At 46.4% G+C, this 1,153,433-nt stretch overlaps 1 protein-coding gene across 1 annotated transcript; it reads left to right on the top strand.

Annotated features, from left to right (window-relative positions):
- The first annotated feature begins 302,430 nt into the window (after positions 1 to 302,430).
- On the top strand, positions 302,431 to 1,112,951 carry PKP2 (plakophilin 2). Its single transcript, XM_069628098.1, has 13 exons — positions 302,431 to 302,937; positions 422,110 to 422,222; positions 473,319 to 474,001; positions 519,999 to 520,134; positions 575,454 to 575,661; positions 644,946 to 645,123; positions 715,954 to 716,071; positions 788,931 to 789,092; positions 904,692 to 904,865; positions 1,015,552 to 1,015,705; positions 1,028,142 to 1,028,331; positions 1,083,824 to 1,083,914; positions 1,110,576 to 1,112,951. The coding sequence occupies exons 1-13, from the start codon at positions 302,718 to 302,720 to the stop codon at positions 1,110,642 to 1,110,644; spliced, it is 2,496 nt and encodes an 831-aa protein (XP_069484199.1). The 5' UTR covers positions 302,431 to 302,717; the 3' UTR covers positions 1,110,645 to 1,112,951.
- The last annotated feature ends 40,482 nt before the right edge of the window (positions 1,112,952 to 1,153,433 follow it).

The raw sequence follows: 1,153,433 nt of genomic DNA, 5'->3' as shown, positions 1-1,153,433 counted from the left end.
TCGGTAAGAATTACCAGATCAAGCAATGGTATCTGCCTAGCTGTGCCTAGGAGTAAGCGTGCCAGAGGTATGGGCAGGTCTTTTACCGTCCAAGCTGCTATGTTGTGGAATAATCTCCCAAAAGCCATGCATACCGAAAATAGTCTGATGAGATTTAGAAAAGAGCTGAAAACTACAATTCTTTAGTCATTATAATCTGATAACTGTCGTCCTATTTTCTCTCTGTCATATCTTTTTGTTCTCTCTTTTTCTTCTGCTTTCTCTGTGTGCCCTGATGCCTGCAGGCTCTGGTGCATAACAAGTGAACAAATCACATAAAATGTTGCAAACAATTTGCTTTGCACTGCAAAATCATTGTGTTTATGCATGCTCATGACATGTTCTTACACTGTCCATAATATCACGGTGAGGCTTTAAATATGTTTGGGTATGCGAATTTCCCAGAGAGTGTTTTTCTGCCACAATCCCTCACTTTGTAAAGAGATCTGTCAACTAGTATTGGAGGCCAGCACTGGATCCAGAGGTGAGAGGGGAGGGGCACAGGAGGACACTCGTAGGGAGAGGGCGGGGGTAAAGAACAAATCAGCAAAATCCCAGTTAGATGTTTGGGCAGTACAGTACAATGAAGGAAGTATGTTGTTTATTTGCATTAATTAATTAATTTATTTATTTATTTATTTATTTCTACCTTGCCTGAGCCCGCAGGCATCAGGGCGCCACATATACACGCAGGCATCAGGGCGCCACATATACACGCAGAGTCACATTATACAAACATATAATAATAATAATAATGTAATATAGTAAACTCTAGTAACAGTCTATTAAACTGTACCTTCTGTTTCGTTCTATGTTCAGCTGCTGAGGGCTTTTCCCTATAATCATTTTTCTGTGTTTAGTACCTCCAGCATCCTCATGCAATCTGTTGAACTAATAACAGTGAATTGCAGAAGAGGGGCCCATAGTTACAAGAGAAGGCTCTCCATCTGTTGCACCTGTAAGCATCGCTGCTATTAACTTAAAAGATGAATTTATGACATTTTCTTCAAAGCGGGGCCAGGCTCTCACTGAATTTGATCCAGGCTGGGGCTTGGAAGGGTGGGGAAAACAACTATCATCTGTATTATGTGCCCAGTCATTTCACCTCTTATAGAAGAGTTACAAAGAGGAATCTGAACAGAGTTGACTTCCTACTTGGAGTTAAATGATCTTTTGGGGAGTAAGCAAGTATTTAGCTTTGCCATAAGGGATACTTTATACTTCTTAAAAGAGGTTCCTTCCCCTTAACATTTCTCTGGAGGTCGTCAGTAATATTATTTGAGCCCCTTCCTACGTCACTGCTCTGCAGGTCACTCATTCCAAAATATCAGTGGAACTTGTGTGTAGAACCTGGGGGTAGGCCCTGATTTGTTCATTGTTTCCCATTTTTTGTTGCCCTTATTTGTACTCTATATTTCTGGGGAGTATAGTTGGGTGGTATGCATACCTCCTAAATGTTGGGCTGGATTTCAGAGTGTTGTCACTGCTGTGGTCCCAGGACAATATAATGTTGACGTAAGCAGTGGCACATGAATCGTGATAATCATAGTCTGTGGTAGTTATTCTGATGCAATTTACAATTCTGACATATTTTGAGAGGCATGTTCCCCTGGCACATGAGTGGCCTAATTAGAATGGCACACTAACTCTTATTGGCATGTTTTCCGGAAAACTCCTTTTAGCTGCCATTGTTTCATCTTACAAATGTATCATGTATGTCTTTTCTGACAGCAAACTTAGTTGTGATAAGCAATATTTGTTATTGGTAATACACAAGTATTTTATTCCCCCCAACTGCATGAAACATATTCTGTGTTGTCTTTGAGCAATGTGAACAAACTGATAGCCACATCTAAAACTATTGCTTATACAGAGCATATAATATATATTTTTTTCTGTGTATGCACATTTTTCTCTGCACAGGACTACTTTGGCTAGGTACTCTTGCAGATCTTGAAATCTTGGACTGGTTGATAAGCTTTTATAATCACACATAAAACATTTTTGTTAGCCTAGATCATCTGTAAAGTATTGCAAAGGTGCGGGAGAGGGACATTCTCCTTCAAACTCTCTTGAGAGATTATAGCTCACTAACTACCCATGCTCTTTCAGTTGAGCACATGGACAATAATGTGTGCACAAAAGCCAACCACATCCACACAAAATAGAGGGAATATTGTTTGTAACTACCTGCTTCTATATTGTTTTTGAAAAATAAGGAATTTTAAGATCTTTTAACGTAATGAAATGTTTTATGGATTATATTTATAATGTAGTTTGATGTACATTTTATAAGAGGTGCTTTGATGGTTTAATATCCGAATAAAGCTTGTGTGATGGTATGACTTCACGCTATTCGTCTACCTGGAATGAAGAATTCAGCAGCAAATTTCCTAAGTCATCTGTCTACTGTGAACCACAAATGGGAGCTGAACAACGAAGTCCTGAATCACATCTTCAATGAACGAGGAGATTCTCAACTCATTTTATTGCTGGCATAAGGGAAGCAGAACCATCCCCTCTAGGCTTTGATGGAGGGTCTGGGAATTAATTCTTTGAGAGACACTCTAGAGATACCTTGGGACTGGATGTCTCCTCTAAAACACATCCCCCCTTTCCACTGATCCATTGGGTCTTATTAAATTTTCAGAAGCCACCCTCTTGCAACCTGATAGTCAATGTGCCTTGGTGGCCAGCGTGGTTCTGTGTTTTCCGGCGTGATGAGCCCTCTTCCGATTCACACAGATCTTCTTTATCAGGAGAATGGCCTAGTATTTCACCTTTCCCAACTATCGCTGACCTTGGGGGTGTGGTCCCTGAGATCAGGTTCTTAGGTCATCTTTATCTTTCAGAAGGACACTGTCACGACTCGCTCCCTTCGCTCCCGTTCCCGCCACTTGGGGGCATGTTTTGGGGCTTATTCCTTGCTGGACATTTCCTCCGAACCTAATGCCATAATGTGCTGTAATGAATTGGGAGCGCTAAATCCCTATTTTCCAAACTACTTCCCTTCCGGATCCATTCCAGGTTTTTGGCAGCCAGCATGCTTCTTTAACCAAATGACTGTGCTTCCCAGAATGCCTGGCCCACTGCTCCACCTCCACCCTTGCAGGACAAGGTTGGGTGGAGGATAGGCAACACCTGTGGCTGCAGGTGCAGCAGTCAGCACACCTGAGGCGTGTGCTCGTTAAACAGCTTTAAAAGCCCCAGTCTCACTTCAGTCCAGCGCTGGTCATCGTTTGCAGTGTTCCTGTTTTTGACTAGTCCCTGGTCCCTGGTTCCTTGCCTTTGTACCTACTTCCTTGTTCCTGTTTTCTTGTTTCCTCCGCCCTGAATTTCGGATTCATGCGCTAATTGATTTCTGCTCCCTTGATTTCCCTTTTTGTCTTCCCCTGTTTGCAGGCAGCAATTCTCAGTGCTTTCCCCTTTTAGATGCAGCCCAGTTTGTCTGTGTTCTATATTTCTTTGACTCTGTCCTTTGCTGCTGTTACCCATTTGCCTTAGCCTTCCTCTTAGTTTAGTTTCCTGTCTTTTCCTTGGAGGGGTAGGGAGAAGTTTGCATAGGTTATTTCGTTTTTCCCTGCTCCTGATCCTTACTTTCTAGAGGATCCATTCCATGTTTTCCATTTCACTTCTGCATCCATTTCCCATTTGATCATTAGGTGTGGTGTGCGGTGGTAGCTAGCTCCTGTGTGAATGCTTATGTTTTCCCCACTAATTTGTAATCCCTATTCCAACTTAGGTATTTAGTTTTCTGCAGCGGATCACGCTCTGCTGCCTTCCAGTCTCCGCCCTTGCCCTGCCGGGCTCTCCACATTGCAGCGGATCTCACTCTGCTGCCTTCCAGCCTCCGCCCTTGCCCTGCGGGCTCTCCACATAGCAGCGGATCACGCTCTGCTGCCTTCCAGTCTCCGCCCTTGCCCTGCCGGGCTCTCTACATTGCAGCGGATCTCGCTCTGCTGATTCCCAGCCTCAGCCCTTGTCCTCTGGGCTCCCTGCCCGGCAGCCTGCCTCATTCCGGCTGCCTTCAGCCCTTGTCCTCTGGACCTCCCTACTTCTCCCATTGCTGTTATAGCCTTTTCTGGGTCCCAGATTCATCAACAGGATTCGTGGGCTAGCTGACATTCAAGAGGTGTATCTCGTCCTCGTGAGTACAGTTCTTAAGTTCCCTTATGTAATACCATCAAGAGTGTTAGTACACAGATCCTGTCATTGCTGGCCCTCCACGTGGGTTTAGCGCTGTCAGTACCTGTAACAGCAATTGGGGGTAAGGTGCTTGCCGACTTTCCTCGCGGTCAGGTGCTTACCCCACATCCCTTTTCATATATTGGTTTTGATGTCACACTCTATTTGCACTCCTGGGTTCTAGCATACCTGAGTCGTTGTTCCTGGGTGCACATTTCCCTTGCCATATTTGCTGCCTTTGTACTCGCCTGACTAATCCTGACAGTATGACCAGCCCAAAATTCCCATTGAATATGGCAAGTTTAAGAAAGAAAGGCAGCAAGGCCTCTAACAAGTTTGTACAGAAAGCTTCCCCTACATTTACCTGTGACAATCAAATCACTAGTCCTGACTCCAATGAACTCCTTGTCACGAATGGGCATTTACGTGCAAAGTATTTTTCCCATAGGATGGCACATCCTACATGGCCTGCTCCTAGTTCTATCTTTGGTTTTGATCCCGATTCTATGTCAGCACAAGCCTTAGCCGCAGAAAACAACACACTGTTAGACTTATTATACGAGAGTACCTCTGTTGTTGAACCCCATGATTCCAGTTGTGCTTCACCTCAGATAGAACAGTTTCATGATACCAACATAAAGAATGGAGGGATTTCTTGCATAACTTCTGTTTTCTACCCTCAGTCTAACGCATACTCTGTTGCACAGGTACAGACTGTAGTCCCTAATGCCAAGAGGTCTAAAGTCAATAGTTTGTTTAAGGGAAACACAGACCAAGTTGGAAAGACAAACTATAAATCACAGAACCTGCAAGCAGTAGAGGACAATGTACAATCGATGCATATTCAGATTGCTAGTGCAGGATCCAGTCCTGATGCCACTATGCTTCCCCCTGTGCCTACTGATAGTGATGTACAGTTAATGCAGGGCATGCTAAGAGCTAAACTTGAGGAGTTAAGACAAAAACTCATTTCTGCACAAGAGGAAAATAAAACCTTACACTCTTTACTGAATACACCTCAGACTTTATCTGTTGATGTGGAGGAAGTGAACACTGTTCAGCCCCTGAGTGTAGAGACTTTGGTAAACCATGATATTTGTCGATATGTTAGATCTATTGGGAGTGAAGGTCTTTCGTCTAGCACAGCGCTTAATCTAGGCACGGGTTCTAACAATTGTTCTGCTGTTTATCAGGGATTGCAGTTAGCCGAAGAGTTACAAGCCACTCCTTTACCAAAAATACCCTGTGTAGCAGTTTTTCATAATTCTGAGCTAGCACACATACAAGCCTCTGATTCCCAAACACAATCCACAATGGTGGCATACACAGATTCAGTCACTACCCTAGGCTTAGGCCCTGCTCTTGATACAGCTGCTGAGACTGAAGTAGATGTTAAAGCTGATGTGGAAAACAACGTTACCTCTGGGTTCACTCTTCCTTCTGCCAATTCTGATCAATACGAACAGTCAGAGACAGTACAGATTTCATGTTCTGATGAACTCATTCCACAGGATACAGAACCAAAAGACCAGCAGGCGATTCCTGAACTGTTGATTGTTAATCTGCCTCTTTCAGAAGCTAAGACAGAGGAATGGACAATTGACGAAATCCTGATTAACAGAGACTTTACTATGGTGATTCCACTGGTTGATTTTGACTTCCACAAAGAAAGAGACTCTGTGTCACCCACTAAAGAAAAGGACCGCAAGGGTACGGTTCAGTCCTTGGTTACTGGAGCCAAGGAGTCTAATGCCCTAAAGGTGCCCTCCATTCCTGAGCCACTAATGTGTCTATCAACTTCTGAGACTTCTGTGTGTCCTCCTACAACCATTGACTCTTCTATAATTCAATCCACAGCCCTGCCGTCATCTTTGGCACACCTGTCTTCAACCAATGAACCGCAGCCATGTCTGCCATTTACTCAAGAGCCAGTCCCAAAGACCTGGACATGTTTGTATCCAGCAACCGAGATTGCTCCAGCTTGCATGCCTTCAGCCTCAAGGTTTCCCCTGACTTGCCTGTCTTCAGCTACAGTGACTCATCCTGCAGATCATCCTTCAGCTTTAGAGCCTCCGGTAGTCCATCAAAAGAGCATGTCTTCAGTCCCGGAGTATACTGAGTATTTGCCTTCAGTTCATGAGACACCTGTATCCTGCATAGCCTCGCTGCCAATATCAGAGGCATACCTGTCTACATCAAAAGATTCGGCTGTGTTTTCTTCTGCGCCAGCGATTCCTCCTGAATCCCTACCATTTACAGTCGATGAACGTCTAGCCTGCCTTTCTATTGTATCAGGAGGAGCACCAGAATGCCTGCCTTTTCCACAAGACGATTCTTCCAACTGCTTCATTTTAGCATCAGTGCCTCCTAAAGATGCAGCATCAGAGTTTGAGACTTTTGCCAGCTCCCGCTTCAGAGTCATCAAGCTGGACCAAGTGGTGAGTCAGAACCACTCACTTGGGTGTGCACAAGGGGTGGTGCAGACCGGCGTATTACCTACAGGACTTGTGCAACAGAATTCCGCCAAGAAGCACCAGTCGGGTGCTAGTAGCCAAAGGAAGGGAACGACTGCTGCAGTTCAAGATGCGTCTGTTATTGCTCCTTCTGCGAGTCTGCCTGAAATACCAAGTACTGCGTCTATCACTCCTATCAGGATGCCAAACATCCCTGCTGTGGTATCCCACGTGAAACAAGGTGGCTACACGACTGTCACCAGGAGTACCAGCCTCGTACAACCCATGGGACTTCCAGGCATCCAAGGCGTAGAATATGTGCAGTCAAACCTTAATCATTTTCAACCACAAGCCTTTTCCCAGATGGATGACAGAAAAAGATCTGAACCTCTACCTCAGCCGCCACCTTCTCTAATGGCTGAACATGAACATTTCCTGAAGCCAGCAACTTCCTCACCTCCCGCATGTCCGCTCTCGGCGGAAAGGCTAACAGAACTTCTACCATCGTCTAAGGCAAGTTGCACCAGCCTGCCTCCCTCCTCAAAGACTTACAAGGGTCCAATCCCAGTGACTGAGCTTCCTGGACCTTCCAACTCTGCTCCAGGTCCTGCAAGTTCTTCATGCCTTTCTTCGAACCATGAGTCTCTTCCTCACCAGAAGTCACCGTTTCCATCAGTATCACCTCCAAAGACAACACACTCCTATCATGGAAGCCCATCTGCCTTTGCCCACATGCCACCATTTCCATCAGTGCCACCTCCAAAGAAAAAGCACTCCCATCATGGAAAGAAGAAGTCTCGTACGGGTGGCGGGCACCCGAAGAGGGCCGTAGGAGGGGGTATACTGTCACGACTCGCTCCCTTCGCTCCCGTTCCCGCCACTTGGGGGCATGTTTTGGGGCTTATTCCTTGCTGGACATTTCCTCCGAACCTAATGCCACAGTGCTGTAATGAATTGGGAGCGCTAAATCCCTATTTTCCAAACTACTTCCCTTCCGGATCCATTCCAGGTTTTTGGCAGCCAGCATGCTTCTTTAACCAAATGACTGTGCTTCCCAGAATGCCTGGCCCACTGCTCCACCTCCACCCTTGCAGGACAAGGTTGGGTGGAGGATAGGCAACACCTGTGGCTGCAGGTGCAGCAGTCAGCACACCTGAGGCGTGTGCTCGTTAAACAGCTTTAAAAGCCTCAGTCTCACTTCAGTCCAGCGCTGGTCATCGTTTGCAGTGTTCCTGTTTTTGACTAGTCCCTGGTCCCTGGTTCCTTGCCTTTGTACCTACTTCCTTGTTCCTGTTTTCTTGTTTCCTCCGCCCTGAATTTCGGATTCATGCGCTAATTGATTTCTGCTCCCTTGATTTCCCTTTTTGTCTTCCCCTGTTTGCAGGCAGCAATTCTCAGTGCTTTCCCCTTTTAGATGCAGCCCAGTTTGTCTGTGTTCTATATTTCTTTGACTCTGTCCTTTGCTGCTGTTACCCATTTGCCTTAGCCTTCCTCTTAGTTTAGTTTCCTGTCTTTTCCTTGGAGGGGTAGGGAGAAGTTTGCATAGGTTATTTCGTTTTTCCCTGCTCCTGATCCTTACTTTCTAGAGGATCCATTCCATGTTTTCCATTTCACTTCTGCATCCATTTCCCATTTGATCATTAGGTGTGGTGTGCGGTGGTAGCTAGCTCCTGTGTGAATGCTTATGTTTTCCCCACTAATTTGTAATCCCTATTCCAACTTAGGTATTTAGTTTTCTGCAGCGGATCACGCTCTGCTGCCTTCCAGTCTCCGCCCTTGCCCTGCCGGGCTCTCCACATTGCAGCGGATCTCACTCTGCTGCCTTCCAGCCTCCGCCCTTGCCCTGCGGGCTCTCCACATAGCAGCGGATCACGCTCTGCTGCCTTCCAGTCTCCGCCCTTGCCCTGCCGGGCTCTCTACATTGCAGCGGATCTCGCTCTGCTGATTCCCAGCCTCAGCCCTTGTCCTCTGGGCTCCCTGCCCGGCAGCCTGCCTCATTCCGGCTGCCTTCAGCCCTTGTCCTCTGGACCTCCCTACTTCTCCCATTGCTGTTATAGCCTTTTCTGGGTCCCAGATTCATCAACAGGATTCGTGGGCTAGCTGACATTCAAGAGGTGTATCTCGTCCTCGTGAGTACAGTTCTTAAGTTCCCTTATGTAATACCAACAAGAGTGTTAGTACACAGATCCTGTCATTGCTGGCCCTCCACGTGGGTTTAGCGCTGTCAGTACCTGTAACAGCAATTGGGGGTAAGGTGCTTGCCGACTTTCCTCGCGGTCAGGTGCTTACCCCACATCCCTTTTCATATATTGGTTTTGATGTCACACTCTATTTGCACTCCTGGGTTCTAGCATACCTGAGTCGTTGTTCCTGGGTGCACATTTCCCTTGCCATATTTGCTGCCTTTGTACTCGCCTGACTAATCCTGACAGACACTTGCACATCATTCAGGTGGATCAAAGCATTCTGCAAGGGCCCAATACAAGAGCAGGTGGCCAAGAGTTTGACACTGGTATTTAGGGAACGAGAAGTACCCATTGTCAGCTTCTCTAGAAAATGTTCTTTCCTTCACTTCTGAACTCGCAGCCACAGACATCCAGTTAGATTCTTGCAGTCTTACCTGTCAGCTCTGGGAGCATACTTAAACTCTGACAGTGACTCTTTTTCCTAGACAAAATCCAGTAGTTAAACACCATTTTTATGGCCTTTGTCATCGCTATCCCACGTTAGGATTACTAACAGCAAATTGGACCTTAATGTGGTTGTAACTATCATTTATCGAAAATCGTTTGAGCCTATGGCCACAGTTGACTTAAACTTGTCTCCTGGAAAGTTGCTTTCCTGATAGCCATCACATCAGCGAGAAGAGTTAATAACTTACAGACATTTTGTGTCAAGGAACCTTTTACAACCTTCATCTGGATAAAGTGGTCCTTCAGACTCATCCCATATTTTTTTACCAAAGGTGGTTACGGAATTTCATATTAACCAATGTGCAAGGAGCCTTACACAGCCTAGATGTAAGGAGAGCTCTTAATTTGTACCTTGATAGAAAAAAGGATTTCAGATGTGCGTCTAGCCTTTTGCTTACCTTTGGAAGATTGAACAGAGGCATTAAAGCTTCTAAAGACACCATTTCCTGTTGAATAGTTTTGTGTATCTGGAAGCCTATTCATGGTCAGAGCCTTCATCCCCCAAAAGTGTTTCATGCCCACCTTGTAAGGGCAAAGGAGACCTTCATCACTTTTCAGAAGTATGGCCCTCTGAAGTCCATTGCAAAATCAGCTATTTTGGCTTCCTCATCTACCTTTTGCAAACATTACTGCCTAAACTTGAGTTTCAGAGCCGAAGATCAGTTTACCCAGACAGTTCTAAAAAACCTTTTAAAGAAGGCTGGAATTAGGATCAACCCCCAATAAATATTTTTCCACTGCTTGAAAATATCCTGAAAATATAGAGGAAAGTAGACGGGACGGAGGAGTAAGAAAAGGTTACTCACTGTAGTGACTAATGCACATTTGTCCATCTGCCTTCCCCTCTTCAAATATCCTTATTTTATAAAGAAAATGTATTTATAGATTTATAATGCGTCGGATTCCCACGGCATCTGGGCGCAACGAAAACACAAGCGGAACAGAACATAAAAAAACAGGACAATGAGATCTAGAAGGGTTAGTGTGGGCTGGGGGTGTTCACCTAAATATGAAGGTTTTCAGGGCTTTTCTAAAAGGCTTCAGATCCGGCAGGAGTTGGGGTAAAGCATTCCAAAACGAGGTTGCTTTGTCTGGGAAGGATCTGCCGAGGCCCATTGAGCGTGTTGCTTTCGGACAGTGAGTTAGGCCTAGGGTAGAGGATCAGAGACTTCTAGTCAGTTGATACAAGGGTACCATAGTTTTTAGATATTCTGGGAGTGTACCGTAAAGTCAGCAATGGCCCAGGGTGCCTGTTTTAAAGAGGATACATTCCTGAACAGGCAACCAATGGAGTTCTTTCCTGTGGTCAAAGATGTTTAATCTTCTGGGTATGTTTTTGACGATGCGAACGGCGCCCTTTTGAATAGTCTGACATGCCTTAAGATTCGTTGTTAGTCAATTGCTGACCTTGAGGATTGGAAAGGACTGAAGAGCCAGGCTCGAACAGGGCATTAAAAGGTGGAGCCAAGTCTATGCATTAGCAGTCCCTCGCATACAAATAGAAATGATTTTTGGGTGCTACAAAAAAGTGCTTCAGTCCCGTCCCAAAGAACGAAATGTCCCAAAAGCATGGCAGAAAAGGAACTCTGGACCAGGCACTATGATGAGTAACTTTTTCGATCCTGATGTTTATTATTGTTTTACTGATTCATGTATATGTCATGTTGATGTTTAATGCTTTTATTGATAAGTCCTTTTTTCAGACTAAAGTGAACTGAACTGAATTAAATTGCTGACTCTGGTTTGTTAACTCTGGATCAGTCAAAACTGATCTGCTGTGTGTGCTAACATGAGTAGATCGGGTTTCCTCTAGGGTTTCATTCTTCGAGGCGGTTTTCCGTCCGGACCGCGCTGTGTATAAGTGTCTTTTTTGCATGGCGAATCAGTATTTAAACACAAAGGCAACAATGTGACCAGTTTTAAAGGCGAAAAGCAAATACTGATTATGCTAGAAACACAAGATATCAGAGCAAGCCAAGGACCAGATTCACTGTTCAACTTGGTGGACAACACTGTCCAACAAGTAAAACTGTGGATGAATAATTATCTAATATCACTTATATATGGTGCTCCTCTATTGTTGTCCCCATATTTAAGAAGGTCGATAGGTTGGATCTGGCAAATTATAGGACTATCGCCTTCTTCGATGTGTCCGGCAAGATATTTGGAGCCCTACTGCTGAAGGCCATTACATCTCGGAGCAGGAAGTTGGGACACTACGACAAGTGGCAGGCGAGGTTTGTCAAGGGAATAGGGACCGCCCTTAACGCATTTCTAATTAACCTCCTCAAGTCAACAACAAAGCGGAAACCATCGGCCAAAATTCATCTTGCTTCAATAGACCTGATTTAGGCGTTCGATACTATAGAACGGCAACAACTCTGGCATAAACTAAAAAGATGGGACTGCCCGGATGATCTAAGGAAAGCACGGATGGCACTCCATTCAGATACAACTCTGCAGGTTATCATTGATACAAAGAGGCTCCCTGACAAGGCCTATTAAAAACTCAAAAGGGCTAAAACAGGGATGCCCATTAGCACCTGCCACATTCAATTTGCTTATCTCAGATATGGAAGCTGCCTTTCAGGCTACCAGATGTTTTCTTCCACGGATAGCAGGCGTTCCAGTGAGTCGACTGCTATATGCAGACAACCGAATACTGTTAGATCAAACAAAGGTTGGTCTTCAAAGACAACTGAAGGCACTGGAGTCATACGTGGAGGATAACGGGCTAAAGGTCAAAGCGTCAAAATCTAGAATATTGACCCAGGGAGGAAAATCAAGATGGACTTACATGCATCGTTCCTTCTGGATCCTGAAGGGAGAAAAATTGAGCAAAGTTTCATCTATTTCGTACCTGGGAATTAATATTAACAATAGTTCAGCCGACACCCAAAGGAAGGTTATTCCTAGAGGCAAGACTTGTAACCTGGCCACTCAAACATGTCTGATATCTGGGAAATACTGCAAGTTCTCGTTAAAGCCCATTATCAAATTCTATAGTCTTAAGGTTGCTCCGATTCTTACATATGGAGAGGAGGCTTTGTTTACTCTCCCGGCTTTGATGTGGCCCAAATTGGAAGGCCTTTTCTGGAGAAGGGTTCTATGCCTCCCACAGGGGCTACCTATTCAAATAATAAGACGCAAACTGGGTCTCACGTCCTTGTATGCTATCACGGTATGGAAAACCTTGTCCTTGTTTTGTAAATGCCTTCTGGGCGAGCAAGCAGGGGGCTTTCAACTTTTGTAAAATGCTCTTCATTCATTTACGGACTCACCTCTCAATGACTGGGAATTGATCTGTGTAGCAATCCTGGACCACTTGGGCGCATCGGAAGAATCATTGAAATACGCTTCAGGAAAGGTTAAGCGCAAGCTTAAGATCAAGATTGAATAGATACGTGTGAAAAAAAGTTTACAAAGAATCTTTATGGTCACTGTAACTTGGAATGCTGACTTCCTAGCCTTAACTGAAACCTGGCTTCATGAAGCGTCCGGACCATACTTATAGTTAGCTATCCCCAAAATGACTCTATCCTAAGAGCTGATAGACCCAACGCCAGGGGAGGAGGCGTTTCGATCATCTCCAGATCCTCCTTAGACTTCAGATCAGTCTCCTCAGTGACACTCAAATCCTGCGAACTACTCACAGTCAAGCTGCAAACCTCCCCCACAAGCATGATCACCTTTCACCTCATATATAGACCCCCAGGACCCCCCGGGACCTTTGAAGAAGACGTCACCTCTCTCATTGCTGAAAACTCCAAGCCATCAGCACAAATTATAATCCTCAGAGACTTTAACCTTGGTTACCACGACACCAATGACGCCACTGCTGCATCCTTAGCCAATGCCCTAACAGAACATGGCTTTGCACAACTTAATGTCCTCCCCACCCACCAGAAAGGCAGAATTATCGATTGGGTAGCGACCTACAATTGCAATACAATCTGTAAGGACCCCCAACCGATTGCATGGACGGATCACTATCTCATCCCTCTTGAAGTTAACATTAATCATGTAACACCCAAAAAGTGCCCCATGGCACCAGCCTGTCCTACCAGAGACAAATGCAAAATTACAGCTGAGGCCCTACTACTCCTGGTCCTACCCACACTGAACGCACTTCCAGCCAATGCTGATCTAAACCTACTGATTGACACCTTCAATGACTCCATGGCCAATGCAATGGATACCATTGCCCCTTTGAAATTGCGCAAAGACAAACCAAAAGCGCACCTGAACTCGTGGTACACCCCCGAACTCAAACTACTCAGAAAAGAGAAAGCTAAGGCACAACTCCTATGGAAAACCAATCCCTCTGCGGAAAATAAATCAAATCTCACGAATACATCTTCTTTATATAAAAGTGAGATAATTCGCACCAAAAAAAATGCATACAACGTCAGGATTGATCAGGCAGGGTCCTGCACTAAAGAATTATTTAAAATTCTAAAAGAACTTGAAAATCCCAATCCATCTATAGATACCTGCCTGAAAGACAAACCTTGGTGCACCAGCATCCAAAACGCCCTTAACAACAAAATGACAGGACTCCAAACTAAAATTGAGAACAAACATCAACAACTCTCCAAAAACAAGTCTACCAACCCCAACTCACCAACGCCCATCGATACCAAATCGGTCTTCACGTTAAAGAAAGTAACTACGGCAGAAGTTCAAAAAATAATCATCTCCTTAAAACCCTCGAATTGCAAAGGGGACAGCTGTCCCGCCCAGATCATAAAAGACGCAGCTAGAGATCTATCCCCCTTCATCACTAAACGTATCAACCTTTCTTTCACTAATAACTCAGTCCCCAGCAACCTAAAACACTCATGGGTTCTCCCACTCTTGAAAAAACAATCATTAGACCCAGCCATACCCACCAACTACAGACCCATTACCACAGTCCCTTTCCTTTTAAAAATCCTAGACAGAGTCGCCTACATCCAAATTCAGGAATATCTGGAATCCAACCAACTGCTAGGAATACGTTAATCTGGCTTCAGACCTCAACATGGAACAGAAACTGCCCTTGTTGACCTCAAAATTCAGATTGATGAAATCAAAGACAAAGGTAATGCCGCTATCCTACTCCTCTTAGATCTATCAGCGGCCTTCGACCTGGTAGATCACAAAATCCTCTGCAGTTACCTAGCCACTGCAGCTCACTTCTCCCCCTCTGCCATCACATGGATACAATCCTTTTTGGCGAACAAAACTCTGCGGGTCTTCTCGACAACAGCTGCAGCAGACCCCATCCCTATCACATGCAGGGTCCCACAAGGCTCCTGGGTCTCCCACACTTTGTATAACATATTTACAAAGCCACTATTTGACCAACTGGACCATCTGGGTGTCACCTACATGAATTATGCAGATGACACCCAGATACTGCTACGCTCACCTGACTCCCACGGAGGCGCTGGCCTGGTTCGCGCTGCTGTGACCTCTTCTAAGGTGATGCGCAGGGTTCGGAAGACGGACTGGACCGGGCCCCCAAATCTGGCTTGTCTGGCTCGCAGAAGTATCCTTCTTAGGGTCTGGAAGGACGAGCTCTCCATCCTGCTTCTGATGCAGGGGCGCGTTGGTATCCAGTTACTTCACTGGATTTTCGGATTGGTGAGAACCAAACTTGCTTGGCTTCCAGGTACGTTTTTTTGATAAGAGGTTCTCCTTGTGTCCATGCATTAATGTACTAATTCTAGTGTCTTTTTCCCCATAGGGGCCGGGGTACGGAATGCCGGGGAACAGGCACCGACCCGAGATGAGAGGTGAAATTCTTGTAGAAATCAGGTAAGTCTTTAATGAGCGTTTTTTTGGTAATGTCTTTTCATTCGCTCATTAACGCTGATGTCTCTTTTTCCCCTTAGGGGCCGGGGTCCGGAAATGCCAGGATGCGGCGCGGACCCGAAATGAAGAGGGAATGAATCAACAGGTAAGTCTTAACATGGAGATTTAGCTTTCCTTATTCCCTTCTCTCTCTCACCTTTTGTTCTGGTGTTTTTCTCCCTAGGCGCTGGGGCGTGACTGCGAATCCGGATGATCGCTGCTGAACATGGAGGCGCCCTGTGAAGGTGAGTGGAATGGGGCGCTGCAGCGATCGACGCGATGAGCTTTTAAATTAAAGTCTTCCTTTTCAGGATTGTCGGCGAGATGTCTCCGGGATGCGGATTTAGCAGGTAAGGACTTTTCCTTCTTCTGTTCTCTTCTTCTCTTCCTTTGCAGGTGATCCAGGATGCTGGCAGGCGTGGCAGAAGTCAGGATGCAGGAGCAGACACGGTGAGCGTCCAGCTGCTAGATGCAGAACAACGCGAAGCACGTGTGGCTGTTCGGGTGGGGTTTAAATAGCCTTGGAAGAAGTTCCAGGTATGTATCCTTCCTCCAATCAGGTATGTATCCTTCCCCGACCACGCCCGGATGTTAAATTAGTCCCACAGGTAAAGTAGTTCCTTTCAGGCCTCAAGGAGGCCGGGATCCTGCAGCATGGTCTGCATCAGGTAAGTGCACCCAAGCATTCCCATAATGAGCCTGGCGCCTATGGCGCCAGGACTGATGTCTTTTATGAGCCTGGCGCCATAGGCGCCAGGACACTGTCCAAGGGGCCCCTATATGGGGTTGCTGGGTCCTTCCTTGGGGACTGGATGTCCGCTTTCGTGGATGCCGGGCTTGAACCGGCTCCCCGGGAGCGGGCATCATGACAGCACTCCCCCCCAAGGCCCCTCCCAAGGTTGTTCCCTCTGGGGGTTTTGGTTTGTCTGGGAAGAGTCGGTGGAATTTCCTGACTAATCGAGGTGCATGCACATGGTCGCTGGGTTCCCACGACCTCTCCTGAGGTCCGTACCCCTTCCAATCAATTAGGTAGAACAGTTTTGACCTAAACATTTTTGAGTCTAAAATGTTCTTCACTTTGAATTCGGGCTCCCCATCTATTAGAATAGGTTCTGGAGGTTTGAGTAGTCGGGTTCCAGGTACCACTGGTTTCAGAAGTGACACATGAAAAACAGGGTGAATTCACATACTAGCTGGTAAATCAAGTTTAACAGCCACTGGGTTCATTATTGCCGTAATAGAATAAGGTCCCAGATATTTTGGGTTAAAGGTTCGAGTCCCTTTGAGTGGTAAATGTCTGGTAGCTAACCACACTTGATCCCCAATCTGATACGGAGGTGCTTCACTCCGATGTAGATCAGCATTTTCCTTGTATTTTCTCTTGGCTTGTTGTAAATGCGTAGTTGCCTCTTTGAAGGCTTGGGTAATTGTAGAATGCAGATGTTCTACTGCAGGCATTCCGAGGTTCTGAGGTGAGTCAAGGTTTGAGGTTCGAGGGTGATGCCCAAACAAAGTATAAAAAGGACTGTGGCCAGTTCCAGAGTGTACCGAATTATTATATGCGTATTCGGCTATCCAAAGAATGTCTTTCCAGTTGCTTTCAGATTGCTGTAACATACACCGTAAGTACTGTTCAAGGGTCTGATTTGTCCTCTCGGTCTGACCATCGGTCTGAGGGTGGTGACTGGTCGATAATCTTACGTCGATCTGCGCCATTTGACAACATTTGCGCCAGAAGTGGGAAATGAATTGGCTTCCCCGGTCAGAGATCAGTATAGATGGGAATCCATGTAGCCGAACAATATTTTCGAGGAATTCTTTGGCTAGGACAGAAGCTGAAGGTAAACCTTTCAAAGGAATAAAGTGGGCCATTTTGGAAAACAAATCCACAATTACCAGAATAGTATTGTACCCCGAACAAGGAGGCAGGTCCGTAATAAAATCCATTGATAGGGTGTGCCAGGGTGCTGGTGGTATGTCTAGAGGTTGAAGGAGACCGGCTGGCCTTTTCTTTTGACTTTTATTTTGGGCGCAAACACCACAGGACATCACAAAAGATTTAACATCTTTTAGCCAAGAGGGCCACCAAAATTGTTGTTTCACCTTTTCCTCTGTCTTGGCAATACCGGGGTGTCCCTCTATTAATGTATCATGATAACCGGAAATAACTAGTTCGTGTAATTCCTTATGTGGCAGGAATAAGCGTCCTTGGAAATAAGGTAAACCATTATCTATGGTAAAGTCTGATCCCTTTTGTATCCATTCCTGTAAGGTTGTAGGGTCCAGGAGTTGTTTCACTCTGGCTTGAATGTCTTCAAGCGTCTGTAACGAAGTCATGCCTAGAATCCTCTGTTCGGGAATTATTGGTACTGGTTCTGAGTTTGTATCAGATTCTCCCATTCCAATTCGGGATAAGGCGTCTGCTTTGCCATTCTTGCAGCCAGGTCGATAGGTAATCACGAAATCAAATTCAGCGAAAAACAAAGCCCATCGGAGCTGCCGTGATGACTGAGCCTTGGCGGTTTTCAAATACTGTAAATTCCGGTGATCAGTGATCACTGTGATGGTATGTCGAGCGCCAAGCAGATAATGCCGCCAGGCTTTAAAAGCGGACTTAATGGCTAACAGTTCTTTGTCCATGATTGCATAATTAACCTCGGGTGCCGAGAATTTTCTGGACCAAAATGCTACGGGATGCAGTTGGTTGGTTTTGGGATCTCTTTGGGACAGGACAGCTCCCATGGCTAGGCTGGATGCGTCAGTCTCGACGACATAAGGGAGATCTGGACGCGGGTGTTTCAATATAGGTGCAGAGGTAAACTTAGCTTTTAAATCCTGAAAGGCCTGCTCGGCTTCTTCAGACCATTCAAAACGTTTATTTTTCCTCAAGAGTGCAGTAATGGGTTATACCACGCGTGAAAATTCCGGGATAAACCTGCGATAGAAATTGGCAAAGCCGAGCATGCTTTGAACCCCTTTTACAGAGCTAGGTGATGGCCATTTGAGGATGGCATCCACTTTTCTTGAGTCCATTCGGACTCCTTTGGGTGTCAGGATGAAACCTAGAAACTCGACTTCTGTGGTATGGAAAACACATTTCTCCAATTTAGCAAATAGTTTGTGTTGGCGCAGTTTTTCAAGTACTGCCCTGACGTGTTTTCTGTGATCAGATTCTGAAGAGGAGTACACCAGAATGTCATCGATATATACGACAACACAAACATCGATGAGTTTCCGAAGGACATCATTCATGAAGTATTGGAAGGCAGCCGGCACGTTACACAATCCGAAAGGCATCACCTGGTACTCGAATAATCCGTATTTAGTACGGAAGGCAGTTTTCCATTCGTCGCCTTCTTTAACTTGTACCAGATGATAAGCCCCCCGAAGATCTAACTTGGTGTATATGCAAGCATCCTTCACCTGGTCAAGGAGTTCAGGGATCAGAGGCAGAGGATAACGGTTTTTAACCGTTATCTGGTTCAATGCGCGGTAATCGATACAAGTTCTAAGGTCGCCTTCTTTTTTGGGCACGAAGAACAAAGCCGAGGATGCCGGCGGCTTTGACGGGCGAATAAAACCATTAGCTAGGCATTGATCCAAATATTGTCTCAAATGCAGATTCTCAGGTTCGGTAAGGGCATAAATCCTGCTACAAGGGGGTTGTGCACCGGGCACCAGATCGATTTGGCAATCGTACGATCTGTGAGCAGGTAACGTATTGGCCTGTTCCTTTTGGAAGACGTCCTGAAAGTCTTGGTATTCCGGAGGTAGTTGCATGGAGGCAGAGGTTACAGATGCTAGATTAATCTTCAGGTTTTCTGGGTAGCAGGTTTGGGTACAATCTGGGAAGGTTATTCTCTTAGCTCGCCAATCAATTCGAGGATTATGTGTCTCTAACCAAGGGATTCCAAGAATAACCTGAAACTGTGGAGCCTTGATTATATCAAACACAACACCCTCCCGATGGCCGTCGGGACCAATAAGAGTCACCTCAGTAGTGGAATGTGTTACCGGTCCAGAGGCAATTTCAGTTCCATCGACTGTGGTGATGACATCTTTGCTGGTTTTAGGACGGAGAGGGAGGTTAATCCTAGAGACCAATTCACGATCCACATAGTTTCCAATAGCCCCACTATCGATGTATGCCTTTATTGCATGCAACCGCTTAGGCTGTTCTGGATCTACGAGAACCATTGGCACAATGAAATGCGAGGTCTGAGAGTTAGTTTTCAAGCTCGGCAAGCGGACCCCTACACTTGTCGGGCGGAGTCGTTTCCTGAAACAGAGTCTTCATGGTTTTTTTCAGCGGCTCCTACCGCCTTTCGGGGCGGTTTTGCCGGGCAATCTCGTAGAAAGTGTCCAGAATTCCCACAATAAAGACATAATTTTAACTGCCGCCTCCTTTCATGTTCCTTTTGAGTTAAGGGTCCTTTAACCTCTCCAATTTGCATAGGCTCAGAGACATCAACTCCCTTGGGATTAGCATGGGTCTTGACCAACACCCGGGTTTCAAACCTGGACCGATCTGCTTTTCTGTTTTGAAGTCTGTGATCCAATTGGACCACTAAGTCTATATACTCTGTGCATTCTTGGGGTGGATTTACAACTTGGGCCAAGACATCTTTAATTTCTCAGCGAAGGCCTCGATAAAACAACGTGACTCTTTTATCCTCTGGCCATCCCGTTTCCACAATTAGTCTATTAAAGGTTGCAATATAGGATAGGAGGTCCTGATTGCCCTGTCGCAGGGATAGAAGTTCGTCATCCAGCGCCTGCCCCTGAGAGTGTCGAGCAAATAACCTTTCCATGCTTGCTTGAAACCTTGAAAATCACGGAGAATCGGGTCATCTTGAGTAACCAGTGGAACTGACCAATCGGCAGAGCAGCCGCTGAGATATGACAATACAAAGGCTACCTTGGTCTGATCATTAGGGAAGGCCCCAGGTCTGCATAGGAAGTGCAAATGACACTGATTCATGAATACGGCGAATCGTTTGGGGTCCCCAGCAAAGCGTTCGGGTGGGGCCAGCGGCATGTTTCCAGGTAGATTAATCTGCACAGGGTTACTGGAAACCACAGGAGCGGTGTTCCCTCCGGAACCGGGTAGAGGAGTTTGCCCAGCTTGACCTTGCAAAAGCTGTCTGGCCAGGTCATCAGTTCTTTCCTTTGATATTATTAATTCCCTCCTGAGGGCATTAGTCTCTTGACGAGCGGCATGTACTTCGGCCCGTAATTCCCCCAGTAATTGTGCCAACTGATCAGTCTCAGAATTTTCCATAGCGCCTGGGTGGGAATTTGTAGGAAGGCTTTGCGTTCTGTTACGCTCACCTGACTCCCACGGAGGCGCTGGCCTGGTTCGCGCTGCTGTGACCTCTTCTAAGGTGATGCGCAGGGTTTGGAAGACGGACTGGACCGGGCCCCCAAATCTGGCTTGTCTGGCTCGCAGAAGTATCCTTCTTAGGGTCTGGAAGGACGAGCTCTCCATCCTGCTTCTGATGCAGGGGCGCGTTGGTATCCAGTTACTTCACTGGATTTTCGGATTGGTGAGAACCAAACTTGCTTGGCTTCCAGGTAAGTTTTTTTTTATAAGAGGTTCCCCTTGTGTCCATGCATTAATGTACTAATGCTAGTGTCTTTTTCCCCATAGGGGCCGGGGTACGGAATGCCGGGGAACAGGCACCGACCCGAGATGAGAGGTGAAATCCTTGTAGAAATCAGGTAAGTCTTTAATGAGCGTTTTTTTGGTAATGTCTTTTCATTCGCTCATTAACGCTGATGTCTCTTTTTCCCCTTAGGTGCCGGGGTCCGGAAATGCCAGGATGCGGCGCAGACCCGAAATTAAGAGGGAATGAATCAACAGGTAAGTCTTAACATGGAGATTTAGCTTTCCTTATTCCCTTCTCTCTCTCACCTTTTGTTCTGGTGTTTTTCTCCCTAGGCGCTGGGGCGTGACTGCGAATCCGGATGATCGCTGCTGAACATGGAGGCGCCCTGTGAAGGTGAGTGGAATGCGGCGCTGCAGCGATCGACGCGATGAGCTTTTAAATTAAAGTCTTCCTTTTCAGGATTGTCGGCGAGATGTCTCCGGGATCCGGATTTTGCAGGTAAGGACTTTTCCTTCTTCTGTTCTCTTCTTCTCTTCCTTTGCAGGTGATCCAGGATGCTGGCAGGCGTGGCAGAAGTCAGGATGCAGGAGCAGACACGGTGAGCGTCCAGCTGCTAGATGCAGAACAACGCGAAGCACGTTTGGCTGTTCGGGTGGGGTTTAAATAGCCTTGGAAGAAGTTCCAGGTATGTATCCTTCCTCCAATCAGGTATGTATCCTTCCCCGACCACGCCCGGATGGTAAATTAGTCCCACAGGTAAAGTAGTTCCTTTCAGGCCTCAAGGAGGCCGGGATCCTGCAGCATGGTCTGCATCAGGTAAGTGCACCCAAGCATTCCCATAATGAGCCTGGCGCCTATGGCGCCAGGACTGATGTCTTTTATGAGCCTGGCGCCATAGGCGCCAGGACACTGTCCAGAGGGCCCCTATATGGAGTTGCTGGGTCCTTCCTTGGGGACTGGATGTCCGCTTTCGGGGACGCCGGGCTTGAACCGGCTCCCCGGGATCGGGCATCATGACAGATACTCCTCACCATCACAGGCAACTACCATGAGGACGTCACCCGGATTAACAAAATATTCTCCATCATTCAGGCATGGAGGGCCTCCCATGGCCTTTGCCTTAATGATGAGAAGACGGAGCTCCTCCTTGTCGGCTCTCCCAGCAACCTATCTAAACTTAATCCTAATTACAACAACATCATTATCGATGGTCACACCATCCCTATTGCTAAAAGTGTGAAAACTCTCGGCTTTTACCTTGATGCCAACTCCAACCTCACCAAACAAACTAACATGATCGCCTCAGCCTCCGCCTAACCGGCAAGCTTAATAGGGCCAGTAGACCCTTCCTATCACCCAATTGCTGCCTCACTCTTGCCAGAGCCCTCATACAGTCCAAACTGGACTATTGCAATAGCCTGTACCTAGGTGCTAACCAATCTATAATTAACAAATTACAGGTACTTCAAAACAACGCACTACGTGCAGCACTTAACATCCCCAGGCGAGAGCACATCTCCACTGCTAGGAAATCGTGCAAATGGCTCTCCATATGACAAAAAATTGATCTGAAAACCATCTGCCTCACATACAAGGCATTAAACCATCTGGCCCCACCATATCTCACTAATAAATGTACCATGAAACCCGCCACTAGAACCACTAGATCCTCCAATACTTTATGCTTGACAGTGCCTAGATTCTCCTTAAAAAGAGCTGGAGGTGCCAGCTTCACAGTACTTGCCTCCCAACTCTGGAACACCTTACCACTCAACATTAAAACTATTGAGTCCTTCCAGATCTTCAGGAAACATGTTATCGGTTGGCTCCTGAACAAAGAGTAGCACGTACCCCCCCAGATATGTATGTACACATCCGTCTGCTCAACATTGCTTGTGAACTCTGTAAATTGCTGTATATTGAAATTGTATATATCTCACTATGTAACCGTCTTCTTTAAGCGCCCTTCTGCATCTGGGTTTGGAGCACTATACAAATAAATAAACAAACAAACAAGAGGAACATTGCCCAAATACTTGGTAAGATTTCCTAGACTACACAGATCTCATTTCATGAGATTCTGTATGAATCTCTTGCCAACAAGGGAAATTACAGTAGCCAGTATTCAAAATAAACATTACAGAAACTTTGAATGCAGACTCTGTAAGGCCCCTAGAGAAACTCTCCCCCACCTAACTTTAATCTGCCCAGCTCTGTGTGCACAAAGAAGTAGGCGGATGGGAAGGTTCCTGCTGCAATTTACTACGCTGTCTGTAGAAGACTGGTGGGTTCTTAAATTGGTGGCATAACAGGTCTCCATAACGCTTGCCCTGCTCACATATCTGAAGGATGTATTTGGTGAGCTGGAAAAGGGGCTAGCTTCGTAAAAAGTGAAAGACTTTCTGATGTTTCACTCTCTGTGTGGCTCATTTTTTATTAATTGGAGGAGGCTTGTCCTCCTGGTAAGAAGTTCTATAAAAAAGGAAAATGCGTGCTCTTTTGCCGTCATTTTTCTTTTTTTTATCTGTTTGAAATTTTGTAATCTGTACATAGTTGTAAGGTTTGACTTTGTTAAACCATGACTAATTAAATAAAAAATAAAGAATATCACTTATTTATAGCCCTGAGGAATAGCAATGCTCGAAGCACGTGTAGGCTCAAAGTGTTATGATTTATGCACTGTGAAATTTAGTTCAGTCTCAACAAATACATTTCTATCTACAGATCAAAGAGAACTTAACGTTTTTACATGTATTATCAAGACATCTGCCAACCAACTAATTTAGCTAGGTGCTTTAAACAAGCAATCTCTGTTCATGTACTTTACAAACATTAGTTTGACTTTAAAAAGACAAAGGGCCATATTAGAATAATGGTGGTATGCAGTAAAAGTGGTGGTAACAGCATTACTACCACTTTTACCACACTGCCAAAATAGAGGTTGGCGGTAATTATGCCAGCACCCATACTGCCAATATGTCTTGCCATACCGACAATATATCAAAAGGTATTTCCACTGTATCAGAAGTGAAAATACCACCTAAAACCGGCTGTAACTGCACCAAAAACACAGTGTAGTTACTGCCACCTAAAAGGTGGAGTGACGGAGAGTGACAGTCTAGCAGTGGTACGCTAAGAAGGTGTGCTGAGCTGAGCTGTGGTCTGTCCTTTGTGCACACGATTGAAGGCAGAGCATTTATAAACTCATACTTCCGTGGAGTGGCGTAGAGTGACAGTATAGCAGTCTTGCCGTCGGCGTGCACAGCGTCTCCTTTTCTCCATCGGATATTCTTGGAGTAGACTGAGCGAACACAGGACTGATTTATACCGCTACCAGAGCGCTACTTGGGGTCCTTTCTGCACCCTAGCACCTGAACTACCATGATGTTGCCACCTCACTCTTCCAAAAAATCCGGACTGCCTTGACATTCTCACCTCCTTAACTATGGGTTAGTTCTCTACTTCTGGACTCACTCCTACCCCCCTTTTGGATTTTCACTGTCCCTCTCTGCTTGTTTCTCCCATGTTTACATTCTGAATTGCATTGCGTTTTTAGACCCTTTGCTAGCATCTGAATCCATTTGTAAATTCACATCTTGCTATTTTTGCTTTTTGGTTTAGAAATCAAATCTTGCTGTTTTTGCTTTTTGGTTCAGAAGTCAGATCTTGCTGTTTTTGCTTTTGGGTTTTAAAGTCAAATCTTGCTATTTTAGCTTTCTGTTCTAAAAGTCAAATCTTGCTGTTTCTGCTTTCTGGTTTAAAAGTCAAATCTTGCTGTTTTTGCTTTTTGGTTTAAAAGTCAAATCTAGCGGTTTTCTGCTACCCTGCTCTGCACTTTGCTTGTAATTGTTGCTTCTCTGTAACTTGCCTGCCCAGTGACTTCACCGTTTTCTTTGTTCCACTCTTACCTGCCTTCCCCCTTGCGACCCCCCTACTTTTCCCTCCTTTTCTCGCTACCACTCCCATGGCACTTTCTGTTTCTCCTATCTTTTCCAACTGCTTCTCCATTGACCATCCTTCCCTTCTCACTAAGTCTGGTAGGAAGAAGTTCAAAAAGGATATCTTGGCCTCCAACCGTGGTCTCCCTATCGCTGACACCTATTCCAGCGCTTCCTCCAGACAGATCCTCACTGACATCCTCTTTGTCGTTCCTTCGCCAGATCTATAGACTCTTCATGTGATCTCTGTGCTCTGTCCTGTCTCCTCTTCTCCCATTAATTGTGGCACCCGCTGGGAAGTTCTAATGGCTCTTTCGACTCCTCTAAAGTCATCACTAATGTCTACCTTAATGGCACCCTCATGATCCAAGGCCCTCAAGCCAATCTCCTCTTTGATAGGTGCTTCCCTCGCCTAATCAACTTCCTTTCATCTCCTGCTGCCCCCTCCTCGCCCCCCTTGGCTACCTTGCCCTTTCTTCCCTCCTCCTCGGCCCCACCTCTGGCTCCTTTTCCTCTACAGGGCATACCTCTGATTTGTGCCCCTCCCGGGAAGGTCTTTAAGGCTGGCAACTTTCTTCATTTTGCCACTCTCAACTCTCGCTCTGCTGTCAAACACTCCTCTGACATCTGCCACCTCCTGGAAGAACTTGACCTCGATGTCCTCGGTCTTACCGAGACATGGTTCACTGCCAGCTCTGTCAGGAGCTTTGACACTCTCCTACCTGATGGCTACAAAATCCTCTCCGCACCCAGATCTACCTGGTCCAGAGGGGGTGTAGGTCTGATCTTTCCTCCCCTCTGGCCTGACTCACTCTGCAGGGCACACACTTGGTGTCTTGACCTCCTCTGACCTCCCCCTCTCCACCCCTCTGACCACTCCTCTCTCCTGGAGCGATCACTCCCTTCTCTCCTCTCATCTCTCCCTCTCTTCTGACACTCTTGATGCTCTTGCCCCTGTCATGAGGATCCATTTGAAGCCCAAAACCAAGTGCAATTCTTGGTATGACTCTGACCTAGCTACACGTAAACCTAAGTGTAGGGCGGCTGAGTGGAAATGGAGTGCTTCTTGTTCATCCTCTTACAAACTGGCCTGTCGCATGCTCCAAAGGCAATACAGACTCTCTGTCCACACCAAGAAGAGAGCCCACATGCAAGCCTGTGTCTCTGCAGCATCTAACAACTCGGTGAACTCTTTAAAATCTGCAAGGAGCTGGCCAACCCTGCTGCAGTCTCTACCCCTCCTGTTGCCTCCCAGGCCCTTTGCGTGGCTCTTGCCTCTCACTTCATCTCAAAAACCCAGGACATCATGTCTATCCTATCCTCTCCTCCCCCTCCTCTCTGCTCTCCTTCTGTGAACTCTGACCCTCCTTCAGCACCCTCACCCTCTTTCTCATCCTTTCCTCTTTTCTCTTCTGATGATGGTGCTAGACAAGTCTGATCTATGAAAGTCTCATAAAAACAGGTTCATCCTTGTTCTTGTAAAACCATCAAGGACCACATTGACACCCTCGCCCCTGCCCTTGCCGATTTCTGCAACCTTTCTTTTGCCTCAGGAGGCTTCCCCTCCCCTCTGAAGCACTCTCTTGTGCACCCTCTTCTCAAGAAACCCACAGCTGATCCTTCTTGGCCCGGCTAACTATCGCCCAATTTCCATTACTCCTTTTCTGGGCATTCTCCTGCAAAAGCTGGCCATCTCACAGCTTAACTTTCACTCTGATTCTGTTGGCTGTCTCCACGACCATCAGTCTGGCTTTAGAGCTGCCAGAAGCACGGAAAGTGCTCTCCTGAACATCCGTAAAGATCTGCTCTCCAATCTTGACTCTAACATCCCCTCTGTCCTCATCCTACTCGAGCTCTCTTCTGCCTTTGACACGGTCAACCATACCATCCTGCCCAACTGTCTCCGTGACAACCTGTGTATCATCGATCAGCCTCTGGCCTAGCTGACCTCTTTCATCTCGGATCGACCCTCCCAGGTCCAACTTGGATCCTTCCTTTCATCTATCTCCCGTTCTACATGTGTTGTTCCCCAGGGATCTAACCTCTCACCCTGGCGCTTCAACCAATACCTGCCAACTATCGCCCACCCCAATGCCATTTTCTGCTGAAATGTTCAGTGCTGTGCTGATGACACCCAACTCATTTTCAGGCTTCCCTCTGCCACCTCTTCTCCTTCTCTCATCTCTGACTATCTGCCATTCAGGATTGGTGTGCCGCCAACGATCTCTGCCTGACTGCCAACAAGACAGAGATCCTCCTTATAGGCACACCTTCACCCTCCTTTCCTGTCACTCTCTGACCGGCCTCCCTTGGCCCTCCCTCTACCCCCACCTGCGAGGCTTAGAACCTCAGGGTAATCTTTGACTCCACGCTTTTCTTCTCTGCCCACATCTCTGGTGTCTCTAAAAAGTCAAACTTCCTACTGCACCTCCTCAGAGGTATTCTGCCTTTCCTCTCCTTCCCCCAGAAGCTCACTGTCTCTCGAGCCCTGGTTGTCTCTAGGTTGGATTATTGCAACAGCCTCTTTAAAAAATCTACCTGCTTCTACTCTCCGCCCTTTGCAACTTATCCAGAACAGGACTGCAAGACTTGTCCTTGGCCGCAAGTCCTGGGATCATATCTCTTCAGCCCTGAAATCTCTTCATTGGCTCCCAGTGACTGCAAGGATTAAATTCAAGACCCTCTGCATTGTCCACAGGGCTTTCTGGGGTCTGGGTCCAAAATACCTTCAGCTGTCTCTCCATAAATTCCTTCCCTACCGAGCCCTTCGCTCCTCCACCTCTAACTTCCTCAGGATCAGACGTTTTTCAAAGAAACAAGCTGGGAAAAGATCTCTGTCTTCGGCTGGGGCCTCTCTCTGGAACAGCCTCCCTGCCTCTCTGAAACTTGAGGAGAACCATCTCCAGTTCCGGAAGCACCTCAAGACCTTCCTCTTTGCTTCTACCTTCGCTCTTCCTCTCCCCTGCTGACCTGTTCTGTCTCGGCATCGTGCACCTGGTTACCCTCGGACTTTTGGGGCCAGGTACCTGCTCACCCTACCACTCACCCGCACTGCTTCCAGCAATCCTTTGCACTGGGGTCTGTATCTGTAACGCTACAGTTCCCCCCTTTTCTTTCTGCACATATCTGACACACCTTGTATGTTGCCTTAAACCTAGCACTTGCCACTTGCTGGCTGCACTACCACTGTTTGGTGTTTTTATTATTTATTTTATTTTATTTATTATTTATCTATTTTTATTCCCTTTTGCTCAGCACTTTCCACCTCTCCCCACACCCCATGCACTTTTACCTTTCCCCTCTCCCATGCACTTGCACGTTCTCAATGTCACTGGGCCTAGTACGATCAATCATTTTGTTCTCCCCTGTTCCCCTCCCTTGCCTCGTCACGCTCTGAAACACCGGTGTACGAGCGTGATACAATCAATCAATCAATCTGAAGGTACGAGTTGTATTGTTATTGTGTTATTGTTCCCTCCTTATAAATACAGATGTGCGAGCTAAGGAGTGGTAAAATGGTTGTTTCTCATTCTACAAAGGTGCATTATATATCTGATGTGTACATGCTGGTTGCAGGAAATGTACCAATTCCTCCTTCCCCTAACACATCCCTTTCTGAGCCACAAGTATCTGATGATACGGGAACTGAAAATGCTAATATAAGGCCCACACATACTACTGCTGAGGAGAACTTCCCTTCAGTTTGTGGGAAACCAGTTCTTCCCCCACCTATAGCAAACAGAGTACAGAAAAAGTCCAATGTAATCACATCTTATTTTGCCCGTAAAGAAAATGTGTCTGGTGATTTGGAATTTATTTTGAAAGCAGAACCACGGGGGGAGTGGGGTATTTCTACGCAAAGGCCTACCATTAGTAACTGAAGCGATATTGGAGGGAGAAGCAGAATCTCCAGTGGAGGGCCTCCTTTCTGGGATAAGGGATGTGTGTTCTCATGAAGATAGTATGGTGGACACCTAAAGGGAAGATATGCCCCGGACTTTGACTCTCCCCTTATGTCGAATGATTCTTCATCTGGATTTCCGCCCCCTCAACATCGTTCCTCCTTTCCTCCGCAGGCGAACGGTAGAATGAGGAATGTAGACTCTTCAACGCTACCTGAGACTAACCAGATACTTAGTATCTTGGTTTCTCTTTATGAGAAATTACATACAGATGTCTCATCAAATTTAGTGCTTTTAGAATCATTACTTTTTAAATTTGACAATGTTCAGCGAAGGAATTTCTTTTTAAACATAATGGTGCTAGTAACGAGAATTCTACTAGAATTCCTTCTGGCCCTAAAGGTTTCACTGAGGATACCAGAACTAATGCAGAGAGAAAAATTCAACAGTTGGTAACTTCTGATTCAACCCCTGCTATTGGAAATGTGGGTGATGATGATGATGCAGTTGTATGCGTGGGGGAATGAATCCCTTGTGCCACGCACACTGTATCCAGTGGTGCGGAGGTGACCACTGTAGATAGTGTTATGATAAATTCATTGGATATGGCGTAAACTCTGTCAAGTGTGGCCCCTGTAAAGAAAGGCAGGGTCCAAGGTCGTCAGCTGAAGAAATTGCTCAATCTTCTGTTAAAACTGCAGTAAATTCGAATAAAAAATTGGAGTTGGTCTCTCAGGGTCCTGTATTGAATACTGATATGGGCGGGGATAGTGCCTTGGTCGATTTTAATTCAATGGGCCAACTACCACAGAGCAGAATGCTAGCTGTTCCTTCCATGCAGAACTCTTTTTAGGGGAAGACGACTGGTATTACAAGCCAGTGGACGAGGGATGTCCCTCTAGCAGTATCATCCGCATGCAGCATAGCCCGTTGGCGGTTGATGCCATGGGTCTGTTGAAAGAACGAGCTGGGCATACCACTTCCACTTTTGCCCACTGTGGTAACTAGGGCAAAAGTGGGAGTGCATGTGAAAGAGGGCTTTGGTTTGGAAAATACACATGAGAGGGAGGGGGAGTGGATAGTCCCATCCTGTGCCATGTGTGTTGATTCTAATTCGAGGCTTCAGAATACCACTGTGATGTGTGGTCAAGGGACATTGTGTGAACGTGCCCCATTGGGGCCGGGGGCTTTTCGCTCCAGTTCTGAGAAAGTATCTACTGCTGCACTAAATCCCTCCATGAGAACATCACTGAGGGCGGTGAGTGATACTGAATATACATATGTAATATCGCTCGATAGTGTAATCCCTGATAATAAAATCACCGTGGTCAGGCAGTCTATCATACTGCAACTTTTGGATGAAATCCCTAGTTTAGGTGGTATCTCTTCTGGGAATATTCAGAGAGTCGCCTTTCCTGACAGGTATCGTACTGATTGTTTGTTGGTATATTTTACTTCAGGATTGATCTTCAATGCTGTGATGTATGAAAAGGACTATTTGAGGGTTCTTGGTTTCGACCTTACTCACATGAAAGGAGTTCCCAGGTAATGCTGGGAGAGGATTAGAAAAACAGACCGCCCACCTGGGGATGAGGTGCAGTATTTAAAAGAAAATATGAAGCTCTCAGTGGCTACTAAGGACTGCTCATGGTTACTGAGAGCGTTGTGTCTTTAACATTGAATCTGTTTTATGTGAGTCTGACATTGCAGCCTGTCAATTAAGTATCCTCTCATGGTACTCAAGGCGACACTCGCATCTCTTCTCTGATCCAGGGTTGGGTATTAAATTTAAGTCGCATGTGATTACCTCCCTACAGTGGACCTGGTTGATGGTTCTTCTGGTCTTTGGTGGTTTCGAGGTGACAGCTCAAACCGCCAAGCAGGGTTTAACTGGTCGACCATCTGGGGGACTCCTAACCATGGTTAAAAGTTGTTGAGCTCTTATAGTGCTGGGTACTGATGACTGCTTATATGGTATTTTAATTACCCGCATTAGATGTATGGATAAGCCATGGTGGGATCTCCTTATATTAGATACCTACTGGCATGAAGGCATAGGAGATTAGAGGGAGAAAATGGACTGGCTTTTATGTTACGTGCATGACTGGTGTGAGCATTATCTTGGGGGTCACTCTATGTCAGTAGGTGATCTAAACTTGGACTGTGTTTCCTTGTATTCGAGGGCCACGATTTATTTGAGCGAAATACGTGGTAACAAACATACAAATGGTGCAATTTGGAGGAATGGGTATGGTTGGTCTGGGGATGAGAGCATTACATGATATTCTGAGCGATGATGTAGTCCTCACGTCGACATAGAAAAATTGTATTTATCATAAAATATTGAACTACATTTTTGTTGATACCTTGTTTCGCTTGAGATGTTTGCATTTTATTATTACATATGCTGAGAATAGTGACCACAGTATGTTAGAGGACTGGTTTGCTGTCAAGCTGGGGATATCTGGTGAGTCAGTAAGGGAGCAGACTGGTGTGAAGGATAATGCGGCTGGTAATAGACTGATCTGGAACGATACTAATGTAATCAAAGTAAACCAATGCCTATTTAATAGCTCACAATGCAATACTGATGAATGGTTGAAGGAGGCTTTTTCTGTGAATAACTTTGGGGATTCTATGGAGAGCTTGCTGTATGCTAATCTATCAGGTAAGAAGAAGAGGATTGGAGAAGGTAAAGTCCATCCTCATGTTTACAACAAAGAGGTGGTGCTTAGGTGTGGGGTATTGAGGGGATCTATTAGGTCTGCATCTAATCAAATTGACCTATCCCCTTCTCTGACACTCTCCTTGGTGAGAGGTCTACAGCAACTCTTCAGAAATTGGCTTTTACAGTCGTGAACCAAGAGACTACAGGAGGGTGCAGAAGGCATGTTCGAGGCCCTGAGAAATAAAATTACTAGAGTATTCTGGACGCGTGTTAACAGTGTAGACAGACCTCAGTCTGATACGCTGCTTAAAGCAGTGTCAGAATTAGCCTGGACTACGCATTTTGATCTCTTGTCAGGTGGAGGGCTCTAAATTGAGTCAAATATTAAGCAGAGACACAACCTGTATTTCTTGGAAAATCGATATGGACTGTTATGTAATACTGAAGGTGATAAATAAGCTTTCCTCATCTCAAGTGGTCAGACCAAATGGTCTATTGAATATGTTGTTTAAGGGGGAACCCATGGTCTGGGCTAAGAACCTATCCTGCATATTTAAAGGTATTACTGCTCTGAATATGTTTCCTGCTGCCTGGGCAACACCCTATATCGTCCCAATCTTTAGAAAAGTTGAAAGAACGAATCCTGTGAACTATCGGCCCATTGCTATCCTTGATGTTGACAGCAAGGTGTTTGCTTCCATCTTTCTGTCTCACTTGGAGTAATGGGCCGAGGCATTGTCTGTGTTGAGGAAAGTGCAGACTGGATTTCGTAGGCATATGGGCACCTCACTGAATGGGTTTATTTTGAAATGCATGCAGAATTTTGCCTGCGGGGGGACTACAAGTCTATTTATTTTGCGTAAGTGGATCGCAATAAACTATGGCTCAAGCTTGCGGATCACCGTAGCATCCACGGCAGAGGAAAGTCTCTGAGAGGACTGTATTGACAGAGGCATGGCATGCTGTGATGGGAGACAAGCGCTGGGGACATTAAATGGCCACAGCCCTTTGATGTGGGTAAAGTGGCGCAAGGACCAGTAACACTGGGCATCTGACACCAGAACCAGGCCATTGGCTCAACATCTAGCAGAGGGACACGTGGAAGTCCATCACACTCAGCTGGAACCCCTATACACTGCACTATAGGAAGCTGGCACACCAGCAGAGCCACCCCGTGCACATAAGAGGCGCCCAGGGCACAACTCGAAGCGGGGGACCCACTGAGCTTACCCTTGCAGGTGACACCTTCTGCTGAGGGCAGCCAGGGCTGCAACAACACCCAAATAGGACCACGGGCCCCGGGCGCAGACATTGACTTGAAATATCGGCTGTCGGGGCACAAGCACATCGAGAAACGATAGTGCTCAAGTACGTGGGAGGACACAACCCACTCCAGACGTGGACTAACAGGGCGTGGGGACCCCCACTGCGGCCTCCCCCAGGGGCCACTGCTGACTACGAGGTAACCCTGAGGAGCTGAGGGCCATAAACAAGGGTGCCCGTGGAGAAACGCACGGCAACATAAAGATGGCCACCACACAAGCTAAAACAAAGGGCAAACAACCCATGCTGGAGAAGTATGCCAGAATGCTGTTCACAGCGGAAGGAGCCAGGAGCAAGGAAAGGACCCCCACCACGGGTCCTGACGCCACGAGCAAAGATCAGCAAATCCTGGCAGCAATAGCGGACCTGAAACTGGCGTGGGAGACCAAACTGGAATCGGCCATGGTCAAATTGAAGGCGGCACTAGAACTTAAAGTAGGTGTGGTGCAGGAGGAGGTGAACCTCCTCAGACAAGATTTCAGAACACTAGTAGAACGTACAGGCGAATTAGAAAAGGATGTAGCCCCGAACACAGCCGCAAGTGCGTCCCACAAAGCAGAGATCCACATCCTTGAACAGTGCGTGAGCAACTTACAAAACAGAGCGGAGGAAGCCGAGGGACGGGCCCGGAGGAATAATGTCCGCATCGTGGGTCTGCCGGAAGGAGCAGAGGAACCAAACCCCATGGAATACATTGAAACAATGCTGTTGCAGGAAATAACCGGGGGGGTGCTGACCCAAGGATTCGCTGTGGAACGGGCACACAGGGCCCTGACAGGGAGGCCACCACCAGGAGCCCCCCTGAAGGGAGGAACGATACATAGGGCATCGGCAAACATAACGGCATACCCAGATTATACACTGCTGGTACAAAGAAGAGGCATGAACTATGGCTCAGTGAAAAGAAGACTCCGGGAAGCAGGCTATAAATATATGTTGATATACCCAGCAAAACTGAAGGGGTACCACAAAAACAGGGCACTGTTCTTCGACACCCCGGAGGATGCGTCGGAGTGGCTAGATACACAGAGCTGTCCGCCGGAATCGGATATCCAGAAGGAAGACAGCGCAGATGAGTAGATGGAAGTGTGTGGCACCAAAGGTGCAGCAGACTCAGACATTGGGACTTGAATATAAGATAGGGCTATGTTTGCTGGAATAGGCGCAATAAAGGCCATATGACTATGATCCTTGGGGCACGGGAATATAGTGCTAAACATAGGAGCCTAAGGGAACCTGCTCTCAGTCCCCCGTAAATAGACTAGGTAGGTGACCGGTAGACCGATGACACCCGGCTGGGAACCTGATCTCAGCATTCCGAGAGAGGACCAAATGCGGGGGAGCCTGAGATCCTGGGATGGAGCTGGGCATCAGTTGGGGACGGGTAGGGAGGGGTGGGAAGGTGTGCTGTGAACGTAGTTGGGGGGAAGAGGAGGGGGGGCTAGTTGGGGAGTTAGTGTTGTATTTGGGAGGGGTACGAGCCCATATTCATGCCAAACAAGACAGGAGGGAGGAACAAAGAGGGAGGGATAGGGAACAAACCACGCATGACGATGGGTAGTCTTAGAATTGTCACCTGGAACGTGAGTGGCCTAAATAGTTATCTGAAGAGGAACAAAGTAATGATGTACCTGAGAAGGCTGAAAGTGGACATAGCGCTGCTACAGGAAACCCACCTCACTAGAGAGAAACTGGAGGTGGTTAGGAAAAAAAGTGGAAAGGGACCACCATAGGAGCGACATATCCTGCTTATGCTAGGGGTGTGGTTACCTGGGAAGCACCTCATGTGCCATTCCAGATGCTACAGGCCACAGCGGAACCGGATGGGAGGATCGTACTAATGCGAGGGTTGCTGGAAAATAGAGAAGTGAGTATTATAAATACCTATGCACCCAACCAAGACACAGCAGTTTATTTCAGGGCTCTATACGACAAAATTAGCCCCCACCTGGGGAGCGCGATTATATGGGGAGGGGACTTTAACTGCACATTATACCCTAAAATGGATAGGTCGGATGATAAACTAAATAGGCCCACCCCCGCCGCGAAAGCACTACAGGCCCTGTTGAGAGATTTTGGACTAGAGCAGGGGTGCACAACTGATTTTGACAGAGGGCCGAAAGTACCTTACATGAGGGCTATAGTGGGCCGAAAAGTAAATGTGGGCGGGGCGGTAGGCGGGGCGTGGCAGGAGGCTTTTTAAACCCCCAATTTGTACTAAACACATGGAAAAAGAATGTTTTTGAGGGGTAACGATTTTTATTTGCATTTCAAACTTACATTTTTTACTACACATTTTCCATTGTTATAATTTATTTCTATTTAGTTATTGTATCTCGCCTGTTTCATTAACTTATATATATTTTATTGACCCTAGATACACTATGCCCCATGGCCCCCTCACCCCAACCAAACACTATGCCCCATGGCCCCCTCACCCCAACCAAACACTATGCCCCATGGCCCCCTCACCCCCAACCAAACACTATGCCCCATGGCCCCCTCACCCCCAACCAAACACTATGCCCCATGTCCCTCACCCCCAACCAAACACTATGCCCCATGGCCCCCTCACCCCCAACCGAACACTATGCCCCAAGGCCCCCTCACCCCCAACCAAACACTATGCCCCATGGCCCCCTCACCCCCAACCAAACACTATGCCCCATGTCCCCCTCGCCCCAACCAAACACTATGCCCCATGGCCCCCTCACCCCCAACCAAACACTATGCCCCATGGCCCCCTCACCCCCAACCAAACACTATGCCCCATGGCCCCCTCACCCCCAACCAAACACTATGCCCCATGGCCCCCTCACCCCAACCAAACACTATGCCCCATGGCCCCCTCACCCCCAACCAAACACTATGCCCCATGGCACCCTCACCCCCAACCAAACACTATGCCCCATGCCCCTCACCCCCAACCAAACACTATGCCCCATGGCCCCCTCACCCCCAACCAAACACTATGCCCCATGGCCCCCTCACCCCCAAACAAACACTATGCCCCATGGCCCCCTCACCCCCAACCAAACACTATGCCCCATGTCCCCCTCACCCCCAACCAAACACTATGCCCCATGGCCCCCTCACCCCCAACCAAACACTATGCCCCATGGCCCCCTCACCCCCAACCAAACACTATGCCCCATGGCCCCCTCACCCCCAACCAAACACTATGCCCCATGGCCCCCTCACCCCCAACCAAAAACTATGCCCCATGGCCCCCTCACCCCCAACCAAACACTATGCCCCATGGCCTCCTCACCCCCAACCAAACACTATGCCCCATGGCCTCCTCACCCCCAACCAAACACTATGCCCCATGGCCCCCTCACCCCCAACCAAACCCCCCAACTCAGCACACACACAAACATGCACCAATACAGACCCGAACCCCCACCCCCCAACCCAGCACACACACAAACATGCACCCATACAGACCCGAACCCCCCACCCCCCAACTCAGCACACACACAAACATGCACCCATACAGACCCGAACCCCCCACCCCCCAACTCAGCACACACACAAACATGCACCCATACAGCCCCGAACCCCCCACCCCCCAAATCAGCACACACAAACATACACCCATACAGACCCAAACCCCCCACCCCCCCAACTCCAAACCCCCACCCCCAACTCAGCACACACACACTCACGCATGCACCCATACAGACCCGAACCCCCAACCCCCCCAAATCAGCAAACTCTCAAACAAGCACCCATACAGACCCGAACCCCCACCCCCCAACTCAGCACACAAAAAACATTCAAATCAAAACATTCATACACATCCGACACACCCCCACCCCCGCATCTCAACATACACACAAAATACATTCAAACACAAACATTCATACACATCCGACACACCCCCCCACCCCCGCATCTCAACATACACACAAAATACATTCAAACACAAACATTCATACACATCCGACACACCCCCCCACCCCCGCATCTCAACATACACACAAAATACATTCAAACACAAACATTCATACACATCCGACACACCCCCCCACCCCCGCATCTCAACATACACACAAAATACATGCAAACACAAACATTCATACACATCCGACACCCCCCCCCCCAACATACACACACAAACATTAGGCAAAACAAACCCGACACACAAACACAAACAGAGGATTTACCGGAGACGTGCTGGAAGGCTGGAAGGCAGGTAAGCTGGAACGCTGGAATCGCACTACGACTGGCATGGTCCAAGGCTGAAATGCCTTCCGGCATCAAGCCTTATGGACCACGCCAGCCGTAGTGCTGGCCCTCCATTGGTGCAGCACACACGCATTACGTGGCTCGTAGGAGCGACGTGATGCGTGTGTTTGCTGAGCCAATGAGCGCCAGTGTTTTCACCGGCCCGGAAGACAACAAAGACTTTCCTAATGGAGGGCGGCCGCGGGCCGCCCTCCATTAGGAAAGTCTTTGTGCCTCGCGGGCCGGTCAAAAGGGCATGTCGGGCCGCAACTGGCCCGCGGGCCGTATGTTGTGCACCCCTGGACTAGAGGATATCTGGAGACAGCAACATCCGAAGGATAGGCATTACTCACACTACGCCGCACCGCATGGCCTGCACACGAGATTGGATTATATTTTTGTTGCTTCGGAACTCGCAGGGGAAATGACAGGCTCAGAATACAAGGCGAGAGTATTATCGCACCGCTCCCCCTTGGTCGTGGAGTGGAGACACCAGCCTCCCAGAGCGAGAATCCCGACATGGAGGCCCAGGGTCGAATCCCTGCAGGACTCGGTATTCCGAGAGGATTTAAGGGAGGAGATTATTGAGTACTTTGACATCAACACAGGGATTGTGCAGTCAGAGGGAACCTTATGGGAGGCGTTTAAGGTGGTGGTAAGAGGTGTGGCCATCTCCAAATCCAGAGGGCTCCAAGGGGGCATAGAGCGTGAGATAGAGACAGAGAAGAAACTGGAAGAAATGATGCAGAAGGAGGGCACCTCACAGGAGGACGCCGAACTGGTGAACTCACTCCAACAAACTAGTAGGGAGCACTGGGATAGAATATGTACATTGAATTATAAAAAATATATTGAGAGGCAACACGCAGGGGCAGATAAACCAGGTAGGCTGCTGGCATGGCTATATAAAAATTAGACACCTAGACCAGTTGTCAGAGAGATAAAGGGAGAGGAAGGTCAGACCTGGGATACTCAAGAGGGAGTAAACGAGGGGTTCCTTAGTTTCTATAAACGCCTCTAGGAGGACCCGGGGGAGGAGACGGGACGAGAGATTCAGGAAATACTGGAAGATATAGGGTTACCAAAATTAAACGATGAATAACGGGAGAACCTGGACGCCCCAATCACAATAGAGGAATTAGAGACGGTGTTTGTGCACCTACCCACATGCAAAGTCCCGGGGTCGGACGGGCTCCCTAGTGAATTCTATAAAACATAGAAGTAGGAAGTGCTCCCCCCGCTGCTGGCCATGCTCAACGAAGCGTTCGAGAAAGGAAGGCTGCCGGAGTCTCTGAGAGAAGCAGTGATTATACCGCTACTAAAAACATGCAAGCCAAGCACAGATTGTGGATCATATAGACCCCTATCCATGCTGAACCAAGACAGCAAAATTCTAACGGCAGTGCTGGCAAACAGACTCAAAAGGGTAATAGGTAAACGTATACACCCCGATCAAACAGGCTATGTTCCTGGCAGGAACATAACGGACAACCACAGGAGACTGCATCACATTATAGAACAGACAGAGAAGGATTCAGGCGAAATGGCTATAGTCTCGCTGGATGCAATAAAAGCCTTTGACTCTGTGAGGTGGCCGTGGTTGTTGGCGGCCCTAAAAGAATACGGGATGGGATCAGGGTACCTGAGGTGGGTCAAGATGATATACAGCTCCCCAATGGCCAGGGTCAAAACGGGCGCGATAATCTCAAATAAATGGCAGCTTGGTAGGGGCACTAGACAGGGCTGCCCCTGGTCGCCCATGCTTTACATTCTGGAATCAGAACCACTAGCGATCTGTCTCAGACAACAGTTCACGGAGATAGGTATCCATACGAAGTGGGGACCGCACCTGATATCATTGTACGCCGATGATGTATCGCTGTACGTGCGCTTCCCAGAGGAAAAGTTACAGTATGTCCTGGAAAGGATGCACCGCTATGCAACCCTTTCGGGCATAGCGGTAAATCCCAAGAAGTCAAGCATGTTCCCCCTGGGGAGATATAGAAGCGCCCCCCACAGGAGGCTACCTGTTTTGCCGATACCCTCGCAGACCAGGACATTTCGGTATTTAGGGATTAACATATATCATATGGCCGCGGACGAACACACATACAATACGGAAAGGGCAGTGCAAGGCATCAGGAATAGTATGGGGTTCTGGGCAAAGCTCCCCCTGGCCATGATGGGAAGGGTGGCCTGATCAAGATGGTGGTTCTGCCTAGGCTATTACATTTTTTCACGAACATCCCATACATGCTCCCCAAACGCTTTTTTACAAAGCTCCATAGCTTATGCAGGGGCTTCCTGTGGCATAATTCCAGGAACAGGGTGGCCCTTTGGAAGCTGCAGAACCCATGTCAGAAGGGGGGCATAAACCTACCAAATGTCGAGATATACTATCTGGCAGGACAGCTCCAGTATGTGGTAAGGTGGCTGTCCGATGAAGAGACAGCCGAGGCTAGGCTGTTGAGCAAGGATTCCGCTCCATTCTTTTTGAGAGAACTGGTGTGGCTGCTTCAATCGGAGATGCAAGGTAGTACAAGATTGCTGAAACTGGGTCGGAAAAAAATGTGGCGCAGAGTGTGGCAAATGGCGGGGAATCCGACCCCAAGCTCCCTGCAGGTGCCGCTTGTGGCGCTATACGGTAAGGACACGCAAATGATAAAAATGATCCGCAAATACTGGGAACCGATGGGCATTGTGACCCTTGGGGACATATGGAAGGAGGGGAGGTACTAGACTTCCAGAAGATAATGGAGGACACCGGGGTACACAGAGGACAATATATTATATATACAAGAATTATTAACCGACTGCGAGAAAGATGGCCTGGGGTAGGACTAGCGGAACAACCCGATACAGTCATTGAGATGATGTATGATATTTCGGAGGGCGGGCACGAAATATCCTGAATTTATGAACTGTTGATGACCAGGGTTGGCAAGGAGTTGCTACAACTGAGGCGGGACTGGGAGGAGGAGGCGCGAGAACCCTTGCTAGACGGACAATGGGAAAGGGTCCAGAGGTATCATAAAAAGGTGTCCCGGAACGCGAGGCTACAGCAGATCCAGTTATATGTCACCCACAGGGCATATATGACCCCTAGTTGAATTGCCAGGTTTGGAAGCTCAGCAATATAGGAGTGCCCAAGGTGTGGGGAGGTGGATGCCGGGATGACTCACATGTTCTGGGCATGTCCGGAAGTGGGCAGATTCTGGATGGAGGTAAAACAACACCTGTCCCAAAAGGGGATTCAGTTGGAGGTGGAGTCAGTATGGGCATTCATGCTGGGGCGCTTCGTCAGACCACGCAACCTGAAGCACATCAGCAAGATGAAAGACCGAGCTTACATCTTGGCCAAACGGAGAATTGCAATGGGCTGGAAAGCAGCCTGAAGACCCAGAATAGAGGTATGGTGGGCCGACCTCCTGAAATGGGCAGATGCGGAGACGGCGGCATGGTGGGAAGCTGTCATCAGGGGAGGGGAGGAGGAGGTGGGACTCCTGTAGAGTGGAGACAACTAGTGGCAATGATGGTGGGACTCCCTCAGGCTGAATTTAGCAAAGATGACACGCTTGAGAATAGAGAGGTGGACATACCCTAAGGAATGAATTCTGAGGTATTGAAGTAAGGGCTCGAGTTATAGGGGTCGGAGGGGGGAGGACTGTGATGCAAAACATGTGGAAATAAAGATGCGATGCATACATGTGAATGTCCTACATGTTGGTAAAGTTGGTGTGTTGTTAATAAAACAATAAAACGTTTTTTATTTAAACCATGGCTCAAGCTACACTCTTGGGGAATTCCAAGTCACTTGTTGAGATTGATTATTGGGCTGTACGCACAAACTAACATTCGGGTACATCTTAAAATTGACAGCCTACTCTCCCAGACGATTCAAACTTACCGGGGGGTAAGGCATGGTTGCGTTCTTGCAGCTTGCCTATTTAATCTTTACATGGCCAACATTGGTGAACATCTTGAATCCTCTGTATTTGTGTCGCCCAAGTTGTCTGGCTCAAGACCATATTGACTATCCTATGCTGATGATTTTCTTCTGTTTGATTGTACCCCCAAAGGCTTACAACGTCTGGTTGACTTATTCTTTCTTTTTGCAGAGAAACCATCCCTAAAAATGAACCTGACAAAAACTAAGGTGCTCCAGTGCAGTAAGGGGGGAAAGAGTCTACGTACAGCTGGCATATTTGAAAGGATGCCCTCTTGAAGGTTAACTGGGTTTTTTGGTTACTGCAAAGTCCAATATTGGTGTACACCAAACTTGGCTTCATGATCGTGCCCAATCTATGGCTAATCAATTACAGAGGATTGACTCCTTAAAACCGGCTGTTAACTACTATTTGGGGAAATTTGTATCAAAACTATTATATGGAATGGAGTGTTATGTCTTACAGATCTTGGAATATCTACCCTCCCTTGAAGCACTGATATGGAGACAGACACTGAAAGTACCTGTGTCTGTGCCGATTGATGTAATTCATTATGAATTAGGTATTGTCTCGCTTAAGGCTAGAGCCTTTTGGAAAATGATGTCTTTTTTTCAGAAAATGTTATGTCCTGTTGTGAACTCTCTTTATGTAGATGTAAAGGTTATACTGGAAGGAAAGGAAGCACCTGGCTGGATAATATGTATAGGTTTATTAAGATAGATTCTTCTGGCCGAGAATGGTAGTACCATTGAAGAACTTGTAGACAGACCGGATTCACCTAATCGTTCCTTGCATTTGTTTGTTTGGACTTGCACTGTTGAAAATTTGCATTAATATTCCTCCTTGAAGCATCTGGAGGGTGAGCATAAGAAGTGTGGAGTTCTTGCTCCTTTCCTTGCAATGTATCCTGACAAGAAAATTGGATCTCTTTTTTGCATTTTCGCTGGAGCCTTGTTCTTACAAGGAATATCCTGGTCAGATACTTCGTGCTCTCAGAGGAAGAAGCAATGTGTCGTTTTTGTTTGAGGAAGGGGGAGACTGAATCACTTGAACACTTGGTATCTGCTCCTCTATACAGAGTTTACGGTGTATTCATTTGAAGAAGATTCTTGAGTCATGCCCGTTGAGGCAGTCAGGTTTGTTATGGGATATCTGTTTAGGCGTCTCGGTAATGATTGCCATCACAAACTTTATTAAAGTTTTAAACTTGTCTACAAATGTGTACTGAATTTTGAGACATGAAGATGTGCTCATTTGAATGATTTCCTTTTTTTTCTCTTCCTTCTTTCCTTTTTTTTTAAGGGTGTTTGTTTTTATGGCTAAGGAAATTGTATTTTAATGTCTATGAATTGAAATTTGTATTGTTCTTATCGCATATAATGTTTAAGTACTTATATTTTTCCTTTTAGTTGTATTTTAAAGGTTATTTATTAACCAAGAACAATAATTTAAAAAAGGGGGAAAAAAGGTGGAGGAAATGGGTTCCATGTGATAATGTCCCTGCATAAATGTCACCATACTGGAATGGCGCAGCTTTTTGGCAGCAACATTATCATATGAAACCTGCGGGGACACCCCCACAATCCCCACATTTTTTTAATGGACTGGGGGACACCCCCGCAGTCCCCGCTCCCATTTACCCCATATCAGGGGAGTTGCTAGGTCTGGAAAGACCCGGGGCTAAGCTGATGTTGGAACTGTTGGGACTAGGGGCTAGCTAGTCTTTTGGCTGTAGCTCCTGAGATTCTATCCGGGGCTACAACCAAAAGATCAGGGGCTATAGCCCCCTTAGCCCCCCCCTAGCAATGCCCCTGCCCCATATATTGTCCCCATAAATAATGTCGCCTATGCCGTTTCCGAATTACTATATGTATGGCGACATTATTTATGGGGACAATATTACCTGGTACTGGTAAATGCATAGAGGTGATGGAAAAACAGTTAATAGGTGCACCCAATCCACTCTGAAAGACCACATAAGGCCTGCACCTGACCCAAATACACTTTCAAATAACATGCTCTCATCATGTTAACGGCCTCGGTCCTGGGCCCAGCCACTCTCCACTTGCACCGATGCCCTGGAACCCCTCTGCACTGCGGGACTGTCTCTGTATCCCTACAGCCCCCCCCCCCCTTTTCCAGCATTTGTTCTGCACTCACCTTGCACTTGCCACCAGCTGGCCCTATTTATTTATTACTTTACGCCACTTACCTTGTACTGCACTTCCCCCCTCCCCTTCCCTTTGCACTTTTCCCCCTCTCCCACCCCTGCACTTGCGCGATCTGAATGACACCTGGCCTAGTAGGATCGTTGTCTGTCTCCCCTTGTTCCTCCCCTCCCTGCCTCGTCGCGCCTTGAAACACCTGTGTATAGGCGCGTTACAAATGCCATATCATATCATATCATATCATATCATCATCGCTAACAACTTCCAGCACACTGTGGGCATGCTGCATGGCATGTCCCAGCCCACTTATTCACTTGTGCTTGTGCAGTTGTTGGATGCATTCCTGTGACTTGCATCCCGGCACATCTCCCTGCCAACCACCCTGGAACAGGTAAATACCACAAAGTCACATGTCTATGCAGCAGCCCACATGTCAAACGTGATTGCCGTGCTTGATTGCACCCATGTGGTGCAGTTTTGCCCCCCGGCATCTTAAGAGGCATACTGTAACAGAAAGCAGTTCCACTCTATGAAAGTGCTGGTGAAGTGCAATGCTGACATGGCAACAACACACTGCTGCGCATGCTTCCCTGGATCCAACAAATCTGTGTGATCACTGTGCCATGTTTACTAGGACCAATAAAAATGCAGACTTTTAAAATGTATTTTGACACCCGTTTCACCCCATAGGAGACCCCCCCCCCCCCCGCAGACCCCTCTACTCCCCTCTACATTCATTATATACTGTACCAATCCCCACACATATAAATGGGGGTTGACATTTGCAGTGGTCACAGTAACAAACGGTGCAGTAATTGTATGATCGCGATCCAATCGCGATGCCATGCTCCTCTGCAACCGCACCCTGGCTTCATTAATTGACAGTCACAGAGGGCAACAGATATAGCTGCTGGGTGAGTTAAAGTGCCATCACACAATACAATCTCGGTTCACCAGTTGATGCCATGTTAAGGGGGGGGGGAATCAACACTACTGATCAATGCATGCCCTGTCAATGGCCCGTACATGCATGCTCTTTGAAGCCGCAGCTGGCAACTACCCCCCAACATGACTAGGCCCAGCAGGAATATGCAGAAGCATGAGAGCAATGGTATATAAGGCGCTATATAAATGCAAAATAACATAACATAACATAACATAACATAATGTCCCAACAAGTAACTCCTGCAAGAACAGATGACTACAGGAACCACAATGCACAGTGGACAAATACCTGCACAGCCAATGCAACAGTTCAACATTACCATGTATCTATACCCCTTTTTAGGGAAAAGAGAGAAATCTTTTCCCAAAACCCTTTAGGAAAAACTTCCATCCCTGGACAAAAGGGTAAAAGCTCCAAGTCTGTATTTTCCTGTTCTAATTATCATCTACGTAGAACTGACTCATCATTTGGAAAGATTACAAGTAATTTCCCAGCTAATCCGCATCAGTTAACATCAATGGACTCCAACTCCCACAATTACCCAAGTACTGGGACGAGGAGTAAGAAGGGAGTGATACAGAGTGGAAAGAGCCTCAAGCTCAATGATCATGCTAGTTGTTAAAGATCGAAAACCAACTGCAAGAGGCTGCTGTCTGGGAGAAGTCGTTGCACTTCTCTGCGAGGCTTGTGGTAATTGGAAGCACAAACCGGTGTGGCAGAGCTGAGGGGCTCACCAACAAGAGAACAACACTGCGTGAGCAGGATATACCACAGACACGCCAGGAGCCAAGGGAAGATTCCTGGGGCTTCGGCAACGGCAGAAGGCAGCGTTTCACCTACCGGGACCTGAAACAAGACAGGCATGCTGAAGCGAAGCTGTGAGGGAAACCTGAACGACATGAAAGCAGTCCAGAGTGGAATGCGGGCAGCAAAGCTTTGCTGCATAAGCGCTAATAGGACCGAAGACACCACACAGACACGGTCAGTCAACCCAAGTAAAGTGGGGACCCCCGCCCGTTTCGTTAACTGCACCAAATACAAACTGTAAATATTGAAACTGCAGAAACAGAGGCATTATAGAGACTGATTGCAAATCAAGAAAACATATTATGTACAAAGGCCCCAGCCATGTATGAGTGTACGAAATGCAAATATGGGGGAACACAGAGTGAATGTTGAATCAATCAGATGTACAATATGCAAGACGATTTATGGAATTGTGGAAGTAAAAGAGGAACTGTTACCTGTGAATATAAGAAGGCAGGCAAGTAAACAAGCCACTTACAAGTGAGGGCATCTTGGAGTAAGACACAGACAACAGATTAAAAGTTCAAAACTAACTATTTTATTAATTTAAGTGTCAGGATGGAAAAATGCCTATCTTGCCCTGTACTATGGTGGGATTTCCCTACCAAACCAAAACTAAGGAAAGTCAGAGTCAATAAGTTCAACTTAGCAGTCTGTCTGCGTCCAAAACCTGTGCTTGCCCTCATAACTAGTCTTATACAACATGTAGGGATATCAGTAACCAACAAAATAGTGTTAAGTATAAAGTTCAGAACTTGGTTCAGCTGGTAACGTTCTTTCAGCTCCCGTCCCCAAGTATAAAGCAGTTCTTATAAAAACTCTTAAGATTGCCTTGCGTTCCAAAGTGATATAAGTTTGAGAAATACTCGGGGTTCCCTTCCCAGATTTCCAAAACACAGTTCAAAGCACAAAATACCCAGCGGCTACGTCCTCAAGACAAGTAAACAATTCCAACTTCAGTGATATATTCAAATGAGGATGTTTCCCAATTGTTTTAATGTTCTCTTCCCCTCTGGGGCCCTCTGTATATTGCTGGTCTTTGTATTTGGCTGAAATTGATAAATCATTTAAGTCCACTTTGTTAAAGTTAATTTCCCAAAGTTCCCTTCATTTTGAGAAATAATACACATTGGTTTTGCTGGTCTTTGTACTCACTTTGTAGTTCATTATTTATTTGCCTCTTTATGGTTTGATTCAATGGTTCTTGAGAAATAACATGGTTGAAAGTTGTTTGCAATATGAAGTTTCTTTCACTTTAGAAATTATTATCCAATGTATTTAATTATATTGAGAAAGCTTCCCTTCTCTTGCTTTCTTCATAAGTAAAAGTGTTCCTTTAGTGTGGTATTCAAAATGTTGCAGTTTTATCATTGGAATGTTATGTGCTGTTCGGCACATCGATAAGGAGTAAAGGTTTTAAGGTAAGTAACTTTGTTGTTCTTGTTCAGTTCGTTAAGTATTGTAATTCTCATTTGCTTTTAAAGTGTTCTCATCCGTCAGAGACTTTCTATAACATGCTTTCATTTGCATGTGACCACTCTGTAAAAAAAAATATAAATTCGGCTGTTATGAATTAACACGTTTTTAATGTTCGTAAATTCATAAGGATTCTATTTGGATACCTTCGACAATGTGCCTTTCAATCCACGTGACCACTCCGTAACAAAGTATCCTTGTGCACAGTATCAAACACTCGCATACCGGGTTTCTGTCTGTCTAGAAACTCACTAGTACTCTTTTTCCAGCTCTGACGTAGGTAGTGCTCGATTTGGAGATTGCGACTACCAAGTCCTTCCCATTTAAAACATTTCCCAATGTTACAAAGAGTGTCCACCAACCAAGTATGGACTGCCCCCTAGATATCTGCTCCAGGACTCATTTAGGTACCACAATACATCAACAAATTCCATGGAGCCTGCTTCTAAGGATTCCTTCTTAGGTTGTCATCAGCTGCTTTTAGGTTCACTAAAAGAGCTGGTTCATTCAAGCAAACACAAAACTCTGAAGTTGAGTCTTGTCCAGCGGATCCGTCTCTTCCCCAGTGTGCTATCACCACGCATCAACTCAATACAATCTCAACAATAACATTTAGCCAGATGACACAACACCATCCAATTTTAATGTCCATCTTATCATCACAAATAGTCAATTTGCATTATCCAGAGCCTAAAATGGCCCACAACCAGAGGCGTGGCTAGGGGAGGGGGCTGAGGGGGCTTTAGCCCCAGGTCTTTTGGTTGTAGTCCCGGACAGAAGCTCAGGGGTTACAACCAAAAAGGCTAGCTAGATCAAGTCCCGACAGTCCCGACATTAGCATAGCCCCGGATCTTTTCCAGACCTAGCAACACCCCTGCCCACAATCATGTAGACATATAAGCACACCTGTGTGTATATATTCGAATAAAGCCATACACATTCGAAGACATGTAAAATGGTGTGCAAGTTGGTTTTAGATTAACTGAAGGGCAAAACTACCTACACCTGTTGAGCATTAGAACACCCGTATTTCTCTCATTAACATTAATGCAAGTGGCATAAACCGACAATGTTTCACTTTACCACATCATATAGTTTGATAGAGCGATAAACGCGTTAATAAAAACAATGAAAGTTGGCATCTGGAGACCATTTCGCAGAAAGGCTGCATCTGGACTAAATGACATTACAAGTGTCTCATTCAAGATGAATGCACAATAATAAACCTCCGGGAAAGAAAGGTATGTAAGAAGCATGATTTGATATGTCACCACTAGATAAGAGGTTTTATTTATTTATTTGACTTTTTGCGTAAATATGCCACAGCAGGTGCTACATTGAATGGAATTCAGACCAGATGTTACCAGCGCACATCACAATACATTTGAGGTGCTGCGTTACGCCTGGAAGATTGGTTATTTATAACGCGCTTCTAAGCGCGGACCCGGGGATCAAACCTGTGTTGCTCAGCGTCGCCTCGCTTCCAAGGCGAGCGCGTTGCCCCTGAGCTATCCTCCCGAGACATTTCATGAGTGCAGACCCCTGACCTGCATGACATTTACTGTGCTTGCGTATAGTTTGGGCATTATATTGAATACAACGCTATACTTTTCCATCAAAGGCACATGAAATCTTACACTAAATGCTGAGTGGCCAGAAGGGATACAGCAATGGATAAAACACATATGTGGGTGTTGATAATGACTGGAACCTGCCTCGCGCAGGTAAACATTACGCCTGCTACTTCTACAGATCTTTCGATTATTACCAAGGCGTATGGTGATACATAAGGCTGGAAATACAAGAGGGATCAAACCCATTTCAAGTTTTACCATAATGTATTGCTTTAGTCGTTTATTTAGTCATTTTATCCAAAGTGGGCCACATATTTGCATGCACACTTTATTGAATGACCGCTGTAAAATCTGAAACCGCTGGCTTTGTAGCAAGTTAGTAAGACATCTGAGTCTCCCTAATAAGTCTTGTATGCAATCTGCAGTCGCAGGTTCGAAACTACACAGCCCTTTACCCTGCTGATGCCAATCGATCGAGTTGCTTTAAACTGGGTAAAAATAACGCCTTCAACATGAAGCGCTAATTCAAAGGTCGAGTTATGGTGATTATTTTGACTGAAGGTGAGATGGTTCCTGTGCTATCTCATGTTTACCGACCAACTCTTATTTAATAGAAATCCTAACTGCGCCACGGTTTGGTCGCCGAATTCCTTGCCCCTGCTCCCTATAGTTTGTAGACTCATAGAGTCTATGAGATTCTACTCATCGGCACACCCACTCCCTCCTTCCCTGCAGCTCTCTGGCCGGCCTCCCTTGGCCCCCTTCCTGCCCCTACCTGCAAGGCTAAAAACCTCGGGGTCATCTTCGACTCCACACTCTCCTTCTCTCTTCATATATCTGACGTCTCTAAGAAGTCACACTACCAGCTGCACCTCCTCAGAGGTATTCTTCCCTTCCTCTCCTTCCCCCAGAAGCTCACTGTCTCCCGAGCCCTGGTTCTCTCAAGGCTGGACTACTGTAACAGCCTCTATCTTAATCTGCCTGCCTCCACTCTCCGCCCTCTGCAACTTATCCAGAACAGAACTGCGAGACTTGTCCTTGGCCTCAAGCCCAGGGACCGTATCTCTCCAGGACTGAAATCCCTTCACTGGCTCCCAGTGGCTGCGAGGATTAAGTTCAAAACCCTCTGCATTGTCCACAAGGCCTTCTGGGGCCAGGGACCTAAATACCTTCAACTCTCTCTTCCTAAATATCTTCCTTCACGAGCCCTTCGCTCATCCGTCTCCAACTCCCTCATGGTCAGCCGCTTCTCGAAGTAACGAGCTGGGGGTAGATCTCTCTCCGCAGCAGGGGCCTCCCTCTGGAACAGCCTTCCTGCCTCCCTGAAACTTGAGGAGAACCATCTCCGGTTCCGGAAGCACCTCAAAACCTTCCTCTTCGCTTCTGCCTTCTCTCTCCCTCTCCCCTGCTAAACCTGCTTAACCCCCCACTGAATTCAGCACTAAACCTGCATCTGGGCCACTCTCAGCAACCTCGGTCCAGGGCCCAGCCACTCTCCACTTGCACTGCCTCCCTGGCTCCCCGTGCACTGTGGGACTGTCACTGTACCCTACAGCCCCCTTCCCAGCACTTGCTCTGCACTTACCTCGCACTTGCCACCAGCTGGCCCTTTTTATTTATTATTTATTAATTATTATTTCTTACGCTACTTACCTTGTACTGCACTTTCCCCCCCACCTCCTCCCCCTGCACTTCCTCCTTTTCCCCTTACCTCTGCACTTGCGCGATCTGAATGACACCTGGCCTAGTAGGATCGTTTGTCTGTCTTCCCCTTGTTTCCCTCCCTCCCTGCCTCGTCACGCCTTGAAACACTTGTGTATAGGCGCGTTACAAATACCATATCATATCATATCATATCATAGGGCGCACTCCACAGTTTGGTGTAGAGGAATGGGAGGAGCTCACGTGAAACTCAAATCAACAGGCACCCCTCCCCTCTGGTTAAAACAATCCCCCCTCTCCCCTCCCCCCCCCTTAAAACACACGTCGGTGCTGTGAACTGCACCAGGAGTGAGCAAGCAGTTTGTCCGTTGGTGTGGCGACTGCCCACAAAGAATGTAGCAGAAATGTGAGTTGCCAGGGGTTCAAAGGGAGGGATGGGCGTGAGGTTAAAAAAACAAAAAACGGCCGTGCGGAGCGATTGAAAGGACGGACGGACGGACGGACGGGCGGGCGGGGGGGAACGAAGCTGCGGAATTTGATTATATAACGCGTGGTTGCGGGTTTTGAGGATTTGTGGTGTTGCATGTCACCCCTCCTGGGAGCTAGTAGCTCCCAGGACTTTTTTTATACCCAGGTCCCAGATCAGATCAAGATGGTGGCACGTGAGAGGAAGTACTTAATGTGTGCCTATTGCAGTTCAGGGGGGGGGGGGAGGTGCGTGAAAAAGTGACTGTAGTGTGGGTGGGAGTGCCTCAAGTGTGGGTTCACATACATTCCAATGTTATCCAAGTTTTAATTTTGTATCCTGGGACTTGCACTCCTCGAAGTTTTAAATGGGAAGTCAGGACTACGCGTCCAAGAATGCAAAGTTAAAAGCAGCACTGGAGTAGGGTCTCCTAAAGGAAATGGACGGTGTTTAGATATAAGCTACATTTGAAACAAAAATTGCATAAAAAAATTGAGTTATGAAACATTTTCCGTACAATCACACAGCAATTAGACAAAAGTGCAGCAGAGTAAACAACCTTCTGCCCATTTCGAGTGGGCTTGAGTAGAGTGTGACCGGCGGGCATGTTGGTTGAAACCAAATTCAAAAATTAAGGAAAACTTATCTCAGAAGGCTGATTTAAGACCACTTAAATAATTGTGTGTACATTAATTGTATTTACCCAAAAAAAAGTCAGAACAAAGTGCATGACTACATACCCATGTACTTTGAAACATAGATACTAAAATGTTATGTTCCATAATCCAAGAAACGTTTGCGTGCTATTAAACTAGTAATTCCCAAAATGACAGCTACTATGAAACCAACTGATCCTGACTGTCCAGCAGTATGAGATAAGCATAAAGATTAAGTGCCCCTACATCCAGGCAGTCTAGACCTTTGAACCGGGTACTGGGACTTTCCCCATCTCTGCCGCATCATGGTCACTCCTAAATGTTTTTCCACTTTCTGTACCTGATGTTAACTGAGACATTTTCCCCGACATTTTCCCCTCCTGTCATCCTTGCTCTCTTTGAAGTTCTATCAAGAAATGTCACAATGATGGATGTGGGTGGCAAAATGCCCTCGAAAATGCATTGTGCCACCCTTACCCGCGATTATTTGTCTTTGGCATGTCACCAGTCACTCAGGAGTGACAATTACATAATTGTATCTAAAATTGTGATTGACGCCTTTGTTCTCCTTCACATTTACGTCATAACTAGTTATCCTCAAAATAGGTAAGAATATGTGTTAGCTCTGTCTTGTGTACAATGTAGAAATCAACGGATACAACTAATGCACTGTAATACCTCATGACATGATGTAGAGGCATTTAGCTTGTGTGTCGAGTGCCAGCCACTGAATATCTAGTTTGTAGTCCAAATCATTGTATTTTCTTCCATAAGTAGTACAAGGTGGTACCTTGTTTCTGCATGTTAATTGTTGATGGGTGCCCCCCCATTTCTGATCTTAGCCTTGCCCCTTTTCATATAAATCTGAGTATATCTAATTCAGTATAGAGCAAACTGCCCCATGACGATTGAGACTGTAGATTTTTGACATGTATATACGTGTACTTACCGGAAATAAAAAATGAACACCTAATAGATTGTCAACATGTTTACTTATCAATGCAGTGTGTCTGTGAAATAATCGTGCGTAGTATGGAATCTGTAGCCCGATTGATCTCCGTGCAGCAGCTGACAAATCCAAACTATTTAATGTCGTTAACATTTGAATAAAAATGGATGTTTTAAATGTTAATAAAAATGTGTTGTTTATAAAACCTAGTTGTGTCTTTATGTTCAGTGGTTGTGGGATGAACATGTCTGGCGTGAAGCTGTCGAAAATATATTTTGATGAAGGGGGTGTTGGTAGGTACGGAGAGGTTGACAGCATGTGTCGTAAACTGCAAACTGATGGCAAGAAGGTGTGAAGGGCCGCAGTCAGGAAGTAGCTTTCGGAGCAGGAGGACTACGCGGTACACAAGCGGCACAAAAACATTTAAAATGGTGAATGACCATGATATCTGATATCATTCAACAATGGCAGGCAAATTTTGTGGATTGAACCATTGTTCCTGCTACAACATCCTATCAAAATACGCCTATGTTGATGCTTTAAAGAACAAGATGGGTCACGTATAACAAAGGCTGAGTTTCTGTTAAACTACAAATGGACGCCAGTAAGGAGTTTTATAGTAAGCCGCCTTCTAAAACAACACGGGGTGCATCACTACAGAATACACTCCAAAGTTAAAGCCTCCATTGTACGATGTTTTATACACACCTTTACAACACGGCTCTGGTTATTCTTCATGGCTAAAAACACCCAATAATATGTGGAGGTTTTACCCACATTTATAAAGGTGTATAACAACGTGCATCATAGCTCTATTAAAACCACCCCTGCGGTGTAAAACCGCAGAATTCCTTGGAGGTCTGGAAAAAACAGTACAGCGAAAGAGTTTTTTAAAAAGACGACAGGAGCGCCCCTTAAAAATGGAGGATCGTGTGTGGATCTCGAAATACAAGGCCGTCTTTACAAAGGGGTATGAGCAGAAGTACAGCGACAAGATCTTTATTATGGATGGAGTGATTTAAGTGGAGGGTGTGAGGAAGTGACGAAGAAAACCGAGGGAGCAGTCTGCGGTACGCAGGGCTTGAAGGGGTTAATCAGGGTGCGCATGAGGGTAACGAGAATGAAAGACTGTCAGGTGTGAGCAGAGCTGCGGAGAGAGGCGGAGCTGGGTTAGTGAATTGGCTCTGTTTTTTCTTTAAAAGAAAGAAGAGGTCCATCAGGAGGGGGAGATCGTGCCAAGGGGGACAGAGGAGACAGCAGATCACAGGCCGGAAAAGGCATTCCTCTGGGTGTATTAGCCAGCCTGGGAAGACGGTACCAGGGGGCCAACATGATCGGATGCGGGGATTACAGAGGAAGATCCATGCCACGCAGAACGCCACCCAGAAGGGAGCAGGTGGGCCTGGCGAAGATTGCAGTGAACGTTGGGGAATTCAGGCGCAGAGCCACACAGAACACCGCCCATGAGGGAGCAGATGTAACGCTCACCTGACTCCCACGGAGGCGCTGGCCTGGTTCGCGCTGCTGTGACCTCTTCTAAGGTGATGCGCAGGGTTCAGAAGACGGACTGGACCGGGCCCCCAAATCTGGCTTCTCTGGCTCGCAGAAGTATCCTTCTGTAGGCGAAAATAGGGGATTAACTGTCTGTGGGGTAATGCAATCAGCCTCCCACTTTCCCCTCTCACCCTCCTCGAAACCCTTCTGTGATTCCTCGTAGCGTCTCACCTTAGGGTCTGGAAGGACAAGCTCTCCGTCCTGCTTCTAATGCAGGGGCGCGTTGGTATCCAGTTACTTCACTGGATTTTCGGATTGGTGAGAACCAAACTTGCTTGACTTCCAGGTACGTTTTTTGATAAGAGGTTCCCCTTGTGTCCATGCATTATTGTACTAATGCTAGTGTCTTTTTCCCCAAAGGGGCCGGGGTACGGAATGCCGGGGAACAGGCACCGACCCGAGATGAGAGGTGAAATCCTTGTAGAAATCAGGTAAGTCTTTAATGAGTGTTTTTTTGGTAATGTCTTTTCATTCGCTCATTAACGCTGATGTCTCTTTTTCCCCTTAGGGGCCGGGGTCCGGAAATGCCAGGATACGGCGCAGACCCGAAATGAAGAGGGAATGAATCAACAGGTAAGTCTTAACATGGAGATTTAGTTTTCCTTATTCCCTTCTCTCTCTCACCTTTTGTTCTGGTGTTTTTCTCCCTAGGCGCTGGGGCGTGACTGCGAATCCAGATGATCGCTGCTGAACATGGAGGCGCCCTGTAAAGGTGAGTGGAATGCGGCGCTGCCGCGATCGACGCAATGAGCTTTTAAATAAAGTCTTCCTTTTCAGGATTGTCGGTGAGATGTCTCCGGGATGCGGATTTAGCAGGTAAGGACTTTTCCTTCTTCTGTTCTCTTCTTCTCTTCCTTTGCAGGTGATCCAGGATGCTGGCAGGCGTGGCAGAAGTCAGGATGCAGGAGCAGACACGGTGAGCGTCCAGCTGCTAGATGCAGAACAACGCGAAGCACGTGTGGCTGTTCGGATGGGGTTTAAATAGCCTTGGAAGAAGTTCCAGGTATGTATCCTTCCCCGACCACGCCCGGATGGTAAATTAGTCCCACAGGTAAAGTAGTTCCTTTCAGGCCTCAAGGAGGCCGGGATCCTGCAGCATGGTCTGCATCAGGTAAGTGCACCCAAGCACTTCCATAATGAGCATGGCGCCTATGGCGCCAGGACTGATGTCTTTTATGAGCCTGGCGCCACAGGCGCCAGGACACTGTCCAAAGGGCCCCTATATGGGGTTGCTGGGTCCTTCCTTGGGGACTGGATGTCCGCTTTCGGGGACGCAGGGCTTGAACCGGCTCCCAGGGAGCGGGCATCATGACAGCAGGTGAGCCTGCCAAAGATTGAAGTGAACATTGGGAGCTCTACCATCAGTGCCACACGGATAGCTGCCCACGAGGGAGCAGGTGAGCCTACCAAAGAGACAAGTGTTTGGGGAGGGGAGAGAAGGGTGAACTGTTAATTCGAACACCGCCAATGGGGGATTTGTTCATAACCCGGACAGTCTATGCCGCTACTTTACAAGCATCGGACCCCCATAGGAGAACACCAGGCAGGAGTGAGGTAACCACTGTCCTTCGACCATACTGTCGGACTACCATTACTAAACCATTAAGAATAAAAATAAAGACCCGCGGACAACTGTCATGCGCCCTTTCAGGTGGCGCTTATGGAATGCATGGAGGATACGCTGCAATTGAATTGCACACCACGTTTCTATTCAAAGTGATGTCACAGTCTAGTCATTTCCATCATGGCCACCGCTGGGCTGCATTTAGCCATTCGGCACCTGGTGGTCAGTGCGTTGCAACCCCGTAAGTTTGCTCTACTTTGGGTCTGACGCTAGTTTTTCGCTGTCTCTTGCTATCTCCTCCAGCCTTTCTCTTCTCCTGTTTCCCTCTCTCCTTCCTGCCTCGCCCTCTTTTCTGCCGTTCCAGCACAGCTTTGAGTTGTTCCCTTGGTTACGCTGCAGCTCCCTGCTGTGGCACCCTCTCTCTCGCTCTCCCCCCACAACCTTGTGCCTTGTCTCTGTTCTGTGCATTCCACTCTGGTACTTTCTCTGGTTTCTCGCCACACGTTCCCTTGTCAGTGCGGTGCTTTCTCCCTTTTCCCTTTCAGCTACATGTCTTCTCCCCATAGCCCTAACAGACGCCCCAACTGGTTTTCCGCTGAAACGCCTGGAGCCCTTGATTTTAGCCACTGATTCCTTTGTTTGGACTACATTGGCCATTAGCCTACATAATGAAGTTTCCCATTTGGTACCGATCTTGCTACACTCCTGGATACTGTCTGCACCAGCCCTTTCGGGTCAGCTCCATGAAGAGTTTTTTTCCACCTGCCAAGGCTTTTTCCTCTTCAAGGCTCCCCCAGAAAAGGTGCCACTAGCCTGCCCATTGTCAAGGGGCAGGCATAGTGGCTTCCCTCCGAGAGAAACCATATCTCTTCCATAAAAAATGGAACCCACGGTGGAGAGGAAGAGACAAGAACCTACCGGCCAGCTCCAGTGAGACAAGTGAGGACAAGGAGGAGTTATCTGAAGTAAATAATGATCCCAGCAAACCTGATAACATCTTACCTTGAGTCTCGCCATGCTGTGTACCAAAACCCCAGTTGTGACAGAGGGTCTTTCTATATACAGACTAATTGATTATTCGGGGGAGGCTTTTCAAGCTGTTTTTTAAACAAAGGAGATTCATAAAGTCAATAAAGACCAACAGTGAGTTTAGAGTATAGAAAAGGTCATAAAGAGTAAAGGTCATGGAGCTAGGAAACAATATCTAGTCAAATGGCTGGGTTGGCATGACAAATTCAAACAGTTGGTGGACGCTGGATCTCTAGAGCCCACAGGTCTCTAACAGGGGCAGCATGGAGCCTACACCTTTTTTACATTATGCTCCCCAGCAACACTTCATCCGATACCTTCCCAGGAAAAAATAAATTGCAACTTCACCACAAAGCTTGTCAAACCCGTAAATTTGGAGGGACACTGTACGGTAACAGTCACTGAAGTTCAGTACGTCCACTGGTAGGATACTTAAGGCAAACAGTAAGCCACATTTATCATAAAATGAACAAACCCACCAAGGCTTTGGCCGAGCCGGTTCACCGATGGGTATTACCCAAACATACAGGAACTGGTCAGAGACATCAGCAAAGCTGGATCATTCATACGCAAGTACAGTGATATGACGCTACAGCTAAACCAGCATGAACAGAACGTTTTTCTGCAGGGACCGGACGCATTTGTCAGGTTTTCAACAACAGGGAGGCTGAGTGACAAATTGGGACCCGTGCAACACGTTGGAAGTGAAGAACCGTGGAACATTCCCCTCGCCGACATTAATAGGGGTTTTTACAGCTTACTGCTTTACAGCGATACCATGGAGTATCAAAGGGTGGGGATAGCCATTGTGGGGTTTAATCAAAGGCCCACAAAACATGACTGAAAGGCCCACTGGAAAAATGACCTGCCAGCCTTTAAAAGCTTTACACTGAAAATGGGCCTATTAAGGCAGACTGTGTGTATTTAAGGACGTAACAGAAGGAAGAGCTATGTGAATGGCCAAGCATTGGAAATCGAAAGGCCTACTTTTTTTTATTAAAAAGGGAAAGGTCAAACTGAAAAGCAGCATTTTTCAATGAAACTGTCAACCATCAAAAGGCAGTGCACTATGACAACTCAGACTCACTTTTCTGCATAAAAGCGGACAGCAGATAATTAAAAATATATTGTATTAATGACTAAAATAAACAGCCCTTTACTTTCAGCTGTCACATTTAAGGACCAATGCTGTATGCACAGAAATAAGAAATCCGCTGATGCAAAAGCAAAGTGAACCATGGTCAGTAAAATAAACAGTATTTCAAAGAATAAAGGCTGATGTTTGAAAATGCAACATGTTAGCTAATTTCAGCCAAGGGCAATGTGTGGGTATCCTGGCAAAATTTGCATATGGCTTCCCCCACGGCAGGCCTGTTGGCCTCTGTATGTGGAAAGGGAATTTCTTTGAAGCTCCTGCATACCAGCTATTTACAACTGCAATAAAGTGATTATCAGCCAAGAATGGGGAAATAACAAAAAAAGAGAAGGTTTTGAGATCAAACTTGTGGTCAACTTCAGATAACAGGACAAAGTGCCAGATATCAGCATGGCTTCATGACATCACAGGGCCGGCCTGGCTCCTTATCTGCAACTAGAGATCTCTGTGTGGCCAACTATTTACAACCATTAACTTTCAAAGTCCAAAAAACCAGAGAATCTATTGCAGATAGTGCCAACATTGCTGCTGAACAGACACTGTGTCACGTGGGTTCCAAGAAATGAACTCCTCAGAGCTAAATTGAATCTCGCTGTGGAATTAATGAGAGAGAATATATATCATGTATTTTACTATTGAATGGACCACATTTTCATGATTTTCTTCATCATGTTGAGGGCGCGAAAAGCCATTAAGGTGTCATCATAAGCTAATTTCAAGGCGGTTCTGTGGGGGAAATTCACATAAAGGTTCGGAATTTCAGAACTCTGGTACCTAGCCAAAAAGTGATCACAGCTCCCCAGAAAGTGGGAAGAAGCTGAAACTTGGGACAATAGTGGCTAAATCTATCACATAACTGGTGGTAAATGGTATCATGATCACTGCCATCAAGTTTGATGTAATTGAAAAAAAAAACACCAATTGCGCAGGCAACATCGTGCAAACACGGCTGTCATTTTATTAAATCCCCAATAATTAGCTAAAGCTGAATATATATCATGGCAGTTATTTGTAAATTGTGAAGTTGTGTAATGTAGGTACTTTTTTCCAAAATGTTGACATGAGGAAAAAAGGGGAATTTCAAATCGGTTTTGCAATATTTCTGTTCTAGACTCCTAAACCAATCCTTAGACAGAGGCTGTTCTTGGGGGTGGGGAGAAATGTAAATGTCCAATTATTGTTGCAAGATCATAAGTTAGCACCTCCTGATGTTGGTAGGGGCGTAGAGGGTAAAAAGTGCTTACACCATGGAAAAGGGAGAGAGTGTCAGGCTCACCAGGTGAATACTCTCCTTTCCCAACCTCCTCCTCACCTGAACCTTCTGAGGGGTTGTCCTTGGATTCTGTGGTGGGTCTTCTCTTAGCTTTCTTGTCTTCGACAGGCGACTGCCTTTGGGATGTCTTCTTATTATCGGGTAAATAAGGCCTGGCTCCCTCAGAGGCCACCTTGACAGGGAAGGAACACCTGTCCAAGGGGAACCCCGAGGAGCCAGACCTCCAGTGGCAGGGAAAAAGCCGAAAAGGCACAAAAAACCCTGGTAGGATGTATTTCTTCTTTGAGATGGACAGTCCAGACTGTAGATAAAGTGGAGTCTTTACTGAGCAACTTCCGGTTATGTAGCGGAGAACGGTATAAGGAAGCTTGTACTTCGATAGGAGTCTGAAGAGGAGAATACTAGGATCTTGGAAGAAAGAAAGGAGATATACAGAAACAGTTCCCACTTACCGAGAGCTCTGGCAGAACCCAGGGAGTGAAGGCACCCAAGTCGTGATCGTGGATGCCTAAAATAAACAGCTCCGCAACCGCGAACAAGACGGGAGTGCCGCGGCGCTGTGAAATGAAAGGAAAAATAGTGCTGCGGTCAGGGAAAGAAACTAGAAACAATTCCGCTGAAACAACACCAAGTAAGTGCGAAATACAGAACGAGCGGACAGGACAGAAAGAATGTAACGAAGGAAGGCAGAAACTAGAACACAGGCGAGAAGGGTGAGAAAAGAAGAAATGAAGGGCAGACTGAACGGAGGCAGGGGAACACACTCGGGCAGAAAAATGAAGCAAGGATAGCCAAAGGCTAAGCGGAAACTCTGGGAAGAACTGTGGAAGGACGGTCCGTATCTCGCAGCGTTGAAGAGTCTGAAGGAATACACAGATACAACGCGCCGGGAAAGGGGCGTGGTTGTGTCTTATAGTCCAGAGACGCCATATTGGGTGAGGACTAGACCAACAGTATACTAGTATCAGAGACGCCATGAGCTCCACAGCTTCCATGGGCGAATCCTGACAGTATACCCCTTTCTCTTCGGGGGCTCTCCGGGCTTCCCTGGGTGGAGGCGGTGGAAACGTTGAATGAGCCTAGGGGCATGGAGATGACCTCTAGGTTCCCACGTTCTCTCTTCCGGAGAATAACCCTTCCAGTGTACCAGATATTGAAGTCTTCCCTTACGGTAGCGTGAGTCCACCAGATAAGCTACCTCATACTCCTCTTGAACAGGTGGATGTAAAGGGTTTTTGTTAGACAGCCTTTGTGCATACGGGTCCGTCTGGTATTCTTTGAGCAAAGAGGTATGGAAGACTGGATGCACCCTTTGGAGTCTGTCCGGTAGTTTGTCTGTAAGCAACCGGGTTGATCTGTGAGAGAACAGGGAAAGGCCCTATATATCGTGGTGCAAATTTGCTAGCATGGACCCATTTTGGCAAAAACTTTGTAGACAACCAGACTAACTGGTTGATCTTCCAGGTCAGACTACTAGTTCTCCTCCGGTCTGCCCACTTCTTGTGCATCTGTCTGCTGGACTCCAGTGCCCTTTTGGCAGTCTTCTGAACTTCTAGGAGTTCCACCAACAGGCTATCAATAGCAGGTGTCCTGGTGGAAGGCATACCTAACCATGGCAAGGGGTTAGGATGGTACCCGTAAGTACAGAGGAATGGGCTCATTCGGATGGATGTATGAAGAGCATTGTTATAGGTGAATTCCGCCTGAGGGAGAAAGGATACCCATTCTTCTTGCTTATTAGAGCAAAAACATCTAAGGTACTGTTCAAGGGTGGAGTTTAGTCTCTCGGTCTGACCATTGCTCTGCGGATGGTAACCCAATGACAATGCTCTGTCGATGCCTAGCTGTTGGCATAAGGTGGTCCAGAATCTAGAGGTGTATTGGCATCCTCTGTCCGAGACTATAGTCCTAGGCAGGCCATGTAGTCTGACAATGTCCCTTAGGAATACCGCTGCCATCTCTGGAGCCGATGGTAGATGGGGTAAGGCTGAAAAATGCGCCAGTTTGCTAAAGGAATCGATAGTTACCATGATGGTATTCATTCCCCTTGAGAGGGGCAGCTCCACGATAAAGTCTGTGGAGATATGTTCTCAAGCCCTTCCTGGTACCTTTGGCTGTTGTAGCAAGCCAATCGGTCTCCCTGTAGGATTCTTGCTACGGGCACACACCGGACACGAAGAGACGTATCTGTCTACGTCCTTACGGAGAGTGGGTCACCAAAATTGTCGACATATGAGATCTTGCATATGCCAGGATGACCCGACAACTGAGAGTCATGGCACCACTTGAGTATCTGGCTCTGCAGGGTCTTAGAAGAGATATAGAGAGCCTTCCCTAGGTAGTACAAACCGTTCTGGTCTTGAATGACTGATCGGGGCAGTGCTTCTTCCTCTTTATATTGCTCCATGAGTTCATGCAAGAAAGGGATCACGGTGGACACTCCTAGTGCCTTAGAGAGCAGTAATTCATGACCCTGGACCTGGGTGGGTTCTTCACCTTGGCTCCGGGATAGGGCATCAGCAACATGATTTTCAGTACCAGGTATGTAGGTAAGACAAAAATCGAACTGTAAGAAATAATATGCCCGGCGGGAATTGGTGCATTCCATTTGTTGGAGTACCTTTAAATTCCTGTGGTCAGTGCGAATAAGGAACTCATGGTTTGCCCCTTGTAGTAAATGGCGCCATTCTTGGCATGCCAGCTTCATGGCCAATAGTTCCTTTTCGAGGACTGAGTAGTTCTGCTCACTGCTAGACAACGTCTTTGAATAGTAGGCGACTGGATGCTCCAGTCCGTCCTCTGCCTCTTGTAATAGCACTGCTTCTACTGCTCCAGCTGAGGCATCGGTCTCAAGGACAAAGGGTCGGTTCTGATCTGGCTGGACTAGAATAGGGGCTGTAGAGAAATGTTCCTTTAAATACCGGAAGGCCTCCCTCTGGTCTTGATCAAATGAAAACTTGACGCCCTTCTTGAGCAGATGAGTGATAGGTTGTACTAGCTGGGAAAAATTTGGAATGAATTGTCTATAAAAGTTCGCCAACCCTAGGAATCTTTGTATCTCCTTGACATTTTGGGGTTCTTTCCAGTCTTGGATAGCACGTATCTTACTTGGGTCCATCTGTACTCCTGCCGCAGAGAGAATAAAGCCCAGATAAGATACTGACCTGGCTTCAAAAGTACACTTCTCGGGCTTGACTAATAGTTGGTTGGCCTGTAAACGGGATAATACTTCCTTGACCTGATCCCTGTGTTCTGGAAGGCTGCGTGTGTACACCAAAATGTCATCCAAGTAAACCACTACTGACACAAACAACAAGTCTGAAAATATCCTGTCCATAAACCGCTGGAATATGGCGGGAGCGTTCACAAGCCCGAACTGCATCACCTTATACTCAAAGAGACCTAAAGGTGTCCGAAAGGCAGTCTTCCACTCATCACCCTTAGGGATCCTCAGAAGATGATAGGCTCCCCTGAGGTCCTATTTGGTATAGAACTGTGCTCCTTGAACTGCTTCCAGAACGTCCCTTATCAAGGGCATGGGGTAGCGGTCTCTAACCGTTACCTGATTAAGCCCCCGGTAATCTATGCAGGGTCTGAGTTCTGCTGAGTCCTTTTTAGGTATAAAGAACAGTGAAGCTCCGCAAGATGACCTGGATTCTTGGATCAGTCCGTTCTGGAGGTGAGCGTCTAGGTAGTCTCTTAAAGCCTTCTTTTCAGGCAAAGACAAAGGGTACATCCGACCAAACGGAACTTGAGAGGAAGGCTCGATGTTGATGGCGCAATCTTCCGACCTGTGGGGAGGAAGAACTCTTGGCAATATATCTTTGAAGACTTCAGCGTATTCCTGGTACTCAAGTGGGATAGAAGATACTGTCTTCTTTATTGGATTACTCATCACTTCTACTCCAATCTGGAGGTTAGGTACCTCTATGCAATGTACTTGACAATAATCCGAATCAAAACACACCTTGTTTGTGTACCAGTCAATTAAAGGGTTGTGCCTTCGAAGCCAGGGAATTCCGATGACCAACGGAAAGTGTGCCACCTTAATCATATCAAATACCATGTCTTCTGTATGCTGTCCCATCTTCATCTGTAAGGGAACGGACTCCTTGACTATGGGCCCTGAGGACAGAGGAGTACCGTCCACTCCTTCCACTGGAATGGGTTTGTTCTTGAGGCGCTCGAGCACCTTGTTCTTCCTGGCCCAGTCTATGTCAAGAAAATTCCCTGCAGCCCCGCAGTCCAGCATGGCCAACACCTCGATGGGCTCAGGACTCGTTATCCAGAGTTGGACCTTGAATACCATGAGTCTATTGTCTTCGCCCCCTGTTATTGGTCTTGTAAAGAAGCAAGGGCTGTTTCTGGTTCCCCCGACACCTCCCTTGCATAGGTTCGGGGGCTGGAGTTTTCCTTTCGCCGAGGTGGTACTTCTGGACAGTTGCGAAGTAGATGCTTGGAAGAGCCACAGTACATACACAGTCCTGCTTCACGGCGTCTTCTTAGTTCTTCTGGAGTTAAAGGCCCCCTGGTTGTTCTGATCTGCATGGGTTCATCCCCTCCGGTGTTTTCTCGGGAAGGTTGGGAAAGAGGTGTGGTAGTCAGTGGACGAGGTCTTCTCCTTTCTTGTTGTCGTTCGTTAAGACGGAATTCAATCTGTAAGGCTATAGTACTGAGTTCCTGAAAGGACGACGGGCGAGCAATCCGAGCCAGCTCGTCCTTGATATCCTCATGAAGGCCTCTCCAGAATAAAGTCTGTTTGGCAGAGTCCGGCCAGTCTGCCTTTGTGGCAAGCCGGATAAAACGGGATAAGTAGGTTTGGACATCTGTAATCTTGTAGCGCATGGTCATTGTTTGTGACCAACGGAGTGGCCCAAGCCAAGGCGTTACCAATCAGGTTAGCTATGATGAATCCCACTCTGGACCGGGATGTCTGGTAGGCATAGGGACGGAATGCGAAATACACCTGGCAGGCATCCAAGAACTCCTTGAGACCTCCAGGATGCCCATCATATTTCCCAAACGACAGGGCCATAGGGGGTAGATCTCCCTGGTCATCTCTTTGCAGGACTACCTGCTGTCTTAAAGCTACATTCTCTGCTTTCAATGCCTGTACTTCAACCGTAAGGTTCTGCATCACCACCACCAACTCCTGATACTGCTCCAAGGACGCCATGGGGGTCTTTTGGCGTTGTATACTGTCAGGCTCACCAGGTGAATACTCTCCTTTCCCAACCTCCTCCTCACCTGAACCTTCTGAGGGGTTGTCCTTGGATTCTGTGGTGGGTCTTCTCTTAGCTTTCTTGTCTTCGACAGGCGACTGCCTTTGGGATGTCTTCTTCTTCTTATCGCGTAAATAAGGCCTGGCTCCCTCAGAGGCCACCTTGACAGGGAAGGAACACCTGTCCAAGGGGAACCCCGAGGAGCCAGACCTCCAGTGGCAGGGAAAAAGCCGAAAAGGCACAAAAAAGCCTGGTAGGATGTATTTCTTCTTTGAGATGGATAGTCCATACTGTAGATAAATTGGAGTCTTTACTGAGCAACTTCCGGTTATGTAGCGGAGAACGGTATAAGGAAGCCTCGGACTTCGATAGGAGTCTGAAGAGGAGAATACTAGGATCTTGGAAGAAAGAAAGGAGATATATACAGAAACAGTTCCCACTTACCGAGAGCTCTGGCAGAACCCAGGGAGTGAAGGCACCCAAGTCGTGATCGCGGATGCCTAAAATAAACAGCTGTGCATCCGCGAACAAGACGGGAGTGCCGCGGCGCTGTGAAATGAAAGGAAAAATAGTGCCGCGGTCAGGGAAAGAAACTAGAAACAATTCCGCTGAAACAACACCAGGTAAGTGCGAAATACAGAACGAGCGGACAGGACAGAAAGAATGTAATGAAGGAAGGCAGAAACTAGATCACAGGCGAGAAGGGTGAGAAAAGAAGAAATGAAAGGCAGACTGAACGGAGGCAGGGGAACACACTGGGGCAGAAAAATGAAGCAAGGATAGCCAAAGGCTAAGCGGGAAACTCTGGGAAGAACTGTGGAAGGACGGTCCGTAGCTCGCAGCATTGAAGAGTCTGAAGGAATACACAGATACAATGCGCCGGGAAGGGGGCGTGGTTGTGTCTTATAGTCCAGAGACGCCATATTGGGGGAGGACTAGAGCAACAGTATACTAGTATCAGAGACGCCATGAGCTCCACAGCTTCCATGGGCGAATCCTGACAGAGAGCTGCAAAAAGATTTCCAAGCGACAGCTGGCAAACATTACCAAAGGAATTCTGCTGAAATTTCATCTGGGTGGAAATGTTGCTGGGGAGACTAGAAAGCAGAGGCCTGTGAGACTTCCCTGGAACCATAGAGGGAGGATTGCTGTGGACCATTGACTGAAGTGTTGGCCAGAACCCTGTTTTTCCACAAGAGTGGAACCCTGCTCAGTCCATGATTGCCATCCCAGAGATTTCCAAAATTAAGTAAATTGTCCAACAAAATGTAAGTGTGAGGATCTATTTAATCCCCATTTCCTTTCATAGTGGGTTCTCGTCCATTAGTGGGTGGGGGAAAATTGTGTACATCCTTCGCATATTTGACTGTATATTATTTAATGAACTCCAAAATAAATTGCCGCAGGGGTGAGCTTGGAAGAATTTAAAATCTTACACCATCCCTCCGAGTGGAAAAATACAAGATAGTAATTGGGTTGCCTTGGTTTTGTTGTTCACCCCTGACTTCTCTAATGAGAAGGGGTGTCCCTTCATACAAAGAAAATTCCCAACTGAAACCCATTCCCCAAACTTGCTTTTAAATTAAAGGTATTCTAATCTCAAAAAACACAATTCCCAATTGTTACCACTCTTTCACCCTTGTATTTAACCAATGGGTGCCACTTCACTGCAAACATGCAGGACATCCTGAGCACTCTTTCTTCCTCCTCCTCCTCCCATTACCATGCCACACCTGGACTCCCAACATCCCTCAGACTTTCTCTCCTCCTTCTCTCCTATCACACCGGGCAAGGTCACTAGGGTTGTCCGCTCTATGAAGGTCTCCTCCAAACAGATCTCCCACTGTTCTTCCAGCACTATTAAGGACACCATCAACTCCCTTGCCCCTGTGCTTGTTGATTTCTGCAATCACTCTCTTGCTACTGGGTCTTTTCCCTTCTTCCCCCAAACACTCTCTTGTGCGTCCCCTCCTGAAAAAACCTACCACCGACCACCCCCCTCTTGTCTCCAGCTAACTACTGCCCCATCTCAATCATTTCCTTCCTTGGAAAACTCTTTGAAAAGCTGGTCTACCACCAACAGGCCCAACATGCTGAGCTCGCTGGTTGCCTACATGACCATCATGCTGATGTCCCTTGCTGATGTCCCTGTCTGTTGTGTACTCTGGTTACCAGGCCACCCACTGAACTTACGGGTCCAGGTCCCTGCATGACGAGTTGCCCTTGCACTGCCTTGAGGCTCCCAACCACTTAAGGGACTGTATCTGTAACCGTACAGTCCCCTGACTCTCTGCACATACGAGCCTCCAACCGCAGCACTTAGGAGCTACTTGCACCCTCGCCACCCCTGCCCCTCCGGCTCTTCGCCCCCTCTTTCCCCCAGCACTTGTGCAATCTGAATGACACAAGGCCTAGTAAGAGCGTTGTTTTGTCCTCCTCTGTCCCCCCCATCCTTGTCTTGCCACGCCCAGAAACACTTGCGTACAGGTATGTTATAGATGATCTATCATATCTTATCATTGGCCCCACAAAAAGAAAATGTTTAACTGCCCACCTTACCCAACACAGGCCTTCAAGTGAAGGAGAGATTTAAACATGCATAATCATCCCTATTTTACTGTCCAACTTCCTCAACATGGGCCTTTGAGTGGGGGGGTCTGCAAAATGAATATTCCTAAAATGTCCCCACTGCCTAGACCTGGGCTTTGAACAGACGGGTGCTGCATGTCATTGATGCTTGGTTTTTTGGGGCTGGGGGAGAAGTGCTTTGCTAATGTGATAACTCATGTATCCAACATAGAACGTGTAATGTATGTCTTGTTCTTTTAAATTAGCCTTGTGTCCATTCCTAAGCTAAATACTGGTGAAGTCCTATTTTCCATATGCATTTTACAAATATGTGATTTAAACTGCTAGCATTTTGAGTGTGCAGGGAACTCCATATAGCAAGTCTTGAAGGTGAACTGGTTTCCACAAAAAGGAAAATGGTGCTTATCTTTTGATATTAAACCTCTCAGCCAGAAGTGTTGAATATTATGTTCTAGCAGTGTGCCATATTATTATAATTGAAATTCGACATACAGCGGGATTCATGGAAAAGAGTTTTGACAGTTTATTTAGCCTATGTTCCCTGTTTGTAAGACAAAGGTATATGTAGAAATGTGTGTTTTATTATTGAAGCTTTGTTTTCTGACACAAAGAAGGTGGTGGCTGTGATTGAACAAATTATTATTCATTGAGCTCATAATTAAAATCAATATATATATATTTTCTATACCCCGGCCTGGCTCTTGGCTCACTGTGGGCACAGAGGGGAGATTTGTGTGCCTCTATATGAGTGTTCATTTAGTCCAGTGCTAAAAAGAAACTTAAGCAAATATTGTCAGACTCCTAGATTGGGGAGGAGTAACTCCCCAGGTTAAGGGTGGTCACTTGTGTACCGGCGCTTTATAAGTGACTGGTATCATATCATATCTCTCAATATAATGCTACACTATGCCCTGCTACTCATAACCGTGGAGATTAAAGGGAACAACGATATTGTGAACATTCAATACAACTAATCCGATTACGTCCCAGTGTGCAAAAACTATTTGACACCATCAACATACAGATAAGAGACGCCCAAGGGCAGTTTGTCTCATTTAAATATGGAAATATCTGGTTGCGGTTGCACTTTAGACCGCTCCATCTGAAAGACTAATAAAACACGATTATAATGGCCATGGTAAAGAACTATGGAGACCCCGGGGCAAATATGTAATATTACCTGAACCAGCCGGTTACAGTGATCAGCTGTATTTTAACAGAAGCCCCATAGTGTATGGAGCGGGACTCAGAGGTATCTTTAGAAGTCTCTTCAGATGTGCGATGCCCTTGCTACATCACGGCTTTGATTTAGCTAAACCACACGTGAAAACAACAGCCACTAATATTTCAAAAGACGTCATGGGAAGTGTGTCAATGGCGGTTGCCAAGCGTCTCGCCAAACAGAAAATGGAGGGCCTGGATGCATCACGGTTCATTTATAGACCACATAGGAGTGTTAAGGGGAAGAGGTCAGCATCACAGCTCTGCAGCCCCCTGAAACCCACCAAGAAAAGCAGAATGAGGGCCCGACGTGAACAGACAAGTAAGAAGAAGCAAGTTATCCCTAAAAGACACAAGAGCAGTGATCTCTTTTAAAGAACAATAGCCTTCTTACACGCCACCTCAGAGAAGTGTGTGAAATCTGAGCTCGATTTCTTCACCGTACCCCTGACCCAGACCAGCATCGATAACAGTTTTTTCGTGGAGGTCTCTATCACTGCTAGCCCCCATAGAATGCTTTGTATCAGGCTCGACAGACATGTATCTGGATTTGAACAATATGCTGCAGCATCTAACCTGTAAAATAACAAAGGTGGACGGGACCGACATAGCGGCTACAGCATGCACAGCCATGATTGCCTATCCCATAGCCACCATGTTCAACCAGCTGGACAGGACGCTGGGTGACCGAAATATATAGCAGAATGATAACATGTATGCTGCAGAGCCTATATAGAGAGCCTATTAAATTATGGCCCAATACCCTGAATAGGCAGTTCTCCACATGCCCCTTTTTCCACAACAACGCAAGGCATTTCGACAACACTGCTCTGGATGGCGAAAACACAGGGTTCGTGAAAAGAGCCTGTCATACCAGTATTTGATTTACTAGGCTGCCTACACGCTGACCTTTTCTTTCAGGATAAACTATTGATCAATGGCATTGACCTTAAAATGAAACTATCCAGAAACACTTAAGCTTTTTGCTTCATGAGCGGGGATGCTGAACAATACAAGTTAGTCACCATATCGGAAAGTTTATTTGTTAAACCTGTGTCTCTCCGTCCATTAGACTGGTGCATGCAGAGGCATTGCAATTATCTAACATAAAGTACCCAGTGGAGAGGGTCGCCCTTTAAGTCTTCAGTATTCCTACCGGTAGCCGTGGTACCAGTGAAGACAACCTGTTCCTGGGGCAGCTCCCAAAATTAATTATCATGGCAATTGTTGAAACAATATCGATCACTGGCGCATACGATCAAAATCCCTTTGACTTTTGACACTGTTACATGAAGTATGCAGCGCTGCATAAGGACGGGGTCTTGCTCCCTGCCAAAGCGTACGCACTAACATTAGGGATCCGAACATAATCAGGGAATGCATGGGCTGGTTGGCTGTCACAGGGAAGCACATGTGAGATAGGCCTGTTTCAATCACATGCAACGGCTATACCCTACTGGGCTTTCATCTAAGACACAACAATGCATCTGCAGGGTAATTTCAACCTCCTTACGAGCAGGAACCTATGCGCTGAGATCAAGTTTGAAAGAAACCTTGCTGCTACACACTCATTGCTAGTGTGAATGGTTTTAGATAATGTTCTCAAAATCAATGCTCTTTTAATGGATACTCTACCGATAAAAGGATTTCTGAGTAAGCATAGACACGTGCAGGGAACATTTCACGGTGTGTATGGCAGCGATACATGCCCCAAGTGCCTACCCAGGAATTGTCCAGTTAGTCTGTAGGTGGACACTGATCCGTAGGCCCGTGGGAGAACACAATGTATAGCTTTGTGGTTGGAGGGGGATCTGCTAAAGGTGTTTGACAGTTTGACACACTCCCCGAAACACCCCATATACACTGGAGTTTTCATAGACTATGTAAAAAGCATCGCAAACTATTTAAAGTATACCACTGTGCCGGTCCAAGACTCTAAAGCCATTACCTGCGGTCAGTACTGTATATTCTTTATCAGTCAAATGTCAGAATGGGGATCGCTGTCAGCTGTTTTGAAAATGTGTTTGAACAATCTCAAGTGAAAACTATCAAATGGTGACCAGATTCGTTAACAAGACGTTACCTATGTTGTATAAATCTGGCAAAATGTTTACAGTGTGTCAACAATGTAAATCTGGTTTGTCTATCTAGTGGTACATGTATCAATAAAATAACTTTTAAAAAACCAACAAGCATCATGTGTTATACATAATAGGGCAACGTAATAAGGAACCAGTCTGTTTTATGAACTGAACAAATTTTATTTATAAAAAATAAAGACATTTAATACAGAAAGGAAAAAGGTTATACAACAAACATTTCAATACAAAAAGAAAATAAACATATACATTCAGAGAATGGATGACTCACATTAATCAGGTAACCAAATAGGCCGTACACATCTCCGGCACAGCCTGGATGCTTCGTAGGTATGGGTGTCGGGGGCGGCGTAGATTTGTCAGAGGGTGGGTAAAGACTCCTTAAACCAGTGTGTATTCCAGCCCTCTTTGGGTCTAGGCAACTGGGATCTTTTTACAGGGGTGAGTGTTCCAGGTGGATCGAGAGGGCTGTGTTGATGGCACAGGGTAGAGGGAGCCCCAGTTTTTAACTGCTCCAGAAGGCGTCATAGTACGACATTACTAACAACGGATGTCAGGATATTTAAATCAGTGACAGCTTGCATGAACTTGTTCCAGACGATGGAGGCAATTATTGTAGAAGTGGGCTGTCAATTCGTAACACCCCATACTAGATTGTGCAGGTTCAAGCTCCTCACAACCCTACCTCTGTAGATAAACCCCCCCCTATCAGTCCATGCGGCCACATCCTTTCCAAGTTCCATCTCATGTAGCAATAGGTCAGTGTTAGATTTATAGCGTTGGCTAAGGGTATTCACCAAGTCCACCAGAACTGGGTCTACACCTGCCAGATCCTTCACAACGCTAGATTCTTCGGATGGCATGTTCAAGGTTCATTCTTTTTTTTTTCTGCATCGCCGTGCCAGGCCTGTGTCAAGTATTCATGGAGAATATCCTTTATATGGCCACTTTATCATGCACTGGTAAATCAGGCCTGTTTAATCCGCAAGGGGTGTTGGGCTGCCAGACTTTCTAACTGCTGCTTGTCCCCCATATACATTTTATGGGCGTGCCCCATCATTGACCGCCAAGTAAGCTGGTGATTAGTGGTATGGCTATGCCTAAGAGAGATCCTATGAATCTGCTAGCCTAAGAGACAATTTTTCTTTTAGCTCGTAGCGATATCTGCCTTTTGAACAGTTTCTTGATGATGCCCTTTTTCTTTTTCAAAAAAATTACTTGACGTGTGTTTGGGGGACATGTCCCTTTAAAGTGTTCTGGGCAATCTCTGAAATAGCAGCCATCAGACCATCCGAAGCCATGCCTTGAACGGACTTACATTGTTGAGGGGTGGTGTATGCAAACATTTTGATCAGCGCGATATTTCTCCTTATACATGTCTACATAGTCAAAGCACAACCAGCTACTGATGAGGTATTGCGATTAATGGTGTTTGTTAGATGCCTGTTTAGGGGTAAAAATAGAGGGTAGCCTCGGCGGGAATATATCAGGGTGCAATCTATAATCCTCCAGAGTGGTTGTTTTTAAATCAACCAGCAGATATCCGTGGGGCTTACTGATCGCGTCTCCAAAAGCCTCCATAAACATTTTTTTTTAGATGAATACATCTGTCAAGCTATCATGGCTAGTTGTTGTTAATCCTGTTTATTTTAAAATAGCATTATATGACTAGCGTTTAGCGTTATAGATCTGTTGCTCTTGCCCTTGTTGAACAAGTTCTGCACAGTATAATAAATGCTTAGATTGCAGTGATGGGAGTATTGGGTAAAGGCTTTTTCTACTTCGGCACTCTGACCACCCTCCGTCATCAAATCATCCATGATGATCATATTCACCATGTTCGGTGGCAGTAAACGATCATCAAATCATCCATGATGATCATATTCACCATGTTCGGTGGCAGTAAACGATCATCGTTGAGACTGTTGGGCATACCTTGCTTCTCTTCCATTTCTAATAAGCAGATTTCTCTTGTGTTAAACTGGGCTCATCCTACTGCTTCCCGAGGTGACCCTATTCCATCTATTCTTATCCCTTATCCCTTAAATGTACCCCTCTCTACCAAATGGCCTTTTTTTAAATACTTGTCTTCTGACATCTGTTTTTCCTGCTGCCTTTAAACATGCTTCTATTCTTCCTATTCTAAAAAAAAACCTTCTGCTGATTCTTTTTTGGCTTCTAACTTTCATCCTATTTCTCTTTTACTGTATCTTTCTAAAATTCATTAATGTCTTGTCTATTCTCAAGTTTCTACTTTTGTTTCTCATAATTCTATTCTTCCTCGTTTTCAATCGGGAATCTGCCCTTTTCATTCCACATAAACTGCTCTTGTCTCTCTCTCTCTCTCTCTCTCTCTAATTCACTACTCTCTGCATGTTACTCATCTTAACTTATTATTTTAGATTTATCTGCTGCTTTTGATGCTGTTGATCACATTCTGTTCCTTTCCTCACTCTCTTCCTTTGGGTTCTCCGGGTCTGTTCTTTCTTGGCTTCGATCCTATCTATCCCAAAGGACCTCTTCGGTCTCTTGGGCAGGATTAACATCTGATACCTTTCCGCTTGTTCATGGTATTCCCCATGGTTCTTTTCTCGGTCCATTTCTTTTTTCCCTCTATACTTCCGCTCTGGCTTAAGTTATTTAATCTCTGGGTCTTTCTCACCAATTTTACACGGACGATACTCAACTTTTCTTATCTTTTTCTTCATTCACTCCTGAAATTCATAGCAATCCTTTTACATGTCTAACAGCTATTAATACCTGGATGACGGAACACTTCTTGGTATTAAACACTGACAAAAATGAAGTACATGTTTTCCCTTCTAATACTATACCACCCCATCTTTCCCCTGATTAGTGCATAGTTACTGGGCCTGGAGCCCGTGTCCATGGAGTTGCCCGCCATTCCATCTGCGCTGCTGAGGTAGGTGCCTTTGTGCCTTGATTTGCGTTCCGTTCCATCTGCAGATTGTGTTTTTGAAGTTACTTGGGCCCTCTGCCTATGGATTGCCCTTTCGTTCCCCTTTCCCTTTCGTGTTGATCCCTACCTCCTCCCAGCCCGTCCCCTCCCCTGATTGATGCATAGTTACTGGGCCTTGTGCCCATGTCCATGCAGCTGCCCGCCATTCCATCTGCGCTGCTGACGAGGTAGGTGCCTTTGTGCCCTTGATTTGCGTTCCACTCCATCTGCAGATTGTGTTTTTGAAGTTAATCGGGCCCTCTGCCTGTCTATTGCCCTCTCGTTCCCCCTTCCCTAATTTGTTGATTGCCCCTGCTCCCGCCTCCCATCCCCCCCTGATTGGTGCATAGTTACTGGGCCTAGTGCCCATGTCCACACAGCTGCCCGCCATTCCATCTGCGCTGCTGATGAGGTTGGTGCCTTTGTGCCCTTGATTTGCGTTCCGCTCCATCTGCGGATTGTGTTTTTGAAGTTACTCAGGCCCTCTGCCCATGGATTGCCCTCTCATTCCCCCTTTCCCTTCTGTGTTGATCCCCACCTCCTCCCGCCTTCCAGCCCGCCCCCCTCCCCTGTTTGGTCAGTTCACTGGTCTTAACTAACCTTCCCAGGGCAACCCTCTGCCCGTGCAGCCCCTGCGGCTAAGGGCCCCTAGGCAAAGGCTAGCTCCTACAGAGGGGGCTCCAGCTAGTGTCAGCAGGGTAAGCCAGTGGGCAGCCATCAACCAGCAGCGACTAGTAAGGCAGGAGTGGCCCAGGTTACAAATAAAGCCATCTCTCTACCCTGAATACCCTGCCACATAGCAACCTTACCTACACTAGAATAATACTGTGCTTATTAGCCTGTGCCATTCTGAGATAATACTACAGTTATTGGCATTGTGAAACCTAGGCCTTTCTCCCACTATACAGGACTCTCAGACCTAGGTGTGTTTTTCTCCGGTATTTAAATTGCATTGTGAAAGTATTTGAATTGCACTGTGAAAGTATTTAAATTGCATTGTGAAACCTAGGCCTTTCTCCCACTATACAGGACTCTCAGACCTAGGTGTTTTGTCACCGGTGTTAAACTACATTGTGAAAGTAGTGCTACCTTGGTTTTGCCTCCTTAGCAAAGCATTCATCTAGCAAACTGTTCTACTATTGTCTGAGCTCTTGTCGTGTTGTTCAATTGTCCTCTATTGTCTCTCACTGTCTCGTCTGCTTGCGCCCCGCCCTGTGTCCTTCACTAGTGTTCTCCCTGCCCCTACCACCCCCCCTTCCCGTTCCTCTTCTCTCCTGTCCCTACCTACTCTATGGTGCTCTCTGTCTCTCCTATCATTTCTAACTGCTTCTCTAACGACTATCCAGATCTCCTCACTAAATTTGGTAGGAAGAAGTTTAAAAAGGACATCCTGGTCTCCAGCACAGGCCTCCCAATTGCTGACACCTATACCAGTGCTTCCTCCAGGCAAACACTCACCAACATCCTCTTTGTCGTTCCCTCGCCAGACCTATGGACATTTCATATGGTCTCTGTGCTCTCTCCTTTTGCTTCTTCTCCCATTAATGGTGGCACCCGTCGGGAGGCCTTCCTGACCTCCTTCCACTCCTCTAAAGTCATCATTAATGTCTACCTTAATGGTACCATATTGGTCCAAGGCCTTCAGGCCCATCTCCCCCTCTTTGATAGACGCTTCCCGGGCCTCATCAATTTATTTTCTTCTGCTGCTGTCCCCTCTCTTCCCTTCACGGCTTCCTTGCCTCCCCCTAGTGTCTCCTCCTTGGCTACCTTGCCCTCTTCTCGTTCCTCTTCTGCCCCCCTCGGGCTTCTTCTACACCTCTGCAGGGTGTACCTCTGATTCTGTACCCCTCCCCGGAAGTCTTTCAAGGATGGCAACCTTCTCCATATTGCCACTCTTAACTCTCGCTCAGCTGTCAAACACTATTCTGACATCTGTCCCCTCCTTGAAGAACTTGACCTTGATGTCCTTGGTCTCACCGAATTATACAAAAAGGGGTTACCTGCACTGTAATTCCTGGTCCTTCAGGTAAATGAGCAAACAAGATAATGGGGTGGACCAGTGAATGAAGGATGACAAGTCCTGCTAACTCAATACATTATATACACATTTTATTTCATCAATACAAAAATATATGTAATACTTATTGTAATACTAATGCATATCCATAACATAAAATCTATATTTTTAAACAAAACTACATATAATCAGGCTCATACCCAAATAATCACCATTCATTCACAAATACACTTGCAAATAAGCAATGGCTTTCCTTCTTTTTTGTGTAAACAAAACTTCATATTACACATATTGCAGAAAAGTACTTATGCAACATATTCCGACCATATCCTTAATACTGATTTCGTTGACAGTTTGTTATGATTTCAAACAGATTATATAGTCGACACGTGTTTTGGTCCTGGGACTATTAATAATGTCTCTTTCTTTTGCAGACCTTCCTCAGGACGTGAAGCCAAGATCAGATGTCTTGCCTTTCATGGTACAATCGCTCCAGAGGGGATGTAGCCCTGATCTTCCCTGAGTGGATTCCTGCCTCTGTCATTCCTACGCAGGCCTACCTCTCTTTTGATTGCCTTGCCTGCAGGCTCTCTCTCTCTCTCTCTCTTAGCCATTCCCTTACTGTGGCTACCACCTATCAGCCACTTGGTCAGATCTCCTCCTTCCTCTCTGAGTGGGCGGACCTCTCCTCTTCCCTCCTGGTCTCAACCACTCAACTCCTCCTTCTTGGAGACTTTAACATCCACCTGGATGCTTTCAGTCCTTCCTATGGACTCTTTCGCAACCTCTGCAACTCTCTCTCACTCTCTATCCTCCCCTCTGGCCCAACTCACTCTGAAGGGCATACTCTGGATGTTCTGATCTCTATAAACCTTCCTCTTTCTATCCCTCTCACCACTGCTCTCTCCTGGAGTGATCATTTTCTCCTTTCCTCCCAGCTCACTCTCTCCACCCCTCAGGCCAAGCCAACTCCAGCACTGCCACCTACCTTCTCGGTTTTCCGACCCATAAAGCGTGAGTCAGTTGAGGCTTTCGCCGCCACTTTCTCAACCCCTCCCTTCCCCCCTGGCTGACTCACACCCTGACACAGCCCTTTCTATGCCCCACTCTGCTATATCTGATGCTCTTGATGTTCTTGCCCCGGTCATGAGGATCCCCTTGAAGCCCAAAGCCAAGTGCAACTCCTGTTACGACTCAGACCTTGTCACCCTTAAACGCAAGTGCAGGGTGGCTGAGAGGAAATGGCGTGCTTCCTGTACATCCTCTGACAAACCGGCCTGCCGCCTGCTCCAAAGGCAATACTGGCTCTCTGTCCGCACCAAGAAGAGAGCCCTCATCCAAGCCTGCGTCTCTGCGGCATCCAACAACTCGGCTGAACTCTTTAAAATCTGCAAGGAGCTGGCCAATCCTGCTGCAGTCTCCGTCCTCTCCTGTCCCCTCCAAGGCCCTCTGCACAGCCCTGTCTTCTCCTTTCATCTCTAAAACTCAGGACATCCTGTCCTTTCTCTCTTCCTCTCCTCCTCCTCCCTCTACTCCCGCTCTTCCTCTGGCCCTTCTGTGGCCACCCCTCCTCTCTCCTTCTCTGCCTTTCACCTGTTCACCCCAGATGAGGTTTCTATACAAGTCCGATCTATGAATCTCGTCAAAACAGATTCTCCCCTGTTCCTCTAAAACCATCAAGGACCACATTGACACCCTGGCTCCTGCTTTGGCAGACTTTTGTAACCACTCGGTCACCACTACAGTCTTCCCATCCTCCCTGAAGCACTTCCTTGTCCACCCTCTTCTTAAGAAACCCTCAGCCAACCCCTCCTGCCTTGCTAACTACCGTCCAATCTGGATCAATCATTCTTTCCTGGGCAAACTCCTGGAAAAGCTGGCCATCTCCCAGCTTAATCTTCACACTGAATCGGTTGGTTGTCTCACTGACCATCAGTCTGGCTTCAGAGCTGCCAGAAGCACAGAAACTGCTCTCCTGAAGATCCGTGAAGACCTGCTCTCAAGCCTTGACTCCAATACCCCCTGTGTCCTCATCTTACTTTATCTATCCTCTGCCTTTGACATGGTCAAGCATGTCATCCTGCTCAACCGTCTCCGTGGTAACCTGGCTATCACCAATCAGGCCCTGGCTTGGCTGACCTCTTTCCTCTCTGATCGACCCTCCCAGGTCCAACTAGGGTCCTTCCTGCCCTCTATCTCTATCTCTACATGTGGTGTTCCCCTGGGGTCTAACCTCTCTCCCTGGCTGTTCAACCAATACCTGGTACTTCTTGCCCACTGCCCTGCTGCTCTCTGCCCCATCTTTCAGTGCTATGCGGACGACACTCGGCTCATTTTCATGCTCCCTTCTGCCACCTCTTCTCCTTCTCTCATCTTTGACTGTCTGTCCGCAATCCAGAAATGGTGTGCCGCCAATGATCTCTGCCATAATGCCAGTAAGACTGAGATTCTCCTCATTGGCACACCTGCTCCCTCCTTTCCTATCACGCTCTGGCTGGCCTCCCTGGGCCCTCTTCCTTCTCTCACCTGTGAGGCTAAAAACCTCAGGGTTATCTTCGACTCGACACTCTCATTCTCTCCTCACAGCTCTGACGTCTCTAAGAAGTCACACTACCAGCTGCACCTCCTCAGAGGTATTCTTCCTTTCCTCTTCTTCCCCCGGAAGCTCACTGTCTCCAGAGATCTGGTTCTCTCTAGGCTGGACTACTGTAACAGCCTCTTTCTAAATCTGCCTGCTTCTACTCTCCTTCCTCTGCAACTCATCCAGAACAGGACTGCAAGACTTGTCCTTGGCCTCAAGCCCAGGGATCGTATGACTCCAGGACTGAAATCTTTGCATTGGCTCCCAGTGGCTGCGAGGATTAAGTTCAAAACCCACTGCATTGTCCACAAGGCCTTCTAGGGCCTGGGGCCTCAATACCTTCAACTCTCTCTTCCTAAATATCTTCCCTCTCGAGCTCTTCGCTCATCCACCTTCAACTCCCTCAGAGTCAGTCGCTCTCCAAGCAACGAGTTGGTGGTAGATCTCTTTCTTCTGCTGGGGCCTCCCTCTGGAACATCCTCCCTGCCTCCCTGACACTTGAGGAGAACCATCTCCAGATCCTGAAGCACCTCAAGACATTCCTCTTTGCTTCTGATTTCTCTCCTCCTCTCCCCTGCTGAAATCCTGACTGAAACTGCACTGGTTACCTGGCTACCATCTAGTCTCGGGCAACCCCTGCATTTGGGGGCTGTTTCTGTATCCCTACAGCTCCCACCAGCTCTTGACGCTGACCGCACTTTTCACCTATTGTTTTATTTATTCTATTTATTTATTACTGATGATCCTATGTACTGCACTTTCACCTCCCTCTTCCCCCTCCACCCTTTCCCTTCCCCCCTCCCCTGCACTTGTTCCATTTCAATGTCACCTGGCCTAGTAAGATCGTTTTCTCTGTCTTTCCTCTGTTCCCCCTCCCTTTCCTCGTCATGCCTTGAAACACTTGTGTATAGGTGCGTTATAAATGCCATACCATATCATATCATATCTTTCATCTATTTTCTTTCCTCCTTATCAGCTTCCTATCTTTCTTACGGCTCCTAACCTGGGACTTTACTTTGATTCTGACCTATATTTCAAGCATCGTATCACTTTATCTTCTCGAGCCTGTCACTATCATTTGTACAACATCCGTAAGGCTGGCGCTTTTCTAACGATTGACTCTGCTAAACTTTTGATCTCTTCACTGATTTGTTCTCGTCTTTTCTATTGTTCTGTTTCTTTATTTAGTCTTTCTCTTTCTCATCTCGCCCCGTTGAAATCAGTGTTCAATGCCACTGTCCCTCTTCTTGTCATGAATCCCCGATATCGGCCCTTCTGGTGTGCCTGGTCCCTCACTCAATAACCAATGCTCCGTTCACCTTCAGCATGGCCGACGCCGTGTCTCCAATGTGGTCTAGTCCTCTGTCTGGATCACGTACTCCCTTGAAAACAGACCCGCCCCGCGCTTCCGCGCGTCTCAACGCTTTGCCCTCCTGCGTCTCGCCCGGCAAGTTGTGTTCTAGTATCCAGCCCCTTTCTCCGCGCGCACCAAAGCCCAGCAGACTAGATTCAGAAGACTCTAGAGCTTACCTTTATAAGGCGCGCTCATCCAGGAAAAAGAAATCTGCACACTCCAAGAAGAAGTCCACGAGAAGCAAACAGGTGAGTCACGAGTCTGAGGACTCGGATTCTGACAGTTTGAGACGCCAACAGACTACAATTGTTCCCGCCATGGAGGCAGCCGTTCAAGACCTAATGAGAGGAATGCAGGAACTCACTACCGAAGTGCAGAATCTGAAAGCTGAAAATGCTGCTTTAAAACAACTTGTTCTATCCCGGGACTTCGCATATCAGGAAAGTGCATCGGTGGGAGGCATTGTGGACAAGTATGATGGAAATCCAAAAACCTTTTGTTGCTTCCTGGACTCTTGTTTGGTTCATTTCACTTTCAAACCATACTATTTCTCAACCCCAGAGCTAAGGTGGGGTTCATGATTTCTCATCTATCTGGCAACGCACTGGCCTGGGCTACTCCTTTAGTCTCCGCTGGGGATACGATACTTGAAAATTATGATGAGTTTGTTTCTGCCCTCAAGGCCATGTTTGACTGCCCTGAACAGGTGTATTCCGCCCAGGAAAGATTATTAGAGTTCCGGCAGGGAAATCAGGATATGTTGACATATGTTACACGTTTCAAACAATTGGATAATGATGCTAGCTGGACCCCAGAAGCCTGTTTTACCTTGTTCAGACGCGGATTAAGCGAAGAAGTCAAGGATGAGTTAGCCAGAGTAGCCCGCCCGGCCTCGTATCAGGCCCTTTTAGATCTTTCTTTGCAGATTTATTTATTTTTATTATTTATTTATTTTTGTTTATATAGTGCTAAAGCCCACAGGCATCAGAGCGCATTCCAAAGAGACAGGACATATTCGGACATGAGACGGGACAACGAAAATCACAATTATAAATTGGTTCAGAATGGAACCGGAGAGAGTGGTCTGATTAGATACTTATTTGAATAAAAGGGTCTTTAGTTTCTTTCTAAATTGTGTGTAATTTGATTCCAATTTTAGTGCCGTAGCTAGTTCATTCCATTTAAGAATGCTTCTGCCTGAAAAGGCCTTACCGAGACCGTTCCACTTTTTGGCTGGTAAGGTTTGGAGGAGGCCCTTGTCAGATGATCATAGGTTTCAGGTTGGCTCATGCCAAATGCTTCGTTTTTTTTAGATATGCTGGGGCTTTGCCATATAGGCATCGGTGGACCATAGTGAGGGATTTGAATGTAACTCTCTCTTCCACGGCCAGCCAGTTCAGATCTCTTCTATCACTCGTTATGTGCTCCCTTCTTGTCTTGCCTGTGATAGCCCTGATGGCATTATTTTGTATCACCTGACATTGCTTCAGGCATTTGCTGCTTGCCCCAAGGAGCAAGGAATTGCCTTAGTCGAGTCTGGAAAGTATTGTAGCCCTGGCTATGGTGGCGCTATTTTTCTGGTTAAGTAAGGGTCTGATTTTATTAAGTAGTTTTTGGTAATACTGGCAATTTCTTTTCAAGTAAGATGTATGAGCTTCAGCACCCATTGAGGCCTGCAATAAACTCCAAGTGTCTTCACTTTTTCGGATATTGGTATTTGAGCGTTTTTGATACTGAAGGAGGAGTATGATGGATTTAGTTTATTTCTGGCATGTGCTGATCCGAAAATCATTAGTTCCGTTTTGGTACCATTAAGGCACATCCAGTTGTCCTTCATCCAGCCTTCAATAATGTTATAAATAGATGTTAACTTATTGCTATCTTGTTTGTAGTCACCACTAAGCTCGAAGACCAACTGGGTGTCGTCGGCGAAGTTAGTGAAAAATATGCCTAGTTGTGTCAGCATGGTACAGAGACATCGCATATATAGATTGAGCAACAGGGGCGAAAAACTGGCTCCCTGTGGGACTCCACAGTCTACTGGTTGGTTTTGGAGGTCTGATTCCCCCAGACTACCCTGGATTGTCTATCTTGTAGGAATGAGGATATCCACTCAGTTGCCTCTTGCGAGCAATTTCCTGAGAGTGCTAAGGCCTCTCGGAGCCTTATGTGATCAAGCAGATCAAAGGCTGCCGAGAGGTCCAGCAAGATCAGGAGGCCTGATTTGCTCTTGTCTAAAATGCCCAACATCACGGTCTGCAAATCTAGTAGTGCCGATTCTGTGCTGTGGGCTGTTCTGAAACCCGATTGTTGGGGTGTAGTAGCTTATTCATGTCCACTGTATTGCTCGCCCAGAGTGCACGGACATTCATCAATCACCAGCACAGTTGCAGAGCCAATACTTTGAACGCAGGTAGATGACGCAATGACTTACAACCACACGCACGCTTAGAAAATAATGAGCACTTATACGGCTATTTATTCATAGCTTGGAAGCAACAAGTGATAACACAGAAATAAATCACAGAAAAGACAGAGAAGTCAAAAGAAAATACATCACCGTGGGCGTAACTGAATCCCTCATCTCGCCAGAAGCGGCTGGAAGACCCCGGTAACAGCCAGGCCGAGAGCACAACAGCCCACAGGTTTGCCGGACAAAGGCGTCCCCCTTCCGACTGAGGTCTTTGTACTTATCTCGTCTGACCGCTGAGGGGTTCCGCATATATGCACTCCTCAAACAGGGGTGGCAATTGCTCGAACCTTCTAGCAACGCGCTTGCGCATTGATAAGTGACCGTTGGTTGCCAGCTGGGTCAACCGACAGTAACCTCAAGGAGCCAAGTGCTTACCTCCTCTCCTAAGAACAAACGCCACGGAAAACAGTTCTATAACTCATAGCAAGACATAACAAAACCAGCTTTCCCAGCAGAATGTCCTTGACTGGCTGCATACCAGGTTTGGGAAGCATGTTTTTTTTCAGCAAAGCAAATTCAGCTCTCAGCAAAGTAAGTACAGCTTTTCACTGAGGCATGGAGTAAATATCCATTATGGCTCTGAGTGCCCCCAGAATGCCGTGCGCACCGGTGCCATGTTTTAGCTCAAGCATAACAATTCCACCCTTCAATATTTACCTTCCATAGCCCAGTGGCAGAGGAGCCGGTCTCTGGAACCGACGAAACATTAGAACTAAGTTGGGAATGCATTGAACACAACAACAAGATATTATGATAGTTAATATAATACAAATGCAAGCAAAAGCGTAACGCAGTGTTCCCCCAATATCAGGAATCCATGAAAATAACCAATCCCACCAATTCCCAGTATGATCTTGGGACATTTGAGAAATGAGATCCCTCAAACCTCGAATATGACTTTCAATGGATCGTGAATGGTCACTCAGATTGAAACAACACACCTTCAAATGCGTTACACCCTAAATTATGCGTTAGCAATAGATAATCAACAGCAGCTCTGTTCTGCAAAGTTGCTTTTCTAATAACTTTGCTGTCAAGGAGTAACTCTTCTAATGCCGGAGAAGTATGATTAAGTTCTTTTACTACTAGACATGCTAATTTGATTAAAGATTTGTAACCTCCAGCAGCTAAACTGCAAACTCCCACTAATGAAAGGGTTAATGCTAGAACCTCAGCCTTCGATAGCAAATGCACATGTGAATCACAATCGGGGGATAGACCCACAGACTCGAAAGTTGACCTTTTGCTTCGAGATATAGCTGGGTGTAAAGGGAACATCATTAGTCCTAATCGAGTTAAGGCACATGGACCTCCAGAAATGTTAGCTGGAATGTAAGTATATGTGATGTTGCCACAGGAAAAGAGCCATCCTGTTGCAAGTTTCACATGATTCAGATGACTGGCAGCTATCACTGTATGATTGCAAGAGATAGTATTATTCATACTGGTACATGTGCTTGAAACTCCTGAACACAATTGTTTCTTGAACACAGTTTGATTTTGCTGTTTGGTTAAATTGAGCTGTTGGCATTTGCCAATTTCTTTTGCATTGCATGTCATAAGGTAACACACATCGCCCTGAGTTACATTGTAGGTTATAATACGTGTCAAGTTTCTCCATTTGCGATCCGTTTCCTGGCAAAACCTGCAGTACTCATAGACGGAAAAGGATGGCCTAATATCTGAATCTTGAACCAAAGAATCATTGTGCGTGACGCCGGAAATGTGCTTCAGAACCGGAACTGGCGTTGGCACCGCTACTAAGCAAGTAGTCAGTAAAGCTTCAGCATTGGGCACGTCAGTGAGGCAAAAGTGCGTAATGTTGAGCACCTTTTGTGCCAGATATATCCACATATTCTCCGTTTGGGTGATCATTGGAGAATATTTTCGCCGTCCTGAAGACGCCTCTTGCATAGCTGGCATCAATGTTGTTTTCACTTGCGCCTGACGTGTTTGCCGAATTCCACAAATCCATGTCTTCGGTCTGGCTGGCTTTTCGGCATCGGCAGAAGGCTGCTTTTGGACATCATTACTCATCATCATTGGTTTCCCTGGATTGCTTGCACAGATGTGACATTTTTCATTGCTAGCAGCATGCCGTTTGACTATCCCGAACGTAGTCCATTTAGTCCCACAATTACACCAGCCAGACACAGGATTTACAAGGCAAACCCAGAAAAGAGATATCAGTGTTGTAAATCACTCTCTTAGGTAACATTTGTCTGCGGGCACATACTGCCATTTCTTTCTACCGGGCTCCATCACTAAGACTACTTGGTCTTTGCCTGATGCAATGACATCTGCGGGCAATGGTGGGCCACTTGGCCTTTCCACCCACACCTTCGCACCCGGTACCATACTGTCTGAAGAGCCAAAACCACAATCTCCACGGGTAGTTAACACTGTAGGAGGCTCCCCCTTCTTAATCATGGACAACTTAACAGGAATAATAATTAGTTGGGCCACCCGATCGCCCTTGTGGATCGGTAACAATTGGTCCCCACTATTCATCAGGATGACTTTGATCTCGCCTTGGTAATCAGCATCAATTACCCCTCCCAACACTTGAACTCCCTTCAATGCTAGGCCAGATCTAGGGGCAATCCATCCCATATGCTCTGGGGGAATTTGTACTCCAATCCCTGTTTCAATTACAACAATCCCTCTTGGGTCTAATCTGATTTCCTCATGGGAATGCAAGTCTACTCCTGCTGACTCTGGAGTCGCCTGATAGGGAGCTAAAGAACCTGGGGTAATTTCCCAGTACAATAGGGTTTCTATGACTGAGTTGGGTTGAATCTGTAAAGCAGGATTCATTAGCCGCATCAAAGGAGTTTCATGCTCATTCACAGGCCTATTGTTTAGCACTTGCACCGCATCAAACACACGATCACGCCAGCCTGCCAAATTGGCATCTCCAGATTTGCGCAGCTGTTCTTTCAACAAACCATTCATCCGTTCAATTAATCCTGAAGCGGCAGGGTAATAAGGCACATGGTAGAGCCAATACATGCTCTTCTCCTGAAAATACTCGTGAATCAATTTGCCTGACCCATTGTCACTTTGAATCTGCAAAGACACTCCGTAATGCAATATGATCTGATCTAACAACTTAATGGTGTTCAGTTGTGTGGCACGCTTGCACGGCAAAACCATCATGTATCCTGAGTATGTATCCACAATAGTGCATGCATACTGACAACCGTTACTGATTGGCAGGGGACCGATATAATCAATCTGCCAAATTTGACCTGGTAGTTTTCCTCTTCGCAATGTACCCCGAACAATCTGAGGGATAGGTCTATGCTGTTGGTGTTGGCACACTGGACATTGCAAAATGATTGTTTTCACTACCTCTAAAGGAATACTGATTCCTCGAGCTTGTGCCCACCTGATAGTAGCCTTTTCTCCAAGGTGCCCAAATTTCTGGTGAACCCTCCAAATCGTCTTCCTGAGCCTCCGCATCCACAGATGAAATCTTGGTGTGTTCATCTGGAACAGAATTAAACCAACGTTCTAATGAGTCTGTAGCACAATGCGCGTCCACATGATACACAGTGACTTCACTTTGTGATAACATTTCCGCAATATCTTGCCACAGTTCTTTTCCGCACAACTCTTTTGAATGAATCTTCCACCCATTCTTTTGCCAGGTTGACAACCACACCGCCAACCCATTCGCCACTGACCATGAATCCGTGTACAAATGACATCGACCAGGGGTCTCTTGTTTCAATGCCTGGTAGACTGCGTAAAGCTCTGCAAACTGACTGCTCTTCCCTTTCCCTGATGTTGGGATTGGGATTATATGACACCGCTTTCCAGTATCGCTCTGTTCCTACATATCGGGCCGAGCCATCCGTGAACCAGGCATGCTCTGTCTGCTCCACGGTCAAATCGCCATAAAGTACTCCCCATTTCATGGGAGACTCGCGTTTTTCAGGCACTTCCGGTGGTATATCATCTGAGGGCGGTATGTTGGCTACTTGCTCATGTCATTTTGCAACTCCACCCTTCCCTGATTTGGCTCTGTCTTGAATGTACCATTTCCATTTAATTATGCTGGCTTCTTGAACATGTCCTATTTTATGTGTTTTAGGAGAGCACAGTACCCATTGCATAATCGGTATTTCTGGCCTCATCAATACATCATGGCCCACCGTCATTTGCTCGGTATCAACAAGGGCCCAATAACATGCCAGCAATTGCCTCTCAAACGGAGTGTATGAGTTACCAGCATCAGGTAATTTACGGTTCCAAAACCCCAATGGCACACGGTTCCTGTCCTGTTTCTGCCACGCACTTCAGTTAGCATAATTGTCTTGCACAGACACATTCAACTCCACTTCGCCTTCCTTCAATGGCCATAGATCAAGTACCTGCTGCACGGTATCTTTTGCCAAATCAAATGCTTTTTGCTGCTCTTCCCCCCACTGAAACTCATATTTCTTTCGTGTTACTGTGTAGAGGGGGGCCAGTATCTGTCCTAAATGGGGAATGTGCTGCCTCCAAAACCCAAACAGCCCTATGAACTGCTGAGCTTGCTTTTTGTTAATTGGAGTGGTAAACTCAAGAATCTTCTGTCGGCCCTTCGGCACCATTTCTCGATGCCCATTATGCCACTGAATCCCTAGGACTATCACTGTCTCAGCTGGGCCTTGAATTTTGTTCAGGTTAATCTCCCACCCTTCCTTCTTCAATCCTTCCATAAAGACTTCTAACTGATTTTGCACACTGCCCTCATCCTTGCCCTGAATCAAAATATCATCAATGTGTGAGAGATTTGTATGTCAGGTTTACACGGTATCTTGTCTAAGTGCTCTGCCACCAGCCGGTGACAGATAGTCGGGCTATGTATTTACCCCATGGGTAACCTTGTAAAGGTGTACTGATGCCCGCTGCAAGAAAATGCAAACTGCTCTTGGCACTCTTCAGCAATTGGCACAGAGAAAATTGCATTGGCTAAATCTATCACTGCATACCAAGTCCCCTCAAACTTTTGGACATTCTCAATCAAGGTATTGGCACCTGGGACCGCGGGCACTAAGGGAGGAGTGTGTTTATTCAACTCACGGTAATCCACCATCATCATCCAAGACCCATCCCCTTTTTTGACAGGCCAGAGAGGATTGTTCCATGCGGTAGTAATAGGGTGTAACACACCCGCCTCCACATACCCTTTGAGGGTGTCTGAAATTTCCTTGTGCCCCCCAGGAATGCGGTATTGCTTCATTGCTACCCGCTTGGTTGCCACAGGCACCTGTACTGAGGGCATTTTCAATTTGCCTACGGTAATGGATGTGCAGGTCAATGCACTCACCCCAAACTGGTACATTTTACCTCCAAGTCCCAAAGTCAACCCTTCCAGAATGTCAAAGCCAATTATGTACTCAAGTATCGGGACAATCAACACTTGGTATTTCTGCCTAGTCAAATTGCCTATTTTCATCTCCACTTCTGTTTGTACTGCGGGGGTCTCCTTTCCCCCCGAGACCTGTAATAGTAAATTGTCTGCCTTTGAATCGTGCTGGATTTCCATGAATCAGAGAGGCCTCTGCCCCAGTGTCTATCAATGCTCGCACCCCTTGCGTATTTCCTGGCCCCCAGAAAATCTTAACATTAACATGGGGCCGCCTATCAACTTTTATGCTAGCATACTCTGCCGCGGCTTGGCCGTAACCCTAGTCAAATTTTGAATGAGTGTGACCTGACTCTGCCTCTAGCATTGCACTCACCACCTTCCTCAAATCAGCGTATGTTGGCTGGTACGGGGAAGGTGTCCCCATAGACCCTTCTTCTTGTTCTTCCACAGGAGGAGCGGAAGGTGAGGTGTCCCCCTGTGGCTTGGTTACTACCTGTTTCTTAACCTGTTTATAGCGCTCTTTGGCTGCAAGCCCTCTCTTTTTGTATAGTTTATACATTACCCTAGTTTCAATGCCATCAATTTCTTCTCGTGGCACATCATCTTTTAACAAAGCCAAAAACATGTCTTTCCTGGACACTCGGGAGTCTCTACTATCTTGCCTCCTGCTTTCAGTTCGTCTCTCACTACGCCCCTCTCTCTCCCGTGGCTTGTCATCACTCTTGTCCCACTCCCCTAAATCTGCCAGTTGCCGAATGGCATCCACTACCTCATCAGTGGGTTTGCCCGTCATACCTACGAGCAATGTCATAATGACACTTTTGTATGCGGGCGGTGCAGTTCTGATCACCATATTTCTAGTTGAAACTGAGAACGGCACGGCCCCCATGTGTCCTGGAGCATCTACATGAATTGCCTCTTTCATAGCATGCTCTCTGACCTTTTGAATCGCCTCTTTCAGAGTATACCACTTTGTTTCCTCGCTAGGCCAATCTGTGGTAATGGGGTACTTGCGGTTACACGCTTAGGCTGCCAGGTGAAACAAAGACACCTGTGAATCTTGGCCATTATCATCAGGGGGCGGCCCTGCCCTTAAGACCTCCTGTACATTGGTGTCAGTTGACAAAGGTAGAAAACACGGTGAGTCTGTGGAATCTACCAACAACCCCGCGGCGCCCCCATCTAGCAATCTCACCATCCATGTCAATAAAGGTTCCCCTGATTTTTACCTCAAACGAGTAATAATTTCCCCAACCTCCTGCTGGGTGTAGTCTTCCAGCGTGGTTAAATCCACAACCCCGCCCGCAGGATTCTGCGGGTGGGGCCCGGCTCGCCGTCTTCTAACTGGCTTAGCCACCACTGTCTTCTGATTAAATTCCGCTTTGGGATCTGACTCATTTGCCAAGCTCCTCTGGACTGGTTGAGTCAAAAATCTCCATCCCAATTATCAGGATCCCAATCCACACCTGCGGTAGCGATTACAGCTGCCACTTTTCTTTGGTTGACCCCTCCCCATCTTTTCCTATACTTATACCGGGCTACTCTGACTGATGCCCTCTCTGCCACGGCCTGATATGTATCAGCTTTATCTTTGAAAAGTTTCATTTGGATCTGCTGCATTAACGCAATCTGCTTTTCTGCAGCCAACTCTTTTTCTAATCGCAAAATATCATTTTTCATTTCCAGATTTCTTTGATGCATTTTCCTATAGGCATGCAGGAGGACCCAACCCCGCCTACCCAGCACGGTGCATTCCTTTCCCCTTTCTACTGAAACCTGTTATAAACAAGACATTACATCAGACTGATCAGCATCTCCCAATCCCTGATCCCATGTTTCACTTAGCCCCGCACCGCATGCCCACACCTGGGCCAATTTATCATAAGGGCTCTTAGCCCAGCCTGGAATTATAACATCAGAACATTCACCGCCAGTGGGAACGCTCTTTTTCCTGAACAAACTATTCATCATTGCAGTAATGTACAAAACCTCTTTATTTATATATATATATTTTTTTCTTTCCACACTGCAGTCACTCGCGCAAACACGCACAAAAAAAAGATTAACACAGTCCAACATTCACTGCCAAATAACTTTCGCTTGCAATGTAAGCAAAGCCTATCTGCGTTCAAACAGATTCTTTAATATTTGGAGCAATTCATCACAAATATCCCATCCTCGTCGCCAAATATGTATTGCTCGCCCAGAGTGCACGGACAGTCATTAATCACCAGCGCAGTTGCAGAGCCAATACTTTGAACGCAGGTAGACGATGCAATGAATTACAACCACACACACACTTAGAAAATAATGAGCACTTAGATGGCTATTTATTCATAGCTTCGGAAGCAACAAGTGATAACACAGAAATAAATCACAGAAAAGACAGAGAATTCAAAAGAAAATACATCACCGTGGGCGTAACTGAATCCCTCATCTCGCTAGAAGCGGCTGGAAGACCCCGGTAACAGCCAGGCCAAGAGCACAACAGCCCACAGGTTTGCCGGACAAAGGCGTCCCCCTTCCGACTGAGGCCTTTGTACTTATCTCATCTGACCGCTGAGGGGTTCAGCATGTATGCACTCCTCAAACAGGGGTGGCAATTGCACATTGATAAGTGACCGTTGGTTGCCAGCTGGGTCAACCGACAGTAACCTCAAGGAGCCAAGTGCTTCCCTCCTCTCCTAAGAACAAACGCCACGGAAAACAGTTCCATAACTCATAGCAAGACACAACAAAACCAGCCTTCCCAGCAGAATGTCCTTGACTGGCTGCATACCCGGTTTGGAAAGCTTATTTTGTTTCAGCAAAACAAATTCAGCTCTCAGCAAAGTAAGTACAGCTTTTCACTGAGGCATGGAGTAAATATCCATTATGGCTCTGAGTGCCCCCAGAATGCACTGCGCACCAGCGCCATGTTTTAGCTCAAGCATAACAGTCCACATAATTCTGAAGTTGTTCAGTGGCAACCTTATCCAGTATTTTCAACAAGAAATTACAGTTAGTTATTGGTCTGAGGCTTGCGGGGTACTGTTGATTAAGTTCTGGTTTCTTGGGTAATGGTGTAACCCTGACTGTTTTGATTAGATTAGGTACAGTCTGATCCCTAAAGGACACGTTTACCATTCTTCTGAAAAAGGGACAGATAGACTTCAGAATACAGGAGAGAAACGCAGAGAAGAAGAAGACACGGAGCCTGCCACCCAAACCTCTACCTGAATATAACCGTCCCGGGGAACAGGAAACCTCAGTCCAAGGTCAATCTGAACCTATGCAGCTTGGGTCCTTGAGAGGTCCCCTTTCTAAGCAGGAAAGGACACAAAGGATCAATAGCGGTCTTTGCATGTACTGGGCATTCGATAAACATTTAGTGCGTAATTGCCCGATTGCCCCTCCACGACGATCGGGAAACGCCAGCTCTTGCTCCTGAATTGAGCCCAGTTTCGGGAAAAGGAACCTTGCTCCAACCTCTCTCCCTCACAAGACTGTCCGTTAAGCAGTACCTTGGTGCTACTCCAGGTGAACCTTTCGACACACAACAAGGAAATACATTCTATATTAGCTCTGGTGGATTGCGGTGCCATGGACCTTTTTGTGGATGATGAATGGGCACAGAGACATCATATTTCCTGAGAAACCAAGGAAGTCTTCCAGGCAGTGGAAGGAATCGACAGGAAACCCCTATCCTCCGGTCCCATAACGCAACAAACATCTGAGCTTATGATATCTATTCACAATCTATTCACAATCACCAAGAAATATTGCGTTTTGACATAATCAGAGCAGCTCACTATCCCATTGTGCTTGGCATGCCATGGTTGCGTAAACATAACCCGTATATCAATTGGGCAGCTGGATCCTTGTTCTTGGGTTCCGAGTTCCGTCTCACTCATTGTCTATCTGAGAAAACCAAACACTCCGGTGGAGAGAAGCTTCCTCAACCAAAACACCTCACGGTCTCTGTCATCACCCAGGTGCCCGAGGTGTACCATCAATTCTTCGATGTATTTTCTTCCGCCATTATTCAATCACTCCCCCCTCATCGTCCTGAAGATTGTGCTGTTGACACAGAAGAGAATGCAGTTATTCCTTTTGGAAGGATGTTTATTCTCTCAGAACCTGAGAAAGTCGCCTTATGAGAATATCTAGACACCAACCTCTCTAATGCATTCGTCCATCCAAGTCACCAGCCGGAGCATCTTTGTTTTTTGTACCTAAAAAAGATACTAAGGAACTGTGTCCATGCTTGGATTACTGGGGTTTGAATAAATGTGCCTTAAAGGACAGATACCCCTTGCTGCTCATTTTGGACATCCTGGAGGCCCTACGTGGAGCTGTGATCTTCACCAAGCTGGATTTAAGAGGGGCTTACCATCTGATTCGCATAAAGGAAGGTGACGAATGGAAGATGGACTTTCGGACCCCCTTTGGTCACTATGAATATCTAGTGAAGCCATTCGGCTTAGCAAACGCTCCTGCCGTATTCCAGCGCTTCATGGATTGGATTTTTTCTGGCATGTTGTTTCTTTTCGTTATCATCTACTTAAATGATATCTTGATATATTCACAAGACCTAGCCTTGCATCAGAAACACGTCTCTATGTTTCTACAATGGTTGCGCGAACACCATCTGCTGGCCAAAACCGAGAAGTGTATTTTCCACGTATCCACATCCACAGTCAGATACTTAGGGTTTATATTAAGTACTCAAGGAATAGCGATGGATCCATCTAAAGTGGAAGCAATCCTTTCTTGGCCTGCCCCAACCACTGTAAAACAAGTGCAGTCATTTCTGGGGCTTGCTAATTTGTACAGGAAATTCATCCCATCGTTCTCAGCCATTGTTCAACCCATCGTTCATTTGCTAAAGAAAGATACTCTCTTCCAATGGACTGCCAGCCAAGAAACTGCCTTTCAGAGACTCAAACATCTGTTTACTAGTGAACCCATCCTGGCCCAACCGGACATTACCAAAACCTTCTTGGTAGAAACTGATACTTCCGAACATGCTATCGGGGCAGTCCTTAAACAAGAAACCGAAGACGGATTGGAACATCCAATTGCACATTTGTCGCGAACCCTAAAGCTTAGCAAAACTCATTACTCAGTCCTGGAAAAAGAACTACTTGCCATCAGACAAGCCTTTACAGATTGGCGTCCCTTTCTTTTGGGCGCAAGCTATCCGGTCTTGGTACAGACCGACCATCGGAATCTCCAGATTTTACAGTCCATGGAATGCCGAAACAGTCGCCAAGCAAGATGGGCCTACTTTTTGGCCCAATATCAATTCAGCATTCAACCCAAACCTGGTCCATTCAATGTAATTGCATATGCTCTCTCCCGAAGATCGGATTACATAAAAGAGGATGTGCCTCTCCTTCCCAAGATGTTTCCCGACAAGGTGTTCATAGCACAGGCTAACTCTCTCTTGGAGATGATACGTGAGGAAACTACCACATCGGACATTTGAAAGGAGTATGTTACAGACAATTCCTGGATCCTCTCAAGCAAGGATGGATACCTGTTCAAGGACAAGTGCTTGGTTGTTCCTACAAAGAAACTTCAATCCAAGATTATGAGTCTCTGTCATGACACATTCCAGTCTGGGCACCGTGGCATCACGGCCACTTACCAAACAATCAGCAGAAACTTTTGGTGGCCTAAGATGCGCACTGACATACGTGCCTATATACAAGCCATTTTCAGTCTGCAACCAGAACAAGATCGACAACAGGAAGCCAGTAGGTCTGCTTCATCAACCTGAATTACCATCTCGACCCTGGGAAATCATAGCCACTGATTTTATTGTGGGCCTACCTCCTTCCAGAGGTTTTACCATCATAATGGTCACGATAGACCTCTTTTCCCACATGGCTCACTTTACCCCTCTAACCAAGCTTCAGTGCCCGGGGTGGCAGGGATCTTCGTCACTCACATATTCTGGTTGAATGGACTACCTTCTAAGATCATCTCTGATTGTGGACCACAATATATTTCCAGGTTCTAGAAGTACCTGTCACGATCTGAGTTCCACGTAGTTAGGTATACCTCTGTTCCCAAGTACCAGTCAGAGAGGTAGATAACCACTCGCTGACCGATTATTGAGACCACAGGTGGTGGGGACAGGAACACGGATCCCGGATGGCTGCAAGAAAAGGATCGGGTTGGCTTTGCCAACGGGCTCGAAATGGAGTCGTAATCCTTTTGAGCTCCCGGGCCGCCGGCAGAATCCTTCAAAATCCTGAGGATAGCTGAAACAGAAACGCCATCCAGACGCATTAAATGAGAGCTGACAACTAGAGCTACGACCTCCTAAAGTCTCAGAACAGTGCATAAATCAGATCTGGAGAAAATCTACGAGCAAAAATAAGGGCGCCGGCGCTGACAAAAACCCAAGATGGCCGCCGTGTGATAGGTGAAACGAACGCTCAACTCAGACTGATTAACTCGGAGGTGGATAAAGCGTGGCATCGGAGCCCAACGAGACGTGCGTGAGCCCCTGCCAGCAGCTTGCCTCGTCAATATCCAGGAAGACAGCAGCAGAGGTGGTCAAGGCCACACGAGAATAGCAGGTCCCTGCCCGCAGATCCAGCAGCCCCACCACGGGTACGAGCGGATGAGCCCTCGTCTCCCTGCTCAGCGAATGCACCAAGACAAGGGGAGTGGAGCAGAACCGGGAGATTGCAGCCTCGAGCGCAGACGAGCGGCGTCACGGCACCAACACCTCCCGAACTGAAACGATCGATCGCGGGCGCTCCGTTTATCGTTGAGCGCCTGCTGACATTCTACAGCTCACGTAGGTAAGGAGAAGGGAAGGAGGGACACGCGACTTAACACTGAAGGCACCGTGAACACACTGGGCCCCCCAAAACAGTGAAGTGGGTGAAAGGGCGGACCCTGACTCCAGGGTGTGATGAGAGAGGTTGAATAGACTCTGGAACTGACCAAATGGGGAAGAGATAGGCCCCACACCCAGAGTGATCGACTGAGACACCCCCCAGGCAACACGTGTGACTCCAACACGGGGGGAGAAGGAAGCTGAGATCCCATAACCAGCCCAGCAAGCAAAGACACCCACTGCAGTGCGATACATACTGAACAAGGAGCCACACAGTACAACACACGTCTGAGATAGCAACCTCCCAGCAAATAAAATTAATACCGAACAGACCACCACATAAGACGAAACGGAACATCAAAGTCCGATTCCCACACAATAACAGCTCTCAAAATGGGCAAAGACAAGATAACAACAAAGAAAGTGGGCAACCAGAGCACTATGGAGCAATTCACAACTACCACCCTGCCCCCGCCAATGGAACCAGATAGACCGGAAGACATACAAAACCCCGAAGAAACTCTCTCCCTGAGAGACGTGATGACCGCCATTGCCAATTCACGGACCTCAATCGAAGTCAAAATGGACAGCATATCGACAGAAGTTTCCCTACTGAGGCATGACCTCCAGAAGCTCTCATCCCGCACCGGAGAGGCCGAGAACCGCATATCGGTCGCGGAAGACGAATTGAGAGGTATGGGCCAGCAAATGAACAGAGCGCTAGAACGTATTAAGGTACTGGAAAGCAGGGTGGAGGAAGGAGAAGGCAGGTCAAGAAGAAATAACATCCGCATTCTTGGGTTGCCGGAAAAAGCCGAAGGAGACAGCATGGAACTCTTCCTAGGACAATGGATCGTCGACTTGTTTGCCCCTAAACCCTGTCATCACTATTCTCAATAGAAAGAGCACACCGAGTTCCGACAGGCATCCCAATACCTGGAAAACAACCAAGAACTGTAGTAGCAAAGATTCTTAACTACAGGCATCGGGATGCGGTGCTGCAGATGGCCAGATCAAAAGGAGAGATAACATACAACGGCTCCAGGATTGGTTTCTTTCCAGACTTCACCAGGGAAGTGCAGAAGATGAGGCAGTCCTTTGACCCCCTAAGAAAGCGTCTACAGACACTAAACGTAAAATATGGCATCCTATTCCCTGCGCAATTGAAGATATACCACAACAGCACCACAATACACTTTACTGATCCCAGAGAGGCCTGGACCTGGGCTGAAAGAAATCTGAAGGGGGAATGGAATCCACACAGACGGCATGAGACAAGAAGGAACAGGTTGCGCCAAAATGAACCACCAGATGGACCAGACCACCAAGAACAGGGAGGGATACCCCAGAGAGAAGATGAATAACTACAACAATAGATGAAACGTAACTTGCCCAGCAAAAACAGTATCCGGAAATTAAATGCTGGCGGCCCACGGACCAGCACGACACGATCCCCCACAGCAGCAAGTGCATACGGAAGTAAACTCAGACCAAAGAGACCTAAGCACTCAAAATTAGTTAGACTAGACAAATGTTTTGTTTAATGGGCGACAGATGCTTCAGTTGGGGAAGGAGTATGGGGAGGGGGAACAGGGAGTTACACAGGTATCCAAATGACACCTGGTCCATCAGGACCACTTCGAACATGACATACTTGAAGATGGCAAGTTCCTGCACCTGCATATGACAAGGAACGCAGTGAACAATGGCTACAGCTGGACATAGGGAAGAAAAGTTTGCCTTCATGACATGGAACGTGAATGGCCTGGGAAATAGCATAAAGAGAAGACTAGTAACACAATACATTAATCTACATGATCCGGATATAGTGATGCTTACCGAAACACACCTAGCGGGCACAAACTGCCATTCTTCAAGAGAACCAAGTACAGAACAGCAATCCATGCAGACTTCTCCATGGGCTCGAGAGGTGTGTTGATACTGATAAACAAAAGGACCCCGATAGACATAACAAAGGTAATTCAAGACCCGGGGGGCAGATTTGTGTTTATGCATTGCACATTATGGAACCAAATCATACAATGGCGATCTATTCACCCCCAGCACTAATGGCCCCCCTAATTGAAGAAATCACGCTGATAATAGTGAACAACCCAGCGGATACACTGGTGATGGGCGGGGACTTGAATGAGGTGATGAGCAACACTGAGGATCGCACACATCAAAGAGGAAGGAATCCGCCGAGACCGACCAAACTGGCCAGCTTTGCATCAGCACTGGGTCTGAAAGACGCATGGAGGGACCTCCATCCAGACGAGAAACAATTCTCTTTCCACTCGGGTGCACACGGGTCGATGTCCAGGATAGACTACTTCTTCCTCCCTGGTGTAAATGTGCACAAAGTAGCTGAGGCAACTCTGCAGCCCCGAGGGATATCAGACCACTCCCCACTCACGATGCTGCTCGAGACAGAAAGACCACAACCCCCACTGAGGTGGCGCCTGAATGCATACTACCTAGGATTTCCAGAACTGACTGAGAAAATCCAAGAAGCGACCGCAACATACTTTGAACTAAATCAGGACTCTGTGGACGATGTTGGAATAGTATGGGAAGCATATAAGGCAACTCTAAGGGGTGAAATCCTGAGCTGGACTTCAGCACACAAAAAATCACACCGGCGAGAAGTGGAAGAAGCAGAAGCAGACGTGAGACGTGCTGAGGAGAACCTCAAAAGCTCAGGAGCGGCAGATGACAATACATCTCTACAAGTGGCACAAAAAAAACTATACAACGTGGCGCTGACGTGCGCAAAACAGGCGCACAGAACTACATGTGCAAGGATATATGAAACAGGAGACAAAGCCAGCAAAATGCTGGCATGGCTGGAAAGGAGAGAGGAAATGTTCTTACGGGCAAAGGAAAAGGACATTCTACCACTGGACCTAAGGAAAGCCAACATAGTAGTGATACACAAAGAAGGCAAACCTCCAGACGCATGCAGCTCGTACCGCCCAATCTCTCTTATTAACACCGAAGCCAAAATACTGGCAAAAATACTGGCCAACAGATTGCAAACAGTGATACCCTCCCTGGTCCACCCGGACCAATCCGGCTTCATGCCACAGAGATCCACGCAAATGAATATCCACAGACTACACTCTGCCATTGAAAGATCACCCACTCTACAGGACCCATTAGCCCTGCTAACTATCGACTTCGAGAAGGCCTTCGATTCAGTCCATTGGGAAGCCCTGTGGCTCATCATGGGCGGAATGGGATTTCGGGAGCATTTCACAAACTGGGTCAAACTCCTATACAGTGCCCCGATAGCTGCAATTAGAGTCAATGGCTGGTCCTCACGAATCATAGAACTTGGGAAGGGCACCAGACAGGGATGTCCTCTCTCCGCAATGCTATTTGCACTCGCAATTGAACCACTAGCGATAATGCTAAGAGAGTCCCTGGACTGAAAAGGGTTCCAATGGGCACAGAACTGGTGAGGACAAGGTGTCCTTATATGCAGATGATCTCCTAATCTACCTTAGTGACCCAGCAGTCTCCTGCCCCATTATAACGAATATACTAAACACATATGGAACCTTTAGCGGATTAAAAGTAAACTATGATAAATCCCTGATCTTTCCAATAAAGGGTCTCGATGCAGCAACTCTAGATAACAGCCGTTTAAGACCGAGAAAGAACAGCTCCGATATCTAGGGATACAAATCTCAACAGACCTAACACAGTATATAGGGGAAAACCTGCACCCAGTAAGGGATAGATTCGTAAATGAAGTGAAGCACTGGATGACCCTTCCGCTCACCCTACTGGGAAGAGCCGCCCTATTCAAGATGTTGGCCCTCCCCCAATTTCTATACGTTTTCCAGAACGCGCCGCTATACATACCCAAGATAGAATTTCAAAAAATAGATGAATCACTCAGGAAACTGCTATGGGGAGGGGGGCATCCACAAATTGCTCTTAAAACACTACAGCGCTCAATATGGGAGGGAGGAATCGGGCTTCCAACCTACAGACGTATTACTGGGCAGCCCAAATGTCAGTGGTGAATGATATCCTGCATGCCGATCCAATGATACCGCACAACAGAGCAGACACCCAGACGGACCATGGAATCACCCCGCTAGAAAGCCTCTATCAAAAGAAAACCTGACAAGCCACACCCACAACGGTGGCTCAGAGAACACAGATTTGGATAGATGCGCATAAATACCTGGGATGGGAGGGGAAGATCACATTGAAACAACCCCTGTGGTGTAATAAACACCTCCCAGAACTTAAAGAAATTCCCAAATGGGTAGCCTGGGAGGAGGCGGGGATACAGACACTAGAAGATTTGGTACAGGATGGAGAAATCGAGACATTCCAAGTCCTGGAAGACAAATTCAATCTTCCCATCACGGAGCACTTCCACTACATGCAGATAAGACATGCACTCACTGCAAGCGAAATAGACCTACCGAATGTACCAGAATGCACCCCGATTGAGAGGAACATAGTGATGGAACGAATTGGGCACAAAGTAACATCCACAATGTACAATGCCATCAATTAATTTGCCACGAAGGAGCTCATAGAACTTAAAGAGAAATGGGAAAGAGACGTGGGTCAAATACAAGCAGAGGATTGGACAGTGGCACTTATGTACCCCCGAGAATCAGCAATCTCAGCCAGAATCAGGCTGGTCCAGCTTAAAATCCTACACAGGATTTACTATCCCAGAGAGGCCTTGTACCAATGGGGAAGGGCGACGGACCCCAACTGCCTAAGATGTCACCACCTGAGAGGAACCTTCTTCCACATTGTATGGGAATGCCCGCGGATACAGGACTTTTGGCAACAATGCTGCGATAGACTGTCAACAGTACTTGGCTGCGAATTACCGATGGACCCAAAACTCCTGATACTGGGAATAGATGCGGATATAGAGCTATCCAGATTTGAAAAACTCATGTTTGCAACAACCACTAGTCTCGCAAAACGAAATATAGCTCAATTATGGGGCTCAGCCACACCACCGCAATATGCCAAAAGGGTAACGGACGTGGACATATGTGTCCCAATGGAAGCGAGAGTGTACACTACAAGGGGATGCCCAGAGAAAGCGGCCAAGATATGGCAAAGATGGGAGGACAACTGAAGGTAGACAAGGAAGAGCCATGAGGACACTGAGCGTCGAGCAATGAACTGATACAAGCCATCGAAACGAACTCAAGAAATATCAGATGTTACAACCTCACAATATATGCAAACATAAATCAGATGCCAGGAAGAACTGTATACCTGTGTGTTTAGATGTTTGAATGTTTGAATATTTAAGTGTAGTGACCAAATGTCAACTACCTTACGTTGTTGTGTTTGTTTGTACCTACAAAACAATAAAAAATATTTTATTAAAAAAAAGAAAAGGAGCGGGTTAGACAAGCAATACCGCCAGTACAATAAATGTAATACTTTAAGGACTGTAACCTCCTACCTTTGGGAAGACAGATGTGGACTTGAATACCTAGATGTCCCTCCCTGAGAGATGGAAAGATTCAACCAGGGACCACCTGTGGGTTGTAAGTTCTGAAGTACAAGATAGGGGTGCAAGATGCAGTGGTTTATGAAAACGTCAATATCCAAAGTGTCCCAGTTCAACAAATCCAAGGGTGAAACAAGATCAATCCATTAACCAAGTCCAGAGTCCAAAAACCGTTGAGAGCACAAATACCAGGATTTCAATACAGAAGGGCAATCCAAATCAGTCCAAAATTCCAAAAAAACAGGGTCCAAAACACAAGGTAGCTGAGTCGTCGCTCAGGAGCAGAAAATGGCAACACGCCGTGTAAATAGCTGAGAAGCGTATGACTGAAAGCGAGTGTTGCTTTTATTCCGTGTTTTCCCGGTCACATGATTTACTTGGAACTGCTCCTGATTGGCTCTACACACCTCACATGACCCGCGTGTATGCGTAGTCTGTAATGCTACGCGCGGTGTCACGTGTGCGGCCAGGACGTCGGGATTGCCATCGGGACCACAAACGCCATGGCAGCCTCCATCCACAACGCTGCCTTAAGCGCCGTGATGCTGGCGCTGCTGTGTGGCATTGCCCGGCCGATGCTGGCGCTGCTGTAAGGTGCTGAGCCGCAAGTGACGCCAGCGAGCCACGACCCGACACCGCGGACTCCGAAGGCCTCCTATACCTCCGCTGGTGCCGAGCCGGGCCGCCCATTCAACGGCGTCCCAAGGTGGGGAGTAAAGGATGTTGCTGCATGACAGTACCTTTGTTGACAACTAGGTATCCAACGTGCATTGTCATCAGGTTATCATCCACAGACTAACAGAATTACTGAGAGAGTAAACCAAACCCTGGAACAGTATTTACGTTGTTTCGCATCAAAGGTACACGATGACTGGTCGCTTCTGATTCCTGTAGCTGAATTTGCCTACAATAATTCAGATCATTCCACGACAAGGATCAGTCCGTTCTTGTGTAATCAAGGGTTCCACCCTTCTGTATTACCCACACTCTTGCCACCAACCACATTGACTCCTTCAGTAGATGCTTGGATTGCTCAACTAATCACCATTCACAAGCAAGCTAAAGAGCATCTAGAAAAGGCCAGGATGGACATAAAGAGATTTGCGGATACCAGGAGGTGTCCCGGTCCTTCTTACACTGTCGGAGAGAAAGTCTGGCTTTCATCGCGTTATTTACCCAGACACTTGAGACTCAACAAGTTGGCTCCTCGTTTCTACGGACACTTCGATTACTCGCCACTTGGAAAAAGATTCACCCTGTTTTTCATACATCACTACTGAAACCCTTTTACCAGTCAACCCAGCCAAGTCCTCGACCTCCTCCCTTCTTGTTGATAGCCAAATCGAGTTCAAAGTTTCCTGGATCTGTGATGCAGATATCTATGGGTGATCTTCCTGATGGGTTTAACCCCCCCACCCCCTGGCCTCAGTCTTTCAGCCTTCTGGGGCTGTTAAAGCTTGCAGTGCTGTGCCTGTGCTTCTTTATTCAGCATTTGAGCACTATGTGGAAACCTACAACTAAAATGCACGGCTTTCTCCATCTTACCTAGAAACAGTGAATAAAACATGTTACAGCTTTGTATATTTTCTTCAACAATATACCCCTCACAGGCTGTTTAAAGCCCATCCATTGTGTTTGACACGTGCCATACCTTTAAATGTTGAAATGCATCATTCGACATATGGCGGCCCCAACCCCGGCCCCCGCAAAAAATGCTTCACACTTAAATACTGTAGTGTCCACCAGCACACCCTGTAGCACTGGCAAAGGGGGTCAATACCACTACTTATAGCATTCCAGGATTGGCGCTTTGATAGTGATGGTTCCCCAGATGCATGACCCCTTGTGATGGCAAAACAATGGCCACCGTCATGGGTACGCCGGATCGTGGATAGCTGCGGCGTCCAAGGCCCCTGCTCATTCTCAGGGTACCGGTTGACGAGGGCCATTGAGGAACCACAAAAGCTCAACTCCATTGTTTGGGTGCCCTATCAGTTTGCCCTTGCTGGCAGCCATAACCCAACAATGCCCCTTGCTGAATTTGAAGAACAGCTCAACCGAGTAGGGATCCGCCTGATCCCACTGGCCCTTGATGAATCTGAAGAACAACTCCACTGCGTTGGGGTGCCACATCTGTTCACTCTTGCTGGGGGCCACATCCCAGCAATGCCCCTTGACGAATCAGCAAAAACATGTGATCCTCATCCTTGGGTCCCCAAAACAGCCAGGGTGTGTTGAATCAGATGCACAAATCTCCATGTTCACAGCATCTGACATTTTCCGGGATCCACAATCCATTTATTCCATGTCTGATGTCTCTAAAAAGAAAATAGAAAAGAATATAGAATCAGAATAGGACATCATAGCAGCAATTTTCATTTGCTTATTGCAAAGTATATTTCCCTGTATCGATACTGCCTGTAATACTGGTATTAATGTTTCAGTCTGAGGGTCAAGCTTTGATACACAACTTTCTGGAAATTATTTTGTTTTGGAAATTATTTTGTTTTCAATTGCGCGTTTTTCCCGATCATCCTAAGAGGAATGGCTACCCATGTAGGGCTGATGGATAAGTTGTTAGCAGCACAGGCAGCTCACTGCACATGCCCTAAGCTAACCTAGCCATGTAAAAAATAAACTCCATTCATATCATGCATAACTTTAGGTATGCTGTAACAAATAATTGATAGAAGGAGGGAAAAACTCCTCTTACAAAGCATGACAGATGTGTAGAAAAACCGCACATTTATTCACGCTGTTCTAACAAAAACAAATACTACATTATCAATACACATACAGGTGTGTGTGTGTGTGTGTGAGAGAGAGAGAGAGAGAGAGAGAGAGAGATAGAGATAGATAGAGGTGTGCCATGCAGCTAAGAAAGTTAAGTGTTTTATTGCAACTCCAATCAGCAGGTCAACCTTAAATGTCTAGACAAAAATAGCACACCAGTAAACTGTAAAAGATCAAAACCTACAGTTGTACAATTCAAAAGTTATACAGTATTAAAAGAGAAAAATATAAAAATACTAAGACAAAAAATAGCATATTGCACCAAAGCCTGGATGCCCATGGGCTTTGGCGCAAAACAAATAAATAAATACAAATTTAAATAAATAAATAAGCGCTAACCATTATTCCCATGTTCCAGAGTCCCAATAGTTTTGTGCTTTTACACCAAACCCTCCACGGGTACTGGGAAACCCTAAACTGTGTAAACTTAACCTCAGCGCATCACAGTATCTTATAGACTGATTTAACTGTTGTAGTGCCAATCGTTGTTTTTTAATAACAGTAATAACCAGCTTTCCCTTAAAGCAGAATAATGCGGACAGAAGAATAGAAAATGAATGGGGGCGATGGGTATAAACTTTCAAGGGCCTGGTACAAAGCGCATTTTCCAACGAGGCTTTTCCCTTTTTTTGTAAACCAGGCCCTGAGTCTGAATTGCAAATATAGCCTCTATATTTCTGTGCTGATTAATACATCAAATTAGGCTTTCAGCTCCAACTGCTCCTAACTTCTATGCATGAAACACCACTCGTAGAATTCTTTAAAATATCCTGGCACTCATTTAAGATGTAAAAGAGCCTTGTGACTAAATCAGGACTTGCAAGAGAGCCTGCCCTATTGACACAGTTGCAATACCTTGATCTGGGGATCGTCTCTTCCTTGTTGATTGAGTGGAGGAGGTGTACATTAAATGCACAGCTGAATGTGTAGATTTTGCTTCAGCAATTACCTGCCTTTGTATACATTCAGAGCACTGACAAAGTTGTGTTTAATGACAAGAAATGACATGTATATATTAAGATGTATAAAGAAGAATATATTCAGGGACTTGAATTTTAAAAGCTGAAATTTATGTGAAAGAGACCATTTCTGCATGCGATTCGTTTATAAAATACTAGCCCAGTCCTGTCCAGAGTACTGGACGCCCTCAAGTTTATATTATATGTTTATAAAAAAGCATTGACATTGTGCAACCTATATACAGATCCACACTGCTGACATGTGACAAAATAAACACCAAAGAACACAAGATTATTGAAACCGTTCGTGAAAATGCAATTGAACAAAATGCCAATCCTCCTCTATTGAACGCTGAGCGAGCCACGTAAATGTATTATCTTAAAGGAAAGCTTAATAAGCTGTGAATAATCGGACAGAGTGTAGAGAAAATGTATAAGAGTCTTTGCTTTCTCTAGCAGAATACAGTTTGCAGTGAGTTATGCGGCCTAGGACAGGACTCACAGCTTCGAGCACGCAGTGCTTCCATTTCAAGGGCACATTTTATTAAACTGTTCTATTTGAAAGAGTCTAGCTCCCCATTTGTGATTGTGTTTGCATGTATACATTTTGGGAACAACATTCTTTTAAATCTTTAAATGTAACCTATTGTTTTCAAACAGACCACTTTGAAATTAGGCACAATATTTGTTGAATCAAGACTGTACAAAAACAGTATTAGCATTTTAAACAAAAGTCCCATATTTAATTCAAGCCACAGATTAAATAGTTAAAGACCGACAGACCAACACTGCTCACCTTTAATGTTCTGGAAGGCAGTCGATGATGCTGTTAGCAATCAGTGCTGTCCTGCAATCAGAGCACTCCACGGGGGCCGTCCTCTTGAGTCCCACTGTTTGATCTGCAACACATCCAATTGACTCCTTGGAGTTTTCCTCGCAGTCCCGGCCTGCAACCCAATCCAATCAATCAGCCCCACAGCAGTGCCACAACAGCCCAGGGGTATTTCCAATGCTGGGCCAGTTGCCAGAAATTCAACTCCAGGTACAGAATCCACACAGGTTCAAGTATCCGTCCTCCTTCCCCAGTCAGAAGTGCCCCTTTAAGGGTAATGACAGATACCCCACACCCCTCCTTGCTGGAAGTGTTATCAACACAAACACAGATATCCTGCTGCTTACTCTGCAAAAATGCATGATTGTCAGCATAGAAAATAAAATAGCTGGCTTCCTTAGTCATTGTATCAGAAAATATAATTACCCTGGGCACCCACGGATGACTATAAATAAGCAGCCCACGTTTGTATTTCTGGAGCCGATATTTACACAGCTGGCGCGGACCATCGTGGAAAGTCGTGTCATGCATCTCTAACTCAGCAAAATAAAAACCTTCTTATCAATACCCATGTGTGTTCTCTGCTGACGTCTGCAGAATGCACAAATGCCAGCTCATACATTACGAGCTAGTCCCTTCCTGTCCTTCCAAATACCATGAGTTACTGTATTGCATCAGCTGTCCCAGAGCTTCGCAGAGCAAGCCCCCAATCTTGTCCCACAGTAACTTCAGCCCACTGCCTTCTTTGCAGCAGTAAACACTTGTAGTGCTGCACCAACAGATGAGCTCTGTCATTTGTAGCTGTCTGATGCAGGGCCATGTGCCTCATGGGCTCTGGAACCCTGTAAACAGCTTGGGGGCATCAGAAAGCTGGGAAGGCTGGTGTCAGCAAGCTATCAGAAAACAGGCTGGTGACTCTAAACCAGCCCTTTTCCACCTACATTGTGTTAATTTAAAAGACACAAGCATGGCCAAAGTCAGTAGCTCCTACGTTTGTGCAGGGAATAAACTTTACGTATAAAGCATGTAGTTGGTGTTAAAAAAAACAGTGCATTCCTGCAAGCACATGCATTATCAAGACCAATAGCTCTAGCTTTTGTGTAGGCACTCAGAACCATGCTTTGCCTATAAAGCAAATTCTAAATTATGTGGTTATTTTTGGGCACCATCAGATGTCTAGGCGGTCCTAAAGGCATCTTTTTTACTATATATATAATGTATATTACAAGTATATCAAAGTTTAATGCTACTGATTGATAAAGCAAACTCAACTGTATAATACCATCAAACATCTGGAGTGGCATGACGTCCTCTGTAATATATATACATTTTATATAACATTTATATAAAACTGATATCAAAATGATATCAAAATGTGGGGGTTGATTACATTTTTGGGGTTCATTAAATTGATATCAAAATTATCAGGGTTCTTATCAAATTTATATCAATCATTGTGGGGGTTAATCAAATATTTCAGGGGGCAATCAAATGTATATCAAAAGTGGGTGGGACTAACCCCGGAAATGGGGGGGGAGGGGCGGGCCACCTGTCAAAATTTAATATGGAGAAAAAAGGTACTACCCCCTTTTACTACTTCTATATATTCTGCACCAAGTGAAAATAATAACCCACATTGGAAGTGATTTTAAATACCTTTTCAGTTGCCTCAATTGTTTTTTCTCAAAGTCTTACATGTATCTCGCTGGCTGCAGACCATCAATACTTTCTTTCACTTTTGAAAATAACTCCCCATAAGTCTTTCTTGTTTGTTTTGGCAATAAATAATAGACTAGGGTTATCAATTATGAGTGTACTGTTGCAGGGACAGTGAACAATTGATAGAATGGTTTTGGGTAACATTTAATTGTTCCGTCCAGCTACCAGTGTTTGCTTTGCCCTAGGTGTTGTAGATTGCTATTTGTAGCAATTATTAAAATCCTATCATTGTTGTTATTGTTTTGCATACTGCAAAAATTCTTCTTTTTTAATGTAATCTTCAAATTTGAGGGTATTATAATTTCAGAAAAGCTGCTAGGTGTAGTCGAAAGGTCACTCATTTTCCCCTTGAACCCTGGATCATATGTTTTAATTGGTTGATGGAAGGTAGACTTACCAAAACATGACTTGGCATGTTTGCTAGACGTTCCCTCAATATTCCACTTGTATTTTGTATTTGTATTTATTTAGTTTATATAGCGCTTTCATCCAAAGCGCTTTACATTAAACAACAGTATACTTGCATCACCAGCACCCACTTGCACCATCATTTCATGTTGTCTTTATTGTATTTCTTCTTATATCTGGTGGATAGAAGAACTATGTAATATGTATTACAATGTTATCTTTCAGATTTGCACGTCCTTTCTATTCCCTATTCACATATTCACACCACTCCCAAAACGATTTGTTTACATTCGTTTTTTCATTAAAATGTAGCTATTTCTGCCATGCCAATATTTCTCTCCCTAGTTGAGATTTTATATGATATGATACTTTATTTATATCGCGCTCATACACAAGTGTTTCAGAGCGCGACCAAGCAAAGGGAGGGAACAGGGGAGAACAAAAATAGTGATCTTACTAGGCCCAGTGACATTAAGAACGTGCAAGTGAATGGCAAAGGGAAAGGGGGAAAGTGGGTGGAAAGTGCAGACAGAGGAGAGACAATAATAAACAATAGGCGAAATAAATAAAAAATGCAGTGAAAAGGGTAGTGCAGCCAGCAAGTGTCACCCCTTTTTGGGGTGGGACCTAGCCTGATTTGCATATGGTCTTTCTCTCTCTGTAATGGCTTGGCAGGCGAAGAACGATGGTCTGGATGGTGGCCCAGAGCAATGCCAGAGATTACGATTCATTGTAAACCTTCCAGCCATCACCTCTTTGTTTTTGCTTTGTCACCCCGAGTGGGACGGGTATGCCCAGACTTGGGTCCCGTGCCTGCTGGGCCTAGAGACCCAAGCTACTCCTCACTGATGAGGCCCACCAAGGCCGAAACATGTCTGGGGATGCTTGTGGTCTCTTGCAGAAGGGGTGTGACCTAGCAGTCTGGGCTGGACTACCCCTTTTGGGGTGGGACCAAGCCTGATTTGCATATGTCTTTCCCAATCTGTAATGGCTTGTCAGGTGAAGAACAATGGTCTGGAGAGTTGCCCAGAGCAATGCCAGATGTTCAGATTCATTGTAAATCTTCCAGCCATCACCTCTTTTTTATTTTACTTTGTCACCCTGATTGGGACAGGTATGCCTAGATGTCGGTCCCATGCCTGCTGGGTCTAGAGACCCAAGCTACTCCTCACCAATGAGGCCCAACAAGGATGTAAACATGTCCATTTTTGGGTGGGGCAAAGCCTGATTTGCATATGGCCTTTACATTTCTGTAATGGCTTGGCAGGCGAAGAACAATGGACTGAAGGGTTGCCCAGAAGGATGCCAGAGGTTAAGATCCTGCAGCAAATATCGTTTTCAATTCTGCATATGTCACATTAAATATTGTGAGAAACCTGAGGGTATTCTCCTCAACAGACCTTGAGAATCCCTTATTCAGGTGGCCAGGGAAGGGGTGGCGCTCTCAGATCCCAACCCTTGGGGCGGACGAATAAGGGACGATCACCTGGGTAGGAGAGTCCAGGGTTATGCTTGGGGGGAATACCCCAGGTGAGACGCGGTACTATACCGTCGAAAGGGACGAGCAAGACGATGTCCTCAAAGCTTTTATGGGCTGTATCAACTCGACCTCCCTTCCACCCAATGATCCTCCTTTTCGAGAATCCACCATCCCCTCCGCATCTGGTGACTGCATTAGACACCCTTTTGCACTTAGAAACCACATTCCCCAGAATCACTGTTTCCCTGTTTCCTACCTGAATACTCCCAGTCATTCTTCTTCACGTCCCTTTGATTATTCTATCCCGAAACACCAGTACACTGCATTGACAACACACTACCATTCTAACAATCCCTCCTGTTCAGGTCACGATAAAAACTCTGGTCTTTTTTTTCAATCCACAACCCCTACCAGTCTCACTCTTGCGAATTCACCCCACCCCCTAGTATGAGGGCTATAATCCTGTATAACACCTTTTCTCCATCCTACCCCGTGGGATACTCAAGAACTCTACGGCCCTCCTTTTCCAACCCAAACACTTCCTTACATTGTAACAGACAATGGACAAATGCTAAAACTTTTTACCTGACATGTCCCAACCCAAGGGTCAGGCAGGGTCAGGCAATTAACCAGAATCACACACACCAGACGGCTCTTTCTCTTACCCACAGGGATAAAAGGTGGAGCACAAGAGCGCAATACGAGCAGGGCAGAAGGCACGTCGAGAGAGCTAACTCAGCTCGGCAGTTCAAGAGGAGGAGAAAGATGGCGTGAACCGAGAGGGTGACGAGGAGAGAAGCGCTCTCGCCCTTTCCGACCAGGCCTGTGAAAACTCTGCAGAAGGAACCATAAGACCGCAAACAATAGCCAGCATGTGTTGCAGCAGATGTCAATGGTACACAGGCCCCTCATCCACTGATAACCAAGCCAGGGAGAGACGCTTGTCCCCATGGTACCAACCTTGACTCCACAGAGAAGAAAGCAAAGCGGTTTATCACAGCCAGTGAGTCGAGGGGAGAGCTGAAAAGAAACCAAACTGTGTTGAACCAAAAGTAGCAAACGGCTAATTGAACTGTGAAAAGTTACTAAGAACTGTTGATATCGAAAAGAGGGAAAACCAGCAACAGAGGAGTCTGGCACTACGTGGGTGCTCATTTAGGAAACTCTGGGCGCTTACCCGATTGTTGAAACTACCATTACCAGAAGGCCTTGGGAAACATACAAAGGGGGTCAAAGTGGTCATACAGGAGTCTTGTAAAATCCTCTCAACAGTCGAAAGTCTTTGACCAACAGATATTTGTGAAGCTCAGGGAAGTGAATCCCGCATTGTAAGAATTAAATGAGAAAAAGCATGATTGACAAGATTGGCAAGAGTGAACCCGAAAGAGGGATGCTGATGAAGAGGGGGTGAAGTCTAAAGTCCTGAAATACAGTGTGTTGACAAAAGTGAACACGGCTGAGGCATGTCCACAGTGAACTGTTAGAAAAGACATTAAGATTTGTGAATATCAGCAACAAAATTGCATTGTAATCCCTAGTGAACCTGATTGAGGAAGGCAAACATTCGAATAGGATCTGAGCCCAGAAGAAGGGGATCAAGGGTGAGAAGCCAACACCCACCGACCCGTGAATGCAACAAAGAAAAGTATGAGAGGGAAAGCCTTTGAATGCATGCCATGCCAGAGTGAACTTTTTGTAGAAAAGAGACTTAACCACCGAAGGCCCTGATACCTGAAAACAGAACTGTTGGCTTGTGCTGGGTAAAACTCGAGCATGTGCTGCACTCCGGAATACTACCCTGTCCCGTGCTTAAATCGTGTGAAAGGGAGACCCTTGCCACCGCATCTTGACTTATTATTTGTGAACCTTTCCTTCTTTCTTATAAACATTATCCCACACTAATTTTGTATTTAGCATAAGGATTGGCAATAGGTTTTTCTTAGTATACGCCCATTCATTTGGCAAGACACCACAAGGACTGCCTTATTTTTGTTTGATGGTCGAAGCTTGACCCATCTTATATTTAGTTTTGTATTAGTTGTTTTTCCAACCTACCTTACAGTTTAATAAACACCCTTGAACTGTTATCACTTGTGTCTGACTGTAGTGTTGCCACGATGAGTTCCTTACACTATCCATTCTGGACTAGCACAGTGGGAAAGGAGGGGATTTAAAAGAAGTGATGGTTCCCCTGTACAGCATGCAGAACTATTAAAGATATAGAGGTGGCAATAATAAAATGTGCCGCCCATACAGGAAAACAAGACAGTTTACCAATGGGGAACGAAATGGCTGACAGAGCGGCAAAAGCAGCAAAGCAGCAGCATATTTACCAGAGGAATGGGGAGTGCTGAGGTACCCTGAGGAAGGGGAAATGGTGCCAGTGATTACAATGGAAAGAAAGAAGAGTGGGGAGGAAGAAAGGGAGGAAAGCTTCAACATGATCCCCATAGAACATAATAGAAGTATGCCAAAAGAGGAAAAAGAATGATGCCAAACGATGAAAAAGAATTATGGATACAGAGAGGAGGTTCACTGTCACCAACATACCTGATTTGGTGCCAGAATAGCACAGGGAAGCCTGTGATGGCCAAAATATTGTTAAATGTAGCTTTAGAACAGCTGCATTTCCTGAATCATGCGCCCAAAGAGAGCATAGCAGCAGAGCTGAGTGAGGGATGGTACGCTCCAAACATGGTTGAGCGATTAAAGTAGTTGATGGGAAATTGTATGCTTTGTAAACAGTTTCTGTCTAGCCACACATTGAAAACCTTAAGGGGAACTATACCAGGGCTGGAAGGACCCTTCCAGCACTTGCATATCGACCATGTCGACGTGCAAGAGAGATGTGCCTCCTACAGGTACCTAATAGTATTAGTCTCTCCATTTTCTCATGGCTTGAAGTTTCTAGTGAGGGAATTTTTCGCAAGATGGGGCCTGCCTGGTATGCTTTCCTGCCAGGACTTTCACACTACACTTTTTGGTTGCAAGTCCCAGACCCGCAATTCTCAATGCCTGGTTCACTTCCTCACCAGGACTTCAGATTGTCATCTTTTTCATTTTCTCATGTCTATTGTTCTCTGTCTCAGTGTCCCTTTCAGTATGGCATCAGGTCTCAGACACTTCTTATTCACTTCTGTTTTTTCTCCAGTAATGTCCCAGAAGCCCTACTTCCCTGTTTGGGTCCCCCAAACCTTCATATACTGTTTTCTTTCAGATTGCAGCATGCCCTTTTAACCACCCTGGCATCCCAATCCCTCTGTGTCGGCTCGCTGGTTCTCAGTGGCAGTTTCAGGTTCCTTTGCATCCTCTGGCTCGGTCTATGGTCTGCTGTCGGATCTGGCAGATGCCTCACCTGCTTCCCGGTCTCTGCCACACATCTGATTTTCTCTGGTAGCTCTCCCGGCTTTCAGCATCTCTGCGGCAGAACTCTGTCTCTTGAGCTTATTATGACGGCGACTCCAGCCTCTTCCCAACTCCACAATACAGGCTGTTTTTTGGGTCTATCCCAGCCCGCGTCGGGAGCAGTGAGTCTCCTGCCATCTTGACGCTTCCTGGTTTTAAACACTGCGCCACCTTCTGCTTTGAACAAACAACTAGAGCGCATCTATAGTTCCGTGCTCCACATTGCTCCCCTACTCCTCCTCATTTCTGTCTTCTTTTAAGGAGAGTGGGAAAAAGGCTCACAGTGATTATAAAGCAGATGGACTGGCTCTATATTGCAATATGTCATGTGGGTTGGTTGGTATCCTCCCTTTCATTCAGGCTATGATACTTACTCTCTGACTCAGAGTTTGGCCAGTGAGTCTTCCTCCCTCCCATGAGGGTTACCTCCCCTCACATGGTACTCCCTCAGGCAGCCACCCCCAGTGTCGGTATCAGGTTGCAGCTGCCCTTCCCTGGCCGCATGGGGTAAGGATCCTCCCCACGGAGTGAGTGGTGACATTGCTAGATTCACCACAATACCCACTGCTTCTGTGGCTGATGATACCTGTGTGCAAACCACGCACACCATAAAAGGTGGCCCACAATGAGGCCTACATCAGCAGCAGGCTTGTCATCGAGTGTACCTTCGGCCTCCTGATGGGACATTTCCGGGGTCTCCACCCGACCAGAGAGGGCCTGATGTATAGGCTGGAGAAGGTGGGGAAAATCATTGTAGTCTGTGCCATGATGCATAGCATGTACATCAAGAGACATGTCCTCCTGCCCCCAGATTTTGACATGCCTCCCCCAGAGGCCAACGATACAGTTGCTGCTGATGAAGTGCTTGAGTGTGAAAAGTCAGGGATGACGGTCTGGTGCAGCAAGAACTCCTAGACAATTTCTTTTAGACACATTTCTTAACACCAATGGTATTCATTTGTATATAGCCATGTAGTAAATAGTTCATTGTCACTCAAAAATCATTGTCCCTGCATGGGTTCACATTAACATGTTATTTATTTAGAATTGTGTAAAAGACTGATACCCTCCAACCTCCCTTAATACCCAAAACCAATATTCTCTCACCTCCCTTAATCCCAAACACCCATGCCTTCACAACTCACCCAATCCCCAACACCCATGTCCTGCCACCTTCCTCAATCCTCAACATCCATACACTCCCACCTCATTCAATCTCCAACACCCATGCCCTCCCACCCCCATTGCACCCGGTATTATTGTCAAATCACAAAGTTTCTTTGCGTGCCCTCTTGGGCTTGTCAGCCTGTTCAGGCTGTGAACGGGCCACATTTCTCTGGGAGCATTGATGTTGGCTGCCAGCAGATGAGCCTTTCATGGGGGTGACAGAGATGGATGCTCCTGACTCCTTGCCCTGGATGTGCTAGAGCATCAGGGGCATGGTATTCTGCATGTTTTCTAGCTGGCATAAGTATTTCCAGCAGTTGCCAATGAAAGATGCTGGCACTGTCGGTCCAAAGACCTGGCTATCCTGTGAGAAGAGCCCTGGAAAGAATCACAGATTGCCAACAGATTCTGCAGCTTCATTTTGGCTATTTGTTCCGTCGACACCTGGAATTGTTCCATGGTGTGCAGCCACCTTCAGGTGGCATCGTGCAAATGCTGTGGCACACGCTTAGTGCTATGTACAGGGCTGGTGCTGAAGTAGGGGGACCTAAACCCCCATCACCAGCATCTACTGATCCAGTGCCATCATCATCGCTCACTGTGTCAGTGTCATGCTGCTGATGGCATTGGGACAAATGTCTCAGGTGAGGAGGGGGATTTAGGGCGTGGATGGCTGGCTGCGCGTGTCACATCATGGGTGGCAGTGGTGGCATCTGGCTCCTTCACTGTTTCCACAGGGGCTGGTCGTAGAGTGGCATCTGCAGCTGCTGGTTTTGCACCTCCTACAGCTGTGCCACTTGCATTGTCATCTCGTGTTGTGCAATCAGTGGCATATGCAATGATGCTGGAGGGGTCAGTTGTTGCTACACTTGTGTCTGCTTCTTGCAGCTGGCATGTTGCTGCTGTGGCCTGTGGTGGGGTTTTCAATCCTGGTTGTCTTCCTTCTCTTTCCCTGGCTGAGAAGCCCAGGGGTGGAGGTAAAAGTGTTTGGGATGGTGGATGAACCCTTGGATGTGTTTGGGCCTGTATCTTTACCCTGAGTCGACTGTGAACCTGTTGGGAGAACAATGATATGCTGTCAGTCATCAAGCATATTTGCACATGGTAAAGCAAGACACTCATGCACTATAATGGATGATCATCCTAAACACATGTGATTTTACAGGTTAATTTCAATCACCTCAATTTTACAGTTCATTCACTTTATCGCTACAAACCTTTCACCTTTCACCTTTCACAGAGACTTTCGAGTGGGCTACTTCCTTTCGCAGGACCATTCCGTTACTCAGCATCGCTGACTTTACAGCTATCGTTACTTCAGGGTTCATTTGCAGGTCTGCCTTTCTTCACGTCTCGTCCACACGCGTGCAGCCTTCAATTGTGTGATATAATGTTGCCACTTCAATCTTTCTTTAGCACACACCAGTCTCTTACATCGGTTACCAACTCACTGGCTGTGTGTGTTTCTTTCTTGTCTTTACTGTCGTGCAGTTTAGGAGTCCAGGTTAGTACCACAGGCTCGGCCTCACCTCCCCAACTCTGCCGTTCATCTGGGAGGGTCTCTGGCCTACTTGAAATGCAATGCAGCCTTCTTGTTTGGGATTCAGCCTTTCCACATGTCTTTCGCTGCCTTTTGGAGGCAACAACCTCCTACAGTGAACTCCTGGGGTTCTCCACCCGTGGCTGTCGTCCCTCGTCCCATTGCTCTGCTCCTATAGGTTCGCCTTCACCCCGGAAGTTCTTCTCTTACTCGTGTTCCACCTTGCTCAAAGTGTGTCTCTAGGCTCTGTCTTTTTATCTTTGTGAGGAGAGCTAATTGGTATCAGATGTATGCACTTAGAGTCAACTGCCTGACTTTGCCTGACCCAATTGGCGGGACATGTTCCATGCAATCTCTAAGAGTTAGCATTATTACTCTCAGTCGAACTCTCCCTCGGCCAAGTGTTTCTGTGGAAAGGGGCAGGGAGTTGGGACACCAGAGAATCCTATGAAATAGGAGGGATCATGGGTACGGGAAAGGGAGGAATACCATGTCTTGCCACTGGCTGCCTCACCCCCACTCCCGAATACCCCTCACCCAGGTGATCTTCCCACACTGGTCCACCCCTAGGTTCTGGATCCAAAGGCAATGGCTGTGCCAGGGCCACATGAGAGAGAGATCCCTGGGGACTAGCAGTTCAGACACCCTTTGGTTTCTCACATGTGGCACACACACCTTACAGGATAGGAGGGCTACATCTTGTGTGGCATGCTGTTAGGTGATGAATGTCATCTGCGCTTGAGCAGTTGGGCAACCAGGGGACATGGACAGGGTAGGTTGTTGGGCAAAGGACAGGGCTCCAGCAAGGTGGGAATAGGGTCAGGAGAGGGTCCCCGCCTCATATGCATGGCCTCATTGGCAGATGGCTTGCAGAAATTACATTTACATGTGCTGGTACAGTCACTAATATTGGTGTTTCATATGTGGGTTGATTACCTTTGGGTACGTCAAAGGTGAATGTGGTTACAGGGGGGGCAGTTTGCACTTGGGCATGGCTTGGGTGCGTCTCATGATTGCATTGGGTAACGTGCATTTACACAAAGGTGGTTATTTAATTGCACAGTATCCCACCTTCCCTTGTACAAGCATGTTCTTGCATTTCCATAGTCCACATTGCCATTGTGTAGGGTATTCTTCTGTCCATTGTAGCCACCTATGCTTAGAGACACATGTATGGGATAGGGATTTTGAAAGTGTATTGTCATGTGCGACTAGTAATTCCCCAGCTTCAAGTTGGCTGCTTGCTCCGTCTAAGGCCCCTGATAAACGCTCAAGGCCTTCAATATGAAGGATGCTGCTGGCTTTTTTTCTCCCATGATACAGTGCCGACTCCCATGGCAGCTGTCTCCGGCTTGCAGTTAGACAGCAGGCTGCGGACCCTGGTCTTGAGGTCATTCCACCTCCTAGGGTAGTCCTCACTGTCATGTGGGACTGTTCCAGTTTCACAGACGTGTCCCGTATTGTGACCATCCTCTGGCTGATGTCCTCCTCTGCCTTCCCCCAAATAGCTCCACGGTATGGGCCACTACCTTGTCTGCGAGGACCTGCAGCTCTGCCTCTCTGAATTTTTGTTTGCACATCTGCATTTCCATCACTTTGGCTTTTCCTTTCTCCTGGGAAATGTTTTTCTCCACTTCTCTGTTCGGATGCCTACAGGAAATGGGAGATTCTGGATGGATTGGATTTTTATAGTTGGCTGCCGCCAGAATTCCAATTTGCTCCATTAGGCCATTTCCGCCTGGTGCTAATTCCACCGGTGGAATTACCGTTCAGTAATTCCACCGGGGATAACGGTAACTATGCTGATACATGACAGAATTACTGTCCAAAGTTGCTTTTCGACAGTAATTCGGCAGGATGGAATTACTGTTACTGCCAAGAGTATGTGCCCTCTCCTAGCAACTTGTAATGTGGAAGTAATGCCACCAGACTTCGTCTCACAGAATTACTGCTGTACTTAACACCCAACTCATAATGGCCCTCGTTACACGGATGGCGGAGAACCATGGCGCTATTAGCGCCATGGTTCATGCCGGTAAAATACCGGCACCGTCTTGGTGGAAAGGGGAATTACCGCCCCATTCCAAGGTTGGCGGGGAGGTAATTCCTCCTTCCACCATTGCCCTTCCCCATTCCAATTTTTGCCCCATAGGGCATAATGGGAATGGGGAAGGCGCTAATTACGGTACCGCAAATTGCGGTACCGTAATTAGCTCCCTGGGTCCCTTGGTGGGTTGGTTTTTAACGCCTGCAAAAAGCAGACGTTAAATTCCCCAACCCGCAAACGGACCTCGTAGTAAGGCGGTAAGGATTTACCGGTACCGGTAAAATACCGGTAAACCCTTACCACCATCCGTGTAATGAGGCCCAATGAGTCCAATTAAGTTAGGTCATTGCTACTGTGAATTATAAAACAAAAATTAATTTGCTGTCGATAGTATTTGGAATATATTTGCCCACCTTTTTTTATCACAAATATAGAAATATGAACACCCAATGGAAATTGTGAGGTGCCTGATTATTAAACAAGCCTATGAAAACACTTGTCGAATCAGAAAAATGTGATGTGACGTGAGAAAAAAAAGGGTTGCTGAGGCAAAACCCAGAAGAGGAAAAGAAACAAGCTCTGACAGCCAGAAGAATTGTATCATGATTACCAACAAGCTGCCTGCACAACTTTGGTGGTGCTGGGCTGGAAATATCTGAAGATGGACGCGTTGTCCAGGAGGGAGGAAGAAGCAGGCAGGGGGAGATTTCGCCTGTGTCTAAAGGGACCAGAGACAAATGGGCTCCAGATCTCTATGCTGGCTCCATGAACTAAAAGAATTATCCCAGAGTGAGCACACAAAAACTCCCTGAAGCAAATCAGATTTTCCCTTCAGTCTTTTCTATGCTAAATCCCAGGAGTGGGGGTCTTGGAAGTGCTAGGGGCGTGGTTGCAAATAGAATAGTGGAATATTGTACTGTGAAATGCATTTTGCTTCTCAATATATTTAAGTACTGAATGTGATTTCAAGAAGATTGTCCTTTGTACTGTGTGTGCAGTGTCAAACTGATCGCACCTCTGTATAAATCAATCCAATCAAATTGAACCCTGCGTGTTTTCAAAGGTATCAATGGCTGTTCAGACTGTGAATTGAGGGTCCGCGCTTCATAGCCTTCCACAGAATTAATTAATAATTACCAATTCGTGGATGCCGTAGACATTTTAAACAGATATCTAAGGATGCAAGGTAGCCTACAGGCATTTTTTCTATTCACATAATCATAGTCCAACTATAAATACCACGCAACCCCCATTGTGAGATTGTACTGGGAGATTCATATGTGAAACGAAAAGGGAAGGGTAGTTAGATCTGTTCAATAGCATCTGAAAATCATTCTCCCAGTTTGTGGTGGGTGAGCTGAAATTCGGTGTGTTTCAAATTCTGACACTGTTTCCCTAACCTGAAACCTCCAGGGGTATTGTGCGATTCACTATGAGCTTATGTGAGCTTATTTTGCATGACAAATACCTACTAGCAAATCTCAGCACCATATTTTCAAGGGAAATGGGGGGCCATGCAACAGTTCCCTGATAACAGTATTTGTTGGTAATATTGGGGAAAGTGAAATCATAGTTTTACTTTAAGAAAACAAAATATTGATTCTGAAATTACCCTGTTTCTTGTCTCCAGAATTGTGGGTGTATGACTTTATGTCAAGGAGTATTATAACATGGATGCCCACTTGATGTAGAAGACTTACATTAAACAAAATATATCTTGCAGTAGTGAAAGACACAGTTCATGTTTCCACTATAGTATTAAGGTATTCTATTTGGAAGGAATGCCCGGTAGAGGCAATCACACCCCCCCTTCCTGCCCCCCCAATTCCCTCACACCCCAGGGAACTGGTAAAGGCATTGATTCTAGGGAAATTATCTAATTACATTTGGGGATTTTTATACTCACTTTGAATAGTTCTTCCGAGGCGTGGCGTGAGCAAAGAGTATAGTGTTAACTAGGAATTCCCAGCCAGCAGACCTCTCCTGGTTCCTCCCTCCATTTTTCGGAAAGCAGGTCTGCCTCAGATTAAATTGGTTCCAATTCCCTCATTAATAAGGCCTTTTTTATCTCCAGATTATATCCATATTCAGCACTCAACCAATAGGAACAGGTGGTGGTCTTTCCTGCAACCCTTAACTCCTCAGACCCTTATTCTATCTGTTCCTGCCTTTTAAAATGTGCAATATTCCCATGCTTATGTCATAGTTTTTATTGGTCAAGTTCTTCCATTGGCTTACCTGATAGTCAAACACTCCCACCTGAACACTCCTCTAAATCTCTGTTGGATATTCATATGTCTGAGTAAATCATCCCCCACCTTTAACATATTCAGAGTAATATTTATTTCTAAACAGATTTTTCTTTTATATTTGTTCTTGGCAAAATGCCACATTGATAAAACACAGATTTCTGTAATCCTACAGTGTAGAATCATGCCTCGACACCCAAGAGGAATGTGTGCATTCATTTTTCACAAAGATAATATTTTAATTATTTAATCAATGTAAAACATTTGAATTTAGATTGCTTATGTAGAGAATAATCTTACGATCGCAACACTCTTGACAGGTTCCTTTGTTCTCATTCCGATTAGAATAACCATGTGGTCTAGCTAATGGAGGTCAGGGTCGAAAGTTGAACTCTCTAAGTGCATTAATGTATTATTTGAAGCCCAGCCAGAGCCATGACTCTCTGGTCTCTTCAGATCTTAATCTCTGTGAACACCATAAATTGAATCTCTGTTGGTATTTTAGTTTGTACTCATAAGAACATCTGGTCCTTAAATGGACTTGTAAAAGATGGGGCCTGCCCATTACCTAGAAGACCTGTTTTCAAGGTCTTTTGTCCTGGGTATTTAATGGGTTTTTCATGTTTAAAGGCAAACACAGATGATGGTGTTAATCCCCCATTCCAAGGGCTGCAACGGAGTGTAACGGCCCAGAATCCCAAGTTATCGGTCTGAGTGAAGCAAGGTGGATAACCCATGCACCGGCCATTACCCCCCTTCCAACCCTTGGAATGGGGGATTAAGGCTATTAGAACCCCAGGTTGTCGAAGTGGTAACCAGGGGTGCTAAAAGAAATGTGTTTTCCTACATACAACGGGATGTGCACGACATCTCATTATACAAAGGAAAATCCTTTCCCAAGATGGCTGCCATGGAAAGGGAAGATGGGGCTCGGTACAGAGCCCCTCTTCCCTTTCCATGGTAGCCTGCAGGAGCGGCGAAGGAGGAGCAGCGGTATGTGCCGTCGCCGCAGAAATACGGTAAGTGGGAGAGGGAGAAAAACAAAAAAGGGAAGGATGGTGGGTGTAAAATGGCGGCGGGGGGAGCCGGTCATCAGGTGGGATGGAACACAGGCTTTCACCGGCAGTTCAAGCGCGCGTTCCTAGCCACCTAATTGACTGGCTCTCCCCGCCAGGGTGCTAATATACATTCCAGATGGTCAATGCACATCTTGTGGGAGTCTTAACCTCCCGTACATTGGGACTTCTATGCAGGGCTAAAGTGAAGAAGTGAGTTTGTCAGTGATTTCCCTGATAGACTTTCCAGCATTGCCCAAAGCCAACACGGAGCATGTTATGTTTCTATAAGCCTGAAAGACCTATTACTTTCTATGGTAATGGTAAAATGTAAGCCAGGACAAAACACCATACTTTTCCATGTGCATAATACAATATTTGTCACTCTGAATACAACCACAATTGGCAGTTTAAATAAAATATCATCTTTTAAGCATATTTACTCTGGTATGAAGTTTAGAATCTAAATTGGGGGATCATGGGGGGGTGTTGATGCGCCGAAACAAGATGGTCGCCTGAGTGTGAAGCTCCGGACGACGAGGGCACATCCTTGCAGATTTAACTGCTAAAATACAGCTTTGCCAACTATCACTGCTATGACCGCGGTATAAGCTGACAGTCCACCGATATCCTAAATCTGAGACCCGGAGGCCATCTGTGGGCCCTGCTATTGCTGAGGGAAACGCGGCGCCGCAGACGCCTGGCTCTCCCCGAGACGGAGCTCCGAGGGTTGCGGATTCGTGCTGCTACTCGGCGCCCCGGCGTGTGCGGCCTCTGTGGGGGAGGGGCGCTGAGGCCCTGGAGGCACGCGAAGCGTCCCTGCAACCAATCTACCGGACTTGGATTCCCCTGGGCCGTTGCGTGCTGGCGGCTGGTGCGTGCTGGCGGCTGGTGCCTGGGCTCTTGGCTCCCTCCACCCTGGACTGTACAACACCACGCGGCTGACCTGTTCTTCTGCCCGCTTCCCCCTCCCCGGAGCGTTCACGCACACTCTCTTGGTGAGGTAAGGTGGCCTGGTGACTAACAGTGAACCCCCACGGCCGCCGCCGTACTCTGGGCACTGCTGAAGAGTGCTGCGGGGGATCGCTGGGCCCATCATCTGCGCCGCCCTGGGGGGCCTGTGTCTGGGGCGTCCCGCGAGTTCTGGACTCTGTGGCGCCACCCTGTTTTGGATTGCCCAGGCCCTGGCTGTTGCGCTGCACCCCCACTAGAGACTACTTCCACCGTGCTGAGAGTTCTCCCCCCACCCTCCAGCTAGCTGCCGGCCCCTGCCCGCATCGGCTCTGGTGCCTCACCGGCGGATCCCCCCTTTGAACCTGGTTTAGCGCCTCAGTTCATATTTCCTTGCGAGCTCTGGAGTTGAGAAGAACCAGGCCCTGAATTTTTTTAAGGCCGGCACTGTGTAGTCTTGGCCCAGAGGGACGGCGGCATCGGTAGCCGTACCCCCCATCTGTGCTTCTCGGCTGTGAACTCAATCTACTGCAGCATGAGCATACTGAGCTAAAATATACTTTGGAGAGTAATTCACATTTCAAACGGGTCACTGATCCACTGGCCACGTACCCACCGCCCCGAACACTCCGGGTCCTAGACCTGCTTGAATCATGACTAAGGGAGCCGGTACAGGGAAAAAGCAAAGTTCGTTAAACATGTTTGCTAAAACGCCATTCAAGCCGCCCCCGATGATACTGAGGAACCCCTTTCCATCTCGGCCCCACCGATCTCAGACGACTCGCAGAAGATGCTGGAGTACATCCGGGATGGCTTCACTATGCTGCATACCAAACTAGACGACATGAATGGGTCCATTTCCTCCATAAAAGCCCATATCGAAAAAACGGATGGGCGGGTGGCGGAGATTGAAACTTGACTGGGGGCTGCCGAGGATGTGCTGGGCTCTCTACGGGCTGAGGTCTCCACGCTCACCAACCGTGTGTCGGCAGTTGAGAAGAAAAATGATGACCTTGAATCTCGCTCGAGACGTAATAATCTGCGTATAGTTGGCATACCGGAGGACAATATTACAGAACCGATGGAAGATTACTTGGAACGGATTCTCATGACACTCCTGGACTCTCCTAAACTGTCCCCACAGTTCGCCATCGAGAGAGCACATCGAGCATTGACCGCGAAGCCTAGACCAGGTGCCCCCCCTCGGCCCATTATAGTCAGGATCTTAAACTTCCGGGCCCGTGATGCCCTCCTACGGGCAGCCAGGATCAAAGGTGATCTTACACTTGGAGCGGCCAGAATCCACCTCTACCCAGATCACTCGGTGGCGGTGCAACGGGAACGCCAAACATTTGTGGCTGTGAAGAGAAGACTCCGAGATCTAGGAGTCAAGTACTCCATGCTGTTCTCTGCAAAATTGCGCATCGAACACTCCAACAAAACATTTTTTTTCACGATCCCAGAGGAAGCTTCTAAATTCCTGGATGAGCACTTCCCTGGCTAACCCCTTGTCATCTCCAGTCCAGCCTTGAATGTTGCCCTTTGAGTTGGGTTGGGTCAGCAATAGTCCGTATTTAGCCTTATTCATGATGGCTCGATGCTATGCATAAATGCATTGAATAGTTACCTGTTGTTATTGTTGTATTGATCATCTCAACCATGGCCCCTCGGAATGGTTTCATCTCACTATGTTTGCCAGTTATTTACGCCCTAGCGGTGCTTAAAAACACTAAATGAACGCGGGCCTCCCGACGGGGTCCAGGGGCCGGGAAGGCTCATGGTTATAGACTGTCATGTCTAGCGATTATGGTAATGCATTAACATGTTATGATAGCGCCCCTTTTTTTTTCTCGTTGATAACACCATGGTCGCTTCACATATGGTTTCTAAACTATGTGCACTAGAGACTCCAGCTGTATGCACAATTTGCTTACCCTCTACAGTCCGTTACGCCACTGCTCGGTCAGCTAACAGCCCCCAGGCGCTGATGCCGAGAAGTTTGTTATTGTTGTGGGAGGGTTTGGGATTCATTCCTCAGGTTTGGGGAGGGATGTGGGTGGGAACCGGGGGGTGGGGGAGTTATGTTAAAAAAGTCTTGGCGGCCACTAGAGAAATCACACTTGGTACACTACTGCAACACAGAGGTATAGATGGAGCAGAACTTTGGTCCTGTCCGCATTGGGTTGGGTCAACCCTCATACGCAGAACAAAACCCAAGCATACCCTCCATACTAATGGCGGATAGTAACATAACCTTTATGAGCTGGAATATTAGGGGACTGGGCAACTACAAAAAGATGAGGCAAATACAACTCTACGCTGAGCGCCATGGTACACAAATCCTTTGTTTACAAGAAACACACGCCTGTGCTAAACAGTGCGAGAGGTTTGCCAAGCAGTGGGGACCCCAGAGGTATTACACAACTTATTCCACCCAGAGCAGAGGCACCCTCATTTTAATTCACAGAAACATGAAGTTCAGCTGTTCCCAATCACATATTGACCCCCTCGGAAGATATATACTCATTATTGGTACATTGCAGAATCAAAAAGTAGCTATCCTTAATATATACGGTCCTAATATCGACGACCCTGAGTTCTTTCTTCACCTAGCATCGCTTCTTGAGAGTTACCCTCAGATCCCGATTATATGGGGCGGGGACTTCAACACGATTCTGGATATCACCTTAGATAGATCGGGCTCCAGACCTCGCCAGCTTTCAAAGGCAGCTTGCACAATCCTCACAACCCTCCACCGGCTGGCGGTGGTGGACGCCTGGCGACTAATGTATCCTGACTCCCGCACGTATACCTTTTACTCCTCGGTCCACGACTCTCATTCTAGGATAGATAGATGGCTGTTGTCGGATATACTGATTATATGCCTGACCCGTCCGGCACTCCTTCCCAGATCATTGTCGGATCACTCCCCTGTGGTCATCTCCCTGAACTGGGGACATGACTTTGAAAGATCAAGGCAGTGGAGAATGAGACCCCATGCCCTCCTTGACCATACCTTCGCCTCCAAGCTTGAGTCATCCATCGAGGAGTTTTTCGAAGTCAACACAGATTCAGTCCCCCTTCGAGCCACCCTCTGGGAATCATTCAAGGCCTATATTAGGGGTATCGCCCTATCCAAAGGGAGTGGTATCCTAAAAGGCATCCGGGAGGATATCGCTGACAGCGAGTCGACCCTTGCTAGCTTGGAGACCCAATATGCACGCGATCACTCCCCTGACGTACTGGCATCATTGGGTCGTGAGTTGGATAGATTTCGTAAACTGGCTGAGCGCGAAGTTAAATTCCTTTATAATCCTCAGGCAGATAGGCGCTACTGGGAGGGTGAGCGGCCGGGCCGGGTGCTGGCCAGGTTGATTCGCCACGAGTTTGGAGCTCCCAACATCCCAGCGATAGAGAGATCTGACGGTACACTAGCCACCTCGCCCCAAGACATCAACACAGAGTTCCTTACATTCTATACTTCCCTTTATTCGAGGGTTGATGGCCCCCATGTTTCAGAAATCGACTGCTACTTTGAGGAACTCCCTCTCACAGCCCTATCCTTTGACGCCACTGCTTCCCTAGACAGACCCTTCACGCCAGAGGAACTGACTGAGGCCATTGAGTCACTTGCTGCAGGGAAGGCCCCCGGTCCGGATGGTCTTCCTATGGACTTCTATAAGCGTTATAAATCTATCCTGGTCCCGCAGCTGCTAGCTCTATGGGAGGAGGCTTGCGAAACGGGTACTCTACCCCCTTCACTCTGCGAGGCCATGATAACAGTCCTTCTTAAACCTGGTAAATCGCCTACCCAGTGTGGCTCATACCGCCCCCTTTCGTTAATAAACTGTGATGTAAAAATATTTGCTAAACTACTGGCAAACCGCCTGGCTGTATTTATGCCTGATATCATACACCCTGATCAGGCAGGATTTCTGCCGGGTAGGTCCACATCCCTAAACCCTAGACGACTTTTCAACGTGATCAGCAGAATGAATCCCCAAACACAAGCGGTGGCAGTCACACTGGACATGCAGAAGGCATTCGACTGTGTCCTGGGAGTATCTGTGGCGAGTCATGGAAAAATGTAAATTTGGCCCCAATTTTCGGTCCTGGGTCAGACGCCTATACACCAACCCAATGGCAAGAGTCCGTACTGAAGATAGATGCTCGGCCCTCTTCCAGATAGCCAGAGGGACGCGACAGGGGTGTCCTTTCTCCCCGCTGATCTTCGCAATAGCTATTGAACCCTTTGCAGGCATGATGCGCCAATCACACTCTCATAGAGGCCTACGTTCAGCGGGACAGGCAGACATTGTCTCCCTGTACGCGGACGACGCCTTGCTCTACATCCGCTCTCCCGAAACAAACCTCGCTCCAATTCTCAGTGACGTTAGCCGTTTTGGGCATATTTATGGTCTTAAAGTTAATTGCTCTAAATCGTTCATATTCCCACTCACAGACAACACACAACCACCTTCTGACCTGTTGGGCCTCACTTGGTCCCAATCCACCTTCACATACCTGGGAGTATCGGTCTCCCGTCAGACTGAGAAACTGCGCGCTGATAACTATCAGAATTACCTAGCTGTTTTGGCCACCAAAACCGCAAGTTGGGCCTGACTCCCTATTTCCCTAGTTGGTAGAATAGGAATACTAAAAATGGTCGTGCTGCCCCAACTCCTATACCGCTTTACAAACATTCCACTATGGCCGGGCGATGGATTCTTTAAGACGCTGCGCAGCATTACTAGCACCTTTCTTTGGCACTCTGGAGCGGTCCGACTCAAACTGAATACGCTCACTGCCCCCAAGGAACTGGGCGGGTTCGGTGCCCCTGACTTTTTCAGATAATGGGTAGTTGCTCAGTCCCAATTTGCCTCCTATTGGTTCAGCACAACGAATCCCCCCCCTCATGTCCGTCTTGAGAAACTGAAGGTAAGAGAGCGTACGATTGGTTCCCTCATTCTCAAGCCAGCCCCGCCAGACCCCGATTCCTCAGATCCTGTGCTAAGCACGTCACTTGCTCTTACCAAAATGTGGTCTGCGGTTGCAACCCCTAATCCGTTTCATGGTGACCTCCCTCTTTGGAATTTCCTTCCTGATGTCCCTTACATTCCTCAATCCATTGTTGTCCGTTGGACGATGGCAGGTTTGTTGTCTCTCCGCGATGTCTTTGTGGGGGGCAATTTCCTGGAGTGGTCGGATCTCCCCCTAGCTCTCAAGCGTAGACCATCAGCATGGCTACAATACTCCTCACTTCGGAAGGTCCTAAAAGCTCAATTCCCCGAATTCCCTACAGTTCCACCAGATGATCCTTTGATAGCTGAGCTCTGTACGTCGGATTCCTTCAGAGGGAAAGTATCCAGACTCTATAATCTACTACAGACCAGGGCCGCCCCCTCATTTGGTAAACTTAGAGTGAAATGGGAGGAGGATCTCGGAGTTGAGATTGATGATATGCGCTGGGCCCGTATGTGCGCGCGAACCCAGGAGGTATCGTACAACTCTAGGTTCAAAATACTGCAATTCAAGATGCTGCACAGGTATCATCACACACCGACTAGACTGCATCGTATGTTTCATGAGACCTCTCCTAATTATCCCAGATGCAGCGCTGACCAGGCTAATTACATACATATGATTTGGAACTGCCCGCACCTAACACAATATTGGCAGGACATATGCTCCACCATATCAGACGTATTAGACTGCACCATAGATCCCCCTCCAATGCGTTGCCTTTTTCATGACCTCCACGGTTTGAAACGTGATTCTAGGAAATTTGCAGGTCTTTGTATGATGTTGGCATTCCGCTGTATAGTATTGTGCTGGCTTCGCCCCAATGCTCCCACGTATGCGCAGTGGTTCCAGGCAGTCACCTGGGCACATGACACTGAGGAGGCCTGGGGGGCAACACAACACCCGCATTCAAGACCTAGGACATATGGCGCAGATTTTGTGATTACATGTCTGCCTTGACCTCAGATTCGGAGGACTCTTCTCCACCCCACTCCCCTCAATGACCCTCTATGAAGTATGTACCCTCCTCACTCTAGTTGCAACCCTTCCCTTATTATATGCTCCTGTGCTCTGTTTGGTTATGATGCATTGTACAGTGATGCCTCTGTGTTGTTAATTGTAAACTGTTTTCACGATGCGCTTTTACTAACTGTGTTCCTCCGTGTGTTGTCAAGCTGAATAAATAAAGTTTTTAAAAAAAATAAATTGGGGGATCATTTCTTCGTATGCATCAGAAAACATGGCAACATCCTATAAAGTCACAGGATAATTTACTTGACTTTTCTCACTTTAAAATTAATATTTCAGCACCATATTTTTTTTCTGACACACTTGGGCCTGTGCACATTTTGGCATATCATTCCTCGATTTACAAGTGATGATGTGATTATTGATAAAATGCAATGCTGCTTTTAGACTTCACACATCTTCATTACTATACTTCCATACAATTAACTGTTGCAATGTGGTTAGGCATCATGAATTCAAAGTGTTCTTTTTAAACTGGGGATTTCTGCATCTCCTGTGGTCAATTCGAATTTGTTTAAGACCCAATCTTTGGTTGAAGTGTACTCATGGCCCAATATTGTTCCTTGGATGGTTTTGTTTTGTACAAATCCTCACCAATTGTCGGTGCTGTCTCTCAAGGGAGCAACTTACTGGTGAAAATATTAACGTATAGAGTGAAGCATTACTTTCGCATCTCTCGTTTTACATTGAGGCAATCTCCATGTCTTCTCAAAGTTGCTGTCCCTCAATACTCAAGGAAGTGAATGAGCCATCGGGTACCATAACCCAAATGTATTTAGGTGACTTCCACCCAGCATAAGAAACAAATTTGCTTAAATCAAACATTTGAAGGTGTAGAGTACCAGCACAGTCCTTTAGGACCTGGTGCCAGGATTCAGCCTGGCCTTTTGTATTGCAACAACGACAATTCCTGGCCTCCATTGGCACCCCTGTGCGGATGTCTCTAATTTCACCATTGTGAAGAATGTTCATATGAAATCAAAATAGATCTCCCACTTTGTTGGACAGGGAAAGCGATCCAGATAAACTGGTAAGATCCCCAATTTCCTTATCTTCAGGGGCTGGTGTATATAATTTAAATAACAGTCTGCCTCAAGTATCTTCACTTTAGCCCTAAATCGATGATTTTCAAGGGTATCCAGGGATATCCCCAAGTGGTTCAGAATGCCATTGTACTTGAGTATCGATTCATTAAGATGGGCACATGCATTAGCAGGGAGACAAGACAAAAGAGCTTCAAACATGGAGTTGGGAGGGCAGGCTATAATTATAATTATTATAATTATTTACAATTGTTCATTTATAACACGCTCAATACCAATGATTGGATTCTAAGTGCAGGATCAGGATTTTAACCTGTGTTTGGCTGCGTTGTCTTGCTTTCAAGACAAATGCATTGCCTCTGACTTATCCTTCCTCCCTTATTAAAGAAATCATATTTGATGTTATGCAAGCATCAATTGAAGGGAGACCCAGCTCAAGTTTTATTTTAGCTCCGGCAGGCACCGTAGAAGTGCCAGAACTCTCTTCCATAAGATTCCTTCCAGCCTGTTTAGAATTGCCCAATCATCCAAATGCGAGCACTCTAATATAGAAGTAACAACTTTTACATTGTAAAATCTGACCAAAGCAATCAATGAAAAACAACAAAACCTGTGCTTCATCCTCTTTATTTGGGCAACAAAAAGCTAGATATTTTTCTTTAGAAGTTAAAATCATAGGAGTTTATGTGGTTTATTCAAAATCTGAAACCCAAGATAATGCAAATGTCCCCCCTGAGAAGCAAATTATATTGGACTATTTGGTATTCACTACCAGTTAATTAATTTTTAAATAGACCTAGAGCACGTTTCGTTCGCACCGCAGCCCAATGGGAGTACAATCAAACACAAGAATATCGTCGGCATAAGTCAAATATTGACTATAAGATTGTCCAATATGCGGAGGAAACCTCCTTGGCTACACAAAATCTGCCCCCAAATCTGACAAAGGTTAACAGGACCGGAGTCAAAACGCATCTCTACGTCAAACCTCTTGGCGTCCCGATTGGAACGGACACATTTCCTCCGATAGACATCTTAATAAGAATTCTAGTATCTGTATGGAGAGCAATGATTTCCTAAGAAGGCCTGTATGTATTCCCCAAGAGTCTAATTTGTGCCATAACCACACCCTACTCACAAGGTCAAATGTGGCACATAAATACATGCTTGCAGCATATATGTCATAGCGCTCTTTAAGCGGTGCTATTTCCTGCAAACAAGCTACTAAATGCCCGTTCATTTGGCATCCTACTCGCTTTTTAAAACCTGATTGACGTGGATCCATCCTTCCCAATGTCATGGCCCAATTTTGCAGTTCGTTCAGAATGATTGAAGGGAATACTTTACTTGATACTTCTAATAATGAAATAGGGAGATAATTCAAAGGAGACGAACGTTCTCCTTTTTTGTAGATTGGTACTATTATCACCCAAGACCATGACATGAGAATCCGTTAACTGGCTATGATCTATTTGAATAGGTTATTGAGGCTCTTAGCCCACATAATAGGAGAGCCCATTGTGCCCATGACAGAGAGTTTTTAGCTCTATTGATTATCATTTTGGCTTCCTCTTCCAGAATATTAAGATGCCAAGGCCCCTGTGAATGGCAGGCAGCTTCTGCTATTGGGTTACAAGGATCCCCATTTAGAATTTGCCAAAAGTCTTGATCGCGTCTTAAGCAAATAATTCCTAGCATGATTTGACTGTCATTACATAGCATTTTCTGTTTATGAAATGTCAGCCATTTTCTTATAGCGTTGTTTGATTTTAGCCACCAGACACGTGTATTTACTCCCTTTAACCTGCGCTCCTCCCAAGGAGCATATTTGTGCTTTAATTCCCTTTTTTAGTCGCTTCTTGGGGATCAATAAATGTGTTATACAGGAGAAGGGGAAAGAGTTTAAGCCAATTTAGTATTTAAGATTGTTCAAGGGTTTCCAGATAACCGATTTCCTCTGTCAGTGTGGGTAATATTTTGCAACGGGGTTGTAAAAGTAAAACTCTGCTTCCGGCAACTATGGTCACTTAAATCAGCGTAATTAACTTGAAATTTAGAGCAAGAGTGTAACAGCAAGGTAGAAACATAAAAATACACAATGTGTGAATGACTCCGGCCCCCTTGCCACGTAGGGGCTACAGGAATGCCTTAAAGAAATTTCCCATTTAGTTTAGTAAGACCGCATGAATCCAAAAATGTTGACCAATAAAGACTCCTCACTATCTGATTGGGTGAAAGAACATTCAACATATTAAGCTCCTCTAACTCCTAACAGATGCAATTAAAGTCCCCAGCTACTATTACATTATGGGAGTAACCCTCCTCCAGCACAGAAGATAAACGTTCTGCAAGAGCCTCGATAAAGCTCTCCAGATTAGGTGTATTAGGGTTCCAGTAGAGATTTACTATTAGAAACTCCTTGGGATTAATTTGTGTTTCCACTTTAACTTCCAGGAGTCCCAGCTGTTTTTCTCACCAAATTACAGTATTATGGAACTTTGTATTATCAACATCAATCAGCAGACCCCCCATGAGCCTGCCTTTGCTCAGGCAAAACGCCTTCTGTAAAAAAGTAGTATATCCATTAAAAAGAGGGTTATGAGTGAGCCACACTTCTTGGAGAAGTATCACTCCCTAGCACTAAAAATGGGGGTCTCAACCACACAAGAAACAAGGAACAATAACCCAGCGAATCCCATGAGATAAGTTTAAATTGAGATATCTTAAAAAGGATAACCTGTTCTGCCCTTCTGTGACTCCCCCACGTGAAGGTCAGTGGGTCTTCAGGCCTAATCCGATAGGTCATTGGGCAAGCGCCCAGTGTCCTGCAAAAAATGGACAGTGCGTTTGCTCATGTCAGTATTACAAGATATTTGTAATAAACAGGACTGTTCCTTTTGTAAACTCTGATTCAGTTGTCGGGAGGAAATACTATCTTGGCAACCATTGACAACCAATCGATTCTTAGGTGATGAACAGAGCCCCAAGTTTGATGAAGAGACCTATTCCTTTTGGAACCTCTGATTTGATGACTTGTCTTTATTATCTATATGAAAATGATTAAAAGCACAATATACATCATCCAAATAATAAAAAGCTTTGCGTCTCTTCTAGCAGTACAGCAATCGTCAATTTTGATTTAAAATGAAAGTAGACAATATTTGATCTAATATTGTCCACTAACTCTATAGAGTCAATGTTGCTTGAGGTGATATTTCTTAACCTACTAAGTTCATGCAAAAACGCCAACACATTAGAGCTATTTAACACAGGTATAAAAGAATGGGCAAGGTTTGCTTTCAAGCCCAAAATCAATGATGACCCCAGAGGTTTCAAGGAGCTTGGCAGATGATTGTTTAAAATGTCCTCTCTCAGGAGCTTTTGAAGCTGCTTAGAAACCTCTAACGATAGATTTATATTCACAAGCACTGGATCAAGTTCCTCATCGTCTATTGTGCTTGATTTACTTCTGTCCATTTAAGAGTTGAATGAGCCCTCTAAACTAGACAGTACCAGTCAACAATTACGACTCTGTAGGTCTTTTTGAAAATAGTCTGTAATGTAGCACCTCTCGGAGGCAGGATTTTTAAAAAAGATTATTCAGAGCTCTTCTTTCCTTTCTTCAGCTTTTTACCAACTTCTTTGTCTGCCTTTAGTGCAGGAGCACCCTGAGTCAGTTTATTAATCCCATTATGTGAAGCCTACTCTAAGTCGGATGTTACTTTTGCAAATTTCTCTTTCATCTGTCTCAAGAATTTCCTTGAATATTTCCTTTTAGCAACTGGCGAATGTTTTTTATTCTTTGATTTTTTTTAAAATAGTTTGTTGAAAAATGTGTCGGTGCGAGGATTCAGCTTGAAGGAAGAACTTATTGGATCCTCCAAGGGATTTTCTACCACTGAAACTTCCTGTGGTACCGTTGGTGACAATAGGAGAAGATCATTGTTCTCAACCGCCAATATCGCCCCTGTGCTACCCACAACTCCCTTGGAGAATCGGGGGAGAATCGATATCATTGACTTCCAAAAGTGGCTACTGACCTTAAGGCCTGGACAAGTTCTCTTCTTTTAAGGTTGCAGGTCTGACCCCTTCCTTGTCCCATGACTCCAACCATGATTCTGTGTCACATTGGCAGGTGTGTATTTTTTGTTCAGCAAAGATGTTTTCACACAACTTGACCACGGCATTTAAAACACAATGCAGAGAGACGTAAAGAAGTGAGGCCTATTTTGTCTGGACTCTCTTAGCGATTTGACTATTCCACACAGTGAATCCTCTGACGTGGCAGAGTCCAGGGATGAAGTTGATAGTAGCAGGAAGGCAGAGAGACAACCCTCCTAATGACCATCATCAGTCGCTTGGCAGTCAGACCCGATAACACATTTCTGACATGAAATTTGAAGAAAATAGAGGGTCAACACAATCATCGGGCTCCCATACCCCTGTGTCAGATCGGCTGCTACAAATGATAGATGCCTCGCTGTAGCATCAGGAGGTAACACCCACTTTGCCAAGTACTTAGAAGAGAAAACATTTATGATGTTATCTTTCTGTTTAGGTTCCATAGTGTTAGAGCAAGGATGCATTAACGACATACTCTCGGCACAATTTAAGACTGTGATATCATCAACCATGGCTCGAACCAGCCGGGTGTCATCCTGGGTCGAAGCAGATGGGGGATTCAACAAGCGAGCCGGAGAGGCTAAGCCATATAGAGGCTCACAGCGAAATAAGTTGTGCATTGTCGGACAGGACTGAAGGGGCAGCAAGGAGAGCTATAGTGCAGATTGATTGAAAAGGCTTGCAGCAAAAATGGACAAAGAGGTGCACGGTTTGCAAGTGGCAAATAACATATTACCTCTAAGCTGCTGTCTGAGTTCCACAGCAGCCGCATCAACTAGTTTAAACTGCAGTTTATGCTGCACTTCGCGGGCATTCGTGGTAGACCGTGGTTTAAATAAGATCTGCCTCTTCTTCACCTCTCTTTCCTCACAACAGGTAATTAGCTCCAGTCAAGTACCCAAAGTTGTCACAGCAATATTTTGCTTCAACTGCACTTTACGAGGCACCTTGTGGGCTCTTCACGTGGGACTGCAGTTTAAATAAGTTCAGCCTCTTCTCCGCCTCACTTTCCTCACAACAACTAATTAGCTCAAGTCATGTACCCAACAGTTGTCACAGCAGCATTCTGCTTCAACTACTCTTTAGAAAGCACTTCGCAAGCGCTTCACACGAGGCAAGAGTTCAAATAAGTTCTGCCTCTTCTCCATCTCTCTTTCCTCACAACAGGTAATTAGCTCCAATCACATATCTAACAGTTGTCACAGCAGCGTTCTGCTTCAACTGCACTTTACGAGGCACTTCTCAGGAGCTTTGCGCGAGACCATGGTTTAAACATATTCTGACTCTTCTCCGTCTCTTTTCTCACAACATATGATTGGCACAAGTCATGTACCATTCTGTTGTCACATAAGCATTCTGCTTCAACTGCACTTTACAAGGCACTTCGGAATCGCTCTGCGTGAGACAGTGGTTTAAATATGTTCTGCCTCTTCTCTGCCTCTTTCCTCACAACAGGTAATTAGCTCCAGTCACGTGCTCATCAGATATCACAGCGGTATTCCTGCTTCAACTGCACTTTACAAGGCACTTAGTTTGCTTGCTTTGTTGGTATAATCTCAATACTTATTTGACAATGGTTTAACCTCAATGCCATACTATGTATATGGTACTAACTTGATCGACACCCTGCTATATCATGAAGGATTAGTCTTCCTACATCTCTCGCCAGAGTACTGTGGAAAAACACCCCTCACCCGTAGTTTATAGGGGGGAGCTAGATACATTATTTGCTGGAGAGAAGCTAACTCATTGTATTGGAAAAGAGTATTTAGACAATGGGCCTCATTACGACTTCGGCGGTAGCCATGCCACCGAAATCGGGTCCGGGTTCCCAGAATGGGGAATTACCGGGCCATTCTGAGTTTTGAGGGCCCGGTAATTCCTCCCTCCAGGAACCCGGGCCCGGACCTTCCCCATTCCCATCTGAGCCCCCATAGGGCTCAATGGGAATGGGAGAGGGTGCAAACAATGGGCCGATTACGAGCGGCCCGTTGTTTGCTCCCTCTTCCCCTTGCGGGACCCGGTAAAGACGCCTGGTTTGACCAGGCGTTACTTACCGGGTCCCTCGAGGGGAGCTTGTAATGAGGCGGAACGGGTTTAACGGGTCCGCCTCCTTTAGCGGAGCCCATTAACCCGTTCCGCCTCACTCGTAATGAGGCCCAATGTCTACTTTACTCTTAAGCAAGTGAAAAGGAGGCAAAGGAAGTGTTGGTATTAAACTCATAACTAAATACATCACATCTCTCCTGAATGAGAAGTTGTCAATAAAGTCAAGTGTTTCATCTCATAGCCGAGTAGACAGCCTACATTGTGTTTTGTTGTTTATTGGTGCCCCATCTACATCTTGGGGTTCCCTTGTCTGCCACAGGGAAGAGCACCTAGACAAGGCTGAAGGCATTCTACCATGACATTCTGAAAAGATGGTTGTTTCCAGTGTAGTTCCTGGTAGATGGAGTAAACAGCCTGAGCACGGCAATCCATGGGCTCAGGCTGGAATGGTGGAGGCTCCAGTCTCCTGTAATGCCAAGCAGGTAGCTCATCACTCCCAGACACCACTAACATAGGATTACGCCAGCAGTTGGCCCACTTCTCTCATGCCATATCACCCTGAGAGCTCCCATCTTTAGTCCAATGAGGAGGGACAGCACCTCTGAGCTTGTTGGCCCTGACAGTACATGTTACCCTGTGCAGCTCAAGCACAGTGCAGGAGAACATCACAACAGAAGCCATTTTACAAATACTGACTGACCTGTCCGAATAGGTTACTGCAGACACCCAGCCTACTGCCACCAGGAAACACTGCCGACCTTTAGAGGCACCAAGATACAGAGAGGCTGCTGACATCGTAAACCTAAACCCCAATTTAGTCAGGAGGTCAAGGTAAAGGACAATTTTTAAGTTTCTTTAGGATTGAAAACATTTCTCTCATTTTGTTTTAGGAGTCAATGGCATTTGTGAAAGACGTTACCATATGATAACGGCATACTGTCCCAAAGTAAGGACCCTAGCGAAGTGAGGGCATTTCCGATGGATGACAGGGTGTGTTAAGACAAGGTACAGCCGCTACGAAGTCATTTTCTGCATTAGGCTTTGCTGATGGTGTTAAGGCCCCAAAACGGAAACTAAGCCAACCTATTAGGTGATATGGTGAATGTCGGTAGGAATCTTAAATGCGGGAAATAACAGGCGACATAGCAAAGGGCGCCAGACCAGAGACCTACCCAACAGCTAAAAAGAAGGGGAAAAAATAAGGAGTGCAAGTGGCTAAAGAGAAGGAGGTTGGGTGAGGGGAGGAAAGAAGGCTCCCGTGGTTGATTAATTCTCTGTTCACCCAATTGCAGAGAACATAGTGAAGAGGTTCCTTATTGTTGTTATAAGTGGTATGTAGTGATGTAGCTGGCTGAAAAAGTATACTGTTTTTTGAAGACCCAAAGGTCTAAAAAAAAAGGTTCCAGACTTGCGATAAGAGACCATGGATGTTATCTGGAAAGTGTTAAAAACCACACTCTTCAACTAACACAGCCGGCCTCCTCCTCTCCTGCCCTCTGCCTCACTTCTCCTGCCCACCTGTACTTCTGGTGTAACTATGAATGAATGTATTCTGTAACTAAGTATGTTGTCTTGTAAGAACGCCCCAATGCCTCAGGGCTGTCGCACACTTTATAAAGGTTAATAAATAAATAAATAAATAAATATATCTGTATAAGGAGATCACACTTTGTCATGGATCAATTCAAGCTGCAATGGCAGTTGAAAAGAAACGCTGGGGGGAATGCTTGTTCTGGCAGTAGGAATCTAATTCTTCTTGTTAATATTGGTTGCAGTGCTCGCTCCAGCTGCTAATTAATCATCGACAGAAACCCCTGATATGTCTTTAGCTTCACAGTTTCTTTCAAGTAATTCCTTGATGGGTTTTTTTAGACTGATTTAAGCCCTCTTTGAGGTCATCAGTTCTTCTAATGCTCTTCTTAGAATGACATAGGGAGTATGTAATTGGTGGACTTGACCACAAGTTATGCATATACTATTGTTATCCACACTCGGCTTAAGGGTGTCATGCGTTACAGAATTGAAACTGGCTGGGTCGAAAGGGGTGCTGTAATACATACTTTAAAAAAAAATGTAATCAGCAGGTGTACCTTAGAAAACAGCCAAAGCACCCTAGAATTGGGGAAAGAGTTTACACTCAATCTGCTCAACTGTGTTTTGCTTTCAAAGCACAAGATCATGGCCAGGGGATTATCATTACAAAATATAAACACCAGACTTCTTTCCAGGAAGCATCGTCCTCAACTCTGAAATATATCATTGCACTTCAGACTTTAAAAAAGTGTTTTCCATTGTAAACTGATACTTTAGCACGAGTATTCTCGAGCTGCAACCCTCTGTTATGTTAACAAACAGGTTTGAAAGATTGACTGTAAAATGTCTCTTCAAAGCCTTTTTAGGTCTAATTTTTGGATGGATAAGGATATTTGCACAAGTCTGTTTCTGACCCTACCATTGGGGATTAGTTAACGGTTTTTAACAACATATACATGCATGGAGGACTCTTTTAAGAGGAGGGCATGTGAGCTGGCGAAACTGACCTTAAGCATTCATCTGGACGGACTCTTCTTAAGGTAGGTGGCTTGCATTTGTACACAAATGTGATATGAAGACGAGCAAAAGTATGCCATCCGAATGATGGAATGTTGGGTGGAGGGAGTGCTGACCCCAAGTCCGGCATAGTAAGTAGACCTGGGTGGACACTAATACACAGGAACCATAGTGACCGTGTTGTAGCCTTTGAAGTTCTATTATTTCAGAAAAGCGCGGGATAGCAAAGTTTCCAGTCCAGAACCGGGATTATAATGTATAATTGGTCATTTATAACACACTTAATACTCAGAGGTTTCTAAGCGGGGACCCGGGGATCGAACCTGTGTTGCTGAGCGTTATTTTGCATCTAAGGCGAGTGTGTTGCCCCTGAGCCATCCTCTGGAGACCCCTCGAGTGTCTCGGAAGCCAAGATCATCATTCTAAAACGCCCACAAGAGCCAAATCTCTTTGTTTTTAGGACATTCACATACAATATAAAAACATATTATAGGGAATGCATTAAAAACTCACTGTTTCCACTGAAAGCCTGCGGTGGTTGGAACGCCCTGTTATGTACGCCTTACATCCCGAGAGCGCAGTGACATAAGGTGCATACTAATAAAGCGCCCGCCCCACCGGAAGGCAGGGCAGTTCCGGGCACAACCCAGACCACGCGTGTTGTGCGTTCGTTCAGCTCCTCCGCCGGGCCCCCATGTCGGCCTTGACTCGCTCTCCCTTCAGCCGTCGCACCGGCAGGGCACGGCGCAACACTGGCGACGAGGCATGGATAAAGTGAACACTAGAGAAATAAGCGATAACTCGGGCCACAAGCCCTCAGCAAGGGCACATTTTTGGAGACACAGTGGGACACCCATCCCCCACTCAAAAAAAAAATGTTTCTCTTCAATCTCCTCCTGCAATGCTCCAACTTCGACAGAGCACAGGAAAATAAAACCAGTCAAGGTAGATGGAAACCTTTGGCTTACCCGCTAATCAATATTCAAGCCAGGTGACGCAGGAAGCACTACTGCATCGCCTACTACAGCGGAGAAGAGCTATTTGGTGCCTCAGTGCCCCATTGATACAAAGGTGGCGAAGGTGAGGAGAGACCCATCGGACACACACATCAACTGTGGTAACTCCAGCACCGGAACAACATGGCGACTGGCCTTTCCACACCCAGGCCCAGCACGCCGTCAAGAATTGCAGCGTCATTGACACCTACAGCACCATCCCCTCGACCTCATGGTGGGTCTACAGCTGCGCTGGGGCCGTTCGACCCCTACACCGACCCATCATCAGTGGGCCCCTGCTGGATGCTGTGGATCCAGAAGTTTGAGATGGTGATGGACTGCAAAAACATCACAACGCCCAGGAAGATGAAGTCACACCTTCTGCTCAATGTGGGTGATGACGTCCTGCGCATCTTCAACACGTTGGTCATCGGCGATGGTGCAGACATCTACCAACTGCCAAAGACGCTCTCACAGCACATTTCATGCCACAGCTGAACCCGGACTATGAAACCTTCATCTTCTGCACCACGATTAAGATGGAGGAGGAAACACTCGACGCCTACCACACAAGACTCAGGAAATTTGCACTCTCGTGTGAATTCGACAACGTCAAGGAGATAAGGCGCCAGATCATCAATGGCATGCACTCCGAAGAACTGCGCAGAATGGTGTTGGGTGAGAAAGGCATTCTCCTAGCCTGGATCCTCGAATATGGGCATCAAAGAGAGCTGTTGCATGCACGAGGGTGGCACATATGTGCACCACATTGCAGAAGCTCCAACTGATGCCGACGACCGCGACAATAGCTCAAATTGCCAACCGCCAACCACCGAGGGAGGAATTCAACGAGACAAACAGCTCACCATGGTGGCAAACAAGGATCCCGGTGCCTACTGAGTGTGGATGGTGCAGATGTGCACGTCACGGAAGAAGAAACTGCCCAGCACAAGGAACCACGTACGAAGCATGTGGCCGTAAGGACCACTACGCGCGTGTCTGCAGATCTTCAGTGCAATCACAATGCCCCCAACCACAACAAGACAAAGGCATCCCCAGGAAGAAGAAGCAAGCCAACACCCGCCGCATAGAGACTGCCAACTCGTCAACCGACGAATCCGGTGATGACGATCACCACCCAGCGAAAGATGTGGGAAGTGGACAGACGAGAAGGAGAAGGAAAGTCTACTTGGTCTCGGCACTTGAACACAGAGGCGTGGAGTCAGCGAAAAGACAGAGAAGGCACAAATGCTTAGTGTCCATACAGGGCCAGGAGACGCAAATGAGGATCGACACTGGAGCATCAGTAAATGTTATGCCGGCAAAAATGTTCCAAACACTGCGTCCCGTCCTGACCTCAAGCCAACTGACACACTATTATTTGCCTACGGATGCAAGACCCTACTACCAGTGGAGGGACGCTTCAGAACAACACTAAGCAGGGGTGATCGAGTCCTCCAGTCAAAGGTATATGTCGTCAATGCAGGAATCGAATGCCTACTCCATGGGTATGCGGCGGAAGACTTGGGATTAATCCATTTCATCTGCGACGTCACAGACTCAATGGACATTGCCAGCCTCCTGGGGAACTACCTGGGCATCCTCAAGGGCATCGGATCCCTAAAAGGAAAACTCATAAAGCTCCACATCGACCAGTCAGTACAGCCTCGGACAGTACGCCACAGAAGGACCCCATTCCACATGAGGGACCTGGTTGAAAAGGAACTGCCAGAAATTGAAAAAGCAGGAATTATCGAAGAGGTCACAGGGCTGACGCCTTGGGTGCCACCCATGGTGGTGACAAAGAAGCCGAAGCAGCTGGGGAAAGTGAGAATCTTCATCGACATGCGCCTTCCAAACGCGGCAATGAAGCGAGAACGGCACATCAACCCCACGCTGGATGAAATCATTAGGGACCTTACAGGGTCGAAAGTGTTTTCGAAAATGCACCTCAACGCTGGGTACCTTCAGTTAAAACTGCATCGTGACTCAAAATACATCACTACTTTTTCCACGCAACTGGGCCTACACCAATACAAGAGACTGAGTTTCAGCATCTCCTCAGCGGCAGAGGTTTTCCAGCAGGCCATTCAGGAGGTAATACAGGGCATCCCAAGAGTGCTGAACGTCATTGATGATATCCTCATCCACGCCAGCGACAGGCACAAACACATGCGTCGCCTCGAGATGGTGCTCGGCAGGCTAGAGACTGCAGGTTTGACCATCCACCGGGAAAAGTGCGAGTTCCTGAAAGAGGAATTTATAGTTTTCGGATACGTGTTCAACAGAGTGGGAGTGTCAGCTGACCCACAAAAATTTGCAGACATAAAGGAGGTATCCCCCCCCAACAACACCCACAGAGATATGCAGCTTTTAGGGAATGGCGACATACTGCGGGAGGTTCATCCCCAACCTGGCAACGATGTCCGAACCACTTGGAGAACTCACCAGATCCAACACCAAATGGATCAAAACATCCCTCTCAGCCGAGACAATAATGGCATACTATAACCCAACACAAACAACTGGACTGTATGTCGATGCCAGCCCCGTTGGCCTCTGGGATATCCTCGTTCAAGTATCTCGGACAGGGGAAACAAAGCCCATCGCCTGCGCATCCCGCTCCCTCACACCGACGTAACAACGGTACTCGCACATCGAGAAGAAGGCCGTAGCAGTGTTGTGGGGATGCTGCCATTTCCACATCTACTTCTACGTGCGAATGTTCAGGGCTTACACAGATCACAAGCCTCTCATCCCGATATTCACAAGGTCATCTTCACACCCCCCGGCCAGAATAGGGAAGTGGTTACTCCACCTGCAACAATACGAGTTTGAGTTGGCCTACCAAGCGGGCACGGATAACCGGCGGACTTCCTATCCAGGCACTCGAGGGCAGCCACGTTAGAAGAAGTGAGTGAGGCAGAAGAAAAGGAAGAGCACATATGCCAGATCATCCACACTCTGAAGCCCAAAGTAGTGAGCATCGATGACATTGTAGAAGCCACCCACACTGACCTCTGTTGTGACATTATCAAAAACAACATCATATCGGGCAAGTGGAAATCTTTCCTTCGCAATGTACACAACTGCACGGCGGCGGCCAGAGACTTCCTCACAGGCATGTTCCCAGTATGACAGGATCTGTCAATCACCCGCGAAGGGATAACCCTGAGAGGGGCCAGTATCGTGATCGCCACCAGTCTGCAGGACAGAATCGTAGCGCTGGCACACAAAGGCCACCGAGGAATGGTCAGGATAAAAGCCAGGATCCGACACTGTGTGTGGTTCACGCACATTGACACTAAGGTGGAGCAACTCATAGAAGCTTGCCTCCCTTGTCAGATAACAGGTGCACTGCCGAACCCTGAACCCATACAGTCGGCAGAGCATGGGTCGTCAAGATGGGACACGATCAGCATCGTCTTTTGCACGGTTCAGGAAGGGACATAGCTACTGGTGGCCATCGATGACCACTCAAGATACCCGGAGGTGGAGATTGTATCATGGACAGCTGCAGAAATGGTGATACCGGCACTCGAGAAGATGTTTGCCACCCATGGCCTGCCACGACTCATCAAGTGTGACAACGGACCACCATTCCACAGTAAGGAGATCAAAAAATACCTGGATGATCTGCACATCCAATATCACCACATCACGTCGAGGTGGCCACAAGCAAACGGCAATGTGGAGAGATTTATGCGGACCATCAACAAACACAGTATGATCATCTACCATGGACCGTGACCCGAACGGAAGGGAAAATGGTGACGGCAGTACGAGGACACCAACTGATCACCCGGAACACCTCATGGTTCAAGAGGGTGCCCCAACAAATGTGGACTGATGAGGACCAGCAGCCCCCGGAGGAAGCAGTGCTGCCACCGGAGAGTTCAAGCCATCAAAACGAGGGAGAGGCGACCCTGAGGTACGAGTCAGACGAACAACCTGAAGGACCTGTTGAGGCGTCTCCAAATGATGAAGGTGAGCCTGAAGGGGGAGCTGGCCCGGGGACGGCCCCTCAGCTGAGGCCGGGCGTTATGCCTTAAGGACAGCACTGAGGGCTCCGGAGAAGTTAAGAGACTATGAGTGGTAAAGTGACATTGGGGGAGGGCGGCACTGTGCTGGACTAGAGTGCATAGAAGAGTTAAGCTGTTTTGTTGACATGGTTACGTGTTTTGTGTGTTATTGTATTCTGTTGGAAAAAAGGAGGAATGTTATGTATGCCTTACGTCCCGCGCAGATGCGTTGCTGGGGGAGGAGGGGCTAAGGGGACTATAGCCCCTGGTCTGTTGGTTGTAGCCCCGGATAGAATCTCAGCAGCTACAACCAAAAGGCTAGCTAGCCCCCAGTCCCAACAGTTCCGACATTAACTTAGCCCCGGGTCTTTTCCAGACCTAGCAACACACCTGGTGCCGCGAGCGCGGGGACGGAAGGCGCATAATAATAAAGCGCCCGCCCCGCCGGAAGGCAGGGCAGTTCCGGGCACAACCCAGACCATGCGTGTTGTGCGTTTGTTCAGCTCTTCCGCCAGGGCCCCCATGGAGGCCCTGACTCGCTCTCCCTTCAGCCAGCGCACCGGCAGGGCACGACGCAACATGCCCAATGACCAAACTTGGAGGCCTTACGGTCCAATAGCTAAATAGAGATGAAGGAGGCAGCCTGCCGGTGTGAGATGACGTCAGAATACAGAAATAATTGCTTGTGAATCAGACGGTTTCGATAAGCAGTGTTCTTTTCACAGAAGCAACAAGAGTAGCTTTCGGTGGAATTATATTCGATCACTCACACCCAGAGCAGGCCTTTTGTGTGCTCACTGTGCTACAAATGGAATGTCGGCAGGGAATGGACTATTGGGATGAAACTGCGATTGAGAGGCCCAGCGAGGAGGCCAAGGAGCTTAACCTGGATGTTCTAGCACACACACCAGGAAGTCATCGTGACTCTTTCTGCCGTGACGGTTTACAAGGATTAACGGTGCCTCATGCATGCCTTTAAGACTTGGTGCACACACACACACACACACATTTTGACTCATAGGGGTCCTTTGTGTGATTAGACCGGTAATCAGTCGTACTGTGCATGCCCACTGCGTTTTGGTGAATTTCATGTTCAATAGATTTCAAAGATAAGGTATATTTACAAAAACAAATGCTGCATTGTGCCCACATTTACACATGTTTCGGATCAAATTAAGATATTGCTGGCAGTGCCATACAATTGCAAACACAGCGTGCAATGGCAGTTCGGGAAAGCGGTGTTTCCCAGTGTTCACATCATGTAACCTACCAGCTGTACGACGTGAACACAGCGGTTTAAGAACGAACTATTTTATTGGTGCCGACTGCAATTAATATTAATATTTAATGTAAATGTTTCTTTTTTTTACCCATTCATCTGCCTTAGTTCATTCTGACAGAAGATGTGAACCCATATTTGTTGAAGACATATTTACGATTTACACAGAACTAGCCGGGCACACGTTTCATAATTTCAATTCCTTGCGTCGGAATTTCATGATTGCACGAGGTTGTGCTGCCCTCTAGTGGTCTCCATACGTTTCGCCGTTCTCGATGGTCTACTAAGGTTGCTGCATAAGACTTCCCTCCCTCCCTATTAGCCTCTAATTCTGAAGCACTGAAAATCTCGTATTCATTTCAAAATCTGAAAGCTGCCGAGTTTAAATAGTAACTAATTGATTCAAACATACAGAAACTGGGCCAGGCCACTTGCATAATTGATTATATGATCATCTATATTTCCTGAAGACTGTTGGATACATTAAAATGCTCACATACATGAATAGACCCTGCACCCACTTCGACGGCCTTATCTATCTATAATAGTGTGTCCTTCTTTTTATATCATTGTTTTTATTTGTATTAGACGTTTTTATATTCCATATGGGGCTCCGGGATTGGTTTGGGCGTGGGCGCTTGGGGGAACAAGTTACTTTTGCAAAAATTGTAAGGAAAGGTTTGGAGTTTGGTAGGCGGAACTCCCTCACTCCTGCGCACTCCTATTTTTGGTTTGGTACTTTATTACGACCTGCAGCCTAGTTCTTGTTTGTCAGAGAACCAACTCCAGGGTTCCTGTTTGTGAAGACAGTCTGTGGGATTTGGACAAACTATGGAACTATAGGCGCTGGTAGGGTATAGTAGTCCTATGTCCGTTGGTTTCAGCAGAAATTGTAGGTGAAGGATGAGGCAGATTAGTTTTATATTTAACACGTGATTTGTTTTATTTCTATTAGTTGAACAGCACTAATACAATTCTTAGCCAGTTTCAACATATTGATAGCTTTACACAGCCACAGCCCTATTAGTTGAACAGTACTAAAAAAATTCTTAGTCAGTTTCAACACATTGATAGCTTTACACAGCCACAGCCGACGCGCGTTTCAACCTTAGTCTTTATCAAGGCTGGTGGTTTTGTGAATTGGTGGTGCAGTTATGTGGTGTACCCATTGTAGTGACAAAAAATGAGGTCAATGCGTTATGTACATTTTTGCATTTGTTCAAAACACCCGTTAACATAGCATTTTACCAAATTTAGAAATCCCAAGTGTATTGTGAAACCCATGCGAGGTGATTAGTCATGTGTGTTGGCAATAAGCCTATAGTTACTTTTGCAAAAAGTGTCAAAAGCACACGACGAAAATAAGAAAATAACACTACGGTTTGGAGAGATGACTTGAAACATGCTCAAATAACTCAATAAATCAAATAGATTAAAAAAGAATATGATTTTAACTTCATTTTCTCCATCCTGACTTCAAAGTCTACATTTAATATGGGCCTAAACAAATGGATCTGGTGAGAAAGATTGTGAAAAAAGTGCAACTGATTATACTCATGGCGTCACAGAGCACACAGCTTTGTGCATCCACTCCTGACTCCTACCCCCTGTGACCTTTCTGTCGTACTTCTGGAACATTCCATCCATCGGAACGGGGACGGAGCACTTTTTGTAGCACCCAAAAAGTCGCTCCTTTTTTATTATTGCAAGAGGGCCAGCTCGTGTGCAGCTTTAGCCCGCCTTCCTTTGCCTCACCCGTGCCTCGCCCCTCAGTCCTTTACTCCGTGCGGTTGGGCTCGGACATACGCAGGATCAGGGAGTGGCCGAATCGGCCCCGCCTGAGGTGGGGGGTCACACTTAAACTGGAAAATCAATTTCAGATCGAGACTTCTATCGGCTGAGGAGGTGACATTGACAACTTGTTGACTACCATCCTCAACAGTCGCAGCAGCTGCTAGGCTTTGTTCTGAGGCAACTTCTTCCACTTCCTTAGATCTCAGTTTTTGACCAAAGAGGAGAAATTCCTGGAAGGCGAAAGACAATATTCACAAATTCAGCTCTTCAGCTCAGACAAGCGAACACTGAAGCCATATTAGCCGTGGGCAATTTAAAACTCTGGACAGAGTTGAGGTTGAGCAATATATGCCTCAAGAAAAACTCAAACATTTAAAAAGTGGTCCAACTGATACTAGAATAATTGCACAACATTTGCTGGAATCTGCAGCCCATCGTGTAGATACTTCAACTGGTGGATTGGTAATAGGAGTGGATACCTGCCATCCGGCATGGCTACATGCGACAACATCCATGATGAGAGTGGACACCTGCCATCCGGCATGGCTACATGCGACAACATTCATGATGGGAGTGGACACCTGCCATCCGGCATGACTACATGCGACGACATTCACGATAGGAGTGGACACCTGCCATCCGGCATGACTACATGCAACGACATTCACGATAGGAGTGGACACCTGCCATCCGGCATGGCTACATGCGACAACATTCACGATAGGAATTGACACCTGCCATCCGGCATGGCTACATGCGACAACATTCACGATAGGAGTGGACACCTGCCATCCGGCATGGCTACATGCAACAACATTCACGATATGAGTGGACACTGCCATCCGGCATGGCTACATGCGACAACATTCATGATAGGAGTGGACACCTGCCATCCGTCATGGATCCATGCGACATTCACGAAAGGAGTGGACACCTGCCATCCGGCATGGCTACATGCAACAACATTTATGATAGGAATTGACACCTGCCATCCGGCATGGCTACATGCGACAACATTCACGATAGGAGTGGACACCTGGCACTCGGCATGGCTACATGCAACAACATTCATGATAGGAATTGACACCTGCCATCCGGCATGGATCCATGCGATACATTCACGATAGGAATGGACACCTGCCATCCGGCATGGCTACATACGACAACATTCACGATAGGAGTGGACACCTGCCATCCGGCATGGCTACATACGACAACATTCACGATAGGAGTGGACACCTGGCACTCGGCATGGTTACATGCAACAACATTCACGACAGACAGTCAGGATAAGGTCCTTGACCTTCCATTTAAAGGTAAAGACCTTTTTCATAGTTCAACTGATGAGGACTATCAATCAAGCCCATTAACAACAAAATCATTGTCTGTTTTGACTAAATACACTGGTAAGAAGTGTACTTTTTCCCAAAGGTCTGACTTTCACTCACGATTCTTTGCAGGATTTTGAGGGTTTCAAGACTGCAAATTGAGACTACCAGATCGCTCTCCCAGTGTCCAACATCGAAAACAGCAGAGAACTATGAGTTGTGGTTTCTTCTCCCACTTTTATTCATCGTCGACAGGGGCAACTTCCAGCACTAATTACAAAAACTCTAAGTGATGGTTCGACTGGTCCCATACAACTCCAGTGGGGTGCTTATCTCCCAGCATCTGGAATCATGGAGGACCATAACTTTAGACGCATGGGTCATTTCGGTAGTTTACAAAGATTTCCCCCTTCCACTCTCCCATGTTCATCCACCCCACCCCCCTCTCGCCTAGAACAGATTCCCACCTCTCCTCACAGAGACTCATCCCTCTATGAAGGCAATAGAGGAAGTTCCACTGTCAGAGAAAGAGCTGGGATTTTTTTCTGGTGTCTTTACAGTAACCAAATCCAACCGGGCTGGCCTGCACACAATACCAGATCTGTCCGTTTTCAACCTTCACCTTTCCCAAGGGAAATTCTAGATTTCATTTGATTTGATTTGAGGAATTTATATCGCGCTCATGACCGACCAAACCGTATAGTGGTGCAGATGATCTCAAAAGAACAGATAAAGATTGCATAACGAAATTAGACCCATCCTCAGAGCGAATCAGTATTCGTAACAAATAAAAAAAAATAGAAATTCTATCTAAACAAGAAGGTTTTTAAAACCTTGCAAAACTGATGAAGTGACTCAAGAGTCTTCATTGTTCTGGGGATGCTGTTCCAGAGCCTTGGGCAAAACCCCAAATCTTCTATCCCCCTTGATACAAAAGTAGACAGAGGGATAGTTAGAAGAGATAGATTCTGTGAACGCAGACATCTAGAGTGCTGGCAATAGCTAATCTTGTCCTTCAGGAAGTCCGTTGCCAGGTTGTTCAGACATTTAAACACTAGACATGCCACTTTAAACTTGATGCGGTCTCCTAGCGCCAGCCAGTGGAGTGATCGACGAGAGGAAGATACATGGGCCGATTTGCTTAGTCCATAGACTAGTCTAACTGCCACATTCTGGGCCTTCTGGAGACTATAAAGTTGTTGTTTTGGGATGCCCATCAATAGACTATTACAATAGTCCGGGTGGACATTAGTAATAGCTCCCACCACAAGAGCATGATCATCTTCTGGGATGAAGGGAAGGACCTGACGAAGAAGTCTCATTGAGTAGAAAATTGCTTTCACTTTGGCTCCAACCTGGCTTTCACAACCCAAATTGTCCAGCCAATAGCAGCCAAGGATCTTTACCTTGGAGGCAAATTTCAGTTCTACTCCCAAAAGGTTGGAGGTTGGCTGTTTGAGAGCAGTGAGTAGATGTTCATGGCCAAACAGAATGAAGGCATTCAATTGAAGTTGGTTAGAGGCCATCCATTCACTAATCTCCTGAAAACACTAACCAATCCTAGCAAAAGTAGCTTCGACATGACCAATTGTGATGAAGATCTGAGTGCCATCTGCATAGGTTTGAAAGCTCATCCCACGACGTCTTAGAATCTCCATGAGGGGCTGGAAATACAAATGAAAAAGAAGCAGTGACAGAGAAGACCCCTGCGGGACACCAGAACCCATGGTAATTGGACCTGAGGTAAAGCCTCCCAGTCTGACGCATTGTTGGCAATTCTCGGCGATGATCATCCCGGCACAGATCCAATCTGCTCTTCAACGGGCAGACTGGCTCTGTGTAGTGGATCTGCAGGATGTTTATCACCACATTCCGATCTGATCCAAACATTGAATGATTTGCGTTTGTTGACTGGGGACAATCATTTTCAGAGCAGAGTTCTCCCTTTCAGTTTGAGCTCAGCTCCAAGAGTTTTTACCAAAATTATGTCAGAAATTGTGACTTATCCTAGAGTTCAAGGAGTCCAGGTTTATCATCATCTGGACTTTTGACTCCTCATATCCCATTGCTCATGACTAGCAAGTCATCAATGCCAGTCTTTACTCCATCTATTTTGTCACCTTAGAGTTTGAGTAAACTGGAAGAAATTCTCAATGACTGTCTACTAGGACTCGGTTTTCAAAGGGTTTTGCTGGAACACAACAGTAGCCAGGTTCTTTGCCTCAGCAGACAGAGTATTGGACCTCCATCAGACTTGCACCCTTTGTCTGCAATCAACAAGCATGACTGCATTGTGGTTTCAGAGGCTTCTGGTAATGGCTACCTGCATCCTGACAGTACCATCAGAAAGGCTTAAAAGGTGGAGAATGCAAAGAGCGTTGAGGCAGGCTCGGCTTCAAGCATCAGACCATATCTGATAAAAACGATATCGTCGGCGTAATCCAGCCAGATTATATGATTTTTATCTATTTTTGGTGGAATACAATTAACAATTTTCAGAGCCTTGTCCAGATCCACAATATCAAGATAAAACATGGGGGCCCAGTACTCACCCCTCTTTCAGTCCATTGATAGTGCTAATGTGATCAAAAGCTCCTCTGTGTCGTTTAGTCATACCCTTACTGTTGTTTCATCATATAAATGAATAACAAATGTCAAAAAATATGTATTCAATTTCTTCCATAGTAGTACCTTCTTCACCAAATCAAAGGCTGCTTTGCAATCGATGAATGATATATGATATGATATGATAGGTTATTTATAACGCACTTAATACCCAGAGGTTTGCTAGATACAGTTTATCACCATGGCTGTTCTTAGTTTGAATAACAAATATTGTGATGTCCGTATATTATATGACGTTCCGTGTACTGGTCAAAAACCTCTTTTATGAGGTGGCAGTAATTGTCAATCATCTACCCAGTTTCTGATTTCACGTAGAATGCGACCGCTGATAACACCCTGCATTACTATCAATCTTTAATTGGAGGGGGTCAGATCTCAGGCCTTTCTATTAATAGGAATTATATGAGATGTCTTCCACGATTCCAGTATAATTCCAGATTTGAATACAGTTTCAAATAAACAGTTCATTAACTGAACCCACAAACTGGGTTTGCTCATTATGATCTGGTTAGACATCCTTGGTGCCCTTGTTGTGCGCATTGCCTTAATGCAGTTATCTCTGTCACCCTCATCATATCAGTAATTGCAATTGGTATAATTAACATCTTCACTGATATCGCTCAACTATCATTTCTGGGACATAGTATAATACAATAATGTGCTCCTTTCATTGTGATTCCATTATAGGATTCAATTCAAATGTAGAATAATGGCCTTTGTATTTATTTATGATCGTTACTGCATAATATATTATATTGCCTCTGCGCTGTATAAATAATATTTTTGTCACAACTGACCGAGTTTTCATATTTAGTTTTTAGATTGTTAACAATGAGAGCCTTGCTTTAGCACTCGTTGGGCGGATCTCTGGAGGTAGGGCCTATATTTCTTAAATCGTTTCTTTTGTGGCAATATGATACTCATTTATTCTTTAGTTAGTGGCTGTAGGTTTCCCCGTAAATTGTATACTGTTGTTGCCAACAGAATATGCTAGTTGAGGTAATCTCTCAACCATCATGTTCCCATTCAACTCCTTATAATAACCTGTAAGCAGCAGATCGGGGGTAACTATCTCATAGATTTGTGTAGCTGTAGCTCTGGTACCATCTTATTCTGTTTCCCTGGAGATTAACCTCGTATTTACCCTTTAGTTTAGACGTATGCATTAAGTGACCCACACCCATGGTAAATGTAATACAAGAATGATCACTCCTGGAGTTAGGAACAACATTAGCCATGTTTACGCAGTCTTCAATATTAGCTGTCATGAAGCCATAATCCAGGTTACTATGATATTCATAACGCGCCTGTACACGAGTGTTTCTCGGTGGATATGCTTATTTGCATAATTCCATGTGTAGACCAGTTTATCCTTGCACATTTATATATCTTCCAGCCTCACAAGCCCTAGATTGCTAGCTAAATGTTGCCATTTTATGCCCAACTTGACTTGTCTGCTGGCATAGTGGTGACTCGATATATCCTTAGCTTTATTCATTGATTTTACTTTCAATTCTTGAGCGATATCACAGTATGCATTAAAATCACCACATAGGATGATATCCCCATCTATGTCAACCCATAACCACTTGTTAATTATATTAGATATATACAGCATTATTTAATTAATGTGGGTACCTCCAGGAGGATCATAAATTGTAATAACAAGCAATTTGAATGGTTCAGATTCTGTTCTTATCGTAATTGCTCCCAACAAAATGTACTTCAATGTACATAATGAGTATCATATGCTTTTAATGAAAAATGGGACGTGGCCCCAATTACCAGGCCGCCTCGTGGGCGACGCTTGGTGCCCTTCTGCAACCTCGTGGGAAATCGATCGATAACCTTCAAGTACTGTGTCATTCATCAGCTAAGTTTCATGCAGGACAATAATGTCACGTGGAGCTAAATATTCAGCTCCTCCCTGCCCTCTTACTCAAATGAGAGTGGCCTCTTGTGTTCCAGGAGAGGAGGCTGATCTTATCATTTCTTTCATTAGGAATCCACTTTAGATCTGTAGTACAGTAGGAAACCATTTCCAAGTAATGACAGGGCGAGTAAAAGTGGACCTATCATACTTTAGTTCATCTTGATATACCCTATGGCCATTAGCATTACAGGTTACCTTAAGATTATTCTAAAGGTCCTTTTTGATCAGCATCAGTAACTTTGCTCCCCTTTCAAATGAATGCCACCTTTTAAGAAATGACAAATTGTATAACATGGTAAGTCAACGGAATGGCTAGAAATTTATTTTTATTGAATTGGTTATTTATAAGCGCCTTATAAATAACCAATCAAATAAATAAATAAAACGATGCGCAACCAGTTCTCCTCTGTCAATGTGACAAAATCAAGTCAGCACCCTAGGTTGAGGGGTGGTGTGCAGCAAATTCAATACAAATGATCTGGTGTCCGGTCAATTGGTCGACAACAAACTGGTCGACTGCAATTTGGTCGACACCATTTGGTCGAATGCCAAATGGTCGAATTTTTTTTTTTTTTTTATATATGTGTTTTGTGGGTTTTCGTGTGGGGGAAAAAAAAAAAAGAAAAAAAGGGGGTTGGGGGGGACCCCCCCAAAAAAACCACAAAAGGGGTAAAAAAAAAAAAAAAAAAATTCGACCATTTGGCATTCGACCAAATGGTGTCGACCAATTGTCCTGTCGACCAAATGTTTTCGACAAATTGACTGGGAACCAAATGATCTATCAAGAGGCTCATTGTTAGTGTTAAGATAACAGCTGAGTTAAAGTTAATGATAATGGATCACAATGGGTACTTCTAGGGAAGCTAATTTCCTCTATTACATTATTTGAGCTCTTTACTACTTCCCTAGTTCTAGATAATTTAGATAATATCAATTCCTCATGATCACTTATATTTTAATCTTAATTACTGTGAAAAACCTTGCTGTAAACTGATTTCTCCACCAGTGTTTAAGCTGTCAAATCTACCAGAGATCGGGACGTAGAACACTCTTCCACATCGTTCGTGTTAACACTATGCTGTGTGATTCATTGACCTAAGGCAGAAATAAACCTTTTTGCTTTTTTGACCTTTTTGTCCTCTTTTGTTCGGTAGTTCAAATTTTTGGGGTATTTCAATGGCTGTGATTTGTTCACCAGTGTTTTTACTTGATTCAAATATAGGTTAATTGTTCCCTTGTATTTCTATGTTATTTGTACTTGTATGTTATAAGATTTGTAAAGCACTTTGCCTAAGCGCTTGAGAATAGACAAATTACATTGGTACAGAGTACTATGAACATGGGGGAAGTGTGGAAGTTAAGAATGAGGGAGAGACGGGAGGCGTTTTTTTTTAATTGAGTGCAAAAGATATTAAACAAAAGGGAAGCATGGATGGGCAGAGTAAGAGCCTTCCAATGATTTGGGGCAAGGACCGGGAAGGAGCGAAAGCAAGTGGGGGCACATGGAGGCTTATGGACATAGAGAAGAAGAACATTGAGAGTGAAGGGAAAGAGTAGGAGTATACAAAGATACAAGAGAACAAAGATAAGAGAGGGCAATACCCACAAAGAAAGCGAAAAAAAAAGGTAAAGGACAAAGGAAAGAAGGGAGGCAGACCGAAGTGAGGGAGTAACAGAGGAATGAGGGGGCGATTGAAAAAGTAGAGGAGTTAGATGAGAAGTAGGGAGGCCAAGCAGAAGAGCAGTAGCTGAGAAGGGAAAAGATGAGCAAGTAGATCAGGAGTTTAGTGAACCGTAACAAAAGAAAAGGACTGGCACAGGCAACAGAGATTATAAAGATGTAAAGGGGCAGTTTTAGAGATATGAAGAAAAAAGGAATGAGAGGGGTCAAAAAGTATCCCAAGAAATTCACCAGAGGGAGAAAAGGAAACAAAAGAAGTTAAGAAATGGAAAGTAAACAACCTCAGTTTTTGAAGGGTTAAGGTGGAAAAAGCAAAAAGCCATCCAGGAGTTAACTACTGGGGTACAAGATGTTGCAGTGTCCTGAAGAAATGGAGCAAAAAAGGAAAAGAAAACGTGTGTATCATCTGCATAGAAGTGACATGAGAGGTTAAAAGAGATGATGATAGCAGAGGTAGCAATAGTGTACAGAGAGAAAAGAAGGGGACCGGGGACTGAGCATGGTGGAACACCATTGAGAAGCGTAAAAGAAGGAGCGAGTTGACCAACCCAGGAGACAGAGTATAAGCAATTGGAACGATAAGATTCAAACCACATTAGGGCAGACCCATGTAGACCTATTGGGGAAAGAGACGAGAGAAGGATAAAGTGATCGACAGTGTCAAAAGATGCAGAGAGGTTGAGGAGAATAAGAAATTAAGATTGTTTGTGTCTAGCCACTAGCGACATTGAGTAGTACATATTCATTGGAGTGGGGAGGACAGAACCCAGATTGGAGAGGGGGAAGAAGAGAATGAAGGTGAAGAAAAGAGGAGATTTGAGAGGATGCAATCTACTTGAGAAGCTTAAATAAGAAGGGCAGAAGGGAGGTTGATCAAACATTAGACGCTGGTGTGTTTTATTAGTGGGACAGGGCTGTTCCATATCATTATAGGCAATCTACCTAGTCTCAGTCTTTGTTTTATTTTAGTGGTATGGTAGGCTATGGTATTGTTTATTTGTAAAGCGCCTATACACAAGCAAGTGTTTCAAAGTGCTCAAGGAGGGTGGGAACAAGGGGAAAAAACAGTCATTGAGAGCCCTTGAATTTCTAACCGAAATAGACGATCTTCAAGGCACGGTGCATTCAGATCATGCAAGTGCGCAGATAGGTGCAGGAGACGGGAGGGGATGGGGTGGCAGTGCAGGGGTAGGGGAGGGGACCAAGTGCGCCCAGTCAGTCAGAAGCTGGGGTAAGTTCTGATAGATCCACTCTCATGGTTCATTGACCAAGTGCAGTAACAATAAGGCAAGTGCAATGCCCGGAGGCAAGTGCGAGCGGACTGGCGAGGGTGCCAGGGACCTGTGAGACTCTGAGGTACACCAGGTGGACAGTCAGCAGGCTGAGCTAAAGAGGAGGGAGAGAGGGGATAGAGCGGAGAGAAAAGATTAGCAGGTTAGAGGGAGAGAGAAGGAAGAGAAGAGGAATGTCCTTAATGAGTTTCCAGAACTTGAGGAGATAAGGCTCAAGACGCAGTGCAGCAGGGAGGCTATTCCAGAGGAAGGCTCCTGCAGAGGATAAAGATCACCCTCCAAATCTCTACTTGGAGAACTGGCTCACTCAGAGAAGGTTGGAGATAGATGAGCGCAGGGCTCGGGAAGGACAGTATTTAGGTAGGCAATGTTGTAGATAGGTAGGTTCCAGGCCCCAGAAAGCCCTGTGGACAAGGCAGAGGGTCTTGAACTTGATTGTTGCAGCCACGGGGAGCCAGTGGAGGGATTTCAGCACTGGAGAGCTGCGGTCCCTGGGCTTGAGGCCAAGGATAAGTCTTGCGATTATGTTCTGCATGAGTTGCAGAGGGTGCAGAGCAGAGTTAGGGAGGTTGAGAAAGAGGCTGTTGCAGTAGTCCAGCCTTGAGAGATCCAGGGCTCTGGAGACAGTGAGCCACTGGGGAAAGGTGAGAAAGGGAAGAGTACCTTTGAGGAGGTGTAGCTGGCAGTTGGACTTTTTAGAGATGTCCGAAATGTGAGTGGAGAAGGAGAGAGTGGATACATGGGAAAGTCAGTGTGAACGCTGCCAGGTTTGCCAATTGAGTGGGAGCGGAACACATTCCGCTACTTGGGGGTGAACATCTAGCATGACCATCAGATAGAACATACTCAAAACACAATGAGAGCAATGGACAGCATTAAAAACTCCATGTCCTTTTGGGCTAGATTACTGTTGTCCATGATGGGACGGGCTGCACTGCTGAAGATGGCGGTGCTCCTGAGGGTTCTGCATATTTTCACAAATGTTCTGTTTGTAATACCAAGGTTGTTCTTTAACAAACTACATAGCCTATGCAGGGACTTCCTATGGCAGAACTCACAGTATAGAGTGGCGCATTAGAAGCTTCAAAACTCATATGAGCTAGGGGGGATAAAACTACCCACCTTTGAAGTATATTACGTGGCCAACCAGTTACAGTTTTTGGCCAAATGGCTATCTGACGAACAAATGCACAAATCGAGACTACTACAGAGAGCAAACACTCAGTTCTTTTTGAACAAAGCTATTTGAGTTGCCAATTCTCTAATGCTTTGTGCACCAGGGTTGGTGAAACTGGGGTGTGCGATGTGGCGCAGAGCCTGCCAACTAATGGGGTGTGTCATGCCGTATTCCAGCAGATCTGCTGGTGGCACTAGAAGGGATGAGTGATCAATTGCAGTTGAATGTGAGGAAACATTGGGAACCTAAAGGGGTAGCAACAATGGGCAATTTTATAGAGGAGGGTTCACCTAAAGATTTGAGGTATTGATGGAGGAAACTGGGATGCATCCTGGCCAACAACTTATATATTCCTGCGTACAGTGGAAGCAATCGAGACATTTTATGATGTTTCGGAAGGTGGGCACAATGGCTTGCAGATATACGAACTGTTAATGTCCATAGTGCGGAAGGAGTGGGGGCAGACGAGACAACGGTGGGAGGCAGACCTGAAAGAACCAATTTCAGATGCGGCATAGAAGAAAGTGATGGTATACCACAAGAAGGTGTCCAGAAATGCAAGGCTCCAACAGATACACCTATAGGTGTGCAGTCATAATGTCGACATCAATAATGTCGACAGTCAAAATGTCGACAAATTAATGTCGAAAATCAATAATGTCGACATACAAAAATGTCGACATTTTACATTAATGTCGACATTTTTTCGAAATGTTGTATAAATAAATAAATATATATTTATTGTTGTGTTGTATGTGTTGAGTATGAGGGGTGGGGGGTGGCAGGGGGTATTGGGTGAGAGGGGTTGGGGGGGACATCCCCATAGTAAATGATATTCTTTTTATTTATTTGTTTATTTATTTATTGAATAATAAATAAATAAATAAATATATAATTACTATGTGTTGGGAATGAGGGTGAGAGGGTGGTTGGGGGGGGTGTGGGGGGGTGTCAGGGGGGTGTTGGGTGAGGGGGGGTTGGGGGGGGACCCCCCCCATAGTAAATTAGACTCTTTTTGGTTATTTATTTATTGAAAAAATAAATAAATAAATAAATAAATAATTAGATTCTGTTGAGTATGAGGGGTGAGAGGGTGGTTAGGGGGTGTGGTGGGGTGGCAGGGGGGTGTTGGGTGAGGGGGGGTTGGGGGGGGACCCCCCCATAGTAAATGATACTTTTTGTTGGTTATTTATTTATTGAAAAAATAAATAAATAAATATATAAATAATTAGAATGTGTTGCATATGAGGGGTGGGAGGGTGGTGGTGTGGGGTGTGGGGGGGTTGCAGGAGGGTGTTGGGTGAGGTGTTGATAGTGTTAAGGGTTTATAGTCATATTGTCGAAAAAAAAATGTCGACATTTTTTTTTCGACATTATGACTTTTTACATTAAAAGTATAGAATGTCGACATTATTATTTTCGACATTATTTTTTCGACATTTTTGTCTGTCGACATTTTTTTGTCGACATTATGACTATAAACCACACCTATATATAACCAATAGAGCATATTTGACAGCGAATAGAATAGCTAAATTTAGCCAGACAGCGACACAGTTGTGCCCGAAATGCAGGGAGGTCTGCCAGACCTGGTTCACATGTTCTGGGTTTGCAGTGAGATTGGCATATTCTGGGAAGAGGTGTCCCACATACTGACAAAGGCGGATATCACTTTAGAAATAAGGGCCACCCAGGGGTATTTATTGTGGTCTTTACTAGGCCCAAGAGAGTCAAACGTGTGTAAACTGAAGGATCTAGCATACATATTAGCGAAACGTAGAATAGTGATGGGATTGAAAGCACAGGCTAGACCTTTGGTGCAAGTGTGGTGGAGGGACCTGCTTATATGGGCTAATGCGGAGACGGTGGTGTGGCAAGAAGCAGTAGCCAGAGATCCGGACCAGGAGGGGGAGCGGGTGGAAGCCTGTAGACAACTTATTGCAGAGCTCGCCTTAACCACTTTAGATACCGAGGAACCGGAACACAGTCATGCACAAGCAGGGGTAGACAACAGTGTGACTGGTGGAGAGTAAGCGAAAGCTTGTAAGGTTGTGCAATATAAAACAGGCCAGGGTTGGGGAGGAGGGTGTTGGGGGGTGAGGGGTATTAGCAGACGAGAAATGTAGTACAGTGACATCATGTAACATACAATGTAACGTCTGTCAGTTTGTGTGAGGAGAACAATAAAAACTGTTTTAAAAAATAAAAGAAGAGAGTAGAGTCGAAGATGACCCCAAGGTTTTTTGCTTCATAGGTGGGTGTGGGTGCAGGGCCAAGGAAGGCCGGCCAGAGTGAGAGTGGGAAAGCGGGAGCAGGAGTCCCAATGCGAACAATCTCAGTCTTACTGGTGTTGAGGCAGAGGTCGTTTGCAGCACACCATGACTGAATTGCGGATAGACAGTCAGTTATAAGCGAGGTAGAGTAGGTGGCTGAGGGTAGCCTGAAGTATAGTTGCGTGTCATCTGCATAACACTGGAAGTTAGAGTTGAAAGTGTCAATCACACATGTAAGGGCAGCCATGTAGACATTGAAGAACCAGGGGGATAGGTTAGAACCCTGGGGAACGCCACAGGTTGAAAGAGTAATAGTAGAAAGAAAGGACCCAAGTCCCATCTGGGATGGGCAATCGGAAAGGAAGGAGGTTAACCACGCCAGAGCCGGACCTGTGATTCACAGGGTGTCATGCAAACATGCAATCAGGATGTTGTGGTTGGCCATGTCAAAGGCAGAGGAGAAGTCCAAAAAAATGAGGACAGAGGGAGTGTTAGTGTCGAGGTTGGAGAGCCGGTCTTCACGCGTGTTCAGAAGAGCAGTTTCCATACCTCTGGATGCTCTAAAGCCAGACTGATGGTCGTGGAAGCAACCAGCAGTTTCAGTGTGGAGGGTGAGCTGAGAGATAGCCAGCTTCTCCAGGTGTTTTCCCAGGAAAGGGGTGGTGGAGTTAGGGCGGTAGTTTGCCAGAATGGAGGGGTCGGCAGAGTGTTTCTTAAGTAGAGGGTGAACAAGGGAGTGCTTAAGAGAAGTTGGGAAAAATCCAGTGCCATAAGAGAGATTGCATAGATCAGCCAAGGCTGGGGCGAGAGAGTGAATGTTGTCCTTAATGGTTTTAGGGGCACGGGTCCACCTGATTGGATGAAGCCTTCATAGACCAGACTTGTCTGGTGACCTCATCAGGTGTGTCGGGAGTGAGAGACGAGAGGAGAAGTGGTGAAGGGGCCAAAGGAGGCTCCAGAGGTGTTGGTGAATGAGGTGGTGTGGAGGAGAGAGAGGAAAAGATGTATTGGGTTTTTGCAGTGAAGTGTTCAGCCAGGGCCGAACAGAGGTCCTTGGTGGGTGTGACAGAAGAGGAGGCTGTTGCAGGATTGGCCTGTTCCTTACAGACTGTGAAAAGTTTGGCTGTGTTGTTTGATGCTGCTGAGAGGCGGGATTGAATAAAGACTCTTTTCCTGGTGTAGATGCAAAGTCAATATTGCCTTTGAAGGAGGCAGCAGGCCAGTTTGTCAGAGGGTCCGCCCGACGAATTCCATTTCCACTCAGTTGCTACACACTTGCGTGTAAGGGCAGCCAGATAGGAATTGTAGTGCATAAGGGAATTGTGGGAGTTGTACTTTTTCTTAGGGATCATGGAAAACCCATGTGGGTTTTTGGCAGGGTGAACAGCGCAAATATTTTGTTGTGGGTGAATGGATTTTGGGACGATAATATACCATGATGACTGAGGGGATGTTTGTTTGTTTGTTTATTTATTTATTGTGTGCGCCGGACCCAGAGGTAGCAGGGCGCAAGTGACATGAGGGCTTACAGCTTGGTTGCAGAAGTTACAAGTTTACAGACGTTACAAGAGTTACAAGTTTACAGAACATGGCAGGCACAGGATGGGGGTTAGGCAATAGGGTACAAGTACAAGCGGTATAATGACAACCAGTCAGCCGGCTGACGTAACAAGATAACAAATCTGTATCAGGTACAATACATGCGGTAGGAGCGTGGGGAGAATACAGGTTACATAACATTTTCGGTGAGCCATTTTATTGTGTTCTTTCTGAATTTGTTGAACGTTAGGTCAGATCTAAGTGCGTGAGGTAGGGAGTTCCACAGTTGAGCTGCCCTAACTGGAAAGCTAGACCTTCCAATAGTGGACAGTTTAAATCTGGGCACTAGAAGGCAGTTAGGGCTGGTTATTCTAGTTGGTCTAGTAGAATTTTATCTAGTAAATCGTTCTGTTAACCCTTTAAGTGCCATGGGTATTTCTCCCCAGTGCCAGGGCCTTTTTTGGTGATTTTGGTATGTGGCCATTCAATGGCTTGTAACTTTTTTGTTACATGAGATATCTCGGCCAAATTTGGCTCCTTTTTTCCCACATGTAGGCGGTCGTAATGCCACCCAGGAATTACAGGTTGCTGTAGGGGGGTGAGAGAAAATAAGGGAAAAGTGCGAAAATGTTGGGTTTTTTCAAAAAATGCCAATAAAATGATGTACAAAGAAGCCTGTGGTTTTTTCCTTGTAAGAGCTAGGAACAAATGGTTTGCTGTGCTGAGTTCCCCAATGTCGTGGCTTTCAGGAACAGGTTGAGTGGAAATGGAAAAAAAATATTTTGATGTGGTTATCAACCGTTTTGTGAGTGGTAGGCGATTTTTGCAATTTTTGCCAATTGGACATGCATGGACGGAATGGAAGAAAAGGGCAGGAAAGCCAAATTGGAGGACAGAAAGGCATATATTTCTGAAAAGTAGACAAAATTCCAAGTTTAGGAAGGGGTGATTTGCATAGGTCAGGCAACAACTAGGTAGGGGAAACTGCCATCGAATGGGGGAAAAGCGGGAAAATGACTGAAAAAAAAGGTATGTGTTGGACATGGTTGGCTTGGTACGGCAATGGCTTCTATGAATTTTGAGAAAAGCAATGCTCCGGTACATTCCCCCGACTCTTTCAGTTAGGAGAGCATACCATTTTTGTAGTGTTTTTACAAAACAAGCAATACCACAAGCCAAACACTGAGCCATAGTACACAGGAGTTTTACGCTCACAGTCTGACCAGACGCATTTAGCATGTGTAAATTGGGAAAACCAATGTGGTGAGGAACAGCAACCATACATTTTTTGAAAGAGCACAGGCAGACCTTTTCAAGGGTAGGTGACTTGTGCAGGTTACAAAAGTGTATGGTGGATAAAGCAGCGACTAAATGTAGGTCATATTTGGGAAAAGAAAGGGTTGTGAGACAAAGGGCACCAGCAAATGGGTCAAAACGTTATGAAAACCACACAAACACAACACATGGCCTACCGTCCCACGTTCCCACAGCTGTCCCGATGAAAACGGTACCCCACATGTGTGGGTGCACCTACCTGGCCGCCAAGGGGAAAGCCTAAAACACAAGTAACCCCAAGTATGTTTTCAGAGCAAAATCTCAGACATTCTGCCGACCGGCACAACGTACAGATATGGGCCTCGGATGTCCAATCTACCGAGGAAAACAGGGAACTCCGTGCATTTCCGAAAAGAGGACACCCGTGGGAATCCACAGAGGTATGATTTGCGCACATCGCCCCAGATTTTATTACCCAGACAGCCCCGCAAAGTCCGAAATGTGGGGAAAAAAATGCTTTTTCCGCACATTTCTCTCGACGCACCCATCGAAACACGCCCCCAACAACACATGGCCTACCGTCACACATTCCCACAGGTGTCCCGATGAAAACGGTACCTCACATGTGTGGGTGCACCTACCTGCCCGCCAAGGGGAAAGCCTAAAACACAAGTAACCCCAAGTCTGTTTTCAGAGCGAAATCTCAGACATTCTGCCGACTGGCACAACGTACAGATATGGGCCTCGGGTGTCCAAGCCACCGAGGAAAACGGGGAACCCCATGCATTTCCAAAAAGAGGACACCCGTGGGAATATGCAGAGGTATGATTTGCGCACATCGCCCCAGAATTTATTACCCAGGCAGCCCCGCAAAGTCCGAAATGTCGGGAAAAAAACGCTTTTTCCGCACATTTCTCTCGACGCACCCATCGAAACACGCCCCCAACAACACATGGCCTACCCTCACACGTTCCCACAGGTGTCCCGATGAAAACGGTACCTCACATGTGTGGGTACACCTACCTGGCCGCCAAGGGGAAAGCCTAAAACACAAGTAACCCCAAGTCTGTTTTCAGAGCGAAATCTCAGACATTCTGCCGACCGGCACAACATACAGATATGGGCCTCGGGTGTCCAAGCCACCGAGGAAAACAGGGAACCCCATGCATTTCCGAAAAGAGGACACCCGTGGGAATACGCAGAGGTATGATTTGCGCACATCGCCCCAGAATTTATTACCCAGACAGCCCTGCAAAATCTGAAATGTGGGGAAAAAAACGCGTTTTCCTTACATTTCGCTCGACGCACCCATCGAAACATGCCCCCAACAGCACATGGCCTACCGTCACACGTTCCCACAGGTGTCCCGATGAAAATGGTACCTCACATGTGTGGGTGCACCTACCTGGCCGCCAAGGGGAAAGCCTAAAACACAAGTAACCCCAAGTCTGTTTTCAGAGCGAAATCTCAGACATTCTGCCGACCGGCACAACATACAGATATGGGCCTCGGGTGTCCAAGCCACCGAGGAAAACAGGGAACCCCATGCATTTCCGAAAAGAGGACACCCGTGGGAATCTGCAGAGGTATGATTTGCGCACATCACCACAGATTTGATTACCCAGATAGCCCCGCAAAGTCCGAAATGTCGGGAAAAAAACGCCTTTTCCGCACATTTCGCTCGACGCACCCATCGAAACATGCCCCCAACAGCACATGGCCTACCGTCATGCGTTCCCACAGGTGTCCCGATGAAAACGGTACCTCACATGTGTGGGTGCACCTACCTGGCCGCCAAGGGGAAAGCGTAAAACACAAGTAACCCCAAGTCTGTTTTCAGAGCGAAATCTCAGCCATTCTGCCGACCGGCACAACGTACAGATATGGGCCTCGGGTGTCCAAGCCACCGAGGAAAACAGGGAACCCCATGCATTTCCGAAAAGAGGACACGGTTGGGAATACGCAGAGGTATGATTTGCGCACATCACCCCAGAATTTATTACCCAGACAGCCCCGCAAAATCCGAAATGTGGGGAAAAAAACACTTTTTCCGCACATTTCACTCGACGCACCCATCGAAACACGCCCCCAACAACACATGGCCTACCGTCACACGTTCCCACAGGTGTCCCGATGAAAACGGTACCTCACATGTGTGGGTGCACCTACCTGCCCGCCAAGGGGAAAGCCTAAAACACAAGTTACCCCAAGTCTGTTTTCAGAGGAAAATCTCAGACATTCTGCCGACCGGCACAACGTACAGATATGGGCCTCGGGTGTCCAAGCCACAGAGGAAAACAGGGAACCCCATGCATTTTCCGAAAAGAGGACACCCGTGGGAATACGCAGAGGTATGATTTGCACACATCACCCCAGAATTTATTACCCAGACAGCCCTGCAAAATCCGAAATGTGGGGAAAAAAACACTTTTTCCGCACATTTTGCTCAACGCACCCATCGAAACACGCCCCCAACAACACATGGCCTACCGTCACGCGTTCCCACAGGTGTCCCGATGAAAACGGTACCTCACATGAGTGGGTGCACCTACCTGGCCGCCAAGGGGAAAGCCTAAAACACAAGTAACCCCAAGTCTGTTTTCAGAGCGAAATCTCAGACATTCTGCCGACCGGCACAATGTACAGATATGGCCCTCGGGTGTCCAAGCCACCAAGGAAAACAGGGAACCCCATGCATTTCCGAAAAGAGGACACCCGTGGGAATACGCAGAGGTATGATTTGTGCACATCGCCCCAGATTTTATTACCCAGATAGCCCCGCAAAATCCGAAATGTCGGGAAAAAAACGCCTTTTCCGCACATTTCGCTCAACGCACCCATCGAAACACGCCCCCAACAACACATGGCCTACTGTCACGCGTTCCCACAGGTGTCCCGATGAAAACGGTACCTCAAATGTGTGGGTGCACCTACCTGGCCGCCAAGGGGAAAGCCTAAAACACAAGTAACCCCAAGTCTGTTTTCAGAGGGAAATCTCAGACATTCTGCCGACCGGCACAACATACAGATCTAGGCCTCAGGTGTCCAAGCCACCGAGGAAAACAGGGAACCCCATGCATTTCCGAAAAGAGGACACCCGTGGGAATCCGCAGAGGTATGATTTGCGCACATCGCCCCAGAATGTATTACCCAGACAGCCCTGCAAAGTCCGAAATGTGGGGAAAAAAATGCTTTTTCCGCACATTTCGCTCAACGCACGCATTGAAACACGCCCCCAACAACACATGGCATACCGTCCCGCGTTCCCACAGGTGTCCCGATGAAAACGGTACCCCACATGTGTGGGTGCACCTACCTGGCCGCCAAGGGGAAAGCCTAAAACACAAGTAACCCCAAGTCTGTTTTCAGAGCGAAATCTCAGACATTCTGCCGACCGGCACAACGTACAGATATGGGCCCCGGGTGTCCAAGCCACCAAGGAAAACGGGGAACCCCATGCATTTCCGAAAAGAGGACACCCGTGGGAATACGCAGAGGTATGATATGCGCACATCGCCCCAGAATTTATTACCCAGACAGCCCTGCAAAGTCCCAAAGGTGGGGAAAAAAACGCTTTTTCCGCACATGTCGCTCGACGCACCCATCAAAACACGCCCCCAACAACACATGGCCTACCGTCACGCGTTCCCACAGGTGTCCCAATGAAAACGGTACCTCACATGTGTGGGTGCACCTACCTGGCCGCCAAGGGGAAAGCCTAAAACACAAGTAACCCCAATTCTGTTTTCAGAGCGAAATCTCAGACATTCTGCCGACCGGCACAACGTCCAGATATGGCCCTCGGGTGTCCAAGCCACCGAGGAAAACAGGGAACCCCATGCATTTCCGAAAAGAGGACACCCGTGGGAATCCGCAGAGGTATGATTTGCGCACATCGCCCCAGAATTTTTTACCCAGACAACCCTGCAAAGTCCGAAATGTCGGGAAAAAAACACTTTTTCCGCACATTTCGCTCGACGCACCCATGGAAACACACCCCCAACAACACATGGTCTACCGTCACGCGTTCCCACAGGTGTCCCGATGAAAACGGTACCTCACATGTGTGGGTGCACCTACCTGGCCGCCAAAGGGAAAGCCTAAAACACAAGTAACCCCAAGTCTGTTTTCAGAGGGAAATCTCAGACATTCTGCCGACCGGCACAACGTACAGATATGGGCCTCGGGTGTCCAAGCCACAAAGGAAAACAGGGAAACCCATGCATTTCCGAAAAGAGGACACCCATGGGAATCCGCAGAGGTATGATTTGCGCACATCGCCCCAGAATTTTTTACCCAGACAGCCCCGCAAAGTCCGAAATGTCGGGAAAAAAACACTTTTTCCGCACATTTCGCTCGACGCACCCATCGAAACATGCCCCCAACAACACATGGCCTACCGTCACGCGTTCCCACAGGTGTCCCGATGAAAACAGTACCTCACATGTGTGGGTGCACCTACCTGGCCGCCAAGGGGAAAGCCTAAAACACAAGTAACCCCAAGTCTGTTTTCAGAGCGAAATCTCAGACATTCTGCCGACTGGCACAACGTACAGATATGGGCCTCGGGTATCCAAGCCACCGAGGAAAACACGGAACCCCATGCATTTCCGAAAAGAGGACACCCGTGGGAATACGCAGAGGTATGATTTGCGCACATCGCCCCAGAATTTTTTACCCAGACAGCCCCGCAAAGTCCGAAATGTCGGGAAAAAAACACTTTTTCCGCACATTTCGCTCGACGCACCCATCGAAACACGCCCCCAACAACACATGGCCTACTGTCACGCATTTCCACAGGTGTCCCGATGAAAACGGTACCTCACATGCGTGGGTGCACCTACCTGGCTGGCAAGGGGCAAGCTGAAAACGCAAGCAACCCCCAGTCTGTTTGCAGAGGGAAATCTCAGCCATTCTGCCGACCGGCACAACATACAGATATGGGCCTTGGGTGTCCAAGCCACTATAGAAAACAGGGAACCCCATGCATTTCCGAAAAGAGGACACCCGTGGGAATCCGCAGAGGTATGTGGGTGCACCTACCTGGCTGGCAAGGGGCAAGCTGAAAACGCAAGCAACCCCCAGTCTGTTTGCAGAGGGAAATCTCAGCCATTCTGCCGACCGGCACAACATACAGATATGGGCCTTGGGTGTCCAAGCCACCATAGAAAACAGGGAACCCCATGCATTTCCGAAAAGAGGACACCCGTGGGAATCTGCAGAGGTATGATTTGCACACATCGCCCCAGAATTTATTACCCAGACACCCCCGCAAAATCCGAAATGTGGGGAAAAAAACGCATTTTCCGCACATTTAGCTCGGCGCACCCATCGAAACACGCCCCCAACAACACATGGCCTACCGTCCGCTTTCCCACAGGTGTCCCGATGAAAACGGTGCCTCACATGCGTGGGTGCACCTACCTGGCTGGCAAGGGGCAAGCCGAAAACGCAAGCAACCCCCAGTCTGTTTGCAGAGGGGAATCTCAGCCATTCTGCCGACCGGCACAACGTACAGATATGGGCCTCGGGTGTCCAAGCCACAAAGGAAAACAGGGAAACCCATGCATTTCCGAAAAGAGGACACCCATGGGAATCCGCAGAGGTATGATTTGCGCACATCGCCCCAGAATTTTTTACCCAGACAGCCCCGCAAAGTCCGAAATGTCGGGAAAAAACCACTTTTTCCGCACATTTCGCTCGACGCACCCATCGAAACATGCCCCCAACAACACATGGACTACTGTCACGTGTTTCCACAGGTGTCCCGATGAAAACGGTACCTCACATGCGTGGGTGCACCTACCTGGCTGGCAAGGGGCAAGCTGAAAACGCAAGCAACCCCCAGTCTGTTTGCAGAGGGAAATCTCAGCCATTCTGCCGACCGGCACAACATACAGATATGGGCCTCGGGTGTCCAAGCCACCAAAGAAAACAGGGAACCCCATGCATTTCCGAAAAGAGGACACCCGTGGGAATCCGCAGAGGTATGATTTGCACACATCGCCCCAGAATGTATTACCCAGACACCCCCGCAAAGTCCGAAATGTGGGGAAAAAACGCATTTTCCGCACATTTAGCTCGGCGCACCCATCGAAACACGCCCCCAACAACACATGGCCTACCGTCCGCTTTCCCACAGGTGTCCCGATGAAAACGGTGCCTCACATGCGTGGGTGCACCTACCTGGCTGGCAAGGGGCAAGCCGAAAACGCAAGCAACCCCCAGTCTGTTTGCAGAGGGGAATCTCAGCCATTCTGCCGACCGGCACAACGTACAGATATGGGCCTCGGGTGTCCAAGCCACCAAGGAAAACGGGGAACCCCATGCATTTCCGAAAAGAGGACACCCGTGGTAATCCAGAGAGGTATGATTTGCGCACATCGCCCCAGATTTTATTACCCAGACAGCCCCGCAAAGTCCGAAAAGTCGGGAAAAAAACGCTTTTTCCGCACATTTCGCTCGACGCACCCATCGAAACAGGCCCCCAACAACACATGGCCTACCGTCACACTTTGCCACAGGTGTCGCAATGAAAACGGTAACTCACATGTGTGTGTGCACCTACCTGGCCGCCAAGGGGAAAGCCTAAAACACAAGTAACCCCAAGTCTGTTTTCAGAGCGAAATCTCAGACATTATGCCGACCGGCACAACGTACAGATATGGGCCTCGGGTGTCCAAGCCACCAAGGAAAACAGGAAACCCCATGCATTTCCGAAAAGAGGACACCCGTGGGAATCCGCAGAGGTATGATTTGCGCACATCGCCCCAGAATTTTTTACCCAGACAGCCCCGCAAAGCCCGAAATGTCAGGAAAAAAACACTTTTTCCGCACATTTCGCTCAACGCACCCATCGAAACACGCCCCCAACAACACATGGCCTACCATCACGCGTTTCCACAGGTGTTCCGATGAAAACGGTACCTCACATGCGTGGGTGCACCTACCTGGCTGGCAAGGGGCAAGCCGAAAACGCAAGCAACCCCCAGTCTGTTTGCAGAGGGGAATCTCAGCCATTCTGCCGACCAGCACAACATACAGATATGGGCCTCGGGTGTCCAAGCCACCAAGGAAAACAGGAAACCCCATGCATTTCTGAAAAGAGGACACCCGTGGGAATCTGCAGAGGTATGATTTGCGCACATCGCCCCAGAATTTATTACCCAGACACCCCCGCAAAGTCCGAAATGTGGGGAAAAAAACACATTTTCCGCACATTTAGCTCGGCGCACCCATCGAAACACGCCCCCAACAACACATGGCCTACCGTCCCGCGTTCCCACAGGTGTCCCGATGAAAACGGTGCCTCACATGCGTGGGTGCACCTACCTGGCTGGCAAGGGGCAAGCTGAAAACGCAAGCAACCCCCAGTCTGTTTGCAGAGGGGAATCTCAGCCATTCTGCCGACCGGCACAACATATAGATATGGGCCTCAGGTGTCCAAGCCACCGAGGAAAACAGGGAGCCCCATGCATTTCCGAAAAGAGGACACCCGTGGGAATCCGCAGAGGTATGATTTGCGCACATCGCCCCAGAATTTATTACCAAGACACCCCCGCAAAGTCCGAAATGTGGGGAAAAAAACGCATTTTCCGCACATTTCGCTCGACGCACCCATCGAAACACGCCCCCAACAACACATGGCCTACCGCCCCGCGTTCCCACAGGTGCCCCGATGAAAACGGTACCTCAAATGCGTGGGTGCACTGTGAGAGAAGGGCCTCAACGACCGGTGGGGGGTGTCTGTACTTCTGCTCCCTATATGGTGGAGGAGAGGCACAGGAGACCCCAGCCAAGATTCTCTATTACGGTAGCAATGGTCGAGCAATCAAGGCCTAGCTTCTCAGGAGGTGATGCAGGCTGGTTCTTAAGTACAGTGTAGTCCCCAAGCCCCCACAAAGGAATATCCACACTCTGTATTGGTTAGAACACAGTCTTTATATAATCAATATTCAGGGTTATGTACACTTATCATAATAACTCACTTTGTTCTCCGGCAAAATCAACAATGGCAAATATATACAATTCTAAAGTGGTACCACCCTTTGTATTAGATCTCATTAAAGTGCATGAACAATACTGTACAATGTCACACAGACCAATAGAGTGAAACCAGCAATAGAGAGAAGAGAGAAAATAAGATGGTTGAGCAATAGGCAGAATACTGGCCCCTACCACTCGGCACAGTTCTGTATGGAGATCCCCCCACCTGGGCAACCTGTAAAACAAGATATAGCGCACGCCCAGTCCATATATTGCTCTGCAAGTCTTATTCCCTCCTATAATGTTTTTACCCCCCCCAATGTACCTGGTGGAGTCGAGTTCCTTGAAGAGGCGTCGACAAACGTCGAGGAACTCGCTGTTCGGCGACGGGGAATCGACGGCCCTTCTTGAATGCCTTCCCTTTCAAGCGGGAGGCACGGGGCGTCGAACGTCCGTCGACAAACAAGGTAGAACGGCGTCGATGAGGCGGCAGCTTCGTCCGAGCGGTGCTCGTCGACGTCGGAGTGTCGCGTCCTGCAAGGCAGAGGCGTGCGGGGCACCTCGGTGACAATAGTTCTGGACCGCAAAGATTGTGGAGACGGAGGCCCAGCAAGGGCGTCGAGTCGTTCGAGTCTTTGGGGTCTTCGGGTGGCGGGAAACCCACCGGCAGGTTTCTCCTCGGCGCGTTGGTCGTCCTCGACTTTCTCCGGCAAGATAAGCGGTCGACGATGCGGTCGAGAGAGTCCTTCGATTGAATGTTCTTAGGCAAAGGAGCGGACGGCTCCGGTCGTCGGTGGCACGGCGTCAAGTGGTTCCCACGGCTGGGCAACACAACTTCGACGGGCCTCCAGCGGTTACACAAACTTGCGAACCCTGGTCGACGGCAATGGACTTCGACAACGTCGATGTCCGGGTGCTTCACTTCGATCTCCTCGGCGGTCCCGTCTCGGGTCGACAGCCTTTCGAGGATCTGTCTTCCAGGGCGCTTCGGCGAAGATGGAGCGGTGCTCGATGGTCCCTCGGAGCACGGGAAGAGGGCGCCTTGCCAGGTCCTCTCTCGGGTCAGCCCTCGACGATCTCGTCAGCCTTCAGATCGGTCGAAGCAAATGCCACAGCAAGTCTTCTTCTTCCGGCTGGACGTCGAGGATCAGCAGTTCCAGTTACTCTTAGAGTGGAGACTCCACTCCAGGATGCTTCTGAACGTTCCTGAACGTTCCTGAACACCTGGCTGCTTCTGAACACCTTACCAGTGGTGAGAGGTCCCCAGATATACTATCCTGCCTCTCATCCACACTGCGGGTACACACTCAGCAGCCAATCATACAGAAGGTCATTCATGCAGTCAGTCAGCCAATCAGGCACACAGTGCATTCAGGCCACACTCCTCCCTTCCAGACACTCACAACAAGGAATGTGGATTGGGACAAGTACCCAGCCATTCAACACTACACACTGCATTCAGGCCAGTTTCGGGCAGGGCTGTCTCAGTCTTTGTCTCTCATGCCAGAAACCAGACAACCACAACAAGGAGTGTATATTGGTCACACACCCAGGTCCCACCCACAGGAGGTACCCACAACATACAGTCACTGGGAAGGCTCCAGTCAGTCTAGCTGGGCCTTCACAACAACACCATATAGGGAACTTCCACCCAACAGCCAGTCAGGGGGAAGGGACAGAGACAGGGCTTCCCAGGACTTTGGGAAAACAAGATAACAGGCAATAGAAAGCAAGAGGCCACAGGGGCCATCTTGTTTCCTATCAGGAATCAACAGATCCCAATGGCAGGGCCTGGGTATCCCAAAATGGAGGACACCCAGAGCACCTGTCTATTTCAGCACGGAGCTGCCACCAGCCCATACCCTGCTCTGGGGTCACCCAGAGGTGCCCAAAAACATACACTAGGGGCACAGGGTTGTACCCCTACCCATGGGTGCCATAAGGGTATCCCATGGGTCTGTTCACCAAACCAAAAGAGAGAGCTGCACTGCCAGGAGTCCCACATGGACTCCGGGGCGGAAAACATAACAGAACACACGGTAAAAAGCAGTAAAAGGACAAGGATTCAGAGGCCCTGTCCCTCAGATGCATTTCCAGCATCACAGTCGCCCCCCCAGACTGAGGTGGAGGGTGTCTAATCTCCCACGGGATAGACACCCTCATCCAGACGGTCAACATACCTTCTGGAAAGGCCATCTGCATTATCGTGACTCTTCCCTGGTCTGTGCTCTATGGTGAAGTCTAGCCCTTGCAGGCTAATGGACCACCTGAGCAATTTCGGATTCTCACCCTTCATCTGCATAAGCCACTTCAGGGGCTTATGATCTGTTTGGACCTTGAAGGTAGACCCCGTAAGGTAGGGCCTAAAACGCCTAAGGCTCCAAACTATGCTAAAACACTCCTTTTCAACAGTAGCCCACCTAAGTTCTCTACCCTTGAGTTGTCTACTGATGAATATGATAGGATGTTCTCTCCCTTTGTCATCTAACTGGGACAAGACAGCTCCAATTCCGGTGTCGCAGGCATCCGTCTGGACGATAAAGGGTCGGCTGTAGTCAGGCGCACTCAACACAGGTGCCCTACACAGACTTTCTTTCAAGCCATCAAAGGCCCTCTGACAGTCTTCGGTCCAATTAACCTTCCTAGGCTGCTTGGATGAGGTCAGAGCTGTCAGGGGGGCAGCTATGGTCCCATAGTCTGCCATGAAATTGCGATAGTACCCAGTCAGGCCCAAAAAGGCCCTCACCTGGGTTTGAGTAGTGGGAGTCTCCCAGTTCTGCACATCCTGTACTTTACTGGAGAGAGGTTGGATTTGACCCCCTCCTACCTCATGACCAAGATAGGTAACTTTCCCCTGAGCTATCTGGCACTTGGTGGCCTTGATAGTGAGGTTAGCCCTTTTCAAGGCCTGCAACACCTTATCCAGATGTGTCAAATTGTTACGAAGTTCGTTGGTCGTGTAGAGTATGAACTACCCCTCTGTCCCCAAGAAACACCCTGACAACACCTAAAATACTGTCAGCGTGATTATTAAGGCCACAGGTGGAAGTCCCCAAACCAGGACGCGGGACAGCCGGAAGAATCCCTTGAGCGCTGTAAGGCAAGGTACAATGGTTATGTAAGTATGAAAGCAAGACACAATTACTTGTATGTAAATAGCAGATACTAAAATACCTGTGAGGACTTGGAAGAGGTGTGAACCTCCAGACTGTGGCGGGACAAGGCTGTAGGGTATAGCAGGCAACCACCTGTTGTAGGACCGAGGTCCAACTGGAAACACATGGAAATCCGAGGTCAGAAACTTGATGATCAAATGTTCCAGCGTCAGTGAAGGGTGAAGCAAAAAACAATCCGTGTACTAAGCGTAGGTCGGCAACAGGCAATCCAATGTTCCAAAGTTCCAGAGTCAGAGAAGGGCTAAGCAAAGATGATCCGTGGAGCAGGCGTAGGTCAATGATAGGCAATCCAAAGTTCCAAAGTTCCAGAGTCAGAGAAGGGCTAAGCAGAGACAATCCGTGGAGCAGGCGTAGGTCGACAATGAAAACAGGTCTGTAGAACGAAGAGAGTACGTCACGTAATCCTGATTGAAACAGCTGTGAAGCAACGCCTTCGGTTTCCGAACTCTTTTTATCCCTGGAAGGGACACACGTGACAACGTCACGTGGAAGCGAACCGAAAGCGTTGCCGCGTTGCTAGGAAACCAGGGTCACATAGTCCGTGACGCGCCGGGCAGCACTGATCTCCGCGGAAGATACGAGTTCCTGGATTGCAAAAGTCTCCACTTGGTTTGCCACCGCAGTGAAGGGCGATAAATGCCTGTACCGCCAAACATGCCACGCCGTGCCCTGCCGTGTGGAACGTGAGTGGGAAATGCTGTGCAGGAATCTGAGCGTGTGTGCCGGGAAGCGCTGATAGTGGTAGAAGCGGAGGGGCGTGTCTTCGGCTGAGTAGGAAGCGGTGTGACACAAATGCTCTTCCCAGGTGGAACTGTAGACGGCAATGTCGTCCAAGTAAGCCACGCAAAAGGCTTCCAGCCCACTGAGCGCATGGTTGACCAATCTCTGGAAGGTGGCAGGGGCATTCTTCAACCCAAAAGGCATGACCCTAAACTGGTAGAGTCCCTCAGGTGTTGAGAAGGACGTCTTTTCCTTGGCATGGTCCGTCAGAGCTATTTGCCAATAGCCTGAGGTAAGGTCAAAGGTGCTCACAAACTTGGCAGCACCTATGGTGTCCATGAGCTCATCAGCCCTGGGCAATGGGTGTGCGTCAGTTTTGGTGACGGCATTGACTCCTCGGTAGTCCACACAGAACCTCCAATCCTTGTACCCGCCTGGGAACTTGCCTTGGGGACAAGGACCACTGGACTGGACCAGGGACTGGTTGAGGGTTCAATAACACCCAGATCCAACATCTTGGCGACCTCAGCCTGGATGTGGTTCTTAACGGTATCTGACATACGGTAGCACCTGCTTTTGACAGGCACACTCTCACCAGTGTCAATTTCATGCTTACACCACGGTGTAAGGCCTGGCTTCAGTGAAAACAGAGAGGCATACTGTTGGAGCAAAGCCCTACAGGCCCTCTGTTGCTCTGTTGTCAAATCTGGAGAGAGATGCACTCCCTCCTCTGAGCCATCCTGAGGGTTGCTATGCAGCAAATCAGGAAGGGGCTCACTCTCATCCTCTTCTTGCCCGGAAGCTAGCAAGAGACATGAGACCTCTGCTCTGCTCGTCGGTGGAAAGGCTTGAGCCTGTTGACATGGAATATCTGAGGGGCTACCCCAGAGGCTCCCATGTCAACCAGATAATTGACTTGGCCCATCTTGGAGATGATCCTGAAGGGTCCAGTCCACTTGTCTGCCAAAGCTCTAGGCTTGGTAGGCTCCATCACAAGGATTTCCTGTCCCGGAGTCCAATCCACTTGAGAGGCTTTAAGGTCATGCCAGTACTTATTCAATTCCTGGCTGGCCTTGAGATTTGCTGTTGCCTGACCCATCATCTGTGTCATCCTCCGTCTGAGGCCTAACACGTAGTCCCCCACTTGCTTGGTGGGACCCGGAGGGGTGGCTTCCAAGCCTTCCCTGATCAAGGCGAGGGGCCCCCGCACGGGATGTCCAAAGAGTAACTCAAAGGGGCTGAAACTAACACCCTCTTGAGGTACCTCCCTGTAAGCAAACAGCAGGCATGGCAGGAGGAGATCCCATTTCCTCCTTAGGGGTTCTTCCAAAGCCCATAGCATGCCCTTGAGAGTTTTATTAAATCTCTCAACCAGACCGTTGGTCTGAGGGTGGTAAGAGGTGGCGAACTTGTAGGTTACCCCGCACTCTTTCCACATGGTTTTCATGTAACTAGACATGAAGTTGGATCCTCTGTCAGAGACAACCTCCTTGGGGAATCCAACACGGGTGAAAATGCCCAGGAGAGCCCTGGCAACCACCTTGGCAGTAACAGTCCGAAGGGGTATCGCCTCAGGGTACCTGGTGGCATGATCTACCAAGACCATGATGAACCGATGTCCACCTGAAGTGGGAGGGTCAAGGGGACCGACGATGTCGATGCCCACCCTCTCAAATGGTGTGCCAACCACTGGCAATGGCTGCAATGGGGCAATGACACTGCCTCCAGTCTTGCCAGACAACTGACAAGTTGGGCAGGTCCTGCAGTGGGACTCCACCTCTACTCCCATCCGTGGCCAGTAGAAATGGGCAGAGAGCCTCTGCTTAGTCTTCTTGGTCCCAAGATGACCAGCCAAAGGCACCTCATGCGCCAACTGCAGTAGGAAGGGCCTGTAAACCTGGGGTACCACCAACCTCTTGTGGGCACCAGGTTCAGGCTTAGTGGGCTCACTAACAAGGAGCTCACCCTCCCAATAAATCCGGAAGGTCCAAGGCACTTCTCCTTGTGCCTGGGCCAGGCCCTGTTTTCTCAGTCCCTCGAGAGAGTGGCACTCTCTCTGTCCCTTCCAGAAGTCTGCCCGGGAGGGTCCCCCTTCAGCTTACAAGCATTGAAGGTCAGGATTATCTTCCGGGTTGAGAACCTCTCCCACAGGAGAGTCTTCTGTCTCTTCTCCCACAGGAGTTGAGTTTGGGTTTTCCACTTGACCCAGCCCGTCCGGAGCATGGATCCCAATGGGTGCTGTCGGAACAGCAGGAAGAGAAGGTGTTCCCTCCACAGAGGTGGCCTTCTTGGTCTTCCTTCTTCTTGCCTTAGGCCTCGCCTTTGGCTCGGGTACCTGACCCACAGCCAGACCCGGTGTCACCTGTGACCTAGTGACTGCAGCAGCAGTCATGGGAAGACCATCCGAGATCAACCCCAACTCTACTAGATCGTTTCCTAACAAAATGTTAGCAGGGACATTGTCCTGAACCAGGACAGGAAGCTTTGCTGTCTTGTCTCCAATCACGAGTGTGACTAAGGCTACAGGCGATAATTTGGGCGGCCCACCAGCTAACCTGGTGGTTTGCAGAGGAGCACCTTCATAGTCCTCTGGCTTGAGCAGGGTCCTGTCCACCACTGTCATGCTTGCCCCAGTGTCTCTCAAACCAGTAGAAGGCTGGCCATTCAAGAGGACACTTCTCAAAAACCTACAGGTGTTCTGTGGGATAGTCGCCAGTACTTCTGCATACTGGTCCCAGGCCCCAAGGGACACTAAGGAAATCTCCACCGGGGCACCAAATGTGATCCCGGCAGAGGAGGGGAGGACAGTGGCCTCCACCTCAGACACGGGGTAAGGGTAGGTCAGGCTGACAGCCTGTACTCCAAGTGCCTTACCTTTACACTTGGGGTCACCCCTTTTGTGATCCAGAGCCCCACCGTCCCAACAAGCGCCAGGAGTGCGGTACGGTACTGGAACCACTGGGAGCCTGCTTTGCAGCAGGTGGACCACTACTCTTATTCCCACCCCCAGATGACTTATCGCCACTAGATTTTTGGGTCTTAGGAGAGGAAGGTTTTGGTTTACCCGACTGTGACTGCTTGGGGGACTCCTCAGCTTTCTGAGAGGCCCCCTTCTCTTTGTCCTTGTCCTTCCCACTGGAGTCCTTAGGGGACACCCGGTGGGAGACCCACTTGTCAGCCAACCTAGCCAGCTTAAAGGGGTCCAAAATGTTCTGGTCAGCCACATACTGACGCAGCTCTGGTGAACAGGCTTCAGAGAAATGCTCAAAAAACAAGAGGTGGGACAACTCAACAAAAGTCTTAACCTTGTATCCATCGATCCACCCCATCATGTTCATGTGCGCAGCACTCACCCAGTCAACCCAAGACACATTCTCTTTTTTCTTAAAATCCCTGAACCTTCTAAGGTATTGGGTAGGTGTCTTGCCAAACTTGGCAATCAAAGCAGACTTCATACACTCGTACTGACCTCTTTCTTCCACACTCAGCTTCAGAATACAGTCATATCCGGTTTGAGGCACTCTGCTTAACAAACACTTCGCCCAATCTCTTTTATCAACATCATGAATCGCACAAGCCATTTCAAACGCTTCGATCCATTGGAGGATATCTGAACCCTCCACAAATACACCAACCAAATCTTTCATAAACTTGGTGGCTGGGGACCTGACACTCTCACTGGTTTTAGCTGAAGTCTCCACTCTAGCTTTCTCTAGCTGGATTCTCTGACATTCAGTGTCCTGGCTCTTGAGTTCAAGGTCCTTATTTTTGAGCGCCACTTGTTGAGCCAACTCCTCTTTCTTAAGTTCAGCATCTATTTCCAACTTGCGGTATTCAAAGGCCAATTTCATCCTTAATAACTCAAGCTCCAAGGAATTGCTGGGGTTTGGAACAGAGGCAGCAGGAATGGCGGCATTCCCAGAAACAGATTCAGCAGAAACCCCAGGGGCAGAGTCCTCATTGGTTGCATTCCCCCCCTCATCAAGAGTTTCACTATCAGTCTGGTAGTCCACCAGGGCAGCTATCAGCTCAGCCCTAGACTTATCCACAAAGTCTAACTCCCTGGCTTCACAAGCACTCTGGAGAGCCTCCAAGCTCATCCGAGTTAATTTTCCATTTGCAATAGACTCCATTGTTTGTAATGCAGTTATCTTGTACACAACTAAACCTTAATTTAATAAAGGGCAAATATCCTTTGTAAGTGGCACGGTTATACACTGATTCTTAAAACCATAAGCATCCCACCGCTTGCCACCAGTGTGAGAGAAGGGCCTCAACGACCGGTGGGGGGTGTCTGTACTTCTGCTCCCTATATGGTGGAGGAGAGGCACAGGAGACCCCAGCCAAGATTCTCTATTACGGTGGCAATGGTCGAGCAATCAAGGCCTAGCTTCTCAGGAGGTGATGCAGGCTGGTTCTTAAGTACAGTGTAGTCCCCAAGCCCACACAAAGGAGTATCCACACTCTGTATTGGTTAGAACACAGTCTTTATATAATCAATATTCAGGGTTATGTACACTTATCATAATAACTCACTTTGTACTCCGGCAAAATCAACAATGGCAAATATATACAATTCTAAAGTGGTACCACCCTTTGTATTAGATCTCATTAAAGTGCATGAACAATACTGTACAATGTCACACAGACCAATAGAGTGAAACCAGCAATAGAGAGAAGAGAGAAAATAAGATGGTTGAGCAATAGGCAGAATACTGGCCCCTACCACTCGGCACAGTTCTGTATGGAGATCCCCCCACCTGGGCAACCTGTAAAACAAGATATAGCGCACGCCCAGTCCATATATTGCTCTGCAAGTCTTATTCCCTCCTATAATGTTTTTACCCCCCCAATGTACCTGGTGGAGTCGAGTTCCTTGAAGAGGCGTCGACAAACGTCGAGGAACTCGCTGTTCGGCGACGGGGAATCGACGGCCCTTCTTGAATGCCTTCCCTTTCAAGCGGGAGGCACGGGGCATCGAACGTCCGTCGACAAACAAGGTAGAACGGCGTCGATGAGGCGGCAGCTTCGTCCGAGCGGTGCTAGTCGGCGTCGGAGCGTCGGCGTCCTGCAAGGCAGAGGCGTGCGGGGCACCTCGGTGACAATAGTTCTGGACCGCAAAGATTGTGGAGACGGAGGCCCAGCAAGGGCGTCGAGTCGTTCGAGTCTTTGGGGTCTTCGGGTGGCGGGAAACCCACCGGCAGGTTTCTCCTCGGCGCGTTGGTCGTCCTCGACTTTCTCCGGCAGGATAAGCGGTCGACGATGCCGTCGAGAGAGTCCTTCGATTGAATGTTCTTAGGCAAAGGAGCGGACGGCTCCGGTCGTCGGTGGCACGGCGTCAAGTGGTTCCCACGGCTGGGCAACACAACTTCGACAGCCCTCCAGCGGTTACACAAACTTGCGAACCCTGGTCGACGGCAATGGACTTCGACGACGTCGATGTCCGGGTGCTTCACTTCGATCTCCTCGGCGGTCCCGTCTCGGGTCGACAGCCTTTCGAGGATCTGTCTTCCAGGGCGCTTCGGCGAAGATGGAGCGGTGCTCGATGGTCCCTCGGAGCACGGGAAGAGGGTGCCTTACCAGGTCCTCTCTCGGGTCAGCCCTCGACGATCTCGTCAGCCTTCAGATCGGTCGAAGCAAATGCCACAGCAAGTCTTCTTCTTCCGGCTGGACGTCGAGGATCAGCAGTTCCAGTTACTCTTAGAGTGGAGACTCCACTCCAGGATGCTTCTGAACGTTCCTGAACGTTCCTGAACGCCTGGCTGCTTCTGAACACCTTACCAGTGGTGAGAGGTCCCCAGATATACTATCCTACCTCTCATCCACACTGCGGGTACACACTCAGCAGCCAATCATACAGAAGGTCATTCATGCAGTCAGTCAGCCAATCAGGCACACAGTGCATTCAGGCCACACTCCTCCCTTACAGACACTCACAACAAGGAATGTGGATTGGGACAAGTACCCAGCCATTCAACACTACACACTGCATTCAGGCCAGTTTCTGGCAGGGCTGTCTCAGTCTTTGTCTCTCATGCCAGAAACCAGACAACGACAACAAGGAGTGTATATTGGTCACACACCCAGGTCCCACCCACAGGAGGTACCCACAACATACAGTCACTGGGAAGGCTCCAGTCAGTCTAGCTGGGCCTTCACAACAACACCATATAGGGAACTTCCACCCAACAGCCAGTCAGGGGGAAGGGACAGAGATAGGGCTTCCCAGGACTTTGGTGAAAACAAGATAACAGGCAATAGAAAGCAAGAGGCCACAGGGGCCATCTTGTTTCCTATCAGGAATCAACAGATCCCAATGGCAGGGCCTGGGTATCCCAAAATGGAGGACACCGGAGCACTTGTCTATTTCAGCACAGAGCTGCCACCAGCCCAGACCCTGCTCTGGGGTCACCCACAGGTGCCCAAAAACATACACTAGGGGCGCAGTGTTGTACCCCTACCCATGGGACCATAAGGGTATCCCATGGGTCTGTTCACCAAACCAAAAGAGAGAGCTGCACTGCCAGGAGTCCCACATGGACTCCGGGGCGGAAAACATAACAGAACACACGGTAAAAAGCAGTAAAAGGACAAGGATTCAGAGGCCCTGTCCCTCAGATGCATTTCCAGCATCACATGCACCTACCTGGCTGGCAAGGGGCAAGCCGAAAACGCAAGCAACCTCCAGTCTGTTTGCAGAGGGGAATCTCAGCCATTCTGCCGACCGGCACAACATACAGATATGGGCCTCGGGTGTCCAAGCCACCGAGGAAAACAGGGAGCCCCATGCATTTCCGAAAAGAGGACACCCGTGGGAATCCGCAGAGGTATGATTTGCGCACATCGCCCCAGAATTTATTACCCAGACACCCCCACAAAGTCCGAAATGTGGGGGAAAAACGCATTTTCCGCACATTTCGCTCGACGCACCCATCGAAACACGCCCCCAACAACACATGGCCTACTGTCACGCATTCCCACAGGTGTTCCGATGAAAACGGTACCTCACATGTGTGGGTGCACCTACCTGGCCGCCAAGGGGAAAGCCTAAAACACTGCTATCCCCCCCAAAGGGTTTGGGGAGGCAACCGACAGATTTAGGCCTGGGGTGCTTCAGCCACCAAGAAAAACAGGAACCCCCATGCATTTCCGAAAAGAGGACACCCGTGGGAATCCGCAGAGGTATGATTTGCGCACATCGGCCCAGAATTTATTACCCAGACAGCCCTGCAAAGTCCGAAATGTGGGGAAAAAACGCTTTTTCCGCACATTTCACTCGACGCACCCATGGAAACATGCCCCCAACAACACATGGTCTACCGTCACGCGTTCCCACAGGTGTCCCGATGAAAACGGTACCTCACATGTGTGGGTGCACCTACCTGGCCGCCAAGGGGAAAGCCTAAAACACAAGTAACCCCAAGTCTGTTTTCAGAGGGAAATCGCCGAAAACGCAAGGAACCCCCAGTCTGTTTGCAGAGGGGAATCTCACCATTCTGCCGACCGGCACAACATACAGATATGGCCCTCGGGTGACCAAGCCACCGAGGAAAACTGGGAGCCCCATGCATTTCCGAAAAGAGGACACCCGTGGGAATCCGCAGAGGTATGATTTGCGCACATCGCCCCAGAATTTATTAACCAGACACCCCCGCAAAGTCCGAAATGTGGGGAAAAAAACGCATTTTCCGCACATTTAGCTCGGCGCACCCATCGAAACACGCCCCCAACAACACATGGCCTACCGTCCCGCGTTCCCACGGGTGTCCCGATGAAAACGGTGCCTCACATGCGTGGGTGCACCTACCTGGCTGGCAAGGGGCAAGCCGAAAATGCAAGCAATCCCCAGTCTGTTTGCAGAGGGGAATCTCAGCCATTCTGCCGACCGGCACAACATACAGATATGGGCCTCGGGTGTCCAAGCCACCAAGGAAAAAAGGGAGCCCCATGCATTTCCGAAAAGAGGACACCCGTGGGAATCCGCAGAGGTATGATTTGCGCACATCGCCCCAGAATGTATTACCCAGACACCCCCGCAAAGTCCGAAATGTGGGGAAAAAAACACATTTTCTGCACATTTCGCTCGGCGCACCTATCGAAACACGCCCCCAACAACACATGGCCTACCGTCCCGCGTTCCCACAGGTGTCCCGATGAAAACGGTGCCTCACATGCGTGGGTGCACCTACCTGGCTGGCAAGGGGCAAGCCGAAAACGCAATGGGTGCGTCGAGTAAAATGTGCAGAAGGAAAAGGGTAACCGACTGAGAACCCCAAGCCATTCGCCACCCGTGGGAATCCACAGAGGTCTGCCTTGTGCAAATTGCCCCAGTTTTTATTAGCCACAATCCCTGACAAAGTGTGATATTTGGTGGGGAAAAAACACAATGTTCACTTTGTCTGGGGTTCTGGGTAAAAACCTCTGGGCCGCTTCGCGCAAGTCAGACCTCTGTGCATTCCCACGGGTGTCCTCTTTTGGGAAATGCATGGGGTTCCCTGTTTTCCTTGCTGGCTTCGACACCCTAGGCCCAAATCTGTAGGTTGCCCACATGAACAAATTGTGCTGTGGCGAAAGGATTGGGGTTACCAGCGGGTTACCCTTTTCCTTTTGCGCCCCCGGTAGGTGCACCCACACATGCGAGGTACCTTTTTCGTCGTTCCTAGGAGCAGATATCTGGTCCCAGGGAGGGCTGCATGACTTGGCACCCACTCCATTGCGGGTGGGGGGGAGGGGGTCAACGCCCCATCCCATTAGAAAATTCCCTGACCCTTTGGGGTGCCCCACCGCCCCCCCCCCCTAAAAAGCGTTCCACAATTTTCATTTTTTTCCTTTGGTAACCCAACTCCCCTTGGTGCAGAGGGTCACATTGGTGTGCCAATCTGGCGCCGGGGTGCCCAAACCTTACTGCCCCACCCACTGGGGGGCCTGTCCCACCATTTTTGGGGGCCCTCTCCCCCCTCACCCCAAATGGCTGGCGAGGGCACCTCATGCAGGCCTCCCTGGGCCTCCTACAAACAGCTGCGTGAGGTACACCCCACCTCCATTTGGGGTGGGGGGGAGAGGGCCACCACAAAAGGTGGGGCAGGACCCCCAATAGATGGGGCAGTAGGGTTTGGGCACCCTGGGGGCAGATTGCCACACTAATGTGGCCATCTGCACCAAGCAAAGTTGGGTAAACAAAACAAATAATACAAATTCATAGGCTGCTTTTTAGGGGGGCTGAGGGGCACCCTAAATTGGCAGCGAAAGAAGTACTGCAACAGGGGTTGGCCCTCATCCCCCCCACCCCAAATGGAGGGCCCCACCTCATGCAACCCTCCCTGGGGGCTGATATCTGCTCCTAGGAAGGGGCATCTGACCCCAGGGAGGGATGCAAGAGGTGGGACCCTCCATTTGAGGTTGGGGAGGACTGAGGGCCACCCCCCGTTGCAGTACATCATTCGCTGCCAATTTGGGGTGCCCCTCAGCCCCCCCTAAAAAGCAGCCTATGAATTTGTATTGTTTTTTTTGTTTACCCAACTTCGCTTGGTGCAGATGGCCACATTAGTGTGGGGGAAGGAAAATAATTGTAATTGTTTTTCGTACAAAAATGGTGGCTCTTAAAAGCACAATTTTGTGTTCTCTTTTTGATTTTTACATATATATTTTTGATTATTTTGTTTTATGTACTACACTAACAAATATTCTACAGAATGTGAATTTTTTTTGTAACTTTCACAGGAAGGTGTTTCTACATTTTTTTTCTTTTTCTTTTTTGTTTAATGCAGCTTCTAAAGAATACTTGAATCCATATTTTATGTGTTTACAGAAACTGCTTCAATGCATTTTTAACGTTTTCAAGAAAAATCTTATTACCCTCATCAGTTAGATCCACTCCCTCTCTTCGAAAAATGTTGACAACATCAAATTTAATATTTTCATTATAAAAAGATGTCATGCCAACATCCCGCAAAAAGGGACAAACAACTTTGTTCACATTGCGCCTTGCTTTCTAAATTTGTGGACAGAATACATCCACATTTGTCTCTGAAAATTGCTGCAGGTTTAGTTTAAAAATATTTCTTTTTAGGAGCATTTTCACTAAAGTTAAGAAATGCATATATACATTTACAGCAGCACTGTGTGTAACTTATTTGTAAAATAAAGAAAAAGCAGATTCAAAACATTTCTCCAACATTTTTAGGTGGCAATTAGTGTGAAGAAGTTTCATATCTTGACAGTAAATGCTGGAAAGGAGGCATGGTATCTCAAGTATGACACTGACACAATAGATTCAATTTCAAAAACCTTAATTCAATTTTCGGGGTTTGGAAAAACTCCTACTTTGCGCTATAGCTAATATGGGATTAGTCTCTACCATCAAATAATAACAAAACACTGGGCCTCATTACGAGTTTGGCGGTAGCCATGCCTGTTTTACAGGCATGGCTACCGCCAAACTCGCTACCAGCACTGCCACCGCGATTGGGCAATAACCAGCCCATTACGAGTTGAATTGGCCGGTAATTGCCCAATCGCGGGTGGCAGTATTGCCGGGCTCCCGATCACCATTCTGCCCCATAGGGCAGAATGGGGGTCGGGAGCATGGTTGCACTCGCACCGTTGTTAATGGTGCTGGTGCAAATACGAGTTATGCTCGCGGGTGCCGCACAGCCCGCCAGGTCAGACCTGGCGAGCTGTCAGACACCTGCAAGCAGAACTCGTAATTCGGCAGTATGGTATGAATGGTACGGTATTACCGGCACCATTCATACCATAATCGCATACTTTGTAATGAGGCCCACTGTCCTGGTGTGTCTCTGTCAAATCAAAGATGGCTTATACTAACAAAACATAATGCCTGACCTATCTCATACACAAAATGTGTGTAATGGGGAATATGTATGTAAAGGAAAAGAGTCAGCTCTCCTTCCCGTGTTGGACCGCACGGAGTAAGGCGGTACCCGTAAACAGGATGGCACACTGTGGCTCAAGTTCTCAAAACAAAGGCAGTTCAAAACATGGATCACGGCGTCTTGGCCTTCCACGCTGAAGTCACTTATTCCAGCTTTCAAAAGTTCTTTCACAGTTTAACAAAGGCTCACGCTGGACTTTCTTGATCGGGCACGGACCCTTCAAAGCAAAAGGTTCACGTAGGTCTCCCTCGATCAGGCTCGGACCTTTCAATCACAGCTCTTGCAGGGGTTCCCTTCCCCGAGCTTAATTCACATTCTGTAGGGGGGCCTTTGTAATGTTGGCTCAGTAATAACAGTAAGTATTGTTGCAGAACTCACCTGAAATAGGCAGTGTCTGGATTCAAATACTGTAGTTGAAAAGGCGTGCTGCGGGACTCTGCCCAAAAAGCATCAAGAGTCCCAGAAAAACTAGACATGCGTGCCCGCCCCCTGGTGCCTTCCTGGTTGCCGCTCTTTTGACCTAAGCCCCGCCCACCTGGGGCCTTCCTGGTTGCCGCTCTTTTGGCCTAAACCCTCCAGCCTCTTTTTTCCTTTGCAGATGGGGAGCAGGTGGAAGTGGATCTAGGTCACCTGGCCTAACCCCGCCCACCTGGTGCCTTCATGGTTGCCGCTCTTTTGACCTAAGCCCCGCCCACATGGTGCCTTCCTGGTTGCTGCTCTTTTGGCTTAAGCCCCACCCACCTGGTGCCTTCCTGGTTGCTGCTCTTTTTCCCTACTTAAGCAGCCCTCCAGCCTCTTTTCCTTTGCAGATGGGGAGCAGGTGTAAGTGGATCTAGGTCACCTGGCCTAAACCCCGACCACCTTCTTAGCCCTGGCTCTTCCTTTTGCTCTTAACTCTTAGTTCAAGGGTGTCTCTCGTCCAGGCATCCAAATTGAAGGGCAGTCAGAGAAAAGGGCAATTCCTGTTTGGGCCTGTTCGGACCAGAAGGACCCAGGGGCTGAACCCCTGCCCAGACAGCAGGTAAGTATGCACCAACATGTGTTTACTCCCTCTGTCCCCACAGGCAATCCCCACCTCTGGTCCCCCCATGATGTTCCGTTGTGCCTCCCCTTCTCGCATCCAGGAGTTGCCTGTTTTGCTTGCTTCTTCTACCCTGCTTCCCCTCCCCCCTACAATCCTCTCGTCTACCCCCATAAAACCTACCCCTGCCACAGTCTGTCCTGGTACATTCTGGTTTCACCATCAGCGCCTTTTTGGCAATGCTTGGATTTGACTTTATGGACTTCATTGACACACGGTGCGTCACCCTCTCTCAACTTTCATGCTGGACTTCCCCTGCATTTTGTACTCATGGTGGCCCTGAATCATGCTGTTCCCATTTTCATCTTGAATCCTGAATTGTATTTGCTGTTCTCTCGCAACATTATGTGTTACTACTGACTTCTGCAATTGTATTTGCTCTCCCATATTGCTTCTCCACCTTTTCACGGCTCCTCTCCCTTTCTCCCTTTTCCTATTTCCTCCCCTCCTCCCCTTACTTTTTTCTATGCACTTACTCTATCAGAATTGTCCTTGACCTAGTATGATAGCAACCTTGTTTGTCTCCTCCCCCTCCCCTACTTGTCTGAAATGTCATCAGGCCTAGTACGTTAGTCACTTGTTTTGTTCTTTCCCTCCCTTTCTGCACCCCTCTCCCTCACTTTTTGTTAATCTCCGGTTCTACCAGAAATGTCGTCAGGCCTAGTATGGTAGTCGCCTGTCTGTTTCCATTTCCTTCCCACTCACCCCTCCCTTCTTTATCTACATTTTAGCTCTTGCACTATCTGAAATGTCTCGAGGCCGAGTACGATAGTTTATTTCACATTCGTATTGTTCATTGCCTGTAAGAATGTCATTGTATTTTCCCCTATCCCGCCTTGCCTTGAAGCGCTTTGAAACACATTGTGTATAGGCGCTTTATAAATAAACTATCATATCATATTACTCCTCGGGCGATGCCCCAGAGAAAGCCCTTCAAGGAAAAAACCCTGCTGGGCACAAGTGAAGTCCTTCTGGGTGTAGATCGGAGGTCTGCAGGAAGGCAAAATAGAGGAGACCTCGCCGTCAGATGAACAGGCGAAGAGTGGAGCATGCGGGGAAGAGGAAGCAAGAAAAGAAGCTAGTAGCCAGGACAGGGGTAAGGCAAAAGTACAGAAAGGAACAGCGAAACAGCGTTAATGCTTGGAAGAAATGAAGCGATGCACTGTTCTTACCGCAAGAGTTACATTAGTACGGTTGCTCGAATACAGGAAGTGACGTCTCCGGTCAGCTCTCAGAAGCTGAACTGCTGCAGTGTTTCCTGTAATGTCAGACATACTGCCATCTTGAAGGGGTATAAATCCAATGCGGATGTGCTTTCCTCCATTGTTGCCATAGAGACCAGGAATGATGGGAATTCCTAACACTCTTCCCCTAATTTATCACACTTCCGGTCTCTATCAGTCAGGCTCAGACCTGATGTAGAAGACTTCCGAATGTGCAAGTTATTTTTACTGTAGACCTCCACAGGACCACTTCGACTTTCTCTTTAGTTAAGACTCTTGTGTTGTTTGACCCAGTGTCTCTCGGTCCCGGTAGTTCAGTATCACAAACACAAAAGTTCAACATTCACCTTTTCACTTCCCCTTTTCTCAGGGTTAATCTTGATAATTACGCATTTTAAAAGTTCATTCACTTTGTCGCTTTATGAGAACACATTTCACCTTTCGTGGAGACTTTCAAGTGGGCTACTTCCTTTCGCCGGACCACTCCGCTACTCTGTATCACTGGCTTCACAGTTATCAGTAATTAAAAGTTCTTCACAGGTCTCCCTTCCTTCTCGTCTCATTCACACGCGTGCAGCCTTCAATTGTGAGATATGCTGTTGCACTTTGAATCTTTTCTTAACACACACAGGCCTTTCATGTCGCTCGCTAACTCACCGGCTGTGTGCATTCCTTTCTTGTCTTTTCTGTTTTGATTCATGAGTCAAGGTTAATAACACAGGATTGGCCCCGCCTCCCCAACTCTGCCGTTCACCCGAGAGGGTCACTGGCACCCGTGAAACACAAGGCAGTCTCCTTATCTGGGATTTGGCCTTCTCTGTGCATCTTTCACTGCTCTTTGGAGGCAACGACCTCCTGCAGGGATCTCCTGGGTTTTCCTACCCTTTTCTCTCATCCCTCTGTCAGTCGTTCTGCTCCACTAGGCTCTCCTTTGCCCCGGAAGTTCTGCTCTTTCTCGTGTTCCACCTTGCTCAGAGTGTGTCTCTATGTTCCGCCTTTTATCCGTCTGGGGAGAGGTAATGGGTATCAAATGTATGCGATTGAAGTCAAGTGCCTGACTTTGCCTGACCCGATTAGCAGGACATGCCCAATGAGATGTGTTAGTGTTAGCCTCTTTACTCTCAATCGCCCTTTTCCTCGCCCCAGTGTTTGTGTAAAAAGGGGGTGGGGGATAGGGACATTGGAGGATCCTATAAAATAGGATGGGTCATGGGTACAGGAAAAGGGGGAATACCACCTCTCACCATCGGCTGTCTCACCCCCCACTCCCTGAAGACCCCCCACCCAGGTGATCCTCCGGCACTGGTCCACCCCCAGAATCTTGATCCAAAGGCAATGGCCGTGCCCTGGCCACCTGAGAGAAAGATACCCGGGGATGAGCAGGTGAGACACCCTTTGGTTTGACCCATTTCAATCTGTAGGTGCTTACCCAGTCCTAGTTTCTTCAATGCATTCTGGGGCTTGTAGTTTATCTTTTCAAATGGAAAAAGTGCATCGCCAACTCCCAGAATGCAAAGAAAAAACCAAGACTTCATAAGCACCTACATATTGCAATGGATCATGTTGGCAATTATGCATTTACTGCCAACATATTGAAGCTCCACACACCAACTGCCACTTAAAAATGTGCTACAGACCTTTTCCATCCACTTTTCCTTTCTTTTACAAAAAAGTTACTCACAGTGCATCTGCATTTGTTTACTTTCATGATGAAAATACTACCAAAAAGAAACGTTTTTAAACAGTCAGAATTTTCAATTTTTCATTTTATATAAATGTCACACGTTCCATCCTAACTCATTACATCCCTTACACTGCCACCATTCTCCACCTGCTCACATATATGTGTATACCACCAAAGTATCTATATACAACACTTCACGTTACATATAAAGTAAACTTCTTTCTGAACCTCTACTATAAGACACTAAACACTGCTGCCACAACAATCCACCATTGCATTACCATTAAACCACACTTTCATATTGTTTAAAAACACTGCAACATATTACAAATACATTGCACCACAAACACATCACTTCTTCTATTAAAATCATCAGTACAAAAATAACCTAGATATACACCTTTTTCTCACACATATTGTTGCGCTGTTTCTTCTAATGTGCCAAACAGCCCTACTCATACTCTAATTGTTTTAACAACATAGTGCACCACCCATAACACAACTTTATTAACTCTTTTTCCTAACAACTCTGACTACCTTCATAAATAACCCTGTATACTAAAAGTACTGCACCATTACCACACATACCAACTAACTTTCTTTTACAATTACAGGAAAGAAGATTGCCAAAGGCAGCTACCGAAAAAAGTACACTCTTCACATCCGACAAAGTAAGTACATAAATATAGCATGTATATTTTTCTAATTGTAACAATGTACTTTCACTTTATATTATCCTAGAGTATTCTTTTTGAATCAACAACATGTATTTCACTCTCATCCATTCTATTGCCACATTCACACTCTTTCTATTCCAATCTAAACATCACCCTTACAACAACCACTGTTTTCCTCAAAACATCATAATGTCTGTGAGGAAGGCATGGTATCGAGCAGTAGAGGATTTGGGTTTTTACCCCTAACGGAAAAGTTCACTGCCGAAAAGACCATAGCTAACTTGACCGTTACAGTCAAACAAACCCAAAGTAAATTCCTCCCCAAGCATACCCTAACAATACACTCCGCCCCCTAACCCTTTACTTACCTTTTGGCGGCACACCTCGCTGTGTGCCGCCGACTCCCAGCAAAACTGGTTCCCTTCACTTACATACTTGGCAACCAGCACCGTAGGGTCCTTTCCTTTTTTTTGTTCTTCTAACTTTATTCACACCCCTGCAACCCTTGTTCCCATTATAGCGAACAAGGGAAGGATGGGGGCACCCCTGTTCCCCTTGTTCGCTGTAAATGGTCATGTATGGCATATTTGATAAAGTATTTGGTTGTACAGGATTTTCGTACAGCCTAAATTCGTTCAAATATACCATACGGTTTACTTATTTCAATCTTTTCTGGTATTTCCAGCAGTAGACAAAGACACAATGGATGCAAGTTTTGAAAACCTTTATTCAATGATTTGCTTGGGGTGGTAGAATTCCTAACTGGCCCTAACTCTAAAATGGGAGTAATCTCGACCATTAAACAATAACAAGTACGTCCAAGTCAGTCTGGTCAAAATAAAAAGGCCTATACTAAGAAAACCTAACCTCAGAATAACAAAATGTGTTAAGGGAATACAAAAGGAAAATAGTGTCTCATAAAGAAATGTCAGAATGGCTTCAGTACCCGCTCCCTTCCCCAGGTTCAACCCCACGGAGTCTAGAGAGTCTTTTAAGAAAACAAAAGATAGGCGGATGGCACAGTTCTCTCAGTCTTGCACACTTTGGTTTACCGGTGCAATTTCAAGAGTTCAATCTTAGGCTTCCAACGTCCGATAGTTCACTTTCTTTCTTTAGGCTTTGCCCGCCTTGCCATCAATACTCAGTTCACATGTTTCTCAATTTCTCACAGTTGTGCACAGGCTTCCCTCTGCCGGGCTTGAACCCGACTTGTTTCACTTAAACCCACAATTTCTCACAGTTCTGCACAGGCTCCCCTCTGCCGGGCTCAAGCCTGGCTTGTTTCACTTTCTTTGTGGGGGTTCCCTGCCCACATTTTATTGAAGGTATCTCTTTTCAGTGTCAAAGACTTTCGAGATGGAAAAGAATTTCCATAAACCTCTGCATGACCATTTCTACCGCTCTTTCACCAATCTTTCAATTCACAATCTTCTCTTGTAGCACCAATGCCTTTTGGTACTTGCAGTTCTTATTCCTTATAGCACCAATGCCTCTTGGTACTTGTAGTCCTTATTCGCTTTCACTGGCCTTGGCGTATTAACATCTTTCATCTTGCACTTGTTCAACTTTCTTTACGTTGATCTCTGCTGTAATATCTTTCACAATTATTCAAAACATTTGGCAGAGACTTTCGAATGTGCAATGTCTCCTCGCAGGACCACTCTGCTACTCTGTATCATTTTCTTTAAACAATGGTTCTCTTCAATCGCATTTTATTGGCACCGGCGTAACCTTTAACATCAACCAGACTTTTGTTCCCCTCGATAACTCACCGGCCATGTTAATTGGATGTCTTTCATCTTTTCTTACAGCTCATGGCTGTTACCAATGCCTCCTCTGCTGCTCCCCTACTCTGCCGTTCACCCGGGAGGACCAGGGGCTGCTTTCTGGTATCCTGAAGGTTTCTTTCATTCGCTCGCTTGGCTTCGCTTTTCGAACACTCACGGCTTCCCGAAAGCATGTAAATCTTGCCTTTGCTTTCTCTTGATCCTCTCAACTGTTGACCAGCCCGTTGGCCTTCCAGCTTCCACTGTACAGTCCGCATCAGCCTTGAAAGAGCTGTTCCTTCACGTACGCAGCCTTGCTAAAAGTGTGCATGTGTGCGCCACCTTTATCCACATAGGAAGCGCTAATAAGTGTCAGGTGTAAATTGTTAGTGCTACATGCCTGATTCTGCCTGGCTTCATTACAGGGACGGGGCCAATGCAAGTCAGGGAAGGTAATCTCCCTAGCCTCATTCATCATCTTCATTGGTGCAGTACTTTTGTCAAGATAGAATGGGGAGGAATTATGGGAGTTGTAGTTTCCCATAAAATAAGCCGGGATAAGGGTTAGATGGGTTGTGGAAAAAGGGGGATAGCATGTCTCACCATTGGGTGCTTCTCCCCCACTCTCTGAGGACCCCCTACGCAGGAGATCCTCCCTCGCTTGTCCACCCCCAGGGTCGGCATCCAAAAGCGATGGCTTTTCCCTGGCCAGCCGAGTACAGGATTCCCGGGGACTGGACTGTGTAGTACCCTCTGGTTTTTCACATGTACCCGCTTATTCAAACACAGCACCACTCCATTACTCACTAACCGAAACCCATCACACCTACATATACTCTTACTCTTACAACCTTACTAACTACACCTATCATCCCACTACACAATCACACAGCACTCTATTCATCTTTACAATCATACATACACACCCATCCACAATACATGCACATACATTCCACAACTTTCAAACTCAAACTTTCTTTTTTCCCAACAGACAGAAATAACTGCCAACTAAAAAGCAACTCTGTGGAAAACAAAGAACAAATAGAGCAGATAATAATACAAGCCAGGCATATAGCCATCCTCCTGTAAAACAATGTATAGAAAACATTAAAAAATAACAGCTAGTAACCTCATTCAACAAAACGAAACCAGCGACCATTAAATAAAGTATGTCCCTTCTCTGATACATGCTTTTATTTCATAGTTGTGCATATTTTTTTTCCTTTTAGAACGGGCTGCCGTTCTGGTGTTTGACTAGGCACTTCACACTTTACACACATGCTGCCTTCAGCACATATGTTTTAATTTCAGGCACTTGCTTTTCTTTCCTTGTACGCTGTTTCTCGGCAGCGGAGGGTGCCTGGCCTCCCAGGGACTCTGAGTCTTGAACTCAGTAGGACAAGTCCTCTTTTACTTTGTCACTGCTACTCACTGTAGGAGCCTAGTCCTTCCTCTCTGCTTACATGCAGATTGAGGGGGCAGGTGGTTACAAGTCTTCTTAGCCTCAGTCCCTCTCTGCTCATATCAGATGTGTTGGGTAAGAAGTTCCTCCTCTAATACATGCTTTTATTTCTTAGTTGTGCATATTTTATTTTCCTTTTAAAACGGGCTGCCATTCTGGCGTTTCACTGTGTGCTTCACACTTTAAACACATGCTGCCTTCAGCACATATGTTTTATTTGTTTAGCACTTGCTTTTCTTTCCTTGTACTCTATTTCTCGGCGGCGGAGGGTGCCTCTCAGGGACTCCGAGGCTCGAACTCATTAGGACAAGCCCTCTTTTACTTTCTCACTGCCACTCACTGCAGTAGCCTAGGCCTTCCTCTCTGCTTACATGCAGATTGAGGGGACAGACTACGTTCATAACATGTGTACATATGACCAAGGCCTCCCTCGACAGTGCAGCGAGAAAGTGCTCGTCAGGTCGATGTTGTGCCTAAGTTAAGCCTGTCTGTGCCCGCCCGGGCCAAGTCTGGGCCGGATGGCGGGAAGGTGTTAGGCTAAGTAAGGCAGCGCGAGATAGGACTATCACCTGCTTTGACTAAATTCCCTGCAGGCTGGAACCCTGGTTGGGCGAGCACACCAAAGCTCAGCAAGATGTGTGACCACTAATATCCATTTCCTTATTGAACACCAGGTCCCTTCCGGCCCACGCCTCATTGATTCACGATCTATTAGATAGGCGATCCCCCAACCTGCTTTTTGTTACCGAAACCTGGATGAAAGATTCATCGGCGCCGGTATATATCCAAGCCCTTCCCCCGGACTACAAATTCTGAGCTTGGACTGGACCCCTCCACATCGCGGAGGGGGTTTAGCTGCCATCTATAAATCATTGCTTGAGGCAACAATTCTGATACTCACCAGTATAGTGTCTATGGAAGTGCTATTGGTGAGAATTCAGATCTCTGGTTCTTTCTCTGTACACTTCTTGCTTATCTATAGGCCACCGGGCTCACCTACATCCTTTCTCAGTCCTTTTCTCAATTTGGTTGCTGGCCTACACTCTTGCTTCTCCTCTCTGATTATTCTGGGCAACTTCAACCTTAAATTCTGCTGCCCTCCAATGCCGGCATCCACTCTGTTCTTGGACAGTCTTCCGGATCTCTGCTTTCAGCAGCTGGTTAATGTGCCTACACACATCTTGGGCAATACACTTGAGGTTGTATTTGCAAAGGACCCCTTTTCTCTCAACCTTCTGGTTGAGCCCGTGCTTTGGTCTGATCACTTCTTATTATCCTTCTCACTTAAGCTTCCCTGTTCTCGTTTTAGGTCCTGTATTGCTGAAATTCCTTGCCGGAATTGGCGTTGAGCGAACCATGACGCTTTGGCGGCCAAAGTGGCTGAAGACTGTCCACAGGCTCCTCAAGTTGATCTTGAGTACCTCACTAACTCCATCTTGACAGCAGCCAACCTTGTTGCTCCTGATATACTTACCACCCAGCGTAATCAACCGTCAGAACCTTGGTTTTCTGACAACCTTATGGCTGCCTATCTTTGGCAAGCCGAACGAGGCTGGCGTCGCTCCTATGGGACTGAGGAAAGGCTTGTCTTTAAGGACTGTGTGTGCCTTTATCACAACTTACTTAAGGTGGTGGAACATCATTGTCTCCCTCAGAAAATTAATCAGTGACCAAATGTCACTTTGGCTTCACTAGACCAGTTTGCAAAAAAGGACAAGTAAATAGCTTGATTCATTCTAGGGAGCTCTTTTCTGTTGTGAGGTCACTATCCTTGGCCTCCGAGTGCACTGCATTGGTAGTGCCAACTCAAGAGCTTTGAGATTCACTCTAGCTCTTTTTTATTAGAAAAATCGAAACCATCCGTCTAACAATCAGTTATAGGATATGATTTGATGTGGCATTTACAATGCGCTTGTACACAAGTGTTTCTAGGTTACAACAAGACAAGAAGGGGGAAACAAGGGCAGACAAAATAACGATCTCACTAGGCCTTGTGTCATTCAGATCATGCGAGGAAGAGGGAAGGGGAGAAGTGCCAGGTGGACTGGAAGGGGGAAGTGCAGCCAGCGGGTGGCTCATAAGTGCAGAGAAAAGGGACTGTAGGGTTGCAGATACAGACCCTTAGGTGCTGGGAGCACGGAGGCAGTGCGAGGGCAACTGGACATGCAGGAGCTTGGGCCCAAGTTCAGACGGTGACCAGTGCACGGAGCAGTAGGGTGCATCGGCAAGGGAGAGGAAGAGAGAAAGCGGAAGTGAAAATTAAGGTCTTGAGTTGCTTCCGGAACCAGAGGTGGTTCTACTCAAGTTTGAGAGAAGCAGGGTGCTGCTCGAGAGGGATGCCCCAGCCGAGGAGATAGATCTGCCTCCAACTCTCTGCTTGGAGAAACATCTGACCCTCAGAGAGTTGGAGGTGGATGAGCGGAGAGCTCGTGAAAGAAGATGTTTTGGAAGAGAAAGTTCTGCTGCCTCCTTGTGTCCAGTACAGGAGCCTGCTATCAGACAGAAGTGGTCTTCTTTCCCAGAGTTTACTACTTATGTGGTCGGCAAGACCATTGCCCCTTTTAACCCTATCACACTTTCCATTATTAAGGATATTTCCCCCTTCCTTATCACATGGATCACGCAAGTTGTTAATGTGTCATGCCAGACCGGACACATACCCGCTGAATTGAAACATGCAGAGGTCATCCCCTTGTTGAAAAAGCCCTCCCTTGACCCTGCTCTTCCGGCTAGTTCTCGCCCTATTTCACTCCTCCCTTTATTAATTAAATTGTTGGAGGCTTTGATCTCTCCTCTGTTGTATTCTTTTTTGGAGACTGCCAGACTGGAAGGGATCAAGTACACTGGCATTCATCCTGGGCGGGGGACTGAGAGTGTGCTGGTCTCGGTTCAGGATGACCTGACCAGACTGGTCGACAGTGGTGGGATGTGAACGCTGATTTTGTTGGACCTTTCCACAGCCTTCGACACTGTCAACCACCCCACAATCTCGCATGGTTAAGATTGGCCTGGCGGGTTCAGTTCTCGCCTGGTTCACTTCCTTTCTGGCAGACCGTAGTCATATGCTCTCTCTTCCCCCTCCCTCTCAGCTTTGTCTCATATTGTCTGCGGTGTCCCCCAGGGCTCTGCCTTGTCGACACTGCTTTTTAACATTTATATGCATCCTCTTCTGACTCTCATCCACTCTTTCTGCTTCAGATGATATGCTTACGTTGACGACACCCAAATCCTGGTCCGCCTAGATCTTGACCAGGCTGAGGTGTCATTGCATCTTAGTCTCTGCTTGGGAATCAGATGAGTCGGAATTGGCTCAATGGTGACAAGACAGAGGTTCTTGTGGTTGGCGTCCCCCCCACCCCTCTCCCTTACTATGGACTCTGGCTTTCTGGCACGGGGTGCTTTCCAGTTCCGGTCAGGAACCTGAGTGTCATCTTTTCTGCCACACTCTCTATGAGTGCTCAGGTGTCAGCTGTCTGCAAAGCCGAACACTACCATCTGAGGATTCTTAGGAAGGCCCTCCCCCTAATCCCCCCCGAAGGTTTGGCCATTGTAATGTACTCTCTTACCCAGCCTAAGAGACTGATCCATCGGCATCAGTTATTGTGCAACTTGGCAGCTAGGGTGGCCACGAATATCCCCTATGGGTATCCTATAACCCTGGTGCTTCGCTCCCTTTACTGACTGCCGGTGGCAAACTGAATTAAATTCAAGTTTATGTGTGTGGTACATTAGGCCTTTTATGGTCTTGGTGATAGTTATCTCCAGGACAAATTTCTCCACTACCTGAGCACTCGTGCTCTTTGCTCTTGCTCGGCCTGCTTGCTCACTGTTCCTTCCTCCCGATGCGGTGATCGGAGCTCATGCTTTCTCAGTGGTAGCAGCAAAATTGTGGAATACGCTGCCTCCTTTTCTGAGATGTACCATTAACCATTTGTAATTTAGACGCCTCCTGAAAACCCTCCTGTTCTAATTAGTTTCCTCGGCCTAACTTTATCTATCCCAGCGGCATGATGCCCTTGGGTGAAAGTGTGCTTTACAAATTTTGTTAACATAACTTAACAAAAAACTAAAAGTAAAAAAAGATGTACAAACAAAAGCAGACCTACTAATGAACCTAACACTAAATCTACCAATGTTAACGTAGCCATAGTAAAGCATTCCAAAATCATTTATTTTACAAAGAATGTTCCACCTTAGAGTTCTTCACAATCTTATAAAGTCAGCTGAAAAGTCATGATGTACCCTTAGAAACTACAGCAGCAGACTTATCCTCGAAGCTCTAATTGACAACGCATTTCTACTAAAGAGAAAGTTGTTTATATTGATTTTAAACAGAATGAAACCACTAGCTAAAAAGATACCTTTTCAAACGTCTATGAAGGTCAATGGATTCACACAAGCACCACAGAACCATAATTCAATGAAGAGGCTTATAAACTCGGGAGGATAGCTCAGGGACAACGTGCTTGCCTTGTAAGCAAAACGACACAGAGCAACACAGGTTCGATCCCCGGGTTCGCGCTTAAAAACCTCTGGGTATTAAGCACATTATAAATAACATATCATATCATAAACAAGAACCAAACAACCCAATTGCCATAGACAGTAATGGCTGAGGGTATGAAATGGTAGTAGACACCTTTGTGTCAAAAGAAACCCTTATAGAGAGAGAAAACACTCCCAACAAACTTTCAACCAATTATTCCTTTCGCCCAAACAAACCATCCAGTGTATACATTGATATGCAGCTCAATGTGCAATGTTCACCAACAATCCTTTAAATCTTTATGACAATTCCTCAATCACTATGTGAAACTAAAGACAAAACAAAAATGAAAACTTTACAAACCATGGATTCTTGTCCAGTGCACAGCCACACTGGACTTTGAGGACATCCATTAGCCTGCATTTCAGGAACTGCTTGCAAAAGCACCTTCCGCCACATCAAAATGTTAGCAACACACCATTCCCCTATACGTAATCTTGTGCATAGTCTATACTATGCAAAAAGTCCTGCTCTAGAACTGCAAAATGTAAATAACATTCTCCTACATGGAACAGCCAAAGAACTCCTTTGAGAAATAAAGCACATCCAAAGTAAATACCTTGGAAATGAAGTTCACTTACAAAATACAGTAACTTCACAAAACATTAGCGAAAACCTCACAAACACCAACCTCCTAACAAACACATGCAAAAAAGAAATAGCTAAGTTTCAAAACACATCTGCTGAAATACCAGACCAAGGATATGTCTGTTGTCGCAGAACTTTCTATAAAAAAGAGCACAAACATAGTAGAAATGGACTACAAAGTAGAGGACAATGATGAATCTCAATGGTTCCAATTAGCTTTACATCTAACAGCAGAAAATAAATACAAAATAACTGACCCCTCAACAGTTTGCACGTATAGCAAGACAAAGCTTGACTTCCAAAGGCTCTACAACAATGTAACTTGTATGAGAGCATTATAATCCAAACATAACACCCATTTGAAGCTATAATATGCCATCAACCGAAACAGCCAAATTGCCTCCATCTGAGTTATTGAAAGGCATTTGTGGCAAAGTAGTATATTTGCCATTAGATCTTAAAGAAAATGTAGAAACTCTAGGAGTATAACAGCCAATAGATCAATATTTGATTGTACTAGTTAATTATGTACCAACAAAAGACAAAGTAATTTGAAAACAACTAGTCGACTTAAACAAAGACAAGCCCTACAGTATCTAAAAGAAAACAATGAATACTTCAAAGATATAAACATAGTGAAAAAAAGATAAAAGACAAAGATGAAGTTTTTCAGTAAAGTATCACAAATCTCTTGGCACACATGTGTGGTACAAAAGAATACTGATTCTGACATCAGGCTGATGTACGTTGTATGATAAGGAACCTAGACCCACCCACATGGTTTGTTACTTTAAGTTGTGCAGAGTAGGCATGGGATGACTTGCACGACTACTTACGCAATGCAAACCAAAATAAATATGGAATAGCTATATAAACATCAGGTGGGTTCTAGGTCATTTGGTCGAAAATAAATGGTCGACAGGACAATTGGTCGACACCAAAAGGTCGACAGGTCAATTGGTCGATTTTCTTTTTTGTTTTTTCACAATTTGTTTTTTTTTGGGGGGGTCTCCCCGTACCCCTTTTTTTTTTGCTAAAAAACCCTTTTTTCCCTAAACGAAAACCTAAAAATATATATATAAATTAAAAAAAATTCGACCATTTGACCTGTCGAACAAATGGTGTCGACCAATTTTCCTGTCGACCATTTGTCTGTCGACCATTTGACCGGCCACCCATCAGGTGAACTCTGTTCTCTTGACCCTGTCAATGTATCAAAGTACTTTCACCATGGCTTCATTGCCATGCTGCACTTCATCTACAATAAAACTATCCCTACTTTTGGAGAAGAGCTGCACTTCTTTTGGAGAAAAGAATATCAATCCAGAGGAGCACCACACATCCACATGCTTTTGTGGATAAAAGATGCTCCCGAACTTGGCCATGACAGTGATGCCACTGTTTTGCAGTTTCTTGAAAAATACATTGTCTGTGACATACCTTCAGAAACCACATATGTATTGACCTACGTACACAAATCGTACGCTTCCAAAAACATAATTGGGGCAAATATTGCCAACTTAGATATAGAAACAAAGGTAAACACTATACCAAATGTCACTTTGGCTTCACTAGACCAGTTTGCAAAAAAGGACAAGTAAATAGCTTGATGTCTTGTGTTAGACATAGTGTAAAAGGCAAATCCCCTAAAAATACATAGAACATTAAAAGGGACGAAGTATCCAAGTACATCAATGATTACAATGCAATCATTGCCCTTGTGTGGAATGCAAACATAGACATACAATACATTGCAGACAATTCTGTTGCAGTTGCAAGATATGTCACAGCCTATCTCACCATAGCTGAGAAAACAAAGCTAAAAGACCTCTGGGATGACATATCATCTGACAAAACACTTTCACAAAAATTGTACAGCTTCGGTATAAAAATGCTCTCCCATAGAGAATGTTGGTCCTGCAAAGCTGCAGACCGTTTAACAGGTACATCTTTATATGGGCAACCTGAACACATTGTCTGGCTAAACCTTGGTCAGGGAAGATCTTTGGTAAAATACTTCTGCCCTTTTTGCAGAATTGGGTGGTTGATAATTGTATTATTACAAACCTTCAGGCAGGATTTCAGAGAAACGGAATGGTAGATCAATGTTTTATCTTGTTTCTCTTGATACAAAAGTATACCATGCTGCTTAGGGTTAAGCTCTACGCAGTTTTTTAAATCTAAGAACAGCCTTCGACAGTGTGTCCAGGCACCTTTTATGGGAAATGTTGGAAAAGAGAGTTTCCTCCCCCCCTTGTGTCATTAGTCCAACAGCTTTATTCCGAGAATACTGCAGACGTGAGGTTTGGAAGAGGAACTGATACACCCATTTGCAGACAAAAAAGGAGTAAGGCAAGGTTGTGTTGTTGCTCCACTTTTATTCTGTGTTTATAGTCAGGAAATGATTGACGCAATAGTCGAGGGATGTCTATATCCCCCCATACTAGGCAACCAAAGGCATACTACCCTCTTTTATGCAGATGATGCTATAATCCTTGCCACTTCACCTCAAGGTCTAAGAACCACTTCAAATGTCATTATGCCCAAGTGTACAGAATGTGGTCTGGCTTACAACACTGAAAAAAGAAGACATTGATCCTTAGACCTAAATATTTGAGGCCCTGTAAATTATCTTTTGTAATAGAGGGGGCAGAAATTGATCAAGTGAGGAACTTTGATTATTTGGGCATTCGCTTCCAAGAAAATGGAGCGTGGGATTCACAAATTGAAAAATCCAATCTATCACTGGGCAAAGACGGTGGCGCAGTGAAATCATATTTCTATAAACATGGCTGTGGAGCAGTTTCTCTGGCTCTAGTTCTCCATAACAAACAGACTGTTGCCACAATAACATATGGAGCGGAAATGTGGGGGTATGGAAACTTGGATGCCCTGGATATAACTTAGGCAAGGTTTCTAAGACAACTTTTAAAGCTCCCAGAGAATGCGCCTGTGCTTGTCTCCGTTTGGAATTGGATGACTTACCAGTGAGCGACTTCATCACACTGAAACCGACGCTGTATTGGCTCAGGTTGCTGCATTCTAACCGTTTGTTTTCATAATTTTCCTACCTTTCAGCACGCTTAGGTGCACAGCAGTCGATTGCATGCTATCCGTTGGAAGTTTTGATTTTAATAGCATATTGCCTTTGTTAGGCTTTTCATTTCCTTGTAAATGCTGCTTGTCGGCTGGAAGTTGCCTGGCTGCCTGGTGTAGACACCCTTGCGCTGTCTACTTTCCCTTTCTACCACTCTGAGAGGCAGGTGTTAGGCTAGTGCGATTCCGCTATGTTTAGACATATAGAGGATCACTTCCGGAAGCGCCACGGACAGGCACAGCAAATGAGAGCCTTGCACGCCAAAGTCAAGCCCGTCTGTGCTTGTCCGTGTGAATGCCGGGCCATGGAATTCTGCTTCGAGTGCATCCGAGCCTTTGGGCCGGTTGCTCCATTTTTCCCAGGCGGCCTTACTTAGCCTGGCCCCATCTGACACCATTTTCCCATTGGGTTTCAACTCACTGGTTCCTCCCATTGTCTTTCGGAAGGCCACTGTCAGTAACTCTGTAAAGTGCTTTGTAGTGAACGCCCGTTCCCTGGTGGTGCATCCCCAAGATTGTAGTTATCTTCTCGAGGACTATCAACCAGACTTCATGTTCGTCTCTGAGACATAGCTTCAGGATAATTCTGATTCTGCTGTCTTTCATATATTTTACTATCTAACTACGATATTCTGCACTGCAACCGTATTTCAACACATGCTGGTGGCGGAACTGCTGTGATCTACAATAGTCAATTTAAAGTATCGGCCATCCCTGTCTTACATTCTTTGAAAATGTATAGTATCCTTGTTCATATTTCGTTTTTTGCCACAAATACTCTATTTGCCCTCTTAGTGTATCGCCCTTCCCAGCTATGACCAGGTTTTTTGCTCTGAGTTCCTGGCACTTGTGGCTGCTTTGCAACAGCAGTACTCTAACTTGATCATTGTTGGGGATTTTAACCTCCTGGCTAATCTAAATTGTCTTCTGGCTCCCCATTTCATGACATCAATGTTTGACCTTGACTTCTCTCAGCAGGTCGCATATCCTACCCATCAATTGGGCAATATTCTTGATTTTATCTTTGCCCCGCTTGACTTGGTATCTGTATTCCCGGTGCTTCCAGTACAGCTTGAGCTTTCCCTTCCACACCTGCCCCGACAGCTTTTTCTGAAGCGTGCCTGGCATACTGTCTCTACCCAGGATCTCAGTACTTTGATTATTAACAGCTGTGTATTTTCCCTGATTGTACGCTGGTGCCTTTGTCCCAGTCACTTCAATCTCTGGCAGATTTGCAGGCTCCGCTTAAACGTTGTCTGAAAATAAATCGCTGCTCTGAACCCTGGTTTACGGCTGAACTTGAAGACCTCAAACTTTGCTGCAAGCAAGCGCAGAGGAGGGGGAGAGTGGACTATTTAGCAGATGATAAAATTCTCTTTTCTCTTGCTACGGTAAACTATCATAGAGCCATTAAAGAGGCTAAACAATCATTCTTTAGTGATAAGATTGAACAAGCCATGAATCAACCTAAAGCCCTATTTGAGGCTGTTCAGTCTTTATCTGTGCAATCCAAATCACGGGCCAGCGCGCCCTCTTCTCATGAGCTGTGTGACTCTTTGTCTGTGTTTTTCGACAAGGAAATAGCCACCTTTCGTTGTGCAATTGACATGGCTTGTCCTCAGTCCAACGTGTCTCCCCCTCCCCATAGGGAGAGCAGAACCAAGGCTGATTGGTCCACTTTTTTTTTCTTCTTGGCCCAGGAGATCCTGGTTTAAAATCAGCCTCTCCCTCTGACCCTATCCCTCTGTCTATCTTGAAAGATATGCCGGGAAAAATCATTCCGCTGCTGGTTAGGGCAGTTAATGATTTGTTTCCTCAGGGAATATCCCTCCTGGCCTTAAACACGCTCTTGTTGTTCCTCTGTAAAAATACTGTCTTCAGACCCTCTGTTCTTTCTAACCTTTGTCCCATTTCTTTGCTTCCCTTCTTTATGTAATTACTTGAATCTCTGCTTTCTCATCTCCTAACCACTTTTATGGAAACGTCCTCTTTTTTTTACCCTTTTCAATCAGGCTTTCAGCCAGGCCGAGGCACAGAATCTGTCCTGTTGTCGGTTGTGGATGATTTGGCGCAGATGGTGGACCCGGGAGGGGTGGGGGCTCTCATTCTATTAGACCTGTCAGTGGCTGTTGATACCAATGTACTGGGTCTCCCAGCCCTTTAAGATGAGATAGCAATCTCCTTGAGACGGATGTGGTGCAGAATTGTATTCAAACATCAATAATTGAAACAACTCAGATAGTTGGCAAAAGGATACTGTTTTAATATCAATTATCTAAAACAGGGAGCACAACGGACATCAACAGACTTCCCTCATCATGATCTCTCTCGAGATTTCTCAAAGCATTTCATAAAAATTACATTTTTATAGTACATATTTGACATTGATGACGTTACCCTGCACATCACTAACGTCATCCTACGTGGCAAAACTTCAAAACCTACGGGAGAATGTGATAGGGTCTAAACAGATCATCTAGGTATACGATCCATACTCGTTTGGGCAGTGAAATAAAGTGATTTGCTTCTTAACATCAGGTGGGTCAACTAAGCCCTTCCCTAAAAATGTGTCACTATGAACGTCACTAAATATACACCGTCTAATTGGCTACTCAACTATAGGACCCTTGATCATGCGGTCCTCTATCGTTGGTTACTGTCATGATCTCTGCTTCCAAAAGATTAGGACTTGCCCGACTCCCTTGGAAGCAGACCCATAACCCCGGTTCCGAGTGCCAGCCAGTCCCAATTGGGACCTTTTGGACCCTGTCCTGGCACCAGTGGCACCAGGCTCATAAAGATGCCCAGTCCCAGCGCTGGAAGCGCCGGGCTCATAATGCTTGGGTGGACTTACCTGCAGCAGACCATGCTGCTTACTTACCTGCCAGTTGAACCCCTGATCCTCTTCTGTTTGGGACTACTTTTCCTGTTGGGTGGGGCAGGGGCCACTCCCTAGGTTCAGAACACTGGAACTCTTCTGGAAAGCAGGAACTCTTTTCTTAGGCGTGGCTGTGGAAGGAGACACCTAAGCACTACAGGAGGCTATTTTAACCACACCCGATGGATGAATCTTGCTTTGCGTTATTCTGCATTCTCTGCAGCAGAACGCTCATCGTGTCTTCTGCTTCTGATCCTGGGCCTAAGGGAACAAAGGCTTACCATCCTGGAATCCAGTCTTCAGCAGCACCTGTAAAGACAAAGAAAGAACAGGTTAGCACTATGGTCTTCAGTGGCAGCGCATCTCTTACCTGGTCCATCGGCTGTCACCAACGCCTCGCGCTGCATTCCGGCATCTGAAAGACAAAGGCTTACCTACTCTTCGCATGCTCCGGAGGTCTTCGCACTGCATTCCGGCATCTGAAAGACAAAAGCTTACCAGCTCTTTGTACGCTCCGGAGGCCTTCGGCGCTGCATCCCGCATCTGAAAGACAAAAGAAGGTGCGTTTAAAGACATTGGGCAACTTTATTACTCACGTGCCATTACTCCTTCCCACGCCGAATCCAGTGGGTATTCCAGCACCCTTCAGCTTCTCTAAAGCTCCGAACTTGTACCTGCAAGATAAAAGGGACAGTTAGTGCGCATCGTGAAGCAGGCTACAAGCGCTTACTTACGTGCTTCCAGGCGCTTCTATTCCTCACGCGGGTTCGATCCTCAACTCTCATCAGCCCGCCATCCGCCATCGCCGGAACCCTGCAAAACAAGAGATATCATTACAAAAGACTTTTAAGACATTTGAAGTGCCCAGAACTTACCGTTCGTGCAGTTAACAACGGACAGCAGTCCTCTGAGGTCAAGAGGCCTGCACCCTTATCCAGTGAAGAAACTGGTTACGGCACCCTGCCCCGAGGCAGATGGAGAGCTCGGCGTTCACTTACCTAAGGTGAGGGTGTTAACCTTTGGGGTTCTACAGGAGAAGAGAAAGGGAAGAGGAGAGAGGCACCCAATAACCCCAGTTCATTAATCCCATATTTTCTATCTGCAGACATCTTACTCTTCGAGTCAGACATACAGTGCACAGAGGTCCAGCCCAAAGAGCCAACCGTGTGTTACACATCACCTTTGAAGATACGGCATTCACCCAGTCAAGACCGGCGCCTCTGCGGGAATCAGGTGAGCGTTACAGAACGCAAAGCCTATCGCAAAACTCCCACCCAGGCGCTATGGAAACCTCGGATACCGACCAGCTAGCCCAGTTACTTGGGGAACTAAGAGCAGAAGTGCATGCAGCCCGTCAGGAAACGAATGCTCTAAGAAGGGAACTGATTATTTCCAAGGAGCGAATAGACGATCTCGCTAGACAAATACTACAGTCACAAGCCGGACAAACTCCGTTACCCGCATCAGGGGCAAATCTTCCTTCAACATCCTCTACGAACCCAGTGCAGATCAACCTACCTGGGAATGTACCTCTGGCTCCGATCGAACGATTTTCTGGTGACCCAAAGAGGTTTGCAGTATTTATTAATCAGTGCCGGTTGCACTTCTTATGCCGGCCAGCAGCCTTTCCAACTGATCAAGCTAAGGTAGCTTTCGTGCTTTCGTACCTTAGTGGCAATGCAGCAGACTGGTCGATCCCTCTAGTTAATCAAGATGATCCGGTTCTCCATGATTTTCGAGCTTTTCAGCTCAGTATGGAAAAACTGTTTGCAAGACATTCACAGGGGCAGGCCTTGGACAATGAGCTCCTTTCATTGCGACAGGGTAATCAAGACCTTTTGGCTTATATTGCGTCTTTCAACAGACTGATAGTGGAAACTCGATGGCCTGAGGACAAAAGGATTACGCTGTTTTATAGAGGTCTACGTGGAGAGCTCAAAGATGTGTTAGCCCAAGTAGTGAATCCCCCGCAAGACTGTTCGGACTATATGACTTAGTCGTTCAAATTGACCACAGACTGCAGAACAGGAAGGCCGATCGTTCCAAGTTTGATGCTCGAGTATTTTCCAAACCACCAACCCCTACCAAAGGAGTAGACTCCGGGGAACCCATGCAAATAGGGGGCCTGAAAGGACCACTAACACAAAAGGAGCGGGAAAGGAGAAAACAGCTGCAATTATGCCTCTATTGCGGAAACTCGGGGCACTTTCTTCGAGACTGTCCTGTGAAACCAGCCAAGAAGGCAGTAGGAGCTGCAGTTACCAGGGTCACAAACTCTGAGCAGGGAAACAACCTCGCCCGACAAGAATAGAGGTCCTCTTGCCGAGCGTTAAAACCAGTTCCGTGACCTCGCATTTCGTGATACCTATGGTCCTCATTAGCCCTGAACATCCGGATCGATTACATGCGATTGAAGCTTACGTCGACAGCGGTGCCATCGGCAATTATGTGGATCATGAAATGGTTTTGAGGATGAATCTGACTCTTTGTCCAAAGGCTGTAAAGGACGTCATTACTACGGTGGATGGTACGGAGATAGCCTCCGGACCAGTAACGCATACCACCCAAGAAGTGACGCTAGTAAGTCAAGATGGACACCATGAGAAGATCGTGTTCGATGTGATCAAGGCCCCCCAGTTCCAGATTATTCTAGGAATTCCTTGGTTAGAGAAGCACAATCCTCAGATCGATTGGCGAGCAAGAACGGTTCAGTTTCCAGAATGTGTCTCCACTTGTCACCCTCGACCTGGTGTTGCACTGGCAGCAATTTCCTCGGAGGCTCCTCAGTTACCTCCTGAATACCTAGAATTCCAAGATGTTTTCCGGAAGGATCAGGCTAACTCTCTACCTCCTCATAGGTCTTATGACTGCCAGATAGACCTGATACCTGGATCTACTCCTCCTTGTAGTAGAATTTATGCCCTCACCGAGCCTGAGAATCTTCACCTCCGACAATACCTGGATCAATACCTAGCGAATGGTTTTATTCGTCCTTCCAAGTCCCCTGCTTCCTCAGCTTTGTTCTTCGTTCCAAAAAAAGAAGGGGACCTTAGAACTTGTATAGATTATCGCGCCCTGAACCCGATCACCATTAAGAATAGATATCCGTTACCTTTGATCCCTGAACTCCTGGACCAAGTCAGAAAAGCATGCATATATACAAAGCTGGATATTAGAGGAGCCTACCACTTGGTACGAGTAAAAGAGGGCGATGAATGGAAGACGGCCTTCCGCACCAAGTATGGGCTATTTGAATATCAGGTCATGCCCTTCAGACTTTGCAATGCCCCGGCCGCCTTTCAATATTTTATGAACGATGTCCTCAGAGAGCTCATAGATGTGTGTGTTGTTGTTTACATTGACGACATCCTCGTTTATTCTTCATCGGAAACTGAACATCGGAAACACGTGAAAATGGTCCTCGAGAGATTGCGTCAACACAAACTTTTCGCTAAGTTGGAAAAATGTGTTTTCAACGTGACTGAAGTTGAATTCTTGGGATTCATATTATCACCTAGCGGAGTGTGTATGGATTCAAAGAAGGTCGATGCAATTCTCAAATGGCCATCGCCATCCTCCGTAAAAGGTGTTCAAAGCATGTTAGGCTTCGCTAACTTTTACCGCAGGTTTATCCCCGAATTCTCTCGAATAGTCCAGCCCATCACCGCCTTGTTAAAGAAAAACAAACGTTTTGAATGGTCTACCGAGGCGGAACAAGCTTTCCAGAATTTGAAGACTAGATTTATCTCTGCACCGATCTTAAAACATCCTCGCCCAGAACTCCCCTACATCGTTGAAACTGATGCTTCGAGCCTTGCCATGGGGGCAGTTCTATCACAAAAGGACCCAGTAACCAATCAGTTGCATCCCGTGGCATTTTGGTCCCGCAAATTCTCGCCTCCTGAAATCAATTACACTATTACTGATAAGGAACTTCTAGCTATCAAGTCCGCCTTTAAGGCTTGGCGGCATTATCTTCTGGGGGCCCGACACACCGTTACTGTGATTACAGATCACCGAAACCTGCAATATTTGAAAACCACAAAAGCTCAATCCTCTAGGCAACTCCGTTGGGCACTATTCTTTGCCGAGTTTGACTTCATAATTACCTATCGACCTGGTACAAAAAACGGTAAAGCTGATGCCCTTTCTCGGATGGGAGTGCAAGAACATTTGATCAATCCTAAACCTGTACCTATCATTCCCGAACAAAGAATTCTAGGTGTAATCGCCACACAATCCATAGAGGAAGTTAAGGATAAAGCCAGGCTACTGGTAACTCCAGCAGACATACAAAATTGGCATCTGCAGGGAAAGGACTTTACGGTGAAGGACAACCTATTATATTTCCAAGAACGGTTATACCTGCCCAGTACAGATTTACAGAAAAAGGTAATCTCTTGTTATCACGATTCTTTAATGGAAGGACATCCCGGTATGACCAAGACCTCGGAAAAGATCAAACGCTACTTCTGGTGGCCGTCTTGGAAAAAAGATATCAGAGACTTTATAATGTCCTGTGGAGTATGCGCCCAAAACAAGAGTCAAAAGGAAAAACCAGCCGGCCTCTTACGCCCTATTGACATCCCGCCTCGCCCTTGGCATACGCTTTCTATGGACTTCATCACCGATCTACCTCCATGCTCCGGATACAATACGATCCTAGTAATCGTGGACCTATTCTCCAAAATGGCGCATTTCATTCCACTCAAAGGCTTACCAACAGCAGCAACTCTGGCCCGAGAATTTCTCGAAAACATCGTCCGACTGCACGGTTTTCCTTCAGTTCTAATTTCGGATCGAGGTAGTCAATTTATTTCTCATTTTTGGCGAAGTTGCTGTCGGTCGGCTCAAATTGATGTGAGACTTTCGACCAGCCACCACCCTCAATCCGACGGACAAACCGAGAGGACCAATCAAACTCTGGAACAGTATTTGCGCTGCATGCTACAACAAACTGAAAAAACTTGGAAAGATTTCCTTTGGATAGCCGAATATGCCTACAATAACTCTGTCCACTCGGGAACTGGGAAGACCCCGTTTTTTCTTTTATACGGTAGTCACCCTCGAACCTCGGAGTTGGATCCACTCCAAGATCTTGGAACACCAGCAGTAGACCACCTGCATTCTACAATCACCCAAGCCTTTAAGGAAGCCGTTTCTCACCTTCAAAGGGCTAAAGAACAATACAAGAAAGGAGCAGACCAACATCGGAAGGAAGCCCCCCAATATCAAGCAGGAGATCAAGTCTGGTTATCCACCAAATATCTACCTCTAAAAGGACCACGCACATTCAACCCAAGATACCTTGGTCCCTATTCCATCACTACCATAGTAAATCCAGTAGCGGTCAAGTTGGACTTGCCCCCTCACATGAAGATACATCCAGTCTTCCACGTCTCTCTATTAAAACCCGTGCAACCTCAAACCCGACTAACTGCATCTCCAAAACCTATTCTAGTTGATGGAGAACTCGAGTTTGAAGTCAAAAGCATCCTGGATTCCAAGATCTTCAAATCTAAACTATTTTACCTGATTGACTAGAAAGGCTACGGTCCCCAAGAAAGATCCTGGGAACCTGCAGAATATGTCCACGCGCCTCGTCTAATCAAAAGATTTCATCGAACATTTCCTAACAAGCCCAAACCCCCGGAGAAGCCCGGTTTGGGAGGGGCCTTGAGGGGGGGGTGCTGTCATGATCTCTGCTTCCAAAAGATCAGGACTTGCCCGACTCCCTTGGAAGCAGACCCATAACCCCGGTTCTGAGTGCCAGCCAGTCCCAATTGGGACCTTTTGGACCCTGTCCTGTGGCCAGTGGCACCAGGCTCATAAAGATGCCCAGTCCCAGCGCTGGAAGCGCCGGGCTCATAATGCTTGGGTGGACTTACCTGCAGCAGACCATGCTGCTTACTTACCTGCCAGTTGAACCCCTGATCCTCTTCTGTTTGGGACTACTTTTCCTGTTGGGTGGGGCAGGAGCCACTCCCTAGGTTCAGAACACTGGAACTCTTCTGGAAAGCAGGAACTCTTTTCTTAAGCGTGGCTGTGGAAGGAGACACCTAAGCACTACAGGAGGCTATTTAAACCACACCCGATGGATGAATCTTGCTTTGCGTTATTCTGCATTCTCTGCAGCAGAACGCTCATCGTGTCTTCTGCTTCTGATCCTGGGCCTAAGGGAACAAAGGCTTACCATCCTGGAATCCAGTCTTCAGCAGCACCTGTAAAGACAAAGAAAGAACAGGTTAGCACTACGGTCTTCAGTGGCAGCGCATCTCTTACCTGGTCCATCGGCTGTCACCAACGCCTCGCGCTGCATTCCGGCATCTGAAAGACAAAGGCTTACCTACTCTTTGCATGCTCCGGAGATCTTCGCACTGCATTCCGGCATCTGAAAGACAAAAGCTTACCAGCTCTTCGCACGCTCCGGAGGCCTTCGGCGCTGCATCCCGCATCTGAAAGACAAAAGAAGGTGCGTTTAAAGACATTGGGCAACTTTATTACTCACGTGCCATTACTCCTTCCCACGCCGAATCCAGTGGGTATTCCAGCACCCTTCAGCTTCTCTAAAGCTCCAAACTTGTACCTGCAAGATAAAAGGGACAGTTAGTGCGCATCGTGAAGCAGGCTACAAGCGCTTACTTACGTGCTTCCAGGCGCTTCTATTCCTCACGCGGGTTCGATCCTCAACTCTCATCAGCCCGCCATCCGCCATTGCCGGAACCCTGCAAAACAAGAGATATCATTACAAAAGACTTTTAAGACATTTGAAGTGCCCAGAACTTACCGTTCGTGCAGTTAACGACGGACAGCAGTCCTCTGAGGTCAAGAGGCCTGCACCCTTATCCAGTGAAGAAACTGGTTACGGCAGCCTGCCCCGAGGCAGATGGAGAGCTCGGCGTTCACTTACCTAAGGTGAGGGTGTTAACCTTTGGGGTTCTACAGGAGAAGAGAAAGGGAAGAGGAGAGAGGCACCCAATAACCCCAGTTCATTAATCCCATATTTTCTATCTGCAGACATCTTACTCTTCGAGTCAGACATACAGTGCACATAGGTCCAGCCCAAAGAGCCAACTGTGTGTTACACATCACCTTTGAAGATACGGCATTCACCCAGTCAAGACCGGCGCCTCTGCGGGAATCAGGTGAGCGTTACAGTTACTTTCTAACCTCCGTCAGTACTTTCCCAACCTACGTTAGCAGCACGCAGGCTGAGCGTCCAGGTGCAGATAAGCTAGTCTTAAACATAGCTTCCCACCAATTAGCATAACCATCCATCATCACCTCAGTGGTCTGACAACAATTAGCGCTTTGAACTTGTCCTTGGAAATGTTCTTTGCTACTGAAGAATTCAGGGGAGTGAAGGCACACTCTTTCCTCGTGTATAGGTGTGACCATCATGCTCGTCCAGCTTCTTCTCCCCACGTGACTAAAGACCACGAAACTGAGCTTTCAGTGAATTAAAATGCTATTCTTTAATAGATCTCTGACCTCTTCTTGTTTTTTTCCATGCCTTCTGAACAGGAGCTTTGTTCTTTCAGACAATTTGTATCCAATGTCAGCTCACCGCAGTCTGATATGGCCTTGGCTCATCCAACCTTGCCTTTCATTTTTAGCAGGCTGACTATACAATAATGTACTAAAAATCCCAATGAATGTCACTAATTGGCCTCCAACGGATAACATAAAATTTTTCTTTCAGCATGAAACAAAAGTTCCTCATTCGGTAAACCCTTTTTTTTTTCCTTTCTTGGACGTTTCACTCCGTCCTTAAGGTTCTCTCAGAATATCCATTCACTTCGTTGATGATGCCTCTCAATATTTCATTGAGTGCTGCATCGCTTCTCGGATCTCTCAGGAAAATTCGAACGTCGGTTTGTCTCCCAACGAGATGTGGACATTCCTCTATCAGATAAAGAAACACTATGTTGGCCAGTCTATGAGCATTATCCGGTGACAGGGGCATTTGTGTTCTTCACTCTGAACGCAGGAAGCTGAAGGATCTGCTCAATTATAGCTATGAGCAACCTTCGCGCAATTGGGCCCTTTTTTGGATCTTGCAACAACAAGTCAACATTAGTAGTTCTCCCCAGCAGTGCAGGGTAAGCGCGTAAGATGAACACAAAGATTGCAAGAATGATCCGGAAAGCATCGGCACCTCAAGAAAGGACTTTCAATACGACATGAATAGGGGACCCTTTCCCTCTTCCCAATGGTGAACAAGAAACTCAGATTTTGGCATATTCTTCTTTCAATCAAGGCTTAAGTATGCCAATGTCAACAAGTTTCTGTGGCTCAAGAACAATTATTTTCCCTTAACCCCTTTTTTAGTGACGTAAAGGAGTGTCTCGAAATAAGCCACAGTCCAATAAAAATTCTTTGTTTTACTCGGCAACAGCTTCTCCGTCCTTCTTCCTCGTCATAGACCTAGTCTGCACGTGCTTTGGTTCTTCCCCGATGCTCTCTTCGGTTGGGGTGAGGGTGATGCGGACTCTCCAGTGAAGATCTTTACATTGCCGAGGAAAATCCAAGCATGTCTGCCTTGCGCTTTGACTACAGACGGCGTGACATCTCCCACAATGAAAGGGCCATTGAAACGTGGTTTTTTTGCCACTTCTGAGTGAATTTGCAAATTAGAACCGAATCTCCAGGAAATTGTTTAGCAAGAAACAATTGCTCAGCTCCTGTTGCTATAGCATTTCTTTCTGTGTTCTGCGTTTCCCTACAACCCTTTCGTTTGAGCTGAGCTGAAATGACAGAGATACTTGAAGTCATACATGTAAGGTAGTCACATTGCTCCTTTCCTAACAATTCTGCTGTTGACTGGGCATCACTTCTAGTTCTAGATGGAGGTGTAAGGGGTGTCATCATCCACCTCCCTGTCACTAATTTGTGAGGGATAAGATGGTGATCTGAACTGGTTGATTTCTCAACGCATACAATGCCATTGGTAGACTATTTATTTATTTATTGAGTTGTTTTCAGTTCATAAAACTTTACAACTTTTAAATACATAATTACTCATTCAAAGTCAATTAATTGCTATGAAAATACTCAATCATACATACCACATTTCAAATAACCTTACAGTATTTAAAACCTTCTATTCATTTTCTTAGAACATTTTCCTAAAACATTTTTACAAGACCATCACACGTCTATTAGAAGCTATTATTTTTAGGAGGAACAGTTTGCCATACTCTCTATAAGGCAATATGTACAGCCTCTGATTGCACGTTCAAACACCATGTCCAGAATTCCTCTGTTTGTACATATTCCATATTCTGAACTAAACAACCATAATGCACCATATAATGTGTTTGTCTTGCAGGACAACAAGTTAAAACATGCCTCACAGTTTCTAGTTCAGCAACATTTTGGCACATGCAGCAATATCTATCCTTTTCCGTGATCTTCCATTGATTACCGAAAGTAGATTTCACCGGAAGTTGATTAGTTCGCATAAGTAGCCTGGAATTCCGAACCAACGGATCTGGACATTGTATTAGGTATCTCTGTGGTTTGTAGTACGTGTGTAAAATCCATTCAATATATTTAAAAATGTTCAATTCATACATACGAATATAATTAATCTCCCAATCGATTCTCTTTGCTTTAGCTTTGAACGCTTTTTTGATTGCAGGCAAAAAATCACACAGGTTTGCTTTTGCCACCCACTGCAACTCATGGAAGTAATCCCAACAACTAGTCATATATTTACACCTAGTTTTAAGGGTTGTATTTCTGGCAACATTTGTACCTATAATTTGTAACAGTTCACTATCTGGGTGACGCACTGCTTTCAAATTGAGCAAACCACGTTGTTGTCTTACAATAGATCTCAAAGATTGCAGGCCAAATTCCACCCTAATATATTGGATTGGGCATGAACGAGGAACCCCCAGAATGGATTGGCAAAATTGACCTTCAATCTTATCTAGGAATGAAAGGTCAGTGATTGTAATTGCATCAAGGCCATATAATAATACTGGCGTAAACCATTGGCGATATAATGTTAATATGCTTTTCAGGGAATATCCTGCATATTCTTTTACAAATGTTTACACCATCATGGTTAATTGTTTAGCCCGTCTAATTTTGTTCTCAATTAGATATCTGTATCCCATTTTACAACTGAAAAAGACTCCCAAGTGTGTGTATACATCGGTGTATTCAACATTACCCCAAGAAACTTCCATTTTTACTCTATTGACTTTCTTACAGGTAAACAACATAGCCTGTGTTTTTTGCAAATTGATCGACAGACCATATTCTTTCGCAAAGCTGCCAAGTTCTTCTAACATAGCCTTCATCCCACCAATGGAGTGATTGATCATCACCAAATCACCCGCGTATAACATAGCAGATATCATAGTGTTTTCAAAATTGGCCGGACAACAGGCTTTGGCAGCTAGCCGTCTAATCCAGTCTTCTAGGTAAAGATTAAATAGGAGGGCGGCAAGGAGACAGCCTTGTTTTACTCCTCTATTCACATTTATGGGTTCAGTTATGCTGCCCTCATTATCAAGGCTAATTTGGACACTATTGTTTTCGTGTAATTTCAACAGAATATCAACAAGCCAACTGGGACATGCGAGTTTCGTCAAAATTTCCCACAGTTTGGCCCGATCAACACTGTCAAATGCAGCTCTGAAATCTATGAAAGTCACATACACAGAGGGACCATTGCTAATTTTGACTTTGGTCGTTATAGCGTCCAATACACGCGTGTTATAAGTAGTGCTTGTATCATCGGAAACCAGTTTGAAAGAGATGCAAAAGGTGGTTAGTTTGGACCCAATCGTTAATATGCCCCAAAACAATCGCCGTGAACACCTTACTAGTTGAGTCCAAATTCAACAACAACCGGTAGTTCTCAGGCAGGGCTCTATTTCCCGCCTTGTACACTTGTATTAAAATGGCTTTCTTCGATGAATCAGGGATACAACGCTCCCGACATACATTGGTGAATAACCTAAACAGCACCATGAACCATGGGGGGGGTCATATTTCATTACTATGGTGGCAAATCCATTAGGACCAGTCGCTTGAGACTTATTCAACTTTTTAATAACTGTTTCTATGTTTTAAACAGAATATTTGAGTGCCCATTCACCACATTTGGTGCTGGTACAGATCTCATCTACTTTCTTATACATTGTTCTACAAATATAAGCATTCCACAATTTATCTCCTATGGGGTTCAAGATGCATGCATTTTGCTCATTTCTAACTTTATTCAGAATTTTCCAAACAGAACTGGTTTCATTGCGTTGAAGAGAATTAAACATAGTCTGCCATTTTGTATTCAACTTAGACCATCTTCTGCATTTACACCAATTTCTATAACCATTTTTCAGCCTCTTTTTTTTCTTTAGTGAACTCAAGCGAACCCAGATTTATTTTTGTCAATGTACGCAATGAACAACGATATTTTCGCTTTACAACCAACAGTTCCCCATCATAGGAACGTTTTGCCCTATTTCCATTTATGGTGTTAGGGGTACCTTTTACTGAAGCAACATTCTTCATAGAGGCTTTAATCATGCTCTCAATCTCATTCCCGCTCATATTGTCAGCGTACTTGTGTATTGACTCATAAAGGGTATATACTTTAAATGACATTATCTTAAATATTTTTGTGTTCCATTTTATATTCGTACCTTTATGATTGGTAAAAATATTTCCCGTACAGCCAGTAATTTTTTCATCAGTAACTAATTCCAATTTTGCACATATCATAGCATGATCCCTATCTTCATTATTTAAGACTTCACACAATATTAAGCAAATCAGTGTTACCCCAAATGTAGTCTATCGTGGAACATTTCTTTCCACATGTCCACGTGTATTTCCCAGGGGTATCACTAACTGTTCTCCCATTTAAGAAACTGAATCCCCATTCGTTCATATACCTTTTCCAATGTCTTTCCTGTGCATTGCATTTGGTACACATTAACGTATTAGTGGTTACTAGATTTTTAAAGTTGTCTTTCATATTCATAATACCACATTTTGCATTCATATCACCACCTATAACAATCATGGAGTTATTTGTGTCAAACAACCAATTTGTGATAAGTTCATCAATAGTATCAAAGTTGGCCATAGTTTGAACACCTCTAGGAGGGTTGTAAACATTAATGATCAATATTTTAACACCATGATTTTTATGTTTGGTACTTATTACAACTGCTAATACATTATCATTTATTACAGATGGCAGAAGTATTTCTGAGTCAAAATCATGACTAACTCCTATAATAAGGCCACCAAACGGCCTTCCCCCTGGTGCCTTTTTTTGCATGATTAGGAAATAACACGTGTGTCTACCAAAAAGTCATTCACCAACCAGGTCTCCTGGAGTAAAAACATTTTGTGTTTTATAATTCTATCTAAGGAATGCCCAGGTTTGATGAAATCAGCGTGACCCCTAGTAATCCAAGATACAATCGTGCAAACTTATGGCCAAGACTTTTTCATCATGGTTACCAGTTGTTGTAACCATCGTATTCCCACTTGATTTTCAGATTCCACTTTATGTGCAACTTTTTTCTGTTCTACAGGTTTTTCTGTTTTACAATTTAAACATTCATAGTGCGGGGTTTCATCCGCAATCTCAATGTCCAAATCATAACCCCGGAAATCAACTGGTTCTTTATGGGCACTAATAACTTTAGCTGTTGCAGGTAGTACACAGTGCACTCTAGAAATTGCTCCAAACTGCCTCCTTATTGGTTCGATAAATTCAAAATCACATGATTTGAAAATTCTCAATTCTGGGATTTTGGAAAATAATGCAAGTAAGCAGGCTCTACTAATAAGGTTTTTTGTTCTTTTGTCAAGTTTTTCACTTATCTTCACGGTACGTGGGTCAAGCCCTAGCTCCTCTTGATCACTGAGGGGGGCATACTTATTCTCCCCGCAAACCCTCTCTCTTTTACCAATGTTTTTCATTTTATCGACGGGATGCATAGAAAATGAGCTGATCGATGATCCTTCTAGTTCACTTTCTGAATCAGAAGATTCTTCATCCAATGATGCTTCTTTCTTCCTATTTGCTTTGTTATTCTGTAGTAGCCAACTTGTTAGCATGCCAGATTTCATTTCTTGTCTCTTTCTTTTCCGATTGGCTCGTTTATGGGTGCGTCTTCTATTCTTTTTCAATTATTTATAGAGTTCAAGGGATGGCGGGGAACTATCTCATCTTCTTGATTACTTTCTGACATTTTGTTACCACCCTGTTGCGTCTTGTTAATACGATCATTTTTCTTAGACTTTTTTTTTGGGTTATTCATGACTGGTAGTTCTTCCGGGCAAGTGGGTTCAGCAGTGGGTTCAACTATTACCACTGAGTTTCCGATCTTCTCATTCTCAGTTACGTCCTGTGCATCATCTTCATTTTCCACATTATGATTAGTCACCTTGCTGTTTTTCATAAGGATGTTCAGATATTCACTGTGTATTTGGGACTGGGAATAGATATTATCACATAGTTTAATCAAAAATTTGAGGGCAAAATGTAGTAAATAAGCGATGGGGTGGATATACTAATGATAGGTGTATTCACATTATTATCACATTCATTAATTTCCCTCGCTGATCCTTCATGTTGAGAGTGTTATTTTCACCCACCTCCTCTCTGATGGTACTGGGTTGTGTTTCAGGAACATTAGATGGTGGAAACAGAGAGGGGGTACCAGATAATCTATCGGAAGCATGTTGATCACTAAATTCTCTCGCTGTGCTACCATTATTAATATCACCCGCCAAATGATTCAGATTGTTATTGTCCTGCTCCACTGCAGCCCGGTTGGAGCCGCACAGGCGGTAACATAACTCCAACAAGGAGTTATCATCTATGGGGCCAAAAGAGGGAACAGATGCCACACTTAAATTGTCTGAACCTACCATTGCATGCACTTGGGCAGTTGTTTTCTGAGGTCTATCGTCGCAACCCTCCTTATCGGGTTTAAAAAAGTCTGTTATTTGAATAGGGGATCTGCCAGGCAATATAGTTGATTTTTTAGGTCCTTTACTCTTCTCCTCTTTCTCTCCCCGAATCGGGGAATCGCTACACTGAGTTGCAGCGTTAGATTTGGATGTCTTTCCATGGGGTTTATTGTAGTGCTTACTCCTTCCTTGTACTTTTCCAGGCATATTAAATTGTCAATGTCACAGAAAGCAAGAGAAAGGGAGATCGCGTTTCAAAGCACTTCCGTGTCTCTCTCAACTCAAAAATATCTACAGTACGGCAATTGCAAATGGTCAATGATTATTTTATATATTATGGATTTCAAGATGATCAATTTGTATTCCAGTCAAGAAGTTTAAAATCAAATAAATAAAAGTAATGTTCGAGGATAGGGCACAGTCACAAGGGAGGGGAGGTACTCAAGACTCGCAACCCTTGTCGGACACCCTAGAACACTCAGCTACTCACTCTGCTACACGCTCCGCATGTGCGGCTGAGTAGAAATAGAGTTGTTGATTCTGTCACGAGCTGCGCTGCAATGGGCAGCAAAAACAGACTTCCAGGGCCTCCAGGAACACCGTAGAACACTCAGCTACTCACTCCACTACACACTCCACGTGTGCGGATGATTAGAAATAGAGTTGTTGATTCTGTCATGAGCGGCGCTGAAATGGGCAGCAAAGACAGAATTCCAGGGCCTCCAGGAACACTGTAGAACACTCAGCTACTCACTCCGCTCCGTGGTAGACAATGCAACCATCCTTTCCTTAGGGTCAACTTAAGTTTAGCTATTCTCTCTTTAAGCATGCCATTGAGTCTCTCACATGTAAATGGAGACTATGAAGTATGCCCTAAAATACCAGAAGACATTGAAATCTGAGGCGAATCCTGCGAAATATCATCAGCCATAATTCCCAGGCTCCCCAAAGAAGTTATTCTGGGGTGGGACTGCCCCATCTTCTCTGCTCTCTTACACGAGTATCGACCACCCTTCAGAGATTTTATACCCCAGAAATCCTGGCAGACAAACTTTTATTCCCAAAACTCTCCAATATGGGACTGGGAGAACTCTGAGCCCATGAAACCCAAAACAGCCCTTAAAACCCAATTCATAGGGTTATTGCAGAGAGACAAGTAAAACCACTCCACCTCTATCTACACCAATCACAACCAATCCGTGGAATATGCGAGAGCTCCTGGATATCCCTTGTGCCTGTTCTCTGCCAGGTATTAACAACAGGGAACCTGGACAAAGTACAGGCGTGGATATGCCTGTACTTTGTCCAGGTTCCCTGTGGTTAAGACCTGTCAGAGAACAGGGACGAGAGATATCCAGGAACTCTCACCTAGGGGAAGGGTATGTGAAAAACCTGAAGGTGTCTCGCTTACTAGTCCCCGGGGATCTGTCATCCAGGTGGCAAGGACACAGCCATCGCTATTGGATCCAGTTCCTGTGGGTGGACTAGTGTGGTAGGATCACCTGGATGAGGGGTCCTCCGGGAGGGAGGTGGGACACCGACTGGTGAGACGCGGTATCCCCCTTCTCATAACACCTTTTCTCCATCCTACCACGTAGGATACTCAGACACTGTAACCCCCCCGCTCCCTTTTCCAACACTAACACTTTCTTACACCACGAAAGACAACGACTAACACTAGAGCCGTTTACCTGACATGTCCCTGTCGTAAATCTCCCCCCGTCTCACCTGGGATCGCTTCTTGCTCTGTTCCGCGGGAGGATCCTCTTGCGGGGCGGATCGGGTCTTGTATAGGCTCGCACGAGGCTCGTCCGACTCCAGCGTGCGTTCAGAGTGTCCAGGTGTTTGTCCACAATCACAGGACTGGGTCTGCAGGTTTTCCGGGTGGATCAGATGTAGGGTTTCAATAGAGAAGTGTGAAATACTGGGTGTATTCTGTTCCAGGAGTCTGGTAGCTTGAGCCGGAATGAGACAGGATTGATGATTTCCTTTATGGAAAATGGTCCATAGTACCGGGGGGCTAATTTGTTTGGCCGTAGATGTACTGGTAATAGTTTTGAGGACTTGATCACCAACGGAATAAGAAGGCGCTGGTCTTCTTTTGGAGTCCGAATAACGCATAGTGCGCGTCTGGGCCTTTTCCAATTGTTCCTTGGCTTCCTTGTGTATGTTGATGAGAGTCTCAATCCATGAGTCGAGAGTAGGTACTGGTGTGGGATGTGGAAGAACAGAAGGTAAAACGGACAGGTGAAAACCTTGACTGCAATAGAAAGGGCTGACCTTGACTGCTGAGTGATCGGAATTGTTGTAGGCAAACTCGGCCCAGGGCATAAGGAGAGACCAGTCATCCTGAACCTTGGTGGCAAAACAACGAAGATATTGCTCTAGGGTCTGATTTACACGTTCCGTGGCTCCGTTGGTTTGTGGGTGATAACCTGATGAGAGAGCGTGTTGGATCCCTAGAATACGACACAGATGTTTCCAGAATTGTGAGACGTATTGAGGTCCTCGGTCCGATATGATCTTGAAAGGAAGTCCATGAAGACGGAAAATGTGTTCCAGGAAGATTCCAGCAAGTTCTGAGGAGGATGGTTGTTTATACAGAGGCGTAAAATGAACCATATGAGTGAACAAGTCTATGGTTACCATGATGGTCGTGTATCCTCGGGAAGGTGGTAATTCCACAATGAAGTCTGTAGCAATGAATTCCCATGGTCTTGTTGGCAGCGATGGTTGCAGTAGAAGACTCGCCGGTCTCTTGTTATCATGTTTGTTTTGACTGCAGACAGCACAAGCTTTGATGTACTGTTGTACGTCGGTCTTCATTCCAGGCCACCAAAACTGTCTTTGTATAAGACGGAGGGTGTTAGATATGCCACGATGTCCGGAGTGAAGGGTATCATGGCAGAGGTTTATCATTCTTTGTTGTAATTTCTGTGTAGGAATGACCAGTGCATTGTCCTTGAATAAATATCCTTCCTTAACTCTTAGGTTCCATGGATTCTTCCTTGAAATATCCTTCCAGAGGTCAGAGGACTGGGTTTGCACTCGGATTTCTTCCAGGAGGTTGACTGCTTGAGCTACAAAGATCGTTCGTGTGGGGAAACATCTTAGGATAGGCCTTGTCTTCAGTGGTTACATAGTCAGGACGTCGGGATAAGGCGTCAGCAATCATGTTTTGTGATCCGGGAACATGAGTGATTTGGAATTGGTACTGGGCAAAGAAGTAGGCCCAACGCGCCTGACGACTGTTCCTGCATTCCAACGACTGTAGAATTTGAAGATTCCGATGGTCCGTGCGGACCTGAACTGGATATCTAGCACCCAGAAGTAGATGCCGCCATTCAGTGAAGGCTTGGCGGATGGCTAACAGTTCCTTTTCCAGGTCGGAATAGTGTGTCTCACTGGGAGTCAGGGTTCGTGAGAGGTAAGCAATGGGGTGTTCCAGTTTATCCTCAAGTACCTGTTTCAAGACCGCTCCTATAGCGTAGTTAGAGGCATCCGTTTCCACTAGGAATGGGCGATTTATGTTGGGTTGGGCCAGGATGGGGGCTTGCGTGAACTCTGTCTTCAATCGTTGGAATGCTTTATCTTGCGGTCTAGACCAGATAAAGGGGGTGTCTTTCTTCAAGAGAGCAACGATCGGCTGAACGATCTTGGAAAAGGTAGAAATGAACTTCCGGTAGAAGTTGGCAAGCCCCAGGAAGGATTGAACTTGTTTCACAGATGTGGGAGCGGGCCAAGCCAGTATGGCTTTTACCTTGAAGGGTCCATACCAATTCCTTCTGGGCTAAGGATGAATCCTAGGTAGTGAACAGAAGTAACGTGAAACAAGCATTTTTCGGGATTGGCTAAAAGTTTGTGTTCACGGAGTCATTGTAATACTGCCTTTACATGATATTCATGCTTTAGAGGATCCTTGGAAAAGATCAATATGTCATCCAGATAGACAATGACGAAGAGGAATAACATGTCAGAAAACAACCTATCCATAAAACTTTGAAAAACTGCAGGGGCATTAGCTAGTCCAAAGGGCATGACTAGATATTCATAGTGACCAAAGGGTGTTCTAAAGGCTGTTTTCCATTCGTCTCCTTCCCGGACACGGATTAAATGGTAGGCACCCCGGAGATCCAACTTCGTGAAAATTACGGCGCCTCTCACAGCTTCCAGGATATCCGAGATCAGGGGCAGTGGGTACCGATCTTTGAGGGTGCATTGATTTAAGCCACGATAGTCGAGGCAAGGTCTGAGTTCCTTGGTGTTTTTCTTGGGAACGAAGAACAACAAAGCACCTGCTGGAGATTTTTAGGGTCTTATGGTGCCGTTTTCAAGATTGGTGTCCAGGTATTCTCGGAGGGCCTTTTTCTCAGGTTCAGAAACAATGAACATTCTGCCAAAGGGAATCACTGCTGAGGGATCTGTATCTATGGCACAGTCTTCAGCAGGGGCCAAGTCCTAAACATTATGGTGGGGGGACTCATCAACAAACGCAATCGGATGTGACGTTATCAGAAATTAACATATCAAGGTGAAATATGTGCATTTCATTAAATTGCCTTTGCATAACCACCCAAATCGAACAGGACGAATGGCATTTGCCTTTCATAAAATCAGCACACACACAAAACCAAGATATAAACAGGATATTTTCTTCTAATAGTGTTTTTGAAAACATTAAAATGTGTGCATGTTTTAAACTCCAAAAACCAATACAAATGTTTTCCCTGGGACTTGCAGTAACGAAATGGGATATTTCACCTTTAGTTGTTTGTTAGTTTTGATCAGGTTATATAGTGCAGTGGTGAAGTGTCTGCCCTACAATCCTGACGACCGCGGTTTGATCCCTGAGATCTTTATAAATTCAACGGGGACATCCATGTTTCTCTTTTAGCTGGGGGGACTGAGTCCCCCCTCTGAATAAAGTGGGGGGACTCTGTCCCCCCGCGTGTACCCTCGACTTGAGCCCTGGTCTTCAGGTCTGTGAGGGGTTAAGGCCTGGACTATGGCAGTTGAAAATACATCAGCATATCCCTGATAGGCCTCTGGGACTTGTATGATATTGGAAACCATGAGTGGTGTTTTCTGGTCTCTTAGTGGTTCTTTAGGAGGTGTCGAGGAGGGATCCAGGGATAGACAGTGGGACATACAAAACTCTGAGCCCAGGAATAGTGATCCTGCTGTCCAATTGATATACGGATTGTGCTTTTGTAACCAGGGCATACCCAATACCATGGGGTAATGGGCTGACTTAATGATGTCGAATGTAATCTGCTCTTGGTGATGGTTTATGGAAAGTTGGATCTCTTTTGTCTGCAGGCTTATGGGTCCTGAAGAGAGGGGTCTTCCGTCGATTGCTTCCACCAGCTGCATGGTGCTTCGTGTCTCGTACGGAATATGATGACTAACAACCCAGTCTTGATCAATGAAAATTCCCATAGCTCCGCAGTCCACCAAGGCCAGAATGGGATAGGTCTTATTCTTGGAGGGCGACAGGAAGGCCTGTAGTATCACAAAATTGTTTTGTCCAGGAGAGTTCAAGGATGGAATTGATGTGGAGCAAACATCTCTCTCCCGACACCTCGCTCCATCTAGGATCGGGAGCTGGCATTTCCCGAACGCCGTGGAGGGGCTAGAGGACATTCTCTGACAAGGTGTTTATCCGGTATACACGCATTTCGCTGACCTATTTTTCAACGTGGGACTTTTCATCATCAGAATTTTCATCGCCAAAAACCCAGTTTTTTCATTTTTTTATTTTGGGGGGTGTTTTGTAGGGGTTGGGGTATGATTATAATAGTGAGGGGGGCCTGAGGGGGAACCCCCACGAATAAAAAAAAAAAAACAGGGTTTTTGGCGATGAAAATTCTGACGATGAAAAGTCCCACGTTGAAAAATAGGTCGCGAAATAACGTAGAACCGTTTATCCGAGGCACAATACATGCCCAGGCCTGTGTGGATCCTTCTCATCCTTTCTTGTGGGGAAATAGGTCCACGGAAGGCTCTTATTTGCATGGGTTCCGGATCAATGTCAGGGGTTGGGGCAGGATCGGTTTTTACAGAAGTCTCAAGGAAGTTCTTTTGAAAGGGTATCTTGGTCTTTCTTCTTTCAGCCTTTCTTTCCTGGATTCGGAAGTCTATTTGAATGGCTAGATCCATAAGGCCTGGAATGAGCTAGGATGAGCCACTCTGGCTAATTCATCCTTTATATCCTCATTTAGACCCCTGCGAAATAGAGTGAAACTTGCTTCTGAGTACCAATCTGCTTCCTTGGCCAGTTGTTTGAATCTAGTAACATACTTTAGCATATCCTGGGAACCCTGTCGGAAATCAAGTAACCGTTCCTGAGCACTATAAACCTGTTCTGGGTGGTCGAACATAGTTTTGAGTGCCTGAATAAATCCATCATAATCATCCAGGAGGGCATCTCCAGAGTTGACTAGGGGAGTGGCCCAGGTCAACGCGTTCCCTGTGAGGTGCGAGATTATGAAGCCCACCTTCGCCCTGGAAGTTGAAAAATAATAGGGCTTAAAAGTAAAAAGCACCAAGCAGGAATCCAGGAATCTACGTAAGGACTTTGCCGAGCCATCATATTGGTCTACCACTCCACCTAGTAACACACTCTCCTTGTTAGCGGAGTCGCGAGACAAAACAAGTTGCTTTAACGCAGCATTCTCCGCTTTTAAGTTCTGCACTTCAGTTGTTAGTTCTTGCATGCCACGCATGAGGTCCTGGACTGCTTTCTCCATAGCAGTATCAGTGTCGGTCGTTTGGCGTCTCAAACTGCCGTAAATCTCCCCCGTCTCACCTGGGATCGCTTCTTGCTCTGTTCCGCGGGAGGATTCCTCTTGTGGGCGGATCGGGTCTTGTATAGTCTCATCCGACTCCAGCGCGCGTTCAGAGTTCCAGGAAGGTCACAGTTCCAGGATGTCCAGGAAGGAAGTAGCGGCCGCTAGGGTTGAGAATTCCGGAAGCAGATTTAGAGGGGAAAGGTGGAAGGAAGGAAGAAGGGACCAGGAAACTAGGAATAGTGGATTCGCCGAACAGCACTCACACGTCTAGTCACTACCTAATGACAGCGTTGAGACGCGCAGGGACGCGGGGGCGTGGCCAATATATAGAACGTGCCGTGTCCGACGTAAAGGCTGGTGCGAGGCAAGTCACTTGGCCCGGCCATGTTGGGAGTAACAAGGAATACAAGCCCCGTCACGATAAGGACCAGGAAGTCCAGAAAGAGCAAGTTCTATGGGTCATGACAGCCCCAACACAAGGGTCAGGCAAAGTCAGGCAACTGACCAGAACCACACACACCTGACGGCCCTTTCCCTTCCCCACAGGGATAAAAGGTGGAGTACGGGAGCACACTATGAGCAAGGCAAACCGCACGACGAGACAGCTATCCCAGGGTGGCAGTTCAAGAGGAGGAGAAAAGCAGCGAGAAGCGAAGGGGTGACAAGGAGGGAAGGGACCTTGCCCTTTTTAACCCAGACCCACGAAGCCTCCATGAAAGGAATCGGAAGACCGCAAACAATATCTAGCGTGTGTTGCAGCAGATGTCAACAGTACACAGAGCCCTCCTACACTGATAATCAAGACCGGGAGAGACGCTGGCTACTGTGGTACCGTCCTTGACTCCAGAGACAAGAAAAGCCAAGCAGTTCATCACAGCGAGTGAGTCGAATGGAGGACTGATAAGAAAACTAACTGTGTTGAATGAAAGTTGCGAATGGCAAACTAAGGGGAAAACCAGCTGCAGAGGGGGCCGGCACCATGTGGGTGCTCACTCAGTAGACTGTGTGATTCCCATATTGTTGAAACTACTGATACCAGAAGGCCCTCGGAATGCCGCAAGAGTGTACGTTGGAGAAGGTCAAAGTGGTCATAAAGGGGTTCCGAAAAAAAAACCTGTACTGTCGAAAGTCCTTGACCGGCACGTAATTGGAAAGCTAAGGGAGACGAATCCTGCATACTGAGAAAGGAGAAGGAGATGTGTGTTTGGAAAGAGTCAACCCAACGGAGGGATGCCGATAGAACGGGGTGAAGCATGGTGCCCTAATGAACATTGTGTTGACAAGAGTGAACCCGACGGAGAGATGTCCACAGTGGATGGTGTAAAAAGACATTAAGACTTGTAAATAAAAACTATAGTGAAACCGACAGAAGGAGGCTGCTATTCAAGAGTAAAAGCCATACTGAACCAGATGGAGGGAGGCTAACATTCGAGAAGGGTCTGAGCCCAGAAGAGGGAGGTCCAAGGGTGAAAATCCATCACCCAATGACTTGTGAATACTACAGGCAAAATCTTTTGAATAACCTTCGAGAGGGATCTGAGCCCAGAAGAGGGGGAACCTAGGGTGAAAAGCCATCACCCAAAGATTTGTGAATACAAAAGTAGAAATCTTGTGAATAAAAGCTGAGGTGAACCCGACAGAAGGAGGCTGCTATTCGAGAGGGATCTGAGCCCAGGAGAGGTGGGGGGTCCAGGGGTGAAAAGCCATCACCCACCGTACATACAGAAAAGGAACTTTTTGTTTTATTATTTTGAACACATCAGATCCTTGTAGGAAAGAAACTTTTTGTAGAAAAGAGACTTAAACAACGAAGATCCTGGTACCTGAGAACGGAACTGTAGTCTTGTGCTGGGAAAGCTCGAGAGTGTGTTATGCTAAGGAGTCCTGCCTTGTCCCGTGCTCAAAATGTGGGGAAGAGAGACCCCTGGCAATAACATCCTGACTTATGATTTGTGAACACTTCTTTCTTTCTTGTTAACACCATTTTTGTATCTAGTTGTAAGGATTGGCAATAGTTTTTTTTTTTAGTATAGGCCCTTTTATTTGACAATACGCCAATAGGACTGCCTTTTTATTATTTGATGGTCATAGCTTGCTCCCATCTTAGATTTAGGTTTAGGTTAGGCATTTTTCAAACCTACCTATACAGTTTAATAAACACCCTTGAATTGTGGTCACTTGTGTCTGTCTTTACCGTTGACACCTTGGGTTCCTTACATTTGCAATACCGTTTTAACATGTGAAATGTGTTCCTCATGGTTTCTTAAATACACTAATATATTGGCCAAGTAGACCATAACCTTGCACTATAGTAAGTTTGAAAAGATCTTGTCCATGAACCTTTGGAAAACTGAGGGAGCGTTAGATAGCCCAAAGGGCATTATCCTATATTCGGAGGGACCGAATGGTGTCCTAAATGCTGTTTTCCATTTGTCTCCAGCTCAGATTTGAATGAGGTGATAGGCTCCACGTAGATCTAATTTTGTAAAAATGGTTGCCCCACAAACTGCTTCCAATATGTCAATAGGTCAGAGGTTCATGGAAGAGGTTGCTTATCCTTCACTGTGATTTTGTTCAGTCCTCGATAATCCAGGCAAGGTCTTCATTCTGAGCAATCTCTTTAGGGAACAAAGAAGAGTGATGCACTTGCAGGCGACTTAGATGTTCTTATGAGACCGTTTTGAAGGTTGGTGTCTATGTACTTGCGTAAAGCCTTTTTCTTTGGCTCTGATAAGGTATAACTTACGTCCAAAGGGAATATGAACATCAGGAAGTAGTTCAATTGCACAGCCTTCAGGATGGTGTGGTGGAAGTGCCCTTATTGTCTCCTCAGAAAAGACATCTTAGTATTCCTGGTATTCCTTGGGTATAAGGGAAATTTGTGATATGTGGGTAGAGGGCACGCTGTGTGGAATACTGTGAAAAAGCGCACCATGAGTAAGGACTGAGGAAAGAACATTATGAACACAAAAGTCTGAACCCAGAAACAGTGTTCCAGAAGACCAATTGATAAACGGACTATGTAAACCCAGCCATGGCAGCCCAACGATCACAGGAAAGTGAGCAGCTCTGATTAAGTCAAAGGTATGTTTATCATGATGATTTTCGATCAACATGTGTAATGGAATGTATTCTTGAGTTATAGGGCCCAAAAGGAGCCATGATCCGTTGACACCTTCCACAGGCAAACTACAATCATTTTCTAAAATCAGTATCCTGTTTTGAGCTGCCCACGTTTCATCCATAAATGTGCCTCCTACACCCCGGTCGACAAGAGCAGTTGTTTCAATGGATGTTTCAGATGAAACACATACATTGATCTTTAAGACTACCAGCTGTTGTTCGACAGCCTTAGTGTTGGAAAGAATATTGGGTGAGGGACATGTACGCATAGATTGTTCCTGTTGTTTGTCTCTCCTATCACCGGGAGTTGGCATTTCCCGAGCGCCATGGTGGTGCAATTGGACAATCTCTAACTAGATGATTTCCATATCCACAATATATACAAAGACCAGCGTCACGTCTTCTTTGTCATTTTGTGTCGGAGAGTGGTCCTCTTGTTCCAATCTGCATGGTTTCTACTTCATCACTTTTCTTTGTTGTTGAAGGGGATTGGAACTGTCTGGAAATGGAGTCTCTGATCTTACGTCTCTCGTGTGTATGTTCTTGAAGTCTATATTCCAATTGAAGGACTAGTGTCACCAAGTCACTGAACGCCCTAGGTCTGGGTACTCGGGCATGCTCGTCCTTTAAAGTTTCATTACGGCCCCTTAGGAAAAGGGTTATTTGAGCATCATCAGGCCAGGCTTCCTCTAATGCCAACTGTCTGAACTTTGTTACGTAGGATAGGATATCCTGGTTCCCTTGACAGAAGTCCAATAAGCTTTCTTGGGCAGAATACATTAAGTCAGGTTGGCTATACATGGCTCGCAAGCTGACAAGGAATCCTTGGAAGTCATCCAACAATTGGTTTTGTGTTGCAACAAGTGGAGTAGCCCAGGATAAGGCACTACCAGCCATGTTTGAAATTATGTATCCAACTCTTGTACGATCAGTGGAGAAGGAGACTGCCTTAAAGGTATACTGAATGGTGCATGCATTAATGAATTCCTGCAATTTCTTGGGATTCCCATTGAATTTGCAGGGTATTTCACTGACAGGAACAGCAGGGGCAGCATGGTGTGTTACCATTTGCCTTAAAGTGGCATTCTCTGCTTTAAGTGCCTGCACTTCCGTAGTAAGTGCCTGGACTGCGGACACTAGTTGCTGTGTTTGCTCCATGCTGACAAAGGATATAAATATATGTTTCTTTTGTTTTTGTTTAATGGCGTTGCAAGCTATCACGCATGCAATATACCTTTGCTTCTTCGTAGGACGGTGCTTTGGTAGCAATGAACACCAGCCAGAGCATGCACAGATCCTACTGTGAATGGTAACACAGGAAGGTGAGGCGCGTACTTCGGCAAGGTGCCAGAAACAGAAGAAAGTCCAGTTCAGAGGAAAAACCCTGTAGTTCTGAGTCCACAGATCTTGATGGTTTGCTGGATAGTGCGGATCCCTTGGCCGTAGATCAGGAGAAAGCAGCTCTGTGCTGACAAGGCTGAGGCACAATTGGAACGAATCCCGGAAAGACGCCAGGAGGGCGAAGGCAGACAAGAATGGAAGACAGAACTGAGGGAAGGAAAGAAATAAGACTCATGATAGGCAGGAACAAGGGAAGAGAAACATGGAAAGGAGAGTCAAAAGTGAAACTTATGAGTTGTTGCGACGCGCTGTTTCGAAATTCTCATCTGTATTTACATCCTTCTTTGAATTTGGTGGCAACGTGATGACATGTTTGACCCATTGCGTTCAAAGAGATTGGCCATCTTGGGATGTGATAGCGCGTATGTGTATCTGAGTACGCATTCTCCAACATTGCCATAGCGACAATTCCTGGAAGAACTGGAGCAGTTCCGGACCCCACATGACGGTAAAGGGGAACTTGTAAACAACACAACTGAGCGAGGACATTTAAACCCAACTTGAGAACGAACATTCACATTCCTGTGCTTCACATTTGATCACAATTGATAGCTGCTGTAATTCTTATTTAATATTAGTACAGCAGGTGTTATAATACATATGGAGAGGAGACGGGCAGACCTACGGATCTACACAATTGACGGCATTACACTAATATTTTACTTACAATCAGCACTACGTTCTATGTTTGCACTTTTGCAGCAGCTTACACTCACGATCGCTGCAACACGGTAATGGCTCCTGCCTTACTGTTGATACAACTTTACCATCATGGTCACTTAATTAGTGTTATTCCCGCCATTTTCAGCATACAGCCTTGCTTTTTGGCACCGGGGACTCCTGATTCCATTTTTAACCTCTTTTCGCAGCCCGCTCTCCGGATTGATACCTACTGTCCTCATCCGGTTTCAACAAGGCATCCGGGCTCATCCAGCACACCAGTGAGTGCCGGGTAAGACATTGTTCTGACACCCTGCATGTATAGCTTTCTAACAGTATAGCCTCCACTCCTGTAATTAACAGTAGTTACGGTCATTCTCCATAGGTATGACTCCCATGTAAAAGAAATTACCGATCTGCATCCTTCCAATCACATACAGATACAGATAATCTTGGCCAACGTGCTTCTAGATTACGGTAAGCACTGTAATCTTTTAGGCTTTTGCCTATGCATTCAGTGCAATCCAATTTATGCTTGTTCTGATACACTCTTGACAATCTCTTCTGTCCACTTGTCCCGACAGATCACATACGATTCTTCATGCACAATAATCTCTACGTCCTGATGAAGGCCTACTAATCTACAGCTCCTCAACTTTAGCTCAATGGCCGAAACACTGTTGTGTTGACCTGTTATGTTGTCTTTCAACTGTCATTGTTCCACATTTATGTTCATTTGATTTGGCAATTACACTTTTCACTTCTCATGCTATCCCCAGATGGAGCCATAGAGAATGTAATGTGCTTATTTTTAAATTAAACCAAACATTGTGGATTTGGATTTTGCTAGTCATGTACTACACCATGTATGCACTATGTATCTTGCTGGATATCCTATGTTTAACGCCCATGTGTATTATAATACCTGCTGTACTAATATTAAATAAGAATTACAGCAGCTATCAATTGTGATCCAATATGATTCTATTGAAGCACAGGAGTGTGAATGTTTGTTCTCAAGTTGGGTTTACATGTCCTCGCTCAGTTGTTTTGTTTACAAGTTCACTTACCTGGGTAGAGCGAGGCATTAACCAGGTGCCCTGTTTTATAAATTGAAGGTAAAGGTGGGCATGGGAGGCCCGGTAGGGAGACGAAGGGAACCGCTGATGTGGGAAGCATCCGGGGAACACTTGCCCAACCCAGTGATATGCATAAGACCATTGGACACCAGAGAAGGGTCTGGGCCCTAAATAACAGATGGAAAGAATAAGAGGAATTCTTCCTCGTTACAGTGATAAAAGGAAAACCACTGACCACCAGAGAAGGATCTGGCACCAAAAAGAGACGGAAAGCATCAGAGGAAATCTTCCTCATTACAATGGGAAAAGGAAAACCACTGACCACCAGTGAAGGGTCTGAGACCCAAACGTAGAGATGGAAAGCATCAGAGGAAATCTTCCTCGCTAAAGTGGGAGATGGAAAACCACTGACTACCAGAGAAGGGTCTAGGACCCAAACCTAGAGATGGAAAGCATCAGAGGAAGTCTTCCTAGTCACAGTGGGAAAGAAAGAACCACTGACCATCAGAGAAGGGTCTGGGACCCTGACAAGATTTGGGACTTTGTTGAGAACAAGTCAAAGTGGCGAAGCAAGCGTGAAGTTGAAAACATTGCGAAAGAAATATATCAAGTCATACCAGGAGAAGGGAGTAATTCTCCTGGTAACACATTGGGAGGTCTGATAAAGACACCATGTGGAGGTAGTCATTTCCCCTGGCCTTGTGTTTAGCTGTGCTAAAGCATACCAAGAGAAGGGAGGCATGCTCTTGGTCCTGAACTGACAGTAGAGCTAAAGCCAGGGAAAGGGAGTCATTTCCCCTGGTTCTGTTGAATATTATAAGGAGCCACCACAGGAGAAGGGAGCCATTCTCCTGGATGTAAAGTTTGGCATGGACTGGGTGAAACCCACAAGCCAGGGGAAGGGAGTCACTCTTCCTGGTAATTTTGGTTTGAGAGAACACTCTTTTGAACATTACCCAAGAAGAAGGAACAGGGAGCCATTGTTAGTTTACCTTTTAGTTATGTAGTGTGAGAGATAGAAGTAGGTTTTGACACAGGACGGTGGAATTTACATTATCAGACATTCTGACAGACCATTTTTGTATTATTTTTGAGGCAGGGAAATTCCTCTTAGAAGTTTGGGATAGTAAAGTCTATAACCAAAACCATGCCACCTTTGTGTCAGCTTCCTTCTTCGACACCCTTACAGTATGTTAACCACTTCTAATGGATGGTTTCCTCCCACATATTCCTCATTTTAGATATATTCCAGCTGCTTTAGGTGATCACTAAAAATGTTTTACCAGCAAGGGGTGCCATGCGATCTCTGCATAGGGATCCTTTGACGCCTATATTAATCGATGACGGATGTGACATTGGCATTTATACAGATAGCTTGCACTGCACCCATGAGGTCAATTCCTCAGTTTTGCATTCTTTGCATGCTTCATGGAACACTCGATCTTACTTCACAAAAAGTCTTCCAACTTTTTGTCAAAGGGTCTAATCCTAAATCGTCTGGGTTTAAAAGATGTGTAGGCTTCTAAGATGTTGCTGACCGGTCATGCCACATATGTCTTTGGTACGTTGGCAGTGGACACACAATCGTGGATTGTGGGTCATGTCAGATGACACAGAATACACCAAAGGAGAGATCATCTAAATTAATTTTGGGGCACTCTGCCTGTACATCACAGAGCACCACTCCTTCGAAGCTCACATCCTCAGAGAGCAGAAGTTCAGAAACTGCTGATAAATCCGCCGAGAGGCATAAAAAGAAAAGCAAAAATACCAAATAATGTCACATTTGAGAAGTGAGTCCCGCCAATTAACCTCAGAAAAAGAGAAAGAGGCCTAACAGACCTTCTTCTTTGTATGGGTCCTCACCCCACAAAGATACAATTTCCTTCAAAATCCACTTCGGCGATCAGTGGTGAAGAAATTTGGTTTAAAAATGCTTGATGTCTTAAATAAAGCAGCTGGAACCTTTAAAACAGTCAGAAGAAACCTCACCTTCAAAACCTGATAGGGACTTCACAAATTCCCGGCTAAGGTGCCATTCTCAAAGGTACCTCGGATTATGTCAACACCGTTGACTGACGCTGGCATCTCATCGGCTCCCGATACCTTCCCGTGTCCTCTTCAAAGCACCTTTCGGTATCAAAGGTATTGCTGAGTTCAGCTTCGACATCGAGGTAGGTTCTGGAGTAGACATCAGCGTTTAAGCGATCTTTTTAGTCAATCTTTGACGAGGAAGGAGACCAGACTCCCTTTGAATTCAAAGCCCTCCAGTGTTTACAATCAAACGACCCTGAAGAATTTTTTTCAGAGGAACCAACAATAACAGACCTGGCCATTGACTTCTGTGATTCAAGTGGCCTCAACACTTCCCCAGAAATAGACTTAATGCAGTCAGGTCCATATGCTCACCTGAATGCTACTTATAGACGCGTCAGGTAGAAAGTAATGGAGGCTTTGGGATGGGGCTCTTCTAGCATGCCACAAAGTATGATCTACCCAGTAAACTCAACAAAGATCCTTTAAAAGAGCCAGTGCTGTCATTCCAAGTTGCCCTAAAAGGTCCATTATTGGACATATGGCAAAAACCTTGCTCTGCACTGACAGGAAAGTCTTTCATTCACAAATAATCAAATCAGGAGGGTTGCTAAACGTCTTTAATGGTAATCAATATCACAGCAGAGTGAACATAAAAAGGACAAGACACCAAACAAATCTAAAACGCCTGACCCCTTTCCCTAAAATACATCGGTACGTATACCTTTCTTCCCCGTTAGCTTCTATGAGAGGGGTGTGCATAACAAATCAGTTCCCTGCCTATCTTTACATACTTCAAAGAAGACTTCATAAATATGTCAGTACTCCAACTCCCGGGTGCGGAGGACTCACCCAGACACACAGCTGGATGAAGCTACAATTGGAGCAGGTCAGCCTTACCTAGTTTCGACTACATTATGTCTTGAAACAGGTATCACTCCAATAAATTATAAGATTGCTTTCAAGCCCATTTTTTACTAGTTGCAAATGCAATCAAAAAAGGATACATTTTGTATAAAGAAGTACTGTAGGGGATAGTTAATTTTCAAGGTGGTAGAAGCTAGATGTTACACATATGAGGTTGCATTTGCACCCACCGTGTGCCGGCAGGCGTATGTTTCTCTTGAACCGCTGCACAAAGGCTTCTGTTTGGCATAAGTGGAAGTTGCCATGAAACGCACAACAACTTCACCGTCTATGAAGGTGACGACGAGAGTGCCACCAAAATGGAGGCGGCACCCCCGATAACCCGGGCAGTGTCTCTCACACGTCCTCCCCCCTCTCTGGAGAAGGGGGAGGCGCCGGGCACAGCGCGGCAAAAGGAGGAAAAGCCTGTGAATCTGGCAAGCGCGGCAAAGCGCTAGCAAAGCCCGCGAAAGGGCAGACAAAGGAAAGTGGGAGGGGTCTCCCCCTTTATAACAAGTGGGATCTGCAAAGGAAGCAGCATCCAGACTCGTCGCAGAGGACTCGCACCCGGGAAGATTCGCGAAGGAGTTTTTCGTTTCGTTTTGGAGGACTGCAGTGAGAAGAGGCAAGGCCAGCAGGAGGAGATTCCCGGGACACCTAGCAGCTGGGAGCAGCACTACGGCGAGGGCGAGAAGCTGGGGAGCACTCATCCGAAGGCAGGTGTGAGCAGAGAGTCGCGGCGACGGAGGGCACGATGGGTCTTTCACCAGAGACGGGGACAGCACGGCATGAGAACAGAAATGTTCGGTGCTGTGGAAGAAGCGGCCGCCACTCGGGCTGATCAACGCTCGTTGGGGGAAGGTGAGCGGAGCTCGAGCGGAGCTCGTTGCGAGAAGGAGACGTGCAGCAGCCAACACGTGGACTGGAGCAGCGACGCCAGAGTACAAAGAAGGTGAGCGGTGCACGGCGGTGAAGGCGCGCAGGGCTGCTCACATTCTCAAGTGCAGCGAGCGGGCCGGGAGTGCACGTTTACTTGGACACCGTGCGCTCGTTGTGTTTTTGTTGCTAGCGGAGGTCGCGGTGCACAAGGGCACGCACTAACTTTGGGACAATTGGGCTGTTGTCGCCCTGCAAACCGAGCGGAACCGGAAGCGGGGACATCAAGGAAACGGTTGAACGTTTCAGGCACTAACCACTTAGATATTCAAAGCGGAGACGGTAGGACAGCACGAGAGCCAGAGCGCACGCTAGGGAGAACACGTGTGCGCAAAGGGCTGCTTCCCACAAACATACTTTGCCAGGCAGCCAGACAAGAGAAGAGAGCCGCGCTGCATCAGCTCTGAACAACTCAGGCAGCAACAAGCATGGACATGGAAGCTTTCATCGCAATGGCCAAACTGGTGGTGGCCAAACATGTGAGCAATTGGATGGAGTCACTGGTTTGTCAGCCAGAAGAGGAGCAGCCAGGTACAAGTGAGTGCCCGGAGTCACCGCTGATGTTCCAGAATGAGGAAGACATTCAGGAACTTGAAGGAGAAGGACAAGAGGAGGAAGAAGAGGAGCCATCTGGAAAGAGGAGGCGAGTGATGACCCAAAGGGCTTTGGCAAGCAAGGAACAGGCAGCCAGAAACAAGAAAGCCAAAGTGATTGGGGCGAAAGGCAAGGGAAGGACACAGGAGGTTGTGGCCGTACCGGCGCCTGAATCTGTGGAAGCACCAAGGAGGCAGGGAACACCCAGCAGGCCTGTAACCAGACCGGTGGCTGCGAGGGATGAAGGTCCCACGTCCATGGAGGCGGTAAAAGGTATGGTGATGCAATGTATGCAAGCCTGGGGGAGTGGGGCTAATGGTCAAGTGTTAAGCGGGAATATCAATGCATTTAACCAGTTGGGAAATGAGGCGGCTGTATTACAGCAAGATGGTGTGGCAACGGGTACGGGGGCTGGAGACCCAGGGGGGGTACCAGCAACCAGGCGACCCTTCTAACGGGGGGTTCCGGGGCCAGGTAACCAAGGGCGGGGAGTCTGGCCAGCACCGGCGTGTCTCTCTTCCATTGGGGTGCCAGGGCTAGGGAGCCAAGGGCTGGGTTTGTGGCCTATACTGTCAAGGAGTTCCCCCCCTTCTTACCTGAATCCGTTCTTTACCGGTGTTCTTGGAGGCTGCCTTCTTTCAGATGGATCGGGTTTTGAAGAAGGCGGCCCGTGTCTCTGCCGAATCCAGAATGCGTTCAGTTTTCCGGGAGGTCGAATCCAGGAATCCAGGAGGCAAGGTAAGTTTGCTAGAACTAGAATCCAGGGGGAAGAAGAAGGGGGGGGTTTCGAGAAAGGGATAGCGGAGTAGAAAGGAGAAGAACCGCGAGCTACGGAGCACACGTCTGGTCGCTAATCGATAGCATTGAGACGTACGGAGCCGCAGAAGGCGTGGTCTAGAAATAGAGAAGGGTTACGTCCAACGCATGGAGCGAGAAGGGAATGCGTTGGACAGCCATATTGGAGGTATTAGTTGTTTAAGTCCGTTGTGACAAGGATCATGAGGCCCAAAAGGGGCGCACCCAGCGATTCATGACATATACCAGCAGCGGCAAATGCTGGAGTACAGCAGCCGGGTACAGGGGGCGGCATGGTGGTGAATAATAGTACTGGAGGCCCCATGGCGCAGATGCAACAGCCCATATCGGCAACTGCCACGGTTTCAGTGGTTGGCTGGGGCCCAGGGATTCAGTTGGGTTTAGCTGCAGGGGGGCAGTGCAGCCTGCCAAATGGTGGGGGCAGGGTATGGCTAACACAGGGTTACCTCCGGGGCCTAGTCCAGTTGTCAACCAGGATGGAGTGTGGGGTACAATGACACAATACGGGAGGACAATGCCAGGGTTTGCACTGGTTAGGGTGGCTGTTAATTCCCAGAAATTTTGGAACTGGTGGGGATGGAGCCTCTGGGAAATGGGTTAAAGGAACTGTCAGAAAAAGAGAAAAAAAAGCGGGACAAGGAAACACCCAAGACAGAGGCTACCATGCACAACTGGTTGAAAGCGTTTTTAGTTTACACTTCGATAATGTTGGAGAAATACCTGCAGGATGCCTTAGCAATGCTAGCCTATGGTCATTACATTCAGGATATCTAGATAAAGCGGGGAGGTGAAGGGTGGCTGCAGTATGATCGAGCATTCCGGTTAAAGATGCAAGTATGGCCAGCCCTATCTTGGGATGAAATGGATGTGGGTGGTATTGTGGATAAATTGGTACTCACAGGAGAAGGGAGCGAGAAAGCCACAGTGGAAAAGCCCCAAACTTGGAGGGGTGGGGGGGGGTTCACCCGGCGTGGGAAGGCGTCTTTTCGTGGGCACTCCTCCTGGAACAGCAGAGGCAGCTACCAGGGGGAGCAAGCGGAATGCTGGAGGGTCAATTCAGAGGAAGGTTGCCCGTTTGGTAAATCCTATAAATTTAGGCACCCCTGCGGAAGCGGTGGCAAAGAACACAGCACCGCCTCCAGCGAGGGGGAAGCACAGGAGCAGCCCGAAAGGGAGAGACAAGGTCAAAAAAGAATGATGGGGAGATAAGTAGTTTTGAACCGACCCTCAAAAGAAGATGTAATGGTTTGATTAAAATCGGGTTACCAAACCCGATCAATTTGCAAGCAATGACTCCGTGGTTAAATGTATATCATAACTTGTGTGACGCCAGAATGCTGTGGGAAGGTTTCAGGTGGAGGTTCAAGATCCCATGCGCAGAGGTAAAAAAGGGCGTGGAGGCACGCAACCTGCGCTCGGCACTAGGGATGCCTGAAATGGTGGCTCAGAAGGTGGCCAAGGAGGTGCTCTTGGGCAGGGTGGCAGGGCCTTTCAGGCAACCACCAATGCCAAACTTGGTGGTATCTCCACTGGGCTTGGTGCACAAAAAAGAAGAGGTGCAGTACCGCTTGATCCATCATCTCTCCTTTCCCGAAGGGGATTCAGTCAATGACGGGATTAGTGAGGAAAGGGCCAGGGTGCAGTATACTTCCTTTGAGGATGCTGTGGAGATGGTTAAAGCGGCTGGGAAGGAAGCCCTTACGGGAAAGTCTGACATTGAGTCAGCGTTTTGGTTACTACCCATTCATGCTGAAAGCCAACACTTGTTGGGTTTTAAAGTGGGGAATCTTTACTACTATGACAAGTGTCTACCAATGGGCTGCGCCATCTCCTGTTCCTATTTTGAAGCGTTTAGCTCTTTTCTGGAGTTCACAGTGAAGCGGGACTGCCCCGCAGGGTCAGTGGTACATTACCTCAACGATTTCCTGTTTATCGGGAAGGAGGGGTCTGCAGAGTGTAAAAACCTTATGGGCTCATTTGAGAGGTTGATGGAGGAAATGGGGGTCCCACTGGCAAAAGAGAAAACGGTGGGCCCAGTCACTTGCCTTACCTTTCTGGGAATTGAGATTGATTCTGTGAAAGGGGAATGCAGGTTACCACAGGACAAAGTGGTGAAACTGAAGGGGATTATCAAGGAGCTAAGGGGGAAGAAGAAGGCGACCTTGAGGGAACTCCAGGTCCTGGCAGGCTCCCTCAATTTCGCAGGGAAAGTCATCCCGGTGGGCAAGACTTTCGCCAGGAGTGTGGAGCTGAAAGCAGTAGGTTGGCAGCACGCAAGCCAGCACATTAGGCTCGGGCGGAGGTGCGGGGGGACCTGGATATGTGGGACTCTTTTTTGGACAATTTTAATGGGGTGTTAATATGGCTTAACACAGATGGCGGTGAGGGCAGGCGCAAATTGTTTACGGACTCATCAGGAGCATGGGGGTTCGGGGCACTCCTGGACAACAAGTGGTGTGGGGTGGCATGGCCAAAGGAATGGCAGAAGAAAGGTGTCACTAAGGACATCACGCTCTTGGAACTCTTCCCCATTGTGGTAGCTTTTAAACTATGGGGGGAGCAATTGGAAAACAGTAGAATCATGCTCTCGTCGGACAACTTAGCGGTGGTCCAAATCATTAACCAAGGTTCCGCCAGTGGCAACAGGGTTTTGCGTCTGTTGAGGGAGCTACAGCGATGCATGTTGGCAAGAAATATAGAGGTGCGAGCCAGGCACATTCCCGGGGTACTGAACACAGCGGCTGATGCTCTCTCTCGTTTACAGTGGGGAAAATTCTAAGAGAGTTGCCCGGGAGCGGAGAAGGTGATGTCCCCATTCAAGGCTCAGTGGTGGGACATGTTTGGGGTAATGTGAGTACCCTCATCCAGACGGCTCTTGCACCTGGCACTACAAGAAGATATAAGGCCTGCTGGGAACGGTACTTGAATTTCAAACGAGAGGTACTGGGTGGGTACCAGCAGGAATCGCCAGTAAGGGCCTTTGTGGGTTGGGGCTGGCGCGAAGGGAGATCCAGGTCTTGGATGGCTCACCATCTTTCGGCTATCGCCCACTTCTGTAAACTAAACGGGGAGAGTGACCCTACTAAAGAGCACTATATTTGTATGGCGATGAAAGGATGGGCTAAGCAAGGAACATCTAAAGGGGATATAAGGAGGCCCATTGATGTGGTCAAGCTGCAGAAGGTGGTTGTGTATCTGGGTCAAGTTTGCCATGGGGATTACGTAGCAGCATTGTTTAGAGCTGCCTTTACCTTAGCCTTCTTTGGGGCGTTCAGGGTAGGAGAACTGGTACCAGAGAACAAAGGTGCGAAGGGGACAAGTTTTATACAAATACAGGATGTACAATGTTCAGAGCAACAGGTGACTTTATGGCTGAAAAGCTCAGACTGACCAGGAAGGCAAAGGGTGCACGATATCATTGCTGCTCATTCCTAGGAGCGTGATATGTCCAGTCCAAGCAGTGTCGGGTTATCTCAAACAAAGACCCCTATCGGGCAAGGAAGCCCCACTACTCATCCACCAGGATGGCTCAGCTCTAAGTCGCTTTCAGTTTAAGAGGGTGATGGAGTTGGCTTTAGAGGGAATCGGGGAGACAGTAGGGGTCTTTGGGACACATTCCTTTCTGATAGGAGCAGCCACCTCAGCGGCGGCAATGGGCATGGGTGAAGTGGTGATCAAGCAGATTGGGAGGTGGAGATCTGGCTGTTTCAGAAGGTATATCGGGCCTGAAAAAATCTGAGGTTTCAGTGTTTTTCTCCTTCTTTTTCACCAGTGCCTGCCGGAGAAGGAAGAGATCTGTTTGAGTGGTAGGACACTCTTTTGTGTCTAGAGCTGGGGCAAGCTGGACAGAGGAACAGGAGAAACTGACGGCAGGCGAATTCAGGATAGGTTGGCACGGGGTGCCGGGGATGAAATGGGCTCAATTGCACGGGCAGGTGCACAATTTGCTGAGAAACGAAGAAAAAACAGAGATATTGGTTATTCATTTAGGGGGCAATGATCTCACAAACTTGGGGAGAGGGGCTTTGATGCGTGAAATAATGTCTTCATTACAGAAACTAGCGGGTCAATTGGGTGAAACAGAAATTGTTTGGTCTGAAATCATTCCGAGGCCGGAATGGCGAGGAGCAGAGAAGCACGCAGATGTGGAAAGATCCAGGAGAAAACTGAACTGCGCAATGGCGAAGTTCTGCAAAGGCAGGGGCTTTGGGCAGATTAGGCATGGCCTGATCAACCTGAAATCCCCGGAGTACTTCCACAAGGATGGGGTGCATTTGGTCCCTCCGGGCATGGAACTGTTCTTTTGGAATATCTGCACAAAATTATTGGAGCTATAGGAGGAAGGGGGAGCCACAGTGGGCGGTAACCCACTCGTGGCGTGGCGGTGTTTGGCCGGACAAACACATGAGACAGACTCCGGAGGAGCCAGGAGAAAGCAAGATGGGTCTTTGCTCTTCTTAGACCCAGCACCCCTTGGGAGCCTAAGCGGCAGGGGCGTTGGGGAGGAACAACTAAGGCTCAGCTTCCCCCAAGGAAACGGCACTCTCCCCGCCCAGAAGCACCTGCAGGGGCAGGAGAAGCTCGGACGCAAAGGTGGGGAGAGTTGGGCCTACTCGGAACACTTGGGGAAGGAAAGGGGGAAGCGGTCATTTTTTGGACACGGAGCAGTCGCTGCATCTTATGAGTCATTTTCCACAAATGTGTGCAGTGTGATTTTTGTTTGGTGTTCTTGTGGAATAAATCTGCGGCTCTTTATGCCAAGAAACAAACAGGTCTCATTTTACACTTTTCTGGGGGGAAAAGGAAATGAGCTTTGGGTATGTTGGTAACCAATGGACAGATGCCAGGGTTATGGAGAAGACGCGTTGTCTGTGTCATGTGACATGTCAGCTGCTCTTAGCTGCAACGTGTCTTTGCAGACCCTTCCTTCTTTCTGCTGTTTAAAGTCGGCGTTCGGCGGTGTTACAGTGCTTCTATTTGCAGCGTTACTTGGACTCTTTGATCTTACCTTGAATCTTGACTACGGCTAGGTTAATCAGACTTCCCGCCTATTCTCTTTGTAACTTGTACGAACCGTCTGTGACTATTGGAACGCCTCCCTGATTTCTTCTGCCTCACGTTTTGCTTCGATGTGACCAACCGTTACCGGCCCAGCCTGCATTTCGGATTTCCTTTCTGCCAGTATTCCGCTACTCACAATAGCTGCTGAAACTACCGGTAAGCTCTGTATGTATCTCAGTTGTGTGGGTATTACGTTCATTACAGCAATACCTCAGATAGACATCAAAGACATCAACGGGTTACCGTTCAGGAGTTCATCATTCTTGGATGTTTCACATATGCTCTTTTTTTTAGTCTGAGCCATCAGTGTTCCTTCTTTCCAAACATTATATCGTACTAGAGACACCATGTGCACACCAAAACGCTTTGCTGATTAGTGCACTAACCCGTAACTAGCGTCCCTCGTGCCGCTCAGGTAACACTTCCTGTACTAACCTCCCTTTTTGTTATTTTATCCCTACGTTGTGTTCTGGACTAGTGACATTCCTCCAAACCCAATTCTTTTTCCATCTTGGTAAGTGTGGGAAATAACCTTCAGGAGACAGGCAGGTGCTGAGAATTATATTTATTCCAACTGGATAAAGGGTCCTTAACAAATCAAAACATAATGTCCTCTGGTTCACTTCACCAGGGTTTGATCCCTTCAGAATATGGTGAGGCAGTCCTCAAGATTATTCTATATCGTGGTGTCTGGATAGGCCCACCACTCTGGCCTTCGTTCCTCCTCTTCGTTCCTTCCCTGCAAAATGAGAGAACCTCGTCAGTTTCTTTTGGCGGGCTTTTATGGGCTACCTTAGCATCAAGCCCCCACCAATCGCCATCAGCCCTGACCAGCCGGCATCCTATTGGCTGCTGCCGGATTGACCCGCCTCCCATAAAGGCTGCCGTGCCTGGATGATCCCATCCAATCCGCTGGGAACTGTTGAGGCAATCACGTGACCCAAAATATGGTCGCGTTGGGTATGGGTGGGCCCTGGCTCCAGGCGTCTTCCAGCCGCGATCCGTGGCTCGCTGAAGGGCTGGTCGCCCCCCTTCCTTGTCAGGGAGGGTCTCCGTTCCCCTCCCGTCCCTAGGTCTGGGATCTCCCACGGGGGAATGCGGCAGCGACGCGCCGCGTCCCCGAGCAACGGCCCGCCCTCCGGCAGGTAAGTGCAGCGGTGACACGCCGCGTCGCCGAGCATCGGCTCGGGCTTCCCCGCTGCCGGCGCAGGCGACCGCCGCGAGAGGAGCGGTCGGTCCGCTGCCTCGGCTCTTGGTGCCCCCAGACCCAGGTGCGCCCATCACCCCCTGCGGGGGCCAATGCGCATCCCGACAGTAAGCTAGTATCCTTATTCCATATATTGGGCTCTCTGACATTAGTACCCAGCTTTCAGTGGGTTGATACTGTTATTGGTTTTCCATCTATGTTCAGACGCCACACTCCCTAGACGCCAACATACCAGGTACTACGGAAACCATTCAGGTCCTTATTGGTATGTTTTTTGTTCCAACCTTGCATTAACCTGCTTCCTGTGCTTTTCTTGCAGCCTTGGTTTGGTGGTGCGTGTGTTCCCCGCTCTTTTGTGTGATCAACACCTCTGTCTGTCTACTGCTAGAACAGCAGAGGGGTGTATCATAAAGAAGAGTTCCCTCAAGTTTAGGAGGCCCGGGTTCTTGGTGACGTCTCACTGTTCTCGAGAACATCTGATCAACACCCCGAGCAGATCGGTGTGGTGAGTAACACTAGAAATGGGTTAAACACGTACGAAATGGGTTACAATCTATAGTATGAATGACTTTCTGCAGAAAGATTCTGTTATAGCAAGTAAAGATTTGAGGGAAATAAAAGGCAGATCAAAAAATCCTTCATCTGAAAAGTCAATTTAAAAATACATGTACACTATACAGTTTTGAGGGATATATTCTCTATAAGAATTCCTTCTAAGAAGAGGTTTATTTGAATGTGATCTTTTCTCCTAGGAAGATAGCTATTATTTAAACATAGGGCTAGTTCTGTTATTGATGCTCATGTTATTTGTAAATCCACCTTGCATCCAGAAGTTGTTTTTGCTGTATCAGATTATATAGTTCATGCCTGGCGCTTTCGAAAATAAACTTATTTTTTTATTAAGGACTAATTTAATGATGTAAACTCAGGGGTGGTTCTTATCTTAATTCCACAATCATTAGTGTATCAGTTATAGACAATTAGAATGTGCAATGTCTCTTATTTCTTTTGTATTTAATGTGTATTTATTGGATTTCTGTCTTGCATTTCTTATATATATTTATTTAGAGGGATTTTGTATTTGCTTGTGCTTTTATGGGTTAGTACCTGACATACATTATTTGACTGACTCACTGACTGACTACATTAGAGAAGCTTTCTAGTTGCATCTGAGCTGATATAATGTTGCAAGTTCAAATAAATTAACTTGGAAAGCTAAGCGTGAATAATATGATAAAAGAATCCTTGCTTGCAGAAGCCAAACAGTGATATGTATTAAACGAGCGTCTTTACAGAAATCACAGTCCCATCTCCACATAGGCCAGAACACTATTACACTACAGTAGTTAAGAACACATTCTATGAATTGATATACATTGTTCTACATGTTAGTCTACATATAATGGTCATTAAACAAACCTCTACTACAATCCCGCCTATGAGACCTTCACAACAGTCACATCCCTATATTATTTCTGGGTGTAAACATCATATAATTCAAAATCTTGGTTCAGTACCCCCTCAGAAGTCTTCATAAGGAGCAAGATATCTGGTACCCTGGAAGTCGCTCTGGTCTTTTCTTATACACACTTAATTAGACATTTTGTCAGCAGAAATAAATAATATATCCTTAGTAGACGAATGAAAAGTAACACAATTACATGCAGGATATATGCCCCAAGGGAGCCAAAAGTACTAGTCAGCCAAGACCATAGAGACCATCCAGAAGTATCATCTTCATGAAGTGTTGCTGCATTTTTGCATATGTGGGAGGTGTCATTGATATTACTGTCGGAACTTGGTACGAAAGTAAAGCATTCTGATCCCACAATTGCAGACACACCCCCTTTTGAAGTCCGACTAGTATCCAGTGCCAATTGGTTATGCAGTATTATAGTACGCAAGGGCACTTGTTCATGTGTAATCAGAGACAGAGATATTGGCTACATTTTCCAGCAATTGAGATAGTTGGAATAACCTATATCGGTTAATTTCACACCCAATCCAGGTATTATATCCCATTGCATCAGTAAGGTTTTCCCATCCAGAAATTCACTTGCTTCGGGGAGCTGAGGGAAACTTTGTGGCGTGAGGTATAGCAGGCAGAATCTAACCCATATAGCAGCTCCCACTCCAATTCATGGGCAATCAAGACTACACATTGACACCTCACCACAAATAAAGAGGTTCTGTTGTAGGTAGCATTGCCAGAAACAATGAAAGTGTAATCTTTGTCAAAAGGGAAAGTAACATTGCTGATTATCATACAGGTATTTGTGGAAAGTTAATGGCCCTCATTACAAGTAATCCGGTCCGGAATCTGGTTTTTCCGTGAAGGTGGTGACACCGTTTCCGTGTCCACAAGCATGCGGAAGCAAGGGGCGATTACGGTTAGTCGGTCGCGCACACCACACCGTTGTGGAAACGGTGTCACCGCCGTAACGCAAACACCCACGGAGACAGATTCACTGGGTACAATGGCAGCGGTACATCCGTTTTCGCCACGTCCGTACCGGAAACGGAAATACCGGTTCTGGGAACACCGTGACCGCGAAAACCGGAAAGAGAGCGGCGGCCATTAAATAAACCACAATCCACTGCAATCCTCAGCAACCACTGGGCCTACAGCTACTCTGACCTGCTACAGACAACCACCAAGATGACATCCCACATACCAGCCACAGGGCAGCACAAACCCCGCTTCAGTGAGGCTGAATTGACAGTGCTCGTTGAGCACATCGTGGACAGTGCGGCACTGCTGTTCAGTGCCTATCAAAGGCGCAGCACACAGCAGAGATGCAAGGACATATGGGCAGCCACTGCACAGAAGTGCACAGCAGTCGGTGTCACAGTGCGCACCATTAAAGACTGCCACAAGCACTGGGACGATCTGCGGCTGCGAGTCCGCAACCTCATGGCAGCACACCGGCACAGGAGGGGGGCCACCCTTACCCCGGAAGCACCAGGCCTGGGAGGAGAGGTGCAGCAGTATCATGCACCTAGAGGGGATCGAGGGAGTTGGCGGAGCAGAGGTCGGAGCCGGCACACCTGGCGAGGCTGGTAAGTACACAGAGTGCAAAGCCATGAGTGTGAATGATGGAATTTCCCCTCCTCCCGGCAGGGCTTAGAAGCACACAACACATCCACCAATGAACCCCCCCCCCAGCAGGGCCTATAAGCACACAACACATCTACCAATGGCTCCCCACCCCAACAGAGCCTAGAAGCACACAACACATCCACCAATGACCCCCAAGCAGGGCCTTGAAGCGCACAACACATCCTCCAATGCCCCCCCAACAGGGCCCAGAAGCACACAACACATCCACCAATGACTCCCCCTCCCCCAGCAAGGCCTAGAAGCACACAACACATCCTACAATGCCCCCCTAGCAGGGCCTAGAAGCACACAACACATCCACCAATGACCCCCCCCCCAGCAGGGCCTAGAAGCATACAACACATCCACCAAGAACCCACACCACACTCCCATATGACAACACCACCAGGATAGGCAGACGTCGTCCAACTGTGTGCAAGCCGTGATCCACACACCTGAGTGCATCACCCATCAAATGTGTGTACATGCAAGTGGGTCAAGTATGAGGAGTGTGTTGCATGTGACTGCCCCATTCACATCCTGTCACACGACTAACAGCATGCCCTACATTCCCCCACAGGCACATCAACCGACAGTGACTTGGCACAATAGCCAACGGCAAGGGGGACTGCATGTGGCCGTCGGACAAGGTCATCCCAGGACGCCACTGCCACCACCTCCAGCACACGACCATCTGCCACCACCTCAGGCACATAACCATCTGCCACGCCGACGGTGCCCACGGACATCTCCATCCCTGAAGCACCCGAAGTGCAGCATGTGGCAACTGAAGACACACCTGCTGCCACTCCCATCGCACCCATCAGTGACCGGCCAACAACAAGCGACAATGACGCAGCAAGCATCAACAGTGCACCGGTAGAACAGGGCGCTGACGCACCAGACAATGGGAATGATGGGTGCAACATCACTCCCGAACAGGTGTGCATGTTCAGCCCCATCGGACTCCACAGTCCATTGCGCTCCCCACACCATCCATCGTGGAACTCAGCGCCCGCCTACTGCGCATTGAGGAGCACCAGGCAAGCCTTACGCAGCTTGTGGAGCAACATCTCCAGGAGTCGAGGCTTCAACGCGAGGAGGCCCGATTACAACGTGAGGAGGCCCAACTCCAACAGGAGAGCTCTGCCACCTCTGCGTGATGCCTCGCACGTGCAATCAGGCGGTTTGCAACCACGAACATGGTGATTTCACGGCGGGTCAGGGAGGGGAACAATATCATGTCTAATATCGCAGAGACAATGCTTGTTGCCCTACAGGATTTCCTGGGTCGTGTGCCACCTATGTTCCCTGCAGTGACATCTGCCAGCAGCACACCCTCCGGTTCAGTGGCCAGTAGCCCTCGTAGGAGGTCTTCACAGCTGGCAGGATCCTCCGGGAAGGACATCCACGGGCACAAGTGTGGACAGAAATAGGATGTGCCTTGCTGGACTGTCGTCCAACCAGTTGTCATGGGGTCGGGGTTGGTGTGTGGGTATGTTGGGTGGTGGGGGTGGTCCTTAGAGGGGTTAGTCAGTTGGGGCCTGGTTGGTGGGTGGGTACGTTGAGGAGGTGGGGGTGTTCCTTAGTGGGGTTAGTCAGTTGGAGCCTGGTTGGTGTCATGATCCATAGAACGCGCCCCTTTTGGACTTCCTGGTCTCTGTCACAACGGGGCTTGCACTCCTTGATACTTCCAACATGGCCGTCTAATGTGGTACGCTCTCCACCAGCCTCCACGTCAGAAGTAGCTCATTCTACAAAGAGACCACCCCACCGCGGCCCCGCGCGTCTCCACGCTACCGCTTGCAGTGGCTAAACGTGTGCCCCGTAGTTCGCTGTAACTAATCTCTTGTTTCCTGGTTCCCGGACCCTCGATTTACCCCTCTTCCCTTCCTCCCTCCTTACTCTCCCTTGATTCCCGGATCTTGTGTACCGCCTCCGAGTACACCTCCCTCGTTTCCTGGACTTCCCGGAGACTCCAAGTACCCCTGGACGCTGAACGCACGCTGGAACCAGAAGAGGCTTGCGTGGGCTTGTACAAAACCCGATCTGTATGCAAGAAGGCTCCTTCCAAGAATTCCTGCAAGGATCGAACTCAGTTGAGAAAGGGGGAAATCCGTGACAGATTGAGACGCCAAATGACCAAACTTGAATCGGACATGGAGGCGGCCGTTCAGGATCTCATGCGTCGCATGCAAGAATTAACGACCGAGGTGCAGAATCTGAAAGCGGAAAATGCTGCAATAAAACAATTAGTTTTGTCCCGTGATTCCGCTACAAAGGAAAGCGTACTTCTGGGCGGCATTGTAGATAAATACGATGGGTCTGCAAAAACCCTTTGTGGATTCCTTGACTCCTGTTTAGTCCACTTTACCTTTAAGCCCTACTACTTTTCTACCCCCAGGGCTATGGTGGGCTTTATCATTTTGCATCTCTCCGGAAATGCACTCACCTGGGCCACACCTTTAGTCAATTCTGGATATGCCCTCCTGGATGATTACAACAGATTTATACAGGCCCTCAAAACCATGTTTGACCGCCCAGAACAGGTCTTTAACGCCCAGGAACGTCTACTTGATTTCCAGCAAGGTTCCCAGGACATGCTTACGTATGTAACACAATTTAAACAATTGGCTAAAGAAGCGGATTGGTCCTCAGAAGCATGCTTCACTCTTTTCCGAAGGGGGCTAAAGGAAGACATCAAAGATGAACTAGCCAGAGTGGCTCGACCAAGTTCATTCCAGGCCCTTATGGATCTCACTATGCAGATAGACTTTCGTATCCAGGAAAGGAAGGCAGAGAAGAAGAAAACCAAGATGCTCTTCCAGAAGGTTCCCATTGAGACCTCCTCGAAGTATGACCCTACTCCTGCCTCTGTTAACGATCCAGAACCCATGCAATTAAGGGCTTTCCGTGGACCCATATCCCCGCAAGAAAGGATGCGAAGGATCCACACGGGTTATGTATGTATTGTGCCTCGGATAAACATCTAGTTAGAGAGTGTCCTCTAGCCCTCCACGGCGTTCGGGAAACACCAGCTCCCAATCCTTGATGGAGCAAGGCTTCGGGAGAGAGATGTTTGCACCACATCTATTCCATCCTTGAACTCTCCTGGACAGAACAATCTAGTGATATTACAGGCTTTTCTATCGCCATCCAAGAATGAGACCTACCCCATTTTGGCCCTGGTGGATTGTGGGGCCATCGGGATATTCATAGATCAAGATTGGGTCTTTAGCCACCACATTCCATATGAAACTCGAGGCATCATGCAACCTGTGGAGGCGATCGACGGAAGACCTCTTTCTTCAGGACCCATAACCTTACAGACCAAAGAGATCCAACTCTCGATAAACCATCATCAAGAGGTGATCAAATTTGACATCATAAAGTCAGCTATTTACCCAGTGGTACTGGGTATGCCCTGGTTACGGAAGCACAACCCATATATCAACTGGGCAGCAGGATCCTTGTTTCTCGGTTCTGAGCATTGCATGTCTCACTGTCTATTCCTGGATTCCTCCTCGACATCTTCCGAAGGCACGCCAACAGACCAGCAAGGCCCATTCATGGTTTCAAATATCATACAGGTCCCTAAGGCCTATCAGGAATACGCGGACGTGTTTTCAACTGCTATAGTCCAGGCCCAACCCCCTCACAGACCTGAAGACTGTGCTATTGATACAGAACCTTCAGCAGTGATTCCCTTTGGAAGGATGTTCATTTTATCCGAACCAGAAAAAAGGGCCCTCCGAGAATACTTGGATACCAACCTTGAAAATGGCACCATAAAACCATCCAAATCTCCAGCTGGAGCTTTGTTGTTTTTTTGTTCTCAAGAAAGACATAGGTAGTCTTACAACGGCTACGTGAAATGCCTTTTTCATGTCTCTACTGTTCACTATGTAGGATTTGTCCTTAGTCCAGAAGGAATTGGAATGGACCACTCAAAGGTAAAAGCCATACTATCTTGGCCTGTTCCCACTATTGTGAAAAAGATTCAATCCTTCCTGGGGCTTGCCAACTTTTACTGGAATTTCATACCGTCCTTTTCTGAGATAGTTCAACCGATCATTGCATTGTTGAAGAAAGATACTTTTTTTTTATTATTGTTGTTTTGATCAATAATATTTGATCTTTCAACATAAAACAATTTATCAAAACATTTAAACTTTTTTTTTTTTTTTAAAAGTACATTAAACATAGAAAATTACAGTCACTAGAAGAACAAGTGAAAGTAAGTCTATACCTTTGTTAAGAACGCTATTTACGTAATACAATAGTTCTTAGCTCAGCTACATCAATAATCATAATCATTCCAAGGCAAAAAAACAGATAGTCATCACAGCTAAGCTGTTATAGTAACATCAATTTCTGGTAACTTAATTTCTAAAACATTGAGAAAGTTAACCAGTGCATACCGTAATTGTTTAGAATGACCTTGGAATATCATTAGCCAAAATTCATCATGCATCACTATAGGTTTGCTAATCAAATGCTTAAAATACATTATTCTAAGGGGTAAAAGGGTAACACATTCAACCACTAGGTGTTTCAATGTTTCAGCCTGCTGATGACAAAATCGACAGATTTGAGCTGAGGTCTTCTTCCATCTGAACAAGATTTCTCTGGTGGGCCAGAGATTCAATCTAAAACGCAAAAAGTCAGAACGATGTTTAGGGTGTGGTGACTGATTGAGATACTTTTCCAAATACCCCTGTTTTTTTATGGCAAAAGGATTTGACTCAAATTTAATTATTTTTAGGCATGCTTCACGGGTTTTAATCCAATCTGATTCCCATAGTTTGCTCTTTGCTTTATTAGGGTTTTCGATGAGTAAGGTTTCTGAAATATCAGCACCTGACAGAATTTTCAAGATGTTAACACGCCATTTTCTTGGGAAATGGTCGCTAGCCGCCAGTAAATAGTTGGACATAATATTAAGTAAACCATTAGAACTCTCCTTCATAATACATTTTCTGAATAAGAGACACAGCTTCCATTTAAATGTAGCATAGAGTGATGTAATACCCAATTCATGTCTAATGATTGATATGCACTCTGAGCTGGGAAGCATGAGCGCTCTCTTCCAAAATTTACTTTCTAAGTTAGCCCAGTATTTATATGTTAGACCTATCTCAACTTCAGAACCATATAAGATAGTAGGCACAAATGTTTGCTTATAATAAATGATCAAAGGTTTAATACTGAATTTGCAATATTTTGCCCGAATTATTCGAATTTGAGATAGGGCATTCTGAAGCTTCATTAATAAATGATGTTCTTGTGTTTTATCCGATAGTCTACTAGAAACACAAATTACCAAATAAATATAGGACTTTACAACCAGCAAATTGGTGCCCTGTGCTTGCCAACGACACGAAGAACGCCCTTTGGTATTGCCAAATTGCATTACCTGAGTTTTTTTAGTATTAATGGTAATGCAATTTCGTTCTGCATATATGTCCAATGCACTTAACAGATTACATAAACCGGAGGGTGTCTTAGATACTAACACCATATCATCGGCATACAAGAGCCATGGAATAGGAACACCTTGTAATCTGCATGAATCAACAGTTACACTCGTAATACATGCACCAAAATCTAGAAGGAAGAAGTTAAACAAGGCCGACGCCAAAAGACAGCCTTGCTTCAAACCCCTAGTGGTTTGTATGGGATCAGATAAAAGACCCTCATTATTCAAACGAATTGAGATCGATGTATTCAAGTGCAGCTGGAAGATCCATTTAAGTATATACCAGGGACATCCTGCATCCATCAATTTTCTAAACAATAATTCCCTCGGGACTAGATCAAAAGCTGCCTTAAAATCAACAAAAGCCATATAAATTGTCTGTTTGCACTGCATGTTCAAATGGATAATGGCTTTTAAAGTTATCAAATTGACGGCAGTACCCAAACCCCGAACAAAACCCGTTTGAAAGGGATCTCGAAGGTGAGATTGATCCAGCCAGTTATTGAACGCTCCTAAGACAAGACGGGCGAATATTTTTCCAGGACAGTCCAGCAACGCAATTGGTCTATACGATGCTGGATCCATTCTGTCTCCCTTCTTAAAGATTGGTAGAATGATTGATGTATGCCAATTCACAGGAACCAAACCAGTGAGCATGATGTGATTAAACATATCAAATAGAATATCTGCCCATAGATGTTTATGCTGTTTAATCATGACATTATGTAACCCATCTGGACCTGCTGCATGGGACACACTCAATTTGGATATGAGAAATAATATATCCTCACGATCAAAATTAATAATGTGATTAGACGCACGGCTGTCCCAGATTACACCAAGATCAGGAAAGGGTGAAGTGTAGATGGTGCCATAGAAATCGTTCCAGGATTCATGAGTAATAGAGTTGACCTGTAATGAATGTTGTCTCTTTAATCCAGTGTTGTTTAATAAGGCCCATATACCAGCCGATGACTTAAGAATGATTTGACTTAGCATGGCTTCTCCATCTAATTGATATTGGATCGCACGTCGGGACCTAATCCAGTTCTTATACGTCCTTTTTAGTTGATTAATCTGATCTTGGATGACACCTGGGACTTCAACATGCCTATTTAACAATGCTTTAACCTTACTTCTCAATTCACATTTCTTATGTTTTATTTCTGGGTCAAAAGCATGCTGATGTAGCTGAGTATGACCCTTGAAACGAGATTTATGAGGAGCTATACGCCGAATAGCATGCACATAACAACCACTAAGGCAATCGGCATCATCATCATATTGTGCCAGCAGGGTGTTTCTAAGCTGGGACAATTTCCATTTAGACAAATGAACACGATTACCAACATTATTGAGTCGTAAGTTAGCTAAATTCCTGTTTAAGGGAAGTTGAACTGTTTTAGGCCACTCGTATGTTAATTGTAGCCAGCTGTGGTCACTAAAATGGGAATCCTTAATTGATAAATCAGAAATATTGTTTAAAAAGTTGGCATTAACAAAAATGTAATCCAGCGTGGCAAGGCCGTAAGCATTGTGCCAGGTAGGTTTGGGGGGAAGATCACTAGGTAATGAGCCATTGACCACAATACAATTACGGTCAGCCATTAAGGTTAACCAACAACACTCATCTGATAAGGGGCACCATTGTTTTGGACCAAATAGATGCAAGTTTAGATCCCCCATTATGAGTGTATTTGTGATGGTAACATCTAAAGAAAGCTGGTCAAGGATCCTTCTAAGTGTTTCAAAAAAATCTTTTGAAGAAAGATGTTTTTTTCCCCAATAGATGTTTATCAAGGCACAAAAGCTATTTGCAACACGAATCTTTACATATTGAAAACATGGTGAAGGAGTCTTATGCCAAATGATTTCAATATTGTTATCCTTACGGAAGGCCATAAAAAGCCCTACCATCGGGCGACCTTTAACTGCCTCCACAGCTGGGACCATCAAAATATTGTACTCGTCCCAAGTTGGAACATTGCGTAGCCAAGTTTCCTGAAACACTAAGATATCAAATTGTAAGAGGTCTTTAATTCCATTATTAAGGAAATGCTTATGCCCTCTTGTGTTCCAGGAAAGTAGTCTAACTGAGGCATACTTCCGAACTAGTTATGAATTCGCATGATCATTACCACGAGACCCAGCATGATGGGCGTACCCTTTCTCTGTTGTATTAACGGTCACCTTTGCACCATATATACGGTTTTTAACAAGATCATCGTATACTGGTGACAGAACTTCTTGATGTACATCTTGTGTCACTATAAAACCCAGATGGTAAAAGGCAGTACGCGCCAGCCATAATGTGTTTAATACCACTCTTGACTGCACAAATATACGGGCTTCTGTAAGATCTTGATCATTGATAAATTCGACCAAGCTAATGTCCGCCGATGTAGTGTCTGCAAGAGCAGGAATATCGGCACAAATATTCAAAATGCTCGCTCGATTAAGATCATATGTGGAAAAAGGTTGGCCAGGACATCTTATAAGGAGACGGAAATGATTTTTATATTGGGCATGACCAAAATGCCTAGATGATCTTATTAGGGTCTCACTCTGTTGACTCACACTGGAAGCTATGGAACCCCTAGTTCTTGCCTCCAAGGACTCGCATGGAGGAACATTTTGCGATTTCATTGGTCCCTTTAATAAGGGGGTAATATTTGGAAACCCTTTTTGGCAGTTCTGACTGTTCAAATCAGTTTTATCCAAAAGCCCCAATTGAAATGACTTGGTAGCTTCACTTTCACTCATATACCTTTCAAAGGATGCACAAATCTCTTCCCGTAGATCCTGTAAAAGGTCAATGGAGTGCTGCGGCTGTGGTGTTTCCTTCTCCTCCTGTCGCACGATAGAATTAATTTGTTTGACCTTGTTCACATTAGGTAAAGCGCTATAGCGTTGTACAAGTTCCTCACTCGCTTTGATTTGCTGGTCAAAGGAAGCTCTCAATTCAGCTCGCAATTCCTGGATAATATCCAAGGCTATTCTTGATGGATTGACAGCCACCTTAGCAACAGAGACGTTGTCACTATCTGTGACCGAGCCCTGCAGACCTTGTTTGATGATTAATGGTTGAGGATCTTCACTGCACCCGGTTTGGAGGTCACGCTCCACTCGTGACAACTGGGTGCTGTGATGCGCATTATTAGTGGTTACAGAGTCTACTACGTCCACCAAGTCATCTAATGGCTGATATTTTAGGTTGTTCTGACCAATAGTCTGGGATTCAGTGTTGCCATGTAATTTTCGCTTTTTTCTGGCCGATACTGCTAATTTAATGATCTTCTTCGCTTTAACTTGTGTGTTTGAAGAAGCGGTAGGTTGAGATTTTTTTGATTCCAAATCATCTAGCACCCGGCCCGACGTCACTATATCCGAAGATTTAGGGTTAGTAAATAATGGGGCAAAAGTTACACCTGAAACTTTTGGGGTTATCCCATTAATCATTACAGAGGGTAGAGGTACGGAAGGTTCAGGAACTTTGGGCAATGTAATAAATCCATCTGATGTAGACTCAGATCTAATATCATTCAAATGAATGGATTTAGCATCATGAATGGATATTACAGATTCCGAACGTGATCTTGTCTGTGTGGATTGACTCGTCATCTTCTGAGTGCTAGGCTTGACTAACAAAAAGCGTGCGTTTTGTTCTTTCTTTAAGTGCAAGTGTAACATATGCAGTTCACTATTCTGCCTGCGCATCTTATCATCGAGTGTCTCATACAGTTTAGCCAGAGATAGGAGAGCGGTGTTCATGGCATTCAGTGTGTTATTTAGTGCCGGTGCCTCTGGAAAGGAGAATCTATTATCTTTGTATGGCATTTGACTATCGCGGATAAAATATGGATGACTAGGATCGGGTTCAGAAAATCTGGTACGCCTAGGAGTGGGAGCAACAAATGAGGTATTGGACATGGGGGATGGAGATTTATCAAATAAAGCCGGGGATTTGTATAAGTCAGGATTTTTGGACCCAGATGATGGAGAAGAGTTTGACATATGATTTGGATCAATACAGTCGCCTTTTTGAGGCTGAAAGTTGTCACTTGATTGATTCAAATCCCCCGTATTTGAGCAGATATAGAGTACATCATGTATTTCAGATCCATGGGGGCTAGAGGCCATAATGGAGGCCAGTGTAACCTCTCCAAACTCCCCCGTTGTTGTTAAATTCTCATGCTCTGCACGTAGTGCGTGCTGAGCTGCAACGGAGCACAGGGGAGTGAGGGGGGGGTTTAGGGGACCGAACGTTCGCAGATACCACAGCCGGCCTAGAGGGTTGAGTGGTTTCTATTTCGCCCGTGGCATAGGCCGAGGCAATCGAGGCGTCCGCTACCTCAATTCCCACAGAGGGAGGGCAACCAAGTGCAAAATCAACAACACAGGCCGGCACAATTAATTGAGAACAAGCTGGATTTGCAATCTGGTTGCGCTCACTGTCGTATGAGGCTATATCCAAAGGTAAAATGCCTTTGTCGGCCACTATTGAACCCTCTACCACCTCATCCATAATATCACCATTGGAATGATGAACCAGGTCCAAGTCGACCACCGGAATGGTACGATTCAGCGGCTGGATGCTATTTCCCAAGGCACTAGTCTCTGTTATACAGAAGGACCGAATGTCCACATGAAGTGAGGATGATCGGATTCTTTCTTTTTGTGCCTTGGAGCACTTACTTAAGAGGACCTTGTTTGTTCGAGGAGGCAATGTATTGTAGGTATTAACAAGGGAAACAGGCATACCTGATGTCAATGAGTTAATCTGGCATGCCATGGGAGTATTGACAGAATAACAAGTAATAACTTACGAATCAACACACACCCGCTCTCTCACTAGGCAGCGAGACAGAGAACACTTTAGCGGATCACTATTTGCTAGTTAATCTGGATTTGAATAACTTATGTTAGTAGCTGTAGCGGCATATAAATGTACCTCAGGCAGTGTGGATAGGTACCACCTTCCGCCAAACAGCCGCACAACAGCCAGCGCCCTTTACCCCTGACGGGCTTAACGCCGCGAGGGTGCTTGTGTCTGCCTTTTGAAGATGCAAGGGAAGTCACGTGCGTTGTCACGTGCCCGCAATTCGGCTCCACCTCCTCCAGGAAGTAAGCACACCCAGCAAGAGCCTCTTGGCAGCTCGCAGTGCTGGGATGGGGCTAGCAGCAGGTAATGTTCGTTTTTCACACAAAAGAAATTTCCTCAGTAAAAAGGCAGTCGCCCCTCGGGCGCTTGTGTCTGCCTTTTGAAGATGCAAGGGAAGTCACGTGCGTTGTCACGTGCCCGCAATTCGGCTCCACCTCCTCCAGGAAGTAAGCACACCCAGCAAGAGCCTCTTGGCAGCTCGCAGTGCTGGGATGGGGCTAGCAGCAGGTAACGTTCGTTTTTCACACAAAAGTAATTTCCTCAGTAAAAAGGCAGTCGCCCCTCGGGCGCTTGTGTCTGCCTTTTGAAGATGCAAGGGAAGTCACGTGCGTTGTCACGTGCCCGCAATTCGGCTCCACCTCCTCCAGGAAGTAAGCACACCCAGCAAGAGCCTCTTGGCAGCTCGCAGTGCTGGGATGGGGCTAGCAGCAGGTAACGTTCGTTTTTCACACAAAAGTAATTTCCTCAGTAAAAAGGCAGTCGCCCCTCGGGCGCTTGTGTCTGCCTTTTGAAGATGCAAGGGAAGTCACGTGCATTGTCACGTGCCCGCAATTCGGCTCCACCTCCTCCAGGAAGTAAGCACACCCAGCAAGAGCCTCTTGGCAGCTCGCAGTGCTGGGATGGGGCTAGCAGCAGGTAACGTTCGTTTTTCACACAAAAGTAATTTCCTCAGTAAAAAGGCAGTCGCAGAGAAAGATACTCCTTTTCTCTGGACATCAGCTCAAGATAAGGCATTCCAACGATTAAAAGCAGAGTTTACTCAAGCCCCCATCCTAGCTCAACCTGATATTAATCGACCATTTCTAGTGGAGACAGATCCCTCCAACTATGCCATAGGAGCAGTGCTAAAACAGGAATTTTAGGACAAATTAGAACATCCCATTTCTTACCTTTCATGAACCCTGACTCCCAGCGAGACTCATTATTCCGTCTTGGAAAAGGAGCTGTTAGCCATCCGTCAAGCCTTCACAGAATGGTGTCATCTACTTCTGGGTGCTAAACATCATGTACAGGTCCGTACGGACCATCGAAATCTTCAAGTTCTACAATCTTTGGAATGTAGGAATAGTCGTCAAGCCCGTTGAGCCTTCTTCTTTGCCCAGTACCAATTCCACATCCATCATGTCCCCGGATCACAGAACATAATTGCTGACGCCTTATCCCGACGTCCTGACTACGAAACTCTTGAAGATCGGTCCTTCCCAAAGATGTTTCCCCACACAATTTTTGTAGCCCAAGCAATAAGTCTCCTGGAAGACATTCGGATGAAAACCCAGTCCTCTAAGATCTGGAAGGAATTTACGGGGAAGAATCGGTGGAATCTTAGAACAAGAGACGGGTACCTGTTTAAGGATAATGGCCTGGTCATTCCCACACAGAGACTACAACAACGGATTATTAACCTCTGTCATGATACCCTTCACTCCGGACATCGTGGCGTCACCAACACCCTCCATCTCATACAAAGACAATTTTGGTGGCCTAAAATGAAAATTGACGTTCAACGGTACATTCAAGCCTGTGCAGTCTGTAATCAAAACAAGCATGATAACAAGAAACCGGCAGGTCTCCTACTTCAACCTACGCTACCGTCTAGGCCCTGGGAATTCATCGCAACAGACTTTATTGTGGAATTACCACCATCCACATTTTACACCATTGTACAAATTGCCATCTTCCTCAGAACTCGCTGGCATCTTCCTGGAACACATATTTTGACTTCATGGACTCCCTCCCAAGATCATATCAGACAGGGGACCTCAATACATCTCTCAATTCTGGAAACACTTATGCCGTATTCTAGGAATCCAATGTGCCCTCTCTTCAGGTTATCATCCACAGACTAATGGAGCCACCGAACGTGTGAACCAGACCCTGGAGCAATACCTTTGTTGTTTCGCAACCAACGTACAGGACGACTGGTCACTCTTAATACCCGTGGCTGAAGTCACCCACAACAATTCTGATCACTAAGCAGTCAAGACCAGCCCTTTTTTTTGCAGCCAAGGATTCCACCCTTCGGTTCTACCTTCCATTCTCCCACATCCCATACCAGTACCAACAGTCGACTCCTGGATTGAAACTCTCATCAACGTACACAAGGAAGCCAAAGAACACTTAGAAAAGGCCCGAACTCCCACCAAGTGTTATGTGGACTCCAAAAGAAGACCAGGACCTTCTTATGCAGTCGGTGATAAGGTCTGGCTGTCCTCGAAACTACTGCCTCGACATTTACGACCAAACAAACTGGCTCCCCGGTACTATGGCCCTTTTTCCATAAAGGAAATCATAAACCCAGTGACATTCTGGCTCAAATTGCCAGACTCCTGGAAGAAGATTCATTCAGTTTTTCACACTTTTTATTAAAACCTTATGTCCAGTCCTCCCGGAAGTCCTTCAGACCCAACCCCGTGGTTGTGGAAGACCAGCTGGAATATGAAGTATCCAGAATATGCGACTCCAGGTATAAACGGGGTCAACTTCAATACCTGGTTGAGTGGAAAGGATATCCTCCTAGTGAAAGAACCTGGGAACCATTTTCAAATCTGAATACCCCTCGATTGCTCAGAAGATATTATCTCATACACCCGGGCAAACCTGGTGGGACAGGTTTTCGGAGGAGGCATGCTGTCATGATCCATAGAACGCACCCCTTTTGGACTTCCTGGTCTCTGTCACAACAGGGCTTGCACTCCTTGATACTTCCAACATGGCCGTCTAACGGGGTGAGCTCTCCACCAGCCTCCACGTCAGACGTAGCTCATTTTACAAAGAGACCACGCCCCCGCGCCCCCCCGCATCTCAGCGCTACCGCTTTCAGTGGCTAGACGTGTGCCCCGTAGTTCGCTGTAACTAATCTCTTGTTTCCTGGTTCCCGGACCCTCGATTTCCCCCTCTTCCTTTCCTCCCTCCTTACTCTGCCTTGATTCCCATATCTCGTGTACCGCCTCCGAGTACACCTCCCTCGTTTCCTGGACTTCCCGGAGACTCCGAGTACCCCTGGATGCTGAACGCACGCTGGAACCAGAAGAGGCTCGCACGGGCTTGTACAAAACCCGATCCGTACGCAAGAAGGCTCCTTTCAAGAATTCCTATAAGGATCGAATTGGGGTGAGATAGGGGGAAATCCGTGACAGTTGGTGGGTGGTTACATTGGGGAGGTGGGGGTCATGTGTGTTCTTGATTTCAATCCAATTCCTGTTTCCCCTGTTCAATCAAAAATACACTATTGTTAAAATGCAAATGACAGGTGGACAATCTTAATTTCGTGTGTATACAAACAATTTAATGTAGTGCCACCACATGAAGTGCTGAATGTGCATATGATGTGTATCAAAAATAATTGTGTATGCATGCTGCCTGTGCATGTTGTCCATCAATGCCACCACGGCCTGGTAGTGCACCCAACCCATCACCATCATCATTATCATCGCCCTCTTCCTCATCATCAACCTCGATGTCCGGGGGCAGTGGAATGTTCCTGCATATGCACAGATTGTGCAGCATCGCACATGCAATTACTATCTTTCCTGTCTTCACCGGGCTGTACTGCAATGAGCCACCTGATCGGCTCAGGCAGCAGAACCTGACCTTCAGTAGTCCAAAGGTACGCTCTATCAGGCCACGTGTGCGTATGTGTGCCCTGTTGTAGGCCTCCTCATGCCTCTTCCGTGGCCTTCGTATGGGCGTCATCAGCCATGGCTTGAGTGCATATACGGCATCAACTGCATGGGAGTGTAAGCAAGGGCACATGTTATTGTTTGTGGTATTACTGTCTGACTCAGATGCAGTCCAATGATGTCCTGTTTGTGAATCCGTTGTGTGATACATCTGTTGAGCACACTTGGATCACATTACCATGCAGGGGTCTGTGATGCTTACATTTGTGGATTGATGTTGGGCAACGACATGTTGCACACATATCAGTGCACATGGGTTCAGATGTGGTGGGTGACTATGGCATTGTGATGTGGTGGGCAGATCAACATCAGGCAGAGACAGGTCACTGCAAACGTATGAACAATGCAGACTGCATAAGAAGCGCCCATCGTGTGCATGGCAGCAGCACAGATATTTTGGGCGGGGGAGGGACGCACATACTCATGTTGATATTGCATGTAGTGCCACCCCATGGCTAGGGTGTGCATGGAGGTAGGCAGGGCATGTACTTGCACGCTGTGTCATGGGGCAATTTCATATTTGACGCGGTGAGCTGTGTGGATTCTGGTGCTTTTCTATTCAATTGGGCAGGGGTCATGCATTGGCAGTTGTACCCACCCTATTGCCTGGGACACTGTGGGCCTTCACTATGCCCCCACTAATTCACAGGGGTCATGCATTGGAAGTTTTCCATTGGGCAGGGGGTCATGCATTGGTAGTTGTACCCACCCAATTGCCTGGGACACTGTGGGTATTCACTATGCCCCCGCCAATTCACAGGGGTCATGCATTGGCAGTTGTACTCACCCAATTGCCTGGGACACTTTGGGCCTTCACTATTCCCCCGAATTCACAGGGGTCATGCATCGAAAGTTGTACCCACCCAATTGCCTGGGACACTGTGGGCCTTCACTATCCCCGCCCGCCCCAATTCACAGGGGTCATGCATTGGCAGTTGTACCCACCCAATTGCCTGGGACACTGTGGGCCTTCACTATCCCCCGCCCCAATCACAGGGGTCATGCATTGGCAGTTGTACTCACCAAATTGCCTGGGACACTGTGGGCCTTCACTATCCCCTGCCCCAATCACAGGGGTCATGCATTGGCAGTTGTACACACCCAGTTTGCCTGGGACACTGTGGGCCTTCACCATCCCCCCAATTCACAGGGGTCATGCATTGGCAGTTGTACCCACCCAATTGCCTGGGACACTGTTGACCTTCACTATCCCCCCCAATTCATAGGGGTCATGCATTGGCAGTTGTACCCACCCAATTGCCTGGGACACTGTGGGCCTTCACTATCCTCCCCCCCAATTCACAGGGGTCATGCTTTGGCAGTTGTACTCCCCCTATAGCCATGTGCTTTGTCCTGCGTAGCATTCCATGTAGCGCAGTAATGTAGAATTCCGCAAGACCATCGAGTCGTGTGTGGACCCCGGGAAATGTGCACAGCAATGGGTGATCACTTGTCCGGCATCGCAGACCATCTGGACATTCAGTGAGTGGAATTGCTTCTGATTGCGGTACACCGCCTCGATTTCATGTCCAACTGTGAATTCCACATGCATGCAGTCTAATGCGTCTATGCAATTGGGCATGCCTGAAATGGCATGCAAGGCCACTTTGGTGGCAATGACCTGGGCAGGAGTAGTGGGTAGGGAAATGTACTCTGACGCATGGCACAGCAGCGCATCCAGTGCCTGGACCAGTATTCTAGAAAGACAGGGTTGTGTTAGCCCGTGCAGCTCCCCAACAGTGTGCTGATAGGTTCTGGTGCCGAGGAAATGCAGTACTGAGACTACCTTCAGCAGGGGGCCGATTGCAGTCCGGATGCTAATGCGGCTGCTGATGTCATCTTCAATCAGGGTGACGATGGATATGATTGAGGCCCGGTCAAGCCGGTATAATGGGTGTGTTTGACCTGGGGTCAGGTTCTAGGGTGAGGCCTTGATGCAGGGTATTGCTGGCTGCCTGCAGGTGGTGCATGCTGCACATTTATGTTTGGGATGGGCACCAGGTTCATGATTTGCCGCCTGCGCCTCCTCCTCCTCTGTACCAGTGCTGCCTCAATGTGCACTGCTGCTTGCAGGTTCACTAGCCCAAATGCTGCTATGGCGACTGACAGCATGGTTGTGTTGGAAGGTGGCCTGGGTGTGGCCCTTTTGTAGACTCCCAGTGGCCTGTGATGTGCAGCTGGCCTCATTTTGCACACCTGGGGCCTGATTTAGCTCACCTGCCACTGTTTAATGCCATGTCTGTGGTGCTGGCGGTACCGGCATGATGTTCACAGTGTTTACCCCATTGTCGTGGCGGTGTTTCCGTGTCCGTGCTACTCGTAATGTGCCCCTTGTTGCGCATTTCCAGTGACTGGGGGTGCACTGGCGAGTCGTTGCACTGTTTCCGCCCACAGAGCTACTGGGTGCGTTGACACCGCAGGGGTCGCTTGGCGGTGATGGTGTTTCCGGGATCGCAGGTCAGAATGCGTCAGCCGGTAAACGGTGCCGGTATGGTTTTACCGGCACTGTTAAGTTAAATCCACACCGGCTAACTTGTAATGAGGCCCGATATCTTCATTGACTAACTCCCATAAGTATAGAACCCTTGTTGATATAGCACAGGAAACTTGTAGCTAAAGTGGAAGGTTGAAATGAAGCAGATTTCCAAAATAGCTGATCACGGGAGGGAAAATATGGAGGGCAAACGACCTGCATCTGGGAATGATGACTAGTACAGGTTTCGGGAGCGCAGGACTGTGAAATCAGCCTAATATCACTGCAGACATCTCCCCAACTAAGAGAAACATCTTCCACATACATCCTGATGCTAAATGGTTAGGCAGGTGTGCACAAATCCAGCAATCAGAAATAAATGTGTGCAGTTATACTGCCAACTTGCATGAAGGTATGCGTTTGGGCTCTGAACTCAGGAATGTGCTTGAGGACCCTCAGAATCATGAGAGATGGTATTAAAAGTAACAATGGTAGCAGTAAAAGAAATAATAATCAGTGTCACAATCATGGCCATTGTTTATCAGTAATACAAGAATTATTAAGTCCATGCCCCTATATCAAATAGGATTTCAAAGAAGCAATTCCACAACAAAGTCACTAACGTTCCAATCCAAATGGGATGAACAAAGTCTCAGTTTAAACGTTCTCCTTCTCCATACGTCAGTTCAGAATACTAAGCAATAGTAACCACAAGGAACATCTGTCAGTACAGTTCAAGAATCAGATGTAGACATGTCTGGAGTGCTGAGGGTAGTTGAGATCAAACGCGCTCACACATCCGCAACAGAACAAGATAACTGCTTATAACATGAAAGAGCACAACAAGGAAGCCAACAACCTTCTGGGCGGGGCCTCTCACTGCATCACTTCCAAGTACTTTGCCCTTGCTCTTGCTCCCTTGGCAGGAGTGTTCACTCTCTCTTCTTCCAAGAATGTTTCCTTAGTGTGGCGAGGATCTCGGCATATTTGAGGGGAATATACTTTGGCCCTGCACGATAGTTCCAAACTATGATTGAGTAACATTATTTCCTCATCAATGATGCTACTCATAGCTCTCAACCATTTGTCTTGCAAAGGCGGGTGAAATCACCCGATTTTGTTTTTGGCGGGTGAGACGCCCATTGGAATGAATGGGCGTGCAGGAGGCTTGGCGGGTGAGTCAGCCCTTTGCAAGGCGGGTGACACCCGCCAAAAGCGGGTGAGTTGAGAGCTATGTGCTACTACTCTTCCTTTTTCCCAAGTGATCATCGTTTTTCTTTGGATCTTTCTGGTTGTTACCGTAAACCCAAGTCTTCGCTTCCAGGAGTGAATAATGGATTGTTTTCCACCAGTTCGAACTCGCACCTCCCCTGGTGTCCGAGGCAATACATCCACGTGCACCTGGGCCCGAGTACGTCTGCTAGGTGACAGGGGGAAGAGTATCACTCGTCTCCTGGTTTAACAATGATGGATTATTTGCTACATCGGCTGTTGGCCTTTCCAGCTGCCCGTCCTATTCTGGGGATTTGTTGTCGATTTGCAGTAGAGTACTGCGCAATTTCATTTTCGAGACCCACCCTTGATGTTAATATTAGATGGCTCTCAAAAAATGTCCCTTCCAGTATATTGCGCTTAACGTATCACTCCATAGCCCCTTGTCCTACGGTGCTCTCTTAATAATACAAACTTGTGCAATGTTCAGTAAATAATGTACGATTGAGCGATGGGAGCGAACTCAGGAGTCTTCCCTCCTCCCCTTAGTATCTTTCTCTGGCACCGGCTTCCCTGAGGGGTCTTAATGGATTTATGTGAGGCCAAAGGGGACTGACCCCAACAGTCTCTCACTTACCAGCCCTTTCATGGATTTAGCAATTAGCAATTTGCAGTTGGTTTTTACAAGTGAATTGCGTGGCGTACTTAGTGCTTACTAGATATCCACCGTAAATGCGTGAGAGCTAAAACTTCCACTGGCCCTTTCTGACTACTTCCACAGGCAGCTGATGAACCACCGTGTGACGACGGCTGCCGATGGACCACAACAGAACACCTACAACTCCACTTCCTCTCCATGCTGTGAGAGGGATTAAGTCGCCTTTGCTTGGAAAACAGTCTCTGGTGGCTCCATCTCCTCAATAGAGACTGAAGAAACACTGCAGCACAAAATGGTAGCAGCCCACGACAGACCACTTACAACTCCACGTCCTCTCCTCCTGTGGAGATACAATTATTTGGAAACACTCTATGACTCTTTTTGTGAAAATAGGTGTGAAGCAACACCGTCCAAATCAAATCCAGTAATAAAATTTGAATACAGAACTTTGTGTAAGCAGACCAATTGAATCTTGCCTCACCATAAAGCCATAACAAATATTGAACCAAATGGTTGGCGCTTTAGAGGATCAGCCCCATTTTGATTTAGTACATTCTGGGTTAGTAAAGTTTTTGATCACTGAAAGAGTGCTTTAGGCATATCTGCCAGGTTAATTTGTTTCTGCAGAGAAGATGATTTTGCAAGCATTATCTCGTGTTTGTATTTTTCCAGAGCCAGTTTAGTATTCTGGCGGTCAACATTGTCTCTAGTCCTGAGACAAACCTTTTCTTTTATTCAATAGCTTTTCTTGAGGTCTTTCAACCTCTCACTATACCATTGGTGTTTAAAGTTTTTTTTAGATTTTTAAAGGGAAATTGTATCACGCTTTATTTGAATATGTGTCATAATATGTGTGTATAGGTAAATACAATTAGTTGGAAATTGCACGTACTGTAAGTCCTTCAAAAAGTCGTTACTTCGAACGCAATCTAGGTCTTTTTTTCATCAAAGCATCTGCTCCTCAGTATTTATTATTCTAGTATTTGATGTACAGGTGATGGGGATCGAAAAACTAACCACAGCGTGGACTGACCAACTTACTGTGGTCATTTTATATTCACATAATTCAGTACCCTTATGGAGGACCAAGTCAAGACAGCAAGACAGTATTATAAGGAAAAGACAGCTTTCTCAACGCCCTGGGACTGTTCCAGTTTAAAGTCCTCCCTATTTGCTTACACAGGGCTCCAGCCACTTATGGACAAAATATTACAGCCATACTCTGATTTCTGTGGAGCTTATATTGATGATATTGGTATTTATAGTAAAACTTGGGAAGACCATATTTTCCATCTCTTTACTATTATGAGAGCCCAAAGAGAAGCTGGCTTAACTGCCAATCCATCCGAATGCAGGCTGGCCCAATCAGCCGTGAAATACCTCGGCTTATTTGTAGAGAATGGTAGTGTGCAACCTCAACGCAAGAAAGTGAAGGCCGTTCTAGATACCCCTTCACCTAAAACTAAAAGAGATCTCAGAGCGTTCCTCTGGTTAATCGTTTATTACCATAGGTTTATCCAAAACGTCTTGGACAGGACAGCTCGGCTACCAGACAAATTAAAGAACGCCGAACCCCAGAACATTCATTGGACTGACGAGGATGACATATGTTATAACAACCTAAAACAAACCCTGTGCCAGAATCTGATTCTAAAGGTAGTAGATTTCTCAAAGAAATGTGTATTACAAACGGACGCCTCCCTTATAGGGTTAGGAGCAGTCTTCTTATGGAACATCCCATCTTATTTACAAGTTACAAACTTTTCCCACATGAAATAAAGGACTCTGTGCTGGAATTTGATGCCCTTGCCACAAAGTGGGCCATTACCCACCTTAGATACGACCTCCTAGGAAGAAAGTTCACACTCGTCATGGACCATTCTCCAGTAGTTTGGATTGGCCAACAAAAAGATTCTAACTCTCGAGTCATGCGATGATTCTTAGACCTGCAACCCTACTGTTTCACTGTGGCGCACCGAAAAGGCAAAGATCAAGGGAACGTGGATTTCCTCTCTCGGTTCCCTTGTGAAACAGATGTAGCAACATTGCATAGAGGAAAGGTATGTGAGGAACCTGAAGGTGTGTCACCCACTAGTTCCCGAAGATATTTCATGCAGGTGGACGGGACACGGCCATCGCTTTTGGATCCAGTTCCAGGGGTGGACCAGTGAAATAGGATCACCTAGATTAAGGGTCTTCGGGGAGTGGAACTGGGACACCGGATGGTGAGACGCGGTATCCCCTTCCCTGTAACACCTTTTCCCCACTACTTAGGAGCTTAACCCCCCCATTTCCCAACATTAATAATTCCTCACAGACAGCTGACGGTGAGCGAAAACAGACTAACACCAGAGCCGTATACCTGACATGTCTCAATACAATAGTTAGGCAGAGTCAAGCAATTCCTGGTCATTACACACACCTGACTTTCATCATACTTCCCCACACAGATAAAAGGCGGAACACGAAAGCACAATCTCTGCGAGGCAAAACACACAAGAAAACAGCAGTTTCAAGATGGCAGTTTAATACAACGAGAAAGACGGCGAGACTAGAGTGGGGTGCAATGAAGCAAGTGACCTTGATCTTTTCAGACCATTTGTTACCTTTGTGAGCCTTTTAAGATAAGAAACCTAAGAAGTGGAATTGAAACTAAGGAAACCTGCATTGTGTGTCAGAGGTCCTCCTGCATTGATAACCAAGGCGGGGAGGAGTATTTGCCGTTGTGGTACTGTCCTTTGCTCCAACAAAAAAGAAGCACCAGTAAAGTCAGCACAGCCGGTGAGTCAGGAAAACTGATACCAGACCAGCCTGTGCTAGAACCAAGGTTGCAAGCAGCAGCATTGTATGGAGAAACCGAAAGAGAGCAGCGTGTGAATCGTATTTGATGAACAACATGAATATAATTGAATAACAGAGGAGTGACTGAACTTTTGAACACAGGAAAGATACCGTACACAGAGTGGTCCGGCACCACCTGGGTGCTCATTCAAAGGTCTCTGTTAGGTATCCAGCTGGTTGGAAATTGTGTGGATAGATTTGGAGATCGAAGTGGTCCTGCAATGGGTCAAGCTCAACCATGTGCACATTCAAAAGTCTTCGATAGATAATGCAAACTGAAATTGGTCTGAACCCACCTGAGGGAGACTAATTGTGTAAAAGGAAGTATCTGACCTCGTAGAAGGGGGATCCAGGGTGAACCGTTAGTCACCCCAGAAAGAACATTCTCTAAACATTGTAACAAGGGATCTGAGCCCAGAAGAGGGGGATCCAAAATAACGAACATTGTAAGAAAAGTGATCTGAGCCCGACTGAGGGGGATATAGGGTGAAGAGTGAATCTTCTGAATTGAGTATCTGAGAGAGGAAAATAACTTTTTGTTTGTTTTGGTACATCAGGCCCTCTGCATCAAGATACTTTGATAAGTAAAGAGAGTTGTCTACAAAAGGCCCTGATACTAGAAATGTAACTGTGTCCTCATGCCGAAGAAGCCAAAGAGTGTGCTATGCTCGAGTGAACCTCTTTGTCCCGTGCTGAAAATGTGGGGAAGGGATGCCAAAGACCTGAACATCCTGGCATATCATTTTGAACACTTCTTTCTTTTTCATGAACACTACCCCACACTATTTGTATTTAGCAGTAAGGATTGGCAATTATTTTTTAGTATAGGTGTCATGATCCCAGCCAATGAGCACAGTGTTCCCATCTTATGCCAGTAACATTATCTCAGTCAGTGGGTCAAACGTGGGTGTTAGCCTGGCATACATGGCATTTGCACCACTCCCAGCATCTGTTCCCATAGACTTTCATTGTGTTAACATTGCATTATACTCCAAACATGGCTGCCACAAGATCCATTCATATCTGACAGCACGTTCCATTGAAATTGCAGAAGGAGCTACTTAAGGCCCGCCTCGGCTGAAGCGCTCGCTTCGCGTCTTCTCCACTGGCAGCGGGTAACGCTACCGATGCTTTCTCCTCACAGAACCTTGCAAAGGAGAGAAAAATGACACATTAGCTTGACAGAAAAAGACCAAAGAATCTCTTAGTTTATAGAAAAAACTTACTGAACCGTAGTTTTCTTCGAAGCAGTATCTTCAGTCAGCAGTGTTTGTTTATTACCGCAGCAGCTCCTGTCAGAAATTCCTCTCACAGTCGCAGCATCTTTCGACCGCAGTTTTCGTCTGAAACTACAGCATCTTCATTCAGAAGTTTCTTCCGCCGCCTCAGCAACATCCGAAAGGATTTTCCTCAGCTTTCCGAAAATCTGCAGATAAACAGAGGTATTTAATTAACTAACGAACTGAATAGCGAGGTCTAACCCAAGATACCTGTGTACATTAACATAAGTGGCCAATCACGGCTGGTGTCATCAGCCATTACTCCTGGGCTCCCTGAAGAAGTCATTGTGAGAAGGGATTTTCTTACATTCGCTACTCTCTTACAAGAACTTCAAAAACCCCAAAGGGAATTTATGCCCCAAGATTATTGCCAATTTGATTGTTACTCCCAAACCTCTCCAATGTGGAAGTGGACAGAAACAGAATCTCAGGAACCTACCATTCGCCAAGAGGTACCCTCAAAGCCTCAGGAATACCTAATAACAAAATCACTACCTCGATCCCAGTTTGTAGGATACATTTGGGAGACAAATAGGAACACCCCGCCTCTACCGGAACGAAGGAAAGGAAACCCATGGAATATATGCAAAAGTCCCTGGATACATCTTTCGTTTGTTCTCTCCAAAGTCCTAAAATTGGAAGACCTTGGAAAAGACCAAGTTTATCCACATCGAATAGGAAAAGGGTATGTGAGAAACCAGAAGGTGTCTCACCCGCTAGTCCTCGGGGATCTGTTATCCAGGGGGCCAGGACACAGCCATTGCTTTTGGATCCAGTTCCTGGAGGCGGACCAGTGCGTGAGGATCACCTGGGTAAGAGGTCTTCGAGGAGTGGGAGTTGAACACCTGATGGCGAGACACAGTATCCCCCCCCTGAAATACCTCTAACCCATCCAACCCGATAGGATATTTAGAAACTCTACCCCCATCTTTCCCTTCACAAACACTTTCACATGAACAGACTGCTCTGAGAGAAAACAGACTCACACCTGAGCATGGTACCTGACATGTCCCACTACTGTGGTCAGGCAAGGTCAGGCAATTACTGGTAATCACTCATACCTGACTTCCATTAAGCTTCCCCACACAGATAAAAGGAGGAGCAGGAGAGCACACTCTAAGCGAGGCAAAGCACACAAAGAAACAGTACTTTCACAACGGCAGTTGAACGAGGGAAGAAAGACAGCACACCAAGAAGGGTACTCAAGGAGGGAAATACCCTTGACCTTTTAGACGAGAAAACGTTACTTTCCAGAACCCTTCAGATTAGAAAGCGCGGGGCCAGGAAACCAGACTGAAGAATCCTGTATTGCGTGTCAGAGATACCCGGGGCCCTCCTGCACGGCTGACCGAGTCGGGGAGGAACTGCAGCCGTGTGGTACCATCCTTGGCTCCAAGATCAAAGCAGCACCAGAGAGATCAACACAGCCAGTGAGTTGGGGAGACCGATGCAAGACCGGTCTGTGTTGAAGTGTAGAAAGAGAACAAGAACGAAGATTGAAATGTGTGTGATGAAAGACACGAGGATAGCTTAATTGAACATTTACAGAGAAAGATACAATACCTGTAACAGAGTGGAATAGAACGTCTCTGTAAGGTATCCAGCCAGAAAGTGGCAAAAACTAAAGTAGAAGATTGGTAAGAACATTGTGTGAAGTGAATCGAAGTGGTCCTGCAACGGTTTAAGCAAAGTCAATTGCACATTCGAAAGTCTTCTATTTTTTATATCAAGAGGAAAACATAGAAAGTAAGATATCATGCTCCGAGCCTGAACGAGGAACCCAATTGTGAACATTGTGCTAAAGGGGTCCGAGCCTGAAGAAGGGAGATCCATGGACCGAGTCCAAAAGAGGGAGACCAAATGTGAATATTGTGCAAAAGGGGTCTGAGCCCGAACGAGGGAGATCCATGGTCTGAGCCCAAATGAGGGAGATCCATGGTCCGAGCCCGATCGAGGGAGACCAATTGTGAACTTTGTGGTAAAAGGGGTCCGAGCCTGAAGGAGGGAGACCCATGATGAACACTGGAAGCGAGAACTTGTGAATGTGAAAATCCTGATAAGAAAGGAACTTTGGTGCTTATTACGACAGGCCCTCTGCAGTGAGAAACTGTTATTGGGAAAGAGTCTTTGGCAGAAGGCCCTGATACCTCTGCTTTGAACTGTATCCTAATGGCAGAGAAGCCGAGTGTATGTAAAGCTTGAACGTGCAACCTTGTCCCGTGCTGAAAACGTGGGGAAGAGAAGCCAACTGTTCAACTATCCTGACATATTATTTCTTGAACACTTTTCTTTTTGCATACACTATTGTCCCACACCATTTTATATTTTGAACTAAGTATTGGCAATAGATTTATTAGTATAAGGGCTTCTATTGTGACAGAGACTTAACTAGCACAGTGTTATTATTTGATGGTCGTAGCTTGTTCCCATCCTTAGAATTAGGTTTAGATAGGCGTTCGACCAACCCATTGAAGTTCAATAAACACCCTTGAACCGTGATCACTTGTGTCTGTCTTCACTGTTTGATACCATGCCTTCCTTACAGGTCACGGACTTGGTTCCTTTTACTGATGAATTGCCACTTTCTTTGGGAGAACACAACCTGACCATGCCACTCTTCTATTCTTGACAGGCACCTGCGAATATAATGGCCAGAGATATGGGGAGCCGACTCAACATGACCATTTTGTTCACAGAAAAAGGGATAGTGTGCTCAATGTCAGGGTTTCATTATATGAATGTGAGGGAACTTATCCAAGCTTATTGTTGCCTAACGGTACAGAGAGGGGTGCCAGTGGACATTCAGCTTTTTTCCTATGGGATAGAAGTATTAATCGCATGGCTCCCAGTGATACAGGGTAAGCTGTTAAGCATACCAAATGAATTCCTTTTTAGATTGGAGGTTCTTTCAGATGAGAAAAGAGGAAAAGTGATCTCAATAGAACTTAAGGCAGTCATAGTGATAGACGAGAAGATGGTACTGCACAGGACTGAAAATACAGGACAATCAAGGAGAACTATAATTGCAGTAGGGGATGGATATAGGTTGACTGATGTGACAGATGAGGAGCTATTTCAGGGTGATCTATCAGACAGTGAGCTGGGATTTAACTTAAGTCTCACACATTGGGGGGAAATATGTAACAGAGAAGTGCCGCAGAGAATGGCTGTGGTGCGAAAACCGCCACCATCATTTCTCGAGGAAGACTTAGGGCGAGTACCCAGTATCTTATGGACCAACAGTCCCTATGACGTGGGTTTGCTGAAAGGGATAGGGGTGTTCAAGATAAAACTCAAACCAGGGGCTATTCTACCAAGGGTAAGGCAATACCCTCGATTGAGGGAAGCCGACAAGGGCATATAGATCGCCGCACTGGGAAAGTAAGGCATTCTGCTGCCCTCAGAATTACAGTAATCTCGGTGTACCCGGTGAAGAAGACAAAAGGGGGATCATGGCGTTTAATCCAGGATTTACGCACTCTAAACCAAATTGTTGAAGCAAAATTTCCAGTGGTTCCGAATCCACTGACAATCTTGTGCAGCATCCCAAAGGAAGCTGCACACTTCATGGTAATAGATTTGAAGAACACCTTTTCTGTACCACTTCACTAAGAGTCATAGGACTTAACATCCTTTCTGTATAGAAACCAGAACGGGAAACCTACAAGGTTATCACAAGGGTACAGTGAGTCATCTTCCATCTTTAACAGGGTCCTCCAGATGGACCTAGGCAACATACAGATGGCGAGTACAGTCATACAATATGTGGATGACATTTTAATTTGTAGCAAGACAGAAGAGCAGTGTAGAAATGATTCAGTATATTTGCTGAGAAGATTGGCAGAAAAGGGTTATAAAGTGGGCAAAGTAAAACTACAATACTGCTAAAAGGAAGTGCTATACATATAACAGTTAATTTCACAAGAGGGCTGAAGGGTCACTCCATAAAGGTCGGAGGTGATTCACAGATCACTGATGCCAACGACAGTGAGAGAGATGCAGCAATATCTGGGCCTTTGCAATTACTGCAGAGCTTGGGTCTTTGACTATAGCACATATGCAAGACCTTTTTTGAACAGACTTAAGGAGGCACAGAAAGGGAATGGCGGGTTGGAGTGGACACATGAAATGACAAAGGCTTTTGAGGAGCTGAAAGAAGCAATATACACTGCTCCAGTACTAGGGATCTGTGAGCAACCAGAGGGTGTTTCACAGCCTAGTCCCCAGGGATACCGTACTCCGGTGGCCAGTGAAAGGCCATCGCTTTTGGATCCTGACCCTGGGGTCGACAAGCGAGGGTGGATCAACTGGGTAGGGGGTCATCGAGGAGTAGGCCAGAAGCACCCAATGGTGAAACATGGTATCCCCTTTGTCTACAACCTATCTAACCTCTATCCCTGCTTATTTTATGGGATAGCTGCCATAATTCCTCCCCACTTTATGTTGACAGCAGTACTGAGCCAAGGAAGATGAGGAATGAGGTCAGAAAAAATTACCTCCACTGACTTGCATTGGCACTGTCCCTGTAATGAGGCCAGGCAGAGTCAGGCACGTAGTCCTAACAATGCACACTTGTCACTTCTTAACACTCCCTGTGAGAATAAACAGTGGCACGCACAGGCACATAGTGAGTGAGGCTGAGTATGAGAAGGAATAGCTCTTCCATGGCTGAAACACTTGTGTACGAGTGCGATAGAAATAAAATATCAATCAATCAATATCAATCAATGTGAACCAGACATTGGAATTTGGAAGGCCAAAGTGCTGATCGGCAGTTGCAAGGATTGAGAGAAAGCCAGGGGAGAATTCCACCCTTTCAAGAAGCCATAAGTGTTCCAATACCGAAACCGAGTGAGTGGAGGAAAGGAATCTTCAAGTTGCCAGAGAGCAGCACAGGACCTTACCGGGTGAACGGCGAGTTGGGGAGGAGCAGAAGAGGTGTTGGTAATGGCCTTGACTGCTGCACGAAACAGATGAAAGAAAATCAATTAACACGACCGGTGAGTTATCAAGGGCAACAAACGTCTGTTTTTTGTTAAAAGCAAAAGTAGCTGTAATCTGAAAGTTGAAGGTTGCGCGCGTGTGCCGCTAAAAGGCTAATTGAAAGGACAATTGTTGAATTATAAAAGGAAGCGGATACAAAGTAACAGAGTGGTCTTGCAAAGCGAAGTCGCACATTCAAAATTCTCTGTGAAATGTTATGAGAGTTGAAAGATATTTCAGCGGGAACCAAAGGAACAAAAGTAAACGAGATAAGGAAAGAAAGTTGAATACGAGGAAAGTGAAGTATGTGAACTCTGAATATGTCAAGAGGGCAAAGTATATGCACTTTGGGAAAACGCCAAGAGGGCAGAATCAGAACTACAAGTACCAAGAGGTATTGGTAACAAGAACTACAAGTACCAAGAGGTATTGTGAAAAAGAAATACCAAGAAGTATTGGTGTTGCATATGAATTTTGAAAAAGGCCAAGAGTGCAAATGAAAGAGAGAAAGGCCCTTATTAGGGCCCTGGCGTTAAGGGGTTAACGGCGCCGTAAAAGGTGTCGGCGCCGTTAAACCCTTAACGCCTGATTAGGAGGTCCCTTTGCGGGACCCGACCTTAACGGCTGGACCAGCCATTAAAGTAGGGGCCCGCAAATGGACTCTCGAGGTAAGTACGGTACTGCAATTTGCGGTACCGTACTTACCGCCTTCCCCATTCCCATTATGCCCTATGGGGCAAAAATGGGAATGGGGAAGGGCCATGGTGGCATGGGGAATTACCGCCCCGCCAACCTTAGAATGGGATGGTAATTCCCCATTCTGCCATGGTGCTAACAGCACCATGATTTTCCGCCGGAGTCCTAATGAGGGCCAAAGAGTTTGAAGTACCAGAAAAGCATTTGTGTTACAAAATGAGGAAGATTGTGAATTGAAGAATTGTTGAAAAAGAAGGCGAAGTGGTCATGCAGAGGTCTATGTCAAATCCTCTCTGTTTCAAAAGTCTTCGACAGTGAAAAGACACCCAAGATAAAATGTGGGGAAGGGAACCCCCACCAAAAGGAGAAAGGCTCGAGCCCGGCGGAGGGAAGTTTGAGAAACCAGCGGATGTCTCACACGGTAGTCCCCAGGGATCTTTCTTTCAGGTGGCCAGGGAACGGCCATTGCCTTTCGATCCAGACCCTGGGGGTGGACCAGTGTGGGAGGATCACCTGGGTGAGGGTTCTTCGGGGAGTGGGGGTGAGGCAGCCGATGGTGAGACTCTGTATTCCCCCTTTTTTGTATATCCAACCCCTCCTATTGTTAGGCTTCAATGTCCCAACCCCCACTTCTGCACAAACAGGCTGAGGAAGAGGGTGACTGAGAGTAACAAGACCAACTCTTATACTAACTCCAACTCAGGACATCCTGTCCACCCTCTCTTCCTCTACCTCCTCTTGCTCCTCCTCTACCCTTCCTGGCCCGTCTGAGGCTGTATCTCCTCTTCCTTTCTCCTCCTTTGCTCTGTTCACCCCATACGCTGTTTCTAGACAAGTCCGATCTATGAAAATCTCATCAAGGTAGGTTCTCCCCTGTTCATCCAGAACAATCAAGGACCACATCGACACCCTTGCTCCAGCTTTGGCCAATTTCTGCAATCACTCCTTTGCCAGTGGAAATTTCCCCTCCCCCTTAAGCACTCTCTTGTGCACCCCCTTCCAAAAAATCCCTCCGCCCCCTAACTATAGTCCGATCTCCATTCTTCTTTCCTGGGCAAACTCTTGGAAAAGCTGGCAGTCTCCCAGCTTAATCTACATACTGAATCTACTGGTTGTCTCCATGACCACCAGTATGGCTTCAAAGCTGCCAGAATCACGGAAACTGCTCTCCTGAACATATTGCTCTTCAATCTTGACTCCAATCTCTCTTCTGTCCTCATTCTCCTTGATCTATCCTCTGCTTTTGACATGGTCAACCATGCCATCCTGCTCAATCATCTCCAGGACAGCCTTGGTATTACTGATCAGCCCCTAGCCTGGTTGACCTCCTTTCTCACCAACCGACCCTCTCAGGTCCAACTGGGGTCTTTCCTCTCTTCTATCTATCTCTCTATTTGTGGTGTTCCCAGGGGTCTAACCTCTCTCCCTGGCTCTTCAACCCCTACCTGGCACCTCTTGCCCACCGCATCGCTACTTTCTGCTTGAATTTTCAATGTTATGCGGATGACACTCAACTCCCTTTCAGGCTCCCCTCTGCCACCTCTGCTTCTTCTCTCATACCAGACTGTCTGACCTCAATTCCGGAATGGTGTGCCGCCAATGATCTCTGCCTTAATGCCAGTAAGACTGAGATCCTCCTCATTGGGACAACCGCCCCCTCTTTTTTTCTCTCTCTCTCTCTCTGGCTGCCCATTGTGGGTCCTCTTCCTGCTCCTTCCTGTGAGGCTAAGAACCTTGGTGTCATCCTCAACTCCACCCTTTCCTTCTCTCCTCATATCTCTGACATCTCTAAGAAGTCAAACTATCTGCTGCACCTCCTCAGAGGTATTCTTCCTTTTCTCACTTTGCCCCAGAAGCTCACTGTCTCCAGAGCTCTGGTCCTCTCTAGGCTGGACTATTGCAACAGCCTCTTTCTAAATCTTCCGGCCTTTACTCTTCAACCTTTACAACTTATCCAGAACATGAATGTGAGACTTACAATTGGCGTGAAGCCCAGGGATCGTATCTCTCCAGCTCTGAAATCTCTTCACTGGCTCCCTGCGGCTTCCAGGATCAACTTCAAGACCATCCGCATTGTACACAAGGCTTTCTGGGGCCTGGGACCACTCTACCTCCAACTTTTTCTTCCAAAACATCTTCCTTCTCGTGCTCTCCGCTCACCCACCTCCAACTCTCTGAGGGTCAGACGCTTCTCCAAGCAGAGAGTTGGGGCAAATCTATCTCCTTGGCTGGGGCCTCCCTCTGGAACAGCCTCCCTGCTTCTCTCAAACTTGGGCAGAACCACTTCCGGTTCCAGAAGAAACTCAAGACCTTCCTTTTCGCTTCCGCTTTCTCTCTTAATCTTCCCTGCTGATGCACCTGACTGCTCCGAGCACTGGTCACCTGGTCACCCTCTGAACTCAGGCCCAGGATTCTGCATGTCCAGTTGCCCACGCACTGCTTCAAGGCTCCCCAGCACTTAAGGGTCTGTATCTGCAACCCTACAGTCCCTTCTCTCTGCACTTATTAGCCAACCGCTGGCTGCACTTGTGAGTTAACTGCACTTCCTTCTTCCCCTCACCCCTGGCACCTCTCCCCTTCCCCTCACTTGCGTGATCTGAATGATACAAGGGCTAGTCAGATTGTTATTTTGTCCCACCTTGTTTCCCCCTCCTTGTCTTGTTGCGCCTAGAAACACTTGTGTACAGGCGCATTATAAATGCCACATCGCATCATATCTTATCATATATCGTACTGGACATGTTCCGCTAATCGGGCCAGGCAAATTCAGGCACTTGACTTCAAGTGCATACACCCAATTCCAATTAGCTCTCCTCAAACGGATAAAATGCAGAACCTAGAGACACACTCTGAGCAAGGTGGAACACGAGTACGACCAGAACTTCCCGGGTGAAGGTGAACCTACTGGAGTAGAGCAACAGACCAAAGGACAGGAGCAGCAGGCCAAAAACTCCAAGAGTTCCCTACAGGAGGTCTTTGCCTCCACAAGGCCGTGAAAGACATGCGGAGAAGGCCAGATCCCAATATCTAATATTGCATTGTGTTTCAAGGATGCCAGCGACCCTCCCGTATAAACGGGGGAGTTGGGGGAAGCAAGGCCAAACCTATGGTACTAACCTTAACTCATGAATTTGAAATTGAAATCCAAGAAAGAACCACAGACAGCCAGTGAGTGGGCAAACGACCTGAGAGACTGGTGTGTGCAGAGAAAGATTGAAGTTTGCAACAATATATCGCAAGTGAAGGCTGCACGCATTTGGATGAGACGCGAGGAAAGGCGGACCTGTGAGTTAACTTTACGATAAAGACAGCTCTGGAATCAGCGATACTGAGCAACAGAGTTATCCGACGAAAAGGATTAGCTCACTCGAAAGTTTCTATGAACAGTGTTTTGTTTGAAGGTGATCAAAGTGAATTCATTGTAAAAGCGAAAGTTGTTAGGAAAGATTTCGTAATTGTAGGTAATTTTCCTTCCATGTGGCAACCCCTAAACTTTTTGCTGTTGTTTTTCACCTTGTTCTTGACTTTGCCAGAGAAGTGCAGCCTTCTGCCGCACTCCTCTGGGCTTTCGCTCCTTTCTTACGGGGAAACTGACATGCCCTTAAGACAGTCAGTACCGGGGAACGCTGTTTCCCGTATTTTCTTTTATCATGTTGCGGCTTTCGTGCAACATGACACAAGAGGGCACTGTAAGCTAAGTTACAGCTCTCTTGGGTCTCTAGCCTTCTACAGGCCCTAGATACTCGTTTAGGATTGTATCTGATCGGTGCAAGTGATTCAGGGACGGGAATGGTGGCAGCGATCGTTTCTTGTGTTTTGAGCTCCTTTTGGCATTCTAAGCGCGTTTCTCGCGCTTACCCAAAATGGTGGCCTGGCTCCCAAAATGGCCAGACCACGAGGCTCCTTTGTCCTGTCGGCTGACCGTCTTGCTCCCTTCACCTTCCCCAGGTCGAGCCGACCCGGGGCCTTCCTTATTTGGGCATGTACTTTCCCGCGAAACACGGATGCTTTCGCGGGCTTCTACATGTCTTGTGTGTGCCTCCAGGATGTGGGCTGGGATGTCTGGTCCCAATACACATCCTGGGTGCCAGAGAGTCTAGGGTGGTGTGAATGCCTGGGACCACCGTGGTCCGTGATTGGTCCACGAATGGTGTGAGTGTTGATGAGCGGATCTCCCATTGGGTCCCCTCCGTTTAGGCGCGAAGGGAACCGTGGATAAGAGGGGGCTGGAAACACCACTACCAGGTCGATCTCCTGAGTTCTCACGAACAAAGGAATACAGGAGCCAAGTATCCTGCAACCAAGAGGCTGGACCGAGGAATCGCTGGTGACCCGCTGAAGGACTTCTCCTCTGCACTGCTGTCGCCTTGTGAAACCCTTTTCACCTTTGATCGAACCAGAAGGCCTGTACTGGTACTTCGACCCTTGGAATAGCGGGAACAGCTATTCTCGGCATCGTCACCATCTCCTGCCAGTAAGCCTTCGAAAGCGTCTCTGGGCCATCCAGCTGACTGACCAGCTTACACGGGAGTCTTGCTCTGTAACCGCCGCCAGGTTGTGTAGTATTTCGAGTCCTTGTCACTCTCACACGCTTCGTACTCTTGGCGTTCCCAGGTCTGAAGTGAGTAGTGTACATTTGGCTCAGATACACACGGCCGCTCCGTTGCCCTGCTGTGGTAACAAACTGTGCGGGTTTCTTCGATTGGGACGTCTTTTTACTCAACACGACGACGAGGCGTTCCCTGCTCTTCTGAACCTGCCAGCTACTGAAACGGACGCGGAGAAGCCTGGGTCTGCTTGCATCGGGGACCGGTGAGTAGCATAGCTAGGATCTGGTCGCCCTCCTGCGGGAGCCCATTGCTTTTCCCCGCTGTGTCAAACAGCACCCTTTTCCGTACTCGCGCTCTGCTTCTGCCCACTGTGGAGGCTGCGCTTCAGTCACGGAACGTGTTCTTCTTCTTTTGTGCACTAAACTGAACTGCCTGATTTCCCTCGAAGAGCTTCTCCTTTTGCCCGTTGGCACCAGCGCGTGCAGGTATTTTTGAGCACCAGGCTCCACTCTTCGCAGGGCTCGGACTTCCATCTAGTTAGGTGCCTCTGAAGGCGAACTGGGTCTAAGCATTATTTCGCACTGCCTGTCTTTCTTCCCTTTTAGGTGGACTACCCATTTCGTGCATCTAACGCTTGAGACTGTCGTATTTATATATATTGTGTTGATATGGTATGTGTTGGTTTACTATCGTTATATTGCGATTTTCTCGCTACGGACATTGTTTTAAAGGCCTTGGAATAAATGTGTATATATTTTTAATATAACAACTGTTTGGAGTAGTTTGTAAGTGATCTTGCTTTGTGTGCTCATTGCGGGCTTTCAGTCACCCTCACCCCTCTTGAGACCTAGTCTTGACCGCCGCGATCGCTACCTTGATTGGTCTGGCTCGTCCAGAGGTTACCCTGTTCCAAGTAATTAGGTTGGCCTTCTGAACTTCTGCGCCACCAGGACAGAGTTCAGAAATCCGTCTTAACAAATTGGTGTACAGCGGTGGGATACGACTGAAGGTATCCAGTGTTGCGCACGAACTAAGGCATTTCAGGTTATTCCAACCAGGACACGTAGTGAATTGTTGTAGTATAACTTTAAAAAGCCCATAATCCTATCTAACAGTATGGAAACAAATACCTTGTTAACTTTAAATGCTTCCAAATCAGAAACATTGAAAAAGATGTGTGCAGAGAGAGGTGTTTCCTCTCAAGGCACGAAATTAGAAATTATCCAAAGAATCGTGGCGTGGCAAGAAGCGCAGCTTGACGCTATAACTTCTGAGGACAGTGCGGAAGGAGGTGGGGCTGCTCTCACTGGTAGAACCGACGGTTCTGCCGCTGCACTGATCCATCGCGACCACGAGGACAGGGAGGACGAGATGTCTAATGTTTCCTCTGCCAGTGCTGATGGGGAGGCTATGCTTGAATTCAAGAAGCAAGAGCTGCGGTTTAGGCAGCAGGAGCTTGAATTCAGCATAGCCAAACTAAAAATCGAACAGGCAGAAAAACAAAAAGACAGGGATCACCAGTTGGAACTGGCCAAGCTTCAGGTTGCAAATGGGTCCAAGGGTCCTGGATATGGGTCTGGGGCCTCCTCTCATCCACGGTTTCCGAAAGATCTGCTCAGTGTGTATGAGGAAAGGAATGACATTATGGACTGGCTGAATGCGTTTGAGTATGCATGCAAAGTTCAACAAGTTGACAATGCTGATAAGATTGCCTGGTTACTCAGCAGACTGCCCCATTCTGACTGTAGTGCCATTATGGAAATGTTGAAGGCTGAGCGAGCTGATTTCGCAATGTTAAAGCAAACTCTCATTTTAAAGTTTGGGAAGACTCCGGCCCAATATTTGAAACGTTTCAGAGAGTATAAGAAAAAGGAAGGTGGTACTTGGGTATCTTATGTCACTGAGTCCTTGAAAAACTTAACTGGCTGGGTCGAAGGTTATAAGGTTTCTACCTTCGAAGGCATGATAAATCTTGTCATGCTGGAACACATTTTTGCATCTTCTTCCCCGGAGCTTAAGCAGCATTTGGCCGATTCGGAGGAGATAGATCCTAAGAAGCTGGCCATTGCAGCCGACTTATGGGTGTCACATCGAGTGTCCCATAAGGACAAAACTCATCCTGGTAAGCAGGAGGAAGGGAAAAAGTCCAAAGATAAGGAGGGTGGAGAATCTGATAAATCTTCTTCTCATAAGGGCCACAAAAAGAAAAATAAGGGTAAAACACAAGAGAACTCACAGGGTAGTGGAGGTCAGCCTCCGAAACAGAACTCTGGTTACAATAAGCCTCCCTATGTAAACAGACCCAATGGATCTTGTTTTGCTTGTGGAGCAACTGACCACGTGAAGGGGGATCCCCGGTGTAAGGTTAGACCTTTGGGGGTCGACTCCGCTAATCTGGCCTTCTCCTCCTACGAGGAAGAAGAGATTACAGGAGCATCCTTCTCCTCAGACTCATTTCCCAGCGGGATAGAGGCTGAGGTAGTTTTAGTGTCCCTGGGTTCCTGGGAGCCTAAAGTCGCAGAGGCTTATTCTAGGATTCCGGATAATACCAAGCACTACTTTAAAGACAGTGTGCTGATCAATGGAGTAGATACTCCAGCTCTTAGGGATAGTGGGTGCAGTCGCACTGTAGTGGATTCTACCTTGGTAGACTCAGAGGAAGTTGCCAGAGCTACTCTGATGCCCACTAAATTGGCTGACGGCCCACTCCGTATGTTCCCAGTAATACCTGTAAATCTTACTTTAAATGGTACAGCAGTCAGGATTCCAGTGAGCATTCAGAGAAACGTCCCGGGAAAGGTCTTGTTAGGTAATGATCTCAGAGCTTTAGGGCTCGTAGGAGACACTGCCGAAAGACCCTAAACACGGTCTCAAGCACGGGCAGCATTGGCCAAGACCAATACGCTGCCCCAGCCGAAGGGGAAACCCAAGGTGAAAGGAGTCGACAAGTCAAGACGAGGGAAAGAGAATATTCCCCCGAGCTCGCCTACTACTGCGGTGGAGGAAGTTGGTCAATCGCCCGGGCCTGACGAGGAGGTGGCGATGCCTGAAGTATTTGACCCCAACGATCATCCTGAACTAAAAGACTTGTTAGTTGAAGGAGGTCCTGATAGGGACGAATTCAGTAAAGGCCAACGTGAGTGCCCATCTCTGGAAGGCCTAAGGAGACAGGCCTGCTCCCAGCTTGAGGGTGAACCTCCTGGGACGCATAGGATTTATTGGGAAGGTGGACTCCTGTATAGTGAGCCCACAGAGTCTACAGAAGGAGACCATAGGAGGTTGGTGGTTCCCCTTGCTGTTAGGCCCTTCCTCCTGCAGTTGGCGCATGAAGTTCCCCTTGCTGGTCACCTTGGTATGAAGAGGACCAAGCAAAGGTTATCCATGCACTTCTACTGGCCCAAGATGGGGGTGCAAGTAGAAAGTCACTGCAGGAGTTGTGCCTCCTGCCAGTTGTCTGGTAAGGTTGGCGCAACAATCCAAGCTCTGTTGGTACCGCTCCCAGTTGTGGGGGTACCATTTGAAAGGGATTGGTAGGGATCGACATTGTTGGTCCCCTTGACCCGCAAACATCCTCGGGCAATAGGTTTATCCTGGTGCTGGTCGACCATGCAACCAGATATCCTGAGGCCATCCCATTGAAAACTGTAACTGCCAAGTCAGTTGCAAAAGCTTTACTTGGCATATTTACTAGGGTTGGCTTCCCTAAAGAAGTTGTGTCGGATCATGGCAGCAACTTTATGTCGAAGTATATGCAGGCTATGTGGAAAGAATGTGCGGTCACCTACAAGTTCTCTTCTGCATACCACCCCCAGACCAATGGTCTGGTGGAACGTTTCAACAGAACGTTAAAGAGCATGATTGGGGCTCTGGAGGAACCTCAGAGAAGAAAATTGGATCTTCTTTTACCATGCTTACTGTTTGCCTACCGAGAGGTACCACAGGAGGGTGTTGGCTTCAGCCCCTTCGAACTTCTGTTCGGTCATCCCGTACGGGGACCCTTAGCCATCGTCAAAGAGGGATGGGAGATGCCCACTCCCCCTGTTACTACCAACGTAGTTGATTATGTGCTAGGGCTCAGAAAACGGATGGTACTTCTGATGGGCTTGGCTAGTGATAAATTGAAGGCAGGACAAGCGCTGGTGAAACATTGGTACGACCAGAAAGCTTCCCTCATCAACTTTACACCTGGTCAGCAAGTCCTGATCATGAATCCCATAAGGCCTCGAGCTTTACAGGACAAATGGTCAGGCCCTTACACAGTGGTGGAGCCCCTGGGTGAGGTTAACTATTTAGTGGACCTTGGAAGGCCTCGACAGGCTCCAAAAGTGTTTCACGTGAATAGGCTGAAGGCTTTCGTCCCAAGAGTCGAAATCGCAGCACTGCTACTGGCTTCAGATGTTGAGGAAGAGGAGTCTGAACCTCTCCCTGACCTGTTCCAAAGCGGTCCTTCAGATAGCTCCTTTGAGGGTGTCCGAGTGGCCCCTCACCTGACTTCTGATCAGCAGGCTGAGGTGAAAAGTTTGCTTAGGCAGTTTTCCCCCCTGTTTTCACAGTCGCCTGGTTTGACACCTTGGTGCAAACATAACATTGACACAGGAGACAGTGTACCTACCAAAAGTAGGGGATACAGGATGTCAGACAAAGTACGGTCTTATATTAAGACCGAGGTCAACAAGATGTTAGACGTTGGGGTGATTGAACCCTCTAGTAGTCCTTGGTCCAGCCCTGTGGTTTTGGTTCCAAAGGCAGGCACTTCTGAATTGAGGTTCTGCGTGGATTACAGGGCTCTGAATGCTGTCACCAAGACAGATGCACACCCCTTGCCTCGAACAGATGAGCTGGTGGATACTTTGGGTGCCTCCAAGTACCTCAGCACGTTTGACCTCACTGCTGGCTATTGGCAAATAGCTTTAGCAGAACATGCCAAGGAGAATACAGCATTTTGTACTCCAGACGGCCTTTACCAATTCCGGGTAATGCTGTTCGGGTTGAAGAATGCACCTGCCACTTTCCAGAGGCTTGTGAATCATGTGTTGAATGGGTTGGACGAATTCTGTCTTGCATATCTGGACGATATAGCAGTTTTCAGTGCCACCTGGGAAGACCATGTGAAACACCTCGGGATTGTGCTCCAGGCTCTTCAGAAAGCACACCTGACCATAAAGGCTAGTAAATGCCAGATTGGACAAGGCTCAGTGGTTTACCTTGGACATGAAGTAGGTGGAGGGAGGATACAGCCTCTTCCCAGTAAAGTACAAGCAGTACAAGACTGGCCTACCCCCACTATGCAAACCCAATTGAGAGCCTTCTTAGGACTCACGGGGTATTACCGCAATTTTGTGGCAGACTATGGCACCATAGCTGCCCCTCTGACTGCCCTCACAACTCCGAAGAAACCCAAGAAGGTAACTTGGACCGACGAGTGTGAGAAGGCCTTCAATGGCTTAAAAGACTCCTTGTGCCAGGCCCCTGTCCTCAGGGCCGCTGATTATCAAAGCCCTTTTATCGTGCAGACGGAAGCCTCTGACACTGGGATAGGAGCTGTACTATCACAAGTAGATGAGAAGGGTAAGGAACACCCTATTGGTTTTATTAGCCGCCAGCTTAAGGACAGAGAGCTCAGATGGTCCACGGTAGAGAAAGAATGTTTCTCTGTTGTGTGGGCCCTAAGGAAGCTGAGGCCCTACCTCTATGGGACCCACTTCACTGTGCAAACTGACCATAAGCCCTTAAAGTGGCTAATGAACATGAAGGGGGAGAATCCAAAGTTGCTTAGGTGGTCCATATGTCTACAAGGCTTCGACTTCACTATTGAGCATAGGCCAAGTGTCCAACATAGCAATGCTGATTGGTTGTCCAGAATGTTTAACCGACCTGAAGAAGAGACTCATCCAGGGGTGGATTAGTTCCCCCTGTCCATAGTGTGGGAGGGGCGAGTGTTAGGAAAGATTTCGTAATTGTAGGTAATTTTCCTTCCATGTGGCAACCCCTAAACTTTTTGCTGTTGTTTTTCACCTTGTTCTTGACTTTGCCAGAGAAGTGCAGCCTTCTGCCGCACTCCTCTGGGCTTTTGCTCCTTTCTTACGGGGAAACTGACATGCCCTTAAAACAGTCAGTACCGGGGAACGCTGTTTCCCGTAGTTTCTTTTATCATGTTGCGGCTTTCGTGCAACATGACACAAGAGGGCACTGTAAGCTAAGTTACAGCTCTCTTGGGTCTCTAGCCTTCTACAGGCCCTAGATACTCGTTTAGGATTGTATCTGATCGGTGCAAGTGATTCAGGGACGGGAATGGTGGCAGCGATCGTTTCTTGTGTTTTGAGCTCCTTTTGGCGTTCTAAGCGCGTTTCTCGCGCTTACCCAAAATGGTGGCCTGGCTCCCAAAATGGCCAGACCACGAGGCTCCTTTGTCCTGTCCGCTGACCGTCTTGCTCCCTTCACCTTCCCCAGGTCGAGCCGACCCGGGGCCTTCCTTATTTGGGCATGTACTTTCCCGCGAAACACGGATGCTTTTGCGGGCTTCTACATGTCTTGTGTGTGCCTCCAGGATGTGGGCTGGGATGTCTGGTCCCAATACACATCCTGGGTGCCAGAGAGTCTAGGGTGGTGTGAATACCTGGGACCACCGTGGTCCGTGATTGGTCCACGAATGGTGTGAGTGTTGATGAGCGGATCTCCCATTGGGTCCCCTCCGTTTTGGCGCGAAGGGAACCGTGGATAAGAGGGGGCTGGAAACACCACTACCAGGTCAATCTCCTGAGTTCTCACGAACAAAGGAATACAGGAGCCAAGTATCCTGCAACCAAGAGGCTGGACCGAGGAATCGCTGGTGACCCGCTGAAGGACTTCTCCTCTGCACTGCTGTCGCCTTGTGAAACCCTTTTCACCTTTGATCGAACCAGAAGGCCTGTACTGGTACTTCGACCCTTGGAATAGCGGGAACAGCTATTCTCGGCATCTTCACCATCTCCTGCCAGTAAGCCTTCGGAAGCGTCTCTGGGCCATCCAGCTGACTGACCAGCTTACACGGGAGTCTTGCTCTGTAACCGCCGCCAGGTTGTGTAGTATTTCGAGTCCTTGTCACTCTCACACGCTTCGTACACTTGGCGTTCCCAGGTCTGAAGTGAGTAGTGTACATTTGGCTCAGATACACACGGCCGCTCCGTTGCCCTGCTGTGGTAACAAACTGTGCGGGTTTCTTCGATTGGGACGTCTTTTTACTCAACACGACAACGAGGCGTTCCCTGCTCTTCTGAACCTGCCAGCTACTGAAACAGACGCGGAGAAGCCTGGGTCTGCTTGCATCGGGGACCGGTGAGTAGCATAGCTAGGATCTGGTCGCCCTCCTGCAGGAGCCCATTGCTTTTCCCCGCTGTGTCAAACAGCACCCTTTTCCGTACTCGCGCTCTGCTTCTGCCCACTGTGGAGGCTGCGCTTGAGTCGCGGAACGTGTTCTTCTTCTTTTGTGCACTAAACTGAACTGCCTGATTTCCCTCGAAGAGCTTCTCCTTTTGCCCGTTGGCACCAGAGCGTGCAGGTACTTTTGAGCACAAGGCTCCACTCTTCGCAGGGCTCAGACTTCCATCTAGTTAGGTGCCTCTGAAGGCGAACTGGGTCTAAGCATTATTTCGCACTGCCTGTCTTCCTTCCCTTTTAGGTGGACTACCCATTTCGTGCATCTAACGCTTGAGACTGTCGTATTTATATATATTGTGTTGATATGGTATGTGTTGGTTTACTATCGTTATATTGTGATTTTCTTGCTACGGTCATTGTTTTAAAGGCCTTGGAATAAATGTGTATATATTTTTAATATAACAACTGTTTGGAGTAGTTTGTAAGTGATCTTGCTTTGTGTGCTCATTGCGGGCTTTCAGTCACCCTCACCCCTCTTGAGACCTAGTCTTGACCGCCGCGATCGCTACCTTGATTGGTCTGGCTCGTCCAGAGATTACCCTGTTCCAAGTAATTAGGTTGGCCTTCTGAACTTCTGCGCCACCAGGACAGAGTTCAGAAATCCGTCTTAACAAAAGTGAACGAAGTTAACCCCGAGAGAAGGGGAGAGGATAAAACTGAACATTAGATTCTGAGTCGAAGTGGTCCTGCGGCTGTCTGTAAAGGAAGCCCCACACATTTGAAAGTCTTTGATATTCGAAAAGCGGTCTGAGTCTGGCAGAGGGGGACCAATGTTGAACTGTGCAAGGTCTGAGCCCGGCAGAGGACGGGACCAACTTTGAACTTTTGTTTTTTGTGAAGAGGTCTGTGCCCAACAGATGGGTACCAGTGTGAATATTTTGTTCATTATTTGGGGAAGACTGGAACAAGAGCCTTTAACGTGGAAGGTCAGGGGGGCCTCGATCCACGTTCCGAACTGTTTCAATGTTAAAGCTGAGCCAGAGTGTGTCATCCTGCCAATAGAGACTGCCTTATTTGATGCTGTCTAAACCTGGAGAGGAAAGCTGATTCAGCCACATTTATTCTTTTTTCCTTATATATGCATACCTCCTTCACACATTTGTCTGTACAAGAGATAGGGTAGGCATTAGGTTTTGTTAGCATAGGCCATTTTGATTTGACAGACATGAAGGGCCTCATTACACGGATGGCGGTAAGGATTTACCGGTACCGGTATGGTAAATCCTTACCGCCTTACTACGAGGTCCCTTTGCGTGTTGGGGGATTTAACGCCTGCTTTTTGCAGGCGTTAAAAACCAACCCGCAAAGGGACCCAGGGAGCTAATTACGGTACCGCAATTTGCGGTACCGTAATTAGCGCCTTCCCCATTCCCATTGAGCCCTATGGGCCAAAAATGGGAATGGGGAAGGGCAATGGTGGAAGGGAGAATTACCGCCCCGCCAACCTTGGAATGGGGCGGTAATTCCCCTTTCCGCCAAGGCGGTGCCGGTATTTTACCGGCATGAACCATGGCGCTAATAGCGCCATGGTTCTCCGCCATCCGTGTAATGAGGCCCTAAGACTGTTTTCTTTATTATTTGAAGGTCGAGACGATTCCCATCCTAGTCATAAAGCAAAGAAGGAGTTTTTCTAAACAGCACAAAGTTAATAAAGGTTTTACAAATTGTATCTTTTGTGTCAGTGTCATACTTGTGACACCATGCCTCCCCTACAGAAGCCTGTGCAGAATTGTGTGATACATTGAAAAGAGACAGGCTCAAGCACGGCAGAAGGAAGCCTGTGCAGAACTGTTTCATAAAGCAAAAGATGAATGGACAGGCTTGAGCCTGACAGAGGGGATCCTGTGCAGAACTGTGAGAAATTGAGAAAGTGAATGTATTGATAACTCGGTGGGCGAAGTATAAGGAAGTGATTGAACTATCAGAAGTTTAAAGCCCAAGAGTGAACAGTTGAAATCGTACCAGTAGGCCAAAGTGTGCAAGAATGATAGAAATGTGCCATCCACCTATCCTTTTTAGCAAACGCTCTAGATCCTGTGAGGCTGAACGTGGAGAAGGGTGTTGTTACTGAAACCATTCTGACATTTCTTTTAAGACACTATTTTCCTTTTGTATTCCCTTAACACGTTTGTCATTTTGAGAAGGAGGGCAAGGTTACGTTTTCTTAGTATATGCCTTTTTATTTTGCCGAGATTGACTTGGACGTGTTTGTTAATTGTTTAATGTTCGAGACTGCTCCCATTCTAGAGTTAGGGTCAGTTAGGAATTCTACCAACCAAACTAAAATATTAGATAAATGTTTTTGAAACTTGTATCCATTGTGTCTGTGTCTACTGCTCGGTACCATGCCTTGCATACAGATCCCAGACTATCAGGACACATTTTATTTGTTCTTGCATTCCAATGGAGTAGTGATGACTGCCATACTAACACAAATGACCACTTTAGGGCACAAGCCATTGGCATACTATAATGGGTGACTAGACCCAGTAATGAGTGAACATTACCCTTGTGAGAAGGCTCTAGCTGCTGTCGCATTTGTGGTAGAGAAGTCAGCAAACATTACCATTGGGTGTAGCACCACGCTTTACGTGGAGCATGCCCTCTTTGCAATCCTGGAAAAGCCTAAGAGCACATTAACCACCCACAGCACTTTGGGATATGAGGTGATCATATTGAATCCAGCAATCAAGGTAGTGAGTTGCAGGACTGTCAATCCAGCGACATCCGTAGCCAAACCAGTAGAAGAAGGGGACTATGTACACGACTGTTCCAATCACATGGAACATTATGATTACATTCCTAGGGTGGGGGAAAAGCCACTTGAGGGGGAGAAGTGTTTTATATTGACGGGTTGTCGACAATAGATCAGGCAATGGGAGGAAGGCATACAGGCACGGCAGTGGTAAGACTAAAGGTGGACAGCACAGTGGAAGTAGTGGCAAGTGCCAGATTACCACCTCATTTTTCAGCACAGGCGGCAGAATTGGTTGCTCTCATATTGGCATTAGAAGCGTGCAGGGAGCAGGAAATTACAGTGTATTCAGATTCAGCCTATGTGACGTCTGCAGTACATTCTTGGCTGTCACGGTGGCAGTTGAGGGGCTTCAGATGTGCTGACGGCACACCAGTGCAGCACGTGCCCCTATTGGGTAGGCTAATAGATGCACCCCAAATTCCACCAGCGGTCGTGAAGTGCCAGTCCCACACGAGAGGGAAGGACTTCGTCAACCTGGGTAATGAAACACCAGATGCAGAAGCAAAGTACGCAGCATATTTCCCAGAAATAACAGACTTTGATACCCCATCAAACACACAGAGGTGTGTGTGTAGCATGGTTCTAAGGGAGGGCTATAATACGTTACCAGCCACATAGATAATGGAATTCCAGGGAAGGGCCCCAAAGGAGGAGGAATTATGGGTACAAAGGGGATGTTCAAGATCTCCTTCAGATGCCTGATGGCGACAGGAGAGCACAGGCAAGGTAGTACTGTCCACAGAATTGTTGCAGATTGCGCTCAAGCAACTGTATCACCCTACCCACATGTGCAAAGAGGTACTTGCTGCTCACATTGGGAAGGCTGGGTTTGTCCTAATATGGCGGATAATGTGACCGCATTCATAGGTAATTGCATGACAAGAAGAAGTATACTGCTGGACATACTCTATGTGTAGTGAGAGGAACCATACCACGTCCAATAGGACCCCTGCAACACCTCCATATTGAATATGTCAAAATGATCCAGGTGTGCAAGAGCTACCGCTACATGATAGTGCTTGTGTGCCCATTCTCCCGATGGATCGAGGCTGGCCCCTGTATGCACCCCTATGCCTTCAGGGTGGCCCAATTCCTTGTCCAGGAAGTATTCCCACGATGGGGAGTGTGTGAGGTTCAGTGTTCTGATAATGGACCCCATTTTATAAATTAGACATTTGAGCATACCGCAGCCCTGCTGGGGATACAGCACAAATTCTCCTATGATTATAACCTGCAAGCGAATGGGATGTCTGATCACCTTAACAGCCAGCTCAAAGTGAAAAATGCCAAAATAAAAGCAACTCTGAAGAAGGATTGGCTCTACTGTTAACCACGGGCCCTGTTCACATTGCGCAATCAGCCCGGATCCGACCACCACTTAACGCCCCATGAGGTGGTAACAGCACAGCGCATGCAACTACCCCTGGCTTCTCCTCCCACTAGTGCCTTAACCAATGCAAATGCAACATCAAATGTGCTTGGAAATTAAATGTATGAATATGTGACTTCTTTGATGGCTAGTGTGTCTTTTATTTCTCGCCAACTGCAGACACAGGGGAAGAGGTCAAAGAACAGCGAGGAAGATACCAACCCAATTGCAAGCGACAGACCTAAACAACCGTTGCTTTATCCTGGAGACAGCGTTTGACTTCGGAACTTTGTGCGTCCCAGGTTTAAGGCCAAGTTCGAGGGAACTTACACCATAGAGCAAGCTACAGAGTATGCTGTCAAACTGGTAGGAAAGAAAAGCTGGAACTATGTTGGAGACGTCAAGCCCTGTCAAGGTGAGACCTTGTCCCGGTTGAGAGACGACCAATTGATGCAAGAACAAGACTAAGACAAAAACAAAGGAGAAAAACTGCAACGGCGAATTACTAAATCTAGAGCAAGAGAATTAGGGATGGACATTGCAGAATACCTACACTAGGCACATAGCCTTTTCTTACACCAGGCATTCATCAAAAAAGTACGGACTGTCTGAGCCATGTGATCTTTAATGGACATTATACTTTCCAGGACCAATTTGTGCAGTTTGTATTACAAAGACAGAGGGCACAGATGATCTCTCCATTGTTGTTTTTGCATGCTTTTTTGCTCTATATCGCCCAGACGTACCCACAGTTGACTCATGGAGACCCATTGGTAATCATTTTGCTCAGTGATTACAGAATACGTATAGTGGGGGGATTGTTTTTTGCAGCACTTGCCCAATACTACCAGCGTAGGTCTTAATCTAACATACACTAACACGATAATAACGCATTTCTTAGCATTTTCAGGCTGGTTACACAAGCACTTGGATCAACGCAAAGGTGCACCCAAGAATACAACATGGGGGCCGTAATTCACAGTGTTGTGATAATATTTGTCTTCTGCTATCTCTACCTCTTTACACTCCTGGTTATAAGAAGATTATTGTTCTCAAATGCACAAGCTTTGACTCTTACTAACGTGACCGCGATCCATGCTGTCATGGAAGCCATGTCTGGGCAGACAACAAGCACTGCTGAAAATGCAAAAAGTGTTAGGCGCGGTGCAGGAGTAGACTTCAATCAGGTAAATTCCTACATAACTGATTCGGCCTGAGTATCGAATAACATGTGGCATACCCACATGGCTAAAATGGGGAATCAAGCCACCAATGAGAGCAGTTATGTCTGTTCTCTCATACCTTATGCCATGAGTGCATCCAGGACATTCGTAGCAACTGAAATCTCAGTGGCAAGAGCACAATGCCTCATGCATTTATCGTTATGCACCACAAGAGGAGGATTTTAAGGAAGCGTGCTACACTAAGGTGGATGTCCAAGAAAACTTTCCCGTACGAAGATAATTACATAAAGACCCAGGAAATGTTAGACAATTATTGGAACATGGATAAAAGCATACAGTATATAACGGAGGGTCTACATAAAGGGGAGGTGCAGACAGTGACACAGAAGGAGTTACAGTGTCTCAAGACAGAACCTGCGGAAATAGGAGGAATGCCAGGATGTTGGGAAAGACCGCAGATGCTGGTGTAAGGACAGGTATACACAACAGACACATCGAAAGAAGGAGTTTTTGGGAGTAAAGCCCATGCGCTCATAACGGTTCCAGTGGAAGTAGTACCACCAGAAAATGATACGTGCTTCAAGGAGTGGGAAGCAAGTGCAAAACAGCTCACATGAGTAGACCGCAAAGCAGGGCCCATGCCCATCATACCGCTCAAGGGAGCAGCTCCATGTTTCCAGAATTATGGTAAAGTAGAGTTTGGAGATAATGAAGGGTGCAAGCAGATTTCGAGAATTCCAGGTATGAAGGTCGGAACAGCAGTACTCATGGATCACTATTGGGCTTGTGGATCAAAGGCATACCTGCAGCTGCCACTTAACTGGGGAGGAATATGCTTGATGGTACATCTGAATACCCCTGCATTGGTAGTGCGTCAGAAGGACATACAAGTTGCGGTGCTCCCTAAAATGGACACTAACATTTGTGTCAAACAACTCAATTCTCCCTCACTTTCAATCTGGTTTCCGTCCTATGCACTCAACAGAAGTTGCTCTTTTGTCAGTCCTAAACTAGTTACTCATGAAACCTCACTCTAAGCACTCTTCCATTCTTATTCTAATAGACCTTTCTGCTGCCTTTGGCACGGTTGATCACTCACTCTTCCTAGCTTCTCTTTCATCCTTTGGTCTTTCTGGCTCTATTCTTTCCTGGTTCAAATCCTATTTGTCCCAACAGACATTCTCTGTCTCATGGGATGAGACAACTTTAGACCCCCATCTTCTGCTTATGGTGTCCCACAACGATCGGTTCTGGGACCTTTCCTCTTTTCTCTCTATACTTCTCCTCTAAAGTGATTTCCCCCTATGGCATATCCCATCACTTCTAAGCTGACGACACTCAACTCTTACTTTCTTTCTCTTCCTTCTCTACTGACATACATACTCAGCTGTCCTCATGTTTATCGGCCATCAAATACTGGATGTCTTAGCACTATTTCCCACAAAAACAGAAGTACTCTTTTCCCTTCTACTACTATCTCCTCCCCTATCCCTCCTTCATTTATATCATTTCCCCTTCTCAACTCCCCATTGTGTCTACTGCACGAAATCTGGGACTCTACTTTGTCTCTGCTCTATCATTTAAACACAACATTTTAATCTCCTCTCGTGCCTATCGCTATCATCTATTCAATATTTGCAAAGTTCACTCTTTCTTGACTTTTAATGCAACTAAGCTACTGATATCTTCATAGATTTTCTCACATCTCTTCTACTGTTCCACTACACTTTTCGGCCTCGCAACCTCTCAACTCGCTCCCTTAAAATCTGTTTTCAATGCCTCTATTTGTGTACTTTTCTCTTTGACTTCACGTGACTCTATTTCCTCTGCTCTTCTCACTCTTAGTTGGCTCCACTTGTATGCACAATTCAAATTCAACTTTCTATCCCTTGTCTTTAAATCTCTCTATGGCCTTACACTGGATTACCTCTCCTCACTTGTCTCATTTTATACTCCCTCCTGTTCTCTTCGCTCTAGTTCTCATTTTTGTCTTGTATTACCAGGCCCCCCGCCCAGTCACACTTTCGCACATCGCTCATCTTGCTCCTATGCTCTAGAATGCTCTTCCTCTTTCTCTACCCTCTGTCACTGTTTACTCCTTGTTTCGTAAATCATTGAAATTTCATCTAATCCAGCAGGGTTGATCTGAGGCTTCATATGTTTTTTTTCATTCTATACTATTGTACCCTTTTTATATTGATACTATGTACAGCGCTTTGGATTAAGGCGCTATATAAGTCCCAAATAAATACAAATACAAATACAAGAAGAGATCTGTGGAGCTGATCAGAGCAAAGGGGAGAAACTATGCCTCGGCACACATGGAAAAGGCATTGTATGCAATACGACCAGAGCACAGACTGTTCAGTAGAACTAAAATGTTCTTTGCATCGATCGTTCCGGCAGTACAAACAAACACGAATGCCAAGTGGCTCCAGATTACGAGGTCGGATCTGATGCAAACAATAAACTCAACCGTGAAAGGGTTCAACGCCATCAAGCAGTGAGACGAAGGGCCCTCCAGAACAGATACGTTCTGGATCACCTCACAGCCATGGAGGGAGGAGTTTGTGCCAAGATTGGGTCTTCTTGCTGTACATTTGTTCCTGTCAATGGCGAAGGCAATGGGATGTTGGCAGAGGTCATCATCAGGCTCTCTGAACTGAACTTCACACGAAGATGGAGACAGAAACGAAAAATGTAGGAAATGATGAAGGATTGCTATTTTACATATTCTCATGGATACCAATATGGATGGCCAATGGACTGAAAGTACTGGCAGCAGCATTGATATTAGTGCTGCTGATAGTTTGTGTTGTCAAGATAATAATTAGACAGTGTAGGTAGACGACTGAAAAGACTTTAGGGATGAAGGTGCTAATAGATATGGAGACTGAAGACGATGAAGAAACAAGGAATGCACTGAAGACACAACTTGTGCCGTGTCCCCTGTTCCTACAGAAACAGCATTGCAGCGGCCATACAACACTTGTGACTACTGGGGAAGATGTCTCTGGTTCATCTCGGACGGAAACTGCAGCTATGTGGCATGGAGCCTGGATGAGCATGCCAGGTTTTATGGACATCTTGGAGGAATAACAAAGATCTGGCTCCCAAATCTACAGATAAGCAAAGAGATTGGTATGGATAGTGTGGTCGACAGGTTCACCAGAGGGGGGATTGTAGATGGGGGACTGAATCTAACCCTCATGCCCCCCACATGATGCTCAGCACAATGGCCGAGAAACGACAGATGTGCATCACTTCTAGGCCCATCACCACAAACTTCAATGTATCGCAGGTGTGAGAAACGCTATTCACTGAGATAACTTTTCAGACCATACCCAATTGGTGACTTGGTCGATATGGAAATGACCTCGATCGAACAAGTCGACTGACTGCAAGGCCAGAAATCAATGACGTCACAACTGACATCACGATGTAGCCCTACTATACACGAAGAACATATGCATCCATTCACAAACTAACACGAACATGCACTAGTTTATTGCATAGAGACACAAAGAACATGCTTATGACCCATGTAGGTAAGAAGACAGATACATATGCTTATCATTGTGTTCTTATCTTGTGCTAAATGCTGAAACTGCAACATGCAAAGAGTTCATATATTTAACTTGCATATGCTTGACTTCTACTAACATGGAGAAGCCATAGGGAATGATATAGAAGCTATAGGTCTCTGAATTGGATGGCAAAGGAGAGACAGGCTTCAAGCACATGGAACGGGTGCCACGATCGTGGCAGGCAGAAGCGAGCACAAACTAGGCACTCAGCCAAGGACAAATGGAGACGGAAAAGTTCCAGTTACCAAGACAACAGGCCACCTGCAGAAAGTCAGGCTAAAATCCACAATTACATGCGAGAGGACTTCATTTTTTGGTCTCAGCACACATGACCCAGCTGAGACAATACCTATTCAAACAAGGTATACGAGGAGAGCTGTTCCCATCAGATCCAGGGAGAAGAGGCCACAAGTGTTGCATCTAGGTGTTCAACTGACTGCACTCTCACAGGCCTGGCTGATCAGAGAATGGCAACATTAGGGACACTTTGCACCTCCATATTAATTCCCATTGCCTTCTGACCAGTCCAGATTCAACTTTCACGGGGGGATAAGTTGTTGCAAGAGCCATGGTCTCTCTGCGACCCTGCAACATTGTAGACTGGCATTAGTAGGTGTGGTCTTAGGAGGGGATTCTATACATGGTTCTCCAATCATAGGAGTAAGATATAGATTCTCTATATGTTACCGGCTCAAACTGGCCAATGTTATAAGCTAATAGGTTTGTGAGACGAAACTTGAGTTTGCGACGTCGCAACTGTACAAAACCAAGTGACACAGGCTCCAAGGTCGAGAGCTCTGGGGGATATTGGTTTTCCGGTGTGATCCCTGTCTATTTTGATTGCTAATGAAAGACAGAAACTTTGCCCCATGGCTGAGTCTTCCGTTCTTGTGGCGGGGAAAGTTTTGATGGGCCCGGGTGTTCTCTGCCGGTAATTGGGGTGAAGTATAGAAATCCCCAACCACCTTTAACACCTGGATGGTCCACCGTCCTCCTGGTTCCCTGAGTGTATCGTGTACCTGTCTTGTGGCAGGGACGTTCCTATGGGGAGGTGGCAGCGTGGCTCCTGATTCTCTCTGGTCTTCTGTGTTGGTGCGTGTGCTTTGGTTCTTCCTGTCAGTTCCAGACAGAACTTCAGCATCGATTTTCATAGGTGCTGTTTGGCCATGTCTCTTGCGGTTGCGCCTCTTCTCTTTATGGTAGGATGAGCTCCTCCAGCTCTTGGCCTGATTGCAGGTAGCAGAGCTCTGCAGGTTTTCTCGTTCTGCTCGCCATCTGAGTGGGATGTCTCCCTGACTCAGCCTCCAAGGGAGATATTGATATTGATTTTTTATTTCTATCACGCTCATAAACAAGTGTTTCAAAACGCGACAAGGCAAGGGAAGGGGAACAGGGGAGAACAAAAACAACGAAATTACTAGGCCCAACACATTGAGAACGCGAAAGTGAAGGGTAGAGTGGGAGAAGTGCATGGAAGAGGGAACCAAAGGGGAGTGCAGAGTGAGGATGAAAAAACATAAATAATAATAAATTAATAAATAAAAAGGCAACAAACAATGGAAGTGCAGCCAGCAAGTGGCAAGTGATGGGTTTAAGGCAGTTAGCCGGGTAGGTCTGAAAGTGCAGGAAGAAAAGGGGAGGGCTGTAAGGGGACAGATACAGACCCCAGTGCAAGTGGTGGCCCAGAGGCAGTGCGTGAGGGGGGCAAGATTAGCAGGTACCTGAGCCCGGTGGACCGATGGTGGCCAGGTGCATGGTGCCGAGGGAGAGTAGAATCAGCAGGGGAGAGGAGGGGAAAAGGCAGAACCAAAGAGGAAGGTCTTGAGGTGCTCCCAGAACTGGAAATGGTTATCCTCAAGTTTTAGAGTGGCAGGGAGGCTGTTCCAGAGGGAGGCCGCAGCCGAAGACAGAGATCTACCCCCAGCTCTTTTCTTTGAGAAACGACTGACCCTGAGGGAGTTATAGGTAGAGGAGCAGAGTGCTTGAGATGGGAGGTATTTGCATCGGGATAGCTGAAGGTATGTTGGACCCAGGCCCCAGAAAGCTTTGTGGACAATGCAGAGGGTTTTGAATTTAATCCTTGCATCCACTGGGAGCCAATGGAGAGATTTCAGAGCTGGAGAGATACGACCCCAGGGCTTGAGGCCAAGGACAAGTCTCGCATTCCTGTTCTGGATAAGTTGCAATCGGCGAAGAGTAGAGGCAGGTAGATCAAGAAAGAGGATGTTCCAATAGTCCAACCTAGGGAGAACCAGAGCTTGGGAGACAGTGAGCTTCTGGGGGAATGAGAGGAAAGGAAGAATACCTCTGAGGAGGTGCAGTAGGACGTTTTACTTTTTTGATACATCAGTAATGTGGGCGGAGAAGGAGAGTGTGGAATCAAAGGTGACACCAAGGTTCTTGGCCTCGCAGTTGGGGATAGGAGGAGGGCCAAGGGAGGCCGGCCAGAGAGTGAGGGAAAAGGAAGGGGATGGTGTGCCAATGAGGAGGATCTCCATCTTGCTGGCATTCAGACAAAGATCGTTGGCGGCACACCAATCTTGGATGGCAGTTAGGCAATCGGTGATGAGACAGGTGGAGGAGGTGGCTGAGGGCAGCCTGAAAATGAGTTGAGTGTCGTCCACGTAGCACTGGAAGTTTGAGCAGAAAATGGCAATACAGCGGGCAAGAGTTGCCAGATATTGGTTGAAAAGCCAGGGCGAGAGGTGGGCCCTCCTCTGACTCTTGGCTCGGCAGGCTTGTGAGCTGCACTCCTGCGTGTTCTCTTGCTCCCCCTTGTGTCGGTCTCACAATGCCTTTATATCCATCTCGGAAGAGGGATGGAGGATTCCATTGGCTTTGTGATGACAACAGTACAGGGTCAGAACCAAAACCATGTAAAACATTCTCACAGTGATCTGGTGCAATACCCAAATAACCAATGAAGACACAGGCTTCCTGAAATAAGGGAGGGTGACACATATCCCCGCTAAATAACAGCCTGTCCTCTAGGAGGTGGGTCGCCCCAAGTGGGATTCTGCTTGCCCTGGCCCCTAGGGTGTGCGTAGCTTAGCGGGCCAACCTTCCTCGTCCCAAAGGGGGTGGCTTCCCCTTGGGGAGAAGGGACGCATTCCTTGGATTCATCACAATACCTTATTTTATTAAAATTGTAAAAATAAAATAGAAACACTTTTAGAGTGTGTATTTTCCCCACCTGTGTGTGCTAATCTCTTCTTCTGTTTCAAAACTATGTAAAGATACGTGTATTATTACCAAATGAAATGGCACGCACTCATTTTACTTCAGACGCTCACAACAAAACCAAAATCTCCTTATGTGGGATACATGCGCATTTCTGCAGCAGGAGCTTAACACACTGAGCTATCTTAAAGTCAAACATGATGCAGTAAAATACTCTAGGACTAGATATCTCATATACAGATATATCTTATTTTGTTCTGGAGTGTGGTAGCAAAACCACTCTAATCAAGGCCTTCTCAGGTTGCAACCATGCTATTCCTCAAAACAGTGGCACCTTCTTACTAAATGGCATAAGCCCTAGCTATTGGCCTGGAACAATAAACCGGCAAAAGGGGCGGCAGAAAAAAATGAATGCATGAAAATGGACTGAGGCACAGAATAGCAATTGCACTGACAAAGCAAGTGCATCCATGGAGACCAGGCAGTGTCTCTTGTGGGAGAAGGCAGGGGAATGTGCAACTTTAATGACACAGCATTCTCTTGTGCTCTCTGGGTTGCAAATGGCGGCTTAGCATACCTTGCCAGGGAGCCCTGGCGGGGCAGTTAGGGAGCACTCTGGATGCCGGCATAATCATTTTGGCACACCACAGATTTCTTAGAAACGGTCCCTTGTGTATGTGCATACTTGTTTGGTTCTGTGTCTCAGCACTCTAAAGTGGTGCGGTGGGCACACCGACAAAATGGCAAAGCGAGAAAGCTAGCTTAAAGGATCAGTGCACCACCTGCCTGGACAGCTGTGCAGCCTACACAGCACACAATGACTAGAGCAATTGTCTGAGTCCACTGGAGCATGCAGTGTGTGTGCTGCAGGCAGAGACAAGTTGCCAGATTCCAGTGCTATAGTGTCATAGCAGGTTGTATGAAGGCCTTCCTATCCGAAAGAGTGGACCTGAAATTAACTTGTATATTAACCTCCTGTACATTTGTGCGGGTTCAATTAAATGTGCTTTCATGTTCACAAGATCAACGTTATCGAATTAATACTTTCATCATTAAAACTTGCTTCTTGATTACGGTTGTTTTTTTTATGTCATACAGTAACTCACTATCACCATGTGGCCTCTTGGCGCCAGCCTCCCTAAGGGTCATACAGTAACTCTCTATCACCATGTGGCCTCTTGGCGCCAGCCTCCCTAAGGGTCACACAGTAACTATCACCATGTGGCCTCTTGGCGCCAGCCTCCCTAAGGGTCACACAGTAACTCTCTATCAGCATGTGGCCTCTTGCCGCCAGCCTCCCTAAGGGTCATACAGTAACTCTCTATCACCATGTGGCCTCTTGCCGCCAGCCTCCCTAAGGGTCATACAGTAACTCTCTATCACCATGTGGCCTCTTGCCGCCAGCCTCCCTAAGAGTCATACAGTAACTCTCTATCACCATGTGGCCTCTTGGCGCCAGCCTCCCTAAGGGTCATAGAGTAACTCTCTATCACCATGTGGCCTCTTGGCGCCAGCCTCCCTAAGGGTCATACAGTAACTCTCTATCACCATGTGGCCCCTTGCCGCCAGCCTCCCTAAGGGTCATACAGTAACTCTCTATCACCATGTGGCCTCTTGGCGCCAGCCTCCCTAAGGGTCATACAGTAACTCTCTATCACCATGTGGCCTCTTGGCGCCAGCCTCCCTAAGGGTCATACAGTAACTCTCTATCACCATGTGGCCTCTTGGTGCCAGCCTCCCTAAGGGTCATACAGTAACTCACTAACACCAGGTGGCCTCTTGGCGCCAGCCTCCCTAAGGGTCATACAGTAACTCACTATCATACAGTAACTCACTATCACCAGGTGGCCTCTTGGCGCCAGCCTCCCTAAGGGTCATACAGTAACTCACTATCATATATATAACTCACTATCACCATGTGGCCTCTTGGCGCCAGCCTCCCTAAGGGTCATACAGTAACTCACTATCACCAGGTGGCCTCTTGGCGCCAGCCTCCCTAAGGGTCATACAGTAACTCACTATCATACAGTAACTCACTATCACCATGTGGCCTCTTGGCGCCAGCCTCCCTAAGGGTCATACAGTAACTCACTATCATACAGTAACTCACTATCACCATGTGGCCTCTTGGCGCCAGCCTCCCTAAGGCTCATACAGTAACTCACTATCATACAGTAACTCACTATCACCAGGTGGCCTCTTGGCGCCAGCCTCCCTAAGGGTCATACAGTAACTCACTATCATACAGTAACTCACTATCACCATGTGGCCTCTTGGCGCCAGCCTCCCTAAGGGTCATACAGTAACTCTCTATCACCAGGTGGCCTCTTGGCGCCAGCCTCCCTAAGGGTCATACAGTAACTCACTATCACCAGGTGGCCTCTTGGTGCCAGCCTCCCTAAGGGTCATAAGTAACTCACTATCACCAGGTGGCCTCTTGGCGCCAGCCTCCCTAAGGGTCATACAGTAACTCACTATCACCAGGTGGCCTCTTGGTGCCAGCCTCCCTAAGGGTCATACAGTAACTCACTATCATACAGTAACTCCCTATCACCAGGTGGCCTCTTGGCGCCAGCCTCCCTAAGGGTCATACAGTAACTCACTATCACCAGGTGGCCTCTTGGTGCCAGCCTCCCTAAGGGTCATACAGTAACTCACTATCATACAGTAACTCACTATCACCATGTGGCCTCTTGGCGCCAGCCTCCCTAAGGGTCATACAGTAACTCACTATCACCAGGTGGCCTCTTGGTGCCAGCCTCCCTAAGGGTCATACAGTAACTCACTATCATACAGTAACTCACTATCACCAGGTGGCCTCTTGGCGCCAGCCTCCCTAAGGGTTGCCACTTCTGGGTATACAAGAGGCTCGGGCTGTTCTAAAAAGCAACATCTAAAGCAATGTAGTGTGACAAAGTACCCTGCCTGTATTTGTATTTGTTTTATTTGTATAGCGCATCGGGCCCGTAGGCACCTGGACCATAATGTAATTGTATTGGTTACATACATTTCAAACAAATGAACTGTTCTTGGTGGTACAAATATACAGAAGGACTACAATGTACATATATGTATATACAGTTATATAGTTACAGTTTACAGGAGTGCAATATGCATATAGTGTTATACAGTTGTGAGGTCCGGGGCCAGGGGTCAGGTGCCACCACCTGCTGTGTGATGCTGGGCTTTGAAACATTGTCTGCATGCCCTCCTGGACCACCCCATCATATCCCGATACTCTATTGGGTGAATGTTCGAACATGAACACCTGGCTTCTCAAGCTCTTTTGCAGCTGAACTCAACCCAAACCGAGGGCCATAAATTGGGGAAGGGTCATTAACCAAAACGATAATGACCCATCCTGAGGTCTATAAGGCTATATAAGTGCGCTGTGGCAATAGCAATACATGGTTGGGAGTTTTGCTGGTCAAGTGAAAAATGTTACTTGAAGAGTGAGTAAAGTAAATTTGGTTTTATTTGGCAGTATTTAAATAACATGGTAGTCTTCATAAGTTAAGCATTTTAATTGGAACTTGGTTGAACTGGAACAGGTTTCCCATGAGCATGCATTAGGTGTCATGTAAAAGTAAACGATTTGTCTCTAAGAAAGTGTTAAGCTTTTTCAAAATGCTTTAACTTTCGCTTTTGTGTTTAATAGCATGCTGCAGCAATACAAAAAAAGGTACTCCAGAGAGGAGGTGTCTTGTTGAAAAACATCTTTGTCTGGAAAGTGCATTGGTGTTCTATTTCTGCTTCTAAAAATAGAAAGTTCAGAATGCAGTCAATACCAGTAGTTATTGACGGCAAGCTAAACATTCTGTTTGGCTGAGAGGAGCTCAATAATGAGCTCTGTGTGTTTATACAATAAATGTCTCTGATGCTTTTTAACTGCCATGGGTCCCCCCCCCAGTGCCAAGACCTTTTTAGGTGATTTTGTTATTTCGCCATTCAATGCCTTCTAACGTTTTCTGTTTCATTAACCCCTTAAGTGCCAAGGACGAGGTATCTCGGCCTTGGCAACAGGGAGGTAATCCCAAGGACGAGATACCCCACCCTTGGCACTTAAGGGGTTAACAATATCTGTTGGTGTTGGGTTTTATCTTCCATGCAGTGATGTTCCTTATTTGCTCAGTGCATATTTCATTTGAAGGAGGCCCCCTTTTTTTTAGTTATGTTAATTCACAGGTACTTCCATGTAGGCACTGCGCCAACATCATGCCCCGTTTCCCCAAAAGCACTTAGGTTCCTTTTATAGGTTGCTTTGCGTTTACCCTTCCAGGTAAAGTCGGGCTGTTCCATCGTCCCTGCACACAAGCAAGGGGCACACCTAGTCGCATGACATCCTGGGGGAAGAAGCGATGGTAAAGTACAAGGGTGACCCTGCATTGGCGCTGAGTACATGGTTCATAGGGGGCTGTTGTTGGACCTGTAGTGAAAATCAAAATATGGTTCTGCCACGGTAGAGAAAGTCAAACGTGGGCACGCATGTTACCCAAAACCAACAGAAGAAACAACACATTGTATAGAGGCTACAGTAAGGGGTTAAAAGTAACTCGTTTAGGGTAGCTGGGGAATAATGCTGGTCCCATAGTAGTTTGATGACTACTGCTTATTATTTGTGCCATACAGTACAACATCCTGGCGTTGGGTACGCACCTTACATGGGTAGTAATATACGGTGCGTTCGGTGCTACCTTCTAAAAGCTCCTATTGGCTTGTCAGACAAAGGGTTGTGTGCTGTGCGTGCTCCCTTGACAGGGAAAGGGTTGTGTGCTGTGCGTGCTCCCTTGACAGTGAAAGGGTTTTGTGCTTTGTGTGCTCCCTTGACAGGACAGGGAAATGGTTTTGTGCTGTGCGTGCTCCCTTGTGGGGACAGGGAAAGGGTTTTGCGCTGTGCTGTGTGTGCTCCCTTGACAGGGAAATGTTTTTTTGCTGTGCATATTCCATTGACAAAGAAAGGGTTGTGTGCTGTGCGTGCTCCCTTGACAGGACAGGGAAAGGGTTGTGTCCTGTGCGCGCTCCCTTGACAGGGAAAGGGTTGTGTGCTGTGCGTGCTCCCTTGACAGGGAAAGGGTTGTGTGCTCTGTGTGTTCCCTAGACAGGGAAAGGGTTGTGTGCTGTGTGTGCTCCCTTGACAGGGAAAGGGTTGTGTGCTGTGCATGCTCTCTTGACAGGGAAAGGGTTTTGTGCTGTGCGTGTTCCCTTGTCAGGGAAAGGGTTTTGTGCTGTGCGCGCTCCCTAGACAGGGAAAGGGTTGTGTGCTGTGCATACTCTCTTTTCAGGGATAGGGCTGTGTGCAGTGCGTGTTCCCTTGACAGGGAAAGGGTTGTGTGTTGTGCGTGCTCTCTTGACAGGACAGGGAAAGGGTTTTGTGCTGTGCATGCTCCCTTGACAGGGAAAGGGTTTTGTGCTGTGCATGTTCCCTTGACAGGGAAAGGGTTGTGTGCTGTGCGCGGTCCCTTGACAGGGAAAGGGTTTTGTGCTATGCGTGTTCCCTTGTCAGGGAAAGGGTTTTGTGCTGTGCGTGCTCCCTTGACAGGGAAAGGGTTTTGTGCTGTGCGCGCTCCCTTGACAGGGAAAGGGTTGTGTGCTGTGCGTTCTCCCTTGACAGTGAAAGGGTTTTGTGCTGTGCGTGCTCCCTTGACAGGACAGGGAAATGGTTTTGTGCTGTGCGTGCTCCCTTGAGGGGACAGGGAAAGGGTTTTGTGCTGTGCTGTGTCTGCTCCCTTGACAGGGAAATGTTTTTTTGCTGTGCATGTTCCCTTGACAAAGAAAGGGTTTTGTGCTGTGCGTGCTCCCTTGACAGGGAAAGGGTTGTGTGCTCTGTGTGTTCCCTAGACAGGGAAAGGGTTTTGTGCCGTGTTGTGCGTGCTCCCTTGACAGGGAAAGGGTTGTGTGCTGTGCATGCTCTCTTGACAGGGAAACGGTTTTGTGCTGTGCGTGTTCCCTTGTCAGGGAAAGGGATTTGTGCTGTGCGCGCTCCCTTGACAAGGAAAGGGTTGTGTGCTGTGCGTACTCTCTTTTCAGGGATTGGGCTGTGTGTACTCTCTTTTCAGGGATAGGGCTATTTGCTGTGCCTGTTCCCTTGAAAGGGAAAGGGTTGTGTGCTGTGCGTGCTCTCTTGACAGGACAGGGAAAGGGTTTTGTGCTGTGCATGCTCCCTTGACAGGGAAAGGGTTGTGTGCTGTGCGCGGTCCCTTGACAGGGAAAGGGTTTTGTGCTGTGCGTGCTCCCTTGACAGGGAAAGGGCATGCATGTTACCCAAAACCAACAGAAGAAACAACACACTGTATAGAGGCTACAGTAAGGGGTTAAAAGTAACCCGTTTAGGGAAGCTGGGGAATAATGCTGGTCCCATAGTAGTTTGATGACTACTGCTTATTATTTGTGGCATACAGTACAACATCCTGGCGTTGGGTACGCCCCTTACATGGGTAGTAATATACGGTGCGTTCGGTGTTACCTTCTAAAAGCTCCTATTGGCTTGGCAGAGAAAGGGTTGTGTGCTGTGCGTGCTCCCGTGACAGTGAAAGGGTTTTGTGCTGTGCGTGCTCCCTTGACAGGACAGGGAAATGGTTTTGTGATGTGCGTGCTCCCTTGACAGGACAGGGAAAGTGTTTTGCGCTGTGCGTGCTCCCTTGACAGGACAGGGAAAGGGTTTTACGCTGTGCTGTGTGTGCTCCCTTGACAGGGACAAGGTTTTGTGCTGTGCATGTTCCCTTGACAAGGAAAGGGCTGTGTTCTGTGCGTATTCCCTTGACAGGGAAAGGGTTGTGTGCTGTCTTTACGTGCTCCCTTGACAGGGAAAGGGTTTTGTGCGGTGTTGTGTGTGCTCCCTTGACAGGGAAAGGGTTTTGTGTTGTGGGTGCTCACTTGACAGAGAAAGGGTGTTGTGCTATGCGTGCTCCCTTGACAGGGAAAGGGTTTGTGCTGTGCGTGCTCCCTTGACAGGGAAAGGGTTGTGTGCTGTGTGCACTCCCTTGACAGGGAAAGGGTTGTGTGCTGTGTGTGCTCCCTTGACAGGACAGGGAAAGGGTTGTGTGCCGTGCGTGCTCCCTTGACAGGGAAAGGGTTGTGTGCTGTGCGTGCTCCCTTGACAGGGAAAGGGTTGTGTGCTGTGCGTGCTCCCTAGACAGGGAAAGGGTTGTGTGCTGTGCGTGCTCCCTTGACAGGGAAAGGGTTGTGTGCTGTGCATGCTCTTGTGACAGGGAAAGGGTTTTGTGCTTTGCGTGCTCCCTTGACAGGGAAAGGGTTGTGGGCTGTGTACGGTCCCTTGACAGGGAAAGGGTTTTGTGCTATGCGTGCTCTCTTGTCGGGGAAAGGGCTGTGTTCTGTGTGTGTTCCCTTGACATGGAAAGGGTTGTGTGCTGTGCGTGCTCCCTTGACTAGGAAAGGGTTGTGTGCTGTGTGTGCTCTCTTGACAGAGAAAGGGTTGTGTGCTGTGCACGGTTCCTTGACAGGGAAAGGGTTGTGTGCTGTGCGTGCTCTCTTGACAGGGAAAGGGTTGTGTGCTCTGCGTGTTCCCTAGACAGGGAGAGGGTTGTGTGCTGTGCGTGCTCTCTTGTCAGGGAAAGGGATGTGTTCTGTGCGTGCTCCCTAGACTGGGGAAGGGGTGTTGTGATGTGCGTGCTCCCTGATAGGGAAAGGGTTGTGTGCTGTGGGTGCTCCCTTGACAGGGAAAGGGTTGTGTGCTCTGCACGGTCCCTTGACAGGGAAAGGGTTTAGTGCTATGCGTGCTCTCTTGTCAGGCAGAGGGTTGGGTGCTGTGCTTGTTCCCTTGTCAGTGAAAGGGTTGTGTGCTGTGCGTGCTCCCTAGAAAGGGGAAGGGGTTTTGTGCTGTGCACGGTCCCTTGACAGGGAAAGGGTTGTGTGCTGTGCGTGCTCCCTAGACCGGGAAGGGGTGTTGTGCTGTGCACGGTCCCTTGACAGGGAAAGGGTTGTGTGCTGTGCGTGCTCCCTTGACAGGACAGGGAAAGGGTTGTGTGCTGTGCAAGCTCCCTTGACAGGGGAAGGGTTGTGTGCTGTGCGTGCTCTCTTGATAGGGAAAGGGTTGTGTGCTCTGCGTGTTCCCTAGACAGGGAAAGGGTTGTGTGCTGTGCGTGCTCCCTAGACCGGGAAGGGATGTTGCGCTGTGCACGGTTCCTTGACAGGGAAAGGGTTGTGTGCTGTGCGTGCTCTCTTGACAGGGAAAGGGTTGTGTGCTCTGTGTGTTCCCTAGACAGGGAGAGGGTTGTGTGCTGTGCGTGCTCTCTTGTCAGGGAAAGGGATGTGTTCTGTGCGTGCTCCCTAGACTGGGGAAGGGGTGTTGTGCTGTGCGTGCTCCCTTGACAGGGAAAGGGTTGTGTGCTGTGCGTGCTCCCTAGACCGGGGAAAGGGTTGTGTGCTGTGCGTGCTCTCTTGACAGGGAAAGGGTTGTGTGCTGTGCATGCTGTGCACGCTGCCACGGCGACTGACAGCTGGATGCCTCGCCAGAATCGGTTGTAAATAAAGGTGAGGCCCGCCCCCTCGGGCCCCGCCCCGCCGCGCACCTCCTCCCGCCCGCGGCTGTGCACCGACTCTCGCACTCCTGCCATCGGCTCTCCCCACGGCCTGCCCCCGCTGGGAACGGCTGCACCCCGCCCGCGCCCCACCACAGGGCCTGCCTGCCCTGGGGTCTCCGGGCCCCTCTGCATGGATGAGCGGCCGCCCGCGAGAGCTCTGCGCCTCTGGAGCCCCACCGCAGCCGGGACCCACCACCGCCGCGCAGCCGGACGCGCGCTACAGGTAGTCCCCTCGCGCCGCCCGACGGAGCTCCCGGCCGGGCGCCGCCATGGCCGCCCCCACCTCCCCGGGCGCCGAGCACGGCTACATCCGCACGGTGCTGGGCCAGCAGGGCTTCATGGACCTGGACAGCTCCACCCTGGCGCTGCCCTCCGACGAGCGGCTCCAGCACTCGGGCCGGCACGACGGCGACCGGAGCCAGCGGATCCGCCAGCAGGTCCAGCTCACCATGGCGCGGAGGAAGTGCCGCAGCGGCTCCCTGTCCAGCGGTGAGTGCGGGCCAGACCTCCCCACGCCCCCCCCCCCCCGCCACCTGCTGGCTGTAGCCCCCCCTCTCCTCTAAGTGCACACGCTCGGACCCTAGCATCGAAAGGGCGAGCAACTCTAGGCATCCCCTCTGTATGACCCCCCCCGTAATTTATATTTGTTAAATCTCTGGTAGCTTTGGACGAGCCCAACTCCTGCAAGACCACCACGGAGTTGAATTCCGGGCTGTGAAGTAGAATATAACCATTGTTGCTAAACTGTCACGCAGGGGAGTTGCTAGGTCTGGAAAAGACCCGGGGATAAGCTGATGTCAGAACTGTTGGGACTGGGGGCTAGCTAGTCTTTTGGCTGTAGCTCCTGAGATTCTATCCGGGGCTACAACCAAAAGATCAGGGGCTATAGCCCCCTTAGCCCCCCCTAGCAACGCCCCTGCTCTCACGGGTGTTTCTGACATTGTGACTTTTTACAGTAGTTCTTCCTAAATGGTGCGCTCGTCACTTTATTGTAAGGCTGACTTGGCACATGTGTGTGTGTGAGCTGCAACCTCGGCGCAGAACCGATGGTAATGAAACCTGTGTACCCGTTTGATCTGAACCGTGACTTGCCCAACGCGCTGCCACTTACTTTGCCCGCTTCTACTCCTGCACAGCACACATGCGGCGAGGGAGGCGTGTTCGGGGGCTGCTGGCGCGTCGCTTTCCTTCGGTTGCTGCAGCCAGTTATTGCACAGCACGCATTTTATGATCTCGGAATTAGCGGGAGGAATGGGTTTTTTAGTGAATGAACTCTTCGGGAAAGTGCAGCTACGAGGAGCCCCGTTCGGGCCCCTTGTAAAGAGTGGCTGCGGCGCGCGCGAGAGTGTTTGAAGTGCAGGTGTCGGGGTCAAGTTTACCTGCACGCCTCGGGGCGGCGAGTGGCAGGAAGCACTCCTGCTCTCTGCTCTTCCCCCGACCCCCACCCGCTGCAGGTCTGCTTGGGCGCAGTCACAAAGAATGCCCTGGGGGAGAGGAGGACGGCTCGCCCCACCTGCCCAAGCGTGGCCTAAACATAGAACGTTTCTAGACGGATTTGGAGGCTAGAATGGCACGCAGGCAGACATTTTGTTCTTGATTAAGTATCAGTGATGTTTATGGACTGAATAGTAACGGACTGTAAACGGAATAAGAATCTAACCAGGACCGCCATTCGACCCCTCCCTGTCTGTGTAGTAAAGGGGAAACGACGCTCCAGGTTTTGGGGGGAAAAGCGTAAGTGGCTGTAGGGGGCCCGGGCAAATAATATTAATAGGGATGACATACCAGCCAACATTGTGCATTTTCTCGGGAGACGCTAGCCCACGCTTGGTTGTAACTTTTGCACTTTGCATTCTGTGAATTGTACTTTCGGTTTTATAATGAGAGGACTACAAGTCCCAGAATGTCAAGTTAGAACCAGGCTTGGGCTAGCATCGCATCGAATGTATTTGATGGTTACTTGCCAGTTTTTTTTTCCTTCCTTTCAACAAGGCTCGCTATAAAATTCTTTTGATGCCACTGGCCTCAGACTTTTGTAACTCCGTGTGTGTTCGCCTCTTCACTCGGACCAGCCCACACACAGCAAAACAGGTACGCGATACGGGTGTTCATAAATGCGTACATGGTATTCCGCCGATTACCAAATAATAATCGGCGGATAGTATGTCAAATATTCTCCCGAAGCCGAATAGCTCTATTTAATCACGTTCCACACTTGAAAAATGCATTAAAAAAATGTGTGTTTGTATCTTTTTTTGCAAAGTTTGGTGAGGATTCGTCAAGGGGGAGTGGAGTTATACGGCGCCCAAAAAGTGCTCTTCCTATGAAAACACCAACTTAACCATATATATATATCACACACACACACACACACACTGGTTCAACACTGGTTAACTGTGCGTATGTGGTTCATTTATCTTCCCTTGTAATCAACATGTTACCCTTGTGTAACGTATACAACCCAGAAAGGAACAGATTAGTAATCCAGCAGCGAGACCATGAATGGAAGGGTGTGTTGCTGTTGCAGCACCAACGCTGCTTACTGTGGCAAGCTTTACGAGTGCAAATTGCTCGGTTGCAGTGAATAAATATGGATTTGGCTGTTGCGAAGTGCACAGATTGCAATGTAACTTAAGTGGGAATGCCAAGCTGGCTTGTGCGGGCCACAAGTTGATGGTGGGAGGACTTCCATCGCCATTCTATTCTACCCACACCTCGCCATAAGCCAGGCAAGGGGGAGGACTCTCAGGCAGACACATAGGGTTGGAGCAGGGGAAATCACACATGAGAGGATGGGGGGGGGGGAGCCTGTCGTATGACTGCATCTGTCCAAAAACTACAAGCTCCAAGAAGGCAATTGCTAGTTGGGCATTCGGTCAATTCCACCAAATCGCTCAATCTAGGTCCACTTAACCCCAGCACCTTCCAACCACACTAAAGGGTGCAAGGCGCTATGGCTTTTTCTCTGTCTCTCGCACTTTAAACTCCACCACAGAACACCAGCAGATAGTTTTCTCTGTCCGCACTGAAAAGTGCTCTTCTCACACCATTCCTGTGAGGCATACTGGCCTCTAATGTTCAGGAAATCTCCCAAAAAGCAAGCTCTAATCAAGAGACCAGTATGGGTTGGGTAAATACTGCAACATCTTGCCGTACCTGACATGTAAGTGCCTTGTCCATAGCCTACTCCTACATCCCGTCCCCTTGCCTCTGCCTTGTAAGGGCATCCCTCGCGAGGGACGGGAACTGGACACCTTTTCAGCAGAAAAAAACACTTTCCCTTTAAATTTGCAGGTGTGCGGCCCCATGAGCACAGCCTCCCTTAACCCCACCCACCAGCACCTCACCAAAATCCTTCAATGGTTCCTTCCCCACATCCGATCCACGTGCTCTCTGCCTCCGGTGCCTTGGCGAAGACCATGGATGGGAAGGCTGCTCGGCGTGCAAGGCTCGAGCCCCGGTCCCTCAAAAACTGGCTTGCAAGGTGGAGAGAGTTGTTCTCTAGGACCCTGCCAGAGAGCATCAAATAATACGTAAGGAGAAAGGCCAAGAAGGTAAGCGTACTATTCTCTAAAGCACCCCGCAGTGGTGACTCTTTCCTGGGGAAGCCTGCTGGCGGGAGGGGTCAATTGGAACCCTCGCACCAGCATAAAGGACACCAAGGCTCTTGCAGCTACCGGCATAATGGCCTACGCGCTGTACCGGTTTCACTGCCGATGAGTCCACAGGCTCTGGTACTGGGTCATACCCGAGGGGCTTAGCTGTACTACCGGCACATGTCCAAGGGGGTGCCTACATGCAACACACATAGCACTACCGGCCCCAAAGCCGAGGGCTGTCAGCCTATCAGACAGGTGCCTGAGGTGCAAGACGGGGTGGGACTGGGCCCAGGCCTGCTTCGCACATGGTCTCACTTGCGGAAGACACGGACAAGATGACGGTGAGCGCAGACAAAATAGTGGTTGGGCCAGACCCCCAAAGGCGGGAAAGCACTCAGAGGACAGAAGCACGCCAACCGAGTGTGCCGCAAAGGCGCAACCTTGCTCCCCGGGCAGACTGGGTCCTTTACTGGACCCTGGTACAATGAGGGCATGTACTCTTGGGCGCGGGGTGGGGGGGCAAGCAACAGGCATATTCTCCACCAGCGGCCCTTCAGGAACGTGCCCAGCCAGCCTGCAAAGACCACTTCTTTGACAGGTTTCTGTCCTTCATGAAGTCCCAGGAAATGGGTAACATCTTGCAGGGCATAATACATGACCTGCTGCCTCCTGCACTGCCACTTCAGCTGGTGCCTACGCAGCCTACTTTGCCACCACCGCGTCTGCCTCCCGTGCCTGCAGTGACTCTGGTTTCAGTGCCGGGACCAGCGCTCCCAGCACTGACTGCCGCCCCCTACAAGGGTCCAGGGTAGGGCCTGGGACCAACAGAACACTGAAGAGGAGCAGGATACGCCTTCCTCAGTGAGGGCCTTCCATGACAGGATAACTGGCCTGGCAGAGTACCTGGACCCAGAAGGAGCAGCCTGAATCGGGGGTCTTGGCGGTGGTGCTCAATATCAAAGCAGAGGCCAGGTCTGGCATCCTGCTGCAGAAAGATGTAGAAGCACTGGCTAAAAAGGGTTGGCTTAAACCACACTCCACTCAGCCAGTCAACAAAAGGCTGGCTGCAAAGTTCAGGCAGGTGCAAGACAACACTATACTTTTGTCGGTTCACCCGCAGCCTTTATCCTCAGTTATTGCAGCAGCTTCTATGAATGCCAAGCCTCAGACTTCCTCTTCTGAACTACTGGGCAAAGAAAACACCAGAGGCCTGTGCAGAAAAGATCGATTCCAACGCAGGACTGCACCTCAGACAGGCCAACACTGATGCCATCCTGGCGTCGACCAATCAGCGGTTATGGAGAGAGATTGCACACTTCGTTCCTGATAATCCAGCCAACAAGTAGGCCTCTTTCAGGACTGGTCTTCCTGAGGCAAAAGTGATGGCGCAGGATATCGTGGAGGCCGCTGTGGCCCACATACATGCAGCTAGCAGAGCCATCTGTGTGGCAACAGACGTGAGGAGGATGGCCTGGCTTAAGGCCACCAGGTTCAACCCGGATATCCAGGATAGAATCCTAAACTTGCCCTTGGAGGTTGGCAACCACTTCCACTCTACTATCTTCCACTCTACTACCGACGAAGAGCTCGACAAAAATAAAAGCACCTTGCAGATGGCAAAATCACTGGCCGTTCTGACCGAACCAACAGCAAAAGCCTTTCCTCAGCTAATCTCGCTCGGACAAGTGGCGATCCTTTGGATTCTGGGGGGTTTCAGGGCCGCCAAGCAAGGCAGCCAGATGGCTCCCCAAGCCAGCATAGGTGGAAATGGCATAAGTCTGCGCATAAGGGGTTCTTCCAGTCCCTCTCTGTCGTCAGCCTCAGACCCAAAGAAACAATGACGCTCTCCACAGCACCCCCGTCGGGGTCTGGCTGGCCCTACAGTCAGGCTTGGCGTTTACGTTTTCCGGACCCGTGGGTGATCTCGGTAATCTCCACGGGCTTCTGGCTTCCCCTTCCATCCCCTGCCCATGTCACAGATTGGAACACCCTCACTATTAGCAGAGATTCGTTCCCTCGTAGTGAGCGAGGTGGTGGAGGAGGTACCTATCCCTCAACAGGGTCAGGGCTTGTCTCTGCATCTTCGCCATTCAAAAGAAGAACCCGGCAGGCCTGTGAGTGGTGCTTGATCTTTCATTCCACAATCTATACCTATCTTTGCAGAAATTCGAGAGAAGCTGTGTGGAGGGGATTGGACATGCTCCCTGGATTTGAGAGATGCATATCTTCATGTCCCCATAGTGCAACCCCAATGGGCCTTCCTCAGGTTCCAGATCATGGGTTCGCATTTTGAATACAAAGTACTACCCTTTGGTCTGAATGCAGCTCCAAGGGTCTTCACAAGGCTTATGAACGCTGTGGCTGCCCTGCTCAGTGCCTGCATGTATATCCCTATCTCGACTGGCTGGATGTCGTCGGAGGAGTTCAGGTCCTCAGCGGACAGACTCTTGACTACACTATATGAGCTCGAGTTCACGATCAACTACCAGAAATCGCTGCTCTGTCCTACTCTAACCCTGGTCTTCCTGGGGCTGCTTTGGGATACGCAGAAGCAGAGGGTATTCCCTACGAGGGAGAATGTAGCAGCGATCAAGCCCTGTCGCTCACTTCCTCAGCAAAACAGTAACAGCGTGTTGGTTCAAGCACCTGCTGGGAGTGCTAGTGGCCTGTCTCCTAGCTATTCCGTACATCAGGCTCCGAAGGAGGAGGCTGCAGCTGCATTTTGCGGCTTCCCGGTACCGGGAATCTGGTCGGCAGGGGGCACCAATTACCATACCCACTCTACTTAATGATCAGGGCCGTGGCATGGGCCACCCCATCAGCCTTTTGTAAACATTACTGCCTGGATACCAGTGCCAGGACTGACCCAGCATTTGGCCAAGCAGTCCTGCATAATCTCTTCACATAAATTGATAACCTCTCCTTCCCGGGGCGGTTGTATCAGTGGTAATCGCCCATACAGGATGGACGAAGGGGGATGGGACGTAGGAGTAATCAATTGTTACTCACTGGAGTGACTCACATACCCCTAATCCATAGTCCCCTTTCCTCCATACGTCCCACCATCCTTCCCCTTCCACTCCCCTTAAAAGCCCCCCCCTAATAAGAGCAGCAAGGTTGTTCTGCCTAATTCAGCCGATGCGTCAAAGGGGACTGAGGTGTGGCGCCAGTGGGCAGGGTTAAGAGAACCTGGGTCACTGGCGTAATGCACCTGCAAATTTAAAGGGAACGTGTTTTTCTGGTGGAAAAGGGTTCCGTTCCCGTCCCTCGCGAGGGAAGCCCTTACAGGATGGATGAAAGGGGACTATGGACTAGGAGTATGTTAGTCACTCGGGTGAGTAACTCTTAATATATCTACCCAAAAGAGGCAAAGCCCAACTGCTAGGAAGCTGTTCGTTTTCCAAACACCCCTCCTACCAATTTTACCAGTAGAGCACGGCTTGCTGATTATGTCTTATACAAACGGCATCCTGACACCTGTCTCTCTATTAGATGAATACGTCAACAGCTTCTGCCCTTTCCTTGCGTCAGGTCCACAAAGGTGCAAATCGTTGTAAACTAAGACCACCATATTGCCCTCATCCCTCACTTTTACCACAGGGATAGGAGACAATGCAAGACATATCTCTCTACCCTGCCCCACATCCCCCCATTCGGCTAGTAAATATTTGATGTTGCCTTATTGAAAATGTTATTACTCGACACTGATGTCGGTTTTGAATGGTTGTATCACTGTATACATGAAAATACACTTTATTGGATATTTTTTAACCCAGTTGTGGCTGCCCTAGACCCCACCCCCAACAAAAACCACCCAACATATTTACAGCAGCCATAAATGGATCCTGATTATTCCTGAATGAGGAGACTCCGAATCTTAAGGCGTTGGATCTGTTTAATTTCTTTACTGTAAACCACACGTTCCTACCATTACTGTGAAGATATTTATTTTCACATAGTTATGCTACTGGTTCAAACATATCCATGGATCTGTGTGGGTGAAAACGGGGGCACATGGTTCCGCTTGTCTGGTTCCTCTTTCTTTTTGGGAGTATTTTTACTCCTTATTCTCATTTTTTGTTTGTTTGTATATTTGCCTATTTTTAGGGTTTAAGAGTTGCTGATACACCCGCTATCTGTAGGGCTGCTTGCAGGCATACTTTTCGTACCACCTCACTTGTATTTTGCAAGGGTCAATACTATGCTACCCATATGAAATCGTTTTTGATAGGTTATCATTCCAAGATGGACAGTCTGGAACACTCCTTTTGTACTCTGTCAAAATACCTCCTATGAGAGTGGGGAAGGGTACTAATGGCACCAATGAGTGTTCTGCCTGCTTTGCATTAAATCACAAGAGCATTTCCGGAATACAACGGTGATTAGAGATCTCTATATTTGACAAACAAGTCTGTGATAAAACGGTTGTATTTGTAAATGCATAACAGACGCATGGTTTGATGCACACATCATTGTTCACAACACACACCCTAACAAAAATGTTTGTAACCATGAACCGTAGATACTCATTCGGGCATCTTGCGTTTTTGCATGCGAGTAAAATGGCTGTAACATCAGCTACTCAAATGGGGTCCAACAGCTCTTTTGCTTCTTGTTTCTGGAGAATTTTAGATGATGAGGGGCTGGGTCTCGTTGTGAGCATGCCCAGCCCCAATACAGAAACCTCTCTAGGGAAGGATATCTGTAGATGGGGAAAGGATACCCCACAAGAGACACCCAATAAGCAATGCACATAAAGGGTTGCATCTCTTATAAACTTTAGCCTGACTAGTAATAAGCTCATGAAGCGCTTTAAACAAAACTGGCTTCTAATGCGTCCACAGTTTTTCAGTCCCTCCTCCTCACCATTGCGCAGGCCTCATGGGTTATATCTGCAAAAAACGGCGGACCCATGCTTTATCTACCGGAGCTGGCACTAGCTGGCACTAGCATCTTGTATCGGTGCTGGCTTGCGGCTTAGTGGATGTACAACTAGAGGCAGCTTCTTTGATTGCTTTGTGTTTAGTGTGGTCGCAGTGTGGTATACTTGTCAGAGCCACTTACACAACATTCCAGTGTGCTACTGTATGGATGTTAGACACATCATACAAAAACATGCGCATGTGCTGTTACATAGAGTAGCACCATATAGACGCCATTAACCAATAGGGTGGTGACTTGTTCAGCGCACAAATCAATGCTGCGCACATCACGGCATTGATTTGCCATGGACTATCTGCATGGTGACAAGCAATGAATTCTGCTTTGCTAATAAGATGGCCAGTCACATTGAGGTGCCATCTGGTGTGGGCTAGGCAGTGGCTGGCTTGTTGAGAAAGTGAAGCTTTGAAGCTGAGTGGATGCATTTTGTCCATGTCCCAAAGCAGCCACTAGAATAACTAAAAGGTAATCTACAAAAAAGTTTTGGTGTGTTCAATAAAAATAAAAAGGTAAAGAATATGTGGCACGTTAATTCCCCTTGGAAGAATGCATGGGTTTGGTCAGCTAAGTGATGCTTTGTGCTGGCCTTCAGAATAAAAATGCCCCATGTTCAGTTCTTACTGTGTCAAAACAATGGCTCGTTAAAGGAGCCATCACTTATAAATGACTCCCACTTTACAGACTTTGCCCATGCAGAAGGGAAGGAGCACAGGGTGTGTGTCTCCAGAGGCTGCGTTCACAGTATGCATTCCACTGGTTGGTAACAAAGGAATGCGTAACTTTTTCTCTGGCAGCAGTCTGGCTGAGCCCCTTCCTGCACCCCCACTGAGCTAATTAGGTGTTTCTTCCCGGGCAGCCGCCAGGTAACGGGTCTGATAGCATAACTCCGATAGATGTTCCAGTGTGTGATTTTAAGTAAAAATGTATCTCGCCAGTTCAACTGTCTGCGCTGACTCTTGCCCAGCCCCCGCGCTCCCCCTATCCCCCCACAACCTTATTCTGTGTATTAATTTACCAAAGACCTGGATGTTGATGACCGTCTTGTCATATGAGAACTGCAGGGAACCGCTATTATTGTTGAACAACTTGTATACCATGAAATGATGCAATCAAGGTCCAATTCTTAACCAAGAGCGCGTGCATGGGCCCCCCCTTGTCATGTCTTGAATAGAAATGGAGTGCTCTGCTGTGTGGCAACAAGGAGGCCTTGGAACGCGCACCGTTGGCTGTATCGAAGCCTGCCCTTGGTTTATCCTGCAAGCTGTTCAGTCCGGGCCAGAATGGCGAAATGGAGCACTTGGTACCTTGGCATCAGCATTTCTCATGTTGTGTTAGAATTTGGTATATTAAGTCTTGATCTGTCGCTGAACCTGTAACATGAACAAAAATGCATTCGAAACTTTTTTTTTTCTCGATGTTTTTGTGTCGAAACTTTTGCATGTAGAAACTATTATTTCGAAACTATGACTGGACGCGGTCTCTTTGCATTTGGATGGCCTGTTGGGGCGGGGTCCCGATGTATGATGTGAAGTGGCCTTCAAACGTGTTCATGTGAGCAAAGTTTTGAGGGTACTTGTTACTGTGAGCTATTGGGTTTCTTTTAATGGTTCTGTTAGGCGTTTTGTAGAGATCTTCTTGGCCCATCAGGCAGGTTTTCAGGGCTCTATAATGTGTTGCCGGCCAGCAGGGAAGGAAGGTTGAGTTCAACATTTCACGAGGCTTAGTAATTCCCAGAGTAAGGCGTGAAAAGTGAGTTGTGAACGTTGATCCACTGGAAGACGTCCTTCGTTTAATGTAGTTATTTATTTGGGAGTTTTGTAAAGCGCTACATCACTTAGTTTATATTATTTTTTAATTATAGTGGTAATCGATAAAACCTTTAAACTCGGTACAATTATCATCGCATAATACATCACGTAAACGGAAATACTACAATATCTCCAGTACAATAAAATATTGCGCATCAATCCATTAACACACATTTCAAAAGCTTCTAAAATCAATCCATTATGTGTCAAGTCTCAACAATCTTCTGCCACATACATAATAAAAGTCCATTTAAGACGGCTCAGTCACTTGCAGGGGGCTCCCAAGTGTTTGATGGAAGTCCTTCATGAGAAGGACTACTGTGTGGCTTGGTTGTCAAGTTGCTCTTGGACGGATGCACTCTTACGCATGCATTTGTGCACGGTTCAGCTTGTTCTGTGCAGTTTTCTTATTCATTTGAATGAAAAATGCATCGCTGTCCCCCTTTTTTTATAATTTTTTTGCACTAAATATGGATTGCTATTTGTGATTACTTTTTGGTTCCACTGGGAAGGAAGGCGGAGTGACTAGAAGATGGTGGGGCAGAGAGGTATGGTGTCGGAGGCGGTGGGCATTAGTAAGGTAGTCGGTGTCATTGATGGGATGGTGAGACCCTAGGGATGGGGGGGGGGGAATCGGGCTTTTGAACCAACAAGTCACTGGGAAGGGGGGTCACGGGAGGTGGGGGAGAAGAGGGCAGTAAATAGACTGTGATAGTTATGGGTACTTGTGGACAAACAGTAATAATTGGCAGGGCAAAGAAAGTGGGTGAGGGTCTGGCAGAGACCCGGTGAGGGAGTAAAAAGGTGGCATCAAAAGGTTTGGATAATTTACCTGGTGTAACGCCCCAAATAAAATGTTGCTCGATTGAGCGAGGGCCAGAGCAGCTCGCCCCTAGAAATTAAAGGGTGATATAGCGAGATTGAGCGACTGGAGGCTTGGGGGAGGGGCAGGAGGAGACCTTTTGGAAGGTTGAAGGTAAGATCCTTGAGGAGTGGCTGCTGGAGAGCAGGGGTGCAGGCATTGAGCGTTGGTGGTAGGTCAGGGGACTGCCCAGTTCAAGATTTGAGATTTGGTGGTAGGGGGAGAAAGTCTGCATGAGGGAATTGAGGCTGAGATGGGTGACAGAATTGAAGTGGCAGCAAAAGATGTTAGGAGAGACTATGTGGAGGCATGGTGTCAGTGACTGGTGGAGGGGAGCGACATCTTAGGGGGGGCAGAGAGTATGTGGTCCAGCGGACGGCAGGTGACAGCTGGTTACTCAGTGATGGGGGGCAGAGATGGGCTGATCTGCTGGAAACAAGATGAGACATTGGAGGGTGGGCAACGAGCAACTGGCAGGCATTAGACTCCCCAGAATGGACAGGGGGGTAGAGGAATCCTGGGTGAGCTCCATGGTGCAGAAGGGGTGGTTGGTAGGGTGCATATGAGGAACTAATGGAGAGGGGATATGATGTGATGGGTTATTTATAACACACATAATACCCAGAGGTTTCTAAGCGCGGACCCGGGGATCGAACCCGTGTTGCTTCGTGTCGTCTTGTTTCCAAGGCGAGCACGTTGCCCCTGAGCTATCCTCCCGAGACCAAAGGAGGATAATGGGGAGAAGATATCTCCCCATTAGGACTGTCTGGTTTTCTATTGATGGTTAAGATCGACCGTATGAGAATGATTGACACCTTAAAGATTGTAAATCGACTTGATAACTTGCCAAGGGAACGGCAAGTATTGTTATTTTGTACACTCAATATATCTGGGCTTCTCTGGTTTTATCGGCCATACGCTTTTGTTCGGTCCGCCTCAGGAATGGGACTGTCCAGCTCATGGTGACGTTTGCCGTGTGCCTTGTCGATGGCTGATTATCAACGTGAGGTGTGGTGCTGTGCACAGCAAGGCCTTTGACCCGTGCTGGTTACACACACGTTGGTTTCCGTTGTGCAGTGCGCGTGCACGTCTACGTGAATGGCTTCTGCACGTAGTCGCACACTTTGAAAGTAAACGCGTTGCCACACCTTGTGTACAGCTGCGGCACATAGTTCTGTGATCGTTATAACATGCTCACTCAGCAAATACAGGCGTGATCTCTCATCTGCGATTCGAATCTCTCGAGAGGGGTTGGGCCAGTTCCATTTTCCTTTCAGGGTGAGTTGGTAACACACTAGTGCTAGTGCGAACTGAGCTCGGTGGGTTCAGCGCTCGCTGCAGTTTGACTTCGGGAAGAAAAAGACATATATATATATATATTTTTTTTCTGTTGTGCTTTGGTTAGTTGAACCTGCAGTAATGTATGCATACTTTAACGTAGCAACAGTTAACGAGGTGTTCTCGCCTGTTAAAATACGGAGCCACACAGTGGGGGTTCTGTCCGCGTCGACCGATGAAGCAGAAAAGAACAAGGCCCTCATCGGCCTCGCGGCTGGGCACAGTGTTCTGTGCTCCAACGTTTCACCCAGTTCTAGACAGCACTGCGAAGGGGGCACCCCGCTGCTAAACCAGCAGGGGCCAGTAACCTTTGGGGCAAAATAGGACACGAGGGAAGAGGGGCAGATCTCAGGCTGGCAGGCAGCAACCTGTGACTCGGGGGAGGCACAACACCTCTCCCCAGCCCCTCCCGCTTACACAGGGTGACGGGTAGAATGAGGGAAACACTGGGCCAATAAAGAGCACGAGAAGGTGCCATGCACCAAAAGCAGGAAGCGGGGAAACCCCCAGGTAGGGAAAAAAAGAGCACCCCAGGGCGCAAAGTGCCTTGGGCGCCAGCCGGGCGGGGCTTGTTAGAACCCCCACACAGGCAGACGTAGCCTAGGGCTACTAATCTACAATATGAGGAGCTGCCCAAGCAGCAGAAAAGTACAATACTGTTTGGGACTCCGCATGGAGCACCAAGCAAGTAGTATGCGTGCGCAGACTACACCCCGCCCCCCTCCCCAAGAAACCTCGCACCCAAGAAAGAAGGGAAGAGAAAGAAGAGAAGAGATACGGGGCCCACGTCGCGGAAAGAGGAAGGTGACTGCCACAGGCCCCGGGCCGTACAAAGTATGGCCCGATGGAGGGACTGGGGGGTGTGGGGGGTGGGGTAAGGTTCGGGGTGGGGGCGAGATGGCGCGAAAAGGCAAGGGGAGGTGCAGCCAGGTGGCGCCACCGCCCAAGCGTTGCCAGGGCAACCGCCCCCAACACCAGGAAAGGTGTGGGGGAAACCAGTAGGGGGGCCGGGGAGGGCTCGGCCCCCACGAGAATATCAAAGAGGAGGAGTATAAGTATGGCCCAAAGCAGAAGGAAAGAACAAACCAGGCAAGACGCTCGCCTCGTTCGGGCAAGCGTCTTGGGACCTGGAAAAGGGAGAAAGAAACGTTTCATCACCCAACCCACCCTGCAAAACTTCAGAAAGAAGGAGACGAACGAAAGAGGAGCCGGAACGCCGAGTACTTTCTTCGGTACACGGTAGAAAAAAGTCGTAGGCGGCACGTGTCCAGGAACAGATGCCCAAGGGTAACCAACACTGGCCAAGGAGTAGGCAGGCATCTCCAAATCTGGACACAGTGTGCCAAAAGCACACACACATGTTATCATAATTCTTGTGTATTTTCTGTAGAAAATAAATGCCTACGGCCAATCATTTGTCCACAACAAAACTGTCTGTAAGTCATTCCATAGGGTAGGAGTTAGGAACCAAGAGCAAGGAGAAGCCCACACTACACAGCCTAGCGGGCCAGGGGGCACAACCCTGGACCCGTGCCCAAAAGTGTACCTTATGTATTATTATGATGATAGACGTAATGTGCAGTAAAAAACACTGCCTTTTATTGGCAACAGTTCTACAATATTGTTTGGTAGTCTCTGAGGGAAGTATGGGGGACGGTCACTAACCTTTTGGCTACACAGGTTCCACTGATTTTCAAAATCTACAGCCACATTGCGCCATTTCTAAATTTTGCCAAAAACCGCTGCAGTGCCCATGGCAGGTGGCAATTCTCAAGAGACTGGCTTATGAAGACCCATTGATTACTCGGTACGTGCCTGCTCTGCAGTAGGCCGCGCAGGCCGCGAGGAGCAGAGCGGAAGCACGGCTAGGTCAAACGTGAAGGCATTCTGGAACCTTTTACCCAGAATGCAACAATAATAGATTAAATTGTAATTTTTCTGAAATCTATTTAAGAAAATGGTTTATTCACATACAAAACACTAAATAGTCTGCACGGGGAGGTCAAACCATGTCCACCCAAATGTGTGCGCTTTGAGGCCTAAGGGTGAATGGCGCATTATATAAATGAAAAAATAATAATGTACTATAATCCGGTTCGGTACTGGCAACATGCTTTTCTGCCGAGGAAACTGGTGAACCTGCCTCGCCACACCTATTAAAAAGAAAGGAAAGCTTGCAATACACCTATCCCCCTGGCCGCCTCTCTGTCCTGCATATGACCCGCAGCTGGCTTTACGGGAGAATGTCCCATGGGCTATCTCTTCAGTCGAGAACACTGAACATGTAACACTAAATCTTTATGCACACTTTCATATGTTTGTGGACCCGCCACTCTCCTACTAGATCAAGCCTCGTGTAGAGAAGGCACCTCTATTTCCAGTGTCAGATAGCTTTTTAACTTGCTCGCTCCCCAAGTCAGTGCTCTGCGGAGGGGGGCGCCCTGAAAGAGAGAAGACTTGATGTCCAAGTACTGTGGTGTTGAGTGCCCTGCAGCACAGCCAATTGCCATGAATACCGAGAGTGATAAGTCCTAAAGCCTCAATAAGGGACCCAACACCTCCTTGGGCCTGACCTTAATATTATGGACAACATAACTGATGGTACTTGTTGTAAACTACCCATTTACCTTTCTGGTCTGTTTTAGACATGAGCATCGATATCCCTGTTCCCCCTTCTTTTCACTTGTGCACCCTAAAGTAAAGATCATCCTAACGCCCATGGAAATGAGAACCAGTTCTCCTTCCAATTAGCCTGGTTGGCTTCCCTCCTAAAGGGCAAGCAGCAAAGGTTTCAGGTGGGGGAGCCTTCTCTCATCTAGCAGCCATCTCGCATGTGGTGTTCCCCGGGGCTCTGCCCTGCCTCCCCTCCTTTCCAATGCCTTGATGTGCCCAGGCACAATTGTATAGAAAACTGGCTTCTTGAGTGCCATATTTATGTCGATGACACACACCTGGTAGAACTTCATGGGAATTTTAAAGAAGTCGGAGGGTTGGAAGAGTGCTTGGGCATGGTGCAGCGCTGGGTGCAGGACAGCTGCCTATGGCAAAACAGTAGCAAGACTCAAGTACTACTGCTTAGCTGTTCATTTGAGTTTGCCTTCCCCTTTTCCTAGACTGCTGGTCTTGGAGCACCTCCTTCCCCTATGGAGGTAGTTGGGAATGTGGGTGTCTTATTTGGCAGTCCATTTTCCTTTACTGCACAGCTAGAACCATTGGTAAAAAGAGCACATTTTCATCCGTACCTAATCAGCCGGTGTAACCATGTACTAGATCAGGAACACCTTGAAACTCTATCCCAGTAAATAGTCCTATCTGAAGCACAGTATTTCTCCATCTTGTGTCCCAGATGGCACAGGAACACGCTCCGTCTTTGAGACTGTTCAGGGGTTTTTATTTTGTTTTTGATGTCCTTGGGGCTGTGTCTCTTTATCGCCTGTGGATTTCAACCCTAACCCGGCATCTAACTCTGGTTAGTGCTAAAGAACAATAAGCCCTACTGTCTAATGGCTAACTGTGACTACGGAGGGCTCAGAGTGCAGGCAGTCTAACCTCCACCAGGGACATCCTAGCCTGCCCTTCTCTGCCCAGAGGCAAGTGTTCTAAAGGGACGATGGATAGTGTGTTTCACTTAATCTGTGGTATTCAGACTACTTCCGTCCTGCCCACTCATCCCTTCTCTACACTCATTACCACTCCCGGCTTACTCCTCCCACCAGTCCTTCGTCCCCACATCTTTCACTCCTATTAACCAGTCTGGACGGGTGGAGTGGCCCTTGTCTTCCCTGAATGGGTCCCTTCCTCTATCATTCCCACTCAAAGCTACTCTTTGAATGTTTTGTCAGCAAGCTTTGCATCTCTCCAATACTCTTGCCACCATCTACAGGACCCCTGTGCCGATCTCCTTCTTCCTCTCGGAGTGGGCTGACTCTGCCTCTTCTCTTCTGACCTCTACCTCTAAGCATTTCCTCCTTGGAGTGGTCCCTATTAATTTTGACTCTCCTGATGTGGCCACTTTATGCTTCTGCACCCTCTGTGACTCTTTCTCTCACCGTTCTTCCCTCTGGTCCTACCCATGCAACCGGACGCACCTTGGATGCTTTAATTTCTGCTGACATCTTACTCCCTCTCCTCTCCCTACCACTCTTTCCTGGTCTGACCTTGCACTCCTCTCCTCCTATCTGATGCTCCCGGACTGAGCCTCTACACACACTGCCAGTCTCCTTCTCTGTCATTCGACAGATGAAGCGAGTGTCCGAAGCTGTTTTTCCGCTTCCTTCACCCCCCCACTCCTGCTAATGGCTCACACACTTAACCCTTGCTAACCTTCCCGCTCGACATCCTTGCCCCTGCCATAAGGCTCCGCATGAAGCCTGCCTCCCAAGTGCAATAGTCGGCATGACTCTTACTTAGCCTCGCTCAAACGCATGTGCAAAGTTGCAGATGTGAAATGGTTGACTCATAGCACATCCTCTGACAAATTGGCCTGCCGCCTGCTCCAGAGGCAATACAGACTCTCCATGTTCTCCAAGAAACAGGCCCACATCCAAGCCTGCATCTCTGGAGCCCCAGACAACATGGCTGAACTCTACAAAATCTTCAAGGAACTTGCCAATCCCTCTGCAGTCTCCATTTTTTCTTCCTTCCCAGGCCCTCTGCACAGCTCTGGCCTCCCATTTCACAACCAAAACTCAGGACAGCCTGTCCTTTCTTGCCTCTACTCCCCTCCTCCCCACACCTCCTCTCCGTCCTTCACCTGCATACAGTCCTCCCTTGGCCTCCCTCTCAGCTCCCCTCCTCCCCCAACTCTCCTCCTTGTCACTCACAGCACCGGAAGTGGTCACCAAAATAGTTTGCTCTGTGAAGCTCTCCTTCAAACAGTGTATCCCTGCTCTTCCAGAACTCTCAAAGACAACATTGCATCCCTTGCTGCCTCCTTGGTGGAGTTCTGCAACCACTCTTTTGCCACTGGCTCCTTTCCATCACCCCTTAAGCACTCCCTCGTGCACCTCCTTGCCCCCACATGAAAAAGCAATCTGCACCCTTCCTGCCCGGCTAACTATCGCCTTATCTCACTACCCCCATCTTGAGCAAACTCTTCTCCCAACTCATCCTTCACAATGCAGCTACTGGCTGTCTCCACGACCACCAGTCTGACTTTAGAGCAGCCAGAGGCACGGAAATTGCTCTCATGAACACAGTGACGACCTGCTCTCAAACCTTGATTCTAACTCCCTTTCCGATCTTATCCTCCTCGATCTGTTTTCTGCCTTTGACACAGTCATTCATTCCATCCTCATAAATCTGCTCTGTGATACTCTGGGCATTATGACTTGGCACTGGATTGGTTGACCTCTTTCCTTTTGAATCGGCCCTCACAAGTGCAAATGGCCCTTCTCCCCCTCCCCCCCCCCCACAGTCTTCTTGCAGCATCCCTCAGGTCTCTATCCTCTTGCCGTGGCTTTTCAACATGTACCTTGCCCCTGTGGCTCACTTGATCTCCACTTTCTCCCCTCATTTCCAGTGTTGTGCTGACGACACCGCTCTCCTTTAAGCTCCCCTCCTCTTCCGCTCTCATTCCCTATTGTCTGACTGCTATTCAGGCATGGTGTGCTGCTAACAATCTCTGCCTTAATGCCAGTAAGACTGAGATCCTTCTTATTGGGACTCCTGGCCCATCCTTCCCTCTGCTCTGGCCACCCTCCTTGGGCTCCCTTCCCCCATCCTCGTGTGAGGCAAAAAAACCTTGGTGTTATCTTCGACTCCTCTCTCTCTCCCCACATCACTGACCTGGCCAAAAAGGCCCTCTTTCAGCTTCACCTGCTCAGGCATTCTCCCTTTCCTCACATTCCCCTAGAAACTAAATTTCTCCAGTGCTGTGTTTCTCTCCAGGTTTGATTACTGTAACAGCCTCCTCCTTAATCGGCCTCTTTCCTCCCTCTGCCCTCTTCAATTAATCCAGAAACGGACTGCAAGACTTATCCTTGGCCTCAACCCAGGGACCGCATCTCTCCAGCCCTAAAAACTCTCCACTGGCTCCCAGTGGCTGCAACGATCAAATTCGAGACCCTCTGCATCATCGACACGGCTTACTGGGGCCTAGGACAACAATATATATCCAACGTTCTCTTCCCAAATACCTCCTTGCTAGAGCTCTTTGGTCCTCTAGCTCAAACACTCTGCAGATCAGACATTTCTCTAAGCAGAGAGTGGGAGGCAGATCTTTCCTCGGCAGGAGCCTCCCTCTGTAATGGCCTCCCTGCTATTCTCTGTCTTGTGCCGGATCTCCTTAAGTTCCGGAAGCTTCTCAAGACCTCCTTTTTTCCTCCACCTCCCTTGCTGGTCTCTACCTGCCATTGCGGCTGGTTGCCTATGTCCCCTATGAGTCTTTACTGCGTGCAGTCCTCTCCCTCTACCTGCACTTGCCCCCGGGCAGCTTTCCTGACCAGCACTGTTTCTGATCCACCCCTTCCTTGCACTTAGTTTACCCCTACACTTTTCAGCCCATGGGGGGGCCCCCCACCTTCGGCACTTTCTCCCTGCCCCTCCCTTGCACTTCTTATTACTGCACAATCTGAATGTCGCAAGGCCTAGTAGGACAATCGTTGTTGGTTTTCCTCCCATGTTCCCCCGCCCCTCTTTTGTCTTGTGGCGCCGGAAAACACTTTCTGCTATATAGGCGCCATACAAATGTTCATAAATAAATACCTCCACCCTTTTGAAATTACCACTCCTTCCACTTTCAATCTCTGCTAATACGCTCCCTCGCTGCTACCACCACTCTCCTGCTCCCACTACGCCACCCTCCAAGCCGCACAAACCCTTATTTCACTCTGTACCATTCAATTCACTTTGTGCACTACCCTCTTCTACACACTCGCCACACAAACATGCACACTCAAACTGCATCACCGCGTTCACTCCTCAGCCAATACCTCCCCTTCATGCTGCTGGTTTCTTGACCCACCTACACTGCTGCTATCCCCCGAATAACCTACCCTTCCTTGTTCCTGTTGCCTGCTTAAATGTTTCTCCCACTGTACTGATAAGACAGCTTTTCCTAGCCAATCCAGACCTCTCTCCCTGATGGGATATCTATGGGCATGGGGAAGTCCTCAAATGTCCCTCCCACTTTATCTAAGCAGGCTTGCCATGTATGACCATAGCAGCGTAGGAAATTCAGTGTCCGTGTTTCACTGTCCACTGCCTGCACCTTCTAGACAAGTTTGGTTAATAGTCATTGGTTGTCAGTGGGATTGCTGCTTTCAGATTTGGACTGGCAGGTCGGACTCTGCTGGTCCCATGCGTTGGGTGTCCGTTTGCACTGCTGCAGTCTGTGTCTGCCTCTCTCGCCAGGCTGATTCTGCAATTGAGTCTCCAAGGCACTGTGGTTGTCTTTGCTGTCTCGTTCTGTTGGTACGATGGGCAAAGCGAGTGTTGTGTTTTTTCTTTATCATTCTTATCCTTCAACTTAACAGTATATGCAACCGATAAAGCAGTGGCGAGCATTTTTACTTGGAAGCGAGGCAGGAGATCAGTGTCTGTATACAAGCATGCTGGCATCCGCGGAATTAACAGGAACAGGGTCCCTGACACAGTCCTCCGCAGGGGCAGTGCTGGCTATGTATGGCTGGCTCTCTGGTAGGCAGGCCTTCCACCCCTGACTGAGGGGGGGGGGGGTTCCCATCACCTCTTGTCTAGTAAGCTGGCCTTGTCACACTTGGTATTTCTAGGAAACCCTTCCTTTAGCTTTAATCTGTCCAAAACCGTGCAGTCCAGGTGATTTTCCTTTTTTTGTATTTTTTATTTTTTTTTAGTTTTCTTTTTTTTGGCAGAAATAATGTAAATTGTGTTTCTCTTACTCGTTGGCTGTTTATAAATAGAAGATCAAAACCGAGTGCATGTTTTCAATCGGATTTGGAAAATAGTGAAATGGATATGCTCTTAAATATCCAACATGGTGCATCAATGTAATCCAAGTTGCTCTCAAGATCGATTTGCCTAGGACACGTTGGTGGTAGGCCAATTTAGCAGCACATCAAGTGGTGTTGGTTTGCTGCTGCGTACCTTACGTCCGCCTGTGGAACAATTTACCAATCCTCACCAGAAATAGCACTACTTTGTAGGCTTTGAATATCTGTGCCTTTATTTTCCTTAAATCCTAGACTGAAAGAAGTGTATGGGGTTGGCACAGTATTTTATAAATGTCTGTTGCACAGTTATAAATCTGTATTGTTATTCATGTAATGTTTGGCCAAGTGCCCTGGCAACTGGTTTTCTGGTGAAGTTTGTGCCTAATAAGTTTAGTGCTACTACTTCTGAAAAGTACCATAGAAACCCAATGCATATGTCGCCCCAAACAAGCCTTACTACCCCGGCATACATTGGGAAGGGAATGAAGGCAGACTGTTTTTTGGTATGTCTAATGGTCTTCTGTTATCTGGCTATGCTACTCTTTTCACTAGGAAATGGAGGACCAAGTCTTGTCCTCTCCCAAGCTTGTGAAGAATGCAATTGTCTTCGAGTGAATGCCAGAGATCTCCCTTTGCTATGCACGCGCCTAATGTACTGAGTCCAGCACTGTCTATACAGAGAAGGCTTGTCTGTCCTTTGCCATCCCAACCCTGTGAATGCTCAAACTTGTCCTTCATAAGCCGACTTCTCTCAAGCATGAATGAGGCAGAAGTTCCACACTTAAAACTGTGGATTAAACCCAGTCTAGAACATACTAACTCTTCTATAGGTGGAACCAGGAATGGACCCACCCTGCCAGCCAACCAAGAGACAATTCTTTCTTTATCCTGTTCACCAGCATCTATTCAGCATGTGCAGCATTTTGTGGTTGGGTATCCCCGCGTCAAGATGATTACAGCTCTTCAGGAGTACAGGGATGAGTGGTATACAAAAACATTTACTCGGTCCACACCACTACAAAACCATCAGTGCTCCCCTGCCCCCACTTCCTAATGTTGAAACTGGGGAAACCAGATGGGTACACCTCCTTTGCCTCATGGAGCAACCTGGGCCAAGGGCAGGATATAGTCTTCAAGAGGGATGTGAGCAAGTATAGAAATGTGCCAATGGTAGTACTGGTTGCCAAGATAAAAGAATGCGCAACCAAGGTCCTATAATAGACTTTAAGTGAGTGAAAAACTCAAACCATACTAAAAAAACAAAAAACTCTATAACCCACCCCGGCAGGAGAACACACAGAATATGTAGACTTCAAGAAAAAGGGGTCACTCTGGGTCAAGACTTGGCAATATTTTCAGCAGAAAATTTGGTTCAATGAAGATGTCTTCAAAAGGGTAAGGAGTAGAGTTTTTGAAGGCAGGCCAGGGGGACATAGCCACTACAAATACCTTTTTAGGCCTGCTCTTGGGTCTCCACAGCTTCGGGACCAGCTTCTAGAAGCTTTGCAATGGGTTCAGTGGCATCAAGTGGGTTGTTGCCAGTGGATCGAGTGCATGGAGTTGAGTTTGCTCGAGACCGTCCTGCGATACAGTGATTGGTGCAAATTGGATAAAGGAAAGGCAGTTGATGGCCAGGTGAGCGGCACAACTGCTTGAATCTGTTCCAAAAGTGATGTCGAAAGGCAGCAATCAATATTTGCAACGGCTTGGAAAACTAGTCTAAAGTGGTCATCTACTCGACAGTGGATTGAAGCTGGAAAATGGTTCTCGGAGCGGTTGCTGACTTTTGGTTGCTGGAGGACCCCGTCCAGTATATCCAAGGGCAAGCTGGGTCCTTGTTCTGCACTTCCCAAGCCAGGAAGGTTGACACACGAGCTCATGCAGAGAATCATGGGTCCAGTGGTCTTGGCTGCAACCAGGCCTTGTCCAGAAAGCATGCCACCCCAAAGGTTCCTATGAGATGGGCGAGGAAAACGCCTTGCTCCTTTCTTCTAAGTCTTTATCTTCAACTCTACGGAAGCGTTGGGGCACACTGTACCCCAATGCATTTCTAGTTGAAATCTTAAGAAGTCCAACCATATTTCACCTGAGGGGATAGCCGCTCTCCTTTTAAATGGGCAATCTGCCACAGCTGATTGGTCCCCTTCTAGCCTTCTGTAAAGGTCCAGTCATATCTGCTGTGTGCAGTCTCTTGCCTGCCGAAATCAGATCCAGAGTGCTTTGGCTTCTGCAAGTGGGGAGGTGAACCGGAAATGTGAGGGGGCTAAAATAGCAAGATTGTGGGACCCCTCTCTGGCTGGTCCATTCCCTCCTGAGGTACTCTAAGCCGCCTCCTTGTGTGCCCTGAATCAAAGGGTCTTCAATAATCCCCACCATGTTGGAAGCACTCCATTGTCTTGGCAGGACTTGCCTTTGAAGCACTTGTTCCCAGTTTACCCTCTAGGGCATTTTTCTGTCCTCCCGGGAAGGTGACATTGAGAGTTTCAATTCAAAGGGGACTTCTGAGGTGAGGTGGTTCTGCTACAGAGGGGAGGGGTACTCGGATGCTAAAGCTCCACCATGCAAATTACCCGGAAAACGCCAGATAAACAAAGGATAATGGAGAGTATGAGGGGTATGTTTTCTTTTTGAAGAAAGCAGTAAAGCGCAAGAAGAGAATAGTGGTCACAGTAGCTTTCCCCTTAAATTAAGTTCTTGCTGTGGAAATCTTTCCATATGGGGCAGGAGGTGGAGCAGTTAGAAAGCAGGAGGCAAGAGTGGCATTGTGCATCCAGTCAGATACACACTTTTCTTGAAGAACAGTGGGAACGAAAGACGACCAAGCACCCCATTCTCTCCAGCTGTGTTCCTGCCACGAATGTGCTGCTGTTTCCTGATATTGGGTAGCGGTGTCTCATTGAAGCCACATGCGTTTCAGATGGCAAGAGTAGAAGGCACCACAAGACTCTCCTCCAGAGCCAACTTTGTATACTCTCCCAGAATTCCTAGCACTCCTTGGCTCCTGGCAGTGCAATCCTGCGTGCTTCATAGTGACTGCATTTTTAGACGTGCAGTGCTAAAGCAAGGCAACCTGTGCACATATTTGTGAGGTGTGTGTAGCGCGACTAAAATCTATGCCCCCCCAATATCGCACCTACGGCTATCTTGGGGATAGTCTCTACCTTCACCCCTTGTTATGCCCTTAAAATACCAAGACCAAAGGCAAATGCCATCCTTGACTAGGCCACCTCCTCCAGTCACTCCTCAGTACTCCCATTGATGGTACTGTTATATCAAGCTCCAGTACCGTGCCTGGGCAAGTGGACAGTAACCATTTTTGAGCCTCTTTGCCACCCATAACTGCACGTTGAAGGGCACCAGCAATCCAGGCCTGAGTTCTTCCGGGCCTAGTCGGATCTGCTCCATCCTGCAGATGCCTGTTGCAGTGCCAGCTTGCGGGTGACCTGTAGTTAGTTCTGCGTCACTCTGCCTTGCAGGGCGTCCTTGACTACCAGCCAATCTTTGTATGGTACCTGTCATGAACTGGATTGAGCCAAGGCCGTCATATTGTTCGTTGCCTCAGTGATGTAGGTTTGCATCAAATACTGAATTTATTTTATTGACCTTCAAGATGACTCCGCCTTGTTGCGGTTCAAACCCGGTTCCCTGCACCGTTGTGGGTGGGTCGCTTAGCCCACTGAGCGATCTTACTGGGATTATTTTGGGAGCAAGTCATTTGCTTAAGGTTCGGGTGCATTCGCAAGCTGAGGGCCTCAACATTACACGCTTTACAGTCTGTCAAATGTGTCCTTGCGTGTTGTGTACACACTTAAATCTGAAGGGCCCTGTTGTACAAACGCACCCCCGTTCGTCTAGAGGTTTCTGCTCTTCACCTTCCTGTCCCGTGCCTCCTCTGGAAAGGACACGGACCCTACTTCAGATTATTCGCACATCTGCCAAGTGTGCATTCCTCTTCCGACTGTAGAGCACGGCTTTGTAGCGCATTTAATATAGCCAGTTTACACATTGTGTATAGGCGCTATATAAATAAACTATCATATCACAACGTGATGCAATTTGACATCTCCACACACTCTACAAACAAATGGCCCGTGTGTTCTGACTAAAGCTCCTGGGTTTGCGGTATTGAGTTGTCCTGATATTTTAATATGGTGTTATTTTTGAATGCCTTTCTCTGTATTATAGTGCCATTATTTCGGTTCCCCCTAAAATGGAACTTTTTTTAAATTGGAGGTTTGTTGTTAATTCGTTCAGACACTTCAACTTTATTTCGTTTGTAAAGCGCACATACAACCCGCAGGCATTGAGGCACTGTTCGTACAAGTCAAGGAGGCGCACTTAGTGATACGAGAAAGTATTAGTAGCAAAGACCAGGAGCATAGGTAACATTACATTGGTTACATTGAGACATAGGATTCCCGTGCATATTGGTCGTACTGTACATACTGTAGTAAAGTGTGGAAGAAATGACTGCCTTGATGGGAAGGGTGGGCGGGTCAGGAGGAGTTGGATTTTGAGGGCTTTATGAAAAATCCAGTAGCATTTCTCAGCCCTCAGGGCTGAGGGGAGGGCATTCTAGAGTTTAGCGGCACGGTAGGGGAAGCTGGAGCCTCCAGCTTTGCTTCTTCTCCCTTTAGGCACAAGAAGTCTGTCCGTGTAAGGGGTCCTGGTGGGTCTCGAGGAGTGGGCTTTGGTGATTCTTTGTGTGAGGTAAGGGGGCGCTGTATTGGAGAGGCACGTGTGGGCAATGGACAATATTTTAAGTGATCCGTTCCTGGATGGGAAGACAGTGAGCCTCTTATGGCTTTGGAGGTGTGTTCTCGTTTCGAGATATCGGGGGCTGCTCTCAGGGCGTTATTTTGTATCATTTGCAATTTTTGAGTATTTCCAATGGAGGGGCCTGTAAATGGGACGTTGCCGTAGTCTATTTTGGAGCCGATGATAGCCTGGGCAATGGTGAGGCAATTGTTTTTAACGGGGGAGGGTCAGGCTGTATTGAGAACTTTGGTTGCATAAGCTGCCGAGGAGGCAATGGCACAAACTTGTCTGGACAGGGTGAGTGAGGCATCAAGGTAGACTCCTAGTGTCTTAACTGTAGTTGAGACTGAATCGCACACTAGTCGATCTGGATAGAAGTGTATTGAATGTTAAGCGACTCGCGGGCATTGGGTGTGCCGACAGTTAGGATTTCTGTGCAGAGCTGATTCGCTGCCATCCGTGCCCAAATAGTAGAGTAAATGTTGTTCAGGGTATTGGAGTCCTCTGTGTAATTGCCTGAGAGTGGGGATCAGGATTTGGGTGTTTGTCGGCATAGTTGGTGTAAGCTATGCCGAAGGAGTCTAAGAGGTTAAGAATGGCCTGGTGAAGATATTGTAGAGGGTGGGGGCGATGCAGGACCCTTGGGGGACATGCGAGGTGATGGTTGAGGGTTTGGTATTGGTCGTGTCTGAGAAGACTCTCATGACTCTGCCTTCCAGGAAGGATGCAATCCAGGCTGCAATCCAGGCAACAGCATCTGGGGGGGGAAAGTTGGCGAGGGTGGTAAGGTGTTTGTAGACAATTTGATGGTTGACCAGGTCGAACGCTGCAGATAAATCTAAAAGGAGGAGCAGGGCAGTTTCCTTTTTATCCCTGATCTCATCAATCTGAATTTTGAGAGGAGGAGCAGGGCAGATTCCATTCTGTGTCCTGGGTGGAAGCCGGATTGGCGCATCCCTAGGATTTTGTTGACTTCCAAGAATTGCTATACCTGCAGGTAGGCTGCACGGTCTGAACATTTTAGTAGGAAGGGGACAGTTGTAATTGGATGAAATGGATGGGTCTAGTGAAGTGTTTTTTAGGAGGGGGGGAGTACCCAAGCTTCTTCAAGGCTGGCTGGTACGGTACTTTTGGAGAATGATGCGTTTATGAAGGCAGTGATGACTGGGGCTAGTACGTGAGCACAGCCTTTCACGTGGAATGCTGGGCAAATATCGCCTTTACGTTTAGCGGGTTGAAGGCTTTGGATTAACTTTAAGACTTCATTTTTGGTACGGGATCTGAAGGCGAATTGTTTGGTGGGGAGGAATCCAGTTGACGTTGGTAGCTGGCCATTTTTTTTATGTGCCTTGCGGTGAGAATAATTTTTGATTTAGGGTGTTGATTTTGCCTAGGAGTGCTGCTTGAATGCAGAGCAGCATGATGTGTCTTTGGTGATGGTGGAGGGTGGCGAGGTGGGGGTTTCAAGCTCCCTGTATATGGCAAAGCCTTCATAGGTATTGGATGAGGCTGTGCTAATCCTGGTATTAGAGGAATTAGATTGTGCTGTCGTAGTGGCTGCCTTGTATTGTTTAGATATTTTACTAATACAACCGCAACGTCCAGCACATGCATCGGTTTCATATCTAACAAAAATGTGCACGTAATTTGCACCGCGATTGGATGCTGTTCATTTTGTGCCTGATCTCCTTCTACCCAACACGTGATGCTTGAGGAAGTGGGAGTGCACCATTATCTGTGCAGGATCAAAGGCACGAGGAAAAACACAAAGGTTGCATCAACTCTGCTCAGGACTTCTTTTGCGTGATCTATTTCTGTCTCCTACTGCCCCCCCCCCTGTTCCCTCAATAAAAATGGGCCCTGAAAAAGGTGCCGGGGCTGAACGCTCCTGTGCACCCCGTTCTACTCTCCTTCATTTCTTTTGAAGGACCCAGTTTGGAAGGCACCCAGGCCGGTCTTTCCTGTTCATTGCAACGTGTGTGCTCCTTCACCTGCTGTACCAGCAATGCTTCAGCCCAGATGCTACAATTGGGGTGAAGTCTGGTGCAAGCAGATGGGCGGTGGGGTGTGGTGGGCATTTTATTATGGGCTCACGCAGATGTAGCGTACCAATCTCATGCTGCTATCTATATCAACCCACCCCCACGCGTCGGGGCCAAAGAACAGACCCTGAGGTAGTCGAGCGAAATTTATTTTAAACATTTGAAGCAACTTGCACGAAGTCGATCTCCAGCTTTACCCTAGATATCTCTAGAACATACATGTGTCCAAAATAATGATTCATATACACGAAACATTACCTGCCTGTTTGTGAACTTGTAATGGCGAGATTTAAAGGCGTTTAGGGGTGGACTGGGAATCAAAAGTGGCCTGGGAAAAAGTGATTTCCAAAGTGGCCCATTTTGCACTGAGCTAGCCCAAGCATTTTGGGTAGGGAATCTTCACACAAGAACATTTCAAAGGGGTTGTAGCAGAGGGATGGAAAGAAGAAGGCAGTGTGCTGCAGGAAAGACAGTGTAAGAGAAGCAGAACATTGGGGTACCCACACAAGAGGCCCACCGGGAAATCTCCAGGGTTCCCTGTAGGCCAATCGACCACTGAAGGCATTAATTTGCAATCGAACCTCTTCCTCTAAATATTAGGATCTAAAATACACTAGGCATCCTAACATTTCTGCTTTTCTACATCACCATGTTCTCACTAGAAGACTTTATATGGTGCAAATATGGTAACACATTTAATTTTCTCCAGCATTCATACAAGTATAGTGCTGGAGAAAGTCAAATAAATATAAATAGCAATCAGATATTTTAATTTTCTTATTTTACTACACCACCCCCCTATGCAGGCATGAGATGGAGAATGCATTAGCTATATCGAGGCCAGCTGATGAATAGAAAAGCAATGCCAACAGTTTGGGATTTTGTGTAGGCATGGGCAATGCATTTGCCTGGCACTGCAGCAGTGGTATTCCCTGGCCATTGATGGTAGCAGGTGAAATATGCTGCAAGTACTTGGGCATCTAATAGCAGTGTTTGACAAATTCCTATTACTTGTGCACCCGCCAAAACTGTTGGCTTTGCCCTTGCTTGTATTTAATGGGACTACAGTCAAGGACACCCATAGTGCTTATAAATCGAGTGGCTGAAGGCAGAACTGGTAAAGACATTTTCTATTACACCAGTAACGCCTTCAGAACTCCAAGTCACTAACTCACATACTGCTTTGAGAAAACACTGGCAGGCACTTGGACTGCCTGGCTTGATAGTACGGCTGTATTAAAGTGAGCTCAAGAGTTCCTGTGAGATGGTGTTTTGGGTGTAGGAGCAGGTATAAAAAGTATATAAAAAGCGAATGCATTCTAATGTACAACATCTCTCACTGAACACACTGAACCACGCTGGATTGCGTTGTGTTGTACTGAGGGCCGATAGCTATCTGATTTTGCTCTGTTTTTTGTAACTGGATTCAGTATAAAATAAAGTACTTTGTATGTTCCTTTGTAACCCGTGTTCGGTGTAACCCGTGTTCGGTGTATTTCCTTTAAGGGTACTCGGCCTCAATATTTTGATTTTGTTTTCACAACGGAATCAGGTTAAGACTGCTAAATCTATGCGATCACAATAAGATTGTTCACTTGCCTGATGCATGACACAAGCACAATGGTTGAGACGTATGATCACGTTGATACAGTTTTCTTAAGGGAACAATATGAGTAGGATCGCTTTGGATTTAATATTATATGACGTAATAATGGGAACAATTGATTCCCCTATACTCTTGACACCCTACGCCAGTGATACACATATTGATGTATTGTACTGAATGGAAGACACGTTTTAGGTTTACATGCTGTCATTACGCTCTATGGGACACTTAGGTTAAATTAGCACCTTGTGCGACTATTTTGATTTTCAGACTTCTTTCTGACCTGGGGATTGGGCCCCATTATTTTCATTGTGATACAGCCTTTTGGATTGATCCTTCCATAAAGGGGTAAGCGTATCTGTAAGTTGTTGTATGGCATACCATGCTGGATTCTAGGCCAGTAGTGAAATAATTCTTTCTGATAATTAAATTAATGAATTTTTGTGTGTTTTTTCTCTCCCTTTTCCATTTGTTTTTTGTGACTTAATAATGTGGATATATCATATGTTTTTCTTAACCCCTCCAATCATCCCCTTGACCAATCCTTCTTCTTCTGTCTGTGCTTTATTATTTTCATTTGAAATTGTTAAAGTATTTTGCGGCATGCTGATTTAATGATCGAATTAATGGTTAAATTTGCTCACAAACGAAAACATTTTTTTGCATTTGATTTACATTTTTTGGTTCACATGTTTTGTTTCACATTACTTCTGTCAATCCTTTCACAAACATGCGGTTCTTGTCATGATACGATTGTATATATTTGTTCAATGTTGTTGGTGCACAATAACAGCCCAGATTTGATAAAGGCTCAGGGGATCTGAAAAACACGTGTAATCGTTCGTACATGGGCTCTACTTACTTGTCTGGTTGAATATTAAAACCAAACTTACACGTATTTGATGGCGCTGAGTCATTTTCTGGTGTACTGTTTCTGATTGACGGTTAGGCTTTTCTACCGTCTGAATCCAGTGACCTGCGACATTTATAGGATTCATTGAATACTGATCTATTATTGTGGCCGCTTATTTAATATTGAAGGGATTGTAAGGATTCGCCTGCCAGAGCAACTTACACCAAAGCCACTTTTTTTGTAAACTAGAAACAATTCTAGTTCAACATATGCTCTCGTCTGGCTCTTATGTAGAGCTGCTTCTATTTTTCATGCTTGTCCTTCATATATTTTTTTTCAGTGCTACTATTTCGATTTGCCAATGCATTTGGGATCGAGTCTGTCTTCAGGGCTAAGGTACTATGTGGTTTACCAATAAATGCCAATACATCAATTCATTCATTGATCCAAATTGCGCAAACAAATATGTGACCAGAAATGTGAACAACAGCCCTTGTGTGCATGCCGTTAGACAAACCGTGTTGATGTGTATATCCGTCCCAATCACCAAATTGGGGAAATAATTACATACCATGTTTCAATTGTTCCAAAGACATACAAAGCATAGGGGCAAGTGATTAGTGCCCGTGTATACAATACTAAAATTAATTTGCAAGAAAATGCGCACCATCTGGCTCTTCAATTGTTGCCTGATCGTGCGGCCATGTGGCCGATGTGTGCACAGTATCTGTAGGCGCGTTCTATACTTTCGTGAGATAATAGACCTAAAATGAAATGGGATGCTAATTGAACTTCCTGCTTGTAACATTTCGGGCCCCGCGCTGTAGGCGCACGGCCCATTTAAATACATTCAGACGGTTTGCATCTCCATTCCTCCAATGTTGGAGGATGCCGTGGAGACGCGGGGCTCGCCTCTCTCACCTCGGCTCCGAGTCACGTGGAAGTCAGCTGACGGCAACACACCGAGGCCACGCCCCCCCAGCAAGGCATTCATAAACGCCAACCGCTCATCAGAACGCTGCTTCTAATTAGCGTTCCTCACTTTTTCTAAATACAAAACTTGATTCCTGTTACCGGACTTCGGACCTCGACCCGACCTTGCTGTTTGTCTACTCCCTTGGATTTGTCAAACTGGTTCCGGTTTCCGTACCGGTCTTTTGGAGGTAAGTCTTCCCTGCCTACTGCAGCGTCCTGGACTTTCCTTTTTTTTGCTTGCTGCCTCTTCCGCGGTTAATATTCCATTCAAAGCTTCATTCATTCATTCTCTCCTCCAACGGCAACAGGCAACCTAACATCATCTCCAATACTTCTCTCCTAGAATTCTTGACACAGCCCTGTCAGCCTCAAGAAATCAACCCGCCTGTTTCCAAGTGGACCTTTTTGATCTCATCGCCTAGTAATGACTCTTTCTATGTGGAACTGTACGCCTTGGAACCCTTGTGCACTGTGGACGCTATCCTGTTGTTAGTGCACCATCCCAGCTCTAGTCTGCGTTCCGCTTGTCGTCGTCCGGGATACTTTCCGCTACTAACCTTCCTATTTGTTATTTTCTCCTGTCGTTGTTTCACAACCTCTTGACCCTTCCTGCCTCACCAAAGGTAAGAACTTAATAGGGTACTTACATAGGCATTATCCTATCACCTAAGGGGTTAACTGGTTCCTTCTTGTTTTATCTCCTTTCCGTTGCAGTTGTTGGCTATTTGGTAGAGATCCATTCCTATTGAATCCCAAGTTCTTTCTAAGGGAATACAGCGTGAATAACTTACTACCCCCATTTGTTCTGAAGGTAGTCACTTTTCATCTGACTCACTTGTTGTTTTTTCCTTACGGTCTTGGCGTAGCGGTGTGGGTATCTCTGCTCTTTTGAGTAAACCACCATTCTGTCTGTCATCCTACACAGCGGAAGGGTATATTGCTAAAAAGAGTTCCTCAGGTTGAGGTGGCCTGGTTCTGGGTGTATTCCCTTTTGGGAAAAACACCACAGCTTGGGCTGAACTATTATCCGGAGAAGCTCCCTTTCATCTGTGCTTTGAGGTTGAGCAACGCCCCGGCCTGTTCAGCTATCTGTGAGTTACACTGCTGCACCTTCGGGGATGGCGTAGTTCTCTATCCAGTTAGACGATTATCCGTCTATCTGCTTCGCAGATCCTACCTTGGTCATGATTGAACACACTTTTGCCTTTCAAGCAATTAAAAACTGAAATTATGTTTGGTATAAACGTTTTCATCTTGATATATGAAGAACGAGCATGAAAATGGTACTAAAATATGCAGCTCTAGGCGAGAGCATAACTTGAACTAGATTTTTTTCCAAGTTCTTCTTTTTTCGCTGTCCCTCCTCACTAGCCATTTCTTCCCATCTGTTCTCTAATGCAATAGTTTTGGGTGTCCAAACTAATGACTGGCAAGCATGGGACTATGTGTTAAGCCATGTACATGCAAAAGGGGACTTGTTTGAATTCCCTGGTAGCTCTCTTCTACCCAGATACCACATACATCAGTGCTCTGTAGCAGTGTGTATGTCTTTCATCAAACCAGGTTTGCTTCTTTTCATGTATCAGTGTGGTTTAAATATTAATGTAGTCCATTCCATCCAGATGCATGCATAGTTTTAAAAGGGCCTATTTGTAATGCGTTGTCGCTTTAGGCTTCTAGGCTGGACATGTACTATTCTCCAGTAACGGATGCTCGTCGAAATCCCCTCCCCACCTTACACCTGACTGTGCCTGAGATTGCAATGCAGAGAATTGTACTTCACGCAGTTCTTCATGAATTGAATGAATTATTATTTCAGTATGCATTTCCTCACACCAAATCCAGTCTATACCATGGCTCTCCCTGGCTGGATAAAATGTAGGATATCCCTCTAGGCGATGTTAATTGCAACAATCTCATGGCCCAAAGGAATTTCTACCAGTTTAAACTGCTACCTATATTCGCAAATAATACTTAACTAGGCATTCACACTTTAAGGTGGCAGCCAAAATGCTTTCAGATTTGGATTTGAAACCACATCACACTTTGTATTTATGATATATAAGTAACACACATTTGGATATTGGCCACTGTGTGAATTACACCTCCTTGCATTCATTGCCAGTCTTACCATCCCAGATTTCACCCTAATCAAGTTGGACAATTTAGGGAATTGGTAGGTGTTTTTTAATTTACCTTTTAAAATGCAATTTAGGATTTTCGGAGGACCAGCGATGGGACAGTAAGCCTAACATCACGCGTCGACCATCAAATGAACAATAAGGCAGTCCTTGTGGCGTCTTGCCAAATCCTTAGTGTGGGATAGGGGTTTCAATAAGGAAAGAAGTGTTCACAAATAAATGTCAGGATGTGATTGCCTCGGGTCTGCCTTCCCCACGTTTTAAGCACTGGACATGGTGGATCTCCTGAGCACAGTGTACACCAGCTTTCCCAGCACGAGCCGACAGCTCTGTATCAGTGAACGTCTCTTGCCTTCGACGCCTGATGTTCTCAACAAACAAACACAAAGTTCTGTTCCACAAATACTTTGGGTGATGGCTTCACCCCTGTGTCCCCCTCTTCTGGGCATACACCCCTCACAAGTCGTATTCAACAAAATAACCAAACAGTTCCTTTCTCAGTGAACTTTGGGTGGTGAATTTCCACCCCTGGATCTCCCTCGGCTGATCTCGGACCCCAAATGACAAGGGGGCACTTCACTTCCCCTTGTCTTGCAATACTTCTTGCTTTCATAGATATTGATGGTTTTAAACTGTTCTTCAGGATTCACCACTGTTTGTCTGCCTCCCTCTGCTGGGTTCACTATGGCCACCTTTTCCTTACAGTTCACTGTGGACATCCCTCGGTAGGGTTCACTTCTGTCAACGGGCATTGCCCCTTCTCGTTCACATCCCTCTGCAGTGTTCACTCTTGCCAACCTTTACGAACAGTTGACTGTTCATGTGCTCATTTCACTAAGTGGGATTCATTTCCCTTAGTTTCCCATTCAACTGTCGGTCAAATACTTTCAACGGTACATAGGATGCTACAAGACCCCTGTATGACCACTTTGACCCCTCTTCTCGCCTTTCTCCCAAGGCATTTTGGTAACTGTAGTTCAACCTCTGGGTATCGCCTCAAGTGAACACCCATGTGGCGCTTGATTCTGCTATGCTGGCTTTCCACTTTCTTATATCAACAGTTCTTCCTTTATTCAAAGTTCAACTAGCTGCTTGCTAATTTCATTCAACAGTTTGGTGTCTTTATCGACTCTCCCCTCAACTCACCGGCTGTTTTGAACTGCTTTGCTCTCTTGTCTGTAGAGCCAAGGCCGATACCATTGGGCCGTGCGTCTCTTCCCTGCTTGGCTGTCAGCGGAGGAGGCGCCCAGGTACCGTTGACCTCTGCTGCAACACACGCTGGCTATCGTTCGCGGTTTTAGGATTCCTTCTCTTGAGGCTTCACGTATCTGTCGATAAGGGCAAGGTCACTTCTACCCTCGTTATCCTCTCGACTCGCGCCAGCTTGCTCCTCCTTTTGAACTGCCGGGTTGAGATAGCTCTCACGTCGTGCGGTCTGCTTTGCTCGTCCTGTGCTCCACCTTTTATCCCTCTGGGGAAGGGAAAGGGCAATCAGGTGTGTGTGATTATGGTTAATTGCCTGAACCTTGTACTGGGACTTGTTGGGTAAAAGGCTCTGGTGTTAGTCCGCTTTCTTCCGTGTTGAGCTAAAGGGTTTGCGCCTTGAAACACTTGTGTATAGGCGTGTTTTAAATTACATATCCTATCATGTGGAGAAAGGGGGGGGTCAGTGTTTTTGAATATCCTACGTGGTAGGATGGGGGAAACAGTGTTAAAAGAAGGGGATACAGCATCTCGCCTGTTGGTGTCCCACTCCACAGTACCCCTCCATGCAGGTGATCCACCCTCACTGGTCCACCCCCAGAAACGGGATCTAATGGCGATGGCTGTGTCCTGGCCACCTGGATGACAAATCCCTGGGGACTAGCCAAGGGGACACCGTCAGGGTTCTCGCAATACCCAGTGGTTTATAATCGTGGACCCGGGGATCAAACCTGTGTTGCTCTGCATCGTTTTGCTTTCAAAACGAACGCATTGCCCCTAAGCTATCCTTCCTCTGCCGATGTATATTAGAGGTACACGTCAGCATTGACTATCTCTTGACGACTGGAAATGAACTTGGATGTCTGAGTTTGTCTGGTTCTACAGAGTCGACCATTGTGTTAATTAGGGAAGACTGAAATCCTTTCTAGTGAAGTAATGAAGTGTTCTACTAGTATTGAAGTCAATGTACTGAAAAGGTTCAGTAATCCCAATTGGGGCAGGTTAGTAGTCTTGGATTGTATGTTCTTATTTGTGAACCAACTAAGAACAACATCAACTTGCACTCCTGTTTCAGTCCAACATTTCGCAAGGTTTTGATATTAGTAAGCAACCAAGAATATTTGGTGAATTTGAGGTGCAGAGGAGAAAATAACCAACCGTGGCATATGGGTTGTATAATATGAGTCAACGAACAAATAAGTTCCCAGTGTGGGAACTCCCGTCCCCTGCACACTGTCTGAGCTCAAAATGTTTAGAGTCCAAGGGATTTAGCTAAATTGTATGTATTTGTTTCAATGTATTTTTCCATTATAACATTCATATCAAAGAACAATATTTACGTACATAGATGCGTGTCAGATAAACTGACAATTGGTATGCTTGTAAAAAAGTAATTTATTTTTGTGGCCCAACGCGTTTCAGGACAATCTCTTCTTCAGGGGCATATAAATAATTTTCAAACAATATCTGGAAAGAATATTAAATGATAAACATTAATGTTTCAAAAACAATCACCTACAGCATGTTGATTCACAGTGTAATATAACAACATTTTTATACAATAGTCAACCTCATAGTATGTACATATATCCACTATCTTACATTTTAAGATTAAGTTTTAACATGGTAATCCCTAGCTGGGTTTGCTTTCAGAAAAAGCCCTATGTAAATTGATAATCCTTGTAGTGCCATTTTTATAACCACTGAACACAATCTACCCATAAGACTAGCATCCTCATTCCTACTATCAGAATGTTGTGTTCAAGAGAAGTTTTGAGGATTACCATCAATCGTGGTAACTGTTGGTAGGTGTTATGTTCAAAGCTTTTTTTGAGGTTTTTTTTTAGGGGATCAAGACGGTACAGGTCTTTAGAAATACTTCAACACACCTATTTAAAAGATGAAGATATTGTATCTAAATACATAATAGATACTGAAAATCCAGATATTAAAAGGTAAGTTAAAAGGGACTTACCTATGGCGGTTAATTGAGAGGGATAATGAAACTGTAGTCCACGGTACGTCTGGGGAGTGTTTGGTTGTACCATTTAAGTTTTGAACACGGATCGTGCAGTAAAGTGTATCATGATGTTAATAAAGGATCAAAACCTAAGGATAAAAGTTATCCTGATTACCAGACTGAATAACAAAGTCCTGTGAATAAGAAAGAAAAAGATTCTGAGTAAAGAGGACTGACTATATCAATGTCACCCACAGAGTAAATCAGTAGCGTCCACCAGGTCCCTACAAGGGTGGGATCTGGATGATGATCGGCTGTTAAAAATGGCTGCTATAAATAGTGGCCAGTACTGATGATGTAAGCACGCATTAGTGTGTTTCCAATGGAGAAAATATAAATAGATCGAGTGACGTCATCACGCGCATGCCCATCATGACGTTACTAGATAAAATAAGAATGCTGTGAAGCCGCGGGTGAGATAGCATTCATTTCAAGATAAGTGACGTAAAAGGCTAAAGAGGGGGCTCCTAATTGTAGATGTCACTACGTCGTCGCAGGTATAAATGGCACACGCAGCATCCATTATTCAGGTTCCATTTTTCCGTGATATTTTATGCTTCGAAGATTACGGCACACTTGCAGTTTCTTAACAAAACCGCAACACACTCGAGAGAATAGCCTTGGCTTCATCGACCCCGGAAGAGCGGATTTAAGAAGTGTATTGATTGCGGAGCAAAGATGTCGATAACTGATCCACATCGTATCTGTTTGTGGTGTCTTGGTGTCGATGAGAGGATGGGGCACTGTGAGTCATGCCAGTCTGACAGGTAAAGCGTTGAAAGAACGCGTTGAAGGAACGCAAGGGGAAACTAGCCGCTGGTAGTCCCCCTTTGTTGTCTGACCGTCGTGAGGTTATTCTCCACGAAGGTAGAGGTCAAAAACACTCTCGCAGAGTGTCACACCCCTCCTCAACTTCATCTAGAAATATGGAAAAAAGGCACTATGGATCTCCTTCCTCATCCTCTGTCTCCTCGCCGGAAAGTAAAATAGCCTGGCCAAGTAAGTCAGCGACTTGAGCCAAGTGGGAGGTTTTAAGGCAGGAGATGCTTAAAATCTTTGAGAAGGTGGCCCCAGCCCCCTCGAATGAAGACACAAAGCCATATCCCTGTTGAAGCCCACAACACCCTTGAGGTCTTGCCCAGTCCTCGTCCGTCAAAGACTGTCGAGTCAGGAGTTGAGTCCTTCGAGGACCCCATCGACGCTGATAGCGTGGAAACCTGTGACGCCAAAAAACATCAAAGTTCTCGATGCCGACATCGTCAATCAGTTAGGGGAAATCAAAAAAACCTTCAAATCACTCCCTAAAAGATTTCATTTTATATGTGTTGTACACCCCCAAACTTTTAGCTGCTGTTTAAACACCTTAGTCTCACTTTGCCAGGGGAGCACAGCCTTCTGCCTGCCCTCCTCGTATAGGGGCGGATAGATGCCCGGTACTTGCATACGCAGACAATCTTGTAATTCTTGACCACACATTTAGTGGTCTGCAACAATCTGCGGAAGCACTTTGGTTATATAGTAAGAGGAACGAGCTGATAATTAACTTGGTTTTTTTCCAGTAAAAAGATTGCTTTGATAAGACTTGAAGTGCAAGAATTTGTCATATTATATACACCTTCCTACAGATATCTGGGCATTGACTTTGAGATGGCCAGCGACTATTTGCGCTGCATTCAAGCTCGCAAAATTGGAGCCTCACAAATCACAGCTCTGGTTTATAGTTTTACTTTGACCCATGGGGGATTTGGCATATGGGTGGCTCGACTTTTGTTTCAGCAGGTTTTTACCCCTATGAGGTTTTATGGCTTCGAGGCCCTTCAAGAAATTGATCTTAAGTGGTTACAGGTGGTGGAGGGTACATTTTGGAAAAAAGTGTTGGTCCTCCCCACCTGTATACCGATGGCCATCATCGGGCTTGAACTGGGGTTGCAATCTCTGAAATCAATGGTGCTCAAGAGAAGGACAGGACGTTTCTTGAAGTTAGACAGTACCTCTTGTAACCAATTGCTGGTCTCTTTGTGGCAAGAACTGTGTATGTAAAAACCAGTATTGAAAATTACCTGTACACTATTAACTGGAGCTGTTGCCAGGGTACATTTTCCCCAGCAGTTAAATCTGCTTTGTCAAGGAAAATTGACTTGGCTGACTGGATAGATAACTATGCTCACCTAGAACAACTAAACAAATATCAATTTGTGAAGTACATTCTTTATACACACACAAAGCCTCAACAGTATTTTAATGCATGCCCAGATATTAGACTCAGACGATTTTATTTTACTTATTAGGATTAATTATCTGCCAGTTCTGGAAAACACTCACTGATGAGGAGCGATGCTGTAGATTATGAGAGGACAAAGAAACAATTGAATCAGGGCAACATGTGTTGACCTGCTGCCCGAAAATGATAAATACCTACAAAAGACATTAGGGAAAGTATGTACATAATATAGAGCATAGAAAGGAGTAAATATTCTGGTGGCGGAATCTGAATTCCACAAATTTGAAAAGCTTAATAGCAATGTATAATGTGTGGTTAGTGATTGAGAGACGATTAGGTATTTCTATTTGATACTACTGTAGTGCTTGGGAATTACTCTTGTGTATAGCAAGAGGCTTAGGGAATTGAATGTAGAATGTATATTCATGGGTGCACACAGGATAATGCCTCATGGTAGATTTTATGGTATTTATTATATTTTAGGCATTTTGATATGGTTTTAGTAAGTATTAGGAGTATTCATTCTGAATATGTAAATGGTTTTTCTGTTATTAGAATATGTTCATATAATATGTAATCATGTGAAAAGTTTATTTATAAACTGTACACATGAATACATTATTATTATTACTTTTATAAGGACAAAGTTGTCCTGAGCGTTAAAGCCACTTTTCTTCCGAAAATAGTATCAGACTTTGACATCTCTCAAAAAATAGTTCTGCCAGCACTTTAGCCACCTCCACGCCATAGTAAGGAGGAAGAAAGGCTACACAGGCTAGACCCTAAAAGGACACTTATCACGAATGGCTAAAATAAGACAAGACGACAAACTCTTTGTGAGGTACAACGGACACAATTTGGGTCTGGCAGTCACTAAACAAACATTATCCTGATGGATAATCCTATGCATCATAGAATGTTACAGGCTTGCAGGAAAGGATCCCCCAGAGGGCATGAGGGCTCACTCCACAAGGGGCACGGCTACGTCTTCTGCCTTGCATAGAGGGGTGCCGATTTAATGACATTTGTGCAGCAGCCAGCTGGTCTTCCATTCATACCTTCACAAAACACTACTGCCTGGACTCTGCTTCAGGCCAATAGGGAGGATTTGGAAAGGCGGTTCTACATTCTAGCCATGATAAAACCTGAAAATGAATGTTATGTTTCAAAAATTCTCACTTCCTCCTCGAGTCCATCGAAAGACGAGGAATACGTGGGAGCATTGGCGTTGCTAGGAGGGGGACTGGTGGGGCCAATGCCTCCCTCTGAAATCCTGTGCCCCCCCCTTGTGCCTCCCCTCCCTAAAGCGAGCAGTGACTGTGTTCTCTGTTCGTGGTGTTATTTGTGACACTCACTGAGGCAAATGTCTGCAGATCACATGGCAATACTACTTTTGTCTCAAAGTGAGCAGTGATCGAGCAGCCTGCAGCCCCTCCCATCAGAATGTAGCCATGAACCTTCTAATGATGGGCCATTAGTCACTGAATGGTTTTGTGCAGGCATTCTGATGGGAGGGGAAGTGCAGTGGGGTGTGGGTAGTTGGTGTGCACAAAAACCTCTCTGCAGGAGTGCCTGTGACGTCACACATTACCTTTCATAGGCGGCCCGCCCTACTTTTGTCTGTCCCCCCCCCCCCCTACTTTTGTATTCGGCCCCCTCTGTGCCCCTCCTAAATTTGATTCCTCGGGATGCCACTACGTGGAAGAACACAATCCATTCGAAGAACAAGTTACTTAACCCTGGTGATGTTCCTTATTCCTCATCACCCCTCCCAGCCTACCTTGCATATTTTGATCAGTTTGCTTAGATGTACGCCTAGCAAGATACATTTACAACGGGTGGTCCGTTTATCCCCGTGATAAAGGTATGGTGCTTTCATATGTGGGTAAAACGTTGCTTGCAGGATTTTGGGCTAAGAACGCGCAAATGGGACAGAAGTTGAGCTACACGGGATTAGCTGGGGTATCAAGGAAATGAGTTGCAATACTGCATGCACAGCACCGATACTATGCTGCGCAAATATAATATATATTGTCAACCCTCGAGGATCCAGAGCTTCGAGGTATCCGTGTGGCCGATTGTGAAATACTGCTTGGAATCTCTGGCAGTGCAGGTCATGACTGGTTGTGGGGGAGGTGGTGGGGAGGGGTCTACATTGGCTCCAAGGATCAGAATATCGCCTATATATCCCGTTGTTGGTTTCTTTTATAAACTGTTTTTGCAGTTTAAAGCATTTCCGAGCAGTAACACCGGTCTAGTTGCTTTGTGATCAAGGCCTCCCAGTGTGGTCCGCATGCCAACATCTCCATCTCTGTCGTAAGTAAACAAGAGAAACCATAAGCACAACCAGCTGCATGGATTTCGAATATGTTGGGCTTGTTTAAGTAAATATAGCGGTAAACCACTGTATTTCTTCGGTGGGTTATAATCTACGCTAAAACGCTGATATGGCTATTAAAGTTTTAAAACATCCGCAGCTTCCCTGATTGGTTAATTCACGTTGGAGCAGTAGTGTAAATCAAACGTGTGCACTGGGGAGGGTTGGTGCATTGTGTGGTGGTTGGCAAATACATTTTGCGATATTATTATTGTTTCGCCCTTTACTAATTGGTGTAGGTGAAAGTAGCACAACACTGCGTACCTTTTTGTAAGGTGTTGTTGGTTCTGCGCCGTATCGCATTTTTCAGACGCCTGTGAGGGTTTCGCAGGCGTCTGGAAAATGCGATATGACGCAGTTTTTATTGCAAGCTCACGAGGAACGTAAAGCGAGGATTGTTTGACGAAGCCTGCCACAATGCAGTGAGCCTGTGGCATTCCTCTGCTGCCATGGCCGCTGTGCACACCGGCCACCCATGGCTTACGAATTTCTGCCAACCAGTTCCGCTGGCTTGATACAAGTCTTGCGCAGATGGGAACACATGGTCAAATTGTTCGCGTTGAGTCAGGAATTTCCCAGTCAGCAAATTGAAGGACACTCTTAATGCCAAACAAAAAAAATATTGTACAAACTCGGTCACAAGGTCAAGTAAACATTCCTCAAGATACTGCACGTGAGCGGATAGAATGACTTGTAGCGTCTTTGGTTTTGTTGTGTGTGAGGGACCCGAATGAAAGGCTGGTCTTGTTTTCAATTATTCTAGCAGGAGATGGATTCTGGGGATAGTGCTGAGTTAGGTATTTGACCCCAAAACATTGCAACTGCAACCTCTGCAGCAATGAACTAGGGCATACAATTGGCACTGTGTTGCCTGTGCCCTTATGCTGACAGACCAGATTCTGCATGGGCAGCGGTAGGGGGAGGGCGTGGTGGGGTTTGGTAGCTGTCGGCAGATAAATGCCAAACGGGTGGCATGGGGGAAAAGAAGCTGCCCTGCAGGAGTACGTGTACGTAGTGCTTTAAGTGGGGTAAGAAATTGGGGGGGGGGGGGTTCGTGGCTTTCATTGTGGGCATGGCCTAAACATGCACAAATCATAGTAAGGTACGCAAACATATAAATGTATGTGAGCATTTATATATTTGTATGTGTACTACTATGGTTTGTGTACTTTTCAAGCCATCTTTTATAAACATAGCAATGTTACATATTTCTATGTTTATAAAAGGTGGCTTGAAAAGTGCGCAAACCATAGTAAATTACGCACACGTGTGTGCTTACCTTACTATGGTTTGTGTACTTTTCAAGCCAACTTTTATAAAACCTAGACATTTGTAACACGTTTCTATGTTTCTAAAAGATGGCTTCTTGACCCGTAAACAATTCAAGGCATCTTTTCTAAAGCTTTGCCGATGGAGATGGACGCCTCGGGCTCAGTGATCTATGCTGAGAGCAGATAGATCACAGAGCCCGAGGCGTCTTTCACCCTCTTCGAACCCAAGTGCTCCGTGATTCAATCTGCATTTTAGACCATGGAGCCTTTGAGGGTCAGTGTCCTGGGGAGGGCAAACAAAGGGACAGTGGGTCTCATTCCGAGGTTGGTGGTAATCATGGCGCTATATGCGCCTTGACTGCCACCAATAACGGGTCCGGCACCGGTCTAGTTCAATGGGGATTTACCGGTGTAGTCTGACCTTTGCAGGACTGATAAGTCCCCAATGGGAATGGGGAGGGTGCAAATAACGGGCTGGCGTATGTCAAGCCTGTTATTTGCCCCCTGGTCCCTTAACGGGTCCCGTCCATAACGCCAGGTCAGACCAGGCGTTAAAGGAGGGACCCGCTAAGGTAACTTGTAGTGGGGCGGTAAGGGGTTACCGGCACCGGTCTCCTTACCGGTGCCCTGTATCCCTTACCGCCCAACTTGGAATGAGGCCCAGTAACTTCCACTGATGACCCTGATGAGGGGGTCATCCGAGGAAGTTACACTGACGGACAGAAGTGCTGCCAGCCTCGGCATCGTTGTGGCTGGCTGGCACTTCTGTCACCTTGCCTGACATAATGGCGGGCGCATCTCCTGTCACAGCTGCGGCGGGATAATGCGTCCTGCCATTGTTGTGCGGGACAGGGGGCCCGGTAGGGCCCAGGCTCAGCCCCACTTTCTGGAGACTGCTGGGGCCCAACCCCGGCAGGCCCCGCCCACTTAAACCACTGTGTGTACGCCCCCCCCCCCCAACCCCTTTGGTCAAAACCCAACTTCCTGAAAGCTGAATTGGGATGCATCTTCCTGCAACTTGGGGTAGCTATTTATGTATTCGTTGTCCATAATAACGTATTGTTTTATTCGAATTCCAATCACTTTGTGGATAATACTTCATATGAAAACATAGTACAGTGGCCGATGTTTTTCAAGGGTAGGCGTAACTGTAATGGCATTTTAATGTAGTACACTCGTCAAATAGGCCACTTTTCATCTGTGCAGGGGAGTGAGGGGGGTGCTTTAGGGAATAATGACCCCCTCAATGAGGACTCGTTGGGCCAGATTCTTGCATCTTTTTTGGCGCCAGTCAGAAGAGGCGCCAGAGCTTCTCCTCACTTGCGCCAAAAAAAGCGTCCCAAAAGCACATAGTGAGTGCGGCTCGGACGCGATCGTGCAGTGAGCCCCCCCCCCCCGTTTCTGGGCATTTAAAAGCGCACCACGAATTCACACTAGATGTGCGTTTAAATGCCCAGAAAGCAGGGTCATCCACCCCCTCTCCTGCGCCTTTTGAAAGAGGCAGAAACCTTGGCAGAGGGATTTTTGACCAGCCCCGGTTTGAATGCCCTTTTATTTTCTCAAACAGTTCACTGAGGTGGGCGCCTGTAACGGCCCGTCTTGGTGAAATGCGCTGCAAGCAAATGTCGGGAGCGTGTTCCTGACACTAATGCGTGTTGCGTGTGTGAGGCCTGCATCGGGCATCTCCGAGCCACCGTCCAGTGCCTCCTGAAAGGCTCGGGTCACCTGTGACTCAGAATAAGCTGACTTGCGCATTTCCGCAATGGGAGCAAATGTAACTAGCACATTCTCTGCGCACCTAATTTGCGACGCTCTCGCTCCGCCCCCCCCTCTCAAGCCCTAAAATATAGGTTGTACAGTGCTTTTAGCTTTCCATCTGTACTGGATTTGGAATGGTAGTACAACGTCGTGTCAGAAGACATTGATCTTATGTCTGCCAGGCCAACGCCCCAGATTTATTTCCAAGCCACAATTCTGCGTAATTAATACTGCGATTCTCAATGTATTCAAAAGCATTGACGCCATTTAGACAAAGGGGATCTCCAGCTGTAAACCATGGAAATCGCAAAATTCGAAAATCGCAAAAATCGCTAAAAAATCGAAAATCGCAAAAATCGAAAATGTACAATATTCCACATATTCTAAAATAAAAACACCCATCAACTAATGTTCCTGTCTCTATGAAACTCCATACAAGCATTCATTTTCAATATTTTATATATATTGGAAAACAAAAGTGCACAGTATCCACTTTGGAGCGCACTCCAGAATCGCTGCTCAATTTTATTCCTCGGCTCAAATGCCAAATAAAAATAACATGGAAAGGAAGAAAAATATGAAAATTCTTTAATCGATGTCACAAGTGAAACAAAAAACAATCTGCGGTGCAACACTTTCCGCAGCCCTCCGGCTGCTTGATCACTTACACTATATCAAGAGTCCATTCTTAATAACATTATATCATTATTATTAGAATTGGTTATTTATAACGTGCTTAATTAATACCCAGAGGTTTCTAAGCACGGACCCGGGGATCGAACCTGTGTTGCTCTGCGTCTTTCTTCAAGGCGAGCACGTTGCCCCTGAGCTATCCTCCCGAGGCATTGCTTTAACTCTGTGGTTTTCCTGTTTTGTTTCAGTTTTCATGGCTAGTCCAGATCGGGCGAAGAGGTTATATAGTAGCCATGTTGGCCATGTTCTCATGATTCGACGAGAACGAAGTATTGGCGCACACATGGGATACCAATACTTGGGAGTATGTACCTTAAATAGTTGCTGCATTTGGAGGTACTGCTGCAAGTACTCATTTAGACCTTTTGCCATTAAATTGGCATATAATGCTTATCCACAGTATCCGTGCCATTGCATGGCTGGTACCAAACGCAACCATAAATATTCTTAATTGTATAATGTCTAGAGGCAGCTTCCCCACGCCCCCACTTCCCACATTGTAAAGTACATATATAGGATACTAGACATCTCCAGCATTTCTACTGCTTCTATCTAGACAGCACACAATATCTCAATGGCAGCATGTCTATCTGAGGCAATTGTATGCATTTTTAAACATAAACGTTTTAAACCACTTTTCCAAATACTGTTTTTTCTCCAGTATTAAGACTGTGGTGTTGCAGAAATAACTTTAACGCATAGCATTTAAAACAAGTAGTCCTTTAACTGATTTCACCTATGTAAGTGTGGGGGTTGTGAATGTATATGTGAAGGTCCTTTAATGTAGGCAAGGGTTTGCTTGTTAAATGGCTCCTGCGGGTTTGAACCAGAAAAGTAATCCTTTCAAATATTCGTGCAGCCTGCTCTGAACACGTGCAGTCTTTTCAGAGTAAGGATGTGCAGTTTTCATTGCACATGTGTATGCAACCGACTAAACCTGAGGATGCTGCTTTCAATCTGTGTGACTGTGAATACAGCTGTGTGTGCAGCTTTAAATTCACCCGTGTGTTTATGTACCGCTTTCAATATAGTCCTATGGAGTGTTCCTTCAGCCCACAAATTTGGGCTGGAGAGGTATTCTTCCCTAGTAACTTGTAGAATGTTAGCACCCCAGGACCCCCTGCGTTTCCACTTTACACAGGAGTCTGTGCATCACAAGATAAGGACTGCATGGATTTAACACTTTGCACAATTCCTATGAATGGAAATAATTCCCTGTACTCCTTTTTGAATTCATGGCTGGTCCTCCGCTGGCAGCTTTAATAAACAATATCATGTTAAGCAATACTGTTTTGTGGCAACATTATGGCTATGAGACTGTCTGTCTGAGCCAAGGATTCAATGTTTGCGGTGCTTAAGTAAAGTGCAGGTCATGGTATTTAATACTAGACCAGTGTTCCTGCTATCAAATTGCATTCCCCTGGATTTCCTGCCCTCTATTCCAAAATTTACACTGGTCCATCTATGGACAGTGTGGATTTATTGGGGTTTAATTTTCCTTTTTGAAATTTGGTTTCTCATTTGGGGAACATCAGCTTGGGCCCATTCAGCCTGGAATTACTGCCTCAGCAAGGGTAGCTGGTTGTCTGGAACCTGAATTCACAAAGGTTTCTCACTCCAGCCTCCAGGGGTATTCGCTTTCCTCAGCCGTCTAGTTTCCAAAATGTCAATGCTCGTATACCCATATCATAATCGTCCCTCATTCTACAAGCAGGTAAATCTATTGTGTAACTCTTCCCATATCTGGTGACTGTGTGGTTTCTACCGTCTCATGACAAACGGAGGGTGGGCGTGAATCCACTCCAAGTATTAAAATGGCGATTTCATTTTTAGGTCCTAACTTTGGATGTTCACATGTGAGGTTAATAAAACATAGATCACTGTAATATAGAAATCGGTGGGAACGATTTCATGCATGAACGATTACACTTTGATAACGTATGGCAGAGTTTTCCCCGACTCTTTACATGGAACAGAGTTGCTCGGAGATTGCAGGAGACTTATGATTTGTTTAAGATTACATTTGATTTTTTTTCTTCTGGAATGTGTGGAGTTGCCGACATTTACATGCAGGTGGCATCACCCCCTGCATAGTCAATTTGCCCTATGTCAATGTTTGTCAAGACTGGGTTTCTTTTGCTTTGTACAGAATTCAATAACCTTTCTGTGACTCTTGGCTAATGGGGTTTGTTGAGGCCTGGAAGCTAATGGATGGTGACTAGTTTCTTTTAAAGCCTGGTTTACCAGCTCAACTGTCTGCCAATTTGTGGGCTGGACTCCAGAAATGGTTTGGACAGACCCAAGGCCCTTGTGTGGGTACTTGATTTGGGCACTTAATGTTTTTGTATTGTGTATTGCTGAGCAAGAGTTTCAAAAGAGGCTTCTAACTATTTCTAGTTAACCTTGACAATAATGGGAAAATGACTGCACCTATTTTCCCTTGAGTTTACATTGTATGTATTTCACTTCCAGTAATGCTGGATGCAATGCAGAATAAAATAATGACCTTTTGTAAGAGGCTTAATTTTTCTGCATGACCATTTGTAATATTCTGCATAATTCATGACTGTATTTGTTCTTGACAATTACAGTTCACTGTTAATAAGGCAGTGATATATTTTAAATTACAAATACGTTTTCTTGACACATCATTTCTGAATTATAAAGCCGTGTTAAGATGAGCTTGTTTTGGGAGCCAGGTTGGGTCTTGCCTTTCCATTTGCGTAGGTCAATTTTTGACTCTCGGCATGTCCTTCTAATCTCCCAGCACTATCTGAAATAAAATATGTAATAGAGTGTTTTAACTTTAATCTTGAAATCAGTCCTTTGTACTCTGTCAAGACTGTTGTCGAGCATTATGCTTTAAACTCTTCAATGCCACTCTCCAGCAGCTCTTTTTAAATATCAAAACTTTTTGTTTTTTAAAAAGTAAACCAACAAAACTCTTCTCGAAAGGGACTACAAATCTCTACGAGTCCCCTGTGTTCCGGTAATTTGTTCTTCCTGAAACGGCAACCAATCCCAGTCCTGCAACCTCCCCATGTCACATCCTGCCTTGAACTCCTTTCTTTGCTGCTCTCTACGAGATAAGTAGCATATTTTATAGCTCTTGAATAAACGTTTAGTTAATTTTGTGCAGAGTGACGCTCTATTTAGAGCACAATTGTTATTGTACAGTGTGTGTACCATGTGATATTCATTTGGGAAAACCTTTTTGTTGCCGGCGAATAGAACGTGTTGTCCAGTGCATCCTGCCTTCAGGCTTCACTCAGACGCGATTGTACGGGCACCGGGTGCGCACCGGGACTTGCGCACCCCGGGGGAACCGCTATATACAGATCTGCAAAGCCGCATCTACGTACGCACATTGTGGAAAATCTGATTGTGAATTGTGGAAACAGAGCGAGGGTGCGTCTCAATTGGGAGGAAAGGATCTGGTGCGTTGTCAGGCACATACCAGGAAGTGAGTAGGCGTGTGGCGGCATGTGTTGCCTCAGACCTATGAGTAAAAATACCTTGCTCTCATGCAGTAAATGTACTCTGCGGAAAGCAATCGAACCTTGGCTCCAGTGATCACTGGGGCATCTGCACGTTTTTTCATATATATTTTTTATTTTAAGCGCATTTGGTTGAAAGAAAATAACCTTTTGCACAAAAAGAAAAAAACATTACATTGAAGCATGAATGAATACAGAAAAATCAATACAAAAATATCCCTATTAACACTAGTTAGAAAAGAGGCATGTCACACAAAATTATACACATTTCTTAGCAAATGTATTTGACTAAAACCCGCCCTAATTGATAGAGCAGACTACTTTGAGTATCCGTTTTGATATCGATATATGTACTAGGGACCAACATCAAGCAATGCTAAGACTTCTCTCCATACAAAATAGGCTGCAGCCACAATCACCAAAGGGTATGTGCCAAAATTGGTGACCCAGAATTGGTCAGACTGGATTCCTTCCTCACTAGTTACAAATTTCAGGTGGCCCTTCAGACGAAACGTTGGTCATTGTGTTCGTGACTCGCTGCAAGCCCTGCTGGAATAATCTACTTAGTCCTTCAGCTTGCATACCATTCCAAGCCTCTAATTGCTTGCAGGTGGGAAGAATATTGAAACCGAGTTAAGAGTTATGAATCTTAGTAACATTTGGGTCTTGGGGGACATAGTTTTGTCAAATCTATAAAGGGAAGCCGTGCCTTAAAACCCTGATTACAATATAACCTGCCGCTGTTTGTTTTGGAGAGTATCCAAGCTGGCACAGCGATCCGAGTCCCATGTTTTTTTTGTTCTTCAAAATTGGGGAGACGAAGGACACAGTCCATGGTTTGGCTGATCTCGTTTAGATGCAAGAGTACCGAATCGTACAAATCACATGCAAATCGATTGGGAACGTCCTCCACCACGTACAAAGCCATCAAGCCCTTCAGTATTAACCCCCCTCTCTTTTTCTGGCAATTTTTTGATGACATTCCACTTCTCGTGGCATAATCTACTCACCAAGGTATTGACAAGATGTGCGAGATTTAGTTGGACAACCATGGTAGATATATCGCTCTACGATGTCCAATGTCTCATGCCAGGTTCCAAGAAAAAGGAGGCTTGCTCCTGTTCCTCACTCCCAGTATCAACATCTTTGACTTTGCCACATTGATGTTCATGTTATTAGCTATGGCGAAGTTGGAGCATTAATCAAAGTATATAATTAAGAAAATTGGCATATAAAAGTAAAATGAACGTGATTATGGAGCAGGAAAGTTCATCTCCTGATTGTAGCGAGGAGAAAGTGCCAGAATTGCATAGGGACCTGTCATTAAGCTTTTAAACAAGTTTGAGCATACTTATTGGCTGTTGCAGTGTCCCAGGGAGTCAAAAGCATTCAGGACGGGCTGCAAGTGCTAGAAACACTTACATCAGGCAAAGGTACTGGAGGTTCCAAGAAAAGCAGAGCACACAGAGTCCGGATGAGGGCACACCAAGAAAGGGAGTGGTCTACAGGGATCTGGAAGTTGCCGCCTCTTGTACTCCCTCAAGCCACAGTGAATGGGATCAGAAAACGCACCATGAGGTTGCCGACCCATTTGGCAAGCTGAAGAGCGCCTTTTTGGGGAGAGCGTCCAGAGCCACACCTCTTGCCCTCTTGGTTTGGTTTTTTATTTGTATAGCGCACAAAGCCCCAGGGAATCTAGGTGCTTAACTTAAGAATATGGTCACAATAAATGCAGTACACCAATTACATAACATGCATACATTAGGCCTGGGTAGTGCAGGAGCATACATACATGGAAAAGCTATGCAAATTGTGCAACGAGCTACAACAGGTACATATGAAGTCATAAAAGATGAAGAAAAAAATAATATACTAGGGAAAGCTCACCTCTTGTTGTGGAGAACTACATCCGGTACATAGTAAGTCTTAATGAGGGCAGAGAAAATACATTGGGGAGAGCTCGTCTCTTGTTGTGGGGAACTGCAACCGTTACATAGTAAGTCATAATAGGTGTAGAGATAATATACTTGGAAGAGCTCGCCTCTTGTTACAGGGAACTACATCCAAAGCATATGAAGACATGGCTAAATCAGAAAATCGTGATAGGTGAAGATAGTATATGCACGTGGAAACTAACCTCTTGTAGTAGGGTACATAAAATGACATTTGCATATATATTGAGTGTATAATAATGAGATGCAGCGGTTGTTATGGAACGTTATAGCTAATATGCAGACATAAAATAACATGGGTGAGGATGGCCTTCCTCTTAAAGGAGGCAGAGGAAGCACAGAGGCTACATGAAGCACACAAACGCAGGATGATGATGGAATACAGTGCAAGGTCTTTACATAACCTTCGACTATTGCGGTAACAGAATTAAGGCTATAGGGGCAGCAGTTGAGAAGCAGCTATATTAAATTGTTTGTGTAGTGACTACTATGGTGCAAATACGGCCTACTCCTAGTACAATAATCCTACAAACATGAACAATGCCTTCAAGCGAAAAATACAGGGGATGCTGATGAAGGCAATGTGACCTCAGAAAATTAGGCAAAAGAACGAGGGGTACGATCAAGCAGAGCCTGATGAGGTCCAAATAAGCTGCGAGGTCGAAGGGCCTAGCGAGTCCAAGAGACCAAAAGGTGGCCAAAGTGGAGAATGTGGACATGTTTGATCCTGAAAATATACGGCGCCCAAAGTCTACAGACTGGCTGCCATTGCAGAGGGTGGTGCAGTGCATGGGACAGCGAATCCAGAAGCTGCTGGAGAAGGAGGTGCAAAATGAGGGCGGTGTGCCCGCGGCCGGAAGAACTGCACAAGGTGATGAGTCACCAGAACTTTATTTGAAAAGGTCTCTTTTGCAACCAAGGACATTAAGAAAGATTTGGATTGCGCCTGGAAAAGGAGTCAAAACAAGGTTCGTGCCCTGGCTGGGCCACTGGCTAAGATTATGGACTTGGCGGAAAGATAACGGCGAGCCCATAGATGCCCTCACTCTAGCCAACTGGGTACACAGGGCAGTGTAACTTTTTTTAGTAATGCTAACTGTGCGCTTTCCTCAGGGAGGAGGCGCAGCCTGTTGCTGAAAATAGACAGCACGTTGGGAGATCTGGCCTCCTATGATGCTGGGGAATCAGCACGAGGCTTGCTCGTTGGAGAAGCCTTCACTAAGCAGATGTCCAGGTTCCTCAGGACATATACAGCTTTGGAGAAAGCTCAGTCATCAATCAGAAAAATCTTTCCCGGAAGGGTTTCCGCTGGGACCGGTCGCTTCAACTCTATGAGAAGGCCCCAGGGTCCAGTATTGGGAGTCAAGGCAACACCATGCCTTTTTCCCCAGCAGAGGGAGAGGTCCAAGAGGTCATAGAGTACATGGCGATTACAGACAGCAGGGTGCAGTCGGCGGTAAGTGCGAGGCGCAAATAGTACGCCTGGGTAGGGCGAGGAAGCAGATGTTTATAGCCAAATGGCGGAATCTATCAGGTGATGCCTGAGGCTTGCAGACAGTGGAAGGTTTCAAATTGGACCTTGTCGAAAACCCACAGCAGGCTCACGTTCCCCCACGGCTCTGTATGGAAAGGGAGGAAGAAGAGCTCCTACAAGCAGAATTGAGGAGTCTATTAGAGAAGGGAGCTATAGAAAGGAGTCTGCAGGTGCAGCCTGGCTTCTAAAGCAATATGTTCCTGGTACACAGGAAGGGGAAGTCGAGGTTGGTGATCAACCTAAAGGAGCTGAACAGCTGGCTGGTCTACAGGCCTTTCAAGGTGGAGGGAATTCACCTCTACAGAGATATACGCCAGAAGGTGGACTGGTTAGCGAGGTTGGGGTTGAAGGATGATTGTTTGACGATCCTGTTAGAGCCAGAGCCCAGACGGGTTTCTCAGATTATTATTATTATCATTATTAATATGTTTTTGTGGAAAGGCCAGAGCTGGCAATTTACATGCATTTCATTCGGGCTAGCCTCCGTGCCATGGGCGATCACCACAGTTATGAAGCCAATAGCGGCAGCAATCCTAGACAAGGGTGATCAGGATTATAGTTTACTTGGGTGATATCTTGATTCTGGCGTAGGACATCTAGCTCTATCGGACCATGTGCAATGGGTGAGTACCATGCTGACATCCCTAGGTTTCCTGATCATGCGGGAGAAGTCGGAACTACTTCTGAGGCAGAGGATGGAGTTTCTGGGGTTCGTGATAGACACCAGGAAAGCCATGCTGGAGTTGCCACAGCAGAAGATGAGAGCGATTAAGAAGGAATTGAAAGGAGTTTTGTAGAAGATGCATATTTTGCTTCAGAATCCAGCCAGACTACTGGGGTTTTCTCTTCAGGTTCTATTCCTGGGACATTACACTATAGGGCTTTACAGAGACGGAAGATAAGGCATTTGCAAGGAGGGGTGAGATATCACCAGTTGGTGCCGCTAGATGACGGGCGAGCCGAGTTAGGATGGTGGCTACAAATATGGAAGCATGGAACGGCTGGGCTAACGTTGGAGATGTCAGAACTAATTATATAGTCAGACGAAAGCAGACCCAGTTGGGCCACAAGATGCGGGCAGCTGCAAACAGGAGGAAAGTGGCCAGAGGAAGAGTTAAAGCTGCACATCAGCTGTTTAGAGCTGTTGGCAGGTTTATTTCCAGTGAAGACTTTTGCCAGGGACCAAGTTAATTGCTGCATTCTTCTAAAGATGGACAACATCTCAGCAGTGCGCTACATAAAGAGACTGGGGGGGACACGATCGAGAAAGTTGGTGGAGCTAGTGACAAAATTAGAGCAGTTTTCTTATGGTTGCATAACTGTGGGGGCCTCTGGACATTGATCTGTTTGCCTCCAGGTTGAACGCTCAGATGCCCAGGTACTACGGCTGTAGATTACCCCAGGCAGCTGGAGATTAAACCCAGGAGCACTTGGGACTGATGCGTTCCTCCACAGTTGGACGGGTGCGATACACAAGGCATTCCCTCCGTTCATTATGCTAACGCGGAAACTGGCGATTGTGCAGGGAGAGAGCAGAGATGGTGATCGTAGTGACGCTATGGAAATCGCAAGCATGGTTTCTGATTCTGATGGAACTTTCTTGGGATTTTCCGAGGATGATTCCCTTCCAGCTGAACCTGTTGAGGAATCCAGAGGGCCAGGAGCATCCACTAGTACTAGCCGGGCACCTGCAGCTGTTTGGATGCAGAGTTTCAGGCAACAGTTTGACTTGCTAGGACTTTCGGGAGTTGCTGCAGACTGTTTCAGACTCCTGGGCTCCCTCGACTCTTGGGCGCTATGGAACTGCATGGAGCAGATGGGAGGAATGGTGCGCATTACAGCCTGTTTATCCTGTTCCGGCACCTTTAGTTCAAGGTCTTTTTTGTCGGCATTGTCTCAGGACAGTAGGGGCTGCAGGACTACAGGTGGGTACAGATCAGCTATCTCTGCAGGGCATGAGAAAAGTAGGTTTGGCGGCTTGGGATCATCCGGCCGTCATTCGGTTGCTGCCTGAGGTAAAGTTGCGTAATCCTCAGTTGGCGAAATATTCCATGCTCTGGGACATGGAGGTGGTTTTCAGCCTTTTCAACCAATGGCCTGGCAATGAGTAGCTGTCCATTCACGGGCTGTCCAGTAAGCTAGCTATGTTGCCATGTTTGGTATCCTGTAGGAGAGATTGGGTTGTTAAGGCTCTTGAGATGAGGAAGGTGTGGCTTTCCATATAGCTAGGACTAAGAGTGGGTTGTTGGTAATTTCAAATCCGTATTTCCCTAGTGAGCTGAAGCTATGCGTAGCACAGTGTATCCAGGATTATGAGAAGGCTACGGAGGGCGTTGGGCCACAAGATGTACTGCATCTGCTTATTGCGCATAGGAAACAATTTCATGTGATATCTTGTGCCACCCTAGCCAGGTGTGTTGGGGCAGTCATTGATCTGGAGGTTTTTGGGGCCTGTTCAGTTAAGTGGGTGAAGACATCCAAAGCTTTAGTTTCAGGGCTGTCGCTGCATGATATTTTGAAGTCTGCAGAGGTGACTTTTAAGACCTTTAATTTTAGGCTGGTTTCTTCTGTGGCCACGGTAGTGTTGGCATTGAACAAGCATAATGCTCTCCTATGGTCTTGACATAGACTGAAGATTACCCAGGCTTACAGCGCAGGGCGTCTTGATTCTGTTAAAGACAAGGAGGTGAGCATTATCCTACCCATGATCCGCAGAGTGGGATTGTTGCAGATGTGTCCTATGTATAGTGTATTATGCTGTTGTGAGGTCATGAAGCTGCGTATCCCCTCCATGACTGTTAGTTTTTTGTTCTCCAGTGAGGAACATAAAAACTGCTGAGAGAGCGGCGTAGCCAATGGTGTATCGCAAGCCAGCCTGGAGCATTGTAGTTTGCAGTGCTGTGGTTGAAGGTTTGAGCAAAGTGGATGTTATTATGATATATGATATTTCATTTGTATCACGCTCGTACACCAGTGTTTCTAAGCGCGACTAGGCAAGGGAGAGGAACAGGGTAGAACACAACACAACGACTATCGTACTAGGCCCAGTGACATTGAGAACGCGCACGTGCATGGGAAAGGGAAAAGGGGGAAAAGTGCATGGAAGGGGAAGAGTGGAAAGTGCGGAGCAGGAGAGCAGATAAATAAAAATAAATAGAAAATGGAGGCAATAAACAGTGGTAGTGCAGCCAGCAAGTGCTGTTAAAGGCAGCAGACTGAGGTAAGTCTGATAAGTGCAGAAAAAGAAGAAAAATGGGGGTGGGGCTGTATGGGTACAGATACAGTCCCCAGTGCAAGGAGTGGCCTGGAGGCAGTGCAGGAGGGTGGCACGGTGAGCAAGTACCTGGGGACAGAGGGTGGCCAGGTTCACAGTGTCAAGAGAGCAGATCAGCAGGGGAGAGGGGAAGCGAAGGCAGAAGCAAAGAGGAAGGTCTTGAGGTGACGGAGAACTTACCCCCAGATTGTTTCTTTGAAAAACGATTGACCCGGAAGGAGTTGGAGGTAGCGGAGCGAAGAGCTCGAGAGGGGAGGTATTTGCAGAGGGATAGCTGAAGGTATTTTGGACCCAGACCCCAGAAATCTTTGTGGACAATGCAGAGGGTTTTGAATTTAATCCTTGCATCCACTGGGAGCCAGTGGAGAGATTTCAGAGCTGGAGAGATACAATCCCAGGGCTTGAGGCCAAGGACAAGTCTCGCAGTCCTGTTCTGGATAAGTTGCAGAGGGCGGAGAGTAGAGGCAGGTAGATTTAGAAAGAGGCTGTTGCAATAGTCCAACCTAGAGAGAACCAGCCTCGCAGGTAGGGGTAGGAGGAGGGCCAAGGGAGGCCGGCCAAAGAGTGAGGGAAAAAGATGGAGATGATGTGCCGATGAGGAGGATCTCAGTCTTGCTGGCATTCGGACAAAGATCATTGGTGGCACAGCAATCTTGAATGGCAGCTAGGCAGTCGGAGATGAGTGGGAGAGGAGGTGGCGGAGGGCAGCTGGAAAATGAGGTGTCCTCAGCGTAGCACTGGAAATTTGAACAGAACATGGCAATGCAGTGGGCGAGAGTTGCCAGGTATTGGTTAAAGAGACAGGGTGAGAGGTTAGGCCACTGGGGCACCCCACAGGTAGAGAGGAAGATGGATGATGGGAAGGACCCCAGTTGGACCTGGGAGGGTTGATCAGAGAGGAAAGCAGTCAGCCAGGCCAGAGCCTGATCAGTGATGCCCAGGTTATCAGGGAGACGGTTGAGCAGGATGGTGTGGTTGACCGTGTCAAAGGCAGATGACAGATCAAGAAGGATGAGGACAGAGGGAATGTCGCCTTTCCAGGATTTAGCCCAGAAAGGGGGTGATGCAAATTGGGCGATAGTTAATTGGACAGGAAGGATCAGCTGCGGGTTTCTTGAGAAGAGGATGCACAAGGGAGTGCTTCAGAGGGGAGGGGAAGGATCCTGAGGCAATGGAGTGGTTGCAAAAATTGGCAAGGGCCGGAGCGAGGGTGTCAAAGTGATCCTTGATGGTTTTAGAGGAACCGGGATGAACGTGTTTTGACAAGGCTTTCATAGATCGACTTGTCTAGCGACCTCGTCAGGGGAGAAAATAGGAAAGGAAGAGAAGGACGGTGAGGGGTGGTTAAAAAGGGGGGGTCTGCAAGCACAGACTGAGGGGCAATAGGAGGTGCAGGGTAGGAGAGGGTGGACAGGATGTCCTGGGTTTTTTAGATAGTGCGATGTAAGGGCATTGCAGAGAGCCTGTGAGGCAAGAGGAGGGGTGGACACTGCTGCAGGGTTGGCAAGCTGCTTGCAGATTTTAGAGTTCTGCGGAGTTGTTAGATACCGCAAAGACACAGGCTTGAATGTGGGCTCTCTTCTTAGTGCGGACAGAGTCGGTATTGCCTTTGGAGCATGCGACAGACCATTTTGTCAGAGGATGAGCAAGAAGCCCTCCATTTCCTCTCAGCTACCCTACACTTACATTTCAGTGTAGCTAGGTCGGAGTTATACCAGGAATTGCACTTGGCTTTGGACTTCAAGAAGATCCTCATGTCGGGGGCAAGTGCATCAAGATGTTGGGGACTTTGTGGGGCTGTGGTTTACCGGTTGTATTTGTTGGATTGTTGGTTCACCAAAGAAAGAGGAGGAGTTCAAGGCAGAATGTGACATGGGGAGGTTGCAGGACTGGGATTGATTGTTGTTTCAGGAAGAAGAAAACTACTGGAGCACAGTGGACTTGTGCTCCAGAGAAGATTCGGGTATTTTACTCCCTATTTTTTAAATTTGGGAGTAAACCTTTTTAGAGAGAAAAAAATGGAAGTCCCATTCCCGATGAGAGTATTTTATAATCGACTAAAATTTTGTTTTAACTGAAATGTTTTTGTAATATTCATTTCCTTACACTGAGTTATTCATGCACATTAAAAGATACATTTACCTCTTCCAATAAGGCAGTCAAAATAGTAATTTCTTCCTGTGGCACTATGTGCACTGCTGGTCCAAACATATCCATGGAGCTGTGAGGGTGAAAGCAGGGGTGCAAGTTTCTACATGCATTTTTCTATTTATTTTTTTGAATTATTTGCCAATTTATAGGGAGTACAAGTGGCTGATACTCCCCTTATCTGCAGGGCTGCTTGTAGGGATTTGTAGTCCCTTGTGGCAAGAGTTTTGTTGGTTTACTGCTTAGAAGAAAAAGAAAGAGGATACATTTTGATATTTAAAAGGGGCTGCTGGAGAGTGGCATTAAAGAGGTGAACGCATAATGCTCGCCTCTGTGCCTTTTAATATAATCCAGACTCCCTGCGCTGTAAACCTGGGTAATCTTCATTGTCAACCCACAGTTTCTGTTTAATGACATTTTCTGGCCTGTCTTTACTATTGACAATAGACTGTCTTGAAAGGGACCTTTGAAATGGTCGCCGAGGAAGTTGTTACTTTGTTGAATAAAATGTTCCTGGGCATGCACATTTATATTTACCCATATGGGCACCCCTTTTCTTCATGGCAGCAAGCTAAATGTGCAATCCAACAACCACGACTCTCTTGCTCTTTTGGAGAGGCTCTCTGTTCAGTTTAGGCCTTTATCCTTCGCTCACAAAGTTTCAGAGCCATAAACTGCTGCAGTCCTGTACAGAAAACACTTCAATGTGTAATCTGGAATTGCAAAAGTAACCCATGTATTGTCCCCTTATATCAGTCCTAACTTTAGGCATCAGGAATGTTATCCCGTCAAATCTCCCCCCAACTTTTCACCAGATATCCTCCACACTAAAATTATGGCATGAACGCATTGAACAAACCCATCAAGTCCTTGTGCCAAGTATCCTAATTCACATTCAGTAAAGTAACCCAGTCCTATGTTGCGCAGGGATTAGAAGCTGGTCATTTGTTACACACTGCTCATGTCGACTATAGGGTTGGAGATTGTGTCAGTGCTATGGTATTGAGAGTTTTGCTTTGCGGGCATACTGTGTTCTTTGCTCTTGGGCACAGTTGGGTCTACGTTTGGGCTGTGCATTAAACATGAGGGTTGGGGGAATGAAAATGCAATCAAATTGGCTAATGGCCATGCACCTTAGCAAAGACCACTTTGCATTCTGCTTCTTGCACTTTCACTTTTCCCCATTCTATTTATGGTCTTAAGTAGCTAAGCATGGAACTTGTTGGCTAAAAAGCCAGGACTAGCTAAAGGTCCTATGGATGGAATGGGGTAGGAGAAGTGCTATATCAGTGAAAAGCAGACTTGTCTCTTGTGAGCATAAGTAGATACCGGTAATGCTACCACCCACACTGCAGCAGAGGTTTGTTTGTGAATGTGTGTATATAATTAAGCATTGGCAAAGCCACAGGTAAACTCACTTTCACCTCCTTGTTCACTTTTTAAATGGCTCTGGCTGTCACAGGTCGCAATCATCAAGCAATTCTCCCTTTGGCTATTTCAATCAGCCTAAGTGGTCGACCAAACTCCTAAAAACACTCTAGGTACAATTTTTGATTGGATTTAATTTACAAAGAACTACACTTTATCTGCACCAACATTCTATGGATTTTACACTGAACATGCAGCAGAGAAAAATGCTATTGGTTTTCGTTGAGATCAAAATCGTACTTGACTTTGAATGCAGTGAGAAGGCAAAGTGCATTTCCCACTTTAAAGTTAAAGTATTTTATTTGAAATTCGCTCCCCTTTCGGCTTCATTTTGCAAATCCCACTCCTTGATCATAGCATAGCACATTCAGGCACGGATATCTGATGCATCCAAGAACATGGCTGAACCTTTCAAAATCTACAGGGAACTAGCCAACCCTTCCGCAGTCTCCTCCTCCCCTCTTCCTTCCCAGGGCCTCTGCAATGCACTGGCCACTCACTTCGACACGAAAACTCAGGACATCCTGAACAGGCTTGTTACTCTGGCCTCCCAATTCATCGCACACCCCCTTGCCTCCCTTGACCCTTCACCTTCCTTCTTCCTCCTTCGCCCTTGTCACACCTGAGTCACCAGAGTTTTCCGCTCCATGGAGGTTTCTTCTAAACAGGTCTCCCCTTACTCATCCAGAACCATCAAGGACAACATTGGCTCTCTTGTCACTGGATCTTTCACCTCCTGCCTCAAGCACTCCCTTGTGCACCCCCTCCTTAAACGGTCAGTGGACCCTACCTGTCCAGCTAACTACCACTTTATTTCATCACCCCCTTCCTGGGGAAAAACTGCTGGAGTAGTTGGCCTTGCCACAACTCAACCCTCCATGACCCTCAATCTGGATTCTGAGCCTCCAGAGGCACGGAAACCGCTCTTTTGAACACCTGTGAAGAACTGCTTGCATCCCTGGATTCCAACTTCCCAGCTGTCCTCAACCTACTTGATCTCTCCTCTGCCTTGGTCACAGTCAACCACTCCATCCTCATACAAAGGCTCCACGACACCCTTGGCATCTCGGAACGGGCACTGGAATGGCTGAATTCCTTGCTAACTGACCGCTCCTCCCAAGTCATCCTGGGCACTTTCTCTCCTACTTGTGTCTCCACCTGTGGTGTCCCCCAGGATTCTATCCTCTCTGCCTAGCTCTTTAACACCTACCTCACTCAGCTGGCACTCCTCATCTCCTCCTCCTCCCCCAACTTCAGTGTTACGCAGACGACGCACAACTCTTTTTCCAACTTCCTGCTGACCTTCTTGCACCTTCCTTCATCCCTGACTGCCTATGTGCCATCCAGGCCTGGTGCACTTCCAATGATCTGTCTCAATGCCTGCAAAACGGACATCCTTCCCATTGGGACCCCTGCCGCCGCCTTCTTTCCGCCATTCTGGCCTCCGCCATAGGCTCTCTCTCGGCTCTGTCTTATGGAACCAGAAACCTTGGCGTCGTCTTCGACTCCTCCCTCTCCTTCCTACCTCACACTCAGGACATTGTCAAGAAATCCCACTTTCAGCTCTTACTACTCAAAGGAGTTCTACCTTTTCTCACTTTCCCCTAGAAGCTCAATGTTACCCAAGTCCTGGTTCTCTCTAGGATTGACTACGACTACCTTCTTCCACTCTGCGAACCCCCCCCCCCCCCCCCGACCCCCCGCCAGCTAATCCAGAATAGGGCAGCGAGACTCGTTCTTGGCCCCGGTTGCTTCACAGATTAAATGCAAACCCCTCTGGATCACCCACAAGGCTGTCTGGGCCCGGGGACCACACTATCTGCAACTCGTACTAAATATTCTCCCTCTTTGTTCTTCTGGCACCAACTCTTTGTGTGTAAAGCGTTTTGATAAACAAAGGGCTGGAGGTCGCTATGGAACTGCCCCCCCAAACCTCCCACGTCTTAAGCAGGACTTTCTTAAATTTTGGAAGCTCCTCAAAACCTTGCTTTTTACCTCTTCTTCCCACCCCCAACCCCTCTAATTCTCAGTTGATTTGATTGGTGTTCAGGGTCCTTGTGCATCCTCGGGGCCCTGCCTCCCACACCAAATAAATCCCAGCTTCTGTCTATCCTCAGCACTTGCCTCGGCCCACCCTCCGTCCTGGAGGCTTGCACTTACCATACCTTGCACCTCCATCTGTTGCTCACCCACAAGCACGGGCAACCGAGCACCTACCCCCACTGCCCCCTCCCTTCTGCACTTGCACGTTCTGAATACTCACAAGGCATAGTAGGTTTGTCCTTTTTTCCCCCTCCTCTGTATTTAATATTTTTATTTATTTTCATTTGTATCATTCCCATGTCCCCTCCCTGTTGCCGTGTGGGCACTTTGAAACCGAATTTACTTGCTTTATAAGCACCTCACAAGCAAACAATTAAAAAAAATGATCCTAGGGGACTTATTGCATTTGGAGGAATGTGTTTACACTCATTAGAATAATTCTTTAAGATGCTGAGCCAGGATGGACCCTCACGTTTTCAAGACACTCCCAAGTTAGCCTCTCTCCTCTCATGGAAAGCAGGCCTACTCCAGGTAAGTCCTCTGCTCATGGATCGGGACTTATCCTACAGGTAATATCCAGACTCTGCTCTCATGGAACAGGTGTTATCAGCACTGCAGATTTTAATTAGAGAGAGCCCTATACCCTATGTATGTTCTGCTTTTTTAACAGGTGATCTACCGACACTGTTAAGATATCACACATTTTTAATGATCAAATCTGTTTGGGACTATTTCAATCACAGCTAATTTCAATCACAGCTAATACACCCCATAGTTCGTTTAGGTTAATCCTATTTCTGAACATGAGAAAAGGTGGCAGATGCATGCTCTTCATCTATTAAATGCAAGGTTTGTATTCGGCATCATCGCAGCACCATGGCACATTGATGACGCATGGATTTCTGTGATCACCCGACACTCAGAAATGTTGGGATATGTAGCATGAGTATTAAAATAATTGTTTATAAAGTTATTAATATTCATATATTTTAAAATGCTGACCTACTGTAGGCAATTCAGATCTTGACGCCAATAGGGGGAGAATATCAATCTTCACACTCTCTTCTGTTTTGATTCTTCATAATGTTTTTTTTAGCAGCAAAATCATGAGATTCGTTTCCTGAATTCTGAAACGTTGTGCTCAACATGAGTCCTGTAAAAAGCGGAGGCCCCACTGTCTTTCTGTTGCTGGACTTCTGGTTGGCTTTATTACCGTATCTGATGTCAAATGTGAACGTCTCTGTGCAGTACTGTTGCGTTGAAGCCCTGCACTTGAACAGGCTAGGTTATGTGAGCAGTTAATAATCACAATTGGCTCCTGAGCGTGGGCCCATCTCCTTAATTCTGGTATCTTAGTGCAGATGGCCCTTTGTTCCGCAAACCTAAGGGTTTTCATAATAACAGGCAAACAAATCGATCCAAATGACCAAGGCAAGTCTCTTGGGACGCAACCCTCCCCTCCCCCCCAATCCCATTTGCAATGTATGCATGCCTGAACTGCATTGGCCAGGACCACTCAGAAAAGCATGCACCTTTTGTTTGCCTAATGGGCCTGTTCAATCTATTGTATTGAGGGAGTGGAGTGCAAGCCATTCTTCACCTTACAATGACTTTATTCCTTTTGTGTTCCACTGAACCTGAATAAGAATCATATTGTAATTTTAAACACGGCCAATAAAACTCTGCTTCATTTTGAAATGTATACCAACATTTTGTATATAAAATACAGGGGATTATATAGGTGGGCAATGTTCCCTCTAATTATTTTTCTCTATGTGCAGAACTGGTTGGCTGTTGTGCGCACATTATTTTCCATGTGCGCAACTGACTAATGAGGTAAGCCAGTTTGTGAGCTACTGTTGCAGAAGAGTGTTTGGGAATGAATTTCCTCTTCCCAGCCACTGCAATTCTTTAAAAATCTTACAATACTTTTTCCAAACACATGGACTAAAATAAAATGTTTCAAATGTGATTATAAAGAAAACTCTTCAACCAGTCCAAGACTTCAATATCTGCCACAGTACCTTGCAAACGTACTTCTGCGCAGACAGAAATGGCGGCCTCATTACGAGTTTGGTGTCCAGTGGTAAAGTTGGCGGTAACCCCATTGCCACCAACTCTACCACTATGCCAAATTACGATTTCGGGCCTGGAGTGGAAGATTTGCCTCCAGGAAAATCCTGGAGGTAAATCCTCCAACTCAACGCGGAAATCGTTGGAATTTCCATTGCGGTAATTCTGCCAAAAAACCACATTTAGTCCAATGGACTCCATATGAATGGGGAATTAATCTGCCACCACCAGTTGTAATCCGGCGGAAATTCCTCCGGACTAAGTGGCGGTAACAGTCATTTGTTTGGGCAGTATTCTGGCGGATTTACCGCCTCAAGTCTTAATGAGGCCTTGTATGTTTTATGCCACTGAAAAATCGCTAATTTGTATTACAAAACACAAATATCTTAGTTGTGTTACCAGATATTTCACACAAACAATATTTATTCTTAAAGAAATGTTTTTTGTATTCTGATTTTTCAAAAAAGGAATTTTATTCTTGATGCGATAATCTCGTGGTCAGCCGACACATGTTTCGACCCAGGGTGTCTTTATCAAGGCTGGTGCGCTATTGTTCATTGACCGTTAGGTAGGTTGGCTCTTGGTGGTGGGTTGGGGTAGGTGGGTTCCACTCCTTCAATAGGCTGGATTGTCAGCCTGTTACTGCTGCGAACAACAACCCTCGTGTTTGTGGCCCTCAAATATATCTTGTCATAACTGATGTGGCTGTCAAGAAACTCACACAGAATACATTTGCCGATGGACTAATGGAAATTAAAAGCAATAAGTCAAAAACATGCTGAAAGGAGTTAAAGTGCCACTTTATTGAAGTAATTCAAGGGCCAGGAGAAAATGCTTTTAATAATTTGTGTAAGGATGATAATTGCATCAGAATAATTGCACCTTAGAATATGATGATCCAGACTTCCTGTGCCTCTGCTTACTATCCACATTACGTTCTCCTGTGGGTAGTGATAACACCAGCCTTAGAGCTAAGAGACATATGCACCATACATGTTTACTCCCTAAAAAAGGAAAGTGTGCCTAACAAAAATGAGAAACGATGTACATATCATTGCTTCAACCCACAAAGCTCCAATGATATTTTTTCAAATTAGTGATCAGTAGAGCAGTGGTATAGGAAGGAACTCTAATAATATTAATGCCTAATCTCAAAATGGGGAAAGAACATCTTTTAATAATCATAAGGTATCCCTATTGGCAAAGCGAATTACTTTGTTACTCCCTGAAAGATCATTTTACTCCAAGTAGGGAGCAAAATCTGATTTAGAGCCCTGCTTGTACCCCTGGCATAGTGTCATGACCCTTGCCCCTGGCCCTCACTGGCAAGTCAGCCTTCCAGTTAGGGCCAGGTCAAAGGCCTTAAAACCTCATCCAAGACTCTCTTGGAGTCAGTCCTGGTGCCTTTGGCGCCAGGCTCATAACCATCATGAAGACCAACATTAGAATGGGACTATTTACCTTGGGGGGTGTTTCAGCCAACATGGAGGCACACACATAGCTCAGTTACAAGGAACTGAGCTGTGCGGTCTAGTCTTTTGGGTGTGGCAGGCCTGGGACTACTTTATCTGGACTACTTTACCTGAGACTATTTAAACCGCACCCAAACAGCAGAACATGCTTTGCGTTATTCGGCTGTGGGCAGCGTAACGCTCACCGTGTCCAGTACTTTGATGCCAGCTTACCTGAAACCAAGGACCTGCAGAGAGAAAAAGAACACTACGAAACTTACCTGGAACAGTATCCTGTCTTCAATTCATCGCCGACTTCATTTCCACGTACCTGAAGGTACGAACTCCATCATCCGGCACTGCATGCATCCTGGAATACCATAACCTGGAAAGAGGAGAAAGAGAGACAGCATTAGTAAGTGTTTACTCACGTTTCCTCCCGAATGAAGAAAGCCACACAATTCTTACCTGGGTAGTCCTCTCCTGGTCAGTATCATTGCTGGAACATTACGGTGCTCGGCGAGGAACATTGCAACCTGCAAGGAGAGAAAAGACACAGGTTAGCAATATAAAAGGCAAAACGGCGCTGCGCATCGCGCATTACTCACCGGACAGCATTGCGCACACCACGCTTTTGCCTACCGGCCCATGCTCCTCTTCAAACTGTATGACAACACCAAAATAACTTTCCATACCTAAAAGGAAAGAAGCAAGACATTATTATTCGAACTAAGAGGAACATAAGAACTACATATAAAGACTGTAAAGCAGCAAATTTACGGAGTCGCAGCAGGCCTGGATTCCCACAGGGGGGCTTGCACCAGTGAAGTAACTTGGTTGCTGCTCGCCCCCCACATCTACGCACCCCTGCCACGAGGAGCAGGACGGAAAATCCACCTTTTACAATATTAAGGTGAGGAGAGGGCCCTGGGGGGAGGAAGGAGTTGAGGCCAAGGGAGGAGGGAAAACAAAGATATCTGGTATTGAATCCAGCTATCCTATTTTGCAGACCCTCTCCAAGGGACCGGGAGAGGGTTCGAGAGTGCAAATCATCCAACCAGGGCTTGGTGGCGTCCCCGTGGATACCAGGTGAGCGTAACACATAGGGAGTTAAATGACATGGCACATAGTAAAGTATATAGTTTTGCCCACCCTCCGCATCACAGCCTAGATAGTATTAAACAAGAGCCTTACTGAGGTTTATTATGGAGCCCTGTTAACTTAAAAGGCATATATGTGTGATTTTCTTTAATTGCATCAATTCATCAGTGACCCGTTAAATAAGATGCAGGGGGATGCTAGAAACTGCACACACAGAAAACATGGTTATGTTGAAAAACCCTCAGCAGTTGAGCATAGAAAGAAAAAGAAGGTGCTGTTGTCTAGATGGGTGCTAGAATATCCTATCCTTTAGCAAACGCCCAACACATTTCCTTCAGTTTATTGCCGAAACTTCTGACTTGGTCTTTGAAATTTGCTGCTTTGTTAATCACCCACAAGGAGTGATGCTTCCACCCATACTCTTGACCGGCCCCTATGCTTGCTTCCAATACTAGTTGATACAACACTGTAAAAAGTGAGGGATTGTAGCAGTAAACACTCACTGGGATATTTGCAGACCCACAATACTTTGCAAGCAAGGCATATTTAAATGCCTCAACATATGATATGCATTTTAAGAATGTCATGCTGTGCATGTACACAATTCTTTTGTAGTGCATACAAGATTGTTTGCAACATACCCCACCCTTATATCATTGTGTAGGATCACACATGTGCTCAGCGAAACTGTTTGTATATAGAAGCGAGTTGCCATATAATGTGTGAAGCTCTATGCCCAAAGGAACTCTGAACACTTGGAAATGATTCAGATTGTGTGAAAAGCATTCTCCTGTCTGAATATCCAGTGCCCTGATACTATGGAGGAGTAATACCAGGCATAGTCCATACCCATTATCCCTTGTAGGCCAAGTAAATTATATTGCAATGTTGCTCTCTAGTTATAGGATAATGTTAGTAATGCTAAATTAGGAGACGCTGAACATCACATTTTTCTTCTCAAAATCTGTAGAGGTCATATTAATATTTGAGCTTCATAATGCGTTAACTTACAAGGGGGCCGCTTCAAAACACTTGCGTGATATATGTACTAAGAAGAGGAAGTATGGGATTTGGTTACACATACAAGTAGCCTGCTTACTTACAGTCAGTATCCGATATTTGAGCTAGTAGTTAGTTTATATAGTGTGTGTGACGTTGGTGAGGCACAATGAGTAACAAAAATGCTGGCGCATGAACGTTATTCATATTACAACAAACATAAAACAAGTGGATGTAGGTAAACGTCTGCTAACCTTTCGCAGAGCCAAGAGAGGAAGAGTCAGGGTTGTCCGGTATGTACTCTCGGGCAGAAGTTAGTCATAAGGTGAAAGTGTGGTAGAGTCAGGTTTAGGAGTCATGGGTGGGGAGGGAACATTTTTGGTTAATGTGTGCAGGCATATCTTGGTTAGATTCTTCTGTTCATGGAGTCAGTTTTACATATTAGTTTTTAACCTCTTGTGTTGTATTTTGCTGTTAGGGATTTTAGGTGCAATAGTAGTGTAATGCAAATTATCAGAATGTCAAGAATAGTTGCTTATTTTAAGAGAGAGAAAATTTCAGGTGATTGCTGTGTCTTGTGCCTTTATTAAACCTTTTGAATAGGTGAGAATTTTCTGTGTGCGCTGCTAAAAAAAAAATAAAATCTTCTGAGCGGCACCCAGAAGGAAGCTGGGCAAGCACACATGCACACAGCTTAAAGGGAACATTGTAGGTGGGAATGGTTTTCAACATTGATAATTTCCTGGTAATCTACAAACGTGTGCTGGTTTTCTTTGTCATTCAGTGCACTATGCCAGTGTAGCAAGGCACCATTTTAAATGAATGTGTTAGCTTTAGTTGGACTAAATGTGCCACGGTCTGAGAGCAGACAAAGGTTGGGAGTCCGGCGTGGGGTGCACTGCAGTTATTTGGACAAGAGTTTCCAGCAGCCACACCTTCACTCGTACGCTAACCTCTTTGACATGTTGATCCCTGCAACTGAGGATCCCGTCTGTGAGAGGGAAAACGGTTTTACATTACTGGTGAAGCGCTGGCATAGAATACTGCAGAAAAAAAAGGGGCAAGTCCATTTCAGAAATGTTGTATGGTCTGATATTATAAACATGAAATGCATTTCCTATGGGAACATACTGTTACTGAACCATAGAGAAATGAACTTCAAAATGTAATTCTATGTTCCCTGTGGAATCATATTGTTAGTGAACTTTAGGGAAATGCACTTGGATATATAATGTAGTATTTTCTATAGGAAGCATACTGTTAATGAACTTTAGGGAAATGCAGTTGGGGTACACGAGTTGAAGCCATGGTAGAGATGAATCATGAAATAAGCATGTAGATTGTGGGTGCACTGCACTTAAAGTGGGACATTATCAAAAGATGTCTGTGATCACAAAGTAAGGAGGAAACAAAACAAGTAGGACAGAAATGAGATGGCAATGTTGTAAGAGTCGACTGAAATTAGAAAAATATGTACATGTCCCCCTGGAAGGTATGCCAGGATGGGAACTAATGATCGGGAGAGGCTTGTGGGGGGGGGGGGGGGGAAGCAGTGTTTTTGCAAAAAGGGCATGAATACACTGCTGACAACCCTGATTTACAATTACCAGTGCATGAGTCTTTTGACCTAGAAAAAATAGTATGTTTAAGGGAAATATTAGCCGCTTGTAACGCTCACGTGACTCCCACGGGGGCGCTGGCCTGGTTCGCGCTGCTGTGACCTCGTCTAAGGTGATGCGCAGGGTTCGGAAGACCGACTTGACCGGGCCCCAGATCTGGCTTGTCTGACTCGCAGAAGTATCCTTCTGTAGGTGAGAATAGGGGGTTAACTGTCTGCGGGGTAATGCAATCGGCCTCCCACTTACCCCTCGCACCCTCCTCAAAACCCTTCTGTGCTTCCCCGTAGCGTCTCACCTTAGGGTCTGGAAGGACGAGCTCTCCATCCTGCTTCTGATGCAGGGGCGCGTTGGTATCCAGTTACGTCACTGGATTTTCGGATGGGTGAGAACCAAACTTGCTTGGCTTCCAGGTAAGTTTTTCTATAAGTGGTTCCCCCTGTGTCCATGCATTAATGTTCTAATGCTAGTGTCTTTTTCCCCATGGGGGTCGGGGTACGGAATGCCGGGGAACAGGCACCGACCCGAGGTGAGCGGTGAAATCCTTGTGGAAATCAGGTAACTCTTTAATGAGTGTTTTGGTAATGTCTTTTCATTCACTCATTAACGCTGATGTCTTTTTCCCCTTAGGGGCCGGGGTCCGAAAATACCTGGATGCGGCGCAGACCCGAAATGAAAAGGGAATGACCCAACAGGTAAGTCTTGAGATGGAGTTTTAGCTTCCCTTTTCCCTTCTTTCTCTCACCTTTGTTCTTGTCTTTTTCTCCATAGGCGCAGGGGCGCGACTGCGAATCCGGATGGTCGCTGCTGAACATGGAGGCGCCCTGTAAAGGTAATGCCTGTGCGTTATCTGTACTAACTGAACAAAGGGAAGAAAAAACAAGACGGTCTGCATATTTTTCTTCCACATTGGACTCAGTGGGGACTTTATTGCATACAACTAAAACGCAGTACCTGACAAATGGCAGGCTGACGAGCTCTGATTTTACCTTATTGGCTTCAAATATTGTTGTACAACCTTGAAAACCATTGTTGAGGCTTGTAAGGTATCTCATCATTTAGCATAAGTGTATTGCACACAGGATGCAGTCAGAGAATATCATATTAAGGTTAAGGCCGCTGAGCAAGAGTTTCAGGAATGGAAGCAGACTGGGAAATACGTAGACGGTTATTCGCTAGATCTGCAAGATGAGGGAACATGGAAATGACCACATAGTTATATTTACCTTTTAAAGTTGTCATGTGCTTATGCCCATTCTCCTATAGGTGCAAAGGGAATGTGTAAAATCTCACCACAGTGTGGAGTAACACTCAGCTAAAGACCAGCCTCAATTGCCTTTCATAAATTGTTTAGTATGTGTCCTATAACATTGGGAAGAGTCAGGTAGCCCCAAAAAGAATTTTTTTTGGCTACCTAACTTTCTTTTGAAGTATTGCAGCCAGAGTATATCAAAGCTGCCTCCCTGTCATGAAGAATGATGTGTTAGTGATAGGAATGTATGTTTAGCAAATGGGTAGAACTATTTCCCCTGGGAAGACAGCACTGCATTAAGAATTACCCTGATGTGGATGGACTGCCTCACACTGTTTGGAGCAACAGTAAAGTACCTTTTGTTAATGCTGCAATAGAATTTGGGCATTCGGGTGTTGGATTGCCTCCTTACAAAGTAGTTATGGGCCACCTAGCAAATGAATGGGCTATGCCACATTTAAAAAATGTTCTACCTGCTGTTAATCAACTACAGAGTTGGCTGAACGCCAGTCCATTCTCAGGTATCTGATTGGAGTGTTGTCTAAACACCATTGGGGAGGGCAGGCCACGGCATCCACACAGATGACTGGCTATTTGTTGAGCAGTAGGATTGCTCCCCAGGTCGAAAATGGGCGTTTCATGCATTGCTCACTGCTCAGACGGCTATTTATAATATGAATAGTGCCAAAGCTGCTGTAACATTGATTTGGAATCTAGTTAATAACGGATATCCCCCAACAATGTTTCCACTAAGAATCTGAATGCAAACATTAACTTAATAAAAAAAGGAAGTATTTATTATTAGGAAGAATCTCTTAAAACATAAGGTTTATGGGGATGAATACAGAAATTAAAGAAACATGAATTTCACAAGACACGCACTTAAAGTTTGTGAGCGCACTTTGTGCGTGTCTTGTGAAATTCGTTTTTGTTTCTTTTTCTATATATTATTTTCACTTCATGTGCATTTAACAATAATTCATGTTTCTTTAATTTCTGTATTCATCTTCATAGCCTTAGGTTTTAAGAGATTCTTCCTAATATAAGTTAATGTTTGCATTCAGATTCTTAGTGGAAACATTGTTGGGGGATATCCGTTATTTTGGATACGCTCGTGAAAGAATTGACTAGATTCCAGCGGAATAAACCTGTCTGAGCTCTAAACCAACTTTCTATTCTGGCGTTTCATTTGCCTTAGTTATTTTCTGAACACAGACGGTAATACTCGGAAGTATTTTCCCACAAATGGTTTCCGTTTAACCTTAAGGATTTCAACACTTCTGCTTGTGGGCTTAGTATTCAGTAAAACATATTCTGTGTGGCAGGTGTCAAGTCCTAAAAATTAAAGTGGGGGACTCATCAATAAATGAAATGGGGTGTGACTTTGCCAGAAATTAGCGTATCAAGGTGAAACATGCACATTTTATTAAATTGGCTTTGTCTTAACACCCAAATTCCACAGGACAATGGCATTTTCCTTTCATAAAATCGGCACACACACAAAACCAAGAGAGGATATTTTCTTCTAATAGTGTTTTAGAAAACGTTAAAAGGTGTGCATGTTTTAAACTCCAAGAACCAATACAAATGGGACTTGCAGTACCGAAATAGAACATTTTACCTTTTAGTTTATTTTTCAACACGTTATATAGTGCTGTGGTGAAGTGTCTGGCCTACAAATCTGACGACTGTGGTTTGATACCGTGGTTGGCTTTAATGCACAAATTCAAAGATGACATTTAATGTTTCATTTTAGCTAGGGGGGCTACTGAGTCCACCCTCTGAATGAAGTGGGTGGACTGCGTTCGCCTGCGCGTACCCTCGACTTGAGCCCTGCTGTGTGGCAAACATGCCACTTTCTGGGTGCTGTCTCAGGGGCACCCTTTTCATGGTTGCCGATGAGAAACGTGAATTGTTACTGAAGTGAGGCATTCTTCCAGGGCCTCTCTTCATAGTGAGGCCGTCTCCATGTCTTAGTTGTGTTTTTTACAGCGCCTGCCCCCAGCCCCCGAGAAAGGCAGGTTCCACTCCTACAGGTTACGACATGCCACAGAGGCTGCTATATGTCCATTTGAAACGCTTCAGCCCAAAATCTGTATCTAAAGTGGTGGGCGGGTGCAGTTTTTTTTTGTTTAATTTTAATCCAGTTGCCTTTCTAGATTCTTATCTGTTCGGAACCTGGACTCTATTGACGACCTATATGGCTTTAATTATATTGTCTCTTCTGGTCCATTTTCCAGGTATTAAAAACAAAAACGGTCTGGGTTTTCAGCAAACCTTGTAAAGATTGTGCGATGAGTCCGACTTCTGCTTCTTTCGCAATTTTGCTGCAATTCAATGTAGCAGTATTGGCTTTAGGTGAGAGTGCATTTTCCCAATAGTTTGCATTTAACCCTTAAGATTTGAAATCCACCATTGAATTTTGCACCAACCCCCACCCGCCCCGCAAAGAAATGTTATAATTCTTTACATAAGAATTCAGAGCTAGATGTATATATTGCTGGACCTCTTCAAAGTTGGGAGCATCTTGATGTGTTCAGTTGTAGTTGTGTTCAACGCTCTATAATGAATAAAGCTTTGGAAGTGCTTTTTCATTTGGAGCCATTTGATCATTTTTATTTTTAATAAAGTTTCTTGTGCTCAATCTGAAGTGAGGGGAGTGGCAAAGGTATACATGAGGGGGTTTCTTTTTTTTTCATTCTCTATATGGGCTGATGTGCACCAAACATGTGCAAGGACATCTGGCCTGGTCCAGCATTCAGCCCTCTGTAGGTTTGGTGAAAATACATTACCCAAAAGTAGCCAAAATCCTGTTCGAGCTACCTTGGCTCACAGACCCACTGGACCCTTTTTATGTTTGTGATTGGACGATTTGGTTTGTGGACACGGGTTCGGCCCGCCAGTGATCGAGGTCCACTGGTTTGAGCAGTCAATATGATTGGTTAGGAGCTCAGATTTTGTTTCTGAAGAGCTAACATTGACGTATGCTGGCTTTTAGTGAGTTTCTCTGGAGACCACAATGCAAACCTTTTTGAAAGAGGCACCATGCAGCCCTCTGGTCTTCCCCCTAGGTACAGCCATTGGTTTACAGTATGGTGTAATATTTGCACAAATCGGCCAGTTTATTTCATGGTACCTGGGATCCAGTATACAGGGATCAGACTTTTTTCAGACCTGCAGATGGGCCAGTCTAAAACAAACCTAAATCTTCCACTGCCATGCGCTGCTGGCGAGGCCACATTGGACAATACAAATACTATGCAATACCAACATACACGACTTGTGCAATGAAAAATGGCTAAGGAAGGAGTACCCCCAAAGAATTGGGCTAATTTTACATTTGAGGTGGGTACTAAAAAACAAACGTCAAATAGAATTTGAAGCCCCAGATGTATTTGCTCGAAGAGATGCGAGTAGTTCAGGACGGTGTCCAAGTTATGGTAGATGTAATAACAATGACTGGCAAATGTTTGGGTTTGTTTTGCCCTGTGTCACAGTGTGGTGTCTACAGTTGACATTGCCTACAATCATGCCTTGTGGGTTCTTTACTCGAGGGGGACAAAAGGGGGTGAGGCACAGTGGGGGAGGAATGGCTTTCTGCCAAGCTCTGGGCATTTCAAGTTGGCCAGGTGGCATACTGGGCATGGCCAATGGCCAGCTTATAGGGGGTTTAACATATTCAGTCCTAGACACCACCGAGGCGTCAATTTGCTCAGACCCTTTGTACACTTAGTGGCTAGCAGTGCCTTTTACCCTCGAAGTCTGAGATGTGAATGAAGCCCGGAGACTATTGGTGGCCTGCAGCGCCCCACAGATGCTGCGGTTGTCCTTGTACCCATTGGGCAACACTGCCACTTAGATTTATCTTTTGGGTGCATATTGTACCCCTCTAGGAGCACCTCTGTCCTGCTAGCATAGAAGGGGGGGTGGGGGGGAGTGGGGGTCACATTTTGTACCAGTGTCCATGCTAAACATCCATGGGCCTCAGTGGCTGCCAATGCAAAAACGTTGCACCATAACCCATCACCCGCCCTAACACCCCCACCAACTAGAATATCTCACCTTCAGGAGACAATCTGGTTGCCCCTCGTTGAGTCCAATTCTTGGGTCTACAAACCCAGAAAGGTAATGAAATGACCATAAAATGCTATGGGTGTGCACATTCCACGCAAGCACAGATTCCTTGGCTTTTGGCTTATTTGGAGAACTGCTGGCCGGATTTGTGCCAAATGTGCAGAGTAAACTTTCTGGACATGAAGCCTGCTCCTTCATAAGATTGGCGTGACACATTCCAGGGGCTGGGGCTCTAGTGATGGCAAACATTGAGAACTCTTAAATCTTCCTTTGGGCTTTTTGTGTTGGCTCTCGAATTAATATGGGTGACAGTTTGGGGGGGGGGGTTAGGGGGTACTACTAGTTTGCTTTAGCTCTTCCTGTTTGTCCCATTGGAACTATGGCTACGTGCATGTCATTTGTGTTGGCGTATGCAGTGGTAGGCTACCTGTTAGCCCATTATGCAAGGGCCAGCAGACAAAAGCAAATGCTTGGGAGGAGGGGGTCAGGGGAGAAAGCACATAGAAGTCTTGGGATGGCTTATATAGACCACTTCAACATCCAGAGCAATTTTCCCGATCCTCTGTGTGGACACGGTGTGTTTTTAACGGATCATGAGGAGTCTTTTTTTATTTTTTTATTTATAATTTATTTTTTTTAATATATATTTTTTTTTTCGGGGGGGGCAGATTTTTTTGTTAAAGTGAATACTGGTTTGTCTTTTTGCATTTGTGGCTTCATTGCCGTGAAACATTTTGCAAATACATGTTCATGCTGTTAACATTGTGTTTTTTTTTCATCTTGAGGGTGTGGGTGAGGGAGAATGGTTGTGTGCATGCATTTGTATGTTACAGGCCAATCAATAACTTTTTGCTTTGGTTTTCTTGTTAAATGTGAATGGCTCAAATTTCGTATGTACTACTTCCCGGTCAGGGCTAGATCTGTACCATAATCCGAAAGATTGAATCGGCCAAATTTAAAGATTTGTATCGGGAAGAGTTTTTTTTGTTTTGTTTGTTTTTTATGGTCTGGAAAATCAAATGGCAAAATATTTGTTTGTTAACTTTCGCTTTTAACATGAAGGCATTCGTGCATTAGCACTGATTTTGGCACATGTGCTGGAAGTGGACTGCGCAGCTGCTTGCCAAAGCTGGTGAAGGATCATGCACTAGGTCATTTTCCTGTGACCTTGACTGCACTCGCTACCGCTACACTAAACGTTGGCATGCAGTGATTGAACGGCACGTTCTGTGCCCCTTGTGTGAGCAACTGGAAGCCCTAGAAAGGATTGGCAAATTGGATTTTCAGGCTGCAGTTAGTGGCAGATCGTTTACCTCTGCAAATGCCAGACACTAAATCGGCTTCAAATCAAAACCTGCTTTCTTTCCTTTTCTATGCGACACCGCGCCATTCTAGGATGCCATGGTCATACCCTAAAGTATGCTTCAGCACACAAAGTTCTGCCACAACACATCTGTTTTGCAAACCTATAAGTGCTCTGTCTGTCCACCTGTAAAGTTATGTGGCATGTGTATAGCACGTTTCCTATTTAAATGATTTCTTGGCACTGAATGCATTTAATGGAAGATGTAGATTGTTGTTTACATGTCTTCTCTTAAACTTGGACAATAAAATGTTTTTTTTTTTTTTTAAATGTTCCACTTATTAAAGGACCGATTTATAAAATCCTTTAATGAGCCAGGCAATGTATTACTCTACACACATCTGGGTATTAAACACAAAGAAATGATGAGTAACAATGTTAATTTTCTGAACAGCATCACAAATGCTTATGGACATTGTTTCCCCAAAAGTATTGATGTATCCTGGAGTTTTTGTGTTTTTATGGTGAGGAAAAAGGACATTGGGTTACCATCTAGAGATAATAAAACTGTGGAATCGAGTAGCGCAATTAAGCAGTGGCTTTTCTCCAAGAGTGATGGATCCCTGATACCCATTCCAGCGCCTCTGCCGTACAAACCCTCACTAACCCTCACTGACATTCTCTTTTTCGTTCCTTTGCCTGATCTATGGACCCCTCATACGATCTGTGCTTTGCCCTGTCTCCTCCTCTCCCATTAATGGTGGCACCCGCTGGGAAGTCCTCATGGCTTTCTTTGACTCTTCCAGAGTCATCATTAATGTCTATCTGAATGGCACTGTCATGGTGCAAGGCCCTCAGGCTAATCTCCTTCTCTGTGATAGACGGTTCCCCTGCCTCATCAACTTCCTCTCATCTCGAGCTGTCCCTTACTCTCCTCCCTTGGCTACCTTGCCCTCCTCTGCCTCCTCACAAGCTCCATCTACACCTCCGCAGGGTGTAACCCTAATTTGTACCACTCTCTGGAAGGTTTTTAAGGCTGGTAACCTTCTACATCTTGCCACTCTCAACTCTCGCTCTGCTGTCAAACACTCCTCTGACATCTGCCACCTCCTGGAAGAACGTGACCTTGATGTCCTCGGTCCTACCGAAACTTGGTACACGGTCAGCTCTGTCACAAGTTTTGACACACTCCTCCCCAATGGCTACAACATCCTCTCCGCCCTCAGATCCAAACGGGCTGGAGGGGGAGTAGCTCTGATCTTTCTGAGTGGATTCCTACCTCTATCATCCGCACTCAGACTTACTCCTCTTTCGAATGCCTTGTCTGCAGGTTTTCTATCTCTACTGGACACTCTCTCACTGTTGCAACTCTGTACCGGCCCCCTGGTTAAATTACTTCTTTTCCTTCCGAGTGGGCAGACATCGCCTCCTCCCTTCTAGCCTCAAGCACTCAACTCTTCCTTCTTGGGGATCTCAACATCCATCTGGATTCTCCCTGTTCCGGATCTGTACTCTTTCGCGACCTCTAACTCACTCTCCCTCTCTATCCTCCCCTCTGGCCCGACCCACTCTGCTGGTCACACACTGGATGTCTTGATATCCTCTGGCCTTCCACTCTCTACTGCCCTCACCACTCCTCTATCCTGGAGTGATCGCTGCCTCCTCTCCTCCCATCTGTTCATCTCCTCCCCAAAGCCAAGCCTTCCCCAAGATTTCCACCCCCCTTCTCGCACATCCGGCCCATGAAGTGTGTGTCAATCGTGGCTTTCGCTGCCACCTTCTCCACTCCTCCCCCACCCAGGCTGATTCACACCCTGACGCAGCCCTGTCCCTGCTGTACTCCTCTATCTCTTCTACTCTTGATGTTCTTGCGCCTGTCATGAGGATCCGTTTGAAGTCCAAAGCCAAGTGTAACTCCTGGTATGACTCTGGCCTAGCTACACTTAAACGCAAGTGTAGGACGGCTGAAAGGAAATGGAGGACTTCCTGCTCATCCTCTGACAACTGGCCTGCCAACTGCTCCAAAGGCAATACCGTCTCACTTTATGCTCCAAGAAGAGAGCCCACATTCAAGCCTGCGTCTCTGTGGCATCTAACAACTGGGCCAAACTCTTTAAAATCTGCAAGGAGCTGGCCAACCCTGCTGCAGTCTCCACCCCCCTCTCGCCTCCCAGGCTCTTTGCAATGCCCTTGTCTCTCCCTTTAATTCCAAAACCCAGGACATCCTGTCCACCCTCTCCTCCGCTCCCCCTCCCCCTTCTCATTCTTTCCTCTTTTCTCCCCAGATGAGGTTGCTAGACAAGTCCGATCTATGAAAGCCTCATCAAAACGGGTCCACCCGTGTTCCTCTAAAACCATTAAGGACCACATCTATACCCTCGCTTCGTCCCTTACTGATTCATTCAACCACTCTTTTGCCTCTGGATCTTTCCCTTCCCCCCTGAAGCACTCCCTTGTGCATCCTCTCCTCAAGAAACCCACTGCTGATCCCTCTTGTCCCGCTAATTACCACCCAATTTCAATTACTTCCTTTTTGGGGAAGCTCCGGGAAAAGCTGGCCATCTCCCAGCTTAACTGTCTTTCTGACTCTGTTGGCTCTCTCCATGATCATCAGTCTGGCTTCAGAGCTGCCAGAAGCACGGAAACTGCTCTCCTGAACATCCGTGATGACCTGCTCTCTAACCTTGACTCTAACATTCCCTCCATCCTCATCCTCCTCAATCTCTCCTCTGCTTTCGACAGTCAACCATACTATCCTGCTCAGTCGTCTCGTGACAACCTGGGGATCACTGATCGGGCTCGGGCCTTGCTGACCTCTTTCCTTTCTGATCGACCCTCACAGGTAACACTTGGGTCCTTCCTATCCGTTATCTCCCTCTACACCTGTGGTGTTCATCAGGGGGTCTAACCTCTTGCACTGGCTTTTCAACCAATATCTGGCAACTCTCGCCTACTGCATCTCTATTTTCTGTTCAAACTTCCAGTGCTATGCTGATGACACCCAACTAATTTTCAGGCTTCCACCTCCCCACCTTCCCTCATCTCTGATTGCCTATCTGCCATTCAAAATTGGTGTGCTGCCAATGATCTTTGTCTAAATGCCAACAAAACTGAGATCCTCCTCATTGGGGCACCTTCACCTTCCTTTCCCCTCACTCTCTGGCCGGCCTCCCTTGTTGGTCCTCCTACCCCTACCTGTGAGGCTAAGACACTCAGGGTCATCTTTGACTCTGCACTTTCCTTCTCTGCACATATCTCTGACGTCTGCAAAAAAATCAAACTTCTTACTGCACCTCCTTAGAGGCACTTGCCACTTGTCTGGCTGCACTACCTTTTTTCACTTCATTTATTTATTCCACTCTGCCTTTCTTCTCCTTCCCCCAGAAGCTCACTGTCTCCGAAGCTCTGGTCCTCTCTAGGTTGGACTATTGTAACAGCCCCTTTTCTAAATCTACCTGCCTCCACTCTTCGCCCTTTACAACTAATCCAGAACAGGACTGCAAGATTTGTCCTTGGCCTCAAGCCCTGGCATCGTATCTCCCCAGCTCTGAAATCCCTTCATTGGCTCCCAGTGGATGCAAGGATTACATTCTAAACCCTCTGCATTGTCCTCAAGGCTTTCTGGGGCCTGGGTCTGAAATACCTTCAACTATCTCCTCGTAAATACCTCCCTTCTCGAGCCCTTCGCTCCTCCACTTCAAATTCCCTCAGGGTCGGTCGTTTGTTTACCGAGCCGGGGGCAGATCTGTCTCTGGCTGGGGTCTCCCTTTGGAACAGCCTCCCATTCACCCTGAAACTTGAGGAGAACCATCTCCGGTTCCGGAAGCACCTCAAGACCTTCCTCTTTGCTTCTGCCTTTCCCCCTCCTCTCCCCGTTGATTTGTTTCTCTCGGCACCATGCACCTGGCCACCCTCTGTCCTTCGGGCCCAGGTACCTGCTCACCCTGCCTCCCTCATGCACTGCCTCTGGGCCACCCCTGGCACTAGGATCTGTATCTGTACCCATACAATCCCCACTCTTCTTCTGCACTTATCCGATATATCCTACCTTACTAATCATGCACTTGCCACTTGTCTGGCTGCACTACCTTTTTTCACTTCATTTATTTTTTCCACCTATTATTTATTCTGTTCTCTCCTTTGTTCTGCACTTTCCACTTCTCCCCTTCCACGCACTTCTCCCCTTTTTCCCTGCACTTGCGCGTTCTTAATGTCACTGTGCCTACTGAGATCGTATTCTCCTCTGTTCCCCTCCCTTTGCTTGGTTGCGCTCTGAAACACCTGTGGATGAGCGTGATACAAATAAAATATCATATCATATAAATAAATATAACGGAAGAATGAAGGCAGTAAACCTTCAACTGATGTCGTAAAACAATTTTGATTAAAAAAAATGTTCAGAAAAAAACCTGCTTGGAAGCACCCAATTGCAACACGTCATTATAATGGGACAAGTGATTTGAAGAGAGAGGCTGGAAAAACCTGGCCAACACACGCTATCCTTCCCCAAATGCCATCAGAGTGCCACTGTGCTGTTAATTATTTTATACCATTTAGTTTTGTATCCAGTGTCACTGAAGTGACCTGTGAGCCAAATCAAACCGAACAATGGGGCTACAGATAGTGTGCTAGGTTAAATTACTTTTGTACTGCATCAACTGACCACCATAGTGGTCTTGCATCGGCAGTGCTGTAGTGGCGTATTTTTATTTTTTTATTTGTTATTTTTATTGATTTAGCTGATTGCTCAACTTTTCAATTCATATAAAACAGTATTCAAGTTACAATGAATAAAATACAGATGAAATTCAAATACAGAGCAAGGAAGTAATGTCAATATACAGAAAATTATTTGTTTACATTAAATCAAACATCAACATCACGTTTCTCAATTATCTCATGAAATTCGCTGACAATACCTAAGCTTCCAATTTAAGGGCATGAAGAAAACCAACTGGGGCTATATGAATACCCATAGATTGTGTACTCAAAATTAAAGACATCTCCGTTCAGGATGTGTATTCGCTATTTCATGTATATGGTTAACAAAATGCATATTTCTCATTTGAGACAATTTTGATGCAATGTAAAAACAAATGTTCCAAAGTTTCTTTAACAGTTGAATCACAGCAGAATCTACAATAGTTGTTTTCTTGGCTAATTTGTTTTCTCTGTGCGAGAATATCACGGGTTGGCCATAAGTTCAAACGCAAACGTAAAATTGCAGATCGTATATTTGGGTTCGGAGCTTTACAAAGATACACTTCAGGGGTTCCCATTTTTTTGTCACTAAAGTGTTTTGAATCAAAATGTTTGTACGAGAGACAGATAGTCCGAGTGTCAATCCAGTCTTGTCTAAAGATTTTTGTTTTGGCAAGATCTGAGTTGCACACCAAGTTGTCTATAGTGACATCAGCTCTGGCCATAATCTGCATTACATAGTTAGGCCATTCTTTGACAAAGAGGTGCGTAGAGCTAAGAATATAACTTGCTAATATCGATAGCAGCGTGTCTGACTGATCATATACCAAACATTTACGGAATAAGGCGCATAGTTGCCATTGGTATTTTGCATGGAGGGAGGTGAGACCCAACTCGTATCTTAACCAGGCCCCCGGGGTGCTTTGTGGTACTCCCAAGATTTGACGCCAATATTTTGCTTCTAACTTGTCAAAATATTGATTTTGAATGGGCTTGTCTGATTCGAGCCCATACAAAGGAGTCAGAGTCACTTTTTGTCCCCAATATAAGATGGCTGCAGAGATGGAAAATTTGCCGAATTTATGCAAAATGAGCCTGGTTTGAGATATAGCCGGAATTACTTTATCAGACTATGCTTAATTGAGTTGTAGTGCGTGCTGTAGCATCAAATGTCACACCCAGGTAAATGTAATTTGGCACAACCTCTAAATTTTCATTTTTGATTTGCCACATCATTTTACTGTATCGAGTGACCTTCGGTATATACAAGACAATTTGAGATTTATTCAAGTTTATCTGCAAATCATTGTCATCAAAATACAGTGTGACAGTTGAGTAATTTTTGCAGCCCACTGGGCGATTTTGAAATAAGCACAAGATCATCCGCATACCAAAGCGCCTTTATGGCGACATTGTTCAACTTTGGGGAGTCCGAGGAGAGATCTTGTAATAATATTTTTATAGTCTGAATAAAAAAATGAAACCGTGCTGACGCCAAAATACAGCCTTGTTTCAGGCCTTTTGTAGTTTTGATAGAGGCGGAGAGAAGGCCCATGATGGATAGTCTGATCTTGACAGATGTCTCGGAATGTAATGCATAGATGTCGATCAGATGACTAGGGCAATTTGCTTCTTTAAATTTTGTGATTAGCTTGACTCTTGAAACCGAGTCAAAGGCCGCTTTAAGGTCAATGAAAGCAAAGTAGATTGGTGTTTTGTTGCAATGTGCCTGTTGTTTAATTGCATTGATGGTCAGAAGATTTATCGCTGTACCCATTCCTGGTATGAATCCTGTTTGATTAGGATCACGTTGGTGATTTGTATTCATCCATTGATTGAGATCTCTGAATACTAAGCGCGAAAAGAGTTTTCCTGGAGTGTCAAGAAGAGCTATGGATCGATAATGTGAAGGATCCGCTCGATTCCCTTTTTGAAGATGGGAACAATCAGTGACATGCGCCACGATTTTGGTATGGATTGTGTCCGTATGATATATGAAAAGATATTATGAAGAATAAACGACCATTGTTTCGGATGTTCCTTCATCATGAAGTTGGTTAAGCCATCAGGCCCCGCAGCAGGCCGATAATGATTTGCTGATCAGTTCTTCAATAATTTCTGGGGTACAGTCCATCTGCCATGGTGAAGATGATTGTCTAATGTATCGATATTCTTCAAATTGATCGTCTTGGTATAACATGGAGAAATGTTTGGTCCATTGATCTTCTGTAACTCCATTCAGTTGGGTGTCTAGTCGTTTGTGGCCTGTCACTTCGTTTAGCATAGACCAAAGCTGTGTAGTATTCTTATTATGGGCTAATTTTAGCAAATGTTCTCCATCACGTTGAAACATGATGCTCTTATGCGCTCTTATCCAGTTTTTACATTTACACTTCATACTAGTCTTGGCCTGTTGTCTTTCTTTTATTGGTAATTTGGAGATAGTTCTTAGGGCTCGCCTATAAGTTGTCTTCTCTTGCTGAAGTTGATGATCAAACACATGTTTGTTTCTTATGATTGACATTTTGGATGTGTTATACCTGTTTAAACATCAGCAGGGTATCCGAATAAGAGTCAACAGGAGATTGCAACTCCTGTGTTTGGAGAATATGATTTAGTACCCTCAGTTTGTCATGGCTCCATCTGAATCTTGTTCTCGAGTTGTTAATGATTAGATCTGGTGTCATCCATTGTTGTGGTTGTACACTGTTGTCATTTTGCCAAGACCAAGTTAGGATCAAGATGTTATGGTCACTTAATGTCTGATTTTGGATTTCAAATTTTGTCGCCTTCGTGAACAGGTCTTTAGTCACAAAGGTATAATCCAATGATACTTGTGGAAGCGCCTCTTTGCCAGGTTGGATTCAGTGGTATATCTCCCGGTAATGAACCGTTGGCCATGTGGAAGTTCCATTCATTCATAAAGCCTCGACCTCTAATAGTATCTTCGCATCTAAGCTTGAAATTGGAGGTCATATTCTTTAAATTGAAATCTCCTGTGATAATGGTGGCAGTTATTGTTGCTGTTTTGGCTACTTTTTCTAAGAGCGACGATAGATCTCTATAAAAGAGATTGTCAGTGATAGCTGCAGGGTTTCTGTATAGATTAATTAGGGCTATATTCACGTTGTCTTTAGAAATTTTTACCAACTGCATGAATTGATAGATTGTTTCCCATTCATTGACAGTGAAGCCTCTGCTAGATTTCGCTGCAACTAATAATCCTGCCATTGGACGGCCTTTAGTTGATTTAATTGCAGGAAGAAAGGCTAAAGAATGATCAGTGCCATGATTTCATAGTCATTGATGTCAATAGTTAGATTCGTCTCCAGATGATTGGGACCTCGGGAGTTCCAAGAAGCCAAAGACACTTCACATTTTAATGGGGTTGGTGATGGTTATGATTTTAACGGTATAGTGCAAAAGGCACAACCACATTCCGGTTCCAGTTGTGGTTTTCTAAGCAGTTCTTCAGATGGATTCTCAGCATTTATAGATCTCTCGTTGTTTCTTTCGGAATCTTGGGCCAGTAAAAACCCCATCTCAAATAACACCATTTTTGCTCGCCATAAGGTGTTTAAAACCAGGCCAGAGCGGATCCAAAGTCGCACGATAGAAAGATTTGTGTGACACAGGAATTCCACCTGATCAATGTCAGCAGAGGAGATGTCTTCTAGTTCTTGAAGTTCGTTGAAGATGTTCAAAATGCTGGATCTGCAAAGATCATATTTCTCGTATGGAGCATTTCTGCATTTAAGTATTAATGTATGAAATTGCTTAAATGTATTTGTTTTAGTGTCTTGTTTTGTTTGTGTTCTATTTGAATCTCTTGGAAATTGATCAGATCTCAGCTTTGTGCCCGTTTGTTCCTGTCGCTGATGATTCTGATTAGGCAAGTGGGTCTTGTTTGTTTTTGCCTGGAACAGGTCTGATGGGTCATAAATATCGTGATGAATCACAATGTCTATCTCTTTCAGCAATCATTGGCACCGCAGTTATCTTCATAGGGGGTGCAGTGTTACAGTTCTTTATCCTGGATTGTAGGTATTCATCCACAGCTGCTTTAAACTGTACAGTTTGTTCAAACATATATTGTTGCACTGTTAGTTCTTTGTTGGGTACTTGCAAAGTAGGCATTTGAGATAATACAGATGCATTTGTGGGAAGCCTTTTAGTTGAATTGTCCTTATGCACATTATTGGATTTTTCTGCCAGTGCGAGTAGAGCATTCAACGGTGAGTGAACTGGGGGAGTAGTAGTAGACAGAATTTGCTGGGATTGCTTTTGATTCTGTTGAATTCCTGCTGCAGAGATTGTGAGACGTTCCGTATCACATGTCGATGGCAGTTGGCTTTTAACCGCCTGGTCAGGAGGCATTGAAGTATATGATCGCGAGATCGGCGGTGCCTGTGTTAAATCGATCATGATATTTCGTTGTTTGATCTTCGTAATTGCCCTTTTCATTTTTTTACTGTTCAGATATGGCTTTGTAACTAGTAACTTCGTACGATTGTTTGGTTGAGGCTGTTTGGTGAAGACTTCATACAGGGCCACCAGAGCAGGTCGTTCAGTTTTAGGTGGCGAACAATCTGCACTAACCCATGAAGAATTTGCATCTTCCGCAGTTGGTTCATCGCTTTCAATGGGTCGTATGATTTGCTTGAATATTGGAACAGCAGTAGATACTGCTTCCATGGAAGTCACGAGATGTATGGAATTTCCATTGTTTTGCTTGAGGTTAGTCATAACATTAATTGCATGCATTGGATGAGCATTAGAATCCATCCATGCTATGATTTTATCAATTTGCCTTGACTGCTGATTTAAGTTTAGAGTCAAGAGATTCGAACATTTTATGTAAACTATTAATGGTAGAATTAACCGCAGTAAGGGTGATTTGCAAAAGATTGTCTGTTACTGATTTAGTAATTTTATCTGTGATTGCAGGCTGTCGTCTCGGGGTAGGTTGAATATACGATACCGCAAGGGAAATGCTCGAGTCCATTGAACACGGCGCTCGATAATCAGGCGAGTTAGAATTCAATGAAGAGTTGATGTTGGTTATACTGACGTGTGTGAGATTGTTTGCAAACACTTCGTCATCTTCAGGAATCTCTTCAATCTGTGGCATCTGTTCTTTTTGTTGGTTTCTCAACAACGGGATGATACAGAATTATCTGAGATAACTTGTGTCGGTTCTTGACTATTATGCACTGTCAAAGCTGTGTCGGCATCAACTACATCAGTCGTTGGTGGAGCCAGTTTATCTGTGGTTGGCCTCTGTGCTGATTTCAAAATCACATGTTGAGCATCTTGTTCCAGTGGAGACAAAGGAGTTTCAACACATTGTTCAATTTGACTCAACTGTGGGGGTGGAGACATTACTCGCTGCTCGATTTGTTTGGCTGGAGCTCAAAAAGTGTGAATGTCTTGACTGGATTGCGGTTGCGGTGTTCTAGCAACCGGAGTAAGAGTTATGGATTTCCGAGAAGCCACATGTTTTTTCTTTGGAGGTGCTAAGCTCGCTTTAACCGAGGGGGACTTTCTCGCCGGTGTAAGTGGAAGATCGCACATATCAGGCATATCGGATTTTAAAGTGTATGAATGCATACAAATTTAGCTCAATGCAAATAATGATAATGACTGGATAATTAATGACCAGTCAGTGGGATCAAAGAGACCCAGTCTCCACAGTCTCCCACTGAAGGCGCCTGGAAACCAGTCAGACAACACACAGCACACACAGCACACAGCGCGAGGCACTCAACCCCACGGATCGAGTGCTAATGATCTTGACGGCACCTGATCCGCCTGGGCCAGCGGGTTAGTGAGGTCAGTGGGTCAGCCTCTGACTTCTCTAACCACACTTACTGACTTACTGACTTGCTTACCCAGTCACTCACTTACTTGCTCTCCGAATTTCCTCGGGGGGCTTTCCAAGCTCTCCAGACTAAGAACAGGCGCTCTGGATCACTCGTGGGACGTTCGCGAGAATTGCTGCTTTTAAGCCACCTCGGGTCACGCAAAAACAATGCCGCCTCTGGGTCCCAATCCAAGCTCAACGACGGGTTGACCACTGCCTGAGCCCGCAGACCAGACCGCACACTACGGACGCGGAAACGCTCACCAGGGACGGACTCTCTCTCTCTCTCGCTGAGCTTCCCGTTAGAGGAAGGAACCTTCGACCACGTCACTGACACCGTCAAGCCGCACTGAAAGCCGCACAAAAAGTAAAGCATGGATTCAGCCGCTTCCGACAATGCCCGACAATGGCGTATTGTGCCCCTGCCAAGGGTATCCAGATGGTGGTCTGTCTGAGGAGAGCGAGAAAATAAAGTGGGCAGAGGAAAGGAAATAGAGGAACAGATTTAGTAGAGAGTGGGTGAGTGGGAATATTGACTCTGGGATGGGCACATTGTGGTCAAACGGACCCTTAAAGCACGGCAGCTTAATTGCCTGCCAGTTTTACATTTAATTCTACGAAAACAAACCCCAGGCTAATGATTCTGGAACTGCCAAGGATGCGGGTGGTTACAGTTGACTGTTGAAGTTTATTTTGGAACATAGAAATTCCATAAAAGCACATGAAATAATACATGTATAAAATAAAAAGCAATCCTGTCTCATAATTTGACATAGCATAAAAATAAACATCATACAATAAATAGTACATTTGTACGACTCCTGATATGAAAAAAGGAAAAGGGTGCCTATTAGTCCTGGCCTGCCGAGTCATCGACTCATTTCTTTTTTTTGTGCTGCACACAGGTGAGCGCAGCATTGCCAGAGCCACTCCTGGGTTTCATTTTGTTCTAAAATTGCTGCCTGAATCTTGCGGTTCCCAGAGCGTTTTTTTTTCCTCCTCACTCACTCCCCTACATCCACTTCATTGATTCCCTTCCATCCTGCCAACCTGCCTGCCCTCCTCCCCTGAGTGGCGGCCTTGCTGGTCATTACTGAACCTCCCTGGGCAGCCCTCTGCCCGGCAGCCCCTGTGGCTAAGGGCCCCAAGGCAAACAGCAGCTCCTTAGAGGCAGATCCAGCTGGTGTCTCCATGTGTCAGCAGGGGAAACCAGTGGCAAGCTGTCTACCAGAAGCTACTAAGTAAGGTAGGAGTGGCCAGAGGTCAGGGTACAGCCTCCACCCTATTCTGGATACAGTGCCACTTAACAAACACTCAGTCTTGGTGTGCTTTCTCCGGCATTTAAAATTGCACTGTGAAACCCATGCTCTTTCCCCTCATACAGGACTCTCAGACTTGGGTGTGTTTTCTCCAGTATTTAAAAGTGCATTGTGAAAACCAGGCATCTAGCAAACTTTCTACCATTGTCTGAGTGCCTATCGTTCTTGTCCAATTGTCTACTATTGTTTCGTCTTGCTCTGTCTTGTCTGCCTGCTGGCGCTCCTCGCTGCGTCCTTTCCTTGTATTCTTCCCCCCTTCTTGTTTTCTCCTCCCCCCTCCCACCTACTCTATGGTGCTCTCTCCTTTCTTTTCTAACTGCTTCTCTATCGACTATCCTGCTCTCCTCACTAAATCTGGTAGGAAGAAGTTTAAAAAGGACATCCTGGTCTCCAACCCAGGCCTCCCTATCGCTGACACCTATACCAGTGCCTCCTCTAGACAAAACCTCACCGACATCCTCTTTGTTGTTCCCTCGCCAGACCTATGGACTCTTTTTATATGGTCTTTGTGCTCTCTTCTCCAGCATGGGGTCTGGCATGGATTCACATGCTCATGAATATTCCCCGTCATCAGGCTGGGAATCCTCTGTAAAAGAGAAAATCAGTTTCAGTTTTGTTTCTGAACTGTCTTTCTACTAATAACCAATCGCTGGTCTCTGGGTCATACTGCCCCCAGCCAATGACTGCCCTCTACTCAAGCCCCTCCTCTGGCATCCATCTTCAGATTTTTACCGCACATTCAAGTGTTGGGAGTTCTCGTGCTTTAGCTCTCGAGCTTTTACTGCGTGTTGTGTTTTTCCAAAGAGTTTACTCTTTATTTTTTGGTCAAATCGAGCCTCAAGCTCCACCGTTTCATCTTCCGATTAACGAGGACCTGTTTTGGAAATTTCTATGCCCCTTAAGGAATTTTTTTTCGTCGAATTTCACTTCTAGGAGGATTCTAGAAGATCTTTGAGGCCTACCCTGCGTGGACATGGCCCAGGACAAAGGAGACTCGACGCCAACTGGATCCAAACTGTTTAGGATCTTCCCAGGATGTGGTCTACAGAACGTCTTCAAGGAATATGAGCACTCCCGGTGCCTCTACTGCCTTCACGCCGACAAGTCGCATGCGGAGGAGGACTGTGCGTTCTGCAAGAACATGTCCGCCCGGACCATGAAGGACCGTCTTATTCGACTAGCTAACTGGCTGAAGGCAAAGAGCCCAGCAGCAGGTGAGAAGAAGTCGTCCGAGCAGTCTTCTAAAACCTTTGAGGGCGCTCCGGTGACAGGGGCCCAACAAAAGGCTAAGCACCGTGAGTCCATGGGCACCGGGAGCGCCGTTGGTTTGGGCTCCTCGGCTGCCAGGCAGGGCGAGATGTCAGATGCCTTCAACCAAGAGCCAACGCTCTGGCTCGGTGAAAAGGAAGTTGGAGAACCCGGGTAAGCTTCGGGAGAAGCCCCGGCAGGTCCCGGCAGAGAAGCCAGGGGGGAGCGAGGCAGTGACCCTCCCCCCCACGGTGAAGGCCTCAGACGCGCCCAAGGTCGTGAAGGCCTAGATTCACCCGGCTAAGGCCTTGATTGAGGGAGTCGTGGTGGCCCAGGCGAAGCCTGCGGAGGTGACCCCAGTGGAGACAACCTCCAGGCCTTGAGTTTCCCTGCCATCCCGGTGCGAATCGTCTTTCCAGCCTATCGAAAAGACCCCATGAAACCCTGTGGTAAGAAAAGGGGGGGTGCGAAGTAGACCTAACTGACTCGGATACCTCTTCCGAGGACGAGCTGTCTATCATCAAGGCAACCCTGGACAAGAGGTTCGAGGAGGGCCAGCGGGAAGGATCCCGATGAGGCGAGGGTGGAGCCGACAAAGAGCAGCAGATCGACGAACCGGACACCATGCCGATCCCGTTGCAACCTATGCCACCTCCTACGGACAGGCAGGATGACATTTTGTTGGCACTGAAAACCCTATGCACCGAGATAAGGATGAGGCTACCCTTGCCTGCGGTGGACGATCTAGCTGCGCCTGGACAGTCTGTGAGTGCTCTACTGAAGCAGAGGAGAGTCCATCCTCCCCCCCACCCTTCCATCCTTCACCTCCATCCCCCTCCACCGAGGGATGAGACGGAGACGGCGGGGACGACGGAAAGGATCTCCCATCACCCCCTCCCCGGGCTTCCTCCCCCTCCCCCTGATGAAATTAGCTCCTTTCACGCCATGATCGCCAGGTTATCGGAGCTGTTCCAGCTATGCCCCGAAGAGCAGAAGGGGGATTCCTCTACCAACAACGGGAAGCCAAGAGGAAAACCGTCCTCTCAGTCCCGTTATTCGATGACATCTGGGACAAAGGACTGTCCCTTCTGAAGAACCCGTCCACGGCCCCTGCGAAGAGGGACTGGTACTGGAAGAAGTACCGGGTCCCACACTCCGTGCCTATGTTCCTCAGAGCACAGCCATCCCCGGATTCAGTGGTCTGCGCGACAGCCAAAAAGAAATCGGCATAGGGGAGATGGCATAAACTTCTACTTCCCCTCCGGATGGCGAAGGGAAGAAGCTGGACACCATGGGACGACTGGTCATCTCCTCGACAGTGACGACCATCAAGGCGGCCAACGCCCTCGCGATCGTGGCCCTCTACCACAGGGAGCTGTGGTTTAAGATCGCTCCCCTCTTGGACTTCCTCCCAGACCACAAGAGGGCAGAAGCCCTGGAAATCCTGCAGGATGGCGAGGTGGCGTCGGACCACGCCATCACGGTGGCCACAGACATCGCTGACACCGGTTTTTGCCAGATGGGCAACAGCATTTGCCTTTGCCGGCGTGGTTGGCTCAGGGCCATAGACTTCCGTCAAGACGTGCAGACCAGGGTACTGGACATGCCCTTCGACAGGAACAACCTGTTTGGCAAGGCAGTGGACGAGTCACTGCAGGTCATCAAGGAGGACACCGAGATGGCCCCGGCCTTGGGCTCTCCATCAGCGACGGCCGTCCTTTCGGACCTCCGGAGGCAATTCTCAAGGTGCCTCCAAAGGATTCGGCGACAGCTCCTCGTCGTACCGCCAGGCGGCCCGCTCCTCGTCTCAGGAAGCCTACAGAGGCCGCAACAAGGCCGGTGGACACAGTCTTTGTCAAGGGGCCCAAGGTGGCAGGGCCAGGGCGAAGCAAGACTGAACCAGCCGTGACATTGGGCCCCCATCCAAGCACCCCGGTGGGAGGCCGGCTGGTGAACTTCGGCGCGTGGAAGTCCATCGCCACTTACTGTTGGGTGCTGGATGCCCTGGCCCACGGGCACACTCTGGAGTTCCAAAAGAAGTGTCCCCATTTTCCACCAGTCGCCAGGAAGGAAAACCACATTCCACAGCTGCTTCTGGAGGTATGAGCAATGCTGAAGAAGGGTGCAATGGAACTCGTCCCAAAGAGGCTCTGGGGCTCTGAGTATACTTGTGGTACTTCCTCGTCCGAAAGAAGACCGGCAGCTGGCGGCCAATTCTAGAACTCTGCTGCCTCAACAAATTCATAAAATCCAGAAGTTCCGGATGGTCTCCCTCCAACATGTGCTGGGACAACTGTCATCGGACTTGGAGGATGCCTACTTCCACATCCCCAAACTCGACATCGAATGTTCCTGCGCTTCATGGTCCAAGGACGGCACTATCAGTTCAAGGCGCTGCCCTTCGGTTTGAAGTCGGCACCAAGGGTCTTCACCAAGTGCCTGGTACCGGTGGCGGCGCAGCTGCGCCTGCAGGGGATCCACGTCTACCCCTACCTAGACGATTGGCTCATCCGAGCAAAGTCAAGAGAACTCGCCGTCGACCACAGCGAGGACTGTCCGCCTACTCCTGGAATTGGGGTTCTCGATAAACTTTGCGAAGTCCTGCTTGGCGCCATCACAGGACGCCCTATTCCAGGGAGCCAGACTCAACACGGTGGCACGGGTGGCGTCACCGTCAGGGGGGGAGGGAGAGGATAAAGGCCATCCTGGGCATGGTAAAACGGCTGTTGACCACGGAGGTTGCCAGGGTGAGGTCCATCAAGTCCCTGCTTGGCATGATGTCATGCATCTACCTTGTGCGACTGCAGGTTACGGATGCGCCCCTGCTGCAGGAGTTCCTCGATGCCCGTTGGGTCAAGTGACGGGAAGCTTCGAAGACAAGATCGCCCTCAACGAGCCGGCAGGCAATACAGTGGTGGGGCACCCGCGCGCATCTCACGGCAGCATGGACTTCCAGACCCCAGCGCATTAGGAAATTGATGACTGATGCTGTCATGATGCCTACCCCCGGAGCACCAGGCGAGGCCCAGCACCCCCGGCAGCAGGCATCATGCCCCCGGGTAAAAGCCCAGCGGCCCCTTATAGGGGCTCTTTGGACTCTGTCCTGGCGCCGTTGGCGCCAGGCTCATAAAGGAAGGTGTTTTGTGCACTTACCTGATGCAGACCATGCTTCAAGATTCAGGCCTCCCTCTCCCTGAGACCTGAAAGGGACTATTTTTTTCATTGGAACTATTTTGCCACTCGGGCGTGGCCAGGGAATGATACTTACCTGGAACTACTTTGGGGGCTATTTAAGCCACGCCCAGACAGTAGCTCACGCTTCGTGTTGTTCTGCATCCAAGCAGCTGAACGCTCACCGTGTCTGCTCCTGCATCGGGTCTCCAGCCACGCCCGCCTCGATCCTAGAACACCTGTAAGGAAAGAAGAGAAGAGAAAGGTGAAAACCAAGAATTTTATCAAACTTCTTACCTGCATGCGGAACCTTCACGCCAGCGTTCCTGAGAAAAGACTTTCATTTAAAAGTACTGCGTTGCTCGCTGCAGCGCCGCGCTTCACTCACCTGTCCTCGGGAGTTCTTCTGGCTCCACCGCGACTGTCTGCACCGGTCGCCACATCTCTGCGCCTAGGGGAGAAAAGAAGAGATAAAAGGTGAGCAGAAGGAACATATGAGGAAAGCCTAATTTTCCGCCATAACACTTACCGGTCTTCTGTTGGTGGACCGTTCCTCATTTCGGGTCAGCGCCGCTTCGTTGGCAGGTACCGCACCCCGGAAAGGACAAAAGACATTACTGGGGGAATATAAAGACATTAAGAGGGATCGCCCCCATCGCTAACTCACCTGAGTTTACCATCGGCAATTCAATCCCTCAAGGCATCGCCTTCATTCTGCACCTGAAATAAAGGACAGATCACAGGTTAGGAAGGCAACAGAAAAGGAGGCTCAACACTTGAACTTTTGTAATCTTCATACTTACGGCGTTCCGCTCGGAAAAGTCAAGTGGATTTTGCCAGCGCCATTCTGAAAACCAGTGAAGTAAGTAACTGGACAAACACGCGCCCCTGCACCAGAAGCAGGATGGAGAGTTCATCCTTTCAAACCATAAGGTGAGTTTCAACCGGGGATTTCGGAGGAAGTTAGAGAAGAACGAAGGTGGGAACGGGGGAGCAAGCACAATATTCTGCAGACTGTTAATCCCCTTTCTCATCTGCAGAAGGATATTCCTACGGGCCAGACAAGCCAGATTTGAGGGTCCTGTTCAGTCGGTGTTCCGAGTTCTGCGCATCACGCTCGAAGAGGCCACAGCAACCCAGACCAGACCAGCGCCTCCGTGGGAGTCAGGTGAGCGTTACAGATGCCTCCCTGGAGGGAGGGGGCACGTACACCGGAGATCTCCACGCAAGAGGCCTTTGGCTCCCGGAGGAGAGGACTCTACACATCGTCCTGGAGCTCCGGTCTGTGTTCTGGGCCCTCGGGTCCTCCCTCCCGTCCCTCAAGGGCAAAGTGGTATGGGTCTTCACCGACAACACCAGCACAATGTTCTACATCCGGAAGCAGGGGGGCACCAGATCCCCAGCTCTATCCAAGGAAGCGCAGGACCTGTGGCACTGGGCCATCACCCAGGGGATGTTCCTGGTACTCTTCCACCTGGCAGGTGTAAAGAACACAGTTGCCGACTCACTCAGGAGGGAGTTGCACTTGTGCCACGAGTGGGAGCTCCAGCAGGATCAAGTGGATCTACTATTCCGACTATGGGGCAATCCCCAGATAGATCTGTTCGCGACGACGACGAACACCAAGTGCCGGAGGTTCACCAGCAGGTTTCCCCAACCGGGGAGCATGTGCAATGCATTCTCCTTCCCCTGGGACGGTCTGTTCCTTTATGCGTTCCCACCGTTGCCGTTGCTTCTGCGACTCAGTCAACTCAGATGGTCCCGGTGCAGGATGATCCTCGTCGCACTGGCGTGGCTGAGGCAGATATGGTACCCGGACCTTCTGGACATGTCAGCGTCCCCTCCAGTCAAGCTTCCGACGGATGCAGATCTTTGCGCCAGGGAAGGAGGTGCGATCCTGCACCACGACCCACGGTCGCTAGTGCTGCAGGAGCCAGGCCTTCAGGTCCAGAGTTCGGAGGCTATGATATCCCGGCAGACTGCAAGGAGGTACTTGCCAAGGCCAGGGCTTCCTCGACTCTTGAGTGCTATGGACATAAACGGAAGAGGTTCTCTGTCTGGTGCCGTGCACAGATCAACCCTCTGTGGATTATGGCCCCTCGAGTGCTGCCGTACTTGCTATCGCTGGCCAAGGCGGGGCTGGCGCACGTCTCCATCAAAATTCATCTGGCAGCTATCTCCCGCTGTGGTCGCACCGCCTGGAGAAGTGCATGAAAGGACTGTTCCGCTTGTTCCCACCAGTGATGGCTCCGGCCCCAGCGTGGGAGCTCAATGTGGTGCTGAGACGGCTCATGGGCCCTCCATTCGAGCCTTTGCATTCAGCACCGCTGAAGTTCCTATCGTGGAAGACGGCGTTTCTTGTGGCCATCCCCTCTGCACGACGAGTGGGAGAGATCTAGGCCCTCTCCTGTAAACCTCCATACCTGACATTCCATGAGACGAGGGTAGTGTTGAGGACGCACCCCTCCTTCATGCCCAAGGTGCCATGGGACTTACATCTCAAAAAGCTCTTGGTGTTACCTGTTTTCTTCCCGTCGCCGGCTGAGAGAACTTTGCACTCGCTGGTTGTAGCTAGAGCGCTGAATTTCTACGTGGACCGCACAAAGAGTTTTCGGAAGACATCACCGCTGTTTGTGTACTTTGGCGCTGTGAACCAAGGGAAGGGCCTCTCCAAGGCTTCCATTTCCAGATGGCTCTCCGTCTGCATCATGCACTGTCACCTGCTTGCAAACCGACCGTTGCCCGGCCGTCCGAGAGCCCATTCAACCAGAGCGATCGCTGCTACTACAGCGTTCCTGTCTGGTGTGCCCCTCCTGGACATCTTCAGGCCTGCTATGTGGAGGTCGACGCACAACTTCACAAGATTCTACTGCATTGACCGGGATTCCAGGGAGGAGTCCAGAGTCGGCCAGGCAGTGCTGCGCAACCTGTTTGCTTGAAGGTGAGCCTGGTGAGGAGGTAAGATATGCTTAATTTTGAGTTGTTGAAATGCTTAATGTTGAGCCGTGCCACCTCCCGTGGTTGTGCATGTGTGTACTGCTATGTATTCTTATATTCATGAGCATGTAAATCCATGCCAGAAACCATGCTGGAGAAGGAACAAGTTAATTACCTGTAACTGTTGATCTGCAGCATGGGTCTGGCATCGATTCACATGCGAACCCTCCCTCCTACCCCTCTGCGGCTCTTCTCTTGGTCCTACTGCCATTTTACGTGCTACCAAATCTGAAGATTGCTTCCAGAGGAGGGGCTAAAGTAGAGGGCAGTCATTGGCTGGGGGCAGTATGACCGAGAGACCAGTGATTGGTTATTAGGAGAAAGACAGTTCAGAAACGAAACTGAAACTGATTTTTTCTTTAACCAAGGATTCCCAGCCTGACTGGGAATATTCATGAGCATGTGAATCCATGCAAGACCCATGCTGAAAAACAACAGTTACAGGTAAGTAACTTGTTCCTTCTTCTCCCATTACTCATTAATGGTGGCACCCGGTGGGAGTCCCTCCTGGCCTCCTTCGACTCCTCGAAGGTCATCATTAATGTTTATCTGAATGGTGCTGTCTTGGTCCAAAGCCCTCTGGACAATCTTCTCCTCTTTGATCTCTTTGATGGATGCTTCCCAGGCCTCATCAACTTCCTTCCTTCTCCTGCTGTCCCCCCTCTTCGCTCCACAGCTTCCGTGCCTCCTCCTGCTGTCTCCTCCTTGGCTACCTTGCCCTCTCCTCCTTCCTCTTCTGCCCCCTGTTGGAGTTCTTACACACCTCCGCAGGGCTTACCTCGGATTTGTACCCCTCCCCGTAAGTATTTCAAGGATGGCAACCTTTTCCATATTGCCACTCTAAACTCTCGCCCAGCTGTCAAACGCTGCCGCCTGATCTGCCTTCTCCTGGGAGAACTTGACCTGTTTGTTTATAAACTTGTAATGCGCTTCCGGTACCCGAGGGTTTAAGGACACACGACATAAAGAAACAAGACAATACAGAGTCAGATACAAAAGGCAACCTAACTGAACCCTAGATGATATAGTGAAAAAAATATAACACTTTGGTTGATTCAATGATTCTGAGGTCCGGGGGCAAGGCATTCCAAGCGAGTGGAACTGCTATATTAAACACTCCATCCCTCACTTTGTTGGTTTTGCATCGAGTGGTTTTGAGAATGTTTGAGTTATCAGATTTGAAGGATCTGAGATTGTTATTTTTTTTTTAAAAAAAGATTTTTCACGGCATCCAGTAGATATAAAGACATACGCCCCGAAATGCATTGCTGGGTAGCTAATAGTAGCCTAAAGCGTACTCTGGCTTTCACAGGGAGCCAGTGCAGACTCCGTCTTGCATCCGAGACGTGATCTGTGATTCAATCTTTTCACAGCTCTTACGGGCCCATTCTGCATCACCTGAAGACGGCAATGATCCGTTTGGGTGGCGCGTGCTAAGAGACTACAGCACTAGCCTATCTTGGTGCCTATAATGGCTCTTGCTAGCGTTTCTGCATTTTTTTCAGAGGGCGGAGATGGCGCAGAAGTTTAATGTAATAGGACAAAGTTGAGACGAGGCTGCTAATTTGGGCCTTCATATTCATGTTTTTGTCCAATATAACAGCTAAAGTCTTTACTTTACTTTGGACCTTGATATTACAATGGTCTATGTTAAAAATGGAGTACATTGATCGAGTTTAGCCAATTTGGAATCGGAGCCAACAATCAAAAGCTCAGTCTTGGCACCATTCAGAGCCAGTCCATTCATGACCATCCACCTTTGTATGGCAAGATATATTTTATTGATGTACAGTTCATCATGAGATCCTGTAATGGGAATAACGCACTGCATATCCTCCGTGTAGTTGGCAAAAAGGATTCCCTCTTGTTCCAACATGTGGAAAAGGGGATCATAAAGATGTTATAAAAACGTGGTGATGCACACGCTCCCTGTGGGTCTCCATAAAGCAGAGGTGTAGGTCTATATTCGGGTAACTCACTTGTAACTTTGACCAGTCTGCTGCTCAGGAATGATGATACTCATTGAGTGGCTTTGGCTGAAAAACACGCAATATCCCTTAACCTGGTGGTCAAGATGGAATGATCCACCAGGTCAAACGCTGCCGAGAGGTCCAATATCCTAAGCAATGAGATTTGACAGCCATCCATAGCTTGCAACAACTGAGATTTAAGGGCTAGGAGGGCCATCTCAGTCCCATGGTTTTGACGAAATCCTGATTGGAATTTATGTAGGATTTCCGCCAAATTGAGAGATCTGGTTGTATGCTACCCTGTCTAAGATTTTCCGCAGGAACGGGGTATTGGAGATTGGTCTATAGTTGGAATGTGTCAGTGGACATAGGTTGAGTTCCTTTAATAAAGGAGTAATCCATGAGTTTTGAGGAACATGACTTTGCGCAAAGGATAGGTTTACAAATTTGGTAAGGGCTGTGATGAGCAAAGGTGAACATTCCTTTATAATTACGGCAGAGCAAGGATCTCCCTTGCAACCAGTAGTTTTTAATTGGGAAATGATTTTTGCTAAGTGGGTTTCTTATACCGGAGAAAAATGAAAGATCCTGATCTTTTCCGACCTTTTAATTCACATTCTTCCATCTTCAGAATCTGTGTTATTTTTCTTCAATTGTCTCTTTAATTGTTTCAAGTTTCATGGACATAGCAGTCTGGATCTCTGTACACCACAACTCATTCTTGAGAATGGGATCCAGGCTAGGGCCCTTTGGAATTTCAAGTTCTTTTAGGATTTTAAATCGCTCTTTACTATCGGATGAGGCGTTTAATATTCTACTATTCAGAGATTCCTTTTTTGCTGAAAGTATCGCCACTTTGTAGGTGAGCTCTACTTTTTTTTATAGTTATCCAGACTTGACTGGTCCCCGGATTGTCTCCAGGCATAGAACAATTTAATAATTTTTTTGGCTTTGAGCTCTGAGTTTATCATTAAACTGGTGATTGCTTTTTCGCTTCACCAAGCATTTGTCCTTGAGAGGGGCTAAAGTATCTGTAACAGACTCCAGAGAGTTAACTAATCTCAATGTAAAAGCCTTGAGGCTTTCGGTATTCTGGATTTCTGCATTAAGGGACTCTGCCCAAGATGTAAGGCTTTCTAGTTAGAAATTCTTTTAACTTCTGACGAGTGGGGACTTTCAAGACCACTTGTTTCTTAGAAAGAAGGGCAATGCAAGTTTGAAAATCAATGCAAAAATGATCTGACCAGGTACATAGTAAAATGTTTACCTTGGTTAAATTAAGGTTGTGGGAGGCAAGCAAGGGTATGTCCCTTTCCATGCATAGGCTCTCTGATAAATTGTATGAATCCTAGAGATTCCAGGGCCAACTCCTTCATGTCCTCGGCCTCACCGAGACATGGTGCATGGCCAGCTCTGTCACGAGCTTTGACACCCTCCTCCCCGACAGCTACAAGATCCTCTCTCTGCCCAAATTCAACGGTTCCAGAGGAGGTGTTAACCTGATTTCGATTTTTGCCTGTCTATCCTATGCAGGCTTACTCCTCTTTCGAATGCCTTGTCTGCAGGCTCTCTCTCTCTCTAAGTCATTCCCTTATGCTGGCTACCATCTCTCGGCCACCTGATCAGGTATCCTCCTGTAACGCTCACCTGATTCCCGTAGAGGCGCCGGTCTTGACTGGGCGTATACCGTATCTGCGAAGGTGATGTGTAACACACGGCTGGCTCTTTGGGCTGGACCTCTGTGCACTGTATGTCTGACTTGAAGGGTAAGATGTCTGCAGATAGAAAATATGGGATTAAGGAACTGGGTTATTGAATGTCTCTCTCTTCTTCCCTTTCTCTTCTCCTGTAGAACCCCAAAGGTTAACGCTCTCACCTTAGGTAAGTGAACGCCGTGCTCTCCATCTGCCTCGGGGCAGGGTGCTGTAACCAGTTTCTTCACTGGATAAGGGGAGCAGGCCTCTTGACTTCAGAGGACTGCTGTCCGTCGTTTACTGCACGAACGGTAAGTTTCGAGTAATTCTAATGTCTTTAAAGTCTTTAGTAATGATGTTTCTTGTTTTGCAGGGTTCCGGCGATGGCGGATGACGGGCTGAAGTGAGTTGAAGATGGAGCCCGTGTGATGAATAGAAGCGCCTGGAAGCACGTAAGTAAGCGCTTGTTGCCTGCTTCACGATGCGCTCTAACTGTCTTTTTATTTTGCAGGTACAAGTTCGGAGCGGCTGCAGGGTGCCGGAATACCCACTGGGTTAGATGTGGAAAGGAGTAATGGCACGTGAGTATTAAAGTTCCCCAATGTCTTTAAACGCACCTTGTTTTGTCTTTCAGATGCGGGATGCAGCGCCGAAGGCCTCCGGAGCGTGCGAAGAGTTGGTAAGCTTTTGTCTTTCAGATGCCGGAATGCAGTGTAAAGACCTCCGGAGCGCACGAAGAGTAGGTAAGCCTTTGTCTTTCAGATGCCGGAATGCAGCGCGAGGCGTTGGTGACAGCCGATGGACCAGGTAAGTGAAGAGCTGTCACTGAAGACCGTAATGCTAACCTGTTCTTTCTTGTCTTTATAGGTGTTGCTGAAGACTGGATTCAGGATGCTAAGCCTTTTTCCTTAGGCCCAGGATCAGATGCAGAAGACACGATGAGCGTTCTGCTGCAGAGGATGCAGAATAACGCAAAGCAAGATTCATCCATCGGGTGTGGTTTAAATAGCCTCCTGTAGTGCTTAGGTGTCTCCTTCCACAGCCACGCCTAGGTAAGAAAAGAGTTCCTGCTTTCCAGAAGAGTTCCAGTGTTCTGAATCTAGGGAGTGGCTCCTGCCCCACCCAACAGGAAAAGTAGTTCCAAACAGAAGAGGATCAGAGGCTCAACTGGCAGGCAAGTAAGCAGCATGGTCTGCTGCAGGTAAGTCCACCCAAGCATTATGAGCCGGCGTTTCCAGCGCTGGGACTGGGCATATTTATGAGCCTGGTGCCACTGGCGCCAGGACTGGGTCCAAAAGGTCCCAATTGGGACTGGTTGGCACTCGGAACCTGGGTTATGGATCTGCTTCCAAGGGAGTTGGGAAAACCCTGACCTTTTGGAAGCAGAGATCATGACACCTCCTTCCTCTCTGAGTGGGCAGACCTCTCCTCTTCCCTCCTGGTCTTGACCACTCAACTCCTCCTCCTTGGAGACTTCAACATCTACCTGGATGCTTCCTGTCCTTCCTCTGGACTCTTATGCGACCTCTGCGACTCTCTCACTCTCTATCTTACCCTCTGGCCCAGCTAACACTGCAGGGCACACTTTTGATGTTCTGATATCTACTGACCTTCCCCTCTCGCCACTCCTCTCTCCTGGAGTGACCACTTTCTCCTCCCCTCCCAGCTCACTCTCTCCACCCCTCAAGCCAAGCCTATCCAGCACTGCCACCTACTTTCTCGGTTATTCGACCCATGAAACGCGTGTCATTCGCCACCACTTTCTCACCTTCCCCGTCCCCCTTTGGCTGACTCACACCCTGAGACAGCCCTCTCCATGCTCCACTCTGCTATATTTGATACCAGCAATGTTCTTGCCCCTGTCATGAGGATCCGCTTGAAGCCCAAAGCCAAGTGCAACTCTTGGTACTACTCAGACCTCGACACCCTTAAACGCAAGTGCAGGGTGGCTGAGAGAAAATGGCGTGCTTCTGGTACATCCTCTGACAAACTGGCCTGTCGCCTGCTCCAAAGGCAATGCCGGCTCTCTGTCCACACCAAGAAGAGAGCCCACATCCAAATCCGTGTCTCTGCGGCATCTAACAACTCGGCCAAACTCTTTAAAATCTGCAAGGGAACTGGCCAATCTTGCTGCAGTTTCTAACTCTCCTGTCCCCTCCCAGGCCCTCTGCACGGCCCTGGCTTCTAACTTCATCTCTAAAACTCAGGATATCCTGTCCTCTCTCTTTCTCTCACCCTCCTCCCTCTAATCCCCGCCCTTCCTGTGGCCCTTCTTCAGCCACCTCTCCTCACTCCTTCTCTGCCTTTCCTCTGTTCTCCCCAGACAAGGTTTCTAGAAGTCCGATCTATGGAAGTCTCGTCTAAACAGCTTCACCCCTGTTCCTCCTAAACCATCAAGGACCACATAGATACCTTGGTCCCTGCTCTGGCTGCCTTCTGCAACCACTCCTTTGCCACTAGAGTCTTCTCTTCCCCCCTTAAGCACTCCCTTGTGCACCCCCTTCTTACAAAACCCTCGGCTGACCCTTCCTGCCCGGCCAACTATCGCCCAATCTCAATCACTCATTTCCTGGGCAAACTCCTGGAAAAAATGGCCATCTCCCAGCTTAATCTTCACACTGAAGCTGTTGGTTGTCTTCATGACCATCAGTCTGGCGTCGGAGCTGCCAGAAGCACAAACTGCTCTCCTGAACATCCGTGAAAACCTGGTCTCCAACCTTGACTCCAATACCCCCTTGGTCCTCATCTTACTTGCTCTCTCTTCTGCCTTTGACACGGTCAACCATGCCATCTTGCTCAACCATCTCCGTGATAACCTGGATATCACCAATCAGGCCCTGGCTTGGCTGACCTATTTCCTCTCTGACCCTCCCAGGTCAAACGTGGGCCCTTCCTCTCCTCTATCTCTACATGTGGTGTTCCCCAGGGGTCTAACCTCTCTCCCTGGCTGTTCAACCAATAGCTGGCACTTCTTGCCCACTGCATTGCTGCTTTCTGCCCCAACTTTCAATGCTATGCGGATGACAAAACTAATTTTCAGGCTCCCCTCTGAAACTTCTTCTCCTTCTATCATCTCTGACTGTCGGCTATCCAGGAGTGGCGTGTCGCAAATGATCTCTGCCTTAATGCCAGTAAGACCGAGATTCTCCTCATCGGCACACCCGATCCCTCCTTTCCTGTCACTTTCTGGCCAGCCTCTCTTGGCCCTCTTCCTGCTCCCACCTGTGAGGCTAAAAACCTTGGGGTCATCTTCAACTCCACACTCTTTTCTCCTCACATCTCTGACATCTCTGAGAAGTCACACTACCAGCTGCACCTCCTTGGAGGTATTCTTACTTTCCACTCCTTCCCCCAGAGGCTCACTGTCTCCAGGACACCACCATCCATGTCATCAGGAGCCTGACGAAAGGTTGGTGCCTTCTCAGCTACCACACAGCGTCGTGTTTAGGGCTCATCGACATCCATTTCCACGAAGGGGCTGTGATCCACTCGTCCGCAGGGGGATGTGGTAAAATAAGCATAGTGTGCACAATCCATGCCTCCACACGCCCAAACTCATCAACAAGGAGGAGATCCTTGCGAGGTGCCCTCAGCTATGCACTGGACCTGGAAGCCTCAAAGGAGCCCCTGTTAAGTTAGACATCGAGTATCAGTCGGGCCCGTCCCACAGCACCCCATAAGGGTGGAGTTTCCACCTCCTAGAGGCAGTCTGCAGAGAGCTGGATCAACTACTCAGTGATGGTATCATCGAGCCAGCAACGGGCCCTACCCCATGGGTGTCCCCCCCGGTTATTGTGTCCAAGGAAGGTGGACGACTACGCTTGTGTGGATATGAGGATGGCGAACACCACCATACAAAGAGAGCGCCACCCTGGACCATGCATAGAAGACCTGATAGGCCAGCTCAATGATGTTCTCGAAACTTGACCTGATTCAGGAGTACCACCAGCTAGAACTGCACCCCGAATCAAGGGGAATTACAACATTCACCACCCACGAAGGCCTATTTAGGTACAGACACCTCAACGTCGGCATTATATCTGCAGCAGAAATTTTCCAGGAGGCCATTAGACAAGTGATCAGACCCATCTAGGGTGCGCTGAACTACAGCGATGATATTCTCGTGTTTGGGACATCATGTGAGGAACACAACACAGCACTACTTGCGACATGCACAGCGATACAGAATGCCGGCCGACTCTCAACATCGAGAAATGTAGATTCAGCATGAGAAAACAGAAGTTCTTTGGCCACATTTTCTTTGCCGGCGACATGACACCTGACCCCGACAAAGTCGGGACCATCATCAAATTACTAGAGCCGCTGCAAGTAGCGGATGTCCGTTCATTCCTGGGAATGGCTGGGTACTGTGCACGCTATATCCCCCACTACACATCCATCACAGAGCCGATTTGGAGACTTCTGCAAAAAGTCAGCATTCATCTTGTCACGTGCCTGCCATGAATCCTTAGATTCCATCAAGAAAGCTATGGCAGAAGCACACCGCCTGGCTTACTGTGAACCCAACTGGCACACGGAAATCATAGTGGACGCCAGTCCTGTAGGACTTGGAGTCATCCTGGCGCAGACGAGCGGCGCCGACGCACATCCCAGGCACATCGTCGTCCATGCGAGCAGAGCTATGTCTGCTCCCGAATCTGCATACTCGCAGGCTGACAAAGCGAGCCTGGCGGCCGTCTGGGCCTGCAAACATTTCTACAACTTCATCATTGGAAAGAAATTCACACTGGTCACAGAGCACCAGGCATTGCTGTCAGTCTTCAGAAATCCACAAACAAAGATGCCACCTAGGATCGAGAGATGGGGCATCAGGATGCAGGAATATGACTACAACATACACAGGCCGGGGGGGACCAAAATCCGGCGGACTACCTATCTTGTCAGCCAGCTGGCATGCCAACCACCCGAGCACGCGACATTGAATACCTCAATCATGTCGCTGCAAACTCATTTCCACCAGCACTGTCCCTCGAGGCGGTCTCGGCGCTGACCCATCTATGGAGCTGCCCATCAGTCTAACCATGAATAATCAGTGGAAGGACTACCAGCGGACAGTTTTGCACCTCCCGATGGTGTGCAAAGAGGAGCTGGAGAGGCTGGCGAGAAAACACACCGAACTGGCAGTCAAAGACAATGTCATCCTTCTGAGAGGGTGCCTGCTAATCATCCCCCCCGACACTCAGGGCAGAGGTCATTAAAACAGTGCATGAAGGACACAGAGCAGCCGACAACACCGAGGCAACCAGAGTGCCATATATGGTTCCCTTTTCTGGACTCACTGGTCGACAGCTGGGTCAAGTACTGCCTGGCATGCCAATGCACAGCAAGAGCGGATACCCCGATCCCACTGCAGCTGACACATATCCCGGACTGGCCATGGGACAGAGTAGCAGCCAATTTTTATGGGCCGATGGAGTCAGGGGACTAACCTTTATTGCTCATTGACGAGTATTCAAGATTTCCCATCGTCAAGAAAGTGACAACCACAGCATAATCCCAAGTTGCAGCAACGTTCGACGAAGTACTCGGCGAGTGGGGCATCCTGAGGTCCATCAAGTTGGATAATGGACACCATTCACCAGCCATGTGTTTGCAGCTTTCATGAGACGTATTGGGGTTTACGTACCAGACGATAACCCCTGGGTGGCCACAGACCAACAGAACGGCTGAATGCTTCATGGCGTCTCAAGAAAACCATGCAAAGGGCCTGCATAGAAGGCACCAACCCACACCAAAGGCGCTATGGAAGCTCTTACAAGACTACCGCAACACGCCCCATGAGGCCACCAATAAGGCGCCTGCCGAGTTAATGATGCGATACAAAGTATGCACCCGCATTGTGAGACATCCCAAGGCCCCTGAAGAGGAAGACACCGAGATCATAAGAAGAGACACTGGGAGGAAAGAGTGGGCCAAGCTGGACTCGGGACATGAGGTGAAAAGCTGAGCCCAAGGACTTCCAGGTGTGAGACAAGCTCCTTGTTCAGCAAGCCATGATAAGGAAGACTCCCGGTTTGCGCTGAACATAGTTGCCATCAAAGGAACCATGGTAACTGCCAACGATGGAGACCGTGAGATTCCAAGGAACAGCTCACAGTTCAAACACCTCATCAAGAGAGAGAACTGTGAGCCACCTCCTCCAGACCTAGAACCAAGGGAGCAGAGAGATGATCTGTGGATCCCTCCAGAAGAGGCCCGTCATCTGGGGCCCGTGACAATTGAGGCACCAGGTCCTAAGGGCCATGTGAAGGAAGCGCACAATCTCATCGCCCGACTAGGAGGCCCACTGATTGGGTTGAAGAATGTTAAAGCCGGACGAATTAACATTTGTCCGGGGGTGATGCTATACCTCTGTCCCTTTTAAGGGCGATACGCGGGTCTGGTGGGAGGAAAGGGAGGAGTTTTGGAAGGGGACGTCAGTTTGAGAGCGACTGGGAATAAAGAAAGACGTATACCCATGCTCGGGTGCTGCGTGCTTATTTCATAGTGCCAATCCGGGCAACAAGGGCGGGAACATCATTTGTTCCCTGTGAGTAAGCAGGCAATGGGAACTGAAATGGACATGGGCCGGGTAACGGCAGAGCAGGGGATGTGTAGTATTGTTGCATGTGCTTTGGCAGATGGCCATCCCTCACACAGTGTGCTCCTCAAGTAGATGGTGGAATCCCATGGGCACCCAGAAGGGCCAGGGCAATTGAAAGATCAATGATGCCAAGCAAAGTAACCTCTGCTCATAAAAACACTTAGTGGGACAGAATCGCCTACGTGTACTGATTCATTTCACAAATACCCAATTCCTCAATTTCGGTCTGCATTTAATGGAATCCCTCTTTTCACTGATTATGGTGCTGATTACAGTACTTCATGTTGTAGCGCCGCAAAGTGTGTGTGTGTCGGTCTCTCAAAGAGCGTTCTATTCCTAGTTCTTTTTAGTTTGGGCTATTCAGTGTTGCCAAAACTATTGCATTAGAGTATGGATAGGGTGGAATGGCATTTGAGGGAAGGACACAGCATGTGGGTGTTTGGTTATTTGCCCACCCATTGGGAACTCTTCGCGCTCACTTTAATCAGCCTTACCATCAACCTTTGTGCTTGAAGCAGTCTTCTGAGACTAAATTGGAGTTGTGAATGCACAAGCAACAAACTATGTAAAAAATATACATTCACTGGAGTCAATACGAGTTAATAACTCCACCAATACCTGTAAGGGAAGAGGGTGAATAATCTTTTGAGAGTAGACAAACTTCAGAGATGATGATCCTAAATTTAGAAGTTCAGCCCTATGATGAATGCAGCCTTGTGCTCAATGTTCGATGCACACGTAGAAGTGCTCAGTCAGGCGTTAAAGTCAGAGGACCTTCTTAGGAAGCTGGAAAAAGTTAGGGAGAGAATTCTGCAGGTGTGAAAAAAGTTCCCAGAGTCAGGAGGAGATCTGCGGCGATGAAAAAAGCTATTGCTAACTTTCAGTGGATTTAAGAAGCGGATGGTATGGAAGAGGTTGTCAGAAGTTCGATTTTCCTGCCCCCAGTTCGGCTTCCAAGTGCAGTGGTGCTGCTGGGGCAGATGCAGGTCCGGTATGGAACAGGAGCTGTAATTATCGATTTGGGTGATAAAACACTGAGCGCACGAAGGAACACTGGAAAACCACCTTCAGTGACCGTCACTGGAGCACAGTGACACAGGGGCTTCCAAGTCTCGCAATCTGACACAGCCTTCTATCTCGTGGCACAAAGCAGCTGAGGTCAACATTGGTGGAAGGATGCTTTGCAGTGCAAGCTAGGATTCCCCAAAGTTTTGAGTTAAAACTCGACATGGAGACACTCCTACATGGTAACCAAGGTTTGAGATGGACAGTCCACTGGATGGCAAAGGGACACTTCCAAACAGGCTCTTTTGCAGGGCAACCTGGAGGCGTTGTGATTGAATAGTCCCACCACTCCAAAGGTTCGAAGCAACTTCGCAGGTCTTCTGAGATCTAGCGCAAAGCAGGGCTCCACCGGGATAACGGATTTTGGGTGCCAACTGTCTTCTGTATGTCTTGGGATCTCCCTTTGGTTTGCTCGGCTTTTCCGGAACGTTGACTCAGTCTCCAGGTTGGTTGTGATGGTGTCCGGACATTTCGTCGAAAAAAAAAAAAAGGTCGACAGGACAAATGGTCGACACCATTTGGTCGAAAACCAAATGGTCGAATTTTTTTTTAAAATTTATATATGTATTTTTTTAAGTTTTCGTTTAGGGAAAAAAAGGGTTTTTTGGTTCGACCATTTGTCCGGTCGACCTTTTTTTTTTCGACGAAATGTCTGGTAACCGGTTGTGATCTGTTGCTCATCTGCTGGTCTACATTCGGCCAGTGAAAAGATCTGCCCTTTTTGTACACACCAGCAGTGGTCCAATCATGGACTACTGGGGTTGTCATGTTCTCATGCGCACCAGACCTTCTGGCACCAGTAGTGTGGATTCTGAGCAGACAGTCTCAATCCACTTCCTGGGTACCGAAACACACCCGACCTGCAGGAGCCTGCAAAAGAAGTGGTTTTCACGGGCAACTGCGTGCCCAAATAAGGAAGTCCCAGGTCAGGAATACCAGGGGGAAGGCTAAAGAAGAAAATGGGCAAACGAACAGACACAGGACCTTGCAGCACGGCCATGACTGACACTAGCCACAGTCATAAGCCAAGCACGGTATGGCTTGGTAAAAAGTTGTAAAAGTACATGAAAAAACTTCTGTGGCCACCAGTCAATTCCTAGGCACACTGTACAATCGTAAAAAAATCCGTAGAGGGGGATTAGGGCCAGAAAACAAACACCCCATTGCACGGTACAGTAATGTACTTTGCGCAATGATAAAATGTTACCAAAAGTGGCAACACAGTCGAAAGACTAAGAGAAACAAAGTTTCTCAGTACAGACAGCCTGAAGGACGCGTCTGTTTCCCCATAACAATGAGCAAAAGTGCAGCTGAAGTCTGTGCCCCACTCGGGAAAGGACACTGCCAAAAGCAAAAGGTTTGGAGGGCGGGGGGGAGGATCATTAGAAAGTTACATTTAGAAAAATATTTCCAAACATTTTGAAGCACTGGAAACCCCAAAGATGTTCAACACTAAACCTACCTTGCTTTTTAATAAATCGCGATATTTAGACTCTTAAAGAGGAGAGAAGGTTATGTAGGCCTTCCTTGATCATGCCCATCTATTAATAGGAGTATGGTGAACATTTCCAATCTTTTGGGAACTGCAGTGGACTGTTTGGATCATAACTTAAAAGAAGCGGAGCTACAAGCTGGGGTACCAGGAAAGAGCTAAGGAACCAGTCGCACAGATGCCTAGCGCTAACCAGTAATCAATGGTCCAAAAGTTGAAAATAAATATTGTAGATAAATCCACTCTATGTGTATGCTGACCTAATCACAAATGTGACTCCATTCCACGTTTCGGATCAAAGTTTAAAAAAAATTAGATTATTTTACATATTTCGTTTGAGGGATCCATTTGCCTGTTAGTGATTCTTGCACATGCATGTATTTACAAGAGCAACTCAAATATGGACGTTTTCGAGATACGCTCGCTTCCTCATAGAAAACATTATCGCTCAGAAGTGAACTAACATAGAGATGAATACTACACGACATGCACAAACCGGTTCATTACATTACAAGAAATGCATAGACCAAATACAGATTTTTGAAACTGTGATATGGAATAACACTTGTTATATTCGGGTGTGCGTGCCCTTGTAGAGGTTATTTATCTGCAACATGGAAGCATCGAGAAACCGCTATGACCAGGCGCTAGATTTGGTTACTGAATACTATGGTTGAAAGTCCTGCAGGTTGTAGTGATTCTTTAGAATTTCTCTCTCCTAAAGCCTTGCACCCTTTGGGATTTGGTTTTATCGTTGGATCACAAGTGGTTCAAATCCATGACTTGTTGTGATATTGAGCTACAAGACCATATTTTTGGTTGCATTGTTTTTGAAAATGTTTATTTTTTTTATTTAACGTTTCAGAACAGTGCTCACCATGCCTTTTTGCCAAATGCTGGTTTCCAAATGAATAAGGTCATTTGTTTATCCTTGCTATTTTCCTCTCTTTGAAGTCATAGTGCCTCTAGGCAATGTCTGCAACACTTGCCCGGAGCAGTCGCCTGACTGTGTGACTATGGTAATCAATCCCCTGGTAAGCATGACACCAACTCCTCCATTGTTCGTTGGAATACTAATGAAGACTTGAGGATTGCGCCTTTCAGGAATGTGCGCTTTTTTCTAGCCACTTATGCCACTTGTACTCCTACATCCCGTCCCCTTTCCTCCATACTTATGTGACATTCCGTCCATCGGGATGGGACCAGAGCACTTTTAAAGCATTAAAAAAAATCAACTTTTTGGTCTTTCTTTTAGTTTTACGCGGGCCACCGTACATGACCTTAACCCCACCTACCTGAGCTCTGCATCGCCCTTCAGTCCTTTTCTCTGCATGGTCTGGGTCAGAAGCACTTACATCTGAGGGCATATTTTTCTTTTTGTTCCCTTGTCCTTCATTTGCCTGCTCCAGTTCCACGTCCTCTTTTTTTTTTTTTCCATCTATCTCGGAGCATCTGGGATTCGTGTCCTTTTCTTCATGCGAACGTTGTTTCACGAGGGCAGATCCCCACTCTGTCTGGAGTGCTTAGGCCCTGAACACCGGTGCTTCTATTGCGACTCCCTCTTCGTCCGAGTGCTCCAGCGCCGGCTTGTCTGGTGGGTAGAGGTGTTGCAATGGATTCCTCCTCCACATTTACAGCAGTTAATTGAAGATAAAGGGAACTGCCAGTAAGTGCATTACTTTTCATGGCACCCCGGCCAAGGGACTCCTTCCCGGGGTCTTTGGGGCCGGGAGGGGCTCAAGTGGCTCTGTTACCAGGGATCTCCCAGAGGTGTCCCGAAAGGGATCTAAAGCGCACTCCAGAATTTCCTCTGAGGTTCCCTGCAAAGGGACTGCCAGGACCGGATCTTCATCCAAGGTTCCCTTTTTGGGGGTTAAAGTTAAGCCCAGTGCTCTTACGGTTTTTGTCACTGGGATCATTCCTGAGGTTTCCACATCTGTAACTAAATGCACTGTGACACGTCGCAAGGTTCATGATAAAGTGACTAAACGTACCAGGGTTACCCCACGAGGTTCCCCCATCTTCGGGCTATATCTAAGACCAGCAAGATTGAGGGGCCCACTTTTGAGGGCTCTGACGTCAAGGGGTGACTCTAAGCCTTCCCACACTTTGGCCTGAGGTCTCACCAATCCTGCTGAGGGGGGGCAAAGAAGCCAGGTAAACACCTTAAGTCTTCAAGTACCAGGTCCGCTGAGGTTCCCTCACTGGGGGCTAATTGATCAGGAGTCTCTAAGGAGTCGCAGAAACACTCTAGGGCTGCTAGCACTGTCTCTGCTGAGGTTCCTGGTCACAATGCTAAAATGGAACATAAGTCCCCTGATTCCCCGGTGGTGACCAGGGCCTCTCTGACACCTGTGACACAGTTCACTTCAGGCATTAAAAAGGCGGTCCAACCCCCGCGGTCCATGGTGGCCATTTTGTCTACCTCACACCAACATTCACAACGGCTGTTACTGAGAGGCATTTTTTTGGGAGGCTGAGGAGCCTTTTCCACATTTTTAACAAGAACCCGTTCCACTCTTCAATGGATTGACGTGCTCAGACTCTGCTGCCGCACACAGTCTCGCTCCCTCCTACGTCTGCTCCATTGGTTTACGTGGATCTGATTGGTGTACCATCCTGTCAACCATCCACTTTACAATCCTGGAGTTATGCCCCTTCTGAGCGGCCTCTACCCACTCCATCGCCGAGACCTTCTTCTGAGGGGGCGTTTTTTGGCAAGTTTCAGACGCTTATGCATTCCGATCTCCTGAAGGCGTAAAGATTTATTTAAGGAAATGTATCGTACACCGCCTGAACCGCCCCCTTCTCCGGTAATCCCTCTGCAGGTCCTGGTAGTGCCACCTCCCCATCATTTTCTGTGGGGCCTCCTCCTCTGCCTCAACTTTCTCCTGTAGAAAAGACCCCCCTTGCGGTGGGTCAGGTTTCTGCTCCTGCCTCACTGGATGAGGGTCAAGAGGTCTAGGAAAGCGACAAACTGCCCGCTCTATTATAGCCTTTCACGACCAGGTTGTGGATAGGATGGCGTTGCTAGACATCCTAATACCTGAGGCTCCGGCTCCACAAGAAGGGGTACTTTCTGGAGCCTGTACTCTGTCGACACAGAAGTGCACTGGCCTGTTCCTTCAAAAGGATGTCCTGGCCGAAGCCTGCAAGATCTGGGGAAAAATCTCATTCCGGGCAATACCTAAACAAGAAAATTGACGCTGGCTACAAGCTACATGCGTCTAAAGACCTATCCTTGTCAAATCACCTCGTTGACGCTGGTGGCAGCAGCTACGCTCAAGTTGAAGCCGGCCTCTACATCCTCCACTGCAGTATCTCAGATCCTTTCCAAGGAGGACATGCTTCTTGACGCCATTGGGGAAAAAGGTCTTTTCCAATTCGGCTCTTTAGCTGCGTCAGGCTAATACCGAGCTTATCCTGGTGGCTTCTAATGTCCAGCTGTGGAAGGAGCTCACTGAGTTTCAGGAATGTATGTTTAAGGGCGCATTATCCGATGCTGTAGTTCTGGCGCAGGATCTATTGGAGGCTGTGGCCCATTATGTAGGCACTTCTGCTCGAGGCCTTATGGTTGGAGTAGACATCTCCCACCAAGCGTGGCTGCATGCTACAAAGTTTTCTAAGGAAGTTTAGGACAAAGGGCTTGACCTCCCCTTTGAGGGTAAGGGACTGTTCCCTTCACTGATGAGGAACTCAAAAAACCAAGGCTAGCACGCAAACCGCCAAGTCATTGTCGGTCTTGCCAAAACCCAGCAAAAGCACCTTCTTCTCAGAGGTCGGGGTCTCAAATAATGTCCTTCTCTGGTTTCAGAGGCTTTCAGGACCACCGTGCGCACCGGGCAGAGGCTCCCGTTGTTGGCCCTTGCCGTAAACGACATAGACATGGTGGTTTCTCTTTGTCAACAGCCTCCTCTTCAGCAACGGGTGGTTTCCCAGTTGATAAACCATCTAAAGGATGTTTTCCTCAGTTGCACCGGATCTGGTGGGAGAACAAATTTCATCTCATCTGGAGGCGTGGCAGACAATCACAGAAGACCGATGGGTTTTGTCTGTCGCCCAGGCGGGCTTCCTCTTGCCCCTCCCCCTACTCCACCCTCTCGCCCTCCTCTCCAAACTGGGTCGCCCTCCCTCAGAGCCGAGGTATAGAAACATCTAGACCTCAGAGCAGTGGAACCTGTTTCCTTGCAGGAGCAAGGGGAGGGCTATTACTCCTGTCTGTTTACAGTGCCCAAACCCAACCAGGCTGGCCTGCGCCCTATCCTCGACCTCTCACAGTTCAATCTCTTTTTACCCCAAGAGAAATTCATGAGGATTACTCCCTTCCAGATAAAGTCCTCTCTCCGGAAGGGTGATTGGCCCAGCGTGGTGGACCTTCAGGATGCCTACATGCACATCCTGATCTGGTGCCTGCATCGAAAATATCTGCAGTACTCTGTGGGAACGGAACACTTCCAATATGGTGTGCTTCAGTATGTTCTCAGCTCGGCACTGCGTGTCTTTACAAAGATGATGGCGTTCATCGCAGCATTCATCAGACTGCAGGGTGTTCATGTATATCCATACTTGGATGATTGGCTCCTGCGCACTCCTTGCCCACAGGCTGCTACGGCCAATCTTCAGTCACTCCTTCAGCTCCTGTTCCATCTTTGGCTGTCGGAGAACTGGCGTAAATCGTATGACGGTTGCTCAAGGCCTGATTTTTCTGGGTTCCCTTTGGGCTACCGTCAGTGCCAGTGTTCCTGACAGAAGACAGGATTGTGGACCTTTCAGCCACATGCCAGCTCTTCCTGCAGTCCTCCCACATGTCAGCCTGGTGGTTCCAGAGTCTCCTGGGCCTCATGGCCTCTTGTGTGTTAGCTCTACCTCTTGTAAGACTGAACATGAGACACACTCAGCTTGCTCTTCGGAGCTGCTGGTACCAGGCTACGGATCCGGAATCCAAGATGATTCCAGTCCCATTCTGCATGATGGTGTATCTTCAATAGTGGTCGTCATCCAGCATCCTTTTAGTGGGGACCTTCTTCAAGGAGCCCTTCCCACAAGAAACCGTTACTACAGACTCCTCCCTTCTGGGGTGGGAAGCCACATTGCGTCACCTTGAGGTGTACAATTTGTGGACAGAAGGGATCTGTGGTCAGAATCCCGGTACACACTATTTCAGAGTGTGCACTCTATCTCGGCCCGGGAAGGGTAAACACTTTAGAATAAATAAGAGTAAAGCGTGACAGGTAGTACTGATAATCAGCAGAATTGGTGAGTTCACATACAATTCAAAAAATAGAAATGCTTTTAATAAATTTGCAACAATGGTTAAAAAGAGTATTACAACAATATTTGTGGCTTAGTATCAAAGCTACCTAGCATCAATAAAAAATCTAAAAACTGGTGCCATAGGAAAACCAACTTCAATTAATAGATTGTTTAACAACAAATCAATCTGCAATATCGCAATGCTTTTCAGTCATTGTGTACAGTATTCAACTTAATAATCATCAAAACGATGTGTTAAATGTCTGTTAGCATCCAGAGTACAGTAGTCTCAACATGTTTCTGTTCTGTACAAGTGAATGTGGAACATTTGTCGTGAGAAAGATTTTCATGGGCGAAATCTTATTCAGAAGCTCCAATTGGAGAAAATGGAATGCTACAGATACGGCTAATGTCGTGTCATCAAGTGACGGTACTTTCCCTTCAATGCACAGATTGCTATATTTGATGATTCACCTTCCACCCTCTCGCTGTGGACAAACTGCATTAGAACAGTCGCATACTCTTCTTAGTGGTATGGATAAGAAAAGGATTTTTGCTTTTTATACAGATTTTTCTTTTTCTGTACTCCGCGCATTCTTACAGTAAACTCTTCAACGCATCTTGTAGATGGAACAACAAAATACCATTGCCAATGTTGGACAAAGAAATGCCATTGTCATGGAATAAGTCCGCAATTTGAGAATCAATGATTTCATTGTTGCAGAAGAACATTGCAGAATTGCACAAAAAAAGTAGCCATGCTTCCATTGATGATGCATCTTCCGCCCTCTGGCTGTGAACAAACTGCATTAGAACAGTCCCACCCTCTTCTTGGCGGTATAGATGGGAATGCAATGGAATTTACACAGTGGGAAAAAAATGTTTCACTGCTTTCGTCAATCTCTTGAGTTGATGCAACACATATGAACAAGGCACGTAACCCAAATGCTGAGCTCCGTACTGTACCACGACAACATGAAAAGGCGCAAAAGTGACCACTTTATTTGCAAAGTTCAAGGAAAATGCAGAAATTGCAGACATCGGCAGCGCACCACAATGCCTCCACTCCTTCAACCCGAAATTGCCATGCAAGTTTCTTTCCTGGGCATACCTGTGCATATGTACCAAAAAAGCATCACCCAGTAACAGCACTCTGCGTCTCTACATTTCTGCCAGTCTGAGGGCATGCAGTAATGTAAGAAAATGTTACCGCCCCTTCCTGTGAAGTGTAACCTAAGCAGCTAATTGGGTAATCCGCACAGTCATTTGGCCAGCATGCTAAGAAGGGCAGAATGTGGCACGTGCGCTTTCCGAACTAGTGCAAGGTCCGCGCTCCAGTGAAGCAGGAGTCGTCCTTCTCCCTATTGGTGCGCTTTCCTGTGACGCACACCCTGAGCACCTGATAGGACAATCCGTACTGTCCTATTTCCATAGGCCAGCATGGCGAGAAGCACATAATGTGGCACGTGTGCTACCCAAAGTACGGCGAAGGCCGGGTCCGAGTGAAACAGGAGTCCTTCTTCCTATTGCCGCACACCCTAATCACCTGATTGGACAGTCCCTTGTCAATTGGGCAAAATGGTTGGAAGGGCTGTTTGTGGCATGTGCGCCTCCCAAATTACCGTGAGGACCGCACCCCTATAAAACTGAAGCAGTCCTTTTCCCTTTCCACTATCTTCTCTGCAGCACTACCTTATTGAGCTGGCCGTAAATAGGCCCACATACTCATCCAACAATCGCATTGAAGCCGCCATCATCCAACACTGTCACTCCTATGCTGGCGAGGCTGCCAATCCCCCGGCTCCCTCTACCACTTAGTATGGACATGCCCAAAGGCAGAAATATATTGGAAAGAGGTGCTGAAGCACATAAAGGAAATAACCGGCCTCTCAATCCCATGGGACCCAGGCATCGTCCTTCTGGGCGAATCCGGCGACGGAGCATTCCCAATCACAGGCCATATCGCCCGCCTCTGCAACCATCTACTACTGGCCGCGAAGATCGCAATGGCTCGCTTATGGAAAGACAAAGGGGGCCCCTCAATTGCCCTATGGTGGGCCAAATGCTGGGAGATCGCTGTATCGGAGAAAATCAATGCAATACGCTCCGACTCCTTAAATAGAACCCTAAACATATGGGACCCCTTCCTTGACTATGCGTCCAAATACCCAACCCTCACCAGGAGGCCGCCACTCACCAGATGGCTCCAATGCAGTCCTCTCTACTGATCCCCGTCCAGTCCCCGAACAATCCAGAAATTAGAAGAATAATCACCCAGATCTCGCCCGCCCAACCGCCGCATTCAGGATCCACCCTCTCTCTCCTCCACCATATGACTCGAAATAGACTACAAAAGCACTAATTAACGCTCATATTGACCTGTACTGCGTTGTTGCATGTAATGTACTATCTTGTAAAAATCAATAAATTGTTGTTGAAAAAAAAAAAATGTACCGTTATACATTTAGAGTACAAGTGTCGTGCCATTCCAAAGCACGTCCGCTGCAAACTTCAGTAAATGTATGCATGATTTCTCCATCCGTATACATCCACCTGGCCACCCAGGATGTGGCACGTGTAATCCTGAAAGTACCGTGGAATCTGCTACCTTTTCGTGATAATGAAGGGGTAGCGGGGGGTGGCGGGGGAAGCAATATCAAGCTGGGTAGGGGATGGAGTCTTCCATCGTAGATGTATGTTTTTTTTTTCGTTTTTTTTACATACGTGCGAGCAACTTTTTAGTTTTTTCTCTTTTTATATGTGTTTCTGTTTTGCCTCTCCTCACATTTTTACCACATTCTGGTCAGTGCTTCTTGCACAGTGTAAAAGAAAACGGCATTGCCAGTGGCGCTCAAATAAATGCGATTTCTACGGAACCACCTCATGATTTCAGCAACCTCTTCAGGTGACGGATTAAACATCCACACGACATGTAACCCAAATGTAGACTTCCATAGTGCACCACAACAAAGTCTACGTTCGTGCAGGAGGCCACATATCTGCAAAGCCGAACCATCCCGCCGAAACTACAGTCACCCTGACAGCCCCAGAAAGCATCCACTCCTTCCAACCCGAAATTACCAGCAACGCCTCTTTGCACAAAACACATGTGCAGATGGTGCACAAAGGTATCACCGAAGATGAGAACTGTGCGTCCCTCCATCAACCTCACGACACAGTATTGGGAAGATATGGTACCGCCGCTTCCTGTCAACCACACCCTAAACACCTAATTCCTAATTCCCACAATTCCATTTCCATGGCCAGCATGCTCATCATGGCAGGATGTGCCACATGCGCTTTTCCCATCTACAGTGAGGGCCATGGTCCAGTAAAGCAGACACAATACTTCTTCCCTTTGCAGTGGCAGTTTTTGCAGCGTTCCCTCATTGGGTGCTTTCATATTATCAAACATGCATGCAGCAATCACATACAAACTCTCTGCATTGCACACTATCCTTTCTGTGCATCACTCCATATTTACTGTTAAGCACTGTCGGTGCACGCTCCGTTTGATTCCAAAACCCCTCCACCAGAAACTTCACACCTTTTGGCCATGCACACAACAGTGCAGCCCTTGCCCACACCCACCACAACACTATGGATACATGCATGCGACCATGTGGGCAGCTAACATTATGCACAAACGTAACATACGTACTGGCACTTCTACCCAACTCCCCCAAGCCATAGAACAACCATTCACGAAAAGGTGTCACAATTAGCAGAATCCACAAACCTACCACAACCTGCACCACCCCTACCCACTGCCATTCACAAGGTCTTGTGTCACTGGCAATCTAAGCACAACAGCTTCACAACATTGGGCCTACTCAGGGACGTCATTTAGGGGTCACCAGGGTTCATAGACATAATTTCGAATATAAAATATTCGAAAGTCAAAAAGTCGAAAAAAAAATGTCAAAAAAAAAGTCGAATTTTTTTTTAATGACGTTTTTTTTTCGAAATGGGGGGGTTCCCCCCAACCCTCTTTTTTTTATTTTTACCTATTTTTTTCACAGAAACTAAAGCCAACAAAAAAAAAATAAAAAAAAAAACAATTCGACATTTTTTTTTCGACATTTTTGATTCGACTTTTTTTACTTTCGAAATTATGACTGGACACCGGTCACCAGAGGTCGCAAGTGCGACCTCTGTGGTCACCCTTGCGACCTCTGTGGTCACCCTTGCGACCTCTGTGGTCACCCTTGCGACCTCTAGAAGAAAAAGGGGTAAGAAAGAAAGAAAAAAAAAATATATATATTTTTTTTTGTCTAATGCAAGCTCATGGGCTGGGGCCAGCACCATGTGGCTCTTTAGTTCTGGAGTGGCTGGCTTTCTTGTTGAAGCCCCTTAAAAAAAGAAGAAAAGGAGTGACACAAGTCTAACACTTTCAGCACTGACCCTAAATAAGAAAGATTGGGAATACCAAATAATGTGTCTTTCTGGAATATACAATAATTGCTAGACTAATTAAAGGTTTATTTCAGGCACACTTCAGGGGGTGAGTCACTGACTTAGTCTGTTCTTAAACGCCTCAACTCAGCCTTTCATCCTTCTAAGGTCGCTAAATGAGTACCAACACAGGTTGGGTGATATTGGGTGTATATTTTTTCTATATAAAGCGCTTAAGCATAAGTGCTATATAATAACACATCATTATCATTTGGTCATAGACGTCTGCTTGCATTCACAGTAATTTGGTAATATGGGCCTATACACACTGATCTTAACGATACATATGGCAATCCATTCTTGTATGAAATGTACATCACATTATAGTGATATCATAACCATATTTTTAGTAGTGTACAATGCTATGTGATAGCACTTCCTGTTTTGTCAGCGGGTGGAAGGTCGCGTTCCATCGCATCTCGCGATATCACTTCGGGGTGGGGTCAAATGACATCACTTCCTGTGATGTCACCAGGGATCAAGGGTCGTGTGATGTCACTTCCGCTACCCCTGGTATTTTGGAGAAATGACGTCCCTGGGCCTACTTCAATAAATCTACACACAGAACACTAACCAAGCAGTCATAAACTGCACTTCAACCATACTCACATTATATAAACACTGCACCCTGTGGCCACCCTGCACACCTTCTCACTGCACCCTATCCTGCCACTATCACCACAACCATGGAGCGCACAATAAACTCTTTGCAACTCTTTTGTGCTGCTGTAGCATGTCTACAATGTGCTCCACACCCATTCTCCAAAGATGACCACCCTGTGCCTCATGCACTGTCAAACCTGCATTGCTGCAGTGGGTGTGCTCCTTGCAAACATGCCCTGCACAGTAATGCATCCATGCATGTCAGTATGTCACCAGCTACCACTGTGCACATATGCACCACTGGCACCAGCACTCCTACACAACCTCTGCACTGCAATGGAGCTATACAACGTTAAATGCAACAGTTAACATATTCTACAAACATTACACTGCCTCCGGCACCCAGTTATCACTCATTTTTAGAGACGTACATTTCAGTAATTTGCAACAAAAGTACTGATCGGATTCCCACCAAACGCACAAAAGCACGCTTTCTGACCCAAGCCCCTGCTCCTGGCTTCCTGCCGCTCATTTGGTGCAAATCCGTCCAGCCGTTCGGGCTGTAGCCGGGTGCAACGTTTTTGCCCATGCAGTCTATGGAAAAAAACACGTTTTTGTGCCCCCCCTATGACTTTTCTCCCCCCCTACCGCCCTGCACGAAACCTCACCCAACTTGGCGAAAAAATTCAGAGCCGGCCATATACTTTTTTTTGCAAAGTTTGGTGAGGATTCCTCCAAGGGGAGCGAATTTCTAAGCCGCCGAAAAAGTGCTCTTCCTAGGAGTTTAGCAACTTAACCAGAACTACACACCCGCTACCGCGGGTCATGTAATATATATAATGCAAAGCACTTCATGCTGGCCATGGTTCAAGTTCTGTTCATCGCTCATTCCATTTTACCGACTATGGAAGAAAGCTCATGACTGCCAGTACAATAGACAATGCAGTGAATTACTTGCCCTTTGCTCCTTTATGAAACGGAATAGTAGGACTCGGATTTGCTTACAGATTTACAATCGTTTTCAAGCAGCAAGTGCTAAATATGGAATACCTATTGTCTTGTCTTTACAAATATGTAAGCCATGTTGCGATTTCAATTAAAATCCTCATTACAGCTTGCACATCAGAAGAAAGACTTGCTTAGTACCCGTCCCAATAATACTTGACGTTGAGTAAATTCTTGTGCTTAATGAAAGCGAGTTGCACTTTGAAAGACCAACCTTTTTATCGTAAAAGAACTACTTCGAAACAAAACTGCATTACACAATTTCTCCATTCAAATTCAATTTGCTTCTGGTAAATGTTCTAAATGCAGCGTGAATTGCTTGCCATTTGTGAATTTAGTTCAGCTCCAAATTTGTAACTGAAATTACATATGCAAAAAAGGCAGCACCTCACATTTTTGATTTTGGTGGTGCAAAGTGCCACCGCATTGTTGAAATCCATGCTCCAGAGAAAGTGGGGTGGAATCCAAATGTCTGGTTGGCGTGGCAATTGGCAACACTCATACATTTGTCAACTCTGCTTGGCTTATATTGTTAAAAAAGCCCTGGTTAGTGGATATGGCAGAAGGAGACCAGAAATAACAATGGATAGTTCTGATGCAAGAAAAGACATACGTGGCTCGCTCATTTGGGGCGGTGATTGTTGTTTTCCTGACTAATCCGGACCCTCGTGGCCCGAGGCAACCCAATGTGAGAGGGTGAGGCATATGTCTGGCAGCATAGACCTATGCAGGAAGAAATGCCTGTGCTTTGGGAAACAAGTGCTCTGCTCTTGAACACCAAGCAGTTTGCCTTTGTCCACATGGGAGGTTAGCTCAGCGGCTACACGCTCGCCTTGCAAACGAGGTGACGCGGAGCAACACAGGTTCGATACCCGGGTCCGCGCTTAGAAACCTTTGGGTATTAAGCGTTTTATAAATAACCAATTATAATATTACAATACATAGCAGGACCGGTGCTCCATTAGTATGCACGCTTCGCTTAAGGAGATTAAGCGAGGGACTGAGTGCGCATTACATGCTCAGAACATATGCATGCTTAAATCTACCAAGGATCTAATTAACAATTTAACATTCTGGGGTTCAGGTAAGTTCCTACAATGCTCTTTGATTGTATGTAAAGTTACTAAGCCTTAATATTTAATAATTAAATTAAGTTACTACCCAAATAGTTACTAAACCTTTCTCATATGGATTTATTTACTGAACAATTTGATTATTTATGTACTGACTTTTGTACTTGTCACGGATGCACAATTCTCCGACTTCTAGTCTTTATTACTCGCTTCAAACCAGAGACCAGTCTCTAAGCGCCGGTCTGGAATTCGAACCTGTGTTGCTCTGTGTTGTCTTGCTTCCAAGACCAACGCGCTGCACCTGAGCGATCCACTCGGCCTGCAGTTTCTACTGTGCAAACTTTGCTGTTAGTGTCTCCCACTGACGATCACTGTACACTTTCACTTTATTTAGAAGAGGAAGTAAACTAGGCAACTATAAAACCACTCTGCAAAGAGCCCTTCACTTATCGCAGTTATCAGCGACATAACATTTCCCTGGTGGGAATTTGTGTTATTTCTTTATTTTTATATTTTTATTTATTGCTTATTTATTTTTTTTCTTTTGGTCCTTTGTTGTCCATTAGCAGACGTAACATAACAAGAGATTTATAACCTGGAGAGGGATGGGTGCAGAACCACTGACAAAGTATAATGTTATCATAAGACAACCAGTGTCAATTAGCACACCACGAAGACCACTACCAATTTGCTTGTATCTTTTAGCCATCGGATGAATAGAGATCCTCCCTTGCATACCCTTAAAATTGCCATGCTTATCTTTTCAAATGTGCAAACCTAGTACTTGCGGACAAGTGACATTACTACACATAGTACATAGACCCCTCTACTGCAGTCTACAGACTAGTCTTTGTACAAGGTTTACTACTGATATAGTTCTCAAAGCACATATTTGCAGACTTGTTTGGGATTACTGGCTATGAAGAGCCCAGGTCTTTACTGCATACTTACCTATAAATGTAAAATGCAATAAACTGCTAATACCAAAACTATTTGCTTTGCCAATGCTTCTTTTGCTTTATTGCAGGGCACTTTCAGAGGTCTACCAGCGTTCCAGAACATGTATATACACAAAACTATGTCGAGAAGGATAGCAGAACTTTCCTTTCACAGGGCATGCATAGCTATATCAGCATGAAGGTAAGCGCAATCTTGCTTGCATCTAAACTTTATGAAAATGCTCATGCTTCAGATGACTGGATAGTTTTGCCATTAAAGAACACATACAATATAATTTGGTAGACGTAGTTCGATTTGCCAGTTTGGAGGTTCTTTGAAATGTGTCTTCAAAAAGCAAGTCCTCATGCTAATCTGATGTCTTCTACAGAAGAACCCTATTTAGTTTACTGGTTAAGAGCCAATATGACAAGTATCTTACATTTGTAAGATGTGAATGAAAAACGTATTATCGAAGATGCTTCACATTGATCAGTACCTACTGATTTCAGGTCAATGTGGATTAACGTTTAGATAATGTGGTGATACGTATCAATTTGGGATGACCAAAGCACCAATGTAGAACAGGATATGTCCAATTAGGTTTTAAGTACAGGTTGATGAAAACGAATTGGAAATGAAGGTGACTCGCTAGCCTTTTCTGCCTGGGCTGTTAAGAGGATGCACAGTTGCGGGATTGACAAATTCTATGAAATGGAAATTCTCTCAATACTTTTAAGTCAACAACTGGAACGAGAAGTTGTCTTGGAACCCTAATTTTACAGGAGCATATTTTTTTTTTTTGCAGGTACAAATATAAAAGCCTGAATGCAATAAGTCAATTTGTGGAAGAACCAGATTTTATAGATGCGTACTTTAAAGAAAAAGTGATGGACCATAACGTTCCCAGGTTTTAGCAGACTTGGCTGGTGTTGGATAAAATCGGTGCTGAAATAAGATTATGATGTGAGAATTTCTTTACTCGTATCTTTTTAAAGATTAGAGTAAAATAAAAAATGTTTAGGGATTAAATAATCCCAGTGGGAGTATTTTATGAGCAAGCAAAAATGTAAAATTAGTGCTTTCGTAATACATTTTCTTTGCACTTAGATATTCATGCTTCATTAAAAGTTACGTTTTACCGCGTTGGATCAGGCAGTAATAAGAGTTTCTTCTTGTGACTCTAAGTGTAGTGCTGGTCCACACCAATCAAGGGTCTGTATGGGTGAAAGTAGGGGTCTGCAGGCTCCTGCATTTCTGTTTCCAAGTTTTTTATTGCGTGTAATTTATTCCCCATTTGTAGTTATAGGGGGCTCTTTTTTTCGAATGTAACATTTTTGACAGGTGGGAACGCCCCTTGGTTTTCCTTATTCCTGCCCCCTTTTGATATGTTTGATTTCTTTTTGATATGGAATTTGATATCAATTTTTGATATCAAAATGTTTTGATATCTAATTTTATATCGATTTGATGTCAATTTTATATAAACGGCTATACAAAGTTTTTGTGTAATTGTATGGTTTGATATAAAGTGTATATCAAAATGTTTTTAACATGGGCGAGCGCATGTGCGCTGTTGCTTGGTTGAGGGCAAAGTGAGGTGTGAGTCGTTAGATGGCGAGTGTTGGGGTTTAGTGACGCGCCAATGACGTGGGAGTGGGTGGTGCTGCGTGTGAGAGACTTTATAGAGATGGAATATAAAGCTATGCAGACTGGGAGACGTCACGCGGTGCTAAGGGTTTTATGAATATAAATCTAGGCATGGTAAATGACGTCATGACTTGAATGGGGTTTCATAGAGTTTGAATATAATTCTAGGGGGATTGCCAACATGATTTTATATGGATTTGATATAATTTAACAACACTTACAGCTGATGTTTTTTTAATATCGGATATTTTTCTGACTTTTATATCAAATTATTATCGTCCTTTTTATATCCCAATACATTTTTGGATATCAAACTTTCTCTATCAAGATAATACCTTTATATAATGTTAATATAACATTTGATTGACATTTGATTGAAAGGGCCGGTTTAATATTGCAATGGTGACACAGGGAGGGTTGGACAACCCAAATATATACCGCTCTGCGCTGGGCTGGAAAACAGTGCTTTTTGAGCTTTTCAGGGACTATGCCGGAAGCAGCTATTATGAATATCTATGGCGACTGGCGAACACCCACAGGAAGTCCCATGGATTTCCTGGTGTACGAAGGGATGGAGGATGCTCGGGATCTAATGGCTGGCTATGAACCCGAACTTTTGGGACAATGACGAGGCTGTTTTGGAGCAACAATTTGCGGTCGACGCAAACCCTGAAGATGAGGACTGCGTAGCTACGGTGATGTCGGTGGACGCACCAATAACGACTGGGACCGCTTCCAGCCCTCGGGCGAACCAGACTACGGCAGAGACTATTAATAATTATTGCGTTTGCTGTTCCAGCTGGTTTGAAACCCCAGGGTCTTTTGAAAGTAGCCTGTGTAAGGCCGGTCTATCACTGCTGGAGACCGATGGCCTTAAAGACAATGCCACTATTCAATCAGTTTGTTGTTCAAAACAAATTGAAAGCCTGGCGAATATCAATCTGTGCAATGATTGTATTGTGCTAAAGAAGATCGGCATGGACATGCAGACCCCTCTTTGCGCTGATATTCGTGCCACCCAGGGGATTATGGCCATCGTAATGGGGGCGTTTTTAAAACAACACTTTTACAGGTGATGCTACAGACATAAAATTAATGATCCAAAGCAGGATGCTCACGAGTGTTTGGAAAAAGCTTGTTCGGGTAATACGCTCCGTAAAATGTTATGTTGACCGCATTATAGACTGACACAACCGCTGATGCTGATAAGTATCGGTGCAGGGACTGAGCGATGCATATCTAAAACATGGGTTATTGAATCAGCGAATAACCCGCTTTTGAAAATGAAGCAGTTTAGTCGCATTTGTCCGATGCGTGCTAGAAACGTCATTGAAAAAAACAGTTCCCAACTGGGTGGGGGTCAAATATATATATATAAATGGAGTTTAACACGAGCGCTTAACGAAGCAGCGGCATACAATGTGGTTGTGTGGTATTCGCAGGTGTTATTTTAATGTGAATATATTTTGAATAAAATTTACGCTTTTTAAATGCGAATATAAAAACGGACTGTCTTTGTGTTGAGTTGTTACGGGGAGACTTGTCCTGCCTGAAGCTGTCAAAAATGCATTATGATGGAGGTGTCGGCGGTTATGGCGGGGTTGACAGCCTGTATTGTAAAATGCGAGCTGATGGTGAGAAGGTGTCACGGGGGGGGGGGGGGGGGGAGGGCTGTTAAGAAGTGGCTTTCAGGGGAGGAGACCTATGCATTGCATAAGCATGGCCAGAAACATTTTAAACTGCCAACGACCATCGTATGTGACGTCAATCAACAATGGCAGGTAGATGTTATGGCTTTGAGCCAGTGCTGTGAAGACAGCAATGGTTTCCCCTATATTCTAGCAGTCATCGACGTTCTATCAAAATACGCCTATGTTGGGGCTTTGAAGAAAAAGACGGCGTACAGCGTAGCATAGCAGTGGCTTTTATGCGCATATTTAACAACGGAAAGTCCCCTCTAAACAACAGACGGATGCTGGTAAAGAGTTTTTAAATAAATTGCTGCAAAAACTTCTGAAGCAGCACGGTGTACACCGCTTTGTAACTAACTCTGAAGTTAGTAGAACGTTTTATACGCACCTTTAAAACCCGACTCTGGCGCTTTTTTTTTTTTTTAACAGCTAAAAACATCCACAGATATGTAGATGTAGTACCCGCATTTATAAATGTGTATAACACGCATCATTTGATCTAAAAATGTACCGGCGTGTGTAACACTGCAGAATTCCCTGACTGTCTGGAAAAAAACTGAACGCCAAAAGACTTTTTAAAAAGACAAGATAGACCCCTATAAAAGGGGATCATGTGTGGATCTCTAAACACAAGGACGTCTGCACAAAGGGGTATTATATATAGATTCACCGATTATTTGGGGGAGGGTGTGTGTTTTCATTTTTTATTTTTTTTGAAGGATGAGATCCAAAAAACCAGCAGCACATTTATAGAATCGAAAAAAACATAAAAATTAAAGGTTGTCTAGCCAAAAAATAATAGTTAAATTGCTGGGATGGCCGGACAAATTCAACAATTGGGTACCCGCCGGATCCCTAGAGACCACGGCACGTAGCTGCAGTCAAAATGGATTCTGCATCTTTTGATATCATGCTTCCCAGCAACGCTTCAGTCGAGACATTTCCAGGGAACAAAATATCCAACTTCACTGTGAAGCTGGCCAAACCCGTAAATATGGAGGGTCGATGGATGGTTGTGCTCACTGAGGTTCAGTATGTCTGATTGTGGGACACATTAGCCCCGAGTAGGGATGTAACGGTATACCGTTAAAGATACCGTGAACCACTTAATTGAACAATAATAACCGTCACATTGTTTATACCGTTCATACCGTTAAGTGTGCTTTTCAATCTGATTTGTAAAGGCTGCAGTAAGCAAGTGCTGCGCAGACTTGGTCTTGCACTGTTGGATCTGCCGTCTGCCAAGTAGTTTCAGTTGGAGCAGTTTTTAATGCCATTCCATAAACCACACGTGCCTGACACAAAATCAATGTGTTAGCAATAGGAAGAATAGATACAGTGCCAAGAAGGAAAAGGGTTTACTTTGGGGTGGCGGCTTTGGGGTTTATATATTTATAATGGATAATGTTCTCTAAACAAATGGCAATGGGGGATTTCCCTGGTTCTATCATTGAATTTACATATAATAAGTCACACTGCGAAATTCACTCATCTGTCGGTATTCCCTGCTGCCACACCAAAGGGTAACATGTCTGTGATTTCTGAAAACCTTTTGGCCCGCAAGTAAACTAAAGGCTGTAACGTAAAGAGAGAGAGAGAGAGTGTGAGTGAGTGTGTGTGTGTGCCCACAAGCGTATACTACCATCAGCCTCCATTGATCTGTGGCATGCAGGTTATCAAGATGGCAACATGTTCATCTTCACCAGTAGCGGAGCAAAAAGTCTAAATGACCACTTAAGAAAAGCTATTTAGTTTGCTTTGCCAGTTGCAGCAGGGCCCCCTCCCCCTCTCCACACGTGTGTTTGTGTTTGGTGGAAGCAAGTAATTTCAGTGGAAAGTATGTTGAAAAGCCCAATTCTGGCCCTGGGTGCATGGTTTTGCTTGTGATGATAAATCTGTCAATGTATGACCTTTTAGAAAATATTTGTTAAGATTAGTTAACTCCACCTGCTATACCGCGATAACCATGATATACCGTCATTGGGCAAGAAGGTTATCATACCGTCATAAAACTAATACCGTGACACCCCTAGCCCCGAGGTAAGCTATGTTTATCATAAAACGAATAAACACTCCCCGGCTTTGGCCGGGTGGATTTCCTGACGGACATTACCCAAATATTCACAAACTTGTCAGTCCTCAACAATGCCGTAGCATGCCTACCAGAATATGAGAACTCAACGCTACATCTAGACCCGCACCAGCGGAACATTTTTCTACAGGGCTTAGACCCATTTGTTAGTTTTTCAACAACTGGGAGACTGCGCAGTATATTGGGAACTGTGCAAAACATTGGAGGTAAAGAACTGTGGGACAAAACCTACACCGATATTTAAAAAAAATGTAATTGCTTTATAGATACATGGTGTAGTATCAAAGGGTGTGGGACAGCTACACCCCACTGCTTGGAACCGTGGAGATTAAAGGAAACGACAACAATATTGTGAACATTCAATACAGCAAACCAGAGTATGTCCCCATGTAAAAACCACTTTGACACCATCAACATACAGCTAAGAGACGATCTGGAGCAGTTTGAATCATTTTAAATCTGGAAGCGGTTGTACTTCAGACCACTCGGGCTAAAAGACTAATAAAAGTAGTGCTATAATGGCTTTGGTGAAGAACTATAGAGACCCAAGGGCTTACATGGAATATTACATTAACCAAGCTGGTTAGGGCGTTCAACCGTATTTTTAGATGCGCAATGCCCTTTTTCCGGTGCGGCTTTGAATTGGTTAAACCACATGTGAAAACGGTGGCCGGCAATATTGCAAAGGACATTATGGGAAGCGTGACGAAGGCTGTTGCTGAGCGGCTAGCCAGACAGAAAAATGAAAGTCAGGACAGGTCGGGGCATGTTGCGCAGTCCACCAGGACCCAACGGGAAAATCAGATCAAAGCCCTGTTGTGCACCAATGCATTGAAAGAAGAAACGTGTAATTCCTAAAAGACACAAGGGCGGTGATATTTTATAAAGAACAATGGCTTTACTACACAGAGCATCGGGGAGTGTGTAAAATCTGATCTAGATCGCTTTAGCTTGCCCCCAACCCAGACCAGCATCGACAACCATTTCTTTATCGAGGTCTCGCCGCTGGCGGCTGTCACCGCTAGCCCCCATAGAGTATGAGGTTCGACCAATATGGATCTGGATTTGAGCAATACGCTGCTACATCTAATCTGTAAAATAACAAAGGCTGATGGAACCAACATCGCTGGTACAGCGCGATTGGGCACGATTGCATACAAAATAGCCAGCATGTTCAATAAGGTGGACGTGATGCTCGGCAATCAACTGATAACGCAGAGCGATAACATGTATGCCTACCGGGCCTATATAGAGAGCCTGTTAAATTACAGCAGCGATGTCCTGGACAAAACACAGTCGAACGGTCGCTTTTACCGCAATAACGCAGGGCATTTTGACTGCACCACTCTGGACGGTGATAAGAAGGGATTCGAGAAAAGAGCTGATCATGCCAGGACCAGCAGAGTATTTGATTTACTAGGCCACCTACACTCTGACCTATTCTTTCAGGATAAAATAATGATTATCAGCGTTTATCTTAAAATGAAACTATCCAGAAACACGGATGCTTTCTGCCTAATGAGTGGGGACGCCGAGCAATACAAACTAGTCGTCAGATCGGCCAGCATATTCATTAAGCGTGTAAGCGTCTCGCTAACTGTTAGACTGGCGCATGCAGAGGCGCTCCAGATAGCTAACATGAAATACCCTGTGGAGTGAGTTGCTCTAAAAATCTTCAGCATTCCACTGGTAGCCGCAGTACCAGTCAAGACAACCTGTTTCAATGGCAGCTCCCTAAAATAATAATCACAGGGATTGTTGACACTACGCCCCTTAATGGGGCATACGAAAAAATACCCCTTAGAGTTCAATCACTGTAACATGGACTATGCAGTGCTGCACAAGGACAGTGTTTCAATCCCCTCCAAGCGTATACCCCCCAACCTTGGACTTCAAACATAATCAGAGAATAGATGGGGGTGGTGGCTGCCACAGGGAAATGCATGCGCAATGTGCCGGTTTCATTTACACTCAACGAATATGCTCTGGGCTATACCCTACTGGCGTGATCGGTCTTCGGTCAAAGGCATCAGCAGGGCATTTCAACCTCGCTGAGATGGTTTGAAAGAAACCTAACTGCCACACATTCGCAGCTAGTGTGGAGCGTTTTCGATGGCCTTCTTGAGATCAATGCGTAGAGAAAGTGACTTTTTGATATTTAATGGGCACTCTGTAGATGAGAGGATTTCTGCGCAAGCATAGACATGCACGAAAAACATTTCACGGTGTTGTATGCCAGTGATACCTGTCCCTGCTGTCTACTCAGTAATCACCCTGTAAGCCTGGCGGTGAACACCAACCTGCAGGACCGGGGTGGAACACCCTGGATAGCTCTTTGGCTGGAGGGCGGTGTGTTAATGGTGTTTGACAGTTTGGCGCACTTCCCGCATCACCCCATATACAGCAGAGTTTTAACAGACTATGTACGAAGCATTGCAAAGTATTCACGCTATATTGCTGTACCGATTCAAGACGCTAAAGCCATGATCTGCGCGGTCAACACTGTATATTCTTCACGACTCAAATGTCAGAATGGGATTGCTGTCAGCTGTTTTGAAAATGTATTCTAGCAACCCCATGCAAAACGATCAAATGGTGACCAGATTTGTTAAGACACCGCTACAAAATATGCATAGAGTTCTCAAATTGTTTAGTGTGTCAAATGTAAATGTGTATAGTCTATATACTGATACATGTGTCAATAAAATAGCTTTTTAAACCATGCAGCGCTTGTTATTATACATACTAGATAATATAATGAGCAACCAGTCATGTTTATGAGTTGAAAACATTTATTAATAAAGACATATTTAATAGTGCAGGAAAGATTTTATAGCAGGATAGAATGGTGATTACTATCTGATAACCCGCATTACTCTGATAACCATATGGGCCTGTCGCGGCCTTGTCTGAGTCTAGATGTTTCAGAGACACGCATGCCGGAGGCGGCGAAAGAATCCATAAACCAACTTCTATTCCACCCTCTTTTGGGGTTTGATGAGCAGGGGCTGCTTATGGCTGTGCTTAACGGATGTGTTGTTGGCGAAGAGTTGCGGGAGCCGCTCCAGAAGGTGGCATTGGGTGCCATTACCCACGACCAAAGTCGATATATTTAAACCAGCCACCACCTGCATAAACTTGTTCCATCCGATAGGGGCATTTATTGTAGAAGTGGGGTGTCTGTTTGTAACACTTCGTACTAGAATGTGCATGTTCGAACCCCTTACAACCCGGCCTTTATAAACTCTCCCATATCGGTCCACGCACCCACGTCCTTTGCAAGTTTCATCTTATATAGCAATAGTTCCGCGTTAGGTTTAGAGCGCTGGCTAAGCATGTTTAACACACCAGCCACAACCAAATCTGTCCCAGAAGGTTGCCTCGCACCACTAGGTTCTGTGTGCAGCATGTAAACAAAGTTAGTTGGTTTTTCTCTGCGTTGCAGTGTCGGGTATGGTTTAAGTATTTGTGCAGAATATTTGAAAACAGTCTCTTTATCATGCGCCGATCGAGACGCATGTTAGCAACTTTTCAGATGTTCCAATCCAACTGACGCTTGTCCACGAGATAGATTTTATGGGTGTGTTCCATTATTGCCCTCCGAGCAAGCTGGTGAATAGTGGTAGGGCTATGCCTATGAACCCACCGGCCTGCAAGACCACTTTTCTTTTAGCCCTTAGCGATATTTGCTTATTGCAGTTTCTTGATGACCTTTTTTCTTTTTCAACACACTTATTTGACAGTGTTAGGGGGATGTATCCCTTTAAAGTGTTCTGAGCAATCTCTGCAATAGCTGCCACCAGATCGTCTGAGGCAGTGGCTAGAATGGCCTTACCTTGTTGAGGAGTGGCATATCCAAGCATTTTCAATAGCACACTGTTTCTTCGTATGCGTGTTGGCCTGGTGAAAGCGCAACGGGGTACTGATGAGATATTTTGCTTAATGTGTTTTTTAGATGTCATGCTCAGGATATAAACAGCGGGTAACCCTAGCGGAAATAGATAGGTGCGCAATCTATAATCCTCTAGAGTGGTTGTTTTTAAATCAACCAGGGGATATCCGTAGGGCTTACTGGTCGCATCTTCAAAAGCTTCCATGAAAAAATGTATTGTGGTTGGATACATCTGGCGGGCTATTACGGCTAGTTGCTGTTTTTATCCCAGGGGTTTTAAGTAACACTATATAGCGAGCGTTTAGTGTTATCTGTTACTCTTCCCCTTGTTAGATACGTTTTACACAATGTAACATATGCTCAGATTGTGGTGATGGGACTATTGAGTAAAGGCCTTTTCTAGTTCGGCATTCTGATCCCCATTGGCCATCAAATCCTCTACTATAATCGTATTCACCACACTCGCCGGTAATAAACTATCGTCGTTGAGACTCTCCGGCATCCCTTCTACAAATCAAAGGTGTTTAAACTGCTGTTGCAGGGTGTTGTACACAGGTTGCCAGCAGATGTAAAACCAAATAATATTGTCAGGGGCATGTGATATCAGTGTGGGTGTTTTCTAAAAGTGTTTGACAAAATAACTCTTGCCGCAGCTAGAAGGGCCTGCTAGCACACTTGTAGTATCCATAATGACAAATACTTGTGCGTTAGCAAAGCATGCACAGATATCCAAGTATGAGCCTCTCGGCGAGTTTAAATCACATCGAATGGCATGCCTTTCAGGCTTCTAAAGGTTGATAAAACAAACATTACTATGGCTGCGTACTTCTACTCAGCATTTAAGTGCCATGTCGAAACTTGAACCGACTTTAAAATAAAGTTGTAAATAAAAAAACAGAATGCATTATACATCTTGAAAACTGTATAAAACACATAAAATATATATTGTACACAACATAGCTTTAGAAGTTATAATGAAACATTCGGCATATAGCGCCCCAGTCCAGCACACCTGTAATAAAACATTGTTTGCATTTGCCAGGCATTCCATGGCGACGGTTTTCACAAGTAAGCGAAGAATTTGGGGTGTTGGTGCCATGGGCCCCTTTGGATGAAGCAAAAAATCTCCATGTTACAGGGCCCCCAGACACTTCTCAGGCCCCAATGGGTGAACCAGAAACTACTTTCATCCTAGGGGATCCCCCCCCCTGACATTCCTTGTGGCCTCCCTTGGGATGAATAAAAACAGTGCTTCACCCTCTGTGGCGTCGGTTGTCAAAACTCTGTGAGCATTGTTGTGGTAGCAGCAGCTCCTCCGGCGTACATCCCTTGGTGGTGATGAAGCAATTGGAGCCACGCAGACCCAAGGGGGCCCAGTGTTGAATTTACAAAAGAACTCTTCAGTGCCTATTCCACAGACACTCCAATGGGCGTAGCAAACACACCAGACCCAAGCAGGTCTAGTGTTGAATTTACAAAAGAACTCTGCAGCGTTGGTATCCCCAAATCACACGACCCTTGCTGATGCTCTACCAAAAGAGGGTACTGCTTTAGAGTGTCATTGAAACATTCCAAATGTGTTGCTCCATGCAGAACAGCCCCGTCCCAGCACCCTTAAAAGCCCCATTAGAAACTCCTTCTCTGCATCAAGGGGCCTGGAGCTCTTACCTCAACTTTCCTTTTATACGGTATCGGGTAATATTATCCCTACCAAAAATATCACTGTATATATGGTGTCAGGAACGGCCATAGGCGATACTTTTAGTGGGGATAATAGTAGGGTTTTTTGGTTGCGGGGGTGTCCCCCGCAGGTTCCATGCCTTAATATTGCCCCAATAATATGGCAATATTTTAGTATGGCGATATTTTTGTGGGGATATTAACACATGGAACCTTTAACACACTGCAGCAGAGAGCATCAACCTTCCATCTTACAACTTCTACTCTGATTCCCCTTCCCTTTTTAGGAGTCATTGCCATCTGGCTAGCTCCAGGGCTACTGGAGCATGCTCGTTCCCATTTCTCTTTCAGTCTCCTTTTCTTCCATTATAGACTTGGAATCTAGCACTGCCTTCTTTCCTAAGCTAGCAGGGGGATTAAAAGGGCTGGGACCCACTTGGATGCAGTTGGAACCAAAATGCTGCCTTTGGTAATGTGCTGTACTGTACCTCGTGGATCTGGGGTTCATGCTTCTTGGGCCTAATTTGCCTCTAAATTATACCAGCTCATCCTCCTTGGTCTCCCTGGTAGGTGCTCAGGAATCCTGGCTTACACCTACCAACACGTTATCCATGATGGGCTTTCTTCTTCTGACCTGCTAATCTCTCATACCCCTCAACCCCCTTGTCCGCATGGAACAGGCATAGGGACTGGCATTATCTATCATTCGTCTGAGTTCTAGCCCCTCTCCCTCACCTACCTACCCTTGTTTTGCTTCCTTTTTCTTATCCTTTACCATCCTCTTAGTTCTCTTCTCACCTTCTATGATCTAGACTATTTTCTGTCAACTATGCCTCGTACTACTTTTCCCTTTCTCTTCCTTGGGTATTTCAATCTCAACCGCCTCATTTTGTCCTTTCCCTTATTGATTCCTACCATCTCTCTCAACTTTTTACCCCCGTCTCACACTTAAGGCATATCTCTTGATCTCCTTGTTTCTTTTTTTTCTAATACTAGGTTCACAGCTCTTTCCCTAGATCTGTCTGATCATGTTTTGCTTTCTTTTCCACCAGACCTTCTGTCTTCTCTGACTTCTGTTTCTAGATCTGACATTTTTTCGAGTCGACCTGCTGTCGTTCTACCCCTCCTCTTTTCGCTGCCCTTTGTTCTGTTCTTCCCTTATCCCTTTGTCTTCTACTCTCTGATTCACAGATAATTTCATCTCTTAAATCTACAATCTCTGTCTGATACTCTTCACGCCAATGTTTTGGCCTGTCTTTCTGCAGTCCAACATTTGATACATACTCACTTTATTCACTTGAATCCTGAAAAACCGAGTTTCTATTCTTTCCAGCCCTTATGCTCTCTCCTTCTGCCTGGCCATTTGGTATTGCGTTTTCACCTGCTCTTCTCCCATTTTCTCCCACCGCTAGAAATCCTGGTGTCGTTCGATTCCTCTTTTTTAGATATTACCCAAATTGTTTGTTTACAATTGTTCGAATGACACAATTGTTCGAATAATGGGGGTCCTAATTGACCTTCTGTACAATTGACCGCATGGTCATTTTAATATATATTATGGGTTGGGTTGGTGTAATAATAATATAAGGGGATTGGGAGGGGGTTAGGGTTGCATTGGGTGGGAGGCTGTGGGCGGTTTCCCCCTGCATATATATCCTAATTGACAGTTTAAATTCGGTCAATTGTGCAGAAGGTCAATTGTTATTCAAACAATTGACATTCGAACAATTCGTATACAACCCTTTTTTTAAATGTATTTTTTTTTGGCTCCATTTTGTACTACTGCTTGCATCGATCATTAAGCACCTCTATAATAATCGTTGGGCTCATCCTTCGCTTCCTTTTCACACAACTAAACTGCTCATTTTTTCTCTAATCTTTTCCTGACTGGACTATTGTTCTTCACTCCTAGTTGGTCGCCCTGCTTCTCACCTTGCCCTTCTCTGTTAGGTCTTCAGTTATGCTATTCGGCTCATGTTTTCCTTACACACTCGGGCTTCTATCGCCTCACTGTCATTCTGCCTCCCTCCTCTCTTGTAATAACCATCTTTTTATTTTGTTTTCTCTGTACTGTCTACAAATGCATCCATGGCCTTGCTCCATCTTCTCTCCCTTTTTAAAAAAAAAAAATGTTTTATGTTCCCTCCCGCTCCTTCCACTCTGAGCATATCTTCTTACTGTCCCAAAATCCTCATGTGCCTTATCTCTTTTCTACTCTTTCTCCCTTGCAGCTGTACTGTGGAACGTTCTCCCACTCCCGTCCATGCTGCCACTTAATCTCTTCTGTACTCTTAAAATAATTTACTTTCCGCATCACCTAATGCTTGAAAAGTTTATTGCTACATGACCTTGATTAATTTTCATTTATTGTACTGTTTTATGAAAATGATTGTGCAGCGCTTTGGCGGTTATAGAAATTCAACTAATACAAATATACAGGTGTGTGTTTGTAGATCAGTGTGAAATCCTTTAGCAAATATTTTGCATTGCTCCATCCCAGAGGGCAGGCTATGTTAAGGGGGCCCTTCTGGGTGAAATATTTTCTCCTGCCTCACCCAATTCCCTTTTTCGATTTACACTAGTGGCTGGAATCCAAACAGTTTTCCTTCCTAGGTATTAATACCTAATGTAGATGTAGTGCCCAAACACCTAAAAGGGCATCTCAGACACTACCCTTTTCACAACTCCAACTCTTCCCATGAGGTTGTCTTTGTTCCTGGCTTCACTCCGGGCCCTCTTGCATTGGAATATGGTGCCTTTTAGAAGAGTCCAGGTGGCCTTTTCCATCTTTTGGATTTAGAAGTAAATTGGGGTTTGGGTACTTGCATCGCACTACCTCAGGCTTGAACCTCTGCAATTTTGTGCATCTACCCCCCTCCAGGGGCTCCCCCCCCATTACCCCACTGCGATTTGCGACATCTGACTTCGCTACGTTGACAACTACCCCTTGAATCCAACTGCATTGATTCAATGCGCTGTCCCACCCCAACACCTCCACACTCACAGGAGTCTGCAACCTTAATTTTAGCCATCTCGATGATTGAACTCCAAATCCTAGGTAGCATAGCCAATGGTGGAGTATCATGGGATTTGTAGTCCAAAACATCTGGAGAGCTGCAGGTTGCACACCCCTGCCCAAGCACCTTGCAAGAGCTAAACTGCTCCTGATTAGCCTGGGTGTCGTGGTGGCCAAAACATCTGAGCACTGAAATCTATTTTGTGATTTTTTTTTAAAAGCCAAAATGGGGAATATAGGTTAAGTAATTTTGGGGGAAAGTGGGGGGGAAGAATAATGGGGGTGTATGTAATTCAGGAGATCAGATCATTAAGATTTTCAACTTGTGCAACAAACCGAATATTCCTATCTGGACACAAATTTATTTAGAAAATGTATTTAGCTGAAGTAGATTAGATTGATGAGATGGACTTGTTAGAAGATGGACTACAGAAGACTTGCTCGCAGTGAGCCCCTGTTCAATAATACCTTTTTGTATAGGCAGTTGGGCATAAGAGGTAAAGCTTCGGACGCCCACTTTTTTTCAGCCTGTTAGCTGAAGGGGTACGCTTGTTTGTACTCGATGAGACCTGGTCGGCCAATACTTGGTCAGTTGGTTGTATTTGTAATTGGGGGAGGGAAAGGAGGGCATTTTATCGATTACTCTAAATCGATGCAGGGTGGTGCACGCAGCCATTGTAGTTTTTTTCAAACACCCAATAAATGCATGGTTTAATTTCTTTTCTAACAAGTTTAGTGTTTGTATTAAGGTAGTCTAGTAATTCTTATGATTTGTGTACTTGTTGTGGTGGAATTGTGCTTTGGTTGTTGGAGGGGTTGGGGGGTGTGATTTGGTGTTCAAAACTTTTAGATTCTCGGGATGTGCTTGCGTGGTTCTCGACTTTGCCAAATTATAATTAGGAATGTTCTTTTATAACACGCTAAATACCAGAGATTTGTTTCGATTCGCGGGATCAGGATTCAAACCTGTTTTGCGTTGCGTTGTCTTGCTTCCAAGACCAACACATTGCCCTTGAGCTATCCCCCCCTCACAAAAGCCATTTTTTCTCCTAATGCAACTCTTGGGGAGTCTGGGGGGTAAGATGGTTGTGTAGGAGCTCCTCCTAGTAGGAGGCAAAGGATTCCTCCATCATGGTTGAGGAGGGTAGGAACCTGATAGTTTGTGGGTGCCAGTCCCCTGACCAGGCTCACTTGGCAATACCAGTCCTCTGAGTTGGTGAGGGAGGCTGAGGCGTTGGGGCGGAGGATGCATGGCCGTCTGGTCTGAAGACCGGCTAGTAGCACAGAGGCAGTGGGGGCAGCGTCTCTTGTGTGCTTCCCCACAAAGGCTGGGGAAGTCATAGCCTAGTGCACGTCTCCATGGAGGTGGGGCCCGAGGAGGGGCAGGACGACATGCGCCTCGTGTGAGTAGGGAATAGCGCCAGCAAGCACCCTGGAGGGAAAGTGGGGTTGGTGTTAAGGAGGAAGTGGCCTCCACCCAGCAGGGCAATGGTGATATGTAGAATGAGGGTGAAGGTCCATCCAGAGGAGGCTTGGGGTGGGTGGGGTTGAATACCAACCTGTGGATGAGCTGAAGCAGCTAATGGAACTACTTGAGTAAGGGGAGAAGGAGCAGGAAGAGGGAGCCGAGGAAAGTCTCCTGTGCCTGCCATGAAGGAGGGGCAAGTTGAGTTCTGGAGGATCACTGGGGAGCAGAGACCTCTACCATCTTGCAAAGCCTACATGGCTGTGATTGTGAGACTATTTTGTCCTCCCACCAGGGAACACTGTATAGGGGGCAGCCAAGGGTTTTCTTTTGCTGCACGTTTGATGGCTGTGGTAAGAGGATCATGGTAGGACGATCATGTTAGACCCCCAAAGGCATAGGGGGATAAAACAAGATTGTGCGAAGAAAACCTGCTCGAGTCTTGACCAGCGAAGGGTCTTGTTTGTGGAATCAGTGCAGTAGAGGTAATGGCTTCAGGAACCATGGTTGATGCTGGACTCGCCAGGGAATAGGATGAAAGGACCAAAAGAAGGCAGGGACCCACTAAAGGAGGCTAGAAGAGGTAGCAATGAAGCCTGGAGAGTAAGGAATGGCCAGGAACCAGCAGAGAACAGTGAAGCGGCATGGGAAAAATAGCGACTTGGCAAACGTAAAAGCTTGTGACTCACCAACTTACCTTTGGCTCAGATATGAGCTGATTCCATCCAGAGCCTCCTTGACGTATGGAATGACTTCATGAACGTGCATCCCTGCCAGCGCTGCATCGAGACATTCCTGTGCACCATGTTGACTTGGGTGTATGCAGCCTCCAGCGCTACCATAGATACCAGGGCACTGGGCTGCGACGGCGAGTCCTGACACCACCACCCAACCCCCTCCTGCAGTTGTGAGCAGGATGGGAAGGGGTTCTAGCAGTTCCCAGGGCCAGGCTGCAACATGGTGGTGACATTGGAGGCACTGTGCTAAAACACCCATAATCGGAAAGTTGAGCAGGTTTTCCAAAGGTTTCTCCTCTTACCGTTAGCCTTCCAGATCTACGACCCAGGAAGCCTAGAGGCCATTCCCAGGCCTACAGTAGCACAGGACAGCGTCGCCGTCGCCCGCAGGCTCTGAAACAGGCCTGAACTGGCCAGGATGTCGGACCCCTACACGTGCCCCCCCCCCGGTGGGTGGTTGGCTGATGAGGTTCATAAGCGAGTGGGAGAAGATCACCACCGACAGATGGGTGCTGGATACTCTCGCCCAGAGACACACCCTGGAGTTTCACCGCAGGTGTCCGCGGATACCTCCAGTGTCCTGTCAGGAGCAACACATCCCTCAGCTCCTGGAAGAGGTACGGGCCATGCTTTGAAAAGGGGCGATAGAGCGAGTTCCCCTATGACTCTGGGGCACCAGAGTCTATTCCAGATACTTTCTGCTCAGAAAGAAGACCGGAGGCTGAAGGCCCACCCTAGACCTACGACATCTCATCAAGTAAAGTCCCAAAAGTTCAGGATGGTCCTGTTGCAGCACATGCTCAGCCAACTGGAGGAAGGAGACTTCTTGGCGTTGCTGGACCTGGAGGACGCCCATTTCCATGTCCCCATTCACAAGAAGCATCAAATGTTTCTGCGCTGTGCAATGCCAGCACTATCAGTTCAAGGCTCTACATTTCGGATTGAAGTTGGCCCCCAGAGTGTTCCCAAAATGCCTGGCACAGGTGGCGGCACATCTACATCTGCAGGGTATACATGTATACCCATACCTCGATGACAGGCTCATCCGGGCCTACTTGCGGCAGCTGGCCGTCGGACACACAGAGGCGACTGTCCAGCTACTGACGGACCTGTGATTCTCCATTAACTATTTGAAAGTCCTGCTTGACAGTATCGCAGAATGGCTGTTCCTAGGAGCCATACTCAATACGGTGTCCTGACTGGTGTCACCCTCCGAGGAGAGGGTAACGGCCATTCAAGGGAAGGTGTAGCAGCTGTTGTTGAAGACATGCAAAGTGCGAACCATCATGTCATTGCTCGGCATGATGGTGTCCCGCATCTAACTCATCTGGCTCTGCAGGTTACAGATGCAACCTCTTCTGGAGTTCCTGGACACTCGCTGGTTACCGGTGTCCTGAAGCTTTGCAGACAAGATCCTGCTGGATGACGTGCTCCGTCGGGCGATAAGGTGGTGATTCGTCTGCTCCATCGCCCGGTGCACAGGGTTTCAAAACCCTCCATACCAGGAGACTGTCACCACGGACACTTCCCTGGAAGACTGGCGAGCCCACACCGGACGGCTGCATGCCAGAGGTGTCTGGCTGCCAGAGAAGGATCTCCATATCCACAACCTGGAGCTACTGCCAGTGTTCTGAGCCCTAAAGCCATTCCTTGCGTCTCTGAAGGGCAAGGTGGTGAGGATCTTTATGGACAACATCACCACAATGTTCTACCTCAGGAAATGGTGGGGTGTGGGGGGGCTCTCAATCCCCAGCACTCTGCAAGGAAGCGCAGGACTTGTGGTGCTGGGCTTTCGGACGAGAGATGTCCTTGTTCCTCTTCACCTAGCGGGAGTCAAGAACACCATCGCAGACTCCCTCAGCAGGGAATTACGCTCCTGCCACAAGTGGGAACTTCGGCGGGACCAGGTGGACTGCATCCTCGTTATGTGGGGCAGGCCCCAGATCGATCTGTTTGTGATGGCAGCAAACTCCAAATGCCGAAAGTTTGCCCGCAGATTGCACCAACCCGAGGAGCCTGGGGGACGCGTTCTCTTTCCCCTGGGAAGGGCTGTTTCTGTACACCTTTCCTCAGTTGCCTCCCCTGCTATGAGTCATCAACACACTCAGTGCCAATGCCGGATGATGCTCATCAGCGTGGCCGAGGCAGATTTGGTACCTGGAACGTGGCTGCCTGTCAGCTTTGCCTCTAGTTAAGCTGCTGGTGGTTCCAGATCTTCACTGGAGAAGGAGGCGCAATCCTAAATCGCTACCCAGGATCGCTGAACTTGAGGGCTTGGCTCCTGCAGCCCTAGAGTTTGGAGGATTAGTTGCCAGCGGACTGCAGGGAGGTCATTGTAAAAGCCCGAGGGCTGTCAGCTTTTAAGTGCTACAGTCAGAAGTGGAAGCGTTTTGCTATGTGGTGCTGGTCACAGAAGATTACCCCCTTTGAGGTTCACGGCCCCACAGATCCTGCTGTATTTGCTATCCTTGGCCAAGGCCGTACTGGTGCACGCCTCCATCAAGGTGCATCTGGCAGCTATTTATTTTATTTGCATTTATAAAGCGCACAAGAAGCCCAGAGGCATTGTGGCTATCTCCCGCTACACCAGGTCACCAGGAAGGTCTTTGCCTTGGTCCCATTGACTTGTCAAGGAGTTTCTTAAATTACTTTTCAGATCGTTACCACCGGTGAAGGCTCCAGCCCCAGCCTGGGAACTCAACATGGTTCTGACAAGGCTCATGGGGGGGCCCCCTTTGAGCCTCTGCATCAGGCTCCGCTCAAGTTCCTTTCGTGGAAGACTGCTTTCCTAGTGTTCATCACCTCGGCCAGGAGGGTAGTTGAGATCCAGGTCCTATCCTGCAAACAACCATACCGGACTTTCCACAAATAGAGGGCGGTGCTACATACGCACCCCTCCTTCATGCTGAAGGTTCGTCGGAATTCCCCCTCCACGATTCTTTGGTGTTGTTTTTTTCCCAAAACCTTTGTCGCTGGCAGAAAGGGCCTTGCATTCTCTGGATGTTGCTCGTGCCCTGAAGTTCTACATCACATGCACCAAGAGTTTTCGGAAGACTTCACAGCTCTTAGTGAACTTTGGGCCTGTGCACCATGGGAAGGCCTTGTCCACGACTTCCATTTCAAGATGGCTCTCCGGCTGCATCACACACCGTCATTGGTTAGCTAACTGACTGAATCCCAGCCGTCCGAGAGCCCACTCCACCAGAGCGATCGCTGCGACAACAGCGTTCCTGTCTGGTGTGCCCTGCTGGACTTTTGCAGGGCTGCTAGGTGGAGGTCCACTCGCGCCTTCACAAAATTCTACTGCGTTGACAGGGATTCCAGGGAGGAGTCCAGAGTCTGCCAAGCAGTGCTATGCAACCTGTTTGCTTGATGCGAGTCTGTTTCAGGGGTAAGTGTAATTGCTTATGTTGAGCCTTGCCACCCCCTGTGGTTGTGTAATGTTGTACTGCTATGTATTTGTTATTCATGAGCATGTGAATACATGCCAGATCCCATGCTGGAGAAGGAATAAGTTACTTAACTGTAACTGTTCTCCAGCATGGGTCTGTCATGGCTTAACATGCAAACACTCCCTTCAAACCCTCTGTGGCTCTTCTTGGTCATACTGCCACTTTATGTGCTTGCCATATCTGAAGATGGCTGCCAGAGGAGGGTGTTAGGGAGACGACTGTCATTGGATGGGGGCAGTATGACCCAGTGGACAGTGATTGGTTTAAAGGAGAAATACAGTTTGAAAGTGAAATTGTTTTTTCTTTTACCGAGTTTTCCCAGCCTGACGACAGGGAATGTTCATGAGCATGTGAATCCATGGTAGACCCATGCTGGAGAACTGTTACAGGTAAGTAATGTGTTGCTTACACACTTAACTGACATTCACTTGCTGTATTTGATCCTGGGAGTCTGCCATGGCAGCACTGCTCTGACATTTGAACCTAGGGGCAGCTGGAACGGCCCATGACTTAAGGTGGGCAAACCGATTGGGGAATTCTTTCCAAATTGCCCATCACACCCTCATTTAAAGGAACTGCACTTTCCAGCAGAGCGAAAAAAAGGCAGGCTTAGCACAGGTGGCAAGAATCCCATCTGAGATCACTGAAGCTGCTCCATGAACTTCAATCTGTGCTTAGAGCTAAGAACTATGGACTACAATGTGCACAGTCCTACCACATGGAAGACAGAGCAATCGTAAGTCGCCACCGATGCTGCAAATGTTAATGCATAGAATCGCCTTAGCCAGCACCGAGATAGCCTGCCTCCACTGTGTTAGCCTGCCTCCACTGTGTTAGCCTGCCTCCACTGTGTTAGCCTGCCTCCACTGTGTTAGCCTGCCTCCACTGTGTTAGCCTGCCTCCACTGTGTTAGCCTGCCTCCACTGTGTTAGCCTGCCTCCATTGTGATAGCCTGCATCCACTGTGTTAGTTTGCCCCGTGTATCTAACTCACGCCCAGTATGTTCTCCTCGCACCTCCACACCTGCCTATTATGTGCGCTACTAACCCTCATGATCACACTACTCAGCCACAACAGAGTCCACACTCTCGCCCAACATTCACAGAGACGCCCAACTATAATGGACTGTATGCACACTCCCACACCTCTACCACAACTCACGGCACTGACACCAGACGCGAACCTCAGATTAGGCAGACTCAGAGCCCGCACAGCTCCCTTCATACACCAGGCCAATACTGCACACATAACACTCAGAAATTACAGACTCAGCTCACGTACCACGAAAGTTAGTACACCACACTATCAAAGGAACTCTACCTCATACCATAGGAGTAAGTCCACAATCATTATACCCAGCAGTAATCCCTGCGCCCCTACTAACGATAACCACCACACCAATTCCTCGTACCATGCGACCTCAGAACTCCGGCCATATTCCATACAAGTGCGCTCTCCTCAATGTTAGATCCCTCAATGCCCACGCCATAGAAGTACATGACCTACTTACCTCCAATAACTTACACATACTGGCCATTACCGAGACATGGCTTCACCAAGCGTCCGGCCCTGCCATCGCTCTAGCCCTACCTACAGGGTATGCCAGCATCAGACAAGATAGAATGACCAAAACAGGAGGGGGGGTTGCCCTTATACACAAGGAAACCCTACCCATTAGAACCATACCTCATCAAGAGGACGGAAATGTTGACATCCTTTCTATCAAACTAGCACCATCTCCTAACTGTACTATTAATATCCATACTATCTACCGTCCACCTGGCCCCTCCACCAACTTCCAAGGCCAAATTAACCACCTCGTAGGAAACAACATTAAGAAATTCACGAAGTCACTCCTTTTAGGTGACTTAAACTTAGGACTCAACGACCTAAAGGACAAAGCTGCCCTAACTCTAGCCAAGGACCTTCACAACCTAGGATTCTCCCAAAAAATCGTAGCGCCCACTCACGCCAAAGGGCGCACACTAGACTGGATCTCTGACCACAACTGCGACATAGTAATCACCGCCAACACCAGCCTCCCGTGGACAGACCACAACCTCATCCTATTCGATATCCCCTGCACTGTAAGCAGTAGAATGCCCACCAAAGCTGCGGCTACTCTAGCCAGAATGCCAAAAAAACTCACAGCAGCTAATATCAGTGCACTACTCAACGTGCCCTGTCTAAAGCCCCCTTTCTCATCAGACCCTAATACACTCGCTGAAATATTTAAAGACTCTATCACAAGGGCAGTCAACACTGCCGCCCCCTTAGAAAGCAAAAAAGAGAAAAAATCCTTCCACTCCAACTCTTGGTTCTCAGAGGATCTCCAAGCAATGCGCACAGACAAACGCCAAGCGCTCAAGAACTGGCAACGTAATCCCTGCGACAACACAAAAGATATATTCAAAACCATAGCCAAAAAATACAAAGAAGCCATCTTCCGAGCCAAATCCGAAGCCTACAACCAACGCATCATGGCGGCCAACTCTCAATCTAAAGAGCTATTCTGTATCTTTAAAGAACTAACCATACCGCCCACCTGCCCAGACGAGATCATCAAGGAAGAGGCCTGGTGCACAGGCATACAAACAGCCATGCTAGAAAAAATGAACCTCCTCCAAAAAAGATATCACACCACTACAACTCCTTACCTAAGCAAAGTTCACACGCACACATGAAACAGTGTCAAAGCCAACAACATACCCAAGTTCACTTTCACCGAAATCACCAAAACTGAGGTCATCAACATCCTCAAACATCTCAAACCCTCACTCTGTAAGGTTGACATATGCCCCCAAAAAGTCATCAAAGAATGTGCTGAGCAGCTCGCTCCTCTCCTCACTGCGTTCATCAACGCATCATTTAGGTCAGGCATAGTCCCAGACACCCTCAGAGGCCTGGGTGCGCCGCCTTCTAAAAAAAAAACCACACTTGACTCCACAAACCCTAACAACTATCGCCCCATAACCACAGTCCCATTCCTTCTAAAATTACTTGACAAAGCCGCACATATACAGATCCAACACTACCTAGAATCCAACGCAATTCTAGGCAAAAGGCAATCTGGATTCCGTAAGGGACACGGAACTGAAACCGCCCTTCTAGACCTAAAAAATGAAATTACTAACATCCTCGACAAGGGCAAGCCTGCCCTCCTCCTCCTCCTCTTCGATCTATCAGCAGCATTTGACTTAGTAGATCACGACACTCTCACCAATCATCTAACACAAGCAGCACACTTTTCTAAGGACGCGGCCTCATGGGTAACTTCCTTCCTACAAGGCAGAGCTGCGCCATCCATCATCCACTGTGGGGTTCCTCAAGGCTCCTGCACGGCCCCTACGCTATGCAACCTCTTTACTAAGCCCCTATTCGACAAACTGGACGCTATGGGGATCACTTACACTAACTACGCTGACGACACGCAGATACTCCTGCCCCTGACTGGTAACTATCATCAAGACTCCACCTCCCTCCAACTAATCTACTCCACCATACAAGCCTGGATGGCCACCAACGGACTCTGCTTGAATGGGGACAAAACTGAAATCCTCATTTTAGGCCAGAAGCCCACCCTTGCCAACCTTAACCCACTTTACACTAACTTAAGCATAGACAACTGCTCTATCCCAGTCCTATCATCAGTTAAAACACTAGGAGTTCACATAGATGCCACCCTATCTATGGATAAACAAGTAAGCGCAATCGTCTCGGCTTCGGCATTGAGCACTAAACTCATCAATGCTATAAAACCGTTCCTAACAAAAGAAAACTGCCTGTCCATCGCAAGAGCCACAATTGGAGCCAAACTGGACTACTGCAACGCGCTCCTAGCTGGCACCTCCAAGAACAACCTAGCAAGGCTCCAGACCACCCAAAATAATGCTCTTAGAGCACCACTCAGCATACCTAAAAGAGAGCACATCACCCTAGCCAGGAAAGCCGTCCATTGGCTCCCAGTCAAGGATAGGATTGCTTTCAAAATCCTCACCACAACGCATAAATGCAACAACCTCACAGCACCATCCTACCTATCTGACGCACTGTCTAGATCCCAATCCACAAGACCAACCAGATCCACATACGCCAACCGTCTCACTATACCACGCATCAATAGATCCAAGGCAGGAGGTATAGGCTTCCCATACCTGGCACCCAAGCTTTGGAACGCACTGCCCACCAACCTCAGAGCAGAATCATCCCTCCTCTCCTTTCGGAAACAACTTAAAACTGCTCTCTTCAACTAACTTGTGCACCTGACCACCTCTGTGTTCTCTATGTACATATACTTAAGCATAACCACTGTGTTCTCTATGTACATATAATTAAGCATAACCATTGCCCAATGTAACCAAGGGTACAACTGCGTGTAACTAAGTTTAAGAAACACTGTAACCAGCGCCACAATGCTTTCGGTCTGATGTGCGCTTAACAAATGTGAATAAATAAATAAATCTGAAAAAACTGCTGAAAATATTTTCATACTTGCCCAACTTTCTCTATAGATTCCATGCCTTTGAAGAAAGAATACAGGAAATAGTTTTTATAGCATGAGCGCCCACACAGTACTTAGAAGCCTAGTTGCAGATATGTTATACTTGACTTTATTCCTGCCATGACACACAATTACAGCCGATATGAGCAAATAAATAAATAAATACCTTGCAGTTGATCCAAAATTTCAGACCTTCAATGCTGGCTCTACCAAATACAATGTTAGGCTTTTATTAAACCACCCAAGTAAACATGCATCAAGGTACAGCAAAATATGCACCGTATGTGCCCCCAAAGCACAGCGCAACCTATGAGGCTGTGCATTTTCACGCCAACAAGTAGACTTGTACTGGCAACCTTGCTGTTTGCAGAGCTACACGCCAGGACACTGTTCTTGTTTCGGTGATTTGCAGTTGCATCCATACAGCACTTGCAGCATTTGGCGCACTGATCGCAACAAACACAATTATTCACAGTGTTGAGCTTACCGGCAAATTCCCCAGGAACATAGTAGGGTAAAACGTTTGTATCTATATCAATGAATATTCACTAATAACATGTATACTTACATCAATGCCAATATATTGATGCATATGTTTTAGGTTTTACCTCCCAGTCTAAAACGCCTAACAGGAATAATCTCTATATATTATTGCCTATCGGGCAATAATTCAATGAGGTGAGTACATTCTTCGAATAGTCTTGAGGTCCATAATATTCAGATCTCCTTATCAGGCAATTTTTCCAGCATGTCTTTCCGCACACAGGTTTGTGAAAGCTGCTACTGTTTCAAGTATGGGGCGGTTTATAACAGCCTTCCAATCAGTAAATTCGCACAATATTCACACAAAGTTTAGATGCGCACACATAACATGAAAGATTAATAGATTGGGTAGCTGGCACCTCACCAGGTTATGGATGGCGGTTCTAATGTCACTGATTCAGGTTTTGGTACAGTAGGCACAATTAACTGTTGACCCGCCTAACTGCACGGGAAATTACCACACCCACGGTCGCATTAGTAATACCATGATTAACACCTAAGCATTAATCACTTAATTACCTGTATATCATGGATTCAACCAATTTAGTGCATCCAGAACACCTGAACAGTGTCTTGATGCATAACTGTCTGATCGTGATTGATGAGTACATCCCTGAAGAACAGCGGTTGCTCGAAGCCCTTGTCGATTGGGCACACACGTTTCAGAAGGACAATTGGGCTCAATATATGCGAGCTATACATACATTAGTTGGAAATCCATAAATATTGCTAATTGTGCACTTTCAGTTGAAACATACTAACTTATGTATTAACTTGTTCACTAACATACTGATCATATTATAAAAAGTACTTAATACTTACCTTGTGGTTCCAATACAAATATAAAACATATTGAACCATTTTCAGAATGGAAGTAATCTTTTCTATTAACTTGGTGTGAGGCGCCTGGTGTAACGGTGTGCTTGCACCTCACTTTACCTGTTCGTGGGTGTGCCAGGGAGACCGCATTTGTCTCTCCAGTGCGACTCAGTGTTTTCACTTTACATTCCCATTAGCAGCTCAGTAGACTGGGACACTCCCAACTAGTTTAAACAGCATTGTCATTACTTGAGAAACATGCTTACTGCAAGCAAACGAGCCATGCAGCAATATAACCTGCTAAAGCCCAAATATTGTAGAGTACAAAAATGCCTGCGCATAAATGACAAATGACAGTGCACCTGTTTGCATTGCAATAGGCCACCCTATGCAATGTACAAGTTAACTACAAAAGACAAGATCCCTACTTGTAAAACGTGTAGTTATAGTGCAAACATAATTGTTTAACTGATCACAAACCGGCTTGGACTGGCCTATGGGCTAGTTTGAGTTACTTCACCATGCAGTTAGTAGTTTTGACCACTGTTACTGAAAAAATATTCTTTAAAATGCACAATTTGTGTCACATTTTATCACAAAACTCCTCCTTGGGTACTACTCAAACAGGTTGTCACTAAAGGAATGCATTGCTATTTGCAACTGTGGGCCACTTTTTAATTGGTGCCCAGGAATCTTTTTTTTATGGCCCAGTCTGATACTGGCCACCACAAACACTCAGAGGAAAGCCAAAAGTAATTGCTGTATATGTGAAAACATTAGAGAAACAAGGAATGCCTCACTTTCGCTGTCGAGAAGGCTGGCTGTGCAATAAATAGGGGAGAGGAATTTATGCAAGGGCCTCATACTTCCCGTCTACAGAATATTGGTAAATGTACTGATCAGTATGAGGCATTCGGAAAGTGATCATAGATCTGCACTTAAAAGTAAAAGCCAATATACAGTTTAACTCACCTGGCAGAGAATGTAATACTGTCCTGCAGCTGTACTTATTAGCATATGAATGCACCTCTCAACTCTGGGTTTTAATCGAGGGCCCAAACAAACATAACTGAAAGGCCCACTGGAATAATAACCTGCTGCCCTCAAAAACCTTCACATTGAAAAAAGGCCTATTTAAGGCAGATTGTGCGTTTCTGCAAGGAACACAAGGAAGAGTTATGTTTAATGGCCAAGCATTAGAAATAAAAAAGCCTATCTTTCATTACAAAAGGAAAGGGTGAACTGAAAAGCAGCCTTTAATTCAAATTTGCAGAAGAAAATCAAAGGCCCCTTGTACATAAAAAGCCGGGTTTTCAAACACTGAAACTAAAATGGCTGTGCATATGCGTTTTGCAGTTTTAAAGCAAGACATGAGAAACATGTTCCCCATCTAAAATAAAGATATCAGGAAAAAGAATGTGTTGACAAGATTTGATGTATTAAATGTTCATTATGCTTCACTTGCAAAATAATGCAACAATTGAAAAGAAAAGGCCACTTTGTTTCCAGGGGTCACATGTAAATTTCATATAGGACTGAAGGCAGAACCTGTTGCTGGTTGTTGGGCAGAATTCACAAATGACTTCCCCACTGCAGGCCTGTTGGCCTCCTGAGTTGGAAAGGGGATCCTTTGAGGCTCATGCATACCAGTTATTTACAACTGCAAATAAAGTGACGATCAGCCCTGGGTGGGGAAAAATATAAGAAAATAGGTTTTGGAATGAAATTGTGGTCAACTTCAGATAGCAGTACAATGTGCCAGATGTCAGCATTGCCTTATGGCATCACAGGGCACAGTTGAATTATCTGCTTTGGGATAAGGATCTCCTTAGCCCACCAACTTTCAAACAACAAAGAGGCTAATGGCTTTTACCCCGGCCTTAAATTTTTTTTTAAAAAAAACATTCAGCCCCGGAAGCTCTGGTCACATGCTTGCTAAGAAATTAAACTGGCCTGGAGAAATGAGAACTCAGATTTACATACATGTGAAGATTTCTCTTTAGTTTAAATGGACTGTCATAACTAGTGGTTTGCTTAGCAACAATAATTCACACTGCATCTATTCATAGGTCAATTCAAAGCTCGTAACCAGCTGGTTATTCTAATGTACATTTGATCCACATGCAATGTTTGGAAATCATGTTATCACCTGAATTCCGTTTCTGGCTGCCCCAAGAATTGGGGAGCTGATGTAGTGTGAAATTAGCTATCTGGAGAGTAAATTGCATATACATAACTATTCTACTTTGGTGTGAACACTGCTGTTGTTTTATCAACCCCCCCATGATTAGCTGAAGCACATGTTTGTACTTTTTGTCAAAAAGATGACATTTAAAAAAATCTGAATCTCAAAGAGGAGTTGCAATATTTCTGTTCTAGACTCCTGAACAAATCCTTAGAGCTGCACTTGGGGGTTGTGAGAAACCTGAGGGTATTCTCCTGAGTAGACCTAGAGAATCCCTTATTCAGGTGGCCAGGGGAGGGCTGCCGCTCTCAGATCCCAACCCTGGGGGTGGACGAGCGAGGGAGGATCACCTGGGTAGAGGAGCCCATGGAAATGCCCCAGAAGAGGCGTGGTATTCTTCCAGGGACAGAGTCCCTGAGGTCTTTTTTGGTTATTCCACTTCTACCCAAAGAAGCTCCCTTAATAAAATCCAATCACCCCCACACCTTTGGCAAATCAACTAGGATCCCAAACCCTGTTGCACTTGAACCACAACTCCCAGAATCCTTGTTTTTCTGGTTTCCACCCAAATACTCCCCATCCTTCTTCCCTGCGTCCCTCTGATTATTCTTTCCTGAACTCCCAGTTTATTTTGACAAAACACTACTGTTCATGCAAACCCCCCTGTTCCTTTCACGATAATAATCCTGGTCATTCCTGTTTGTTTCACAAATCCTACTAATCTCGCCCCTTTTGAGTTTTCCAAACCTCCCCCCCCCTCTCTTACATTGTAAAAACCAACGAACAAATACTAGAACTGTTCACCTGACATGTCCTGACACAAGCGTTGGGCAGGTCAGGCAATTAATCAGAATCACTCACACCTGACAGCGCTTTCCCTTCCCCACAGGAATAAAAGGTGGAGCACGAAAGCACAAGAGGAGCAAGGCAGACCGCACAACGAGAGAGCTAACTCGGCATGGCAGTTCAAGAGGAGGAGAAAGACAGAGAGGGTGACAAGGAGAGGTGACCTTGCCCTTTCCGGACAAGGCCTGTGAAACCTCTGCAGAAGGAAACTTAAGACTGCAAACAATAGCCAGTGTGTGTTTCAGCAGATGTCAACGGTAGACAGGGCCTCCTCCGCTGACAACAAAGCCTGGAAGAGCCGCTTGGCCCCATGGTACCGGCCATTACTCCATAAACAAGAAAAGCCAAGCGGTTTATCACAGTCGGTGAGTCGAGGGGAAAGCCGATAAGAAACGGAACTGTGTTGAACGAAAGTAGCAAACGACTAATTGAACTGAGAAACAGTACAAAGAACTGTTGATGCCAGAAAGGGGGAAACCAGCTGCAGAGGAGTCCTGCACCACGTGGGTGCTCACTCAAACTCTGGGCAATTACCCAATTGTTGAAACTACCGTTACCAGAAGAAGGCCTTAGGAAACGTGAGAAAGGGGTCAAAGTGGTCATAAATGGGTCTAGTAAAATCCTCTCTACAGTCGAAAGTCTTTGACCGTCAGATGTTTGTGAAGCTAAGGGAAGTGAATAGCATATCGTATGAAGTGTATATGGACGAAGTTGGGAAGAGTGAAACCGATGGAGGGATGCCGACGAAAAGGGGCGAAGCATAAAAGTTCAGAAAAAGTGTGTTGGCAGAGTGAACCCGGCAGAGGGATGTCCACGCTGAATTGTTTTAAGACATTAAGATTTGTGAACCGCAGATGAGATTGTTAAAAAGGCCATAGTGAACCCGGCGGAGGGAAGGCAAGCATTCGAAGGGTCTGAGCCCATAAGAGGGGGATCCAGGGGTACGAAGCCATGACCCCACTGACAAGTGAATGCAACAGAGACATCCTTGAATACAAGCCAAGGTGAACCCGATAGAGAGGCTGATATTCGAGAGGAGTCTGATCCTGGATGAGCGGGACCCAGGGGTGACGAATCATCACCCCAGGTGCAATCTGAAAGGAACTTTGTTTATTTTTTTTAACCCATCAGACCCCTGGAAGTAATATGGTCCTGATATTGCAAATAACTTTTGGTGGATCTGAGGCCGGAAGAGGGGATCCAAGGGTGAAAAGGAATCGCCCAATGTACAAGTAGAAAGGAACTTTTATTATTTTAGGAGTACATCAGGTCCTCAGAGGCAAGAGTCTTTTGTAGAAAAGAGAGTTAACCACCAAAGGCTCCGATAGCTGAGAGCGGAACTGTTGGGTCATTATGGGAATGCTCGACCGTGTGCTCTGTGCTCAGGAGTCCCGCCTTGCCCCGTGCTCAAAACGTGGGGAAGTGACACAAACTACTGCATCTTGACTCATTATTTGTGAACACTTCATTCGTCTGAACCTTATCCCACACTCTTTGTATTAGCATAAGAATTCGTAATAGGTTTTTCTTAGTATAGGCTCTTTTTATTTTGACAAGACGCCACTAGGACTGCCTTATTATTTTATGGTTGTAGCTTGCATCTATCTTAAGTTTAGATTGGGCGGTTTTCCAAACCCGCATATACAGTTTAATAAACACCCTTGAACTGTGATCACTTGTGTCTGTCTTTACTATTGCCACAGTGAGTTCCTTACAGGGTGGAGAGAAATGTAAATGTCCAATCGTGGTTGCAAGATCATAAGTTAACACTGCCTAATGTTCACTTTCCATGGGTGGTGCTTGGAGAATAAAAAGGTCTTACACTGTGGAACAGGGGATAGCTGCCAATAATGACCAAAGGAAATCTGCTGAAATTGCATCTGGGTCGAAATATTGGAAGAGGGCTGGAGCCGTCTATTGGTGGGGAGACTAGAAAACAGTGTCTGTGAGGCTTCCCTGGAACCATAGAGGGAGAAGTGCTGTGGAATTCCATTGACTGATGTGCTGACTAGAGTCCTGTTTTTCCCTAAGAGTAAAGTCCTGCCCAGTCTCCCTGAGTGCAGAGCCCAGAGATTTCCAAAAGTAAGTAGATTGTCCAACCAAATGTCAGCGTGGGCATCTATTTAACCCATTCCCTTTCATAAAACGAAAATTAGCCAACTGAACCCCTTAACAAAACTTTTATACAAATGATATTCTTGTCACCAAAACAAAATTGATAATTGTCACCATCCCTAAACCTTGACTTTCAAACCAAAGGAATACTGGTCCTTAAAAGAAATTTCCCAACTGAAACCCATCCCCAAAAACTTGCTTTTGAATTCTTATCTTAAGAACGAAATTCCCAATTGACACCAATCTTTCAACATTGTATTTAACAAAGGGGTACCCTTGGCCCCACAAACGAAAATTCACAGCTGTCCAACTTCCCCAACACGGGCCTTTAAGTGAGGCAGGGTCTGCCAAATGAAATTCCTAAACTAACCCCACTCCCTAGACCTGGCCTTTGAACAGAAGAGTGTGATGCATGTCATTGATGCGTGCTTGTTGGGGCAGAGGAGGGTCGGGTGGGGGGGGGGACGGAGTACTTTGCTAAAGTGAATCCTCTGGTATCCAACACTGAACGTGTGATGTATGTCTCGTTTGTAAATTCACCCTGTGTCTGTTCCCAAGCTAAATTCTGGTGTAGTCCTATTTGCCATGTGCCTTTTTACAAATCTGATTTGAACTGCTAGCCTTTTGGGTGCCCAGATAGCTCCATATATCAAGCCTTGAAGGTGAACTACTTTTCATAAAATGAAAATTGTGCCTATGTTTTGACATTTAAAAACAAAAAGGTCTCCTCCAGAAACGTGAAGATAGGTTCTAGTATTTGCCATATGTATAAGGTCAGCGCAAAAGAAACCTAAGCAAGTGTTGTAGAGCTCCTTGATTGGTGTTGGGAAGAAACGCACCAGGTTAAGGGTGGCTCCTCCATATAACGCTACACCATCAAAGCTCTTTTAAAGATTTTGGTAGTTGGGGGAAAGAAAAACATAACCTAACGTTTCCCTCAGGAGCTAAAGGCAGATTAGAACCCCAGTCTGCGGAATCCAAGACCAAGCACTCCATGCTTGGGCCGCCAGCCCCTTAGGAGTGCTCGGAACACCGCAAGGAAAGGCTCCAGTTATCAACATAATAAATCTCTCAAGACAACCAAACTTTCCTACCTCAATTCAAGTTCAGCTTTCCCAGAGTAAACTCCTGCTTTAACCCGAGCACTCCGCCCTGACAAAAGTGCATGTTTGCTTTACCCACGGCCTTAAATGATAAGCTCTGTGTAGAAAGGGCGAAATCATCACATCCCTTGAAATTTTTTTTTTTTTTTCGGAATTACTGATAAGTCTCTCCTGTCTGCGCGCGTTACCTACTGTGTGTTGCTGGACATGGCGCCAAAACAAGTCCGAAAATCCCCAGGCTAAGGGCAGGCCTTCGTACCTTCACGCCTTTTCACAGTACCAGTACACCTCTGACCACGCATCACACAAAATAAATAAAAGCCCAGAGAAAATAAATGTTCAAAAAGCAAGGCACCAAAAGAGGGGTGAGGCACTTCTCGACCTCGAAATTCGAAAATGGCACCGAGGGTAAAATTGCGAGCTGTGAGTAATGGCAAAGGCAGCGAGAGAGGGCGCCCCTTTCACTCCCCACCCACCCCACCACCCATCGAGCCAATGTGTCCTACATGCAGCGATCCTTCTGTTATTTCCTGGACTAAGGACCGCACCAATGCCAAAGCTGTCCACCCAAGATGGCGCACCCCTAATGGTCGCCACCTCGTAGGCTGCAGTGTCTCCTCCAAATAATCCTCCAGGGTCACGGTGTCAACCAGTGGCACATGTCTTGCCAACTCTCTTCAAGAGAGGGGCACTGACTGGTCACCTGCCTATCAATCTGTGCTCTGCCACTTCAAATCACTGCATCATTTAATGCTGCACACACAAGAGAACCCTCCATCTAACTCTGACTGACTGGGTACCCAGGCACCCATTTCCGCTTCCCTACCCTTGCTCTGCTGAAAGACTCAAAATGCTCTCCACTTTATGGGTTAGAATTTCCACAGATGCTCAAAGCCTGCCTCCAGCACTCGCCTCCTGTCCCTCTGAAAGCTACCCAAGATTGAAAAAGGACTCCGGCTATATATTTTCTTTTAAAGTCGTGTGATATAACTTGGAAAGTGTTTGTTCGAAGTTAGATTTGCTTGTATCGTGTCAAATTCATGACTCGAACTAAATACTGGAAAGTTTATCCAGGCCTACTTACCCAGAGTTGATTCAGCTGAGTGCTAGGGATGTGATTATTTTATTTTTTCATCAGCACCATTTTAGACTGCAGCCAGATCGACAGGGAATCGGAGGAGGGCCTGTTGCTTGTTTGACATCTCTCAGCTTGCCTGCGTTTGAAGGACGACGCCTTTTTGAAAACCTCACTGACTTTGATATACATGTAAAAAGCCATCCATCTTGCAGGGAGGTTTGTTCGGAAGCCAATTTTCTCCACTTCTGTTGAAAATAAATACATTTCCAAAATGTGGACGGAAGTCAAAATTATTAGTTTGTTTCCACGTACTCTCCCGTCGGCAAAACGAATTCTTTAGATTTAAGTGCATGGAGGGTAAGTTTACCTGTGATGGCTCCGTTCTTATCGAACAGACTAATCGATCACATCTCCACTTTCAATTCACACTTTGTTAGGGGCTGTTGATTGACACTGAGGGACTGTTGATTGACACTGATCTGTAAGCACTTAGTCCAGCCCATGCCGCGCATGCAGATTGAGTGATCAGAAATGTCTGCATGGAGACCTTTGCGGGTCTTCACCAACTGTGTTCCATGATCTTGCTCGGGTGAAGAGAGCAAGTGAATATTATACACATTATGTAAATATGATGTTAGTGCGCTGTAATTTATTTTACTTATTTTTTGCATTTTTAAAGCGCTCACACAGCCCACGGGCATCGAGGCGCTGTTACAGGAATTGTTTGTTTTTTAGTAGAATAATCGTTTTTTTTTCTTGGGTCTTTTTTTGTCTTTGTTGCTTATCTATAATGCGCTTAAATACCCAGAGGTTTCTAAGCGTGGACCCGGGGATTGGACCTTTGTTGCTTCGTGTAGTCTTGCTTCTAAGGCGAGCACGTCGCCGCTGAGCTATCCTCCCGGGACACCAAGTAACCTATAACATTATCACCACCAGAGTGGTCCCCTGGCGGATCTGAAAAAGGACGGTGTGCAACAGGGAGGCTGTGGGAGCGGTTAGTAGGGTGCAGTGGAATTAGAAAAGCGAGATATGATGTTCTGTTGGCAGCTTCAGTTTGGTTGGCATCATTCGCTGAGCTTAGGTGCGATAGTCTACCTATGCCATGATGCGTTTGATGCTTTCTCCCATACAGACGAGGTCTAGTACTTTGAATATTATCACGATCTTTGTAAAGTGCTAGTTGTAAAGAAAACCAATACAAAGCTTAAATGGATATAAATAAAGCCTGCAGTTGCAAACCCGCTGAGCTATGCCCATTTAAACGCATGCTACATGCCTGGTCGTGGGATGGGCCAACATTTTGACGCTGCCTGTTCCAAGCACTTCCGAGGAGCATCATGCGTGGTGGGAACTAGAGTTGTCTTGGATGCTTTGACAAGGCTTTCTGATTTGTTTTCTGTATTGGTTCAAGCTATACGATCTTTGGTGGATGTACAGTATTTATAATACTATAAAGTGCTAGTCCTCGGTTTTCTTTTTAGGACTCGATTGTTCAACCTTGCGAACAATGCATTTAATTGGTCCATAAGAGCCCGCTGATTTGTTTCACAAAATACTGTTTGTGCCAAGCTAACATTTACAATTAAAAATAATGGTTACCTGGTTTGAAGAAATGACGATCTGCTGTGTTGCCATCTTTAAGCAGTGTGCTTTGGACTCAAAGGGCCTCATTACGTGTCTGGCGGTAACCTTGCTGGTGCTACCGGTGGGTTGCTGCCGTACCTGTAGAAAATTACCGGCGCCTGACTTCCTGGTGCTGCTGGCTATTCTAAACCTGGTGGCTGGCAAGTCAGACCGTTAAGGGTGCCGGTGCTCCCGTTAAAACTCTGCAGGTGGGTTCCGTCTGTCCCGGTAGGTCTAACCCTGGTAGGTGGGATGGCACCCACCCATAGAGTTGTAGTGTGCTGGTCTAGAAACAACGGTGCGGTAGTCTTATTGGCACCGTTGTTTCCGGACCGGCACAATTGTAATGAGGTCCAAAGTCTACATCGATGCCAAATGTAGCTTGCTAATGCTTTGTGAATAGGATGAAAAGTGGTTTTGTTGGTCATGCATTAGATCTGAAACTCCAGTTGATTAACTTGGAACAAAGTTTGATTCCAGGCCTATACATTTGGCTGTATACTAGGGTAGTTGGACCCTGCACCACCCCTTGCTCCTACAGCCAGTGTTCCATGGCACTGTGGGGCTTGGGAGCGATTCCAGTCTTGTGATAAAGATGAACTCTGTGCAGTACTGCCAAGAATGATCATGTTACTTACTATTCCCTATATCCACATTACATGGGCCCCGTAAAGGGCCCATCTCGCCAGTGGGCTTCATGTTATAAGCCCCTGCCATACCATTGGGAGTTGTGGAGCAAACCAGGGTATCTTCCCTAAATCGCCCCACGGCCCATCGCATAGTTGGCAGTGGTACCCAGAACCCATGAATTTCCACCCCCTCCGCAAGTGCGGTGACTGTGGCGAGCTGAAGCTTGTGGAAGGGCATTGCCATCCCTCAACAGGTTTACCAGGTTTGTTTGTTTCGCTAGGGTTCAGTGTAGCTGGGCTGCTACAGTTGAGTAACTTATGGAAGTCTATCTAATAAAATTGATTTTCATCACTCTGCTTGCCAGTGGATTGCTGGATGTAAAAAATCTGATTTTGCTCGCTAACCGTCTAGATTTTGCTTGACATCTAGGGAAGTGTTCTGCATATAACCGCATATTTTTCCTTCCCAACAGCAGTTTTCCCAGTTGACAAGCAACATTTCCCATTCTAGTGGGGCAACTTGCATCTTGAACCTATCCATATGACCTATTGACAATGTTTCTTTTTGCAGTTTGCTATAAAATATATTTTTTTAATGAGCTATAACTGATATTCTTTCTTTCACATGTTGCATAGTTTCTTCAGCTGGGTCTCCTGGAAGATTCAAGGTGGCAGCACTGTAGTGTTGGAGAATACTTGAAGGGAGGGCAGCGGTTGTCCAGTGACAACACAAATGTGGAGTAATTGCCTAAAGGAGTGTCGATGCATATCCTTTGCAGTGCACAGAGTAACATGGAGCCAGCACTGGGGCAATAGTCTCACATCAGTGTTGCCAACGTGCCTTATGAGAAATCTGCTGTGATGCAGATGGTCATAAATAATATATTAATGTTGTGCCTCTGCAGAAGCGGGAGGTTCAGTACTTGGATAATAGAACCGTTTGGCACTGGATAATTGTTTTTTTTGTAAACCAGCGTTAAGGGACATGCAAGGTTAGAGGTGGGGGTGTTTTTGAAGGTGGTGTGTGGTGGATAAAATGAAATGGCTTTCTTTTAACACCTACTGAAGTGATCTAGGCAGAGGTATGCATTGTCATAACCACAGCATAATCCGCTTCTCATGTAGTGCAAATTCAAGCGATTTGAGGGCAACGCCAACAAAATCGCTTGTCAAAAGAGTAAGGTGCCAGGAACATTGATGGCAAGCTGACACCGAAATACCCAACTGGTTCAAATCAATACACATTTTGCCCCAAAACGCCAAAATAGCACAAAGCAGGCCAATTTACAGCCGGATTTCAGAATTCCAATCCAGATATCAAGTAGGCGGGTAACTTGGAGAAGTATTGTGGATGATGCTACCAATACTCGTGCTAGCGAGGTGCTTTGCAATTCGATCATGAATGGGTATGGCTCGGATATGTTTTAAGATTCTCATCTTTAATTTGCAAATGGTACGCCCCATATACCATTTGTTGCAAGGACATCATGAAACGTGTACCAAAAATTCATGTTCACAGGTTATTCTCTGCTGAATGGTATAATTAGAATTCACCACAGGATCTTTAAAAGTGGTTTGGGAAGTTGCAAATTGACATACTTTGAATTTTTGGAATTTATAAAAGCCTAAAGACAGCCCCGAAAGCCAATTGGTAGTTTAAACTTTTGTAGGAGATTGAAAACTAGAAACCAATTTGTCTTTTGTTTAAGGAGACTTACAACATGTCACACTAGGCCACTGAGATCATGCCTGGCATAGATCTTTCAGTCTTAAGACCATGCCAATACTTATTGATGATGAAACACATTTCTGATTGTTAAGACAGATTTCTGAACTCTGTCCTGGAGGCGCAGAGGTTCAGAAGGCCAACCTAATTACTTGGAACAGGGTAACCTCTGGACAAGCCAGACCAATCGGGGTAGCGATCGCGGCGGTCAAGACTAGGTCTCAAGAGGGGTGAGGGTGACAAAGCCCGCAATGAGCACACAAAGCAAGGACACTTACTAATTACTCCAAACAGGTGTTATATTAAAAATATAGACGCATTTATTCCAAGGCCTTTGCAACAATGACCGTAGCGGGAAATCACAATAAAACTCTAGTAAACCAACACATACCAAACCAATACAATATATATATACAAATACAAACAAGTCTAAAGAGTGAGACGCACAAAATGTGTAGTCCACCTAGAAGGGGAGGAAAACAGGCAGTGCGAAATAATAATTAGACCCAGTCCGCCTTCAGAGGCACCTAACTAAAAGGAAGTCCAAGCCCTACGAAGAGTGCAGCCTTGTGCTCAAAAGTACCTGCACACGCTGGTGCCAACGGGCAAAAAGGGGAGTCTCTTCGAGGGAATCAGGCAGTTCAGTTCGGTGCACAAAAGAAGATGAACAGAGTTCCGCGACTCAAGCGCAGCCTCCACTGTGGGCAGAAGCAGAGCGCAAGTACGGAAAGGCGTGCTCTTTGACACAGCGGGGAAAAGCTATGGGCTCCTGCAGGAGGGCGACCAGTTCCTAGCTATGCTACTCACCGGTCCCCAATGCAAGCAGACCCAGGCTTCTCCGCGTCCGTTTCAGTGCTGGCAGGTTCAGGGGAACAGGGGACGTCTGTCGTCGTGTAGATTCTGCAGCAGCAGAGTTGAGTTGAGGGTGTCCCAAACGCAGTGAACCCGCACAGTTTGTTACCACATCAGGGCAACGGAGCGGCCGTGTGTATCTCAGCCAAATGTACACTACTCACTTCAGACCTGGGAATGCCAAGTGTACGAATCGTGTGAGAGTGACAAGGGCACGAAATACAACACAACCTGACGGCGGTTACAGAGCAAGACTCCTGGGTAGGCTGGTCAGTCTGCTGGATGGGCCAGAGACACTTCTGAAGGCTTACGTGCAGGAGATGGTGAAGATGCCGAGAATAGCTCTCCCCGCTATTCCAAGGGTCGAAGTACCAGTACAGGCCTTCTGGTTCGATCAGAGGTAGAAAGGGTTTCACAAAGCGACAGCACTGTAGAGGAGCAGTCCTTCAGCGGGTCACCAGCGATTCCTCGGTTCAGCCTCGTGGTTGCAGGATACTTGGCTCCTGTATTCCCTTGTTCGTGAACTCAGGAGATCGACATGGTAGTGGCGTTTCCAGCCCCCTCTTATCCACGGTTCCCTTCGCGCCAAAACGGAGGGGACCCAATGGGAGATCCGCTTATCAAACACTCACACCATACGTGGACCTATCACGGACCATGGTGGTCCCAGGCATTCACACCACACTAGACTCTCTAGCACCCAGGATGTGCATTGGGACCAGACATCCCAGCCCACATCCTGGAGGCACACACAAGGCCTGTAGAAGCCCGCGAAAGCATCTGTGTTTCGCGGGAAAGTACATGCCCAAATAAGCAAGGCCCCGGGTCGGCTCGACCTGGGGAAGGTGAAGGGGGCAAGACGGTCAGCGGACAGGACAAAGGAGCCTCGTGGTCTGGCCATTTTGGGAGCCAGGCCACCATTTTGGGCTAAGCACGAGAAACGGGCTTACAACGCCAAAAGGAGCTCAAAAACACAAGAAACGATCGCTGCCACCATTCCCGTCCGTGATTCACTTGCACCGATCATTTACAATCCAAACAGAGTATCTAGGGCCTGTAGAAGACTAGAGACCCAAGAGAGCAGTAACTTAGCTTACAGTGCCCTCTTGTGTCATGTTGCACGAAAGCTGCAACATGATAAAGAAACTACGGAAAACAGCGTTTCCCGGTACTGACTGTCTTAAGGGCATGTCAGTTTCCCCGTAAGAATGGAGCGAAAGCCCAGAGGAGTGCGGCAGAAGGCTGCACTTCTCTGGCAAAGTAGAGATCATGGTGAAAACAACAGCAAAAAGTTTAGGGGTTGCCACATGGAAGGAAAATTACCCACAATTAAGAAATCTTTTCTAACACTGATGACTCTGAACCATAAATCAGAATAAGTCAGATTCCTGAATGTACTCCCTGTGGTTTTAATGAGAAGAGCATCCTTTTAAGAGTTCTAGCTTTCAAAAATGCTCTCATTATTTTTCTCTGGATAATCTCAGGTAAAAAAATGAGCTACATTTGAACATTCTGTATCAAAATCAACAAAAGTAGGAACAATTGCGCCTCAAACGTATCAATTCTCCATACGGAATGCTTTTGATACATGCAGCAGGAGGGATACTGCTTGTCTCAAGTGGAGTATTCAAACCAGTAGGTTTACAATGGACTGAAGTATTCACTCCATTTGGAGTAATACTCCCTTCCACATCCCGAAACACTATTTTGGAAGTATTATGCAGTTCAGTGAAGTGCAGGTTCAGCCCATTGGTATTAAGAACTTGTACAAATTCTCAGCCATGCTTTTTCATCACCTTTTCAAATGATAAAAAGGTCTTTAATAAACTGCAGCCAACAGACTATTTTCTCAGTAAATCTCTCGTTTTCAGGGGACCGAACTATATTCCTTTCCCACCAACCCATGGTGAGGTTGGCAAACGATTTTGCAAAAGTTGCCCCCATCTGGTGGTGTAAAGAACCATTAAACAAAAATATATTGTGGGCCAAACAAAATGAAAGCATATCCAAAATATACTATGTTTGAGCCCTTATCACATGGCTTCATAATCAAATCGGTCAGATGTGTCATTTCAGACAAGGTTTGTTTCTGCCAAAAAGTTAAATTCCTAGGAGTGAAGTCGAAATTATGCTGTTTCTTTCTCAAATCATTAATAACTAGATCCTGAAACGCCTCCAGACAGCCTATAGATCCAGGAGGATTACATTTTGATTTTAGGTATAATACTAGTACTTTTAGACGAATCAATTTTAATCTGAAAATGTGTTAAATCATTCCCATTATCCTCACAAGGTATTTCTGCCAAATCAGCCATGTCCAACAAAGTAGGCAAGTCAGATATTTCCAAATTAGTAGTACGCATGGGTTTAATTTCTATGGGCGGATTGACCGAAAGTATTTAGTTAGGTTAAGCTTTTGCATAAATTGGTCAAAGTCCAAATAAGTGTGTACAATTACCCACTCGAGGGACAAAAATGTAAACCCAATTTAACCACGTCTGTTTGATCGTGAGTTGGAGTATGATCGGTTAAGTTGATTATCTAGGTTAAAGACGCAGCCTCTACTTCCTGCTCTGTGTGCCATAGCACGCCCGTCTCTTTTGGATTGCCTTGATTTTGATGCGTTTGCCTCTTCCTCCTCGGCTTTAGTTTCTTGTTGTAAAACGTCTTCCAAGGCGTCTTTGCTGGTTGTATGTTTTCCCTCCCTTGGAAAACGTTGCATCTCTTGTAAAACATAAAAAACAAAAAAGACAAAAACAAAAAAATGCAGAGGTTTAGCAGGTGGTTTTACAACACTGCTGAAAGCATCCGATTCTGCTGATGAGGAGAAAGGTAGATCACTAGAGGGGACAATTGTGTCTTGACCCTCCACAAACTGTTTCATGAAGGCATCACATTTTATTGCAAAAGTATACTCTGCTGGTCTCAAAATCTAACTTAACTCGCAAAAAGTTATGCTTTTGCGTTGCTTAATTTCCTCCTCATATGCGACTAGACTTAGGGAAATACATTACGCGCCAGCATTGATCTATTTCAGTATTTTGTATATTTGTTTATTGCCTCATCTATCTTCTGGAAAATAATGGCAGTCTGATTTTGCATATTTTACTAGTATGGTCAAAAATGTGGGTGAACATTAGTTTCCTCACCCCACTCTTAAAGCACAGCCAGGTCCTAGCCGTCACATTTTGGGGTAACAGGAATGCGTAAGCCTTGTGGGATATGTCCCACATCCAGATAATTTTGTAGCGAACACTCCTCCCACAATTTAGAAGTTTCTTCTTTCTGTAGGTTTTCCAGTCGATCCTTCTGCTTTAGAAGATTCTGTCCAAATAGGTATTTGGTCTTCAAGAAATAAAAATCGAGCTTGAGTAATTTGAGCTGCCTCCCTTGTTGCCTGCATTTTGTGAGAACGTTTCAGGCTTATAGCCACAAAGAAAGAAAAGCAGCGGAGCGCTTCCTCTGGAATTGCCGCCTAACTGTTCCAGAGAAGGGCAAGGAAAGGAGTGAAAATAGAACTGCACATTAAATCCAGTGATCCTCAAACAAAACATTCAACTGAACATTTACCCCGGGCTTAAGATGCATCTTGCATCCTTCAAAAGTCCCACCAGCACGGTGCAGGGATTGTCCATGCTCCTCACTCTCTACTTCCTATATTCCCACAATATATGGTGCTCCCGGCTGCGTGGGCAAGAGAAGAGGATTACCAAAATTGGCATATTCGACAAATATGTATTAGAAAATCACTGGCAGAGGAGCCGACTGATCAGCCATGCCAGTTCAGATATAATTCGGATCTGTCGTGGCTCTATTCGTTGCCGTGGAAACACTGAAGAATGATGGGATATTTGCCCACCCCCATCAAGTGCTGTGAAGTGGGAGTCGTGAATTTAAGGCACGGAAATGAAGGACGGCAGCGAAGACTAGTTTCACGTGATCTTGCGCAGGTAATCCAATGGCTTTTGTTGGGTGCTCCTTGACAAGCCCCCCTCCCCCCCCCCCAGTGCCAGGGGCCTGATGGTCTGCAGGGTGTCTTCAGTCTTCTCACCGGTGCGCCCTGCCTGCTGTATTTTGTTAAACGAAGCCCCATCTTCAGGGTGATGAGCATTGTTCACCCTCCACGTTCTTTCCATGGCAGAGTTAAAACGTGCATTCTCCATGTATAATGCATGCATATACATTGGTTCATTCGGAAGACCAATGCAACATTCAAAAATTCTTCTTTTAAACCACCCTACAAAACGTTGTTGTATGGCTTCAATAAAAGCCCATTTTCAGAGGAAACCCAATTTCGGTCCTCCAGAGGTCCCAATATGAAGGACTGGAGGCGGTTCGACGTGAGGTCGGCATGGGCAGATGTAAGAACGAGGCACGAGAGAGAGGGTACGTGCAAAGCCAAACTTTATTTAGAGGCCCGCTCGGACTTCATCACCAACGCTCCGCCTCATCCGCCTCGTCTCTGCCTCCAGACACTATGAAAGTAAACGCAGGCGCGAGACAGAGATAAAACACATGAATAACATGAAACGAATAAATACAACTTAAATTAAATACAACCCCACTACATAAGGTGTTGGTAGCCCTGTTGGGCTCAGTGATCCTCCTCCTCCATCACCAGCGTGTATCCATCTATTTATTGTAGGAGCAGGCAGGAATACAAGGACCTACAGAAATGAGCACGCCTAATCGGGGCTTGTGAATGGAGCAGGCATGCCAACACTGCCCTGAAGGCAGCAGTTGGCCATGGGACGCTGACTGCACAAGAGCGGGTAACGAACTCTTCAGATGGCGATTCCAGTTAGTTGACTACAATAACCAAAAAAGGCTGTACAGGTGCACGATCAACAAAGATTTCCTACCCCTTTAGTGCTAAGGGCGAGGATGTTCGTCCAGCCTTTCCACAAGGAACCATTGTAGTCTCTGCCCACTGCCGCAGTTACACAAGATGAAAATGACAGCAGGATACAGAACGAAGTGGGCATCCTTTTACGTTTGCTTTTGGTGCCACCGCCAGGTGACTTGGGGCATCATTTTAAAAGAAAAGGACTCTATCCCCATTGGTGGGCTGCTGGGATGGAATGTCAGTGATTGTGGCAATTGATTGGTGGGCTGCTGGGATGGAATGTCGGTGATCGTGACAATTGATTGGTGGGCTGCTGGGATGGAATGTCGGTGATCGTGACAATTGATTGGTGGGCTGCTGGGATGGAATGTCAGTGATCGTGACAATTGATTGGTGGGCTGCTGGGATGGAGTGTCAAGTGACTGTGGCGATTGGAAGGTTGAAGTATCGGTTTCCAGTTAGGAGGTATGTAGAACATGCAAAGGGTAATAAAGGCATCTTAACCTTACCATGCTTTTCATGGAGACGACACCCCTGATCTAACACTCCCCATTAGGACAATCCCACCCCAAAATTGTGGGACAAGAAACGGGTTGTTTTTGAGCTAAATATAGTTTTATTACAATCGTAACTCACGCTCCCAGCTGGTTGCCCAACTTGATTTTATACAATCACAGGCCGCATATTTACTAAAGGAAACAACACCTGCCTGCCATTATTTCGCTAAAAGGCTTACAAACCTTGTGTAGTCTAATCTGTGTTTGCGTCAAGCAGGTCAGATTGGGTTCATAAACGCATACTAGGAGGGGCGGGTATCCAGCGAGGAGTGAAGTGCTTCCGCGGAGCTTTGAGGCGCTGCCAGTGGGGGCAGCCGACGAATGAGTCGGAAGGGATGTGGGCAGGGGCGCATCACCGGAGCTGTGCAAGTGGAGAGGAGGTGGGGGCGGGGGTGTCTGGGAGGGGTCGCCATGGGCTAGGATTAAGCCGCAGCGATGGGGCTGGTGTGACTACCTTGGGCTCCTTGCAGGGGGAGATTTGATACAGGTGATCGCCTAGGGGGGGTGGCCGCGCTATTCACATTGCGAATACTTTAATCCATGCATCAGGGACCACAGTGTAAAACTACACACCCTTGCATCTGGGGGGGGGGGGGTGTTTTAGTGTGTGTGTGTGTGTGTGTGTGTGATAGAAGAGTGCACGTGTCCCTAGAGCACGTATCGCGAGAACACAGCTGCAAAGGGCTCCACTAGTAATGCAAGTGATTTCCAGAGAAGTTTGTGTATTTGTATGGGACTGCCTTTCAGCCATGGCGGCCAGGGCAACGCTTCACATATCAAGCATGTGCGCATAAAACCAGTCTCCTGCACATTTATAGAGTCACATGAAACCCAGCTCTAAAAATCAAACAAAAGTAAGAATTGTGACTTTCCCTAGAATGCGTCGTAACACAATAATCCATCTATATATTTGTAGGGTGGTAACTAGGTGAAACTTAACCACTTTTGCAAACATTCTTTGTCACTAGTTTGGACTTGTTTGATGAATCGGTCAACATTTTTAAATTTGGCCCGGGCCCCCCCAAATGTAAAAATGTGGAAAATGCGTCCAAGGCCTCAAACCTTTAAAAAGAAATGGGGGGGGGGGGGGGGGCGGGGGTTTGACAAATCCTATTTTTCTTGTGGCCAGAAAGATGCTTCCTCTGAACAGGCGCACAGTGCATACCGCGGGACGGATTTGCCCCAAATAACTAACCAGCTTGGCACTGCACATGTGCATTTTGTAATTTTATTTTTTATTTTGGAGGCTTGGTGTAAATCCATATAGTCGTTTTAAAACCTTGACGGAGAATGGGGTGCTCCATGCCACACTTTTTGTATACATCTCCCAAGGTGCAGTGAGGCAACTGAAGCTTTTCTGGGATAGAAAGTCGCCATAGTTATGTTTTTTTTCTTTTTCATCGATGCAAGCCGTTTTCGTGGTAAATTTGCTGTACATTCTTGCGAGAACAAAGGGGGCGGGGTGTAAAAACGCTTTTCTAAATGTGTTCTAAAACACCAAATATCTTGCCCATTCCCTTTGCGGTTTCTCAAACTCTGCTACTGGCTACGACCTCAAGCCATAGTCAGTGTGTGCTGTAAACCGACAATGGGCCTAAAGAAATCCCATGGCGGCGTAGTTTAGAAACCTACTGAAAATCTTCAATAGTGTATCTGTGATATGAAAAGTACACACTTTAGTCCTATTGGTGGTGCGAGAGAGAACAGTCCCATTTGTGGTGTGAGAGAGAACAACACACTTGAATTCACTAAGACAAATCTTAGTTGAAGTGGCGTGAAGGTGATGGTTTAATGCATTTGCGAAGTGTTTGAAGGTACGCCACCTTCACTCTGAGTCCCCACGTTGTGCAGCCCATCTGCACACAGATAATGACTAGGGAATCTTTCTCTCCCCCTTTTTTCTCTCCCCCTTTTTCTCTCCCCCTTTTTCTGTCCCCCTCTTTCTCTTCCCCCTCTTTCTCTTTCCCCCCTTTCTCTCTTTCCCCTCTTTCTCTCTCTTCCCCCTTCTCTCTCTCTACCACGGTTAGTCTTGGCCCATCTCCTCTTCCTCCTCAGTCTCTCTCCTTTGCTCCTCTAAGCCTCCCCTTCCTCCTGCCTTTAGTGGATCACTTTAATGATCTCCATCTTTATCTGAGAACTCACCTCCACAGCTTCTCCAGTGTCTTCTCCAACCACCTCCTTAATGCTCCTCTCTACCTCCCTTGCCTCCCCTTCTATAACCTTGTGTCTCTCCTCCTAGCACCTCCTCCCCATTCCCTTGCATCTCACTTCAAACCACCTACCCTAACGAACCTTTTACCCCTGCCAAGTCGCCATTCCCCTCCTAGTTTTCCCCCAACCTTCTTATACTGGGCCAACCTCCCCCTGACCTTTCCTCGATTCAGTCAACCCCATCCTAAAATACTGCCAAATGTTATGTAATTTTCTCCTGCCTCTTCCAACTACAAATGTTCAAGTTCCTCCTTTTATATCTTTCAGACCAACATTCTGACAAATGCCTGCTTCCTCCTTCGATTCAGCTCTCTCTCCTTGTTAATTCCTGCCTCCTCCAAAGTACCTTTTTATCTTTATTTTTTTGTTTGTTTTCTACTGCCACTTTCCTCTCCCTTTCGCCTTCCAGCTCCTCCTCTCCGGTCTCCTCCACGCTCCGGCCTGCAGCTCCTGGTAATATTCTGTTTCCTCCTAACTCCCACAATGACACTGTCTTGGATTGTATAATGCCTTAGCCCCTCCTTCCAGCCTCTTTGGGGTAAGGAACACTCTTGTATACAAACTTGTTGCTGGGTGGATTGGAATTGTAGTACTTCGGGCCTGTCTCCAATCTCCAGTGACTGCTGGACCCCAGCCTAAGGAGCCAAGTCTGCGATTTTAGCGTTTTCAACTCCTGCCTCTTCTAATCTTGTGTCCTTTCTGTACTTTGATGAGAGCACGCAGGGACTGCCCATCCACGCATTTGTCACTGCGCCGCAGGACCTTTGCTCCTCTGTTCCCTTAAGAGGTCCCTTGTCTGGCCCATTGGTTCCAAAGGGCCCTGTAGGTTTTGGTGTTCCCTTAAAAGGACTTGTTCCTATGTTGCCCATGTGGGTGGGTTTTTCTCTAAAGCCGTCTTCTGCTGTGCCTGAATGGGCATTTGGTATGGCTATGATGACGAGGCCGCTGTGCGGAACCTCCGGGGTTACTACCATCCTGAAGCTCAGGGGTGCTGCGTCCCCTAGGGTCAGTGCACGGTCAGCATTCAAAGCCAAAGAGGCTTTGATACATATATATTATAGGTTATTTATCTAGCCCTGGCTGTAATTGTAAAGAACCTTTAAAAACCTAATTTAACCAATGTAGACCGCATTGTTCTTTCCTCCATCTCTCGATGGCATTTGGTACATGCTACACAAATTATTGGGTTTGTGTCTTTAACCTTGATTATCAACTTCTTCTACCACTGTGTGCTTTACTCCTTCATTCATAAAGTTCAAGGAACTCATTCTAGATTTGTGTCCTCTTAGAATTGGTCTGTATAATATTCTGAAGAGTTTAACAGTCTTTTTCCATTGGTGCGGAGCACTGTACCTGGTTACCAGCCGTTCTTTCTTGATCAAAGTATGTTTGCTTTTGATTACTCCCTGAAAGTTTGGTCCATGTAAAATTATCATTTCCTTGCAAAGTTATTTCTTGTAGGTTTCACTGTGGCCTTCTTTAGCTCGGGCTGATGGGCCATTAGCATTCCTGTCTGCCCCCAAACGTGCGTTTGTTTTTTGTTCGCTATATAAGAATCAGTGTGCCTTTGCCCCTTTATTTCTTTATCAGCACTCTCCTGTAAACCATCCATTTACATGTTATGTGAGATACCATCTCAATCCCTATGCAAAGCAACCAACTGTACTTCCACCTTTCCCTCCGTTCTACCATTCCAAATTGGCCAAAGTTACATTGGTTCAGGCAGTTGTCGAAGTCCCTCTTCCACTTTACTTCTGTATTGAATTAATGCTGCAATACTATCCGTTTCTGGGGAGAGCGTCTGGCTAATTGTTTGTTTGGTCGGGAACGAAGGCCAAATCCATCCGTGACTGCTGCCTGCGGTCTAAGTTCACCTCCCCTGTGTGCCTTGTTTTTATTTTCTCCCCAGCAGCGATGTCGGTTAAGTAATGGAAAAGGCACTCGCTCCTTTCACTATGTCCCATGGTGGCCATCTTCCTTAGTTTTTATATGGAAAATGGGGTTTGCACAATGTGCTGAATCAGTTGACTTGCTCCCTTGCTTCTACAGTTCAGGAAGGATCTCAAGACCACCCTCTTAAGGGTATGGCTCCTCCCTATAACGCCCAGGTCCACACACCATCCTCTCCCCACAATACCTGAGACTGTGGGATCTGATGTCCACGGTTTCATCCGCTGGCTACTTGTAGACCCATTGCTGACACTTGCCTTCCCTTCCCTGTTAGATTTCCACTCCCTAACCTTGGTCTTTCTCCTATGATTGGAAATGGTTGCATTGCTTCCTAATGCTAGGTCTGTGCTCAATGAATATCCTAATAATAATTTCCCAAAAAATAACAATATTTAAAACTTCAGTACCACCGTAGATGGCGCCCCGGGTTGTAAATGGCGATAACCACCATATTTGGGGGCGGACAGTGGCCCTGCATTAGCTCTGGCCTTCTCAGATCTGCTGCCCATTACCAACCATGTCTGCTCTCCCTCCACTCCCTCCCCCGCCCCCCCCCCGAATGCAGGGGTGTTTGCTATATATTAAACAATGAGTATTTGTCCTTTTCATTCCCTTATTTTGAAAGGATATAAACAAGCTTCTGCTTGTAGCCCAGAAGAGCCTGGTTAGCTTGATACCAACAGAAGCTACTTTTGACTCCTCGGGCCAATAGGTGCCATACAAACAGACCTATGTGACATTTATTCTGGGTCTCCCTGATTATTGCAAATCCACAATTCTAAATTCGAAATTTTCGAAAAACTAAATAATCGCGAACATCACCCCTACGCGAAAATTCCCCTCTGTGACCACGCTTCCCCCCACCACCTTACTTACCCTTTGGCGGCACACAGCGAAGTGTGCTGCCGACTCCCTATCTCGCTGTGATGCCAGGTCGCTTCACTTACGTGGATGGGAACTACCGCTGCAGGTTTTTTTCATTTACTTTATTTTGAAAGCAGGGGACACCCCCGTTGCCATTATAGTCAACAAGGGTGCGGGTGAAACCCCTGCGTCGCTTGTTCTCTATAATGGTCAGGTATGGTAGAATTGTTCAACATTTTCAGCTGTATGTAATTTTGGTACAGCAGAAATGCGGACCATTCTAATTTTCTTCTTCTTTTTTTTCTGGATATTTATAATTCTAACAATTTGAGCATTTGTCTAAGGGAGCAGTTTCACACATCTTGAAGACATTTAGACACTAATGGTTCATATATAATGGACAAATGGATATAGTCTGTCTCTCGTATACAAACTCTATTTGCAACTTGCTAGGTACTAGCTCCACGTTCCAAAGAGTTGGGTGTCTCACAGGGTGATGCCAGATAACCAGGAGCTATTACTAGACCCTCAACAAATCCTTATTTTTCTGGTGTTGGTACACGGGACACCATCTGCTAACAACTCACATGGTATGAGGAGTTCCACTGCTTCATACCAAATTTCTATTCCAGATTTAAGGTACCATGAGTAAAAATGTAAAACCACATGAAAGTATTAGTATAATAACGCTGCTACAATACCAAATCTTTGTGTATATTAAAATCGATATGTTTAAAATGGTCTTTAAGCATAGTTATAACATTTATACCATTAACACAACTGAACACTGATGGCCGGATGGTTTTGAATGAACTTAACCACTGGCATTGATCGAGACAATCTTTGTGAAAGACCAAATGCAAATCAGGCTTCGTCCTACCCACCCCTAAAGGGGCAGTCTGGTTCAAATGGTTAGGTTGCGTACCTTCTGAAGGACACCACGCAACCTCAACCATGTTTCGGCCTCATTTGGCTTACTCTGTGGTGTAGCTTGCGTCTAGAGTGCACAGTAAGCTTGGGATACATGTCTAGGCATACCCATCCTATCAACCATAACCACATTGCCTAAACATTTATGCATCTGAATAGTGACGCACCTCCAACACAGAGCCTGAAAATGATAGTTTTGCAGGGATGGAAAACCTGGAATTCAGTATGTTGCCTGGAATGGTGGACACCTGTGCTATGTTATGGCTCTGTCTGAATTGGTATTCACTAATACAATGGCTTTATTTTTTTCACATTTAAGCCGATTGTCTGACTGCTGTCTTCTTGTGTAATCACATCGATAATGTTCCCCTTTTGTGGTGTTTTCTTGTTTTCCTTTTCTTTGTTATTCAGGGTGCAGAGAGAACTGGCCGAAATCTAATAAGTAATCTGATGTTGCACTGTAAAACTAGCCAATCATTTCCCTCTTTGCAATGATTGACGAAGGTTTTCAGCTCAAGTGTTCTTCATTCTATAGTTTAGTTGTATTGAACCCAAATATTGAATGATCTTTTCTCTGAACTTCAGTGGTTTTCTGCTGTTAGCAAGTTAATGTTAAAGGTATTTGTACCGTGCACCGTCACCACCAGAATTGGTCCCCAGGCGCTCAGGCGGATCTGCAAACAAAAAGGCGGGATGGGTTAGTCGGGTGAAGAGGGAGTAGCAAAGTGAGAGAAGTGGTGTGCTGTTGGCAGCTTCAGTTAGGTTTTCACTGTGCGCTGAGCTTTGGTGTGACTATCCTACTAATGCGAGACCTGGAGTGCCGTTGGTGCGGTTCATGTGTTTGTTGCGGTGTGGTGAAGTACGTGCGGTTTGCTGAGTGAGAAGATGGTTGTATGGATTTTCGTGTGAGTTGGGTATGCAGAGATTTGAGTACAGCGTTAGTGGGTTATATATCTTAGTCCTTATAAATCTTGTTCTATGTACTGGTTGTCCTATGGGTGGGCATGTTTTCCACGTTCTTTCCTGTCAGTATAATTATGGGTGATGGCGTGGCACGTTCCCAGCAGTGTTTTGAACTTGATGTGATAGGAAAGGACGTGTCTTGTCTCCTCACTTTGGTATTGGTACTGTAAATTAGCAGTCAACCACTCGTATGCAATCTATTTTCTGTTGGTGGTCCATTGTTGCCTGTGTGTAGTCTGTAGGCCAAGCTATTCTTGATATATCCTCGGGAGGATAGCTTGGGGGCAACGTGCTCACCTTGGAAGCAAGACTGCGCGGAGCAACCCAGGTTCAATCCCCTGGTCCGTGCTTAGAAACCTCTGGGTATTAAGCGTGTTATAAATGACCAATTATTATCGTCTATGCCACTCCATCCTGATCTATTAGTGTTCATTTTATGGTATCGTCCTATCCTATTCATCTCTCAGTTGGTAAGTTGATATGCCATAAATTGATCTTCATTAACTTCTGTTTATGGGTGATAGCTGAGGGGTGGGAGGGATAGGGAGAATCGGTTTCTTCACTTAGCATTGTTTCAGCTGTGTATATGCCCCTGCAAGTGTTCTCCTAGTTATGGGGGTGAAGAGCCAAGATTTGAAGAGTTTTCTGAATAGTAGGTGATTTCTTGTGCTATGTATGTTATTCGGTAGCTCATTCCAAGTTTTTGGGGCGAGGCGAGAGAAAGAAGATCCTCCGAATTTTCTTTTGTTGTAGGGTTTTGTTTCCAAATGGATGTCGCTGCTCAATCTGAGCGTCCTTTGTTTTTTACTTGCCAAAAAATGCCACGTATATAGCTATCTTGGTTATAGATTTTGAAATAACTTGTTCTTGCAGCAAGAAAACTCAGGTAGAAAATTGGAAATTTGGTGGTGCAGATCTGTAGATTTCCTTTGTCATCCCTTCCACATCAGCACACTTTGTGGCATTGTAAAAACTGCAGTTTTCGTTGTGTGGGCACTTAAAGTTGCTAATTCTATCATTGCCACATACTAAAATGATGATGCATAGAAACTTGCAGTGGGAAATGGCTGTTGCAATGGCTTTTGAGACTTTAGCGCTCTTCATAATGGTGTAACCGTATTGAAAATTGCATATGCCGGGACATACAAGCTTCAATGAGGATTGACAATCTAGCCACACAATAACCAGGACTACTAAAATGGTGCTCAAATCAAACCTTGGTCTTATCATGCATACAACCCATAAATGGCTTTGGGAGTATTCACTTTTATTTTTCTTTTGCAGGAATACAACCTCCATGGATCTGGAAACGGATGGGCTGGCGGGCCATCAGTACATAGTTCTTACCGCACAATGGAAGACAAGTCGCAAGCCCAGCCTTTGAGACGAGAAATTTCACCTGAGCGTTGCCCCACTGCAGCTGGAAATGGCTACAGAGACACACTGTCACCAAGCCAGAGATTTCAAGAAAGCAGGAAGGCTGCTGCCACTGCCCCGCGATACGCCCGCTCTGACGTTGCTGGTCAGAATATGCACCAGTGGCAGCAGAGCACTTTCAAAAAGCAAGTCCATGTTGGTACTCTGCGAAATCCTGTATATATGGTCGGCAGCCTACCCTCTAGCCCAACTGGACTTCTGTACCAAATGTCGGGTAACAGTCGCAGTATGAACAACCTGATTGATAAAGAATACTATTCTTCTGGGACTGCTGCAGTGGGACAGACTGGAACCATGGTGCAGACGACCGTGGTGCCTTCCAGTCAACAATATGTGAGGTCTAACTGGAACCAGAGTACTTTCAGAAGCATGCATGCTGGCCAGGGCACTTCTCAGCAAGCGTCCATGGCCAGTGGGGCTACAGATCCAGGGGTAAAGAGAACGATCATAACTGCTGTTACAGGAGCAGCAACTGGAAGTGGCATACTTGGGCAAAATAAAGAAGCTGTTCAAACCGGATCTCAAGTGGGGTGAGGCTTACACTAAAGCAATTTGCGGCGACACTAGTTTGTTGTATTGGCAAGATGTTCCTTCCGGCTTGAATTTTTCAATTACCTTTGTACTTGATTAAAACGTGCCCTGGCTTTACCCCGATGCCATTAACACCCTTATTAACTGCACTAAATTTGCAGCATGAGGGTGGGGGAGATGATTGTTTTGAAGTAAAGGTAGGTTTGCAAACCAATCCAATAGCTTAAATATAACCTACCAGTGGAAAAGCCTGTGTACACGGCCAAATGTGCGTAAATGAAAACGTTTTTAGAGTGTAAATATATTATGTGGTGTATTTTAATGTAATTTATGTTAATAGAAGCACTTTTATTTGTAAAGGATCTTTGTTCCTTTTACGTGGAGGAGCAGTAACCTCAAACACAATCTCACAGAATCCATTGAAAGTTAAACCTAGTACATAAGGCCAATTGTATCTGCACCTTCTTGGATTCCACTTATTGATTTTGGACTCATTATATTGAGGGATGTCAGAGTAATACAAATCACTTGCAGCATGATTTGAAGTGGACCTGAGATCATTAAATTTAAGTCAAAGTTTAAAACTTACAGGATGAATATTATTGATGTAATACATACCAAGACATATTACAGCAAATAATTACATAATAACCAAGTACATTATAAAAATGTATTTTGTTAGAGAAATACTACTTGATCAAATTAATTTTGTTTTGAATGTATATATTTAGTGTATGCAACTTGAAGTATTCTGTTGAAGTGGTTTCCCTATCTTGCGCCTTTTCTGCAGCTAATTGTATGGTATCCCTGTTGAAATACATATTTTGTTCACCTGGAAGATGAACTTGAAGTCTTATTGTATGCGGAAGGCATCAGCTCCCTCTAGCGGTGATAGCAGGCGAAGCGGGCAGGACGACCTGGAATAAACATACATCGGGCCTTTTATTATATAGTATGATGATTGGACAGCATGTGTGGGACTCTGGGACCTAATTGTCTATTTTTCTTTTCCTGTGTTTTTTTTAAATGGGTTGATATAAATCTATAAGTACTGAGCATGTGCGACGAAGTGTAGAGAGGTAGCCCAAACTTATCAAGGTTATTTTCCTCTTTTAAATAGTGGGTTAACATGGTGCATTTTAAGTAAGATCCCTATAAAAAAAAAAAAAAAATGAAAAATGGCAACACAATTTTAAATGTTTGGCAGACTGACACATTAAAAAAGATCTCAAGTCACAAAGTACATGGGAGTTTTTTCAAAGGCATTTTCAGGCTGTAGATGACCAATGTATACCAGATTTTTCAGCATGCCAGATAATGCTAGTATTGCAACTGTAGGAATTGTAAGGAAGACATTATATCACAAGTATGACACTGACGATAGAGATACAATTTCAAAACCTTTTTGATTTGTGGGCTTTGGAGAAAAACTCCTACTTTGCCCTATCACTATGATGGGAGTAGTCTCTAACTTCAAATAATAAAGTAAACACAGTCCTAGTTAGTCTGTTAAATCAAAATGGCCTCTACTAACAAAGCCTAATGCCTTCCCTAGGTTTTATACAAAAAGCATGTTAAGGGGAATATGTATGCAAAGAAAAGGCAGTGTTATAACATAAAGAATCAAGATGGCTGAGTTAGCTCTCCATCCCACATTAGACAGCACGGAATAAGGAGGCCCCCCCATAGGCAGGGTGACTCACTCTGGCTCTGGTTATCAAGAAGTATTTCGAAACGTGGGTTGAGGCCCGCTTGGCCTTCCACGTTAAAGTCACTGGTTTTTCAGTTCACCAAAGTTCTTTCACAGTTCAATAAATATTTCATCTAGGTCTCCCTGTGTCGGGCTCAGGCCTCTCAATAAATTATAGTTAAAAAAAACGTTCACATAGGTCTCCCTCGGTCAGCGTCAGACCTCTGAATAAATCATAGTTCAACAAAAAGTTCACACAGATCTCCCTCAGCCGGGCTCGGACCTTGCAATCACACCACTTTTGTAAGGCTTCCCTTCCCCAAGCTGAATTCACATTTGTCAGGGGTTCCCTTCCCTAACTTATCACACTTCTGGTCTCCCTCAGTCTGTCTCAGGCCTTTTCGAAAATGTGCAAGGCTTTTACCATAGACCTCCGCAGGACCACTTCGACTTTCTCTTCAACTCACACTCTTATGTTCTTTGCTCCAGTGTCTTTTGGTCTTGGTAGTTCTGTACCATAAGCAAAAAGTTCTAAAAGATCTTCCTCTTCAAGCGTTCACCTTTTCACTTCCCCTTTTGCCAGGGTTTATCTAGAGCCTTATGCATTTCAGAGTTCATTCACTTTGCGGCTTCAATTCAGGAGTCAAAGTTAATACCACAGGCTTGGCCTCTCCTCCTCAACTCTGTCGTTCACCCGGGAGGGTTGCTGGTATCCTTGAAACACTATGTAGTATTCTTGTTTGGGATTTGGCTCTCCCGGTTTTTTCGGAGGCAACGACCTTCTGCAGGGAACTTCAGGGTTTCCCAACCCTTAGTTTTGTCGTTCTGCTCCAGTGGGTTCGCCTTTGCCCCGGAGCTTCTGGTTCCACTCGTATTCTACTCTGCTCCAATTCTCATGGGTCTCCAAGATAACAGGATATGACAGATGTCTTTATTAGGTTAACTCCCATGTTTTTGTCCGATAGCTTTCAAGTCCCCAGTCGCCTTGGATCCTGTGTTCTTGTTATATTTTTTTCAGAAGACAACCTCCATTGTTTGGATACTACGATGCTCTAAACTTGCATCCGTGGATCGGCCAAGGCCTTTGGTATCGACCCTTTCTCAATTGGCCACTCAACCTCACCCTGTGGGGACCAGGCAGGATTTTCTCCGAGGGGGCTCCTAGCGACCAACTTGAGTCACTCCGCAGTCCTCAGGCTCACAGCGTGGGGTGTCAACTACCCGAGGGCCTGAACTGAACCATCCATACTGCTACCATGTGTACAGAGAGCCCTGGAAAGTCCCAGGGCTAGGGGAACAGGTAGGCCAGGAAGTCTTGTGCACAATAAAGGGAATAGTCATGGTAAATGGCAAAGACCTGTTTTATTAACAATCCATTTAAAAAGTGGATGGGAGAAAAGCACTTGAGTCTCCAACGCTCTCAGTCTTATTTGTTTATTATTTATATAGTGCTCCAAACCGGGAGATATCTCGGTGCAATACAAAACAAGTTATAAAAAGCATCATAGCGGAAGTAACATCACAATCTTAAATGCAAAAAAAAAACCTATAGGGTCTGGGGATTGGTTAGGGGGGATTACCTACATATATGATGCATAGGTGTTAGTCTTTTCATTGCACAGGCTTATTTGATGGCCCCACCTTGGACCACCCCTAAAATGATACCTGCTGTTGAGAGGATGACTTTCTTATTTGTAATTGGCTACTCCAACAATTTCAGGGTGGCATAGCTTTAGGGATTTTCATTGGTTGGCATCTTACTGACGAACCTTGAATAGTTGGCAGTTCATTTAGCACATGAGCGGAAATAGTGGTGGGGGAGCGACATCCAGGAACTGCGTCTTCCAAGTAAATAAGAAACCATCCCTGGTTTCCTAGGCCAGACGCCAGGTTATCTAGCTTTGAACCTGGCCTTGTTCAGCACCTCTCATTCTGGAAATCTTATGGGATTCGAGGCAGATGTCTGTCTGTAGCTTAATGAATGAACATGGTTTTCCAATCATAGGTCATATGTGATGAGACCACGTTCTGACTTTTTCTGCTTGGCTTTTATTAAGATTTGAGCTCCTATTAACACGTGTCACCTTGCCTTCTCTGGCCACTGGAGACTGGCTAGAGCTGTTTTTCTTCCAGTATTAGACTTCGAATTAATGGGCACCTGGCACTGAGGCGCGGTATTCGTTTACCTAATCTAAGAACAATGTGTCCAACGCTTAGGAATTATCTTCTGTTCCCTTTGGAGCTATCCAAACCTTCCTTTCTGCAGTAACCTTGGAGAGGGCTGTGCAGCTACTGGCCTGCAAAGGTCTTTATTTTTAGCTAATTCAGCAGGCGGTATCTCCCTACAGTTTTGAGGCTTCTTCGATGCTTCCCATTCACTCGAGCGTGGTTTTGCTGCCCATTTGTCCAACATGGCCACTCGTTACCATTGCATTTCTACGTTTAGCAAGATTCCAAGCTTTGTGTGTGCTTCGTTCATCTTGCGTTTCAACATTTACATTGATTACGTTGTGTTACTAGTATCTATTGGTGCAGGTCGTTTTCTTCATGTCTAAGTGCAAGTTTGACCTATAGTCTGAGTTTCTTCATGGTGAGTGCATATCTGCTTCGGGTCTAGTGCATCTACGTGTCAGTTTGGCACTTATGCCACTTGCTCTTCGTCATCTTCGGCATGTTCATGTCATCTTGAGCTTGCTGATTCATCTCTTCTATTGTCCCTATATAGGAACCACCTAGAAACATGCCAAACAGGAAGCTGTTACTTCAAGCCTGCACCCATACACACTTCAGTATGTATACCTGCCATCCTGCCTCGCACCTTCCAGAGCCATGCCCCAGTCAAAAGGGCAGACATTTTGTTTTATTTAAGACCACCTTACATTACAATTCTACTCACTTGCTTAATCCCCGAAACACTTGTGTACAGGCGCGTTATTGATGCCATATCATATCATGAACGCGCCTGTTGATTCATTGCCCAATGCACCCAGTTCTGTTTAATCCTTGTAAAAAACAAAGTGGTAAGTCACTTCTTGACGGTTTCATCCTGGTGGGGGGGAATGAGATCTGTAGTGGGGCATGGAGTGTGTGGGGGTGGTAAAGGGTTGCTAGTGGGAAGGTATTGGGGACCCCATTTCATAAAATCCAGGATAAAATGTACCACACAGCAACCTACCATTTTGTAATTTATGGGGATGAAATCGGGAGAGCCAATGCAATACTCAGATTTGTGCATTTTATTCCATTTTCTTTTATTTTGGGGGTGGGGGAATTCTGCAAAAGCGTTTCTTCTACACATACACAGATGTAGATGCCTATACATTTGGATTTCAAAACCTAGCAGTGTATTTTCAGTCTTGCCTGAAGACAGTTTTTGCATGCAAGATTCACATTGGTCTCCTAAAAGGGGAGGTGAACGGATGTGCCAGGGAACGGTTTTCAGCTAGAGCTTTTTCTGGCAAAAGAACTACTAAAAGCTGGCTTTGACACTGCTAGCTGCTGATCAGCAGTACAGCGAGCAAAGGCTTCCATGGAGTTTGCCCTCACTTGTACCACCACTCTGCTCAGTGGTGTCTCAGTCATGAAGCTCTGCTAGGTATAAAGTAAACTATATACACCTCCTTCGCCTCTACTTTGGTACTGTGGGTAGGCGATACTCTTCAGAGAGGAGTCTGGAGCAAAAGCAACCAAAACACGGGATTACATTAAATAACACAATTTCCAAGCAAGTCTCTGAACAAAATATGAACTTGACTTGAACACAGACCATTAACTCTAAAAACGACATCTGTAAGGCAAGTATACAGGTAAAAGCCAACTAGCTATTTTTACAATGGATTTCTAAACTCTGGCCTGATGGACAGTGGTTTAGGATGCCACCCTTGTTGGTGAAACGTGGGGAAACTTCTGGGAATAGCGTCAGACCAATTCACTGCAGCTTGCAGAGCAGCCAAGGAGAAATCTCAGGAGGAGTGAGGGTGATTGGCGGTCTTCAATGAGCACACACAGTGAAACATCAAGAATTACCATTCAACAATAGCATACACAAAAATACTATTTATTAGGCCCGGAAAAAAACACAAATGAATAATGAAAAGCAATAGCAAATACCACACAAGCAACACTCTATATAAAATATATACAGTAACTGGAGTCAAATGCGATCAAGTTAATAACTCTGCAAATTACCTTCAAAGGAAATGGCAAATAACTTTCAGAGCATAGATGAACTTCAGAAGTGAAAACCCTAACTTTATAAGTCCAGTTCTACGATGAATGGAGCCGTGTGCTCAATGTCCCGTGCGCTCGATCGTGCGTAAAAGTCACAAAGTACCTTTTTAGAGAATTGGAGAAGTTGGGGGCAGAATTCTCACAGTGACAACAGGTTCCAAGAGTCATGGGAGGATCTGCTGCAATGAATATTCCCAACTTTCGATCGACTTTAGGAAGTTGAGGCTACCTACCGAAGCCAAAGAGAGGACCACAAGGAATCCTTTCCGTGCGTAAAATGTTAGGGATGAACAAGGGGCCACCAGTAAGTGGTTTCACTACTTGCAGCCCTTTTGGTCCAAACTTGGCGGGTCTGGAAGGAGTCATCAGGGGTTTGATTTCCAGCTATGGGTTTGGCTTCAAAGTGCACAGGTAATGCAGGTGCAGCCGCAGGTCCGGTTTGTAGCAGGAGCTTTAACTCCCGATTTGTGTCATGAACAAAGAACACACTGATGCCGGTGGTCTCGCGGCACAAGACGGAATGCAGGAAACCGTATTCAGTGGCGGTCACTGTAGCACAGTGAAGCAGGGGCACCCAACTCTCGCAATCTGATGCAGTCTTCTCTCTCACGATCTAAAGCAGTTGGGGCAACTTGATTCAGTGGAAAGGTGCTTTGCAGTGCAAGTTAGGATTCCCCAAATTTTCGAGTCAAAACTCGACACAGCGACACTACTGCACGGTTGCTATGGTTTGAGCTGAACAGTCCACTGGATTGCCTAGGGACACTGAGGCGCTGAGTGATTTTATTCCCACCTATCCAAAAGTTCAAAGCACCTTCGCTGGTCCTCTGAGAGTGTGCAAAGCAGGGATCTACCGGTACATCAGCGGGCTCAGGGGGCCAACATTTTTTATCGCGTCTCAGGATAGTCCTTTATTGTGCTTCGCACCTCTGGATACCTGGCTCCGTCTTGGGTCGATTCGGACCTGTTGCTGTAATGCTGGTCTGCTTTCAGGACCCCTCCTCCCATCTAAAAGTCCAGTGAGTGCTTGCACCCGGTCAGCCAAGGAGGTCTGCCCCACTCATGCACATCAGCATGCACACCAGCTGTGGTTCAATCAGGGACCACTGGGGTCTCCATGCTCTTGTGCCCATCAGACATCCTAGCACCATTAGTGTTGATTGGGAGCAGACCGTCCCAGCCCACTTCCTGGATACCCACACACATTAACCTGCAGTAGCCCGCAAAAGAAGCGGTTTTTGTGGACAACTGCATGTCCAAATAAGGAAGTCCCTGGTCACAAAGACCATGAGCAAGGACATAATGGCCAAAGGAATAGACAAAAGACCTTGTGGCATGGCCCTGACGGACACTAGCCACAGTCATGAGCCAAACGCGGTAAGCACAATATGGCTCCGTAAAAAGTTGTAAAAATACGATCACCACAAAATCCTTGGAGGATGACTAGGGCCAGAAAACACAGGGACCCCAGTGTGCGGTACAGTAATGTGCGCAATGATAAAATGTTACCAAAAGTGGCAACAAAGTTGAAAGACTAAGAGAAACAAAGTTTCTCCGTACTGACAGCCTGAAGGATGTCACTTTCCCCTTAGCAATGAGTGAAAGCCCAGGGAAGTGCAGCTGAAGGCTGAGAGTTTGTTTGTTTGGTTATTTCGTAATGCGCACCTAACCCAGAGGTAGCCGGGCGCAGAAGCGACAAGAGGATTGTATAGCTTAGGTTACATGTGGTGCTGTAGAGTCCAGCTGTGGTTACAGTGCTAGACACAACAGCAGAATTGAGAACAAGTACAATGGGTCGTAATTACATGAAAAATAAAATATACATAGTTTACAATGGGTCATAATTGCAAAAAGAATAAAATATACATAGTTTACAAATTTATAGCTGAACGGTCGGTAGGTACCAATACGTTAGACGTCATGTTCCTTAATCCAATGAATACGATACGCTCTGAATTGTAAGTAGGGCAGATCTTCCTTTAGAGATGGCGGTAGAGAGTTCCACTGTTGTGCTGCTTTGACAGAAAAGCCCAGTGGTAGTACGCTTGAATCTAGGCACCAGTAGGAGGTTCAAATTCGCCTTTCTGGAGGGATGACAGCAAGATTCACCAGACAAATATCCTATGAGGTATTGAGGGGCAGAATGGTGGAGACATTTGTGGGTCAGGGAGGCGGATTTAAGGAGGATCTTGTCTTTCGTAGAAAGCCAATTGACAGATCTTCTTGTTCCAGAGATATGTTACGTTCACCTGGTATCCACATGGACGCCACCCAGCCGGGTTACTCGCTGGTATGCTTCTCAGCTTTGCCCTGATGTGGTCTGCAGGGAAGGTTCTGCCTGAAAATACAGGAGGGCTGTTTTCAAGACTAACCGACTGGGGTAAGTATCCTCCCTCCACCCCTGTATGATTTCAGTCCCTCTGGCACCCTCTCCTCACCTTGTGGTAGAATTAGGCGTGCTCGCCGTCCTGCCTTCTTTGCAGGGGCGCAGTGTCTTTCATGGGCGAGTGCGGTCCAGTTACTTCCCTGACGGTTGATATTGTTCAGGTAGGTCTTATTGCTGTTCTTTAGTTTTGTTGCTATCGTGCATGCCTTTCTTTGTTTAAAATGTCTCTTTTTCTCCCTTAGGTATGCAGATCTTCAGCACGGCGAACTGGCTTGGTTGAGCCCCGCTGGTAAATGATGGCGCATTAAGAGCGCTATGATGCGGTAAGCGCTATGTGCAGCGCTGCAAAGTCTTGCCTTTGCTAACCTGTGTTTTCCTTCCTTGTAGGTCGCAGTGTTCTTCAGCGCAAGTGTAATGTCCGGAGTTCGCAATTTGTAAATGTCTCTACTGCTTTCTTTAATGTTGCCTCTATCTCCCTCTTTCAGGTCGTTCTGTCCGGGAGGCGTGCAGATTCGAGGAAGCTGTTGTCAGTAGCTGCGAGTGGCTAAAGATGAAGACTGCAGGTAAGATGCGTCTGCTAATGGTGTTCCTTTTGTCTCCTTGCAGGTTCTGCTTCTCTGAAATAGCTGGACACGGTGAGCATCACGTTGAAAGCTGCAAAGTAACGCGAAGCGTGTTGTCTTGCTCAGGTGTGGTTTAAATAGCCCCCACAAAATAGTCCAGGTAAAGTAATCCCCTAGGCTACCACACCCAAAACGTTAGACCACATAGCTTGGTTCTTAGCACACCACAGGTAATGGGCATCGGGTCGGCAGCTGCTAATAAGAAGACTCGCATTGTTCTGTTATTGAGAAAGGACTGAATCCAGTCGATAGCCTCTTGGGAGAAGTGGGCTGCCGATTTTAAGTGATTACAGAAAATCTCATGGTCCACCAGATCAAATGCTGCTGAAAGATCGAGGAGCAGCAGTAATGCTGTCTTGCCCTAGTCTCTCAACTCATCTATTTGAGCCTTAAGGTCTACAAGAGCGGTCTGTCTCAGTACCATGTTGGGGTCTGCAACCTGACTGACGGACTCCTAAGAGGTGGCTGTGTTCGAGATAGTGCTGGATTTGCAGGTATGCTGTTTTATTAAGGATTTTAAGTAAGAAGGGGACTGTGGTAATAGGGCGGTAATTATTGGGAATGGATGGATCTACATTTTTTTTTTGAGACGGCGGAGGTCCCAAGATTGTGTTAAGTTATTGGGTATGGTGCCAGAAGTGAAGGATGCATTTATAAGTTTAGTGATGAAAGGGGAGAGTTTGCGAGCTGTATCTTTTATGAGTTGTGCCGGGCATAAGTCACTATGGCAATTAGAGGGTTTGAGGGTAAGGATGACTTTTTCAACCTCTTTAGTGGATACTTCGCGAAAGTTAAATTGGGGAATGGCTGCATGGGGGGTGGTGTTAGGCTGGATCGTGGCGTTATCATATTCAAATTGCTAGGTTTAGAGGAAGTAAGAAGAGTATCTTTTTATTGCTAATCTTCGTTTGCAAGGTTGTGATTTTATCAGCCAGCGCATTTTGTATGCCAGAGCACCCGTTTTTGTCCTTGATGCAGGAGTCTGGGGTTTGAATAGGGGATTCTGCCTCTTTTAGAATAGCAAAAAGCTCTTTGGTATTAGATTTAGCTTGGGCGATTCGGAGGTTGTAAGAGGTTTGTTTAGCAAGGATGATTTCTTTTTTGTAGAGGGATGCTTGTTTATTCAGGTTGGTCTGGTTTATCTCTGAGGGGTCTAGTCTCCATGTTTTTTCATATCGGCGTTTCTCTTGTCTAATTGCTTTTAAGTGTGGAGAGAACCAAGTATTCATGTGTTTGCGGGGTTTGCTCTTACACATTTTTAATGGAGCTATGACGCCAAGGGATGAAAGCATCACTTGGTTATACGTTTCTACCATGTTAAAGGCCTCTGTGTAGTCTGGGATAGCGTTAAGGGTAGGTAATATCAGGGGAATGAGTTTTCAGGAGTAATATTTCTTTTATTCCTAGTAGGGGCAGCTCGGGCTGTACTGTCGGTGTGCATAGGGTTTGGGGCCTCTAATGTGAGCATAATCAGATGATGGTCCGACCAGGACTGGGGTATTCTGGACATGACTGTAATTGGGCAGTTATGCTCGGCAATCCAGTCGAGGCTTCTACCTTTTAGTGTAGGTAGGACCCGAGATCTTTTGGGTGAAGCCTAGTTCCTCTAAGGAATTGTTGATTTGAGTGGCGTTGGTGTCTAAAGGATCGCTGAAGCCAAGGTTGAAGTCTCCTAGTATGATACTCTGAGAGGAGTTTTTAAGGTTGTTAGACAAGATGTTTGTTAGGTCTTCTTCGAAGGAGCCTAGAGGGCCTAGTGGTCGGTATATCCGGTGGATAGATATAGACTGCGTGTTAGATATGGTTAATTTAGCAGTTAAGGACTCACAAGACTTTGCGTTATGAGGTGAAGATAGTCTCAGTGTAAGGTTGGTTTTTGCAATTATGGCAAGACCTCCGCCTTGAGAGGATGCGCGATCTAGTTTTAGGAGGGTGTAGTCATCTGGGATGGCTAGCATAATTGCTGGTCCAGCTGCAGGGTGGAGCCAGGATTCAGTAATCGCTAAGAAATCCATATTTTTGTTTTGTAGGAGGTCTGCAATATCTGTTGTGTGGGCACCCATAGATCGGGCATTTATGAGGGCACCCTTTATCTCAGACTGTACTGGTTGAAGCGGTAATGGCTGTGCCTTAACGTTACATTTCAAAGTGGAGGTAGGCTCTCGGAAAAGTCTGCTATTCAGTTGGAGGGGGTGCTGATGATTGCTAGTTTTGCAAGGACCAGAGGTAGCGTTGCTTGACAGATTTTTAGTTAAAGGGTCGTGCAGTCTTGAGAGTCTTGCTCGCAATTTGAGGTTCCTCTGTGCTAAGGGACAAGGTCTAGTGATCATGTCACCTTGCTTAGGGTAAAGTGACATAGTGAAATCTTGTGAGGTGATTATATAGAGGATTGACCTTAGTAGGACCGTGTAGAGCAGTGAGAGGTATATGTCGTAAGCGTGTAGCTAGTTATGGGGCGGCCCGTAGGTGGAGACTGAATAGAAATTGCTGTCGGGTTCAAAACCTAAGGAGGGTTAGGGGTCTATAAATTGGTAGCTGGACATGTGGCACACATTTGATATAATAGAATATGTGGCTGCTGGCTTATTGCATGCAGGCAGAGTAAGTCTAGGAATCTAGCATGGTGAATGACTCTAGCAATCTAGCATGGCAAACGACTCTGACAATCCGGCATGGCAGATGACTAACAGTCTAGCATGGCAAATGGATCTAACGCTCTAGCATGGAAGAGAAGATTTGATATGCAGGTGTGGAGCAAATACGCAAGAGCCTAGGGCTAAAGAGTCACTGGCGAAAGTCAGGTCAGGACACTAACAAAAAGCAAAGGTTTGGTGGGGGGGGCTCAAATGGAGGGAAAGTTGCATTCAGAGCAATCTTTCCTAACGGCTATATATAAATATATAAACTGTGGCTATTAAAATGCAACAGAGCATAAAATGAACAGTGAAAATACAAAACTAAATTGGTTACAGAAATGTCTTCGGGTAAGGTAGGAAAATGGGACCTAACCTGTCTTTAGGGTCCAGGGTAAAAGCCTAGGATGTTGGGGGGGTAGGGGGGGTCTGGTTAGCCTGGAATACCTTGTAATGGGGCACCTGGTCTACTAGTTCAGTGCCTTTAGTGCCTTAAGCAGTGTAAACACTATTTAGCAGGTTTCCTGCAAGAAGCAAAAGGTAAAATCCAGGTGGCTTGATGTGCTGAGCCACTTGGCACAGGAGGCAACCAGCTGTGTGGAGTGTCAGGCAGTCAATGCAGCTTGCAGCCTCGGAACAGCTTAATCTTTATGCACACAATGTAGCAGTGCTGACAAATGGCAGGGTAGTGATTTTGGACTTTATAAACTCTGTGGGTTATTGTACAGGCCGCCTTAAGTGTTTGGACCCTCTTCCAAAGCTTAGGATGAAGAATCACTTGCAAGATGCTTTCTACAAAAGTTGCCACTCGTGTCCCTGAAAACCAGTGCTTAACAGTAGTCCTGCTTCTGGTCCTTCCAGAAGGTATACTATTTGGCTGCAGATGTTGTTGAGAAAGGTGCCTTTTCATCCCCTCGTGAAAGCTTATTTGCAGCCCTATGGAAGGGCTCTTCGAACTGGATCAATTCAAATACGATTCTAGTTTGAGCCACCACCGTATCTATGGCGGATTTGTGTCGAGTGATTGGCGCTTTCTCAATCTTCTGGTTAGGAGCCAACTAAAGTTCTTCAGGAAAATGATTTCCTTTTTTACTGTCCAACCCCCGAAGCCTCTGTGTGCGGGAAGTGATGAGGTTTAACAGGAAATGACTGCAAAGAGTACTTTCCAGGATGCTGCTTCCCGGAGTCACTTGCTTTCCAGCTACACTTGACTCTCCTCTCTACCAATCTAGTGTCCTGTAGATCCTCCTTGTCTGTTTCCCCTTATCCTGACCACCCTCTGCCCGGCAGTTTTCTTTGAAGTGCTCTATGACCCCTCCCGGTTCAAGAATGTAGCTTCTCTCCAAAGAAGGTGCAGTGTCTGATTCAGACTAGGGAATCCAAAGGAATTCCACAATGCTTAGACCATCTATTTACAGTTCCTATCCAAGGGAAGCAGTCAGCAAATATTCCTTTAATCTGCCCTACCTTCACTTCCTTTTATGCTACTCGCTCCATCTTTTGGTAGGATATAGGTTCTCTAGTTCAGCCTAGTCTTCAGTTAGTAGATAACTGGGGTTGTGCCACCAGGTATAGACTCCATTATAAGGCAAATGTAAGGTTACCATGAAAACGGCTGTGGTTCTTTTCATCCTGCACTTCTGCAAGAAAACGTAAATGTGGAATGAGGTATACATTTTTCTGTACTTCTTAGACGTATCCTTGGGATGCAAGCTTCTTTAGGTTGTCGGACACATGCTCTCCAATTTAGATGCTGCTTAGAACACTCCTAGCAGGTACACCAAACAAGTAGGGTATTCCAATGCATAGATGCCAATGTTTTGGATCCCTGTGGAGGGAGACTTTGTCACGGAAAGGAGGAGAAACGAATGGTCCCATTGACCTGGGTTGGGGAAATTTTAGGATGGTGCAAGTTGAAAGAAATCGCATATCTTGGCAATCTGTTGCTGCTCTTTTATAATGCAGATCCATTGCTGCGAACATTAATATAGTTAACGGACTGTTTTAAAAAAACAAATGACATTCGCTTTCCTTTTATCATACCATGTCAACAGATTAAGGGGTGTCAACCGATGTCTGTATGCAATGAAACCCTTCATTTGATGCCAAATGGTTTCTTTTTTTAAAGGGGGAAACCCATGTGAAACTGCTACTGTTTGATACAAGTGCAGGCAGCCATGTGGCCAAATAGCTGTTGGCATGCTAAATTGCAGAAGCGCAGCAGAAACTATACATGTGGGAGGCTTGCTTTCGCTCTTATTGTGGCCCCTTTTTGGCTTCAGAATTAACGTGCTCAGGGCTTCTCGCACAGAGATGCAAAGCCTCCCCCTATTTCAAGGGTTAGTTAAGCCACACAACTGGTGCAAGGAATTACCAGAACTCCCGTAAAACCAGTACTACGTCCATTCCAGAGGATTTATTGGTATTTAGCAGACGTATAGCAGTTTTGACCTCTTCCATTACAACCTTCTCCATTATCCTTGGCGTCCAATTGGAGTGCAAACTTGGCAAAAGTGTCTACTTCCACTTCAGTAGGGAATACTCACTCTGCATACAATATCCTCTAATATCGCACGCATTTCTCACAGATCTCCCTAGTTGTAGTCACCAGGGTTAGTTCTCACTAGTGGTCACAGTCGCAGATGACCTTAATAAACTCGCAAGCCTGATCAAGGGTTTTTATTAACACTGTATTGAACTCTTTGTGGTGAGTTGTTGAGGCTGTAGGATAATTAGACTTAAGGGCAGTTCTAAGTGATCCCCCAATCTCTTGTGGACTTCCTCCACCCTTAACACGCATCCCTATAACCCTAGGTCAGTGTCAAAACTAACGATTAGTTATCCAAGACAGTAGGGGTAACCAATTTACTGTCGGAGCTCCTCCAGGCCTCATCTATCTTACTCCCTCTTGGACTTACTAAGGGCACCCTACTAGTGTTCCCCAAATGATGGTGTTAATGAGTTCAGATGGTCCCTAGGTTTTCTCAGCCACTCCCCCTCACTCTCACCCTTTCACTACGCTCCTTGATCGTATGTCACTTCCATTCTAATCCCCTTTTCTTCTACACACTCTAGTCTTTCTCCATCCTATTCACCTACATTCCATTTGTATCCCTCTTTCTCCTCTTCTCTTCCTCCTACCGCTTTCCTCCGTGTTCTGTCCAATTGTTTCACACGCCGCTTCCTTCCATATTTCACTTCCTATCTCCCTCCAATCTTTGCCTTCTACAACTTCTACCTCCCCTCTTCGCGCTACCTTTCATTACTATTCACCTCTGCCTCTTGCTGTCTATCCTCTCACCATCACACTCTATACGCCCTCTTTTCCTCTCCTGTATCTTGCACCACACTCCACTGCCACTCGCAATCGCCGCTTTACTCCACTGCGTAACACTCTCACTCATGCAAGCTTCCATGCCCGCCTATAAAGCTTTTACACAGATTGTTTAATGCTCTACTTCACCTTCTCTCAATCTCCTGGTCTCTGTGTGGCTCCCACCAGTCTTTTATACCTGCGACGTCCTGTCGTTAACCTGCCGCCACCTCCCATTGGGTTTTAGTTCCACCTGACCCTAGAGCCCAATCTAATGCTGCCTTTTCGTTAGTGTTCGGCTATTGTGATGTAAGTATCGGGTATGAGTTTGTTGGGTTTCTTGCACCTAGCTTTTGAATAAAAATAGACCGATCTACAAGCAAGGTTTCAATTGCATCATTTTATTGGTTCTAAACAAAGAGAACATCGTTGCAAATGGTCATGTTTCACAAATGGTTACACGTGTCCAGTGTTGCAAAAGTGCAAGTGGTTTACAAAGTGCCAAAAGTGTCCAGTTTCACGAATACAATGATTTACAAAGTGTCAACATAAACCATTTGGAGGCCCGTGCAATTGTTTTGCCCTTTTTCTGTGCTTTCTCAAGGCACAAATACAATATTGGTGTGAATGTTACTTAATGGAGTGTGTTTCAATTAGTACAAGGTTCAATTTGTACTGTCTTTCTTAATTGTGATACAACACAAGCATATCAGTTAGCATGCATAGCTGTACCTTCTCTTTTGAGCAGCTACTTTTCCCGAGTGTTGAGAGCCATAAGTCTATGGTTTTCTGTTTGAAGACAGAAGTTACTGTCTTCATGAGCTGTATCAATTGCAAAGGTTGAGTAATCTTAAATGCATAGTATTCTTCTTCCACAGATGTCCCTCATGTGGTTCCTTAAGCAAAGTCCCTCTTTGGCATGTGTCCGGTGAATAAGTGCTGGTTGCCTTGTCGCTGCAGTATTCTGTCAGGATGGCTGCATTCTGCGGAACCTGAAAGAATAAAAACTAAATGTTCTCTTACCTGCGACTGTCTGTTCTTTAACCCATATTTGCTTCTAACCAATCTGTGCTGGTGGCCTCACCTGCTGACTGCTTTGCACATAAACAAGGGGCATTTCTGAGAGCTCCCTTTCCATATTTCTATGACCACCATCTTCTGTGTAGTTGGCTTTAGTGAAGAAAAAAAGGCTTTGCCTTTCTCCATGCCAACCATTTTCCCCAAAAATGAAAACATTACCACCCCAATTCTTTTTCCAGAGTGCTAATGGCAATAAGACCTTGAGTGGGGGGGGGGCTGTACTAGGTGATAAAGTCCTGCCTCTCATTGAAGGTCCTCAGATTGGTTGGTCAGCATGCCGTTACTGCCCAGTACAATCCACCACTCAAGGTGTTTATTGCCATTGTGCTGCTAACCTCCATCTCTGAGTATAGAGGTATCGTCATAACGGTAATAAACTCCACAAACGTAACACTCTTCGGGAGATATGCTAAGACTAGAATATAACATTGTGGCTTGTCTCAAATCACTGCATTTTCTAGATGACCTGAAGAAGGTAGCCGGTTGTTAAGGTGAGTTTATTTATGGTGCGGGTGAGCTCCTAGAACTCCTCTGTTCCACGTTGTAGTTACTGTTAATTGTCCAAGTGATTGAAAAAGTGGATAGTAGAGGTGGAAGAGGAGGGGTGGGGGATGGGGAGTCCAAATTCAGTGGTCAGGACCAAAGCGGTTACATGTATGCTTTTATTTATTTCTTGTCGAGAAATCTATTAATTGAGGGCAATTTTATCGAAGTCGAAGCTTGATTTTATTCATCCTTAATGGAGTATTATCTTTCGGCAAAGCCCATTCTGCACGAAAAAGGTAAAGTTTTAGAAAATATCTTTAAGCACAGGCCACATTTGAGTCATTATGTAAGATTGAAATCTTCAGGCTGTGCATAGGGCAGGCCAGGCCCATGAATGTTATCGGTCAGTGTTCATGAAGATCTCAAATGTGCCCTTTTCGCTTCTGCCGTTAAGTCATTAACAAAGTCCACACGAGTCTAAGGTGTGTTCTGTTTAAACTGAGTGGCTATTGTAGATGTGGTTCACTTGCAAATTGACCAAGTTTCATTCTGGTTTTTGGAAAAAGCAAGATAGCATGAAGGCAGGGTCCTATATTGATTTTTCTTTCTAAAAGTAATGTTTTATTGTGCTTTCCTTTTTCTAAAAAGCTGTAACTCAAAAGTAGGAGTGCAGCCAAACTAAATCATTTCTCAACTATTTAGGGTTTTTAGATAATGCTCTGAACACTTGAATTATTAAGTGAACAGACTTCGTTATCTAGCTCCTCTTTCAGTTCAGATTGTTACTGATTCCATTTTGGATTTGTTTAATTGTGGAGAACACTTTGTCCAGAAATAGTGTAGAACAATCTAATTTCTAGGTGCTTTACATACTCACTGCAAATTGGAGACCTTGAATGGGGACCAGTTGGGGCAGAATGAAAACACCTTTAGTTTTACATCATTATAAATGTTGTATAATACGTAAACAATCTCTGGTCACAGTCTTGGGAGGATAGCTCAGGGGCAACGTGCCTGCCTTGGAAGCAAGACGACGCACAGCACCACAGGTTCGATCCCCGGGGTCCTCGCTTAGAAACCTCTGGGTATTAAGCGTGTTTATAAATAATCGATCATTTGAGACATAGAGTGGGCCAATGATAAAACTAGATTATAGGGATTATTTTAATTAATAGAACATGGGCCTTGAAGGAGATCTTCTAGCCAGGCGTGGAAAGACTGTCCTTTTATTTCTGGGGCTTGGGAGTTCCTGCTAGAAGGTGAAAGAAACTAAATGACTATGTCATGACTATCTACTGAAGTCAAAGCCAAGATCTCATGGTTTCAGGGACTTGAAAGGGATTAGGTTGAACTAGAACAAGGTTGTGTGAAATTGAAGCAAAAAACCCTTCAGAGACGTCTAGTGTCGGTTCATCCCTCTCTCCCTTATCCTCTGCCATCTGGCAGCTAGGTCCCTGTCTAAGTTTAAGTGACGCACAACTTGGTTTTGAGTTCTTAGGGTCGGAGGCTTGACTTTCGACGTTTTCAGGATGTCCTCCTTTTCTTGATGTTACTCTTGGTGGTATGGATCATATGGAGGTAGGCTAGCATCTGACTTTTAGATCATAGCCAAAATAGTGTGCGCTTGCCCAGCTTGCTTCTGGGTCCCACTCAGAAAATTTGTAGCAGCGCACAGAGGCAATTCTCACCTAACTAAAAAGATTTTATAAGGTACAAGCCGCAACATTTACCTGACATTTGCTTTCTCTTAAAATAACTAATCTTAATATTCTGGTATAGCTCCTTTGCATTACCATACTATGCAAGCATCACCTTAAAAACCTATAAACCCCAACACAGCACACCCACAAGAGGTTAAATACTAATATGAAAAAGTGGCTCCATGAACAGCTGAATCTAATCAAGATTTGCCTGGACACATTAACCAAATAATGTTCCCTCCCCACCTATGAATCCGATACTTGGCTCTACCGTGCTTTTACCTTATGACTCGTAACTTGTGCCCCAGAACACATTTATATATCAACGTGGACTGTTCTTCTTTTGGCTCTATGAAAGGTTACCAGACTTGCACCGACATCCACTTGTTTTAGATTTGATGTAATATGAATAAAGTTCAAGTTCCAGAATTTCTGGTGCTCATGTTGCCTCACCCACACTATGTACACCAACTGTCGGCCAAAAATTGGTTACTGATTTCGAGTAAGCCATCTACTTGGATGTGTAGCCTCATCCGATGTTTCCTCTTCTTTGTATATATGTCACACAAGTGTTTTGAAGCGGTCCCCTTGCAAGTTAACACATTGTGAAGCTCAAATAATAATTTGCCATCCAAGGATTTCGAGTAGACCAATGTTATGCTCAGCATCTCCTACTTTAACACTCCTAACAATACCCTATAGGTGGAGAGCAACATTGCAATATCATTTTCTTGCCCTGCAAGGGAAAATGGGCATCGACTATGCATTAGTCCTCTATAATATTAGGGTCGATGGATATTCAGATAGTTGAATGATTTTCACAAAATCTGCATCCTTTCCAAGTGTTCAGGGTTCCATTGTGCATAGATCTTAACAAAGTTTGTTAACTTGCTGGGGTTACAGAAACAGCTTTTGCTGAGCACTTGTTTAATATTATAGGGTTGTAGGTGTGGGGTGTGTTGCAAGGATCTTGTATGCACTGCAAAATAATGATGTACATGCCTTAAAATGCACATATAACAAGACATGAAATATGTTTTGCTTGCAAAGTATTGTTGGTATGCAGATATCCCAGTGAGTGTTTATTGCTACAATCCCTCACTTTTTACAGTGCTCCGTCAACTAGTATTGGAGGCTAGCAAAGAAGCCAGGGGATGCAGGAATACAGGTGGAAGGGCAGGGGAGAACACTCCTTGGTGACAAACATATCAGCAAACTTAAAAAAACCAAGTCACACCTTTCAGCAGGACAGGGAAGGAAATATATTTGTTTGCTAAAGGGTAGGAAACTGCATCTTGTGTCTCTATCTCCGCTATACAAGCTTTTCTATATAATCATGTGTTCCGTGTATTGACTCAAGCATCCCCCTGCAACTTATTTAAGTGATAATGAATTACAGAAGAGGGGTCCCTGGTTACAGAAGAAGGCACTCACTCTGTTGTACTGATGAGCATTGCTGCTACTAAATTAAAAGGCATGTATATGGGATTTTCTTCAACTGGCTCCTTTAGAAACCTCAGTAAGGCACTTGTTGAATTTTGTCTTGGCTGTGGTGAGAAAGGGAGGGCACAACTGTGAGCTGTATTAAGAGCCCTGTCATTTCACTTCCTATGTCAGGGTTGCAAGCAGGTCTCTGCTCCATACTTGGATTGAAATGATTTTTCAGAGTAAAAAAATGATTAGCTTTGCCATTAAGGATATTTTATGAAATATGTTCTTGCCTCTTAAAACTTCTCTTGAGATCGAGCAGCAATCTTATTAGTTGTTTTCTATCGCACTGTACTGATGGTAACTAACTTGGAAACATATCAGTGCACCTTTGTGGGTAGAAGCGGGGGTTAGGCTCCCATGTGTTCATTGTTTCCCATTTTTGGTGGGCTCATTTTCCTATTTTTAGGAAGTAAAATTGGATAGTGTATATGTCTCTTCGCTGTAAGGCTTGTTTTGAGTAAGTGTTGTCCAAACTCACAGGACAATGCAATGTGGATAGTAAGCCGAGGCCCAGGAATTTTGACCATCATATCTGAGGCAGTTATTCTGATGCAATTATTATTACACATCCTTACACAAACTATGCACGTTAACCTGGCCCTTGTATTACTTAAAGTGGCACATAAACTCCCATTAGTATGTGTTCAGACACCGTCTTTTTCGTTGCCATTATCCTATATGTAAATATTGTGTTCTGTCTAAACAGTTTTACAACTACATCAATTATGCAATGTGGCTTTTTAATACACATGAGGGTCTTTACAGTGGCTTAAAAAAAGTTTTCTCTGCACATGAGTACTTTTGCTAGGCACTGAGGCAAATCTTGAAGTCTTGGACTAGTTGACGAGTGGTCTTTATAATAACTTATACAATATTTTTTAGTCTATGCGTTTGGAAAAACATGCAAGTTGCAACATTTACACAGATTTGTAAAGAATTGCAGTGGATCGGAAGCAGAAATTCCTTTTCAAACTCTATTCAGAGACAGTAGCTAACTAACTTTGCATGCTCACAAAGTGGCTTACCTCATTAGTCAGTTGCACCCATGGAAATAACTGTGCGCACGCCAGCCAACCATTTCCGCACATAGGGAAAAATGATTAGAGAGAACATTGGTCATCTCCACTCACCCCTATGTCAGCATTCTTTCCCTCCTCGCAGGCATGTCCACTTTTCCTCCTTGACACCTCATCCCACCTCATTCCGTCATGGCTTTTCTCCTCTCAGCTGAATTGCAAATCTTCGTATTGTTACTACTTATAGCACCTTACGCCAAGGTGCTATACATATGCCAACTTAAAGTATAACATTGATTACAAAAGGAGAATGCAAACAAATCAGTAACTAAATCATAGATATTGAATAACAAAGTAAAGCAAGATGCACAATTTAAGATTGAAGAAGATATTAAAGAAGAGCGAATTTGAGTGTAAAACAGAATAGATCGAAGAGACAGAGGGAGGACATTCCAGTGAAGTGGATCAAGCAAAATAAAAGAACAAAAACATGACTGAGCACAAGGGGTTTGGGGAACTGATGCTAGAAATTGGGATTGTGTTTGAAGGGCCCGGGGGCAGAGAAGTCCAATAACTAGGGGCAAGACCATGAAGAGATTTGAAAACAATACAAACAAAATTACTTTTTAGTTGAGTGAAAGGATAACCAACCAAGAGTAGATGTAGAAGTAGAAATGGAATCACGGAGAGAGAGCAAGAACAGGAGTATAAACCAACTTTAAAGGGGCGACAGGAAGCCAGGGACCAAAAAGTACAACAGAACTATAGAAGTGTGAGAAAATAAAATAAGAAATGAAATGTTTAGTGGCACCAAAAGTAAGAAAGGGCTGAACTTTATGAATATTGGAATGATGGAAGTGACGAGCAAAAAGTAATAGAAATATGATGGGGAAAAGATACCAGTGTCAACATAGAGACATTACGGGCAGTAGAGGAAATAGGAAGATCAGTAGGAGGGACAAAAGATGGAGGGGAAGGGAGGAGGAATGGTAGGATGGAAAGAAAAGACCTTTGGTTTTTGAAGCATTAAGAAAAAGAAAATGATTAGATATCCAGGTCCTAATGGCACACATGCAGGCTGAGAAATTGCTATGAATAGCAGGTGTTAAAGAGGTGTATCTTCAGCATAGAGAGTTGTGGGATAACCCAAATTGTATTGTATGGTATTGGGTTATTTTATATAGTGCTCTTTCCCCATTTGTATGTCCTCAATGCGCTTATTCCGGGTGGGAACGATATGTCAAGGACAGTTCGAGAAGTTTGTTTTGGAAGATGCGTGTGTTCATTTTTGCCAGTCTAGGACTTGGGTGGCTGGCTAGGCTCGGCTAAGCAGCCCGAATGGTCCAGGCACGTGGGAGGGCGCTGTTGGAGGTTGCGATAGAGCACAATTATTGAGAGATTTGATGTGTGGCCGGATATACCAAATTTCGTTTCGTTGGTAGTCGCTGCATACTAGTGGCAGGGATGTTGAGGTACGTCTTGTGTTTCAGTGCGGACATTTGTGTGCTGCTAGACCGGAGAGCATAGCCTTAGCTGCATTGTATGGTGCGTGGGTGCTTGGTCGTGCCTGCGGCCTGTGTCCACAGATGTGGTGTAGGATAACTACCAAAGGTCTTCTGGGATTACACGTACCGCGGTCTTTGGAGTTGTTCGGCTGGCGTGATCCCCGTTCAGAGCGGACGCTGTGGTCTCATCATTCCTGGTCTCACTAGTAAGGGTCCTAGGATGTCTCACATGGGAGGGTATATTGCGCTGTGCCACAGCGATGGGTGTCAGCTAGCCTGGGCTATTTATCTCATTGTTCGGGTCTCTCTTGTGGAAGGATCTGACAAGTGGCAGGCGCAGTGAGATTGTTGCAGGTGTGCCATAGCAAGGGCTGCTGCCTTACCTGGAGTACTTGTCGGGTGGGAATGTTATGCATGGGAGATGGTGTGTCAGGTGAGCCGCTGCGAAAGCTATTCGCCCGTGTATTGTAATTGATGCCCGGGTGTTGTAGTGGTGTAGTCTCGATGTACCATGGATCAGGAGAGTATTGGGAAGAGCCAGGATTTAAGGGCCTTCCTAAATTTCAGGTGGTTTTCAATGTTGAGAATGTGTAGCGTTGGGGAGTTCCAGATGATTGGTGCTTGGACGGAGAAAGAGGAGCCGCCAAGCCTTGCAGAGCTGTGGGGGTGAGATCACTAGGCGAAATGCTGTGCGAGATCTGAGGTTCTTGGCGGGTTGGTAGGGAACAATTTTGTCTGAGGAATTCAGGGCCAGTGTTGTGAACTGCGCGGTGGGTGGGTGATGCACATGGCTTTAAAGGTGGTGTGTCGAGCAATTGGGAGCCAGTGGAGGACTCTCGGGGTAGGCCTGATGTGTTCTCTGGTGAGCAGGTTAATGAGCAGGCGTGCTGCCGCGTTGTGCATTTTATTTTGAGTTTCCGAACTTGGGAAGCCGGAGCTCATAGAGGCAGTTTGCGTAGTGTAGGCGGGACAGGATGATGGAGTTGATGGCCACGAAGCGGTGTGGATAAGTGAAGTAAGGGAAAATGGGCCTGAGAATCCATAGGTGGTAGAAGCAGGTTTTGGCTATGATGGTGGTGTGTGAGTCTGAGGCCAATATGCATCCAAGGTTTTTTACCACGTTAGAGATTGCCAGTGATTGTCCTAGTGGTTTGGGCCACGGGATTGGTTGGGGGAGGATAGCGGTTTTCCCCACAAACAAGATATTGGTTTTCCCAGGATTGAGGATGAGGTGGTTGGATGTCATCCAGTGGTCAATATCAGAGATACATGAGGACAGGTTTGCACTGCCAGAGCCTTTGGATTTTGAGGGTGATCTGGGTGTCATCTGCGTAGTTGTAGCAGGTAAGATTGTATGAGCGGATGATTGCGGGAAGGGTTTCTATATAGAAGTTGAAGATTATGCTGATGTGGATGCTTCTTGGGGGACACCTTTGCTTACTGGTCGTGATGTGGATGGGAACTTGAGGTATATGATTTGCTATCAGTTGGAGATAAAGGATGAAATCCAAGAAAGAGCTGTGCTTCTGATTCCTAGTGTTTGTAGTCTGTTTAGTAGGATGGAGTGATCGATGGTATCGAAGGCTGCAGAGAGGTTTAGGTGGATGAGAACCACGCAGCTCTCAGCGTCGGCTGTTCTTAATTAGGTCATCCCAGAGGACGAAATGGGAAGTTTCTGTTCCCCTTAGTGGTTTGAAACATGATTGTGCAGGGTCTAGGGGGTTGTTGGCATTGGCAAATTGGGCGTGCTGTTTGTATGCCATGTGGTCGATCAGTTTGGCCATGAAACGCATGTTGGAGATGGGCCGGTAGTTTTGGGAGAGTCGGCTTTTTGAGGATGAGTTTGATGAGGGATGTTTTTAGGCCTTTTGGGAAAGATCCTGATGTGAAGGATTGGATGTTTTTAGACCTTTCGGGAAAGATCCTGATGTGAAGGATTAAGGATTGTGCGTGCAATATTACCTGCACAGGTGGAGGTTAGTATTTTTTTGAGCAAAGAGGGTTGGCAGGGGTCTTGAAGGATCCTGACGTGCGGCTAACTGCTACAAGCGAGAGGAATTCTTGGTGTGTGATGGGATGGAACGAGTCAAGGAAATGTCTGGGAGGGGTTTTGTGCGGAGGTCTGTGGGCGAGTGGGTGGCAGTGGTATGTGTTTCAGTTTAGAGATGATGGCAGAGTGTCTTTCGTTGACAGCATTGTGGAAGTGGAGCGAAAGGGTGTCGCATAGGCACGAGCATGCAGGGTTTTGAATTGTGCTGATTCTATGTAGTTCCTTACTTGGGTTCCAACCATTTAGGATTCGATTCCCGTAGAATGATTTTGTGCTTTTTTTGATTTCCCGTCTGTAGATTCTGGTTGTCCTTGGTAGGGCGCGTTTGTTCTGGGCTGACGTGTCGGCTCTCCAAGCCAGTTCCAGATGGTGCTCGAGAGTTTTGAGGGGTTTGAGATTGGCAGTGAACCACCTAGGTGTTGGTCCAGATCTCCTTGAAGTATGTTTTGATGGGGTGAGGTGCGTGAGGGCCTTTGTAAGCCAGAGGTCGAAGGATTCTGTAGCTCGAGGTCCTTACTGGAGGAGAAGTGAGTGGAGAGAGTTGCAGAGTGAGAACTCTAGATCTGGTGTGATTACCACTTTGTTCCATATTGGTAATGTAGAGAGGTGCGGGGGGTGTTGGTGGTGGTCGTGTTGGGCCTTGAACGCTGACTGTTGTGCTCAGAGGTATGGAGAAATACAATGCTGAGTGATCAGTCCATGCCAGGGGGTGGGGAGGCTAGGTAGATATTTTTGTGGTGCTGAAAATTGCATCGAGGGTGTGACTGCTTGGGTAGGTGGGTGTTTGTGGAGATGTGGTGTTTCAGATTTAGTGATTATAATGAAGAACTTATAGCAGCAAGTGGGGATGTGTATAAAGAAAAGGAGCTAGAACAGATACTTTTGGAATCCCACGAGAGAGAGGAAAAGATTCTGAACAAATCTGTCTCGGGAGCATAGCTCAGCGGCAACGTGCTTGCCTTGGAAGCAAGACGACACGGAGCAACTCGGGTTCGATCCCCGGGTTCACGCTTAGAAACCTCTGGGTATTAAGCGCGTTATAAATAACATATATCATATATCAGCCCATAAGACAGAGTAGTTCCGGTTAGTCAAATAAGAGTGAAACCACGATAGCACTGATCCAGAAAACCCAAAAGAAGAAAGAATGTAAAGGATGATCCACCGTTTCAAGAGCAGCAGAGATCCAAGAGTATAAGAATAGACAAGTGTTTAGAGTAATAAGAAGTAAGGAATCAAAGAAAGTAGAATGAGGAGCACGAAACCGAGACTAAAAACGTGAAGAATTGAATTTTCAGTGACAAAAGATATGTCGTCGCAGAATCTTAGAAAGATAGAGAAGAGGGGAAATTGGGCAAACATTTGAAGGAAATGACATATCCAATGAAGGTTATTAGCATGCTTAAATGAAAGAGGAAAGATAGAAGTAAAAAGAGAGATGTTAAAAAGACCAGTAAGATGCTAATTAAGAGAAGGATAGATTTAGAGTAACAGAGGAAGGAATAGGGTCATTAGGGAAGCAGTAGGAGGAGCCTGTGAAAGAATCAAAGAAGTGTCAGAATTAGAAATTGGAGAAAAAGGAGGTAATAGCCACAGATAATGAGGCAGACGAAGAGGAAAAGGATTAAATGGTTGCTGCATGAAGAATAGCCACTTTAGAAGTGAGCTAATTAGCAAAGTCGGCTACATTCAAGGTAGATGCAAGAGAATAGTCGGAGGGAGGAGAAAGGTTGAGAGAGAGATTGGAAAAGGTGCTGAGGGTGGGCCGATTGGGATTGGAGAAGATCAGAGTAGTAAGGCCGCTTGGACGAGAATAGCATTTCATCATACAAAGCATGATACAAGGAGAATATTAGATGATCAGTCATAGCGGGACTTACACCAGTGCCACTGAAGGCAACAAAGGACTCTCTGCATTGAACTTAGCTGAGGAGTAAGCCAAGGCTGGGAGGGTTTCCAAGGTGCAGTAAAGGAAGAAACCAGAAAGAATGTATCAAGGAATGAGTAGAGGGACCACTGACTGCCTCATCCACTGGAAGTGTAGTGAAAGTTGAGTGAGAAGGAAGACTAGAAATACAGGAAGATACAAATGGAGAAGTATTAAATGCACGAAGATCCAGACGAAAGTATGCAGGATCGACTGTGGAACTAGGTTTGTACAGAATAGAAGCAGGAAGAAAAATTGCAAAGAATAACATATGTTGATCAGAAGAAAAAACTGGATGCACCGAGACTATATAAGTGGACAATAGTGAAAATTAGACGAGCGGAAGTAGAGAGAACTGAAAGGCAGTAAGAGTCAAGAATAGCTAGAAATGGAATCTAAGCATGAGTAGAAGAAAAGTGAAGATTAGTCACCCAGCAGTAAACCTGAACTAGAAAATAGTAAAATGGCACTAAGCAGTGCATCAATATCATCACAGAAAGTGGTAACAGGGCCAGAAAGACGATAAAGTAACAAAAAGGTAACAGCGGAAGGTCTAGTAAAAGTAGTGAACGATTACTCCAAAGAGGTAAAAGTGGGAAGACTCAAAGAAATAGAAATTGGTATAGATGTGGAACGGTCAAGCATACCACAGTCAAGCATACCAGTACCTCCCCCATGTTCTGAAAAGGCGAGGGGTATGCAGAAAGGCAGTGTAGGGTGTGAGCAAGATGCGGGCATTGAAAGGGGCCCGTAGGGGTCCCTTACGCCTATGGAAACAAGGCAAGTTACCACACACAATAGATACGCCAGACACAAGGTTGTATTCCCAACGCTAGGGTTTATTGCAAAGCAAATGGTCTCAGTTGGCCAAATCAGTCTCACGCCCCGCGATGTGTATCTCTAGGCCTCGAGGGACGCAAGAGAGTAAATTACGTACATCAGTTACATATATACAAAATGCATATCATACAATCGGCTATGACATGTTTAACACCCCCCTTTATTGGGTTTCTTTCAAACTCGTGTGATGATGGACACTTTTGACAATTATGACACCTTCAAATATCTATTCTAGTAACAATATGCAATTTGCAAGTGCGGAGGCATCTTTTAGTTGAACAGAACACAGTGCTTCTGTTCTTGGAAGCAAGCTACATACAGGGGAAGAGTCACATTCCAGACCTTGCTATCTATGAGGTGATATTCGTGTCCTGGGAGCCGACACTCTCTACAGGGCTCAGTAAAGGGGGGCCGTAAGAAGAGCATAATTCAGGCTTTTAGCTGTTTTATTCTAACATATTCTACCATATAACGAGACTGGCTGGCAGCTGCGAAATGATTAAATGCCCTGCAGCTCTGCTTCAAGGCTACATTCGGGAGGGAGCCGGGCATTCCTTCCTGGCGCTGCCTACGTTGTGTTTCAACGAACTCTTGTTAGCCTCGCGGCTCTGTGGCCTTGTCCTTTTACGTTCAAACAACAATGTTTAACAGTCGAGCAGTGTAAGCAGAAAATGTGCTGCAAAGCAATAAGAACAGAAAGCCATGAGCAATTGTTAGAAAACAAAATGGCGATCCTTGTTACATCAAAATGGTCGTTCATTGGCAAACTCGGAAACCTATATGTCTGTCATATCGTGCATGAGACGGTTGGCCCACGGCCACCTAAATAAGTTTGCCGTCAATCATGAGAGGTATCCATTTTTCTAGACTGACAGCATAGCTGTGTTAGACGCAGAGAGCCAAGTTTCCCTAATACATAAGACATGTAAATTAAACCGCATGAACATCGCAAGAACAGAATGTTTTATTCTTTGGGTGGGATGTGACTGAGCATTCCATAGAGCAACATTAATAGTGGAAGAATAAGAAGTGCACGACGGAGAAATAAGATTAGAAATAAGATTAGAAATAAGATTAGAAATACTATTAGAATAGTTAGAGTAGTTAAAAGATGCTGGAGAAGGTGATTTGGCGATGTGGAGTTCACTGAGTGGGAATTGGACTCTGCATTGTAACAAAAGTAAAAGAAAAACAAAAAGCAGCAAAGAAATGTAAAAATGGTGCAAACACGAAGATGGATGAGAATGCACCAGCTAGTAGGCAAGCTGGGCGTGCTGCTGGCAAAGTAGTCTGAAAAATGGGCTGTGAAGGACCTGAGAAAGTAAGATGGAACAAAGACATAATAGTAGAAATAGTAAGTATAGACGACGTCCATCAGCGGACAGCAGCAGACGGCTGGGCCCAGACTTTTCCAGACTTCACCCAGGAAATGTTTGTTGTCTCTGTGCAGGAGGGGGCATGTTCCAAAGTTGAATTCCGCGCCACGGCAGTCACAGGAGCACCGTCGCAAGTGCCTGGAGGAGCAGGCAAGCAAGTAGTAGTCCCTTACTGCAGACTGTACAGCTGATAAAACCTGCCCTCACAATCAGGGACGTGGTAAGTAGAACGAGTAGGACCTGAACAGGGACAGCAGGGAATGTTTGGGTTTGTAGTCTACGTGGAGGATGGGCGGGCCAGGAGGGCCATGTCCCAAAGTTTAATCTCACACCACAGCAGTTATCTTTACTGGTCACAACCTTCTGAGTCGTCTCCTCTGCCTCTTTACACTCGGTTATTCTTTACTTCACCTACTCTTTTACTCTCCACCCCCTCATTGTTCTTTGTTCTGCTCTCTACCTTCTGATAGTTCCATTGTCTCTTCTGCACCTCCACTGTAATTATTCTGCTCCTTAGCATTGTACTCTGGGGTTCCGACTCCCTTCCCTGATACTTGGTTTCCACTCCTCAACATGAAGAGGTTCCTGTGACCATTTAATTGCTGCAGGTTCCCCACTGCGGTGCTAAATGTAGGGTGTGATCCTGAGGCTGCGGGGTAGATCCAACAGCAAGTCCAAGAATTCCCCGTCTGGGGCTAACACTGGACGGATACCCGGAGGATCCTATCAGGGCGAATAAACATAAACGAGCTAAATCTGCAGTCTCCTCCAAGAGGATCATACCAGAGTACCAGCAGTGCACAGGTTCCACAAAAAATATTAGTCTTTGAAGCCCAGAAATGCTAAGCAGCCTGGCAAGATACAGATAGTGCCACGGCTCATATTTTTGAATGAGGTGCTGTAACATGAGTTAGTATTGTTCTGTTTCACTGGCCAGGAATGTATGCTGATAGAATGTTGAGTATATATGATAGACAGCTCAGTTTGTTGGGCGAGTGTTCCATGAATGTCAGTTGGGGCATGAGCTGGCCGGTGGCTCTGTCCCTTCGCTGTTGCTACCTGTCTCGATCCTGACTACCGGTCATGTACATACCTGCAAGTAACTGGAGTTGTACACACATAAAATAAAATATCCTGGTTGAACCCACATGGCCTCCACAGCTGGTCTGTGTATTATCCAAGAGAGCCCTACACACTACCTTAACACGAGGCATCTGACACAGGAAGTTCCTTCTCTAACCCTATCTTCTGTGCATAACCAGGCAACACCTAAGGCACCTCAATTCATGTCAAATCAGGGTTTGACCAGTTTGCACCAACGGTGCAAATAATGTTGTTGAACCCCAGTCCCCCTTTCCTCTCCAGTTGTGTTTCCTGACCTGTGCTTTTCTGGCAATGGGTGTCCCACATGGATTCTCTTTCGTCTGCTTGGGGTTGTCCATTTCATTCACATCAGTCCTCTGCTGTTGCCTCCTCAGCCATGTGTCCTTTCTGCTGGAAGCAGCCGCAGCGCTATACAGTTGCAACTAACAGGACCGGTAAATGGTCTTTACAACACATACAATTAAAGGTGCAAGTACCATTTTGCCCTCTACTTTTACAGTACATAGGATGTGCACAGATGTTTAACAAAGGCCAGCACCAGCTGCTGCAGTGCAGCCTTCTGTGGCCCCCACCTCCTCTTGACCCTCTGTCCTCCAAATTGGGAGACACAGTTGATGTCCCGGTGGAAGAATTCCTGTCGTCAGCAATGGCCTTTCATGAGCGGGTGCCAGTGTAAATGGCGTTCCTGGGTATCCCCATGCCAGAGTTCCCCAGCAGAAATGGGCATGTTGGCTGGGTTGCTGTCCTCATTTCATTGGAGAAATCGGCGTTGCTATTGAAAATGTCATGGCAGAGGCCCTCAAATGTTGCCAAAAACCTCATTGGGGGTTGGTGGTCAACAGGAGGGTCGATGAGGGGTACAGTCATTAGCCCTGAGTCTGCTGGTCTTGTCTGGTCTCACACCCTCCGCCCTTTTCTTCTGTTGTGCCATGGCTACCCAACAATCTAAAACCTCTCCTGGCATTTCTAAAGATTCAGTTCTAGGAAAGGCGGTTAACTGTTCACTTTTGGATGCTTCTGGCTGGTATCCTGCTCACATGTGCCCCTAGAGAAAACTGAGAAACTCTGGCTAACATCGTGTACAGGAGTACTGGCTTGAGACAAAGATGTACTCTTTAGATGCAGGTTGGGACTAAGGCTGGGGTGAAGAGTTGGGCCCCTATTAACTGCCACCATCCACAGGGTTCGGACTGGCTCTGGTCTTCTTCCTAGGCCACCCAGCCCTGGCTGAGAGGGCTTTTGACCAGGCCAGAGGACAGGTCTTGTCAAAGAGCACAGTTGCAGCCACTGAATGCAGTCTTACCTAAACAGTATTCCTAGATGTACTCATTGCAACTTGAAGGAAGTACTTGCTCTTGCCACTAAGAGGATGCACTGATTCACAGCAGCTGAATGTAATTTAAGGCACTGCCTGCCACAAACAGTTCTTTTGATGTCCTTACGTTAACCAGACCAGATATGTACGCACATGTCAATGTTACGAGGGTTTTTCAAGGTCACTACCTGGGGTAGGACGTATAAAGGGCAATGAGCAGAGACACTATTAGGATTAACCAAGCAAACGAGGCTTAACTAGGGAGGAAGGGGCACTGTTGTGCAGTACTTAGCAAAAATTATAAGGGAACGACCCATGCAGTTATAAAAATAACACTCATTACAATATTACACTTTAAATATTTCAAGTTAAGTAAAAATACATTAGTACAAATATACAACTTGGGTAATCCACTATGGGATAGACACTAGATGTATAAGCAGTTATTAAAACAATGAATGCCTTCACCAAAGTAGGGAGAACAGGTGTGAAGCTCACAACAGAACAAAGGACTTTTATTTGTAAGCCGTTCGGCACCATATACTAAAACTTCAGAAGGCCAACCCTATCCTTTACTGAGTCTCTATTAGTCTTAGATGTCCAAACTGTTTCCTGAGGGAAGAGACAAGGGAAACGCCCAAAAAGACTGAGGTAGAAAAGACTGGGAAGGGATGTAAAGTTAATAAGAAATTTGGCGGAGTAAGGGGGGGAAGCAAAGGTCTCCCACCCTCGCATATGTATGCGTTCAAAGAGGGCGAAAACAATTGTAGTCTTAATTTTTTTCCCATGTCATATCACAGTAAACCGAGGTGAGTAGTCCAGGAGGGCCAGGCCCACTCGCTTAATGCAAATATTGCAGTTTGTGCAGAGCAGATGCAACAAACGAGACGCAGACTTAAGCAAGTTTGTAGTGAAAGTAGTAGCAGCTACCACCCTAGGAACTCCAAAGGATAACCCATAGATGCACAGACTCAGGCGTTACCGCACCCAGTCAGCTCCACATAAAGCTGTGGTAAGTAGGACTTTGCACCCAATGCAAACTCCGTAGTGAAGGGGCGGTTCAAGAGAGAAGTGATCTCGGGCACCCAGACTTTTAGAAAGTTAGCAGTCCCAGATGATAGGAAACCCCACAGTTCCTTCAACATCGTTGCACTGTGCTGAATTGTCCCATCATGGGTTTATTTATTTTTGCATTGGTAAAGCGTGTGCGAACCAGCAGGCAACTGGGTGCTGGTAAGATAAGGTACATTGGACCTACATTGGACCAACCTGAAGGTACCAGGGATCAATGAAATGTCAAATCGATGGCTGACATTAAGTCCGAGTTCCGCTCTTGCCTCTCAGAACTCACCACCAAAGTGGAGCAGGCAGACCAGAGGGTAACGGAGGTCGAGCAGAGGCTCAGAGAAATCGAAGAATGTTCACCGGATCACACAACCACTCTACGGGAAATCCAGACATCCATCAATACCTTGCAACGCAAATACGAGATCCTGGAGTTTAAACAGGAGGACCTGGAAAAGAGGGCATGTTGCAACAACCTCTGCATCCGGGGCGTCCCAGCCTCCGTCCCCGACAACAAGCTGGCGGAATACTTGGGGAGCTTCTTCCAGGCTTTACTCCCAGACCTGGACAAATCCCAGCTCTTGCTAGACCGAATCCACAGGCTATGCCCACGCCGGGGAGTGGACTCAGATCCCACCCCTGATGTTATTTCCAGGGTCCACTTCTTCACAACCAAAGAGGCTATCTCAGTGATCAGCCATCAGGGAGATGATATCACCTTCCAGGGCACCCCACTTCAGATTTATCAAAGACCTCTCATTACTCACCCTTCAGAAAAGGAGAGCTCTCCGACCCCTGGCACTTTTCCTCCAGGACCAACAGGTACGATACAGATGGTTATTCCCGACAGCTCTACAATTCTCAAATAAAGGCACCCTGCGCCGAATTAGCCATCTGGAAGACGCAGATAAAATCATGCACCCGACCTCACCCCGAGAGCCCTCCACGTCGAACCCGGAGGGGGCTGGGGACCCTGAGCCACCCCCCTCCCCGAAGCCCAGACGGTCATCATGGTCGAAAATACAGCGGAACAGGAGATGATCAAAGGTGGTTCCACGCCACAGGGGACCGATACTATCCCAGCCTCGGTTCACCTGGCCTCACCTAATTGGGATCCACCACCTCACTTCTAAACTAATAGATCTCAATGATGGTGGCGGCGGGCCATACCCATGGTTCATACCCACTCCAAGGAAACGTTCCAACTCTAGTTCCTTGGAAACCCACAGTACACAATACTCGATTGGATAGTTGGCCCTGTTGGCCAAGGGTGCGTCGTTACTCACAATGTCGGCCCACCCGCTAGTTAAAGTTGCGGCCCCCCGTTGGGGTCCCGCGTTAAAACCTTGTGCAGGATGATGCTCTCATGGCTCACACCGGAAATGGCGGTTGAATCACCCTCTTGTAACCCCCCCAACCCAAGCGACAGAGAGAGAATTAATATCAGACCATCAGACCTTGAGACTTCTCTCCCTAAACGTCAATGGACTGAACTCTCCTAGCAAGTAAAAGGCAATTCTACTAAAACTCCAGGACGAGGAAGCAGCGGTAGCCATGCTTCAGGAGGCCCACTTGCTACCGGCGGATGTTAACCAACTTCGCTCCCGGCTATTCCCACTCCAATTTTTCGCCCCTGGAGCAACCAAAAAAGGAGGCACTGCGATCCTCTTCAGAAAGGACTTAAGCCCACAGGTACTGGAAATGAAAACGTGCCCAGAAGGCCGATTCATAGCGGTCAAATGCCTTCTGCTAGGAGACCTATACACCTTCATCTCGGTGTACGCCCCCAATGCTGGACAATCAAAGTTCTATAACTCACTGGGTCCTCCCTCGCACGTTTCGTAGAGGGCCAAACGATAATCGGAGGGGATTTCAATGGTGTTCCAGACCCCACAAAGGACAGATCGCACCCCCGACTCCGAGTGACTTTACCCAGGCGCTGAGCCTCCTCCAGCTGTTCAGATCCTTAGAGATAGTGGACGCATGGCGGGTACTTCACCCCACCGAAATAGACTACTCTTTTTACTCATACGTCCACCGAACCTTCTCGAGGATCGACCTCCTCCTAACCTCCCCGAAAAACCCTGGCCTTCGTCAAGGAGGTGTCCATCGGCACAAGAGCCATATCCGATCACGCTCCAATGATCTTAGCACTCCGGGCCCAGAACCCCAAACTCAACAACCCACTTAAATGGTCTTTATATGACCCGATCCTCAACGATATGGCAACAAGAGACAAGATCGCAAAGGGGATTAAAAACTTCTTCGATGAAATGAAAACCCGGCCTCGGACACCTCTGTGGCGAACAACTGGGATTCCATGAAGGCAGTGATTAGAGGCATCCTGATCGCCCAGGGAGTGGCCACCACCGGAATAGGCGACAGGCCCGGATAGCCTTGGAAGAAGAGCTGTGGGAGGCAGAGGAAGTCCACAAGAAAAAAGGTTGGTCCCCCAGGACGCAGCGAACCATACGCACAGCCAGGAAAAAACTAGAAGCCCACTATGCGGAACAAACCGCACTGCTCATGGCTAAGGCCAAACAATCGTACTACGCAAAGAACAAGGCGAATAAATTCCTGGTGGCCAAATTGGCCAAACAGAGACGAACTAACGTGATCGCTGGCCTGCGCGACTCCAATGGAGTCATACAATACTCAGAACTTAAAAAACAAATACTAGCGGTGGACCATCTGACCCAGATCATGACAGCAACCCCACAGAACCTATCGCAACAAACGGAATACCTGCAAAAGGCAGCACTGCCCCGACTCCCCGACATGGCAAGAGGTGAACTGTAGGAGCCCATTACAGTGGAAGAGATTAAGGAGGCCATTAAGTCGCTCAAAACACGAGTCCCGGACCCAGACGGATTCTCGGCCAGGTTCTATAAATTATTCAGACCCCAGCTGATTCCCCCCCTGGTAACACTCTTCAACTCCTTCAGGGAAACGGGATCGGTAACCCCATTGATGCAGAAATCAACTACCATCCTCCTGCCCAAACCAGGAAAAGATCCGAGAAACCTGACCTCCTACAGACCGATTGCACTTCTGAACATGTACGCGAACATATACTCGAATTCTGGCGAACCGCCTGAGTCGCATCCTACCGGAGATCATCACCCAGACCAGGCAGGCTTCATTTTACACCGGGCGGCAGGAGATAACATCCGGAGAACCCTAAACCTGGTGAACCTTGCCTCCCGGAATACCCAGAAACTGGTCTTAATGGCCCTGGACGCGGCCAAGACATTTGATAGGGTGGATTGGACATTCATGAAACACACCCTAGGGGCCTTTGGCTTTGGGACAGCATTCCAAACAATGGTCCTGGCCAACTATAACGGACCAAGAACTTTCCTGAGAATCAACGGACACAGCTCGTCTCCAATCCCCCTGTCCTGTGGAACCAGACGGGGCTGCCCGCTGTCGCCTCCGCTCTTCGCACTTAATATGGAGCCCTTTGCCCAGAGAATTAGGCGAAAAAACCAGATCAAGGGCCCACAGGTCGGCCCCACACAACACAAAATCACCCTATATGCGGATGACATACTGCTCACGATCTCAGAGGCCCTCTCATCCCTGAAACACGAAGAGAAAGAGCCAGCTATGGAGAGGTATCAGGCTTTGCAGTAAACTTCCCCAAATCAACGGACCTAAGCATCGGCCTCACCCCGGAAGAGCGAGAACCACTGGCCAAGATGTGCCCGATCACGTGGGAGAAAAGGGCTATCTCCTACCTGGGGGTCCACATACAAAGCTAACTTTCCCCGGTTGTTCAAAGAACTGGAAGGAGACCTGAAACCTTCGGCGACCCAGGAGATCTCACTGCTGGGACGCATTACAACCTGTAAGATGAACCTCCTCCCGAGGTTCCTGTACACCTGCGCCTCCCTTCCAGTGGCGATCCCCGCACCAACTCTTCGTGATATACAGAGAAAGATGCTGAACTTTATCTGGAAAGGTAAGAGGGCGAGAATCCCCCTCAAAATGCTACTGGGGGGGGCTCCAAACTGGGAGGGTTGGTGGTCCCAGACTTGCAGGCCTACAGAGTGGCGGCCCAATTAGTACAGATCCAGGCGTGGCAAACTATCACAAACCGCCCTAGATGGGTAGAATTGGAACAATCAGAAGTGCCCTTACCCCTACAATTTCTGCCACACATCCCACCCCCCCTCCCCTCAGAACGCACTGGGGAGACTTCCTCTAACAACTAAACATACTCTAAGCTCCTGGGACTGGGCACTGAAATGAAAGGGAGTGCCAAGAGGTCTGAGCCCACGATCCCCGATCTTTTCATAATCCGGCATTCTCACCTGGAGCGCAACTTCCAAAACGTAATAAATGGTGGCCTGGAGACCATAGACCAGCTATACGCGGGAGAGGTACCCCTCACATTTGAGCAATGTAAGGAAAGGTTCCAACTCCATGAAAGGGACAGATTCACTTATATCCAACTGCGCCACTGGTGCTCGCACCCCCAAACTCTGCAGGCAGCAACGCGCCCTCTCACCGCCCTGGAACTCGCACTCGGGGACCTCCCGGCTCGTGGGAGGGTATCCACCTTATATAGGCGCTTTCTGGGCGACTTCCTGATCACGAGAACTCGCTGTATGGCCCAATGAGAGGCAGACCTGGGACACCCAATAGAAGACCAAACCTGGGTAGACATTTGGACTCGAACACATGCCTCATCTACCTGCATCACCAACAGGGAATGCGCGTATAAAATCATGCTAAAGTGGTATACCCGCCCCTTAGACTGCATCATATAAACCCTCAACTAGACTATTCCTGCTGGAGAGGGTGCGGCCACCCAGGCTCCTTCTTCCATATGTGGTGGACATGCCCAAAGATCCAGCAATTCTGGAAATCATGCCTGGGAACCATCACACAAATCACCGGAACGGCGATCCCGCTAGAACCAGAGCCAGTCCTGTAGGGAGTCCCAATCCTCGCGATCTACTCACACTCCAGAAACAGAGCAAAACTACTGACCCACTGTCTGCTAGCAGGGAAAACGGTGCTGGCCCGCTCTTGGAAGTCCCCAGAAGGCCCCTTTATGGCCCAGTGGTGGACAAAGCTCTGGGATATATTGATTGCGGAAAAGATGACAGCAGCGAAGGCGGGAGCTCTGCACCGATTCCAGAACATCTGGGCCCAAGTACTAGAATATGACCAGCGATTCCCCACCCTGCCCTACAAACCCACCAAGGCCCGGTGGACCCTGAGGGACCAAGAGAACCCTGAAGGAGACATATAGAACATGAGGCGCAAAGCGGGCAGCCTAAGAAGGAGGAATCCAATCTGGGGGGGGGGGGGAGATCTGGAGAAAAGGACTGGGGATCAACATGCCTAAATTGTTGCTCATAATGTTTTGTAATTGTCAACCTGCCTTGATTTAAAATCAACACATTTTTTTTTTTAAAAAAAACATCAAATCGACCGATATTAAAAGCCTGAATGCTTGCTTTGGCCCAATTTCGGCCGTTCGAAAATTCTGAACGGCTGAAAAGTTCAGCCAAATCATGCATTCAGTGCTAGGGGTTGTGGGGGTGTCCACCGCACCCTTGCTCACTATATTGTGAGCAGGGATTGCAGGGGTATCCCCCCGCAGCTGATCCAAAAAAATAAAGGAAAGGACCCTGCAGGTCCTGTTCCCGATCACGGACATGAAAGGGAACAGGCGTTGCAGGGACACAGCGAGTTGGCGGCTGCCGCAAGGTAAGTAGGGGTGTGTGGGTGGGGGCAGGAGGCGGGGCCAAGTCAGAAATGTTAAGGGGTGAAAAGACTGAAGGTTATTTTGGAAAAATATTCTTCTGTCCTTTCTCCCTCGAACATTTCGGTCACAGTCAACCAACCCCGATCCGAAAAGTCTGGCCATTCAGGTGGCATAAAAGGATACAGCAAAGTGTCACGCCAGGTGGAGGAATAGTCAGTTTAAGAGCCACATCTTATGTTGTTTACTGAAGGATTCTAGGAACTTCTAGCGTTTGACTGTTGCAGGTGTGTGTGGATCTGCCATGTGTTGTCAGGGACAGTCTTTGTGAGAGGTAAGATGGTGCAGCTTTGGAGAGGCATTGATGAGTAATGGACAGGGTCGTTAATTTAATACGGTCTTGAATTAGGAGCCAGTAGAAGTTTTTCCTGTGGGCAGTGATGCGATCGTATTAGGCTGGGTCGAATTTGGAGAGAGTGGTATGAGTGCCAGCCATCAGGATTTCCTTTTTATCGTAATTCAAGCAGAGACTGTGGGGTGTCAACCAGGCCTGGATGGTCTTGTAGATGGAGTTGAGATTGATGGTATTTTCTGTATAGTACCAGAGAGGGGATAAGAATCTGGGCATCATAAGTATATTGGCGTAGGAGATGCCCATGGAGTCAAGGTGGTCAAAACAGGGGTTTGGTGTTAAATTTTGTGAAGGGTTGGGGACACACAAGATCATAGAGGGGCACCACTGAAGACGGGGATGGGGTGGGGCACTGGAGCTGAGTTGCTGATGTAGACCCTGTTGGATCTGTTGGCTTAGAAAAAGGGGATCCATTTGGTGGTGAGGGGGGAGAAATTAGCAGCTGTGGTGAGGTGATGGCATAGTGTGTGTGGTCAACCAGGTCGAAGGCAACTGAGAGGTCCAATAGAAGTCGCAGAGGTCATTAATCTGGTTTGACACATCTAATGGGGCGGATTCAGTGCCATGGCAGGGACGGAAACCAGATTGGCGGGCACTGAGGTCATGATGCTGCTAGAGTTGATTGGATCCGGAGGTACACTGCTCCATCTAGAATTATTTTTCAGGAATGATACTGTAGTGATGGGATGATAGTTGGTATGGGCAGCATGGTCAAGAGTGTTTTTTCAAAAGGGGGAGACCCAGAATTCTTTTAGTGGGGCTGGGACAGTGCAGGAATTGAAGGAACAGTTTATGATGGCGGTAAAACTGGTAGAAGGTACATCGACACAGTCCTTGATAAGGGGGGCTGGGCAGATGTCACCATTGCACCTGGAGGGTTTGAGACCTTTTGATTATTTTGGCAATGTCAATTTCTGTGATTGGGTGGAAGTTAAATGGCAGGATTGAGGGTGGTGAGGATGGTAGTTGAGCAAGATGGGTTTTGGCAAGGATGGTTTGTTGCTTAGCAAGGATTTTGTCTTGAAGTAGAGACATTTTAGCTGATTGTGCATTTTGGATTTTGCTGCACCAGGTGTCGTTGATGGTAGATGGTGGTGTTGTGGGTTTCTCGCAGGATAGTAAACAGCTTGTGTGAATTTGATTCTGCGTTAGAGATTCTTGTGTTGAGGTTGGAGGCTTTGGCAGTGTGAATAGCTAGTTTATATTTCCTAGCAATGCTAGAGAAGTGATATTTGTAGGTATTTGTGTTGCGACGCCATCCTGCTTTACAGGCTCGCGTCCTAGCGCTACTAGATGCGAGGTCTGGGGTGAACCAAGAGTTCTTGTGACAAAAAATGTCGGGCTAACCCAAATATTTATTTATTGGATATTAATGTGGCACTTATACAACAAGACAGTGTTTAAAATGCCATTACTGTAATTTTTGCATGCAAACCCAAGGCTGTGATTACAGTCGTGCAAAGCTGCGAAGGGACCTATGGTAGCACTTTTCTGAGGAGTCTCAAAAAATGAGAAATCTGAACTGTAAATATGATATAGGGTTGATCCCTGCGGCATGCACATAGAATTGGCGTGGAGGGTGAATAAAAGCCTGGCAGGGACACAGTCAATTAAGTGGAGTGTCTGTGGTGGTGGCTCTGATGGGGATAGAATCTTTGTGGTAACTGTCACTCCAATGTTCCAGTTTACGGTGCATCCGTTGGGTGGGCGAGGGATAAGGCTGGTCCAGCGGCGGCATGGTCGGGTTTCAGTAATGGCTGGGATATCAAGATTCTTGGTGGTGAAGATATTGCAAATGTCGAACGCATGTGCCGGGAGTGAGCTGGCATTGATCAAGGTGCAGTTGAGGACAGTGTGGGGAGAGGAATAAACCAGGTTAGTGTTAGGAGCAGCTAGGTTTAAGGTTGTGTGGGAGTCCCCCAAGTGTGTATGCGTGGGAGGGTGAAAGTTGGTTTTGCTGTGTGGCGGGTTCTGTATGGGCACCTAGCCGAAGTACCTGGCATGGAGTGGGGGGGAGGGGGAGAGAAGTGGGTATCTGGTGCTTGGGTACGGCAGACTAAGTGTGTGAGTCTTGAGGGGCAGAGTAGTGGTGATGGAGGTAAGGGGGAGGCAAATTGCATGAAAAGTGGGAGGAAACTAGTGGGGGTGGCAGGGTCGGGAGTGCAGCGCAGGCGGGTGTTGTGCAGATTATGCAACTTTATGGTGTGGGCTTACCTGGGAGAAGTAGTGTCGCAAGGAGACAGAAGTCTGGTTTGACTGAAATGGGGTGATCATGGACAGTAGGCTAGAACTGGTACGGCCCCTCCATGCCAGACAGGGAAAGACCGGCGTCAGAGGAATTTTGTGTGGGCCTGGCTTCGCCTACCGGCTAGAGTCTGAGGTCCCGTTTTCCTCAAAGTGCAGCCAGTCCGGGAGCTCGGCGTCTGGGGCATGATGCAGTGCTGAACTGGTGTGGCTCGGTTCGAGAGGCGTTGATACACTAGTGGCCATCTTGTGTTGGAGCAGGTGCTCGAATTGTCCAGAGGATCTGGGGCACTGGATTTTGTACTATCCTCGACAGGGGATGGCATGGTGATCGAGGTGGTCTTCTACGGAAGGTTCATGTGCGATTACCACCTGTTGGTGTCTAGATTCCAGAGGAGACCTTGGTTGATAAGGGGGACACCTAGATTCAGTCCCACGAAGGAGAGCGCCTCTCCGTTATTCATAGATGCTTGTCTTGCATTGACACAGGCAGCGTCACAAGGCACTCCATAAATCGCCTGCAGGTCTTCAGTCACCAATCGGGCTTGTTGCCTGGTCGAGGGCAGCACAGCAGATATCCAGCATCCCAGCAGAGCCATATGGTTGCCCACAGGGAGTTCCAGATGTTCAGACAGCCGCAAGTCCCTGCAATAATGAACTGGACCCGGACCTTGTAGAAAACATGCAAAGATGCACTCTGCCAACTGAAAGCAGGTGATGTACCTTACGCAGGACAGGTGACTGGTAGGTCCCACAAGTCAGTCGTAGGATGGCAACTTGCAGAGGTATTCCCTGCCGATTAGAAGGCTGTGGTTCACAACACTTTGGTATTGGCGGAGTCAGTGCTGTTTTCTGCTTTGTAGTCTTCTTTGGATCTTTAGCTCCAGTGTTCGCCTTGCTTTTTGGGTCTACCTCGTCTCCTTATGTCCAGAATCTGGGCTGGGATCTGACCCATGCCTGCCAAGGACCCTTGCAACATTCATACTTGGAGGTGGCTGTCCAACAGTGGGCAGCCAGCCTCCCAGAATCTCCTCTGCAACATTCAAGCCCCTGGATGCATGTGGATTGGGGTGGACACTTCCTGCTAGCACACACAAAGGAGAGCCTTTGAGGACTTTTTGCAAGAAGCCCACTGAGGTACATAAAGGGGTCCATCCCCCCCACCCGGCAAGGTAGGAAGACTGGTAACAAGACAGGACTTTAATACGCAGAAAGACCATTTTGAGTGTGTGGTCCTTTTGAAGAGCCAGGAATGAGACGCGGACACACAGGAGTCATGGTTTGGGACGTTTATTGAAGCAAATGAGTGTTGGAAAATACCTCGCTACAGCTAATCTAGAATGCATTTCCCAACCTCAACCAAACAAATGGGTCTGTCCGGTGTCAATATGTCCAACAAAATATGTCCTGTGTCTGTAATCCTATTGGGACCCTCACACTCTAAATACATTCTAAGGTGTAAAAGATATTGTCTTTCTTTTCAAAAGTGCCCAAATGTTCAAGTTAACACAAGTTCACATCCAACAAAAAGGGTTCCAATGAACAATGTTCAAAGTCCCAGAGAATAACTTCCTTCCCCAGACTCCTTGTTCCAATACCACAATAATCTGGTTTCAAGAGGGTTACTCCCTCCCCTTGGTTTCTTTGCTTTTCTTGGGGAGCAAGTCCCTTCCCCAGGCCTGCTCTCTTACCCTTTTAACACATTGCAAATCCGAAGGGTACGTTTCTTCCTAAAGACTTTCCTTGCCCCTCTACTTTAACAGTTCATGATCCCAAGGGCATGACTTTACTTGAGATTCTTTGTAAGTTATTTCTCTACTGATCTTCACCTGGTATACTCTCCTGCTAGGACTTGTTACACAAACATTTAATGTTACCTTGACCTGGTACACCTTTCCGCCAGGACTTTGTTATAGATATACTTGGCTTCACCTGGTATACTTTCTTGCAAGGACTTTGTCACACAAATACTTCCTCTTTAAAGCTGGCATTCAATAACGTGTGGCTTGTTTTACAAATGCTTTTATTTCGTTAGCAGTTTTACTTTTGGCCTCTCGATATGTCTTTCAAGAAGCGACTAACTTTATCAAACCATCCGGTAACCCACTTGTGTTCTCCGAATTCACCATTCACTTCTGGCCTCACCTCGCCTTGGCTCACTTCAGTTTGTATTCTCCCTATGGAGCGGCACACATGCACTGGCAAACCGGTAACCCACTTATTGTCCCTGGGCTTATTGGGTGCCTCAAGTGCTCCTTCGCTCCCGCCTGCTTCTGTGTGCTGGCTTTGTGTGCGCTCGTTTAAGCGCTGTACCCTTTCTATCTTTCCTTCTCCTTGGTGCGTGGTTCCTGCTGTTCTTTCTGTCTCTCTCAGCGGTGAACCTACTGCACCCAAACTTCTTTCCTCATTCAGATGCAGGTCGTGCTGTGGTTGAGGGTCTGCAGCTCGCCTCTTTCTCATTATCCTTCTCCCTGTCCGGAGTAGCCAAGCCGTATATAACTTTCCGGCTTCATTTTTCATCATCCAACAAATGGACCGTTGCTTTGGTCTTACGGCCTCCTAATCTTAATTTCTCTGATTCTTTCACGTGTCGGTGGTCATAGGACTAGTTCCTAAATGACTAACAGGAAGTGGATACTGATGTTTGTTGGAATTTATCCTCACTACTCCCTGCTTCTTCTTCTTCCTCCTCCGAGTTGTCCATATACTTTCCCTCATGGGAGTTTTGGGGAATAACACCAGTAAATCCTAGAGGAGTGTAACAGTATGCTATTAATTCATGGGGGACAGAGGGAAGATCCTTGCAAGGAAAAGGGGTGTGGGGGTTATGTGGCTTCCTCCAACAGCTTCCTATTTCCCCAAGGTTAAACCCCCCCACCAGATTAGTGCCACCCTCCTCGCCCACCCCAATTCATCCCCCTCCTGGGCCAAGATCAGCTAGTGGATCCCATCTTCTGGCCAGATAGGGGAGGTCCTCTCAGAATAAGAAGACCTCACCAGGTTCATCGCAGTCCGCTTGAGGGCATTATCATGGATAAAAAGACAGCCTGGGAAATGGAACCATTGACACCAGACTGTTCAGCGGCTGCCTGGTAAGTAGCAAAAAGGCTACACAGGACAAAGAAAAGGGGACCCAATTGCCCCCACAGCACTCCATATAAGATCACTTGCGTTGCAAAGGTAAAAACACACGTCATGAAAGGAGATTACTGCTCCTGTACTGATAGGCCTGTGGTCTAACCAGTGAACTCAAAACGACTTTGGAAAAAGGGACCCTACGGGCCCATGCAGCGCACCACATAAGGTAGGGGGGTGCTGCCATGGTGGAAAGCATACATGCCAAAACAAAAAGGCGACGTCTCCTCCACAGTTGAACCGCAAGAAGGACCTGGTGTCCGCGGGCAAGAAAGTGAATGCAGGAGGCGAGTTGAGAAAGTCTCACTCGCCTTCAAAGTCAATGAAAAATCTAGTGCTGGGAGGCTCGGGATAGAGCAGGTAAGATTTGCAAAAAGAAAGTCTATGTACCAGTTTTTCATAACAAAACAGGGGTATTTGTAAAGCGCAGGTTCACCCCCCAAGGGGCATCATGGCGCTAATAATAGATGTTTGTTACCCAACTTAATGGTACTCATTTTATCGACCTCGGAAGGATGAAGGGATGGGTGGACCTGCCGGGATTCGAACTTGTGACCATGAGGTCATACAGGGCCCCTGTAGCGGATGCATTAGTCCACTGAGCCACAGACCCAGCCTCATGCCAGGGGGTGATTGGGATTTGTGGAGGCCCTATCCAATTTCAGTTTCTTGCCTCTCCTTCACTTTAGACCGATTTTAATGTTCTACCGCCCCCTTAATTGCTCTCCAACTTCCTCTTTCCCTTCACAGCACTGAAGCCAAAGTCGAACTGTGCATTTCCTATTTATACTGTTTTGGCCCAAACTACCCAAAGTACTTAGTGGAAATGACTAATAATGGTCCGAACTAGATTTTTCAAAAATTCCCAGTCTTTGTGCGTTTTGGTTTATGTTCAATCCATCTTGCCCAGGGTTACCCATAAGGATGAATACCGGAACCAAGGCAAATATTATGTCCCTGCAGAATTGTCAATCCCGCCAAATGAGTTAACTTGCTTTTTTTAATTTCGGTGCATTGCTTTTTTTTCATAAGCTATTTTTAACATTGCCTGGCTTAGCAATTTGATTTCCTTAATGCGGGGTGCACACCTGCTGGTGTTTCACTTTCTTCCCACAACGGTTTGTCCTTGACTTCTACTTTTAACTTGTTTTTCACTTCTCTATACAATTTAAAAATTGTTTGCTTAATTGAAATGAGTATGTTTCTGCATGAAATGAGCTAAGTTTGTAGTTCATTATTGCTCATGTATAAAAAAAAGTTCAATGCCACTTTTTGTGATTTTTTTTTTTTTTTTTTTTTTTTTTTTTGTAATGAGTTTCTCCGTCAGATAATGCCCTAGCTTATCCTGAGGGGGGAAACAGCGAATTTCCTCAAACAAGGGTAATATAGGGGCAGTAGCTAGGCTACTTCTATGTAACAAAGAGCGGCTGCTGATTTTTCCGCTTGCACAGTGGCAGTGTTTTGAATGCCATAAATGCAAAACATGGCCCAGGGCAGCTCATTTGCATCCGTTACTAACCCTGCAGGAAGGCCCCACCTTTGTGTATTGCTGTTCTCCACTGTCTGGCAAGATCTAAAGAGGCGTGACTGTATCTAGTCAAAACTAGCTTGCTTTGCTGTAATTATTCAATGTTGGAGAGGGTTAGTTGCCTGCCTGTATCGGCAAGAGTGAGGGATTGTAGGCTGGTGAGGCAGTTCTGGGGTGAGATTGGACGTATGTGACAGTGATTGTTGGTCTCCCGGTCTTGGATTTTAGTGTTATCATATTGGGAAGTGATGAGTCTTTGGATGATCTCACTCGGAGTGAGAAGAAGTGGTTGTTCAGAGGGGCAATGACTGGTAAAAGAATTATCTTAAGGAACTGGAAGAATGCTTTGACATTGAATGTTGAGACGTGGTTGTCTGAGATGCATGAATTGGCAAATATGGAGAGAGTGATGTATAGGAGACTTGGTAAATTGGCTTTGTTTGAAAAAATATGGGCTAGATTTTTGCAGCTATTCTAATATTGAGGTTGCTGGGTGGGGGGGTGGTTGAGAGATTCGTTTGATTTATTGGGGGTTTGCGGTATTGTATATCTCACTCTGTACATTGTTCTGTGTAAAATGCTGTGCTTTTCTAGTATTGTTTACCATGTTTTATTTGTTGTACATTGATTGTCTTGGGTTTTTGTTGTACATGTTGTGTAAATAAAGTTTCAAAACTAAAAAGAGTGAGACTCTTCTGGCATTCTGGTGGCTGTTGTTACCCTGTGTGTGCCATGCCCTTGGATTCTCTTGCTGGGCTTTAGGATCGTCTAAAGAAGAAATAATGATGATATCTGACCACAGTCTGGCATAAGTACTGTAGTACTGCAATCCCTGGTGAGGAAGAATCTGACAGCTTCATTAATACTCTCGTGTGCGGGTGAACACATCTGGGTATGCTTTAGGGATACCTGGGAACACTTAAGTGTTCACAAATGTTCACGAATGCTAGAGAAACCTTTGATATATACTAAAGCGTTTATTAAATATTGCACTTTTTGAAAGCCTGATGCTGATTTAGTTTCTGCCATTTCATCTGGGTGACTTTTCTCCTTTTGACTGCCCTGATATTGGAATGTTTCCTTTGTGTTGGACATGCTGACATGGTTGCGCTTTCCTTGTGTCTTTAGGGGTTCAGAGGTGGACATGACTCTGGAGAGGGCCGTACATTTGTTGGACAATGAATCTTCCTCATCGTATTGGATCACGACTGCGGCCAACTATATACAGCATGAGAGTTTCCAGAAGGCAGAGTCCAGAAGGAAGGTGGGTAGCTGTGGCCAGATATAGGTAAAGGATGTTGGTGTGGGATCAGCAAATGGGAGAGAATGGGTTGGTGAAGAAATATATTGTGTACGCTTTGGGTCCTGCAAGGCAAGGGGTAGCAGGCTACTATCGCCGAGTAGTATCGCGGATTACGCTTTTCAGTGCATTTTTAGATAAAACCGTTCACTTACTAAAATATTGATTGTTTTTACGCAATATTTAGTGTTTTGAGTATTTTTACGCAAACAGCAGTTTTCAGTAGTCTGAACGATCAATACAGTGTTGCAGTCCTAAGCCATGTGCCCAGAAAATCAAATTGGCAAATTTCAATGGTTCAGGTCATGCTGTCCGATGAATTCAATTTTTCGTTTTCCATATTTTTTCTCTCCTCAGTAGCACCCTCTCTTCCGTGTGTTCCTTATTCTCTTTCTGGTATGCATTCACATTCTGCTGTCCCATTGTTTGCATATCTGCTCTTTAGAGCTATTCTCTCCGGGGTGCCCCATCTGTCGGCAGTAGCTACCAAGGACGGAACAGCATTGTAGGTTTGTGGATGCGTACATGAGTATGGATCCAAATGGGTATTGCACATTTTCCGCACGGGCCAATTTGTTCGAATCGCCCTTCCTTGCACATTTGTTTACCGCATTTCTTATGCAAAATATAGCTGGGGGTTTGGAGTTGGGTGTTTAGAAAGGTGGATTATTTTGCAAGTAAAATTTAGCAGTAAAATTATTTTGCAGTAAAATTTGGTAGATCAAATTGGGGAAACTGGATTTGAACATATGGCTGCCAGTAAATGACATGGATCTGATCAAATGCTATCCTTCATAAATGGTGATCATTGTAGGACCTAAATGGCAAGTACGCGAGACAAGTCCCTTGGATAATGATTGATTCAGAACATATTCCAGCATACGCTGCATGGAAGAGCAGGTTCAAATGCGTGACATTGCCGTGATGAGCCTTTATTTTCTGATATTTATTGCTGGCTTTGCAAGCCCCTAAAGTTCAAAGAAAAATGCCAACTTATTTTAGTTTCTGAACCTTCTTGCAGGTTTCCTAACCCAGCATATTTATGTGTATTATATTGGCAATGTTCTCGTGGGCAAAGTGTTTTGCGTGTTTGTGTTTATTGGTGTATTCGGGAAAGCAGGAACATTGAATGGGAACCAATTAACCTTGGTAAACCTATCTGCTATATACTGAATCGCCTGCATGTTCGGTGTTTTGTGTGAAGACTTTTCCCCAAACATGGTCAGTGGAGGGAGAAGTCCAAAATTAACATAGTACTTAGAATATCGTGAGGCCTTTTTTGTGATTACTAATTAGCTTGAATTCTATTAATGCACATGCCATTGTCTGATTGAGAAGAGCATCACAGAATTGTTTGGGGGTAACAGCAGTTGTAGTGTCTGGTCTTGTCACAAAAAGGCAGCACCCTCAAATACTTGTTGCTTGAATATAACAGTAACCCGTTGTGGATATTAGATTGGAACCATCTTGAGTGCCAACCTATCTGGAGCACCTTAACATGGGAGGGGAGGGTTGCAGCTAAAGAGCGATTTTCATCAGCCAAACCATCTGCTGGTTGCACAGAGGAGGTCGGCATTGTATGCTGTAAATTGAAGGTCTGAATATCAAACACACAATAAATAGTAGTAGATGCCACGGTATTGCAGTTAGAGGGGGTCTTTCAGCCCACTATGTCTTGGGCAGAATGGACAGTGATGCACATTGCCTCTATTGATGAGCCAAGAGTCATAGCGTAGATCGGTCTGAACCAGGGAATGCAACATACAACAGGGCTTTGCAACTTGTGGCTTTCCGGATGTATTCGACCACCACTACCATCATCCTTACCATTGATTATGCCCGCTCGGGCTATAGGGAGCTGGAGACCGAAACATCAGAAGAGCCAAAGGTTGCAGACTACTATATAGAGGCTTATGATCAGCCAGGAGTTAAATCACAAAGAGCAAAGGAGAAGGATGCAGGAGGGTCCTGATCTCCCTCCCCCCACTCTCAGCCAGTGAATTTAAGAGTGATGATGATCTAGAAAAAGATGTATGCGAGTACAAGCGGCAGAAACACTTGATGCTGGAAACCACTGGTGGTGAGGATGTGGTTGAGGACGACGGCGATGCCACATTTACAGCTGCAGGAGGGAACGATAGCTACTCCTCCCTCTGTGTAGTGTGCATTTCAATCATGTTCTGGAAGTGCAACATGTCTGTGTGCTTTCACACCTTCAGTACCGCCACCTTACAAGTCTGATGTGCATAGTAGACCATGTTATAGTCCACCATGACAATCCAAAATCTGGACTTCATTCAACCAAGGCCATCCACAAGATCTGTCCACCGTCACCCTTTGCACAGCCACTGTTTTCTGGGTGAAGCCTTGGACCAGCTTGGGTACCACATTGTTGCTGTCCCACGTGATTTGGCACCAGTTTTATTTCTCCTTCTGCGCGCAGACCCTCTGCAGGTGAGAGGCCTTTGCCGCACTGCTTAGTTCCAGCATTTCTGAGCACTTTTGGGGCGTTTATCTCCCTTTCCTTGCACCTTTTCCTTCTTTGTTAGTGCCCGTGGACTGTCCCTCCCCACCTCCCTCCCAGCGCCCCATTGCCCTGTTTGTCGTCCATCACATGTCCAGCCCTGCCATTTTTCTGAGACCTTCCAGGGCAGCCTCTGCCTGGGCAGCCAGTTAAGGGCCACAGCAAAGGGCGGCTTCACTCCGTGTTTGCCTGTGAAGCCAGCCCTCAAACAGCAGCGACTGATAAAGTGTGATCTGGATGGGGAATACAGCAATAACTGTATTCCAATAAAGCCCAAATAAACAAAAGGGGTGGGGGTGTAGGGTTGCTGAACAATAGTTAGAACTGGGCTGTGCCCAAGAAATGTTTTGTAACACACAAGGAGGGGCGGAGCACACCACTCACAAGACTGACGTATGAAGAGCATGTATAGTGCTCCTCAGTGATTTATTGTTAGCATGTATAGTGCTCCTCACTGATTTATTGTTCTGAATTGTCTGGGGGGGTGAGAGAGGCACAAGCAACTAGTTACCACCTGCTGTGTGTCTAGGAGAAGAATAGGTCTACTTGGACTGATTATGACTTTAACACTACTCAGCAGTTGTTGGTAAAGAAGAGATAAAGGGGGGGGGGGGGTGAGTTCCATCTACCCCTTCTGCTCTTCATACATAGACTATTAGTCTTGTGGGTGGAATTCCAATAAAGCCCTACCATTATCACCTTACATAGCACATCACACACGTTATCAGGCTAGCAAGTAGTTTTCCAATCACTGCTGTGTCCCAATTTTAGGTGGTTTTCCATTTGCTGCTGTGTCTTAAACCTGGGCATTTTCTATGTATTGCGGTTTCTCAAATGTAGGCATTTTCCCCCACGGCTCGGGTATCGCAAACCTAGGTGTTTATCCATGAGTGCAGCCCATCCATATTTTCCACTTGGCCCATCTGTGTTAGGAAGCCTTACTTTGCATTTAGCCCGGCTGTGTTGGAGGGCCAATCTTTCACTTAGTTTATCAGTGTTGCAGAGCAATATATTGCACGAACAGATCGCGGGGCACAGGGAACACATCACCCCTGGAGGAACCTGTGGGGGTGGGAATTGCTGCACACCAGAATGTCCGACAGGGGATGAGAGATGTGGCACAGTCAGAATGCCTCGCCATGCTCCACATTCAGATGGAATTGTGAAGATATACCAATGTGGCACATTTAGATAGAAATGTGAAGATTAAGCCAATTGTCACACTTGAAATTAACCAGGTATAGCCATGCGACACATTTAGATATGTTGTCCCGTTTTTGCTTTGTGCCAGGTGTATGGTTTGTAGAGGCACGCGTCTGTTTCTCAGTGAGTTGAATAGCTAGGTTTTTAGTCATTTCCTGAATGTTAGGTGGTCTTCAGTTCTTATTTCCTTTGGTATCGAGTTCCATAGTTTGACTTTCAGATACAAGAAGGCAGATCCTCCGAATTGCCTTTTCTCGTAGTTTTGTTTCAATGTGGAGGTATTCGCTCGAAGTCTCTTCCCGGTTGGTAACGGGCGATTTTAGCTTGGAGGAATGTGGTCTCTTCTATTTAATCTTAGTAGTAGTCTTGCTGCAGTATTTTTGGATGCGTTGTAGTTTTTGTGAGGCGTTCTGGTATTCCAACGTAGACTATTTGTGTAGTCCATTCTTGATAATACCAAGGACATGACCGCAAAGGTTGTGTGGGAAACTGAGGTAAGGGAGGATCCCTCCTCAATCGCAGGAGGTAGAAACGTTTTTTTGCTATTGAGTTAAGAGTTTACGACCGAACAGAAGCGGAGATGAGACCTCGTGAATGGAAAGTTAGTTGGTGCCAGAGGAATGGCAGAGGGAAGAAAAGGGGCACGTGCCTCTGCGAGGATGGCAGAAGCGTGGAATAACCCGCAAGTCTTAGTTGGTGGAATGTAGGCGAGCCTTGATCTTCGTATTGAGTAATGAAGGCCCTGTGTTCTAAAAGTACATTTGTTTAATGTACAGCCAGGCAAGTGTTCTTAGCAAAAGTATAGGATGAGAAGAATGGTGAAGACCAAGAACATTTGAGGAGCAACATTTTGAAGAATCTAGAGATGGCGGGCATTATAAGTTGGGCTACCCAAGTAAAATGCATTGGCATAATCGAGACGAGTTTAGTTAGGGGCCGAATGAGCAGAGAAAATAAAGGACGCCATTTGATAGTAAATGACGATAGTGTTGGGGAAGGAACAGAGTGAAGCTTAAAGCAAAGTTTTTGAAACTGCCATGGGGGTTGGAGTATGCCCGAGGGATGGTGGAGGGGGGGGGGGTAACAGGCAAAACTCTAAAGACTCCTCCACACCGCTGTCAGGATGATTGATGATAGACCAGTGGGCCTTACAGTGAAAATGGCAGCATGCTTCCAGGTGGGACTGTGCACATAAGCACTGTAGGCAGTTACAGTAAGAGGGGATTACAGTTTGCTCAGAGATTGCAAGAAAGAACCCGGCCCGGCCACTGGGCCTAGTATCAAGGATGCCTCGTGCATCTTATTGTAAACAGCAGGATTTGTTGGCAGCAATGAAACACATTCCACAGAGACTAAACACAAAGCCCATTAAAGCTACAGGATTCCTGGGAAGTGGAGATGCCCACGTTGCTTCTGTGTTCCCAGAAGATGAAACCTGAAATGTGCTGAGTGAGGGGCGAGGCTCGCGGGTTTAAAGGGGGAGATACCACCCATCAATGTTCGGAGACTAGACGGCCCCAAGAGAAGGAAACGGGGTGCACATCAACATAGTCTATGAAATCCCACCCAGATTATTCAACAGATCTTTATTTGGCAAAAGAGCACCCCCTTCCATTGTGAAAGAGCCATGTTTTGGTCGCTTTTTTTACATTTATTTTTTAAAGTGAGTAACCAGGATGGCTTGGTCCCTTAGGGAGGGTGTTTCCAGAACTGCAGGACCAGACTGGCGAATGCTTAGCCTTCCAGTTTCTTTTTCGGTAGGCCGGCACCGCCAGTGTTGGTGGAGAGAAGGTGATCCATGTCTTGAATTATGGATGGGCTTTGGGGGGGCGGGGGGGGGGGGGAGTTTGAATGTAGGGCCATATCTGTGTTTCACTTTCAGCTGACGCAAAGCGTGTTTAAAGCAGTTATTCTGTGCACAGTGAGCCACTGCAGGTACAGGGGGCTAGTGAGATGGACCCTGCATCCAAGACCAGGCAGGGTGAAGGCTGCTGCATTTTGGGCTCTGTAGGCTTGCAGTTAACAAAGCCGGCGATTTGCATAATCCAACCTGGAGAGGACAGCGGGGGTGATGGCAGTATATTTTGGGGAAAGCCAGCAAGGGAAGCATTGCAACAAAACATTTTGATGCTGCAAGGCCAACATGTGGAACAACTTAATAAACCTTTGCATTGAACCAGCTTTATTAAAGTGCATTTATACAGATACTGAGCATCGAATACCTGTTAAAATGGAGCAGTATCAAAGGCCGGCCCAATAGATGCGTTCGAGCCAGGAATGTACTTGCGCCAAAGCCCTATTTGAGTCTCTGAGTCCATGGATTGGCAAATGCACTGATGGATTCTGGACAAAATACACAAAGGATGACCAGAACGTAAGTGCCTGCACTGCTCCTCTACAGACTGTGAAAGCACCGAATTAACCCTATTACAAACCTGCACACTACTGTCGCCAATAGAAAACTAGCAGTACACGGTTCTGGACTTTATTATTAGAAAGCTACTTGCCAGGGACCGTCATAAAGGTACTACCAGTCTGTAACAGCTGGGAAATGTTGCGATTAACTGGGACTAGGAAAGCAGTGCCTGGCAAATGCCTATCTAACACCTATACACAAACCAAAACTGTTTTTGACAAAGGACTTCAGTGCAAGGAACTCAAACAAGTTGCTGAAGGCACACAGGGCTGGGATATAGTTTATTACAGCAGTAGCGAATTTACAGCTGCAGTTTAAGCCATTAACTCTCAGCCGACTGCTTGGGGAAAACTGGCATTCTAAAGTTTGATGTTACTGCTTGATAGCGCAGAGATCCCAGGTGGGTGTCTTTCCTGTGGCGAGAGGCAAGTAGTGAATGGGAATAGTAACAGACATTAGCACGGCCATGGGCAGTCGGAGGGTGGGTAAATGGCCAAACACCCGTGTCTCTTGCATCTCATCTACCTCCTAGTTGTACTCCATGATGGTAGTTTCAGCTCATAGGTGGCGCTGAAGCACCACCTAAAAGCTAAAACTAACCAATGGCTCTGTTAACCGAAGGGGTCGCGGCAGGCCCTCCTCTATCCCATCTTCTAGATAAAATCTTGGTTTGGTCAAAGGACGTGGGGGAGGGGGGAATCTGGGGATCCTCACTGGGACTGGCTCCGGCATAAATGCAGGGGATTTCTCAGGGCCCGCTTAAGGTGTGATGCGCCCTTGTGCGGCCGCACTGCTCGATCGCGCCTTAAGTCGGCCCTGATGATGCTTAGCGCTGCTTTATTTTTCCGCATGTATCTTGATCATGCAATCCACTTTTTTTTTTTTTTTTAAGGTATTAGAATATTTTCACAAATGTCTTATGTGTTTGTCCTTTAACATTCCTATAGTATTCAGCTTAACATATTTAAGTTTATACAAGGGACCATGGTAGTGCAAGCTAGCAGCGTGTCCTGCTCATGGGCACGATTCATGTGTTCCTGATGCATGTTCTCATCCAACAAGATGGGCATTCATGGATCTGCCCGAAGCCAAGGTGGTAGCCTTCTCTTTTCTGGTCTAGAACTGCAGCAAGTGCACGCTTTCTGCCTTGGGATATATACCGTCCGCTGTGCCACAGGGGCCCTTTCCATTGACCCTCTAAATTGCCTACTCTGTCCGGACCTAATGGGAAACTGCCAGGTCCCAATCACTGAGCTTGGGCTGCCTCTCCGTCTTCACCGAGGCTTGAGCCTCATTTCTCCATCTTCTTGGGTTGAGTGTGTAGTCGTGGGTTAGGATTCTCCTTGGTCTGTGTGTACTTGTCACAGTAGGGCTGGTTTCACAGGGTCTTCGCCGTGATGGGCCGCGGGTAGCGGTCAAAGGGGTTTGCAGTGGTGGCATTGAGTCTTCTGATCAGAGGGTTCGGGTTCTGATCCAGTCCTTGGCAGAAGTTCTTACTCGGCTTCTCTAGATGTTCATCCAACATCTCGATGTCCAATTCTCTGTGAAGGTCCGCTGTCATTGTGAAGGTTGTCGTGCCAGACGATATCCGTAGGGCCTTATTCTGGACGAAGAGCGTGGAGGCGGGATGGATGACATTGTGCAGTAAGGTTTTCCTCCACAGAGGCCATGAAAGCTGGAAATGGCATAGGACTCCAATCATAAAACTCCAAGTTATTATTTGTATTGTGACAGTGCTGCGATCACACCATGCTCCATTACTATTTGAATCTGAACTGCCCCCCCACCCCACCCCCCAGCCATCTTGATAGATCAAACATTTTGCCGGTTTTTGATATGGTCTCATCCAATCTGTTATTGAGCCCTCGCATTTCATCCTTTTGCCAGACTCCTCCCTTCATCCGTTTTATTTCCCATTTTGTTAACTTTCTTTTTCTTCATATGTTTGTGCAATCCTGTCCCAGGCCACACCTACTATATTTTTGTATTATTCCCTTTGTTCACTGTATGCGTACAGAGAAAGGGCACCTTCCCACTGCATTCCTTTTCACTGCTCAATATTTAACCCTGTTCTCCTCACAGCCGTGGGTAACTCTCCGCATGTTAACAGGTGGCCTAGCGTTTTCTCTGTCCCTTTTTCTGTGAAGTGGAACTGGCTGCATTTTTGCACAAAAGGTCCTTCCCCCCAATTCGGCTTTCTCCCGCCATATTAAATCTGATGGCTGCATTCCTGAGCTCTTAATGCTCACAACAAGCAATACAGACAGGGGCCTAGCTTCTTATCCGATTGCCACCCCCACACTTATGACAGGAGGCATGTGTACCATTCCACGTGCATTTAGATTTTATTATTTCACTCCTCTACAGCTGAATACAGGTTTGAGACATTGTCCGTTTGTCCTCCATAATAGCGCTGTTTATTTGTAATGGTTGTATGCAGTGCGTGGATATGTGTATGGCTGTATGAAGTGCGTGGATATGTGTATGGCTGTATGCAGTGCGTGGATATGTGTATGGCTGTATGCAGTGCGTGGATATGTGTATGGGTGTATGCAGTGCGTGGATATGTCTATGGCTGTATGCAGTGCGTGGATATGTGTATGGCTGTACTTTGGCGATGGCCCACAAAGACCTTTTATCCGCATAAAGTACCAATTCGCCCTAGATTTTTTAAGTGTGTTTGTGTTGTGTGTGTGTGTAATATAAATATATATATATATATATATATATATATATATATATTTCTGAGGCTTGTGGAATCTGCTTAGATCACATGCTGTGCATAGGCCGACATCTAGTGGAAGCTGCGGAGTATTACAGTTTGTTTTTCGAAAGTCGAAAATGGGCGTCGACACAGGCGTGCCAGTAATACTATCCCTAGTGTGACGTCCACTGTACCCAAGATCCCTCACGCGTGTAGGATCCTCAGATTGTTTTTTTCCGCCATACTGGTCGGAAGCATCTTGCGGAGTTCCCTGGCCTTAGCCTTACTTTTGCTGTTATTATAATTATAATTCTTATTCATTCCCTTCCCCACCCCAACGTCGACCCTCAACCTCGACGACGGCTGGAGAAGTCATCGACCGTCGACTGCTGCACGACGGATCTGGGCCTCGGAAGGCCGCTGGCCTCGGCCCGGGCCTAGTAGGCCGCTGGCCTCGGCCCTTACAAGTAGGGAGAGTGGGGGGTGGTACATACTCTTCACTCTTGATATATAGTTACATTTATATATTCCTACACTTAGCAGCCCGCTGCCTTAAGGTGCGTATGGAGGGTACCCCTTTTCAATTCTGCCCCAAGTGCAATCGCAAATACCCTTGGGTCGACAGGCACGCCACGTGCAATCTCTGCTTGCCGAGGGATCACCCCGAAGCGAACTGCAGAGCGTGTAGTAGGTTTAAACCTAAGACACTTAAGGACCGTTCGACAAAGCGTTGGGCCCACCACGCCAGGCAGGAGGCCATGGCAGCGGAGGGCGCCTTCAGCGATGGCAGCGACGCCGTACTTTCGGACGGCGAGGGCATTACGGCGTCGAAAGACAGCCGGCGAGCGCAGGTCCCCGACCTCGGAAGGTCGTCCGGCAGGGCGGCTATGGGGAAGACCCCCGGCGACGCAAGCGCTACACACCTAACACACACTAAACACACTAAGACCAACCGGACCTCGACGACGTCGACTTCCCGGAAGGAGGCACAAAAAGAACAGTCCGACTCGGTGTCCTCTGGGCGCTCTCGATCGAGATCACCTCACGACGCAAGGCAATCATCCACTCTTGCCAAGAGTGCCTCGCTACACACATTAACGGAAGTTCGATCGTCGGGAGACGAAGACGACTTCCACCCCCAAGCCGCGCTCCAAGATACCGAGACCGCGGTTAACACCAGTGAGGCCCCACGCCCGAAGCACACAGATACCTCTCCAGACCCTCGGCGCCAGGCGTCGAAAGTCTCTGGGGCCTCCAAGGGACAGGGAAAACATTTTTCCACGCACGGGGAGGGGGGGAAACAGCGGAAAGCACAGCCTTCCACCCCTGTAAAGCCATCCTCTCACCCTAGGCAGACAAGCAAACACAAGTCTACCCTTCAAAAATCCCATAAATCATCACCTGCTAAAGTAATACCCTGTTCCAGGGAATGGTCCAGTGAAGACATAGACAGGGTTATGTCTAGGATGTCTTCCTTGGCTGATTTTTATGATAAGAACCCAGACCACTTTCTTTCATATAACCCTCAAGGGGCCACACCCTCAGGCTCCTCCGATCCTATCCCGCTAAGTAAAAAGCCCCGGTTCGAAAGACCTGAACCCTTCGAGGTTCAGCCTTACTCCACTCCATATTCTACTCCACTCCCCAGTTACCAGGGACAAGTTTTCCCTGAAGAGGACCAGGAGTTTGAAATTATGGAAGAACAAACCGGGACAGATTACTATGCAGAGGATGAGGACCTGGAGGAGGGAGAAGATGAGCAGGAAATTTACAGAGTAGATTCCCCAGTACAAAGCGAAGCCCCAGTTACCGACTCTCCAGTTGATAACCAGCCCCTCCTTAACGAGGTTCTCGCTCGAGCAGCGGAACACTTCCACATCGACACCCACGGTGTACAGGAGGAAAGGGACTTCGCGGAGGAGTTTGTAGGAGAGAGAAGACCGGTCGCACAGACCATCCCTATCCTCAAATCCATCCAACGAAGAATAGATCCTTCCCTGGTGAATCCTAACCTCACCAGAGCTGTCAACCCCAGAATTGAAAAGATTTTCCGGGCAGCCCAGTCTGACCCTCTGTATATAAGGGGACATCTTAAACCAGATTCCCTAGTGGTTACCAACACTAGAAAAAGGGCTGGCACGCCCTTATCTTCATCAGAAGCTCCTCCCGACAAGGAGAGCAAAAAACTTTACGGGTTTGGCAGGAAGGTAGCCTCAACGTCCGCCTACCAAGCAAGGATTGCGAACTCCACCACCCTGTTGGCTAGTTACAATTGCCATCAATGGGAAGAAGTCGCGGCGCTCATTGCCTCTGCTCCAGAACCGTTAAAGGGCCAGCTGGCTCGGATCTCGGCAGAGGGGAGAGCCGTGTCTGGTTGCATTTTAAAAGCAACTTTCGACGCCGCTGACAACGCAGGGAGATTGATAGCAGAAGGTACTGTTATCAAGAGACATGCGTGGTTACGGCAGTCGGGATTCAAGACAGAAACCCAGGCTTCTTTAATAGACAAGCCAGTGGAACCCGACCTATTGTTTGGGAAAGCGGTCGAAGACGCACTTAAAAATGCCAAAGATGAATATGAGACTCTCAAATCCCTTGGCCAGCTTACCAACAAACCCCCTAACCAGAGGGGGAACAGTAATTTTCGTCGCCCACGCGGCCAAAATTCACAAAGAGGCAACTATGCCCAGGGACAGGGTACACAATGGAATAACAACCAGCAGTCTACCCAGAGTTACGGCAGGGGTAACAAGAGAGGTCGTGGAAGAGGCAGAGGCAGCCCCAACAAGGGAGGTGGCACGCCTCCACCAAAACAGTGACGCTCAGTTCAGGGTCCCTTGTCACGCAACCCCGGTAGGGGGACGCATTTCCACCTTCACCCAAGCTTGGGAAGGGATCACCTCAGACAGATGGGTGCTGTCAACAGTATCCGCAGGATATTGTATAGAACCACTGCAGCGTCCCCGGAACCATCCTCCACGACAAAGAGTGCACTCCCTAGAGCATCAAAGGATCCTTCTCGAGGAGATCGCCATTCTGCTAGAAAAGGACGCGATAGAACTCGTCCCAGGACACCAGGTAAACAAGGGTATCTATTCAACTTACTTCCTTGTGCCAAAAAAAGATTTGACAATGCGCCCAGTATTGGACCTACGGCCTGCCAACAAGTATGTCAAGCCCCAAAAATTCCGTATGACCACGCTACAAGAGGTAATCCCCCTCCTAAAAAAGGGGATTACATGGCAACCTTGGATATGAAAGATGCTTATTTTCATATTTCCATGCTCCCAGCGCACAAAAAGTACTTGCGCTTCAAGGTGGACAGTCGCCACTACCAATTCAAGGTACTGCCCTTCGGGATAGCTTCAGCACCAAGGGTATTCACCAAGGTACTGGCGGTGGCGGCTGCACACCTACGCAGGGAGGCAATCCCGGTGTACCCTTATCTGGACGACTGGCTCATAACGGGGGAAACCCCAGGAATTTGCAGGTCAAACATTCAGAGGACTATAGACCTCCTCCACGAATTAGGCTTCTCTATCAACGAGAAAAAGTCAAGTCTGGTGCCAAGCACCTCAAAACAGTTTCTAGGAGCTATCCTAGATACTCAGAAAGGATTGACCTTCCCTTCGGAAGAGAGAATTCGCAATATACTTCTGCAAATTCCGCATTATCAGTCAGGTCAACAGATAACAGTACGCAAAGCTATGCGGTTACTGGGCATGATGGCGTCATGCATTTACCTGGCCCCCCACGCGCGTCTGCGCATGCGTCCCATGCAGGAATGGTTGGCGAAACAGTGGTCTCAGGCAAGTGGTCATTGGGACGATCTAGTGGTCGTTTCGCCAACACTCGTACAGAGCCTACACTGGTGGACAAGAGAGAATCTCGCAAAGGGGAAACCCTTTTACGATCCCGAAGTACAAGCCGTGGTGACTACAGATGCATGCCTAACTGGGTGGGGAGCTCACCTTCTCCACCACACAGCTCAGGGTCTCTGGTCTCACTCAGTAGCCAAGAACCACATCAATCTGCTAGAGCTTCTGGCAGTATTCCGAGCGCTAAAGGCGTTCGAGCCCCATCTACTGAACTTGTCGGTGCAGATCAGGACGGACAGCACGACAGCCATGTTCTATCTGAACAAGCAAGGGGGGACTCGTTCGCCAAATCTGTCCAAGCTGGCCCAGAAAATATGGATATGGGCACTCAGACGGAACATCTTCCTGTCATCGCAACATGTTCCAGGGGAGCTCAATTCCCTAGCGGATGCTCTAAGCAGAGACTCCCTCCCAGAAGAACACGAATGGTTCCTTCACAGAGACGTAGTAGAAGATCTCTTCTCTCAGTGGGGTTTCCCCACTATAGACCTATTCGCCACAAGCGAAAACAAACAATGCCCAGGATTTGCATCCAGGTTCCCCCAGCCGGACTCCCAAGGGAATGCCCTGTGGATGAACTGGTCAGGGATGTTTGCGTACGCTTTTCCACCAACTCCTCTCATCAGGAAGGTGGTGTACAAGATGAACAAGGAATCGATGACGCTCATCCTAGTTGCTCCCATGTGGGCGAGACAACCATGGTTTCCACACCTACGCAGGATGGCGGTGTGCGAGCCCATCAGACTCCCAGCCTGGTACAACCTACTGTCCCAGCAACAGGGTCAAACAGTGCATCAGGAACCCAACTCTATGAACCTAGCAGCATGGCTCCTGAAGTCATAGAGTTTGGACATCTCAAATTACCACAGAGGTGTATGGACATTCTAAAGGAGTCCAGGAAACCAAATACAAGGCACTGTTACTTTGATAAGTGGAAAAGATTCGTTATCTGGTGCCAGAATAAACAAATCAACCCGGTTGATTGCACTCCTTCCAACGTTGTGACATACATGCTCCACCTGCTGGATGCAGGGTTGGTTTTTAACTCGCTGAAAGTACACCTGGCAGCCCTCTCGGCTTACACCACATCCCATAACAAGGTCTCGTGGTGGAAAGTACCAGTGGTTAAAGCCTTCATGGAAGGAGTAAAGAGACTTCACCCTCCTATTTCGAACCCACCGCCAGGATGGGACCTCAACGTGGTGCTAGCTAAGCTCATGGGACCCCCATTCGAACCCATGCATAAAAGTAGTCTCAAACACCTGACTTATAAAACGGCCTTCTTAGTAGCCATTACCTCCATAAGAAGGGTCAGTGAAATTCAGGCTCTGTCAGTGCAGGATCCTTTCTTTACTATCCACAAGGACAAACTGGTTTTACGCACACACCCTAGGTTCTCACCTAAATTCATATCCAAGTTCCATGTAAACCAGTCCATCGAGCTTCCGGCTTTCTTCCAAAACCCGCAAAGCTCGGCTGAGGTGAAACTACACACCCTAGATGTGCATAGGGCGGTCCTATACTATGTAAATAAAACCAGACCGCTAAGGAAAACAGATCAACTGTTTGTCTCCGTAGCTACAGGCAGAGAGGGGGATCGCGTCTCTAAGGGCGCTATCTCGAAGTGGATTATCAACTGTATACAGCTGTGTTACTCTCTTTCTGAAAAGACTCTGCCTTTTACGCCAAGGGCCCACTCTACTAGAGGCATTGGTGCCACTCTGGCTTTCATTGCAAATGTTCCCCTCGACACCATTTGCAAAGCGGCTACTTGGAGCTCTATTCACACTTTTACTCAGCATTACTGCATTGACACTCATTCCAAGACAGATACACAAGTGGGACAAGCGGTTCTAAGACACCTGTTTGCTCATGACCCTTCTCACATCCCACCTCCTTCTTCTGGTACTGCTCGCTAATCTATGCACAGCATGTGATCTAAGCAGATTCCACAAGCCTCAGAAGGGATACATTACTCACCGTAATCGTATTTCTGATGCTTGTATCTGCTTAGATTCACATGCGACCCACCCTTCATCCCCTCCGAGAGAAGGCGCATGATTGCTTGTAGTCTTACCTTTCTGTCTATCTGCTTGGATTATCTGTACTTGCGCTACTCCTCATGCTTCCTCATGTCAGAAAAAATACAATCTGAGGATCCTACACGCGTGAGGGATCTTGGGTACAGTGGACGTCACACTAGGGATAGTATTACTGGCACGCCTGTGTCGACGCCCATTTTCGACTTTCGAAAAACAAACTGTAATACTCCGCAGCTTCCACTAGATGTCGGCCTATGCACAGCATGTGAATCTAAGCAGATACAAGCATCAGAAATACGATTACGGTGAGTAATGTATCCCATATCTCTGTAGGTCGCGCACCACAGCGTCCTGCTTTGTCTGTGTGTATGTTGCTGCTCGTTTTTTTGTATATTGATGTACAACTTTTTAAACATTAAAAAGAACTTCCGTATTTACTACGCGGTGGTTTCTTGATCCATTTCTTGGAGTTTGCATTTTTGCATCTGGCCCGCGGGAGTGCGGTTCGCCTTTTCCTCTTTCCTTTTGGATATATATATATATAAGCTGCAGGGACGTTAAGGTGAGAAATATATTGTAACGCTGCCTATGAAATTCAAGGGAAAAACTTTAGTTACAGGGATGTTGCCTCCCTGTAACTAAAGTTTTTTTTTTTCCTTGAATTTCAAGGGTTTTGTTATTCCATATATTTTTAGAACGCATCCAGACCACTAGCATTGTCCCTTTGGCCGTTTCCCCACTGTCCATTTTAAAACGCTACCAGACCACTAGCCAGGGCCTTCGGCCATGGCCGTTGGGCACGCCACTCTATATTTTAAATCTCTTGCAACCCATTGCTCTGAAGACCTTCATCAACCACAAACTGATTTTGTCCTGTTTTTTTATATACATTTTTAATTGCCATTTCCAGAAACCAAAGAATGAAACAATTCCCAATGTTCCCTGCCCCTCCCCCAAGCCCCATCTATAACCGAGACGGTTTCCATCCCGTATATCTTAACGTCTCATGAACCCTCCTGGCACTATATTACTAGTTCCTTTTAATACAGCCAGCGTGTTCCTTCCTCTTGAGGTCAAACAACTGTAGAGCTATGGATGAAGTCTCTTCCTCCAATATTTCACTATTAGCTCCTATTTTGACATTGTTAAAGGATAAATAGGGGCTCGGCTCTCCTGTAGTGCTCTTGGTGCTATACCACCCCCAATAATTTTATTTGCTTCAGGCACCAAAGGCCTCTGGACTCTTTTGTCACGGTCACATCCCAATCCATCTGGAAATTCTGCTGCTCACCTTGAATAGAGTGAGACCCATTCCATTGCCACAACGTTCCAAACCTTGCCCACCCAGTCATGTTCTGTGGGAGATTCTTTCCATTTCCATTTTTGGGCAATCGTTGGGGCCGCCGCCATCATCAGAATCACATACGCCTTCCTTTGTGACGTTGATGGGAGCTCCTCCATCGCACCTCCCAGACACAGAAGTGCTACCCCTTGGTTGCTTGGAATCTTCACTGCCAGAGTCTCCTCCATCGCTGCTCGCATCATGTCCCAATATGCTGGCAATTGCGGGCATTGCCCCAAAATATGATCCCATGTTTCCCTTTCCCCATACCCCTTCCAACAAGCCGCTGGGACACTGGGTAACATTTGTGAAGCTTTGCAGGAACTAGATGCCACGGTGTCAACAGTTGCACCCAGATTTCCCTCAGCTGGATGGATCTAGTACGTTTAGGGATGTGCCCATAACCATATCCATTGTTCCATATCTATCGGTCTACCTTGTGAGATTTCCCAAAGTTCTCGCCTCCTTTTATGAATCCAAATATGGTGCTCACTATGTGTTTGTCCCCTGTGTCGTGGTGAGAGATTTTTCAAAGGAAGTGAGTTCCCTAGTGGCTGCCTTTTTTAACTTGCGGGTTCACTACCCAGTGGAGTAATTGGCAGTAACAGAATCTTTCCTGTTGCTCAAGGTTAAAGTCTTGCTTATACTGGATGAAATACTTTTTCTCTCGGCCTACGAACATGCCACCCAGTTTAAAACACCCAGACTCCTGCCACTTGTCAAATTCTCCTCCCCCTCAACCTGGGGCAAACTGTGGATTCCTAAACCGCAGAGTTAGCGGGGATGGGACACTGGTGAATCCGGCTAGGGACACCGCCTCTTCCCAAGAATCGCCTAGTACTGTCCCTTTCTCGCTACAATACATATTTACAGGCCTATCTTTTGGCAGCCATAGCACCTAGTCTAGTCGGCGTCCTACTACCACCATCTCCATACTCCTCCAGACCTTCCCCTGGTCGTACTAAACCAATCCCCAATTACCCTCAACTGTGCAGCAAGGTATTAAGCTCTGAAATGCTGGGCACCCAGCCCTCCCCTACATATAGGGTTCTTAATATCTTCCCTGCAAGTCTAAGCTTTTTATTATTCCATATGTAGTCCCCGGTATGTTTTTGCAGAGCCTTAAAGAAAGCCCTGGGTACTCTCACTGGGAGAGCTACAAAGTGGTACAATACTTTTGGTAGGATCGACATTTTCACTACATTAACACTGCCCAGCCACAATATAGAAAGGGGGCTCAATTCTGCCAGCATCTTCTAGATTGTATCCAGTAAGGGTGGATAATTGGCCTCATATGCTGTGCTCATGGGTTTGGTAATCTGAATGCCTAGAAGCACGTGTACAGGTGCGTTATAAAAGCCATAGATCACCCAGATACTTGCTTCAATTAACCACCAAACTATACAGCAATGTGTCTTTCCATTCCTTTAGCTTTTCTTCAGGAAATGTCAGATTTAGCGTCTCAGATTTCTGGGCATTAATTTTCAAGCCTGCAACCTCCTCAACACGCTTTGGTGCCTCACCAATCCCTACAAAGGATCTATCGGGTTCTGTGATTGTCAATACATGATCTGCAAATGTAGCTACCTTTTTGGTCTGTTACTACAAATGGGACCCCTTTTATCTCTCCGGTGGCCCTAATTGTGTCCAAAACTGGTTCTAAATTAATGGTGTATAACAACGGGGTTAGTGGGCACCCTTGTTTTGTGCTCCTAGAAACTGGTATCTTGTCAGACAATCGCCCATTTATCACTAGTTTTAGGGAAGGCGTGTGATAATCTGCCCGGATGATAGCCATAAACTTTGGACCAAAACCCATGCTCTCCATAGTGGTAAAAAGGAAGGACCATTCAACCCTATGGCATGCCTTCTCTGCATCTAAAGCTAAGATTAGGGCTGGTATATTTAGTTTTGTGGCCTTTTCGATAAGGTGGTTAATTCTTCTAGTATTATTGGTAGTTTGTCTCCCTATCACAAACCCAGACTGATCTGGGTTTATGAGTTTAGGAAGAAACCTTTCTATTCTATTGGCTACTATCTTCGCATAAAAATGTGCATCTATATTTATTAGAGCGATCGGTCTGTAGGATCCACACCGCTTATTGTCTTTACCTGGTTTTGGGAGAAGTGCAACTTAAGCCTCCTCTGTAGATGGTGTCATTTTACCAGCCCTTCCAAATTAATTAAACAATTGAACCAAATGGGGTATGAGGGATTCCTTGTAGGTTTTAAAGAAGACTGATGTGTGGCAGTCCGGTCTCGGCGCTTTACCTGATGGGAGAGCCTTAATAGCCTCCCTCACTTCTTTGGTAATAATATCCGCCTCCAGGGCTTCCCATTCTTCTGTTATTTTGCCCATTTGACAACCCCAAATGAGCCTGAGCCTGCATTGATGGTTGGTCCGTTTTTATAAATACTAGAGAAATAACACCTACATTCTTTCTCAATCTCGCTCCATGAGGAACATTCCAGGCCCATCTCAGATTTTATTTTCAGGATCGTACAGGATTACTCTTTTTTTTTTTTTTTTAATGAAACATTCTTGCCATTAATCGGTCGGCCTTGTTTGCCTTAACGTAACGTTTGCTTTGATCTAGCAAAGCACGCTCTGCTGCTTGTGTTTGCAAGACCCTTTTGACCTGATGACATGCTTTTCTATCCATCTGGGCCATGAGTTGTCTAAGTTTACTCTCGAATTCCATTTCTCGCTTCCTCTTCTGTGTACCTCTTCTAGCTTTTATGGAAATTAATGTGCCTCTAAGTGTGGTTTTGAAGGCATGCCAGAAGCACGAAAACTGCTCTCCTGAACATGCATGAAGACCTGCTCTCCAACCTTGATTCTAACATTCCCTCTGTACTCATCCTACTTGATCTCTCTTCTGCGTTCGACATGGTCAACCATACCACCCTGCTCAATCGTCTCCGTGACAATCTGGGTATCACTGATCAGGCTCTAGCCTGGCTGACCTTTCCTTTCTGATCCATCCTCCCAGGTACAACTTGGGTCCTTCCTATCTTCTATCTCCCTCTCCACCCTCTGGGGTCCAACCTCTCGCCCTGGCTTTTCAACCAGTACCTGGCAACTCTCGCCTACTGCATTTTCTGCTCAAATTTCCAGTGCTATGCTGACGACACCCAACTCATTTTCAGGCTTTCTTATGCCACCTCCTCTCCTTCCCATATTTTTGATTGTCTAATAGCCATTCAAAATTGGTGTGCCGCCAACGATCTTTGTCTGAATGCCAACAAGACTGAGATCCTCCTTATTGGTACACCTTCTCCATCCTTTCCTCTCACTCTCTGGCCGGCCTCCCTTGGCCCTCCTCCTACCCCCACCTGCGAAGCTAGGAACCTCTGGGGGTTATCTTTGACTCCACACTTTCCTTCTCCTCACACATCTCCGATGTCTCCAAAAAGTCAAACCTTTTACTGCACCTCCTTAGAGGTACTCTGCCTTTCCTCTCCTTCCCTCAAAAGCTCACCGTCTCCCAAGCTCTGGTTCTCTCCAGGCTGGATTATTATAACCGCCTCTTTCTAAATCTACCTGCCTCCTGCCTCCACTCTCCGCACTTTAAAACTAATCCAGAACAGGACTGCAAGACTTTTCCTTTCCCTCAAGCCCTGGGATCCTATCCCTCCAGCCCTGAAATCCCTTCAGTGGATGAAAGGATTAAATTTAAAACCCTCTGCATTGTCCACAAGGCTTTCTGGGGCCTGGGTCCAAAATACCTTCAACTGTCGTTCCGTAAATACCTCCCCTCTCGAGCCCTTCGCTCCTCTACTTCTAACTCCCTCAGGGTTAGAGCTGGGGTTAGATCTCTCTATTCAGCTGCGGCCTCCCTTTAGAACAGCCTCCCGGCCACCTTGAAACTTGAGCACCATCTCCCGGTTCCGGAAGAACCTGAAGACCTTCCTCTTTGCCTCTGCCTTTGCCCCGCTTCTCCCCTGTTGATCTGTTCTCTCATGGCATAGTGCACCTGGCCACCCTCTGTCATTCGGGCCCAGGTACCTTCTCACCCTCTTGCACTGCTTCCAGGCCACCCCCTGCACTGGGGCTCTGTATCTGTCCCCCTCCCACTTTTCTTCTGCACTTAACAGATAAACCTTAACTATCACCTGCCACTTGCTGGCTGCACTACCATGGTTTATCGCCTTTATTTATTGTATTTAGTATTCTGTTCTCTCCTCAGTTCCGCACTTTGCACCCCCCCTCTTCCATGCACTTAACCCATTTGACCTTTTCCATGCACTTGCTCTTTCTTAATGTCACTGGGCCTAGGAAGATCGCTGTTTTTTTATTTTTGCTCTCCCTTGTTCCCCTCCCTTTTTGCCTGGTCGCGCTCTGAAACACTTGGGTACGACCGCGATATAAATAAAATATCATTTAATTTAATTTCATATGCGGGTTAGTTCCTTTGTTACCATTCCTTTGAAAATAGTCCTCAATCTCTGCCTTCACTTACTACCTCAAAACCTTGTCCTTAAACATGTAGGTTGGTGTCTCCATTTCCATAGCCCCACTGGTCCTTTTCCCATCCCAAAGGATATTGTTATGGGGACGTGATCCGCCGATGCAATTGTCCCACATCGATGTCTGTTATGTCCCCCGCTAGTGATTTGGAAACCCAGGCGTAGTCGATTCTGGAGAATGTAAGATGGATATGAGAGTAAAATGTATAACCCTTCTGGGGCCCCGTAGTTCCCATCCATCAACTAGCTCCATATTTATAATTTTGTCCTGCAGTTCCTTTTAAAGGTTTACCTTGGTTGTGAAAGGCCCTCACTCCTGGCAGTGCACGGACCCCAGGTAAGATTAAATTCCTCAACCAAAATTGGCTTCTCTTTAGAGAAAATCTCCAGTTTAGCGAGTGCACCCCTAAGGAACTTATCTTGCCCCATGTTTGGAGTAAACTGCCGCTGCTGTGTATATCCCATCCATCACCCGGAAATTAATCGTCAGATAACGACCATCTCGGTCTTTTCCTGTATTGATCAACTGGAAACCCAAGGTGTCTGTAAATGCTAACATTACCCCACTTTTTTTCTCCAGAGCATTAGATCGGTAGATATGCGAGTACCCTCTTAATTTCACATTGTGACAGTCTGTTGCCCGGATATGAATCTCTTGGAAGGCCACCTGTACCCTCCCTTTTTAGAAACAGTTCAACTTTTTTCCTTTAAACGTTAGAGGGCTCAACTCCCCAGTGAAAGGACAAAACCTTGCCAAAGCCGTTCTTGGCCATAATCGCCTTGTAAACTCTATCGTAATTGTCCCCATACATAATGTCCCCATACATAGTGTGGCCGGGAAAAGCCATTGGCAACTTTATATATGGTGGCATAATGTATGGGGACGGGTTGTGGGGATGTCCCCTGCTCCCCTTGTACCTTGCATGTTCAATGTAATAATGGCTCTGCAAAAAACAGCGACTTTTTAATCAGACATTTTTCGAGGACATTATTACATGGAACCGTAAACTCTGGAGAGTTTTCAGCTGTCTCGGTATATGGATGTAACTCCTAATCCCCCCCTCCCAACTCTCCTGCCCTTTGTCCCTTTCCCCGCCCCATCCCACTCCCCTTCCCCTCCCGATTTCCCCCCCCAAACACTGGAGGAGCACAACCGGCCACAGCCCCACCACCCCCGATTCGCCACCTCAGGAATTGAGCTCCTTCCTTTGCCCAGTGTGAAACTATGCGGGTCCACACTGACCCATAAAGATCCAAAATAGCCCTCCTTCCTTCCCTCCCCTGGTACCTCTTTTTCTATGTCATTCCCCTACGGTCACACTCCTTCCTTTTTTATAGATATTAGCCCTTCTTAGGAGTTCACCATCTATTTGCCAGGGGGTCAGGGTATTTCCCGACCTAACACCGCCAAAACCAGCGGGGGTCCACTGAGTGCTTGCTGTGTCTTTGGGCTTTTGAGGGGAATTTAGACCATTGCCAAATCCTTCTCTTCATCGGTTCCCTCGTCGGTGTCTGAGATTGGCCCTGTTCCTCATCCTCTCCTATTCCAAGTATTGTCAATCCTTCCTCACATGCCGTTATCCATCGTTGCTAACCTTACCATTCAAACATAAGCCCAAATGGGAAAGTTAATTTATAATGCTGATCTTTTTTCCTGAGGGCATTAACCGCTGGGCCCATCGGTCACCTTTTCAGCAGGGTAATCTGGGCTAAGTCCTGATAGCGTTGTAAATTACATCCAGTGTATGATCTTGTTCACAAATTTCGAGCTGTAGCCTGAACCATTTCCTTTTGTTCATAGCTAAGAAGGGCTACCATGACGTCTTTGGCTCCGGTTTCTCCTCTTTTTTGGGACCACCCTGTGCATTCCGTCAATTCTGATCTCCGCCACATCTTCTATGTCCAGCAACCCCATGAAGATTTGTTTGGCTATCATGTTCCGGTCTTTTTCTCCCACTTCTTCTTTTTAGACCTTTTATTGTAATATTTGAGTTCATTTTTTAGATCTTCTCTTTTCAGCTCCAAATTCTGGGTCACCCTTGATATTTGTTTACAGGCATCTTCCACTACCTCTTGCAGTCCATTTTCCATTAATGTCAATCCTTTCCTCCAATTTTGTCATGGCTCCTTTGACCTCCTGGGGCGCTTGTGAGAAGTCTTCCCTCATTTTGATTGTCTGTGCGTATATAGTCAGTTATTTTGGCACCAAAATCTTGGAAGCACTGACTGAGTACCTCAGGAGTGACCACCATATCCTTGGCGTAGGGCCTCCTGTGGACCCCTTTCGGTGTGTGTGTTTTCAGTATCCAGTTTCTCTTCAATTTGTAAGTACCATTCCTTCTTCAACAGTCTCTGGATGTTCCCTTCCTGAGATTTCTTTAATGACTTTGACGAGAGATTTACATCTTTGTTCTTAGTTTTGGACATGACTGTCTAGAGAGATCGTAAGGAACCGGCTGAGTGAGGGTGCTTACTACGCTGATTTTAATCCAGGTTGCGTGTTTCGAGTGCCTACACCCCTGTTGTGAGCTGGAACCTTTACTATATTCAGGCTACTTCATTTCACAACGATAAATTCTGGGCAATGAATTAGTCCACGGGCTTGCCACTGCCTTGGGTGAAGCCTGCGGGGCAAATTGTTTTAGAATTGTTACTTAACTCTGTGCGCAGTACACGGCAGGGAACCGCAATCTCACCCGGCTTCTCTCTGCCTTTGACCTGCAGCACCACCACGTTGTCGATGCCATTTTTGCTGGTGTTGTGTTGCTATGAAGGGTGGCCTCTCGCTGTGCTGGGGCGTTTGTTGGTCCGACGTTGATATCGGCTCTTCCCTCTTCCGGGAACGAGTTACAGTGGCCTAATTCTGCTTCAAGTGCACCGAGGGAAGAGCACAATATCACTACTCTGCATCCTCCTCGGCAGCAGGGAAACCGCGATCCCACCCAGGCCTCGCTGTCTTTCACTTGCAGTGCCACCACGTTGTCGATGTCAATGCAGTTTTCGCTGTTGCAGCTTTGTTACGAAGAGTAGCCTCTCGGTGCGCTGGAGCTTTTGTTGGTCCGACGATGATACCAGATCTTCCCTATTCCGGAAATGAGAAAGTGCCAAAATCTGCTTCAAAGGCAACAGGGGGAAGAGTGCTGTTGTTACACTGCTCCCTCCACGGTGGCCATCTTGGATCTAGATTTTGTCCTGTTTGGACAGTTGCATCGTTATGTATAAAAGATTGCAGGCTTTGAGAACTCCCAATGTTTTTAGTTAATGCCCAGTGAGATTAAATGATTTGCCATGGACCCCCACTTTGGTTAAGCAGCGTGCACCAACCCCCTTGCTTTATGGCTAGTCTCTTGGTGACAGTTGTGATACATCGCACAACCCCAACTAGTCGCATTTAAGCAGCATGTAAAAGGGGAAAAAAATGACCAGCTGTAAGAATAACGTATGCCCAGGTACTTTTGCTCCCATAGCGAAAATCTGGCACCCATGAATATATCCACAGTAAGTGAACATGTATCTTAAAATGAAATATACAAATAAAGTTCAATAGATCTTCTCCTTAGACGACAGTGCGCAAGACAAAATAGCATTGGACTATTAAAAAAAAAAAAAGTAATGAACACCGGAAAAAAAAAACCTGAGAGGAAATGTTCCAATAAATATGCTGGCAAAGTATAAAAGGTGCTCGATTTTATAACCCAGCAATCTGTTGTGAAATATTCCCATGAAAACTAAATCCCAATACGAAACAAGTGCTTGTGCTCTTGCGTGTAAGCATTTGCACTGGTAACATGACAGCCGGAGTAAAATCCTGGTAGCCAAATAATTGAACAAGCTTGCCAAACTAAAAAAAAACAAGGGTTTGCGTCCGCTCTCTGAAGAAAAGTTACGCTGTCCACCCACGTGTCCTTTACTTGTGCTCTGAAAAGCAGCCAAAATTGGGGAAATGAACTGCACCAGTGTCTAAGATTGCTAACTCTCTTGCCACATCGTGGGCAAACAGTGATCGAAGTGAGGGGGAGCGGATGGGAGCGGTGCTCCTATACTTTTTTTTTTTCTCCATTTCCATTCCTATACTTTTATATTTAAAAGAAACCGCTCCGGAGCGTTCCTTTTTAAAGTAAAAGTATAGGAACGGTCGCAGCACTGCACTGCCTGATGCAGGCTGCAGACAGTAGGCTGATGGCAGAGCCTTGGCCCACGCCTGCGCATTGAGGTGCAGTGCCGTGTGCCCCTCACTATGCGCAAGCGTGGGCCAGTGACCAGCAGTCTCTGTCGGAGTTGGACTGCACCAGGCCTAGAATTTTATTACCTGCAGGCTGCGCTGAAAGACAGGTAGGTAAAGGGGGAGGGGGACACAAATGGAGGTGAGTGCAGTGGGTCGGGAGAGTGGGATGGTTCGTTCAGTGCCGTCCCTCTCTACCCGAACTCGAGCATATTTTATTTGGTGCAGGCGGGAGGTCAAGGCAGGCCAGGTGCTGGTTCGGGAGAGAAGGACGGTTCAGTGCTGTCCCTCTCTCCCGACCCGAGCATATTGTAGTCTGAAGTGCAGGCTGAGGGCGGGAGGTCAGGGCCACTGGGCCAGGTCAGGTGCCCAGGGTTGGGAGAGAAGGACGGTTCAGTGCGTACCTCTCTCCCGAGCATATTACACGCAGGTTACTGGCATACAGATAAGGGCCCAGCATGCAGTTCTAATCTCGGCTGTGTGGACAGTTTTTTTATTCAATAAAAACACATTTCATTTTACAGACGAAATGCAAATAATATTAATGCCCGCCAGCAAGGTTATCTGTATGTCTTTAAAACGGTGGCACATTTTTGGAAGTTTCACCATGATCCAGTCACTGTTTTCGGCCACCCCTCAGCTATTGCCCAGACACACTGTTTATGACTCGGGGTGCCTGTGTGGTGGAGCAGCTTTGAACCCCCATCAAATGATGGGATTAATTGCAGTATAATGAGAGCCCGCCCACCTCCTTCAAGCAGTGGATGCAGTGCAGCCCTGTCCTCATTAGGGGCCCCCAGGGGAGGCAGAAGGCGATGTTCACATTACTCAGTCATAGGAGAGCTGCATTTTAGGAGCTGGATGGGTTTGGAGCCAGAAACTGGGTCTGGGTCCTGGCTACTTGATTTGACACCCAGTGTGACCTGGGGGGCAGGTTGCTATGTTGCATTTCAGTTTCTCAGCTTCTAGGTCTGACGGTGCTATGCTGTAGGTGCTGTGAGAGTGGGCAGTATTAGAAGTATTTGAACTTTGTGGAAATCGACCCTGTTTGTTGAAGGGTATTGCGTAGCGCTTGCAGGGATGCCTGCGTGGTGGAGCATCTTTTAGGAGTTCCTGTTGGTCCCAGAAATGTTATCTGCCCTGGAAATTGGGAACTATTGAGTTCAGAGGATAGCGCCCAGAAGCTGAATGTTTCCAAAGTTCTGCGGCAGTGAGACAGGTGTGCTATCTCACCGGTTCTTCTATCTTTTGTTGCAGAATTGGCCCCTAGATGTGGTGAGATTACGACCCAAAAAGTGTACATTGAGTGTGCTGGGCAAGTGCAACCAGTGGCAAAGCTGGAGACTAAAGAACACGCATGAGAATGGACGTGCGTAGGACAGCAGGACACCACGGCTGTCAAGAACAGTTTAGGCTGTGGGTGGGCCTAGAACAGACAGGGGGGAAAACAGGCTCGGACTGGCCTAGGCAACAGGACCGTGGTCAAACCAAAAACACAAAATGTTAGCATGGACAGGTTTTTTTTGTCAAAGTGGGCCACTTTTTGGGCCAATGTGGGCCAGTTTGATGAGTTGCTTAACTATGTGGATAGAGGTTTTGACCAGTGTTGCTGAATAAATATTCATTAAAATGCACAATTATCCCATTTTATTTAAAAAAAACTCCCCCTCACCCTATTCAAACAGTATTACAAAAGGAATGAATTCCCATTTGCAACTGTGGGCCACTTTTTCATTGGTGCCCGGGACAATTTTATGGCCCAGTCCGACCCTGGGGGAAAATTAATACAATTGAGAGCGGATGGCTAAAGCTGGAGAGCACATGAACCCAGAGCATTCTCAGACTGAGGGCATCCATTGCTTTTCTTACCTATGCAAGCAGAGCCAGGCGCCTAGAAGCTATCCAGCAATCTGGCTCTATAAAAATGCTTCTAAAATCGAACAAACACACAGGCGAATAATTTAACTGCATTGTACTGGGTAATACAAACAACCCCACCCCGCCCCCTATTTGTTTTTTACAATATAATGGGAGTAAATGTTAATTACCCATGTTCAAAGTCCTCTGTAAATGGGAAGTGATTCTTATCTTATTCCGGTCCCATGCAGGTAGAATGAGAATCATTTTTAGGGCGTGGGTGGGGCTGTTGAGATAGTTTGCCCATGTTGCCCCCGAGGACACTGATCCAAGGCCCCCCAACTCCTGGGATGAACAGCCTCGCCCAGGCAGGGTGCGGGCGGGAGGTCAGGGTCCAGCCAGACCACCCATAATGTCTAATAGCTTGATGCTAAAAACTAAAGTTTGCTTTGATGTCCTTAGTTGAATATTCTTAAAACCATACATAACAACACGTCACGCCGGAGGTTTGTGACGAATCTCCAAACCTAAGTGGGTTTATGACACAACGTATTTTATTGTGAGTGTGTCTTACATTGCTGAAAATGAAGTGGGTACATAGATATTTTGCCTTTTGCATCTTATTGTTTCCCATTTTGGATGTGGAAAATAAAAGGTACACAGATATCATTGTGGCCCAACATGCTGCTATATGAATTTACATGTTGTCATGATGCTTTACTGTGCAATTTGTGTATTTTGCAAGTAAACTATATAGGACAGTATTATTGTAGGTCTTGATTGACACCCAAAACTTAAATATTTGTTCCAAGTGAAGCGTGGAAGAAGGTGGCTCTGCCCAAATTACACAGTGGGTTAAAATCCCTGTTCACTGTTTAGCATAAGTGTGTGATCCTGGGCATATAATGTAATCTCACCCTGAATTCAACTGCAAAAATGTGAGTGCGTAAAAGTGATTACATTTACACCCTTACAATAGGACTTGATTTGACAGGTAGACATGGTCCCACCAGCCAATCAGCGCACCAGAGATTCTAGTATAGCAGACTAGCTGTGGTTAAGCCAACATTACATTTTCTCCCCTGTTGCTCCCAGCCACTGAAGTTTCTTGGTTCATCCAGAGTACTACCTCATGCTCTGCTATGTCCTGCTATGCTATGATATTGAGTCTTTCACTGCACACCATCTGCCATTCTCACACTTTCTAGGACCTTCAGGTTCTGCAAGAAGTGGGTGTTTTCAGACTTAAAGGAGAGAGTTAACTGATTGTAACATTGAAGCTGCACTAAATGAGTCTCCTTACAATGATTAATGAAGTTAGATTCCCCTACAAAAGTAAGTTTGCCACTCCTCTACCGTCTTTGAAGCTAGCGCCTCTTCCAGTATTTGAAGGGTGCACGTGCACCCCTATAGCACTCTCACACAACCTGTTCTAAAAGGACAGCAGCCTACAAAACAGAGTACTTGCCAAAATAATGAAAGAACACATAATACAAAATGGATGCATGTCGTAATGTGCTGATGTGAGTCTGATCAACGTGCATGCAGAATACACTGCATGGTCCCCATTGCAGCAGGGCTGCCCATTACTTAAGAGCTACCCCCAACTGGAAGCTATTGGGCACCCACTTTAATCTTGAACTTCTTGTTACTTTATTGGGGACGTGCGCAGTCAAAAGTAATTTACATGTAAAACGTAGATATGGGATTTCAGCTGATGCTTATTTCATTTATTTATTTGTTTTTTTGTAATGCACTACATGCTTTGTGTTGCTCCAGAGTGGATTGCTGGGAGAAGAGAAAGTTTCTGGGGTTGATTCTTTGGGAGAAAATGTAATGGGTGGGAGATTCCATCTTTATAAATAGATCAAAGGAGGGTAATGTGGCGACTGCAGAGAATGTTATGTAAACAAAGGATAGCCTCCCAATATGACCAGCACACACTTTTATCCTTCTAAAGTTAACAAAAATGTATCACGAAAATGTGTTGGGGAAATGCTCCTGTGCACTTTTGGTGGCTCTGCATCAAATTTACCCTAGAAATCTGTTTGTAAACTTTGTATTTCTTTACCCAATTTTCTCTGAAAATGTGCTGCAAAAAAGCACTGTTTAACCGATTATTTAAAAAAAATGTATTCCCAGACACCCATTTATAAAATTCAGCAGCCGTCACTGGAAACACCAATTTTTCTACAAAATCCATAGCTCCACTACTATTTTTCCCCCACTTCGACCACTGTGGGCAAATACTCATGACTGACTTGTCCTTTCATAATTTCCCATCCTCACCCCCATGTCTGGTTTGCAACAATACTCTGCTTTCTAAATCTAACTTGAAAATTACACACACCCTTGTGTCACTGAAATATATAAATCCTTATAGAACTATGTTAGGCAAAAAGTGTATTGTGGGATTATTCCCCCCATATTGACTGGGAGACTACAGATACCAGAATGCAATTCAGCAAAAGGCAAAAAATTATCAGACTGCAAAACTTTTAAGGACTGACAGTAGCACAGTTTAAAAAAAAATAATGCTTATGCCGTGTGTTAAGAGATTTAAAACTAAGAAAACGCGGCATTCAGGACTGTCTCCCATTCATGCAGTAAACTAGACCGACCCTGCCTAGTTTCAAAGCAAGGAAGGACCTGCCCCTTAGGTCATGTTTCTCTAAGTGGTCTTGTAAGGTGGGCTGATTTATTAGGCATCATGGCCTTAGGTGGCTGACCCCCTTCCTCGCTTTGAAGTTAAGCATGGTTTGTCCCAGTAACTGCAGGGATGGGAAACCCGCTCTTGCTGTAAAAAGATAACATTTCTTTTGACTGGCAGACTACAAATACCAGAAAGCAATTCAGCAAAACTTTCAACGACTGACAGTAGCACTTTAAAAAAATAAATAAATAATAATTTGGATGCCTGTTCAGTCGCCCATCCATGCAGTAGCCGGCACTGACCCTGCTTAGCTTCAAAGCAGGACTGACTCTGCTTAGCTTCAAAGCAAGGAAAGGGTTTCTCTAGTGGTCTTGTAACTTTGGCTTATTTGTCGGGCAACATTGCCTGATGTGGCTGGCTCCTTCCTCACTTTGAAGCAAAGCAGGGTCTGTCCTGGTTACTGTGTGGATGTGAGACCTGAATGGCAATCGTATCACTGCCCATGACCAGTGATTTTTGTTTTTTTTCACCACTGCATCACTATAGCTGTAAAAATATCTTTAAAAAAAACAAACTGTAACCGCGGGTACTGAACTACACATACCATGGGCTATCTGTAGTTAGTCCCTTATAGCTTTGAATATAGCCGCAAATATTGGAAAAACAGATGAAAAAATGTCTTCCTCCCCCCCACAGGCCCTCAACAAGTGCCCCACCCTCATCTGTGCCAGCTCCCCCAGTTCCCAGATGGCCTCCTCACCTCCCCTATTCCCCCACACCACAAGGCAGTTCTGTGACAGTTTGCTTTGAGATGTTGGCTATAGCCGAGGCTACAGAAGGCTGTGACCCTCTCCAACTCCCAAATTGCACTTGGTGCCCTCTCGCCACCCCCCCCACCTCTAGCCTGATGGCATTTGCATGTTTTTTGATCTGCAAAATGCTTTTTTCCTGTATTTAATTTTCCCATATCCTCAGCTATAACCTCCAATACCTCTAAATCGAGAGAAAAACAGATGGCAGCTGTTTCATTTCTAAAAACGCCCAGTTTTGGATAAATCCCTGAGATGTAGCTATCTATTTTTGAGAAGGGGGCATCCCCATCTTCATCAAAGATTTAAATAACTACTGCATAAGAATAACCCAACATCAAGCATGGATTGCGAGTTAACGCTACTTGCCCAGGTTGTTTCAAACCTAGTCCAAATCTGTTCAGCGGTTTGGGCTGTGCGCTTTGGCAAAAATGGACCACCTTTGTGTATGGGAAAATGAATGGGAAGTAGGGTGCAACTTTTTGAAAAAAAAGTTTTGTCTTCTTACGTTTATTTGTAAACGTGTCTTCACGAAACATTGCCGTCTGGTAGGATCTGCGAGTCCCTAATCACTTTCGCCATTCCTGTCTGATTCGTTACTCGAATCAAAAGTTATTAACAATAGAATTTTAAGGGGTTCCTATGGGAGTCCGACTCATCTTGAGTGTGGGTGGCCAGGACGCCAAAGGATGCATAAGGGCCCTGAACACCAATTTATTTATTTATTCAGATTTGTAGAGCGCAGAGCGCACTTCAGCCCGGGGGCATCGAGGCGCTTGTTACAGACAAAATCTTAGTTACATAGGATACAGTAATTACATATAATACAGAATTTACAGTAGACATGAATACATTAGCAATGCAGAATATTTACATGGATTCCTGAGAGTTTCCTAATTATTTTGTAAGGAATGAGGTTTTTAGTTTCCTGCGAAAAATGTGGAGTGAGTTTTCCGCTCTAATATCTGCAGGGAGCGCGTTCCAGGTTTTGGCTGCAATGTAGGGCAAGCTCAGACCTCCGGCTTTGGCTTTTTTGATGTGTGGGATGAAGATAAGGTTGGAGTATTGCGTCCTGGTGGGACGGGAGGAGGAAGGTTTGAGGATGGTTTCTGATGGATAGGACGGGGCGGAGAGAGAGAGGCATTTGTGGGTGAGGGTCAGGATTTTGAGAGTGATCTGTTCTTTGACTGGGAGCCATTGGGCTGAGTGCTTGGCCTGAGTGATATGCTCTCTTCTTGGGATACTAAGAGCGGCCTGGAGAGCATTGTTTTGCGTGACTTGTAATCTGTTTGTTTTTGGCTGAAGTGCCTGCTAGGAGTGCATTGCAGTAGTCCAGTTTGGCTCCAATGGTTGCCCTCGCTATAAAGAGGCATTTGGGTTTAGAGAGGTAGGGCTTGATGGCGTTTGAGTTTGGTGGTGTGTGCGGATGCGGAAGTGATTGCGCTGACTTGTCTGGTCATCGAAAGTGAAGAGTCAAGGTATACTCCCAGTGTCTTTACGGCTGTGGATACGGGGATGATGGAGTTGTCAATGGAGAGGTTAGCGTAAATTTTGTCAAGTTTGTCTAGGGTGTTCTGTTGACCTAATATCATGATTTCCGTTTTGTCACCATTGAGGCAGAGGCCATTGACAGCCATCCAGGCCTTAATGACGGAGTAGATTTTGTGGAGTGCCTTGGCGTCTTCGTTGTAGGATCCTGAAAGGGGTAGAAGTACTTGTGTGTCATCCGCGTAGTTCGTGTATGTGATGCCGTATGAGTCAAGTTTGTCAAAGAGGGGCTTGGTGAACAAGTTATAGAGTGTGTGTGCAGTGCAGGATCCTTGAGGGACCCCGCAGTGGATTGTCGTGGGAGTGGCGTTGGCGATGTCCGAGAAGACTTTCATGGCTCTTCCCTCTAGGAAGGAAGTGATCCAGAGGGCTGCTTCTTTGGAGAAGTTGGCTGAGTGTGTGAGGTGTGAAGTGAGAGTCTTGTGATCAACCAGATCGAAAGCGGCTGAGAGATCTAAAAGGAGCAGAAGAGCAGGCTTGCCTTTGCCCATGATTTGGGGGATCTGACTCTTCAGATCTACCAGGGCTGTTTCTGTGCCATGACCTGTCCGGAAGCCTGATTGCCTAGTACCGAGGATGGAGTGGGTTTCCAGAAAGTGTTGGATTTGGCAGTGTGCGGCTTTGTCCAGTAATTTCAGCAGGAAAGGCACCGTGGTTATTAGTCTGTAGTTGTTTGGTTGTGAGGGGTCGAGAGCAGTTTTTTTTAGGAGGGGCCGGACCCAGGCCTCTTTGAGGTTAGCTGGGATGATGCCTGTTTTAAAGGACGCGTTGATGAATGCAGTGAAGAGCGGCGCAAGGCAGTCTGTGCAGTCTTTGATGAGTTTAGGTGGGCAGATATCGCCTTTACAGGGGGAGGGTTTGAGATTTTTTAGTAGGTTAATAACTTCTGATTCAGTGACATCTCTGAAGGAGAAGTCAGGTATGGTGGGCTTGGATGAGGTGGGTGGGGTGTTAGTAGGTTTAGTTCCTGTCTGATGAGGAAGTGCTTTGCAGTGGTCTTTGATTTTCTTTTGGAGAAGGTCAATTTTGTGTAGCATGGCAGCTTGAATGCTGGTACACCAAGCTTCATCTTTGATTATTTCGTCCGGTGTATTAGGGGGGGAGATGAGCTCATTAAAAATGGCGAAGATCGCTTTGGAGTGCGATTTGGCATTGGAGATTCGTGTGTTGAAGGCATTGGCTTTGGCATTGGTGATAGCTATCTTGTATTGGTGGGAGATTAAATTGAATTTGTTTTTGGTATTGGTGCAGGGGTCAGATTGCCAGTTTTTAGTGCTGCTCTTTTGTGGGATCGCATTTAGTACAGTTCTTCAGTAAACCATGAGTTGGTGTGTAGGGATTTCTTCTCTTTTTTCCATTCGAGTGGTGCTATTTCATTGATAGCTTTGGAAATGACATCTTCGTAGATGTCTGCTAGGACATTGGGGTCATTAGTGAATGAGGGAGCTAACTCGGGGGGTATTGAGGTATGGGCGCAGGTTCTCCTTTGAGTTTTTTAGAGCTTCTGACTTGTGCAGCGCAAGCAGGGGTCGGAGTTTTGTGGTTTTTGTTGATAGGAATAGAGAACTCGATGCAGTTGTGGTCAGTCCAGGGCAGTGAGGAGATAGAGGTGATAGTGGAGAGGCAGTTATGGTCTGCAATCCAGTCAAGAATGCGGCCTTTGATGTGAGTAGGGCTTTCTACTTTTTGGGTGAAGCCCAGGTCATCGAGTTCCTTGGTGAGGGTGGCTGCAGTTTTGTCCTTAGAATCGTTGAATCCGAGATTGAGGTCTCCTAGTAGAAGGGTTTTGGTGGAGCTTTTGATAGTATTGCTAAGGAAATGAATGATGTTGTCCTGGGAGTCTGGGGTGTTGCCTGGGGTGCGGTATAGTAGGTGAATGTTGATGGTGCTGTTGGGTGACGGTGTGAGTTTGACCGATAGGAGGTCAGAGTTGTTGGTCGAGGGGTGGCTGACAGGTTGGAGCTGGAGGTTTTCTTTGTAGATGAGGGCTACTCCGCCTCCTATTCGATCTGGCCTATCTTGTCTGAGTATGGTGAAGCCAGGTGGTAGTGCAAGTGCAACGGTAGGGCCTGATGCTTCATGTAACCATGTTTCAGTGATGGCTAATAGGTTCATGTTATTGTTGGTTATGAGGTCGTGAACATCAGATGCATGGGCTGGGAGTGATCGGACGTTGAGGAGGGCACATTTGATGTGAGGTGTGTGGTTTGTTTGTGGAAGTGTGAGCGGTGGTCCTATCTGATATGTTATGTGAGGTGGTATTGTGGGGTGTGGCGAGGTTAGTGGGAGGTGGACTGTGGGAGAGAAGGTGTCCTGTGAGGGGGCAGCGTTTGGAAGTGGTGCGGGAACTCAGTCTATAGTTTCTGTATTCTGTGGGAAGGGGTAGTGTGCTGAGGTCTGTGTGCGGGCTCTAAGTCTTTCTAGTCTATGCATAGTTACAACACAGGGTGTGCGAAGTGGCATGGTTGGTGTGGTATCCAGGGTAGCGAGATGCTTGTGGTAAGTTAGTGGTGTGGGTATGAGGAGAAGGATAGGAGCATAGAGTTCGAGAGCAAATAGTGTTGCGAAGAGAGTGAGCAACGTGTTGGTGGCAACGGTGAGCTTGCAGGATGCTATGGGCATGATTGTATGCTGGGCGGGGCTGAGTGTGGAGGAGGACAGAGTCAGATTGGGTGAACCTGGCCTGGGGTAGGCAGGAGTGGATAGGTTCAGAGTGGGCTGAAAAGCATCCTAGGTACTAGGAGGTATCAGAGTGGCTAGGCGCAGCAAGAGGCACCGGCCGGATCGCAGATGGGTGACTCTAAGGCACAACACAATTCAATGTGGTCTGGGAGCGACTATAAGGTACAACACAATTCAAGTGGTCTGGAAGCAACCTTAGGGGACAACACACTTTAGATGTGGTCTGCTGGCGACCATGGGGCACAATACACTTTAAATGTGGTCTGAGGGTGACCATAGGGCACAACACACTTTAAATGTGGTCTGAAAGCGACCATAGGGCACAACGCACTTTAAATGTGGTCTGAAAGCGACCATAGGGCATAACACACTCTAAATGTGGTCTGAGAGCGACCATGATGCACAACACAATTTAAATGTGGTCTGAAAGCGACCATGAGGCACAACACTGGGTAGTGTAAGCACTATTAAGTTGAGAACTAATAGCAGCCTAGACATGTGCAAGTTTAGGCCGTGGTCATTGGACTAACTGGACGGGTACAGTTATAAAGCAGGCAACAATGGCATGGACAGCTCAGTGTTAGGAGTGGCTGCTTACTATATCAGAGCGGCGATGGAGCGCGCTGTTAGTAGCATGTGAGGACCCAGATCATTCAAAGTGGGATTTGCCAATGGCGGGCGGCCATCTTGGAGAGAATGGACAGTGGACAATAAAGGGCTGCAATGGTGTACGGTGGGATGCTGCCGTGAAATGGCACTTTCAGTCGGATTGTCGAAGTTGGGGTCAGGAATAAAGGCAGAGTTGGTGCGTAATTCCGGCGGGAATGCGCGAGCTAGAGGAATAAACTAACAAACCCAGGGGGCCTACCTTGAAATGTTAGGGAAGTTCCTGCTTCTCTACGTGACGGGATACTGTGCCTGCAGAGTCGTCGAGGCTCCAGGTAGGCAAACTGAGGTGTACCGCAGGGAGGTGCAAGATGGCTAGGGTAGGATGATGCCAGTTGTGTAAATGTTGGTTCGTGAGGGCGCAGAGGTCGGGTATAGTGGTGACGCCTAACCGCTGCGACCCGGGGCGAACAGGGGAGGAACAGGGCCTTTTCCCTTGGGCCTTCTCCCGATGCCGGCTTCCGCCTACCGGTTTAGGGGATTGGCTGAAGAGAAGTCAGGTTGCTTAGCAACCGAAGGCAGCCTCGTTTTCGGGCCGCGCTGCGCCCGCCATTTTGAGGTCAGGCCGCAAGATTAAGACAAAATGGCGGATCGTCGCAGAGGATGTGTGCAGGTACACAGGTGGGGCTCTGGTTGGCAACAGGGCTCAGAGGGCAGGCCCAATAAAAGTGAAGGAGGCTAGTTAGCCAAGATATCACCTCACCAATGCTGTGGATTCCGTAGATGCTGCTTCATGTAGGTCAGGCAGCACGAGTGGTATATGCGGCTGTGAGAATTAGCATAGGAGGGAGGAAGAGGTGAAAAGTCTTGAGGAGCTTACGGAATTTGAGCACAAGATGAACAGGAAGGGGGATGCTGTTCTATAGGAGGGAGACAGCTGAAGAGTGATCGGCCTCAGGCCCTCTGTTTAGCAAAATGCTTTACACACAGAGTTTGTGCCAGAGGACCGCAGAGGTCTAGAGGGAGAGTATTCAGTAAGATAAAAATGCAGATATGTTTATTGAATTTATATAGCGCTTTAAGCCAAAGCGCTTTACAATATAACAGGTACAAAAGTGAGAGAAGCATATTTACAAACATGAACAGGTCATTAAAACAATAAGTAGAAACTATTTACAAGGGGGAGAGGGTGGGGGTAGGGCAGAGGAGGGGGTAGGGAGGAGAGGGTGGGGGTAGGGTAGAGGAGGGGGTAGGTGTCAGGACGAGGTGGGGGGGTCTGTACTTCCGCTCTCTATATGGCAGAGGAAAGGCACAGAGGACCCCAGCCAAGATTCTCTGATATGGTAACGATGGACGAGCAATCAAGGCCTAGCTTCTCAGGAGGTGATGCAGGCTGGTTCTTAAGTACAGTGTATCCCCAAGCCCCCACAAAGGAATGTCCACACACTGTATTACTGAAAACAGTCTTTATATAATTAATATTCAAAGGTTATGTACACTTATCACAATAATGCACTTTGTGCTCCGGAAAATCAACAATGGTAAATATCTACAATTCTAAAGTGGTACCACTAATATTCGATTAGAGTGCATCAACAAGGCTGTGAAAATGCCACACGGATCAATAGCAATGAAACCAGCAATAGAGAGAAGAGAGAAAGCAGACGGATGAAACAATAGGCAGACGACTGGTCCTTGCTACTGGACACAGCTCTGAGTGGAGATCCCCCCACCTGGGCAACCTGTAAAATAACGATATATAAAACAAGCCCAGTCCATATATTGTTCAAGAGTCTCGTTCTCTCCTACAATGTTTTACCCCCCCAATGTACCTGGTGGAGTAGAGTTCGTCGGCGAGGCGTCGACCGATCCTTCTGGAGTGACTCCCTTTAAGGCAGGAGCCACGGATCGTCGAGAGGCGTCGCGGACTCGGGGTTCGGTGTCGGGGAATCGGCGGCCCTTCTTGAATGTCGCCCCTTTCAAGCGGGAGACACGGGGCGCCGAACGTCCGACCGTGAACCGGGTAGAACGACGTCGATGAGGCAGCAGGCTTTGATCCGAGCGGTGCTCGTCGACGACAAAGCGTTGGCGTCCTGCAAGGAAGAGGCGTGCGGGGCACCTCGGTGACGATAGTTCTGGACCGCAAAGAGATGAAGAAGAACTGTGGCCCAGCAAGGGCGTCGAGTTGTCGGCGTCTCTGCGGTCTTTGGGTGGCGGGAAACCCACCGGTGGATACTCCTCGGCGCGTCGACGGTCAGGCCTTCTCCCACAGGAGACGGCACGGCGATGCAGACGAGAGCGTCCGTTGATCAAGTTAAAGTTCTTAGGCAAACGGGAGCACGGCGGCTCCGGTCGGCGACGGCGGTCGTCGACAGTGGCGGACAACAGTCCGGGCGCTTCGCTTTGGGATTCCTCAGCAGTCCCCGTATCGGGTCGGCAGCCTGTCGTAGGTCTGTCTACCAGGGAGCGTTGGCAAAGGTCAGCTGTGCACGATGGTCCCTCGTAGCTCGGGAAGAGGGCGCCTTACCAGGTCCTCTCTGGGTCAGTCCTTGGAGACACAGCAGCCTTTAGATCGTGAAGGAGAGCCACGGCAATCCTTCTCTTCCAGCAGGGCCTCAAGGTCAAGCGTCAGTTACTCCAGTTACTCGTCGTAGTGGACTTCAGCTTCTGAACAATTTCCAGTGGTGAGAGGTCCCCAGATATACTATTCGGTCTCTCATCCACACTGCTGGCACACACTCAGCAGCCAATCGTACAGAAGGGCATTCATGCAGTCGGTCAGCCAATCAGGCACGCAGGGCATTCAGGCCACTCTTCTCCCGCTCAGACACTCACTACAAGGAATGTGGATTGAGACAAGTACTCAGCCATTCAACTCTACACACTGCATTCAGTCCAGTTTCGGGCAGGGCTGTCTCAGTCTTTGTCTCTTATGGCAGAAACCAGACAGCCACAACACGGAGTGCATATTGGTCACACTCCCCATTCACCCAGGTCCCACCCACAGGAGGTACCCACAACATACAGTCAGCGGGAAGGCTCCAGTAAGTCTAGCTGGGCCTTCACAACAACACCATATACGGAACTTCCACCCAACAGCCAGTCAGGGGGAAGGGACAGAGTCAGGGCTTCCCAGGACTTTGGGAAAACAAGGTATCGGGGGATAGAAAGCAAGAGGCCACCGGGGCCATCTTGTTTCCTATCAGGAATCAACTGATTCCAATGGCAGGGCCGGGGTACCCCAAAATGGCGGATACCCAGCGCACCTGTCAAATTCAGCATGTAGCTGCCACCAGCCCATACCCGGCTCTGTGGGCCACCCACGGGTGCCCAAAAACATACACTAGGGGCTCAGGGTTGTACCCCTACCCATGGGGGCCATAAGGGTATCCCATGGGTCTGTTCACCAAACCAAAAGAGAGAGCTGCACCGCCAGGAGTCCCGCATGGACTTCTGCGCGGAAAACACGACAGAACACACGATAAGAACAGAAAAAGGACAAGGATACGGAGGCCCTGTCCCTCCGATGCATTTCCAGCATCACAGTAGGTGAAGGGAGTAACAGTGTAAGATTTGAGGTTGGGGTAGGGCGAGGGAGGGGGGATGGGAAGGGGGAGTGGTCGGGGAGATAGCTTGGTCCCAGGCCCCAGACAGCCTTGTGGATGATGCAGAGGGATTTGAATTTAATCTGTGCATCCAACGGGAGCCAGTGAAGTGTTTTTTAGGGCAGGAGACATGCAGTCCCTGGGCTTGGGGCAAGGATAAGTCTCGCTTTCTTTTCTGGATTAGCTGGAGGGGTCGTAGAGTAGAAGGTAGATTCAGGAGAAGGCAATTGCAGTAGTCCAGCCTAGAGAGAACCAGGGCTCGGGTAACATTTAGTTTCTGGAAGAAAGGGAGAATAGGGAGAATTCATTTGAGAAGGAAGAATTGAAAGTGGGACTTGTTGACAATGTCCTGAGTGTGAGGGAGGGAGGCAGGAGCGAGAGGATTCGAACATGACTCCAAGGTTTCTGGCTTCAGATGAAGGAGCTGGGGGAGAGCCCACGGAGGATGGCCCGAGTGAGGGGAAAAGAGGGAGCTGGGGTGCCAATGGGAATGATCTCAGTTTTGCTGGCATTGAGGCAGAGATTGTTGGAAGTGCAGCAGGACTGGATGGCAGAAAGGCAGTTGGGATGATGGAAGATGCAAGAGGGTCAGCAGGAAGTTTGAAAAAGAGTTGTGTGTCTGCGTAGCACTGAACGTTTGTGGAGAAGGAGTGAATGAGTGCCAGCTGAGCAAGGTAGGTGTTGAAGAGCCAGGGGGAGAGGTTTGAGCCCTGTAGGCGAGAAGGTGCTCAAAATGACAGACGATCGGTCAGTTAGACCGTAGTTAGAATGCCGGGTAGTCAAAAAGCAGACCTAATGCCGTGGGTGCAGAATCAGCAGTTCCTTCAAACAGACTGTAGTCGGTGTGCCGGGTAATCGGATAGCAGACTGGATGCGTAGGCGCAGCAAGGAACACTGCATTCAGGCCAGGAATATCCACAGGAAACAAAGTAGTAACGCAGACGTAGAAAGGTAGCTGGAACTTCAGCAAATGTAACGCTAATCGGAAGCACCAGATGCCCGCCGTCTCACTGTTTAACGTAATGAGACGCATTCTGATCACAAGACGTTAATCTCATGTGGCGGCCCGAATGGGGAGTGCGGCATCTCGGAAATGCAACTTGTCTCCATGGAAACTTCCCTGTGAGTCTCCAACGGGAATAAAACCGTCTTGCTGCCATTCTATGGGCAAACTGCAGATTATTATGGCGCGAGTCTGTAAGCAGCCTCCTCTTGGGGTTCACGGAGGAAAGGCGGAGGCAGGAGCAGGGGCAGACATGACAACAACATGCAGTTACCACACTCTAATGACCCACACACATTTTAATACCCCAGTCCTGCAACACATTCTCCTACGACACTCCCATGGTACATGTAGCTATGACCTGTGCTGCTTGTCCTCCAACCACACACACTTTTACGACCCCCTTCTCTTTTACGACACGCGCTGCTATTACTCACGACACTGTCACATATGAACCTGTCACTTGTGCCTAGTACACACGCAGACCTACGACACATATACTTGTTCTACGTGCTGCTCTGGAACCTGCTCTTACACCAAACATACACTTTTTTACTACATTCTCTTAGAAAACATGCTAGTATTACAATAAACACTCAAAATCAATAGTTTTGTAAACGGAAAAGTTGAAATGATTTGACTTTAGTTTTTTGCAGAAGAGTTCAGGTTGAAGCAATACAAACTTAGTTTACAAGCATCAGAAATGATACTGTTAAGTTAACAAACTTAATGCATTAAAAAAATATTAAAATCAAATATGGTAACCTTCACTCATTCTCCCACACACTTAAAAGCATACATAAAAACAAGTAACTGTATAAAATGTAAAATCATTCAGATGTACATTAAAGGTAGGCTTATGTTACAAAAATATTTAATACTTAATCAAAATGACTACATAATCGTAAATACACGCATAATTCCTCCAAAAATGTGCACTTACAAAATACACCATACTATTTAAAGAAATCTTCATTAACAAAAGAAACCTAAGCATTTGTCATACTCTGTATATACTATAATATCAATTAACAAGCTGCATATTGTAAATACATATAACTTACTAAACAGAACATTATAAAAATATAACATGCACTGAACTATTAAACTATACTGTAAACGCTTAGTAACATTTACAAATATTACACGCATATATAGTCCTTACGCTGCATAAAGAATGGACAGATAATGTGTGATAAAATGTAGTAAATGATGCAAACTATAAATGCTAACAAAAGGAGCACAAATGTAATACGTATTAAACGGTGAGTTAAGGTCGCCATTATAGGTGATTTATGTTGGGTTTGGGGGAAAAAACATGAAATGTGAAAGTAAATGTCCATTTAAGCAAAAACACACATTCCACAACACCACCTAATAGACATGGCTGGAAATTCACTTCCAGTTGCGAGCCACAATAGCAAGGCAGTGTGGGTATGCAATTAGCCAAACTGCACCACCCTTTTGTCAGACTCTGGAGATATTACCTCTAGCGTTGAACTGGTTTGCGGGACATTGAAACCAGACTTCACAACGACACCCATATTAGCCACTAATCTTCAATCACTTCACCCTTGCAAGGAGCCACTCCCCTAGAGTATGGCCATCGGCCATACCCAAGGTTGCATCTCAACTGCAAAAGTAGCCACTGCCTTAAACCAGCCATTGGGCCTAGCCACAGGACTGACCCAGTTGACAATTTGGACTTCTGGATATCACTGAAGACTACATGTGCATTTAAAACTGCTCACTGGCCTGGAATGCCTCTTTTGTCACGCCCAAAGTTCTCTTTACCCAGACCAGTTCTGCATCATTACAACTCCAAAAGTGACTACAGCCTGAGTAAACAAGCCACTAGAGAGGGCCCATTGCCACTTTAGAGCCGTGGAAATCGCAGAAGGCAAAGTGCGATCGAAAATGGGCACTCGCAGCGTAGAGTCCACTTTAAGCCTTAATTAGTGGTTTATGTAGCAATGCAAAAGCTACTTATGGTAGTCATTAGACCTCACCTTTGACTGGACCACTGGCCACTTTACTTATGCATCGCCTTATTCCACACCCAACCCTCCATTGGCCGGGTTCCATGTGTTTATAACGAATGAATAAATAACAGTTTTTCAATATTTTCATTATTTTATTTAAATGCACCAAACACCCTCCCAAACATATTTTAGGACTAGTGTAATTTTATATACTAACTTCAGTCCTAGAATATTTGGGGGAAAGCGTTGGATAGTACATTTTAAATAAAATAATGAAAATATCAAAAGCTGTCTTTATTTTTTCATTCGTTATAAAGACTGCATACCCCATCGGCCTTCTAAAGTGGCCACTGGGCCTGGCCTACAACCAGATCCAGTACTAGTGAAGCGCCATTACACATACACAGACCAGCAAACTCAATAAGTCACTGTGAAGGCATTGCGAAGCAGACACAGACCATAGGTCAAGTTTTGTCTACACATTTTTATTAACTCAAAATTCAGGATGGAGTAATGCCTAATTTGCCCTATGGTAAGGTGGGCTTTCCCTACCTAAATAAAACTAAGGATAGTCTGTGTCAGGAAGTCTAAAGCAAATGTCCGTCTGTTCAAAACCTATAATTGCCCTCACGTGGTAACTGTATACAATGGGTAGGGATGTCAGCATGAAAATGAATAGCGTTCAAAGTAAAGTTCAGAGCTTCTTCCAGCTCTTGGCTTGTAATCGGCTTTCCATTCCCCAAGTCCAAACTAGTTCACAAGGCATAGGGTTTCCTTTGCCCAAGAGTTCAAATATTTCAGCTTTTCAAAACCAGAGTTCATTGGGACACTTCCCAGCTCTTATACTATTGGTACTTTTCAATAGTTCACATAGGCAGTTCAGTTTCTTAACTTCAAAAGTCACATAAGAGTTTGTTGTAGTCTAAATACAATCTTCTTCATGGCTGCTTTCCGTGGCCTTGCCATACAGTGGTGCACTCGGTCTAGGCTCTGTTGTCACACCACACAGTCCGCGTAACTGATGCCCCTTCTTGTCCTCTTTTCCATCAACACTGTCACTGCTTCACCTTAGGTACTTGCATTGGCTTTTCCATCCGGGGTTGCACTCGGTCATGGTGTATTTGTTGGAGCCCCACAGTCCACCCATTACAGGTCACGCAACCAGTCCCCCTTACTTGCTGTTTTTCCATTAGCACTAGGCCACTGCACCAACCTGACATTCCTCTGTGATTTCTCCACCTGTGTCACTCTCAAAACACTACACAGTGGCTTGGTTGATCACTGAGCACTTATACTTTCTTACATTCTCCTGGCTCTTGCCAATGTGTGTTCATAACATGCAGTTCCTTTTAATTTCTCCTTTTGGCTTTTGCTCTCCTATAATGCAGTTCTCTGTATTTAGGCAGATTCCCAAACTTTCTTTTACTTTGTTTAATGTTCAATATTGCTCAAGCTTGCTTACACTCTGTTCGGTATTCAGAAGTGTTTCTAATTGCATTTACTTTACGTATTCATAGTAATACATGGTTCTATTTAAATCAATGTTCATTGCTTGCTTTACCCAAAATTCATGAATGCTAAAAACTCACTTTTACTCCGTTTGATATTTTAAAGTATTTGGAATTGCTTCCACTTCGTTCGGCATTCAAAAGTACTTTGCTTTCATTCTGTTTGGTATTCAAAAGTACTTGACTTTAACTTCGTTTGGAATTCACAAATGCATAAATTTACTTTCACTTCATTGGGGATTCGGAGAAATGCTTAATTCCACTTAAATCAATGTTTGTTGTCTGCTTTACATATTCACCTGCCAACCTGGTGTTCCCCCGTCTTGGTTCAATGACCGGTCTGAGCTTATGGCTTTGATGCAAGGTCCTCGGCCGCCATGGGTTCTCTCCTTTCCGTGCAGTACTTTGCATCTTCTCCCAGCGGCTCTGTGGCTCCACTCACCGAGGAATGCTCCTCCTGCTGCTCGGGACTTGCTCGAACGCATTCTTCTGTCATGCCGGTCTCCTTTCGGTCTGCCTCCAGCGTCCTTCAGCTCCACTTCCTGCTGCATACTCTTTGCATCCTTTCTCAGGTCTCGAGTGATCTGCTTACCACACCGCAGATCCGGAGAGGTCTGCCTGCACCCAGCAATTGGTTGCCCTTCTTTCACAGCTGCTTCCATTTCTACATGGATGTCTGGTTTAGTTCCTGCTGCCCTGATGATTCTAGGAAAAACTAGACCGCTCACCATTAGAACTGTATTTCTGCTTTTCTCATGCTGTCGTCCTCGTCCCAGTACACAGCTGAGGCTGATGTTTGCATTACTAAAATGAGGATGTCTTCCTAGTTGGTCTCCTCCCAGTGTTGAGATAGTGTTTCTTGGGGAAGGTTTGGTGTGAAGAACAGGGAAAGGCTTGACAATGGCCTACAAAGGCTTGAGGGATGGAGGGTTCATTATGAAAAGGAAATGGGGGAGTATACCATGTTGTCTCACCTAGGGACATCCTGGCCCCACTCCCCAAGTCTCCTCCATCCAGGTGATTCCCCCTCGCATAGTTACCCCCAGCGTACTGATTTTTCACCATGTTTGTGAAAGCATGCTTACTGGACCAGATGTCCACTCCTCAGAAATGTTTGACAGCATTCCGTCCTGCAGTTCAAGATGATGGCGCGACAGAAATTTCGTCAATGTAAAGCATGGGGATTTCTAAACTTTTGGTACCCCCTCCTTAAAACCTTTCCCTATGCCCCTTTTGATGAAACTGCACATTTCCAAAAGAATTCAATTTAGTTATTTTTTTTTTTTGGTTTTTTTTCGAAGTGTTGTACAGATTTGTTTAATTTTTATTTTTTATTTTTTTAATTTTATTTTGGATGGCTGATTAAATCAACCTTTCAAAACATACATCAAATAAAAACACAGATATCATAAGAAAAACGAATTTTGACAAATAAGATAAAAAATACATTTGCTTAACTGATGATTAAGAGAAAAATAAGTAAAACCTCCTATGAAACCACTTCCAGTTAGCATGTCTAATTCTATGAGTCAGACAATAATAACATATTAAAATTAGATATAAGCACTTCATATTCAAATGGTTATCGATGTATATAGAGAGCCAAATTCAACCCAATTTCTTCCATTAACCAAACAGCTTACTTACTTGGATATATTGGACACAGTATCTTATTTAGAAATTGGATAGTGGCTATTCTTACAGTTATCTTTGAGGTCGCAAACAGCTCATGCCATAGCTCATCGTTAGAGCGACTTGTGTAATGGTACCTTGTTAATTTGTCAAGAATGTCTTTTCTCTGCAATTGGAGTGCAACACATTCTATCAATAAATGTTTCAAGGTTTCTTTGGTTTTCCCATCATTGCAGAATCGACAGAATGAGGAGTCTATCTTAATAATACCCCTCCTTAATAAGATTTGTTTAGTTGGCCATAAATTCAGGCGAAACCTCAATATTTGATTTCTCAATTTGTGTGAGGGACATTTTAATAAATAGTCAGCAGTTTGCCGGATTTTCTTATGCCCAAACAGAGCTCTATCAAAGTCTTTTAGTTTTACACAGTTCTGTTGAGTTAAGTGCCAATCCAGTTGATACAGTTTTGTTTTGGCTTTGGTGGGATTAGATAGTAAAAGATCTAATGAGATGTTTGCTTCTGTTAGGTCCGATAAAACAGCCGCTCTCCAGTTTGAAGGGAATAAATGTTCCGATCGCAATAGATAATCTGCCAGAGTTCTTAATACACTATTGCTAGATAGACCCAACACACATTTTCGAAATAAGCAACATCTCTTCCAGGATGCTTGAATATTCACCGAGAGGATTCCCAACTCAAAACGAAGCAATGCCGTTGGGCTTGAGTCTGGGAGATTCAATACTTTTTTCCAAAACCTTGCCTCAATTTTGTCCCAATAACCGGCCTGCAGGGGCGACCAGGATTCAGATCCATAAGTAACAATAGGAATTACTTTCTGCTGGTAGAAAATAAGTATGTGCTTGCATGAAAACTTGCCATACTTAAATTGTAAAATCCTCGCTTGCGATATTAAAGTCGACAGTTTACCCTTTATACTGTCTCTTTGAGGCATGTTAATAGGAGAATTGCTAAATATGACACCTAAGTATTTATATTCATTAACTACATTCAACTTTTGGTTGTTCAAATACCAACAATACTGTTTCTTTGATCTAGATCCATGCCTCCCCAGTTCCATCACTTGTGTTTTCTCCAGGTTTAAGGTCAAATTATTCTTGGCAACATACTGATCCAGTTTATCAAGCATGTTTTGTAGGCCTCTCGGCGTTTGTGAAATGAGAACTAAGTCGTCTGCATACAAAAGCCATGCAATGATCTGGTTGCCAAGTTTCGGAGCATCATTCACAACGTTGTTTAATTTTACGCCAAGGTCTAAACCACCCCAACGGTTCTTTTCCTATGAGGAATGCAACTATTCCATAATTGCAGGCTTTCGGTTGACCCAGATTTGTATTAGTCATGTAGGGACACTGGTGCCTGGCCTTGGTGATTAGTGCACCTTATGGAATGAAAGATGGATTACGGGAATAGTCCTAGGTGGTGATGCCCATAAACTCACCAGGCTACAGCTAGCCTGCAGCATAGTGACCCCCAGGATGGGTCCCTGTTCTTTTAGGGCTGCATCTCTGCATATGATGACCACTGCTCCTCCCATTTCTATCAAGGCGGAGCTACCTCGGAGACCATGCGCTAGATTTATTCGAATTTTTAAAGGTACTTACTGTTATCTATTTTAGCAAGCAAGCCACTCCCCTCCATACCTTGGGGCTCTGGCACCAAGCTTCCTTTGTGAGCCCCGGTGAAAGACAGGAGGGGAATGGTCATGGTATGGCCCATGTGCTTTCACAGTTCTATGGCCATATTCCTGCACTAATGAAAGGAAGGACGAAGGAATGTACTGATGGAAGGGGCTGGTGGGAGGCATGCAGGAATGGTGAAGGAAGCGTGGAAAAAATTTAAAGTGGAAAACATTTAAATAAAATAAGGGATGCAAAATAAATGACAAAAGATGAAAGGTGGCAATGAAGACAAGGCTGGAATATGGAAAGGAAGTGGCAGAGCGAGGGAAGGAGGGTGGAGCAGAAAAAGTGGAGTCACAAAGCCAAGTGGACTCCAGAGGGTGGCACTTGAGGGGGAATGTTCAACCCAAATAAACTTTTCGATGTACACGGCTGGTAAAACTAAAGTGGTCAGAATGGCAAAATAGAAGTCTTCTCAGTTCAAAAGAACATGTAAAAATTGTCTGTGCATTTCTGCCTACCTGTCTACGTCATTCATTCTTTCAAGGAGAGTTGTCCCACTGGGCCCTCTCTGGGAGCCCTTGTGTCTCGTGCGGTGCCACAGACTGAGCAGCGACACTCGAGTCATAGGAGTGACCTGTAAAGGGGAGGTGAGATCGGGGGTCTTTTGGTGCTTTATTGCGAATCGGCTCCCCTTTCTTTCCTCTGAGCTTGATCCGACTGCCATCTACTGAGTCTTGCTATCCTCAATGATTCTCTGCTCACTCGTGCCTTGGGAGTGAGGCTGAACCTAGGTTCTATACCTGGTCCTGGCGGGATGAATAACTACACTGATATGCCCACCACATGCTCGTTCGTCCTCCTACTCCCTTCAGAAACCTTATAGCTTAGCAGTGTCCTGCTTTCCTACTCTCACCTCTGCCATGCTCTCCTTATCTGTCCTTCATTGCTCTCCACCCCCTCCTTTGGCTTCACCTCCTCTAACCTCCTCATCTTTCCTCTTCTCCTGCTTGATGATCACCTCATCCAACCTTCCTTCTGGCCTACATTCACTATGCACCTCCTCCTGCTCCTTCAACTCTCAGTACCTCTTGCCTCCTCTTCCACCTCCAGCTCTTACTGCACCTTGACCCCATCAGGACCTCCACCAGCTCTTTCTGCACCTTCTTCCCTCAGCACCACGGACAGCTCCTCTATTCTCACTCCCCACTCAACTGCCCCCTTTGGTTGAGCCTTTATATTTCCTTGTTCCTTCCCCCTATGCCAGATTGTGCTTTAATCGTTATCCGTATTTTATAAAAAAAGTTATTATCGATTTTATTAATTGAATTCACAGATTAATTGATTTTATATAATCGCAAACTTCTGAATTCCACCCATTAAATTATGAGCTTCAGCTCCACTGTAGTCTTCCTGTTTCTTTTTTTCAAATGTATAAATGCATATTGCTTTCCTGAAGACTGTCCATGAAATAAAACGATCAAAATTTACAACAGAGTGAAACCATCATAAAAACGAGTGCATCCTATCCGGTTGACTTAAAACCAGCATTTTGTTTAGTTTGAAAATCTAGAACCCCCAAAAAGTCACTGCCATAGTCTAAGGTCCAAGTGCTATTTCAGGGTCGAAGGTGTTTTGCATAAAGAAAAGAAAAAAAAAGGCAGTAGAATGAAAAACAAAGAATGGAGAAAATTCCCAATTTTTTAAAATCAATACATTGATAAACACAAAAATAAAAAAAAATACAAATAATGAATATCTCTCATTGGTATTACTTTGTAGTGCTGTATCCTTGTCTGAAAGGGCAGTTGCTAAACCTCTCGGTGATCACCCCAGTTTGAACTCTGGTGTCTGGAGCCTTGTATTCGTATTGCGTATACAAGATGAGCAGCAGGTGTAAGGTAGGGTTGGAGGAGTTATTTTAACTAGCAATACCATATTATTGCAATGGCTACTTTCGGTTGAAGGCTGTAAGGCAGGGACATCATTTGGGGGTCACCAGGGGTTGAAACTGCAACCCCTGGGGGCTACAGTTGCAACCCATGGGGACTCCCTTGTGACCCACAGTTTATTCTTAAAAACAGAATCTCCTGGTGTAGCAGAGGCCCCTACAATGCGTGGGGTCCTGTCAAGCCAGGTCTGGTGAGGCCCCGGCCAAGTCCTCGCCCATCAGGGTGAAGCCTGGGCTGGGGAGGCGTTCACTAGGGGTTGGAGCTGACCATGACATGTCACACCCCACGTTCAGCACCAACCCCTTCTCCCTCGGCTTCTTTGCAGCTCACATACAGGAACCGGGAATCTCTTGCAGCTTCCTGGTTCCTGTTTGTGAGCATCACGGAGGAGCCATGGGTGACCTGGAAGGACAGACCAAAGCTGCAAGAAAAAAGGTAAGCAGGCTTTTTCTTTTAAATATGATGCGTGTTTTGCATGTCAGATGTATGTGAATGGTGGGTGAATGAGTAGTGATGTGTTTTTTAATGTTCTGGGTGGGTGTGTGCATGTTTAGAAAATGCAATGAGTGGAAGTAAGAAGGTGGATGAGTGAGAAGTGATGTGTGCTGTTCAATGTTATCGGGAGGGTGGGTGGGTGCATGCCTGTGTAGAGAATGCAATGAGTGGATGAGCATATGCCTGTTTTTGAGAATGCAATGAGCGGATGTAAGAGAAGGTGTGAGGTGAGTGAGTGACTAGTGGGTGAATGAGTATGGATGTGGTAGTGTGTGTGTTTGCATGTTCTGCATGGGGTTTGGTGTGCGCCTATGTGGTGAATCCAGTGTGAGTGAATGTGAGTGACTGTATCGGCGAGTGACCGTTGAGTAAAATGTGTGTGTGTGTGTGTGTGTGTGTGTGTGTCTCTCTCTCTCACTGGAAAATTTCTGCCACATCCTTTATTGACTTTACAAGTTTTACTGGTATTTTCAGGCAGAGCCAAGTTCATGTGTTGCAGTCAGTCTAACCATTGCTTACTGTAGCATGACATGCATTATTCATCATCTTTAAAAAGCAAGCATGGTAAGTAGCGTTACCTTGCTAGACTCCGGGTTTGGCGTAGCGTCCTGTATATTTTCTGCTGTAGCATGACTTATTAACTGAGCATATATGACCAATCACGCATGATAAGTGTTCTTATGGGTCTAGACTGGCTTACATTGGAACCAGTTTGGACAGGTGTTCATATTGTGACATCACTTTTAATGGCCAAACCAATGGGAGTATGTTTTTAAATAGTAGGAGTGCTGGCATATATTGGCAAAGCCAGTTTTGTGCCCGGTGCCAATAATGATAATATAACAAAAATCTTAAAGGAAACATGAGTATGGTCTTCTATGGGAATACTAGTATATGTTGGTGGAGCCAGCATGAAAATGTTATTTATACCGGCATATATTGCAGGCATATTGCAGGCACCGGCATGACAATGCATTGCGAAATACCCTGTGCACTTTTGGTGACTTGTAGCTATTGTACTTTTTTTCATGATTTAGCCTACAAAACCGATTGGTTGACTTTTACCTAATTCGTTGGCCTTTTAACCAGATTTTCACAAACTATGCTGTGTAATGCACCATTATTGAAAACATTTTCTCAGGGGGGAGGGAGAAGAAGCCCCCTTGCCTCCTCAACCCATTTTCGTTAGTTCAGGTTCCATCGCCACGCTCGGTCGCAATCACGTACTTGTGACAAATACTTCCACCCTCCAACATAAACAACTCACCAGCCACCACTGGTGGCTGGTATATATGTAGACCAGGCACCGGCCTCTTCTTTCTATGTTACGTTAAACATTTAAGCTTTGATTAAAAAACATTTACTTCTTTCTCTTGCAATAGTGCATGCCCCTGCAGCAGCATAATCGTCATGGACATTGCGGCCCGGGGTCTGGCGTGCCCTGTGCTTTAAGGAGCTTGGAAGAGGGGTGACGCAGCGTGGCTCGCAGGGGAGCCGCCAAATTTTGTGCTACGCCATTGTGCACTACTGGGTCTGACAAAGGGGTAGTGTGCAGTGTGCGCCTTGAAGTCTGCCAGTGAGTCCCCGGGTTAGAAGCAACTTGTGGGTTTTTTTCAATTAAAAATACCTGTGGGGTGCCATGGATTTATTTGTGCAGCAATGTTATAACATTAAATGGTGTGTTTGTTTTTTTTTTTTAAGTCCTCTGGCACCTAGTATTTCGAGTAGAAAATAAAAACTTTGGGAGGTCTTGGTTCTATTGAAAGAAATGTTCCCAGGTATTATACTCCAGCAAAGATAACATTATCATGTGCACTCCCCTGTACACACAGGCCAGTCTAATAGGAGAAGAAACCTATCGATCGTAGTGGTAGCTGACTCATAGATCTATTTATAACCAGGGAATTTTGTTGATACTAAATCCTGGTCAATGATTGAATTTTTAGGCCTTACTCGTGCAGCTTTTTTTCTCCTGGGTGAACTGCAGCGGACGCTTCTCCAAGTCGGTGCTTTTTTGGTTTGCTTAACACATCAATGCCACAGATAAGGTGTACTTCTGTGTCGATTGGCCTATAGATGTTTCATACACCAGCTGTAGCCTGCAGAGATTTTGGTGACCCTGTTACAAATACTGCATTATGTATGTTTTACATATAGACCCCACGTCGAATCTGGAAAATAACATTCCCCAAATGTGTGATTGTGCACAAATCATGCCTCCCTCTGTGCCTCGGTTCTTAAATCTGGCTGAAATGAGCGAGAGTGCCTGGAAACACGGGTGCTAGATGCATCTGAAAAATCTGACGGTCGTTTGCCATCACTTCCTGTGATGTCACTCGGGAGGCAGTCAAATGACATCACTTCCTGTGATATCAGGAGGCAATGGGTCGTGCAATGTCACTTCCACTACCCTTGGCATTTTGGTGAAATGACGTCCCTGATGTAAGGCGGGTGGTTTGTGCGGAGATGGTATTCAGTTTCTCATGTTGCCCTGAGGAGTTTGGTGCAATACTTTTCCAACAGTACCCTGCTGGAGTGGGGTGAAGCCGTAGAGGTGTTTCACGCAGGGAGTTGTTGCGGGATGTTTGGTTGGTAGGCAGTACTCGGATATTGGTTATATACCTGGAACACTGGGGTTAAGGATTTTTCAGTGCTGAAAATTTCCACAATTGCAGAAAGCTTGGCTTAGTGTAAAATTCATCCCCAGTGAAGGGGACATGTGCATGGGGGAGGTCCCACCCGCTAGAATATTTCACAGAACTGAAATGCATTTGAACAATTTAATGGTGGCATGGTTAATTGATATTTTGATTTCCAAATTAATCATGTGCAGTAAACTTGGATCGCGTGCAGCCTCGATGTTCTATTATGTGGGAGGAGTGTCTGACAAAGGTCACATGAAATATGCATGTGAGGCCAGTGTGATATAATTGTTCCTGTCTTCGCATATTGCTGAGTGGAGACAGGCGCGGGCGGCCAGGAATAGCACGTCTCTTCTAGGCTGTGACCTTCAGGTCTACGGCATGTGGAGTCTGTGTAAGGTGGTGGGATTTGAACAAAGGGAATATTGCAGCCTGCCTCCTGCGCGTTAATTGGAGGGAAATGATCACGAGATACACGCACACACACACACACACACACACACACACACACCCACACACCACCTGTAGCCAGCCTATTGCTAACATCACTGAAAAGCCTTTGCACGGTCTCCTAATGTTATGTCCGGTGGTCGGTCATAATTTCGAAAACAAAAGGTCGAATGACAATGTCGAAACAATAATGTCGAAAAATAAAAAATCGAATAATTTTTTTTTTTTTTTTTTTTTTGGGGTTCCTGGAGTAAAAAAAAAGAAAAACAAAAAAAAGGGGGGGTTGGAGGGAACCCCCCCATTTCGAATAAAAAACGTAGTTAAAAAGAAATTCGTTTTTTTTTAATTTTTTTTTTCGACATTATTTTTTCGCAAAAATGACTCGCCATTTTTGCTTTCGAGATTAACACCATAAACCGTTATGTCCATGTAGGCTATGCTGCAGACTACATTCCACTGGAAATCCTGCAGGAATGCACTAGCAAATGGTCACTTAGCGCTACTACCAGGCCGCCACTGTGACGGCTCAGCACTTGAGAAATAGGAAATAATAGAATATGCCTGCCCCAAACAGTTAAGAATGCAGTGTGTTCATCTTAATCCTCATCCTTGCTCTCCTTGCCTCATGCCAATATCGATCATGCGAGAACTCTCAATTACACCATATGTTTGTATGAAAGTGGTTCATATTTTAGCAGGATGTCTTGCTTCATTTAAGTTCATGCCTTAGGGCCCGATTCATAGAAGCATTTTATAATGGTGCAATCACATAGGAAAACGCTCTGTGAATAAGGTCCGACGTGTTTAGTGTCACAAAATAACTACTGCGCTGCAGGAGTAAAAGTATGAGATCATAAAATAAAAGTAAGCTATAAACGAGGGGTGGGGGGTTGGAAGGCATTACATTGCACTACCACTAACTCAGCAGTGATCCCAAGCATAAAGGTGAACAAGGCACAGCACAATGGTATACCTCATTCTCCTCTTTGGGTAGCGCAGGCCGAGGGCAGGCTATACTAGAAGGGGCGCGCGCTGGCACAGCAGTGGCCCAAACAGCAATAGTCCAATGAACCAAAATTTAAGAATGTCCAATCAAAGTATGATGAAACAGTAACCGTTGAACTAAAAAAAATAAAAAATGAAAGCAGTTAATAAATGCACGAATACCCCAACCCTGTAGGAAGAAAACAGAGCATGTAGGCTTTTGTAGTTAAAGGGCACTCTGGATCTTGAAGACTGGGGTAGACCGGCAATCGGTGCAGTAGCACTGAAAACTGCCTTCGGAATAAGGTAGAGTGCAGGATATTTCAAGTCACTAGGACCCTCAAAGGCAGGCCATATGGACAGGGACCACTGCAGATACCTTTTAGTCTGGTTCTTGCAGCTCACCGGCATCCAGTCAGGCTAAAAGGCACTTTGAGGTGCTTATTTATTGTATGGTTGGTGAGCTGGGTGACTGGCTCCAACACATGATGCGGTTCACAAGCAGTAACCGCACATGGGGGACAGGCAGGCAATGGTTTTGGGGTGGGAATCCAGGCCCGGGGTGGTTCCTTGACTTCTGGGTTGCTGGGAGGCCCTGTGCAGGACCTGAAGGGACGAGGAGAGTCCCTTTCTCTGCACTTCCACTCCAGGGATGTTGGCTGAGTGCATCTGCATGGCTCCTTCACTCCCAGAGAACAGGATCTTGGGCAGCAGAGAGGCCCTGGTCCACAGCCAGCAGACTAGTAGGTGAAAGAGTGTGCCTCTTCTTTGGAAGTCTCTGCTCTTCACATCTCTGGCAGTGGAGACTTTGGTACTCCAACCAGTCTCCAGTGAATCCAGAGAGTCCAAGGATGAATCCCTTCAGGGGGTGGGGTCTCCCCACATATATAGGTAAAATGCTACAGTGTATTGGCCCCGAGCAAGTTTGTCAAGGGACCAATCCACGCTCTTAAAACAAGATAGTGGGACCTCTGTGGCCTGAACCACTCCTCTGGCCTGCCCCAACTCCACCCTCTTCTTATGTTTGCTTACGTCTCCAGCAATCTACACCTTGAAGTGAAGTGACATGTCTAGTGTTCTGGCAGGGCTGTTTTTAGAGGCCGAGTTCCTGGCTAATCCCCACGGATGGTGGAGGGGCAAGTCTACAAAGGAAGGTTTCCTGGCTACACCGAAATGGTTATGGGTGACACCGGGCCCATATAAACTGAATCTGCACAGACACAAACAAGAATGGGTCACTGTGCACCACCAGAGTGACTAAAATACATCAATTGACTGTTGGCAGAGGCGTTGCTGGGGGGGGTGGTCTGAGGAGACTATAGCCCCGGGTCTTTTGGTTGTAGCACCGGATACAAGCTCAGAGCGTTACAACCAGAAAGGCTAGCTAGCCCCCAGTTCCGACAGTCCCAAAATTAGCATAGCCCCGGATCTTTTCTGGACCCAGCAACACCCCTCACTGTTGGTGTTCAGTTGTATTATCCCAACAGTCACCAGGTCATCAACACCTATATATGGCTTATATTAACCTGCCACCAGACGGTTGGATTCATCCACTTAAGTCCTTTTCAAATGCTTGCTTACGTTTTAAAGGCATGACTAGTTATATTGCAAAATAAAAGCGAATATGAATAACTTCTGTCCATAGCATTAGAGGACGCAGTTATGAGAGTAAGAATGATCCTTCCAAATTGTAAACTCTGGCAACCAAAATAAGGTTTACACTTGTAAGTTAACAAAATCAGCCTGGCACTTTCTAAAAGTGTAGCCCCGTTTCAGCTACACCTTATGATGGCCTGACAATTACTCAAGCCCAATAAGCGGGTATTACAGCAAATGTTGGTTGTTGGTAAGAAATGCATCCAATGGCCCGGATACAACTCCACTAATACCAGTTTTTAAAACGCAGAGCGCTGTTTGAAAGTGAAACTGTTTAGCAGATCATGGCCGATTCCATTTACTAAAGCGCCTAACATTTCACAAAATCTGAGCGCTTTCCCCTAGCAGATCTGTCACGCTTAAACAAACTGACTTTGTGTTGCATGTTTTCCAACATTGTGTGTGATTATCCTGAAACCTGCGTCCTGAAAGGAAAATAGACACGGTAGTCATGCCCGTTCAGGGCTGCTATATACTGTCCCCCCCCCCTTCGCCCCCGCGCTGCATTTTACATGAAGCTCGCTAATGCATGGTGTGAGGCCGACATGTAGGCCCCGGCATACTTTGGATAATTAGGCCGCCATTTTGAGATTGAAGCCCGTCCCCGCTGACCAATGCCAGGTGCAGAGAGATAAGATGGGAGTCAAAGGTTATGTTGTGATGTAAACGGTCTCAGCCAGTTGACTTTACATACATCAAGAAATGTTGATTTAAGAAGACAGTGACGAGTTGCGCTTTTTGTTTTTTTTTTATTCTCCTTTTGTGCGCCCCTCAGGTGTATTCTCTCGGTGGCATTCCAAAGCTTTTACAGCTGTTGAATAACGAGAACGAAGATGTCCAGAGAGCAGCGTGTGCCGCCCTGAGAAACCTTGTGTTTGAAGACAACGATAACAAGCTGGAAGTGTGCGAGCATCGTGGAATCCCAGTCCTGCTGCGACTCCTGAAGCAAACGCGGGACTTGGAGACGAAAAAGCAAATCACTGGTATGTATGCATGTATGCATGTATGTATGCATGTATGCGCACCTTCAGAAATATGTCCTCTTCTCAGAGGCTTTGGCCTGGGTTGGGCCCTACCGGGATCTGTGATCTTTAGAGGCGTTTTGGCACTATAGTAAGTTATGGATCCTGATTATTGTTGACTAAAACATTGGGCCCAGCTCACTTATGGTTCAAATCAAGGCGTGCTCCCAGCCCTGATCAGCAACGACATTTAGAATATCACATTTTTGTATTGCACTTGAGGGATGGATTTCTCGTACTTCTAAGCGCTGTGAACTTCTCTTATTACCCACTTTATTGGTACCCCATGTTCTTACCTCAAAGGGGGTAAAGTCGCCCCTTTTTGGAATTGAACCTGTAAATGGAGGTTGCACACAGGCCTCTGAAGTGAGCGCTTAACTTGCTGAGCTATCTTAATGCCTTAAGCGTCCAAATAAAAGATGATCCCATCCAGCTGATCCGTTCCTCTGACCTCCAGCAACCCCCTGAATTCTGAATTGAAGTGCTTTAACAACAACAAAAGTAAGCGTTCAAAGCAGCATGGTTGGCTGCAGTGGGACTTTGGGGGGTATGGTTATCTAACAAGCGCCCCCAACACGCAGTAGTGGGTGCTATTTCACTTAAGAAAATCCACGTGAAACTCTGGGCTGCGGGATTCGGCCCATTCCTTTTTTCTGGTGTGCTATGTGTGCCTTCCTGCTCCCCACTGCTGGCCCTGCCCTTTCACCCATCATACACAGACCATCAGAGTGCCAGGCGTTTTAATCCACACTGACATCCGTGCCCCTTTTGCTGTACCATGGAGGACGGGAAGTATTGCATGTGCTGTCATAGGCCCCACTGTTGCCTAACCTGGCGCTGATGTCCGAGACAAGGTCCTGTTTATGTACCTCATTTCTAGCCCTGACCAGCCCCCTAGATCATGCTGGAACCTCGAACTTGTCTGCTATTGTAAGCTTTTCTTTACCTCATGACGCCAGGCCCTGGCCTGGCCCACTGTGCGTCAATCCATCATTGCCATGTAAAAGGCCCCCTTCACAGGGCTCGGGCACTTACTTGCCAATATCCCTTCAATCCAACCACATGCGGTTGAACTGCCAACAAACTGCTCTACGGTCACAATCCTGTCAGCGGTTAGTCCATATTGACTAAACCCCAAACCATTTTACTTCAACAAAACGTGTCGGATACGATACAAGGCCTCCTGTCAGATAATGCTTTTTAGCCCGGTAGTAGGGCGCACATTTTAATGGTAAAAAATGTATCGATTCAAGTAGGGTGACGTGCTAAATTGGCACTGCTGTGATTTTTACGTGTCTGAACAGCCCTTTGCTAATCCGCTGAGCTATAGAACTGGCTGCTTAAAATTCAGATGGCTTAAGAGGCAAGCTGTTGCTGTTTATGTCGCCGTGCTCCGAGTGCAGGGCCATTTTAAGCACTTTTGGGGCTCTGGGCATGGACATCTTTGGGGCCCCCCCTCCACCAAACCAAGGGAATTAAGTGATCAAGAATATTTGGTGGCACTACAGCCGTGACCATAACCTATAGGTTGATCTGCTGCCTCGCAGCATTCAAAATATGCATGTTTACTCCCTTCAAGTCCCCTTACACTCTTCATTCTTGCTCTAACCGGAATGATAAACATGGTGCATTCTCCAATTATAAAGGTAATATTACAAAGACTCTGACACGGGAAATGTGCTCTGATTCGGTTCTTAAGTATTTCGGTATTCATGTAACAATGAACACAACACCTGCAATATTACTTCTCTCCAAGACAACGCCCTTGTCTGTGTCGACTTTTGTATACATTGATTGCACCTTCCACATCTCAATTGACACTGCAGTGTGGTAGAGGGAATTGGGATTCCGATCTGGGTTACTCGTTGTGAGATATTGAATGGAACCGCATATGAACAGGTCCAGTTAAATACAACGTGGACTTAGGCGTAAGGTACATACAACAAAGAATTAATCGCCATCTATACTGGTCTCCCTGGAGGATGAGATCATGCAAGTTGTGTAATGTTCTATCTTTCTCTGTTGCTCTTTTTAAAATTAGGATATTATGTTGCAATTGTATATGTAATTGTATATGCATTACATTTACAGTTATATTACAAATTGGTTACTTCTCTTCTAGTATAGAAACAGGATGCATTTTATCAATGGCATCCGGGGAGGTATGCAGGACTGTATGTTAAAGATACATGTAACCAATAATAGGCAGATAAATCACATTAGCTGCCTCGGAGAATGCAAAAGTGCTCCAGCATGGCTAGAGTAGACCAATTGTAAGGAAGGAGAAAGCTACACATCGCATGGATAGTGAATGCCGATTAGAAGCTACCAGGAAGGTGTCTCTAGCCAGACGGAGATTAGAAGTGGGGCATGGTTTTCATATAGTGTTGCCATTAGAGATCAAGGTGTGCTGTATATCAATGGTCACTGTTATAGTGGAAGCAACCTAAGAGCCAGTGAAACCATGAGTGAGGCTTTTATGAAGATCATACCCTGAGAAGGAAATCACTCTGAAGGGCTGACCATTTTGAAAGGTTTAGGGACTGGCAATTCTCAGAGGTTAGACAATACAATATTAAATGAGATGCCCAGGATCACACATTGCTTAAGGGGTATAGCTGGGATTTGTTCCAACTATGCAATTTCTGCATTTGAACACTTTCTTTTCCAGCTCTTACCTTGTACTAAAACAATCTCATTTTATAAAACTAACTTGCAAAGTACACATCACAATTCCAAACCTGACAATTTTTTTATCCAAAATATTACAGAAGGGTGTTACGCACAATGGGAATTATTCTAGCTTCATTCTCTCCAAAAATAAAAGGAAGTATGCAAGTACCAGCATACCAAACAATGTGATTTAACAGATTTAATCTAGGTGTGTCCTTTTGTACTTTTAAGCTTGAAATACTTCCAAAACAATGGCTTGTGAAATTGTCATTCATAAACGTGCAGAAAAACCTTTGACTTGTATAGAAAAAGCAAAATGTTTTTTGTGTCAAACGAGTAGACCTTAAAATATGCTTGCCCAAGGCCTACAACATCTAGTCCGCTCGCTCCGGTCTACCACCCCTTCCACTCAAATGACCTACATAAGAAATATCAAGTAATGAGCTAAACGATGCCATCAGCATGCAAGAAGGCAAACATCACAGAAGACAGCACAGTAATGCAAGAGATATGATTTGACCAGGATCACTGTATCGTCTGCTGGCAGAGCCAGGATACAAGCATGAGCATTTTTGTTCCACAGTCTTGAATTTGGATACTTATTCACCACTTGGACTAATAGTTTATGCTCTTCTTTGGAGGGGATTGCCTAGGTTTTAGAATGCCCCATCTGAACAAACCAATTCTAGACCTTCACCATACGAATGCCATGTTAGTTTTTATATTAACCCCTATCTGGTGCAGGAAAATTGCTGATAATAGCACCTCTTATCCTGCAAAACCAAGTACATATGCAGGTATGTTTATAAACTTCAGACATAGGAAAGGTGCAGCCAGCCTTGCTGGAGTGTGCTCTTCTAATCTTTACGATGAACACATATCTCTGCAATGAGTGTTTAACACACTGGGCTAACTTCTGAACCATTGTGGAACTCAATTTATCAATATGGATTTCAACTTTGGCTATTGCACATGATCAACACAATTCCCACAGGAAGGAAAGTATGCTACAGAAGTTGTGCCGTACGGAACACACAAACTGTATTCCACAGTGAACACAGAAAGAATTACATAATTAATTGATCAAGGCAGAATGTACTTGTCAAAACAGACAGGCAATAGGTTTAGCGCCTCAGCAACATGCCATAAAATCTCTTGGCATGTTCTATTTAAGTCTGGTGAACAATGGAATCTTACTTTAGATCAGGCAGCCTTGTGGGGGCCCCTTCCAAGGTGGCGGGCCCCGGGCAAGTGCCACTTTTGCCCGCCCATAAAGACGTCTCTGCCCGAGTGAAGTAACTTGTTCAGCATTAGACGGAGACCCCTGACCCTTAACACACAACTCCAACTAAGTGACATGCAGACATCAAAGGTCGCCACACCAAGAGGAATAGCAGCAGACTTCTCCGTCTTAATTTTAGCATATAGTCATAATGGCATCAGCTGCAGAATATATTATTACTAGAGAAGATGACATCAAAGCACTATTTGCACTTAGAGGATCTACCCATAATCCATTCAAAAGACTGACATCAGAGTCAGATGATCTTAGATCCAAGTTTATCAAATTGGAACATCTCAGTATCAGAGAGATCAATATATTTTGGGGAAAAAACTACCCTCACTCATTACTTAAAAGAACATAAAATACCTAGAAGCCTTTGGATACTAATTTTGCCGGACTTTGAAGATCCAGCTGATAATTACCTTGCAACTGGATGGGAAGCAAATCTATCAGCTAGGTCAAATAACATGCTTAAACTCCTTACTGAACATGCAAGTAGAGAACACGAACGCATTGTCATTCAAATAGATGCATTAAAAGAAGAAATGAGACTTTGACGCCCCAGTGCGACTATGGACAAAAATGATAAAACTCTATACACCCGTCTACGCAGACATCAAGACGAAGTAAAACTTCGCGAATCTCGTCAATTTTCCCGTGACGATAGAGACTATCGAGACAATATGGTGTATACGTATCAACTTAAATATGATGAAGTGTCTCGGTCAAGAAACAGCAGCACAGTGTCTACACCTGCTAGCTCTGAAGTAGACCGTGATGGGGAAAGACCTGATAATGACGGAAACCTCACCAATGCCTCAAACAGTAAAGAATTGAAGCCCTCTGAGGACTCTGAGATCACAACTCGCGAACATGCCACAACTACGCAACTCGCTCCTTTTTTAGAACAGATTCGAAGATACAAAACAGGCAACCGTCAAGCTGCCCTAGCGGCCATGAAAAAAAGGTTCCTGACACCTCTAGTCACAAATACCACAATCCTAGACCCAAGCCTCGGGGCACAAGGGGTGGCCAATCGGGCCGGCGCAAATGCCCCTCCCATGCAACGCAGAGTAACCAGGGCATCCTATCATCAAACATTGAGGAATCAGACAAGATAGATCTGATACACAATTTGAGTAGCTACCCTCTCTCTTCCGATGAACATTCTGTCCTGAACAAAGGATTGTCATTCGCTCCAACTGGATTCAATGAATACGTTCAGATCCAGATTAATCTGTTCAAATTTATCCACAAAATAAAATTAAAAAAATACTTTGCAACTCAAGTTAAGTAGTTTAAAACCAAGCCCCAACCACCTCTCCTTTCGGATATCACACTTCCAACCATGCTTACCACATGTGCTCATGCCCCTTGACGAATGTGAGCATGACCCTAGTATCAATGTTATGGACTTACTCCAAGATTTGAATATTCAGCAGCAAAGTTTGAAAATAAAACAATTACCAACTAAATCGAAATGTGTACCTGTGTTTCCCAAAGACAACTTCATTGATACATTTCCCCAAGCAGTCCTTCATGCCATTCACAAAATGCAAGACACTTCCAAGAGAAAGCATTCATGTAAACAAAATTTATCAGAGAGCAAACGGCTCTGCAGAAGCTAGCATCCAATGATAATTTAATCATAAAGGAGGCAGACAAGGGTGGCAATGTAGTGATCATGGACAAAGCGGAATACATTTCCATGGGACTTCAACATTTGAACTCCCCTGGTTGCTCTGAGACATTGGCATCCAACCCCACACCTCACTTACGCGCAACAGTGAACACACTAGTGTCTAAATGGTATACTAGCGGTTTTATAACTGATGTTGAGAAACCATTCCTAATTGTCAATGGCCCAGTGATGCCTACAGCCTACTTTCTACCCAAGACACACAAATCCTTTGCGGAAATACCTGAAGGGAGACTGATCTTGAGTGGTGGCGGTGGCATCTTTGAGCCCATTTCAATTTATATTAATGAATGTCTTGCACCCCTGGTAAACGCCATGCCTACATTCATTTGTGATACCATGCACATTTTGCATATACTTGATCAGCTTCCAGTGTTGCCAAATCTGTTATTAGTGACGCTTGATGTGAAAGCCTTATATACATCAATTGATCACCAGCAGGCAGTTGCCAGTGTTTATATTTTTCGCAAACATTTGGCTTCTTTCTTCAAACATATTGAGATGGTTAAAGAATTGTTATTATGTGCACTTTCTAATAATGTGTTCTTATTCAACAATACCTATTATAGACAACTAATTGGTATAGCGATGGGAGCTAGCTATGCTCCTGCTCCTGCAAATATTTGTATGCACCACTGTGAGCAGCAGATTGTTTTCTCTAATGCTACATTTCTGCCGCATATTTATATGTGGAAAAGATATATAGATTGTGATTTGGATTGGCAAAGGTCCTATTGATTGTCTTAATGAAGTTGTGCTTTATTTAAATACCAACAATTGGGGCATTCAATTCACACATACCTTCAGCTATACTAGCATCCATTTTTTGGATTTATCAATTAGCATTTCTGACAACAAATTTGCAACCAAGACTTACCGCAAGTCTACATCAGTTAACACAATACTACACGCAACTAGTTGTCACAAGAAATCAGTTACAACCAACATACCCAAAGGCGAATTTGTCCGTGCCAGACGTAATTGCTCATTAAATGAGGATTTTTCTACGTAATGTGCAATAATACAACAAAGATTTCTGGCAAGAGGATATGACAAAAGTCTACTTGAAAAAGCCGAACAAGAGGTCAAATGCATGAAGAGAAGGGACTTGCTTACTCCTAAAGTACGCTCACATAGTACACACAGTCAAAAACTCAGTTATGACTAGATATAATGCAGATAGTTCTAATCTGTACAGCACAGTCAAAAGACATTGGCATCTCCTCCGGTTAGACAAAGATATCGGTCCATGGTTAGATGCTGCACCTAACTTTATTTACACCAAAGCCAACAACCGTAAGAATATTCTTTCTCCCTCCTTTATGGCCACTCAAAAAGATAAACACACTTGGCTATATCAACCACCCAACAAAGGTTTTCACAAATGTGGTGTGTGTTCAATGTGTGCCTTTTGCATATGAAACTTCTAAAATTGACTTTGGCCAATTGGGCACACATAAAATCAATGCTTTCATTAACCGCAACACAAAATGTTGTGTCCATTGTATATCTTATGCACATGTGGACAGCGCTATATTGGCAGTACCATTCGTCCTTTGAAAATTAGAATAAGGGAGCATCTGTCATCCATTTCTCAAATTGATTCCAAATACCCTTTGTTCGTACATTGGCAACAAGTCCACCAAATGGACAACAAAGCACTGATCCAATTTGCTGGGATGGCTAAAGTTACCTTACCTCAATGTGGAGGAAACCTTGTCCTTAAATTAAGGCAATTGGAAGCCCGCCTTATCTGCCAATACCGTACTGTCGCACATGGCCTTACTACGGACCATGAACTATCTGTATTTTTGTGATCATGCAATTATGTATTTAAATAATTTGTCCTTCTTAACTTTTTCAAATATGTAATCTTATCCCGTATCCAGTTTTGGCCATCCATTTAGCTCAGCTGACTTTAGTTAACTTTATTCTCTTACCAATGCTAAATGGATTTGACCATGCATGTATAATTAGCATTCAGACTAATTGGAACACGCCTGTAACCAGTTCTGGTGTTATTTTCTTTAACATGCTTACATACCAGAACACAACCTCACTCCAGCACTGAGCACTGATTGATCCACCAGTTTACCATACTTGTGGCAATTACATAAATATTGGCCAATTCATATGGTTCCCATCTGCTCAGATACAAGCTAGATGTTCGGCCTGTGAACTGGACTTTAATACAAGCTTGGTTCCATGTTACTGCAGTCTACGAACTTCTCCAATATTTCTCCTTTTCTAAACCATTCAAATGGTTTTTCCATCTCGCCAATTCAGCATCACATTCTTAAAAATCTGGAAATAGGCGCCTTTTATTTTGCACAGTACAATTAGGTACTAATTACTTTGCATCCTTGCAGCTTACCATTCACTTCTAGTCTACGCGAGGACACCTAAAATGGCGGCCACGATTGCACGTACTGCCGTACACGGCTTCGTTTTAATGCATTTCTGATGTTGTAATACACAGCACGAGCCGCGGATGGCTGGCTCCTGTTCCTTATATGTAGCGGAAATGCTGGTAAGTTCAGCTCTTTCACGTAGACCCCTAGAGTCCCTGTAGGGTCTACGCATGCACACCTGACCTTCGAGACGGCCCATTCATGCGCTAATTAGTGTGTCTGTTTCTTTTCCCTTCTGCTTGGAACGGGTGACTGGCCATTGACCTATTCATTCAACTCACACCTTAGCGTTTCTATTGAAACTTCTAACTTAATGCCTGCATTGCAACAGCACAATACAAGTATGTGATCAAGAATTCCTTCAGCCTACAACACAATTTACGAACAAATATTGGTTGCTTTAAGTTGTCCTCTCGATCTGATCACACTGCTAGTGCAACCCCAATTTAATTTGCAGTGGAGCCCACGACAATATATAATTTGACCTTATACCAACTAATGGGTAAGTGTGCTTAGTTCCGCTTTTTACACTTTACTAAATTACTAGTAATCCATTTCCTACCCGTTCTCGCACAGCGCAATTGCTTCCCAGCATTTTTTAAAAGTGGTTTCCACTTATATTGTTTCCATTACTGTGATTGCAAAGGGAAGTCCAGATTTCAGGTACATCACAATGTTTTTTTACCTACTTTGACCAACTGTATGGCCAACATCGGACCAAATGCTAATTTAGCTGTTCTCTATATTTCTCCCATATTTTCTCACATCTGGCAATGCCCGAATTGGATAAACTCGTACCATATAGGTCGCAAATCCTTTTTCAAAAAATTGTTTCACTTGTCACATTGCATTACTCTGTATATTTCTGATGACAATCCATGGTCTGAATGTTTTTTTGTATTGGTCGAAATTGACCACCCAACTGCTTTGGTTGTGTTTGGGTCTGTTATACGCACTATGTATTATATTTGTAGCATTTTTATTTACTGTATATTTAACATGCAGCCTCAGTAGAAGAGCTCATCGCTCGAAACACGTGTCGGGCTGCACCACCTTTTGATTAAACTACAAATGAACTGATCTGTACATTGTTTGTGTGCGCAGTGTGTTTGCAAACCAACCCTTTCCTTCCTTTGTACATGATGCATTTGTAACTAGTGGAAAGTATGTTAAGTGAGTTAAACAGTCTGCTCCCATTTACATGGCCGGATTTCGATTGCTTTCGCAGTGACAGTATTGAGCAATTTTCAATTTTGATCAACCTATGATATGGCATTTATAACGCGCCTAAACACAAGTGTTTCAAGGCGCGACACGGCAAGGGAGGGGGAACAGAGGGAAGACAGAGACAGCGATCTTACTAGGCCGAGTGTCATTCAGATCGTGCAAGTGCTTGGGTAGGGGGAGGGGACAGTGCAGTACATGGGATAAGAGAATACATAACAATAAGTAGAAGTACAGCCCGCCGGCGGCAAGTGCAAGGGTAAGTGCAGACAACAGGTGTCCAGTGCTAGTAGGGGCTGTAGTGATACAGAAACAGTCCCCGAGTGCAAGGGTTGCCAGGGGGGCAGTGCAGGTGTGCAGTACCTGGGCCCGAGATCAGAGGGTAGCCAGGTAACCAGTGCAATTTCTTTTTAGATGTGTTTGTTGGTACCCGTGGCTTTGTACCAAGGATCGACCCAGTGTTTTAACAAAACTGTTGCTATGAGATTTAATGTGAACATCAAACATACTGGCACTACTCTAATATAATAAAGGTTTCAGGGTTTACTGGACAGGTCCAAACCAGTTTATTTCCATTAGTGGTACGCGAAAAAGTAACAGTAGGAACTCCCACCTCTCCCCCATTACTCACTCACTTATAAAATTTCTAAAGTCCTAATGTACGGGTTTGGTTGCGTTTGTCCTTTGTAGAATTATGCGAATATGATATATTTTATTTGTATAGTGCTCATGCACAAGTGTTTCAGAGCGCTATTGCACTGTGCCAGATCAGAGTGCCTAGCCTTGTGGCACGCTGTGCGCACAGCTCCTGGGGTATCCGGGCCTTGGTCTGCTGCATACACCTAACGAGCGAGGGAAAGATGAGCTTTGGAAAAGGGTAAAGAGATGCTACGAACAGAGGGAGGGGGTAGATGCAGCAGGGGGGGATGTTCTGTTAGCATGGGTGTCTATCAGTCCTGCAAGATGGACCTTCTTTCTGCAGAAGTGAGGAGGCGGGTGGCACGTGCCCTTACATGTTGTGATAACTTGAATTGTAAATGAGCATACAACATAATGTTGGTTGCATGAGGGGCTCGAAAGAGTGCTCGACTCATCTGGAAGTTTGGTGGGTTATTTACCCAGGTGTTTCTGTACCTTATATCCCAGGTCAAACTGCAGAATGTTCTTCATTCTAGAACTGCGAACCCTGAGCCCAGAATGGCTGCCGACTATCTCCTACGCAATCAGGCACTAGGGAGGGATTTGTCCACTTCCGTCAGTGTCCTGCCCAACATGCCTATGGTCATGTCCACCTTAGACTGGACAAAGTTTAAGATTTTCTGTTGGAGGACAACTTGCTCAAATGGACTAACACCCCCACATAAATCCGCACAAACCCCCAGAGCAGCAAATGCTAGGGGAACCAGAATGGTAAGGAAATATATCAGTGACCGCCGGTTAGCTTCAAAACCAGTGCAGCGTAAATAGAAGTCGGATGTGTAGTGGAAAAAAACGACCACTCGAGATTTCGGTGGATTGAAGAACACTTTCTAGCTAAGCAGTAAGCAAACGATTGACCAATGGCAACACAAGACCTCGGTGCAAGTGAAACCCCTCCCTGCGGGGTCCAAATCCCTTATACCCGCAGGTCTACATGGTTGCCAATGGAAGGGGTGGTCTCAGTCTGGCAAAGTCGGACCATGCAACTTTAATTGCTCACCGAGAGAATCCCCAGGTTCATTGTACATTCTTTTGATGCAAGCTGCACTTGGCAGCACTTGGAATCGTTCTCAGTAAAAGCAGCAGAGTGCAAGGCATTGCTTCAAGGTAAATATATACTCCCAAATGCTTCACACTCTCCTGAAGGCAGGCGAGATGTCTAGCAATGACACCGGCAGCTAAAGCTGCCTTTCAGAGAAAGGCGAGCGCACGCAGGGTACATGCTTAGCTATGCCAAAACCTGAACAGTGAAGGCGAGCATTCATAAGTGGTGTGCAAAGTGCTCTTTTAAAGGTGACATGCGCAGTGCAGTGCACCATCTACCTTTTATGCAGGCCAGAAACAATGGTTTAAACAAGGTGTAATGATGCATGGAATATACTGTCTCACAATGGTAGTCTAACAGGGGTACTTATATGGTCATGCCTTATTCAGTTTTTTTCTCCAGTCCCCTCCTATGAGACCGTCACTCCAGTTTCATTACACACATTTTTAATAGTGCATACTTCGAATCCAGGCATGTGATAACAAATTGTATCTTCAGTACTTTGGCAATACATTACTGGAGCAGCATGTGAACCATCTGAACAGGAGCGGATTGCACATTGACAGACGCATCTACATACCATGGCCACACAGGACAACCCTAGGAGTATGACCACAGGCATGAGCAGGATTTGCCCTGTAGATGCTCCTCGAAGCCCCAACAATCCAGGACCCAAAGGACCAGGCAGACTCATCACTGCTGTGTAAGCGGGTTATGCTATTGTGACGGTGCGTGATGTCTGTGATATTGGTAGCGTAATCCGGTATGAAGTTACAGCACTCGCTTTTTATGATTGTGCAGGTGCTCCCCTAGGAGGCTAATATGATATCTAGGGCCATACGGCTCTGGAGTCCGGTTGGGCGAATGGACAATTGTTCATGGGACAGCTGCAAAATGGCATTGGCAAGGACAATGACTTCCACTAACTGGGATAGCTGAGTGGTTTCGGTTAATTTTGACCCCAAGGGCTGGTATCTGGTACTCCACTACTGCAATAAGACTCCCAATCCGAGTTTCTCTTCGAGCGGAGCCTAGTGGGGAAAGTGGGGTGTGGCGCACTGCAGGCGAGATATATTCCAGGTAACAGCTCCCTCCCGTGTTGATGGGCATCCATGCCGAAGCCTTACCCCACAGATGAAGTAAGTTACGGAATATGTTGCATGCTAACATTAAGTGAATGTGAACCCGGGGTCAAAAGTAACATTGAATTACCATACTAGAGCGGGTGGCAATGTAATGCTCACAAACACTTGAGACCTCCGGGTTTAGTGCAAGCGAGCACCCCTCATACAGGCAACATTGACAACACATTCACAGCAAATGTAAAAATACAATCCGCTCTCACACATTCACGCTCATTCACTCATCTATAAAGTGCCTAGAGCAGTTTTGCATGTATTTAGAGGCTGTGTATTCCATAAACATTCAGTTTCTAAGCCAAACTACATATTTTGAGTTTATTCTCAAGTAGTCAACTCCTTTTTTTTATTATCTTTTGAATTGAGTCATTTTTTGACTGTTGACCGGTGACCTTTTTTTATAAGAATTGTTTTGAAATTATTGTATCAAGAATGTTCTGATTTTTGAACTACTAGTTTACGAAATTGTGTGTTCTGGGCAGTTCCTGCACAAACTTATTTTTCTCATGCTTCCTTAATAACCTGACTGGTCAAGTGGGTACCTTCGTCGCTGTCTACGCGGACGGGCAGTCCAAAAATGGCGTATACATTCAGCTAGCAGTTTCTTGGCTATGGGGATTGCATCTGCCTTTTAACACAGGTAGGCTTCAACCCACACTGACAACACATCTAATCTACTACCACCAAACAGTACATATACTTCAAGCAGGCGGGGCGCTGAATGAAATCGATTCGCGCATGCAATAAAGTACCTTCCAGTATGCTGCATGCAGATAGTTTTGTGGACACCGCTCTCTCAACATCATATGATAAACATGTTGTGCAGTGTCCGCAACAGTTCTTGGCCACGGAAGCTAATCCAGGTACTATGCAGTCTTTGAAGTAACGTGATCATGGCATTTTAACCTTAATGGGACACTCCATGTGCTTCGCAGAACAGGTAAGGGAGCAGTAGCTTGGGCACCACCAGGTGGCCGTCTGGGTAGCGCCACAAGGAGTCTACTTCCAGGGTTTACCTACACCGAGTCCAGCTCTCCTTCTCAGTCTCTGGAGCAGAACCTATTACTGTGCAGCCAGTGCTTTTGTGTGGTGCAAAGTTTTCTGATGGCCACATACTCTACAGCAGCAACTCTTGTTGTGTGTATACTGTTGCAGTCCTGTCTTCTAAAGTATCGTAAATGGCTCATCTGTAAATATCTATGCTTTTTGACCCATGTGTTGGGTAACATTTCACTTACTGCTGTTTTACCTCTGTATTTGAGGACCCCCCAATTTTGTGCTTTTGTTTCAGCCTCCTGATCTGATTTTCTGTCAGTGAGGCACAGCCTTCAGCTGCGCTCCACTGGGCTTTCGCTGATTGTTTTTTGGAAACTGACTGACATTGTTTCCCTTAGTCTTATGACTTGGTTGCCACTTATTTTGCAACTGTATTGCTGTGTGCAATGTACATTACTGTACCATGCACTAGGGTCCTTGCGTTTTCAGGCCCTAAACATCCCGAAAGGATTTTCTGGTAACTGGACAAGGTGCCTAGGAGTAGACTAGTGGCAGCAGAGGCTTTTTGTGTATTTTTATACATTTTTACAGAGCCATACCGCATTTACCATGTTTGGCTCATGACTGTGGCTAGTGTTCATGGTGGCTGTGCCACAAGGTCTTTTGTCTTCTCCTTTGGCCATTTTGTCCTTTGGATTTCCCCTTGCTCTTTGTGACCCGGATAGTCCTTATTTTGGCATGCATTCACCTGTGAAAGCCGGCGATTTTCATGGGCTAATGCATGTCACATGTGTGGGTACCCAGTAATTGGGCTTGAACTGTCTGGTCCCAATCCACACTACTGGCGGCATGAGTGTACCACTGCCAGCGTGCATGAGTGGGTCGGATCTCCTCATCGGCTAGCTGGGGAGCAAGCACTCGCTGTACTTTAGGATATGAGGAGAGGCTCTGAGAGCAGACCCGCCGATCACCCCGAAGTCCGAGCAGATCCAAGAACTGTCCGGAACCGCGCAGAGAAGGTTTGTCACCCTGAGCCCCGTGTTGTCCCGGTAGAGCCCTGCTATGCGCTTCATCTCCTTCAACCCTTGTGAGTGATGTGACCAATCGCTCTCAACGTCTCCTTGGTGCCCTGCAAACAGTGTTGCTACTTCGAGTTTTAGCTTGTGCTTTGGGAGAAACCTAGTTCGCCCTGTAAGGCACCTTCATGCCAAATCTTGTTGTCCCTACTGGTTTGGGCCACGAGAGAAAAGTGTGCATCAGTCCATGAAACTTGGGTTCGTCTGCATCACTGTGAGACAGTGGCGGTCACTATTGGTGACTTTCCCGCCTTTCTTCGTGTCCAGAGACCAGCTGCATCAGTGTGTTTCTTTGTCCTGCATTCGAGAGTAGAGATGCTACTCCTGATGTACATCGGACCCACATTTGCGCCAACAGTGCCTGTGCACTTTGAAGTGTAACCAAGGAGGGGATTTCGTAGTCCAGGTGACCTTCAAATCTGACAAGTTTGCGTCCAGATTGAGCTAAAGGCGGTGAGTAATCATACCACTTACCTGTGGCCCCTAATTCATCCATACTGTTTTACTCACAAAGGATACCTTTTGGTCCTTGTCTTGACTTGCTCTTGCTTCCTCTAGTCGTCCAAAAGACTAGGACAGCTTTGTTCTTCGTAGCAGACCCACCTCTGACGCTCAGAACCGAATTTCTCACACTCCAGTGTCCTCTTCTAACTTTTCCTTCCCATTGAAGTTTTTCCCTTGTGAGCTTTACGCATAAGCGAGCACTTTTACACATGAACATAACAATAAGCACAAGGCTCAAATCGTCGTTGGGCTGAACTTCTTAAATTAGGGATACCCATTTCTGGGGTTGGCCATTGTGTTAAAGTTTGTGTGCTTTCCCTCCTTACAGGTTTTGGTGGGAATCTGCACTCTATCGCATTGACCGAAGTGACTTCACATATATTTTACATAGTATGTGTTTAAGTAGTGATATTAATGTGTTCTTCTTTATTCACATGTGTTTGCTAAAGGCCTGATAAATTATATATTCTTGATATACTACTGTCTAAGACTCATTTTTGTCCTGCTGTGTGCTCATTCAAGACTTCAGATCACCCCCACTTCTCCTGAGACTTATCCTTAACTGCTCTCTAAGCTGCCTTGAATTGTCTTGGCTAACGTCACAGAAGTGTTCCCAGTTTCATAAAACAGTGAACACAGGGGTGGCCTCCTGAACATCTGTTCACCAGAGCAGAGTTCAGAAATCCATTCTAACAAAAATGTATTTGAAAAACGATGCTTTGAAATGTCCACCTCTATATTCAATGCTTTAATGATAGTCTTCTCATGCCTTAATACAGTTCACTCGTCTGCTAATTTGCTATCTCCATTTCGGCTGTGGTGGAAAGAAATTGAATAAGGCATGATCATACAAGTACCCCCCGCCCCTGTTATCCTACCATCACTGGCACTTCCTGTCTCCAAGTCTGCTGACGTTGTCTGCTAGGGAAGCTTTGAAGGTGTGAGCTTCAACAAGACACTTCCTCAAGATTTCCTAAGTCTCCCTCCTCAATGTCTGTACCATCGTTCAGTGCATGTATGGCAGAAGCCAGACGTGCACTCTTGTTGCCCCCTGCACGAGTTGGCAGATGCAGCAGAATGGGTGCTGCTTAAAGAATGTGTAGGTACAGTGCCCCTGTTAGGTAAATTGAATAAGTACTGTGACTGACCCACTGTTGAGCACTAGGCAACACATCCATGAACCATTGACTTCACTCAGTATGGGTTGTTCTGCAACAGTGCTTTCATATGTTGTACCCTACAAGCTAGATGAGTACAGGCTGATGTGTTCTGGGTGGTAATACTTAAGCAGTGTTTTGAAAAAGCCCCTTCGTTTCCACGCAGATGCCTAGAAAATGTCTCTGAAGCCCAACATTGCCCATAGTTCATGGAGCGGTGGGAAATCCACATTGGGAAAGCATTCCATGGCATACAAACCATGCTGAATTGTGAACTTGGGCAAACACTATATATTCGTGGCTGTTGTACAGGAACACATTGGTGTGTTACGTTTTTGTCCCTCTGGACACCAGCTTGCAGTCATCAAAGCAGCATGCTTTTTTGACACTGCTGTTGCCGTCCATTTTAGTGGTTTTACTGTCACTAAGTTCCTGCTTGCTTTGCCAGAGCGGTTGATGTCCACTGTAATCCTTTGTTAGGGTCACTGAAATCTGTCTTGCTTTCATTTCACTGGAGTTATTGAAAGAAAACAGAGAGGCCTCAATTACGACTCCCAGGTTGGCCTCCTTTTGGCGGCTACATTTGCTCTACCCACTATGACCCTTCTTGTGCCACACCAGTCTAGATACCAGTTGGAAAGTTTCTGAAAGGAGGCACCAGAGGACACAATTATTACAAAAGTATCAAAAATATTTATTTAGGTTGATGTATTAGATGAACAGATAATCATCTAGAAAAGCACAATTAGATACAGGTACAAACTACACGATGACCACATACAAAATAGTGCCAACTCATTCTCACCCATCCATCATTCAAACTATCCTACTGCACTCATCCAGAACAATTCCACAATCGCACTCCCACATTATACGAATTCAAAATATATCTACAAAACATTTAATTCGATAAAAACAATCCGCAATAAACGTGTCTTCCTTTTTTCTCTCTCGTTCTGTCTATGAATACATCCGAGTTGTTTGTCCAATATTATTGTGTTTCGAAGACCCTAACCAGACCAACCGTTTTCGACCTAATGGTGTTGATTCACCACGTCTTCATCAGGGCTTTGTAATCACATTTTACAAAACCAGGAATAAAATATATATATTTATCTCGACAATACCGTTGGACAATTACTACTACTTGGAATTACCCGATGGCAGTATTCTACATTCACATGCATGGTTAACAATTAATACCATGGTGGGATGCTCCATGCTTGGACACACCTACAAAATGACAGGTGAATCTACAGTGACTTAAGTACCTATGCCTTCAGCTGAGCAATGGTGAAGTGAAATGGAGTGAGACTAGCACCATATCTTGGTGAAAATAAAAATTCAAAAAATGAATGTGCACATAATGGTGACCAGGAAACCAGGGCACAGAGGGCTGGCAATATCTTCAAGCTCGATAGAGCAATCTTGGGGAATATGAGCCTGCAAAGGATACTCGTGTGTGGGCTATTCTCCAGCTGTTACAATCCAAAAAGACAAGGCTCATTGTGTATTTGGAAGTATGACGCACCAACGAATACCAATCGTATAAGATTTCAATGACTTAATCAAGCTGTTTGCTCATACATGAATATGTATGTTAGCAGTACCGGCTACAGTCTGCTGACTAAAAACAGATGCAAGTCATGTACTTACTCTCGTTTAATGATCATTGAATGAAGCGGGCAAGGCTGCCGCCAATCGGCCTTCTGGATTCACATGGCACCAAAAAGGCATGCAGAAGTCAACTTTACATTTCCTGAAAAATAACCAGTTGTGACAGACTGACACTATGTCAGAGCTTTTATGTTTTTTATTTTCCTTTCTTTTTTACTGCTATAACATGATACTGGTTATTATATCTGTGAAAGATCTGCAATTCAGACCGCACTTTCATAATGATTATTCTGAAAGTAATAAGTGCAAACTTGTAACTGCTGAGATTCCTTACTGACCCACAGCGGTTGATGTGTAGTTTGGCAGCATGGCAGTTAGAGTAGCATGTGGACTCTTGCAAACAGTCAACTGGAACCCAAAGTCCCTACAGCCTGCAAGTGCCCTTTATTATGGTGGACACCCCTGATAAAAATGATATGCAACTGTGTACCCTAGGGCCTTGTGGCAGTTTAATAAATCTAAGCCATGTCTGGTTTTACATGGTGGTTCCTGGGAAGAAAACTTATACTGGCTAAAACCTTTTGATTTCATTTTGTTAGCCTGGTATCTGGTTGCCCATTCCACTGAAGGGGCCTATGTGTATTAGTAGTTGCCCAAAATGAACTTGTCCTAATAGTCCTATTCTGTTCTCTCAGGAAATGCTTGTCACCAGCGGATAAGAAATGCCCAGGGCATAAGTGTGGGATCCATGCATCAAAGGATAGCCCCCCTTTGACAGTAGGGAGGTCACACCAGGGAGGCAATTGCTAGTAACCAGAAGAGGACTCGCAATCCAGAGAAGCGTTTGACCCTCTTGGAGTCTCTTGAGTCACTCACATTTGCTGTGCCTCCTCCCGACTTCCTGCAGAAAAAACACTCCAACGTCACTAATCAAGGACCCTGATCACAACAGCCAGGATTGGATCTTTACAGAAGGCTTGAAGGGGACTGTAAATGTTAAAGGTCTCTGTACCGCGCATGGATGCCACTTGTGTGGTCGAGCTGCGCAAAATAAATACTCTGCAGTTGATAAGGCTCAGCCTCAATCACTTGGATCTGCTTACAAGAAACTGATAGCAGGGGAAAAAACAAGAATACTGTGAGGAACCTGAGGGTATCCTCAATCCTACTCCCCCTGGATCCTCTTAGGGACAAGGGAAAGGCTGTCGCTTTTGGATTCTGACCCTGGGGGTGGAGAAGTGAGGGAGGATTCCCTGGGTGGAGGGTACTTGGGTATTAGGAGTGGGGCACCCACAGGCACATTATGGTATCCCTCTTTCCCTAATGAAGGCCAGCTTAACCCTCCCCCAACCTTTATAGGCTATTGTACAACATCTCCTCTCATTTTCCCATACTTAACATATGACTGTACTGGGACGAGGAAGAGGCAACTAGGAGTAAGGAACACTAGTAACTCCTTGCACCATTCTAGCACTGGGATGAGGAAGATGCCTGCCAAGTACTGTGAATGTCAGGTATGTCCCTTTTAACTATGGTCAGGCAAGGACAATTGGAAGCCTCCACCTGCAATCTGTCAATTGTTTGCAGGTGTATAAAAGAACAAAGGAACAACAAAGAGAGCAACAGGGCGGTCTGTGGGGGAGACCACCAGGGCACCCTTTCCATTCCGTGATGAGGCACCTATGGTGGGACCTAGGAGGGAGCCAGGACGCCGGCAGAAGTCCCAGCAGACCTCTGGAGCACAGAGCCAGGTGGGCGTTAGACTGCCACAGGTGTGGGAGCCTCATGATCGGGAGAAAGCAGCCGGAGCTGCAGGAAAAAGAGCAAAGAAGAAAGGATGCCGTCTGCTTCCGGGACAGAGGAGCAGTGCTGCCACCATGTGCTCGGAGGCACCCAGAGTGCAAGCAGAGCTCGCAGAGACCAGCCATTCAGCCTGCGAAGTGGAGCAGAAGCAGCAGAGCTGGCAGAGAGGAACGCTGAGTGCCGGTGAGTGCAGGGGAATTGCACTCAAAGCCGGGGCACTCCTAGGGGCTACGCATAACAAAATGCTGTATGTGGCAAAACTGATTACCAAACTGAATGAAAACTTGTAGCAAAGCTAAATCACACACATTGAATACTGAGTTGAGTGAAACTGTGTGGGCAAAGCTGTGAGCTGAAGAAGTCAAAAGGGAAAGTGCCCTTGTGTTCTGACAACTGCACCTAGAACAGGGAGCCCTAAATTGCGAACACCAAAGACCTTGTAAAAACACACCAAGATGGAGAACTGTAAGTGAACTGTTGATGAAATCCACAAGGAAGGCCAAGTTTATCTAGAGTTGTGTTGAACTTTGAAAACTGGAGACGTTGCTACGTTGAGTCTTGGTGAAGGGAACCCTGATGAGTTGCAGATGCTGTCTTCAGGACGGAGCCTCAAGACTCTTTTCTTTTGAACTGTGTTGCCTTGAACTTGGGAAAGGGAACCCAGAGGATTGTGTGGAACTTGAAAAAGGTAATCTTGAAACTTTTGTGGAACTTTCTTGAACTTGGGGAAGGGGAGCTGAAGAGGAAGCAAAGAGATGATCACCATTTCTTTTATTATTGACAACCCCACACATTGTTTAGCTTTAGTTGTGAGGACAAGGATAGGTTTTGGACACCGACTTTTAAGTTGAACTCTTGGACTCAGACTTTCCTTAGTTTCGTTCAGGTAGGTAAATCGCACTTTAGCATAGGGCAAGTTAGGCCTCCTACCATCCTCCCATTTGAGTTAATACATTAATGCTGTTTGAACTTTGAATCTGTTGTCTGTCTTGCTTCATGATGCCTTCACAAATAGTGTCGGGGTGGGATGCGGGTCAACCAATACAAGTTGGGGAACCCTAAGATTTGAAAAGCTGAGTGCCAGAGCATCAGACCCTTCAGTAGCTACCAAGGGTTCTATCAGGTTTGATGCCTGTAGTAGTAGGATGAATCAATTTCTCTAGGTGAAAGAAGACTGATGCCCACTGATTTGATCTTAATTCTACCCCCTGATACATACATTACACTAGCACCAAAATCAGGTCTGGCAGGGAGATTAGGAATTGATGTTTTAGCGGAAGTAATAGATCCAGACTTTAGTGGTGATGTTAAGGTATTGTTACAAAATCACTGGATGGACCCATTCCAAATCCATCAATGGGATACAATTGCTCAAGGGGTGCTTGAGAAAGCAGTGTTCCCTAGGTTTAAGGAAGAATCTGAAAGGAAAGTACAGATCGAGGAACTCAAGGCTTTGGGGAAGCTGATGAGACATCTGATGACCCTCCCAACCCTGGACATAGAAACATTAAACAGGAAAAGCCTGAGACACTTCCAGACTTGGCATATGCCCAAAGAGACGACCCCTTGTTGGCTGAAACATTTTTGCAAGTGATATCGGAATCAGGGGGACATGAGAATGGGTTGGGGGGCTTTTTCTTTTTGAAACATGGACATACTTAGAGGAGACGCTACCTCAGAGGGCCTGGTAAAAACACAATTGGTAATCCTTAAAAGTCACTAGCAGGTTGTTCTAGATATAGCCCATTCACATCTGACAGGTGTCCATCTGGGGCAGTCCAAAACTCACACATATAGCGAACAGGTTTTACTGGCTTGGAATTCACGCTGACATTTAAATGTCATCCAAGTGTGCGTAATCTGCCAGAAAGCTAGCACACACATACCACCACCATTTTCCTTAAATCCAATACCAAAGATTGAGGTTCCGTTTTCCCAGATTGGTATGGACATTGTGGTACCACTGCAAACTTCCAAACTGGGGAACAAATGCATTCTGGTTATTGTAGATTATGCCACATGTTATCCCGAAGTCTTCACCCTGAAAAGCCCACACAAACATTCCTGAAACACCTGCTTCCTTTTGTCTCTAGGTTATTGACTGACCAGGGCTCTACTTTCATGAGCAAGCTTCTGGAGGGTGGGGGGGGGGGAGTTAACCCTTTTATTTGATTGCTTGTAAGGCACTTATACAGCAAGTAAATTTTGTTTCAAAGTGCCCACAGGGCAACAGGAGTGGGACATGGGAATTGCACATAAAAATACATACATATATTAAATACAGTGGAGGGGGGGATGAACCGACTATGCCTTGTGAGTATTCAGAACGTGCAAGTGCAGAAGGGAGGGGGCAGAGGAGTAGGTGTTGGGGTGTCCGTGCTCGTGGGTATTGCATATCACCACCCTTAGAACATGCGTGTATCATCCCCAGACAGATGGCCTTGTGGAAAGATTTAATAAAACCCTCAAAACCATATTCCGAAAGTTATTGATATTTTATTTCTATCGTGCTCATACACAAGTGTTTCAGACCACGACAAGGCAAGGCAAGGGAGGGAAACAGGGGAGAATAAAACAACGATCTTACTAGGCCCAGTTACATTGGGAACGTGCAAGTGCATGGGAGAGGGGGAGGGGGAAAGTGCATGGAAGGGGGGCGAACTGGAAAGTGGGAAGCAAAGGAGAAACTGATAACCAATAATAAATAAATAAATAAATAATAAAGGCAACAGTGGTAGTGCAGCCAGCAATTTGCAAGTGCTAGGTTTAAGGCAGCAGACAGGGTAGGTCTGATAAGTGCAGGAAGAAAAAAAGGGGGGCTGTATGGGTACAGATACAGATACAGAGACAGTGTGGGAGGGTGAGGAGGTACCCGGATCCGGAGGACAGTGGGTGGCCAGGTGCATGGTGCCAAGAGATAACAGATCAGCAGGGGAGAGGGGGAGCGAAGGCAGAAGAAAAGAGGACGGTCTTGAGGTGCTTCCGGAACGGGAGATGGTTCTCCTCAGGTTTTAGAGTGGCAGGGGGGCTGTTCCAGAGGGAGGCCCCAGCCAAAGACAGAGATCTACCCCCAGCTCGTTTCTTTGAAAAACGATTGACCCTGAGGGAGTTAGAGGAGCGAAGGGCTCGAGAGGGGAGGTATTTGCAGAGGGATAGCTGAAGGTATTTTGGACCCAGGCCCCAGAAAGCCTTGTGGACAATGCAGCGGGTTTTAAATTTAATCCTTGCATCCACTGGGAGCCAATGGAGGGATTTCAGAGCTGAAGAGATACGATCCCAGGGCTTGAGGCTAAGGACAAGTCTCGCAGCCCTGTTCCGAATTAGTTGCAGAGGGCGGAGAGTAGAGGCAGGTAGATTTCGAAAGAGGCTGTTACAATAGTCCAGCCTAGAGAGAACCAGAGCCTGGGAGACCATGAGCTTCTGGGAGAAGGAGAGGAAAGGCAGAGTACCTCTGAGGAGGTGCAGTAGGAAGTTTGACTTTTTAGAGATCTCAGAGAAGTGGGCGGAGAAATAAAGTGTGGAGTCAAAGATGACCCAGTTATTTGAGCAGGATACTAAGAACTGGGATCTAATGATACCCTGGACCTTGTTTGCAGTTCGGGAAACTCTTTAGGCGTTTGAGCTTAGGATTTTACCCGTTTGAGCTCCTTTATGGATGAAAACCATGGGATGTCCTGGATTGGTTTCTCTCAACATGGGAAGAGAGAGAGGGGGCCCCAATTCCATTTTCCCAAACTGCAAACAGATTGAAAGAACACATGACGACTGTTCGATCTTTAGTCCAGCATCACATGGTTAAAGCACAGGAACAACAGAACAACACCTATGATAAGAAGGTTGCGTAGAGGTCCTTTTCCATAGGTCAGAAGGTACTGGTACTGTTGTCTTCTGAAAAGAAGCTGCTATCTAGATGATGTAGACCATACGAGGTACTGGAACAGATGGGTCGCTGTAATTATAAGATCTCGCAACCCGAGCACCGTCTTAAAACCCAAGTCTATGTGAACCTATTGAAGGAATGGAAGAAAAATCCTGCAGAGTCCCAGGCTAATCCTGTCTTTTACACGAAGACACAGAAAACAAAGCCTTACTTCCCCCTGACCATGGTAACGATCAAAAACAAGACCTGTAGGAATGTATCCGCAATTTCCTGATATGTTTCGAGAGGAGCTTGGAAGAGTGAAGGATATTTATCATCACATTCACACTGCCATAGGTAAAGTGGTACACTTGAAACCTTATTGGTTACCTGAGGCTAGAAAAGAGACCATCATTTAGGAAGTTAAAAACATGCTAGAGGCTAACGTCACCAAACCTTCTAATAGGCCTTGGTCCCCCCCTCCTCGCAGTGTGTTGGTGACAAAACCTGATGGAAGTTGGACATTCAGGATAGAAGTTCAAAAGGTGAATGCCATCTCTGCCTTTGACGTTAACCAATGGCCAGTGTCGACGATCTGATAGCTCGGCTGGGTAAAGCCGTATACCTTTCAACGAAAGATCTTGTGAAAGGATATTGACAAGTTCCTTTCCATGGGCCTGATAAAGAGAACACTGCCTTTGTTACCCCCATAGGGTTGTTTCATTTTAAAGTCCTGCCTTTTGGCTACTTGATGCTCCTGCAACATTCCAGAGACTCATGGATAATGTCTTACAACCTTACTCTGAATTTTGCAGAGCCTATATAAATGACATCCTGATACATAGCAGGGCATGGCAAGATCATTTGTACCACCTTTACACAATCATTAGATGTTAGGTAAAATGTCACTTACTGCTATTTTACCTCCATTTGTGGACCCCCAAACCTTTTTTCTTTTGTTTCAACCTCCTGACCTGACTTTAGCTGCGCTCCACTGGGATTTTTTACTCAGCATTCTGGGAAAACTGACTTGTCCTTCTGACAGTCAGTACTGGGAAACATTTTTTCCCTTAGTCTTATGACTTTGTTGCCCCTTTTGGCAACTGTATTTCAGTCCGCAAAGTACATTACTGTACCGCGCACTGGGGTCCTTCTGTTTTCAGGCCGTAGACATCCCTTAAGGATTTTTCTGGTAACTGGACAGTGTGTCTAGGAGTAGACTGGTGGCAGCAGAAGCTTTTTATGTATTTGTATGAACTTTTACCTAGCCTTACTGTGCTTGGCGTGTTTGTTTTATGACTGTGACTAGTGTCTGTCAGCCGTGCCACAAGGTCTTTTGTCGGTTCTCCTTTGGCAATTTTGTCCTTGCCCTTACTCTTTGTGACCCAGGGAGTCCTTATGTTCTCGGCATGCATTCACCCGCGAAAGCCAGCGCTTCTGGTGAGGTAATGCATGTCACGTGTGTAGGTACCCAGGAAGTGGGCTTGGACTGTCGGGTCCCAATCCACACTACTGGCGCCAGGATGTGTGGTGTGCACGAGAGCATGAGCACTGCAGTGGTGTCTGATTGGACCACTGCTTGCGTGCAAGAGTGGGGCAGATCTCCTCATTGGCCAGCTGCTGTACGAGCAGTTACTGAACTTTGGGATATGAGGAGGGGCTCTGAGTGCAGCCCCGCAGATCACCCTGAGGTCCGAATTGACCTCTACACAGAGCCAAGTATCCTGAGGAGCAAAGCTAAGCCAAGGACAGTCCAGAACCTTGCAGAGGTTGTTTGCCACCCTGAGCCTGCTGTTGTCCCGGTAGAGCCCTGCTTTGCGCTCGATCTCTGAAGAACTGCAAAGGTGCTTCAACCATTTTGAGTGCTGGGGCCAATCACTCAACGTCTCTTTGGTGCCTTGCAAACAAGCCTTCTCTGAAGTGTCCCTGTGCCCTTCGGTGGACTGACCAGCTTGTCCCTTGGCACCTGTGCTGGAGCGTTGCTACATCGTGCTTCGCCTCGGGCTTTGGAGAAGAACCCTAGTTCGCCCTGCAAGGCACCTTCTTGCCAAGTCTTGTCATCCCATACTGCTTTGGGCCATGAGAGAAGCATGCATCAGTCTGCGAGACTTGGGTGCTCCTACATCACTGTGCTACAGTGGCGGTCGATGCTGGCGTCTTTCCCGCACTTCAAGTTTCCTGAGACCAGCTGCATTTGTGTTTTCTTTGTCCTGCATTCGTGACAAGAGATCCAGCTCAGCTTCTGATTTAAGTCGGACCTGCTTCCGCTCCAGCAGCGCCGGAACCCTTTGAAGTGTAATTAAGAAGTGTTATTACATAGTCCAGGCAACCTTCTTCAAGCCTTCCAAGTTTGAACCTGGTGTGAGCTAAGGGAAGTGAGTAATCATACCACTTACCAGTGGCCCCTAGTTCATCCATGCTGTTTTTACGCACAAAGGATCCTTTGTGGTCCTTGTCTTGACTTGGGTGGTTCTTGCTTCCTATAATCGCCCGAAGGTTGGACAGCTTTGTTCACCGTAGTAGACCCGCCTCTGACTCTTGGAATCAAATTCCTCAAACTCCAGTGTCCTCTTCGAAGTTTTCTTTCCCATTGAAGTTTGTTCCTTGTGTGCTTTATGCATTGACAAGCGCTTTAATGCACAAACATAACATTGAGCCACAAGGCTCTAATGTTCGTTGGGCTGGACTTCTTAGGTTAGCGATGCCCATTTCTGGAGTTGGCCATTGTGTTAGTGTGTGTGCGCTTTCCCTCCTCACAGGTTTTGGCAGGAATCTGCACTCGTACCGCATTGACTGAAAAGTGACTGCACATATATTTTACATAGTGTGTGTTTAATTAGTAATCTTACTGTGTTCTTCATTATTCATGTTTTTTAAAGGCCTAATAAAGTATACATTTTTGATATACTACTGTAAGAGTAATTCTTGTGTCCTACTGTGTGCGCTCATCCAAGAACTCAGATCACCCCCACTACTCCAGAGACTGTCATGATGCATACCCCCGGGCATCCAGACCACGTCCATCAGCCCCGGCAGCAGGCATCATGTCGCCTTGAGAAAATCCAGCAACCCCTGCTAGGGGCTGTCTGGGTTCAGTCCTGGCGCCTATGGCGCCAGGCTCATATGGGACATCAGTCTTGGTGCCATAGGCGCCAGGCTCATAGGTGCACACTTACCTGATGCAGACCATGCTGCAAGAAGATCCAAGCCCATGTGAGGCCTGGAAGGGACTACTTTACCTTAGGGACTATTTTGTTACTCGGGTGTGGCCGGGGAGGAATACATACCTGGGACTACTTTGGAGGCTATTTAAACCACGCCCGAGCGTAACGCTCACCGTGCCAGCAGCAGCATCCAGCCTTCTGCCACGCCCACCTCGAACCTGGAGCACCTAGAAAGAAGGAAAGAAGCAAAGGTTAGAACAAGAGTATTACCTGATTTCTTATCTGATTCCGGATTCATCGCATCTTCAAACCAGAGGAAAGACTTTGTTTTAAATGCGTCACATCGCCAGCAGCAGAGCCGCGCCATAATCACCGTTCCACACAGCATCTCTTCGATCCGGCGCTGTCTCCATCTTTACATCGCCGAATCCCGGCACCTAAGGGGGAACAAGAAACAACAAGGTGAGTAGAGAGAACAGACAGACAATCTCTTTAGCCGCCATATGCTTACCTGATTTTACCGCCGGAGATATAATTCATCAGCACGCCACATCTTCTTTTGCCGCACCTGTAAAATAAGGAGAAAGCAGCAAGTTTAACCCTTGGCATTATTTACCGGACAGTGTTGGGTAACACAGACTTTTACATGAGCGCTTTCAGCTGTCAATCTTCTTATTGGGTCAAAGCTGCAAGATAAAAGAGGAATTGGACAGGAGTGAATTCAGACATTCTGAACTCTTACAAACTATATACTTACGGCTCTTCGCCAGGACCTTTTGGAGTCAGGATTCGTCTACAACTCTTCCAATATCTTCAGGCCAGTGAAGTAACTGGTCATCAACGCGCCCCTGCGTGCTTCGCAGGATGGAGGGCTCATCCTTCAAGAATATAAGGTGAGATTGCTGAGAGGGCGCTTCAGAGGTGATTAGTGGGGAGGACAGTGGGGGTGCTATCACTTGAATCCATAAGTGGCTAAATCCATCTCTCCACTTGTAGGAGAATATTTCTACGGGCCAAGCAGACAAGATTAGGAGGGCAGATCCAGTCAGTCATCGCTGCACTACGCATCACGTGGGTGGAGGCCACAGCAGTCCGGGTCCGACCGACGCCCCTGTGGGAGCCAGGTGAGCGTAACAGAGACTTAGCCTTGTCTGCTCGCCAAGCTACCTTGATTTGTCCTAGCTGACTTCGCAGAAGTGTTCCATGTTTCAGAAAGTGCAAGCTAGCCCAATCGGCAGTGAAGTATTTTGTGTTCTTTTGTCAGTAACAGCACTGTCCAACCACAGCAAGAGGGGGTGAGAGCTGTTCTCGTGACACCCACTCCAAAAACTAAAAATCGAAGGGCCTCTTTGGGACTAATCGAGTAGTACAGCCGATTTATTCCAAATTTCTCTAACAAAACATCCAGATTGACAGACAAAATGAAAAATGCTGAGCCCCAAAAAGATCAGATGGGAAGAGGAAGATGAATCTGTTATGTTGTTCCTTGCCATTTATATAGCGCTCTATATATCGTTGGTATGACCTCCAAAGCGCTGGTAGGTTGAATGCCCTCTGGAGCCGCAGTTCAGGTCAGTATAGATGGTGTCATAGGGTGTGTGGGTGCACCAGTTATGTGTGCAGCTGGTGTAATTGTCGGATGGTGGCTGCGTTTTAGCATTGGGTGTGGTGTTGAAGATAATAGTTGAATGTGTTTGCAGTCTGGTGGTTGGACATCCAGACTGGGTTTGGCTGCGTTAGGCTTGAAGGACGCTTATGTGAGCAGCTAGGCTGGAGTGTCAGTGTATGTTTTATTAGGGTGATGAGGTGTTCATGGGGTAGTGTTTGTATGTGAACAGCTAGGCTGAATTAAACCGGGGTATAGCTGTGTTCTAGTTGTGTGATGGTGTATAGAAGAGAGTAGGCGTAGGAGTGATGGTGTATCTTTAAAGCGCCCGAGACCAGGCACGTGAACAGAATAGCAGGGAACACATTGACAACGGACATGCAGTGACATAGTGACATCATGGGACCAGTATGGCAGGGAGCACTGCGAGACATGGACACACAGTGACAGGCGGCTCGGATTACGGCGATAGGGTAGGACATAGGGATGTCCAAAAACAGTGTGGGGCACAGGAAAGCAGGGTACACAGACACGTGTGGGGGCAGATGGGAGATAGAGGGTAGGGTAATTTCATCTGTTCTATCTATTCAATCCGTCCATCCATTCCATCACTGCATCCATCCATTTCTTCTATTTCTTCATCACTTCATTCCAGCAACCATGCATTCCATCGATGCATCAATCCATTTCTTCCTTTTCTTCTTCTGTTCATTCAATATATCCATTCAATCAGTGCATCCATCCGTTTCTTCCATTTCTTCATACTCATTCCATCCATTAGTTCCATCCGATGCCTTCCATCACTTCCATCAATTCTATCTTTTACATTTTATTCATCCCGTTCATCCATTCCCTGCATTCCATCCATCAATTCCATATACATACATTCCATTAATTCTGCATGCATCCATGCCCTCCATTCCATGCATTTGTTCCACATGCGGCCATCCATTTCATCGATCAATTCCATATACATACATTCCATTAATTCTACATGCGTCCACCCATCCCCTCCATCCATTCCATCATATCCATTTTATCCGATTCTTCCGTTCTATCCATTTCACCCGTTCTATCCATTTCTTCCATCTGTTCCATCCATTTAATGTGTTCCATCCGTTCTATTCATTTTATCCGTTCTATCCATTTTATCCGTTCTATCCATTTTATCCGTTCTATCCATTTTATCCGTTTCATCCATTTTATCAGTTTCATCCATTTTATCCGTTTCATCTGTTCCATCCATTTCTAACCATTCTATCAATTTCTACCCGTTTTACATGTTTCATCCATTTCACCCGTTCCATCCGTCTTTTCCATCCATCCATTCAATTCTGGCCACACCATCCAGACTATGTATAAATTCCATATACATATATTCCATCCATTCCATTTCTTGCATTCATCAGTTCCCTATACATACCTTCCACTCATTCCACATGCATCCATGTCATCGATTCCATTCATTCCACCAGAGTCCTTCCATTCCATCTATGCCTTCCATCCATCTGTCTTTTCCATCGATTCCATCGATCCATTCCATCCATCATCCATCCATTCTATTCATTTCATCCATTCTATCCATTCCATATACATACCTTACCTTCATTCCACATGCATCCGTGTCATACATTCGATCCATTAATTTCACATGCGTCATCTGTTCCATTAATTTCATCTGTTCATTCCATTTGTTCATTCCATCCACACCATCCATCTATTTCATCTGTCATTCCATCCATCCATTCCATCCATCCTATCCTGTGGGTAGGATCAGCGATCATTGTTCAGTGTTCATATACAGTTTTCTATAGCCGAATCAGAGGATGTAATCATTGAAGACATGGTAGAGTCCCATTGTGTATATAGTAATTGGATTGCTGGGAGTTCAGACACGTCTTTAAGGTTGTTGTTGGTGTTATGGAAAGAACCAGGTTGTTAGTAATTTGCAGAGTTTCATAGTCTTGGGTGTGTTGGATGTGTGGTGGAAGTGAGTTCCACAGAGTTGGGAGCCAATGCTGAGAAAGAGGATCCTCTGATCCTGACTGAGTTAGTGGTTGGGATCACTAAAAGGAGGGTAGAGCTTGATCTTAGGGTGGGCGGTGGGAGGTAAGCTTTTAACTTAACTTGCAGGTATAGAGGGCAGGTCTTGTGCACTGCATGATGAGTGATGCACAGGGTCTTGAAAGTGGCTCTTCATCCTACTGGGAGCCAGTGGAGGGTTCTGAAAGCTGGGGAGGTGTGGTCTCTTGGCCGCAGGGCGAGGAGCAGTTTAGCAGCAGCGTTTTGCGCTCTTTGGAGTTTATTTAGGTGGTATGCCGGGACTCCTAGATAAAGGGAGTTGGCATAGTCCGGTCTTGACATTACAATAGACAGAACAGCGGCAAGTCTGTTCGGGAAGGAGAGGTAGGGAAAATGCGCCTGAGAATTTTGAAATGGTAGTGACAAGATTTAGATACGTTGTTGATCTGTCGGCAGAGGGCTAGGCCAGAGTCCATGGTGCATCCAAGGCTTTTTTACTTTGACGAAGGGGGTGGGAGGATGGTCCATGGAAGAGGGCCAAGGGAGTGGATGAGGAAGAAGCTCAGTGTTGCCACGCACAATGATTTCGGTCTTAGTGGGGTTTAAGAGGAGGTGGTTTAAAGTCATCCAACGGTCGATATCTAGGAGGCAGGCTGCAAGGTCGGGCTGAGAGTTGGAGTCTGAGTTGTGGAGTTTAAGGATGATTTGGGTATTGTCGGCGTAGTTGTAGAACAGGATATTGTAGGGGTGGATGATTCCAGGGAGGGTGACATAGAGGTTGAATAGGAGAGCTGATAGACATGCACCTTGCGGTACTCCAGTATTAACTGGGCGAGCTGCCAAGACAAAAGGGGAGAGGAGGGTTATTTGTTTCCTGTTGTTGACGAAGGAGGTGATCCATTTGAGAGCGGTTCCATGGATTCCTAGAGAGTGGAGGCGGTCAAGGAGGATTGAATGGTTAATTGTGTCGAGGCTGCAGACCGGTCAAGGAGAATTGGTGCAGTGCATCCTGCAGAGTCTGCAGTGATCTTGAGATCGTCCCAGATTGAGGCCAAGGTGGTTTTGGTTCCATGTTGTGGTCTGAAGCCTGATTGGGCAGGGTCAAGGAGGTTGTTGGATTTGACAAAGGCGTTAATTTGGGAGCATGCTTTTCAGTCAATGAGTTTTTCAAGAAATCTGGTGTTCGAGATCGGACGGTAACTTTTGGGGCTGAGGAGGTCAAGGGATGTTTTATTTAGAAGAGGCTTGACATGTGCAAGACTGAGGCAGGGCAGGGGTCTGGGGTGGGGGACCAGAAGGTTTGCAAGCAGATAGAAAGTCAAGATATTCTTCTCTGGAGATCGGTTTGAAGTAGTCGAAGGTGGGTAGGAAGGGGTGGGGATGGGTGCTTGTTGTGTTGATCGGTATTAGGGGCGGGGAGAGGAGGGACAGTTTAAGGGAAGTCGTTCTGCCGAGAGCGGTGGTGTAGAAGTTGAGGGAGAGAGAGTCGCAGAGCGATTGTGATGGGGTAGATTGGGAGGAGGTGCAAGTGGGTTTGACGAATTTAGATATGATCTGTGGAGTTCCTTGCTGTGTTTTCTACAGTTGAGAATCCAATTTTTGTATTGGGCTTTTTTGGCTTTCCAGATTTCTGGTTTGTAGTTGTGAAAGTGGATCTGCTGAGATTGTTTTTTTTCTGCTCGCCATTTGCGTTGCAGGGAATTATTTAGTTTTTTCGCATTCCTCAGTTCAGGAGTAAACCATTTGGGAAATGGTCTGAGGCGTGAGGAAGAGGGGCATGAGGGGGTGAGCGGAATTAGTGAATCATTGAGCCATGAGTCGAAGTAATCGATGGTTAAAGATCTGCCAGGGGGAGTGTTGCGGGGTCTGAAAAGCAGGGCTGCAGCTAGGTCAGGGATGATCTTTAGTTTGCTCCAGCATTTGCGGTTATATTACCTTATGCCAAAACCCCAATTTGAAAGTTGCAGATTTCTCTGAAGAATTAATCCTCCAGACTAATGCTTCCTCAATGGAATTAGGAGCTGTTCTGTTAAAAAAACATGGTTTTGAACACCCAATTCTGTACATCGGCAGAAAGCTCTTCTCAGAGAGAAAAACGACCCAGTCATCGGCATTGGCAATCAGGTGGGCCATAATTCACCTTAAGTATTATCTCCTGTGTCGTAGGTTCTACCTAATTATAGACCACTCTCCTCTAGTTTGGATCATTCAGAGGCAGGCATCCAATAATGCAGTGGTTCCTGGACCTTTAACCATACCGCTTCACAGTTGAACACGGAAAAGCCAAGAACAAGGTCCGGTTTCCCTGTCGAGTACCACGATCCCACCCGCATTGGGGAAAAGGGTACATGAGAAACCTGAGGGTATCCTGACTCCTACTCCCCCTCAATGCTCTTCTCTGTTGGCCAGGAAAAGGCCATCGCTTTTGGATCCTGAAGCTGGGGGTGAAGTGAGGGCGGATCAACTGGGTGAAGGGTCTTTGGGGGAGTGGGAGTGCGGCACCCATCAGTGAGACATGGTATCCCCTTTTCCCTATTGAAGACCAACCAATCCCTCCTCTAGCCTTTATAGGCTATTTTACAACATATCTCCACACTTTCCCTATGACAGTACCGGGACGAGGAGGAGGCAACTAGGAGTAAAGAACACTAGTAACTCCTTTCACCATTAGTACTGGGATGAGGATGATGCCTGCCAATTAATGTGGAGATCAGGCATGTCATTTTAACTATGGTTCTGCAAGTCCAATTGGGAGCCTACACGTGCAACCTGTCAAGTGGTTGCAGGTGTATGAAAGGAGACCAACGGAGCATCGTGGTGGGACCTGAGGGGAAGCCAGCAGAAGTCCCAGCAGACCTCTGGCACCCAGAGCCAGGTGGGCGTTAGACTGCCACAGGTGTGGGAGCCTCATGATCGGGAGAAAACAGCCTGAGCTCCGGGGAAAAGGAAGAAAGGACATGGTCCGCATCCTGGACAGAGGAGTGGAGCTGCGGCGTGTGCTGGGAAGCACCCGGAGTGCAAGCGGGGCTCACAGAGACCAGCCTGCCACCCTGCAAATCGGAGAAGCAGTGGAGCCGCAGGAGAGAAACGCAGAGGACGGGTGAGTGCAGGTGAATGGCACTTGAAGCTGGGGTGCTCCTGGGGCTATGCACTACTAACAAAGTGCTCTATGAAGCAAAACTGATCACTAAACTGAATGAAAATTGAAGCAAAGTTAAATTAAGCATATTGAATACCAAAAAGAATGAAAACTTGTAGAAAAGCTAAATCACACACATTGAATACTGAGTGGAGTGAAACTTTGTCGGCAAAGCTGTGAACTGATGAAAGTCAAAACGTAAAGTGCCCATGTGAAAAGAACCTACGGAAAAGAGCCAAAGTGTGAAAGAGCTTGACAAAGGTAGGAAACTAATAAGACCACCACAAAGTGAACGATATGAATGAAGACAATGTGGCAAAGCCAAACATTGGCATAAGACGTGCAACACATTATGGTAAAGCCAAGCGATGCCGGGAGAGTGTGAAGCTACACATAAAGCCAGGAGGCCGACAGAGAGAAGCTAAGTGAATTGAGACACAGGGCAAATGCAGAAAAACCTGTGGGCTGAAGAACCTAGGGTTCCTGGTTGTGTGACCCGTGATGGGTGGACCGTGTGGTCTGACAACTGTGCCTAGATGGTCTAGTATCGTGAGCTGTATTTCTGGCCATGGTTTTGCCACCATGTCCTCTAATTTCTTAAGCTGCTTCTGACTACCCTGCCACAATATGTGGTAAAATAATGCTACTGTTTTTCCCACTGTTCTCGTGTTTCAAGGGGCCAAAGCTCACAAATTGTCTGAATATAGTGTAAGGGGTCTTTGTCTTTTTTGCGTGCCACGATCACACTGTCTGTGGTGTCTGGATATTGTGTCCCGTCCTTGGAGCTTGCCATACTGCGGCTCAGTAGTTTGCAAACATCGAACCATTATGTGCTGTGTCCTGGGTGGTTCCTCCTGGGTACCCCACCCTTCTCCATACATAGTCGGCAGCTTCCCTGATAATTGCCACTAGTAGTCCTTTTATGTCCCCCACTGCCAACTTCTATCCTGCTGTCATTCTTTGCATTTCATAAATCAATTTCCCCACACCCGCGGTCAACGAGGATAGCTTACACCTCAAGTTTTCCATGTCTGTGTTTCCATGGTATATATTGAGGTCGCCCCACACTTTTTTCCAACAGAGGTAGCTGTGTGAACCCTATCTCCCCGTTTGGTCCTCATGTCAGTCGTGCGCATCTATTTGATCCCCCAGTGTTTAGTGTCAGTACATGCTAGGACTGTCGCCCCCTTCCTTCATCCTGGGAGATCCCTAAATCTCTCAATGTCTCTTTCCATATCACTGCAAATATAATCCACAAAACTCTGTCTCCTAGAGGTCGTCTCTTCCCCAGGCCTCCAGTCTTGTCACCCCTGTACCCGCAGGACCTCCTATCTGTCCTGCCTGAAATGGTGGCGGTCCTGTGCAGCGTGTTGTGCTGTCTAGATCTGCTTGTCTACCCCCTCCCCTTTTGTCAAAAAGGGGAGGACTGTGTTTTCACTAATACAGTGTGTGGACATTCCTTTGCGGGTGTTTGGAAGACTACACTGTACTTAAGAACCAGCCCGCAACGCCTCCTGAGAAGCGAAGCCTTGATTGCTCGTCCATTGCTACCAACAATAGAACATCTTGGCTGGGGTTCTCTGTGCCTCTCCACTGCCATATAGAGAGCAGGAGTACAGACACCCCCCACCAGTCTTTACAATCACTACTGACACTTACAGGACACTTTTAATGGGAAGAAGTTAGCCAACTGCATGGCAATACTCGAGCTGTGGCAGATGTTCAAGGATGCCGAGGGGGTAGTGGTGAGGCATCCATGGATGCTAAACCAGCAGGAGGCACCAGGCTCGGCACCTCCACCGTATGCTCCGCCACCCTCTCCTGCGAGTGAAAACGCTGAGGACACAGACAATGAACAAGGGTTTTACCCATTATGGAAGTTAAAAGCAGCAGGGGTATTCAAACCCTGTATTTAAACAAGCACCATATACCAAGGAAGAAGGGCAGAAAGGAATCTGGCAAGCAAGCAGTGGAAAGGGAGTGAGTTGTGAGGTGCCGAAGGACACGAAGGAGGGACTAGAGGGCATAGCCATGAACAAGTGTGTAGGGGGACAGATTCTCTTAAGGCTAGAAGGGAAGACCACTGGAGAGTTAGCAGGGGCTACCAAGGAAATGGAAGGCTTTAATGGGAGCAGGAAAGCAAAGGACTGGGCAGAAATAATGGAAAGAAGAGAGGGAAATAGAAGAGAGATGCGAGGGCGCACAGGCAGGCAAAAGGAGGAAGAGAAAGGGCAGCAGCAGCGGGAGAGGAGGAGTAAGGAGCAAGAAGAGATTGAGGGACGAAGGGAAGCAGATGAGAAGGAAAACCAAGTCTTGTAAATGGGGAGCAGAGGAAGTGGCAAATAGAGCGGCTCATAAGAGAGCACAATCGGAAGGAGGAGCAGTGCGCGATCAGCGACATAAAGGCACAATGGCAATGGGCACGGGAGATGACACAGTAAAATGATATCAACCATAGACTTGGGAGGAAGACAAGTTGGTTAGACAATTGGCAGAATACTGGCCCGATACCTAGACACAGTTCTGTATGAGGAGCCCCCCACCTTGGCAACCTGTTAATGAAGATGCACTACAAGCCGAGTCCATGTATTGTCTATTAGAGTCTTATCTCCGTCTATAAAATGTCTACTTTCCGAAAGTACCTGGTTTTGTAGAGTTCTTCGGTGAGTCGTTGACGGGCCCTTCTTGAGCGCACTCCCTTAAAGGCAGGAGCCGCGGGTCATCGAGATTCGGTGAAGAAAGAGGCAAACGTCATAGAGGGAGCAGCTTCGATCTTCGCGGTGCTTGTTGACGAATGCTTATGAACGTTAAGTGAAGAAGAGGTGTGCAGTGCACCTCGACGACGAGTGTTTGTTGCCGCAAAGAGTCAATGAAGAACATTGGCCCAGCAAGGGCGTCGGGTTGTCAGCGTCTGGCGTCGGCGAACGGGACGGGACCACAACTGGCTTCAGTAGCTTTGTCAACATCTGAGGTCTTCGGGTGGTGGGAAACCCACCGGCGGATTCTCCACAAGTCGTCGGCGGCCTTGACTTTCACCGGCAGGACCAAATCCGTGAACAAGGGAGTCCTTGGATTAAATTTTCTTAGGCAAAGGGGAGCACTGTGGCTCCGGTTGGCAACGACGGTCGGTGACGGATGGCTGTCCAGTACTTCTCTTTGTTCTCCTCGGTGGCCCCCTTCTGTGGTCGGCAGCCTTTCGTAGGTCTGTCTACCAGGGAGCTTTGGCAAAGATCAGCTGGTGCACGATGGTCCCTCTTAGCTTGGGAAGAGGTCTCCTAGCCAGGTTCTCTCTTGGATCAGTTCCTTGAAGGCACAGCAGCTTTCAGATTAGCAAAGGACAGCAGCAGCAGCAGTTATTCTTTTTCTTCCAGTGGGCTTCATAGTTAAGCATCAGTTTCGACTTCAGCTTCTGAACGATTTCTAGCAGTGAGAGGCCCCCAGATATACTGTTGATCTCCCATTCACTCTGCTGGGTCACACTCAGGCAACCAAACACTCAGGAGGGCATTCAGGCAGCCAATCGGCTCACAGTGCATTAAGGCCATTCTCCATCCAGACACTCAGAACACAGAATGTGGAATTCGGACAAGCACTCAGCCATTCAGCACTACACCCTGCATTCATACCAGTTATGGGCAGGGCTGTCTCAGTCATTGTGTCAAACACCAGATACTAGACACCCATAACATTAAATGCGTATTCGTCACACACTCCACCCAGGTCCGACCCCACGGGTGTACCCACATCATACGGTCATTGGGAAGGCTCCAGCCAGTTTGGCCTGGACTTCCCTCACAACACCATATATGGAACTTCCACCCAACAGCCAGTCAGGGGGAAGGAACAAATCTAGGGCTTCCTGGGAATTCGGGAAAAGTAAGGTAACAGACAATAGAAATCAAGAGGCCACAGGGGCCATCTTGTTTCCTATCAGGAATACACTGATTCCAATGACAGGGCATGGGCATCCCAAAATGGGGGATCCGCAGGGCACCTGTCAATTCAGCACAGAGCTGCCACTAGCCCATACCCTGCTGTGGGTCCCACCAGGTGCCCAAAAACATTCACTAGGAGTACAGGGTTGTATTCCCACCCATGGGTGCCATAAGGGTATCCCAAGGGTCTGCTCACCAAACAGAGGAAGAGCCGCACTGCCAGGAGTCCCACATGAACTCCTGCATGGAAAACAAGACAGAACATACATGATAAAGCAATAAAGGGCAAGGATTCAGAGGCCCTGTCCCTCTGATGCATTGATTGCAGCGCATTATTGGAGAAACTTCCACATTGTGGTCCTGGTTTAGTCCATTTACGCTCAGTGCTTTTAGTCTATTCTGCGCTATATGTACAAATCTTGGGCTTTATAGAGTGGAAGGGTCTTAACGTAGGTACTGTAGGGGTGTGTCACCCCTGAACATCCCTTGATACATTGCGTTTACTCTTAGTTGACCTCAAGTTGAGGTTTTCGACAATCCAGCTTTGGGGGGTGGGGGGGACACAGTGCAATGTTAATTATTTCAGTTTTCTTCAAGACTATCCTCACAACAACCTACCAGGCATGCTCTGCGCACCGCCCTTCCACAATTCTCCGCCTCCTCAGGCACACCCACCACTATTGCCCATGCGCCTTCCGCACACTGCCACTGTACAACCTCCTCTGTCCATCTCAAGTTTCTCAACACCATTTCCACAACACCTCGTTCTGTCAACGTCCTGTGCACAGGCCTACGAGGTGACGTCACCAACTCATAAGCAAGGTATTGCTAAAAATCACTTAAGGCATGCACAATTTATCATAAATGAATAAATAGGCACCTACAGCCTGGAATAATCTCCCCATTAAGTTGAGAGTGAAAACTCTAACAGAGTTTTCATAAAAGGCCCGAAGACCTACTTGTTTAGCTAAACACTACTATGACCCTACCGTCAGCTCTCCTCCTTCAGCATTTCTCTCTTGTGGCTTTTAGCCTTCTGTTGTCCGTGTATGTCACCGCCCTTGAGCCCTAGGGTCATTGGTTCTGCGCTATATAAATCATAAATAAATACAATGCTAGAATCCTGTTGCCCAAAAATGCACACAACACCAACATAAACCCACAGCTGTCTTATTGCCTCACAGGGAATCCCAATATTCTCGTGTTTGATCTGTACCTACAGTACCGCCTTGTTGATAAAATGGCTCAACAAGACTTAACCAGACGAATCACCTTCCACAATCTAAGCCAGCTCCCTTTGCTAAACCTTATGTGAATACCATAATCTATGACCCGAGCTAAAACAGCCAACCCACATGAAATCCAATATTTAACTAACTTGGGTTGTTCACCAGAACCATTTACCTCGAAATCAAATTCCCCTGAACCACAAAAATGACATCTACCCCCGCTCCTGTCACTGCTAAACTTGACAATGCTAAACAACACTACACATTACTCTGCAATACTACAAAAAATCAGGTATACCCGAGGTCTGGGGTTTTGCTCTCCAGAGGGCCCAACATCCCTCTCCCCAGAGACACAAAACCGACAGGGATCATACAAGACAATCAAAATTCTCCAGTACATCTCCACTCCACAAAGCGCGCTCCCCAGTTTTGACCTAAAACGTCATCACCAGGGCCCTCCCCCAAAAGCATATCTCCGTATTGATTGGGTGCTTAGACTGGTATTACCTGTAGCTAGCCCATATAGAGGTTATTCTACTGGCCCTAACATGTCAGGTGGCTGACCAGCCCCGTCCCCAAGAAACTATCTATTACATTGTTGCAGAGTCGTAGACTTGCCATTGGCCCTTGCCCTTTGCCATCCACCCCTTGATTTCCGTCTCTTGATTGGTTAGATCTGGTCTCCCCAGGCCTGTGACCCAGTTTGGTTCTCGTCCCTCTCTACAACTCTTCAAGGTGATGTGAAGTGACTGTGTCCCAATTGTCTGGTAGTAGACCACCTGTGCCCATGAGACTGTGCTTCCATGTTGTAACATTTGTTTCATTTCTCGTCTGGGTTTCTGGGAACAGCTTGTCTTCCCACCACAGGTGAATGCCCATTGTCTAGTACAACTGCATCACGTAGTTATGGACCTCAGAACTGAGCTCCTTGGTTCTGCATTTATGAGGATTCATTCCGTTTTCCTGCAGCTGGCCCCTTGTTTGGAGCTTGGAATGTGACTGTCTGACCTCGGCTGTGAGCTCGTTCTTCGCTTTGAGCATTCCCAGCCTGCTTCCATTGTCGGATGTTCTGTGGTTTGAGGCCTTCTGTAATTTTCCTTAGACTTATAGCGTGATCTCTACATGCTCATACTGTGCTATGTTTCCTATAGGTTAATTGTACATGGTCCTACCATGCTCCATATAAACTCCTGTACTTTCATAGTTAAGTGCCATAAGCATCTACAAGCTTGCTCTGGCTCTCTTGTTGCCTTGGGTTTCAGTGTTGCTGCACTTGGCTTATGAGAAAATAATAAAAGCTTTGACAGTATGTATACGGATCTGTCCTCTGTCTGGCGAACTGTGTAAGCATGTTTATGTATGCAAGTGTGTGTTTGTGTAATACTGTGCAGGGCTGCAAGTGTTCTTCATGACTAACGATACTAGGTCGTGGTGTCACTAGTGACGTCGGTCCAGTGTTTGGGTCCACAATCTCTGTCGGGACCCCTGGATCTAGAAGGATATGCACTGGATGTGGTTGGAATGCCTGTCTGAGGTGATGCTTTCTGTAAACGTGACACAGTGGTGCACTTGGGGTTTGCCCAAAAAATGAGTGACTTCGAGTGTTCTTGACTCTTCGGCCTGTCATGTTCATGGTCGGGTTAAGAGTGGCATTCCTTGGACCCTCTATTCAGTATCTGCAAGGCAAATTTCGTAGCCTTATAGAACACTAAACACTGGATAGAGCAGGGAGGAAGTCAAGTTAGAAAAGTAATCTTGCTTTTAGACACTCATTTGCTTGAAACTGCCATATCCTTTTATGGAATTGTACTCTATAATGAAATGTCTAACTCTAACTGGATCTTGTATGCTGTCCCACTTCTGTGAAATGGCATTCAAAGGCGACCCTGCAGTCAGAAAATTGCATGTGGCAAAGAGAGGACCCTTGTTCCAGGCTGGTTGGACCGAGTCTTTCTTCGAATTAAACTATCCATGCAGTGACGATTCAGTGATTGCCGCTAAAACACTTTATAGAGATGGTCTTCTAGCACACTAGGTATGTATCTTCTGCATGGCCGGAAGCACCAGGAAGATTTGCATTCACTAAATGGGCCTGTTCGATGGTGCTACACCAGTCCAACACACTGCATGCCCGTTGCCACTCACTACAAGAGCATGGCTCTGCTCCCATGTGCAAGACCTTATTAAAGATGGTGATTGAGTCTTTGAAAGCCACAGGGTTGGCTTAGATCCTATTATTCTTACAGATGAATGTGCAGAGTACAGCCTTTTCTACTGTGTCGAAACACCAATGTGGTGGAAGATCACTATCCATCACCTATAATCTCTCCTCTGCTTCTGAAATGTGAAAGTCAACCCATTTCAGCGAAGTCGCACATACCGCAGTGCCACCCAGTAGACATCACTGGAAGTTCACGTTCAGTTCCGCATGAGCAATGTATTTTGGGCATGCAAAGTAGCTCAATAAGCTTTTTGCGCAAGAAAATTGTCAGTCTTCAAGGACAGTGCTGTTTTCTACATGTTTTTCACCCCCAGACAGCTCTGAAGGATGCAGACAGCTGCATATTGGGACATGGTCAGTAACCTGGCAGTATCCAGAGAGGATGGGGAACCCCTTTCAGCCAGGTGTGGGAAAACTGCCAGGGAGATATCCAGCCAGTCCTACACCTGAGGTGGATGGTGGCAGTTAAGAGGTGCCCAATTCCTGCCCCCTCCCTGTACCAGCAGGTTAGCAGTACACCGCTCTCTGAAGTCATGCCTCCAATACAAGATGCTTGTCAGTGGTACTCTGTTTATTGTAGAGACGTTGTACCAGCCCCAAATAAAATAAAAAGCCTTGGCAGTTTGAATCCAGCCACAGTTCCCTACCTTCCTAAAGAAAAGGCAGCCATTCAATCATCGGCCTGTTGCAGCAGTCATCTGCCCCGCCGAGAACCACAAAGAGGGAGAGCAGCAGCAGCAAGAGCCCTGCAAGCAACCCCTGGAGCCGAGGGAGAAAGCCGCTGATGGACTCTGCATTTAGCTGCAGCTGTCCAGGGCTGCCGGGGAGTACACAAAGGCTTGGGCAATCTCTGGACCACCAGGGACAGAAAGGGGAGACGCCCCCTCCCCCCCAATGCATTCACACCAGGAATACCAGAAATAAGACCCTGAAAGGCAAATAATTGTCTTACTGAGCAGCAATATTTATTCCAGGCTGCAAAATTGGGAATTACCTTTTGGTTTTCTAACTTGCCCCAGGTGGGGGGGGGGGAGCGACTGGGCCAGATTGGCCAGGGATAGGCCAATACCAGCAGCGGTGGTGGTAAATAAGCAGACTGCAGGTAGTGTGGGTTATTCTGGTGAGATCAGAGGTGGAGGAAGTGGACGGCCAAGAGACCAGCAGGAGGCAGTGGTAGTGTGGAGGAGGCAGTGGTAGGAGGGAAATGATGTGAGTGGAGCTGGAAGAGTAGTAGTAAGAGGTACAGAGGGGGGGGACATGGCATGACATGACAGGTTATTTATAACGTGCTTAATACCCAGAGGTTTCTAAGCACGGACTCTGGGATCGAACCTGTGGTGCTCTGTGTCGCCTTGCTTCGAAGGTGAGCACGTTGCCCCTGAGCTATCCTCCCAAGGAGGTGTGTGTGTGTGTACTCAAGAGTGAATCAAGCAGGGTATCTGCAGGCAACACTCCATATCCCTGTAGAGCACCAATAACTGCATCAAGTAGGGGCAGCCTATATGTCTCTGAGGGAGTAGAATTAGAAAACGCATCTCATTTCCAGTATGAGGTAGAGATTAGACCGTAGGGGTTAATATTTGCAGTCTACTAATGGGCACTTTTAGCAAAAACCAGAAAAGATTTTGTCGGTTTATAAATGTTATGTTATTTTGCACTTATATAGCGCCTTATATACCATTGGTATGGTCTGAAGGCGCTGGTAGGTTGAACGCTCTTGGGAACCGGAGTTCTGGTCAGTAGAGGGATTAGCGAGAGTCCAAAGGTGCGTGTGCGCACCAGGTATGTGTGCAGCTGGTGCGGAGGTCCTGTGGTAGCTGCTTCTTAGCGGTAGGTGTGGTGGCTGAGAGATCAGGGTTATGTGTTCGATCTGGCCGGAGTTATCCAGACCGAGAGTGGCTGCGTTAGGCATGAGGACAACGCCTGGCTGGGGGTATGAGACCAGCAATGTTTACTTAGAGTGATGGGTAGTGAGCGGTAGATGTTGATATGAGAACAGTTATACCGAATGGTGTCATAGTATCCCTGTGTTCTAGTTGAGTGGTGGTGTAAGGAGAGAATAAGCATGGGGTGTGATATGAGGTATGCTCTTTCAAAGGTTCTATGCATTCCAAGGCATAATACGAACGTTATGCAATTGAGAGCGGTCGGGTTCGTTCTATGCATACATCTATTCCACATATTCGTCCGCACCACGCACAGGTCTGCTTCACCTCATCTGGACCGCTCACTCGTCCGCTTCACATACTCATCCGCTTTACATATTCAGTCACATACTCAACCGCTCCTCCACATTCAGCCGCTCTGCACACTCATCCGCTCTCCACCCTCATCTATTCCACATATTCGTCCGCACCACGCACAGGTCTGCTTCACCTCATCTGGACCGCTCACTCGTCCGCTTCACATATTCATCCGCTTTACATATTCAGTCACATACTCAACCGCTCCTCCACATTCAGCCGCTCTCCACACTCATCCGCTCTCCACCCTCATCTATTCCACATATTCGTCCACCGCACACAACTCTTGAATCATGAACCATCACATTTCGGGTAGGTTTGTTCAAGCCTTTATTACACCTTCAACTCGCCTGGTTATCTCCTTCTGAAATGGTGGAACGCCTCCCACTTTTCGAAGCTTGATTTGTGGATTGCCTCAGCTCTGATGTTCAGTGGGGCACAGGCGGATGATGCAGGTACATAGAAATGCTTTGCAAAGATCGGCATGCAGCCAGTTTATATGTTCTCTTATCTCCAAACTAGTCAAAGCGCGACCTTTTTGACTCCACGTTACCGCCTGTTCGTTGTTAACGTGTTGTACTCCATGTGCATTAACGGCATTTGAGTGCGCCCCCATCGAAGGGTTATGCATCAGTCCTAACCGACTGACAGGCCTCCGAAAAGCTCCAGATAGATGTGCCATTCCAAACCCCTAACCGCCGTCTCCTGCTGCCCCGGCATTCTGAACTGCAGGCTGACCCTTGAAAGGCCCGTCATTATTAATCACGGGAAAATGTGAACTTTTGAACCGCTTCCTGGGTCTCTTTCGGTTTAAGGGAAGGGCTGTACACACGAAAGCAACGCGGTCATCGATTGGCGTGCCTGGCAGAACCGCGGCCTGAAAGGCGAACCGGCCATTTTACCTCGTTAGGAAGTAAAAGCACGAAGATGGCTTTTTGTTGTTGTGGGTGAGCTCGCAGTGTCGTTAATTCATGAATAGGTTCGCTGCCAAACCTTTAACTGTGACGGTGGCGACGGCCACCCCAGAGACACAATGCATTGAAAGGGTGTCACTCGGTAGCCCCCACTTTGTCTCTCAGGAACAATAGGTTTGTTGAGTGAAATATGTGCCTTCTGTCTGGCTCCATGCAGTGTGTTTCAGGGAGGGTTTAACTCATGGGCTCGCCGTTTCTTCCCACGAGGCCCTGTCTGTGGTCCTTTCGGTATGCGACCTTGCATTCCTGCACTGTGGTGTCTAGGCCCCGACACATGAAGTTGGAATCCGCGGGAAGGGGAACGTTTATTGTTTCAGAACGTGTAGGATAGATAACGCGTAAAGTGGCCCACGACACGTTGTTGGTTAAAATGCAGCCCATGACTTTATACAACCTATACGTACAACCGATTTTATCCATCTGTTAACTTCAGATTAAATGTGATTGTGTAGCAACTAAAAAAACCTGGCACTTGACAGATCAACTTGCACTATGAGATAATGAAGGCTTTCTTTTATGCGCGACGCTGACATGTGCCCTGCACAATATCACGTTTCAGCTTCCAGGGAATAGACCAGCCAGAGATGACGCATACGGTTATCAGCAGAACTTTTCCTAGTTTACAGCAATAACATTCTCTATCGTGCAGCAGAAAACCAGTCAATGTGCAGGGCAGAATTGGAGGCGTGCATTCCCCCGACCCTTCCACGTGTCATCTATTTTTATGGCATACATTTATAGCAGCACGTATAGCCCGTATAAGCATCGAAGTAATTACAATACAGAAAAAGTGAGAATGGAGTGAGGTAGTGCCATCGTTAGCTAACGGTGCATTTTACGTTTTTCTGAACACAGGGTAGGAAGGTTCAGCCCGAAAGTGTGTGTGGGAGGGGAGGTTGTTCAAGAGGGTGTCTGTGCAGACTGGGAAGCTGGAGCCTCCATCTCTTTTGCGGCTGTATCTTGGTGTAGTCAAGCAATGTTTGTATGCAGAATGCTGGGACCTGCGGGGGTTTGTCTTCAGGGCCATCTTAAGCACTTTTGGGGCCCTGGACATGGACATCTTTGGGTTCCCCCCTCCACCAAACCAAAGGAATGAAGGGATCAAGATTACTGTTTGCAGTCCCCCCATCCCTACCCGTCGCGCTCACAACCTATAGGTTGATATGCTGTCTCACAGCATAATAAGCACGTTTATTCCCTCAAAGTCCCCTTGCCCTCTTCATTCTTGCCCTAATAAGAATGATAAATAGGTAGCATTTGAAGACCAACATTAGCAGTCTACACTGGGGTTACTGTTCTAGTACATGCAGGATACATTTTTTTATCAATAACCTCCAGGAAGGTAGATGTAGTATTGATGCAGGACCGTATGTAAAAGGTACATGTAACCCATAATAGACAGAGAACTCACATTAGCTACCTCACAGAATGCAAACGTGCTCATGCATGGATAGAGACCACCAATTGGAAGAAAGGAGAACGCGACACATACCGTAGCATGGATAGTGGAGGCAGATTAAAAACTACCAGGAAGTTGTCTTTATCGACACAGACTGAAATTAGAAGTGGGATACGGTTTTCAAATAGTGTTGCCATTAGATATCAAAGGTCAAATGCCTGTGGTGTGTGAGATATATATATATACACTCACTATTAACAGTGAAACCATGAATAAGGCTTTTATGAAGATCATACCAGGAGAAGGAAATCACTCAGCAGGGCTGACAATTTTGAAAGGTTTAGGGACTGGCAATATTGAGAGGTTAGGCAATGCAAGATTAAATGAGATGCCCAGGATCACACATTGGTTAAGGGGTGAAGCTGCGATTTATGCCAACTCTGCAATTTTCGCATTTGAACGCTTTCTTTTCCAGTGCTTACCAAAACAAAACGGACTTGGAAAGTACACAAATCACTTTACCAAACATGATGATTTTAAAACAAAATATTATAGAAGAGTGTTATGCAAAATGGGAATCATTCTAGCTTCATTCTCTCCATCAAGGAAAGTACTTCAGAACCAGCATACCAATTGATGTGATTTAACAAATTTAATCTGGGTTTGTCTTTTTTTTAATATATATATTTTTTTTAATTCAAACCGTTGTTTAGTTTGTTTAACAAACTTTTACAACATACTTTTACAATACACATATTGCTTTTTCAATTTTCATGTAATTTTACATACAACTGATTTTAAAAGAAAAAAAACCTCAGATTACTGATGCTATACAATACAAAACTAAAAAGGACACTTTAAATTCATCCCAACATATAAAAATGTATATATTAACAGATAACAATTCACCATTCCTGACCCTCCCATTTTGAGTTGTCCAATAGCCAGGGACGTCATTTGGGGGTCGCCAGAGGTCGCAACTGCGACCTCTGATGTCTCCCTGGTGACCTCTGTGGTCTCCCTTGCGACCTCTGTAAAAAAAAAAGTTTTTTTTTTGTCTTTCTTTTTTTTCCATTTTTGTAATGCAAGCTCCTGGAGTGGCTGGCTTTCATGTTCAGGCCCTTTAAAAAATAAAATAAAAAACATAAGAACAGGAGTGCCACAAGTCTAACACTTTCAGCACTGAAACTAAATAAGAAAGATTAGGAATACCAAATAATGTCTTTCTGGAATTCTATACAATAATCGCTAGACTCATTAAAGGTTTATTTCAGGGACACATCAGGGGTTGAGTCACTGATTTAGTCTGTTCTTAAACGCCTCAACTCAGCCTTTCATCCTTCTGAGGTCGATAAATGAGTACCGATACAGGTTGGATGATATTGGGTATATATTTTTTCTATATAAAGCGCTTAAGCGTAAGTGCTATATAATAACACATCATTATTATTTGGTCATGGACGCCTGCTTGCTTTCACAGTAATCTGACAATATGGGCCTATACACACTGATCTTAACGCTACATATGGTGATCCATTCTTGCATGAAATGTACATCACCTTATAGTGATATCGTAACCATATTTTTCGTAGTGTACAATGCTATGTGATGTCACTTCCTGTGTTGTCAACGGGGGAAAGGTCGTGTTCCATCGCTTCCCACGATATCACTTCGGGGTGGGGCAAATGACATCACTTCCTGTGATGTCATCAGGGGTCAAGGGTTGTGTGATGCCACTTCTGCTACCCCTGGCATTTTGGTGAAATGACGTCCCTGCCAATAGCCCCATACATGTGAACTCGTTGTTAATTATCAATTTCACAACCAGTTGAAATCTTTACCCTTGGAATACTAAGATCAAACTTTTCAGATGTTTTCATTCAGACTAATCATCAAGTCACTTACATATGGTGCTATATATTTTTCTAGTTCGGCATTCACTAAAGTTAGAAAACGCGTGAGCCGTGAAATAACTTTGGTTGTGGAGCCCCACATACAGGCCAGCCATAACCATTCCCTACTTTCATCGGATTCATTCACAAGTTGCTTTTTGAATATTTCGTTACGTTGCACTTCAAAATAAGTACAATAAATGGTCAAGTGCTTGAGTGTTTCATGTGAATCGGGCACTTTACAGAATCTGCAGGTGTCTCCCAACCCGGTATCTTTTAATTTTTTCCAGTTTTTTGTTTTCTCTAGAGTTGGCAATTGGTTGAGTTTGAATCTTAAGTACAAATCTCTGGCTATAGAGCAAGGAAATTGCTGAAGGTATTGCTTGCATGGAGATCGAACTGTAGCAAATTTAGCAGCTTCCTTATAAGATTTGAATTTTTCCATAGCACTTATGGTTTTACACCAGTCGTGGGCGAATAGACGGATCTTAACATGTGCTAGGCGAAATTCAAGCTCAGAAGGGGATAATGCTATCTCATCCAAAAGAGCTTCAATTTTTCTATGATATTTTTCGATGGAAGGAGGATTAAGATTGTTGGTCATCCTCCCCAAATCTTCATATAAAGAGTTTTGGAGTGGATAGAGCATTTTTGCAATATTTGAAAGCTGTCGCCAGTTGTAACGGGCAGACAGTGATATCAATCCCAATTCTTGTCTTAGAACCGCATTTGGGAGAGAATTAGCTAGTTGCAGCACACCCTTCCAAATCCGGCCCTGTAGTTGGTCCAAAAAGGGATTTATGTTGGCAAGGTACATATCAAGCGCATAAAGTAGAATCGCCTCTACTTTAAGGATATAGAATTCACGTAGTGGAAGCAGTGAAAACTTACAGTACTTGACTAATATCATGCGCATTTGTGTTATTCATGTTTTGCTTTTTGGTTCAGAGTGTTCTTCCACATTAATATTGCATTTGAGTCGGATATTAGATAACCTAAATAGCGAATTGTGGAAGTCCGTGGAATGGACGTTGAACCAATAGTCCAATTCCTTGAGCAGATCCATTTCGTTAGGTTGTTAAATAAAAAGATGTTCGATTTGGCTGCATTAAACTGCAAATTATGAGATAAACAATATTCCGCAAATAATGATAGCTTCGTTTGCAGTTCTGATGGGGTTCGGTCAAATATGACAATATCGTCAGCAAATGCTAGCCACTGGATTTTTAGGTGCCCTAAACGAGCTGGCTAGCTAATTTGTTGCGACCATATATCATTGATGCTACACAGATATAGATTAGAAAGGGTGGCAGCCCAGTTGCATTCCTGTTTAACCTCCAAGGCAACCGCAATTGGACCCGTGGTGGCTCCAGATAGACTCTAATAAAATACACAGTGTTAGTGTGCAATCTTGCCATTAGGTATGTGAGATGATCTGGAATACCCAATTCCCGCATTTCTTTCCAAAGCAGGCCACGCACAACGCAATCAAAGGCAGCAGATAGATCCACTGAAACTATATATATTGGCCATGTGTCTGGAATCTTCGATTTGGCAAGTAAGTGTGCCATAAGCATAGCATTGAGGGAGGTTCCCATCCGTGCTCTGAAACCGATCTGAAAACGAGATAAAGTATTGTTGGTTTTCAAGAATAATTGGAGTTCCCATAAAATTAAGATGGCAAAAACTTTGGCCGATGCGTCTATCAATGCGATGGGCTGGTAATTGGCGGGATTGCTCCTTTGCCCCTTTTTGTAAATGGGCACGATGATAGAGCCCAACCATGAAGATGGAATAACTAGGGATGATAGCACGTTATCGAATTGGGGTTTCAATACTTTAGCCCAAAGTGATGGTTGACGTTTCAGGACACAGGGAGAGATTCCGTCCGGGCCAGCTGCCTTTGAATAATTGAGAGCATTGATGGCACACTCAATATCTTGGAGTGACCATGGGATTATTGGTGATTACGAAGTCGGTGGCATAATTGCATTTACGTTAGAAAAACATGGGGGAACCGCAAATTTGTTCTCATAAAAGTTCACCCATGTTGCGGCAGATATTGTAGAAGCCCGATTCTTGTCAAGTCTGTCGGCATCTGACCTCAGAATTGCCCATGTTGATCTTCGATCGTTTCGACAATGAATTAAGTATCTTTTGATTGGCGAGATTGTGTGTATATCGTTTAATATTTTTAATATTTTTACATTTATTTCTATATGTGGTGCAAATCGTTGTTTTTAGCTTAAGATATTCATCTAGTGTGCAATTGATTATTATTTTTTAAAAAAAATTAATGCAAATCTGCATTTTTAGTTTGTTTAGCTAGTAGTAGTTCAGGACAGCCATTTGGTTTGTTTGATGTATTAGGATTGTTTGTTTCATGTTGAATCCTAGCCATTGTATGCGTTAACATTTGCAAATACTTGGTTGGGTCTTTGTCAATTGATTGGAGTGTTCCAGTGCTGTCCCGAAGTCCCTCAAGCCATTTGTCAATATAAACGTTGATTCTATCACATAAACTGTTGTTCCATCTTATTGAAAGGTGTGGTCTGTCAACTTCAAAGTATCCCTGATTTAAGTCCTGGAATAAGGCAGTGACATTCATATGTATGGTCACCGAAATCAACATATGGTCACCAAATCCCGGATCTGTAGTTAATATATCGGTAGAGCACTCTTGTAAGTTCGGAGACATAGCAAAGTGGTCTATACGTGATCTATGTGGACCCCTCTTCCAGGTGTAATCTAAGCCAGAATATTGATTAGGTAGAAATGTTATATCCCATTGTTCTAAATGCCGATTCCACATTGCTCCCCTGCCATATGAGGATAGGGGTAGCTCATTGATCATGTCAGTAGACGGTTGGATCCAGCATTCCGCGTTGAAATCGCCGCCGATGATTATCCTACAGGCAGCATATTTAGTAAGTACTTTATCTAGAAGTGTATCCAATTGGTCAAAAGCTCTGGTAATTTTGGGACGATTAGGATTATGATATAAGGATGCACATAAAAAATACTCCACTGAGGGCAGTTGGAAAGCTATGACAACAGCTACGAACAATGGTGATTCGTATATTTCGTGAGTAGTGAAGTGCAAGTTGGTATTTATACAAATAGCGATTCCACCATACGGGCGTCAACCTAGACCACGCTCAGCCGGTTTTTGAAAGACTAAGAAGCCATGCAATGTAATATCATGCATAGCCATAGTTTCTTGGAAAAGTAAAATGTCATAATTAAAGACATCAAACTTCTTATTGTACCAGGAAAGAAGATTTGTAAATCCGCAAGAGTTGCATGATGCTATGGAAAACTTTTGGATCTTATTAAGTGGGAATGTTGTCCATTGCAGGGTTTAATGTGGAAGCCAAGGACGACAGCCATGACCAATCCTTGCTAGCGTTTGACAGGACAACCAATTGAGTAATAACTTCTGGGTGGATCCCACCATGATCTTTTGGGGAGACTGCAATTTTTGTTGTTGGATCAAATTGTTTTAGTGGTGTTTCATTGAAGGCTATGGCCTCATCAAGGATTTCAAAAGGTATCGGCAGGAGGCCAATCATTTGCAATTCGCTCCTATGTTGCCATATCAAATCGGAGATGATGGTGGATTGCACTTTGCATACCATCCTGTTATTGTGAGTTTGCGGAAGCGTAATCCATTCGATGTCGTCAGAATGGAACGTCCTAAGTGCTGGTATTTGCCTAAAGGTCTTCAATAGAGCAGATCGATTTAGACGTCTGTTACCATAAATGTCCGGATCGGATTCCCAACCAAGTATGGTAGGAACAGATGTATTAGTTTTATTCAAAGGCTTTAAAGAATCTGCACGTTCAAATGGCATCTTTGTAGCCGGTTGGCCTTCCATTAGATACCCATACTGCATGTTCATATGATCAATTTGGTCAGGAATGTTGTCCCTTGTCACTGATAGATTAGATTTTGGGCAGCCAATAGTTTCGTTAGACTGCGTCATTGGTGTTTGTCTCCCTTCCCGAGGGACGGGGGATTGATAACTTGCATTCCCAGCCTGTGCCGCTTTAGTCGCAATAGGCTTAAAAAAAGCTGATAACTGAGTTTGGGCAGTGGACGGTGTTTTGTCATTGCACAGAGGGTCCACAAAAGGTGGGCACTTTTTGTTTCTTTGTGAGATTTCACATTAATCTTTTCTTTTTCTTTCGAAGATTTCACTCCCGTGTCGTTACTTTCAGAGACGGGCTGGGAAGCGTTTTTTACAGCACTAGAAAGAGTGCATGGTGACGTACCTAGTTCATTACCTGCTAACTGTTTAGAAACCTGAGCAGTACTGTCTATTCGTATAGAGTCTGAATTTTTTGTTGTCATTTTTCTTTTTATTTGTTTTTGAGTTGGGTGGTTTTGCCACAGGAGGTTGAGGCTGCCTCTCCTCTTTCCTCTTTAGAGCTCTGAGGAAGAGGCGTTTTTCTTTCTGAGAAGTGATTGTCCAGTGCTGGCTGCATCGCCAGACTTAACCTTAGCTTTACCTTCTGGGCCCGTTAATTTACACCTAGACTCTGAAAAGAGGTTAGTAAGGGCAGATGGGCTATCCGGGTGGAAAATTGTAACCACCTCCATGTCCTCTTGGTCCTCTTCGTGCTCAGTTTGACAGTCAATAGGATTATTTTGGACAAAGAACAAGATCTGGTCGATCTTCTCTGTGTTAGTGTTAACCATTTGGCATAGCTGGGCGTGAGTAAATATGTGGTGGTGAGAAGAAGCAAAAGATTGCGCAAATGAATACGTGTTTCGCTGCGTTGATGGCAACATTTCAGGCACAGCCACTTGGTCACTCAATTGAGTTTGAGTAGCAATGTTTACGCATTCTACCTTTTCTGAATTTTTGTGTGTGCAGGTGCTCGCCCACCAATCGGGGGATTTAAGCCTTCCAGGCGGATAGCGTCAGCAAAAATGAAGCCCTCCAGTTTATTAAGTTCGAATAGTATCTGATTCAATGACGACTTGCAGTCCTTAAGTTCATAGTTAGTGTATTCATGACCTTTGTCAAGTAGATTCAGAATACGAGTTATAACTGGATATGAAGCCTCTAAGGACTGCAGGTCGTCTGAGGGATCCAACAGGTCAAAGCCCAAAGGGGGAGTAGGGGACCTAGAAGATGGAGATGAGGCAGCCGCAACCGACAATGGAGTTGGATCTATTTTAGGCACCAAAGGCAAATCATTGGGGAGATCTGTTGTCAGCGGAGGGTTAGTGAACGAAATTGAGCTAGTTGAAAAATTTGAAATATCTGGTGTTGCACTTTCCTTGCAGTGCAAATGAACATCAGCTCTTTTACAGCTGGGCAGGGTAACCGGGGTGGAGGGACCATCTGACAGGCGAACCCGTTTTTCAAGGGCCGCAAGAACTGCCAGAGCAAGAAGGGAATTATCAGAGGGCGAGGTGTTCAATGGGTCATTTGGTCCCTCCCCCATAGATGAGGGCTCGTCCATTCTCATACTCAAACTCTTCCTGGCTGAGGCCGGGCGAGCTAAAGCCCCTCCCTTTGGAGCAATCAACTGTTTAGGCAGTGTTGGCATTGATAATTCCGCCTGTGCGCGTGCATATGCAAAAGCCACTTCGTGGCAAATTATATCATTTGCCACAGCAGCAGACAAAGGGGATGGAATGCTTTGTTCTCTGTGAAGTGTCTGCATATTTACTATCTCAACAATTGGAGAAAGATTAGAGGAAACTGTTTTTTGTTTTTTAGAGTTTTTGTTTTTAACCACAATTTTGCACGGGGGGGGGCGGCCACTGCGTAATGAATAAACCATGGGGACTGCACCATGAGAAGCCCAATGCCCTTCAAAATTCTTTAGACCTTGACAAAACAACTTTGTTAAATGGAGAATCTTTTACAATGTTGAGGCAATCAAAAGAGCATTACAATATAAAATGCATCCATAGTTAGGAGGATTACCATGTCAGCTGTAGTTGCAGAGCAGCCTCAACTACCACAACACCAAGTTAAATGAGTATAATTCCTTTGGAGCACCCAGCGCTCCCGCGTACCGTGAACAGTCAACAGTACTTCTATGTACTTCCACGGTGCGCGCGCCGGTGCGCTGGATGCTCGTGCTTAATGCAGGCCGGGGGCGTTGCCACAACAGGGGACGGAGAGGCGTCACAGGGACACACCTTCAAGGAAGAAGAAAGGATATTTTAGTCAACTGGCCTGTATTGAGTGTTTACAACATACGTAAGTAGCAAAAAAGGGGGCGTGTTTTAACCCATAGAGGGGCTGAACCCATTCCGTGAAACACAACGTGAACGCAACGTGGAGTCAATTGCAAAGTCGCAAAACACAACATGGAGACCACAACGTTGCGCGCCTCACGTAGAGTCAGAGGTGTAGTTTGAGGATCAACAGTCACCTTCGTTACCTCTCATTAAGGTCAGGCGGCGTGTGCAGCTTTCAAAGACGTCCTGCCATGTCCAGAACCACGCGGAGATGAAAGCCGCTAGGTATTCCTTTACATGAATCGCCAAACACTTCCAAAATAAACATCCAGCGGCACCCGGCGCCAGTCAGCAGTACTTCTATGTACTTCCACAGTGTCTTTTGTATTTTAAAGCTTTAAATACTTCAAAAACAATGGTTTCTGACATTTTCATTTATAAACGTGCATAAAAACTTTGACTTTTACCAAAAAGCAAACCGTTTTTTGTGTCAAACAAGCAGACCTTAAAATATGCTTGCCTGAGGCCTGCAACGTATGGTCTGCTCTCTTCTGTCTACCAACCCTTCCACTCAAATGGCCTACATAAGAAGAAAGAACAATTAATGGGCTAAATGATACCAGCAATATACAAGCAGGCAATCCTCATAGAAGACAGCACAGTAATGTAAGATATATTAGATGATTTGACCAGGATCACTGTATCGTCTGCTGGCAAATCCAGGATAGAAACATGAACGCTGTCGTTCCATAGTCTTGAATCTGGATGTTTATTCACCTCTTGAACCAATAGTTTATGCCATTGTTGGAGGTGATTGCCTAGGTTTTACAACACCCCATCTAAACAAACCAATTTCTAGACCTTCACAATACGGATGATCTGTTAGTTTTTATAGCAACCCCTATTTGGTACAGGTACATTGCTGATAATAGCAGATGTTGTTCTGCAAAACCAAGTACATATGCAGTCAGGTTTATAAACCTCAGACATAGGAAAGGCTCAGCCAGCCTTGCTGGAATGTGACATCTAATTTTGAAAATGAACACACATCTCTGCAATGGGTGCTTCACACACTGAGATAACTTCTGAACCATTGTGGCATTTCACCATTGCCTATTGCACATGATCAACATAATTCCCACAGAAAGGGAAGAATGCTACAGATTTGTGCCATAAAGAACACACACACTGTGTACACCACCGTGAACACAGAAAGCAATACATGATGAATTGATCAAGGCAGAATGGACTTGCCTAAACAGAGGCAATGGGATTAGCGGCTCAGGGACACCCCATAAAATATCCTGACGTGTGCTATTTAAGACTTGTGAACAATGGAATCTTACTTCTTCAGATCAGCTAGGCTTGTGGGGCTCCCTCCAAGGTGGGGGCCCTGTGCAAGTGCCCCTTTTGCCCTCCCATAAAAACATCTCTGCTTGTCTTTTCAGTTTCTGGCTGAGGTATGTCGGCGTGTGGCCGGATAAGCACCAGGGGTCCACTCGCCTATAGGGAACTCCCGGTGTTATGTTTGAGCTAAAACATGGCGCTGATGCGCAGTGCATTCTGGGAGCGCTCTGAGCCATGATGGATATTTACTTCATGCCGCAGTGAAAAGCTGCACTCATTTTGCTGAGCTAGATTCACGATGCTGAAGAAAACATGCTTTCCAAACCTGGTATGCAGTCAAGGACATTTCTTCTGGGAAAGCTAACTTTGTTATGTCTTGTTATGAGCTATGGGACTGTTTTCGTGGTACTTGTTTTTAGAGGAGGGTGGCACTTTGCTCCTTGAGGTTACTGTCAGTTGACCCAGCTGGCAACCAATGGCTGCTCATCAATGCGCAAGTGCGTTGCCAGAAGGTTCGAGAAATCGCCACCCCTTTTTGAAGGGTGCATATATGCAGAACCCCTGATCGGTCAGGTGAGACTTCAGCCGGAGGGGGGACGCTTCTGTCCGGCATACCTGTGGGCTGTTGTGCTCTCGGCCTGGCTGTTATCGGGGTCTTCCAGCCGCTTCTGGCGAGATGAGGAATCCTTTTACGCTCACAGTGATTTATTTTCTTTTGAATTCTCTGTTTCTTCTGTGATTTATTTCTATGTTATCACTGGTTGCTTCTAAGCTTTGAATAAATAGCCGTATAAGTGCTCATTATTTTCTAAGTGTGTGTGGTTGCAAGTTATTGCGTCTTCCTGCGTTCAAAGTATTGGCTCCGTAATTGTACTGGTGATTTATGACTGTCTGTGCACTTTGGGAGAGCAATACACCCGGTAAGCCTCTGTACCCTGGGCCTCTTGAGTGGTAAGTTATTTTATTTCCACGCTGATATGGGGCCACTTTGAACATTATTTCCAGGGCCTCTTTTGGTTCCCAGTCCACCCTTGATGAGCACCGGTGGGTGATGTAGGGAGTCTTGAATTGTATTCTCTCTGACCGGGAGCCAACGAACTGAGCTCCTAGCTTACGAAATGTGGGCATGTTCATTCAGGTCAGTAGCTGTGTTACTTGTATTTTAAGTTTTTTTGTGAGGTGCAACAAAGTAGCGCGTTACAATAATCCAATTTTGATCCGATAAGTGCTCTGGTAATAGTAAGGCGAATAGCGCTTTCTAGTTCGCGCAGTATAACGAATAATTCTCGTGTGCTGAACGCATTTGTGATCCTTTTTTTTGTAGGTAGTGGCTTTGGCTGTGTGAATATTTTGTATGTACTTTGTGGCAATGTCGGAGAAAGAGGCTTTGTCATGGTAGGGTCTTTCTGCCAGCCAGCTTCAGCTGCCCTTTTTTGTGTTTAGGGCACGGAAGTCCATGGTGTACCATGAGTTTTGGTGTCTAGCGTGTTTGGCTTTGCAGATGTTTTTTCTCTCATTTTCTTTACCGTGAATTTTTTATCGAAAAAATCCATCAAATTTGTTTTGGGGGGTTAAAAAAATATATGTATGGGATGTGGGTTTTTGGTAATAGATAAAAACTGAAAGTGAATAGGGGGCTAGAGGGGGCCCCCCAAAAAGAAATATAAATACATTTTGATGGGTTTTTTTGACAAAAATATTTGTGGTAAAAAACCCCGCGAAAAAACATCCCGCGATGAAATGACATGGAACCGTTACAGTAGTCTAACACGGCGGCAGTGTCCATGGTGGTAGGCATCGGGTGGCTGAGCATAGGGAGGATGCGAGCATTGGTGAGTTTGCGGGTACAATGTGCAAGGAGAGTGGGGAGTGGGGAGTTAGGTGTCGGTTTTGTACTGGCTGCTGGGGATAGGGAGAGTGTACATCCGATTTTGTGTGGACAGATATATCACGCCATGATCCAACACCTAGTCAAGAATGCGTCCATGGGCATGTGTGGTGAGGAGGATGCATTGGGCACAGCCTAGGGCAGACGTATATTTGGTTAAGGCTGAGACTTCTGTGTCAGACAAGTCGTTAAAGCCGAGGTTAAAGTCCTGATGAGCTGGGTTAGAAGGCTTGAGGTTTGTGGATATGAGTTGGGAGAGGTTGTCTTCAAAGGTCAAGATTGGGCCTGGTGGGCGATAGATGAGGTGAAAGTTGATGGTGGCTTTGGGTGAGAAAGTAAGTTTAGCAGAGATGGGTGGTGCTGACCTGGCGGAGTGGGAGACTACTTATAGATGAAGGCTACACCTTCACCATTTTTGGTTGTTCTGTCACAGCCTAAGATGGAGTTACCTGTAGGAACTGCAATGGAAAGTGCTTGGCTAGCTGTTTGGGTCAGCCAAGTTTCCATGATGGCTAGGATATCTGGCTTATTCAAGGTAATAAGGTCCAGGATTTCTGGAGCATGGGCTACTGGGATGTAGCATTGAGCAAGATGCACTTGATAGATCGTGTTTTGAGTGTCACTAACTTTGGTGTGGGTAGTGTCGTCAAGTGTGGTTGGACATGCTGTAGGGATGGGTGAGAAGGGAGGTGTGGTGCGAAGCCTGAGACTTGCATTCCGTGTCCCATTTGTGGGGTGGAGGAAGTTTGGTGGGGCAGGGGCACCAGTGTGCTATCAGGTTGTCAAGGCGTTCTAGTAGTGGGTATGGAACAGAGGTGATGGAGGCAGAGATGCCGGCCTGCGCGGCTAGTACAGGAAGGCTTGGAACAGACATGGGTTTCTAGAGCAGCTGGGGGGTGTTGGTTATGTTGTGTGGCACCCTTAAATGTGGCCTAGCAGGGATGGTCGGCTGAAGAGAATTGCTGGTTACACTTCATGCATCGTTAGCTGGGGTATTGGATGGATAGGAAAATGTTGATAAATCATGAGGCCTTGTTAATCCTTCGAAAAGAGGTTGCTAATTTACAGAAAGGCGTGTGGGTCGATGATTTGAACGAATTGTGTAGAGGCAGATAAATGCAAACTCAACCATTGGTATGGATGGCTAAGGTAGCAGGGCCAAGGAGTGACACAAGACAGATATGCTTTGGAAGGCAATTGGCCACATTTATTTACACCGCCAAATCTGACCAGACTCCATACATGAATGACAACATAGCACCTGTTATGTAATAATAACATACTTTGGTGTGGGGAAGTGGCGGTGACCATGGCCCCTCACACCCCGGGAATGGACCTGAGGGAAATGTGATGCCGTAAATAGGGATGTAACGATATTACGGTATACCATTAAAGATACCGTGAACCACTTAATTGAACAATAATAACCGTCACATTGTTTATACCGGTATACCGTTCATACCGTTAAGTGTGCTTTTCAATCTGATTTGGAAAGGCTGCAGTAAGCAAGTGTTGTGCAGTCTTGGTAAGGCACTGTTGGATGTGCCGTCTGCCAAGTAGTTTCAGTTTCAGAGGTTTTTAATGCCATTCCATAAACCACACGTGCCTGACACAAAATCAGTATGTTAGCAATAGGAAGAATAAATACAGTGCCAAGAAGGAAAAGGGTTTACTTTTTTTTTTTTAATTTACATTTTTCTTTTAAAGCGCTCACACAGCCCGCGGGCATCGAGGCACTGTTAAAGAATTTGTTTTTGTCTTAGTTGCGTATTTATAACGCGCTTAAACACCCAGAGGTTTCTAAGCACGGACCCGGGGATCGAACCTGTGTTGCTTCGTGTCGTCTTGCTTCCAATGCACGCACGTTGCCGCTGAGCTATCATCCTGGGACTTTGGGTTGGCGGCTTTGGGGTTTATATATTTATAATGGATAATGTTTTCTAAACATATGACAATGGGGGATTTCCCTGGTTCTATCATTGAATTTACATATAATAAGTCACACTACGAAATGTACTCATCTCTGTGGGTATTTCCTGCTGCCATACCAAAGGGTAACATGTCCATGATTACTGAACACCTTTTGGCCCGGAAGTAAACTAAAGGCTGCAACGTAAAGAGAGAGTGCGTGTGCATGTGTGTGTGTGTATGTGTGTGTCTATGTGCACAAGCGTATACTACCATCAGACTCCATTGATCTGTGGCATGCAGGTTATCAAGATGGCACCATGTTCATCTTCACCAGTAGCCAGTGGGGGAGCTAAAAGCCTAAAAATGATAACCTATGAAAAGCTATTCAGTTCGCTTTGCCAGTCGCACCAGGGCTCTGCTCCCCCCCCTCCTCTCCACACGTGGGTTTGTGTTTGGTGGAAGCAAGGGGTGGCATTTCAGTGGAAAGTATGTTGAAAAGCCCAATTCTGGCCCTGGGTGCCTGGTTTTGTTTGCGATGATAAATCTGACAATTTATGACCTTTTAGAAAATATTTGTTAAGATTAGTTAACTCCACTTGCTATACCACAATAACCATGATATACCGTCATTTGGCAAGAAGGTTATTGTACCGTCATAAAACTAATATCGTGACACCCCTAGCCGTAAACTGACCAAACCCCCCTGTCCATTATTTGCATGTACAAGTGGGGACCGCTCAGTGAGCACTTGGCATGCCACCTCACCGTTTTGTGCAGAACCTTCGATCATAACCTGCATCAGCAAGCAATCTCCCTTACAGTGACCCCAATTGTTGAGGCCATAATTCAATGCAATGAGCCCAAACTACCGCCACAGTGACACTGGCCTACCAGTCTGGGGGACTCCCCACTCCCGAACAGTGCTCCTTCTCGTCCCATGGACGCTGTGACCTAATCCCAACCCCACCATTTTATCCTCCGTACTCCAAAGGCTCTCTAAACATCATACCAACGGTCTGACCCGTGGCATCAGCCGGCAGGGATCCGTGAACCTGCTCTAACCTTGAAAGTGCGCAACTGTGCTTTCTGCATTTTCCTCTTTGTGCAGCCCTTGGATCATCCATATAAATGTCCAAATCCCAAAGCATTCCTGAACTGTTCCCATGTCGGCAACTGGGATGTGACTTGTTCGCTCTGGTCTGATACGGACATTCCTGCACCCTCATGCTCCTTTGCACTCTTTGTGCTGCCTGCCGATAGCACCCCTCCTTGATGCACCTCGGCCCGCTATACACATTTATTTTTTATTCATTTATTTATTGCATTTATAAAGCACGCCAACACCCCAGAGACATTGTGGCGCCGCTACATAATTGAATGACTAAGAGCTAGCATGTTGTGATAAAATGATATGTAACATTGCAGTGCAGTTTACATTAGATTGTCGGAGTAGGCTATTCGGCGTGTGGATTCAAGTCAGAGGCATGCTGGTTCAAAGTGTGTGACGAACCTGAAGGTGTCTCACTTACTAGTCCCCTGGGATCTATCATCCAGGTGGCCAGGATTTGGCCATCGCTCTTGGATCCAGTACTTGGTGGTGGAACAGTGCGGGAGGATCACCTGGATGGGCGGGTCTTTGGGAAGTGGGACACAGAAGGGGGGATGTGGTATCCCCTTCCTTTTAACACCTTTTCTTCATCCTGTCCAGAAGGATACTTAGAAAATCTACCCCCCTCTTTTGCAAACTCAAACCCTTTCTCACTGCGTGCGCGACAACTTCCTAGTATCAGAGCCGTTTACCTGACATGTCCCAACACAAGCGTCAGGCAGAGTCGGGCAATTGCAGACAACTACACACACCTGATTGCATTTTCCTTTCCCCATTGGGATAAAAGTCAGAGCACAAGAGCACACCTCGAGTGAGGCCAAATGCACGAGGAAATGGCTATTCCAGGACAGCAGTTCAAACCGAGGAGAAAGGCGGCGAGGCGAGTTATCCATGGCAATTTAATACAAGGTGGAAGACTGCAGGGCCAAGGAGGATTGTAAGGAGGGAGTTACCTTTGCCCTTTTCAACCCAGACCTGTGAAGCCTCCGACAAAAGAAACCTAAGATTGGGAATCGGAGCTGGCGAATGGTGTGACGGACGTCAGTGGTACATGGAACCCTCTCGCACTGATAGCCAGGGCGGACAGACACGGTTGCCATCGTGGTACCATCCTTGACTCCAGCGGCAAGAGAAACGCCAACTAGTTCAGCACAGCTAGTGAGTCAGAAGAACCTGATAGTGGGCCGTACTGTGTTAGACTCAAGGTTGCAGTGGCAGCATTAAGAAGAATAAGAGACAGATCTTTTGTGAATGAACTTGATCCCGCAGATAGTGATCCGGAGCCACGTGAGCGCTCATACGAAGGTCTCTGGCTGGTACCCCTCTCTTGGACAAGGAAGGTATTGAACCGAAAAAAGATAGTGGAACTACAAGTACCAAGAGGCCATAGAGCAGGCCGGTGTAAGGTGCATGGTGATCATTCAAGAGTCCAGCCAAACCCCTTGTACAATTGAAAGTCCTTCACACGTAAGAAATTGTGAACTGTGGAAAGTGTGAACCCGATTGAGGGAACTGTAAGACTGCATTTGCGCCCAGCGGAATGGAACTCTGTGCAGACTGGATTTTGTAAATGACGCCCTTGCCTTTGGGCTAACAAAGGGACCCAGCGAGACGTGGTCGCCCTTCGGTAGTCTTTGTGTAATGTTGGCAAGTGTGATGGAAGGTCTGAGCCTGGAAGAGGGGGACCTAACAAAAGGTGGTTGTTTAAAAAAGACATTGAGACTTTTGAATATTACGAGTAAGGAACTTGAGTGAAAGACGATGGTGAACCCAACAGAGGGACGTCAAGAGAAACGTATAAAGAAGCTAACTGAATAACAGTGTGATTAAAAGTATGAACCCGATTGAGGGATGTCCACAATGAATGGTAAATCTGAGCCTGATTGAGGGAGGCTATGTACTAAGAGGAGGATCGGAGCCCGGCTGAGGGGGATCCAAGTGTGAAGAGTAATCACCCGATGTGAAGGTTACCAGAAGGAACTGTTTTAACCTGTTGATTTTTGACAAATCAGGCCCCTCTGAAGCAAGAGACTGCACGAGAAGAGACTTGGGCACAGAAGGCCCTGATATAGAGGAAAGAAACTGCCAGGAGTGTGCTTTGCTCACGAGTCCCGCCTTGTCCCGTGCTACAAACGTGGTGAAGGGAGACCCCCACCATGACATCCTGACTTCTCATTTTGTGAACACTTCTTTCTTTTCTTGTGAACATTATCCCACACTATTCTGTAGGATAGTGGTAAGGATTGGCAATAGGTTTTCTTAGTATAGGCCCTTTTTATTTGACTAGACGCCACCAGGACTGTATTTTTTGATGGTTGTTGCTTGCCCCCATCTTAGATTTAGGTTTAGATTTGGCGTTTCTCACCCATTTTATAGCTTAATTAACACCCTTGAACTGTGATCACTCGTGTCTGTCTTACTTTGATGTCATACCTTCCTTACAAGTCCGAGTACAACCATATTGAAGTTTCTCAATTGAGTCCAATGTAGTTTTGCCCGATTTATTGATATTCATGTTAAATTACTTTGTCTGGTTTCATCGGTTCAAACCTTCAGTATGTAGACACCTACATTTTAAACTTTTTGGGTCTGTTTACTCTCTAATAAAATCGAGGGTGTTAGCAAGAGTCGTCCGCCATTACTTTCTACAAGTGAAATTTGAACGTCCTGAATTTGGCCAAGTATTGTTTTGTGAAGCTATATTGGATTCATTAATCAAGAAAAATGTAACATAGCAGCTTTGTCCATTTACTCTCTCTGATGGGGCAAATATTCAAACCAACACTGAAATTCTGGTATGACAGTTAACATTTCAGGGCCCATATCGAGGCATTTCTTTGTATTTAAATCAGTAACTAGCAGTTAAACCCACCCACTTTTCCAGGGATCCCTGTCCTTCAGTGGTTAAGTGTGTGCGAACACACTGGCTCAGATCAGAGTTGGTTAATGCCTGAGAGCTCTATGTGCTAAATAGAATGAAACATGCTAAAGTGACATTTTATGAAGAAACGCTTGTTAGGCCGCGGAGGGCGGGGGTGGACAGACCTACAGGAAACTCTGGAGATTTCCTGATGGGCCTCTGTCCCATGGTCCTCTCTTGTATGGTTAACCTGGTTTTCTGATCCTCTTTTATGCGCCCCACCCCTTCCACCCATCCCTCACATTCCTTCCTTTGGAGTAAATAATTATAAAGCTTCCTATATGCTATGCCTCACTCTTAATAAGTTATGACCGTTTTTGTTATGTTTAACTTTTAATCACTATATGGCCTCAAATGTGCTTTAAAATTCATTCAACATTTGTACAAAGGATTTTGAAATTGGCTTGTGGGAGAACCCTCCACTCCCAATTCCTACCTACAGGGGTCAGGCTTGCTTGCACAGCGTAATATGGGGGCCACTTTAAAAAACATTTCCAGAGCCACTTTTGGATCCCAGCCCATCCACGTCTATGGAGAGTTACAGGCATATTACAAACATGGCAATTTGTTTCACATTTTTTTATAAGGTTGCCACTAAACCACTTTGGTTGTGGAGGATTACAATTTGTTAGGGAAATGGCAATCAGGCTTTTGCCCTCATAGGGGCTTAGAGCTGGTTCTACTAGATGTCTGTGTAAATTCGTCTTCGATCCTGGTTGAGGACAAGGCTGGTTTGCTCATGCTACATCTCTTGTTTGCTTATGACAACCGTGAGAAACCTGAAGGTGTCTCGCCCGCTAGTCCCCGGGGATCGTTCATCCAGGTAGCCAGGACACGGCCATCGCTTTTGGATCTAGTTCCTGGGTGTGGACCAGTGCTGGAGGATCACCTTGATGGGGGGGGGGTCTTCGGGGAGTGGAATTGGGACACCGGATGGCGAGATGCAGTAGCCCCTTCCCTGTCACACCTTTACCCCATTTTACCCGGTTGGATAATTGGGAACTCAACCCCACCTCCACCCCAACCCCGTTCCCAACACAAACACTTTCTCACTCATGGACAGTTCACTGTGAGCGAAAACGGACTAACACCAGAGCCGTATACCTGACATGTTCCAACACAATGGTCAGGCATTTACTGATCCTTACACACCCTCACTTCCTTCACACTTCCCACATGGATAAAATGCGTAGCACGAAAAGCACCATCTGATCAAGGCAAAGCACACCAGGAAGCAGCAGTTCCAAGATGGCAGTTTAATACAAGGTGGACGATGGCAGGGTCAAAGGGGATTGCAAGAAGGGAAATACCATTGACCTTTTCACCAACAAAACCGCATCTTTTATGAGCCTTCAAAAGTAGAAAGCCTAAGACCCGGAATTAAAGCTAAAGAATCTGCATTGTGTGTCGGAGGTACCCGGGGCTCTTTTCCGCGTCGATAGTCAAGGTGAGGAGAAGCGTTTGCCGCTGTGGTTCTGTCCTTGGCTCCTACAACAAAGCAGCACATCCAGTGAGTTGGGGAGACTGATAGCAAACTGGTCTGTGTGGAAATCAAGTTTTCAAGCAGCAACATTGATGATTATTAAGACAGCAGATGAGTGAATGAACTTTGAAGCTAAAATACAATACTGTAGTGGTCTGGCATCACGTGGGTGGTCATTTGAAGGTCTCTCTTGTATCCATCCAGAAGATTGTGAACGTTAAAAGAAAGAGAATTGTGAAATCAGTGGTCATGCAACGGCTCAAGCCAAACCCTGTGCACATTCGAAAGTCTTTGATACTAAAAAATCAAGAAAAAACTAAAAATCTATGATTGGATCGAGACCTTGGAAAAAGCAGAGGAGCACACATCACAGAGTCACCGCACAATCAACACACAAAGGATAGACGAGACAAGGAATTATCTAAAACAATTTCCAGACAAACCTCTGCGTATAATCTTTTTGAGAGCACGTCTGAATATTCTAAAAACGAAAGAAATCTTATACCTCAGAAATCAGGTTCGAGACACAAACTGTCGGTACTGTGACACCCTAGAAATCGAAACAGTGCAACACCTACTTCTTTACTGCCCAGGTACAAATAGTCTCAGAACGACCTACCTACGACCACACAAAATGAAACATCTCACCACCAGTGATGAAGACTGGTGGAACATGCTAATGAGTGGAGAATCCACAACATTGACAGTAGCAACAGCTAAATTTTTCGAAGGTCTAAAACTGGAAGAAAAACTAAGTCGAGAGTAAACAAAGAAAAACAAAAAAAAAAAAAAAAGAAAAACATGGATTTTAAAGAAAGAAATATAGAAACAGGGAGAATTTTAATTTCAGTAACCAAGGATCCGCAATATAATTGGCGGAAAAACATCAGCCAACAGAACGTTTTTGCAAAAATTGTAAAACAATTAAACGCAAATATAAAAAAAAAAAAAAAAGTCTTTGATACTTGATGTAAAATTTACATTGTTGCGATCTCTAAGGGAGACTAATGGTGTAGAAGAGATCTGAGCCTGGAAGAGGGGGATCCGGGGTGAACAGCGAGTCACCCGAAAAAAGGAAGAACCTACGAAAATTGTGAGAAAAGTGAAAGATGGACTCGAGCCTGCAGAGGGAAGCCTGTGCGGAACTTTGTGCTAAAAGGATCTGAGCCCGGTTTAGGCGAATCCGGGGTGGATATTGAATCACCCGATGTGAGTACTTGTGAAAATCTGAAAGGGTGAAAGAACATGTATATCTGGTTGCATCAGGTGCTTTGAGTGAAGGGACTTTGAGAAGCAGGGAGACTTGTGCTCCGGAGGCCCTGATGCTGATGAGTGAACTTTAACCTTGTGCTAAAGAAGCCAGAGACTGGTCTATGCTCGAGTGAACCACTGTATCCCGTGCTAAAAACACGGGGACACGGGCAAAGGAAAACCTGACATATCATTTTTGAACACTTCCTCCTTTTTCATAACATTATTTCCCACACCATTTGTATTTAGAGTTAAGGATTGGCAATAGGTTTTTTAGTTATAGGCCCTTTTATTTTCACAATACCCCACTTGGACTACATTATTATTTGATAGTCGTAGCTTGCTCCCATCTGTATATTTTGGCTTAGTTGGGCATTTCTCAAACCCAATTGAAGTTCAATAAACGCCCTTGAACTGTGGTCACTTGTCTCTTACTGTTGATGCCATGCATTTCTTACACCCCCTAAACCACCCCCTTCTGCTTGAGCATAAAATGTACGCAGTGGGGGTGTAACAGGATGCAGCCAGCTGTGTTGCATGATTTCTAGTGAATAAAATAGAGTTGGAGTGGGTTAATTCGAAGCTCTTCAGGGATCCTATATCATTGCTTTTTAATATATATATGATACGCAGATCATCTTCTGTCTAGAGGAGGTGACTGCAGAAGCTTTTCTGTGTGTAGAGCGGCGGATGAAGGAACTGACGCTCAGCATGAACCGAGATAAACATTGACATTGGTTGGTGTCATTCCCTCATGTGACTCATAAGATTGTAAAACTCTACCTGGGCATCTTTATTTTATGTATTTGTATTCCAGTCCAGGAGGAGGTTAAGTCCTGAGTGTCATTCTTGATTTATTCCTCTTTATGGACCTACAAGCTAACAACTTCTCTGGTACTGTTAACTATTAGCTTATTCTCCTTAGACTGTTAAGACCTTATGTTGTGAGACCCACGGTGCTAACATTTAGCCCTTATCAGAGCCAAGTTAGATTATTATATTGCTTTCTTTCAATGACTCCAGGGCTTACAAAGTATTGCTTCAAGAATGTATTATGCAGAACCTCCCCACTCCCTCAGACTGTTCTGCCCCTAGTTAAAGCATCTGTCCCTGCACTGAATACATTTCAGAATTCTAATGAAGTCTGGTATTGCGTTCCAATCTTACAACGGTCATGCAAAGCCCTCACTGGCTGTGCCCATCTGTACCCGAGCAATCTCCCTATATCAATCTTCTGAGTAAGGACATTATATACTGTTGTCACTGTGTGTTTTAAATGTTCCTGTGCGGTAGGCAGAACATTTACAGTCTTAGTGGCCAGATGTTGGAATGAATGCTATGCAAAAGGAAATTTGACCTGTTGAAGACCCTGCTTTAATTACTCTCTGTGAAGCCTAATTGTGTAAGGTAGCCATATTCTGCATTTAGCCTAATTGTGATATGTAGCACTGCTCTTTGTACATAGATGCAATCCAGGAGGTAGACATTGTTTGCACAGCTTACCCATTTTCTCCCCTCACACACTGCACCTTTGCAGCTTAGCATAAAGGCACAGGGATCATTCCACGCGCATATAACACCAACACTTTGCACAACATCTCTGCCATAAGAATGAAGCTACATTTAGCAACAAAAATTCGAACTCTAGCTTCTCACATCATTCTCAATCTCCTTAAACACAATCCACCCGTGTTTAGTTCATAGTTTACCTCTGCTGTGCCCATCCAAACACCATTCAGACATGGCTGACTAGCAGGGTCTTGGCCACCCTCACATAACTTTAATGGCTGAAATGCACACACGTGTAATGGCGCCTCCAATTATCCCAAATGTGTTCTCTGGTCCCTCCAAGGGCGTTCATCCAACAGCACGTTGGGTCCATAATTCTGGTGAGAAGCTCTATACAAATGATAAAATGAATGAGAAGGAAAATCAAGAATGTGCTCTTAAAGCAGTTAGCCTCCATTTTTCATTTGGGGATGTTTCAATACTTTGAAACATGTTGGGACACCTATAAATAAATAAACCCCAAACATAGCTGGATGATAGCTCACGTGCAACCTGCTCGCCTTGGGAACAGGACAAAGCTTTCTTTTTTCCTGCAAAGAACTACTCTAATGCCTCCGACAACCACAACACCTATGAAAAATAATGTATTTTAGCACATGGAGACACTTGCTGCAATTCCTCTCAGCCGATCAGGTTGGTCTGAATGAAGTTATTACTGTTATTGACTACATTGCAAACATTGTTATTTCAACAGCAGACAGTCAAACGATAGGATCTGCGTGATTTTTCCATCCCGGATAAGACTGTGACGGAAAAGTTTGCATGGAAAATGTAACGCACCTCAAAAGGTTTGTACATTTCCAATGCAAACATACACTGCAAACCGCTAAATACACCCCCCCCCCACACAGAACATAACCAAACCCTACTTACCTTTTCTTCACACTGTCCCTGCGGTGCCGGTTCCCTTTCAGTTCTGTGATCGTGAACTGGCACCACAGGGTCCTTTTTTCTTTTTTTTATGGGCAGCTGCAGGGGTTTCCCCCGGAACACCCGCTCACTATACGGTAAAGTATGGTGAGTGGGGTGTTGCGGAAGATTTTTTGGACTTACCTAAAATGCATGCCACCAACGGTTCAAACTTTTGTGGTTCGAACCTTTGGTGGTATGCATTTCTCTGAGTTTTGGTAAAGTCAGACCTTTTTTTTTCGGTACGTTCGCACAGTTCCAAACTATATAAAATGTCTCTCTGCTTTCAAGAAACAGCAATGCAATTTCCCAGCAAGATTTCTTTATGTACTATTCCTTCAACCTGACATTCAACATCCAGTTTAACACGCTAAAGTCAAAGGTAAAACCTGGCCCAATGCTTTCTCTTTCGAAGAGAGAAACTGTTCACTTTTACCCTGCATGTATTGCAAACCCCTTGCTAAAACAGTCACAATTCAACCAATTTTGCAATTAAAATGTGCAAGTTATAAAGACAGTTATAAAGACAATCTTGGTATTTCAATATTATAAAATAAAATTGCATTTATCACTGCCTAAACTATAGCCCTTGACTTTGTATCTGCCCAGAATTTGTGTACAGTTCATTATTCAAAAATAACTATTCCTTTTTTTCCTACTTTTTTCCCTAAATTGGTGTATCAGTTGAACCTTTGTTTACCTTGTGAACCCAGAAAAACCATGCGTTTCTTGTAGGATGGTCTAGCCAGGACTGACGCGGGTGTTCTGATACTAACATCATTCGATTACTAAAAGCAGTTTCAAAAAGTATAGTATGTACAACGTTCAAAATGTCGTTAAACTAAGCCTGTGATCGGGAGCGGATTTGGATTTTGGTTGCATTTTGTAAGTCTCAAAGCAATGGACATTAACTGAATTAAGAAATTCAGATGTGATGTTGTAGCTTCAGGCCCTACAATCTTAGAAACCCGGAATCGATGAACTTCGATTAATGACATTTGGTACATGTACACATACATTTTGTGAAACTTTTTTGTGATAAAATGCTTTTAGTATCTGGTCATTGATGTCAGTCAGTCTATTCAAATGTGTTCATGCTTCATCGCAGGTGTGATATGGAATTCCAGTAGTTGCATAGAGACACATCTTATGTAGCACGGGGTAGCCTGAAAAAGATCACATGTTTTTTTCTTTTAGTTTTCAATATTATTTTACACAAAGTAAATGTGTTAAATGGCTTAAACAAGATCATAGTACAAATGTGAAACCCACTCTGGCAAAAGGGTGCACAAAGAGCTTAACATTAAAATAATATAGTTTACAAGTGGCAGAAGTATGCTATGATTAAAGGCTGAAGGAGAATCGCTCACTTGTACTTCTAATCTATTTATTGACATTTTCTGTGTTGTGGTGAAATTGTTTGACACAAAATGATGAGAAAAATTGTATATTCTAAACAAAAGAAAAACAATTCTCCTGATTGCATTTGATGCGAACTCTGCAGCTGAATGTCATCTTTTGGTAATTTTTTAAAAATGTTTTAAAAGCTCTAGTAAACAAAGCAAGCATTATGCTCGCCTCCCCTTCAGTGTCCGTCTTACACCTTTCCCTGTTCCCTCTGGTTCTCTTTTTGTATCTTTTAGGATTGTTGTGGAACCTCTCCTCCAATGACCAGCTTAAGAGCATGCTGATCAGGGATGCTCTCCAGACGGTGAATGAGAATATAGTCATCCCATACTCTGGATGGCCAGAAGGGGATTATCCAAAGATTGATGCCTTGTCGGATCCAGATATATTTTATAACACCACAGGATGCTTGAGGTGAGCTCCTCCCTCCCAACCAAATCTGCATTGAAATGTATGTTTATGTGATTTATAAAATGTGATCCTAGCTGTGAAGCAACTGAGCAGTAACAGGTGAGGTTGGCGGTAACAGGGGTAAATGGATGGAAGTAATTGATGGGAGCCCTGGAGAGGGAGAATTGGGGTTGAGTGGCGTGATCAGCGATGGGTGAGATGTTCTTGAAAGAGTAGGGTCGGCAGGTGATTCCTGAAGAGAAGGATGGAGGGTGCCAGTGTGATCTGCATTGTTACATGGATGAATGACCTTGTACATATCACAACTTACTGTTCCAGTAGCAGGAATTCACATGAAGCTGATGAGCAAGACTAATAACCTTTGACTTGCTGGATGGATTTCGATTAAATTTGACAAAAGGTTTGTAATGAGCCCCACTAAACTGGACATTTTGGCAACAGTAAGTTATTCGAAAAACATCTTAACTGTTTTCAGCCTACTCACTTTCATTTTCCCATAGAGAAAAATGCAGTTATTGAACAGCCATAGAGTGAAAACCGCTTGGCAGATTTGGATCATTTAAGAAACCGTTTGGGCACAGACCATTGACTTAATTTCCTTGATTAGTTTGGGGGTAAATCCATCAAGTAGTTAAACAAACTGACAAGAGTGGGATGCCCCCTGTGCTTTGCAACCGTTATATCAGGCTTGGTGCTTTGCAGCAGAGAGGTTGAGAGAGGCTAATAACATTTGACTTGTTGGATTGATTTGGATGAAGTTGTCAAGGCTCCCCCAAACTGGAAATTTGGGAACAATTTGTTAAAAAATGAAAGTTATTAAGAAAACATAAAAATGAAGTTTTCAGCCTACTCCCGTTCACATATGTGTACATACAAAACATATGCCCCATCACCATAGTCCATTTGTTCTTCCACAACCAACTCAAATTCACATTAGAAAGTGCAGAGAAAAGCATGGAAACTCATTTCACTCAGGCGACTGCAGAAATATGCAGCCCAGGGACAGCAAAGAGTGCCTGGTGTTGGGTTTTAGGAAGAGGCCCCAGTGTGTGGGTTCAAAGGAGTACAGTGAGTGGGAGGTGGAGATGCTGGGGCCAGGGAAAGAATGCGCCTCATTTTAAACAGAGGTTGGTGCGCCTGATACCGTTCTCAAACACTAGTTTTGAGACTGTGGCTAGAAAGTGCTTTTCTATTTGCCATAACAGATACATCTCATTCGCTATTGTGTCGCTACTATGGGATGGTGTCACAAATTTAGGGACAAGGTGCCATGAGCTTTGAGTTGGGTGAATAGTGGGAAGGGAAATACCAAGAGAGGTCACATAATGTACAGTGCTCTGGACCCAGGCATGCTCGTTTATTAGGCATTATGTTGCACAAAACATGTTCACACCTCACATTCTACATACCAAACATGTGCAATAGCAAACCCTTTACAGTCAGAAAAATTGGGCAACTTGGAACAGTATATATATATTTTCTGTTCGCAAAACTTTCAAGAACTGACAGTAGAACGGCTTAAAAAAATGTGGATGCCCATTTGGTCACCCATCTATACAGTAACCTGGACTGACCATGCTTAGCTTCAAAGCAGGGACTGACCCTACTTCGCCTCGAAGCAAGGAAAGGGCCAGCCCGCTTTTTAAGTGGTTGTAATGTTGGCTTGTTTATTGGGCAATATGGCCTGAGAAGGCTGGCCCCTTCCTCACTTTGCAGCTAAGCAACGTCTGTCCTGGTTGCTGCATGGATGGTAGACCTGGATGGCAATCGGGTCATTGGCCATGGCCTTTGGCCAGGGCTTTTTCACTCCTAATGTCATTATAGCTGTAAAAAATATCTTTAAAAAATCTTTTAAAAAAACTGTAACCGCGGGTACTGAACTACACACCACCTCAGCTATTCATAGTCCTTTATAGCCGTGAATATCTGCTAAACGGTTGGGGAAAACAATGCTTCCCAGGCCCTCACCAAGTGCCACGCTCATCTGTACCACCGCCCAGCACTTCCCAGATGGGCTTCTCACCTCCCCTGCTCTTTCCCTTCCCCCCACAACACACTCTGTTTCTGTGAAACAGTTTGCTTTGAGATTTTGGCTATTCAAGGCTGTAGCCAAGGATACAGAGAAATTTCTGTTGCAAAGTCAGTCTCGAGACCCCCTCCAACTCCCATGTTTCACTTAGTGCCCTCTAGGCCCCTCCCCACCTCTAGCCTGATGGCATTTGCATGTTTTGCCCTGCAAATAGTTTTTTCTTGCATTTCATTTTCCTGTATCCTCTACGGTAGACCTATTAGTGCATCATGTACAGTGGCCACGGCCAAAGACCATGGCTGGTCTGCCCCAAAGAAACTATATTATAATCAAACCCTTCAGTATTAAAAAACCTTAGAGAGACAACACAACAAAACCCTTCAAATTTAAGCAAAGCCACCTTAACTACTCGCCCCTTGTTTCGCAGCATAGGACCACAATGATGACATCACATCACCGATGACATCTCTGATGACATCTCCTATGACAGACATGAGATCACTCATTATGTATTGTTAGGGAGAATTCTCAGAAATATGCTAATTCCTAACCTTAGAGACCCCCAGCAACGGTGCTGGATTTTGAGGGATTGATATATTTTTTTTTAACCTGGAGAGAGCGAGACCCTTTTTTCCAACTCTCTAGTATTTTAATGTGATTTTGATCTGTGTTTCCTTTGGTTATGGAGTCTACCATACTCCATAAACATCATATTTTAGATAGTCACACAGCACCTTCAGTGCAGTGGCACAGGGAAGTCTTTGAGATTTCCCCACGGTTTAAGCACCTTCTCTGGGATAAACTACTGTTTCCCAGAGCAGTAAAGTGAAATTGACTTTACTTACATTTGTAACTTTCTAGAACCAGCACACACTATCTTACAATAGGGTGCTGGAGTGGTTACTTAGTATCCCCTTTGTCTAGCTTCTCATGTTACAATTTTGTTACCCTTTCCTCACTGAATGGCTGGTGGCAGTGGTTTACTTTTAACTATCATTTTGTGTTTTTATTTCTGGCTGCGTTCACAGCCACGGCAAAGCATCCCTGGGTGTCATATTTGTCAAAATGGCCCGGTCTTCTTGAGACTTACTCTGCGTACAAAACCAGGTTTGGTCCCTTTGTTAATTTTGCTTTTGGCTCGATTCAGGAGTGAAGCCCGCCTCTGGCTCCAGGGTGTCTGGTGGGGGCAGGAAGCGAGGGAGGTGCCCGAAACTCCCTGTGCTTAGTCTCCTAGGAGACAGGAATGCCCTCTTAGGTGATTGGGCGGCTGGCTGTCCGGCAAGGACCGCCACCCTGCTGGGTGACTGACAGCTAGGCTGGAATGAATGGGAGAAACCTGCATAAAAGGTGAGGCTTTTTGGCTTGGAAGGCAAAGTCGACCACTGGACGAAGGAATCTGAAGGATAAGTTGAAGAGGACACCTGCTGCAACTCCTGGACCGTTGGTTGCCCGGTGAAGCCCTGCTGCTGTGCTGAAACTCCAAATTCGTATTGACAGAGAAGCCCCTACAAGGATGACTTCTTCCTTTGAGTTGGTGGGACCAATCAACTCCAAAGTAAACCACCTGGACATCCTCTCGGAGCTGGTTGAAATTCCACTGCAGTAGCTGCTGTAACTGAATAGCCGGGGAGAGGAATATCAGATTGTGTGCGTTGCTTTTAAGCTGGCCAAGAGCCCCATGAAGATCCTCCGGATTCCCAGAAAGCAGGACTGATTGAGCCTGAGCCCCCCTCAACAGAGTGCAGGACCCCAGATGCAATGAAAGCCCATCTCGACAGCCAGGAACCGCTGTGTTGCTATTTGCGATAGACGCAGGAGCTTAAACACCAAAGTGCCACTTGTTTGAAGATTGCCGGTTGCGAGCGGTCACCGTCCCATTGTAGTGCAGGAGTCCCCAGAAGTCCTTCCTCTTGTCCCCACGACTGAGGCCCCAGGAACACCAGGCTCTGCAGAGCTGCACAGGAACAGAAGTCATCTGCTGCACTTTTTTTCAACCTAAAGGCACTGTTAAGTCTGAGAGAACGTGCCTCTTGTTGTGCTACCTTGCTTGTCCTCATTGGAGACTTGTCTAGGTTGCTCTTGTAGAGTTTCTTACAGCTTCTTCACCTCACAAGCCTAACCAGCTTGTGGCCCTACTCTGATTTCTTCTATTCTACCAAGACTTTTTAAACATTGGAAAAGACTTTCAACGTACCTGCAAGAAGTGCTTCAGTTCACCCTTGACATTTGTTAAATTAACATTGGCTGGCCTGGCTCCTTGAATGACTCTTCTCTCTTCTGCTATGTCTTTTGCCTTCCTTCCAGGAAAGGGTTAACTTACCTTGTGTTTTGGGTTGTTTTGAAACTACTTAACTACTTAAGAATAACTGTGTGAATACTTTTTTTTTGTTCTGAACTCACTACTCCCAAGAATATTCTAAATGCAACAGTAATATATTATATTAATGCCAACAGCACCCTAGCTATTGAAGTCACCTGAGGGTGTAGGTAGTCCTGTGTATCCTCCCAAATGGGTAATTGCTGATTTAGAAAACTAAGAGTGTATTTTTGAAGTGTATTTGTGTGTTGCATTATATTGCACCCTTCTGATGAAGGCTTATTCAAACTGACTGATAAATAAATTAATAATTGTTTAATCAAGAACCCTTGGGTGTAAGTTTATTTGAATACTTGTCACTGCTGAATCCCTACAGCTTGCATTGACCCCTCTTGAGATAAGCCTGGCTGCTAAACACGCTACCAACCTGTGTAGTACAGACTTATACCAAAGGTTGAGTTCCTATTGCCAGGAGGTCATAGTTGTTGTGGGGCACCCAAAGGGTACTGCATACAATCTTGCCTAACATGTATGTTAAAATTATTTTGGGTGAGGGCCACCAGGGGGCGCATGGCGAAAAGTTAGCTGCTCCGTTAGCTCCTGAGGCCGGGAACGTAAAGTGGCACTGAGGAACCCCTTTACCCCCACCCATCCCAGAGATGTAAGGAGGATTGCCCCCAGAAGAAGGGAGGTTGAGGCACCCCTGCCACAAGTTTGAAGTAAATCTGCAGCTGGACGGCTGAGCTAGCTGTGTCGAAAGGCGCCGGCGGAGGAGGAAGAAACATGGACGCGTAGCAGTGTGTGGGAGGTGAGCTACAGGAGGCCTGCGCAGGCCCTCTATGCTGAGGGTGTTGACTGAATGACCCGGGGGCCGAGTGCTTAGCCCAAGGCTGGGGTAGCACGGTGCAGCAGAGCCCCCTCGAGCCCCCTCAAAAGGGGAGTGAGGGAGACTGCTCTGCAGGAGCAACAGTGCGGCATGGGTGGCTGGTGTGACCTCGTCGGCCCCGAAGTGGAGATGGTGGGCCTGATCCAAAGGCACGGAGGCTGCTGGGGAGAGTGCCGTGAACCCACAGTCTCTACAGGGTGCTGCTGGGAACACATGGTAGCGGAGGAGGAGAAGGCTTGTCCGTAATATCGAACACCATAAAATGGATGCTCTCAAAAAAATGCGTCACATGTACACTTTGTAAATATCCACTCCAGGCCTCATGCTTACACTACTCAACATGAATTCCCACTCTAGGGATACCGCCACTCCTGACTCCAATGTGGGCAACACTCCTGGCCAACTAATAACATTTCATGCACATTAACCTCTACAGCATGCACACCACTTCATTATACATATGCGCCTAAAATATGCACCATATGCACATAATCTAAAGACTTCATGCATGTTTCTTCCTAAACATGCACATCATTACTTAACACGCACACACATTCACATGCACCAAGGATCCATCATTCACCTTAAACATTATGGATGACTCTTGGTCCTAATATACCAGCAGTGTTGATCAGGCACTGCTCTGTCATTAAATACACACAGACTTTTCCCAAAATCTGTGCCAAGATCACATTTCATAATTCTGTGCATTTACTATTTATTTTCTCCATGTCTTCCCCATAATTATATAATGGCAATATCATTATATGCAATCATCAATGCTACTACATCAGCACCAAATGCATTTTAAAAGCTCCCTAACACCAAAGTACCACTTAAGTTGAATCTCCCCTTTCATACCTACTACCACTCGGATGTACTTAATTTGCTTCACAATTCATTCATGTACTTTCCCAACTGGGAGTAATATCATATACATGTAGACCTTTTTAAAGTGGCTCCGGTAAATCAGTCTGAGACAAAAGGAAAAGATTAACTTGAATTAAATTGATTAACTACAATGAAAGCAGCACAGCATTCTCGCCATCATAAATGAAAAGGTCAGTTCCCTCTGGTGCTGATTCGGTTAAGAGAACATTCAAAGGGTGCTTTCTCCCATGTCAGCCAGCAACGTAAATAACAGCTTTACCTCATCAACGCTGCCTCTTTACTTTTATTAAAATTACCGGAATAGTAAATCCCATGTCAGTCAGCAACGCAACATTAGAGTGCACTTCACAATGCATCCCCAACAGTTTTTTAAAGTTTGTGGTGTCATGTGACACGCATCATGACGGCCCTCGTCATGACGCAGAGCCCTGAATAAAGGGCCCAGCTTTGCGCTTTTACAGCAGCTCTGAACAGGGCCAGTGAACCGCACTAACATGTCTGTGCTTCATTGCGTGTCTTGCTGCACCACAAGCTTAGGCCGCACATGGCCCCACAACACTGGCGACGAATGCTGTGAGAATCCTGCTGCACCGGAGCCTCTGCTCTGCACAGAGAGACATCCTTCGGCCTGCTTCGTGCTCCGGCACGAGGGTATGGTTTCCCACCCCTTATACAGCATCCCACTGTATTGCACTGGCCTGGGCCAGAATTTTTGGAACACCCGGAGCGTTCAGCACACCCATGTCCCTCATTCCCTGAGGACCAGGGGTTTTAAAGAATAAAAATACATTTTGTTTTACCCTCAAAAAGTTGCATGGAACCCTCCAGGCACGAGTCTGAGAGAAGAAGAGAAGGATGTATTATACGTGTCAACAGTTTGAACAGTCGGAGGGTGAGGAAAGCGTCAACCCTGGTGTGCTGTAATTATCCTAGACACCCCAGTCCACATACTCCTCAACATAGGAGCATTAGTGAGCGTAATGGCCGATGAACAATACCAGACTTTACCAGGGCCGCTGGCCCTTCAAGACACGAATGCACATTTTCACCTTTGGAGGAAAGACTCCCCTACCACTGGAAGGCACCTTCATCACCACCGTTCAGCATCATGGAACATCCATTCGGGCCAGGTTGTATGTCACCAAAGTGGCAACACTAAGGCTACTTGGCTGTGCCTAAACCCTAGGCCTCGCCCACTATGCCCATTGGGTATTCGTGGAGGACTTCCAGCTGCTGCTCCAAAGATTCATCTTCACTGGAATCAGGCAGATGACGGGGACAACCATCCTGCTACATATAGATGACACGGTCCAACCAGTGGCCCTGAAGCACAGAAAGGTACCCTTCCACCTCCACAAACAAGTCGAAAAGGAGATTAAAGACCTTGTCAACCTCGACATTATTGAAAGTGTTGAAAGACCTACCCCATGGGTCTCCCCAATTGTCGTGGCACACAAGCCCAAACAACCGGACAAAGTCTGTATCTGCGTGGACATGAGGTTGATCAAGAGGAAAGACACCGGACAATAACCCTGGACGATATCCACGCAGAGCTAGACGGTGGCACAGTATTTTGGAAGCATTACCTCTGTTCTGGCTACCACCAGCTCCTACTCCATCCAGACAGCCGGTATATTACGACTTTCACCACTCACATTTGACTCTACAGATACAAGCGGCTCAATTTCGTCTCATCCGCCGCAGAGGTATTCCAGAACGCCATCCTTGGCACACTGGCAGGACTACCCGTTACCCTAAATGCCAGCGATGACATTTTAATTCATGCCAAATATGAGGGCAAGCACCTGAGGAGACTTGAGAAAATCTTGACTCAGATCCAAACCTTGTGCCTACTCCATCGCGAGAAATGCGAGTTCCTAAGGGACACAAGCAAATTTTTCATCTTCCAGGGGAGTGGAATCTCAGCAGACCTGGCGAAAGTCAAGGACATCCAAGAGACCAAACCACCCAAGACGGTGTCGGAAGTAAGGAGCTTCTTGGGCATGGTCACATACTGTGGCTGCTTCATCGAAAATCTAGCAACTGTGTCGGAACCCTCTGAAGAACCTCACCAAGCAGACAAGACTACCTGCAGAGATTGTCAGCCCTAGAACAGACTGCATTCAACAATATAAAGAATGCGTTGTCTGAGTGCAGTTCTTCGACCCACAGAAGAGCACTGTAATCATTGTGGATGCAAACCCATTCATACTAGTAGCCAACCTCACTCAAGCCAACACTGATGGCACGCAAAGCACAGTAGCATATGCGAGCCGTGCGCTCTCTTATTGAACAAAAATATTCACAAGTTGAGCGAGAGGCCCTGGTGGTACTGTGGGGGTGCCGCCACTTCCACATATACATCTATGGGAAACCAGTGAAAGTGATTACTGTTCACAAGCCCCTCTTTCCCATCATGACGGGCGGATCAGCAAATCCTCCTACTCACATTGAGAAATGGCTGCTGGCACACCAGGAGTACAACGTGGACTTGAAGTACAAGCCAGGACTGAGCATCGCTGCAGACTACCTGTCTCGGCACCCAAAGCCGGCAAACACTGCCTCGACGCGTGGGGATGGGGGGGGGTGAAGTAGTAGCAGCCGATGAGCACCTGAGACTTGTCATAGAAAGCATCCTGCTGCGCGCCATGCACTTAGGCTGCACATGGCCCCACAACAAAGTTCTTCTCCCAGTGCCACCGCAATAACACTAATCAGTATTTATGCATTCCTTAGTGTACACAGTGCTTGCCCCTGCTGTAATTACGCCATTATACCCCAAGCTCAGTACCTACAAAGCTCTTTAATGTTTCTGCTAACATCTGCGTAGTTGCACACACTGATGCTCGCCGCTTTCCCACACGCCTGTCAACATTTCACACTGTGCTGAAGTAAACTTCTGCGTTCTAAACTTGCAAAAAGAAATTCTTCACTGCATGTCATTACACCGATGAACGTGAACAGGGCCTCTCCTCTAATGCTTGAGACCTCCAAATTTGTTGAAGGGAGACAGTGGCGCCGGGCCAAATGCATGCGTTACAGCCCAACAGGGCTGGAATGCAGGGGTTCATCTGGGCACGCACCACCCAGGGCCCCCTGCGACCTCGCCACATGCCTCAAATATTTTCTCAGGACCTTTGCTCTCAATTGTGCCTCCATAAAGCTTGTGTTGAAGAGGACTGGACCACAAGTCCCTCAGTCCTCTCCTCTAAGCGGAACGACGCTCAAATCTGCAGCAACCTACTTCACAGATGCATCCAGCATGTTTATCACTCTGGCTGACACTTGGCTTGGACACCTCCCTGCCCAGCTACTCTTCGCCATGTTGCAGGACGCTTTGGAACTGTTCAGATGATGCTGCCATGCTCCTCCATGTCTACCTGACTCCATATTCGGATTACTCAGCCTGCCATGACTGCACTCCCCCATAGGCTGCACAGGCTTCAACAGGGATCACTTCTCTTCACGTCACTCCCTGTCATCTGGCTCTTCAGGACTTGTATACTGGACCAACTTGTCACCAAATGATGTCTGGGTAAGGTAAGTGACAAGCAGCAGGAACTAGAGTGACCCAGGTAAGTTACAAAGGGAAGATGATGCTTTATCACTCTTGGTTACAGGCTACATGGGTTAGAGGTGGGAGAGAAAGTCACTAGTATACATCCTGGTTCCTGTCACTCCTCCAGGTCCCCTAACTGCCTTTCTTCGAACCGCATGGTTCCACATACCAGACAACATTTCACAAGGCCTCCCACTGCATTCACTCATACTCTTCCTCCATCACAACAGATGATATCCAACTGCATGTCCATGTTCTATACAAACTTTGTGCCAATCACCGATTATCCCACCCGTTCTAGAAAGAAGTCGTATGTGCAGAATACGAAGCACCGGCAACTCTTCACATTTTGAAATTTAATGGTAATATACTGTTTACCATGCCAGAGGAGAGAACGTCCTCTAAAGTGAGTGGGCTGCAGCATTTCTGCTATTCAGTGGTTCTAATACGGTTTTGAATTGAGTGCAATGTTAAGAAATGCACTCGCCATTGAATAGTAAGAGGCAATTTGGGTGTATGAAGATCTTCCTGGCAGTGAGCAATGTCTCCTCTGGAGTGTGACTTTGAAACAGGGTCCTTCTTTGTGTTTGAATTGGAATGCAATTTGGCTTGGGTCCCTGAGCGGGCAGGGCAGCCAAACAAAGCTTTGTCGAGGTGAGGTTTGTGTTGCTTAACAATGAGGCCAACAGACAAAGATGGCTTTATTATGTACTTAGTACTATAGCGAGTCAGATATTTTTAAAAGGGGCATCCCACAAATGTTATCTTCAAGCAGATTTACGGTCATGAAACTATTTGAGAAACTAATTTATGTGCACTTGGCACCGATGAATACTTTCTTAACCCATGGCCTTCATGTAGCCAATTTTCCACTCTTTATATTAAACTGCACGTTGGCGATGACTGAACTTAAGGTCTCTATCAAATAGCACGTTAGTAACTCCATGGCAATGATTCAATTTATATACGTCCAGTGGAGGCTGGTGAATTTTTTAATTGGAGGGGTGTAAATGTTTCTCACGAATATGTGGGCGTGATTGAGAGGAGCCAAAGTGCCCAAACCAGCCTAGGAGGATATGTTGGGTGGGGGGGGGGTTTGTAGGGTTGTTGACTCTCTTGTCCCTGCAAACCCCAAGAAATCCAGTAGATGTGAGTCATCGTGTACAGGAGCATTTTGCAGTACGTTTTCATGCGTACTCCCTCAATATATGCCATTATAAAAAAGCTGTATTCTGGCTGTGCCTATGAATGTTTATGCAGGTTGCACCGATGTATGTCATTAACTTATAGAAAGAAATGACATGCCACATTAAAACAAATATATATCCAGACTGACTGCACCAGTGTAGGCCATTCTATCCACATAATAACACTTAAGTTTGCTTCACAATCGATGCCCAGTAAAAAGAATTCCATGCCACATGCATTGACTGTCTCATTCATATGCAAACATCATACACTCTCATAGCCACGTACACTTAGACACAAACCTTGCATGCACCCATACATACTTGCATGCATGTATATATTGATTTTCTTGCTAGCAGACCCGGTTGGGAATCTGGCTGCCACAATGGCCTGCCTACTCCCTCGCAGCACAGAGTAAGAACCAGGAAGCGGAGGGATTCCTGAGGGCATGCACGTTGGAACCAAGCACCTCCTTTGTGCTTCCCCAGGGCACCTGAATGTGTGAGGGCTGCAAGGGAACCCTCTAAGCCCATTTAAGTCTGCATCACCCCAGCCTGCATCCCTGGGGAAGCAAAACATCCATGGCCTTGCATGGTACATTGGACATGCCTGCTGGGGTACTTGAAACTGTCAAAGGAAAACCGTATTTCCCTTTAACCGTTAAATCAAGCCCAGGAGCGCTCCGTCAGCTGCTTGCTGCAGCTGGTAGAGCGCATAGTGTTTTCACCAACCTGGCTTGGCTCATTCATAACGAGTGGCATCTCAACGCCCTATAGTGCATTATGGACAAGTCTCCCCAGACTATCCTAAACTAATGAACACACTAAGTTGTTTTTAACCGAGTTGTGTCTTAAAGTGCCTACACTTGCTGTTGTGCGCAGAGACCTGAAGCTCCTCACCTTATTTCAGAACAATTGACATAAAAAGGCAAGGTAGCTACAGACTCAACTTGGGTAATTACTTATATAAGGATTTCACCTGAAATAAGTTAAGTCCATAGCAGCTGTATCACTGTCCTGTTCTACAGCCACCTGGTACACATAAGAACTCACTGACCAGAAAAGTGGAGAAATACACAACCAAAAGATCTTGCTTCCTCAAAGCCAGAGCATGACTCATCTCGGCCAAAGTAAATTACTGTACAGCATGCCTAGCCCTCCTTAACACTGTCAAACACTGCATCAGCCCTGTACCATCCCCTGCAATATTGGAATCAATGGAGAGATGCAATGCAATAAACGTATTCTTCGCAGACAAAAATAGAGCATATCAGTTGCCACATTAACAACATACCCACCGTAGTCACTCCTTCCATAACACAACATCATGTTCCAAGATTGTCTGAATTAAGATCCTAACACAGGACAAACTCCCAATTATCCTTGCATCACTCAAGGCTATCACCTATAAGAAAGAAGTCATCCCAGCCTCCACCATAAAGAATATCCTAGGAAAGGCTCTCACCCCTCCTCCACACTATCAACACCTCGCTCATGCAAGTTCTCTTCCACAATGCATTAAAGCTGGCCAGATTCTACTGCTACTAAAAATGCACACACTCGACCTAGCAAACTACTGCCCTATCGCCCATGTACCCCTCATCAAGAAGACTCTGGCTTCCAGCTAAGATGCAGCACAGAGTGCCAGCATCCAGGTCAGTGAGACACTCCTCATGGACAAGGCCATCCCATGCCTTCTGCTTGATCTCTGCTGTGTTTGACACTGGATCACAAAGTGCTACTCTGCTGCGTCCTCCTGCAAGGCATTTTATGCTAGAATCCTAGAGATGGTTTGACTCCTCCAGCACTAACGGACACAAACTAATCCAAATTGGCACCTGAAGATCCCATCAATGTCCATTGACCTGCAGATTCCCACATGGCACCATCTCCTCCCTTATCATTTTCAACCTCTACATGAAGCCACTGAGGGCGCACTCAGTATGTTGAGAGCACTGTAGTCAGATGTGGTAGGTCAGAATCTGGACTCGAAGCATCGTTCAAGGGTTTCATTTTTCTTTTCAATTCCAAAATAATCTTTCCCTAATTCTATAATTCCAAGCCCTAGTCTTAAAGAAGAAAGCCAAAAGGGTGCTCCTCAGGAGGTCTTAAATACAATAGTCCTCAGTCTGGAATCCTACTCTGACCTAACCACGTTCCAGACCAACAAAACCAACTAAACAACAAGGAGGGATATGATAGAACTATTAACTGGAAGGGATGGCTGCTGGCTTCTGAGCCCCCCCCCGTCTCTCTCTCAGTGAAGGCTTTTGTCCATAGTTCCATTTTCAGATGGATAGTTCTTGAGATGCTGGAACACTATCCAGTATCCAGTGTAATCCAGGTCTCGCGCGCGCTGTATCCTCCCACTTTGGGATTCTTTCTCGCGCTCACACCACAGACTCCTGCAGTCTTTCTTTCTTCCTCCCCATTCTGGGATTCTCTAAAATCTCTCCCCACTCGGTGCTTTCTCACCTTCTGCGTACTCTAGGGCTCTTCTTCTTCTCACTTACTTCTGGGGTATCATTTGTCGTTCCGCACTTAGAGGTGCTGTTTCTCCCCATTCCGAGGCTGTTCTTTCTCCCTCCCCACTCCTGGGGCTTTCTATGCCTCCTCCCTCTCTGGGGTTCCTTCCCCTCACTCTTGTGGCTCTGGGGGTCTTCCCCTTCTCGCTCTTCTCCTCAGGGTTATTCTTAGTCTTTCCTCACACAGGGTCCTTTTCTCTTTCTCTGGTTCGCCTGCCTACCTTTTCACTTGAGACACTGCATTCCTGACTGCCACGAGCGGTGCTCCTCAGGATTGTTGTTGAGCCGGGTCGACTGTCTCAGTTATTGTGGAACTGCTTACATGACTTTTCAACTGGGCCCTCCTTGCAGGCGTCCCAATCACTTACCTCTCCCATATGAAAACTGTCTCGATGCCTCAGTTTAGGACTGAGCCTATTATACAACATTTCCACCACTTTCAAAGAACTGGACCGGTTACTCCTTCAAGCTTGCATCACCTACAAATCTCTAATGGCCAAGCCACCATCCTATTTCTTCACATAAGCTTTATTCAGATATATAAAATACATGAAAGCAATACATAGATACATACATTTAAAAAGCTAATTTAAGTCATCAAATATGTAAATAAACTCATAATGATGATATATTTTATTTGTATCACACTTGTACACAAGTGTTTCAGAGCGCAATAAGGCAAGGGAGGGGAACAGGGGAGAACACAACAACGATCTTACTAGGCCCAGTGACATTAAGAACGTGCAAGTGCATGGAAGGAGGAGAGTTGAAAGACTACAGGAATGTCCTCAATCAATCCCAACAGGAAGAGTGTCTCAAGCCTTCAAATCAGCATACATCAAACCTCTCCTCAAAGATACAACAGGAAATGTAGAGGACCTCTCCAACTACAGACGCGTCTCCAACATCCCCTACCCAGCTAAACTCCTGGAAAAACACATGTATAGAACAACCCAAGATTTCATAGAAAAACATTGCCTATTAAACCAGGCAAAAGTAGGCTTCAGACCGATGAGAAGAACAGAAACCGCACTTATCTCAATCTGGGATGATCTAAAGGCGAACACAGACTCCAACAGCACCCCTCTGATACTTCTAAACCTCTCTGCAGCATTCGACACAGTTGACCACGACATCCTCATCATGAGACTGGAAGAATTCGGAATCACCGACAACGCCTTACTTTGGGTCAGGTCCTTTCTAACGAACAGAACAGAAACAATATGAATGAAACCTTACAAATCAAGTCCAAGAGAATCATGCAGAGTCCCACAAGGATCATCCTCTTCGCCACTACTATTCAACATCTACCTGTCGCAGCTAATTAAAATCATCGAAGGGCACGGCCTCACCTGCTACAACTACGCTGACTACACACAAATAATCTACAAAATACAAGACTCACAAGAAGACAACGCAACACTAGAGAACTGCCTTCCTGAAATATACAACTGGATGAACTTAAACTACCTTAAACTCAACCGAGGCAAAACAGAAATAATAATCATGACAAAAACTGAAAAGACAACCTCTAAATCCTATGGCCAACTGAACTTAGTGAAACCCCAGCCCCATCATTGACTGTAAAAAACCTGGGTGTCCTGATGGACAACAAACTCACTCTAGAGCCACAAGTAAACGCCCTAATCAAGAAATCATTCTTTCTCCTGCGATTAGTTAAAAGGTTCCTATCATTCCTCTCATTCACCAACAAAACTGCTGTCATCGCCCTCATCATGTCCAGAATAGACTACGCCAAAAGACTATATATAGGCTTGCCTGAACGACTCCTAAATAATCTCCAACGCATACAAAATGCGGCAACCAGACTGCTCCTTAAACTACCTCGAAGAGAACACATCACACCAGCGCTGAAAACGCTACACTGGCTACCCATCAAACAGCGGATCAAGTTCAAATCAATGTGCATAACCACAGAGCAGTCCACGACCAAGGTGCAGAGTTCCTCAGAAGAAAACTAAACTTACATCACACTGCAAGGCCACTCAGATCCAGCAGAAACATCCGTTTGGAACCCAAATCACACAGCAAGAGAAAAATCAAGGATCCTCCTTTTCTCACCTAGCCCCAAAAACCTGGAAAGAACTACCACAAGAGATCACCTACAATTCAGGAAACTCCTCAAATCGTGGCTCTTCACCCCATAACCAGAAAGAATGCCCATAAGGACATACACAGAAGAAATGGGCCGAGAGAAGAACCTACCCTGACTCCCTAAATCATCAACCTTTATAAATACAGATATACTGATCTGTAACATCCACTTATCAAATAAAAAACAAACCCTATCAATCATACGAAGAACACCCACAGATCAATCGGGAGGGAGAGCAAGGTATGACCCAGCAGTAACACCTGGTTTACCTCGAGGGCACAGGCTGCAATGGACCACTGACAGTAATAGATAGGAAGGAGTGGGAATGATAATACAACTCCACTACCTAAGCAGGGACTATGTCCGGCCCTGGGTGTACTATGCTGAATAAATTAGCTGGAGGCCAGTCTCATCCCCCTGCCCTGAAACTAGACAGCCAGGAAAGTTAAGAGATGATTATACCAGCCATTGGACTACTGACAGTAAATTGATAGAAAGAAGCTGGTTAATGATTATATAACCCCACTCTCGAACTAGGGGATAATGCTTAGCGAACCTGGGGTACTAAGCAAATCAATCTGCTGGAACCAGCCACGGTATCATCACAGAAACTAGACAATCAGTAAACCAAGAGAAAGAATAAATCAACCCAATTTGACAGCCTGATACATAAACTAAAATACAGGGATTATGAGACATGCAACCCACTAACCAAAACCTCAAATTGTTGCATACCTAATTCACACAAAAACCCACACACCTACCTCTCTCACAGCCAAACACACAGACTTCACACCGCAACGACAAACAATCAACACATGGATCGCAACAGCAGCACGCGAGGTCCTGCTTTGATCCTATATGCACACCCAAGCTCAGCGGACGGTGAAAACCGAACTGAAGCTACCAACAGTACACCACCTCTCACTTTGCTACACCCTGTTCACCCACTAACTAACCCACCCCCCACTTTTTTTTTCTTTTTTTTTTACAGATCCGTCTGAGCACGTTGGTGACTGTATGCTATATAAATACCTTTAACATTAACATGTACCCCAGATCTTGTTAGCATATTGTATTTCCTATCCCATATACCTTAATAAATCTGTCTAGAAAGATTAGTTTTTCCAGACGTGATCAATTTCCACTGGTGCCCTTCGGTCCGCTGTGTAAGCTCCGATGAACCTTCTTTATTTTGGGTGCCGATTAACACAGCAGAGTTAAGCTTCTATAAAGTCTTTACCCACCTTATATTGTGCTGGCTGGATGCCTACTTCCAAGGGGGATCGTTGGTGAGGTTTTAGGTCTACCCAACAGGATTTTCAGAAAACTAATTTCTATTATCTTCAGCCCCTTAAGGTCTGTGTGGTCCCATAACTCCAACCAATAGAATTCTGCTGCTCTGCTTTATATGCTTCTAAAGCTTCTAGAATTTCTTTGCCTTTAAATCTCTTCATGATTGAGTAATGTACTGGTTTGTTGCTTTAAAATACAACTACAGAGGAGACCGCCAGGGGGCGCGGAACATGACGGACCTGTGAGCTTGCGCTCCGTCAGCACCGCGGGGCCTAGTGTGCTTCGAGGATCCCCGGCCGGGATTTTAAAGCAGCCCCACAGGAGACCTCTGTCCCCGGTTTAAGGGGGAAGCCCACTCGCACAGCAGTCCGAGACGCCAGCCCCCCTAGGCGCAACCACGGAGAGAGTCGCTGGGAGCGGGAAAGACAAAGCCCACCGAACGCGAGCAGCGCCTACAGCGTGGGAGACACCGCCGAGCCGGCCCCTTGGAGGCACACGGGAACCGCCAGCGGCGTGGGAACGACACCCCCCTACAATCACCACAATATCAGGGAAGCCGGGGCGCTGGGGGAGGCACCCCCTCGTCCACAGCCCGGAGAGACACCAGGGGCCAGATACCAGAACGCTGGGGGGAGAAAGACGAGGCCGCTCCGGACCCGTCCCTGGCCAGAGAGGACGGGACTGCCCCGCGCCGATCCAGGCGCTCCCCGGCAGCGCCCCGCGTGAAAGCCTGGGCGCCTGGACCACAGAGGACCTGGAGAAAGTCAGGCCGCACACGTGAGGGACTGCGCTCCCGCTGCTCTCGAGCCCCACGGAGGGGCCTGGCCCAAAATCAGCCGCCGATACAAGGTGAGGAGCCGAAGGGGGGGAAAGCAGGTTGGTGTTGGCATTGTGGCCGCGGCACCCTACAACAAGAAGGGGCCGTGATCCCCGACCTGAGCTTCTAGAACATTCCTGGGGGACCCTGCATAGCGGCACCACCTCCCGGGTGCCCGCCCTACCCCCTATCCTGGAGCAGACCCCACTCTCCGGCGCTATTAGTTCTCTCCAGCGGTTTCGCCGCCAGTCCCCAACCCAGCCCGAGGGCCCCAGAGTCATCATGCCGGCCGTGGGGGACCCCCCCTCCCCCCGACAGCACTGACCAGGGATGACCTCAAGGATATCCTCCAGGAGATCAGAGCGCTCCACACAGACATACAAGCCTCCATTGTAGACCTCAAGGGGAGAGTGGACACCCTGGAAGACGAAACGGAGGGGATGGAAAACAACCATCTACAGGCGGACCTCCTCGACATGAAATATGAGGCCAGGTTAACAGACTTGGAAATGAGAGAAGAGGACATGATCCTTAAGATGCACGATCTAGAGAACAGGGAACGTCGAAACAACCTGCGCATTATGAGGGTGTCTCAGGAGAGAGGGGAGACGCCCGCGGATGTGGGGAGAAAAGTCCAGGGCCTAATCAATCAACTCTTCGCACTGGAGGGGGGCAAAGAGGTCCAGCTGGAAAGGGCGCACCGAGGTGGAGGCGGTGCGGGGGGAGGCCCAAGATCCATCGTGGTGAGGTTTCTTCGCCACAGGGAGAACATGGAAGTACTGGAGAAGGCAAAGAGGCTGGGGAGCTTCATCTTTGAAGGGGATACCATTAAGATTTATCAGGACCTTTCGACCCTCACGCTCACCCGCAGGAAGGAGTGCAGTCCACTCACACAATGGCTGACAAGCCAGGACATGAGATACAGATGGTCCTTCCCGTTCGCCCTATCCTTCGAACGGGCGGGGGTGGACTACAGGGTGATCAGTGGTAAGGAGGCAACGCAAGTTTTACAGGCGCTCAAGAGAGACGCTCCGGAGGAGAGAGAAGGAGCGGAACCCAGCCCAGACCGGAAAGGGAGAGGGGACCGTTGGGTCCCTGGTCGACAAAGAAGAAAACAAATGGCAGGAGGAAATTTAACCCAACACCCCACCATCGGAGGCTGGAGGAGACTAATGAAACAACTATAAACTCCTGGGATACATCAGGTTTATAGTGGCACAACCCCGGCCGGGGACAGGATTTTCTTTTGACCAAGAGAACTGCGGTGCACAATCATGTTTCGGCTTTGGCGGCTTGCCCGTTGGCAGGCGTCACGAACAGGGGAGGGAGGGGGGAGGGGGGAAAACAGGCTAGGAGAGGAAGGAACTCTCGGGATCTCCTCGAATCCAGCCATAACTGGGGACAGGGCAGCTCCCGCCGAATCGGGAAGCCGATGAACACCATGCTTGGGAATAATGGCAGACCATGAGAGAAAGGGCCGGGTCGAGATGATCAGAATTGGCTCACTCAACGTCAAAGGGCTTAACTCGCCAACTAAGCACTCTCTTCTAGGGCGACAAATGAAGAATGCGGGGACAGACATCCTCTTTGTGCAGGAGACCAGATTGGTGAAGGGTGAGGAAAGGGCCATGCCTGGATCGCATGTGGGCCAGGTATTTTGGGCGTCCAGCGCCACTAAAAAGGCGGGGGTTGGAATCCTGATCTACAGGCACCAAAAACTAACAGAGGTTTCCCATTGGGAGAGGGAGGATGGGAAGGTCCTGATGGTATCCGGTAATCTCCACAACTCGAGAGTCTCCTTGGTATCCATTTACTGCCCCAATGTAGGACAGAAGGAATTCATCCACGAGGCCATGGGGGAGGTGATGCGCAGGGCGGAAGGTCTCCTGGTACTGGGTGGGGACCTCAACATGTGGGCGGACCGGGATTTGGACCATAGCGGGGGGGCCACCCAACCAGGCGGCGTGGGGGGAGGCCCGGAATGGGGGCTCAGAGACCTGATGTGGGAAAGCGGACTTGTGGACATTTGGAGGGAACGTCATCCAAGAGCAAAGGGGTACACCTTTTTTCTCAGCAGGGACAAGGACAAGAATAGATTATCTGTTCACAGGTCACCAGTTCATGAGTAGAATAGACGCGTGTGATATTCGCCCGGTCAGTTGGTCAGACCATGATATGGTCTGGTCGGACCTAAGCATCTCTGGCTTAAAGGCCAGGGAATCTTTGTGGAAATGCAACGACTTCCTGCTCAGGGACGCAGTCTTTAGAGAAGAAATGTCCTCGGCTATCAGAGAATATTTCGAGCTAAATGACACGGGCGAAGTGGATCGGGATGTCGTATGGGAGGCGGCGAAGGCAACTTGGAGGGGTAGGCTGATAAGTGAAGGAGCCTCCAAGGAAAGAGAAAGGACCCTTCTAGCTCACAGATTGAGGTCGGATATACTCTCCCTAGAAAGATCTGAGGGGAAGGGGGAAGGAGAAAAAGAGAGGGACCTAGGCCTGGCGAGGGAAAAGAGACAGGAACTCAGGGATCTAGAATTGGGCCAAATAGTAGCGGGACTCCAACACCTGCGTCAGAGGTACTACGAGAAGGGGTACAAGGCCGATGCTATGCTGGCGGCCAAACTCGGAGGTCAGAGAGCGGACAGGTGGGTCCAACAAATCGGGGATGATGTAGAGGGGAAATGTACGGATCCGGAACACATAGCAGAGAAATTCGCTAGTTTTTACGAGAACCTATACGGAAGAGAGGGGGTAGTGGAGAGGGAAGCACGGGAGGCATACCTCAATGGGGTCTCACTCCCGACCCTTGGAATGTTGGAATCCGTGGCCCTAGATGCCCCAATAACAGAGGAGGAGGTGCTGAAAGCAATATCAGGGCTGAAGCTGGGTAGGGCCCCGGGGGAGGATGGATTCACCGCAGGCTTCTACAAGGCTTTCTCGGGTTTACTGGCGGGTTTCCTAGCGTGTCTGTTTTCAAACATAATGCAGACAGGGAAGGCACCACCGTCATTTGGCAAGGCACTAATCACGGTGATCCCGAAGGAGGGGAAGGACCCTACGGACTGCCGCTCCTATAGACCTATCTCCCTCCTTAACATGGACGCGAAGCTGTTCACGAGAATTGTTGCCACGAGGCTTGACGGCCATATGCCGAACCTAATCCACTCAGACCAGGTGGGGTTTATACAGGGAAGACAGGGAGCCGTCACCCTGCGCAAAACTCTGCATCTCATGCGGGTCGCGGCTCTGATGGGTGAGAACCCAGTCCTTGTGTCCATAGATGCCGAGAAAGCATTTGATTGGGTCGACTGGGGGTTCCTACATGGTGTCCTAGAAAAGCTGGGCTTTGGAGTGGGGATCAGACGGGCCGTCAAAGCCCTATACATGTCATCTTCGGCCAGAGTGACTGTCAATGGTCGCCTGTCTCGCATATTTGGCCTCCAGAGGGGGACGAGGCAGGGCTATCCCCTTTCCCCACTTCTCTTTGCCATGACCATGGAGATTCTCGCGGAATACCTCGGCGGTTCTTCCATGGTGCGGGGCATAGTGGTGGGAGACCGTACCTTTAAACACGGCCTGTATGCAGACGATATCCTGCTCCACCTGAGGGAACCCACGCGTTCAGTCCCGGCGGCCCTTCAGATCATCGACCAGTTTGGCAGGTGCTCAGGCTTTAAAGTTAATGTCGGCAAGTCCGTGATCTTCCCATTTGCCCCAGATGCCGATAGGTGCTTACCTGAATTGCCCCCTTTGGGCCTTCAGGTCTGCGTCGATGGGATAAAAAACCTGGGGATCAACATCGTAAGACCCAATGAGGACCTGAGCCTGGCAAACTACCCCCCTCTGTTTGAGAAATTGTTCAGGAAGATGGAGGGTTGGGGGAAGGGACAAATCTCATGGATGGGTAGAATAAATGCGATAATGAACCTGCTCCCCAGAGTGCTCTACCTCTTCCAGATGCTCCCATTGGAGGCCCCGGTGGCATACCTCGGAGAGGCCAAGAGGCGCATACTGAAGTTTATTTGGCAAGGCCAGAAGCCCAGAATAGGGTATGAGACCCTCACCCTTCCCAAAGTAAGGGGAGGTGTGGCCCTCCCAGATCTCGACACGTACCACAGGGCCGCCCAGCTCGGGGTTTTGGCCCCCCACCTTAGAGAAGACCCCAACAAACACTGGGTCTACATTGAAAACTCCTTCCTGAGCCCAGTTACGGTGGGTGAATGGTGGTGGGTCCCACTTAAGAAACTTCCGAGAAGAATTAAAGACCACCCCATTATGGGAACTATGTGGAAGGCACTAGCAGGGAAGGGACATAAGGATGGAGTCACCACATGGCCCTCCCCACTCAGTCACATATGGTCCACACCAGTACTGGAAGAGATTCCGGGACACGAACATTACCAGTCCTGGTTCGAAGCGGGGCTTTGTAGGGTTGGCCAACCGGTGAGGGTTAACTCTTTCATACCGATCCAGGAACTAGAGGAGGTGCTGGGTATCGGCAGACTTTCGCCACTCCTATACCTTAGACTCGAGGGCATTCTAATGAACCCGAAACTGAAGGAATGCTTACAGAGGGGGCTCACCCCAGTGGAAAAAATACTGGACTCCCATGCGGAAATGAAGGGCCTCATCTCACTCCTGTACACGGCCCTCCTGGCTCCCCGAGAGGGAACCACTGGGAGCCTCAAAAGAAAATGGGAAAGGGATCTAGGCTGCACCATAGGGGATGGTCTCTGGGGGAAGCTCTGCACGAGGGCCTTAAAGACGTCGATTTCATGCCAATATAAGTCCCACGCTGTCGAGCTCCTCCACAGGTGGCAGTACGACCCGATTACTCTTTCCAGGATGTTCCCAGACGTAGCCCCAGCGTGCTGGCATGGGTGTGGGGGAAAAAGCCAATTACTGGCATATGTGGTGGACCTGTCACAAAGTCCAGACTTATTGGTCCGAGGTGCTTAGTTGGATCAGGGATGTGGGGGAGGGGGACTACCCGTTGGACCCCATACTGGTGATTTTTGGCCTGCAATATAGAGATGAGCACTGGGAAAAGGTACCGGCCTTGACACACGCCCTACTGCTGGCTGCTAGAGCGGCTCGGGCCAGGACCTGGAAAAGACAAACACTCCCAACGAAGAGGGAATGGGTGACAGTGGCCAAGGACATTTACTTCATGGACAAACTAACGGCCGCAATACATGGCTCTAGTGTACAGATTGAAACCGACTGGCTGCGTTTCATGGAGGTGTTTGTCAACTTGGAGGACAAGTCTCCAGGGTAATAGGACACCTCCACCCGGCCCATAACTACCTTGTGCATGGATCCCTATGCATGGGAATCTGAAGAGTCGATTATACATAGTTGGCCCCGGCTGGTGCTGCCCAGAGAGAAGAATCACAAATTGAGTTCCCGAGGGGGGAAGGGAGACGGGGGGTGGGGGTGTGAAAAGCGTTAAAGCCTTGTGTTTTTATCAGGTTTTGAAGTCATTATGGGCATGTGCCCAATGTATACTACATGCATAAGTTTGCTTTTTCTCGTTCTTGAAAAACCATTAAAAATTGAATTAAAAAAAAAATACAACTACATTGTTCTGCCCGATTAGTCCACGACTCATTGATTTCAAATCTAAGGCCTGGATAATCCAAGTGCTCTACATTCTGATAGCTTAAAGGTGCCCTGATTTATTTTTTCATTGCAAACCATGGGGACTTGTGTTAACGTCCAATGACATTCATCGCAATAAGCTTTGAGAAACCGTAATAGTATATTTATACCCATCAGAGTTTTGGATATTAAAAGAAATCATTCCCATAAAGAAGTAATCCAACTTTGTACCCCAATTATTTCGGAGCATCACAATTAACATTTTGTATTGCATAAGCTAAAAATTCAGGGCTTGATTAACGGAAGTGGTTTATAATGGCGCAATGCCATAGGAAAACTTTCCGTGAATCAGACCCTCAGTGTGTGAAAGAAACATGGGGGCATGGACACAACCTTGCCTTTTTATCAACTTATTAAAATTCTGTATATTTGCATGCAGATTATACCTCACCCATGCCTAATTATTTATGTACAAAGACTCGACATGTCTTGGAAGGGGAGCAGGAAACTCTAACGCTTACTATAATTTCTCTCTTGAGACCCCGTCAAAGCCTGTTTTGAACTATAAACATCATATATAAGGATGCATTTTTCTGGATGCAAATGCCCTTTAAGAGAAAACCAGGTTCAAAAGTCTTTTATTTTTTTCTAAAACCGCCTTGGAGGTGCAAGAATATTTCCTAATGCCCATTTTTCTAACCGTGATACAAATATTTTTACTTACATTTTGGTTACATAATGAATTCATGAAATTGGGCAGTAATTCTCCAGAAGATTCCTTGCCCCTTCTTAAAAAATGGGCACACTTTCTACGCAATGCCATCTTTTCGGCGGCGTACCTATTTCATCAATCCCATTAAAAAAACACAGTGAAAAAAGGAATCCATATTGAATGGGCATCTTTTTAAAATGGTCTTCCAATATCCTATTGTTACAAGGTGCTATGTTTGTCTTTAGTCTTTAAAGCAGTCTTCCATTTCCATGATCATTTTTGGGGAATCCTTTGGAGTTTTTACCTTCATTCAGCTGGGCTCCACAGTTGGAAAGACTGGCTCTCCCCTTATGATTTTGTTCTTGGAGAGCTTTCTAAAATGCTCAAACCAGATTTCTTTATTTATGGTTGGGTGACTATCGTTTTCTGGAGAATCCATGTTTCATCTGTTAATATACTGAATAGTCTTCAAGACTTTGACATGCAGCTTTCCTCAATCTTGTCCACAGATTATTGGCCGCTCTAAGTTTATTTTCGATCATTTTATTTAATTGAAAAGATAATTATCTCAGGTGGTCAACACACCTGGAGCCATGATATATCGGGACTGCAATCCAAGAATTTCATGAAGACCAGAAAACCAGCATTCTCCAGCATGGAGACTGGCATGGATTCACATGCTCATGAATATTCCCCTTCAGGCTGGGACTCCTCGGTAAAAAGAAACAGTTTCCTTTTCACTTACAAACTGTATTTCTCCTCCAAACTAATCACTGTCCTCTGGGTTATACTGCCCCATCCAATGACAGTCCTCTCCCTAAGCTCCTTCTCTGGCAGCCATCTTCAGATTTTTACTGCACGCTTCAGTGTTTGGAATCCTCGAGTTTGCTCTGCGAGCTACTTCTACTTTGTTTCACGGAAAAAGGTTCTATTTTTGTTCTGAGAGCCTGTGTGCTCTTCTGCCCATCTGCCGACAACGGCAATCTGTTATCAGTAAATTTCAGCGCCCCAAACGGACGAAGATTGTCAGTTTCCAGAAGGCCATCGGGCCAACTTTGCACCCTCCGACCATAACGGAGAAGAAGGAAGGAAGATCCCTCTTCAGGACCTTCACCAAGTGTGGGCTACGGAACATGTTTCTGGAGGACAAGCACCTGCAATGCCTCTACTGTCTTCATCCTCACCACAAGGAACAAGTGTGCGAGATCTGCCTCAGCTTCTCCAAGAAGATGACTAAGGATGGGCACAGTAGACAGTCGGCGTGGCTGAATGCCAAGGCCTCTGTCCTGTGCTCCGAGCAGGGTCATGCCTCACCCAGGCCGGCTAAGTCCTTTGAGAGTGCCACATCTGTGGGGGTCCAAGACCATGCCAGGCACTGCAAGTCTGGTTCCATTGGGGTCACCGCGCATGTGGGTCCCGCGATGGAATGGTCGCGACTGACCTCACCTCCATCTCCAGCCAGCGTCAGAGATCCTCCTCGAAAAGGAAATCGTCCAACCCAGCTAAGCTGCAGGAGAAGCCTGTGAAGCTAGGGACGGAGAAGATGGCCAAACTACCCAAGAAAGCCCAATTGCCTCAGGAGAAGTCTTTGTCGATGAGAGAGCTGGTGCCGGCGGCTCACGAACGCTAAAGGGGCTGACCCTGTAATGGTGACCCCCACAGCACAGGTTTTCCTGACTCTGGGGTGGTAAATCGCTGCAGTGACGGTGACGAAGTCTGCTGTCATGCCAGAGAAGAGACTGCTGTATCTAAGCCTAGCTTAGACCCCTCGGGGTGGAAAAAGGGGTTGGGGGCACGGAGACACCCGGACCTGGCCAAGGGTGTGTCTCAGGCCATGGAAGTTTCATCAACGGATGAGGACCTGGAGTCCTTACACCCCTTCCACAAGGGTGTGGAGGGTGACTATGACAGTGATGATGGTGCAGGGGACTAGTGTTCCGATCATGCCAGCTTAGCCGAGGGATGTATCTCTGGACATCCTGTCCACCCTCCGCACTCTGGTGTCAGCGATCCAGAAGAGGATGCCACAAGGGCCTATTCCAACGGTCCGTCAGGCCCCCAACAGGCCACCGACGAAGAGGAAGCGCTATCTGACGCCTCCATTTCAACCTCCACATCCGCGTCAGGCCCCCTCTCCCCCAGCAGGCCCAGACACGGGGACCGATACGGCCACGACAACGACATCTGAGCGGGCAGCAGATCCCCGCAGCCTAGGGTGTCCCCACCAGACGAGGTGGCCTCGTTCCATTCCATAATCAGCAGAGCCTCTGTGCTGTTTTAGCTTGTGCCAGAAGAAACCAGGAAGGAGTGTTTCCTATACCAGAGGCGCAAGGCCAAGAGGAAGACAATCATGGCGTGCCCCTACTGGAGGACGGGTGGGTGGAGGGCCTGGCCCTCTTGATGAACCCTTGCACAGCTCCAGGCTGGAGAAGTACCAGAATCTGCACCCAAGTGCCTGAGGTCACCACCATCGCCAGATTCTGTGGTTTTTGCGGCTGTGAGGAAACTGTCATCTATCCCATCCTCGTCTTCAGTCTCTGCAGACAGCGAGGGTAAGAAGATGGACGCTATGGGGTGGGAAGTAATTTACACCGCAGCGTCCACCATCAAGGCGGCCAACACACTGGCGATCCTAGCCAGGTACAACTGGGAGCTGTGGTACAAGCTGGGTCCGATTTAGGAGTTCTGCCCGGACAAGAGGATGGAGGTTGGGGGGGGGGGGGGGGGTAGCGTTGGATCACGTTGTCATAGTAGCAATGGACGTTGCCGACACAGGGTTCTGCCAGATGGGGAACAGTGTTTGTCTTTGTCACCAAGGATGCTTAAAGGCTCACATTTCTGCCAGGTCATCCAAACTAAGGTACTGAACATACCCTTCGGAGATAACCTTTTGAAGAAAGGTAGTCAACGAGTCCCTACACGCTATCCAGGTGGATATGGAGACAGCCCGTTCCCATGGCACCCTCCAGCAACACCGCTTTTCCTTTCGCTCCTCCAGAGGAAAGTCAGGCATGTCTTTGAAAGGTTTCGCCTCCTCGTACCGTCAGCCTTCCAGATCCATGACCCATGAAGCCCACAGAGGCTATGGTGGAGGACGACAGCGCCGCCAGCAGGGCATGGCACCGGTGCCGAAACAAACCTGAACTGGTCAAGACGTATGGCCCCCAACCGTGCACCCCGGTGGGAGGCCTTCTTCCACGTCCCCATTCACAGAAAACAGAGGATGTTTCTACGCTTTGTAGTGCAGGGTCAGCACTACCAGTTCAAGGCCCTGCCCGTCAGCTTGAAGTCGTCCCCCAGAGTGTTCACAAAGTGCCTGGCACTGGTGGCGGCCCATTGGAATCTACAGGGAATTCATGTATACCCGTATATCGACGACTGGCTCATCTGGGCCAGCTCGAGAGAGTTGGCTGTAGGACACACGGAGGCGGCCATCAAGCTGCGGACAGATTTGTTATTCTCCATCAATTATCCAAGGTCCTGCTAGACACCATTGTCGAAACTGCTGTTACTGGGGGGCCAGACTCAATAAAGTGTCCTGCCTAGTATCACCCTCGGAAGAGAGGGTAGCGGCCATTCAGGAGAAGGTACAGCGGCTGTTGTCGGCAAAGACGGCCACAGTGTGGACCATCTAGTCATTGCTCGGCATGATGTTCTGCATCTACCTCATCTGGCTTTGCAGGTTGCAGATCCAACCACTTCAGGAGTTCCTGGACACTCGCTGGGTACAAGTGTCCGGAAACATCACGGACAAGATCACTTTTTTTGATTGATATTTGATTTCTATCGTGCTCGTACAAAAGTGTTTCAGAGCGTGACAAGGCAAAGGAGGGGAACAGGGGAGACCAAAACAGTGATCTTACCAGGCCCAGTGGCATTGAGAATGCGCAAGTGCATGGGAGAGGGGGGAGGGGAAAAGTGCATGGAAGGGGGGAGAGGTGGAAAGTGCGAAGCAGAGGAGAAACAGATAAATAACAATAAATAATAAAGGCAACAAACAGTGGTAATGCAGCCAGCAATTTGCAAGTGTTAGGTTTAAGGCAGCAGACAGGGTAGGTCTGATAAGTGCAGGAAGAAAAAGGGGGGGCTGTATGGGTACAGATACAGACCCCAGTGCAAGGGGTGGCCCGGTGGCAGTGCGGGAGGGTGGCAGGATGAGCAGGTACCTGGGCCCAAAAGACAGAGGGTGGCCAGGTGCACGGTGCCAAGAGAGAACAGATCAGCAGGGGAGAGGGGGAGCGAAGGCGGAAAAAAAGAGTAAGGTCTTGAGGTGCTTCCGGAACCAGAGATGGTTCTCCAGGTTTTAGAGTGGCAGGGAGGCTGTTCCAGAGGGAGGCCCAGCCGAAGACAGAGATCTACCCCCAGCTCGTTTCTTAGAAAAATAACTGACCCTGAGTGAGTTGGAGGTAGAGGAGCAAAGAGCTTGAGAGGGGAGGTATTTGCAGAGGGATAGCTGAAGGTATTTTGGACCCAGGCCCCAGAAATCCCTGTGGACAATGCAGAGGGTTTTGAATTTAATCCTTTCATCCACTGGGAGACAGTGGAGAGATTTCAGAGCTGGAGAGATACGATCCCAGGGCTTGAGGCCAAGGACAAGTCTTGCAGTCCTGTTCTGGATTAGTTGCAGAGGGCGGAGAGTAGAGGCAGGTAGATTTATAAAGAGGCTGTTACAATAGTCCAAGCTAGAGAGAGAACCAGAGCTTGAGATACCATGAGCTTCTGGGGGAAGGAGAGGAAAGGCAGAGTACCTCTGAGGAGGTGCAGTCGGAAATTTGACTTTTTAGAGACCTCAGAGATGTGGACGAGTTACGTTGGGCGATAAGCTGGTGGGGCATCCACTCTACCATCGACCGGGGCATGGGGTTTCATAACCCTCCATTGCAGGAAACGCTCACTGCGGACGCTTCTCTGAAAGTCTGGGAGCCCACAAAGGAAGTCTGCACTCAAGGCCTGTGGCTACCGGAGGAGAAGGATCTCCATATCCACATCCTGGAGCTGTGGGCAGTGTTCTGGGCCCTCAAGTCATTCTTTCCGTCTCTAAAGGGCAAGGTGTAGAGGATCTTCATGGTCAACACCACCACAAAATCCTACATCGGGAAACCTGGGTGCACTCAATCTCCGGCGCTCCCCAGGGAAGCGCAGGACTTATGGCGCTCTGCAGTTGGACAAGAAATGTTCCTCGTCCCTCTTCACCGAACAGGAGTCAAGAACACCATTGCATATTCTCTCGGCAGGGAATTGCGCTCCTGCCACAAGTGGGAACTTTGGCAGGACCAGGTGGACCGCATCTTCGCCAAGTGGGGCAGGCCCCAGATCGATACGTTTGCGACAGCAGCGAACTTCAAATGCCAGAGGTTTGCCAGCAGATTCCTCCAACTGAAGAGCCTGGGGTCACGTTCTCCTTCTCATGGGATGGGATGTTCCTGTACCCATTTCCTCTGTTGCCTCTCCTGCTACGTCTCATCAATACACTGAGATAGTGTTCGTGCAGGATGATGCTCATCGCCCCGGAATGGCTGAGGCAGATTTGGTATCCGGACCCTCTCAGCCTGTCAGCGTCACCTCTGATCAAGCTTCAGGTGGTCCCGGGTCTTCTCGCCAGAGGAGGTGCAATCCTGCATCACGAACCGGGATTGCTCAACCTAAGGGCTTGGCCCCTCAGCCCTAGAGCTTGGATGATATGAGTTGCTTGCAGACGACTGCAGGGAGGTCTTTGCCAAGGACAGGGCCTCGTCGACTTTGAAATGCTACGGTCACAAGTGGAAGCGTTTACGCTACATGGTGCCGGTCGCAGAAGATTACCCCTCTGAGATTCACGGCCCTGCAGGTTCTTCCATATTTGCTACCCTTGGCCAAGGCCGGACTGGCGCAAGCCACGATCAAGGTACATCTGGTGGCTATCTCCCCCGAATTCCTCAAAGGACTTTTTTGTTCTTTCCCGCCCGTGAAGGCTCCTGCCCCGGCGTGGGAACTCAACGTGGTGCTGACGAGGCTCATGCGTGCCCCCTTTGAGCCTATGCATCAAGCCCCTCTCAAGTTCCTCTTGTTGAAAACGGCTTTCCTGGTGACCATCAACTCCGCCAGGAGAATGGGTGAGATACAGGCCCTTTCCTGCAAGCAGCCATACCTGACTTTCCATGAATCGACAGTGGTGCTGTGGATGCACCCCTCTTTCATGCTGAAGGTTCAGTGGGAATTCCACCTCAACAAACCTTTGATGTTGCCAGTTTTTTCCCGAAACCTCTGTCACCGGCTGAAAGGGCCTTGCACTCGCTGGACCCTGCTTGTGGCATCAAGTTCTATGTGGCATGCACAAAGAGTTTTCGCAAGACTTCACAGCTGTTCGTGAACTTTGGTCCTGTGAACCATGGGAAGGCCTTGTCCAAGGCTTCGATCTCAAGGTGGCTCTCTGGCTGCATCATGCACTGTCATCGGTTGGCAAACCGACCGCTGCCCGGCCGTCTGAAAGCCCACTCCACCAGAGAGATCGGTACAACTACAGCGTTCCTGGATGTGCCCCTGCTAGACATCTGCAGGGCTGCTATGTGGAGGTCCACACACACCTTCCCGAGGAACTACTGCATCGACAGGGATTGCAGGGAGGATTCCAGAGACGGCCACGCAGTGCTACGCAACCTGTTCACTTGAGGTGAGTCTGTTCCAGAGGTAAGAGTTGATTGATTCTGTTGAGCCTTGCCACCTCCCGTGCTTGTGTAATGTTGTACTGCTGTGTATTCGGTATTCATGAGCATGTGAATCCATGCCAGACCCCATGCTGGAGAAGGAACAAGGGACTTACAGGTAAGTCCCTTGTTTCTTCTCCAGCATGGGGTCTGGCATGGATTCACATGCAAAACCTCCCTCTGTGGCTCTTTTTGATCATACTGCCACTTTACCTGTTTACCACATATGAAGATGGCTGCCAGAGGTGGGGCTTAGGGAGAGGACTGTCGTTGGATGGAGGCAGTATGACCCAGAGGACAGTGATGGGTTTAGAGGAAGAAATACAGCTTGTAAGTGAAAGTGAAACTGTTATTCTTTGAACTGAGTATTCCCAGCCTGACGACTGGGAATATTCATGAGCATGTGAATCCATTCCAGACCCATGCTGGAGAACAATAGTTACAGGTAAGTAACTTGTTCCTTTACCTGGAATGATCCTATGCTCTGGAACAGCCTTCTTGCTGATTCCTCATGAAATTCGGTAAACCTCTGCTCTTCAAGAAACCCTTCACCAACAAATGAGGTCAATAGACTGACCAGACGATCCCTGTTCTCACTATGTTACACTCCCCTTAACTGTTCAGCGCTATACTGCTTTCTAGTCTATATAAATCACCAACCTATTTAGGAACAGGAACATTGCTTGATTAATGAAATCTGCAAGCAAGCGTCCTATCTAACATTTAATAGTCTCCAAGCAAGTCCCACATATTGAGACAAGCCATCTAAGCTACCTCTTATTGCCACTATCGGCCAGCACGTAGAAGTAAACAAAGATGCAAAGCATCTGGACCTGGGATGTACATAAGCCATCGACCGAGCAGAACTGCTGCCTCAGCTGGAGAGATAATGCTTGGAAAGCGTAAGCAATTGACTGGCTGGCAGAAGCTGTGATGAATTGGAGGATGTCGTCCTTTCTCCCTGTTAAGCTTGATTCAAAATGGCGCTCGGAGCCATGTTGGATATTTACTTCACACCGCAGTGAAAGGCTGCACACATTTTGCTGAAGTGTTAGATTCACAGTGCTGAGACAAACATGCTTTTCCAAACCTGTTATGCGGTCAAGGCCATTTCTGCTGGGAAAGCTAACATTGTTATGGCTTGCTACTGTTCTCTGTGCAGCGTGTTTTTAGAGCAGGGAGGCCCTGCGTTCCTTGAGGGGAGCTCTCGATTGACCCAGCTGGCAACCGTCCGCTGTTCCTCAACTGTGCAGGTGCAATTTCCAGAATGTTCGAGAATTAACTCCCCATTGTGGAGTGTGTACATATGCGGAAACACGGAGGGGGTCAGGTGAGACTTCAGCCAGAGAAGGACGCTTGGTCTGGCCTTCCTGTGAGCTGTGGTACACTCGGCCTGGCTGTTCCCGGGGTCTTCCAGCCACTTCTGGACGAGATGAGGACTTCTATTACACTCACGGTGATGTATTTCTTTTTGACTTCTTTACTTCTTCTGTGATCTATGTCCATATTAGTTTTATGAGTTATTTCTATGTACTTGTAAGCTTTGAATAAATAGCAGTAAAGAGCTGATTTACCTTCTAAGAGTGCGTGGTTGTGAGTTATTGCGTCTGTCTGTTTATGGTTCAAAGTACTTGCTCTATAATTGCATTGATGATTTATGGTTGTTTCGTGCACTTTTCGGGGGAGAGCAGTACACTCCCCTATGGGGAGACCTTTTCCATGGTGCCAGAGGGGTGTTCACAGTACCATATTCCCCACCGGGGTGGTGCTCCGAGCGAGGATCAAATGGAGAAGGAAACTCCCTATGGAATTGGGGACGACTATTCTCAGCGAGCGTGGTATACCCCAGCTTCAGTACACCAACCCCTTTTTCAGTGCCAAGTCCTCCCCCCGCCCCCACTTCCTCTTTAGGAAGAGCCAATGTGGTCTATTGTCAAGTTAGTTCATCTAATATACTAGAAAACCCTAAGACACAAGAGAATATGAGACTACAAACATTGCTACATATGGCTCTGTTTTGAATACTGTGAAGATGATTATGATGATGTCCGGGAGTCTGAGGATCACTCTAGAGAACCAGAGTGAGCGGCCTAGCTTCTCATGGTGTGTGATTGGTCCAAGGCAATTCAACATTCCAGCGCAGGAGTTCAAAGGCAGCTCAGCTGACAGTCAAAGGGAAAACGATCTTCCGAGGAGGAACTGCGGGAGCTGTGCATCAGGTGAACAGAAGCAGGTGGGGGCCGTGAGTGGAGGAGGAGAACACAAACGTGGTCTAGGACGGGAGGATTACTCTGGTTGCTGCCGAGTTAACCCCCTGGGAATTCCATATCCCAGCAATGCGCTCCAGAGGGAGGACGTGCAGTCGGGAAGATCCAGACGTCTGCAGGGCTGCTGTAGACCCCGCTGGTTACCCGAATGCTACCGGAGCATTGAGGCGAAGCAGCTGCTAGGGAAATGCTGGTACCTGCACAGAAGAGACACACCATTACATAAGTTACCAGAGTTCTGGGGAAGCAATGGGTGAAAGCAAAAGCCAGAATAAGAAGGTCTGGGACCCTGAGAGAACATTGCGAGTCTGGGACCCGCACTCCTATAGAATTATGGGTCTGGGACCCCGAGAATAATCTGGATAATGAAACAAGAATCTTCTGGTTGGCATGAGAGGGAACCAATCAGGTACGATACTAATAAGAGTGTCTGGGACTTAAGAGGACATTGTGAGGCTGGGCCCCACACCCACATGGATTTTTATAAAAGGGTCTGGGACTGAGAGAATAATCAAGATATTGAAACAATCATCTGCTTGGCAGTAGTGAACCTAGCAGATGTGACCCTGATTTCCGACTCTGGGACCTGCACCCACCTGAGAAAGCAACCAAATTGTGTCAAGAAGTACAGGAGAGTCTGGGAGCTTGTGAAGGAATGTGGAACAGTCCATGAAAGGATAGTTGCTTGGCAGGACAGTAAACCAAGCTGTTCAGAGTATTGCAAGTCTGGGATCTGCACCCAAGTAAGAACTAGAGATTGAGTGGTTCAAGAACCCTGGAACTGAAGAGTTAATGAAAAGGGATCCTACGCTTGGTAGCGAAGGGTGCCAAGTTGCTGGGATAAAGACTTTTAAATTTAAGACTTGTGAATTATCCATTGACATTTACCCATTGAAATGACGGGGCTCAGAAGCCCAAAAGGAGAATGCAAAGGACGCTATCGGAAAGGAGCACAACCCTAGCCCTGGAGTTTTGCATTGGTGAACATTTGTTTATTTCATCAGTTTTGACTACCTGAGAGACTGAACTTTTTCTGTTTGTTGGCACTTTAGTGAACACTTTTGCTTTGAGAGGAGATCATCCTTGCACAGTTGCTTTAACCTATTTGTGTTAGTGACAGGGGTAGGCTTTTGGAGACAGGACTTTAACAGGCATTTCTTTAGTGTTCTACATCCTGACAATTTCACTAGCTTTCTTTCAGGTTGGGAACCCCCTCTTAGTTTTAGGGATAGAGAGGCATTTTTTCCAACCCTTTCTTGATCTATACAAGTTTCTGCTCAAACATATGCCACCATTGTGTCCGAGCCTTACTACTTTACCCTTACAAAGCATAGAAGCCCATATGGCTATGTGGCCATGATATGCAATTTTCCTGGGTGTTGGCACGCCCAGTGACTTGAGTGACTATGAAGGTGAGGTTTCCTGGCCGGACAACCGAAACGGTGATGGTGTTTGCTAGTCACCAAAACTGGTACTGTTATGTGGGTAGGCTGGGTGGAATTGTACTGTCTTGACCGATGCAGTACAGCTGTGTCCCTCAAGGCAAGAGGATCTTTTGGGAAGCTCGTTGCTAATGTAACTATAGCGATCTTACAGAATTTTCTGTTTGTACCCATTGGGTAAAACCGTATACAAATCCTAAGGATTGTTAGCTTGGGTGGCCACATTTCTGGTAAGGGGACACTCTGCCAGTTTCCCTGTTCGTTTCTGCACAGCTGTATGAAAAGAAGTCTGACTGTACCTTTGCTGCCTGGGTTTCCTATTGGATTTATCGCATGACTTTCACACTCGTAACCACTGTGAATGATCGGGGCAACCATGAAGGCCAACATAATTTTTCAACCTGCAGTACCATTACAGAAAGTTAAAGCTCATATACACATCAGGTTATGTCTCACCCCGGAAAGGGCAGTCCAGCCCAACTGATCGATCACATCCCTTCTACGCAGGACCACACTCAACCCAAGATCTGTTTTGAACTCTATATTTATGTATAATATATATAAAATAACTGGTTATCGGTACTTCTCTGAATAGTCGGTGAGATGTTACTTGGCTAGGCTCAGCAGGCTCAATGCTGAAATATGGGCATACTTCTCCCACTCGGGCTGATTTTTGCAAATGTAAGGGTGATAGCTGGAATCCTTTTAAATTAATCAAAACTACTGCTCTGACATTGCTCTGGGTAACCCTCTGGCCATTGTTTTGTAGCATCCCATGCCATTACTAGGTATTCTCTCTGATTGAGGCTCAAAGACCCTTCCCTCTAGAAATTGTTTTTGCTGCTCTGTTGAGCCGGTCAAGATGCTAACAACCACATTGAGTTGGAAGAAATGGAAGGGGTATGAAATTATTCTGTGTGTTCCAGGGCTGTGTGGAAGCCATGAATTCTCCTTTCTTCAGACTTTCTTTTAGTATGGGATGGAGGGAAGTGTCTTTTGGGCAATATGTCATTGTTTAAGGCGTGCGTTCCAATGTCTTTCACTTCGTGCACCAGATTGGAGAAGTTGTCGGATCCCCTTGACTGTATGGTCCCAGTTGTAGAAAGCATCTTTGTGGGATGCTCTGGTCCGCAGCATCATTTTCCTGCACTGGAATTTGCCTCTCCATGTTTTTGGTCCATTCCAGGTTTTCCTTCTTGAAAAGAAGGGAATTATAAGAGATTTAGTTTTCCCTATATGGCCGGTCAGTTGGGTCTGAGCTTGGTATATGTTTCTATCCTCTGGGGCTGTAGTAGAGTCTCCCAGGAGTTTTCCTACTAACGTTTTTCCCAGATCTTTCCAAGTTTTCCCTCGGAGGAGGAGTGGAATTCTGTGAACCACAATTCATGTACATAGGGTAACCCTACTAGTCGACGTTTCTTGGATTTGGTTTCCTGCATTATAGCTTTCTTCGTGAGCCTTGGCACCTAGTCACCCGCACAATGCCTAGGGGGATGTACACACTAATTTTAAACATTGCTCCATAGAGCCTGTAATTGCTAAATTTCCATCATGGATGCCTTGGGCCTGTACTTGCTAAATTGCATCATGGAGCCTAGGACCTGTATTTATTGTTATAGTACACTGCACACCTGTCCCACCAGCCATTCTGTTATCAACACTACCCCTCTGCGTCACTGTATTGTCACTCTTCCTCTCATGGTATCCATCCGCCACTCCCCATTCACTACCTTCCCAAAATACTTCAGTCACGCCTCTCCCTATACTGCCAACCTCAACTACCCCACTAGCCTCCCTTCATCTACTCTCATAAATAGCTCACCAACTCCCTGCCCCTCCTCCAACCTCACACTGGGCTTATGGAATGCCCAGTGCTTGTGTTAAAAAAAAAAAAGAAAAAGAAACAAACTAATTTCTCATAAATGACTTTGATTTCCATCACCCCAAATTTTCAGTGCAGTCTACTAGACAAACACTTCTCTTCCAAAATACCTAGCACACTGTCCACTCTCCAATTGCTCTCACCCCATCCTATTTCCACTTCCTACACACTCCTGATTATCCCAGTTCTTCCCAAACTCATCAGCTCCCCTACGTAACCTCTGCTAACCCTTCCTCTGCTCCTACTGACTGTCTGCCACAAATGAGTAAGGGACCAGTACCCATCACTTTAACTAAAGCTATTTATTTTAGCCTCTCTACTGGCACCTTCTCTCCCCTTCTACAAAAAACTACAGCATCACCTCTCCACTAGCCCTTCACTTCCTTAATGTCTTCAACCAAATTGTTTCATAGCTTAAGGCTCACGCTCTTGCACCCCCTTCAACCTGGATACCATTCCAATCACTCCACAAAGGAATTTTGAGATGTGGTTAAGAGTCAAGCAGTTTCCCACCACTTCACCTTTCCTCGTTCCTCCGGACCATTTAGGAACCTGTCACTATGGATCACTGCTCCCTTCTCCAAACTCGCTCCCTCATCTGCCTTAAAGGTACCACTCTTATCTCTGACCCCTTGTTTTCCATGTCTTGGAACCCCAGGGCTACCTCTACTTCCGTGTTTGTGAAGGACTCTTCCCTCTGAAAACTGATTTACTTCTTTGACTTCAACTATCGCCACTTTGCTACTGATTCCCAGATAGCCTTCCTTAACTCCTGCAATCTCCCCTCTTTACCAACTGCCTTTCATCTGTCCGCCACTGGATCTCCTCAAAGACTGAAGTTTGCTTTTTCACCCAGCCCCAATAAAAACCCCACTCTTTTCTCCAATCGTATTTTCCTTGACCTCCAGGAGCCTGACCTGATTCCACTTTGAGGTGCTTTTCGACAGCAACCTTAAACTCAGTTCATCATGACCACTTCATCCAGAATCCATCTCCTAGACACAAGGAAAGTCTGCCCTCGTTTTGTGTACTTCTAATAAAAATAAAAACCTTATCTGTACTCAAATGTTCAGTAAGATAGACTAGTGAGGTAAGTCAGGCAGCCCATACTAGAGCAAGCAAAAGAGCATGTAATACACTTAAGGTATTCAAAGATTACAGTAATATGATGGTGCAACCATGTGAGAACACGCACTGGCTGGGTATTATTCAGAAAACAAGGAATGCCAGGTGGAAAAACCATCTAGAACCTCTATGGACTCTATCATGGCAAAAGGCTTTCTAATGTGTATCCAAACAAATGGCCAGAGAAGTGTGGTTGAGAACCAGCTTTTGCTGTAGATTATATATAATTCTATTAAGGCAGATTGCTAGAGGGCTAAACTCTTCAATAACATCAGTAGCATATTTTTTTCTAAACCGAAATGCAAGCAAAAACGTAATCCGTACTAGAGCAAAAGCCCAAGCATACCGGCTACTACTACGTCCATATAATGGCTTTCGACCTTGTAGAGTGATTTGATAGGAGGGCAGGATAATGAGGCATCACGTTTTTAACACCTGAATGTACACAAGGGTAAAATGAAATCATCGTAAACTCAACCATCTAGAAATGCAGGGTGATGCATTGTCACACATTGCTCAACAATATTTGTGCAGTGGTATGTGATTGGACTGGATGGTAAGTGTGATGACCCACTGGTGGAACCTGAAATACTAAATGGCCTGGGTTACAGCTAAGGCTTCCTGTTCCACTACATAGTTTTATTCCGCCTCCTTCAGAGCTCTTGAAGCAATAGAGACCGTTGTAATGAAGCATACAGAGTCCTCACAAATACCCTGTCCAAAGTCTTCTCCCAGGTGTCCAGGGAAAAGGCAGAGGCTTCCTGACCCTGTGGTTGGTATTATCCGTGAGTATTGTCTGAGAGGAGAAGGGCTCCAGGGGAACAGGAAGACTTAGTTGGGTGCAACTCAGTACTTGCCTTCCTCAAGAAAGAAAATATCATTGATAACTGAATATATAATGGCTTGTTGTCTGAGAGAGCTTTTACTTTCCTAAGCTAACTATCTGAATGTGGGTGAAAATAATAACCAGTTATGTATTGGGAGTAGGAAGACCCCTTTTTGCAGGTCCAGGGAGGCTCTTCTGTCCAAGACCTTGATTGCAGAGATTGTGCAGCAGGATGCGTTGGGATTAACAACTTTCCTCCTGATGACCGCAGCTGCAGAGGTTGCGCAGCGGGAAGCGCACAATTTGAAATCTTTCCCCACTGTCAGTCGAGCACCGGAGAGCCATGGGACCGAGGAGAGCTCCTCTGTTGAATGGCGCAGGCCGCAGGAAACCGAGAAGAGGTTGCTGGGCCATGCAGGAAATTAGAAGCAGATGACCAGGAGGCAGCAAGGCGAACGGACGTGCACGCCAGACACCGTGAGTTCACTAGTAGATTGTGCCCACTGGCTAAGTCCAGGGGGGGGGGTTTAAGCTCAGAAATAATAGAAGCAGAGTAAAGTGGAGGAGGAAACATGTTTTTGAATACCAAACTGATATAAAGCAGACTAATTATTCTATTTCAAACCAAGCTGAAGCCAAAAGGAGCATGTGGCAGAAAAAGAAATCTATCAGACCAGAAGGGTTTGATTGTTATTATGTGGGTCAGGTTAAAGGCTACCAACAGAGAGGGCACTAAACCGAGAAACCAATACAAACTGCTATTGCCAAAGCCAAAAGAGAATGATACCAAGGCAAGTTATAAAGAACCAACGTTGTCAAAGCCATTTGAGTGTTTGTAAAGCAAATTGTCCGTATATAAAGATCATAGTGGAACTGGCTTAAACCCACATTGCCAAAGAAGTGCGAGTGAGAAAGAACCATTGTCCGCATTTGGTTAATGGGGGAAGTTGGGGAAACTAGAGTGGCAGGTGGGCTGTCCTCCTTATAGAAGGCATTAAGGCAGAGTGGAGCATAACAGGCATTGTGTGTGACAATCACAAGTGTGTAACAAACAGCACCAATCTGTTTGTTTTCTGAGAGGAAGTCTTTAAACTTGATGTTGTGAGGCAAAAGACATTGCTGACTTGTTGGAAGATGACCTTTACCACAGAAGCACTTGTAGTTAATAGTTTATTCTGTCCTGGGAGGAGGGTACACCAGGGAAGAAGGCCTTGTATTATGCCTGGCAAGTGAGTAGACCAGGTGGAAGTAATTGAAGTACTGTGGTGGGGTTAAACATCTTGAAGTGGCCGAACCACTAAGATTTTTTTGTGAACCGATACAGAATCATCCTGGTAAATTAATATTGCTGAAGCAAGTATTGTGTGAACTGCTGCAGAATTAATATGACAGACATTTTTGTTGAGCCTAATGAACTATGGCAGTATTCTTGGTTCATGAGAACAAGTTGTATTGAGCTCTGTCACAAGTAGAGGAAAATCTTGCTGAAAAATGTGGAAATTGGTTGAATTCTAGTTGGAACTTTTTGTTCTCATGTTGGAACCAAAATAAGTGAAGTGGTACTTTGTTACTAGCAGGATTTCCTTATCCTTTTGGAACTGTTGAACAGAATCCTATTTGAATCTGGGGAAGAGGAATTCACCCAGATCATAAGTAGAGACTGTTAATATGTTGTGAACCTAACTGATACAGTTGTTTTATTTGGACTGCCATATATTGCCTTATTCAGTTATATGTACAAGTGTGAGGTACAGAAACCTTTTTGTTAGCGTTTCCTTTATTTTATGCAGGGAAATACTAGTCAGGGTAGGGATGGTGAGATTTTAATCCAAACCTTTTGAGTTAATAAAATGGCATCTTTTGAAAAACCTTCACAAAGTTGTCCGCCTCACATTTCTGACCCCTCACACTGTGCCCTGCGCTGGGTGCTGACCTTGATAAGAGAGCTCCAATGCCCTACCTACTGGCATAAACAGTGAGAGTAGTACACTTGCCTGAAGCAAACAATCTGTGGTAGATCAGAATATCAGGAGACTGACAAAAGGGTATTGTGTTTGAACCTTATTTTATTAGAGATCAAAGAAAGAAACCTATGCTGTCCCTAAATCTAGTGTCAGAACCACAGGGAGATCCTTATGGATGCAATGGAAAAAGCATCATCCCAGTTACACTCAGAAGAAACCAAGATGGCGCCTTTTTTGTTCCGTTCTTCCAACTCCAATGCAGCGGTCTAGTTCTTTCCAAGATGGCGACTGCCATCTACCCGAATCTATTTAGTGCGTTCAGGACTTCGGGTAGGTGCGTTGCTACTTGGCTACCTTGTGTGCTTATCGCTACGCTCCTGTTATTCTTCCTTTCCCTTCATACCTTGCCTTCTCTGTCAACCTCCTCATTCCTCCTTCAGTTTTTCCTCACTGTGCTTTCCTGCATTCCTTCCCTTCCACGGCGCTGCCAGTGCCGTTCCGTTCCTGTCCGGCTCCCTCCTCCTTGTTGCTGCTTGCAGCCGCTGCAGATTTTTCTCACAGAAGGATTCGATCTCTTCCTATTTTGTTGCCGTCTGCAGCCGCTGTGGATTATACTCACGGAAGGATTCCATCTTACCTTCAGATTCACAGAAAAACATTGGACACCGCTAAGGCATCTCAACGGCGGGCTTTCTTTCCCTGAGGGTTTCCCGTGGATGCCGCCCTCCGGTCTCTGAGAGCCCAATCATTGCTCTCTTTAGTGACTTGAGGGAGACATACCCAATTCTTTGAACAAAACTCAATAACCTCCAATTCGTAAGAAGCTACGCGAGTAAAACTTCAGATACTATCTAGTATTGTGATAGATAGCGACGCCAGAAAAGCAAGATGGATCAGCAAATACAACAGTTGACATCTGTGGTCCAAACATTGAATACCGAGATGCAAACTTTAAAAAATGAAAACCAATTGTTACAGCAAATGGTTCCCTCACGTTCCGAAATACCACCGGGACCCTTACCCATGGGGAAATTTGATGGGAATCCTAAAAAACTTAAGGAATATTTGGACTCCTGTACGGTTCAGTTTTCTCTCAAACCCACATTTTTTCCTACAGAGCTAACTAAGGTTAGCGACATGATATCAAACATGTCTGGGAATGCTCTGGCATGGGCAACGCCCCTGGTTACAACCAACAATCAGTTGATGGATTCACTCACTGGGTTCACCAATAGTGTACAAGCAATGTTTGGTAGAAGAGTTAGTGGTCACAGCCCAAGAACAGTTACTGGATCTACGTCAAGGCAACAATGAGATTCTCTTTCATTACACAATTCAAGCAATTAGCGGCAGAGACTGCATGGTCTGACGATGCCATAATTACTATATTTCGGAGAAACCTTTGTGATGAACTTAAGGATGAAATTTCCCATGTTCTAAGACCCCCTAACCTTGCTGAAATGATTTCGCTTGTACTCCAGATGGATTACCGCATTCAGGAGAGAAACAATGAGAAACGCAAATCTCAGAACCGTCCAGTACCACATCTAAATCGCCCTGATAGATCTTCACGTGGTCTAGACGAAGGGGAACCTATGCAATTGGGAGCAACCAGAGGTCCACTGACCCCGGAAGAAAGACTTAGATGCAAAATGCTAGGTCTTTTCATGTATTGCGGTTCAGATAAGCATACTCTAACAGAGTGCACTCTGGATCCCCCGAGACGCTCGGAAAACGCCAGTACCCGTCCATGAAAGGGACCATGAGCGGGTACTGCGCAAGGAGTTCCCTAGATTGTCTTCCCACATCTCAAAATATGATGGTACTCCCGGTTACTCTAGTTTTTCATGGCAGAAGTCTTCCTGGGATACCAGCTTTTATTGATTGCGGGGCCGCAGGTGTTTTTATGGATACTGAATGGGCTACTCGCAATTCCATTCCCAGAAGAACCAAAGATGTGGCAGTCCCCGTCGAAGGAGTAGATGGAACACCACTACTATCAGGTCCTATAAAAGAGAACACGGAGGAAGTCATCTTGAAAATCAACTCCCATCAAGAAAAGATTGCTTTTGATCTGATTAAAGCAGCTCATTATCCTCTGATCTTGGGACTTCCCTGGTTAGTCAAACATAATCCCTTCATAAACTGGACCGCAGGAACCCTCTTTTTGGGTTCTGGACATTGTTTGACAAACTGCCTTCATGAAGGAGCTATAGGCTTGTTCACTTACTCTCCTAAAAACAGTACTCCTTCCAATACGTCTGTAGTATCCAATCTCAACATGTTACCAGAATGTTATCTTGAATACCAAGATGTCTTTTCTAACAAAGAATTTAAAGAACTTCCATCTCATCGACAAGATGATTGTTCCATCGACCTAATTCCTGAGGCACAAGCGCCATTTGGGAGAATGTACACTCTCTCTGGATCAGAAAAGGAGGCGCTGAAAAACTTCCTTCAAGCTAATCTTCGGCATGGACTTGTTACTGTATCGAAGAGCCCTGCAGGAGCTTCCTTGTTTTTCATCCCAAAGGAGGACAGTAAGGAATTAAGGCCATGTATTCACTATAGGGGGCTGAATAAGGTGACTTGCAAGGATCGCTACCCTCTTCCATTAATCCAGGACATTTTGGAAGCTGTCAGAGGTGCTACCATATTCACCAAATTGGACCCAAGAGGGGCGTATCATTTTATCAGAATTAAACATGGAGACGAATGGAAAACCGCCTTTCGTACACCATTTGGACATTAAGAGCATTGCGTAATGCCCTTCGGACTAGCAAATGCTCCTTCTGTCTTTCAACGCTTCATTGACCACATATTCTCGGATCTTCTGTTACATTTTCTAATAGTCTATCTCGATGATATACTCATATTTTCAAAGGATCTCCAAGAACATGTAAAACACGTGGCAGAGGTCTTGAGGAGACTGCAAAAGAATCATCTCTTTGCCAAACTAGAAAAGTGTTCTTTCCATCAACCCAGTATCCCTTACTTGGGTTTCATCCTTTCTTCAGAAGGAGCGGCAATGGATCCCAGAAAGGTTAAGGCTATCATTGATTGAAAACCCCCGCATAACGTCAAAGAAATACAAAGATTTCTGGGATTTTCAAATTTCTATCATAAATTCATCCCAAGATTCTCTGCAGTGATCAAACCTTTCACGACTTTATTGCAAAAAGGGAAGAAATTTTGTTGGAACCAAGACGCACAACATGCTTTTGAGGCCCTCAAAATTGCCTTTCAACAGCCCCTATCTTAAGGTTACCAGACCAAGGCAAACCGTTCATACTGGAGACAGATGCTTAATTTTCAGCGATCGGAGGAGTGCTTAAACAAACCTCCATCTAATGGTACGGAACACCCTGTCGCATACATGTCAAAAACCCTCACTCCAGCCGAATGTAATCATAAAGTATTGGAAAGGGAGCTTTTGGCCATGAAGAGAGCATGTCTAGAATGAAGGCATCTATTATTAGGAGCTCGATACCCCATTCTAGTCAGAACAGACCACCAAAATTTAGTCTCTCCAAAACTTTGAATGCTAAAACTCAAGTTAAGCTAGGTGGGCTCATTTCTTCTTACGACATGGTCATTACTTTTATACCAGGAACCAGCAATCGGATTGCAGATGCATTGTCTCGCAGTTTATATGAAGAGCGAAAAGATGTTGCCACAAACCACCTTTTATATATTACATTTCCTCCCTTTTACAAGAAATCAAGAAACACAGTAAATACATCGCTCCTGAAGAGATAAAGCAGGATCAACTGGTCCAGGAAGAAGAGCTTTGTTAACATTCAGGGCAATTGTATATACCTTCCAAAACCGTACGGAAAGAAATCCTCCAGCTTTGTCATGACCACAAAACTGCCGGACATCGCGGACAGGCCACCACCTATGAATTGATCCATTGTTTCTTCTGGTGGCCTCTTATGCACCAGGGTGTAAAAGAATACATAGCATCCTGTGCCATTTGTATCCAATCAAAAAACCCGCATAAACTGACAATGGGAAAGCTATCGTAACCGCCTTTGCCATCTCAACCATGGGAGAAGATATCTACAGATTTCATAACTGAATTGCCTCCTTCTCAATACACTACCATAATGGTGACAATAGATTCTATGACTAAGTCAGCACACTTCATTCCATTAACTAAACTACCTTCCTCTGCTCAAATTGCTTCCTGTTTTCTGCAAACTATTTTTCAATTACACGGATTACCCAAGAGCATTATATCAGATCGAGGACCACAATACATCTCAGCCTTCTGGAAACTTTTGTGTCATTCCTTAGGTGTACAGCGAAACCTTACATCCGGCTATCATCCTCAATCTAATGGCAGACAGAAAGACTCAACCAATCCCTGAAACAATAACTCTGCTGTTTTTGTTTCAGCATCCCAAGACAATTGGAGTACCCTGCTACCATATGCTGAATTTGCATATAATAACGCACTACATTCAGCAATCCAAATGTCTCCATTCTACTGTTCCTATGGTTCCATCCTTCTGTCTTTCTCACTACCACTCCTTCCTCTACAAAAATCCCCACGGTGAACTCCCTGGTTAAGGAAATTCAAGAAAATCATGTGAAGGCCATTACTACCCTCAAAGATACCAGGGCCAAAGTCGAGCAACAAGCAGACAGAAAACTCTCCCAGGAAATCATCTTCAAACCAGGGGATCAAGTCTGGCTTTCTGCTAAATACCTGCCAAAACACCTGGCCCCTACTAAACTTTCACCCAGGTATTTTGGTCCTTTTCCAGTGCTCAAGGCGGTAGGACCTGTCGCCTACAAGATGCAACTCCCCAAGACCTGGCATAGGATTCATGACGTATTCCATCTGTCTGAACTCAAAGACATCGCAGACACCTTTCACAGACGACAGAATGCTCATCCTCTTCCGGTATTAACCTCTGAAGGTCCAGAATATGAAGTTGCAGCCATTTGTGATTCAAGGTACTACAGGGGCTCTCTACAATACCTTATCAATTGGAAAGGTTATGCTCCATCCGACCGCTGTTGGGAACCAGCCTCGTCTGTGCACGCTCCGAATCTCCTCCGCAAATTTCATCGCACGCATCTATGGAAACCAGGACCTAATACCCCATGGGGAGGGCATAGTGTCAGAACCACATGGAGATCCTTATGTAGGCAATGGAAAAAGCATCATCCCAGTTACACTCAGAAGAAACCAAGATGGCGCCTTTTTTGTTCCGTTCTTCCAACTCCAATGCAGCGGTCTAGTTCTTTCGAAGATGGCGATCGCCATCTACCCGAATCTATTTAGTGCATTCAGGACTTCGGGTAGGTGCGTCGCTGCTTGGCTACCTTGTGTGCTTATCGCTACGCTCCTGTTATTCTTCCTTTCCCTTCATACCTTGCATTCTCCAGTAACCTCCTCATTCCTCCTTCAGTTGCTCCTCACTGTGCTTTCCTGCATTCCTTCCCTTCCATGGCGCTGCTGGTGCCATTCCGTTCCTGTCCGGCTCCCTCCTCCTTGTTGCTGCTTACAGCCGCTGCAGATTTTTCTCACGGAAGGATTCCATCTCTTCCTATTTTGTTGCCATCTGCAGCCGCTGTGGATTATAGTCACGGAAGGATTCCATCTCCTCCCATTTGTTGCTGTTTGCAGCCGCTGTGGATTATACTCACGGAAGGCTTCCATCTTACCTTCAGCTTCACAGAAAAATATTGGACACTGCTAAGGCAGCTCAATGGTGGGTTTTCTTCCCCTGAGGGTTTCCTGTGGATGCTGCCCTCCGGTCTCTGAGAGCCCAATCATTGGTCTCTTTAGTGACTTGAGGGAGACATACCCAATTCTTCGAACAAAACTCAACAACCTCCAATTCGTAAGAAGTTAAGTGAGTAAAACTTCAGATACTATCTAGTATTGTGATATCTATAGCTCTTGGTCCTAAACTATAACATAAATGTATAAGAGGGTGCTTGTGAGGATGTCGCCTAAAACACAAATTCCTCTAGCCAAAACATTACACTTACCTGCGTTCTGACCCTACCACTATAAAAGAAACTGACAGAAGTCTGGGAAATACTATACTTGGGCGTTTACCATAACTGAAATGAATGGTGGTTGATTTCCTACTCTCATCCTGGTGTGACTTGCTCATTTGGGCTCCCATCCTGGTGCGCAGTCTCTGTCGATAGGCTCGGTGTCGCCAAATTCCTCTTGGAGTTCAACTCAGTCCAGTCATTTACTCTTGTATGGGGTATCTGGCCTGTGCCACCCCTCCATTTACTCTCCTTATATTCTTTACCAAAAATGTTTCCAGGGGTTCCCCTCTTCTAGGCCGTTTGTGTTTTATAATCTTACCTTGGGTTTCTGTTCCTTTCACCCTGCTTTGGGGTTTGGTTTCTCTTACCCCGCCCAGGGGTTGGCATTCTACTACCACACTTTGTGGGCCCTGGTTTCTCTTAGCTGTCCCCTCTGCTTACAGGTTTCCTACCCTGTGGTGAGGTTTGGTTTCTCTCAGCACACCTTGGGCTTTCAGCTTTCTTGCCTCACCCTGGGGTTTGGTTTCTCTTGGCCTCCCCACTCCCTTTTTCCTGGTGCCACCACATGCCTCTTCTGTGGGTGGTGCTCCTTCGCAGACTCTTGGAGTTCAGCGACTGCAGGACCACTTATTCGGCTCTGGCATTGTGTGTTGGGCTCCCGTCAGGGTCCTGGCATCTCGGTATGCCGGTGTTCCGCCTCTAATGCAGCGTCTCCATTTTATTCAGTGCCCGTTTCGGCTCCTGCTCAGTCAGGGCCATGAGCGTTCCATGGGCTCTGCCGTGGTTCCCTCCACCACGACTTCACCGTGCCAGGAGTGGGTTCTCTCCTCGGACTCCTCTGCTCCAAGTCTCCATTGTGGATTGGCCCTTTCTCTTTGAAAGCTCAGGCCAGCGCTCACTCTTTCTTAGTGAAAGCTGTGCACACAGAGAGCCAGAAACCACACCTACAATCCCTAGAGGGAGCTTTAAGTCTTTACACAAGTCAAGTCTCATATAACCAACAATGATATTGGGGTCTTGAGAATAGGGAGGATTACTGATATCCCTTTTAGGGAATCTCCTATCCTCAAAGAGGGTGTGAGTCACCCGCTGTGGGATCCCACTTGCCCTGTCCACTTTGGGGCATTAAGCTTAGCAGGCTCACCTCTAGTGCCCAAGGGGGTATCTCATCCTTGGAGAGAGGGGACACATTCCCTGGATTCATCACACCACACAAGATGGGGGCAGTGGATATGCCACTCTTTATGCCTGTTAAGGACCGGTCACACTTCATATTATGCAGAACCCACTCCTTTTGAAACAAGGGCATAGAGTGGTGTTTAGGCTGCAAAGTGCTTCACGATAGTATTCTGCAAGGCCCAAGAGGTGAGGGAGGTGCAAACTTGTATCCTAAGTGTTCCTCTTCATGCACCTGCCCTTTCCCCTAGTTTGCATTTGCTCTTTTGGACTGTAGGGCTGGCCCATCAACAGATCAAGCACTACCTGAAAGTGCTGCTGTGCTTGGCTGCTTAGGCTTTATACACTAGTACATCCTCCTGGAGAACTACTGTGCTGTCCTTCAGTAGTACCCTCTCCATCACTCTGGGGAATCGGAGCTGCTGAGGCTAAACCAACTGGCGACTAGCAAAGCATGAAGGCACCCAATGTTGTCATTCAGGAAAGTGTCATCTGCAAATCTGAATTGGTGATACTCTGAGGACTAATTGATCTCACTGAGAATTCTGGATCAGCCCAATGTGGTTTGTCCTTTAAATATCTTCAGTTCTGGGTTCAAATGGAGTGATTGAGAGCTCTCCAGTTTATACAACCTTTTTTTTCTCTCAAATGGATTGTTTCCCTCCCACGTATTCCTCATCTTTGATATACTCTGATATCATGCTTGCAGTTTGGAAACTTTTCTCAACAGAGGGCACTGTGCGTCATAGTCAACCTTGTGTCCTTCGAGGGTCTCCGTCCACCCAAGTATGACGTTGAAACTGGTATATAAGGCACGCACCGCGCCCATTGCCTCAGTTCAGTTTTTCTGCAAAGCTGCTCGTTCACCTTGGCGTGTTCGAACTACTGCGTAGTGTTTGAGTTTTGTCAGAAAAAGCCAACCAATACCCCGAAAATGGACCTCAAGAGATGTGCCGAATGTTCGGATAAAATGTCTATAACCGATCCTCATCGGGTATGTCTGGGGTTGGGCCACGTCGTTCACGATTTTGGCTCATCCCAGTCTGACTGGAAAAGCTTTAAAAGAGAGAAAGGGGAAACTTGCTTTGGGCAAACCCTCCCCGGAAAGTCTTTGGTAACCACCACAAAAAAAATCAGAAGAGCCCAAGAGAGAGCAAAGCGCTTGAGATCCCGTCATTACTATTTATCATCTTCAAGGAGATCTAAGAAAAGGCGTCATGGATCCAGATCGTCCTCCACAGATACCTCGCCCGAATGAAAACGGATAAGCTTTCCAAAATAGGGGGCTAGTAAAACAGAACTGGAGAAATTTTGTCTACAGATGTTGAAGGTGTTTGAGAAGGCAGCGACATCTGCTCTTTTGAAGAAGTAGTCAGTGACTCCCGACCCAATCGTGCCAAAGGCCGACGGAGTCAAAGAAAACCGCTGACCGTGTGCCCAGGATCCCAGACAGCAGGTCGGCGAAGACTTCGAAGGATTCAATGTCCTCAGAGGCATCTCATGCACCACTCATGGCCTCGACACCTTGAAGGGATGCTCCTGACACCTACTCAACACTGTCGAAGACATCGAAGTAGAGTTCATGAATGTCAAAGATGTTTCAGTGGAGGCCCTCTACGTCCTTTTCGGAACAGTCGAAGGTTTACAAACCACAAGACAAGTGACTTTTTAAAGTCTATGGCCTCTATTTATTAGGTGGAGGAGAGAAGCTCTAATTATGGTTTTGGTCTGGAGTATGGCACTCCTGGTGTTCCCGAGGAGATAATATCGCGGGAATCAAATATGAAGGACCCTGTGGACACCCTTAAGGATGCCAGTGGTCTGGATACTTCTCCAGAAGTTGACTTTGGCACACTTGAAGGCACAGGACACGCTGATGCTTCGTATAGATCAGTGGTGGCAAAGGTAATAGAATATCTTGGCTGGGGCAGGCTATCTGTTGAGTATGAACAGGATGACTTCATTGATATTTTGGATAAGAGGCCCTCTAAGGACCCAATCCACCCTTTTCATGCTGCAGTCAAGAATAAGGTCTTGAAAAATTGGAAAAGACTGGATGCCACTCCTGCAGTCCACAAGGACTTCACAAAGAAATCAAGACCTTCATCAATGGGTCCAGAGTTTCTTTTGATACGTCCACAAAGCCTTGTTCAAGTAGCCACATCTGCTGCTAAGGGAGCAGCTCATCTCACGGTTCCTCCGGACAAGGAAGATAAAAGGCTCGATGCTATGGGAAAAAAGTCTGCTGGAAATATGGCGTTGAAGGCTGCCAATGCAACCTGCGCACTACCAAAGTTCACCTACACTTTGTGGGAGGTGATTGCCATGGCATCTGAGCACACCCCAGAGGGTGAAGAAAGGAATGGTTTTATGAGCATTATTCAGCATGGAAAAGACGCTATGTGTCAATCTTTACAGTCAGGCCTGTACACAGCAGACTGCATTCGCCGTTCTATGGCTGCTTGTACAGTACTTGGACAATTCCCCTGCCTACGAAAATCAATGTTTGCTTCCGAATTGTAGTGCAGACTGTTAGATATGTTGTTTGAAGGTTCTTATTTGTTTGGAAAAAATCAGACGAAAGCCTTGAAAAATTGCAGTTGTCTAAGGCAGCAGCAAAAGCCCCAACAGCGTCTATCGACTCATTCTAACCAGGAATGGATAAACCATTAATTTCGGTACAGTTCCTTGTAAGGAAGGCATGGTATCAAAGCAAGACACACAAGTGAACACAGTTAAAGCAGGTTTATTGAACTTTATCAAGGGTGTGAAAAACACCCATCTAAATCTAAGATGGGAGCAAGCTACGACCATCAAATAATAGTGCAGTCCTAGTGAAGTCTTGTCAACATAAAAAGGGCCTAAACAAAAAAAAAACTATTGCCAATCCCTAGTGTTGATTTACAAATAGTGTGGGGAAATGTTCTCATGAAAAAAGAAAGAAGTGTTCAGTCAGGATGTTCAGGCCGTTGGCTGCCCTTCTCCACGTTTTAGCACAGGACATGGCGGTTCACTACAGCATATCATTCTCTTGGGCTATTTCGGCATGAGGACACAGTTCCTTTTACCAATATCAGGGCCTTCTGTGTCCAAGTCTCTTATGTTCAAAGTCTCTCAATTCAGAAGGCCTGATGTACCATAAACAATGAAAAAGTTACTTTCCAAATATTCAGGTCGGGCGAGTCAATCTTCACCCTGGATGCCCCTTATCCGGGCTCCGATCCCCTTTTATACAATCTAGCCTCCCTTAGTTGGGCTTAGACCAGTTTTAGTTCATAGACATCCCTCAGTCGGGTTCACGTTTGCCACTTCAATATCTTCTTAGGTGACTCATGGTTCACCTCAGATCTCCTTTTATACAATTAGTCTCCCTCAGCCGGACTCAGACCAATTTCAATTCATAGGCTATCGAAGACTTTCAAATGTGCATGGGATTTAGCTTGACCCGCTGCAGGACCACTTCCTTTGCATAGTTTAATAAGTCTCATACGCTCAATTGGATACCATACAGAGACCTTCGAGCGAACACCCACGTGGCTCTGGATCACTCTGTATCTGGTACCTATGTACTTACGACACACACTGCACCGTTCTTCAGCTGCAATTAGGTTTTGTTTCCTAGAGGCCTCTTGAAAGTCGTGGTTCTTCTTTGAAAAGGTCAAGGGTACTTCCGTCCTTGAAACCCTCTCTGGTCTTGCCGCCTTTCTCCTCGGTTTAAACTGCCATCTTGGAATTGCTGCATTTTGCCATGTTCAGTGTGCTTTCATGCTCCTCCTTTTATCTGTGTGGGGAAGTGTGATGGAAGTCAGGTGTGTGTAATTATCAGTAATTGTCTGACCCTGCCTGACCCTTGTGTTGGGACAGCTCTGATGTTAGGCCGTTGTCTCTCACGGTGAACTGGAAAGGGGCGGGGGGGTTGAGCTTCTAGGTATTCTACCTGTTAGGATGGGGGAAAAGGTGTTACAGGGAAGGGGATACCGCGTCTCATCCTTTGGTGTCTCACTTCCACTCCCTAAAGACCCCTCATCCAGGTGATCCTCCCGCACTGGTTCATCCCCAGGAACTGGATACAGTAGTGATGGCAGTGTCCTGGCCACCTGGATGACCGATCCCCGGGGACTAGCGGCTGAGACACCCTCCGGTTTCTGATATCCTTTGTTGGGAGAGCAAGTGTTCCGTTTATGCAAAAGGGACAACGCAAAAGGGACAGAGAAGACAACAGTGAGGCTGCCAAGATCATACGGGCAACCAGCATCTGAAGGAATGGCGAGGCATTACAACAGATGCTTGGGCTATGCAAACTGTTGCCTTTAGCTACTGCCTCCCTTTTCTAAAAAAAAAAAAACAAACTGTCCCCCACAAGCCCAGTCCTTGAAAGCACCAGATCCACTCCTCCTACAGGAGGTTCTGACACTGTTGGAGAAGTATGAAATCGAACAGGTGCCTGTAGCGGATAGAAATCAAGGCTGGTACTCTGATTATTGTCTGATCCCGAAAAAGGACAGAGGGTTGCGACCCATCTTGGACTTGAGATGGTTGAACAAGTTCCTCAGGATGGACAAGTTCAAGGTGGTTACTCCAGGCTCTTCAGCTCCATGATTGGATGGTGTCATTGGATCTTCAGGATGCTTATTTTCATGTGCAAAACAAGAGTTGATGGCTGGAAGGTTTAGAATGAATCTTGACCTCTGGCATTGCTCGGGGCAACCCTCCAGAGCATCGTTCTTTGCCTGCCAAGCCATTACAAAAGGGGAAAGACCATATGGAAATCAGGATTGGTCCCACCCCCAAAGGGGTATTCCAGCCCGAACTGCTAGTTCACCTCCCTTTTGCACGAGACGTGGACCCCTTGCTCACTATTCTTAGAGAGGCACAGCTCCTCCCTACTGATGAGGTCCAACCAGACCGAAACACGTGCATGGGGATGCTGTTGGTACTCTTGTTCAGAGGAGAATTGCCTAGCATTTCGGTGCTGGACTGCCCCAGGGCAGGACAAAGACTGATATGTTTGGGATATTTCTTCTCTGTGAAAGATGGTGAGCTAAAGACTCTGGGTAAGTCTCTCATAACCAGGACTGTCTGGCAGAGGGACTCCCAGGACCCCCTTGTGAATTTGCTTATTTTCATGTGCCAATTCATCACAAGCACAGAAAATACCTGAGCTTCGCCTTTTGGCAGTTCTCACTATCCGTTTCGGGTACTGCCTTTCGGACTAATCTTGGCTCGAGGGTCTTCACCAATCTTATTGCAGTGGTGGCAGCGAATCTACAGATGGGGGGATTCACATATAATAATAACAATCAGGAAGAGTATAGTAAGTTTATCATTCAGCCTGAAGTGTTAGGTAAAATGGGTTTTATCACTCATAGAACACTTCTGGGGGCCCACTGGGTTTCCGTGGGATAGCTTTACGATTAGTGTGTTACCTCAGAGAAGTCCTTAGAAAAGGAAGGAGGGCCCTGACCTAATGTGAGGTGTCTATCCCTAGGGGAGGCGTGGGGTGCAGAACTGGGGGTAATGGGAGCCTGTGGTGTAGGCTGAGCAGTGTCACAATCACTAGGGCCACATTGCTGTGATTAGCTTTTTATGCTGGGGCTGCGAGACCCTCTAGTTTTATTCGACCTTCAGAGGAGTGTGTGGACCCCAAGTTGTTGACTACTTGCTGTAGTTAAAAGGGTGTATACATAGACGTTGAGAACATCATAGAACAGTATCAATAAAAACCTTTTTCTGGAAGGCCAGGGATTAAATTAGACTAGGTAGGTTCAGTAGTTCAGCCTTAAGGTGGTCTCGCAGTGGTGTTTTCTATGGACCACTGGTAGCTCTAGAGTTCAGAAGCCAATGTTCGTGTTATTGAGAAAAGGTGATTAAGAAGTCACTTCTAGTCGGTATGCCTGCATGTTCTTCGGGGTATCCTGTAAAAAGGGGTCGACCGGTTTTGAAGACCTTTTAGTTTGTCATCTTCTTCAGAACCAGATGGTTGATTCTGTCTTGCATGAGATCAGCGTTTCAGGTGGATATGGCGAATCATCACCCCATCTACCTAGAGAAAGACCAAACTCTAATTTTGGTATATATTCATGAGGTAAGTATTGCTTCTTTTCAATGCATTAGCCTGCTTCAAATAGTTCTTGTACAGAAAACATTCCCTCATCTATTACATTAAAATCCATTATGAAACCAGTACCCCACGACCCTTCATACTGCAATTTCATTGCCATAGCATGTTATCACACCCTGGTTGGAGTTACCTCATCACCCAGACCCAATGGTGAAGGTCTGAATGTGTTTGTGTAGTTTTTCTGGCTGTCCGATCACTCGCAGGTCATCAGGATCAGGGAAGAACCAACTTAGGTCAGGGCACTCCTGGCAGATAGAACTAAAGATAATGGGTGCCTGTTAAAAGGCTGCCAGGGTGCCACTGCTGCATTATTTTATTGCATTGATTTCGTGCCAACCAGGTGCCAAAAAACAGTGCATCTGCGCTGTGTCCGATCTCAGAATCGGCTTGTTCGAATCAGCGCGGCATGTATGTAAACTATTCAAAGCCGCCTGTGAACATTCGGAGTACTTGTCGGGAGTTTGTTGGCGTGTTTATATATTGCTATTCTCAGCGTGTTGCCCAAAACCGCATTGTGATATATTCAAACAGATAGCATTAGCTTATACATCTATGGCATCTATTTTTTACGAGGACACTGTACTATTGTACACAATGTGGGAGAGGGTTTGTGCATGTTTTAGATCATGTCATTGTGTATGCCCGTTGCTCAACGTGTGAGGCTGGGCGCGGTATTTTATCTGAATGTTATGTGGCAGGGGAAAGAGGTTACTGAAGGTCTAAGGGCCCACTCAACTAGAGGTGTAGCCACTTGTACAGCCTTCCAGAGAGGGGTATCACTGCAGGAGATATGCATTGCTGCCACCTGGTCTTCTGTGCGTACATTTGCAAAGCATTACTGTTTAGATTCCCTTTCGGGCCGGGAATCCAGATTTGGAAAGGCTGTTTTACACAGCGTAAATCAAAATTTAACTCTTCTTTCCCACCTCCTACAAAGCACTGCTATGCGAGAATATCAAAGATGAGGACTACGTGGGAAGACACTCCATTCGAAGAACAAATTACTTACCCCTGGTAATGTTCTTTCGACTGCATATTTCTAGATATTCCTCCATATAACCTCAAGTCACAGAGAGCATCAACTCCTTTTCTTTAATCCAGTCATGGATGCTGGACAATGGTCTTCTTCTTAATGACTCTAAAACAGAGCTGATAAAAGGCACTACAGCTCGGCTTAAGAAGTTAGATCCCAAATATCTGGAATTCCTCATAACTGGATGCTCTGTTGCTACTCTCCCCAAAGTAAGGACACCGGGCATTGTCCTTGATCAAGAACTTGAAGGTGCATGTTGACAGTCTGGCCTCTTCTGCTTCTTATATTAAGTTGTTGACACAGCAAAGACCGTTTTTTTACCTATAACTGTGCGCCCATTGAGAGAGCCTTTATTGGCTCAAAAATAGACTGGTGTGCTGAAGGGTATCAGGAAAGGTGCACTCACCAAACTTCAGACCGTGCAGAATAGTTCATTTTGGGCAGTAGGTGGTCTAGGCAAAAGAGCTTGCATATCGGAAGCCAGAAGAGTGCTTCACTGGCTTCAAGTTGACGCCAGGATATTGCCTACTCTCCTTAACACATAATGAATGGCCTTGGCCCAGTTTACCTATCAAAGGGACTGTCTTGGTTAAAGTGGATTAAAAACTGTGCTCTTTACTTGATTTTCTCATTCCTGCCCTACCCCGATATGACATTGATCTGCTGAGTATCTTTTCTATTTCTATTGTTATGTTTGTCCATTAGCACTCTTATGCCTCTGGGCCCTTTGTTTCAGCGCTTTACAAATAATTATTTTAATCAATATCTATCCAGGCTCATTTGCCCTATGTACATGGCAGTTTTCTCAATGCTGCCGACAGTAGAAATTACCACATCCAGAGGAGGGTCTTTTGCAAAGAAACATTCTTGTATCTTGGAATCGTTGATACACCTGGCCAGTTGGCTGAAGATTGACAATGCAAGATCTCCTAATCATAGGTGTGGTTCAACCTCCATAAGGCCGGATCATATTATGTGTTAATCTGTTTCCTGCATCCTATTGGAATAACTTCTCTAAAACTGTATTGACTTTGTGCCCAAAGTATTTTTGCAGTCTGGACACCGCTTTGGAATACGCCCCTTCTTCGCCTGCACTGGTAGAATGGCCTCCTTAGTAGTAGCAGAACATTCCTCTCCCTCAGTGGCTATTAAATGTGTCAAACTTTCTCCTTCATCACTGCCACAAGAGTGGGAGTGAACTAGGTTCAACAAGGAAAACGGGTTTGGGGTCCTACTAGCAGCTCCATAGTGCCCTATTAAAAGCTTCTTCTGTTGTTTGTTTGCAGTGGCAAGGTGTGTTGTGTTGGGGTGCAGAGTAAGTGGAACCTGTGGTGAAGTTGGGGTTGGAAGGCTTGCTTGCTTGATGAGCGGCTTCACCTTAATTCTGCCACAATAGTGGGTTAGTTGGGACACCAGTGGAATGGGAGCCTTGCCATTTGTTACAATGAGTCTGTGCATTGGGGACTGCTCACACCAGTGAAGTGCAGCACGTGGCTTAGTTTCCCCCGACACAGCCACTGTGCACCCGTGAGATGGCACAGTGGGCCATTGCACTTAAATGTGCTTGTGTGACATGTGGACTATGGCTTCTGTGTCCCATGGAAATGGGAGTGTAGCACAATCTGTTTTGGAGGCAGAGACCTTCTAAATAGATCTTCAAGGATTTAATCTCATAAGTGGATAGGGGCCTGGAACATCTACCAAGGAGGTGATACAGCAGCATGGCCACTATGTGGAGTACTACGGGTGGAAGTGCTCCCGAGCGTGAACCTTGTTGCCAAAGAGGTGAGACGAGGAAGGGCATACTAGTGCATGGACTTCTTTATTACACACTTACAGGCAATGCTTCCCCAACAATGCTTTGCACTTCTCACCACCTGTTCCCATGAGATGCAGAGTAACTTTTTCAATGCGTGCAGAATTAGACCAACACCGCCTTCGTTCAGTTCAGCTCTACTCCTTTAATATGCTCAAAGAACTCCACTGTGGCATGCACCCTCTTGAACCTGACAACATCAGGCTGGATGGCTCGCCATGTAAAATCAATCTTGAAGTTCTTGTTACTCATCTTTAAAGCAATTCATGGTGTTGCCTCTAATATTTTACAGACTAAATCTCGCTAGACTCTCCATGCTTCATCCCTTTGTTCCCTGTCAGTCCCCTGCCAATCCTGCACCGCCTCCTAATTTCGAACCGCTCTACTTGTACCACTCTGCAGTAATGCTCCCTGCGTTGGCCATTAAGGCCATATCATCGTTAGGACGGTTCAAATATAGACTTGAACACCACCTTCTAACTATATAATCTATTTACGTGTGTTTGCTTTGGTTACTAAGACTACACTGTACTTTGTTCATGCTGTAAATATTGGCACTATGCTTTATGTATCAGGTATATGACCATGCTCCTGTATTATGTTCACATTATTAACCCTTCATGGACTGGTTCTAATCATTCATCACATTATTGGTTGTTTGTAAAGGCACCTTACCCGTGGACTATTTAGCGCTTGTAACAGCGCCACACGCCCCTGGGCCCCAGAGAGCTGAAAGGGAGAGCAGATGGAGCAGGAAGGGAGTCTCCACAGAAGATTGGGATCATCAACCAAGGTCTGACCAAGAAGCAGAAAGAAATCTAGCCAGGAGCTAATAAGTAGGTCTTGAGGGCTTTTCTGAAACCCAGGGTGGGAGGAATGAAGAGGAGGGAGGCAAACTTTTAGAGAGTTTGGTCAGCAAAATCGAACATGGAATTGCTGGTATGCTGCAGCTTGAAGTGCCAGACTTCCAGCTGAAAGGAGTCATTGGAGCAAAGACATCTCCTAGTAATAGAACATTTAATGTGGCAGGTAGATAGCCAGAGCCTTGAAGGCATTTGTGTCAAAGTTAAAATATTGTGTTTAACATGTGCCTCGACTGGAAGCCAGTGTAGAGACTGCCTGGCAGAAGTGACATGATCCCGGCGGGTAAGATTGCAAACAATACGAACCATACTGTTTTGGATTACTTGCAATTTATGAAAGTTGGCTTCTGAAGTGCCTGCAAGAAGGCTGTTGCAGTAATCCAACTTTGAACCCACTATTGCCCTAGCTAAAAGACAGCAGTTGGTGTCTGAAAGATGGGGTCTAATGTGTCTGAGTAATCAGAGATAATATGCAAAGAAGATCTAAGCTGGTTGAAAGGAGGAGTCCTAGAAATATCAGAGTCCAAGATGAATCCTACCGTCCTAATGTTGTCAGCTACTCTAATGGTACAGTGAGAGATTGAAAAGGAGCAGTAGTCGGTGCCTACCAAGGATGAGCAGCTCGCTCTTTGCATTGTTCAGTGTAATAGTTAGCAGCTATCCAGGCCAGAACACCGGAATAGACTTGATTAATAACTGGGATTCTTTATTGTGATCGCCAGATAGTTAACAGTATCTGGGTGTTATCAGCATAATTGGTGTAGCTCACACCAATATGGTCAAGATCGAACAGAGGCTGGGTATAGATGTTATAAAGGGTGGGAGCTAAACCACACCCCAGAGGGACGCCGCAATCAAGAAAATTAGGACTAATAGAGGCATCTGCATAGACTTTGGATTGTCTATTGGAGAGAAACGAGTTGACCCAGCAGAGGTGGATGGAGAGAAGTTAAAAAAAGCAGCAAGGCGATCGACAAGGATGGAATGATCACCCAGGTCGAAGGCGGCTGATAAGTTGAATAGCCTAAAGAGTGCAGTGTGACCATGATCAAGGATGTTGGCGATAAGATCAATCAAGGCAGTACCATGGCATGATCAGAAGCTGGATTGCCTAGTGCTCGGGATGTTGAGTTTCGAAGAAATGCTGAACCTGCAAATATGCCACCCTATCCAGAAAGGGGACGCTGGTAATGGGCCTTTATTTGGAAGGGATTAGCGGGTCAAAGGATTCTTTCTTCAAGTTGGGAGTAATCCAAGCCTGTTTAAGAATACTGGGTACAGAAGCTGCTTCAAAAGAAGCATTACTATACCTGGAAATAAGAGGTATTAAGTCCGCACAGGATTTAATAGACGCAGAACAGATGTCTCACTCACATGCTGTAGGCTTGAGGTTATTAATCATTTCCCTGATAGTGTTCTCAGTGATATGGCTGAAAAGGAAATGAGGGAAGATAGATTCAGGAGGAATGATGGGGCTAGGGCAGGCCTGCAAAGGATTAAATGTAGCTTTGTTCAACGGCCTGCCAGCCCGAGCTTTGTGGGCCAAAGCAAAGCGAGGGCCTCAGCTCGGGCTGTGGGATGTTAAACGCCATGTCTGCCCCCAGACTGGGCATGAAAGCTATTCACACCTCGGGATTCCCGCGAGCACATCTCCTGTTGGAATTTTTTTTTCATTCCAAAAAATGGATGCCGCCATTAAAATAGAAAAGGGACTAGGCCCCTTTTCGGTTGATAGCAGCCATGGAAAACAGATTCCAAAATGGCCACCTTCATCTGAAAAGGGACCTAGTCCCTTTTCTATTTATATGACGCAGCCATTTTTATTGACTTATGAATGCACAATCGTGCCTGGGAATGGCAGATTGCGATTGGTCAATCTGTCTTTCCCGGGTGCAAATGAAGCATTGAAACAAGATTTTTTTGAATGTTAAGACGATGCATCTGTAATTTGGTCATCGTGGCATCCTCAGTCTTCTGGCCTCAAGCATGATCCTTAAATATACAGGTCTCCTCAACGTTTTTTCCCCTTGAGTTCTTAAAGGATGGTATAAAGCTCCTTAGTGTCGGATTTGGCCGAGTTAATACGTAAGTCGAAGGCAGTATTTTTGGCCTCATTTGCATAATACAGCTGTTGGTCATTGTGAAAAGTAATTTCTGGTCCAAATGTTACCCTTGTTCTAAATAAATACAAATACAGGCATCCTATGTGCCTTTTTAACGTTTTTTTAGACCCATACCGGATGTCTCTTCTATCCACCCTCCACTTTTCTCCTCTTCTCTCGCCCCCTCCTCTTACCCTGCAGTATCTTTACTCAAGAATCCATCATACAGGCATAGGATACCCCTACTTGTCATTAGGAGGGATGGGAGAGTAAAGTGGGTGCAAATAAGCACCTCCTGGCAAACTGTCAGCTTGTGAACATTTACACAACTGCTTCTCCATGTTTAAACTTTGCCAATACCGAAAATGGTGTTATTCCGTGAATCATTTCAAAGTGTTCAGAATGAGTGTTTAACTTTAGGTGCCCCGCCCTTTAAAAAACTATCCGTACCTACAAGCTATTTAGACTGCAGAAAATGTCTGTTTCCATCCTATGGCACGATGGGCCCTTGTGAAGTCGCAGGCTTATAAATAACCAGGTGCCTTTATCAGCAAGCATGTTAACACATTTGATTACGCTTTGCCAACAATTGTTTCTTCACGAGGTATCTTATATTGGCTCAGTACTCAACTTTTGACACAGCACTTACTTCCAGATCTCTAAGCCACCATGTCGGGCTTTACTCCAGGACCTGGTAGCAGGAAGGAGCCACTGGAAAGTCTATATAGCAATTTTGCTAGAACTCTCTGGTCGAGCTGTCCCGGGCAAAGTCTGCAGAGCTCAAACATGGCTGCTTAGCGTCCTTCGCTCACCTAGTGTTACTGTGGTAGAACAATCAAGGCACAAGCTCCTTATCTGGTGCCACCTCAACCATCCTACAGTAGGACACCATTGTTAAAGATAAATGTCCCTTTATCTGCTTTAGAAACTGAATGACTCTGTACTTGTGCCACAAAAATAACATCCACTTAAAAAAAATGCTTATTCAGGCAGGAAAACAAGTCTCTGGTCCGGGCAGTGGAAGAGTTTGGACTCTTGCAAAAAGGTGGTCCACTTTGGTCATAGACATGCCTTGACTCAGTGGTATTCAGTGCAGAAATGCATTCCTATGGCAATTAATTTAGCTTCATCTGTTGTCCTAGTCTTCTGGCAGGTCAAAACGTTTGGAGTACTTGCCTTGGCACCATTGGCCTATGCACTATAGGCCTGGACTTGCCTATTTATTGCAGCTAATCGCTCCCTAGCACTTCCTACACTGGGCACTTACATCTGCTGCTCACTCAAAAGCACAGACACTCCTGCACCTCCCCCCCCACTACCCCTTCCCCTCTCCCTGCACTTGCACGCTCTGAATGCTCACAAGGCCTGGTAGGTCCGCCTTTATCCTGCAGTGTAGTAATAGTGTTGGCCTGTGTGCGCTTTGCAACGCGATGTACTTGTTGTAAAGGTGCCTAACAAATGCACAATAAAATGCTTGCTTCTGAGCCTGGAAGCTTGCCATTGGTGAAAATAGTGGCAGGCTGGAACTCCATTTGTTGCCTGCTCAAGGATCCTAGGTGGCACCGGAAGTATTGGAGCCTGTTATTTCTCTTTTTTGTCCTCGGAAAAGGGAGGGGCACAAGTGGAGCATGGGGGTGGCAGAGGTGGTGGTTGGGTGGGAGGGGAGGGAGGACTCTGTTAATTTAAGTTTTCTCATGTTCCTTGTCTGGTGGGCGCAGGACATTGTGTGAAGCAACCACACCGACTGAGCACTAATCCTTTTGTGGCTGGTCCATCTTTCAGACCAGAGGAAGTGGCATTGCTGGATCTGGGGAATCAAGTGATAATGACTAGATGGTTTTGGTACACAAACAGAATATGGCACAGCGGAATGGCAGTTTTCTATGAAGATTTGTAATGCGTAGCTGGTGCGGTGGCCTTTCTGGAAAATAGGCCCAACGGCACTGCTAGTGAAGGATGCTTCACCTAGATGATGGAATTTGATCCCTTAAAGTGGGGACATGCTGGTTGTCCCCAGGCATAACGGGTGGTATCACAACACATACTTCCAAAACTGCGGCAGAGACTTGGAGCTATGAGGGTCCGACAAGGTGCTGTTTGGAGTGGGTGCAGCAGACTCTGAGCTGTGTTCGGTATCCCGTGCTTGGTTGTAAACAGGGTGCGCCTGCAAGAGTCACCAACCAGGTGGATTAGGTTGCTTGGATTTGTTGATGAAAGTTGATTATTACACTGTTAAGCTATCTCCTGATGCTCCCATCGTCTTTGAGGACACGATCAGACACTTGTCTGTAATATGGATCTTCTAGGCTATACTTGGCTGGTCTATAGATGACGCATGTCTATAGCAACATGTTGAAACTATTAGAAGCAAGTTTTCTTTTCAATGGGCAATCTTCTCTTCTATCAGTGTGAGGCCAGAAGCAGGTAGGGGCCTAATCACACGCTGCCCCTACTAGGAAGTACGCGGGCTGTTCAGCAAACCTTTGCTGTTCCTTGTGGGTCTAGTGAAGATGAAAGTACTGCCTCAGAGCATCATTGTTTGAATAGGGATTCAGTTTGGGACATGTGTCGCAGCCTTAGTCACACTTGTGCATTAATTCAAGTTTGAAGCTCATGCCTGTTTAGGGCCAGGCACAGCCATTCAAACTTCCTGGACAAATACAGGGGCACACGCAGGTATTGTAGAGTTTTCTGCCTGGGAAGCCTGTTAAAGAATGCCCCTTTGTCTGTACACCACTTCCTAGACAAAGGTTGGCCACCGTAATATATTCTAATGTTTTCTTAGTTGCAGGGCCCAATCTGGTTGTTGGGAACTTTCTGGACTTGAGTGGGTGGTCATGGGAGCTCATCCTGCAGTCAGTCGATGTTTGTCACCAAGAAACACTTGCTGTCCCGTGATTAAACTTAGTCTGGGTCTAGGAAACTACCTGAGGCCATCTAGGCTGAGTGAAGGGAGGAGACACTCCTCCCGGGTGGTTTTTTCACACACTAGCCCTGCCTCCTTGTGACCATGTCAGGCCGTTACCTCTACCTCCTCTGCCTTGGGCTTGTCATCGCGCAGTTCATACATACATATATTTCCAAACATGTTCGCAGTATCAAACACTACTCATGGATGAAAAAGAGATCAGAGGATCAAAGGGAAAGACTAGGATAATATGAATGGCGAAAATAGCACTTTATATGCATTATATTATATAATATTTCTATATGAACAGTCTTGGCCCTAATCAGGTTCTTGTACACGCGATACATTGTGCTGCCATTCCTTATATTTATGCAGCCTGCCAGTGTCCGGGGAAACTGTAGATGGATGAAAAGAATTGCGATTACTTTATTTCCTAAAGCGGTTTAATTCTGTCTATTTTAAATGCAAACTTACTTGTATATTTATTTAATTTCATTGAAACGGGTTTCAAGTCAAACAAAAACATTTATTTCACGCCTCTGCCAAGAGATTCCTTGACCCCCTGCCAAGAGACTGTTTGCAAGTAGTGTGCACCCTGTACTTGGTTAAAAGCCATTTTTGCAATTCAGGATGTTTCTGCAAGTCCAATACATGGGCACAAATATAACTTGCTCTACCCCTTCTAGTGTGCAAACGCCCACAGTGTGGCATGCGCTGTAAGGAATAAACGCTCTTTCTTTTTAGAGTCTCATTCACTTTTTGTCTTCTTAATTTGGCGTCATGACTATTTTCTTGTGAAACCCATCAGTGCAACATGGCTCTTGTATGTATGTGGCCCTCTGCAAACCATTATTGATGGCAAAGGTAGTGGTTACCGCCAAGGTGCTCCTTGGTCTCTCTGGGACAGTACTCGGACAGTTCTACTAGTTCTGGTTGGTGGCAGTGTCATTTAATATAGTGGTTGCACGAGGTGTAGAAATTATGGCTCACAAGAAGCCTTCATACCTGCATGCTTCAAAATAGAGCCTATAGTGTTGTAAGTATTTACCAGTCAACTGTACATGGTTAAAATTATTAAATTGGGTTTTCTGCAATGTGCTTCATGCTGGACTCCAGCTTCTCTGCATGGGACCGGGTATCTAAACTGTGTTGCTCGGTGCCATTTTGTTTCCAAGATAGACAATTCGCTATCCTGCCAGCCTTGTTGCTCTCGAATCAAATGTGATTGGGCGGAGACCAGAAACACCTGGTTGGGTCATTTTCCTGTTGGGAGCTCTGGCAAGGTGCTCACAAATTAATGTGCAAGGTGGGCTGGGTGTCATTGCATGGTCTAGCTTTCTGAGATTTCACTTGAAAAATATGTATGGGAACAATGAAGCTGGATAATAAGTTACTAGACTTTGTTTTGTGTGAAACTCAAAACTGGACTGTGACCAGGAGTGGACTGCAATAGCGGAGGGGCATCGCTGATTGGTCCCTGGAATAAACCTAGGTCATCAGAGTAGGGTAGATTTGAAGAGCTTTTATGCTGAGGCAAAAGAAGGTCATAGTTTTAGAGATGAAAAGGGAGAAAATGGAAGGCAGAAACTGTGGGCTAGGATAGCAATGCAAGTTAGCCTTGCATGACAATAGGGGGGTAATGGGGCGGGTCAGATCACTGGATGGGCAAATACTTTTCTAGGGTGTGTGGTTAAGGCTGCTCTCTTCACTCCGGTTCAGCACAAAAATAGACACTCTGCAGCAGGAGCATTGTCAACTTCTGGGTTACTGACTGAGGTCTTGCTTTGTATCTCCAAGGAAGTGCCAAACAGTTGATTGCAAGGCTATAGGTAGGTTGAGTTCGAACAATGTGCCCCATGATTTTTAAAGTTGGGAGACATTATTATTATTTTTTTTTTTTAGGGCATGGAAATGTCATTGTCATTCCTCACTGGGGTATTTTTTAATATATTAAAATATATGTGGATTTGTATAGTGAAAAACTAGCTCGGCAGCAACGGAGCACTGTGCGTGCTTTGGAGAGATCAAGATTGGTGCATTTATGAGACCATCCTGGAGCGGTGCTAATTCAGGGGTGGTGGATTCTGAGTCGCACCTCGGGGTTCTCTAAAAAGCAGGACTGCACAGTTTGTAACTGAAGGAGCGTTGGAATGGTTCTCATCGCAACGAGGATGTGTTATAGTATGCTGGGGGCATGGCAGGAGGAGGATCTTCTCCCTATTTGTCAGTTTTGTTTCAGGTTTTGCTCTTTGAAGAGCTTGTGCTGCACGAGGTGGTAAGTTCGGCAGCAAGGTAGGCAGGTGTTCATGAGGTGACTGTCTCATATGTGATGCAGGCCTCTTGAAGAAACTCTTACTGGAGATAGTTACCCAGCGTAGGTCATGCAAAATGGGGAGTCCTGGTTGAATTTCATGGAACCTGTTATGGCGCATGCTGCAGAATAATGGACTGCCTTGCAGGGCCAGGTGTGCTTCCAGGAACCCAGCAAGGAGGAATTTCCCCCAACAAGGTGTTATCATGAGGACTAGTATTGCAGTCCAAAAATCTTATGCTGGAAGAAAGGGCTTAACATTTTGCAGCAGTGTGAGCTGATAGCAAGCAAACTGACTTTTTGTTAATATTCTTCTAGAAGGAGAGTTTACGGTCTAAGATGAACCAGAGAGATTTATCAGCGAGGACAAGTTTATTTAATGGTGCTTTATACATCTTTTATCCAAAGGGCTTTACACTAATGAAAATCACGTTAGATAAAAGTGGAAAAGATGAAATAAAAAAGCCAGCAAGAACAAATTCTTATATCACATGACGATTCCAGGAAAGACGGAATGTAGTAAATCGTTTTTTCAATTTTTTTTTTTTTTTTTTTTTAACTGAGCCAGTCAAGGAGAGGAACTTCAAGAGGTAAAGAATTCCATGACTTACGTGCAAGTAGTTGAAAATAAGAAAATCGTGAAGAGGCACAGGGAGCGTGGGTGGGGGGGGGGGGTGGGCAGATAGCAAATATTGTGAAGCATAACTAAGATTTCTAGAAGGCTGATAGAGATCCGAGAACAGATACAGCAGTGCCAGAGCGTGAATACTTTTTAATACTAAACAAAGACCCTGCTATTCAAAGCGCGTCTGAAATGGCAACCAGCAGAGATGAGCAAGATGAGGTGTAACATGAGAAGAGCAAGGAAGGCAAAAGATACCCAACAGCAGAATCTAAAATGCAACGTAAATGTAAAGGAGCACTGATGGGAAGACTTACATAAAATGAACAGCAGTAATGAATACAAGAGAAGACTCTGGGTTGCAGCAAAGTTTTGGTAGACTAAAGTGAGCAGGTGTATTTTTCTGATCTTGAAAAGATGAAAATGACAAGATTTAACAGTTGAAATCTGAGCCCGTACTGAGAAAGAAAAATCAAAAATGATACCCACATTACAGGCCTGGTGAGAAATGAAAAGCTGAAGCGGAAAAATGATATGAAGGATGAATAAATCGTAGGAAAAACGTATTTTTTGGTGGGTGGATTTTTTTGGGAGGGATTGAGACCAAAAACCCAAAGACATCCAAGTTTTAGCAGCAGATAAGTGCAAAGAAAGAAGCAGATGAATGGAATCATTCAAAGAAGGCAATGACACCAAATGTGTGTCTATCGGCATAGACATGAACCTGGTGCTGCAACTCTAACATTAAAGAAGCTAAGGATGAAATGTAAATCGTAAAAAGAAGTGGGCCTAAGACAGAACCCTGAGGAACACCATAAGGGGTAGTAAAGACAAGAAAAACAATCCTTCCACAAAACAGTGAATGATCTCAGATCTGACAATCAAGATGGGACAGTTTGAGATTACCAGCGTGAAGCATAGTTAGAAACTTATAGGAGTGCGGTTTCAGTCGAGAAACCAGAACGAAACCCAGATTGTTCTTGAGGAAGCAAATTTAGTGTTTAAATAAGCAGAAACTTGAGCAAACAGATGTCTCTTAAAGTTTAGATGAGTAAGGAAAAAGAGTAATTAGGTGAACATTAGCAGCCTCAAAAGGATCAAGAGTGTTTTCATGTTCTTTTAATAGATGGATTACAGTTGCAGTTTTAAACACAGAAGGAAAAGAACCCAAAGATAAAGAAAGATTAAATATAGTAAGAACACAAGCCAGTTGATTTAACCCAGGAAGCTGCTAAGGGATTTTAAAGGGCAGCAGAAGGGCGAGTCTGGTAAATCAAAGAACTAACGCTGCCCTTAGAAATGGGGGCAAAAGAGAAAAACTAAGCAGTGGGAAAAAAAGAACTGACACTAGTTAAGGTCCTTAGATGCAGGATCAGAAGGAGCATCATTATTTAGCGAAAGATTAATAGTGTTGGTTTTAGACCAGAAGAATTTAAGTGTCATCAGACGTGAGATTAGAAATAATAGAAGGATCAAAAGGATGAGGGGGCAAGAATCTTAAGAGTAGAGAAAAGCAATTTTGGGGAGTTAGATTGGATCTGAATTAGAGTTTGAAAAGGATTAGCTTTAGCTTGTTTAGGGCAGAAGAATAGGAATTAAGCAATGTAGAAAAGAGTTGATGGTTAAGGGTACAACGTTTTTTCAGCCACTGATATTCAGCCTTTCCGAAGTTGAATCCTAAGGATTTTTAAAGAAAACTAAGGACTGGCAGGTATAGGAGTACATCCAGACAAAGGAGAGACCAGATCTAGGATGAATTAATCAGAGTAGAGCTTACTAAGGAATCCGACAATATTAGTAGGAGGAGACTGTTTAACATGAGTCCCCCTTGTCTGTGATCTGGAGCACTTGGTCAGTCACCTGGATAGCTGTTTCTCTGCTGGACTGAACCCGGAATGTTCATTCTGGAGCAGCCCATGGCAGCGGATCTGTTAATGGAGTTGGTAGGCTACTGCCTTATGAATGATTTTACCAAAAAATGGGATGCTGGTGATTGGCACGGTCCTCTCGGTCAAGGATGTTTTTTTAAGGGGTGGATTGGGTCGTTCCTATTTTTTAGGCTGCTTGGGAAGATGCCCTGACTGGGCGAGGTGTTCACTATTTGCGTTAGAGCCATGATGGCAGTCTTTTGATGTTTAATATGGTATCCTATATTTTAAAATGCTTTCTTTGGTAAGTCTACATTTTGGTCATACACTTTTTGTTGAATTGCCCATTTTCATATACATGTGTATGTGGGGGTAGGGGTGTGGGGGTAGAGAGTGGCGGATGGGTGGTACCTTTGATGAATCCAGGGAATTCCTCCCCAGGGGGCAGCCACCCCCATTGGGCCTAGGTGGAGTGCCCATTGAGTATAACGCCCCCGTAGTGGACTGTGCAAGCAGGATCCCATGAGGGTAAACACCCCCTAGACCCCATTAGAGGACCAGCAATCTCTAAATGGGGATATGTCATACTTCCTTGTCTCAAGAATCCAGTAGGTTTGTTGGTAACATGGGAATTGACATGTATGACTTACTACTTCATATACCAATGGCTGGTATGTTTTTTGATCCTATTCAGGCACTGTCCTCCTCAACCTGGAACGTAGAATGGGAGATGAGCCCACCCCCTCCTTGCGTGACAGGAGAGGATCAGTATTGGTGGAAGGGGAAAGAGAAACCTGCAGAGCTACACAGGTTGAAACCACCTCCTTTGAGGGGAGGTGTGTCTGAGAGGCAATCCTGTGCCCACCATAGCACTTCCACCTATGGTGGGCATAGCAGAGCTCTTGGTAAACCAGCCGAAGCACAGACATGAGCGGTCCTGTGCACAAGACTCAGTGAAAGATGGCAGAACTGCCAAGTCATGGTGAGACACAGAACGGCCATCAAAGCCCTGCAGGGAGACCGCGGGAAGGCAGCATGCACTCCAGCAGACACGGAGGAAGCAGACATGAGGCCTCATCAGCCCACCAAAACCCCTGACCGGAGGAGCACCACGGAAAGCAGAAGGTACACGGTCGCTCCCAAGGCATCATGAGAACAAACCAATCTCACGGTGGAGTGATAGCAGACCGACTCCAAGGTGGAATGAGAGCAGGCCAGCCCCAGGGTGAGTGGGAGAGATTTTAGTGCTGTTTTACTTCAGCTGTTTAATTAGGCCTATAACCCTTTTTGATACAGAAGCAGAATGGTGGGGTCATAAACCACCCACCATTCTATAATTGTTGGTGAACCGGCCCTTATTATATGTTTCTATATATGCTAGGTTATTTTCTGTTTATAGTGGTAGGAACAGGAATCAGATTAGATTAGGTTTCTGAACCGCAGACTGAGGTTATTTTGTAGGGCAGCCTGACAAGCACTCGTTTAGACTTGCAGTCTTTCATTCAGGATGGGGGAATAGAAAAATGATCCTATTTTTGTATTTATTTTTGCTTGACTTTAGTCAAGTATTTTTGTCCTTTGCCATTGATTCTTGGAAGTAGTTTCAGAATCAATGTTTAATTCGGGCAGTCACTAAAAATGAGTATTGGCAAAAGACGTGCAAGACCGAATAAACCGAGAGGGAACACTTACTGCAGCGCTGTGAAAAGAAATATTTCACTGTCGAGTATTAACAAGAAGGGGCTTTAAAAGTACCACACATGTTTGCACGTAGTGTTTACACTTATTACTGGGCATTTAGGATCCAAGTATGTACTGCATGCATTCCTAAAAGTGTAAAATGCAATAAATAAATGCAAACACCAAATAACTCCTGTATTGTACATGCTTGTCTTGAGTACCTAGTTAGAACACCTTCTGACACCATTCTGTCTCTTAGGGCACTATGTCGGACAGTTGCAGTTTCATGACATTCCTTCCTAGCAATAACAACTAAATAAAACATATAATAAATCAAACCCAAACCTTCCATATATCATATCATCATGGACCTTGACCATTAGACTAGCCACGCCTGATGTCAGGGTTGAAGGAGCTTTATTCTCCTATCGCTGTACAGGAAACCAAGTAATTTGGTGACTGAACTTCAATCTCCCAAGGTTGTTTTAGGCTGCAACTTTCTGCCCTCCTCAGAAGTCCTTCAAACCACTAATTCAAAATGATTAACAGTTCCCACCAAAAATATCCTCCATGGAATGGTCGGATTGGCTCCTCTTCCCCACCCATGGAAAACGAATAAAACCTGGCTCTCTTATTTGCACACTTTTACACCTTAGCAGTTCCAAAGTTCTAATTCAACAAAAAGAAAAACTTTCCAATCAAAGTTTTCCTTATAAGCTTCAGAATACTCCAGGGTACCTCCCAGTCAGTGTAGAGTTCTCTGACAGCCCTCCAGCTGGTTTCTGGTTGATGGTGGAATAAATCCACATTGCTGTGTCTCAGCCACAAGTTACAGATGCAGGTGGTATTTCTCGTTTTCCTGTTGACTGATGCAACTTGATTTGCTTGTTGCTTGTCCCAGTTTCCACAGTTGTCCTTAGATGGACCTTCACACTGCCCTTTCCTAAGGTCCTGATTTCTACCCTCTTTACTACCTTTCTATTCTGGCCATGCCCCGTGCTCGTTCTTCCTCCCACTGTAGGTTGAATCACCTCTGATGTACTAGCTACCACCTCACTGGTCATTTGTGCTTTCTCCTGGTTTCTAACATTTTGATTTCTCCATCCTACCACCTCAGAATATCTTTCGGGCTGCTCTGAACTCCTTCCACGGCCCCCTTCCTGAATCGCCAACTTACTTCAAACTCCTGCCACATACTCCTCTTCCGAATGCCCACGCCTCCACTTACTGTGACTTGTTGCAGTGGTATTGCTTTCTACTTAAGTTCAGCGTGGTGGCTAGTTCTCAGCTTTAAGAAGCCAGTCCGCCATCTTGGATTTCTTTTCTGTGCAAGTCCTGCGCATTCACGTGGGCGCTCACTGACTGCAGCAGAACCATGCCTCCCGTGGGATACTCCATATGTGCTGCCTGTGCTTCAGAGTTAAGATAGTTTCTGCAAAGCTGGGGCCTGTTTATTGTTGAGATTGGCTTGGGGTGTGTATTGCCCCATGTGAGGTTGGGGCATCCATATTAAGGCCCTTAGGGCCATTCGTTTCTTTTTGTCTGGGATATGACGGTCTCCTGTCCAGTGACCAGGGGGTCCTCAAGCTTACTTCCCAACCCGGCCCTCATTTGTTACCTCAGGGAGGTCAGCAACCTCCTCAGTCACACTGCTCACAGACAGCAAAATGAGGCAAGGCACTTTGTTACAAAATGTACAATGCGAATAAAATCGTAGGGTGCAAAATGTGCACTCGCCACTAGCCATTGGCTAGAGATAATTGACTTTTACGGAGTAAGAAATGGTGAGCTGTGTATATGTGTACAATTGAGATGGCAAGTGACTATTCTAATGGCTGGTTACTAGTTTGCAATGTTAAATCTTTATTCCTGAAAATGTTAGTTCATTTTTTTGTTTCACAGAAGTGTAAAGGTAACGATGTTTGTTTCGTTAGTGGAGGAAGGTTTTGTGCAGCAGCAGTTAGTGTAAAACTTGTTGAAGTGGCACACAATGTTAAGCGTGTGTGTGTGACGACATATATGCTGTGCAAATAGAGGGCATGTTTAGACTGCCATGTGTGATATTCTTGCTGTTGTGTCGCTAAAGAGAAGAGGAAATCCTCTTTAGATGAATAGGACTTGTCAGGAATTTGAAGTGAGTCATTTATCATGCCTTCTGATTACTTTGTAATTATTACCTTTCAGAAATATGAGCTCAGCAGGCCCAGAGGGGAGGAAGCAAATGAGAGAATGTGATGGCTTGATCGATTCTCTTGTGCATTATGTCAGGGGAACAGTTGCTGACTACAAGCCTGATGACAAGGTATGCCAAGAAGGACACCTGCTGAAACGTGCATTCAGTCTTCTAGTGTGGAAGCAAACAAGTAGTTAAAAGTCTGGCGATTAGTCAAGATGACTTTCCCTAGCCAGTCCCACTAATCGCCAGAGCCAAAAGTATTACCATTCATGTGCATGCAACCTGTAATTCGATATAGTGTCACTTAAATGTACAGTTTCCTCTGAACATGCGAGTTGCCAGGTTCATGGATGCTCCTTTTGAACAGTTTCATTCTATCTGCCTTCAGTTTTGTACCATCTCTACAGCACTGACAGCCAGGTTTCACTCACTGCTGCTTCTAACTGGCCAATTTCTGGCAGAGTCTACCTCATCACACCTAAGACCCCTCTCTTATTTTATTCCACATACATAGCTCTATCACTCAAACCTCCGCTCTATACCTGTCCCATAGACATAGAAAGTGTGGCCTAATCTCTCTCAACTGATTAGAGGAATTACTTTTCATTGTACATTTTACATCTCGGCTTCCTCCAAGTATAGAGCAAGTGTTGTGCTGCCCCATATCGACACAGCTACTTAAAACTCAACAAACCCATATAGTTGCCTGAACCAAAATGTTAAAGGGAGCAATGTAGGAACCCTTACACATCCATGAGTATCCACACATGTAAATTATAGTACACTTGCAAAGAGATTAATAAGCACATATGTATGGTATTTTTAAAGAGCAAACCTGTACATAGAGGATGCATCCAGGGGGTTTTAGGTACGGTGGGGTAGGGTGTAGGAGAGGTAACTGGGCTTGGAAGTCGAGATGTAGATGGAGGGAGCTCTGAAGGGGGAGAAACCGGGATGCATGCACGGATCAGAAATTGGTAAGATGTTTTTTTCAGTCTAAGATCTTCAGGTCCTTTCTGAGCAGTAGGATGCAGGGTCAAGTCGAATGTGTTGCTAAACCTGTTACAGCGACACGCAGTGCAGCATGGAAAGACTTGTTTCCTAGTTTTAGTTTTTTTGTATCTCGATGAGTGCTTCGACTGCAGTCTTCTTGTGGCTCACTTGCATCCAGCGATGGTGCGTTGCTCTGAGAAGTCTTGAAAATTGAAATTGGGGATGTGGTTGAATGTTTAGTTCTGTGATGAGGCTTGCTGCTGCATGCAGAAAGTTTTTCATAGGGTCCTAAGTGGCATCTGGGTCTCCTGTGGGTTGGCGTTGTCCCTGTCCAAATGCATGCTGATTAGCTTGGGTAAAAACACAGGTGAGGGATAAAGGACCTGACTTTGTGGAGGAGTGCAGGCTGGTACATTGATGTACAAGTCTTCTGGATGGTGTGTGTTTCACAGTCGAACGTAATGCGGAGGGATTTTGCACTGGTTGATTTGGGGCGTGACTCAACTAATCTTTGTTTCTGTTAGCCAATTTTTGACTTGCACAGGTGTGGGTTTTCCACTGAGAACAATTTCGGTCTTGTTTGGTTTAAGGTTCAGGTAGGTACTTCTATGGAGTCTCGGGAGGATAGCTCAGGGTCAACATGCTCTCTTTGGAAGCAAGAGATGACGCAGAGCACCACAGGTTCGATCCCAGGGTCCGTGCTCAAAAACCTCTGTGTATTAAGCGCGTTATAAATAACCTATCATATCATGAGGGCCAAACCTTATTTGAGTCTATTCAATTGATAACTAAATCTGTCATTTACATATTGGTGTATGTTGGCATCTATGCTGCTGAAGTTTCCCCAGAGGTTCCATGTAAGGATGTAGGTGTTGAAGATGATTGGGCACGCCACTGGTTGCTGAGTTGTCCTTTGATATGTTGGGGCCCATTAGGATGAGCGGGTATTTGTTGGAGAGTTAAGAGGCAAACCACTGTAGGATTGTTCCATCAAATCCCATACACTTGGCAAGGACATTAAGGATGCCTTTATGGACAACAGAATCAAAGGTATCAGAGGTAGAGTAGGATGACTTGGCAGAGGTCCTCTGTATTCAGTGTGTACAATGTCATTGATAACTTGGATGGTGGTGGTCTCCGAGCTGCACTGTGATCATAGTTTGGATTGCTAATCCTGCGGGCGATTGTGCTGAGTGATCCTTTTGTGCATTTGGATGGCGATGGGCGTCTTAATAAGTTTTCTGAGGGAGAGGAATTGTGGACACTTGACAAGGTCATCTGGGTCAAGTTGTGATATCTTCAGCAGGGGGAGGATATGGTAAATTTTTAGTACAACTAGAATGGTGCACTCTGTGAGAGATGAGGTTGAATAGTGGTGTACATGCTTCTCTTGTGATGGCCTTCGCAATGGAGGAGTCGATTATTCACTCTTTTTAGGTGGTGCGTTTGAAGGCTGCAAGAGTGTTGGTTAGGTCTTTTGGAGCAACTGGCCTGAGTTTGGTTCAATTTAATACATTGAGGGCTGCTTTGGGCCGGCTGTCTGTGTTTTTAGCTGTCAATGCGTTGTATGACGAATCCAGGGAGTTCATCTCCTCTCCTCAATGGGGAGCCACCACCTTTGTGGGCTAGGAAAGTTATCCTGGTCAGCTTAACACCCTCTATTGGACAGGACACACAGGCGCCCCCTTTTAGAGGGCAGGGCGTCCCTAGAAAGGGATATTAGTTGCCCTTTTTTTGCAAGATTCCTGTAGTACCTTTTGTTTGCTTCATGGGAGTTAACATATCGAATAGCTGTAAACTTCCTGTAAGGAAGATTTGTATGGTTTTTGACTCTGTGCACTGGATCAGATGAGATTGAAAGAGCCATGGGTATTCCTACCCCCTAACGGAGGGATAAAGAGCCAATCATCCTTCGACCGAGAGATGAGACCTAAACGGAGCAGCATATGCATGGAGCGCTCCCCTGGGAGGCATAACAGGAGCAAGACCGCATCAGGCAAGCATGGCGGACTTGAGCGAGGGAGAGCCTGTGAAATGCTGACAAACCTGCTGGAGGATAGACTGAGAACACTCAGTCAAGAGACCAGTGCAGGGCTCAAACAGCACAATGACAGATGGTCTGAGGAATGGATATCGCAGTGCTGTACGAAGCACGCCGAAGAGAAGCACAAGTGCAAACGGTAAAAGATAAATCCAAAGATGCTGAAGAACTGTCAACGCTTTTGTTCGGACACTAACAGATCTCCCGAGGAGCACTGCAACAAAATGAAAAGTACACTGTGGCACCGGAGAAAGGGTGAGGCAAGGCCAAACCATACCCCAAGGCAGGGTGAGAGGCCAGATTCCAAGGTGGGCTGCAAGAGACCGTACCCCAAGGTGAGTGAGAACAAGCAATCCCCAAGGATGGGCGACAGAAACCATACCCCAGTGTGCAGTGAGAGCTGCACGGCCCCAAGGTGGGTGCGAGAAGCTATACTCCAACGTGGGGTGAGACTTGTTGGAACTATGTAAAAGACTAATGGGTTGAAAAGACTTTTGGACATTGACTGTGCACCATCGCCACCAGGCCCCAAGGAGTTGACCACCCCAGGGTGGCGGGGGTCCGAAACCAGCCACCATTCCATTCCAAGGAAGTTACTCAGAATGTCTCCTTTTCAGTCTACTGTTTTTGACCAACCACAGTTGAATTAATTTATTTAGCTGATCTGTGAAGAAGTGGAAAGGATTGATTGGTCTGTGGATTGCAGTATTTCAGAGTGGGTGTGCGGGTGGGGAGTTGATGCATTTCACAGCTTGGAAGATAGCTCTGCTGTTTTTGAATGTAATCCAGATGCTGGTTCTGTAGTAGTTTGCTCTGGCTGTGGTAGGTGTCCTGCGTGATGAATGGCAGGGTTATCTGGGCCACGAGCTCTTCTTGATGGTGGGATTTACCTCCCTTTGTTTAGTGGTTGTGTGCTCTGATTTGTGTCCCTGTATATTCCAAGATGTGATGAGCTTATGTTTAAGTAGACGTTTCATTGATTCATGGGTGTTGCTGGTTTCAGGGTGTGGTAGTCTGCTCATCTGGGCCTTGGCATTTTCTAAAGGTCCAGACGTGAAGGCCAAGATGATGAGGTTTCCTGGCATTGCGTCCATGTGGAACATTTTTGCAGGAACGGGGTGGGGGGTCTTATTTTAAAATGTTTATTTTTGCCCCTGTTGGGAGTGGGGTCTTTTTTTTATCATGGTGGGTACATCTGTGTGGATGGTCCATTCCAAAGAAGTGGGGAAACATGGCTGAATAGGTGTTAAATAACTGGTGTAGAGTGTGATGTCTTTGTTGTGGGTTTTTTCTGTGATGAGTCGCATAATGAGGATGTTGTTGAGCAGGTGGAGTCTCTCTGGTGTTACTTGGTGGTTTGGCTTCCAAGTATTGTGAGGGTTTTGTCTTGGTTTGGAGTGGACGGTAAATGAGGGGGAAGTTGCAGTTTGGAACTGCCATGGGTGTGGCTATTGTGTGCTCCTAAAGAGTCCATGTCCACAAGTCATGTGGATTATTGAGACATTGTGTTGGATGATGAAGCCAGGGTGTGTGGGCAGGCAAGGTTGATTCTCGGAGGAGTGTATCTAGGTTGTGAGTGTTAAGTCAGCAATTTGTTATACATGTAGTGCTGTAGAGTGAGCATTGGGTTGCTGGTGTCTATTGGTGAGGGAGTGTGGGTGATGAGTGAGATGTGCATAAGGTTCTGTGGTTTGGAGGTGGTGCAGGTTGGATGTTGTGTATGTGAGTGAGTGTGGGAATGGAAAAGGGTAATTTGATGGCAATCGTACCATAATGTTGCCATGATTGTGGCAACATTACTAAAACGGCGCCTGAGCGTGGTACAAGAATCCCAACCCCCAATACTGCCCCCAAGCAGAGCAGGAGTTGCAGGGGTGTCCCCTGCTCTCCTTGGACGCAGTAATGGGGGTTGCAGTGTTGTCCCTCACTTATCATTACGGTAAGTAGGGGATAAGATGAAGAAAAAAGAACCCTGCAGTGTTGGCGCCGCCCCCACGTAAGTGGGAGGGGCTGATGCCGCCCGGGTACAAGGATGACGGTGGTGCACACAGGAGTGTGCCGCATTAAAGGTAAGTGGGGGGAGGCTGGGTGCGGTTTTCGGGATTGTGGGCCGGGACATGAGGGCAGAAGTGATCAGATAGATCACTGCACCGTAACTGCAGTTAACATTTTCGTCAGCGATATTACGCTGTATCTCAAAGATTTATTTGATGCACATACTGCTACGTAGCAGGGTTTCTCCCTCTCCCAGATCCTAGTACGACCAAACAGGTGTTGTCATGCCATTGTCTGCCCATTGCTCCAGACACCCAGGCAGTGAAACAGTGGAATCCAAGAATTAAATAAGGATGAAAGTGGCAGAGCATAGAAAAGGAGTGGGAATGATTAGGAGCGATTAGCAGGTGGGTTAAGCAAGTCATGTGACCTTAATTCAATTGCACCATCTGACCAACTGCTGGCACAATGGAGAATTATTTTTGATCTTAGAAAGAGGAAGGTATAATGCAGAACAATTTTTTTATTTATTCTAATAGCATCACACTGGACCACCTTAAACTCAGTTTTTCTTAATGTCTGTCATATAATGTTTTTCAAGGCATAAAAGGAGCAGTGTCGTATAGCAATTTGCTTTGCAATTCTGTAGGTTTGTAAATTAAATTGCAACTTGTGTAGCACAGCTATTTAAATGACCCTGCTCAATGAAACGACAGCTCACCCTTCACTCCTCTCTTGCTCTTAGGGCTCTCTGCTCTGTTCACTGCAAGTTCAAAGAGGCTAACGGAGAGAGAATGCAGCAGTATTCATCTCCTCCACTCTTAAAGGTGCCAACAGCATGTGTGGGGGAGTGCAAGGCAAAACAAGTCCTTACGTATTCAAATAATTGCAAACCAGAAGTATCGGGATGATAACATCTATTGTGCTAGCTATATACTTTTTTTGAAAGACTAGTGTGTGTTAACTTTATTTTCTTTAAAAGAGAGTCCTGGAGACCATTAAGGGGCGAGGGAGAGGATTGCCGCCTAAGCCTGTAGCGCCCGTCCCCTTTAGCAAAGAGGAGATGATATAGCGCATGAATGCCTACGGTTTCGAAATCCACGAACATCGAAGCATGGCTAAAAGCCTCAGGAATCAGAGTGCGGAGAAAGCAGAGCCCTGAACACATGGTGGGAGGAAGAACGCTGTGGAGCAGCAGTGTCGTGGAACGTAGTGACTGTTGCAGGACGGGTGCTAAACATAACCGTAACACCCAGTGCTCTGAGGAAGGACACACAAGCAGGGGAAAAGACCTTAGTGACCCCCGAGTGACTGAGCCTGTTTGATCCCCCCCGTGGTTAAGGTGCGTTAGCAGAGCACCGGAGAGGAGGCCAGAGGCTGGCCGAGTGACCTGAGCAGGAGCAACGAGACCAGGATGGGCCGAGGAGGAGCAGGCAAGGTGACAGCCCACTCAACCCCGGAGACTGCAGCGACGAGCAGCTGTACGGGCTGCAGACCTGGGGCTCACCAAGGACGGACTGGCCTGGTGGTTGCCCGCCCAAATCCAAGCGACGGGCTGCTGCATGCTGAGAGCCGGGATGGGCGGCGGGCGGACCGGAGAGGCGGTCACCCCCTTGGCACTGGCAGCAGTGGTAACCGGGACAGGAGGCCCCCTCGGAGGGAGAGCGGCCACCCAACAGGCGGCACAGACGGTGCACCAGGAGCGGAACTGGAGCTGGAGACTAACACCGTGCCAGGCCTGAAAGGTACGTCCAACCCCCTAAAAGTATCTTGGCGAGACGAGCAGAGCCATTGGAGACTACCTGGAGGGAAGCAGAGCCGAGAGAGTAGTGGTGCGAGAGCACACCCCCACTGGTGCATGGACCCCCTTTAACAGAAAAGGTCAGTGGTGCATGAGGTGGGAAGAGCCGTGTACCCTCTGGGGCCCTCACCCACACCCCTGGTGCCACAGATGGAGCCCGCTGGACTAGCCTCATGAACCCCCTTGAGCCCCACGCTGAGGAATGCACTAATACAGAACAAGGGCTTGGGAACAGGCCGAGGATCGATGGCAGGCCAGACCAGAGCTAGGGAAGAGCGAATACAGGGTGCATTAACCGAGGCACTAAAGATTGGTGGGGACTTCTTGCCGCAACAGTGTAGACCGGGCCCAAGGCAGCAGAGGTTTAAGCAGCAGCCGTGGAGAACCTCCAATGCAACTAGGGGCTACAGCGCACAGACCTGTCGTGTCGGATCCCACCTACAAGGGGCACGGGTGAATGGGAAAGCCCTGCATTAAGGGTCAGACTGCTGGATATCTGACCCAGGAAGGGAGAAAGGAAGCATATCGAAGCCAGGGCCCACAAGCTCTGGGTGTGCAGCCCCACATCGGAGGAAATGAGAAGGGGCACCAGACACAGCACAAGCCCTTGGACCTTAGGAATTATAATAAGGATGCCACACTGCACCCAATCGGCAACAAGGAGAGGGCCCGCAGAGAGACTTCGAAGTAACCCCGACAAAGCCATCCTCCCGGAGTGTATGAAAGGGTCGGACTCCGGACAGACACAAACAGAATACTTGGCTCAGAGGGCCTGGGGACACCCAGGGCACAGGAGTTGCCACGCCAAAATTGACTGTGAAGTGATGACAAGGGAGTGGACCACTCTGCTAGGGAAAAGGAAGAAGTTATAATGGAGAGGAGTGTCGCTGCTAGACAGTTGCCTCTTACAGGAAGCGGTTAAACAGAATACGGGAGAAAGGGCCAGAGCGAGAGGAGGGGAAGAAACTGGTACATAGGAGGCTAGACGCGAAAAGTGCTAAGTGCATGGCAGGAGGCATGAAAATAGAGACGTACTGGGGAGAGCGCTAAGGAAGGAAGAGCAACGACTGTGAAAGCCCTGGCAGCACCAAAGGCAACAGGAATTGACGGGCCCCTGGGGACCCTCGTGCATGGAAACAAGCCACAATCACCACACACGAACTGATACGCCAGGCACAAGGTTCAATTCCCAAAATCTAGGGTTTATTGCAAAGCAAATAGTCTAATTCGGCCGACCGGGTCTCACGTCCCGCAACGTGTGTTGCCCAGACCTCGTGGGATGCAAGAGAGCGAACATTTTACATCAGTTACATATATACAAAATGAACATCATATTATCAGTAGTGACACATCCAAAACCGCCCATAATGTGTTTCCTTTAACAAGGGTTTGATTGACAATTATGACGAATATGACCCTTAAAGACATTAATTCAGCAACAGTTGCAATCTGTGAAGGTGCAGACACTATTCTTTGTTACCGAGAACATAGTGCTCTTGTTCTGCACGCAAGCTGTGTTCGTAGGAGGGACACAATCCAAGCCTTACTATCTCTTGGTTTCTGTTTGCGAGCTGGAGGTCGGCTCGATCTAAAGGGGCCCAGGAAAGGGGGGCCATAAAAGGGAATATAATTCAAGCCATTAACTGTTTATTTTCTATAGTTTCTGCCGCTCCAGCGAGACTAGCTGGCACCTGCTTGGTGATTAAATGCCTTTCTGCTTACTTCCAAGGACTTGTGAGGGAGGAAAACGGTGCATTGCCGTCTGGGAAGTCTGGGCTAGTCTCTCAACATGTAACTTGTGGCCTTGCTCTGTGCGTGAGCAGAACGAAATAGAATTCACTTTTAGCCAAGCATTTGAACAGAAAAGCAAAGAGAAGCAAAATAGCAAAATGGCGAATTCTATTGTTACAAAATGGACGCTCTATGGTTATGCTGACGATTCTGCACTGATGATGCACCGATAATGCTAGACATATGATGCAGTTGATTTTCGGCCAACATAATATACCGTCTATACTATGGTAGGGTATTTTCTAGAATAACAGAATGGACATGTCCAGGTTCTCTACAAAAGACGACACCGGATACATCCTAGCAGAGATCAATGCCCTTGGAGGGGACATACAGGCCTCGCTGGCAGACCTAGCGGGCAGAATGACGGCAGTTGAAGATAAAGTTGAAGGCTTGGAGCTAAATCAGCTGAACGCGGATATGGTGGAAATGAAGTTGGACGCGAGGATGACGAGCTGGAGCTCAGGGAGGAAGAATTAATGCTCAAACTGGATGATCTGGAAAATGGAGAAAGACGGAACAACATAAGGATACTAGGTCTGAAGTAGTCGGACGGGGAAACCCCGAGACAAGTGGAGGAGAAGATTGTCGCGCTGATACACCAAGTCTTTGAAGCGGAGGGGGGAAGGCGGGGGTGGCGGGGGGGGCAAGACAGTGCCACTCGAGAGAGAGCACACAGAGGAGGTAGACCTTATGGAAATGGCCCCCACTCCACTGGCCAAATTCCTGAGCTACAGGGATAGAATGGAAGTCCTGAACAGAGCGAAACAGCAATGTGAGGTGGAATTCGAGGGCTTCAAAGTCACAATATATCAGGACCTTTCCAACCTCACACTAGCGCAACAAAGTTGTTGGCAGAACTCGCAACCTAGCTCCGGGATAAGGAGATCTGGTACAGAAGGGGCTAACCATTTTCCCTGCAGTTTGATGTGGAAGGAATAGAACATCGGCTGACATCAGCAGAAGGAGCCGAGCAGGCCCTGAGACACCTTATTGCAGACACGGAAACCCAGTCCACCGGGCCCATCCACCAGCGGGGAGAGAACGAGATCTGCACCAGGCCCAGAAAGGAGGAGGAGTGGGCAGACCGAATGAGACTCACCGGGCCCTCGCCCAGAAAGACGCCGACCACGCAGGAACAACGGCCTGAGCGACATTCCAGAGACTAGACTAGGAGTTAAAGACAATGTGGTCAATGAACGCGGGCAGATGCGCAGACAATTACTAAAAGATTGCTGTAGGGGAGCAGCTCTATCTGCTCAAGTGGCCCCTTGTGAGAGAAGGGGCATCTCTGAGACTAAATGTTTACAGACAAATTACTTAAGTTACAATTGTTTCTAGTTCAATCATTGTTGGGGGGGGGGGAGGCGGTTTACACAAAAGTTACGGTCCGGGGAAAGATACAACACTGATGAGGAACCTAGCTGCCACATGGATGGAGATGTTGAGAGAATAGTCACATGATAAACTGATGTGTTGCCCACGCTATGGGAAGAGGTGAAGCTGTGAGAGGTCTGTTGGTGGGGACGTTGAATGTAAAAGGCTTGAACTCCCCGACCAAAAGATCGCTGGTGGTCAGAGAATTCCGCAAAGCAACCCTAAATGTGTTATTCCTACAGGAGACACATTTTATACAAGGAGAGGAGAGAGTGATAAGAGGGGCGGGGATAAGTCAAGTCTATTGGGCATCAGGGGACTCCAAGAGAGGGGGGGGGGTCGGAATAGTGCTACACAAGCAATGCAAACTACGGGATTGTGTGACTACCAGCCTGCTGCAAGGAAGGCTTCTGATACTAAAAGGGACCCTGGATAGGGTGCGGGTGATCCTAGCAGCGCTGTACGCACCCAACCAAGGACAAGCACGCTTCATATCCGACGCGCTCAATGCGATACAGAAACAGGAAGTTGACCTCTACATTGTGGGGGGAGATTTTAATTCCTGGGCAGATGAAACGAAGGACAAAGACCGAAGGGAGCACAGTGGGAGGGGAGGTGGGATCCAGACCTGGGCACCAAGGGACAACAATTGAAACCCGCGGCCTCATAAATGTATGGAGGGAGCAACACCCAGAGGCAGACGGGTATACATTTTATTCAGCCCCACAAAAAACTTACACTAGGATAGATTACCTCCTCACAAACGGTGACCAAGTGACGAGAGTGACCCATAGCGAAATAAGACCGGTGGGCTGGACTGAACATGATATGGTCCTTATGTTCCTAGATGTGAGAGGGCTTTAAAGACCAGGTAGCAGCTGGCGTTGCAACAAAACGCTTTGGAAGGATCCCCTCTTTAAGGATCAATTGGGTAATGAGATTACTGAACATTTCAAACTGAATGATACTGGGGAAGTAAGTAAAAAGGTGGTCTGGGACGCAGGGACGGCAACCTACAGGGGACTGCTCCTCAGGGAGGGGGTGAGACGCAAAAGGGAAAGGAATCTGAGTGAAAATAAGTTGAGGGAAGATCGTGGAGGAGGAGGAAAGGATGCACGCAATGGATATGGGAAAAGAGATCAGGAAGGAGATGCTCCCTAAAAGAGCAGCACTGAAGGCACTGGGGATGAGGGAAACTGTGTGGTAGCTAAGGTACCTCAAACAGAAATATTACGAGAAGGAGGATAAATCAGACTCGCTGCTGGCAAATAGACTCCGAGCGCAGAGAGTGGAAAGGTGGGTAACACATCTTGCGAACCCCACAGGGGTTACGCGGGATATGCCTAAGGAAATACAGGGATTTGCCAAATACTACCAAACCCTCTACAAATCCAAAGCGCCAGTGGGTGAGGAGGCAATAAGAGAATACCTAGACAGGAAAGACCTGAAGAAACTCACTGACTTAGAAGTGGAACACCTCGAGAGCCCGATAACAATAGAGGAATTACAGGAAGCAATATCTTGTCTACCGAATGGTAAAGCCCCAGGGGAAGACTGGTACACCATAGGGTTCTTTAAAAAGTAATCCGTGATCCTCTCCTGACAAATGGTGCAGCTATATGATAACATCCTAGAAACCAGAGAAGCTCCAGACATCTTCAGCAAGGCACTGATATCAGTGATCCCTAAGGAGGGGAGAGGCGCTACGCAATGCGTGCCTTAACTCCCCATCTCACTTTTGAACGAAGATGAACAAATATTTACAGGAATCTTTGCAACACGCTTTGAGAAGAAATTGCCTAGAATAGTGCATCCAGATCAGATGGGGTTTATAGCAGGTTGGTAGGGCCGGGATGCAGTGAGGAAAACCCTACATCTCATGGAACATGTTAAAGGGTCCCCAGGGGACTATGCACTCCTGAGCTTCGATGCGGAAAATACTTTCAACCGCATGGAATGGGGGTTTGTTAAGGTTTGCAGTACTGCGTAAGGTGGGAGTGGGAAATAGAATGTGCAGAGCCATTAGGGCTATCTACTCGGGGCTGACTGCAAGGGTGGTAGTGAATGGGACAAAATCCAGGAAATCTGGGCTTATCAGGGACACCAGACAAGGCTGCCCCCTGTCCCCACTCCTCTTTGCCCTAGCAATGGAACCCCTGGGGGAGGACATCCGCAGAGACTCACAGATAAGGGGTATCTGGGTGGGAGATGAATCCCATAAACTAAGCATGTATGCAGACGACGTTATGGTATACCTCTCAGAAGTGAAGGAGACAATGCCGAAGTTGTTCCAAGTGGTAGAAGGGTATGGTCACCTGTTGGGCTTTAAGGTGAATGTAAGTAAATCGATTCTCCTCCCAATTGGGGATACATGTCGAGGAAGAGTGCCTGAAATACCTTGGGGTGCAGATCCCCAGTGATCCAGATAAGCTATACGAGAACAATTACCCCCCCCTCCATCCCCCTTCCCCACTCCTGCAGCACCTCTTTGGGGAACTAGACACCTGATCGAAACTTACCATCTCATGGCTAGGGCATCTGAATGCGCTCAAAATGGTCCTCCCCATAGTGCTATAACTATATCAGGCACTCCCGATAGAGCTGCTGGACATACACTTTGGTGAACTTAAAAGAAAGATACTAAGATTCCTCTGGCAGGGAAAGAAACACAGAGTAGCCTATAGACAACTGGTACAATCCAAGGAAAGGGGCGGAGTAGGACTACCATAGATGCGCACATATTACCGTGTAGCACAGTTCAGAGCTTTGATCGCCCCACCTATGGGGAGACCAGCAGAAGCAGTGGGTGAGTATTGAGAACCATCTCTTCCACCCGGTCACACTTGGGGAATGGCTGTGGACACTGCGAGAAGCGGCCCCGAGAAAGGTAAGGACACAAAAGATCCTGTGTTCCCTCTGGTCCCTTTGGAGATTTAAGAAGGAAATGAAGGGGGTAATAACCTGGCCCTCACCTTTGAGTCATACCTGGGCACCGCCGATTAGGGACAGCATCCCCGGACATGAGAGGTTCCAGGATTGGTTTGAGGGAGGAGTGGATAGAGAGGGGCAGGTCCTAAAAAAAAGAAACGTTTATAGAAGTAAACGAGCTAGAAGAAGTGTTAGGAGGGGGAAAATCTCAATATTTAAATACTTAAAACTTAAAGGGGTGCTGATGTCCGACATCTGGAAAGAAGGCCTGCAAAGGGAACTATCACGCACAGAGAAGGTGCTAAACACAGGTAAGGGGACGAAGGGACTTAACTCTGAACTATAGAAGGCCCTACTGGAAGCGCAGGGAGGAGACATAGAGGTACACAGGAGGAAATGGGAAAGGGATATGGAAATTGAGATGGAGGGTGAGCAGTGGCAAAAGCGATGTGGGAACGCTCACCGTACATCAATAACTTGCCAGTACAAACTCTACGGGAAAAAACGTCTATACAGGTGGCAGTGGGACCCAGTGAGACTTTTACAGCTGTACCCAGGAACAGACCCCCACTCTTGGAGAAAATGCGAGTCGAGTGCAAACTATTGGCACGAATATTTTAGAAAGAACGAATATCAATATGGGGGTGCTGTCTCCAATGGAGTATATGTATAGTGCATTGCCGTTGTACAGGGGCAAGATAGAGAAGTACCATAAGCAGTGGGTGGCAGCAACCCATGATGGGATGTCCCGCCGTGGCCAGAGCAGGGAACAAATATTATATGTCTACATTTTTTGGCGGCCAAATAAAAGGGTAAACAACTTCAGAAAAGGAAAGAGAGTCTAGATGTATGGAATATGGTAGAGGATGTAGTGGACACTGATGGGTGCAAGCCCCAGTGCGATGACCGTGCCGCCCCAAACATAGTCAACACAACTGCGCCCGAAGTGCTGCCATCCTCGCCTAGAGGAGGGCTGTACCACCCACTCACCACCTGCAAAGTTACGGGATGCACAAACCCAACGTATGTCCCCTCGCCCACCACTGCACCACTCCCATATCAACCAACATTTAACATTGCTACACCGCAGGATGACAAATCACAGAAGGAGTTAGGAGGCATTGGAGGCCATGCAGGCAGAGTTGGCATGGCTGAGGGCAGTAACGGAGTGGGAGAGCAAACCGGGGTGTGGCTTAGACGAGTGGAGGGCTGGAGACATTTTGTTTAGATTGAATAGCACTGTAATAAAGGAAGTGCATTTTGAAAAAGGGAATAGTGGCCATCAAGGAGTGGAGAGTATAGGTTATAGGACAGTGAGGTCGGACAGGGGCGAAAACAGATATGCGGAAAGGGGAATGGGACTCTGTGAATGAATTTGAGGATGAGGGGCAAGCACAAGAGGCACCAGATGTCTCACCAAGGGTGGAGAGCCTGTCAGGCCGCGATTAAGGAGCATATTTGGGCGGGTAGCAGTGGCAAGGAAGAAGGGTAACGATGGACGGAAAGTGAGGTGAAGTGTGGGCATGCAGCCTTTATTATTGCATGAAGGCCCTGGGAGGGCGAATTATGTACCTTGAGCTCAGATGGATGAGTAACCTAATCAAAGCGCCCCCGCCCCTCACCACGTGTGCCGCAAAGTGGATATATGCCTTTGGAAATGCAGACATCGGGGATTCCTTTGGCGGTGGAGACCGGAAAGGTTTGCTTTTTGCAATTGTGGGAGATCAGGCTGGAGACGTGTGGTTTAAGGCAGGGTATCCAGGAGTGAAGTTAGACGATGATGCACATGATGGGACACCCTTTAATAATATCAGAGGGCAGGTATGGGACACGCTGCGGTGGGCATAATTCGACACATCAGACTTGGAGCACACCATGGGGGATAATGAGGAACCCGCTCAGTACATTTTAAATGTGCAGGAGATTTGGAGAGCAGAGATGGGAAACCAGTGCGACCAATTAGTTCCTCTTTTCTATTTCTTTATTAAAAGGGGATTACCCAAAAAGGTGTATAAGGCACTCGAGAAGATAGTGGGTATTGAGGCGAACGGGTGGGCTTGGATACAGACTATAATTATACAACATTGTAAGGGGATAAAAGAGAGGGAAAAGGAAACGGCACAAAGGCTACAGGCAGAGGAAGCAAAGCTGGTACAGAAAAAACAAAGCTGGCAAATATAGGTTGAAGGGATAGTATGATATGATAGGTTATTTATAACGCGCTTAATACCCAGAGGTTTCTAAGCGCGGACCCGGGGATCGAACCAGTGTTGCTCCATGTCGCCTTGCTTCCAAGGCGAGCACGTTGCCCGTGAGCTCTCCTCCCGAGACTACTACAGTAGCTACAGTTAATCACAGAGCCAGCAAAGGTGAGAATATTTTATTTATTGTACATTTGTATGGTGCTTATACACAAGTGTGTCCAGGCGAGACAAGACACATTTAGGTCCGATAGGGCCATAGGAAGGAAAACTATAAAAACAACGGTTATATTGGCCTTTTGACAATCCTACCGTGCACGTGCAAAGGTGGTAAGTGTGGCGTAGGGGTAGCGGGAGAAGTGCAGGAGGGCGTCCCCAAAAGTGGGAGGTGAGCAAGTGCTTGGGGGGGGGGGGGGCAAAGACAGCAAGCGCTTGGGGAAAGGTGGGGGTAAGTGCCATGGACAGGGTGGACTAGGTTGGGGCTAGTCCAGGGAGAAGGTGCCTGAGGGCAAATGCTAGCAAGGGATGCTGGGTGGACTTGTAGGGGAGTGGTCTGGCCACTGTATGATTCAGAAGGGGATGGAGAGATACTGTCCCTGGGCTTCAGGCCAAGGATAAGTCTTGCTGTCCTATTTTGGATTAGTTGAAGGGGGCGGAGGGAGGAGACGGCAGATTGAGGAAGTGGCTTTTTGCATCCTAGATAGATCCAGGGTTTTGGAGACGTTGCGGTTCTGGGTCAAGGTGAGAAATGGTGGAATGCCTCTGAGGAGGTGGAGCTGAAAGTTGAACTTCTTGGCAAGGTCCGCAGAGTGTGGAGAGAAAGAAAGCGAGGAGTCAAAGATGACGCCAAGGTTTTTTGCTTCGCTGGAGGGTGAGGGGGCGCAAGGAGGGTGGCTAGAGAGTAGGGGGGAAACGAGGAGCAGGCGTCCCAATGAGGATTTTTGTCTTACTGGCATTAAGGCAGAGATCATTGGCAGAGCACCATGCCTGAATAGCAGTTCGGCAGTCTGGTATGAGAGAAGAAGGGGAGGTCGCTTTAAGGAGAGCCGTGTGTCTGCATAACACTGGAAACGAGGGGGGTAGGTGGAGATAAGGTGGGCTAAAGGGGCCAGCTAGATGTTGAAAAGATATGGCGATAGGATAGAGCCCTGAGGGACGCCACAGGTAGTGAGGTGGAGGAGAGAAAAGGACAATATAGAACTTGGAAGGGTCTGTTTGAAAGGATGGAGGTCAGCCAAGCCTTGCCCTGTCCGTGATGCCAAGGGTATCGGAGACTGTTTACGAGGATGGAGTGGTTGAACGTGTCAAAGGCAGGATGGAAGGAGTGTCGGAGTCTAGGTTGGAGAGGTCTTCATGGGTGTTCAGGAGAGCACTTTCTGTGCCTCTTGATGCCCGGAAGCCAGACTGATGCTCATGGAGGCAGCCAGCCATTTCAGTGTGGAGGGTCAGTTGGGGATGACCAGCTTCGCCATGAGTTAGTCCAAGAAAGGGGTGATAGTGATAGGGTGTAGTTGGGCAAGAAGGGCCAGCAGACAACTTTTATAGGAGGGGTGCTCAAAAGTGCTTAAGGGGTTGAAGGAAGGAGCCCATGGCAAAGGAGTGGTTGTACAGGGTCAGCCAAGGCTGGGGCGAGAGAGATGTCCTTAATGGTTCTGGATGAGCAGGGTGCACCTGTTTAGAGGAAACTTTTACAGAGCGGACCACTCTAGAGATCTCATCAGGTGCAATGGGAGAGAAGGAGAGAATGTGGTGGTGAGGTGCGGGGCTAAGGGAGGCAAGAGAAGGTGTTGGGGGAGCAGATGACAGAGAGGATATGCAGTGTTTTGGAGGAGGAATGGCCAGCCTGGGAGGGGAGCAGAGGATGAAATTGCAGTAGGATTGGCAAGTTCCTTGCAGATTTTGAAGAGCTCAACCGTGTTATTTGTGACTTCACAAATGCGGGCTTGGACATGAGCCCTCTTCTTGGAAGAGATGGTGAGGTGGTATTGCCTTTGGAGTAGGCGGCAGGCCAGTTTATCAGAGGAGGAGCTAAATGTCTGCCACTTCCGCTGTGCAGCCTTGCACTTGCATTTCAGGGCTGCCAAGTCGGAATCATACCAAGAGTTGCATTTTGAAGCAGGCTTCATACGGATCCTCATGACTGGGGCAAGGATGTCCAGGGTGATGGAGATAAAGAAATGGAGGTTAGCAAGAACAGAGCAAAAACAAAGAGGTGATGGCTGGAAGGTTTAGAATGAATCTTAACCACTGGCATTGCTCTGGGCAACCTTCCAGACTATCGTTCTTCACCTGCAACTGACACTCGCTTCATCGGTCGAATGACGAGAAGGAGATTGGCAGTGTGGATGAAGGCATCCTCAGGGGACAACGGTGTCAAGGTGGGGAAGGAGAGAGTGGTCGGACCAGGAGAGAGTGGTAGTAAAATGGTTGGAAATTGGCATGAGAGCATCCAAGGTGTGTTCGGCTGAGTGGGTTGGACCAGAGGGAAGGATCGTTAGAATGAGTGTTGCAGAGGTTGTGAAAGAGTACAGAAGCCACATCCAGAGAGTCCAGGTGGATATTAAAATCGCTCAGTAAGATGTTTGGGGGATGAGGCAAAAAGAGAAAGAAAGAGAGAAAGATGCAAGTTGGGCAGGGGGTCCTGTAGATGGTAGCAAGAGGAAGGGGAGAGGGAGAGAGACGCTGCAGACACTACAGACAAGGCTTTCAAAGGATTAGTAGGTTTGAGTGGGGATGATGGAGGTAGGCACCCCACTCTGGGAAGATCAGAGCCACTCCTCGGCCGGGCCGGGAGGTTGGATAGGATCTTTTAGCCCTCAGGGAGAAGAGTGACAAAAGCAGTAACAGAGCTGGCCTTGAATCACGTCTCAGTGAGAGCAAGGACGTCAAGGTCAAGATCTTCGAGGAGACGGATGTCAGAGGCAGTTTACTGTTATTTTTACTGAAGACTTTTTTTTTTTTGGAAGGATTATTTACGGAAGAAACCTCATTGAAAAACGACGACAGGGGTAATGGAGCTGTGGACCACAGCACGAATATTCTGAGTGGCATCAAGGAGGTCAGCAAAGGGGGAGATGAGGGTTCTGGGGGAGCTGGGGTGGGTTTGGGGGAATGGGGCAGAGAGGGGGAACAGGATCCAGTCAGTGCGGAAACTGCAGCGAAATGGGGACACTTTGCAAAGTAATGTAGAAGTAGAATGGGAGCAGGATACAATCCATATGAGGTTTCTAAGCGCAGACCCGGGGATCGAACCTGTGGTGCTCCGTGTCGTCTTGCTCCCAAGGCGAGCACGTTGCCGCTATGCTATCCTCCTGATGGCATTTATAACGTGCCTATACAAAAGAGTTTCAAGGCGCGACGAGGCAAGGGAGGGGAAACCGAGGGGACTAAGCAATCCTACTAGGCCAGGTAACATTGAGATCGCACACGTGCAGGCGAGGGGGGGGGGGGAGAGAAGTGCAGGGGAAAGGGGAGGGGGCAGTGCAGTACATAGGATATCAGTAAAATAAATGAAGACAATAAATAAGTGTGGCCAGCTGGTGGCAAGTTCAAGGGTAAGTGCAGACATAAGGTGTCGAGTGCTAGTGGGGGCTGTAGGGATACAGAAACAGTCCCCGAGTGCAAGGGTTGCCAGGGGTGCAGTGCGGGTGTGCAACTGGCGGGGAGGGGACCTGGGACCGAGATCAGAGGATAGCCAGTGCAGTTTCAGATTCAGCCAGGTGACCAGCAGGTGAGAGGAGGAGAGAAAGCAAAAACAAAGAGGATGGTCTTGAGGTGCTTCAGGAACCGGAGATGGTTCTCCTAAGTTTCAGGGAGGCAGTTAGGCTGTTCCAGAGGGAGGCCCCAGCAGAGCAAAGAGATCTACCACCAACTTGCTGCTTGGAGAAGCGACTAACCCTGAGGGAGTTGGAGACAGATGAGCGAAGAGCTTGAGAAGGAAGATATTTAGGAAAAGAGAGTTGAAGGTATTGGGGTCCCAGGCCCCAGAAGGCCCTGTGCACAATGCAGAGGGTTTTGAACTTAATCCTTAAAGCCACTGGGCGCCAGTGCAGAGATTTTCAGTCCTGGAGCGATAGATCTCTGGGCTTGAGGCTAAGGATAAGTCTTGCAGTCCTATTGTTGCAGAGGGCGGAGAGTAGAGGCAGGCAGGTTTAGAAAGAGTCTGTTACAGTAGTCCAGCCTAGAGAGAACCAGAGCTCTGGAGACAGTGAGCTTCTGGGGGAAGGAGAGGAAAGGAAGAATACCTCTGAGGAGGTGCAGCTAGTAGTGAGATTTCTTAGAGACGTCAGAGATGTGAGGAAAGAAGGAAAGTGTGGAGTCGAAGATGACCCCAAGGTTTTTAGCCTCACAGGTGGCAGCAGAAAGAGGGCCAATAGAGGCCGTCCAGGGAGTGACAGGAAAGGTGGGGGCATTACTGGCATTAAGGCAGAGATCATTGGTGGCACATCACTCCTGGAAGGCTGACAGACAGTCGGAGGAGAGAGAAGAAGAGGTGGCTGAAGGGATCCTGAAAATGGGCTGCGTGTCATCCGCATAGCACTGGAAGTTGGGGCAAAGAGCAGCAATGCGGTGGGCAAGAAGTGCCAGGTATTGGTTGAAAAGCCAGGGAGAAAGGTTAGACCGCTGGGGAACACCACATGTAGAGATAGAGGAGAGGAAGGACCCAAGTTGGACCTGTGAGGGTGGATCAGAGAGGAAGGTCAGCCAAGCCAGGGCCTGACCGGTGGTACCCATGTTATCACAGAGACGGTAGAGCAGGATGGCATGGTCAACTATGCAAAAGGCAGAAGAGAGATTAAGTAAAATGAGGACACAGGGGGTGTTGGGATCGAGGTTGGAGAACAGGTTTTCACGAATGTTCGGGAGAGCAGTTTCCGTGCTTCTGACAGCTCTGAAGCCAGACTGATGGTCATGGAGACAACCAACAGTTCTTCAGCGTGGGGTCTGGCATGGATTCACATGCTCGTGAATATTCCCTGTCGTCAAGCTGGGAAACCTCAGTAAAGAAAAAATCAGTTTCAGCTTTGTTTCTGAACTGTCTTTCTCCTAGTAATCAATCTGTAGTCTCTGGGGACATACTGCCCCTAGCCAATGACTGCCCGCTACCTGCGCCCCTCCTCTGGCAGTCATCTTCAGATTTTTACTGCACGTTCAAGTGTTGGGAGTCCTCGTGCTATAGCTCTCGAGCTTTTACTGCGTTTCCTCAAAGAGTTTTCTCTATTTTTTGGTTAATTTAGCCTCGAGCTCCACCGATTCATCATCCGATTAACGGGGCCAGTTTTTGGAAGCTTCTACACCCCTCAAGGGAGTTTTTTCGTCGAACTTCACTTCTTGGAGGATTCCAGAAGATTCTTGAGGCCTACCCCGCGCAGACATGGACAAAGATGAGGGAGGCTCGACAATCCTGTTAAAGATCTGCCCAGGATGTGGACTAAGGAAAATTTTCCTGGAGGATGGGCACTCCTGGTGCCTTTTACTGCCTACACTCAGACAAATCGCACGTGGAGGAGGCCTGTGCATTCTGCAAGGACATGTCCTCCCGCACCATGAAGGACCGTCGCAAGCGACTTGCCGAGTGGCTGGAGACGAAGAACCCGGTGGCAGATGAGCCCCGGCTCATACTTCTCCCAAGAGGAAATCTGAGTGGTCTTCTAAGACCTTTGAGGGCACTCTGGCGACAGGGGCCCAACAGAAGGCAAAACACTGTGAGGCCGCAGGCACCAGGAGCACCATTGGTACGGGCTCCGCGGCAGCCAGGCTGCGCGCAGTATCGCCGATGCTGTCAAACACGAGCCAACGCTCCGGCTCAGTGAAGAAAAGGAAGTCTGAGCACCCGGGTAAGCATCTGGAGAAGGCCCGATCGACTCTGACGGAAAAAGCCAAGGGGGAACGAGGTGCTGACCCTCTCCACATTGTGAAGGCCTCCTATGCACCCTAGGTCGTGAAGGCCCAGGTTCACCAGACAAAAGCGTCTATTGAGGGAGGGGTGGCGTCCCTTGCAAAGGCCGCGGATGTGGGTCCCCAGGAGACATCCACCAAGACGAGAGTTTCCCTGCCCGCCCGGAAGGAATCATCTTTTCTGCCCATTGAGATGACTCCCGTGAAGACGATGCCAACCATCTCCCCAAGACAGTCGCCCCTGGCTGAGAAGAAGGGGGGGGGCGCAGTGGTCCAGCTGTACTTGGAGATCTCTTCCGAGGAGGAACTTTCAAGCCTGACAACAGTGCCTGAGAAGGGCGTTGAGGCCAGGTCCTATGAGAAGGACCCCGACGATGCCGATGGGGAGAATGACAAGGGAACCGACGAGGAATGGCAGGGCGGTGAGGAACCGGGCACCTCGCCACTTCCAATGCTCCCGTCCCAACCGCCTCCACCGCCAATGGACAGGTCGGAGGACATCCTACTAGCTCTGCACACCCTGTGCACTGAGATACGGACAAGGCTGCCCACACCTCCGATGGGCGATCCGGCGTCTGGACCTTCAGAGGATCTGCCAACGAAGAGGAGACACGTCCATCCTCCTCCACCGTACCATCCCTCCCCTCCATCCTCTCCGCCGAAAGACGAGACCGAGCCGGATACGGCGACGACGGGTATGGGCGACAACGACGGAACTGATCTCCCGTCACTGGTACCCAGGGCTTCTCCCCCCAACGAGATCGGCTCCTTCGACGCCATGATCTCTAGGGCCTCAGAGCTGTTGGACGACATTTGGGATGAATGGCTGTCCCTCCTGACGAACCCGTTCTCGGCCCCGGCGAAGAGAGACGGTACGAGAAGAAATACCGGGTTCCAGATTATGCACCGAAGTGTCTCAGAGCGCAGCTGTCCCCGGACTCGGTCTCAGCGGCGGCCTCGAAGAAATCGGCAGGGCTGGCGGCATCGACTTCCACTTCCCAACTGGATGGCGAGGAAAAGAAGCTAGACGCCATGGGACAACGGGTCATCTTGTTGGTGGAGACGACAATTAAGGTGGCCAACGCTCTTGCCATCGTGGCCCACTACGACAGGGAGCTGTGGTTTAAAATCACCCCTCTTCTGGACTTCCTCCCAGACGACAAGAGGGCAGATGCCCTGCAATACTACAAGAAGGCGAGGTGGCATCAGACCATGCCATCACGGTGGCCATGGTAATCGCCGACACCGGGTTCCACCAGATGAACAACAGCGTTTGCCTTCGTCGGCGCGGTTGGCTCAAGGCCACCAACTTCCGTCGGGATGTCCAGATATGTGTGTTGGACATGCCCTTTGACGGGGACAACTTTTTCAGCATGACGATGGACGAGTTGCTGCAGGCCATCAAGGCAGACACCGAGACGGCCCGTGTCTTGGGCACACAGCAGCAGCGACGGCCGTCCTTTCGGGCTTCCGGAGGCAAGTCACAGTGTGCCTCCAAAGGATTCGGTGGCAGCTTTTCTTTGTACCATCAAGTGGCCCGTTCTTTGTCCCAGGAAGCCTACAGGGGCTGCAGCTAGGCCGGAGGAAATCATTGTTGTCACCAAGGGGCCCAAGGTGGTACGGCCTCGATGAAACAGGACTGAACCGGCCATGACATCGGGCCCCCACACGAGCACCCCGGTGGGAGGCCAGCTGGCGAACCTCGTCAGCGTGTGGAAGTCCATCTCCACCGACCGTTGGGTGCTGGATGCCCTAGCGAACGGACACACCCTGGAGTTCCAAAGGAAGTGTCCACATTTTCGACCTGTGGCCGGGAAAGAAGACCCTGCTCCGCAACTGCTTCTAGAGGTACGAGCGATGCTGAATAAGGGCGCGATAGAACTCTTCCTGAAGAGGCTCTGGGGCTCCGGAGTATACTCGCGGCACTTCCTCATTCGAAAGAAGACCGGTGGTTGGCGACCCATTCTAGATCTCTGCCGCCTCAACAAATACATCAAGTCCCAGAAGTTCCAGAGTGTAAACCTTCAGCATGTGCTGGGACAGTTGGAGGAAGGAGATCTCCTGCTGGACTTGGGAGATGCTTATTTCCACATCCCCATTTACAAGGGGCATCGAAGGTTTCAGTGCTTCGTGGTCAAAGGACAGCACTATCAATTCAAGTCCCTTCCATTCAGTTTGAAGTCGGCTCCAAGGGTCTTCAAGTGCCTGGCACTGGTGGCGGCGCGGCTGCACCTGCAGGGGGTCCATGTCTACCCTTATCTGGACGATTGGCTCATCCGAGCGAAGTCAAGGGAACTTGCCGTCAAACACACAGCGAGGACCGTCCACCTGCTCACGGAACTGGGGTTCTGGATAAACTATGCAAAGTCCTGCTTTGTGCCATCGCAGGACGCTCGGTTCCTGGGGGTCCAGGCTCAACACAGTGGCATGTCTGGCCTCACCGTCGGAGGACAGGATAAAAGCCATCCTGGGCAAGGTAGAACGGCTGTTGACCCTGGAAGTTGCCAAAGGTGAGGTCCAACAAGTCCCTGCTCGGCATGATGTTGTCATGCATCTACCTCGTTCAGCTGTGCAGGCTGCGGATGGGCGGCTGCAGGAGTTCCTCGACGCCCCGTTGGATTCAAGTGTCGGCAAGCTTCGAGGACAAGATCGCCCTCAACGAGACATTCTATCGAGCGATTCGGTGGTGGGGCGTCCGCGCGCATCTAGCGGCGGGCATGGACTTTCAGACCCCAGCACATCAAGAGACAGTGACGATGGACGCCTCCCTGGTGGGATGGGGCACGCACACCGGAGATCTCCACACAAGAGAACTTTGGCTACCGGAGGAGAAGTCGTTGCACATCAATGTTCTGAAACTCCATGCCATGTTTTGGTCCCTCAGATCATTCCTCCCATCCCTCAAGGGCAAGGTGGTGCGGGTCTTCACCGACAACACCACGATGTTCTACATTCGGAAGCACTGGGGGCACCAGATCCGCCGGCCCTCTCAAAGAAAGCGCAGGATCTGTGGCACTGGGCTGTCACCCAGGGGATGTTCCTGGTACCCTTTCATCTGGCAGGAGGGAAGAACACTGTCGCCAACTCACTCAGCAGGGAGCTGCGCTCTTGCCACGAGTGGGAGCTGTGGCAGGATCAAGTAGATCTACTGTTTTGACGATGGGGCAATCCCCAGATTGACCTGTTTTGCGATGGTGAGGAACTCCAAGTGCCGGGGGTTCGCCAGCAGATTTCCCCAGCTGGGGTGCTTGGGGGATGCATTCTCCTTCCTCTGGGACAGCCTATTCCTCCATGCGTTTCCTCCGTTGCTGTTGCTTCTGCGACTCATCAGTCAACTCAGACGGTCCGGGTGCAGGATGATCCTCATTGCAACGGCGTGGCCGAGGCAGATATGGTCCCCGGACCTTCTGGACATGTCCTCGTCCCCTCCAGTCAAGTTTCTGGTGGACACAGATCTTCTCGCCAGGGAAGGAGGTGCGATTCTGCATCATGACTCAGGGTCACTGAACCTGCAGGCCTGGCTCCTGCAGCACTAGAGTTTGGAGGGTACGTGATCCCGGCGGACTGGAAGGAGGTTCTTGCCAAGGCCAGGGGTTCTTCGACTCTTAAGTGCTGTGGACAATGGAAGAGGTTCACCGTCTGGTGCCTTGCACAGAAGATAAACCCGCTATGGATTATGGCCCCTCGAGTGCTGCCGTACTTGCTGTCGCTGGCCAAGCCTCCATCAAAATTCATCTGGCGTCTATCTCACGTTATACCAGGGCTCTGGGGCGGTCGTCGCTGTGGTCCCACCGCTTGTTCAATGAGTTCATTAAAGGACTTTACTGTTCATTCCCACCAGTGAAGGTTCCGGCCCCGGCATGGGACCTCAATGTGGCATTGACTAGGCTCATGGGTCCTCGGTTCGAGCCTCTGCATTCGGCACTGCTGAAATTCCTATTGCTGAAGACAGCGTTTCTTGTGGCCATCACCTACGCACGATGAGTGGGAGAGATCCAGGCCCTCTCCTGTAAGCTTCCGTACTCAACATTCCACAAAATGAGGGTTGTGCGGAGGACGCACCCTGCTTCATGCCCAAGGTGCCGTCGGACTTCCATCTCAACGAGCCCTTGGTGTTGCCTGTTTTCTTTCCGTTGCCTTCGTCGCCGGCTGAGAGGACTTTGCACTCGCTGGATGTGGCTAGAGCGCTTAAGTTCTATGTGGACCGCACAAAGAGTTTTCAGAAGACATCACAGCTGTTTGTGAACTTTGGTCCTGTGAACCAAGGGAAGGCCTTCTCCAAGGCTTCCATTTCCAGGTGGCTCTCTGGCTGCATCACCAATTGTCATCGGTCAGCAAACCAACCGTTGCCTGGTCGTCCGAGATCCCATTCGACCAGAGCGATCGCTGCAACTACGGCGTTCCTGTATGGTGTGCCCCTGCTGGACATCTGCAGGGCCCCTACGTTGAGGTCGACGCACACCTTCACGAGATTCTACTGCGTCGACCGGGATTCCAGTGAGGAGTCCAGAGTCGGCCAAGCAGTGCTGCGCAAACTGTTTGCTTGAAGGTGAGCCTGGTGAGGAGGTAAGAGATGCTTAATTTTGAGCCTTGCCACCTCCCGTGGTTGTGCATGGGTGTACTGTTATGTATTCTTTATTGATGAGCATGTGAATCCATGCCAGACCCCATGCTGTAGAAGGAACAAGTTACTTACCTGTAACTGTTCTCCAGCATGGGTCTGGCATGGATTCACATGCAACCCCTCCCGCCTACCCCTCTGCGGCTCTTCTCTTGGTCCTACTGCCACTTTACGTGATATCAAATCTGAAGATGGCTGCCAGAGGAGGGGCTTAGGTAGAGGGCAGTCATTGGCTGAGACCAGTGATTGGTTATTAGAAGAAAGACAGTTCAGAAACGAAACTGAAATGGATTTTTTCTTTACCGAGGATTCCCAGCCTGACAACAGGGAATATTCATGAGCATGTGAATCCATTCCAGACTCATGCTGGAGAACAACAGTTACAGGTAAGTAACTTGTTCCATTCAAAGTGAAGATTAAGCTGGGAGATGGCCAGCTTTTCCAGGAGTTTGCCCAGGAAAAGAGTGATGGAGATTGGATGATAGTTAGCCGGGAAGGAAGGGTTGGCAGAGGGTTTCTTAAGAGGGTGCGCAAGGGAGTGCTTCGGGGGGGACGGGAAGACTCCAGTGGCGAAGGAGTGGTTGCAGAAATCAGCCAGAGCAGGAGCCAGGGACTGTCAATGTGGTCCTTGATGGTTTTTGAAGGAAGAGGGGTGAACCTGTTTTGACGAGACGTGCATAGATCGGACTTGTCTAGAAACCTCATCTCAGGAGAACAGGGGAAAAGCAGAGAAGGAGGGAGGAGAGGTGGCCGAAGAATGGCCAAAGGAAGAGCAGGGAGTAGAAGGAGGAGGGGTAGAGGCAGAGAGAGAGGACAGGACGGCCTGAGTTTTAGAGATGAAATGAGAGGCCAGGGCCGTGCAGAGGGCCTGGGAAGGGGCAGGAGAGGTAGAGACTGCAGTAGGATTGGCCAGCTCCTTGCAGATTTTAAAGAGTTCAGTCGAGTTGTTAGATGCCGAGGAGACACAGGCTTGGATGGGGGCTCTCTTCTTGGTGTGGACAGAGAGCTGGTATTGCCTTTGGAGCAGGCGACAGGCCAGTTTGGCAGAGGGTGTGTCATTCCTTTGCATTTAAGGATGGCGAGGTCTGAGCAATAACAAGAGTTGCACTTTGCTTTGGGATTCAAGCGAATCCTCATGACTGGGGCAAGAACATTGAGAGTATCAGATATAGCGGAGTGGAGCATGGAAAGGGCTGTCGGGGTGTGAGCCAGCCAAGGCTGGAGGGAGGGGTGAGAAAGAGGCGACAAAAGCCTCAACTGACACATGCTTCATGGGTTGGATAACCAAGAAGGTAGGTGGCAGTGCTGGAGTTGGCTTGGCCTGAGGGGTAGAGAGGGTGAGATGGGAGGAAAGGAGAAAGTGATCACTCCAGGAGAGAGGAGTGTTGAGAGGGATTGAAAGGGGAAGGTCTGAAGACATCAGAACAACCAGAGTGTGCACTGCAGAGAGTCAGCTAGAGGGGAGAATAGAGAGTGAGAGATTCGCTAAGGTCACAAAAGAGTCCAGTGAAAGGACAGGAAGCATCCCAGTGGATGTTGAAGTCTCCAAGAAGGAGGAGTTGGCTGGTTGAGACAAGGAGCGAAGATGAGAGGTCCGCCCACTCGGAGAAGAAGGAAAAGATCTGACCAAGTGGCCGATAGATGGTAGCCACAGTGAGGGAATGGCCAGGAGAGACATTGAGCCTGCAGACGAGGCATTTGAAAGAGGAGTAGGCCTGGGTAGGAATGACAGGCAGGAATCCACTCAGGGAAGATCAGGGTTACACCCCCTCCAGAACGGTTGGATCTGGATGCAGAGAAGTTCTTGTAGCCATCAGGGAGGAGAGGGTCGAAGCTTGTGACGCAGCCGGCCTGGAACCATGTCTGTGAGACTGAGAACATCGAAGTAAAGTTCCTCCAGAATGCAGCAGATGTCAGAGGAGTGTTTGATGGCTGAACAAGAGTTTATAGAGGCAATATGGAGAAGGTTGTCATCCTTGAAAGAATTTTGGGGAGGGGTACAAATCAGAAGTACGCCCTGCAGATGTGTAGAAGCAGCCCAAAGAGGAAGGAGGAGAGGGCAAGGTAGTCTAGGAGGAGACAGCAGGGCGAGGTGAGGAAGCCGTGGAGCGGGAGGGGGACAGCAGGAGAAGGGAAATTGATGAGGTGCGGGAAGAGGGCCTTGGACCAGGACGGTACCATTCAAGTAAACCTTAATGATGACCTTAGAGGAGTGGAAGGAGGCCAGAAGGGCCTCCCGTCGGGAGCCACCATTAATGGGAGAGGAAGAGAAGGGAGAGCACAGAGACAATATGTAGAGTCCTTGGGTCTGGCGAGGGAACGACAAAGAGAATGTTGGTGAATGTTTGCCTGGAGGAGGCACTGTTATAGCTGTCAGCGATAGGGAGGCCTGGGTTGGAGACCAGGATGTCCTTTTTAAACTTCTTCCTACCAGATTTAGTGAGGAGAGCAGGATAGTCAATAGAAGAGCTGTTAGAAAAGATAGGAGAGACAGAGAGCACCATAGAGTAGGTTGGGGGAGGAGAGAAGAGGAAGGGAGTTGGAAGGGATGGGGGCGGAGAGAAAACTAGGGAAGGACACAGGGCAGAGTGCAAACAGATGAGGCACAGAGACAAAAAATTTGCCAGTAGGACAAAACGACAGGTGCTTGTCTAGTGGTAGAGACGTTCACTAGACAGGTGCTTTGCTAAGAGGCAAAGCCACAGAACGGCACTACTTTCACAATGCAATTTTGAAAACTGGAGAAAAAACACCTACGTTGGAGAGTCTGCTATAGGTTTGCAGGGTAGAGGAGTTCAACCTAACTCGGGCCCCTCCTACCTGACTTGGTCACTGCTGGTTGATGGCTGGTAACTGGCTTCCACTGCGGACACCTGCAGACACTAGCTGGAGCCTCCACAGATGGAGCCGCCCTTTGCCTTGGGCCCTCAGCCGCAGGGGCTGCCGGGCAGAGGGCTGCCCTGGGACGGTGATAATGAATGGTGGAAGCCAATCGGGGGTGGTGTGCGGGCTGGGAGGCGGGAGGAGGGTGGGAATTGAAGCGGAAGCAGGGCGGGGAGGGCGAGAGACACGGGGAACGTTGGGGCCTGAAAACTTTGCAAAAAGGGCAGAATAGGCACATCTCCACTCACCTGGCCAGGCACACAAGTGGCGTGGCAGCGAGTCCAATGCACCATCCGCAGCACTTCTCTGCACCCCCAATGACCACTTCCGTCCCATGTGAGCTACATCAGGCCTATACACAGATGCCATTGCAGCCCCCAATGTGCAACAGGACTTGTCTGGCACCACAAACCAGACCGTAACAACGCACCAATCATACAGCGCCCCCGTGTCCAGAGGCAGTGCTGTCCACAATGGAACAGGGGCTTATACAGAGGAGCGTGCATTATGGGAGGTAACGCTTTCACCTTTCTGGGAGCCAACACATATCCTGATTATGACGGTCCACAGAGAGCTCTTGCATGCCTGGTCCTGTCCATGACTACACACCCTGACGAACCCTTGGTGGGTGCTGAGATAGGAAATAAACAATTAATCTTCATGGTCGACACATGTGCCACTAAATCGTGCATCCGTGAAGGAAATTTCCCATTATCAGGTGGAACGTTTGACACGCAGGGATTCTCTGGGGCTGTAGCAACGGTTCTGTAAACAGAAGAGGTAGCTATCAAGATAGGAGGGAAATTGGTGCGTGCACCGCTCCTGTACTCTGAATTGTCTTCAGTAAGCTTGCTGGGGTGTGACCTCCTTAGCAAGTTGACCATGGGACTAGTGTGCGCTACTCCAGGGATGTGTGCCATACGGGCGATGGTGATTATGCATGCGATGGTAGGCTAGCTGGTAGTTCTCGGTATTCCTGTTGGCGTGACATGTTTGTGTACGGAATAAGTTTTGCTTGATGCAGTCCCCCGGATTCGTAAAACATGTTGGAGAGTGCCACCTGACTTCATTTTTAGGCCCGTTGTGACCCCAAACCTTGTAGCAGGGACAATTCTGTCATTAGATCTGCAAGGATTGGTGGTATCTGCAAAAAGGATTGTCATATTGGGAACTGATTGAAACGGGTGTGAGTTGCGCACTGCATTATGTACTGATCCTACCGTTCCCCCTAAAAGAAGCGACAGATGCAGAGTTGTTTGAGGATCGAGCTGATGATGGAAATATTGTTGGTGATCTGCATCCCCTGTTAGATCATTTTGCAGTATTGTAAGGTGCTGTGCTTGCTAATGGTCCTTGCCACTCCAACCTCCTTTACTGAGAAAGATCTACAGCAGGTCCCAGAGACGACGTGGACAACCAGTGACCATGATGTGGGGCTCCTGCAGGGAGTTGCTCCTGTACGAATAACACTCACACTTGGTGCGTTGTTTCCCCGAGCAAAAGAATATCCACTTTCAAGAGGCAGAGGGAGGGCATGCGAGACACCATTTCTGTGCTCCTAAATCAGGGAATTACTGTGCCATCCACCTCGCTGTACAACACAGCGATTTTATCAGATAAAAAAGGCAAAAGGTTGGAGTAGGAGAATGATACAGGATCTCTGCCCCCTAAGTGACATTCTTCAGGCAGTTTCCTGTAGTTCCTAACGCTGTGACAATTTTGTGCAGCATCCCCAAGCAAGCCACACATTTTACAGTAGTGGATATGAAGAATGCCTTATCCATACCTCTGAACCCAGACTCACAGTATCTCACTGCGTTCACGCATGGTGGACATCGCTTCGAATACACAAGGTTGCCCCAAGGGTACTGCAAATCTGCATGCCGACTTGGGAAACGTCCAAGTACCCAGTACTATCATTCAATATGTTGACGATTTACTATTGTGTAGTGACAACAAACAGCAGTTTTGGAAAGACTCTCACCCTTCTACAACTGTTAGCCATGTAGACCATGTAACCTTTGTAAGCTAAGTTGCAATATTGCCTCCAAGAAGTGCTTTAACTGGGCCAACTGATATCTGTCCATGGTAAGAAAATGATATCCAAGCATGCTGCTTCAGTGCACAATGCCCCTCAGCCAACGACTGTTAAGGAAATACAGAAGTACCTCTGGCTCTGCAATTATTGCTGAGATTGGAATTTAGATTATGCAGCATACACTAGGCCTCTGCTACAAGGCCTCAAAGAAACACAGAAGGCAGACAAAAGATATCATGGACAAAAGACATGCTGACAAGTTTCAATGACATAAAGAAAGTAATATGCACTGCCCAATATTAGCAACCACATAGTTGTACTTGTTTTCCTATTCTAATGGACAATTGATGGCTGCAGTACTTACACAAAAGAGCACGATGGGCCACAAGCCATTGGCCTACTACAGTGGTCTGCTAGATTCAGTGATGCGGGGCCAGTCCCCATGCAAACAGGCGCTTGCTGCTGCTGCATTTCCAGTTGAGAAAAGCTCCACAATTGTCATGGGGTGTTCCGTTAGACTATATGTGGAACACACTGTATTTGCCACCCTTGAGTCATCTAAATGAACCCTGACCACGCAGAGAGCATCTGGATATGGGGTAATATTGTTCAGCTCAAATATCCATATAGTGTGATGTAAAACAGTGAATCCTGCTACTTTTTGGACAGAAATGTGCACTGACGAAGACCTTACAAGACATGAATGTGTGTCTTTTGAATGGAAGGAGGATAACCTACCTAAAGCAAAAGACAGCCCACTGGAACGTGGTTGGGGGGGGGGGTTCTCTTCTTTGACGGGTCAGCAACTATTGATCAAGCAATGGGATTTAAGTATACTGGTGCAGCATTTGTCCGCCTGGTCGATTGGGTGTATGAGGTACTAGTACAAAAAAAGATTACCTATGCACTATTCAGACCAGGCTGCAGAGCTTATATCGCTCATTGAGTTGCTTCAAGCATCCCAGGGGTGTTGTGTGACCATTTATTCTAATTTGGCCTATGTCACCACCACAATGCACTCACGGCTGGTGCAGTGGAAAAGAAGACTGTTCAGGAGAGTGGCAGGGTCCCCAGTACAGCATGCAGCAATTTGGACAAGCTGATTGAAGCACTGTCTCAGCCCTCATTGACGGCGGTGGTGAAATGCACCGCCCATACTAATGATAGACAAAAGCTCACTCTGTAACGCTGCAGCAGATGCGGCTGTCAATCAAGCGGCATCCCTCCCGGTACCACATGTTTCAGAATACCCGGTGGTAGCACAAGGTTGAGCAGCTGCCGCCATCCTATAACTCATTACCAATTGCCCAACTGATTGAACTACAGGGCCGTGCCCCACAGGAAAAAGACGATGTGTGGTTGAAAAGAGGGTGTAAGCAGTCCCCCACAGATTTGTTGTGGCAACAGGAAATCACAGGAAAAGTGGTTATGCCACATGAACTGCTGCTGGTTGCATTCGACCAGCTGCACCATCCGTCCCATATGTCAAAACCAACATATTGCCGCAGACATACAGAACTGCTTTGTCCCCAATCTGCAGGAAACTGACTAAAATGGTTTTGCAGTGAAGTACATGCCAGATATACAGCACTGGCCTCGCATTGAGAACTATTCAAGGTACCCTGACACCCCACATGGCCATTCTGCAAATTTCATGTCAATTATGCGGACATGGGGGAGAGGTGTAATGGGTCACGTAACATGATCATGGAGGTGTCTTTCTCCTGGTGGGTGGAGGCAGGTCCTTGTGCAGATCCGGATGCTAAGTGTGCCGCTAAATCTTTGGTCTGGGAGGTTTTCCCTTGCTGGGGAATGTGTGATGTAAAAAGGGTCTGATAACGGCACTCCCTTTTCCAATGAGCTGTTTAAGGAAATAACAGCATTGCTGGTCATCAAGCATCTGATGTGTCCAATTTACCATGCGCAGCCAACGGGATTGTGGAACGCATCAACAGTCTTTTAAAAAGCAATTTGTCCAAGCATTGAAGAATTGCGTTCACTGCTTTCCCTTGCTTTTTTTAGCATGCACACGCAGCCCTGCAAGGATCATCATCTTTAACCACATGAAGTGGTCATGGGACGGCGAATGCATACACCTGTATTACCCATTAGAACAGCATCGGATGCTCACAGGGCTGCGTCCATTCTAGGAGATTAATTTAAATGTTACCTCTTTGCCTTAACAAAAGCCATAAAATGGATCGCTAAACAGATAGCACCACCACAGTAGAATCTACCACCGGTGCGCCTGATCCACGGACGTCGCCTCCCCTCCATCAGGTTTCCAGAGAGTTTGTGTATATTCACAATTTCATCTGTCGGTGGAGTGAGCCTGGTTACAATGGCCCTTTTGAGGTAGTCTATGCCACTCCCCTTGTGGTGAAGGTTTGGGAGCTGTGATATTGGGTGCATCTTTCTGATGTCCGAAAGGCACCTCATGCTGGACCTCTCACTGAAATTGAGTAAATACTGATGGTGTCTTGAACATAACACACAGTTTGCTGATGAAGGTTTTCCTTGGACAAAGAGTTTCTGCAGACATATAACATGCAATTAATTTTGGTGTGCTCCCACTTCTTAATGTTAATATGGAACTGATCTATCTCATCATACACAAACGCTGTTTTGCATTATTTGCACGAGGATCTCTTTCTCAATCTCGCGCTCACTAATAGCTCAACGTCACGCTTGTCCTTTTAGTAGACAAAGTACCTGAAATAAACAATGCCCTGGTCATGGACCTTAAAACAAAGACTAATGTAACTGCTAATAATATATCTGCCACCTAACAACAAATGGGAGCATTTGCAAATTTGCTTATGCTATCGTTGTTTGCTAATGAATTCTGCAGCATTATTACTAATGTTGGTTCTCTTTCTATTCAGTCAAACATACATGTACCAAAATGACAAGTGAGAAGAGTTAAGTAAGATGTGTTCAGAGTGATTGGTCTGGACGTAATAGAAAATGTGCACCACTCAGAGTTAATCAATAGTTGGTATGCAGACATGAGTTCATTGGGGAAAAAGAGGGTTAATGGGAGCTGCTAGACCTGTTCCTTGATATCGCACACGTCGGGGTGAGGTGGGGGGGTGGGGGCGAATGGTGTTAATGCCACAGGAAAGTCCGCTCTCGGAAGCTCAATGTTTGTTCCATCTGACGTTATTCAGGATGCAAAGTACTTTTCAGGCACGAAACGTGCAACTTGAGGTGATGGACTCGGAGGAACTGCAGTGTGCCCAGAACCCCAGGAGTGTGTACAGTGCTTAAAAAGACTATACATGAAAATAGAAGGGATGATGTTTGTGGTAAACTGATGGCAGGAAACTACAATGAGTTGTATTGCTGGAGGCCTCGTGGGATTTGATGAAGAAGTTATCGAAAAGGTGAATGTGTGCCAAGGATACTGTAATGAGCATGTGACAAAACTTGCATGGATTGAGGCGATGGAAAAACCAGTACAAGTTCAAAAGCAAGAAGAATATGAACTGTTTCTACACTGATGGAAACGTCTTTTTGAGGGCAAACAGCAAGTGCAACAAAACATTGAATATCCCAGATCTCAAGAAAGGCACAGCTGCTGTGATAACTACTGGGTCTGTGGCCAGCAAGCATTTCTGCATCTCCCGGCACTATGAAGGGACACATGCTAGCTGGCCACATTGCACTCAGCTCTCCTCGTGGTCCCTGAAGGACACCTGATAGTGGGGCCTCAAGGATTTGTCACCCCAGCAACAGCGACAGACGCCCCACAATACCTCCACTGCTGCCACCTATATTTCGTATCCTGCCAGAGAAAAATAAGAGTAATTGCTGCACAGGAACGGAAGGTCAAATTATTAGGTCACAACTGCTAAAAGAAATACCTGACGAATATAGACTCTACAGTAAGGAAGACACATTTGTTGCCTCTCTGCTGGTGCCCGGAATACAAGCTGCCTCAAACGCTAAATGGCTTCAGATTTTCCACTGGGAAGTGACGAGTTGGTTAATGACACTGATCAGGGGCTTAATGCCATCAATGCTGAGATGTTGGCAATCAGGTTAATGACATTGAAGAACCGTCATGTGCTAGACCTACTAACAGTAAAGGAAGGAGGCATGTGCTGCAAAATTGGGGATTCCTGCTGTACTTACACCTTTCTAAATGATGCAGACAACTGGTTCTTGACACAAATAATAGGGACCCTGCACACCCTCTGCACCCACATACAAACTGAGGCTGGTATCAGAAGTGACTGGTTTGACAAACTTTATTCCTGGGCTCCATGGGGGCGATTGTGAAGATACTGGTTTCAGTGATGGTGGTCTTCTGTATATGCAAGACCGGACTTCGATGCTGTGCCAAAGCAATGCCTAGCAGCTCACTGATGATGGATTCAGTTGGGGTACATAGAGCACCTCGTGGTACAAAAGACAGCGCTGTTCAAACAGATGACCCCAACAAAGCATGCATGGTCCGGTTAGAGCAACACCTTTACCCCTCAGGCACAATCGCAACTCCCCCGCCAGTCCCTGAGAATTACATCAAACACTGGGTAGATTTAGCAGGGGATGGAGGGTGTATATACATAACTCATACCCCCAAACAATAAGCACAAGCAGGGGAAAGTTTACAGTCTGTGCAGAGAAGGGTCACTGCCATATTTGGAGGCTGAAAGGTTGGCAAGGGAGAAAATGGAGGAGGAAAAGGATAGACTTGCTTGGAATTCGCTAATGTGGTAATAACGAAAGGCGGGAAATGCTGGAAAGGGGGGCGATTGTCCCAGGCTCCCAAGAGGTTTAGGGTGAGGCAGAGGCCTTGAAATAGGCTATAGATTATTGGGTAGGCTATTAGAGGGGAGAGGGTGGTGTTAAGAGCTGCACCAAGGTTGAGGTATTGTGTGTGGGGCTATAGGATGTACTGGAGTGAAACAACATCTTAGAAATAGCAGCCATATTGAAACGGAGGCCTAAAGCTGTGCCGCAACCAGGCCAGTAGGCCCAGGCTGCGAACATCGAATTGGCTGTATGCAGGGATGGGTTGGAACTTGTGCGGCAGTGAGAAAGGCCAGTGCCACAGAGATTCATAAACCTTTCATTGTCTCATACTGCCAGCATTTGTATGCAAGGAGAAATGTTCCCTGCAGGGCCATGAGGGGGCTGAGAGCTCTCTGCAAAATGTTATCCCACAAGGAGGAGGGCACAAGCCTCCGACCTTCCCCAGTCCCAGCTTTAGGATATATTGGCCAGATACACTGTCCCAAGACCCCAGCATTCCAAGATACTATCCAGCCCCAGACCACCAACCAGAAAGTTCATAGATAACCAATCGATCAGAAAAGATCTGCAAGCCGGAACGGCTGCCCCCACCTCTAGGTCATGTGATTTGTGCTGATGGGTGCAAAACATCAAACATAAAAACCAGGGTGGGGACCTGTCTGGAATCAAGCTGGGGTTGCAAATCTTAGTGAGCTTGAAAGTATCCTCCTAGCCCATGTCTGCAGTACCAGGTGCTCATTATAGTTGAGATAAAGAATGTATGGTTTTGCTGTTGATAATTGGAAATTAACTGCAGCTTTGTGCCCAATAATGCACCAGGACGAGCCCACGTGGAAGAAGACGGGACAGAAGGGGCTGGGACGAATGGGCTGGCATCCCTTATGGAACAGGTAGCCCATGTATAAGGTTGCGCCAACCAGCCACTCGGAATTGTAACCTGTGTCACTTACGTCGCTGATGACGCAGTGTGCTGTTTTGAAGTGTTTGCCCTGATTTTGGCAGAGCGCTCATTAGCAGCAGAGTCCTTTGCTGGCACGTCTTTATTTGTTGTGTCAATAAAACCTGTTCTCCTTGCAAGAAGTGTGCCGGGCCCTTTTCCCTAGTCGGTTGTATTTTATTCTGGTGTGAGCATTGAGGGGTTTCTCTACGGTGCCACACTTTAGCCCCCACCTACCGCTTTCTGCTGCCCGTTCACTGGGTCACCTCCAGATCCTGCAAATGGGTATTGCCAATCGCAGACACATGTGCAATTTCTTTTTTTAAGGGAAGCATGGATTGGGCAAAGCCTGGTTCTCTTAAAATCAACCCAAAAAAGTATCTGTGCCCCATATGGCAGCGCGGAGTGCTAATGGCACTAAATACCGCTTTCATGGGTGCATCGGGCTAGAATGCTGCACTTGGACCTGAATGGCTCTGACTTAAGGACCCTTGACGGCCCTGCCCTTCCACTAAAGTGCTATTTAGCGCTATATTGAAAACAGTTGATATCAATGACAGGTAAGGAACATCTTGTCCACCTGAAGTTGACTATTACCCTGCCTGCCGCAACACTATTCTACGTACTTAGTCTTAGGCTACGACTTTCCTTTAACATTGTGAACCTTTTGATTTATGAAACTTCTGTACTTCTCCTTGCATAGCAAATGACGGGTCAAGCCTAAAATATAAAGGACACTGCCATATGCAACGCCAGCTGCACCCAGCTGCACAGGTCCTTGCGCTGAATACTCTTTTCAGAACCTTTTTATATCTTTTCATGTCCATTCATGCAGTTAACCTTTACATTCTACAGGCACTGTCTTCAGCGGTTGTCAAAAATGCTGTATAGTTGCTCATTGAATATCTTGGGTACAAATGACTTCTGGTGACAAGTTTGTTTGCTAATCAAGAACATTTTCTTTAGAAAACTCTACCAATCCATTTTTGAAAACGAATGTATGCCTTGATCTTGTCTCCTGTATCTTTATAGTGTTGGCTCCTTTTCACCCTCTCTTCTCTAGAGATCATCGACCGGTATAAGTGTGATCTTTAGGTTAAAAAGTAAGAAAGTGATGATGCACAACTAGACGTCCAGGCCACTTCCTGTGGTGCAGTCAGTACACACTACATCCAGGCGGGAGTAGAGACGTGAATTTCTGTTGTAAATTACTAGAAATAATCTCCACTCTATAGCAGGGTGCTCAGAGACAGCTATTCTACATGTTTATAGACCAGGTAAAGATTGCCCAATATGCTTACAGTAATGGGTATAAAAAATTAAGGCATTTGCCCCATCAGATCTGTGAATTTCTTGCAGTCTAACTCCTGGATTTGGTTGCCATAGCACGACTATGTCCCATAAATCAAGACCCATCCAGCTAGAGTAGGGGAGGTAACCAATCTGTTAAGAGAAGGGTTAGTTACTAGATGAATGGGCTTTGAAAATGAAATAACGTCATTGGATGAAGTCCGGCCAATCAACTGTAACCAACTAACATTGTTATAAGCAACATAAAACGCAACGTTTTGGACGTTCTGTGGACTCCATATCCTCAGAACAAATGTTGGTACACCTTGATGTATGAAAAAAAAATACCACATGGTGAAAATACTCTCCCTGCTATATCATGGGGAATATACTTGATATTTTGTGGCATGCAAATAGGCATATCAACGAAACTAGCCTGTGCTATAAAGTTTGTAACAATCAAGAAGTATTGTCCAGCCAATCACAGAAGAGTGATAAAACAAAGTTCACTTCCCACATATGAGAATATTTAAGTTGAGGGGAGCTTGCAAATTGGATTGCTTTTTAAGTAGACAACTGATTAATGGAGGCTTGCTTATTGGGAAACATTTGACTAATTCAGGGTAAAAATTGCAGCTCTATGCCAATTAAAAATGAGATTATTTTTGGTATTTTGTAACCTTCCACAAGCAGAGAAAACACCTGCTTCAGAGTGCTGAGAACCAAACTGGGTTGGGGGTAAAAAAGGAAATGGTGAGCGGTAGGGAAGGAGTAACCGGAAGAGGCTACATTCAAACACAAACATATGTTGTAGTTGAAGTAGATTGAAGCATGGTCTATGGGTTATAGTGGCAGTGTCTTATTGGCTGATGACCCACTAAGTATGTATCCAGGTAGAGGGGTTGCGTTTGCAATTCAAAGTTTAAGGGTAAATATGTCTTGCACTTGGCTCTGGGAGTGATGATTTGGGCTTGTCATTAAGGGCTGTAAAGAAATAATCCTATTTTAAGTGCTTTCCGGAACCAAAAAGTCTTGTTTGTGTCCCATCTTGTGAACAAGGAAAGAATTTATTTTTGGAGGGGGGGCCCATGGCAAGGAAAACACCCATAAGGTATCCAACGGTAGCACTGGGACGAGGAGGAGGACAAAAGCAATTAACATCAATGCTGAGAACCATGACATGTGGTCTAATCGTTTGATTTACCGATTGGCCCATGTCATTCAAAACAGGAGAGGGAACGGAACAATGGCATCTTCTACCTCTCGGCAGGAGAAGCAAGAAGTCAACAACAAGTAAGTGTGGCAAGGGCAGGGCAGGGCCAGAAGCAACTACTTCAGGCCATACTACCCTACCACTCTTCTCTTCTAACGCAGCATCAGCAACGTAAATCCATTATAGTTGCACTCAGAAACTCTGTCCTTTGCATGTGAAAGGTGTTCCCAATTGCATTTAAAAGTTGCGCCCAATAGCCTCTCTGAGAAAGTTGAATTTAGAAGTGTACCCAATTGCATTTAGAAGTGTACCCAATTGCATTTAAAAGTTGCACCCAATAGCCTCTCTGAGAAAAGTTGAATTTAGAAGTGTACCCAATCTCATTTAGAAGTGTACCCAATTGCATTTAAAAGTTGCGCCCAATAGCCTCTCTGAGAAAGTTGAATTTTGAAGTGTACCCAATTGCATTTAGAAGTGTACCCAATTGCATTTAGAAATGTACCCAATTGCATTTAGAAGTGTACCCAATTGCATTTAGAAGTTGCGCCCAATAGCCTCTCTGAGAAAGTTGAATTTAGAAGTGTACCCAATTGCATTTAGAAGTGTACCCAATTGCATTTAGAAGTGTACCCAATTGCATTTAGAAGTTGCGCCCAATAGCCTCTCTGAGAAAGTTGAATTTAGAAGTGTACCCAATTGCATTTAGAAGTGTACCCAATTGCATCTAGAAGTGTACCCAATTGCATTTAGAAGCTGCACCCAATAGCCTCTCTGAGAAAAGTTGAATTTATAAGTGTTTTCAATTGCATCTAGAAGTGTTCCCAATTGCATTTAGAAGCGGCACCCTATAGTCTCTCTGAGAAAAGTTGAATTTAGAAGTGTTCCCAATTGCATCTAGAAGTGTTCTCAATTGTATTTAAAAGTTGCGCCCAATAGCCTCTCTGAGAAAAGTTGAATTTAGAAGTGTACCCAATTGCATTTAGAAGTGTACCCAATTGCATTTAGAAGTGTACCCAATTGCATTTAGAAGTTGCGCCCAATAGCCTCTCTGAGAAAGTTGAATTTAGAAGTGTACCCAACTGCATTTTCAAGTTGTGACCAATCGCTGCTCTGTGAAAAGTTGAATCTAGAAGTGTACCCAATTGCATCTAGAAGTGTTCGCAATTGCATTTAAAAGTTGCGCCCAATAGCCTCTCTGAGAAAGTTGAATTTAGAAGTGTACCCAATTGCATCTAGAAGTGTACCCAATTGCATCTAGAAGTGTACCCAATTGCATTTAGAAGTGTACCCAATTGCATTTAAAAGTTGCGCCCAATAGCCTCTCTGAGAAAGTTGAATTTAGAAGTGTACCCAATTGCATTTAGAAGTGTACCCAATTGTATTAGAAGTTGCACCCAATAGCCTCTCTGAGTAAAGTTGAATTTAGAAGTGTACCCAACTGCATTTTCAAGTTGTGACCAATCGCTGCTCTGTGAAAAGTTGAATCTAGAAGTGTACCCAATTGCATTTAGAAGTTGTGACCAATTGCCTCTCTGAGAAAGTTGAATTTAGAAGTGTACCCAATTGCATCTAGAAGTGTTCCCAATTGCATTTAAAAGTTGTGCCCAATAACCTCTCTGAGAAAAGTTGAATTTAGATGTGTACCCAATTGCATTTAGAAGTTGTGACCAATAGCCTCTCTGAGAAAAGTTGAATTTAGAAGTGTACCCAACTGCATTTGCATTAGGAATGTGCCCAACGGCCTCTGCGTGAATTTAGAAATGTTACCAATAGCCAGTCTGGAAAGTTGAATTTAGAGACACGCCGAATAGCCCGTCTGAAAAGTTCCATTAAAGTGTGCCCATTAGCCTCTCGGTGAACTTACAAAGTGTTCCTAATAGCCTTTCTGTGGAAGGTTACTTTCTGAAGTGACCACAATAGCCTCTCTGTGAAAATTGCAATAATGTAATATCATGCCGGACCAAACCGATCAATCTCACTAATAACCTATCGGTACAAAGTCCCTAATACCCTCCCTGTATGAAGTCGAATTGAATGAACTGCACCTACTAGCATAACCTAACTAATCGTATTAATATAACTAAACAGTATAGCTGTGTAATGTAGAACCTAAACGGCGACTAATAATCTAATACAAACTTGATTTAGATTCATACCTAACACCCTCCCAGTATAAAGGTGAATTGGAAGTAGTACTCCCACTAGCTTGCCCTGCTCAATCCTATTAGGATAACTAACAGTTTAACTGTGTAATGTAGAATCAAAACGGTGACAAATAATCTAATTCCCCCCCTAAGTAAATTGAATCTAGAGACTGACCGAATATCTTCTCTGTGTACAGGTGAACTCAGAAATGTACCTAATAAACTAATATCATCTGCCGGCAATTGTATCTAGAGAGCATAAAATAGTCTAATATCGTCTAAGACCAGTTGAACCTAGAAGTATGCCTAAAGGCGTGACACCCCTGATCCTAGAACTACAATCAGAAAACCCTCCTAAATCAACCTAAAAGCCCCCACCAATCATGAGTGCACCCACTCCAACAGAGTCTGTCAGAAACAACCCCCATGGACCACCCCCACTCTCCGATCTGCCTTCCCTCCCACCCCGTCCTTCCCAAATCACCCCACCCTCCTCCACACTCGCTGCCACTCCCCTCTCCAAACACCAAGCCAGAGGAGCACAATGGCGAGCCACTCACCCTAAGACCACCCATTCCCTGAACCCCACCCCCGACCCGCCAGCATTGCCCACACCCGCTCCCCTCACTATCAGACCTGGCACAACCCACCCCGAAATCACCCACCCACCGCCTTGCCCTCATACCCCTGCCACCTTCCCCCCCGACCGCACCCTTTCCCCTCCCTAAAAACTGTGCGCCACGAACCGGAGCTGCTTCCCTCTCCCCCTCTGACCCCCCTACCCTCTCCCACACACCAGTCGCAGCAAAGAAACTAAAGAGGAAACGCTCCTGGTCCCCCTCAATCTCTCAGCACTCCTCGCCTCCCCTGTCTCGACCCACCACCTCTCTCCCGCATTCTCCGCCTTCCCCTGTGGCCTCCCCCTTCCTGAAACCCCTCTCCCTCGATTTCTCATCAACTGCAACTCCCAACCGCCCACACCCCTCCCTCAAATCCCCCAACCCAAACCCGATCATCCTATCACACCCAGCCACCAAGCCCCACCCGAAACCTGCCAAGTCTTCTGCCCGCCCACTATTCCCTTCTAGCATCACCCACCTTAGCCCCCTCCACTCTCTCCGCCACCGCCCCATCCTGCTCCAGCACCGAGACCTACCTTGCCTGCCGATGTGAACTGTATCCTATTTAACGCCCGTTCCGTAACAAAAAACATCTATGACCTCCTTGCCTCTGTCAAACCAGACCTAGTTTACATCACTGAAACCTGGTTCTCTGATGACTTCGGCCCAATCGCTAGTGAAGCCTTTCCCCCTGACTACTCCCTCATCCCACTGAACCGTCCGTCCAGCGGAGGTGGGGTAGCATTCGTCTTCAAATCTCTCTTCCGCGCCTCAATCATCGACAACCAACCCTCCATCCCATCCTGCGAATCTCTCCTCGTAAAACTTTCCCTCTCCCCATCGCTCTCACAGCTTCCTAATAATCTACAGGCCCCCTGGCTACGATAGACAATTCACAAACAACCTTTGCGACTCAATCGCCACCCTCACCCTTCTTGGTGACTTCAACATATGGCTCGACATCCCCACCAACCCTATGACACACTCCCTGGTTGACGGTTTAGATGCAATTAATCTCCAACCCCACATAAATGGCCCGACTCACTACAAAGGACACACTCTTGATGCCATCTTTAGCTCCAACACCCTGATTCATTTAAAGCCGATTCATTTAAAGCCCCTCACCCCAATCTGGTCCGATCACTTCATTCTCTCGTTCGTCATCCACTCACCCGACCCCCTTCCCGTACTTGCACCCGAACCTCCGAATTTACGCAAATGCTGGAAAAAACTAATGATCACCCCGGACCTAGCCGAGGCACTCCTCCAATCTCCACCACCCACCTGCCATCCCAACAACCAACTAACCCCTGAGGCCTTTGACTCATGGCTCAACGCATCTCTCCTGCGACTCACCCCCCCATGCAAACCATCAACCCGCCATGGCCCTTTCCCCAGATGGTTCACTCCTGAGTTGAAGACCACTAAACGACTTTACAAATCCCTAGAACGCAAATGGCAGAAAGAGAAAACCCATGAGAGCAGGACCACCTTGGCCCGACACCTACATCAATACAAGGCCGAAATCCGGAAAGCAAAAAAAGCCCACTTCAACACCCGAATCCTAAACTGCAAAAACCCAAGCAAAGAACACAAAATCATCTCAGAATTCACCAATCCGGCTTGTAATACAACCGTCCCGACCGCCTCACAATCACTGTGCGACTCGCTCTCCCTCCACTTTTACAACACGGCTATCGAAAGAACAAAAACTCTAAACACCAAACTGGCTCAACTACAGCCACCGGGCAATCCTCCACCCGTACCGGCCAGCCCTTCAGCCGCGACCTCTACGCAACCAACGTTTGAAACCTTTAGTCCAATATCACCAGGACAGTTTCTCAAACTTCTATCTGCCCACAAACCATCTGGATCACCACTGGACCCCTGCCCAGCCACAACCCTTAAAGAAATTTTTGCTTCCACCTGCGCAGGAGAACACGCAGGATCTATCATAAATTCCTCCCTCTCCTCCGGTATCTTTCCCGACGCATTCAAAATGGTGCACGTCAAACCTCTAATTAAAAAACCTTCGCTCGACCCTCTCAAGCCCAAAAACTACCGCCCAATCTCAAACACCAGGTTCCTTGCCAAACTTATTGACCGAACCGCCTACTCCCAACTAAATGTCTTTGTCGAAACCAACAACCTCCTAGACCCCGCCCAATCAGGTTTCAGATCACGTCACGGAACTGAAACCACCCAAACCTCGATCTGGGATTACCTTAAAATGACAGCAGACTCCGCGGGATGCGCCGCACTAATCCTCCTCGACCTATCGGCCGCCTTTGACACGATCAATCACTCAATTCTCCTAGACCGACTCCACTCCCTAGGAATTCGTGGAACCGCCCTTAAATGGATAGCTTCATTCCTCAAAGACAGGCACCAAATAACGACACTCTCCAGCTTTACCTCACAAGCCCGACCAGTCGACACGGGAGTCCCTCAAGGAGCATCTCTATCCGCCCTCCTATTCAATCTCTACCTGATCACCCTCCCACCAATAATTTGTTCACACAACATCCTGTGTTACAACTACGCCGACGACACTCAACTAATTCTAAAATTCCTGAACTCGAAACCCGACTCCCGACCTGACCTGGCATCCTGCCTCCTTAACATAGAACTCTGGATGACCCAAAGCCACCTCCTATTAAACCCCTCCAAAACAGAAATCATGGTCTGCGGCAACTCCGATCTTCTTCCGCACCCACTACTCTGGCCACCCGCCATGGGCAACTCGCCGACACCCTTCAACACAGTGAAAAATCTTGGATGCACCCTGGACTCTGACCTAACACTCTCGAGCAAAGTCAACAATGTCTCAAAATCCTGCCACTACCACCTCAAAAACCTTAGGCGCATCCTTCCATACCCTCATTTCCCAACAGAGTCTCCGTGGTCCAATCAATCGTCCTATCAAGACTGGACTACGGAAACCCCCTATACCTCAGAATTCATGCTTACCAACTAAACAAACTCCAAAGAGCACAAAACGCGGCAGCCAAAATGCTACTTGCGCTCGGTCCAAGAGACCACGTATCCCCAGCCCTTAAGACACTGCACTGGCTTCCAGTAGCCCGTAGGGTGGCTTTCAAAACCTTATGCCTCTCCCATCGAGCACTGCATAAAACTGGACCGCAATATCTTCAAGACAAGCTAATACCTTATCACCCCACTCGCACTCTAAGATCAAGCTCAGCCGGCCTCCTAGTAATTCCTAAGACAAACTCTGTCAGGTTAGGTGGATCATCATTCTCGCCCCTGACCCCAACCCTGTGGAACTCGCTCCCACCCCACATCCGCCTAACTGAAGACTTAACGGCCTTCCGCAAACTACTGAAAACCTGGCTCTTCCCCTAAAACTAACCAGTTCCAAACTAGCTTCATCACAATAACACCGACCTAGCAATCGACCTGAAGCAAGAAATGTACAACTAAATAAACTCGAATGTAAACTATAAAGACAAACCGTACTAAACGAGTAATGTAGATCAAAACAGTGAAGTGGATAATAGGAATAAATCATCGGGAAACTAGGGTATCTGAATCGATGAAATGGACATAATGAATGAGATGGGAACGTAATGAATGACATAGATGAAATATTTAGAATGGATGAAGCGCATAGAACAGATGAACACACTAAGTGGAAGGGTGCGAGAGTGGAAGAACAGACTAGAAAGATCAAATGAATATAGAGATCAGAGGAAATAGATGAACATACTAGAGCCAATGAGTATGCAGAGTGGTTGTGTGTGTAGTGGACCAGCGTGTAGAGTTGATGAGTATGTGTAGAGTTGACGAGAACGCGAAAACAGAAAAGCGAACAGAACACAGGAGGGCGTAGAACAGTCGACTAATCTGAACGGACAAACGTATAGACTGGATGGATGTTTGACCAGACGAACGTGTAAGAGCGAACGAGCATGTAGAGAGGATGAGCGTGGAGAGCGGATGAGTATGGAGAGCGGATGGGTGTGGAGAGTGGAGGAGCGGCGGAGTGTGGAGGAGCGGCGGCTGTGTACGTGGAGCGGACGAGTAGGTGGAGCAGATGATTATGGGGGGAATGAAAAAAAAGTCTTTGGTGCGGATGAATGTTCGGAGCGAATGAGTGTGTGAAGCGGGTGAGTGGTGCGGATGATTATGTGAATCGGACGAGTGTCTGGTACGGATGTGTATGTGGAATAGATGAATGTATGGAGCGGATAAATACATAGAACTGATGAGTGTGTGGAACGGATAGATACGTAGAGCAGACGAGTAGTATTGTCAGGGTGGACCGGATGAGTGTTATGGACCGCACGAGTGGGTAGACTAGACGAGTGGGTAGACTAGACGAGTGGGTAGACTGGACGAATGAGCAGATTGGACGGGTGTGTGGAGCGGACGGGTGTGTGGAGCGGACGGGTGTGTGGAGCGAATGATTGTATATGGAGCGAATGATTGTATATGGAGCGAATGATTGTATATGGAGCGGATGAGTGTGTGGAGCGGATGAACACATGGAACGAAAGAGTGTATGGAGCAAATGGGTATGTAGAGCAGATGAGTATGACGAACGGATGAGTACGTAGAGCGGAAGAATAGTGCATAAAGCGGATGAGTATGTTGAGCGGATGAGTGTGTAGATCAGAGTGCATGCGTATGGAATACTGGAGAACACACGTGGAATACACTAGAGAATGAAGCATAGACTAGAACATGCATGGTGAACCAGAGCGCGTGAGTGTGTAGTGCAATCTTGATCGCCTGAAATGACCAAAAATGCATAGAACGGACCTGACCGCTCAGAATTGTGTGACGTACATAGTATGCCTTGGAATGCATGAAACCTTTGAAAGAACATACTTCATATCACACCCCACGCTTACTCTCTCCTTACACCACCACTCAACTAGAACACAGAGATACTATGACACCATTCGGTATAACTGTTCTCATATCAACATCTGCCGCTCACTCCCCATCACTCTAAGTAAACATTGCTGGTCTCACACCCCCAGCCAGGCGTTCTCCTCAGGCCTAACGCTGCCACACTCGGTCTGGATAATTCCGGCCAGAGCGAACACATACTCCTGATCTCTCAACCACCACGCCTACCGCTAAGAAGCAGCTACCACATGAATTCCGCACCAGCTGCACACATAGCCGGTGCGCACACGCACCTTTTGGACTCGCTCTAATCTCTCTACTGACCCGAACTTCGGTTCCCAAGGGCGTTCAACCTACCAGCACCTTCAGACCATACCAATGGTATATAAGGCACTATATAAATGCAAAATAACATAACATACCGGGAGCTCGGCAGGCTACACAAAGTTCAGACCAGAGAAGCAGATGCAGTAGGGGAAAGCAGCGCATCCACAAGGATCCCTCGAAGCTTCCCGCAGAGGAGGAAGTACGCTTGCCGGGAGTGCGGAGTGCAGGAAACCCACCATCTGGCTGCTGCAGAGGCTCACGGACACCTTCTCCGGGTATCTGGAGAAGCCACAGAAGACTGTGAGAGACCTGAACACAACCAGAGAACTTCTGCCAGCACCCGGCAGACACTAGGGTAGGTGAGGCCGGGGTTGGGGAGACTCAGAGAATATGAGAAATCCTGAATGAAAGGACTAACATGCCGATGCGCAGCAGCATAGTAAACTGGGTCTGGAACCCACATTGGGAAGACATATCCCAAAGAGAATTAAGAGGAAATTCGAACTTTACAGTTGACATTCACAGAGCTTGGCAGGGGAGTAAACCAAGGCTGTGGCACCATGAACCATCAGATAAAGAGAACTGTGAGTGTGACCAAGTAAATGAGGTCTGGGACCTGCAGCAGAGAGGTACCAACTTTACGTCCACAAGTGACGCTCTGAGACCTTGGCAGGAGAGTAAGCCAAGGCTGTGGGTGGAAGTGAAACCAGAGAGCGGGCGGTGAAAGCAAGATCGTTGAATACCCCACTTTGCAGGAGAGTGGGCCAAGAAGGAGGTATTGAGAAAACTGGGTCAGAGACCCTCAACACGGTCTGGGAGAGAGAGCTAGGTTGTTCTTCCTCGTCGCAGTACCCTGGGAGCCAGGTCTGCTCAGAGTGCCTGGGACCCGCAGGACAGCTTGGAAAAGGTGTCCAGGCCATTCTTCCTTGCTGCATGGCCTAGAAGGCAGGTCTGCCAAACATAGGTGAGGACATCTCATGAGCATTGAAGAGACATAAATCACTTTGGATAATGTTGGAAACAACCCTTTGAGTCTTGTGGATCTTTAATTTGCTTTCCTACACCTTTTTGAAACGTGTTTTGAACTGCAAAGCTGGGCTGCAGGTCAGCAGCCAAAAGACATTTCTCTTGTCACGTTCTATTAAGTTTAGCTTCTAAGGAATAGGTTAGGATTTGGACACAGAACGGCAAACTTTACTTTGGACATTCTGATAGTTTCATCTGCTAATTTTGTTGAGGCAAGGAAACCCCTCTTAGAGGGTGGGCTAGTTAGGATTTCCTCCAACTCCCCCCTCCGCACCCCCATTTTTAATAATAAAGGTATTGGCCAATCATAATGCCACCGTTGTGTCCACCTCTTACTCCTAGACCCTCACAGAAGGCATGAACTAGTGGCAAATATAAAACATTAGAATATCTGTATTAGAATCATGGGAAAATATTGGGGTACCAATTGCCATCCTTGTTGCTGATGGCTACTTTATGAAGTGCTTGGCAATCCCCTGATTTAATCATCTGATTTCTGATTTAGTATTTGTGCTTTTAAGCATTTGGTATTTTTAATAGTTTGATTTTACTCAGTGATTGATAATGGCCACCAAACTGTTGATGTCTTTTTCCAATATTGTCCAAAAATCATTCACTGGCAGATCATCAAAGTGGAAAATCATTTGCCTCCTAGTGCTGTCACTGAGGGACCAAGGATGGTTATCTCTTCGGCAGCCCGTATAATTTTGAAATAGAAATGCTATAGATCCTAATTACGGTATCTATACTGTTCCATAATTGTGGGATCTTCTGCAAATCTTTTCCCATATGTTTGAGCTTTCTGATCTGACAAATGTGTGCATTTTTTTTTAAATAAACGGGACAGCAGTATGAAGTGCAACATCAAAAGGAGAGAATGATGTTGAAGTGCCTGGATTTTAAGCTTTGCCGCCGTACCTCCTTGGCTAAAGTGATTTGAACTTCAGCAAATCCCAGTTTCAGTTCTTATCTGCCAAATATTTGTTTTTCTCATCAAATGTTCTCAGTGTAAATTAATGAACAAATGTGTAGGCTTCAGGTTTTAAATCTGTTGGAAGGAGATAGCCTGTCTTAACTGTCCATGTCTAGAATTAGAAGATAGAACGGATACATGCAGAGTTAGCACAGCCATCACAAACTGGGGCTGGCCTAGGGTAAGATTTGGTTCGCCGATCTGGAATTCAAGAGTTGACTCTCAAATATTTCTTATTGTCGGAAATGGATTAGAATTCGGAGAGGGTCCACTGCTTAAAGCCACCACTCCCCTTCAGCAGTCAGTCTTTTTAATTTTTCTTTTTTCAGATCAGCTGTCACAAAACCTTTACAAAATAAAAGACAAAATAAAGGAATACCAAGTTGGTCATGTACACATTATCTCACAGTACAATATGGTTCAGATGTGGATATTGAGGTAATTAATATGCTCCTCCCCCGGTACACACACACACATATATATATATATATATATATATATATATATCATCATATTGTTTAGTCTTTCGCCATATAAGTTCTGAACTCTACCCAAACATCCTTGGGCTGGGAAATAGGGGTTGTGACAGTAATATATATCATCCATTCTTGTGTAGATGGACGGGCGCAAGCTTTTTACTTTCGAAGTATACATCTTTTTGCTACCAGTTACAGATGTGGAGGAAGGATCTGGTTTTGTTTTCCAAGTGGTCTTGCCACTTCCCAAATAACACATCGGAGTGGCATTCAGGTACTTACCAGTTATTTCTGAATTAATATCATATATATGTGCCCAATAGTGTGACAAATTCGGACAAGACCAGAACATATGTAAGTATCCCGCTTCTCCTGCCCCACATCTCGGGCAAAGTCTGGCACGATCAGGAAATATTCCTTTAAGTCTATATGATGTATAATGTAACATATGTAGTGTATTAATTTCAGTCAACTATTCATGGAGACTGACGTGGTAAACGTACACATTTATCCCCATTGTATGTAGTTTATTTCTTGATTCAATTCCATCACCCATTTTTCCCGGGAGGGATCTGCCTGTGTCGGAGTTCCAAGTGGATTCTCCCTGTATTAATTAGCAAGTACGTGTCTACAGCCACCGGAATTTGATATGTAGGCCAGCAACTTATTTTCAGGTGGTTCAATAGGGTGAGTCCCATCTAGCGTGGATTGCTGCACGTAATCTATAGTATCTGGCTTCAGGCAGGGGTATGGAACCGAATCAGCCCTATTGGAACTGAAGTCGAAGCTAGTTGATCGTATGACAGATGCTTGCCATCTCTCCTCATATTAGACTTATCGGTCGCCTTCGACCTGGTGGATCATACTATATTGATCCCCAGGTTGAAGGAGGAGGCAAACTTCTCCAACGGGGCAGCCCTGTGGCGCTCATCATTTCTTCGTGATGGGGAATGTAGGGTCTTCTCAGACTAGGCTGAATCTCCACCGATAACTTTAAAATTTGGGGTTCCTCGGGGGGCCTGTCTTTCTCCTCATGTGTAACATTTTCACTGTTCTGTTTTTTAAACATCTCGATCTTGATGGTATAGAGTCCACTAATTATGGCGATGATTCAGTGTTTGATACCATTATCCGACAACTTTGAGAAGGATGAATGTTACCTTAATAAGGTATACTCCATTGTGGAAAACTGAATGATCCAATAAGGACAAGACAGAGCTCGTGGACGTGGGCCCTCAATACTTGCTAAAGATATTAGGTCCAGCCTATGAGAGCTTTAGTCTCAAGGAAACAAACATATTCACACAAAAAAAGGTTAAAACACTAGGTCTAGTGCCGCACCATCGCCTCAATATGAAAGAGCACATCAGCTCCATCGTTTCATCGTCTGCATATTATATCAAACTCCTGGCACACCTGCGTCCTTTCATCAGCCAACAGAACGCAGAGACCATAGCCAGAGCAATAGTGGGCGCTAAAATTGATTATTGTAGCAGTTTATTGATTGGTATCAATAAAGGAGACTGCAAGAGATTACAGGCTGTGCAGAAAAGCGCAGTGAGAACGGTAACGGGCACTGCACGCAGAGACCATATTACAGAAGCTCGCTGTAAACTTCACTGGCTCCCCGTGGAGTCCAGACTTGTATACTGCATTGCCCTTATTGTATGTAAATGTCGGCAGGGCAAGCTGCCGGAGTATCTTCAGGCCCTGACCAATGATAAGGTGCAACACAGGTGCCTTAGATCCAATAATACTAACTTGCTACACACTCTGAAATGCACTTTTGTCAAGGCCAGCAAAACGGCTTTTATGCACGCTACGCCTAGAATCTGGAATGGATTATCCCCTGAGCTGAGGGAATTGAAATCTATTGATGTTTTTAAAAGTAAACCTAAGACTTGGCTTTTTAAATAATATGTCTTACTTTAGTTTTTAACTGCCTCTGCAACGCTTGACATTCTCATTCTCCTCTCCCTTATTTGTTTCATGTATGTATGTCATATTGGCGCCCTTAAGCCTTTGGGTCCTTGGATAGCACGGTATAAATTATTAAAGTACTGTAACAGCCCTACTTGTGTGCTACCATGTTTTGTATTGAATTCCTCGACCGTCAAACTTCCCTTCAGGGAATAGGTCACCCATACATGCATATCCCAAGGGTTCCCACAGTCTACGGATAGTGATGTCACATGTAGGGGAGTGTTGTGGGAAATCCCTATTGTTCTTTTGTTCTTAGGAAGATATGCTTCTAACAGTTTAACGTGGTGGAGACAAGGTTGTACGGGCAGTCATCCTTATATGTATCATCCATTATTAGTCTCCTCATTTCAAGGCCTTTCACCGCTGATTTCTCTAATGTAACGTGTCATGAAGTTTCTCCCTGATCATACCAGTAGGTGGCAAATTGCGCTTGATCCGCCATCCAGTAAATCTGTAGGTTGGGTCAGTTGAATCCGCTCTTTGTATACGGCAGTGCCATTGGTTACCACTTTTTTTCTTACAGCCCCGGAAAGGCCACATAGCCTAGCCAAAGTGTTATGAGTTCAGCAAAAAACGGGCACCCGGCCATATAGGTACATTTACAATTGTTTACAACACTTTGGCTACTAGTACCTTTTTTATGAGCGAAAGCCTGCCTGCTGCTGAGAGGGCAATCCGCTGCCAGGCGGATATTTTCTTGTGTGCATGTTTCAGCAGGGTGGTATCATTCTCTAACATTAACCCATCTTTAGATCTAGAGACTGTTATCGGAAGTATCCCGGTTTATCCGGCACCCATTTTAACAAGATTTGTGTCGCAGGTCGGGTGTAGCATCTGAGAGAGGGAACATTTCTGACTTTCCATAATTTTATTGTGAATCCGGAATATGCCCCAATTCGGGCTACATCCTGCATTATGGGGTCTAAGTTTCGTTGTGGTTCTCTGACATACAGCAGAACGTTGTTCACGTACAACAAGATTATCTCAGGGGTTTCAGCGATCCATATACCTTTATTCGCATGTTTGACTCGGATGAGATCTGCCATGGGCTCCATTACCATGGCAAGGAGTAAAGGGGACAATGGGCACCCCTAGTGCGTGCCCTACCCAATTCAAATGGGGCGAAAATTGTCATGTTGGTTAGGACTGAAGCCATGGGTTTAGTATACAGTATTTTGACGTAGTCTATGAAATGCTCGCCCAGTCAACATTTTCGAAGGATCGTAAAGTACGGCCATAACACCATATCGAATGCTTTCTGGGCATCCAAGGCTACAGCGACTGCATGAGTCTCAGGGGAAATACAGGCCATTACAATAAACAACCTCCTAAGATTAAGTGACGTCACCCTTCCAAGTATGAAGCCGGCCTGATCTTGGTGTATCAATGTAGGCATGAGTGGCAGTAATCTATTGGCTAGTAGCTCTGCATTAGGGGTGTCACAGTATTAGTTTTATGGCGGTACGATAACCTTCTTGCCAAATGACGGTATATCATGGTTAACGCGGTATAGCAGGTGGAGTTAACTAATCTTAACAAATATTTTCTTAAAAGGTCATAAATTGTCAGATTTATCATCAGAAACAAAACCAGGCCCCCAGAGACAGAATTGGGCTTTTCAACATACTTTCCACTGAAAGGCCACCCCTTGCTTCCACCAAACCACACACACACACACACAAGTGTGGGGAGGAGGTGATGGGGGGGAGCCCTGCTGCGACTGGCAAAGCAAACTTAATAGCTTTTCTTAAGTGGTCATTTAGGCTTTTAGCTCCCCCAGTTGCTACTGGTGAAGAAGAACATGTTGCCATCTTGATAATCTGCATGCCACATATCAATGGAGGCTGATGCTAGTATGGGCTTGTTTTTTTTTGTTTTTTTTTTCTCTCTCTCCCTCTCTCCCTCCCGTGAGAGACTTAAGTTCCTTGAATCTAAACCTTGGGGAGAGTAATTCGATATGCATGACTTCACTGGCTGTCGTTTTTTTTTACAGTTTGCACAGCCAGAGCAAGAGCTGTTCCAATGTGTGTTTGCTCAGTGCAGTAGGACTATAACTTACTGAACTAATGGCACATGATGCCGGGCCAGGCTGAATCGATACATTTCTGCTCCTGCTGGCTGAGTTGTTGCTAAGCAAAGTGCTCCTGGCTCCACTATTTTGCAAGTCACTGAACATTTTATTACATTCGTTTACATACGAACAAAAGGAAAAATAAAATGCTCACTTTCAGTTCAGGCCCTTGGCTCACCCTTGCGATGTCCCTGTGGTCTTGTTAATTGAAAATCGGGACAATCACTGTAGAATATCTAATCTGTAGCACCGAGCAGCATAACTGTGTGAAAACATTTAACATCTGTATGCTGCCTTTCAAATAAATAATGCCTGAAACAAAATAACTTGTTTGCCCATGAAATCCAGGTCTGGCGGAGTCTATGAAGTGGAGTCTCTGGTATGCTTATAGAGCCAGTCAGTCAGCTCATCGTTACCAGCTTTGCATGGGGAACACAAAGATTCAGGCACTGGGCAGCTTTCAACACAATTTGCGCAAAGTCGACTGATCTTTGACCCGACTCTACTAATCACAGAGAAGGAGCGGTCACAGCAGCAAAGCCGCATTTACTAATGTGGCCTCACTTTCCCTATGCACTTGTCTGCTAAACAAGGCCCCCTTGGCAGACAGCACATCCAACAGTGCAAGACCAAGACTGCGCAGCACTTGCTTACTGCAGCCTTTCCAAATCAGACTGAAAAGCACACTTAACGGTATAAACGGTATACCGTTATAAACAACGTGACGGTTATTATTGTTCAATTTAGTTGTTCACAGTATCTTTAACGGTATACCGTTATACCGTTACATCCCTACTCTGCATAGATTTTGCACTCTTCGCACAGTTTATTTGATTTAAGCAGGACCGTAACAGCCACTTCTTGAAGAGATTGTGGGAGCTGTCCCTCCTTGACTGCTTCTAACCACAGCTTTAGTACATAAGGTGCCAAAAGGGCGCCGTTTTCCACATAGAATTCTGCTACAAAGCCATCCGGGCCAGGGGCTTTGTGCCTCGGCAGTGCCTTTTATCACCCAAAATAATTCTTCTGACGTAAACAGGGCACCTATTTATTATGTTCTGGTTTCGGGCAATAACTCTGATAAGGGGATGGAGTCGAGTAATGCATTGAGCTCCGATTCACTTTCTAGATTTTGTGCCTGATATAATTCTTTATAGAATTTTGTGAATTCTTCATTAATGTCCGTTTTCTAGTATCATGTTATGTGGTTTCTATCTTTTATTGCCACTGTGTCCGCGTCCTCTATCCAGCTAAACAGATGCAGATAGTACCCTTCCCGGTCTTTTGCCTTCACTGTAGTGTCTGGCCAAGGCGGGTTTAGCAAAATATCTCCCTTCCCTATCTGCTAGTTGTCGATATGCTTCCAGTTATATTTTAATCAATGCTAGTATGTTGCAGTCCGGGTTGCCAGCATATTCAGTCTACAATTTCTGAAGTTCGCTCTCGCTTTTAGCTAGACCCCTAGGTATGTCTTTCAGCACCCCAAATTCACGCAACATGGCCATCCGCCTAATTTATACATTAAAAGCCTGCCAAAGCATAGCCTGCGTTACTGTCCCAATATTATTTAAGGAGAAATATGTACAAATGTTATTTTCTATGTCACTGCGAAACAGTAGGCCCTGTAGGGTGTGAGAGAACGGATCTCAACGACCGGTGGGGGGTGTCTGTACTCCCACTCCCTATATGGTGGAGGAGAGGCACAGGAGACCCCAGGCAAGATTCTCTATTCGGTAGCAATGGTCGAGCAATCAAGGCCTAGCTTCTCAGGAGGTGATGCAGGCTGGTTCTTAAGTACAGTGTATCCCCAAGCCCCCACAAAGGAATATCCACACTCTGTATTGGTTAAAACACAGTCTTTATATAATCAAAAGTTAAGGTTATGTACATTCATCATGATAACTCACTTTGTACTCCGGCAAAATCTACAATGACAAATATTTACAATCCTAAAGTGGTACCACCCTAGATCTCATTGAAGGGCATGAACAATACAGTACAATGACACACAGACCAATAGAGTGAAACCAGCAATAGAGAGAGGAGAGAAAATAAGATGGTTGAGCAATAGGCAGGATACTGGCCCCTACCACTGGGCACAGTTCTGTGTGGAGATCCCCCCACCTGGGCAACCTGTAAAGAAAGATATAGCACAAGCCCAGTCCATATATTGCTCTGTAAGTCTTATTCTCTCCTATAATGTTTTTACCCCCCCAATGTACCTGGTGGAGTCGAGTTCCTCGAAGAGGCGTCGACAAACGTCGAGGGACTCGCTGTTCGGCGACGGGGAATCGACGGCCCTTCTTGAATGCCTTCCCTTTCAAGCGGGAGGCACGGGGCATCGAACGTCCGTCGACGAACGAGGTAGAACGATGTCGAAGAGGCGGCAGCTTCGTCCGAGCGGTGCTCGTCGGCGTCGGGGCATCGGCGTCCTGCAAGGCAGAGGTGTGCGGGGCACCTCGATGACAATAGTTCTGGACCGCAAAGATTGTAGAGACGGGAGTCCGGCAAGGGTGTCGAGTCGTCCGAGTCTTTGAGGTCATCGGGTGGCAGGAAACCCACCGGCAGGTTTCTCCTCGGCGCGTTGGTCGTCCTCGACTTTCTCCGGCAGGATAAGCGGTCGACGAAGCGGTCGAGAGAGTCCTTCGATTGAATGTTCTTAGGCAAAGGAGCGGACGGCTCCGGTCGTCGGCGGCACGGCGTCAAGTGGTTCCCACGGCTGGGCAACACAACTTCGACGGGCCTCCAGCGGTTACACAAACCTGCAAACCCTGGTCGACGGCAATGGACTTCGACGGCGTCGATGTCCGGGTGCTTCACTTCGATCTCCTCGGCGGTCCCGTCTCGGGTCGACAGCCTTTCGAGGGTCTGTCTTCCAGGGCGCTTCGGCGAAGATGGAGCGGTGCTCGATGGTCCCTCAGAGCACGGGAAGAGGGCGCCTTACCAGGTCCTCTCTCGGGTCAGCCCTCGACGAATTCGTCAGCCTTCGGATCGGTCGAAGCAAATGCCACAGCAAGTCTTCTTCTTGCAGCTGGACGTCGAGGATCAGCAGTTCCAGTTACTCGTAGAGTGGAGACTCAGCTCCCTGGCTGCTTCAGGAGCACAATGGTCGCTTCTCAACCAAAGGTCCCTTCTGAACACTTTTCCAGTGGTGAGAGGTCCCCAGATATACTATCCTCTCTCTCATCCACGCTGCTGGCACGCACTCAGCAGCCAATCATACTGCAGGGCATTCATGCAGTCAGTCAGCCAATCAGGCACACAGTGCATTCAGGCCACACTCCTCCCTTCCAGACACTCACAACAAGAAATGTGGATTGGGACAAGTACCCAGCCATTCAACACTACACACTGCATTCAGGCCAGTTTCGGGCAGGGCTGTCTCAGTCTTTGTCTCTCATGCCAGAAACCAGACAACCACAACAAGAAGTGTATATTGGTCACACACTCCATTCACCCAGGTCCCACCCACAGGAGGTACCCACAACATACAGACACTGGGAAGGCTCCAGCCAGTCTAGCTGGGCCTTCACAACAATACCATACAAGGAACTTCCACCCAACAGCCAGTCAGGGGGAAGGGACAGAGACAGGGCTTCCCAGGACTTTGGGAAAACAAGATAACAGGCCATAGAAAGCAAGAGGCCACAGGGGCCATCTTGTTTTCTATTAGGAATCAACAGATCCCAATGGCAGGGCCTGGGTATCCCAAAATGGAGGACACCCAGAGCACCTGTCAATTTTAGCACGGAGCTGCCACCAGCCCATACCCTGCTCTGGGGCCACCCACAGATGCCCAAAAACATACACTAGGGGCACAGGGTTGCACCCCTACCCATGGGTGCCATAAGGGTATCACATGGGTCTGTTCACCAAACCAAAAGAGAGCTGCACTGCCAGGCGTCCCATATGGACTCCGGGGCAGAAAACATAACAGAACACACGGTAAAAACAGAAAAAGGACAAGGATTCAGAGGCCCTGTCCCTCAGATGCATTTCCAGCATCACAGTCGCCCCCACCAGACTGAGGTGGAGGGTGTCTAATCTCCCACGGGATAGACACCCTCATCCAGACGGTCAACATACCTTCTGGAAAGGCCATCTGCATTATCGTGACTCTTCCCTGGTCTGTGCTCTATGGTGAAGTCTAGCCCTTGCAGGCTAATGGACCACCTGAGCAATTTCGGGTTCTCACCCTTCATCTGCATAAGCCACTTCAGGGGCTTATGATCTGTTTGGACCTTGAAGGTAGACCCCGTAAGGTAGGGCCTAAAACGCCTAAGGCTCCAAACTATACTAAAACACTCCTTTTCAACAGTAGCCCACCTAAGTTCTCTACCCTTGAGTTGTCTACTGATGAATATGATAGGGTGTTCTCTCCCTTTGTCATCTAACTGGGACAAGACAGCTCCAATTCCGGTGTCGCAGGCATCCGTCTGGACGATAAAGGGTCGGCTGTAGTCAGGCGCACTCAACACAGGTGCCCTACACAGACTTTCTTTCAAGCCATCAAAGGCCCTCTGACAGTCTTCGGTCCAATTAACCTGCCTAGGCTGCTTGGGTGACGTTAGAGCTGTCAGAGGTGCAGCTATGGTCCCATAGTCTGCCATGAAATTGCGATAGTACCCAGTGAGGCCCAAAAAGGCTCTCACCTGGGTTTGAGTAGTGGGAGTCTCCCAGTTCTGTACATCCTGTACTTTACTGGCGAGAGGTTGGATTTGACCCCCTCCTACCTCATGACCAAGATAGGTAACTTTCCCCTGAGCTATCTGGCACTTGGTAGCCTTGATAGTGAGGTTAGCCCTTTTCAAGGCCTGCAACACCCTATCCAGATGTGTCAAATGCTCTTCCCAGGTGGAACTGTAGACGGCAATGTCATCTAAGTAAGCCACACAAAAGGCTTCCAGCCCACTGAGCGCATGATTGACCAATCTCTGGAAGGTGGCAGGGGCATTCTTCAACCCAACAGGCATGACCCTAAACTGGTAGAGTCCCTCAGGTGTTGAGAAGGCCGTCTTTTCCTTGGCATGGTCCGTCAGAGCTATTTGCCAATAGCCTGAAGTGAGGTCAAAGGTGCTCACAAACTTGGCAGCACCTATGGTGTCCACGAGCTCATCAGCCCTGGGTAATGGGTGCGCGTCAGTCTTGGTGACGGCATTGACTCCTCGGTAGTCCACACAGAACCTCCAATCCTTGGTACCCGCCTGTGAACTTGCCTTGGGGACAAGGACCACTGGGCTGGACCAGGGACTGGTTGAGGGTTCAATGACACCCAGATCCAACATCTTGGCGACCTCAGCCTGGATGTGGTTCTTGATGGTATCTGACATACGGTAGCACCTGTTTTTGACAGGTACACTGTCACCAGTGTCAATTTCGTGCTTACACCACGGTGTAAGGCCTGGCTTCAGTGAAAACAGAGAGGCATACTGTTGGAGCAAAGCCCTACAGGCCCTCTGTTGCCCTGTTGTCAAATCTGGAGAGAGATGTACTCCCTCCACTGAGCCATCCTGAGGGTTGCTATGCAGCAAATCAGGAAGGGGCTCACTCTCATCCTCTTCTTGCCCAGAAGCTAGCAAGAGACATGAGACTTCCGCTCGCCTGTGGAAAGGCTTGAGCCTGTTGACATGGAATAGCTGAGGGGCTACCCCAGGGGCTCCCATGTCAACCAGATAGTTGACTTCGCCCATCTTGGAGATGATCCTGAGGGGTCCAGTCCACTTGTCTGCCAAAGCCCTAGGCTTGGTAGGCTCCATCACAAGGATTTCCTGTCCCGGAGTCCAATCCACTTGCGAGGCTTTAAGGTCATGCCAGTACTTATTCAATTCCTGGCTGGCCTTGAGATTTGCTGTTGCCTCACCCATCATCTGTGTCATCCTCCGTCTGAGGCCTAACACATAGTCCCCCACTTGCTTGGCGGGACCCGGAGGGGTGGCTTCCAAGCCTTCCCTGATCAAGGCGAGGGGCCCCCTCACGGGATGTCCAAAGAGTAACTCAAAGGGGCTGAAACCAACACCCTCTTGAGGTACCTCCCTGTAAGCAAACAGCAGGCATGGCAGGAGGAGATCCCATTCCCTCCTTAGGGGTTCTTCCAAAGCCCCTAGCATGCCCTTGAGAGTTTTATTAAATCTCTCCACCAGACCATTGGTCTGGGGGTGGTAAGAGGTGGAGAACTTGTAGGTTACCCCGCACTCTTTCCACATGGTTTTCATGTAACTCGACATGAAGTTGGATCCTCTGTCAGAGACAACCTCCTTGGGGAATCCAACACGGGTGAAAATGCCCAGGAGAGCCCGGGCAACCACCTTGGCCGTAACTGTCCGAAGGGGTATCGCCTCAGGGTACCTGGTGGCATGATCTACCAAGACCAGGATGAACCGATGTCCACCTGAAGTGGGAGGGTCAAGGGGACCGACGATGTCGATGCCCACCCTCTCAAATGGGGTGCCAACCACTGGCAACGGCTGCAGTGGGGCAATGACACTGCCTCCAGTCTTGCCAGACAACCTACAAGTTGGGCAGGTCCTGCAGTGGGACTCCACCTCTACTCCCATCCGTGGCCAGTAGAAATGGGCAGAGAGCCTCTGCTTAGTCTTCTTGGTCCCAAGATGACCAGCCAAGGGCACCTCATGCGCCAACTGCAGTAGGAAGGGCCTGTAAACCTGGGGTACCACCAACCTCTTGCGGGCACCAGGTTCAGGCTTAGTGGGCTCACTAACAAGGAGCTCACCCTCCCAATAAATCCGGAAATTCCTAGGCACCTCTCCTTGTGCCTGGGCCAGGGCCTGTTTCCTCAGTCCCTCGAGAGAGTGGCACTCTCTCTGTCCCTTACAGAAGTCTGCCTGGGAGGGTCCCCCTTCAGCTAACAAGCATTGAAGGTCGGGATGATCCTCCGGGTTGAGAACCTCTCCCACAGGAGTCTTCTGCCTCTTCTCCCAAAGGAGTTGAGTTGGGGTTTTCCGCTGGACCCAGCCCGTCCGGAGCATGGATCCCAATGGGTGCAGCAGGAAGAGAAGGTGCTCCCTCCACAGAGGTGGCCTTCTTGGTCTTCCTCCTTCGTGCCTTAGGCCTCGCCTTTGGCTCGGGTATCTGACCCACAGCCAGACATGGTGTCACCTGTGATCTAGTGACGGCAGCACCAGTCATGGGAAGACCATCCGAGATCAACCCCAACTCTACTAGATCATTCCCTAACAAAATGTTAGCAGGGACATTGTCCTGAACCAGGACAGGAAGCTTCGCTGTCTTGTCGCCAATCATGAGTGTGACTAAGGCTACAGGTGATAATTTGGGAGGCCCACCAGCTAACCTGGTGGTTTGCAGAGGAGCACCTTCATAGTCCTCTGGCCTGAGCAGGGTCCTGTCCACCACTGTCATGCTTGCCCCAGTGTCTCTCAAACCAGTAGAAGGCTGGCCATTCAAGAGGACACTTCTCAAAAATCTACGGGTGTTCTGTGGGATAGTCACCAGTACTTCCGCGTACTAGTCCCAGGCCCCAAGGGACACTAAGGAAATCTCCACCGGAGCACCAAATGTGATTCCGGCAGAGGAGGGGAGGACAGTGGCCTCCACCTCAGACACGGGGTAAGGGTAGGCCAGGCTGACAGCCTGTACTCCAAGTGCCTTACCTTTACACTTGGGGTCACCCCTTTTGTGATCCAGAGCCCCACAGTCCCAACAAGCGCCAGGAGTGCGGGGTACGGTACTGGAACCACTGGGAGCCTGCTTTGCAGCAGGGGGACCACTACTCTTATTCCCACCCCCAGATGACTTATCCCCACTAGATTTTTGGGTCTTAGGAGAGGAAGGTTTTGGTTTACCCGACTGTGACTGCTTGGGGGACTCCTCAGCTTTCTGAGAGGCCCCCTTCTCTTTATCCTTGTCCTTCCCACTGGAGTCCTTAGGGGACACCCGGTGGGAGACCCACTTGTCAGCCAACCTAGCCAGCTTAAAGGGGTCCAAAATGTTCTGGTCAGCCACATACTGACGCAGCTCTGGTGAACAGGCTTCAGAGAAATGCTCAAAAAACAAGAGGTGGGACAATTCAACAAAAGTCTTAACCTTGTATCCATCGATCCACCCCATCATGTTCATGTGCGCAGCACTCACCCAGTCAACCCAAGACATATTCTCCTTTTTCTTAAAATCCCTGAACCTTCTAAGGTATTGGGTAGGTGTCTTGCCGAACTTGGCAATCAAAGCAGACTTCATACACTCGTACTGACCCCTTTCTTCCACACTCAGCTTCAGAATACAGTCATACCCGGTTTGAGGCACTCTGCTTAACAAACACTTCGCCCAATCTCTTTTATCCACATCATGAATCTCACAAGCCATTTCAAACGCTTCAATCCATTGGAGGATATCCGAACCCTCCACAAATACACCAACCAAATCTTTCACAAACTTGGTGGCTGGGGACCTGACACTCTCACTGGATCTAGCTGAAGTCTCCACTCTAGCTTTCTCTAGCTGGATCCTCTGACATTCAGTGTCCTGGCTCTTGAGTTCAAGGTCCTTATTTTTGAGTGCAACTTGTTGAGCCAACTCCTCTTTCTTAAGCTCAGCATCTATTTCCAACTTGCGGTATTCAAAGGCCAATTTCATCCTTAATAACTCAAGTTCTAAGGAATTGCTGGAGTTGGGAACAGAGGCAGCAGGAATGGCGCCATTCCCAGAAACAGATTCAGCTGAAACCCCAGGGGCAGAGTCCTCATTGGTTGCATTCCCCCCCTCAAGAGTTTCACTATCATTCTGGTAGTCCACCAGGGCAGCTATCAGCTCAGCCCTAGACTTATCCACAAAGTCTAACTCCCTAGCTTCACAAGCACTCTGGAGAGCCTCCAAGCTCATCCGAGTTAATTTGCCATTCGCAATAGACCCCATTGTTTGTAATGCAGTTACCTTGTACACAACTAAACCTTAATTCAATAAAGGGAAAATATCCTTTGTAAGTGGCACGGTTATACACTGATTCTTAAAACCATAAGCATCCCACCGCTTGACACGAGTGTGAGAGAACGGATCTCAACGACCGGTGGGGGGTGTCTGTACTCCCACTCCCTATATGGTGGAGGAGAGGCACAGGAGACCCCAGCCAAGATTCTCTATTCGGTAGCAATGGTCGAGCAATCAAGGCCTAGCTTCTCAGGAGGTGATGCAGGCTGGTTCTTAAGTACAGTGTATCCCCAAGCCCCCACAAAGGAATATCCACACTCTGTATTGGTTAGAACACAGTCTTTATATAATCAAAAGTTAAGGTTATGTACATTCATCATGATAACTCACTTTGTACTCTAGCAAAATCTACAATGACAAATATTTACAATCCTAAAGTGGTACCACCCTAGATCTCATTGAAGTGCATGAACAATACAGTACAATGACACACAGACCAATAGAGTGAAACCAGCAATAGAGAGAGGAGAGAAAATAAGATGGTTGAGCAATAGGCAGGATACTGGCCCCTACCACTGGGCACAGTTCTGTGTGGAGATCCCCCCACCTGGGCAACCTGTAAAGAAAGATATAGCACAAGCCCAGTCCATATATTGCTCTGTAAGTCTTATTCTCTCCTATAATGTTTTTACCCCCCCAATGTACCTGGTGGAGTCGAGTTCCTCGAAGAGGCGTCGACAAACGTCGAGGGACTCGCTGTTCGGCGACGGGGAATCGATGGCCCTTCTTGAATGCCTTCCCTTTCAAGCGGGAGGCACGGGGCGTCGAACGTCCGTCGACGAACGAGGTAGAACGATGTCGAAGAGGCGGCAGCTTCGTCCGAGCAGTGCTCGTCGGCGTCGGGGCGTCGGCGTCCTGCAAGGCGGAGGTGTGCGGGGCACCTCGATGACAATAGTTCTGGACCGCAAAGATTGTAGAGACGGGAGTCCGGCAAGGGCGTCGAGTCGTCCGAGTCTTTGAGGTCGTCGGGTGGCGGGAAACCCACCGGCAGGTTTCTCCTCGGCGCGTTGGTCGTCCTCGACTTTCTCCGGCAGGATAAGCGGTCGACGAAGCGGTCGAGAGAGTCCTTCGATTGAATGTTCTTAGGCAAAGGAGCGGACGGCTCCGGTCGTCGGCGGCACGGCGTCAAGTGGTTCCCACGGCTGGGCAACACAACTTCGACGGGCCTCCAGCGGTTACACAAACCTGCGAACCCTGGTCGACGGCAATGGACTTCGACGGCGTCGATGTCCGGGTGCTTCACTTCGATCTCCTCGGCGGTCCCGTCTCGGGTCGACAGCCTTTCGAGGGTCTGTCTTCCAGGGTGCTTCGGCAAAGATGGAGCGGTGCTCGATGGTCCCTCGGAGCACGGGAAGAGGGCGCCTTACCAGGTCCTCTCTCGGGTCAGCCCTCGACGAATTCGTCAGCCTTCGGATCGGTCGAAGCAAATGCCACAGCAAGTCTTCTTCTTCCAGCTGGACGTCGAGGATCAGCAGTTCCAGTTACTCGTAGAGTGGAGACTCAGCTCCCTGGCTGCTTCAGGAGCACAATGGTCGCTTCTCAACCAAAGGTCCCTTCTGAACACTTTTCCAGTGGTGAGAGGTCCCCAGATATACTATCCTCTCTCTCATCCACGCTGCTGGCACGCACTCAGCAGCCAATCATACTGCAGGGCATTCATGCAGTCAGTCAGCCAATCAGGCACACAGTGCATTCAGGCCACACTCCTCCCTTCCAGACACTCACAACAAGAAATGTGGATTGGGACAAGTACCCAGCCATTCAACACTACACACTGCATTCAGGCCAGTTTCGGGCAGGGCTGTCTCAGTCTTTGTCTCTCATGCCAGAAACCAGACAACCACAACAAGAAGTGTATATTGGTCACACACTCCATTCACCCAGGTCCCACCCACAGGAGGTACCCACAACATACAGACACTGGGAAGGCTCCAGCCAGTCTAGCTGGGCCTTCACAACAATACCATACATGGAACTTCCACCCAACAGCCAGTCGGGGGGAAGGGACAGAGACAGGGCTTCCCAGGACTTTGGGAAAACAAGATAACAGGCCATAGAAAGCAAGAGGCCACAGGGCAATCTTGTTTTCTATTAGGAATCAACAGATCCCAATGGCAGGGCCTGGGTATCCCAAAATGGAGGACACCCAGAGCACCTGTCAATTTTAGCACGGAGCTGCCACCAGCCCATACCCTGCTCTGGGGCCACCCACAGGTGCCCAAAAACATACACTAGGGGCACAGGGTTGCACCCCTACCCATGGGTGCCATAAGGGTATCCCATGGGTCTGTTCACCAAACTAAAAGAGAGAGCTGCACTGCCAGGAGTCCCATATGGACTCCGGGGCAGAAAACATAACAGAACACACGGTAAAAACAGAAAAAGGACAAGGATTCAGAGGCCCTGTCCCTCAGATGCATTTCCAGCATCACATAGGGTCAATGCCTTAAACCTCCAGGGGTATCGAGTTTGAGCTGCATTACCCCAGTGTAGGGGACAGCTTGATTGGGGAATTTTCTGAATAAGTGCGGGCGAGGATGCTGGATTCTACAGTTTGTCCCACAAGAAGGTTCAATATAAAGTCTATTCTAGACATATCGTGGACGGTGGATTAATATGTATAGCCCCTCTCGGTCGGTTGCTGCAATCACCATATACCTTGTAGCTCCAATGTATTCAGCAGGTTTATTATGCAGTCGGCTGCTTTCGATAAAGGCCTGGGCGCTCAACCCGTGCAGCCAAGGTCTAGATTGAGAATTGTATTCAGATTTCCCCCCCACCCCCATTATCACCGGGATCAGTGGATAGCCCATGATGACATCGGCGAGTGTTCGGGTCATCTAAATTGGGGCTGTATGAGTTTACTAGCAATGTTTCTATGGTGTGTATTTTGCAATGAACTATCACAAATCTACCTTCCGGGTCAGTATGTACATGTAGCAAGTTAAAAGGAACTTCCTTATGGATCTGTGTCCGCACCCCTCTGGACTGTGAAGAGTAATGGGTAAAGAATCTATTTGGGCCCCAATTCTTGACAAACGTTATGTTTGCTGACCCCTTCGCATGAGTTTCCTGCAAGAATACGATATGGATATCTTGACGATTAATGTAAGATACCACCCTCTTTGCTTTCGTAAATTTGCCAAGACCTCGTACATTCCAGCTCAAAATATTAAGCAACTCCAGTGTGTTGTAGACAGTAGAATGTGTACTGGGATCCATGTACTCATTTGAACATTCATACACTTGCGATGCTGAATTTCATGACCTGCTGACCACTTTACTTTGAACTTTTCAACCACCTAACTTCACCCCTCCCCACCACCCTCATTGCCCCCCCAACCCAACTAGGGCTATGATTCCCGCAACCACCCCACTCCCTAACGCACCCCTTACTGCACTTAATCCCAACATGTGCATTAGTAGTACAGAAAAACAGGTGCAACCTTGCCTGGGGGTTACTGCATCTGCGTGTGGATCTCCCAGATACGGCGTGCCATCCGCCAGTAAATTAAGGATTAGTGTGCCTATATTATGTATGGATTATTGAGCTCGTCTTTGCAGCTTGATACCAGCACGGATACTCAATATAACGAATATCCTATAAGCGAGTGAAACCAAATACTCTGTTCAATATCTCGATCAAGTACTCATGGAGGATTCTCCTGTTCCATCCGTCTCTGTTGGCTGGGGTCTGATGGGTACATTAGCTTTGATGAAGGAGGCTACCTCTTCCGGTATTGTAAAAAACTGTCTTCCCACAGTGCTGTATGCGGAGTCTCGCTGGAAAGAGCATAGCATACAGTGTAGATCTTTCACGTAGCATACGTTTGACTCCCATAAAGGTTTTTTGCTCCTGTTGTACTGCAGCCGAGAAGTCTGGGTACATATGAAGAGTTGTATTGTCATATTTCAGCGAGCTGTTTTCTTTAGCCAATCTCATTACGGTATCCCTGTCCCGGTAATTTAAGAGCTTCCCTATAACTGCTCTTGATGTTGCGCCAGGTTTGGGTCTTGCCATAGGTGTTCTGTGGACACGCTCCACAACGAACATAGAAAAGAAGTGCTGGGCCCCCAATAGCTCTTTAATAGATCTTCATTGGCCCTTTCCATGAGGCTGTATCTGAAGTTTTCAGGGAGACCCAGTATATGTATGTTGCGGCTCCTAGATCTGGATTCCAGGTCATTGCACTTGGCAAGGGCTTTTCTCAGGTCTTTGGTCACCATCTGGGATGAGAAGGTATGCACATCGTACTCAACTGTACTGATGCGTGATTCTGCTTTGGAGAGTCATGTACTGACCCGTTCCAGCTTGCCATGAAGAGTGGCAAAATCCAATGTTATTTCATTAAGTTTGCCTGTGAGGGAGGTGAACCCTGCCTGCGTATTGTCCATGATTTGCTTGAGGCTAGGAACCTCTGGGGTTTCCTCCATACTGGCTGCAGGTCTGTGGGTTTCAGATGGTACTCCTGTCTTGGACTGATTGACTTGACACGCATAGCCGTCAAGTGTGTTTTGCTTCTGGCTCCCTCTCCTCTGGGCATAGTTGCGATCCCCAATGCTTGTCTCTCCTTTATGCCAACAACAGATACAGCATGCATCTTGCTAATTGCTCTTTATCGTAGTATATATGCAGCAGCAAAGGCAGGGTAACAGACTCAATTGCTATGCATATATTAGGTGTGGACATGCATAGGTAGCGCTACTGCAGACAGTTCTATATTGTGCCAGATGACTGAAAGCCCCCACAAGAAAGGGTAAGTAATATTCAGGCAAACAGTATTGTCATCCATTTGTTCGCAACACGTTTAACTTTCCATGTTGATCCACGTCATCCCACAACCTTGCGCTTCCCCCGTCGTGTGGCGCCACCAGAGGGCCCTGCATATGCCCTGTTTAGTATTCTTTATTATTGTTTGCAGGCATAGAGCAGTCCAGGTTTCATGTCAACCCTGTCGGTGTAAAGAGAGTGGTCACCGATGCGTTGCCTGTAATTATTGCTGTTAGTGCCTCGGCAGTGCTTCCGTCATCCCAAGCGAACTCTCGACATACAACACTGCGGGTGAGTCTGGGAGTGGCAGGAGGAGAGGGGAGAGCGAGTGTACACTGACCGAGTTGCTCCATGTTCCAGTACCTCATATGAGTTGTTGAGTCCTTCGTGTACTCATTCTGCCATCAGGTTACGATGCCGTGCTCCTCATTCACGCCCCCAGTAATCTGCGATTCACCCTATATGCCTGAATCCAGCCGATGATCCTCACATCACGTCTCTGCTCTTATCCGTCGGCCAGTCGCTGGGTTTCGTAGCGGTCTCCAGACACAGGTGGCTGCCTCATCCAGAAGGTCACGTAGCTAGAAGACTGCTGTTCGTAGCTCACTGAAATTCTCCCGGATCATGCATGGGGCTCTTCATGGGTCCACAGCTAGAGGTCTTCGATCTTCTGATGCACTTAAAGCTGGCCCTGTAACATATTTATTCGGCGCCTCTCGCAGGAGCTCGAATAATGGCGGCCATCTTGCAGCTGCTCAACACCGCCCCCCTCACAGCAGTCAACGTTTGGATATGCTGCATTCAGAGTGGATATTGTACTGTTTCAAACAATGTATTGCTCAGAGTGTTTGAAAATATGTTATACTTGCCCAACTACCACAAAATGGTGTTAAGGTGCACGTAACTTGTCTGAGAAATTGGCATATTGCATGCTGCCTGGGGAACCCAGAGTATAGTCTTTGGATGAAAAAGAAAGGAAAGAGGTTAAATGTGAGGTGATGGAGATGACTAGGATTGGGAAGCACAAAACTAACACATTGGATGCATAGAACTACCGAATTGGAAACTTACATTCGATTTGAGGAAAATGGAGTATGGCAATGTAAGTAAAGGTGCATTTGTAACAGATATTGGGTGAAAAGGAAAGCTGATAATGAAAGTTTGAACATAAATCTTGTGGCAATAGCAATATTGGAACAACCCCATCTCCAGCGAAGGCCACAAGAAGCTCTTCTGGGAACACCAGTCGGGGAAAAAATAGCCTCATCTCAGTAACTGGGACAATATCAGAGACCAACCGCTGACGACTAGGCGAGCAGGCGGCAGGAGCATGTGCTGTCCCTTCAGAATTCCCATGGGGTGGAAAAGTGGAGGGTTGAAGACCAGCTCTTGCCCAGCCTCTTTGCCTCTTAGCCTATGAGCCTTTGCTTTTGCCTTTCTCCCGGTTGCACCTGCGAGTACCCCAAGCTTCATAATTACTGTACTGTCTCTGCACACTGTGCTACTCACCTATAATGCAACACTCCTGCTCCTCCATCTCTCCCTACGTTTTCTCCAATCACACTACAACTTCCTCCTTTCCTATCCCTGTTATAAAACTCACAACTCCAAACTCCCACTTCTCCATCCCTCTTCTAACTCCTTCCAACGGAGCTAACCATACATCCTCTAACACCCGTCCACCTCACCTTTCTTCCTGCAAGACTGTACTCTTCCTTACTTGATTAACTGAATATTGCACTTTGCAATATTCAGTCTATATGCAACAAAACATCCTTTGTCACAAACTACTTTAATTCCAGCTCTCCATCCCTAGACCTTATCACTATCACTGAAACCTTGGTTTCTCCATCTGACATGGACACTCTGGCACCCCTACACGACTTCAACTATCCTTCGTTCACTCTCTTTGATTGACTGGCAGAGGTGCCTGACGCCTACTCTCTTCCTGCCTCAATGCCTCACAATATCTCTTGAAATTACCGTCTCTACTATTGCTCTGCCTCACTCTGGTCACATCTCCATATATTGCCCTGCTGGTCCCACTGGACCATTATTTGATCTTGGCCAACTCCTTGATTCTCTTTCCACTAAACCTCACCTCATTCTCTTAGATGACTTTAACCTTCCCTCTCCAACCACTTCAGAATTCTGAACTTCAGTCTTTTTCTAGTGACTATGTTCTCCACTCTATCCATAACCTACCTACCCACACAGGGGGTAACTTTTTAAATCTTAGCTATCACCTCTCTTTCAGCCACTAATAATTATAATTGTTCATTTATGATGTGCTTAATAACAACAAGTGGTTTCTAAGCACAGGATCGGAATTCAAACCTGTGTTGCTCTGTGTTGTCTTGCTTCCAAGACAGACACGTTGCCCCTGAGCTATCATTCCTCTCCCGCTGCCACACCTTCTATATGAACACTCAATTGTTTCCACCACCATCTCCTTTCAACCCTCTTATCTTTCTTCACCACTTGCTTCACCGGTTACTAAAAGGAAATTTTAAACCTGCCAATCCCCCCCCCTTTTTTCTGACCTACAGTTCGCACTCCTCCTTCACGCCCAATGCCTCTTATACCAACACTGCCTTCTCCAGCTTCCAATCCCTACTAAGACTCACTCTCCTCTTACTTCCAACCCTAAGTCTCAGCATCCTCAAGCATGGGTTACCCCATTCATACGCTCTCTGAGACAGACATGCATTGGCTGCTGCGCAAATGCAGGTGTACCCACTCGCAAAAAGGATCTGCAACCCTACCCTGAACTCAATTTCACTCTAGATAGAGCAAAAATGGCATTCTACCTAACCCACATTGGCTCTCAATCCAACCATTCTCGCCGGCTACCCTAAACTCACTCCTATGTCTAGAACTATCAACTTCACTCTCACAGCTAATCACCTAGCTGAATACGTTGCTGCAAAAATATCCAAAATTAGAGACACTCTCCTGACGTCCTCGCACTCCCTTCTCCTACATTTTACACTATGCCTACTCTACCATCCTCTGCCTGTCTCCCACTTTAGTCACATTAATACTGTCAAAGTCCTATCTCTACTAATCAAGTCTAATCCCTCCTGTACCCCATCGACCCTTTCTCCTCAGCTACTCCAGTTTATTGCCCCTTTAGTGGCTTCTTACCTCGCTGAACTCTTCAACCTGTTCTTTGACTCTGCTTGCTTTCCCTCTGTTTGGAAAGCAGCCACAGTCACCCCTCGCCTAAAAAAGCAAGGGGTTGACCCGAATGCACCGGATACATTTTGCCCTGCGTTTCTCCTTCTGCACTAATCTAACATGCTTGAAAGGGTTGTGTTCAACTGTCTTGCCAATTTTTCAGACATCCACAATCTTCGAGAACCCCTATTAAGCAGGTTTCCGCTCTTGTCACTCTACGGAAATTGCTCTCATGAATGTCTCCAACTTCATCGCCTCTGCTAAGCACTCCAACCTATGCTCTATCCCAATTCTCCTTGACTGGTCTGCTGCAGTTGGCAACGTCGATCATACCAATATCCTTAAAACTCTCTTGGATACGTGAACAAGCCTGGATTGAATCCTACCTCACACTTTGACATTTCTGTCCTGCAGCAACAGCACCACTCAACTCAGTCCTCTGACTGTGGTGTTCCACAAGGTTCTTTCTTGGGTCTGCTCCTCTGTACACTCTACTCCTCTGCTCTTGGGCCGCTAATCTCCTCCTTTGGGTTCTCGTTCTAGCTCTTTGTGGACAACACCCAAATCTTCTTCTCTTTTCTTGAACTCTCCTGTGATCTCTCCATCAAAATGTCCAACTATCTCTCTGCCATTAACTATTGCATGGGTTTACACTCTCTGATGTTAAACTCTACCAAAACAGAGGTGGTGTTCTTCCCTGCAAAAAGCTCTCTCATCTCTTGCTCCGGCTGTCCAGGTGCCATCTGACACTCTCCCCTCCTCTTCTTCATCTACAGACCTTGGTGTCATCCATGACCCTTCTCTACTTTCTTTTTCAAAACTGGAAGAGCAGCTCCCCTCAACCTCCTAAATATTAGGAACATCGGACTCCTTCTTCCTTTTAACACCGCCAAGTATCTCTTAACCACTCTTGTCTTCTCTGAACAGGACTACCGTGCCAGCATCCTCTCTCGTCTCCACAACTATGCTTTCTGTCCTCTCGATAAAATCATTAACTCCGCCTCCAGGACTCTTTGAACTCCCTCACTTCACACTGACTTCCTCGTACCGTCACCAGGCTGGATGGCTGACGATGCAAAACAGGGCCATATTTAAATTGTTTCTCCTGGTTCACAAATGTATTCACGGAAAGGCATCCACTGTAACTATCCTCCTGTATCCAACTCTACAAGCCTTCTTGTAATCTCTGTTCTGCCTCTCCGACTACCCTTGTGGCTCCTCCCCTGTGCTTCCTCTCGCTCCCGCTCTCTCTTATTGCTCCACTTGCATGTAATTCTCTTCCTCTGGACAGTTGAGAAACAGTCCACACAGATTTGTTCAAAACCAAAGTAAAACCTACCTTCTCACCTCAAGTTACCCTCCGAACCGTCCGCTCATCAGCTGCAAACTAACATGTTCCCCTCTTTTCTAACCTTCCTTTGTCCATCACTTCCTTTGCCTCCATTCTAGCACTTCTCCCTTCATGATCACATTCTGAGCACAGCTGGCCGTACCGTCTGTCTGCATTTACAATTGTCCAATGTTGCTTTTCCCTTATGTATGTCCACTTATGTATTATCATTGGTGACTGTACCATTTACTCCACTCCAAAACCTGGTTCAAATGTCCCCCAAACTCGCCCCATTGTAAGACGCTCACTGCTTCCCATCAAATTTGATTTCCTATCTATTGAATGTTCTTTTGTGATCAAAAGAGCATTTTTCCTCTTGTATATAAACAAATAATAAAACAATATTGCAGTAATGGCAGTTTATAGTACTTTCCAAAGATTTTTAGAATGAGTTGCAACATGGTTTTGTGATGGCCCTGAGATGTGCTCAGGAAACCTTGAAGTGTGGAAGGCAGAATTTTCAGAAAGTGTTTTTAGGTACCCCTTGTGCGTATGCCATTTGTCACTTAATGTTTTAGGGGAATGTCACCCGGGTCTTGATGCTTATTTATATGTTATGCAAGAACAAGTTCATAGCATTCATACATTTACTGTAATGCATTGTCAAATTAACAGAATGTTAACATGATGAATTAAGACCATCATTCAGTAACCCTGAAGGTATTGAAAGCATTGCTCCATAATTAGACAGACTTTTTGAAATGCTTTAAACAATTGAGTCCCATCAGTTCCACAGCCATTGGCAACGTGGACTGATTTGTTATCTTCGGATTAGGCAGACTCCTTCATACTAGGAGTGAACATTGTCTAGCCTCTTACTTCATTCCCGGCTGCATTGTGTTAATTTGGATTGACATATGCTGCCTGTCTTATCCCATTAGTGAGGGATACTTGGCTTGCTTCAAAGTACTCCCAATTTCCTGTTCAGCATCTCTGACTGACTTTGTTTATATGTCCGAAGTGTCACACCCGTCATCTCACTCTGGGGGTAAACATCTCAAGTTGCCAGCTACTGGCCAGACCTAACAATTCACTTGACCCTCAATTCTCCACACCATTTCTTACCAAGAATCAATTGGAATTTGCCAATCGTTAGTGATAAGTGCAATTGTTGAAACCCTGATTGAAATCCTAGATCCATAGTTCAAACCAATGAACCTCACTAGTTGATTGTGTTCTTCACCATAGCTTTCTGCTTTGTTAGTCTGGTACTATTATTTCTAAAACCAATAACCTCTGGTCACACGTTTTTTCATGTATGGAAATTTGTGTACTGAATTGTTCGAGGGATGCTTCTGTGGTGGGAATTGATATGGAATATAACTTGGTTTCAATCCTGAATAGAGCGCAAATCCTAGATTGTCACCACAACAGAAGCTCAACTGAAGTTCTTGTGACAGATGCTTTTTCCCCCCTTAAGTCTACAGAAAACTGTGTGTGTATCCTGCACAACCTTTCCTACCAGCTGGAGACGGAGCTCCCCAGCAGTTACGCCGAGAATATCTACATACACCGCCGGGACGCATCTGAGAACACAACTAATCTCGGCTGCTTTGGGGGCCGAAGTGGAAAGATCAAAGAGGTCTGTGTTGCATGACATTTCTGTTTTGTCAAATGTCTACCATAATTATGTTCTCATTGTATACTTTTAACAGGCATGCTTTTCGGTTCGCTGTGTGATAATGAATCATTCTATAAATGTATAAGATGTTTAACTAGTAGATTGAAAAAGTTGGTTCTGCTGGAGGGGGAAAAATTGTCCCTCACCTACTGGTAAATGAATAAAGCAGTTAAAACTTCTCCAGCATTGGATCTATCATGGATTCACATGCTCATGAATATTCCCCATCTTTGCGCTCGGAATCCTATGTAATAATAAAGCAGTTTTGCCTTAAACTTAAGAACTTAAGAACTGCTTGGTACATGTATAGTCTGTTGCTGTCACTTTAGGTCATACTGCCCCAGCCATTGCCCGTGGCCCTCCTCAGCTCCACCCCAGATGGCCATCTTCAGAATTTCACCGCACTTTTACATGTTGGGCGTCCTCGTGGATTCGCTTCTCGAAGTTTCAAATTTTTTCGTCTATTTTTGAGAAAATGTTACATTCTTTTCTTCATCAGTCACTGTTGTGATCGCTGGTAGTGGGAATTAGTTGCCAGTGAAGTTCTGAACATCCAACAGTATTCTCGGTGTGGCCCTCGTCTCTATTTTGAGACCCTACATGTTTGCATGGTGGATGCCTCCAAATAAAGCCTTTTCAGGCCCTGCTCGAAGTGTCGCCTCAGGAAAAGTTTTGTGGACGATTGACACAAAAAATACATCTATTGCCTGCACCCGGAAGAGGATGTGGACAACTGCACCATTTGCTAAGCTTTCTCCATGAAGACTCGGAAGGATCGCCATACAAGGTTGGCTGGAAGAGGGTGCCAGGGCCTCTGACTCACCCCGGAGTCATGCCACTGGCACGGTTGGCAGACCCGTGGATCGGACTCCCTCTACAAAGAGGTTGAGATCCCATGAGGACACTTCCCTGGGAAGAAACCCGAAAGGGGACGCAAGTCACATGATTCGACTACTCCCACGTCGACCACATCGGCAGCAACTGTGGTTGACGGTCACAAATACGCCGACTACAAAACAATTGTCCCACTCTTTGGAGACGAGAGGTCCGTTGACCACATCTACCCCGTTTACAAGCCACAGATGAAAATAGTTGACACTAGTTACTTCATCCACGACCTCAACGACAGTCCTGTCGACGGTCCATCGACGAAAGTCTACCACCTTGTAGACTGCTCTGTCCACGATTGCTTCGTCGACGACTTTGACAGTATCCAGGATTGCTCTGCCTCAAAGGCCTGCATCTGCAGTGGTGATGCCTACAGCACTGCTGTTGACTCCACAAGCGCCAGTGCTTGCTTCATTTCCTATGAGCGGGCACAAAGAGATACCCCCACCTCTCTCTTTGCTACCACGGCTAAATAAAACCAAACCACTTTGACCCCACCACACCCCCCACCCCTGCCCGTGCCAGCAAGACTTCCTGGCTGGTTGATGCTGATGCAAGTGTGTGTTCTCTGGAGATGAAGAGCCTCTGGAGCGTGAGGAAATGGAGGAAGAACCAGACCCAATTCTGCCAACACCTTCCCGGCCACCGGCACCCGTTACACCAAGTGACTGCGCCTACAGTTCCCATGGGAATGCCAGTGGCACCCAGGGACCTGTCTGTAGTACACCAAGTGACTGCGCCTACAGTTCCCATGGGAATGCCAGTGGCACCCAGGGACCTGTCTGTAGACACAAGGTGGCCCAAGTAGGCCACGTAGAGGTTCTCCTCCCTGGCCTTCACGTGAGGAAGTTGCTCCGCCAACATGCCCTCTGAGACCAACTCCTCAATTGTATGCTGCCCTTGCTGCTATGCTCAGTCACAGATACTGGCCCGGATATGGACACCTCTCCAGACACGCATTCTACTACTGACGAGTATGACAACCTGGTGCCTGCTGATGGGAAGCCACCTGACATGCCTTCCAGAAATTTGCCTCCGGACGAAATTGGCTCTTGCGCAAATTCTGCTTGTGCGAGCTGTGAATCGCTTTGACCTTGTTCCAGAGGAACAACGAAAAGAGGGGTTCCATTTTTCTGAGGTGGGAAGCCTCCAGAAAATCAGTAGTTGCCGTCCCAATGCTTGACTACCTATGGGAGGATAATCTACTGATTATGGAGAATTCTTCCCCAGCACCTCCAAATAAAGACTGACTAGTGCAAAAATACAGATTCTGCTTCAAAATGTCTTCGCAGTCATCCTGGCCCCGACTCTGTGGTATCCGCTGCAGCAAGAAAACGATCATCCAACCAGCCCTCCCCTTGCATGGTACCCCTGTACAAGGAAGGCAAGTGGCTGGACACTTTGGAAAGTAGATGATTATCACATCCGCAACCACCATTAAGGCCGTCAATTGCTTGGCCATTCTCTTCCTGCCTGATATGGGATGAGGTTCTAGGTTTGCTGCATGATGGTGAAGCAGCTTCAGATCATGCCCTCACTGTGGCTCTGGACATTGCTGACACAGGCTTCTACCAGATGGGCAACAAAGCAGTCTTAAGATGCCAGGTGTGGTTAGAACCCACAAACGTTAACCCTGATGTACGGTCGAAGGTTATGGACATGCCTTTTGATGGGGTCGACCTCTTGGGGGGCCGGGGGGGAAAGGTTAGATGAGACACTGTTGGCTGTTAAAACGGCCACACATACACCTCGGTCCATGTTTACCCCTGCAACAGAGAAGACAGTCCTTTTGGTTCGGGAAGGGCAGATTATGCAGGACCTCCAGATATTATCAGCCTTTCTATCAACGATCCCGCACCAGCTTGCAGGAGGCTTACAGAGGAAGATTGCAGGCGTACAGAGGTGCTTCCATCCACATGCAAACCCCGAAACAAGCCTGACCAGAGTTTGGTCTCGAACCTCCACCCCAGTGGGAGGCCGGCTATCAGTTTGTCGAACAGTGGCTAAACATTACTACCGACAAATGGGTACTCAACATCGTCCAGCACGGTCACATGCTGGAATTTCTAGACCAATGCCCTTCCATTCCTACACTACAAAGGCAAGAAAAACATCTGCCACTCATCCTACAAGAGGTTCAATACCTGTTACGAAAAGGGGCCATACAAGCCGTTCAATCGCACCTCTGGAGTGTACTCCAGATACTTCCTGGTGAGAAAAAAGTCAATTGGGTGGAGACCCATCCTGGACCTCTGGGAACTCCACATAACTCCACATAAGATTTTGTGACGGCAAAAGAAACCATGACTTCTCTCTAACTCTAAGGAACATACATGCCATGAGAAAAAAAAGCCTGTGTGCAGTTTGTGCTTCACATTATGGCAAGGGTCTGAACCCTGAGGCTGTAGATATGTTTTGGACTATGCCTCCCATGAACCTTGACCATTGACCGGCTTGGTCTGATGGTAGTTGCTGTTCAAAACATATGGAGACAAAGGTTGCAGACCTGTGTTAGGGAGGCGCATGGAATACCTTAGGGAAGCTTGTGGGAGAGGCACACTGGTGTGATTCTGGTGGAAGGAAACTGCAGAGATTTGGAGAGGCAGGTGATGCACCAGTTGGGCTCTGTTGTGAGGAATCAGAGGGCATCCTCCCATCTACGCCCCTTGGTTCCCCTCAGATGGCCAGGGAAATCGCTTTTGGATCCTGACCCTGAGGGTGGATAGGAGAGGGAGGATCACCCGGTTGGAGGGACCTCAAGGAATGGGGAGAGGATGTTTGGAGGTGAGACATGGTATCCCCCTTTTCCATATGAGAATGATTCCCAAACTTTCCCTGCCTTTGTAGCGTATTGTAAGTCTTTTTCCATTTCTCACACATACCCACTGTCCCACAACCATATGCCTTTAAGACTGGGACGAGGCAACTAGGAATAATGCACACTTGTAGTCAATTTCTCCACTGTGGTACTGAGACGAAGAAGATGCCTATGGAGGGTCCGGCATATCCAGTTAATTGTTACAATTGTGGTCAGGCCTTGTGGTACTAACACCTGCAACCCATTGAAAGGCCACAAGTGATGGCCCTAGCAAACTGGAAAGGGGAACCTGCCTGAAAAAAGGAGGCAACTGCAAGGCAAAGAGCAGGCTGGAGCAGGACCGGCAGAGAGGATGTTGTGTGGTGCCAGGGGGTTGCGTGAGGTGCAGCAACCCAACTGGGCCGTGCGAGGACAAGAGACCCAGCTATTACCTGAGCCGCATGGTCTCAACTGGAGCTACGAACACGAAAACGACCCAACCGCCGCAGGACGCTGCAAAAAGGTTTCCCGATAGCGAGCGCTGCTCGCTGCAGCTCCCGATGCATACCCAGGAGTGAAAAGGGAGACCGAGAACCTAACGAAGACGCCTGGAGGAGCAGACCAGCCCCAGTGAGTGCAAGGCAGGGAACACACTTGCCGGGGTGCTCCAGGGGTGGGAATTGGACATTTAAAGTTAGCGATCAAACGCAAACTTATAAGAATCGGTTTTGGAACCCGAATTAAGGAACAGTGAATCATGAACAAGTTGCCAAGTGTTTTGGGAAATGCAACGTATTTGTTGACATACTGAACTGAAGAGAATATATGGAAATAATGTGAAATTACAGCATTACAACATGAGTGGAACACAAATGATGTGCTATTGTGAAAGTAGTGAAACTTGGTAAGAAGCATTTATGAACAAAAGTGAAAACCTGCAATGAATTCTTATGAACTAAGTCAAGTTGTTGAACTTGAATGAGCCAGGTGGTGGAAGAGGATATAAACCACAGAATAAAGTGAATGCAAATTGTGCCAACTCCACAATATTGCCAATATACAAGTTGTGGAAACATCCTAGAGGCTCCCATTCAGAATAATGCCACAAACACTGATTACTGACACTGGGTCAAACAGAGGGAGCCTGTGCTGGATAAAGCCTATATAGAGGGTCTGAAATGAAAATTATTTCAAGGCCAAACAAGGAGCTTGATAAGTGGCATTAACTGGTAACACATGATAAAGGTTGCCAGAGAAGATACACAAGTTAATCACCAAGTATCCGGAGTCATCGGTTGCGTGACTTGTAATGGGTGGATTGTATGGTCTGACAAATGCGCCTAGACCGAGTAGCCCAACTTGGGAGAGAGCCAAGAGAAGTCAACAGACAAAAGCTTTGTGGCGTGAGTGCTGAAGTGAAAGAAGGCATTGATGCTAACTATTATGGATTCTAAAGGACTATGATGTGAAGCAGGAAGTACTACTGAAAGTCAAGAGCCTTGAATTGTGTTGAACTCGGGGAAAGGAACCCTGAGATATTCTTGAACTATTTTGAATTTGGGAAAGGGAACCCCGAGAGATTCTGAAACTGCTTTATACTTGGGGAAGTTGAAACAAGCCAGAGCTGGAAGAAGCTCAGACCTTTATTGTTGATCACTGTTTTTCTTTTGGTGTCGCGTGCCTACCCATCGTATATCTTTTAGTTGCGAGGGCAAGTATAGGTTTTGGACACACACTTGTAAGTTGAACTCATTGACACACTGTCCTTAGTTTCTTTAGGTGGGGAAATCCCATCTTAGTATAGGGCAAGTTAGGGCTTACTCCATCCTGACATATAAAAATAAAGTCCTTTTTTGTTAGTGAATCTGTTGTCTGTGTCTTGCTTCATGATGGCTTCACACTGTCTCTTAAACTTCATGGATGAAACGTGTGCCATCGGGTGACACTGGGATGAAGAGCAGGAGTAATTGAGAATCTTGCTTGATGATCGTTCCATTCAAAGTGTACATGGCGTACATGTTAGATTCCTTTATTAACCATGTGTCAAGGTAAGAAGCTGCTTCACATCCACACATGTTTTGGGAGGAGGACATGCAGCAAACATCAAAAGGAGTAGAATGTGAAAACGCACAAGAATACTTTGATGCAGTCCTTGCAACCGCACCAATTGAAGAAGGAAATTTGGCAACAGGAAGAACACCAACCCAACGAAAATGTTTTCAACTCCACCAGGAAAGTCCAGCTTAAAATTTACAGCATAAACTGAAGTACATAGACAACTGTTGAAAGCTGTCCGAGCATTGAGCAGCCTATAGGGAGGAGAAGCTTTGAATACCAACCGGAAAAGTCATCAGATCAGCAGCTGCATGGATACTTGGGCACTTGACTGATGGGAAAGAATGCAGTAGTCCAGTATTGGTGTAGCAAGCAGTCCATCTAGATGGGAGCACATCTGCAAGTTGTTCTTCTGCTGCCCTCTGCAGGTGTGCAGCCCAAGTGTTTGAATGTACCGGCCTGTTGTCGCTGAACACAGGATTAGCCCCGCCATACAGCATGCTGAACTGACATCTATAAAAATTGTGGAATGAAATCTATCCATAGCAAACATACTAGCTGTGATAGTAATCTGTTAATGTCACAGATTGGTCATTTGGGACCAAAAAGTATACCAAGACCAGGTGCTCAAAGTTCCACAATTGTATTAAGGACTGTATTTAGGGATTGGCCAACTTAAATATAAACGAGGAACTCACCCCACTGCCCCCTAAAAACAGGATCCCCTTGGTTCACAAATGTTTGATGGATTTCCCAATTTTAGGGTGAGTGGTGTGGCGAGTCAGAAGGACAGACTCTCAGAGGATATGATGAACTGTTATTTATTTAAACAAAAAGGCATAATTATCCCTAAACCATGGGTGATCCCTTCCTATATTACTAAGGTGCTTGTTTGTCAGTCATGATTGTCCAAAGAAACCAGTCTGCTGTCCAAAACTACCCTAACTGACCCTACCATTAATAGAAACTAACACAAGGCAGGAGAATGACTCCCTTTTTCTGAGGGTACTGCTAGTAACAGTCTTTAATATGTGATCCGTAAATAGTCTGTGACTTCCTGAATCAACTTCAATTCCCTGTGTGGGATGTTGAACTTTCTTTCTTGGGTCACTTTTGGCTCCCCCTAAGCCAACTCAAGGTTTTGGGTTTGCTTCTGTATTGAAGTTCAGATGTATATCTTTCTTTCTATCCAATGTTATATTGTTCTTGTACAGGATGACACTACGTTTTCCCCTTTTCCCCAGGATATTTTCTCAATCTTTTATTGGCAACTCACTGTTCCCCCTAAATTTGTATCTTTCATATTTATTTGGTCTACAAGTTAACTCTGATTTACTCCCTTCAACTATGAGGAGGTGACTGTGTATGATGATTCTTTTCTTTTTCTTCACAATCTTTGTATCCCTCTGGTTTCAAAGGCCCATGTTTTATACTGTCACGAGTTAGCTCAGTGTTCTAACGTTACCCTTGAGTGTTCCGGCACCTCCCGGTTACCTTCCCTCTCCGAGGATGTTTTTGGAAGGTCTCTCTCTCACTCTCTCTCTCACTCTCTCTCACTCTCTCTCACTCTCTCTCACTCTCTCTCACTCTCTCTCACTCTCTCTCACTCTCTCTCACTCTCTCTCACTCTCACTCTCACTCACTCTCTCACACTCTCTCACTCTCTCTCTCTCTCTCTCTCTCTCTCTCTCACTCTCACTCACTCTCACTCACTCTCACTCACTCTCTCACACTCTCTCTCACTCTCTCTCACTAGTCGTGGATGTTTTTCAGGATCCTTGGGTTTCTCTTACAGATGGCGTTTGGGGTCAGCTAGGAGAAAGGCAGAAGGGCCGATCCCTAAGAGCCTTCCTTCCCGTCTCTGTTCTTCCCACCCATTCTCTAAATGATCACTAGGCTCCCTGACCCCTTCTGGAACTTCTTCCCACTTGTTATACTTGCCAAGGGCCTGACCTGGCCTTCCAGAACCTCCTACTTATAGCCGAATACCATGTTTTTTCCTCTTTGTCGCTCTTCAGTGCCATAATAAAGTCCAGATCGATTTTATTTAGTGCCTTCTTTTTTCTCTCCCACTCCTCATCAACCCCTGGCCAGTCTTCTTAACCTTCCTTGTCTGACGAAGTCTTGTCTTCGGTCTCTTTACTCTAACCTACCTCCTACTGATCTTTCACTGCCGTGTTACTACCATCTTGTGCTATTGCCACTGTCTCTTCCTTTTCTCTTGATCATACAGCCTTCTTCCCCTCTAGTCTAACCCCCTCCTCGACCACATTCTCCTGGATGCCCATCACCTCCACTTGCTTAGTTACTGTCTCCACCTTCTAATCTTGGTCTTAGGTCATCCCTTCTGCCTTCTAATGTCACTCCTTCCTTCAACTCTACTCCAGGTTTTATTCCCTCCTTCCCCAGCTCTTATCTCCTCCTGCCACTCAACTCCTGGTGCTAAATCCTCCTTACTCTGTTCCTACTGCGATCTTCCACTCCACTCCTCGTTTTATATCCTCCCTTCTACCTCCTTTCTCCTTTTCTACCTAACTACTCCTTCCACTCCTGGTTTTACTTCCCTCTTTCCCTCCTTACTCTCCCCTTTAACTCTTACTACTTTTCTTCTGTATAGATTACCTCCTCCCTCTCTCCTTTGCAACTCTCCTGTCTTCTCCAATGTCTCTGCATCACCTCTTCTTTCCAGCAGTCTCACTGCTGCAGCCTTCTGCAAACAGGAGCTGTCTGCTCCTGTCAGTCACCACACTGGACTATGCTACTTGCCCTACATATTAAGATTCCTCCTCTCCCTGATTGGAACTAGGTCGGATGATCTGCAGCCGTGAGCCTAAAAGGTGTGAGGGTTAGGATTGATTAGGCTCTCACTTCCTAATGGCAAGAGCCCTAGTGGCTATTTTGAATCTCTGCATGGAGAGGATGAAATAACCACTTGTATGGAGGCTATTCTGCTGCGCTGTTGGGAAGGCAAACGTGTTTGGGTCCAATGTTTGAGATGTATAGGTATGTGCCAGGTTCTTCCTGTTCTTTGAGGCTTTTCCTATTGCCTCCCTGCCCTTGAAGGGATATTTATTTTTAAATTTTATTACTAGTGTTCTTATTCAACAAGTAACTTTTCACTTTACACAAATTACACAAATAAAACCTAGCCAAAATACTTAAACAAGCAAGTTAAAAATACATATGCATTAAAACAAAACAAGACAGCAGACTAAAAATGACAATTGATTCTATCGGCATCGCAAAACATTTCATCTTCATACGCAAAACAATTGCTTCTATCAGCATCATAAAAGATGTGATCTACATATATAAAACACACCATCAAAAACTTTTTTAACTTTTTAAAATAAATGTCGTTAATATGTACTTCTAAAATGTCTGTCCCCTTATTGTCATTTTCATTGTCTATGGAAAACATCAGATGGGAGCAGCTCTTTTAGGAAATGCAGCGCTGCAAATCTCCAAGCATTTCATTTTTGAGTAAAAATGTGCTGTCAGATTTGACCAGGCAAAAATACTCTATATTTCTGGAGTAAATGATTAAAATGTAATTTGCAACATAAAACCACAGCATGACATTCTAGCAGAAAATGGTAGATTGTTTCAGTAATCTCTTCCGCCTTGCAAAATCGCCAGATCCTGAACGAGCGTTCACACCCCTCTCCCCCTGCCATGATTTCTTTAGTATGGAGGATATTTAAACGCATGCGTAGACATTGCCCACGACAATACTGTCTAGGGGATTTTTGCAGATAATGTGGCAGAACACCATAGGGTCCAACATCAAGCAGGATGGCCTAATATAGGCGATAACCCTGTACCGCTTCGATTGTATAAATCGAGTCCCTTTCCCACAATGTTTGTTTTGCTCCCCTTGGCGTCCTCAACAGGTCAAGGCTCTAATCATAATTATAGTCTTCACACTTTTCAACCCATTCATTCATTGGACTACTGATTCGATTGATCATTGGGAGTTTCACATGCCACCAAACAGTCACCCATGCAGAAAGGATATTAATCAGAACATTTAGATTTTTCCATACTACCATTGCCACAAGTGATTGGCTCACCAGTGCATACCTTATCATATGTGCTGGGGTGCCCTGTGGGAGCATTAGAACTTTTCTCCAGAAGAGTCCTTCAAGCTGTATCGAGTCACCCTCAAGATTGAATAACAGAGTTTCGGCATCAGAGGTAAGAACTGGGACTGCTTTCTTTATTATAATTTTCAATTGCTGGAATTAGTGAGAAATAGCCATCCATTTTATTAATCTGCTTAGTTTGCACCGCTAAAGCTATAATTTTCAGTTTTTTGTGTCTAAAAAGCTCCAGTACGCCTTTAGACTCGAATAAATAAAAACGTAGATAAATAAAATGATCAACCATTCCTAGCACATTATTCAAATACACATTATTTAAGCGCTTTGAAACACATTGTATATAGGCGCTATATAAATAAACTATCATATCATACCATTTAAAATTACCATATTCTTTTTTTTTGTGTAAGAAAAGTTCTTTGTTTTGGTCACATTAATACACAAGTCGTTCGCTATTGTATAACTTTCCAGGTCTACCAGTTGGCGTCGTAGGCCTATCGGCGGTATGGTCCTTCAGGGCCATATCATTCGCATATAGAAGATAATTCACAGGGATTTTATCACTATTCGGAGGGACGCAGTGGGTAGTTTAAAAGCAGTAGCAATATCTAATATAAATAAATTGAATGATTTGCCAAAAGGCAGCCTTGTTTCCGTCCATGTTCACTTTTAATTGGGGCAAACAATTGCCCCTTCCTGTCCAACCTTAATAAAACGTGTGTTCGTATGTAGAGCAATAAGAATCGCCAAGAGATATGATGGACAGCCCCACGATTCCAACTTGGCCCATAACGTATCTCTGGGTACACTATTGAAGGCCATGGAAAAGTCAATAAATGCGATTTATAATGGTATTGATCTGTCCATGGCCTCATTTTTTTACCAGGCCCAGGATAAACCAGTTGGAAGTTGTTACTACTCCCTACAGAAAGCTGTCTGGAAGACATCCATTCTGAGGATTTTTAGCCCAATTTTGAAGCTCACGCAGGACCAGGCCCGCAGTATCTTTGACGTGATAGCTAGTAATGATATCGGCCTATAACTAGCCGGCTCAATGCGCTGCCCTTTTCTGTATATTGATACTACAATAGAGCAATAACCATGAATCAGGAAGTTATTTTGAAGCAATTACTTTAACAAAAATACCATGCAAAATATATTACCATGGTTGTATATTTTCTTTGAGTACTATTGTAGCCAGACCATCTGGGCCAGGGGCCCCTTGAGTTTTTGCTTTTAGTAATCATTCCTACCAGGTCCTCCATGTCCCATTCCAAGGGCCAAGGAGAACCAGAACTGTCTTATGTAGGAGTTGTATGCTCAGCCCCATACGTATATATAGAGCTAAATTGGTTAATCATTTTTCCTTGGTAATTGGTTTTATCTGTGCTTTAGTCTGGTGGCCCTCGTTAGATTTTATTTTGGCCCAACAATCCCTGGTATTCTTTTGTGACAAGATCCTGAATACATCTAATAAAAGGTGATGATTATCCTGATGTAGCCAATATGTATTGGCACTTTTCAGGCAATGTTTTGCCTTGTGTCATCAGGTGGTACCTTTTTTAATGCTAAACGAAGTTCCCTTTTTTGTGCTTAGCTTCAGGATAATATGAATGTTTATGTATATTCCTGGGCTTGCTTATTTTTGCCTCTTGGGATTATACTTCAAGCACCATTTAATATGGGCTATTCTTTAGTCTGTCAAATAGTGCCCTATCCAGGTACAGTGTTGACAGTATGTTATTAAACAATTGGGTATTCTGCTCGTTCCATTTAACCCTGTTTCCACCTCGGTTTACATCTAGCACATTACAATATACTTTGGAATTGGGTTTTCAAAATTTCATCTTCACCCGTAATGGGAAGTGGTCACTTGCATCTGTTGGTTCCATCATCATCTCATTAATGTCCAGGTAAAACTCAGCCGACAAAACAGTAATCAAGAACATTTACCTGAAGTCCTCTGACCCATGTATGGTGTACCTTTTGGTCACCATTTACCTTATCATTTTGAATGAACATCCCCTAAATGTCCATGATGGACAACCAATCATTCCCTCTTTTGCCAACAATCTTTTCCGAGGCTGAAACTTTTACCATTCGGCCAATCGGTACACTGTGCATTCAGGTCCACCCATATGATTATTGCATTTGAATGCCCTTTAAGGCGGCCATAAAATATCATCTCAATTGAATCAGAGTTTCGCTTGAGGAATTTTTAGGAGTTTCCAATAAAGATTCATCAAAAGAGTCGACCCCACCACAGGATAAATGATTGGATCCCACTTTAACTATATTGCCTGCACAAACGCAAATACTGTAGCCTCGATGTTGAGAGAATTTGCAAACCCCACCAAGGAACCTGATGCTGGTCGTCCTGCATCACATCACATCACATTTATATTCTAGGGACAATAAGCTGTACCCATGACCCATTGGCACAGTTTGCAGCCATGTCTCCTGCAGGCAGAACACATCGACATGCTTCCTGAAATAAGTGATCTGAGCTGCAACAATTCCATGATATTAGCTCAACTTCTCCTACCAGTTGTTCATTGGCTTGCGCGTTAGGTTGAATAATTCCTCGTATCCAGCGCAGCTGCCAACCACCCCCAACTTTCATTTTCATCTATTCTCCACCCCGCTATAACCGTCAGTTATCTGTCTTTTCATATTTTCCCTTCTAAAAGACTGGATTTGAAGTGGCTGGGCAGAGAGAGGTTAGGGGTACAGGTTGGCTTGAGGTGGCAACCCCCTTGTGCCATGGAGCCCTGTGGTTTCAGTGTAAATTTAGAGATGTTGAAACCCCATGCTCTAATACAGTTTGCTTCGGCCAAGACCTTGTCACTGACCAGGCTTCAATTCAAATGAAGCCCAACTTTGTCCATGGAATAATCATTCCAAAATTCTACCCATTCGATATCCTGGTATACCAACTGTACAAGAGCAGGTACACTTAATTAGTAGACGTAACACATTTTATCTATTCAAAACTACTGGTTCACGGTCCAGTGGTCATGTCTCTAAGATTAGCCTATTACACAGCACTGACACAGATTGCATCTTGTTCCCCCTGTCCCCCTAGATGTCAATCCACCCCTTGTGCCTAATGCACGTCTCTTATCCTCTAAATTCATAAACCGGTTTCCTGAGAGATTTCTGTCTTCACTATTCATATTCTGAGCGTTCCTCCCAACCCCTGCAATAGTACTGGGTTTATTAACGGGTGGTTCTTTTTCCACTCGCTTACCCCAGGCAATTCTATCATCCTCTTACTGAACATCCCTCGGTAAATTGGCCTACTCCCACTGTACCACACTGTTGTGGACTTAGCCAAACACCCTCTTCTTGTTGTTACTTTTCTGCACTGGAGTCCACTTCCACCACCCTATTAACTACCAGTGGTGCTTGTACCATATTTATATTAACCTCTATATTATAGGAGCAGCGCGGTCTCACCCTAGCCCATAAGGTAAGTCCTGTGGTCATTATACGATTGGCAGACAAAGAAAGCCGTTTGTGTGAGAATAGCATGGAGCGAGCATGCACACTGCCCTTTGCATGCAAGTGATTTTTTTAAAATCTGCGATGCTGCAATGTGGGGCTTATGTCTCTTTAAAATTGCCTGTATTGCCTGAAGCTGCCTGGGCGTAATTTCAATGCTGTTGATCAATGCAACTTCTAAAATGGCTGACGCTTTTCGTCTCTGCGAGCAGCCGACCAACTCAATGGTGCCCATCTGTGATTGGCTCCCCTTTGCTTCAAAGAGCCAATCGCGTTCACAGTCAGGCGGAAGCCAGCCCCTGACTTTCCAAGGTCCTGTTTTCTAAAGCTCCTCTCTGCCTATCCGGGACTGCCGGAGCTCAGGAGGGCAGTCTGCTCTTTATCATAATAGATGGGAGCAAGATCATCAACCGATCATGGTAAGGCTTGTGTGAATTTCCGAATACCCTTCCATTGATCTGCTACGGGGATACTCCCAACTGCAGGGTCTTCCACATACTCCCCTTTGACATGTCCAAGTGTACATGAACTTTCCTTGACAACCACATAAGTCAGTCATGGCCTTTGGGAACGCAACTTTCTCTTGACTATCTCCACTGTGCCCCCCTGTCCCCTAATGTCCTACACTAAAAACTGCTCCGAGATATAGCTTATGCTCAATATTGTACCGGCTGTGCATTGCTTCGTCAACTACATCGATTCGCCTATTTGATTAATGGCATTTTATATCGCTCATGTGCTCAACTGCATTTGATTTGCACATTTGATTAATTGTATCTTAACTCACCCTCTGAATTATTGGCACTTGATCTGACCATTTGCTCAACTGTATTCAGCTTGGATTAATTGCATTGGAATCACCTGATTGACTAATTGCATCTGAAGGGCCCGGTGATTAACTGCATTAGTTGTGCCCCACGGGTGCATTAGAAACGCCCATTTGGTAAACTGTAGGTAGATGGTTCTCCCGATGAACTTGCATCTATTTGTATACCCCTTTTGTATTCAACTGTGCCAGAAAAATACTCCTACCAGCCATTTTAGGCTACTGACTCAATACACCCCCACATCACCAGGCCAGGACCTACCCTTGCCTAGCCCTACCAAGACATGAGCTTCCCAAAGCCCATGACCAGCCCCACCTCACTCTCTCAATACGCCTCTCCCAACCACAAATGCACAATCACGCAAAAAATGTCCATCAACCTCCCAGACTCTCACACCATCCCGCCTACATGCTTCCTGCCCTATGTACGCCAACCTTACCCTTCAGCTTTCCCTTTGGACACTGAATCTAATCTTCTCTGCCTTAGCCTACCCTGGCCTCTGGGCCAGCAGATCACGTCATTCAAATGCACGCCTAGTCCCAATCAACTTACGACATCTATACTCATGCCTAGTCCTAGCCAACCTTGGCCATTGGTCACGCGAAGCAGAAGATTGTCTCGCATAGCCACTGATCACTAGCCTCCTCAATCAACAACCCCATTGATCACCTGGAGAAATTCACACCAACTCCAGAACCACATTCCACTCCACTACAAGATCACATCAACCGCACTTGCCTGACTCCTGTCGAAACTCTAATGCCTCCACCCGTGACTCAACTGCTACTGCAAACAACTGGAAAAACTCCACACATCACTCCACCAATAACCTCATTGATCGGAACACCTCCACCGTAGGTCACTCAACCTCTCTCCTGAAACCCACAACCTCTTAATCATGTCCAGCGATCCCACCAGCTCTGACGCACCGTCAAGCACTGAGGCCAATCCAGCCCCCCATAGACCACGCTAACTTGGAAGCAACTATGCTCAAGGGACCTCAGCCAAAAACATCAGTAAACTCCAATTGCTTCGAAATAACGCCCTTGGCGCGGTCTGGGGTATGAAACGCTCCGACTACATCTCGCTAATCAGACTGGAGGCTCATTGGCTCCCCAACAAAACTTGCATCAACTTTACTCCTCACCTTCACCTACCGCTGCCTACATAACACTGCCCCCCTACCTCAAGAATCATATCACCAAGAAACATAACACACGCAATCTCCGTTCCTCCACCACATCTGCCCTGCACATAACTCGATTTACCAGACAGAGAGCTGTGGGCTCCTGCTTTACCACCATCCCTCCCACGCTCTGGAATGCACGCCCTCAGCACATCCAAAACAAACTTACACAGTATTTTGTAAGAAAGTAAAAATGTTACTATTTAACGAATGTGTAACTACTATCTATGCTTAATATGACTATCTGTGATGAAAGGTAACCCTACTGTTCCTGACCTTCCTGTAACGCTTGATATACTGTCTTATTTGTGCCGTGATACCTCAGGGTCTGGGCGCTACCAACAAATACAATAAATAAAGGGTGCCCTCATTATACACTAGGTCACTCCTGGCACATGCTGTAGACATTGCAGTCCTTATCACTACAAATAATCTAGACTTCCTAGCCATCACCGAAACATGGCTTCACACAGCTGCCGGCCTGGCACTTTCTCTCGCCATCCCTGAAAGCTATACTATCTTCAGGACCGTTAGACAGGCCTCCAAAGGAGGATGAGTAGCATGGATTACTAAGAACCAACTCCCCATTAGGGAAATACCCAACCAATCATTCCGCTCAGGTGAACTATAATCTATCAAAATCTCATTATCCTCCTCGTCACCATGACCTTCCACCTTTATATTATGTGATAAGGCATTTATACATGGCTTGTATACACAAGTGTATACAGACGCCCAGGTCCAGTGCTCTCTTTTGAAAATGTTGCACACCTCCATTCAATGAATACCAGGCCATGCTATCAAATCATAGTTGGGAGACTTAAATCTGGGATTTAACGACCCTACCGATGTTAATGCCCTCGCCAACACCATTGGGGCATTAGGCTTCCCACACCATATTATTAACCCCACAGATATCAAAGGTCGAACCCTCGACTGGCTGGCAGACCTAAACTGCAACACTAACATCCTCTCCAACACCCCATGTCCCTGGTCTGACCATCATGTCATCTCCTTCACCATCCCAAAGAACCTCGCTGCAGATACAACCACCCCGCCCCCAAGCACTAACCGCATTATCCTGAAATTCTTGCAACATTACAGCAGAGAAACTACCTCTGATGCACCCCATCACTGAATACCAAGAGAACTCTGCCAATGACTCCACCACTATGGTAGAGGGATATAATCGTACTCTCCTAGCTGCCATTGACAAAGTAGCGCCACTGAGTATGTGCAAAGCTAAACCTCTAGCCCACCAATTCCTGGTACACTCCTAACCTCAAAACTAGGTGCAGCACTAAGAGAACAATACCCTACCGAATTGAACAAAGCAATCTTTTCTGCAGCATCCTAAAACTATAAACAAGCCATCCTCCAAACTAAAAACTCAAGCACCAAGGAACTCTTCTCCATTCTACGAGAACTTGAATCGGAACTTGAATCGACAGTGCCAACGCAAGAATCCTGTCTTAAAGAAACTGCCTGGTGCACAGACATTGAAAAAGCTCTCCTTGACAAAATTGCCCTCCTACAATCCAAAATCGAATTGAAAAATAACTTAACACCGTCCCAATCCCAGCAGATTTCTAGTTATACACCACAAAAAACTAATACACAATTTGAATTTGTCCCAGTCTCAAAAAAGAAGAAAATCATCACAAGCCTCAAGCCTTCCAGGTGTCAAGGTGACATCTGCGCGGCCGAAATTTCCCCGTTCATCACAAGCCTAATCAATGCCTCATTGGAAAGGAGCACTGTCCCAACTAACCTCAAAGATGCCTGGGCCCTACCCTTACCAAAGAAACATCCTGACAAACTACTGCCCCATAACAGTACCTTTCCTCCTTTAATATATTGGACAGAGCAGCTTACTTGCAAATCCAGAAAACATCTGTAAACCAACAGCATCCTTGGCCTATGCCGATCTGGCTTCCAGGACATGGCACAGAATCAACCCTTCCTGAATCTAAAAATGCAAATGAACAAGATCACAGATAACGTCAGTCTAGCACTCCTCCTGCTAGACCTATCAGCAGCCTTTGATCTTTGCAAACCACTCTCCTCGGCTGCTGCCCATTTCTCAACCAAAGCCATACACTGGATACAGTCCTTCCTAACCAACAGAACTATGAGGGTCATCTCACCCACCTGAGCAGCACTGCCAGGCCCTGTCACCTGGAGAGTCCCTCAAGGCTCCTGCGTCTCCCCTACACTCTATAATATTTTCACCAAATCTCCATTTGACCTTCTTGATGACTTGTGTCGCCTACACTAACTATGCAGACGACACCCAAATCCTCATACCCATCACAGGTTCAAATGTCACAGACTCAAAATCACTAAATGAAATATACCAACCCATCCAGGTTTGGATGGCCCAACATGGTATGTGCCTAAACGATGAAAAAACGGAATTACTCCTCATAGGCTCACAAAACCTTCTAAACAAACTATGCGACTCCTTCAAATCCTTCGCTATCAGTGGCATCACCATCAATGTCTCCAAGGAAGTGACAACCCTGGTCATTTACCTTGAATCACCTCTCACCTTAACTAGACAAGTCCATGGCATCGGCGGCAGCTTACACTTCAAAGCTCATCAATGCCTGTAGAACCTTCCTGTCATTCGACTGCTGTATTACGCTGGCTAGAGCTCTTATCTTATCCAGATTAGACTACTGCAATGCCCTTTATTCAGGCACCAACAGCCGCAATATCAAAAAACTGCAGGGGATTCAAAATAATGCTCTTAAGAGCAGTCCTTAACATCCCCAAAAATATACACATTACCATGAGACGGAACACCCACTGGTTACCGCTCCATGATCGAATCATATTCAAAACCCTCTCCTTGACTCACAAATGTCTGTCCAACTCAGCCCCCAAGTAGTTATCCAACACATTTTCCAAAAACCAATCCAACACACCTACGCGTCCAACCTACTCCCATTTACTCACCATTCCTAGATTCAAACTACAGGAAGCAGGGGGCAGCAGCTTCCCAGTGGAAGCTGCCAAACACTGGAATGCTCTGCCATCCTCATTAAGATCGGAATCCTCCTTTTGGTCCTTCTGTAAAAGCTTGAAAACTTGGCACTTCACACAAGAACTGTTAAATTAACTCTCTATCACAGTAACTCTAACCGTATACGTGACTCTGAACAGAAAACCGTAACCTTATTATGCATGATGTATGTACTTTTTGCTTTATTGTCAAGAACCAGTGCCTAGATGCCTCAGGGTTCGGTGCGCTTTACAAGTGTCAAAATAAAATTAAAATAAAATATATTCTCTAGCGCTTATTGGACATCCACTGTAGGCTTCAGTGCTAAGGGTAAAGTTAAGGTACGTAGAAACTTCCTGGAGTTTCTCATGGCATTCTTTTTCACAGCTTTTTTATTCTTAGATTATTTTGTATTCAGATTTCCCCTCTGCTTTTCTTTTAGCTTTATTTTGATGAAAAATTTCAAAATCCGAGAGCTGAATGACCTCTTTTTCCTCTACTACTCAGGTCATAGTTTTCCTCAATTAGCTCTTCCGCAACTTGAATAATACTTGGGCTTGGTGGAGACAGGGGCGGGATGCCCTCCTGTACCACCTCCTCCGTGTACTCGAGACCGCTGTACCACAGCTGGCCCCTCTTCCCAATTACTCTCTGTGCTTACAATAGCAGACACATATTCCGATTTCCTCATTACCTCCTTCCCTACATATCCCAAATGTCTTGTCTTTAGTTCTACCCAGAATGAAAGTTTGAATAAATGATAATTTTCCTACTAAGGCGGAAATCCCACCACTCTGATCATTCAACACCCCACTTTATTCGGCAAATTAATCAGTGCCGAACTGGCCAGTTCAAAGGACTTGCTCATATTTCCCACATATGCCATCAGGCCCCAAGCATAAACTACTGGAGCACAATCTTCAGCAATTCCATTTTTTTAGATGATTTAAACCCCTCCTCAGTGTTGACTGCTGCATCATTCTTTATTACACAAAACTCGGTCTGCCTTTCCGCCTCCATCAGTGTCCTTGTTTTCTTTAGTTTTATTTGATCGCACCCAAGGTTAATATGACACAGGTTATATACACCCTTCTCAGCGCAATCACAGCACAAGGGAGGTGGCCATTGAAATGCTGACATATTAACCATAATTGGGAAAGAATAAGCTGCAGTTCATAAAACAGGCGGAGATGAGAAAGGGGAAAAAGAACGGCTTCACAGCAGTTGACCCCACGTTTTCCACTACACATGCCGGTCTAGATTTCTTGATGTGCGCATTCATATCACCTACAATTTAGGTCGGATGGGTTACTACTACAAACTCTTCATGTAAAACAGGTACAACAACTGTTGAGTCAACAGTCACAATGTGGACATCAGGCAAATTTACTCACTCCTTTTCCCCCCTGACCGGCTCTTTTTCTTGTGACACCTGCTCTCGTTGTTTGATCATTACGAGCAGATAAATCCATACAAGGGACATACAAGCCTCTTATTACAAAGGCTGGATGATTCCTCCAAACCTCTATTCACAACATTCACCATTTGGCTCTCGGACTGGCTATCCTTGAACATCATTGCTGGCATCCTTGGTTGGTGATTTAGATGTCATTTTGGGGTCAATTTGGTCGAAGTAAACTATTAATGCCATGTCAGTGATCTCTCTCAATAAATCTTTACTGGCCGGCAAAAGTGCATCAAGAGTCATTAATCACTCACACCCTCCTCAACTTATGTGGACCGCGGGGGATCCAAACATAAATTATCTGGCCCTGACCCTCCCGTGAAGGTGTTTGTTAGCAGGCACACCTGTCGATTTGCGAGGAAAGCCGGTCCCAATTTGAGCATGCTCTAGTGCTTTGCCTCCTCGAACATCAGAGTGGAGGCCAGCAGCTGAACATGATAGAGCTGTTGGTTTTCCCAAAATGGCACTTCTCGTTGTTTTGAATTATGAATCTGCGCTGTCGTGATCATGCTGCTATGGTTGGAATTAGTCGTTGTCAGGGGCACCATTAATTTATCATGTGGGCAGGACCTATCTCTTCCCACACAGATCTAAAAGTCCTACTACTTCCCCTGCAGCTTGACCAAGTGCCGACAGACGAAGGATAGCACCAACAATCTTGCTTTGTAGACTGGATGCCATATCCACGTTTTTCCCAATATGGTTACAGCACCTCAATCTCAATACTCAGCCCTCTAGTCCAATGTAGGCCAACTAAACAAGTCGCTTAGCTTTGGGTGATAAATTGGAGCACATTCAGGGCAAGAGGTAGAAGAAATATTTAAAGGTACGTAATCTTTGTTTCCATGTAATGTAGCCTTTGATTGCCCCAGTGGGTGTCCTTGAACCAACATGCACCAATAATGGATGTCAGAATTTTGAGATGCATGTTTGTGCTCTCTGCATTAATAGGAGGTCTATTGGTGGCAGAGTTTATAACGTAGTAAGACAGCCCACTTACCCTTGCACCCAAGCGCTATCTGCTGCGCTATATTCACAAGGTAGCCAATAGGAATCTCTCACTTGCTGGTCCGATTGAAGCGCTCCATTGAAGATCATCCTTGGCTTATGTGATGGTGGTCTCTGCTGCTTGGTTGGCTCCTCAGCTAATTGGGCGACCTGCCACTGAACGCCAAACGCACTGCTACACACTGCTGCGCTTTGCACACTGTGTGACCTTTTAAAGAGAAACACAGGCTGAAGCAATGAAAAGTAGAGACAGATTCACTGTGCCGTTCACTGTGCTGCAAAACGCACTGCTACACACCCTGATCATTTCAATTCCCTGGCCATTTCTGGGTTTTCCAGTTTGGTGAGAAGGGCATTGTGGAATATGTACCATCTGAGGATTGTTTCTCTTCAATTTGCGTTTGTCGCTGAGACCGGTTTCATGATGTCTTCCCTAGCTCAAGTGATCCGAGGTGGTATTCTGCCAGGTTTACAATCCCCCTAATACCCAATTCCACTGCCCTAATCCAGTCAAGTTTTTGTTTGATTTCCTGAAGGGAATTATGGGACATGTATTTTTCTCTTATTGGCTTTGCAAGGTACCTGGCTTGTGGTCCCCAGACCAAGTTCCAGACAGGGAACTTGGTGACATTTTCCAGTACAAGCCAGACACTGAAGAGTGGAGCAGGGTCATTTTGTGTTTTTAGAAGGTCCTTCGGTGTAGCCACCCCTTCATGTACTATGGTGTTTTCACAGTGAGCATCCATGCACTAAGGTTTGTGGGTATTTTCACAGGGCGCATCCAGACACTAAGGCTTTCAGATTTTGTCATGGAGTATAGACAGGTTCTCAGGCTTTTCAGTGGGCACAGCACCTTCAAATTCTTACGCACAGACTGTTCCCGCACTAGCGTTTGGTGTGTTCCCTTGTGAGGCCAGACTCTTCCCCCATGACTGCCTCATCGCTTCCCCCAGATCAATAAGCTAAAGGAAGGGCAGTAGAGCTCCATATACCACATCAGGCTACCCGCCACCACTAAGCAGTCCAGCACCCCAGCACTAACTGACAGTCTGCAATAGGCAGTAGTTCCCCCTCCCCCCCCCTCGCCCATAGGGTCCTGCACAAAGATTTGTGCTGCTGGTAGTGGTGCACTGCCTTTAACCCCTTGTGGATGGATGCGCTTGCAACAAGGCCTGCCGCTGACTAGAGTTACTGGTGCCTCTGCTGCCAATTTGGCAGGCCTGAATGGTGCAGGTGTTCGGCTGTGGCATGCTCTGCTGAACCCAGGCGCTGTGGCACGCTTGGACTTCTCCACACCACATCTGGAGTGGGAGGTGGTGGTTGCTGCATAGTTGCTAGCTCCTTGCCTCTGAGTACCCATTTTCCTTGTGCCCATGGTCCTTATTGCCATGGTCTCTATTGCACGACTCCCCTATCCTTGTGACCCTGCTTGCCCTGCGTCCCATAGCCCTCCACCATGCAGAAGCACTCTGGCTCTTCTACCATGGTCTGTCGGAGTGGTAGGGTAAAATAGTCCCACACCCATGACTTTGTGGAATATGTGGGGGTATGAGAATTGAGTTCACAGCTCCCTGAAGATCCATCCTGGTTTTCCTCCTTTGTGACGTCAGAAAGCAGGCTTCTATGCTTCCACCACCACTATGAACCTGCTCTTCCTCCCCTGCCTCAGGTAGGTTCACCTCCTGCTGTGTCACCTCTGGAGGCTGGTCCGTCCCCTGAGCCCCATCCCAACAGTCCGCACCCCCACTTGTCGGCAGCAGTATCATTGCCCTGCTGAGTGGAGCCAAATTCCTACTCTATGCCCCCCACTGAGTCGGGACCCAAATCAATCGTCTCCTTTGGGGTCCTTCCTATGGCCACCTCCTCTCCCCACATGACTGACATGCTTGCCTGCTCCTCTGAGGGCCTCCGTGGTGGTGTCTGTATGATGCTTTAGCACTCCTGCCCCTGGCTATTCTCTACCAGGGCTTCTTGCTCGTATCCTCTTCCACTTCTAAAGCTTCCCCACTGACTCAGCATCAGCAGTGCTTTGTGGCCTCCTGGACCTGCAAATCTGCCCCCGCAAAGAGCAAGAGCCCCCCCCCCCTCCATATCATGGGGGCATTTTACTCCTCCTGCCAGGAGTAATGCTGCTCTCCATTCTCCTCAGCCTTCTTCCCTATCCCACCACAGGCACACCATGATTACCTAACACACAGAGATCCATGTATGTGTGAGTACCAGCACAAAATCCAACAGACAAACAAGACAAACCAAGCAATCCCGTCACAATAAATTCCACTGAAACTGCCACCACCACTTCCATGAAACAGTACACAACAAAAACGCGAGGAGAAAGGATAGGATTTTTTGTGTGTTTTTGAAAAAACTAGTGGGGGCGGGGCGGGGGGGGGGGGGGTGACATTTCTATATTTTTTTTTCTTTTTAAGGGACACAACCGGAAAGGTATAAGAGGAAAAGGCAAACTTGTTTTCTTTTTTTAATGAGGGAAAAATAACACTAGACTAACGCACACAGAGCTTACACTTCAACAAAGGGGAACAGAAAATAGCATCAACAACACAGAAAACAGGAAAGCACCATCAACAAACCGGAAAAACACTCATCCAAGCTAATCAAAAGATTTCTTGTGTTAATCACGCTGGATGGCATTGTAGTGATGTAACGTCAGCTGTGGAATGATGTGCAAGTGTTCCACTGTTAACATTTGTTGAGTGTGGGTGGTGGGCATTGGGGGGTATTGTTCCCTTTGTCTTTTCCTGTGAATCTGGACCTTGTTAGCATTAAAGACTTAGCTTTTAATCCTCAGACCCACTGTCATGCGATTATAACAGATTGCTGTGAGTTGGCTTTTGAGCAGTACGCATGGGCCTCAAGGCTGCCAGTCCTGGAAGCACGGCCATTGTCTGGCACGCTGTAGCTATGATGATGTTTTGGGGAGGGCCGAGGGGTTGGCAGCAGACTTAACCTACCAACTCCTATTAAAGTTGGCCTACCATCCAGGGCGACCTATGTACACTAAGGTACATCTGCCACATATGGTGGACAGCGGAGAGGCTCCCTGGGCAAAGCTACGGATTGTAGTTACCCCTTTCTGCATCCTTTAGCAGCAAGATGTTAGAGGCCCATCAGAGTTACCTTTGAAGTGGCACATGAGTTCAAGTGATGTGCCGTTTGAAAGATTGGCTTGCAGAGGCCTTTAGTGCAGCTTGCCAGCTTGTATCCGCTTCTTCGCCATTCCGACACCATGCAAGGCAGTGTAAAGGCTGTGGCAGTCCTTCGGAGAGAAGCTCTCTTCATGTCTGATGCAGTGGTGGAATGATGTCTGAAGAGAATAGAAAAACAGCCCGCCGCTATCCACGGGCAGGCACCAAACCTAGTGATGTTGTACAACGTGGCTGTCAACTTTTTTTGCCACAGGAACACTAGTCTTGCACAATGCGAGTAGGACATTAAAAATGGAACGATTCTTGGCTGAGTCAACAGTGCCAGTTCTTCTTTTGGGGAGAAGATGTGTGCTTTCCCAAATGCGGAATGATGGGGCAGGTTTGGGACACTACCCCACAAAAAGGAGTAAGCTACAGTCCTTAATTGGGTACCTGAGTTTACCGCGGCTATCCCATACTCAGTACTAGATCTTCCAACGAAGGGGTTTGTGTAGTAACTACATAATAGACTAACTGGACAGAATCCGAAGAGAATTTGACCATAACTCTGGGCTATTGCCTCATCTGCAGTGGTACACTCCGAATTTCGGGCACCTCCCTTTTTAGATATTGGATTTCAATTCAGGCCTGTTGACACTGTTGAAAGAAATGAGACCACTACAAAAGATTGGCCATTTTTTTTCCCTGTGGCTGATCTAGATGGGCATGTATGTAAATTATGTTGTTGGCTTTTATGTCCTTTTTGGTATGGCATATTAATATGCTATGTGCATTGGGTGCAACCCGAGCAGTTCTATTTGACATTTTGTCTTGGTGTCCAACGAGTCACTTGTGCTGGGTTCTCCTTGTCAATGACCTGACAATGGTATTAGTTGCTGTTTTTGTATGCAGCATGTCGTGTTTAATGCTGGGTGAAACTGATGTTACTGCAGTGTGACTGCTATTGAGGCATTTTGCAGAACTAACATGCTCTGCTGGCAAGGTGGTTAATTGGATCGCTGTAGCTTCTGCGGCATGGCGCAGTGAGCTTTGTGTGTGGTATTAACATTCCTTGTGAGTGAGTTGGAGGCATGAGGGGTGTATGGGGTAATAATAGATCCCAGTAGCAACATGTGGTTGGTGTGGTGCATCAAAGACGACTTAAAGTTCTCAAAGAGGAATCTGTTAACGTGCGGTGCTGGTGAGGTAGCGGCATGAATAGAAAACTTACTGGTAATGTTCTTTCTATGGCCTATTCTCCTGCAGATTCCTCCTCTTCATAGATATCCCCATCCAGCGCCAGCTGCTCAGAAAATGTTGACGGGACGTAGTGCAGTTCTGCGTCATCCCTTGACCTCCATATGCCACTAACGGCCACTCCTTGGCTCCGGCTGTGATATTGGTGGTACGTATATCGCATCACCATTCCCCCTAAAACCGCAGTTTCCCATGTGCAATGAAGAATCCAACAGATTTCAACAACAAAAAGTGAAACAATCTTTTCTATTTTGAGTAACAGGCAAAAAATAACTGCCGGACTAAGAACCGTCAGTATCACCATGAATGCAACTGCTCTATTTTTTTTTTTTTAAACTAAAAGTGCTGCCTACCCTTCCATAGTCATCCAACTAGAAAGGCTTTGAGAGCGAGGACACTGACACTTTCACAGTGGGGCAGGCTAGGAGGCTGATGAGGAATTTGCAGAAGAATCCATAACAAGAACATTACCAGTAAGTAATTTCTCCTTCAATGAATTGCGTTCTCTCGCTGGTTCCTCATCTTAATAGACTCCCAAAGCAGTGAAGCACTAGGCAGCGGGATGAAAATCTATACCACAAAGCTTTCCACCACTGCTCATCCAAACCGGGAGTCAGCCCCATGGGCCCCTTCCTGATTTTGCACTGCTTCGTGAACGTGTCATGGGAGGAACAAGTCGTGCCTTAGCAATCTCCATAAAGGGCATGCCGCCTTTCAATGCAGAGGTCGTAACCACACCCGTAGTAGTGTGCCCGAATGCTTGAAGGATGTTCCTTCCCTGCTTTCTCATAGCACTCCACGATGCACAGGAGTATCAAGAGGAACATTTTCTTTGTAGTCACTTTTGAGTCACTGCCAGTCCTTTCTTCGACTGTGAGAAGACAACAAACAATTGGTCATCTTGCCTGAAATCAGCCATCCTAGCCACTTAAAAGCTCACTGCCCTCTTCGGGTCGAACCTGTGGACCCTCTCGTACTATTCTTTGGAAGCGTGAGTTGGTGTATAAAACACTGGCAGTTCAATGATCTGGGAAATGTGGAATTCATAGACCACATTAGGTTTGAATCTTTGGCAGACTTTCAGTCAGACTTTTTCCCTGAAGAACAGCAGGAAAGAGCCTAAAACTTGCTTACACGTCTTGCCGATGTAATGGACATTAAGAAGGTGCTTTTCGGAATAGGTAACCTAAGGGGGGTGAAATGCATGGCCTCAAATAGAGCTGCCATTAAAAAGGTTGCATCTAAATTTAAGTCCCAGACCAAAACCACAAAAGGTGATGGAGGAAACCTAGTTACAAGGCTTTTCATAAACTGGGCCATCACCAGAAACTAAAAGAAACAACCCTGATCCTGTCACCTCTTAAACAGGGACAAGGCTGCCAAATGGCCTTTAACTATAGCTACCTGTAAGCCCTGAAAGTCCAATGAGAGAAGAAATTCCATCACTGTGGTAGTGAGACACGAGATGTGGGGAGGGTCCCTGTGATGCTGGAAATGCATCAGAGGGACAGGGCCTCTGAATCCTTGTCCTTTACTGCTTTTTATCGTGTGATCTGTCATGTTTTCTGCTCACGAGTCCATGTGGGACTCCTGGCAGTGCAGCTCTCTCTTTTGGTTTGGTGAACAGACCCATGGGATACCCTTATGGCACCCATGGGTATGGGTACAACCCTGTGCCCCTAGTGTATGTTTTTGGGCACCTGTGGGTGGCCCACAGAGCAGGGTATGGGCTGGTGGCAGCTCCATGCTGAATTTGACAGGTGCTCTGGGTGTCCTCCATTTTGGGATACCCAGGCCCTGCCATGGGGATCAGTTGATTCCTGATAGGAAACAAGATGGCCCCTGTGGCCTCTTGCTTTCTATTGTCTGTTACCTCTTTTTCCCAAAGTCCTGGGAAGCCCTGACTCTGTCCCTTCCCCCTGACTGGCTGTTGGGTGGAAGTTCCATATATGGTGTTGTTGTGAAGGCCCAGCTAGACTGACTGGAGCCTTCCCAGTGACTGTATGTTGTGGGTACCTCCTGTGGGTGGGACCTGGGTGAATGGAGTGTGTGACCAATATACACTCCTTGTTGTGGTTGTCTGGTTTCTGGCATGAGCGACAAAGACTGAGACAGCCCTGCCCGAAACTGGCCTGAATGCAGTGTGTAGTGTTGAATGGCTGGGTACTTGTCCCAATCCACATTCCTTGTTGTGAGTGTCTGAAAGGGAGGAGTGTGGCTTGAATGCACTGTGTGCCTGATTGGCTGACTGACTGCATGAATGCCCTTCTGTCTGATTGGCTGCTGAGTGTGTGCCAGCAGTGTGGATGAGAGACAGAATAGTATATCTGGGGACCTCTCACCACTGGTAGAGGGGTTCAGGGAACGTTCAGAAGCGTTCAGAAGCGTTCTGGAGCTGAGTCTCCACTCTAAGAGTAACTGGAACTGCTGATCCTCGACGTCCAGCTGGAAGAAGAAGACTTGCTGTGGCATTTGCTTTCACCGATCCGAAGGCTGCCGAAATCGTCGAGGACTGACCCGAGAGAGGACCTGGTAAGGCGCCCTCTTCCCGTGCTCCGAGGGACCATCGAGCACCGCTCCATCTTCGCCGAAGCGCCCTGGAAGACAGACCCTCGAAAGGCTGCCGACCCGAGACGGGACCGCCGAAGAGATCGAAGTGAAGCACCCGGACATCGACGCCGTCGAAGTCCATTGCCGTCGACCAGGGTTTGCAGGTTTGTGTAACCGCTGGAGGCCCGTCGAAGTTCTGTTGCCCAGCCGTGGGAACCACTTGACGCCGTGCCGCCGACGACCGGAGCCGTCCGCTCCTTTGCCTAAGAACATTCGAATCGAAGGACTCCCTCGTCCGCACCGTCGACCGCTTTATCCTGCCGAGAAAGTCGAGGACAACCAACGCGCCGAGGAGAAACCTGCCGGTGGGTTTCCCGCCACCCGAAGACCACAAAGACCCGAACGACTCTACGCCCTTGCTGGGCCTCCGTCTCCACAATCTTTGCGGTCCAGAACTATTGTCACCGAGGTGCCCCGCACGCCTCTACCTTGCAGGACGCCGAGGCTCCGACGAGCACCGCTCGGACGAAGCTGCCGCCTCATCGACGCCGTTCTACCCTGTTTGTCGATGGACGTTAGACGCCCCGTGTTTCCCGCTTGAAAGGGAAGGCATTCAAGAAGGGCCGTCGATTCCCCGCCGCCGAACACAGAGTTCCTCGACGCTTCTCGACGATCCGTGACTCCCGCTTGAAAGGGGGTCGCTCAAGAAGGATCTGTCGACGCCTCTTCGAAGAACTCGACTCCACCAGGTACATTGGGGGGTAAAAACATTATAGGAGGAAATAAGACTTGCAGAACAATATATGGACTGGGCTTGTGCTATATCTTTATTTTACCGGTTGCCCAGGTGGGGGGATCTCCACACAGAACTGTGTCTAGTGGTAGGGGCCAGTATTCTGCCTATTGCTCAACCATCTTATTTTCTCTCCTCTCTCTATTGCTGGTTTCACTCTATTGATCTGTGTGACATTGTTACAGTATTGTTGATGCACTTTAATGAGATCTAATACAAAGGGTGGTACCACTTTAGAATTGTATATATTTGCCATTGTTGATTTTCCTGAGTACAAAGTGAGTTATTATGATAAGTGTACATAACCTTGAATATTGATTATATAAAGACTGTGTTCTAACCAATACAGTGTGTGGACATTCCTTTGTGGGGGCTTGGGGTACACTGTACTTAAGAACCAGCCTGCATCACCTTCTGAGAAGCTAGGCCTTGATTGCTCGTCCATTGCTACCGTACTAGAGAATCTTGGCTGGGGTCCTCTGTGCCTCTCTTCTACCATATAGAGAGCAGAAGTACAGACACCCCCCACCGGTCTTTCTTTACAGTCCCACATCTTGATCCCTGCACCACTCCTCAAATTATCTCCACCTGCACACAGAGGGACCCCATGGAAGGTCTACGTGCAGCCAGTAATGCCTCAAGCACCTCCTCAGAGAGGTACCAGTCAAACCTCAGCCTCTCAAGAGCCACACATGTAGATTGAGGGACTCTGGGTTCCGGTGGAGCACCTGACCTTCCAACTGGGATAAGAGGTATGGTCTCCGAGGAAGTCGCAGAGCTGGGCAGACAGCCGTTTCCAGAAGGTCCGGGTACCACGTTTTCTTTGCCAGGTCTATGGTGATTAAGGTCATTGTGGCCCGGATCCTCCTCAACCTCTTGAGAACCCACCGGCCAACAAGTATCGGGGGTGGGGTGATGGGAACAGTAATAGATGTTGATGACCCACTCCCAGTGCCTCGCTCAGAGGGAATTCCCTCGAGTAGAACTGCTTGCATTTCATGTTGGCCCTCATGGCAAACAGATCCACAGATGGGGTTCCCCATATGGCAAAGATCTCCTCAATGACTTCCTACTTACTCAGAGTGCCTGCCAACCCATTTTCTGCTCCTGCTAGATGGGCTGCAGAAGCTGAGATTTCGTTCTCGATTATCCAGAGCCATAGTTGCATGGCCTCCCTGCACAGGGGCAGAGACAGTACACCCCCTTAACATGTGGAGGTAATGCATGACCACTGTGTCTGTCAGACATGCATTCCCCTGAGGGATGGTGCGAAAGCCAACAAGGATTACCAGATTGCCTACAACTTCAGCATGTTGATATTCCAACAGCGCTCCACTGGAATCCAAAGGATGTTCACTTGAAGATAGATCTCTGCAGTGCGCGTCCCAATCCTTAAGGGATGCCTATGTGACCACCTGCGCTTCTGGGTCAAAAGGTTCCTCCTCCCATCATTTCCTCCCTGCTGGCCCACCATGAGAGGTCGCTGGCCACTGTCTCCGACACCCTGAGGAAATCCTTCTTGTTAAAGTACTGAGACCATTGACCCATCGATAGCCATTGCCTGACCTCTGGTGCCAGAAATACGCAGGGGCCATGAGACCCCAGAGGCAGAATACCGAGACCGCTGGAAGGCTGTGGTGGTTCTGGAAGAATGTGACCATTGTGTTGACACTGATGACTTTCCTCTGGGGCAAGCAGGTTCGGGGGATGGGTAGACTTCCCCACCCGGGTGTTGTGGACTGCTCCTATGCTTTATTTTATAAAGTGCTTAATACAGAAACCAGTCTCTAAGCGCAGGACCGAGATTCAAAGTTTTGTTAGTTTGTGTTATCTTGCTGCCAAGACAAACGCATTCCCCAAGAGCTATCCTTCCGGCCCATATCCTATGAATTGAAGCTTTTGCATTGGTGTAACTAGGGACTTCTGGGAGTTCAGGGAGATGCCAAAACTGTGAAGGGGGTGGGAACAGGTACCCTTGAGTTGCGTCGATTACCTGTTCTGAAGACCTTCATTGAATCAACCAGTCGTCCAGGTAAGGGAACACAAGGACATCAGAACTCCTGAGAAGAGCTGCCTTCACTGCCATCAGCTTGGTGAAAACCCTGGGAGCGCCAAACTGATGGTGCGTGTCCCTAATAGCAAACCTCAGGAACTGCCTCTGCTTTCGATAGATCAGCACATGGAAATAGCCATCCTGAATGTTCAGCGACACCAGCATGTTCTGGAGCTGCATAGCCTGTAGAATTTCCCTCAGTGTCCAAATCTTGAACTTGTCCCTTCTCAGGAACTCGTTCAAGGCCATGAGATCCAGGACCCTTTCTTGGGCACCAGGAAACAGCTGACCCGCTCTCTTCAGGCAGTACCACCTCCATTCCACACTGTTCCGGGTTGCTGGGGGGGTGGGCGGGGTGTTGTTTCTGTCCGGTGCCCCTTTTTAGAAAAGGGAGGCAATAGCTCCACTTGACCAGCTGCAGGGCTCGGGCATCAGGTTATCGCCTTCCACCTGCCCCAGTGCTCTGAGGCCCTCCCTCCAAACGTAGAACCGTGGGGAGAACTCAAAGTGGCTAAGACGGCACGCCACCCCTTAACGCTGCTGTGGACTGGCTTTTAGAAGCCTCCTTGTTTGGCCTGCTGCAACTAAGCCTTCTTTCTGAAAGGAACATAATGCCTTTAACCCCTGCCTCTAGCTCCAAAGGCAAAAGATTGTTTGGTAGGCTGCTGGACCGCAAGGCCTAAAGATTTTGCAGCAAGCATGGAGTCATTGAAACTCGGGTAACTACAAATGAGCAAAAGAGTCTTTTTTTTGTTACTGGGGGCTATGTGAATGAGGAAGTAAAACAAACTTCAAACAATATTCACAAATAAGTTCCGAGGTTTCTACACAACTGTCACAGGGGCAAGCACTACTGTGCAACCTGTACAACACTGTTAATTAAATTTAATGATCGTACAGTAGGTCAGTTCAAAATATATGGCTATTTTATTATTATACAAAACCCCTTGTAATTTTTTTTTAAACAGAAAATAAAATTCCATATCAGTCTATGATTTCAAATAATGTCTGATTTAGAATATTTTCCTTTTCAAATGATGTTTCACATAGAATTCTTTCAGACTAATTAATGTGAGGTTAGTAACATCAGTGAGTAGCTCCTGTCAAATCCCTGTCTGGGCATATGCCCTCACGTTTTGCGTGTCTGCACCTAGTTTATGTTTCTGAACCGAGCACCAGTGTGACCCAATCAGTCTTCTGGGCTTTTTTGGAGCCGTCTTCAGGATACTTAGTGAACTTAAGCCGTGTACTTATGTCACGCCTCTTCATCTACACACACATGTGTGGAAAATCTGTACTTATGTCATTTTTCACTCCACACCAAATGAACAGCATGGAACTCCAGAGCCGGATTCGATTGCTTCTTATGTTGCTGTTTGCTTATAGCTATAGTTAGTTCTTTTTTCCTTTTTTTCCTTGTTTATCTCGCGTTGTCCTTCAATATGCACGTTTGTATGACAATTTTTGTAGCCGTAATGGATTCAGACACTATGCCTTTTTATTCGTCCGGTTGCCGATACATTTAAAAGTCGGCATTCCATGTGGTTAACGCGGCGTTGTATTTTTTTTCTTTAACATCGCGAATATCTTTTTAACTGTTTGCCACCCCGCGTCTATTGTACTTATTTTCCAATGCGTGGTGGAACTCAATGGATTCATCTGCCTGCAACCCAAAAGAGGTGATTTCCATCAAAAACCATATCCAGCAATTTAGCCTGCACTTTAATGCAAAACATTTGAACCATGGAGGTATGCGGCCCTCCTCAGCACTGTAGACGTCGCCATAGAACACCCGACAGCCCTGTCGAGACCTGCCTGTAGGGCTTGGCATGCCACCACCTTCCCGTCGTTGATCATATCCAGAAACCCATCTCTCACCTCCTGCCGGAAGATGGTCTGCTGCCTCCGCTATGGCCCTCCAAAACTACATTTGAGTACCTGGCAAATGCACAACTGGCATTAATTGCCTTCAATGTCATACTCGGCGGTGCATATGTTTTCTTAGCCATAGTGTCTGTCTTTTTGGATTCCCTGTCTGTCGGCAGGTTCAAGGTGGACGAGGTGGGCCATGAACTAACTGTGACAGCCTGGACTCCTAGTAAGGGTTGGGTAGGCTGAAAGGAAGGGCATGTCGCCCCTGGACGACTTGTATTTCTTAGTTCGCTCTGTGTCAACTTCTGGTGTTGAACAGTCGCTGCCTTAAAGACCGGATGAGATCTGATATGGTTCTGTTAAAAGGTAGAGCCCTTTCAGTCTGAGAACCCTTTTCCATAATATTGGTTTGGTCGTAGAACTGAAGCGGTTTGGCTGGGGCACTAAGACCCAGAGCCAGTACCCTCGCAACTGTTTTCCTGTATTGAGAATTTGGATGGGTGCAGGGAGCCATTTGCTGCATGTCTAGGTCAGATGATGTGTCGAGCCTACTTGCTGTGTGCAGCCCTTTGGCCAAGGCCAGGAGATCAGCCTGCTATGTAAAGAAGTTGACACCTCTATTTCTTACTCCGTCCATCTGTTCCATTCCATTCATCAAGAATGGTCCTGATGGACTCCAAGAACTGACCTCGGCCCAGTAGGAAACTCTGATCCATTGTCGACAGAACTGCTCCGACTGGGCCTCTCGACGCCGACACCGTTAGGGTCCTCAGCACTGGTTTGCTTCCAGAGCATTGAGAGAGAGCTCGAGGGCGTGAGACCTGATGGGGCTTCCTTGGCGCCGGAACCTCCAGATGCAACTGGTGCCTGAACTGCCTTCAGCGTCTATGCCAGAGCCGTACCTGCCTTGGCTTTCTGAAACAATTTCAGCATTTGCATCTTCAGCTCCTCCCACTCTTCTCCTGGGACACCCTTACTCTTGTATGACTTACCCCACTCCACCCCACTCCTCCAAATCAAAGTTGTGCCTGCGTTGACGCCTCTTTTCTTGTAGGAGGACCAGGAGGAGAAATAGTGGGACTCACTCTACGAATGAGACAGTTCCTTCATTTTGCCTATCGGCCTTGGGCTTCGAGCTTTTGGTATCGGGGCCTAAGCACTTGGTGGCAGATCAAGGCTGAAGCTTCGAAGGCGGCCACCTGAGTGCTAACTTTGCCGATTGTTCCCTGCACGGCTTCGGGTTCCTGTGCTGGCAGGATCCGCCATGCTCGACGTGCTGCACCTCAAGACACCAAACACAAATGTTGTGCGAGTCCATGATGGACATGTTTGAGCTGTAGTCCTTGCAGCGCTTAAAAACCGAGGGTTTAGGGCCTGACATGTCGGCATCAAAAGTAAATACTTTTTGTGATCTTGTCATGAAAAGATCGCATTGCAAACAGCATGTGGAGCGCATGAAAAAAGAACTGCGGTGTGGGGGCATAGCTATGTGATCTATGTACCACTGGCGTTGCAACGGGAGTCAGTCATGCAGTCGAGGCATATGGAGGTCAAGACACGAGCTAGACTACACCCCCTGACAAAATTTGCCGAGCTGCTGATGATGTATGGGGAGATCAAGATGGTACTTTTTTTTATTTTTTCAAGTTGGAGCTAATTAATAGAGCAGGTGTTGGGGGTGTGGAGTTTGCAAGTAATATTGATTTGTGGTGGTGTCAGTGAGTGTGTGGTGTACATAGTCCATTGTTGTACAGGTGGCTCAAAAGTTGTGGCTTTATTTGGCTGTTGGTATGTCATCTAAATGTGATTTGTTGATGTCACTAAGAGATGGCAATTTAATTGCAGCAATGTGGGAGTGACTGCATGGAGTTTTTTAAGTGAATTATCAACCTAGTTTTGATATGACCTGCACCGTAAGTGAGGTGGTGTCAAGGATTGGTGTTCTGACTTTTGGTCACAGTAATTTGGTGGTGGTCGTTGTGGTTTCAGCGATTGGATTTGTCATACGTGCAGCCTTGTTTGTATGTTGTGTTGCAGTTTAGTAACTAAAGCATGGATTCCCTTTGCATGTCTTTGTTGTTCATGTCCTTTTCTCTATCCCTTCTCTGAGTTGTCTTCTGCATATTTTCTTTTCCAATTTTTTGGCATCTTTTTGTGTTGGTGGTTGGCGCACATTGGATGGTGGTTGGTGCAAGTTGGATAGCTTTTCCAGTTGTGATTGTGTAGAAAGCTGAGTGTATCCAGTGCGACAGACTAGGGCACCCCCACCCCTCCACACCTCTATCTCACCCCCAGTATCCCTCCCCTGCCTCGATCTTCAGTTGTGGTTTAGGAGTTGTGCAGTGTTGAGTGCATGATGAACTGTCACGTTTGTTTCCTGTGTCCGACTTTTCCATGTGCGGCTAGTTGGTTGTTTGGCTGGGTTGTGGTATGTGTGTAGTCATCCGCAGAGAGGGATTACATGTAGTGATCTCCTGTCCTGTATGGGTGTGCTGTGAGTACACCTGTGGAAGATGTGAGTTTTGTCTGTGTTCCTCCTGAGTTGAGTGTACGTTCTGGGCGTGTTTTCCCTTTTTTCTTTCAAGTTCTTTGTTAAGGGAAGTCTGGTGGTCTGGCTGTCCGAAAGTGCATTGATGCCAGGAGTGTTGTTGGATTTCCAAAATCCACCCTGGATGAGATTTTGGGAGGCCAACCTTTTAGGAACAACACTCAAGTCTAGCAAAATCATCTAATTAAGGAAGGTAGCAGAGAGGTAAGGCTTAGACTTGGGAGGGGGTGTGAGAGTAGTCTAAGGCTACAATGAGTCAACACAGAGCTACACCAATAATTCCAGTTAGATAGGTGAGTACACAAATATACAGTGATTTATTAGGCCTTTAAAATAAACATTAAGCAAGAAAACCTCTTGGCAAATAGTGTCACACATACTATAAAATATACATATATATATTCCTGAGGCTTTTGGATCTGCTTAGATCACATGCTATGCCTAGGCCGACATCTAGTGGTAGTCGCAAAGTATTACATGATTTGTTTTTCGAAACTCAAAGGGTCATCGACTGGGCCTGCCAAGCATACTATCCCTACTGTACCCATAATCCTTCACACATCTAGGTCCATCAGATTGTTTTTTTACGCCATTGTGGTTGGTCGATAGATTGCGGAAAAAGTTTGATATTAAACTGTCTTACTATTCTTTCGACAACTGCCCTTCGCCCGCCACACTAACAACTGCTTCGGCGGCTTTCGACAGACAGATCCATTGTCGACGGTGCTACAACCGCCTCGGGAAACGAGAACTGCAGCCTACGTAGGCCTCACTGTGCATCACCCCATTACAGTACGGAGAGTGGGAGGAGGCCTTACACTTCTTTTCCCTTTAGAGAATGCCTTTTCTGACACCTTATCTTCCCTTTCATCGCTGCGCTGCCTTTTCCACTCACCATGGAAAACACACCATTTAAATACTGCCAATTCTGTAACAGGAAATACCCCTGGAAAGACATGCACAAGGTGTGCAATCAGTGTTACCAAAGGATCACCCCGAAAAGAACTGCAAGTCCTGCAGGCTTTTCCATCCTAAAACCTTGAAGGACCATTAAGGAAAACGATGGTCCGCCCACGCCAATCAGGCCGAGGCCTCTCTAGACGTGGCGGGGAATCCAGTGAAGGCAGTATCGACATCCGAAGGGATGCCGAGAGCGAATGGGGTTCAAAAGAATCCCATGTGCAAGCCCCCAATTCCAGCAAGCAGGCCAGCGGTCCTGTGACAGACATCACCCGGCGGCAAAGGCACACGTACATCACGCTACACTAAGCACACACCCCACGGATGACCATTGATGAAATCATTGACCAGTCATAGCCACGCAGTGTCTAAGGAGAGGTCCTCCAAGTCACTGCTGTCCTCTAGGCCATCGCGTTTACGGCACGACAGGTCCCTGAAACATGCGCAGGCCAGGCCCGTTTCACACACTGCGCCGAAAAAAGTCGTCCTTTCGTGCACCGGAAGGCGTGCATTCCTGTGCCTCCTTCAAACCCATCCAAAATGAGAGTACATATTAAAAAGCATGTACGGGTCACCCTTTTAATGTCCAAAACATCGAAAATACCCAAAGCTTTGACGCCCTTAGCATCCCAGCCTTTTACCTCCAAAGATGACGGCTTTACTCCCTCTAAGCACACCTTTTCGGGGGCCCTGCATCACAAGGAGCCTATAGCCTTACAAGACACTCCTACCCCCTCGGTATTTCCTAGGTCAACTGAGTGGACCCCAGAAAGTTGAGGCGGATATCCTGTTTTGTAGACTTCATGGACCGCTCGCTGAAGAATAAAACAAAAAGAAAACAGGGCCTAACAAAAGAAGGAAGAGTAGCCAGGGATGAACCACCAGCCAAGGTGCCATACCTGGACACCTCCACCCAAACCCATGCTACTTATCCCATGACCCCTCACAGGATCTCTATATTGTAGGCCCCTCGGGTTCACAAGATCCAGGTTCCCAGGGAGACCAGTATGGTCAGGACCAATATTATGACGACAAAGACATTTACGTCATCCAGTCCCCAGACAATCGGGATCAGCTAGTGGCTGACTCACCGATTTACAATCAGCTCCAGTGTAATGAGCTGCTCCTCAGGGCCACCCAACATTTCAAAATAGAAACCCAGGAGGCCCAAATCGACAAGGATTTTGTAGAGGACATTCTTGGAGACAAGAAAACCGTTATACAATGGATTCCCCTCCTGCAACAATCCAAAAGTGGGTTCAGCCTTCCCTCCTAACACTAAACCTTACGAGAGCGATCAACCCCCGTATCGAGAAGGTATTTAAGTTGGCCCCTACCGACCTCCTGTACATCAGTGGTCAACTAAAACCTGATTCCCTGGTTACCACAACCAGGAAGAGAGCCGGCACACCTCTAGCCTCTGCAGAGGCCCCACCTGATAAAGAAAGAAAAACGGTGCATACTTTTGGCAGAACGTTGGCACTCTCAGCTGCCTACCAAACGAGAATAACCAACAATACCACCCTTTTGGCTAGCTATGGTTGCCATAAGTAAGACGAGCTACAAAAAATGGATGCCTCTCAGAACCTCACAACTCCTAAAGACTGTGTCAGAGAGCAAGCAAATAACCAACTGCATTATAAAAAAACAATTTAGGTCCTGCTGACAGTGCAAGCCCCATCATAGCCAAAGGCATGTTAATTGAGCGCCATTCCTGGCTGAGGCAGTCAGGCTTTAAGCTTGAAACGCAGGCCACTTTACTTAACATGCTCATTGACCAAATGCCTAGTTCGGAAAGGCAGTTGAGGATACTCTCAAGAGTGCCAAAGAGGAATATGACACCCTAAAATCCAAGGTCTCTTGGTGGAAATGTCCTGTTATCAAAGCTTTCATGGAGTCGAGAGACTATACCCTCCCATTGCTAACCCTTGCCAGGTTGGGACCTTAATGTTGTACTCTGAAAGCTCATGGGTCTGCCTTTTGAGCATATGCACAAGGTCAGCCTAAAACACCTAACTTACAAAATTCCCTTTCTAGTAGATATCACCTCAATGAAATGAGTATGTGAGCTACAGGCTTTATCTGTACAATCCCCTTTTATTGTAATCCACAAGGACTTAGAACACATCCAAGGTTCTCACCAAAATTAATATCCAAGTTCCATGTCAGCCAGTCCATTGAACTACCTTCTTTTTTCCAAACACCATCCAACTCAGCTGAGAGGAGCCTCCATACTCTAGATGTAAGGTGGGTGGTATTGAACTACATAAACAAAACCTCCAAGGAAAACAGACCAACTGTTTGTTTCCATAGTGTCTGGTAGGGAAGGAGATCAGATTTCAAAGAACGCAATCTCCAGATGAATATTCCAGTGCATACAGCTGTGCTATTCACTATTAAAAAGACTCTACCTTTCACACCAAGAGCTCACTCTACCAGAGTTAAAGGATGCAATATGCAAGGCAGCTACCTGGAGCTCAATTCATACATTTACACAGCATTACTTAATTGACACAATCTAAGGCAGACTCATAGGTGCTAAAATATTGCTGCTGTACCTTCTCTCAACCCACATCCTTCTCCAGGTACTGCTCGCTAATCTGTACGTAGAATGTGATCCAAGCAGATCCACAAGCCTCAGAAGGCATACATTGGTCACCGTAATCGTATTTCTGATGCTTGGATCTGCTAAGATTCACATGTGCCCACCCTTCCTCCCCTCCTGGAGTCAAAGGTGCATAGATGTTTCTTGCTCTATCTCTATTTCTGCTTTATTACCTCTGTACTCATGCTACACTTCATGCAACCGCATGTCGGTAACAAAACAATGTGAGGGACCTCGACATGTGAAGCACCATGGGTACAGTAGACGTCACATTAGGGATAGGATTACTGACACACCCAGTCGATGTCCCATTTCGAGTTTCGAAAACAAATCATGTAATAATCCGCAACTACCACTGATGTCGGCCTATGCATAGCATGTGAATCTAAGACTTCTGGATTGGAGCAGGACGTATTGGCGCGGCCAGTTCGCCGCGGAAAGAATCGGCACAACCACTTTGACACAGCAGACATTTTGGCGTGCCCAGTTAGGCGCAGGTATGTTTCGCTGCCGATATTCTTTGGCGTGAGGGCGAAATGCATTCTATTTTAAATGCATTCATTATCAATCACTGCAGTTTTACACTCCTCCTTCATTTTCTTGCACCCCTGATCCTTCCGGTGCTGCCAGGATATTGCACGAGTACATGAGTTCGATAGAAATGCAGCCGGCGCGGTTACTTGTTGGGTCCTTTTTCTTGGACCCTATTCTGATTCCTTTGACTTTTTTTTCCCCCTTTTCTTGCATTCGTTGACTAGTCATCTTTCTCTTTTCTCTGCTTATGTTTCTTCACGTGTGTCCTTCTATCCCATCCACTACTGTAGTTGGGACCAACGGATTAGAAAAAATAAAGCTACTGACAACAACAGTTTGCATTTTGTCGGTTTTATTTCAGAGCCACTAGGATGAGACCGTTTCTCTCGGTCTCCGTGCACAGAAGGTGTGTGCCCAGAACCGTTGCAGGAATCCCAAAGATCCACCTGACCAGAAACGGGCTGCACGTCTTTATGGTCCGGCGAGGGCCAGTTACCACTCAAAGTACAGTGATGCAATGAACACCAGCTAGCGGAGGGGGGCATACACACACGCCAGCTAGTGGAGGGGGGGGTGGGGAGCAACACTTAACCACATAAGATGCCTCCAGTGTTTATGCCCGAGCGGCTGCACCTTGGAAAAAACAGAAAGTTTTTAAGCACTTAAATCGTGCTTGGTCCCCATTCCCAGCTAATATTTGGTGACCAATGTGAACACCATGACGGCCAGTATTGGGGTGGCTCTAACATTTAAATCTCATTGTCAATCACAAACTATCATTGAATCCATAGTCTGCACAATATTACGTACATGGTGATAAGTCAGCTAAAATGTATTGGGCTGATTGACTAAGCAGGTTCTTGTGTGTGCCTGCTGCGTGCCCAAGCCGACAACAATCGATGCATTTAGCATACAGGCTCATTAATGGCCCAGGTGCAGGGAGGGATGAGCACCGGTGCCTCGCTAGGTACCATTACCCTCCACGAGACACAAGCGAATGCGTAAAGCAGATGAGTCCTCTCAGAAAATTACCTGCCTAGCCTTCCAGGAATAGAGTGACTGATGGATAGCATGGGCCTTCCTTTAATTTCAAAACATTGTCACTACTTATACAGAGATGCAAGTGTAAAAGAAAGAACGCATTGCACGTAGCACACCTATTCTATGCAGTTTGTGGTCTCCAACATTCACTCTGCATTCACATGCATGGACAGCTGGCTCTAGAATTGAGGCACTGCATATGTAGCCCCCAAGCATTTAGGATGGCCAAGGGTTTAGGGTTTAGTGATTCTCCACTACAGCCTTTATAACTCCCTCGTGGCTGCTACTTTTATGTGTCCTGATGCTGTGCTAACCACAATGCCTGACGGATTTTGCCGCGGGCAAGTTTGGGCATTTTTTCACCCATTTCGCTTGGCACAAGGGTGTTTAGACGTGGCTGCAATGTCAGCCATGTCCAAACGTCCCTAGCGCCAAATCGACGGTGCCAGACAGGCTTCTGCGCCAAAGCGGTCGCGCAAAACCGGCCCACAGCGCAACTGCGGCACCAAACCGGGGTGTACCATTCTGGATCTGCTTAGAATCACATGCTGTGCATAGGCTGACATCTAGTGGAAGTTGCAGAGTATTGCACATGAAGTTTTATAAAGTTTGAAAAGGGACGTTGACCGAGCGTGACTGTAATACTATCCCTAGTGCGATGTACCCTGTGCTCATGATCCCTCGCGCATCGAGGTCCCTCATTTTTTTTTCTTCCCGCCATCGTGTCTAGTTTTATTTTTGCAGAGTCCGAGTCCGTAGCAGAAAGCTACTTTTGGAGTTAATTACATCCAAACGTCTCTTGTTGGTTACCGATCTATGCACTTCGACAGCTGATCTCTGGAACGTCTCGACGCCTGATTCCGAACCCCCGAAACAGACGTCTGTTCTGACTGGTTTCGGCCTACACCTCTCTTCGGCTTACACTTGGCTATGGCCCAACCAGTAAGAAGAGCGGGGGGTGGGGGGCGCATGATCCTTTTCGGTTTAGAATGCCTGCCCCTACTGCCATTGTCTTTTTGCCTCTGTGTCCAACTTCCAGTATAGAACGTATGCCCATTAAGTTTAGCTCCAAGTGTAATAACACTTATGTGGAAAGACACACACAAGGTGTGGAACCATTACCTTCCACGTGATAACTCTGAGTCCCGCTGCACATCGTGCAAACACTTTCGGTCCAAAAACCCTTAACCCCTCAAGTGCTAAGGTCAAGTATGCTCATCCTTTTTCCATAGACTAGATTAAAGCTCTGAAGTTAAGGGGTTAAAGAGCGCCTGACAAAGCGATGGGCGGCAAACGCCATGATGGTGGAGTTGGAGACCACTACAGGTATCTTTCAATTGGATCACGAAGGCAGAGGCAGCCGTGACTCTGAATCGGAGCTCGAAGACGTCAGAGGAACATACCAGTTCCCGCACGGATATCCCTAGCCTCGAAAGGCAGTCTCGGTGCGCTGCTAGGAAGGCCCCAGGCGACGACGGCGTACACACACACACTCACGTCTACACATAAGCACCCCCCCCCTGAGCCGCTCCTCAACTGACCCGTCGACAGTGGGCTGCACGCCAAAGGTAGGCACCTCAAGGTCTGCCTTTCCAACACTGACCAAGTCCGCTGGGGTTTCACCTACGAGTTTACCTCACAGCAACCGTGCAGGCACTCCTGCGAGAGTGTGCATAAACACTGATGGCTGAGGCAGAGGCGACGAAACAGCCATTGAAAAAACATAAATCGCATCCCCCTAAAGAAAAACACCACAAAGCATTCTGCTCATAGCAAACAGACCCTTCCGGCCTCTGAGGACTATCTGGAAGAATCTTCAGCCTTAGCTTCCGCTCTCAACAAAGAAACACCCCAAGTTGACCCCTAAGGACACACCTAGGGCCTACTTTTCTACAGAGGCACCACCAGTAACCACCAAGGGTACCCCTGAGCCGGCAAGGACCATCCTAGGAGTGACTCCTTGGACCCAAACACAATTAGAAGAAACCATGGGGAAAATCTTTTTTATGGACTTCATGAGCAGGTTGCCCACTCCACAGAAACCTGTGAAGCTGCCTCCAGGGCCAGAGGTAGCTACATCTGCCTCCCCATCCTCTCATTGCCCCCTCAGGCCTTCCCAGGGGTCTCAGCAAGGAGATCTGCAGTCCGATCAAGCAAACCAAGACATGTGGGTGGTTGACCAGGATGATCCAACCAGGATGGTGACACCTAGAAGACCCAGATCTTACCTTTTAACAGACCCAGTCGACCCCATAGCAGTTAAGAGTGGTCATACTTCACCTATAACAGACCAATTACTTTTTGAGGGGTTGCTTAAGAAGGCACCTCACCATTTTGGTATAGAAACAGAGGAAACTAGTCCTATAAGTACTGACTTCATCAAGGACATCCTCAACGATAGAAAACCCATTAGCCAGGCTATTAATCTCCTAGACTCTAATAAAAAGAGGGTCTCTCTATCCATGTTTACCCCACCCTCACTAGAGCGGTCTACCCAAGGGTGGAGAAAACATTAAAGCCATCACCATCCGATCCTCTTTACATCAGAGGACACGTCAAGCCGGATTCTCTGGTGGTTACTGCTACCAGAAAGAGAGCTGGTGTTCCATTCTCCACCTCCGAAGCAACTCCCAACAAGGAGTGTGTAGAAAAGAAGCAGGCAGGCAGGCAGTCGGTAAAGCTTCTTTATTGGCAACCAGCCTCAGCCCAGCAGTATCAAGCCTTCCTTACAGCTCTCCAGATAAGTCTCAACCGTCTTTCTGGAACGTAGAACATTAACAGAGTAACATAAGAAAACATGACATAATAGGATGGGTGGAATTCTACAGGTAGTAGAATTCCACCCAAGAGACATTATAACAGAGGGCCAAAGATTATGCATGCTGTTAAGCATATCACTACTTCAGGTGTGTACGTGACCAGAATATCAAAAACTACCCTGATTGCCAGGTACAGCAGCACCCATTGGGATGATGTCATAAAACATCTTGAGTCTGTACCAGAACCTGCCCGCTCACACCTTCTCAAGGTGGCCACCGAGGGTAAACCAGTGTCCCAAACATCCTGAAAAACATTATTCTGCGGACTCCTCAAGGAGAGTCATTGCAGAAGGAACACTCCTAAAAAGACACTCTTGGTTTAGGGACTCTGGCTTTAAGCCAGAAACACAGGGTGCTCATCGAGGAAAGTTTCCTCTTCGGCAAGATCACAAAGAAAGAGCATGAGACCATCAAAACCCTGGGTCAAATATCTAATGAACCCTTAATACATCAGGGGGTGTTCAACACACGCCGGAACATCCAGGCACAGGTATTCAGCAGGCCAATCTGGTGCAAACACGTCTAGTGCTTCCTTCTACAGCCCCCAGGGTAAATCGTCCTACCAATGCCAGCACTGTGTGTTTTGCCATGGGAAAGGACTGGGACAGAGCTGCGGCCTCTAGGAGCCCAGCAGCCTCCAAATGACGTGCCGATCCACATCCCCTCCCATGCATCCCCGGTCGGGGGTAGGAGAACACTTTGTCCAGCAATGGGCTGAAATAACATCAGACCACAGGGTACTAACAGTGTGGCCAAAGGATACTCAGTGGAGTTTCTAGAAACACCTTGCCACCATCCACCTTGAATAGGAAGAATGTCCTCCGAACACCTCAACATACTGCAGGAGGAAACTGAAACTCTACTCCAAAAGCGAGCAATCGAAATGGTACCTTCCTGAAACAAAATCAAGGTATTTATTCAATGTACTTCCTTGTTCCAAAGAAGGCTCTAACAATGCGCCCAGTGCTGGACCTGCGCCCTGCAAACACGAATGCCAAACCCCAAAAGTTCAGGATGTAGTTGCAGGAGGTCATCCCACTGCTGAAACTAGGGGATTACATGGCAACATTGGACATGAAAGATACATACTTTCAAAGAGGCAGGGATGCTGTTCCAGAGGGAGGCCCCAGCAGAAGAAAGAGATCTACCACCAACACGCTGCTTGGAGAAGCGACTGACCCTGAGGGATTTGGAGGCGGATGAGCGAAGAGCTCGCGAGGGAACATATTTAGGAAGAGAGAGTTGAAGGTATTGAGGTCCCAGGCCCCAGAAGGCCTTGTGGACAATGCAGAGGGTTTTGCACTTAATCCTCGCTGCCACTGGAGCCAGTGCAGAGATTTCAGTCCTGGTCAGATACGATCCCTGGGCTTGAGGCCAAGGACAAGTCTTGCAGTCCTGTTTTGGATAAGTTGCAGAGGCCAGAGAGTAGAGGGAGGCAGATTTAGAAAGAGGCTGTTGCAGTAGTCCAGCCTAGAGAGAACCAGAGCGCTGGAGACAGTGAGCTTCTGGGGGAAGGAGAGGAAAGGAAAAATACCTCTGAGGAGGTGCAGCTGGTAGTGTGACTTCTTAGAGATGTCAGAGATGTGAGGAGTGAAGGAAAGTATGGAGTCAAAGATGACCCCAAGGTTTTTAGCCTCACAGGTTGCCACCTGAACCTGCAGAAAGAGGGCCAAGAGAGGCTGGCCAGAGAGTGACAGGAAAGGAGGGAGCAGGTGTGCCGATGAGGAGAATGTCTTACTGGCATTAAGGCAGAGATCATTGGCGACACACCACTCCTGGATGGCGGACAGACAGTCTGAGATGAGAGAAGGAGAAGAGGTGGCGGAAGGGAGCCTGAAAATATGTTGCGTCATCCACGTAGCACCGAAAGTTAGGGCCGAGAGCGGCAATGCGGTGGGCAAGAAGTGCCAGGTATTGGTTGGACAGCCAGGGAGAGAGGTTAGACCCCTGGGGGACACCACAGGTAGAGATAGAGATGGAGGAGAGGAAGGACCCAAGTTGGACCTGGGAGGGTCGATCAGAGAGGAAGGAGGTCAGCCAAGCCAGGGCCTGATCGGTGATACCCAGGTTGTAACAGACGGTTGAGCAGGATGGCATGGTTGACAGTGTCAAAGGCAGAAGAGCGATCAAATAAGATGAGGACACAAGGGGTGTTGGAATGAAGGTTGGCGAGCAGGCATTCACGGATGTTCAGGAGAGCAGTTTCTGTGCTTCTGGCAGCCCTGAAGCCAGACTGATGGTCATGGAGACAACCAACAGATTCAGTGTGAAGATTAAGCTGGGAGATGGCCAGCTTTTCCAGGAGTTTTCCCAGGAAAGGAGTGATAGAGATTGGACAATAGTTAGCTGGGCAGGAAGGGTCGGCAGAGGGTTTGCAGAAATCAGCCAGAGCAGGAGCGAGGGTGTAAATGTGGTCCTTAATGGTTTTGGAGGAACAGGGGTGAACCTGTTTCGACGATACTTTCATAGATCGGACTTGTCTAGAAACCTCGTCTGGGGAGAACAGGGGAAAGGCAGAGAACGAGGGGGGAGGAGAGGTGGCTGAAGAAGGGCCAGAGGATGAGCAGGGAGTAGAGGGAGGAGGGGGAGAGTAAGAGAGAGTTTTAGAGCTGAAATGAGAAGCCGGGGCTGTCCAAAGGGCCTTGGAGGGGACAGGAGAGGTAGAGACTGCAGCAGGATTGGCCAGCTCCTTGCAGATTTTAAAGAGTTCAGCCGAGTTGTTCTATGCCGCAGAGAGACTGGCTTGGATATGGGCTCTTCTTGGTGCAGACAGAGAGCCGGTATTTCCTTTGGAGCAGGCGGCAGGCCAGTTTGTCAGAGGATGTACTAGAAGCGTGCCATTTCCCCTGTCACCCTGCACTTGTGTGTAAGGGTGACGAGGTCAGAGTCGTACCAAGAGTTGCACTTGGCTTTGGGTTTCAAGTGGATCCTCGTGACTGGGCAAGAACATCGAGAGTATCAGATATAGTAGAGTGGAGCATGGAAAGGGATGTGAGTCAGCCAAAGGGGGAGGAGAGGGAGAAAGTGGCAGTGAAAGCCTCAACTGACACACGCTTCATGGGCCTGATAACCGAGAAGATGGGTGGCAGTGCTGGAGTTGGCTTGGCCTGGGGGGGGGGGGGGTAGAAAGGGTGAGATGGGAGGAAAGGAGAAGGTGATCACACCAGGAGAGAGTGGTGAGAGGGGTAGAAAGGGGAAGGTCTGAAGAGATCAGAACATCCAGAGTGTGCCCTGCAGAGTGAGTTGGGTCAGAGGGGGGAAATGGAGAGTGAGTGTTGCAGAAGTCATGAGTCCAGTGCAAGGACAGGATGCATCCAGGTGGATGTATGTTTGTATTCACAAAGTTCCTAGCAGTGGTAGCCACCCCTTTGTTAAGCCAGTCCGTTCCAGTGTACCCTTACATAGACAACTGGCTAATTACTGTAGACTCTCCCCGGAAGTGCCTTCAAAACACGCAACAATCAATCTGCTGTTCCAATGGGCTGCTCCATAAACTAATAGAAGTCAAGGCTAGTGCAGAGTCAAGTAAAGCAGTTTCTGGGGGCGCTAATAAAAACAGACAATGGTCTAGTCTTCCTCTCAGAAGAGGGGGTCCAAAACATGTTTCAAACACCTCTGTATGTAGCCGGTCATCAGGTGACGGTGCGAAAGGCAAAGAGTCTGCTAGGAATGATGGCTTCCTGCAGCTACCTGTTGGCTCACGCCAGGTTACGCATGTGTCCAATGCAAGAGTGACTAGGAAAACAATGGTTGCAGGCAAGTGGGTTGAGGACAATCTTGTGGTAGTTTGGCAACCTCTACAACCTCTAGTTCAATCGCTACAGTGGTGGAACATAAACAATTGGCTAAGGGGAAACCATTTCCACACAACAGCGATCAAGGCCATTCTCACAACAGACGTGTCTATGACAAGGTGGGGCGCTCACTTCCTTTGCCGCACGGCCTGTGGACACAGGTGCTAATCAGAAAGCACATCAACCTTCTGGAACTACTAGCGGTCCTCAACGCACTTCAAGCCTTCAAGACTCAGCTAGCACACAAACCAGTCCTAGTCCTCGAACAGTACCACAGCCATATTTTATTTAAACAAACAGGGACACACACAGTCTCCAGGGTTGTCCGAACTAGCCCAAAAGATCTGGCTGTGAGCACATCCCATGTTTCTAGTGGCACAAAATGTTTATTACCTGGAAGACGTGCTACGCATGAGTACAGTGCTACCCTCCGAACACGAGTGGAAACTAAACACAGACCTGCTAGACATTGTCTTCTCAAGCTGGGGGTTGCCATGCACAATGCCAAGATTGCGCGTCCAGATTTCCCCAGAAAGCGTCGAAGGGGAATGCACTTCTGACACCTCTTCCCAACATAATAGTCTACAAGCCACACCGGGAACCAGTAACCCTGATTCTAATAGCTACCACGTGGGCACGGCAGACCTGGTTCTACCACCTTCAAATGATGTCACTGTGTCCTCCCATTAAACTACCTTGTCCGGACAACCTATAAACTCATGATCAGGGAACAACACTTCACCCATGCCCTCAAAAGGTGAACTTAGCACGTTGGCTACCATGGTCATCAGATTTGGCCACCTAGACCAAAGGTGCATGGAAATACTCCAAGAAACATGTAAGCCTAACACAGGCACTGCTGTTTTAACAAATGGAAATGTTTTGGGTTATGGTGCAGGACGCGGTCTCTTAATCCAACCGATTTTTCACTGTCCAATATAGTGAACTACCTACTATACCTACTTGACTCAGGATTAGTCTTGAACTCACTCAAAGTACACCTAGCGCCTCTCTCTGTTTACAGCACGTTGCAAAGTAAGATTTCGTAGTGGAAGGTGCCCATAGCTAAAGCTTTCATGGTGGGCGTAAAAAAACCAGTACCCCAAATTTCTAATCCTACTCCCAGCTGGAAGCTCAATATCATACTCGCAAGGCTCATTGGGGGCCCCCTTGGAGCCAATGCACAAATCCAGCTTTAAAAATCTTGCATACAAAACTACCTTCCTTATTGCCATTACCACAACCAGAAGGGTAAGTGAACTACAAGCTCTGTCGGTACAAGATCTCTTTCTAGTTATACACAAGGGCAAGGTGGTGCTACACACCCATCCTCGTTTCTCACCCAAGTTCATATCAAAATTCCATGGAAATCACATAATAGAATTACCTGCGTTTTTTTGAAAACCCTACAAACGTAGCAGATAAAAGCCTTCATTCACTAGATGTATGCAGAGAGGTCAGGTTTTTTCTTTTAAAAGGTAGAACATATCAGAATTTGTTTTGTGTGTCTGTAGCCGCTGGACGAGAATGGTACCATAGCTCTAAAGCAGCCATTTCTAAATGGATTGTCAATTGCATCCAACTTTGTTATTCTCTTGCTAAGAGAACATTGCCATTTAAGCCTAGAGCACACTCAACTCGAGGCATAGGAACAACTCTAGCCTTTATAGTAAATGAACCTCTAGATGCCATTTGCAAGGCTGCCACTTGGATTTCAGTACACACCTTCACCCAACATTACTGTCTGGACACACATTTAATGGGTGATACACAGGTGGGACAAGCAGTGCTGAAACATCTCTTTGCAGCGCTATCTTCTAACAACCCACCTCCTTCTACAAGTACTGTTCGCTAATCTATGCAAAGCATGCGATTCTAAACAGATCCACAACCCTCAGAAGGGATACATTACTCATTGTAATTGTATTTCTGATGCTTGTATCTGCTTAGATTCACATGTGCCCGCCCTTCCTCCCCTCTTGTAGTAGAAGGTGCTTGGTAAAGAAGTATAGATCTTTCACACCTCATGGTCTCTACCTACAGTCCACGCTTAAAACGTACACTTCCTCTTGTCAGAAACAAAGAATCTAAGGGGTCTTGATGCGTAGGGATCATGGGTACAGGGTATGTCACACTAGGGATAGTATTGCAGTCACGCCCTGTCGACGTCCCTTTAGGAACTTTGAGAAACTTAATGTGCAGTACACATAATTCGAAACACTGTTCAAAGATTAGAAAGTCCTTACTTTCTCTTTACTCATCTGTCCTGGGTTAACGTTTTAAATACTTCTAACACCATTAGATTGCAGTTTCTGTTTTCCTTCTATGATCTGAAGTCCTTTTTATGGTGAGTAGGTTGTTGGGCTTTGAAGTTTAGTCCCACAGGCCTTGAGTGATAAAGCAGGATCGCTTCCACTACCCTGGTGGTTGATCTGTGGTGGGCAGCAGGACCATTGCTTGGTCCCCTACCTGTAACCTTCTGTGCCTACACATTGTGAGGGTTAAGTAATGCAAGGCGGTCTGCTTGTAGTTTTATCAGTATTTGACATTTTATTAATTCAAGAAAATGCTAAGAAAATACAACTAAGCCTACTCTACCAGGGCGTTCTCTACCTAGTCTAGGTTCTAAGGAAAATCTCCTTGCATACACAAATCTGGTCCCACACTGTAAAACAAAACCTTCAAAGTAAATCCTAAAGAACATAAATAATTACCAAATAGCCAGTGACTGGGATAACTTCTACTTGTCCTGGGTAGATCCCTTTCCCAGCAGTGTCCAAAGTCAATCTCTCACAAAGAAAAGTAAAATCTTGAACCAGTTCTGGAAAGCTGAAAAAGAAACAAAATTTCACCCGAACAAATATTCACTGGAAGCAGTTCTTTCTTAGTTTGTGGAAAAGTTCTCTTTCTAATTTCAACAAAGAAAACTGCACAAATGGTAATCAAGTCTTTGATATAACGTGTCAGGGTGCTTCTACTAAAGGGGTTGCTTGCATCTTGACAACTGCCTTCTGCCAATGGCACTATGAAAGCAGGCTCCTTTGCTTCACACTGTACTACTGCTTCAACAACCTTCAATATAATGTTCTCTGACAATATTCTAGACTACCGCAGTTCTGTTAGCTGTGCTGTAACTTGGTATTTTGAGTATTTATTAGGCAACCTAAAGATAAGACTCTTCGACCTCCATAGGTAGGCAATGCCTTCCTATGTCATAAGAAAGGAGCAGCCTCTTTGCTACTTCTGTCGGTTTTACAGCTACCACTAGAATCTGTCTTGGCTTCTCTCTCTCAGCTTCAACAGTCTCAGCTTTACAGATTGATTAGTAATTTTAACAAGCACACAGTTTATAGGCCCGCCTCTGCTCTTGTGTTTTTCTTTTTGGAAATGGGTAATAGCGGTTGGAAAATTGTACAAGTCGTGTGCCTTACCGATGGTCAGACGCCCCAGAAGACCAGCCTGACCACTTTCCACTCAACTTGCAGTCTGCACGCGTGCCGGACTGGTGGTTATTTAGGCAGTGTGATACTCCGGTGAAAAGAAGCTCCTCCCAACAACAGAGCACAGTAACAGCAACTGAGGAAAGACCAGCAAAACCACTTTACACTCCACTTGCAGTATCTCTCGGTTTGCCACTCTGGTGCACCATGGCTCATATTCCATCTCCATTTCGTTGCTTCGAGAATGTCCTCCTTCGAGTGTTCAATTGTAAGTGTCTTTTTCCTACCCCACACCATTGCCACTCTCCTCTTCGCTAACAGTCCCCTTACGTGACTGGCAATTTGTTCCCTGTATCCCAACAAAGCCATCCCCTTTGTGGGATCCACCCGTTCCCCAAAAATGACATTAATTATAGCAAACAGATTCTCACAAAAGTTCATCCACTGTATCTGGAAAAAAGAATTTGTGTAGAGTCATGGGTGTATAATAGAACTGATAGGTGTATAATGGAGCTGATGGCGATATTTAAAATGTATTAACTTAAACCGACCATTGATAGCTATTTTTCTGGTCTGAGCGCAGCAGTATCGCCATACTTCGTCAGTGATGACACAACCCAGGACGGTTTCCCATTTCCCCTACTCTGCCCACTTCACCCTTTTGTCCACTATTTTTCCATAGAGACCGTACACAAATTTACCGGTGTCGACTAAACTATTACCCCATCTAGAATAGTTGTCACTTCTGGTGGTTTTGGAAATGTCACCATTTCCTCAAGGAGTCTCTCAATAAAAAATACAAGACTAAATCCATGGGTGTTACACTCCCTCTTTCCCTGAATGCATCCATGGAGAGAAAATGCCCACCGGGAAACAGATCGTGAAATTGTGCAATACCCAACTTCCCCATACATTTTACAAAGCCAGTTTTACTGGTCCAGTGTTTTTTGGAATGTGTGAACGGCTGTTTTGGAGAATAGAGGACGTCTCCCCTCGCCTTCCTTTCAATATGCACCCAGGACCTACATGTCAACTACACCGTATTTTTGTGCTTGGATGGGTCCCTTGGAGCCGTAAGTATAACAGCCCTCAATAAAGACTGAGCAGCAAGAACTCTATCTCCACATGCCTCCCATCTGTGCCAGCAGTAAACCATTATGCCAGAAATGCTGCCTGGGCTGCTTCATAGTATGCCTCAAAATCCGGTAACTCCAACCCCCCTCTATTCAATGGTGCAATCAATTTCCCCCACTTCATGCATGGCCGTTTACCTGCCCACATAGATCAAGTGACAACTGTTTTCACCTCTCTATGGCTAATACTAACAGCACATTCAAAAATTTGCAAAAAACGAGGTAACAATCATTTTGACCATTGCAATCTATCCATAAAGAGTGATGGGCAGCTTCATCCACCTCTGAACCTCCACCCTGGCCTGCTCCAAACCCCCCATAATTGCGCTGGCATAAAATCGCTGGAGAGCTAGCTACATCTATACCCAAGTATCGAGTAAAATCAATATGCCACTGAAAATGCAATCCCTTGTACTGCTCACTGTGAGCATTGGGCGGAAAGAGTACAAATTTATTTTCAAATATTCCCCAAATTCTAATACATTGGTCATGATTGGCAACAAGGTGGACTCCAGATCCTTTAAGTACACCACCATATTGTCTGCATACAAGGACACCACCAATTTATGGCTATGCAATGCTATTCCTCTGTTCAGATGTTCATCTCTGAGCAATTCAACCAACGGCTCAATTGCCAAAGCAAACAACAAGGGTGAAAGAGGACACCCCTGTCGCATTCCCCAGCCCAGGCGAACCAACGTCATGTGTTGACCGTTTACTCCAATCCTCACATTTGGCAAGGTCTAGAGCAAGGAAATTATAGACCTAAACCTCTCCCCCACTCGCATCCTTCTCAACACTGCAAACCGAAAGGGCCATTCTACCAAATCAAAAGCCTTTTCGGCACCTAACAGCCTCTAAAGATTCATTGTTATGTGCTGCTGACATCAATCCAAACATGCACCTCATTCCGGAAGATGTAGAGCACTCTGGAATAAAGCCAGACTGGTCCGACTTAACACACTTATACATCAATGGTGCTAGTCTTGCACTTGGCCAAGATCTCATTATCCAGATTAATGAGCAAGATTGAACGGTATGAACATTCATCTGCAGCGTTCCACAGCATCAACAATATGGTGACCACCCCCTCCCACATAGATTCAGACAACTTCCCATCCTGCAAAGCCTGTTGATACACTTCTAGTAGGTGTGGGGCCAATATTTTTGCCATCTGATTCATGAAAGTCAGCCATAAGGCCATCAGGCCCAGCAGATTTCTCTGATGAAAATGCTTTAACGGCACCCAAAATGGGTTGACACAACCAGTCCCTCTCTTCACAACTGCTCCAGTATAGTGCTACCTGATCAAGAAACCTTTCTATGTCAGACTGAGAAACACAAACTTGTGAGGAATAAAAATGTCTGTAAAATTCCCAAAACAGTGTATTTCGGGTCCCGCTGTGTGTCCTTAATTACAGAGTATGCGTTCTAGATATATCCACTTTAGCCGCCCTTGTAAATAGTCTAGCAGGGCGGAGCCCCTCCCCATACTGCCAAACTGATGCCTTTCTCATTAGGAAATATTTCACAGTGAACCGCATTCTGAAATTTCTCCAGCTCATTGCAAATCTTTTTCTGTTTAACGGGATCACCCATGTAGCTGGGCCCTGCTCGTGTTTGCTGAATCTCTGCTTCACTGTCTGCCAATTCCTTTCTGATTACCTTCAGTACCACTGATTCTTTTGATATACACTACCCTCCGACCACACATTTGAAGGTATCCCATAACACTGTGTGTGATTCAACCAAACCCACATTCTCTCTCCAAATGTTATAACCTGTGATGGTTTTCCACGAAACAGTGTCAGATAGACCTTTTAAACACCCACGTTAGTCTACTTTGCATCTTCCCAGGGATATCAAATACCAATACCACAGGCGCATTGTCCTATAGTGTGAGCCAATAGCATTACCTCATTTACCCACCCTAGCACTTTATCCAACATCAAAAAGTAATGCAGCCGAGAGACCAACTGGTGTACTGTCGAACTAAAGGTGTATCCTCTATCCTCCTTGTGCCTAACCCTCCAGACGTCACTCAGCTCCCAAGTCCAACACAGACTCCTCAGTTTACAGGTCGACTTGGGGAAAGACCTACGAGTACCCTCGCTCTGTCCATGTCGGGGTCTATCACTGGAAGAACAATTGGCAAGCTGCTGATCAATCTACTCCATTGTGTCTACCAAATCAATGTTAGGGCCATAGTAATTAACCAATGTTATCACCTGTCCGTATATAAGCCCTGTAACTAGCAATGCCCTACCTTGCTCGTCTCTCACATTATCCATTAGATGAAACCCAACAGAGCTGTGTATAAGCATTCAAACCCCTGTAAAATGAGTGGACTAAGAAGAGAAATATCTGACACAGCCCCAGCCTTGCCCAACTTGTGATTTCCCTCGAGGGGGCAAGATGCGTCTCCTGCATCAGTTTGTGTCTTCATGTAGAACAATACCCTAGAATTCTTTGATGGGCAGTCCAGGCCTCTTACGTTCCATGTCATGCATCTCAAACCATTAGCCATAGCATTGTATGGGTATATAGCACATCCTGAGATTACCCCACCAACTTTCCAGGTCTCCAGATACTACACCGACTCAACCACAGTCCCTTGCATCTCTCCCACCCCTTTGCGATCCTACACAGAAGGTCGATAATGTCATAATTAAGGTAACCTCATAAACCACTGCACTCTTACCAAAACATTCCCAACCCCACCGGCAACCCCGAAAATGCTGGTGAATTCCCACCGATTTAAACAGAACCTGACATAGGCACCTGCTTGAGGGCTACACTTGTGCCCAACCAACCCAGCAGACCCCAACCGACAATGGGTGCTGCCTCCTTACCACCACCATCAATATATGACCCCAATATTCATTATCTGCCAGTGTTATACATAAGCTCTTAATGAGGATACACCACCACGGTTGGTATTTCCCCTTTGTCTGGGAACCCTTGGCAGTGACTCAATGAAAGCACTGGTCTCCCTGGAGATTGAAAAAACAGCGCCCTTGCAGTCTGCACCACCCTGAGGTTTTCAGGAAAGATCATTGCAGATTTCATACCGAGTTCTCCAAGTTGTTTTTTCATGTCACTATGCGTCTTCCGAAACACTTGTAACCTGTCGGAGAAATCCGGAAAAAGCTTAATGGAGTCACCCTTGTATTGATATTGATATTTTATTTCTATTGCGCTCGTACACAAGTGTTTCAGAGTGGGACAAGGCAGGGAGGGGAACAGGGAGACCAAAACAATCTTACTAGGCCCAGTGACATTGAGAACGTGCAAGTGCATGGGAGAGGGGGAGGGGAAAAGTGCATGGAAGGGGGGAGAAGTGGAAAGTGCAGAGCAAAGGAGAAACAAATCAATAATAATAAATAAATAATAAAGGCAATAAACCGTGGTAGTGCAGCCAGCAAGTGGCAAGTGCTGGGTTTAAGGCAGCAGACAGGGTAGGTCTGATAAGTGCAGAAAGATGAAGGGCGGCTGTATGGGTAAAGATGCAGACCCTGGTGCAAGGGGCAGCCTGGAGGGTGGCAGGTTGAGCAGGTAACTGGGCCCGGAGGACAGAGGGTGGCCAGGTGCACAGTGCCAAGAGAGAACAGATCAGCAGGGGAAAGGGGGAGCGAAGTGGCAGGGAGGCTGTTTCAGAGAGAGGCCCCAGCCGAAGACAGATCTACCCCGAGCTCGTTTCTTTGAAAAACGACTGACCCTGTGGGAGTTCGAGGTAGAGGAGCGAAGCGCTCGAGAGGGGAGGTATTTGCAGAGGGATAGTTGAAGGTATTTTGGACCCAGGCCCCAGAAAGCCTTGTGGACAATGCAGAGGGTTTTGAATTTAATCTGTGCATCCACTGAGAGCCAATGGAGAGATATCAGAGCTGGAGAGATACAATCCCAGGGCCTGGGGCCAGGGACAAGCCTTGCAGTCCTGCTCTGGATTAGTTGCAGAGGGCGGAGAGTAGAGACAGGTAGATTTAGAAAGAGGCTGTTACAATGGTCCAATCTAGAGAGAACCAGAACTTGGGAGACCTTCTGGGGGAAGGAGAGGAAAGGCAGAGTACCTCTGAGGAGGTGCAGTAGGAAGTTTGACTTTCTAGAGACATCAGAGATCTGGGCCGAGAAGGAAAGTGTGGAGTCAAAGATGACCCTGAGGTTCTTAGCCTCGCAGGTGGGGATAGGAGGAGGGCCAGGTGAGGCTGGCCAGAGAGTGAGGGGAACGGATGGTGAAGGTGTGCCGATGAGGAGGATCTCTGTCTTGCTGGCATTCAGACAAAGATCATTGGCGGGACACCAATCTTGAATGGCAGTTAGTCAATCGGAGATGAGGTCAGTGCATCTCTCTCCCTGGCTTTGAGGAGAGCAAGATCCTTGTCTCGGTAGTTCAATTATCTGGCTATAATTGGCCGAGCCCACGCTCCTGGAATAGGCTTTTTACCACTAGGAATCTGATGTGCCCTTTCGACAAAGGACACATCATCATCAAACGACCACTAATGCACGTTAGCCAGTGCCCTATTGTCCTTACTCTGCACTTCTACATTATTATGTACTGTAAATAGATTCCCTATAGCCTCTAAAGGTCTGAATCACCATCTGTAAATTTTGTAACATTGTGTAGACTACTCCTGTGCTTAGCATTCTTTATACAAATTGTTTTTTTCTATACCTTTTCTGTAAATGTTTTCATTTTCTATGCTACCATGAAATTTAATGCGTTACCTAACTCAAGCCAAAAGTATTTATGTATCTGCCTTCTTCTCTGCCGCCTGATACCCCCGGGTCTGCCACGCTTTACAAATAATAAACAACCAAACACTACAGAAAAGCTTACCTCTCCAAGAGCTTCACGCAAAATGGATTCCACCAGCGACTCAATTGATCTCTGATCCACTGATTCTGACACTGCCGCTATCTGCAGATTGTTTCTTCTGGACCTGGATTCCAGGTCTTTCTGTTTATCGACCACCTCTTTGAGAGCCTTCTTAACCTGGACAAGGTCCTTCGCCATTACTGATGATTCATCCTCCACTGTGGATATTCTTGTTTTAGCCTTATCCAGCCTTTCTCTGCGTTTGTTCAATCTCAATTACATTTGGTCTACTTTACATGTCGGTGTCCATTTTGCCATTCAAGGACTGTTTGCTGGCTTGAAGTTGATTAAACATAACTTCAATTTCATTAAACGCCCCACTCGAGTCCACTGGTAACCACTGTGTACCCACACTTGGAGAGTCTTTCACCACTTTACTACTTATAGTACAAGAGGGTGTCTCAAATTAAAGCTTCAATGGTTGCTTCCTGGTAGCATGACACAGCATACAATCTAAACAGGATTACTGCAACTCTGTGAATGTCAGATGCAGCACCAGTAGCAGAGGAGCAATCCGGGTATCCAGCAGCACTCGCCGACTCCACACTTTGAACCACCATTCAGGTGCCTGTCTACCTTAAACCCGGTCGACTCCCGGTGGACCACACACTATGGCAATCAATGGAATCTGTAATTCTGCCTTTCCCAGTAGTCAATCTTTCCCAGTAGTCAATAACCACCTCCTTCGTTCCGGACCCTGCGAGGCTGCACTTAAAACCCCCACTCAATTCCGGCAATTCGAGCCGATAACAGCCCTGTGAATACACCAGAATACAGAGCACTGCTTGCTGATACACAAGGCGGCTCCAGATCAAACCCTCCTCCCCAGCCAGCACACCGTCACTCCAACCAGCGCTTCACGCATCTGGTACGTGTAACTAAAATGGTGGTGTTCTCCATTCCTGTCTTCCATACAAACAAAATGAGAGAGGCATTGCTGTAGTACATCACAGGCAATGCTCCATACATTGTTTTATTACCCCCATCTCCCCAGTGCCGGCAACACCAGTAATATCAGCCACCAGGACTCTGACAAGCAAGAAAATAAATACTCTGCTGAGCGCCACGCCAGTCCTCACATGGACTTGCACTAAAGCAAATGCGGTGTCACTGTGTGCAGGAACCACAAGCCCCATGGAACAGTGTGTCTCTCAGCAGTCGGTTCCTTGTCTCCACCCCTCAGAATCACACCATGGAACAATGTTTCTTGCAGTGCTTTACACTCGTGCAATCTTTAACAAACCATCACAGGACTATGCTTCCCGACGGGAAGCATAGTCTGATAGAGCCTGCCTTCACCTAGTAGATCTCCATGCAATGCTTCCAATTATTGCAATAGGCCCTCCCATCTCTCAGGGCCTTTCTCCCCTGTCCCTGCATTTAGCCCGCCTTTGAGCCAATACCGCAGATCTCTCCAGTGTCTCACCACTGTTCCCTCGGTCCTTGCGCGACCCAACCATTCATGGGATGCCGGCCCCCACCAACCTCCTCGATAGCTTCACTCCTTGTGGCCCTGAGGTTCCAGGACTCCACTCAGACACCCACAGACTGTGCTCAGGAGCTCAAAGGTGTTGGTGATCGCTCCTCGCATAGACCCCTCCACAGGATTTTTGTTCGGACGTCCCTCCATTGGAGCGTCAGACAGCTGCCAGTGCCAGCTCATGGACCACGCAGTCCTCTGGACTGTCTCAGAACTACAAGACAGCCCAGTCGGTAGCCGCGAAACTGCACCAGCTCACTCCAACAGGCTACACACAGCCGATGACGTGCTGGCTTAGGTGGTAGCGGCTTGGCACTGTACAGGATTTTGCCCAGATATACGAGGTCGCCAGGGAGCTCACAGGCTTGCAGCCATCTTGGCTGGGCTCTCTAGCGCCATGTGGCTAGTCATAGGTTAAATACTATGCGTTAAACTTAACCACAGCAGTGCTCTGGGCAGCGTTCCAATCCATCTCATTTTAGAGCACTTGCTCCATTGCAGAAGAGGCCCTACCATATGCAAATCAGTTTTGGTTCTGCCACCAATGGAAGCAGTCCAGTCCTTACTACTAGGCAATGTCCCGTCTGCACGAAAACACAATCTCACGTTCCAAGCATCCTGATTGGCCATTCAGGGTGCTAAGTAGGACTGTAGTGACTTGGAATTGGATGAACACTTGTATGCTCTAAGGATAATGACTGTAACTAAATGGGATTTATCTTAAGCAAAATGGTGCATAAGGTAAATCAACACAAGTGGGGTTCTTTCAGGTGTCAAACATTTTATACAGTTTGGTCGCAAAGAATACAGTTTGACTTTGTAAATCCTTGTCTGCCCGTGACACCCCAGCCTACAACCAAGCGTTCAAAAGTGGATGGCCAGCGAAATATTGAACTGCTATCTAAATATGTTCTATGTACAGCGCTTTGTTGAAAGTGCTATATAATAGCAAATCATTATCACCAAGCTAGTTTTCAACAGTCCATCTCTAATCTGAACACAAAGTAGAGACGTGTCCTGCTGTAAATGTTATTGTAGCTGTTACTCGGTCTGGTTCCTCCTTTGGGCCTCTGTTTTCACACGCCTCCTCAAGCTTCTCTCCCAGTACCTCTATTTCACAATTCTTTCTCCTGTCAATATCCGTCAATATCCGTACAGTCGCATCTGAGCTTTTTCCAGGCCATTGTATTCTTAAGATTTCAGATGGGTCTCTCAAGACCTGGGACGAGGAGGTACTCATGAACATGACTTTCTCTTTCTCTTCTGTTTCACAACTGGTACTTTCTTGGCCTTTTCTAATGATTCAATGGGAACATCCTGGTCCTTTAGCTTTCTCTCAGGCTTCACAATCAGAAATTGCTATTTTTCCCCTCTCCCCATCATTAGGCACCTTGTCAGTGATTTTCACCCTCTTGCCAGGGCCTTCCTTCTTTTGGGGTCGCTGGAGGATGGCCTCTAGCTTCAGCCTTCCAATTTCCCCTTAGGCTCCGAAAGTAGTTCAGCACACACTGCTGCTCTTTCCTCTCCAGGGACTCGAGGTCGGGAGTGCTTTTGCCCTGGTTCCTTCCAGTTTACTCCCAACTACATTTGTTTTCTTCCAAGCTGTATTCTTCCACTGGTTGCTGGCTGCAGGAATCTCCCTTTGTGGCAAGGGAGCCAAGGGCTGACACATCTGCCTCTTCTGGAAGCATTTCCTAATCTGCGTTTTCCCGGTCTCCCTATAACTAGGTTCAGCTTCTAATCTCGCCCATGATAGGTTATTCCTCATTGATATTTGAATTCTCAAAGCAGATTGGTTATTTCCGGGAAAGGTGATAATATCCCTAATTTTACTTTTAGGGAATTTGCATTGAATAATTGTTTGATAGTCTCTAGGGCTTGTAGCGTGAGCCTTCAAAACTTTAAAGATGGTCATGGTGTGAAGCACACCTTGTCATTCTCCCTGATGTAGAAAGTAGTTCTACGTTGCTCAGCAGCTCTTCTGCTCCGGCTCTGGCCGCATTGAGAGCTTCATTGTTTTGGATCTGCAAGATGTTTGTTCGCTCCCCCGATAGCAAGATTTACTCTTACGTCCCGTCCCCTTTCTTCCATACTGCATGGGCGTCCCTTCCAAGGGACGGGAGACAGAACCTTTTTCACCAGAAAGAACCTTCTTCCCCTTTAAATTTAGTGGGACGCGGGGGTGCGGCCCTGGGAGCATGCACTCCCCTGACTCCGCCCTCCAGCTCCACACCTCAGTCCCCCTTTTCTGCGCTGACGGGAAAGGGCCGAATTCACCAGCGCTCCTGGGTTTGGCATCGGCCATGTAATTCCCTGCCCGGATACTTCTTCTTTGTCTTTTTTTGTGTTTTTATCATTCAGGTACTCGGTCCTCAGGCGCCACGCTCCTACCCGGCGCATGTCGACTTCCACACAGTTCAGCAGGTGTCCATCCTGCAACAGGCTCTTCCCAACTTCAGAACTCCACGCCCTCTGCCTACGTTGCCTTGGCCCAGACCATGGTTGGCAAGCTTGTACAGCGTGTGGCCCAGACCACGGTTGGCAAGCTTGTACAGTGTGTGGCTTGCTGTCATCAAAAGCGCTGAAGAACAGACTAGCCAGGTGAAGGGAGCCCTTCCAGAAGTCGCCTACAGAGGACCTCAAGAACTTTGTGAAACACTGAGCCAGGCCCAAGGAAGGGCCGCTATTTTCCATCGCACTTCGCAAAGGAGACTCCTTCCCGAGGACTCTCCCGCGTGGGAGGGACAGTTCAGGTCCTTGTACCAGCACGTGCACAGGCTGCTTCAGCTACCGGCCTTCGGGAAAAGGTGTCCTCAGATCCTCCCGGTGGCAGTGTTGAGGGACAGGGAGGTTCTTGTACCGGATTGTCATCCGAGGGGCTATGCCCTTGTACCGGCAATATGGCTGATTGGCTACGCCCTAGTACCAGCAATATGTCAGAGGGGGCGCCTAAACACAGCTCTACTGACCCCCGGGTCGAGGGTGTCATACCTACCAGGCCTAGGCCCGAGGAGCAGGGTAGGTCTTGTGATCCACATGCAAGAGTCCTGGAGGAGGCCGGGCTCAGCGAGCCGAGCAACACGTCGCAGGCACGTGACGGGCAGCTCGACAAGATGGCCGCTGCACCAGACAGAGGCACCCGTCCGCCACCATTCCAGGAGTTCGGTGAAGAACGAGTGTCAAGGTGGGACTGGCCTCAAACAGGTACGTGGCCTACAGCCTATCCTTCTTATGCGCAGCACAGCTTCCCACTGCGTCCATACGGGCAGGGTATGCTGCGGCTCCAGCAGCCCTTGGCTACCCCATCAGTACCCCCTAACACCTCTCAGGCCAGTGAAGAGGGGTCAGGCTCACGAAGTCACCTCGAATGGGGGTTATCCTCAAAGACGCCATCAGGGAAGTCCTCCTGACTATGCTAGCGGCACCACAAGCTCCTCCGCCGGCGCCCCTGGCCCCGGTGCAGCCGCTGCCTTCGGCTCCCCAGCCGATTTCTCAGGCGGTTCTGTACCAGCCTCTGCCGCCTCCTCAGCCTCCGGCTGCGTTCACTGTACCCCAGTCTCCGGCTCCAGCTACTCCTCCACCTCTGCAGGATCCTCCTGATCCGCAGAACACGGGTGAGGAGGATCATCCTCAGCCAGGGCCTTCCACAAACGTCTTGCTGGGCTGGCGGAGCACCTGGGCCTACGCCAACCTGAGGTTGAGCAGCCAGCAGAGGGGGGTCTGGCTGAAGTCCTGAGGCAACGCCCCTCTGCCAAAATGGGGATCCCTCTGCAGACCGATGTAGTCTCCCTGGCCAAGAAGGGTTGGCTCAATCCCCACTCAGTCCAGCCGGTCATTCGATGCCTGGACGCCAAGTCCAGGCAGATCGTGGGGGGGATACACTCTTGCTCTCGGCCCACCCTCAGCCATACTCATCGGTGATAGCTGCGGCATTACTATACACCAAGCCTCAGTCGTCCTAAGCCTCCTCCTCTGCAGCACTGCTAGCCAAGGAGGAGAAGATCTTGGAGGCGTACGGGAAGAAACTCTATTCCAACGCACCCTTGCATCTTCGTCAGGCCAACGCCGATGCCATGCTGGCTGCTGCTAACCAAAGGTTATGGTGGGAAATTGCGGACTTTCTCTCAGAACTCCCTATGCAGAGCCAATCACATTTTAAGGCGGGGCTGGCTGAGGCCATGCTGGTGGCGCAGGACCTCATGGAATCGACTGTGGCCCATATTGATACCTCTGGCCGTGCCATCTGTATTGCCACGGACATGAGAAGGTCAGCCTGGCTGCGGGCCACGAAATTCAACCGAGACGTCCAGGAACGCATATTAGATCTACCATTTGATGGGGGAGGGCAGTGGGGGGAGGGAACCCTCTTCCACTCCACCACAGACAAAGAGCTGGACAAGAAGAAAAACAACTCCCAAACCACAAAGTCTTTATCTTGACAAAGACCATGCCCAAGTCGTACGCCCAAGTCGTACACCCATTCACAGCAGGGCTCAGACAGGGGGCGTACGTATGGAGGGTTCTCCGGCTTCCAGGAACGGAGATCCAGGCAGCCGGACCGCTCGGCGTCTCAGAACCGGCACAGCCAACAAAAAGGGGGTGGGGGTTAAGGGCTTTTTCCAGTCCCCCTCTTCCGCGACAGCCTCCGAGTGAAAGAAGGCATGACGTGCCCCTTCGGGTCCACGTGTCTTCGGTGGGGGGCAGGCTTGCTCTCCTTGCACATTTCTTGCGCCAGAATTTCACGGACCTCTGGATCCTCTCCGTAGGATCCACGGGGTACCACCTACCCATCCCAGCCTCTCCTCCCTCAGTTTGGGACAGCAACTCTTCTGGCGGAGATCCGGTCGCTCGTAGAGAGCCAGGCAGTGGAGGAAGTCCCAGCCTCCCAGCAAGGCTTCGGCTTTTACTCCAGGTTTTTCGCCATGCATAAGAAAAACCAAGCAGGCCAGAGTTGTGCTGGACCTTTCCACCCTCAGCCTGTGCTTCTGGGATCTGAAGGATGCGTACCTACTTGTCCCAATTTGGCAGCCCCATCGCTCTTTCCTATTGTTCAGGATCATGGGCTACCATTTCCAATAAAAGGTCCTCCCTTTTGGCCTCAACTCGGCCCCCAGGGTCTTTACCAGGCTCCTGAATACGGGGGCTGCACTCCTTATAGCGCAGGGCCTCCATCTACCCATACCTCAACGACTGGCTCGTCAGAGCTACATCTCTAGAAGCGTTTCGCCACTCTTCCCATGTCCTTAATGAACACACTGCACGATCTGGGCTTCTCGCTCAATCTCAAGAAGTCGCAGCTGCAGCCCACGCAGACTGACATTCTTGGGCCTAATCTGGAACATTGCTCTGAGAAGGTATTTCCGTCCGAGGACAAGATCTCGGCCATCAAGAGGCCCACCACCCACTTCTTCAGCAGAGGTGACCTCTGCATGGTGGTACCAGCATCTCCTGGGCCTCTTGGCGGCGGCCCTATTAGCCATCCCACACACAAGATTGAGGGTGAGGAGGAATCAGCTGCACTTCGCAGCTTCATGGAACCAGGAGCGGGGCTCTCAATCGGAGATGATCAACGTTCCTCCATCTCTCCAACCGGACCTAACATGGTTGTCCAGGGACTGCAATTTACGGACGGGCAAGCCCTTTCGGCCGCCCACCCTGCATACCACCATCACCACAGACTCCTCCCTCGAGGGCTGGGGAGCCACCCTGGATGATCTCTAGGTCCACGGCACCTGGACTGGACAGGAGCAGGAATACCACTTCATTTGGTTAGAGCTGAACGCCATCAGAGCATTCCTACTACTTCTCAGGGGCAAGGTTGTCAATCCTCCAGACAGACAACTTGACCAGCAAGTACTACGTCAACCAGCAGGGAGGCACCAGGTCCCCTCCTCTGTGCAGACTGGCAATCAGCATGTGGGAGTGGGCCCTGGAAAACATCTACCTCACGGCAGTCCACCTCCCGGGGGAATCCAACCTGGAGGCGGGCAGGCTCAACAGGTTGGGAGTGGACATTTACGAGTGGCAGCTAAATGACCTCGTTATTCAGGAGATCTTCAACAGGTGGGATCATCCCCAGGTGGATCTCTTTGTCACATGGCACAACAAGAGGTGTCCTCAGTTCGCCTCCTGGCAAGGACAGGGCCCCGGCTCTCTGGGCGACGCATTTCTGCTTCAGTGGGACGGCATGATGGCTTGTGCCTTCCCGCCCACTCCACTGGCTCACAGAGTGATTTGCAAGATCAAGGAGTCTCACCAACTCAACATCATCCTAATAGCTCCATGGTGGCCAGCCAGGCCATGGTTTTTGGAGTTGCTCAGCCTCTCGGAGGGAACTCCGATTCCCCTCCCGGTGGGCCAAGCACATCATCTGGCACAGGAGGGGGCAGGGTCATCCACCCCGCGCCTCAGAAACTAGCCCTCACAACGTGGTGCCTGAGCAGTGAACGCTGCAGCACCTCAGCCTCTCCCAGGCTAATCTGGAAATCGTACAGGGCGCAAGAAGCAAAGCTACCAGGGCCCAATATAAAAGTAAATGGACCAGGTTCTGCCACTGGGCAGACTCCAAGGAATTCGACCCCCTGGCATATACTTTGGACGATGTGCTCTCCGTTTCGTCTCACCTCGCCCACTCGGGGGTCCAGGTGGACACCTGCCGTACATACCTCGCAGCCATTGGGGGCTTACAGGAACTCAGAGGAGGGGATCTTCTCTTCCTCAATCCTATCGTCAAGAAACATTTGACGGGGCTCGCAAGGCTCTACCCGCCCATGAAGGGGCTGCACTCCTTGTGTGACCTTAACATAGTCTTGGATGCCCTGGCACACAAACCGTTTGAACCAATGGCGCCCGCGGACATCAGGCTGGTCACCATCAAGACGGCCTTACTGGTCCGTCTCACCTGGGCTCGTAGAGTCAGCGAAATCCAGGAGCTGGTCGCCTCGGAACCATATATACTAGCTTTCACAAGGACAAAGTAGTCCTGTGGACACACCCAGCATTTCTGCCCAAGGTGCCATCTGCTTTCCACTTGAATGAGGAAATGGTCCTTCCTACGTATTTTGCCGATCCTAAGGACGAAGCACAGAGTGCTGCACGGGCTGGATGTCAGGTGTGCCCTGAAGTTCTACTTGGACATGACCAAGGGCTTCCGCAAATCGGATGCCCCGTTTGTCACCTTCGGAGGCTCAAGACCGGGCTATCAGGCCTCAAAGGCCTCCATATCCCGCTGGATGGTCTAGACCATCAAAGAAACATACGAGGGCCAGCACAAGCCGCTGCCGGCCAACATGCATGCCACGCAGTCAGGGCCAAGGCAACGGCCATCGCATTCCATCGCCATGTCCCTTGGCAAGTCATAAGCAGAGTGGCCACTTGGCCCATTCCCTCGGCTTTCTGCAAGCATTACTGTTTGATGCTGGCTCTAGATCTGACGTGTCTTTCGGACATGCGGTTCTCAGGAACCTATTTGCTTAAGGAGGGTCTCCTCGGAGGGTACATTCAGTTGTAATTGCCCATGCAGTATGGAGGAAAGGGGACGGGACGTAAGAGTAATTATAAGCTACTCACTGTAGTGGCTTAGTCCATAGTCCCCTTTTCTCCATACGTCTCACCAAACCTCCCCCCTACTAATACTGGTGTCATTAGGCAATGTTAAATCTATTGTTGATGCGTCAGTGGGGACTGAGGTGTGGCACCGGAGGGTGGAGTCAGGGCAGCGCATGCTCTCTGGGCCGCACCCCTGTGCTCCTCTAAATTGAAAGGGGAAGAAGGTTTTTTCTGGTGAAAAAGGTTCCGTGTTCCGTCCCTTGGAAGGGACGCCCATACAGTTTGGAGGAAAGGGGACTATGGACTAAGAGTACGTTGGTCACTATGGTGAGTAACTTATAATTTGTTTGTTTCTCTTTGATTCTTAAAGACCACAGGTTCTCGGAACAGCTGCCCTTCACCAACTGTATGTTTCTTTCTGACGTGGTCACTTAAGGATTGCAATGTTCCTTGGGAAATGGGGTCCTGTGGATCCAAACTCCACAGCAAGACACCCATTGAGGTATAACCACATTTCTTGGGGGACTGAGAGCTGGAGGAATCTCTCCTAATCCACCCTCCAGGAGGCACAAGGGGTAGCAACCTGAGGAGCCCTATCCAGGTGCCCTAATTCACACACATACAAGGATGGTGTGTTCTAACAACTCCCCACAGGACCAATGTTGGATTATATGTGCTCACGCTTGGGTAGACTAACCAAAAATGTGATGTGTAGATGGTTATTAATCTTTATTGTTGGTATTGTTCTGGGCAGCCTGCCACACTGTTGATTTTTATCCCATCTGCGCCATGGCGGAAGTGGATTAGCCGTATGTACATCACTGTCTAGTTAATACATTCTGTGTACTCTGGATCTTACTCTGCAACAGGTCTGTTATCTCCGTCAAGAGTTTGGGCATGAAGCGAGATCCCTGATCAGTAAATATTTCCCTTGGCAAACTCACTGTGGTAAAGTAGGTACTGAGTTTTTCAGAATCTGCTGAATGTTGTGACTAATAATCAAAAACGCCATGGGTCGCAAGTACGGCTGTACCGAATAGCATATTTAGTATTTAGCCGAATACCGAATAGTTTGTCAACTATTTGGCCGAAGTCGAATAGGAAGCCGAATAGTTGCTTTTTTAAATAAATCATGTTCCAAACTTCAAAAAACACACTTATTTATTTATTTATTTTTTTTATTGTTTAATCACATAAGATTTTTACAATACAGATTTTCTCATCATTTCATAAGATTGTTTGTCTGGTCAATTTGTCGTTGTCTATGTACAGTTCATAGATTTGAAGGTTCGTTTGCTAGATGTTGTGGTCAAGGTTGTCTTTGTTCTTGCTGACACCCATTGTTGTTGAGTAGTTGTTGCTCGATGTATTCTAACATTTTTGCTACTGCAACTTGCCATGTGATTTTATCGCCTCCGATCAGCCTGCACCACCATGTATTTTCCTCATGTAATATGTTAAAGCATGTGTGACAGATACTGTTGTCTGATGAGGTTTGTTGCTGGGCATGACATGAGGAGATGTCTTATCGTTTCTTTAACAGGGTGGCTGGCATTATCGCAAAATCGACATTCATTAGTTGATGTTTGTCCTCTAATATGCAGTATCTCGTTTGTTTTCATTATATTAAGTCGTGCTCGTAAGATTAAATTTTGCGCCTTTTTGTTTGGAAATTGGTTTATGAAGCCTTGCAGCTCGTTTCGTTTCAATGGCCCTCATTACGACCCTGGCGGAAAGTGACTGACCGGAGCGCCACAGCGTAAATAGCGTTTCCGCCATTGCACGAAGGAGCAAAGTGCGGCCCATTCCGACCCATCGGGCACGAGCACCACGCCACGGCGGAAGTGCAAAGTCCGCGATGGCGGAAATGACCCCAAAAACGGCCCACACCGCCGCCGTACGGCGCCCTAGGTGCTATACCGCCACCCCTCTTAGCGGTCACCACAGTGTGCGCCTACCGGAAAGTACGGTGACCGGAAATATACGGAAACGGAAGTAAAAACATGGGCCCGGAACGGGAAACATCCCGCCGTACACCTATAAAACCACTAAAACCACACAACCACTAAAATCACTACCCTGAAACACACCCCAACCCGTCACCCACCCTAGCGAAACCAAGAAAAATGGGAAAAGTAGCGAAGAAAGCGTGCGACCGCAAGCGGCAGGTCCACTTCTCCCGTGAGGAACTCACCGTGCTAACAGAGACCCTCCAGGAGAATGCTGCCGTCGTCTTCTCCACGCAAATGACCAGAACGGCACTTGCAAACAAGAAGACCATATGGGCTCTGGTGGCACAGCGGGTAAGTGCGGTGGGGACCGCACCCCGCACCCCACAGCAATGCCGCAAGCGATGGGACGACCTGCGGATACGCGTCCGCAGCATACTCTCTGCCAACCGCAACATTGCCACAGCCACCGGGGGAGGTCCTGAATCACCCATCAAGTTGACCCCCTGGGAAGAAATCTGTGCCTCCACCATCGGAATGGAGAGCATAGAGGGAGTCGGAGGGATGGAGAAAGGAGTGCAGACATCCGAAGATTCAGGTAGGTGGGCCAGATAAAACAATGCCAAATCCACACAGTCCATCCATGTGAAGTACCATGCGTCCACATAGTGCAACAGAAACACATGTCCAGGAGAACGTCCACACACATCGGCCTGATAGCGCACGTTAAAACCCACAATAAATACATAAATAATTAAAAACCCCTAATACACGCACTACACGTGCAGCAGGCACACCCTAACTGCAGGCTGCCAAACAACTGCACCCTCACTCCACACACAAATCAAAGCACCTCCAAGGCCCCGACCCAAATCACCCTCAGGTACCACCCCAAAGCATGTGATACAATGCCATTCCAATTCCCACAGACCCATCAATAACCCTCGCCCTCCTTTACTCCACCACAGGGTCCGATCCAAACGACGAGCTACAGGACACCCCTACCAGCACACCTGCAAAGAGGGCCAAGACCAACGGCCAGAGACCCTCCACCTCAGCTGCACGCATCAAGACACGGCAGCAGCACAAATCAGGTGGCAGCACAGAGGAGGGAACATCAACAGGCACCCCAGCAGCCAGCATGCCCACAACACCACCACCACAGGTCCCCCCAATGGATGCCACAGAAGGCACTGCCTCTGGTGGCAGCAGCACCATAGGTGACACCCATTGATGGCAGCATGCTCGGACACAGAAGACGGGGATGTCGAAGTCAGATCCATCCATGACCTGTCCCAATCCCCCTGTCTGTCCCATCCCGTACAACATGAGGATACCACGCAGGGGCACCCACAAGACGACGACTGGCCATCCCCCACAAGCCCTGTGGCAAGGCAACATGAGGACAACAGCCCCTCTGTGGCACCCCCGCAAATGGCCATGGCCCAGCAGAGACAACAGTCCCTCGACCAGTTAATCGTACAACAGCAGCAACTGGCCACACTCCTCAAGGACCATGCCGATGAATGTGGGGGCACTAAGGCAGACATAGAAACATCAACTGAGACACTTAGGGCAGAAATGGAGAGAGGTACAGAGACGCTAAGGGCACAAATGGAGAGTAGCACCGAGAGCCTGAGAGTCCAAATGGAGAGTAGCACCGAGAGCCTGAGAGTCCAAATGGAGAGAAGCACCGAGAGCCTGAGGGGGGAACTGCATGCGACGTCCAAAGACGTATGTGCCGAACTTGCCGCAGTGCGCCGTGTGCTCACTGAGCTCTCGCAAACCCTTAGGGACATGCATGGACGTGAGCAGGCAGACACATCATCCGTTGCAAGTTCCGTCCAGGGCAGCCCCCAACGTAGATCTGGAAGGAACCTGCGCTCCACAGGCAGGGGTGCCCCTGATACCCGCAGAGGGGGCTTGCAATAGCGACAGCCCACTGACAATGAGCATCTTTGGACACTGGTGTTCGGGGGGGAGGTAGGAGGGTGGAGGGGGTGTGTTGGGCTCACTTGGGTGGCGGGTCGATAGGGTGTTCAACATGACATCACATATGCCATAAAAAGTGCACGATCAACCAATGAGATGTGTGGACATTGATCTTTGTGTACTAGGCCATCATAGGCGTACAGTCCATATTGTGCATGTCCCAGACACACGCAGTGCCACGAGTCCCGTGTCCATGTATCAGCCACCAGGCGTGAGTACTAGAAGCATGCATCAATGAGATGCTGACGAATGTAACGGGCCTCCGGTGCCTCGCAGACTCCATGAGGTGCAGCCACATCCCCACCCTCATCATGACCATCATCAGGTGCTTGCAGTTCTGCGTCAGGGGGCATGGGCACATTTCTACGTACGCACATGTTGTGGAGCATGACACATGCCATGACCATCTTTGCAACCTTCTCATGGCGGTACAGGAGTGCCCCGCCAGACCTGCTGAGGCAGCGGAAACGAGTCTTCAGTAGGCCGAATGCCTGTTCTATGACTACACGGGTACGTGAGTGGGCATGGTTGTAGTCCTCCTCATGCTGGTCCCGTGGGTTCCGGACTGGTGTGAGGAGCCATCTCTTCAGTGGATATCCAGCATCACCTGTATGTGGACGAGAAACGTATGATGTGGAATGCCATTGATACGTACGCACACCCCCCCCCCCCCCCTTCCTGCCAGGTCATTGCCAAATCACATACCCCACATAATCATGCATGTAATGAGACTCACCGAGTAGCCAGGATCTGTTCCCTGCGTGTCGCTCCATGTAGCGTGGTAATGTAGAGTTCCTCAAGACCATAGAATCATGGGTTGATCCAGGGAATCGGGCACAACAATGTGTAATGATCCTGTTGGAGTCACACACCATTTGTACATTCAGGGAATGAAATTGTTTTCGGTTGCGGTACTGGGCCTCCATGGCATGTGGGACGACCAATTCCACATGGGTGCAGTCGATGGCACCAATGCAACCCGGTATGCCGGCAAGTGCATGGAATCCCACTTTTGTGTTGGTAATTTCCTGCTCCAAGCGTGGTAGAGAGATGTAGTCGTCTGCGTGCTGCAGGAGGGCATCGAGCACTTGAAATAGTGTCCGTGAGAACAGTGGCTGAGAAATGCCATGCAACTGTCCGACTGTGTGCTGGTAGGTGCCTGTGGCCAGGAAGTGGAGTACAGACACCACCTTCAGTAGGGGTGGGATGGCGGTTGGGCTATCTATCATGCTGACAAGGTCAGCCTGTGTCATGTCCACAATGGCGGCTATGGTGTCCCGGTCCAGACGGTAGAGGGTGTGGATCTGCTCATCAGTGAGGTTGAACGGATGTGCTCGGAGGCGTGGAATTGCGGGCTGCCTGCGTGGTGGTAGTGGCTGTGCTGGTGGGCCTTGCTGGCCCTGCCTTGGCCTCCTCCTCCTCCTGCGTCTCCTCCGTGCGGCTGGTTGTAGTTGGTGTTCGTCTTCTTCTTGGAGTTGGAGCACTTGCAGTGCTATCAGGTCCCCCAGGGCCAACATCGCGAGTCCTGCCGGTAGCATTTCGGTGTGGTTGTGGGAGGAGACTGGCTGTGCAAATTGTGTTTTCAGGCTGTATGGCCTCCACCTGTGGTGATTAATTCCACCTGTGCAAACTGCTCTCCCCTTTGGCCGAGCACGTCCCGCGCACAACGCTGCAATTCGGGGAATGGCATCTTGCTATTGCAATTATGTATTTGTACCCGATGGCCGTGTAAGATTGGTTGATATGTTCATTCTGCTGTGGTCCCATTGTTTCACATACTATCTGTGCAGTCGCGAACAGACTTGTGAAGGGTCAGTGGAACGTAGTACTCGAGTAACGGTGGGCCCTCATGCATCACTGTACCGAGTTGCAACGACGGGCGGGGCGTCCCATTTGTGGGTGAAGGCAGTTGCCATTTTCACACACAGCCGCACTCGATGGAATAATTAGTGATTTCAAACGGCCACAGATGCCTTTTCGACGTGATGTTGCAAATGAGGAATTCGAAGGGCGGCGCTTTCGGTTTCCAGCTAGCGGCGAGGAGATGCCCACAGGTCTGACTGCAAATATAACGTTCTATTGTTCAATGTCCTTGAGACAGGGCCCATGGCGAGGAAGCAATGATTGATATGAATAGTTTGGGATGCGCAATAGCTACGTGGGCGATGAGGCCGGCCGTTCCCAAATACATGTTACTTCACAACACTGGAATTACGGGCTGGGGCACTGGATTTTGCAGGCTGCATAACGCACAGACTCAATGGATGTTTCTAATGTTATGTGAGTAATTATTCAGGCGTTTTGATCCCGGGATGAGGGAATGATGAATGGATGCATGGGCAGGTGATTTGATACAGAGTTTGCCATGTACAGGGCTTCTTGGGATCTATCCGCCTCCCCTACGCTATGTGATGCAGGGCTGCCATAGTGGGACCATCGTCTATCTGGCCTTGTTGAGCCCTCCCTGTCTCGACGCGCCCTCAGACACTTGTGTCCATGCACGTTAACATTCCCATCTGATGGATTCTGTTTTGACAGACGCATGCACAGGTACACTCGTTTGTGATGGTGTTTGCACCTCGATATAGATGGTTATGAGTCGCAAGTGGTCTTGGGGTGGTGATGATCCTTTGGAGTGGGCTAGCATGCATATGGCTGTGGATTTCGTGTGATCATTGAAGTGAGTTGTTGGAATGTAGTTCTGATGGCCATTCTGTTCTTTTTCTTTTCTTTTGGTTGACAGGTATCTCCTCCCCTTTTGCCACTGCCATCTGTATGCCACTCCTGCAGATGGGTTTTACTCCCGACACCTGCTGCTTCGTGTTAATCAGTGGAGCAGCATTACGATCTTATGGGACGATCGCCAATGGCCCACATGCCCTTACGCAGTACTGGTGGCTCGGAGCAACATTTCGGCCTTTCAGCTGGACTAGTGCCTCCCCATTGGGACGGCCCTGCGGTTCTGTGCGCTTCCATGTTGCCTTTTCGTACGTGAATGTGGCTCTGTGTACCATGGGGGAACAGGGCGACACACAAGTAGTGGCTGGTCATTTCTTGCGGATGCAGCCCACAATGGTGATTAGTGTTTTGGAGTTCATGGCCTGATGGCTGTATGGGCTTGGTGACTTTGATGTGCATAAAATTTCTATTCTGATTTGGCCCGTGTAGCGTTTTTCTTTGCAAGTGATGTGGCATATGCCTATTTGGGGGGCGATGTATTGTGAGGAGATCTGCATTGGGTTCCAGCTTCGGAGTTTAGTTGCGTGGTACTGTACTGGGCGCGTTTGCCTACTAAGCCCGTGAGGTCAGGGATGGGGGCTGCCAATATGACAGTTTGAATGTTGTCATGCTCAGGGGCGGGGGATTGGGTTTTGTGTAACAGATGCCGGTCAGCCAGGTGGACTGGTGGAATGATGTGATTCTCGGAATATTGCTGGTCACAGGTGCCTGTGTTTGCGTGCGTTTCTTGGTAGGGGACTGTGGTCATGTCCATTGGGATGGCTTCTGTATTCGTGCCATCTGTGCCCTGCAGCTCCCATTGGCCCCTGTTGTGTTTCTTTTGTTCGTTGGCATGCATGGGTGACTTGTACATTTCAATGGTTGCATTGTGACTTCATTGCACCTACGGGGAGTTGTACTTTGTGGGCAGGGAGCGGTGTACAGGCACTCAGTGGGGCCGTTTACGGTTGATTCGCGATGCCGTACTTCTCACCATGGCGGAATGGTACATTACGCCATGCCTGATGGCGTTAGGTACATGTCCGCTAGGGTCGGAATTGGCGTACCCTTGCGCCATGGTGGTGTTTGCGGTTTCGCATGGCGCGCGCGCGCGTGCTTGGTGCAGTTAGCGTTGGCGTTCACTACGGTGTCGCTAATGGCTTCGTACTTTGCGGTGACGGGTCATAGTCGCACCGAGCGCTATTCGATGGCGGTATTGCATTTCCGCCATCGTTTTCCAATTCCCGCAAGGGTCGTAATGAGGGCCAATATGTTATATGGTAAGTGAGCCGTGAGTTGCGATCTTGTTGTAATGTCGATCGTCATTGCCCAGTCTGCATCTTTAATTTTTTGTAGGACTTTGCATGGATTTTCAATCAGTTCTTGTTCATCCGATGCTATGTCACATAGTACACCTAGGTTTTCCTCTTGCCATGCTGTTAGCATATGGCAATTTCTGGCATCCATTTCGCATTTGATCATGTTGAAGATCTTATTGCTGGTGTCCATTCTGCTTTTCCTAAAAAGCATTATGGTGTTGCACACCACTGTGCATTTTAGAGATTGCAAGCTGAGTTCTCGGCGTATGGCCACCCCTGATGTCGATTGGGGTAATTTCAATACCTTTCGCCAAAATCGGGCCTCCAGTTTTGCCCATATTTGCTTTGGCATCATGGGCATCGCTTCCATCCCATATGTCACGGTAGGTACGACCTTCATTTTGTAAAAATTTAAAACTGGGACAAGTGAATACTTCCCAAATTTTCCATCGATAGCTTTTGCTTGGGCCGCTAGTTTGTCTATCTTTCCAAACAGTTCCGTTTGCATTGTATTTTCTTGGCGTGAGCTGTCTAAGAATACTCCAAGATATTTAAATTAGGTGACAGACTCGATTTCGGTATGGCCCAGCCGCCATCTGAAGTTGATGTTTTTTTTCTCACGATTTTGAAAGATCATGACTTTTGTTTTGCTTATATTTATTTCCAGGTGGTTGCTTGTTGCGTATTGCTGTAGGGCACTTAGCTTCCTTTGCAGACCTATTTGTGTTTGATCAAAAAAAGTGAGATCATCCGCGTATAGGAGATGGCCAATTTCTGTGGCTCCGATTTTTGGCGGGAATACCCTTATTGTTTTCCCAATGTCTTGAATATCGCCAATGTAGGTGATGAACAGTGCTGAAGCCAACGGGCATCCCTGCTTTACTCCTCGGGTGCTTTTGACTTCGTTTGACAGGTCCCCTTCTCGGCTGAGACGTACTCGCATTTTGGTTTCATGATGCAGAGCCTGTATCGGGGCTAATATGTCTTCAGGGCAATTCCACTCTTTTAGTTTTCTCCATAGGAGCGGTCTTTCAATGCGATCGAAAGCTTGAGTGAAGTCAATGAAGACTACGAAAAGGCGCTGTTTGTGTTGCAATGCTTTGCTTTTTAAAATGTTACACGCCACAATGTTACACGTGGTTCCTGCATTTTTTTTTAAACCAGCTTGATATTCATCGTTGCATTTTGCTGATGCAGCCCATATTTGAAATCTTTTCATTAGTAACGTTGCGTATACCTTACCTATCACGTCCAATAACGCAATAGGTCAAAAATTCGTTGGATCCGTTAAGTTCCCTTTTTTGTAAACCAGAACTATTATGGCTTTTGTCCATGATTCAGGTATGGACTTTAGTTCTGTGCAGCGTCGAAATATGGCACTTATGAAGCTGGTCCATTCATTTGAATATTTTTTTTAGTTCGGCGTTGGTAATGCCGTCTGAGCCAGGTGCTCTGGAGTTCTTTAAGTTCTTGATTATATCCAGGATGTCTTCTTTATTTTCTACATTGACCCAATTTATTGCTTTCGATTGTGGCTCAATGCTGGTTTCTGTTAATTCTGCTTTGAAAACTGTTTCAAAGTGTTTTTCCCACGCGTGTTGACTAATGTTGTTTTGTCTCTCAAGGGTTTGCTCTGTATCTCTTAATAGAGTCCAGAAATTTCTGCTGTTGTTTGTAATAAGAGCCTTGGTAATTTGTTCCGCATCAGCTTGATACAATTTATATCTGTGTGCTCTTACCCATGCTTTGTATCTTGATTTAATATTCCTGATATTTGCAGGTACTTCATTGATGGACTTTTTGAGTGCTTTACGTAGCGCTTTTCTGTACTCACGTCTTTTTGCAATACGTTCTTTATTATATGCATGTTTTGTATCAGTTTTCATCATGTGTCCTCTTTTTGTCGGACATATATGCGGAATTAGCAGAGGTTGATAATCAATATCGGGCACTGTTGATGTCAGTGCGTCTGCTTCGTATTTTACTGTCGCTTTAATGATCTCATTCGCACTTATTTTTATTCGTGTTCCTTGTGCATTAGGTTCGACTTGCAACTTTTGGCAGCTTTTGTTGTTCTCTGCAAGCCATGATGTTACCAACATATTGTGATCACTCATAGACATGCGTCGCACATTGAACTCTTTGATGTGATACAGTAGTGATTGTGATACAAAGATGTAATCTATCGTGGTTGCCAAAGGCGCACGCTCCCAGGTTGGTGTTCTATTTATTACTGGGAAAGCCTCGTCTACATTGTGAAGTCCATGCATGCCGGTGAATTTGAGCCATTCTTTGCCGCGTTGTTCCGCGGCTTGCTGTGCTATAGTTTTGCTTGCCTTTTTTGTTGTTTTACAGCTGGCATTTAGGTCTCCGCACACGAGTATTGTTGTTACTTGATGCTCGCGCATGGCTACCTCTATTGCATCATCGCACATTGCATTGAGTTTTTTTGCACTTGTTGTTGCTGGGTTCCAATAAGTGTTAATTATAATAATTTTTTTGTTTTTCACTTTTTGTTTACTTTCCTCTCTCCAGGCGAATATTACTGCTAGGATTGACTGGTTGGAGGTTATTATTGTTTCCATTGATGCTCCACATCCATTTCGGCATGCTATCATCAGTCCTGAGGTTGGACGTCCTTTCATTCCCCTTGCTGCAGGTGCCAGGATGATCTGATAGCCTTCCATCGTTGGAGTTTGTTGCAGCCATGTCTCTTGGAGACATATGATATCAAATTCTCCAAGATTGGGGTCTCCTAGGGTGGTTAAGTGGGAATGTCCTCTCGTATTCCATGAGCATAACTTTACAGTTTCGCCCCGCTCGTTGTTTTGGTCGCTTGTTGCCGTCTTATCTTGCCAGAATGGCTATTTATTATGTCGGCGAGACAATGCTTTCGGTAGCCAACCCCATAGTCCTGTTTTGATGTTCTGTGGAGCTTCTTTTTTCTGTGTGGTCGGACTTTTGTCTACTCTTTGTGTCCCCGATCTTATTATCACCTTCTCGTCGGATTGACTTCTTTGTACCTTTGTCGTATGGTTTTGCTTGCCTGTTCTACTTTGCGTTGGGGCATGTTTGTTCATTTCGCTTTCCCTGTTCTGTATTCTGTTATCCCTCATGCGTCGACTTTGTGCCACTTTATAGGCCTGTGTTCTTTTGTGTTCTTTTTGCAAGTTCACCACTCTTTGTTTGTCGGTGAACATATTATTGCCTGATTCGATTTTCTTATTTTCTCTTTTGATTTCCGATTTGTTCGTCTGTGCTTCTGTATTTGCTTGATGTTTATTTATTGTGATTTCTTCTGTGTGATATCCATGGTTATAGAAATCATCGTGATGTTTCCCAATCATTCGGCATATCGTGCTGGAGTTGAGATATAATATTGCTGCTGCCCCCTTTCTGGTATGCCAAGGTTCCACAATTTGTATGTCTTCTGATATTGTGCTTCGTAGGTCGCGCAATAACACACTTATTAAAAAAACAAATAAAGCATCATTTTAAATGCAGTCTATGCTTTTAGTTCTCTTCATTGTAATTAATGTAGCATCTTTAAAGTATAAAAGCCAGAAATATAGCAGATTTAACCAAAATGAAGGGACCAAATGTAGAGAAGATTGTTGCATGTTCAGTGCCAGTTAAAGTAGGAGGCTTAAGAAATGCGAAAGGACTGCCTGTGAATCAGATGCATTGCATTATCTATCCAGTTGCAAAGTCGATGAGGTCAAGTTTCGAAACTTCTTTGCAGCTCACATAGAAATGTATTAAATGGTTTATGTCGGCTCATGCAGGACACAAGTCCAGAGGAAATCTGAAATGCATGAACTCATCTCACAACTATTCACCCCACCCAAACAAATGCTGCTCACTTTTCACTTATCCTAGCCACTCTTTCTCACCAATACACAAAGATATGAAACTTATAATTCTGTATAAAATATCAGATAATGTTAAACTCAGGACTCAAGTCCTTGAAAAAAGAAAAGGGGGGACTATGGCGTACGCAATGGGAAGTGACATGACAGGAACTGAAAGTATCTATGCACATTTCTTTCAGTTTGTTTTTTCCAACTGAAAAAAACGTGCACATTGCATAGAAACATTTGCCAAAAGAAAATATGTTCCTGCATTGTTGCAGGGCACGTATAAAAAATGAGCACCTTTTTTGTCTAAGAATCTGTAACAAAACATGCCCTAAAGAGCAGATTACAATATAAGATATTTTTCAGCTGTGTGATAGCAATTTGTCTAGTCTAATTCTATTCAGTTTTGCAAATTGAAGTCTATATTTGCCTTTTTGAGTTCATGTTGCATTGTATTCAAATGAGAATGTCAAAGTATTCGGCAAGTGCTGAATAGCAAGGAACTATTCGGCCGGAGCGAATAGCTTTTTTTTCAGCCGGAATTCAGCCGAATACTTACTCGAAGCCGAAGTTCGTTACACCCCTAGTAGCAAGGGGAATAATCCAATCATTAGGGCGTATTTATTCTCTGCCTTTGTTGTTCCAGCTGTTTGAAGCCATTCACTGCAGTACAGGAGAATGTGTCATCCATGTAGGGGGTAGGTTAGTCAGAGAGATCTTTGTGCAGATTATCCATGAAAAACAATTGTCCTTTAACTGATGGCAGATCCCCAGCCAAAAACCCACAAGATGACATGGTTCTGTTGTTTTCCTATGCCTAGGTGTCCTGCCGTTACGCTTGAATGGGCAATACCCAGCACAGTCTTCAAGGAATGTTGGTGCCAACAATTCATAGTGGGTCCTACTGTGACCATTTGCATTATGTTTTGCTCTATTTTTATTGTCTAAGAAAAAGGGTCCTTGTTTTTGCTCCCAATGAGCTTCTGGGGAAAGTGCTTTTATGTCACTGGTTCACTTTTTTTGGGCCACTGCAAAATCAGATAACATTTCTTACGGTGGCTCCACAGGGTACAGAGCAGGGGCGGGTGAAATTACCAACATTTGCACTACATAGAAATGAGAACTTTATGGGCAGAATCCAACCAATTGGTCACTTTGTGGATTCCCCCATCTGAAGTTTCTTTTTTGGATGTTTTTAATGGAAGTTTTACGGCCAATCAGTAGACAGAAAAACGTTTCCTTCTTAATTGACTGAAATTGTGGCCAAAGAAATGAAATTCCAGTCAGTAAATTACATTGCAATCTGGAAAAGTAAAATCACCAAAAAGTGGTGAATTGTGAAAAAGAAATCGGTTCCTTGGGCAAAGTGAAATTGGCAATGAATTTTGCTGGGGTTTCTTTCTTCACTGGTTGTAAATTCACCTAATGCGCATAGGGAGTACCTGGGTTTTGGCTCCTGGATGGGAGTAGTGGAGCCAAAATCCTTGTCTCCTCTGGTAGCGGGCTTAGGTGGCAAGGTTGAGGTTTCCTCCACCTCTGTAGTAGGACCTATTTGCATATCACCTGGTCAATGAGTATCGCCAATCCCTACCGAATGAGGATAGTCCACTCAGTAATTAAGGGGATCATAACATTCCACCTATTATCCCTGCTGTGGACTCTTAACCTCGGTCCAGAGAATGTTTAGCGAGAGGCCTGATTTAGAGTCGATTGTCATAGGTCCTACGGGGTACTTGAATTTGTAAATCCATTTTCATCAGTACTATGTCGAAAAGGGGAACCAGGCATTCCTCGGCACTGCATAGGTCATACCTCCAGCAACTGAAGTGGCTCAACAGGAAGGCTTGGCCTCAACAGTTAAACTCGCTACCTTCAGTGCAGAGGGCTTTGTTTGTGGGCGGAACTCTTGTATCTGCTCTTGTTGTTCCGACTTCTGACACAATGTGTGACAAAGAACCAACAGAACACCAGATTGACCAAAATGTAAGTTAACAACTTTATTCACAAACAGCATGGTTGGGGTGACTGCGTATAGGCCTACATTTTCAAATAAAACAAAGAGGTGGAATTATACTAAGGTGTTGGGTTTTATTACCAGATGGTGCAAGAGACTTTCAGGCTCATAGCGCCCGCCAGGTTTCTGCAATCTAATCACAATCTTAAGGATATATTACCCAACTCACTTTCCCTTCACATCTACAGTGAGTGTGTTGGTGCAGTGGTTGGGTGGGGTGCAGACGTTTGGTATGGCTCTGGGGGTAAGGAAATGGCAAACTGGGGTGAGGAGTAGATTGGATGCTGGGGTCTGGTTCTGTGGGAAGCTTGGAAAGGTGCTGGGTGACGTGGATGAAGCACTAGAGTGGCGAGGTCTAGTGGGGAAATATTGGTGGCGTGCTGTAGAGTGAGGTTGGGTGGAGGCTTGGGAGGAAGAGATGAGGCGCTGGGTTGAGGATTGGGGTGTGTGTGGATTGCTGGACTTGGTTGGTTGGGAGGGGTGCAAATGGGCGACATGCTGGGCTGAGGTTGGATTGCTGAAGTTCTTGTATGAGTGATGCGTTATAGGGTTGGGGTTGATGCAATGCTAAGATTTTAGTTGAAAAAGGCGCTGCGGTGAGGACGTGGGCTGCTCAGTTGAGGTTGGAAGTTTGGATGCTAAAGTGAAGATGGATGAAGTTCAGTGGGTGAGGTAAAGCCGTAGGTTGAGTATGGACTGAGGTTCTGATGTTAGGCTTGTTTCAGTGAGGTGCAGAGTTGTTTGGGAGGATGAGGTGCAATGATAAGGGGTGGGTGGGGTGGTGGGCTGAGGATGGGTATTTGCATTTATATAATGTTTGTCATTTAGAAAAGAAATTGCTTGATTGGTAAGCATTACAGCTGGGCGATGCAGTCCATAAGCAGGGTGGCTTTACAAAAGACTGAGCATAATTAGGTTAGAATGACCAGTTAACAAAGGGATAAGCTAGTGGGGTCCTAAATTGAGGACAAAGGCTATATACCAGATGTGCATAATGAAGGCCTAATGCCAATACTAAAATGATGCACACATTTACAGATAAAGCATTAATGTTGTCATGGTAGGAGACAGGCCAGAAGTGAAGATTGCGGGGGGCAGGTGCGGTGTGCAGGGGTGTATGAGAGAGGCTCCTTCACTATCCATAAAGTGAAACATTCGCCCGATTTCGAAGTATTTTCCACATATGGACCTGGCTTTAATGTCAGGGAACCGTTCCAGTGGAGCAGGGCAAGTAGAGAAAGGGACTGATGTGGCAAGAGTTGCACGCGGGCGGCTGTGAGGTATATGTTTAGGGAGGCTGATCAGGCAGTGGGTAGTGAGTAGAGCCAAACTGATGGGCCGTGGATAAGGTAGGGGCCAACTATTATGATTGAGGGAACCTCGGTATCGAAGGACTTGAGTAGCAGGTGTAGGTTTGAGAAAGCAGTTGGCAGTGCTTGCTTCGTGATGGGGAGGATAAGGAAAGTGGGGAGAAAGGAATTGAACAAAAATGTATTCTGAGGAGGGTGTGAAGTCAAGAGGGCAAACAGTGGATAGAACCTAAGGGTGGATGATGTGAGAATCCTAAAGGTCTCACCTGCTAGTCCCCGGTGATCTGTCAACCAGGTGGTCAGGACCTGACCATCGCTATTGGATCAGTTCCTGGGGGTGGACCAGTGAGGGAGGATCACCTGGATGGCGGGGGGGGGGGTCTTCGGGGGAGAGGAAGTGGGGCACCGACGGTTGAGATGCGGTACCCCCTTCCTTATAACACCTTTTCCCCATTCTACCTCGTACGATATTGAAAAGCTCTACCTTCCCTTTTCTACATGAACACTTTCTCATACCACAAAAGACAACCGGCTAACACCAGAGCCGTTTACCTGATATGTCCCAACATAAGTGTCTAGCCAACTCTGCCCCCAAATACCTCATTACAAATTTCAAGAAAACCTAAGAAAACAAACTAACTATGGCATCCCAATCTAACATGCTCCTTACACCCAAATTCAAACTGAAAAATTCTGAAGGACGCAGCTTTCCTCTAGTCAAATCGAATTGGAACACCCTCCCAAAACATTTGAGAGCCGACACCTCCTATTGGTCATTCCACAAAAAACTCAAAACTTGGCCGTTAATGATAGATAACTAACACCCTTAGCACACCGGCTCAAAGCCTGCCTGCCAAGATATGACCTACGGCCAAAAATGTTAACTTACTATCTGTAACTGAGCTAGGTTTTGTATTCCCGAAGATCGCACGTACTATACCTAATGTAACCTTAGAATGCCAAAAAATGTCTATAACAGCGCCCTGATGCCTACGGGTTTGGTGCGCTATACAAATATACAGATGAATAAAATAAGGGTCGGGCAATTGCCGATAACTATGCACACCTAACGGCCCTTTGCCTTCCCCACAGGGATAAAAGGCAGAGCATTAGAGCACACTTCGAACAAGGCCAAAAGCACACGAAAGCTATTTCGGGATGGCAGTTCAAATGAAGGAGAAAGGCAGAGGAAACCAAAAGGACTAGAAGGGAATTACCCTTTTCCTTTTGAACCCAAACCAGCAAAGACTTCAATAAAGAAACAGTAAATTGGGGATTGGGAATTGCAGCTGGTAGTTGGTGTGGCAGATAACGGTACACAGAGCCCTCCCGCATGGATAGTCAAGGCGGGGAAAAGAGCTTGCTACTGTGGTACCGCCCTCGACTCCAGCGGAAGAAAAGCCAACGAGTTCAGCACAGCCGGTGAGTCGGAAGAAAATGATAGTAGACCGAACTGTTTAATCTCAAGGTTGCAGTAGCAACATTTACTTAAAGGAAAGAAGATAATACACAAAGCTCTTTCTTGAACAACCAAGGTGTAGTTAGTGGACCGGCGCTCCGTGGGCGTTCATTCGAAAGACTCTAAAGAATACCCCTCTCCTGAACGAGGATATTTTGAACTGAGAAAGTACAAGAACCAAAAGGCCCCGGGGGAGGCTAGCAAGGGAGGTAAAAGTGGTCATACAATGGTCAGGTCAAAACCCCTTGTACAGTCAAGTCTTTGATACATGGGGAATTGAAAAGCCAAGTGAACTGTGGTAACAAATGTGAACCCGACTGAGGGATGCCCACAGTGAGTTGTTGGTCTGAGCCCGATTCAGGGAGATTGACGTTGTAAAAGGGATCAGAGCCTGGCTGAGGGGGATCCTTGGGTGTAGAGTAATCACCCGACATGAAAAAGCAGAATTAACTTTTGTTTGTGATGTACCAGGCCCTCTGAAGCAAGAGACTATGCATACGAGACATTGGCACAGACGGCCCTGATGCAAGGAAGAGGGACTGTAAACTCGGGCCGGAGAACCCCATAAGTGTGCTGTGCTCAAGAGTCCCACCTTGTCCCGGCTACAACATCCTGACTTATCCTTTTGAGAACACTTTCTTTGTGAACATTATTCCACACTATTTTGTATTTAGAAGTAAGAACTGGCAATCGGTTTTTCTTAGTATAGGCCCTTTTTATTTGACTAATCTCCACTAGGACAGTATTATTATTTGATGGTCGTAGCTTGCTCCCATGTTAGATTTAGGTTTAGATTAGGCATTTATCTCACCCATTTTTTACAGTTTAATAAACACCCTTGAACTGTGATCACTTGTGTCTGTCTTGCTTTGATTCCATGCCTTCCTTACAATGGAAGAACTGTGAGAGAGATGGGGAGATAGATGAGGCAGATTAGGCTAGGTGGGATCATGAAGAGTTCGGGGCAATGGGGTGCGATTTTGGATTTGTATTTTTATTGTTCTTTATATAGCGCCTTTACACAAAGCGCTTTACATAGGAGATCAACGGTACATAAGAACAGTGGAGCAAAACATGGATCGGGTACAGCCATTAACAATCGATCAGGGTACTGAAGCAGGTGAGTTTTTAAGGAGGAACGGAATAAGGAGTAAGAAGTAATAGAGCGAAGGGACAGAGGGAGCAGGTTCCAGTAAGAGGGGCGAGGGGGTGAAAAGAGCGAAAGTGGGATTGAGCGCAGGGAGGACTGGGAACGGTCAGTCTAAAGAGATCTGAGGAGCAGAGAGAACGAGAGGGAGGGAAGAATGAAAGGGGAGATGCAAGATGGTCAGCGGCCAATCTGTAGAATGATTTGAACACTAGGCAAAGAAAATGTTATTTAAGTTGAGAGTGGAAAGAAAACCAAGTGAGGCAAGAGAAGAAGAGATCGAGTCACGATAAGAGAGAACACAAAGTGAGCGGATAGCTGAATGATAGATTTAAGAGGAGCAAGTTGTGAGTGAGGAAGACAAAAGAAGGTGACAGAATATTAGAAAAGTCTAGAAAAGATTAACGACGAGATGAGAAGTTTTGAGGCGTGGAAAGTAAGGAAGGGGCGGACTCTGCAAATGTTGTAGAGATGAAATAGACAGGCGCGGGATGTGAGAGAGATATGGTGAGCAAAGGAAAGGTTAGAGTCAAAGTAGAGACCAAGATTACGGGCAGTAGGGGAGATGGATGGGCTTGAAGGAGGGGAGAAGACTGTGGTGGGAGAGTGTTTGAGGGAATAAATAAGACTTCTGTCGTTCCAGCATTCAAAGTGAGAAAGTGGGAGGTCATCCAGGATTTGATGCCAGACAGGCAAGTTGAGAAAGTATAGTGAATGTCAGGTGTGAAAGAGGAGAACGAAAGAAAGAGTGGAGTGTCATCAGCATAGAAGTGGTGAAATAATCCAAAAGAAGAGCTTATAGGGACGAGGAAAGAAGTATATAAGGAGAATAGAAAGGGACCAAGTACTGATCCTTGAGGAAAACCATGATTGAGGAGAAGAGGTAAAGAGGTGTTGCCACACCAGGAGACAGCGCAAGTACGGTTGGATAGGTAAGAAGAAAACCACGATAGGACAGAGCTACGAAAGCCAAACGAGGAGAGAAAGTTTGGAAGCAAAGAGTGATAGACAGTGTGAAAAGCCGCAGATAAGTTGAGAAGAATAAGGACAGAGGAGTGTTTAGAATAACAAGCTGTGAGAAGTGAGTTAATCACGCAAGTCAGGGCTGTATCAGTGGAGTGACGGGGACGAAGGCCAAACTGAGTGGGAGGAAGAAGAGAGAGACCATAGATAAATGAGATTTGAGAATATACAAGACGCTCAAGGAGTTTAGATAGAAAGGGTAAGAGAGATGAGACAAGAAGGGGATTAGCTCTAGGTTTTTTTTAAGATGGGAATGATGATGGTATGTTTGAAAACAGAGGGGTACGGTAGAAGTGGAGGGACGGATATTGAGAAAAGAGGTAAGAAAGGGTACCAGCAACGGGTAGATTTTAGGAATGAGTGAGGAAGGAATGGAGTCAGTAGGGGCAGCGGTGGGGTGAGCTTTAGCCAAGAGGAGAACCACCTTGGAGTCAGAAACAGGGGTGAAGTTAGAGATAGTTTTGGAAGGGATAGGGAGTAGAGAAGGAGAGGGGTTGTAAGAGGGTTCCAGTAGAATGTCCTGGCTTAAAGAGAACTTTAGAAGAAAAGAAGATTGCGAGGTCAGATGCAGATAAGGGTGAAATAATGGAAGGATCAGGTAAAGGTGGAGAAAAAAGCTGTTAGTGTTTGAAAGAGACCTCGAGGTTGAGTGGTTTGAGTATGGAAAAGCTCAGAGAAATCAGTGTGTTTGGCAGAGTTTATACAGTTGACATAGAAAGTATGATAGGAAAAGTAAGTGGCGTGAGAGGTGAGAGAAGGGAGTTTGAGCCAGCGCCTTTCTCAGGCGACGAAGAAAGTGGCGCATATCACAGAGATGTGGAGAAAGCCAGGGTTGGGCAGGTTTGCAAGAAGGTTGAAAAGGAGAATGGGGATAAAGTTGAGGTTAAGGCTGGAAGCAAGAGATGAAGAAAGGGTGGACGCAGCTTTGTCGGCAGAGAGTATAAATGTTTGCGAGAGATGGAAGGGAGTTGATACAGGTATCGTTGAAGAGGGAGGAATTGAAGCTGCGTAAGTCACGCCTAAAGAATGTATTGGAAGAGGAAGGACTGGAGATACTAGAAGTTAGTGGGAACAGTGAAGCAGAAAATAAGCAGTGATCAGATAAGTGGACAGGTAAAGCAGAAGAAGAGGAAACCATGAATGAGGAAATAAAAATCAAGTCGAGAGTGGAACCAGAAGTATGAGTGGGAGGAGTAGGAAGTGGGGAGAGCAGGTGCGAGTCAAGTATGCTGAGGAAGGGAGAGGCGGAATGCGTAGAGGAGGGATGGAGGTTAAAGTCTCCAAGCAAGACAAGTGGGATATGATCGGAGTACTTGATGGGTTTGAGAAACCGCATGGTAGTTATGTTAGCCTTTGAAATCAGTCAGTGGTCCAGTCATGACCACGACACACAACAGCTTGAATAGGCCAGCAGTGATCAGGACACAGTATAGGTTTCAATATTCCTGTAGCGACCAAGGTGCATTACAGCTTTCAATAAGCAGTATTGACTAAGACACTATTGGAAGTAGGCCAGTAGTGACCAAAACATAATCTTAATACAACTTCAAATGAGCTGATAACAGCTAAGACAAAATGCAGATTTAAATGGGCTGGTAGCGACATGGTAAGATAATACAGCTTCACATTTTTATGCACGCATTAGTAGGCAGCCGTTATAAATCTTGTTGAATGCACAGGAAAAGTAGGATGACCAAAAGGCAAGGTTGGGTATAGGAGAGTATTAGCAGTGAACCAAGAGAAGATCAAGATTAAGACATAATACATTAGTCTGGTAGGCATAGGCCTGGGTCTTTCAACAAGCTATGTGGTATTACCAGGTTTTGGGTTAGTGTTCTTGTGTAGTCAGAGTATGGTAGGGTGGAATGTTGTCTGTAGGTTAGTTCATTATTCTGCGTTGCCGCTGAGCCAGCCTTTCCAAGGCCTTAAAACATGGGAGGACAGGCGGCTTCCCTTTGGGCATTTACAACTCTTTTAACAGCCTCTTCCTGGAGTCCTACTTCTCAGGCCTGGCAACCTAATCTTTGTCTCACCATACTGGTCTTCGGATAGTATATAGTTGATTTAATTAAAGTTTTTAAATATGTTTTGCAATTATTTAAAAAGAAAAACAAATCTTCTCCAGCATGGTCTCGGGCATGGATTCACATGCTCATGAATATTCCCTGTCGTCGGGCTGGGAATCCTCAGTAAAGAAAAAATCAGTTTTTCACTTCTGAACTGTCTTTCTCCTAACAACCAATCGCTGGTCTCTGGGTCATACTGCCCCCAGCTAATGACTGCCCTCTACCTAAGCCCCTCCTCTGGCAGCCATATTCAGATTTCATGTTCGAGTGGTGGGAGTCCTTGTGATTAGTTCACAGGCTTTCTACTGCGTTTTTGCATTTTTTTCCAGAGTTTTACTCTATTTTCCGGTCAATCGAGCCTCATGCTCCATCGACCCATAATCCGATTAACGGGGACCAGTTTTGGTATTTTCCAGTGCCCCTCAAGGGCTGAATTTCATCGAGTTAAGATTCCAGAAGATTCTTCAAGGCCTACTCCGTGTGGACATGGCAGAGAAGGAAGACTCAATGCCTCTGTTCAGGGTTTGCCCAGGATGTGGCCTACGGAACATCTACTTGGACGATGGGCATTCCCTGTGCCTCTACTGCCTGCATTCGGACCAAACGCACGTGGAAGAAGACTGTGCTATTTGCAAGGAGATGGTCCCCCGCACCGTAAAGGATCGGCGCAGAGGTCTCCAGGCCAAGGCCTCTGCTACAGTGAGTCCCGGCAGCATGCCTACCCTAGCCACAAGAAGAAAACTGAGCGGTCTTCTAACACCTTTGAGGGCGGTCCGGCGATGGAGGCCCAACATAAGGCTAAGCACCGCGAGTCCACGGGCACCGGTAGCGCCGTTGCAACGGGCTCCCTGGCGGCTAGGGCGAGTTTAGTGTCCCCAGCACCTTCAACCACGAGCCAACGCTCCGGTTCAATGAAGAAGAGGAAGTCGGACCACCTGGGTAAGCTTCTGGAGAAGTCCTGGACGGGCAGTTGGAGAAGGCCAAGGGGGAGCGGGGCGCTGACCCTCCCCCAAGGTGAAGACCTCTAGCTCGACCAAGGTCGTGCAGGCCCAGATTCACCCGGCGAAGCCTTACATTGAAGGCGCGGTGGCGTCCCTAGCGAAGGTTGCAGACGCGGGTTTGCAGGGTGCGGCCCCCAAGGCAAGAGTTTCCCTGCCTGCCAGGAGGGAATCTTCATTTCAACGCATAAAGAAGACACCGGAGAAGGCGATGCCCTTCATCTCCCCAAAACCGTCTCCCCTGATCGCAGAAAAGGGGGGGGGCACGGTAGTCCTGCAGGACACAGACCTCTCCTCTGAGGAGGAGCTTTCTACTCTCCGGACCATTTTGGACAATAAGCTCGTCGAGGCCAAGTCCTACGGGAAGGATCCCGACGAGGGGGGCATCGAGAGTGGCGACGAGACCGATGTGTCATGGCCACTGGTCAAGGGCCATTACCTTTATGCCCTACAGGGTCCAAATGGACCCAGTCCTGGCACCTTTGGCGCCAGGCTCATTTGAAAGTGTACTGTGCACACAGTGTGCTTAAGGCACATGCATCCAGGCGGGCGTGGCCATAAAAAAGCATTGGCAGCATATGCAGAAGTCTGAGGGAGTGGTAAGGTGGGGCTTAAGGGGAGTGGCAGGGGCCAGTCTATATACGCCAGCCCCAACCGCATGCTGGCGCTTCGCGTTAGTCTGCTGTGTGCAGTGTAACGCTTACCACCGTCTACAGCTTCTTACCTGTTTCCAGCTCTGCACGCTTCTCTTCGGTCTCTGGAACTCCATCTTCAGCGCGCACCTACCTGACTCAGCTACACCATCGCTCGAAGCGCAGCTAAACCTGATCGCCACTCTGCAGCTTCCATGCGCATCTTACCTGTCTCTGCAAATCCAACGCCTGCAACGCCTCGCAGCCTTACCTGTTCCGAACGCCCAACAACACGGGAGACCTCTTCCGGCTCAGCATCCTCACAGATCCATCCATCTGGCAGCCAACAGGTCCTCGGATAACCGCTCGCCGTCAGGCTGAATCTGCAAGGGAGACAGAACGCACAAGGTTAGCAACAGCATAAACTTTTAACGCTTGGCCACGCAACACGCAACCCTTGCGCACCATCTGGAAACCCAACTTACCTTCTAGTGGGATCTTCCAAAATCCCCACTGGCACCTCTTGGACTCGCTTCCATCACCGCGACTCCGCGTCGCCATCTTCACATCTATAGGGGAGAGAAAGGACATTAAAACATTACGAACAATAGTCATTGGGGAAAAGTCAATACAAAAGGGCACAGACAATAATCACTGCTACAAAAACTTGCGTTCAAGGTGAATTGGTCACAGCCGGACTGGGCCACCACACACACAGACCAGTGATGCAACTTGGTCCATCAACGGCGCCCCTGCTGAGAGAAAGCAGGACAGAGAGCTCATCCTTACAAAACAGGTGAGATCATATGGGAAAACGCATGCTCATTTCATTCTGGAACGAGGGGTTCAGGGGGATCGCAATTCAACCGCAGCGTTTTCATTGCCTCTTAACTTCTCCCAAGGGTATTGCCAGCAACCAGAGCAGCCCACACTACCACAGCTGGGGGATGAAGCCTCAACCAGAGGAGTCAGTCCAGGGAGGGCTCCAACTTTGCCCCATCGCCCCCGCAGAGACCAGCTGAGTGTAGCACGATGAGGAGGAGCAGGCCATGGAGGAGTTGGAGAACCCTACACCGCTGCCTCTGTCGCTCCCACTCCTGCCACCTCGGCAACCACTGCAACCCCAGCGGACATTTCGGCGGACATTCTCCAGGCACTCCACACCTTGTGTTCGGAGATTCGGACGAGGATGCCCCTTCCGCCGACGGAAGATCCCGCGGCACCGGAATATCCTGCGGCAACATGGCCATCAGGCGCACCCCTTACCAAGAAGAGGAGAGTTTACCCTCCACTGCCTTGTCACCCGTCGCCCCCCTACCTTCCACCGAGGGAGGATACGGACCCGGACATGATGTCGACAGGCACGGACGATGACGGCGGGTTAGGAGACCTCCCGTCCCCGCCACCCAGAGCTTCCCCGCCCGACGAGATGGGCTTGTTCCATGCCATGATCTCTAGGGCCTCTAACCTGTTTCAACTGACCCCTGAGGAAAAGAGGGTTTCCTGTACCAACGCTGCAAGGCAAAGAGGAAGACCGTGCTGTCAATCCCTCTGTTGGATGACATTTGGGATGAGGGGCTATCCCTTATGAAGAACCCGTCCTCGGTGAAGAGGGACCGGTACGAAAAGAAGTACAGTGTGCGGGACTCACTCAAGTGTTTGAGGTCCCAGCCTTCCCCGGATTCGGTGGTCTCGGTGCCGGCGAGGAAGAAATCTTCTGGCTCTTCCGCGTCAACGACCTCCTTCCCCTCACCCCCAGACAGTGAAGGGAAGAAGTTGGACGCCATGGGACGCCGAATCATCACATCGGCGACGAACGTCAAGGCAGCCCTCGCCATCGTGGCACACTATGACAGGGAGCTCTGGTTTAAAATCTCTCCCCTCCTGGACCTCCTTCCCGATGACAGAGCGGAAACTTTGGAGATCCTGCAGGAGGGCAGAGGTGGCATCGGGCCATGCCATCATACTGTCCACGAACATTGCAGACACTTGGTTCCACCAAATGTGCAATGGCGTTTGCCTTCGGCGAGGTTGGTTCAGGGCTACTAACTTTTGCCAGTATGTGCAGTCAAGGTTATTGGACATGCCCTTCGACAGGGACAATTTGTTTGGCAAAACCGTGGACGAGTCTCTTCAGGCCGTCAAGGCGGACACCGAGACGGTTCATGCCTTGGGCACGCTTCAGCAGTGACAGCCGTCCTTTCGGAGTTCCGGGGGTAAACCCCAAGGTTCCTCCAAAGGCTTTGGTGGAAGTTCTTCATCCTACCGTCAACCATCCCGCTCTTCAACCCAGGAGGCCTACAGGGGCTGCAGCAAGACTGGGGGTCGCCGCCGTCGACAAGGTCCCCAAGGCGACACCACCACGGTGAAGCAAGATTGAACCGACCATGACGTCGGGCTCCTCACATACCACCAGTGGCCAGGCAGGAAAACCACGTCCCTCAGCTTTTGCTGGAGGTCCGGGCCATGCTGAAGAAAGGCACGATAGAGCTCGTTCCAAAGAGGCTCCGGGGCTCTGGAGTGTACTCTTGGTACTTCCTCGTCAAAAAAGACGGGCGGTTGGAGGCCCATCCTAGACCTCTGCTGTCTGAACAACTACATCAGATCCCAGAAGTTTCGGATTGTCACCCTTCAGCACGAGCTAGGACAGCTTGAAGAAGGGGATTTCCTATCGTTGCTGGACTTGAAGGATGCCTATTTACACATCCCAACTCACAAGGGACACTGCAAGTTTCTGCGCTTCGTGGTTCAAGGGCAACATTACCAGTTCAAGGCCCTTCCCTTTTGGATTGAAGTTGGTGCCAAGGGTTTTCACCAAGTGCCTGGCGCCAGTGGTGGCGCGGCTGCGTTAACGAGGGATCCACGTTTACCCCTTCCTGGGTGACTGGCTCCTCTGAGTAAAATCGAGGTAGATCGCTGTTGCACACACGGCGAAAACCGCCCAGCTGCTGACGGAGCTGGGGTTCTCGGTGAACTATGCAAAATCTTGCTTGGTTCCATCGCAAGAAGGACTGTTTCTGGGGTCTCGGCTCAACACAATGTCGTGCCTGGCGTCTCCATCGGAGGAGAGGATAGGGGCCATCCTGGGCAAGGTACAATGGCTGTTGACATTGAAGATCGCAAGGGTGAGGTCCATCAAGTCCCTTCTCGGCATGATGTCGTCCTGCATATACCTCATTCGGCTGTGCAGGCTGCGGATGTGGCCACTGCAAGAGTTCCTCGATGCCTGTTGGATTCAGGTATCAGGAAGCTTCGAGGACAAGATCTCTGTCGATGAGAGTTTCCTTCGAGCGATACAGTGGTGGGGAGTCCGTGCGCATTTGTTGGCAGGCGCAGCCTTTCAGACACCACCTCATCAGGAGACGGTCACAATGGACGCCTCCCTGGAAGGTTGGGGCACGCATACCGGAAGTCTCCACGCAAGAGGCCTGTGGCTGCTGGAGAAGTCGTTGCATATCAACGTACTGTAGCTGCGGGCAGTGTTTTGGGCCCTCAAGTCTTTCCTACCTTCCCTCAAGGGCAAGGTGATACACCATTGCCGACTCCCTATGTAGGGAGCTGTGCTCTTGCCACGAGTGGGAGCATCGGCAGGACCAAGTGGACTGTCCGTTCCGTCGATGGGGCGATCCCCCAGATTAGTCTGTTTGCGACGGCGTCGAAAACCAAGTGCCGGAGTTTCGCCAGCAGGTTTCCCCAGCCGGGGAGCATGGGGGACGCATTCTCATTCTCCTGGGACAGCCTGTTTCTGTATGCGTTCTCTCTGTTGCTGTTGCTTCTGCGACTAGTCAATCTACTCAGACGGTCCCGGTGCAGGATGATCCTCTACGCACCATCGTGGCTGAGACAGATATGGTACCCGGACCTAGTGGACTTGTCAGTGTCCCCTCCAGTCAAGCTTCCGGCGGCCGCAGATCTTCTCGCCAGAGAAGGAGTCGCGATCCTTTACCATGACCCAGGGTCGCTGAGCTTGCAGGCCTGGCTCCTGCAGCGCTAGAGTTTGGAGGATACGATATCCTGGCGGACTGCAAGGAGGTGCTTGCTAAGGCCAGGGCTTTGTCTACACTGAAATGCTACGGACATAAGGGGAAGAGGTTCACCATCTGGTGCCATGCAAAGAAGATCGACCTTCTACGGATTACAGCCCTGTAGGTGCTGCTGTATTTGCTGTTGCTGGCCAAAGCAGGGCTGGCTCATGCCTACATCAAGGGTCATCTGGCGGCTATCTCCCGCTACACCAGGACTCTGGGACGGTCATTGTTATGGTCACACCATCTGGTCAAGGAGTTCATCAAAGGACTTTTCCGTTTGTTCCCGCGGTGAAGGCTCCGGCCCCGGCGTGGGAGTTCAATGTGGTGCTGACTAGGCTCATGGGTCCACCGTTCGAGCCTATGCTTTCTGCGCCACTGACATTTTTGTCGTGGAAAACAGCATTTCTTATGGCCATCACCTCCGCATGATGAGTGGGAGAGATCCAGGCCCTCTCTTGTAAACCACCTTACTTGACATTCCACAAGACAAGGGTGGTGCTAGGGACACACCCCTCCTTCATGCCCAAGGTGCCGTCAGACTTTCATCTAAACTAGCCCTTGGTGTTACCTGTATTCTTCCCGACGCCTTCGTCGCCGGCTGAGAGCACTGTGCACTCGTTGGATGTGGCTAGAGCGCTGAAGTTCTACATGCACCGCACAAAGCATTCGGAAGACGTCACAACTTTTTGTGAACTTTGGCCCTGTGAACCATGGGAAGGCTCTCCAAGTTTTCCATTTCCAGGTGGCTATCTGGCTGCATCACCCATTGTTACTGGTTGGCAACCCGACCGCTACCTGGCCGTCTGAGAGCCCATTTGACCAGAGCGATCGCTGCAGCTACAGTGTTTGTCTTGTGTGCCCCTGCAGGGCTGCTATGTGAAGGTCGATGCACACCTTCACAAAGTTCTACTGCATCGACAGGGATTCCAGGGAGGAGTCCAGTGTTGGCCAAGCAGTGCTGCGCAACCTGCTCGCTTGAAGCTGAGCCTGTTAAGGAGGTAAGAAATGCTTAATGTTGAGATGCTTAATGTTGAGCCTTGCCACCTCCCGTGGTTGTGCATGTGTGTACTGCTATGTATTCTTTATTCATGAGCATGTGAAGCCATGTCAGACCCCATGCTGGAGAAGGAACAAGTTACTTATCTGTAACTGGTGTTCTCCAGCATGGGTCTGGCATGGATTCACATGCGAACACTCCTGGCTGTCCCTCTGTGGCTCTTCTCTTGGTCCTACTGCCACTTTACGTGCTACCAAATCTGAAGATGACTGCCGAAGGAGGGGCTTAGGTAGAGGGCAGTCATTGGCCGGGGGCAGTATGACCCAGAGACCGGTGATTGGTTGTTAGGAGAAAGACAGTTCAGAAGTGAAACTGAAATAGATTTTCTCTTTACCAAGGATTCGCAGCCTGACGGGGAATATTCATGAGCATGTGAATCCATGCCAGACCCATGCTGGAGAACAACAGTTACACGCAAGCAACTTGTTCCTTGTCTGGCACTCCCACACAGGTAAGAGCTGCACTCTCTCTCCATTATACCCTGTGAACTTGCAGTTAACAGAGAAAAGATGGTGGCAAGAGCCCTGAAGGTAAGAGTGGAATGCAGGGTGAGCTGTGTTTTCATTGAATAGGGTAGCCTAAATAGCTAACCTTGCTAAACAAGTTTCAATTTAATTAGCAAACCTACAGAATTGCATAGCATATTGCTATGTAACACTTATATTATGCCTTATCGTATATGGGGGTTTGTTAAAGTTCGGTCTATCAACCTTTATTTCAATAGCTCTTGGCAAAGCTTGTTCCAGGTTTTCCCCCAAATGACATCTCATGTTGGCAGAATTGTACAACTCTTGCCTTTGTTTCTCTGTGTCTTTTGGTTCAGGCAATGCTGGTTCTAGGTTTCCCCCAACTGACATATCATTTTAGGAGAATTGTAAGATGTTTGCCTTCTCTTTTCAGTTCCATTTGATCAGTATTCAAAAATGGTTTCCAAGCATTCTTTAATGCGTTTGCACGTCCCAGAGCTCTCTATGCTTCTAGGCTGCCTCACTGGTTCATTGGGCGGCGGCTGTGATGAGCTTGCGAGGGGCCAGCTTCCCCTTCTGGGCAGTCTCATTAGGTTCCCATGCCAGCTCTTGTATCCTTTGCCACCAGGACCTGTGCAGCTCTGCAGGACTACATCTCTTCCCCTGCTGTGCACTGTTTGCTTTCTCTTCCCTGAAGTTCCTCCTCACCGGTCCTGAACGCCGCCAATCTGCTTCTAGCAGACTTCTTGCGGTCCCCCCCATGGCTCTTTGTTGGATTTCCTCTGCCACCTGTCTCGCATCCTGCTCTGCGTACTCTGCAGCCTTCCCTCTCTTTCGTTCTGCTTGTTGCAGGTGATCTGTGGATTTAAAGGTCCCGCACAGCTGACTAGGTTTGTGACAGCTGGACTGTGCATTACTCTTAGTGTCACATGTCCTCCACATGGACTTCTTGCTCCTCTTCCTAGTCATACTAGCTGAAGCTTTCTGGGATTTGGAGTCCCAGGAAGATTCAACTGATTTTAAGTCTGTATTGAACAGTTGCATTTAAAATACAATCACCATAAACATCAGATGTTTAATATACTCTAGGTTTACCATTAACATGTGAAGATTGAATATGGTTTTGTTTAACCAAAGTGGCGTTCAGAGTGATTCTGAATAAAGATAGCATGCCATTAAAAACTCTGGTATTAATGCATCTACCCTATGAAGAACAAGAAATAGACAGCCTTTCTCCTCTCCCCTGACAGCTATCTCGACCCATGTAATCCTCCCTCCTGAAACTAACCCCAGGGTTAGGATCAGGTAGCAGCTGCCTTCCCTTGGCCACATTGGAGGAGACTTTAGGCTGGGGATCAGTGGTGACTCCGTAGGATTCATCAAACTGCATCAGATATTTTGGTTAGCTGGTGGGCCCTACGCCTGGGGATGGCTAATTTCTGATGTGGGACTTTGGATTGGCTAGTCCCTCACCTTTGGTGGTCCCTCGTTTGCCACATCTGGCCCTGCCTTCTCAGTTAACTTCTTTAGCCTAGCAGTTGAGTGTTTATGTGTAGAGCCCTTGTGAGGTGGCTGGTGGATTGAACAAGTGCAATCTTCTGATTTGGGACCTGCTCTTGCCCTCTGTGGTTTTGAGGATTTCTATACTTGTGCAAAGGGAGCCAAATGCATTAATGCAGTTTGCTCTACAGGATTTCGGCACCCACTTGGTACTCATTAATAAATAGGAGAGTTTAAGATGGAAGTCTGACAAGTGCCTGTCTCTCACACGTGGCAAGGCGGGAATAGTGTGGGCTCCTCCCCATGTTGCCCCCAGGCCTAGCATCACATGACTTGTTGTGTCATCCGCCTCCTTGGTCAATCCACCAGCAAGGGCAAAACCCTTTGAAGCAAACAATTAATGGGGTTACTTGCGACCAAAGTCACAGTAGGGAATACTATAGATATGGGTTACATTGCAGCAAATATCACAGTAGGGCCAACGGTTTGTGGGACACAAGGAGCAAAGCACAGTAGTGCAAAAATTGTATGTGGAAAGTAGTGAGCAATGTATCGTGGACACTGTGAGAAACCTGAAGTTGTCTCACCCACTAGTACCCGGAGCTCCTTCATCCAGGTGGCCAGGACACGGCCAGCGCTATTGGAACCAGTTCCTGGTGGTCATCCAGTGGGGAAGGATCACCTGGATGGGGTGTCTTCGGAGAGTGGAAGTGGGACACGAACGGGCAAGACACCACCTTCCTTACAACACCTTTTCTCCATCCTACCCCGTAGGCTGTTTAGAAGCTCTACCCGCTCACCCCCTTCCTACACAAACACTTTGTTACACCATGAAAGACCAACGGGCTAACACCAGATCAGTTTACCTGTTGTGTCCCAACACAAGGGTCAGGCAGAGTCAGGCAATTGACAATAACTACGTCCCTTTCCCACAGGGATAAAAGGCGGAGCACAAGAGCACATTTTGAGCAAGGCCGAATGCATGAGGAAACAGTCATTCCGGTCTGGCAGTTCAAACGGAGGAGAAAGGCGGCGAGACCTGGAGGGGCGACGAGGAGGGAATTGCCCTTGTCCTTATCAACTCAGACCCACAAAGCCTCTGAAAGGGAAATCATAAGACCGGGAAGTCCAGCTGGAATGTGGTGTGACAGGTGTGAACGGCGCACAAGGCCCTCCCGCGCCGATAGCCAAAGCAGGGAAAAGTGCTTGCTGCTGTTGTGCCGTCCTTGACTCCTGAGACAAGAAGCTCCAACAGTTCAGCACAGCCGGTGAGTCGGAGCAGACTGATGATAAACCAAACTGTGCTGGGCCCAAGGTTGCAGGCGACAACATTGTTGAATAAAGAACTTGCGTAAATTGAACTTTAAAGAAACCAAAGTAAAAGGGCCAGAAGCAGAGTGGTCTGGCGCTGCAGGGGCGTTCATTCAAAGGACTCTGACTGGAGCCTTTTTGTATTGTGGTGTTTTGGTAAAACCACAAGAACCAAGAGGCCTTCTGAGAGGCTGGCATGAAGTGTCGAAGTGCTCCTATAAGGGTTGAGCCAAACCCCTCGTACACTCGAAAGTCTTTGACACATTGAGGAAAACTGAGTGAACTGTGAAATTGGCAAGTGTGAACTCGACAGAGGGACGCCAGGAGAAAGCTAGGGGAAGGGAACCCCTGCTTTCTGATGAGATTGTGAACTTTGATATGGGCAAATGTGAACCCGACTGAGGGATGCCTGCGAAGACATTGAGACATTTTTGAATGTTAAAGGTTTTAGTGAAAGGATGAAGTGAACCCGACTGAGAGAGGCTAACTTTGCAAGAAGGATCAGAGCCCGGCTGAGGGGGCTCCAAGGGGCGAAGAGCCATCGCCCAACGTGAAAGATTTCCAAAGGAGCTTTTTTTACATTTTTATTTTCAAAAATTTAAACAATAACAAGATGCATAGACAATTGCAAAACAATATCCATCAAACACAGTAAGGAACAACAAAGTATGTACAGTGAAATATACCCCCTCTTACGCCCCCACAGAGTCACAACATATCCAAAAGATCCAGTTCAGTACAATAAAAGAAATGTACTCCGAATCTTGTTGAATAAAGCACTTTTCTTCTCCCTATGATACAACACTCTCTCTATTTCCGCCAGATCATGCAAAGCTCCAAAGGCGCTTTTGTTGGTTTATGGTCCAGCAACCCTTCTAGGACAAGAGACTTTACAGGAAAGAGACTTGGCCCCAGAAGGTCATGCCATCGTTGAAAGGAACTAACTTTGTGCTGGCGAGGCCCAGGAGTGTGCTGTGCTCAAAGGTCCTGCCTTGTCCCCTGTTAAAAACGTGGGGAAGGGAGGCCCCAGCCATACCATCCTGACTTATCATTTGGTGAACACTTCTTTCTTTTCTTGTGAACATTATCCCACACTATTTAGTAACTTAGTTGTAAGGATTGGCAATATGTTTTTTAGTAGATGCTCTTTTTATTTGACAAGACGCCACTAGGACTGCCTTGTTATTTGATGTTCGTTGCTTGCTGCCATCTTAAATTTAGGTTTAGATTGGGTGTTTTTCTCGCCCATTATACAGTTCAATAAACACCCCTGAACTTTGATCACTTGTCTGTCTTTACTGTTGCCACCATGAGTTCCTTAAAGCACAAGTAAGCAAAATCACAGCATGGCACATAATTTAAATAGGACACCAAGCATCAGACACTTGTTTTGTATATGGGACACCAGAGATCAAAATTAACAATTCATGTGGGAAACCCTGGGTCAAAATCAAAGACTATCAATTTGAATGGGACACCAGGAAGAAGAATCACAGCAAGGTTATCAATTTGTATGTGCACCAGGGAGCAAACCAACGCAGGACAAAGAAGTCTGGCAAACAATGTATATGGGGCACCAGAGATCACAAAAATTAATTTGTGGCACACAATGGATCAAAATCAGTGAGGCTGACAATTTATACAGGGCAGAATGGCAAAAAACAATGCATGTACGACACCAGGTATCAAAATCACAGTAAGGCATTACATTTGTATGAAACATTTAAGGGAGGTTGAGCAATAACAGACATGACATGTGTTTTAAACAAACAAGGTGTGAGGAGTGCGCCCATCCACATGGTGGGGGTGCGCTCGCCTGGGCTTTTTGAAATTTTTATTTAAATGGAATGATGGTAGACCAACATCAAGAAAATGTGTGAGGCTAATCCACACACATATTCCTATGCTCACATCATGACAAACGCGTAGTCCTGTATACTCTGGGCGAACACAGCCTACAGGCACAGCCCACCCTGTCATATTTAGTTGGGCTCTGACAGCCAGGAGTACGCTGTGCCCTCTCCAGAAAGGGGGAGGACCAAACCTCCCCCTGCCATGGCCAGCCTCACTAACTAACAAAGGCTCCTTCGATCCACCCAGCTCTTTTGTTGGGCCCTGCAGCTGGTGGCAGCGATTAGCATACCAATTAGAGGGTACTTCAAACAGGTTCACAAATTGCCTGACTGCAGAGTTTAACAAATAAGACAGGAAAACCCAACATCCTTTCATATGTACCTGTCAACCTGAAGCCAGCTCCCGCCCTCCGTATCAATGACAGTGAACTGTCAAGTCTTGGACTGTACATTTACAGTAGTCCACCCTGCAGGGGTACCCCATTCAAAAGATACGAGAATGGGGTTTGCAGGAGCCAAAGAGACTGTTCTCGCCTCAGCTTCAAGGGAGACCTGCCGTTTTAATCAGGAGCCACAGAGATTCATTCATCAAGACTTTTATCCACAACAGAGAGGAAGATGTGTGGGACTTAGTATCACAAGTTTTTACCCCTTTACCTTTCCTGTTGCAAAGCACTCTGGTTATGACCTCATTCATACAGCGATTGTTGGTAGAGACCTCAGGATTGGTTTGTTAAGGTAGGCTTAGCCTACTCCAATCACTGTAGCCCATTTGGCTTTAAAAGAGGGCTGGGCCTCTCTTTGGGCAGATCATGTGAAGACTTTGCAGGGAGTAGCAAGAAGAACTCACGTGACCTTGGCTGAGGGTACAGTCTGCCTTGCATCTTCCGCCTGTGGGGGAAGGTAAGGACCTCCGAAGAAGGAAGCAATATCCCTCCGCTAAACATCTCCCAGGGAACAGAGCGAGATTCTGAATCCAGAGGACCCTACAGCTGCTCCAGAAGTGGTACCCAGCCAGCACACAGCGTGCCCTGCTAGGCTCTGCAACAGACTTCCTAGGTAGGAAGTGCCATAAAGTCTCTGAACCCGAAACCAAAGACAAGACAGCTGCCAGCAACACTTCAGCTTTGGGCCGTCGGCCTTAAAGGACGACAAAAGCCCAGTGAAGAAGCTGGACGAAATGCCTCGACGAGCATCTACCGATGTCTGGCTTAAAGGACGTTTTCGAGTAAGTCGAGTTCCTCAATCTGCAGCCAATGGCAATGCTGACCGTTGTCAGGCTGCCGTCACTTAGACATCCAAGACTTCTCGACCAGTGCTTTAGAACTGCCGAACAGCCCTAACACAACTATTCCTGACCCAGAGTTGTTGTGTAGGCCAGCCTGCAGCCGTTTGTCCAGCTTCGTTCGCCAAACTGTCTTTCCGCCTGATACCCGCAGCTGACTCAGTCTTGAACTCTTTCACAGAAGCCTGCCAAGTGGAATCAAGCCGATTCGACCCTGTCAAGCACCAATAACATCTACAGCAGAAGGTACATTGTGGTTCTGTCCCCCTGGACCATCTCAAAAGGCCCCTGGAGAAATGTTAAGACCCATTGCTGCCTTTGTGCTGAAACCAAGAAACCTTAAACTGTTGTGATCATTAACCATACTGACTACCCTCCTGTCAGTATCTTAAGTGCATCCCTTTTCCTTCTTTGAAACTGTCTGTGCTCTGCATTCCTTTACAAGGTAGGTTGTATTGCGTAGTGTTGCTAGAACTGTCTGTTTTGATATACATAAAGTAGATATTTTTGATACAACCTTGAATGGACAGTCCCTTTTATCGCTAGGTAATAATTGTATTTTCCCTGTGTTGCAACTAACCAACGATTCGCAACCTTTCGGAGATGAGCCTGTTACGTCCACATTACCAAAATTGGACAAGAAAGTTTGTAATTTGATTGTTATTCCAATCTCTTTGGAACCCTTCTGGTGTACTAGAGGTGTGGGTCTGATTGATGGTTTAGAAACTGATCTTCATCCCTGCACCACTGGTCCCCCGCAAGTTGATTCATCAGACAAGGTGAACAGTTTTGGACAAATGCCTATAGGAGCTTTGGTTGTCTCTACATATGAAAAGGGATGCCTAGATCTAAAACGTGTCAGGACGGGAGTAACGTAAATTGAGGGATTCTAGCAATGCTCAGCAACTCCATTGGCATTGTTGCAAAACCTAACCTAATCTCAGAATTCCTCTTCCCTTCAGGGACTCCCTAGTCTTAAATACAATGTCCAATCAATGCGGCCAAGACAATGTTCTAATGTTTCAATGCGTGGCCAACAAGAGTTCACAAATCCTATCCTACAAAGTTCATTCCTAGTCTCGAACACACAAGAAGGAAGCTCTGCCAGTGTTTACTCTGCTAGGAGCTTAAGTGGTCTTCCTGCTTTCCTCTTTACATTTGCCTCCTGGTCTTCCCATTGGATTCTCAGCCTCTCCTACTGTGTAATTTAATGCATCGGTAATCACTGGTGCTGAACCCAACCAGGTCTCTTATCAAGACCTCAAGGCTCAAACAAATGTAGGCCTTGTCACAACCTTGCTTTCAGCTGTCACTCATGTGGGTCTCACCAGGTCCATGATTACCAGCTTTCACTTGATCAGGTATCACCCGCACCTGGGGTTTCACATGCACTTTTGCAGGTCTGTCCATGGCCTTGCACGCAGCACTCACGCAGGCCGTTTTCTCCATGACCTGCGTTTCTGCATTCAATTTGGCAGGTCTCTCCACGACCTGGCTGATTAGCATTGCCTTTATCAGGTGAACTCCTGGACCTTGAGCCTGCTTTTTAACCTTGTCCTGTCTTGAGTAGCCAACAGTTCCTTCTTTAGGGTTATCAGCGTCCTCCTGGTGGCACCCTTATTCCTCCTGCAGGAAGTGGCAAGGAAAACAGCCTCTTCTCTACGCCATGCTGAGAATTCTTCAGATGGAGCACCAAATGGGTTTTCCAGCCCCTTTTGGTTCTGTTGGGATGTTTTTTGTTTCGGTCCTACTGATTGTTGGGGCTAGTCAGAGGCTTGTTTCTTAATTTGGGATTTTTGGTGCCAAGCACATTTTTTAAATGCCCTTAACTGATGATCTCTGCAGTTAATTGCTATCGTGTTTGCACCTGTGTTGCTGACTGCTTTGTATATTGTCCAAAATATTTTCACCTAGTTCTCTTGGGCATGCTCGTCTGCTGGCAGCATTACACAGCTGCAGAAGAATCATCCATGGCTTTCTGTGGCATCCACTCCTGATCGCTTGGGTCTCAGCATCTTAATTCCCTTGCTTCTGTTGGCAAGTAAGCTTGGTGACTTTCATAATTTCCTTTTGCAAACTCAGTTGGTAAATGCTGGGCATTTAAATTTGCATTTCGCTGGTTCAGGGCATGGTTTGTTTTGCCTTTAACCTAGTTTGAGGTTCACCCTTCTCGTACTTGTACTATACAGGAACTAGTGAATGTTATTTGCATACCTTGAGGCATTTATGCAGAGTTGATATTTGTGGTCCCTGATAACTGGCTCTCAAACTCACTGGATTGTGAATACTACACCGTGGTGGTGGTGGTGGTGGTGGTGAGCCTCTGGTATCCTACTTCTTCCACCCTCTGGGGGGCACTTCAGATAGCAGCTGGACCAACTCTACCCCTGCAGGCTCGCCACCCTCAAATGACAAGATGGTGAGTTCAGCCGACACACCACAGACATGGGGGAGAAAAATCACAGTAAGGCAATCCATTTATATGGCGCACTATGGAGCAAAATAATCAAAGTATGAGGAACACCAGGAAGATCAATCACAGTAATGCAATCAATTAACATGAGCATAAAAAAGCAAAGCAGTGTGGGACACCAAGTATCAAACAGTATGCAAACATTGTATATGGGACATTAGACTTCTGTGGGATCAGACTATGGCCTTGCAGTTACCAGAGGGGTGGGGGAGGGGAGCGAAAACAGTAAGGCAAACTATTATAGTATGACGACAGATGACAGAATCCATGAAAGTCACAGCCTTCCCTTACTGGAATGATGGGTTGACTGCTGATCAGTGGCGGGCGAGGGTGACACGACGACCATGAGTCACCCTTTTCTGGCTTCCCAAGCAAGGCTGCCCTTGTTTGGGTCAAGTAGGATGGGCAAGTGGAGTTGTGGGTGTGGTAGGGTAAAGTACAAGTGGCCGTGATTTGTTGAGGAGTTCAATGTATGTGGAGGTCAAAAGATGACGTGTTAGCTGATGTTTGGTCGAGGTTGGGTTTTGAGTTGCTGGTGCAAGGTTGGGTAAGTTGAAGGGGTGCGGTTTCGTTATAAACGTGCATGGCGAGTGGCAAATCGGTGAACACAGAAAAGGGAAATAAGTTGGGGAATCAACACATGTGTAGGAAGAAATCAATGAACACAGAGAAAATAAAGCCATTGAAATGTATGAAGGAAAACAATGACAATGGCTTTGGCCTCTTTCTCAGCTGGTACCGCGAATGAGCCCTCTCAGGTTCTTCTACCCTGGTGTAGCTTGTAATGGTTGTGTCCTGCTGGCGATTCGGGATTGGCTCATTATCTGCTGGCAGTTGGGTGCCTTCGTCTGCTCTCGCTGGCGCCTCGGGCCCTGTTGGGGAAGTTCCACCACTAGCTTCGGACCCTGGTCGTTCTCTCCACATCATCGTTGGAACTTTTTCAGACGTCGGACACATTTCACGTCACTACTTCAATCCCTTGGACAACTGTCACCATGCTATGCTTTGTATCTTGAACAGTCCAGGTGTGGGGCTTGTATGTCAGTGTCATTTTCTTTTGGGGTGCCCTGTTCTGTATCCCCCAGTTTCAACTCCCTGTGTTGAGCATGGCGTGTTTGGCTTTCCTTCTGATTCTGCCTGGCTTGTCTTTCTTCTATGAGGGGTATATCCTGGTCAGGGTTTTCCCAGCTCGGGTGTAGTGGGAGCTCGGCATGTATCGGCATCCCGAACATAAGTGCTGCCGGGCTCACTCCGGTTGACGTATGCAGGGTTTATTGATGCGCTCGCAGGAACCTGTGTACTGCCGCCAGCCACGGTTGGCTATGGCCTTTTGTGATCCGTATGGTTTTATTCAGGGACCCCATGAAGTGCTCTGCATAACCGTTTGCTAGCGGCCAGCACGGGGTGATTTTCCTTTGTTTGACACTCAGGTTGGTGAGGAATTGTTTAAGTTCTTGGCTGGTAAACGGTTGGCCATTGTCGCTTTTCAGTTTTCTGGGTATTCCGTGCGCTGCAAATATTTTCTCGAGCGCTGTGATGACTGACTCTGCGTTCGTAGATTTGACGTGCTCTACTTCCGGGTACCGGCTAAATTCATCGACTAAGACTGAGGTACCCCTCTCCAGTGATGGTACAAAAGTCCATGCTTACTGACTGCCACCTCGTACGGCTCCTGGGCGCACTGATGTTTGTTTTGGGTGATGTTGGCCTCCTTAACGATTGGCATGCTGCACAGGATTCTACTAGTTCCATCACGCGATGTTGCATTTGCGGCATCTACATCCTCGATTTCAGGTACAATTGGGTCTTCACTATGCCTTGATGGTCTCTGTTCACTAGCTTCAGGGTCCTTTCTTCGAGTACTTCAGGTAGGATGACTCTGTGTCCCTTCAGCACGATGCCTTTCCGACGACATAAGTTCAATGCGGATACCAAATGGTGCCTGTAACTTTTCTTGGGACGTCGGTGTGCGCTGTTCTACGGCTGTTAGGTAGTTCTTCCAGTCCCCTGATCGGACTGCTTGGATAGTTTGTTGTAGGCAGGTGTCTGTCCTTGTTTTGTCCGATATCACTTGCAGCGTGAGTGCTCGTGGGCGAGCGCAGGCAATCACGTGGCATACATGCTAATCTGCCTCAGCTGTGTGCTGTTCCTCATGTTTTGTGGCGGGTTGTGGGTGGCGAAATAATCTGCTGGATTGATCTTTGTATTCAACATCAATGTTAAAAGGCTGTAGTTGTAGTATCCACTTTTCTAGCCGTGCTGTGGGTGCGATGCAAACCCTCTGAAGATTGGAATTAGTGGGTTGTGATCCGTGAACACTTTAGCCGGTTGTCCTAGCAGGTACACTCTGAAATGGCGGCAGCCCCATAGAATCGCCAGCGCCTCCTTCTCGATGTGTGCGTAGTTTTGTTCCGTCTTTATCGCTTGGCTGGCGAATGCAATTGGATATACGCTGCCGGTCTTTGTACACTTGGATGAGGCCTGCTCCCAGTCCTACCGGGCTGGCATCTACTAGGAGTTCTGTGGCTCGGTCTGTGTTTAAAGAATGCTTTTTTTTTGTCTTGCTGGATAGAGAGTCCTTTGTGTTGGAACGCTTGTTGATGCTGTTGTGTCCATTCCCATTGTTTGTCCTTTTTCGTCAGCTCCTTCAATGGCGCTGCAAGGGTGGCTAGATCGGGTATGAATGTTGGACAGTATGTAGCCGTACCCATGAAGCTTCTCACTTCGGAGGCTGATGTGCCTTTTATGCCGCTTATTTTGGCTGGGTCTGACGATACTACATCGGAATTGAATACATATACAAAGAAGGTTAGCTCACTTTTGTTAAACTAGCCTTTTTCTGCGTTTAGGTTGAGTCCGGCCTCCTCTAGTTGTTGGAGGACTGCTGCTAGCCGCTCGTGGTGCTCGCTGGTTGTGCTGCCATATACCGGGTTATCGTCATTTAGGTTGTTGGTTCCGGCAAAGCTGTGAAGTACTCTTCTAATCTCATTATGGAAAACCTCTGCTGCCGAAGAGATGCCAAAGTCTAATCTTTTATATCTTCGAAGGCCTAAGTGGGATGAAAAAGTTATGTATCTCGATTCTTTTGCGAGGCGCAGTTGGTGATAGCCTGATCTAAGGTCTAACTTGCTGAATACTTTAGCTCCCGTCAGATCTATGATCAATTTGTCAATGGTCGGGGTGGCATGGCGTTCACCTCCAATGGCCACATTGGGTAGCCTCATTTCGATGCATATTCTTACGGCATTGGGTTGTCTTGGCTTTTGTGCGATGAACATTGGTGATACCTATGGTGTGGGCCTGGATGTTTTTACAATTATCCCCAGTTTTCCAGCTTTTCCAGTTCCTGCTCGAACGCTTCTCTCATATGTAAGGGGACTCGGCGGTGTCGTGCAGCGTTGGGTCCTATCGTCGGATCGATGTGTAACTTGATCGTTCCAAGACAGGTGACACCCGATCCCTTGATACCCACTGGTATTTTCTGAGAAGGTCGTCAATTTCTGTCGAGCTGATGCTTAATGCAAATTGTATCAGATGTTGTTTCTCTTCCGTGCGGCAGCTCAGTAGCATTCGCAGGCCTGTGTCCACTATATATACTCTTGTTCTGCACGTGGCTCCGTCGTATGTTAGGTTTGATCGGAATGACCTGTGTACTGGTAATCGCTTTCTGCTGCCATTTGCAAACAGCTTTACTCGCCTGTTTTGGAGTGTTGGTTTCGGGTCTAATTTGTTATACTTGTGGATAGGCATGACATTCACCGGTGCTCTCGTGTCAAATGACCACTTTCGTGGGGATTCCATCCGATAGGATGGTACATGATGGCCGCTTTTTCTGCTTCCTTCTCTTTCCAGGCTTCGTTTTGTGCGGCTTTATGGCATAGATCATGTGCATGCGATGTTCTTTCCTGTTTTCTTGTGCTTTTCTTTTCCTTGCCTGTCTGGGGAAGCACTTTCGTCTGAGGACTCTTCAGTTCCACTGCTGCTAGGCGATCTTTGTGTGCTGTTGACTACTCTTGCTTTTCCTCTGTTGGTGGGATGAGACATGTTGGTTTCAGTCTCTTGGATGTTTGCTTGATTCACTCGGGATCGTGGGGTTCAGGCACACGGTTGCAAAATGTTTCAGCCAATTGCATTTCTGGCATGTTACGCCCCATGCGGGGCATGGCTCACCTCGGTGCCATGGGCAGCCGCACCATTTGCAGGTGTCGTTTCCCCCTTGCAGGCGTCCAGGTCTCGCGTTGTGGGGGTGTTTTTCATCTTATGGCAATGCGTCTTGCTGTCTCTGGATTGCTGCCCTTTCTGGGGGATGTCTAGCGGTAGGCGCTGCATTGCGGCTTCTATTACAGCTAATCTAGAACGTACTTCTCCCACAGTATTGCCCGTCGCAGCTTCTCAGACGATAGACCATTGATAATTTGTAGACGGATTTGAATTCCTTGTTGGGAAATTCACACCCAACTGCTAATTCTCTCAGCCTAGCATGAAAATAGTCGATTGTCTCTTTCTCCCTCTGGCGGGTCATGCAGAAATGGAACATTTCGTAGTCTTGGTTGAGTTTGGGCTTAAATTTGTTGGTTAGTGCCACTTTGGCTGTGTTATAATCATCCACTGCCCCGTTGTTGGGGGGGGTGTTGAACAGGCACAATGCTGCAGCGCCAATGTTTAGCAGCAGGAGCGTGCACTTCCTTTTCTCCTCATTGATGTCTCTTGCTAGCAAGTGGAGTTCAAATTGCTTGCACCATATGCCCCACCGAAGCGCTGCCCCTGTGGTGTAGGAGTCGAACGGCCTTATGAGCGTGGTCTGTGAGGTTTCTTGGCTATCCGGTCTGAATATGCTGTCCCTTCTTGCGGCACTGCTGCCCCCATCTCTTGATGGGCTGGCATGTGGGCTTGTCATGTTTTCTAATGTTCCAGGCTTGCTGGCTATCAGTTATGGATGCTTTTCATGCGCTTTTATGTTCGTGGTGGCATGTGTGCACATGTGCGCATTTCCAGGGGACTCGCTTTTGGCACTGTGGGAGATGTTGTGTAGATGGTTGTTGGGCCTCACCTAGGCTTCACCTTGTGTGGGTATGTTATGCTGTGCGGGGTGGCGCCCTTTGCATAGACTGGCTTGTATCTGTTTGGGGTGTTAGGCATACAGCAGATTGGAATGCATGCTCTGTTTCTGCAGGCCGAATCTGGACCTTCCTGATGTTACATTAGTCAAGCGGTAGGCAGGCAGCAGAGTGGCGTGTGGAACGTCGTAACCTTTGTTTCGTTCCTCCAGCATGTGGAACGTTTGTGTAGAAGGTTGCGGTCATCCGTTTTACTTCTCTGCGTTCTTTCCACACGAGTCAATCACACTACCTCGTCGCCAGTGTTGTGTTACTGAACTTGACCTCTGGTGCTGACTGGGAGGCCTGGATACATTCGCAGGCCCGCTCGGGCCTCACACACGCAGCACGCAAAAACACAGGACTTACTTGTTTAGTTACTCGTCTCGGAATGACGATCTTCCTGGCCGACCTTTATTCACGCCACCCGTCTCCCTTCGCCAGCATGACTGAGCCCACATTGGTTACACCACAATGTGGAGTCAAAGACTCCAGCAAACACTGGTGAGTTTGCTCAGTAGTATTGGGAACCCTCGGAGCACACCGACAGATGTGCAACCAATTGGATTTTGAAGATCAGTCAAGTAATCTAGAAAAAGTGATTTTTATACAGGTTTTCCATATGAGATGTCGGTATGGGGAAAGCTAAAGTAAAGCTTGTCCTAAGCAGTTGAACACTAATGAAGAAGTTGAAAGGCATGAACTGTACAAGTCTTCATGTATGAAATGTCAATACGGGGAAGATTGGAACAAGACTTGCCATAAGCAAATGAAAACCAGTGAAGAAGTAAACATACAGAACTTGGCAATGAAGTATAAACAGTGAAGGAGTTTAACTGTGTTATACAATAAAAGAACATTGTAGGAAGTCCTGGTGAGACGCACTTCAGACGACGTGCCTTTGGGAGCAAGATACCTGGCAGGGGAGTATACCAGGGATCTGCAAAACCCAGAGGGGGATTCCTGGCAGGAGAGTATACCAGGAGATTACAACAATAAGTTGCGTTAAAGAGATTTGGTCATACTTTTAAAGCTATGATGGAAAAGGGGCACTTTCAATATTTTTCCAAAAGAAATTTTTGACATCCTGAAGAAAATGTGTGAAAGACATTTCTGCTGCTCTTAAAGAATCATTGGTTGAAAAGGACACTTTTGCTATTCTGCTTGAAACAATCCAGGGGAAGGAAACCACCTCCTGGATTGAAGGATTTTGTTGACTTTTCATATTTGATTTTTACACACTTTTTTGCTAAATCAAAACAGATGATTACCTTACACCTTTTGTGTTTTTTTTTTTTTTTTTTAGTGTGAAGGTCAGATAAGTTTTGGACACAAGGACAATTTGCATAATTGTGACGACTAGACACAGATTGATCTTTAGTTTTCCTAGGAAGGGAAACTCTTTAAGTTAGGGACTGAAAGGCCTTTATCCAACCCCATGTCTTTAATAAAGATTTCAGTTGTTGAATATATTGCAACTTTGTGTCCCCCTCTCATTTCCGACCCCTCAAACTCCTTTCTGTCAATGCTGAGGTGCTGTGATATTGTCTGCTTGCTGACTGGTTATTAGTCTGTATCCCATACAAAACCTACCCATGACTTGTTAATGCGGTCCATGCTTTGAAGTCATGATGCAGCCTTTGAGCCTTTGTGGAATAAACTAAATTTATGGAAAGGAATACTATAAAACATACCAAATAATCGGACTGAGGTATTGTTTAAGTGTCCAGTGAATCTAATGCTTGAAAAAAGGACATCCATTTTTTTAAAACAAACATGTATCTATTTTATTTTTATTTTTGTGGGGTGCCTTTAGTACAGAAAGCATACATGGTTGCACTCTACCAACTAGGACAAAGAAAGACATTCGTACTCAAAGGATATTACAAAATGAGGTAGTTGTGATGGGAATCGGGGGAGTTTGAACAAGCTCAGGTAGCCTTATGCTTTTATCCTCTTCTGCTGCTAATCTGCAGGTGAGTTTAATATCATAAATTAGAAGTCGAGAAGTGGGCTTAATGAGCAAAGCTGTAAAATGGATTGAGTGGCCATTGATGCAAATCACTTTCCACATTTCTGGTTTAATCGAGGGTTGTTGGGGGGGGGGGGCACTTTTACATTATCACCACAGTTTGTAATGTTTTTTTATTACCGATAATAATGACCATTTTTATAATACATACACAAAGTAAATTGACTTTTATTTTGAAAATAGTATTTATTACTGAATTCCGTGATAGTCGTTTTCTGAGTTCATGGATAACTGTTTGGTTTGGGGGATCAACCGATTGAAATTCTTATGTATTACTAGTAAGTACTGCATTATTTAATATTGCAGTTCTGTTGAGGAAATCCACATATTTTACCTCTACCCAAAAGGTAGCATTAAAAGTATTTCGAATGGATTGTGTCCTCCCACGTATTCCTCATCTTGTGATATTCGTTATCGCCAGCTTCGCTGCATCGGAAAACATTTTTCGGCAGAGGGTGCTGTGCTCGAGATCGTGGCGTCGATTGTCCCTCGACGGGCTCCGTTCTGTGTCAACGTGACTACTGGTATAAATAGCTCGAGCCGTGCCCGTTGGCTTCCGTTCCTTTTTTTTCCGATTGCTTCACTCTCGAGAATGGCGCGCTTTGAGATTTTCTGTTAGAAAATGTCATCTACTGCTTCTACACCCAAGACTGGGTTTAGGAAGTGTGTCGACTGTAGTTCGAAGATGTCCATCACTGATCCTCACCGCATCCGTCTTTGGTGCTTGGGTTCAGATCATCAAACCGGCGACTGTGGCTCCTGTCAGTTGATCACGGAGAAGGCCCTCTGTGAGAGGAAAGGTAAACTAGCGGTGGGGCAGGAGGCTTCGAAGGCCCCTTCGAAGGCGTCGTCGAAAAGACATAAAAAAAATCATCTGATTTGAAAGAATCGGAACGTCACAAAAAACACTAGGAGATCCCGATCTCGTAGTAGATCGAAGGCGATCTTCATCTTCATTCTAAAAAAGTTAAAAGGAGACACAGATCTCCATCATCATCCGATACATCGACCGGATTGGTTTGATGTCCTACTAAATCGGATTCCCCAAGAAAATGGGAGGATTTTAGAACAAAAATGATGGAGGTCTTTGAGAATGCGGTCTCGACCCCCTCAAAGAAACCCCAAAAGAGCCAGACCACGGTTGCTCCATTGGACGACACAAGGAAGTCGGGAACTACTGCAGTAAGACCCAGTAGTATGGGTGAAACCCATAAAACTTGAGTCGACAAATCATCGAAGAATCCTCGAGAGTAGTGTGTTTCAACGACACCTCATAAAAAACAGAAGTTGTTGAAAACATCCGCAACTTCATCGGCGCCGACAGCTTCGGCATCGAAGCCTAAAGCATCTTCGAAGCCTTATCTGAAGTCTTCATCAGGGTCGTGGAAGATTCCTTTGACACTTTCGAAGAATCCTTCATTCCTTCGACGAAAACTCAGGAGGAAGAGAGGGGATTTACGCCATTACCAAAATCAGACTTTTTTAAGTCTGTCTTTAATTTTTGAAGAAACTGGCTCGGAGGATGAGGAAATTTCTCCTTTTGGAGTGCAATATGGCACTAGACAAGTTGCAGAGGAACTTCTAGACCCAGAATCTAAAATGAGACCTGTGCGAGACTCTGAATTTTGCTAGTGGCTTTGACACGTCACCTGAATTGGAGTTTGCAAGACCTGACCCTGCAGAACATGCAGATTCAGGAGTTTAATGAACAGAGTGGTAGTATATATGGGCTGGGGTAGAGCCTCACCAACTTTTGAACAGGACGATATGACAGACATAATTGTTCGGGCCCCCAGAAGGATCCAGTTCTCCCCTTCCATAGGGCGCTTCAGAGAACACTGGAAAATAACTGGGAAACCCCTGACAACATTGCTGCGGTAAACAGCAATTTTCCGAAGAAGTATATAACTTCTACTTCGGATCCCGGGTATCTGAATAGAAATCCCACTCCAGAAAGTCTGGTTTCAGGCTGCAACTACTTCGAGACAAACTGCATATCCAACCATACCGCCTGATAGGGATGATAAGAAGGTTGATGCTTGGGCCCGTAAAGTTTTTACTTCGGGTAGCATGGCCTTAAAGTCAACCAATGTCACCTGTACCCTAGCCAGGTTCGCACATACCTTGTGGGAATGCATTTCGGCGGCAGCTGAACATATTCCGGAAGGCGAGGAAAGGGTAGGCTTCCTGAATATTGTCAGACGGGAAGGAGGCAATGGGGAAAAAGTCTCCAGTCTGGACTGGATACTGCTGAAAGTATTAGCAGATCCATGGCATCAAGCATAGTACTACGCAGATTTGTGTGGTTGAGAAAGTCGGGTTTTGCACCAGATGTGCAAGCCAGGCTTCTCATCATGCCTTTTGATGGCTCGAGGCTGTTTGGTAGTAAGGCTGATGAGAGCCTAGAAAAACTACAGACCTCAAAAGCGGCAGCTAAATCCCTTCGTGCCTCCATGCGACAACCTCAAAAACCCTGTTTGGGCTTATCTTCCTCGAGGGGTCGTCCTTCTCCGTACTACTCTTCTTTTGGTAGAGGAAGAGGACAGGCTTTCAAAGGGGCATAAGAAATGTCACTCGTGGTGGACGAGGAAAGACTACAAAGCCATCTTCATGAATGGTATCTTTACCCTCAGCCGCTCCTGCAGCCGCCTCCAAATGTCTCTGAGGCCTTATCATGCAAAACACCAGTGGGAGGCAGAATCTCTCAGCTTCTGAAAGAATGGCGGGGCATTACTTGAGATGCTTAGGTATTGGAAACAGTAGCTCAAGGTTACTGCCTTCCCTTCCTAAAAAGGCCTCACGATCATCCACTGGGAACCAACTTGATCAAAACTCCAGACCCGCTCCTTTTGCAGGAAATTTTAACCCTGCTAGAGAAAGGTGCAATAGAACATGTACCTGTGGCAGAGAGGAACAAGGGTTGGTACTCCCCTTATTTTCTCATCCCAAAGAAGGACGTAGGATTGAGACCCATCTTGGACTTAAGAAACTTGAACAAGTTCCTCAGGAAGGACAAGTTCAAGATGGTAACCCTTTCTCAGATCCTTCAGGCTCTCCAACTCCAAGACTAGTTGGTATCATTGGAACTTTAGGATGCTTACTTTCATGTGCCAATCCATCCCAAGCACAGAAAGTACCTGAGGTTCGCAGTTGGCGGTTTTTGCTATCAGTTTCGAGTTCTGCCTTTCGAGCTGACCTCCGCCCTGAGGGTTTTCACCAAGCTGATGGTGGTAGTGGCAGCGAGTCTCAGGAGAGGGGGGGATTCACATCTACCCCTACCTAGACGACTGGTTGATCAGAGCACTTTCTCACGAACAAGCTCAAAAACCTCTTGTCGATCACCTGTCACTTCCTTCACAATCTGGGCTTCTCCTTCAATTTCAAGAAGTCCCACATGATACCATCCCAAAAACTCCAGTTTATCAGAGCAGTCTTGGACACTTCCTCGGGCAAAGCCTCGCCTCCCGAGATAAGAGCTCTCCACATTCTGCAGATGGTTACAAAATTCCAGAAAACCCAGCATCTGCTGGCCTTCGATTATCTGAGGTTGCTCGGCCTTATGGCATCTTGCATTTTTCTGGTGCCAGAGGCCAGATTGAGAATGAGATCCCTTCAGTGGGCCCTCAGGACTCAGTGGTCCCAATTCTTGGGGCGTATGTCTGATCTTCTGCAAGTCCCGAGTGCAGTTGCTCAGGATCTAGTATGGTGGGCTTGCAACGACAACATCCTCAAAGGGGAATGTTTTTGGGAACCATGGCCGGAGATGACAGTAGTAACGGACGCCTCACTCACGGGGTGGGGAGCTCATACCAACGATCTGACAATCAGCGGTCGTTGATCTCCATCGGAGTCCAAACTACACATCAACCTGTTGGAGCTGAAGGCAATAATACTAGCGCTAAAGGCCTTCCTGCCCTCTGTACAAGGAAAGAATGTCCTGATAATGTGCAGAGAAGCAATGGAGCTCTGGTTCTAGGCAATACGGGAAGGAATCTCTTTATCAGCAGTTCACCTTGCCGGAGAGCAGAACACGGCAGCAGACGCTCTGAGTAGGCAGAGCACAGTCTCCCACGAGAGGGAGTTGGCTCAGGAAGTCCTTCTGGAGATCTTCACCCTTTGGGGAACCCCTGAAGTGGATCTGTTCGAGGTAAACCGGAAATGCGAACAGTATTGCTCAAGGGAATTTCCCCCGAGAGGAGCTCTAGGAGACGCGTTTGTGGTGGACTGGGATTTCCCCCTACTGTACGCGTTTCCTCCAGTCCCTGTGATTCCTCAAGTAATCGGGAGGTTGAGAAAGTTCAGGAAAACCATGATCCTAATTGCCCCGGATTGGGCCAGGAGGACGTGGTACCCAGACCTTCTGGACATGTCCATCTGCCCTACAATAAGTCTTCCGCAAAGAGAGGATCTTATCTCGCAAGAGGAAGGTCGGGTTCTCCATCCAGAGGTCAAGACACTCAACCTTCATGCATGGTTTCTGAGAGGTTGAGATACAGGGATTGGGACCTTCCGGACGACGTAATGGAAATTTTGCTTTCGGCCAGAAGGCCAGCAACAGAATCCATGTATCGGTGTCGTTGGAACAAATTCAGCAACTGGTGCAAAGATAAGGATGTGGACCCTTTTCAATGTGGCACCCCAATGGTGCTTTCTTTCCTATTGCATCCAGCCAATCTGGGGCTCCAGATCGGAACAATTAAAGGATATCTTGCTGCGCTGTCCATTTTCAAGCGCTCCTCGGAAGAGGTTTCTTGCTTCAAAATTCCATTAATCATTCAGTTCCTGAAAGGACTTACCAATGTATATCCACCAGTACCGTTTCATGTCCCAACTTGGGATTTAAACCTAGTCCTTACATTTCTAACTTGTATACCATTTAAGCCTCTGCACTCCTGTCCATAGAGGCTTCTAACACTAAAAACTGTCCTTCTTGTAGCATTAACATCAGCCCGCAGAGTAAGTGAACTACAGGCTCTCTCATGTAAACCTTCATATACCACATTTTATAAGGACAAGGTAGTTGTTAAGGTTAAACCATCTTTCTTACCGAGTAGTTTCTGACTTCCACTTGTCACAAAAAATCATTTTACGAACATTCTATCATCTTCCTCATTTGGGTAAAGAAGAGGAGAGACTGCATAGACTGGACCCTAAAAAGGCCCTCAATTTTTACATTTCAAGAATGTCAAAATTGCGTCAAGATAACCAACTCTTTGTGGGTTATACAGGTCATAAATTGGGGTTAGCGGTGACAAAACAAACTATATCCCGCTGGATCATTCTAGCTATATTGGAATGCTACAGATTAGCAGAAAAAGACCCACCGGATGGGCTACAGGCTCATTCCGCTAGGGCAATGGCTACTTCTGCGGCTTTGAAGAGGGGAGTCCCTGCAAAAGACATTTGCTCGGCTGCAACATGGGCATCAATGCATACCTTCATCAAACATTACTGCTTAGATGCCTCCTCCTCTAATGAGGGTTTATTTGCCAGGGCAGTACTTCATTCCGTCCATGAAAACAATAACTAGCACTCCCACCTCCAAATTGATCGCTGCTATGGGAGTCTATCACAAGATGAGGAATACGCGGGAGGACACAATCCATTCGAAGAACAAGTTACTTACCAACTGTAACGTTCTTTCGACTGGATGTTCCTCCCACGTATTCCTCATCGACCCTCCCAGCCTACTCCGCAGTACAGTTTACGTTTTCTTACACTTTCCTCTCACAATGGGCCTATCAGTCACAGGACGCGCCTGGGTGTTCCACGAGTATTTCCTTGAAAAAACAGAACTAAAGCCAACGGGCGCAGCTCGAGCTATCTATACCAGCAGTGACGTCGACATGGAACGGAGCCTGGTGAGGGACAATAGATGCCACGACCTCGAGCACAGCGCCCTCTGCCGAATTTTTTTTTCTGAAGCTGGCGATAACGAATATCACAATATGAGGAATACGTGGGAGGACCATCCAGTCGAAAGACCGTTACAGTTGGTAAGTAACTTGTTCTTCTCCCCTACTCTCCCAGTATGTTAAAATGTGTTCTGCCCTTTGAGAATGGATGAGCTATTCCATCCCCCAATTTATGGGATATAACTCTACAGCGAAGTTCCAAAGTGAGTGGCACGCCTTTGTAAATGCGTTTTGAAGCTATGACGAGCAGTATTTGGGCCATTCATTACTGCCCAAATACTGCTCGTAATGGGGTAATAATCAAATACTAGCATGTCTGAGTTCCCGGCCCTAGAAGCAGTAAGTCGCTGATACTGGGCAGATCCCTTGATTTCCGCATGCATGTAGCAGAAATCATTGTGAAAATATTGTAAACTTAATTAGGCCTTAAATGTCGCAATGAGTACACAGGCAGTCCAGGTCAAAGGTCACTGAGTCTAATCTGCCTCTGCACTCGAACGCTTTCTTCAGCGAACACGCGAGGTATGGTGAACTTTTGAGGTCTTCTTTAAAATGTGCACCTGGCCTCTGAAATGTTTAGCCGATCTATGGCGTTGACCTAGTAATACACAAACACACGTCAGATTGTCTGTTAAAACGTGTAAGGGCTTTGTTAATGTTGAGCCAACGTTCGGATATGTGTACTGCACTTGATCAGTACTAATGATGCATAATCAATAATGGTTTAAGATAAGGTGTGTTCATTAATGTAAAACCTACCTATCTTTCAGCAAGAGGCAGACACACCTTTGCCAGAAGAAAAGAGCAACCCTAAGGGGGTGGAATGGCTGTGGCACTCCATTGTGATGCGGATGTACCTGTCCTTAATAGCAAAAAGCAGTCGGAGCTACACGCAAGAAGCTTCCCTCGGCGCTTTGCAGAATCTCACAGCTGGCAGTGGACCCGTAAGTTTACGCCTCAGGCTTGTGCGTTTTAGTTTTTTTCAAGTGTTGTACTCTAAAACCAGAATCTTGCTTCACATGTTACTGTCCGATTGTCCCAAGACCTTAAGTGTGGTTTAGATGTGGATCCAGCGTTACTAAGATACAGAAACCAGACTGCTTTTAGGATTTCTAACAAGTGAAATACCTTGCACAATTTGTGTGGGAAAAACAAACATGAGCAATGACTATTTCACTGTGTTTCGTCTGGATTGCCACCAGGAAGGAAAATTGTCTTATACAATGTGGCAGGCACCGTGTGCCAAGAGTTTCATAAACACCTTTGGCAAATCCTTGGCTTGTACGTTGCGGTTGTGAGCCAAGATTAACTTCTTGGCACCTTTGCCAAGAATACATAATGGTTCAGATGTGTAAAGAAAAATGGATGTAAAGTTTATCCAGGCAGTGGATGGATGTCTCTGCAGTCACAGCACGCCCAACAGTTGTGAATCGCAAGAGGCGGGCCCTTTGTAATTTAGCACAGGATGGGTTAATTGATAGTTTGTGTGGAAGCAAACAATTTCCAGTCTGCAATTTCAGTGATCAACAGGTTAGAGGTACTTCATAAGCAATGCTACAAAATACACAGAGGGTGTTTGTCTGAACAACTGAGTCACAGGCCAGAAATGTAGGCCCTTTTTATATATTTCAGGTGGATTTAGGAACAAAGAGCATTTCCTTAACTAATGTCTATGGCCTTGCTTACAAGCCCCTTATCAAAGTTAGAACTATAGACCTTGCACGTTTCCAGGCACAGTTGCATGCCTTGCATTTTCGCCTCAAGACTGAAACTTCTAGAAGAGTGGTATATCCCTCCTTCGACCATTCCACTGGGCCTTGTGGGCCCTGTTACTTCATGGGTTTCATCACTTCCCAGTAGCAACTTTTTCCATAGCTTGTTTTCCTGTGCCAATAAACATGGGTGCATACTGTAATGTACCTGTTTATATCCATCTCTAATACACTTGCTTTTATCTGCCGGTTGGCAACGTTAGTGGAAGCACCCCCATAAGGGTTATGCTATTGCCTTCCACCACTTTTGTTCTGTTATAAAGTGAATAAATCATGAAGGTAAATGCTTTGAATTTGAAAAGTCAATGTAACACTTAGAGTATCCTTGGGGGCTTTTCATACGCCATAAAGTACTCTAATGGTTAACGTCCTCATCTATGGTTTATTTTGGCTGCTAAACAAAAAAACATTTAATAAAATAGGATACCTAATCCTTTTATAAAATATAATCCAGTGATTAAGTCCATAGATATAATTAGACGAATTCAACAAAACATGGTCCCCTTTAATTTTATTCAAACTTATCAATAGTTCATCTTCTTAATCAATAGTATTCATTAAAAAATATACTAAAATACATTATAAGAACATACCAATTTAAAAGGTAAGAATAGGTCTTCTCTAATCTTCCATGCCTTAAGATGCATCAAAAAGACTATTGGGACAAATTTGGCTCGTCAATTTACACAGGTTAAGAGCATTGTTAATATTCTTGACATAAAAATACTTGAAAGGTATCAGCCACTGGGCCTAAGCCTTCTGTATATAATGGACAAACCCTGACCCCCCCCACCTCCTTTAGCTCCCCTGCTTTACAATTTGTTTCCGACTTCCCTAAACATCTTGAATTAGTCGGAAACAATCACTCCCCTAGCTACAGGTATAGAAATCTACACTGCCTCATACGCTGACGACCCAGCGATTCTGGCTACAACCCCGATTGGACTTCAGCGTTCACTAACTATATTGCAACAATACGCCAAAATAAATAGTTTATTGATCAATGCCCATAAAATAAAAATTCATATTTTAGGGAAGAATGCATCAAAGAATTCTTTCAATTGGTGGTTCGGAGTCTCGCAAATTGAACGAACATTTGAGTACAAATACCTAAGCACACAGCTGCGAAACAATCGTGTCCCCCGTATACTTACCTAGTAATATTATACACAGGGCTTGGAAGAAGTTGATGGTCCTGAGGAAGATCATTGACGAGATTTGGGGGGGTGGGGTTCCATTGAGGCCAAGGTTCGAACGTACAGGATTTCTATTGTACCAACTATCCTATACGCCCTGGAGGTATACCCCGAATGCTCTACTAAATGGTTGACGTCTCTTGAGGCAAAAATACTATGCTCCCTTTTAGATCTATCTTGTGCAACACCAGTCGAGGCGATCAGACTGAAGCTCGGTATGCCATCAGTAACATCTTGCTGGAAAATCGCTGCATGCAGATTTTTGCCGAACATCATATTCACGGATGAGACTAGCAATCCACTGTTGAGGTTAGTCACTGTCCATCAGACAAGGCAGTCTGGAAGCACCTGGTTCACAGACTTGGACCTCATGGTTAGAAACCACCTCTGCGAATTGGGGTGGCTAAACTCCCTGAGACCCTCATTGAGTTCTACCTGTCCTCCCATGTCAAAAAGACTATAGAATGAGACCGAATTCAGTCACTAACATACCTCTCCGGAAAATCCAAGTACGAGAGATTTGCCCAACAAGGCTGTTTTTTTAGACAAACCTCACAGCTACCTAACCAAGTGCTACTCCTCCCCTCCCCCCAACCCCTAATACAATGTGTTCTATATTTGAGATGCAAGTTATTGCCAGTATTTGCTTATATTGTGGCCTGGACTTGTATCCAAAGGGAGGATTGCATATGTAGACTGTGCAAAAGGGACATGCTTACTAAATGTTGTCTTTTGATCCCTCTATACAACAAAGGTTATGCAGAATTCCAGGACTATTGTTTGGATACATTCTGGAATTCTATTTAGCGTTGAATCTCTGGTGATTACGGCGACAGCCTTCCCTATATGGAATTTGATTAATGACGGATTGAACTGAGGGGGTGATTATACCACCTTTTAAAGTATCCCTATGCCCTTAATTATTATACACAGGTCAACTGTGTCTCAGATTTTTTATATAAGCAGTGTTTTTATCAGCATGGTTTTTAACATGTTAATTTTAACTTGATTATTCATTTTTAATCTTATCTTTGAGTATAATATTGTTTTACAGATGTTTTTTAACTGTAATTGTAGGAAATTATGGTTTGTCTATTAATGAAATTTGTGTTGTGCTATGATGTAAACTGTTTGTGTAAAGGTTGTACAACCAAAATGCACAATAAAGCAAAAATTATAAAAATAAAATAATGGACAAACTAATAAGAATCCCCAAGCCCCCACACAGGAATGTCCACACACCAGGTTGGGTGCTACCCTAGTTCTTTTACAAAGTTATCTGTATATATACAAATAAGACTCACTTAGTACTATGTAATTCTACTCAAATAGTTAACACAATATTTACAGTTCTACGTAGTACCACAGTTCTACTTAGTTCAGCAATCATGCACCAACTGGTAACAACTATTAAAAAGCATTCAAATGACTAAACACTGTTTATCCACACAGTCATGAATGTAGAAATGCATGTGATTATTTTGTATCACTGGCAGAATACTTTTCAGAGTAAAGATGCAATTATGTGTGCTGATTTCCCCCCCCCCCCCACCCCCAACCTGGGCAACCTGTAAGAAAAGGTAAGTTATACTTAGCTTTTATGCCAATACCCAGTCCTTATGTGTTCTTTATAATCTGCTTTTATTTCTACAGATTCCACCACCCCAAAGTACCTGGGAAGAAACAGCTCCACCCAAGATGAATCTAGGACCCTTAGTTGGACCCTGAGGCAGGAAGCCCCTCTTCCTCACCGCAGTACCTTGGGTGCCTTGAAAGGGTAAAGTGGAGTTTCTTAGCTTTCCTCAATGATGGACCTCCTCTGGAAGAAGTCATCACTGGGTTGTGGCTGTCGAGCAGGAGAAGGGGGACCTCGCAGTGTCGGAAAGGCAGCAATGAAGGTCTGTGGTGGTGGTCCCCTTGGTCGGTTTGCTCAGCCCGCTGTGGATGTCCCATAAAGTTGAAATTCACTTTGGACCTCAAGGCTTGGGAGGTGAGGATGAGTCCTTTGGTTTTCGTCGATGACCATCAGTGGCGAGGGGTGCAGTGACAGAAGTAGGTGGTGAGTTTTGATAACTTGCGGTTGGATGCAGCTCGGTCCTTCGGTGCCGCAGAACGGATGACCATATGCCCTGGAGTTCTCTGCAGGCCCACCACCAAGTTTGGACCCTTCGGACTCGTTCTTCGATTCTGAATGTCGGGAAACCCTCTGGCGGGACCTTCTCTGCAGGCAGCTACACTGGACATCTGTAACCATGGAAACATGGGTAGATGGCATGGCTGCAGTGCCCCTTAAAGATGTCTTCAGTTGGTTGGAACTTGGCAAGCTCTGGCCGTCAGGCAGCACTATGCCAGTGTACCCCATATTGCAGGCAATACACAGGAGTCTATTTTTCTTCTGGTCACATACAGTCTCTGGACACAGGACAAATCTGGTGAAGAAAAGCAGATGCACAATGTCCCTGTGTAGCTAAGGGAAGAGGTTGCCTGTCCAGGTCCTTTCTTGACCAGCCTTTGGATCTTGTGAAGAGTTGCAGCAGCAGAACTTCTTCCTCCAGCTGGATTGAGGATACACCTCCAGGAAACTCCAGGCTTCCAGCACAGGAGAATTCCAAGCTTCAGACACAGAGGTAAGTGAGGGATCCTGTGACATACACAAACCCAACGCCCCCCCACCCATTCACTCTGGCTGAGCTAGGCTAGTCACCCAATCACACATTAGGGCATTCATCATGCAGCACATAATCGGCTTCACAGGCATTCATCCAAAACCAGATACTCAAAACAGTGTATGTGAATTTGATGCAGCTCCCAGCCTTTCAGAGCACACGCTGCATTCACTCCAATTCAGACAGTTTTTGCTCAGGTAGACCACAGGCATTGTGGGTGTCTGGTTTTGGTTGCGTGTCACAACACAGAATGTGAATTGACTCCCCTTTCCATTCATTCTGGTCCCACCCCTAGGGTGTACCCAAAACAAGCAGTCCCTGGGAATGCTCCTACCAGTCTAGCAGGGGCAGCCACAGAGCCGTAGAGGGTCTGCCCACCCAGCATCCCATCAGAGGAAGGGAGACTGAGCCTGGGCTTCTCAGGACTTTTAGAAACAGGAAGGGAAAAGTAGGAAGCCATGCGGCTTTCAGTGGCTGTCTTGCCTTTGTTCTGGAATCTATTGATTCCTATGGCAAGGCCTGGGTATCCAAAAATGGACTTGATCCTGAGCCACTGTCAAGATAGCCTGTAGCTGCCACCAGCCCATACCGTACTTGGTGAGGCAACACCAGGTGCCCAGAAATGTACATTAGGAGTACCAAAGGGGTACACCTACTCATGGGTATTGTTCAACAATAAAAAATAAGAGCTGCACTGCCAGAGGTCCAGACTGGACTCCAGTTGCAGAAAACCACACAACAAACACCAACAGGGAAGTAGTGGGACAAGGATGGCCTATCCCTCCAAGACATTTCAAGCATCACATTTACCATGGCACCTCGGACTACGCATCCCTGAATCCTAAACACGCTGTGCCTGAGCGGTGCCCAGTGACCAAGATGATATAAGTCAAGCATGGGAAGAGCCAGATACTCAACAAACCTCTAGTGAGTCATGGGTTATTACTGTTCCATGTATTCCCGTTTTTGTTACTATTTGTGTACTTACCCAGCCTGCTTCCTGAATCGCCCTCTTTATTATCCCTGGTCACGACTCCATGGTACTGTGTGTTCCTAGTGCACCAAACCTGCCTCCTTCCTAATGCTGCCTTTTTGGTTTTCTGACTGCGACGCTTGGGAAAGTGTTGTACTTATGACTTTCTTACCGAATTCTGGAACTTTGGACTTTGATCCTCTACCCGCCTCTGATCAGTCTGTCGTCGATTGTACCAGGGCCTTCAGTTGTGTAAACCTTTACTGTGGAATTTACGGTGCATCCTCAAGGCCCCCTGGAGGCCTCTGCCAACTTTTTTCTTTACATCCTTGTGCCGTTTGGGGATGATTTCCTTGTCCTTGCTGGACCGCTTGTTGCCACAGTCCAGGTAGGGCAGTCCTCACTTCATTGGGCAAAGGATGGTGTATTGAGTGCCAAGTTGGGTCTTCTCCTGCTTACATCTCTAACTGGCTCTGCGAACATACCTAGTATTAGACTATATTGTCAACCCTTGTTTGCCCAGCTAGAATGGATGCATCCACGGATCCCCTAGAAGCTCTGGTTCAGGCCGTAGCAACGCTCAAGACTGAAATGTCATCTGCTCATGACCACATTCATGCATGTTTAGATGCTTTTCAGGCTAGAGCACACCCTTTGGCAGAAGAAGCAGTTGAATTTGCAGAAGGAGCTGCTGCGCCTGTTTCACCTCGTCAAGTCACCCTACCTTCCATCACCACTATACCCTTTTCCTTAACACCCTAGGAATACTTCATAAGCAATCCCCATACTTACTGGAACTTTCTAAACCAATGTTGGCTACCCTTTTTTGTGTTGACCTTCCACGAATCTACTTCTAAGACTGCATTTGTTTTCCTATTTAAGCGGAGGAGTATCCACTTGGGGCGAATCAGTTATTGAAATGAATCAACCCACTGCTATATGATTTTGGTGCCCTCACTTGGGAAATGAATCATGTCTTTGACACAAGACATAAAGGACAGACCGCCAACCTCTTAGAATTAAACCTGGGGCAGATGGATTTACTCTGGTACGTTGCCAGGTTCAATCAACTGGTAACAGAAACACTTTGGCCAGTGGAAAAGAAGGTAGCGGGGTTCTATAAAGGAGTACATGAAGAACTGAAAGGAGCCATGTCTGTTCCAGCACTGCTCACCTAATACTTTGCACCTTTGGGCATGGTTTTCAAGTTGATGCATGCTAAGCTGAAAGTAAAGGTGAATGGTGGGTGAACCCACCACCCCACACCTCGCATTACATTCTGAAAAAACCCAACCATAGCGGTTTACTTGGGATGCATCAAGGAGCCCAACGGCCCCCAGCAAAGATGTTGTCAAACTCCTAGGCTTATCCCAAAAGGGAATTTAAGGAATGAGCTCAGTTGTCCATGATTCTCTTCCTAATAACAAGCGGGGTGCCTCACTGGTACGACTTCTGGTATGCCTTTCGTTTGCGGATGCACCCAGTATTACAACCGCTGCGATAGGTTCTGGGGCGACTGGGAATCTACTTGGATCTTATTCTAGCTCAATCCTTGGGTATTTCCAGCCTGCCTAATGAAGCACTCAAGCCAGTTTTGGAAATGGATGGCCAGGAACTGTCTTTGCGCCCAATAGCTGCCAACACACCAAAGATGACCTTGGTATGTTCATGTCATTGAGAAGAAGTTGCGTTATACCTTATCGGTGCTCCTCGTTTTTATATAATTCTTGGGCTTCATTGGCTGAGGCTAGATAACCCTTTGATCGACTGGGAGTTATGATTCTTGCAGAGTCATCACAGATTCCCAGCCTAAAGTCTCCTCCCATGTGGCCAATGGAGGGCAGATGCTATCTGATCCTAATCCTGGGGTTGGTACCATGGGGGAGGATCACATGGGGGGAGAAGGCTGTCAATAGAATGAAGTGACTCTGTCAGGAGAGACATGCTATTCATCCTCTTAGGAAGATTTATGATTGCGTTAATATTTAATGGCATATTGTCAACTTGGGTCCCCCCTCACCCCCCAGCCACCCCACCCCCAGAGACTTACCCGAAGTACCAAGTGCAAACCCCTAAATTGATATATAGCAGACAGTCAAGGCATTGCGGTAACTAACTTTAGTAGTGTTGACCTTCCCAAATGTTCAAGTAGTAAACCTAAAAGAATATCTATAATTTCCTTAAACTCTTACTTGTGAAATATATCTCATACAGCCCCCTAAGGAAAGTGGACTAAAATGAGCAATTAAAGGAACTAGGAACACTGTGGACTTCAAGTCCCATAATGCTCCTAGCACTGTGATGAAGAAGAGGGACACCGAAACACTAGACCAGCAAGAGCGGTCTAGTTCTAATGACCCACACCTGAGAAGGACCTTTAAATATTTAAAAGCCTGTCCGGTGCAGGTCAAAAGAAAGCTGTGGCTGTAGGAGGTTCTGTGCAGCAGAAGAAAGTAGAGGCTGGTGTTGCCAGAAGCCGGACCCCGTAATGGGAGTTTGTCAGAGTAGCCTGGAGATGCAGAGGGCTTGCAGCAGGAAGTTGTGGTGAGCCCAGCCGTCCCAAAGGAGAGATTTGCTCTCCTTGTCCAAAGCATTCCGGTACAAGTATTGCACGAGGCTGATGGTAACTGTCCAACGCGAGGGAAAACCTGACGAGAAGCAAACCACAATAAGGGGGTCCGGAGGAGACGCCAAGTGAACCCGGCGAGTTGTCCTGAACTAGGGGACCCCTGGGCGCTCTATCCTAGACCACTTTAAAAGAAAACAGTTCTTGAATACCAAAAAAATGTAAAGAAAGCAGATTGAAAGTAATTACCCAAAATGGAGAGGTCGAACAGAAGGATATGATCATCCATATTACCCACACCAAAAGGGGGCAATTGTTAAACAAGGTGAGTGCAACTTACCTGAAAAGAGAGACCAAAAAATAGAAAGTTATACCCAGCATCACTTTCTTCCAAAGAAGGGCCAATATAAAACAAAGGGGATCCAGTTTTCCTAGAGAAAGATATCTCAACAAGAGACCTTGTTATCTGTTTGTGAATGCCCAAAGCTATCCAGGCAGATTGAAGGTCGTAGTCATGAGTTGTGAAACACATTGCCAGCAACCAATTGGTTGTGGGGAAGGAGATAAGAGGCAGCAGGAGAGATGCCCTCCCTGTTTAAGGGACCAAGAGGGAGAGAATTGTAACCAACATTGCAAATGGCAACATAAGAATCATAGTCCTTCTGTGCGGAATGTATATGAAACAAGATGTACGTCGATGGTGTTGCATTCCAAAGACTTATTCCAGAGGTGGTTGTAGATTTAACTTTCCCCATTGAGGAGTCCAGTGTAGAATGTTGGGACTAAACCTTGACACAGAGTATAAATAGTAGTAGCAGCTTTTGTCCTGGCAGGTGAGTATACCACGGAGAAGAGGAGTTGAAGTACTTTAAATGTGGTAGAAGGTTGTACTTCATTATGGTGGGAAAGTATTGGTAATTCCTTTTCTGTGTTTGATGAACAGTTGTGTAACCATCCTGACTGAAATACAACTCTTGCATTAACTTTTTCAAATGAGTGCAGGAAGAAAAGACTTTGAACTGTCAAGTGGACGCTTTAACAATTGTTGCCAAGTGAAGCATTGGAGGCAGATAACTGTGCATTCCACCTGGAGTGGAACTCTGTGAATGAAAAGAATTTCCTTGAAATGAAGTTTGGTTTATTCTGAATTGTTCTAGGGGGAAGGGGGCCCACCCCTGATCATAAAAGTGTTTTTCTCATGTTTGAATATATGTTGAGTTACAAAGCTGAAACTGCCAAATGATTCCTATATGATCTAGTTGTATGTAATGGTGTGAGGGACAGACCTTTTGGACACTAGGTCATTTTTCTTTAATCTGGGTTTCGTTGGGTTGGAGAAAGAAGGGCATTTGTCTCGCCCTTTATAATTTCAATAAATGGCGAATTATGAGAACTCCACCTGTGTGTCCATCTCCCATGTCTGACTCATCAGAGTCTTGTACTGTTGGCTTTTCGTCACATTGTTTTTGCGCTTGCGTAGATCCATGTGCCACAGCTGTTTGCCACATCACAGGCAGGTCAGTTTTGACTTTATTGGGGAAAGGGTGTTGTATTGTGCCTAGTTGGGCCTTTTCCTCTTTGCAGCTCACTAGCTCTGGGAGTATGCTTGATATCTGCTATCGGACACTAATAGTGCTTCATTATTCCAGATCTTAATCCAATATTAATTATTCCAGATCTTAATCCAATATAGTAGGGTTTAAAATGTTGCTACAAGAGGGATATATAGGCCTTTTTTTAGGAGGGGGGTTGCAAAAAGTCCACAGTGCTATCCCCTAAATCCTGGGTACCCCCAAACAAAGGCTGTTTGTATCGTGGTACGCAGACGGTTGGAGGGTGTTGGTGGGTGCTCCCCAGGTTAAGCCTTCTACTGTGTAATCCAAATTTTGTGTCTGAATTAGAGTTAACTAGTTGGATTTTCAGATATGCTTAAATGCTTAATTTTCATTCTCTCCCTTGACTGTTTAACAGTCTTAATGTACCAATTTGGAGTGAGGTCGTGGATAAGTGAACCTTTTTTAGTTTTTGGTTGGATGGCACATCCACCACAGTTGGCTTTCAAAAAGTTGCTACCATCATTGTGCAAAATGGTCTGCATTTTTTATTTTGAATTGATGTTTTATGTAGTGCTCCTGCTGATGGACGTTCTCTCAAAGGGATTGTCTGTATGTTAAGTGGAGCTTGTAAGTTTGCTGTGCCCTTTTGCAACTGGAGGCCTCAGTCTCCCCTGAGCCAAGTGTGAGCTTTTGCAGTGTATGAATCGCTCCCCAAAAAACTTGTAGTTTTACGGGCAGTTAAGAGTGATCTTGGGGACCTGGTCAGTTGTGTTTAAGTTCTGTAAAATGCTTTGTGTGCCTGTAACATAATTCTGTCTGCTAAGGGGAAACCACAAGTTTTTTTTTTATTCCAGGAGCTCAAATGAATGGCTTCTGCATGAAATTCAGGTCTGCAAATCGACCTTAATTTCATCATGCACTTGTTCCATAAAACAAGGAGTTACTAGTTTGTAGACAGGTGGGTCTATTGGCTCGTACGATGTAACTAGAGCCCCGATGTGTATGTAAACCCCGAAGCATGGCCGAACGTCCAATAAAGCGACCTACGGGCCCATGTACAACAGCTTTTTGGCATGGTCAAATCCCAGGTCAGGCTCACAACAGGTTTCTGGTTTTGCAGCATTGATTTGTGGTCTATTCAGGAGGCTGGGTTCTCGGCATGAATCTCTGGCTTATTTGTTGAGTTCATTCAGCCAATCTGGGCCCTTGAATCTCATAAACGAACTTTAGCGCGCTACAGGTGGTCCAGCTGAGTCCTTGTTACTTGATTTTTTCTTGGCTGTGTGGCAAGTTGAACTGATAGCAGATGCACACTTTCAGGGAGTTTGTAGTCTGTTAAGGAGTTTTGATCAGAGTTTTGAGAAGTTATAGGCGTTAGGCATTGTATGATGACATTGCCACCACTCACATAGCCTGGCCATCATTTGCAGGGTAGAGTTCCAACGTGTGGCCACTGAGGTCTTAGTGGCAGCTTGTAGCACACCTGCAGTTGGTGCAGTGCATTCTGGGCATGGTAAGCCCGGCTGGATTGTGAGCTGATCTTTTTAACTACAGTGACCTCTTCCTTCACAGGCTAAAAATCGCTCAAATAGTGTGTGGCTACAAGATGGAGGATGTGTAAAAACCATGGGATGTGATTTTGTAGGCATGAAGGACATTGATCCGTTGTGTGCTGAAACAAAGCCCAAATACAAATTACGTGGCTGTAACCACTATGGCTTGATTTCTCCCAGATATTCTCTTCCTTGTGCCTTCTGCCCTGGAACCCTTGCATGCACAACCTAGTCTCCTGCTGAGCTGAATAAATCTGCTGCTCCCCTGGGGAGAAGGAAAGGCAACCTAGTGTGCTGTGATAACCATGACGTCAGTGCGCTGAACCCTTGTCTACATGGTCCTGTTGAAGTGGATTGTATTTGACCTCTGACTCATGTAGTACCCACCCCACTGTAGCCAGTAGTACAATTCTGCTACCACTTTGTGAGAGGAAAAGTGATGAACAGGATCTTCCCAGCATTGATAGATTTTCCCATAATTCACCAGAAAGCCATGGTTTTCTAACAGTAGGGCAAAAGGTCTGGTGCCAAATTTTAAGAGAATGGCATTGAGTGTGTGCAGTCTGTCATGTGACTTGTGAGATTTTGCTCTAGACGCAAACACATAAGCAATACTGGTTGGAAGCAATGGGGGGGTGGTCATTGCAGTACATCGCTGAGGTGCGGTGGCTAGCTTTTGGTGTCCCAACCAATGAAACACCTGCAGTATTTTCATTGATACATGTGTGAATTGCTGGTGGTATGCTGCTTGCCTGATTGTATGCAAGTGATGAACTTGGTCTTGTGATGTCTTCCTATTATGTTGAAAGGGAGTGTGGGAGCCCCTCCACTGATAATGAGCATGAGTCAAATACCCTGTTCTATGGAATTTCTTCCACTCAGGAGGGTCTACAACCACATTTGAGCTCATAGCACTTTTCACAGAGGAGAAATACCCATTTGCATATCAGTCTTTGTCCCACTCGCAACGGCAGTGCAGCAACGAAATGCCAGGCAATTCTCTTCTGAAAAAAAGTACCATCACCAACCCCAGACACGTGTTTCAGCCTTGTTGAGCCTCCTCGTGGGGTGAAGCTGTGCCTCTCTAGGGCACATCTGGATTACCCTTGGTTACTTAGGGTGAATCTCTTTTTTTGGGATGGGCGTTCCACACTCCTTTTCAGTCTTCCTATTGTGTCCTTCTCCTTAACTTTCTCATATGCTTATAATAGCTGGCTATGCAGTAAACTGATCATCATTCATATCAAACGCACATAGCAAGCCAACACATGTCTAGTCCGTGTGCCAGAGAAAACAGGCAATGTAGGATGAATGCAATGTTGGCATATATTGGCGTGGGGTGGTAAGCCTGAAATACATGTAGCCTCACTTTGTATATTTGAGCTCATTCATGTGCTAATGCCTAGGAACGTTTTATTTAACAGTGTGCTGTGCATCGTTTCATTGGTTGAAGGACTAGACATATTCAGCTATAATGGGTATATGAGAAGACTAAGGAGAAGCGATTCATGTTTGCTATGTTATTTTGGCTGGATTTAGTTAACTGAGAACTCAACAAAAGGTCATTTAGTCTCAGCTGGTACTGTGCTAGACACATCATTGTTGTGTACCTTGACTTGATTCCCCTGGCAGATGGGAGTCTGTCTCTGGTCTGATCACCTTTATCTATATTCTCAAGTGTAGAATTACGTGCCTGGCAGGAGATCAGTGCGCTTACTGCCACGTTTCTATACATCAACGTATAGCCTGCCCTTAACCCATGCGCACAATATAGAGGGGAATGGGGTATACTTTTCACTTTGTTTTACCTTTATAACGAACCCCACTGAGATGACCTGTGGTACAGGTTTAGGCAGGAAGGAAGGATAGCTCAGGGGCAACGTGTTTATCTTGAAAGCAAGACAACGTGGCGCAACACCGGTTCGAAGTCCGATCCCCTCCTTGGAAGCCACTTGCTGGTATTAAGCGTGCTATTGATCTGCTATTTCAATTGCTACAGTTCACCCTTGAGAACTTTCAATCGAGAAATGAATCCCCAAAACTGCAATTGCAATGGAGCGACGTAGGCGCCATCGCTAGCTACTACGTTTGCCGCATTTCAAACTCGCATGTGTATGACAACCCGCACCAGATGAGCTAACAAAGAACATGAAAATGATGGCTCTATATAGATGAAATTCTTATAATGTGGGCTATCAGAGGCAGAACTCGGGCTGTTGTTGATCTTAAACTGAATGAGTTTCTCATCTCTTGAAACTTGAATTACAGTAAGACCAAGATTTTGAATTTCTCTTCGAGAAGAACAAACTTTGACAAGCATTTCTTTCCGGAAACTGAAGCAAACCCGCTATTAAATGCAAGCCGTCAATACAGCACAAATGCCACCGCCAGTGTGCCGTTGTCAATTTCGAAAAACAAAGACTGCAGTAGCAATGCACCTGTCAACTGGAGAAAGATTTGAAGAGTGTATTCAAAGGAAATTGGCACCTGCATGAAGGGGCGCCACGCACTGTGTCTAAGAACACCGATGGAAACCGCCTAAATTCCCTCCCGTCCAACTGAGCCTTCCTGTGAATCTAACATTTTGTTTTATTTAAGCCCTTGCCCTCACTGGAATCCCCCCATCAACCCGCCACTGCCCGATGTTCCACACATACCCAACCTGAGGACTCCCACTTACTGCTGTGCCTTCTGCTTGGTACTGCCTCCAGGCCATGGAAATAATAAAGGGACAACGTCACTTTACTATGTCCTGGACAGCCTTATGGCAATTAAGCAGGCTCGAGTCGCATAGTTTCTTTCCTATAAATATTGGCACTCCAGACAAAGGCACATGGCGCCAATAGCCTTACCACGGGGCTCGGCAGAGGAATTGACGGTAATGGCCCGAGCTGTCACGAGGCCCTCTTTGCTTGGGCCTACCTGGGCTTGGGTTGGCGGGCTATTACTGGATATGTCCATCATGTTCGTGCCTTGAAATGCCATATATCATTTCTCCTAGCTTTGGGGTTATAATTGTATTCTAAAATGAGCTATTGCACAAGTGGCAAAAGTTCCCAGACGAAGTCTTATAATAGACAGAAAAGAACAGAAAATGTTGATAATCCTTCCCTTCGGACTGAGAGTAAGTAAATGCTCCGCTGGGTTCCGCGACTCCTTGGGTCTGAACAACTAGGTTCCTCCTAATCTGTAATCCATTCGTTTATCCGCAACGGGCAACATGGACTACGCCTCCTAAAATGTGAACTTGATGAACTTGTGTTTAAGTATACTGCAGTACCTCTGCTCTGGGTTCTTAAACCGGCAGCTGGCACAACATCTTTCATGAGTCCTTTTGCCAAAAACCTGTCAATTATGGATCGATGGTTAACATGTTGCACTTGCCACTAACATTTATTTTATTTCAAGACACAAGTAATATGTCGACTGACCTCTTTAAATTGCACAGTGCATCCATCACCCTCAATTAACCAGTGGGATTTGCAGCTTTAACGCCCAGATATATTGACTTTGTATGGAGCAGCTGTGGGTGGTGTCAACAGTGGGTGGGGACTGTGCGCTCCGAGCCACAGACGTGTGAGAAAATATTTGTGCCCCGGCATTTATTTTCTTAAAAATTGAGCACGGTTTACATATCCGTCAGGGAAGTAGTGCCGTTGCAGAACTAGAATGCTCCTCTTGCAGAGCCTGTTGCTAAAAGGAAAATGATGGTTTTACGCAGACAGTGACATTGTTGGAATAGGGTAGTTGCCTTAGGTGGCCTCATACTCCACTGGAAAGGGGAAGGTGTTAGGGATAATGTTGAGTGTGTGTGAGGCATTTCTAGCTGGGCAACCATGGTAAAGCAAGCATGGTAAGTGTTATTACCTGGCTAGAATGTCATTATGGTACAGCCAGACTAGTTTTTTCTAACTGTGGCATGACATTTTGTACTGGGCATCTTTGATAAAGCAAGCATGTTAAATGGTACCTGGCTGGACTGGCATTTTGGTGCACCAAATCTAGCCATTTCTTTGGCATGGCTAGGTTTACCGAGAATGTAAAATGAGCATGCTAAGTGATATTATGGGTATAGACTGCGTTTTGATGCAGCCAGTCTAGCTATTTTTGGCATGGCATTTTGGTGCTGGGCAGTTATGATCAAGCAAGAATGATGTGTTTAATTGCTAGACTGGCATTTTGGTGCTGTCAGTTTGAACAGATTTTCATATTGTGGCATGACATTTTTATTTGCAAACCAAAAAGTATGTACTTTCTTTGGGATACTGGAATATATTTGCAGAGTCAGCATGGACAAGTTACTGGCATTATGCACGAAGCAAACTGGAGTATGTTCTTATCTCTATGCATAAAACGCTTAGGAATGTTTCCATACTCGGCTGATGCAATTTATCAGTGTTAGGTTGCCCTCTGCTATCCAAATGGCAAAGTGCACCTCTGTGTGCCCAAAAACGGCTATCATTTTAACAAACAGAATGAACGCAGTTCTACGCGGTCACCTTCATCTTCCACTATCGCAAACATTCTGACTAATTTTACGTTACTACTTTCCATCCCCACTTGGGCACAGAGGTTCCAGTTTCAATGAAAAGTTAATTACCGGCTCAACGTTTCAGTCTCTAAGGAGCGAAACGCTGTAGGATGAATGCTTCCTCAAATGCTAAAAGTGAAAGTAGGTGCTGTGATTATGTTACTACGCAATCTTGTGCCATCACGGTTACTCTGCAATGGAACAAGGTTGACAATTATGTGTCTACAAAGACAACACATAGAGGCCTGGGTAATCGATGGGACTTGGATACTGTTTTTACACCGTGCATATCTCTCATTCCATCTGATACAAATATGCCTTTCAAATTCAAAATAAGACAGTTACCTATACGTTTATCCTTTTCAGTGACCATTAATAAGTGACATGGACCTATGCCACCATCCTGGAAGCGATTAGTGGTAATTCTGATCTTTAAGTAGGGGACAAAAGTGACCCTATGAATTACTGACTGATATTGACCTTTAAGATATGCTAGAACGGCGTATGTTCTAGCATATCATGCTCCTTTTTTTCTCAAATTTTTCACATGAAGTGTGCATGCTGTAAAATGACACATTATTCAAAAAACAATTTTGGGGGGAGAACCTCTCCAGAGCACTCTTAGTTCCAGCTCCCTTGCTACACGTGGTCACTCTGGCATTTTTATGCCCCACCAATTACAAAATTCCCCAGCCGCCACTATAAATGGGCTGCGTAGACCAGGGAGTTGGCTGAACTCTGTGGCAGTGGGGCACAATGTGATCCCCTGTAGATGCTATGGACGCTCACAGCACCTCAACAGCAATACCCCCACACATCCAACACTCGCTTGAGCCTGTAGGCTATATTCAACACTACCCAAAGCACAGTTTGTATACCACACTGACATTGCGAATACTCATTGTGATCTGCCTTCATAAGTGAAGAATATTGTTTTTTTAAGCCCCTTTGGCGCAAACGTCCACCCTAATACATTTTACCGTTAAAAACTTGAAAACGAAATTGATACAAAAATCAAAACTGTACTTGTCAGTGCATATAAATTGTTCTTTTCAAGGTATTTGGCTCGCCTACACAAGGCATGTGAAAGATACATTGCGACTGCAAATATGCAGTCTATTGAAGAAAACGCCCTGCATTTAAACAGAAGCCTTTATTCCACCGCCACAATCTTGGGTGTTTCTTACATAGATCATTACAAGCTGGCCATAAAAATTAAATGTCGAAGCAAATTAGAACTTGTTCTACATGCCTGGCATAATTTTGAAAATGCCAGATTCCATTTTTCCATGACACTTGCAACCGGCAAAAAACCTAAACACAGTTTCAATAAAAAGCAGTTGTAAGTTAAAATCTGGCACACGGTCTAAGTATTCCTCATAATCAAAAGAAATCTTTATGGACTGATGGCTTAGGAAAAGAGCTGTTATGAAAATGATACAGGGTATTTTGCAGGTCCCATAAATAGTACCTCCCCTTTAGTGATGACTTGGTTGCCTTATTGGTATTGGTTGGGTTCTTCCATGAAAGTTCTCCAAAATCTTGCAAAATAGTCTTCACGTGCCTAATCCATGGACGATGTAAAGCTCCTCTTTAATTGAATACGGCAATCATATCTTGTTTGCATGCAAGCAGTTTCAGAGAATTGTACATTCTAACCCAGCACAATACTGGCATCTTGCAGACAATGGGGGGCCCTAGCAATTGTTTTGAAAATATATTTTCACTCTGTGTTAATGACCTAGTCTGGGAAGCCCCAGGTTTCTGCTCCATAGATGCACGCTTCTTTGGCTCTCATCTTACAAACATTTAATAAACATTTAACCAGTCTACCCCTTTCTCTCCTGCAAACCTCAGAATAGCTCCAGAATTCCTTGCCAATGTTTCACTTTCTATATTGGTCTCACCAGTTTCCCCCTTTATTAAATCTGACAACTAGCCATAAAGTCACTTCTTCAATCGGTCTTCATTAACATATATGTTCAATGCATTAACTGTTCTCTTTTTCACACAGCAGAACATGGTTTTAAAATATTTAATTTCCACACGTTTGGTACTGGAGGTGGAAGTAAAAAAAGCCGATTTTGGTCATCCCAGATCTTGTTTTAAGATATTTAAACCTCATCTGCAAATGGAATCCAGATGTTATCCTCATCAAATCTGAGCGTGTCCGCTTCTAAAATTGAAATCCCTTCTGCAAGATAATTTATTTTAAAAGTTTAATAAGACAGGGTTCAAAACACACCACCTGGCTTGCACCTTTTTCGATTGCAAAGGGATAGATTTTCTCTACCCCATTCAGACTCAAGCTATATCCTTATGTAACTCCATGAGTGCCCTGAGAAGATCGTATTGTAAATGTTGCTCCCTTAGGGGACCACAGTGCCTTGTTAGGAACAGAGTCAAAAGTGGTCCTAAGATCTGTAAAATGGAAGTCAAGGTTCACCCTCTTTAATGGAACACACTTCTCAATTAGTAAGAATAACCTAAATGTCTAAGTAACAGTCCACACCCCCTTCGGGAATCCAGCTTGTCGGTTGAATTTGTTATTACTGTGTCGCTCTTATTCAACAACGTCTACACAAATATTTTACCTGCTGCATCGAAGATGGAAATGGGGCTGTATTGTGCAGGGTTATTTCTAGCGCTCTTGTTATACACTGTAATACTCTCAGCATTCCGCCATGAGGGGGTGGGGGGTGTAACTCGTAAGAATGGCATTCTATAATTTGGTTAGAGTATCCCTGGGATACCATCTTGCCCAGAAGCTTGCCCAGCTTTTTAAACACTTATCACTTGAACCTCTTGTAGGGTAACAACCAAGGTTGATGCACTATGCATCGCTTTTAACCTTGGAGATTCTATCAAAAAAGCATCTCTATTTTCACAGTATACGTTTCTAACGTACTCGTGCCAAACAGTCTTGTGTATGATAGCTTCTTGATTACAGCAATCCCATTAAACAAGTTCCCAAAACACAGTATCATTGTTGGTAGCTGCGGACAAAAGAATTTACCATTTCTGCTTAATCAAGATTTCATATTTTTCTCATGCCCTTAATCCCATTATTACTCCTATTGATAGACTGTTTTACTAAGTTTTTGTTTACACTGCCTACATTTTTGCTCCAACCGTGATTCCATGTGGGTCATTTTTTCTATTACCAGCCCACAGGGCTTGGAGAAATAAGGTAAGATGGTGCTCGATACTTTATATAGAATCCATTTTTATCTCAAGATCATGTGAATTTGGGCACAGTATTGTCATGATGCTTACCCCCGGGCATCAGGACCAAGGCCCTCGGCTCCGGGAGCAGGCATCCAGACATTTGTTTAAACCTCAGCAGTCCCGGCTAGGGGCTGTCTGGGTTCAGTCCTGGCGCTTTAGGCGCCAGGCTCATCATAGAAATCAGTCCTGGCGCCAATCTCATAGACTTTACTTACCTGATGAAAACCATGCTGCAAAAGAGTCCAAGCCTACATGAGGCCTGGATGGGACTATTTTGTTACAGGGACTATTTTTTACTCGGGCGTGGCTCTAGGGAACTTCTTACCTGGAACTACTTTGGAGGCTATTTAAACCACACCCGAACAGCAGCACATGCTTCGCGTTATTCTGCATCCAGCAGCGTGACGCTCACTGTGCCTGCAGCCAGCATCCAGTCTTCTGCCACGCCTGCATGCCTGCAGCCAGCATCCAATCTTCTGCCACGCCCGCTTCGAATCCGGAGCTCCTAGAATAAAGAAGAGGAAAAGGACAAGGTTAGAAAACAAACTTATTTCAAATTCCTCACCTAATTCCGGAACCATTTCATCTCCGGACCTGGAAAGTACATCAGTCCTGCACGCTTCACTTCGCCAGCTCCAGCACGGCGCCATACTCACCAGTTCTCACTGCATCTTTCGATCCGGCACTGTCTCCATCATTTCTTCGCCGTAATCCGGCACCTACGGCACACATGAAAAAACAAGGTGAGCCAAGGGAATCAACAAATACAACCTCTTACCACCATAGACTTACCTGATTCACCACCGGCGGTATTATTCCATAACTCTCCACATTTTCATATGCTGCATCTGTAAAGAGGGAGAAAAACAACACGTTAACGCATGCAATAGTTACCGGACAGCGTTGGGGTAACACAGACTCTTACCTGAACGCCAGCAGCAGCTACGAGACCTTCTTCTCACGAACTCAGTTGCAACTTAAGGAAGGAAGGGGACAAGAGTGAACATCTGGCACATTGAACTCTTTGAACTTACTTACCAATCCCGCCAGGGACTTCAGAGTCAATACTTACCGGAACTCTCCCAACAACGCCTTCAAACCAGTGAAGTAACTGGTATCTACGCGCCCCTGCAAGACACGCAGGATGGAGAGCTCATCTTTTACTAACATAAGGTGAGGTGATTAAGGGGATATCGGAGGTCATTAGTAGGGGAGAGCGAGAACATTTGGGAGGCCATCACTAAAACCCGCAGGTGGTTAATCCCTGTCTCCACTTGCATGAAAATACTTCTTCGGGTCCAGCAGACAAGACTAGGCGGGCCAGTCCAGACAGTCATTTCTGCACTACGCATCACTTTGAAGGAGACCGCAGCTGTCCGGGTCCGATCGACACCCCTGTGGGGTCCAGGTGAGCATAACAAGTATTAAATTCAGAATCGATAGATGCTCTGCATATATTTGTGGGAGGGTATTATTCTTTTTTCTTAACCCATTTTTATTGACCATCAATTATTCAAGCAATCGATTGGGACAGTCTTATGAAGCACTTATGGGCATTGTGGCCACACGTCAATCCATTTTAAAGTAGTGGTTAATGGGTCATGATCACTTTCAGAGCCCTGAGCTGCTCAGAACTTATTAGCATGATGCCATTATCCAACATTTACTAATATATAATCAATAGAACTAGAATGCCCTGAGCCTCGATAGGTGGGTCTAGCCAGACTTTCCTCCACAAAGCAAGCATGTAGTATTCTTAAACCTACCCTTCTCCACAACGTTGCTATTTCGAAGGCAAATGGTTGTTCCTTTTTGGCTTTGCAGCATTAATGTTTGGGATATCCAATGCTAAATCTTCCTCCTCACCGATGTCTTTCAAAATATCATGGGGTTCCTGTTGCAGATTTAAGTCCCCCAGTACTTGCTCTTAGGCAAGATTGTATGCAGTACCCTTTGGGTGCACTGCAACAACCTGACCTCCTGGCAATAGGAACCCAGCTTTTGGTATAAGCTTGTACTACACAGGTTGGTAGCGTGTTGAGCAGCCAGGCTTATCCCAAGAGGGGTCAATGTGAGCTGTAGGGGAGTTACACAAAGATTCACAGTGACAAGTATTCAAATCAACTCTTACACCCACGGTTTCTTGAATAAACTATTAGTTATCAGTCAGTTAGAATAAGCCTTCTTCAGAAGGGAGCAATATAACAGTAACACTCAAATACACTTTAAAAAGAAATACTCACACTCAATATTTCTAAATCCGTAAGTACACTTCGAGGGGATTGTGTCCTCCGACGTATTCCACATCTATGACAGTAATCACCACAGCTGTGCTGCCTCGGAATCTTTTTTCGGCGTAGGCGTTCTGCTTCAATACGCTGTTCCCGAGGGCCTCCGTCGAGGGTCGACGCCACCGGATGTTATATATAGGACACACAGCACCCGTAGCCTCAGTTGTATTTTTTCCCCAGAACGTATGGCACCAATCTCCTGCCAGTATGACTGCAGAAAGCCTTGCAGAAACGTAAGCTAAAATCGCATAAGAAATTCTGTAGAGGAGCAGGCTGGGAGGGTTTGATGTGGAATACTTTGGAGGAACATCCCATCGAAAGAACGTTACCAGGTAAGAAAGTAACTTGTTCTTTTGGCATGACCCACAGACATTACCTGCACCCTCAGGTGACTTCAATAGTTAAGGTGCTGGGGACATTAATAGATCACCGTTGCATTTAGAATCAGATGTAAGAGTTTGTCAAAGAGAGAGGTTATTATGACGCAACAAGAGCTCTCATAAATATTTCTAAAAGCAGGTAAGCACTTTTGTAAACCCCCCAATGCAAAATTAGTTAACCCTTTTCTGGAAGGAAGACCAAACACATTTACAGAGGGAAGAAGAGTTATACAGGGAGCCAGGCTAAGAGGTAGGTAAAATGTCTTGCACAATGTTTTTAAAAATCTTTGTAGAATGAAGAATTCAAAGTAGGGCCAAAAGCTGTTTAGGCTTGTGAGGTAAAGACGCTATCAGCAACTCTACAGAGCAACCACAACAAGTCTCACCAACCGAGAACAAGTGCAGCTACACAACAAGAAGTAAGTTCTCTTAGTCTGTTCAGTACCTAGTTTGAAGAAAAAGGGCCGCAGATGACTTCAGTTCCTGTGCAGCTCTACAGATCCTGGTGTTCCTGTGCCTCAGTCGTGGGGACAAGAGGGAGGACTCCTGCACTGCAGTGGGACCGTCAGCGACCGCAACCGGCAATCTTCAAACAAGTGGGACTTTGGTGTTTCAGCTCCTCGCGACTATCGCAAATAGCAACACTGCAGTTTCTGGCTGTCGAGATGGACTTTCCTTGCATCTGGGGTCCAGCGCTCTGTTGTGGCTCAGGCTCGATCAGTCTGTTTCCTGGGAGTCCGGAGGATCTTCCTGGAGCTCTTGGCCAGCTTAAAAACAATGCACACAATCTGGTGTTCCTCTCCTTGGCGTTTCAGTTTCCAGCAGCAACTCTGGAAATGCAACCAGCTCTGTGAGGATGTCCAGGTGGCTTACTTTGGAGTTGATTGGTCCCACCAACTCAAAGGGAGAAGTCATCCTTGCAGGGGCTTCTCTGTCAATATGAATTTGGAGTTTCAGCACAGAAGCAGGGCTTCACCGGGCAAACCAACAGTCCTGGAGTTGCAGCAGGCGTCCTTCAAGTTCTCCCAGGAGTTGCAGCAGACGTCCTCTTCAAGTTCTCCTTCAGTACCTTCGTCCAGTGGTCGACTCTGCCTTCCAAGCCAAAAGGCCTTGCCTTTTATGCAGGTTTCTCCCATTCATTCCAGCCTAGCTGTCAGCCAACCAGCAGGGTGGCTGTCCTTGCTGGACAGTCAGCTGGCCAATCACTACAGAGTGCATTTGGGTCGCGTAGGAGACTAAGCACAGGGAGTTTCGGGCACCTCCCTCACTTCCTGCCCACACCATACACCCTGGAGCCAGAGGCGGGCTTCACTCGTGAATCCCGCCAAAGGCAAAGCCAACAAAGGGACTAAACCTGGTTTGGCGCGCAGAGTAAATCTAAAGAAGGACCTTTCTAATAAGAAATGTCGAAAAAAGCATACTGGAGCCATTTTGACAAAAATGGCACCCTTGGGTGTTTTACTGGAGCTGCAACGGCAGCCCGCAGTAAAAGCACACCATGGTAGTTAAAAGTAAACCCCTGCCACCAGCCATTCAGCGAGGAAAGGGTAACACAAAATTGTTACTTGAGAAGCTAGACAAAAGGGATACTAGGTAACCCCTCCAGCATCCAATGGTAAGATAGGGTGTGCTGGGTGTAAAAAGTTACAATTGTAAGTAAAGTTAATTTTACTTTACTGCTCTTGGAAACAGTAGTTTATCCAAGAGAAGGTATTTAAACCTTTGTGAAATCTTAAAGACTCCATGTGTCACTGCACTGAGGGTGCTGTGTGACACAATGTAAAAGATGATGCCTATGGAGTTTGTCAGACTCATAACCAAAAGAAACAGAGTTCAAAATCACATTAAAATACATGAGAGAGTGGGGAAAAAGGGCCTCGCTCTCTCCATGTAAAAAATCAAGTCCTCAAAATCCAGCAAAGTTGCAGGGTGTCTCTAAGGTAGAGAGGAATTGGCACAATTTGGCGAATTCTCCCCAACACCAGCCATATAATCTTCCCTTTGCCATGAAAAACCAAATTCCACTTTTCCATAAGCCTCTCCAGCGTTAAGTGTCTTGTTACCAGGGTTTTTCCAGGGTCTGTTATGAATATTTATAAAATAAAATGTATTGGACATTTTCCAAATGATAGATACAATATTGGCTTTCAGCGCTAGTTTACAAATATGAACACTATCACCTGAATACAGGAGGTAAATAAAACTTTTGCTGATAATTAAAGGAAACTGGTGTGCCAGTCCAGTAGAGTGACAGCCTGCAACTCTGCTCCCAGAACTGAGTCTGACACAAAGTAACACCTATCAATGGATTTATTAAACCAACCTCAATTAATGTCCGAATACTAGCAACAACCCACAAAATGTATCATCTTAACCACTCCTAGTGTTTGGGTCTAATGTTAGGGGAGGGCATGTGTATCAACAAAAGGGTCAAAGAATCATGGACTCCCAACCCACTCCTTATTGCTCCAAAGGGGTGGGAAAGGGACATGTTCTGTGTCACAAAGTTTTATAAAACACAAACAAATACAAAATAAATGAACTGTGCAGGGCAAAATGTCCCGAAGCTCCATCCAGTTGCAATTAAAGAATTGACCACAAATCAAAACGGTTGCCACCTTTCCCTGCTACTGAAGAGGTTTGTCTCCCCACCCCCCCCACCCCCCACGGTGGTGGTCTGGCTCTATCCTCCTTTCTGACTGCTCAGTATCTTCCACCCCCCTTTTTGTTTCACCTTTGCTCCTCCCGTCAACGATCATTTCTCCTCTATCTCACTATATCTAGCAAATTCTTTAAACTCCGAGTCATCTTACCTCTTATACAACAATGCTTCCCTCCTAGTTCTTGACTCTCCTCACCAAGACAAGTTTGCAGCCTGACTTTCCTTCTTGCTCTCCTCTTTAACCTAATGTCTCCTTTCCTTTTCTCCTAGTTGATCTCTCTCATCCTCCAAGAGGGTATTTCCTCCTTCCTGTCCAGTTTCTTCCTCCGATACCACTAAATCTCCTGTCTCCTTACAATTCCTTTTGCTACTGCACAATATTTTTCCCTCCTCCTCTAGAGGTTCCTCTCTTTTTTCTCCAAAGTGATACCCAACTGTCCCTGCTCCCACACGATGTCTCCCTTTACTTCTAACAAACCAGAACCTCTCTCCTACTCCATAATACCCTTACTCCTCCTACTCCATCACCAATCGCTTTTTCTCAAACATAATGTACTCTTCGCTGTGCGACACTCCTCTCGCTTCACCACTCGCTGGTATTTCCTCCTTCCAAGTCTAGGCTTATGTGCATCTGTCGGAATCCCCGGGAGACGGGTTTTCCAAGGTCTGCTGCTCTCCGGCCAACTTTCCCAAGAAATTACGCTGACTAACTGGGCTGGCTGTCTTTTAAAGCCCAGTTTGCACCCCTTTGGTGGTGCTTATGGACTTTGGCTGCACCTGTGTGGAGTGGGCTTGATTGGCTTGGCAATTTGGACATGTGCTTGTTGTCAGGCGGGTTGCAAGAGGGCTTGCCTAAAGCTACCACCATCTTGGATTTTAAAATGGCTTGGGACCCATAGGTGCTCTCCTCTCCCTCTGCGAACCCTACACTCAACTGTGTATCTCGTTTCCCAAGTGTGTAAATCAGAGGATAGGAAAGCTTAAGGTAAGCCAAAATATGTGTTTCCCCTGTTTGCATAATTGTTGCAGGAAAATAGTAACATTCCAATTCAGGTGACAATTATCTGGGTGGGAGAACGTTTATCTTGCCCCTAACATGGGAGAGGTGCATATTCCTCTTACACTTTGAACTGTTTAAGTGTAACAATTTATTCATGGGAGTTCCTGCCACTGTATTGGTCCCATATGCTTGTTTAAATGATTCCAAAGGGCATTTTAATGCAGCCAATCCTTTTTGCCTTTTTGAAATCCTACTGAGTAGTGCAGCTTCAGGCCCTGAAATGGAAAGAGGTTGCTTTTCATCATTGGATGTTTGGGTATGCCTGGTGGGAGCTTCAGGCTCCCTCCATACCTTAAGGGTGCTACTTATTTATCCCCTCTCTCGACCATGGATGTCTTTGGTGAGGAGGGTCCAAGAGGCCTATGTTGGGTTTTGTCGAAACAATCTTATGAGCCACACATATTTGAGCTAAAGACCGCAACACTGCAGCCCTAACTGGGGACTGACTCAGTGACTGTAGCCATGTTTGGGGAGGTGGCATGGAAAGAAATCTGATTGGTTGGCACGCATACAAGGGCCCATAAGGCTTTGCAAGCATGACAGCCTCTGTCTGAGGGACAGGTCTCACCAGCAACGCGCCCAGTGTCTACTATAGAGTGTTCATCTACTTGAGAACCATAACATGGATCGCCTGGGGACTAGTTGCCTGATCAGGTCTGATTATGTGTAGCAGAAAGCCCTGAGAGAGGCGATGGTCTATATCAAGTGGATAGGCCAAGCGGAATTGCACACAGTGGTATGGGGCCATGGCCACCCAGGTCGCACAATGCTCTGTTAGGAAGTTCATTGTTAATGACGCTGGCTAAGGTAGGCTAAAAGGTATCGTACTGACTGTTCTGTAAAGACTTTGTTTAAAACCCTTTAAAAAAGTTTTCTGTGTTAGCTGGCACAATCTTGGGACAAGAATACTATGCCCGTTTCACGGTCCATTTCTGCTTACTTGAGATGCATCTGGTCTCTACCTTTTTCTGCCTGAGCTCGCTTATTGGATTACTTGGTGGTGGATTTGGCCTTCAACAATTTGGTGCCATCACTCCTTGGATTCGCCATGCCCAGCTAAGGTGGTAATGTAGCTAACCGCTTCCCCTCTAACCCTTGCATATAATCAAAGGGTGGGTAATCCTCTACAAGGGGTTTCGAAGAAGTGCTGCTTGTGAAGGTCTTGGGCTGTGCGCCTGCATTATTTACTTTAAAAAGGCAGCACGTGTGGACTTGAGATGGGTAGGATAATTTGGGTTAAAATGAATCAAGCTGAATGACAGAATAAATTAAGAGAAGAATAAAACACCATGCTGGAATTATTGGTGGTGTGGGCATTTAGGGCAAGAGATGAAGGGAGATGGGGTGGAGCCAGAGAAGGAACATTGCAGAGAGTGGGAGCTGCTAGAGTAAATAGAACCTTGCACAATTACGCTCTTTCTTAAATTGGCAGAATGGAAGCAAATGCGTGAGCTTCATTCTATGAATTCGATAAAAAAAGGAGACGGGGGTCGTTCTTTATAGCATGGAAACAAGTGGGTGGTGTTCTACAGTAAATGTGGAAAGGGCTTAGTGCTCCAGACAGGGGACCAGCTGCATATTCCATGTACATTCTCAACTGAGACTGAGTAGGTACTTAGAAAATTGACCTTCCATGTTGAAGAGGAACAGACAATATCAATTCCCAGTAGATGGGAATTTTGACTTGATAAATCTTTATTTACAACACACTTTAGGAAGGAAGATGAAATCAGAAGAGTGGAAGTCATTTTCAATTGGTTTGCAGAAGGGCTGAAGATTCAGTTGAGATTAAGGGGTCTGGAAGCCACTAACAGAAAGCTAAAAAATGAGATTGAGAAAGAGACGGAGAGGCACAGCCGGTCTGATAGCACAGCGAGTAGAGCACTCGCTTTAACATCTGTGCAGAGCTTGTTGACGCAGGTTTGAATCCCGGCAGGGCCAAACTCAGCCTTTCATCCTTCCGAGGTCGATAAATGAGCACCACACACCGTGGGTAATAATAAGCCGCGCTCATGGGTAATAATAAGCTGCGCTCAGATGCCTGAGGGTTCGTAGCGCTATATAAATGCTAAATTATTATTATTTTTATTAGAGGAGAGAAGTTGATCACCTTCTCTCTTTAGCCACATTGCATTGCTATGCTCACAATTAACAGATGAGGGATTACAGTGGGAGGAGGAAGATATTCTTGTGACAGTAGGTGCTTCAAACTTAACTCACAATGCATATGCACTAGTGGCGAAAACGCAAGCTAGCTGACCACAACCCCAATGGGGGGTAATGCACCATGAGCCCGAAGCTCAAGCACCGGCCGGGGGAGTAACTGGTGCTTCCACCCCTGTAAGTGCCTGTCCCATTCCCACAGGTCCACTTTATGTTGCAGCAAATGTGCAGTTGCAAACCTCATTGAGACAGTTAACAGGAGTGGGTGCTGCTGGTAGTCTGGCAACCGTGCATGCCCCATGGAAACCTGGGGATTTGAATATTTTATCTAAAGAAGGTCCATTTGTCAGCGAAAAAACAGAAATGTACTGGGAACAGTGTGTTCTAACGCTTCTTGGGCTGGAATGACCCAGCTCATGTGGGCGATGCTGCCGGCCGAGGCCCGCCACTGTTTCACTCGGTGGTTGGCCGTATGAGGACATTGGACGTGTCATTGAATTGGTCCAAGCAAGGGCTGCCTTGATACAGAACGTGGCAGTATTGTGCCTAGGATACAAATAGGGCCACAATAAATAACGCAGCAAATGAAAGCCCAGTCCCCTGCGGATGATCCGGATCAATTCAGGGTTGTCTTTATGCACCCTGGTATCATAAATAAGCCCACTGAGACCGCACAGGAAGCCGTGGCAGCTGCTTTTGGTCAGAAGTTGTTGCCCAAAATCTAGTCGCGCTTGAAGGCTGTGGGGCTGCAACCTAGTCCCCTCTATAAACTGCTTTTGATAGTGAATCACTGTTTTCTCTTGCCAAGAACAAAAGATGGCGCTGAATAATAAATGAAGGAGACGTCCTGTGAGAGGAACCGGACAACTGAAGGGAAGGGGTAGCAGTCGCTGACTTGGTGCCACCAGCCATCAACGCAGTCAGTAGTTTTGTGACAAGTAATACTGTACGTCATTATTGCGAGGAGGAAGGATACTGACAACTTGTGTCAGAATATGCCTCCAGTTCAGGCTCCAGGAGCTGTTTCTCCTCCGGCCCCTCCTTTCCCAAACATGAACACAAAAAACCTTTATCCGTAGGCTAAGCAACAAAATAATACGGATGCAGAAGCTCCCGGTCCTCGAAATTACAGGGACATGGGTGGGTATTCCCCAAAAAGACTCTGACTCTTTCTCAAACAGGTGAAGTCTGCCCAACATGTATTGGCCCAATGTGAGGTGCTCCGTACCCGCCCATGAGAGAGCATATGGCGGATTTAGCCTGTCGGCCTCTGACCAATCTTGGGGTAGCATTTTTGGGGCAGAGTCACTGGTAATTACAGCAGCTGCCTATCCTGTATGGAAGACAGTTGCAGGTAGATTGCCCCTCCCATAATAAAGGGGCTAGTGAAATATAAATTGTGTTTATATGCTATACCTCAGATGTTGAAATCTTCCTATCTTTGTAAGAAGGTGTATTTTATTAACTGTTTATTGCGTTTTACAAAAACAAAACAATACATGAACTTGAATGAAATAAAAATAAGCAGCAGCAGGGTCAGAAAATGTACAGTACATGTTACCAATCATAAGCATTTCTTGACAGCACCGAGGTCCTCTGGCATCGGGGGGGCAGGAGGGCTTAATCTTCGTCCCTCCACGTCCCCCACACTTTCTGACATTTTTTGGGGCAACCTCGCGCTTTGTAAGTGCGGTGTTCCATGGATGCACACCTGCTTACTTCCTTGGACCATCTGTTTATGCTCAATGTCTCTGCAGAGCCCCAGGTTGCAGCAGTCAGTAGTTTCCCCACCGCCAGTGCCACTGCAAGGAATGATTTTTCATATTTGGTAAAGTCCAACTCTCCTCAGATCCCGAACAATATCAATTTCGGATCTCTTGGAACTGGGGACCCCGCTATCCTGGAAATCCTGCTGCAACTTTCCTTCTAGAAGGTGTGTAAAACATTGCAGTCCCAGATCATGTGGAAAAAGGTACCCTCTTCTCTCTTGCAATGAAGACAGACCCCACCACCCGTCGCATCCTATTTGGCCAGCATAGTTTGAGAGTAGTCTGACCGGTGTAGTAGTCTGAGCTGTACCAGCCTTAACTTGTTGTCAATGCCTATATCTCGAGGAAACATCAATGCGTCCACCCATTATTCCGATTCCAGCCCGCCCAAGTCCCTTTCCCATTTCTCTTTTAACCTAGTTAGTTCCTTGGTGCCAAAGGAGTTAAGGGCCTGGTAAAGCGTGGAGGTAACCTTGGAGGGAATGCGATCCGGGAGAACATTAGTTTCCAGAATGGAGCAGGCGGGTACATCAGCCAGGTTCGGGAACTGGGCGTTCATGGCGTGAACGAGTTGTGTGTGCCTAAAACAGTCCATGGGCTGCAACCCATGTTTCCCCTTCAGAGTTTCAAAATCCTGAAGGCGCCCCTCTTGGACTACATGCGCTAATGTGCATATGCCTTGTTTCACCCAATTTCCAAAACATCCCATTTTTTTTATTTCCGGGAGGTGTGTGTTGTACCATAGGGGTTCGGTTAGTGTCGGTATTGCTCCCCATCCAATATGTCGGTGTGCCTCCCTCCAGATACGACAGATATGGAATGTCATTCTTGGTATTCCGGACACACTCTTATTGTCAGCGTATAAAGCCTGGAACAGGGGGCGGGGGGAGGGGGTGGAGTTCATGGAACCTATTTCAATGTGGATATGCGCGAGTGTAGGGTCGCCGTGCAACCAATCATTTACCACCCATGTTTGTGCTGCCAAGTAGTAAGTGCGAATGCATGGTAGTCCTATGCCACCCTCCCATACTGAGCGTTGGAGTGTTGTAGGCGTGATTCTGGGTTGTTTCCCACCCCAAAGCAGTGTCCGTAGGGTCCTGTCTATTGTTACGAAGGTCTCAAGGGGGATGGGGAGCGGAGCATTCTGTAGGACGTACAAGAGCCTTGGAAGCATCATAATTTCAAACAATGCCGCTCTGCCCATTAATGACAGCGGAAGGGACTGCCAGTGAGAGTCGTCTATGGCAAATCTGCCACTGGTTGTAGGTTGAACCGGCGGAAGTCGTCCAGAGTTGGACAAATGCGTATGCCTAAATATGTGAAGCCCAGGTTTGAAACGGGATATGGACAAGGTTCAGGGATTGCAGAATCACCCCCTTGGATCAGGAAGTACACAGTTTAATAGTTATTTACTCTGAGGCCGATAAAGCTTTAGGGCACGGTCTACGGCGAGTTGAATTCTACGTAGGTTCATGCAAGTGGATTTATTAGGCATAAATCCAAACTGGTCCGGCTGAACGAGGGATTCAATCACCCCAAGTAATCTATTTGCCAGGACTCTCAAGGATTTTCGCCCCGCCATTTATCCGCAAAATAGGCTTACAGGAGGCTCACTCTTCCGGGGTTTCCCTGGCTTGGAAATTCCCACTATGCATGTTCTCCTGATGTCCTGGGGGAGTTTCCCTTGTTCCTTCGTCCGGAGAAACATACAGTGCATGTGTCCAGTTAATGTGCCACCTAGGCGTTTCCACTAGAAAGCTGTTGGGCCCCGGGGTCTTCCGTGTTTGAAGCGGAGCTAAAGCGTCCTGCACCTCGTTCTCAGTGATCTCAGAATCTAGCTATTCGTCCTGATATTCAGAGAGTCTAGGGATTGCAATCTGGTTGAGAAAGTCGGTGTGGCCAGAAATGGGGAACTCTGCTGGTGGGGAGTAGTGTTGTTCGTAGTATCTAGCAAAAGCCTCCACAATATCGGAGTCTGCCATCAACAGTTCTCCATTGACCGACCGTATGGCTCGTACCTGCCCCCTGCTCTTCTCACGTCTCTGTAACCAGGCCAGAGTCTTGCCTGCTTTATCTCCTTTTTCATAAATTTGATTCCGGACCAACCAATCGGCATTGTCTAGGGCTATGTTTCTCCTGTGAGGTCCTGGTTCCCAGCTCAAGGAGTTGTTCTTCCCATCTAGACATCTGTCTCTCTACTTCCACGATCTCCCGGGTGTGGTGTTTGCGATAAGCCGACAGCAAGGAGATAGGTTCCCCCCGAAGGACTGTTTTGTACACCTCCCACCTCACTATCTGGCAGTCCACTGATCCCTCCTTTAGATCGAAGTATGCTGTAGTCTTATCCGAGAGTCCCTCTGCGATTTCTGGTAACCCTACATAATATGTATTCAGGCGGCAAATGGCGTCCGGCTTATGCTGTATGCCTTTCAGTGTTATCAGTAGGGGGGAGTGGTCCGAGATACCTCTCGCCAAATATTCTGCGGATATGAGTCTGTGGGACATATTCCGGGGGATAAAAACATAATCGATTCTCGAGAGTGATTTGTGTGCATTGGAGTAGAATGAAAACCCAGTGTCAGTGGCATGCACTGTTCTCCAGGTGTCAGACAGCCTCATTGCCTCTGCAAAGGTGTGTAGTGTGGTCGGGGCGTCCCGGATCCTATTTCAACTGTGTGATCTGTTACGGGTGATCTCCATGACTTCGTTGAAGTCCCCTCCCAGGGCCCACGAGTCCACTGGCTCTTCCAGCAATATTGTCTGTAGCTTGCTGAGGAGCTCCTTTGTGAATGTAGGGGGGGACGTATCCAGCGGCAAGCCCCACTACTCTCCCCACTAGTATCTGAGCACCACCACAAATCGGCCACGGGGGATCAGCTTGCACTTTTCTAATCTGGAAAGGCACTCGTTTATGAATAAGAATCATCATGCCACCAGCACCCCTGGAGAACCCGGACTGGTATGTGTGCGGGTAGTTGGACATTTTGAAGAAACCACAGTCTGTTCCGACCAAATGGGTCTCCGTGAGAAAAGCTACATCGGGGGAATATCGGTTAAGGTATTGAAGCACTAACTTCCATTTGATGCTGGAACCAAGGCCATTAACGTTCCAAGTCAGCAGGGACAACTGTCCAGCCTGTGTCATGTTTGCTTGTTTAGGATTTCATGACATCTAAGGAGGATCATGTGTCATGTGAACCCTCTGACCACAGAAGTCCCCCCTAGCCCCGAGCCTTGGTGCGCACACAATGCGACCCCGCTGCTGTCATGTAACTATAGAACGTAAACCTTAGCCGCCTGTCTTCCCAAGACCCAACGTATGGGGTTTTCGTGTCTCCCGCTCTGGGTGGAGAGTGTGCAATAGCCTCTTTTTTCACAGACTTTGATAGCAAGTGGTTGTACTGTTTTCGTCCCATGTTTACTCACTCTCCCCGATAAACACCCCCTACCCTGTACTCCCCCCCCCCTCCCTCTCCCCCAACCCTGTACTCCTCCCCCCCCCCCAAACCATAAGCACCTGTCACCCAAACACATGGAACCATAAACTAATGGAAACCTGTTTAGGGAACCATGTCCTCCTTGCGTGGTGTAAGGATTGATCCCCGGTCTGGACTGTCCCGGCCATCTTCTTTCCGCGGTGTGTTGTCCCTTGGGCGTGGGACAGACAGGACCTGTGTCTCAAGCCATTCCCAGGCCTCTCGCTGGTTATGGAACACGTGGACTGTTATTGTGGTATAGCTTGAGGGTGGCTGGGAAGACAAGTGCATATTTGATGTTCAAGGATGCAAGTTTTCTTTATAGAGTCGTAGGACTGACAGGACTTCTGGACTTCTCTTGTATAATCAGGGAAGAAACAAATTCGATTGTCGTTGTATGTAATCGGGCCTGTTGCTCGTGCCATGTGAAGGAGTGTATCTCGATCCATGTAGTTCGTAAGTTTAGCAATCACCATGCGTGGTGGGGCTCTGGGTATCGGCCTGCCGGCTGGGATTCTATGCACCCTCTCGATGGAAAAGAAGTTGGAAAGCTTTTTAGCAGCCATGAGGTCCGAGAGCCAGCTCTCCAGGAAGAGTTCCATAGACTGCCCCTCCTCCTTCTCTGGAAAGCCCAGGATGCGCAGGTTATTGCGGCGGGATCTACCCTCGTTGTCTTCTGCTCTATTCTCTAGGGTAGTGATCTACCGCGCCATGTGTTCCAGGCCTCCTTCCAGTTTCTTAACTGTATCCTCGGTGTCCGATATCCTCTGTTCTATTTCACCTACCCGGCACGTTAAATTTCACAGGTCTTGCCGCAGGAAGGAGACTTATCAATTTTGGTCTCCACCGACGTCCTGGATTCCCCGATGGCTGCCATAATGTCTGTAAGTGATGGGATCTGACTTGTCTCTCTGCTTGTGGCATCTTCTCCCACCTTGTATCCAGATTTGGGGGCCTTTGCCGGGGTGCTCATGGTGTATTTATCCATTTTATTCTGCTTTGTGCCTCTGTGGGGCATATTTTTGCCCATTGCTTTCAATTCAGCTGACTGATCCAGGAGTGGCAGTCCTTGCTGTCCCCAAGTCAGTATCTACAGCCAAGACATGGTAGAGCAACCCGAGGGCAGCTGTCTGTCTTGTTTCTGCGTGGTGTCTGTTGGCCTGGTGTGTGGAAAGGCAGGTTTTTCCTTGGTAGCCTTTCTGATGTGTCTCATTGTCTGAGTCTTGTTGGGGGGGCTTGAGGAGGGTGTCCTCCAATGCTCGGCCCGGTGTCAGTACCCAGTTCCCACATACGCCCCGGCTGGGCTAATTATATTCCCTTGTGGTCCTTCTGAGCACAGTGCCTGCGTGCCTCTGTGTCTAAGTCCACTCTAGTGTGCAGAAGCAAGGTCTCAATTCCGGTCTGCTTCCCCGCGTATTTCAGGCCTCGGGGGCAGAAAGTTCCATTCACTCAGGCAGAGGACAGAGGTGTGTAATGGCTGTTGTTTCTTACGCCTTTGGTGGTGGACGCCGTAGTAGGTGTGCCCCCTGTCGAAGGGAGGGAGTCATAGGGTATGTTGTCTGAGGTGCCCCTCTGGTCTGCAGTCTTTAAGCGTGTTGGGGGGCGAATATTGTTCCAGGTGTTATTGGGGTAAGCGCCTGGTTCCATACGCCTCCTATTCTAGCCCTCCTTGGGGTCCTGGGGTGTAGAGGCTACGATTTCAGCTTGCCTCAGCTCTCCACACTGTTTTCCGGCACTCAGCAGTTTCCAGTCTCTCCGAGATCTGACACACTTGGGACCACCAGTGCCCTCCCCAGTTTCACACAGTCAGTACCTGCTGAGTGCCCTTCCCTCCTACTCCATGGTGCCCAGCCCGTGTCAGGGGGTTGGGCGAGTGCAGAACTTAATTGTCTTGATGTGTTGGGAGAACCTAGGTAGCTGCCAAAATGGCTGCCGCAGTCTTTGCGGACTCCCGCCTTCTTCCGCTATCAGTCCTTTGGGTCTCCTCAGGGGATGAAGGACCCAAGGGTGTGGCACTCCAGTCACTTGCACGCATGGCCCCCGGATGCCCGCCGTAGTGTGACAGTTGTCACGTATCTGCGGCCCGCACCCTGCATGGTCCTTGCAGGGCGAGGTTGTGTGCGGGTCGCGTGGGGTGCGCCTTATGTATTCCCTCCGTTCCCTTGTGCTAGCCGCCAGGGGTGTGCTGATTGCATTCAGCTGCCTATTTCCCATGCACGCAGTACCTTGTTTCAGGGCTCGGGTCCCTGGGTGGAACCGGTCTTGCCAAGGTGCGGCCTCCACCTATTTTGGCATGCAAGGAGTATATGTGCTGGCCAGGGTGTCCGCCGCGGCCATCTGTTGTCCTGCACCACCTCCTTCCGTGTTTCTTTTGGCACCACACGGGACCGGGGGGCTTGGGTAGTGTCCGTAGTGCTCTCCCTCCCAGGAGGTCCCAGGTTCAATTACTTCCTCTGTGATGGGAATCTGCACGATTCAGCGGTTCTCTTCACCCGGAGGCGGCAAAGTGTATGTGGGCCAGATGGGGTGGTCTACTTTCCCGTGCCTCATCTGTTTTCCCATTCCCCCTGCAGGTGCAATCGGGGCCTCTCTTCAGCGAGTCTGTCTGCCTTTGTATCCACGCGGCGGATGGCGCCTCTAGTAGTAATCTAGTCAACAAGCCGGAAACACACCTTATAAAAATGTATGTGTGTGAAGAATCCGGACAGGGAGAAACCCAGAAGCCTACATTAGCTAAGCTAGAGTCAAGTGCCAGTCAAGGAACAAGTGGATTAGCTAGCGGCGCACGAGACAATGTCCCATAACTGTTAGCGTTGCGGTCAATACTCGGAATATTAGGCACGAAGGCTCGAATATACAACGCCTATACTTACCGACCATGAATTAGTTGGTAGTTTAGGCCGCCCGTGTTAGTATTGATTGTATTGACGTTCGGGACTGGTCACATAGGTGTAGAGGCTGTGGAGCGTCAAAGGCAAAAAAAGTTGCACACGTGACACATGAGACGTGGAAAACGACGTGGTACGAGATGGCCTGCAAGACACGTGATACGGAGAGTACTCATGTGACTCTAGCTAACAAGGTTAAAGCGATGTGCCGGGAATAATAGAGTTAGCTACGTTGTAGCAGGACAGCGAGAGGATTGCCACAAGCTACAGATAACGTAAGTCTACTTCATACCATTTAGGTAGGAGTGGGACAAATAGAAACAGCAAGTGTGTGACTGAGGCGTAAAATAGATATAGATTGTTCTGACTCTCCACCTGTGAACTTTTCTCTTTAATTTTAGGGACTCTCTTTTTGAGCGTAACACAGGACGATAAAAACGGAACGTTATAGTGTCTATGCCGAAGTGAGCTCGAGGGAGTCTGACCCCGAATGCAGAAGCAAGGAAGCCAGCTTCGTGAACTAAGGAAATAGTTACAAATAAGAGCGGTGCCGCACTGACATCAGTTTTTTGCGAACTCCTTGTCAGTATACAGTATACAGACATCAGGTAATGACATTGCCCAGCGTTTAACATATGGGTGTTGGTGGTAGCACACTTTACTATGGACCCCACAGAGTAAGTTAAGAGTGATGCTGCTACAGTTGTTGACATATAATCTTTGGTCAGTGAAGAGAGGTAACAGTAGGTAACTCAGACTAAGGTTACTGTACACGGTTGAGATGGACTAATAGTGTTGACCTGGGTATCCTCTGAGATGGTACTAGAGACATTATGAATAAACCATGGTCGATATGTTGACTGTTTTGGTAAGAGTGTGCAACTTTCACTCTGGATATACACCGATCGAGTGCCCTGTTTGTTGTGTTTTTCAGAAATTGAGTAGTCCCGCATAATTGCTTGGACTCTCCCCTTGAATATACCGGTGTCGAGTGACTCTGTGAAAGCACAACACGGTAAGCCTTAGTATAGTGAACTTAGACACTGACTAAGTTGATCAACAACAAAGAATGTTTCTCATTATTGACTGTTGATTTTTGGTTTATATTCCCCTTTATTTGTTTTGTGTGTCTCCAGGTCAAGAAAGAAATATTGTAAAATAAGCTATAGCTTGAGAGCATCCTTTATAGCGAAGGGTTGGGCAGGATTGAACCAACCATAAAAAGAAGTGAGAAGGTTGAAGGGTACAGATGGTCCCCCTGACGAAGTTCTTTAACATTGTGGTGAACAGGATTGTTGAACGAAACATGTTGGGCAATTATGGTATTGTGATTTTGTGACGATACAATACAAAAAGTATAAATTTATTTGGTCTTCACCCCTGGGTAGCACTAGTTGGGGTAGAATTGTATAGAACCAATGCTAGATGTTATCGGTGGTCTCCTTTACTTATAAGGAACCAGATAGCTACCGACCATTGTGTGTCTAGAGGCAGAGTGTTCTCCTTCAAAATATTATACAACACTTAGCTTTGTATAGGTAGGATGTCACAGAATTAAGCACAACACAGGTTGCTTTTGGGTATGGTTCTTATGAGACATGTTTGTAATAGGATTTTTAGGAATTATTGTATTTTTAGAAAAGGTGTTTTATAAAATGTTATAAAGATATGTGATGTTGATTTAATAAAATAGTGATATATAAATAATGTGTCAACTTAGTATCTGTTAGCTATAAAGCACGAGGTATCTCTGGCCTAGGGGACACCTTAAGGGGTAACCAAAGACGTGAGGTGATCTTTTGTTGTATGTGGGTTCATGAAGCCACCAGTCCGGGCCGCTTCGGCCTTAAGTTTCAGATCCCAGATCCGCAGCGGCAGGCATCTTGATGGACTTCCCTGCTGCGGTACGCCCTTCTCCGGGTGGGCGATGCCTGTTGAGGCATGGCTGAGGTCGGCAAATGCGGCCAGTGGTGAGCGTGGTCTTCTCCCTCGCGGCGGCACCGCAACAAGGCCGCGGTCTATGATCTGGTCGTCTTGGGCCTGCTCTCCACCTGCAGGAGGGTGCAGGAGGCACCGATTTTCCTTGGGATTTCGGGAGGGTAAAAGGGGAGATGTCTCTTATTCTGACCCCATCCAAGGAGGACGAAATTTATGTTGGCATTAAGGATATTATGACAGGATAAGGCAGCCCCGGTGGAGCAGCAGAACTTTGTCTGAATCCGTCGCATGCTCAGCAGTGCCCCCAGAAGGTGTATTTTAAGCCCTCATGCAAAGTCTTTTATTGTTTTTTATTATGAATGACGTTTTTAATATTGATATTTGGTTGTATGTTCATCTTTTTATAGTGTAAAAGGCTACTATGTAACCAAAGGCACTAAAAAAATACGACACAAAATATTGGAAAAGGACTTGGATGAAATTTGAGTATGATGGGGTTCAGAGGTAGTTTGGTACCTGGACGAAATACTATTCACATCCCCTTCCTATATGGTCTCCAAGTACAATACACCGGTGCTGTTAACTGCAATAAAGCATCCAAATACATGTCAGTTGTGTAAAGAAAAGGTTCCCTATTCAGGACACAGCCTATCTGCAGGAAGCAGGCACGTTGGAATCACCCAAGCCATCCAGAGTTAGTCTAATTCGTTTTTGGGGGGTTGGGCAATTAGGAACTTCTGTAAATGGATAATAGGATACGCTATGATCGTGAATCCATTGTAAGAAATGACAACAATGGTTGGGTGTAAGGGCCATCCCCCTCCGCCAGTGATTCTTTCAATCAAAAGTGAGTCTGTCGCATCCACTGAGTACTGTAAGGCACACCCTTTCCTTATGTTTGAAATAGATCTCCAAGATTATTACTCTTAGATTGCGCCAGGCAGTTTTCAGAAGCCAGTTTTAGCTCATAATTTGCAATTTATTCTTGATATTTTACTATATGACCTAACATGTTTCAGCCACCTAGGCCTTTCTCAAAGCTGGGCTCAATATTATACATTTTCATTGCACAAGCGAATAAATCATATTCTGTATCAACTGCATTCATTATATATATGTAAACGTTCTTTTTTTTATGTAGGCAGAAAAAACAGGATTGGTTTTGGGTAGATTTGGTAGGAGAAATGACAACCATACGCCATTAGTTACACTGTTTCTCGGATTACAAGGTCATTTGAATGTATACATTTCTAGAGTGCTTGATTATGGCAATACACATAACAGCAGTATTCATATATTGATTCCTTACCATTCTGACTAGTTAATATTAGTTACAACATAACATTCACCAGGTGTTGCCCCCAAATTTGTTCAGCCCATATCACTTTATTCGAAAACATTAGAAACATTTACAGATGGACTAGACATTCATTTTTTATTATTCCTGCACTCCCAATAGTTCACCCTTAGTGACCTTTTTCCTTTTCCAACTAGTCTTCATCACCAATGTGAAGATTGTAAGAAATGACCTGTTGTCGGAGATGGCAGAGGAAGCCTTTGTGGCAATAAAGGCGGCTGCATCTAGTACATCTGCAGTTTGGTTCCCAATTACCACAAACCATTGATTTGTGTATTCTCACCAGAACACAAATGCGAACAGGACGCAAAAGCACTGTGATGAACATTGGCAATGGCTTCTTATAGTAGCGTGTTCCATCCCGTGGCAGCTCTGGTAGCAGTGCATATCTTTGATAGCAGTGTTAGAAGTAGTTTTCCTCAATGTGACGGTCCCAATTGCAGTACCCAGACTGCTGCTTATAACGAAGGCACATTTACCAGCATCGACTCACTAAATCCGACCTAATTTTGTTAAATTCAGCTAGCGTTAGCGTGGCCATCGTGCAATGGTCAGTGTTAAATCCAGCCCCGCTACTGCCATGCCACATAATTTCCGTGTTAAATCCAGCCTCGCTACTGCCATGCCACATCATTTCCGTTTTAAATCCAGCCTCGCTACTGCCATGCCACCTAATTTCTGTGTTAAATCCAGCCTCGCTACTGCCATGCCACATCATTTCCGTTTTAAATCCAACCTCGCTACTGCCATGCCACCTAATTTCCGTGTTAAATCCAGCCTCGCTACTGCCATGCCACCTAATTTCCGTGTTAAATCCAGCCTCGCTACTGCCATGTCAACTCATTCCGTGTTAAATCCAGCCTCGCTAGTGTCATGCCACCTAATTTCCGTGTTAAATCCAGCCTCGCTACTGCCATGCCACATCATTTCCGTGTTAAATGCAGCCTCGCTACTGCCATGCCACCTCATTCCGTGTTAAATCCAGCCTCGCTACTGCCATGCCACCTCATTCCATGTTAAATCCAGCCTCGCTAGTGCCATGCCACCTAATTTCTGTGTTAAATCCAGCCTCGCTTCTGCCATGCCACCTCATTCCATGTTAAATCCAGCCTCGCTAGTGCCATGCCCCCTAATTTCTGTGTTAAATCCAGCCTCGCTACTGCCATGCCCCCTAATTTCTGTGTTAAATCCAGCCTCGCTTCTGCCATGCCACATCATTTCCTCCTAACCACAGTGACATTCACTAAACTATGCTAGGATTTGTCAGAATTCCTCTTAATACATTTAGATGAGTGATATTGCATGGGATCGGTCTTATAGAAAAAATAACTGAAATCCGGGTGTGCACTGTGCACGGCACATGCAGTAATGACAGAGGGCAGCTTCGGCAAGTGTAGCCTTGACGCAAGCACGCACTATAGCAAAGCGTAAGCAGGTCACTTTTTTAGGCTTTCGGGCTAATGCATGGCTAGAGGATGCTGTCGAAAGAAAGAGGTTTCTCAGCAGTCGCAGGCACATCAATTAAGAATGCATTGTATTTAAATGCCCTCTTAGAATCATCATTCATGCTCAAAGGATTGTCTTGCGCATCAAGCATCGAGGGATGCCAATTTCGGAAATGCTCTTGCAGACTAAGTGGCAAGGATTACTGCCCTTTCTCCTGTTCGCTTGGCAGAGAAACTAATGCCACTACACTTTGAGTTAGTGCGATTGCCAAGAATGTGCTCCCAATATCGAGATACATGTATGGAGCACAGCAAAGTGTTATCTTGACTGTGATAAGCTGGTGATCACGGGATGCTGTTTAATGGTTCCCAGAGCAATTTTATTTTGCTCGCATGCTCCCCGGCGTGGTACATGTTGTGAAGGGGGGGACATGGTAGCTCAGCTACAGAAATAAGGGTACACCCCAGGTGTTTGCAAGTGGCAGAATTTGTGTGCCTCTGGTGTTTAATATGTTAACAGAACATAGGAAAAATGTACACACTGCAGCGATCAATTATTGTGATTATATTCAGTTGCAGAAGGGGGTAGGGTTAAGAGTACGTGCTTATCGTGATATTGATTGAGATGTATCCGACCCATAAAGCCAGACACAGGCTCTGATGCATAACTTTATCCCTGCTTTGGAGTGCCAGTGAGTGTTACGTGCTAGACACTTCACAGGGACATTTACTGGAGCACAGTAAGGTATTGAATATTCAGGAAACGCTCAATCTCCCTTTACACCCCAGGGGCGTGGAAGGGCAAAATGGGATCCTGAAAATAACATTTCCAAAATGTGCACAGAACTTGGTTGGAAGTGGCTCTTTGCTGTGGCTTGCTCTGATGAGCAACGCAAGGAACTGCTCTTTGGGTTACAGGATTGTACCTGTACACAATTCTCAATGGCAGGCTGATTCATTCACCAAAGGCAGCAAGATTGCATGCGAGTCGAGGCAACGTCTAGCTAATGGGTGACTCTTCATTGCAATAGTGCAAAAAAAATGGCAAAAGTTGTAAAATGCTTTTCTCAAAAGGTACGGAAGTGCTCCTGGAGGAGCCAGCCCTGGCAGCACTGCCCTTCATTCCAATCTGCAGTTCTGCACGCGCGCCGCAAAGTGCTGTCCTGCTGGGAGAGACTCCAGTGAGAATCTACTAAACGTTGGATATTATTTTTTAAATTATATTCAAGTGGACTCCAAGCCAGGCCCTCCGCTGGCCGTAATCTTTAAAAGTAGCCAGCAGCGCACACCCACGAGTGCTGTTCTGCGAGCGGTGGGCGAGTAACTTCAATTTAGTAGTGCCCAAGTTATTATGTTATTATTTTCCTTGGGCTTGTATTTTCACTGCCAGCGAAAAGCAGTTTTTGGGAAACTAGTCTGTTTTACAACCTTACCAGATGGAGGCAACTTTATAAGTTGTTATATTGTTGCTAGATTGCTATTTTACATTGCACAATTGAACATATACTGTGCTTGCCAATTATAGCGACTTTAGCTATGTCGTATTTCTATACGCTAAAGTATTCCTATATGCCACAAACGGAGCCTGAGCCCTCCACAGAGGTCAAAAAGGGGAATGCTCTACCGGTGAATACGTACTGTGCTAGCAAGCAATTGGTATTACAATCTAAATCGGGGATACTAGATCGGCGGAGTACATCTTTGGCCTCTGATATTAGAGGATATTGGGCCAAGGCAATTGTGGGGGGTAAATCGAATAACTTATTAGGGAAAGAAACACCTGCAAAGCTTACTACAACATATTAAAAGTGCAGATAATGTAAATGGCCTAAACATTTCGATGAAATACCTGACTCAGCATTGTTTGCTGAAGCCAGGGAAGTGGAACAAGGGGACCGGGTAGTGGAAAGTAGTAAGGGCAGACTAACCTCACTAGATTACATTGTGGTTCAAAACCTTCCAAAAGCCAAAATGGTGCAGAAGGAGGTGATAACGCACATATTACAACCTCCTCCTAGTACGAAAGCCCAGGTTCATTTTGGAGTAAACTTTGATAGGGCTACTTGATACTCGCAGGATTCAACCTTGAGAGTACAATCTACACATACAGATCAATTAAAAGAGAAGACCCTAATTATCCAGGATTTGTACTCTCATTAACCGTTTGTCCTCTCTCCTGCAATAACTGATAGTCCTCGTGCAGGAATCTCAACCCCCCCTGATGTTGGTACTCCACACACATTAGACTTATTGGGTTCTCCAATACTATACCCAGAGGCCCTAAATTCTACCTTAAATTCTTCTTGTTTACCCTGCTCCATGTCAGTCATTTGGTCTGAATCCAGTAGTTACCCCAATGCTGGAAGTAACGCTAATGGCAATGAATATTGGGATAGTGGTATTAAGTAATCTATTTGAAACCTTAGATACCCAGATATAAGAGCACAGCACGCTAATGGCATCAAGAAAAATGACCCAAGGGGTAGACTCTCAAGAGGTAAATATATGCACCTCAAATAGACCTGCATTCAGAGAGATTCAAACCAGATCCCCGACCTCAGAGGTTTGTCTATGGCAGATGATACTCCTTTGATAGTTCAGGAAGCCATCGTTATTGAGGAAGGGTATAGCATTATCTTCCCCTCCTTACGAGCAAAAATCAAAAGCAAAGCCTCTAAATAGGCTAGACAAAAAAGGAAACTGAAGTCAGTAAAGATCTCCGAAGATGCTACAATGAAAAATTCTAAGATGAATCAGAAACAACCTAATCTAGGAGAGACCTTACCACAAGAAGCAGATTTATAAAATCTCACAGCTCGCTCAACAATTGATGATCGAACTAATGAAGACCCCACAACTAATTTTCGATCCAAGTCTATTTCTGAGTTTCAAGATGGAAATTATCAAATGGGGGGAAAGCAAAAAGGGATATGGGAACCACACAATGATGGAGAAGCTTTCTACGTTGGAGCAAAGAAGACAACGCATAACAAAGGACCATACCATAGATATGCAAGATGAAAGCGACAATGCTCATATGGATTTAGGGTATCAAATTGTAAGAAAGATAGGACGTATAAATAGAAGCGATTCCTCAAATGAAGAGCCAAAGACATTTTATGAACATAATAAAAGGAGAGATTCAATATCCTCAAATAAACTCCAAGGGTCAGCCCAGGCCCGTCGGACTAGTAAAATTAAGAAATGGCATTGCTTGTACTTATACACGAAAGGAAGACCAAGATATAAATCTATTTTAAATAGGACTAATATCCTAAAACTAATAGCGACCATCCAGGGATTAAGGGCCATCCAATCCAGTCACAGGTCGAATTTCTTAGTGATTACGACCTGGACAAAGTCAGATTGGTGGTTCCCTCTCAAGTGGTGCAGGACTTTTTGTTTGGCAGAAGAGAGCATTTCCATTATGCAGGTTACAGTCTAGCGGAAGATGACAAACTCCTGACTATAGTGAAAATGGGGCTAAACCCCACGGCACCATTTCAGACGATGAAGGCAGATACCTTTCTCCCCTTAAGATTTTCTTGCCAATTGCAGCAAGGTAAGATGGTTTAGGCAATTGAGGTTTTGGAACCTCCTAGGAACGAGGGGGATTGATTGGTCATGGATCCAGGGTGCCCTGTGGGGTGAAATATTGCCCCTGAAGGCCAGAAATAAAGAGGCCAGAGTCCTTTGTAAATGCCAACTGAAGTATAAGGCCAGCACAGAAATGGTGATGTCAGACATGCAGCCTATTGAACCAAAAACAGGTTTAAGGAAAGAAAGTGGGAGGATTTCAAAAGTGTGAAGATATGCGCAATGCATTTCAGCAAGGAAAAGAAAGACATTTGGCTGACAATCCATGGAGAGCTGCACTTTTTACTTAGAGACAGCAGTGCGTACATTAACTTCAATGTAATACCAGATGTGCTCGAGTCATCGAAATTGAATTGAGTTCTTTGCATTTACAAGAAATAAAAGAATTTCCTTTTTGTTTTTCCCTCATCCAAATGACGGTATGCAGAGAAAAATGCTCACACCACTTTAAAGTTTGAACATGGTATATCTGCCCTATACATATGGACAATCTAGAAGTGATACTCTGATATTTTGAAACTGTGAAATTAAAGAAACATAGTATATATGGAAAAGGTCCAGGTGCCTTATAAAATGTCATGTAAATTGCATTGTGTGTGAGTGTAAAAGGCCATTGCTTGCAGGGTACATGAACCGGTCATTTCTCCAAATTTGAAACTTAACCTCCAAGACCTTTCCTCTGCTATCCTGGCGAGAGGGGCCTGGGTGTCAACCATCAGTCGAGGCCATTACTTAAAAATATAGAAAGAAATACACTGCTTAGATGGAAACCACTGTAAGGACTGATAAGGCCATGCCTGTTCTTTCAGCAGAAGTGACTTTGAGGTCACAATTCCCTTAATATGTCATTAGAGTTGCTATCAGGGCCTCACAGGGGGCGGCAGACATTAACATGAGCTAGCCTCTGTCTAGTCACGTGCCTTAGGGTAAATGCAACTTAAAGAGAACAAAGGAAAAGGCTGCAGTTGAATTAATAGGAAAATACATATTATTGCATAAAAAGGGCAGCGTAGATGCCACAATGGTCATTCCAGACTTTTATTAAAGGTGATCATAGTCCCCTTTGAACCATGCTAAAACGATTTTTCTGTGATAAACATAACTCGAGTTATTAATGAAAATTTGATTTCGGGCCTTCCCTTGATTCAGAGGGATTTGAAAGTTGATGTGAGGTTGAAGGAAATAATAACATGAAAACTGAGGTGGCATATTTTTCATTGGTACAGCTCCTGAGTAAATGAAGAAAAAACATATATCTGCATAGGAAGGGCGTGCTGACTTCAGATTAGCCTCATCTGATTTGCCTTAATATGTAGTTCTTAAAAATATATTCATACATGTAAAGATTTGAAAATTTAGGGTACTTGCCATGTTGATAGATTTTTATTTTTAGTTTTAAACAGACCGAGCCCAGTGTCAAATTGGGATGACAAAGCTTTCTCCTCCCACAGCTGTCCAGACTCACTGCCCCATCTCCTTGTCCTATTAGCACAAAGGTGGGAGTTGGGTAGAGAAAATCAACCAATGCCTTTCGCGGGAATCATGACAAATTTGTGATGTCATTTGCCCTATAAGTAGACCAGTTTGCATTAGAACTGTGCTTTTTCACTTATTCCGGGAGGCAAACTGCTGCTGATCTGTTGCGAGAAACATCCCAGCAAAAAGGTCCAAATCTTGCATTGGAGACAAGAACCAGGAGACATGGAAGCTGTCTGGGACCGCTTGGAGGATTTGGAGGAGACTCTCCTTGACTGACCTTTGCTGTCCCAGTGGTGCCTTGCTGTTCGCTGATGCCCATTCCAAGGCCATTTCTGTAAGTAAAACTATCCCCAAAGCCATAGATTGTGTAGGCCCTCCATTTTTCAAGCAACGTTGTTGTTATTCCCCCATAGCAAAATATCCTGTTTGTCTGTGTAGATCCTTAGCATATTTAATTAAAATAAATCAATTAATTCCCCTATAGAAATCATGGGATGCATTTTGATATGATATGTTATGATAGTTTATTTATGTAGCGCCTATACACAATGTGTTCCAAAGTGCTTCAAGGCAAGGGAGGGAACAAGGGAAAATACAATGACATTCTTACAGGACATGAACAGTAAGGATGTGAAATTAACTATCGTACTCAGCCAGACGACATTTCAGATAGTGCAAAAGCTAAAACATAGATAAGGAAGGGAGGGGGAGAGTGGGAAGGAAATGGAAACAGACAGGCGACTACCGTACTAGGCCTGACAACATTTCTGGTAGAGCCGGAGAAAAACAAGAGGTGAGGGAGAGGGGTGCAGAAAGGTAGGGGAGGAACAAAACACACGACTATCATACTAGGCCTGACATTTCAGATAGTGCTGGAGGAGGGGTGGGGAGGAAAAAAACAATAAGGGTAGGGGGGTGGAGACAGACGAGGTTGCTATCATACTAGGTCCAGGGACAATTCTGATAGAGTAAGTGCATAGAAGAAAGTAAGGGGAGGAGATAGGAAAAGGGAGAAGGGAAAGGAGGAGAGAACAGAGAGTTAGCATTCAAAAGAGTGGAGAAGCAAGAGGGCAGAGTGAATACAATTGCAGAAGTCAGTAGTAACACATAATGTTGCAAGCCAGGATACAAGATGAAGATGGGAACAGCATGATTCAGGGCCACCAGGAGTACAAGATGCAAAGGAAGTCCAGCATGAGAGTTGAGAAGGGTGACACATCGTGAATGAATGAAGTCTATAATAGTCAAATCCACCATTGGCATATGAATTCAACAAGCTCTTCGTAGTGTGTTCTGAGCCGGTATAGACCTAAAGATCTGCCAAAAGAATTAGTCCCAAAACCCTGTTTACGCATGAGTGTGCAGGGTCCAAAACGAAATTACCCATTGATCCCCTTCATTTTAAATCAGAAGTGTGAAGCTTGGTAGTGCCTTTGCATGTGCAGGGTGCAAAATGAAATTGCCCCCTTGGTCCCATTGTGCTCTGACCACAACCACAAAGCCCTGCCTATTCTTTTTAGGTGTGGCAAACCAAACTTCCCATTTCTTTTCTTTCCCTCACATTGCATCTGTGATTGGAATCCCAAAAACGATTTTCCCATTGTGTTCCCACTCTCTGCCACTGGCCTTCAATTCAGACTGGTCAAGTCTAATTGATATTTGGAGGGTAGGGGTTGCCTGGAGAAAAGTATCATAATCAAATCAGCCATCACTGTGTGTATTGAATTGTTAATTTTCTGTATTGGTGGGTGATTTAAAAAGAAATGATTGTGACTGCATATCTCAGTGTTATCTCTGTGTTGGTGCCTTTAAGGAAGTTATTTTTGTTCTTGTGTTGCTCAAACACTGGTGGCTGATGTTAGTCTGTTTGTCAAATTTGTTTTAAATACATTAATAAATATCTATATTCTTAATACACACCGGACTGGTTCCTAGTCCATTGTGGCATTGGGTGTGAGACTGGTTGGAGGCCTTACCAAATTGAACCTGAATAAAAATCATAGTGATTTGTTGTGCGCCACATTCGTTGGCAGGGAAATGAACTCCCCGAGTTAAGTGTGACCGCGTAATAAACCGCAACAACCCTAACAGGGTTGGGGGGGGGGTCAGTATTATCCAAATTAACAATTACTTAACAAGACAGGGGACGATGGCTTCCTGGAATACCCGGGGCTTCAACCATTTGTTGATACAGGAAACAATACTTTAGCCCCTTGTGATATTGTAATACTGCAGGAAACATGGCTTCTCTGTCCTCCAGTATTGGAGGGCCATGCCATATGTTTGGTACTGGCTATCAAAGCTACAAAGGGGAGGCCGTCTGTGGGCCTGTTGACTGCTTGCAAAATGAATACAGGATTAACATTGCAGCCTTGGGCATCCTGGAATATATTTATTGAGCTAACAAAGCTCTTTTGTCCTTCTGCGAATGATCAACCAATGGGACATTATTCAATTCTAAATGTATATTGTAACCCATTAGCAATTACTGATGAGGCTTTTGTGGAGGCGATAGAAGCCATGCTTGATTTAAGTTTGGGGTATGCCAACATCATCACAGTGTTTATAGCGGCTGATTTGAACATCCAATGTGTACAAATAAAGAAGTATAAGAACAAAGAGGTGGCTGAAGTTGATGGAGAATAGAGAATTCATCCTGTTGAACAGAACCGTAAAGGGAGATATCCTTCTACATCCAACTTGGAGACAAGCTGCAGAGGTTGCTGTTATAGACTACTTTTTTGTATCTAGAAATATCTTCCCCACTGTGAAAGAGTTCCAGGTGACCACACAGGTTAACAGCGACCCTGACCTTTTATTGTTGACCTGGGGATTGCCTTGAGTTTTTCCCCAGGGAAATTACCATTAGAAATTGGAGATTGCAAGGGTTAAGAAATAGATTTAAGTGGCCGCTCTCAGTTTATTTATGCAAAATATCCACCTGGGTATCCAACCACTTTTCAAACATAAACATGTGTTTGATGTAGATGTGAAAAATACGAAAAAACCCAATGAAGATATAAGAGCATTGGCTGCTCGGGATACATCATCTAGAGGGGTCTTGATAAAAAACATTGAAGCTAAAATTTAAGAATTAGAACAGACGTCATAAAGCCAGGATGTATCAGCAAGATGGGTAAGCTATGTTACGTGCCATAGCCTACAAAACCAGCACCCAAGTTTGGTCACTGCTAAAAACTGAAACTTATGATTTACAATTGCCATTAATGATGAATCTGATTCAAGAGTCAGTTTGGGCACATTACTTTACAAATGTATATACTTCCCTGAGCTTTACTGACCACCTGGCGGGGGATGATTGGGATAAGCGAGACTCTATGGTTTTTGACCTAGACAGTGCCCCAAATGAGTAGTTCCAGATCCCTGTGACCAGATGGCCTTACAAATAAGATGCTAAAATCTCATCCTGAACTAAGGGCCACGATACTTTTCACTATCTTCAAACGGGTATTGGATACGAAAAATATACCCCTAACCTGGAAACAATCAGTTATAATACCGATATTTAAGATGGGAGACAGAGGGAAGCCACAAAACTATTGTCCGAGAGCCCTCCTGGATGCGCCAGGAAACATTTCTGCTTGTCTATTATTGGTAGATTTTATCTGGTTTAAAGAGAAAGCCTACCTTGATACATATCAATCAGGGTTCACTCCAGGAATAGGAGCAGCGACAAATTTGTTAACACTATACTTAATAGAAAAAAAGGGTAATTCTGTCACGCCAACCAATATATATGTCTATTATTGATTTTAAGTTGGCATTCGATTCAGTCCCAAGAGATTTATAATGAAAAAGATGAGGGAGGTGGAATGCCCGAAGTATATCCTGGGGTTAATCTCACGGCTGTATTCAAGCACATCCATACAGGTCAAGCTAAACCAAGAGGGTCTTTTAACTAAAACAATTTACACGCACCAAGGCTCTGAACAAAGCTGTATTTTGGCCCCAGCGCTTTTTAATTTATTTATAGCAAATGTTAGCGACCACTTGAATAAGATGAATTCCTTTCCTCCGAAACTTGGTAAAACCACTATATCGTGGCCTTGTCTTGATTTTAACTCAAAAGAAGGTTCTTAAGAAAATTGCAATACATTGGTGTGTGTGTGTGTGTGTATATATATTTCTGAGGCTTGTGGAATCTGCTTAGATCACATGCTGTGCATAGGCCGACATCTAGTGGAAGCTGCGGAGTATTACAGTTTGTTTTTCGAAAATCGAAAAAAGGCGTCGACACAGGGCGTGCCAGTAATACTATCCCTAGTGTGACGTCCACTGTACCCATGATCCCTCACGCGTCTAGGATCCCCAGATTGTTTTTTTCCGCCATTCTGGTCGGAAGCACTTCATCGGAGTTCCCTGGCTTTGCCATATTTACACTTAAAAATAATTCTAATTTGCCCCATTTTCTCACCCCTACGTCGACCAGCATCTCGACGCCGAACCGGGGAGGAGATCAACGTCGAAACCCGACGGATTGGGCCTTGAGGCTTCCGCCTCGGCTCGGGCCTGGGCCGCTGGCCTCGGCCCTACAGTAGGGAGAGTGGGGGGTGGTACACTTCCACACTCGGTTAGAAACACCTTCTTACCTACACACACTTGCCCGCTGCCCACAGGCGCGTATGGAGGGTACGCCCTTTCAGTTTTGCCCCAAGTGTAATAAAAAATACCCTTGGGTAGATAAGCACGCTACGTGCAACCTTTGCCTGCCCAGAGACCACCCCGAGGCGGGTTGCAGGGCCTGTAGCAGGTTTAAGACAAAAACTCTTAAGGACCGCTCCACCAAGCGTTGGGCCCACCACGCCAAGCTAGCAGCTATGGAGGCGGAGGGTACCTTCAGCGACGGCAGCGACGCCGGACTTTCGGACGGCGAGGGCACCAAGGCGTCGAAAGACAGCCTAACGCACGTCCCCGGCCTCGGAAGGTCGTCCGTCCCGGCGACTATGGGGAAGTCCCCCGGCGACAAGAGCGTTACACATACACACGCTAAACACAAAAAACCCACCCGAGATTCGACGTCGTCGAAACCTCGGAAAGAGGCACAAAAGGAGCGGTCCGAAAGGACATCCTCTGGGCGGTCCCGGTCGAGGTCGCCGCACGACGTCAGGCAAGCCTCCACACTTGCACATAGTGCCTCGCCCATTAACATCACGGAAGATCACTCGTTCAGAGACGAACACGGCTTCCATCCCCAGCCTGCACCCCAGGGAAAGGGTACATCACTTGGGAGTGAGGAGGGCCCAGTTTCGAAGCCTAGTTCGAAACACAGGGGTTCCACCTCCGATCCTCGACGCCAGGCGTCGAAAGATAAGGGAAAGGGTAAACACACTTCCACCCACGGGGAAGGGGGTAAGCAACAAAGGAAACAACCCTTGCAATCCCCCACAACAATAGAACTGACTTCCCCGTCCAAGTCTTCTCAGGGACAGTCCATAGAGAGTTCCAGCAGGGTCACCCCAAGCTCAAAACTCTGGTCATGCGAGGACATTGACAGAGTAATGTCAAGGATGTCCTCCTTAGCAAATTTCTTCGAAAGACACCCTGACCAACTACTAGCTTTAAACCCTCAGGAATCTTCTCCCTCAGGTTCAAGGGACCCTATCCCTTCAAATAAAAGGCCCCGGGTCGAGACACCAGTAAAGGCTTCAGAACCCTTCGAGGTCCAACCCTATTCTTGCCTTTTCCCTACAGGCCAAGGAGACTCTTCCCTTATAGAGGGCCAGGATTTTGAGACACCAGAAGATCTCGCAGTGTCAGATTATTACGGGGAGGACGAAGACGAGGATGAGCCAGAAAATAGCCCAGATATTTTCAGAATGGACTCACCAGTCGAAAGGGAAGCCCCAGTGTCTGATTCCCCAATAGATAATCAGCCCCTCCTGTATGAACTGCTCTCTCGGGCAGCTAACCACTTCCACATAGACACACAAGGTGTCCAAGAAGAGAGGGACTTCGCGGAGGAACTAGTAGGGGAAAGGAAGACAGTAGCCCAGACCATTCCCATCCTGAAATCTATTCAACGCAGAATAGCACCATCCCTTGTCAACCCAAACTTGACAAGACCTGTAAACCCGAGAGTAGAGAAGCTGTTTAAAGCAGCCCAGTCGGACCCTCTATATATTAGAGGCCAACTTAAGCCAGACTCTCTAGTCGTAACTAACACCCGCAAGAGAGCTGGAACCCCATTATCTTCCTCGGAGGCTCCCCCGACAAAGAAAGTAAGAAACTCTATGGTTTTGGTAGAAAAGTAGCTTCCACGGCAGCCTACCAAACCAGAATCGCGAATTCCACCACACTGTTGGCCAGCTACAACTGCCATCAGTGGGAAGAAGTGGCAGCACTAATAGATTCCGCTCCCGAACCCCTTAAGAGCCAGCTATCTCGCATTTGTGCAGAAGGAAGAAACGTCTCAGGTTGCATTTTAAAAGCAACTTTAGACGCCGCAGACAATGCGGGTAGAATTATAGCAGAGGGGACTGTCATCAAAAGACATGCTTGGTTGAGGCAGTCGGGATTCAGAGCAGAAACACAAGCTGCACTCTTAGACAAACCAGTGGAAAGTGATCTCCTGTTTGGAAAGGCAGTCGAGGACGCACTAAAAAACGCTAAGGAGGAATTCGACACCCTCAAATCCCTTGGCCAGTTAACTACAAAACCACTTAACCAAAGAGGGAACGGCAATTTTCGTCGCCCCCGCGGCCAAAATTCCAATAGAGGAAATAGCTATTCCCACACCCAGGGTACACAGTGGAACACCAACTCACAACAGTCTACCCAGGGGTATGGTAGGGCTAGTAGAAGAGGACGTGGTAGAGGCAGAGGCAGCCCCAGTAAAGGAGGCGGCACGCCTCCACCAAAGCAGTGACGCTCATTTCAGGGTCCCTTCCCATGCAACCCCAGTAGGGGGACGAATATCCAGCTTCACCCAGGCATGGGAAGGGATAACATCCGACAGATGGGTGCTGTCGACAGTATCCAAGGGGTACTGTATAGAACTACTGCAACGTCCCCGAAACCACCCTCCAAGACAAAAAGTCCACTCTTTAGAACATCAAAAGATCCTCCTCGAGGAAGTCTACAATCTGCTCCTAAAGGACGCGATAGAACTCGTCCCAGGACACCAGGTAAACAAGGGTATCTATTCAACTTACTTCCTTGTGCCAAAGAAAGATTTAACAATGCGCCCAGTATTGGACTTACGGCCTGCCAACAAGTATGTCAAGCCCCAAAAATTCCGTATGACCACGCTACAAGAGGTAATCCCACTCCTAAAAAAGGGGGATTACATGGCAACCTTGGATATGAAAGATGCCTATTTTCATATTTCTATGCTCCCGGCGCACAGAAAATACTTGCGTTTCAAGGTGGACAGTCGCCACTACCAATTCAAGGTACTGCCCTTCGGGATAGCTTCAGCACCAAGGGTATTCACCAAGGTACTGGCGGTGGCAGCTGCACACCTACGCAGGGAGGCAATCCCAGTGTACCCTTATCTAGACGACTGGCTCATAACGGGGGAAACCCCAGGAATCTGCAGATCAAACATTCAGAGGACTATCGACCTCCTCCACGAATTGGGCTTCTCTATCAACGAGAAGAAGTCAAGTCTGGTGCCAAGCACCTCAAAACAGTTTCTAGGAGCTATCCTAGATACTCAGAGAGAATTGACCTTCCCTTCGGAAGAAAGAATTCGGAATATACTTCTGCAAATTCCGCATTATCAGTCAGGTCAACAGATAACAGTACGCAAAGCTATGCGGTTACTGGGCATGATGGCGTCATGCATTTACCTGGTCCCCCACGCGCGTCTGCGCATGCGTCCCATGCAGGAATGGTTGGCGAAACAGTGGTCTCAGGCAAGTGGTCAGTGGGACGATCTAGTGGTCGTTTCGCCAACACTCGTACAGAGCCTACACTGGTGGACAAGAGAGAATATCGCAAAGGGGAAACCCTTTTACGATCCCGAAGTACAGGCAGTGGTTACTACAGATGCATGCCTGACTGGGTGGGGAGCTCACCATCTCCACCACACAGCTCAGGGTCTCTGGTCTCACTCAGTAGCCAAGAACCACATCAATCTGCTAGAGCTTCTGGCAGTATTCCGTGCGCTGCAGGCGTTCGAGCCCCATCTACTGAACTTGTCGGTGCAGATCAGGACGGACAGCACGACAGCCATGTTCTATCTGAACAAGCAAGGAGGGACTCGTTCGCCAAATCTGTCCAAGCTTGCCCAGAAAATATGGATATGGGCACTCAGACGGAACATCTTCCTGTCATCGCAACATGTTCCAGGGGAGCTCAATTCCCTAGCGGATGCTCTAAGCAGAGACACCCTCCCAGAAGAACACGAATGGGTCCTTCACAGAGACGTAGTAGAAGATCTCTTCTCTCAGTGGGGTTTCCCCACTATAGACCTATTCGCCACAAGCGAAAACAAACAATGCCCAGGATTTGCATCCAGGTTCCCCCAAACGGACTCCCAGGGGAATGCCCTGTGGATGAACTGGTCAGGGATGTTTGCGTACGCTTTTCCACCAACTCCTCATCAGGAAGGTGGTGTACAAGATGAACAAGGAATCAATGACGCTCATCCTAGTTGCTCCCATGTGGGCGAGACAACCATGGTTTCCACACCTACGCAGGATGGCGGTGTGCAAGCCCATCAGACTCCCAGCCTGGTACAACCTTCTGTCCCAGCAACAAGGTCAAACACTGCATCAGGAACCCAACTCTATGAACCTAGCAGCATGGCTCCTGAAGTCATAGAGTTTGGACATCTCAAATTACCACAGAGGTGTATGGACATTCTAAAAGAGTCCAGGAAACCAAATACAAGACACTGTTACTTTGACAAGTGGAAAAGATTCGTTATCGGGTGCCAGAATAAACAAATCAACCCGGTTGATTGCACTCCTTCCAACGTTGTAACATACATGCTCCACCTGCTGGATGCAGGGTTGGTTTTTAACTCTCTGAAAGTACACCTGGCAGCCCTCTCGGCTTACACCACATCCCATAACAGGGTCTCGTGGTGGAAAGTACCAGTGGTTAAAGCCTTCATGGAAGGAGTAAAGAGACTTCACCCTCCTATTTCGAACCCACCGCCAGGATGGGACCTCAACGTGGTGCTAGCTAAGCTCATGGGGCCCCCCTTCGAACCCATGCATAAAAGTAGTCTCAAACACCTGACTTATAAAACGGCCTTCTTAGTAGCCATTACCTCCATAAGAAGGGTCAGTGAAATTCAGGCTCTGTCAGTGCAAGATCCTTTCTTTACTATCCACAAGGACAAACTGGTTTTACGCACACACCCTAGGTTCTCACCAAAATTCATATCCAAGTTCCATGTAAACCAGTCCATCGAGCTTCCGGCTTTCTTCCAAAACCCACAAAGCTCGGCTGAGGTGAAACTACACACCCTAGGTGTGCGTAGGGCGGTCTTATACTATGTAAATAAAACCAGACCGCTAAGGAAAACAGATCAACTGTTTGTCTCCGTAGCTACAGGCAGAGAGGGGGATCGCGTCTCTAAGGGCGCTATCTCTAAGTGGATTATCAACTGTATACAGCTGTGTTACTCTCTTTCTAAAAAGACTCTGCCGTTTACACCAAGGGCCCACTCTACTAGAGGCATTGGGGCCACTCTGGCTTTCATTGCAAATGTTCCCCTCGACACCATTTGCAAAGCAGCTACTTGGAGCTCTATTCACACTTTTACTCAGCATTACTGCATTGACACTCATTCCAAGACAGATACTCAAGTGGGACAAGCGGTTCTAAGACACCTGTTTGCTCATGACCCTTCTCACATCCCACCTCCTGCTTCTGGTACTGCTCGCTAATCTATGCACAGCATGTGATCTAAGCAGATTCCACAAGCCTCAGAAGGGATACATTACTCACCGTAATCGTATTTCTGATGCTTGTATCTGCTTAGATTCACATGCGACCCACCCTTCCTCCCCTCCGAGAGAAGGCGCATGGTTGCTTGTAGTTCTTACCTTTCTGTCTATCTGCTTGGACTATCTGTACTCACGCTACTCCTCATGCTACCTCATGTCAGGAAAAACACAATCTGGGGATCCTAGACGCGTGAGGGATCATGGGTACAGTGGACGTCACACTAGGGATAGTATTACTGGCACGCCCTGTGTCGACGCCCTTTTTCGATTTTCGAAAAACAGTAATACTCCGCAGCTTCCACTAGATGTCGGCCTATGCACAGCATGTGAATCTAAGCAGATACAAGCATCAGAAATACGATTACGGTGAGTAATGTATCCCATATATATATATCCTCTCGTTCTTAAGGAATGGATACGTATGCTAGCACCCTAGAAGTGCATGGGCGTTAAGTCAGCAGCTGATATTACACTAGACCTATTGCTGATAGACCCAGACCGGGAAAAAGGGAAGTTATTGCACTATGACTGGAGATTGACATGGGAGGAATGCAACGGATATAAAATGTTCTAAACTGTGTATTTTGTCATTAAACCAATTAATCAAATTTACCTTCCATGCATTTTCCTGTTTTCTTTCAGAAGAGAAAATGTGCATATGTTTTAGAAGAAGTGAATTTTACTCCTTTGCCTGTGAACTTTCTTTCTGTTCACTGTGAATGTTTCTTATTTACACTACAATAGGTACAACTGGTTTCAAAGCCCCCTCAGAACCCATAAAGCAATTTAACATTCCAAAACACCTTGAATCACAAAGTAAACATCTTTCCCATTGCAGTACTTCAAATTGATCAGAACACACACAGCAAGCTGCGTGTACTTGCCAATGACAATAAGCAGGCTCCCATATCGCACCGTATTTTTGATGTCTTGAAAATGGTCGTAAAACTCAGATTATTTTTGGGGCTCGTATTACTTTGTTCTATGACACATGTAGTGAACATTTCGTTGCATTGTCTTTTAACTAGTTATGAGTGTTCAATGGCCTTAAATATTTCAAACTTTACAATGGTCAGAGTAAACCTATGAAAGAAAGCAGCCCATCTCCTTTACTTGGCTTGACCCGCATGTTTACGCTGGTCTGACCAGGTCTGCTGCAGAAATCTGCTACATAAGACCTGAAGTTTTAGGCTCCTTTGAGCTTTTATTTTTGCATTGGGATGTGTCAAAACTAAGATTAGCCAATGCTTCCAGGGATTTACATTACAATAGAATGTCTTCATACATCTCAATTGACCTTTATTTTTAACAAGATCCAATGTACACCAAGGGGTGATTTTAATCCTGCAGCTCTTTCCAAACACCTAGCAAATTAGATTCCACAAGCTGAGAAACTGTTATTGAAGATGCCAAATGGTCAGCCGTGTATGTCTTTATATTCCATCTGAGCGGATGCAGAGATGAGAATGTCTTGTGAATCAGGATTCATATATTTTGAAATCCTGTTTAAAAGATTTCCTGATTTTTCTGGCTAACCAGTTACCATAAAGAAATTGGATGATCACCAGCCCAAAATCAAGGGTGCAAAATGAAAGATCAGGGAGGGCTAGAGCTATACCATAGCCCATCTTGGTATCTTCAACATGTGTTGTTTCTTGGACACTGTTACATTATTCTCAATAAGTCAAGTGGCCAGTAAATACGTTTTAAAATTTTATTAAACCATACAAGCGAAAGGCAGGTGGGGATCCAACTCTAGCGGCTGCCCCTTATGCATTCACTGCACATTGCAGTGGGCTTACTGTCAGTCACCCTCTAGTAAACCTTGGGTTAGCCCAATAGTGATACTGGGACAGGGGGAAAAAAAATTCCCTTAATATAGGGTTACATTTCTCGAGAGTGCAGCCTCTTTGATGTATACAGAACAAAGTAACCAAGGTCTCGGAAGAAAAGCATGAAGGAATGCAACCTGGTTCTCTCCCAGGCTGAATAGGCTGAAACTTTCCCTGATACCTGTTTGCATTGGCGTACCATGGTAATAGTCCATAGGCCAAGTAACTGCATGCTCAATCATTGACTATGGACCAAATGAAAACAGTTCGCAAAGGCCTATAAACCGGGCGGTACGAGAGAGCAAACTATTTAGGGAACAGCGAGAAAAAGCTTCCAGGGCTGCAATATAAAATCCGGACACACAATCTATCCCAATGATTTGGTGACTTAAAGCAAACGGGATGGGTTCTAGAGAAGAAAATAATTTGCACAGTGGGGGATCCAAATCAGAGGGCAATTGCAGTCCAACACACATCTACGTTCGAAACCAGAAAATCCACCACAGTCCACTAAAACCAACAGGAGAGATCCGTGGTGCAAGAAAGCCAAGGGCGGTCAGGGGGTGAAAATCCAACAATCTAAACGCTACTCACAGTACATCACTGGTAACCGCCAATCTTTGAGAAGCACCTGCTCTTTTGCTGCTGATGTTTACATAGCTGAGTCTGTGCGATACACAAGATATCCGATACGGAAGGCGCTCTGAGCAGCATGACATCACATACATCTGTGCTTCTGGGACGATTGATGCCGCATCTGAGTAGCGCTGAAGCTGGTCCCATGGCAGCGCCAGTCAGCTGCTTTATTGTGCACATGGTCAAAGGAAGGAGCGAGGTCAAGGATCTCAACACTCTGACCTAGTCAGATTGGCCACACGAACACACTCTCTGTGGCTTTCACTCCTCTTCGTCTGGTCTTATTGCTTCTCCTGTCTCTACCTCCCTCCTGATATTACTTCTTCCCTCACTACTATGCATGTTTTTCTCTAACCTCCTATCTCCCTCCCTCTCTCTCCCCCTCTCAGCCTTTCTGTTCTCTGAATCCATCTCCTGGTCTACCTCTCATACTTCCTAGCACTACTGCTTAATGTTTGTTCTCTCTCCCTCTTTCTCACCCTTTCTTTCTCCGCCACTCCTCAACCTCTTTCCTAAAGAATCCTCCAATCACTCTCTAATCCTCAGGCATGGTACAGAAATCGGTACACCACTCTCAAGCTCAAGACCTTACCTTGACTCTCTCCAAACATGCAAAAATGTCTCCAAGTCTCCTTCACCTGCTGCACACTCTCTGGCCAGTCTTCCCCCAACCTCGCCTAACCACTCTCATTGCAGACTGCCTCTGCTGTTTGTTTATAGCCCTAAATTAATCCAAACGTTTCCATCTCCTCCACTTCTGGGCTGGTATTCCAGAGGATGTCTTCTTGAGTTACTTTAACCTCGCCATCTTACCAGTCTCCATTGTCTTCCACCCAGCCACGTGGTCAGTTTTTCTATTCCCTTCCTGGATTAAGTAAGTCATTGTACACAAAGGTTTTGTCAAGTGTGCCCTGCTGCTCCGCTGTACTGGCTGTTAGGTCTCCCATACATCTTCTTTTTGTTACGTTCTTTTATCACCTGTTCAGCTCTTTGGTGAGAGCGTTATATGAATACCAAATTATCCAGACACGGTTGGTAATCAATTTGAGGAACCACCTGACACTGCATGTTTAGTGCACGCGTGTTAATGAACCCTTAAAAATGAATTTTTGGTAGTCCGTGTCTATTTCTGGGAGCATGAGTTATAAGGTGGCGAGTTCACCATGTACACAGTAGGACCTTGCCACATAAGACTGTTAAGATGTTTTCTTTGTCATTTTAGAGTGGGCAGATGTAGCTAGTTTGGTGGAGGTTGCTTTCTTCTTATCCATGCTTCCAAGTAGGACAGAAGAGCTTTACTTTAGATTTTCTGTTCTGCATTTAATGATGCTAGTCTATAGCCAACGCCATCCCTTCGTCTCAACTTGCTATGATACACCTATTGCATAAGAAGAACCCTGCTAAATTGAGATATGGTGCAAGGGGAGAATGTATTAAGGCCTTTAAGACGGGGGAAAGATGTTGGGCAGGGTTGTGTTTTGGCTCACTTGTTGATTTTATTGTGTATTTACACCCGGGGAAGAGCGCTCAGCAGTAGCAGCGCGGATGTCCCGATGAAAAAGTGTGAAAGCCATTCACACCCCGGACAAACCCCCGAGGTGCAAATGGCTGTCATGTCCTGCCAGGAGATCGGACAGCCTTCGTGTTGGTGGGCCGTTAAAGGCCATGGCCACCCTCTTTTATTAATGGCCTTGTCTCACTTCACCAAGATCTAGACTGTGATGCCCCGAAAGTTGAAAATGACAAATGGGCATAGTACTCTATGCCAGGGGTTTGCAAACTGCAGATGTTTGGGGTTATGGCTCCCACGATCCCTCATTATTGACTACACTAGAGATAATGGAATATGTAGTATAAAATATCTGTTGAGCCAAATGTTGGGATCTATGTGATCGTTGAGACCACACATAATTGCGATGGCCGAAAATGCCAACTTTTTTTAAAATTAAACCCACTTTGCACCACATAGATATGCGGGGGGGAGACCCCCCGCAGCCACCCATACTACTATAATATCCCATACCCCACCCGCACATATATATGTGGTGTAAGGTTTTTTAAAAAAGTCAGCATTTTCGGCCGTCGCAATTCTCAGGTCGACATTTTTGTACGATTCCCAAATGTTGCAGACCCTTGCTCTGACAATGAGGTGGTCTTGTTCTCTGCCCCCATTTGGAATAAACAAAGCAAGTAGAAGCTCTTTTCAAGCTAAGCAACCATAACTTGTGATATGACTGTGCAATGCTAAGACTAACACCCAGGACATCAACGATGATATCACAAATGCCATTGATGACCTCACTGGTGACATCACATATCTGAGCCACTTGTTTTTGTTCACTGACATATCTAGGCCACATGTTTTTTTTCAGTGATGGAGAGAATTTTAAAATTCAAAAGGTGCTACATACGTAGACATAACCTAGGTTTATGTTGATACGGTACTTTCCTTAGGATTGGGCCTCAGCTTATGATGCATATACATGTGGAAATAATTAACCCTCAAACGTACACATTTGTGTGTACATGATGATGAAGTCTAATGTTATTGTCATTTTATGGTGAGGTTGTTTTTTTCCTCCTTACTGAAGTTTCCGTGTATGCGCCTCAGATTTGTATGCATTGTGGGTGTTCATATGTGTTGTTTGTACTAACACAAGTATATAGTAATTCTTCAATTAGCTATTTATTCCATGTTTAACATTAGTCGAAACTCGGGTAAGGTAGCATTAATTATTTTACTAGCCAAAATTAGCAAATTAAAAATACTGCACTTCTGTAGTGCATGATGCACCCATTTCCAATGTAAAAAACTTTTTTTAATGAGTACATTTTTTAATACATTAAGTAGTTCCTGAGACAACTCCCGATCATCCCTGATATATTTCTACCAACTTTGTAAACACAAACTTCATCAGAATTAATTTGATATGTGAAATCAATGACATTTGTGATGTCATATTTGATGTCTTGGGTGTTAATCTTAGCAGTACATGGTGGTTGGGCGTGTTATGGTTGCTTAGCTTACCATTGCAAATTTCTTTTTTTTCTGTTTTACTTGTAATGATGGCATCCCTTTAACAAAGTTTGTCACCGAATTGCATAGGTTTTTACCAGTGCACCCTTAATTTGCTACAAGTTCATTATTTTATAATCACCCCTAGTGTAGCAGCTGTAAATTTGTGGACAGTCCGATAGTCTGCAGGTAGCATGAACAGAACATTTTGTACCCTTCAACTAACATAAACATGAAACAGTACTTATATTTGCTACACCCAAATATACCTTTATGTACAATTCAACATTTCAGAATGTAAAGCCTATTTTTTTCTTTTAGCACACAATATTATGGAATAACTACTAAAAAATACTTAAATCAATATTTCGTGTTCACAGAAACTGTTTCCACGCATTTTGAACATTTTCAAGATAAATCTGATTGCCAATATCATTCAAATGCATCTCATCTCTTCAACATTTTTTGACAAGATCAGATTTGATATTTTCATTGTGAAAAGATGCTATGCCAACATCCTGCAAAAAAGCACATACAGCTTTGTTTACATTACTCCTTGCTTTCTCACATTTGTCTTTGAGCTATCTAAGAAAAAACAATCTTAGAATGTGGGAACAGTTCCATTAAATTTGCAAATGCATCCTTCTTGGCAAACTGTAAGGAAATTCTGGTGACATGGCCCCAACTGTTGCCTCCACAGTGAACAACAATGATGTACAAATGCTCGAAATTAACCATAATATATAATTTTATATAATTGTTCATTTATAACATGCTTAATACCAGGAGTGGTTTCTTAGTACGGGATTGGGATTTGAACCTGTGTTGCGCTGCGCTGTCTTGCTTCCAGAACAAACGTGTTGCCCCTGAGCTATCCTTCCTCCCCAGATTCTCACACATCCTCACAAAACGGGAGCAATTTCGTCCACTTCATTCCTCGAACACCAGGAAATTTCAAATTCTTGAAATCCACAGCATGTCCAATTAAAGGATGTGGGGGGGGTTTAAACTCAATTTAAATAATTTATTCTACAATGGTGGCTCTTACAAGAGCCTTTTAGGGGGGGGTTACATTTTTTTCACTCATTTTTATGTCCTATGCCTACTAACAAATGCTTTAGTATGCACTCCACATCTACCCTTTTAACTTGTACACATGAACTTTTTCAATGCACTTTGAACATTCCAAAGAAAAATCTGATTTCCAACATCAGTCAAATGCACTCCATCATTCCAAAAAGTATTTACACCATCCAACTTGATATTTTCATTCTCGAAAGATGCCATCCCTAAACCATATAAAAAAGCACATACACCTTTACTGACATGGTGCCTAGCTTCTTCCATTTGTGGACATCTCCATATTTGCCTTGGATTGATTTGAGAACAAAATAATCTTTGCAACTGGCAACACTTCCATTGGGCTTCTCAACATATCCTTCATGGCAAACTACAAACATACTGGAGTAATATAGCCCAAACTGTTGCCTCCACAATACACAATAATAATAATATCTGGACGTTTAAAGTGTGACATACTCTGAAGAATGGTAATAAGGTCACCCAGTTTAACCCACAAACTGCATACCACAAAACTTCCACTTCTTCCAATCCAATAGTAGAAGAGATGCCACATGATTCAGTGTAACCCTCAATGAATGCATCCAAGAAGCTCCCACCATCCACACACTCTGCTTCTTCATAGCCTTAGCCACATCCATCTTCACTGCATACAACAAAGAAAACACTTACTACCCACTTTTCCTGTACACCACAACCACAAAACATGATTGGCCAATTCCCCGATGTCCATGGACATCCACGACTGTCCGTGGTCACCGCAGACCTCTTTCCACACCTGGCATCCTTAAAGGACATGGATGGCACGTGCGGTGTCGACGGACTACCGCAGTGTCCTTAGACACCGTAGCACAAGGCAGCCATTCTGCCTTTTTACTATATATATATATACATATGGTTTCTGCCACTTACCCTGTAATCTTTGTAATCTTCTCAATAAGCATATTCTCTTTTGTAACCTCTCTATCAAATGCCATGTATTGCAGTATTGTGCAAGTGGCAGTTACTTAGATGTACTGCAGACATATAAAACTTCCATATGCGAAGTGCCACTTGAAAATGTTCTACAAATCTTTTCCATATGCGTATCCTTTCTTTTTGAAAAGGGTTACACAGTGCTGCTGTAAATGCACCTATGCATTTATTTTAACTTTCAACAAAATGCTCCTAGAAAGAAACATTTTTAAACGCACAGCATTTTCCATTCCATAAAAATCTCATACTTTCCAACCTTTCTCATTACATCCCTTATAGTGCCACCATTCTCCAATTGCTCTCACATGTGTATACTACCAAAGTATCTATATACAACACTTCACCTTACATATTAACTCTGGTTCTTTTCCAACCACTACTATAAGACATCAAACACTGCTCCAACTACAATCTGCTATTGCATTACCTCTAGGCCACAGTTTCCCTATTCTTTAAAAACATTCCAACACAATACAAATACATTGCACCACAAACACACCACTTCTCTTATTAAAATCAACAGCATAAAAATAACCTAGATATGCATCTTTTTTTTACACACCCATTTTTGTCCTGTTCCTAAAATGTCCCAAACAGCACTACTCTTAGGGCCTCATTACGGGGTTGCCGGTAAAACATACCGGTAGCCGGCGGATTGCTGGCAACCAAATATTACTGTTATGCCACCTAACCTCCCAATGCTACCGGGATATCGCAGGCGGCAGCGGTACAGTAAGTTCCCGTTCCCACGGAGTCCCATGTACTCCATGGGAATGTGAACCCTAAAGCACCAGCGCTGTTAGTAACAGGGCCAGTGCTTCAGTGTAAAGCCATCCGGTACTGGCCTGAACTCCCAGCAGGTCAGACCTGCCAGAAGTACAGTGCCCCTACCGGCAAACAGAGTGAGCCGGTCCAGAAAAGGTGCCAGTAACATTTTATCGCTCACTCATAATGAGGGCCATAGTCCAATTGCTCTAGCAACCTAGTTAACATACTTTACTACACCACCCATAACACAACTTTAACTTTTTCCCCAACAACTCCTACTACCTTAATAAATAAAAACCTCTTACTAAAAGTAGTTCTCCATTAACAAATATAGCCATTAACACATATAACCACTAACTTTCTTTTTACAATTACAGGAAAAAAGATTGAAGAAAACAGCTACCAAAGAAAGAACTCTCTTCACATCCTACAAAGTACATACATTAATATAGAATGTATATCTCTAATTGTAACAATGTACTTTAACTACAAATTAGCATAAAGTATTCTGTTCTACTCCACATTATATTTCACTTACTCATTATATTGCAACAATCGCTCTTTCTATTTCCATCTAAACACTGCTCTTTATTGAATGTACTACCCATTTTTTACTACCCAACACATCCATCTCTCAACTTCTATACCACAATTTCAGTTACTTAATATTCCATACCCCCTATGCACATGAGATCCTAATTCCAACAGCTTTCAAACTCATTGCATTCCAAATCACGAACACACTACTTCACTCTTTATCCATTACACCCACTCAACCCTCATACCTATGCACTAAAACACACCATTATAACAACCACTGCTTTCCTCGAAACATCAGAATGTCCCTACTTATTCAATCACACCACCACTAACTTATAAACTTCCCAACCACACCTTATGTGCCATTGCACAATCACACTACACTCTATTCATCTCTACAATCACAAACACCCATGCATAACACATGCATAAATATTCCACAACTTTCAAACATTAACTTGCTTTTTTCCCCAACAGACAGAACAGAATACCTACTAAAGACACCTCTGTAGAAAAAGAAAAAATAGCTGATAAAAATGAAAACAAGCCATATAGTCATCCTCCTCTAAAACAATGTATAGTTGATATTAAAACAAAACGGCTAGTAACCTTGCTCAACAAAACTAAACCAGCCACCACTAAAATAAAATAAGACTCCTCTTGCAAAATCTAAAAGTAAAAAAGATGTACAAACAAAAGGAGACCTACTAATGAACCTAACACTATACTAATGTTAATGTAGCCACAGTAAAGCAATCCAAAACATATTTTGTCCACCATGGAGTTCTTCACAATCTTATAAAGACAGCTAGAAAGTCACAATCTACCCTTAAAAACTACAGTAGGAAACTAATCCTTGAAGCTGTAATTGACAGCACATTTCTACTAAAGAGAACGTTGTCTATATTAATATTAAACAAAATGAGCCCAGTAACTAAAAGTACTTCTAAACATGCGCAAAGCCAATATAGATAGCTTTTCAAACTTCTGTGAAGGTGAATGGATTCACACAAGCGGCACAGAACCATATTGCAATGAAGACGCTTATAAACCAGAATATAAAACCCAGTTACCATAGACAATAATGGCAGATGGTATGAAATGCTAAGACACAATTTTAGCAAAAGAAACCCTTATAAAAAAAGTCGCCCACAAACTTTCAACCAAATGTTACTTTCGTCCAGGCAAACCCTCCAGTGTACAATGGACGTGCAGTTCAATATGTAACATAAGCCAACAATTCTTTAAATCTTTGACAGTTCCTCAATAACTATGTGAAACTAAAAGACAAAAGTAGAATAAACGCTTTACAAACCATGGGACTCTTTCCCAATAAGCATCCATACTGGACTGCAAGGACCTTCAACCACAATAAAATGTTAGCAACGCACCATTCCACCATACGAAATCCTGTCCATAGACTTTACTATGCAAAAAGTCCTGCTTTAGTACCACAACATTTAAATAGCATTCTCCCACATGGAACTGCCAACGGATTTCTTTCAGAAATAGAGCACATCCAAACTAAATATTTTGGAACTGAAGTTGAATTTGAAAATTCAGCAACTTTAGAAAACATTAGTGAAAACCTCACAAACACCACCCACCTTACAAACACATTAAAAAAAGAAATAGCTAAGTTTCAAAACACATCTGCTGAAATATCCGACAAAGTAGGTCTGTTGCAGAACTTTTTATAAAAAGAGCACAAAAAGAATAGATGTGGCCTACAAAATAGATTACAACCAGGAATCCCAATGGTTCCAAATGGTTGTATATCTAACAGTAGAAAATAAATATAAAATAACTGACCCCTCAATAGTTTGCCCTTACTGCAATGCAAAGCTTGCCAATAGCCAAATACTGTCGCGTGCTATGACTAATAGATTCAAATTTTCCCACTTCCAAAAGCTCTCCAGCAACTTAACTTGTATGAGAGTTTGCTAATCCAAACAGTACACCCATTTCAAGCAACAATGTCTTGAACCAAAAGCAGCCAAATTGCCTCCATCTCAGTTAATGAAACATTTGTAACAAAGTAGTATATTTGCCATTAGATCTTAAAAGAAAATTTAGAAATTCTAGGAGTATAACGGCCAAAAGATCAGTTATTGATTGTACTAGATAATGGTGTTCCAACAAAAGACAACAAAAGTTGGCAACTAGTCAATTTAAAAAAAAGTCAGACAAGCCTTTCTTAAGAGAAAATAACAAATACTACAAGGATATAAACAGAAGAAAACTTAAAAGAAACCACCCAGATAATTCAAGATTCACCACAAACTGCCCAATTTTAACGCATCGATCCTGTTACTGCAGCCAACATTTTACACCAGTGTACAATTCACCCACTACACTCCAAAGACACCATAGAAGATGCATTAGAAACAAATCAAATACGTCAAGACAAAGGCTCCCCAATGAGCATATGGGAGTAAAGTGTAGAAGCGCATTATTTTCCTCCATTTTCCTACAGAAAAAGGAGGAAGATATGATGAGATCCACACAAACTAGTGCATCAGAATATTGCTCTTTACGAATGTATTCATGAAAACCCCAGATTCAGACAAAATGTAGAATACATTTTCCACCTCCTGTTGGAAAGTGAGCTAGAAACTCTGTTATGGAGCTGCACACACATTAAAAACATGCTGTAATTTTTCAAACCTATCCGCTACCCAACTGCTTCAAAAGATAAAAGACAAATTTGACATTTTGTAGTCTAGTATCGCAAATCTCTTAACAAACCTTTGTGGTACAAAAGAATACTGGTTCCAGCATCACGCTGATGTAAGCTTGCAAAGGAACCTAGGCCCACCCACATGAGTTGTTACTTTAAGTTGTACGGAATATGCATGGGATGACTTTCACAACCTCTTACGGACGGCAAACCAAAATAAAGAGGGAGTAGATATAAAAACACCATGAGAACTCTATTCTATTGACCCTGTCAATGCATTGAGGTACTTTCACCATCACTTCATTGCCATGCTGCACTTCATCTGCAATAAAAATACCCCTTCACTCCAAGAAGTTGAACACTTCTTTTGGAGAAAAGAATATCAATCCAGAGGAGCACCACGTATCCACATGGCCGGGTGGATAGCTCAGGGGCAATGCGTTTGTCTTGGAAGCAAGACAACACATAGGAACACAGGTTTGAATTCCAGGCTCACGCTTAGAAATGAGTCCCTAGCATTAAGCGCGTTATAAAAGAACAATTATAACCATTATTATTATAACATGCTTTTATGGATAAAAGATGCTCCCAAATTTGGCCATGACAGTAATGCCACTGTTTAACAATGTATTCAAAAATACATTACCTGTGATATTCCTTCAGAAACCACACCTAGTGACCTACATAGACAAATCTTAAGTTTCCAAAAACATAAGTGTAGCAAATACTGCCGACGTCGATATAAAAACAAAGGGAAATACTATACCAAAGGTTGCTTTGTCTTCCCTAGACCAGTTTGCAAAAAAGGACAAGTAAATAGCTTGATATATTCTGTTAGACACAGTATAAAGGGCACATCCCTTAAAATAACATACAACATTAAAAGGGACGAAGCACCCAAGTACAGCAATGATTACAATGCAATCGTTGCCCTCTTGTGGAATGCATTTATAAACATACAATACATTGCAGACAATTCCACTGCATTTGCTAGATATTTCCCAGCCTTTCTCAGCAAAGCTGAGAAAACTGAGCTAAAAGACCTCTGGGATGACATGACATATCTGACAAAACACTCACAAAAATAGTACAGTTTTGGTATACAAATGCGCTCCCAAAGAGAATGCGGATACCACGAAGCTGCAGATTGTTTAATAGGTACAGCTTTATATGGCAAATCTGAAAAAGTTGTCTTGCTAAACCTTGGATCAGCTTCACCCCAAAAAAGAGTAGTAAAATCCTACCAAGCGATAGAAACAATAGCCCCAAATGATCCCAATTGCCAGGAAATGTCAATTAAAAAAAATACAAACACATGTTGGACAAAGAACACCAACAAGAGGAAGAAATTTAGGCTCTACTAGATAATGACACTCCTGAGGGGCTGTCATCCTTCTCTTACAGGAAGCCAAGAACTACTTGGAGAACCACTCATTCTAAATGAAGAGGAAATAGCCATGACTGAGGTAGAGAATGCCATGCATCAATCTGAAGAAGGCTTCCGAGTGGTGAAATCACAGCTAAATGAGAAATTGAACATGGTTTTAAACATGAAACTAAAGGTTGTAGCTGTAAACGTTATACACCTCTGCTCCTGTATGTAAGTGGTGAAGCTTGTGCTGGCAAAACGTTCTTAATTAAAATAATCAGCACATTTCTACAAAACTTAACCTTTCAGCTGTTGCAACAGCTCCCACGGGTTTTGCTGCCTACAATAGGAGGTGTAACTTTACACGGACTACTGAGCCTCCCAGTAGAACACCAAAACGAATTAGAATACTACAAATTATCAAACCATTGATGACGTAAGCATGGTTTCCAACCTCATGTTGGCTTTAATTCATCACAGAATGCAAGAAGTCCTAAAAACCAACAACGAAGAACTGTTTGGAGGAAAACATGTAATTGTTTTTGGAGACCTACAGTTAACACCAGTAAAAGGTCAACCTATTTTCAAAACATTAGGACACAAACAATGCGATGACACACTTGGCAGCATTGGAAATGTAAATTACGGTCAACATTTTCACTACAGAGAACTAACTCAAAATATGCGTCAATCTGCAAGTGTCACCTATGCTAACAAAATCATTACAAGTGTTCTGCTTACTAAAGAGGCAACATCCATCTTAAATAGTAGAGCTACATGGGTCCAACACATCTGCTCCTGATGTCATGGAACACTTAACTCAACAAAATATAAAATGCATGTCCTTAATGCCAACCGTTGCAAGCTGTAGTCAATTCAACAATACAATGTTGAAAAAAAAGGCAACCCATACTGCATATCAGCTCCACAGACAAACTAGAAGTGCACGGCATGACACTCCTTATATGTCAACAAGCAACAGCACGACTAAATAGTGCAGAAACATGTATCTCCAACAAAGTATTAACTCTGTGTCTAAACTGCAGAGTAATTCTAAAACATAACCTTGATGTAGAACAAGGTTTAGTCAATGGAGCAATTGGTGCAGTTGTTGGCTTGCAAACATATCCACATGACGACAACATTCAGTTTGTCAACAATCACGTTGACAAACTTGCAGAAGTTTAAAAAAGAAATAGGTTGCACATCAGCACGTTTTCTTTGTTTCAAAGACATGTATGTACCTAGAAAGCAATTATCTATATCTCTTGCGTATGCTGTCACTATTCACATATCACAAGGTCTAACCCTAGATCACGAATTGATTGACATGGTCAGCACAGTCTTTAAAGAGGGTTTGAGCTATGTAGCACTTTCAAATCTGTGTACACTCAATGGTCTCTTCCCAGTTAATTATTTTGATGCAAACAAAGTCAGTGCTGACATTCCTTGCATCCTATAATACAACAGGTTTATGTGCACTGTACCCCATCTAGATATGTACCCTGTAGCTCAAAAAAGAAAAAAATTAAAAAGAAAACTGATACAAACGGAACCTATAACAAATCTCCCAACAATACCACTTAAGACACAAAGAACTGCTACTCCATCAAATAATAAAACCAGAAAACTCTGTAGTCCAAAAACAACTGCACATCCATAAGAAGACAAAGAGACAAAGGTCTAACAAAAAACAACTGCAGGCCCATCAAAGCATACAGAGGCACAACTCTCTGGTCCATTTAAATTCAGCAACACAACTGGAGTGAATTAGTATGCAAATGTTGCTATCAATCTTCTCTTCCAATTACCACTAATTGTTCACAACATTTACTTAAATGGCTCAGACCAGTTGTGTTTGCAAATGCTCGTCCTTCATAGCAATGCCACAAATAATCGTGACAGCACTTAGTGTCTCAGGCATTAGGCAATAATTGGACTACTGTACAGGAATGGTCAAATTCACCATAAGCACACAGGAAGATCCACAAGAATTCTAATGTACGAACTACAAATACCAAAAACATCCCTGTAAATGAAATCTTCAAGAGTTCATACACGTGGAAACCTACATGCACTCTCTGCAACCATATTTCACAAGAGCACATCCCTAATTAACGATTTGTGTGTGTATCCATACTAAATTGTGAAGCCATTCCATTTCACCAGCTTCTGCAGAATGCAAGTCATGGCATATTATGCACTTTTTGCCATTCAGACAATCGTTCCAGCATACAAATAAACCCACATAGTCAATATGTCATACTAATGCTTCTAAGGTGCAATGCAAATGGTACCAACAATAACTGTAAGCTTACTAGCTTTACACACAGCCAAGTATTTCTTGCCAAGGAAACCTTCACAACAGTAGGCATACTATACCACACTGGTGCCACAACCACTTCAGGCCACTGTACTGCATATGTCAAGCAAAGAAGTGGTTGGTTTGAATGTAACAACACTTCTTTTACTCCAAAACATTAGTTACCAGCAATTCTAACAAATGCCTACTTAATATTCCTTCAACCCAAATTTACTCACTAAGCTATAGTACAATACAAAGTTAGAATATATCAACAGGTATTTAACTACATCCATAATATCTTTCATTATAATATACTTCAAATATGCCATCACAGTTACTGTTGCTACAAAACCTTGTGTACAGTCCAATATAGTTGGAAGGTGTCCAGTCAAAGTTTCGAAACCATAGTTTCGAATGTCAATAGTTCCGACACAAAAGTGCCAGAAAAAAGTTTTGAATGTATTTTTTTATATTAAAGGGTTTATTTTAAATTCGTATTGTAAAATAAGTGTTTTAAAAAAAAAAACGGGTTTGGGGGGACACCCCACCCATTTAAAAAAAAACATCGCAAAAAAATTTCGCCACTTTTGTGTCGGAACCTTTGGCATTCGAAACTTTGACTGTCGAAACTATCACTAGGAACCAGTTGGAATACACCAACGGGTAGCTAACTACTTTAAACATACCCTTAATTACACCACACTTCAAACACACATCCTATCACACTTATACTCACATAATATATCCATGCTACCACACACAAGTATCCTGTAACATGGCCATTCTTTAAAACTACATACATGCAAACAACTCTATATATTTACAGTAGTTTTTTTATCCTGTTTTTTTTTCTCCATTAATCATTTCATGTCAATACCCCAACAGTGTACCAGAAACTAATGTTGTACCAAACATAGTACATAGAAGGTACTTCTTATGAGGGTAAACAAGTAAATATAGATGCACACATGTATGCAATTAAAGTTTTTTACCTAGTTTAACAAATTCTGCCATGTTTTCCAAAAAGAACCAGAGATTCCAGCTGCTTTACCATATGAAACTAAGTAACCATACCCACTATTATCCTATTTTTCCTCTTCACAAAAAACAAGTACAGTACCTATAATCACTATGCACATATAACTGTGACCGTGGCAAGTGGCTAGATTCTTGAGAATATGGCCTACGCCCATGCTCCCAAGAACCTGGTCACTGGCCACAATCGCCACAATAGAAGTAAACCATATAATGTACGTACAATGCACCTGCAAATAACACTCACCCTGATCCTCCCCACTGCCAATGATGTCCGCGGACAGTAAAAATGACGGCGGACTCCGCGGCACCTGCACCGATTGATTTCACCTATAAAAACAGCTGTCAACATTTTCCCACCCCGCTCTCACGCCCACTTTCTCAAGCCCTCTTTTGTCCACGAAATAACCTCAAATGCATTTTACGGAGCCTCTTCTCACCACAATGTCAACGCTGATGCCCACGGATCAAACATGTCGACCGTTCCAAATAAATCAGACCCACCTCATGTTATTGAATTTCCAATCTGCATGCGTTTCTGGTGTCCCTAGACATCGAGCAGCCCCCTGTACAGGTCTAGAGGCGTCTGCGGACTCCAAGAAATGAGTCTGCAGACCAGACGCAGATTTCTTTTGGCAATTTTTTTAACAACTGGACAGATTTACTCCAAATTTACAAAAGCATGCTTTTGGGACCAAGCCGCCTCTCCTGGCGCATGTTTGGTGAAAATATGTCCAGAGGTTTGGGCTGTAGGCACAAGCACATTTTTTCTTTTCCATTGTGTCGGAGGATTTCCAAAATTTTAGGACCCTCCTATAACATTGCGCCCTCCCCCCCCCCTGAATGAAACCGCACCAAACTTTGCAGAATAATTCAGAGGTGGCCATATACTTTTTTTGTTAACACACAAATACAGCCAGCGGATGGCTCATAAGTACAGAGAGAAGGGGCTGTAGAGTTGCAGATACAGACCTTGAGTGCTGGGGAGCCCAGAGGCAGTGCGAGGGCAACTGGGCATACAGGAGCCTGGGCCAGAGTGCACAGGGTGACCAGTGCGTGGAGCAGTTGGGTGCATTAGTAGGGGAGAGGTAGAGATAAAGCGGAAGCAAAAAGGAAGGTCTCGAGTTGCTTCCGGAACCATAGGTGGTTCTGCTCAAGTTTGAGAGACAGAGGGAGGCCCCAGCAGAGGAGTTAGATCTGCCCCCAACTCTCTACTTGGAGAAGCGTCTGACCCTCAGAGTTGGAGGTGGATGAGCGGAGAGCTTGAGAAGGAAGATATTTTGGAAGAGAAAGTTGGAGGTAGAGCGGCCCCAGACCACAGTAAGCCTTGAGTACGATGCAGAGGGTCTTGGAGTTGATTATTGCAGCCACAGTTAGCCAGTGAAGAGATTTCAGAGCTGGAGAGATACAATCCCTGGGCTTGAGGCCATAGACAAGTGTCGCTGTCCTGGTCTGGATAAGTTGTAAAGAATGAAGAGTAGAGGCAGGAAGATTTAGAAAGAGGTTGTTGCAATAGCCCAGTCTAGAGTGGACCAGAGCTCTGGAGACAGTGAGCTTCTGGGGGAAAGTGAGAAAAGGAAGAATCCCTTTAAGGAGGTGCAGCTGATAGTTTGACTTTTTAGAGACGTCGGAGATTTGAGGAAGGAGGGGTGGAGTCAAAGATGACACCAAGGTTCGTAGCCTCACTGGAAGGAGCAGGAAGAGGGCCCAGAGTGGGCGGCCAGAGAGAGAGAGGGGAAAGGAGGGTGCAGGTGTCCCAATGAGGAGGATCTCAGTCTTACTGGCATCAAGGCAGAGCTCATTGATGGCACACCATTCCTAAATTGCGGCCAGACAGTCTGGTATCAGAGATGAAGCAGAGGTGGTTTAGGGGAGCCTGAAATAGAGCTGTCATCCACAGAACATTGAAAATTGGAGCAGAAATTAGCGATACCGTGCGCAAGAGGTGTCAGGTAGTGGTTGAAGAGCCAGGGAGAGAGGTTAGACCCCTGGGGAACACCACTAGTAGTTAGACCTGCGAGTGTTGGTTGGTGAGAAAGGAGGTCATCCAGGCCAGGGCCTGATCAGTAATACCAAGATTGTCAGAGAGGCGATTGAGCAGGATGGCATGGTTGACGGTGTCAAAAGCAGAGGATAGATTGAGGAGAATGAGGACAGAAGAGATTTGATTCAAGATTGGAGAGCAAGTCTTCACAGGTGTTCAGGAGAGCAGTTTCCGTGCTTCTGGCAGCTCTGAAGCCAGACTGGTGGTCATGGAGGCAACCAACAGTTCTGTATGTGGATTAAGCTGGGAGATGGCTAGCTTTTCCAAGCATTTACCCAGGAAAGGAGTCATCGAGATCAGGCAATAGCCAGAGGAGAAGGATCGGCCGAGGGCTTCTTTAGAAGGGCGTGCACAAGAGAGTACTTAAGGGGAGGGGGAAGTTCCAGTGGCAAAGGAGTGATTGCAGAAATCGGCCAAGGCTGGAGCAAGGGTATCAATGTGGTCCTTGGTGGTTCTGGATGAGCAGGGGAGAACCTGCTTTGACTAGACTTTCATAGATCAGACTTGTCTAGAAACATCGTCAGGGGTGAACAGGGGAAAGGAGGAGGAGAGACGGCCTCAGGCAGAAATGACCAGGAGTGGTAGAGGAGGTAGGAAGAGAGGGTGGAGAGGATGTTTTGAGTTTTATTAGTGAAATGAGAGGCCAAGGCCGTGCAGAGGGCCTGGGAGGGAACAGGAGAGGTAGAGACTGCAGCAGGATTGGCCAGCTCCTTGCAGATTTGGAAAAGTTTGGCCAAGTTGTTAGATGCCGCAGAGATGTGGGCTTGGATGTAGGCTTTCTTCTTAGAGAGGACAGAGAGTCGTTACATTTGTGATGTCATCTTTGATGTCCCGTTATGGTTGCTTAGCTTACCATAACTGGCGAATTTCAGGGGATTTTCGGTTTTACTTTGAACCATAACGTCCCTTTAACAAAGTTTTTTTTACTGAATATACATTTTCATAGTGTAAATTTGATAGATGTGTACTAGGGTTCCCTTACTTTATATACAATTAACTTAGAACATAACGAACACCCTGCTAATGAGTTTGATGTCCGCGGACGGTCACGGACAACATCAACACTACCCAAACATGCAGGGGGTATCTGAAATTGTTCTGTCATACCATATAAACACTACGCAAGTTCAAAAACCAGCACATGAACACATTATATATATTAATAAATAAGCAGTGGAACCAACATATTTATTCAACCAGCCATTGAAGTACGATGTGTAATAAAATGGATTATACCATAACAAAAAAGATATACCTCCAACATAATTACCTTACAGAAACTGCAGAGCTAGAAGCAACACAACAAATACAACTTATCAGAAACTAGTAAGTAAACTTCATTTTTTGTATATATTGCTCTTCTTTTTGTATGAGGTACAGTATAATTAATAGATTTGTTTTTCACACAGAAATGTGCAGTACTTTGGAGTGGCTGGAAGAACATTTTCCACATGAGGAAATGTCTGAAGACAGTGATAATAATGGTAGACACTTCTCTATACAAGAACATTTGTAATCATTACCTAATGTGTACTTAACATATATATGTTTATTTTTTACAGACCATACAAAGATTGAAAATGTGACTCCAAAAGACACCATGGAAAAGACTCTCGAACGCATTGAACAGAAAGTAGACATGCTTAAGGAAAACTTCAATAGTTTGAAACAGTTAGAGGAGGACCACATCAAAGAAAAAATTAAGTACCATTGTCCCACCTGTACCTGTGCCCTCTCTCCATTTCCCAGTGAACTATCGCCAAAGGTTGAACAAATAAACTTTTTGATGAGACTTCCATCCCTTCATCCCCTCCCAACCATCCTCTCCAAACCCCTAATTCCCCTGTTTTTGTATCAGTTTCTGCTTACCCCCTCTCTTTCATAATTTCTGTATATGTATATAATTTAAAAAAAGTTATGTTTCTTGTAATGAAATTCTTTGTGACTTATTATTTTTTTTTTTAAAAGCAGTTAAAATGTCCACGGTCAGCGCGCCTGTCTGGCCTGTCCGTAATTAACAAAATGTCGATGTCCTAAGGACAGTACACCTCTCCATATCATCCGCAACCAAGATGGAACTGTTCTTAGAACACATCAGCTATCCGGGATGTCTGTAAATCAACAAAATGGAGGTGTCCTATGGTCACTATACCTCTCTGCACAGTTCGCAACCAGGATGAAACTGTTCTTAGAACACACCAAGTGTCCTGGATGTCCGTAGTCAAACAAAATGGAGGTGTCCTAAGGACACTATACCTGGCCGTACAGTCTGCAGAAAATCTACGCACATGCGCACCATAACCATAAATCCTGCCAATATTGCGCCTGTCTGTAACTGTCCGTCTCACTTTTAGTTTCAGGACCCGAACACTGTCCGTAGAACACCCGCGCGCATGCGCACGACCGCTCCTGCACATTTGTTGTCCTGCGGACACCCGTTCCCTTCGCGGACGTGTTCCCAATGTCATCATGTGATCACACCCACGCTGAGCGTGTCCTAATTTGCGGACTCTGTCCGGATGCCCAACATTTTAAAAGAACTTATTCAGACAATCCAAATTATTTTACAGAAAAAAATGTAGTGTTTGTTCATATTTTATGTAACTGCACATTCTTACTGGTTTAACCTTTAGATGAGTTAGCGTGTTCGGCAGCAGCTCACTGGATGATGACTTGAGGTGCGGTGCTTTGTTGAGCACAATGCTCGAATTCGTGGCTGCGTAGGTGAGGTGTATCCTTGTACTGCTTTTGGTACTGTAAGCGTTTATTTCATGCTCAATCGTGGTGGCTTCCGATGAGGCGTTGTGTGTAGAACCATATTGTGTAAAAGCATGCACTATTGCAGTGGTCTCATGACGGGACCAGTGACCTATAGATGTGCTTGCTCACTGTGTGAAACATTGGGTTCAGGGGAGTGTTTTAAGTGCACTGCTTTCTCTCCGTGTACCAAACCTGTGGTCATGGAGTATAACGCTCACGTGACAGTTGTTGGGTCGAATGTACTAGACGTTTACTCTTTCTGAGTGTCTACATTCTAATGATGCTCCATGTGCATCTAGCTGTGGCTGCCTGTGGGCATGTGTGAGATGGTGAGATGGTGGGGTGAGAGGAGTGGGTGTCAGTGAGCACGTCTGTATACGTATATGTGTGAGCCTGGCAGTGCGAGGTGAGGGAATCTGCATGTGTGTTTGTACATATGTGTAAATGCATGTGTGCACACAAGTGACTGTATGTGTTTCATGGTGATCATGGTGAGATGGAGCTGAGCCGGGCCATGGGGCAAAGGCAATTTACTTGGTAAGGAAAAGTTATGTAAAGTAGCAGTTCGGAGTGGACAAATGTGCCAACCGTATCAACGTCATTAGAAAATGATTGCCAGGGAGAAATCCATCCATCCAAAATCCCCATCATTGCTGGAATTACACGGTAAATGATTTCCATTTATAGCACTGTAAATGTATTACATTCCCCCAACACCTTCTCTCCTGGGGATCTCCTTGCTTGCAAGGTGCTCTACGCTAGGGCTGGTGGGAAGTTGGACCAATTAGTCCCAGTGTTTTTGTGTGACACCGTAAAAAATACTTAAAGGGAGGTGAAGTACCCGCATATTGTGGCTTGCCTTTTCCCTAACCAAGGAAGCGAATTAAGGGTGGATATGATGTGGCATTTGCTACACGCTCGTACACAAGTGTTTCTAGGCGTGACAAGACATGGAGGGAGCAACAAAGGAGGACAAAATAACGATCTTACTTGGCCTTGTGTTATACAGATCACGCAGTTGCGGGGGAAGAGGGAAGGGGAGAGGTGCCAGGAGGGAGGGGAACACTGTCACCTAGTATCTTATATATGCCTTTTCTATTGCATTTGTATTTCCATCTAGTACTTTATCAAGGGCCCTATTTACAACATTTGTAACATACCATTTTTTTTGGTTGTCATTTTTGGGGGCGGAGGGGCGCCAATGATGCTTCCCGCCTGGGGTGCAATCTGGTGCAAGACCGGCCCTGCACAACACACCCACGAAACTTTACTGACCAACCCGTAGCTCCGCTTATTCACATGCCTCTCCACCCCAGAATCCCTGTATGTAATATGTGCTGTCCGCAGACTACCGCCATGTCCGCGGACATCTAGAAGATCTGAGCATGGTGAATGTACATTTAAATAGTGTTCCCCATTTCCCCTTTAAGGTGGGCTCTGAAAAGAGGCGTTTTGTGGGGTTTTTTTTGCAGATGCCTGACAGACACCTGTTATTTTGTATTCTTTGGGGGAGGTTTTCTTATTTTACAACTAAAATCTTCACATAACATGTTCCAAAGCAACCCTTACATTCCAAAACAGCATGGCATTTCCCAAAAAAGATAAAGAAAAACCATCTGCTTCAAAATAAGCAGCATTACTCGAAACAATATTCTCGTTGTTACAGAAAAACATACCAGCTCTTAGCATGAAAGCATGCATGCCTCGATTGATTGCACACCTAGCAATGTTTTGCCGAGGACAACAAACAGAACTATTGTCCCATATTGCTCTAGATAATAATCCAGAAAAAATTACTTTCGCATTTGGAAGGATATTCATTACTGTTTCAACCAACTGTTCCAAATCTTCCAACAAAGTAGGGGAACTCACGTAGCCCAAATGGAAAGCACCATTGTGCAAAACTACCAGATGGGGACTATTCATCCTACGTATAGATCTACAAACTTGGAGAATTGCCTCTACATTGCAGTCAGTCACAGCGCTCCACACCACCTCCACTCCTCTAACATAGAAATTCTTTGTCACATGCCTGCATTGAGAATACTGCTGTAAACCATGGACAAACATATCCCCGAGCACTAACACCCTGACTTTCTCCACCTCTGCCATCTTCACTACACAGACACTCTCTCTACACATATCAACAACATCAACATCTGATGGGCTGATCCCTACAGTCTCCTTTCCATGCTGGATTTGCTGGAAAACCCCATATGTGGCACGCCCTACCTGCGGACAGCCGCGGTGTCCGTGCGGCATGTAACACTTAGCCAGCCCTTCTACACTTTCCACATCACTCTCGGCTCCATTTCCTCCTTGGATACAGCTTAGCAGTCACACAACCATCCACCAATCACATCCAAGACCTCTACATCTAACTCCATCATCAGAGTTCTGCGCTTCAAATGTACTGTTGATCACTCCGAATACAAGTCTTGTATCATTGCAAAGCACCTACTACAAAAACTACTGTACAAGTCTTGAGAATTCCTACTTACAGCTCCATGCATATCCACATGGATGATTACAAAGTACAGGTATGCATATTTTATTCAGAGTACATGTACAGCTCTTATGATTCCATATAAACAGAATAATGCCACTAAATCTGCATAGCCAATACATACATGCCAACGCTCCCGATTTAAGCGCGAGACTCCCGATTTTTCATTGAAAAATCGCACTATTTTTTACTGTCTCCCGCCTAAATTAATGCTAATCCCAATGCAATCCTAAATGTTCCCGATTGGTGTGGTGAAATCTCCCTCTCCGGTGCTCCCGATTGTTCGCATGTCTAGATATGATATGAAATTATTCAAATTTTTCCCATCTACTATAATGAACTATCACTTCCAAACCTCTCTGCTATGTACAACACAGCTGTAAAAAAACAAGTGAATTTCATGAACTTAAATTTTACTAATTTGCGAAGCATGTTGAACTAACATACTGTAAATAACCTATAAAGGCTGCACATAGTCAAATGAAATGCATGCATACACTATGTTCAGATATCAAACAAGAGTACTACCACAAAAACATAAAAATCATCGTGTACATTAAGATCAGTGCTATAAACCAGCAAAATTACTAACTTCTTCCTTTTACAATTGCAGTGAAGACCACTCTCCTGAAAATCAGCAGCATCTAAACTACAAACTACATATCTGAAGAAACCTGCTCATTCCACAAAAAAAAGTATGTACAATACTACCTTTATATTCCTACTGTTCCTCAAAGACTGTGTGGTTCATTCATGTAATTTGCACACCAAAAAAAACATCGATTTGTGAACCATTCTGCCCACAAATCCCCATTTATTAAACCGAGATTAGAAGGCAGAATGGCACACCCATCCCCGTTTTTTGGAACACAAATAACTTACTCAACCCTTAGAATGTTAGTACTACAAAACAAAGAACTGTTTTTAATTTTATACCATTACGTTTACTATTAATGTTTCTCCTCACCACTAGCTCACTTTCTACTCTGATCTGAACTGCAGTGTAGTAACATTCCAACAGAAGAATAGCCTTCCCAACTCATTGTAACTGCCCAAAGCACATTCACACACCACCACATACATCTTTTCCATCAAACTCATACACAGCACACATACATTGCAAAACAGACCAACCCATACCTTCTTTTTTCTTTTCAACAGACCCCAAAGAATGCCTACCAAAAAGCAAGTCTGTAGAAAGCAACGCAGAAATAGAGCAAATGAAAATAAAGTGTCCAAAGTAAGCATCCATCTCTACCAGAGTTTGTACAAAACGTTCAAACAAAACAGCTAATGCAGTCATTTAGCAAAACAAAAGAAGCTTCTAGTACAGAAACTTTGCCTCCTCTATCAAAATGTAAAACGAAACAGAAAATGCTTAACAAGAATTCGGCTACCACTACTGCTAAAACTGCTCCTATAAATCTTCATTTACCAAAAAAACCATACCAAAAAAAGTATTTTAGCAAAAAATGTTCCGCCACAGAGTCCTTCAGAATCTTATAAAAACAGGAGCGAAATCCTGCACCACCCTTAAAACCTACCGTAGAAAATTAATCCTAGAAGCTCTCGTAGACGGTGCAATCCTTCTCAAAAGGAAGTTATTTATTTTAGTTTTAAACAGGATGAAAACACTAGCAAAACTAAGTACTAAACTACAAAAAAAACTTCTCAATAAACGGAATGTCAACAAAAATAACTTCTTAAATATCTGTGGAGGTGAATGGTGTCACACCACGACTGCAGAACCATATTTTAATGAAGAAGCATACAAACAAAACCAAACAAACACAATTGCCATCCATAGCAGTGGACGAGGTTATGAAAAAATTAATACCATCATGGAACAAGAAACACTGCTTACAAAAATATCCCCAGAAAACTCGAATTACCTCTCCATTCGACTGAACCAGAACGTCCAGTATACAAATGGCCGTGCACGTCAATGTGTAACATTCCCAAAAAAATGTAAAATCTTTGCGCCAGTTCCTCAATCAGTATGTGAAAGGTAAAAACAAAATCAAAATGAAAGTGCTGCAAAATATGGATACCTGTCCAGTGCGCAAATACACAGAACTACAAGGAAATTCATTAGCCTGCATTTCAGGACCTATTTGCAAAAAAGCACCTTCCATGATATCAAAATGATATCAACACATCATTCAACTGTAAGAAATCTAGTCTACAAACTGTACTATGCTAAAAGTCCTGCTTTAGAACTAGCCAATTTAAATAACACTCTTCTACATGGTACACCCAAATACCTACAAGAAGAAATCGACCGTATCCAGAGAAAATATTTTGGAAGTGAAAGCCTCTTACAAAATGCAATAGCTTTAGAACAGACTAGCAACAATTCTGCACATGGCAACCTTCTACTACACACATACAAAAAAGAAATACTAACATTTAAAAGTACATCCGCTGAAGTACCAAACCGTGTGTGTGTTGCCGCAGAACTTTTTACAAAAATAACACAAAATCTATAGACGTAACATACAAAATAGAAGACAATGAAGATTTGAAATGGTTTGAATTAGCTCTCTACCTTTTAGCATAAAACAAATACGAAATAAGTGACCCCTTAATACTTTGCAGGTACTGCACTACAAAACTTGATAACAAACAAACTCCTTCACATGCTATCACAAATAACTTGGAATTATTCCCACTACCAAAACCCCTGCAACAACTCAATTTATATAAGAGCATCATAATTCAAACAGTACACCCATTTCAAGCAATAATACGCTGTCAACCAAAATCAGCAAAATTACTTCCCTCTGAATTGGTGAAAGGCATTCGTGGCAAAGTAGTTGATTTACCATTAGATCTGACAGAAAATGTGCCCACTCTAGGAGTGCAACGTCCAATAGAGCAATATTTGTCTTAGTAAATGGTGTACCAACAAAATACAAAATAAATTCGCAACAGCTCGTGGACTTACATAAAGTTAGACAAGCCTTGCAATATCTAAAAGACAATGAATACTACAAAGAAATAAATATTGAGGAAAACTTAAGGGAAACAACTGCAATAATTGAACAATCACCAGAAACTGGTCAATTTGAACTTCTGGATCCTGCTGCAGTATCCAATATTTTAGACCATTATACAATTCATCCATTGCACTCTAATGACAGCAAAGATGATGCACTAGAAACGTACCAAATGCGACAAACCAAAGGATCACCAATGAGCATATGGGAAAAAAGTATAGATGCACATGCTTTTCCTCTATTTCCTACTGGCAAAGGAGGAAGGTACGATGATAGACCCACTCAGATAACAACTTCAGAATACCGTTCATTACGAATGTATTCTGAAGATCCCAGATTTAGAAAAAATGTGGAATATATATTCCACCTACTCTTTGAAAGTGAACTAGCAACTCTGTTACGGAGTTGCACACATATTGAAATCGGGAACCCACTTTCAAAATATGACAGCTACGCAATTAATACAAAACGTGCAAGAAAAAGATGAGGTTTTACAATCAAGCATTACAAATCTGTTTGCAAACATGCGTGGTATGAAAGAATACTGGTTCCGACGTCACGGAGATGTACATTGTATGATCTGAAACCTTGGACCACCCACTTGGTTTGTTACATTAAATTGTGCAGAATATGCATGGGAAGATTAACATGATTTCCTACGCATATCAAACAAACAAAAAAACAAACATAGGTATACTAACGCCTGGAGAACTGTGCTCTGTAGATCCTGTTAAGGTTTCAAGATATTTCCACCATCGTTTCATTGCTATGCTACACTTTATTTGTAATAAAACTGTTCCTCCCCTCGGAGGAGTGCAACACTTCTTTTGGAGAAAAGAATACCAAGCCAGAGGAGCACCACATATCCACATGCTTTTATGGATTAAAGATGCTCCTAAATTTGGTCAGGACAGTGATGCCACTGTTTTGCAGTTCATCCAAAAATATGTCACTTGTGAAAGCCCTTCACAAACGAGACATAGTGACCATCATGCACACATTTTACAATTTCAAAGAGACAAATGTGGCAAATATTGTCATCGCAAATACAAAAACAAAGGGAAATACCACACCAAATGCCGCTTTGGTTTCCCTAGACCAGTTACAGAAACAGGTGAAGTGAACAACTTAAAGGTAAATCGCCTAATCATGTATTACATAAAAGGAACAGAAGAAGCAAAATAGATCAATGATTATAATGCAATCATTGCCCACTTATGGAATGCAAACATAGATGTGCAGTACATTGCATACAATTCCACTGCAGTTGCACGATATGTTACAGCCTACTTAACAAAAGCAGAAAAAACAGAGCTTCAAGACCTCTGGAATGACCTATCATCAGATAAAACACTATCTCAGAAATTGTACAGCTTATGCATAAAAATGCTCTCTCATAGAGAATGCTGTGACTATGAAGCTGCATATCGTTTAACCGGTACTGCTTTGTATGGAAAATCTGAAAATATAGTATGGCTAAGTCTTGGTCTTGCTAAATCTAGAAAAAGAGTTCTCAAAACATATGAGGACATAGAAACAATAGCCAAAAATGATCCCAACAGCCAAGACATTTGGAAAAACAATTTACTAGATACATACTACACGAACAGGAGTACCACTTTGGAAACCATGTCTATACTACATAGCCCAAAACTTTGCATACAAAAATAATATAAAACCCGATGAAAAGAAAGGTAGAAATAGAGTGACAGATTGTGAAGGCAGCTTAGTGAAACTTACCAAACGAAGCTTAAATAATCATATCAAATTGTCATTAAAAACACCTCAACAGAAAAAACTATATTACATGTCCCTGCTGCAACTTTTTAAACCATTGAGAAAAGAAGAAGAGATACTAGATAACTATGACTGCTATGAAGAGGCTTTCAAAGCAAATGAAAGCACTATCACGATGTTAACTTTACGCAATACAGAACAATGTTGCACAGTGAACAGCAACACGAAAAACTACTCCAGGCCCAACTAGATGAGGACACTTCCGACAGCAGTCAACCTTCAGTAACAGGAAGCCAAGAACCACTGGGACAGCCACTAAAAGCAAATGAGGCAGAATTAGCTATGACAGAAATAGAAAACACCATGTGTCACTATGAAGAAGATGCAGAAGACTTAACTGTACTACAATCAAAACTTAACAAAGACCAGCGCACCATTTTTGAAGAAGTAACAAAAGAAATTTCACACGGTGTACAACACGAAAATAATGTACCTGCCAAAATTACAAACCTATACTGCTATACGTCAGTGGTGAAGCTGGTTTAGGCAAAACATTCTTAGTCAAAATCAGCAAGTTCCTTCAACATTTGACAAACAACAAACTGTCAGCTGTTGTAACTGCCCCCACAGGTTTAGCTGCCTACAACATAGGCGGTGTCACTATACACCGATTACTACTCCTTCCAGGAGAACACCAAAACAAATTAGACTATTACAAATTTTCTACAGAAGCTGCAATGGAACTACGCAGAGTATTAAAACAAATGAAAATGCTACTAATAGATGAAGTGAGCATGGTCTCCAACCTAATGTTGGCTTTGATTCACCTCAGATTACAAGAAGTACTCAAAACAAACTACGAAGAGCTCTTTGGAGGAAAACACATTATTGTTTTGTTTTCGGAGATCTTCTTCAATTGACATCAGTGAAAGGTGAACCTAGTTTTAAAACCTTAGGACACAAACTCTGTTGGCAGCATAGGAAATGTCAACCTTTGGCAACATTTCCAATACAGAGAATGAAAAGAAAACATGCTCCAATCTGCAGACCTCACTTACGCCAACATTTTAAAAAGTATTTGAGTTGGTGTACTATCTCAAGAAGCACAAGCAATATTAAAAACCCAGCACATCCATGCACTTTATGGTGATAACTCATGTGCTACTGATGTTATGGAACAATTAGCGCACAAAAATGTCAATTGTCTGGCCTTGATGCCAACTCTTGCAAGTGTTCCAAATTCAATGAAACAATGTTGAAAAAAGAAATGCAACCAATAATTGAAATTGGCTCCACAGACAAACTGGGCATACATGGTATGACACTACCCATGTGTCAACAAGCCACAACAAGACTAAATACCTTAGAAAATTCTATCTCCAACACAGCTGGGTTGGAGAAAATATTAAAATTATCCTTAAACTGTAGAGTAATGCTTAAACGTAACCTTGACGTGGAGCAAGGACTAGTTAATGGAGCACTGGGTACAGTTGTTGGCTTTCAAACATACCCACGTGACAACAACATTCAGTTTGTCAATATTCTCTTTGACAAACTTTCAGAAGTAAAAAGGATAGGGCGCTCAACAGCTCGATTCCTTCTCTTCAAAGACATGTACGCAGAGAACAATTTTCTCTAACTCTTGCATATGCAGTCACCATTCATAAATCCCAAGGTCTTACCCTAGACAAAGCATTGATAGATATTGGTAACAGTCTTTAAAGAAGGCATGAGCTACGTAGCACTATCACTCTTACGTACACTTGAGGGTCTATTTCTAATCCACTTCGATGCAAGTAAAGTAAACGCTGATATTCCTTGCATTTTATAATACAATAGACTATGTTCACTTTACACCCCCCATCTAAAATCATATCCTGTTCCACAAAAAGGAGAACGCTGTAAAAGAAAACTAATTCAAACTGAAATGCAACAGGATCTGACTGCAAATCCTCCGAAGAGAGTAAAAGAAGCTAATACTTAATCAATTACCACAACCAAAGAAGAACCTATTAGTCAAAGTAACTCAGGTACTTCTTCAAAGAAGCAACACACACTCTGAAAAAATGACTTGGACACAGAACTGTCTGGTCCATTCCAATTTTCAAATGTAACTGGTGTAAGTTGCTAAGCAAATGTAGTAATGAATATTCTATTTCAATTGCCACCAATTGTTGACAACATTTACTTACACAGTACAGACCAATTGTGTTTGCAAATGTTAGTCCTTCATAGAAACGCAACAAACAATCCTGACAACGCGTATAGTGTTCACGGAATAAGACAAGAATTGGACTACTGTGCTGGAATGGTGAAATTCACTATAAACTCACAAGAAGATCCACAAGAATTTCTAATGTACTTACTACAAGTACTGGAAAACAAAAACATACCTATAAATGAAATCTTCCAGATTTCATACATGTGGAAACATACATGCACTCTCTGCAACAATGTGACACAGGAACAAATCCCTAATGAGCGCTTCGTGTATGTAGTCATACCTAATTGTGAATCCATTCCATTTCAGCGACTTGTACAAAATACAAACCATGGCAGATTATGTACTACCTGCAATTCAGATCATCGCTCCACCTTACTAATACAAACACATAGTAACTACGTAATACTAATGCTTCTACGTTACAATGCAGATGGTACCAAAAACAACTGCAAGCTGACTGGATTCACACACGGTCAAGTATCACTTGGTAAGAAATCCCTCACAACAATAGGTATAATCTACCACGCAGGAGCCACAACCAATGCAGGTCACCACACTGCATATATTAAAAAGAAATATGGATGGTTCGAATGTAATGATATTACCATTACTGTAAAGCAAAGATTACCAGCAAATCCTACAAACGCTTATTTAATCTTCTTAAAACCAAAATTTAATAACTAATCTGTACTTCAACATTAACAAAAATTCAATTAAAAAACTATAAACAGTTAGAATACGCCAACAGGTATCTAACTGCTTAAAAAATCTACAGCAAGCCAACAGATAGAACATTAACCAGAAACAACAAGTGAACACCGAAAGGAAACAAACAAATAGACTGTAGCATAACAAAAAAAGTTTTTTTTTAATCCGACAAGGATTTTTTTTTTTTCCACAGACCCAATGATTTGAAAAACAAACACAGAAACTGAGCAAAATGCACAGTACACTGGTTTGTAAACTCAATATGAGGGTCGAAAAAAAGCTGAAATGTCTATTATGCAATGTAATAAGTCTTTATAAAATACATACACTAACGTGCTCTTTTCTTTTATCACAGAAATTGAAAAATAATATTTCCTCCAGGTACCAAAGTCATGTAAAAAATATATTGAATCTCAACAAATCAACAGTAAATAGAATATCAAACAGTAAGTATAATTTCAAACATTTGATAGATATTCGAATCTATAGGTGTGACCTATGGCTGTGATATGGTGCGGTGGTTGTGGCCAGGGCCTAGGGTCTTGGGTGTATAGCCTGCGGCCATGCACCCAAGACTTTAAGCCCTGGCCACAACCACCGCTGCATATCACAACCACAACCACTGCACCATATCACACCCATGCTACCTTATAACTTCAGTACTTATAACTTCAGACTTGGGTGCATGGCCTTTGGCCATGCACCCAAGATGCTAGGTTGTGGACACAACCACCACATCAGATCACACCCATGCTGACTTATAACTTCAGTGCTTATAACTTCGGTCTTGGGTGCATGGCCTTTGGCCATGCACCCAAGACTCTAGGCCCTGCCCACAACCACCTGATATTCAATTCTATGGGTGTATCTATGGGTGTGATATGCTGCTGTGGTTGTGGCCAGGGCCTAGAGTCTTGGGTATATGGCCTACAGCCTGCGGCCATGCACCCAAGACTCTAGGCCCTGGCCACAACCACTGCAGCATATCACAACCATGGTGGCTTATAACTCATTATCACACCCATAGAATCAAACATTTTAACTGCGGCATATACTCAATTTTAAAGTCTGCTGACGCCACGCGTTTCCTTAGAACAGTTGCAACTTGCCTGTGCACAGCACGGACGGCAATACTATCCTTAGGATACCCCTCATTTTCAGTAATTACGAACATCCCGGACAGCGCGGTCATGGCTAATACATCAGTAGCGCCTGCCACCTAAACAAATACAGTATTTCACCCATCTCTTCCTCCCTAAACCTCCCCAAGCACTGTTGCACACCAAAACTGCATTTCGCCTCTGTTCGCCGCTGCGCTGTTGGCGGATCCAAGATGACGGGCGCATCGGAACAATCTGACGCACACCACGCCTCACTCCAGCCAATCGGTGGACACGTCGCATATCCGCAGACATGACGCGAGCCCATTACCCAATCGGTGTCCTGCCCGCAGAGCGAACAGGGAAGTGTCTCCGCGTAGCGGACATAGATATCACAAATTTTTTAAGACCAACGTTTTGGTCGTTTTAAAGAAAACTACTGGATGGATTTTCACCAAATTTACAAAAACACGCTTTCGGGACCAAGCCGCTGCTCCTGCCGAAAATCCGTCCAGCGGTTTGGGCTGTAGGCGTGCGCAAAGTTTTTCTCCCATTCAGTCTATGGGAAAAAAAGACGTTTTGGGACCCCCCCCCCCTATAACTTTTCCCCCCCTGGACCAAATCTCACCAAACTTTGCAAAACAAAATCAGAGTGGGCCATATACTTTTTTTTGCAAAGTTTGGTGAGGATTCGTCCAGGGGGAGCGGAGTTATAAGCCGCCCAAAAAGTGCTCTTCCTATGGAAACTTAACCATAACTACACATCCACTAGCGTGGCTTTGTAATGTGTGTGTGGGGTGTATCGGATGGGTTTGGGGGAGGAGTAGAGTATTGCAGGGGATACCCTCATTCAAAGAAAAAACACAAAGTAAATGTGGTTGATGGAATCGCGTAAAACCATTCAAAACACCGAATTCAGTTGTAATTGTTTCCTGCAATTATATTCCTCAATTTAGTAATTGCTCCATTAATGGCAAATTCTGGATACGCTCTGAGCCATCAGGCCTATTACCGACATTCAAAACGAAGTCTCATCAGTGTTCAGCTCTATTTTTACTCCCTCTACAACATACAAGCTGTTCTCTAGATGTAAACTTCTCTGTACTCAATTCAATATTAATCCAAGTTGCCAACCTGTCACTTGGACGACCAGACCTTTATAGCTGAGACTGAGTAATTTTAATACCCCACTATATTCACTGGCTCAGCATCCCAGGTTTCCTGGGAACCGTATACCTTGCACCCCCTAATGAAACTGCACCAGTCGTTATCCTCCAGATTCTTTCTTATTCCAGTAATGGTACAGGGGGTGGGGGTTGCTTGTTTCCCCCTCCATGCTAATCTCTCTTGTTTGGGTAGTTCTGGTTTCACTGGTATGCCTATCATGCCAATCGTTGCTCTCCATCTCCATAACTACATCATTAGCCTCTTGTACCACATCGCCAGTCATTTTAGGTTCTGAAGTTTTTCTGTGAGGACATCTCAGTTGCTTAAATGGTTGCTGATCTAGGATAGTTGTTTGCCCTCCATCTTTATATAGGTCCCACAAAATCCCTTCGTAAATACCTACCACAATGCGTAAATCTGTCATGTTGAAACAGCCATCGGAGGAGAAGTCGCTGCTGATAACTGTATAGATGAGCCTTGCAGAGGCATCAATCTGTATTGTAGTAGCAGTAAAAATGGATGAACCAAATTAAACTGAAAAACATACCATTTGGATTTTTGGGATAATCTTTCAACGCAATATATCATCTCGTGTAACTAAACAGCCTCTAAAATGATGTACCCAATGGATAAGCTTATTCCCGAGGGCATACTCTACTTCATTATTTTCCAAACTAACAACTACAACATTTTCAATCAGTATGAGAATGTTTCTGTTATAGCTTAGTTAGTCTTCATAAGGTGATCTCTCCTAAACCTCTTATGTCCCTCCTGACATTTCATGTCTGCCTCCTTATTAGCAGTCTGATCCACTGTGAACATGTTCCTATGTCCCAGCTTCTGGGAGTATTTGCATCATACAAATCTCATCCCAAACCACAGTTTACTGTTCTATTTTTACGCACGATTTGTTTATTTTGGCACTCTTGTTTTGTGCTGTCACAATAGTTAATTAAAGGCTTAAACCTATTTATTTCTCAGGGTAATTTCATTAAGAATTACTATCACTTCATTCACAGCCTAGGTGAAATCTTCCAGGCTCCCCGACGTGATTGTTTTTTTCAATAAATTAGGCTTCTTTATGGCATATTGGAATATCTACTGGTATATTGATATGATACGTTATTTATAACTCGCTTAATACCCAGAGGTTTCTAAGCGCCGACCCAGGGATCGAACCTGTGTTCTGTGTCGTCTTGCTTCCAAGACCAGCACGTTGCCCCTGAGCTATCCAAAGTTGCAGACACTTTTTTTGATTAAGTGTTAACAGAATTTCAAATCTTGCTAATGGATCTTTTTTCGGATGGGACTATAGCATTTTTTGTCACATGGGCTTGTACTTTATAACCTTTTTTTTTTAACACCCAAACCCAAGGGTATCACAGCGTTTGTACAGTCATTAGTACTGTAACACTTGGTTCAGGTCTTATTCATATTTATTCAAAAATTTGGTTTTTACAAGCTTTTTTAAGGCAGTGTAATATTGTTAATTTCTGATGGAGGCAGGAAGAGTTCCAGAGGGATGAGTCCGTAACACAGAAACTGACACCACTACAGTTTTTTTATATTTAAAAAAAAAAGTTATTTGGTTTTTGTATACAACACATTAACCAACAAACAACCATACAACCTTACATACAATTCAACACAGTGGCAGGAATGCTGTACAACATATTTTTCTCTTGGTGTGTTCCGGTCTTACTATGTGTCCTTTTTCCCATTGTCACATGTGAGTTGCTGGGGTGTTCCCTTGGGTGGGTGGGATACAAACTTGGTCTGCCAGCTTCCAACTGTCAATGGGTCGCAACTAATGTTGAGCATCCGCTCTCTGTCCAGGTCTGTGACAGCAGTTTCCTCATTCACTAGGGGCTACAGGCTGTTCTCGGCCTGGGGTGCAAGCATCTACTTCACCAATGTGTTCCATGCAGCTATCCTTTTACTGCTTTCGTGGGCTCCTCTTTGTTATGCCCTAGACCATACTGTCGACTTGGCCATTGACCATAGCTTCAAGTCTGCCCACCATGCCTCAATTACCGGCCCTGTTCTGGATTTCCATGCATATTAAATCCTTCATTTTCGCCAGATGCGCTCTGTCTATTCCCTCTCAGAATAGTTCTAGCAAGTAAGCTACTGGCATCCAAGTGTGTTGGTGAATTTCACCTGCAAAAAAGGTAGCAGGCGCCCCTCTCTCCAAAAGAACATAGCATGATAACCTATACTGTGTTTTTTACCCACTGTGATAGTTCGCAGAAATCGCTTTTAGTTCACTGTACTTTTCACAAAGGAGGAATAATCATTTGCATATCACTTTGTCCCACCCATGAGGGCAGTCCAGCACCGAAATGCCAGGCAAACCTCCTAGTAGGTTCATCTCCCAGCCAGTGCATTACAAACTGCAGCTGCCCTGCCAGGTAATACAGTTTGAAGTGCAGTAGTTAAATCCTGCCCAGGTCATAATATCTGTGCAGTGTGCCTAGTGCTAATCTATTCCTGCCCCTACCCCACAGGAACTCCCTTATTAGTGTGTTCAATTGCCAAAAGAATAGCCTAGGTATGTTGTAGGGTATGTTGGTGAAATGGTACAGGAGGCGGGGGAGAACTATCATTTTCAACAGGGCTGCCCTGCCCGGCATCCCTAGAGACAGCGTCTTCCAGAACACCATGGACTTGGTGAAATTCCCGAGTGCCACTAGCGTGTTACCTCGGTGTGACGCTGCTGGGCCACGGTGTATATCTATACCCAGGTAGCAGAAGAAGGTCAGCGCTCATTTCAAGTGCCGCCAAGGGTAACGAGGAGGATTTATCCTTGTTAATGGATATGCCTGATAACTTGGCTAATTCTGTTATGACATCCAATAGGTGTGGCAGGTTATCTTCCGGATTATTGACATACAGGAGCATGTCATCGGCATATAACGAGAGTAGGTGAGTGGTACTGTCTGTTTATTCCTGCACTGCCGTATTCCTTCCAGAAGAAAGATGCCAGTGGTTCCAAGGCCATTATGTAAAGCATCAGTGACAGCATGCAGCCATGCTACGTCTCTATGTATTTCCCATTCTGCCGAGACGTGTCTGCCCGTTTTGACCCTAGCCATGGGTTTCGTATGTATCCGCTTGATCCACCACATGAAACCTGTACCCATCCCAAAGTGTTCCAGCACGTGTAGGAGCCAGTCCCAGCTCACTGAGTCAAAGGCTTTGACCGTGTCTAGGGAAGCGACGGCACTGTCCTTTTGCCTATGATTGGTTTGGTCTCTGATGTGGTGTAATCTTCTCAGATTCCACGTAGTGTTACGTCCCGGGACATATCCCATCTGGTCCGGGTACACCAGGGTATGTATGACCTGTTTTAATCTGTTGGCTAGGGTTGTCGTGAGGATCTTACTATCGTGTTTGATCATAGAGTGGTCTATATGATCCACAGTCTAGGGGTGGCTTCCCCAGTTTCAGAATGGTATTAGTGACTCTCTCATGCTGTTCGGTAGTTTGCCCTGTATATATACTTCTTCGTAGGCCTCAAGCAGTTTGGGTACTATTATTGCTTTATATTTCCTATTAAACTCTCCCCGTAGTCCGTCCGGACCGGGGGTCTTGGCCGTTGGAGGTTTGCGATTACTGTTTCCAGTTACTCTATTGTTAGTGGAGTGTCTTGTGCTGCTACATGTTCTTCGGTTAGTTTTGATAATTCCATTTAGGTTCAGGTCTCCTGTATTAACCCAGGTTCCATGCCATGGCTCAGAGAGTACAGTTCCTCATAGAAGTGCGAGAATACCCGATTGATATCCTTTTTGGTTCTAACAATTTCCCCTTCCCTATTTCATATTGTATTGATCGGGTCCCTTTGCACCTCTTACTTGGTTAACCTGCCTGGTTTATCGCCGTCAGCATGCAGATTCTCTGTTTTTTCAATAATCTAGTGTCCCCAATTTTTCCCAAAGGGGGCAGTGCATTATAACCTTAGTGCTATTAATGCAGCCAATTCCCCCCCAGTTAGTCTGGCTTCCTGTTCAGCCTCCACTATGTCCATTTCTATGGAATACAGCATCCCTTAGCATGCTCCTTTTGAAGCTCCCAATTTTCCCAATCGCCGCTCCCTGACCACTACTAAAGGCGTCCCACAGAGTTCCAACCTTATCTACACTACGTGTTGAGTTGGAAGTATTCTATGGCCTCCTGCATGTGGTCTTGGAATTCACTTTCCAATAATGCTTCCGTTTTCAATAACCATGTTGGCGTAGGGACCCCTATGGTTGTGTATCTCCATGTTGCCACTAACTGGGCATGGTCCGAAAGGGTGCTTGCCTTAAATTCTTTGTCTGTGAACTTGCTTTGGGTTTCCATCCCAGTGAAGATGTAATCTATATATGTGTGTGCGCACGTACCGTCTGGAGCGCTATAATGGGAGTAACTACAGGTTTGATTGTTTTTCTCTCCAGATGTCTGCCAAACCCAGCTGGTTTAGAAGGATCGTTGGGGCTTTTGCTGGCAGCGCTGGTTTCCTAAATTTGGTGTCTGACATGTATAACAATGGATTAAGTGTGCAGTTGAAGACCCCTCCCCAGATGTGTACTGCACCACTATATAGGGAGAGTTGGGGTGCAAGTGTTCTGAAAACCCCGTGGCATCATGTTTCAGTGCATACATGTTCACCCAGCACACCTCTATTCTCTAGTAATCCATGTACTATTACAAGTCTTCCTTCCTTATCTTGTTCCACAGTTATAAGTTGAAAGAGGACGTCAGGGGCTATCCACGCCATTATCCCTCTGGGGCGTAGGTGGAGTAGGTTGATCCCAAACCCCACTTCCTTGCTATCCTGGACTGTTTTTCCTTTGTCAGGTGTATCTCTTGTAGCAGTGCCACCTTCACTTTCATTCTGTTTAGCCATGCATACACTTAGTCTTTTAACGAAGTTAATCAGACCCCATACATTCCATGTTGCTATATTTATCCCTTCAGGACTGGCCATAAAGGTTCTTCGTATGGCCTGTCTCTTCCCATGGGCCTGTCTGTTGCTCATGTTCACCATCGTTCCTGTTTTTACTAGGGTTCTCACCTTTGAACCTATAGCTCCTGGATTCGTCACTGTATCTTCTCATGCTGTTTAGTAGGAGAGGACGAGTGGGTTTCACCCACTCATCAATCGTCCTGTAGGGTTCCGGTTTCCTTATTGTGTGTACCGCTGTGCCCTGTTCTCCTTTGGTATGTCCATTGCGAATAATGTGTTCTCCTGCCTCTGCTTCAACTTTTAACCAGCAAACTTAAAATTTAAACAAACGCCCAGCCACCTGCTCAGGCTCTGCTGCTTCTCTTGCTCAGTCTCAGTTTCCTGGGAGAGGCTCGCCGTAGCGCAATTACTTCCAACTGGCATCATAAACTTTACAAGCGTTCTGGGGTTGCCCTCTATGGCAACCGTCCAGGCAGCTGCTGGATTACCCTTTCTCTGTCTCCCGCTTCTTAATCATGTCAGTCTTGATTCCACATCATTAGTGCCAACCTAAATTCCCTTTCGGGTCTCTCAAGCATGTCTATTCACGTGGTTATGGAGGTGCATTGTCGTCATTGTTCCTGGCCTCCTGTAAAGGTATGCCTTGCTGGTTCATCCAAGCGCGGGCTTCTGCAGCATTCTCGAAGAAATAGGATCATCCATTATGTAGCATTTTTAGTTTAGCAAGGTATAGTAGCATGTATCCTAAGTTTGCTTTTCTGAGGCGCTACTTTGTCTGGCCAAATGTGCGCTCTGCTTTTGTACGAGGGCCGTGTAGTCTGGGTAAATCGCAAGCTTTGAAGAATTCCTGGTGATCTCACTGCCTTCTCTTGGAAAAAGTAAGTATCTTTTCTTGATCTTTAAAGTTCATGATTTTGGCTATCATGGGGCCTCAGTAGGGCGCCTGGTGGGGGGCTTTTTAACCAAGGATCTCTGGGCTCTTTCCACTGCAGTTTGCTTGCTTTTGCCCCCACATTGTTTGTCTGGCATATTGCTATCACCCTTGGGTCTTGTGGCTGCCGCCGTAATTGTCGCTGCTGCAGGTCAGGTGCAGCCTGGTCAGGCTAGTCCGAAATCTCCCGGAAGTGGCGTAGGTGTACAACTAACCTGATGCCCAAGCGTGCAGTGTCCCACACTGCCGGTGGATGTTGCTCCACAGCTCAGCCCCGTGGATTGACAGTCCGGAACAGTGGGTACCCCAACTCAGTTTGTCTCAGGCCCAGTCCCTGTGACGATGGTCTTGCGCTTATTCTTGAGATCTTCTCGACTTCTCCAGGGGGTTTAGGGGTGAGGCAATGTTTGCAGTGCACCCCCCACTCCTATTCGTCATTTGTTGGCCCCCCTCCTTGTTTTTTATGCTATGCAGCGCGTGCTTCACACTCTATCTGCGCTGCAGCTCCTCCTTCTGCATGCAAGAGGCTCGCCTCCGGGTCTCAGCAAAATGTCTCCTACTGATGTTGGTCTGGGCACAGCTGGGGATATGATGTGTGTCTTTTTAATCAGCAAGGCTGACATTGCACTTGCGGGCTCTCCAAGTTTAGCCAACTCTTTATTCTTATTGCAAGGAGAAGGGACTGATGTTTACAGTGGCTTATTAGCCCATTCCCTCCTAAGGGCCTTATGTCACCCGCCAGGTCGCAGGCTGTATCTATTAAGGCTCGCCTTCCCTCCCACGTCGTCACAGGTGGCAGTTTCCTCCAGCGCAAAACGATTCGCTGTCCATGAGTACACGTGCCCCAGCTGCGCCGACCTCCACCAACGCAGTCCGCAATTGCTTCCGTTCATGGGACACTCACTCCGGCAGCGCTGCCTTCCACGTTGCTGCACTCTGGCTCCCCCAGCTGCCACTTGCCTGCACACCACTCACAACGTCCTCCGCAGGCCAGTCAGTCCCGGTCCGCCATCTTGCCACATAGCACTCCACGTCCACCTTACAAGCTGCCATGTGCTGGCATTCTACTTTCTCAGACAGCGGTTTTCTTAACAGCTGCTTCTGCAGCCTTCCAACACTGCATCGTGGAGTTTCAACTCAAATGGAACCATTTTATATATGTTTTAAAAAGGATCTGTCGGGAGCTCAGAGATTCAGCTGCCTTACCGCATGGCTGCAAGCCACGCCACCCTCTCTTCTCTTTTACAGTTGTTGAGATAAAAGGCTGCTTCCTTGTGGCCAATACACAAAGTTGGAAAGCCGACACAAGCTTTGATAGGTAGCCAGTGAATATCCTGTCTGTTTGCTGAGATGTGGTCCGATCGTTTCCGGCCTAGGACGGCGCTCAATACTTTGTTTTGCAACAGTTGTAGTTTGGGCAGATTGGCAGCTGAGGTGCCCATAAGTAGAACATTGTAGTCTAATTTGTTAAGAAGGAGTGCTTGCGAGCCTGGCAGTAGAAGCCGTGGCTGATGCTAGGGCATTAATGTCTCGTCATGGTTAGCTCTGCTTCCAGGTGGACCTACAAGGTGTTGACTTGTTTCAGGACAGGAATTGGTATACCTTCAATGCAGAGAGTGGCGAAGGCTGCATCAAGGTTTTTGAGTCTGTAAGGGGAGCCAACAATGAGGAGCTTAGTCTTTTCCATCATTTAAGCACAAGTTATGGGTGGCCATCCAGTTTTGGATAGTGCTGTACACTGTTGATTGTGGCGTGTCACCAGTTATAGGGATGTCGACCGCAAAGTTAGTGTAGATGATCCCTAGTGAATCAAAGAGATCGAATAAGGGCTTAGTTTATGTATTGTACAGTGTGGGTGATGGGCAGGAGTCTTGCAGGACACCTAGTAGGGCTGGGATGTAGTCGGCTGCAGCCTCACCAATTAATACTCTAGTAGTGCGACCACTGAGGACTTAATTGATCCTTGAGGTAGCTTCATGTGAGAAATTGAAGTGTTGGCTGAGAATGTCATGGTAAACTAGATCGGGCACAGCCGAGATATCTAATAGGACGAGGATGGCTAAGTTGCCCGAGTCACAGATATTATCCATTTGGATTTTCAAGTCAAGCAGGGATGTTTCCGTGCTATGTTTTGGGGCGGAAGCCGGACTGTCTTTTTCTGAGTAGGTGGTTTTGCTCAAGGAACTGTTGGACGTGTGTGTAGGCAAGGCGGTCAAGTATTTTGAGCAAGGAAGGGACTGTAGTGATAGGGCGGTAGTTAGTAGGTATGGACAAATCTAGTATTTTTATTTTTTAATAAAGGAGTGGTGTGATCCAGGCTGCCTTTAATACTAGAGGGCACATTACTGGTCTGGAAGGATGCGTTTGCAAACTCAGTAATGATAAGCGCGAAGGTGGGTGCGTAGAGCTTCACTATATGGACGGGGCATGAGTCACCTTTGCAATTTGAGGGTTTTAGCGATAAAATGGTGGCTAGGACCTGCTCTTGCGAGACTTGGCAGAACACAACGTCGTGGGAGATGAAGAGTGGGCACCACTGGAGTGGTCAAATGCATCCCGCGTAGAAGCTTTGATGGCAAGCGGGGCTTTTTTAGTGCTAGTTTATGTGTGAATAGTCTCAATTTTGTGTGATAGGGCATCTTGTATGTGGTACATTAGGCTTTATCTGAGCGAGTACCAGCATTAATGAGGATGGTTGTTTCAAGCTCCCTAAAGATGGAGAATAATTCTTTAGTGTTGGAGCCTGCATTGGAAATTCTTGTGTTGTAGAATTGGCTTTGAGGGTAACTACTGCTTTTTTATAGGAATGGGCACCAGTGGCAAAAGTTGTACCGTTAGTTGGGGAAGGGTGCTTTTTACATAGGTGTTCGCGGGCCCTTTTGTTCCTTCGTCAAGGGACTTGTTCCTCTGACGATCAAATGTTATTGGGTTTGTGGGGTTTGGGTGTTTTAGTTACGATCGGTGCATGCAAGTCCACGGTGTAGAGCGAGCATGCCTGGTATTGGTTGGCCAAGTTGTGTGGGGTCTTGTTCTGGGACCTGGTAGTTGAGCTAAGCGAGGCTAGGAGTGTGGGCTTCAGTGTTTTGTGTCAAGGTATGGATATTGTGGACTACGTATATTACATGAACTTATTTTTCTTAATTCTTACTGGAGCAATTTTATTGTAGTTTGTGTCAAAGGCCCACACAAAGATATTCAGTAATTATCGGAAGTGGCACAACTTGAAAGACCAGCAGATTCCCTCACCCCTTTTAGTTTACCTGACCAATGTGAGGTTCCCGATCTAGGGATTGGCTCTCGATCTCCATGACAAATATGTTGGCATCGCTGATGGGAGCCATCAGACACGCTGATTTCTTTGGGACCTGGTCCAGGGAAAGTTTAGTGCTCAACTTCCTTTTTGTCATTTTCCTAATTGTAGAATCCTGATCTTGCTAAATAATGTAGTTGCACCTAGAAGCTTTTCTGTCTGTTTCTAATAAAGTTAATCTGAACACAGAGTAGTAACTTTTAATAATACTCAGTATTCCAGTGTTAACAATAAATATCCACACACAACAAAATTGCAGATGGTAAGTGCAAAATTAGCACCGGGATGCCGGCCCACCAGAGAAATCAATAAATTGTTGAGGCCACTTGCACAGAATAGGGACCCTAGGTAACTCAAGTGTCACCCAGTAACCAACCACCGTCCGCCTGACAGAACAATTAAAATGCAATAAAGTACATGGTATGTGCAATACAAAATTTAAACCAGTAGCCAATTGAAAATGTGCCCAGAGCTAATCAATGCTTCTTCTGGCTTCTGTTGCTAAATTGAGCTGAATCATATGTAGCATTACAATATTATTCTGTGTAGCATTACAATATTAGTCTGTGGGCTATTAAATCAGAGGCCTGCACAACTACTAACTGCCTGGCCCTCATTACCATAATTTAACAGGCCTGGTAGATTAGGAGGATCCCGCTCTATGTGGCCTACGTTGATTATACTGTCACATTTGATACTGTGGACCAGGCATGCCTATGGCACACACTACAAAACTGGGATATCCCTCTGGGACTCCTCCAAAATGGTGATTTTGTTACATGACCAAACCAGGGTCAAGGTTAGATTGGACCAACAGGGTTGCCTTTCTCCTTGGATTACCACCTATAAAGGATTGAAACAAGGATGTATTTTTGCGCCAATGTTATTCAATCTCTGTCTTTGCGACCTGGGGAATGCGCTTGAAGACAGTTTGGCCATTCCTCCTAAACTTGGCTCTACAGTGTTACAGTGGCTTGGCTATGCGGACGACTTGATTATTCTCAACCTTAATCTAGGTGGGTCTACAAGTCACACTGAACAATCTGAAGAGGTACTCTGACCTTAGTTCATCGGTGGTGAACACCAACAAAACCAAAATAATGGGATTTAATCTGTCAAGAAAATCCCCTCCTAGAGTGCGCTGGGAACTTCACTGGGTTTATGTGGAAGAGGTGGTGTATACCTATAAATATCTAGGCATTCACCCGGACTGCACACATGCACCTAGACCAAACTCCATCTCGAGCATTACTTATTGCGTTTATGTATTGGGGCCTTTGCCAACAAAGGCGGGGGGGTACTCTATTGCAACCCTTTATACACATTTATCCGACAAAGATCAATTCTGTTATTTTGTATGAGGCTGTAATTTGGGCTCTGGCAAATTCGGAGGAGATTGCTAAACTTGAACGTATAATCCTGAAGATATTACTAAAATTGCCTTGATATACATCTATTAAAATGGTTTGCTTTGGAATTGAACATTCTGCCCATTATTCAAAAGGTTCCGTTAGGTTGTGCGACCACCCTGTGGAAATTGGCCAGGGACCTGGGCTGACCCTACAGGCCCTGATATACAATGTGCATACAACTAGATCCCAGTCAATGACAAATAGCCATGTTGTTAAGCTTGTGGACACAGTTAGTGGGCAGGTACAGACTGTCCCAGAGGACTCCTAGGCATAACATTAAGTCCACGATGAAATGTGTATTCTGGATGATTTTGCCAGGGAGCAATCCATCATTAATCTAGCAACTCAGTCATGCCGCGGAATTCATCTGTTACATTCCGGAAAGGGAGGTTGTACCTACCTATGTTAATCAATTTATTGGGAATTTCCTTGGGATTACTTGAAAATAAAATATAACCGGCTTGTACACGCGAAATAGAAGGGGCCTGACTCAGAACACTAGGGAACAGCGGGCATGCCGTCTTTGCAGCGAGAATCAGATGGAGACTGCAAAACATCTGTTGCACAATGTGAATCCTTGCAAATCTGGAGACGCTTTGCGCTTAACAGGTAGGTCTCAGGGAGGATTTAACCTTGCAAGGCATTTGGGCTTTGTTCATGAGCGGAGAACATGAAGCCTGGATTTATTTTATTTCCAGAAGGAAGGTCATTGACGTTTATAATGTTTTAAGGTAAGAATAATTTGTGATATGGATTTTAATGATGTTTAATATGTGATACCTTGCTGGGATATAATGATGCTGATTATTATGTATTTGCTGCTTTCCGGTTAATGGATTTGGAAATGTGAAAAGTTTGTTTTAAAAAAACAGAATCTAAATAAATATTAGTCTGTGGGCTATTACATCAGAGGCCTTCTGGGGGTCTATGCTCACTGCGCAAGAAGCACATGATTCACTGTTACTTATGATTCATAGTCATTTAGCCACTAATCGACAAGAGGACCATTTTTATCATTAAAAAAAATAAAGAAAAATGAAATCTAAAGTGCAATGAGTTTATCAATGTTTTTTCAAAAAAGGTAGCAGGCGCCCCTCTCCAGAAAGAACACGGCATGATAACCTGTTCTGTGGTTTCTTTTCCACTTTGAGAGTCCGCAGCCATCGCTTTTTACTCACTGTACTTTTCTACAGAGGGGCGCCTGAAACCTTTTTTGAAAAGATGTTATCAACGTGCTGATGTTTGCCTTAACATCAATCAAAAGCTGTGGGCAGTTGCTTCAACTTTTACCTATTTTCAATAATAAACAAAATAATCCTGTAGATCAGAAGGCAAAAGGTGGGATTCCTAGGTTCAGCCTCTGACCTGTCAATACAGAAGGACCCCATGTGGCCTTGCGTAAGAAAAAGGCTGATATAATGGTGGGTCTGTTATCCCAAATGCTCAACTTTAACATTTTCAGAAATGTTAAAGTAGTGTGCAGGCATCCTTGGATCAAGTGAAAAATAAAATGTCTGCTGTAGCCACAGAGCTCTAGCAACGAGAACCAGAGGGCACTTGCACACAACTAGAGAGGATTTAGGTACGCCCTGCTTTCTCACTAATAACGCTCAGTGTCGCCAAACTGACCCCATTACAGTGACGGGTCCTTTCCCTTTCCCAGGTTCTTTCCCATGTGCTGCAAGAAGCGAGGATTTGTGTTGTCGGCAGATTCTCACCGGTCCTGGTGCCATTCAGATACCAGTATAGTGACCGGACCGCTTATTTACATTTCCCCAGCTCCCTTTTTCTGCAGCCTTCCTATCACATTAATACCAAGCCAGGAGGAAGACCGAGATGATCTTAAGCATCATCCGAGGGTCAGCATCCAAAAAAATGACCCAAAACTTTAACCCAAGTAAGGTAAAATATAGCAAAACATTTAGGAAGTGGACTATTTTTCTTGCAGTCCTGGCTGTCCATATTAGGCACCAGCTAAGCACACTTGCAGGGAAAAGAGTACACCAAAATACATACCAGCTACCAGAAGCTCACTGAACTCTAATGCAGGACAAAGTCGATATGCTGACAAGAGTTCTAGAAAGATAATTTAGTCAGGGGGCCTACCCGGCATCTGAATCCTATCGCCAGATGGGGATATGTGAAACCTGAAGGTGTCTCCCTGACTAGTCCTTGGGGAATCTGTCATCCAGGTGGCCAGGACCGGGCCATCGCTATTGGATCCAGTTCTTGGGGGTGGGCCAATGATGGAGGATCACCTGGATGGGGGGTCCTCGGAGTGGAAGTAGGACACTAACAGGTGAGCCGCGGTAGCCCCCTTCTTCGAATACCTTTTCCCATCCTGCTGTATAGGAGGCTCAAACTCTAATCTCCCCTCCCCCTTTTCTGATAAGAACACTTTCACACCACGAAAGACGTTTACCTGACATGTCCCAATACAAGGGTCATGCAAAGTCAGGCAAATGACCAGGATCACACACACCTGACAACCCTTTCCCCTCCCCACAGGGCTAAAAGGTGGTGCACAAGATGAGCAAGGCAGCCTGCATGACGAGACAGCTATCCAAGCATGGCAGTTCAAGGGAAGGAGAAGGGCGGCCAGAACCGAAAGGCTGACCAGGAGAGAAGGAACCTTGCCCTTTCCGAACTAGATCCGAGAGACATCCGTGGAAGGAATCGTAAGACCACGAACAATAACCCAAGTGTGTTGCAGCAGATGTCAACGGTACACGGGCATGCCTACGCTGATGAGCAGGACAGAGAGATGCTTGCTACCGTGGTACCAACCTTGACTCCAGATACAAGTAAAGCCAAGCGATTAATCGCAGCCGGTGAGTCGAGGGGAGAACCAATAAGAAACCGAACTGTGTTGAATGAAATTCGCAAAGTGGCACATGTGTTAAGGGAAGACCAGCTGCAGAGGGAGCCGGCACCACGTGGGTGCTCACTCGAGAGACATTGGTTGATCCCGCGTTGAATGAAACTACTGATACCAGAAGGCCCTAGAGGAGCCGCGAGGAAAAGGTTGAAGTGTTCATGCAGGGCTCTAGCAAAATCACATAGATGTAAGTCTTTTATCGACAAACCATTGAGAACGCAAGGGAAGTGAATCCCGCAGCAGAAGAAAGTAAAAGGAAGTATGAGATGGCAAGAGTGAACCCGACAGAGGCATGTCAATAAAGAAGGACAAAGTCTAAAGTCCCAAGAAAGTGTGGTGACAAAAGTGAACCCGACAGAGGTATGTCCACGGTGAAATGTTTAAAAAGACATTAAGATTTGTGAGTGCCAAAAGAGAAATTGAAAAGCTGTAGTGAACCCGACGGCGGGAGGCAAGAGTCGAAGGGTCTGACCCCGGAAGAGGGGGACCTAGGCGTGAAGGCATCACCCAACGTACATTTTGAAAGGAATTTTTTATTTATTATTTTTGGAGGCTATCAGGTCCTCAAAGGCAAGAGACTTTTGTAGAAAAGAGACTTAACCACTGACGGCCCTGATCTCTAAAACAGAACAGTTATCTCGTGCTGGGAAAGCTCGAACGTGTGCTGTGATCAGGAGTCGCACCTTGTCCTGTGCTCAAAACGTGGAGAAGGGAGACCTCCGGCTACCACATCCTGATTTATCATTGGTGAACAATTCTTTCTTTCTTGTGAACCTTTTCCCACAATGATGTTGTATTTAGTTGTAAGGACTGGCAATCGTTTTTTTTTTTTTTTTTTTTTTTTTTGCATAGGCCTTTTTATTTGACAAGACGGCACTAGGGCTGCCTTATTTTTCATTTGATAGTCGTAATTTGCTCTCATCTTAGCTTTAGGCTTAGAGTAGGCGTTTTTTCCAACCTGCATATTCAGTTTAATAAACACCCTTGAACTGTGATCACTTGTGTTCGTCTATTCTTCATACCATGCCTTCCTTCCAGGGAATAGAGATTTTGTATAGACTTGTGGAAAGAGAATTCTATTTCACAGTTTGATGCCTACCCAATGCCCTTTCACAGATTGTGAAATTGGGTCAACCCAAATAGGTCACCACATTGGGCGTCACATCTGGTCCATACTAAATACTAACAAAAGATTGCATTTGCCCTTTTCAATGGAAAGTCTTTTGGATTATATGGGGCTAGCCTATTGCAGTCAGCAGCTATGCAGTGTTTCCAGAGTTGCCATATATGGACGCAGTGTTTTATTGCTTTGTTGTGGACCTCGGGCATCTGATATACTCCACCGGCAGCGCGTTTGGGTTTTACCTTTGGGAGTGCTCTCTTTGTGGGTGATTCCCAGAGTGGGAAGTTAATTTCTCTCGTTTCTTTTCTTAGTAATCTGCTAGGCCTAGAAAAGCCCTAATGTCATCTTGATTGGTCTCTGGCTTCCATTTTGCCACTTTGCAGTAGTACGCTCATGTTCCCCACTTGGAAATCTAAATATTTCAGTGGACTGCGCTAGATGTCACATAGTGGGGTTGGGCGTCAGGTGAGCTTTTCTTAACTAGTTGCAGACTGCTGAGAGGTGCTGTAGGTGTTCTTCCCAGCTTGAAACCTATACTATGATGGTATGATGGCAAAAGCTTGGCAGGGGGTTAGGACGTAGTCCATCAGGCGTTTAAATATGTCAGGAGCCCCATGGATCTCGAAGAGCAGAAAGCTGAACTGATCTTGGTCCTCTGTGGTGAAGGTTATCTTGGGTTTGGCCTCCTCATCTAGGGGCACCTGCCAGTAGCTCTTGGTTATATCAAGTGCTGAGATTAACTTTCCCGGTCCTGGCCTCTCAACCAACTCGTCAATCTCTGGAATGGGGTAGGTGCCAAATTGTGAGATTTTGTTTGTGTCAGAAGTTGATGCAGAACCTCTGTCTGGTCTGGCTTGGGTACACGCACCAAGGGAGATCACCACTCGCTATGGAACTTCTGTCACCCCCAAGTCTAGCATATTGCTCAGCTTGTTGCAGATAATCGGGTTTCCACGCTTTGGGTTCTTTTCACTATAGTGATGCTCTTTGCGGGTGAAACCTATAGCAGCAAGTGGATGTCTGTAGTTGTATTTCTGATGCTGGGGACCTCTATTCAAGAGAAGGAAACTGGCGAGTATCTTGTAACAGAAGTAAGGATGGAGATAACAGGCAAGGTGAGGAACAGGATTTTGGACCTTCTATTCCAGTGCCACCAGATTTAGGACTGGCTTTGGGCTTCTCAGGAGACCTCCCATGGTTAGTTGAGAGGGGGTCTCCAGAATACTGGCCTTGTAACAATAGGTAAAAGGAAAATTCGGTTTTGCGTTTTATTTTTTAAAGTGGAAGACAGACCAACTTGTAGGGATTGAAAAATTATGAATAAAAGCCTTCTTAAATCAATCTTGTATCAGTCTTGTCCCACTATTTTGCATCATCTGGGAAAATATTGTATTTCATGACATTTAATAAAAGAGCTGTTTCAGTGTGCCAAACCTTCATTCATTTGCCGAAACTGTACCTTCTTGTGTATCGGAGGCTATAGATTTCTGATTATTAATTTTCTGAAACAAATTCAGAGAATTTATATTTTATTCGGGGAGAGAAATCACCTATCCCCAGCTTCTCAAAGTTCTGTTGCTAAGGGATTTATTTTTAAATGCATTTGGGCCAGGAGTTCACTTATGTTTTTACTTTTATCTTGTAGGCATGAGTCGGCCTCTGGTAAAAATGTCACCAGCACCCTGGCGGTTTACGCTGTCCACTGGCTGGAAATGGGAAGGCACTGACCTTCCATGTCATCTAATTCTCCTCAGCCCCTTGGATCTAGGTAACAAAGCTACTCCCAGTTCTGAACCTCTTATAACTCAGCATATAAATCCTTCTAGCCTATTGGCTCAACCATTTCTGCAATTTTCGTAGACTTTTTCTTTCTGAACCAAATTGTGTTAGTTCACAGGTGGTAAGAAAATGAGCAAGTTCTCCTTTCTTCCCATAGGAACATACATTTTTATATTGGGCCATACGGCCCCCACTAGCATAATCTGTTTCTACAATTCTGATTGGACGGGTTCAAAGATTGGCTTTCTTTCCTAATGCACATCCAAAATGGCCCTCCTCCATGCTTAATAATAATTATTTTGCAATTATATAGTGCTACGAACACTCCGGTATCTGAGCGCTGCTTATTATTACCCACGGTGTGTGGTGCTCATTTATCGACCTCGGAATATGAAAGGCTGAGTTTGGCCCTGCCGGGATTCGAACCTGCATTGGCAGGCTCTGCACGGATGTCAAAGCGAGCGCTCTACTCGCTGTGCCACTTGACCGGCGTTATGCTTCCATTGGCCCTTTGAACTTGGTGTGTTATAAGAGGGATTTTTCAGATGGAAGTTAGCCCCTCCCTTGGGGTAGGAAACTGTGCTGGGCAGAAATATTTATTAGTACCCGGCGAGGGCGCAATCAGAATGAAACAAGCGGTCTGATTGGCCCTCGCTGGGAATCCCTCGATTCTCGGCCGGGATTCCAGCCACCCTTTCCACGGCGGGGGGGCGTGGCAGCCCCTCAGCCAATGAAGAGGTTTGAAGCGTGGCCATCCCCGCTCAGAGCCTCCCCATGGCTGAGAAGCGAAGCCTCCAGCTGTGTGGAGACACGGCTGGAGGCTTCCATCGTCCCCTCCCTCCCTCCCAACCCCAATTACCTACTTTTTTTTTTTTTTTTTTTTTTTTGGGAGCAGAAGCGCTGGTAATGCTTCTGTTCTCAGAGTGTCCGCTCCCAATGGCCGCCATGGAAAGGGGAAGCAGACTCCATTTTCCCTTTCCCAGCGGGCATTTTCATGGGCGTTTTTTTATTTTTTTATTTTTTTATTTTTGGGCGTTTCGGGACAATAAAAATGCTTTTAGTGCCCCAGTCATGCAGATCTTGCGGGCTGGGGTACTAATGGCTATATGCCCCATGCCCCTCGCGGCAGGGGCATTACCGACTCAGGTAATGCCCCGGGGCCTTTGTTAAGGCTCACGGCATTACCTGAGTCAGTAATGCCCCTGCCGCTCGTGGGCATATTGCTTAATTAACTAATTCTTTAGGTAAATATGTGGCAGTGGACAATATCACTCTGATTTGGGAGACTAACAAATTGAATAATGTAATATGTCACTTCATGGGCAGTGGTGTAAACTGCAAATAGAATATATTTTTACTATATCAATTTGACATGCATTGTATTCACCTAATCAAGCTCTTTTCAAAACTATATTGTTTTTGGGATGAGTAACTAGTTATGAAAGACAATGTATGTTAATTGGGAACTATTCATGAGCATTTTAAAGTAGGTTTCTGTTACACCTTTGAATTTGGAAGTCGAAGTTTGATTGTTAGCCCTAAACCTTTTAGCCCTAAACCTTTTTACCAACCATCTGCTTAAAGCTCATTTAACTTGACAGCTGGCTTATTGATGATTTAATACGTAAATTAGTCAGGAATGGAATGCCTTCTTTTAACTACAGCATACACTGTTTAACACCGTTTATTCTTCCTATTTTAATGGTTCAATGTCAGAGTAATGGGTCTTCCCAGCTATCTGTTAGTTGAAAACCTAATTTATCTTGAAAGTAAATTACGATTTGTCAAAGTGATAGTGGTCTTGGGAAAAGCCTGCCAATTAGACCAAAGGGATTGATTTTCAACCCCAAATTATTTTTACATTGTTGAAGCTGATACTAAACACAGCTGTTTATCGTCCAGGCCCTGTTAAATGTGACATGTTAATGGGTATCTTGTGTATTCCTTTCATAGGCAGATCATTGGTTACAATTCCCTAGAACGGAGAGCAGCCCCATATGGCCTCTTGCCTTATTTAAAATACAACATGTATTTCAGTTTACTTCTAAATCAAATATTTTCACTTGCAACAAATACTTAATCAGTGCATTTGTCTGAAAACATAGGTTGATAATTATGGTATGATTTAGAGTAAGTATTATTGTTTTGCTTTATAACGTATCTACATTCTCATTTCCATGGGGATAAAGCAAAGGAATCCCCAAGGCACAGTTTGTTTGGATTGCATTTTCAATGATATAGAACAGGTGGAAATGTATTTTATTTCATTAAAATCCATCAACTCTTCTGGTACACATTTTGTCCAGGTAATTTCCAGGTGCTGACAATGTTCTCATGGCAGGAGTTTCTTCTACGTTCAAGGCTAATGATGGTATGGGATGACTGGGGTATCCCCATATACTGTCTCAATACCCTGCATCATGGAGTTGGTGGCAGTCTGCAGTGCCCCGTCTCGCCCCCGTGACAACTTCTAGCCTCCAGCATTTGACTTCTTCACGGAGAAGAAGAGGAACCTAGAAGGAGGGGAGAGTAAGAAGAGACCTCAACCCCACATGGTCTCCTTACTACTATCCTCTAGAAAGAGTGGAGGAAGCATCTACAGAGATGGGAGTTGTGGGACAAATAACTAGAGAGAGGAAGGAGAGAAAGAGAAACCTGAAGTGAGAAAGGGAAGAGATGAGGCAGAAGGAAAACACATGTGAAATGATGGAGGGAGGGACGGAGGAGAGGCTGAAGGAGGAGTTAAGACAGCCCTACGGAGAGAAGGGAAAGGACACAGCTTGTAAAGAGAAGACTGGGAGGAGAACAAGAGGGGGCACGCTGGATGGCAAGGAGAATGGATGATCGCCTTGGGAGGAAATCAGAGAAATTAGTGATTTTAAGAACTGCCTGTATCAGCATTTCAAAGCTGGCGGAGCAGATGGTCAATCAGAGGCCTGAGGTGGGCACTCAAAGATTATGGGGCTAGCTGCTCATAATGCTGAGAGTAAGGTTGTACCCAAGCTAGCCACCCACAAAGTGTAAATGGAGGCCTACTTTACACCAGACCTGAGTTCGAGAAATGTCACCTTCAGAAGGGGAAGGAAAAGTGAAGTGCGAGGACAAAGAGGAATAAGTGGACTTTCTTGGACTTTAGGGGGTGGTATGTGTTTATGGGGATCACGTGGGTGATGGAGGGGGACATAAGGTATTCGGGTAAATTAAAACATTGTAGGAGGGGCTGGGTCAAATGGTGGCTTTAGGAAAGGTCTAGAATTAGTGGTGAAGATCTGCTTGAGAGGCTTGCCATGTGAATCGGCAGGCAGAAAGCGTTTGATGAAGTTAAAATCAGAAGACTGATGCTACGTGGAGTTCCTGGACATGCATTGGGGTATCGCATGAAGTCCATAAGGGAGGATTGAGGGCCATGAATTGAGGACCAGGTTGTCTGTCAAAGGAGTACGCAGAGCAAGGATTACAACATACTCAAATGTGTTGACACTGCTGCTATTACTGTCATTTGAAATTACACTAAGGGCAGAGAGCAAGATGATTTAACCATGGCTACCAGGAATATATTTTTTTACGTTGAAGCATGTGTGTGTCAATGGCTAATAGATAAGTTGTTTGTAGCAATCATCTTTAGTCATCGTGACAACGAGTCTTGTTAACGCAGTTACTGAAATCTGTTTGTCAAGGGGGAGGGCAGTGCATTGCCAAGAAAAGCTGCCAGTTTGGTGAGGGAGGTCCTGATGGGAATAAATACTGGACCAAACATAGGATCCCATGAGGCACCAGCAAGTGGAGCAATTGTTGCTTTAGGATCCTACATCAATTATTGCAAAATAAATCACCTTCTATTAAGTCCAAAATGGGACCACCAGAACCAGATGTGTTGCTCCTCATGCGTTTTGGCACTTAGAAATTGGGATTGCGCACCGGGAGGTAAGAGCACCACCGACACCTCGTTTCTTTGCAATTAGAATTATTTTTATACGTGTACCTGGGATTTTTAGGTTCCTTTTGCTATACACACCACTTATACACCTTATGTGTTTTTCACACAGGGTCCCCTGATATGGAGCCCTGATGAAGGCGGCAATTGAGCAACCTGAGACCGCCGAAATGTGAAGTCCAAAGGGAACTATCAAAACTCGATTAATTCCCGCTTTTGAGATCTAGTTTAACTAGATCCATGCACGTTGGCCATCACCGAAACGAGACCCTGACATAACATTTAATTCTTAACGGGTACTAGTAAGACCCGGACTTTCCCAAAGTTAACTAGGAACATGGGACACAAAAACAGTTCCCATCTATCACATCCAAATCTAATTATTTACTCTTTGAACTTTTTATCTCAATTAACTTTGCTGTTCATTTTTTAATGCTTTAGAGTATTCACACTCGATATTTCATGGTTGAAAATTGACGAGAATTTAGACCCTAATTCTTAATGGTTTTCCACAAAAATGTGTTTCTCTTTAACTTAACTATTTTCATACTGTCCTTATAAAAGAAATTGGTTCATTGTTAGAATATTGCATTCCTCATGGCTATAGGAGCCGTCACTGAGCACCATATTTGTAATCATTGTTTCATTTGCACTAAATAAGATGTTTGACTGTTCCGTCCTTAGGATTGTTATTTTTCATGTCAGTGTAATAATTACCATGTAACTGTGATCATTATTCAAGTGTTTTTCAATTCAAATCACTGTGTATGAAGATTGATGAATGTCATTTTTCTCTCTAATCATTTCACTCCTTGATTTGTTCATTAATTGACTTAAGTGGCTGGTACCCATAGACCCCACTCAATGATCTCTAACTACAGAAACTTGATCTTATGACTTATCAGTAGTCCAAAGAGAGATCTATTGCGTAAAATTGTCTTTCCCGCCTTTAGTGTATCGCACAGAGCTACAACTCTTGAGTTGACACGAGGGAGCACTGTATGCCTATACTTTTTGTCCAGTCTTGGGGAGCCTTTATAATCCATGTGAGGAGTACATGAGCACTGTTCTAGGTTTCACTCTTACAATGTAAAAGTGTCTTCAATTCCATGTGCATCATGTACTGCTGAAGTAGACGTTAATCAACCAGTATTGTATACGGACATACTCCCATTTATAAGGTAGCCTTGTGCTTTGAAAGGTTGTAATGAGATGAAATTATTCAACCTGGGAGCCTTTCTCTTGTTTAGTAGTAAACTCTGCTAGGTTTGTGTATCTAATTGTTACATTTAGACTAGGTACTCTATAGTATACCCTTCTTATTTTAGATTCTTAGTAAGCATTCATACATGTTTCTTTTTACAGATGCCTTTTGCAGTGGCCCAGATGATTGTTCAAAAGGAAAATGGCCTCCAGCATATTAGAAACATACTGCACTCAACCAATCCTAGTGTGAGGAGAACAACCGTGTCGATGCTCCGGAACTTGTCACGCAACATTTCTCTTCAAAATGAAATTGGTATGCTGCAAATAATTCACTTTTTTTTTCTTTGCTCTAGTTCTTTCGGCATACATGCATAGAAAGCAACCTTTTGTAAATGCGTTTTAATAACCAATATTTAGAAGCATGAAATGGAGGCTGTTTGGAACAACTCTGTAGTTTTCGACAGATGGCAGCTTTGGTAAACTAGCATACCAATGCCAATAGTTTTGTTTCTGTATGGGCCTCTTGCAGCCATTTGCCCACGATTCACCATTTGGCAGCTACTTCAGTCAGATGGCCAAGCACTGCCATTATTTGTTTTGATTCTCACCTCATAGAAGGTATTGCTATTGTACTACCGCTAATACACTAAACACACAGGTATATGCACTAGTGGTAAATATTGACATCCCAAATCCAGGTAATCAATCGCTCCTTTACCTGACACTTGCTATTGACTCGCTGAGCACGCTCCTTATTAGGCAGGCATTGCAAAGCTAGCTTGGGACTTTAAAAAGGCCTTCCCAGCCCACATCTTCTCTTTAAATTTTGGGGCACACCATTTCCCTGCCTTGGGGGTCATTACTTAAATCATTAGTACTGTTCTTTCTTTTGCAACACAATAACATTTGGAAACGAAAACAGAGTGCAGAACGTGTTGGAATGCATTACTTGGAGCAGTTAACCACCTCAGCCCTCTACCATGTATAGAACAGTTGGCAATTGGTGATGGCCAAAACTGAAAAGGAAAATTGTCTGACAATCAATACCTTAATGCTTCTCTGCAATGTGGCTAAGACGCAGTTAATAATGGATCTGTTCATCATTACAGAGTAAAACCTTGATCTCTAATTTTGTTGGGCAGCGTTCTGCTAGCCACTTGCCTTGACAGGCCTCGGTGCTAAAAGATGAAACCTTGCCCTGGTAATCCACGCACACTCCTACCAGTAGTTGGACCACAGGAGATAATCAACTATGCTATGAGTTAAGTCAGTTAGTACGCTTTGACACTTTAGTCAATTCAGCCTGTTGATAATCATTCTTGTTTCAATAGTTTCCAATGAAGGTAATTCATAATAGAGATAACCGTTGTGCACGTAAAACAATTAAAGTTTGCTAAAACCATGTGTATTTTGATCAATGTTAATCAATGAATACACAAACAATTGGCATCAGACGTAATAATGATTTGAAATTTGATGCAAAAAGGTTGCTCTTTTGATTGCCCATACACTGAACCAAAGCTTGACCGGCTCAAAGATTAATCTTCTAGGTAACTTGTGCCGAGTTCACTAAGAACAGACAATATAGGAGCAGAGTTTGGCAGACCAAGTAGGAATTACAAAAAAACAATTCTCCACAATTTGTATATGCTGGTCACATCAGCAGATGCCCACAAGGCAGTCCCATATCTTGCTATAGTGTTTGCTTTAGCACAACACAAACTCAAAATGTTAATTTGTTAGCAAGGTAGCCCCGCCAAGCGATGTATGGTTTTGAATAACTGACACCAATGCTCATTCTATTCCGTACAGTTGTATGCATAAAAAACTTAAATTATTAGAGGAAATTTCAATGTTTAATAACTTTTTTAATGATTGTTTCGATGTATTCACATCATTAACCACTAAATGTACTGTAAATAATCATATTTTGAACCAAAGATTTGTGTTTGATGAATACACTTTTGGGTTTGTCCTACTTTCCAATTGCCTAATATGTGTATAAATGTGTCCCCGTGAATACATTGCTACCTTAACTATTTCACCATCAACAATTCTGCTTTCCGTTCGTTTACTGCTGTCATTACTGCGTAATTTCAACTGCTACCATTCTTGCATGCTCTTCGAGAGATTATTTAGTTCTAAGTGTAAGTAAAAATGAATTCTGCCTAGAGCATACATGGGTGGTTGGCGAATAATTTTCACCACATGTTCCTCATTTGTTTCTGTATAGCCATTACTAAGGTAAATAAAAAAGAGTAGATATTGTCAATGTGCCCCGCAGTTTTCCCCACGTACCTGTGGTTTTTTTACTTTCGTCGATCCAGGTTTCTCCAGGTGCGAATGTCCACTCGGTTCCTGGGATAGTATGGTAAGGAAGATCGCCCCCAGCCCCGGTCTGACAATCAGTGACTCAGCCGGAGACTGTGAACCCTCTCCCAACACCATGTAAGGGGACCACTCACGTATTACCGTGGTGTCAGGACAGTGTGAACACGGATGTAGGCGCCCAAAATAAGCAAAGGAAACAGGCAGCCAGGAAAGGCAAATGAAGGAAGACTGGGCCCAGAACTGGTAACTGGTAACAGGTAAGAGGGTACAGAGTAGACCAGCAAGTGACCTCAAGGAGAGAGACAAAAATAAAACCAGGTAAGGCAAAAGGCTGGCCAAGAATAAGCAGAGAGGCATGAGAAGGAAGAGGCAGCGTCTATTCCTCAGGACAAGGAAAGTTGGGAAGCGCGGTTGGTAGCGTCCATTCCCCTTAAGTGTCTCTGCACTGGAACGAGGCTCCATAGCTTCGTTGGGTTACCCATGGCAATCATGAAACGCCCATGCGTGGAAACTGGCCGCCAGTTTACTGTGTATGGGCGCATTTGGCAAGATGGCGACCCCCATGAGAAGGGGCCGACGAGGAGGACTGTGCCGCAGTGGCCCCCAAAGGAGGCGATCCCCCAAACGCCAACAGGTCCTCCAGGTGGGGGTAGGCATGGTGCTGCAGGAAAGGCGGCGCTGTCGCAGGTATATTGCATAGCCCCGATAGCATTTTATATCCACCATCTTGGGAGGTTACAATATCCCACCTTTATTAGATTCTTTTACCAATGATATATTAAAGATTCAGTTTAAACAGTACTCAAAGTGTGGTGTTGATTGGCATATATTCCCTTTCATTTTTTCTTATTCCACCTTCCTAGTAGAGTGAGGGAGAACTGTTCATAGATAAGGAACAAGTTACTTACATGTAACTGTTGTTCTACAGCATGGGTCTGTCATGGATTCACATGCTCATGAATATTCCCCGTCGTCAAGCTGGGCATCCTCGGTAAAGAAAAAATCAGTTTCGATTCTGAACTGTCTTTCTACTAATAACCAATCACTGGTCTCTGGGTCATACTGCCCCCAGCCAATGACTGCCCTCTACCTAAGCCCCCTCCTCTGACAGCCATCTTCAGATTTGGTAGAACGTAAAGTGGCAGTAGGACCAAGAGAAGAGCCGTATAGGGGTAGGTGGGAGGGTTCGCATGTGAATCCATGCAGATCCATGCTGGAGAAAAACAGTTATAGGTAAGTAACTTGTTCCTTCTCCAGCATGGGGTCTGGCATGGATTCACATGCTCATGAATAAAGAATACATAGCAGTACACGCATGCACAACCACGGGAAGTGGCAAGGCTCAACATTAAGCATCTCTTACCTCCTCACCAGCCTCACCTTCAAGGGAACAGGTTGCGCAGCACTGCTTGGCCGACTCTGGACTCCTCCCTGGAATCCCGGTCGACGCAGTAGAATTTCGTGAAGGTGTGCGTCGACCTCCACATAGCAGCCCTGCAGATGTCCAGCAGGGGAACACCAGACAGGAACGCCGTAGTTGCAGCGATCGCTCGGGTCGAATGGGCTCTCGGGCGGCCAGGCAACGGTCGGTTTGCCAACCAGTTACAATGGGTGATGCAGCCAGAGAGCCACCTGGAAATGGAAGACTTGGAGAGGACCTTCCCTTGGTTCACCGGGCCAAAGTTCACAACAGCTGTGATGTCTTCCGAAAATCCTTTGTTCGGTCCACGTAGAACTTCAGCGCTCTAGCCACATCCAGCGAGTGCAAAGTCCTCTCAGTCGGCGACGAAGGCGACGGGAAGAAAACGGGTAACACCAAGGGCTCGTTGAGATGGAAGTCCGACGGCACCTTGGGCATGAAGGAGGGGTGTGTCCTCAGCACGACCCTTGTCTGGTGGAATGTCAGGTACGGAGGCTTACAGGAGAGGGCCTGGATCTCTCCCACTCGTCGTGCAGAGGTGATGGCCACAAGAAACGCCGTCATGCACGACAGGAATTTCAGAGGCGCCGAATGCAAAGGCTCGAATGGCGGACCCATGAGACTAGTCAGCACCACATTGAGCTCCCACGCCGGGACCAGAGCCTTCGCCAGCGGGAACGAGCGGAAAAGTCCTTTCATGAACTACTTAACCAGTCCTAGCGACGACTGCCCCGGAGTTCTGGTGTAGCGGGAGATAGCCGCCAGATGAATTTTGAGCGAAGCGTTTGCCTTGGCCAGTGACAGCAAGTACGGCAGCACTTGAGGGGCTATAATCTGCAGATGGTCAATCTTCTGTGCACGGCACCAGATGGTGAACCGCTTCCATGTATGCCCGTAGCTCTTAAGAATCGAAGAAGCCCTGGCCTTTGCAAGTATCTCCTTGCAGTCCGGTATTTTATATATTTGTTGAGGCGGCGGAGATCTAGAATGGGCCGCCAACCGCCAGTCTTCTTTCGGACGAGGAAGTACCACGAGTATACTCTGGAGCCTCTTTGGGACGAGCTATATTGCGCCCTTTTTCAGCATGGCTCGTACCTCCAGAAGTAGTTGTGGAGCATGGTTTTCTTTCCTGGCCACAGGTGGAAAATGGGGACACTTCCTTTGAAACTCCAGGGTGTGTTCATGGGCCAGGGCATCCGGCACCCAACGGTCGGTGGAGATGGACTTCCACGCGCTGACGAAGTTCACCAGCTGGCCTCCCACCGGGGTGCTCGGGTGGGGGCCCGGTGTCACGGCTAGTTCAGTCCTGCTTCACTGAGGCCGTGCCACCTTTTGGGTCCCTTGGCAATGACGGTTTCCTCCGGCCTTGCTGCGGCCTCTGTAGGCTTCCTGGGACGACAAACGGGGCCACTTGACGGTACGAAAAAGACCTGCCACTGAATCCTTTGGAGGCACCCTGTGACTTGCCTCCTGGGGACCTAAAGGATGGGCGTCATTGCTGGAGTGTGCCTAACGCATGGGCCGTCTCAGTGTCTGCCTTGATGGCCAGCAGTGACTCGTCCACTGCCTTGTCGAACAAGTTGTCTCCATTGAAGGGCATGTTCAGTACCCTCGCCTGGACGTTCTGATGGAATTTCGTGGCCTTGAGCCAACCACGCCGGCGAAGCCAAATGCTGTTGCCCATCTGGCAGAACCCGGTGTCGGTGATGTCCGTGGCCACCGTGATCGTATGGTCCGAAGCCACCTCGCCGCCTTGTATCTCAAGGGCCTCCGCCCTCTTGTCATCTGGGAGGAAGTCCAGGAGAGGGGAGATTTTAAACCACAGCTTCTTATTTTAGCGGGCCACCATAGCGAGCACGTTGGCTGCCTTAATGGTCTTCGCCACCGACCAGATGACCCGTCGTCCCATGGCGTCCAGTTTCCCCTTGCCGTCCGGTGGGGAAGTGGAAGTTGATGCCGCCGACGCTGCAGATTTCTTCCTGGCTGCCGTGGAAACCACTGAGTCCGGGGACGGCTGCACTCTGAGGCACATCGGTGCAGATGCTGGAACCCGGTATTTCTTCTCATACCGTCTCTCCTCGCCAAGGGTCGAGGATGGATTCTTCAGGAGGGACAGCCCTTTGTCCCAGATGTCGTCCAACAGCGGGACCAAGAGTATGGTCTTCCTCTTGGCCTCTCGTCGCTGATAAAGGACACCCTCCTTTTCTTCAGGTTTGAGCTGGAACAGCTCCAAGGCCCTGGAGATCATGGCGTGGAAGAATCAGATCTCATCCGGGGGGAGAAGCCCTGGCTACTGACGATGGGAGATCGCTCCGCTGTCGCCGTCCGTATCCGGCTCTGTCTCGTCCTTCACCGGGGGGGACTTGAGGAGAGGGGTGGTATGGTGGAGGAGGATGGGCTCGTCTCCCCTAAACTGGTGGATCCTCCGACGATCCAGGTGCCGGATCGCCCGTCGGCATGGGCAGCCTTGTCTGTATCTCTGTGCACACGATGTGTAGAGCCTGTAGGATGTCCTCCGATCTGTCAGTGGTAGAAGCAGTTGCGTCGGGAGCAGAGTGGGGTCCGGTCCCTGCCCGCCCTGCCGTTCCTCGTCGGTTCCCTCGTCGCTCTCCCCATCCGCCTTGTCTGGGTCCTTCCCATAGGACTTGGCCTCGGCGAATTTCTTGTCCAGCACAGCCTTCAGGCCTGAAAGCTCCACCTTAGAAGAGATCTCAGTCTAGCTGGACCACTGCACCCCCCTCTTCTTGGCGAGGGGTGACTGTCTCGGGGAGATGAACGGCATCTTCACAGGAGTCTTGTCAATGGGCACGAATGAAGATTCCCTCCGGGCCGGCAGGGGAACTAGTTGTGGTGGATGCCTCCTGGGAACCCGTATCCGAGGCCTTTACCAGGGATGCCACCACTCCCTCAATAGACTGTTTAGCCTGGTGAATCTGGGCCTTCAAGACCTCAGGCGCATCTGAGGCATTAACCATGGGGGGGGTCAGCACGTCGCTCCCCCTGGGCTTCCTCTGTCAGAGACGATCGGGCCTTCTCCCGAAGCTTACCCGGTTGCTCAGACTTTCTTCTCTTCGCTTACTCGGAGCATTTATCTCGTGGTTGACGCGTTGGCGGAGCTGCGTCCAGCCTGGGTGCCGAGGAGCCCGTACCCACGGCGCTCCCGGTGATTGTGACTCACAGTGCTTTGCCTTTTATTGGGCCCCCATCGCCAGAGCGCCCTCAAAGGTCTTAGAAGACCGCTCAGATTTTCTCTTGGGAGAAGAATGTTGCCGGGGCTCATCTGCCACCAGGTTCCTTGTCTCAAGCCACTCAGCGAGCCGCTTGTGACGGTCCTTCATGGTGCGCGAGGACATGTCCTTGCAGAACGCACAGGCCTCCTCTACGTGCAATTTGTCTGAGTGTAGGCAGTAAAGGCACCGGGAGTGCCCATCCTCCTTGAAGACGTTCTGTAGTCCACATCCTGGGCAGATCCTAAATAGAGGTGTCGAGTCTCCTTTGTCTTCGGCCATGTCCACGCAGGGTAGGCCTCAAGTATCTTCTGGAATCCTCCAAGAAGTGAAGTGCAACGGAAATTTGCCCTTGAGGGGCGTAGAAGCTTCCGAAAACGGGTCCCCGTTAATTGGATGATGAATCGGTGGAGCTTGAGGCTCAATTTAACCGAAAAAATAGAGAAAACTCTGTGAAAAATGCAGTGCGTAGTAAAAGCTCGAGAGCTATAGCACGATCACTCCCAACACTTGGACATGTGGTAAAAATCTGAAGATGGCTGCCAGAGGAGGGGCTTGGGTAGAGGGCAGTCATTGGCTGGGGGCAGTATGACCCAGAGACCAGTGATTGGTTATTAGTAGAAAGACAGTTCAGAATCGAAACTGAAACTGATTTTTTCTTTAACGAGGATTCCCAGCCTGACGACGAGGAATATTCATGAGCATATGAATCAATGCCAGACCCCGTGCTGGAGAACATGAATGTATAATTGTGTATATTATTGTGATTGTTCACATTTAGTTTGTATTAAAAATTCCACAGTTTATCCTGTCAATTTGTACATCTCTATTTTTGTGATTGATGACAGGGTTCTTGGCAACTCAAAGTTCTCCGTTAAGCAATTATTCTCTGTTGTATTTGAAAATACTGATGTTGAGTTTACACAATCTCCAAAGTACATGTATACAGACAGTTCTTGAATTGTGACTAGTAGTTTCTAGAAAAGGTAATTTGAGTCTGATTTGGATCTGCTACTGCATACTTCATTTTTACAAAGGGATAACTCATTATCTGATCTGTGGGAGTGTTCTGTATTCCAATGAATCATGTGTGATTCATGTCCTCTTCCTTGCGAGTGTCTAGCCAGTTTATTGCTAAGGTTAGTCTAAGATCTGTATTTTTGTATGCCGCGTATATCGATCTACTTGTTGTCTCTGCTTTAGTTGACTTTTTGTGCTACCTACCTGTAAGGTTGCATGTTGATAGTATGACATATTTCAAATATGATGCTGTTTGACCTGTCTATTGTGTATTTTAAAGACCCATTGAACTGGATTTGTTTCTATTGCATCTCTTAAGAAATACCTCTATTTTTGGAGGTATATCGTTTTCGATTTGTTTCCAATTTGAGATTTTGTAAATCTGGTTTATTGGTTAGCCCACTAGATGGGCTCCAGTCTTTTTTCAATGAGTGACGAATCACGCTTGTTTAGCATCTGTACCCTAAACATGCTCTGGGGTTAGAAGTGCTCCACTTGGAGATGTGTACAGTCATAACCGACACAACCGCTCTCCATTCTAGTAACCAATCGGTAGTCTTTTCTCACTCTTTACTAGAAGGAATAATATACTAGGTGGAATAATATACAATGAAAGGGAATATACACCAATAATTATGGCTGTACATTAAGTATTGGCCTAACAAAAAAAGAATTCAAATATAATTGGTAATCTCTGACTTTGCCTATCATATGAAGGATATTGCAAGCTCTCAAGATGGAGGTAAAGTGCCTTTGGTGGGATTCAATGTACAAATAAAACAAGACATTTAATACAAATAATTTTATTTCACTCTCTGTTGTAATGGTTGTGCATAGAACGGCATGCTACACGTAGTTTCAAATGCCAGGTTCCATATGGCTAGAATAAATTGTACTTGCTTTTAAAACTTGACAACAAATCAGCATTCCTTGAGGTGCATGCGTAATTCTAGAAACACTGCAGCAATTGAAATTACACTTTAACAACACAGAACACAAGACCACAACTGAATAACAGGAGTGCAGATTTTTTATATCTGAACATTGGACCAGATAAAGTAACAACATAATTTATGGTGACCTACAATATTAATGCATAAATTGTGCTTTTGGATAGGAGTACAGCTAATTGTTGGATCCTTTTGAAAGTGTACTTGGTCAACATAAGTTGATTTTTCCTTATGTTAGTACATAATATATATTTGGTTAAACAGTAGCACCTGAAGTACATATATTATTGAGTCTTCAAGTACCTGGGTGAAGGCAAATGTTCAATAGTTTGAAGCAATTGGGAGCTCTAAACAAGATCAATATAAAGTGAAGAAAGATTATAGATGCTACCAATAGCACTAAATGCCCAAGTGTTGTCTTAAATCCTCTTAGGGGACATTCTATAGCACCACCTACAGGATTTCCAAAATCCAAATCTACCCCCCCCCAATTTAATTGGAGTGGAGTTGTAACTGTAAATGATCAGTCAGGAATATATGTTTATTCGGAATTGTGATTCCATAAAACATTAGCAAAACCTTTGGTACATAAAAAAGAATTGCCAGATGTTCGGATAACAATCGGGCATTTTGATAAATATTTCATTTCCTATACTCCCACAATCTTGCATTTGATTCAGCAATTCACAAGCAGATTAGAATTCGCCATTTGTAAATTATTCCCTCTTAACATATGTAGGGAAAAAGTGCTTACCTACTTTCAACGTTGGTCATTTACTTATCACATTTTAAGTTCTAAAACATTCTAAAATTAGCCTGTATTATGCCCCCATATTACCAAGTCCCCTCTAGGCACTAAATAAGAGAGCATGTAGGTACTGTGCCCAGGCAGCATTATTGCGCCGGATAATATTGAAAATATCAACCAAGTTGGGTGTGTCGTGGCTTAAACATTTTGAAATGTTGCCAACAATTTTGGTCAATCACTGTGGTTTAACGGTGTCCTTTAGGGTGCAGGGTAAGAAAGTATAGGGCACTGCATAAACACCTTCTTTCTTTGATTAGCTAGTGTGCTCTGAATGACATTGCTTCTTCTTAGACTATTTACCAAACTGAAAACGACCTCCTAAGAATGTTAGGTTTCCCTTCAGTCACTTTAATTTACAGATGGGTTTTTGGTAGGATTGTAGCTGAAGGGATTGGTTTATGAATACCGTGCCTTTTTCGGTTTTGAATTTCACGCAATATCACAACAGGTACTTTAATTGTGGGTGAAAACCTTGATATTTGTATCCCAACATTTAGACTAAGGTATTGCCACAATTGAGGTAACTTTAAAATGTAGTGCTTTCATTATTGTGAAATGTACATATGGACCGGCTTACTTTTCTTTGAATCCAAACACTTGTCTAGTTCCCATTTTCTAGGACCTGTCTAAGGCTGGCAGTGCTACCTTGCTTGTCCAAGTTCTTAAATGCCTAGCCTTTCATTTTGGCTCTAGCATTTTATATAGTGCTAATGAGAAGGCCCATAAGTTGAATATTTTAATATGAAGCACTGGTATAACATTTCTGTTTAAGAACGTGGAAGCCATTTTGAATTATCACTGTACGGGGTAGTGCCCAATGGAGTGCAGACTTTTGAATGGGATACAAATAGTTGGAGGAAGTTTGTAATCTATCCTTATACAGATCCCAAAGGAGGATTCCCCCAGTTCATCCCCGTACCCATCTATTCCAGAAATTGTCACTTTACATCACAGGCATGAAGCTGTTACCACACAACCTATCAATGCCGCAGTCTCTGCATGGACACACACGCTTATTTTAGGTCTTCCCTTCAGAGGCACGGGCAGGCAGCACACTAGACGAATTCAGGCGCATAGCACTGGCAGATCCTAGAAGGACTTGAATATCTGGGGTGCACCAGAGCCGAGCATACAGCAGTGCCAACGTGGTTGACAAGCAACCCTTGGGAGTAACGCGCTGTACTGCACACATCGGCTTGCTTCTCACAGGTTTGCTTTTTTAAAATATCATAACTGGTGCTTGGTTAGTGCCAATCCTGACTGAGCGCTAGCCCTACAGAAGGCATGGGGGACACTCCAGGGAGTTGCCAACAGAGGTGACTGATTTTTCGATCTCTGCTCACCTGGGCTGTACCCCACTTACTCAGCTTTTTGGTGTTTCTGTTCATTGTACCAGAGGCAGGGACTCATACATCAAACAGTACATTACCCCTCTACAGCCTTCTCACATGCCCCATCCCTGGCCAATGTATCTTGGCACCATGGGCACTTGTGGCCCCCTCCTAGACGCAAACATCTCTTTGCCCTTGACACACAAGACAGAGAAACAGATGTGCACGCAGAGCTCTGGTTACTGCCGTGCTGCATGTATCAGCGCACCAGGAAAGCCATCTTACATGTTCCCCTCCCGTTCCTCTAACCTAACCCACCCATCTCTCTTTCAGGTCTGCCAAGGCGCTTGAAGGCCATACAAACGACGGCGGTGTGCCGTATCCAACCATTAGCATACGATATCATGGAAACTGAAATGAGCTCTGTTGGGTGGAAAAGTGTACGCTCAAGCACTCCCCTATGCACATTTTCGTTGTGTGAGAATAATGCACTTTAAATATCCTTTTAATTTCTTTATCGCAGGAGGCTGTTTCCCTTCTTTATGCCACCTCCCCATCTACTACCCAGCGGCTTCCCCCATCTTCTCCAAAAAAGGGGGTTGCCGCCATTGTAAGTTGACTGGTGGCATTCTCCAGCATCAGAGAGACCAAACGCACACAGTTTACATTCAAGTTTTGTTTGAATTCCAAGACATTGGTATACTATCATAGCACACACTGACATGACATCTCATTGTACATCGGTCTGTCAGAAGCTGGAAGGTGTCTTACTAAAGCAGGGTTCTGCAAACTTCGACTTCCTATATGATCTGGACTGCAAACCCCATCTCCCCTAGCCAGCATAGTCAATGGTGAGGGATCAATGGAGTCAGTCCAAAGCATCTGGAGAGCAAGGGGTTACAAACTCCTGTAAAGAAATGCCAATTCGTGTATCAATGAAACAACAATAATGCAAAGAAAGGTTTGGATTTCTCCCACTTTTTCATAGCCTGGAAGCCAGGTGCTTTAATATCGCTGCAAAACAAATGGACGTAGAGCGCCCCCCTAAGAGGCTTTTTGCAAGCCTTAGTTACCAAGGAGCGTATTTTCGTCTAGTCGGCATTCTTGGTTCTTTCTGGACCTCAGCCGGTGATTTGAGAAGTCACCTAGATCTACTGCAAATCAAGCCAAGGCTTTTGCTGAGGTAAAATTGCTTAACCTAAAACTCCTTAGCACAGTTTTATTGTGCAAAGTAGAATTGCGCAGGTTAGTTAACTAAGTAAATTGTCCGTTTGTGCCAGCTGCTCCCGGATCAGCGTTGCTGCCACTTGTGCCAAAGTCATAGGGGCGTGTAACAGAAACGTTTCCGAAATGGAAGTGCAATTATGCACAGTATTGGCAACAGGGCAAAAATTATCCTACTTCCAAAAACATGTATTTTAATGCATTTTTGCAACAGGGCAAGGTTTGCCCTAGTGCCAATACTGTGACAAAATGCAGCTCATGCCATTTTGCTCATGTATTTAATCAGAAATTCCTCTCCATTTTCAAAAAACAACAATCCCCTATTGCCTGAATTCTGAAGCAGCGAGGTAGGTAGACCGCTACATATACAAATGTAAATTTGCATGTACTTTTGTTGAATATGGCAACAATTAACTATATTTATTTTTACTCTTTCAGCCAAAAATGTGTTGCCTGATCTGGTCACTTTATTACCTGAATCTGCCCCAGAGTCCAACATTGCCAATGAGACAGCTGCTTCAACCTGTTACACAATAAACAACTTGATCCAGAATAGCTCCCAGAATGCTCGGGCCCTTCTCGACAGCGGTGGCTTAAGAAAGCTTTTCAGGCTCAGCAGCAGCGAGAAGTACGTAATTGGCAAGTAAAAAAAGTATTGCAAGGCAAACAAAAGCAGCTTGTGTCATTGACCATATGTATGATATTTATAAAGTGCCAACCAAGTTGGGAAGCAACGGAGTACTGTACGCGGCAGCGCTCCCGGGGGTTGCATGTAAGGGTGCCCTGGCATCGGAGGAGCAGGGAGGGGGTTGGAGCAAGGATTCATTTGCCATCGTTAGGCGGGACATTGCTACAGCCCTCTGTTCTCCAGCAGATATTCAGAAGTTTGGGAACAAATGCTGTTACTGTCTTTGAGGACTACCTAGGTCATGATGATTGCATGGGAGAATTCTTAATGGCAATTTTGCTAGCGTGCAATGTAAAATTTGGGATTTTATTAAGGGAACAGAGAAGTATAGTTTATTTTTTGACAGCAGCAAGAAAATGTTCACATATCAAAAACGTTTTCCTAGATCACACTGCAAGCCACATATTTCCATGTGTACCCTAGAGGGGACTACAACATCCCATCTCCTCTTCATACATGGGCTGCTCCCTGCTCATCACTTCCTCTCTTTTAGTGGCTGCAAAGCTTGGAACAGGTAACCAATTTCAGAGCATCCTGGCAGTCCAACAATGAAGCTATCCGAAGGAACCTGGACATCCTCCTGAACTCAAATCTGGAAAGGAAATCATACAGCAGTGAGTGGAAGGAGAGGATAACCAAAGTGCTGTGACCCCATAGATGAATAATACACTCCTCTGTGCCCTCTGGAAAAATACCTACCTTTCCATAGGACGCTAGCAAAATCGCAAGGTAATGGCTGGACACTGAAGCTTCCTGTTATGGAAGTTCAAATCATACAGAGTACAGTCACAGAAACCTAGTTTACTGGTAGGTGCTAAAGACCGACTCAAGACCAATCAGCTGCTCTAAGTTTCATCCTTGCAGGCATTTGCCAAAAGACCTTAAGACCATAACACCCTTAGTAGAACGATGCCCAAAAGTACCCATATCAACACTTGATTGGGACTTGACCCATCAATCTATAGTAGGCGAAGACAATGGATTATTGGATTTCCAATAGGAAATAAACCGAGAACTGGAATGTTAATGTTAAAGGATATTTGTACCGCACACTATTGCCACTGGAGTAGTCCCCTGGTGCTCTGGCAGCTCTGAAAAGGGAGGTGGGGGTGAGTTAGAGGGAATAAGTGGGAAAAGTGCAAGAGAGCAGTGATGTGCCGTTGGCAGCCTCAACCCGGTTAGCACTGTTCGCTGGGCTTGGGGTGTTTTTTCCGGTCAGTAGCCTTTGTGTGCTGTTGTGTGGTTTGTTTTGTTGTTGCAGTGTAGTGACATTTGTGCAGATTGTTGTGCTATAGGGTTGTTTGGTTAGAGTTTGAGAGGTGTATGCAGAGGGGTGAAATTGTTAGTGGATTGGTTAATTGGCGTTGCTGCCTGGAAGCGAAGCGCTAAACTTATATATTCCCTCCGGGTGGGACACGTGAACATCTCTGCACCTCAATCTAGATCTGGCATCAGCTGGCACACAGTCCCTTCCACACATGACGCTCACCCACATTCATATCCATGCGCAAGTTCGGCCCCTGCCCACCTCTGTCAAACCTGTCTGTATGCGGGGCATGCAGGTGTTCGTGAGTCCATCCAAATCTGGCCCTGATAGCATTCTCAATCCATTCCATACGCGGTATACGTTAACCAACACTACTCCATCCAGATGTAGCAGTTGTCGGCATTCACAGTCTTATCCAGCTGCTCATGTAGGCTATCGCTCACAGCCCCTTTGAAGCGTGGCACATGCCAACACTCGCAGCTACGTCCAGGCCCTGCACCTGCCATCATTCACAACTCCATCCGGCCCAGTACATGCCCATGTCCACAACTCAGTTCAATTTGTGGCAACTGCTAACATTCACACAATTCTAAGTATGGTACCTGGTAGCGTTCATGGAGTGGGTGAGGTTGTTGTTAGGAGTTGGGCAGGGATGCTAATTTCTGTCCTTATGGGGTGTGGCTTATTTCCTATTCGACCTAGCGTCGTCTCTCTTGTTAATGTAGGAGTTTCCCTTAGTCTGTTCTGGGTGTTGTCCGTGTCATCCTGGATTCTGTCATCTTGTTCTTTGTGTTTCCTGTTTGATTGTTTAATTGTTGGAATCCCCAACTCTGGAACATATTTATACTATGTATTTTGAGAACATTAACACCATGTAGGTTAGGAAAGTCATTAAACATTTGATGTTTTATCTACCTGCAACCAATCGTATTCCAACATGATATGGTGATGCACAGTGTTGGGAAAGATTTTATTTACGTGCAATTTTCAGTTCATTTATGGACACCCCCAAACTGTTTGCTTTTGTTTGGCTCTCCTACCCTGACTTTTTCCAGTGGACCCCAGCCTTCAGCTGAACTCCCTTGGGCTTTTGCTCACTTGTTATGGGGAATCTGACACGTCCTTCAGACTTGTCAGTACTGGGAAACTGTTTCCCCTTAGTCTTTTTAACAGTACACAGTGTACCTTCCAGTACTGTGTGCCGGGGTCCCTTTGTGTTTTATGGTGCTAGACTCCCACAAAGGATTTTTTGGTGATTGTATGTGTGTGCCTGGCAGCAGTTAATTTTTATAATGTTTTACTTCTTTTTACTGAATCATATCTCGTTTACCATGTTTGTTTCTGTGGCTAGGTCCGAAAATGGCCGAGCCATAAGGTGTTTTGTTCTGTCCCACAGCCATTGTGCCCCTTGCCTTCACCCAGGTCGAGTAACCTGGGTTTTCCTTAATTGGGCATGCAGCCTCCTGCTAAAACCAATCTCTTTCCCGGGCTTCTGCCTGTCACGCGTGTGTACCCAGGAAACGGGTTGGGACTGTCTGGTCCCAATTCACACTACTGGTGCCAGAATATCTGGAGTGCCTGAATGACTGAGACCACCGTGGACTGTGATTGGTACATGACTGGGATGTCTGCACGAGAGCAGATATTTGATTGGAAGGCCTTGATTTTGGCACAAAGCTAATCTTGGATAAGAGAAGGAGCTCTGCATCCATTCCAGGTCAATCACCCGAGTTCTCACCGCACTACAGAATGAGCCAAGCCTCCTGCTTTCTTCTTCGATCAAGAAGGCCTGCCAAAGCGCTTTGTCCCTTTGGAGTAGTGAGAACTACTACACTCGGAACCCCCTGCTTACCCACCGGACTGTGCCATCCAGTGAACTGTCCAGCTCTACCTCAGGGTAACCCGCAGCACTGCTGCCATCTCCAGTGCAAACCTGGGACATCCCTTACTTGTGGTCCTGTGTATTCTCCCGCCAAATTTTGCAGGTATAGCTCCTTTGGGCCAAGAATTAGGAGAGTGCGTAATGCTGCCCGCACATATGATTACCGTGTCAATACCGGTTGTTGACGGTCGCTGTAGATCCCTTGCTGTTCTGCTCTCCTGTGCCCTGAAGTCTGCTCCACTGGAATTTTCTTCATACCTCCTTTGGAAGCTGAGAAAAGGCAACTGTCCCATCACAGATGATTGTTCTCCCCTACAGCCGCTGAGAGCCGCAGCACTGTGAAACCGCAGGACTCTATCCTTCTAGTGACCTCGACTAAACTGGCAAAGTTTGGTCTGGACTGTGCCGAGGGTCGGCGAGTACTTCCATCACTTACCGGTTGCCCCTGGCACAGTCGATAACTTTTATGCACGAGTATCCCTTAAGTTATTCGACTTGCTTGTGTTAGCCTGCGCTCCCTAGCTATTCTCACCATTTTAACAATGCTTTGCTGCCAAGGGCAGGGCCTTCTCGAATAGTGGGAACAAATTCTTCATCGCCTCAAGCCCCTTCCTGACTTGCTACAGCCCTCCCAACAAGACCCGCTCTTTGCTTCACCTCTGCGATTGTGCGCTTTTATGCAGAACTGTACTGTTGAGCACAAGGCTCCACTCTTCTTAGGGCTGAACTCTAAAGTTAGGGAACGACTCTGAAGAATTGCCTAATGCTATTTATGTGCTAAGTCAACCCTCTCTATTTTATCACTGAATTGCATTAGGAAACATAATGTGTATATATGATGTATAGTAAAGGATTTTGTGTGATAACTGTTTTCGCAATGCAAAAGTTACTTGTCTATTTGTCTGGCCGACAATAAATGTATAGATATTTTTCATATACACTTCTTTAAGAGTAATTTGTGGTTTGTTGCTGTGTGTGCGCTCATTGTGGGCTTCCAATCGCTCTCACCCCTCCTGAGACTTAGTCTTGACTGCCTGCCAAGCTACCTAGATTGGTCTGGCTTGTCCCGAAGGTTCCCCTGTTTCACTAAACTGCGGGTGGCCTCCTAAACTTTCGGCTACCAGGTCAGAGTTTAGAAATCCATCTTCACTCCGGGAACTAAAATGACGATCATCCAATTCTAATGCCCTGACATCCAAGACCATTTGTACTAAATCAAGCCTAGAAAAGTAAATAATTTGTCTGACACAGCCTGGTATAAGAATTCTTCATTAAGGGGCCGAATACAGAAAAGTGACAGAATGTGTGTCCTACAAGACCGAATACCTGGGTTGCAGCCGACTCCTGATCCTAATACAGACCAATGGATGCTGTATGATGGGTTTACCAACAGTAAATATTATACCTATCCAATAAGGTCAGAAGCAGATTTTGCAGAAGCAACGCTCGTATATGCTTGCTCATTTTATTAATATCACAACTGTTAAGATGGATTTCTGCACTCTGACCTGGAGGGGTAGAGGTTCAGAAGGCCAGCCTAGTTTCTTAGAACATGGTATCCTCTGGACAAGCCAGACTAATCAGTGTAGCTATGGCAAGCGGTCAAGACCAAGTCTCAGGAGGGGTGAGGGTGACTGAAGAACCACAATGAGCACACAAAGCAAGGACACTTACAAATTACTCCAGACAGGTGTTATATCAAAAATATAGACACATTTATTACAAGGCCTTTGTAACATAGACCATAGCAAAAGAATTGCAGTAAAACCAAGTAAACCAATACAACACTATCAACACAATGTATATACAAGACCATTGGGGTCCAAAGAGATAAATGCACAAAATATGTTGACAACCTAGATGGGAAGAAACAGGCAGTGCAGATAGTCTTTAGGCCCCTTCGACATCGACAGTACACATAACTAAGAGGCAGTCCAAGCCCGAAGAAGAGAGGAGCCTTGTGCTCAATAGTACATGCGATGTAAGCACACGCGGTTGTTCCAATGGACAGAATAGCGTCTCTAGAGGGGTCTCTAGCAGCTCGGGAAGGTGGATGAGGTGAGGCAGAAAAAGTTCCCACTATTCAAGAAGGACCTCTACTTGAAGGCAGAGGCAGTTCGAGAGTTCGGGATGGAGTCTCTATTTCGCAATAGCAGTGGAAATGAGGGGCCACTAAGGGCCACTTGTGCGTAAAAATGGGCCCTTGTGCTAGGGGCCAACTGTTGGGGTATGGAGTACTCACCGGTCCCCAATGCAAGCGGACCCAAACTTCGGCAGGTCAGTCCACTTCGCTTGCAGGTTCCTGAGATACAGCGATGATTCCCAAATGGGACAGTGGTGATTTCTCCGCTCCGGGTGGATGAATCGACCCAGTTTCACTGCAGCAGGCTTAAGCGGCAAGAGGGTCACAAATGCAGCGGACTTGCAAAGGACGTTGCTGCGGCAGGGCAACATGGTCACCACAATTACTCCGGTCCTGGTGCACTCGTCTCACTTCAGACCTGGGAATGCCAAGTGTACGTAATTCGGTGTGAGGGTGCCGTGGACACAGAGCTAGCAGTTTACCAAGGTTCAAGGGCCTCCTCGAAACAGCAGTGGTGACAGAGCAAAGCAACTGGGTAAGCTGGTCAGTCCACTGGTTGGCCCAGGGACTCTTCAGAGAAAGCTTACTTGCAGGGTTTGATGAAGGTGCCGAGAATAGTTGGTCCCACTATTCCAATGGGTCGAAGCCTCTTCGCAGACCTTCTAGGACGACCAGATGCAGAGGGGTCCTACGGGACGACAGCGGGCTTAGGGTGCCAAACCTTCCAGCGGATCAACAGCGGTTCCTTGACTCTGCTTCGTAGTGGATACTTGGATCCTATCATTTGTTAAGTGAGAACTTAGGAGATCGACCTGCTATGGGTGTTTTTGGCCTCCTCTTATCCAAAGTTCCACTTGCGCCAAAATGAAGAGGACCCAGTGGGAGATCTGCTCACAAACACACACTCCATACGTCGACCAATCACAGACCACGGTGGTCCCAGTCATTCATGACACTCCAGACTCTGACACACACGATATGTATTGGAACCAGATGTTCCAGCCCACATCATGGAGGCACACACACACACACACACACACGAGGCATGCAGAAGCCCGCAAAAGCATTGGGATTCGTGGGAAAGTGCATGACCAAATAAGGACTGACACGGGTCGACTCGTCCTGGGAAAGGTGAAGGGCCAAGATGGCCAAAAGACAGGACAAAGAACCTCGTGGCATGGCCATTTTGGAGCCAGGTCACCTATTCGTGCTAAACGCGGTTAACATGGCAGGAAAGGGTTAAAAATAATGCGAAAAGATAGCTGCTACCAGTCCTGTCCATGACACATCCGCATAGTTCATAAAGTCCAGCGAGAGTTTCTAGGGCCTTAGGAAAATGATTATAGACCCAAGTGTGCTGTATCGTAAGATACATTGTACACTTGTTACATGTTGCATAAAAGTTGCAACATGAGGAAAGGACTAAGGTAAACAAAGTCTCCCAGTACTGACTTAAGGGCATGTCAGTTTCCCCATAAAAAGTGAGCGAAAGCCCAGAGGAGTGCAGCTGAAGGCTGGGCTTCTCTGGCAAAGCCAGCCAATGATGTCTAAGCAGCAGCAAAAAGTTTGGGGTTTGAAACATGGAGGGAAAATTGCATACAATTATGAAATCTTTCCTAACAACAACAATATAAATTTGTGTTTTGTAATACAACATGTTACATCCTATTAAAAACTGAGAATCCAGAAGGTGTCTCACCTACTAGTCCCTGGGGAGCTGTCATCCAGGAGGCCAGGACACAGCCATCGCTTTGGATCCAGTTTCTGGGGGTGGACCAGTGCGGGAGAATCACCTGGATGAAGGGTCTTTTGGGAGTGGGAGTGGAACACTGGATGGTGAGATGTGGTATCCCCTTCCCTGTAACACCTTTACCCCATTCTACCAGGTAGGATATTTAGGAACTCAACCGCCCCTGGCCCCCACCTTCCCTTCACAACACAAACACTTTCTCACAGACAGCCCGCTATGAGAGAAAACTAACACCTGAGCTGTATACCTGACGTGTCCTAACACAATGGTCAGGCAGGGTCATGCAATTACTGACGATCACGCACACCTGACTTCCATTACATTTCACCACATGGATAAAAGGCGGAGCACGAGAGCACACTCCAAGCAAAGCACACGAGGAAACAGCAGTTCCAAACGGCAGTTTAACAAGAGGAGAAAGACGGTATAACAGAAGGGGATCACAAGGAGGGAAGGTCCCTTGACCTTTTTGACAAGTAACAGTTTCTATTCTCGAGCTTTTGTAAAAGCAAGTGTGAGACCAGGAAACCAGCCTGAGGAATCAAGACGGGAGAATTGCCAGCTGCCGTGGTACTGTCCTTGGCTCCAACAACAAAGTAGAGTCGGTGAAATCAACATAGCCGGTGAGTTGGGGAGACCGATACAAGAGCGGTCTGTGCTGAAACCATGTTTGCAAGCGGCAACATTGTATGGCAAACGCTGGAACAAACATTGTATGAAACGCTTGTGATAACCAACGCAAGTAAAGTTGAACTGCAGATGAGTGATTGAACTTTGAAACCAAGATACCATACCTTCGACAGAGTGATCCGGCACCACATGTGTGCTCAATAGAAGGTGTCTGTAAGGTATCCAGCTGAGAGTTGTCAAAAAGAGTGGCAAAGGATTGTGAATCGAAGTGATCCTGCAACGGGTCAAGCAAAAACCTGTGCACAATCGAAAGTCTTAGATTTTGATACAGTATAGAAAGTTGATGGCAAAGTAGATAAAATTGTTTCGAGCCCGGCACAGGGAGACTTATTGAAGATGTAGTGTTAGAGCGGATCTGAGCCCGATGGAGGGGGATTGAAGGTTAATAGTAAATCACCTAAGAAAATTGTCCGTAGGAGAATCCTGAAAAGGAAATTAACTTTATTATTTGTTTGAGTCAGGCCCTCTGAAAGAAGAGACCTTGTATGGCAAAGAGACTTTGGCACAGAAGGTCATGATGTTGAAGTTTAGAACTGCACTTGTGTGCTAGAGAAGCCTGAGATTTTGCTAAGCTCGAGTGTGCTGCCTGAAAACGTGGGGAAGGGAAGCCAACGGCTTGAATATCCTGACATATCATTTCTTGAACATTTTTCTTTTACATAACATTGTTTCCCACACTATTTGTATTTAGAGGTAAGGATTGGCAATAGACTTATTAGTATAGGCCTTTTTATTTGAACAAGACACCACTAGGACTGTGTTATTATTTGATGGTCATAGCTTGCTCCCATCTTTAGATTTTGGTTTAGGTAGGCGTTTTTCAAACCCAATTGAAGTTCAATAAACACCCTTGAACTGCGGTCACTTGTGTCCGTCTTACTGTTGATAATATGCCTTCCTTACAAAACACATCACAATAATCACTCTTCCCTTTTTATACACAAGATTTTTCTGTGTTTCCAAATCAATGTAAGCTCTGTTGTAGTCCATTTGGTACATAATGTTAATGTGGCAGGTGTATAGTATAACTTTGATTCCCACTTAGCCAAACGTTTTCCAAATATGCTTTTTCATACAATCAATGCTTCCTTTTACTGTGATATTCTCATATATATATATATCTTCCTACTCTACATGTTTCAGTTCCTCGCATTTCATATTAATAACTTTCATCAGGAGTAAATGCTCTGCAACTGTGCCAATATGCAATTATGTGGAGGAATGTTATACATAAATCAAACAAATGATAGGTTTACCATTCCGCATGTGGTGATGGGCCAAAATAGCCCAGTAAACATGTCCAGTCCTGGAATGGAGCGACCAAGCCTAATCCCTGTGCAAGTTTACCTCAAGTTCAGAGGCTAAAATGGGATCCAGGTGTCTACATAGACAACAATAACAAACCCAAGCTTTCCAAGTGGCAACCTAGTACCATGTGCCCAAGATTCCATTAGGAAGTTATTGGCCACCAACAGAATTCCCTAGGCTGTGTTATAAGCCCTGAAATATTCCATGCCAGAAAATACTGTGTTCAGTACGAGGTCAGGGAATGAAAAAGCCCTGTTGGGCCGTAAAGCAAATGAGGGTAAAAAAAGAGTGGTACATTCGAGTACATCTCTTGAACAACCCAAAACCAAGCCTGAGATTGCCCAAAGGGGTTTTCCAGCACAATGTTCGCCAGTGGAAATACCTGTAGTATAACGCTTGTGATGAGGGAAAAGGAGATAGTGTCATGCATGTTTTTCTCTCCAGTTTTGAAAACCCCCATCCAGAGCAAAGACGTTTGTCCTTCAGCAAAACCATCATGGTATCCAGTCCTAAAGCAAAATGGACCAAAGACCAGTCCCGTGAGAGGTTGTCCTCCCACTGAGTACCACCCCCAGGGATAATCTCGGGTAGCGGCCCCACCTTCCTGTCCCCATGGGAAGCTGCCTTTCGCATGGAAGAAGTAACAATACCCTGCGATTCGTCACACCTCTTGTTACACTTTTTCGACAAGGCCAACCCTTTTCCTATGTGAAAATGTGGAAATGCCACACAAGAAGCCCAGGGTGCAGAGTTCCCTACAGGGCAGTCCACGCCTGAGACATTCTGAGTAAACCGTTGATAATTTTGAAGGAATAAAACATATGCACTGTAAGTTAATTGAGCTACACCTTAACAGGGAGGTATATGCACTTTGAAAAACAATATTGTGCGTACATATAAACACACAGGTCATCCAAGATGTCTGGCTCTATTCAATGCATGTTTTCCTTCCTAATGTTTAATTCTGTGGCGTTAAGCAGTTGTCAGTGTGTTAATCAATACCCACGGACCAGCAGCTCACAAAAGGAGAAAAAAATGAGTGTTTGCGGGGAGGAAGGAAGGTGGAGATGAAGGAACGATTAGGGGGGGAGGTCTTAAATCTTGTGGGAATTCACCAATCCATTTTAGCTCACACTGAAATTGAAAGTCTAGATGTGTCTAGATGTATGTGTACACATTTGGAAGCTGGTACCTGTGGCCCTCGCAGTCTCGCCAATTTCAATACCAGAGCTTCAGGCTGTCATATGCCAGTGCAGGCAATCTGGAATGGTAAGGAATCCATGGAGAAGCAGCTTGAGCTCTTAAGTTTCCTGTAGCCATGTGTTAGAAGGGCTTCCAGTCCTGTACGTTTTACTTTCGATTCTGGGACTTGTATTTTCTTTCCCATTTAAAATTAAGGAAAACTGCAAGATCAATAATTCCAAGCAACAATGGGACTGGGTGATCTCGGGGATGGACAAGGGAGATGGTTTTGAGCTCCAGGAACCCTCAGAAAGTACTCTCGAAGCTCACAAAACAAGGACTTCTTCTGTCACACTTCAGCTTTTCTGCAGCATGGGAGGATTTCCTTTTGCCACATACTATTATTTTGTTTAAAAGGGGCATTTTCCTGACGCTATTGAGAGGGTAGGGAAAAGAAGGCAGAGCATCACTGTACAAAAACCAGATTTGAAGAGTTGTGGATGGGGGATGCTGGGAGTGTATGCAGTCACATTGTCCGATGTTGCTTCCCTACAGCAATACAGACTGTACATGAATGTTGTCCTCTACAGGGTCTTTTGACATCTGAACACACAGAAGGGAGAGGGCCTCAGCGACCCAACTCTCCACCATCAATTGGTGCCCCAGAACCTTGCATTGATAGATGTATACAACCCGTAAGCAGGCAAGCCAAACGTGCAGCTGTTTGTGGTTACACATGTCTTTGTTTTCAGGGGCAACTGCACAAAGTATGAAGCCTCAGGATCAACAAAGTGTGTGAGCCAGGCTGCAGCCAGCGGCGCTGCTCAGTGTCCTATTCAGCACTGGTTGCGTTTCAGACACTATATGGCACAACACATAACATTGCACACCCTGCAATGGGCTTTTCTAGAAAATGTACCTTTGACAAGGGATACTGGAGCTGACTGGTATAGTGTGGCATTGTGGTGTCCTCCGACATTGATCCATTAACCGAGGCACAAGCCTTACAATTCGAGCGAACTGCGGTAGGAGCAGGGATGCCGTCTGAGGTGGGAGGCCGGCTCATAACTCTGCACTTACATGGGGCCAAATGACTGCTCTTTCCCCCTTGGTACAGATTGCATGACTCCATTCACGTCCATATGCATAACTCCAGCATTTACAATCCCTTGACATTGACGTGATGATGGACATGACTGTGCCATCCTGCAGCTCCAGCACTTGAAGGGTGCTTCTGCATGTGAAAGAACTGCCCGAATTCTGTGCATGTGCAGGTTTATTAATTGGAACATGCACACGGTTTCCTTTGCTCGCCCCAATGTAATTATCACTCCCCAATCGGGAGTGGCAAGTATGCATTTTGCTGCCTGCCTTGAGCACGCTTGAGAACTTTCTTGAAAGAGGAAGGGTAAACTTGGTACTTGCCATCAAATCTTTCTGAGGCTGATCTAGAGAAACATCTTCTGAAGAATTGTGCTGACTGGGCAAAGAAAGGCTGCGGTTTGTGGAAGGGCCAATAACCTACCTTCTGTAACGAAGGCCCCAGTATGTGAGGGAGGTAAAACACAGCACCCTTTTTTATGGCCCTTTTGGATGGGCACCCTTCACCGTCCGTAGAAACATGTAGGCATTTTACTAAGGAAGAAATGGGAGGCAAAAGTGGGCACTGGGCTTCAGACACCGAACTGGAAATGGATTTGCCAATGTGGGATGTTAAGGATTTCAAAGAAGTCTGACGGTTTCACTGAAGCGCCGGATATAGATGTATCCATGAAAGAGCCTAAGCCTGTATTACAATAGGTCAAAGTCTCCTGCTGCTCATTAGCAACAAAATAATTTCCCAATGAAAAATCTTCCTCCCCGTGCCCGTCTACATGTGCTGCTGCTAGAGGAATAAGCATTGGCAATCCCAACAGTTTTGGCTTTTGTGTAGGTATGAAAAGGGTATTTGCCAGACATTGCTGTAATTGCACTAACTGGACATATGATGGCAGTGCCTGTCACATGCCTATCTAATACCCATACACAAGCTGAACCTGTTGGCTTTGCTAATGCTTGTTTTGAACATGACTTCAGTGAAGGACAAGCACACTGCTTATAAATTAAGTGGTTAAAGGCAGACCTGGTGAAGACATGTTTGGAACTCCAGTAGAAAACGTACTGCACCAATTAAACCATTACACCTCAGAGGACTGCTTTGATAAAAACCCTGACAGTCTATTCAAGTGCAACGTTTGATTTTAAGGCTTGATAAAGCTGGCTCAAACAAATCCCAGGAGGTTGTGTTTTGGGCAGGGTGGGGCAGAAGGTGGGTATGAATGGCCATAGAAATTAGCATGGCATTAGGCAGTCTAATGGGGGGAGGGGGGTAAATAACCAAACGCCTACGGGCATTGTATTCATCCTTGTATGCCATCTCTCCCTAGTTGTGCTCCAATACATTAGTTTCAGCAGCTAACCAAATCTCAAAATGACTAAATCAAGCTATGCCCCTTTACATCTGTGAAAGATGAGATATGATCAATCTATTCTCCATCGAAGGCCCGCGTGTTTCCTTACCCCCGGAATGAAAGAGAAAACTCTGTGCGCAGTTTACCTATGCTAAATGCATTGGGAACCCTGGAACGTGCTGCGTTTGTGTCATGAATGGGAGATTTGACTCCTGGAAGGTGGTAGACCTCGCTCCTGTGAGAAATCTGAATGTCTCACCTGCTCATCACCCCCCTGCCCCCCCCCCTTTTCCAACGCACTTTTTCACGAACAGCTCACTGTGACAGAAAACTGACTAACACCTGAGCCTGTACCAACACAAAGTTTGGGCAATTACTGATAATTACACACACCTAACTTCCATCACACTTCCCCACATGGATAAAAGGCGGAGCACACAAGCACACTCTAAGCAAGGCAAAACACACGAGAAAGCAGCAGTTGCGTTGCGAGATGGCAGTTTATTACGAGGAGAAAGACGGCAAGACCAGAACGGGGATTGCCCTTGGCCTTTTCAGAGGATGAAAAACGCTACTTTCATGTGCCCTCAAGAATAAGAAACATAAGACTGGTAATTAAAGCTGAAAAAAGTTGCATTGTCGAAGGTACCTGGTGCTCTTCTGCATAGATAGCAGAGTCAGAAGAGCCAGGGAGGAGTGATTGTCGCCATGCAAAAGGCGTTTGAAGCGAAAATGCTCAAATCCTGAGAGAAAATCAGTCTGACCCTTTCCCATTCAGACCCAGCGGCGTCTGAGTGGGAAACGAACCATACGAACCGCTCCAAACGAACCATATTGAGCTACCAGAACAGGAGAGATTTGCATTTATTCCAGTTAACAACTCAGTTTTGTTGACCACAATGCGACCCATCTCATGTGCCGAAAACATCCTCCCCAACAGAATCATATTGGATCACCAAGAACTATTTGTTCCGGTCTTTACCCGCATGATCAATGCATCTTTTAGAGACTGCTACATCCCCGAAGCTATTAAAATCGTGACGATCTCCCCATTGCTAAAAAAAAACCTGGTCTGGACCCGAAAGATCGAAGTAGCCCAGACCAATCATAAACTGCCACTTTTTGTTGATAATCCTTGAAGTGTGCTACAGGGCAACTCCAATGCTTTGTGGAGGCTAGAAACATTCTGCACAAACAATCGGTCTTCAGGCAAGCCCATAGCACAGAGACAGCACTTATCGACCTGCAGAACCATATGTTGACGATAATGGATGAAGGAAAAGCTAGTGTACTGATGTTGCTTGACCTGTCTGCTAATTTTGATTTGCTGAACCACGACAGGTTACTGCAAGCTCTCGGAACAGGCAGGCAACTGCTCAAAGAGGTTAGTCGATTGGATTCACTCCTTCCTTGCCAACCAAATGTCCAAAATCCACTGGGGAGACACTTTCTCGTCTCTTGCTCCCATTAGTTGTGGAGTACCACAGGGTGCCAGTTTGTCACCTGTGCTCTTTTATTTATACCTCTGACCCCTCTGCGCCTTGTTGGAGAGTTCCGGCACAGTCTTTACTAACTATGCTGATGGCACTCAGTCCTAGAGCTGAGCGGCAACTACTCTAAGACCCCGATGTGATCCCCTCCGACATGTTCAAGGACCCCCCCTGGATTTGTGGGCACCACTTTTAATGGTGCTGTTTAACGCATGCATGGAAACTGGTAGCTATCCCCTGTCCTGGAAAAAGGCTATTATTTTCCTTGTTTTTAAAAAGGGGATCATGCTAGCCCACTTTCTTATAGGCCAATTTCGCTCTTGGATACTTACTTCAAGATTTTCGGGAGAGTGTTATTGGGTCACATTGAAACTTGTCTCTCAGAGGAGTCGGTCTTGTCTGATATACAGTTTGGTTTTCGCCCCGGGATTGGGACAATGGAACAGAGTCTTAACCTATATCTCCTGGTGGCTAATTCAGTATTTTTCAGTGGTGAGGGGGTGTACCTGGCGTTTATGGACCTGAGTACGGCCTTTGATAAGGTAGATAGGAGGAAACTGTGGCCCGTGCCCGGGTCCTTGGGCTATTAATGGGCTTCCGAAGGATTTGTCTAACACAGTGGCTGATCTTTTGGTTTTGGGGGGCCGGGCCTACCCTGTGCTGGCTTATGTGGGTGACACTGTATTGCTAGCAATTCTCATTGATGCATATGTAGCATTCATGAGTAATCTGGGGCTCAAAATCAACACGAAGACATCGGCTGTAATGGCCTGTGTGGGAAGGAAACGGCCAACAAATACGCAGCCCAAGCTCTGTGCCAGAGAAGTAATCCCAAGGGTGAAGGTGTTTGACTTTTTGGGGATCTGATTTTCAGAAACACTTACCGGGAAGATGCATTGCGATTGCGATGTTATTGCCAGTGCTGAGGGAGGCTAACATTCGTCAATATAAAGCTGCCATTTTGTTTCTTCTGAGCTCTGACTCTGTTTTGGCTGCTTGGGCCTTACTCTCTTTCCTGAAAAGAGCAATGTATTTCAGAAATGGGATACTGAGGTTACAAGGTGAATGATGCAGTGAGCTCCTCTCTGGACTGTATTGGGAATGGGAGCCATATGTTGAAGATTGTGTTTTTATTGTGTGGTTGTCAAATAATAATTGAACTAGTTCTTATGTGTATTGTTCTATCACATTGTATTTGATATGTACTATGTGGGTTTTTGCTGATGTATGTAAGCTCAAGGGAAGGGTTTTTATCAATAATTAAGTGTGATTATTTTTGTGCAATGTTTTATGTGTTTTATGGATTTTGAATCCGAAATAAACATTTGACTGAAAACAAAGTCTCTGGCATTTATGACATCATCGAGGCATGGATGACTATGAACAGGATGTGTCTAAATGGCAGTAAAACTGAACTCCTTATTTTCTGCTCCTGGCAGATTCACACTAAACCGAGCATGGATTTCACCACCTTTAATATCAAGAATAATGCCATCCCGGTCCTAGGCAAAGTAAAGACTTTAGGCATCACTTTGGAATCCTCAGTGAGCGCCGAAGCCCATGTCAATCAAATAAATAAAAAAAAAACTGGCAGTGTCATCTACGCCTGCTCAGACCCATCAGGCTTTTAATCAACCAAGAGAATTGCACCACTATTGCCCAAGCCACTATACTTTCAAGTCTGGTCTATGGCAATGCGCTCCTAATGGGGGCAAAAACTGCTTGTCTGACTAAATGTCAGACAATCCAGAACAGCGTTGTGCGCATTATTAAAAACATACCGAGAGGAGAACCTATCACGGCCAGTAGAAGGTATCTACACTGGCTGAAGGTGGAAGACCGGATTGCTTTCAAATCTAGCACCACTGGTACACTGTTGTCTCATTGGTGCAGCTCATCTCTATCTGAAAACAATAATCTGTCCATACGTGCCTTGCAGATCCCTGCATTCAGGAACCCAGGGCCAGATCAACAGCATTACCCACAATCGGTCCAATGTACTGAGTAGATCCTTCCTTGTTAGAGCGGCCTAAATCTGGAACAAACTCCCAACTACTCTAAGACTGGAACAAAATAACCTGAAGTTCTGCCGTGCTTTAAAAACTGCTCTCTTTAAGTAATCACTGGGATAAACGGTTGGTTCGTCCTCTGTGTGTCCTCTGTCACTTTTGTTTAATCTATTGTCTCCATGGTGGCGCCCTGATGCCCGCTGGCTTTGCGTGCCTTATAAAGCTATACATTAAAATACTATCCTTGGCTCCTACAAAAAAGCCACTCCAGTAAAGTCAGCACAGCCGGTGAGTCGGGGAGACTGATGGTAGACGGGGTTGTTAGAACCAAGTTTGCAAGTGGCAACATTGTATGAAGAAATCTGCAAAGAAGAATGAGGGGTGTGTGATGAACGACGCAAACATAATTGAATATCCAAGGAGTGACTGGAGCTTTCAAACCAAGATAGATAGCATATACAGAGTGATCAGGCACCACGTGCGTGCTCATTCGTAGGTCTCTGTTAGGTATCCAACTGAGTGTGTAAAATTGTGAACTGTGAAATTGAAGTGGTCCTGCAATGGGTCATGCTAAACCCTGTGCACATTCGAAAGTCATTGATAGCTTATACGAACTGTAATTGTTCTGATCCCGGCTGAGGGGGATCCGGGGTGAACCGTGAGTTACCCAAGAAAAGATATTCTATAAGCATTGGAGAAGAGGATCTTAGCCCGGAAGAGCGGGATCCAAACTAAAGATTGTGGTAAAAAACGGATCTTAGCCCGGCTGAGGGGGATCCAGGGTGAAGAGTGAATCACCCGACTAGGAACTTTCCATTGTTTTTGGTGCTTCAGGCCCTCTGAATCAAGTGACTTTGATACCTTAAGAGACTTGGGCACAGAAGGCTCTGATGTTGGTAATGGAACTGTGTCCTCATGCCGAAGAGGCCCAAGAGTGTGCTATGCTTGAGTAAACCACCTTGTCCCGTGCTGAAAACGTGGCGAAGGGAGGCCAACGGCCTGAACATCCTGGCTTATAATTTTGTGAACACTTCTTTCTTTTTCATGAACATTTCCCCACACTATTTGTAAATAAGCCGTACGAATTGGCAGTAGGTTTTTTAGTACAGGCCCTTTTATTTTGATGAGACTCCACTAGGACTGTTATTATTTTTTGATGGTCGTAGCTTGTTCCCATCTTTAGATTTAGTTTTAGATGGGTGTTTTATCACACCCTTTTATAAAGTTTAACAAACACACTTGAACCGTGGTCACTTGTCTTTCTTACTTTGATACCATGCCTTCTTTACACTCCCCAACCAACCACTCGAACATTTTAAACAAGCCTACATAGAGGATGAGGGTGGAAGGGTGCAGATGTGGCACAAAGGACCCCCCAGGGGCTGTGACTAAAAGGGAAAATAGGTAAGTATTTGGAAGAGAACTGGTTACCTTCCTCTACTCACCCACATCCCCCTGCGCTCCCAGTACCATGCCTACCTGAATTCCGGAGACATGATCAAAAAACAGGAAGAAGCAAGCAACTTCTGTAGGGAATAAAGAAAGCAGCGTGTGTCCGGACCCTGGTGGTACAAGGATGACAACAAATGGAGAGGATACAAGGGAAGATGGTCAGCAAATGGCAAACAACAAGGTTAGTTCCACAAAGTCCAGGGTGTAACAGCTGCTCCAAAGAAAGGGGAAATAAATCCAAATCTCACAGGGTCCTTAATTAAATGTTTCCGCTGTCCAAATGAGAAGGAGGAGGCAAGAATCAAAGTACCGAAACATTGGTGTCCAAGAAGGAAGAAGCCAGAGACGATCCTTGAGACAAGCCAAAGTCAATGAGCCATTTTGCCAGATATAGAGGAGGGAGAGGCAGAAGCAATCCGGGGAACAAGGCAAGGTCGCAAAGCTTAAAGGGTAACTGGGACAACCAAAGGATTACCATGAGAATGCTACTCTCGGTCAGACTGAGTTGCAGTGCTGCAATGCTAAACACAGGTATATACTTCTGCTTCTGGTCCGCAGGTATGTGTGTGTTGTGACTTTGCATACCACGCGGCCGCCACAGTCACTGCGGGTGATGAGATTTGAAGTTTGCGCTGCACTCCTTCAGCTGTCAGGTAAGTCCCCAGGAGTGTGTGAGGGCTCATTTTGTTCAGAGCGTTGTGGGAAATGCAACAGTCTTTCGCCCATATCTCCTTTGCAAGCCGGAAAGATGGGAGAAAGAAGAATACTTAAACGGTAGCATTATCAAAGGGCCGCTGTGCAACCAGTTAAGTTGGGTAGCGGTATGGAATCCGTTATCACGATGAGAAAGACTAGTCCAAGCTGTCCATAACAGTAAGATGTATAAGGTAGCATGTTTAGACATAAACACAAAGATACTTATCTTTTCCCCAAGGCAGCCCAAAAAGAGGAAGAGGCAAAGCGGTGGAGCCTTCCTAGGAAGAGGTCACAAAGAATGGGCTATTCCCCTCTCAATTTTAAACTGGGAGTTGTGGCAGTTGTAGTGTGATGCAAGAAAAGGTTTTTGAAATATGAATATTTTCATGCTGCTGTTGGAAAAAAGGTGATTCTGAATAAGAGATTCGGAATTCGTTGCCTTCTTAGGCAAAGGGTTCCTCCATCCCTGTTTGCCCCAGTGCCCTGGCCCCGCCAGGCGCCTTGCTGTCCATCAACTACTATGCTACTTTCAGGTAAAGGATGTCTTCTTTGTTTCCTATCTCTGCTGTAGTTTGTCCCACTAGTTGTGCTTCTCATTGTTCACTTGCATTGTTCATCCCAGAGGTTTTTCTTTTTTTTTAACTTTATTTATTAAACCGTGAAAGACATCCAATTAAATAGGTTTAAACATATCTGTGCGTCATTCTGCCATTTTGACATCATTACAAAAGTAATTTCACTTAAGTTAAATGCATATTCACAAGCAAAATCAAACAAAGTTAATCAGTGCTGGACAATTGACTACGTAAAAATTCTTTAAATGGCTCCCAAATGTTTTTGGGCCTGCAAGTCGGTGTGATCAGTGATATATATGTTTCTTCACAGGCACTAGCATGAGTCCTTTCTCTCAACCGCATTTCAATCTTCGGTGCAGCCTGGGACTTCCATTTGAGCAGAATACATTTCTTCGCAATCAGACAACCCAGGTTGAACAGTCCTCTCTTTTTAACTGAAATCTTCCCTATGTCCCCAAATAAAGATTTAGGGAATGTCAGCACTGGGGGGACATTGGTACATACACTGAGAATTGCAGCCACTTCCACCCAAAACCGAACGACATGGGGACAGGACCAGAACATATGATGTGTGTCTGCAATGTCAGCGCCACATTTGTAACAGTTGGGGTCATCCAAGAGGGCAAATTTAGAGACCTTCTCAGGGGTATAATGGAGCCTGTTAAGCAATTTAAATTGGATGAGTCAGTGCCTGGCATTTAATGAGACCTCCTTAGTGAGTCTGCACCAGCGTGTCCATCTAGTACCATCGAGAGGGGTGCCTAAGTGTTTCTCCCAGCTTAGTTTGGCAGGACTATGTGGCACCTGTGCATCTTGACATTTCTTGTAGAGTGTGGAAATTAGCCCTCAGGTGTATCCCGTAGTCACCACCGATTCCAGGGGCTGGCACACGTCCGGTTCTTTGGGAAATGACGACCATTTCGATCTAATTGCTATTCTGATTCTGTAATATTGCAGTGTTCGGGTGGGACCTCCACCAAGCTTTTCAGAAAAATCTGGTAAGGTTAAAGTGGCCTCTGGGAAGAGGTCCCTCAGTCATTACACCTGCAGGATCCCACCCCTCCCTGATAGATCTATCGTAAGTGGGGGGAGAAGCCCAGGCACCGCCCAGAGGATAGAGCCCGCGTATGGCTCAGTGAACTGCAACCTCTTGAACACCCTCGACCAAGCATTAACAGTGGTACGGACCAGGTCAAACGTTCAGGTGTCAGATGATGTTGGCAAGAACAATGGTGCGCAGGCAAGTGTGGACATCCCCGAGGTTTTTAAAGGTGCTGGGTTTGCTGCTCTTGAACTCGCCAATGTTGTGTTTTGCAAAACTTTTTACTGTCTAGTTCTCCCAACTTGGAGTGCCACTTTGAAGCTCACTACTGTTTATACTTTGCCACTCTGGCTTGTTGCCTGCCTACACCCCCTAATTTGGCTTGCTGCTTGAATCTCGCCACACTTTGCGCTTTGTCTTATTTGCGTTTTGTCTGAACAGGGCTCCTAATTTGAATGGCCAGAAAACTGTGGAAGGGAAAGGCAGGCAAAAATGGGGAAGGCCGGGTGGGAGACCCCAGGCAGTGTCTCTGGTTTGGTTCAGTATCCGAGAGGTCCCCTAACTCCTCACCTGTTTCTTCTTGGCTCGAAGATGAGGTTCCTTTTTGTCCTTCCTCTTTCCCCTTCTTTCTTGTGGTCTTCCGTTCCTTTAATAGGTAAGGCCTGTCGCAGAGGGAAGCCACTATGCCTGCCAGGAAACTGGCAGCCCCTTCCCCGAGACAGCCATATGGGGGGGGGAACAGCCTGGATGGGCAGAAAACCCCCTTGAAGGATGCTGTGAAGAGGAGATGCAATGAACAGTTGCTAAAGGACTCTGGATCAGAGGTAGGTCAGGACACTGGAATGATGTCCTTCAAGTGTTGAATGCATAGTCCTACCAACACAAGTTCAGAACTGTGAATACCATGAGCTGGAGGATAGGAAACGGCGTGCTGACAGACTGAATGCTAACATGCAGAGAGCGGCACTGGGATCCAGGAGAGCGGAAGGCAAAGAACCAGGACTCGAATAAACAGGAGCAAAGATTAGGAGGGCGAGTGAGAGCAGGGAGCTCCAGTGAACCGGAGAAAGGCAAACAAGCACAGCGGTTGGGAAGAATCCACATGGGAGTTCCCGGAGGGAGAAACCAACGAGAAGAAAAGCCCACAAAGGGTAGCAACAAAAGTGGGAGAAAAACCAATAGGTAGCAAGGACTGGAAAAAGGCACTGGCCGGAGGGCCTAGAACAGGTCTTACCCCTAAGGATGCCCGGAGGGTCCATAGGCGCCATGGAGGGACAGATGTGACACAGAGACACATTATTGGGCCAAGGAATGAACAGACCCCAGTGAGGAGTGCGTTGTGTATGTGGACTGGGTCACCCCCCCCCCCAGGCAATAACAGGCAGGCTACACAGAAAAGTGGGAGCACAAATGAAGGCACCAAAGTCTTTTCAGAAATCAGGAAACTGATGACAGACGGGAATTTGGTTAATTACCCGCAGAGAAAGTTGGGCACACTGTTTGTTTATTTTACTTATATTGCGCACCTGGCCCAGAGGTATCTGGGCACTCCAGAGGTAAGAATACGGTTACATATTACAGTATATTAGGAAGGTTGCAGAATACAGTGAATAGAGCAGAGGGTACATACATGCGAGGATTGATAGGTGCAGTTACATATTAGAGAATAGAATACATGAAAAGTGCACCAACTTAGTTCTTGCTGGACATGGATGATTGTCTTCACTGAATTGCGGGCACAAGGCAGTGCATTAATGGTAGGCATAATGGCTAGGCACACCCAGAGGAAGAGAGCGGAAGAGGCAGCAGAAGAGAAAAGGAGGGAGAGGAAGAGAAAGAGAGGGAGTGGGGGAATCAAAGGGGAGGAGGGATCAAGGTGGGAGGGGGAGGAGGGAAAGGGAGAAGGAGCACAGAGAGAGGGGTGGGGAGAGAAAGAGGAGCAGAGCAGGGGGGAGGAGCACGAGGGGGATGGAAAGGGAAGTAGGCCAGACTGGGAGAAGTCCTGCTAAGGGCCCCTGTAGTTCCTCTGCCCCTCGCTCTTGCTCGCTCTCTCTCGCTCTTTGTCTCTTTCCCTCTGTGCCACCTGCTTGCTCTCTCTGTGCCACCTGCTTGCGCTCTCTCTGTGCCTGCCACTCGTTCTCTCCCTGTGCCTGCCGCTCGTTCTCTCCCTGTGCCTGCCGCTCGTTCTCTCCCTGTGCCTGCCGCTCGTGCTCTCCCTGTGCCTGCCGCTCGTGCTCTCCCTGTGCCTGCCGCTCGTTCTCTCCCTGTGCCTGCCGCTCGTGCTCTCCCTGTGCCTGCCGCTCGTGCTCTCCCTGTGCCTGCTGCTCGTTCTCTCTCTCTGTGCCTGCTGCTCGTTCTCTCTCTCTGTGCCTGCCGCTCGTTCTCTCTCTCTGTGCCTGCCGCTCGTTCTCTCTCTCTGTGCCTGCCACTCGTTCTCTCTCTCTGTGCCTGCCGCTCGTTCTCTCTCTGTGCCTGACGCTCGTTCTCTGTGTGGGCCGCTCATACTCCCTCTCTCTCTCTCTCTCTCTGTTGGCCGCTCATTCTCGCTGTGTGGCTCTCTCTCTCGCTGTGTGGGCCGCTCTCTCTCTCTCGTTGTGTGGGCCTCTCTATCTCTTTCGCTGTGTGGGTCTCTCTCCCTCTCTCTCTCTGTCTCTCTCTGTCTCTCCCTCTCTCCCTCTCCCTCTCTCTCTCTCTCTCTCTCTCTCTCGCGCTGTGTGGGCCGCTCTCTCTCTGACACTCCTGCTGTGATGCTCTTGCTCGCTCTCCGTGACGCTCTTGCTCGCTCTCCGTGACGCTCTTGCTCGCTCTCCGTGACGCTCTTGCTCGCTCTCCGTGACGCTCTTGCTCGCTGTCCGTGACGCTCTTGCTCGCTGTCCGTGACGCTCTTGCTCGCTCTCTGTGACGCTCTTGCTCCCTCATTCTCTCTCTGTGACGCTCTCCGTGAGGCTCTTGCTCGCTCTCTGTGACGCTCTTGCTCGCTCTTTGTGACGCTCTTGCTCGCTCTTTGTGACGCTCTTGCTCGCTCTCTGTGATGCTCTTGCTCGCTCTGTGACGCTCTTGCTCGCTCTTTGTGACGCTCTTGCTCACTCTTTGTGACGCTCTTGCTCGCTCTTTCTCTCTCTCTGTGACGCTCTTGCTCTCTCTGTGACGCTCTTGCTCTCTCTGTGACGCTCTTGCTCTCTCTGTGACGCTCTTGCTCTCTCTGTGACGCTCTTGCGCTCTGTGACGCTCTTGCTCGCTCATTCTCTCTCTGTGACGCTCTTGTTCGCTCATTCTCTCTCTGTGACGCTCTTGCTCGCTCATTCTCTCTCTGTGACGCTCTTGCTCTCTCTCTGTGATGCTCTTGCTCGCTCTCTGTGATGCTCTTGCTCGCTCTCTCGCTCTGTGATGCTCTTGCTCTCTGTGGCGCTCTTGCACACTCTCTGACGCTCTCGCTCGCTCTGACGCTTTTGCTCGCTCCTTCTCTCTTTCTCGCTGTGACGCTCTTGCTTTCTCTCTGTGACGTTCTTGCTTTCTCTCTGTGACACTCTTGCTCTCTCGCTCTCTGTGATGCTCTTGTTTCCTCTGGGTGTGCTTAGCCAGTTTGCCTTCATCATTGCCCCCCGTCGTGTGCCCACAGCCCAGTGCAGGCATTCATCCATGTCCAGTGTGCCTAACCTACTCTGCCGCCGATGAGCCTAATTCCCTGCTTGTAATAAATCGGTTTCCTGCAAAGACTTTGGTGACTTCATTTGTGTCCCACTTTTCTGTGTAGCCTGCCAGCTATTGCCAGAAAGGTAACCTACTCTGCATACACAATGCACACCATACCTGGGTCTGTTAATTCCCTAGCTCAAATCAGTAGCTCTGCCTGGGGTCTCCCACACAGCCGTCCCATTTTTGCCTGCCTTCCACTTCCACAGTTGCCACTTGGAATCTCGCCACTGGTAATGTTTTGCCACATTTGATTTGCCTGGATCGCTTCCTTAAATCTTGCCACTGTTAATCTTTATTTATGTTCCGCTACACTGGCATTTGCCTGACTTGTGCTCCTAATTTGGATGGCCTCTTTGAATCTCGCCTCCATTTATACTTTGCCACATTTGAGCTGCCTGATTCGGTTTCCCAGTTTGGATGGTAGTTTGGACCTCACCGCTGTTTGTGGTCTGCCAGACTTGCAGTTTGCCTGACTAGGGCTCCTAATTTGGACTGATGGTTCGAAGCTCACCTTTTGTTGTGCTTTGCCACATCTGCCTTCACATAGCTGCACACATTTGACATTCACACTTTTTGCCATCACCTTACCCTCAACATCGCCCTCAGCCCGAGTGCCACCATCCATACGACACAGCTGAGTCCCAGGCTAAATTTGGTCCAGCTGTTCACATAGCTTGATTCCCCGGACAATTTGTTACAGCACATGTCCCCACACCAGATAAATGATTTCAGTGTGATCATTTCAAATCAAAGTTAGTTGTGCTCAGTAATAAAGATGAGAGAATGTTCTATTGTGTCAAATTAAGTACCATGATCCTATGTTGTAGGAATTGAGTGGCCAGCATTGATTTTCATAATGCATTGAATGTTTATTAAAATACAAATAGTTAACAGCATGTTAAACGGTGGGAGGACCCCAGACTCGTTCACACAAGCATGGATCATAGTTCAATGGCATGACAAGCTGAACTGTGGATCGTACAGGCCCATATCATTGCTAAATGTGGATATGAAGATCTAAGCAAGTGTCCTGCCAGAAAGGGTGAACCCAGTCCTCCCGAAACTCATTCACAATGACCAGGTGGAGTTTATCAGACAATATCCCCAAAATCATGAACATGATAGCGGGGATACCAGACGCGACCGAGGACACTCAATGCTGTTGTCAGTCGATGCTGAGATGGCCTTCGACTGGGTTGAATGGCGGTTCATGGAACATTCCCTACGAAGAGTAGGCATCGGCCCTAGACGGCTCACTGGTGCGTTGGCGTTTTATCAGAACACACAGGCCAAGGTCAGTCAACGGGGTGGCATTCCCTGAGTTTTGCCTGTCCCGGGGCACCTCCCAGAGCTGCCCACTATCTCCACAGATTTTTGCCCTAACATTGGAACCCCTGGCAGCATCAATCCGTGCCAAAAGACAGATACAGGGCATACGAATAGGGGCAACAGAATTTAAACTAACCCTGTCCGCAGATGACCCGGCATATATTATGCGTCTGGGCTCATTGTCACTGCCTTTCCCGAGGTGTTACCGAATGCGGGTCCATGTCTAGGTTTAGAATAAACCTCATGAAGACGCTGGTGCTGCCAATAACAAACCCTGACTCCCCTCACGATCGAAACCGTAACTAATTAGAGCATACAGGTTCAGACCGCTAGCATAAAATACCTCGGAATCTTTATCACGCCAAAACACAGTGAAATTGTCATTATGCCTACCCCCAGGCATCCGGACCAAGCCCATCAGCCCCGGGAGCAGGCCTCTAGACATTTAGTAAAACCTCAGCAGCCCCGGCTAGGGGCTATCTGGGTTCAGTCCTGGCGCCTTTGGCGCCAGGCTCATAGTAGGAATCAGTCCTGGCGCCTAAGGCGCCAGGCTCATAGTCATTACTTGCCTCAGGCAGACCATGCTGCAAATGACTCCAATCCAACATGAAGGCTGAAAGGGACTATTTTTCTACAGGGACTATTTTTTACTCGGGTGTGGTTCTAGGGACGCCTTACCTGGGACTACTTTTGAGGCTATTTAAACCACGCCCGACCAGCAACACACGCTTCGCGTTATTCTGCATCCAGCAGCGTAACACTCACCGTGCCTGCAGCCTGCATCCAGTCTTCTGCCACGCCCGCCTCGAATCCGGAGCTCCTAAAACAAAGAGGAAAGAAATGGACAAGGTTAGAAAACGAATTTATTTCTATTCCACACCTGATTCTGGATCCATCTTGTCTCCGGACCTGTAAAGAACATCATTTCTGCACGCGCCGCACCTCCAGCTGCAGCGCCGCGCCATACTCACCAGTCTTCACAGCATCCTTCGGGTCGGCGCTGCCTCCATTTCTTCGCCGAACTTCAGCACCTAGGAGACGAAAGAAAACCACAAGGTGAGCCGAGGGAAGCAACAAATATAATTCTTACCACCATAGACTTACCTGATTTACCACCGGAGGCATCCTTTGTGACTCTTCATATTTTCACGTGCCGCATCTGTAAAGCGAGACAAAACACGTTTTCCTCGTGCAACATTTACCGGACAGCGCCGGGTAATACAGACTCTTACCTGAGGGCCACCAGCTGCCACAAGAGCATCTTTTCACGAGCCAGCTGCAAGACAAGAAAGGAAGGGGGGAACAAGAGTGAACATCGGAAATATTGAACTCTATGAACTTAATACTTACTGGTCCTCACCAGGAACCTCAGAGTCAATACTCTCCGGAACTCTCCCGAGCCTTCAAACCAGCTAAATCCATCTCTCCACTTGCAGGAGAATATTTCTACGGGTTAAGCAGACAAGATTAGGAGGGCAGATGCAGTCAGTCATCGCTGCACTACGCATCACGTGGGTGGAGACCGCAGCTGTCCGGGTCCGACCGACGCCCCTGTGGGAGCCAGGTGAGCGTAACAGAACGCGAAGCCTATCTACACATCCCACCCGGGCGTTATGGAAACCTCAGAAACCGACCAACTAGCCCTATTGTTAGGGGAATTTAGGGCAGAAATGCACTCCGCGGGCCAAGAGACTAATGCCCTCAGGAGAGAACTGATTATGTCAAAGGAGCGCACTGATGATCTTGCTAGACAATTACTGCAAAACCAAGCTGGGCAAACACCATTACCTGGACTCGGGGGGGGAATCCAACTCCTGTTTCATCGAGCAATCCTGTGCAAGTGGTTCTACCAGGGAGCATTTCTTTAGCTCCACCCGAACGTTTTGCTGGGGACCCAAAAAAGTTCCTTGTGTTTATGAACCAATGCCGCTTGCACTTTTTATGCAGACCTGGAGCTTTTCCGACCAACCAAACCAAAGTAGCCTTTCTACTATCATATCTTAGTGGCAGCGCAGCAGATTGGTCAATTCCATTAGTTAACCAGGATGACCCTCTTCTTCGGGATTTTCAAGGTTTTCAATTGAGCACGGAAAGACTATTTGCCAGACCTTCACAGGGACAGGCCCTGGATAACGAACTTTTATCATTACGACAAGGTAACCAGGATCTACTAACCTATATCGCCACTTTCAATAGGTTAGTGGTGGAAACCGGATGGCCAGAGGTAAAACGAATTACATTATTTCATCGTGGACTTCGGGGTGAACTCAAAGACGTTTTGGCCCAAGTTGTGAACCCACCTCAGGATTGTGCAGAATATATAGACTTAGTGGTCCAGTTAGACCACCAACTTCAGAATAGAAAGGCTGATCAAGCTAAGTTCGAGAATCGGGTATTGGTTAAACCCAATGTTACCCTCAAAGGAACAGATGTATCAGAACCGATGCAGATCCGGGGGGTCAAGGGACCCTTAACTCAAAAGGAAAGAGAAAGAAGACAGCAGATGCAATTGTGTCTGTACTGTGGGGCCTCAGGACATTTTCTACGGGATTGCCCTATAAAAACATCTAAAAAAGTAGTCGGAGTTGCTGATAAAAATCAAACCGAGCCTGATTCAGGAAACGACCACGCCCGACAAGCGTAGAGGTCCGCTTGCCGAGCTTGAAGAAGGATACTCAGACCTCGCACTTCATCATACCAATGGTCCTTATAGATCCAAGGCAGCCATCACGTATGCACGCAGTGAGGGCATACATTGATAGCTGGGCAATAGGAAACTATGTGGACCACGAGTTGGCTTCTAGGATGAATCTATCTCTCTGCAAAAAGACCACTTCGGATGTCATCACCACAGTCGATGGAACTGAAATTGCCTCTGGGCCTGTAACTCATTTCACCGCAGAGATGACACTATTGGGTCAGGATGGGCATCGAGAGACTATTGTGTTTGATTTAATCAAAGCCCCGCAGTTCCAAATAATACTGGGGATGCCTTGGTTGGAAACACGTAATCCTTGTATTGATTGGCAAGAGAAGAGAATAACCTTCCCGGATTGTGCACATACTTGTTACCCAAAAAAACCCTTGAACCAAGGCCTGGCCACAGTCGCTACTCCAGTCGTGCAGTTACCTCAGCAATATCAAGAATTCCAGGATGTTTTCCAAAAGGAATAGGCAAACACCCTATCACCTCACAGATCATACGATTGTCAAATCGATCTCATACCCGGTGCACAACCTCCATGTAGTAGGATCTACGCCCTTACGGAACCCGAAAACCTTCACCTACGACAATACTTGGGCCAATACCTTGCTAATGGCTTCATTCGTCCATCCAAGTCTCCTGCATCTTCAGCTTTGTTCTTCGTGCCTAAAAAGGAAGGTGACCTCAGAACGTGCATAGACTACTGCGCATTAAATCAGATCATGGTTAAGATCAGATACCCATTGCCTCTGATCCCCGAATTACTAGACCAAGTAAAGGACGCTTGCATCTACACTAAATTAGATCTCCGAGGGGCATATCATCTGGTACGTGTAAAGAAAGGCGACGAATGGAAGACTGCTTTTCGCACTAAGTACAGGTTATTCGAATACCGGGTGATGCCCTTCGGGTTGTGCAATGCACCAGCAGCCTTCCAGTATTTTATGAACGATGTCCTTCGTGAACTCATTGACATCTGTGTTGTTGTATACATAGACGATATTCGAGTGTACTCCTCTTCAGAATCAGACCATGTGAAGCACGTTCGTGCAGTCCTTGAGAAACTACGCCAGCACAAGTTATATGCAAAATTGGAAAAATGCATTTTTCATGCTACGGAAGTTGAATTCCTTGGATTTATCTTGACTCCAAAAGGAGTCCGAATGGACTCTCGAAAGGTGGACGCAATCCTCAAGTGGCCATCACCCAGTTCAGTTAAAGGGGTACAAAGCATGCTCGGATTTGGTAATTTCTACCGCAGATTCATTCCGGATTTCTCACATGTTGTACACCCTATCACAGCACTTTTGCGAAAAAACAAACGCTTCTTGTGGACCGAAGAAGCTGAAAAGGCCTTCCAAGAGCTGAAAGCAAAATTCACGTCTGCACCTGTCTTAAAGCATCCACGCCCCGAACTGGATCCTGAAACCGGTCAACTTCACCCAGTAGCATTTTGGTCCAGAAAGTTCTCGCCACCCGAGTTAAACTATGCGGTTACCGATAAAGAATTATTAGCCATCAAATCCGCCTTCAAGGCTTGGCGGCATTATCTTCTTGGTGCCAGGCATAACATTACGGTAATCACCGATCACCGGAACTTGCAGTATTTAAAAACAGCCAAGGCCCAATCGTCGCGTCTACTTCGATGGGCATTGTTCTTTGCCGAGTTCGATTTCGTGATCACTTATCGACCAGGTTGTAAAAATGGCAGGGCAGATGCCTTATCCCGAATAGGGATGGGAGAAGCATATGCGAACCCGGAACCGGTGCCTATAATTTCAGAACAAAGAATTCTTGGCATAACCACTCTACAGACACTAGAGGATATTCAAATAAAGATCCAACAACTCTTCGATCCAACAGCCCTGCAGGACTGGGTGAAGTAAGGCCCGGACTACTCGGTCATCAATGACCTACCTTATTATCAAGGGCGACTATTTCTACCACACAAGGAACTACAAGAACTAGTCATCTCCAATTATCAGGACACCCTGATGGAAGGACACCCAGGTATCGCAAAAACTGAAGCTAAAATTAAGAGACAATTCTGGTGGCCCACCTGGCGAAAAGACCTTAAAGTCATTTGTAATGTCTTGTGGCATTTGCGCCCAAAACAAAAGTCAGAAGAAAAAAACAGCTGGCCTGTTAAAACCTTTGGATATTCCACCTACACCATGGCACGCCTGATCGTTAGACTTTATTACAGATCTACCTCCATGTAATGGATTTAATACCATTCTAGTTATTGTGGATCTTTTTTCCAAGATGGCCCACTTTATTCCTCTAAAGGGATTACCTTCTGCTTCAATTCTGGCCAAGGAGTTCCTTGAAAACATTGTTTGAATACACGGATTTCCTTCCGTATTGGTCTCTGACCGAGGTAGTCAATTAATTTCACATTTTTGGAAGAAATGTCAACTGGCGCAAATCGACGTGAGGTTATCAACCAGTCACCATCCCCAGACCGATGGTCAGACGGAGAGGACCAACCAGACCCTTGAACAGTACCTACGTTGCATGCTACAGCAGACCGAAAGTAATTGGAAAGATATTTTATGGATTTCCGAGTATGCATACAATAACTCTGTACATTCAGGAACCGGACAAAGCCCCTTTTATACCATATATGGACATCACCCTCGAACCTCAGAACTAGATTCGCCTCAGCATTTAGAAATGCCTGCAGTTAGTCATTTGCATTCTACTATTACACAAGCCTTTAAAGAGGCAACAGAACATTTGAAACGAGCAAAAGAGAAATATAAGAAAAATGCTGATCAACATAGAAGTGAAACTCCACAATACCAGATTGTGGGGGTCAAGTTTGGCTGGCTACAAAACATATACCTCTGAAGGGAACTCGGACTTTTAACCCTAGATATTTGGGACCTTACACTATAAAGGCCATTATCAACCCGGTAGCCGTCAATTGGAATTACCCTCTAATATGCGCATTCATCCTGTCTTTCATGTTTCACTTTTAAAACCAGTCCAACCAGGAACAAGATTAACCAAACCACCGACCCCATCTTGATAGATGAAGAACCTGAATTTGAGGTAAAAACTATCCTGGACTCCAAGATGGTTAAATCAAAACTTTTCTATTTAATCGATTGGAAGGGCTACAGACCACAAGAAAGGTCATGGTAACCTAGTGACCACGTCCATGCACCTCGGTTGGTGAAAAGATTCCATCGGAACTTCCCAGACAAACCAGGGCCCAGGGGAAGAACAACTTTAGGAGGGGCCTTGGGGGGGGGGGGGGTCATGATGCCTACCCCCAGGCATCTGGACCAAGCCCATCAGCCCCGGGAGCAGGCATCTAGACATTTAGTAAAACCTCAGCAGCCCCGGCTAGGGGCTATCTGGGTTCAGTCCTGGCGCCTTAGGTGCCAGGCTCATAGTAGGAATCAGTCCTGGCGCCTAAGGCGCCAGGCTCATAGTCATTACTTACCTCAGGCAGACCATGCTGCAAATGACTCCAATCCAACATGAAGCCTGAAAGGGACTATTTTTCTACAGGAAATATTTTTTACTCTGGTGTGGTTCTAGGGACTTCTTACCTGGGACTACTTTTGAGGCTATTTAAACCACGCCCGACCAGCAACACACGCTTCGCGTTATTCTGCATCCAGCAGCGTAACACTCACCGTGCCTGCAGCCTGCATCCAGTCTTCTGCCACGCCCGCCTCGAATCCGGAGCTCCTAAAACAAAGAGGAAAGAAAGGGACAAGGTTAGAAAACGAATTTATTTCTATTCCACACCTGATTCTGGATCCATCTTGTCTCCGGACAAGTAAAGAACATCATTTCTGCACGCGCCGCACCTCCAGCTGCAGCGCCGCGCCATACTCACCAGTCTTCACAGCATCCTTCAGGTCGGCGCTGCCTCCATCATTTCTTCGCCGAACTTCGGCACCTAGGAGACAAAAGAAAACCACAAAGTGAGCAGAGGGAACCAACAAATATAATTCTTACCACCATAGACCTACCTGATTTACCACCGGAGGCATCCTTTTGTGACTCTCCATATTTTCACGTGCCGCATCTGTAAAGAGAAACAAAACAACACGTTTTCCTCGTGCAACATTTACCGGACAGCGCCGGGTAATACAGACTCTTACCTGAGCGCCACCAGCTGCCACAAGAGCATCTTTTCACGAGCCAGCTGCAAGACAAGAAAGGAAGGGGGGAACAAGAGTGAACATCTGAAATATTGAACTCTATGAACTTAATACTTACTGGTCCTCACCAGGAACCTCCGAGTCAATACTCTCGAACTCTCCTGAGCCTTCAAACCAGTGAAGTAACTGGAATCGACACGCCCCTGCAAATCCACGCAGGATGGAGAGCTCATCTTTCAAGAATATAAGGTGAGATTGCTGTGAGGGCATTTCGGAGGTGATTAGTTGGGGAGGACTGTGGGGGTGCCATCACTTGAATCCACAAGTGGCTAAATCCATCTCTCCACTTGCAGGAGAATATTTCTACGGGTTAAGCAGACAAGATTAGGAGGGCAGATCCAGTCAGTCATCGCTGCACTACGCATCACGTGGATGGAGACCGCAGCTGTCCGGGTTCGACCGACGCCCCTGTGGGAGCCAGGTGAGCGTAACAGAAATATCCTGGTAGACCACCTGTGAGAAAACAGAGAAAAGCAGTGGGTTGCAATGGCAAACACCCTATTCACACCAGCCACCCTTTGTGAATGGCTCTGGGTCCTGTATAGGAATCTGCCACCCAGAATCCAAACTCACCCGGTGCCCTCGGCCCTCTGGCACATATGGAACCCTCTGCCGACATGAAGGGCATCACGTAATGGGTGTCGCCCCTTTGCTGCGTTTGTGACCCCCGCCCCTGATCACGGACAAAATCACAGAACCCCTAAGATTCCAACTCTACTATGAAGCGGGCCTAACAAGAGTGGGCCAGTTGCGGAAAGAGGACACCCTCCTACACAACTCCAAATTGGAAACCGCTCTTGGCGTGTCCGACACTCCCCCCTCCCAGGCATTCCTCCAACTAAAGGGATCCCTCACGGACTGTGCTGGGTACACAAGCTATCTCGCCCACTGACTCGATTTGAGAAGGTTCTCAACTCATTTACTGAGTCGAAAGGCCTTATCTCAGCTCTTTGAGTCCCTCCTACTCAGAGACCCACATTGGGCGCTTTGAAACAGAATTTACTTACTACATAAGTGCGTAACAAGCGAACAATAAATAAAATGAATTCCCTCTCCGAACACCCAAAAATTATGGTCCACGGACATACGACTTCTGGAGGACACAAGCATCTGGCAATCCATCTATAAGGGGGTTTGGTCCGCCACCATTGCGATGCAATACAAAATGCACAACGCCAGGCTCCTCTTTAAATGGCACCTAACCACTCTGAGGCTCTCAAAGATGTACCCCAACGTCAGCCCCCTATGTTGGAGAAACTGTGGAGAAACTAGCACATACTGGCACATATGGTGGGCCTGTCCGCTAGCACAAAATTACTGGAATGAGGTTCTGGCTTTGATTAGAAACATAGACAACACCAACAGAGCCATCTCACCCTTGCGAGCACTTCTTAGTATTGAGGAACATGATGGTGAATACACATTCATTCCAAATTTGCAGAGAAGCCTACTACTCGCAGTCAGTCTATCACCCTCCACTGGAAAAGGGACCGCCTCCCAACGCATCAAGAATGGTTAGCCAAATTGCACTAAATATATGAAATGGAGAGCCTCACGGCAATCCTACTGGAATCACACACACATTGCTGCAGAATGGCTGATGCTTACAAGACCCACACACTCTCAGAACACCTGCCACCATGACGCTCCCCCAACACATCAAACGGGACCGCTCAATAAACCCGCTTTACCCATCGTCCGATATGACCGTCCCAGCCCATCGTTATGACATTGCTTCCACTGGCCCAACTGGAGCTGGGCGGGGGGGGGGAGAAAAGGGATGTGAAGTTGATTCATTTTATGCATAAGTCGAATGGTTAAATGTACACCACAGGATGCCTGTTTCGATTTGTCATTATGGGGACATGATATACGCTGGCACTTGACAATATTGATTACACATTTCAAAATGTATCGGCATCCTACTATGTATATGGAAAGACTTTAAAATAATAGCTAGCTTTTGTAACTGAAAAGTAATGTATTCCTATTCAGTGATAAACTGTATCGACCGACGAAACGTATAGCATTGGGGACTTGTTCCTATTCAATGATGAACTGTATCGACAGACAAAAGGTATAGCAATGGGGACTTGTTTTGCACCTCCTATGGCCAACTTGTTTGTTGGAGAATTTTAACACAAACATGCAACAACTCATCCTGTTTTATCCAACAGTGTGATTAAACGGTTAAGGTACATCGACAATGTGCTAATTATATTAAATGGAAGTGCTGCACAGTTTGATGAATATTGTGAATACCTAAATAAAAACAAATTTGGATTAAGTTTCACTCTAGACAAAAGCAAGGAAAAGATCCATTACCTAGACCTAAGTATTTATATTGAAGAGGGTTCAATACAAACCAAAACATACCGAAAAGACAGAAGCTAATGCAACAGTACATGCAGATAGCTCACATCTAAAAAGTACGATATATAACATCCTTATTGGCGAATTTACAAGAGCTAGAAGAAATTGTAGCATAGACTTGGCATACCAGGAGGAATGTATGATTATCAAAAAAAGGTTCCTGAACAGAGGTTACTCGAACCAATGTGTACAAAAATAAAATAAAAAGCAAGAGAAAGTATTACAGCCACCAACAGATTGGAACTTCTGACTCCCTAAAAATAAAGCAAAAGAATCAAAAAAGGACATTGTCAGATTTAAAACCCAATAGGTTAATGAGAACTACACAATCAGAAAAATGTTCCCAAAAAACTGGCTTATATTAATGTTGGACCCTGGTCATAAAAGAACACATTACAGAGAAACCCAAAATTGTATACACAAGGGCTCCTATGCTAGTACTCCAGTTGAGCCCAAGCTACATGGCTAACAAGAAACGGAGGACGGACAAGCATCACAACAAACAAGCCAATAAAGGGATTCCACAAATGCTTGAGCTGCAGCATGTGCAGATATGCACTCAATAATGTACAATCACATACTACAGGATATGGGCGAGTTATCAACATCAACGATTTCCTAAATTGCAGGACAACATATGTGATATATATTATTGTATGTATTTAACAAACTGTATGTGGGGAGCGCCATACAGGAATTAAGAATAAGGGAACACCTGCAAAACGTAACCATGCCTGACAGGAAACACTGGAACTCCGAACACTTTGCAGACAAAAAGGAAGATGTAAAATTCTTTGGCATTAAGCACATCAGAATAGACCCAAGACTGGAAGACCAAGAGAAAATCCTTCGCCAAGAAGAAGCCAACATCTGTAAAGTAAGGACTATTACAGAAGGACTCAACACAGACAACCAAATGCATTACTATTATTATAAACAATGGAATTTTGGATCGTAATACTGAATATGCATATTACTGAAGATAAAAATGAGAACCAAAAAGTCCTTTAAAAAGCTAGTAGTTCCAATCTTACCCACCTTACCGGAGCAGAACTACCTTGATAATTTCACCAATTTTATATAGGAAGGCCTCGAATACTGCATTTGATACTTTAGCACACCATAAACCCTTAAAGTTCATTAAATCCTCAAACCAAAACTGGTTCTCTGAAGACATCTTGGAAATTAGACCTATTAAGCGTAAAGCTGAATGTCTTTGGAGGAAAGTCCTGTCTGCCAATATAATGCTTAATTATAAGCAATCCGTAAAGATTACTAAAGTGTGATCTTTAATGCTAAAGCCAAAACATATAATTGGATTCTCCCAGCCAAATCCCAGTCCAAAGAAATATTTACCATCGTACAGGAGCTCAAAAGTGCCCCAGTAATTAGCTTGGAACAAGAAAGTAATGCTTGGTGTCAAGCAATCCACGATGGCGTCACCAATAAGACTGAAAAAACACCAACAGGCCATCAAAGAACAATATAATAACTTCTATAATGACCTCCCAGCTCCAGAGCCTGTAGTCTATCCTGTTCATTGCCATCCCAAGACATTCGCTTTTTCCATTGCCACCCCAAGACATTCACTTTTTCGAAGGTATCGGAGTTGGAAGTTGACATTATTAACAACCTGTAAGGGGGATGCCTTTCCGGCCAAGCTTTTCAAGGATTTCGCTAAGACGCTTGCACCGTGGGGTCAGTTTGTGAACCAGTCCTTTGGTGAATCTTGTGTTCCAAGTCTCTTTGATGTTACTTGGATCACGCCGCTTTAAAAAAAAGATAACCTTGACCCCTACATCCCTGGCAACTTTAGACCTATAACTAATGTGCCGTTTTTACTTAAGATAATTGATAGTATTGCATACCTACAGTACCAGAAGTTTGTCGAAGAAAATAACATCCTCACGAGTGAACAATCAGCCTTTCGGGCCAACCATGGCACCGAGACAGCTCTTTTGGATCTCCAGTCTATTGTTGCCTCTATCATCGAAAAGGGTAATCCAGCGCTCCTCCTTCTGCTGGACCTTTTGTCAGTGTTTGATTTGATTGACCAGGATCTTCTCGTTTAAAGACTAGCAGTCGGCATATTCTCTCCTGCGGCAGCAAAATGGTTCAGATCATTCCTTGGACCGATAATGGCGGCAGTGGTTAAGGGGCTCTACACCTCACTAAAAACTGTTGCTCTGTGGTGTCCCGCAGGGATCTCGTCTGTCGCCCTTGCTTTTTAATGTCTTCTCCAAATTATTGTGTGACATGGTATGAACCCTGGGTGTCAGATTCACAAATTATGCTGACGACACCCAGCTGGTATTCACGTTGTCAGGGGTCTATGATAAGGACGCCCTAAGAATAACAAGAGTATTTCTTGCCATACAGAAATGGATGGCATCTAACTTGCTGGCCCATAACGAAGCTAATACAGAAATACTGATCGTGGGTACTCCACAAAGACGACAAAAACTAGAGGACCAGTATCAAAGCTTTGAAATCAACAATGCCAACATCTTGGTCTCTGAACATGCAAAGACTTTAGGTGTTTTTGTTGATTCTCAACTCTTTCAAGAGGCATGCTTCATATCTAAAATCATTGTGTGCTTTTAATACCAACCTGATATGGCAAATTCACCCTTACCTATCCAAACACAACCTTGCAGTGATTGCTGGGGCTATAATAAATTCCAAATTGGATTATTGTAATAGCTTACTCTAATGGGTACCACAAAATCCAATATAATTAAAATGCAAACCATTCAGAATGAAGTGGTGAGGGCCATTATGGGCTCAGCTGACGATCCAGGATTTGAACCGCTAGGAGGAACCTTCACTGGCTCCCAGTTGGACAAAGAATAAAATGAAAAGGCGCAGTTATGGTCTATAAATGTCTAGCTGGTACCGCACCCAATTACCTTTCTGATAATATAAAGAAAGCTCCTATTAAGAGAAACCTGTGGTCTAATGATAAGCTTGACCTATTTCAACCACACCAAGTTCTGAAAAGAATTGGCAGTACTAATTTTAACTTCTGGGCCCCCAACATTTTGAACCCTCTTCCCATAGCCTTAAAGTGTGAATCTGTTAGAAGAAGGCACAGAGCAAATCTCCCTTCATTCCTGCGGAATCACGTAGATTAGCCTCCTGACATTTCTAAGTCTTCTCTTTGTATCTGTGTCTGTTTCCGTCTTGTGGGTGCTCTGAGGCCTTTGTGCGAACGGCACTATATAAAAACTAACAATGGATGGATAGATAGCGCAACCAATGTACAGACCGTCTAAGAACCTCTACTGTTCAATCGTGATGACTACATAAGGATGTAAACACAAGGAATGGACCCTACTTATATGACCAAATCATGTCCGGCTCCACCAAACATCCTAACCATGTTAATAACCTAGAACTAACTCATGTATAGTGTGCATACGTTCCACAATATAGAAATTTAGCTTATGTTAACTCAAACTAACCTTGCCTTCCTCCTAGCACTCTGAATACAACTTGGTACTAGATACCACAGATGGGCATCTAAGTAATCGGTGCAATCACTAAGCGCAATGGGGATCTAGGTTCAACACACAATAACAATATCGGACAGAACTAAGGATAATCATCCACATAGTTAGAGCTTATAACTGACTAGATCAGATAGGAGCAATCTAGGTGACATAGTTACAGCCCCACATTGATGACAATACAATATTCTTCATCCAAGCATGAACTACCCTCATAGAAGAGAAACCGCTCCTTAGTTTTCAATACAGTTTGTGATATGTGCAACTGCTGCAAGGACTTCCACATGTGCGCAGGCAGGGACCATGATCAAAACTGATCAAGTCTGTGTCCCCCGAAGTCAAGCATTGCTAATAGCCCTACAATCCTAAAACACAAGACTGCTTAACTTTCTTCTCTCTGTGCAGTCTAATAGGCAAGTAATGCTTCCAAAACTATAAAATGGGCCTGCCTATTCTTCTTTTCTACATGTATTTTAATAAAAATTCAATGCATTTTAAAAATCAATGCTGGCCACTCAATTCCTACAACATATGATCATGTTCCTTAATTTCGATGAGGTGCACTTGGAACATGCCAATTTTACCAAAATGGTACACTTGCGGCCGCGAAAGGGAACAATGTCAACGCGTAACATCTTTGTTATTCGACAATAAATTCATTTCCAAGATGGCGGTGCTCCCAAGCATATGCTGAACACCGCCATCCTGAAAGAAGGAGCTTCCACATCCCAACCAGGTAAGACTACTAAGAAATAGGCGCTCAAACCCATTCTATTTTTAAATGAGTAACACTTAGAAGTTTAGACTATCCCTCTCTCCTGTCCTTTAATCCTATAGGACCCTATATATGAATAGAACCCGGTAGCAGTTTGAAGGACCTATTTTTGAAACTTGAAATGAACATATTTTTATCTTAAGGTAAATGGACCTCATATATAATCTTAACATTAACAATGCTTTCTTTGATAGAGAACCCTCTTTTTTTTTATAATACGCTTACATCGGGTACCATATAAGGTTTCTCTCACTGTACATTTAATTAAGAAGACTGTACTAGAGACAAGGGACCATGCTAAAGCACAGGTAGACGGAAAGCTGTTTGTTTTGTGTAAAGAAAATGCATTTTCAATACAGTAGTACGTTGACACATTTTCGCGAGATGTAACCCCCCTCAAACAGACATGATTTATAATGCATATTTAGTCCGAAACAGAAAAGGCACACATTGAGGCCTCTTGTCTGAATCTGGCAGGATTATAAATGGGGTGGTGCAGAGGCCAAGCAGTCTACAAAAAGTGCCCTTAAACTGGGACTCTGCCAGTGCTCACCCCACTAAGCCTACTTTTCTTCTCAGACGTTGGACAGTGTTCAGCTGGTTTGGAGAGGTGTGTGCGTTATCATTCCTTTTGCTGCACACACCTCTCCTTTTGTTTCTTAACCAGAGGCACTGACCCCTGCAGGTATTCCTTTTGCAGTATAGCAGAGACCATCTCTGTTGGATGGAGAGAGTTTAAGAGGGAGATGATGGCAGCAGAGTGGTGAAAGGACTACCTGCAGGAGAAGGCACTACAGATTAAGAAACAAGGGGAGAGACGGGTGCAGCAAAATGATTGTAAGGCATGCGCCCACTTCCCCAATTTGCATCAGACAAAAAGGCAACTCGGAGCACTCCCTTTTATTTATCACCCGACTTAACGCACTGAAATCCAGCGACGCAAAAAAGCTGCAAGCCGTGCCCTGTTGCACCTTAGGATATAAACCCTTAATGATGATCTGCTTTTGCTATATTATCAAAACTTCTTTTCAACAATTTGGTTATTTGTTATTTAATATTAGTTAGAAATGTCTCCACAGAATTTAATTTTAAAAAAGCGCAACAGTGTACAACAAAGCAGCGTGTTACTGTTTTGAACCATGCTTTATGCTTTCGGCAGTGATGTTGTGTCTCCTTTATCCTTGTCTAGCAGTCTAACCCCCCTATCAAATGATGCGATGAGGACCCCCCCAAATGGCGAGACATAGAACAGACATTCACTGTGGCCCCCCTATCTCACCTCCCTTTCCTGCCGCGGGAAGCGCGAGCCTCACAACTTCCACTCCTCCCATCCACGAGCGCCTCACTCAGATGCTGGGACAGACAGCTCACCTTAAGAGGACTGACCCCGGGTCTGGGCCCTATGACTCCGATCACACAAAACCCTATCTTTACCCCGGGGCTTCAACCTAGATCTTATCATAAATGGTCGGGAACTAAAATCTTGAGGCTGCATCAGACATACGCTGACGGTGTCCCCTTAACATTTATTCAATGCAAGGAGAAATTTAACCTCCCAGAATCTGAAAGGTTTAAATACATTCAACTTAGGCACTGGATTACCAACCCGCTAGTTAGAAAAGCAGCCAGCAGACCCCCCCATAGGCCTAGAACTAACTGCGATAGAAGGTCAACGTGCCCATAATGTAGCTACATGCTATCGTCTTACAGAAGTATCCCCAGAGGAGGAGGAACTGCCGTACATGGTATCTTGGGGGAAAGAGCTGGGGAAAGAGATTTCTCCTGAGTCCTGGCAGAGAATCTGGGCCAGAGCACACAAGTCCTCCAGATGCACGACAGTGAGGGAATGCGCATTCAAAATATGCTACAGATGGTATTTCACACCGCAGAGACTGCATGCTATGAATGTTGACTACCCTGACACTTGTTGGCACGGGTGCGGGGCAAAAGTGGACCTAGGTCACATGTGATGGCACTGTCCGACCATTCAATCTTTCTGGTTGGAGATTCGCTCCAAAATTAAAGTCATCTGCGGATCCCTCCTCCCCTTGGACCCAATAGTGATGGTGTTGGGAGATTCCCCTGAGGACGGATCATACCAGCAATCTGGCCCTAGAGCGCAGATCATCACTCAACTACTGATGGCAGCCCGCCTTACGCGCGCGCTTTTGGAAAGAGCCTGAGGGCCCCTGTATTGCACAATGGTGGGTCAAGGTCTGGGAACTCTTGGGAATGGAGAAACTAACAGCCACATTAATGAATCTAACGGACAAATTCCGACAAATCTGGGGCCCATTTCTAGACCATGTGGAAGAAAAGGAACATATGTTCTTCCAGCCAAGACTGATCAAATGCCTTCTCCAGCCCTGAGAATCTCAGTACAAACAAGGGACACGGTTGACCTAGCACCAGAACAGGAGAATATCGGACACTAAGAACAACACCTGGACTATGGGGGGAGCAGGTGGAAAATGAATTCTTTTCTTTTTTTTTCTTTTTCTCTCCTTCCCTTCTTTTCTTCTTCTACATACAACTGCAGCGATACATCCCCAAGAGTAACAATGAAGTCTCAAATTAACTATAATGATCAAAATGAAATGTCAACCCACTGTTAAATTAATTGGTCTCAGCGCTATTCGTTGAGTTCTAGGCAGGTGAATATTGCTGTACTGTTGAACTGCATTCAAATATCCTTGCCACTGTTTATACTGTTAAAGATTTCAATGTGAATTGATGTTTCAATAAAAAAGATTTTGACAAAAAAAAAATGATGCGATGAGCAGATTGTGGATCCTGCTAAAATGTTCCCACAGGATACCTGAGCTATTGAGACCAGTGTGTAGAGGAGAGGGCGGGAGGCGGGTAGGCAGCGTGCACAAGTGCTTCTTGGCCGAGCCAGATAAGTGTTAAAGCATTCAGCAGTCAGGCTTGTTTTGGCACCCTTTTCAAAACACAGGTTACCATGTCGCTAGACCAGTAGCAGTCAATGAACTATGTATTTTTCTATTTGGTTGCTACTCTCCTTGGTTGATAAACCCCATAAAGTCCATAGCACGCCTTCAGTCAATAGACCGACAATCTTCAGACACAAGTTCATCCTGTGACACCTGAACCTCCGATCAGCCCAAAGTAACCCATGGTGTTCAGGGGGGTTCTCCCCCAGAGAAAATATTTAAAATGGGTTCAAGTGGTGCATTTAAAGGACACTTTCTGTACACAATTGATAAAAAGCCACAGTTTGCAATATGTTTTGTGGGGTTATGCGTAAGAAACCCAATAGACAATGTATAGAAGCATTTTGCATGGCATTTTCATGATTCATTTACTCACAATATGTCATTATAAAACATGTTCATGTTTGCTGTACCCAGACATGTTGATTCTGGTTGCACAGATATACCTGTATTCCCATACAAGAACATACTCCTGTTTGATTTGCGCATACCACCAGTAATGATACTGTAAGAAAACATGTCCATGCTCGCTCTGTCAGTATATGCCAGTATCTCCACTTAAGATCATCTGCCCCAGTAAAAATGTTATGCTACAATAAGAAAACATGTTCAGTCTGGTATGGACACTGTCACAGATTGCCCAGAAAGCGGTGTCATAAGAACACTGCAAGGGTTTTTATTTAGCGTTGTGGGCCCTAAGTCCGTCCCTCTCATCTCCCGTGGGTTCCCTCCCTAACGCATGCGTGATGCATCCATAAACCCTGGCTAGTGCTATAGATTGCTAACCCCCCTGCCATTGGGTTTGGGATTGCACCTTACTCCTGCTCGATTGGACGCAAGCTAGTTCACTCCCGCTCTTGTACACCTCTCCCTCCTGCATCCCTCCTTTTTCTCCTCCCACCAATCCTCTGTCCCTTTCATGCTTCACTTATGCTAATTCTCACCGCCTCCCTTTGATGTCACCACTACTCCCCTTCCTTCTACTACTCATAGCATCACTGCTACTTGCCTCCACACCACTGCTTCTTTCCTACTCCTCCCATCTTTACTACTCAGAGACCATCCTTCCATTGTGTACCAGCCACTTCACATACACTCCTTGCACAAATGTACTCTACTCAATCACCTCACAAACATGCATACTCCAACTGCAGTGCAATTACACTCACTAAACCAATGCCTCACCTTTTCAAACAGTAGCACCACACTCCACTGCTTCCTCCTTTTTCCTGTTGGTCTCTTGGTCTGCCTACTTATCCTCCTCTCAAGTCACCTAAACTACTCTCCCTTCTTGTTTCCTGTCCACTGCTTACATTTCCCTCCTTCTTCCTTGATAGGCCAGTTTTCCCCAGCCAGTACTATATGTGCAAGTGAAACTTTACAAGGGGGCTATGCCCCACCCGTGAAGGTTTTCCAGTCTGTCAGGTTTTCCAACGTGGTCGTTCTCCCCGCTAAGTACATTCTCTAGAGGGTGTCTGACCGCTCTCTCATGTCCCTGGTGGTCTGATTGTACCCAAGCTTTTGGCAGGTACCCGAGTGCCAAAGCAAGCCTCTAATTGATGAGTACTCACATTGGTCCTGTGATGACCCACTTCCCCAAGCTCTACACGCTTCAGCCCGTGGACACTGGATTCATGGCGTTTTGGAGGGTTGTTTCTGCGCTCGGGCGTCTCGGTCCCTGTGGCCCTGTCATGGACATGTGGAGTCTGGTTGTGGTTGGGCACTCTGCTACTTGTCTGCTTCACAGGTTCTACAAATGATAGGCTGGCGGATATCTTGGGGTAGAGGCATGGTTTGAGACAAAGGTGTACTGCTATACATACTGCCACTAAGAAAAGGGGGTATAAACTGGGCTCGTCACAGCTGCCACCTTCCTTCTCAAGGATTGGGCTGGCTTTTGTTTTCCCCCTGAAAAGCTTTGCACCCTCTGCTGAGAGGCGTCTCTACCCTCTCTTGTCTAAGCCTGTATGTTGGCCCTGTCACCCCACGTAATAACACTTATGTTTGCTTTACCATTGATACCAACTAATGAGTGTCATGCCACAGTAAAAAACATGTCTAGACTAGCAGCCCCAATGTAGGCCAGTCTAGCCGCATAATAGCACTCATGTTTAATATTGCTGCCCAATAAAAAGTGTCTACAAAAGAAAATAACAGTCTACCGACCGACGAGACGCCTCCGATCAAGCAACGAAATTTGCCTGGAACTCAAACCATACCTCAAGAAAAAACTTGGAGGCACCTCCTTCTACCACATAGCCGCAAAAACCTGGAACAACATCCCAAAAGAAATAAGAAACACCGAAGATCACCTAAAATTCAGGAAATCACTAAAAACCTGGCTCTTCAAGACCACAGACTAAAAACTGAAAACCAAAACAGGAAAAAGGATGACTAAACTGGAAAGGTCACAGACAACCCCAAACCGACAGAGAAGCTCCCACAGCACCTGGATGGGTGACACCGGATAGACTGGAACACAGGCGACACGCACGGAGACTGAGTCAACTACCCCAGCCAACCCCACCAATACTTTTGCCCGCCCCGTAGTTACCGCCAGGTACCACAGTGTCGTGGAATTGTCGAGATATTGGCAATCACCACACTACCTGAGATGTTGACATTGGCAGGTGCACTGGCCACAGAAATATGAAGGGAGGACGGGGGGCTATGAGAGAGCATGATAGAGGTGGGGGCCAGAGGAGTAAGGAACCTTGTATGCCAGACGGACCCAGATCAGGACAGAGGCGCATCAGGGGAGACTACGCAAGCCGAGCGCCCCAATTCAGGACAGAGATGCAAACTAACCAACCCCACTAACAATTTCCCCTTCTGCATACACCTCTCAAACTCCAAACCAAACACAACCAAAACCTACAGCACAACAAACCGCACAAACTTCACTACATTGCAACAACAAAACAAAAATACACATAGACTCGCACAACAGTACACGACCACCGGCTGCAAACACCTCAGGGCCAGCCAACGGACCCACCGGGCTGTGGCCGCCAGCAGCACATCAATGCTCTTGCACTTTTCCTGCTTCCTCTCACTAATTCAACCGCCCCTCCTCTTACAGAGCCGCCAGGGGACCACTCCGGTGGTGATAGTGCGCGGTACAAATGTCCTTTAACATTAACATAACATCATGGTAAGGAAACCTGTCCAGATTGTGAATACCCCAATGTAGATCAGTCTAGACACAATACTTATCATGTTTGTGTGAGGAGTTGGACATGAAAGTCAGACACCGGCTTGCCATGTTTGTTGTTAAAGATGTATATTAAAATAAAGGGGTTGGTAAAATGCCTCTGACACTGTTCTAAGAGGAATTTCCCTACCTAAGCCAAATATACATATAAATGCAAAACGCAGGGATAGGGACAGCAAATTTAAGCAATCCCAGGGACTATCTCCTATTAATTCCTGCGGCTTAGTCCTGAAAAAATTGACCTGGTAGCCAAACCATAAAATCACAGTACAAATTGTATTACAATTTCATATAAACATTCAGCATAGTATCATTCTAAAACATTAGTATAAAAAAAACTTGCCTAAGTAAATCCACAAGCACATTATAGAAAACAATCATCAAACATATAATATCATACATATATGACCAACGATAGACTCCTAAAAAGAAATAAAAAACACAGTAGGACAACTGAATTTTAATTGATCCAATTTGTGTCTCCAGACTCATAGACACATGTTTCTGTCCCTAACACCAAATTGGTTGGACATTCATCAGGGGCGGTCTACTGTAAACCTTTGGTGGAGCTGCCGATTCTTGTATCGTGGATATTGTCATTCACATTAAGAACACTTTATAACATTGTGACCTCAACATTCAAATAAACAAGGGGAAAGAGAAGAAAAAAAAGTCACCAAATATTCATTGAGGATATTAATTCATCAATATAAACCAGAACAAACAGTTTGCTTCATCTGGTACAATTTGTAGAAACACAAACCAAAACATGAAAAGGGTACCTGCTCATTAGGCATGGTAACACCCATACACTGGAGAATTAATCCCACAATCCTTCATCCTAGGACTCCTTCTTCAAAATGGCCTAACTTGGCCTCTACGACCCACTGCAAGACACAATGCACACAACCAAACTGATCAATGCAGAGGGGACAAGTTCAAAATGCACCTCCACCCTTATTTTACCATACACAGCTACAATTTCATAGCCCATGTACCTTGTGTATGAACCTTAATGCTCTACACCATTGGAATTAGCCGTCAAACCTCATGGAAACATTATGTCTATTCCCACATAAGATGAGAGAAATCTGATGCTTGTCACTCTCTAAATGGTAAAAAAAATTCAATTAAAAAAGAGAAAGGTGTATCTCTCTTCCTTCAACATCACTAAGAGGCAACACACCCTCACCTCTGTGACACATAATGGTGGCCAACAATGGTGGTAATGCTTTAACACAAAAAAAAACCAAAGAGGTGCCAATGCGCCCATTCCAGAAACTCACATTTAGTGAAGCCTATGTAAGCAGCAGCAATGTCATCAGACAGGATTTATAGCCCGCACTTGTCCGGTATCCAAGAAACCCTGCGTGTCTCTCTAAGCAACAAATCACCACAAACACACCAAGCCTATGTGCCCAGAATACATAGATATAGAGTGCTCAGGCACTTATTACCTCCAGCACACCAGCACAAATTAGGCCGCAACACAGTCACAGATCTCGTGTCCTCAAAACTAAGAGCCCAGTGCAAGAAACTGGTTCCTTCATACAACGCTAGAGAGCACATCCGATTCATATGTCGACAAAGAGGACTTCACGTTTCCCATTCGTGCTCCTATGAGTATGGAACACATAGTATTGCGGCCATCTTGCAACAAAGTAGTCAATGAAGTGAGTGAATATGTGTATGCCGCGTTGAGATTTTGGTATTGCCATTGAATATCCCAGTGAGTACAGTTGTCCTATCATTAGTCTTGTATGTATGTGTTATATATTTGATTCTTATTTTCTATAATGTGCTTGTGGATGTTCTTGGGTAAATGTTTTATATACTAATGTTTTAGATTGATACTATGCTGAATTTTGATATGAAATTGAAATAAAATGTGTACTGTGATTTTATGGTTTGACTACAAGGTCCATTTTCTAGAACTAAGCTGCGAGAGTTAATATGAGATAGTCACTGGTATTGTTTAAATTTGCTGTCGCTATCCCTTCTTTTTCAATATATGAATTCTGTTGGCTCCAGACAGTAGAGATAGGTCACCCTTATGGGGGGAGACTTTTGGGGTTCTTATGACCTGTATTATATTGTTCTACCAAAACCAGGGTGCATTGAAACACAATTTATTTGCTGTGTAAATGCCTAACAGATGCACAATAAAAGTAAAATAAACTAAGAATCCGTCTGTCAGTATGTCCAGATCAAATTGTCCTGTGTCCAAAGTTCTATTCTGACCCTCAGACTATAAATGTAACACAAAGGTGAAAAGGAAAATGTCTTTACCCATAGATGGTTGAAAAGTGTTCCTAAAAGAAAGAATATATGGCTTCAACAGAAAAGTTCTTCAAGAATGACGTGCCTCGTCCCGGGGTAAAAGGGTTTGGGGGGGGGCCCTTCTCCTGGATTCTTCCTTGCTCTTGAAGACTTCACATAAAAAAGTTCTCTGGGCCTTTCTTGACAAACAGTCACCTTTGCAAAAAAAACTTGATTGACTTTTATCACTTTGTCTCTTTTCTCTTTTCCTGGTTAGCACCGTCCTTTGTCTAGTTGTGATATTTCCCCTCAGGACTTCTTTGGATATTGTACACTTATTGCTATGGCCTGGTATACTCTCTTGCCAGGGTTTCCTAGTCGCATGCACTTGTGATTGGCTGCTATTGTCTCCTGCTACGGCTTTTGTGCTCACACTGTTGCAATTATGGGCCGTTGACCTTTTCCAGAATTGCGAGTGAACTGTGCTGAATAATTTATCTTCTTGCTATATTACCTTACTCAGATTTTCTACGTGCTTCCGTTGCACCCATTCATCTATTTGTAGGGGTTATATACTTGGTTCCTTTCCCTTCAAATGATATGTTTTATACATGATACCTTTTCCTTAGAATAATCTATCCTTTTGCTCTTTTTCTTTGTTATATTGCATACAATTCACAAGCCCCAGGGTTCCCCACTAGCTTTGGGTAGACTAACCGGCTCTGACCGGTGTGCTTGAATTCTCCCGCAGTGACGGTAAAGGATTTCTACGTGTTTCCTTGCTGCAAGCGCGTCTGTTTCTTTCCTCCGTCTCTCGCGACCTCCATGAATCGGGTCTGCTTCCTTCTCTGCTCCATTGTGTGAAGTGCTGTTGTGGACTACCTGCGAACCCCCGGAGTCCCTCACTGGCTTTTGGCATTGCCGCAGCCTATCCTGGGGTAGCAGCTGCTTCTTGTTTAGTCGGTGAGCCCCCTGGCTCAACTATGCCAGCTCCAGCCTTTCTCCTTCCTGGTTGTCACACAGAGGTTTCGCTCTCTCCTGCCAGCAGCAGACATGTCAGACTTTCTGCTTTTTTGAACATCCCGGGCTCATGTGCACGCAAGTGAACACTAGAGTGCTCGCTGGACTTGTGGTCTTTCTTAATCTACATTCTTTGATCTTCTTCGTCCCAGTATTTTGAGTCCATTGTTACAAACTGATTATGATAACTTTATTTTCAAGGGTTTCCCAAAGTAGACCAAAGGTAGAGAATTGGTCTACGGGTTTGGGCAAATGGATTTCCCCATTCTTTAGAGGGGGAATGAGTGGAAGTATGACAGTAGGTCCTAAGGGTATGGGATATGAGAAGGTTGTTTTCAAGGGAAAACAGCGGATACCATGTCTCGCCTGATAAAGCCATGACATCCTCCATGACATCCTCCAGGAGGTGGTCTCCTCCCATGTGATCCTCCCTCATATAGTCACCCACAGGGACAGGATCAGGTAGCGGCCCACATGGGAGGAAGTTACCGCCGGGAGATCATTGTTGACTCCACCGGATTAATCACATTTGCTTTACGCTTTGCCTTAATGCCCAGTAAAAAAATGACATGCCATTGTAAGAAAACAAGGCCCCTCCTCCTACCCAGCACAAATGCAAGGTCACCCGCATTCTCATTCATCCACCACTCTGCCATACGTTTGCTCGCGCATACACTCGCTCATTCACACACACGCAATCATACACCATACACTTGCTCATTCACACAGGCATCCATAAACACATACATTCATACTTTATTGTCCTTACTTGCACCCCCAGCCCAGACTCCACTCAGCCTGACGTCGCATAGCATGTAGCCCCTCCGCGCACAACAAAACAGGAAGAGCTTCCTGCAAATGCACGGAGAAGCCGGAGTGCTTCCAGATGGACGCCCAAGGGTGTTTGAATGCTCCCTATGCACATTTACGCCTGCATTTCCCCACCCTGCATCCCCAATGGGCCATGCCAGGCTGGGGAACAAACTGTCAAAGGGAAATCATGTTTCCCTGTACAGTTAAAAGCCACCCCAGGAGTGCTCTCTGAGATACATTCTGCAGCTGAGGGAGCACTTGATATCGTCACTGGGCTGACTTGACTAGTCTATAATCAGCAGGTCCGTGCTCCGTCACCCATTTTGTACCAGCTGCTCCTGCTGCCATCGTTGAGCCTTAAACTGGCTGAGGGATGATTCTGGTGTCGTTGAGGTCCTTGGTTCCTCATAAAAACGCATTCTGCCATTGATGCCAGAGCCTAGGAGTGACAAACAGATTGGTTTTAATATCACGGTGGTCGTATCCCGCTGAAGCGTGTCTTCCAAGACGGTGAGGGTGTCCACATTCTTGTTGGTCCTGCTACTTTCACATTAGGGTACTGGGCCCCAGCAGACTCCCACTAACGCCAGGAGGACATAAACTGAGAGCCTAACAAATGTGCGGTTAGATTGGTCCTCACGGGGGATTATGGGGAAGATCTGGCTTTGGTGAACAGTCTACATCATCGTTCAGGCATGGATGGCTAACTATGGCCTGTGTCTGAAAGATGACAAAACAGAGCTCATCATCCTGGGCACCGCAACTCTCATCGCAAAACTCAACCTTAATTATTCGGCATTCATCATTGATGGGAATACTATTAAAGTCGCCAGAGAAGTAAAAACTCTAGGCTTTTATCTTGACTCAACCCCATCTCTCACTAAACAGGTAAACTCTTTGGCCGCATCTACGGCCTACACATGCAAATTAATTAGAGCAGGAAAACAATTCCTGTCAGTTGATAGCTGCTTAATCCTTTCTAGAGCCCTTATCCTATCAAAACTATTATTGTAACACTCTCTACATAGGAGCAAATAAACCATCAATAGAATACAAGTGTTACAAAATAATGCTCTCAGGGCTGCCCTAAGCATACCCAGAAGAGCACACCTCTCCGAAATAAGAAGGAAACATAAATGGCTCTCCACCCAAGAGGAAATCAATCTCAAATCAGCCTCCCTCATCCACAAATGCCTTAACAAAGCCCCCTGTTACTTATCAGAACGATTCATCAGAAACAACTCTGTCAGACTGCCCAGAATAGCCAACCCCAACTGTCTTCAAGTGCCAAGATTCAAACTGTCCACCATTGGAGGGTCTCGCTTCCCAGTTAGGGCAGCACAATTGTGAGCTCCCTGGCGCACACTCTCAGATCTGACCAAACATTTACCAAATTCCGAAAGAATATTATTAAATGGCTCATAGAGAAAGATCTGTAACCCACTTTCCATCTATCGCACTAACCTAACCCTGACTGTTTCATTATATTTTTGTTATAGTATTGTTAAATATGTATATCTCTGTAAAGTACGTTTTGATGTCTACACTCACATGCCTTGATACTTGTGCTGCTTACCTTCATACTGTAACATGAAGGTAACCTGTCCTTACCCTTTGCTAATCTCTGCAACTAAGCTGTAAATTCTCTTTTAACTGCACCCTGATACCTCTGGGTCCAGCGCGCACAACAAATAAACAAACCTTCTATGCAGGGTCTGAGAAAACAATGGCATGTGTGCCTCACCCACCTCAGACATGGCCCTGGCAGTGTTTTACAAAACTAGGTAGTGCTGTGATGTGTTCCTGCACCTGGTCTCAACTGCTGGTGAAAGCTGCAGTGCTTCAATAAAACTGCCCATGTGCAGATTCCTACTCCATCCTTTGTCACACACAACTAATCACTCTGCCATTCATGCCCCTGACTTCTAATCAAACCTCTGCCAACAATTCTTCCCAGCACACCCGAAAAATAGACTTTTTTCCCTTCCTCAATGTGGTGGCAATTAAATTATTTCATGTGGTAGTTTTAACTATTGGGCTCTGCTAAGGTGTATGTGAGCACATTCCACAAACACCTCATGCACAAAATTTGCAATGTGATGGGCCTGTCAAAGTGAAGTCTATCTTAAATAATATCCCAAAGTCTTCGAAAGGCTAGTCTGCCTGTCAAATATTGATAATTTCTTGTATGCAAATTAAAAAATTAAATTAAATTGACCATTGCCTAATGTCTCGCCTTAAATCAATGCCTAATAGGCTGATCTAAAAAATAAATATCCAGCACTTAACCTGCAACATGCACCACCCTCCTCCCCATCCTCCCTCTATGAAAGGTCCCTAATGACTCTTCAGGATCTCCAGAAGCAAGTTCCTTGGACAGGTGAGTCTGGCTTCCTGAACTTGATTGACAAAATCTGATAAAAGTTTGGTAAGTTCAACGGATGCAAAGGAAATTTGTGTGATTCGTGTTTTGGCCAAACATTCAAGGCCTAGCTACAGGTCATTTGCTGATGTTGGTGGTTCTTGACAAATGTATACAGCTAGGGACTAATTCACTGGGCTGGATTCTTGATTATTAACCCCCCTCATAAATCTCCTGCCATTGACTTCATCAATACCCGATCCGGCAGCCCGGGGGCCAAGTTAACGATGGGCCCCAGGGCCGTTATCGGGTATTATTGCTATTTGCACCCCAGGCTTCTAATCCGGAATACATGGTTGCTGGTTGGGGGCTCGGGAGGGAACAGTGACCAAGGGACAAGGAGGGTGAGGGGGAGATGGTGGGCGGGGAGCAGCCATCAGGGGGATGCATGGATACTGGGAATCAGCCCATGATCTGAGCAGCCTGCTTGGTTGGCTCCCCTACCCCTGGTGCTAAGAGTAACAAGCCATCAGTAGAAAGTGTCCTGCTTGCAGGAAAGCAATACTATTATAGAAGTGATGCACTCACTGTTGCTGCAATTAAAGTTATGTATGGTTAGCCAGGATTTTCAACTGCTAATATATTACTATTACAGCTTACTTATTCTTTGGACTGTTTTGGGTGCCCTGTAAATAGACCATAATAAGGCATGGGGCATAGTTATGCATTGTAAGAGACTTTGAACAGCACCCTTCTGCCACTGATGGTGGTTCTGCTGCATGTGAATGGAAGACAAAAGGGGAAGAGTCATTAGTGGGACAATGGAAGAGAGAAATGTGAAACCTGTGGTGATGATTATTGCAGGTAGGAAGTACCTGCTTCATGTGTGCCAGTTTGCTTTTTGTGGGGTTGGTAAAGAGACTTGGAGCATGTTATCCATAGGACAGAACCCACAATTTGAGAGACTACAGGGTTTTGGGTCTGGGAGCTGCTGATGTGGGGCGAGTGTGATAGCACTAAATGGGAGAGCTTTGTTGTGGTTCGGTTAGTGTTGATGTGCTGATGGCTCATTGTATCCCATCTACAACAAAACGAGCATCTGTGATTTGACAGATGAGGGAAAGGGGGAGTCTGAAAACTCCACGCTTTACCATAGGCTGCATTAAGGATTATGACCGGCAAGAACATTTGATTCAGAGAAAGGGCTACTTGAAATTTGAGGACTGCAGTCACCTTTTTCATCTTCCTCAGTACGTTGTGTAAGGAAGTAAGACACAAGTGACCACAGTTCAAGGGTGTTTATTCAACTTCAACAAGGGTATGGTAAATGCCTATCTAAGCCTAAATCTACAGATGGGAGCAAGCTACGACCATCAAATAGTAACGCAGTCCTAGTGGTGTCTTGTCAAAATAAATGCCTATACTAAAAGCACAAAAAAAACATCGGGACCTTCTGTATGCATGTCTCTCTACTCCTCAAAGTGGTTGGCAAGCTGAGTTTCCTCAAACCTCACATTAATATGCTCAGGTTCTGGGCCCAGTGGCCTGCTGGGACCCTTGCCAATACACAAGAGGGCCTGTCGGGTGCAGTGTGAGGAGGAGTTTCAGGCTGTCAGAACAGGGGCCAAATTCCCTGCTCCTTTCTTTCAAAGATCTTCCCTGCTATCCCCCACATGCCACAAACTCTTCTCGCACAGTCCAAAATGAAGTCGCCCTCCCCCAATCTCCCAATAGTCACAATTCAACAGGTGTTGAGGTGGCACCGGGACTTGGGTATCATGGTGATAGTGCACCCCTACAGGAGGTTCTTCACAAGGAAATTAGGAGATAGAAGTTTGTGGGGATTTTGTAACAAATGCAGCACCTACGTCTATAAGGCGGTGTCAGTTGCAGAATGAGTGATCTGCTCGAATTGACAGAAAGCGGGTTTGGTGGGGCTATGATGGACTTTCCAAAAACATTGCAATCTTGTAGCTTCAGTCTCTGGCCCTTTGCTATGTAAGGGTGTCTGGCCTATTTCCTTACAAAGCTGTGTTCAACTGCTATATGATGGAACCCCAGCCACACTGCCATGTGTTATTCAGCCATAATTTAAGGGCTCTCCTTCCAAGGCAGTGAGGGGCAGTTGGGGATTGGCATATGTGCAAGGGATGAGCTGTCACCCGTGAGGGTCTCCTAGAGCCAGAAGGTACTGCCTCACGTGTTTACAGTTATTTACACTACAAACTAGAGGAAGGTGGGGGGGATAGAGGTGCTGCCTTTCTGGCGTAAGTGCTTACTGAATTATGCTCTTGCTTTTACATCTTTTACACAGGTTGGTATGTCTGGGCAGGAGTGGCAGTCTTCTGTTTGTGTAGTTTTGAACAGATTCCCAAAGCCAAGAATAGGCATGTGTTTTGGCCATGTGGGCTTGCTTTGGTTGCCTGGTCATTTTATACTTTCTTGTGGCACCTCATCTCTGCCTCTAGGGGGATATTTCTGCCTTCAAAAGCCTATCAATTTGTGTTGCAGGACATGTGTTTTAGGGAGATGGCTCGACTATCTGAAGCTAGAGCCTGTAAGGTGAAATCTATGCTATTTAGGGTGGCTAGTTGTGTTGCTACAGTCTGACCATGTAAGGTATAGCATGGCTTGACCAACGCAGGCCTGTAAGGTTGCTTAGCTGAGGGTTCCCTTCTCTCTAGGATCAGCCCTTTAGATAGCCTTCCGTTTTACCCACTGCATGTGTCCACGACAGTGGACTTGATTTTGTGATTATAACTTCCAGATGAAAGGTTGTGCTATATCACTTCCTATAATGTTGCCTGTATGAAGCTGTCAAAGGGCATTTGAGGTAGTATTTGCTATCCCTACTATTTATGTCAAAGGCGTCTAGTTACTGCACAACGGACTATATATATTGCAGGTGAAATTGAAAGATACTTTAGACACTATACTCCTATCAATGAGAATGCTGCATTGTTTGAGCTGGGTGTTTGCAATTGAACTTAATAAACAAAGGGGTCATTATAGAAAATCGCAAATATTCTATTTGTTGCATACATACATACCTTTTAAAGGGTATCTGGTCATATGCTTTTTGATGTGGTCTTCGGTTCATGTAATGCTACTTGAGAAACTATGGATCGCCATTTAAAGTCAGTCTGAATGGGCCTCATTATGAGTTTGCCGGTCTGGTAGTAACGGCGCCGGTAAGCTTCCGGTGCCGTTACTATCGGACCAGCAAACCAGGAGTTCTGCTCGCGGGTGCCTTTCCGCCCGCCAGTTCTGATTTGGCAGAAGTACTGGCCCCACGAGCTGAGCATGTTGGCTGCACCGGCACCATTCACGAATCGTGTCGGTGCATCCGACCTCCCCATTCCCATTGAGCACTATGCGGCTCAAATGGGAATGAGGAGTAATTATTACCGGCACCAGGCAATGTGGATGTACCGGGGATGAAATGCCTCAGTACATCCCCATTGCCGGGTGCCGGTAAAAAAAACTACTCCAGCGGCAGCCATGCTGGTAATTACCGGCACGCCTACCACCGTAGTCGTAATGAGGCCCAATGTGTACTGTGCCTAAAACTTTCGTTTTGATGCTCATGCTGTTCGGTCTCCAATTGACCACAACCTAAGGATCAACACTAACTAAATGCAAATGCTTCTCCCCCTTTACGTTCTTTATGTTCTTTGCTGAATTGCTGTGCTATTAGCACTACCTTTCACATGTAATGCTATCGCAAGATATGCAAAGAGAACAAAGAACAGACAAAAGGGTTCAGTTAATCAGTAAAAACAATGGTTGGCGTCAAGCCAGCATTATACTCTGAGCAAACAATCACCTGGCCCCTCGCCCCAGAAGTATTGTGTAAGGAAGCCTGTTATAGCTGGATTCTTTCAGGCACCTCGACAGAGCCTGGCCATCTGCAGCCCACTTACATCATCCTTGTGTATTAACAGAAAACTATGCATGTCCTTGTTTTAGATGAGGATTCATTATCCCATTTGTAAACATTTGTGGGTTCGCAGGTCCTGTTCCACCCATTTGGAAAAGTTGAAATGCACGGTACCGTGCATAAAATGTAGAACATTTTCTGTGATCTCCATACTCGGCCTGACCCTACCTCTACCTGTTAGTCTGTCCTTTCCAGTTTTTTACTGCACAATCCCATGTAATTAGCCGAACACATTTTTTTTTTCTTCTCTGGTGATCAATATGTGGTTTCTTCGCTTAGCTTGGTATTGACCGCACATTTGCACCATAGAACAAATATTAATCAGTCTGCTTTTATCTTAAAAGGAAATTTTAGGAACGTTTTATATCATGCAGAGTAATTACCTTCCAGCCGCAAAAATGTGAAATGATTGTTTTTGTTTCAGCACAAATCTATCAACTAAAGCTGGAAAAGCTGCCAGTGTCGTCCTATACTCCATGTGGAACCACAGCGACCTTCACGGTGCCTACAAAAAGGTAAGAAATACGCGACTTGAAAGACATGGGAAAGCCTTGCTATGATTTTCTAAAAGGTCTTCTGGTAATCACTTGGCATAAATGGATAGGGGTACGAAGTTGGAGGATTCTTTTAAAAAAAGATACTTTCAATAACACATTTTTGTGTACCGTATTTTGGGAGGACAAATGGGTTACCTACACATTTAGACAAACATGACAGGCATTTGAGACAAGGATGCATCAGCACAACATATGGTGTGTTTCTAAGAATCATTATTGGAGTCTTGTGCAAATTGTTTATACCTGAGGTCCAATGTTTAAAAACTTCCTTTGGCATAGTTGCCTTGCCTTTTTGACAGGATAAAGAGTACCTCGCTATTAAAGAAACTCAGCGTCTATTTTACAGTAGGTTATTGTTCAATATCCTCATCTATGAAATGATAGGTTATTTATAACGCGCTTAATACCCAGAAGTTTCTAAGCGCGGACTCGGGGATCAACCTGTGTTGCTTCATGTCGTCTTGCTTCCAAGGCGAGCATGTTGCCTTTGAGCTATCCTCCCAGGACAGTAACCTTATTTTGGTGCTAGACTATAAAAGTACAAAACAATACATAAGCTAACACATACACAGCAATAGACTGATCATTCGAAATATCAACACAAATTACAATCATTGTAAAGAAAAAAGTATCATTTGATAATATGAAATTGAATAAAAACAGCAAATTGTGTCATCTAGAATACAAGTTCTAAAAGACAGTTATATAGCACTAGATAACTCCTCTCCCTTCTGCACCATGCCTTATCGATATAACTAGATAAGGAAAAATTATATCAAACTGGCAATGTTGCAGAATTCCTCTGCAATATTCAAAGAATGAATCCCTCTGTTTAATAAGCATGGTTTGAAATTTCTATTTCTGATATCAGACATTGGGTGCTGGAAAAGAATGTTGTACAGACTCTACAGTGCCAAAACCAAATATACCAAATTCTGCATTGGGATTGTTCCATCATGCCTTAACTGAAGCTATGGATCAGGTGCCCAATCAAATGTTCAAGTATAAAGCTCTCTGGATTGGGCTACAAAGCCCCCGCTCCCACAAATAATCTTCAAAGACAGAACTCTGCTTGATGTACAAATAGTTATAGCCCATAGATAGGTGAAGACACTTGCTTACATTTTGGCCCACTAGAAAAGCATCCTGCACATCAATGAGAACCGGTCTGCTAGTATTGGTGATATCGTCTGCTTTACACCAGAGGTTTTTTAGGTTTAATATATTCAGATACTCTTTGATATACTTTAACCATGGGAGGGAAGATGCAATCTTGAATCTTAATACATCTTTTAAGGCTAGTCTGTAACTAACAAAGGAGCCGCAGGACCAGATGCGGGCCCAATATAACAATGGTTTGAGTGCCAGCTGGTTACTAATGCTTCTAAGACCAAGTTCTCGTCATAGACCTACCTGGGGTCTTAATATGGCCACAAACATCTGCTGCATTAGCCTATGCCCGATAGACTTCCAATGCGGGACTATATTTTTCCAAAAGTATTTTGAAAAACTCAAAATACTGTTACACATCCTCTCTAGAGATATATTGGCTTTTCCAGTATGTTTGGTCCATCCCATGAAAACCTAACCCTCAAATAGTCCAAATGTGAATGAACCCTCTTCTATTCTTACCCCACCAATGTTAAGATTAATTTAAAAGCGTGATCCATTTTTCCACAGCTCATAAACTTTGATTTGTCGTCGCTAATTTGTAATCCATGATTATCACAGAAATGTACAAAATGCTCAACAACTCTCAAGAGGCCAGAGGGGGTTTGCGAGATAATTTTCATGTTGTCAGCAAACAGTAGAATACCAATTTTTTCTCCCCAGGGGTTGGTGCATCAGACGTGTTCCTGGAACAATCTACTAGTACAAAAGCAAAAAATAAATAAAAAAAAGTCTGCTGGCAAATCTACAGCCCTGCCTCACCCTCTCAATGGGGAAAGATGTAGGGCCTTCTCCTAAACCCCACATAACTCTTACCATCCTATTTCCAAATAAGTCGGGACTTTTTTAAAAAACAATTTTAAACACTTTATATGTTTTGTAGTACAATCAATTCAAACATTGAATTCATACAATAATGCAATACATGGTTTAATATACACCCCTGGACTAACCAACACACCAGTGAAGGGACTTTTTAAGGAATGGTGAAGGGACTTTTTAGCAAGGCTTGCTATGGTGCAATTTTTTATATGCTGTCATAGTCGGCCTTGAGATCTATAAAAATAAAGTGTATATGCCCGCCTTTTGACTAACCTATTCATCCAAATTAAGGTTAAGTCTAAAAACCTGGCCAATAGTACCTTGCTAAAACTAGTTTTAGCAAGATACTATTGCATTAGTTTGAAGTACCCAATCTTACAATTTTGTTTGTAAAATGTTGCCTAATATTTAGCTACAAGCATCCAACAGCGTGATTGGGCGATAGCTACCTGGTAAACCGGAAAATTAGCACAATCTCTGCCAGTACCCAGGTTTTTCACCGGTCTTAAGTATAGCATTAAATAATGACAGAGTATTGTTTGGTATGGAAACCTGCTCTGAATAGAGTATGGAATGTAGGCTTATGGCTCCAAAACTATTTACCATGAATAGTTTGATCAAATGTCAAACAAGATGCAGAGTATACAATATTGTCTACATGTGCAACTTGGAAGGTCTAGAAGACAAAGTACAAACATCAGGAACACTTCAGAGCCAACAAGAATGGGGATATAAAATAACTATAGGCACTCCAGTGGGTCCCGGAAAAACTTGAATCATTATTTAGACGTATCCGATTCTTAGGAATTGAGCCATGCAAGATTGAATCCCAGTTGTGGAAATGAAAAGCTCCAATTTAGACAGACAAGATGGATCCAGAATCTCAGAACAGCAAAAACAGCCTTAAGGAGGTCAGATGTTTGTGTTATGTAATGGTGCAGAAGTGCCCGACTGACACAAGGGTGGCATGCAGATTGCTATAAGCCTTTATTGTAATGAAAACAAAGGACAAACCTAACTATCCCTAACTTGTAATAGTGGTTTCCCCACCTCAACGAATATACTCGGGGGTTGTCAGAATGTACAAGTAACTAAAGAATGCCCACCGTTGTCAATAAACCTTTTTCTGCCCCTTACACTTAATCAAACTAAGGAAATAATGTCTCTTCTTGGTCCAGAAGAATGTCTCCCTCCTTCTGAGCTATGGATAAGGGTTCTTGGTTAAAATGTCTTTAGATGGAAAATTAAGTTCGTAAATTACAAAATGTCCTCCTTGAAACGGCATTCCTTATTGCCCATTGTTAGGGTCACTATTAGGTTCTCTGTTGAATGGCTCCCTTCTCCAGAATTCCATTTTCTCAACACCAGGAGATATGCTGCTCTCCCCCTGGTCTTCCTTAGACTTCACAACGCCAGCGGGAATGTCCCCCTTGCCCTGGTTACTCTTGGCTTTCACAGTTAAGCCTGGGGACGGGGGCTTTACCTCCCTTGCCGTGGCCACCTCTCTCAGCCTTTCCAACACCAGGGGGAATGACTCCCTTCCCCTGGTTACCTTAAACTTCCACATTTCTTACGGTTCGAGGGAAGGCCTCCGTTCCCCTGGCCTTCTTCAGTCTTGTGGGTACCGGTTCTTTATCCAGATTTGGCTTCCCCTTGGCTGTGGCAAACCTGGTTCACTATCCTACCAGGTCTTGTCTGTATGCAACAATTCTTCTGTATTGTTTTTACTGGATGTGGGTCCCAGACCCGTGTTTCCCCTTCTTGGGAACCCGCAGCCCTGGCGAACTATGCTCCCAGGTACCGCTATGAAGAAGACTCTGGATGCACCTTTGCATGGGGCGTGGGGTCCCAGACCCATATTATATTGTTTCTATGCCTTTTGGGGGCCCCTGCAACCATTACGATCTTCCCACTCTCTTCCGGATGTTTACCAATGTTTCTCAGTTGTCTGCGAGCGTCTTCTCCTCTCTCTGGCGTCTTCTGATCCTCCCAGGGACTGCGGCAGCTCCGCAGTGGCTCCCTGCTGCTGGGCTGTGACACCTAGGCGGCTCTCTCCAGCCTTCACGCACGGCTCGCTGACCCACTTCTGGTCTGCTGGTCCAGCCTAACCACAGCAGACCATCTGGGGACGTCTCGGCAAACAGGTACTCTTTTTGTCCTCTGCTGCTTCTTCCTTCTTCCCACAGGATTCAAAACTCCCAGTTCCTCCAGGGAGGGTTTTTCCTATTGGTGAGTCATTCGTCCCTTTATGTCACAGCGTCGACCAGATTGTCTAGTCTGCTCTGTGTGAATATGAGGGTATTACCCAAATTGACCTTTTACTATTGACCTTTTGCACAATTGACCTAATTGTAGTGGTCCTAATTGACCTGCACAATTGACCTTTATATTTGTTATTTTATATATGTATTGGGTTGGTTTTGGATTATAAATAATATAAGGGGATTGGGTGGTGGGTTGCAGGGGGTTTTGGATTGGGTGGGAGGTTGCGGGGGGTTCCCCCCTGCATAAATGTCCTAATTGACCTTCTAAATTAGGTCACTTCTCCCAAGGTCAATTGTGAAAAGGTCAATTAGTAAACAACCAATATGCCAATATGAGCACTGATCGGTGCAGCTCTGTGCCTCCTTCATCGGTCATGGGGCATACGGACTCCCTTGGGTATTTCCTACTCTCCCTCATTTGTCATGTCAGCCACATAGGAACACATGTGGGCTTAGGGAGTTAGTGGTCTCTTTACAGGGAAGGAGGATGAGGGGGGGTTGGGGTATATCGGGACCATACTGCGTTCTCCTGAGATGGTCGTCCTGCGTCACATGGTGGGGGGAGGGGTCCTCCCCATGTCATCCTACCGTGCTACACCGACCCCAGGGGGACTATTGGGTAGTGTCCACACCACCCTGGCCCCATGGGAAGGGTCTCCCCCTAGGAGAGAAGGGACATCATCCGAGGATTCGTCAGTTATAACTGTTACTGACATAACGGACAAAAAAAATTAATATTGAGCAATACAAGTATTTTGTTTCCAGACCATATTTCTTCAATTCAAGGAACAAAATTATGAAATGATACATAACACAGGATTCTAAGAATCAAATGTTTATTGAATGATAGGTAGCCTGATTGAGGTAATTCTCTTCTTTCCCATAATCTTGATTTGACTAACCTAAGATATATCCCTTCTGAAATTCATCTGTTCATGTCTCTAACAGATTTCTTATTTTTTGTGTATGGTTAAAAACAAGTTCAACCTGTTACAATATTTAAATACAATAATCAAACTTAATGTCCTCCTTTTAAATCTTGTTTTTTGTAGGTAAAAGCAAAACAAAAATAAATTGACCATTTAAGAAAAAAAAGGGAACATTAAATAATTTAAGAATCCTTTAAAAATCCACATTCATTGCACTCAAATGTTGAATAATGCTTGATCAATTTAATAACTCCTCACCATCTAAAATCTTCAATTGTTTAAACAATCCTCACGCAGCCAAAGCCACTGAAGTAGGGCGAACCGTCTCATTGTAGCTGCCACAAGTTATCACCATCAATAAATGAAAGATTATGGACTTGCTTTTTAAAATAAATAATGCGCAAAGCTAAGAAATACTGGACAGTCGACAATAAGGTGCTTCTAAGTCTCCATAATATTAATATATTGCCACAATATCTACTAAACTCTTGGTCTTTAGTAATCGACTTTCCCCTGGCTAAAATGTCTCTAGTCAGTAAGATATTAAATCTGAATCTCATGACGGGCTCCTGGAAACACTTGTGTATAAGTGCCATGCAAATGCCAAATAAATAGTTATTACAAGAATAGCTATTAGGAACCAGAAGTCAATAAGGAGCCAGTATCCCCAGCTTCTTATATTCAAAGCTTAAGTGGTCTAGTGACTCATAAGCGTGAAAAGTATCCATGGTCGTGATATGATATGGTATTTTCTTTGTATCGTGCTCGTACACAATTGTTTCAGAGCGCGACAAGTCAAGGGAGGGGAACAGTGTAGAACACAACGATCTTACTAGGCCCAGTGACATTGAAAATGCGCAAGTGCATGGGAAAGGGGAAAAGTGCAAGGAAGTGGGAGTGTGGAAAGTGCGGAGCAGAGGAGAACAGATAAATAATAGTAAATACAAATAAATAGATAATAGAGGCAATAAACAGTGACAGTGCACCCAGCAAGTGGCAAGTGCCGTGTTTACGGCAGCAGACTGGGTAAGTCTGATAAGTGCAGAAAAGGAAGAAAATGGGGGTTGGGGGACTATATGGGTACAGATACAGTCCACAGTGCAAGGGGTAGCCAGAAGGCAGTGCAGGAGGGTGGCAGGGTGAACACGTACCTGGGCCCAGGGGACAGAGTGGTGACGATCAGCAGGGGAGAGGGGGAGTGAAGGCAGAAGCAAATGGGAAGGTCTTAAGGTGCTTCCGGAACCAGAGATGGTTCTCTTCAGGTTTTAGAGTGACATGGAGGCTATTCCAGAGGGAGGCCCAAGCCGAAGACAGAGATCTATCCCCAGCTTGTTTCTTTGAAAAACGACGGACCCTGTGGGACTTGGAGGTAGAAGAGCGAAGAGCTCGAGAGGGGAGGTATTTTGCGGAGAGATAGCTGAAGGTATTGCCCATTCTTCTTTATAAAGAGCCAATTTAGTAGAAGAAGAATTTCTCAGACGTTCCTCTGCTGCAAGACCAACTTCAGATGAAATTCCAATACACTTCTTGGCGAGTTCTCCCTTTTTAAATTAAGTAAAATTTCCAAGTCGCCAAATAACAAATGAATTGGGGCTTCCCAGCATTAAATAGTGCAATTTCACCCCTAAACAGACTAGATTTTAAACCTAGTTCAAAGCAAATGGCCACTATAGGAATACAATTGGGTACTGTCAGGATCCTGTGCCAAATCAAAGCCTCATATCTTAAGGACTTCAAGACCCAGGGTTGCAATATTGCAATTCCGTATAAAGGTTTAGGGATAACCATCCCCTCTTAAAATGTCATCAGCGGGCGGGCAGAACATTTCCCAAGTTATAATTCATTTAAGCCATTTGTCCAGCCAAAGCAACTACCTTCTGTTTCATAAACTCAGCTATATGTTTTACCAAGTTTATTTATTATGGGAAATCCAAGATAAATAATCCAAGATAAATTAAGTTAACTTTCTTCAATTTGGCATTATTTAATATCCAATTAAACTTTGTTGCTTTTATGGATAAGGTGAGTCGAAGGATTTTAGTTTTAATAGGCTTGTGTCATGATGCCTACCTCTAAGGAGCCAGGCCGGGCCCAGCAACCCCAGAGGCAGACATCATTTTCCCCAGGGAAGTCTCAGCGGGCCCAAGTCGGGGCCCTTTGGACTCAGTCCTGGCGCCTTAGGCGCCAGGCTCATAGCGGACCCCAGTCCTGGCGCCTTAGGCGCCAGGCTCATAGAAGAGGATATGTGTTTAAGTGCTTGGGTGCACACTTACCTGATGCAGACCTTGCTGCTTCATCCAGGCCCTCTTGAGGCCTGAATGGGACTACTTAACCTGTAGGACTACTTCACCACCCGGGTGTGGTCGGGGAAGGATACATACCTGATTGGTGGAAGGATACATACCAGGAACTTCTTCCAAGGCTATTTAAACCCCACCCGAACAGCCACACATGCTTCGCGTTGTTCTGCACCTAGCAGCTGGACGCTCACCGTGTCAGCTCCTGCATCCTGACTTCAGCCACGCCTGCCAGCACCCTGGAACACATGCAAGGGGAGAAAGGAAGAGAATAGGAGAAGAAAAGCCCTTACCTGCTAAATCTGCATCCCGGAGTCATTTCTCCAACGGCCCTGAAAAGGAAGACATCATTTTAAAGGCATTTTGTTTCGATCGCTGCAGCGCTGCATTTTACTCACCTTTGCAAGGCGCTTCCATCTTCAGCAGCGATCTTCCGGATTCAGCTACGCCCCGGCGCCTAGAGGAAAAAAGACAAGAACAAAGGTGAGAGGGAGAAAAGGAATAAGGAAAGCTCAGTTTCCTTTTAAGTCTTACCTGTTGGATTATTCCCACTGCATTTCGGGTCCTGCCGCTTCCTGGCATCTCCGGACCCCGGCCCCTATGGGGAAAAAAGACAAAGACATTGAATGAGCGAATGCAAAGACATTACCTGAGCGCTCATCCAGAACTGTTTCACTTCGGGTCGGCGCCATATCTCCGGCACTCCAAACCCCGGCCCCTAAGGGGAAAAAGACATAAGCAATAGCGCTTGCTGCAATTAGACAACGAACATTATTAAGCTTGAACTTTTGAACAGAACTTTTACAGCGCCTTACCTGAACAGTCAAGCTTACCTGAACTCTCATCAATCCTCAATCCAGTGAAGTAACTGGGTTTCAACGCGCCCCTGCATCAGAAGCAGGATGGAGAGCTCATCCTTCCAAACCCTAAGTGAGGCTTCACGGGGAATCGTGGAGGAGGTATCGTGGAGGGTTGGAAGGGAGTGGGAGGCTTGAGCATTGTTCCTCAGTTGGCAATACTCCCTTTTCACGCACAGGAGGGTATCCAACGAGCCAGGGAAGCCAGAATAGAGGGGCCCTTCCTGTCCATCTTCAGAGTTCTGCGCCTTTGACGCCGCGTCTCCGTGGGAACCAGGTGAGCGTTACAGAACGCGAAGCCTTACCACAATTTCCCACCTGGGCGCTATGGAGACTTCCGAGACAGATCAGCTGGCCCATCTTTTAGGGGAATTACGGGCAGAAGTGCACTCAGCCCGCCAGGAGACTAATGCTCTCAGAAGGGAACTAATCCTATCCAAGGAAAGAACTGATGATCTGGCCAAAAGGTTATTGCAGGGCCAGGCAGAGCACACTCCTTTACCTGTTTCCGGAGATATTTCTACAACAATGGGTTCGAATAACCCGGTACAAATCAATCTACCTGGACACATGCCTTTGGCCCCGCCGGAACGTTTTGCGGGGGATCCCAAGAAATATGCAGTTTTTATGAACCAATGCCGTTTACACTTTTTATGCAGGCCCGGGGCCTTCCCCAATGACCAGACCAAAGTAGCCTTTGTACTATCTTACCTCAGTGGCTGTGCTGCCGATTGGTCTATTCCATTGGTAAATCAGGATGATCCCATTCTCCGGGATTTCCAGGGCTTCCAGGCCAGCATGGAAAGATTGTTCGCTCGACACTCGCAGGGACAGGCCCTTGACAACGAACTGCTATCCTTACGACAAGGTAATCAGGATCTTTTGTCCTATATCGCCACCTTTAATAGACTAGTTGTGGAAACCGGATGGCCTGAAAATAAAAGGATCACATTGTTTCATCGAGGCCTGCGCGGAGAGCTTAAAGATGTTATAGCTCAGATAGTAGATCCACCCCAGGCCTGCGCAGACTACATAGACTTAGTGGTTCAACTTGATCACAGACTTCAAAATAGAAAAGCAGATCGGCTCAAGTATGAAACCAGAGTACCTATCAAGACCCACGTTAACTCCAAGAGTACTGACGTTTCCGAACCTATGCAAATTGGCAGTGTTAAAGGACCATTAACGCAGAAGGAACGAGAGAGAAGGCGACAAATGCAACTTTGTCTGTATTGCGGAACTTCCGGTCACTTTCTTCAAAGTTGTCCAGTTAAACCACCCAAGAAGGTGGTTGGAGCCACTGATAACGAGTTATTGACACCTGGTTCGGGAAACGACGTAGCCCGACAAGCGTAGGGGTCCGCTTGCCGAGCTTGAAAACAAACTCTTTGACCTCGCATTTTGTCATGCCAATGGTGCTTGTGAACCCAAAACAGCCTCAGCAGTTGCATACTATAAAAGCATACATAGACAGTGGAGCTATTGGAAATTACATAGACCGTGAATTGGCTTCCAGGATTAAGCTTCCTCTCCGCCCGAAAGTAACCCAAGATGTAATTACTACAGTTGATGGAACCGAAATAGCCTCAGGGCCTGTAACGCATTCCACAGTTGAAATCACTCTGGTGGGTCAGGACGGACATCGGGAAGCAATCGTGTTTGATGTGATCAAGGCCCCACAATTTCAAGTACTTCTTGGAATCCCTTGGTTAGAAACACATAATCCGAGAATAGACTGGCGAGCAAAGAAGATAACTTTTCCTGATTGTGAACCAACCTGTTACCCAAGGAATCCAGCTATGGGTCTAGCCTCTGTAACTTCCACCCCTGTACAGCTACCATCTGAATACCAAGAATTCCAAGACGTTTTTCAGAAAGAGCAGGCTAACACCTTACCTCCCCATCGATCTTACGATTGCCAAATCGACTTGGTACCCAATGCACAACTACCTTGTAGTAGGATTTATGCTCTTACTGAACCTGAGAACCTGCATTTGCGCCAGTATTTGGATCAATACCTGGCCAATGGTTTCATTCGCCCATCAAAGTCACCAGTCTCTTCCGCTTTGTTCTTCGTACCTAAAAAGGAAGGAGACCTTAGGGCCTGTATTGACTACCGCGCCCTAAATCAGATAACGATTAAGAATCGTTACCCTTTGCCCCTGATACCTGAGCTTATCGATCAAGTAAAAGATGCTCGTGTGTACACCAAGCTAGATCTCCGAGGAGCTTACCACCTGGTACGTATAAAAGAGGGCGACGAGTGGAAGACTGCATTCCGCACCAAATTTGGGCTCTTCGAATATCAAGTAATGCCCTTCGGTTTGTGCAATGCACCTGCCGCCTTTCAGTACTTCATGAATGATGTTCTTCGGGAACTTATCGATGTTTGTGTCATCGTTTATATTGACGACATCCTGGTGTATTCCTCCTCAGAATCTGATCACAGAAACCATGTTAGGGCAGTTCTTGAGAAATTGCGCCAGCACAAATTATTTGCCAAGCTCGAAAAATGCGTTTTTCATACCACAGAAGTGGAGTTTCTCGGATTCATCCTGACACCTCAAGGAATCCGAATGGACTCGCGGAAAGTGGACGCCATTCTCAAATGGCCATCTCCTAGCTCTGTGAAGGGAGTGCAAAGCATGCTTGGCTTTGCCAATTTCTATCGAAGATTCATCCCGGAATTTTCTCGAACTGTTCAACCCATCACAGCTCTCCTAAAAAAAAAATAAACGCTTTGAATGGACTCTTGAGGCTGAACAAGCCTTTCAGGACCTGAAAACCAAATTCACCTCTGCACCTGTATTGAAGCACCCGCGCCCAGATCTCCCTTACATCGTGGAAACCGATGCATCCAGTTCGGCCATGGGAGCTGTCCTGTCGCAAAGAGACCCAGAAACTAACCAACTACACCCTGTAGCCTTTTGGTCCAGAAAATTCTCTCCACCTGAACTCAATTACGCAATTACCGACAAAGAATTACTGGCTATTAAATCAGCTTTCAAGGCTTGGCGTCACTATCTTCTCGGTGCAAGACACACCATCACCGTAATTACGGACCACAGAAATTTGCAGTATTTAAAGACGGCCAAAGCTCAATCTTCGCGACAACTCCGATGGGCTTTATTCTTTGCGGAATTTGATTTTGTAATTACCTATCGCCCTGGCTGCAAGAATGGTAAGGCAGATGCCTTATCCCGGATAGGCATGGAAGAACCCAATTCGAAAATTTAGAACCTGTGCCAATCATACCGGAACAAAGAATTCTGGGCTTGACTTCATTGCAAACCATTGAGGACATCCAAGCTCAAGTAAAACAGCTTTTTGACTCTTCTGCCTTACTGGAACGGAGTCAAAAGGGTCCTCACTACACCGTTAAGGATGATTTACCCTACTTCCAAGAGCGGTTATTTCTGCAAAGTAAAGAATTGCAGGAACTTGTCATTACCCGTCATCATGAATCATTAATGGAAGGACACCCCGGTATCGCGAAAACAGAAGAAAAGATCAAACGCCACTTCTGGTGGCCTTCTTGGAGAAAAGACATAAAGTCATTTGTGTTGTCTTGCGGAATCTGTGCCCAAAATAAGAGTCAAAAGAAAAGGCCAGCCGGCCTACTTCAACCTTTGGACATTCCACCAGCACCTTGGCACACCTTGTCAATGGACTTTATAACTGACCTGCCTCCTTGTGGTGGTTACAACACGATTCTCGTAATAGTGGATCTATTCTCCAAAATGGCCCATTTTATCCCTTTAAAAGGATTGCCGTCAGCTTCCACCTTGGCCAAGGAATTTATGGAAAATATAGTGCGGTTACATGGTTTCCCTTCCATATTAGTCTCAGACCGTGGAAGTCAATTTATCTCCCACTTTTGGAAGAAATGTTGCCAACTAGCACAAATAGACGTGCGGTTATCCACCAGCCACCACCCCCAGACCGACGGACAAACCGAGAGAACCAATCAGACTCTCGAGCAATATCTGCGGTGCATGTTACACCAATCCGAGTTGAATTGGAAGGACATCCTTTGGATTGCAGAATATGCATACAACAATTCAGTGCATTCTGGAACCGGACAGACTCCTTTTTATACCCTGTATGGTCACCATCCTCGGACCTCTGACCTAGATCCACCTCTGACCCTGGAGATGCCTGCAGTAAATCACCTACATTCCACAATAACCCAAGCCTTCAAAGAAGCTACAACCCACTAACAGCAAGCCAAGAAAAAGTATAAAGAAAACGCTGATTTGCACCGAAGTAAAACTCCTCCTTACCAAGTAGGAGATCAGGTATGGCTAGCAACTAAACATCTACCCCTCAAGGGTCAGCGAACTTTTAATCCCAGATTCATTGGGCCTTACCCCATCAAAGCTATTATCAACCCAGTGGCCTTTAAACTCGATTTACCATCCAACATGCGGATTCATCCCGTTTTTCACGCATCTCTTCTAAAACCAGTACAACCTGGAACCAGACTGTCTGAGCCCCCAGGCCCTGTCCAAATTGATGGAGAATTAGAATTCGAAGTGAAAGACATTTTAGATTCCAAGATAGTTAAGTCGAAACTCTTCTATCTTGTTGATTGGAAAGGATATGGACCTCAGGAAAGATCTTGGGAACCCAGTAACTATGTTCACGCACCACGATTAATTCAAAGATTCCATCGAAGATTCCCGCACAAACCAAAACCCCCGGAGGAAAAGACCTTGGGAGGGGCCTTGAGGGGGGGTACTGTCATGATGCCTACCTCTAAGGAGCCAGGCCGGGCCCAGCAACCCCAGAGGCAGACATCATTTTCCCCAGGGAAGTCTCAGCGGGCCCAAGTTTGGGCCCTTTGGACTCAGTCCTGGCGCCTTAGGCGCCAGGCTCATAGCGGACCCCAGTCCTGGCGCCTTAGGCGCCAGGCTCATAGAAGAGGATATGTGTTTAAGTGCTTGGGTGCACACTTACCTGATGCAGACCTTGCTGCTTCATCCAGGCCCTCTTGAGGCCTGAATGGGACTACTTAACCTGTAGGACTACTTCACCACCCGGGTGTGGTCGGGGAAGGATACATACCTGATTGGTGGAAGGATACATACCAGGAACTTCTTCCAAGGCTATTTAAACCCCACCCGAACAGCCACACATGCTTCGCGTTGTTCTGCACCTAGCAGCTGGACGCTCACCGTGTCAGCTCCTGCATCCTGACTTCAGCCACGCCTGCCAGCACCCTGGAACACCTGCAAGGGGAGAAAGGAAGAGAATAGGAGAAGAAAAGCCCTTACCTGCTAAATCTGCATCCCGGAGTCATTTCTCCAACGGCCCTGAAAAGGAAGACATCATTTTAAAGGCATTTTGTTTCGATCGCTGCAGCGCTGCATTTTACTCACCTTTGCAAGGCGCTTCCATCTTCAGCAGCGATCTTCCGGATTCAGCTACGCCCCGGCGCCTAGAGGAAAAAAGACAAGAACAAAGGTGAGAGGGAGAAAAGGAATAAGGAAAGCTCAGTTTCCTTTTAAGTCTTACCTGTTGGATTATTCCCACTGCATTTCGGGTCCTGCCGCTTCCTGGCATCTCCGGACCCCGGCCCCTATGGGGAAAAAAAACAAAGACATTGAATGAGCGAATGCAAAGACATTACCTGAGCGCTCATCCAGAACTGTTTCACTTCGGGTCGGCGCCATATCTCCGGCACTCCGAACCCCGGCCCCTAAGGGGAAAAAGACATAAGCATTAGCGCTTGCTGCAATTAGACAATGAACATTATTAAGCTTGAACTTTTGAACAGAACTTTTACAGCGCCTTACCTGAACAGTCAAGCTTACCTGAACTCCCATCAATCCTCAATCCAGTGAAGTAACTGGGTTTCACCGCGCCCCTGCATCAGAAGCAGGATGGAGAGCTCATCCTTCCAAACCCTAAGGTGAGGCTTCACGGGGAATCGTGGAGGAGGTATCGTGGAGGGTTGGAAGGGAGTGGGAGGCTTGAGCATTGTTCCTCAGTTGGTAATACTCCCTTTTCACGCACAGGAGGGTATCCAACGAGCCAGGGAAGCCAGAATAGAGGGGCCCTTCCAGTCCATCTTCAGAGTTCTGCGCCTTTGACGCCGCGCCTCCGTGGGAACCAGGTGAGCGTTACAGCTTGATCTTTAAAAAATTACCATATGCATACGAAACAGAAGCGTTACTATATCTCTGTAAACCAATAAGGGTGCAGTCAAATAATAAGATATCATATGCAAAACACACAAACTTAAAATCCACCAAGAGTCATTCAAAACCTGAGACCTATAGGGTAAAAAGACAGTGCTAAAATGCAGCCCTGTCTATGACCAGATTTTCTGCGCATTTTCCTTGAAAAGTTACCTTCAATGTCCAGTCTAACTTGGATATTTGAATTATTATGTAGGCCAACAGTAAACTTCGGTAAACCCTTTGGGATACCACATCTTGCAAGTTTATTGTAAAGTAAGTTGTGATTAACAAGATTAAAAGCTGATGATAATTGATGCCACAAAAATACTCATTTTGATCTCCCATGTCTGCTCCTGAAAGCATTTTAACAAAAAGCCATTGAGGGTGGTTCCCTCATGTTGCCTAAAACCAGTCTAGAATTTGTTGGTCTTCCCACTTCCTCTCGTCTCAACTAGTCAAATGGATTAAAAAATTGGTAGCAAATATTTTGCAATCACCATCCATGATTGCAATGGGCTTATAATTCTTTGGGTCAATTTGCAACCCCGCTTAAAAATTGGAATGACATAGGTGGTTTCCGAGGAGGCTGGAAAGTGTCCTGACACTACAAGATTATTAAAATAGTCAGAATTGTGGCCCAATTGTCCGGGGCAGCTTTAAAGACTATTGGATAACCTATTCGGCCCCACCGCCATTGAAGGGCTAGTTTTCGTTATAATTTTGTAGATAACGATATATACCACAAATCTGTGTTTTGTTGTCTAGTTTGTGCCTCAAGAAGATAACGAAAAATTGGGTCACCTCCTAACGGTGTATACATAAACTCAGTGACTCACCCACAACGCTTCAGAGATAGGGTTAGTTTGCTTATTGGATTGGGAATTTCCCATAGTTCATTACTGTCCAAAATGTGGAATCATCCATTGTCTTTAAGATATCGAGCTTCAGCTTCCTATCTTTTGATACCGAATAGGCGCAATGATTTTTAGCCAAGTTCCTATATGCTTGAGTGAACTTTTTAATTTCTTTATTATATTTCTTGGAATCCGTTTTTTTCAGAGTCCGGATTTCCTGTCTCATGGTCTTTGTCCTCTACAATACCTGGCTATCATAACCATGAAGTTGTTTGTAATTCTGCCCCTCTCCAGGTTTAAGGTTCCTATTTGAGAATAATCGAAACAGTGTATCTTCCAAAAAAGAAAGCAAGTTATCAAAATTAAATGTATCCATTTTCCGCTCTTAGGCAAAACTTCACCATGCTTACCATTAAGTATATCTGCACTCTTAGGGGGCGTGGCCTGGCAGCCATGGAGTAGGCTGCTTCCTCACAGAGCTCTGTGATCCGACAACAGATCCTGGAGAGCGCGAGCTGCCTGCCAGATGCAATTGGCATTAAATTAACACCGAGGGTGTATGAAGGCGCATGGAGCAATATGTGAGCGGCCACGATCTGATAGACCCACGCGTTCGGTCGAATTGATACTTTGTTGCTGAGCCTACAGTGGATACCAGCAAGGACAACAAAGGCAAGATGGCGGCGTGGCCGGAGCACAGAGACCCGTGAGGACTCGATCAGACGGGACGAAACGGGCGACCCGCTGAAATGTGGCAAGACATCAGAGGCCAGAGAATGGGCGCCGCGCTATAATTCATAAACATATAAACGTAAATATATACACGTTTCAGTCGGCTGAATGAGATTGGCGAGCGACAGCGCGAGGCTGGCAGTGTGCGGGTACCGCAGGTGACAAGAAGCTGCAGGCGATAGAATACGTGCGGGCAGAACAGCGGCCCCGACTTCCACGGGCACCCGGCAAGTAGGAGCACCCTCGCCACAGAGGAAGGAGGCCGGCATCTAGGCGAGTAGAGCGGTCTAGGAGGTGAAGATACCCGCCAGCATAGTGGAGTGCGGCAGCCCAGGGTGTGCGAAAACACACCGCGGGGAACATAGCTGGCCCCTTCAGATGAGACCGACGAGGGACAATAGGGCATGAGTGTGTCGGCACCGAAAGAATAAATGGGACCGCTGCTAATGTAAATATAAATAAAATAACACCTGATTGCAAACGCTGAGCAGGCGCTATAGCCCACGAACAACGTTGGCTACAAAATCGCTGCCGGAGGACAGGCACTGGGGATGTAAACACGAAAATTCGGGGAGAGGCAGCTGCATCGGATCGTGAGATCAAAGGAGACACAGCGCTGGAGCCGCGGCAGGTAGCCGCACGCATCAGAATAAATGCGCAACGTCCAGCCAGCAAATAAGGGGAAGAGAGCAGATGGAAGAAAGGAGCGGATGGCCCCTTCCGCAAAGTGAACAGATAACGTGGAGAGCGGAGTGATGCGAGGCTCCTCCTACTCTGGGCTGCTGGAAAAGGTGAAAGTGCTGGGCAAGTGTCTTTAGGACATGCACATGGGCTATTGACAGGTAGTGGCCTATAAGGGGGATACCACTGGCACACCGGGCGACAGATGAGCTGGGGGGCGAAGAAGCCACAATGAAAGGGTGCCCCCCTCCTGTAAGACTGGCGAGAACGCCAATAACTAACACAGAGGGTGGGGGCATGCGGGCCCCCCCCCTCCCTGGGATGCCGAGGAAGAGCAAATTGCCGGACGAGTGTCTCTGCGCTACGCAACCTGGTCACCATTCAGAAGGGGCCAGAGTGTAACATACCAAAGGGAGATAAATGTGCTGGAAGACGAAGAGGGCACATTAAGACTTATTAGCAGACTGTGGATGAGAGAACGGCTGCAGCAAGGGGGATATTAGGTGGGGACAAAAGCCAGAGAGCATACTAAGGTCCCAACAACCACAAAACAGAAATGAGGCCTGGTGAAACTTGCACTGGGGAGCATAAGAACTTATCTCAAGGGTGAGACACGCATGGCAAGCGGCAACAGCCACCCCCGACAAGAAAAGGCCTAGGGCAGGAACGCAGTGGAACAATGTCTGAGAAGAGCGGCAAAGCTAAGAGCAAACAACCCACGATGGACATTTTTGCAAAGTCCCAACAAGCCCCTACCATCCCAGCGCAAGGGAAAGCGAGTGCGCCCGTGGAAACAGTTGCCCCTCGTGAGGACAGCACCATTCTAACAGCCATAGCAGATCTGAACTCCAAGTGGGGTACAACAATGGCGGACATGAGAACGGCACTTGAGAACAAAATAGATGCCGTGGGGATCGAAGTGAATTTGTTGAGAAAAGATGTGAGGGCCCTTGCGGGAAGAACGAGCAAACTAGAAAGTGCGGTGAAGGTCAACACGGACACTGGAGAGAACAACGCAAAAGAGGTCCATATTCTGAAACAGGTGGCGAACCTAGAGAGCAGAGCAGAGGAGGCAGAAGGCCGGGCGAGGCGCAACAATGTCAGGGTGGTTGGACTGCCGGAGGGAGAGGAAGGACTAGACCCTACAGCGTACGTGGAAAACATGTTGCAAGAGATAGGAGCCGGCGAGCTGTCACAGGGATTTGCGGTTGAGCGAGCCCACAGAGCATTGGTGAGAAGGCCGCAACCCGGGGCTCCGGGGCAATAATAGTGAAAATTTTGAATTACAAGGGCCGCGAGAAGATATTAGAATTTTTTCGGAAAGGAGGGACGATAGAGGATCGGCGACCATCTCAGCATATCCGGACTGCACCATGCTGGTGCAAAGACAACGGTATAGCTGTGTGGCAGTCAAGAGAAGACTACGCGCCGCAGGACACCAATACATGCTCCTGTACCCGGCGAGGCTCAAAATTGTCTACAAGAATAAGGTGCTGTTTTTCGACACCCCGGAGGAGGCGGCAGAGTGGCTGGATGCGCATGGCTGTCCAGATCGAGATGAGGAGCAGGCACAACAAGAATGCGATAAGTGACTGTTATGCTGCATAAGGAGGGAGGGGAGTGGGCAATTGGCAAAGAGTAAGTGTGTGAGATGGTATAGTGATTCAAGAACTTCAGTTGCACTAAGGGTATTTTGGACATATTGTACTTGAATATAACCAGTGAAAAGTTAAGTTAGATGGGCAGTGCAGATGGCGCTCAGTCTAACAAAATAAGTCAGAGCTATCTGTAGGAGAAGGCTCACCCCCAAGTAGTAGAATAGTTAGGTCACCACTAGGGTGATGATTCCCCGCTGAGCTGCTGGTACGGTCTAGGCCGGAAAGGGGCTAGATGCGGGGGCGCCTGAGATGCAGGAATGGAGCTGGGCAACAGTTGGGTATGTGTGGGGGGGTGGGGAAGGGGGAGTGCAGTGAAAGTTTGGGTAGGGGCATTGGGGGTGGTGGAAGGTTGAAGTTGTTGAAATGGTTTGGAGTTTGGGTCAGGCGGGGGGGACAGTTGGATGGGGACTGGGGAGTTGGGTGTGTTTTTTGTTAAGGGGAATACGAGTTTATATGGACTGAGATGGAAGTGGGATCTGGACTGCACCGAGGGGAGGGGGAAGGGGGACTCTAATGGGCCATGGGGGACCTTAAAATAATTACGTGGAATGTCAGGGGGCTCAATAGTTATCTTAAGAGGAACAAGGTTATGTTGTATCTGCGCAGACAGAAGATAGATATTGCACTGTTGCAGGAGACTCGCCTGACACAGGAAAAGATGGAGATGGTAGTGATGAAATGGAAAGGGGTTGTGGTGGGCTCGACATATTCTGCTTATGCTAGAGGAGTGCTCACCTGGGTGGCGCTGCATGTTCCGTTTCAGCTGTTGCAGGAAAAGGCAGAAACGGATTGGAGGATGGTCATACTGAGGGGATTGGTGGAGTATAGGGAGATAAGCATTGTAAATACATACGCCCCCAATCAAAATACTGCAGCATATTTCAGAACTCTGTGTACTAACCTTAGCATGTGTATGGGGAGTGCAGTGATCTGGGGGGGGGGGGGGACTTCAACTGTGTATTAAACCCAAGAATGGATAGGTGAGATGGAAAGATTGATAGACCGACCCCAGCGGCTAAACCATTGCAGACACTACTAGATGACTTTGTTCTGGCAGATGTGTGGAGAACAAGACACCCCCAAGATAGGCAGTACTCGCACTATTCCGCCCCGCAGCAGTTGCATACGAGGCTGGACTATGTCTTAGCTACGTCAGAGGTAATAACGGAGATTACTCAGGTAGAATACAAGGCGAGGGTCCTCTCCGACCACTCGCCCCTGGTTCTCGGATGGCAATACTGCCCCCCGAGAGCAAGGATCCCGACATGGCACTGCCGGGCTGAGGCACTTAAGGATCCCTTTTTTAGAGAAGACATAAGAGAGGAGATTACAAACTATTTTGAGATAAATACAGGTAGTGTGGACTCGGCTAGCACATTATGGGAAGCTTTTAAGCTCGTGGTGCGAGGTGTAGCCGTAGAAAAATCAAAGGGCCTGCAAGGTGGGATCCTGGCTGATCTATAAGAAACGGAAAGGGAACTGGAAAAGGCATTGAAGGAGGGAGGTGACGCAGAGAGCGATATGGAGCTTTTACTTAAACTGCAGCAGAAATATGCAGAGCTGTGGGAAAGACTGTGCAACCTCAACTATAAAAAATACATAAAGAGGCAGTATGCGGGAGGGGATAAAACAGGAAGGCTTTTGGCATGGTTATACAAGAGCGAGACCCCCAGACCTACGATCAGAACGATAACGAGAGAAGATGGTAGCGTAGCTGACACCCAAGAGGGAGTTAATCAAGAGTTTGCAGGTTGCAGGTTGCTATATGGAGACAAGGAGGGTAGTAGTCATGAGGAGATAATAGAAACGCTGGGGGATATTGGACTGCCCACGATAAGTGCTGAAGAAAGAGAAGAGCTAGACGCACCAATTACTTTGGAGGAGTTGGGAGAAGTGGTGAGGCAGCGGCCTACCAGTAAGACCCCAGGGGCGGACGGGCTCCCAAGTGAATTTTATAAAGTATATAGAGAGGAAGTGCTCCCCCCAATGTTAGAAATGTTAAATGAAGCGTCTGAGGTGGGACGTCTGCCGGAGTCACTCAGAGAGGCGATTATAATACTGCTTCCCAAACCCAACAAGCCCGGGCATAGCTGTGGATCCTACAGACCTTTGTCGATGTTGAATCAAGACTGCCAAGACAGTCGTCAGTATCTTGCTAACAGGCTGAGGAGAGTTATTGGCACACTAATACACCCCAACCAGACGGGCTATTTCCCGAATAGGAATATAACACATAATCATAGGAGACTCCAACAGGTTGTCGAATGGGGGAGTAAGAATGATGGTGAAATGGCAATTGTGTCCTTGGACACGATAATGGCTTTCGATTCGGTCAAGTGGCCTTGGCTGCTGGCGGCCCTAGCGGGCTATGGTATGGGGCCTGGATACATAAGGTGGGCAAAGATGCTATATAGTGACCCGCTGGCCAGGGTCAAAGCGGGATCAGTGATATCTGAAAGATGGCAACTTAGTAGAGGCACCAGACAGGGGTGCCCATGGTCCCCAATGCTCTATATACTGGCCCTGGAACCCTTAGCAAGATACCTTAGACAACAATACGATTGGTATTGAGATAGGAGGGGAGCGACACTTGATCTCCTTATATGCAGATGACTTGCTGCTGTACTTGAGGCACCCGGAGGAAAATCTCCAGTACATCCTGGAAGTGATGGAAAGATATGCAGGGTTGTCTGGTATAGCAATGAATCCTCAAAAATCCAGCATTTTCCCGCTAGGCAGTTACAAGGGAATCCCGGTGGGACGGTTGCCGGTGTTACAAACACCATGGGCAGTTGATACTTTCTGGTATCTTGGAATAGATGTGTACCACACAGTGGAAGAAGAGCACAGACACAATACTGAGGTAGCCATTCAGAAAATTGAGAAGTGTATGCAGTTCTGGGTGAAGTTACCCTTAGCAATGATGGGAAGAGGGGCAATGCTTAAGATGGTGGTCCTACCTAGGCGCCTGAATTATTTTGGGAATATTCCATACATGATACCCAAGAAGTTCTTTACTAGACTGAACAGCTTGTGTAGGGATTTCCTGTGGCACAGTAGAAACTGCAGAATTTTTATGAAAAAGGGGGGATAAAACTGCCTAATTATGAGGTTTACTATGTAGCGAGCCAGCTACAATACGTTGCCAAGTGGCTCTCAGATGAACAGACCCCCGAATCCAGGTTGTTTGGACAGGACTGTGCCCCGTTTTACTTAAGAGAGATGATCTGGCTGCCCAAGGCAGAAATGGAAGGGCGCCCTAAGATGATGATGATGTTGGGGTGGAAGATGTGGCATCGAGCATGCCAGATGATGGGGAACCCATTCCCATGCTCCCCGCAGGTGCCACTAGTTACACTAACGCGGGGGGAGATAGGCAGCTGAGGATGACAATTGGGAACCACTGGGAGTCGGTGGGGCTAGTGACGATGGGAGATATCTGGCAAGAGGGGACCATCACAGATTTTGAAGTGCTGGGGGAGGAAATGGGATTACATAAGGCCCAGTATATCACAAATCATAGAATGGTGCAGATAATTAGGAGAACATGGCCCGAAACGGTACTGGAGGAAGAACCAGATGCTAGCATAGACACGATTTATGACATAACGGAGGGAGGGCACGAGATCTCTAGACTATACGAGATGATAATGTCCAAGGTTGGAAAGGAAATAACACAACTAAGACTAGACTGGGAAGAGGAAGTAGGAACCTCGATAGAGGATGGGATGTGGGAGCGTGCCCTGGGGTACCAAAAGAAGGTGTCCAGAAATGCTAGACTAAAACAGATACAACTATATATTACGCACAGGGCATATATGACACCCCAGAGGATAGCTAGGTTTAACAATGCTGGAAGACAAGCATGTCCCAAATGCGATGAAGAAATGGCTGGCATTGTACAAATGTTTTGGTCATGCCCAGTATTTGAGCATTTCTGGGGTGAAGTAGCAAAGAAACTAGCGGAAAAAGGGGTCACGATTGTTATTGATACAGCTTGGGCATTCTTGCTGGGGGGTTCCCCAGATCGCAGAAGCTTAAGCATGTGAGCAAATTGAAAGATCTAGCATATGTGCTCGCAAAAAGAATTGCCATGGGATGGAAGACATGTCACAGGCCACGGGTGGAGGTGTGTTGGGGGGAGTTGCAGAAATGGGCGGAGGCTGAAACCATGGTATGGCAGGAGGCGAGCAATGTATGGGGCGAGGAGGAGGCGGGAACCCTGATGGCATGGAAATCATTAACAGCAGAATTGGAACGACACAAGACCTGACAGAATCCAGGGAATGCGAGACCCCACCACGTGAGGCAGATACAGAAAGCGTGGAATAAATAGGCTCGTAAGGGAGGGTGGGATAAGGGGAGCAGTGACTAAAATTAAGCAATGTACAATGGAACTTGATATTCATACTGCATGTTTGGTTTGTATTGTTTTTGTTTTGTTTGAATAAATCAATAAAAATTGTTTTAAAAAAAAAGTATATCTGCACTCTTTCCGTTCCATGTCATCCTGTTTTTTACAGGATTTACTGTCAAATTAGAGAGACAACCGCATTAATATTTTTTTACCAAAAGGTCAGGGGGCATATAGCTTATTGTATTTTTGAATTGCTCCTGTTTCCATTGTATTACTTATGCTCCATCTTCCCTCTGTGGTTGGCGTTCAAAATAAAACATTGAATATCAAGATATCATATTGTGGTCACTGAGTGAGGTATCGACTTTAAAATAACTACACATATTAAACAGATTATCCACAAAGAAAAAAATCCAGCACTGCCATGGTTTCACCCCTATGCCTGGTTGATTGAATCTGGGAGTCCCTAGGAATGTTACCATTCAACCTAGTTAACCCCAATGATGTGTGGCAGGACACCCACCTATTTCCCTGTAAGATTTTATGTGTGAGAGAAGTTGAGGGTTGAAGAAACTCCAATGTATTATCCTGCATCTCAGCAGGGTGACAAGTGGAGTTTAGAATCCCAGCAACTATGATATAGCCATCACTGCCGCTCTCTGGATATTATGTTTTTTTTATTTTTTATTAAAAGACCAATACAGGATTTTATGGTAATCGTAAGGCCCCCAGAGGGGCAACCCCCACTATGTTTCCTGGCAAATTGACAGGCAATAGAATAAAATATAATAGCCAGATCTCCTGGAGAAGAATTAACTCATACTTTCTTAAGGGGTATCCTAAATCAGGATTTGTAAACAGTTGACTATGCCCACAGGTATTCCAGGAAACTACCTTCAAAGAGTTTACACTAATAAAGATTTCTCCGAGGTGCTTTTTTAGTGTGAGTAGCCGCATTTAGAACACCCGGCAGCCTCGACCAGTCATGATGTTCAGGCAAGGGAGCTTGCTTCTGTGGGGCCATAAACACATTTCTTTGTCGTGGGCCATAAGTGTTTACTGAAATATGAGTTTCCTTTAAACTTGACCAGATCCTTTAGTTGCAACCAAAACCCTGTTTACCAGGACCCTCAGACTTCTACAGTGGAATATCGTACCCTAATTGCCTTAGGGGAGAAGATTTTATTCTTAAAGCATCTTAGATAATCTCTAAGGTGACCCTATCCTTCCTATTGTGTATAAATTCAACCTGTTGAATTTCTCATGTGGCTATTGCCCTAAGATTCGTAACCTCTGGGGAGAAAAAGGGCCAATATGTTCTATCTGCTCAATATCTGAGGTCTTTCTTCACAAAATGAACTTACCAAGTGCAACCAAGGTTGTCTGTTGCAATTAGCCCAGAGTCTTGTTGAAATAGGGAAATTCTGCGTTCCCTCCATCAAGGTGGCAGGATTGTGCTTGAAAGAAGATATATTTGCAGGACAGCGAGTGGTATCCATTCCTCTCAGGATGCTAAACACAGGGTTTTCTTAGCCTTGCTTCCTGCTCCTACTTACAATTCCACCGACAAGCTTGCCGAAGGTGTTTTTTTCACTCTGAAAAGCCTGAGGCACAAAAACCAGCTGCGGACTCTGGGGCAACACTTAGAAATCACGCCGCTCATTTTAGGGTTGTATTGCGCCAAAATGCATTCTTCATCTGGAATCAGCTAATTTACAGTTAAAGCTTGCTGCTCCTTGTCAAAATCCAACAGTACATCTCATGAACCAGCATGCTCGGGCAATTCTGTGAATTTCAGTTTCCTAAGGAAATTCCTTGAGGTTCTCCTATTCTTCCTCGTTGCCTTTATATTTTTAGACGACTTCTCCTACGCCACCAGAAATATTTTCCATTGCTGTTGCGCCGTACAGCCCGATGGAATGATGGCTTCAATGTCATTCAAAGGCACTTTACTTCCAGCTCTTTGATTGTCTGTGGATCAGGGGAAATTACCTGCGATTCCGATAGACACAATGAGATCTGCATTCTCTTGCCTTCGCTCAGCTTGGTGATCAAGGGATCCAGCAGTGCTGGTGATTCAGGGCAAGTTCACTGTCTGGAGGCTAAATCCCCACTTCCCACTTTGTAGTCCAGGTTATTTTTGGGTGGGGAAAAAAGGGAACGTACGCCCTCACCCTTCGCCATGGTATCCATTTTAAAAATACAAATGTTTTAATGCACTTCTAAGATCACCAAATGGATCTTCACTTCTCTATTAGTATTCGCATACGACGTGATGAAGGAAGTTTAGACTTAATTTAATGCTTGCAGTGCCGATCGATTAGCTACGCGATTGCTGGTCTGTCTGAGAAATTGGGTAATGCCAGAAGGCTACAAGCCACCTGGTGACATGTCCTGACGATCGTCGTCAGTAGCATAGGCTGTTCAAATCGGAGGATTTAAATAAGAATCCTTCATTCTATTATCTTTATGACCCCCCCACTCAATCCTAATAGTTCAGAATCCGATATTGAGATGTTCCCTCTAGCATTCTGCAAAGGACTGCATGACTGAAACGTGCCCTCTTGTGACCTTACTGACCATATTAAAAAATTATATAATTTTCACTGCCTTTTTCGGTTTCTCTGTGGTTGCAAAGGTAGGTTCACAATGCAAGTCTGGGAGGGGCAAATCTCTTGCCATATTGAGGAGATTGGAATCATAAGCCTTATTTTTAGTCATGCTTTTGCTGCGCAACTCATACATGGACGATTATGGTTAATGGCACTCACCAGACCTCCACTGTCTGGTCCCACAAAAGACCCAACAGCAGTGCCAACCACACTCGGCGCTCCGCGCCATCAACAAGCTTTTAAAACCAAGGTTGTTGCACCAATAGGAGTACTTGCTGCAACTAGCGCTCCAACACCAAAGCTTTCCAAACGGCCATCCGCAATACAGTGCTTACACCGGATTTGTAGTTTCTTCCCAAAAAGGATTGAATTTCTGAGGTTGGTCCCATGCATTTTGGTCTGAAAGGTTTGAATGGTACACTGAGCAGGAGCAAGTTGAGAAAAATAAACATGGTTAGGCTGCCTTCAGGAATGCACGCAGTAATGTCAGTCATGGGAGGTGCAATACTGTGGAAGGCCATTTGGTCAGAGGCAGAGCTGGTTGTATGTTCATCTGCTGCCTGTTCTTCCGATCAATGTTAAAGCAAGAGATAAGAAGCAGTCAGTCACGTTAGACAATTGCTGTCTGAAGGGCAATCTGTTCTAGTCGTTGCCTCAGGCTAGTAGGGTTGAAACATAGACATCTGTTAGGTTGAAGCCTTTGCGAGATCAGTGCTAAGTCAACCACATATCAGGCTTGTCTATGGTGTATTATCAGACTTTTGTGTGGGGGGAGATGCCGTTTTATGAAGAAGATTCCTATGGAGTATTGGGGTATGTGCCTATCCGTGATGTCAGCTATGCATTTAGTCCCAGCAATAGCCAGGCCCTTTGAATCTTGACCGTTAGGCAGACACTGTGTCCTGCTTGCCACTCCATGTACTTTCATCATGTAAATATTTACACTTCTAGATAGTTTACAATTATTGAACTAATTGATAACCCATACCATCTGTTTTACCTACATCAAACATAAGCTGTATTTTTCGCACACTTGTTTAAGTGAACATTGCACGTGGAATGGATCACCCTGCTTTTGAGGCCTGACATAATTGTAATCGCTGGTAATGGAAATGTCACCCTGATGCCTTACCCCATGACCGGTGTTGACAAAGTGAATTTGGGGAATTTTAATACCTCTTCTAATTTTTTTTATTTTCAGGCTCAATTTAAGAAGACCGACTTTGTCAACAGCCGGACAGCAAAAGCCTACAACTCGCTTAAAGACTGAGGGAGGGACGTGTTGGAACATCATACAATGGACCCTGTTTCTTGGTGCACAGACTTTTCACAGTATCTTAGCAGACTCCCCTCTTTTAGTGATGCCAGCTGTTGAGCAAACCTAGTGCCTTAACTGTTTTTATTGACCTATTTAACACATTTTCTAACCGCCCTAACTCAACTGCACCCTTTACTTCACTGTGCACATGTTCTTAAAAGGATGGTCTCGTCATCATTTACTTCTGCTCTTTACAGAAACTCCCCATATACCAACTAAGAGCTTGTAACAGCCCAAGAGATCCATTGCACACACAAAAACATGACAGGTTATCAGACTCTCACATGTTGCTGCAGTCAGCGATACCAAGGAAAGGCCCTGTACTTTTAGCCCTGTATCACTCATCGTTCCATTCAATCTCCTAATACAGGTGGCAGGGCGATGCCATATTACCTCGCCTCCAGCAGGGAAAGCAGAATACTGATCTGAAATATGACTCAATTTCTTCTACCCCCGTTCTGACAGCGATAACTGCATGTACCATCTATTGTAAGAGTGGGGAACTCATGTAATCCCTTTCTCTGGAGAGTCGGACATGTCCTTAAAAGTAGCATTGCCGTTCTAACTCATTACTTGGGGAGGCCCATGAATGTTTCTATGTATTCTAGCTCCACTTGGCTAAATTACATTTACTTAGCTGGTTAGTGATCCAGAATAATCAAAAGCTATATAGAATTGATGAATTAATGTCATGAACAATTTGGGCAGGTACATCCCAGGCAGGAATAAATGACTCCTGCCTACAAACCTAGCTGCATGGTGATTTTGTTAAGGGAGTGTGGGGAGTATGGTGACTCAAAAGGTGGAGAAGGCATTTTTCCTATGAGAGATACTAGGCACTTAAATGAGACGATCGACTAAAAGAGTTAGCTCCCCTCCATCTATCTTGCAAATGGGCTGCTGTCAGGTATATTGTCTAATCCCTTGAATTACTATTCCCCCCCCCAACATTAGACCCCAACGCCTTTCAGATGTCAGCAAGTCAAAAGATGGTCGGATCACCTGCTGGCAACACTGTCCGAAAGGATGACCATTGCAGCAGGATCTGCCATCTGATGTTCTGCTATAGTTCTTCTGTTGCAATGGCCACATGTCTGCTGAAAAGCTCATGAATTGTGTTTCAGCATCTATTATGGTCTTTCCTCTAATCCAGCAGTCTTCAACCTTTGGTTACCCAAATGATTTGGACTACAACTCCCATCAGCCCTAGCCAGCATATTCATGCAGGGATAATGGGGATTTAGTTCTTTGTCTATATGCCACCCATATATGCTGTTTTAGGCCGATTTGTTGCAGCCTATCATGGATGGGAAAAGTGGGTCCATCTCCTCCAAACCTTGGTGGAATTTACTTGAAATGGGGACAGTCACCCCCAAATAGCTAATTTCACTCTCCTTTCACTCTGCCTTCCTCTAGAGTGAGCACACACACATAGGCCCCCCTCCCCATATACAAACACAGCGTACACACAACCACCCTTACCTGCTGTGCTGTCCGTGCCACTTGTTCTGTTGGGGCGTTCCAGACCCTGTGTGCACTCGTGTGTAGAATGGGCAGGGCTTGACCCGCCTCAGCAGTCTGCGCCCTTTAGTGTGCACCCTCTTTTGCCTGTGATCTTTGGATTGCGGGCAAAATAGGATGAACAGGGGGTTTGTAGTCTAAGCAACGTGGAGAAACAAATGTTGCAGACTTTTGTTTTAATTGGTTACGTTTTCAGGTCTTGTTTTTAAGACTAGGATCTACTTACATAACACTGCACCCGCCATATACAGATATCTTATAATTTAAACTATATCGCAATCAATATTATTATTATATACAGATATCCTGATTCTGTTTGTGTGACACCGTTTTTTTATTCCATAGATTCTATAGTGATGAAATCAGCCTTTCAGTGGTGGATTAAATATTGTACATCATGGGCTCTGCAGCCTTTGGCTCATCAGATGTTTTGGACTGCAAAAACCATCTGCCCTTGCCACTATAGTCAATGGCGAGGGATCACGGGGGTTGTAATCTAAAGCATCACGAGTCACAGGTTGCAGACCTTTGCTGTACAAGTCCAGATTTTGTTCCCTCCACTGGAAAAAACATTTAATTTGCAGACAATTGAAAAGGGAGCAGAAGTGTTTGTATGACAGATGAGTACAAGGGATGTATTGTTTTTTGTTTTCTTCCCCACATGTTTTAAATTGACAATTCCCTGTAACATAATGTTTGCATTGTTTTAAAGAAACAATAAAACTGTTTTATTATCAATGTCTCTTTGTGCATGTCTCCCAGAAAGGGTTAACCCGTATGAAAAAGAACTTACTGTAACCGATAGGTGAATTAATGAGTTGTATGTTTGTATTGGTCACCACAGAGTGAACCGTTTCTAACCAATTCTGGGGCTTGTGAGTCTGCTTACATTCAAATGTTTTGCATAGGCTGCCATCTAGTCGTTGGTGCAGAGTATTCTATATGTTTTACGTATTTGAAAAAAAGTGGGTGTCAATAGGGGCGTACGTAAACCAATATCCCTATCCTACGTGTATACAGGTACCAATGATCCTTCGTGCGCCTATTTCCTCAGATTATTTATTTTCTGCCATTAAGGTTGAATGGTAAAGGCAGAATCTCTGTAAACAAGTTTAAAGAAGTCAAAACCATTGATGCCCAATCGTGGTCCACCTCACAAAAGATCGGCATTGAGCATGACTTCGAGAGCAACATTTTCCAGCACTGGACACTGAAAGGCGATGCAGTAGGAAGAGTGGGTGAAGGCTGTATTTTTCTAAAAACCCATTTAGAGAATGCCTTTAACCCCTAATGTAGTTTCACCTATACTCTTTACATTTAGCTCACCCGTTTCCTGGCTACCCAATGGAGAAAACTCAATTTAAATTTTGCCCTAGGTGCAATTTCAGATTCCTTTGAAGGACACACATTGAGTGTGCATTAACAGTCTTCCAAGGGATCGCGACTCTCGGTGCAAAGCTTGAAAGCCTTTTTAACTGAAGACCCTGAAGGAGCATCATACAAAAAGGTGGGCATGCAGTACAATGCAGGCCAAAAAGAAGTTGGACGAATCTACCGCTGAAGATTGCAAGGAAGAGGAAGCGGGCATCTGCTTCGAGAGCGACGCCGAAGAGCAGGATACAGAGGAAGAATCTAGGGTTTCCATGCAGCCGGCCTCCACGTCTGTAGGGTTCACATGGGGTCGTGCTGGGGAGAAAACCTCTGGTGTCCATAAGGCTGCTCAAGACCCCAAGCCTAAAACATTGGATGAACACTGAAGTAAACATCCGTCCATGAGTCATGTTTCAACACCAAAAACACCTGAACACTCCAGTGCATGGTCGAAGGTTAGGCCGTCGACTGAACAGAGTGGGGGTGGACATAAACACAAAAGCACATCGGAACATTCAACAAGTGCATTGAAGCCGAAACAAACTACAGCAGAACAAGGAGAAACATATTTCAAAGGACGCTTCATGAACGGAAGTTCATTTTCTACATAACGAAAGGGAACATGCATTTCTAAGCCCATGGAAGGGAAACGTATCCTATCTTCTGCTATGCAGAAGGGTAGCCGCTCCAGGGTCAGAATTGGAAGAGGAAGATTTTTCTTTTACAGCCAAGTTGGTGAACCCTTCAGTGAACACCATTGTCAGAGAAAAGGTTTACTTACCTAATGGATAAGATGCGGTCCTTCATGGAATCTGGTGATTAATTATCAACAAAGCGAAAAGGGCAAGCATTTTCACCCAGAAAATAGTACCAGAACAAACTGAACAGTTACATGAGGAGGAGAAGATAGTTGAGGAAAACATCTATACAGATGAGGAAATTATTGGGGACGAAGAGGAAAACATAGAGATTGATTCCAATGATTATACTGTTCCCTCGCTGGACATAGCAGAGCCATCAACCTCCTCTTCACCGACAGAAGATCTTGTCTTGTATGCTGATTTGTGAAAAAGTTCAGCAGTACGGTTTAACATTCAGACACAGGAACCTCAAGAAGAATTGGCCATTCTTGAGGATGTCCTGACGGAAAGTCTGATTCACGGTCTATACCACTACTTTAAAGTGTGCTAACAATATTTTCACCATCCTTGAATAAACCTATACAAACTAAGGCAGCTAATCCTAGAATGGAAAATAAATACAATGCTGCCCCCAGCGTCCCAATATACACTTTAAAAAGCCTAGGACAAATATCAAGCATGACTTCAACAGTCTTTCGGTGGCCGGCTGTCCTTTTGATCCCAGCCGTACAGTCAAACAGGACATTCAACCTTTCCACAGGGTACTGTGAGAAACCTGAGGGTATTCTCCCAAGTAGACCTAGATAATTTCTTATTCAGGTGGCCAGGGAAGGGCTGGCACGTTCAGATCCCAACCCTGGCAGTGGACGAGCGAGGGAGGATCACCTGCGTAGGGGAGCCCGGGTGTGTGCTCTGGGAATTACCCCAGGTGAGGCACGGAATTATACTGGAGAAAGGGACGAGGAAGACTAGGTCTGTGAGGCTTTTATAGGCTATATCAACTAGACCTCCCTTCCATCCAATGACCCTCCTTTACCAGAATCTAACAACCCCTTTGTATATAACAAATCCTCCAGGATCCCAATTCCCATTAACTATCTCTCCCAGAATTCCCTGTAGACATGTTTCCTACCAGAACAAACACAATCATTCTTCTCCACGTCCCTCTGATTATTCCTTCCCGAATACCCATTCTACTTTTACGAAACACTACCATATGAATGGATTGTGTCCTCCAACGTATGCCTCATCTTTGACATATGTTTTCCAGGTTCGGCTGGTTCGCCAAACTTTTTCGGCAGAAGGCGCCCTGCATCGATGGCATCGGGACCATGTCCCTCGAAGGCCTCCGTCGATGGTGACGCCATCCGATGTTCTAAATAGCACGCACAGCACCCGTTGGCCTCAGTTCCGTTTTTTCGCAACCGTGTTTATTGAGTATATTTCTGTGCGTTTTTCGAAAACCTTCAGAGATGATGTTTTCTACTCTGACTCCTCTGTGCGGTTTAAAAAAAACGTAGGGACTGCCGTTCGAAATTGTCTATCACCGACCCGCATCAGATCTGCCTGGGGTTCCTTGGAGAGGGCCACGATACGACTTCATGTTCCAAGTGCCAGGCCATGAGGGGAAAAGCCTTGAGGGAACGAAAGGGGAAACATCAGGTAGGCAGAGTTTCCAAATCCCCGAAGTCCTGGCCTGGTGGTCTTTCGACCGATGACTCGCCTCGGAGGAAGAAGGCCAAGCAGTCTCGGTCTAGAAGCAGTTCCCGCCATTCCTCTTCGTCTTCGAAGAGGTCACGAGCCGGTCGCCTTCCCCGACGTCTTCATCAGGCGACTCACCCACAAAAGTGGCATGCCCGTCAAAGAAGTCAACTCCTGCTGAGTGGGAAGCTTTCCGAGTAAAAATGCTCAACATTTCTGGGAAGCAGGGTCGTCGTCCTACTGCGCCTTCTGTGGAACCCAGGAAGGAGAGGTCTCGCCCCAAAACTCTTGCGCGTGATCCCTGTTGAGAGTCCTCGGGATCTCGATCAGAGAAAAAGTCCAAAGACCAGTCAAGACAAGATGAGAGGTCGGGATGACGGGTCTTCTGTCTATACCCTATGGTTAAGGCATGTATAGATGTAATAGATTAGAGGGTAGGGGTGGAGGAGTTGCCCCTGATCTCCAAGTCATCCCTAACCATATGGGAAACCAAGGGTCACTTTATGATTGGAGTTGATTCGCTTTGTGTGTAAATTGGTTTGAATGCAGAATCCACCTTAAATGTGTTACTGATATACAAACCCCCAACCATAACTAAGGGCTTCCCTGCAAACCTTTCTACTTTCCTTCTTTCTCATTTGAAAACTAATTCTAGTTTCTTGATTATGGGAGATTATAACCTCTGGCTAAATCACGCAGATGATAATGGTGCATCTGAGATGTCATTTGCTCTAAAAGAATTAGGCTTTGAACAAATCATAGAGGAACCCACTCACAACCGAGGTCATATCATAGATTGGGTATCCTGTCATAAAATAAAGACCAGGGATATTTTGATTTCTCCATGTCCTTGGTCTGATCACTCTTTTGTTGCGTTCAGTGATTTCTGAATTCCCAAAGATAATAAAACAAAGAGGTGGTACTGAAAGTCTATATCACAATCTAAAAAAACATTACCTCTCGTAAAATTGAGCCATTGCTCAACCCATTATCGGACCTGTCTAATCTAACATCTCCTGAGGAATTGTCTATGGCCATCTCCTCTAATCTCAGTAACATTGCCAATACCATAGCACCACTAAAGCAAAAGATACCGAAGGCAGAGTGTAAGCGGAATGCATGGTTCTCACCAGAACTACCGAGCATGAAAGCACTCACTCTTAAGCACTTCTACACATGGAAACGTCTCAGAACGTTGGACTCCCTCAGAACGTATAAGAGTGCTGCTAAAAAGTATAAACTGACAATTCTGGAAGCAAAGAAAACCTTCTTTAATACTAGGATTGGAAATGCCCAGTCGGACACTGAAGAGCATTTTTGCATCCTAAAGTAGCAGGAACTAACTAATCATACTGTTCCAGAAAAATTGATTAAAGATAATACTGTCTGGTGTGACTTGATGCAACAAGCTTTGCAGGATAAACGTAAGAAAATTATAAATACTATTACAAAAAAGTAATAATTTGAGTCAAGAAAATGAAACATCTAAATGGGCTTATGAGAAACCCCCTTCTATCCCTGTTTTTAACTTCTCTGCAATTTCAGTGAAGGAACTAGATACAATAACAAAGCAGCTCAAACCCACTAAATGTAAAAATGAGATGTATCAAACAATGATCATTAAATCATGCTCACCCACATTGTTAGGGGCAATATGTAAATTCATTGATATCTCTGACAACCGGCATGGTTCCGCAGGATCCATTAACTGGGAATCATGAACAGGATGAAATAGAAATTAACAAAACATTTGACCTTATTAAGTCATGGATGATTCATAATAAACTAGCACCCAATAAGGACAAAACCAAGCTGATGGTAATTGGATCTACTCATATGATACAGAAACTGGGCACGGAATATGAAAGCTTTCATATAGGAGCAGAAATTATTGCTCTGTTGCAGAAAGTTAAAACTCTTGGCGTAATACTTGACCAGCATCTCACTATGAGACCTCATGTAAGCAGTTTGGTATCATCATGTGTGTATTATATTAAACTGCTGGCTCACTTAAGACCACTGATTTCCCAAGCGAATGCAGAAACGATTGCCAGAGCTATCATTGGAGCAAAAATCGATTACTGCTCCAGCCTGCTCATAGGCATTGATGAGACCAGTCGGAATAAACTCCAGGTCTGTCAGAATGGAGCCTTTCGAGTAATAATGTGGCTTAAACATAGAGACCATGTAACATGGGCCAGACTGTCCCTACACTGGCTCCCGATTGAAACAAGAATTCGATTCCGAATTTTAACGATCATCCAGAACTGTAGACTGGGTATGATGCCGTAATACCTACAGCAGCTATTGGTGACAAGATCCTGTGACAGATTACTAAAATCTAATAATCAGAACTTTTTTACCATCCCAAAATGTTGCACGGCCAAAATGGCGAACACAGCCTTTTCTCTAATTGCTCCTAAAGTCTGGAATAATCTTCCCCCAGAGCTAAGAAGTCTGGAATCTACAGAAATATTGAAAAAGAAATTGAAAACCCTTCTATTCTCATAGGTAATTTAACTACTGACAGTTGGAAATGGGATTCCCTTAGGGCCTACTTGTATTTATGTTGAGTGTGCCTTGTCGCGCCCTAAAGCCCCAGGGTCCATGGATGCGCGTAATAAATGTTTTAAAGGTAAAGTAAAGAGGTCATCAACGACTTGGTAACCCTCGAAGGAATCAATGTCATTGGTGCCTATGAAGCCCATCGGGTCATCAACTCCCCTTAGACCATCGATGGCTTTGCCGCCGACATTGTTGACGTCGGATGTGCCTCTTTTGCCACCACAGCCACTGGAGACCAGTGTATCTCCAAAAAAGGCACTGGCTAAAAACAAGTAAATTATAAGATCCAGTCGACGCCATCCACGCCACTGAAGCCTCTGGGTTCCAGGCCAGATAAATTATGTATCTCTCTTCTGAAGAAGAATTTCTTAAAGCCTAGGACTTCCATTTTTGAGGAGTATGAGCATACGGGTGAAGAGGATGCCCCGTTTGGGCTACAGTATGTACCCCAAAATGTGCCAGAGTGCCTTATTTTGGAGGAGAGTCGGATTCAGGACCTATGTGAGTCTTTGCACAATGCCAGTGGCATTGACACCTCTCCTGAATTAGAATTCGGCAGACCTGAACCCGGGGAGCATGCAGACTCGTCATACAGACAACTGATGTCTAAAGTTGTGGAATACTTAGCTTGGTCAAGACCTCTGGTACCTTACGATCACGATGATCTTACGGACATGCTGGACAAGGGTCCAGCCACTGATCCAGTGTTACCCTTCCATGTGGAACTGCAGAAAAGGGTGGCAAGGAATTTGGATTCTCCAGAATCAAATCCAGCTGTTGAAAAGTCTTTCAAAGAAATACCGCCAATCCTGTAGCGACCCGGCTACCTGTCCAAGCACCCCACTGCTGAGTCTGGTGTCCAGGCAGCTACGGCTACCTCGAAACAGGCGGCGTACCCCACCATCCCTCCTGATAGGGACGATAAGCATGTGGATGGATTGGCACGTAAAGTATTCCCTGCAGAGGGAGTATGGCTTTGAAATCAGCCAACTCCATGTGTGCGCTTGCAACGTTTTCATACACTCTCTGGGAGTGCATTGCTATGGCGGCCAAGCATATTCCCAAAGGTGAATAAAGGGACGGCTTCCTGGCTATTAAGGACGCTAAGGAAGCCATGTTGTGCGAGTCCCTTCAGTCTGGGTTGGGCTCTGCGGATAGCATCAGGAGGTCCATGGCTACAAGCACCGTGATGCGCAGGTTTGTGTGGTTGTGGAAGTCTGGTTTTGCATCTGATGTGCAGTCTCGGCTTCTCAACATACCTTTTGACGGGTTTCATCTTTTTGGAAACTAGGCTGACGAGAGCCTTGAGAAGTTGCAGATCTAGACTAGAAGGCTCCAGCCAAATCTTTAGGTGCTGCTGTTTAGCAATCTCAGCCTTTTCATGCTAGCAGACAACCTTGTAGGGGTAGATCTGTTCACTTCTACTCCTCATTTAGAAGGGCGAGAAGAATGGCCAGTCAAAGAAGCCAAAGGAGAGGTCCTCGTAGTGGACAAGGTTGAGGTGCCAAGTCAGCTCACGCTGCAGCCTCTGCTCCATCGGTCACTGCAAATGCTGCTTCAAAACCACTCTGAGGGCTTGACGCACTCATCACCAGTGGGGGTGGGGGTCAGGCTGTCTCAGCATTTGAAAAAATGGCAAGACATTACTTTAGATGCTTGGGCTCTGGAAACAATAGCCCATGATTACTGCCTTCCATTTCTAAAGAAGCCCCAGGACGATCCACCTCAGAAACACTCTGTGAAGGTTCTAGATCCGCTCCTTATGCAGGAAATTTTGACCCTGCTAGAGAAAGGTGCTATAGAACCAGTGCCTGTAGCAAAGGGGAACAAGCGTTGGTATTCCCCATATTTTTTGATTCCCAAAAAACAGAGGACTGAGACCCATATTGGACTTGAGATACTTGAACAAGTTCCTCAGGAAAGATAAGTTCAAAATGATCACTCTTTCTCAAATCCTTCAGGCCCTCCACCTCCAGGATTGGTTGGTGTCATTGGACCTTCAGGAAGTTTATTTTCATGTGCCAATCTATCGAAAGCACAGGAAATACCTGAGGTTCGCGGTTGGCAGCTCCCACTTTCATTTTCGAGCCCTGCCATTCGGGTTGACCTCCAACCAAGGGTTTTCACCAAACTGATGGCAGTGGTCGCAGCGAGTCTCAGGGTGGGGGCGGGTGGGATTCATGTCTACCCCTATCTGGACGATTGGCTGATCAGTGTGTGTTCTCCCGAACAAGTCAGGGATCATCTCAATGTTACCTGCCACTTTCTTTACAGACTGGCCTTCTACCTCAATTACCTGAAGTCCCATATGACATCATCCCAGAAGCGCCAATACATCGGAACTGTACTAGACACATCCTTGGGGAACAGCTCGCCACCCGACGTGAGTGCTCGAGACTCTTCAGATAGTAACAACATTTCAGAATGCCCAGTGTCTTCCGGCCTTCGACTTCTTATGGTTGCTCGGCCTCATGGCATCCTGAATTTTTCTTGAGCCAGAGGCCCGCCTGAGGATGAGATCCCTTCAATGGGCTCTAAGACCTCAATGGTCCCAATTCTCAGGAAAGATGTCGGACTGTCTTCAGATTCCGACCAGAGTCTCACAGGATCTTCTGTGGTGGGCCTGCAAGGAAAATATTCTGAAGGGATAGCCTTTTTGGCAACCATGGCCAGAGATAATGGTAGTGACGGATGCCACACTCACGGGGTGGGGAGCTCATGCCAACGGTCTGACCATTAGCGGTCGTTGGTCTCCATCGGAGTCCGAACAACACATCAGTCTTTTGGAGCTGAGAGACTAGCGCTGAAGGCTTTTCTGCCATCTGTCAGAGGAAAGAATGTCCTGATAATGACAACACAGTGGCCATACACTACCTCAACAAGAGGGGAGGCGTTGGTCACTACCTCTATGCAGAGAGGCAATACAGCTCTGGTACTGGTCTATTCAAGAAGGAATCTACCTCTCAGCGATTCACCTGGCGAGAGAGGAAAACACGGCGGCGGATGTTCGGAGCAGGCAGAGTACAGTCTCCTAGGAGTGGGAACTAGCTCAGGAAGTCCTTCAACAGATCTTCAACCATTGGGGAACCCCTCAAATGGATCAGTTTTTGCGAAAATGGAATTTCCTTCAAGAGGAGCTCTAGGAGACACATTTGTCATGGATTGTGAATTTCCACTACTGTATGCATTTCCTCCAGTCCCCCTAATTCCTCATGTAATCAGGAGGTTGCGAAGGTTCGGGGAAACACATGATCCTAATTGCCCCGGATTGGGCCAGGAGGACGTGGTACCCAAACCTTCTGGATATCTCCATCTGTCCTCGGATGCGTCTTCCACAAAGGGAGAACCTTCTCTTGCAAGAGGAGGGTTGGGTTCTCCATCCAGAGGTCATGAATCTCAACCTTCACGCTTGGTTTCTGAAAGGCCGAGTTATAAGGATTGGGACCTCCCGGATGACATTATGGAGGTGTTGCAGCAACAAATTCTCTGTGCCGTTGGAATAAGTATTGCGACTGGTGCAGAGAAAATGTTGATCCTTTTCAGTGTGCCACTCTGGATGTTTTGTCCTTTTTGCTTTCATTAGCACATAAAGGTCCTCAGGTTGGCACCATTAGGGGCTATTTGGCAGCGCTATCCATTTTTAATCATTCGTCAGAGGAATGCTCATATTTCAATATTCCGCTGGTAACCCAATTTCTGAAAGGGCTCATGAATGTTCCGGTTTGGGACCTCAACTTGATTTTAAAATGTCTGTGTGCCCCATTTGAACAGTTGCACACATCTCCTTTTAAGTTTTTTTAACCTTTAAAACAATCCTTTTGGTTACTATTACATCTGCACGTAGAATGAGCGAATTGCAGGCACTTTCTTCCATGCCACCTTTTACTATATTCCACAAGGACAGGGTTGTGTTAAGGGTGAAACCCTCCTCCTTGCCTATTGTAGTCTCTGATTTCCATTCCTATCCCGCACATCATCACGACTAAAGCAGGAGGGATAGGCTTCCCGTATTTAGCACCTAAGCTATGGAATGCGCTCCCTAATGCCCTCTGAGCTGACCTCACTCCTTGCCTTTCAGAGAAATCTGAAAACTTCCCTCTTCAACTAACACTCATCCTTTCATACTTCCCAACTAACATTGTACCCCCCATCCCTCTCACCACTGTTCACTTCAATGTAATAGGTACATTGGTTTGTAAAAAATGTATTAAAAATGGTATATATGCTATCATCTGTAACTAAGCTCTGCTTTTACCTTCTGTAACAAGCGCCACGATGCCCACAGGCTGTTGCGCGCGCTCTACAAATATGAATAAATACATTTACGTCAGAAGGTTGTGCTGCCTGCTTTTTACACCCCTCCTCATCCTAGTAAGGAAGAGGAATGACTCCATCGGCTGGAACCTAGGAGTGCGTTAAGCTTTTACATAGCCAGAATGGCTAAATTGAGGGTGGACGACAAGCTCCTTGTAGGAGGGCACAAATTGGGGCTGGTCGTTATTAAACAGACATTGTCTCGGTGGATCATTTTAGCCATCTCTGAATGCTACAGACTGGCAGGCAAAGACCCTCCTGAGGCTTTACGTGCTCATTCCATGGCTACATCGACAGCCCTTGAAAGGAGTGTCCCTATAAATAACGTTTGCGATGCTGCTACGTGGTCATCTATACACACGTTTACAAAGCATTATTCGCTGGATGCTTCTCATACTCAGGATGTCGCTTTTGGTAAGGCAGTCCTTTATTCCGCCCTCTAAAAATACAAATTGTTGAATATGAAAATTTTACTCCCTCCGCCACTCACAGATACTGCTTTGGGAGTCTGAGTCTGTCAAAGATGAGGAATACAGTGGAGGACACAATCCATTCGAAGAACAAGTTACTTACCAACTAGTAATGATCTTTGAACTGGATGTTCCTCCAACGTATTCCTCATCGCCCTCGCAACCTACCCCTCTGTAAAATTTCCCATGCTATTACAGCTTTCGTTCCAACAAGGCTGAGTACTGTCATGCTGTCGTTATTGGCATCTGTGCTTCACAAGCAAAAGGGGGGGGACAGAACTGAGGCCAACGTGCACTGTGCGTGCTATATATAACATCAGATGATGTCACCCTCAATGGAGGACATGGACTCTACGCAGGTCACCCTCTGCCGAAAAAGTTTTCCGAAGCACCTGAAGCTGGACAACATATGTCAAAGATGAGGAATACATTGGAGGAACATCCAGTCGAAAGAACATTACCAGTTGGTAAGTAACTTGTTCTTCCTACAAACCCCCCGCCCCTGTCCGCTTCACGATAATAATCCTGGTCATTCCCGTTTGCTTAGCAAACCCTACCAATCTCCCCTTCTGAGGTCACCAACCCTCCTGATATGAGATTTGTAATTTCCTATAACACCTCTTCCCTATTTTACCCCGTAGAATACTCCAAAACTCTGACCCCCTCCAACCCTCATTTTCCGACACACTTTTCTACACCGTAAAAGACAACAGAGTAACAATCAAGTTGTTTACGTCCCGACACAAGGGTCAGGCAATTGACAGCAATCAAAGACACCTTACGGACCTTTCCTTTCCCCACAGGGATAAAAGGTGGAGCACAAAAGCACACGACGAGCAAGGCAAACAGTACGATGAGAGCTATTCCAGTGCAGCAGTTTAATAGGAGGAGAAAGGCAGCAAAAATCAAGAGGGTGACTGGGAGAGAAGCAACCTTGCCCTTTCCCATCCAGACCTGCGATTCCTCTGTGGAAGAAATCCTAAGACCGCGAACAAAGGCTAACCTATGCTGCAGTAAATGTCAACGGTACACGACGTGCTGCTACGCAGATAAGCAGAAGAGCAGAAGGCGCTTCCTACCGTGGTACCGTCCTTAACTCCTGATACAGAGAAAAGCAAGCGGTTCATCACAGCTGGTGAATCGAGGGCAGAACCAATAAGAAAACAAACTGTGTTGAATGAAAGTTGCAAAGCTAAAGATAGTTCAAACAACGAAGAAGGTCGTAAGTGGAAAGCCAGCTGAAAGGGGCCTAACACCACGTGGGTGTTCGGGGAGAGACTCTAGTTTGGATCCCCATCTTTTATTTTTTTTTTTAAATATAGTTTTTAACATTTTTTAAGGTTATTACAACAAACATGTCATTTCAATTCAATACCATTCCCAGAAAAAACGTTCAGACAATAACCCTTTCCCTCCCCTAGCCAGTGAACAGGTACAGATTTCTTGCAGGGACGCATTGTGCATTTTTTGAGTTCGGACTGTCAAATAGATTAGTGCACACACAGTCTAGGGCTGAACCTAGCAGCACCCCGTGAGGGGGCGCGTGCCTCGTACAACGGTATCTATGAGGTCCCCGAATTCCTCCTGGCTCAGAACCCAAACAGGCCAACAGATCAAGGGCTCACCCCTCAGGTCGGCCACTCATACTTGTCAAAGAAGGGGAGCCAGAGTTCCTCAATGTTAGATCTGGATTCATCCAGGACATGGGTCAAAAAATCCATGTCGTATATCGCCCGAACCTTCGCAACCCATTCCTTCTCATCAGGCATGTGCGGGTTCCTCCACTTCTGGGCCAAGCAGCTCCTGGCCGCCACGAGCATGACCTGTAACATGTGGCCCTGGGTGTCCTCCTGGTCATCACCCACCTCAATGCCGAATAGGAGCAACCAGGGACAGAGGTGCCTAGAAACACCATCCACTCACCTGATCCAGGATAGGACCTCTCCCCAATATGACTGCACCCTCAGGCAGGACCACCACATGTGCATGTAATCCCCTTTTTCCTTTTGGCATTTCCAGCAATGTGGGTCGTAACCCGGACTCATTCTGGCTATTAACTGTGGAGGGTAGTGCCATCTATGTAGAACCTTTAGAGCTTGGTGTCTGTACTGGGGGAGGTTGTTGAGCGGTGGGCTCGGATGCACATTTTAGTCCACCTTTTATCATCTATTGTCGTGCCCAAATCTTTTTCCCATTGTGTCCGTGCTGATGGGGGATCCCTGGGTATCGAGAGGAGGAGGAGCTTGTACAAACGGGATATGACCCCCCTGGAGCCCCGTGTGGAGATATTCGTTTTCTCAAAGTCCGTGAGTTCCCTCCTGAGTGTTTCCCCCCATGAGGGTTCGAAGAGGACTCCCTTCAGTTGAAGGTAGCGGAAAGGTGAAAGCTTGCCCAGCCCCAGGGCTTCCTCCAAGTCCAGAAGGAGCATGAAGGAGCTGCCCACCCACAAGTGGCATGCCCTAACGAGGCCCGCCTCGTACCACCTCTGATACGCGGCCGGCTCCGCCACCTTGGCTAGGAATGGTGGCGCCCAGATACAACTTAATGGAGAAGGCCAGGTTGTGAGCCATCTGTAGTAACCCCCCTCCTTCCAGACAGACCACAGAACGCCGAGAACCGGTTGGTCCAGAACCCGCCTGGGGATGTGTGTTCTAGGGACCCACAACCACTCGTCGAGCGTGACAGGGAGAGCAGCCTATTATCCAGAGCTACCCATTGCTTTTCTGACCCAGGGTTGAAATGGTCGACCAAAATCCTCAGCTGGGAGGCCCTGTAGTACGTGTCAAAATCTGGGAATCCCACCCCTCCGTCCTCCTTGGGCCTCGTTAGGACGTCGTAGGAGATCCTATGTTTTTTTCCTGCCCAGAGGAACCTGAGCAGGGTGCGTTTCATTGACGGTAGGAACGCAGCGGGGACCTGAGTGGGGAGCATCTGGAAGAGGAATAGGAATTTGGTATGTACCACTATTTTGATCAGGTTGAGTCGTGCCATCCATGAGAACCCCGAGACCACCCACCTCTCTACATCTCTCTTGACCTCAGTCCACAAAGGGGTGAAATTGCTCGGGAAGAGGTCCTTTGGGTCAGGTGTGATTTGAATTCCCAAGTGCCGGAACCCCTCTCTCTGCAATTGGAAGGGAAGACCCTCCACATACTCCCTCTCAGTGTCCGGTAGTCGACCCCCCCCATAAAAGCCACAGATTTGCCCAGATTGACCTTGTACCCCGAGAGGCTCCCATAACGCTCCAGTGCCCGCAACACATGAGGGATCATCCGTGACGGTTTAGTGATGTAGAGGAGAGCGTCATCGGCGAACAGGCTGATCTTACAGTGGGAGCCACCCATCTGTACTCCAGTGATAGCCTCGTTGTTACGCACCGAAATCGCCCAGGGTTCCATAACAAGGGCGTATATCACGGGGGGGATAGTGGACAACCTTGTCTCGTTCCTCGCTCTAGGGGAAAGGCTTCTGATTCCATCCCATTGGCGGCCACCCTGGCTGTGGGGGCGGAATATAGTGCCGCCATCCATCCCAACCACCTCTGGCTCATCCCCATTGCCGAGAGGACCTCCCCCATGAAGGCCCAACTCACCCAGTCGAATGCCTTTTCTGCGTCCAGGGACAGAAGGAGGACCCCCTTGTCCCGTGTTTCCCTTGAGTGCAGCACATGGAGGGTTTTGCGCATGTTGTCCGAGGCTTGTCTATTTAAAATGAAGCCCGTCTGATCTGGGTGAACCAGGCGGGGCAAGCATTTCTCCAGGCGAGTGGCCAGGATCCTGGCATATATTTTAGCATCGAGGTTTAAGAGGGAGATGGGTCTACAGGAGCCGCATTCTGTGGGGTCTTTTCCTGGCTTGGAGATTACCGAGATGAGGGCCTGTAGGAATGTGGGGGGGGGATCGTCTCTTTGTTGCGGATTTGGTTGAACCATTTAGCCAAGGGTTCTGTCAGCATGGGCTGGAATTGTTTGTAGAAATCAGCCGTATACCCATCTCCCCCCGGGGCCTTCCCTGCTTTAAGTCTCTTGATAGCTGCCTCCACCTCCACCGCTATGTCCCCCTCCAAGCCCTGCAGCTCGGCCTCCGTTAAGCGGGGTAGCCGGTGTTCCTCCAGATAGGCCCGGATCTCCTCCAGCGATTTCCCCCTCTTGTTTTGTGTATAGGTCCCTATAGAAGGTTGCAAAGGAGCCCACTATCTCTGCCTTTTTATTGAGGACCATACCCTCCCCATCTTTAATAGGTCCAACCCTCCTCTCCAGTCTACAACCCCTGGCTCTACGTGCTAGTAGGGTCCCCACCCTATCCCCCTTTTCGTAATACCTTTGTCGCGTGTATTTCAGTTTCTTGACCACCTCCCCTATGAGGACCATGTGCAGAGCCTGGCGTTTCTCGCGCATTTCCGATAGGAGGGACTCCCTGTCAGCCCCCTCCTGGGTAAGCCTACCCCGCAGGCTCTTGAGTTCTGTCCGTATCTTGGCCTCAATGAGCCCTCTTTCCCGCTTGCGCCTAGAACCCTCGGCTATAAGGAGACCACGAAAGGTGGCCTTTGCCGCCTCCCACACTGTCACCATATCCGTCGCCCCAATGTTGTTTGTCTCGAAATACGCCTCCATTTCGCCTCTCAGGAATTCCCTGAAGACCGGATCCCTCAGGAGCGTGTCATTGCACCTCCACCGGGCTGACCTGGGGGACAGGGGGAGCGACCAGTCCGCCACAAGAAGCTCATGGTCGGACCACATTATTGCCTCAACCCTTGGGGCTGTAGCTACACCACTCCCCTCTTTAGATGTCAAAAGGAAATCAATTCTGGTGTAGGTGTGGTGTGTAGGGGGGTTAAAATGTGTATCCCCCGGGCTCCGGGTGTGCCACTTGCCAGACGTCCTCCCAGTAGTGTTCCCTCAGCAGGGTCTGGAACGTTAGGTTATCTTTAGTTATCCCTTTCGGTTTGGTTGCCCTTGCCGTCCACCGTCCAGCCCGGGATCTATTATGAGATTGAAGTCGCCCCCCAGTATCATGGCCCCTTCAGCCGATTCATCCATTACCCCTAGGATCTGGGTTAGGAAACCTATATGGCCTGAGTTGGGGGCGTAGCGGGTGGCCAGGGTTATGCGTTCCCCTTCGTAAGCACCCTTAATCCCCAGGAACCTCCCCCCAAAGCCTCTCTTGGTTTCTGTATTAGTAAGGTGGAGTGTTTTGCTCAAGAGAATCCCCACCCCTTCCTTCTTCGAGCTTCTGTGGGAGGCCCAGAAGTTGGCACCGATTTCCTTCCCCCTGATGGGTACTTCCTTCCCCTGTCTGTAATGGGTTTCTTGAAGGAACAGCACCATTAGCTGCTGTTTGCGGAACATATTACTGGTCAGAGACCTCTTGTTTTGTGAATTGAGGCCCTTGACATGGAGAGTGCCTGTCTTGCCTTCAACCATTGTCATCTAGGTAGTCCATCTCTAACTTCACCGTAGTTTAATGTTTGCGTGTGACCTGCTGTAAAATGGAAGATTCCTGTTCGGACTGGCTAGTCCCCCCCTTACCCCCTGTAAACCCCTCTAAGAGGTACCGTTTCGACCTTGATGATAGTCGTTCTCCCCTCACCCCCCCTGTCCCTTTCCCCCCTCGCCCCCGTCTTGAGGCATTCGTCCAGGTCACCCGATGTCCTTCGGGGACGGTCAACGAACCACCAAGGACTCTACCCCAGCCCCGGGTAGTGTGAACATGTGGATAACCCATTCTCTTTAAGTCAGAATGAACGTGTGTGAACCTTTAAACCAAACTTTGTGAAATAACCTTGCTCCCGAGGTCCCCCGCGTCCCCAGGTGCGGACCCGACACGCAGGTCCATTGAACCAAATAATAAACATTATGGAAACAAAAACAGTGAACCGACCCAGAACTCCCCCACAGGCCTAGCTCTGCACCGACGTGGCGCTCCTCCATGTGGCCCGCAGACCCTGGCCCTAGAGATCCAGCGACATAGCCCCCAGCGGCCATGGTCACTGGGAAGTCTCATGCTCAGATGGTGAAGTGGCGTTACTGTCACTTCAGGTGGTCCTCAGAGGCCGATGATGGGTGCCTGGTTTTTTGGAACATGCGCGCCCCCTTCACCTTGGTCTTGCCACTAGGTTGTCCCAGTCTGTTGGGCCCCGCGGTGAGTTCCTGGCCTCACCCCCAGATCCGCCGGACGGACCGGCACGGTCTCCCACCAGATTGCCAGTGGCACGCAGAATGTCCTCCTCCGTCACCAGGTGGTGTCTTTCCCCCGACCACTCGAATGCCAAGTAGAAGGGGTGGCCCCAGCGGTACCTGACCCCCTTGCCCTGTAACCATCTGGTAAGGGCCCCGCATTTCTTTCTCATTGCGAGGGTGAGGGCCGAGAGGTCCTAGTAGATTGCCACCTTAGAGTCTCCGTATTGGATATCACGAAGTTCCTCGCCTTCTCCAGAATCCTGGCTTTGTCCTTATAGTAATGCAGTCGGGCCAGCACCGACCTCAGGCCTCTACCTCCACCGCCGGCTCAATGCACCCTGTCAAGTTTAATCTCGATTTCGGCCTCCGCCCCCATGACGGCTCTTATATCGTGAACTTTGCCTTCCAGTGCCTGCGGGCTCTCCCCCTCGGAATCCGCAAGGCCAAAAATGCGCAAGTTGTTCCTCCTTTCCCTGTTCTCCATGTCGTCCACCTTGAACCGCAATTCCTCCTCCCTTCGATGTATCTCCTGAAACCTGGCCTCCATTTGCGTCTCCAGGATCGCCGTGGAGAGCTGGTTGATCTCGGCTCCCTCCCCGCGGTCTTTCAGGGTGGTGACTTTAGTGGTAAGGTTGGCCAACTTAGCACCCATGTCGGTTCGAATCCCACGTATCTCCTCCAAGATCATCTGATGTTATTTTGGATGGCTCCCAGGTCGGGAGATGGCACTGATGGAGACCCGGCGGCCATTTTGTCCCCTCCGGCCGCAAAACGGCCTCCTTCCAACTAATGTGATGCTGGTTGCGGCAGAGTATGGCAACTGACCGCCACGGGGCCCACGGCTGCGGTAGGACTCGTGTATGGGGAGAGTCCGGGGCCAACCACGGTGGGGGAGGCGCCCTCGGAGTGACTGTCTATGGTTGTGCCAGCTGAGTAACTCAAGGGTGTCAGCGCCAGTGGGAAAGCGTGTTTATTCCCCCCCCCCCGTGGTTAGGGGAACCACCAGAAGGCTGGTCGTGTTTGGTGGGGTCCCCTGTGGCAGGGGTATGGGGGGGGCCTTCAGTCGAGCGGGGTTCGTGGGGGCAAATTCATGAAGTCCTGGCCCGAGGGCCTCTCACCTGGAACGTGCCTTCTCCAGTGTCCCCCAGCCGGATGTAGTGTGGGCGCGCTCCCGCGACGGCCCGGGCTGGGGAGCTCTGATGTGCGGTTAGGTGGGCCCGTTCAACCCCGTGGGTGGGTGGGGTGTCGGGGCGATGTGGTACACGTTCAGCTCCTCAGGCGTCTTCGTTCAATGTCAAGCGCGACCTCGCGCCGGCCCCGCCTCGCCGTGCCCGGGCACGGGGCGCCAGAGGCCCCGGGTTGCGGCGTAACCCCCGGGGTCTCTCGCCACCGCCTTCTCCTCGCTCCAAGTGGGTACACCCCCCGTAGGCAGCCGCAGTGTTTCCCCGCTCCTGTGCCCTGCTGCGGCCTTGGCGTGCCTTGGCGCGCACCACCTGCGTGTTGCTCGGGACCGCGGGGGGAGGGGCCACAGAGACCCCGGGCAGCCGAACTCGGCCCGTGGGTGTCGTAGAAACTCCTGGTTTGGACCCACTGGGGGCAGGGGTTCACACTGCCTTTTTTGAGAAGCTTGTGAGGGATGGGCTCCTTCTTCCTGCTCAACTCCGCAAGTTTCCCAGGGCTGGGTGCGGAGCTATCAGCTCAGGCGGCCATCTTGCCTGCGCCCCCTGGTGACCTGGTTCCCCATCTTTTAATTCCAGAATGCTGTGCGAAGGCCATGAGAACAGTGTCAAAGTGGTCATTCAGAGGTCTAGCAAAATCCGCTGTACAGTCAAGTCTTTGACTGACTAGTAATGGAAAGCTAAGGGTAACGAATCCTGCATGGTAAGAGAGAAGATTGGCATGAGTGAACCCAGGAGAGAGATGCCATTGAGAGGAGTCTGCGCCCAGAAGAGGGAGACCCAGGGATGAAGAACCACACCCCAAAATTGTGTATAAAAGGGGCAGAGTCTGATGCCTCCAGTGAACAGTAGTGCTGACAAGGGTGAACCCAAGAAAGGGAATCTCACCATGAACTGGTTAAAAGGACATTAAAAATCGTGAATGTAACGGAGAAAATTGGTTACAGAGCTGTCTTGAAATACAAGCCAGAGTGAACCAGGTGGAGGGAGGCTGACATCCAAGACGGGTCTAAGCCCAGAAGAGGGGGACCTAAGGGTGACAAAGGAACTTTATTTTTGTTATTTCTAGAGCCCATCAGGTCCCTGGAGCCAAGAGACTTTTTATAGCTACTTGCAAAGGAATTGTCAGCTGGTGCTGGGAAAGCCCGAGCTTGTGCTGTGCACAGGACTGCCACCTTATCCTGTGCTCAAAACGTGAGGAAGGGAGACCCCTGGCTAAAGACCAGCCTATCCTGACTTATGATTTGAGAAAACTTCTTTCTTGACTGAAAACCCCATCCCACACTCTTTCTATATTAGTTGTAAGGAATGGCAATAGGCTTTCTTAGTATAGGCTCTTTTACTTTGACCAAGACACCACGAGGACTGCCTTATTTTTCATTTGATGGTCGAAGCTTGCTCCCATTTTAGATTTAGGTTCGATTGGGCAGTTTTCCCACCTGCATATTGTTTAAATAAACACCCTTGAATCATGATCACGTGTCTGTCTTTACTGTTGCCACCATGAGTTCCTTACAGTACCTCTCTTTACCAAGGCCTTTTTCTACAAAGAACTAGCAGCTATGCAACCATGCGAGTGCATGGTAGAGGGCAGGGCTCAAGATGACTGCTCAGTAAATGTCCTCTCTAGTAGGATGACTCGTAACATCTTATACCCAGTAATGGGCGGGATAACGTCAAACGAGTGGGTGTTAAGCACAGTAAAAGAGGGTTACTGCATCAAGCTATTATCAAGACAACACAGTCAACGACCTGAACAAGACTGATAGCCCAAGAGCATCTAAAGGTCCTGCAGTAGGAGATCCAGGCACTCATCCTAAAAGGAGCAATATAAAAAGTACTGTAACGGGTAAACACAGGAATATACTGTTTATTTTATGGAACCAAAAAAAGACAAGGCCTGTGCTATATCTAAGACCTGCAAACAAATATGTAAAAACGCAAAAATTCATATTGACAAGAGGAAATCTGTCATCTGAGAAAGAGGAAACTTGATGACATTAGATATGGAAGCTGTATACTTTCATATTTCAATGTTCCCAAGTCATTGAGAATACCTCTCATTCCAAATACCAAGCAATCGGTACCAAATCAAGGTTCTACCTTTATGGAATTGTGTCGGCACCTTGTGTATTTACCAAGGTGCTTGCCGTAGTCGCAGCACACCTATGCCACAGAGCCATTCCAGAGTATTCCGATCTAGATGATTGGCCAATGACTGGGAACAAAATGCAAAGCAGTGTCTTGTACACACAAAACACACTACAGATCTGTTACTCAGCCTGGGTTTCTCAATAAACGAGAAAAAGTCCAGCCTCCTACCAATTAAGGGAAGGTTTTCCTAGGGGCAGTTTTAAACACAAGTGTTAACATCCTACTGTAAGGAAAGCATGGTATCAAAAGACAGACGCAAGTAACCACAGTTTAAGAGTGTTTCTTGAACTTCAATAAGGGTGTGATAAACACCTATTTAATCCTAAATCTAAAGATGGGTGCAAGCTATGACATCAAATAATAATGCAGTCCTAGTGGAGTTTCGTCAAAATAAAAGGGCCTATTCCAAAAAAACATATTGACAATACTTAACAGTAAATATACATAGTGTGGGGCAGTGTTCATGAAAAAGAAAGAAGTGTTCACAAAATGATGTCAGGATGTTCTCCCTTCCCCACGTTTTCAGCACAGGACAAGGTGGTTCACTCGAGCAAAGCACACACTGGTGTCTTCGGCACAAGGTTACAGTTCCATTACCAGCATCAGGGCCTTCTGTAGTGCAAGTCTCTCTACTTCTCGAATGTCTCTTTATTCATAGGGCCTGATATACAAAACAACAAAATACAAAGTTTCTTTCCTCTTGAATGTATTCAATTTGGGTGACTCACCCTGGATCCCCCTTAGCCGCGCTCAGATCCCTTTTTATATCATGGTCGTTATTGTGGATCCCCCTCTTCCCGGCTCAGATCCCCCTTTTATAATGTTCAAAGAATGTTCTTTCTCAGGTGACTCACGGTTCACCCTGAATCCCTCTCAGCCACGCTCAGACCAATTTCAGGTCACATTAAACTATCGAAGACTTTCGGATGTGCAGAGGATTTAGCTTGACCCATTGCAGGACCACATTTCGATCTCAAAATTCCCTTTTCCACAGTTGCCAATTGGTTGGATACTTAAGAGAGACCTTTGAATGAACACCCACGTGGTGCTGCTGCATGTTGCTGCTTGCAATCTTGCTTCTAACACAGGCTAGTTTGATATCAGTCTCTCTGACTCACCGGCTGTGCTGTCTTTGCTGGTGCTGTTTTGTTGTAGGAGCCAAGGGCGGTACCATGACGGCAACCGCTCCGCCCTGCCTTGATAACGTGGGAGAGCCCCGGGTACCTCCAACACACAATGCGGGTTTGTTCAGCTTTAGTTCCCAATCTTAGGTTTTACTTTCTAAGGTTCACGACAGTAATGGTCTGAAAAGGTCAAGGGCACGTCCCTCCTTGCAGCCCTCTCTGATCTCACCGTCTTTCTCCTCGTATTAAACTGCCATCTTGGAACTGCTGTTTCATCGTGTGCTTTGCCTTGCTTAGTGTGCTTTCGTGCTCCGCCTTTTATCTGTGTAGGGAAGTGTGATGGAAGTCAGGTGTGTGTAATGATCAGTAATTTCCTAACATTGCCTGACCATTGTATTGGAGCAAGTTAGGTATACGGCTCTGGTGTTAGTCTGTTTTTGCTCATGGTGAGCTGTCCGCGAGGAAGTGTTTGTGTCGGGAATGGGGGAGTTGAGTTCCTACGTATCCTACCTGGTAGGATGGGAAAAAGGTGTTTCATGGAAGGGTATACTGCGTCTCACCATCTGGGGTACCAATACCACTCCCCGAAGACCCCTCATCCAGGTGATCCTCAGCACTGGTCCATCCCCAGGAACTGGATCCAAAAGCGATGGCCGTGTCCTCACCACCTGAATGACAGATCTCCGGGGACTAGCAGGTGAGACACATTCAGGTTTCTCGCACTACTCGACACCAGAAACAATGCAGGCTTTACAAACACTCATCCCACAGTTCAAAGCGGGTCGGATGAGAACGGTCAGAAAAGTACTGATGCTACTAGGAATGATGGCGTCATGTATCTTCATAATACCCCATGACTTCACAGGATGCTATAATACAGCAGTGGTTTGTGCAGCAATGGTCGTAGTAAACAGGCCAGTGGCACGACCTAGTTGAACTCTGGCAAACAGTAAACATAAATCTTCTTTGATGGTCAACCACCAATATGATCAATGGAAGACCTTTTACTTCTCCACTACCACAAATAACAAAACCCCAAGCATCCCTGCTGGGTTGGTCGGCACATTGTCCACACCTTCATGCACAAGGAAATGGTCAATAAAGCAAAACCGCTACCACATAAATTGGACTACACACTTGGATCGGTTTCGAGTCGGTCTTACAATTATTGTGACATTTTAGCAGGAAAGATTTGGACTGTAGGCCAGTACACATACGTTCTTGTACGTATGAGCTCAGGGAGTGTTCTTCACCTTATTCTATTTTAGACAATAAAGATAGGGATGTTTTTATGTATTGTGCCCACCACGAGGTCAGGCCCAGTTCCAATCTAATTGCACTGACCAGGGTGGATTTCCAGATTTTGATTTCTAGCCAATCAAGGAAAGCTCTGTTCCCAAACATACTAGCTCACATCCGTATAATATAGTTGCTGTTATCTTTAATTTATATAATTCAATTAGTGGCAGTAGGCAGTCAATATGCGCAGAGCTCGTTTTTCTGGACTTTCATTAGAGTAGTGGATGACCTCATTTTTGGTTCCATTCTCCCCTTTTGTATGGTCAGATGTTGCTTTGTGGAAATCGGAAAGCCCAGATAAAATGAATAACGTTCAAGCACCAGAATTGTCGCTCATGATGCCTTACCAAATGCGTCACCCACACTATGTAACCAAACTATTAGCCAAATATTGGATACTGACTGTAAGTAAGCAGGCTACTTGGATGTGTAGCCTCATCCAGTGCTTCCACTTTGCACAAATGTCATGCAAGTGCTTTGCAGCGGTCCCTTTGCAAGTTAACACATTATGAAACTCAAATATTAGTTTGCCCTCTGTCATGCTCAGCGTTCCTACTTTAGTATTGCTAACATTACCCTATAAGTAGAGAGCAACATTGCAATATCATTTACTTAGACTGCAAGGGACAAATGGGTATGGACCATGCCTGGCATTACTACTCTATAATATTAGGGAGATGGATATTCAGACAGTAGAATGCTTTTCACACAAGCTGCACCCTATCCAAGTGTTCAAATGCTTGGTGCTGACCCTGACCTCCCCCCAGGACGGAGATCCCATATCAACAAAGACCACCTTGTCGACCCCTCCACACTCCTGGCCTTTCAGCACCATACCCTCACCTCATAACTCATCCCTCCTGGCGCATAACATGCATTCTTGCTCCCATCTTCATGAACCAGACCTATACCCCACATCTGGCCGCAACCGATGACCCCCACCCCCGAACATCCCTCCACCCGGACCCCGCCTGCACACCCCCCTACCATCTCTCCACCTCCAACTCTAAGATCAGAGGGGCACTCTGGCACGCCAAACACTAGTCTCCTCAAACAACCATCCCCCACTCCTCAACCCACCAGAACACATCATCCTCCATCCTCCCTCTAGCATCTACTGAGAACAACCGCACTATCCTCGTCCATACTTCCCGCCCAATATCAAACTCACAAGCCAGAGGAGCACTCTGGTGATCGCAACTTCACGAGTCCCCCTCAACCCACCACCACAACCACCCATCTTCCCTCTAGCATCTATTGAGAACCACCCCTCACTCCCCGTCCATACATCCCACACAATATCAAACTCACAAGCCAGGGCAGCTCTCTGGCACTTCAAACGTCACAAGTCCCACTCGACTACCATGCAATCCTTTTGCCCACAGAGGAACTCCCCACCCTCTAATTCTACCTCCCTTGCCTCCCTTTCCCTCCCCCTCAGCCCATACTCTAACACTGCCCACAGACCCCCCTTCATATCCGGTCCCTTCTCTGAAAGTAGCTTGTTTCGCCCTTTCTAGAACAGTTGGTTCACCCCCCCTGCCCCCTGCCCTCCCTACCCTCTCTCACATGCCTATGGCACCAAAACACACAAAATGCTGAAAGAATGACTGGTCCTCTCCCTCGACCCTCCACACCTCACCACTTCTCCATAGATCCAATCTCCCAGCCTTTCCCACACCCACCTTCAGACACTCACCTCCCTCTCCCATTCTCCACCGCCTTGCTCTTGACTTCTCATCCAGCACTCTTAAATCCCCAGCGCCCTCCAGACTCTAATCAGAACCAACCCACCTAAACCCCTCGCCTCAGGTGCTCCACTCACCACCCTCCTTATCCCTCCTGCTCCTCCCAACCTCGTCTCTCACATACCTACCAAACACACCTACTCTTCCCTTCCGTCCCCCTTCTAAACCCCCTCTTCCCGTCTCACCCACCCAGAATGACCATTCCACAGCCCCCACCTCATCCAGCACCCATGTCCACCGAACACCCCCTGGGGTGAGTCACAAAAGCCACTTCCCCTCACAAAGTCCCATGCATCCTTTTCAATGCCCGCTCCGTAGCAAGAAACAGACACAGCATCTTTGACCACATATCTTCTGACAATCCTGACCTCGTTTTTATCACTGAAACTTGGTTCTCCGATTTTGTGCCAGACACGCACGTGGCCTTCCAACCCCCCACCCCTTTACAACTCGCTAATCGGCCACAATAAACCCTCCAGAAGTGGCAAGTGGAAATCCTCTACAAACCCCATTTCTCTGTTCCACTCGTTGAATCCTAGACATGCAACGCTTCCTGCAAATCCCTTCTAATAAAACTCTCACTACCATCGACATTCACCCACAGCTTCCTACTCATCTACAGACCCCCTGGATACGAAAGACACTTGGGCAAAATACTCTGCGACTCAATAGCTTCCATTCAGGTAAACCACCCATCCCTTACATTCCTGGGAGATTTCAATATCTGGTTTGATATACCCAACCACCCCATGACCCATCCTCTGGCCGACAGTCTCAATGCACTCAACCTCTCCCAACATACCACTGCTCCAACTCACTCAGGTGGGCATATCCTTGATGCAATTTCCAGCTCCTATGACATGGTCTCTATATCCAGTCCCAAGTCACTTACCTGGACAGACCACTTTGCCATCCCTTTCTCAATCCACACACCAGCCCCTACAGTGCCACCTTCCCCCACCTCTGGTGACCAATGCTGGAACAAAGTCAAGGTATTCCCCGACTTAGCTGAAGCCCTACTACTCCATCCCCCTGCAACGCTGTACTGTAGAATCTTTCGACTCCTGGCTTGAAGAATCACTAATTCCGCTCACCCCTTCGCACCCCGCAACCTCACGCAAAGGACAATCCCCTAAATGGTTCACGCCCCACCTGAGGACACTCAAAAAAACAAAATAACTCTTGAACGCATATGGAAAGCATCTAAAACGGATCTCAGCAGATCCATGTTCGCCCTCCACCACCGTAATTACAAATCCGAGATCCGCAAGGCCAAAAAAGCCTATTACAATAAACGAATTCTGAACTGCAGCAGCAGCAAAGAACTCCACAAGATCATCTCCGAATTCGTGAAACCTACTTGCACCTCCGCCCAACCCACTCTCACACGATCACTCTGTGACTCCCTCTCGCTACATCTCTGCAAAATCTCTGCAACATCGCACTTCACAGGACCGCAACCCTTCACTCCAAATTGTCCTCGCTAACACTCTACCCTACACCGGCTCCTCCTGATCCCATTGCCCCGATGCCGACTCAACCAGCCTTCGACTCTTTCAAACCCATCTCCAGAGACGAGTTCCTTGACCTAATAACAGCCAGCAGACCCTCCAGATGACTCCTCGACCCCTGCCCTGCCTCTGTTCTGAAAGAAATATTCTCCTCTACCTGCGCAGGAGAACATGTAAGAGCCATACTAAACTCCCTCACCTCTGGCCTCTTCCCAGAAGCCTTTAAGACAGCGCATGTCGAGCCACTTCTAAAAAAAAAAAAAAAAAAAAAGGCGTCCCTCGACCCACTTGATCCCAAGAATTACAGACCGATCTCCAACACCGAATTTCTAGTGAAACTTGAACGGACTGCATACTGACAGCTCAACTCTTTTGTAGAATCCAACAATCTCCTTAGTCCGCACAAACGCGCTTCAGACCTCGACATGGAACAGAAAACCTCTGATCTCAATCTGGGATGTTCTCAAGGTCATGGCAGACTGAGGGTTGCACAGCACTGATACTGCTCATTTTCTCTGCAGCCTTTGACACTGTTAACTATTCAATCCTCCTTGACCGCCTCCACTCCCTAGGAGTCTGTGGCTTTGCACTCAAATGGATTGCCTCTTTTCTCAGCAACAGGAAACAGTCTTCCTCTCCCGTTTTGTCTCAGCTGCTCGCCCTGTGAACATGGTAGTACCCCAAGGTGAATGCCTCTCTGCTCTCCTCTTCAACCTCTATCTGACCACTCTACCAGGAATCATCCGCGCCCTGACCTTGAAGCTTGTCAATATGATATTGACTGATGGATGACATTTAACCACCTCATTTTGAACCCTAATAAGATTCGAAATCATGGTGTGCAGCAATACTGCCCTTCTCCCACAACTGCTCCCATGGCCCCCCTCCCTCAGCCCACCACCCCTTCCCTCCCGATATAGTCAAAAACCTAGGCTGCACTATGGACTCAGGCCTAACCCTCTCCCATCAGATCAATGTTTCAAAATGCTGTCACTATCACCTCAAATTTCTAAGACGCATTTGTCCTTACCTCTCCTACCCCAACAAACTTGCTGCTGTTATGTCTATTGTTATGTCGAGACTGGACTATGCCAACTCCTTGTACCTGGGAGCACCTGCATACCAACTCCACAAACTACAAACAGCCCAAAACACTGCCTCCACACTCCTCCTCGGCCTGGGGCACAGAGACATCTCTCCCGCTCTTTGAACCCTCCACTGGCCCCAAGTCGGATGAAGGGCCACCTTCAAGACCCTATGCATTACCCACCGAGCAGTGCACAACACCGGCCCAACGTAGTTACAAGAGAAGAAACACCCTACGTCCCATCACACACCCTAAGATCAAGCACTGCCCTCTTTCTAGTGATTTCAACCTCTAATTCTGCCAGGAACGAAGGATCACTTTTTCAACCTTGGCCCCAACTCTGTGGATCTCACCCCACATATTCGATACACCCAAGACTACATGGCCTTCTGCAAAGTTCTAAAAACCTGGGTCTTTCCATAATGCCTATTATGACCATCTAAGACTACTGAGACCTTGCAACCTGATGCCAAATGTTCAGAAAGATCCAGAGCAATAACGCCACTGAATGCAGCTATTAAGTTGCGAATAAGCTTAACCTGAACGTGGGAATCGCAAACGTGTACTTGAAATCCAGACAGAGAGCTTGTTAGATCAAATCCTCCTCCCAGATACTCCTCTTATCGCTGCGCTCTCTACACCAGCACACAATTAGAGTGCAGCTACACCCCTTGATCAGTTCAGACTAGCTGCTCACATACGAACAATACTTCATGAACACCTCATCACTCTGATAAGCGTTCTACACAGGCCTAACACCACTCCTGGTGACACTTCCTCAAGACTGCACGCATTCAACTGATATCAAATACCACCACACCTAATGCTAGGATGCAGCTACCATCAGGCAATCGCTTCAGCTGTACAGCTACCTGTACCTCTGGGAACTCTAATGGTCAGTTAAACTAGGTTTCCGGCTCATCTGAACATGTTCCAAATGTGAGAGTTGGCGAGCGGGTGGAAAATGAAATTAGTGATATACTTAATAACTTACATATTCATAACTGTAGCCGTTTTTGCTGAAATCGCAGAAATGGGCCACATGGCTATGCTACATCATACGGATTTGGTGGTTGGCTTATTATCCAGGATTAGCTAAATCAGAAAATATATTTAGTATGGCAGTTGCTAGTAAAATTATGAAGTTGTCATACATAACTCATGTTTGCCAAAAAGTTGAAAGAAGAACAGAGGAGCGATTACATATTAGAATTGCCATATGGTGCACCAGACCCCTAAACCAATCCTGACTTGGAAGCTGGGTTGGGAGGAGAGAGAGAGAAAGGGGGGTAACTGTCCAATCCTAGTGGCAGAGATTACTGCAGGGTACTTCCCCAAGATTGTAAAATTGGGGATGTCATTTCTGCTATATAAGGGGGACTGCACTAGGACAGGACACACAGAAACAGGGGAGAAAGACAGGAGGACAGAGAGAAGAGACAGACCATCAGGAAGGCTGCTGAAACTTACCATCTGACAGCTGTAAGGAGACACCAGAGGAGATTGCTGAGAGTGCACCTTGTGGAGCTGTCTATTTCTAGAAAGACCTCAAAGCTGACTGGGCCCTGTGGTGAAGAGCAGGAGGCCATCTTTTGAAAGTGGAGTGACCAGAGCCCTGCCCCATCTTGTCAGTGTCCTAAGATGCAGCTGGCTTTCTTGAACCTTAAACAGAGGCTTGCTATGTAAGTAGGATTAAGCCCTGAAAAACCAAAAGATGGGGGTGTCTGCTTGCCTTGAATCCTTTCCCTTCATAGTGGGTCGGGGGTTAAAACTGTGTAGATCTTTAGCCTATGTGACCAAAAATGCGTATCTAATTAATTCCCCATTTGGCAGAAAACTACGGGGTGAATTTTGTTAAAATTCGAAATTAACAAAGCTCACTTCCCAGTGTGCGCTGAAAATTATAGCCTATTATTTAATTGGGTAATCCTTGTTGTCCAGCTGACCCCGACTTCTATAAGGAAGAGGGAGTGCCTTTGTTCTTAAATCAGTCCAACCTTTTTATCTAGCTTCCCCAACAAAGGTTTTCAGTAAGGGCATCTGAAATCCAAAATTCCCCAAAGCATTCCATCTATCTGTCTTACTTCCCAACATAGACCAAAGCAAGGGGGGTCGGGGAGGGGTTGGGGGGATCTGAAAAACAGCGACAAATCACCTTGTTTGTATTAAATCAAAAGTTTGGGCGAAATGATATTATTGATCAGTGTCATTATTTAGTGAAATTGGCAGAAAGCGTACAGTTGTGATTGTGTTCTTTTTAACTCACTTTTGTGATGTACTGATGCTGAGGCATCTGACTGTGCTTTATTCAAAGCATTGGACATTCCTGTTACTGCCGTTCCTCCTTTATTCGCTTCGAAACAATGTATTCGATCAGAGTGCCTTGTAGAATGGCAGTAGCAGCATACAGAAGGGCAGCTACCTTCTGCAAATAGGAATATTATAAGATAGTTTATTTATAACGCGCTTAATATCCAGAGGTTTCTAAGCGCGGACCCGGGAATTGAACCTGTGTTGCTCCGTGTCGTCCTGCTTCCAAGGCGAGCACGTTGCCGCTGAGACCGAGTTATCCTCCCGAGAGCCATCACGTAAAGTAACATTCTGACCGGAACTGCCAGGGCGAGCCGCCCTTGTTTTCACAAGGCGAGCCTTGTGCCCTTAACACCTGTTTATGGAGTGTGCCACATGCAGGTGCGAGAGAGCACATCAAAGGGCCCGGGCCTCTAATGAGGCGCATTACCATTCCTTTGCTCAGCGTTTAAGGGATCATTAGGCGAAGACAACTCGGAAAAGCCGTGTTTTGAAATGTAATGAGCAGTTGGACAGGTTTACAGCGTTGGTGGCATAAATCAGCAGGGTCTTTCATAACCACTGCTACACTCTGCACCGGGAGTTTGCAAAACTCATGCAGCAATGGCCGGAATCGTACAAAAATAGCAGGGACGGCGTGTGGCAGCCATTTGAACAGAAGAGCGTGCTTTGTAATACCATGATTTAAGTTAGTCATGCATGCGTTGGACCTTTGTTGGGAATTCGTGTTTGCTGCCGCTCGTCTTCGACACTGTAGCGAAAATTAAAGCAACCGCCTTTAGGCCGGCAGGTTTTTCCGGTTTAGAGCCATGCCCGAGGCCTTCCCACAGACCTATGTGTCTGCAGTAGTCTGCGGCCTAGACACCTCGCCAAATACTGCAAAGTACACATTCTGAGAGCAATCAACTAATTTCACTTTTGTGAACTCTGTCCTCAACCTAGTACTCGGCTCTCTGAATTACTGGATGGTCTAGAAACGCAATACACTTGCCACCAAGGATGGCATCAATTTAGTGCGCTTAATTGCCACTCAAGAGTACCAAATGTAGCCCTATTTTCAGGTGGTACAATGTTACTGTGCCTAGATTGGAAAAAATGAATGGCCTCATCCTACTCGGGCCATACATTTACATTTAATTAGACAGACTGTGCACCCCTTGACCCACCTGACCATGTTGCCAAAAATCTCTAGCTTAATATATGCATATTGAACATAACAATGTTTCTTGAGTATAATGGTTCCCGTTTGGAGAGCCCTTCAAACGCCCATTTTCCCTTAAACTCCCAGGGCATTCACTAGTGTGCCACCCAGTGCTTCCACATGCACGTTAAGCCATGCACTGTGGTTTATGTTATTGTGCATTTGTATAGCGCCTTATATACCATTGGTATGATCTCATAGCGCTGTGGGTTGAACGCCCTCTGGGACTGTCGTCCAGGTCAGTGGGTAGTAAATAGCGCTTGTGTGCACTCAGTATGTGTGCAGCCAGTGCGGTTTACGTGGTGTTTAGCTGCATTCCAATGCTAGGTGTTGTGCGGTGGTTGTGTGCGGTCAGTAGAATGTGTGCCGCAAGGCCATTGACTTCAGAGTTTGCATTGTGGCGGTGGAGGAACTTTTGTATGAGACTGTGTGCAGCTAGGCCAATTTTTCGTAGGGTATAGCTGCATTCTAAAGAATGTTGAGGTGTTCATGGGGGTGTTTAGATATGTGTGCAGCTAGGCCGAATTTTGATTGAGGGATATAGCTGCATTCTATTATTTGTTGGTGTAGAGGAGAGAGTGAGCATATCGGTATGTGTGAGTGTCTGTGTGGCTTGGTGGGGGAACCCTATTTTAGATTACCTTCATGTGCCCACTGAGCTGATCGTATCTATTCTAGAGGTTCGGAGCATTGGTTCGCCGGGAGAGATTCTCAGTCTAGCGCAGAGTCTGTTCTGATTACCAGGCTTGATTTTGTCTTTCCCTGTTTGGCAGTTTCATCGTGGGGGCGAGTGGGCCTATTCAGAGTTTTTATTGGATTAAGCGAATTGCAGATCTATTGTCATCCGCGTCTCGTTGAGTCTGCCACTGTTTATTAGGAAGATACCTTCTAATTGTACAGTTACATCCAGTTCTGTTCTATCAGACTTGCGAGTCGTAGCTAGATTCGATGACTGGTGTTCAGTGGACCCGGGGACCAGCAACAGCCACTATGGTCATCTGGGTCTTGTTGGGTCTGTAGATTGCTTATTGGAGGACACCTTCTCAGTGTGCATTTACTTCACTTTTGTTCTATTAGACATACAAGCACATCCTAGGTATGAAGTCCGGTACTCGGTATGCAAATGTAAGTTTTGAGCTCTTTTTCAATGCAAATCTCACACTACGTATAAACTTGACACAGCTCCAAAAAATAAAAATATTATGAAATGTTATATCGTTCTGCTATGTCCAACTCAAGCTAGAAGATCTGCCAAAGTTGCACAAGGAGAGACGAAATACTTTAAATATCACGGAATAGGACAGACATGGCCGATGAGTTCATCATAGTCAAAGCGCTGTTCTACCATTAGCCATTTTGTGTAAGCCAGGACTACTGTGTAAGATGGAGGGGTGTGGAAGGTAGTTCTAGAACCTCATTTGCTTAGATAAACCACACCTGTCAGTGCTCATGGGTTATTTTTAGGAATTGTGGTACATTTTAAGACTTTATTTTTCTTACCAGGTAAATCCCAGGCATCCAAAAAAAGAGCTTGCCACAGTGCTTAAAAATACCCTTACGCACCGACAAATACGTTTGTGGGCAAAATGGGTGGAACATCAGTTTTTTTTTTTGCAAGTCCCAATGCCTTTTGCTCTATTAATAATACTAAAAACGTGGTCTTGTAAAGTACCTTACTGCAATTGTGTTGGCCTTGATGTGAAAAGAGTTAGAAAAGGGATGGAGGTGGGTGTTGGTTAGCGGGCGAGGTAGATGCAAAACCTGTGATGTTGACGGGTGCTGCTTGGAAGTACCTGGTTCTTGTTTGCCACTCTGATTTCTTTGGAATTGACAGTCTTTTGGGGGAATATTATCCCAAAAGGAGTTCCCAAAGACTGGAAGAGCCGGGGAATGCTTAGGGAAGTGTGGCCCACTAATGCAAGGGAGTTCGGTCGAGCTCAAAAGAAAGTTATTATTAATAGTTCGTAATCTTCGTATTGTGTTGACTAGGCCTCAGATTGCAGTCAGTGGGGGCATCAAGGTGTTATGGTGGAAGGGTGAGATTTAGAGAGGTTGGTTAGTTGAGCGTGACTATATGGAGTGAGGGTTGGTGTCACAAGTGAACAGTGGATGTTGTGGCATTCATAGATGTGACCTCATTCATAGATGTACCTGCACTCGCCTGTCTCCACGCAGCGGAAAGAAGAAATGAATGGAATTCTGCAGGCACACTACGCCTCCAGCCAGTGTCTGACAAATGGAGAAAAGAAATCCCAAGAAGGAGAAAAACCCACGTAGTGTGAAAACAACCTTCTACAAAGAACTGTTGGCAGTACAGGAGCAATGACCAAGCGACGACCCTGGAACTTGAAGCGACGCTGTTGAGGGCCCTTGGGCTACTGAAGAAGGAAGACCAGGAGATGAGCACGTGGAAAGGCTGTGGACTAGCAGGGGATGTGACCGCTGTGCCTGAGAGGACAGGAGCGCTCTGGGGGAATCAGAAGGCAGAATGGCTGGGTTGACGAGGTTGGACTGGAGCTGGTGAGGGCATGCACCCAGAGTATAGAGGGACCGTATAGAGGGACCGGAAACAGGGTGGAAAGTAAAAGGTACTCTAAAATGGAACCTTAAGCACGTTTTCTTGTCAATGAGTAAACCATTTCAACGTGGTGTCACAGAGAACGCGATGGATTTACATTGTTGGGGACAAGCATGCATTATGCGTATGACTCGATGGTGCTACCATTTTGGATGGTGAAGAATTGCCAACTGATGCCAAAGCTAGTGATCGCACACCTACTGAGGTGGGAGGAGAACTCCCCCTCGGCCCCCGACAATTGGTGAGGTGGAGTTAGATTTATGGGTTCCAAGTGTTTTTATCAAACCCAAAGGTTCGACTTCCCAAAAGTTCAATTTTTTTTATTTTTTATTTCCTGCAAATATATACCTACCTTACCCCTATACATTTTTATATACTTTATCCCCCCACATATATTTATGTGGGAAATAGGGGGTCGAACTTTTGGGAGTCAAACTTTTGGGGTTAGGTAAAATTGTACTATACCGATTTATGCATGGAGTGGTTGTTTGGGGAGGGAAAGACATTAACATGCAATCTGTTTAGTATGTGTTGTAAGGAGTGTGGGAGCCACTCTACTGAGAACGAACATGGGTAAAATGCCCTGTTCTATGGAATGTGTTCCACTCAGGAGGGTCTACAAACACGTTTTAGCTCCCTGGACCCTTCAGAGGAGAAATATGCATTTGCATATCAGCCTTTGTTCCACCCACAAGGACAGTCCCAGCACCAATGGGGCGAGGTAGGGCTCCAGTTATTTTCTGTAGTTTTGAAATTGCGATCTGTGGGCAGACGATTAGCCTATTGGGTCTATTGGTCGGGTCATTCCGAACGGTGGTCTCATGGGCTAATCATTTGAAAAGCCATGTTTTAATTGCTTTCTAAAGGCTAGATGGCGATTCTTTTTTTCCTATCAAATTCCAGTTTGGTTGCTAGGTAGGAGAAGGTAGAGCCTCCATGTGGTTTCCAGTTAAAATGTGGTCTCGCTACAAGTTCATTGTTGCTTATTCCTGAGGGTATGATTAGACTTTTCTTTCGAGAATTTTCTTCTGGTGGATTCTTGCCCTTTGCCAAAGGAGCAATGGGCCATAGAGAGGATTTTGATATGAATCCTCTTTTCGAGGGGATTGGGTCCTCTGACGCATTCCATATCTATGACAGTAAATACCACAGCACAGCTGTGGTGATTACTGTCATAGATATGGAATACGTCGTCGGACCATCCCATCGAAAGAACGTTGCCCGGTAAGAGAGTAACTTGTTCTTTGGCTGGGTGCCAATGCAGTGTATGGAGTGCTGGGAAGATGTGTACTATTTGATTTAGTGTAAGTAGTAGTCTCGCTGCCAAATTTTGGACTCTTGGCGTGTGTTAAGTAGATAGTCTTGTAGTCGAAGGTAGAGGCTAGTGGCATAAGTCTTCTATTTTTTTTATTTTTTCATAACTCTATTGAATAAAACAAACGATAATGTAACAAATTAAAAACTGTGCAGCTGAATATACCCATCAGACTTGCAGTTATAAGTGTCCGACATTGCACTGTTTTCTCCCCTTTCCAGTAATCCAATCCCTTTTTGTCCCAGCCGTTCAACCGACCGCGTTTCATCTCCCCAGATCCTTTGACATTTTCCAGGACAGCCTATATGCCTGTAGACTATCTCTTCGAAAGATCTCCAGCGGTCCATGCCCTCCCTCCACATAGCCACCGTTGGCGGGTCTTCCATCCCCCTCTTTGTGGCCTGGTCCCTCCTAGCAAAGGCCTGCCCCATGCTGATACGTTTTGTCACCCCTGGAACTCCCTGCGTCCCCCTATATGTGCTATATTGCCATCGTGGGGTACCTCGGTATCTCCCCCTCCTCTAGCACCAAAAGAATACACAGGATTTTTTCCCAGTGCATCTTGATTTTGGGGCATGTCTGGGTCAGGTGAAAGAAGGTTCCCACTTCGCCCCTGCACTTCAGACAGGTGCATTCCTCCGTTCTACCCATCTTGCATTGGCTCATTCTGGAGTAATATTTCCGATGCAATATCTTTAATTGTACCAAGCGGAGTATAGTGGACATGCTGACCTCTATAACAACTACTTGTGCATCTACTCAGTCTTCTAGCACCCCTAGTCTGGCACAAATGATATCCAACTTTTGCAACGTTAAATTATTAATTGTCTGGTACAGTATCTGGATTGCCTTCTTCTCAATGGCCCCTGAGAGCAAGTTAACCTCTAAGTGGGTATGATCTGGGATATTTATTCCCTCCCCACTTGGCTGTAATCTGCATGTTGTGAGGGCATGTATGTATAGTGGTCTCTGGCACCCAATCGGAATCTTAGGCAAAGTTCAGGGAAAAAATAATATTTCCAGTTAATGAAAGCCCCCATCTTCGTAATTTCCCTTGTAGGCCATCTGACATGTTTGCCCAACATTTGCACCTCCGGTATATTCCGGTTCCCCCAAGTGGTGCCTGCTCCATGACCACTCCCTTGTACCCCATAGCATTGGTAACCTTGAGTCATGCATCTATGACCCTGCGCGCTGCTGATGGAAGTTCCCATCCTGCCGGTTTTCTGTAAAATATCTGCACCAGGGTTTTTCTCCCACAGCACTGATCTCTAACCTTATGTGGGCTAGGTCAGTATCGCCAAATACCCACTCATTAGCTACCACCAACTAGGCCGCTCAATAATAATTACATACCTCTGGTACTCCCAAGCCACCCTCGCACACTGACTTGGTAAAAAATTAGTGTAATACGAGGAGCGCCCCATCGCCAGATTATACCCCACAGTACTGAATTTATTGTAGAAAAGGTTGCCCTGGGCACATTTTTTACCAGTGTGTTCTACAATATATAGAGCAGCATAGGGAGGGTGATCATTTTGAAAAGATTAGCCCTTCCCACTATAGTCCAGGGACGAGTCACCCAGTGTTTGGCATCCTGCTGCAGCCTCGTCAGGCCCGGGTCTAATTTATTGTGCAGGAACTGCCCTTCGTAAAGGGCCTCTCAGTTACATGTAGAAGGCAGTCCTGCCATATCGTCTCATCCCCACCTTTCACCAGGACCATCATTGACGTGCTCCAGTGTATCCTGAGAACACTATAATCCCAACTCCTGAATCGTTGCAATGGCCCTGGGGCCCACCCTCTTCGCTTCTCCCAGGTAGATTAACAGGTCATCCGCATGTGAGATGCAGTCTTCCCATCCTTCCAACCATCTAAATTCCATCTGGAGCGGGTTTGGCCTATTGATGTCTGCCAACGGTTCGATAGTGATCCAGGAAAAGTAGTGGCGTTAGTGGGCACCCCTTTCTTCTTCCCCGTTGGAGAGAGAATCTCTCTGACTTGTATCCATTAATCCTAGCACGGGGGTTAGCAGAGGTAATCTGACTCACTCCATATATTTGTCCCCAGCATCAACCCTGCCCATGGATTACCCACAACAACCCCCACCTAATTGGATTGAAGGCCTTTTCGGAGTCTAAAGCCATGATGGCGTGAGGGCCCTCCAACTCTGTCACTTTGGCTAGTGCATTGTGCACCTGTCTGATTTACATCCTGGTGGCTCAGCCAGGGGCAAAGCCACATTGAAATGATATGATCACCCTGCAGATCACTCTGAGCAATCTTTTCGCCAGTGGCTTCGCTAGGATCTTTGTTTCCCCATTCAGGCAAGAGAATGGCTGCTATAATGAGCACTGTTCCTTTGGTTTACCCGCCTTGTGTATGACCACAATAGTAGGTAGCCTCAGGTCTTCATGGAGCTCCCCCCTATCTCTGCTCTCCTCAAACATCTCGAGCATGAGTCCAGCTATGCTTTAGCTCAGCCTCTTCAAGCATTCTAGGGGAACCCATTGGGTCCCGGAGTCCTCCCGGATTGTAGTTGCCAGTTGCTTCCTGTATCGCCTCAGCCATTAGTTCCCTGTCCAATGCCTCCCTCTCTGGTACAGTCAGCCTGGGCAGGGGGATCCTTCCCAAAAACTCCCAGGTCTCCTCCTTGGCCGCCGTCCGCCCCGTATAAATCCCAGTAGTAAACAGCAAACTGTCCAACTATCTGCTTCTCCTGTTTCTGATATCCTCGCCCTATTGACTCAAGCTCCCTTATAGACTGTGACCCCAACTCTCATGTCTCCAACCAGGCTAACAGTCTTCCTGCTTTATCCCCTGTCTCATACACCCCCACCTTGCTTGCCCACTGGGCTTGTTTAACTTCGTCAGCTGCCACCTCAATGAATTGTAGCCTGGCATGCAAGAGCTCTCTTCTTGCGTGGGTCATCTTGTCTCTACTGTAGGAATACTCCTTTTCCTTGATATCCTTTTCTGATTCTACTTATATCGCGCTACTAGTCTTCTGATGCTTTCCGATCTCCAGCATGGTTCGGTCTCTCAGAACAGTCTCATATGATTCCCACAGAGCAGTCTTGTCCTCCACTGTGCCATCGTTTAGATTTTAAAAAAGTGTCTGTCCCCTCCTTCAGCCCTTGCAATATGTCCTTATTCCCTAGGTAATAGGCATTCAACCTTCATGCCCCTGTCCTTTGGGTTCCTTCCCAACAATTGTAATGGTCAGCAGGCATGGTCAAATTCCATGCTGCAGTTACTCTGCCTCTGTGACCCTTCCAACCCCCGTGCATGGTAAGAACCAATAGTCTATTCTGGATAATGCGGCCTGGGCCCTAGCGTAGGAGAACCCAGTATCCCTTGGGTGCATGTCCCTCCATATATCCACCAGACCAGTTGCCTCTGCGAACGTGGCTAGCAAAGTGTTGGCCATTTGCGTCAATACTCCTCTCCCCTACGCAGATCTATCCTTACCTGTGACTTTGTTAAAGTCGTCTCCCCCGCCCCCACTATCATGATTTCTGCCCTGTGTTGAGTCAGTAGGCTCTGGGATTTCTGCCAGAAAGTCAACACAGACAGGATCACTATGCTTTCCCCCCACAGCTCACCCCCAACCAGTACATATCACCCCCCCCCCCCTCCGGGCCCCTCTGGTCTCTTCACTACCTTCACCTCCATGGGCACTGTGCATTTAATCATGATCGCCACTCCCCTGGAGCCCCTATAGTACCCTACATTATCGGCAACCATGTGTTGCCTCCGACCTAGAAACCCACATGAGGTGCCAGTCAGGTGCGTTTACTGCAGTAGAGCTATGTCTATTTTGTGTCTGCCTAGATATTTTAATGCCAGTCCTCTTTTGATGTTGTCGTTTAGCCAACTAACATTCCACCTAAGGCATTTAATCTTTTCTTTGTTCACCCCCATGTAATCCGGTTTGCATGTCCCCGGAATCCTGTCACTCCCTCATAGAACTGCAGCTTTTTATCACATTCTGAGGCTGTGCCCTGGTATGTACTCTACCAAATAAACTGGCCAACCTCAACAACACCCCCGTACCCACTCAGCTCCCAGTCACCCCATACACGCCACCCCCCCCAACCTGAGACATTTATCGACCTATACCAAACAATGCCCAGACATTGGTGCTCAGACGGTGTGCGCCAGACTCAACAGGGGGTTTGCAACCCTGGTCGCCTTGCTCCGACATAGCCTGGCTTATTTCTTCTCTTCTCCTCAGCCAGCTGTCTGTCCCAAATATTGTTTTGTGTCTGTGCTCACGGAGGCTCCTGCCAAAGATCCCCAGCTTCTGTTCAAACTTTATTGTGCTAGCATCTCCGTCTCCTCAGGGATATGCTGTCTCAGATCGTGCGTTTTTGGCCTCCTGGGACCAGCCATTCTTCTTCCTCTGTGAGACCCTCTGTTTCTTGTTACTGGCGGGGGGATAGTTTCGACCTAGTCCCAGCTTCAGTGTGATTTTTGAAGTATTTCACCCCCTGTGGGCCAATCACCTGGAGCGTGGCTGGGAAAATTGTGGCATATTTAATCCTGTCGAGAGGCAGATGAATGTGTCATTCATAGCGTCGGCCCTGACCCAGCCGCTATATCGTAGGAGCGCAAGGAGTGCATCATTTATGGTGTCTGTCTCCACTCGGCTGCCATACCGCAAGTATGAGAGATACTATTCTCTAAGACAACCCTACCAACCTTATCCCGGAGCGATCGAAGAGATGAATTTGCAAACTCTAGCAGAAATTAACATGCTGAAACCAAAGATGACAAGTGCAAGTGACATCACAGCCAAAACTGAAACCCGTATGTGCACTAGACAAGAAGCACATATGCACTCACCACCAAGATACACGCAGACAAGGTCAAACTTGCATTTAGACCTGAAGGAATGTTACCTGCAACCAATAGACACTAGTAAACATATCTATATGTTGAAACGCAAGGCAAATGAGATAAACACAGCGCTTGCTTAACGTAGAAATGCAACAGTAATGAGTGGCCATTTTGTATCCAATGGACGGTGCATCCATGTTTGAGTGAATGGGAATCATTGAAAAAGCCTTGAAGCTGCAGGAAAATTAGACTCGCTAAATTAGCTGAAAATACAGACCTGAGCAGTCCAGATAATAGCTGCACTACAACTGCCAAGGTTACTGTGGAAAACAAGGTTTGAACTAGCACTGAAGAGAACGGGCGATAATTCCCAAGCATAAGGCATGTTTAAGTAAAGAAACAAAAGGCCCTTGAAAGCCAGGTGCTCATTAATTAAGGCTTAATATTGGAAGAAACTGAGCTTGAATAAGTCGCCAGTGGCCAGGAAGGGTAAAGAGACGTACATAGGGGCTAAAAGAGACTAGATAATAAGGGATAAAATCCGAGTAAAAATCAAGCAGAATAATTCAAAACATGGTCTCCTCACACGTGACTTATAGCTGGAGAACAGAAGCTCTTCATTAACTCAAGACACAGACTGATGCCTTCACTCCCCTCAAGTTCTCATAACAAAGTAACGAGACAAAGCTAAGTTGAAAGTTAAACGTCTTGTGGCCTAGGAAATCAGTGAGGGTGTCTTATTTATTGACAAAAGCAGTATCTTTACGCCTGCTCGCCTTACCACTATTGTTGCTCATGTGCTGATGACCTGCCAAGTGGTCAAGTTTGGTTAAGCGAATGCCAACCAATCACAGTTCTCAAATGATTTATTTTTACATTTATAAAGTGCACAGAATTCTTAGGCATTGATACCTTCTTGTAACTGTTGCAGCAACCAATAGATGTTGTGGTGATGTTAATCAATTTAGGGGTGGTCTCAGGTATAGCCATCAGGTAAAGCATAACCAATAAGAAAACTAACATCTTTACGGTCGATATATAGACAAATCCCTGAACCAATCCCACCTTCCCTTGGGTTTTTGTAATGAAGATTCTAATGAGGTGTCAGTTGTGACGTATTTTGTATTCATGAACTGTTGTCAAGCTTGTTTATGTTTACGGCTGTCCCTGTTTTATTTGGATTATAAATAAAACAGGCCTTTGTCAATTACCTTGACTTTTGGGTTTGGGATTTCAATGTCTGTCCGTTTCGCTCAGGGCTGTGTATTTCCACTCCTCCATTACAATCCCTTTAGATCTTAGCTATTTTCTTACTGCATCAAATGATTGTCTGGCCCTTTTGGATGTCCCTGGTGAAATCAGGGAAGATGGCAACCTGTACCCCATTGACCTCCATTACTCCCTTTCAATCTGCCACTGGCAGGATAAAGTCCTGGTGCCTGTAGTTTAAAAGTCTTGCCATCACTTGCCTGGGGGGCAGGAGGAGGCTTCCTGGTGGTGATCTGCCCGGCACTCACATCTTTTCTCTGTAGAAAGGGTGCATACATTCTGTGCAGGCCCACCCATTCCTTGATCCATCTTTTCAGATAAAATTCCATGGAGGGGGCCCTCCTATCTTTTCCAGGAGTCCCTT

Source organism: Ambystoma mexicanum, chromosome 12, assembly GCF_040938575.1.
Source record: "Ambystoma mexicanum isolate Mex_15411 chromosome 12, UKY_AmexF1_1, whole genome shotgun sequence".
NCBI lineage: Eukaryota > Metazoa > Chordata > Amphibia > Caudata > Ambystomatidae > Ambystoma > Ambystoma mexicanum.
Note: the sequence above shows the minus strand (reverse complement) of the source record. Positions and strands in the feature narration are given on the sequence as shown.

What these genes read in the sequence shown, in the direction of transcription:
- PKP2 (XM_069628098.1), top strand. Translation starts at nt 302,718, where the DNA reads ATGGCCGCCCCCACCTCCCCGGGCGCCGAGCACGGCTACATCCGCACG. An exon ending in GAAGTGGAAAGATCAAAGAG is followed by an intron (nt 789,093 to 904,691) that starts GTCTGTGTTGCA and finishes CCTATCTTTCAG; the next exon opens with CAAGAGGCAGACACACCTTT. An exon ending in TTCACGGTGCCTACAAAAAG is followed by an intron (nt 1,083,915 to 1,110,575) that starts GTAAGAAATACG and finishes TTTTATTTTCAG; the next exon opens with GCTCAATTTAAGAAGACCGA.